Genomic DNA, 1,153,433 nt, shown 5'->3' with positions numbered 1-1,153,433 from the left:
CTTGCTTTTATTTCCCCTCTTTCTCTTAATTGTCCCCTTTTCACCTATATGTCCATTTGTCACCTCTTTCTCATTCCGGCATTCTCCATTTCTCTCTCCCTCAGCTGTATTTCTCACCTATATGTGTATTACCTAGATATCCCTCCGATGTTCTCACCTGTCTCTTTCTCAGCTTTGGCATGATTTCTTTTCTCTCTCAGCTGTGTTTTACCTGTCAGTCTCATTATCTTTCTTACATCGTCTCCTCGGTGATCTCTCTCTATTTCTTTATTACTTATTTGTCACTTGTTTGGCCTTTCTGCTGTTAGATGCCCTTTCAAACATGTTTTTGTTTTTACCACATCCTCTGACTCGCTATAACTTTTTTCTTTCCATGTGTATGTCTGCCTCACTCTCTGCATCATCAGGCTTCTTTTCGCAGGGGAGAAATCATGGAGCATGCCAGACCTGGAACAGGATAGAGTTCAAGACTTATACTCCCAGCAAAAGAAGAATTGACATTACATATTCTCCTTCTTGTATTTTCTAGAGTAAAGCCTGGCAATAGCGGGGCTGCATGTGTGATCTTCATCCTAGTTGCAATATTTGGTAGCATTCTTATGTTGTCTGACTTGCAAACAGTATTACTGGTCTTAATAGCATTATAGGACCCCGAGCAAAGCAGTGCACTGGGCTCTACCTACACAGACACTAAGAGGATACAAATGTTTAATGGAAAATTAGCATTAAATTCTGTCTGAATGGGGGTCCTATGATCATGGGGCGCCCTGGCAACTGGCCAGCGTGCCTGCCCCTATGTTGAGACGGAACTGCAGGTCTGTAAATTTGGGTCTGTCATCCGACACTACAGCGCTGGTCTGCTCGTCTGATATAATTAAGACTACCTCGTGGAGGCTAATTACATTGACTACATTGAAATGGTAGTAACCAGGGCTTGAAATGCACTTCTAAAGGCCAGGTCTGATATAAACAACTTAGTAAAAGTTTCAGCCAAATTTGTATGCAATGTGTCTCCTGTAATTGAGACTCATGCCTTTGTAGCCTAAATGTTGGTAATTTGAGGAACACAATCATCGAGCTTCATAGCTGAAAGCCAATCTTGCACTTGTTCTCATTTGTGGTCAGTAGTGATAAGCACAAATTCCATTTCTGTAGTATTGAGCTGAAGTTAGGTCTTTGAAGCTGGAAACATGACATGGCAGTGCTCCATGTGATCCGTATCAATCTTTGATCCCTAAAAGGCTGATCACGAAAGATACAGTACATACATATAAAAATGCCATAAATAGAGGTAAAACTGAGAATACAAAAAAGATCTTGAGATTGAATCCATGACATCAGCAATATCCAAATATGCTAATGGCCAAAATTACATGGCAGATTTTCAAATTAAAAACATGTTTTGTACAGTTATTTAAAAACAATCATAAAAAAACTATAGGGGCATCATATCACTAATAAAATAAGAACATAACATTTTAAAAGTGCTCAAACATCAAACAAACACTAAGTTTCGGTTTCATATGCTTATGACTGATTTCAGAAAGCATCCAACGTGAAAACATACACAAAGGGATTTATCAGCGAGCACAGGAAATACAAACAGTTCTATACTGTAGAAACCCACATAGCTTCAAAACAGGCTTTAGAAACCATTTAGCTTGGATTTCATAGTATTTAAAAAAAAAAAAAAAGTGATCCAAAGTTTGTCCTGAGGACTCGTCACACGGGTAGACCGGCCCAAGGGGAAACAGAGCAGAGATCTAATTGTTCCCAGCCAGAATTTGGCTAAAAGAGCTCTTTCCGAGGTGCTTAAATCTAAGTAAAAAATGGTTCAGAGTGAGGTGATGTTAGGACCATGACATAATCACGCAACATAGGTTTCCTCAATTTCTTTCTCTTTGGCTCTCACCTTATGTTTAACAAATACCACTTTAATTCTGGAAATGTTTGCATTAGCCAAAGAATGTGGAGAGGTACACAATTTGTTCCAGCCTATGGCTTTAGAGGTGGATTGCACATATTTTAGCCAGGGAAAAGAAGTGCCCTTCTCACAACTCATAGTCTGCAATGATCTCCTGAATAAGGGTCGTGTGTCTATTAGACCAGACGGAGATCCAAAGCATTAAAGGTACAGCCATGATCAAGTCAGATACATAGTCCAACTCTAGTTCCATGTAGAAAAATGTGCTGCGTCGAGTGGGGAGGGCCAAACAATCACCAGCAGAAAATATTCTCCTCCTCCTGAACCTTGGTGGCGTCCCGATAACCCTACATTCCAGAGCCATACGATAAAATGGGTTGGCATTTCTGCATATATATCGTTGAAAGCGGTTAAAAGGTTTGTTGTCTTCTTGATTGGCATAATCAGACAGAGCCACCACAGGATGATTGAAATGCAAGCAGCAATTCAATGTACAGGGTAGCCAGGAACTTTTGAAGTCAAACAAAATTCCAAGATAGAGAAAGTTGGTAACCCCTTTGATACGCTTACCCTTAGTTCAAAAGGAGCCAGCGTTAGTGGCTTTAGGAATACATTTCATGAATTTGGAGGTGTTTAAATACAACTCTAAGTGGTCTATAAAGGCAACAAAGCTAATAGTTTAAGTACGCAATATCGGGGCAGCATTGTCTGCGTAAAACAGAGCTGAAACAAAGGTGGAATTGAACTTAGGTAGGTCCTTCACAGAAATCTGCAGGGTGACATTTAATCCATTGACATAAAGGAGAAACAGGGTGTGCCATGACACAGCCCTGGCAGACACCACACTGTTTAATTAAAAGTGCCCATACATTCTTCTACTGGCCTGTACCTTACAGAAGCATTCACCCCAAAGTGGAAAGCCCACAAGAAGACTATCAGTTCCTCATCTAGCCCTAACTCTAAAAGGATTGCCCATAATATGCTCTGACTGAATCTATTAAAAGTGCTGTTTAGGTCCATACAGGAAAGAAGCAACAACTCCCCTTGTCTGTCATAATTTGGTCCATGATGAGGCAGAGGTTGAGGCACTGTTCCACCGTACCGAGCTCCTCTCTAAATCCGTACTGCATGGGCGAAAGTACTTGGTTACTGCCTGCCCAATTCTCAATCCTGTTGAGAATGATGCACCTGATGATTTTAGCCCTACAGCCTAGCAAAGAAACAGGTCAACATCAGGGTCTTGTCTGCATCCCTTTTTATACACAGGAATTATCACGAATGTGTGCCATGAACTGTGTGTGCCAATTTTGAAGCTTATGTTACCAATAATATATCTGTTGGGTCTAACCTATTGTTGAAAACTTGTTATTCTGACACACCTCTGTGACTAATTGCTAACATAACTTATGTGTACTGTGTGTTCTTCCAACCTTAACTGTTGGAACATTTTCAATATACTTGAATGCAATCCTCAGTCGTATCATTAGTTTTGTTATGGTCTTATATGTCTAGCAGCCTGGCGATATTTGGCACTTTCTATTCCACAGCGGTATCTGACGTAGTGGTTACGAAGAATATACTGCTATTATGACAGGCTACAATTAGCACTCTAGTGTGAAGTGATGACAATACAACGATGTAAGAAAGATCCTTTATTGCTGAGGAGCAACCCTGGGTACATCCATCTTCATCAAACCCAATACTGGTCTCCACGCAGTGGAACCAGAAACACACTCAACCCATAACATTCCAACCCATGAGATTGCACAGCAACACATAGCCACGCGGATGCGCGACCATTAGTTACCTAGCAACACAACATTTCCCCCTTCCTTATACAACACAATAATTAATTAATATGTTCAACACAAAATATTAAACATCGTGAATTCCTCACTCACTGTTAACCACATAATCCCTAAGCCAGATCGGAGCCTTCCTTGAACGTGAAGCTCTCTGATTATTAACAGGAGGATCAGCAGGCGGCATGTTCTCCCCAGAACTGGGACCAGGTTCCTCTGGTACTCCTGAGACCACCCCATCCCCCTCCTGGACAGCAATAGGCCGCTGTACATTAATACCATCATAGAACTCAGAGGAAAGAGGAGATGACGCATTAAATTCATCTTCCAACCAGTCAGATTTGTAAGGAATTTCTCCCAAGTTCTTACCAGATTTCCCTTGATGGTCCATAGCAACCCTCTTTAAATTCCAAACCTCACCATTTTTGAGTTTCACAGCATTGTGGAGCACCTCAACTACCTCCTCGGCATCAAAGAAAGCGCTCTCACCCTTGCAAACAAACCCTGGTTTTCTCACTCTGACGCAATCTCCCACTTCAATTTCAACAGGCTTGGTGGAATGCTTACTATTATAATAGTCACTATTCTTTTTCTGAATACGTTGCATTCTGTTCCACACTTCATCCTTTGACCAGTTTATCACTCCTGATGGAAATAACCAACTGGGATTACATTTTGAATGAGGCTTACGTCCCCGCATTATGACAAATGGAGGTAACCCCGTTTCTTCAGTAGCAGTCACCCGATAAGCCCAGACAGACTTCCCTACCTGTGAGATCCAATCATGTGCATTACTAGACGCAATTTGAATTATCCCTTTTAACACACGGTTGAATCGCTCAACCATACCATTCCCGCTGGGGTTATATAACAAAGTAGTCCTATGCTTTACACCCAGTTTTGCAAAATACTCCTTAGCCATATTGGAAACAAATTGGACACCATTGTCGCTAATTAAGGACGATGGAATACCCTCAGAAGAGAAAACCTCATCCAAGAATTCAAGGACCGCAACCGTATCTGCCTTATCCACGATTTTTACCACTGGCCAGCGAGAAAAAAGATCCATAAGCACCAGGATATACTTCTGAGACTCACCATCCTGATCTTTAACGGGTCCCAAAATATCAATAGCCACAGTATCCCATGGCTCCCTTGCCACAATAGTCTCAGACATGGGTGGTCTAAATGTCTTAAGGGACTTGTCCGCATTCCCACATGTTGTACAATTCCTAACCACTCTCTCCATTTCAATATCTAGACCAGGCCACCAAAATAACTTTTTAATCACAGACTTGGTTCTGGAAATGCCCGAATGACCCTCATGGCACAATTCTACAATAGCCGAACGTAAATTCTCAGGAGGAACTACTCTATCACCTCTTAGTAATAACCCATCACAAAAAGATAGTTCCGATCTAATCTCCCAAAAAGGCTTCAACATGTTTGGAATACTATCCTTACTTGGCCAACCATTCAAAGAAAAAGATACTACTTTGGATAAAGTCTCATCCTTAATGAACTCAGAATTCCATTACTCTCTATCAATAGCAGAGCGACCCTGGCTATGAATTAAAGCCACTTGGAAATCATTCCATACCTCATCCTCACATTTTTCCAAACTGACTGGCATCCTGGATAAAAAATCAGCTACCAAATTATCCCTGCCAGGGGTATAGACCATTTTATACGTAAAATTCTGCATCCGCATCGAAATCCTAGACAATCTAGACGATGCATTAGGTGACCCCTCAGATGACAAAATTTTAACTAAAGGTTTGTAGTCAGACCTAAGAGTGCACACCTTTCCCCAAATGAATGATTTAAAATGATCTAGGCCCCATGCACATGCCAATGCCTCCCTCTCAATTATTGGGTACTTTTCTTCACATGGGGAAAGGGACCTAGACGCAAATGCAATGATATTTTCCTTGCCAAAATTCGGAACATATTTTGCGCAAAATTCCGCCATGCCTAAAAAAGATCTAATATCGTCTTTACTGCAAGGGGTCGCTGCCTCTTCGATAGCCGACACTAGGGATGCCTTTGGCCTAACACCGTTACAATCAATATCGTGACCCAAATACGTTACACTCTCACAAGCGAATTTACACTTAATGAATTCGATAGTGAGGCCTTTACTTTCCAAAATTTTCAGCACCTTCATGAGCCTAGCATCATGTTCCTCTTTGGTTTCCCCATAAATCAAGATATCGTCCTGGAAAAAAGTTACACCAGATTCCTTTTTAAACAAATGGAACATTAACCTTTGGAAAACTGCACCAGCTGATGCCAGACCAAACGGCATGCGGGTAAACTGAAAACACCCAAAAGGGGTTATAAAGGATGTGAGGTGTTTTGAATCATGAGATAGGGAAATTTGGTGATAGGCAGAAGATAGGTCCACCGTTGAAAACCATTTTGCACCCTTAAGCCAACTCACCATTTCATTAATCTTAGGTAATGGGAACCTATCAATAACAATGTTATTGTTGAGATGGCGAAGGTCCACACAGAGCCGAATTTTCCCGTTAGCACGTTTAACAATCACAACAGGAGAAATCCACTCTGATGCCTCTATTGGTTCAATAACCCCTGCTGCCACCAGTTTCTCTAACTCCTTGGATACTTCATCTTTAACCAATAAGGGCACATTGCGACAACGGTGAACCTTAGGGACTGCGTCTTCTTTCAAGTGGATACAATGTTCAAAACCAAGTAATTTACCTAATTTCCCGCTGAAAACAGACGGAAACTGTTTGATAATTTTTTCACCTAATGCAGAACCCTCATCCAGAATTAACACTTGTTCCTTGCTGTTAGGGTCAAGAATAATATGCAAAAGCTTCTGATCCAACCATCCCAAAACCGGAGGACCGTTTTTGGGTACATACAATTTGGCATGACAAGATCTATTCTTAAATTCAAAAACAAACCACCTGAAACCAATCAGGTCAATTTTTTCCCCACCATAACCCTCAGGGTGGATATCTGGCTCGAATCATTGTTCCCCAACCATGTTAATGAATTTGCTCTTCCATAACTTTTCCTCAATTATAGTGTAGGGTGACCCCGAGTCCGCTATGATATCAATTTTCACTCCTCCTATTGTCATACTACAAACCGGTTTGTTGGTACAAGCGATGTCATTAATGTTTAACATCAAATTGCTCCTAAAAGCAGTTATTCAACTCAGCATTCACAATCATGTCACCCGTATCAGGGCTTGGTTCATCCGCACTATCTCCATCCGTAACACATCTTACTTTATAATTCCTTCTTTTACATACTTTTGCAAAATGACCCACCAACCCACAACTAGTGCATTTTTGCTTAATAGCAGGACAATTTTTACTATGGGCCAAGTGGTCCAAACTTCCACATCTATAGCACTTAGCACGTTCTTTAAAAGCAGGTCTATCTTTAAATTTATGTTGACTCTTGTTAAAATCATTAGTATTATGGACACTTGTCTTGCCCACTAACGCAACATTTTGGGTATCCTTTTTCAAAGCCACAGCACATCGACCAGAAATTTCCGCTTTCCTTACAACAGCCAATATGTCATCTAGTGGGGCATCGCCATTCACCCATAATCTATCCTGGATTGCAGAGTTGGCAGTATGCATAACGACCTGATCTCTAATCAGATCGTCGTGCAAAATTCCAAATTTGCAATCAAGAGCCAACCTTTTTAGATCAGACACGTAGTTATCAATGGTTTCCGAACTTGACTGTTTCCTCTGGAAAAATTGGTACCTGGTAACTCCTATACATACTTTGGGTTTAAAATAATTGTCTAACTGTAATAAGGCAATTTCAAAAACATTAAAATCCCCCGAAGTAATGCTACTAGTTAATTGGTGAAAAGTCTTGATACCCATAGCCCCCAGAGCATGCAAAAGTAGTCTTTTCTTCTGTTCTGCTGACATTTTCTTTGCCTCATCCACTGCCTCAATATAATTGACAAAATACACCTTCCATTCAGCCCACTTGAGGGAAGGCTCAGTTCCTGTGGCCCAAAATGGTTGAGGAGAAGAGATGCTAAAATTAGAATTATTTGGCTGCGAAGCACTTGCTCCCTCTGTAGACATGATGGAAACGATCTTTAACAAAATCCAATATTTGATAGATAACTCGAAGAAAAGTCACAGTCAGGAACCCAAAAACAATAAACTTTAAAAAAATACCTTCAAAAAGGTACACGTTGCACTGAAAACGATCCCTTTATTGAGAAAGGCGATGAAAAACGATGCAATCTGCCTCTGGCGTACGAATCTGTTGCTTTCACGGCTCCGGACCTTGGTAACCAAGCAACCACAAACACCAAGATGGCCGCAAGGGGAGGGCACACAGCGTGATGACGTTGCAGTGAGCACGATGACACCCGCACTTGACGAGCTATGCGTCCCTGTGATGACGCATTTCCGCTATCATCCAATCAAGATAGAAGAACGAAGAGTGCGTCAGCATCTGCCAGAGATCCGAGATCGCGCTTGCATCCAAGGTTACCAGCTTCCTCGAAAGATGCGATCTCTCAACGACCCCACAGGTAAGCGATACAAGATGTGAATTACACCAAAATTTCTTGTAGATCCGCTTCCGCTCGTAGCTCGCAGGATCCCAAAGACAATTGGTCTGTCACTCAAAAAAGTTACACGACAGCTTCCTTAAGCCTGAAATCGATCTCTCCCGATATTGCTCAAAACCAGAGAAATCTCCCAAAACGACCCAAAACCGCATTCACGCATGGGCTCGATGCTCCTCAGCACCTCAGTCGCCAATTGAAGTGATGACAATACAACGATGTAAGAAAGATCCTTTATTGCTGATGAGCAACCCTGGGTACATCCATCTTCATCAAACCCAATACTGGTCTCCACGCAGTGGAACCAGAAACACACTCAACCCATAACATTCCAACCCACGAGATTGCACAGCAACACATAGCGACGCGGATGCGCGACCATTAGTTACCTAGCAACATAACATAGTGTTCCAGCCATTTCAATACACAGGGTTCCCAGCTCTCCTACAGCATCAAACAGTCAGTAACGCTGAGCGAGAGAAGCTGGAAAAACCGCTGTACTCCGGGACATGTAAGTAAATGCTTTCATTTTCTAACTAAAATATGACAATCGTTAAAGGGACGTTGATGTCCCTCTTTTACTTGCTTTCCTTTAGGTTTGCCCAATGAAAGCCTGGTGATTTTTCAGAAAGTCAATGTAAATCATTTTTATTTAAAACTACCACAGATTATCTCGGTCATGTTGAATAAAAAGTCCTGGTCATTTATTGATCTGGTGCGCACGCTACTTAGCTTTATAGCTACGATTCTTACAAATGTGATATCATGGCATATAAATGCTAATTATTACAGCTACTGGATATTTATCAATCTTATTTTCCTTAAAACACAACATATTCCTGATACATTAGAGCATAATGTACAGCAATGACGCGCTCGCCATTTACCGCTATAGCTGTGGTTCTTATAAAACAGGTGACACCTCATTAGATAAATAGCCAACAACTAACGGGCATTGAATTTAATATTAATACTTAAAATGTACTCCCTGACACATATGGCCAAACAGCTATATGAGATAGTGATTGTCTCATTTAGTCTCAAAATAAATGAGTAAGTTAAAATATTGCTCAGATATGTTTTAACTGTTTGCACCACTGATTCTATTTTGTAATAATGTATTATATCCTTTCAGGATTTTATATAAATGCTGAAATATTACCAATATATGCCTTGTGCACCAAAAGATCGCTGAACATTGAGTTTTTTCAGGGACCACAATTCTTCTAGGAGTACCCATAAAGTTGATAGCCCAAGGGGATTGGATAGTTTAGGATATCCTATTGTAATTTTTGGTTTTATTTCTGCAGGGACTACTGACTTTTTTCAGTTTCCTCATCACATAACTTTACAGCTTTGTGCCTTATAAGTCCCAGACAACTACCAACGTGTTGGCGTCATAGTAAGCATTCCTGTGATGCATGGCACCCAATATGACACGCAATAGACTCTAGCTGGTGTAACATGATGGAGGTCTTTTGTCTCATTTTGTTGTTTGCTGCCCTATAGACAATACATCCCTTTCCTCTTATAAACTTTGTTCTGTTAAAACCTCTGCATGCTGGGCACAATTACCAATTATCATGTTAATATTATAGAGGTGAAACATTGTAGATGGTTTAGGAACATGATGATGGTTTTTATTCTTATGTTATTTTGAGCAATTTGTACTCTTTTCTCTGCAGGTGTCTATTTTAAAGGTAGAACTTGATGAGTTTTTTTGTATGATAGCAATGTTCCCTTTTAAATGTATTAGCGTTTCCAGGGGGTCCTTCATCTTCATACAAAGAGACAGTCCTGACAATGGTCTCACATATGTGCAAGAATTTGGACCGAAACATCAACACATAACCCATCTTTCTTTTGGAAACTGTTGACACCTGTTAGATCTGGGGGTCTCTAGTTGGCAGGGTAGGTACCACTGTCCAAGTAGGGACCCTTGCTTCTAGTCAGGGAAAGGGGGATACACTGTTAAGATAACCCCTGCTCACCCTCTAGGTAGCTTGGCCTGAGCAGTCTAGGCTATCAAAGGCAATGTGTAAAGTTTTTGTACCAACACTCACAGTAACACAGTGAAAACACCACAGATTTACTCCACACCAGTTTTAGAAAAATAATGTATCTTTACTAAAAACTTCACAAGACCAAATATTACAGACAAACCAACATATAATTCAAAAAGGTTACTTTAAAGATAGTTCAGAGTTTGCAGAAAGTACTCCAGGATGTCAAAGTCAGTGTCCTGCACAATGCGGCTCTCAATGCACAAAATGCGACACTCTCGTGCCCAACAGTACCTGTAGTTGCGATAAGGTTCCCAAAAGCTATAACAAGGAAGATGGCAAAGGCGATGCGATGCTCCTGAGATCCTGGGGAGGCTTTGCAGCAGCCCTGCTTCACGCAGCAGAGGTGGATGCGCCGGCTCCGATCTGTAGGGGGAGGATGCGATACCTTTGGCTTTCGTTGCGTAGGTTTCTTAGGGGGAAGCTTCACGCACAGGTTCGATGCGACACTCTTCGATGTGGTGCGATGCGTGGCGCAGCGTTGCCTTCCGGCGCCGCGACTCTCGATGCGCCACGGAACGGGGCTCTGCGTCGACGCACGCAGCGATTGGAGACTTTTCACGCACCGGCAGTGGTGCGGCCCGCAAACTGGTTCTGCGACAACCCTCGCAATGGCAGGAAGCTTCACGCTTCGGGACGATGCTCGACGCACTCGGCGATGCGGAGACCCTGCGTGTTGCGATGGTGCCGCGATGAAATTTTCCACGCACTCTCGTCTTGCGACACGCAATCGGATGATGCGCTGGGTACCAGTCACTCTTGTTCACGCTTCTGCTTCCCAGCTCCCTCAACACAGCAAAACGACCTCCTGAAGCCCCAAGACTGGGCAAGCACTCCAAGGCAGGTCAGAACTCTCTCAGCAGAGTTCCAGGGGAGCTGGTGGTGAAGTCCTTTTGTTCCTGGGACTTCTTAACAGGGAGCCAGCTCTTCTCAGGCCCTTGGAGATCAGAATCAAAAGAAGGGGACACAGCAAAGTCCTTCCCCTCTCCTTGGCAGCAAAGCAAAACAGCAAGCAGGCAGTCTTCTCCTCTTCAGTTTCTTCCAGCTTTCTCCTTGGCAGAGGTTTCTTCTTAGTTCCAAAGTGATCTAAAGTTTTAGGTGTCTGGGGTCCTCTTCTTATACCCCTCCAAGTCTTTGTCTCTTGTGTTTCAGTGGGGGGATTCCCCTGCTCAAACCGGTTCCTGGGTGTGCTCTGCTCTGGAGCACCTGGTTCCTTTCAGAGTGAGGGGCAGGGTCGTTAGACGCTCAGCAGGAGGTGGAGCCTTCTTTGTGCCAGCAGAGGCAGAGTCCTCAGCCTGGCCAGCAGGGGGTGGAGCCAGCTTTGTGTTTGTCAGGGGCAGCCCTATTCAGACCCAGGGACTACTCCTCCCACCCATCTAAAGCAGATCTCCCTATTCACCCTGCTGCTGACTCATCCAGGCTCCTGGAGCCACCTAGCACATCACCTGACACCAGTCAGCCAACCAGCACACAGGCACACAGGAAGGTTAAACAGGAGAATAGCTACTTTCTAAAAAGTGCTATTCTCACACAGTGAATTTAAAAACCATCTTGCTAAAAAGATGTATAATTAAATTCTGAACACAGAGATACCAAACTTGGATTTTCTATCTTGCCCTTATGGGAAGATAGGCATGTAAACAGCCTTCCCCATTCTATCCTATGGGCAAGATAGCCTCTCAGCAGTGAAAAACGAAAATGGCTATAATTCACTACCAGGGCATGTTACACACCTCAGTACATGCCCTACCTTTCAGATACACTGCACCCAGCCCAGGGGGGTACCTAGGGCCACCATAGGGATGCCTGACATGTACAGAAAGGGAAGGATAAGGCCTGGTCAGTGGGTGCACTGGCCAGGTCGATATGGCAGTCCTGGACTGCACATAGGCACTGCAAGCAGGCCTAAGACATCATTTTTGCGCTACTCCTGTGGGTGGCACAATCAGTGCTGCAGCCCACTAGTAGCATTTGAATCACCAGCCCTGGCACACGCAGTGCACTTTACTAGGGGCTAACAGGTGAAACAAATATACCAATCATGGATAACCAATCAATACAACAATTTACCAAGGGAGCACTTGCACTTTGACACTGATCAGCAGTGGCAAAGTGCCCAAAGCATCTAAACCAGCAAAATCGAAATCCAGCATATCATCAAAAATACAGGAGGTAGAGGCAAAAAGTCAGGGGTAACCACGCCAAAGATGCCAGGTCTAACACGTGTCCCCTCCAGCTGAAAGTGGGGAGAACTACCCACCCTCTTGGGAGTTCTCATCGCTAAGGCGGAAAAACCTGGACAGACCATCAGCGTTGGCGTGTTCTGTACCGGGGCGGTGTTCCACCGTAAAGTCCATCCCCTGTAGGGAAATGGACCACCTCAACAGCTTAGGATTCTCACCCCTCATCTGCATCAACCATCTGAGGGGCCTGTGGTCCGTCTGAACCCGGAAGTGAGTCCCAAACAAGTAGGGTCTCAGCTTCTTCAGCGCCCAGACCACAGCAAAAGCTTCCCTTTCAATCGCACTCCACCTCTGTTCCCTGGGAAGTAGCCTCCTACTAATGAAAGCTACCGGTTGGTCCAAGTCCTCATCATTTAGTTGTGAGAGCACCGCTCCCACTCCATGCTCAGAAGCGTCTGTCTGCACTATGAATTCCTTGGAGAAGTCAGGCGCCTTGAGTACAGGTGCTGTACACATGGCCTCCTTCAGGGCATCAAAAGCTTCTTGGCAGGCACTGGTCCAAATCACTTTCTTCGGTAACTTCTTGGAAGTTAGTTCTGTCAAGGGAGCCACAATGGTGCCATACCCCTTGACAAAACGGCGATAGTACCCGGTGAGTCCTAAGAAGGCTCTCACCGCTGTCTGGGTTTTGGGGGGTTCCCAAGCCCGGATGGTATCTATCTTGGCTTGTAGGGGCGCCACCTGGCCGCTTCCTACCTGGTGTCCCAAATACACCACCGAACCCTGCCCTATCTGGCACTTACTGGCCTTGATAGTGAGGCCTGCACTATGCAGAGCCTTCAACACTGCGCAGAGGTGTTGCAAGTGTTCTTCCCAAGTGGAGCTGAACACAGCGATGTCATCCAGATATGCGGCGCTGAATTGCTCCAGCCCAGACAGTACCTGGTTGACCAGTCTCTGGAATGTGGCAGGGGCGTTCTTCAACCCAAAGGGCATGACACGGAACTGGAAGTGCCCCTCTGGCGTTGAAAACGCAGACCTCTCCTTGGCCCCATCAGTTAAGGCAATCTGCCAGTACCCAGAAGTTAAATCAAACGTACTGAGGTAGTTGGCAGCTCCCAACCGATCCACGAGCTCATCAGCTCTGGGGATGGGGTGTGCGTCAGTCTTCGTGACAGCATTGAGCCCACGGTAGTCCACACAAAACCTAAGTTCTGGAGTGGCACCTGGCGCAGCAGCTTTCGGTACAAGTACCACGGGGCTAGCCCAGGGGCTGCTGGAGGGCTCAATCACCCCTAGCTCCAACATCTTAGAAACCTCCTTCTTGATGCTGGCCCTGACCTTGTCAGCCACCCGGTAAAACTTCTGTTTCACAGGCATGCTATCTCCCGTGTCCACGTCATGGACACACCAGTTGGTGATACCGGGGGTCAGGGAGAACAGAGATGCAAACTGACCCAACACATGGCGACAGTCCCTCTGCTGTTCTGGGGTCAGGGTGGGCGAGAGGACCACTCCATCCACTGACCCATCTTGCTCCTTAGCTGCCAGGAGGTCAGGAAGAGGATCGCTATCCTCCTCCATACCTGCATCTGTAGCAAGTAGCATTGTTATTTCAGACCTCTCAAAATGGGGTTTGTGGCGGTTCACATGTAGGACCCTCATGGGGTTCCTGGGAGATCGCAAGTTGACCAGGTAGGTCACCTCACTCTTGCGCTCCACCACCTCATATGGCCCAGTCCACTTGTCCTGGAGCGCGCAAGGCTCCACTGGCGCCATCACCCACACCATCTGCCCAGGTTGAAATTCCATCAGAGTGGTATGCTGGTCATACCACCTCTTCATCTCATCCTGGCTGGCTTCCAGGTTCGCCTGAGCGAGGGCCCGGAAGCGCTGTGTCTGGTTGCGGATGGCCAGCACATAGCTGAACACATCCTGAGGGGTTTTCCCCGGGGATTTCTCCCAACCCTCCTTCACCAGACTGAGAGGTCCTCTAACAGGGTGCCCGTACAAAAGCTCAAAGGGACTCAACCCTAGAGACTTTTGTGGTACCTCCCTGTAGGCAAATAATAGGCATGGCAAAAAGACGTCCCACTTCCGTCTCATGGGCTCTGTCAGCCCCATGATCATGCCTTTCAGGGTCCGGTTGAACCTTTCAACCAACCCATTTCCTTGAGGGTGGTAAGGAGTGGTGAACTTATAAGTTACCCCACACTCCTCCCACAGAGACTTCATATACCTGGAGATGAAGTTGGTACCCCGGTCAGATACCACCTCTTTGGGGAAACCCACACGGGAAAAGATCCCCATCAACGCACGGCCCACCACCGGGGCTGTGGTTGTCCTGAGAGGGATAGCCTCCGGGTACCGGGTGGCATGATCCACCAGGACCAGGATGAACCTGTTGCCTAAGGCGGTCCTGGGGTCCAGTGGCCCCACAATATCTATTCCCACCCGCTCGAAAGGGGTGCTCACTACCGGAAAAGGCTGGAGAGGGCCTTTGCATTTTCCTCCAGCCTTGCCACTTGCCTGGCAAGTCTGGCATGATTTACAAAAGGAAGCGACGTCCGTCTTCATCCCGGGCCAGTAAAAGTGGGTGGCAAGCCTTTGTCGGGTCTTGTCCTGCCCGAGATGTCCTGCAAGCGGCACGTCGTGAGCCAGACCCAGTAGGAAGTCTCTGAACCCTGCGGGTACCACCAGGGTACGTGATCCACTGGGCTCAGCAAACCTAGGCTCGCTGTACAACAAGTCATTCTCCCAGTAGAGAAAAAAGTTCTTCGGATCAGCACCTGCTGCCTGGTCTGCAGCCTGGTGCCGCAGACCTTCAAGAGTAGGGCATGTCTTCTGCGCACGGCAGAACTCCTCTCTGGAGGGACCACCCTCTTGCTGCCAATTGGTCAGCTCAGGTATGTCTCCCAGCTCAGCGACCTGTTCCCCTGTAGGCTCCAGGGCATCCCCCGTAGGTTCTGCTCCTTCCTGGACCGTGGGAACAGCGGGGGTGGACGCACCACGCCCCCTGCCCTTCCTCTTTCTGGCAGGGACCTGGGCCACTGTTTCAGGCTCCAGGTCTGCTTCACAACCCTGTCTGGCTGCCATGGACCGGGTGGTCACACAGACCCACTCAGGCAAACCCAACATCTCCAAGTGAGCCTGGCGTTCCACCTCCTTCCACGGGGAACTCTCCAGGTCATTACCTAGCAGACAGTCAACTGGCATGGATGGACTCACAACAACTTTGAGAGGACCTGAGACCCCCCCCCACTCAAAGGGAACATGTGCTACCTTGCAAAGGCGCACAGAGTTGTCAGCTGACACTACTGGGTGAAGTACGTCTGGAATGATCAGCTCCTCAGGGACCCACTGACACCTGACCGTAGTCACACTGGCTCCAGTGTCCCTGAGAGCCTCCACCCTCCTCCCATTGATGGTCACCCACTGCCTGTACTTCTTAGTGTTATCAGGGACAGGGGTTTCCTGGACCATCTCTGTGTCTCCTAAAGAGACAAGGGACATAACTGCTAAACCCTCCAAATCACTAGAAAGTAAATCCCCCCCAAAAGCTACACTAGCTATACCCGGTGTTGGAGCACCAGTGGGTGCCTGGGATTTCTTGGGACACACAGGAGACTTGTGACCCAATTCCTGACAGTGATAACACTTAATGGGACCCTTGTTATCCGACCTGCCCTTAGGGGGCCAGGTTGGTTTGGGTTTGGACTTGGGGGGCTGGGACTGGTTACCCTGGGAACTATTTTGGGGCCCTTGTGAGAACTCCTTTTGGTTACCCTTGTCCCCCCCACTCTTCTGCTGGGGACCCTGCCCACCTTTGGCAATGGTACCCACAATTCCTCTGTGGACCCTGGTACTGGTCCAGCGGTCCGCCTCCTTAGCAAGCTCAATGGGGTCCGTCAACTTGCTATCTAAAAGATGCTGGCGCAGCTCTGGAACACATAGACTACTCAAGTGCTCCCAACTAATTAAATGTAACAACCCCTTATAATCAGTTACCTTGCTGCCCTTCATCCAACCTTCCAGTGCCCGCGAGTACAGATTCACACACTCCATCCAAGTCTCAGACTCTTTCTTCTTGGAATTTCTAAACTGCAGTCTATACTGCTCTGGAGTAAGTCCATACCTGAGACATAGGGCCTCCTTCATATTGGGATAGGTCATGGCACCTGCTAATTCTAAGGGCTCTAGAGCACTCCTCCCAGAAGCCTCAAAATGTTTCCACAGGCCCGCCCCCCAATGCTGTTCAGGCACCCCATTCATCCTCAATGCAATTTCATATGATGTGAACCAGGCATAGATATCCTCACTCCTATTGTAATTCTGTACTAAATCTTTGGGGATATATACTTTACCCCCCTGCACTGGCTGTGCGCTGCCACCATTTGAACCGGACTCCACCTGCTTGGCCTTGATGTCCAGTTCTCTCATGCTCACTTCATGAGCCAGAAGCAATTTCTTCTCTTCCAAGGCACGGGCATTCTTGCTCTCCTCCGCCGCCTTGTCCTTCTCTACTTCCAATTGCTTCATTTTCATCTTCATCATTTCCATTTCATGGTTTCTCACCCTTTGATTCTCCTCCAGCTCCTCTGGAGTGAGCCCCCTACTGGAATGGGAGCTGCTAGCCCTTGAGACTGGTCTGCTCACAGGCAGATCTTGGGGAACAAAACCATCCTCTTCATTTGCATCACTTTCCTCTTGGGCCTCCCACCAGGCCTTCAGGACTCTTTGTAGCACATCTTTTCTAGCTCCGCTTTTAAAAGAGCAACCACGGTCTTTGCAGAATTGCTTGAGATCTTCAACTTTGTATGAATATAAATCCGCAATGGAAAACTCCAATTCTGCCTTCTCGCTTGTTGCCACCTGAGACATGATGCTCTTGAAGAGTTACTCAAAAATAGAATCAAAAAAATATAGTATGTGGTTGTCTATTGGTCTGCACTCCTAGTGATGTACACCAATTACTGTGGGTCAAGTACAAATACAAGTTCAATCCTCACCGCTGACCACCAATGTTAGATCTGGGGGTCTCTAGTTGGCAGGGTAGGTACCACTGTCCAAGTAGGGACCCTTGCTTCTAGTCAGGGAAAGGGGGATACACTGTTAAGATAACCCCTGCTCACCCTCTAGGTAGCTTGGCCTGAGCAGTCTAGGCTATCAAAGGCAATGTGTAAAGTATTTGTACCAACACTCACAGTAACACAGTGAAAACACCACAGATTTACTCCACACCAGTTTTAGAAAAATAATGTATCTTTACTAAAAACTTCACAAGACCAAATATTACAGACAAACCAACATATAATTCAAAAAGGTTACTTTAAAGATAGTTCAGAGTTTGCAGAAAGTACTCCAGGATGTCAAAGTCAGTGTCCTGCACAATGCGGCTCTCAATGCACAAAATGCGACACTCTCGTGCCCAACAGTACCTGTAGTTGCGATAAGGTTCCCAAAAGCTATAACAAGGAAGATGGCAAAGGCGATGCGATGCTCCTGAGATCCTGGGGAGGCTTTGCAGCAGCCCTGCTTCACGCAGCAGAGGTGGATGCGCCGGCTCCGATCTGTAGGGGGAGGATGCGATACCTTTGGCTTTCGTTGCGTAGGTTTCTTAGGGGGAAGCTTCACGCACAGGTTCGATGCGACACTCTTCGATGTGGTGCGATGCGTGGCGCAGCGTTGCCTTCCGGCGCCGCGACTCTCGATGCGCCACGGAACGGGACTCTGCGTCGACGCACGCAGCGATTGGAGACTTTTCACGCACCGGCAGTGGTGCGGCCCGCAAACTGGTTCTGCGACAACCCTCGCAATGGCAGGAAGCTTCACGCTTCGGGACGATGCTCGACGCACTCGGCGATGCGGAGACCCTGCGTGTTGCGATGGTGCCGCGATGAAATTTTCCACGCACTCTCGTCTTGCGACACGCAATCGGATGATGCGCTGGGTACCAGTCACTCTTGTTCACGCTTCTGCTTCCCAGCTCCCTCAACACAGCAAAACGACCTCCTGAAGCCCCAAGACTGGGCAAGCACTCCAAGGCAGGTCAGAACTCTCTCAGCAGAGTTCCAGGGGAGCTGGTGGTGAAGTCCTTTTGTTCCTGGGACTTCTTAACAGGGAGCCAGCTCTTCTCAGGCCCTTGGAGATCAGAATCAAAAGAAGGGGACACAGCAAAGTCCTTCCCCTCTCCTTGGCAGCAAAGCAAAACAGCAAGCAGGCAGTCTTCTCCTCTTCAGTTTCTTCCAGCTTTCTCCTTGGCAGAGGTTTCTTCTTAGTTCCAAAGTGATCTAAAGTTTTAGGTGTCTGGGGTCCTCTTCTTATACCCCTCCAAGTCTTTGTCTCTTGTGTTTCAGTGGGGGGATTCCCCTGCTCAAACCGGTTCCTGGGTGTGCTCTGCTCTGGAGCACCTGGTTCCTTTCAGAGTGAGGGGCAGGGTCGTTAGACGCTCAGCAGGAGGTGGAGCCTTCTTTGTGCCAGCAGAGGCAGAGTCCTCAGCCTGGCCAGCAGGGGGTGGAGCCAGCTTTGTGTTTGTCAGGGGCAGCCCTATTCAGACCCAGGGACTACTCCTCCCACCCATCTAAAGCAGATCTCCCTATTCACCCTGCTGCTGACTCATCCAGGCTCCTGGAGCCACCTAGCACATCACCTGACACCAGTCAGCCAACCAGCACACAGGCACACAGGAAGGTTAAACAGGAGAATAGCTACTTTCTAAAAAGTGCTATTCTCACACAGTGAATTTAAAAACCATCTTGCTAAAAAGATGTATAATTAAATTCTGAACACAGAGATACCAAACTTGGATTTTCTATCTTGCCCTTATGGGAAGATAGGCATGTAAACAGCCTTCCCCATTCTATCCTATGGGCAAGATAGCCTCTCAGCAGTGAAAAACGAAAATGGCTGTAATTCACTACCAGGGCATGTTACACACCTCAGTACATGCCCTACCTTTCAGATACACTGCACCCAGCCCAGGGGGGTACCTAGGGCCACCATAGGGATGCCTGACATGTACAGAAAGGGAAGGATAAGGCCTGGTCAGTGGGTGCACTGGCCAGGTCGATATGGCAGTCCTGGACTGCACATAGGCACTGCAAGCAGGCCTAAGACATCATTTTTGCGCTACTCCTGTGGGTGGCACAATCAGTGCTGCAGCCCACTAGTAGCATTTGAATCACCAGCCCTGGCACACGCAGTGCACTTTACTAGGGGCTAACAGGTGAAACAAATATACCAATCATGGATAACCAATCAATACAACAATTTACCAAGGGAGCACTTGCACTTTGACACTGATCAGCAGTGGCAAAGTGCCCAAAGCATCTAAACCAGCAAAATCGAAATCCAGCATAGCATCAAAAATACAGGAGGTAGAGGCAAAAAGTCAGGGGTAACCACGCCAAAGATGCCAGGTCTAACAACACCCATTAACAGTCTTGTGTTTTCTAAAATAGTCTCTAGCTGTATGCAAGAAAGTGGGCATAAAGTAAATCAACATATGCTTAGAAAATCTGGAAAAGATATTGTAACAAACATTGACGATGTATACAAGATTTATGTTCTGAACACTCAGATATATTTGATTAAAAAGCTGTTTCCTTCTACACAAATTTGAAAATTGACACACCTGCATTCTAAATTCATTCCTTTCTCTGTGAACTATTCTATACAAGTTAAATAGTATTCAATTGATTTGAGATGTCATTCACAGACATCGCTGATTAATATTAACTATACTTGAAATATTGTTTCCAAGTGAATCCCTTGTTGTTATCTTTACTTACACATTTGCAGTCACCCAAGCTCACAAGGAAATATTGGGCTGCCCTTTTGTGTAAAATATGAACTAGGGAGGCCACTGATAACAGTAGAATTGACCACATTAGTAATGACAGGTTCCCAGAATCCAGTATTCACTTTATAAAGATCAATTGGGACCCCGTCATACCCAGGTGCCTTCCTAGATCGGCTGTCACTAATTGATTGAACCATATCCAAAAGATTACATTTTATTTCAAAGGAAAAACAAAAGATGGCTCAGCATTATCACAAGATATAGTGTCTGAAAACAAGTAGTTCGTTTGAAAGGGCTCAACCCAGTGTGCAGTGCTAATATTGGTCCCAGTCCAGTCTTTCATAGTCTCTGATGCATTTTGCAGATTAACAATTTTCCAAAACCCATGGGTGTCCTTAGTGCTGATGGTTGAAACTAGACTGCCCCACATTTCCTCTTTAAATGCCCGCTTTCTGTCAAGGATGCCTTTTTATATTTAGCACGGCAAGCAGCCAAATAAATCCTGTCCCTAGGTGTAGCCTTGATGGGTGCATGCAGCTGTCTATTGGCCTCTCTGCAATCCTTATTAAGCCAATCAGGTTCACATGTTTACTCGCTGATGCAAGATGAGGAAAATTTTAATATTGGTGCTCAAAGAACCAAATGCTGAGACAACTGAGATACTAGGCTGATCTGGTGACAAGAGAAACTCCATAAAAAGAGAAAAAAATCAATCTAATCACAATATTGCAGAGTTTAGACAAATCTGCATGTTTCCATCTGATACTTATTCTCTGATTGTGTGAGGAAATACCAGTGGCTCCTTTTTTATAGTCAATGGGAGGGCAAAAAGTGCTCAAGGGGGTTATGATCGCTAAAGGTTACTGCCAGTGATTGGGCAAATATACCCAAAGAGGAAGAAGCAAATATATAATTAATGATGGTGCCCAGACCCCTACCTCTAAAGGTAGGCACAGTAATGTCAGCTGGTCTCAGCAGTTCCATTAAGTTTACCAGCCCCTGTTAAAGCATGTGCTTAATGAGCCTCTCTCCCCTAGAATCTACGACCCCAGAAGCACAATCATTCTGGAAAACTTGGAATGGTTGGATCACAGTATGATTAAACCCCAATTTTGCATTAAAATCTCCCCCAATTAAAATATCAAAGCTATTAAACAAACAGAGGCCTTTTTCGTAGGCATTGCCCAATGAAAAACAAATCATCAATGCTATGGATACTAAGAGAGGGACCAACAGCATTATAAACATTTACAACACAAAAGCTAAAATTATTGGGGTATACCAGCCAGAGGATCTGGATCACTGTATGTTTTATCAGCACATGTGGTGCTAACAAACATCATCAAACCCCCGCAGGCTCTACCCCTGTTCCCTTTAAATGGCAGGGACGCAAACACTCTGGTAGCCATCCCACATGAGTTGCTTAATGCACCAGGTTACTTGGAGCAAACATTTTAACATAATTAAGCCAGTCCTCGTACCCCAGCTTGGACAACAACCCTGACATATTCCAACAAAACAAGTTCAGTGATGGACCCATAGAGTCGCTTCCACCAAGGATGAAGGGTGCATTATCAGCAACTAGGCTGGAAGGGGAAGAGACCTCTTGGGGTGGCTTGCAGGTAGGGCTTGAAACAGCAATGGGAATAACCTTGGCACTCGAATGCACAGAGCTACACCTTTCTCTGGCCGAAATATGGTGCCCCTAATCATATGCCCAATTAAATTCCCTTGAAAGCAGAAGGCATCGATCCATCTCATTAAAGTCCGATAAAAGTGCAAAATGGTTGTTACATAAAACACGACAGCCATGCAATTGATTACGTCCTTGACTCAGAACTGAGATCTTTTCACGGTGGTACATCCGCAGAGACTACAAAAAAATGGCAACATGCAGTGGGGAGATTGATCTGCAGCAAAGAAGATGTTGGTTGTGAATCATAGGCATCAATAGGAAAGGGGAAGCTGGAATCAGGTACTCTAGACGCTCTTTCTGGGATGTCTAGGGCAGTAAAGCTCTGAGGAAAGCTACCAACCGAAGGGTGAACATTTAACCCAGGTTGAGTGGATATGAATGACTTAGATGAAGATGAAGGCCTGGTTACCAAAATAGCAGCAGGCATTGGTTCTGTAAAAGGAGATTTTCAAATGCTGTTAGCAAAGTTTCGAAAGTTTATTAACTTCGGCTTCCAGCTTATCCAATTTCTCCCTTAATGAAGCAAGGCACTCATTGACAGCAGCCATGAATTTAGGTGGAAGAGAGGTCCAAGCAGGATCATCAGAGGCATCCGGAAGATTTATGGCAAAGGTAACCAAAGAACCAGAGATGTTGTTTTGTGTATCACAACTCTAGGGGTTACATGCCTAGATTTATGCTTGGCGGACGGGGTGCAAGAGGGTGTCTGCTGGATCAGCCAATCCAGAGGGGAGTCAAAAGCAGAAGGGTTGGGCAGTGCCTCCTCTAAAGCCAGAGGCACTACAAGTCCCCCAAGTATTCATGGCTGCAAAAATGGTCGCTGAGCCAGCAAGGACCAGATACAAACATCTTTCTGTAAATCGTAATAGGAAATCTGATTCATACATTGCCGCACATCACCTGGATTCTTTGGCAGCCTTTCCTTGGGTCATTTATTTGGGAGCAAGGGGTATTTTAACTAGGCCTGGGTGATAAATTCCTTTCCGCTCGCGAAATTTGCAGAATTTGGGTATCTTTGCGTTCCACTGAGAAAGCGGAATTGCCAAAAATTCCGTGATCCGCGGCTTCGCTTTCAAAATGCATGTTCGCGAGATATTTCCCCCCGAGCACGCAAACAGCGTTCGCGAACAGGAAAAAAGCATTGCGAACAGGAGGAACAAGCAATTCCGCATGTTCACAGAACTCTGGGTGCTCGCGGAGATTTTTTACCATTTTGCGGAGCTTTGCATAGCGCGACTACTGAATTCCACCCACCCCTAATTTCAACATCCAATATTTAATTTTATGGTATGACACAGAGGCTATCATTATGCATATCTCCTTTACAGCCAGCTCACCACAGCAACAATTGAAGAATATAGAACTTCAAGGAAACATTCTCAGCCACTATAAAGTCCCCTCACGCGTAACCATCTTCCAACTTAGAAACTTTGGACACTTCGCCACTTTGCTAAACAGTGTCAAAGTGTAAGTGCTCCCTGTATAAAGTGTAATGGTAATTGGTAGTCCATGATTGGTATGTTTGCCTTACTAGTAAAGTCCCTAGTAAAGTGCACTATGTGTGCCAGGGCTGGTAATGCAAATGCTACTAGTGGGCCTGCAGCACTATTTGTGCCACCCACACAAGTAGCCTTAGAAAGGGAACTCAGGCCTGCCATTGCAGTGCCTGCACACAGTTTAGTAAACTGCCATGTTGTTCTGACAAGTGAACACACTTGCCAGACCTTACCCTTCCCTTTCTATGCACATCAGACACCCCTATGGTAGGGCCAGGGTACCCCTGGGCAGGGTTCAGTGCATGTGAAAGGTAGGACATGTACTAAGGTGTGTACCATATCCTGACAGAGAAATAATCTTGATTTCGTTTTTCACTGTTGAAAGGCCATCTTGCCCATAGGATAGAATGGGAAGACTGTGTAATATGTCTTCCAGCCTATCTTCCTAAAGGCTTAAGATGGAAAGGTGAACTTTAGAATGCCTGAACTCACAATGTAATAATACATCTTTCTATGAAGGTGGTTTTTGCATTGTGTGTTTATAAGCCACTCTTTTAGAAGTGGTTGGGTTTTTGTGCTCTAACATTTCTATGTGTCTCTGCCTGGTTGTGGATTGACTGTCTGAATTTGAAAGCAATAGGATCTGGGGAATGTCTTGATCCAGGGGAAGAGGTGAAACAGCAACAGACTGACCTACATCTGGAGGATAGGGGGAGGAGTAGCCCCTAGTGGTGAAGAGGCTGGATTACTGCTATAAAACAATTGTCCCACATCCTGCTGAGTGATTGAGAATCCAGAGTCCCACTATTCAAAGGAAGAAGGTGTTACTGGCAGAGAGGCACCCAGGACTTGTTTGAACAGGGGTCAGTGCCCCCTGAACACAAAGACTTCAAAGCCATTGAGGGGTATAACTATGAGAGCTGAAGCCCCTGAACTTTGGAGAATGACTTGATCAAGATTGAACAAGAATGGAACTACTTCGTGGTCAAGAGGAACCTTTGCCAAGAAAGAAACAACTGAATAGACTAAAGGAAAGGACTGACCCTTGCTGTGTATTCTGGGGCTGGCCTGCAGTTTGCTGTTTTAACCAAGGAAAGGCTGAAGCGACTTTGCTGTAACCAGTGTCCCCCTGCTTGAAAGGGCTTTGCTGTGTGCTGTATACTGAAGTAACTTATCCTCAAGGGCCCGAGGTGAGCTGGCTCCCTGTTGCGAAAACACAGGAACATAAAAGTTTCCAGGAGAGTCTCAGCGGTGCTGTGTGTGCGTGCTTGTTGAAGCCTGAGACCCTTGTAAGGTGTGCCCTGTGATCGTGGGCACCTGCAGTCCAAGCAAGGATCAGCAACACGGTGAGCGTGTGCTTTTTGCAACCTGAACCCCTTTGTGAGAATTGTGCAGTTATCGTGTGCACTGGAATCCAAGTGAGTCTCATCGACGCTGTGTGCGTTGTGCACCGTGAGACCTTCATGAGGATTTGCCTTGTTATCGTGTGCACTGGAATCTAAGTGAGTCTCATCGACGCTGTGTGCGTGTGCGTTGTGCACCGTGAGACCTTCGTGAGGATTCGCCTTGTTATCGTGTGCACCGGAATCCAAGTGAGTCTCATCGACACTGTGTGCGTTGTGCACCGTGAGACCTTCGTGAGGATTTGCCTTGTCATCGTGTGCCCCGGAGTAAAAGTGAGTCTCAGCGACGATGTGCGCATGATCTTCGTGCAACCTGAGATCTTGGTGTGGCGTGCCCAGTGATCGTGCACCCGAAGCTTGAGGAGGTGTCAGCGACACTGTGTGCGTGTGCCCTGTGATAGCCTGAGACCTTCGTAACTGTAGCGGCCAAGACTGGCAGCCCCAGAGGAGCTGAGCCGCTGGCCCGAGCCCACCGTTGCAAATTCACAAAGATTGCATTGGAGGCCCAGACACTGGACGTGGAGAGCAGAGTGAGTTTGCGCCCCCCAGGTACCGTGTGTCGACTCCTGGGGTGGGGTGCGGGCTCTGAGGGAGACGCTCTTGGCCTCTCTCTCGTTCCGGCATCGCGAGCCTCTGCTTCAGTTCGTATTGCGTCCCGTATTGCCAAGGGAGAGGTAGTACAGGGGCCGGAGTGCAGAGCTGCACTTTTTGATTTCACCGTACCCGTGTTGGGGGCATCTGTGGATATGCTGACTGCAAGTCAGAAGGAGAGGCGGAGAGACCGCCTAAGGCACAGTGATCGTGCCTGAGTGTATTACGCATTATTCCATTTCTGCATAACGGAGTACCTGACTGTCGTATTACACATTGCATCATTTCTGCATATCGGAGTACCTGATTAGAGTATTACGCATTGTATTATTCCTGTATAACAAACTACCTGATTAGTGTATGACGCATGGCATTATTTCTGCATAACGAACTACCTGATTGTCATATGACACATTGCATGGTTTCTGCATAATGAACTACCTGATTAGCGTATTGCACATTGCATTATTCCTGCATAAGGAATTACCTGATTAGTTTATTTCGCCTTGCCTTATTTCTGCATAACGACGTACCTGGTGGTTGTATTAGGCATTGCATTATTTTTACCTTGCAAAGTGCCTGATTGTTGTGTTACGCAATGCATTCTTTTTACATTGCATAGTGTCTGATTGCTGCGTTACGCCTTACAGTATTTTTACGCTGCAAAAGTGCCTGATTCTAGCATTACGAACTGTATAACATGATATTAGGATTACAGGAGAATGTTCAGAAGTGCTCATTAATACCACCAGAACTTACAAGGGCTGGCTGGCCTATCAACCGGCCAGGAGAAATAGTACACAAACTCATATGTTGGATTTATATTGTGTGGTCTTATCGTATATCTTTTTATATAAAGTTTATACTTGTTTTTATAAAACTCTTGTGGGTCCATTTGTGGTGTCATCATTGGGTTGTTGTGAGCGTGGTTGCAAATACTTTACACACTTGCCTTGAAGATAAGCCTGGCTGCTCGTGCCAAGCTACCGAGGGGTTGAGCGGGGCTATCTCAGAAGGTGACCTTCCTTTCCCTGAGGTGGAACTGTGGGTCCCTATTTGGCCTAAGTTACCTACCTCAGCCAACCAGGGACCCCGGGTCTAACAATTAGATATAATCACTTAGTAGCACCCCCTCACAACTTTGTATTACCATGTCAGTGACAACCCCAGAACTAAACCTAGAAGATATGTTTGACCCTCCCCTAATAAAATACCCCTTATCACCAGAGTTGACACCCTCACCACATGTTGCGGATTACCTTTTATTCTGGCTGAGAAAGGAAATTCCCAAGCAAGTCAGATCCAGGTTACGATCTGAATGCCCATGCCCCTCCCTCCCTGACAAGGTAGCCATGACCCATGCTTTGGACCCCAAAGTGGTAGCATTCATAGCCAAGGGCACAAAGGACCCTAGGAAGAGAAGTGATAATGGTCTCAAATCCTGCCAAGACCACCTTCTAGACATCTTAGGGCCAATAACTAAAATATTGGAAATGGCAGAAATTGCCTACCTTGATGAGACCCCAATTGATCCCAAGGAGCTACGCCAATGGGTCCAAAGGACCATCTGCCTCTTAGGAAACACAAACACCATGATCTCCACAGAGAGATGAAAGGGCGTCCTACTAAAAACAGACCCCAAACTTGTAGAACTGGCAAATAAGGACGGGGCCCTAACTCCCAAGGACTCCTCTTTGGAGAAGACTTCATAAAGGAAAGGGCAAAATACGTCTGAGCATTTAGCTCTATCTAGAAATCCCAAAGGGTCATTGAAAAAGTATTCTCAGATAGGGTTTTTGGCAGGGCCGGGAGAACATGGGTCGGTTCCCGGGCTGTTGCCAAACCACAACAAAACCCTTCCTGGGCTGTGACACCAGATTTTCACAATCAACTTTCCCTAGCCACCAACCCTTCCACCCGCAAAGTCAATGAAGATGGGGAAGATCTTTCAGGGGTGAATGAAGACATTCTCTACAGTTAAGAATCTCAAAAGACCCTTCAGGTACCACTATAAAGGTGGGAGGCAGGCTGGCCCAATTTCCGGGGGACTGGAACCTAGTGACATAGGATCCCCGGATCCTGAGTACAGTCAGGGGATACAAGATAGAATTCCTGAAACCTCCACTCAAGTGAAAAGACCATGGTAAATGTCTTTTTCACAGGAGGAAAAGAAGCTAGTGTCCCAGGAGGTAAAGGATGTAATAGCGAAAGGGGCAATAAGAGAGAGCTCAAAACTAGGTTTTGCAAGCAATATTATCCTCGTGGAGAAGAAGGACAATGAGTTGAGACCAGTAGTAAACTTAAAAGACCTAAAGCAATGGGTACCATACCACCACTTCAAAATGGAAGGGATCCACCCTCTAAGGGACGTTCATAGAAAAGGGGACTGTTTAACAAGACTAGACCTAAAGGATACCTAACTCACCTTCCCAATTTTGGGCCCGCACCACATTTTTCCAATTCACTAGGGAGAGAAAACGTAGGGAATTTTGCAGTCGCCCCTTCGGACTGTCATCGGCCCCTTGGTGCTTCACCATAATCCTATAACCTGTAGCGGCCAGGTAAAGAGGTGTAAGACTGATAATATACCTGGACAATATCCCACTAATTTTGCGAACCAAACTGGTAGTCTCCCGCCACACAGACATCACCATACGCTTATTAGAACACCTAGGTTTTATAATAAACACAAAAATATCATGTCTAGTACTGAACCAAAAGACACCATTCCTGAGCTTTGTGAAAACACAGTAAGAGCAGAATTAAAACTCCCAGGAGAGAAGGTAAGGAAGCTCCACAAAGAAATCAGGAAAATATTAGCAAAAAAGGAATTTCCTTTGAGGTTTCTAGCAAGGATCCTGGGTCTACTATTATCAACGATTTAAATCATTTTTCCAGGTCCCTTATACTACCGAGCTCTACAGAGACTCAAAGCAAGGACGTGGAGAGCAACACGCTCATACTCCCAAATGACATCTTTAGACCAAGACTCGAGAAAGGAACTGCTATGGTGGCTCAAAAATGCGGAAGCATGGAATTGCAGAGCCATTTTTGGGGAGGAACCAGAGTTAATAAAATTGAATCGGATTTGAGTTTAGAAGGAGGGGGTGTCAGATATGGGAACACATCAACAGAAGGACGCTGGACAGATCAAGAGAAGGAACTGCACATCATCTGTTTAGAATTACTAGCAGGTTAATTTGCAGTTTGTTGCTTCACCCAGAATTAAATGAAATGCTGGGTGATGCTACTCATGGACAATGTCTCAGCAGTGCGGTATATCAACAAGTTAGGAGGACCTCACTCCAAAGGACTTACAGACCTAGCATAAGGTATCTGGGGTAATTCTTGAGCAAAAGACTTTTGGTTGCTTTTAAAATCACTCACCTTACCTGTCACATCACTGCAGTGTGCAGGCACCCTTTCCTGCTGAAAAACGAGCACTGGTAAAGGCAAAATCGCCGTTTTCCCGCCAACTTCATTCCCCTCTCCCTGACTGGGACACGCCCACCTTGAGGCCACGTCTCTCGCATTGCTCCCTCCCTACAAATATGTGCATGTTCCGGAAGCACAGCGGACGAGCGCAGCGGGCGCGACTAATGCGCGCTGAAGGCGTGCATAAGGCAAGCTCGTCTGTGTTCGTCCGTGCCGAGACCGGGCCAGGGGCCAGAACCTCTGATCAATCCCCGCGACAGGCTCCCCACATCTACCCCAAATCTACATTGATGGCACTGCGCACGCCTAACACTGACTGCGCTCACTATAATCCACACCTATGGTCAGATACCACAAAATGTACATGTCCCCACTGTAATGTGGTTACGTGAAGCTACAGATAATGAATGAAAAAATCAAAACGCATGCTGTCACTGCATCTATGTCTTCCGACATCACCGCTGCACTAATCAATGCACGATCTCTTGTCAAGCACCGGCAAGAAATACACGATCTTATTATCAACAACAACCTTGATTGTCTCTTTCTCACGGAGACATGGACGGATGGAGCATCCGATCCTGACATGGCAGTTGCGACCCCTCCAGCCTATAACGCCTATCGCCTAGATAGAGTGGGGCAGCGCGGAGGAGGACTAGCCATCATCGCCCGTGACCACATAACAGTCAGAATATCTCACAATCACTCCACCTCCTGCGAAGCCCTTCTTTTCGATCTTAAACTCACCCCATCGTTTCATTTTAAAGGCATCCTACTATATCGACCACCAGGCTTTCGCACCAACTTTCTAGCAAATCTGGGTGCAATACTAGAAGCTCCAGCGCTGGAAGACTCATGTACATTATTGGGCGACTTGAACTTCCATCTTGAGAATGCATCTGACAAAGATACCCAGTCCTTGATATCAGACATGCACACCATGAGTCTTCGGCAACTGGTAACCACCCCCACCCATATAGCCAGTCACACGTTAGACGGCATTTTTACTAATATGCAAGGCGTTAATATAATAGATACCTTACCAATGCCATGGACCGACCACTTCGCCATTTTTATAAAAATATCAGTCACATTAAATTGACTCAGACCCCACTTTGTACCGAAACCACAAACCATCAAAGTTTGGAAGGACATCGATCACGCTGAGCTAACGAGCCTACTTGAAAAAACTCGTCCTGACTCAACATTTGATCCAAACTTGGCCACACGACAATTTCAGGAGTGGATAGGTACCGCCACCCACTCCTTAGCCCCAACTAAAAAACTCTCTAGAAACAGAGCAACGCCATCAGCCCCATGGTTTACAGAGGAGCTCCGTATTAAGAGGCAATTGTGTAGAAACAGGGAGAGACATTTGCGCAGATCCTACAGCGCTGAAAGCAAGACCAGCTATAAGGAAGCACTCGGACAATACAAAGCTCTTATTGTCGAGACAAAAAAATCCTATTTCACTGAACAAATCAATTCTGCTAAAAACTCAAGTAAAAAACTTTTTGAGATAACTAAGGTCTTAGCGGGAAACGCACCGGACCTGAATCCTCCACAATCCCAAGTCTTTTGTGATTCTCTGGCTGATTTCTTTTTCACAAAGGTAAATGATGTATATCAAGCATTCTCCACAAAAACAGTAATCAGCCCCCCCATATCTAACAACGGGACCAACAATATCGAACTTTCTCAGTTCTTAGACCTTGGAGAAACACAAATCAAGGAAACAACGGCCACAATCAAATCAGGCTCAGCATTAGATCCTTGTCCTCTAAAAGTCATTCATCCGATCATGGACTATCTCTCCCCTGACATTGTATCAATCTGCAACACAATGTTCAGAACTGGGATATACCCAGACTCCCTTAAAAATACCTTGGTCAAACCCCTACTTAAGAAAGTTAATTTGGACAAGGACCAACCAAAAAACTACCGCCCCATAGCCAGTCTCCCCTTTTTAGCAAAGGTAGTGGAAAAGGCTATGAACTCACAACTCTCAGAGTTCATAGAAAAACATAAGCTACAGGACAACACCCAATTTGGTTTCCGCAAGTTCCACGGAACCGAAACTGCCTTAATAAAAGCTACAGAGGACATAAGAGTGACCCGGGACCAGGGAGGTACAGCAATACTCGTACTGCTCGATCTGTCGGCAGCCTTCGACACGGTCGACCACAAGATCCTGGTCGACCGTGCCGAAAACCTGGGCATCCGCCACATGGCTAGAAATCTGCTCTCCTCCTTCTTGGCCGGTAGATCACAGGTGGTCACACTGGGGCCCTTCCAATCGCACAAGCTGTCACTACCGTGTGGGGTTCCCAAGCGTCATCCCTTAGTCCGACACTATTCAATATCTACGTGTCGGACCTTGCCTCCGTCATCAAGGCCTATGGGATGAGCCTTACTTCGTACGCGGATGACACCCAGCTTGTGTTGGCCATTAACGGGAATGGAGACAAGGTAGCTGAAAACTTTCAAGAGGGCATGCGGGCGATCGGTGAGTGGATGGCCTCTAACTGTCTGAAGTTAAATGCTGAAAAAACGGAGGTCATCATATTTGGACATCTCTCCCCAGGATGGTCAAACACCTGCTGGCCCCCCACGCACGGAACACCACCTACACCAGCCATCACCGTCAGAAATCTGGGGGTGATTTTTGATGATAAATTAAATTTTATGGCCCACTCAAATAAAATAGCAGCAACAGCCCATCACAAACTTAGGTTGATCAAGAAGATCATGCCGTTTTTACCAACCTCAGCAGGTAAGACGCTGGTAAGCGCCCTCGTGCTGTCATCTCTTGACTATTGTAACAGCTTATTCATCAACGCCCAAGCAAGAGTGACCAACAAAATGCAGACCATCCAGAATGCTGCAGCCCGCCTCCTGTCTGGAATCCCTCAGTTCTCACCAATCGCTGAGACTATAAGGGACTTGCATTGGCTCAAGATTCGAAACAGGATCAAGTTTAAAGCGCTGTGCATACTCTATAAAGCGTTGCACAACTGTGGTCCACATTTTCTGAAATCCCATCTCAGATACCAGTCCTCCATAAGATCGCTCCGATCTAACAACCTTAAAATCCTTCAAATACCACGAACAAAAACAGTTAACTGGGGCGATAGACGCTTTCTTGTGGCAGCTCCCAGGTTATGGAACTCCCTGCCAGCATCCATCAAAGACAGCCCATCCCTGATGCATTTCCGTAGAAAGATAAAGACCTGGCTGTTTGATCAAGAATAGTTACCGGCTTAACCTCGGGAATACCTTCAAAGTTTCTAGCACCGAGACGCCTACGGGCAATTGTACGCGCTGTATAAATCTCAAAAATAAATAAATAAATAAATAAATAAATACAGCAGAACACATCCCTGGGTTAAGCAGCGGTGTGCCAGACTGGTTCTCCAGGAATTTCAGGGACTAAAACTACTGGAGACTAGACAGGGAAATATTCCTGACTATCCAAGCCAAATGGGGCCCCTTTGGAACAGACATCTTGGCGGACAGAGTGAACACTCGGTTTAAGAATTTCTTCAGCTGGAGGCCGGACCCTCATGCTCGCGGGATAGACGCATTCCTTCAAGACTAGTAGGGTCAAACACCTTATGCTTTCCCTCCATTTGTAATGTTACCACTACTACTCCTGCATGCATGACGATTCAGAGAGAGCCTGGTAGTAATAACACCCCTTTAGAGATCACAGGCCTGGTTACCAATCCTTCTGGAAAGGAGCATGGACCTAAAATCACACCCTTTTAACTCCCACATGAAGGCGGATACTAAATGTCTGATGTATTTTGTCATAAAAAAAAACAGAATCTGATGAAAACAAATTCAATTGTGTTTCTGACAAAAAATCATAAGATATTCTATCGAATATTTCAAGCACAAACTTTCTGATCATACTTAAATGTATGCTTTTGGACAAGCCATTCTGGCCTCAGCCAAAGACTGGAATTAAAATTCAAGATATCAGGTGTCGAGGTCAAAATGAGTACACATAACTATGACCATTTAAAATCTGTTTATTGAATGGACAGGCAGAATGCCTACTTCCTGTTACCCGTTTCCAATTTCCAACCTTAGTAAAGCATTTCAGCCACCATTCCTAAGAGTGGGTTTTTAAGGGAAAAAGATAGCCCAATTAGGAATATACATGGCACTGAAAGTAAAGGCTGACTAGATAAAGAGGGCTAGTTGAGATATGAGCAGAATATGGAGGGCATTGTGCAGATTTCCCACTTCCTCCTTATAAAGAATCAATAATAGACAGAGATGCATTGTGCATTTTTGTGCTGCTCTACCTCAACCTGACCAAATTTAAAAAAAGAAGAAAAAAAATTAAAATTACGCTACCCACTTTGACCCCTTGTAATTTCTGCTTCCAGACCCGTCATATTGTAACAGACATATTTCGACATTGTGTATCTGGAAAACTCCAAGAAGATGATAAAAACATAATTAAGTGAAAAGCACACGGTTACAATGATTTTTTTTTGTATACCTTCTTCTTACAACCCTTCATCAACGATTTAATGCACGCTGATCTCTTGCTTTGCTGTCTTCTGCTTTACTATTCTAGTATGCAAGCAAGACTGGTCGACCAAAAGAAGCACTGCTGAACACATGGACAAGGGGAAAGTCAGTAGACAGCATGTGCACGGAATTGCGTCTCAAGGTTGGTACATAGAAACTGGACACAGTTAGGTCGGAACAAGGTTCAGGGCTAAAAATAACTACTAGAGCTTGAGTCCTGAGGGTTCCCATCCACTGTTGGCACTGTGGTTTGGAGAACACCGTAGTCTTCTCTTATCGTTCTTCAGATTGATGTGATTTAGAGTACTGCACGGCGCCTCGAAGGATGAAGAGAAACCCAAGAATTGGTGCATGCTTTCATTAGTATGTCATTGCCCTCTGTATGTATCTCTACAGATTCTGTGAGTACATTTCAGCTGCAGCTACTTTACAGTCCCTAGCATATGTCTTCCTACTCCATTGTCAGCACCACCTTAGAGGCACACAGGTCTCAATCTGAGCCAAATGTCAAAACATGACAATGGATCATGGTCTATTCCAGATGCAGAGAAACGTGAAACGAGGTTGGTTGGGGTTTCTCCCATTACCAAACAAATGTAGTCAACTTCCAGTTGGCAGCACCTAAGAAACCAGCAACACCAAAACAAAGGCAAACTTAAAGACTAGCAGAACCCAGCAATATGCCAAACACTTGCAGGATGTTATGCACTTGAGCAAAGCACACATTCTCAGATTACAAGCAGGAAGTAGGTGGAGTATCATAAATGGCTCCCAGCAGCGCAGCTGATACCAGAGACGAGTTCAAGCCATCCTATATGACTGTTACTTTCTACCAAGCAATTCCTATTTCATTCAGTCACCAATAATAATAGCAAGCAGGGGGAAGCCCCAAATAAAGACATCAAACTGCACTCCAAGTTAAGCTTGAAGGAATACTAAAGAAACTTAAAAAAAAACACCATTTGCCTCGCATCCAAAACCCTCAAACCACTGTAAAAAATGAATAGGTTAACCTGAAAGCTATCCTCATGGTTGGACTGGTGAATTCTATCTTGGTGGAGAAATATGGATGTAATATCTGAAGAGGAATTGCTCATTCCAAGCATTATGGAATCACGATTCATTGCAGCTTATCCATAATACTCAATTAACTGTTTCCTTCAAGGTACGAAATTGTCCTGGAAAATTGGGAATGCAAAATGAGCTGGAGTTGAATTGATTCACTCAATCAGGCACCACAATCAAGTCCACCAGGCACAGCATTTGACTAGCTGGCTACAAGGTGCTCAACAAATCCAGGCTCATTTTTCATCAGTGCAGCGGTGCAGGCCATCAAAATAGTTGAGATCAAGTGTCTCAAGACTATGAACTGTACGTGCATGGTCCCATCCACAATGCCAGCTACATTCTGAATTTGCACGCCACTCACAAAATGTAATTGAGAAGTCTAATAGCTAGCCAAATTGCCTTGCCCTATCACCTTCCAGTTTTCCCACAAAAGACCAAAAACAATAACTAGCATCACTCTCGCCAGTGCCATATGAAAAGCATATCCCACACAACATTACAAAATCCCTGTGATTTGACACATTCAATGCAATAAGAGTCAACATCTTGAGAATACCTTCAATCATGATAAGGCTCCTTGAACTAGAATGGGCCACAAGTAAACATCACTGCCAGAAGACCCATTCCGAAAACTGACAAGTATGTGTTATTTATGTGCAAACAGCAACTACATGGAATTCATAAGTGTTAAGAAACTCACCAATGAGATGTCACCCAAAACTATTCCAGAAATTCTCTGATCACAACTTACCAACTTTACAGATACCTCCCAGACACCTTTTAATCCAAATTCGAAACCAATATACTCAGCAGCGCATTGTTGTCACCTTAGACACCAATCACACTACTCCTCTGCAGACTACCTTTTCTTTCAAATGGCAGCTAAACATCAAACAAACCCGAAAGGTTGCATGTAAAGTGAAACTGGCAACTTTCTTGTCCTTCCTTGTACAACAAGTCTCAAGAAAATCATTTGAACTATTGCCCCTGACATAACCAAAGTACCTAATGCATCGCTCAGCTATAGCTCCAAAACTGAATTCTTCAAACATGCTTTAATAACTTTGCTCCTGAAAAGAACAAAAGCAATCCAAATGGGCAATTCTATTACATTACAACTACGGACCTATCATTTCCAAGCAAAATCTTGGAATGTGAAGTCACAAGAAAATCAAGAACAAAACATGAACTCAAGTAATCTGTCATTTAAATACCAATTAAGATATAGATTGGAAACTGGAACACAGATGACAATAATAGACATTGGAGAGTACCTCTGTCAAACACTTACCAAGGGATCAACAGGAGTCTAGATCCTCCTAAAACTCAGCAAAATACAAAGTAGTAACTCATGTAATCCAGTTTAGCAGTCTGAGTAAATATAACCTGTGGGGGTTGTCCAAGTCACTATCATCTCTGCTGCTTGTCAATGGCTACCTCCAAACCAAAGCCTAGGCTACGTAACATCTAGCAACCCCGATTCCTAAAGAACAAGGACAATACCTAGATCCTCTTCTGCCTGGGGGTAGGATCTCAATCTCACGAGAAAAATACATTACATCCAAATGTTTGGACACTTCTTCTGTTGGATCAAGGTCCACTGTTTCTTTCTTATTATTTTGTGGAGAAAAAATGCACTTCCTTTGAATTGCAAAAATGGAGAAAAAAATCTTCCATGTATGTGACCTTACAACCTAGCGGAGAGATCCATTCACAAGGTGAAAAAAGTGAAATCTTGGCATAATTTAATATTCTGTTGAATTTTTGGCCCACAAATCGATTAAATTGGTCACTTACCAAATGAATATGCTCTGCAAATTACTTTCACTGTTGCATGAAGGGCACTGGACAGACGTCACAGGATCTCTATTGCCATTAAAGGTTAGGTTACATCAACATTCTTTTCACTGGCCTCCTCAAGAAATTGCTTCTAAAACATGATGTAATCCAGAATCTGTTCTCAGGAAGTTTTGGGATTAGTGAGGTTTGAGCAGATCATGCCTGTGGGTTAGGCACAAAAAGGACTACCGTTGAATAAAGGATCAACTTGAAACTACTGTGAGCAAACCCTAAAGGTCCTGCACATCTCTCTAATTTAGAACCTCACATCACCTCTGAGCTGAGATACATACACTCCTTGTTGATCAGGCAGTCTAGATTCAAGTGGACCAAACACAGGGACAACACTATAAAAAAAAAATCAAACACCCCTAGCCTGGTACACATGCTCCATCAAGCAGCAATCATAAGCAGTGACAGTTCAAGAAGGAACTGAAAGTCACATGATTCATGTGAGCCTTTGGGTCCAACACCCACGACCATCAGGAAATGGTGCACCGTAATTGTCATTAAGTAACACACTTATTCACTATATGCATGACTGAAGTGAGAGATGATATTACAAGGTTACTTACATTCAATCTGGAGATCAAATTACATCATGAGTGGATAGTGTTTCAATATTTCACACATGGTCTTGTGATTCAATGACGCAGACAAAAATATCATCGGATTCTGGCAATATGTTTTGCTGCCACTGGAACTACTATGGCCATTAATAACTTGGCAAATTACTTACAAAAAGCATTGCTAGAAAATTAAAAAATGTAATGTCAAACCACTGGCATTTCCGAAAATGATCTACAGTAGAGCACTTTAACATGATAAAAACTTCCATTCCTCTTTAGGACACTTACAACATCATGGAGTTCTGGTTTTATCATGGGGTGACTGTACAAGAGATTGCAATGACTCCAAGCTCGTAATATTGCCCGTTTGCTACAGAAGTTGATTTCCTGCAGATTTTAAATGCCGTTATTGAGTTACTATGATGCATAAATGTTCACCAATTCTTAGGGAGCGGTGGCATATTGAAATGTTTTTCAAGCGCGAACGAAAGGTTTCATATATTCTGATTTAGAGGAACATTTCCAAATAATTCTAGGTAATAATGCCATCTGGTTACATACGTTTATGTCACAACCTATTTCTCCAAGTGCTACCTTTAGACGACTGCTATTTTTTCGTTTGCCGCTATTCATCGAAATTGTAGCGCTACAACCAGTGGTTTAGAGGGGGAGGGGGGGTGGGGGGGGGGGGGAATCGAAGGAGCATGACGTGCCTATACTATTTTAATTTTTAAAAAAACTATTCCCCTACTTTTTGTGAAATGAAAACCATTCCGGAACGGTTAATTCCGAGAGCACAAAAACTTTAGCCGAAGTGTAAGGTAGGGAGTCTCGTGCTGTGAAACCGATGGAGGGGCAGACAGCTAAACAAGCCTTTTGCCAGGGTACCTGCTTCCCCAAAAGAAATGTAAATGTGCCAACTGGTCAATCTGCAAATGTAAAGGGTGCTTGGAAGCAGGGCCGAACTGGGAACCAAAACCGCCCCTGACAAAGTGCTCGCCCAGCCCCCCAGTGGGTGGGGGGTGCGGCCGAGCTCTTTGCCAGGGCCGGTTTTCGGCCGATTTTGTTACAGGGCCGATTAAGCGGCCCTGTAACAAAAACGGCCCCCAGGGGCCCAAAACCGGCCCGTGCTGCGCACTGGGGGATTGCCCGGTGCCCGCTACAGCCAGTCTGGCCCTGCTTGGAAGTTGGTATTGGCTTTAATTGATGGAATTACTTGAAGCTGCCTGACGACACACATTTATTCTTTTTGAGAGCTATTGTAAGGGAGATACCGGCTAAGCTGTTATGTGTTTGCCTTTAAAATACAGGTACAAAAATAGCCTTGAATCCTGATGACACATATTTATTCTTTTTGAGGGGTATTTTAAGGGAGCTGCCAGCTAAGCTGTGAAGCGTGTGCTTTTACAAGACAGATCTAAAAAAAAATGCACTACGTACAGTCTGCAAAAAATCTACATTGTGAAAACACTTCTTTTATCTTAAATCTTTTTGTGCATTTTGAGGCAGCCTATCTTATACTGTGTGTAATACAAGTTTAAAATAATGACTTACATGTTCACAGTGCTTTCTGTCACAGACTGGGACCTTGTAGCAGTGCATTAAACAATAGAGGTTTCATAATTCGGGGAGAGGATGTGGTCCGTCGGCTTAAACTGCCGACTTTGGTGCAGGAAAGCAGGGTTCGAGTCTCGAGGTTGCGTCCACATTCTGTGATTCTGGGCAAATCACTTAATCTCCCCGTACCTTAATGTGTAATGTAAATACGGTGCTCATGTAAAAGCGCTCCAATACCTTTGGGTCGAGTTCGCGCTATATAAATATGCAATAAAAATATATATAATGGATGATAGTGCATTTCTCACTGATTAACATAACTTGTATTTAATTTTCTTTTAAGTTGTTCGTTTGTTTATGTGTAGTTATCTGAAGGTAAAAGAATGATAAAAGTTACAGAATACTTTTTTTTAATTTTTTTTTTATACTTTTTATTTTATTTTTTTATTTTATTAATGTTCCACAAACCATACCATTACAATAGATAAACTTGAGTACATTCATCTTAAACATATTTAACATTGTAGCAGAGCTAATCATAGTATTTACTCATCAAAATCAAGATAATCTTTTAACGGACGCCAAATAGTAAGGCCAAAAAGTCTCTTACGTGGTTTTTTTTAACATATACATACTGATTTCAAGATTATACAAATTACATAGCTTAGATCGCCACATATCGAAACTTGGAGTTTGTGGTTGCAACCATGCTGTAGATATTGACAAACGAATCGTAGCTGCAATAATAAAAAGAAAAAAGCGATAATCAAAAAGAGGATGCCCTTGGGTGGCTTCCTCTCCAATACCCAATAGGATTAAGTTGGATGACAATAGGACAGATTTACCAAGGACACAACCCAAAAAATTTGAGATTTGATTGAAAAAAGGTGTTAAAGACGGACAAGCATAAAACACATGTACTATGTCGGCTTTACAGGCTTTGCACCGAAAACATTCACCCGAATTAGAATATAGGGAAGAGCTACCCCATTTCATCATCACCGCCGGAGTGCGATATAAATTGAAAATGGTTTTGTATAATTGGGCTTTTAATGACGCTGAGTAAAGAACCATATGGGCCATTTTAATAGATTCTTGAATATTAATAGATGCATATGAGAGCCGACATGACAATTTCTCATTAATTTTGTCCATGTCATCTATACGGTATGCTATAAGCTGCTTATAAATAGTTCCGATAGGTGGTAACAGTCTGATAACATCAATAATACGAATTGGGGACAGCGACCTAGTACGCTTATAGAGAAAATCACGGATCTGTAAATATTTGAAAAATTGGTTATTAGATAAATCAAATTGCTGTCTAAGTGTGTCAAAAGAAAGAAAAACACCCTCAGGAGAAAAAAAATCGCCTAGACATGTAATACCTTTAGAATGCCAACATCGTACAACTGAATCATCAAATATTGAAGGTAATAGATAAGGAGCTCTAAGTGGAGTATATATCGTAAATTTGGGTATATTACACATTTTCCTAACAGATTTCCACACATTAAAAGCAGATATAATAGTTTTAAACCGAGTGCGTTTGTAATAGCTGCCATCAATGTTGGAGATCAAACATTCTTTTGCAAACGGGCCTAACGTAATTTGATAAATTGAAGGTATTTCTGCCACATTAGGCATTTCTTCGCCAGTCAAACCGTTGACTTAGCCCTTCACTCTGACTTACCTGCCACCCCCCCCCCCCCCTTTGCTTACAGCATCACGGTTCCCATACTTTTTTTTTTTGAGTACTTCCACCACTGGCGGTCTACAGGGCTTAATTTGAGCTGGTGGTTGCAAGTGGGCAAACACAGGCACCAATTTCTGGAGACTGGCACTTATTTTTCCTCATAAGACTTTAATTCAGAGCAAGAGCGATAAAAACACAAAAAGGGGAAAGATGGAGGAAGAAAATAATGGAAAAGGAGTGACAAAGAGAGAATACCCGGAAGAAAAAGAAACTTGCAAAAGTGAGGGCTTGGAGCGCATGGTCGTGGATGAAAGAGGGATGAAGTGGAATACAGTCTCTGCAGCCATGGTATTCATCAGTACTGACATTTGCAAGCATCGGCTGCAGGCTTTTGAGAAATCTTTGGGCACTGGCACTTACTTTAAAAATTAAGTACTGTTGTCTACAAATGTTTCCCTCTATTGCCTCCCAAATGTCTTAGGTCGACGTTGTGCATATTCTGTCTTTTCTATTGTAAATACTTCTAGCAGAAGATGGATGTTTCAAATAAAATCAGACTGTGCTGTGTGCACTGCTATGCTGCTCCCAATGATCTTCGACGTGCATGTCCTCTCAAATCATTCTCTCTCTTTCCAATCACTTGACAATGTCCAAACAGACAGGTGGGAGGTCCAGTCTTTTCTCTCAATTACTAATTACTAAGAAAATGTGAAACTTAAATGACCAGAATCTTAGATTGTCAAATCAACCGCCCAGGGTCTTTTTCCTTTTTTTTTTTATTGGAATTAGTACATCGAATATATATCTCAATAAATAACCTGCAGAGGATGCAATTAGATTCAGTAAGTATCACTATAAAAAGTAAGAAGCAACTTGACAGAAAAGTGTAGCAGTAAAGCCAGCCTTGTTCACAAGGCATAGAACTCTAGTTTATTTAACCAATGTATCTAGTGAAGTGACGCATTTTATTCTGAATAATCTGCACCATAAAAGGAAGTTTCACATTTTCTGTTTTGCATATTTAATATAGAGCATCATCCTAAGCATCTTCATATTTTATTTTACATGCAACAGAAAGTTATGCTCAGGTTTGTGCTAAAATATTGATATCTAATGAACTTTAACATGGTTAATCTCCCTCCCCTATCTCTAATAAAGGACTGCTTTCACTTAATTCAGATAGGCTTGCATGTTATTTTACAAATTCAAAAGGAGCAATATTAATAGTGATTAAGTATTTGCCATACTCTTGCTTGTTGTGGGAGTGCTATACTAATCCACATATCTATTACCATGCCAGAACACAGGCATGTGAATAGACAAAGTAGCATATCACTGGTGAAATGGTGCAGTTATCTTGGAATGCTTTCTGCCTAAAATGGAAATCTCCTAGAGTGCCTGGTATGTGAGACTGCATGCCTGTTTGCACTCATGTTCCAGAGCCAAAGAAAGATTGCTTTGTAACGTGCAGAGCACAATGCTGCGCCCCACTGCTCGAAAACAATGCAATTCTACGTGGGTTATTAGTTTTAAATAGGTGTATCAGTGCTCTTTAACTAATAATACAATATATGTTATTTCAATTTGTGACCTTAGATCAGGTGTTAAGAGACGCAGGAGCTCCTGCCTTTGCTTTTCCCAGTTTCTAGCTACAGTGCCATTGCTCCGTATCAGCATTCATATGTGGGACGCTAGGAGGGTCCTGTGTCATGATAGTTGTGCACGCAGCTTGGAAAAGTAATGGCGAATCCCCAGTGGCTCTTGCGTGAAGCTATCTTGTTCTAAAGAAAGGTAACCTGTGAGTCGAGTGGAAGGGCTGTTGTGCAAAGCCAAGCTGGTGGATTGTTGGACGTGAGCAATATCTACATATCCTCATTCACCCAATTGCCCCCTCATTCTTACCTTTCCGCTGCTTCTCTTCCCTTATTGCACGCGTCCTTCATTTCTGCGAGAGTTCAGGTGTGGTGAGGCGTATTAGGGGTCTTGAATGGTTAGTTTTCAGGGGTGTTGAGGGATTTCTTATGGTTCAGAGATGAATCAAGTTTACGGGCGGTGGGGGAGTTTAATGGATAAGGGATGGGTTGGTTCAGGCATGGAAAGGAGTGTCTATGGTTCGGGAATGGATGGATTTTAGTTGTAGTGATGGGCTTTTTAGTTAAGAGACAGGTAGAGTTTGAGAGTAGAAAATGCTTAAAGGGTTCAGGGATGGGTGGAGTTTAGGGTCATAAATGTTTGGGGAGGCGTGTGTTAGGTGGCAGAGATGGATGATGGTTAGGGTGTTTGGGATTCATTGAAGTAAAAGCATCCAAAGTAATTGCTTTACATTGAAAAATATATAAAACCAATATAATGGCCACTGATGTAAAGGACTGAAATAAATACCTTTGTCAAAAAGGTTTCTGAAAGGTAAGACCTGCAATCATTTCATTTACACTTTAAAAATAAGTATGCAAAGTTAATTTCGAAAGGAAAAAGACTTTCTATGAATTAGTTTCCATGACATGGTACATGCCATTCATCCTGAAAATTTCCACTAAACCGTTTAGATTAAAGGGATTCTCAGTAATAGTATCAATGCAAACAATCAGGACCCCCTGCTAGTAATCATGACTCAGAATGCAGGGAAAATATACAATGCGAAAAACAACAATTGACAATCTAAATTCTATATCACAATAAATGTTAAAGATATCTAAACATGACAGCTAAGCTACATATGTTATTGATAAGAAAAATCTCAGTTTAATGATAAGATAGAGTACAAAAATTAATAAATAAAATGAATGTAAAAATGTGATCCTATCCTATGTGTAATCTCAAAGGGAATATATACATATCTGTTTCATCATGTAAATATCAAAATGTAGCTAAATTCGAGGAATTATAAAGAGAAAGATAGGAGGGAGGAATAGCAGAAACAATATTGTCCAAACATGTATATAATATTTCATGCATTTTGTAATAAAATCTAAAAAAAAAGAGTGGCTTAAATCATAATGAATTTCAGTGAAATTGAGTCTTGACGTGCGTTTCGGCGATCCATGCGCCTTCATCAGGAAAAGCCACTGATGTATTGAATTGATACTTGTAAATATATAACAAAGAGCTTGGCCACATAATGTAATAAATATAATGATGTTTGAAGGAAGATAAAAACTTGTTGATTAGAAAATAGGTTGTGAAGTGGATAGTTAATCATCAAGGTCTATAGTGTAGAAATAGATCTTCAACCAACAGAATGCCTGCATGTGAAAGATAAACCAAAAGCTCAAGATAAAGCCTTCAACCAAGGGTGGTAGAAATCATGTGCTCTCTTCAGTTAGTAGCATGCCAAGAACTGGCAAATTCAAAAATAGAAACCTGCACCAGATACAATTTTTGTGAATAGTGTTCTCAGACGTAAGAAATCTATCTAGAATCTGCAGCTCGTGGTATAGAGAACGCTACTGAGTGGAGGTGCTTACCTTTAGAATAAGGTTAAAAACTTTATGTGTGCGATATCCGCAGTTGTTCGGTTTAGCTAGACAGAATGCAGCAATCTCTTCAATGAGTGAAGGTGATTAACAACAAAGTTTTGCTGTTAAAACTGGAAAATATAAATATGCATATGTATGAATTGATGAAAATATAACCTCTATATATAATGCTCTGTGACTACCAGTTACGAAATAAGATATGAAGCAAAAGGGATACTTTATGGAAACAGAAGAGGAGGTGCAGTTTAGAACCATGTACCTTTTGTGGATATGTCATCATTAATCATTTTTTATTTTTCATACAAACATATTGAATGTGGAAATAGCATTCAAGGGTCCAATTCAAGATATGGAGTGAAACGAGGTTGCCCAAGCTGTATTGCTCACCGAAGTAGATTCTCAATACAAATGAAATAGTCCAAATTACAGCAAACGGTGTAGCCATATAATTCAGCCAAAGAGTGGTATACTAAGGAGCAAATAGACAATTTTATGTATACATATATAGCCTTGTCCTCAGTGGGTATGTAATTGGTCATTGACAGCGAACATATTGAAAATTCCTAAGATCAATGCTATTTGCACACGTATTGCATGGAGTGTGTCATATAAATATTTTGCAATGAACACTCAAATTATTTTGTTTATCCAAACTCGAGTATCTGGTTACGGCTAAAGTTATGTCAACAAATCGCATTGACGACAAAAAACATAAGGACAATCAATAGTAACACGCGTTAAGAAATCTTTAACATCAAGGACCATCAGGAATAGATTGAATCGTGCAGATACTTTTTTTTAAAAGAATGCAATTGAAATATTTTGGTTATCTAAGGTGGAATCTCTAGTAGCAATAACATCCAGCATTCCAGGGTTACTATGGAATTGTTATATAATTTTTTTTAAATACACTTATTTTATATGAAAATTCCCAACTGAAGTCGGATTTAATGCAATCTCGTAACCATGGAAGAAGGTAAGTATAAATAAAGTTTAATTGAAGTTGCCACAATATTCATAAGAACGCATACTTTATGTCAGAAGGATGGAGCATATTCCGGGTGGGCGTACGATGGACATTGATGGAAACTCACCGGGTGAACAGATATTGAAAAGGTTGCCAGAATGCGTAATATGATGTGATGTTGTTTCGCATTGATGGATATGACATCAAGGCACTTGCTGTTATGAGGGGATCAACTAGACCGCTATCAACTGTCAGCAGGCAAATAAAGAGAGCCTATAACTAGAAATAGCATCAAAATTCAGCTATACTTATAGGTAAACTCAATCTAATCATAACTGAAACACGTGAAGAGTTGCATATATGCTTTAACAGATAAATTGCATACTAGTAGAAATGAGTATTATATCTGATCATATCATTCCAGGGGATCTCTAGATTCAAGCCCCTTTTTATAAGTGTCCAAGGTAAATATCCAAAAGACTTCACATCTTTTTCATATTTGATGGCTAAGAGACTCTTGCATGTTTTCAATTTTCTTCAAAATAAGCCATCTGATGTCATCCAATTTATGATGTTTCTCTCAATAATGTTCAACCAATGGCGCTGTACACTTTGCTGTATATATTTCTGTTCAATGTTTTGTAAGTCGAGTCGCGATGGTACGGACTGTCTCGCCTTCATGTCCTAGGTTGAAAGGACATAGAAGTAAATAAATGAAGTTCTTAGTTTTGCAGTTTGTCAATGTTTTTACTTTTACAGTGTAGCCATTTTGTTAAATTTGTCCACCTGCAATCACTGACTGACACGCTTTACATTGTGTGCATTCATACATTCCAACGATTGGAGTGCTACCATCAACCGATTTTTCTATGAAGGGCACTTTCATCTTGAATCTGGAATTTACTACAATGTCTTTGATGTTTTTGTTATGCCGACAGGCAAACATACATTTGGGCAATTTGGTTTCTGGTGTCACATTGCTGTTTAAGATATGCCAGTTAGAGTTTATTATTTGTCTTACTTTTTCATTTAGAGTAGAGTGTGTGGTTACACGAACTAGACTGGATGCAGACTATCTTTGGTGTTCAGTCAGTAAATGATCCATGTCAAAAAAGCAGGCTTTTTTGTAGGATTCTCTAACCAACCGTCTTGGTTAACCTCTTTGATAGAACTTCTCCTTCATTTAGATAGCTTTAGTATCGTGATCTGATAAATTGGAACAATCCCTTAAAGTGTAGTAAAGAATTTCTGGCTGTTGACTTGTCATAGAGATCCAACTCTGAACATTCTTTGTTATTGTGAATCAATATATCTAAAAACTCAATGTGATGTTGATTAGTATGTTCAGTAAACTTGAGATTGGTATCACATAGGTTCAGCCAGACAAGGAATTGTGTTAATTGTTCGACAGTATTGGTCCAGATGAAAACAATTTAATTGATGAATCTCGACCAGTGTGTGACTGATTTGTAGAACAGGGCTATTTTAGCAATGTGTCTATTTTAAAAAAGAGCCATAAAGATATTTTACACTGATAGAGCAACTGTTGCCCCCATACTTACACCTTTGACCTGTTTGAATAATTTGCCCCCAATTTCAAAAGTATTTTCTGATAGTACTATATTGAGACAAAGGTTTGCGGCCAATCAATGTCATACTCAACAATAAACCACTCTACAGCTTGTAGAGCTCTGTCGTGCAGTATATTGCTGTAGAGGGCCTCTATGTCCAAGATGACAAGTAGATCAGTGTTGGGGTTGAAAGGGAGACCCTCTACTAGCTTGATGGTATCTTTGATATAGGATTTGATTTTTGGAACATGAGATCGTTAAATACAATCAATGTATTTAGATAAAGGTTCAGTTACAGAACCTATTGCTACTCTGGGATGGTACAGAGGATTTTCTGTGTTTTCATGTATTTTGGGTACCCCGTAGATGCTGCCTATGTGAGGAGTGGTCATCTAGACTAATGCAAATCAATTGACTCTGATCCTCATTGGCATTTCTTTCCTTACTCTCTTCAATTGCCATTTAAAAATGTTCAATTCTCCTTTTTGCTTTTTACTAAAATCACGTCTCTCATTGGTGGTTCTGTATCTGCACCTGCAAGAATGGTGTTTGAGCTAGCCAGAATTGAAAGTTGCACTGCGGAGCAAGGATTTGTGCAAGGAGTTTGGGCTTCCTGTAAGGAGCACCACCAGGAAAGTGAAGCTGCAAAAAGCACTGAGAGCCCGGTCAGAAGCCCACGCTGCATTGAATGAGACCCAAGAGGAGGATGAGGAAGAGCTGGAAGAGAAGGATGATAATTTAGGCCAGGGGCTAAGAAGAGGTCTTGGGCTGTTGTCTGTGGAGGAGGAAGGCAACTTACTTACAGGAATTGGGGTTCCTTCTAGAGCAGGAAGCAGTGTGCCATCCAATGGCTTATCCCAAGAGGAGATGGAAGACAGGAGGGAGGAGAGAAAGTTCAAATTGGTGCTGGCTAAGCTCAAATTAGAGAGGGAGAATTTCTTGGAAAAAAAAGCCGGCCTTAGAAAAGAAAAGGCTAGCCATGGAGATGGAGGAGAGCCAAAAGAGATTGGCTATAGAGGAGAAAAGATCATGTCTCAGCAATTGAGCCTGAGAGAGCTAAACATCAAATTAGGCAGGTGGAGTCCAGCAGTGATGGTGGGAACATTTCTTCTGTGCCCTCGGGGGCGTCTATATTCCTGAAGGTCTGGTGTCTATTTTTGTGGTGGGAGTAGAGATAGACAGATGGTTTCAAACCTATAAAATTGTACTTCAAATTCAAAATGTCCCGAGACAGATTGAAGGGCGAGTGTTTGGAGACATATTCCTAGTGAGGGGAGGGACACTTTACTGGCTTTAGAAGGAAGTGAGAGGATGAGGTGTCCCCCGATGAAGGAGGCCCTAATCAGTATGACCCCAGAGAAATATAGACAGAAATCAAGGGATAGTCAGAAGATTTCTCAACAGACCTGGGTGGATTGTGGAAACGTTTTGCAAGGCACTGGATGGTGAAGGGCAGTGAGGTAAAAGATTACCAGGGGCTATATAATTTGTTTGCAAAAGAGCATATGTTCAGTCTTTGCTTTCCAAATCAGTTCTAACACCTTGTTGATAGTAAGTTCACTGACCCCAGAGAGCTTGCTATGGAGGAGACCCACTGGGTCAGCACCAGGATCCCACAGAACGTATCTAGGAGTGATTACCACCAGAGCGGGCAGAGTAATCAATAGTAGGAGGGGGGACTAAAAGAGCAAGGAGTGCTCTAAAGGGCCCCAAACTAGTTCTGTGGGTCAGGGTTCCCTTCCCTCTGTTGATAAAAAGAAGAAATGGTTTCCTGAGAATAAGTCTGCAGAGAAGGCTCCCGTGAAGTGCTATGAGTGCCAGCAGGAAGGTCACTACAAAGGGGATGCCAATTGCCCAAAGAGAGCATAGCCATCACTGGGGTTGGCTAGTGTAGAGCTTGGGGAGGAGATTGCACCAGATAGTTTTGGGGGAGCGTAGAATTAACCTTAATGTCCCTGGGTGATCGAGGGATGGTACAAAGAACACACATGCCTGACAATACTATGAAGTACAGTCAGAGGGTGTCCATCAATGCGCAGAGGGTGGAGGCTAAAAAAAAATACAGGAACCAGCATGACAATCATCAGAGCAGGTAGTCCTGAACACTTTCCACCAAGTTGTTACTGACAATCGTGAGTGCCACTATCCTGTGACTCCGGTTCCCTTTCCGTGAGGGGGGGCTCAGGTATGCAGAAGGTAGCTGTGAGTCAGTCCATGCCTGTGGATTGTCTGCTCGGTAACGACCTGGAGCACACCATCTGGAAGGAGGTGGAGCTCAACTCACACTTGATGAAGATGGAGATGCCTAAGTGGGTGTGTTTGACCACACGGTCTATGGCAGAACAGGAGGGTGGTCAGAAGGACCTGGAGCCTAGAAGAATGGCCAAGGTACCTGCCAAAAAAAATTGAAATAAAAGGGGCAGGGGAAATCCACTCCTGAAATGTCCACAGGCTGAGAGGAGGTGGAACGTGAGGGAGGATTTCTTGGTACCTATAGGGGAAGAAGTGGCTGAACTGGGGAACCTGCCTAAGCTGCCCAACTGGCAGCAGGAAGAGGATTTCTCCAAGGATGAGTTCTGCAAGGAGCAGAAAGAGTGTCTTACACTTGTGGGGTCTTTGGCGCCAGGCTAAAGCCCAGTGTGGCTCTTTAGCAATGATTCAATGATACTTAGCTTGGTTTTATATGATTTCTTTATTGTTTATAGGGCAGAGCTGTATTTCTTAATTTATTGTCCTTTTTTCTTTTCCTCTCTTCAGGATCTTATCTGTAATCCTCTTCTGGGATCTTCCTCGGCCACCATCATCCCTCGGACCACAGAAAGACTCCGGTAAGTTTTGTTATTTAATCCCATGTTTTACTTTCTCTTTATTTCACCTTACGGGGTGGGAGGTGGAAAGAACTTATTGTCACCCGAATAGTCCTCCACCAGTGATAATACATTTGAACCCTTTCGGTGCTCATGATGGAGCGGCTCCATCTTGAGCCAAAGTCGGCATGTGTTCATGACAGAACCGCTCTGTCATGGCACCCACCCATAGGCAGCCAATCTAGCCCCCACAGAGGGGGATGGCAGCAGAAGAGTTTCCGCTGCCACCCGACCCCCCCCGGGCAATCCCATGACGTTAGTACGCACAGTGCGCACCAACGTCATTAGGAAGCCCCGGACGAACTGGAAGCCATTTGCTTCCAGGCGTCCAGGCAGCAAGGGAGCGTGTTTGCTGCTCTGGTGGGGCGGGGGGATTTGTTGAACATTGAGGCATCGGGGATAGGAAAGAGTGTTTCCTCTCCCCTGATGTCTCAATGCAGGGCATTCCTGCTGCACGATCGCGCACAGCGTCGCAATCGTGCAGCAGAAATTCCCCCACTAGACACCAGGGATGTGTTTCTTATGTAAAGGAAGCAACCCATTGGGCAAGGGTTGCTTTCTTAGGGGGCCTAATAATTTGAAAACTTTTCTGCAACTCCTGGGGACAGATCGCCTGATTTTTGGGCATTTCTGGCCCCAGGGGGGGCAGAAAAGCCCACTAGAACCAGGGATATTTAAAATATAAAATGGAAGCGGCCCCTTGGGCAAGGGTCGCTTCCAGGGGCCATATATTTTTTTTTTATGTGTATTCTGGGGGCAGATCAGCAGGTTTATTTGGCCTATCTGCCCCCGGAGGGGCAGAATACCCCACTAGACACCGGGGAGTTCTTTATTTATTTAAAGGAAGCGACCCCTTGGGCAAGGGTCGATCCCTTAGGGGGCACATTATTTTTAAGACTTTTCTGTCCCCCGGGGACAGATCGCCTTAGTTTTTTGCCGGGGGGCAGAAAAGCCCACTAGAGCCAGGGATGTTTAAAAAAATAAAATGAAAGCGACTCCTTGAGGCATGGGTCGCTTCCAGGAATACCCCACTAGACACCAGGGAGTTCTTTAATTTAAATGGAAGCTACCCCTTGGACAAGGGTCGCTTCAGGAGGTGCTTTTAAAAAAATGTAATATGTGTATTCTGCCCCCCCCCCCCCCGGCGACAGATCAACACATTTTTTGGCCTTTCTGCTCTAGTCGGGAGGGGGTAGGCAGAAAATCCTACTAGGCACCAGGGATTTATTGATTATGCAAGGGGGCACATTTCTGTCTGCTGTTTTCTGTCCCACCTGGGGGGCAGATCGGCCTGGCAGACCACCTCACCCGATCCCTTGGGCAAGATCACCCCTCATTTTTCTCAGTCCTATTTGAAGGCCCATCTGGCAGATTGACTATTTTGGTAGTGACATAGCGTGTTATAATGTTAATTGTTTTTTTTCTTGTGAATTGCAATTGTAATGCTTTATTTCTCCATTTTTGTTCTAGTTCAAAGCTTTTGCACTTTAGACTGTTCCAGGTTGCGGATTCGTTACTGGTGGTTCTGCTGTTTGTGTAGTTGCATGTGTTTGGTAAGAGACTTTTTTTTGTACAATGTAAATGAGTTTCCTTTCTCTGCAAGAATGTGTTTTTTGCAAATGGTGTAGTAATTGCAGTATGTTTGGCTTCTGTTTTTTGAGTGTCAAAAACATTTTGCATTTGTGCTCGATGTGTATTTTGTTGTCTTGTGAGTAATTGGTTTTGTTTTTTTCTTTCTAGTGGGATAACGTTGGTTTTTGCTGTCTCTCTGCGGAGTAGGTGCTGGTGAGTGTAGCTGTCTCTTCCAAGTGAATCGTGGAGTTTTTGAGTATATAGATCTTTGTGATAAAGGTACACATTTTATTTACTTACTTATTTTGCACAGTGTTGGTTGTTGTTAACTTGTTTGTGCAGTCTCCTTTCTCAGTAAGGATAATGGCTAGCCGCAGGATTACTGCTCAGCAGGTTGTTGGTATCCTTTTTGAGTCTCCCTCTGACCATGGCTCGGAGACTGACTGTGCATCTGAGGCAGAGGAGGGAGGGGAAGATTCAGGCAGTGAGTTTTCTCTCCACATGGAATCATCGGATGATGAAGCTACTCTCAGTGCGGATGAAGCGACTGTCAGTGTGGATGAAGTGCCTGTTTTAGAGGAGGACATTGGTGAGCCGATATTGCAGCAAGAGGCATCTGGGCTGCAGCCTGGGGCTGCAAGGCTTCCAGTTGGAAGTGATGACCTCTGGGTTTCCCCAGGCATGGTAAAGCCAGCATTGCCAGACTTTACTGGTGTTCTAGGGTGTAGAGTGAATACAGAACATTTTTTGCCGATCATTTTTTTCAGTTGTTTATGGACAATGTATTTTTGTCAGAGATTGTTGAGCAGACTAATTTGTATGCTGAACAGTTTTTGAGGGACAACAGTGCCAGCCTTAGGACCAACTCTAGAGCTACCCGGTGGACTCCCACAAATCTGGAAGAGATGAAGAAGTTCTTGGGTTCAATGTCTTCATATTGGTCAACTAGTCCCTTGATGGCAACGGCTATATTTCCGGCAGTCATGAGTCATGATAGGTATTTGCTTCTGCTTCGGATGCTGCATTTTGTCGATAATGGTTTAGCGTTGCCACGAGATCACCCTGAGTGTGACCGTCTTTTTAAGATTCACTATTTAAATGTAGATAACTTCTACACTGGTGTGCGGTTGTTCAGGAAAATGGCCAAAGTGGACACTGTTTCTTGTGGCACAATCCACTCTAACTGTAAAGGTTTGCCAAAGGAACTAGTTTGTCAAAAGCTTGTGCGGGGACAGTGCAGTGCGCTGCGTTGCAAGGAACTTCTAGCTGTGAAGTTTTCAGACAGGAGAGATGTCTACATGCTGACTACCATCCATGATGAAAGCAATTTACCTGTGACTGTTTGGGGTCAGGTTGCTGAAGCACTCAAACCTGTGTGCATTTTAGACTATAATAGGCACATGGATGGTGTTGACAGAGTAGATCAGAGGTTGGAACCTTATGCTGCTCTTCGTAAGGCTTACATTTGGTATAAGAAGTTGGCGATCCATCTTTTCCACTTGGCAACCTTTAATGGTTTTGTTGTATTCAAAGATTCTTGTCCTGAGTCAAAGATGACTTTTGCTAAGTTTCAGTACTCTGTAATAGGCAGCCTTGTTGTAGTGGAACAGGCAAGTGTTCCTAGAGTTGGAGTGGTGGAGGATGTGGCTAGATTGACCGATCACCACTTTCCTGATCACATTCCTCCCACACCCTCAAAAGACTTTCCCAGTAGGAGATGTAGAGTCTGTTGGCGAAGAGGTATGGGGAAGGAGACTCGTATGTACTGCCCCGAGTGTCCTTCTAACCCTGGACTGTGTGTGCCTACTTGTTTTTGAATGTACCACACACAAAATAATTTTTGGGAGCATCCATGAGTTGTAAAGTGAACTGCCTGGTCTCTATTGTTTTATATTTTTGGTTCAGTTTCAAGGTTGGCATTTGTGCAATGTTTTTAGTTTCAGATTTTGTCTTAGTAGATTTGTATCGTTTTGCAATTTGTTTGTGTTTTCTTTTTTGTATAAAAAAATCCTAAATGTGATGGCGGTGTGTGTAGGCTGGCACTTGGCTGGTGGTGTGCATGGACTGGCGCTTGGCTGGTGGTGTGTTTGGGCTGGTGCTTGGCTGGTGGTGTGCGTGGACTGGCGCTTGGCTGGCGGTGTGCATGGACTGGTGCTTGGCTGGCAGTGTGTGTGGACTGGCGCGTGGCTGGTGGTATGCTTGGACTGGTGCTTGGCTGGTGGTGTGCGTGGACTGGCGCCCGGCTGGCGGTGTGCCTGGACTGGTGCTTGGCTGGCGGTGTGCGTGGACTGGCGCTTCGTTGGTGGTGTGCCTGGACTGGTGCTTACTGGCGGTGTGCCTGGACTGGCGCTTGGCTGGCGGCGTGCCTGGACTAGTGCCCGGCTGGCGGTGTACATGGACTGGCGCTTGGCTTGCGGTGTGAGAGTAGTGACTTGCTGCTCGTCACTGCACACACTCCACGCAATCCGTGAGCTGGTGTGGTTGCTGTGTCAGGAATGCGGGCGTGTGAAAGTGATGGGCCCTTGAATGGCCCTGTCTGCTGGTGTGAGTGTTGTAATGTGCTGGGCCCGCGGCTGGCGGTGTGAATGGTTTTGTATGTGTCACTCGTATGAAAGGTGTATGAATGGCCTGTAAAGAGGTTGGTGCCTTGTCGTGGCTTTACAGCTCACGAGCTGTGAGTCAATGGTTCAGTTTCTCGTCTTTCCAATTATTAACAGTGCATTTCATTTTTGTGAAATCTCTGGTTAATACAACTGTATATACTGAACCATCACTCACCCTTGTGCCAAATCCAACCAGTATAGGTGTTGTGCAGAAATATTTGTCTTTTCTGTCTTTCTCAAGCAGGGTGTACCTTGTCCCTTTTTGAGAATGTTGTACTGTGTTGGTTTTGTGTCTGTTGGTGTGAACGGTCTTGTGTGTATCACGTATGAAAGGTGTGTGAATGGCCTGTAAAGCGGTTGGGGCCTTGACGTGGCTTTACAGCTCACGAGCTGCGAGTCACTGGTTCATCTTGTTAATAAAATTTTATATACTGAACCATCACTCGCCCTCGTGCCAAATCCAACCAGTAAGTGTGTGTGCTTGACGAATAGATGGCTGTGCAGTAATATTTGTCTTTTTTGTCTCTCTGCCAAGGTGTACATTCCATCTAAGAATAATCTACCTACTGTAGATATTGTCGTAAAATAAACACCCATGGGAGTACATGGTGATGTCTCTCTTGTGGATCCCAACAAGTTATCTTACCCATAATGTCCTGCAAACCTCTAAATGTGTCTGTTAGATTTTCCTTGCATTTTTGTGCCAACTTTTTCACGCTGCAGAAAGAAACAACAAATTTCCTATCCCCCCGCCTTTCTCCAAGTATCCCAGTAGAAAAGGTACCTCACTCTCGTGGGTGGATCAAGGACCCGCGACAGGCAGGGTCCCAAAACCTAGTAGGGCGACATCAAAATTACCAATCACATACCAACCTGGTTTTCAACGGGGTCCCATGAGTTTTTGGCCCCGGGCTCGATGGCAATCTAGGGAAACCTACCAAACCCACACATTTCTGAAAACTAAACACCCAGGGGATTCCAGGGAGATATAGCTTGCGTGGATCCCCCAACGTTTTCTTACCCAGAATCCCATACAAACCTCAAATTTAGCTGAAAAAATCACTTTTTTCCACACATTTTTGTGTGGAAAAGTTGTGGCATCACCGGGCTGACGCACATTTCCTACCACCCAGCGTTCCCCCAGGCCTCCTGATAAAAATGGTGCCTCACCTGTGTGGGAGGCCCAAGTACCCGCGACAGGCAATGCCCAAAACATATTCAGGCGACATCAAAATTGCCTATCACAAGACCTGGTTTTGAAAGGGGGGGCCCCTGGGATTTTGGCCCCGTTCTCGGTGGTCAGCTAGTGAAACCTACCAAACCCACAAATTTCTGAAAAGTATACACCCGGGGGATTTCAGGGACGCTTGGCTTGCGTGGATCCCCCAAAGTTTTCTTACCCAGAATCCCCTGCAAACCTCAAATTTAGCTGAAAAAACCCACTTTTTCCACACATTTTTGTGTGGTAAAGTTGTGGCATCACCGGGCTGACACAAATTTCCTACCAGCCAGCATTCCCCCAGGTCTTCTAATAAAAATGGTCCCACACTCGTGTGGGAGGCCCAAGTACCCGCGACAGGCAAGGGCCCAAAACATTTTTTGATAGGCAATTTTCATGTTGCCTCAATACGTTTTGTGACCTATAATTCTCATGCTAGTATGGGTACTCCAAATTTTGGAAATGTGCAAATATCTACTGTTTCTAAACTCTACATTTTGTTCCCATTTCAGAAATACATAGGTGACTTTCATACCTTTTTTCCCATGTATACATTTTCCAAAAATAATTGCTATATACCATGTACATAATAAAAAAACATTGCAAGACACTGCTCAGTTATTAGCTCTGGGTTTGTCGGGTTTGGTGAATCGACTAGTCCTATATATCGCCACAACCAGAAAAGTCTAGAAAATGTAAAGGTATATTGCTTTTGAACAGCTGTCATAATTAGAAGAAGTTACAGGTGAAAACGTTGAAACAAATGGCTGTTTTTTTCAACTAATTTTCAATTTTTCCTATATTTAACTGTTAGTTTCTATGGAGAAACCTTGAAGGATCTACACAAATGACCCCTTGCTGAATTCAGAATGATGTCTACTTTTCTAAAAAGTATAGCTTTCCATGATCCATTATTGCTTTCATACCCATTTCTACCATTAACTGGAAGAAGGTTGAAAGCACAAAAAATAGCAAAAATAGGCTATGTCCCAGAAAACTGTGTAAAAATGTTTGGTTTTCTGACAAAAGTCTGCTTGTCCCTGAAAGCTGAGAAGATGGTGATTTCAGCACCACACCCCTTTTTGATACCATTTGCAGGGAAAAAACCAGACGCTTTCATATGGAGCCTTTTTCCCCCACTTTTCCACAAAAAAAACTAAATGCAGCTGTATTTTGGCTAATTTCTGGGTCCCCTCCATGGGAATCCACAAACCCTGGGTACCTTTAGAATCCCCATGATGTTGGAAAAAAAGGATGCAAATTTGGCGTGGATAACTTATGTGGACAAAATGTTACAAGGGCCTAAGTGCGAACTACCCCAAATAATCAAAAAAAAGGCTTAGCGGGGGGGGGGGGGGGGGGGGGGAGGGCAAGGCCTAGCAGTGAAGGGGTTAAAAAAGAGATGCCTTTGTAGGCTTTATTGTATTTTTCTTTTCCCCCTTTTTGTTTTATACTTTCGTTATTCCTTTTTACTCAAAATTCCCTTTAGGCGCCCCCGTACCAGGCAGAACTACGCTTCTCCGGGGACGTGGTGGGTGGTTTTGTGGTGAGTCTCTCTGCTTCGACCTCTTCTTCCTTCTGGTGTTCCCTCCGGAACGTGGCTCTCTATTCCGGTTGTTCCCTCCGCTACCAGAGTCTCAGTCACTGGAGTTCTCACTGGAGTGTGGAACACTGTCCTGTGCGGTTCCTCAGAAGTCAAACTCCCAATCGGTGGCGGTTCCTCTCTGGGTTTTTCTTTCTCCATCTCCCAGGTGCCACGAACAGCAGCCGCAGCTTCTTCTGGATGTTGTGGCTTTAAAGCCACAAGAGCTGCGTTTGGTGCTTTACTTACAACATCAGCATGAATGGGGCGTCGTGGTGCAAGAGCTTTAAAGTGACCATCCTCCACTAAGCTCTCTCTACCTTCCTGCTGGTTCAAATCTCCATACAGGTTAGGCATGGGCTGTAAATAGAGGAAGGGAGAGAGGTAAGTGGGGAGCGGGTCCTCCTTCTTGCCTTCTTATTCCCTCTCTTTTGTTCCTGTCACTTCCTGACACACCTCACCCCCAGTCTTTTCCCGATCAGGGAAATGAGGGATGCTGGAAAGGAAGTCTGCATTACCGTTCTCTGAGCCCTCACTATATTTCACCTAAAATGTATATGGTTGTAAATATAAGAACCAATGTAGAACGTGGGGATTGTTGCTTTTATTGTGACTTATCCATAATAAAGGGGCGTGATCTGTGTAGAGGGTAAAGAGGGATCCTTCCAAGTAATACTGCAGCTTGTCCACAGCCCATTTAATGGCAAAGCACTCTTTTTCAACCAATGAGTACTTCCTTTTCTCAGGAAATAGTTTATGACTGATAAATAGCAGAAGACGCTAGACACCCTCTTTTAATTGTTGGGAGAAGACGGCCCCTAACCCTGTCTCAGAAGCATCTGTTTGTAGAATGAACGGTTCCTTAAAGTTAGGGGATATGAGAATTGGATTAGTTGTTATAGCTTGTTTGAGATCTTGAGAAGCTTTCTGAGTAGATTGTCAGGGTTTTATCAGATCTTTCATCTTTATCTCTTTTCTCAATAAATCTGTTAATGGAGATGCGATCTCGAAGTAGTTGGATATAAATCGACGGTAATAACCCAGTAGACCTCACAACAACCTAATACCTCTCTTAGTGGTTGAAAAAGGGGTGTCTAGAATTGCTCTGACTTTTTATTTTTGGGGCTCGATAATCCCATTACCCAAAAGATAGCCTAAATATTTGACTTTATTGAAACCTATTTTGGATTTCTATGCATTGATATGGAGTCCAGCTGTTTTTAGAGCTTGAAGTACCTCTCGACAGTGTATAAGATGTTGCTCCCAACCAGGGCTGAATATTATTATACCGTCTAGGTAGGCTGACGAATAGGATTGATGATGGTGGAGCTGGGGCTCCATGTAAGCCATAAGGCAGTACTGTAAATTTGTAAAGACCAGTAGGGGTGCTAAAGGCGGTCTTTTCTTGGTCCTCTATTCTTAGGGGTACCTGCCAATAGCCCTTTGTAAGGTTGAGAGTGGAGTTATACTGGGCCTCTCCGGGCTTCTCAATTAATTCATTTATTCTTGGAAGAGGGTAGGAGTCAAACTTAGCAATGATATTGACTGCTCTAAAGCCTATACAAAAATGGATCGACCCATCTGGTTTTGGTACTACTACAATAGGAGAAGACCAATTACTGTGAGATCGTTTTATGACCCCCCCTATTGTAACATGTACTCTATCTCTGCTGAGACGGTATCTCGTCTGGTTCCTGGGATTCGGTAAGGATGTTGTTTTATCACTTTCCCTGGAGGAGTGCTAATGGAGTGTTCAACTAATGTCGTTCTACCAGGGAGATTGGAAAAAATTGAAGAAAAGGGGTTAGGGTTTCCAGAAGAGACTATTTTTTGCTCTTCTGTCAATGTCTCATTTATGTTCAGTTGGCTTAGAGAGGAAGATTGGGGAGAGGATCTTGAGAGAATCAAATGGGTGTTTTTGGGGAGGGGTCCCAGCCATTTATTAAGAAGGCTTATGTGGTAAATATGTTTTCTTTTGGGCAAAATCTGCAGTTGATATGTAGTAAGGCCTATCTTTTTGATGATCTCATAAGACCCTTTCCATTCTGCTTGTTTATCGGGTATAGAGGATAGCAGGAGAACTAGCACCCAACCGTGAACCTTTAAATGACGCCACTTCTTTCCTTTATCATGGACTTTTTGTTGTCTTCTTTGGGCTTTTTCTAGATTGGCATGGGTGAATTCTCGTAATTCTTAAACTCTACGTGTAGTCTAAAAGGTTCTGGGTGTCTTCTTGTTTCTCTTGTTCCCAGGCCTCCTTTGTCATTTCTAATAAAGTTCGTGGTTGCCTCCCATAGAAGAGCTAAAAGGGGAACAACCCAAACTGCTCTGAACTTGACTTCTGATGACAAAGAGGGCGAGAGGCAGAAGCAGATCCCATTCCCTCCTTTCTGTTGCTAACATTTTCTTAAAAGTAAGGTTCAGGGTGGTATTATACCTTTCACACAAGCCATCTCTCTGAGGGTGGTATGCAGAAGTTTTATATGAGAAATATGCAGGGTCTTACACACTTGCTACATAAGGCGAGAAACAAAGGGGGTACCCTTGTCTGTCAGAATCTCTCTAGGAAGTCCTACTCTAGAAAATAGTTCTAATAGCTTATCACTTTTGTTCATAGTATTTGGTGTTCGTAAATAAAACACCTCTGGATATCTGGTTGCATAGTCCACTACAACCAATATGTGTATATTTCCTTTCTTTGACTTTGGGAGTGGACCAACGAGGTCCATACCTATTGTTTCAAAGGGCTTACCAATTACCAGTAAAGGCTGTAGGGGAACGGAAGGGGTCTTGTAAGGGTTCTTTCTTTGGCAGATTTCACATTCCTAGCAATATTTAACGATTTTGGCAAAAATTCCAGGTCAATAAAAATATCTTTTTAAGTTGTCTTCAGTGTTCCTCTATGGCCTGCAAGCATATGTGAATGGGCAAAAAAAGAATTTGTTACCGAAACCTTTGAGGTACTACTAACTGAGGAGGATCATCTTGCTTCCCTACTCTGTATAAGAGGTCCTTTTTAATCAAGAAGTGGGGATAGGAGAGCGGGGACAGAGGATGGGGTTCCTTAGCTTTTTGCCATGTGAACTAAAGAGTAGGATCCAGAGTTTGAGCATAACAAAATGATCTATTGGAGAGCCATGGAGCCTGAGTAAGTAAGTTTGATGTTGGAGAGGGTTTTTCTTTTATTCTATTCATAAGAAGGGTAAAGAATTCAGAGTTGTCTGTTCCTAATATAATTTTTTCTGGGAGGTTATCTAGTACCCCAGCTTTGACTTTCACAGAGACCCCATTTGGTAATATGACAGGGATTATGGCTACCCGATATATCCATACATCTACATGGATGCTTCATATAGGTATTTGTTCCTCTGAACAGATCTGAGAATCCTTCACTAGTTTAGTGTGAATAATGGACTGACTGCATACTGCAACTTCTCTTCCACTAATTAAAAGATTTACATAGAAGCAGAAGCCTAATTCTTCTGTGTATAGAATGGATTTAGGTACGCAGCTAATATCCATTGGCTCCTCTGTACGTTTTTTTCTGGGGGGCAGAACTTGGCTAAATGGCCCCACTCTCCGCAATCATAACATTGTGGTCCCCTAAATGAAAAAGTATCTGCATTAGAGGCTCGATCCTTCAGCGATTCAGGAAGATTCTTGGAGCTTCTCTTCTTGTTCTTCCCATGTCTCAAGAATGAACATGAAGGCTTGTCTGGTTTCAACGAAAAGTATAGGGTTTGGTTGCAGGCAAACAATGTCGCCATATCCACAGCCTGTTCTATCGAGAGGTGGGTGTGTTGATGTAGCCACCGTTGTGTAGGGAATTGTACAGCTTCCAAGAACTGCTCTAAATAAATGAGATGAAAAAGTGATACTAGAGGTTCTCTAGAGTCATCCCTTTATGGTCACACATTTTGTTGTCTTTTCCACAGAAAGAAAGACTTCCACTCTGTTAATTCAATGGTTTGCAGGTAATTTATTTCATTAGCACTTTGGCTTAATTTCGAGCATAATTTGTTATCCTTTCACATTTTCTCAAACGTTTTTATCCCAGGCAATGTCATCATCATTTATCCTATCCATGCCCTTCATCAGGGAGTTGACACTGAAAAGGAACTCGAACGTGCTCGAGTCCGTTACTCGTCTTCCGTAGCGACGGCACGAGAATAAATAAATGAGAGCCATTATCTCCTTTTTACTATTCTCTTGTGGTCTCAACCATTTATCTGCAGCAGCTTCTAATTTGAAAAACAGGGACTTCGGGGTGTCTCCAAGGGAGCCTTGCTCCTTCCTAAACCTCACCTGGTATGCCTCTGGGTCCATACCCAGATGATCTAGTATGACTTCTTGTATCTCTTTATATCAAGTATTACCCATAGGATTTGCCACCTGATACGCGGCCTATGCTTCTCCAGTTTTTATTGTATTCTTCTTTTCCCCTTTTTTGTTTTACAATTTAGTTTTTTTACAATTCCGTTGTTTTCATTGTTTTACAATTCCTTTTTACTCAAAATTCCCCATAAGTGCCCCCGTACCTGGCTGAGCCATACCCCTCCGGGGGACGTGGCGGGTGGTTTTGCGGTTAATCTCTCTGCATCGGCCTCTTCTTCCTTCTGGTGTTTGCTCCAGAACTTGGATCTCTATTTCGGTCGTTCCCTCTGCTGTCGGATTCCCAGTCACGGAGTTCTCACTGTGGCATGGAACACTGTCCTGTGCGGTTCCTCAGCAGTCAAACTCCTGGTTGTCGGCGGTTCTTCTCTGGGCTTTTCTTTCTACATCTCCTAGACTCCATGAACAGCAGCCACAGCTTTTTCAGGATGTTCCGGTTTTAAGGCCACGAGAGCTGAGATTGGTGCTTGACTGCCAACGTCAGCACGTATGGGGCTTAGTGGTGCAAGGGCTTTAAAGCGACCATTCTCCACTAAGCCGTCTCCATCTTCCCACTGGTTCAAATCTCGATAAAGGTTAGGCGTGGGCTGTGAATAGAGGAAGGGAGGGAGGTAACTGAGGAGCAGGTCCTCCTTCTCATCTTCTTCTTCCCTCTCCGTTGTTCCTGTCACTTCGTGACACCCAGTCAGCTGGTGATGCTTCTGGGCAGCACCAGATCTACCGGGAGAATGATCTCCTGTATTGTAAGCCTAAGGGTCCTGATCTTGGTGCAACATGTGTTTTGGTCGTACCCCAGTGCATTAGGACCTTCCTACTGGGTCTGGTTCATATTGTGCCACGTGCAGGTTATTTGGGGCAAGATAAGACCTTTGACAAGCTTATCACCCACTTTTATTGGTCTCAAATGAGGAAGGCCTCAGGTGCGTTCTATATGTCCTGTCCTCCCTGCAGGTGAGTGGCAAGTCATCAGGGAGGTGCAGAGCAACCCTGCAATCTTTCCCTGTTGTTAGCACCCCTTTTGAGAAGGCTGGCATCTACACTGTGGGGCCTCTGGATCCCAAGGCAGCCATGGGCAACAGTTTAATTCGGGTCTTGGTGGACCATGCCATCCAGTACCCAGTATCTATCGCTTGGAGGGCAGTGATTGAATTCACTTTGGCTAGGGCACTGATGGGGATCTTATCCATGTGGGTCTCCCCAAAGAGGTGGTATCTGACCGGGGTGCCAAATTCATGTCCAACTACATGAAGGCCATGTGGAAGGAGTGTGGTTTGACCTATAAGTTCACCACTCCTTACCATCCCCAAACAAGTGGATTGGTTGAAGTTTTCAACCATATCCTCAAAGGCATGATTATGGGTCTCGTAATACAAAGAGAGTGGGGGACCGGGAGCGTAGTTAGAAAGAAAGGAGGAGGTCCAGTACCCGTGCTCCCTCAGAATACAGTATATATACTAGGATGGTGACTGTTCCTCAGAGAATAAAAAATGTACCAATGAGATGGTACGTGAGCTTATCACGCGGTTGGGTCAAAGTGAGTGTAGGGGAATTTCTCCTTTAGAATATAGTGCCCTCACACACCCTTTCGAGTGTCATGCTTCATCATCGGGCGTTGCTCCTCGTGGGGGTGGCGCTGCAGTCCCTCACGGGCCCCGCAAGAGGGATCTTTATTGGGGATCTTTTATGGAGACGCCGCAGTTGTGCATGGGGGTGTGTGGGCCACTAAAAAAGGTAAGTGAATTGGTGAGTTAAAATTGCTATGTGGAGCCCAGAACCAAAGTTTTTATTCACGGGTTCCGTATTGCAAAGTTTAAAAATAATCCTGGAGCTCCTCTTCGAAAAAAAGGTCGAGGGCAGATGTATGACTTACTGCTGCTCTCAGGATCGGTGTAGTGTAGGTGAGTGAAAGTCCTACAGAAATGGGGTCAACATGTTTCACGCTTTGCTGCTGGTCCATAGGGGATCCATTAGCGCTTCGTCAGGACCGGAAATAAGGTGGGAAGAAATGTTCATGAAACCAGGTTCCAGGGAAGCAAAGAACTGTGAACCTGTAGTACCTTAATATTAAAGGGATTAAGCGTCCAAGCGCTGATAGGAACTCTTTCTTTAGGAACCTATACCCAACCTGGTGAAATAAAAAACAAGTATGGAGAGAAAAGAGACAAAACAAAACACATAATGTAATTCACTTTTAAAATGATGGTCAAATAATGCTCGCATGTTGTGTTCATATCACAAGTAAACACAGTTGTGTGCTCAATCAAACAGGCATGCACACAACATTAACATGCAGGTAAATCGACCTGGTGCCGGGGCGTGATTATCCCTGTGCAACTGACCGCTGTGCTGGGGTACATGTTCTATAGGCATTTATCAGTGATCGTGTGCCTTATAAAAACACCCCCGCATATGGCCAGCAGCATGTGTAAGGTCATCTAAAACAGAACGACGTGGGCGGTTCGGTTTCAATGGTGGAGACTGGTAGTCAGAGTTAACAAAACAGCTGTCAATAGGTACGTATATCGTATAAAGTCTAACATTGCAAAAGTTGGCGGTGTGTCAGTTACAATGTAACTAATGCGTGCTGCTAACGGCTATGTAGGGAAACATTCCTGCAATAATGGTCATGCTTAATCTTTAAGCAACGCGCCTACCCTTCTAGTTCAGGGGATGGGCTCCGTCGGCGCCTCGGTGGTAGCAAGTCGAGAAATGATTATGGGTCTACCTGAACTCCTGAGGCATAAATGGGTTGTCCTTCTGCCATGCCATTTGGTCGCTTACAGGGAGGTTCCACAGAAGGGGTTGGCTAAAGCCCTTTTGAACTTCTATATGGAGACCCTGTGAGAGGACTTCTCAGTTTGGTTAAGAAAGGCTGGGAGCAAGATCCCAAGAAGCCACTCCAGGATGTAATTAGCTACATGGTGGCGTTCCACAACCAGACAGATTGCTTCCAGAAGCTCGCATAGAAGACCATAGAAGCTAGCCAGGAGGTCATGAAAGGATGGTACAACCAGAATACCACTTTGGTTGAATTTCAGTCTGGTCAAAAAGTGTGGATAATGGAGTCAGTCAAGCCCCGGGGCCCTGCAAGACTGTTGGTCAGGGCCTTATGAGGTGAAGGAGCACAGGAGTGATGTCATCTATTTGGTGGACCTCAAGACTCCTTGGAACCCTACATCTGAACTGCCTCAAGCCACACTTTGAGAGGTCTGAGATTACCATGCTCCTGGTTACAGATGATGGGAAAGAAGAGGAGAGGGAACCTCTCACCGGCCTCGTATCTTTCAAGTAGCAAGATGGTTTTTTTAATTTTATTTATTTAAAGATTTGTAGAGCGCCTGGTGACCCGGAGGCATCCCCGCGCTGTAAACCTGTAAGGTTGGCTAAGAGGGGAGAGGGGGAAGAAAACCTTTTTATTAGGGGAAAAGCAGAGTTTTGAGCTGCTTGCGAAAGCGCAGGTAGCAGGGTTCCAAACGCAAACAACGGGGGAGCAAGTTCCAGCGGGTGGCTGCCTTTACTGAGAAGCGACGACCTCCGGTACGTGCCCTCCTAAACTTGGGGATATTCGCCAGTCGCTAATTGTCCGAGCGCAGAGATCTCGAGGCCTTGTACGGGGTAACCATGTCTCCCAGGATCGAGGGGCCTTGTCCATTGAGGAGCTTGTGCGCAATGCACATAGCCTTGAACTCGATCCTCTCTCGCACTGGCAGCCAGTGGAGTGCCTTAAGTGCCGGTCTGGCGGAGGATCTGGAGGGAAGGCCCATCAGCATCCGAGCAGCTGCATTTTAGGTTCGTTGCAGCTTGTCCAGAGTAGCTTCAGGGGCTCCTAAATAGACAGCATTGCTGTAATCCAGTCGTGCAAGAACCAGTCCTTGAACCAGGAGTTTCCTGGAAAGAGGGGGGAGCAGAGGAAGGATCTTGCGGACTGACCTCATAAGTCCGAAACAGGTTCCGGCTGTTTTGGTAGCCTGGGTTTTCATGGATAGGTCTGGTTCAAGCCAGACCCCCAGACTCCTAATTTCTTTTCTGGGGGCAGGCACCTCACCCATGGTGTCGGGCCAAACGGATGGCGGAATTGTTGACCATTTCTTGCCCATCAGCATAACTTCTGTTTTGGACCCGTTGAGTTTGAGTGAGGAATCGCACATCCAGAGGTGGATTTTCTGGAGGCAGTGCAGAAGATTATCTGGGCATTGGTCTAGATGTGAGAGCGAGACGACCAATTGCGTGTCGTCCGCGTAGCTCACAATCTTAATGCCGAAGGGGGCAACTATATCCTCCAAAGGGGCCATATAGGCATTAAAAAGGGTTGGACTCAGTGAGGAACCCTGGGGAACCCCACTTGTCAGAGAAAGGGAGTCAGAACGGGAGCTGCCATCCCAGACCTGAAACGAGCGGCCCGACAGGAATGACTCTAACCAGGCCAGCGCTGTGCCCCCGAGTCCTGCCCTGGGTTATGTGGAGGGTGTTAGTCTCTCTATTCCACTGACCCTAGATCAACTTAGAGACTGCTGCGAGTTGATGGGACAGTTTGCCTCTTTTTTCTCCCTTACCCCAGGACTCACTACATAGTGTACCCATGATATTGATACTGGGGGCAGTACACTCATAAAGAACAGCATTTACAGGCTGTCTGAAAAGGTGAGGGCTAGCATCAAGTAGGAGGTCTCAAAGATGCTGCCGTTAGGGGTTATTGAGTCCTCAAACAGCTAAAGGTCCAGCCCAGTGGTGTTGGTTTCCAAGGCTGCCATTCCAGGTGTCGCACCTGAGCATAGGTTCTGCGTCGACTACTGTGGGCTCAATGCAGTCACCCAGACAAAAGCACACCCCATCCCTAGAGCTGATGAGCTCATAGATTGGCTTGGAGTTGCCAAGTTCCTCAGCACGTTTGACTTATCATCTGGGTACTGGCAGATTGCCTTAACTGAGGGGGCCAAAGAGAGGTCAGCATTGTCAACCCCAGAAGGGTACTTCCAGGTCTGGGTTTATGCCTTTTGGGATAAAGAATGCCCCTGCCACCTACCAGAGTAGGGGTCTCAAACCTTTTCTGTAGTGAGAGCTACTTCTGATCAGTGAAAATCGTTCAGAGCTACTAAAGGCCAAGCAATTCACACAGTTTTAAGAGAGGCCCCCCTCAGACCCAGCTTAATTGACTGTAAGCCTAATTTCTTTGGCCCCCATATTGTGGGTTTGAACAAAATACTTAGAGCTCCCTAGAAACACTGATAGGAATTACTTAGGATTTGTGTTGTCTTCATGCTGCAAGACTTTTCAATTAATAGCGGTCACTGAAATAATCATTATAATGCTGTTCAATTAACAAACATATAATACAATCAATCTTACCTTCAATGTGGAACTGTGTGATGTCCTCTAATGCTGTGTAATCTGGAAACCTTGAAGGGCAAATCTGAAGCAGTCATTATAGTAGTGATGTAGTCACAGTGCATGGCTGTCAGCTGGTGCAAAGCTTTGCTGAATCTCAAATACAGATGGATTCAAAGAGGTATCACTCTTTGATTGCAACTGTGACAAGATGGCTCTGCTTTTCAATGTCCAGATCAGCTGAGCTTCAGCTTTTTTTATGCAGCTATTTGGACTGGAACATGAAAGAAAGTACAAAAGTACTGAATTTGTCCTCTACTCTGCATTCTTCGAAAAGTTAAGTTTGGACTTTAAGGTTTTTATGGCACCAGTCATGTTGGCACCTATATTCTCATTGCTCACTTTATTATGTTGTTGGTGCTAGTAAACTAGGCCTGCATTATACATTACTTTGTTCTTATTCAACTAATAAATGAACATTGAAAGATGCTGAAGATTCTTCTTTGTAGCTATATTTTTTGCTTGATGTCAGTAAACCAGGCATGCAGTCAAGCAAACCCTGCTTTGTTCTTATTCTGAACAGCTAATAAAACATTGTAAAGACGCTGAATATTCTTTTCTCAAATTTCTTGTTTCTTGGTGTCTAAAACCAAGGCCTCCAATACACATTGCTTTGTTCTTGTTCAACTAATAAAAAACTTTGAAAGATGCTGATTATTCTTCTCTTTAACTTTAACTATGTTTTTTGAGATCTCAATAAACCAGGCCTGCAGTAAACGCTGCTGTGTTCTTATCTCATGCAGCTAATAAAGGTGCTAATAAAGGTGCTGAAAATTCTCCTCTCCAGCTACTTTTTCTTGGTATTAGTAAAAGCAGGCCTACAGTACACATTCCTTTGTTTTTGTTCAACTAGCAGAAAACATTCTAATATGCTGAAGATTCTTCTCTACAGTGACTTTTTTCTTGGTGTCAGTAACAAAACAGATACCTGAATTTTGGATTTAACCAGTAACTGTCACTGATTGTGTATTAATTGCAACTGCATACAAACCATTTCAGTGAGAGAATTGACACTGCCTGGTGTCCACCAATCCCTTGTAATCTGGGGTATATAACCTCAGAGGGCAACTCTAATGGAGTCATTCAAATGTTCGTCAGTCAGATGTGTTTGTGCCAAACACAGAAAAAGGTTTTGTTGCAGCTGCGTAGTTGTTTTATACATTTCAGTATCCATAAGGCTCCAGAACTTAATGTCAGATTGCCTAATTTTCAATGTAATGTAATTTTGAAGTGCTACTATGTCAATTTCCATGGTGACAGAGTCAAGGTTAAGAAGTACACTAATTCTCTCAGAAATGTCACTAACATCCATTGCCATGAAGGGGTTTGAAGTAAACATCACAGAGGTTCCAGTTGATCAAACTCTCTAAATCTGTTACTGAACTCTTGATTTAGTCTACTCAGGATGCTACCGTATTTTTTTATGTACAGAAGCTCAGCCTCAGCTTTGTGTTCTAACAGGATTTGGAGCACAGAGGGAAAGTGCTGCATATTCCTTTTGTGAACATGCTGTAAGCAAAGGTTACGTTTTGATTTGAATGTTTTCACAGAACTAATCATGTTTGTGATTGTCCTTGTAATGCCAAGTTCAGACATTTAATTAGTGTGTCACATCTGTCAAAAACGCTAAATTGAGCAACCTCTCAGTGTTTGATCACTGTGTGGTATTTTCATTTCTAGACTTGACATGAAATCTTTGACTTGTGGCAATAGCAAAAGGAGTCTATGCAGTATTTTTCCCCTGCTAAGCCATTGGATGCGAGTATGCAGTAAAAGGTCACCATACTTGGCTGATATTTGTTCAAGGAATAATTTGAAGGTTCGGTGCTGCTTGGCCTTAGCACAAATTGAATGAATAATTTTAACAACAGGAGTCACCACATGATCAAACCCCATTACGTTGGCACATATTGCCGGTTGATGTATAATGCAATGGTAGTTCAATAATGGAGAAATCTGGATCTGCTTTACCATTGGCAATGCATTGAGATGACGACCTATCACTGCTGGTGTGCCATCAGTTGTTATTGCCACTAACTTTTTCAATGGGACATTTTGTTTCACAACTAATTCTTCACCTCATTGTGGATGTCAGCTCCCCTGGTTGTGGTGTTCAGAGGCAATGAAGTTTAAAATTCCTCTTTTTCAGTGAATTCTTCAAAAACCATTCTAACAAACATACCCAACTGGGCAATATCGCTTGCATCAACGAATTCATCACACTGAATTGAGAAATATTTGCATGTCTAAGTCCTGATCTGGCTGCTCTATCATGTTGGCCGATAATAAAGATACCCTTCTTGCCATAGTGTTCAACCCTGACTGCACATCTGAAACGGCAGACATAATTTCAGGGCTACATTTTGAAATCTTCAAATAAGGACTCTGCCATTAGCAGCATTGCTTCTTTCACAATGGCTCCATCTGAAAATGTTGTTTTTTGCTTGATCAAGTGATGAGTAACTTTGAAAGATGCTTATGTTGCAGCAGTGGCATTATTAGCTGGCTTTGTAAAAAACGATTGCTGTATCTACAATGCAGATTTCAGTTTTTTTACTTTTTGTGACCTCAGGATGCTTTCTTTAGGGATGTTCCTCTCAAAAAACACCTCTCAACATTGCCCTTTTTTCCCCACTGCATCTTTTTCTCAATGGAGTAAACATACACAGGTGTATTCAATTTGTATAAATAATAAATCATTCTCCCACTCTTGATGGATGTAGAATGTCTTACTCGTTTGGCTTTTTGAGGGGCCTGGCTCTTCAACCCTGATTTTAGCAGTTAAGGCTGGAAGCAAAAGTAAAAAATGTTGAAGTCAACATCTAATCCATAACAGGCAAGAGTACCATGAAGACACCTTTAATGATGATGTATTTCAAGCCATTTGTGATTAGCAGCCATGCTGGTAAATTAAACAGCACCATTGGGAAGTGAGATATTTAACTCACATTAGCAACGTTTAATTATGAACACTGGATGAATGCTTTTCACAAAGGACCCTACATTTGATGGGGCATGGCCTAAGAAGAGCCAAAAACTAGGAGTTGTGTCGAGGTTAGCAAACTTCTTCAAATAGAAGAGGACTACAATTTGCACCACACAAAGCACCCAATTCACAAATGTGAAACTTTTGCAATACATTTCTATTGGGTACCCCTACATTTGTAACAAACATTAGACTATTTTTTTTTAATTAGGACAAACTTTCAAACTACTCCAGATAATGATATGCCATGACCACTGAAGATTTGGTGACATAACCCTGTGACCTCTGACTTAAGGCAACTGGGATCATCCACATTTCAAACCAATATCACCCTCCTAAAGAATATTCATTCTTCATTCCCTTGGGATCACCCTCTTAAATGCCTGCCTTCACCTGCATTTTGAGTAACCCTGGGCGTTGTTCGCGAAGTAGCGCTACGTGTAGCTACGCAAAGTGCACTTCGCACTACGCGAGCTCCGCGTAGCACTTCGCGAACTGCGTAGTACCCGGTTTGCACTGTGCAAGATGCCGTTTTCAATGATTGCACAGTGCGGACAACCATCCGGCACTGTGCAATCATTGAAAACGGCATCTTGCACAGTGCGAGCTGTAGTTTTCTGCCGCTCGAGTAGATTTTTACTCGAGCTGCAGCTTTCTCAACGCGGACTGGTAGTTTCTCATTGCGAGCGGTCGCGAGCATACGCGACCACTCGCAATGAGAAATCTGACCTCCCCGCATTGAGAATCTCGCAGGGAGGTTTATATTCCATGCTCGCGATTGGCAACTTGATGTTGCTGTTCGCAAACAAGGAAAAAGTCTCGCCGGGATGTCATTTTGCTTGCTCGCGGTCGCCAACTTGACTTTGAGGACCGCAAGCAAGCAAAAATGACCGCTGCACTACGCTACGCGTGTTTGCACACGTGCAATTCGCGTAGTGCGAAGTAGCACAAACTTCGCAAACTACGCGAGCTTAGCGTAGTGCTTTGCCCAGGCTTAATTTTGAGTCAAGTTCACATGCACGCAAGGCAGGTCAAAATTCAGAAAAATCATTAAATTAGTACACTTCATTTTTTTTGCTATATAACATGAAAGCAACAATTACAAGAAGATGTCCTGAACTGAAAACCTAACTGAATTTAAACCAAACAATTCTTCAGTGGGTGAGGTGGGACATATGTATACTCTTAATTGCACACAGCTGACTGAGGCAAGGAATAATGTGATGTGGTTTTCCCTTTATACTTAGGACTGAAAATATCTCAGTATCAGGATGACCAGTTATTCTCGGACTGGCCCTGCTGGGGAGAGCGAGGTCATTGAGCACTGCTGCTCTGAACTGCCTCAGTGCTTTGCTAGAGTCTTATCTTCTTCATCAGTAGGCCACAACTCACTCTATGAAGCACCAAAGGTGCCCAAGCCATCTCTATTGCAATGGAGATACCCAGTGGGTAAACTGTACAACATGAAACCAGAAAACCTGGTATCAATCCCTGTCCTCCTCTTCAAAATCTGTGTGATCCTGACCTCATTAATTCCCAGCTAAGGTTGCTAGCAGACTACCAAAAACACCATAAATACCAGCGGGCCATATAGAGCTGTTCAAAGCTGTCAGCAGACTGAAAATCCACTACCATATTGCATCACATAACATGATAATATCACCTTAATTGCTCATCAGGCAAGACACCGAAACACTTCCCAAAAAGGATCACAAACCAAAGAAAACACTTAGAACCACACATCCTAAATGGCATAGCTTGCTGACCCTGTAGGTAAGTGTTTCAGTGGCACACATAGCGTAAGTAGGAGCTTTAAGTGCTGCAACACAATGCCTCCACTTTCTTCATTATCACACGACAGAACCTCGAAATGCACCAGGTCAGATTGTGTACTGTACAAAATCTCTCCTGTGCAACTATAAAGCTCTGTGTAGTAAGAAAAACCCAGGCCACAAATATGATGCACATTATAAGTGACTTTCCTTTCTTGTTATCAAAGATTGAGGGAGTCCATGATGTACCACTTACTAGCTCTTCTAAAAATGCCTCTCAAAGCAGTGATATAATCTGATGTTCTGAGATTAAATCTTCTGCATAATACAGAAATGCATTCTGCATTTTAATTAAAAACTCATACTTTAGTATTTATTTGGCATTGGTTTCACTTAGCGTTGCCACCTGACCAGTTTTCTACCACCGGTATTTTAATGTCCAAGCTAGTAAAAAAATTAAGTAAAATAACCTAGTGAGCCCTTTGAACATGTGTCAAACAACAAATATAAATAGAAAGCACTTTTAAATGTTTTCTGGTTCTGCATTAAGATCCCCGACTAAAATCTAATTAAGGTAAACAAAGGGAGAAAAGTTATGTTACAAATGTCTGGGCCTTTGCAGACTATTAAAACTACAACAAATGGCCAGTATTTGGAAAGATGGCAACACTATGTGCATTAATTTATTCTTATTGACAAAGAATGCCCATTTAGGCAACTTTTACATGAGGTCACATGAAACGCATTAAGAAAAGAGTCTGAAACACTGTTTTAATTCAATAATTCCATCTTCGAATATTTGAAAAACATCACAAAAATTACCTTCACTCTCAGCGGTACATGCTGTGATGATATGGTCTCTGAAGGACACTCTGTGGGGCACTCTGCATGTGACCTCAGACAAAGCAGAGGGTGTTGGAGGGGAAAGGAACACCCCTGGATGCTTCCATAAATGGTACAAGAGCTCCTCCCTGTTTAGACTGGGCAGCTGGACATGGGGTTCTGATCCCTGGCAATGGATGATGGAGGAAACTTGTGGTTGCAGCGAGGGTCATGGTACCACAGAGGTGGTGATCCCTTGTCAATCAATCAATCAGCATTTGTAGAGCACAGCACCATCACCCTAGGGGGGTATCTGGGCACTGGTGTGTGTGGTCTCCAGTGCACCAGCTCACCCTGTGACAGGTATTGAGGGAATACTGGAAAGATGGAAGAAAAGAGCAGGAAAAAGGAAAACAGATGGCCAAAAAATGAGCAAGCAGAAAAGGCAAAACAGAACAGAAGACGGCAAAAGAGAGGGCAGAAAAATTAGATGAAAAGGCCAAGCAGAGGGCAGAAAAACAATGCTGGTATGAGATCCTGCTTGTGGAGCTGCTGAGGTCCATACTTGGGCTGCTACATTAGCTGTCGGAATCATGGTCTCACCCCCAGGTGTGGTGACTAGTGTTGGAACCCCTACTGCATCTTGACTGTCTGGTAAATCAGCCCCTGAGAGAGGTCCCTGCTGTCTGTGCGTTTCCCATCTGTGGCAGCAGGGTAGCCTCTGATGGAGGTTTACTATAGCTGACACACGGAGATGACGGACGGAGTGCTCAAACGTTTGAAACACTCACCCCCAGTCACAGATCTGGGTTGAATCCATCATCATTCTTTAGCTCACTTCGCCACCACAGTTCAGACACAGCTATATGCAAATCAGTCTTGACCCTGTGCATCATGGGAACTGATGATGGATTCAACCCAGATCTTTGACTGGGGGGTGAGTGTCTGAAAAGTTTCAGCGCTCCGTCCATCATCTCCTTGTGTTTGCTTTGTTTACTATAGCTACCCCCTCTGCTGCTGGGGAGGATTAAGTAATTGGTAGGGGCTGGAATTGAACTTTGACGTCCCCATTTATCGTGCCACCAAAGGGTTCTACACTCACCCTCAACCTCTGTGGCGGCTGCAATGGAGAAGTCCTATCTTCTGTGTCACTAAGCCTGGGAAAAGCATTTCTGAACTGTGGCAGGACTCATTTGCCTCTGCCTTTTTGTAGGAATCTCCTCTTCTGGATCCTGATGTGGTCACCATTCTAGATGACCAGTTAATTTTGTGTTTCTGGGCCACTTACAATAGCTTTATAAAGGTCTGCTCTTGCAATAAAAAAGAAACCATGGAATATGGCCTGCAGATCAGATGAGCATGAGCTCCACGACTGAGCCTTTCTCAATGAGCCTGTAGCAATGGCAGTCCTTCCAATGAGCTGTTGCGCATTGGATCCTTGTGTTGTGAGAGGCCGTGCACAAGTATAAGTGGAACAGCATGGATGAAGTGCTACCCAAGCGTGGACCACCATATTGTGCTTGTGGGACATATGACAGGACAAAAATAAGGCCAGCACATCTGTGAGTGTTCAGCCAGTGGAGGGTGCCCTGTGAGAGAGAATGGCCTGAGGCACCATGGAAGCTTTCCTCTTTTAGAGGACAAGGCAGCTAGATTAGGGAGAACAGCCCTTTGACCTCTGCAAAGAGGGAGAACCACAGGCCTAAGGAGGATTGGTGATGTCCTCAGCGAATGGTGGATACCCCTTAGAAGGCACCATTAAAGAGCCTGGTCCCCCCTGGTAAAAGCCCAAGTGGCAATCGCGTTGATCAATGGTCCCAGTTAGCTGCTTGACCTGGCTAAACCTCTATATACTACCTCAGAGTGCATCATATGATCAAAAGGGTCAAACAATGACAGCTTCACATTGGGGTAAAGAGACCTCAACACCAACAAACAAGCCCGTGCAAACCTCAGCCTACACGCCTGCACTGTACATGTTTCAGGTGTGCCGTTTTCCCAACCCTGATGTTGTCCCCCCCAAGTGCCCCTTATCTGCCACAGATGAAAGTGCCTACCTGGCACAGCATGTGGCTGTGCAGGTGAGCTGAGCGAGAAGAACTGCTCCATTGCTAGTCACGTGCTGGACCTGGATGCCGTGACTGACAAATCATTGCTAGGGCCTCATAGTTAGTTAAAGGAGCATGGCATGTGATATTTATTTATTTTACCACATACCACTAGGGTAGCATTGGATCATGTGCCTCCCACTGTTCTTCTCTGCTGTGATTCGCCGATAAGTAATCTGCAGGATGTACCCTGCTAATCTGCACTGGCACACGTCAGGATGAAATTTGGTGCCATGCTGTGAAGGCAGGTGGTGCAGAGAGGACTCCTCTTCACTCAGTCATACTCCGCCCCTACTAAGCTCAGTAAAGCCTATCCGAGCAGCTGGTATGGATGAGGGCGGACTCCAGGTATTAAAATAAAGGCCAAAAAAATACAATAATGGACAACCAAATCAAAATGCTGCCACAAGATACTCAAGGGGCCTAGATGATTTAACAGTAAATAGCGATCGGCTGGTTGGAGACCCCTGTTCCAGCGGCTGCTCAATCAAAAAATAAATAAATAAAATAAATTTCTGGCTGGGTTGGAGAACTTCAGTGCTGCCTACCTAGAAGACATTGCAGTCTTCAGCTCTAGTTGGGAGGACCACTTGAACCACCTCCAGGAAGTGCTTTGGGCTCTGCAGAGCGCCATCTTACCAAGGCCAATAAGTGCCAGATAGGGCAGGGTTCTGTGTTCTACTTGGGAAACCAAGTAGGAGGAGGCAAGGCGCAGCCCAAAATTAACACCATTCGAGCTTGGGAACCCCCAAGACACAGGAAGAAGTGAGAACCTTTTTAGGCTTCACTGGATATTACAAGAGATTCATAAAGGGATATGGCACCATTGTTGCCCCCTTGACAGACCTGACTTCCAAAAAGCAGCCATGTCAGGTGATCTGGACAGAGGCATGTCAGAAAGTTTTTGACGCTCTGAAGGAAGCCATGTGCATGGCACTCGTGCTCAAGGCCCCCCCGATTCCTTTTAAGGGTTTGTTGTGCAGATGGACAGGACATGGCATAGGGACCTTGCTCTCACAGCTAAATGAAGAGGGCTTGGATCAGCCTGTAGTCTTCATCAGTAGGAGGCTACTTCCCAGGGAACAGAGGTGGAGCACGATTGAAAAGGAAGCCTTTGCTGTGGTCTGGGCGCTAAGGAAGCTAAGATCATACCTGTTTGGCACTCACTTCCGGGTGCAGACACACTACAGGCCCTTCAGATGGTAAACACGGATGGGGTGAGAATCCTAAACTTTTGAGATGGTCTATCTCCCTACAGGGAATGGCATTTATTGGTGGAACACTGTCCTGGCAAATTCCACACCAATGCTGATGGTCTCTGCATGTTCTTCCCCCCAGTGAAGAGAACTCCCAGGGGGTTGGGAAGCTCTCCCCACCTTCAGCTGGGGAAGGGGAGAAAGACACATGTTAGACCTTGCATCCTTGGCATGGTTTTCTTTGACATTTTACCTTCTGACCTCTGTTGTGCTGGCTTCATTTTTGCTGTCTTTTAGGATTCTGGGCACTCTACCACTGCAAACCAGTGCTAACGTGCATATGCTGTGTACTCAAAACATGATAACATTAGCTTATCCATAATTGGTATATTTAATTAACTTATAGGTTCCTTGTAGAGTGAACCATATGTGCCCAGGGCCGGTAAATTGAAAGCTACTAGTGGGCCTGCAGCACGGCCAGCACCACCCACTCAGAAGCCTTTAAACATGGCTCAGGACTGCCAATGCAGAGCATGTGAGTGTAGTTTGAAACTGCCATTTCGACCTCACAAGTTAACCTACTTGCCAGGTCCAAATCTTCCCTTTTATTATATATAAGTCACCCTTAAGATGGGCCTTAGGCAGCCCTCTAGGCAGGGTGCTGTGTATTTAAAAGTTGGACACTTACCGTTCAGTTTAGTGAAAAACTGCTACTTTCATTTTTCACTACTGCAAGTCCTATCTCTCCCATAGGCTAACATTGGGATTGCCTTAAAACATATTTTAAGTGTAATTTCTAATTTTGAAAAGATGGAGATTTGTAGTTTGGTGTCTCTGAACTCCCAATTTAAAATCACAGCTCATGGTGAAGTTGGATTTTAAATTGTGAGTCTGAAAATGACACTTTTAGAAAGTTAGCATTTCCTTACTTTAACCATTCTGGGCCTCTGCCCGTCTCTGAATGCCCGTCTGGGTTGGGTGACAGCTGTACTTTGTGCATTCCCTCTAGAAAGTCACACAAAGGGGGGAGTGTGACATTTGCAACCTGATGTCCCATGACTAGGCAGATTGGGAGGGTTGAGCTAACACTTGCACCTGAAAAGATATGTGTCTGTCCCCACAGAAAGAGCTGCATACTCCTGTAGTGAGTCTGAAGCCAGGGCAGATAAGGCAGGGACCTTGTGATCTTCAAAGGCCTCTTTAATGTCTCCCCGACTTCAGAGGCACATTTGGGTAGAAGTACTGGACTTCTGACGCCACCATATCAAAACTTTGCTGGAACCACTGACATTCTGCCTGGAAGAAGAGCGGCTGTGCTATAGGAGGGACTACCACTTTGCTTTTCTGCTCTGTGGCAAGCTGCCAGAGGGTAGACACAGGTTAATTTCGGTTGTGTATCTGACTTACCCTGACTAGGATTGTGGCTCCTGCTTGGACAGGGTGTATACTCTTGTGGAAACTAGCTGCAACAGCTTTCAGCATCTGCTGAAGCTATTTTGTTTGTGGCAGCCATTTTAGTTAGCCATGTGCTCGCCATGTGCTTTCTCCCTCTTCACTGTTGACTGCCCTTGTATTCTGCTTGTGTCATGTGATATAGTTAACTCCTTCAGCACTGAGCCAGACCCTTGCACATGCTCAGAAAGACCTGTAGCTGCCAATACACCTGCTCCTAGTGTATAACTGTCAGACTGTTCTTACTGATGTAAGGAGAAATGTCTCCCCTCCCACTTTGTTGAGCAAGCAATTTTTGTATACCCATATTAGTCAATAACTATTCTTGTATGTGCCAGTACCTCCCCTTGGTCTCATGCTGACTATGCAACAAATGCATATATAATGTCCCTGTTCTCTATACTCACTAGACTGCCTCCTACAGTGGCCTGAGGGTACCGTATTGACGCAGTCTCCCTCATGTGAGGTTAATAAATACTTATGTTTGATATTACAGCTTCCGTGACAATCTCTTCTTTGTTGTGTTAAAGGACCAGGTGTATCAGTGAACCCCTAAAAAGGTTTTTATTTCTTCAAATGGTGCCTGAACGAGGACCTCATCGGAAAAGCGGGTATCCAAGGGAGTAGTCTTGACAGGAGACAGGAATCTACTGAGGAGGACAGAACAGGAATCAACTGAGGAGGTACCCTGCGCACGGAGATTCTTTATCTTTGCTGACCCATGTGGTTCTGGTTTCCCTGATCTGGTCCTCCAGGTGTTAGCCACTCCGACTGAGACCTTCTTTGGCGTGAGTATTCTAAAACGACCGTTAGGTCACTCAGAGCTTGGCAGTGGGAGGCTGGAGATTTGTGCTTGGTAAGGTCGTCGACATTTGTTTGCTTGTTTGGCCAAAAATTTGATTTACGTGATTTGTCTGGATATATGCAAATTGAGCAATTTGTGTAGGCAGGTAATAAGGAGATTTTTCTCTAAATTGTGAGAACTTGAACGGCACACTTTGAGCTAAGTGCCACTTCATATATAATATTGTATATGCTACAATATTCTTGGTATGCCTGTTTCAAGCGCACTTCGTAGAATGTGCTGCTTTCTTGGAGGTACCAATGTGAATCTTGAAAGTACTCAGCTGCCTCCCCTCAGAGGGGATACCTAAATAGGTTTAGGTATAGTAAAAAAGGTATTTCGTCCATGCTGACTAGTACACCATGGTACTAAAGTATGTATATATACAAAGGATCCAGGTCTGTGCACTTAGTAACATTCATAAGTGGTAATATGCAGAGCGCTTTTGAGTGTTCTGCCAACCAAACTAGTAATTTGGTGTATTTTTGGAAAAAGGTCTGACGCTTGCGCCTGGGTTTTTTTATGGCAGTCTTTTGGCTGTCTATGTCTCTTGGTGTAATCTCTGTACTTTTCTTGAGAGCTCTTTTTGTAAATATGACTTACTATTGGTATTTACAAATGGTCTCGTTCGAGTACAGTCTGTGGGCTGTCTCTTGCTTCGTCCTAAGTGTTGATTTGTGGGTTAATTGTATTTTTTGTTGTATGTAGTTGTGGACTGATATGCTTAAAATTACTTGTTTCAGTAAGCAGACTATGTTTTTTGTGTGAGAATGGCTTGCTTTAAACAAGCTGTGTTGTGTGTTATAAATGTGTGGGCCCCCTTGTTGAAAATGTCTGGAATGATCTCAATTTGGTTTGTTGTTGTCATTCTGTTATGCAAATGTCATTGAAAGAATTAAATTTTAAAATTCAAGAAATGAATTATGTACCATATGCTAAATAGCACATTAGAAGTAAAATAGTAAAGTCTGGATGTGAAAATTGCCACAATGGTAAAGATAAATTAGAATTCACAATCAATAGGAATAAAATAGGCCTCATAAAAAGGAAGAAAAAACGAAATTGTGTGCTTTGCATTACTAGGACTCCATACAAAATATTACAGCATTTATCCTTATATATATTAATATTAAAAGGCATTTAAATCATCTGAGTGAATTGGTTGTTGCAGAAATAAACACGACATTACAAAATGATAGATTTTGACTGGCTTGCAATGCCTGAGTTTTAAATAGACTGTGACCGTGCTTACATTTTAGCACCAGAAAAAGAACTTTCAAACAGCTGTGTTTAAGCTGTCTCACTGAGAAGAAGCTGTCTGACACAAAAAAAGGAGATTAAACCTTTTCAGGATATTTCAATACAGCAAAGGGTTTTTCTCCTGAGAAAGGCATAGAAATTGACGCCTGCTGGTCAGAGCACAGCTGAGTAAATAACACATGGCTATTTCTGGCCACTAAGTTACAGATTAAGGCATGGGAAGCATTGTATGAGGGCACGTGCGTTAACAACTACTGATTTTAAAAGTTAAGAAAAGACAGTTTCATTATTTTGTATAACAGTGAATGGATTAAAAGTAGGGATTTTCTTTCTTGTTGTTTTTTACATAAGTACATCTGTGGATCTGATGGTAAAAGAATTACTGCCCTTTAAAATGTGGCGCAGGCTATTTCATATTTCAGTAAAGCTTCTGTGCTTCGTGTTATAAATAAATGCATTTAAAGACAAAAGGAAAGAAATAAGGCATGCTTTTCATATGTGGAAACATCAAAAGGGTTGGTGATAATTTAGTTTTTTTTAAATGTGACTATATGAAAAAATAAATTATTAAAAATAATTGCACTAAATTCGTTTTTTGGAAATCTCTAATAATCATACTGTGAAAAATATATCGCTCCTAGCTTCAAAGTTTAAATTTGAGAAGTGCTTTACCACAATGGGGTGAGTAAAATGTGAAATTTCACTTTACCCAGGCGTATAAAAACTCATTTCATAAGGGTGTACCTTATACATTTCTGAACCCCCAGCCCTGGGATATCTAGGAGAGACCCTGGGGGTCCCTAATATGCTGAAGCATTGTAGGGTATCCATTTTTAAGTGCCCCTACCACTAAAGTCGAATTTTGGTACAATTTACTTTTTTAAAAGCAGTTCTGTCACTCAGGGCAGTTTTCAAACTGATCTCAGGCATCAGTAATGCACACATGCAAGTACAGAACAAGCAGCTGACCTCTAAACTGCTAGAAAGTACACCACACACTGCACACAAATGAAAATAAGTATAAAGAAACCAGCAGAAGTTATTATCCTAACTTTAAATTATTGCCAAACAGGTACGAAACAGGACTGCCTCTCAGCTGTGATTCTCCAGAGTTTCTTTGAATTGGAAAGGCCGCATGGTATCGCCTTTTCTCAGACATGGGACAACAGGTTTAAGGGTCAGAGGCCAAGGTCTGTTTTAAGAACTGACCAGCCCTACTGAACGTGACATTTCCACAAAGGGAGCTACTGTGACAGTCCTGATTCTCACATTGTAGGGTAAAGCACTACAGATCTGTTTTTGGTAACATTAGCTACAGGAAATATTGCATATTCTGTTAGGAGCACATGGGGATATCACTGTTTTCTTGAGACATAATACAAGTGTATGAGATATGCAGGTGGGGTTTATCCTATTAAATAACATTATCAAGGGATAGCAGCGTCTGTAGGCCATATGCAGAGAATAGCTCTGCCATGTATATAGCACTAATGCTTTTAGTTTAAAGATTACTGTGCAAGGGCTACCATAAGGAGGCAATGAAATTCAGTTTGCATCCATGCGCCCTCATGTTACACTAGTACAATTGCTAAAGGAATTGAAAGTTTGTTATTAATGTTTTCTAGCTAGCTCAATGTGCTATTTACCTTCTACAATTTATATGTGGCCAGTTGCCAAACATAGGGGTATATAGTGTCGAAAGAAGTTCACCTGTTTCAGGTTTCCTACTGTCGAAATGGGGAAAAGGAGGTTAGCTCCTGGGCAAATTAAGGGTAAGCAAATTTATGTTTTCTCTCTCTTTTTCTCACTCTCTTTTGAGCCTGTCTAAGCTGTCTTGGAACAGCCATGAAACAAATGGTTGGGCTGGCCTTAGTCATTCATTCCACAAGATGTTGTTAAAATGTTTCTGAATCAAAAGAGACAAAGCATCCTATAAGTGCACATCTAATTGGCTATTAAGTAATATTGTTTTCAAATTGTTAAGATTAATAAAATGAATAAATAAATATGTCATGTTACTGCCCATCCTGTCTGATGAAATTATGAAAGGATGAGTAGTCTAGATTGCTGTTCCCTTATTTGACCTTTAAGGGGAAACTATATGTTATTATCATGCTACATACAGTTTAGCAAGGGCATTGCTAGTCTTTTATTAGTTAGTCTGTGTAAATAAGCTGGATCGAGAAAAGTAGAATGCAGGAAAGACGCCCATGTGATCCTCAGAAAACATGTTTGAAGGAAAATATTGTTTTATAGGAGTTTGTTTGTTACAACATGTTCTGCTGGAGAAATGTATGTACCCACTATGTTGAGTTTTTTAGTTCTTTAAGTATAAAGAATCCCTGTTAAATTAGCAGTTTTAGATTTTACCGCTGTGCCTATAACATGAAAGCATGGTCCTAAGCGTACAATGTTAGATAGATGAAGTGGTTCTTGGGTGCCTAGCTAATGTATGGGGCGCCCCAAGACTGAGAAAGTATTCTGAGACTATCCTCTCTGTTGATAGATTACTTATGTGCCTTGTCTAAAGACCTTTTGTTCTGTCCACCAATAGATATTTGCTGCCCTACGACCATTGCCAGAGGGGCCCAGACTTCAGATCAGCTTGGGGAGTCAGCACCAGTCCAGCTTGAAGCCGAGGAAAAGGGAACCAGCACCGGCATTGGTGGCAACCAGGACCTCAGTGAAGGTAGAAGGCCGGAAGCACTGGGACGTGAAGTGTGTACCCCTGCCACTGTCTTGGGCGAAAGACAGGGTCACAAATCAGAATGGAGAAGGGATCCTTCGTGTATCCAGTTTTTGGTGCCCAGCTGAGAGAGTCACAGACCGACCAGGACGGCATGGAGGCTTTTGCTTAAGCTGACCCCCTTTGAAATAAGGGTTGCTTCAGGTACTTCAGCATCACGCCCCTGAATCCTGGCCGTAAAGTAAATGAAAGTTTGCACCTTTGTTTGTTGATCAAGAGATGCCTGAGCATACTGGATACAATCTATGGCCCCAACGAAAGAGCAGTGTGCCAGAGGAGCAATACAGGAGTTAGGGAAGGACCTGAGTTTAGGGTACAGGTGCTGTGCCTTTGGTGCCTGTTAGATTAAAGTGAAGAAAACTGGTGCACTGTCTGAGACACTGGACAGGATCACTGAGGGTATTTGTCCCAGTATGTGATTGCCCAATCCTGAAAGAAAGACTTTTTCTTCTCAATCTCGGCCGTGATTGTTTTCTTGAGTTGCGAGTTGTACAGCTCCACCGTTGGAACAAAAAAAGCCTGCCTGTGAGGCTCAAACAGACACAGGGAGAAGACTCCCCTCTGGCTGGTTGTACAGCGGCTTCAATTTCCCAAGGACGACTTTTTGTTATCAATGTACCCCTTTGGTCGTTCCATTTTTGAGGAGGAGCAGCCCTTTGTGGCTCCTCGTCCTAATTCCCATGGCCCCGTTTGGTCCTCCTGGTCCCCTGCAGCCAGGATAATTTTTTAATGATCCTTGTATTTTCTTTCATATTTGCATTAGTAATGTTTATTCTTCAAGAGAAACATTTTGCTAAACAATCGATAAATTCTTCTTTGCCCTCTTCCTAAGTATATTACGTGATACTCTAGCCCTCATAAAAAGAACATTGGAAAAGTCGATTGAAAATGTTTTCTATTAGATATGTGTTCTCCTGATACCTGTGTGTTAATCATGACCCAATGCTCTGTTCCCTTGGTACTCCTGCTTATACCTTATATATACCCGCTTAATGAAATACTTGGAATGTAAATGCCCACCTAGCAATGGATCAGAATATTAATGAATTTATGAGAATAAATGTGCAAAATATTTCCTATATTCCTTCTAGATCATAACGATGTCTTCAGCTGATGCTAAAACGGCCATCTGTGGAAACTAGCTGCAATAGCTGTTAGCATCTGCTGAAGCAGTTTTGTTTGTGGCAGTCATTTTAGTTAGCCATGTGCTCGCCATGTGCTTTCTCCCTCTTCACTGTTGACTGCCCTTGTATTCTGCTTGTGTCATGTGATATAGTTAACTCCTTCAGCATTGAGCCAGAGCCTTGCACATGCTCAGAAAGACCTGTAGCTGCTAATACACCTGTTCCTAGTGTATAACTGTCAGGCTGTACTTACTGATGTAAGGAGAAATGTCTCCCCTCCCACTTTGTTGAGCAAGCAATTTTTGTATACCCATATGAGTCAATAACTATAATTGTATGTGCCAGTACCTCCCCTTGGTCTCATGCTGACTATACAACAAATGCATATATAATGTCCCTGTTCTCTGTACTCCTTAGACTGCCTCCTACAGTGGCCTGAGGGTACCGTATTGACGCAGTCTCCCTCATGTGAGGTTAATAAATACTTATTTTTTATATTACAGCTTCCGTGCCAATCTCTTCTTTGTTGGGTTAAAGGACCAGGTGTATCAGTGAACCCCTAAAAAGGTTTTTATTTCTTTACTCTGTCAACCAGAAACTGCAATTTCCAACAGTGTGCGCATGTTGAACTTGCCAAATGTGAACACAAATATCACTCGCAGAAAAGTTGACATTCGAAAGAGCCAAAGTCATTCAAATATTGTCCAATAATTACACTGAATGTAAATGGTTGTTCAGTTCCTTTCATCGATAGTGGTGCGTTGATAATTATTAAGCATGAAGAGAAGTATAATGAATTGCATCCCTTACCACAACTTATAGCGAAGAAAACCAAAGTGTATACATGGGCTGCATCGACACCCTTAAAAAGTCGAGAATCATTTGTAGCCATAATGAAACACAAGAAAGAGAAGGTGCAAGAACCTATTCATGTGCTTCAAGGAATAACGTCAAATGCCTGTCTACTCAGCTTCAGCACAGCTGATGATTTGGGATTGTTTTTTTTTCATTTCATTTCTTTATTCGATCAAGTTAAAAATTATCATACAAGTACAAATACATACATCATCATAAAATTGTACAAGTTTTTGTTTGTAAAAATTACAGATATTTAAACAATGATTCTAGAATAAAAGACATAAATGTTTTAAAATCTTTAAAAAAAAGAGAAACCATTTCATATACACTCGATCCTCTTCCTCTTCCTCATACAGGCCCCTAAGAATGACGCTACTGAGTAGCAAACCAGAGGGTCAGGTACTGATTTTAAAAAGTAGAGTGCCACCCGACACTGCTTAAAATTCCCTTTCTTTAAAATTGGTTTTAAGTACTCATTTCTTTCATTCTTATATAGCCTGCAAAATAAAACTAAATGCAATTCGGTTTGGGATGACAGATTATCACAAGGGCACGCGCTAAGCTCAGAATGATTATAAGTTTTTCCTGGATAACCTAGCATATGGAGGATCAAGTTAGTGCGAAACCTGAGTAATTTGAATCTGTGTTGGGTCCTATTTACATTCACTAAATAACCCCCCCTTCTGTTAATGACGGATTGAGGCTGTATATACGAACGGCGTGTTTCTCTTTTTGCTGTTCTCTAAGCCTGTACTCAGACATTAGCAGGAACATGTTGGCAACCTTCTGCTTAGAGACTTTCTTACAGGTCAATGGATCTTTAAATAATTATTGAAGGCCAATCTCCCTTAACACTGTCTCCACGTAACTAAGCCACCTAGACCTTTCCCACTTATCCATGGTTAAGCAGCTCCTTATTATTGATTGAGTAAGTGGCACTGTATCTCTTCTCCAAATTGAGTGCCAAAGGAGGAGTGGGGCTAGTTGTTTATATTCTGAAATATAGGGCAAACCTAGTTCTTTATGTAGGATGCTATTTGCAATAGATGAAGGGAGGCCCACTATAGATATAAAACATTTATTTTCAATCGTTTGTAGTTGTGTTGGTACCGCCACACCCCAATCGCCGGCTCCATAAGTCGCTGCTGACTTTACTCTTGCCTTCCTTCAGTATAGCCCATGTCAGGTCTTTATCAAAAAGAATCCCCGAATAGGGGAAAGAGTCCACTACCTCTTTTTTTTCCCGCTTCTGCATGGAATTGCGGGATTTTTCTCTTTTTCATGTCCTGGCTGCTATTATAAAAGACTTTGTTTGGTTCACTTTCAAATAAAGTGAATCCATGAATGTGACATTACGCGGTTATCAGCCTTTGTAACCCAAGGCCTGTTCTAGCAATTAACACCGCGTCATCCGCATAAGTCAATATTGGTAGCATTTGATTTTCAAAAAGAGGTGCATCCTACGTGGCCATGGTGAGTGCTTCCTCAACTCCATGAGTATATATGGAGAAGGGAAATGGGGCCAATACGTATCCCTGCCTTACTCCCTTGGAGATTTTAAAAGAACGTGTACAATCTCCATTTTTGGTGTAGCGCACTTATACAGTTGCATTTACAGATGACTGCCTGATAACGTTTAATATAGCTGAATCTTCCCCCATCATCTCCATTATGTTACATAGCTTATCATGGACCACGCAATAAAACGCAGCGCTCAGGTCCATGAATGCCATGTCGATTTTCCCATCCTTCTTTCTAGTATACTTTTCTATGGTCAATGCTAAATTCAAGCTTTGATCCACAGTGCCCCTTCCCTACTGGAATCCATATAGTCTAGATAGGAGAAGGCGGCCCATAAGCTTTGATGTTGTATCCAGCAATGAAACTGGTCTGTAGTTCTTTGGGTTGGTCCTATCTCCTTTTTTGTGAATGGGTAACATGACCCCTGATGACCATGAAGGGGGGGGGGCCTACCAGGGCTATACTGTTCAGGACGTTCGTCAGAAGTGGTATCCATAAATCTGGATTTTTGTGAAAAAAGTCAATTGTGATGCTGTCCGGTCCCGGGGCCTTTCTCAGACTACATGAATGCAGCACTGCTTTAACGTCTAAAAAAAAGAGAACAATAAAGACTCTGGGCGTATTTCCTGCAATGCCACCTGATGGGATGAAATATCAAAATTAGAGGAAAAAATATTCTCAAAATGGGAGACCCAAGCCTCCTCATCGACATTTATAACTGTTTTTGGATCACTAGTCGTTTTAAAAAATGGTGCATTTACTATTTTCCAAAAATCACGGCTGTTTCCTGAATTAGCTGTCTTATATAGGTCGGCCCATAAGTTCTCCCTAATTTTCTTTTCTCAACTTTTACGTGCTAGTTTATATGAGGCCCGCAGTGTTCTTATCTGATCCTGGTTTCTAGGTCTGACCTTTAGGGCGCATAACAAAGCCTTTCGTGCTTTTGTACAGGGTGAGTCAAACCAGCCTCTACCTTTTTCTTTATTTTGCGCTTTTGTTCTTGTAATTGCCGATTTTATGTTTCCTAGGATATCACAGAAAGCTCTGACAATCTCCACTGATTCCGCTTCTGGATCAAAGACCAAGTTGTATGTTATCTTGTGTATTCAATATGATTTTTGGAATCATCTTGATTTTGTCTATGTGTGCCCATTTTAACTGAACTCTGTTTTTCCTTGCCGCGATTGGTGTTTCAACGTTGGTACGCCTTTGTATCTCCCATGTTGATATTTTCCACTCTATTGAAACTATAACATGATTGCTAAAAGTCGTGAAGGAGTTACCTATCTTAGTAACCCTTACACTAAGAGGGAGGGTTAAAAGTAAAGATTTGGGACTGATTTCTGTGAACTACAACATGAATGTTCACCATGAAATAGCAAGTCAATTACCTTTGTTGTTTCATGATTAGGGAAAGCTTAGACTATGAAAGTAAAGTTGCATATTAATGAGAACATCTGTACTGTTGTTCAGAAACATAGGCAAATTGCTTTTCATTTACAAGATGCTGTTAAAAAAGAACTTAAATAGTGATATAAGCATGATATCATTAAGCTTTCTGCTGGTCTAACACTAGTTTTTCTCCAGTGTGGTAGTGTCCTAAAGGGCAAGTGAAGGAGCAGTACGCATATGCGTTGACATGTGTCAGGTAAACAAGGCAATTGAGGAAGAACAACATACAGGTCCACACTTTGCTGACATGATAACGCAACTAAATAGTGTAAAGGTCATCTCTCGCCTTGATTTAAATAAAGGTTATCATCAGTTGGAACTTGAAGAAGACTGCAGGTACATTACGTTTCCTACACATGTTTGTCTGTTTTGGTACAAAAAATTAAGTTTTAGTGCATCATCCACTGCAGAACTGTTTCAAGACATCATTTGACGTATCATACAGCCTGTCATAAATGTGTCCAATTACAATGATGCCAGGTGACATATTGATTTTCGGAGCTACAAAAAAGCAACACGATAAAGCTCTTACACAAATATGTTGTTTACTTGCAGGTGCAGATTTGACTTTGAATATAGACAAATGTGAGTTCTGTAAGAACGCTAAGATTCTTTGGCCATATCTTTTCTGATGGGGGCACGACACCAGATCCTGCTAAAGTACAAGCACTTTCAAATACTGATCCCCCACAAGATATTTCCATGGTTCACTCATTTCTTGGCATGGCTAGTTACTGTTCTAGATGCATACAAGACTTTGCCACTGTAAGCGCTCCATTGAGAGCATTGACGGAAAGTAATGTTTCATGAATGTGAGAAAAGTTTTAAGAAAATCAAACAAGCCAGTGAGAATGCTACTGAAATGGCTTATTTCAATCCAAAACGTCATACAGAGGTTGTTGGCACTAGCCCAGTTGGGTTAGGCGCTACCCTAGCACAGCACAGTGGACTCCTGAATGTTCCCAGGCATAATGTGGCGTATGCAGGTAGGAACTTATCCCAACCAGAACATGCTTGCTCACAACCTGAAAAAGACAGTTTAACCATGATATTAGCAGGTGAACAATTCAATGAAATATTCTGGAAAGCCTTTTACGCTGATAACTGATCATCAAGCTTTACTGACAATATTTGGCAATCGAAAGGCTATTGTGCGGCCTTTCATTTAACATTGGGAATATCACTACAAGAGTACAATTATAACATTGTTCATCATCCAGGAAAGGATCAGAACCCTATTGACTAGTTTTCCAGAGTGCTCATACAAGGTCATGCCACTCCATCCAAATCAGCTGAAGCTTATATCAACTCTATCGTAAAATCAGTACACCAGCTACTATTTTGTTATCCCAGATCATCACAGCGACGAGCCACGATAGTGACATGCTAAACTTGAGAGGAATAATTACACATCAGTAGTGGAACAAGCACAATCGACCTCTCACTTGTGAGGGTGAATACCAAAAGTACAGGGAGGTCAAAGATGTACTGTCCACAACTCAAGACGAGTCATATGGCGAGGGTCGAGAATCTTGATTCTAGAGAGTTCGCAGCAGAAAATGATTGAACTAGGTAAGAGGGGAATCGTTGCTACAAAACGAGCTCTCCGAGACCGAGTCTTGTTTCTATATCTCGATGAGCGAGTTGAAAAGAAATTAAAGGCCTGTCCTCTATGAAACTGCCTATCTACAAAAGTTACTCAACACACCCTTAGCCTGTCAGAACTTCCAAAGCTTGCATGGGAAAGAATAGCCATTGACTTTTTCGGTCCATCCAACAATGGACATCACCTGATGGTGATTGTGGTCATATACTCATGATTTTTTTAACTGAGGATCTCTCATCCACCACTCAAGAAGAGGTCATTGAGAAACTGGAGGTCTTTGCGACATGCTGTGTTCCAGCCATATTAAAATCTGACAACGGCTCGCCTTTTCATAGTCGGGAGTTCAAAAACGTATTAGAGCATCTGGGTATAAAGCATCAAAAGAGCACACCTCTGTGGCCGCATGCCAATGGACTTGTTGAGAGATTTATGAGTATTCTAAAAAGAACTATGCAGCATCCTACACTTGAGAAGGTCAATTTACAAACTGAGTTAAACTCTACATTGAGAGCTTACCGTTCAACTCCTCACTCGATCACCAGTGAAAGTCCTGCAACATCGATGTTCAGGAGAACAATGACAACCAAGATACCCAGTGGACCAATCAGAGAGAAAGAGGTGAGAATTAAACTCGCACAAGGGACTTGGTTCAGAAACAAAAGATGAAAACATATGATGACCAAAGGCGACATGCGAAAAACATCATCTTCCAGAGAGGACAGAATGCTCACACGGCAGATGTGAAAAAGGAAATCTGATGCTCCCTTTGATGCAGAACTGTTCCAAGTGGTGTTGACCGAAGGACACATGGGGACTGCCCAGCGTCCTAGGACGTCCATTACCAGAGACTCTTCTCACTTTCGGCTTTTGATTTATAGTTCACCAGATCTCCATGGTGAAGGAGAGAGATTCTGAAATATCAATTGCAGCTGCTGCTTTTTCACGATCCTGGGAGATCTTAAATCATGATGATGGCTGGTGGCCATGTTGCACAACACGGTCAGGTCTAACAATTACAGCATCAAAAAGATTAATTGAAGAGATTTAAGTGTATCTAAGTGTATATCTTTTGTGAAATTGGACCGTATTCATTTAACAGAGGCAGAGATGTAGTGTCTTGAAAGTCAACTGTGACAGAACCCTTATGGCTCCTGATGAACTCCGTAGAGCTATGACATAATGTATATAGTGTATTGCAGTGAAGGCTGCTTTAGAATGTTTGCAGTAACACGCAGATGACTAAAGAGGTGCGACACCAAGCTCCATGTGTGGTGTAGTCATTGGCAAGTAGTCTGGCTGGGACGACGCCTTATTGAGCATATTCGTAGCCACAATAAGACTTATAGCCATAGATAGTCACCAACTGGTGGAGGTCTGGGTGCATGGTAAATCTGCATTTGGAACTTTAAGCTGAACTAGAAACACATAAATGCGACAATACACAATATTAAAGAAATTAAATGTAAGTTATAAGTTAGCAAATAAAAAATGAAATGAACAACATGAACAAGTTGTTTTCTAAATAGTGGAAAAGACTGAGTATATACTATGCGGATGTTTAGTATAAAGTTTTGTAAGACTGTGTTGTATGTGTGTGTGCTTGTGAATGACACATATACATTCATATACACATTCATATATAAACATGCAGCCAGAGGGAAGGTAAGGAATAAATGGAGAAGAAACAATCCTCTCTTTTAAGCTCATAAACAGGTCTAATATACATTGGTGAAGAGAACATCACTGTAGGACAGGGAACAGTCGGAACCCCGTGGTCTAAACCAAGTCCGCTAGCCCTACCACCCATGCCTTAACCACGCATATGCCTTAACCATGCATGTGCGGTAGAGGAAGCAGGGAGAGTTCCACAATAAGGTAAGTGGGCCTGGGGGGGGTGGGTCAGGGTAATTTTGTGGGTTGAGGGGGTCAGGGGTTATTTTGTGGGCTGGGGGTTGGGTTGAGGTTGTTTTAAGTGGGGCTGGGGGTGAGTCGGGGTACTTTTGTGGGCTGGGGCATTGAGAATGTTTTGTGGGCTGGGTAGTGGCTCGGGAATGTTTTGTGGGCTGCGGGGTGGGTCAGGGCTAGTTTTGTGGGCTTAGGAGTTCAGGGGAAGCAGGAAGGGAGAGGCGAGTGGGGCTGGATCGGGGTACTTTTGTGTGCTGGAGGTGGGTATGGGTACTTTTGTGGGATGGGGGGTCGGGATACTTTTGTGGGCTGGGGGTTAGTCTGGGTAGTTTTGTGGGCTGGGGGTTTGGGGTAGTATTCGGGGCTGGGGGTTAGCTGGGGGTAGTATTCTGGGCTGGCGGTTAGCCAGGGGCAGTGACGGCCCGTGTAGGGCGTTTTATCGGGGCGGTGACGTGGCGCAGAGGAGGGGCAGGGTGGGGGGTTGCAAATTGCGGCAAACGGCCGATTTCAGGTAAGTTATGAAAAAAATTAATAAAACGAATTTCGTTGAGCGCGCTGCATAGCATTTGGCGATGCAGCGCGCGCAGCGAAATTCGTTTTATTAATTTTTTTCGGAACTTACCTGAAATCGTCCGTTTGCCGCATTTTGCAACCCCCCACCCTGCCCCTCCTCTGCACCACGTCACCGCCCCGGTAAAACGCCCTACACGGGCCGTCACTGGCCAGGAGTAGTTTTCTGAGCTGGGGTGGGTTAGGGTTAGTTTTCTGGACTGGGGGTGGGTCGGGGTAGATTTCTTGGGGTAGGCTGGAGAATTTTCTGGGCTGGGGGTTGGAGGTAGTTTTCAGGGCTGGGGGATTAGGGCTAGTTTTATGGGCTGGGGAGGTCAGAGATAGTTTTCAGGTCTGGGGGGGTCAGAGTAGTTTTTAGGGCTGGGGAGTGTTGGGGTAGTTTTTTTAATTAGGGGTTAGGGTATTGGGCCTCAGGGTAGTCAGGGTAGTTTTTAGGGCTTAGGGGTGGGTGGGGCAGTTTTTAGGGGTGGGTCAGGGCTAGTCAGGTTAAGGGGCATGGTTAAGGGACAGGGTTTTAGGCATTGGGGCAGGGGGGAAACACATTGTGGTGGTTGGGTAGGGGTATTTGCACTTCAGGGCAGGAGGGGGACGGGGAGTTTGTACGTTAGGGCAGTGGGGTGGGGAGTGGCAACCTTAGCCATGCAATGCGTGATTAAGACGTGGTTGTTATTCAGACCGCGTTGTTTAGGTATGCAGGGTTGAGGAACTCTTTGTTCCATCATACAACCCTGTAAGACTGCTATGTTTTTATGGTACAGCAGAGAGTCAGTATGGTAACCATATTTCTAATGCAGCGTATTAGCACTTTCATTAGGTCTGTACTAGGCCAGAACAAAACTTCTCAGCAGGACTACAAAACTTAATTGGTCAGAATCCAGCACTTAGATGCTGGTCTGCTACACTAATAATCGGATATTACCTGCACATTTAATGGTGCAATGCCAGTAACTCCCAGCAGGACTCTCAAGCTTTTATTTTTAATTGAATAATAGCATCAGTTCTTGGAAAGATTGCAGTACTTTTAAAGTCACTTTAGCAGCACTTGTTAGCAATTTCGGCAGACTATTTAGGACTTTCATGAGCACAGTCTGAACTCACCCTGTACACTTAAGAAGTAATTAATACTCAGACTATTGGCAGTGTGAGGAGGTTTCATTGCAGTGCAGAAATATACTGGCACATGCATCAACAAAGCCATTTGCGATTCCTTATTAGCGAAAAATAAGGATTCGCTAATAAGGAATAGCAAAAGCCTATGCATGTAGAAATCGGTTAAAAAATAGCGATTTCTAAACATTCCTTAATTGCGACTCGCAAATTGCGAGTCGCAATTAAGGAATACCTCCCCATTCATTCCTATGGGCCTAGAGGCCCATAGGAATGAATGGGAAGACATTCTCAATTTGCGATTTTCAATTAGAGAATCGCAAACTGAGAATGCAATTTCAAGGGTGCCAGGGTGTCAAAAGGATACCCTGTTGCACCCCTGAAATCTGCATATGAGTACATCTTGCACACACACATGCCCCAAGGGCATGTGTGTGAGTAAAAAGGAACTTTGAAAAATGCACTTTAGTGCATTTTTCAAAGTTTTTGCAACTTTGCAAGTTTTTGCAAAGTTGCAAAGTTTAGCAAATTGCTCCCCCTATTAGCGAAATCGCAATTTTTTTAACTTTAATGCATTGCATTTAAGGAATCTCAATTTGTGATTCCTTAAATGCAATCGCAATTTAAGTAATCGCAATTTAGAAATTACTTAAATTGCGATTTTTGCATTTGGGATGATGCATCCCAAATGCAAAAATACCGGTCGCAAAGAGGCAGATTCTGAGAATCTGCCCGTTTGCGACCGGTTTTTGCTTTGATGCATGTGGGCCATAGTGCTTTCAATAAGGAACCTTTCATGACTTCTCCCTATTCCATACCTCAAAAGTGACAGATGCTCTGCCTTACAGAGAACCTGGACTGCCAAGAAATCAACATACAGAATAGTGCTTTGATAATGATTGATGCTGTGGCATCCATGTGACTGATACAGAGACAACAGCCTTTTGGAAATAGAGCTCAATGGGTTAGTGGGTCTCTGGGAACGCAGTGTTCTTAGTTGGCTGGCTCTAGGTTAAGTTCCTGATAGCGCTGTTTCATGGGCTAATTTGTAGAAGAATTTTATGGATGTATATTTTGTAGATCATTAACAAAGTGCAATATGTAGTTTCACAGAAGAATTTATATCTATAGACTTAATATAATTGCTTTGAAACTGGATTTCCTATGATGTATATTTAGTAATGTGTTTTAGATAGGCCACATTTCTATGTAAAACGCCATCTTGAAAAAGATGGAGGTCATCTCTGTTACTTACTTGTGCTTCCCCCGCGCATATTCTTTCCGCAGAGGCTCAGCAGTACGCGCTCAAACTGAAATCATTATAGTTTATTTTCATTGTTATTGTTCTGCTCACAGTGAATCTTCCACAATTTGTGGGTCAAATTGTTACATGTAACTAATTACATCTTCTGTTTCTTCACTAGATCTGTTAATTTAAAGAATGTTTTATAGTTAAATGTTTCTTATTTGTCCAGACATCTCTGGATGTCATTAGCATAGAAGGTGTTGAATAAATATGTAAGAGAATAGGATAGTGCGTAGGTGCTAAGGCAATGACTTATCTTTCTTTGCTCACATCACAATGATTGTGCAACAGTTTGGTGTTTCTATGCAGGAATTGTGCATACAAAAGCTTAATTGTGGGGGTGAGCCAGATGACTTTCCTGTCCTACTAGGGATGCTGCCCAATTAAATGTTTGTAATAAAACCCTTTAATTTTTAATTTGCCCAGAACTCAGTTATTGATTGGGCTCTTTTAATTCAATCATTTTGAATGAATTGCATTTTGATTGATTTTGATGCCTTAGGAAGTGCTTTAACGTGGGACACATTGCCTAATGAAATTGAGGTTTAACACCATCTCAGATACATTAAATGTTAGGGTTGATTAAGGAAAATGTTGTGATCTTTAAAATTTGGGATATATTTTGCTACCACAAATACACCTCCTCATAGATGTGCTTGTAGCCTTCAGGTCCCATAGGGAACCACTTTTGGTTTCCACTTCTTGAGTATGCTGCAATACTTTGCCGGTACAGTATGGGAATCTCTCAGCATGCATAGCATATGTTCAGCAGGAGAGTACATATTTCAGCATCACTGCTATACTTTATTTAGGCTAGCACAGAGGATTTTTCAGAAGACGACACATACTTTTAATGGGCGAACACCAATATTTTTCAAAAACATTTCTAAACGTTGATTGAGAAAATGCCAAAGAACATTTATGTGAATCTTATGCTTTGCCAAATATTTTGTACCCAGCTAGACAGTGGCTCAGGAGCTGACCCATTTAAAGTACAGCAGCAAAGGTGTTGTAAAAGCCCTTCCCACTCAGCAGTGCAGCTGAGCTCCATAGCTGGGTGTGCCCATCCATCGATTTTTAAGCATTTTAAAGTTCTGTTATCCATGTTGACTGGCATGGTTTGCAGCATGCTTATAAACTAAGACTAAATAGTGGTAAAACGAAATACAAATAATAACTCAATACTTCAATCCGCAGTCACTATTCCTAAATACTTCATATAAGAGAGATATGTGCACTGATCTAAAGAAGCACTCAACCCTGGATAAATATGCAACACATAGTTACATTTGTCCTTGTCAGTATCTACTGTTACACATCCCTGTGTCCAAGGAAGAAAGTCAAGCTTCTTGACTCTTCAAAGTTTATAGTGTCATTCTGCTTTGAAGAGGGGAGCAATTCAGTTTCCCGTCGATTACATAATTAGTCCCGGCAGGCGCGCAACACCCATTGGGCTCACCGGGCTTCAGCACCCCGCCCCCCCCCCCCGTCATGTGTGTCAGCCCGGCTGAGACAGCCTCGCGGGCTGGCGTCCGTCTAATTGCAGCCGGACCCGAGTACTTCACAGGTCTTTAAAAGACCATTTACTCGTTAATGAGGCTTTTGTCGCGTTTTCGCCCCTTCTTACAGCCACTCTGCCTATGGCTGGAAGACTTAGCCCCCCCCGAAATCTTTTTCAGCCCCCCCCCGAAATTTGGCTCTAGTTGCCCGCCTGAGTCCCCGGGTGGTTTCCTTTGTATTGAAAATGTTTGTACCTTTAAAATAAGGACAAATTGATCTCTGTTGTAGTTCTCTATAGATTTAACTTACATAAATGCACACTGTATGCGAGATTTATTCATTGGAAAATCGTACCTGTCAATGGCAACTGGTGTGTCATTTACTTTACTAAATACACAATTCAATTGTCTAATAAAACAAATGGATTTTGCATTATAATTCAAACCATTATAATTTCTTAACATAACAATGGAAACACTCAGAGCATCCCAACCTCTCTTGCACCTGTGAAAGCTCTATTGCACTCCGAGTTTGCTATACAATTAAAGCCCTGAGACATTAATAACATGAGTATCTCCACTCTACACATATTAAAAGGTACCAAAAAGCTCAGAAGCAAAAATGATCTGTGACTGAAATCAAAAAAATTCAAGTCACTCTCAGCTATGACAAAAACTTTCTGGGGGTGCTCCCTCATTGTGGAGCTCACTCTCAAAGGATCTGAGATGGAAGAAAAACATCAGCCCATTCCTAAAAACCTTTGAAACGCTATTTTCCAACAATATCTGATTACTTAATTTCCCTTTTCCAGTCCTCATTAACTGAGGCTCTCCACCCCCTATCCCCACCCATCTTACCCCGATCTCTTACACCATGTTGCATATTTGTTTACATTTCGCTCCCCCTCTATTGTTTTTGATTTTTTAATGTATTTCACACACTATGGTCTGTTGTTCCATTTTAAATGTAAAGCACACTGACAACTATGGTAAGATCAACACTATATAGAAATCATATTTAAATGATATGTTAATGAAAATTCATGGTGGTGACAGTAGGCTTGCAACACTAATGACTGATTAGGTTTCCATTCTTTAAGTATTACACCTTTAACTGTATCACCAAAGTTAGACTGAGACCAGTTTAATACTGGCTTTGGATTTGGAGCATCTCAGACTTATTCCACTACAAGAATGGCCTGAGAGATATCTTGGAGAAGCAAACACTGTGAGTAACTCTCCCATGGCTTAAATATGTACAAGAGACTATCGAAATCTTGGACCCATTAAAGACAGAATCCTGGAAGGGAAACCAGTACCAGGATTAGAGCCCTACATGGACTCTATTTGGTCACCCTTTACTAAGGTTCTTTACATCCGTTTTCAAACTGGGTGTTCTTCCGCTCTCCAGCTTTACTGCCAAGTGGAAGAGCACCACTGTCGGGAATAATATTTGCAAAGCTTGTCATAGTGTAGAAGAAACCAATGAGCACCTTCTATCTTCCGTCCAGTATATCTTCGCCAGTGCAAGCGCAAGAGGATGGACGGAATGTTGCACATTGGCAAAACATTCACCCCCAGTCACAGATCTGGGTTTAATCCATTGTTATTTTGCTTACCACGCCACCCCAGTTCAGACATGGACATATGCAAATCAGTCTTGACCCTTTGCCTCATGGGAACAGTCGAGCCTAAACTGCCAAGCCATGTCTTCCCTGGACCGGAATCAAACATCCTAGGACCGGTTTTGGGGTTTCACCCCTCTTCAGCCAGGATAGCTTGACTCCAGTGGCGTAGTGAGCACGGGACCCAGTCAGTGGAAAGTTGCATTGAGAATTTGTAGAACTGATACCACATCTTACAAAATATTCTCTATTACAAAACTCCTTGAAAGTGTCAGATCCAAGTATTTCCACGTTGAGGCACCTAGTCAGAGCTATTTCTCTTTGGGCTTTGTCTTCGTTGGATGAATTCTTACAGGCTGTTATTGATTATTTTTAAGTTCTTAGTCTGCTTTTTGCATGTTTTATCTATTTGGGTATTTTATCCCTTTTATTGTGCAATTATTACCAGGGACGACTTGTTTTTAATCCTGTCAAATATATGCACTTAAAGCACTTTAGAGCGAGCCACATTTATGAACTCATTTCTTTTGTCTAATTTTACTGATTACATTTCTTGAAACAATCTTCTCTTAAAAATTTACTTCAAAGCAAACGATCATACACTTTTAAAGGTCTGCAACCGAAATAAAGTGATTGATGACTGACCTTTTATTATATTCTACACAATTAGAGGCCAGATTTAGAAAGCCGTTCAGCGGTTGCAAAGCCTGAAAATCACTATTTCACAGGGTTTGTGACTGCTAAATGAATTGTACAGATCTATGATACCCTGTTGGCGATTTGGTAACTGATAACCTAATTGAAAAATGGGTATAGAAATGCAGTATGAATCGCAGTTTGGAAGGGGCATATTTAGGGAGTATGTTACAAATTCCAATTTGCAATCTTATGCATCAATAGTTTGCAAACACAATTTCTGTATCAAACCATTGACAGTTTACCAACTCCTTAAAGGAGGCTGCCCTTTGTGAATGAATAAAAAAGTTTGTTTGCAAGAGTCCAGGGGGGCACAACCAACTTATAGCTAAACCTTTTAAGAACTGACTTTTTTTTTCTTAAATGAAGACCAGTTTCCTTTAAAGAAAATTGGGCTAAATTTTAAAACAAAAATACTTTATTTAAATGCAATCACAGACATGGTGGTTTGCTGACCCCAGCAGGACACCATACCTGGAATGGCATCCAATCAGAGTGAGTTGTCCTTTGCGACCTACCTCATGAAAATTGATCATGCAAGTAGAATTGTGACTCAGTCTGAATGGTGATTTTGTGAACCAACCTATTCGTAAACAATCTGATTCGTAAAATCAGATTTCATTCAAAAAAAGTCTGAGCGCAATTTATGACTGCTTTTTACAAATTCAATCTTAGTACATCTGGCCATTATTCTGGACCCACATTCAGATCTAAATGTGAGCATGTGTCAATGCAATAAAAAAAATTACTTCTCTCAGAGATATCCTGTTTAAAAAAGATTACATGTCAAACCCAAATTAAATTGCCCGCTAGACGAATGGATCAGATCAAATGAATGCAAGCCCATGAGATATTTTTTGAGATGCCTTTTCTTTTGGGTGTTGGGTCTGTGAATGCTTCCTGTTGAGAATACAATGTGGGTACTTCTACTTACCATTGGTGTACAGCTAATATTATTGCACTTCAGTTTAATATTCAAGTTACTTTTGGTGAATTGAGGATTAAAATAATAAGGCTTGCATTTGGAGGAGGTAGTGCATGGAAACACATATACCTGATAATACACAATTAAAACACAATACACTCAATGTCCAGCTAGTGATATATATATAATGCGCCCAGCGCTTTGCTACGTGACACTACTACACAAGGAAATGATATCCAAACTGATGTTAAATCGTTACTGAGAAAAATGGAAAAATGTATAAAAAATGAAATCACTAAGTGGTGGGAGTACAAATCATTGCAGAAATATGAGGTAGCGGGACGGGTGCCTCGAGGACTACGCATTTTATTGGTGCCATCATTTGAAAATCCCAACCCAGAAATGCTCAAGGAATGGGCTTCAAACAATTTGGCAGCATCCATGAACTTGGTCAGAATTCTTATCAAGTATGCACAAATAGATCGTGATCAGTTACTAAAAGAAATTGATGACATCAATGAACAACTTAATAAGATGGAACAAACGGATTTCATTACCAAATTTAAAAAAGACATTGATGTAAGAATGAAAAAGCATGAGGAAAAAATTAAAACACGCAAGGCTTTTAAATATGCACGTGACAAGGCAGACTATGAGATGGGTCAGGTCTTTACTTTCTCTCGGAAATATGATCAAGCAAGAGAAATCGTTCAGGCAATGTGACACACAATGCAAAAATCCAAGAGAGAGAAAAAGAAACTATGGCTAGTGGACTTATGACTGAAGCATCAGGCTCTGATACAGGTTCATTAACCAGTGACAACGAATCAGAAGACGGGATTTTAAGAACCAGTAACCCGGATCTGACCAATGTACTCAGTCCCTCAGAAGAGCTTACTTTTTTAGTGACAGATCGTCTGCAGACCCTAAGACCACGGACCGGGAATGCAGCGAAAATACCCGGCAAAGACGAAACCGGCGCCGTAGAGAAAGGCGCAAGCTCAGGAAGAGGGAGAGCAAAAAGACAACAATGGCGCAGGCGATAGAAAACGACTCAAAAACCATCGTCAATCTATCTAACATAGTCCTCAATGAGGCAGAAACTCAACTGTTAGCTCTAGGATTATCTTATTGTCCGGAAAGTAACTTCAACTACGGCAAAACCCGAGTAGATATTTATAAATATATCAGAAAGTTGAAGCTGAAGAAATTTTTCAGGATAAAAAACAGTACCAAAACAACGGACAAAAAAACTGTTGAAACGACCAGCATTTCAAATCTTTCTGCATCCGATGCCACTACCTTGCTTGCCCTACACGAATTGAACGATGAAAACTGTTCATTTGAAGCGGGTTTAAATGATCCTACATCCACTCAAGATAAACGGACAGCTTTAAATCGTATTCAACCCAGTGCAGGTATCAGCCCTTTCAAAACAAAATCATCATTTTTTCCCATTATGCCTAAGGATGCAATCGACATATTCCACGAGAGAACCACAGATGAAATAAAAAAACTCTATTACAAAATCAATCATAGCAAAACAAGATTTAAATATAGAGATATTGAATATGAGAACCTCATCAAAAAACTGAGTAACAACAAGGATATCATCATCAATAAATCCGATAAGGGTGGAAACGTTGTCATCTGGCCGCGCAAAGAGTATATTGAGGAGGCTCACAAACAACTGTCGGACTCGGAGTGTTATGGTATCAGTAACATTGTGGAAAATAATAAGGCAAAGGAGAGTTTGAAAAAAGACCTAATGAATTGGAAAAGAAAAGGACTGATATCTAACCAGGAATTCAAATTCATGATGAACGAATTTCCAAAAATTCCCACATTATACCTTATCCCAAAAATTCATAAGGGAACTTGTCCAGTACCTGGTAGACCCATTATCTCTGCAATAGGTGGTATGAGCGAACAGATTTCACAATATGTGGACTATTTTTTACAAATGCATGTGCAAACTCTCCCATCGTATGTCAAGGATACTAGTGACTTTCTTGAAAAAATCACACATATAATATGGGAAGAGAATTTTTCGCTCATTACCATGGACATTGAATCGCTGTATACTAGTATAAATCATGAAAGTGGTCTGAATGCTGTCAAACACTATCTAGACACTCGATCTCTCATTTTTCACAATCATAATGAGATGCTTATTCAAATGATCAAATGGTGCCTTTATAACAACTTCTTTATGTTTGATAACAAACTATTCTGCCAAAAACAAGGCGTGGCTATGGGAGCCTGCTTCTCTCCCAGCTATGCGTGTTTACACGTAGGCTGGTGGGAGGAGCAGGTTCTCCGGGGTTCGCTGGGTTCCAAATATGACAGCAATGTGGTATATTGGCTAAGATTCATTGATGATGTGTTCCTGGTATGGAGGGGGGACACAAACAGTGCTTTATTATTCATCAATGAGCTTAACACCAACAATCTTAATCTTAAATTTACATCTCACATTAGCCAAACACAGGTTTCCTTTCTAGATACCACTATTTATGTATCAGGCAACAAGTTGGAATCTACGTTATACAGGAAATCCACCGCAGGAAATTCCACTTTACATGCGACTAGTTCCCACCCTGGCCACCTCATCAGAAGTATCCCCTATGGGGAACTTTTAAGACTTAAAAGAATTTGTAGTACGGAAATGGAGTTAACAAAATGTACCCAAGAGGCGCTAGCTAGATTCAAAGCAAGAGGCTATAGTGATTCCATTCTTACACAAGCGAGCGACAAGGCTGCATTAAAAACTAGAGAATCACTTTTGTGCAAAGTCAACAGGTCCTGTGATACAAGACACAAAGGAGATGAGGAGAATGCTCCGCGTCTTATAATGACTTTCAATAGACAACATAGACAATTGAGGGCTATCATTAACAAAAATTGGCCCATTTTGAAAACAGATGGTGTGCTGGCGCCCTTCTTATCAGATAAACCGTCTATCACGTATAGACGTGCTGTTTCCATGAGAAGCCAGCTAGTTAAAAGTAGCCCGGAAACTGTATCAAGCAATACCTGGCTACAGCCAAAGAAAGGCTTTTACAAATGCACATCCTGCAGAGCGTGCAAATTTGGGACCAACCGCACTGCTTACAATACCCCTTTCAGCTCCAAGGAAACACCAATTGAAGGGCACTTCACATGCCGTACAGAATATGCTGTTTATGTCCTCACTTGTACCTGTGACCTATCATACATAGGTAGCACCAAACTTCAAGTACATACCTGTATCCTTCAGCATTTGAGAGCTATTGTAAATAATAACACCACCTATCCTGTGGCTCGTCACTTTAAAGACAAACACAACAATGACTTGAAATGTCTCAGTTACTATGTAATTGACGCCGTCCCTAAATTGCGTCGGGGAGGCAATAGGGACAGGCTACTTAGGCAATTAGAAACCCGCCTAATATTAGAACTGGATACTAAGGCCCCTTATGGCTTAAATACCACTGAGGATATGTACAGTTACCTATAAAGTTATTTGAAAGTCTGTTTGAAAAACTTGTTGATAGGTTTTTGAATAGAAGTTTTCTGAAAAAGGTTTTTGAATACACCTTCTATTCGTTTTTAGCCTCTGGAATGTTTCGCTCCTCTTTTTCTGTTACAATGTTGGTATTTGCCCACTTTGTGTATTAGTGTATTTATATGTGTATGAGTAGGATCCATTTGAGTCATGCTGATCCACTTATGGATATTACACACATCATGTTTTTGACCTTCCCCCTGTTCATTGCAGTCTCCATTGATCTAATTTATTCATGGTCACTGCATATCTCTCTTTCTTTAATTTTCTTACATTTATACTATAATTTTTTCGACGCATATAGGCAACTTTTGCACATTCTTCCAGCATTTTATAATACGCACTAACATGTATTTTTTAATACGGGTGGCGTATTAGAATTATTGATTCTATATGATAACCACAATAGGGTCTTTGCAATTTTGCACATTTGAGGGGTTAATTACTTTATACACTGTTTCTTGTTTTATGGGTTATTTTAACCATGGAGTAGAGCTTCTTTCTGCGACACTTCCCCTTTTTTTTATATATATTCAGACGGGTTCTGTTGGACATCTTGGTCTGGGTTGTAACCACATACAAAAGATTCAACTACACCAAAGGCACTTATCGCATTCATGCTGATATTTTAAGAAAATTTTAATATACATTGGATTGTATTGTATTTATACTGTGATATATTTATGTATTTATTTATTTATACGTAATAATGTATTCAAATGTATATTTATTTATTTATTTTATGAAGATGCATTGAAACAATTTCTTCTTCATTTAAGGTGTTATTAATAACATGAGTTTACATACCCAACAGTCAGTTTTGAATCCATGTTGAGAACTACTACCCTGTCTGTTTTCTAGAATCATTACTTAGAGTGCCGCAGTCTGTCCTCCATGTCTATTGATCACGTGATACTGGGTTTGAGAGAAAAAAACATTTAAATTGAATTTCTCCCGCTATGGCGACTTTATGTGAACAAGGCCGACGGTTCAGCCGAAACGCGTCATGACTAACAGCAGAGAGAACTAAAAATAAACTTCACTTTGCCGCCAAGAGGAGTTCGTGTCATTCCTGATGGAGGGATTGTTTGCAACATATATATATATATATATATATATATATATATATATATACAAAATAGGACAGGATGTTAAAATGAATGAAGAAAGGGAGGTTAAAGTTATGGTATAGTAAGATAATCATTTTTGGACTCAGATGTGACTTCAAACACTAGCTTTTATGTGCTAGATGTCATTATCTGATAGCATTGAGCACCAACGCCAGTGTTGCCATTTGGAGCAGTGTTTTGATTTCTTAGGTTCAATCTAATATTTTTAGATAGGTGATTGTGATATTCCTTGTACTAGCCTCTTCTTCCTGGGTTAAAATATGAGGTCAAAGGAGCAATACTAGGTCTGGACTATGTTGTTTTATTTGCTTATATCCAGTCTCTGTAGTAGGTAAGGTTCGTAGAATTTATCACTCTCTCCCTTTTCCTTATAGGTCCAGATTCAGGAATCTCCCCACAAGTAAAGCAAAGGCAGGTGAGTGATTCAATCTTTATTGACTGCAAACACCACATTCACTGAGCTAAACAGGATAGTGCTCAGTCTGTGATCCAAACAATAGCAAAAGAAGAAGAAGGGGAGGATTTGCCAAAGAGCCCTGAATGGTACAAGCAGGGTGTTTGTTGAACTACCCTTGACAGCGTAGTCACCAACAGTTGATAACAAAGCTGAGAAAAAGAACAGTTTGTGACTAGGACTGCATTTGATAGTGGTTCGTGGACTACCCTTCCCTTATGCTACGCACCCGTCTTCCCCATGCCCTAAGCCAGACACGCAACTGCAGCTGCCATGCTCCTCCTGTAGTGTGGCTAGGACAGCTAGCACGCAAGTGGAGTTCTTTGTCAGCAAATGACACACGGCCTCTCCGTACACCGCAATCGGTTCCATCACTGCTGGCTGGCTGCTCCGTCTCTTCTCTACTTGGTCTTGAAGCAGCAGCTGCCATCCCAGTTCCTCGCTGCTCAGGAACCGCTTCTGGGGTCTCGGCTCCTTATCTGTTGCCATCCGCTGGGAGTTCCTTCAGCACTCCTCTTCCAGTGAAGTGCCCCTGAGGTATACCTGCGTCGTTTTTTATTGGTCCTGGCTCCGGGACCAAAATTAAAGTTTTGCCTCCTCATCCTAGGCTGATTCTTCCTTAAACGTGTAGGGGTCAGCCTATGGAAAAAAAGGTTGCTTTTATTTGTACTTCGGGTAAATCAGACACCTGGTCACATTAATGGATCAAGGATGCGAGACAAAACAAAACACTAAAGCTAGGTTTGCAATTATATGTCAGACCCTCTGGTTATAATAATTCTGGCTGGAAACTGAACAACTCGCGAATGAGGCCACAGCTACTGAGTTGCCATTTGAAAATTGGCATAAATCAGGTAGCCCAAATACACCACCCAAATGACAGGAGACACATCAAGTAAAAACTAAAATGATGAATTTATGGTACTAAGAGTTTCTGTGTCCATTTCAAAGCCTAATCAGGGATGCTCAACAAATATCAGTTACGGATCAAATTGGCCTCCGGGTTTTTAAGGTTGTTTGCAAGGGGGGAGTAGAAGAAATGGGTCCACACCTACTGTGGAAACTCACAGTGATATTGACGTTTAGGAGCGTCCATCTCAAACATGTATGTTCACAATCAAGTGTTCTGAATGTTAATGTCAACCACAAGGCTGTGGTCACCCACTAAAGCACCAGGCTGCTACATTACCAATTAGAAACGGGCAGGGTCCAATCCAGAACTTTACAAGGTATAAGGATGTTCCAGGAATACTTCTGGTAACCAATGGAACACAACCACATAGCAGTGATTTAATGACTGAAAACCTTTGTGTCATTCTGGGCATGTGAAAGGCAGAAGAGTGTGAGGTGCTAACGGTCCTTACAACGGTGCTGCAAGAAATGTTACTGTAGTTCGATGACCCTGGGAAATTATCTTAGGTCGTTGCTCTGGTGATTCTAATCAGAAGAATTGTAAGAGTCTTGTTGCTTTTGTATAACTTACTCACTCCAAGAGCTGCAGATCTTCAGCCAGCTGGACTTTGGGATGACCTTCGGGGCAATGAGAGGCCTGCTCCTCTCTTCACTGACCAACCGAACTTCGACTTCTCCTGGACAGTCAAGGGTTCTTCCTGCATTCATGGTTTAGCTTCAGCTGGTAAAGAGCATAATGTTTCTTTCAATACTGGTACAAAGATTATTCTTAAAAGCCAGTATTTTTCTCAGTTTGGAGCCACAAGCAGGACACCAAGGACAACCAAAGTCAAAGACTGATTAAAAGTTAAATTCTTCCTCAAGAATATGACTATTTAGTCTTTATCTTGTCTTTGCAGTCTCTTTTGCTAGTAGAGCTCCGAGGTCTTGTGAACCACAGATGGCTAATATCGGACCATACATTGGCCTCTAAGTCTCCTGTAAAGTAGCAACAGCTTTCACAAGAGACTGGGCATTAGGAGAGAACTAAAAAGGAAATGCACAACTCCAATGCAGTTCCTTTCTTGCCACACTCTATGGTCCACTGTAACGAAGGCTGCTGATAGATCCAAAAAAAAAAGAAAAAAAGATTAGGACATTCATATAGTTGTAATCGGCAGCCCTTTGAAGTTGTATGAAACAGCCACTAATACACTGCCTTGGAAATCATCTAGTTTTAAGTGATCCTTCACACAGAAACACAATTGATTTACCGGTAAGGTTTATAGAATTTTGGTTACAGTGAGCTTTTTCACACATGGTTTCACAATGCCGTGAACTCAGATGGGACAGTTAATGAGTGTAGGGAGAGACAGAGCTGCTACAGAAGTCACATTGCTAGAGCACAGCCAGCAACATATAAAAAGGGAGAAATAATGGAGTTTCACTAATTCACCAACCACAAGGGAAACCTTTACATAACAATGGAAGGGTTGTGGAATTCACCCTCAACATACGGCATAACTCTAGTTGTGGGAAGACGCGCAGAATAGGAGAGCAAGCTGGTTGTCTCGTACACCATTTACTACAGAGAGCGGTGGAACCATCTTTTGGAGCTATGGACAGAGTGCCCTAAGCAGCACCGAAGATCAATGACGTACTCAGACGTGCATGAAAAGCATGCATTAAATGCACAAGAATAGGATAATGACCTTCAATAATGGGGATTGGATTGACTTTACAGTGGAGTTCCAGCAGGAAGTCTTCCCAGAGGGGTGCAGGTCAAAAAGGCCTGTAGCCATGCACTATGTAATGAGGAACATTTATGAAGTGCACTTATGATCAAAGGTCTCTTGATGATAGCAGAAATAATGAGATGGTCACAGAAAACTAATTTTTTCTCCAAAATTCTGTAATTCCACTTCCAGTCATCGCTTAGCCTAGGGTGAGAGGGCAAAAGGTATCATCTTTCAGTGTACTTCCTTTCAACAACACTATGCTCTATTGAAGTTACTATTGTAAAAAACAGGGGAGCAGTTTTAGTAGGCGGATAGATTTTCAAGCCAATTATGGCAAAAACAAGGGCAGGTCAGAGAAAAAGGAAATGGCTGTCATGGCACATCCTTACCAAGCTAGGCAGAGAAAGTTTTTCCCTACAAATATCTGCTTCAATAATCAGCTAGAAATCAAGCAGGGTCCTCCTACTGCATGGCGATAAAGCTACATACTTATTTTGGAACATACGTCATTATCTTAATAGCCTAAAGAGGAGGGATAGAGGTATCTGTATCGCGGGGGGAGGGGGTACAGAGGTACGTCTTCCGGGGGACAAAAGGCTTTGGCATGGAGGACTCCGGGTTTAAATGGATCTCTGACACTAATATCATTTTGCCAATTTACTAGGCAAAACTGGTTTAAAATGCAAAATTTAACATAATTGACAGGCTAGAAAAAGTAAATCATATTTTAAGAAAATAAAAACATAATCACCATCAGTGTTTTTCAATATTCCTCAGATGAGATTCCCTCTTCCCACAAAGCACCTTGTATGCTTTGGGCCACTCATTCACACAGCAACACAGAACACAAATGGTATAGATTTCTGGTAAGATGTCAACCCAATCTACCCTTTGGACATCTGGCTTGGTTGTAATATCCTACATTGCAATTATTTGTTGAGATAATTTAGAAGATGTACGTAAATGTCAGTTTTGTCTGTATTTCATAGAGGAAATGTCCTTAAGCTTTTCTAAAATATTTTAACTTGCTTGCAATAGTTAACAAACTGTGAGTAAGTATTAGATGTCATGTGCGGGCAAAACTAAATGAATGTATTTAAGGATGGCTGGGAGACAAAAACATTGAACACCAGTAATGCTTATTGTTGTAATTATAGGATTTTCCTCCAGAACATTTTCTTTCCAAACTGCTACAGGGATTATTGACTTCATTTAGCTGTTGTGTTCAGTGTTTATTTGCTCATTACTTAAGTTACCAAGAATTATTGTCAGGATAAGGATTTTCTTTCTGCACACAGGACTTTTGACCTTAGCATTTGGCAGTTGGCACTTCGCTCTTATTTATGGTAATTTAACTTTGGCGAATGACACTGGGAATTTGGTACAGGGCACTCATATGAGCAGGCACTACTTTTTTATCGGGATCCAGTAAACATTCCTCCTTTGTGTAAATAGGAGATTTAGGAGTAGACTTCTGTAGTGGCGGCTCGCACAGGTAAGAGCTGTGGGGCGGGGTGGGGTAGGGCGGGGTGATGGAAGTCGACAGACGATGGGATGAGTAATATTAAATAAATAAAACGATTTACTTTGCACTTGCCTCTTTGCTGGATAACACCTCCCCCCTCCCCGTCCCGCCCTACTGCTCTTACCTGTGCAAGTCACTACTGGACTTCTGTCATCGGAGCGATTATCTATTTTACCGGTATACCAGTAGGATCATCATGAACTTAATGTTTGTATTTATGGTCAACTCCAAAATCTGAAATAGTACAAATTTCTGAGGCTAGGTGTTGCTAGTATTTAAGTATCAAGTATAGCGAAAAATATTACAGTTTATTCTTCTTAAAACAAATTAGAAATATTTTAATTAAAATAATAAATATCACATTTTCTAACATATTTATTAGAAACCTAGAGATATTACAACAAATGAAGTCATTAAATTAAGGTGCCGAATACGATCCGGTAAAAACCGGGTGCGAACCGTCGGACGGAGCATATTCTCTTTCCGAAGCGTACCCGGTCGTCCAAATATACAAACATGGAATTACGATTCGCACGGAAACACCATTTCCGTACGAATCGTACAAAACCCCGACCGACGAAAATATACATACAAATGCGATCCGGGAAAGCGCCGACGTGACGTCGGGACGCACGCAGCCTGTCATTCACGAACCAGGAATCACGATTCGCACCGACGTCATCCTGCACGGTGAATATTTTCCGGCTGCCAAAAACTGCCGGGAAATCAGGACGACGCGAACAAGGAGTACCTGTACGCGATGGACAGACATGGACCCGAACCTACGTGTCATCCCGGCCCTCATAGCAGTCGACCTCCTCTACAGGTTCGGACGCAGACGCCGCAGAAGGTCAGAACAACAAAGGGAGGGGGGAAAGGGGGGGGGCAGGACCAGGGGCAGGCCACAAAACCCCCACCAAAGTCACACAGCACACATGCCCTGGACATACCTGACCCCCAGGCCCTGGTCACTACGAGGGGGTGGGGGCGTGTCCAGCAAAGCCAGCGTCCGCCACAACGGAAGTGCTTGACGACGCGAACCGGTAACACAGCAACACAGATACGTCCCGTACCCACGCCTTAAGAGCATGGGTACGAGTCGTACCACGCCCACACCTACGTCACCCCAACAATGGCGGGACGGCTGTACCCACGTGGCAAAGGCCTGGGTACGGCCCGCACAAGCATCACATAGCATGTGGACGCATATGTACGGACCGTACCCCCACCCCCGTATGCATGGAGCGTACCCCCAACAGTGTAAGTACGACCCGTACCCTCACCCGCGGACGTATGGAGCGTACCCCCACCCCAACAGTGTAAGTACGACCCGTACCCTCACCCGCGGACGTATGGAGCGTACCCCCACCCCAACAGTGTAAGTACGACACGTACCCTCACCCGCGGACGTATGGAGCGTACCCCCACCCCAACAGTGTATGTACCACACGTACCCCCACCTCGTATGCATGGAGTAAACCCACACACGTGTATGTTCTAAGCGTACATATCGTGAAATAGGAGGGGTGGGTGCAGAGTCCTCCCAGCAGTGCCCAGAGACAGGAGGGGTGGGTGCAGAGTCCTCCCAGCAGTGCCCAGAGACAGGAGGGGTGGGTGCCTATCACTCCCAGCAGTGCCCAGACACAGGAGGGGTGTGTGCAGAGTCCTCCCAGCAGTGCCCAGACACAGTTGGGGTGTGTGCCTATCACTCCCAGCAGTGCCCAGAGACAGGAGGGGTGGGTGCAGAGTCCTCCCAGCAGTGCCCAGACACAGGAGGGGTGTGTGCAGAGTCCTCCCAGCAGTGCCCAGACACAGGAGGGGTGGGTGCAGAGTCCTCCCAGCAGTGCCCAGTCACAAGAGTGGTGTGTGCAGAGTCCTCCCAGCAGTGCCCAGACACAGGAGGGGTGTGTGCCTATCACTCCCAGCAGTGCCCAGAGACAGGAGGGGTGGGTGCAGAGTCCTCCTAGCAGTGCCCAGACACAGGAGGGGTGTGTGCAGAGTCCTCCCAGCAGTGCCCAGACACAGGAGGGGTGGGTGCAGAGTCCTCCCAGCAGTGCCTAGTCACAAGAGTGGTGTGTGCAGAGTCCTCCCAGCAGTGCCCAGACACAGGAGGGGTGGGTGCAGAGTCCTCCCAGCAGTGCCCAGACGCAGGAGGGGTGGGTGCAGAGTCCTCCCAGCAGTGCCCAGACACAGGAGGGGTGGGTGCAGAGTCCTCCCAGCAGTGCCCAGACGCAGGAGGGGTGGGTGCAGAGTCCTCCCAGCAGTGCCCAGACACAGGAGGGGTGGGTGCAGAGTCCTCCCAGCAGTGCCCAGACGCAGGGGGGGTGGGTGCAGAGTCCTCCCAGCAGTGCCCCGACACAGGAGGGGTGGGTGCCTAACACTCCCAGCAGTGCCCAGACACAGGAGGGGTGGGTGCAGAGTCCTCCCAGCAGTGCCCAGTCACAAGAGTGGTGTGTGCAGAGTCCTCCCAGCAGTGCCCAGACACAGGAGGGGTGGGTGCAGAGTCCTCCCAGCAGTGCCCAGACGCAGGAGGGGTGGGTGCAGAGTCCTCCCAGCAGTGCCCAGACACAGGAGGGGTGGGTGCAGAGTCCTCCCAGCAGTGCCCAGTCACAAGAGTGGTGTGTGCAGAGTCCTCCCAGCAGTGCCCAGACACAGGAGGGGTGGGTGCAGAGTCCTCCCAGCAGTGCCCAGACGCAGGAGGGGTGGGTGCAGAGTCCTCCCAGCAGTGCCCAGACACAGGAGGGGGGTGTGCAGAGTCCTCCCAGCAGTGCCCAGACACAGGAGGGGTGTGTGCCTATCACTTCCAGCAGTGCCCAGAGACAGGAGGGGTGGGTGCAGAGTCCTCCCAGCAGTGCCCAGACACAGGAGGGGTGGGTGCAGAGTCCTCCCAGCAGTGCCCAGTCACAAGAGTGGTGTGTGCAGAGTCCTCCCAGCAGTGCCCAGACACAGGAGGGGTGGGTGCAGAGTCCTCCCAGCAGTGCCCAGACGCAGGAGGGGTGGGTGCAGAGTCCTCCCAGCAGTGCCCAGACACAGTAGGGGTGTGTGCAGAGTCCTCCCAGCAGTGCCCAGACACAGGAGGGGTGGGTGCAGAGTCCTCCCAGCAGTGCCCAGACGCAGGAGGGGTGGGTGCAGAGTCCTCCCAGCAGTGCCCAGACACAGGAGGGGTGGGTGCAGAGTCCTCCCAGCAGTGCCCAGTCACAAGAGTGGTGTGTGCAGAGTCCTCCCAGCAGTGCCCAGACACGGGAGGGGTGGGTGCAGAGTCCTCCCAGCAGTGCCCAGACACAGGAGGGGTGGGTGCAGAGTCCTCCCAGCAGTGCCCAGACGCAGGAGGGGTGGGTGCAGAGTCCTCCCAGCAGTGCCCAGACACAGGAGGGGTGTGTGCAGAGTCTTCCCAGCAGTGCCCAGACACAGGAGGGGTGGGTGCAGAGTCCTCCCAGCAGTGCCCAGACACAGGAGGGGTGTGTGCCTATCACTCCCAGCAGTGCCCAGAGACAGGAGGGGTGGGTGCAGAGTCCTCCCAGCAGTGCCCAGGCACAGGAGGGGTGTGTGCAGAGTCCTCCCAGCAGTGCCCAGACACAGGAGGGGTGGGTGCAGAGTCCTCCCAGCAGTGCCCAGTCACAAGAGTTGTGTGTGCAGAGTCCTCCCAGCAGTGCCCAGACACAGGAGGGGTGGGTGCAGAGTCCTCCCAGCAGTGCCCAGACGCAGGAGGGGTGGGTGCAGAGTCCTCCCAGCAGTGCCCAGACACAGGAGGGGTGGGTGCAGAGTCCTCCCAGCAGTGCCCAGACGCAGGAGGGTTGGGTGCAGAGTCCTCCCAGCAGTGCCCAGACACAGGAGGGGTGGGTGCAGAGTCCTCCCAGCAGTGCCCAGATGCAGGGGGGGTGGGTGCAGAGTCCTCCCAGCAGTGCCCCGACACAGGAGGGGTGGGTGCCTAACACTCCCAGCAGTGCCCAGACACAGGAGGGGTGGGTGCAGAGTCCTCCCAGCAGTGCCCAGTCACAAGAGTGGTGTGTGCAGAGTCCTCCCAGCAGTGCCCAGACACAGGAGGGGTGGGTGCAGAGTCCTCCCAGCAGTGCCCAGGCGCAGGAGGGGTGGGTGCAGAGTCCTCCCAGCAGTGCCCAGACACAGGAGGGGTGGGTGCAGAGTCCTCCCAGCAGTGCCCAGTCACAAGAGTGGTGTGTGCAGAGTCCTCCCTGCAGTGCCCAGACACAGGAGGGGTGGGTGCAGAGTCCTCCCAGCAGTGCCCAGACGCAGGAGGGGTGGGTGCAGAGTCCTCCCAGCAGTGCCCAGACACAGGAGGGGTGTGTGCAGAGTCCTCCCAGCAGTGCCCAGTCACAAGAGTGGTGTGTGCAGAGTCCTCCCAGCAGTGCCCAGACACAGGAGGGGTGGGTGCAGAGTCCTCCCAGCAGTGCCCAGACACAGGAGGGGTGGGTGCAGAGTCCTCCCAGCAGTGCCCAGACGCAGGAGGGGTGGGTGCAGAGTCCTCCCAGCAGTGCCCAGACACAGGAGGGGTGGGTGCCTAACACTCCCAGCAGTGCCCAGACACAGGAGGGGTGGGTGCAGAGTCCTCCCAGCAGTGCCCAGTCACAAGAGTGGTGTGTGCAGAGTCCTCCCAGCAGTGCCCAGACACAGGAGGGGTGGGTGCAGAGTCCTCCCAGCAGTGCCCAGACGCAGGAGGGGTGGGTGCAGAGTCCTCCCAGCAGTGCCCAGACACAGGAGGGGTGGGTGCTGAGTCCTCCCAGCAGTGCCCAGTCACAAGAGTGGTGTGTGCAGAGTCCTCCCAGCAGTGCCCAGACACAGGAGGGGTGGGTGCAGAGTCCTCCCAGCAGTGCCCAGATGCAGGAGGTGTGGGTGCAGAGTCCTCCCAGCAGTGCCCAGACACAGGAGGGGTGTGTGCAGAGTCCTCCCAGCAGTGCCAAGTCACAAGAGTGGTGTGTGCAGAGTCCTCCCAGCAGTGCCCAGACACAGGAGGGGTGGGTGCAGAGACCTCCCAGCAGTGCCCAGACGCAGGAGGGGTGGGTGCAGAGTCCTCCCAGCAGTGCCCAGACACAGGAGGGGTGGGTGCAGAGTCCTCCCAGCAGTGCCCAGTCACAAGAGTGGTGTGTGCAGAGTCCTCCCAGCAGTGCCCAGACACAGGAGGGGTGGGTGCAGAGTCCTCCCAGCAGTGCCCAGACGCAGGAGGGGTGGGTGCAGAGTCCTCCCAGCAGTGCCCAGACACAGGAGGGGTGTGTGCAGAGTCCTCCCAGCAGTGCCCAGACACAGGAGGGGTGTGTGCCTATCACTCCCAGCAGTGCCCAGAGACAGGAGGGGTGGGTGCAGAGTCCTCCCAGCAGTGCCCAGACACAGGAGGGGTGGGTGCAGAGTCCTCCCAGCAGTGCCCAGTCACAAGAGTGGTGTGTGCAGAGTCCTCCCAGCAGTGCCCAGACACAGGAGGGGTGGGTGCAGAGTCCTCCCAGCAGTGCCCAGACGCAGGAGGGGTGGGTGCAGAGTCCTCCCAGCAGTGCCCAGACACAGGAGGGGTGTGTGCAGAGTCCTCCCAGCAGTGCCCAGACACAGGAGGGGTGGGTGCAGAGTCCTCCCAGCAGTGCCCAGACGCAGGAGAGGTGGGTGCAGAGTCCTCCCAAGAGTGCCCAGACACAGGAGGGGTGGGTGCAGAGTCCTCCCAGCAGTGCCCAGTCACAAGAGTGGTGTGTGCAGAGTCCTCCCAGCAGTGCCCAGACACAGGAGGGGTGGGTGCAGAGTCCTCCCAGCAGTGCCCAGACACAGGTGGGGTGGGTGCAGACTCCTCCCAGCAGTGCCCAGACGCAGGAGGGGTGGGTGCAGAGTCCTCCCAGCAGTGCCCAGACACAGGAGGGGTGGGTGCAGAGTCCTCCCAGCAGTGCCCAGACACAGGAGGGGTGGGTGCAGAGTCCTCCCAGCAGTACCCAGTCACAAGAGTGGTGTGTGCAGAGTCCTCCCAGCAGTGCCCAGACACAGGAGGGGTGGGTGCAGAGTCCTCCCAGCAGTGCCAAGACACAGGAGGGGTGGGTGCAGAGTCCTCCCAGCAGTGCCCAGACGCAGGAGGGGTGGGTGCAGAGTCCTCCCAGCAGTGCCCAGACACAGGAGGGGTGTGTGCAGAGTCCTCCCAGCAGTGCCCAGACACAGGAGGGGTGGGTGCAGAGTCCTCCCAGCAGTGCCCAGACATGGGAGGGTTGGGTGCCTAACACTCACAGCAGTGCCCCTGCAAAGAAAAGGGTGGAGTACCCACAGATCCAATGCCCACAAATGTCAGTCAGGTGCACAAAGATCCTGCAGTACATGTACCACATGTGTGCGAGGCTGGGAGTATACACATGCATAGCGCCAAAAAGAAAACATGTACACATGAAGTCATGGCAACAGTCTACATACACAAGTACAGTGACCACCAAGGACGCCACGAATGATGCAGGTGGAGACATCGCTCAGCATGCATGGCCCAAGTCTAACGAGTCCGTCACACACCCAGCCAATGTAGACACAGCTCAGCACCACATATTGGAAACACCCTGCAGGGAAGAAGTCAGGTTACACAGAGGAAGGAACACACCTTGAGATGATGTCACCATGCAGTAACTGCTTACATGAACAAAGTTATGTAGCCAACAGCTTGTGATGGCACACAGATACCAGGGTCCCCCCTATGACCAGCACACTACTACATTTCCCACACACCCAACACATGATCACCACCCAAAATCACGTAGCAGCCCCACCAACAGCAACACCACAAAAGCAGTAGTGTTCTAAGGAAAAAAAAAAGGCTTTATTCAGCATTTCCAAATAATGTGTGTGTGGATCAAGTTCAATATTTACAAAGCCCATAGGGCAGTCCATGAGTCACAGCTGGATGGGGGACACAGTGGGACGCGTGTCCCCTAGCTTGCCTGCACAGTCAGACTCCTTCGTCTTCCACAGCGGGGAGGGCATCATGTGAGGGGGAAGGACCAGGCACCGCAGGGACATGAGGGCGAAGGGTAGGCGTCGTGGGTGCAGGGATGGAGGACTCCACCACAGGGGGTGGGTCAGGGCCAAAGGCGGAGGCCAGGATGGCGCTGCACACCTTAGCAAGGTCCTCCAGCTTCTCCCCTGCACCCGAAGGAATCACAGGCCCCAAGGAGGGGGGGGGCGGAGGGATGGGTCGCAGCGCCACTGGGGGAGGGTGCGGACAGGGGGGGGACTCAACCACCCTGACCGGGGACTCCCTTGACCGCTTGCAGGGTGGTGTCACAGTGGGGCTCAGGGACAGAGCGGCCATGAAGGAGTCCTTGCCGGATATGTGGCCAGGAGAGCTGAGGGGAGGGGATTTGGAGGGAGTGGATTGGGTGGAATGCGGACTCCCACTCTGGCTGCATGACTTACGTTTGCCCCCCGACCCAGTGGGTGTGCCTACTCCACCCTGTGCGTGTGTGCCAGGAGGTGTGCGTATGACCTTCCCTGCTGGTGTGGTGCCTGTGTCTGTTGTGGTGGGTGCATGCTGACATCTGTGTGTACGTGGGACAGGCATGGGAGTGGGAAGTGTGGATGGGGCAGGGGTAGGGGGTGGGACGTAGCGCTGCAGGAGACCCACTGCTGCAGTCAGTGTCGAGTCGATGGACCTCAGCAACTGGCGTTGGTCAGCCTGCGATGAAAAAATGCCCTCCAAGTATGCCTCCATGTTGTGCAGCACTTGGCTGTGGCCATGGAGGACATTAAGGATCGCAGCCTGACCAACCTGCAACTGGCGCTGGATGTCCACAGACTCGGCATTGGCGGCAGCAGTGGAGACAGGGGCAGGGGGTGCGGTGCCTGGCAGGAAGGAGACATGTGGTGACCGGGCACGCTGGGAAGGGACACGAGCAAGTGGGAGGCGGCTGATGGCAATGGAGGGGGCGGGGTGCGATGTTGTGCCGCTGTCAGCTGCTGGTGCAGCCTCCGCCCACTCGGAGAGATCATCCTCGGACCCGTCAGCTTAATATTCTGTCGTGCCAGTGGACAGGTCCTCGGCCTCACTCTCCTCCGCCTCAGTACCACTCAATGTGCCAGCCACGATGTCAACGCTGGCACTGGTGCTCGGTCCCTCCGCTCCGTCTGTGCTCATGTCTCCCTCCGTGTCCCCCGACGATGCTGTGGGCAAGGTGAAGAGACAGCAATTAATCACATACCTGTATACATATGTCACATGAGTCCAATCTACATAGGTTACAGTGCATAGCCTGCAAAGAAAGATCAGTAACATCTACAAAACAAGGCACAGATGTAGGACATGCAACACACAGTTGGTTGATCCACCATGCCAAAGAAAATCCATGGAGAGCATGACACAATAGCAAATCACATGAAATGGAGTTTGACATAGGAGCCAGGCCCTGGGGACAATCCAGCACTGCATCTGCACCACACAGCGTTGCCGAAAATAGGGATGAGGAGGGACCATATCCATGAACTTGAGGCACATGCTGCATAGGTAATACTGAAAACATGCCCACCATGACTGGCTCACTGCACCTTGAGTGTATGTCCAGACAAACATCACACACTGGCCAGACCTAGCAAGGAGAGTTCTGGTTTTGACATGTAGGCTTGGCCCGCACCAACCACCCCCTACATGAGACAATTAGTTGAGACACAGGTGGCACTTACATCTCTTAGTCTGGGTGAAATACACAGGGGCTGCATAAAAGCAAGATTGGACGCCAAATACCCAAGGTGCGCCTGTCCAAATAATCATGTACAAATGGCCATCATCAGATGATTGTAACAAGACACACAGGCACTGGCCACTGTGACTATGAACAAGGAAAATCAGGTCAGGCTGTACAGTGGACACTTGTACTACATTTCACGTCAATATACATGGTGCCAGGGGACAATGGCACAGAGCACAACCTATGCTGTAGACACTGAGAGTGTCCACGTTTTGTGATGACACACATGACACCTATGAAAATATGCCCCAGGGGACTGTAGTGGCCACACAACTCCATGGTCCTGAATGGGAATGACTGCAACACACGCCACCATCACTGCACTATGCGTATCGCACACTCATGCACATCATGTCACAGGCCACAACATAGGACATGCGCACTGTAAGGCATGACACTTGAGAGACTAACTCCCATGTCTGGACTCAGCATCAGTGCCAACTGACATGGAACCCACATGTACTGAACTGGACAGGGCACAGGCAAGGTCCCCAAACCTGTTACACACCACCCCCACACATGATGCTACAGGCATAGTTCACGTGGAGAAAGCGCCAGCCTACATTACCTTGTGAAGGAGTGACTACACACAGACCAGGGAACACATTGCAAGGAGGGGAAGGGAGGCAGGAGAGCACAGCTATACTGTGGGTAACAGGATCTGCACAGCACCTTTAAACCCTGGCAGTGTATCCATGCAACTGTGCACTTAAAAATGCTGGTGACACACAACACACACCCATGTACCTACCCCCTTCCTGCTGCTGCTTCTCCTGTAAGCTCCTCTCCAAGTCTGGAAATACCACCGCCAGCACACGCTTGTGGATGTGGGTCAGACGGCGGCGCCCCCGGTTCTTATGGGTCTCAGGTGAGTCCCCCAGCAGGACCCGTGCGATCCTCCGCATCCAGCACCGGATATCCTGCCAGCGTTTCCTCACCTGGGCCAGGCGCCGCTTGCGACCATCCGCACTCCACACGGCACTGACGGCGGTCAGCCATATCTGCTTCTTGGCAGAGGCGCCTACCTGTGAGGATGAACAAGTGACACTACATCAATACACCAGGCACATGTCACAGAGAGACATATTGGAACAAATGTGCTGTTTACAAAAAGGCATAGTATGAATCCAACGCATTGCACCTTTGTCATAGGGACATGATCCTCTGGGGAAGGGCAAAAGCAGTACGTGCCATTGAAAGTACACAGGTGGAATGAGGGCAACGACACAATCAATGATCCAGGCTCACACTGTGCATCACAAGCTACACCAGGATAATGTGCAGCACCTCTAAGCAGTCACATGCAACAGGCCACTGACGCTACCGCAGCAGAGTACACAGACACACACAGGCACAGGACATTCACCTGCCATAGCCAAATGCTGTGACAAAACTCACTCTGCACATGTGCCACTAGACGGGGGGGCTCACAGGTGTGGGGCTGGCTCTGCACGTCAGACACACAGCACTGCTCCCTGCTCACATCACATGAGCAGGGTATATCCATCCCTCATGCAGCCCGGGTTCTACACTCCACATATGCACCCACCCACATGACAGGGGACTTACACACACACCGATGTCCAGGGTACGAACACACCATGTGGACACTCTCAGCACAGGTACACAGAACTAACACACATCTGTGGGTACAGTCACCTGTCACACTGGGCTGACCACATAATCACATGAGGACTGTAGAGGCTACATTCCCAGGAGGACAAGACAGGCAGAATGTGGCATGCACCATGCAGTGATTGTCACAGTAAACACAATGCAAGTGAGGACTGCAGACATGCACCACAGCATGCACTGGCTGGGAGACATCAGGCATTCCCCCCCGGAACCCCCCCTACAGTACATAGCATGTGTGCCACACCTGGACACAATGCCAGAAGTCACACTCACAAGAAAGGGACACAGTCTGTGCTGGTGGACTCTGCACTCACCTGATACCCTGGTCGCCCATACAGCATGGGGTACTGTGGGAGGATCACATCCAGCAAAGCCAGGTTCTCTTCCAGGGTGAAAGGCTGTGACCTCTCCACAGACCTTGACATGGTTCCAGGCAATCAGTAGCAGCAGCTGGGTCGTGGAATACAAAGATGTGCAGGCAAGTGCTCCCTCATGGGACCTGGCTGCCTTATATCTGCCTTGCTGGCCTGTTTCATGCACAGGAGTACAGAGTGATTGGTCACTCACATTTGCATCCTATGTTTCCTCCAATCCCTTCAAACCTAGCACAGTCAGTGGGTTCTTATTGTGGTTTTTTTCTTGAGCATGATGTCAACTCCAGAAGCACATTGCAACAAAGTAGATTCATTCAAACTGACTACTGCTGTGCACCTGCTTCAAAAAATTCAAACTTTAAACTTGGTCTCCATGACAACCAGCATGCATGTAGGCCTTTATACTTGTCCCTCATGTGTCCCCTATGTAATTTGGAGCTTCACACACAGGTACGGTGCGTTCCAGGGCCCTAGGGCACCCCAAATGCATAGCAACGGCCCGTACAGGCGTGTGTACGGTCCGTCTCACTATGGGTGTTCTCGCGTATGCGTACTCATAGTGGTACGGACCGTACACACGCCTGTACGCTCACTATCACTATGGGTGTCCTCGCGTATGCGTACTCATTGTGATAGTGAGCGTACAGGCGTGTGTACGGTCCGTACCACTATGGGTGTACTCGCGTATGCGTACTCATAGTGGTACGGACCGTACACACGCCTGTACGCTCACTATCACTATGGGTGTTCTCGCGTATGCGTACTCATAGTGATAGTGAGCGTACAGGCATGTGTACGGTCCGTACCACTATGGGTGTTCTCGCGTATGCGTACTCATAGTGATAGTGAGCATACAGGCGTGTGTACGGTCCGTACCACTATGGGTGTTCTCGCGTATGCGTACTCATAGTGCTACGGACCGTACACACGCCTGTACGCTCACTATCACTATGAGTACGCATACGCGAGAACACCCATAGTGGTACGGACAGAACACACGCCTGTACGCTCACTATCACTATGAGTACGCATACGCAAGAACACCCATAGTGGTACGGACCGTACACACGCATGTACGCTCACTATCACTATGAGTACGCATACGCGAGAACACCCATAGTGATAGTGAGCGTACAGGCGTATGTACGGTCCGTACCACTATGAGTACACATACGCGAGAACACCCATAGTGAGACGGACCGTACACGCGTGCGTACGCTCACTATCACTATGGGTACACATACGGCAGCACTCCCATAGTGATAGGGAACGTACACAGGCCCTCTTAGCGAAAGTACGGTGCCTTTCACACATCACAGTGGTGACAGGCAGCACACAGGAAGGAATAGGGCAGACATATTTGTCCATGGATGGACATCGAGGCATTGTCTGGCCAGTACTACATGTGTGGGGCACAGGTGTGAAAGGCTGTGATGTGGCACATTACTCATGAGTGGAGAAGGCACCAGATGTATGATGAGATGTGTACAGATGTTATGTGTGACGGTGCAAAGTGTGCCAGGCATGCCCTTGACTCCTTTGACATGTGTGCATGTCGTACTGCACACTTGGGATGAGCGTCACTGGCATGGCACGGTCAACAACACACGCAAGTGTCCCCTGATGCCCGCTACAGGGGTTACCACACCAGACAGGTCACTACCCACGGTGCATGATGTGACTATGTCATGTATGTGTGGGGGGTTCCCATTAGGTTGATGTTGGAGCTCCCTCAAAAGCATCAACTGTTGCAGCAACCAACATGTGTCTGTGTGTAGATTGACATGGCACACTGTTCCGCACACCAGGCCACATGTGGTATCGGATGTGAGGTGCGTATGTATGCATGGGACACAGAGTAGCGTAACAAGGACATGTCTGCATCCTCTCTATGAATGTGTGGTGAGTCATCACATGTACACCTTCATGGCAAGGTGTGTGGGCTGTCCTAGTGTAATGTCATGTGACCTGTGGCTCTAGTGTTCCACTACCAGTCTCTGCAATCGACATCCTACTTCTGCTGATGTGTGGATGTATGTCACTCCTGTGTTGCGTCTGGCTGTTCACTTACACTGGGACACAGCTAATCCCATGCCATGGCATGTGGAGGTTCACAATCTCCGTGTGTAGCTGGGTCTTGGTAGGAGTGTCACCTGGCTGCCATACGTGTCCAGGGCATGTGGCACATACCTGACTCTGTATGTCGCATATGTGTATTGACAGATTAACATGTGCTCAGTACATATTAATAGTTGTTGTAGTGCACTCACTCTTCCTTGTCACTTCCAAATTACTGCAGAGCGCCGCCTCTTCCCCGACCAATTCCGGACTTGGCTGCCATGCGGGAGAATGACTGTATCCGGTGCTACCGCTTCCCCCAACGGTTGATTCTGGAGTTGACGGCGAGACTGGCACCACACCTGCAACCGCTGCACAGGTATCCTACAGCACTGACACTCAAGCTGAAGGTAATGGCATCCCTACATTTTCTTGCCACGGGTACCTTTCAAAATACCATAGCTCATGTTGGTGGCATGTCCCAGAGCATGTTCTGCCGTGTGCTGCATGATTTCTTAGAGGCCATGTTGCTTCACCTGGATGAGTTCATCCATTTCCCAACCCCTGAAATGTTGACTGGGGTCAAGCGTGGATTCTATGCCCTGGGAGGGATGCCCCATGTCATTGGGTCCATAGATGGGACACATGTGGCTTTGGTACCACCACAGGCACAGGAGGTAGCGTACAGGAATCGCAAGCACTACCACTCCATCAATGCCCTTGTGGTGTGTCTGTCCAACATGGTGATTTCACATGTCTGTACTCGTTTTCCAGGATCAGCACACGATGCCTACATCATGAGGCGTAGCAGGGTGCCTGAAATGATGACGCAGCTGCGCAACGAACGAGCATGTGTTGTTGGTGGGTACACTCTGTCTGTCCTGTATTTTGCGTAGACTTCCAGCACGACCGCTTCTCCTGTCCTACTTATGTCCATGTGCTTTCCATGTAGGGGACGCTGGCTATCCCAACATGCCATGGCTGATCACACCTCTCCGCAACCCCATCACGCCGGCCCAGCTCCGCTACAACACCGCCCATGGCCGGACAAGGCGAGTGATAGAGAGGACATTTGGCCTCCTGAAGAGCCGATTCCGATGCCTCCACAAGACCGGCGGCGCCCTCCCATACGCCCCGGCGAAGGTCTGCAAAATCTTCATAGTCTGCTGCATGCTGCACAACATGGCAGTTGAGAAAGCTGTGCCACTCATCCTGGATCAAGATGATCAGGACCATCCACCCGTGGAGGACGAAGGTCTTGGCAATGGGGCTAGTGATGTGGAGGATGTGGTTCCGCAAGAGGACATCCGGACTCGGCTCATACGCGACTTCTTTGCTTAGTGGTGAGTACCAGTGTCTGTGTGTGCACGCATTGGTCCCCGTGTGGCATGTGTTGCGGTGTGTGTGTCCATCTGCATGTATGCCACGTGAGTCAGAGGTGTGTGTGGATGTGTCACTCGAGTGATGGTGCCAGTGATGTGTATTTCCCCAGTCATAATTGTGACCTGGCATGTTGTCATCCTTACATGTGTCGAGTACATGCACATGCAAGTGGCTGTGCTTTTTGTGGCTGACTTCTTGTGTGTCTCTCATCCCCAGGTACTTGCGCATGCCGTCTGCTGGTTGCATTGTTGTGGCACTGCTATTCCTCATGGACACGTCATCGTGTGCTGACTCAGCGTTACACGCACGGACAAGTTTGGAAGTCTCCTTGGGGTAAGGGATGCATCAGGGGTGTATTGGGTGTGGCAGTTGTTTACGATGCATGCACACTGCCCCTGTCGATGTTTGGTTCCTCTGCAGACATGTTGCATCACCATGGTACACATTACACACAGCTGGGTACACCTGAATAGATGGTCAGACTTGTTGACAGTCATCAGTGATGGGATTGTGGAATGTGATGATGGCATCAATGTGTGTTACACTGCCCTCGGACACATACGGTTTGCATTGGCTTGACATGGTGTGGGCCTTCCACATCAGCGGATCAATGGAGTATGGCAGTCTCTCCGTGAGCAGCAGGGGGTGTTTAGCTGTTAGCCGACACTTGTGTGCCAGTTCCATGGCTATCATGCATTTGTGCTGCAGAAGGGGGGTGCCAGTGTTGGACCCACATGTTACTCCACATGACCCATTCATGTGTACTCCGACTTGCCTCTGCAATCCCAAATACATGACTAATAAAGGTGTCCCTATGCCTCCAAGGTGCCTATTCTCAGTCAATGCTGGTGTGTTGCCACGGTGCATCCGGCATGTCTGGCATGGTTTTCCGTGATAGTGGCTATGTGTCTATGTGTAGAGTAGCAGGATGCAAGCTGTTTGTGTGGGATTAGACTGTGTATTGTGCATGATGTCCATGACTGTGTGGGTTGTGACATGTGCCATCCCCATGCATCCAACGTTGGCCAGGCCACCATTCTCTGCATCCACCTGACTCAAGCTTGCAGGACATGGTTCTGCCACCTGTCCACACATACCTGGGTGCCCCCCAGGACACTCCACATGATCCCTGACCTCTGCGCATGGCTGTCGCTGTACTCAATATGTCTGTCGGCACGGTTGTGCGGCCACCCCCTCAGCTGGTTGGGCCCATCACGGGTGTGTATGGTGCTCCATGTCTGTCTTGCCTAATACAATGTGACCCATGTGTGTCCTGTGCCAGACTCAGGCCCCAGGGTGTGGATGGTTGAAGTCAAATGAGAACTCAGGCATAGTTAGACTTTACAAGACACATGTAAGGTAATAATGCAATCAGTAGGCATCTTCTCTTTATGGTGTGACTTTTTATTTTGGTTGGGGTGGGGGGGGGGGTTTGACATGAGGGGCTTTCCGGGTGTGTGGAATCCAAAGTTCACTAGGGGAGTTGGTGTCCTTGCCATTTGAAATCCTCAGAGTCCATGCCACAGTCTTTGTCAACATTGGTCAGACAGTGACCAGCAAGTCCATGTGGCAGAGAATGTCTTTTGCTGCTGTGCTGCTGTTGCTCCAGTGGGCCAGGTGCCAGGCCAGGTGTCCTGGGAGATGGTGCTGTTGCACCGACCCTCACGGTCTTTTCCGTGGACGACCCGCCCTCCTGCGGGGACCCTCAGAAGCAGGCCGTGACGATGTTTGGGATGCTCCGTCAGATGTCTCGTCCTCCTCCTCCTGATCCCTCCCTGTGGGTGGTGATGTTCTACGCCTGATGGCACAGGGAGGGTTGCCCATGTTGTCGGCCATCCGACGGAGTGTACTGTGAATTCCCGTGAACACCGTCACGAGCTCAGCCGGTCTGTCCTCCATCTGCCGTTGGTGTTGCAGTAGACAGGCATGTTGCTCCGCATGTTGCTGGGCCTGCTGGGTCTTGATCCCATCGAGGGTCCCCTTCATCTCGTTGAGGGTGGACACAACCTGGGCCATGCCCGTGGTTTCCTGCCGGTATGTGTCCAGGATGTTTCGGACATGGGAATATACCGGTTCCCCAGCCAACCGGTCAGGCTCGCGCCTCCGCCGTCCTCCACTCCCACCACCCCTGCCCACTTGCACCTGGCCTGCCCTTGTGGGCATATCGGGTCTCCGGGACCCCTGAGGGGTGGTATTGGCGTTGTCGCCTGCCTCCTCCTGGGTGCCCGGGACACCGTGTCCCTCCTGGCCAGCCTGGCTGCATTGTGGTGGTGGGGCAGGGATCCTGGGTGTCTCCTGGGATGTGGCAGGAGTGGGGGTGGTGGTTGGCCCAGTTGTACCTGACGCAGGTGCTGCAGGTCGTTGGACACCAGAGGGGCCAGGTTGGTCGGGGTCGGGTTCGTCCACAGAGTGGTGAGAGTCGTCGCTGCCGGTGGCTCCGTCATCCCGCCGAGCCGGGTCCTGTGAGTCTTCCCCCCCAGTGTTGGGGGGTGAGCCACGATGTTGACCTGTGTGTGAGAGAGACAATGTTAATTTTGTTCCATGCAACATCCATGTTTCATTGGTTTCAAAGTTGGCACATTTCCTCTGGGAATTAGGATATGTCTTGCATTCCACTCACAGTGCACTTGTGCATGGGTATGTCCCTTGGCCACAGCTTTTGCGACTTTACCTATGTGTGGCACAGTCTTACTTGCTGCGTCAATTGTGACTGCAGTCAGCAGTGGAGTGGGCAGGTGTGGCGAGCCATGCATTGGCGCCTTCCGTGTAGCACTGTACGTGTGCACATGGAGTGGTTCCACACTTAGATAATGCAGGTAGCTGTCGTTGTGCTCGTGCACAGGTTGTGACATGGCCCTGTGTTTTGCCATGGAGAAGAGGGGGGGTTCTGGCACTGGCCACCCTTGTCTACATGCACGCAGTCCACCTGCTGACGAGCAGACATTCCCACACACCACAAGGCTGATTTCCTCTCCCTGTGTGTCCCTTTCTCGCTCCCTCTCTGTCCCCCTCTCCCTCCCTCTGTGTGTCAGCCTCCTCCCTCTGTCCGTCTCCCTGTGTCTCCCTCCCTCTCTGTCCCCCTCTCCCTCCCTCTGTGTGTCAGCCTCCTCCCTCTGTCCGTCTCCCTGTGTCTCCCTCCCTCTCTGTCCCCCTCTCCCTCCCTCTGTGTGTCAGCCTCCTCCCTCTGTCCGTCTCCCTGTGTCTCCCTCCCTCTCTGTCCTCCTCTCCCTCCCTCTGTGTGTCAGCCTCCTCCCTCTGTCCGTCTCCCTGTGTCTCCCTCCCTCTCTGTCCCCCTCTCCCTCCCTCTGTGTGTCAGCCTCCTCCCTCTGTCCGTCTCCCTGTGTCTCGCTCCCTCTCTGTCCCCCTCTCCCTCCCTCTGTGTGTCACCCTCTGTCACCTCAGCCCAGCTTCCTGGGCACACACTGTTAGCAGATCTTTGAATGGCCCTTGGATTGTTGATGTGAGTTTGTTTCTGATCTCCAGGCACCCATTGGGTGTAGTGTCTGTGTCTGCACTGCTGCTGTGGTGGTGTGTGCTGCCACTCTTTCACAGTGTTGGCTGTTCATTAGCTGCTGTCATGTGCAAGAACGTGCCGTCACCCCCATGTGTTGATGCAAGGCGTCCGCCATTTGCTGGCGAGTCTTTCCTGTGTGGGGACACACTGTTTGTCTGGCTGTGACCTAGGCAATATGGGCAGGGGGCATTGTTGTCTGCTTCTGATTTGCACTATGTGATTTTTGGGGCCCACACTCCTGCCATCTGGCTTACCGTGTCATGTGTTGGTGTTTTCTGTGGCCTGTGACTTTACATCGTCCAGCTGGGTGCATGGGGCATGGTGGCGCCAGTGGCATGTGCGTGTTCATGGAGTGTGGTTGAGTCATGCGATAGCTTGGGGTGGTTGCGTGCCTGTTTGTGAGTTTGGTTGTGGATGACATTCCCCCCATGTGAGTTGAGTTGTTTGTGTACTCACCCGGGTATCGGAGTCCGTCTAATCCGTCCACTGCCACCACCGGCAGTATGGCCATCACCCTCTCCTCCCAGGGATGGTATTCTACGCGTCTGCGGGGCGGCCCTCCTCCAGTGTAGTTGGCCTGGTTGTGTTTGTCCGTCATTTTGGCTCGGACCCTCCTCCGCAGTTCGTACCACCTGGCTTGGCATTCATGCCTGGTCCTTCTGGTGTCCGCAACAGCATTCACAGCATCGACGACCGTCTGCCACATGGATGTTTTTTCTGAAATGGTGGTCTGTCTGACCAATGTTCCAAAGAGGTGTGGCTCTACTCTGAGGATTTCATCGACAAGGACCTCCAACTCTCGGCTAGTGAACTTTGGATTCTTGTTAGTGGGCATGGTGAGGGGTGTGGGTGTGGATGGGGGGGATGTGTGGATGGTTGTGGGTGTGTGAGTGTGGTTGTGCAGGTGTGTGTGTGAATGTGATGAGGGGGTGTTTGTGAAGGTGTGTGTGTGAAGGTGTGCAAGTGTAAGGTGTGGTAAAGGTTCTAGTATGGTGCTGTAGGTTGTCTGTGGGGTCTGGCAGCAGTGAGTCTGTTGCAAAGGCTCATGGTTTGTGTGTGTGGGCCCTTTTTATTGGTCCATTGGTGGGTGTGGCTGTGTTTGAAGTTTGGGTGGGTGTGTTATAAGGAGTGGTTGTGTTTTGGGCCTCTGTTTTGGATTTTGGCAGTTGCAGGTCAGTGAATGTGTTGTTTTTGTGGTTGTTGGACATGTTTTGTGGCTTTGTGCCATTCGAATGGTGTATTCTTGTGTTGTTTTGCTTTGTCCTGGTTGTGTACGTGCATTTTTGGCGTGTGTACGGAGTGTACATGGGCCTTTTTGTTGTACAGTGCTGTCCTTGTGTCTGGCTTGGTACGACTCGTACATGCGCGATGTTGTGTGAAGGTGGTGATGTTGGGGCCTGGGGTATGCTCCATACGTACACGGGTGAGGGTACGGGTCGTACATACACGGGTGGGGGTACGACTCGAACGTACACGGGTGTACATACACGGGTGGGGGTACGACTCGAACGTACACGGGTGTACATACACGGGGGTACGACTCGAACGTACACGGGTGTACATACACGGGGGGTACGACACGTACACGGGTGTACATACACGGGTGGGGGTACGACTCGAACGTACACGGGTGTACATACACGGGGGTACGACACGTACACGGGTGCACATGCACGGGGGTACGACTCGTACACGGGTGTACATACACGGGTGGGGGTACGACTCGAACGTACACGGGTGTACATGCACGGGGGGTACGACTCGAATGTACGGGGGCTGGGGGGGTGTTGGGCGCGTATGCGGGCACATGTCTCCATGGTTGCTACGGGTGTACATGCACGGGTGGGGGTACGACTCGAACGTACACAGGTGTACATACACGGGTGGGGGTACGACTCGAACGTACACGGGTGTACATACACGGGGGTATGACTCGAACGTACACGGGTGCACATACACGGGGGTACGACACGTACACGGGTGTACATACACGGGTGGGGGTACGACTCGAACGTACACGGGTGTACATACACGGGGGTACGACACGTACACGGCTGTACATGCACGGGTGGGGGTATGACTGGAACGTACACGGGTGTACATACACGGGTGGGGGTACGACTCAAACGTACACGGGTGTACATACACAGGGGGTACGACACATACACAGGGGGTACGACTCGTACACGGGTGTACATGCACGGGTGGGGGTACGACTCGAACGTACACGGGTGTACATACACGGGGGTACGACACGTACACGGGTGTCCATGCATGGGGGGTACGACTCGTACACGGGTGTACATACACGGGTGGAGGTACGACTCGAACGTACACGGGTGTACATGCACGGGGGGGTATGACTCGAACGTACGGGGGCTGGGGGGGTGTTGGGCACGTATGCGGGCACATGTCTCCATGGTTGCTATGGGTGTTCGGTGCGGACGGTGTTTTTTGCATACGGTTGTAACATCGGACGCACGGGATGGATCGTGATTCCGCGGTCGGACTTCACTTTTCACATTTGTACGGTAAATCGTCCGGGGACGTGTCGGACACAATTTCCGACCCGAGGACGTGTGGGGAATTATTCCGAATGCGATTCGTATGGTCTTTTTCCCATGCGAATCGTAATTGGCAGTTTGTACGGCACTTGTACGATTCGTACGGTAAAAAGACCGGATACGAGTCGTACGGGGAATTTTTTTACCGGATCGTGATCGGCACCTAAATGTGCATTAAATAGCTAAAATATGATTAATTTATCAATAATTTTTTAAAGAGTCATTTTAATAGAATCCTGTCCACAGTAACAATTTTATTTCATGTGCCAAATTAATCAAAATATTTTGTACTTTCTGTACATACACGGGGGGTACGACACGTACACGGCTGTACATGCACGGGTGGGGGTATGACTGGAACGTACACGGGTGTACATACACGGGTGGGGGTACGACTCAAACATACACGGGTGTACATACACAGGGGGTACGACTCGTACACGGGTGTACATGCACGGGTGGGGGTACGACTCGAACGTACACGGGTGTACATACACGGGGGTACGACACGTACACGGGTGTCCATGCACGGGGGGTACGACTCGTACACGGGTGTACATACACGGGTGGGGGTACGACTCGAACGTACGCGGGTGTACATGCACGGGGGGGTACGACTCGAACGTACGGGGGCTGGGGGGTGTTGGGCGCGTATGCGGGCACATGTCTCCATGGTTGCTATGGGTGTTCGGTGCGGACGGTGTTTTTTGCATACGGTTGTAACATCGGACGCACGGGATGGATCGTGATTCCGCGGTCGGACTTCACTTTTCACATTTGTACGGTAAATCGTCCGGGGACGTGTCGGACACAATTTCCGACCCGAGGACGTGTGGGGAATTATTCCGAATGCAATTCGTATGGTCTTTTTCCCATGCGAATCGTAATTGGCAGTTTGTACGGCACTTGTACGATTCGTACGGTAAAAAGACCGGATACGAGTCGTACGGGGAATTTTTTTACCGGATCGTGATCGGCACCTAAATGTGCATTAAATAGCTAAAATATGATTAATTTATCAATAATTTTTTAAAGAGTCATTTTAATAAAATCCTGTCCACAGTAACAATTTTATTTCATGTGCCAAATTAATCAAAATATTTTGTACTTTCTTTTTATAGTAGTTTAAATGTTTAATGTCATTTTATTTTTAAATAGGTTTATTATTCAATTTTAAAATAAGAAAATCATTTCATAAATATGTACGCCCCGATTATGATGTCGGTCAGAGTTGCCTCTGACCAACAACCTTTCGGTGAGGGAACCGCCTGACCATAGGACGCGGTTCTGAACACCTTATCACGATGCGACTGCATATCCCTAAGGGATTATGAGGAGCTTCCGACCGACCGATGGGCTCCATGAACCCATCGGAAGGCATCAATCGGTCCCTCCTACTGTTGCCTCTGATCGCACGAATCCTAATGAGTCAGTCGGACCGCAGCAGTAAATGCGATATGGGCCACAACCGACAAGCTGTCAGTTGCGGTCCGAACCACATCATAATGAGGCCCATAGACTTTATAATTAAATAAAATATAGATATATATTAAAAGTAGAACTAATTTTATTTAATAGTATTTCATATGGGGTATTACTTTAAGTCACTGCCTCTATTATTTTCTATGGGGGTGTGTTGTAGTATCTGTGAGTGACCATGTGTGGTGTTTGGCGTACTCCAAGGATGGGCTGGAGAACATGTACTAATATTTTGACACCTTTAGGGCTGTAGTGACTTTAGAAGTGTAGTTTGTCTTTTGTGTGTGGGCATTTGCAGTAGTCTGTCCCTCTCTTGAATTTCCCCAAACCCCTCCCATTTTATAGTAAGAATTACCAATTTTCCAACCAAGTCCCCTTGTCACTCCCACATTTACTACTTAAAAGTAGGCTTACAAGTGTGGAGCATCATATCTGGGATCTTGCACAGAAAAAGTAGGAGCTGCAGAGGTCTCCGACCAGAGGTTAGTGAATAGCATTTTGTAGTACGTGAGTAACACTACTGCATTTGTACTTCTGGTACTACATAATGCAGTGAATCAATAAGCCCCTCGATATGGACGATTGCCCTACTTAAACTTCAGCGCCTGAGAAAATGTAAAGGAAAGGTTAGAGCACACCCTATTTTTTTTCCAATGGGCTCAAGAGAATGTGCACGTTTTGTGTGACGAAGACTAAAAGCATCAAAAGGAAGGTCCCCAGCCCAATTTTTGCAAGAAATTCTGCCAGATCGCTGCAAGAGGCACTTTATCATCTTCGAAACTACTAAATCTGTCAACATATGCCATCAACTTTAATCGTTTACATGTGTTAGCCATGTTTAAAATTGGAAAAAATACTTCATGGTGGAGGTGCATTTGTTTTAATCACAAATAAGTAAAACGTCTTCCAAATGCACAGGAAATGGGTTTTCGGCACAGCAATTATGGAACGGTCACTTTGCACAAGTTCATAATGGGATTCGCACAGCACTACTACTAGGGGTGTTCATGTAGCACTTTATATGTTTGGACATCAGGTGGTCAAAGCCTGTTTGAAATTCTTTAATGGTAAAACAGTTAGTTTCAGCTTAGCATAAAATATAATTAAAAGGTTGGTGTTTTACAAAGTAATGAAATGGGAAAATCATATAATATACATTATTTTAGGATTAATCCTTGGGTATGTAAATGTGAAACCGTGTTAGGAATTGAGGTGAGGTTTGACTCAAAGTTGCAACAAAAAAAAACACACAGTAGGTTACTATTCGACTTCTGCGTAAAGATCTTTGGGAGAATTCAAACATAGCAGACGTCCTCCAAAGAATACATTGTTCTGCCAGCACAGAGTACCCAAATACTTTTCATGTCCTGGACAGAGCAGAGCTCGCAAGATATCTAAATATAGCAGGTCGAAGAGAAAAAAACTGTTGATTGATACACAAGGGGAGAGAAATGAAGATAAGTCTCAAAGGTAAATCCTTGCAGAAGAAACATCCTCTTCCATACATTCGAGCACAAGTGTGCGCTCTATAAATATACTAATTAACAAGCTTGAAATCATTAGCATATGATCAAGTGCGCCACTTCGAAGAAAACGCAGAAGTGTAAGTGCAGTGTACTTCAGGCGTCAAGAATTAGCTTCCTTGTCCACCATTGTGCGGTTATGTTCATCCGATGCTTAAAGTCCTTGGGCTAATACTGGTCAGGGCAGCGGTGTGCTCTGAAGTGGAGATAATATTTATTGCAGCAACTAACGCTGATGAGAGTAATGTGAACTTGGGCCACATAAATCAAGCACCTTGGAAAGGAACGGCTGGGCCTCGTTATGTATATATGTACATGTTCTACTGCAACCCGAGATATAGAAATTCATGAGATCAGTTGTATATTTCCGTGCTCTCTCGTGGCAATTGCAGAACCTGGCTACTCCCGACACCCAGCAGCCATACATGGAGATGCACTGTAGTCTGTTGGCAAAAGTGACATTTCCTGGTCCTTGCACCTTTGTAAAAGGGATAGGACGCAGAGAAGGTTGGTGCTTTCTGAACTACTGTTCCTTCCACTGCATGCCAGGGGTATGGACGAGCACTTGAAAGAGATGTATGCCTGCACCGCCAACTTTATTAGATTGTAAGGTTTTAATTTAACAAATGTTGCTAAAAGTTGACTGCCCTGGATGTGTGTGTGTGGTGAAATATGAGTAAGGGGAATATGGGGGCCAGAGCATGATCTGTGGGTATTCATAAGCACGGTTAAAGAGAGTGGGATGGAGAAGGAGGGGAAACAGGAAAAGAGAGAGAAGAAAGAGACCTTCGTGCATTTGCAAATCAGGGTCTGATGTCATCAGTGGAAGGATGCACTATCTAATCAAAACCGGATGATACCTCAAACGCTCCTAGGCAGGACAAACATAAACCAAAGATGACTGCCAGCAGGAATGTAAGCTCGGAACAAAGCCATTCAATTAAGAGCAAGAGACTAACTCAAAGAACACCCACTCCAAGTATATGTATTGTATTGGAATGAATAAGTCTCTGCTGTTTGTACAAGAGCTCTAAAACTGAAAACTAGAGGCTGGTGGGCCTGCTCTCTCAAACGGAAATGGAGAATAAGAGGGTGGTCCATGGGCAGGGTCTAGTCATGACGAGGGTCAGACTGAGACCAAAAATAGGTCGGAGGAGCAAAATAACAGTGGTTTTCACTGATCACTTAGATAGCTAAAGAAGTGTTCCATGTTTACTAAATTGGGCAACTTGGAACTTGTAAAGACACAATATATATGTATTTTGCAAGGTGTGGAAGACTGCATGGATTTGAGCGTGCTACAGGCAATGTTTATTTTAATATTAGTGAAATCAAAACCAAAAGTAAAAACTGGACCAGCAAGCTATACGTAAAACGATCACACAAACTGACAAATAACCGGTCCACGCACTGACCCGTCAGACTAGTCCGTCAGGCATAGCCATATTGCCTAAATAGGCCAATCCAAACCTGGTCATAACAATTCAAATTGGATAGAAGTGACACATATTTAGAAACAAGATATTTTAGTTTGTAACATAGTGAATCACCAAAATATTAAATTCGATAATAGCAAGAGATTTCCACTTATTTTTTCAGACTTGGACAATTCGATTTATCTTTGCAGTGGTGTCTTGCCCTTCAAAAGATACAGAGAAGGAGACACAAGATTTGTTAAACGGTTTGAAATCTAAATGTCACAAGACACTGATTTAAGTACATTTCTACGGAGATCGTGAATTGCTTTCAAAGCTAATCTTTGCTTCCAAAACTTCTCGGTAGGATAAGTAACTCTCTATGAGCAGTTTGAAGGCAATTCTCAGGGCAAATGCAATAAACGGTGGCAGTATGTATATGTGGGCACTAAATATCCTCAACTTTTAGGCTATGTAATCATTCTTCTTCTCACAGAATAACTAATTATACATTTTAGGAGAAAGATTTCAAAATATTTAGGTCAGCTTTATTTCTCTCAAGAGTTTATGTGATGTAGGAGGAGAGAGAGTGTGGCAAAGGTAAAGCCCTTGGGCTTCTCAGACAGAGGTCGTTGTAAGTACTGCTCATATGAGGATAAGCCCACAGTGATCGGCCATTGGTTCATTGTAGATGTCGTTTATAGCATGTGGTGCTTTGTAGACACACCAGCACATTGTCGTCTAGTTCCTACAATTCTATATAGGATCTGCACGTTTAGACAACATAAACTAAGGTATTGGTGTCCAGACTGATTTGAGACACCCCCCAAAGGATATGTTACTCTGTAGACTAGCTAGGTCACAGTGCCACTATAAATTCCCAACTTTATCAAGAATAAATTGTTTCTGGCAACTATCGAACATGACAACCCTGACCCCTTAGGGATCGTGAAAACAGTACAGTACTTTTGGATCAGTCACTTGTGCTCACTTTGTCTCAGAGAGACACACAAAATAAACGATGGGTGTGTGTTCAATGAGTATTTATTGAACCAGCGTCATTTTAGTATAAAATACGTGTGCTGCAACAACCATTAAACAGAAACGGATATAGACGATTACCAGCACCAATAGTGTAAATAAGAGGTAGAATTCTACCATAGTGCTAAAACAGTGAGCATATAAATTCATGACATTAATAATGCATACTCCTATGATGCACATCCTAACTAGATGTACCCAAGTGTACCTAGCATGCATGTAGATGCATAGCCAAGAATCCCCATAGGAAAGAGCTAACCCCATTACCTGATGTGAGAGAGTGAAGGACCCCGTCTTGGTCTCGAATTGGACACCCCGTGAGGGATGTGAAGCCACTGCGTGCTGGAGTGTCTGTGTGCAGGGACTTTAGAGTCTTGTGTCAGCATGGAAACCTTTTCTCCTCTGGTTTACCCATTTTAGGTGCTGTACTTATATACCCAAAAAGGTACCCTCAGGGGTTCTACCGAGATGTACCATGGTACTGCGGACATGTCAGCCAAGGATGGTGATAGTAGTGACCCATATACAATAATCCTGCTGTGATACTAAGAATCCTTATGCATTATAAATTAGGCTTGTTTTCAGAGAAAACCACACAACATTTATTCGGCACCTCACTAGGTAAAAGGTTGGCACCAGAACCGTTATGTAGAGCAAGGTGGACAAATGCAGGTAAAAGGTTGTGCAACTACCTAGGCCTAGATTGGGGTACATTGGGGTTCATAGAAACATGTCCAGTTCCTTGGTGGGGAAAGCAGATGATGTTGTTTAGAGAGAGAATGACCATTTATTTTTCCTTTGCATTGTTTTGCTAGAAGACCAACTATCTAGGTAACGTTTTGCCTGCTGTAGTGTTAGGGAACGTGTTTCACATAAAAAATAAAAGGTGTGAGTGCACACACTTGCTGCCCTTCATGAGTCATAGCAGGTGCAGAAACCCCCAGCACCAAGGGCGGACCATTCCTGTGCAAGCTGCTTGCATGTCTGCCCACACCTATTTCAGGTTTATCATAAGGGCTGCAAAGTCAGGGACGTAGTGCTAGACCTTGATTATGGCATACTACTTAGGATGACTGTGATCCCATTGGCAACAAAAAGCTGATCACCGCTCCCACTGCCGATGGGGACTGGTTCTGCTGGTACCCTGTAACCATCAGTTGTTAACAAAAGAGAGGTAGGGTGTGTAGCGTCCTTCCCAGCCTGGTTACCCGCCAATGACCATGCCACACACAGAGCTTAGTATTGCACATCTTTATTCATCTGTGTGTACCTGCAAACTCAGCATTCTAAACCAGTCTTCATTGCATTCCACTCCAACACTTACGTCACAGTTCTATGGAGTCTATCAGGAGCCAAAAGCGTTCCAGCATTTCTAATTTGCAAGACATTTCATCTCCCCCTATGTTAAATATATCAATTTTTTTTTACAAAACAGATACATATAAACAAGTACAATTAAATCTCTTCAATCAATCTTTTTGGCACTTTAATGGTTCGGCCTGATCTTGTTCTTGGAATCTGGGAACCCTCATCACCACTGTCCAGGATCTGAATCAAATCTGTAGAGGTAACAGCAGTCACTGATGTTTAAGACCAAGTCCCTCCTTCAACAGTTAGATCTGATGAATAATTAGTTAAGTGCCTGAGAAGAGTCTCTAGCAATAGACTTCCCAGGGAGCTGGGCAGTGAGCAGGTGTCCTTTAGTAGGCACCACTTGAAGTCTCTGCATCAAATGGAGCATCAGATTTTCTTCTACGCATTTGTCGTGCAAGTGCAGGATCTTCTTTCTTAAAGACAATGTTTTTCATGTTGTCTACTGTCAGCATACACTTTCATCTTTTATTTACCCAAGTCCTTCTCATGAATCGCTGTCTCATCTTTCTTTCTCGGATTGGTCCATTGAGTTAACTTGGAGTTCATTACTCTCATGAATATCGGTATTGTGTAACTTTCCCCTGTGGTCGAGTGGGGTGTAGGATGATAAGCTCTCAAGGTAGAATTCAACATAGTTTTCAAACTGAGTTTCTCACGAATAGCATGCTCCAATGCTTTCTTTAGCATATTCATAAAACGCTCAACAAGTACGTTGGCTTGTAGCCACAAAAGTGTGCTCTTATGATGCTTTACATTCAAATGCTCCAAGAAATATTTCAACTCTCGGCTGCTGAAAGGTGGGCCATTGTCAGACTTCACTGTGGCTGGAACATCCCATGTCACAAAGAAGCCATCTAGTTTTTCAATGACCCGCTCTTGAGTAATAGATAAAAGGTCTTCAATTAATGGAAATTAGTGAGGGTCCATCCATATTCACCAGCTAGTGATGTCCATTGTCGAGTGGATGGAAAAAGTCAATGTCTATTCTCTCCCATGCATGCTTTGGGAGTTCTGACTTGTTCAAGGTGTGGTGAACAGTTTTTGTAGAAAGGCGGTTGCTTAGATGACAGGCCTTTAATACCCTTTCAACACTGTCATCAACATAAGGAAACCAGATTCTGTCTCAGAGAGTTCCTTTTGTGGCCATGATTCCACGATATCCTGCATGTGCCACTTCAATTATTTTCTGTCGCAGACTCTCAAGAATCAGTACTCTCGACCCTTGTAATATACCTCCTACCTGAGTTATGGACAGTTCATCTGTGACAATTTTGTATTCTTGATATTCACCAACACTGGTGAGCGGTCAAGTGTGTTGGTTCCTTGACTGATGCATAATGATATCCTTCAACTTTAAAATGTCACTATCATGGCTCATGGCAGTGATAATGTGGAATAAGGAAATAGCAGCTTAACAGCTGGTGTGTTTCATTTCACAATGAAGTTAACATTGGCCTCAGCTGTCTTGGATGGAGCACCGTGACCTTGTATAGGCACTCTGGAAAAGTAGTCATTAGGATATAGGATCATTCCCTGTACGATGCACAAAGATATAATTATACTTATTGTATAAATATTGTTCAATGTAAGGAGGGGCCTTTAGATTGCCAAATATAGTCAGTAAAGCTTGATTATCAGTGTGGGAGGGATGGGTGGAAAAAGAACCACATAGGTTGAACGTGTTTCTTAATGATGGAGCCTTTTATCTATATTCTAACTTAAACTGATGACATTAGATTTCTTCTAGTGATTGTGCTCGAGTTGCCTTCTCTAACTTCTTTTTCTTCTGTTTCTCTCCTAGGGCATCCACGTCGCGCAGGAGAATGTCACTCGGAGGCTCAAAGAAAGAAACAAATGAGAGGTGGTAACAAAAAGTACTTCCCTCAGTAAAAGAATGGGAACCACACCCAGTGGATGAGGGTTTTGAAATCTAAATATCTTACTCTTCATGAGAAAAAGAAAGTAGATAGAAAGACTAAATTTGCACCTCTGTTGTTCGCTGAAATTCTCCAAATCTCAGGAAAAGACTGATTTGTGTGATATTTTTTGTTAAAGGGAAAACTTATTAGTAATTCACAAGAGTTCCCTCATGCTAGGTCACTTTTGTGGAAGACTTTCTTTATGGGTAAACTACCAACTTATAGACAGGCAATTTAAAAAAGCCTTGCCGGAATTACTGAAATCGGGTTTTTTGTTTAGATACTTGTAATGGAATAGGGAGGAAAAACGCTCAAATGCTCTGACTGAAAAGCCAAGTGGAAAAGAAAAAAGAAAAGATAACCATAAAATTCACACCCCCTCCAAGTTGTGCTTACCCTCCCATACCAGTTAAAGACCCGACCGCCATTAGCACCCTCTCCCTCCCCCTTCGGTGTCACATGCCTGCTTCCTCCATGGGGGACAACCACTCTTTGCTCTTTGCTCCATAGATCTGGAAGCTTGCCAGTGTCGGCGTCCTCCTCCACTGTGCTGGCACAGCTCCTGCTCTGGGCTTCCTTCTGCACCCACCTAGTGCGGTCCTCTCTCTCAGAGTACTCAGGTTGTTCGTGTGTGGATTCACATTCCTCTACTTCCGGTGATGAGCTCCTTTTCTCTCTCTCTGTTCCCCTTCCGGGTTAGTCCTCCCTAATCTTGCCTCCTCCCCCCTGTGGAGTACAATGATAGTCCTTTCTCATTATCCTCTCTAACCCTAGTCTTTCTTTCCTTTTCACAGTTCAGGCGTGGAAGGCAGGACGATGGTGAGGGAGACAGCGATGGACTATAAGGTAAGCAGGGGGTGTTTCATAGGGACCTAATGTCGTTTTCTTACCATCAGTTACCAGCTCATAAGGTTTTCCATATAGGAATACATGGAAATGTTCACATGCCCATACCACAGCTAAACTTTCTTTTTCTGGTTGTGAGTAAGCATACTTGGGACAAACTTCTACTCGCATCTGCCACAATATGCCTTTCGAGCATTCGGGTGTCCACAGTGCTGTGCAAGGATAGTGCCTAACCTGACTGGGCTAGTGTCAACAACCACCTCTGTATGAAGCTTCATATTGAAGCATGCCATTTCAGTAGCATTCTCCAAGGCTTGTTTCATCTTCTTAAAACTTTTCTCACATTCAGGAGATCAATTAAATGAAACATTCCTTTTTGTCAAGTCTTTGAACAGAACACTTACAGTGGTAAAATCGTCTATGTATCTGGAACAGTAACTGGCCATACCAAGAAATAACAAGCACTGGCATAGCCAATAGGTCTCACCTTTGGAAACGTATAAGTGTTTAGCCATACAACAGTTGATGTTGGGATATTGTGCTGCATAACTAAATACTTATAAGGTCCCAAAAGCGAGACCTATTAAGTGGGATGAAAAACCTGGGGGGAGTCTCTCAAAGGGGCGTGGCCAATGTAATTAAGTGCCATGGCTTAAAAACACGTAAGCGAAAAATCTGTGCTTGGCATAGTGTGCCACCGGACTTGTATTTTGCGGTTTCTGTCATTGCATCCTGATATATGATACAAGTAACATCATACCTACAACAAATTAGGGCTGTTCGCTTTGTCAATGGTTGTTACTAGTTGCATAAGATAAATAAGCAGCAACTACGGTTTGTATATAATATTAAAAAAGCTTCCACTAAAAGATATTGCTGTATCCTACACACAACACTGACATTTCATGTCTTCTGTTTACTTGGGAAATGTGACTTGTCCAGACATACGATGTCATGCACACTCCAGATATTAGTAAATGTGACATTGAAGAAACATTTTGTGTCTAATGCACACCAGAGAGCAGACATTCCTTGTCTTACATCAGATTCAGATCAACTACATTTTGTGTCTTTTGCACACTAGATAATTTGTGGCACACACGATAAAACATTTCATGCCTCATGCACACACGAGACATTGAACTAACTATAACGGGGGAATTTCATTGTTTTTTTACGAGTGAAATGTCCACCTAACTATAACATGTGTGAAACCTATGGTTTTTTAAGTGAATTTGCATACATATATATATTCACTGAAAAAACCATAGGTTTCACACATGTTATAGTTAGCTGGACATTTTACTGATAAAAAACCAATGAAATTCCCCCGTTATAGTTACTGTAGGCAACTATAACTCACGCGACCGCAATCCTCTGCTGATGCTAATACTGTATTTAGACACTTATTTGCCCATGTCTTCTTCCATTAAATTTTAGCTATACATATATTACAAATATTTTTTTTTCATAAAGACACATATGTCATCAGCAGAGGATTACGGTCGCGTGAGTTATAGTTGCCTACAGTAACTATAACGGGGGAATTTCATTGGTTTTTTATCAGTAAAATGTCCAGCTAACTATAACATGTGTGAAACCTATGGTTTTTTCAGTGAATTTGCAAGGTTTTTTAAATGCTAATTCCTAACTATAACGTGTGTGAAACCTATGGTTTTTTCAGTGAATTTGCATACATATATATATTCACTGAAAAAAAGTTACTTTACGCCATTCGTGGCGTGCGCGCCCACTTAACGCAGTTCGTTCCGTGCGCGCACGGTGCGCGAAGCCCACTGTGCGCGCACAGTTTGCACGCGGTGCGCTTTGCGCACCGCGCACCCACTTTACGCAGTTAGTGCCGTGGATGGGCCATGTACGCACGATGCGCTTCGCGCACCGTGCGCACATGGAGGACATATTATGCGCTTCGCTGTGAAAGGTAAGTTTTTACATTTACTACATACGTATGTACGGTTTTTTAAATGCTAAGTTACTTTGCGCCATTCGTGGCGTGCGCGCCCACTTAACGCAGTTCGTTCCGTGCGCGCACGGTGCGCTTCGCGCACCGTGCGCGCACAGTGAGCACGCGGTGCGCTTCGCACAAAGGGTGCCCTTCAGCCACCATTTGCACACGGGGTGTGGAGAGTTTGGATATTTTTTTTTTTTTTTTTACCGTAAGCGTAATCGGCGATTTTTCGTAAAAAAAATAATAGGAATTTTTGACCTTGGGGTAATTGTGGGGACCCATTAGTCATGGCTAGATGGTAAAGAGCTGTCTAAACAGTCCCTTTACATGTTTTTTGCCTTTGTGTTTCCTCTCCGCTTAAGAGTGCGAGAGATAAAATGGCGGCCGCCGCTTCCTGGTTTCGGACGATTCGAATGTTTACTAAGAACTAACAGCCAATCAGAATCGCGCTCGCGCACGTCACCGTACGCGTACGGTAAGCGCACCGTAAGCGCACCGTAAGCTGGCTCAGATATATATATTGATTTAAAGGCTATTTTCTCAGAATCTACTGAACAGATTTACACCAAACCTACAAAAGGCACTTCCTTGACCTGAGGACTACCTCTCTGCCAAATTTCAAGTAACTCTGTTCAGCTGTTCGGGCTGTAGCTGTGTCTAAAGGTCCTATGGAAAAATGCATGGGAAAAACGTGTTTTGGGACCCCCCTTTTATCTCAGCCCCCGCTTGACGAATCCCCCCGAGACTTTCAGGGTAGGAGCGGAGCGCAGCGCCCCACCTATTTTGAAAATTTGGCGAGGATTCGTTGACCAGCGCCAAAGTTATTCAAAATAGAATGTTGCGGATTTCCTATGGAAACAGGGTCCTAACTATAACTACCTACTGGCGACCGCCAGTAGGTAATATATATATATATATATATATATATATATTCACTGAAAAACACATAGGTTTCAGGCCTGATATAGTTAGGAATTAGCATTTAAAAAACCTTGGAAATTCACTGAAAAAACAATAGGTTTTAGGGATGTTCTAGTTAGCTGGACATTTCACTCAAACAAAACCATTGAAATTCCTCCGATATAGTTAGTTGTACTAACTACATCTCGCGCACCCGCAATCCACTGCTGATGATGTCACATATTACATCATTCATGACATGGTCAGTGACATCACTGATGACATTTCAAATGACATCACTGATGACATCACTGATGACCTCATCCAGTGAATGTGGTTTGGTTTGTTATTTAAATATGTATTATATATATAGCAATTTGCATTGAAGAATGAGTGGATATATAAATTTAAAACTGGATGGAGGATTTAGTAGCAGTGTGATTGACTGTTTACTTGACTAATTTATAGTGTCTCACTAAATATATTGGATAATGACTAAACTGTGTGAATATCTGTATCACTTTGTCAGTTGTTGTGTAAACTGCTTCTCCAGTTGGTCACTAGCTATGTGAAAGTCTATATTAGTTATTGATTAGTTAACTGAGTATTTGTATGGGAGAGTGAATGTGTGTGTGGTTCGGTGGGCGGTGTGTGACTGCCCAAAGTTGTGTGAATAGTTGATTCTGTGGGTATCTGAAGTTAAAACTACATGTTATCACAGTTGTTTGGGTGAGTGAATATCTTTATGGGTGTGGTGATGAGCAAATATATGCCTTAATGGTACATTTCCAACAAACTAGAAAAATAAAAGCCAGTATATGTGTCAGTTGTTGTATATAAATAAGTATACATAAGACTCAGTGATTGTATGAGCGACTGTATGGATAACTGTATACTTGTAATAGTGATTTTATAACACACTATGTATGAGCTACTATCTATATGAATCGATGAAGTTGTTGAAAACTAAAACAGCGATATGATTAAGCATTCACTAAAGACATTAACTCTCCTTCCTTAGAAAATGTTTTTTGTCTTATGTTGACTAATGTCTGGACTCCATTTTGTATTGTCATGTCTCCACGTGCTGTGCACGAGAAGAGTCCTTCCTTCTCGCTAGTTGCTCTTGTAATCTGCCTAGTAACAGTCTATAAATAGCTCTTTTGTCCGTCTGGCGCATGCCCAGACTTGACCACATCTGTTATCAGTTAGTCCTTGCTTGACCATGTTTTCGCGGGCTCAGGACATTGCTTACTCCGCCCACATATTGGTTCTGTATCGAAAATGTCCATAAAAGGTAATATTCTTTGCTTCATGTTGTATCCACCCACTTATGAGCCCCTCTGTTGTGTATAAAAGGGGACCGTGTACGCAAGTTCTTTGTGCTACTCTGTGCAATACTGAAGAGTGTTGTATAGGTTGTAGGACCACCCTTAAGGGTTAATAAACTTTGTCTTTGTATTTGCAGCTTCCGTGCCAACTTCCTTCTAACTTTTGTTACAGGAGAGCGAACCCTTGTATTCTGCGGGCCTAGCTGGGGCCTGTATTCTTCAATTGGCGCCCGTCACGTGGGGCTCATCGGCGACTCGGATGCTCGAAGGATTGGTCGTGACGAAGGTGAGGAATTTGGCCGGGGATGTGATCACTGCCAGCGGCGGTTTTAGTCCTGGCATCCCGAGGTTTCTTCCTTCCCTTCCGAACTGACCTTCTGGGTGGCGCCGGTCCTCGACTGAGACCTCTTCTGTCGGTTTGCTGCGATAGCCGTTTGGGCAAATTTTGGAACTTGGCAGTTGGAATCTGGACACTCTTGATTGGTAAGAACCGTTGTACGGTACTTGCTCCGAGTTTTGAAGCCTGAGTTGGCTATTTGAGTTTGATTTGTGATGACCGGTCATATTTTGTATTGATTACTGTGAGAATATATGCGTTGCAACACATATAGGCAGGTAATGTGGAGATATTTCTCCGGAACTGTGACAATTTGAACGGCACAAAGTTTAAGTGCCATTTTTTTGATAATACTGCATATTCTGCATTATTTTTGAGCATGCCTGCTTTCAGCGCACTCCGTAAGTGGTGCTGCTGTTTTGGAAACCGGTTAAATCTCGAGGAATCTGCTCCAGCCCCCCCAGAGGGGACTCCTAATAGGGATATGTATGTGAAGCATGGTCTTTCCTCTATAATGTACAGCACAGTGTGGAGGAAATACACCAAAAAGGATCTTGAGTTGCGATGGCCTTTGTATGGATCGTTTGGTATGCGTAAGATTGAGTATGTGGAACAGTGTATGTGTAAACGGCGTGCTCGGCAAGACATGTTTGAATGTGTACGGTTATGGGTGAAGGAAGTGCGTGAACGAGAGAAACGTGAGAAAGCGCTGTTTGATAAAGAACAACGGAAAAATGATCATGTGAGAGCACAGGAAGCGAAGCGTCGGGAGGAAAGGGAACTGGCGGAGAGACAAGAGAAAGAGCGTAGGTTGCAAGTCTCGGGTCAGTATGCTGTCCGCCAGCCACTTTATCCTGTCCTTACTAATCTTGAAGATGATTTTTATTTATTAGATCGCTCTCCGCCCCCTTATGTTGGCGCGTCCGCCCCGAGATCGCAGGATTCTGGATCGGTTTCGGATAAGGTAGACACGCGGTCCATGTTATCAACTGACCGTATGGGTGAGCTTCGGAAAATTTCTTTTCGTGCGCTTAAGGGCAAGCTATCTCTTTCTGAATTATTGAAATCTTTGGAACATTGGCGGGATAAAGAGCAGCTGTATTTCCTTGAAACCTTTTCTCATGACGTGATTACTGCCTTTCGGAAGTATTCTGATGTTTTTGAGCCTGATGCTGTAGTTTTAGATGCTAAAGCATTACGTAACGGTACTTTTTCTCCCTCTAAGGTACCCGATGCGGTCCGACGGCTGTTTACATTGCGGGATGCGGCGTCTGAACTTAAAGAGAAAGCGCGCCTAAAGGCAAGGGAGACGGAGCAATCGGATTCCCGTACCGGCGGCGACCAATCATCTACTTCCCATTCAGATAAGAGTGAACTAGTGCATGCTAAACCAATGCGAGAGGCGGCACCTTTGTATGTTCCTCCTAAAGGAGCAGGAACTAGTTCAGATACATCTTCCCCCGATGCTAGGGGATATTTTGTGTATAATTGGGTTTATACTCCCTGGCATAGGGCTGATGTTATGGCATTAAAGAATGCATTACCTGACCCCGGCAAGAATCCAGCGGCCTTTTACGAAGAGGTCGAAGGGGCCTTGAATTCTTGTACGATGACTTTAGCAGATATAGATTTGTTTTTTGGGCTCATTTTACCACCGGATATGTGGCGATCTGTGCGGAAGGTGGATGATGTTACCGCTTTTAAGGCTAGGTGGTCTGAGATTGAGGATGAGGATAGGGAGAGAAAACCCGCGCAAAAACCACCCCAGCTTATTTTAGATCTTCCTGCTGCTATCTTGACTAAATTGAAAACAATTATCCTCCCTAAAAAGATTGATTGGAATATGTTAGCATCATGTAAACAGAAGGTTGACGAATCAGTTTCAGACTTTTTTACACGTTTTGAGGAGACGTTTCATGATTTCAGCGGTCAGTCACTTACGGATGATATGGGTCGACATCTTTTTGTCGATAAATATGTGGCGAATTTATTACCGGGGATAGCAGCTCGCTTAAAAGCGAGTGAAAGTTCCTGGTTCACGTCGTCTCCGGCATCCCTCCTGACTATGGCTCAGTATTATGAGCGTCAGGAACAAGAAGCGAAGGGGCATGAGGAGAAGAAATCAAAAGATTTGAAAACTAAGGTGATGTTAGCACAAGTATATGGCCCGCCTCGTCGGGGTGTCGACAGAGGTAGAGGAGGATCTTATGGTCCCCCTTCCGGTCGATCAGATGTTAATAGAAATCAATGTGCGTATTGTAAACAGTCGGGTCATTGGGCTAGAGAATGTCCGGTATTATATGCATCTCGTCAGGGACGTGGTCAGGGACCACCGCGAGGTAGAGGGGGCTTTTCGAACTTCAGAGGGCATTCCAGTGATCGTGCTCGCTTTGAGCCTAACGTGCAGCAACGAGATAGACCTAACGTATTTGATCGGCAAAATCAGTATCAAATGACTGGGAATGACCGCCCTGGATACTATGATTCGCAGCATGCATAGGATTGCATTGGATGGGGGTTGGAATCAGTTGAAGTACCGGTTGATCAGCAGGGTCCTTATGTTTCAGCAAGTGTTTTGGGGTCTACTGATCAGTTCCTAGTTGATACCGGAGCTACTCGCAGTGCACTGTCCAAACAATTGGTTCCGAGGGCTCCCCCATCTGGCTTAATGGTTACATCGGTAGGGTTTGATGGTACACTCTCTCGCAGCCCTCTTTCTCGACCCCTTCCCTTCCATGTTGATCACTTTTCTGCACCCTGTCCGTTTTTGCTCGCTCCGAACACGCCCGACAACATTATGGGTCTTGATATGCTTAAGCACTTCAGAGCTACGATCCGCTGCTCCCCTACTGGAGTACGTGTGATATTAAACGATAATCACCCCCTGACAGACCGGATGTGTGTGGTTGCGGAGGATACTGCATTAGCCTCCCTTCCTCATTCTTTGTGGGCCATTTCGGATACTGATGTAGGACAGATGGTGATCCCGCCTGTCCACGTTAGTGTCCAGCAGGGTGCGGTGTTACCGTGCCTTCCACGGTATCGTATTTCCCAAGAGGGGGAGGAGGCACTCATACAGATTGTGCAGGATTTGATTAAGGTGGGAGTGGTGGAGGAAGTTCCCTATAATGTTTGCAACAGTCCTATTTTACCCATTTTGAAGAAAGATACTGACACCAGGGTTTATCGTTTTATCATTGACTTAAGAGAGGTGAACAAGATAGTGATACCTCAGTATCCAGTGGTTTCTGATATCACGACGTTACTCACTTTGGTCCCGCCAACGGCGACTATGTTTTCAGTCATTGATTTGAAAAATGCCTTCTTTTCGATCCCTATTCACCCTGATAGCCGATATCTTTTCGGTTTCACTTTGAATAATAGGTCTTATAGGTTTTGCAGAGTCCCTCAGGGCTATACAGAGAGTCCCAGTATTTACAGTCAAGCATTGAAAAGGCAATTTGATTCTTTTGTTCTGCCTGACGGTGTCGCCCTCATACAATATGTCGATGACATCTTGTTGGCGGCTGACACTCCTGAGCTGTGTGAGCAGACTACGTTATCCTTGCTTTCCTTTTTGGCATCTCACAATCACAAAGTGTCGGGGAAGAAATTGCAGTTCTGTAGACCAAAGGTGACTTATTTGGGTCACCTTTTGTCTAAGGAGGGGCGTGCACTTACACCACATCGTATTCAAGCAATTTTGGACACACCAGTACCTTCCACACAGAAGGATGTGCGTGCATTCTTGGGTTTGGCCTCTTTCTGTAGGCAATGGAGATTGGGGTTCTCACACATAGCTAAGCCATTGTTAGCACTTTTGACAAAAGATACACCGATTCCTCTTCCCTGGTCCAATGAGTGTGAAATTGCCTTTCAGCAATTACGACAAGCCCTTTGTTCAGCACCAGTGTTAGGTACCCCTGATTATACGAAGCCCTTTTCACTGTATGTGCATGAGAAAGATGGATGTGCATTATCAGTTCTAGTGCAGATGCACGGCGACAAGCAGCGCCCGTGTGCATATTTTTCGGCTGTACTTGATCCTGTTGCCCGAGCATTACCAGGGTGTTTTCGCTCGGTTGCGGCGACAGCTGTGTCAATACGCCAAAGTGAGGGAATTGTGTTATCTCACAAGCTGCTGGTATTAGTTCCCCATGCTGTGGATGCCCTGCTTAATCAGACAAAGACGCAGCATCTGACCAGTGCCCGTTTAACGGGATATGAGTTGGCGCTTTTGGCTCCTCATATTACGTTAAAGAGGTGTGTAACGTTAAATCCAGCCACATTGTTGCCATTTCCGGAAAATCAGCCTGAAGCACGAAAAACACTTGACTGTATTCTCGTGACGGAGGAACAGACAAAGGGTCGTATTGATCTCCAGGATACGCCCTTTACAGATGTAGATGGAGAACTGTGGGTGGACGGATCATGCCTGAAGCTACCAGATGGTACGACTTCAGCAGCGTATGCAATTACCACATTACAAACAATAGTGGAGACAGCACGCATACCGCAGAAATCAGCTCAAGCAGCGGAACTGATAGCATTAACACGAGCGTGTGAGCTCAGTGCAGGATTGCGTGTGAATGTTTATACAGATAGCCGCTATGCCTTCGGAGTAGCGCACGATTTCGGCCTACTCTGGAAGGAGAGAGGGTTTCTAACGTCACATGGAACCCAGATAATGTATGGGGAGTTAGTTCACAACCTCTTGACTGCACTAACATATCCAAAGAAGATTGCTATAGTTAAATGCAGTGCCAATAAGAAGGTGGCTGATAAAGTTGGAGAAGGGAATGCTTTAGCAGACCGGGTGGCACGAGAGACTGCGATGCAGCCTGGTGCTACTGCAATGTATGTTGTGAAGTCGCAGACAGAAAGATGGCACGATGCCAGGAGAGAAGTGCTGGAGATACAGAGGACCGCTTCCGATAAGGAACGGGATCAATGGTCCAATGATGGAGAATTAGATGATGAAGGGTGTTGGAGAAGTAAGCAGATGGATAAATGGAAGTTACCCACAGCTTTCGTACAACCTATGGTCCAGATGGCACATGGACTAGCGCATGTCGGAGCTTCCGCAATTGTCAAATTACTCACACGAGTTTGGGAGCATCCGGAGATCGCTAGTACGGCAAAAAGGGTAGTGCAGACCTGTATGATTTGCCTGAGGTATAACCCAGGGAAGGGTACATGAACTCCAGCAGGAGGGTTCGCGACACCCACTGCACCCTTTGAGGTTCTGCAGATGGATTACATTCAGCTTGAGCGCTGTAACAATCTGAAGTATGTTCTAGTAGTGGTTTGTGCCTTCAGTAAATGGGTGGAGGCCTACCCTACGAAAGACAATACTGCAATGACTACAGCAAAGATGCTATTGAAGGAGTTTTTCCCTCGATATGGGGTTTGCAGATTGCTGTGGAGTGATAACGGACCTCATTTTGTAGCAGATGTTATTAAGTATGTCCTGAAAGGCCTAGGCATAACGCAGAAGTTTCATGCGGTGTTTCTCCCGCAGTCTGCGGGACTGGTTGAGAAATATAACGGTACTCTGAAGCTAAAAATTGCTAAGATTCAAGCTTCAACTTCTTTGACTTGGCCAGATGCTTTACCGCTGGCATTATTGTCAATTAGATCGATACCGCATTCTCGGACCGGTCTCACACCCTATGAGACTGTGTTTGGGCGCCCAATGAATATTTGGGGCCCACCAAAACCACAGTCAATGTATGATGTATCTTGTGTAATGATGAGTGATTATCTGGCACAGTTAACGGATAATTTGGTTTCTATTCATCAACAGGTTCGAGAAGCGCTCCCTGATCGGTCCACAGGTGAAGGCCATAACCTCCGACCTGGTGATTTGGTGATGGTAAAGGCTTTCCAAAGGACGAACAGTCTGGAACCGAGATGGGTTGGCCCTGAGCAAGTTCTGCTCGCAACAAGGACAGCTGTGCGAGTTTCCAATCGGAAGAACTGGATCCACTCCTTGCACTGTCGTAAAGTGCCGCCTGGATTGGTGGATCCTGCTGTGTTGACCGACCATCGAGAAATCCTGACTGCGGAGAAAGGCCGTGCCGTGGAACCAAACGACACTGCGGAGCTCTTCCCGGACCAAGTGATCCCCGGAGGAGGGAGATATCATCTTCGACCGAGGAAGTGATTTTTCTTTTCTGTACCCAGATACGTTGTCAGAACGGCCCTTAGGTTAGTGAAATGGAGAGCCAATGAGGCAAGGGGGGGGGGATCAGCCCTGCATTAGTGTAGCGACACCCGTCTTGGCCCGCTGGTGAAGAAATCAACGGCTGCCTAAGGGGAAGAGTTCTGACATCCTTTTAGTTTCAGGAAGATATTGACTTTTTACTGCAAGATGGAAAAGAAGAAGATTCTTTGTGCGACAGGCTTTATTATTACTGTAGCTATTGTTGGTATAGCTACATGGTTTGTTGAGGATGTGACTCCTGCCCGGGAGTTGCTTGTTTTGACTACTCCAGTGCCTGAGGAGCACTACTTTTATACACTTCAATATCAAGAATTGAAGCATCGTCAGTCTTATTTGAATAACACTTTCATCCAGATGTTGCATCATACCCACGTTGCTACGAATGCTACGAACTGTTGGATATGTGGTATGATGCCAGCTCATCAGAAGAAAAGAGGAACGCCATTCATACCTCTTCCTTTTTCTCATAATGGCTCTTGTAGAGCATGGTACACTTTGCTTTTTGCCACACGGAAACCTACAGTGGGACGATTACTTTTCAGACTTAATAGGGAATGTCATCAAGATAGAGCTGGCTATCCACAAGCGAATGGAACAATATGGGAATGGGAAGAATATCGACCAGACAATGAATCGATTCCCTACATCTTCACGAACACCAGAGACACTACAGGACAAGAGCGCTTTGTGATTCAAGTGGCACAAGCTCAAGCGGACCTGTGTGTCCAGAGTGTGGGTCATATTCCTGTCGGTGTTAGTGATTGTATTATTGTTTTGAATATAGATGGGCTAAATATTAGTACTTTCTTAGCCTCCCATAATACATACTTTGTATGTGGGAATAAGGGTTATTACCGCTTAACGGCCGGCTGGTCCGGAGTATGTTATGTAGCGTTTTTATTACCTCCTGTATTCTTAGCACCTGCATCCTATCATAAAGATTTGAAGCTGCTGAACAATGTAACTGTAAATAGGTATAAACGCACTCTATCTATTGATGATGTTGATTAAACTGATACGAGTTTGCAACAGTATATTGATTTTAACTTAGGATTGTTTTTCTTTGTTGGAGCTGCCCTAAATAGTAGGCAGGTTCGAAGATTGACAAGAGTCGCAGAGGCTGTGACGAATCAAACCGCTGCTGCTCTTGGGAATCTTACGGAAGAATTACAAATTACTAGAATTGTTGCATTACAGAATCGTATGGTATTAGATGTTATGTTAGCCGATAGAGGTGGAGCATGTAAAATTATCGGAAGTAGTTGTTGTGTGTTCATTCCTGATCATACGCCATCAGTTTATAACGCTATCAATAAATTGCATAAAATTGCGGCTGAGATCCATACAGAAAATGGCACTTGGTCCTTTTCTGGATGGTTTTGGGCATTGATCACTACATGGGGATGGAAGGTTTTAACTGGTCTCTGTATTATTGTAGCAGTTCTGTTTTCCTGTTGCATCTGTGTCCAATGCGGTCCTTTACTCTGTTCTTTATGTGTGTCATTTTGTATTCCTGATAAGAAAGCTATCGCCAATGTCACCCATCAGAAACATTTAGCCAAAGAAGTGGAAGAGATGATGAAAATTGACATATTTGATGATTATCCTAATAGGCCGAATGTCTTCAGTAAATGCTGAAAGGGTCGTCTGTTGAAAACTAAAACAGCGATATGATTAAGCATTCACTAAAGACATTAACTCTCCTTCCTTAGAAAATGTTTTTTGTCTTATGTTGACTAATGTCTGGACTCCATTTTCTATTGTCATGTCTCCACGTGCTGTGCACGAGAAGAGTCCTTCCTTCTCGCTAGTTGCTCTTGTAATCTGCCTAGTAACAGTCTATAAATAGCTCTTTTGTCCGTCTGGCGCATGCCCAGACTTGACCACATCTGTTATCAGTTAGTCCTTGCTTGACCATGTTTTCGTGGGCTCAGGACATTGCTTACTCCGCCCACATATTGGTTCTGTATCGAAAATGTCCATAAAAGGTAATATTCTTTGCTTCATGTTGTATCCACCCACTTATGAGCCCCTCTGTTGTGTATAAAAGGGGACCGTGTACGCAAGTTCTTTGTGCTACTCTGTGCAATACTGAAGAGTGTTGTATAGGTTGTAGGACCACCCTTAAGGGTTAATAAACTTTGTCTTTGTATTTGCAGCTTCCGTGCCAACTTCCTTCTAACTTTTGTTACAGGAGAGCGAAACCTTGTATTCTGCGGGCCTAGCTGGGGCCTGTATTCTTCAAAGTGGTGTTTGTATAAGTGTGTAGCTAAGTAAATGTAAGTATGATCCATTGTTTGCATAAGTGAGTAGGATGACTTCATAAGTGATTAGGATGTGTGCTGGTGTGTAATGTCGATATAGGTGTATAAGTATATTTGATAGTGTTCTATTGATCTTTGACAGCATGTATGAGTGAATCTATAGGTAAGTGATTAAATGTGTGTATAGATCTAGGAATCACTGAGTGGGTGTTTAGAAACTTGTATTGGTGTGTCAATGGTTTTAAATCTGGCACTCTGTATTTTACAGTGAGTGGTGAAAGGTTATACTAGTGTATGATGAGGTGTATCTGATTGTCACGTGGATGATGTCATCAGTGATGTCACTGACCAAGTCATGAATGATGTAATATGTGGCATCATCAGCAGTGGATTGTGGGCGCGCGAGATGTAGTTAGTACAACTAACTATATCGGAGGAATTTCAATGGTTTTGTTCGAGTGAAATGTCCAGCTAACTATAACACCCCTAAAACCGATTGTTTTTTCAGTGAATTTCTAAGGTTTTTTAAATGCTAATTCCTAACTATATCAGGCCTGAAACCTATGGTTTTTTCAGTGAATTTCAAAGGTTTTTTAAATGCTAATTCCTAACTATATCAGGCCTGAAACCTATGGTTTTCATTGAATTTCAAAGGTTTTTTAAATGCTAATTCCTAACTATATCAGGCCTGAAACCTATGGGTTTTTCAGTGAATTTCATAGGTTTTGTAAATGACAATTTTTAATGTATTAATTGTTATACTGATGTTTTTGATACTGATTTACTACATTTTTTAAACTATTTATTTTTAGGTTGTAATTACATTTTACATTACAATACAAAATATAATTTCTCAGAATGAATTACTTTAGTTTAAATACTTTGCAAATAGGCAATATACTTTTAAGTACAGTAGTTACAGTTGTTGCAATGGGCAACGCAATTTCAAACACAATGCAACATTGAGCTCAATGTGAATTTCTAGTCACATGCAATTAGTTACTTTATGGATTACTTTTCTAACCACAGGACTGGATCCTTGATTCAGTCCTTGGACATCTCCTGTAAACAGTTGAGTAAAAGCGTTTTGGTTACAGTAGTGATTTTTAAGGAATATTATTGTATTTTAAAAGTTGACACAGAAATGTTTTCACATAGAATCCCCAATGTAATCCTATGGCAGAAAATTCACTTAGCAGGTAAGTAGTGTTATCGTTACTTTTTCTTACTCAGTGGTGGATCCTGGATCCAGCACTGGTGAATCTCCTGTAAACAGTTGAAAGAATGTGTTTAAGTCATACAGACGATTTTTTACGAATATTTTTAGTTTGTGAAAATAGACACTTAGAAACTTTTGTGCTGAAAACCACACAATGGATTCCTATGGAAGGAAATACAAGTTACTGGTAAGTACGCTTAGAATTACTTTTCAGGGTCAGTGCTGGGCTAAAAGATGCAGGACTGGGTTCTCCCCTGATATCAGGTGAGTAAATGGGAATTCGTAGTTCGGCTTATTTTAGAGGAATATTTGTACGTTACAAAAATGGACACTTAGAAACTTTTCTGCTGAAAATCACACAATGGGTTCCTATGGAAGGAAATACAAGTTACTGGTAAGTACGCTTAGAATTACTTTTCAGGGTCAGTGCTGGGCTAAGAGATGCAGCACTGGGTTCTCTCCTGATAACAGGTGAGTAAATCGGAATTCGTAGTTCGGCTGATTTTAGAGGAATATTTGCAGAATGGTGAAGGAAGGGGGCGGGGCCTGAGGTGATATGTGTGCAAACATGCCCTGTGGTGCGTTTTAAGTTGGGGAATTTATTCCTCCTCAATCCTGAGGTCCCCTGGGGCCAACTAGTCCACCAGGTACCTCCAGTATGCGCCAGGGAGCTGGGTTGCAGAGAGGTGTTCAGAGGCCACGCCCCTTTTTACAACACTCTGCAACGCAGCTCCGTGGTGCTTACTGGAGGTACCTGGTGGGCTAGTTGGCCCCCAGGGGACGTCCGGATTGAAGAGGAATTAATTCTCCAACTTAAAACGCGCCACAGGGCGTGTTTGCACACATCACCTCAGGCCCCGCCCCCTTCCTTCACCATTGTACAAACGCGCCCCGTGGCACATTTTAAGTTGGGGGATTAAGTCCCTTTGAATCCAGAGGGTCCCTGGGGTCCAACTAGCCCACCAGGTACCTCCAGTAAGGGCCACAAGGCTTCGTTGCAGAGGTTTAAAAAGGGGTGTGGCCTGGAGCACCTCTCTGCAACGCAGCCCTGTGGTGCTTACTGGAGGTACCTGGTGGGCTAGTTGGCCCCCAGGGACCCCCAGTATTGAAGCGGAATTAATTCACCATTTTAAAACACGCCACAGGGCGTGTTTGCAGAGTGTGCTTGTGAGGGAGCGGGGCCTAGGGACGATCGTGTCTTTTTAATTTTTTTTTTAAATGTTTTGAAAGGGGGGCTGTGTGGCCCCCCTTCCTTTTACTTTTTTGTGGCCCTGGGGACCCCATCCCCCAGGGCCTCACCCCCAAATTAAATTAAAAAAAAAAAAAATTACAGGAAGGGGGCCGCGTGGCCCCCCTCCCCGGCCAATTCTGGGTCCCGGGGACCCCATCCCCTGGGGCATGGCCAATTTTTTAAATCTTTGTATGGAGGGGGCTGCGTAGCCCCCCTCCTCTGGCCACTTATGGCCCTGGGGACCCATCCCCCGGGGCCTGGCACTCGTTGGGGACCATGGGGGGGTCCCCAATCCCCCCACAGTGCCAGCTGGCTCCCCACCTCCTGCGGGAGCCGGCATTGCTTTTCCACATGGGGAGCAGCTAACATGCTGCTCCCCATGTGGAAAAGCAATCTGCTTTGCTTCATTGAAGCGAGAGCAGGTTTCCCTGCTCTCGCTTCAATGACGCAAAGCTGTTTGCAATGGCAGGGTGGGAGCCGTGAGGCTTCCGCCCTGCCATTGCAAACAGCAGAGTCCCGGGGTGGGCACCCCGGGACCCTGCAGGAGCCAGCCCTGGCGGTCCCCAGGGCCTGTCCAAGGCTCCTGGAGGGGGGCCGCGCGGCCCCCTTCCACTTTTTAAATTTGCCCCGGGGGCTGGTAGTCCCCAGGGCTGGGGTGGGCCTGAGAGCCCCCCACCCATTTTAAACTTGCCCTGGGGGGTGGCGGTCCCCAGGGCTGGGGGGGCCTGAGAGCCCCCCCACCCATTTTTAAGAAGTCCGGGGGGTGGCGGTCCCCGGGCCTGCAGGGGGGCCGTGAGCCCCCCTGCCTATTTTATGTTAGTGCCCCAGGGGGTGGCAGTCCCCGGGGCAGTGTGGGGGGATTGGGACCCCCACACTTAATTTTTAAATATGCCCCCGGGATTTGGCCCGTTATGGCAAATTACCATATGTAGCGCGGGAGCCCACGCTGATTTTTTTTTTCTATCGGCAGGATGCACGCATCCTCCCATTTAAAAAAATATATATATGTTTTTGGGTCTTGGGGGTCCTTGTGGGCCCGGGGGCAGGCCTAGGGGGGTCAGGGTGTTTCTACCCTGCCCCTTTTTCGCGTTTTGCGACTTTTTTTTTGGTTTTCTTGTGCCTCGGTTCTACCGAGGCACAAGATGGCTGCCAACACTTCCTGATTCAGAGTGTTGGCAGCCAATTAAAGTTTAGCTTGTGATCAGGAGGGTGAGCGGATCCTCCGAGGCCATAGATATATATGTACTTTTAACTCTAATTTTCTCAGGAACTACTGAACGGATTTACACCATTTAAGCAAAAGGCATGAGTCTGAACTGAGGACTACCTCTTTGCCAAATTTGGTGTAATTCCGTTCAGCAGTTCGGGCTGTAGCTGCGGCTAAATGTCCTACGGGAAAATGCATGGGGAAAACGCGTTTTGGGACCCCCTTTTATCTCGGCCCCCGCTTGACGAATCACCGTGAAACTTTCAGGATAGGAGCAGACCGGTGCTGGCCAAAAGTTTGGAATATTTCACGAAGATTCGTCAATCGGTGCCAAAGTTATTCCAAATAAAATGTCGCGGATTTCCTATGGAAAATAGGTCCTAACTATATCTACCCACTCGCGACCGTCATATAGATATATATATATATATATATATATATATATATATATATATATATATATATATATAAAAATAACCAAGAAGGTGTTATGTACAACTGAACGACCCTATTGAAAAAAATGAACACACAAAATGTCTCCTTGTTTTTTTGTCCTTGCAATAGTCACAGCTTCTTCCTGCCTGTTCTAAAGCTTGTTTGATATAGCTTTTTTTGTTAGAGGGGGACATAAACAACGGGACAGTGGAGGTTGGTAAATAATACCTGAATTACAACACGAGCAGTGGACGAAGGGCAGACTGAGATGGTGGTGAGTGATGATCAGGTGGTGTGTGGTGGTGGTGTGTTGGTGCAGAGGTGATGCTGCATGATGTTCAGGTGGTGCTCAGTGATGCTTAGGTGTGGCGTGCTGTGTGGAGGTGATGCTCAGGTGATGCTGAGTGATACTGAGGTGGTGCTCAGTGATACTGCGGTGATGCTGAACAATACTGAGTGGGTGCTGAGTGATACTGAGGTGGTGCTGAGTCATGCGGAGATGGTAGTGCTGAGCTGGTGCTCAGTTGGTGCTGATCATGCTGAGTTGGTGCTGTGCTGAGGTGATGCTGAGCTGATGTTGAAGTGGTGATGAGGTGATCTTCAGGTGATACTGAGTTGGTGCTCAGTGATGCTGAGGTGGTGCAAAGTGATGCTGAGGTGGTGCCGAGTCATGCTGAGGTGGTAGGTCTGAGCTGGGGCTGAGGTGGTGCTGAGTGACACTGAGTTGGCGCTGTGCAGAAGCGATGCTGCACTGAAATCGGAGGTGGTGCTGCGCTGATGCTGAAGTGGTGCTGTGTTGGTGCTGAATTGCTGCTGAGGAGAGGTTGCACTGGTGCTGAAGTGGGGCTGCACTGGTGTTGGCGCACTGATGTAGAGGTGGGGCTGTGATGCTGAGATGGTGCTATGCTGGTATGGTGCTGTACTGATGTTGAGGTGGTGCTGCACTGGTGCTGAGGTAGTGCTGCACTGATGCTCAGTTGGTGCTTCACTGATGAGGAGGTGGTGCTGTGCTGATGCTGAGACGGTGATGTGCTTATGCTGAAGTGGTGCTGCTCAGGTGGTGGTTTGTTCACACTGAAGTGGTGCTGCACTAATGCTGAGGTAGTGCTGTGCTGATGATTTGCTGGTGCTGAGGTGGTGGTGTGCTTTTGTGTATTTTGGGCTCAAGTGGTGCTGAGTGATACTGAGGTGGTGCAACGCTTGTGCAGAGGTGATGGTGCACTAGTGCTCAGGTGGTGCTGTGCTGGTGCTGAATTGGTGCTTCACTGGTGGTGGTGCACTGATGCAGAGTGGAGCTGTGGTGGTGCTGAGTGATGCTGAGGAGATGCTGCTCTGGTGCTGATTGATGCTGTTATGGTGCAGAGTGATGCTGTGCTGGTGCTGAGGGATTCTGTGTCATGCTGAGGTGGTGGTGCTGCCCTGGTGCTCAGGTGGTGCGCTGATGCTGAAGTGATACTGCATTGATGCAGAGTTCGCTGCTGAGGTGGGGCTGTGCTAGTGTGGATGTGGAGCTGCGCTGGTGGTGGTGCACTGATGCAGAGGTGGTGCTGCGCTGGTGCAGAGGTGCTCCAGCACTGGTGGTGGTGCACTGATGTGGTGGTGGTGCCCTGATGCGGAGCTGTTGATATGCTATGCTGGTGCTGCACTGGTGCTGAGGTGGTGCTGAATAGGGCTGGGCTAAATTTCCGTTCCGCTCGCGGAAGTTGCGATAATTTGACATTTTCGCGTTCCGCGGAGAGCGCGAAAATGTAAAAATTTCCGCATTCCGCAGCTTAGCGATAATTTGTTTCTTGCTCGCGCTGTATAATAATACATTCTCGCGCGCGATCGCCTTACCTGAATCTCCGTGTTCGCCGACAAGTTTTCCCGATCCGGTCGCGTTCTCCACAAGATGTTGGATTGTTGGTAGCCATTTGCGCTGTCTCGCGACAGTTCGCGCCCGCGGTAATGTCATTGGTCGCGCGATCACGTCTTTCTTCTCGCGATCATGCACCGTGAGAAGAGTGAAAACAAGATGCCTGCGCCTGCGAGCAACCGCATGGGTAAGTTGGCGAGCCGCGACCTCGCAGAAAATACCGCGAACGGGCGGGAAAAAAACTTCCGCATCTTCGCGACATTTCCGCATGTTTGCGGAGATTTTTAAAATTTTCGCGATAATTTGCGAAAGTCACTTTCGCAAATTCCGCCCACCCTTAGTGCTGAACTCATTCACATGTTCAGGAAGGAAGGGAGGGAGTAATCAAGTAAAGGACAGGAAAACAAAATGAAACCTAGCAAGTGAACAATAGATAGATGCGCAATGGTTATCAGCAGCCCTTCAAGAGACAAATGAAAACTACTGGGATCATTAAATGCACAGAACACTGTACTGCAGGTCAAGGGGCTTTGAAATGCAGGAAGTTGGCAGAGTATAGACACGCTGAAGAAGAGTCCAGTTACCACTGCAGACAAATGGCGCTCAATTGTGCACTGCCTGAGAGAAGCAACTATACACACCCCTGCCTCTCAAAGAGGAGGGGCAGGGTGGGGGGTTGCAAAATGCGGCAAACGGCCGATTTCAGGTAAGTTACGAAAAAAATTTATAAAACGAATTTCGTTGCGCGCGCTGCATCGCATTTGGCGATGCAGCACGTGCAACGATATTCGTTTTATTAATTTTTTTCGTACCTTACCTGAACTGGGTCGTATGCCGCATTTTGCAACCCCCCACCCTGCCCTTCCTCTGCGCCACGTCACCGCCCCGGTAAAACGCCCTACACGGGCCGTCACTGTATCTCACAACTGAGCTGCTCTGTCGAGTGAGCTGACTGTGCACGCCCAATAAAAGGATGTACCCTCTAAATGCTTATACAGCCATGACATCTGCCGGTAGACCCGGACTCCCCCCTCCCCCTCCTTCCTAGGTTCTCAGGCCACCTGCTCATAGAAAATCGAAATATTAGCCTGCTTGTGCCGTAGAGCAGAGGGCCAATAGCAACATGTAAATGCAGACCCAACTAATTCGAAAACAATTGCATTTTAATCCCTATATGTCCGTAGTCTCCAAGAGTGAGGATTTATATGTGTTCTTTTAATGTCACACTGTGCTCCTTCCCTGACACTTGGGTGAATGTAACCACTGCATGTTCTTAGACAAAATTTGAGCGCAGTTCTAGTACAACACATCTTTATTATGTGCATACCAGAAAATGAAAACAAACACACGATTACAGGAGCATTTTTGGAAATGGTTGGTCCTAAATGACTGTCCAGAATCAATATTTATACATACCTAAGAAAACCAGACGCTGGCAGCATAAAAGTCATCCTTTTCTGGGCATGGGGCCGCGGGCAGTCGAGGGAAGAGGGTTGGAGTGCTGTTATGACATAAAGCAGGGGTAGACGATGTAAAGATACACTGCCACCTGTGTCTGGAAGCGAAGGCAAAGTCAAGGGACAGCCCTAGAGCTGTAGGTGCCTTGGTGGGCTCCCTTGTCAGCCAGATTATCCAGGATGTGAAGTACAGGTGTGGATGCCGGACCAGCAGCACACAAGGGATACAGTAATGTGGAGCATGGGGCGCACAGAAGCACAGAGTGCTTGAGAGTGACACAGAGCAGGGGTATCAAGCATACAAAGGAGAAAATTATAAAACATGCATTTGTGAAAAACAAATCCCCAGCCTTCCAAATATTTTGTGGTTATTAAAATGTCTGCACCCCAACACGGCGTGCTTGCATGTTTCCTCAACAGAGAGGGTAGGAAGAGGCAAGGAGAGGTGCTCTCCTGCCATCTTGGAAGCATGCTTTGCTGGAAACAGAAGGAGGCGCCGGGCTCCTCTGCTAGTTTCAGTGAGCTACAAGATACGATTAACAGCCCTGGTTTGACCAAAGTGAAAACACAGAGCACTGGCTTCCAAAAACAGCATGGGCTCAGCAGACCTGAAAGAAAAGAGAACAAGCTGAGCTTGGGAGCTGTCTTTTGTTAGGGTTTAATGGAGGAGCAGATGTTCGAGGAGCCACAGGGTGAGAACAACAACACCTAGATGAATGCTGAAGAATGAAATGGACATGGGAGGAGGTGGGAGGGACGAATGCTGCAATAAAATGCATGCAGCTACCAGCCTGAAGCTGAATAAACACCCACAGTGTAAAATGAGCAGGAAAGAAAGAAGAAAATAGTCCCCTACAGAACTAAACAAGCATTTGCAATGCAATAGGTCTCGCATTTACATGAGTTTAAGCTAATGGCATTGTAAATGACAATGCCTTTTATTTGTTTTAGAAACGAAAACGAAAACAGAAATAAAAGGCATTGTTATTTGCAAGGTCAATAGCGCATACTCGCGTAATGCGAGACCTATTGCATTGCAAATGCTTGTTTTAAAGGATGACAAAGGTTTTAAATGGTTGGTGATTCTGCCGAAGTATGTGGGAGGCACTCGACTTGTTCGTCGGATGAAGAGGAGTTTAAGGAAGGACACACCCTTCATTTGCCAACCCTGTCTCTTGAGCGTGTCTCTGTTGCTCAAAGATAGCGCTCCTTTAGAAAGGATACATTTTGATTTTAGGGGGAAAAGTGGGATTTCACAGAAAAACTGCTGCTTTTCACTGCTTATGCTTCCCTCAAAATGAAATACCTGAATAGCTTTAGGGTGGCAGAAGGTACTGAGGTGTGGGCAAGAAAGCAGACCACCACTTCACATACACCCAAGAATATATGGGTAGTGCTAAAGGGGACCAGACACTGAAGGGAACTTCGGAGACTGCACTTGCACGGACCTACAGAACTGCCCAATCAGGTGGTGAGCTAATAAACACATCGTGGCCGATTACCCCGATTGAGAGTAGAAATGCCATCAGGATATTACAAGATCTGTAATAATAGCAAACACCAGTTGCCCTGCGAACTTCCCTTCAGCCCTCTCTTGGACAGAATATCATGTCTCCAGTCCTCTGTTTTCATTTCACAACCTAATGCATTCTGGTCTTTGTAGTCCCCTGCTGCACCATTGAATCCTTTTGGCCAAAGCACCAAGGAATTATGGACGAAAAGCATTAGGATTGTGCCGGAGCTCATGTGATACTGCATAATATTACACTGTGCCCTCAGCCCTTTTTAGTGGTAAGTAAATCGGCACAATACTTTGGTTTGCTTACAGTGCTCATAAAAAATAATAGTGAAAAACCCCTGTGCTGTTGCATACATGACAGAAGAAAAGAAAGAGCACGGCTCATTGGCGATGTCTGCGGCATAGGGCTAATAGCGTGCACAAGGGAGGAAGGGTGCTGTGTTTGAGAGGATGTGAAAACAAGCAGGAAGTGGGATAAGGGAGGGGGTGGCAAATGGTGTGCACTTTCGCGGCCACTTTGATGTTCTCAGTGGCCGCGCGGCTCACTGAGAACATCAAAGCGGCCGCGAAATGATCACGCAGGCTGCCAAATGGTGCGCGTGCCCGGCGCACATGCACTGTAGTTGGTGGCCTGAAAGCACTGGTTTGCACTTCCAAATCCCCCTTTTACAAAAGCTCTCACGAGAGCATCGCTAAAGCGCTGGCTCAGGCGAGACCTAAAAAGGAACCAAAGCGTAAACATACCATAATCAGTCCCTGCACTGTGGGAGGAATGAAAGAGCAAACGGAGGGACAAAGAGGCAGGACTGACCACTAGCAAGCATTGATTTTTAAAGGACACTGAAACAAACAAATGAAAAGCAGGGGGAATGGCTTTAAGCCCAAGAGAAGTATATACAAGAGGTCTTGGATGCTCAACCTAAAAAGGAATCTGACCTCCTACTGCTCCCCAAAAACGTTCTGGCTCTCCCGCAGGAAAAAGAAAAAGGCCTTGCGGTCGCCCAGTTGCCCCTGCCTGCTATGGGGCTCTCTAACTGGGTCTGCAACACACTCTGCCACATTACATGATGATTACTCGACATTGTTACATATTGATACAACACGAATCTCAATACTATAGAAAATGCACAGGATTCTTGGAAAGAAATAATGCAACAGATACACCTTTAAACTCTGTCCTTCTATCTCCTAGAACAATTTTATGTGTAAAATGTACACTGTTGCCTTCAACAAAAAAATGCTTAGATATATGTAGAAAATGTATTGTATATTAGAAAATAATGTGTAACATAGGGTTGTTTTATTTGACGTAACTAGGCTGCACTATGCCACAACATGAAAAGTGCATGTTTAAATGTTGTGCAGAAGTATTCTTTTTCATTGCTTTTCAGAAAATCATCAAAATACAGTAGCAGCCGCTGTCTCTCTCTGCATGTGAAAGTAACATTTTCCCTAGCCTCCTTAGATAAAGAGATGTGTTTCGAAATATTAAAAGCTCATGTGCTGAATCTCTGTTGTGATGTTTAATAGTATGATTGGTTTTCTCTGGAAGCAACATGTTAGTGCCATTTCTTTACGTTATGTCATGCTATAAAATTGTGTATTTTTATTGTCTGAAAAATTATTACGATTTGCTATTTGGAAGCAGAAAAGTTATTTATTTTCTATTCAGTTCATTCTGGGGCATGACTCAAAATGATGCCCCTGGCAGAATGTGATGAGGGGTCCACAGAGTCCTGCAGATCTCACAAAAAATCATTGGACTTGTGCTGAATGGGGACCATCTGAAGCATTGCATCCCCCTACCCCACACACCCAAAGCAGGGGCCTGTGTTACGCCCCTAAACTCATTCACTCAGCGGGCTAGCTGTGCACAATCCTTGTGTGTTAGGGATTGTTAATTCAAATATTGCCATATGTGTTGAGTTATTTAATTTCTTAAAGTCATATTGCATTTTTAGGTCTCGCCTGAGCCAGCGCTTTAGCGCTGCACTCGCAAGAGCTTTTGTAAACGGGGGATTTGAAAGTGCAAACTAGTGCTTTCAGGCCGCCAACTACAGTGCATGTGCGCCGGGCGCGCGCACCATTTGGCAGCCTGCGTGATCATTTCGCAGCCGCTTTGATGTTCTCAGTGAGCCGCGGGGCCACTGAGAACATCAAAGCGGCCGCGAAAGTGCTCACCATTTGCCAGCCTGCGTGCCTCTCTCCCCTGCCCCCTCCCTTATCCCACTTCCTGCTTGTTACCATGTGCAACACAAATCGTGCTTCACGTCTAAAGCTAGCTGCAAGTGTTTGAAAAAACCCCGTTACTTTGAAAACTTAAAAATGAAGTTTTTGGCAAACACATCAAATTGAAGTGACTTTTAAAAAAAAAACACCTCTCCAGGAAAAATTATGTGAGAAATAGTTCACCTAACTTTATGTCGGTTTCCTTGTGTTCACATTTCCACTTACAGTAATAACCTGCCAAGCGCTTCGTGACCCACCAACCTTATGAAGCCCTTTGTAAACACTACAATACACTACAATAAATGTTTCCGGTAGTGTGGACCATTACTCTGCCGTGCTTGATCGCGTCCGCAATCACTTTCGCGGGCCGCGCGGCCGTGTCATTTTCACAGCTGCGCGGCCAATGCTTGTTAGCTCTCGCCAGTAATTTTTAACATCCGCATTCATAGCCACAGTTGTTAAAGCAGGCACGGGGGACAGAGGATTGTATGAGATTGATAATTTAATTTCCTCTAACTCTTTCTAAAGTGACCGGAAAATCAATTGGAATTGCTTTATAAACATACAAACAGCAGTTATGGTGTCCGCAGTAGTTATGGCACTGCATTTGTAATGGATGCAACCTTGATGAGAACACTGACAAGTTTGGAGAAGACCTGCTTTCAACAGCAGTAAGTGGCCCACCTTTGAGTTATCGAGCTTTTAAATTGAATTAGGTCTCTTGCACAATTCACTAGTATTTTTCTAAATATGGTCTGTTTACAGTTCCCACTCTTCATGGAGAAAATCATTAGATTTTAGAGTGTAAATATGCCAGACTGATGTGGCTTAACGGCTACAGTGGCCGTCTTTAAAGCTGAAAAACACGGTTTGAGTCTGTCGGATTGCTCAAGCATCCTGTGATTCTGGGCAAATCACCACTCCCCGTGAAAATGAATGTGTCCGTTTGTAATTCAACTGGTGCTTCTGTAAAGCACTCTGATACCTTCGGGCCTTTCTTTAAAAGGCTTTATCGATTTCTGAGAAGCCGCAGCCCCTATTGCTGGATATTTCACGGTGTCTCCAGGCAATGATTGCAGAGCTGGTCCACAGGTGGCAGCCGGAGCGCCGGCCTGTTTCTCTGCTGTGACCACGTGCCCTCGTTCCAAGTGGATTCCTCTGAGCAGCTCAGGGCGCACGCCAGCTTGCAGCAGGCATGTTCGTTGGCATATTCATTGAGGATTTATTATGTCTCTCAGTCATGCTGCTTGATGTTTGCATATTCTGCCAATTCCGAGCCTCAGCCTTCCCATTACAAGAGAATCAACTTGTCAGTGATTTCGTCATTTTCGGTTCATCAGCATATATTTCCAAATCAGTTTAGAAACAAAAATAGAAATAGTTTAGCTCTTTGGCGTGAAGGCAGCGCCGCTACCTAGCTTGTGAGTCTTTCAACATCCGTGGCTCGAACCTGCCACAGAGGCACGGTTTGCTTACTGGGCATTTATTAACTACTCTAAACCATAGCTGGAGTGACGGCTGACCGAGTTACATGCTCCCTGCTGACTTCTCCAGTGAACTAAACATCACAATGTTGACTCAGCATGGCTAGATCCGCAAACGGAGCACCATATTAATTGAGGCCCACAATACCTGTCAGCTGCTTGTGTGGTAATGTAGGTACTATTTCCCAACTTCCATCATCCCATTGTTTATGTCCCCCCCAACCCACCCCATAACAAAAAAAATCAATAACAAACAAGCATTACAACAGGCAGGAAGGAGTTGCCAGCATGACCAAGGAAAAAAACAAGCATTGGCATAGCCAATAGGTCTCGCTTTTGGAACCTTATAAGTGTTTAGCCTTGCAACAGTTGTATAACTAAATACTTATAAGGTCCCAAAAGCGAGACCTATTGGCTATGCCAATGCTTGTTTATTCAGCTACTGATTCCAGCTAACTTTTTACTTTCTTTAATGATTAATTTGATATCAGATAGGACATGTAGTAAAACTTATGATAATGGAATCAGGGCAAGGAATATAGATTACATTCTGGTCCACCTGAAGATGTGGTATACCCTAGTGGATATACCACAATCCACTAGTTGCCACTTTTGATTTGGGTTTAGGAGACAGAATGGATCGAGCATCCGAAATGACTAGTCAGGTTGTTGTTTTATCAAATGACGAACGCCACCTTAAGTGGCATAATGTTGTAGAGCACCCTGACCTCTTAGATAGCATTAGGACCAATGTTGAAGAGGCGTTGACATCAATAGCGGCAGGAGGATTCAAAAGCCAACCTCCAGCCGTAATTGAGGAAATACATAAAAGATTATTTATTAATCTTAAGTTTTGCTTTTGTAGAACTTCCTCAGGGAAAAAAGTCACTAGAAATAAACAGGAGGAATGGTTTAACGCCTCCTGTAAACTAGCTCGTAGAGATCTGGGGCTTGCTCTGAAACTAAGAGATTCAAGTAAGATCAAAAAAGCCCGCAATACCTATAGGAAGGTCCAATGGGAAGCAAAAAAAGACTGGGAAGAGAGTGAGTGGCAAGAGCTAAAGATAGCATGTTTGGACAAAAACCAGAAAAAGTTCTGGGACATATTTAAATGGAAGAGGGGTGAAATCGCTGATAGCCCACATAATCGTGTTCCCCAGAACTCCTGGGTCGAATTTTTTAAGCCACAATATGCTAAAGATACTGAGGAGATCAGTATGCTTCATCAGGAGAGGGTGTTTTATAATAACCCTGTTTTTAATGTTGAGGAGGTTGATTTGGCGCTTGACACGGTAACTCAGGGACGTGCACCTGGCATGGATTGTATCCCGGCCGATGTATTTTTGAACGATAGGCAAAGATGGCGCCATTATATCACTTGTTTAGCCAATGCTATAGTTCAGGGAATGGCCATCCCCCAATCCTGGAAAGGTGCGGAAATTGTCCCGATATACAAAAAAGGGGACAAATCGCTGGCCAGCAATTATAGGCCAATCAGTTTGATTGATGCCATGCAAAAAATCTTTGGCCGGCTGGTGTTGGGCAGAATCCAGACCTGGATGGAGGATAACAACATTTTAAGTCCTCTCCAGGCTGGATTCCGTCCAAAAACCAGCACCATAGACCAGGTTTTTAGGTTTATTATTCTTTATTGGAGGACTGTGGTTTTAGGAAAAGGGGTTCTGTACGCAGTGTTTGTTGACCTGCGGGCGGCATTTGACCTGGTCCCGCGCAACAGACTATGGCAAGTACTGGAGGGGCTGGGGATGGCACCAGAGTTGTTGGCATTGGTCGTTCGTTTGCATGAGGACAATTTTGCCCAGGTACGGTGGGGACGGCAGGGAGAGGTTACGGAGCCTTTCCCCGTTGATCGAGGAGTACGGCAGGGTTGTGTCTTGGCACCGACCCTGTTCTCACTCTTCGTGAACGGGGTGGCAGAGTTCCTCTCCCAGGTCCCCTCGGATGCCCCGGCTATGGCAGGTAATCGCATCCCAGTCCTCATGTTCGCGGACGACACCTTGCTGATTTCCAAAACTCCGAGTGGCCTACAGCTTACCCTCCGGCGCTTCGAGGAGTTTTGTTTGCTGCGTGGACTGGAAATAAATGTCGCCAAGACCAAGTTTATGGTCCTTAATGGTCCTAATCCGTGTAGGTCTTACAAACCTTTTAAAGGCGTAATCCTTATGAACGATATACCCTTGGAGCAGGTTGATGCATTCACTTACCTGGGAGTCACTCTTCAGAAGAATATGCGTTGGAATAGTCAATTAGACTTGTCCATACTAAAGTTCCAACAACAGACAGGTGCCCTTTTGAAAAGATTTAAAACCTCGCGGACACAACCAATTGGCCCCCTACTAGAGATTTACACAATGAAGATTCGTAGTTCGTCTCTATATGGTTCTGAGTTATGGGGGTATGGCAATAATCCACAACGACTGAATGGTATGGAGAGTGAGTTCATTCGGAAAGTTGTTGGTGTGCCGCAAAGTACCCCCTTGTTACCTTTATTTTGGGACCTTGGTCTGAAAACCTTACAAGATACTGCCAATTTGCGCCCTCTGCTGTATTGGCGTAGGGTATGGTCAACTGAGGAGCTTAAGCATTATGCTATGGGCCTAAAGGAAATTATGGAAAAAGACCTTTTTCATAAGATAGAGTGGCTGAGGTCCATAAAATCATTACTTTACAAACTGGGATGGAATAATTTATGGGATGACCCCCAAAATGCGGTGTTCCCTTCAAAAGAAACACTCAAGGCTAAGTACTGGGAAATAATTGGCTTGGAATCATTAGCTAGGGGGAGCACTTCTCATCTAACAGCCAGATACCTAGAAATCAAGGCTTATCCTAGGCAGGAACCATTCTGGGGTTTGATTGAAGCTCCCACTGACCGTAAGCTTTACTTTCAGTTTAGAATAGGTACCCTTCCGATTCGTATCTTTTCATCTAAATGGGCTAAAGAGTCTCAGGATAAATGTCCCAAGTGTTTGGATACGATAGAATCTTTGAGTCATTTTGTGTTTTTTTGCCCTCTTTACGTGCTTCCACGTAAAAAATGGGTATTACCTGTCTGTCGACTATTAGGCTTCCAAAGGTATGAGGAGGCCTTAAGAATTCTGCGTACAGATCCGAGCCCGGTAATTGCAATAGCATTGGCAAAGTATATAAAGTGGGCTTGGATAATACGCTGCAGACAAATTAACACCAAAGTGCCCCTCGAATAGGCGCCTGCACTTATCTATTCATTTATTTGCTGATATATAGATCGGCTTAACTGTACAAAATGCTAGCACGGGATATCTAGCTGTTTTTATTGTATATTTTAGACGCGGACAAAATGTTGTTCTGTAAATATGAAATGTTTTTATTTATTTGGATGTATAGGCATCAACATTGTGTATGAAACATGATAAATAGTGTAATTCACGACCATTGCTTATAAGAATTATGTTGACAACTAAGTTTTGGTATAACCTGTATTGACGCAAATGGTGGATGTTCGATACTTTTATGACTTAATTGTCGAATAAAGTTTTTTTGAAATGGATTAATTTGATATTTGAATAAAATCAACAAAAATGGAAGATGTCTAGCTGTGCACTTTTTCTTTAACTGTCCTGGCTGATTATTTGAGCATAGGATTTGCCTTTTCATGTGAGCTGACCTGCCTCAATGTCCATCGAGTTGTGGCATTAACGTATACACACTGTCTTCAATAAGAGGTGTGTCTCTCTCACTCTGTAAATCCTAGTTAAATTATTTTATTGCCTTTCAGGTTCTGGTTCAGTCTGTATTGACGCAATAGCCTTCGGAAGCATCTCTTTTCATTAAAAAAGGCTATTCAGAAAGTATCCTACTTCACATATTTAGTACATAAGGGTGTCCTTAGCGCCAGGGATGTGCAAATTCCAAAGGCTTGCAACTCTTCATTTTTTTTAAACTACAGGAACTTCAAAAATTTCAAAACCACCTTAAATTGGGGAAAAAGAAATGATGACCACCATCGAAGACTCTTTGCGACAGCAGACAACTGTTGCTGCAGGTCAACACAGGGCAACAGGAGTGGAACAGTGCCAGTTGTCGGTCACTCTCATCTCCCTGCTCTCAGCCCCACCACTTCCTCCAAAGTTCCGGCAAGTGCGCTCCTGAAACAACCCTTCCTTGTTACCAAGACCCCTTGCATGCACCTTGCACACAGTAGGACTCATCTTATGTGTCCCCACTCACTATATTGTTCCCGGCTGCTACCCTCTCCAGCACTTACTAGAGTTGATGGGAGGGTGCAATATGCTGAGCCACCATTTCCTACTTTAGAGTATCCTGGAGTGGAAAATCCTGGATTAAGACGTTTTTATGTGGGGGATTTGGAAATGACACTCCTTAGGTTTGGTTTGACAGTGCAGCTGCCAACAAAACCTATTGTTATCACATACACAAATACCGCTTGCATCCTTTTGCTGCTCGTCGGGCAGTTGGGTTAAATCAGAAAACTTGAGCCTACGTCTCGAATGGCATACGTTTTTGATTTTGCCCAACTATGCAAGGATAGTTAGAAATGTGCCCTCACTTACACAAGACTAACAAATTCCAGAACTTAAAAAGAACTGTTAAATGCATTGACACTTTCTAAACTCTCCGTGCCCTCTGGAAATGAATGATACCTTGAGAGCATTGCCTGTGGAGGAAATATGAACCCTTCATGAATAGTAAGAATAATTTCTGGATGAAGGAAATGCTACAAATAAAAAATGTTTCCTCGTTCTATCGCTTAGTGTATTAACACATGCTCGCCGTTTTAAGCCTGCACAGTGCTAACAATATCCTTCATAGGACCAATTGACTTTTCTACACTTAGAGCTGCAGATTGTGCTTTTTGTGCAGCTCTTCGTAACTTTTGCCCCATTACAATGAATAGCCAATTGTTATTTGAAATTTGCAAATCCAATAGTGGATCATGTGGGAACTGTGCCAGAATGCAAGTAATTTGCACAATTCCAGTTACTCTGTTTAGGAACTATTTTTGCTACAGTTAAATTTGATTCTACGAACTGGAAACATTTTCATTCATGACATTACCTAAGTATGCTCCCAACAACTATGAATAATACGAAAATTCAGGAAAACATCCCCGATATTAATCCACACTGTTCAAATGAAACCCGCAGTCTGGTTGGATTTAGAGACAATCGTAAGGTGTGGCCCAATCATAGCCTTGAAGTTATCTATCCATACATGGAAAGACGGAGGGGAAAGGTGCTTTTCCCTTACAATGTCTCCACTAAATGAGCATATCTACTCACGTTTTAGGTTTATGAGTTTTATTTAACTCTCATGTAGAAACGTAGACATTTTTGCTAAAAAAAAAAATCCTTGTTCACTTAGAGCAGAGTCCAGTGGAAAAGTCATTGTCGCACAGGAGACTTCTGGTTTGCTTTGACTGGAGGACAAACAAGGCTTCTCAGCGGATGGTTTAGTGTGCAAAGCCTCCTCGTGTTTACTCGTTAAATCCATGTGTTCAGGTAAGAGTTAAGTTGAGAAAATCTGCTACACATCGGTGGTTGCTGAAAAGGCATGATGTCCTGAGGTGGATTAAGAGTGAATATGCACCTCACAAACTGTACACAATGAAACGCTGCTCATGAAAGAAAATATTTGCTTGCCCCACCTCTGTTTGCACCGCTCCATCAATCAAGGCCCATATCTGTGAAACAACTGCATGCATTTGCAAAACCAGCAGTGAGGCCCTTGGAAACTAAGCTCCATTTCCTCCACCTTCCATGGAGTGACAGAAGTTCAAACCAGCGAATTGTATATTTAAGGAGAGGGCCTTTGAAAATGCGCCCATTATTCTAACCCGTTGACCTGTAATGAATGGCGCGTTGCTGGCATGAAGGCGCTGCCTTAAGCACCGACAGTTGGCAGTTCTAGCAACACTTCCCCAGAGCGGTTGTAAAGTACGGGCACCTCCCAAGGGGCCCTCTAGTAAAGTGGATAATCAGGCTACGGTCTCTTCTGTTCTTTTCTATCTCAACCCTTCTCATACTCTCCCACTCTCTGCCTTCCTCCAGATCTGGCTCTCCGACTATCCCAATCTCACCAATTCTCTACCTTTGAAATCTACATTTTTCTCTACCTCGCCTATTTTTCGCTCTGTCATCTCCCTTCCTTGCTCACCCCGCTCTAACACTATTCCTCTATTGTTCACTTACACCTCGCCTCTTTCTCAATCGCACCCCTCTTTCTACCCCACTTTTCTAATCAATTTTATCCCACCTCTCTTCACTAGTCACTGAATTCCGCCCTTCTTCCTAAGTCACTTCAATTTACCCTTCTCAGACCACCTCAGCCACATCTCTCAACAGCCCTCTATCAACCTTTTTGTCTCAGCCATCACTCTATCACAAGTATCACTCATTAGGTCACATCACCTCTTCAACCACACTCTGTTCTTTTTACCTCTCCCTCTGTACATATCTCTACAGCTCTATATACCTATCCACTATTGCTCTCTCTGCCTCACATTGGTCTACCTCATCTTTCTTTCAATAGACTGATCACACCCTGTTTGAGGGCCACAGGGTAGACAAAGCCTGTTCGGTCTATGTTTTGACCCCCCTTTTCTTGGCCGCTGCTTGATGGATCACCCCAAATCCTAGGGAGATCACTAGAGAGTCTGCTGCTTAATTCACGCAGGCCTAACCAGTGTAGAGGATTTTATTAGGGTAGCCCTGTTTGATTTCCAGTTTAAACAAGCATTGGCATAGCCAATAGGTCTCGCTTTTGGGACCTTATAAGTATTTAGTTATGCAACTGTTGCATGGCGAAACACTTATAAGGTCCCAAAGGCGAGACCTATTGGCAATGCCAATGCTTGTTGTCATTTTAGTGTCATTTTGTTAATTAAATCATTCTTTATTGTTAGAATTTGAGGTGGGATTTTTATTGTGTTGTGTTTTTGACCTTTAAGCTGGTTTGCTGCTTATAAATGCTTTAAATATTCTCTATAAGTTGAGCCTATCTGCTCTGTGACATAGCTACTAGGGGTTGAACACATTTATGTTACTGAAACCTTTAACTGGATTTAACAAGATAGTGCCTTTAATACTTCTGGTGGACCTCTAACCCCACCAGCTAGTAAGCCAATTTCTGACAGCGGGTTAAAAATAAAAAAATAAAACCCAGGTGGAAAGGGGCAGAAGAATTTACGATATTGCTCAAGGTAGAGCAGGGCTACACAGACAGCGAGGGCAGTGACGGCCGGCACTGATCGGAGGTAGGGGGGCAGAGGCAGGAGGGTGGGAGGAAGCGGGAGATAAGGGGCAGAAGGGTTGAACGCGGGGGAAGCGGAATAGGAAAATAAATTACCTTCTCGCCGCTTCTTCACCTCCATAGTCCTCCCTCACTCGACTTTACTGGAAGCACACCCAGGTGACCAGTCAGCCAATCACAACGCTGCTTTAGCAGCGTTATGATTGGTCTGAGTGCCGTATTTCGCTGCTCAGGCACTGACTGGGGGGCCTGGGCATGTTCTCCATGTAGGCTGCAATGCAACCAGCATGGAGAACAAGCGAAGTGCGCAAGACTGTATCGGGCAGCTCGAGAGGGCTGGCCAAGCAGTGACTGCGCACTTTAGGAGGATGCTACCATTCCTCCCTTTGTATCACTGCAAAAATGCAGTGAGGTGACGCTCCTCCACCCTAGCAGAGGAGCCGCCACTAAGCGAGGGGAGGATTTGAAGAGGAAAGATGAAGACAATAGAGAAAGCAAGAAAACACATGCACCAGCGGAGTATCGCCCCCCCCCCCCCATGCAGGCACAGAAAGTGTGCAAAATTAAATGGTAATAAAATGATTTAATTACCATTTTATTTTGAGACCATGGACTGGAAAGTATCAAGGACGTGATACAGGCTGCTAATGGGTAATTAAACACTTAGTTTTTCTTTTTTTTTTTAAATGATGTGTATATTGTATTGTAATTAGTGCTCATGTTAAGCCCTCCAATACCTTTGGGTCGACTGTGCGCGGCGCACGTGCGAAATAAGAAAAAACTGCTTCCATATTGCCCAGATTGTAAGCAGTGGAAGAATACAAGTCACTCAATGAAAAGGATGGTAAAGAAGGACAAACAAAAGAAGAGAAGAAAAATTATTGAATAAGAAGCAAGCACATAGGTCTGACAAGAAAGCTCACTATATGTATATTTGTTAAAGCATTGGAGAAAATAGATCTGTCTGTAGCTTTCTGTAGGCGAAACCCAAAAAAGGAACAAAAGGGACTGCAGCAGAATAAACAGTCTCATCACGGGAAAAACAACCAACTGTACAAATAATAAATGAATGTACAAAATGGATTTTGTTAAATGGGTTCCAACAAGAGAGCAAGACGTACACAAGCACCAGCCCTGCTCATCTGCTGAAAGATGCAACCCAATCAACTCGCTTTATTCCCATATGTGAATATTGGTATCTGCAGCATATCCACCCTCTGGTATTTCCATCAGTGTACATGTGGCTACCCTCTTGAGTCTCTCTTCAAAGATTGTGTGGTTTAAAGAGTGCACTCTTGAATGCCTGTCCGGGAACTATTTTCAACCTTTTTCTTTCCTCCAGAAGTGGACACAATATGCCTGAGGGTTGTCCAGACCTTCCACTGTATTTGAGATGTAGCCTTCAGGACTCGAAACAATGCACCACATGTAGCATCCGACAATACATAGTATCTCAGATATGGCCTTCAGAACTAGGCATAATATGCTATATGTGATATCTAAACATTACACAACACTCCAGGTGTGACCTTCAGAACTGGGCACAATAATCTGCAGTGTATTCCAGAACTGGGCACAACGCTCACCTGAAACCCTCTTATTTGGTCACGATACTCAAACGTGACCAAAAGAGCTGGATATATTTTGGTAGCTTCTGCTTTTGAATTTGGACAGATAAAATCTATCACTTTTGATGAACCAAGACAGAAAATTTGGGCACTACTAATCAAAACACGTCTCTTTACTTGTGTTCCTCCCAAAGGGCCTTTTGTACATTGAAATACAATTATTTTCTCATTAATAGACCATCAAAACCTTTGGTACTTATCTTTCTATTACATGGACAGAATGATTGAGTAATACATACAGTAACATAATGCACAGACATTAGATATGATATGGGTCATTTCATTCTCAGTATGTGTTACTTTTATTTCGTGAAATATATGCAAATTTATGAGTTTTTTTGCTTTTGCAAACTTTTACTATTTTTAGGACCTAAATAGAGGGAGTGTGAGAAAGTAGGCAAGGCAGGAAGCTAGAGTAGAAGAACACAGAGCGAGAGCCAAAGAATACATGAGAGAGTGAGTGGCGAATGGACAGAGAGAGGGTAGGAGAACGAACAATAGAAAGGAGAGGGACATTCAGATATTGGGAGAGAGGCAAAGATACTTAGGCAGTGAAAGTTAAGGGAGAATTGGACATGGGTATATCTCCTGTGATCGAAAAAAAGAGAGAGGCAGTGACAGAACTTGAAAAGGGGATAGAAAGAGCAAAGGGGGAAGAAACAGAGTGGGTGATCTAGAAAAGGAGAGATAATATACATAAATAAGGGAGCGAGCTAGTAATGGTGGAAGAGAGCACGAGGGTAGCGAAGGAAGTCGGGCTATGGTAAATAGAAATGAATAGCTGTTTGTGGTCCTCGCGCACCGTGTGACTGTCCCGGGATGCCTATGATCAGCACAGGCCACCAGCACGAGCTAAGAATGGGCGGCTGAGCCTGGGCCATGGCAAAGGCTGAAAACATCCCTGACCCAAGGCCGGGTGCTCTGTGAGGGCGAGAGGGTGTGGTGTGTGGAGAACAGGGTGCTTGGGAGTAGAACAGGGTCACATGGGTGAAGAAGGAGAGCTGTATGAACCAAAAACAGGGTGCTGTGTGCGAAAAAAAAGAATTCTGTGCAATAAAACTGCTTGTTGTATGGGTAGAACAGGATGCTGTATGCGAAGGGCAGGGGGCTGTGTGCAACAAAGTAATGTGTGTGAAGGTGTGGCTCAACAAGAAAGTGCAGCGTTTGAAGAACGGGGTGCTGTGTGAATTTTAGACACGCACACGCAGGCACAGTACACAGACATGAAAATGGAGATGGACAGAAGCATAGACAAAGCGTGAGAGATGGCAGAAATATTAGTAAAGCAAGAAAAAAGAAGCAGAGTGATAGATAAGGCAAAGGGATGCGTTATAGAAAGGATCCAAGCGAGCACATGCAAGGGTACCAAGAGGGACGAGAGGAGATGTAAACAAGGTGAGAGAGAGAGAAGGGTTCCACAAAGTATCATTCTGCCGAGGCGCGCCCAGGAAGAGCCTCTGATTGCCGTGTTACCTCTAGCCTCCCGCTACCTGCAATCTGAGGCTGCAAACGGTAGGAAGAAGCAGCATTATTTGAATGTGAACAAGCATTGGCCGCGTGGCCATGAAAGTGATCGCGATCAAGCGCGGCGAGCGATGTGCTTAGTGAGCATGATGAGTAAAGCCATATGGCGCCTCTGCTCGTAAGCGCACACCCGCGCACATGCACGCAAGCTGTAGGCCATCCATGGTAGCATTTTTTGAAGCCCTTACTAAAAGTCTTGCCAGACCAGCGCATGCGCTAAGTCAGGCTAGACCTAAAAAGGGAACAGTGATCCTTGGTTTGCCCATGTGCAATCCTGATCAGAGAGACAATAATTTACAGTTAGGGTATGAAAGAAATTCACATTGTAATTGCTGGTAAGAATCAATCATCCAGGAACCTTACTCTGAGCTGAACAATTTGATCCAAAGGCTGTGTGTGCTTTTGTTCCAAACTGGGTTTAATGTGGAAGTTGAGGATTAAAAGTCTGATTGATCTGAGGTGTGGCTTGGAAGGCCAAGATGGCAGGTGGATTCTTCTGTGCCCTCCATACCACCACTCTTTATTTCACCTTCTGAGGTGCTGGTATGCCCGGGAGAGGCCGTGATGCGGATCTGATCATCTTGTCGCCCCGTAGAAGCTGCTGGAGCCCTTCTGGGAGGAGCGCTGGGTATCCCTAGGGCCACGGTGATGACGGAAGTCGGTGACGGCTTCAGCCAGTAATGGAGGGCCGAGGTTGAGCTCTCTCCCCTCGGCCTGCATTGCAGAGGGCATGCACGACATGAAAGACCCTGATTGTGCTCTCCCACTGGGAAGCCATTGGACCCTGGGCCCTAACAGTGCTTCCTCATTTGTCAGTGGCATAGGCCTGAACACACTCACTCCCAGATCAGCAGGCGGTGGCCTGGACTCCCGAAGCACTCATGAGGAGTAGAAGGTAGGCTGCAAGGGCGTCGGGCCATCTGGTGGCTGGTACAGGACCACAGGTCCCACAGAAAAAACAACTGGTGCTCTAGCCCGAGGTGAGGAGGCACATAAAGGTGGCACTTGCCTGTGTGTGTTTCTTTATTTCTTTATTTTTTTTACTGTTTCCAGCACCAGACAAGACTGGGTCCTGGGGCCTAATGTTTCCAACCATGAGACTTTTTGTGCTTGCACCTGTACACAGCAGGGCCCCAGGGACTGGTGTTTCTTATTGAATGATTTTGTGACCAGTGTGTGGTGCCCTCTGCTGGACCTTGACATCAGGACCCCAACGATTGTTGGCCCCTATACTCTCGGCTTGTTTTGCTGGGGGACCAGTGCACTGACATTGCAGAGGTGTCTCCTCAGTCCCTGTGACTTTGCTGCTGGACTGAGGGTCGGAGGCCATATCATCTGTGCGGCATGAAGGGGGATAGACCTTGGATGTCTGACTGCAAAAACCCACATTGGCTGCTCCCACCGACCCTCCAGCTACCTACCTCATCGATGGGAACTCATAGTGCTATGACCTCTACAATGTGATGTGTGTGTGCTGCAATGCGCCTATCCCTGGTGAGATCACAGTGACTGAAGTTCTGGCTCTTAGGGTACAGAAAGGGCCCGACTGCTTGTGCTGCCCAGGGGACCCCTCCACCTCCTCTGGACCTGTCTGGTGCAAGCGGGTAAGATCGCCCCCACTGACGAATGTTCTATACACACAGCAACGGCTAGCTGATCCATTTAAGATATAGCACACTGTGCTTCTGTTTTTCAACATGCCCCAGACATACTCCTGCCCCCAGGGGCGATGCCAGAGGCCATGACATAGGCCAAACTGGCCTGGCCAAAATGGATAAACACATAGACCCCCTAGGGGCCACAAAGGGAACTGTGGAAGGTGCCTCTGGGGCGGACTCCCCAGCAAACAGAGACACCACATCTCTTATCCTGTAAGCAATCCATCAATCTAAGGTGTTGTGGGAATCGAAAATATGGAACGTGAGTGCGGACATGTCCCTACTTTGCCAAAGACCTCAGACAGATGGTCGAGAGGGTCTCAGAGGCTGAGGAAAGGATATCTGCCCTGGAGGGCACACTCAAACACCTCTCAACAGAAGTAACCCACCTAATCTGGTACATGAAAAGCCTGCAAGATTGCGTTGCGGATGCCAAAAACACGGCGAGTAGCAATAATCTTCATTTTAGTGGATCTCCAGAGAGCTCCGAGGGCCAATTCCTTGAACAATTCTTGGACCAATGGCTTCAGTCATGTATGGACTCCTCTAACCTCTTCAATTGTTTCGTCATTCAGCAGGCGCATCGCTCTCTTGCCCAAAACCCCCTCCCCGGTTCGCCACGGAGACCCCTCATAGTGCGCTTTCAGTACTTGAAGGATTGAGATGCCATCCTGAAAGGTGCATGCCTCACTAAAGACCTCCCTTTCCAATTAGGGTGCATCATAGTTTTCCCAGACTATACCAGCATGGTCCAATTGCAGCTCAAGTCCTTCAATTAGGTTGAAGCCAAACTGCACTCCATGCAGGTCCCCTACATGCTCCTGTACCCTGCCAAACTGTGGGTCGTTCACCAGTTCAAAACACCCTTCTTTGACTCTCCAAAAGAGGTGTGGACCTGACTCACTGAGCAGTAACTGATTGCTCCAAATCCGCCCGTTCCATGTGGTAACTAAAGCCAACCCCACACATCCAGTCAAGAATCTGAAAAACCAAAGGGTAAACACCAACGTAAAAGATCATGATGGTGATGAACGGGACAGTGCGAGGTGGATCTTACCTCAAAGTTTGATGGGGTAAAGGGACATCGATCTCATGACGACGCCCCGGCATCTCAACATGGGTCTAGCTTGCCTACAAACTGACCGAGAATAATCTTGCATGCTTCTGACCCGACGCTTCCTGTATCCTGGCACTCTACTATACTTAATGCATTATTTCATAGCAGTTATGGGGCTGGCGTGGGGGGGGGGGGGATACCTGCCCGCAGTGATACATTTTCCTGACTGTTGTATAGTTTGTTCTGTTTTGTTGGTAATTGGATTCTTTGGGGGGGGAGAATAGGGAGAGGGAGCTGGGGTAAGGGGGTTCCTTGCTTGTGTTTTTTGTTCAGTTTGTAATTATTTCCTTTGCTTTGCCTTCCTCCAGGAAGGGTAGAATGTTAGAGGTTCGTTATGCAGGTATCCCCACGGATGATTGCGGTTTTTATTTTGAGGGAAGTGTTGGGAGGGGGTAGTGGTGAGAAAGAAGGTTTGTTCTTGGGGCCTACGTTCAATTAACTCTTCATTGATTTGTACAATGTCCACCCAAGAGGAATACACCATCTCAATCCCTCCCTTATTGGGTTATCCACTAGCATCTCCCATGGCAAGTACTTTTGCCAGAGACACCCCCAAAAATAACCCTGGGACAACCCGCAATGGCCACTGTTCACTCTACATCATATACAGAATGTCTTGCTCCTTAACAGTTTTAACCTGGAATGTTAACAGTGTGTAAGACCATGTCAAGGGGAAGGAGGTGTTTACAACACCATAACCCAAGAATAGTACTGCTGCAGGAAAACACAACTGCCCTTTCCTATCCCACAAAGGCTATGATAGGGTGCTTCATGCATGTCATACTAGAGGTTCCAGGGGGGTGGCTATCATGCTTCACAAAGCCTTACTGATGGCTTTAATCAAACTCACATACGATACACTGGGTAGATATACTTTATTGGAGGGCACAATGGACAGGCCCCCTACAACATATTAAGTGTCTACATACCCCCTACGTTGCACCAGGCTATACACACCACACTAAAGAATTTGTTAGCCGTGCTCCCACAGGGAATGACAATTCTGGAGGGGGAGACTTTAATGATGTTATGGGTTGAAACGAATGGCACGGGCCCCCGGGCAGCACTCCAAGGTGTAGTCTCAGCCTGGCAGATTGGATGAACTGCCTCGGCCTCAGTGATGCATGGCAGGTATGGCATCCCAATTAGCCTTAGTTCTAACTTCTCCACCGCCCATGGATCACTGTCCCACATTAACTATTTATTCATTACTAGTAGGCAACCTAATTCAAAGCTCTGGCTCTCGACTCCTACCCCAATGGCTTTCAGACCATGTACCATTCCTGCTCTCATTCGATATGTCACCCAGAGGCACCGGCACTATGTAGCGGCTTCACGCCTGTTTTTTTGCTGGAGGATAAATTGGTAGAAAGCCTACTTCAGGAGTTTCAGTCCTATGTAAGGTTGGATGAGAGCTTGGTGGCTTCAGTAGGAACCTTCTGGGAAGCAGGCAAGGCCTTCATGAGGGGTGTGGCCCGCTCCCATATTTGAGGGGCTGACCACATTGAATTGCTGAACTGAAAATCTCAATAATACTTAAAGAACGTGGAGACCCAGACACACTAAGCGAGCCTGAAAAATGCCAACTAGACCTCGACAGAACCTCCTTGGACCAACTAATTCTAGATGAGGTCCAGATATGCTGAATGGCCACTACACGCCGGGTATATGAATGGAAGGATAAATCCAGCTAGTTACTGCACTGGCTGGCTACCCACCACTACAAAGATAGAGTAATACCTCCATTCTGGGATATGCGGGGGAATGGGTTGATGGATACTGAGTGATGGCTGCTGTGTTTGCCCAATATTATGAAAAGTTATATGCTCCATGGGAATGGCCAGCCTCTGAAAGGACCATCTCCCAGGTCAAGGAACTCCCTCTATCTTGCCTGTCCTCCACAGAGAAACAAATCAGGAAATTACGGCAGAGAAAATAGGGGATGCCCTGGCACATTTAAATCTGGGTAAAACCCCAGGATCCAATGGTTACCCTGTAGAATTTTATCGCAGACTTCACCCAGACATTACCCCACCCCTGCTAAAGTTATACCTTGATGCCGCAGACAAGGGCCTCTTCCCTGCCAACATCAACCAGACCATTTCCTTGGGATGCATATAACCTGGAAACCTAACCTGGAGCTTTAATCTCTACACCGTGGCATGACATAAATATGAGGTGCTTACACGCTGGATCTCCCTCCCACTGAATACCATGGGTAGGGTTGCACTATTCAAAATTATGGTTCTCCCAAGGCTGCTCTATTACCCCCAAAATTAACCTTTGCACTGTCCAAAATCCTGGTTTGATTCATTCCTGCCCATGGGATGTAAATTTATGTGGGCGGGTGGCACATGTAGAGTGGCCTTCAGGAAATGTACCCGAACAATGTACGACGGTGGGCTTGCCATGGCCGATATATATGCCTATACTACTGGGGTACCCAACTTCTTCCCATTAAAGACTGGCTGCACGGGGATGGAACAACCCCACCTTCAGGGGTGAATTGGCCAATTTAGGACTAGATAATATCATGCACAGCCTCTCTGGGGGCCCCATCCTATCTGAGCTTCCAGAGGTGACCCAGGTGGCATTCAACACATAGAGGACAGCCCTTTGATGGACAAAATGGAATCAAAAACTGACACGGGAAACCCCAATTTGGGAGGGAACCTGGTTGTCTCGAGTGTCCTCATTGGAGGGATTCCGGGGTTGGGATTCCATTGGCATCTCAAGAATAGGCGACATCTGGGGTAGGGGCCATAATAAATCCTTTCAAGACCATCAAGCAGAATTCCAAAGGCAGCTTGACATTTTTATTGTTATCTACAACTTCGACATGCCCAACAACCTAATCAGGAAATTCTGGAGGCCATCCCAGAATACAGTCCCCTAGAAAATAAGATCGTCATACGCCCCTTATGTAAAGGTGGGGCTACAAGTCCCTGGTTATACACTCGCCCACGTCCGTGGATGCCCGGAAGCCAATTGGGAGTCCTGGGTGGGGGAAATGGATGAAGCAGACTGGAGAGATGCCTGTATGGTTCAACGAATGCCAGCAATTTCTGGCAGACTCTGCTTTGTACAATTTAAGTACCTTTCCGAATGTGGAGGGCAGCATCACTGAATCATCTACATGTCACAGGTGTAAAGACCTTGGGGGGAGGGGGGTTGTCCATGTTGTTGGAAATGCTGAGTGATACCACTGGACTGCTGTTATTAATCCTCTCTCTTCTATAAAAATATCATGCAACAATGTCTCAATGGGAGTCAATAAGTAAGATACAAATTATAACAGTAAATTAATTACACAAAGAACACCAAACTGCATTTTTTTTGTAAGTTCGAGAATTTGTATTTATCAAAAGAAATTATTGACTGTATATTTCACAAAGAAATCTGATTGCAGCATCAATAACGTTTTTAGGTTCTGTTTAAAGTACAAGATGAATACATTGTGCTCGTGAATGGGGTGTTTAAACAGTGCAAGTGAAACACAAAGAAAACAGCAGATCGATTGGCGGTTATTTGATGCAGAAATTATACATGAACATTGATTTGATAATACAATTAGCAAAAGAATCATAGCATTATGAACAATTCCAATCTGGCTTGAAGGGATCGAGTTAATATATATGGTTAGCACAGTGTATCTAATATCAGCCACGTTAGTTAAGCGCGTAAAAAGAGGCCTATTCCCCTATGTTTCCCTGTTACGATAGAAAGGGCCGAAAACAGGACCGCGGCCATCTTGGATCATGGCTTGCCTTGTTAAACTGATCATGTGATTCTCTCTGCCCACCATCTGCCTAATTTAGCATGCACTGGTTAGGAGACAGGCTGAATTGTATTTACGACCGAGAACCAAGGTCACATCTGCTAAAAGGGAGTATCAAGCGAATTCCTCTAGACCTGGGATGAGGAGGGAGTCACCCCGCCGACCTTCTCTGTAAAGATAGTAACCCCTTTGTATGTGTAACCGAAACTAGATATAGGATGAGCTCATTAGGAGCGCCTGGGCTAGCTGGTACTTTTCCGCTTGTAAGGCTTTGTATGCTGAACTGATAATGTATAAAAGTGTGTTTCTGTCAAGGAGCCAGCAGTCTTCCTCGGCGCACCTCATGGGTGAGGATCGATGAGGCTCCTCTATGTAGAGTTCTGTTGTGGCCAATAAACGCTTGAACCTTCTACGTTGCCAACTGCTCATTATTTAACTTGTATTGCGGACCACTGGTAAGTGTGGCCCTTGGGATACGTTTTAGATTACTTCAGTTGGCAACCACGAAGGGACCCCGTGATAGGGTCTGCCCCCCCTGTATTCGGGTGGTGGGATTGAGGGTGTCTTGGCCGGTTGAGTGGAGGGGAGCTCGAGGGTTTCGCTCTGCGCACCCGATTGGGACGCCCTCTGCTGCTAGTCACCCTTCACCGGGGTCCTACGGGCTTAACCCAGGAACGGACCGTGTTGGTCGAGAGAAGTTGGCAGCAGAGAACGAACATTCGTATCTGGGTGCACCCGGTGAGTAGAAATTGAAAATTCTGATTTGAAGCACTCGTTGTAAACGGTGCGTTTTGTCTGATTTGAAGCACTCGTTGTAAACGGTGCATTTTGCTTGAAGCACGCGCTGGAGAGCGGTGCATTGACTTCGAGGCACGCGCCGGAGAGCGGTGCCATTTCTGCTTTGAAGGCCGCATTGTATGGCGGTGTCTGATTTGAAGTACATGTACATTTTGAACGGTTATTTGAGTCTTGAGGAATTGAGTTGATGGGCCCTTTTCTGATTTGATAACCGCGTGCGGGATATGGCCGGATTGTACTTGGGAAACCCACGACCAAGGCTGAATAGCCACGAGGCATATCTACGAAGGGGCTAGGCCTCATCGGGACAGTCTCGGTGGTGAACCAGGAAGGTAATGGGGTAATCCCTGGTGCAGTCTGAGATAACTACGAACCAGAGTCGACGGGCTTGGTTCATTTGGAGAGATATAGATTGGGTGTTATTCATGTTTTGTGTCATCTGTGTTTGTCTAAACTAACCAATATGCCTTGTTTCAGTAAATTGAATTGTTTTGGTTGCTGTTGTCGGACAAGTGACTCTCGGTTGGCGGAGAGTCAGCCCGCCCCACCGGAGGGCAGCCCTAGCCATTTCATGTATGTGAAGCACGGGATTGCTCCTTTACTATTCTGCACTTTGTGGCATAAGTACACCAAAGGTAATGAAGAGCTACAATGGCCGAGGACTGGCTCATTTGATGAAAAGAAAATTGCTTTCTTACAAGAACAACTGTTTTCTAGACGCAGTCGACAGGCTATGTTTGATGCCCTGAATGCGTGGCAGAAGGAATCCAAACAGCGACGAATGAGGGAAGATAAGTTGGCTAAGGCAGGACAGAATATAACTCAGAAGGCTGTAGCTTACGATAGGGCTCGAGTAGAAAAAGGAATAGACTGTATGAACCGTGAATTTCGATTGAAGGTAGATAAGAGTTATGAGGCACGACCTAATGCTGAGGATGAAATAGAGGATCTGTTGGACATGAGGCCACCGCCTCCTTATGTGCCCCAGCGGTTGTATCCGGAGGTGACAGGGGCCTCGGCACCGGTTCCGATCATGTCCTCGGGAACCCCAGGGGCCTCAGCCCCTCCAGTTCCCTCCCTTTCCCCTCCTCTGATAGATCTCTCCCGGCTGTCCACATCTGTGTCGGAAGTTATGGCCATGTTGCCTAATTTATTGTCGACAGCGGCAGCTGAAACGCCTCAGCTGCCATCCGGGTCAATGTCTTCTCCTCCTGTTCTGCCCTCCTCCTCGGCGAGTACAACGCCTGTTGCAGCTGTTACCACTCCGATATGTCCGGTTGGTTTTCCTGAGAGTAAACGGCTGTTCACTCGTTCGGCATTAGGAATGGAAGAGAAAGAGACTATTGCCATACATGCATCCCAATGGATGCGGCAACCTATTTATGCATTGTCTGATATTTGGAACACCATGAGAGATTTCGAGCCAGTGATGCAGCAACATGCTTTGGAACACATGGCTAAACGCCTTATATCATTATGGGAGCAGGTACACAGTGAGGGGAGGGCTCCGGCTATATTGTACGATATTCACGATCAAGCCCATAAATCCCAACTTACCCCAGAAGCAGTATATGGGAATGTGCAGACTTTGGTCGCTTACAGAGCTCGTCTGCAGCCTGCCATCCCCCCAGGATTATCCCAGTACCCTATGCGGGAGGTACACCCTATCTACCATCCAGAAGTAACAGAGGTGGTAAATGCCCAAGGGGTGGTTACCCATCCCAGAGTGGATGCTCGTTTCCAGGAACAATGGGTCTATACTCCCTGGAAACGTAGTGAGGTGTTGTCACTTAAAAGCCAGTTGCCGGACCCAAGGAAAAACCCCACCGCATATTATAAGGAACTTACTGAAGCTGCCTCTTCAGCGGTAATGACGTTGGCTGATATTGAGCTATTTTTCGCTCTCTTGGTACCAGTGGACATTTGGCGTCAGGGCCATGACCAGGACCATGTAATGGAATTTGGGGGAACATGGGATCAACTGAGGGACTGGGATAGAGATCGGAAACCAGGGAACAAGCCCCGAGCGGAAATATTAGCCCTGCCTGATAAGATAATAACTTATATGCACTCGTTGATCCCTCCCCGAAAAGTGGATTGGGATAAGTTGTCAGCATGTAAACAGAAGAAAGATGAAAGTGTTTCAGATTTTTTTACAAGGTTTGAGGGAGTTTTCATTGACTTCAGTGGACAGGATCTCTCCACTGAAGGAGGTATACGTCTGTTTGTTAATAGATTCGTGACTAATCTATTACCTGAGGTGTCGGCTCAATTGCAGGCCGCTGAAAGCACCTGGACGACCACTACCCCTTCGACTATATTGAGTATGGCTCAATATTATGAACATTGTGAAAATGAAAGCAAGGACAAGACAGAAAAGAAATCAAAGGATTTAAAGACACGGGTATTGTTGCAGCAAGTCGAGAGGGGCCGAGGAAGAGGATTGCAGAACTTTGCTCAGGAGGGGCATTGGCGAGCCCAGTGTCTGTTACTATATGAGCAGACCAGTGTCCCGAGGGGTCGTGGAAGGGGACGGTCTGGTGGACATCGAGGTGGATACACGAGGCAGGAGCATTCAGTGCAAGGTGAGAATAGTCAGAATTATTTTGATCAAAACCAGAGGAAACAGTATTATAATGAGGGATGTATGGCCGACGATGGTCCAGGCTATTCTCAGGCATAGGACAGCCAACGACAGAGTGAGGGGCATGTGTCAATTCCGATAGATCAAGCTGGACCGTATGTCCAGGCACGATTAATGGATACATCAGGTAAGTTCCTAGTTGACACAGGGGCCATGAACAGTTCTGTTTCACGTGCCCTGGTTCTGGGGGCTGCTCTGTCTGGCCAGAACAATGTGTCCGTAGGGTTTTCTGGAACTCCAGTGGTAAGCCCCATCTCTCAGCCGCTTCCTCTTACTCTGGGGCCGGTTTCAATAGATTTGCCCTTCCTTTTGACCTCACAGTGTGGCGAAAACCTCCTAGGCATGGACATATTGAAGAAATTGCATGCACGTATCTATTGTTCCCCTGATGGTGTTTATTTGACCATTAGAGATCCTTCATCCCTCTCCACGCAATGTTTCTCTAAAACGGACCCTTTACCACCTGAACTTGTACAAATTCCCCAAAGTCTCTGGGCTACTGGAGACACTGATGTCGGTTTCTTACGAATTCCCCCAGTCTCGATCACTTTGAAATGGGATGCCCAATTGCCAAGGGTTCCACAGTATAAAATTGCCCCTGCTGGGGAACGTGCTTTATTGGCCATTATTCATGATTTGATTAAAACTGGTGTAGTGGAAGAAACGGCCTCCAACACGTGTAATAGTCCTATTCTTCCGATTCTTAAACGAGCCCCCGTACACCAGACCCCTGATTATGCTGATACCTATCGATTTGTGATTGACTTACGAGAAATTAACACAATTGTGGTGCCCCAATATCCTGTGGTACCTGATATTAATGCCATTTTGACAAGGATTCCTCCTACGGCGAGATTTTTCTCGGTGATAGATTTGAAAAATGCCTTCTTCAGTATTCCTATTCATCCTGATAGCCGCTATCTTTTCGGCTTCTCATTAGGAGGCCACAGCTTCAGATTCTGTCGCGCCCCACAGGGGTATACAGAAAGCCCTAGTATTTATAGTCAGGCACTAAAGAAGGTATTGGATACTCTAAATTTGCCACCAGGTAATGTATTGCTACAGTATGTTGATGACCTCCTCGTGGCTTCTGATACTGAACATGGATGCCGAGACGCCACAGTGGCTTTGCTGCAGCATCTGGCAAAACATGGTAACAAAGTTTCACTGTCGAAATTCCAATATTGTCGACCGGAGGTGACCTATCTCGGTCATCTCCTGTCGAAGGAGGGAAGACGGTTGACTTCTGAGCGTATCACGACTATAACTAACATGTCTGTTCCTCGCACGCAACGTGATGTCCGTGCTTTGCTTGGCATAACCTCTTACTGTCGCCAATGGATCCCTAACTACTCCCTCTTGACTAAACCTTTCCTGTATCTAACAACGAAATATGTGCATGAACCCTTACCCTGGACTGTTGAATGTCAGAAGGCTTTGGTTTCTTTGAAGGCTGCTCTTTGTTCTGCTCCTGTGCTTGGCACCCCTGACTACCGGAAGCCTTTTGTGCTCTACGTGCATGAGGTGGACGTTTGTTCGCTTTCAGTTTTAACACAGGACTTTGGTGGTAAGCAAAGACCTTGTGCATATTTCTCGGCGGTTTTGGATAACGTCGCCAGAGCGCTTCCCAGCTGCCTGAGAGCCACGGCCGCAGTAGCAGTGGCGATCAGACAATCGGAAGGGCTCGTCCTGAATATGGACCTGACAGTAATGGTGCCTCATGCTGTGGACGTATTATTGAACAGGACGCAGATGCAGCACTTAACTAGTGCGCGTCTCACAGGGTACGAATTGACCCTGTTTGCACCTCATATAACGATCAAGAGATGCGTCAATTTGAACCCTGCCACGTTACTACCTCTCCCTCTGGGAGACCGTGGCCAAGACATACACGATTGCATATTCCGAACTGAAGAAGAAACAAAGAGCCGGATAGATCTGACAGACATCCCTTTATCTGATCCCCAAGGGGAACTGTATGTGGACGGTTCATGTTTTAGATTGCCTAATGGTGCCACAGCCGCGGCTTATGCGATCACCACCCTACAAACGGTAGTTGAGGCAGCCAAGGTACCATATCATTCAGCCCAGGCCGCTGAGCTAATTGCATTACTAAGAACTTGTGAATTGGGTGAAGGGTTGAGGTTAAATGTCTACATCGATAGCCAGTATACTTTCGGTGTAGCGCATAGTTTTGGGAGGTTGTGGGCAGAAAGAGGGTTTCTTACATCCCATGGTGAGAAAATAAAGAATGGACCATTGGTCGAACGATTGTTGGCCGCATTGACCTTGCCTAAAGCCCTGGCAATTGTGAAATGTAGCGCACATAAAGCTGTAACCGATGATGTAGGAAAGGGAAATTCCTTTGCGGATAGAATTGCCAAAGAGACTGCCCAGTCGACACCACGTCCATGTTTGTGGTTAACCAGTGTAAAAGGATGGTAGAGGCAGGTATTTTTAGTAACACTATAGATAGTTTGAAAGAATTGCAGCGGGAGGCGACCCCGGAGGAGCTAAAGCATTGGCAGGAACAGGTGGGGAGGTTAGATGAGAATGGGTGCTGGACCGATCTATCAGAAAAATGCAGATGGTTGCTGCCGAATGCATTCGTGAATGCAGTAGTATCTATGGCACATGGCCCCACACATGTAGGGATTCAAGGCATTTGTGCAATATTGGATCCTGTATGGTATAACACCAATATTCACAAGACGGCCAAGAATCTGGTTCAACATTGTATGGTCTGTCTACAGCACAATCCAGGGGGTAGTATCCCCGTTCTGACAGGCAGTTTTGCCCCACCTACCTTACCTTTTGAAGTACTCGAAATGGACTACATACAGCTTGAACGGGTTAATAATCTCAAGTATGTCTTGGTGGTGATTTGCACTTTCAGTAAATGGGTGGAAGCGTACCCCACTAAAGAAAATACGGCCTTAGCAACTGCAAAAGCCTTGGTAAAAGAGTTCTTTCCTCGATTTGGGTTGCCACGGGTGATCTGGAGTGACAATGGGACACACTTCAATGCTAACCTAGTCAAACATGTATGTAAGGGCTTTTCCATCCAGCAGAAATTCCACGCAGCACGGCACCCTCAGTCGGCAGGCCTAGTTGAAAAATATAATGGGATCCTGAAGTTAAAATTAGCTAAATTGCAGGACACGACAGGATTGAAATGGCCCGATCTTCTACCTCTAGCCCTGCTGTCTGTGGGAACTACTCCTCATTCTCGGAGTGGGATCTCACCCTACGAGGTAGTTTTTGGTAGGCCTGCCAATGTATGGGGAGTGCCCCGGCCCAAATCCTTCAGGGACATTGAGTATCCTATGTTAGCTGACTATCTTTACGCCTTAACTAAAGATCTTCGTTCCATTCATCAACAGATATCCGCAGTACTGCAGCCCCTGCCGGAGGGTCCTGGACACAGCATAGAGCCTGGACAGTGGGTCCTAGTTTGGAACTATCAACGGAAATCGAGTCTGGATCCACGCTGGACCCGACCGCACCAAGTGCTTCAGGCTACAAGGACAGCTGTAAAGGTTGAAGGGAAGCAGCACTGGATTCATATCTCGCACCTCAAGCGAGTTCCCCTCCCTCTGCCAGAGGATCATCAAGGCCAGGAGGAGAGCTTACAGCACAGAGGTGAGCACGGTACCGAAGAGTCATTTTCCCTTGAAGCCCACAGAGAAGTTGATGGGCGAGGGGAGAGTGCCACGAGTTCGGAACCATCTGTTTTGGGCGACTTTGACTCCCGGAAGCAGAGTATTCGATCAGGAGAGTCACACGCCCTGCCCTTTGTCCGATCCCACTGTGCCAGTTCTGTTTGTCAATCCTGAGACCCCTGGTCAGGTCCGATACCACCTGCGGCCCCGGAAAAGATCAGAGATCCCAGGTCCAGCCTAAGTGAATGGAAGCAGAGGCTTGAGTTAAAGGACCTGGGGATCATAAGAACACTGGACTGAACTCGTTGAGGGCACGGAACTTTGAGCAAAGCCCTGTTCAGAAAGAAGGTAGAGACATTGATAAGTTGGTGGGGCCCAGGTAAATTTCCCTTCCAGCAAGAGTTGTGTCAAGTGCAACTCCAACGCGAGAAGTTTTTGTGTTTTTATTTTTGTTGTTTGATCAAGACAATAGGAGTCTGCCTGTGAGGCTCTAATACGGACACAGGAAAGAAGCACCCTCCGGCAGGTTGGACTGCTTGTAGACCCTTTTTCCCAAGATTATATTTGGACTTTTAGTGAGGATGTACCCCATTGCTCGTTTTGACCCTGAAGAAGAGCGTCCCATAGTACCTCGTCCTATCCACCCATACTTACCAATGTTTTCTACATGGAGCTTGCATGTTAAGATTGTTTTCATCACTATACTGGCTGTATCATTTGTATTATGTTTAGGACGGTTCATTTATTTAGAATTCCGCTATCCAGTGCATACCTTAATAATGTCTACCCCTGCACCTAAGGAGCATCATTTTCAGACCTTTGCCCCTCATAAAGAGAGACATCGTCAGACATATGTAAATAATGCCTTTATTGAAATGTTGCACCAGACTCATAGTTCTACGAATGTTACAGATTGCTGGGTATGTGGGCTTCTCCCTTCAGTAATGCATAAGCATGATTTGTTTATATCAATGCCTTTATCGTATTTGGGTAGTTGTGAAGCCTGGTTCAGATTGCTATCTATGATATATGAACATTACACTGTCGATGGGCACCGGTTCTCGGAGAAAGATTATGCGCTAATTCTGGCTTACATAGAAAAACATCAGGGTTTCACTCCAAATGCAGAAGGTACCGATGGTACTTTAGATCTGACAGCTTGCATGAATGTGTATATGGAGCATGAAAATGACACCTGGCTGAGGGACGAAGTATTGGACTTCGTGTCCTTCAATTTTACTGAGTATTTCAAATATTTTCAGGAACGAAATGTTTCAGACGACAAAGTTATTCCAGTCCCGGTGTTAAACACGTCGTCCTCCTTCTGTGTACAGGGTGCCGGTCATTTATTTGTAGGGTTTAGTAAATGTAATTACACTTATAGACTGCAGACGTTCAGTAGCCCACCGATACTTACCCCTCCAAATGTATATTTTGTGTGCGGGGAAAACGCGTATACTTGGCTTCCCAGGGGCTGGTCGGGCAGATGTTACTTATCCTTTCTCTATCCCCCGGTCTACATAGCTCCTTCCGATTATCATAGGTCTCATTCGGTGAGCCGACGAAGCCTGGGATCTAGAGCCACCGATAATGATGCCACTGATCAGACCGATACCCCTGCTCAACACTTTGTGGATATTATGAAAGGGGTCTTGCCTATCTGGGGGCCCATCTTTACTAGTAAGGAAATTAGGAGATTGTCCCGGGTAGTAGAAGGGGTGGTCAATCCTACTGCTGGAATATTAACTAATATCACTGTCGAGCTCCAAGCGACCAGACTCGTAACCCTTCAGAATCGTCTGGTTCTAGATGTTATCTTAGCTGATCGCGGAGGAGCCTGTAGAGTGATTGGCAGCTCCTGCTGCGTATATATACCTGACTCCGCCCCTTCGGTCCATTTAGCCATTCAGAAACTGCACCAATTAGCATCTGAGATTCACACAGAAACAGGTACTTGGTCCTTGTCGGGGTGGTTTTGGGATCTTCTGACTACCTGTGGATGGAAGTTATTTATGATCCTCCTAGGAATAGTGGGTTTCCTTTTTACCTGTTGTGTTTGCATCCAGTGCGGTCCTGCCTGTTGCGCCTACTGCGCATCTCGGATTCGTCTTGCTGTACCAGAGTCTGGACCCAACCAGACCCGAGTAGACTCCCAACTGACACAAAAAGAAATACATGACATAATGCAGATAGATGAGGGCATCTTCGAGGAGTAACCCAGTTATTAGCTACACTATGCTAAAAGGGCCGTTCTGAAGGGATCGAGTTAATATATATGGTTAGCACAGTGTATCTAATATCAGCCACGTTAGTTATGCGCGTAAAAAGAGGCCTATTCCCCTATGTTTCCCTGTTACGATAGAAAGGGCCGAAAACAGGACCGCGGCCATCTTGGATCATGGCTTGCCTTGTTAAACTGATCATGTGATTCTCTCTGCTCACCATCTGCCTAATTTAGCATGCACTGGTTAGGAGACAGGCTGAATTGTATTTACGACCGAGAACCAAGGTCACATCTGCTAAAAGGGAGTATCAAGCGAATTCCTCTAGACCTGGGACGAGAATGGAGTCACCCCGCCGACCTTCTCTGTAAAGATAGTAACCCCTTTGTATGTGTAACCGAAACTAGATATGGGATGAGCTCATTAGGAGCGCCTAGGCTAGCTGGTACTTTTCCGCTTGTAAGGCTTTGTATGCTGAACTGATAATGTATAAAAGTGTGTTTCTGTCAAGGAGCCAGCAGTCTTCCTCGGCGCACCTCATGGGTGAGGATCGATGAGGCTCCTCTATGTAGAGTTCTGTTGTGGCCAATAAACGCTTGAACCTTCTACGTTGCCAACTGCTCATTATTTAACTTGTATTGCGGACCACTGGTAAGTGTGGCCCTTGGGATACGTTTTAGATTACTTCAGGCTGATAAAAGTCGACCGCATTTTGACCTCCATAACTCAGGGTCTTCTTCAGGGCGAGAGAACACAAATGAGAAAATTGCTGCCTGAAAGGAATCTAAAGCACGATGGTGGAGTTATATGAAGCGGAAATGTCCAAGGCTGGGCCACTTGTCACTAGTGAAGAGGGATTAAGTCCACAATGAATCTTTAAAGTATATCACATCAGATCTGGGCAACTCCTCGACCTGGGGGCCATGAGAGTGAATTGCTGATTTAAACACTCAGTTATGCTAGGTTATTATTAGTAATCTATAGAAAATACAGTTTCCATCCGTCAAGTAGACATAAATCAGGATCTCAACTGAAGCTGTATTGTTATTTGTGTCTCCTTACCAAACCTGGAACCCTCTGCTATGACAGGCACACAACTTGAGATGTACTCAAGGGCTGCATTACTTTGGTATTCTTGATAATGTAAGTGGGTCCCGTGGAGACAGGAAACTGATAGGCCTGGGTATGCTGATTGCCAAGTGCAGTATCACACATAACTGGAAAGTCTCACAGCCCCCTCAATTGAGGTCTGGACCCGAGGCATGGACTGATATGTAAAAATGACCTGGCCTGACAGTTCGGGGTGGACTGTTCCCAAGGGGATCAGCGTCAAGACTGCTTTGCATATGGCTGGGCCTAAACTGAAATGGCATGGTGTGCAAAAAAAGATGAATTTAGGCCCAGATCTATGCACTGGGGCTGAATCTTTGACATTGTTTCAGCATTCGGTTAATCAATTGTTCTTTTTCCAGTGATCGAATAGCCATTATGAGACATTAAATATTTTACCGAATTAGGCTTCTGCAATTATATGGGGGGGGGGGTGAGGGGAGGAGTTTAGACAATGGAAGTGTTGCCTCACTAGGGGTCTATGTAAATATCAGTAATCATAATGGGTTCCTGAAAAGGGAAGCATACCTGTTCACCACTTGTTTGTCCCTGGGAGAAAAAAATATAAATATATATATATCTCCAATACTAGTTTAACCTGATCTCAAGATTACCATTAGTGGCTACTCCTTGTTTAAAATCAGCTATGATTGTCTATAAAAAGTGTAGGGCACTCAGAATTTATTTTACAAATTGGAGAAGAGTTACAGGAATATTTTCCTCTGTGTTTGCCATTATTGTGCATTACTGCTGCCTAATTTCTTGTTGATTTCATTCAGATAGCAGATATTGGAGTGAAAGAACACCAATTGGGTGTCTAATATGCGAGACTGCTTGGAAAGAGCTGAAATTATCACAAGTAGTGCAACTATAAACACCATCTCCTGAATCAAGAACTACATTCCAACTGAAAGATGGCAGGTCCACTGAGATGAGGTTTTTACTCAAGTAGTACTGATGGAAAACTTGCTGAAGAGTTTTAAACCATAAAAAGAAATTATGTAGTGCTCATTAATTGGAGCAGTTCTACTCAAGTTAATGAAGTAGCCTGCGGAATTCAAAGATCTCCTTGAGGGAAAGTGCTGGGCTCAGATGGTAAGCCAGTGGATATATTTTTGGACAAATATTACCCTTTGGGCTGCAATTATCATCAATGTTCAGCACGTAGTAATTCAAGGCACCTCAATAGCATCATGGAGGGAAGCAGTCATAGTTCCCATTTTTCAAAAAGGGGGTAGAAATAGCCCCAATTGTTATTGACTTATTTCCCTCTCGATTCAACCTCTAAGATTTTGAGATGAGCTCTGCTTGCAAGACTGGAAGATTGGGCCACTGGAAACTCTGTTCAATCAGAGGTTCAATATGGTTTTGGCTGGTTATTGGTACAGCTGAACAGTCCCTTAATCTCTCTTTAATAATAGGAAAGTATATCAAGGCCAGGAGAGGTTTACTACATAAAAGCATATATGGACCTCTTCTGTGCCTTTGACAATGCAAACCGCTCTAAACTATGAGACATGTTGGAAACCATGGGAGTGGTAAAGGCCCTTATTATACTATCTAAGAAATACTGTAATCACAATTAGATACTGCTCAAATTGAGAATGTACACCTCCACTCAGCTCCGAGTGTGGCGTACACCAAGGCTGTATCTTAGCCTTTTTCTTGCTTTTACTTTATATTAACGGTTTGGAAACTTTTCTTGTTCAACATGGTGCTGACATTCCCTGGGCTAGGAAATGCCAGATACCACCTTTGCTATTCGCTGATGATGCTGTACGTTTAGCCAGAACTGTAAATGGCCTTCACATTTTATTAGATGCATTTATGATTGTTATGAGCAACCTTGATTTAAAGGTAAAATGTAGTAAACCTTTTGGGCCTCAGAAACTTGAAATCTAAGTCACATTTAAATGGTGGGGTTGAGGTTAGTAAGGTCACTATCTTTATTTATTTGGTAACTATGTTTGACACCTCATTGTAGTGGGGGCTTCTGATTAACATCAGAGCCAACAATTTACAAGGGTGACAGCAGGGATTTTTTATTTTGCCACCAAGCTCGGCAACAGACCCCTGAAGCTGATGCTACAGTTGTATAGTACTAAATGTATTCCAGTAGCCTTTTATGGGGCATATATATCGGGTCACAATAACTCTGGAGCTCTTCAAAGAGTGGAAAATATTTTTTTACAGAAACTCATTCGGTACCCATGAGCACTCCCACCCACATTTGCCACACTGAATTAGGGAGAAATTATTTATCAGACGCTATACAATTAGCCCTTCTATTACTATGGATTCAAATCTGTGTCACACCAGAGGTGGTATTTTCAAGATTAGTATTAACATACTGCCCAAGGCTGAAAAATCCTCTAAAAATTATTTGCCTCATGCACATCAAGCAGTCAATGTAAGAGCTTGGTGTCTCAGAATATTTCTTTGATCCTGAGATAATTGATAACAATAGAAATTCTAAGGATTAAAACCTTGTTTTTTATCCAATGTATAAAGGAGAGAGAAGAACAATCCGAAAGAAACGGGAACTGTAGCCACATATAGCTGCTTATAACTTCCCTTAGTATAGAACACTACTTGGTTACCGCACGTAATTCACAATAAGTTGATTCGAGTCGTTTTCTCCATAGCACTTTCCACTTCCTTTAAGCCTTCCCTTACCAGGGAGCAAAGGAGCAGCCAGAAAACTGATATGACCCCTCCTTAGAACTTGACCTCTAATGACAGAGAAATAAGTCCAATCCATTCTAGAATTGTTCCATTCACATCTACATCCATACATTCATCCTCCCATCCTATCATCCACCCCCCATTCTTGCATGCTCTTTCACCTTTCAATCCCTTCACATTTTCTTTCTTTTTTTTTTATTAGCCATAGCATAATTCTGTACATTACAAACAAATACGCAAGTAATTACAATGAACACAATCCAACATAAATATAAAGGAGCACCAAGGGCAAAAGCTTGCAATACACAATCAGTCAAAAATAAACATAAAATTAAATTTGTTAAAATAAGCACAAACATTAATCCCATTGAATACAAGACCACACTTGTTTGAATTTTAGCCGAGATCGTAGGCCTCTAGCTTTGGCGAGCGCCATCTCCATTTCATATATCTCTCTCAGCAAGACCCAAAAATCCTTGATACTAGGACTTATTGTTTCAATCCAAACTCAAGCAATACACAAACGAGCACATACAATTATAATTGAGACAGATAACCCAGTAAGACAACCCCGTTCTTCAATTGTCCCCAGTATTATTTCCCTTTCAGTCATCTGAATATCATAACCTACTAAAAACGAAAAAACATGGTTAATACCAGACCAGACCAAAAAGTACTCAGCCTTGGGCAACTAATAAACATATGTCTTGAGTCAGCCGCAAACTCCTGACATTTCGGACAATATGATTTAAGTGATAGTGACTGGTTCACCGCCCATTTAGAGATAACTTCCGGAGTGTGGTATACCATAAATATAATGCGATGCTGCTGCAGTTTCAAATTCACTGATGCAACTGCTAAATCTATCATCTCCAGTGATTCCCGTATATCTTCTTTGGTTATAAAACTGTATTGAACATCCGACTTAGCTTTAATACAATCTGCATCCCATCATCACTTACATTTACAAGCAGTGCCTGGTATATTTTACCTATTTGCCCTCGTCCTTTAATCTGAAGAAATGCAGACAAACCTCAGATGAAAAGGGCATCTGTAATAAACCAAGTCCCCGAATTAAGTAGTCTCTAATTTGCAAATACTTAAAAAATGTATTGACCGGAATTCCAAACTCTTCATTTAAAGCAACAAATGTCCGGAACCCTTGCCCATCATACAACTGCCCCAGCTGTGTTAAACCCTTACTTTGCCACCTTTTTCCAACATAATCATGGAATATTTCTGGTAATATGAGGTTCCACCAAAGCCTAATAGGCACATGTAGCTTAGGAAAAGAATATGCCATAGCAACATCCTGCCATATCCTAACAATGTCCCTGACCACCTTAAAGTGAACCCTCTTATAGTAGTTGGGGTCAGCTGTTTTGTATAACAAAAACCCAGTGTTGGGGCCACAAGCTGCCTGATAAGAAAACCAAGTTGTCCCAAAGTCGGGTCCTCGAAGTAGACTTTGAATTCGACCAGCAAATGCAGCCCAAAAATATAATTTAAAGTCTGGTAATTTGAAACCGCCCTGCTTATATGACAGCTTAATATACCGTAGTGCTCTCCTTCCACGCTGATAACTCCAAATAAAACTACCTACTGCACTATCTAATCGTTTAAAATATGCCAATGGAACCCTCAGCGGGATTGCACGAAATAAATACAAACATTTTGGGAGAATATTTATTTTTATGACATTACACCTACCAATTATACTAAGAGGGAGGCGATGCCAACTGCGCAAATTAGCAACCACCCTTTTAAGTAACGATTCATAATTTAGTTTAATCACTTTCTCTGCTCGGCTGCTAATACATAGTACGTTGCTGTTTGTGCAATGCCTAATGCAACTGCCATATCAGTTTGATCATTCAAAATTCTCTGAGTTTTATTTAAGTTTAGTTTATAACCTGAGAAGAGCCCAAACCGTTGGGCTTCGAGTATAATCTTGTTGATAGCGTCTTCAGGCTTAGAAGTGTAAACTGCTATGTCGTCTGCATATGCAGTTAATTTCAAATACAGCCCATTAAATGAAACTGGAGAAATCCTAACGTTTTGCAGCAAATGTTGTATAAAAGGCTCTATGTATAGGGCAAACAATAGCGGGGATAAAGGTCAGCCTTAACACTTGCCCCTTTAAACAAAAAAATATGATGACGCAAGACCTTAACTTCCACAATTGCGTTGCATAGTTCCTAAAAAAAAAAAAAAAAAAAAAAAAACAATCGGTACTAGAATGTCTTTAAAGATTTTATGAAATTCCAAAGGAATTGTTTCTCCTACAGCTCTACCAGTAGGCAATGCAATGATTGCTTCCTCAATTTCTCCAATTTCAAACTCTCTTTGCAGTGGCTCAGAGAGTAATGGATTCAGACTAGGCATTGCACTTTCCTGAATATACTCCAGTGCCAATTGCTGATTTCAACATGTGGAGTCGCCATATAAACCAGCATAGTAATGTTTAAATTGCTCTACTATATCTTCGGATCTAATATAGTCTGATCTGTCTGTCCCCTTGATTAGCTTAATATTAGATCTAGCCCTTACATCGGCTATCTGATTAGCCAGCAATCCCCAACCGTTTCCCCATACCCTTACTGCTTAGACTTAAACTTATGGTAAGCGTTTGCGACTTTGTCCCTCATATTTCTCTTACGTTTAGCTCTTGCTTCAATAACCAACTGATATACCTGCTGTTCGCCGGGATCTTTTGTAGCAATAGCGGTAGCATGTTTTTGCTCCAAATCTAAATAAAGCCTATGCTCCTGTTCCAGTTGACGGAACCCCAGCCGGTTCTGCTTTATAATATATTGCAATGTGACACCCCTAATAAAAGCTTTCATGCAGTCCCAGACTATTGCTATATGTGCCGTGCCTAAATTCTTCTCAATATATTCCCCCAATATTCCTTGCATGCGTCTCACATATTATGGATTGCCAAGAAGGTGCCTGGGAAATGAGAATCCTCGCTCTACCCCATTGTTCCCTAATCGAGCCTGTATTGTCAGCATCACAGGATTGTTATAAGATGTTATTTTTGGGCATAGCTCAATATGTGCCTTTGAAAGAGCCCTATTGTTTATAAAAATCATATCTATTCTAGTGTATGTTTTATGTGGGTGGGATTAAAATGTATAGCCCGGCACCGTGGGATATAATTTTCTCCAAGCATCTTCCAATTGATTTATATGAAGAAGATCCATGATGGCAGCCCTAGTCCTACCCATTCTACCACGGGACATAGTAGTGTCTAGCTTTTTATCTAAAATGCAATTTAAATCCCCTATGACAATCAGCTCACCAGCCTAATCCAATATTTCAGAGCACAAATATACAAAAATATCAGGACAATCAATATTCGGGCCATATACTGCACATACTGTAAACTTATGTCCATAAACCAAAAACTGTGATAGTGCCCACCTCCCTTTCGAGTCGGCCTTTGTTTGAAGCACCGTAATATGGCATTTTCTGGATTTCAAAATAGCCACCCCTCGAATAGAAGTTGATTGCAGGGTACACAGAATTGTGTCATATCCCAGCTGCTTTACTCCGGTCTTGTGACACTGAGAATTCCAGCTGAGGCTTTGCAACGGTTGAGCTACTGAACACAGTAATACTGGAGGGTAATGGAGGCGAGGCAACATTAGACTCATTAGACTCACAAGAAAACCAGGCAAGGATTACCAAGCAGGCGAGGCAGACGCCTGAAAAATTGTGCAACGAAAAAGAGAATAACACCTGCAATGTTAGGAATTTAGTAATAGACTTGTCTGAGCATTCAACCTGTAGCCCTCCGGGTGCTTACTATAATTCAGTAACAAATGGTGGCTCGTTTACTGGCAAAGAGCCATCGAATGTGGTTCAAGATTTGGGGCAAGGTCAAACTAGTCCTTCGATGGAACCCGCCAAACAGTCGAACTCCCTAAACTATATTTTGAGAAGTCGTATTAATGATACAGGTGATCTTAGTAGCCCTAAGGCTAGCCCGTTAATGGAAGTGAAAGGAGTGAAATCAAGGAGCCCTAAGGTTATAAGGACTGGCAAAGGAGGAAAAGGCCAGGGCAGCAGAGTAAAGACCCAAATAGCTAATACGGTAGGACGGTTGAAGGAGGCAGCTGTTAGTACTGCAAAGGTGGGCCCTGGAGTCAGTCCCCTACGTAAATGGGTAGCTGCAAAATGCAATGTTAAGACTATTGTCTCATGGCTGTCTAATTCTGGCAATACTGGCGGTAGGACGGTGACTGCAGTTGCGGATGGAGAAGGAATTGTGCCCAACATGGATGAACCGCCACTGGCAGCAATTTCGGGGGGGGGGGGGGGGGGTAGCAATCTTGCATGATGACTAATGATCAGGATGAGTCGCTTAGCGGTCTGAATAATAGTCTATCAGGCTTACCAGCACCATTGGCACAATCAGCACCTCAAACAGTTCAATTAGCATAAGAAGTGGAAAGTTTACTTTCCTGTTCTTTGATATCAACATCAATGGCTATGAAACAATGGATAAAAGATGGCGGTTACGCCAATTTATGGACCCATTTAAGGAAGTGTGCTCACAAATGTTTCTACAATAGCCAGCGCATTTAAAAATTCTAAAGGATGGCCGACTACATTTCTTCTCGGATGAGAATGAAGCCCTGCAAGCCCTATCAGAATGGCAACTTGCTGTTAGGAGAGGACAGAACGGGCAGAAAGACTGAAGACACTTAAGAATTATATAACAAAAATGTGTTTCTTTTCATTTACTTTTCTTGGGCTAATAGAGAGGAATTATCTTTGCCTGGTTAGGCACATGGAAGCCTACTTTATAACAGTATAATACTCGCATAGTTTGGTACATTAGTGCTGTTATTTGTTGTTATTCAGTGTTGGGAAAACCTCTTTTTGGGAAGCACGGGCGGGGTTGGGGACAGTGGGCGGGCTGTGTAGGGAGGGAGTGTTCTCCCTATGCTGCCAACTTGGGACAGCAGAGAAGGGGGTGATTCCATTCCATAGGCACAGGGGGTGGGCTGAGGGGGAGGGTCGGACGAGATTAACTGGCTGTTACTGGTCAACCGTTTTTTCTGATCGTGGGAAGGAGGCCAGGGTGGGTGGGGTATAAATTGCCATAGTATAATTAAGGTAGCACTGGTTGAGCACAAGGGAAAGGGAGATGTAAAGAGGGAGATGTGGTTTGTTAGGTTTAATAATATGGCTAAATGTCTGATTTAAAATGTATGTGTTGGAATGTGTCTGGGCTCAACAATGCAGGCAAGCGCCGTTTGGTAGCGAAGGCGCTCCGGGTATTTAAGCCTCATATATTGGGGCTATCTGAAATACATCTTGCTTTTAAGGACAGAAATACCTTCACATTATCATTCATCCTCCCACCATGTCATCCATTTGCTGACCATTCCATTATTCCATCCATCCTTTTACCCATAATACCACCATTTGATCCATCCAATGTTCATTGTTTCCATCCATTGTTTCATAAGTTGTTTCATCATTCCTTCCAGCCATTCTTCCATACATACATGTAGCCCTTCTTATCTCCTCCTGTCCTTCTTTTACCTTTCCTGACTTCCTTACAGCTATCCTTTCACCCTTCCTTCTTTCTAGGTTTCATTCCTTCTGCATTTTCTTACCTAAACTATTTTTCTCTACCTTTTCCGCTGCATCATTTTTGGTTGTCGACTTTCAATCTTCTTTTATTAAATCATCTATTTTTTCCTCTCTTACCTTGCTGTTCCCTTCCACTCTATTTGCAGCTGTCCCCATTAGCCATCATTTCTTTCTCAGTCTCCATAAATAAACTTGGCTCACTTAGTTGCTGTGGAGCCTCTCCTGACAGTCCTGACCCTGTATTAATGCTTATTATGAGCTTTTTGTGCAGAATCCAAAAATTAAGCTAATTAACTTTTAGAGGGAACTTTCACCAGGCCATGGGGTCCACTGACAACCCGCGGTTTAGCTGCTAAAGCGGGGGTTGATGACGCCACTGTCAGTGAGGCTGGTTTTCAAGCCTCCCAGACTGGCCCGGTGACAACACGTCGCATATGACCCATTTTACATTATTTTACACGTTATAAAGCACTTTAAGTAAACTATTTTTAGAGCCAATCCTGAGGACATCCACTGTTTGATGTCATAAGCAAGGAATGATATACTTATAATGATTTGAGAGACTCAAGTTATAAGAGAGACAGTATTACATTTTATACGTACGGTTTTAGTAGTGAGGAAAAGGTATGAATTCGTGCCATGACTAGTATTTGCAGGATTCATTTATATACCTGGATTTCAATCGACTTGCTATGTGTAATGAGCTAATTTAAAATATTTTGTATGTGCTTTAGATGTTGAATGGACTGATTTGTATATATAAGCTGATTGCGTTTCGATTTTGAACCAAATCACTGATTTGTTGGTTTGCTCATTTTTTGTTATTGTGTTCCGGTACAAAGCATAAAAGGACGCTGAAGATGATAGAATATTAAAGAGCTTGGGTCGCCTAACCTACGAATTAAATAAAGTTTTGCTAGCACCGTTCCAAATTATTGTAGGTAAGACACACTAGTATGATTTTGGTCCCAAGGCTGGACTGGGTGCTCCGTTCGTAGCCTTTATTACACACACAAATATTTACTACAACAGCCAGGAATCAAGTTCCCAATGTTATCAGGTACGATAGTGTGGCTGGAGGAATCAGGAGGAGCTACAATAACGAAAGCTAGGCGCTAGAAAAGTTTTACATACATAGGGCTTAACTTATGTGTAGCTAGAAAAGATGCTCTTTTTGTTTCCCACTTCTGTAAAAGAGCTTTGGGAGTGCAGTAACAAACTGCGGCAATCCGGACAATCGAATTTAAACAATATTGCACCATGAATAATAAATTCGGCAGGGCATTTACCGTGTCTGCGTCATAACATACATTTCAATTTACATACAAGAAAGACCTGTCAGACAAGTGAACACTTAAAAGCAGTGTCTCACAGCGTGCAGTTGTAATTTTTAAGGGGTTGAATGCACTAAATTATCCCTCGAGTCACTAGATTAGAACCGGCGAGTTGAAAGTGTGGGTGTGGATAGCTGCGCCAGTACACTGGTATTTACGACTTGGAAGGCTCCAAACTTTTAAGTGTAAAACAGAGGGGCGCATGAAAGTGTGATACTGTCCCCACTCCCATTGTCTGTCCCGAGTCCCTTTCCTCCTACACACCGTGAATTAGGCACCTGCCCTCCTACGAACCTAAACAGCCTGCAGGCGCATTCCTGACCTGGCAGTGGAGAAGGTGCTGCGGGCAGGGAGGAGGAGGGCTGCGGGCGCCGGCGGCGGGAAGGTGGCGCGAATCCCCACGGGAGCAGAGGAGGAAACCCGGCCTCAGAGCCGAGCGCGGGAGGCGGGTGATAACGTGGTTCCTCACGGGGGAGGAGGTGTACGTGGACCGGGGGTTGCTGTCGGGGCCACGCTTGCAACCGGTGATCCCCGGGAGCCGACCTGTAGCGCCTTGTTAAGAGGGCACCACTCGCTACCGCGGGAGGGCAGGGTACACACCTGCGAGTGCGGCGACTCTAGGACGCGGAGGCCAGCTCCGGCGGGGATGCCACAGGAGTTTGGGAGACGGGTTTGAAGAGACAAGGGCCCAGCATGGCGGAGGAGCTCTTCGGTAAACTGGTCTCCATTGTGATCAAGTGCAAGGACTGTGAGGACAGGTGAGTGCGGCCGCGCTCTGCACAGCTGCGGCCTAATTGCTGGTGAGGTGATGCTGCCCTGCAGGCCCGGGGCTGCGCGGGGATAAGGGGTGGCTCGAAACCTAGCTTTGGGGGGTGCGTACTCCTGCCACGTGCGCTTCCAGCCAAGTGTCAATAAACAGCACGGCTTGAGCAGCAGGGCTCCAATATGCGCAGTTTGATAATACTTGCTGTAGAAAGGCGCATAAAGGCACAGCAATTAGAACACGCGCGGCTTCTGGCAGGTGCGAGCAGCAGAGTTTCTGTACAGCTCTAACGCGCCTAGACAGTGTACAGCCCCCCTCCATTTACAGCCTTTGTTGCCTACCTATGGAATACCGAAAGCTTCATTATCAAAGTGAGTTCCGCACCACGTGGGAAAACAGTATCACCTCGTTTCAAGTTAATAAGAACAGACCACCGTTTGCATTTTAGTTACACTGTTGCTTTTGGTTTCCGCTGTATACAACGTGGTTTTAATATATCTTTGCAGAACGTGGTTACAATATATCTTCGCAGGGAATCCGCCTCTCTCTGCTACTGTTCAGTACTTCCGTAGACCAAAATCTCCAACATTGTCGCAATAAACTTCCGTACTGTTCCATTTCATGTAACACTAAGAGTAACAGTAGCTGTACGCTTGCATCTTAAGTTACCATTGCCCCTAGAACCCTGAAGAAGGTGTTTAAATGGATAATCTTCTTTTAAGCAATATACCTACCCTACAGATCCCTCGTATTACGGTCAGTTTGTTTTATATTTTATGATCCATGCTGCTTTCTAAGATTTTAATTAATTGAATACAAATAAATATTTATTTAATTGTACATAACACTAGCCCAGTGGTATCTGCCCAACCCTTTGCACCGAATACGTGCCTAGTTCAGAAGTACTAGTAATATCCCCAAAAATATATTTCAGTATGCAAAGTACTTATTCTGCCCAGTAAAAAGTCTCAGCCCTTCTGAATCCCGTTTCACTCAATGCGTCGCAGCCCCGCTGAGAAAGTACAGTTACTGTCCTACTACTAGACAATGACCGGGCCTTGCCCTCTGTCACATTTAATATACAGCTGCCACTCTGACGAGAACAAGATGCTCCGCCCCTTTTCAATTTGCACTAGTCATAAAGTGTGCTTTGATACCACTGCTGTTCATGTTCACTCAACGTCTGGCTGACCTGAGGACAGAGGTCTCACACCTCCCGCTTTTCGCTGTTACTCAGAAATCTTTGACCAGCTTCAGTGCAGCTACACTGTAAGCAACAATGAAAGGTGACATTGTTAACTGAGGAATCATTTTGTGTATTTTTTTTAGATTACAATAGGTAGGTAAAAGATCTTTGTCACTAGGATTATGGCATTCTGTTATGAAAAATAAATTACAGTAAAAAGGATGTCCCAAGAACTGGGACTCCGCTTAAACAAACAATGCCCTCTAATTTGTTATAACCACTACTGGATCTTTGAGGAATTAAACAGACTCCAGAACTACATTTGAGCTAATTAACTAACAAAAAATGTAAAAAAAGCTATTAGTTTGGACAAAGTGTTTGTACAATTTGGATGTTCTAATGGAAATTATTATCAGGGGCTAATCGTTGTTATTGCTTGCACTATCAGACAGCAGCTGTGATGTTATGTGAATTTGTAGAACCCGGCTAATCACCCCTGAGGGTGGCCAGGCACTGAGGAGGACAGGCCTGAGGGGGAAGAGTACCTAATTCCTGTTTCTTCTGGAAGAGCCATGCCTTGAAGTTCCTTAGGAAGTCCATTATGGAGAGGGAGTTTCTGAGGTGTTTCACGAGGTCATTCCAGGTCTTGACTGTGAGGTATGAGAAGGTGCATCCTTTGCTTCTGGTCTTCTTGATGGGAGGGAGATGTACCTTTGCCTGGGATGCAAATAGGTGTCTGGTGAGTTGGTAGAATTTGAAACAGTGGTTGAGGTAAGTTGGACTTGTGTTGTGGTGGACTTTGTAGGCGTGTGTCAGTAGCTTAAACTTACATCTTACCAGGACTGGTAGCCAGTGGAAATTGTTGAGGTGTGGAGAGATGTGGTTATTTGCAGGATGTTCATGATGACTCTGAAGGTTTCGTTCTGGGTTGTTTGGAGCAGGTGTAGGACATGGGCTGGGATTCCGATTTAGAGAGCATTTCTGTAATCAAGTTTACTTCTGATCAGAGCCTCCATGACCGTGCGGCTGGTGCTCAATGGAATCCACTTTAAAATGTTGCATAGCATTTGCAGAAATGGAAGCATGATAAGGACACAGCATTGATATGTCTGCTCTTGTAGAGATTAGTGTCCAGGATGATCGTGAGGTTTTTGGCATGGTCTGCATGGGTAGGTGGGGCCAAGTTCAGAGGACAACTAAGAGTCGTCCCAGGGGGAGTGGTTGTTGTGGAGGGTTAAAACTTCGGTTTTGTCTGTGTTGAGCTGAAGGCAGTTGTTTTCATCCAAGCAGCGATGTTGCTCATATAGTTGGCGAAGTTTGCTTTGGCAGTAATAGTTGAGTCAGTAAAGGATAGGATGAGGTGAGTGTCATTGGTGTAGGATAATATGTTGATGAAGTGGGCTCTGACAATGTCCGTGAGGAGACTCATGTAGATTTTGTAAAGTGTTGGGCTAAGTGAAATCCTTGAGGGACTCCGCAGATGAGTTTATTGGGTTTTGAGGTGTAGGGGGCAGTCTAATTCATTGAGATCTGTCCATGAGGAAGATCAATATCCACTTGAGGGTCGGCCCGCAAAAGCTTTCTGATGAGTGACTTTTGGGAAGCCATATGGAAAGTTGTGGAGAGTTCGAGAAGGATGAGTGCCGCCATTTCTCCTCAATCAAGGATGCTTCTGATTTTATCGGAGGCCACAATGAGGACTGTCGCTGTGTTGTAGCTGGTGCAAAAGCAGCCTGATTTAGAAGAGGCTTACAAACGTATAATACATAAATGTTGGGAGATTCGCTTCAAAGCCCATGGTTATTGCTTATGAAGCTAAAATTATAACACAAAAACGTTATGAGGCTTTTTTTGTTTTGCCTAATGGCTAGTAAAGAAATGGAGTTAGGTCAAAAAGCAATAAAAAAAATGGCAGGAGCAGGAAAATCATGTACTATCAACGAATACTTGGAAGACTATTAATCAGCTTAATTTTAGTACACTTAGAGGAGCTAATTGGCGCAGAATGTTATTCTTTGGGAAATGGTTAATATATCGTACTCCCGCGGCTATCTCCAAAATGTATCCAATTTATTAATCAAACTGTTTTAGATGTTTACAGCATATTCCTGCCAACTGGTCGCATGTAATAGTTCATTGCAAGAAAATTAGGATATTCTGGGAAGAGATTTTTCCTTTTTTCAGCTTTATTATAAAATTATGGTTTCTTTTAATGAAAAACTGATGCTCTATGGTTTTGACCCGAATCTAATGATGATAGTGGCGAGGCTGGCCGGCGGCCACGGACCAGCGGCCCTTAGTTTGATGTTGCGTTGCGCGGGTAGGCCCGGGCTGCCTAGATTCAGTTTTACTTTTGGTTCAACAAATGTGCAGGGGTTGGGGCTGTGCGTGGCAAGCAGCGTGTGCAGAATTTTTCACATTGTAATGCGCGCTCATTTGCTGCTTTGTCACACTCCAGCATACCCGCATTGCCTCAGGCTCACCACCACTGTCTGAGTCATCGTGGTCATTCACGTTTTCAGGTGTGAAGCAACGGCCATTCAGCAGCGTCGGTTGGGTTCACTATAAAAGGTCTAATAGAATAGTTAAAGTAAGTTAGTCAGTCTAAGTGAAATTCAGCCAGCACCAGTAGCAAGCGCGAACGGCCGCCAGGCCTGACTACGTTGTTGCGGTGCGACGTACTCCTGCATTGGTAACTTGTTGGTGTTGAGGAGCAGCCCGGGCCCGGCGTAGCTGCTGCCAGCAGTGAGTACTACATACTACAGTACTCACTGAATCTGATTCTGGCCAGTGAGTGCCGCCAGTAACAGCTCGTCACCAGGAAGCATGGCCTGGCAGCAGGCCCAAGGTACAGTAAAAACAACAGATGTTACTCTTGCACAATTCTATCATAGTTGTTTAACAAAAAATGGAAGGAAAAGTTGTCTGCAACAAGGAGTTTAGAAATTATATGCTCCACGGTCACACCCATGTTTTTTGCCTGAAGTACCATAACCGACTGAACCAGCTAATGTATAGTTATGGAGAGTACCATAAGGTAGGGGGCGTCAGCTAAGAGAAGGTGCTTTGATCTGTTAGGGTGCTTGCTTACGTTCTTCTCTTTAAATTACACCCTGCAGCATTCCTTTCATGATGACCAGTGCACATATTTAACTAAACATAGCAAAGTAACACTCTTGAGGTCAATATAAAGCCTTTTTCTTCTGCTGTACATGAGCGCCTTGCACTAGTACAGAGAGGTACTGAGTTCAGCCCACCCACCCCAGACAGTAGCTGCTCCAAGTGTCTTTTATCTTCATCATCCTGTGGTGGGTTGCAAGATTCAGTTAAAATAAAGCTGCGCAGCAGCCTAAGTAAGGCTGCAGGCTGTGCACTGGCACTGACGGAGTCAGTCAGTGTGTGTGCCCCGGCCCGGGCCGCCCGGCCCGAACCGACCGGTAACTTAAGTTTTAATTGACACACTGTGACTGCACTGTTACAACAGTAAGGTAGCGGCACACCAATATTCTCAGTCATATACCAAGTATGAATCTGTACAATCTAGCACCTGCACCTCGCTCTGTGTCTGACCCTTTGCAGTGATTGCCGGATTACTTGTTCTGTCCATGAATGAGACATTGATGCCTTGGAAATATGTTCACGTTGCTCAATGATGTATTTATAAATAACTAAAAACAATGCTTATTCACTGTAGGAGAGTAGGGTCTGCTATCCTATGGTCACCCCAAATGTTTGCTTTTTGCTTCACTGGTTTTTGACATATTGAGGCTGTGGGCCTGCTAATCAGACCCCCAGCCTGCTGTTCTCTCTACTAAATTGACACTATGCACTATAGGTGCATAACCAATTGGAATTGGATCACCCTGTGAGCCCCTGTACCAGTGTACACTAGCTACCCAGGGCATTGGTGTATCTAAGGCCTACCAGGGGCTGAAGCATGTATTATGCCACCCCTGGTCTGGCCTAGTAATTTGACACAACTGGCTGATCACTCAGCTGGGGTAAGTTGGTGTAACCACCTCTTACTTAGGTATAGTATACCTATACCTAACCTTAAATGGGACACATGTTAACCTATAAGTCACTCCTATGGCAGGCCTTAACAATCCTGAAGGCAGAGTGCTTGGTTCCATGTGAGATGGTGCTCTGGCATGAGCTGAGCCTGTCTGCAGTGGTCGGAACAACTTCCTTCTACCGTTTCCAGATATCGTCATACCATATACACTTAAGTGCATTATGAACCTCGCAGTTAAATGCTATTTTTGCAGACATCCTGCAATCAACTTACTACAAAGAAGAAGACGGGAACTTCGACGCTCTGCTGCACAGAGGACAGAAGGAAATCTCCCCTATGGTCAGGGAGTGACCATCTTGCTAACGCAAGCACCAACCAGCTACTCGACATCTGCTTTGCCGCCGCCTCCTGCCGGAGCCCGAGCCCAGAGCCTGACAAGACCTGGACCTCCAGACCTCTCACAGCCCGATCCACAGTCCCTGCAAAGAAGGAACCCGTGGAGGCACCGAGACACGTGGAGCCAGCCATCTTGAAAGACCGATGACCAGCTGCAAGCGCAACAACAAAGGCTCCTTCCAAGTTGTGCTTTGGGTCCTGAGTAGCCCAACACCCGAGCAGCATCTGCACCAAAGGTGAGCCCTCCAGCATCTCCACGATCTGCGTGGGGCCCCTCTGCACTTTGCATCTCGACGCGTCTGCCCGGTCCCTGGCCCGTTGGCTAGTGGCCATTTTGGCGACGAACCTTGAAAACTACGATGCTGGTCTGGTTGCTCCAGACTGGCCCCTGCTGCTCTCCAAAGGAGCAGCCCCTCTGGCCTTGCTGGTCAGAACCATCAGCTTTCTTCATTCTTCATGACTCCTGCTTTTGCCAAGGCTTGTTTGCTTCCTTTGAGTCGCCGACACCGCCGACAGCGAGAGCCTGCGTGAGACAGCTCGTGAACCGACTCCTGGACGTCGTCGACCTTCAGGGACCACGTGGCTGCGGAGACAAGCTACATCTCATCACCTGTTTGCACCCGACATCGCCTGGTACCTACCTGGTGCCACGCCGGTCACTAGCTAGTGACTGTGAACACTGTCCCCTCTGCTTTCAGGTCTTCTACAACTCTGATCCACCCTTGGATCCACCGCATCTCTTCTGGACCGACCGCCTGCAGCATCTTTGTCATCAGGCTCCATTGAACAGATAGACGAAACCCGACGCACTTCGAGACCTATGCACCCGCTTCCTGTGGGTGAGGTAAAGCTGGCACTCCGGTGCCCATGCGTAGAGAAACATCTCTAGTATCTGTGTTTTTAGTCTTAAGTTCGTAGTCCATCCAGAAGACCCTTCTAGCAGTAACTTTTGAACTTTTACGCACCCATTGAAAACCTATGGGAGCCCGCTTGTAACTTTCCTCACTGCACACGCGACCCGTGGACCTCCTGGTCACTAACTGAAGTTAGCTCCTTGTAGGCCCAGCGATTCTAGAGGCCCTAGGCCTTTTCCCTTTCCTAGTCGTGGTACTTATACCACTATTTTAGTATATGGTTTGATCGGCCACCAGGGCCTATCCATATAAAGTGCAACTTCTGTATATTGTAATACTTTCTTGTTTAACGATTTGTGCTCCTGTGCTCATAAAGAGTCTAGGGGATACTTTGAGTAATAAATACATATATATTTTGAATATATATCTGTGTGGTGTCCTTTCATTGGTATAAAGGGGGGTTACATTTGGTAAAACAGCTTGCTTAACACGCTTTAACGAGTTTAGCCTCAACGACTGCATAGCCTACGCTACCACTAGGGCAGCTAGTCCGAAAAGGTTGACTTACAACCACACCATAAGGGTTGCTTGGCATGGTACAAGGTGGTCACTTTAACTAGTGAACAGCATATACCAGGCCAACTTCTCACATTCACTCTCAGAATAATTTGCATTTCCAAGAAGCTGTGCATTCTGTAAATCAAACAATTTAGTCTGATGTGGATTCCCTAATCTTAGGCGTGAGGGGTGATGGCCCAATTCACGGAATAATGTGGTGAAATACACCTTGAAACTGTGAGCTGCCAGTTCCTAAGATCACTGACTGTATCATGATGAGTTACGCCAGCAAAACGCTGAATCCGGTAACTAGTTTCTTGTGTTTGAAATGTCTAAGTTCACTTCATACACATGTAACTCGAGGCGATATTTGCTCACTTGTTTACAGCTTGAGCAGAGTTAGCAGAGTGTGGCAGTAATGTGGTGACCAGATACTTGATGTCTGTGGTGTTGTGGGACTAGGGGGAGGAGGGGGCACAAGAGTTGTCAATGTGCACTTTGTGCAGCAAGGCATGCAATATCAATACCCTAAAAGGACATAAAGCCTGTAACTAGTTTGGTAACATGGTAAATGGATATCTTACCATTTTTATTAAGGCTCAAGCCCCCACCTCCAGATATTTATTTTTCACATGTTTTAATAATTATTTTATCCACGTGAAGGTGGGTCTCTTTGGAAATCACCCAGTGGCACAATCTGGGAAGTTGTAGGCATAGTTAGGCAGGGAACTGGATGTGATGCCAGGAAGGTGGGGCAATGGCTGAGCCTTCTGGGACCATGCTTTCATAAAAGATTACAGTGACTGTGACCAGGGCATGGACCAGCGGCTGCAGATCCAAAGTAATGAAGGAGGAGGGAGAAGGATAGGGGTTGCAGATTTTCCAATTAATTTGGCTGAGAATCCATGCAGCGCTATCAGAACAGATCAATAGTTTTACCTCTAAATTACTGTACAGTTATCAGACGGCGTAGGCTATTACATCTGACTTTTAGCAGTGCCAGTTGAAGATGTGGGTGGAGTCAATAAAGTGGGTGGAGCTAGTGGAGGAAGTGAGTGGAGTCGGGGGAAAGTAGGTGTGGCCCCCAACAAACATTTGAGCACCTGGACTTCATATTTTACAAATTAAGCACTGCCCTTACCCATCCTCCTTCTGTAGAGCCGTTACTGTTTGATGGTTTGCCACTTGTATTAAACTTGCAATGACAAAATCACGAGCGATGCTGATGTACCATATAAATATGCACTTGAAAGCAAAACTTAATACTACCACGCTCTCTCCTTTCTTTGTGAAAGTCAATAAAAATAGTTTTGAAAACAAAATATGGCAGAAAAACATTGAAAACTACTACCTCTTGATATTAGGCACATTCAAAATCGTGTGGATATAATCAAAAAACCTATATTTTTACACTTTAACTGCTACTATGTTGAGTAATTACAGCTGATTTTGTGTTGGGTATTGGCTGTAACCTAGCACTCTAAAAGCATAAAAGTGAAAGAATCTTCATTGGAGTGGATGTCTTCTCTGTATCCCTTTCAAAGCCTTAGTAAAAGTGCAAACCAGCACTCACTTTTGAGGTATACCATGTTGTAAGGATGTAGCATACATTTTACTTAACTGAGTGGAACGGAGCACCTTATTTGTTAGCAAATTTTTATTGTTGAGTAATTTCTCATAGTTCTACTTGGACATGAGTTAGAGGTTCTTCTTTCAGAATTATGAGTGGACAAAAAGTTGAGTTCGTCTGATTGGGCGCAGAATCTTTTTTTCCCCTAGTAACATGTATGGCAGAAGCATTCTACATGACTTGAAGGTCGAAGACATGGTACCATGGCATGCTGAGATAGATGGAGCTGCAATAGTGATAATATATTTTTGCTACTGCTAATCTTTCATTTTGAGGAGCTAAGTATTTCAGGTGTTTGCTCGATGGTAGAAGTGGCGGCAAGTACTCACTGAGAGTTATGGATGATTTGACACCACCCTTAGGCTTCTGCCTTTCAGAGTTAGTTTGAGGAGTATCCTGGGATGCACGCTGAGTCAGAATTCTACTGCAGGCTGTCGAATTGATTTGCTAGATGGTTCTGCTCAGATCGAGATCAGTGGCATAGAAAGGGCATGAAACATCATAAAAGTCTCTAAACTGAGGTTTGTGCAATGCTCGCTATTGTATACAACATTCGGGTCCTTTGAAAGTGATCAATAAGGAATCTGAGAGTAAAGATTCCAAGATCCATCACTGTTGTGATCTCTCGTGTGGGACCAGCAGCGTTGTAAATGAGTAGAGTCTGACACACTAACTTTTAAGTAAACATAGGATAGGGTAGACCTTTGAGGAATTTCAGTAGTAGTTGGCCTTTGTTAGAAAGGAAAGATCATATTTTGATTTGTTCCGAGATTTTGGCTAACATGTAGGTGACGCAAGAGACTGAGAGCAAGGAGTCGGAAACTCTGCCTTCTATACAGAGGCGGTGAACATGGTCTTGCATTCCATATTGTTGAATGTTGGACTTCTACACAACAGTCAATAATGTATGTGTCCTCATTGTTAACTGGCTCAAGTGCATAGAGTCAGATTTGAGCAAGGGCCTTTTTAAGACATGCATGGGATTATAACCATATTGTACTGGGTCGATAATATTGCAGGTGTTGCAGCGTACTTGTAGTTAGGCAGCAGTAATTTCCTGAAGGATTTATAAACTGGTAAAGAGGTTAGCTTTGCTTATAGTTGGTGGAATAGGTTGCTCTAAAACCAATATTTGAAAAATGCACTCTTGAGATGAATGCATACATTTAGGGAAGGCCATTACACAATAGCTGATATTACTAATTTCATTAATTGTACAATGCTAATTTAAAAACAATTTTTGTTCCTAAATGCACAACACATGTTTTTTTTCACCAAATCAGTATTTGAAACTTTACCTTCCAGTTAGGGAAAAAGCGTAGCATGTGATTTGAGATAAAAGATAAAGACCTCTGTCTGACATAAAAAGCAATAAGGATTAATAGAGTGATCTGATATAAACTGTGAGCATTAGCGAAGACCATGGATATATTTATGCTATGCATTTGTAAATTATTGAAACACACAAAAGGTGATGGCAGAAACACTGGCAATTGCTGAGGGTAGCATTGCAACCCATCATTCTTTTGCCCACCATGCCACCGCTGATTGTACTCAGCCATATGCAAATCAAGTCTAAGTCCTACTCCAATAGGAATAGTCCGTCTTGAACTTCCAAGCCAGAACCTTTCTGGACCAGAAAAAAGGCAACTTAAGACTGGTTTAAACAAAAAAGCACAGGTGCACCACAAATGTACTTAGACACGAGAGAAACAGATCTTCAGATTCGTGTCCACGTGTATTCTTCAAATATCTTCTTTATTTTGATAATGTTTAAAAGCACGATCAGGGTGAACACAACACAGCCGACGCGTTTCGTCCTTTACAAAAGGACTTCTTCAGGGCGCAATACATCCGTCTATTTGTTAGAGTAACTTCAAGACCGGCTTAGTATATTATACTTCAAAATGATTGAGATATTTGGCTTGCATATTCTGAATCCATCGACGGGACACGTGTACACCGACGGATCCGGGCCGGTGTTGGTATTCTGCGTGAATTAATTCCTTCCTCATCTCTACTCAACCCGGGACTAAAGATTGATTCACCCGGGAGAGATTATGTTATCATCATAAAAACACGTTAGTTGGTATACAAGGTGATGCTTATATACAAACCAAATATCTGAATCATTTTGAAGTATAATATACTAGGCCGGTTTTGAAGTTACTCTAACAACTAGACAGATTTATTGCACCCTGTAGAAGTCCTTTTGTACAGGACGAAAGGCGTCGGCTGTGTTGTGTTCACCCAGATCGCGCTTTTAAACATTATCAAAATAAAGAAGATTTGGAAGGTTTGTAGATTTTCAGTATCTGGGTCTCCAACTTCCCTCCCAGGAATGCAGGCAATACATATGTACTGTCTGGGGAAGCTGAACTAGCTATCTATATTGTACCATGTCAAAACAGAGGTGCCCCAAATGGATTCCCACCTCACTTTCCAATTAATACTGAAAGCCATCATTGAGAAGACATCCACTCCAGCATATTCAGAATCTCTTTTCATGGTTTGCCCCAGACATTATTTTAAGGTTCTAACTACTGAGTTGCTCAGTTGTCCTTGCTGAAGTTGTGGTCTAGTGGTAGTCTAGTATTTTACAGACTGTTTACCAATTTTCTAATGTCTAGCAAAAGTTCTAAATATAGCACTATTTTACATGCAAATAATGTTGATTCTGTACAGAGTTTTGCATCCTCAAATTGCCTGCTGTCTCAAAAACGCATCCTCTGTATTATTCAAATATGGCATGAAAAGGTGGGTTTTAAAAAAAACTTTTTCTTGTAATTTTGAATTGTCACATCTTCGTGTTCCTTCAATTGACCCTCTTCATTCTTTCCCATCCTCTCTATGTCTTTTCTGTATGGGAACAACCTTCTTCAAGTCACTTGCATCTTGCCTTAATCACTATTCATTTATTTCTGCAATTTCCCTACAACTCATGTCAAAGATCACAATCTCTCTCATTTTAAACGTCATACCCCTAACAACACCTAACCTCCTCTATTAACTCCAACAATCACCTGCACCCCTCCACCCCAAATGATAATACATAACTACTATTAATTTAATTTTCCAGAGAAAAACTGGAGTGAATGCATGGAGTGGTTTGCTCGAGCACAAAATACTAATCTGAAAAACCATCAGTAACAAATAACACTGGACTAACCACTAACCTTGAGTTATGGAGCAGCATTAAAGCCAGAGTAAATCGATTTAGCATCTCGCCCGGGGTAGTGAGCACCATGTAAGTGTAGTTGCAATTACAATGTAGCTGAGCATTAAAAACTCCAGAAATTGCACACTTGGCAGCAGTAATTGCCATCGCCATAGAGATTTGCAGCAGTTAGGCAATGTCTTTTTTTCTTATGTAGTACAACACTGTCATCCACCCTTCCCATTTTCTCTCAAATTTAGCCCTTCGTGTGATCCTTTTTGATAGGGATGAATACATTGTTTGTTAAATAGTGCATCCACATGTCATTTTTATTTTTATTTATTTATAATATATCTTAAGAACACAATTGTCTGTGAAGGTGCCCTGGCACTGAAACCTGAGATCACAATGCAAGTGCCTCAAATCCAATTTGAGTGAGAATACTCCGGTCTAAAACTTTTTTTCTCCTGAAAAGCTTATAGTTCTTGACTGTCAGAAGGCAAAAAAATTCAAAAGTTAGCTACAGGATAAGTGAAGCCCCAACCACTTCCACTGCCGTTGCCTTTTGATTCTTGGGACCACAAGAAAGTGAGCTGCAGAGGAGCGCTGGCAACTAGAAAGAGTATATCATGTCCAGAGCTAATGTGTGAAGGAGGCATCCTTGCTGTGAAGAGTTTTGAAACATATACGGAGGCTCTTCAAAATATGATGTTTATTGAACAGGTGACCAATGAAACCTACTCAAATGTCCAGAGGTAGAGAATATCTTATACCGTTTAAGCAAGAGACATACTGTGGCATTTTAAACCAGTTCCTGATAGTGTGATGTACTATTAGGATGCCCTATATACAGGGCATTGGAAAAATCCAAACGAATGCCAACATCCGCTTGCAGGATATTAAAATATAAGCTCTTTTCAATTGCATTATATAAGATTAATATTTTGTAGAGAATATTCAGAGCAGGAAATTGTTGATTTGTCCACTTAAATATTTGATAGAGTTGCAGCAAAACTACCCCTTTTCATACCAAACTTGAAGAGTGCTTAAAAATCACAATTTTCAAAATTACCGATGTTGGATGAGAATAACCCTAAATACATTCTTGTATTTCACTTTTTGTGATACAGTTCACAGTGTGATTTCTTTACCAATGCCTTAGGTTCAGAAATTTTGGAAGCCCTTGTTTAGTGAGGCAGTTTTGAATGTCTGCTCTTTTATGCCTGGCTGTTTGAAGCCAGGTTTGTGAGGATGAATACGCGTTTTGCATCCCCAAATTACTTTAGACATATTTATAATGGAAGGACATTTTGGGCCACACGTACGATTGCAACATTTTGCAAGTTCCTAATTGTGACTTTTTGTGACTCGCAATTAGGAAGCCACAAAATGCGATGTACAACAGTGTGTTTGACACTGTCTGCGCTTCCCATTGGGTAGCAAATGAACCTGCTTCATCAATATTCATGAGGCAGGTCGAAATTTGTGACCCACTGGGAATCACAAAAAATACAGGGATGGTGGCCTGCTGGGGACAGCAGACCACCATGTCTGTGCTTGCTTTTAAATAAAGCAACATTTGTTTTAATGAGCTGCATTTAAAGCAGAAAAATGAAACATTTCATTTTCATTTTTAAAGAGTAGGCAGTGGTCCCTGTGACCACTGCCAGCTCTTAAAAACGTTTTTGCAACCATTCAAAAACAGGAAGGGGTCCCTTGAAGACCCCTTCCCGTTTGTAACAGGCTTACCACCTACTTGAAGTAGGTGGTAAAATGCGAATGCTTTGCGACTGCATTTCAGTCACAAAGAATTCATACATCCCCCCTGCGACTCGCTATTAGGAAGGGATGCCTTTAATACGCCCATACCTAATACCGACTCGCAAACCCTATTTTCACAAACGACCTGATTCTCCAGTTGCGACCACTAAAATGTTTAGTACATGTAGTCCTAAATAAGCAAAGAGAGATGGTGGTAGTGTTTTTCACTGGTGATAAAAGCTATTGTATTGTGTTCATTTTAATAATACCGAAACAGGATTGATGGAGTTTCTAGAGAGAAATGTGAACAATCTATTAAGAGAACAAAACCTGGAAAACTTAGAAAGAGTGTCCAATGGATACTTTACGGTAATGATTGAACTACTGCTGCACAGTATTTGGCTTTGTCCAGGCTGCCGATGAATGTTGAAAAAGCAGTTGGCCATACCTTCACTATCTAGGGGAAGAGGAAACATACTATCATACCCTATGGAAAGACAGAAATGTTCACTGAATATGTAACGAATAGCTGTTTGGCACCAATTATGTACATAAGGATGTACAGTGCTTGCACAGTGTGCATTTAGATGGTGGTACTAGGTATTTATTTCACTGTGTTGTCATTTTTATGTAGGAAAATGTAAAACTTAACTAAGTCAATGTCCCTATCCATATCCAATTGAGTTTTCAAAAAATAATCATTGGTTGATGCTGTTGATGCCGCTGACAGATCAAGTATTATTTTTGTCCACTCGGTTTCTCAGATTTTCTAGGGCCACTATAAAAGACAGATCCTTCTTCACATTGCATGTTTCATAGGCATGTTTGAGGTTGCTCTGTGATTGTTTGTTTTAGTTAATGTGATATAAATTACAGATCTGACCGGTCTAGATCTGTTTTGTTTTTCTCATTTTTGAAAAGTGGCAGTACACTGTCCATTTTCAGGATTGCAAATACCTATTCATTTATCTGAAAGTGGTTAATAAAGTTATTCATTGAAGGTCCTATGCCAAATGGTCTATGATTTTAAATAGAGTGGACACAATTAGGTCAAGAGGTGATCCTCAGAGTTTTATTGATATTATAAAGTTAGGTGTGCTTTCAAATGATAAAGTCTGCAATCAAATGCAAATCTATGATGTCATGGACTGGATTGTTTTAAATTGTATGTTCAAACTATGTAAAAAGTTATTCAGAGTGTCGGGAATTGATTATGGATTTTTGATCATTTCATTTCTGATCGCTTGAAGCAAATGAACGTTGCTTCTGCATAGTGCCTTCACTTAAAAGTCATCTTACTGATTTGTTTGTTGTAATGACTGTTCGTCAATAATACTTTCTTAGTTTGACAGTTATTCTTTTTCAACTAATGTTTTTAAATTTGTGTTGCTGCTGTCTATAGGTTTGATAATGTGTCTACTTTTTAATAAACAAACTCTTTGCACTGTAACATGAACTATTTAACCTGCGTGGGTTGGATCTTCGTTCCATACAGGAATAAACATGAATTATCTTAACAGTTGTCACCCTGCCTCTTTTAGGAGAGAGAAGTAAATGTCCCAAGAATTTCTATCTTACTCTCTCCTCCCTTTCATAACCCCATGCCTAATTCTAAGTTGATAAAAAGGGCTATGTGCATGAAATGATTACATTTGTTGGACATTTGGATTCCAATTCCATACACAAGTATAGATGAGTAACTATGAATAACTCCACAAAGACATTCCAGGAGAAATCAGATAGACAATCTAAGCTGTATGATGTCTTGAATACCCAAAGTTTTAACAAATGCATGAACAACCGAAACAACAGCCCCACCTGCTCACATAGTTAAAAATATACCTGGCAACATGCCACCCTCCCACACAACTGTTGGTAAACTCCTTCCCTTCTCTGTCTAAATATATCTTTTTAAATATACAGTATCTAGTATCCCAACATATTCCCCCACCTCCATCTGAGAAATCCATCCCCATCTCCACTCATTTTTTGTTTTCTCTGATCAAATGAGCAAGGGAGAACAGACTCGTAGTAAATATGGATGATGTAGATATCGCTGAGTTGTGTAGCACTGATTAGGCTTCTCGTGTAGCCATGCAGACTCGCATATTACAGGAGAAATTAAAGTTAGCGGTGCAAGAGCACCACCCTAATTTCCCTGCCTCCCTTTGATCTCTTGACAGCTGAAAGAGGCAGAGAAGAGAGCAGATCGTTGCCAGCCATTATACTGCTTTGTTTGGGTCTACAGAGACCCTGGTTAGGCGGGGGAGGACTAGGGAAGTAGCACAAACTCTGGAGATGTCACAACAGTGAAAAACAACTTTTCTTCTTTACACTGCTATGATGTAATAGCAGTGTATGATGGTGTTAAAATCTGTTTTTCACACTCTTAGTTTCCCATGGAATCTCGGCACAACAAGGAGGTTTTTACACCTAAATTAATGCCTGGTATTGTGCTGGCACCAAGATGTGATTAATAAACTACTAAGCACAAGGGAGCCTAGAGGAGTAATACATTTGGCACTCATATCATAAAAAGGCCCCAATTATGCGTTCACATGGCTATACAACTTTAAAGATGCTCAAGGTACACTGCGCATGTCTACTCTGGTTGTTAGTGGAATATGCCCAGTATACTTGGCAACTTTATTAGATGCTTTCCAACATACACTGGTTGATAATGAAACAACACAATAATCAGTGGTGCAGATACACATTTTAAAAGTGCCATGACACTGTAAAACATATCTTCCATTCATGAGGTCTTATCCAGTTGGCTCAGAAGTTCCAGATGTCACTGCACCTGTAAACCTAATCCTGGGCTGATGAACCGTCTGCTAGTATATAAATGCTAATGAGTATTTATTTTTTTCCTGGTTAGAACCCAATGCAAAGAGCCAATACTACTTTGTTTGTTGCCCACTGGTACAAATGAATTGTGGGTGCAGGTGAATTAACAACCTTGTTTCTATGTTTGAATGTTTTGCCATAATGAAGGTGGGGATTAACATTTTACATGTAGTGAGGAGGACCTTCATTTCTGTTTTCAGGTTTCAAGAATGATGACTATGGAGTCACCTGTCTAATAATGGTCCTCTGACTCCGAGGAATCTGCTAAAAGTTCAAGGCAGTGAAACATGCCAGCCTTTCATTATCTTAGGCCCAGGCATACCTTGTTTTTAGGTCTGGCATTAGCCAAGACCTTTTGATTTTACTAAAATTATACATCTGATATACTTACTTTAGGGGGCATTCAGCCACCTTGTTCATCCATTGGTCTGTTGTTGTGTCATTCACATTGTGCTTCTGCCTAATATAGTATACAGTATGTGGCAATGGGTCAGCCCACTTAAGATGGTGTCTAACTAATGAATCTTCTGCTTACCTGGTTGATTTTCAAATGCATGTCTCTGCCTCTGAGCCAAGTTGTCTCGCCCCCTATTGTTTTCTCAACAGGTAATGAGGGCAAGAAGTGATTCAGTTTGCACTCTGAACGAGATGCAAATCTATCTCCTTTTGAGTTGCATTGATTGCAACTACGAGGACAGAGAGAAGTAACTATAGTGGCATGCCAATACACACCATATACATTTCTATTCAGCTCTGGGAGGAGGAGGAGGGAGGGTGTTTCAACTTTGTAGCATGAAAGATACTTCCTTTTAATTTAACATGTGAAGATAGAGATGACCTTATAGATGACCTGCTTCTGATCACTTATGTTGTCACAAAATGTGATCATGAACAAATGTCTAACATGCCTCTACAGTCTTTTAGGGATGCATTTCTTGCAGTAAACCCTATTCTTTGCAAGTTAGATTAAACATTCAGAGTGTCAGTTAGTGATGTTGTGCCAAGCAGGAAGAACATGCCTTTACTTTAGGGCTGCATTTGTCTGCTGAGAATTCATTCTTATTAGCCATATTAGCCATACTAGACCCAAATCTGTTAAACAGTGGATGGAAGCATCTAGTTGCTAAGCTATTAGGCGTGTAAATTTCATGACCAATGGTTTCATGTCTCAGATATGAGTCCTTACCGCAGATCCTCACCATCCCTGGCATTCCGGTTCGGCGTCCTGATTCCCTGTCATCCAAGACAAAATGCCTGCTTGTTTTCATTCACCTGTCCACTTCTTCCAATATGGCATCTGGCTTGTCCCTCTGGCTCACTCAAGCCCTTCTGCTTTCGCCCCCCCCTTTATTTTGCCCCTACGTGCCCGCCCCCAGTACTTACATCCCTTGTTTCTGTCCAGCTTGTACCCACCAGATTTTGTTTCTGATGCATTATGGCAACCGCTGTGATTTCCAGGTATTCCCCTACCTGGATTTCTATTATCTTCTGACGCCTAATGCCATGGCTATCCAAGTGGTCTTCTTCACCACAAGATAGTCCCCCAAGCCTTTTCATGACTTGTCTCATCCATACTGCTCACCATCCTGATGATCATTTTTATACAATTAGCACATGCAATTTTGTATATCTATAATACATTGAGTTGCTAACCTAAAGCATTTTATCAGCGCCGTAATTATTTGGCTTCTAGACATGTTATATCGTAGCCTTTTTCTGCTTATTTTCTTGCGCACCGTAAGATTTTTCACCTTTATTTCTTTATGTGAGCACCCATTAAAGGACTTTTAATCTGAAATGCACTACTGAATTGTATAAAACGTCTCAATGGGCAAATAGCAGGTTGCACACACTATTACTGCATTAAATAAAAGTATGGATTACAACCTCATAAAAAGAAGTCTGGAAACTTTATGATGAAACAAACAATGATTGAGCAAATATTTGTCATCATCACAAGCCCTTCCCACACACAGATAAGGTAATATATAGCATATTATTTCCTGGGCATCTGCATACATGCATCAGCAAAGCATATAGATGTAGAGATGAATAGGAAATCTACACTTACCTAGGTGTCCTTACCATAAAGATGTTGCGTTAATCAATATCCTGCACTTAGTATTTTAGGAGGTCGAAATTCTGCACTACCTACTGCAGTAAAACACCATTGAGTGCTGTCAACATCAATTTAAACGTTTTTCAAATATTAGTATTGTTTCTAAATGCTCAGCTCCCAGGGTCGTCACCTTTGTGATAGACTCTCTTAAGAAGTCCAACAACTCTTGTTGCTGAGTGTCCAGCTACTAAAGATATGTATGTACAACTCTTGTAAAAGGTGCCAGAAGGAGGGTCTCCAAATGTGTAAACAGCCAGCAATGTTCCCTCTTTCAATTTGGCTCAGGCTGACAGACCCGCATGCTCCTGTTGTGGCTTCCGTACAGAGAACACTCTGCCATTATAGTTCCTGCAGGGATAGGCATGTTACATCACTTAAGGTTTTTTTTTTTTGGTCTAAATATTGCATGTGCTCGTTCTCTCAACCTGGACAAGACCCCACCTAGTTCAAGTGAATGCATTGATATTCCCCATGGCCACCCATGTGTCCACAGCCCCGACCCAATAGCCCCCTCCCGCTGGTCGGAGATCGTGTGCCGTTGAACTTATCTTTGCAGCCTGGTTTCTATCTACCTCATTGAAAAGATCATTAAGATATTTGAAAACACAGACTAGCAACTGGATGCCTAAAATGAGCATTGAACTTAAACTGCTTACAAGAAGACATTTTGACTCCCAACAGAAGGTTATCATAGCAGCAAATAATTCATTCCAAAGATAAAAACTTTTGTGGTTAGAAATTGACCAAAAGAAGTTGTCAAAATGAGATATTTGATTGTCTTAAACTCAATATTTAACAGCTCCATTTGACCCTTTGAGTTATGTAAAAATCTTGCAAACAAATTGCTTTGTCTTCTGTTAGGGACCCTAGTGCTTCTTGAGGGTATAGGCCTGTTATAAAACAGTTAAATATACACACCAAAAAGAGAGCCAGCATCTTATTTACTTAAATCATGCTACCTCCTATTTATTTCAAGTTTGGCTGCAGTACTTTTCACTCATTCTAAGAGATACACGTCATTTCCTTCTCCCACCTGCCTATTATTTTGGAATTATGGCACTGTTAAAAATATGTCACTCTACAGTGTCCATAGTTAATCCGAGGCCAGCCTTGATCCACCTTGCATTGGAAGGCCCTCCTATTCCCATGGTCGTTTTCATGTTTTCTGCTCTCTTTCATCCACACAGACTGTACTGAAAAAGGACTGTCTTGATCCCACAATGTTTACATATAGTAGAGATATCACAAATGGATCCCTGTACTGAAATTGTTGTAAACAATAATTTTCAATTCCAAATCTCTCTTGGTCTCCCCAGTCAAGTTCAGGCTTATAGGAAATTAAAGATACGACATTCATTAAGATTTAAAATTATGTTTCAGAATGAACATTCAGAGAGAGGGTCAATTTCTAGCCCAGTTCGTTAAAGTAAAATTTTAACCTTACTGAGACTCACATTAGTTAGATGATTAACGAACTCTAAGTTTCAATGTTAAAAGAGAAAAGTCTGAAATTCATGATCGACACTGAAGAGCCTAGCTAAATCCTGCTACATTTTCTGAAATGTTTAGATAAATCACCTCTTAGCCATATGCTTTAGTTAGCTCAAAGACTCATCTTTGGTAACTAGATCTCTGTTTTCTCAAGACCTGCATCTGATCGAGACAGGGATGGCAATGCTTGCCTTTATGGAAGGCTACTGAGAATTGCAGCATCTAGTTTTGTCAAGTACAGTTGTATAGATCTATAGCTTGCTTAGTTCGTTGTTGGTAAGATCATGTACGGCTTGCTGCAGGGTTCCTTAGGACTGCTCGATGTAGACTCGCTCCGTCCTTGACTCTGTCTGAGTTGGGCACAGTTGCATGTATCTTACTTTGTAGGTTTAATGTAAAAGGCTGCTCATGACTGGCAAGAGGGGCTGGAGAATTTGACTGAGACACAATAGCCCAAATGTCAACGTTGTACCAACTCATAGATAAAGGGTGAAAATCAATATCACCGTGATGGGAGCATATAGGTCTTTTGTTGGGGTACCTATCGATGTTAGTAGAGTCTCAGGTGCAGCAGTGCTCCTCTCATTCTCCTTACTAGCGCTGCCGGGAACAGCAGAATCTCATGCTTGTTTGTTAGTACTGACCAGGGCACAGGAGCAGTGGTATTGATGGAGGAACAAAGACTTGCTTGATTCTTGTCAAGATCGCTCAGAGAATAAGAGATGTAACCGTGCTAGAGTAGGGAGATGGGCCTTCATGCTTCTTGTAAGTACAAGTTGGTGAACATGAATGCAACCATGATACTGAAAGCAGACAATCCTGCTTCTCCTGAATACTGCTTGCCTCTTCAATATTCAGTCAGGCTGGACAGCATCTTAGAAATCGTGTCATAAAGGTTACGGTCCCTCTGAGCTTCTCATTTCGGGCAGATTAATTCTGGACTTAGGCTTTGTCCCTCTGAATTATACAGGTTTTGTACAGGCCAGTTGATATATCTCAGTCAAAGAGCAGGACTCATCATTTGTGTTCTCCATCATGGGCTATAAATGCTATCCTTTCTCAGGCGACCTTCAAGGCATGTTATTGTTGGCAAGTTATAATTTTAGGAAAACCAATTTAGTTAAAGTCAATGGATGCACATCTATTCGTTTCCCCTCTAGACCCTGGGGACAAGATGAACGGCTGCCATGCCAGTACTACAATTTTGGTGGAAGACACTGGCATTTTGTTACTTAGAAATATATATTAGTCATTGTGCAGAGTATATAGGGAATAGTAAGCAGAAGATTTGTGACGCAAAAGGATTAACTAGCTTAGGCCATGTAGATGATTGAAAATGCATGCAGAAAACCCATGTACCATGCTGAGATATTATGATGCTTATTTTTGTCATTCTTAATAGACCAAACTGTATGTGCTGCCAAGGTGCTGTGTTTACTGTACAGGGCCAAGGCATGTGACTCTGGGAAACATACAGCTAAGATTATGCTGACCAAAACATGCCTGGGAGTAGCTTAAAGGCCCTGGGAGGATAATTGATTGGTACCAGTGAGAGAAAGGTACGAGATGCAGATGGCAGGACTCGGGAGGAGAGGAGGATCCTGGGTTAATGAAACCACAGATAACCCATCAAAAACAACTGGTAGAGGGAAGGAATATGATTTGTATGCCAGTTTTAAGTGCATAAAAGTAGGGATGCAGATTCCTATGGAAAATTCATCCGAGGCCATGCAGATTTGCTGCCACCCAGAGCCGCTGTTCCTGTTGCACTATAGGAGAGAGGGAGTGAGAGGGGGAGAGTCGAAGAGGGGGAGAGATAGATATATAGGATCAGGCTTTCCAGTGTTGGCTGCTAAAGTTGTTATCCAGGGATGAAGGGTTATTTTCTCCTGGTTTACCTTGATTGACAGAATCCTATTTATTGTGCTTTTGATTTACTGTATAGCTGGTAATTTAAGACTGTTTTGCTATCGTTGTGCTAGCATTGCTATATATATATTTAATGAAAAACCCAAAGGTAAAAGCAATGTTTTAGTGACATTAACGTTTTGAATTAAAAAAAAACCACTGAAATTCACCAGTTATAGCTAACTATAACTTGCACCTACGCCATGCACTGCTTATGATCTCACGTATTACATCACTCATGACATGTTCTATGAAATCATTTATGACATGTCAAATGACATCATTGATGACATCACTGATGACATCATCCAGTCAGTGTTCTAGTGACTGACTGAAAAAACTTTATTCGGTAAGGCAATTACATACCATAAAAGCGTTTACATATCAAATACATTAATGATTATACACATGTCGTTTATACAGGGTAAATTAGTTTGGCGTGAGTGGATGGAAGTAAGTGCAAAAAGGAGAAAAGCAGTTAAAAGAAATGTTTTGACATTGATTAAAAATAGTAAAATAGAATAAAAGTGTTTAGACAATACAGTACAGGAAAGAAACAAACCCCCCGCTAGCAATTTTAGGATGCATAGGAGGGCTAATCCCTGTTCATCGTAGGGTATGTTTGGATGACTCATGAAGACCATCTGTCAATGAGATATTTAAAAACAAGGAGGGGGGGCAAATCTCCATTTAAAAGTTAGTTCTATGTCGCACACAGAATTTTAAGAACGTTGCCATATTTTTTGCCAATATTTCTGTTTCTAACATTTGGAGGGCCATAATAGCTGGCCGACAATGGGTTAGGCCGAAATGTTTCAGAAAAGGGATCAGGTATAACTTTCTTGGCTCTACATAGAATTTGCAAAACATTATTACATGCAAAGTTGTTTGGGGAGAAAGGTCGTCACAAGGGCACGGCATCAGTTGGGTGCTCCAGTCGTTTATCACAGGGAAAGTAATTAAACGATGGAATATGTTCAGTCGCATTCTGGTGAGTAGGAATTTCTCATAATTACTTAGAATGGAATTCAAGTATGGCTCTATTTGGTCTGTTGTTTGTATGGAAAAAGACAATTGTGCAGAGTTTTTGTTTAATTCAAGAGCCAGGCGCAGATCAGTTAGGTGGGTTAAGCACATGTCTCGCAGTCTTTTTCTAGGGATTAAGATGGTATTTTGAGGGTTTGAAAAAAGATGCTCAAAGTCCTAAATCCGTTAAAAACTTTTTAACGAAAGCAAGCCAAGTGATTAGTGATCCGTGCTCCAATTTCATGCAATCGTTAATGAGTTCCTGAGTGAATTTTAATTCTGGTGTAGACCAGATGCGGTGCCATAAGAGGATAGGCTGCATGCGTATCACGTCCGTGATATATGGAAGGCCCAGTTCACTGTGAATATTGAAAGTTGAAGTGGACGATGGGACTCCCAACAGGAATTTCAAAAAGGAGTTCTCTGTCTTTTGAAGTAAAGTGACTCGTGCATTTCCCCAAATCCCGGCCCAGTAGGTTGCTGTACTAAGGCATTTTGAGTTGTAGATGTCTAGCATTTCCTCAGATGCTCTTTTGCCCAACCTCCGGGCAAACACTCTCAGGGCCGTTGTTGCTTTTAGAAACTGTGAATTTCTATTCTCTATTGCACTTTTCCAAGTGGTTTTGTTATCTATCACGACTCCTAGGTAAGGATAAGTGATGGTATACTCTATTTTAGTGTCGTATAGATAGATATTTTTCTTTTTGCGTGAATGTTTCCCTGATGCCATCACAAAGGTCTTTTTGGCGTTAATGTTTAGGTCCAGTTGTTTCATAAAATTTGTGTATCTGACCAGGGCCCGTTGTAACTCAAGGGGGGTGCGGGCGAGTATAACTGCGTCGTCCGCATATAGGAGGGCGGGGATTGGACGTTGTTTGATGTGTGGTTGGTCCTGGCTACCTTTTAACAGGGCTACTTCTAGTCCGTTGGTGTAAATGTTGAAAAGAAAGGGAGCCAGGACACAGCCTTGCCTTACCCCCCACTCAATTCCAAAAGATGATGTTAACTGCCCCCCAATGCCATATCTTACTCTAGTAGTGGTATTCGAGTAGATTTCTCTGATGTAGTTGACCAGGTTGGTATCAATGCCCAATTGGGTCCTTACGTTCCAGAGCTTAGCGTGATCTATGCAGTCGAAAGCTGCGGACAGGTCGACGTATGCCATGTAAAGACTGCCACCCTTTGCATGGACATACTTCCCTCTCAGAAGGGTAAGGTTAAGGACCTGTTCTATGGTGCCTCTACCTTCCCTGAACCCGAACTGAAGGTCAGATAGGATGGTTTTTGACTCAGCCAAGTTTTGTAGGCGTGCTAAAAGGATTCTACCTACTACTTTTCCAAAAGAATCCAATAAAGAAATGGGTCTGTAGCACGCAGGACTGTTCCTATTTCCCTTTTTGAATATGGGGACTAGGATCGAATCTGACCAAGAAGTCGGTAGTCCTACATGTCCCAGCGCCTCTAAAACGTTTAATAACAGAGGGGCCCAGAGGTCGGTGTTTGATTTGTATAGGTCCATAGGGACCGCGTCAGGTCACGGGGCCTTTCCTGACCTGCTAACATTCAGGGCCCGCTCTACCTCTGCGAGCTCAAAGTTCATGTTTAATGAGTTAGTTCGGGCGTTGGTGAGTAGTGAGTGTGTGTTAGTGGCCCGGCCGGGTTTGAAATTTTTTTTGAGAAATGGGTGACCCACTCTTGTTCTGAAATGGTACTTTCGAGTGTACCGCTAACTTTCGGTCCCGTCAGAAAGGAAGAGTTTACGATCTCCCAAAAAGTTACCGAATCTTTATTTTGGCAGCTGTTATGTAATGCAGTCCAGTGTTCTTCTTTAAGTTCTCTTTTCCTGGATGCTACTGCCTTATTATAGTTATGCCTGGCTGTTGAGATTTCGAGGATATTTCTTGGGGATTTTTTGAGGGCAATCTTGAGGATTTTGTGGGCTCTGGAACATACTGAGTTGAACCACCTGAACTTGGGTTTATCCTGTGGTGTTTTTTGCACCCGAGGGTGCACTGTCAGGACGTTCTTAACCTCTAGTGTTATTGTTTCATAGTTAGCCACAATCTCTGCAGGAGTAGACGTCTCCGTTAAGCAGACTTCGAAGGCTGGGCGGGCCGCATTAATTATGGTTTCTAGAATAGCAGTGGGGTTAATTTTAGACCATTTCAGTGCGTAGCCATTTGGACGGGGCATGGAGATAAGATCTGCGTGAAGTAGTGTTTCAGCATTTTTTTGTGGGGCAGTAGTTTGAATTGTGACGGTCAATGGAAAGTGATCACTAAATGCACAATCATGAGTGATGACATCGGTGATCAGGTTAGGGAAAGTATTCCCTACTAGAATGAAATCGATACAGGAGGATAAGCCTCTACCGTTAAAAGTTGGGGCAAAGGGAGTTGTGGGAATGGTAAGTTCATTTGCGAAGGCCAGTTGTAAAAGAATCATGGTCTCGTTCAGAACAGACCCCTTATGAGAGTGTGGAAAATGGGGGATATTATTTTGTAAATGATCCAGGTGACCGCAATTACCATTTAAGGTACTCTTACATAGTGCTGAGTTAAACCCCCCCCCCCCGATTATTATTGGTTCCTTGCCTTTAGTGGAGATTAGTTGTTTTTGTAAGGAAACGCGAATTTCTTTTATAACCTCTGCAAATCTATTTTCCGAGAGGTTATTGTAGAAGTTAACTATTAGGATAGGTGGCATTCTACTTATGGTGACTCGTATAATCTGGTATTGTGGCTCAGCTTTAAGAGTGTGGGCCTCCAAGATTGGTATTAAATTTGAGACATATATGGTTAATCCACCCTTTGCTCTGCCGGATGTTGAAGGGAGTGCTGGGCTGAAAAAGGTCTTAAAGCAGTTTATATGTAAGGGGGTTGTTGACCATGTCTCCTGGAGAGCAATGATTTCGTTTTCTTTAATAAATTTAATCCATTCTTCGTTTTGGCTCTTTAGACGGAGACCTGATATGTTCCAGAAAGTTATTTTTAAAGGTGAGTTTATTTTCTTACGTGTAGGGTTAATCCTACGGATGTTTTGGTTGTGTGCAGTAGGGTCCATGCTGGTACTGGTGTCACCCTCCCTATACGGTCTAGCTGTCGGAGGGGAAATATTTTCAGGAGTACTGAGCTGTTCAGGGTTGAGTGCGATCCCTTGTTGATTTGTGGGTATTAGGTGAGTTGAGGAAGGGAAGGTCTTATTTTTCCCCAGATGTAACTCAAAGTGGGCAGTTGATAGGAGTGGAGGAAGGATGGTGATCGGAGGTACAGAGTTGACCGATGATGTTAACTGTCAGTCCACCTCCTCTAGTGTGGTAAGCTGTTCAAATCTGTTTTGGGTAAGGATACACCCGTTCCCTCTATGAGCACTTATTTGCTCGCTGTGGTAGAAATAGTCAAGTGACACCATATTAATGTGATTGATTTCATGTGTTATTGTCCTATTGTTTCTGAGTAAAGAGCGGAATAGGCCTGGTGACCTAAAGTTTACAACTATACAGTCTCCAGGACTTTTTTTGTGAGAGTCACCAATCCAGCCCACTCTCCGCACCATCAAGATCTGGTTTATGTGTCTTGGGTGGAAGTAGGTGTTTTTAGTAAGCCAGTAGGTGACCTTGTTCCTTAGCGAGACCCATGTTTCAGTAGAGTCTTTTTGTAAGAAAGGGACATTTGTTAGGACCAAAACGTATGGCCGGGCAGCTGGTGGTAAGTGTAAGTGATCTTTATTAGGGATAGTAGAAACTGTACAGTCTGCCCTGTTATGATTTAGAATTACTTTAGAGCTCAGAGATGGGTCTAATTCAGTATTTGGTCTTAAGGGTCCCTTTGTTACTTGGATCTTCGTCGGTCTAGTTGTGGGAAGAAGGGTAGGGGTATTTACACTAGGGTTATTGGAATGATTGATTAAAGGTGGTGAGTTCCAGTTTTGTTGTGCATTTGGTTGACTGGTTACCAACGATGTATTTGTCGAATTTAGTCTGGTTATGCCATCGAGTACGGTTTTAGTGAGTTGGACAAATTTATCTTCAATAACCGAAGAAAGTAAAGAGATCGTTTCACCAAGTTTGTCTTCGATGTCGTGACTGACAGCTAATTGTAGTGTCTTTACAATATTTTCTACCGATAGCTTAATCGTCTCGCCAAGAGTAAATAATTGGTCATGGGGAGATAGATTTATTTCCTCTGTTTGTATGCCTATATCACAGGTAGCTGGAATTGGTAAAGTCTTCCCCCCTTTGGGAGGCTGACCTTTTTTATGTGTCCCCCTCCCAATACTCATTTTAGTTTTGCCTTTCCCTCGTGTTAGAGAGCCCTTTGATTGTGGTACACCGACGTTCGACCGAAGTCCAAGTCGTTCAGATGAGGTTGAGAGGTGATTGGGAAAAGGTTCAGTGGTGATCGTCAGGGTAGGTGATTTAGGCAGTGAGGATGAATTTGAAACATCAGAAGTTCTGTTGGATCTTATCAAGGTTTCTAAAGAGAGCCTCTTTTCGGTTGATTGTATTTCCTGTATTATTAAGGATTCTGCCCTCAACAAATAAGCGTCTAATGTGCCCACTGTGCTTTTACGTGTTTCCATTTTAGAAAGGCGGGACAGTTACAATCAAATGGAAATTGATGAGTAACACAATACGGTTCGCGCTATGGTAAAGGTAAGATAAGACTTTACCGTCTGCTATGGTTAACAGTACCTTGAGGAGCAATGGGGGGGCGGTAGTCTTTGAACCGATGATATGGCTTTGCAAAGATGTCCCAATGGCACGGCGAAGGGGGATTGCCTGGCCCGGCCTCCCGCGGCCCCGGACGGCCCGCCCTCTGCCCGGGCTCAGCACGGCGCCGCCCGCGCGCGTCCGCGAGGCGGAGGGGGCTGCTTTCTTTTAAACGCCTCCAGGCGCGGGAACCAGGCAGTGGGCGGTGTCGCTGGGCAGGCTGGGAAGTGTGGTCCGTCCCACTCCGCGGCCGCGCGATGTCAGCAGCACGGCGGCGGGGGCGACCACAGCTACAGGGCTCCTGGGCTGCTCCAAGTCGGTGTTAGCAGGATGGCAGGTGGGTAATGGCAGCGTAACCTCCTCCAGTGTTGTCTCCAGCTAGAAAATGCTCCCCGCTCCCCAGTGGGAGCTGCCTTCTTTTAAACGCCTCCAGGCGCGGGAACCAGGCAGTGGGCGGTGTCGCTGGGCAGGCTGGGAAGTGTGGTCCGCCCCACTCCGCGGCCGCGCGATGTCAGCAGCACGGCGGCGGGGGCGACCACAGCTACAGGGCTCCTGGGCTGCTCCAAGTCGGTGTTAGCAGGATGGCAGGTGGGTAATGGCAGCGTAACCTCCTCCAGTGTTGTCTCCAGCTAGAAAATGTGCTAGTGTGTTTTATAGTTTACATAGTGGTGGGTAACTTCCATATTACTTCTCTACCTAATTTCTAAAGTCTTTGTCAAGTGAAAGGGTGTAAGTGTTTACAAAACACATGTGCTCCTAATGCATCATACACATGTAGCGGTATTGAACATATAAATCTTGGTACTGAAAAGCAACTCTGTATGCAGATGACAGTTAACGACTTGAGTCCAGTCTGTTCAACACAAGTTTTTTGGTTCTGCTGAAAAAGTTTCCAACAGGGCAAAGATTCTAAGCAGTAAATACTAAGTATTGTAAGGAGCCTAAAATTATTAGACAAAATAATTGTAGCATGATAATTTCTACACAACATAGAAGACTGTGTGCACCAGGTCCTAATCAAGGTACAAGTGATTGTTTAACTTCAACAGGTGGGTTATCTGCAAGTTTTTCACCACAGTATGAAGGCTGCAGCCCCCCTCCCCGGGCTTTGTCATTCCCTGGGGACCCCATACCCAAAGGCTGTTATTTTAAATGAAAGGGGAGGGGACAGCCGTGTGGTTTCCCATCCCGGATCCTTCTTTGGCTCGGGGGACTTTGATCCCCCAGGACCGATTATTTTAATTGAAGGGGGGCCGGCATGGCTCCCCTTTCTGAGCCTTGTTAGGCCCTGGGAACCCATCCTCCAGGACCACTACTAAAATGAAAGGATAGTGGGCTGTGCCACGCCCCTCCCCAAGGCTTTTTTGGCCCTGGGGACGCCATCCCCGAATGCCTGCATCATTGAAGATGGGTTCCCTGGTTGCCATGCAGGGCACCAACCAAACATTTGTGGGGTGCCAAAAGGGGAGCCCTGGGGCCCCCGCGTCCAAGCCGGTTCACCACATCCAGCGGGAGCCAGCATTGCTCCTTCTCGCAAGAAGCATCTACTAATGCTGCTCCCTACAGGTAGGAACAATGTTTTTTGATCTGCATTAGTGCTGGAAGGGAAATAGATCAAAAGTCTGCTCCCAGCTGGCCGAAGTATTTTCAAAGCTCCCACCCCCGGGAGCAGACTTTGTATTTGCTTCTGCTTGGTGAGAAATTAAAAATTGCTCCCGCCGAGTGGGTGCACACATAGGTTTCCCTTCCAGTGCGGGCAGGGAAACTGCTAGTCCCCGAGTCCTGTGATGGTTGCCAGCAACAATTTTCTCATGTTGCTGGCAGCCAATCAGAGCGCGTGCTCCCACTGGAGTCAGACTCCCGCACAAGCAAATTGGCCCAAGGGAAAAAAAGCTCCCTGACTCAATCAAAATTCTCTTTTTTTAAATTGTCACTCCTGCAAGAGAGTCTCTCGAGTCTCCTGCAGACCCAACCGTCCAGATGTCCAATTAATTTCTAAAAAGACTACTGAATGGATTTGTACCAAACTACAAAAAGCACCATCTGCGTACCAAAATCTAGTTTCCCGCCAAATTTGGTGTAATTCCATTCAAAAGTTTTTGATGTAGCCTTATCCAAAGAAGTCTTTGGAAAATCCATGGGGATTTTGCATTTTGGGACCCCCTTCTTATTTCTTTGTCGCCCCCCTTGCCAGATAACTGAGAAACTTTTCATGCACAAACTAGGTGTTAGACCTGGCACCATTGGCGTGGATCTCCCTTCCATTTTTTGCTGTTGCCTCCTGTGTTTTTGCTATGTGTTTGCTGGTCTAGATGCTTTGGGCACTTTGCCACTGCTGTTCAGTACAAAAGTGCAAGTGCTCCCTATTGCAAATTGTTGTAATGGATTAGTGACTCCATGATTGGCTTACTTGATTTACTTGTCAGACCCTAGTACAGTTCCTCATGTGTGCCCAGGGCCTGAAAATCAAATGCTGCTTGTGAGCTTGCAGCACTGATTGTGCCATCCCCAAAGCAAGGAACTAACGCATCCCCTTCCCTGTGACCCTTTTGTTTATATTGCGTTACGCATCCAAGGTACTTTTAGAGTAAAGTGTCGCATTTACCATCTACATTGAGCTAAGCTATTTCTACCATCTGAAATTCACATTTTTTAATAATGTATTGTGGATTTTTGTCGTTTGGTCTTGTGTTAAGTCTAGATAAAGATAACTTATTTTTCAAAAATGGTGTGGTGTCCATTTATAGTGTTTTCACTGTATTACTGTATGTGTTCACAAATGCTTTACACACTGCCTCTGGCAAAAGCCTGCCTGCTCGTGCCAAGCTAGCAAAGGGGTGAGCAGGGGCTATTTTAGGAGTATAGGCCCCGTACCCTGACTAGAAGCAAGGTCCCCTACTTGGTCAAAGGTACCCACCTCTGCCAAATAGAGACCTCCATTTATAACACTAGGCAACAAGCAGCACCTTTTTAGAAAGCTTTTGGGAGATTCGTCATATGGGGCCTAAGTTATTAGCAAGAAAATCAACACATTTTCTATGAAAACATGGGGCTATTTATCACTACTCTAACTACAGCTACCTCCTGGTGACCACCAGTAGTGTTTGTCGCAAGTAGGATAGTCATAGTTAGTTTCCATAGGTGGAGCTTTTTTAATTTACCAATACCTTTGGTGTTGTTTGAAGATTCCTTGTGAAATTTTCAAAACTAGTTTGGCGCTCACTTGAGCTGCTTTCTTGAAAGTTTCGGGGCGCTCTGCCAAGCAGGGGCTGTAAAAAAAAAAAAAAAAAAAAAGGGGGTGGGTTTCTAAAAGACACATTTTCCCCATGTTAATATCCATAGTAATATTTATACATGGCTACAACCCGAACTGCTGAGCGGAATTACACTAGATTTGGCAGTAGGGTAGCTGTCGGTCCTGAAAGTTCACTTTTTGTTAAATGGTGTAAATCCATTCAGTAGTTGCAGAGGTTTTTGAAGCTTTTTCAGATATACAACTGGGGACGCAGAGGATGTGCAACCCCACCCAAGATCTCGTGCTGAGATCTGATTGGCTGCCAACACTTTAAAGTAGGAAGTGTTGGCAGCCTTCTTGTGACTCGGTTGAACTGAGTTACAGGAAAAGTGTTTTAAAAAAATGAAAAGGGGGCAGGGTAGAAACACCCTGACCCTCTAGGCCGGGGGAGAGGTCCCACAGGGCTAAAAAAGCCTTTTCTTTTTAAACGGTGGGATGCATGCTGGATCCACAAAGAAAGAAAATGAAGCACAGACTCCAATGCTTCGTTTCTAATAGGCCCTTGGGTGGGGGCATTATGAAATAGGAGGGGGGTGCATGGCCCCACTCCTGGGGCACATTGATGCCCCGGGGACCACCACCTCCCAGGGGTTTGTTTTGCTAAAGAATTCACTGAAAACACCAAAGGTGACATTGACTTTACAGTGAGGCTCAGATTTCACTCATACAAAACCAGTGATGTCACTGACCATGTCATGAGAGATGTAATATGTGAGGTCACAAGTAGTGCATTGTGGGGGTGTAAGTTATAGTGAGCTCAGCTAATTATAACTGTAGAATTTCACTGGTTTTATATGAGTTAAATCTGAGCCTAACTATGGGTGTGGGGGTGAATGTGTGAGTGTTTCAATGGGTGTGTGAGTGGGTGTGAGAGTGTCTGGTGGGTTTGGGGGTACCTCCATGAGTTTGTGAGCCAGTGAGTGAGTGCATGAATGTCTGAGTGGGTTTGTGAGAGGGTGTGTGGGTCTCTGAATGGGTCTGTGAGTGACTGTGTGCGTGGCTATATGGAATTGTGAGTGGGTGTATCATTGCGTCTGTGAGCAGGTGCATGAGTGTCTGAATGGGTCTGTAAGTGGTTGTGTGAGTGTCTATCAGTCTGTGAGTGGGTGCATGAGTGTCTGTGCACATCTGTGAGTGGGTGTATCAGTGTCTGAGTGGGTCTGTCAGTAGCTGTGTGAGTGACTCAGTCACAAAGGAACCACACCTGCCCTTTTATCGAGCAAGAGTCTACAGTTTCGCACAAAATATCTATCCAAGTGGAGTACTTTCTACTGATTAAGAACTACCTCCTTGGGGAAAATGTCCAGTGCATATTTAACACTGCAGCTGGGTAATGGAGCATGAGAAAATGTCACCAGTGTCCTTGCGTGTCTTCAGCAATGTGATTGTTCCTGGGTCACCTTTATCCAGAAATATGTGATAACATGAATCCTCCTATAGAGAAGACAACAACACTGCAAAGAGGTAAATCTCCACTTAACAAGGGTCTTTACTCTTAACTATATGTAATAAGGGCTTCTTTATTTAGTGGAGATCTCCTCATATTCCTATGCATCAAGAACTCATTAAAATCGGTGGGTAGCATGTTAGGGGCCACTTGTTAAGCTGTGCATCATCCTGGCAAAAGGCAGGAAGACATTTGCATACTACTAAGGTGGGCGGGGCCAACCGGGTGAAGGTTCCAAGTGTTTTGCACATTTGCATACTCAGTTATTCAAAGGGAGAACCATGGACTCTACCTTCACCAAGACAACAAAGAGCCCACTTGTCACAAGTGCAAACAGATTGTGCTCCAATAGATCAACGATGCAGTCACTGCCACAAAGGATTCCAGATCGTTTTTCAATATGAGAAAATACACTTGCTTTGTCTTCACCAAACTCAAGAGTTAGGATCATTTGCTCTTTACAGAACTGGAGCTTTAATGGGGGCACCTGCTATGTTTATATTTATAAGTGCCTCTTATTGAGGTTTAATTTCTGTGAAATGAGGTTTAGGGGCAAATTAGACCTGCAAAATCTTAATGGAGAGGGAGGTGGTGCAGACTTCTCCCATCCCCTGGGGCCCAACCATGTGTTTCTTGGTGCCCTGGGCCCACCCAGGGCACCCAGTGTGCTATAGGAACGCGGGGGGAGCCTCAAGACCTCTGGGGTTCCAGCTGGCTCCACGCCTCCTGTGGGAGCCAGCACTGCTGTTGCACATAGAGAGATGCTAGAAATGTAGCTTCCTGCATGCAAGATCAATATTTTCATCTCTTTCCCTGCGGTCAGGGAGAGAAATGAAAATTCTGCTTCCAGCAAGCAGGAGTACTTTGACAGCTCCCGCTTGCTGGAAGAAGAGTGCTTGTGCTTGGTGTGAGCTGTAAAAGCTTCACCCAAGCAAAATCAAACAGCTATGTCTCAGGTGTGGGCACCCCGGGACATAGCAGGAGCTGGCCATGGGGGGTGGCAGACCCCAAGCCCATATATTGCTCCAGGAGGGGGTCTGCACACCCCAGTCCTTTGATCTGCATGGGCTGGCCATTATGGGGCCCGGGAGGCAGACCTCTCAGCCCCTCTCTATTTTTTGTGAAGCAATGGCCCAGGAGAGGTGGGGGTCCCTGAGCTGGGGCTCCACGGGGACCCCTTCCAGTTTGATTTATTTAGCCCTGGGGAGGTGGAGGTCCCCAGGGCTTTTAAAAGCCCTAGGAGGGGAGGGTGTCTGTGCCCACCTCCTTTTTTTTAAATACAGGGGATGTGGTGGTCCTCAGTGACCGGTGGGGGGTCCAAACACTCCCCCTATATGTTTATTTAGCCCCAAGGAGGTGGTGGTACCCGAGGCAAAAAAACTCCCCTTCCTTTTTTTAACATGAGCATGTCCCCAGGACCTGGCACACCCAGGGGCTCGACTAAAATGAAGCATGGGGACCTTGCTTGTTTTTTCTCAGATTTTGTGGCAATTTTTTGTGAATTCATGGCATTTTTTTAAATTCTTTTTTTTATACTGGGGCAGGGGGGGGGGTGGTAGGGTATTCCCACCCGGACCGCTTTTCTTTTTTTTTCTGTGGTTTTTTTTTTCTGACTCTGCTGTTGAGGAGTCCCAAGATGGCTACCAACACTTCCTGGTTCAAGTGTTGGCAGCCAATCGGAGGTCTGCAGATCTCTGCACGAGCTCATCATTATTTGTGAAGGCTACATGATGACAGATCTACAAGTTTGGATTTTCTTACATTTCTCAAACTACTGAACGAATTTACACCAAATAATTGAAAGTGTGATTTGTGAACTAAAAGCTACTTTTCTGGCAAATTCGATGTAATTCTGGCCAGAGGTTCGGGCTGTAATAGTGTTCAAAGCCCCCATGGGAACTAACATGGGAAAAACACTATTTTGACCCCGTAATTTTCTTGGCCCCCACTTGACGGATACCGATGAAACTTTTCATGCACAGCTAGAATTACTGGCACACTCTATTGTGGAAAATGTTGCGAAGATTTGCTAAACAGCCCCAAAGTTGCTACAGTTTAGCCAGCATTGCCAATATACATGATTATGCTGTTGTTTTCATTAGTCATACTGCAACAGCTACATGTGTGTAGTTCCTTACTGAGTGTCCTTATTGATTGGTACCTGATTAATATTGCTTGGGTTGGTTGCTAGCAACCAGTCCAACACAGTCATTCATAGAAAATAGATAGGACCTTAATGTAGGAAGAGTGCCAGTGGGTTTACATCAATCTGTACCATTCTGATAACTGCTGCCTTTTATCTGCTTGAGTGCCATGGGTAAAAATTATGGCCTGTCCTCATTGTCTCTACAACCTCCAAGGCTCCATTATTAGAGATAGGAATGCATTATGTACTCAAGAGCTTGAGCTTTGTCTTGAATCTTCTAGTAGAGGGTTGAGAGTGGACGTGTTAAACTGAACATGAGGAAACTGACCTATAGGGAAGATGGCCTCCAGTGGCCTGGTGTCGGATACTACTATCTGGTTCTACAATCATTTGGTTCCTGGACAAACCAGATATTGAAAGGAAGCTACTGAGAGTGATTCTAAGTCAATGGACTTGATGATTTGATGCTTTTGCCATACATAGCAACATGATGTCCTCTTTCCTTATCAGACTACCATCTTAGCAGTGGATGCCGATTCTGAAATTGATGTGCACTGGAACAGCTAATGCCTCATTAGCTCCTTTTTAGGGATTACTTTACTTTTGTAAGACTAAGTTCGTTGTGGATCTCACATTGGTTATGTATTTCTTAATGACAAACTGATTATCACAAACTGATTACATTCCCTGATGCCAAATCTTCATTTGTTGTTTAAAAAGTACAGTTTCTACAATGTAATAGAATTTTTAAGACTGCAAACGATATCTGGCCCTCCTTTCTACAGGCCTCCTTGGCATGTAAATTACTATCTGCCATATTCAATTAGAGGGCTGATTGCGAAGATAGTACTACCCCATTGTTAAACAGTCGGAACCATGCATATGCCTTAACCACGCATATGCGTGATTAAGGCAGTGTGTGGTCTAGGTGCTGGCTGGCGGAAGTGGGGGTATTTTTCAGGGCTGGGGGGTTGGGGTAGTTTTCAGGGCTGGGGGTTCAGGTATTTTTCAGGGCTGGGGGAAGGGGTTATTTTTTAGGAGAGAGGGGGAAATTTTAGGTGTTAGAGCGGGGATTAGGGGGGCTATTTCAGGGCTCAGAGCGGGGGCAGGGATTGTAATATTTTTTTAGCAATGGCAGGGAAGTTTTTAGGACTGAGAGGGTTGGGGAAGTTTTCAGGGTTTAGGGAAGGGCAGGGTGGTTTTAAGGGCTCCAGGGGTTGTAGTAGTTTTTAGGACTTGGGGTAGCGAAGTATTTAGGGCTCGGGGAAGGGGTTGGTTATCAGGAGGGAGGGGGTAGTTTTAGGACTCAGGGCAGGGGCAGGTGTTGGAGGGTTTAAGACTTACCTGTCAAGTCTTAACCATGGATATGTCTGTACCATACATGCCTTAACAACGCATAATTTATTGTAAAGGCATGCAAGGTAAAGGCTTATTCCTGATTAAGGCTTGCGTTGTTGAGGCTACATGGAACCAGCATGCGTGGTAAACGCCCCATGCAGAGCACTTTAGAGCAGCATGCTGACAAAAAATTCTCTCAATCTAGAGCTAGTGGGTGGCATACTGTGGGGATTACAGGTCTCCCATGGAGTGAGAGGCAGTTTCCACTCACTCAAAAACCTCCACCAGTAATACCAAGTTTTTAGGTCTCGCCTAGCGATGCAGCGCATGCGCTGCACGCCTTGGCGAGATCTATTGTCGTCGGTTTGTTGACCGAAAGGGGACAGGAGATGTGCACGCGCCCGGAGGACAGGCGATGTGCATGTGTACGGTGTGCTTTCACTTTCCTAGTTTAATGGTGTTCTGCCCGGACAGGCGGTGTGCACGTGTACGGCTCGCACAACGTGCGCATGACACACGTGCATGGCGCGCTTTCTCTTTCTTAGTACAGGAGATGTGCACGCGTACCGTGAGAGCTTGCTGCAAAGGGGTCTGTGCCTTTTGTAAATTTTCACACACTCCCTCCGCCTGCCTGCACTCAGTGTGAGCCTTCCACGGCTCACCTCAGACAAGCTCCGCCATACTATGGTGGAATTCAGCAAGACACTTGGCATGCAGGCGATGCCGCTTTCAATCCGCCAGGGTACGCAAGTCGGGTTTGCTTTGTTCCTATCCACCGGGAGCTTCACGAACATTATAAAAAGGTAAGGATTTGTATTGTGCCCCCCGCCCGCACTCCGTTGTCCCTGGTTTTTTGCACCCCTCCTCCCCCGCCCGCAATCTGCTGTCCATAAATTTTCACCACTTAGACAAAAGCACTTCTCATTTAGCACTCACAGGAACAGCCGTCTCGTCCGACAGAAGCTTGGACCACTTCCAGGCTCGGCCAGAGCACAGGCAGCTGATGCCTCTGTGGGGACTACCCCCGGCGCCCTCAAGTTATGGAGTAACACTGGACAGGACGCGCTTTGAAGACCGATCCCCTAAGCAAGGTGCTGCCTTAACCTGCACATGGAATAGCAGAAGCCTCCCCCTGGAAGATATTCCACATTCAATTCCATTGCAGAGCACTGCTGAGGCCACTGCACACCAGGATATTCACTGCACTTAACTCCTATGCACATGCATGCTGTCTCACTCTCTGTAACATGCAGTGAACTGGGAACCACGCTTATAGCTCAGGCGTGCGCTGCACCACTTGGTGTATATTGCACGCAACCCCAGTTAGAGATTGTACCCCAGAAAGTACACCATAGCCACGGTGATTCCCTAAGGGTTTCTCCACAGTAAGCTCATCTTAGTGTAGCAGAGACTTTATCTCTGAGCACCAACACACAATGTATGGACCTGGGAACCTTGTTAGCCTACTCTGTGAGCTCTAAGTGCACTAAGAAGGCCCAGTGGACATGCACACACGGCATTTGCACCTTGTTAGTTCTGAAATGTACAGCACTCGAACGCATGGCATGTGGTACAGAGAGTAGAGTCTGGTTCTAAAAGCACAGCTACGTTTGGCTTCACATGGCACAACTGAGCCTTCCCCTGTGGGACTCCGTGCACTGTCGACGCAGCTTCCTGGCAGACAAACCGCACTGAAGTGAAGCACACCTAGTATAGTGTATGTGCGCCCTGAGAGATACGCTGTGCTCAGCTGGCGCGCGCACTGCGCATGAGATGCGGCTCCCTCACCAACTCCTCAGTAGCATCCCTACCATAGTGGACTCTGATCTCCATAGGACAGTGAATGCCACTTACTGACAAACACGCTGCACTCCACTCCATTACTGCTAGCTCAGCGGTCGCCAGCAGTCCCACTGCATTCGGCTCCGGCACACTATAGGCAGGAGACGCTGCTCTCCGGCAGAGCCATTTTGCCTTACAGCAGCACCCCTACCCTTGCGGGCGCTGCTTGTGACAGATGCAGTGCACTCAGTTTCTGTACCCCTAGAGCAGTGGTCAGTGCTTCCTGACAGACACAGTGCGCTCGCTTCCTCCTACACTTCCGGCGCAGTGGGCACTGGCTCCCGGCAGACACACCATACTCGACTCCTGCACACACTGTATAGGCCAGGCTGCTCCATGACGGGTTCACTGCACTCTTCTCCTGTGCAGTGGCACTGGCTCCCAGCAGACACACCATACTCTGCTTGTGCACACACTGCACGTCGTGCCTGCAGTAGGCAGCCGGGACAATGGTGGCAGGCATTCCAGTGCTGTAGGTCTTGCATTTCTTTTACAAAGCCCTTCCTACAATGCTTTTGTGGTCTCTCGACTATATAAATAACAGGCCGTACTACTGTTGCACGTTATGGTATTCAATTTACCGACCTAGGGAAGATGGAAGGCTGAGCTGTCTTTACAAGGATTCCACTTTGGTTTGCATGTCAGTGGCAGTGTACAACACGTAGAGCCAACTCTGCTTCTCTCCTGCAGTATGTTCATATTGTACCGAGCAATGTTGCCTCTGGAAAACACCGATAAAATACACCATTCATGAAATACTCGAAATCTAGAACCGGTAAAACAATGACAACTAAAAAAGCGGCACAATAAAGCACTGGTAGCTTTCTCATGACGTCACAACAAGTGTGCTTTTGATTTACATCATACATATTATGAATTAAATAAAAATTTCTGATCACATATTCACTTGTCAGCTAGCTTCAAAAGCTGACTACAAGCTGTACTATAACCACGGTTATTATTTATAAGCTGTGTGCCACCAAAAAAGTATTTTTGCACAGAAGTAACAGATTTTTTATTTTTAATAGTCATTTTAATTTCATCGATTTATGATGGATGAAAGGCCTGTCAGCCACAGATGGAAATGTGCTCTTCGTTATCGAGTGGGGCATAGAATATTTTGTTTGAAAGCTGCAAGCACTTGTCCTGTTTTCTCAAGAACTCCAGCCGCATCTTCATAGAATCTACAAATTGTGATAGGGCTTTTTTTGTTTTAAGGAAACACATTTAATTTTCACCAGACCCCTTAACTTTATTAACACAGCAGTTTATTTTAGTTACTTGAAATTCTTTGCACTTTAAGGAAGTGAGCGTGTGCCCTTATCTGTCTGTCATGCAACTTGTGGCAAACGGAATCTTTCGAAATATCTGAGGTGTCTAAATTTAAATCGGTATTTTATCGTCACGTCGCCAATGAATGCAATAGGTAACAAGCATTTGCAATGCAGTAGGTCTCGCATTTACGCGAGTTTAAGCTATTGGCATTGGAAATTATAAAAGGCATTGTCATTTACAATGCCAATAGCTCAAACTCGCGTAAATGCGAGACCTATTGCATTGCAAATGCTTGTTGCATTATAGAAGTCAGTGTACTATACCATGCATGCATGACTCTTTTCCCAATTTTGACCGACGTAAGACTCATGTACTCAAATGGCAAGCTCTTGAAGCAGTGTTCATACACATAACGTGAGAATGCCCCTTGTGGGGGAGGAGGACTTGGTAGCTTGTCAGTTGAAAGTATCTGCGTGATTTTTGTGTCTCTTTGAACTGTTCTTGGGAAGACTAATTGTGATATGTTGAGTCTGGTTCACCTATGTGTCTGCCCAAAGTAACTCATTTGAAGATGAATAAATGAGATGTATATATTGTCCTCTGGGTGGTGGATTACTGGATACCTACAGCGCACCACCAACCCTTCACCATATTAATTTTTTCCTAATGTTTCTGTCTCCCTTGGAATTAGCTGTTTGATACCACTGCTACTCTTTCTTTGACACCCATTTGCACCTAATGATGGACTGCTTCATTTTGCACATTCTTTATGGCTGTGGTAAATGTGTATACCTTGGTTGCGCAACCTTCTGGTGTTTAATTCTGTTTTGACGTTCTTTAGCATATACAAAATAAAACCTATATTTTAAAAAACTGCTAATAACGGTAAAGTTCCTAGAATTTTTTTGTGAAATCGAAAACTGCTTCTCGGCTTACATCCCCTATCTTTTTTCTGCGATAAAGGGCCAGATGTAGGTGGCTAAATACCTGTCAGTAACGGCAAAATTCGTTAAATATCTGCGTTACCGACCGGTATTTAGCCATGTGCGATGTAGGGAATACCGAACGCAATCGCAAATCAGGAATCGGTAAAAATAAGGGAAACCAGTTACTGATTCCCTATTTAGCAATTAGCAGACACGGAAACCCCTAAATACCGAATCGGTAAATAAGAAATCCTTAAATAATCGCATATGCGATGTAGCAAAAATCGGTAATACCAAATTTTTGAATTTTCGGAATTTAAGAGTCGCTAATTACCACTGACTCAAAGCAGGTGGTAATCAGGTGCACTGCATATAAACAGCCCCAAAATGCAACAGTGTGAACACAATAGCGGCCCTCTACGTGATAGCAAGGCGACTACGTTTGCGAGCAGCAGGACTGAGGATCTGGAGAAGGGAGGAGCGCGTGTACAGACTGCGTGTTACACTGTTCCAAATGACTGAGGCTGAAATACATGAGAGGTACAGGCTACACCCCCAAACCATCTTAGACCTGATACGGGACCTGCACCCACTCCTGGAGCATCAGACACCAAGGGCACACGCCATACCAACACATGTTCAGGTGCTCTGTAGCCTGCACCTACTTGCATCAGGAAGTTACCGGGGGTGATAGCTGTGACAGGTGGTGTGTCACAGAGTTGCCTGTCCCGTTTCTTCAACTCCTTCTTGGATGCTATGATGCAGAGAATGCATCACTACATACGTTTCCCCAGCACATAGGCAGAACTGCAGAAGACAAAGCTTGATTTCTACCAAAAGGCACAGTTCCCACATGTAATAGGGTGCATTGATGGGACCCACATACCAATCTGCCCACCTGCAGCTACAGAATACATATACCGGAACCGCAAATCTATGCATTCCATCAACGTGCAGGTGATATGCGATGCGGACAACATCATCACTGACATCGTGGCCAAATTTCCAGGGAGTAACCATGACTCCTACATATTCAGGAACAGTTGGATCTACACACGTCTGGCTGGGTTGAATTTGGAGAAGGATTCCTGCTAGGTAAATCAATGTGACACACCCTGATGTATTCCTTGGATGAATGTGTTGGTGACTCTTATTAATGGCACTCCTTTCCCATTTAGGTGACAGCGCATATGCCGTGCGGGCATTTATCCTAACTCCATACCTCAACCCTTCCACCCCAAGTGAGAGAAGATACAATGTGGCATATAAAAGCACGCGCAACGTTGTGGAGCGCACCTTTGGACTTCTAAAAAGCAGGTTCTGTTGCCTCCACAAAAGTGGAGGTGCACGTCAGTACTGCCCCATCATCTGCTGCAAAATAATAGCAACATGTGCCATGCTGCATAACCTTGCCACAAAGATAGGAACAGCAGTGGAACTAACTGACTCTGAGGACGAGGGTGAGGACTGTTCACAGCCAGAGCACAGTGCAGCAGGTGTGGCAGCAGCACCAGATGGGAGACACAGACGGGCAGAGATAACACGCAACTATTTCTGAGTATGTAAGTAGAGACAGCCAGTTACTGTAAGTGAATGATGGTGTTTAATTATCATAGCACACCACCACAACATGAAGGGCGTCACATGCCAGGCCTAATATAAATGCAGCTACCAAAGCTGGTTACACCACCAATTTCGGTAAACCATGTGATGGTTGGCATTACTGCCTGCGCCCACGTGCTGCACTGCTGCGTTCCTTGGGCACACTGTCCTCACTGCCAGTCTGTCCAGTGGCAGCACTGTGCCATTTGCTGTGCCTCCTGGACTCTGTGATAGGTGGTGTGATGCTACTGCGGCTAGTAGCCTCTTCACTATCCCCCTCATCACCTGTAGTGGCTACCTGGTTGGTCTGTAGCATTTCTAGTGCACTGGTCACTGTGACCAGCCCCCTTGCCACATCACGGCTGCAGTGGGCCATCTCCTCCTGCATGGCCACCGAGCGCCTGCAGAGCAGAGAGGTGGCAGTGGAGAGGCGGTTCACTGCCTTGGTGTAGTTCTTAAGTTTCTGCCTCTCCGTGCGCCTTCCCAAACGGTCCTCATCCAATTTGCTGCACAGCAGCCTCACTGCCTCGGACATGTCCCACATGCCCTCAGCCACAGTATTGTTCATGGAACAGATGCCCTTCTCTATTTGCAGCATGTGCCCATTCATCTGTACCATCTGCCGCTGGACTGACCTTATGGCTTTGCCTTGCAGGCGCTGCACCTTTAGCATGTTCCCCTCAAGACCGGCGAACACACTCTCATCATCGCCCTGTGAAGCTGGACTGGCTGCCCTTGCCGTGCGGCATCTGGCACGTGTGTGGGCACGCTCTGTAGGGGTCTGTGAGCCTGCACCGTTGGCATCCTCAGCCACCGTGGACTGTTGTCCTCCTATGCTGTCCTCCTCGGACACCTCCATCTGCTGGAGGCTGGCCACTGCATGCCTCCTGGCTCTCGGTGCTGGTGGTGTTGATGGTGGTGGTGGTGGTGATGGTGGCGGTGGTGGTGATGGTGATGGTGGGGAGGGTGATGGTGGTGGTGGGGTGGTGTGCCCTGCGGGTTACAGGACCTCCTCCTCTTGTGTCCTCTCTGTCCTGGGTGCCTCTCCTTTGCTCCCCTCTGCAGCCCTGCGCGATGGCTCGCCTGTGAAGACAGAATGTACATTTGCTCACTTATCTGGCAGCATTTGTGTAATAATAAATTTCATGCCTGCCAATCAAACTGACTGTCCTCTGCTTGCTAATTGCTGATGTGTGTCACATGCCTTTGGGTTCAGTGGACTGACTGTTCTGACATGTTACTTCTGACGACATCTTCCATAATGCATTGCTGGTTTTTAGTAAAACATGTACTGGAGTGGAATTCACAATGCCTCAATGGGGTTTGGGGTTAGGGAGTGGGTGGCACAGCAAGCAGTGCATGCATCTTACCTTGTTTGTTGCCAGCTCTGGCTGAGCTGTCTGCATCCCCAATCCCACTCGCCGGCTGGAGGGTGAACTCGACCAGGAGATCCAGGGCAGTTAGTGCAGGTGCTGTGTTTCTCCCTCCACCTGTACGGTTGGCTTGCTTTTTCCTCTCTGCCAGCCTCTCCTTAGCAGGCTTCCTCAGGTCATACCAGCGTGTTTTTTAATTCCTCAATGGAGCGCTGGGTTACTCCAATGGCATTGATTTTTTCCTTGTATGACCAGCCAAATCTGCCTTTTCTGGGATTCAGGCACGTGAGAGATTGTTTCCCAAAAAGTTTGTTGTGGTCCTTAGTGACATCCTCAATAAGGACCTCTAGCTCTCTCTCGCTGAATTTGTGCTTCCTCTGTCTATCAGCTGCATCCTTCTCCCTCTCCTGGTTGGCCATAGTTGCTCAGTGTTGTCAGCAAATAGTTTGTAGAGTTGGTCCTGGCTTGTTTGCTGTGCTCCCTGCCTCACAAACAGCTTCAGGATCAGTGCAGCTGCATGGGTGTGGCCACTTCCTGTTTGGGAGATAATGAGGATGCACAGGATTGGCTGATTCGACAATTACAGTTTTTCAAACTTTTTTTTTAATTACCGAATCGCTAATTACCGGATCGGTATTACGGAATCGGTGATAACGATTCCGTAATGGGGAATCGGTATTTAATTTTACCGATTCTTTCTGAATCGCTAATTTTTACTGCTTATTACCGATTCGGTAATTTTTACCGACTTTTTAAGTACATCTGTAATACCGAGTTCTCAATAGCGATTCAGTAAAAATCGCTATTAAGGACTCGGTATTTCAGGATTACCTACATGGCCCAAAATGTGTTGGGTATAATGTGTGTCTGCTATTGATAATAGACAGGGATCTCACCATGTAATGGTAGGAACTTCATCACTTTTTGCTTTTTTGCCTTGTTTCAAACACGGGTCAGTGCCTTGTTTCAAAAAATAAATTGGCCGTTTCTGTCACTACTATGACTCCTACCTTCTTAGTTCCTTTGATTACCAGTAATTGTCTGTTCCTTGCTGGTAGCAGCTTTCACTTTAAAACATAGACAGCTGCATGGCAAGTAGTTGTACATCAGGTTTAATCCTCGCCCATATGGTTTCTGGCCCTGCCACAGAACTAAGATCTTCTTCCTCTTAGTGTGAAGTGATATCTTATCAGAAGCTGATGACTGCACTTTCAACCATTGTGTCTGCTCAATATGTCTGCAGTCTTTTATTTTCTAGACCCTGACCACCTTTTTCAGCTTTTCTCCACTGTGTTGAGTGTTCCCCAAACTATGGTTGCTTGTTGTCAGGTTCTTTCAAATGTATATACCCATTTTTGACAACTTTGTCTCTCGTAAATCTCACCTCCTTGTCAGAATGCTTAATGTTCTGCACCCTACGCCCTCCAGTGTGCCTTTCACACAGACAGCCTTTTCTTAGTTATTTCCCATTTCAGAGTCTAACATCTCTCATGCTTATTATGGCCACTTGTGTGTCTGTCCCTTTGTCAAGCGCATTTAGCTGGTTACTGGCCTGGAGCGCTGCCCCAGCTTATAAAATATCAACTGGATATGCTCGTGCTGGGTACAGCTGAATCAAAGTAAGAATACATTGCTGATCAGTTCTACCTCCCCATTTTCTATGGTCATCCACATTCTGGCACTTGCCCAGTAGAGTACATCGAATATATTTTTAGCCCACCCTTAATCTTGGAGGTTCAATTAACTAGTGATAAAAACAGTATATCCCTGGCATAATTTTTGAACACCCAGTTTTACATTTCTTCCTGCTGAGCAATTACTCTTTAAAGCTCGGTGCATTGTTCAGCATGTGCCTGGAAAACTTCGTGTATGCCAGATTGCCTGGGCTGTTTTGTTTCTCATATAAAACATACCAAATGTGCTCTCCTGTAGGAAAGATGGCGATGTCCTGCTTCCTGCTGGACTCGCCATCGGCTCCCAGTAGCAACAAGGGTCAATCTGAAGGTTATATGCTTTCTGCGTAAATTAATCAATCGAAAAATCAATATCTGCCTTCTTCCATGCTAGTATGCCCTATTCACCTCCTGGCACCCTGCTTGTTATTGAGGGAGCCAGTCACAGGCCACACGGAGACAGATTGTTCTATACCTTCCGGCAAGATATCGGGGGCACTGGAGAAATGAGGCGCGCCATGTTTAATAATTACAAGTCTTGAACTTTCCACTTACATTGGTGTAATTAGTTATTTGCATTCCGCAGGGTTATCGTGTGTAGAGTTAATTTATAGAAATACGATGGTACTAGGTCGTTGTTCAGTTGACTGGCTGAATTTTAACATATACCTCTAGTGCGCTACATGACGTGGGATTTAAGTTTAATGACTGACTGATTGACGGCCTTCCGTGGAAGAGTCGAGCTGAGGTAAGAATGGCGCTCACTGCGGTACATTCCTCGCCCCGGGCGTTGTTACAAGACCTACTGGCTTTCATTTTCAGTCTCAAGTTTCAGAAGTGTTACAGCGCCTTTTAAAGCGCGTAAGTAAAATGCTTACAGTTTTAAGGGGAAAAGATTTATTTGAAACGTACAAGGTTTTGGCCCATCTACAGGTCAGAAATACATAAAGACTACATTTGTAAAGACATTTTCTCTCTGTTCAAAGTCCGTGCATGTAAGCAAGAATATATATAAAAAATTCGTTATCTTTATATTTCTGTTTTCTATTCGAAGCCGGATGTGGATTTGTGAAATTATTGTAAATTCTCAGCCCTTTTAAGAAGTCTGGCCTGAGCCAAGGAGCCTTCTCGTTTACTTGAGTGACCCTTCTAACAAGAGTGCTGTGTAGAGCAATTAGGAAGTAGATAACATCGACCACTGTGAGGTTCACAACAATAAGAAGATGCAGGGACGATGGGGAGGGTTAAAGGGGACAGACACTAACGGCGTCCGTGCCGGGTAAAAACCTGCACTCTGGCTATGATATCTACAGGTTTCTGTACTCTGGCAACCTTCCAAGTTTCAGAAAGCGATATTTGCGAATGTTTTTCTTTCAGTCCGAGCTTAATAAAAAATAGTGCATACTGTTTGCCCTCACAGTTTGTGCAGGCTTGGCCTGGTCAGTTGTGTGGGCAAAACTCGTGGTTATCCACTGTTGGTCCTGAATAGTAATCCCGATTTCAGCACTGATCATATTTTCCAACCAGCTCATAATAAAGGACCCAAGAGACATCTCCTGTAGAGAATGTTTATATGGTAGTACAGTGTAGGTATTTCCAGGGTGTGTGACTGCGAGTGTGACGGATGAGACTGCTCAGAGGTCCACACCAGCTTGATTCGAATATTCTCAAGGAAAACAGGCCGATCCCCAGACTGTGCTTCAACTCTGGTAGGTCGGCTCTTGCATTAAGATGGTTTGGAAGGTCATTCCAGTCCAGTTCAGGGGACCTAAACATCGATGAAGCACAGGGTATTTTCATGTTTTGGTTGGCAGAGCATAGTAACCTGGTTGTTGCATATGGTATATTTTGCCCAGAGAAGTAAATTAGGTATGTGACGTGAGTAGCCCTAAATAAAAAGAGGAGTGATTTATAATCCTCATAAAAACTTTATTTCGGCTCAAAATGGCCATAAAAGCACAGTTAAAAAACAATAGTATAAAAAAGTTTGAATTCAATTACATGGAAAATATAAAGGGAGTCACATCCACAGAATTTAGCAGCATTTCCGGGCATCAACCAACTTTAAAAACAGGACATAAAGTGCTTATGGGAAGTGCAGTAGATGACTAAATCTCATGTGTGCAATTACTCTGCCAGCATATTTATCACCAATTGTCAGGGTGATTGCGATAAAATAGAGTAAGAGCGATATACATTAAAGATTCAGTTCTATGTACATTCTAGTTCAAGTAATAAAAAGCTTTCAAATCAAAATTGTTATCACAAATTCATCGTTTGTTAAAAAAAGATAATCAAGTACACTTATGTATCCTATTTACTGGTTCTTTAGAATGGCTCTGCGTGTATGCCACATGGAGAATAAATAACGTGAGATTGAAAAAACAATGGGGATGCGTGTATCAAATTTTAAAATCCTATACATTTCACGACAGTGAATGGACCCCATGTTTCTACAAAGCTGGATTAGCCATCGTGATCTTGCCTTCTTATACCCCTGACAGAAAAATATCACATGGAGGTCGGTCTCTTCTACGTTGGGGCATACTGGGCAGTCTGCGTTTGCGTGTCCCTCCCACTTTTTTGTAAATGAGCGTAATGGTAGGACTCCATGCCTGAATTGCAGATAGAGCTTTTTTGCCTGAAGTGGCTGTATATCATCTAGCACGGGTTCTAAAACATATATAGTTTTTATGTCTAGAAACTCGTCTGTCAGTCTCCCTAGCGAGGGTCTCCTCTCCAGCTGGGAGAGTTTATGTTCTCTGAAACTCTCTGCCAGAACTTTTCTTGAGGTTATTTGGGAGGTTTCTTCAGCGTTATGCCAGAGGCTACCCCAGCCCAAATCCACACATGTTTTCTTAATGTACGATTGCCAGGGCAACTTCCCTGAACCTCGTAGCCCCATTACATCAGTCAGTTCTTCGCTATAGGAGACCAATTCAGCGGTAGACCACAAGCGCCGCCAGTATAATATGGGCATAAGTGCAGCTCTTCCTCAATGGGTCTAATCCCTAGGTCCATACGTAATGGTGTTAGAGGTGTGCTAGGTGGTAACCCCATGAGTTGCATGGCAAATGAATTCTCAGTGCGTGCTATCTGGCCAGATGGACAGTGCCCCCAAAGTTCTGCTCTATAGAGTGCAGCCATCCTGGCCTGGGCCTTATACATTTCCACAGCCGGACTCACCAGTTTATCATAGCAGGACCTATATAGTTTTAAGATGCCACCCATAATTTATAATGATTCTTGTCTTTGGCTGAGAGCAATAGCCTATCTTCCTCATAACTTGGGTTTGTAGGAGGGTTTTGATGGTGTTCTGGCAGGCTATTCATAAGTTGAGCTGGACGAACCTGGCCCTTGATTCTGTAGTAGTAGACCACTCTAGGATCATGTTGCTTTGCATTGTTTTGCCTGGTTTCGAGGCAGAAGGAGAGGGTGTTCGGTAGGAAGAAAATGGGGTGGCTAAGGAGATGGGAACAGTGTCATCAAGATCTCAAATCATGACTGAAACATCAAGAACAGGAATGCAGTGTATGCACTGTCTGGTTGCTAGAAATCCCAACCTTGTGCTACCAAACTTCTTGCATCTGGATTTATTGGATGGTACAGTGACCGTCACAGTCACATACTTTTATTCGATAATTTAAAATCATAAAAAGACACAGATACAATATTTATCACATTTGTGCAAATCCAACATTAAAAATACATTAAAATTACCTAAAAAATCCATTCTGCACATAAAAATAGCGAACAATTCCATATACAGCAAACTAAAAATAAATCACTACAGCAATCATAAACAAACTGCAGCTCCCAAAGGGCCTACTCTATTCTTTGTTTTATTGATCCGCACGGCTGCCACTAGGAAATTTGCAACATGAAAAATAATCTGGGTACTACTCAACAGTTGCAGATAAATAAGTGCTGGTCTAACCTGGACAAACCCTGCATCCCTTAACACTGGTAACAGATACTTTTTCCTAATGTCTGAGTAATACTCGCAGAACATGACAAAATGCAAAGTATTTTGAAATTAAAAATTGTCACACTTGCAGGGCTCAGCATTATCCGGTAATCCCCATTTAGGAAAATCTCCCAAAGAGAGATGAATTAAGTTAAATCTGAATCTGGTTAGCAGAAACCTATGAAAAAGGCGTGTAACTGTCTTAAGATAATGCTCCAAACCTGGTGAGCTCACTAGCCCAAAATGCAATCTTGCCATAGGTTTTTTCAGCTCTAATTCCTCCCTTTTAGTTGATAGGAGGTTTGCCATGGCAGTTTTTATAAAATTTACATCTGTTTTCTTAATAGTTTCCGGGGCCGTAAAAAGCCCCGAACATCCAAGTTTTTTAAAAGTAGATTCGATGTATGCTAACCAGGGAATTTTACCAGCCTTGTCAAGAGTTAAACAGTCTTTTAGAATCAAATGATTCAATGTGATCTCCTGGTTAAGCCAGGTCTTAAGCCAGCAAATTAGCGGGGCTGTTTTCAATATATCAGAGACATAACCCAGCCCCATCTCTGCATGAATTGAAAAGGTAGGGGTAGACTGTGGTACGGATAACAAGATTCTTAGAAATATATTCTCTACCACTTGGATTTGAAGATCTTGTGAGCTATACCCCCAAATCTAAAGAATTGGTATAATTGTCTCTCCTACACGCGGGACGTCTAATGTTGCTCCCTTCAAGGCAGGTTCCAATGCATTTATATAAAGTGTAAAAAGAAGGGGAGCCAATATGCACCCCTGCCTGACCCCTCTTTCTGAGTTAAAATACCGTGTGCATCTCCCTTCCTGGGTTACTCGGATAGTGGCTAGTAAGCCACAATGAAGGTCAGCCAGGAATTTAACTAGAGCATGGTCTATGCCAATATTCAACAGAATTTGCCACAGCTTCGATCTGTTTACTAGATCGAATGCCGTTGAGAGGTCCATGAACCCCATATAAAGTGAACCCTTTTTAGCTATGGTGTATTTACTGATAAGGAGCTGTAAATTTAAGCATTGATTTAATGTGCTCATTTTGGATCTAAAACCATACTGAGCATTGGACAAGATTCCACTCCCCTCAATACAGTCTGTCAACCTCTGGCACAGTGATTATCCCACACAGGTTTTTACTGTTAGATGTAGGTGGACACTAGGATTGCCATATTACACTCCCAACACACACAGCTCTCAGAGCCCATGTTTAGTGAGGCTTATGGCACTTGTAAAATGGCAGGTGTGATATCCATTATGTTTGTAATGGAGTATCCCATCTGCTAAGATCTAAATTCATCTAAACAATTAGTCGACAAAAAGGAAACTAGAAGGGAATGGATCAAACCAAGGTGAATGGAGGCCCCTCATAATGGCTTCCATTGACCTTGGTTTGATCCGGTCCCGTAGCGGGCTGTAGTCCCAGCCACACAAGTGGTGCAGCATTTTTATTTGTGCAAGTGGGGTAATGCTGGGTGGTAGGAATTGTGGGGATTCCTGTGGATTTCAGAAATTTCCATTACAGAAATGTAAGGAAAATGCATAATTTCAGGCAAAGGTTTGCTGGGCATTGTGGGTGAGAAAACCTCATGGGATCCACACAAGGTACATCGTCCTGGAATCCCCTAATTGTTTTGATTTAAAAAATGACTGGTTCATAGGTTTGCATGGGTGGCACCACAACACAGTCCCAAATACCACAGCTATTCCTAATGCTTATCTCTCAATGTAGCACTTTAGAATCTTTTTGTGTTGCGGTCTTGTGGTACACACACCTACCTAGGAGAGGTAATTTTCTTATTGAGAAACAAGTGGAAAATCAGGGTGGTAGGAAATACTTGGATCCCTGTAGATTCCAGAACTTTCCATCACAGACATGTGAGTAAAAGGTGTTCTTTTTAGTCAAAGTTTGAGATTTACAAGTGATTCTAGATACAAAAATAAACCATTGAGAGCCACATAAGTCACCCCACCCTGGATTTTACCAAATGTCTAGTTTTTTAAAAATGTGCAATTTTTCTAGGTCTCCTTAAGTACCGGCTGAGCTTTTGGCCCACTTTGGAAACAAAAGCGGTCAGTTTTGAGTTAATGTTATTTATCCATGTTGCATTTGAGGGCATTTTCTGTTGTGATACTAGGCCTTCCCATGCAATTGAGGCACAATATTTATTTGAAGACTTAGGGGAATGCCAGCAGATTCCAGAACTTTGGGCTTGGCCATAGAAGTACCCATTGGCGGTTGGCATCTATGGGGAGTGGTGAGGCAGGCAAATGGATGGTGGATAAAAATAAATAATATTTTTTTTTACCTGTGACACGTCTGACTCCAACCCCTTTCTTGCTGCACTTGAGAAGTGCCTTAACCAATCCTGGCACTGTTTTCATGCTGTGAGGGCAGCACCCTGATTGGAGTGAGAGGCCTCATTCGCCGCTCCCAAGCACACTGGAGCCCTGCACTTATTCTAACCCAGCTGTCTTAAGACAGTTGTGTTAGAGGTTCCAAAGTGTGCATTTCTGGCTGGCCATAGCAAGGCGGCGGCCAAAAAGACATGCACAATTTGAAAAGTACTGTAGCAGCCCACCCTCCTCTCTACTGCTGTCACTGACACGAGCATCAGGACGGGGTTATATTGAAAAATAAAATGCTAATAAACCAACATTGCTACCATTTTATTTTTCAATTCTGTGAGAATGGAGGGACATTTTAACCAGTGGGACGATGGTCCTGCGCTCAAACAGAGGAGCCGCCCCTGGTAGTACCTTCTATTTAAAAGCTGAAAGCATTCATTAAGCCATGACCTATACACAGGAGCCAGTAGAAATGACTAAGTGTCAGGATCCCTAATGTGAGTCCCAAAACTAAGCGCAAGGAACTTAGTTCAATAGGCGTTTCGTTTTCGAATGGGCTTCAATGGTCGAGTTTGTGGCATGCCCGCAATTCCAAGATGGCCGCTCAGGCGCTGGGGTCTGCGGTCTAGTTGTTTACAAATCCAGAGAGACGATGTGACGCGCGCACGCCTGAAGTAATGCGCACTTCACCAAGACATTTCCTCAGAGAAGACGTGTTCGAGTGTGTTCCCAGTTCTGAGTGAATTTTTTGAGTAAGAAGCTTTCCAGAGTAACGCTTGAGAGTAGTTCCGAGTCAAGAAACCGATACTTACCGAAGAGGTCAGAAAAGCCGCTAAAGTCCGTAGTGGGATATTTACCGGGAGTCGAGTACGGAGTCACCTCGTCTCTACAGGGAAAAAACAAGTGAAGACTTCAGCCGCACCTGAAAAGAAAACCGAAGAAAGCTAAGTGAATTACTGATAGATTATTCATTCACATTAAAATGTAAGCAGTGTTTGGTGACGCAATAAGTATAACACGTACCAAGGCCAGCAAAGATCAGCATACAGAGTCCTGTAACAGAAAATGAAGAACATTATAGGATTTACTGAGAAACGGTTCCTAAGGAAAAATAAATAGACAATACCAACAGTTAACTAGGAAAGTAAGGAGAAAGACATACATGAGTTATAGCAGCTCCGCAGTAACCTAAGGAGAGGAAGCAAACAGTAAAAGTTAAAAGCACCAAAGGCTTAATTTAGAAGACGACAGTTTTTAGAATAGCAAGAGGCAAGAAAAAAAAGAAGAGAAATCACGAGAAGAAAGAGAAGGCCACACACAGAAACATTAATGGTAGCTTTAAAAGAGAAAAAGTTAGAAGATGTTTAAAAACAAAGAATAAATAGGTATAATAAAAAGATATATGTTTTACAGATAATTAGTGACATCAATAACAAGAAAGAAGAAAAGGCAGAGTTGAACAGGAAGAGAGGCACAGAGTTCAGGATTCTGGGTAGGTAGAAAAATCATAAGAGAAGAGAAGAAAAGAGACAGAACAGAGTAGAGAAGGAATAATAATTTGTTGTGTGCTTAGTTACCCTTGGGAGTCTTCAGAAGGCAGAGTGATAGCTGAAGAAGAATTCCAGATAGGAAAACCAGAAGGTCCAGAACCAGTCTCTTCTATCGTTTATTATTTTATCCAATTTCCCCCTTCCCCCTTGCTGATCAGTTAGAGCCAAAGACATTTCTTGGGGCAGAGTCGTCAGTAGTGGGAGTCGGGAAGCTAGCGACTTCTGTTCCTGTGCAAGACAACGGTAACCAGCGAGAAGCTGAAGGTGAGCTCTGAGAGAGTGAAGTGCCCACGTATTAATCTTGCACCCGAACAGAAAAGAAATGGTTGAGGGAATAAATTTACAGACCTTAGGGTCAGTCCTAGAGGCGATACAAAAGGAATTGGTAGGAGTTAAGGAAGAGAATCAAAGTCTAAGGCAGGAGGTCATGAATTCTAGGAAAGAGACGGCAGAATTAACACAGAGGATAAGACAACCATATTCAACTGGAAGGGAGGGTCCCACCACATCAATGGGAGACGCAAATAAGCTAACAACACAAGTAATCCATTCCTTATCGCCAGTGATACCGTTGGCAGCGCCAGAGAGATTTAGTGGGGACCCACAAAAGGCGCAGGTGTTTATTACACAATGTTCACTTCATTTCTTGTGTCGCCCTTCTATCTTTCCTGATGCGCAGTCTAAGGTAGCCTTCATTTTGTCATATTTAAGTGGAGATGCCGCGGCATTGTCGATGCCGATAGTCTCACGAGATGATCCATTATTGCAGAATTTTGATGAGTTCAAGAAAGAATTTCTGAGAATCTTTGACCGAAGACGGATCTCTCAAGCAGTAGATAACGAACTCTTGGAATTGAAGCAGGGAAATAGAGACTTAGTGGCTTATCTAGCTCAATTCAACAAGCTTGTAATGGAGACTGATTGGCCAGAGAACAAGAGGACAGCAATATTTTATCGAGGCCTGCAAGATGAATTAAAAGATGGTTTGGCTCAAATACCGAATCGTCCAACTGAAATTTCCGCCCTGATAGACCTAGTGCTAGAATTGGATTTCCGGCAGGGAGAGCGAAGGGGAGAGAGAAGACGAGAGTACAGAAGTACGGTTCCGCGATTCGACCGAGCTAAGGCTGAAACAGGAAGGAGTACAGAAGGAACCACAGGATCTGAACCTATGCAAATAGGAACGATTCGGGGACCGCTCACAAAGGAGGAGAAGGAAAAAAGACGAGCCTACAACTTATGTATGTATTGTGGATCTAATGGACATTTTGTGCGAAATTGTCCAAGAAAGCCAAAGGGTCCATTGAAGCCGAAGGAAAACTCGCAGCACCACCTGTAGAAGGAGTTGTGCAGGTGGATGCGAATCAGAAATCAACTCCTCAGGAACATCGGCTGACGAATACATTACAGTCGTCTTCGCCCCATTTGATTTTATCTTTGACAATCCGATTTCGTGAAAAAATAATGAAAGGAGTGACTGTGATGGTGGACTCAGGAGCCACAGGTAATTTCTGCGATCTGAAATTCGTGGCTAAGATTGGGCTGCAAGCAATTGCCAAGGCTAGAAGTGAACCAGTTCGAGCAATCGATGGTACCAATCTATCCTCAGGGCCAATCACGAGTCACACAGAGTTAGTAGAGCTGATTCGAGAAGATGGGCATAGAGAAGCTATACACTTTAATTTAATCGATGCCCCCCAATTTCAACTCATATTGGGACTTCCTTGGCTTACAGAGCGCAATCCTTCAATCAATTGGAACAACAGAACAATTGAAATGAACTCAACATATTGTAGAGAGAACTGTTTTGGGGCTTACGAGGCAATGAGTAAACAGAACCCGGCTCACGCCTTATGTTCAGCTGGAGTCTCCGTGTGCGTAATAAATACGCAAACAATTCCACAAGAATATCAAGATTTTGAGGACGTTTTCAACGAACAGGAAGCTGAGCAACTGCCGCCTCATCGAGTTTACGATTGCAAAATAGACTTGGAGCCAGGGGCGAATTTGCCTTGCAGTCGAGTGTACGCCTTGACGGAACAAGAGAATCATCACCTGAGGGAGTATATTGACAAGTACCTGGCCAATGGATTTATACGTCCTTCCCAATCGCCAGTGTCCTCGCCACTATTTTTTGTGCCTAAGAAGGAGCAGGGCGAGTTGAGAACGTGTATTGATTATAGAGCCATAAATCGAATAACAAAGAAGAACAGGTATCCTCTTCCCCTTATCTCCGTCTTGTTGGACCATATCAAAGGAGCACAGATGTTCACGAAGTTGGATTTAAGGGGAGCTTATCACCTTATTCGAGTGAGAGAGGGAGACGAGTGGAAGATGGCCTTCAGGACACGCTTGGGCCTATTTGAATACCAGGTGATGCCCTATGGGTTGTGTAATGTGCCTGCAGCGTTTCAACACTTCATAAATGATGTGCTTAGTGAATTCATTGATCAATGTGCAATTGTGTATATTGATGATATGCTAATCTACTCAAAGGATACTGCGAGAGAACAAACTATTTGTCAAGTTGGAGAAATGTGCTTTTGGAGTTTCACAGGTAGAGTTCTTGGGCTTTGTAATCTCGCCAGCAGGAATTCATATGGACAAACGGAATATTCAAGCCGTACAAGAATGGAAGTCACCCACTTGTGTGAAAGAAGTCCAAGCGTTTATTGGGTTCGCAAATTTCTATCGGAGATTTATTGGAGAATTTTCCCGACGAATACTACCCTTGACACGACTACTGAAGAAGGGGACACGATTCGAATGGTCGGAGGAAGCAGAGCAAGCCTTTAAAGATTTGAAGATAGAGTTCACCACTGCGCCTATCCTCCTTCATGCCGATCCGATGGAGCCCTTTTATGTCGAGACAGATGCCTCGGACCTTGCGATTGGTGGAGTTCTTTCTCAAAGGAATAAGGTAACAGGCCAGTTACACCCGGTGGCTTATCGATCCAGGAAATTGACACCAGCGGAAATCAATTATACGATTACAGAAAAAGAGTTGCTGGCAATAAAAGACGCCTTCAAGGAGTGGAGACATTATCTAATGGGGGCCCACCACGTGGTAACAGTCTACACGGACCATCAAAACTTAAAATTCCTGAAGTCAGCCAGAACCTTGACACCTCGCCAACTCCGTTGGTCACTGTACTTTGCCGATTACGATTTCGTGATAACTTATCGGCCGGATACACAGAATGGAAAGGCGGATGCTTTGTCTAGGTTGGGAATCGGAGAAGAAAGAAGTCCACCAAGTGATCATACCGGATACCAAGATTATAGGCGCCACAGATATATTGAACTTTAAGGAAAAAGTAATCCAAGCTCTAACCGCAGAAGAAATGCCGAAATGGGAGCAACTAGAACCTGGAAGAGAAATTCATGATGAATTACCATTTAAAGAAGGTGCATTGTATCTGCCAACTACAGCATTGCAGAAGCAAGCCTTGCAGGAATTCCATGATCACCTGTTGGCTGGCCACAAGGGAGAGTTCAAGACAGCAGATCTAATTAAAAGAAAATATTGGTGGCCACAGATGAGTAAAGACATAGAACAATATGTAAAGACTTGTGAGATATGCGCTCAGGGAAAATCAGAACGGCACGCTCCTCAAGGGCTGTTGCAACCCCTGCCCATTCCTCCTCATCCTTGGCATACAATCACCCTAGACTTAATTACAGACTTACCATCCTGTCAAGGGACAAATACAATACTAGTAATAGTAGATGCATACACGAAAATGACACACTTCTTGGCCTTAAAGGGAATCCCTACAGCAAAACAGTTAGCAAGGCACTTTAGTACCCAGATTGTCAGATTACATGGAATACCCAAGATCGTAATATCAGACCGGGGAACCCAATTTGTTTAGCATTTCTGGAAGGCTTTTATGAAAGGGTTAGGAGTAGAAACTCGTTTTTCCACCAGTTTCCATCCGGAGACGGATGGACAAACGGAAAGGGTGAACCAGGAATTGGAGCAATATTTACGGCTGTTCTTGGTGAAACAGGAGGGAGAATGGCCGGACTACTTGTGGACAGCAGAATTCGCTCATAATAACGCGAAGAATGTGTCCACTGGATATTCCCCGTTCTACTTAAACTATGGTAGACATCCAAATTCAGCAGTACAAGATGTAGAGCTCACAGTCCCAGCAGTCAAGGATTTGGTAGCTCATTTAAATTCAGTACATGAAATAGCATCAAAGAATCTAGTACAGGCTAAGGAAAAGTATAAGAAGTACGCAGATAAGAAAAGAAAGAAACCTCCTCCACTAGGAATAGGAGATAAAGTCTGGTTGAATACAAAAAATTTAAGGCTAACAGGGAACCGAAAATTTCAGCCACGATTTATCGGCCCTTACCCAATTGCAGAGCAGATCGGTCCAGTGACCTATAAATTGACTTTACCCTCCCCATTCAAAATTCACCCAGTGTTTCATGTTTCCCTTTTGAAGAAGGCAGTTCCTAATTTGAGAAAAGAATCGATTCCAAACCCAATTCAGCTAGATACAGGAGTGGAGTTTGAGGTGAAAGAAATTCTGGACTCAAAATTAGTCAGAGGTAAACTGTATTATTTGGTAGATTGGAAAGGCTACGGTCCTGAGGAGTGGTCTTGGGAATTAGATTCAGATGTTCATGCTCCTAGGCTAATAAAACTTTTTTATCAGCGCAATCCAACCAAGCCCAGAGTGGAAGGACTACCCTTGGTGGGGGGTACTGTCAGGATCCCTAATGTGAGTCCCAAAGCGAAGCGCAAGGAACTTAGTTCAATAGGCATTTCGTTTTCGAATGGGCTTCAATGGTCGAGTTTGTGGCATGCCCGCAATTCCAAGATGGCCGCTCAGGCGCTGGGGTCTGCGGTCTAGTTGTTTACAAATCCAGAGAGACGATGTGACGCGCGCACGCCTGAAGTAATGCTCACTTCACCAAGACATTTCCTCAGAGAAGACGTGTTCGAGTGTGTTCCCAGTTCTGAGTGAATTTTTTGAGTAAGAAGCTTTCCAGAGTAACGCTTGAGAGTAGTTTCGAGTCAAGAAACCGATACTTACCGAAGAGGTCAGAAAAGCCGCTAAAGTCCGTAGTGGGCTATTTACCGGGAGTCGAGTACGGAGTCACCTCGTCTCTACAGGGAAAAAACGAGTGAAGACTTCAGCCGCACCTGAAAAGAAAACCGAAGAAAGCTAAGTGAATTACTGATAGATTATTCGTTCACATTAAAATGTAAGCGGTGTTTGGTGACGCAATAAGTATAACACTTACCAAGGTCAGCAGAGATCAGCATACAGAGTCCTGTAACAGAAAATGAAGAACATTATAGGATTTACTGAGAAACGGTTCCTAAGGAAAAATAAATAGACAATACCAACAGTTAACTAGGAAGGTAAAGAGAAAGACTTACATGAGTTATAGCAGCTCCGCAGTAACCTAAGGAGAGGAAGCAAACAGGAAAAGTTAAAAGCACCAAAGGCTTAATTTAGAAGACGACAGTTTTTAGAATAGCAAGAGGCAAGAAAAAAAGAAGAGAAATCACAAGAAGAAAGAGAAGGCCACACACAGAAACATTAATGGTAGGTTTAAAAGAGAAAAAGTTAGAAGATGTTTAAAAACAAAGAATAAATGGGTATAATAAAAAGATATGTTTTACAGATAATTAGTGACATCAATAACAAGAAAGAAGAAAAGGCAGAGTTGAACAGGAAGAGAGGCACAGAGTTCAGGATTCTGGGTAGGTAGAAAAATCATAAGAGAAGAAAAGAGACAGAACAGAGTAGAGAAGGAATTTGTGTGCTTAGTTACCCTTAGGAGTCTTCAGAAGGCAGAGTGATAGCTGAAGAAGAATTCCAGATAGGAAAACCAGAAGGTCCAGAACCAGTCTCTTCTATCGTTTATTATTTTATCCAATTTCCCCCTTCCCCCTTGCTGATCAGTTAGAGCCAAAGACATTTCTTGAGGCTGAGTGATTAGTAGTGGGAGTCAGGAAGCTAGCGACGTCTGTTCCTGTGCAAGACAACGGTAACCAGCGAGAAGCTGAAGGTGAGCTCTGACACTAAGAAAATTGTTTGTGTATGAACACTTTGGTCGGCTCTGATGATAAAGCTGAAATTCTGTAGCCGTAACGTGGTGACGATCTAAGAAGCTTGAATTTAGAGAAAACTAGGTTAGTTTGTCTTGTTATCTACAGTGGAACAGTCTATTGGTACTCGTGGACTTTTTGCATCTTTTGGAATAACCTGAAGAAACTGGAGAACAATGCTCGGACCCTTTCAGTGTAAAGTTCAGTGGGAATATTCAGGGGATTGTACAGTTTCACATAGTGCTCTATTTTTTATGAACTTTAAATCATTCTTCTAATCTCTTTAAATTGTTTAATTCCTCAATCAGATACACATAGCTAATACAATCATTTGCATGTTAAGAATGTATTTCTGTTAGACCTGACAGCAGTAGGTGGTCTTCCCTTAACTTTTTTGCCAGCCTCCCTCCATTTTTATATACTACTTTTTGCTGGCGTTTGGACTCTGCACACTTTACCACTGCTAGCCAGTGCTAAAGTGTATGTGCTTTCTCCCTAAAACACGGTAACTTTGAATCATACCCAATTTAATATTTAATTTACCTATAAATCACTAGTAAAGTGTACTACATGAGCCCAGGGCCTGTAAATTAAATGTTGCTAGTGGGTCTGCATCACTGCTTGTGTCACCCACCTTAGTAGCCCCCTAACCATGTCTCAGACCTACTACTGTAGGGCCTGTACGTGCAGTTTACTGCCACTTTGACTTGACATTTATAACTCCTAGCCAAGCCTTAAACCTCTCTCTTATTACACCTAAGTGACAACTAATGTAGGCTCTAGGAAGCTCACAAAAAGCGAAATTCATTTTTCACTGCTTTGAGGGCTATTCCTCTCATAGGCTAACATTGGGAATTCCTTAAAATACCTTTAAGCTGTAATTCCTGATAAGGATTAGCTTCATCATGTTTCATATCTTTTGAATAGTAATGACAAATCCTCATTATTGGTGAAGTCGGATTTAACATTACTATTTTAGAAATGGCACTTTTTGAAAATAGACATTTCTCTGCTCATACTGCTCTGTCCGCCTTGCAGTCTATCTCCAATACACGTCTGGGCTGGGTGACAGTTACACTTTGTGCATTCCCTCCAGACAGCCAAAAACACAGGAAGTCAGGTGTAGCTGAGCACCCATCTACATGCACCTGCTTTCTGATGACCATTCCGGAGCCGGAAGGGACTCACACTTACACTTCAAAGGGTAGTGGCTTGACCCCCACACAAATGATACAAATGCACTTGAAAACTACTCTGTGCAGTCTCGCCCCACTTCAAAGGCACATCTGGGTATAAGTACTGAATCTCTGACCCACCAAAACATACCCTTCTGGACCTACACCTAAACCTCTGTCAGAAGGACTGCTGTGCTGCTCAAAGGACTCAACTGGATATCTGAGCTGGAAGGCCTGCTTTTCTGTTTGTTGCCCTGCTGCTGGCTGCTCTCTTACTCTGCTGAACGAGACCTGGACTCTCCCTTCTTTCAAGTATTCTTGAAGGGCATTTTGGCTTCCCTTCTGTTGCTTGAAACTCGGGCTAATCGAAGTATCTAGCCCATCTTCTGTTCTTGGCTCATGGGAAGTGGCCCAGATACTTGCAAGAAGGATTTTGACTCATCCCCCCTGTCAGTGTGTAGCAGAGCCAATGCATCAACCCAGTTTTGGGAGTAAAATCGGCGTATCTCTTTGGAACTATCGCTTTGCCTTCAGAGATCGAAGAATTGGGCAATGTATAGCTGCTGTTGCAGATTGGTGTGTTTGATGCACCCTCACAACTACGTGACAGAAACAAGTGCATCACTCAAAGCCTGTCTTCAGAACTGACGCATCACCCTCACATCTTGCTGCTTTTGAACAGGAAAGGTACTTTCTTCACCAGGGCCCGTGTGGGTACTGCAGCCGGCTAGCGCTCCATCGTGGTTGACTGAAACTTTGACTCTGCCCTGGTCCAACGTGACCTAAAGAAACCTTTTTAGTGCTACCTGCTTCCAAGCGCTTTACTTTATGTATTTCTTTAAAATTCAAAACCTCCACTTCTACATATTAGATTTTTGTCATTTTGGTCTTGTTTTATTTATAAAGTCGTACTTTATTTTTCTAAACAAATGTGGAATCTTTTTGGGATGTTTCCACTGTGTATGTTGGCACAAATACTTTACACATTGCTTTTTAAGTTAAGTCTGTCTACTCTGTGCCAAACTATGAGAGGGTGAGCACAGGATAATTTAGGTTGTGTTGTGGCTTGCTAGGGTTGTGGTCCCTAGTTGGACAAAATGCATATCTCTGCCAACCAGAGACCCAATTTCTAACAATGTCAAACATAAATCCCTGCTTAGACAACATGTCCTTTAAGATCCACTCTAAACTTGAATGAAATGTGTTGAATTAAATGGCAGCACATCCACCAGGCTCGTCAGTACGTCAAGCTCAGGTGACTATAACTGCCGAATTTGACTGGTTTTACATGAGTGAATTCGGAGCCTAACTAGAACATCCCTGTAACCTTTGGTTTTTTTAAAGTGAATTTCTAAGATTTTTCAAATTATATTTCCGAACTATAAAGTCCCTTTAACTTTTGTTTTTTTAAGTGAATTTCTATTGTTTTTTAACTAGTAGTCATATTTGCAGAGTGGTGAAGAAAGGGAGCTGGGCCTCTGACCAGCTCTCAGGAATTCTGCTGTGTCAGACTTACTGGAGGTAAAAAGAGGGCTTCTGGGCCCCCCATGAACACTCAGCATCCAAGAGGACTTCCTCCCCCAACCTGCAAGGCATCAGGAGGCGCATTTGCAGAGTGGTGGAGAAAGGGGGCCTGGCACCCGAAGTCCTCTCAGCAGTCACGCTGTGTGGGACTTACTGGAAGTAACAGTAGGGCATGTTGGCGCCCAAGGACACCCAGCATCCAAGGGGACCTCATCCCCCAACCAGCAGTGCACCAGAAGGCACGTTCACAGAGTGTTGGAGAAAGGAGGCGTGGCCTTCAAAGTCCTCTCAGAAATCCTGCTGTTTTGGACTTACTAGAGGTAACAGCAGGGCTTGTTGGCCCCAAAAACCTTCTGCAGCCGAGGTGACTTTATGCCCCAAACAGTTGTGTGCCAGGAGGCTCATTTGCAGAGTGGTGGTGAAAGGTTGCAGGGCCTCCAGTGACTTGCAAGTTGTTTCTTTTTTTATTAGGGGAGGGGGTCGTGTGACCCCCTCCCTGGGCTGATTTCGGCCCAGATGACCCCAATTATTTAACGGGGGTAAGTGGATCCCCTCCTGTAGTGCTAGAGGCACTCTTGTGGTCTGACAGAACTGTGATGACCTTTAACTACCATTATTTTAATTGACTGTGGTGTCATTTTACCCTAGCCTGAAAATATGACTTCCTTCATATGCCTGGTTTCTTTCTTGTAATCTTGCTGTCTTTCAGTCTGAGCTGTCCGGAGTAGGACAGCCTTGTCAAGAACAGAATGTGTGGAATGTGCATTTGAAAGCATAAGAGAGAGAGAGGTGTGGAATGTACTTTTTGGTCTCGAAGTGCAGTGTTATGAGAAGTGGTGCATAAATGTGCACTGTGTTGTACATTGATAAGTATAATGAAGTTCTTACTATTGGCTTTGACATGGCTTCATTTCATCCTGAATTCTGACTCTGCCTGGCTTGAGCTCTATCTGCGCGCACAGCAACGCTTGCAAGTTGTTTGGGTTAATCACGTTCAAGTATTGTTTTTGAGAGAGATTGTTTAATGTACCCTCGAAGGCTTTTGTGAGCTCCATCAAGATAAAGGCTGGAACATGCGAGATGGGAGAGGGGACATGGGAACTCCTTCCTGCCATGGAATGTTTGCTTTGAAGCTGTCCAGTTCTGGTAAGATTCCTTTGGCTCGGGGGGGGGGGGGGGGGCGGGGGGGGATGGAGTGTTCTCGATTTTGGAATCCTAATGGGGACGGATGCGTCTACTTCGGTACAGCAGAAAGCTAGTTGCTGAGGCTCTTATCCATAGCTGTTTGATCCCCTGGTCAGGAGTGGGCTAAGATGCAGTGTTTGCACCAGGTGAAGTGTTGAGTTTTGATTACTGCCATTGTGATGTTTGGCCGGTGGCTTTTATCATTAGAGGTGCTTGAGTTTTGACTATTGCCATTGTGATGTGTGGCCAGTGGCTTTGATCATTTGAGGTGTTTTCTTTGTGATGTGTGACTGAGTGAGGTGCACATACAAAGTAATCATTTGATGTATCTAGTGTATATATATCTTTCTGATCTCTTGCAGAACTTCCAGCATATTATATTTGCTTGAATCTTATATCATATTATTTACTGCTTGTTTATTCATTGTATTATTCATGCATTAAACTGTTGCATTTACCAAGTGTGTTAATATTGCTTGCATATAAACATATATATCTTTATGTGTATTTGGCATCTGGGAAAGCCTTTTCCGTTAGAGAGCATTATGTAAAATAAAACCTCAAACCTTATTCTAAAAAGAGAGTCTTTGCATTTTGTAAAATAAAATCCTTTTCTAAAGGTGTTGTTTGTTTTGTGTTAATGTCTCCTGCCTCACCGAGTGTTGAGCCACCGTGTGGAGATTCTGTATTATCTAAAAGGTAAAGCAAGACACCTCCCAAGCCTATTTCAGCCCCATCTCCCAGGGTCCGGCCTGATATAAACTTTCCACAGTCAGGTCTGATCACCTGGTCTACTCTACTGTACAGGAAGATACATAATTGTTTTTTACTTTATAATTTTCCTTGCTCTCAAATAAACGTCATTGATAGAGTAGGATTTTAACATCCAGGGATCTCCTAAAAGGTAATCTCTAAATCTATTTCTTTTTTACATTCGAATAAATTACAAGGATTGGTGCAACTTAGTATTCACACAATAATGTACTATTGCAAAAGTTTTAAAATAGTGGTAGAAAGTAAACTGCATACATGCATCAACAAGCAGTGTCAATGCCAATAGGTCTGGCTTTAACGGATTGTTGAATGGTAATGTGAAGTAACGCAAATAGATAACATGGGAAATGATATGTATTTTTGTGGAAGCAAAGAACTGTAGAAGAATATTGCTTTAAGTTAAAAGGTCAGGTTACAGTTGAACTGTTAAGTCAGACCTAAAAATCCATGTAAATTAATGACTGCCCTCCTCCCATCTGTGCTGCTGCCAGAGAAAAACACCATAAGTTATCTAGTTATCTAAGACATTTTAATAGCATTACAATTTAATGTGTGCACCCCTAAAAAGTTCAAGCTCATGCATGTGGATGAATAAACAAAATGATCACAGCTGTTTGAAGGACAAGCACGTTTTTGTAGAAGCATACAACTTCTGCCCAGTCAAAACACGTGCTCCTGACTCCAAATATGTGGAGGGAGCCAAAGTCCATCTCCTGATGATTTTCACATAATTGTCTGGCGACAGCCTTGCTGTCAAGCCAGGCCATAAAAAATGCAATTAGCTATGCTTATGGTGCAGATACTGGTAGGAGACTGCTGGGAAAGGAGTACCCCAGTCAAGTCCTTGCAAGTGAGGATTATATTCAGAGACTGGGATAAGATCATTTTACCATACTGTTCCCATGTAAGAGATAAAGTAAGGAAAACTAAACTGTGAAAGTTGCAAGCCTGCAGCAGGTTTGTAGCATGATAGATGTAATCATGTGATATTTTCGCATGGTCAGTGTAAATTCATAAAAGGGTATATTATTTTTGACAACCTATATATATATTTTCACTGAAAAAAAGAAGTTTGTGACAACCATTTTAAACTTAAAGAAGCTTTGGCAAAGCCAAATGCCTTGCATATGTGAGAGCTTTTGTCTTTGCTAATGTCTTTTAGTCATGTTGTAGATTAGCATAGCTGCTGTGCAGCATGGCAAAAAGTAAAAAACTATAAAATACTGTGACGTGGGAATGGGAAGCTAAATAAACAGCGCTGGGATATGGCCACGTTGTACTGCTTTTATTTTCTGACGGTAGGTGGGTGGGGTTTTGGGGGAAGTGGCAACATGGACAATGGGAGGGTGATAGGGTGGGAGACAAGAGGCAACATGGACAATAGGAGGGTGGTGATAAGGAAGCAACATGGACGGCAGGAGTGTCGGGTGGGAGAAAATAAGCAACATGGACAGTAGAGAGGTGGGATGGAAGGGAAGACGCAGCATAAATAAAGGTGACTGGGCTGGAGATGGAAGAAGCAACACCAATGGGTGTGAAGTAAGGGATAGGATAACTGCTATAGCTAGAAAGAAAAATAGTACCTCAATCACCAGCAGCCACAGCAGTGAAAGGGACCCTAAGCAATATGAAGCAATCACATTTGATCCATGCTCCTGATGAAAGTAGAGGAAGTGAAGCTGGCACGCATAGCCCAAATAGAAAGTGGCAAATAAGTTTGACAATGAAGTACAGCTATGGTAAGCAAGGGGTGTGCTCCAGGCACCATGTAGTAAACATTATCTCCCGCGAGCAAGAGTGCATGTGTGGTCACAGGCAAGATTTATAAAACAATGACATTTGCCAGTCCTCTTCAACTAAAGTAACTATAACTCTAACACAGGCCATGTACACTGATGTCACTAATGATGTCATATTAAATGTCATCAGTGATGTTATCAATGATATCATACAACATGTCATGAGTAATGTAAAATGTGAGATCATAAGCAGTATATCACAAGTGTGCAAGTTAAGTTACTTTAGTTAACTACAACTGGTGATATTCAATGTTTTTTCAAGTTTAAAATGGTAGTTTTAACTTACATTTTCATCTACATATAATGTCACTTTAGCATTTATTTTTTCGGGGAGTTTCTAAGCTTTTTTAAAAGTAAAGTATCACCATGTGTAACTATAACATAACTTTAGCTTTTTGTTTTTTTCACTGAATTTCTAGGATTTTAAATGTGAAATACTATTTTATTACTATACTTAACTATCATATCCCCAGCAGCGCGCGTCCTTCGCCTGTGCATGGCAAGGGTCTGGGTGATGCGCCTGGTGTGTGGCCAGAACCTATGTTCAATCCATTCTAGGTCCCTTTGACTTTGCTTAGGTGTTCAACACCCCTTGGCTAACCAACCTCCAACATGCATGGGTTTTAGCTGTGCACATCCTATGACCAGGTCCTGCACCCAACCTCCTGTACGTGGCCTAGCCCCCTTTGCTGGTCAACCCCCCACAGTTGTGCGTTACGTGTTTATTTTAGGGTAGTTAGCTTGAAAGCATAGTTTACTTCGAAGTGCAGCGAACAATAGGAACTGAGTGGAACTAGAATGCTTAGGCTTCATTTACTCTATGAATCTTATACTTTCTGCAGGGTCACTGCAGGATTTTGCCTTTTTCTGGACTCTATATTTTTGCTGGATGTTGACCTCTCTGCACTTTTCCCCTTGCCAACCAGTAATAAAGTGTCTGTGCTCCACTTTTTAACATGGTGACATTGACATACCCCTAAACAACATGATTGACTTGCCTAGTAGTCCCTAATATGCGATGCAAAGGGTACCTAGGGCCTGTAAGCTAAATTTTACTAGTGGACTGTAGTACCAATTGGCAAACCGCTACTGTGATAGTAAAAACATGACTGCAGGCCTCCCATTTGTAGCCTGGATTTTGTTGTTTGAAATTGCAAATTCAGCCTGTCACAATAGCCCCTTTTGACAGGTCAGGTTGCTTTTAAATATTTATTAGTCACCTCTACATAGGCCTTATTGCCCATAAGGTAGGGTGTATGGTATATAAAAGTGGGACATGTGAGAATTTAACGTTAACCATGTCCTTACAGTGAAAAAACCCCAAAAACTATTTTAACTGTAAACATGCTGGCTATCACTGGGTTACACTTATTATAATATATTATAATAATAATGCTGATTTCAGTAAGGAAACTGCTTGAAACAACTATTTATAATATTCTATGTACGTCACCCTTGTACATAGGAGGCAGAGTCAAAATCAGTGGGTGTTGCGGTGGAACGCCCACCGCAACACCCGCTGCCTACCCCTTTCACGCTAATCATAGTGTGAAAAGGGGCCTTATTTACAAGGCAGTGTTAAGCCACGTTAAGTGGCTTAAAACTGCCTTTTAAATAAGGCGCAGCCCCTACCGCCACCACAAGGTAGATATGTGACGTTGCGGTGGCAATAGGGGCTTGTACATATGCCTCTGGGATTACTATAGTACATTCTGCACACACACATGCACACTCTGCGTTTGGAGCCCAAGTTTAGTGTGGCCGAAGGCTTCAGCCATCTTGGAAATACCACAGTGAGAAGGGTTGGCTCAGGAACTTTTACCCCGTTGGTTAAGGCGTGTCCAGGAGTCATTTACACCTACTAACTCGTGTCAGGCATGCATGTGGCATCTCTTGGCACCCATTTCAGAACACTCCTTACTCCACGGAAAATTAGAAGAGGACTGAATCTTCTGTGTGCAACATGAGAAGTGTCCTGAAAGGACTAGCCCTGCTGTCTCTTGTAAATAGCACAATGAAGTTGATTCCTAGCATTAGAAGGCTGCCTGCCTTTTAAAACTATAGTAACACAACAAGCTACAAGAGGCCTTTTCCTGCAACTGCCCAACTGACCAGTCACAACTGAACCTGGACTTTACCCTGCTGCATGGCCTCTGCCTAACACCCTGTGGGTCTCTAATGGCCTCCTCTGAGGTTCTGGGGGCTTTACATGTTTGCTTCTGTGGTATATTGGAACTGAAAGGATTAAAGTCAGAAGGTAATTTTTTTTTTTACCCAGAGTGAACCTGGTTGGAGTATTTCGACCCACACTCCATTGCGGTCAGCGTCAAATAGTACCTATATCTTTGTGTACCGCAGCCATTGACTATCACTGTCACTTTGTGCTTCTTAGAGCTATTGCTACAAAAACATTTCACAATTATTATTTCCTGTTCTCCATATAGGATTTTTTTCATTTTTGGTGTAATGTAGTAAATTGCATTTTACTCTATTTCTACTTTATGTTTTGCATTTTGATTTTATTACTGTTCTGGTACCGCTGGAATACTTGACATATTGCCTCTAGCTACCCCTGTCTATTCTGTGCCATAGCTACCAGGAGGTTGATCTCGAGTTAATTAATTACCTTGGGGGTTCATCCTGACAAGGGTTGGGATTATTTCGTAAGGTGAGTGGTCACCAATCCACCCAACACATAATAGTCTAATTTCTTACATTCACCCTAAATGTGTTTTTTTTTTTTTACAAAAAACATGTACAATGGTGCTGGCTAGTCAATTTATGCAAGTCTGTGGCTGCAGAACTTTATACATACTTATGGATCTCTCACATTTACCATATATATTGCCACATACTTTAGTTCATTAGTAGAATTCACCAAACAGGTCTCAAAAACACATTAATGAAAATAGTACTGCCTGAGATTGTACCTCATAATTTGACATTTTGCTTCATAATCTAGAAAATCTTACTACAAAATGTGGTCTTCTGTGCAGCATAATCCTAGTAGCCCTGACAATTGTGAAGTTCTACAGAGTGGTTTGGGGGCTCTCATTGTGATCTTGAAATCTGTGTGTCTTAGGGAACTGTGACATATTTTCCTTATTTCAATTTTCTCTGTGAATGATTTGTTTCTACTACACTGCATTCTGCATATATTCATCTCAGTTAAATTTAAATTAGTATCAAGAATGCAAGCATCTACTTTGCAAATGCTTTTGTCTGACCTTGCCTGAATGAGTTTAAAAGTAATGATGATGCCTAATAGTGGTTATTTGTATAAAGTGTGCATTCAAGGGTTCACTTATTATAATCAGTCCCAGACTTAAAATGAGCTGAAGAAAGTTGTGAAAGAGAACTTTGTCCAATAAATGGATGACCCAGTCAACCAAGTCACCAAGGGAAGAAGGTTTTTACCAACAGGGCACAGGAAGAGTTGTAATGTCAAAAAAGATGCTATGGTATATTTCAAGATATTCACGTTTTAGTTTTCTTTGGTGAGCAATAACATGAAGATTTCATATCCTTATGATCTGAGGCATTATTGTAGAAAGTAGAACAAAGTTTTATTTGGCAGATGACAATTCGAAACCAGCAATTCGAAGATGAATTTTAAACCAAATATCCCATCGTAAAACACATTGGGTATTTACCTGGGATTGTGTTGTTATTTCTCTCACTTTGTGTTGAGGTGTAGGTAGTATGTGATGTTCTATTTGTAAATATGATTATGTAAATTATGAGTTTGCTGCAGGTTAGACTATTATTCAGGAGTAAAATATGGGTTAAGTAGACTCCATTGCCATCAAATAAACCATACATTTCTCATATACAGAGCAGACTCATTGGCCACTGGGTCATGAGGCACGGATCTTGGGAGGTCAGTCTATGAAGGTGACATTCGTCGTAGTTCCCTTTGGTGTGCTCCTATTTATATACCCGTGCTCTCTTCCCACTTGTCTTTTGTGGCCACTTTGCATTCTCTTCTTACTTCACTCTCTCGTCTACTGATGCTTTCTGTTAAACTCCCTGTTTTGTAATTGTAAATGTACATTTTTTCTCTCCAAATACATTCACAGTTTTGCTCCAATCGCTTGGTGAGTCTGACAGTAATCAATTTTGTATCTTTTTGTAGTTTTTAAATAGCGCAAACTCGACCAAAAGGTTTACGAGTGCTTTACATGGACACCAGTTACATTATATAAGGACGGATTCATATTTTTGTTGGTAGCTCCAACCATTCCACCACATCCTCTCCAAATGAGTTTTTTGTACCACTACTGCAATAACGTGATGCACACCTGCACTTTGCTATCAACCACAGGTAGAAGTTGGGCAGTGTTAGATTGGGCCCTATTAGTGAACTAAATTCCTAAAACAGTACGCTTTGTCTTAAAACAAACCGGGCAGTTTGAACATGTAAAGATACTCTGTATATATGTTTCGAAAGAAGTATGAAACTGCATGCAATTGTGCCCCATTGGAGACGCAGCCTTCCGAAGGAGTGATCTCGACGGAGGATCGAAATATTACTGAGGATGCGCACTGAATGAGGAGACCCTTGTCTTTGCAGGCTGACGTGACTTTTCCGGTTTTCCCGATTTGACCCTCCGGGTGGTGGCCGGTCTCGACTGGGGCTTTCTTTGGCGTATTCTGCAGTGACCATTAGGTCAGCCAGAGATCAGCAGGTGGGAGTTGGAGACTTCTGTTTGGTAAGGTCGCTGAAGTGGATCTCTTTATTTGCTTGGTTTGGTTTTGGTATTCATTCTTTGCAAAGACTGAAGCCAGGTACTGTGGAGATTTTTCTTCTTTTGGAATATTTGTTTGGAGTAGTAATATTTTACATATACTTGTGAAAACATGCCTGTTCCCAGCACACTCCGTAAGTGGTGTTGCTGCTCTTGTGTTACCAAGAATGCTTTAGAACAAAGCCAGCCGGCTCCTCCAGAAGGGACGCCAAATAGAGATGTATATTAAATATGGTATTTGTCCGATAATATATGGTTCATTGTGGAACAAATACACAAAGAAAGAGTCCGATTTACAATGGCCAGTGAATGGGTCATTCAATTTTAAGAAAGTTCAGTACGTAGAACAGTGTTTATTTAAAAGAAAGAGTAGACAGGATATGTTTGATTGTGTACGTATGTGGGATAAAGAAGTGCGAGAAAGAGCAAAGAGAGCGGAATCTATAGCAGAGAAAGAGCAGCAAATGATGATATATCAGAAAGGGGTGGATCTAAAAGACAAAGAAATGAAGGAAAGAATAGAAAAGGAAGACAGAGAACGTCGATTAGCGATTAATGGCCAGTATCTGATTAGGCGCCCTATCTATCCACTACTTAATATGCCTCAGGATGATTGCATCCTATTAGAACGATACCCACCCCCCGTATAAATTTCCCGTTCCAAGTGCCCCTGAGGATGAGGCTTCTGATGAGGAGCTCTCTTCCTCGGAGGATAAAACAAGCAAGTTGGGCAACAGACTCGCTCTACTTTGACTAAAGCAGAAAAAGATACATTATAAAGCACTGCTAAAGAGGAACCTCCTCGGACTACTACAGAGATGATCCTTATAAATATGGTTCAAACTTGGAAAGATATAGACCAGTTATATTTCGCAGAAAGATTCTGTTGTGAGGTAATATATGGTTGGCGGCATATTTTTGACAAAACAGAACCAGCTGATCTGAACGTTGATTATAAGCGGTTAGTAGATGGGACTTACCTTTTTTCAGATATACCTGATATAATTAGACAAATATTTAAAGTAAGAAATTAAACATTACATTTACGTAAGGAGCAAGAATTAGCTAGAAAGAGTAAAGTCATAGAAGCAGTTCAATCCCAGGCTCAGAAAACAGATGTTCCGGTGAAAGAAGGCTATTCTGGCAGTAATAAAGTTACTATGAAACCAGTGCGTAAAGCCGCACCCCTGTATGTTTCCCCGAAGGGTGCAGGAACAAACGGTGATAAAACTTTGGCTGATGCAAAGGGATATTTTATATATAATTGGGTTTATACTCCTTGGAGCAGAGCAGATGTTATGGCTCTTAAGGCTGCTTTTGCCCGATCCTCGGAAAAATCCCACGGCTTTCTATGAGGAGGTGGAAGGCGCCATCAGCTCCTGCAATATGACCTTGCCAGATATTGATATGCTCTTCCGGCTTATTTTGCCCCCTGATATGTGGAGAACAATACATAAAATAGATGTCAATGTGGCATTTGGTGATACCTGGGAACATTTTGAATAAAGAGATGCGGACAGGGAGCCTGCGCAGAAACCTCAGAAGGAGATATTAGATCTTCCTGAAGCAATTGTGACTAAGTTAAAGACTCTCATACCCCCTAAGAAAATAGATTGGACTTTGTTAGCGTCTTGTAAACAGAAAAAGGATGAGTCCGTGTCTGATTTCTTTTCAAGGTTTGTGGAGACATTCCATGATTTTAGTGGCCATTCATTAACAGATGATATGGGTAAGCATTTGTTTGTCGACATATTTGTCGCTAATATGTTACCGGAAATAGCTAGCCGCTTAAAGGCTAGTGAGAGTTCTTGGACCACATCTTTCCCAGTTTCTCTTTTGACCATGGCCCAATATTATGAGCGACAGGGACAGGAAGCGAAAGGCAGGGAGGATAAGAAGAGTTAAAGACAAAAGATATGATGGCCCAAGTATATGGTCCGTGTAAGTACAAAAGGGTTCCCCTAATTAGTTTTAGGCCCAAGAGGAGGGGAGAGGGTACAAACAAAGAAAGAGAGCCTCTTATCTGACCTATCTAATTTTTCAATAGTAGTTACTTGTATATAGACATTCCCCAGAGCAGAATTACATTACACAGCAACTTACTCTTTCATCGTTTTATTGTTTCTATTTTTTATATCACAAAATATTCATTTAGTTTTTTTATATATGATTTGTATATCATTTAAATATTTCCATAAAAATGTTTCCACATTAGATTGGATTATAACAATCTGTACAATTGAGACCCTGAAAAAAGGTTTTATACTCAACTTCTAAATTTTGAAAAGAAAGACACAATTTAAAGAAACATTGGAGAAACCCCCATAAAGACAACCATCACACTATCATTCTCACCTATCACTCTTACTCTCACATACAATCAGACACACCACAAAAATGTTTTTCTGCTAGAGACCACATCTGATGTAGGATCCTGCTTAAATTCTAGTTCATAAATTTTTGAAAGCCTTAAGAGGTCATAATCCGTCTTAGTCAACACATTGACATGTAGTTCTTCTGTGGATCTATCAGATTTGTAGTCACTGGTCTACGCACGTTTCGGAGACTCAATACAAATTTCGTGTCTCCTTCCTCAGGACCAAAAAGTTTTTAGAAATTTCTTTATCGTATGTGCGGCAATAAACAGGGGTTCTATGCGTGATGTAACGTAGAATACTATCCAATTCAGGAAGGGCTGGTCCGTATTACGACTCGCATCAGGTAGGCAGATACTTTTTCGCTAAAATTCCTCAAAATTTGTTAGGCTAAGAGGGAACAGTATATATTGGCCAAATAACCATCTGGTTGTTCTTATTTTCTTTTTTCTTCTTTGGGAGAAAATGGCCACACTTTCTAAGGGCCTTTCATAATTCCATCTACATGGTATGTGGACATATTTCCACAAGGAAGATGAATGAAGACTTCTTATTTTCTCCTATAGGGAATCCTATTAGGAGGCTTCCAATATATAAAACTTCGTTCTGACATGACGATTCCGTTAGCGATACAATTAGGTCTCCTTTGGGGCTCCGAAGTTGCGGCTCCTGCAATTGGCAGGTTTTCCTCAGCTGTCCGTGATTGGTTGCTGTCCGGCAGTGGCTTGTCCTTCAGTGGCGTATGAGGGGGTTGTGAATCTTGTTTATCCAATGCCGGGAGGTTCCTGAGACACTTCAAGCTGCTCTCCCTGCAGCCAAGAGCGAGTGAACGGAGTCCAAGTATATGGTCCACCATTTAGGGGAGGTGGAAGAGGTGGATGTGCAATATATACACCCGGAGCGCTCCCTCTTCCTCGAGCAAATTTGTCTCCTGATCAGTGTGCCTATTGTAAAGAGGCCGGGCATTGGCGTTCTGAGTGCCCTCTTTTGCAAGGTCAGCATTACCAGCGGGGAGAGGAAGTATGAGAGGACACCCACAGAATTCAGGAAACAGAGGAGGTGCAGGAGCTCGTTCCAAGTTTGAGGCAGTTGAACAAGGGCCAAATTACTCTAATTCTTTTGATCGACGAAATCAATACCAAGTGTCTGATTATTCTGCTGATGCACTTATAGATTCCGATTACGCATAGAGATGCCTAAGATGGGGTAAGGGACCGGTTGAGGTGCCAGTAGATAAAATGGGTCCTTATGTTGATGTAAATGTCTTGGAATCTACTGATCGGTTTCTGGTTGACACAGGGGCTACCCATAGTGCTCTGTCTAAAAGATTGGTTCCTAGGGCTCCCCTGTCCAGCACAATGATGACATCGATAGGGTTCGATGGAACACCTACACCTAGCCCACTATTGCAGCCACTTGAATTCGGACTAGATAAATTAACTACAGCATGCCCATTTTTGCTTTCCCCTAACACGCCGGACAGCATTGTGGTCATTGATATGCTTAAATATTTTTGTGCTACAATACATTGTTTTGAATGACAATTATCCAATGTTTGAGAGGTCCTGTCTTATCAATGAGGATGCCGCTCTGGCGTCCCTACCTTGTACTCTGTGGGCCAGATCAGATACTGAAATGCGTCAAATGGTAATTCCACCTGTGCATATTCAAGTAAGGGAAGGTGTCACACTGCCTCGTTTGCCGCAATACAAAATATCCTGAGAAGGTGAAGAAGCATTAGCACACATTGTTCAGGATTTGAGCAAAGTGGGGGTAGTGGAAGAAGACCCTTATAATACTTGCAATAGCGATATCCTTCCTTTTTTGAAAAAAAGACACTGACACTAAAATTTACAGATTCATTATTGATTTGCGGGAGGTTAATACAATTCTAGTGCCCCAATATCCGGTAGTTTGATACCACAACCCTTCTCACTATGGTCCCTGCCACTACAGTTTCGGTGATCGATTTAAAAAAAAAAAAGAGAAAAAAAATGCATTTTTCTCAATACCCATTATTCCCTGAAAGCCGTTATCTGTTTGGATTCACATTGGAAAATAGATCCTTCCACATCCTTGGAGAGGGATGCCGGCGAGTAGGAGTACCACGCCTCCACGCCGCTAGCGCATCAATGGCCCCGCCCCCTTCTCGCTCGTAGCAGGACGAAGCAGACGCGGCGGATGGCGGCGACCAGGGACTGAATACCACTCGAGTTGCCAGAAGCCGAGCTGCCAGAAGCCGGCAAAGGGAATAAAGACTAAAAAGTGGAAAGAAAGAGAGAAAAACGGGCTCCAACGCTGATGCAATGGGAAACAGCGTGAGGCTCTACAGCTTTATTCTTGATTAGGTTCAGGCTCTAACAGGCTTCATTGCTATCGATAGCTGAAGCTTGCAACGCCAGTACGGCATCTGGGATGCAGAGCGGCACCTGAATCCTGCACAGTCCTGCTGTAACACGTAAGGAAGAAATGGTGGTGGGGGAGCTGAGGTGACAAGTTGTTTTGAGAGATTATTAAACGGGGGAGAAAAAAGCAACCTGAGCAACATTTGGAGTCTAAAGAAAAAAAAAAAAAAGGAGAAGGGGAGGGAAGTGAGAAAGGAAAAAAATATATATAAATAAGCATGGTGAGACCCCAGAAAGAGGGAGCGACAAATGCAAAAACCACTAGAACTGAAGCTCAAAAAGTTAAGAAAGCGCGCCGTGCTCTTACAAAAATGGCGCGTCAAGCGGTTCGCAAAAGTGAAAGGAGAGTGGCTTTATCCTCACCAGAGAGTCGTAGTATGCTGGAAAGCTCAGAAGACGATACCTCCTCGGTCATGATAGCGGATATTGGCGAAGATAGTACGTCTTTGGCTGATCCGTCTGTGCCTCGAGAGAAAAGTAGCCTGGGTGGGGTTGCGCCTGCCTTCTCCTGTATTAATCGTGACTCTAATACAACAAGCAATGCTCCAAAGGGGATTAAAAAATTCCCATTATTCACCAAAATACAATCTTTACAATCTCCCCAGCCTCCTCAGCAACCTTCACCACCTCAGCTAGTAGGCTCTACAGCATCCTTGTTAATCTCGCCTGTGACCCTGACTGGCTGCGAGAATCTCACCTTGCAGGACGAACCTTATCTCTTGGAACCTACAAAGTCAACAGGGAAGGAAAAGACCCTTGATTTATCCCCTGGGGTGGATATAGTAAAACACGTTGATGACTCTGTGGTGCATGGGGATTTAGGGGCACCAGGAATAAATGTTGAGCCCCTCCAGGCTTCGGTGCCGTCTTTGCAGCCTTCTATACAAGAACCGCCAGCAGAATCAGGGCCCCTATCCTCCACGATGCCGCTAACTTATTCTAAAAATATATCCCTAGCCAATTTTAGTATTGAAAATCCGGGAACTTTTCAAGTAGATATTAGGGATATGCTAAATTTGATTTTGGACGAAATAAGGGATATGAAGAAAATACAGCAAACAGAGATTAGCACTCTAAATCAGCGGCTAGACAAAATTGAAGACGCGATTTATGGTCTCCCTTCTAGAGTCGCTGAGGCTGAGACTAGAATATCTACAATCGAGGATCAAATGAGCTCTGTGTTGTCCGAGTCAAAGGAGGCCGTAAAAAGGAGAAGATATCTTGAGAATAAGGTCGAGGAATTAGAGACCCACTCTAGGAGATCCAATCTCCGGATAGTAGGGGTACCTGAAGGGATCGAGGGCTCACAAACTCTCCACTGGGTCAACTCATTTATAAAGCTGCAAGTTTTGCCGGAACATGAGGGGGATCTCTCCATTACTAGGGCACATCGTGTTCCAGCTCAGCCTTTCCCCAATTCCCCATTCCCGCGGACGATTCTCCTGAACTTCGCCGACTATAGAATAAAAGAGAAAATTCTGTCAAAGGCTATTTACCAACGCCAGTTTTCGATTAATGAGACTCAGAAGTGTCGAATTTTTTCAGACATGACTGAGGTAGCAGCGCGTAGAAGAAAGGAGTTTGTCAAGATACTGCATTTATTTAAGGCACATGGTGCCCAGGCCTCGATTGCGCAGCAGTCCAAGCTACGGGTCCTGGTGAAGGGGAAGTTTTTTATGTTTTCGGACCGAGAGGAGGCCCAGATCTTTTCGAAAGAGCTCTCTAGACCCTCAGCACAATCTTAGTGGTGAAACGCACAGGACAGTCTTGTAAAGGTTCTGTAAATGGGTCATTTCTTGTTTGTATTTTTTCTCTTTTTTTTCTTTCTCCCCTGTTTTTCTTAGACCTTGTTTCTTTTCCTTCTTCTTTTCCTCCTGCTTTCTTTTATTTTGTTGTTTTCTGTTTTTTTTTTAGGGGAGGGGGTGGCCATTGTTGGCCGCTACAAAGGGTGCAGCAACATGCCACCCAGGATAGATGGTGGGGGGGGGAAATGTGGATAGCGTGGTTGCAGGAGAGGGGGTTTCACATTTCTAGGGGGGGTTTGTGTCGAGGGTTTTGGGGGCTAGGGTAAGGCGTACAGCTTTTTTTGTCTCTGCAAGGGTAGCAATGAGAGGGGTCGCAATTTATTTTTCTAACAAAATAGATTGGGAATTTTTGCAGGTTCATAGAGACACTTTCGGGAGATGGATTTGGGTAATAACTGTAGTTAAGGGTATAAGGTTAAATTTTATAAATTATTATGGTCCAATTATTGATAATGTAGTACCCCTGAATCAGATTTATGAAATGTTGATTGGCTCCCCCGGACAAATTATTTTAGGGGGGGACTTCAACTACATCTTAGATATTAGGAAGGATACTACTAACAAAAATAAAAAACAACTAAAACCAAATACTAAAAAAATAATGAGAGCAATTCAAGAGGAATTTTCATTGGTAGACCCTTGGTGGCAACTCCACCAAGATATAGAATTCTTTACTTTCTATTCCCAACAGTTCCACTCAGCCTCCCGGATAGATTATTTCCTAATATCTAGGTCGTTACAAGTCTCAAATGCATGGATCAGTGCTAATCCTTTTTCAGATCATGCGTTTGTAGGAATATCCCTAGTCTTAGGGCGGAGGGCTAGGGAATGACCTAGATGGCAGATGGATCGTCTTCTCCTACAAAACGCAGAATGGATTTCAGGGTTTAGAGAATGGATCTTGCGATATTTTTTGGTCAATGATAATACTGCTGCCCCTTTTGCTATTTGGGGGGGGGGGGGGTTCAAGGCCGCAGCTCGGGGCCAAATAATAGCAGTGAGGGCCAGTCAGTCTAAAACTCGGAGACTGAAAATAGAGGACCTACAGAATAAGGTTAATCAAGAATATGCCTTAATGATCCAGCATCGGGCTAACCACTATAATGAAGCTAGCTCGGAACTAAGGGCATTTTTTATCTTGGAGGAAATTTGCAATTCTAAAATCTTTCAACAAAAAATCTATGAGGAGAGCCAGCTGATTGGAAAGTTATTAGCAAACTCCACGAGAAAAAATACAGAATCCTCCTTGATTGTCTCACTTAGGGATCCGGCTTCTGATCATGTTATAGTAGACGGGGATAATATTGCACGGATCTTTCTTCAACATTATGGGCAGCTTTATTCAACAGAATATCCTACTAGTAATGAACAAATCCAGGTGTATCTTTCAGACATAGATATTCCCAGGCTTTCCGAGAATAAAATTAGAGAGTTGGACGAGGATATAGGGGAGGAGGAAATAATAAAAGCAATTAAATCAATGGCTGGGGGCAAGGCGTGTGGTCAGGACGGGTTCCCACTGGAATTTTATAAGGTTTTTATGAAAGAATTGGCATCTCCATTAAAGAGACTTTTTAATAATATTAGAAAGGGTGGAATGGTACCAAGTGAGTTTAAAGAATCTATTATAATATCATTTGTAAAAAACGATAAAAACCCGAAAGATGTCAACTCGTTTAGACCAATAAGCCTACTCAACTCTGATTACAAGATCCTGATGAAGTTGTGGGCCCTGCGTTTTCTTCCTGTGGCTCAAGAGGTAATTCACAGGGATCAAACAGGATTTATCGCAGGTCGATCAATGGCTATGAACACGCAATTTCTAATACATGCCTTAGATTTTTTTAGCACTAACAAAATCCCTGCGGCAGTTATAATGGTCGACGCAGAAAAAGACTTTGATTTGGTGAATTGGCAAACATTATTTCTTACTTTAGATAATTTTGGCGTCCCACAACAAGTAATTAATATGCTTCGAAATATCTATCAGAGTGCGAGTGCTAAGGTGGTCATTAATCAAGAACAGATAGGGTAAGTGGCAATAAAACGGGGAACTTTTTTTATCGAACCTTTGGTTTTAAAAATTCGAAATAATGCTGCTATTACTCCTCCAATACCTGCGATGTCTAAAGTCAAGCTATTTGGTGACGATATTATTTTATACCTAACTTTGGAGAAAGAGAATTTAGATCGAGATTTTTCTGAATTCTCTCGGTTCCAACAGATTGGTGGTTATAAAATAAATGAAAATAAAACTGAGCTACTCGCTCTCAATTCGAACCCCAACTTGTTTCCTATTAATCTCAGGGCTCAAGCCAGGAAATTAGATCCAATAAGATATTTGGGCATTTATGTCACGAATCAGTACCATAAATTATTTGAATTGAACTATCTGAGGACTAAGCAGAAGATAAAAAGCTTATTAGAACAATGGTCTGTGCTCCCTCTTACTATTATAGGGAGAGTCTCTATGATTAAGATGTCTATCCTTCCTCTTTTAACATTTTTATTCTTAAATGTCCCCATTCGTATTAACCAATTATATTTTAATGAATTAGACACTTTGTTTAGGGAATTTATATGGGGAAAAAAAGCCCCCAGAGTAAAATTAGCTATAGTGCAATTACCCATAATTCAAGGGGGTCTAGCGCTCCCGCAGGTACGGACATACTATGAGGCTGCTTTGTTAAATTTTGTGGTCGATATTTTATACTACAAGCGCAACTTTGATAGTTTTTTTCTAGATAAAATGATCTTAGAAGCAGGAGTTCAATCTTCCTTTTTTCTAAAAACATCTAAATTACCGAAAAAGACCTGCTACAAGTCTCTTCGAGAATTATTGTTTAGGCTTCAGGTAGTCTTTAAGAAAACAAGCTCTTCTGATTTTCAATATGTTACATTAAGGGAGTGTAATACCATCTGCCTATACCTTCAATCTAGACATATTGCTATATGGGAAGAATGTGTTTTTTTTCAATTCAAGCACTTTATTGTTCAAAATAGAGTGCTGTCCTGGCAAGAAATTAGCACAAGGGCAGAAGGTCATAGAAAACCCACGTTTCTCGAATATTTACGGATAGTCCACTTTATATCTAATACGGCGGGCATGTTAAATACTCCACACAAAATTATGATAGATTTATATGCCTCTAATTTTTGTGGGTTGGGTACGTGGTACTCTATACTGAGGAATCAAGCCCAGGATAAAATTATATTAAATCATCTGGAGTAAAAAGTTCGGGAAACTGGTTGTAGGTTTAGTCTCCAGGAGTGGGAGAAAATCTGTCTCTTAGGCTATAGGTCCTTACGTGCTGCTAACTTTAAAAGAATGTCCTTTCTATCAAGGTGGTTTGCCTATTGGACACCGTCCATATTACAGAAAAAAATCCCCGATTGTGTGAATAGGTGTTTTTGGTGTCATCAGGAGGATGAAGGTGGTTGGCATCATATTTTTTTCTCTTGTCCACTATTGGACTAGTTTTGGGGAGAAATATTTAGCGATATGGGCACTGCCTTGGGTTTGTGTCTCTCTCCTCAAGCTGAAACTGCATTGTTTGGGGGTGTGAGGGACGAAGCTATTCTATTCAGCGCTGATAAAGCTTTTGTAGCAATCTCCTGTATGGTGGCTTGCTCCCTGATACTTCAAAATTGGAAATCGAAGGAGATACCAAACCATCTAACTTGGTTTAATAAAATGAAAAGGATTTGTAGATTTGAAGAGGCCTATGCTAGGAGAGTCAGGGGAATAATGAAATTTAACAAAAATTGGAAGGGGTTTAGGGAATTGCTCGTATTTAAGGACAGTTGCTGATCTATTGGTTCTCGATGATTCTTAGAATTTTAACGGGGTCTAACGATTTAGGATTATTTGGAATTGTCTAGATCTGTATGTTTTGATGTATTGATTGGGGTAGTGTGCCTGTATTTGTTTAACTATGACTTAGAAAGTTTCGGCGGGTGCTGTGGGGGGAGAAAGGTTTGATTCCCTGAAGGTGAATTTACAATGGTATTTATTGGTTGCTATTTGCATATGCACTTTGGTTGCTCCATTCCATGCTCCGTATTTTAGGACTTAAGTACTGTAGTCTCTTGACATAATTATTTGCTGATATTGTATTTGCACTTTATGTGGAATTAATCTTCGTGTGTGATGCTCATTGTACAATATTCTATCAAGGCAATGATTTGCTGTTACTGCATTTGCACTTTATTTGGGGTTTTAAAAAAAATTAAAATAAATAATTCAATTTGAAGACATGAGTAGCATTTTTTTCTTGTCCAAGATCGAATATTTATCCAGATATATACATGCCATGGAGTTGTTATATCCTGCACTGCACTTTAGTACCGATTCATTATATGATATAATAGAGTGAAATGTCCATAGCATCGATGTTAGGAATTATCTCGATTTTCCATTTCAAGTCTTCTTGTTTACATATTTTCAGTTGTCATTCAGATGTAATGCTTGAAACCATGTACATTGCACCCTCTTTTCTCTGCTCAATTAAAAAAAAAAAAGAAAAATAGATCCTTCCGGTTCTGCAGAGTTCCACAGGGCTATACAGAGAGTCCTAGCATTTACAGTCAGGCATTAAAAAGACAGCTTGATTCCTTTCCTGTACCAAAAGGGGTGGCCCTTATCCAATACGTCGATGACATTTTGTTAGCTGCAGATACCCCTGAGCAGTGTCAAGAAGGAACACTGTTATTGTTATCATTTATTGCCTCCCATAATCACAAAGTCTGGCAAAAGAAATTGCAATATTGTAGACAGCACGTTACCTATTTAGGTCACCTCCTGTCTAAGGAGGGACGTGCACTCACACCAGATCGCATTTAGACCATTCTATACACTCCTGTACTCCTTGCTCAAAAAGATGTCCATGCACTGATTGGCTTTACTTCCTTTTGTAGGCAGTGGATCCCATGTTTTTCGCATATTGTCATACTTTTGTTAGCCCTTTTGACCAAAGACACTTCGATGCCCCTCCCATGAACTACTGAATGTCAGAGTGCCTTCCAACAGTTACGTCAAGCCCTTTGTTCGGCACCAGTATTAGGTACCCCAGACATGTTGATGAGTGACTATTTGTCCCAGTTAACTGACAGCTTGTCATCTATTTATCAGCAGGTGCGGGAAGCTCTTCCAGACAGGTCACTAGGTGATAGTCATGATCTGCTGGGTCCACGCCAGCCACTGCCGAAAGATTCCGGATACCTCCGTGAGCCCTGCTGTGCTGACAGATCATCGCGACATTTTGGTCACCGAGAGAGGACGAGCTGAGTCCCCTGAAGGGCCTGAGGAAGTCTTCCTGGACCACAGGATCCCTGATCCATCTAGATATCTACTTCGATCCAGGAAGAAAGATATTTCATCGCAGAAAGATACTGTTTGAGCCACTGTCCTGGGTGGTTAAAGACTGACTACAAAGGTAGGTAGCCTTTTAGTGACTACTCGTCTCAACATTAGTGAAGAAACCAACGCCTGCCCAGGACCTTAGGGCCTCATCTATTTTGTTGTTTGTCGATGAGATGAACCTGCCTGAGGAGAAGAAATAAAGAGCTGCAAAGATCTGTAGTGGCTGCACAATGTTTATTACTGGATTGACTTTGACTGCTGTCATCATTAGTACGATAATGTGGGTTGTAGAGGAAGTAACTCTGGCTCGAAACTTACTGCCTGTTACTACTCCTATCCCCACGGAACATTATTACTTCACACTTCTCTATCATGAGAAGAAGCATCGAATGTCATATCCCAATAACACTTTCATACAAATGTTGCATCATACTCGTAATGCTACGAATACTACCAACCACTGGGTATGTGGAATGATGCCAGCCCATCAGAAGAAGGGAGGAACGCCTCTCATCCCCCTGCTATTTTCATACAATGGCTCTTGTAGAGCCTGGTTCGCACTTCTGTGGGCCTCTGATGTTATTAATATTGCTCCAGCTGATGTAGGAGGACTTAATACACAGTTAAGTAAAGTTTGTTATCCTGATGATGAAGGCCTCCCACAAGCCAAAGGAACTATATGGGAAATGGAGGAGTATCGCGAAGGAAATTCCTCCGCAAGCTACGTTTTCCCCAGTACTCGAATGGACAAGGGTAACAGGCCTCCTGTTATCGCTGTTACTAGAGCCCAAGCAAATCTTTGTATGAGCAGTTTTGGCAGTATCCCAGTGGGAAAAATTGACTGTACTACAGTATTGAATATCACTGGAACGAACAATAGCAGTTTTCTATCCTCACATAACACTTATTTCATTTGTGGAAGTAAAGGTTACTACCATCTACCAATTGGATGGTCTGGAATATGCTATGTGTCCTTTTTGTTTCCCCCTCTGTTCTTAGCACCTGCATCTTATCATAAAGATGACATTTCCTTGAACCGATTCAAAAGAACTATAAATAATGATGAAGTGGATCAAACTGACACTGCATTACAGCAATATGTTGACTTTAATTTGGGACTCTTTTTCTTTGTTGGTGCAGCTTTGAATAGTAGAAAAATAAGACGCTTGACCCGAGAGGTAGAGGCTGTGACTAATCAAACAGTAATGGCTCTTGGAAATATTACAGAAGAACTCCAAATTACGAGAATTGTGACTTTGCAAAATAGAATGGTTTTAGATGTAATATTAGCTGATCGTGGTGGAGCATGTTGCATTATCAGAAGTAGCTGTTGAGTATTTATCCCTGACCACACCCCTTCTGTTTATGATGCCATTTCCAAACTGCATAAAACAGCCACTGAGATACATCAAGACTCAGGAACATGGACTTGGACTGGATGGTTCTGGAACTTATTTTCTGTGTGGGGTCTGAAAATATTTTCGGCTTTATTCATAATTATTGTAATTATCTTCTTTTGTTGTTTATGCATACAATGTGGACCAATGCTCTGTTCCCTCTGTATTTCCACTTGTACTACTTGTGTACCATCTAAAACGAATGTCCGAAATGCAAATGCCCGTTTAGCAATGGAACGAGCAAATTGTGAAATGATGTTAATTGATATTTATGATGTATATCGTACCCCCTTAGAAGGGACAAGAAAATGTCTTAGCTTATGCTAAAAGGGTCGTCTGTGGAAACGTGTAATATTTTACATTAGCATAAGCAACAGCCACTTTTGCTGTGGTGTCCATTTTGTTTCCTTCATAATTCTTTCGTCCTCTGCTGTTTGCCTTTTCACCCTGCTTGTGTCCTCAACTTTAGTTGACGTCTTTCGACATGGCTAAGCAATGTACGTGCAGGGGGGTTTGTAGCTGCTGGTGCACCTGGTCTTAGAGGTTATCTATTGATAATTTACTGATGCTATAAGTATTCCTGCTCCCCCTCTCTACTTGCTGACCAAGTGGTCATCCATCTGTCCTTGTTTGCCGATAGCTATTTCTGTGTTTAAACTTGCTCTTTCCATTTCTGTCCACATGCTTACATTGCAACAAAACTGCATATAAGGACGATGGTCTGTGAGTTCAGTGTACCTCCTCCTACAATACTTAAGAGTGTTGTGTGGACGTGGTCCCACTCATGGGTGATTATTAAACTTGTTGTTTTACTTCAGCTCCAGTGCCGATCTCTCTTTTGTTAGGCTTTGGACCCGTGGACGAGAGGGTGACCCTGCACCAGTGTGCTCACTTTTGGGTACATTTCCACAACTGATGCCTTTACAAAGAATTTCGTTGTAATACCACAAATGGTAAAGGCATAGTCATAGTAAAAAATAAGGCAAGTATTAAAGGTTACAGGGAGGATATACTTAGACTCAGATTTCTCTCTTACAAAACCAGTAAAATTCAGCAGTTATAGTTACCTGAGCTAACTAGAACTTACGCGCCGGCAATGCACTGCTTATGACCTTGCATATTACATCAGTCATAACATCGTCAGTGATATCACTGATAACATCATCTAGTGAGTGAAAGTATTTTTTAAGAGTTTATAATGGCTAAACATGTATATTAACCTACTAAAAAAGTTGAACTAGTATACTAGGTGCACCACTAATGAGTCCTACTTCTTCTAACAAATATTATGTGAGTGGTTGTGTGACTGTATGTATCCATGTGTGAGTGGGTGTCTGAGTGGCTGTATGGGCGTATGAGTGGCTGTACTGGTGTATAAGTGGGTGTGTGAGTAGCTGTGTGGATGAGTGAGTTGTTCTGTGAGTGGCTGTATTGGTGAGTGAGTGGGCGTGTCAGTGGCCAAAAGAGTGAGTGAGTAGCTGTGCGAGTGGCTCTATGGGTGGGTTTGTGAGTGACTTCATTGGTGAGTGACTGGGTATGTAAGTGGCTGAATGGGTGAGTGAGTTAGTGTGTGAGTGGCTGTATTGGAGAGTGAGTGTCTGTGAATGGCTGTATGGGTGTGTGAGCAGATTTGTGAGTGCTTATATGGGTGAGTAAGTGGTTGTGTGGGTGGGTGAGTGAGTGTGTGAGTGCTTGTATGGGTGACTGTGGATGTGCTGAGATGATGTATGGCTGAGTGAGTGGGTGTGTGAATGGCTGTATAGGTAAATAAATGGGTGTGTGAGTAGCTGTATGGGTGAGTGTGTAGCTATATGGGTGAATGAATGGCTGTATGAGTATCTGCATGGGTGAGTGAGTGGTTGTATGAGTGAGCAAGTGGGTGTGCGAGTGAATTTATGGATGTTTGAGTTGAGTACTTGTGCCTGCCCACACACCTGTGCCACACGCCAGATGATCTAGAGGAGCCAAGGGAGCCAGAAAGCCTTTCTGCAGCTGCTGCTGCTATGAGTATGTCCACGAAGTCCATCTTTTCCACTCTGCTCTGCTGCTTGCCGTTTCTTTTCCCTGATACACTCAAGCCAAGGAGAGAGGAGAAGTAAGCCTAAATGAAAAAGGAAACTCCTGAGCGGGACCGCCCAGACATCTGATGCTTTACCGCCTGTGCAGCTGCTGTACAGACTGTAACAGGCGGGTGATAGGAGTGCTTTGATTCCATTTCTGTTTCCATTTCTCCTGCTTAAAGCCCTAAGTAAAGCGTGCACCACCCGTAGCACCACAACCATCACTAATGTCTGGCCTCCTTGCGAGATGAGTGTATGGCAGGTCTAGTAGGTGATCACCGTCAGGTGCCTGCTAAGTGCCTGCTCAGCTGGTGACCTGCTAGGATGTTGCTCAGACACCTAGGATTGCTTCAGACAGTTGCCTGTTGGAGATAGAGTCAGTGGAATGTGGTCTCCCAAAACTCAAGGCCCTGTCAAAATTCTTCTGGTCATTCCAGAGCGCCCTAGCACGGAGCACAGAGTGCAAAGAAAAGAGCATAGAGACTCTCAGCAGGTGGTCCATTTCCAGCCTTCCAGTCATTTAACTCAAGCTGGTGGTGTGTGTGGTGGAGGCAGTAGCAGGACCAGGGGTGGAGGTAGGCTGCCAATAGATAACTTCATCTTCCCAAAAGGTCTATTGGATTTATTTGATTTTGACTTCTTGTGTTTCTTCTGGCCCGTCACTGGCAAACTGACTTTTGTCCTCCAATCTCTTTTTAACCCATAAACCACTCTAGTTCCCATTACTACAGAATGGGCAAATGCAAGCTGCCAAACAAAAAGGATGTCACGATAATTAGCCCCAAACCTGGCCCTAAATCTGGAACCACCTTGAACTAATTTCTAGTATGTGCTGTGAGTATGTCGAGTTGGCAGAGAGATGGTTTTCTCTGGCAATGGTAGAAGGCCAAATCCTTCATATTCTACAGCCGATCCCATCGAAGAATATCGACTCCCACAGCAGTTGTATCTAGGCTAGGTGGAGAGATGGAAGAAGAATCAGTATCCAGCCTGCCCAGCCCCATGGGAGCTAAACCAGTCCCGAGGTCTGGCCACAGCCCCAGTCATAGCCCTTGTTACAGCCCATGTGAGCCGGCAGTAAAAAGAAAAGGAAAATGAAACCAGGTCCATCTTCAACCAGCGCCGTAAAACCAGGTCTTAAACCTAGATCAGCTAGGCATGCCGCGCAAGAACGGCAAAACCCCAAAACTCCAAACCCCGGATTACCTGCTCCAACCTTCTCTCCCTGCAGCTGTGAAACGAAATCCTGGCCATGTCGAGCCAACTCAGACACTCATTTCAGAGATCCCTGGTCTTTTAGTTTCAACATGCTGTGTGAGAAACGTTGTACTGTTCTAGAGGATAAACTCAAACCAATCAGAGAGCAGCTAAGCTGTATTGAAAGTAGATTGACAGTCAATTCTACTAAGATGATTGCCTATGAGCATGCTCTGACAACACCACCAGTCACAACCAATGATGCTAATCCTGCCAGCCGTATCAGGGTGGATACCATAAATTGAAATGCAACAAGTACTAGAGTTGTGGACTATGATGGCACATTGTAGGCATTGAAGGAAATTGGCAAACTGGCCCCCAGGTGACAGAGGGTGGTACCTTGTGTTTAGGGCATATGGCCATACAGAACCCAGAACCTATGGAGTCTGCCACAGCCAAGCCGATGTATTCTGGACTCCACTCTACTCCGTGTAAAGACAGACTGGGCCTGCCCCTGGTCTCCTGTCCCTATGTTATAGTCCTGGCCGGAATTCTCCCCTAAAAGAATCACAGCAAGAATCGTAGGTCGAGCTATGAAAGAAAAACATGGACTGGATTATCAAGCACAAACATTTCAACCCCACAAATATAAATGAGATAATAATGGTGTGAAGGGTGAGCTGGGTGGGCCGGTCAAAGAAAGACATAGGGGCATATGTATCAAGCCCCTTTCCCGTTCGCATACGGGCCGATTCTCAGAATCGTCCCGTTTGCGAACGGGAAAAAGCCTTTTGAGATGTAATATCAATCAATCAATCAATCATAGCATTTGTACAGCGCGCTACTCACCCGGAAGGGTCTCAAGGCGCTGGGGGAGAGGGGTCCGTCACTGCTCGAAGAGCCATGTCTTGAGTTGCCTTCTGAAGGAGAGATGGCCCTGGGTCAGCCGAAGGTAGATAGGGAGGGAGTTCCAAGTCTTGGCTGCCAGGTAGGAGAAGGATCTTCCTCCAGCGGTGGCTCTGCGGATGCGTGGTACGGCGGCGAGGGCCAGGCTGGACGATCGTAGCTGGCGAGTGGGCGTGTAGAAGGTCAGGCGGTTGTTGAGGTACTTGGGGCCCAGGTCGTGAAGAGCCTTGTGTGCGTGGGTGAGGAGCCTGAACGTGATCCTCTTGCTAACGGGGAGCCAGTGCAGGTCTCTCAGGTGGATGGAGATGTGGCTGTGTCGGGGGAGGTCCAGGACGAGTCGTGCGGAGGTGTTCTGGATGCGTTGGAGTCTTTTCAGAAGTTTGGCTGAGGTTCCGGCGTAGAGGGTGTTCCCGTAGTCCAGTCGGCTGGTGATGAGTGCCTGGGTGACCGTCTCCCTGGTTTCGGTGGGGATCCATCGGAAAATCTTACGGAGCATGCGCAGGGTGTTCAAGCATGGTGATGAGACGCCGTTGACTTGTCTGGTCATCGAGAGGGAGGAGTCCAGGATGAAGCCCAGGTTGCGTGCGTGGTCCGTTGGCTTGGGAGTGGTGCCCAGGGCAGGGGGCCACCAGGAGTTGTCCCAAGCGGAGGGCGATGATCCCAGGATGAGGACTTCCGTTTTGTCTGAGTTCAGTTTCAGGCGGCTGTTCTTCATCCATTCGGCTACGTCTTTCATCCCTTCCTGGAGGCTGGCTCTGGCGGTGGCGGGGTCGTTGGTGAGGGAGAGGATCAGCTGGGTGTCGTCGGCGTAGGAGATGATGTTGAGGTTGTGTTGGCGTGCGATGGCTGCGAGGGGGCTCATGTAGACATTGAAGAGGGTTGGGCTGAGTGATGATCCTTGTGGTACGCCGCAGATGACTTCGGTGGCCTTGGATCTGAACGGGGGAGGCGGACTCTCTGAGTTCTTCCGGCGAGGAACGAGATGATCCACTTTAGTGCCTTCTCTTGGATCCCGATGTTGCCGAGGCGCTGTACTAGGGTGCGGTGGCAGACAGTGTTGAACGCTGCAGAGAGGTCCAGGAGGAGTGAGGGCCGCTGTTTCCCCGTTGTCGAGCAATGATCTGATGTCATCGGTGGCTGCGATCAGTGCGGTCTCGGTACTGTGGTTGGCTCGAAAGCCGGACTGCGAGGGGTCGAGGGATCCATTTGTCTCGAGGAAGGCGGCGAGCTGTCTGTTGACGGTCTTCTCGATGACTTTGGCAGGAAAAGGGAGGAGCGAGATGGGGCGGAAGTTCTTGAGGTCGGTGGGGTCCGCTGTTGGTTTCTTCAGGAGGGCGCTGAGCTCGGCATGCTTCCAGCTCTCCGGGAAGGTGGCAGTGTGGAAGGAGGTGTTGATGATGTCCCGGAGTTGGGATGCGATGATGGAGTCGGCCTTGTTGAAGACGTGGTGGGGGCAGGGGTCAGTTGGTGATCCGGAGTGGATGGTGTTCATCGTGCGGATGGTGTCTTCGGTGCTGACTGGGGTCCAGGCGCCGAGGGTGGTGGTGGGGGGCATTGGTTCGGCGGTTGGGTGCGTGGTTGGTGCGCTGAAGCTGTTGTGTATGTCGGTGATCTTGCGGTGGAAGAACGAGGCGAGTGAGTCGCAGAGGTCTTGTGAAGGAGTGATGTCGTTGTTTCCGGCGCTGGGGTTGGAGAGCTCTTTGACGATGTTGAAGAGTTCCTTTCTGTTGTGGGCGTTGTTGTCCAGTTTTTCTTTGAATGCTGTCTTCTTGGTGGTGCGGATCAGCTGGTGGTGCTTGCGGGTGGCGTGCTTGAGGGCGGTCATGTTGTCTGTGGTCTGGTCGTGGCGCCAGGCTTTCTCGGGGGTGCGGCAGTTCTTCTTGGAGTCCTTGAGTTCATCGGTGAACCAGGGGGCTTTCTTGTTGCTGGGTCTGCTGGGAGGGTTCTTCAGTGGTGCGAGGTCGTTGGTGCAGGTGGACAGCCACTGTGTGAGGTTGCTGGCTGCCTCGTTGGGGTCTGTTGTGCTGGCGGGGGGGTTCTGGCTGAGAGAGGTGGTGAGTTGCTCGGTGGTGATCTTGCTCCAGCTCCGGCGAGGAACCTGTTGCGGGTGGTGGTGGGTCGTGGTTCTTCTGAAGCTGAAGTGGACGCAGCTGTGGTAAGTCCAATGAAGAATGGTGGAGTGGCTGAAGGAGATGTGCTTGCTGGATGAGAAGACGGGGTCAAGCGTGTGGCCGGCGTAGTGGGTGGGGGTGTTCACCAGTTGCTTGAGTCTGAGGTTGGCGAGGCTGTCCAGCAGGGTGGTGGTGTTGCAGTCCTTGTTGTTCTCCAGGTGGAAGTTGAGATCCCCTAGGAGGATGTAGTCTGCGGAGGGACGGGCGTGCGGGCTGATGAAGTCTGCGATGTCTTCGCTGAATTGTGTGCGTGGTCCCGGGGGTCTGTAGATGAGGGTGCCTCTGAGGGTCGTCTTGGGGTCGGTGTGTATCTGGAAGTGGAGGTGTTCAGCGGCGGTGAAGGTGTCGTCGGAGTTGGTCGTGATGCGGATGGTGTTCTTGTGTATGATGGCGATGCCTCCTCCAGTCTGGTTGACTGGTTAAAATCCCAAAAGGCCCTCGCAAAATAGGGAATCTCAATATTTGCTATTCCCTATTTTGCGAATGCATTTAAGGAATCGCAAATTGTGATTCCTAAATGCAATGTAGGAAGTACCCAAGTTGTGCGATTTTGGCTTGAGAAATCGCAAATTACCACCAACTTCAGGTTGGTGGTAATTAGCGATTTCTTTGAAAAATTCACTTTTTAGCATTTTTTCAAAGTGCCATGTGGCGCAAATACATGCCACTAGGGCATGTATGTGCACACATACATATTTCAGGGATGCTACAGGTTGTCCTTTTGACACCCTTGCACCCTTGAAATTGCATTCGCAATTTGCGAGTACCTAATGGGTACTCGCAAATTGCGAATGTCTTCCCATTCATTCCTAAGGGCCTCTAGGCCCATAGGAATGAATGGGAAGGTATTCCTTAATTGTGAATTGCAATTTGCGAATCACAATTAAGGAAGATGTAGGAATTGCAAATATTATTGCAATTCCTACATACATAGCATTTTGCGAGTCCATAATAGCGATTCGCAAAAAATGAAGGACTTGCAAAACGGCTATTTCATACATATGCCCCATAGTGTGGGATTGTATTTTACTGAATTTTTGCTTCCCCAACCTATAAAACGTGTTGAGATTGCAAGAGATTTCTGGGCAAATCAACACCAACATATGTCCGGCCCCTACTAGAGGTCTTTTACAAACTCAATGTAACAGATAACCATCTGAGTTCTCACAATCAACGTAATTTGTTGTCACAGTTTATATAGAGTAAAAGGTTTTCTGCCTTAACTAATCTAGAAGAGTTAGACTGACTGGGGCCCAAAGCAGTCCCTTCACTTGACCAACAAAATGAACTGTCCGAGTGTGTTACCCTTTCTTTCTCCACCTAGGTAATGGTGTGACACCCTCAGGTGCTCCTTATGCTGGGCTATCGTCAAAATCAACATCAGCCAGCGAGGGGGTTCAATCACCTAACCCACAGGGGGCCCACAACCTGAAGATTGTGTCTTGGAATGGTGCTGGACTAAAAGGCAAACTGTTCCAAATGGATTGTGGGTCTTTATTGACGAGGCTGACTTTATTATGTTTCAAGAGACTTGGTAGTTAACGGCATGGTTTTAAAAGTTTATTTGCCCCCCACGCAGAAATCTTGTTCAGACAAAGCACCTGAGGGCCTCACAACATAGGTCAGTATTAGCTTGGAATGCCAGGTGAAACAACTGAGCATCAACTCAAAGGATATCTTGGGGCTACAACTAGGGCAGTGAACGGCAAAAATCTATTTTTGTATAATGTGTACAACAGGAAAACCCCTGCAGCCGCAGACTCGGAGGTTATAACTAACAGGAGAGAAGAGAATACCTATCTGTACCTAGTAGAGATACCGCTATTATAATTGGGGGTGAATTTAATGTATCTTTCAAACCCTCAGTTCTAATTAGAGGTGTATCTAGCGATGAAGATGGCCACCATGGTATTTCAATAATAACAGATTTAGACAAACTGCACACCTCCTTTTAAATCCTGATTAATCAAAGAGTACTAGCAGTAATCATAAGTTAATCAAAGGTGCTGCCTTTTTGTAGCCAGTGCAACCCCTACACTGGCCCTAGAAAAATAGCAAAAGATGTTCAAACAAAAAGTTTGAAAAAAGGCGCACTATCCACCTGCCCTATAAGGTGCACTAGTAGATCTGTACAAGTGAACAAGTATATTGGTACATCGCTGTACTAAACAAAGGTAAACGAAGAGCACCTAATGTGCCTTTTTTGATTCAAGTGTCATAGGTAAAGAATAAGGTGAACTAAACCCCAGGTATGAGTTGAAACAATTTGACAATTGGAATTGCATCAATAACAGTAGTAAAGATAACTTAGAAACAAAACAGTAGCAGAACAGTAGTTTGTGAATCTTCATAAATTTCTGAGATTCATCTTTATTTTCTTAACGTGTTCAGAAAGAAGAACGTCTGGTGTCCCAATGCATTTCGGTGTGACACACACCTTCTTCAGGGGAATACTGTAACAATATATACATGTAGGTATATGAGTCACTTCAAAATGAACAAAATGCAAGTATCACAACAAAATTATATATGTCTAACTATAACATTGTTTGGTATTTTATGAACCTTAATATCCAGTATCTAACCAGCCATTGTCAGCATGCAACTGACGTAAGAACCGTTTTTTAAAAAACTAAGGAAAGGATATAAAAAGGAAGAGGAAGAAGATAAAGTTTACTGAAGATTGACAACCGATAAAAAGACAAAAGGGGAATAGAAGATACCAAAGTGACACCAGTGGGTGTTGAATCGAGATGTCTATTACGAAGCGACTAACTGTCTCGCAAGGTGCCTATCCAAGTGAAAAGTGAATTCTAATGCATCAAGTGCTCCAGTGAACCAAAAGAAACACCGTGGTCTGACCATAATAACCTGTGGAGGACTCACCTCCCAACGTTCAAGTGTAAAAAACGAAACACAAGAAACCGATCGGGTCATCGCTCACACAACCTGAGTTTCAGAGATTAAAAAAAAGAAAAACGTTCTAGTGTTACCAAAAATAAAACAGTAAAAAGAAAACAGTAAAAAGAAAACAGTGTGCTCGACTCAAAGTACAATTTACTTCACCTCGTTCATAATGAGTACGCATCCACCTTCAAAACGACATAAGCGCTGTAATTAACCATGTCCAAAGACGTCTAGAAATGAAAAAATAGTGCAAACATGGTGTCGTTAGCTTGCTACATATAACGACCAGGCTTTAAAACAATTAAGGTTATCCATTGAAGACCAGTAAATCGTCCCCACTACACATACCTTTAGGTGTGCTGTGCGACCTGGAAAGAATCCTATCTTGGAACGGCAAAGATTCGGTGTTGCTAGACGCGTACGGGTGAATATGTAAAAGCCGCAGTGCTCACGTGACAAAGAGGAAGCTAGTGAACATCGAAAGAGGACTATTTCAGGCGCCATGTCTAAACGGTCATAACCACAGTCCCAGTGAAAAGTGAAAGTGGACAATAAAGTGTGAAAGGAACAAAAAAAAACGTTTCAAAGGTATCTAAAAAGCCAGAGAGCTAAGTACAGAGTTTACTAAAGTAAGCAAACCAAACACATGGTTGAGATAACAATAACATACATGGAGCAAATGTAAAACAAATATGAAACAGCTATAGAGCAGCTATAAAGCAAAATGCAATCTTCAATATTTGACAGTAAAATGACTATAAGCTGTTTTAATCATGCAACCATACTGTATCACAGAAAATGTATCAATTCTATTTTGTCATTCAAACCCCCGGGGCTCATGGTCTGTAAAAAACGTATCCAGAATGTTTCTCTTTGAGCCAAGTGCCTATTGGGGTCAGCATGTGAAAAATCGGATATGTGCTCAAGAACAGTAAAACGAAGTTGGGGTATGGTATGCTTATGTGTATTCCAATGTAATGCTAAACACGATTTCTGATTGAAAGTGCGAATGGCACTTTTGTGTTCAGTTACCCGTATTTTTACTTTCCGGGTTGTTCTCCCCACATAAACTTGGCCACAGGGACATTTGATAGCATATACTACCATAGCTGTGTTGCAATCTGAAGAGTGTTTTAACTTAATAGATTTACCCGTATGTGGATGTGTAAAGGTGTCGCCCACCATGACATTCCCACAGTGACCGCAGTTGTAGCATTTACGCATCCCTGAGTGTTTAAGCATGTGTGATTCGGGAGTTCTTTTGGCCAAAATTTCTCTGATGTTCTTAGATCTAGAAAAAGCAAAAATAGGTTTGGCATGAAAGACGCTCGTGAAATCATTTTCTTGCTCTATAATCTCCCATCTCCTCATAATGCTGCGTTTGATCGCCATAGCTGAAGTGGAAAATTTTAAAACACAAACTTCACGTTTAGACTCAGGTTTTTCAGTTCTTTTCAATAATTGCATTCTGTCCATACTGTAAGCCTTAAGTTTCGCCGAGTCCAGAACGGGTGCTGGATAACCTCTGTCTAAGTATTGTTGATACATGATATCAGTGTCAATTTTCCCTTGGTCATCATCAGAACTGATTCTACGCACCCGGATAAACTGAGATAAAGGTAAGTGATTTTTCAGGGATTGTGAATGAAAACTCCGGAAATGTAATGCATTATTTCTGTCGGTTGGTTTCTTGAAGATCCTAGTTGTTAATGTAGAGTTACGTTTTTCAATCTGGATATCCAAATAATTGATGGTGGTGTCACTGATGGAGTGTGTAAATTTGATGTGAGGATGACAGTCGTTCAAGCTTAGAATTGCATTCTCCAAAGATTCTTTCGTACCCCGCCATAAAACCAAGATATCATCAATGTATCTGAGATACAATAGTAGATGTTCTGTCCATGAACTGTTGTGCAAGACGTGCTCATCCTCGAATTTGGCCATGAAAATGTTGGCATACGTGGGTGCCCCAGTAAAACCCATTGACGTGCCAGTCTTTTGCAGATAGAATTGTTGCTTCCAGGAAAAATAGCTGTGGTATAGGCTGAATTGAAGTAACTCCAGCAAAAAAATGTTCAGGGTTTCTGCGTAGTCATGACGAAGCAACATCCATTCAACCGCCTCAATTCCTTCCCCGTGGGGGATTGAGGTGTAGAGGGCTGTAACATCTATGGTAGCCAGGAGCACATCTTCTGTGTTGGGTAGTATGACTTTTTGAAGTTTATTGAGACAATCCGTGGTGTCTTGTACATATGTCACCCATTTCTGAACCAACGGTTGTAAGAAATGGTCGATGAATTTACCTAATGGTTCATGTAACGACCCGCAGCCTGCCACAATGGGGCGAAAAGGGGGGTCTACCGGGTTCTTATGCATCTTGGGAAGCATATATATGTGTGGCCTTTTGGGGTAGTTGTTACTTAAGAATCTGAAAGTATTGTCATTGATCCAATTTAAATCTTTGGCTTTTGTCAGTATCAACGACAAAGTTTTTTGAAAGGTGTCAGTGGGATCTGTGTCCAAAACCAAGTACGTGTCAATATCCGAAACATGCTGATCCACTTTGGCCTCATAAAAAGTAGTGTCCATAATTACTAGGGCACCACCCTTATCTGCCGGTTGAAAAGTTAGACTTCTGTTGGAGGCTAAGTTTCTGAGTGTTGTCCATTCTTTTTGACTTAGGTTGCTCTTCATCGTTGTAGCTTGATGAGAATGTAGAAGGTCTTTTTTCAAAAGAGTTTCAAATAAATCAATAGCCTTGTGACTGGTCGGTGCCATGAAAGTGCTTTTGGGCCTGAATTTTTTTGATGCGATATCCTCTGCTAAGGTACTGGATGAATCCTGTGCGATGTTATGAAAGAACCACCGTAATCTTAGTTTTCGGGTGAATTTGAAAAGTGCAATTTCTGTTTCCAGTGCATGAGTGCGATAGGTTGGCACGAAGGACATACCCTTATTAAGTAAGGTTTTCTCGATGGGTTTCAGATGGACACTAGAAATGTTCATGATTAATTCCTCCGAGGATTCCGTCGACCTCCGTTTGTTGTTGTCTTTTTTAGTGCCTTTTCCCCTCCTGATTCGCCTGTAACGCCTCCCGTTGTTGAGGTACTCTCCGGGGGATGGTTGGATGTCCGACCCAGGTCTAAAAAAGGTGTTTGTTTGCTCGTACCGCTGGTGGAAGGAGTGCTCTCAGTAGTGGTAGTGACTAAAGGAGTGCGAGTGGGAAGTGTGTCTTGTTCAGTCGCAATGCTCTCTTCAGAGGTAGAGGCCTCAGGTTTACGGAAAGTTCTTCTTTGGGCGTACACCTCTGCCCAGGTGTACACCTCATCGAGCTTATAGTCAATAGTGTCCCTGCGAAATTTCCGCAATTTGCGGTCATGCACTTCTTTTGCGTGTTCATCCAGTTTATCGTTCATATCTTTTAAGGTTTGTTGTAATTCCTCAGACGTTAGTCTTTGTGAGAGGTCATCTTTTAGGTCCTTAATCTCTACTTCTAATTCTTTTAGAATGACTGATAGTTCCTCAACTATCAATAAAATCCCATTTAACCACTAACCAAGCAGAGACGAAAGGCTATTCTGCTGAAGAAGCAGCAAACATATATTCCCTCATAGATGAGACACGGGCCTTTCAAGCCCCATCCGGATCGACCAGCCAATTACTCAAACAACTACACTACACACTAAGGCGGGAAATTAACCAAAGGCTACATGCAACCACACTTATCCAGTATCACAAGGCCAAGCGGATCCCAAGAGGATTACGCATAGCACTGAGACCTATGTTATTCAAATTCAATAAACCGTTCATGAATAAATGGTTCGCAATTTTGAATAAATGCTCCTTAGATCTGATTTTATTGATAGTTGAGGAACTATCAGTCATTCTAAAAGAATTAGAAGTAGAGATTAAGGACCTAAAAGATGACCTCTCACAAAGACTAACGTCTGAGGAATTACAACAAACCTTAAAAGATATGAACGATAAACTGGATGAACACGCAAAAGAAGTGCATGACCGCAAATTGCGGAAATTTCGCAGGGACACTATTGACTATAAGCTCGATGAGGTGTACACCTGGGCAGAGGTGTACGCCCAAAGAAGAACTTTCCGTAAACCTGAGGCCTCTACCTCTGAAGAGAGCATTGCGACTGAACAAGACACACTTCCCACTCGCACTCCTTTAGTCACTACCACTACTGAGAGCACTCCTTCCACCAGCGGTACGAGCAAACAAACACCTTTTTTAGACCTGGGTCGGACATCCAACCATCCCCCGGAGAGTACCTCAACAACGGGAGGCGTTACAGGCGAATCAGGAGGGGAAAAGGCACTAAAAAAGACAACAACAAACGGAGGTCGACGGAATCCTCGGAGGAATTAATCATGAACATTTCTAGTGTCCATCTGAAACCCATCGAGAAAACCTTACTTAATAAGGGTATGTCCTTCGTGCCAACCTATCGCACTCATGCACTGGAAACAGAAATTGCACTTTTCAAATTCACCCGAAAACTAAGATTACGGTGGTTCTTTCATAACATCGCACAGGATTCATCCAGTACCTTAGCAGAGGATATCGCATCAAAAAAATTCAGGCCCAAAAGCACTTTCATGGCACCGACCAGTCACAAGGCTATTGATTTATTTGAAACTCTTTTGAAAAAAGACCTTCTACATTCTCATCAAGCTACAACGATGAAGAGCAACCTAAGTCAAAAAGAATGGACAACACTCAGAAACTTAGCCTCCAACAGAAGTCTAACTTTTCAACCGGCAGATAAGGGTGGTGCCCTAGTAATTATGGACACTACTTTTTATGAGGCCAAAGTGGATCAGCATGTTTCGGATATTGACACGTACTTGGTTTTGGACACAGATCCCACTGACACCTTTCAAAAAACTTTGTCGTTGATACTGACAAAAGCCAAAGATTTAAATTGGATCAATGACAATACTTTCAGATTCTTAAGTAACAACTACCCCAAAAGGCCACACATATATATGCTTCCCAAGATGCATAAGAACCCGGTAGACCCCCCTTTTCGCCCCATTGTGGCAGGCTGCGGGTCGTTACATGAACCATTAGGTAAATTCATCGACCATTTCTTACAACCGTTGGTTCAGAAATGGGTGACATATGTACAAGACACCACGGATTGTCTCAATAAACTTCAAAAAGTCATACTACCCAACACAGAAGATGTGCTCCTGGCTACCATAGATGTTACAGCCCTCTACACCTCAATCCCCCACGGGGAAGGAATTGAGGCGGTTGAATGGATGTTGCTTCGTCATGACTACGCAGAAACCCTGAACATTTTTTTGCTGGAGTTACTTCAATTCAGCCTATACCACAGCTATTTTTCCTGGAAGCAACAATTCTATCTGCAAAAGACTGGCACGTCAATGGGTTTTACTGGGGCACCCACGTATGCCAACATTTTCATGGCCAAATTCGAGGATGAGCACGTCTTGCACAACAGTTCATGGACAGAACATCTACTATTGTATCTCAGATACATTGATGATATCTTGGTTTTATGGCGGGGTACGAAAGAATCTTTGGAGAATGCAATTCTAAGCTTGAACGACTGTCATCCTCACATCAAATTTACACACTCCATCAGTGACACCACCATCAATTATTTGGATATCCAGATTGAAAAACGTAACTCTACATTAACAACTAGGATCTTCAAGAAACCAACCGACAGAAATAATGCATTACATTTCCGGAGTTTTCATTCACAATCCCTGAAAAATCACTTACCTTTATCTCAGTTTATCCGGGTGCGTAGAATCAGTTCTGATGATGACCAAGGGAAAATTGACACTGATATCATGTATCAACAATACTTAGACAGAGGTTATCCAGCACCCGTTCTGGACTCGGCGAAACTTAAGGCTTACAGTATGGACAGAATGCAATTATTGAAAAGAACTGAAAAACCTGAGTCTAAACGTGAAGTTTGTGTTTTAAAATTTTCCACTTCAGCTATGGCGATCAAACGCAGCATTATGAGGAGATGGGAGATTATAGAGCAAGAAAATGATTTCACGAGCGTCTTTCATGCCAAACCTATTTTTGCTTTTTCTAGATCTAAGAACATCAGAGAAATTTTGGCCAAAAGAACTCCCGAATCACACATGCTTAAACACTCAGGGATGCGTAAATGCTACAACTGCGGTCACTGTGGGAATGTCATGGTGGGCGACACCTTTACACATCCACATACGGGTAAATCTATTAAGTTAAAACACTCTTCAGATTGCAACACAGCTATGGTAGTATATGCTATCAAATGTCCCTGTGGCCAAGTTTATGTGGGGAGAACAACCCGGAAAGTAAAAATACGGGTAACTGAACACAAAAGTGCCATTCGCACTTTCAATCAGAAATCGTGTTTAGCATTACATTGGAATACACATAAGCATACCATACCCCAACTTCGTTTTACTGTTCTTGAGCACATATCCGATTTTTCACATGCTGACCCCAATAGGCACTTGGCTCAAAGAGAAACATTCTGGATACGTTTTTTACAGACCATGAGCCCCGGGGGTTTGAATGACAAAATAGAATTGATACATTTTCTGTGATACAGTATGGTTGCATGATTAAAACAGCTTATAGTCATTTTACTGTCAAATATTGAAGATTGCATTTTGCTTTATAGCTGCTCTATAGCTGTTTCATATTTGTTTTACATTTGCTCCATGTATGTTATTGTTATCTCAACCATGTGTTTGGTTTGCTTACTTTAGTAAACTCTGTACTTAGCTCTCTGGCTTTTTAGATACCTTTGAAACGTTTTTTTTTGTTCCTTTCACACTTTATTGTCCACTTTCACTTTTCACTGGGACTGTGGTTATGACCGTTTAGACATGGCGCCCGAAATAGTCCTCTTTCGATGTTCACTAGCTTCCTCTTTGTCACGTGAGCACTGCGGCTTTTACATATTCACCCGTACGCGTCTAGCAACACCGAATCTTTGCCGTTCCAAGATAGGATTCTTTCCAGGTCGCACAGCACACCTAAAGGTATGTGTAGTGGGGACGATTTACTGGTCTTCAATGGATAACCTTAATTGTTTTAAAGCCTGGTCGTTATATGTAGCAAGCTAACGACACCATGTTTGCACTATTTTTTCATTTCTAGACGTCTTTGGACATGGTTAATTACAGCGCTTATGTCGTTTTGAAGGTGGATGCGTACTCATTATGAACGAGGTGAAGTAAATTGTACTTTGAGTCGAGCACACTGTTTTCTTTTTACTGTTTTCTTTTTACTGTTTTATTTTTGGTAACACTAGAACGTTTTTCTTTTTTTTAATCTCTGAAACTCGGGTTGTGTGAGCGATGACCCGATCGGTTTCTTGTGTTTCGTTTTTTACACTTGAACGTTGGGAGGTGAGTCCTCCACAGGTTATTATGGTCAGACCACGGTGTTTCTTTTGGTTCACTGGAGCACTTGATGCATTAGAATTCACTTTTCACTTGGATAGGCACCTTGCGAGACAGTTAGTCGCTTCGTAATAGACATCTCGATTCAACACCCACTGGTGTCACTTTGGTATCTTCTATTCCCCTTTTGTCTTTTTATCGGTTGTCAATCTTCAGTAAACTTTATCTTCTTCCTCTTCCTTTTTATATCCTTTCCTTAGTTTTTTAAAAAACGGTTCTTACGTCAGTTGCATGCTGACAATGGCTGGTTAGATACTGGATATTAAGGTTCATAAAATACCAAACAATGTTATAGTTAGACATATATAATTTTGTTGTGATACTTGCATTTTGTTCATTTTGAAGTGACTCATATACCTACATGTATATATTGTTACAGTATTCCCCTGAAGAAGGTGTGTGTCACACCGAAATGCATTGGGACACCAGACGTTCTTCTTTCTGAACACGTTAAGAAAATAAAGATGAATCTCAGAAATTTATGAAGATTCACAAACTACTGTTCTGCTACTGTTTTGTTTCTAAGTTATCTTTACTACTGTTATTGATGCAATTCCAATTGTCAAATTGTTTCAACTCATACCTGGGGTTTAGTTCACCTTATTCTTTACCTATGACACTTGAATCAAAAAAGGCACATTAGGTGCTCTTCGTTTACCTTTGTTTAGTACAGCGATGTACCAATATACTTGTTCACTTGTACAGATCTACTAGTGCACCTTATAGGGCAGGTGGATAGTGCGCCTTTTTTCAAACTTTTTGTTTGAACATCTTTCACCATGGTATTTCCCCAGCAGCAGGTAGCTTGTATCCCAACCTCCTCTAAGGATGCACTACAACTGATAGATCTCTCTCTCATGCCAACTGAGAACTTGTAATGGCCGTACCCCTTCGCATTTAAAAATACAGCCCACATTTAAAGTGGGGACCTTATAGAAGTAACCTCGACTATTTTTTAGACCTCTATTAGTGGCCTGCGCTGATTGACTTGAGGGTCAGGAATAGATATCAAAGTGACCACTCTCCGTTGCTCTTAACTCATGAGGGCAGCCTCGTTTCAGCAGATTTGGCACAAGTTTCACCCAAAAGGGCCCTGGCTGCCACCAACACAGGAGAAACGTTAGATGGGACACTATTGCTTCAAATCCTGATGCTCTAAGCCAAATATATACTTACTTGGAGCCCTTTTTGGAATCAATGAGCGACCACAATCTTAACCCCCTGGATGTAATAAAGCTTGATGGCGATTGTTTCATCAGTCTCTGGAGCATTTGCTTTAATACAACTATAGCAAATACCAACAACACGCATATTAATAATCACTCTCCTGGTATAATAAAGAGTGTAGAGAGGCCAAAATCTCCCTGGTTAAATCTATCAAAAAGGGACAACAATCCTTAATCCAGGAAGCAAGAACCACGTATAAAGCAATCATTAAAGACAACAAGAGAATCTGAAACTCTCAAATATGGAGGGACATTTTAGAAGCCATTCAAACTAAATACCAAGCCAAACAAAACCACCTTTTGGCATATATTTAGCCATAGAAGCAAGTCTGAAACAATGAGACCCCAAACTAACATTTTACCCATGGACTCAGTTGTCCATTTTCAATTCCTTTATGACAAGGGTGCACTAACCAATATAGAGGGGAATATGCCTGCCCATCATCTGCCATATGTGGCCCATCTTGGCCTAGGCCATGACCTCCTCAGGCCCCAGCAAGAGTCCCCAAACAACAAATTGGTATTCACCTTGGCTGAGACACAGCAGGCTATCTCTGAACTGAAAGTTAGAAAAGCCCCTGGGCCAAACAAGATTCCTGAGGATTTGTTGAACTCTCCGCCAGAGATCTGGTCACCATATTTAAATTGTATCTGTAATGCCATTGCAGCAGGTGCACCTATACCAGATTCCTGGAAGGGAGCAAAATAGTGCCCATATACAAGAAAGGCGTGAGCTTGGTTCCAGCAAACAATCACCAAATAAGCTTGATAGATATAGCCCAGAAGATCTTTGGTGAACAAGTCCTGGGCTATCTATATACTTGGTTGGAAGATAATAATATGTTGTCCCTTTTCCAAGCAGGAATTTGTCCAAAAATAAGTACTTTGAAGTTGACCAGGTTTTTAGGTTTTTGATGTTGAGTTGGAAAACCATTGATCTCAAAGGAGGGGACTTCTGTGTAGCATTTGTGGACCTCAAAGATGCCTTCGATATGTGCCTCAGAGATCAACTTTGGGCAGTTCTGAGGGACATGGGCATCCCCGTGCCACTCAAAATCATTGTACGATTGCACACTGGAAACTATGCCCAAGTAAGATAGGGCCCTGAGGGTGAATTAACAGATTGCATCGCAGTAGACAAGGGTGTAAGGCAAGGACGTGTTCTTGCCCCAACACTATTTCTACTTTTTATTAACAGGCACCTTGACTTTCTAATGAGTGCGTGACTGGTCTTGGGTGGTGTTAACATCCTAGCATTGTTATTCATTGATGACATCATCCTGGTGTCCAACACCACCAAAGGCTTGGAACTACTTTTAGAAAGGTTCAGCCTGTTCTGCACCACTAATGGGCTAGCCATCAATGCTGACAAAACGACATTTATGGCTATTCATTCCCACAAACTATTCGTGGAACAATCAGACTAGGGGGAGTTAATTTGGAGCAAGTCTCAGATTTCGACTACCTGAGTATATTTTTGTCCAGTACTAGCTCATGGAACAGCCAGATTGTCAAGAGTGGGCTACTTCTTAATCACAGCGCTGCTGCTTCATTGAAATTTGCCAAAAACTAATCTTTCCACTCAATGTCCGCACTATTGGAAATCTGCAGAGTCCAAGCCATGGCTGCAGCTACTTATGGCTCTGAACTCTGGTGCCGTAGCAATGTGAAATTGCTAGGGATTGCTTAAAACAAGATCTTTCGGTCAGGGCTTAGACTCCCCCAAGGCATGCCCAGGGTTCTCTTTAGAGTGGTCCAAAATGTTTGCCCAATTGATGCCACAGTGAGACTTAAACCAATCTTCTATTGGCTGATATTATGGCTGGTCCCTGAGCTGGAATGCTTTAGGAATGGATTAAAGGATATTCTCCTAACCCCCAGGAGTGTTAACACTTGCAGTGGCTAAGCTATATTAAGCAATGGGGGCTTCTGATCTTTGGCAATGCTCAGAGTGCATCTTTGTTTCTTCAGTAAAAGGGGTCAAAGACGCCTTCTGGACTAATGAGTAAAGGAAGCAACTGACCTCCACTAGTAGTGGCAGTCTATCTGATTTGCTGTTGAACCACAACAGTGAGCCAAGGTTCGACACCTACCTAGACCAGATCGAACCTCCATTCACCAGATCCTTGTATATAAAATTTAGGCTGGGTACTCTGCCACTCGCATCTTTCACCTGTAAATGGAGGACCCATATAGTGAGTAGCACAGCCCATGGAGCAGCCCAGGAGAGAGATGTTCACCTACTTATTTTTTTGTCCAGTATACACGAGACAAAGAAGATGCTGGATTGTACCTTTATGCAAACATCTGGGAATACGGTTCCACAAACAAGCCTTGCGGATCTGCCAGTCAGACAATGGGTCTTGTTTGGTGTTTTCTATAGCTACATTTTTAGAAGCAGTCCGGTCTGTTCGCACAAGGATAATTACGCAAACACTAGAATTCCAACATCGAGTACAATCATGACAGTTGCCATCGTACGTCCCTGCTGATTATTAAATATAATCTGCCAAGAAATGTTTAATTTTATTACAAAATTCTGTATTCATGCAGTTCTATTTTTTAAAATCGTGTTTTAAATATTTAAATTCCCCTGCACAGAGATTTTCTTATCTTGTGGTCCTTTTATCTGGAAAATGCTTATCTGGTATTTATTTGACTAACATAACAATGTGCCTCCTATTTTATGTTGTTTTTATGGTCGCTGACTGAAATAAAGTTTTTTTTTTAAACGAGTACTTGTATGGGTCTGTGAATGTGTATGTGAGTGGTTTTGTGTGTGTGTGTGTGTGAGAGATGTCATCAGTGTTGTCACTAACCATGTCATGAGTGATGTAATATGTGAGGTCATAACCAGTGCATTGTTACTTGTGTAAGTTATAATTAGCCTAGGTAACTATAACTGTGGAATTTCATTTGTTGTGTATGAGTGAAAGCTGAGCTTTACTAGAATGTCCCTGTAACCTTTGGCTTTTCAAGTGAATGTGTAAGATTTTTTTAAATTCTGTTTCCTAACTAAAACATCTCTGTAACCTTTGGGTTTTGTCAGTGAATTTCTAAGTTTATTTTATTGTTGTTTCCTAACTAAAACGTCCCTGTAACCTTTGGGTTTTTTAAAGTGAATTTCTAAGGTATTTTAAATGTTATTTCCTAAGTGTAGGCAGTAACCTTTGACAGTGAGCGTGTGAGTGCATGAGTGTTTCAGTAGGTCTGTGAGGGCATGTAAGAGGTCTGTCAGTGGATGTGTGAGTTTCTGAGTGGACCTGGGAGTTGTTGCATAAGAGTCTCACTGGGTATGTGAGTGGGTGTGTGAGTGTCTGGGCCTGTGAGTGGGTGTCAGAGTGGGTTTGCGAGTGCCTCGATAAGTGTGTTGGTCAGTCTATGAGTAAGTGCATGAGTGTCTGAGTGGGTCTGAAAGTGGGTGTGTGTCTGTAAATGGGTCTGTGAGTACATGAGTTTCTGAGTGGATCTGTGAGAGAGTGCATGAGTCTGATTTGGTCTGTGAGTGCATGAGTGTCTCAGTGGGTTTGTGAATGAGTGCATGAGTCCCTGAGTGGGTCTGTGAGTGTGTGTGTGAATCTGCCAGTGGGTCTGTGAGTGGGTGCATGGGTCTGTGACTGGATTTGTGAGTGGGTGCTTGAGTGTCTGAGTGGCTCTGTGGGTGAGTGACTAACTCTAAGTTTGTCTGTGAGTAGATGCATGAGTCTGAATGGGTGTGTGAGTGGGTCCATGAGTCTCTGAGCTGGTCTGTGAGTGGGTGCATGAGTGTCTCAGTGGATCTGTGAGTGGGTGCATGATTCTCTGAGTGGGTCTGTGAGTGGTTGTGTGAGTGTCTGGTGCTCTCTGTTTTGCCTTTCCTGCTTGTGTTTCTACCCTCTGTTTTGCCATTTCTTTTTTTCTGACCCACCTTTTGTCCTCTTTTTTTCTTCCCACCCCTGGTCCATTCTTTCCCCGGGGACCCAATCCCCCGGGGCCCAGCCTTAATTGAATGGGGAAAGGGGTCACTTGGCACCCAATGCCTCAGGGACTCCATACTCATGGGCCCAGCATTCATTGAATGGGGAGGTGGGCATGCTGCCCCACTCCTCAAGCTCATTTCTGCCCCTGGGACCCCATCCCTCGGGACCCAGCCTTCACTGAGTAGGGAACGGGGACCAAGCGGCACCCATTCCCAGGCCGATTTCAGTCCCCAGGACCCCACCCCTGGGGCTTGACCTTAATATACTTTTAATCTAAAGGAATGGGGTCTGCACATCCTCCCCTCCTGGGCTGCTTACAGACTCAAGTACCCCATCACCCAGGGCCCAGCCATAAACAAATGGGTGGCCGCGTGCCCCCCTCCCCGGGTCCGATTCAGCCCCGGGTACCCCATCCTCAGGGGTCTGGCCATGTCTCCTGGGTGCCCTTGAGATTACCCAGGGCATCCAGTGTGCACTATGGACACCGTGGGGGGGAGCCTAAAGGTCCTGGGGTCCTAGCCAGCTCCCTGTCTTCTACAGAAGCTAGCATTGCTATTGCACACAGGATGCTAGTATAAATGCAGCTCCCTTTGTGCAAAAGCAAACGTTTTATCTCTTTCCCAGCCCGCATGTCTTCTGGCAGGTAAAGAGAGTAAACCTCCACTCCCAACGAGCAGGAGCACTTTGACAGCTTTTAATCTAAAAGAGAGGGGGGCTGCACAGATTTCAGCCCCAGGTACCCTATCACCCTGGGCCAAGCGACAAACAAATGGGTGGACATATGCCCCCCTCCTTGGCCCAAATTCAGCACCAGGTACTGCATACCCCGGTGCCCAACCATGTCTCCTCGGTGCCCTCGAGTTCACCTAGGCCACCTAGTGTGCCACATGGTGACCTTGGGGTGAGCCTCCAGGCCCCCGTGGTCCCAGCCAGCACCCTGTCCTCTGCTGAAGCCACCATTGCAATTGCACACACAGAGCTGCTGTAATGCAGCTCCCTGTGTGCAAGAGCAAAAGTTTCATCTCTTTCCCAGACCGCATATCTGCCGGCAGGGAAAGAGATGAAACCTCTGCTTTCAGCTAGTGGGACCACTTTGACAGCTTCTGACAGAGTGTTTGTTTTTGCTTGGCAGGACCTGTCACAGCTTCCTCCAAGTAAAATCAGACAGGTATGTCCCGGGGGCATTGCAAGAGCGGGTCCTGGGGGGTAGTGTTCCCAAGGGCCATGTATGGGTCCAGGATGTGTCCACATGACCCCCCTCCTTTCTTGTTCACAGGCCACCCCGGGCTGGAGGAGGTCCTCGAGGCCCAATGTGGCCTGGAGGGGGGCTGCATGGACCTTCTCCCATTCTTAAAAAAATATTGGGCCTTGGGAGGTGGTGGTCCCTGGGCCCTGGGGGTCTGCGGGCCCCATTACATGTTATTTAGTCCCAGAGAGGTGATGCTCTCTGGAGATCGGGGGTCCACTTGCTCCCATCAATGTATCTTTAGCCCCTGGGAAGTGGTGACCCTTGAGGCTTATAAGACCTCACGAGGTTGGCCCTGTGCGCCCCCTCCGTTTGTAGAAATAAAGCTGTGGGGAGATGGTGATCCCCGGACTCAAAGAGCCTCAGGAGGGGGCCCGTGGGCCCTCTCCTTTTTTTTAAAATAAAATGCCCATGTGACCTTTCCCACCCGGGGGCCCTTTTCAAAACAAGTGCTGGCATTTTAATATCTTAGCTGCACATTTACCAAATTCGTGGCAAAATAGTCTTTAAAAAATACTTTTTGCCTTGCTGGAGTGCCTCTTGGATCCTTAGCCTTGTAAGGGGTCTCGGTATGCTTGTCAAGCCCCCTTTTCTTTTTTTCCGCCTTTCTTTGGGGGGACTCAGCTGAATCAGAGTCTCAAGATGTCAGACCATACTTCCTGTTTGAAATAGTGGCAGCCAGTCAGAGTTCCACAGATCTCTGCATGAGCTCGTTATTATTTGCGAACTAGCTGCGATCATAGATATACAAACTTGGATTTCCTTTAATTTCTCACAAACTACTTTACAAATTTACACCAAATAACTGAAAGCTTTATCTATATAACCAAATCTACCTTTCTGTCAAATTCGGTGTAATTCCGTCCAGCTGTTTGGGCTGTAGTTGTGTTCAAAGCTCCTATGGGAATTAAAACAGGAAAACCACTTTTTTGTACCCACCCTTTTCCCCGGCGCCCCAAACCTTTCCATGCACAACTAGAATCATGGGGGCACTTTGTTTTCTAAAATTTCGTGGAGATTTGTCAAAGTGCGCAAAAGATATAGGCAAGTCAAAAAACGTCCAAAGGTTACAGGGACATTCGAGTTAGCCTTATTTTTCACTTCTACAAAACTATAGAAATTCAGCAGTTATAGTCACCTGAGCAACTATAACTTACACCCCAGCAATACACTGCATCTCACATATTACATCACTCATGACATGGTCAGTAACGTCACTGATAATGACATCCAGTGAGTGTAAGTGTTTTCTAAGAATGTATGAGTGTTAAACATATATACACTAAGCTACTACAAAAGTTTAATTACTATACTTGGTGTACTACTAAAGATTGATACTGCTTTTAACATATAATACGGGAGTGGCTGTTTGCATCCGTGTGTGAGTTGGTTTCTAAGTGCCATATGGGTGTGTGAGTGGCTTTATGGGTGTATAAATGGGTGTGTGAGTAGCTGTGTGGGTGTTTAACCACAAAACCTCAGAAAGGACCGGAGGAAGGGAACTAGAGGCACGGGGTGCTAGGAGAGGCAGCCTCCAAACTATAATGATTACCACAAAAGAGACGCACCTAGTATGATGACCTAGGTGCTATAGTGTAATAGTGTTAATTTGTGAGTGCAGGCATCTCACAAACAGTGAAAGACTGGTCTCACACACCACCTGGTGTCATGCTTCATCATTGACCAGTCCTCGCCCTCTAAAAACTTGGTTTGATAGAGGGCGGGCTTACACCTGAAGACAGGGATGCACTTCTAAAGCTAAGTGGGGGCCCTTACAAAAATGTGAAGTTAAAATGCCATTACAGATGTCATACTTATTTTAATGTAACTGGCATCTGTATGGTGTTTAAAAACAATGATCGGTGTGATGGGGATTCTATTGTCTCCCCACCGTACTACAAGTGGTCAACATGTTTCTGCCTGCTGGCCCCAAGGTGTCCGTGGCATTCATCAGGACCTATACTACATAAACGGGCTCTGCCTTTACCGTGCTTTGTAGGTAAGGGTTCCACTTGGTGGGGTGAGCAATTTCACTCGCCACCATATATGCGACTAAATTTAACGCCTGAAGGAAAAGAAAAGAAAAGTGAAGTCCAGACACGAGTAATACAATAACAAGTCTGGCAAAGATCATCTGGTATGTCACATACTCATGCAAGTAATAAGTGCGTAGCTATAAGTGCATCCAGTAGTGTAATTCATCTGTGCACTTAGAAAAAAACGGGAACATGGTTCCCAACGCTTATCCTAACAAATGGGACCTACTAGCCTCATAGGAGAGTGAGGAGGGGAGACCCCTTTGGTCAAGCGCTAAATGAGGAGGAGAAACAAAAGAGAAATCCCAAGGGGGAGTTTAAAAGCATAACCCAGGAGTGTTCTGGGTACTGTTATTAAAAATTGATGCCAACAGTTAGTCATACGTCTAAAGCAAGTTATCAAGGATAGCCAACACATTCACCCATCCCATCCATACTCTTACTGTAAATGGAGAGAACTCCCGCCTCTACACCTGCATCCAATCTCCTCGCTTCCTCGCTGGTGAATGAGGGAAACACACTGCGCCCTATAGCGTCTTAGTGCGAACGCTAATTGGGCGGAAATGACGAGGATCCGGTGTCGGGGATCGTGCTTACAAAGTTTTGCCTGACCTGCCTGTTGCTAGTTGAGTATCGGTGCGGCCCTTATAAGGAAATCCGCCATCCCACAAGTGGCATGCCTGGATAATACGGCATGATTAAGGGCTGTTATTGCCGCTTGTATGTCTATCTCTAGCACAGGCGCACCCACTTGTATGGGAGGGAGGGTGTTCTTCTCGCTCTAACGCTAATGATCTGCAGATGCGATAGCTAATGTCTCGCAGACGCGCATGCGCGTAAGCGTTCAATTCTCTAGCCGAAGATCTAAGCTGCTATGCCTGATGCAGCACATGTTTAAAAAGAGATGAATGCAATAATTCAGCAGAATTTCTAGTGAACGGAGCATCACGTTAAACGCTTCTAAGTTGGGCCACTAATTCTGCACACAAGGCGGCGGTCCCTCCACTCATTATAATTTACTACGCCTAGTGCAGCGCATGATTGAAGGATACAAAAGAAGTGCAGTGGGCTAAAGGTAGCGACTTATCCATACACGCTAAGTTTAAGTGGGGACTACTAAGATGACATTGCTGCCAGAGTAGCTCCAAACGGTGTTCCTGGGTTTCTAAAATATGAAAAAGCCATTCATGATCGGTGTGTTTTCCCAGACAGACTAGGATGGAAGGGTCTATGTTTTGCGTTTCTGGTCAATTTCAGTTAAGGACAGAGTCAGCCACTGCGCGGTCATATAGACTGTTAGGCCATTTGAAGCCAAGGGATCTCATCATGGAGTCCCTTTTCCCATGTACGAAGCCTGTGAGCCCACCTCTGTTCTCTGATGTGTAGTGGTTTGGTAAGATCAGTTTTGTGTTTTTTCATGACTTCCAGGATTACCCATCTCAGGTCGCTATCTTTGTGATTAGATTCCAAAAAATGTCTGGTGAGTTTTGTGTTTGTTTTTTTGCACTGTATCATACTGCGATGTTCATTGATGCGGATCTTTATCTTCCTGGTGGTCATGCTCACATACATGAGACCGCAGGGGCACATCAAGAGATAGACCACATTTTCAGTGTTAAGGTTACTGAAGGTGTTGAGTTTCCACGGGTTCCCTGTGCCTATGTCCACTTCTTTGGTAGTTATGGTGAGTGGGCACGCCATGCAGTTACCACATGTGAAATGGCCCGTTGGCCTCTGTGTGTTCCATAGGGTGATCTGGTTGCAGGGGTTCTTTGGCATGTACCAGGACATCTCGGATGTTTTTACTTCTTTTGAAGGCGAAGCACGGGGGTGCCCATTGTTTGTCGGCTCCATCCAAAATGTGCCAACTCTTCTTGATGATCTTCTGTACAGTGTTTGAGATGGGGGTGTATGTAGTTACACATACCACGCGATCTGGTTTCTCCTTGGTACTATCCTCTAACAAGGCCTCGCGGTGGTTATTCCTGGCCCTATTTTTGGCTCTTTTAACCATTTTCCTTGGGTAGTGACGGTCCAGTAATTTATTTTCAAGTTCCTCTGCTTGTATAGTGAAGTTCTCTGTCTCTGAGCAGTTCCTGCGAACTCGTAGGAACTGACCTACTGGTAGGTTGTCATGCAGCGCTTTAGGGTGATAGTTCTCGTATAATATGAGGCTGTTCTTGTCCGTTGGTTTATTATGTACTTTCGTACTGATGCCCCCTTCCGTCATGCTGATGTCCAGATCTAGAAAAATGGCGTGCTGTTTGCTGATGGAATGGGTAAATCTCAGGTGACTGTCTTTTGTATTCGCCTAGTCTACAAAACTTTTTGCTGTGTCCTCCTCCCTCTCCATACGATGAACACGTCATCTATATAACGCATCCATGTTTTCATTTGTTCAGCAAAGGGGTTGTTGGAGTTGAAAGTGTAGTCCTCCTCAAATTGGTGCATGTACAGACACTCCAGGCTGGGGGCGAATGTGCTGCCCATCGATGTACTAGTGATCTGATGGTAAATCACTTCTTCGCATTCAAAAACATTCTCCGTGAGGGCAATCTCTGTGCACTCCATGATGAAATGTGGAGGAGTGAGGAAATCCCATTTCAGTTTTAGTAAGATATCTTCAACTACTGCCAGGGTCCGTCTCTGCGGGATGCTCGTGTACAGGGCCTCGATGTCCATAGTAATAATGTCTTCTGTGGTATTAATGTGTAGGTCTCGAAGTAGGCACAAAACAACTTTGGTATCTTTAAGATAGGATGGAGATTTCTGGACTATTGGTTTTAAATACCAATCGCAAAATTGCGAGAGTGGTTTCAAAAACGATCCAATGCCTGAGACTGAGAGACTGAGATGAGGAAATCAGCTTCCTGTCTTGTGATCCAGTCCTGGCAGAGTGCTTCATCCACCATGTTTTTGATTTTGTTGATGAGACGTAGTGTTGGGTCTTCCGTATGGATTTCATAACTGTTGCCATCTGAGAGTAGTCTGTTGCACTCATCCCCGTACATGGTTTTATTCATAAGAATAATCGCGCCCCCTTTGTCAGCTGGTTTGATCATGAGATCTGAGTTATTCTTCAGGTCTTCTAGTGCTTTTCTTTCTGCTCTAGTCAGGTTTTGGAAACCTTTTTCCTGTCCAAAATTGATCTGTTCCACTTCCTTCAGAACTCGTTGTTCAAAGGCCAAAATGTGGCATGGGATAGTCTGAATAGGTGGTACAAATGTGGATTTCTTCCTAAGGCCTGTATTTTTCACCTGTGATTGTTCTCCTTTGTCCCCAAAGTCGTTGCGGAGTTTAATCTTCCTAAAAAACTGTGCTAGTTCAATATTGAGTGTGAAGGGATCGTTCAATGGTGTGGGAACGAAGCCTAGGCCTTTGGAGAGGACTGACTCCTCGTTTTTAGACCGGACGTGGTTACTCAGGTTCACAATATTCGTTACTCTCGGCTCGTCGATGGGCCGTTCCCTCTCCCTCTGCTCCTCGTGCCCATGGCGACTGGAGGTTGGTCTTCCCATTGTACTCTTTGGTTCTGTTTTTTCTTTCCTCTTCCCCTTCCACAGCCTCTGTATAAAAAAGGCTGTGGGCCCTGTGGGAATCCAAAGCCTGTAGGAAAATACAGTTGTTGCCAGAACCCGAACTGTGGCATGGGTGGCTGCATCATCGGATTGTGATAGTTCTGCTGTCGTCTTGCTTGACGGTCATCGGTGCTCTCATCGCTGCTGCTTCTGCTAGTGCTCCTCTCTTCTCCTGAACTGAAAGTCCAGTTCTGTGTAGTGGTTCTAAATTGTTGTTGCCTCCGGTTTTGTTGTTAGGGAGTTTTGTCATAGTACTCGTCCATAGTATAGGGATATATGGTCTCCCGGCTGAGTTTCTGGACATCTTTTTTGAGCTTTGTCAATTTTGACTGGGTGAGATACTCCTTGTAATCAGTGTGGTCCTTATTTATTTCATCCAGCTTTTTCTTAAACACTGTTATATGCACCATGGTCTTTAATCTGCTCTCACTTTGTTGAATTTCTACCAGGAGAGCATCCGCCAAATCTCTGGCGGTGTTTATGATTAGGACTAGCCAGTCCTTAGTACATTTCCAAGCAATTCTAGAGCAATTGGTCCGGAATTCCTTATTGTTGATAAAAAGTCTTGGCTTGTTGGTATCCACTAGACCTCTAGAGGCACTGTTCTTTCTCAGGTACTCTGTCATGAATGCTCCATGCTAGGCCGTTCTAATCTGCTCCTTCTTCTTTGCCGTGAGTGCTTCCCACTCATCCGAATTCTGGACTACCTGTGACACCACCGTTTCTGCTAGTAAAGACGGTGTTCTTAGGATTTCTGCATAGTTCTACTCATTAAACGCTAATTCGGTATCCATGTTGCTAACAACGAAATCCGTTCTGGTTATGTTAAATTCCAGATTTAGGGTTGAGCCCACAATTGGGTCTGTGATTTACCCCTATTAATGTTTACACAGCTGTCTGCTGTGCAAAAGTGTTTAACCACAAAACCTCAGGAAGGACCTGAGGAAGGGAACTAGAGGCACGGGGTGCTAGGAGAGGCAGCCTCCAAACTATAATGTTTACCACAAAAGAGCCGCTCCTAGTATGATGACCTAGGTGCTACAGTGTATTAGTGTTAATTTGTGAGTGCAGGCATCTCACAAAAAGTGAAAGACTGGTCTCACATACCACCTGGTGTCATGCTTCATCATTGACCAGTCCTCGCCCTCTAAAAACTTGGTTTGATAGAGGGCGGGCATACACCTGAAGACTGGGATGCACTTCTAAAGCTAAGTGGGGGCCCTAACAAAAATCTGAAGTTAAAATGCCATTACAGATGTCATACTTTTTTTAATGTAACTGGCATCTGTATGTGTTTAAAAACACTGGTCGGTGTGATGGGGATTCTATTGTCCCCCCACTGTACTACAAGTGGGCAACATGTTTCTACCTGCTGGCCCCAAGGGGTACGTGGCATTCAGCAGGACCTATACTGCATAAACGGGCTCTGCCCTTACTGTGCTTTGTATGTGTGGGTGACTGAGTGGCTGTATTGGTGAGTGAGTTGGTGTGTCAGTGGCTATATGAGTTAGTGCCTGAATGCTGTATGAGTGAGTGAATGTGTGTGTGTAAGTGTGCTATATGGGTGAGTGAACAGCACTTTGAGTGGGTTAGGTGAGTTGGTTTGTGAATGGCTGTATTGGAAACTGTGTCTATGTGAATGGCTGTATGGGTGAGTGAGCAGATTTGTAAGTACTTGTATGTATGTGTGAGTGGGTATGTAAGTGGTTGTGTGGTTGTGTGAGTGAGTATGTGATTGGTTGCATGGATGATTGTGGGACCGTGGTGAGATGCTGTAAGGCTGAGTGAGTGGTTTTGTGAGAGGCTGTATAGGTGAATAAGTGGGAGTGAAGTAGCTGTATGGGCTTGTGTATGGTTGTGTGAGTGAGGGGGTCTGTGAGTGGCTCTATGGATGAGTAAGTGGAAGTATGAGTACTTGTGTGGGTCTGTGAATTGGTATATGACTGGTTGTCTGAGTGGATGTATGAGAGGTTGTATGGGTGTGTGTGTGGTTCTGAGGATGATGTCATAAGAGATGTCATCAGTGATGTCACTGACCATTTCATGAGTGATGTAATATGTGAGGTCATAAGCAGTACATTGCGGCCCCATCACTGGTTTTGTATGAGTGAAATCTGAGCCTAACTATAACATACCTGTAACGTTTGTTTTTTTAAGTGAATTTCTAAGCTTTTTAAAAAGTTAATTCTAAACTATAACATCCCTGTAACCTTTTTTTTAAAGAGAATTTCTATGGTTAACTAGTAGTCTCATTTGCTGAGTAGTGGAGAAAGGGGGCAGGTCCTCCGACCGGCTCTAAGCGGTGTGGGACTTACTGGAGGTAATAGGAGGGGTAATTGGCCCCCAAGGACCCTCAGCAGCCAAGGGGACTTCTTCCCCCAACCAGTTGTGCGCCAGGAAGCAAGTTTGCAGAGTGATGGAGAAATGGGACAGGGCCTCTGGCAACTTCTAATGGGGACCCCATTCCCCGGGGAGGCCTCTTTTTAAAACAAAATATTTAGGGGAGGGGGGCCTTGTGGTCTGAACTGGAGTTATTCAATTATTACAAATGCATTCAAAGATGGCCTCATCCTTGGTGGCTACCTTTGAACTGGCATTATTAAAATATTACAAATGCATTTAAAGATGGCTGCCATGGATGCACATTGTTTCTTTTGCATATGTCGCCCTAAGTGGGAAGGGTATGCCCAGACGTGGGTCCCGTCCTCACTACACCACTGGATTGAAGCTAGCCTGGCTGATGAAGGGTGATGCCCTGAAACCGGTCTCAGGATACTTGTTCCCGGTCCAGGGAGAACCTGGCTTGGCAGTTCGGGCTGGACTGTTCCCACAAGGAACAGGGTCAAGACTGATTTTCAAATGGCTGGGTCAAAACTGGGGTGGTCTGGAGAGTAAAAGAATGATGGATTAAACCGAGATCCTTGTGACTGTGGGTGAATGTTTGCATTGTCCAGCATTCTGTCCATCAATTGTTTCTTTTGCATATGCACATGCATTCACAGCAGCAATCTTTATAAATCAAATTCTAAGATGGCCACTATCAATTATAACTCATTCACTGTGGTGACCTAACTCAAAGCAATTTCAAAGCCAATGGTTCTAACTGCTCAGGCCTGTTGACTTTTCCAAAGCTTGTTTTCAGTAACTATATAAATCTACTATGCACTGTCTGTATATATACTTGTTTCTCAAACAAAGCATGAAATGTGTTTCGTTGCATCACAAAGGAGTGATGTTTTCCCTTTTTTAATACCTACTTTTCCACTGACAATTACAATTCAGAGCTCCGCTTGCTCTATGCTGCTTCCACACCCTTTACTAAGGTTTGCAAAAGTAAAACATGGTTGTGAAAAAGTTATTAGCTTTGCTGTTAAATATTTCTCACCCATTATGTGGTAGTTTTACCTGGTTATCTTTATTTTATTTGCTAAATACAACTATTGTACCAAACCCAGCTGTCATGCACAATGAACAGTAAATCAATAAATCAATCAATCAATCAATCAAACAGTCCTTGTAGAGCACAGCTTATCACCCATGAGGGTATCTAGGCACTGGTTTGCTAGGCATAGTCAAAGAGCCAGGTCTTTAGTTTCTTCCTGAAATCTGTCAACAAGGGTAATGTGAGGAGGTGGCAGTGAGGGCATTCCGAGACATGGTGAGATGAGACAAGGAGTGTCCTCTGCTGTGGCAGATATGCAGTGTTTGTGCAAGGTTGAGGGAGGTGGTGCAAAGGTTTCTGGAGGGTTGGTGGAAGGTCAGGCGGTGGTTCATGTATGCTGATCCTTGGTCATAGAGGGCTTTGTAGGGGTGCGTCAGTTACGTGAATTAGCATCATTTCTGGACAGGAGCTAGTGGAGGTTCCTAAGGTGCTGGGTGATGTGGGTCCATTTGGGCAGGTTGAGATTAAGTCTGGCCACTGAGTTCTGTATCATCTTGAACCTTCTGATGAGTTTGATGGTGGTTACTGATTACGACGCGTTGCTGTAGTCCAGGCGGCTGGTGATTGGAGCTTGCAAGACTGTTTTTCTGGTGTCTGTGGGGAACCATTTGAAGATTTTTCAGAGTATGCAGAGAGTGTGGAAGCAGGCAGAGAAGACTGTTGTTTCGTCTCATGGTGCTTTTGCTATGCAGGCTGATGTTGAGGTTGCGGGTATGGTCTTTTGGTTTGGGGGTGGATCTGAGTTCCGTGGCCACCATGTATCATTCCAGAGGGAGGTATGGTTGCCAAAGATCAGCACTTCAGTCTTGTCCATGTTGAGATTCAGACAGCTGTGCCTCATCCATGTTGTGACATTCTTCATGCAGTTGGGGAAGTTTGTCTTCACTGTGGTGGGGTCTGCTGAGAGCAAGAAGATGAGCTGGGTATCGTCGGCATAGGATATGATGTTGAGAGTTCTGATGATGTCGTCTAGCGGCTTCATGTAGACGCTGAAGAGGGTGGGATTGAGGGATGAACCTTGGGGGATGCTGCAGACGGTGCTCTTGGGTTGAGAGGTGAAGGGGTAGATGGATTATTTGGGTGCATCCCAGCAGGAATGATGCAATCTATCTGAGTGCATCTTCTTTGATTCTGATCTGGTGCAGTCTCTGGATGATTGTGTTGTGGGAAACAGTGTTGAAGGCTGCGGAAAGGTCAATAAGGTTCAGGGTGGCCAATTCTTCTCAACGAGTACGGTGCGGTGGGTGTCTGTAGCAGCGATCAGGGCTGTCTCGTCGTGTGGTTGGCTCGGAAGCCTAATTGGGAAGGGTCTAGCAGGTTGTTTCATTCCAGGTATTCGGTGAGCTGATGGTTGACGGCCTTCTCCAAGACTTTGGTGGGAAACAGGAGCAGTGAAATGGGGTGGTAGTTTTGGAGATCGCTGGGGTAGGTGGAGGGTTTCTTGAGGAAGGGTCTGAGCTCTGCATGTTTCCATGTGTTTCCATGTGTCTGGAAAGGTGTCTGTGGCGATGCATGTTTAGAGGATGGTGGAGAGTTGGTGGCAGATCTGGTCGCTTTCTAGGTTGAGGTGGCAATGGAGGCATGGGTCGGAGGGTGTCCCTGAGTGGATGGAGTTCATTATAGCTCTGGTGTCCGCTTTGGTTAGCTGTTCCCCTGTGGTGAGATGTTGGTCGGTGGAGGTTTCCATCGGAGTGGGGAGGCTGAGAAAGTCAGTTGGTTGGGGCTCAAAGTTCCTGTAGATGGTGGATATCTTTTTGTGGAAGTAGTTTGCTAAAGCGTCGCAGAGTTCCACTTCATGTGAGGAAGGGATCGTATTCATGGTGTTTGTTGGGCAGGCAAACTCTCAGGTGATGGTGAAAAGTTCCTTGTTGTGGTTGGTGCTAGCCTTGATGCTGTCTGCTAGGGCTACCTTTTTTGCGTCTTTGAGTTGTTGGTGGTATTTGTTGAGGGCTGACTTGAAGGTGGTTATGTCTGTATCGTCTCAGCTGGTGCACCATATTCTTTCAAGTTCTTTACAGTAAACTTCAAGAAAATATGTTTCTTTCCCAGGAGATACAAGAAATTGAAAGAGGCATAACTGAGAAGTGTTATTTACAATAGCTGGGCAGTCTTTACTTTTAAGCCAATAATATGATGCCTAAATAGGAATTGTACTTTCACATTTATCATTTTAAGCATGAATTGAAAATCAGGGCAACCAGAGTGCTGTTGGCTAAAAAACCACTGCAAGACTGAAGGTCTCACATGTAACAAATTAAATGGAGAGTCAACTGGGTGTATAGAGAGTGATTTAAAATATAGCCATCAATTGACTCTGTGATGCATGGCACATTCATCAACTCCTGTGTTTTTCTTTTCTTTTCGCCAACAGCACTCTAAAACGTTGTTTTTTTAGGTCATACTCACAATGTTCAAGGTGAAACGAAGTGTCAGAATGCAATGTTAATTTGGCCGAAAATTACTTGATTTGCTAAATGTGGCAAATGTGACATGGCGATATTTGGCACCAATACTCAATGTGATGGGAGTGGCTGCTGACAGCCATGTCAAGATAGCAGTTAGTGGACAGGTGGTCGGAAAAAAGAATACACAGATATTGGCGCCATCTGGGTGATTAGGTATGCCAAGTGACCCTTTGTTATGTGTAACACCTTCAACCAATCATGAAGTTTTGGCATACAACTTATTGCTTTCTGGGTATTATAGTTATGGTATAAAAAATCCCAGCATGTCAACTGAAGATTTTTAAGGGCTTGCAAATTTGAATGCCATTGCTTCTACAAAAATGGAGAGGCAAAATGGCTTTGGCAGTGTTTTTCTTGTGCTCGCGTACACTTTGTTTTTCATTGTTTTACTTTTAATTTACTGTTCTAAAAAGGTAATCGGCCATAATAGAACAGTAAATAACAATTGGCAAGCACAAGTCTCAATACATGTGTGAACATGCATCAAGATGTGCAAATGCATCAAAATGCATGTGCATGCATTTGCGGCCATCTTTGAATGGGTTTTCAATAATAGAAAATGCATAGTAAAATTTCTGGCTATGTGCCCGAATACATATTCATAAGTCATTTCGCATTCATTTTTTTATGAATGGATATGATTGGAAGTAAAAAGCATTGGCAAAGCCAGTAGATGAGCTGGGGCCTATTTGGTTGGCCAGGACTGCATAGAGTTGCAATGAGGTACACTGTAGTATTCTGGACTTTTTAATTTAGTCTAGTGGCTTGCTACAGAGAGAGAACATTTACGAACCCTGTAATCAGCTAAGTATAAGATATACAATCTTCTTAACGGGTATACTCAGGCTGTTTGAATTAGGACCTCTGCTGATGTCTGAGTCTTACTGAAAATGCCTCAGTCTGTTACATGAAGGTCTCTAAGGCGTGAAGGCTACAAGTCAAATTAAAGAAAAGACGCCATATTGAGCTTATGCCATCCATCCCAGCACATTGATTTAAAAACTCTCCAACATAAAACTGTGAATAAGCTGCGAAACTGTGGCCTTTGAAAGCAAAGTTAAGAATGGAAATCCAGATGTTAGGAAATTTAAATCATTTAGTTGGCATAGAGGAGAATCGGCTAGCAAGATGTTTCTCTTTTGATACATTACACACAAAAGATCAACTTTTACACGTTCAATGTTTAGGCATATTTGAGCATTTTTATTGGGAAACCTACGTTTTTTTTTTATTTTTACGTAAAACCTGTTTTGGATCCTTATATTCTTAATATGTTAACCTTATTGTTGGATTTGTTGTGAATCCCACTATACCGTTTACATCTCTGAAGAGTGCTGTTTGTTGTTGGTCACTGCCTGTAGTTGTGTGGTGCTGAAAAGATCTAGATGGGAATGTATATGCTGAGTTGTCAGATTTACAACGACACTGACTTGGCAACAGTGATGAGTTTCTATGAGGTGATCAGCTTCTGGGTAGATCTGCAGTGTTAGGTAGTCAAAGTGTGAGGTTGAAACACTTTTTTTAAGCTTGCTTCCCACTTTCCTCTCCACTCCTTCAGTGCCATCTAGGGAAATGGTCTTGTGGGATGAGTCGTCCTGTGAATTAGTGATTCAAACATAAATATGCATGTTTTCTGCATATTCGTAGAATTACCCGAGCAAGCGCATGAAGTTGAGCGCATATTCATATTAAACTTGATTTGAGCTGAGATGAGACTTGTGAGAAAACTCTAGTGCCTGATAGGAAGTTCAAGTGTAGATGGTGATTTGTGAGGTAGTTGTGTAGAGTGGGACAAGCCCAGCATCAATCTCTGGAGATTCTATTGCACTGGAGCTGCTACTGCTACATTAAAGGCGAGGCGGACGGTGTCAAAATCAGTACAGAGGTTAATGGGGCAGAGCGTGACTAGGGAGTTAAAGTTATTTGTGGGCAAGATTTCATCCCATTCTTCGACCGAGTTTGGGATGGTATCATGTTTGCTATGGAGACCAGTTTGAAATTGGTCCAGGGTGTGGTATATTTTAAAGAAGTGTTGAAGCTTGGCATTCATATCATTCTTTTCCCTGGTACACAGTTTACTTCATGGCATGAGCGCAGGCGGTATGAAAGTTTCTGATTTCATTATGCACTGCAATAGAGTAGTGCATCTGTCAACGCATAGAATAAGCCTCGGTTTGGAGGCCAGTCGGAGCAAACATAGCGACCACTTTGCGACCAGAGGCATAGTACTAAGTTGCTATGAGAAGTGAAATCATCTTAAATCTTGCTTTATTATAGATGTACGGCATTGTTCCTAAACATTCAGTGATTGAAACAAACAATGCCTTGTTTCACAGACAACCCTAATTGTTCTTTTTTTACAGGAGGGCTGCTATCCGGTTAACAGTTGAAACTCATGCTACCTCACATCCTGTTCATAAAAAAGTAAGTGTAATCCTCCACTTTTACACCTATTCCCTCTAAACATATATTGTGTTCCAGTTTACAAATGTAAATATTTCTTGATCCGAGTACACTCCGGGTGCTTTTCAAAAGCCTTGCCTATTTAGCATTTCAGAAGAATATCTTTCGAAATATTTCTTGTTGATTCTAGAGCAGGATGACCGGTTTGTTCCCGTAGCTGTTATTAGCTGTTACATTTTTTCTAAAACCTGATTATCTCTGTTTCTTCTTTTGTGTTCCAAGCTGAATGGATGTTTGATCACTTGCAGATTGCCAAAACCACAGATTAAATTGCTAATTCGGACTGCTGAGTCCGTTTCCTTTTTTTTCTTAATTAGTTCCTGTTCTGCATTTTAAAAGTAACACAATATCACGCAGGACCTGGAGTAAATGTAGATTTTGGCTGATACATTTTAGAGCTCTGTTACGCCTCACTTGGGTTTGCCGTCAAAGTTTATAGAAATACCCGTAGGTGCACACAAGACTACCAATTTAGAAACATGTTCACTGTGTGAGCCAGGCCTGAAGACTGGGGCATGACTTTCAGGCTATCGCAGCCTGTGCTACCCTGGTGGAAAATTGAAGTCTGCTCCTATCCTAGCCAAAAACACAGTGGGCTACTTAAAGCACTTCGCTTGTGTTTCCAGGGAGGTTGCGAAATCCATAAAGGATTTAAAAGTGCAGAGCTTCAAAGCTTTCCTTGGAACCCACTCTGAGTAGGGGTTCCAGGTCATCCGGCTGCGCCCACCCCTATAAGATTGGTTCCTCAGCAGCTGAAGGTGTGTAGAGAGCTGATGCTATCTGACACACTGTGTTACTCTGTGAGTTGGCAGGTCTAATACCCGTTCTACATTATGGTTGCCATACTGCTGCAAGACACGAGTGCCCCTTGCAGACAATCTCCGAACACTCCTAGAAGTTTAGTCTTGTTTTTGTTCAAGAGAACTGTTTTCACAATGACGTTGTCATGGCATGGACTCAGGAGAGCGGTAGTATATGTATCATTTTTAGTTGAATATTGCAATGTTGTGAGGCTTGAGGAAGAAACAGGCATAAGAATCAGTTAATATGAAAAAGCGTTCACAAATGCAGTTGGTTTGACCTTGACCTGCAGTAGGTTTGACCTGTTATTTCAAAACCCAGGAATCGGCAAAGACTTTCTTGTCCTGGATTTAAAAGAGGAGCTAAGTTAAGAATGTGCATTGGTATGCATGTGTAACCTGTTAATTTGCACCAGCTTCTAACACTTTACTTCGAGTTTGTGATGCTTCGTTCTGAAGAGACTCGAAGCTGAAAGGGGTTGGTTAATGCTAAGCATGTGTATAATAGTGCTCACGCAGCCCTCTCTCTGAGTCATTATGGTCCATCCAAATTAAGGACTGCTGCTCTAACACCAGATCCATTACAAATCCACTCTCATTTGATGAAGCATCTGCCTTGGAATTTCCATGGAACTGACTGGCTTAAATCAAGATATTCCTACCCTGCACTTACTTCGACCCACACCTGCACTCACCCTGAGCTGCGCCTGTCCTGCTTTCACACTGCACTGGCCTTCACAGGGACGTAGCAACAGGGAGGGTGTTTGGGGTGTTACACGCCCCTAATAAATGTACTTCCTGATAAATAGTTGGGCACAGGTACTTTCGGAAAGATATGGTGAGGTGTCTGTCAGATTCCACCAGGACGTTTTACATACACACTGACAAAAACGGACACGCTCTCTCCCGCTCACTGTTTTAAAAGTCTTCGAAAATGTTGGTTATTTTCCTAAACTGATTGTTCTCATTTAGTACTCCATCCAGTCTGCTTTTCTCTTTTCACTGCTCCTCTCATGTGCCCCACTTGTCATATAGTATATTTTAACATTCTATTGCTGTAAAATCTAAAGCTCACACTCACCCCAGTCTTAATAAACATACTACACCCGTCGGCCTGACTAAACCCTTCCTGTGGTGGCCCTTCAGCTGTTCTGTGGCTGCCTTTCAGTAACCCAGGGCTCGATGCTGGCGTCAAGCCAGTCCAGCCTGCAACTGCTCTGTACTTGACCTGCATTTTCCACTCTGCAACAAGCATGTATTGACACCTGCCATATATCCTCCTTGCATGTGCTTTACCCCCTCTTTTTGGCCACTGTGGTCAAATTTAAAGCTACCCTGATCTGCACATGGCATTTGGGGTTGGCGAGGTGTTGGAAATTGGGTTGCTGGTTGAGGAGGGTGAAACTCAACTCATGCAGCAACCAGAATCTCTGTCAGGGTGAAATGCAAGGAAACCTCAAATAAACCTGTGCTTAACACTTGGGTAGCTTGGCACAAAAGCAGGTAGGCTTGTCTTAGAGGCAATCTGTAAAGTATTGGGTTAACAGTAAAATCACATTATACAGTTTACTGTTAATGTGTGGTACTTTCACAGTAGTACCATGAAATAACGAGTACAACCCTTAGAATGAGGAATTAACATGTGGGGCCAGTTATTCCGCTTCTAAAACCACATGGAAATTACAAACATGGTGGTTTAGGGACAGGAGTGGGGGGGGGGGGTATTGGAAGGAATGGGAAGCTCACTTCTAGCTTGGGGAGCAGTTGCTCCCCTATTTTAGAAAAAAATGACAAAGGCTTGGCTGCAGCCAAAGCCTAATGCAATTTGTGTGGCCCGAATTACAAACAAGAAAATTCGTGCATGTTTCTCCCACACCAGATGAAACCGGCTGTGGAAACCCCTTCCAACTCGGAGTCAGGCGAAGTCAAATGCCAAGCGGTAGTTTCAATCTGGCTGCCTTCTAATAAGATTCTTAAAGTCTGGATCACAGCAAGTGATTTAGTTCCAACTTGTCAAGCTAGTTCTTCTTGCATAGATGTCCTGGGGCTGTACAGTGGTGGTCCCGGCACCTTTTTTTTGTGTACGAGGTGTCCAAAGTTCAAACAGGTAAAATGGAATTTCTCTGAGTCAATGCATGAGCTTTAGACAAAGCAAGTTCAGAACGGGCAACCTCTGCTCACTCTTTTTGACTTTTTCTGTTTTAAATTCATGCATTGACCGTGAGAAATTCCGAGTTATATGTATGAACTTTAGACACCTCACACAAAATGCAAGGAGGTGCTCGGCCCATCGTAATATGACCCTGGTCTCATTTCCATGTCGTGGCTTCACAGGAGCCCACCTTTCCTTCAGTCAGAGATTGAAGCAGATGCAGGAATACTCCTCTGCCCTTACCCTTGCAGACAATAATTCTTCGACCTCACTCTCCTTTTTTTCGTCATCTTGTGAGTGACAGAGACCGTGTTTTCAAGGGGTGATCAATTGGAGTTTGGCTGAATTCCCTGGATAAAAAAGTTCACCAAAACGCCTGCACTGTCTTCACCTCCCCTTCTCAACACTTTAACCCAGTCCCTGCCTGTAACTTAAAGCAGGAATCTATCACACGAGATACTATTTCCTAAATGTTCATAATAGTGATGGGGACCCTGGTCCAAGATTCTTCCCCACTGCTTCCTTCCTCTACTCAAAGGCCACCCCTACTAGCCCCTTAATAATGAAAATGACACACATCTTTTAGACACCCCTGTACCATTCTTTTACATGGAGTAAGATACCAAAATGTTTGCGTGACAGCCCAACTTCAAGCGATTCACTTGATGTTTTTACTTTTTACTTCCATGTTTCATAGCAAAAGGTCGTGTGAGAGCTTATGTTTTTGGGGAAATATCAAACTTCCCTGGTCAGGAGACATGTCAGAATGGAAGACAATGACAGCTATTAGTTTTCCTTAGCATGCCTTTCAACAGTGACTATCTGCCTTTAACAGATGACTGGCATTTAAGCTAGGGGTGGGCGGAATATGCGAAAGTGACTTTCGCAAATTATCGCGAAAATGTTACAAATCTCCGCAAACACGCGGAAATATCGCGAAGATGCAGAAGTTTTTTTCTCGCCCGTTCTCGGTATTTTCTGCATGGTCGCGGCTCGCCAACTTACCCATGCGGTTGCTCGCTGGCGCGGCCATCTTGTTTTCACTCTTCTCGCGGTGCATGATCGCGAGAATAAAGACGTGATCGCGCGACCAATGACATTACGGCGGGCGCGAACTGTCGCGAGACAGCGCAAATGGCTACCAACAATCCAACATCTTGTGGAGAACGCGACCGGATCGGGAAAACTTGTCGGCGAACGCGGGGATTCAGGTAAGGCGATCGCGCGCACGCGAGAATGTATTATTTTACAGCGCGAGCAAGAAACAAATTATCACTAAGCTGCGGAATGCGGAAATTTTGACATTTTCGCGCTCTCCGCGGAACGCGAAAATGTCAAATTATCGCAATTTCCGCGAGCGGAACGGAAATTTAGCCCAGGCCTAATTTAAGCAAAGGCCTGCTGCTCTGGAAGTCCATTGCCCTTTGAGGGCTTCTGATCCATGACCCAGTCGCACCTTTTCTCACATTTGTTAAACTAGAGAGAATTTTGAGAGGCACTATTTAAAGGTGCTCTGCTAGGATCCAAATGCAAGCCACTATGTTAAAACACACCTTATGAAAAGTGATTCATGTAATGTTTAAAATGAAAAATCTGCATTAGCGCAACAGTGAAAGGATCTCTTAAATTTGAACAAATGAGCTCTAGTCCCACACAAAGGGCTGTGCTATTTGACTTTGTGCTACACTTCTGTAGAAGACAATAGCCTCGCATTGAAAACACTGTTATTACATGGTAGCAGTATTACAGAGGGCAGTTTTTGAGCCCTATTTTAGGTGTCCCGTTGGGAAATATAGAATATCATGTGGAATGGATCCTGTCGAGTAATTTTAGCAAAATGTATCCAAGTTTATGTAGTGTTTAGGCTATGCAAAATCTTTTCACTGGCAATAACCGTGGCTGGAAGTGAAATGTGCGCCTGATTCTAAATCTGAAGTTGGCAGCAAACCCAGTTTGTTCCTAATTTCAGATTTAGCACACCACTTTATGCTGTGTATCTTTTAAAGAGTGCTGGGTCTGCTGTAGATCATACATACTTGTATTTTTATGTCTCTTACAAACACTCTCACTTTTCCTACAGTGTGGCAAGATTGCCCAGACTTCAGGATCTATATTAGGTCAAGACTAAACATTCTATTGAATCCAGGAATCAGTCTTCAAAGCCAAGTAGGCTCCTTAATGGGCAAGCTACTTCTGTCTTTTTGTGGCATCAAGATTAACCTCCTGCTTCTTTCATTGTTGGATACTTTACCAGTATGCAGAACTGCAGTGTCTTTGGTAGTTACGTACTTTTTTCAGCTCCTCTACAATATAACTCTTCATTGCTTTTGGAAATGTCCTTTCTGCAGGGTCACCCCTAAACAGTTTGCCTTCCTCCTCTCATTTTGCTGAATTGGCGTTTGTTGGCTTGGGGACTCTTTGCATTTGTCCACTGCTAACCAGTGCTAAAGTACATGTGCTCACTTCCTAAAATGTGGTAACATTGGGTTATCCACAATTGGCATATTTAATTTACCTATAAGTCCCTAGTAGAGTGCACTCCATGTGCCCAGGGCTTGTAAATTAAATGCTACTAGTGGGCATGCAGCACTGATAGTGCAATCCACTTAAGTAGCACTTTAAACATGGCTCAGGCCTGCCACTGTAGAGCCTGTGTGTGCAGTTTGAACTGCTATTTTGACCTGGCAAGTTAACCTACTTGCCAGGCCCAAAGGTTTATTTCTAATACATATACGTCACCCCTAAGATAGGCCGTGGGCAGCCCTAAGGGCAGGGTACAGTGTATTTAAAAAGTTAGACATGAACTTTTAAGTTTTACATGTCCTGGTAGTGAACTACTCTTAAATTCATTTTTCACTACTGCAAGACCTATCCCTCCCATAGGTTAACATGGGAACTACCTAATAACATTTTATAAGTGTATTTTCCCATTGGGACAAGATGGGGAAGTCAAATTTGTGTCTCTGGACTCATAATTACAAAACACAACTTATGGTGAAGTTGGTTTTAAAATTGCAGTTCTGAAAATGCCACTTTTAGAAAGTTGGCATTTTCTTACTTAAATCATTTGGTGTCTTCTGCCTGTCCCCGGGAACACAAGTCTGGGGTGGGTGACAGCTGGCTTCCTGCATTACCTCTAGACAGCCAAACACAAAGGTAGAGTAGGTGTGACTGAGCAGCCATCTGCATGTTGATGGGTCATTCTGAGGCAGGATGAGAGGGAGGAGCTGACACTTGCACCTGAATAGGGCTGTGCCTGGCCCCACTCAAAGAGTTGCATACCCCCTTGTAGTGAGTCTGGGGCCAGAGCAGGAAAGGCTTCAGGTGCACTTCAAAGCATCTCTTTGAAGTCTACTTACTTCCAAGGCTCAAATGAGTATAAGTACAGGGCCTCTGACACCATGATGTCAGAGCACTTCTGGAACTACGGACATTCTGCCTGGAAGACAAGCTGCTGTGCTGTAGGAGGGACTGCCTCTTTGCTACCCACTTTGCTTTGTTGGCCTGCTGCTTCTTGCCTGGGAGTGAGAAAGACACGGCCTGCTCTCTACATCCTTGAACCCAAGTTTCTCCAAGGGCTTGCTGGCTTGCCTCCTGGTTTGAAGTCACAGGGACATCAAACACTTCCTTCAACTCTGCTTCGGTTGCTGGATTCTGCCAAGTGTGAGTCCTGCCCTGCTAAGAGGTGCCAATCCAGTCCTGGGACTTAAAAGTGGGTCCTGCAGCTGTTTTTCTACAACAAATGACGCAATAACGACTGTGCGCCGATCAGAACCAACAGTGTCCTCCGATGCCGACGCAGTGCCAATTCAAGGACATCCCTGCACAGCTCAGCAGTGACTCAGGACCCAACTGTGAGGCTCAATGATGACACAGCGCCTGCATAGTAAGCAGTTAGATGCCAATGCGGGACGCAACAGCTAGGCTCAGCACTGACACATCTACCCAACTGCGTGGATCGGAACTGAAGCATCGAGTCTTTGACGCAGATGCTTGCTCCATCCAAGATACTTTTTCAGCAGGCCCTGTGTGGATCCTGTAGTCGACCTGCCTTCCATCGTGGTCAGCCTGTACTTTGGATTTACCACAGTCCACTGCAACCTCAAGTAACCCCTAGGAGCTATTGGCTTTTAAGCACTATATTGCAGGGTTTTTTTTTTTGTAAATCATTTTTATTAGCATTTCATTGTATAATACAGTACATACAAATCAGTAATCTCATAAAGAAACAACATTCTACTTGTACACCATGGCGTGCATTATATCCTGGTCATATCATATAACCCATCCATCCTTTCATAAGGTATCCTCGCTGATGTGAGAAGGTACATGGGTATAGAGCATGTGTCCAAGAGAGGTTGTCTGTGGCCTGTACTGAAGCCCGGGCGTAGGCTCTTAATGCTAGCCCAGTAGGTGACTTGATGTGATGTTTGAAAATAACGATCTGAACTTTTCTAAACTGGGAGGCAGAACAGGGGTACACTGTGTCTATATTGGCGTCGCATACTATGTGTCAGCGGGTTAAGACATCTAAAGTGAGGATCTTGTGGGGCGCTGAGAAGGGGCAGGCAAGGGCATCAAACCAGTAGCATTTTATTAGTCGTATGCCCCTGGCTGCCACCCGTAGACCAGTAGGTGCCTAATCTATGGGGAGACTGCAGTGGGTATCCACGGTACGCGTATTTGCTGCTGGGGCACGCGCGCTCTAGGACAGCGGCTTCTCCGTCTCTTCCTGCTTAAAGGAGTGTAGTAGGATAGCCCATGACATGGATATGGGATACTTGTGGATACCCTTAAGCTCTTCAGAACGAGGCACCTCCTCTTCTGCTGCACCCCATTTGCTGATCGCTCCCCGCCAGGCCGCTATCCGGGGTCCCCCCGGTGCCCTCCAGTGCATTCCTATGCACCGTTTGGTTAGAAGCAGCACCAGGGAAACGAAACGCATTTCTAATTTCAGCGACTTACGGCGCTTGTGAATGCCCAATGCACAGGTCTCCCATGTGTGAATGTCAGTGAGCTCCGTGACCATGTGGCGGGCTGGTGTGGACTCTGGCCCAGTAAGCACGCAGCTGTGGGCATTCCCAGAACATGTGGAGAAAGGATGCAGCAGGCATTGGATATCTGGGGCATGTAAAGGGCGTGTCTGGGTAATACTGTTGAAGCTTCTTGGATGTCAGATAGGCGTGATGTAGTATGTGAAGTTGTATGCTTTTAAGATGATAGTTGTGGGATACGTTTTTAGGGAATTCTAATGCACGGCCCCACTCCCTGTCATGCAGTGGCCTCTGGAATTCAGCTTTCCATTTCTCCTGAAAGGGTGTGAGCGTGATTTGGCTTTAGAGCCCGCACCGCTTTGTAAATCCAGGTGACCTGGTGTTGTCCCGGGCCCATCTGTAGTAAAGTGTGTATCACCGAGTGTGTGGGGGGCTCGGTGTCTATCGTATGCCACATTCTACGGCCGTCTTCTAGCAGTTGTCAATATAAAAGAAATTGCCCACTGGGAATCCCCATATATGCTGCCAACTCCGCAAACAACTGCAATTGTCCGTTCGAGTATAGAGTGCCTACCTCCGTGAACTCATGTGCAGTCCAGTCGTGGAGCATCCGCTCAATGTAATGTGCCCAGCCTCTGGGAACCCTACTAGCGGCAAGACGGTAGAGTACATGGGCGCTTCGCGGTTCAGTTGGTGCATCTGTGTCAGACAGACCGCGTCATCTGGAGGGGCCGGTCACATAGGGGCTCCACTCCCAGTAGCAACATGCGAAGTATGGTGGTGGTTGGAGTGCGCCCGGTAGCTGTGACTGTTTCCCCCAGCGCGCGGCCCGCTGTCCATCTTGAGACCCACTGAAGCTGGGCGGCTAGGAAATAGGCCTCGAAGGAAGGAGTGCCCAGTCCCCCCTGAGTCATGGGTAGTTGAAGCTTAGCAAGGGCAATTATCTTACGACCTGAGCCCCTTATAAGAGTATAAAGAAGGGTGTCCAGCTCAGGAAAAAGGGAACGTGGAGGGATCACCGGAAGGTTAGCAAAATAGTAGAGCAATCGTAGAACCAATATCATTTTGGCCACTGCGATTTTGCCAATGACCGCAAGGGGGAGATCTTTCCAAAAGTGCACTGAAGACCTGATACCAGCCAAAACCTTACAATAGTTCCCTTCATAAAGGTCCTGCAGTGTGTGGTGTAAGCGAGCACCCAAGTAGCACACTGCTTGAGGGTTCCATGAGACATCAATGCCGCCCAGTTGTACCAGAGGGAGGAAGATCGTCAACAAGCAGCTACACCGTTGATTTAGACCAATTTACTTTGAGACCCGCCACTGCCTCAAATTCTTGGAGCACGCAAATTATGGGGGTGAGATCAGATGCAACACCATAGATATAAATGAGCACATCATCTGCGTATAACGATACTGCATGGATGGTGTCCGCGATGGGAATACCCCAGCGCCCACTCTCTTTACGAAGATGGACTGCCAACAGCTCCATCGCCATGGCGGAGAGCAATGGAGAGCAAGAAGGCGGGGTCCCACTCCCATCCGATGTAGAACTTGGAAGAGGTAAGGCCATAAAAGAGTATCAAAGGCCTTTTCCAAGTCCAGGACCAGGCACGCCACATGGGGAAAGCGGTTTCAGATCTGGTCCTGAACGTGAAACAGGCGCCAGATGTTAAAGGAGGTATTCCGACCTGGGACGAACCCACACTGATCCGGGTAGATCAGTTTCGAGAGGACTGTGGCATATCTGTTTTTTTTGTCCTCATTCGCCACCTATCCCACTTCAAATCACACCCTAGATGTCTGTACTCACCCCCAGACAGCTGAGAGGCGTAGGTTGTTAGAGAGGGAGACCCGCCTACTAGTACCAGAACATCTTGGGGATCAATGAAGTAACCACTGAGATACCTCTTCTGCCAAGCTCTAAGAGCTAGATGACTTCCGTCAGAGAATTTGCCATAGAATGTGGCACTCCCCAACTTAGCCCAAAGAGTGTTAATAGCTTAATCATTGGACTCAGGGGAAAAAAAAAAAAGAAACCAGTCACTACAGCGACTCTGAACCCCATCTTGATTGCAAAAGGTTCCAAAATGCTCTCTTCTTATTACTGCCTGATCTGGCAAGATCCATTTTGGAAACCGCCAAGACTGAAGACTGCCCGTCTAAAAAGGTGGGAGGAGATGATTCTGCCAATTTTATACAAATTTGCTTCCTAGCTAGTAAAATAGCATAGAGGGGGCCAGTGACTTTTTCTGCAAAGCCGAATATGATTAGGGGTAAGTCTATGCTGATAGGGCAACCCAAAGTGTTTGTTAAAAATTCACCCACGCTTCCCCAGAAGACAGCCAGAGATGGGCACTCCTTAAACATGTGGATCTCGGTAGCAGCAACCTGACCGCATTTCTTGCAACTCACTGGTGGCCCTTTGGTGATTTTTGACAGTTTATGAGGAGTAAAGTAGGCCCTGTGAATGGTAAACAGGTGGTTTCTTTTTAACCAAGCTGGTTTCACAACTTTGTGTAAGGTCTTGCAAGAATTCATCCATAATTGAACACAGTCCTGTGCAGGTAAAGAACCGCCCCACAGTTCCTCAGCCAGGTTGAATTCACCATCTACTTCCTCTAACAAAGCTTGGTACCAAAAAGAAACTTACTTCCTCCCTAGGGGTTTTGTTACAAGCTGGCGTTCTAAAAAAAACTACCACAACCCACTGCGTTCTTATAATTTGGTTGTGGGTGGGATTGACCCAGCTTGCCAGTTGAAAATATTTAAATCGGGAAAGGCCTGCTCCCACTCTGTGTACAAGATGTTCCCAAGAAACAAAAGTGCCTCCAGGGAGGAGGTCTCCCCAGACGTCAACCCAGCCTCTCTCAAAGGTTTTGCCAACACGTCCTTTAAACACTCTGGGGCTCCTGGAGAATCCCAAAGGGGAGCTAAACTGGAGAAAAAAAACAGCGACACCGAACCTCTCAGTTTGGCCCAAGTTTTAGCCACCCCCTGGAGAACCTTCAGCTTGACTTAAAATTTCAGATCCCCAAATTTGAACAAAAAACCCTCTTCTGATAATTTGGCACCCCTAAGCATAGCCAGAAACATTCCTCCAGCACCTGTATTCACGGGCATTTTTAATAACATGCGTGAATGTGAAAGTTGGAAAGCCCAGGCATACAACTGAAGATCTGTTAAAGCTAGGCCACCCTTTTCTCTTCTCCGCCTCAGCTTTTTCCAGGTGATCCTAGGTGACTTGGATGCCCAAACAAATGAATTAATTTCACTCTGCAACTTATCAATCATAGATTTTTCAAAATACAGAGGGATACAATTAAAGAGAAAAGTAATCTTCGGGAGTATCGATATCTTAATCAGATTAATTCTACCCAAGATAGATAAAGGCAGTAGGGCCCAAGATCTCATTAGCCTCTGGCAGTCTCTTGCCACTATAGTCATGTTGATATCAGCAATCTTAGTGATGTCTTGGACCACATGAACTCCCAAATATCTCATTTTGGAACTAAGCTGGCCCCGACGCTGGGTCTCTGCAAGATTCCAGGTCATGATCTCCGTCTTCGAAGCATTGATTTCATATCCGGAGACAGAACCAAATTCCTGGGCTAAACTGATGACCGCTGGGAAGGCTGACTGTAAATTAGCAGATAAAACCAGAATATCATCAGCGTACAGGGCTACCGTCCTCTCCCAATCTCCATACTTAAAAGGCTGAATATTAGGGTCATCCCTAAGCTGTTGAGCAAATGGCTCGATGTAAAGATCAAAAAGAAGAGGGCAGAGTGGGCAGCCCAGCCTGGTCCCTCTTGTAATCTTAACAGGGTCCGTGATATTCCTGTTAACCAAAAGTCTGGCCGATGGATTCTGGTAGATCAACTGGACCATTCGGCAAAATTTCTCCCCTAAGTTGACCTTCCTCAAGACCTCCGACAGATAAATCCAGTTCACTCTGTCGAAGGCCTTGGTGGCGTGCAAAGTCATGGCTGCCAAAGGGAGGGAATATGTGCAAGCGAGATCAATAGCACCAGTAAAATCGTAGGTGAGATCCGAAAGCTGCCGGTTCCTGACAAAACCCTTCTGATCTAAGTGGAGGACATCCCCCACCATGAGGCCTAATCTTGCTGCTAAAATTGAAGTAAAAATGTTATAATCTACATGCAATAATGATATAGGTCTATATGACCCGCAGCTTGATGGAGATTTCCCCGGTTTCAAAATCAGGATTATTAAAGCATCATTCCATGAAGCTGAGAGCCCAAGACCGGCCTCCAGCACATGGTTAAAAAGCAACGTAAGAGTGGGAATTAACTTATCACCCAACATCTTATAGATCTCCCCTGGGAGGCCGTCCGGACCCGCTGCTTTCCCATTCTTGCAACGTTGAATGGCTTCTCTGACCTCAGTTTGTGTAAAGACCTGGTCCAATTGTTGTTGTTCAGGCCCCAAGGAGGGAAGGGTGATGTCCCCGAACCAGCTTTGAACACTAAGGGCATCCAGACTTTTGTCTTCACAATAGATGTCCTGAAAGTAGGTCTGAAAGGCCTGACTAATTTCCCCATCTGAGGAGAGAGTATCGTTACCACTAATGATCTGTTTAATATGATTTCTTACCCAGTCAACTTTGGATTTCCATGCAAGGAGCTTGCTTGTACCTTCACCATACTCGAAATGGGCAATTTTGCTGGCCTCCCATCTACGCATTCGCCTAGAGTGTAGAATGTTCTCTAGCTGCCCCTTTAAGCTGTCCCACTCAGCTTTCCGATCTTGCTGGATTTCAGGAGGGGCTTGGAGATTTAAATCAGCCTCTACATCCTTCAGCTTCCCTTCTATAGATGATACCTCCTCCTTGTATCTTTTATTTCTAAAACATACCCTGCTGGTAATTTGGCCCCGCAAAAAAGCTTTAAGACAATCCCATACATTAATCATTGAAGTTGACCCCAGATTCGTTTCCAGAAACCATTCTGTTTCTTGTAATAAAAAGGAATTCTCTTCCTCCTCCAGAAGAAAGGAGCGGTCAAATGACCATGTCCGGACGGGCCCTACTGGTGGACCCACCAGAAATAGATGGACCCCTGAATGATCTGAAAGATGGTGGGCCAGATATGAAATTTCCTTCACTCTGCCTCTTAGCGAGTTACTTATCAGCACAAAATCTATCCTAGATTGGTGCCGATATTTGTGATTTCGAAATGATACACCCGGCTGCAGACCCAATCTCTCTCTCCATATATCCAAAAAAGCAAATTGTTCCATTGCCTCCAATAAAAACTTGCGAGATTTGGAAGGGGCCATAGCTCTACTGTTTGGGGTTTTGTCCAACGCAGGTTTCAAGACTATATTAAAATCCCCGGCTAGAATTATCGGTTCAGGAAAATGTAATAAATGCGAGAAAATGGTCTTAAGACTGGAGGGGTCATCTTGGTTAGGTCCATAATAACCAACCAGGCTGAACAGAGTCTCCCTCATCATAACTTTACTGATAACCCATATGCCACCTGGGGCAACCAGTTGCTGTAAAATGTATGCTTTGGCTGATTTCTTAAATATGATAAGGACTCCTCTAATGTTTGCTGTCTGGTTCGTGCATACATATGAGCCCACCCATCTTTTATTTTTAGGGAGAGAGGCTATCTACTCTTTAAGAAGATGTGTCTCCTGAAGAATCAAGACCTGGTCCGGTGAATCTTGAAGATACTGTATAATCTTGTCCCTTCTTGGTCTAGTTCGCAACCCATTGACATTCCAAGACAAAAACTGTATAAGACTCATGTTAAGTCAACCGAAATGCCCCACAGGAAATTGGAAATATAAATTGGAGCAACCCACACCAGCCTTTCAACCAGCTCAGTTCCAAAACCCTAACCTTAAGAGTGACGTGAGTACAAATACAAACAAAAAAGAAGAAAGAAGGAGAATGAGGATATTTTTTGTTTTTCGTTTGCTACACCTAACCCAAACCCCTACCCAGTGCCCTCCCCAAACCCACCCCCCACCTCTAGGAACCCTTACCCCAATTATCTGGACAGATGAAGTCCAGGCAATACATCCCGGAGGTACCCGCCCAGCCACTACCTAGAGAAAAAAGAGAAAATACCTAAGGAGACAGAGAGACCAGATACGAGAAGAGGCTCGATCTATATTTCATGTAAAGCAGACTCAAATGGAATCTAATCAAATAAAAAGAATGTGAAATTTAAATAAGTGTACTCTATCTCTTCTGATATTGGTGTCACTAACCTTTAATCTCTACAGTCTCTGTAGACTCTGTAGGCTCTAATTATGCTTATTCTTCCGTGCAAGAGGAGAAAAAGGTAAGACCCTACTGGACCCAGTATTACCCCTGACTAGCTCCTTAAACTAAGCTTAGCCATTATATACCTCCCTTACTGATGCTGTTAAGCAGCTCGTCCGCTTCCTGCACTGATCTTATATTGTGCATTTTGTTGTTATGCATCACCTTTAAAAAGGCCGGGAATTTCAACTGGGCTACTGCGCCTAGTTTTTTTTAAATCTTCCAGCCTCCTGCCCAGCTCCCACTCCCTCTCTAGAGTACTCCTCGAGAGATCAGACCGGATCTCAAACGAGAATTCCTTTGCTCTCACTGTTTTCAATTTCAATGCAGAATTGAGAATTGTATCCTTTCAGGTGAAGGTAAGGAAATTAACAAGGATTTTCTGGGATTAGGTCTATCAGGAATCCTACGAAAAGGATCTCTGTGCACCCTCTGTATGTCCCGGCTAAGTTCTTCCTCCGAGTCTTCAAGCTGTAAAGAAGTCTTGAGTAGGGAGACGATATAAGAGCGGATGTCAGATCCTTCGCTGCCTTCCGGAATTTTCAATAAGCGCAGTTTATTCCTACGTGCATTGTTCTCAAGCCTCTCCATTCTATCGCTAAGGTCGACATGACCTGTCTTTAGCAATTGAATATCAGATTTTGCCCGCCCCAGATCTTCTTTCAATTCTCCAACAGTATTCTCTAGAGCTACCGTCCTAGAGTTTATTAGGTCTATTTTTTTTCCAGGGATTCGCAGAAATTCCTAATTTCCTATTGATTCACTGTGGATACTGCAAAGCCATTTTTAATGTCCTCAAAGTGTAGCGAAAAGACCCTCCCAACCTGAGGGAAAGGATATTGACGACGGTACAGATAGGGACCATCCCTTCATGCTCTCCATCAGGACTACTGTTACAAACTGTCAGTGACTGTGGCTGTGGATGTAACTGTAACTGTGGTTGACTCATCGAACTGTTCAAAGGGCCCGCGCTCGGACCATTCTTGCCCCAAAGAGGTTCCCCTGAATCACTTTGTTGTTGAGAGGCCATGTCTGACGCTGAATCCATACTGCTCCCAGAGACCGTATCTGATGTAAATGCTGGTGCTATAGGGGTGTTTAAGCTTACCAAGCTCTGTCCTGGAGGCTCAGTTCTTGCACCAATAATCAGCACCTCTGGTTGAACCCTGAAATAAGAGCGCAGCGACGGAGTCACTCTACCCAAGCTGTTAACTGACCTACACTTTTGCTTCTTAGGTTTTATAGACCTCCCTTTAACGTGGGATACCTGAAAGGCAGAGTCACTGCTTGAAAATACTGATTCAGTAATGGGGTAGGTGTTAGACCCGGCCCTCGTAACATAGTCAGACCTGACCCCTGCACCTCACACCAGCCCCGAGCCCACGGCCTAGCTGATCCTTCCCACCAGAACACACACACCCGACCCGGACTTCCCCCATCCGTGGCCTTCCTCCTTCGGCCACCCCGGGCCCGCGTGCCCACTTCATGCACCAAGATGGCCGCCCGGCCCCAGCGCGACCCTGGCCTAGAGGCGCCACTCCAGCTCGAGGACATCGCGCTCCCCTTGGGATAAGAAAGGGAGGAGCAGTTTCCATCACACCTCTGCGCTTCCCTAGGAAGGTGGGTTTCGATCAACCCGCCGGCCTCCCCGAGGGCTGGCTCCACGCCTGCTGGGTGTCTGGGGCTCCTCCCGACCCGGCCCTGAAAGGATCAAAGGACAATGGCAGGAAACCCCCAACAAGCGACCCCCAGGTGACAAGACCCCTGCCTGCACAGACTCCGGACATCAAAGAGGAGTCGCCCTATAACAAGGGGTGCGCTGGGACCGTCCGGCAGATTCGCCTTGGAACACCTGAGCCCTGCTGAGTGACTCGCGGCTCCCTGAAGATCGTAAGACCTCCGAACTTGTGCTTGAGCCCTGCTGAGTGACTCGCGGCTCCCTGAAGATCGTAAGACCTCCGAACTTGTGCTTGAGCCCTGCTGAGTGACTCGCGGCTCCCTGAAGATCGTAAGACTTCCGAACTTGTGCTTGAGCCCTGCTGAGTGACTCGCGGCTCCCTGAAGATCGTAAGACCTCCGAACTTGTGCTTGAGCCCTGCTGAGCGACTCGCGGCTCCCCGAAGATTGTAAGACCTCCGAACTTATACTCGAGCCTGCTGAGTGACTCACAGCTCCCACAGACTCTCTTGGTCCCGCCGGACCCCACGACGACAAGCGTATCCCCCAGCTCGAGGATTGTGAGCTGTGCGCCGGGTACGCCCCTGCATTTGATTCTTATCCCCAAAGACTGTCCCGCTACCTCCTAACCCCCCTCCAAGACTTTGTGAGCCCGCGCTCTACTTGTATATATTTTGCCTTGCTGATCATAAAGATCCTACAACTCCGATCTGATAAAGATTTGCCCTTAAGAACCTCTCGTATACTGTCTCTCTGTCGTGTGGTGCCGAGTGTACGAGCCTAGATACGAGGTTCCTCCCCTGAGGAGTCTCCCGCCAGTGCCCGGCTACGATACCTCGAGGGTGGGTCTCAGGGCAGTCAGGGCCCCTTCCGGGCCCCTCTGAGGTCGCCTTCTAACAGTAGGGGTCTAGAATAAACCCGGCAGTGGTCGGATCCTGGGATTGCTCTACGATGTTCCTTGGAGTATCTATTCTGCCAGAGATATTTTTATTTTTTACTTTGGCCCTCCTTCCACTCGCTGTGACTTTTTTTGATTTTTTTGCCCTTTCATGGTAATGGCTATGACATCTGTTTGCGGTGTATTAACCTCCTGTGTGCTACTAGGGATCCGAGAGGTTTGGCTGCCAAGAGCCACAATCCCATGCAAGTGCTGCCCCTGCGGAGAAACTAACCCCCCTCTGTCTCCTCCCTGGTGCCTTGGTCCTGTATACCAGTAGCAGCAGCTGCTGCCTCGCCGATCTTACTGCCACCTTCCTGTGCGGCTTCTCCACTTCGGGCCAGCGCCTGGCTGAAGAAGCCACTAATGCCGATTCGGGCGTCGTTCCCCCTAAGGTGGCCTCGCGCGGCCGCCCTACATCCTCTTCGGAGTTCCAGGGTGGCTTCCAGCCAGCGAGTTGGTGCGGGTAGGCATTTCCCCGCCTCCTCTCTGCACGTTCCCGGCCGTGCGGCTGACTCTTAACACGCCGCAACTGAGGAAAGATCCGACATCACCGGTAAGGAGCTGCGGGGGTGCTTAAAGTTAAAAAGACGATCTCCTCCTTCTCCATCTCTGCCTCAATCTCCGTCCCGACTCATGGATTCGCATAGGCTTCTATCCATCCCGAATTCAGCTCATTGAATGGCTGCTGTGGGAGTTCTGGGTGCTAGCAGCCAACGTGCGGCTGCCATATTCCTTCCCATAGATCTTGTAATCAGCCGGCAAGAGGGCGATGGGCCGATATGAGCCCATTTGTTGCGGATCTTTATCAGGCTTTAGAAGGGAGATTATAACCGATTTGCACATGGATTGTTGCAGCCGGCCTTCATCGAGTGCCGCCTGAAACTGCGTAACTAATTGGGGGACCAGCTGCATTGTAAACGTGCGGTAAAATTCCAGCGGAAAGCCATGTAGCCCAGGGGCCTTACAGGTAGCCAACGCTTGGAGCGCTTGTTTAACATAAGTTGCGGCTATGGGCTCATCCAGGTCAGTTCTATCACTACGCACCATGTGGGTCAGAGGGTATTTGGTCAGGAATCGGGTGATGCGCTCCTTATCCCCTGAGGCTGGGGCTACATATAGTTGTGCGTAATGCCGCCGGAATGCGATGGAGGTCTGAGAGTGAATCAGGACGTTCCCCTTGGAGCAAATCGCTGTGATTGGTGGAAGGGTCATATCCTACCTCAAAAAACCAAGCCAGCAGAGCGCCAGCTCTGTTGCCTTCTCTGTGCATTCGTGCCACGCATGCCCTAAAATTATAGCGGCGGAGTTCAGCTACTGCTTCCGCATATGCCGTTTTGGCTTTTGCCACTTGGGCGGGTGTGGCTGTATTTGTGTCATCCAGGCTTGGGAGTGTGGCCAACACTTGTTCTGTATCGCAGATGTGGCGCTCTAGGACATGGCACACCCCTGTGATGTGTTGGATGCAGGTGCCCCTAATGACCACTTGGAATGCACTCTATTATGCGGCTCAAGTGGTGGCTGTGCATGTGTTTTCCCAGAAGTAATGCTGTATGTGTTCTGCCTGTGTCTGACGGAAGATCGGGTCCTCCAGGCAGTCCGTGGGCAGATGCCAAGTGGGTACCGGGGCGGGCACCAATCAAGAGTAATAGTGTGGGTGTCATGATTGGAAAGGACCCTCCTCAGACAGTCAGTCTCTAGGATGGTGGGAAGAATGGGGGGGGGGGGAGCACAGGAAGCTATCGAGCCAGACTTTAAGGTTGTATGGTATGGAGTGAAACGAGAAGAGCTGAGCGGTCGGGTACTTAGAGTGCCAGGCATCTGTCAGTGACCAGTGAGCTGCCCATGCCGTAAAGCGTTTGGCTTGGACTACTATGGGGGATGTTGGGTGAGGGGGGTAAGACCTGTCCAATTATGTGTTTTGTACGCAGTTATGATCCCCCTCCCAGGACCCAAGGCGCTTGGGTAAATGAGCATAGCGGCAGTGAAAGTGCGTCCCAAAATGTACTCTGATCCACGTTAGGTGCATATATACTCCCCAATACCACCGGCTGGCCATCTAGGAGCTCCTGCAAGATGGCATAGCTCCCGTCGGATCAAGCGCTCTAGTCTGCTTCTGGAAAGGGATCCCCGGACAAATCCAAATAGAGTCCCTCGCACAAAAGCTGAGTATGTGGTAGCGCAGAGGACATCGTGCCAATGCTTGTGTTGTTTCGCCACTTCCCCTGGGGTCAGGTGGGTCTCTTCTAATAGAGATCTGTGACTTCTGGCGCCTTATTTATGCATATATGGAGTATCGCTTGCGTGCAGTGTGCATTCCGTGCACAATAAGCGTGAGGATAGTAATGGTGCTTTGATGCACCATTGGGAATTAGAAGGGTTTGGGGGATGGAGAGGGACCGTGGCATCCAATACCGAATCATGGCCCATAAACGCCGATGCTGGTTGCATGTTACCGCTCCCTTTTGAGGATGTAGAGTTGGTGACACAGTGTAAAATGTTGTGAGAACATGGGGAGGAATAACTGGGGTAGGGGAACAGCCCCAATACTGAGGACCTACTGCTGGAAGTGATACGTCCAAACTGACTCTCATATAAGAAGAGAGCTTAAAAAGTAATTTGAGGGTGGTGTTGCATGTCTGCGAGGTGGTTCTCCGCAAACACATTAGTATGATCACTGCGCGTCAACTGGCCTTTGGAGAAACCATGTAAATGCTGTGTGTGCAGTGCATGTAAACTCCTACCGTGTGATGCACCATGGTTCTGCTGGCAAGGCAACCTCGCTCCTATAAATTACTAGTTTCCAGGTCAAATCATGATGTCTGTGGTCTTACGGGTGACCAGGGGCAGAGTGATCGAGTACACCCTGGATTGCGTCGCTTCGCTGTCATCATCTACATCCAAAGAGAAGAGGTGCGGAGCTCGGTCTTTGTCCTCTACGGGGGAGGAGGTCTGCAGCTCTGCCATGGCCTCTAGGGCTTTCCGTCGTTCTTACACGATTTGTTCCAGATCGGGAGACTCCAGGGTGTGGGACAATGCTACAGTATCCTTTCTGCTGTGTTGTTGTCTCAAGCGGTGCCTCTTGGAGCACGGCGCCTTCAATCTCTGAGCGTGTGTGGCCTCTCCGCTAGAGTGCTGCGCACATTTCAGATCCGCCCAATCGTGAGCCTCCTCAGCGTCCGTGAAGAAGACGATGGAACCATCATGGAAAATTTTGAGCCGTGCCGGGAATAGCAGGGAATATTGTATGTTGTCTGACCGCAGCGGCGCTTCACCTCCAGGAAAGATGACCTTTGCCTCTGTACGGCCCGCGAGTAATATGTAAATATCATTATCTGCTTGTTTTCGACACGGATGGGGCCAGACTGTCTAGCTGCCCTAAGTAGTGCATCGCGGTTCCGAAAGTGCAGGAATTTTGCCAGCATTGGCCAAGGTGGGGGCACCGGGTAGGGGCCTGCATGCTGGGACCCAATGGGCCCATTCAAATGGAGAAAAATGCAGCGCGGTCCATACTCGGAGTGAAGGATTTCACCCACGTTTCCATGTACTCCACTGGGTTAGTACCTTCAATTCCTTCTGGGAGCCCCTGCACGTGGATGTTACAGCTCCTCAAGCGTCCTTCCAGGTCATCCACTCGCTCCTCCATGGTGGTCATGCGGCCCAGGAGGGTTTGTAGGGTTTCTTGATGTGCATTGACTGAGGGCTGCACTGCGGCCATGCCCTTCTCTCCGTCCGCGACTTTTTCCACCAGTTTACGATGATCATCCCGGAGTAGGCTGATATCGGTCATCAGGGTGCCTAGCCATTCCTCCATGGACACCCAAGAATGCTCGATAGCCACCAGTCCTTGGTCTAGTTTGTCCGATAGGGATTGGTCCAACGATTTTACTGCTGCTTTAGATGAGGAAGGGTTACTCGGGAGGTTTTCTGACGCGGTCTCTGGCACCGTCGTGCTCTGCGTGGCCTTCGGTTTCCCCATTATGCTGTGTGCGATGGCACTCCATATACCAGGCGTCGTGGGCATCTGGGTCGAGCGCAGCAAAAGCACCAGCCTGCGAGGCACGCCGATGTTGATTCAAGCAGCCCCTTGAGCCCTGTCTGGAAGTGCGCTGGATGGAAGATCAAAGAGGTGTTGCACAAGGAGAGAGCAGGGGGCTCACACCAACCATCCCAACGTCAACTCGCCCACTCACAACTCGGTCTCCTCACTGGGGCGAAGCGGTGATAGAGGCGATGACAAACGGGCAGAGAGGGGGAAAAGCGCGTGCAGCCAGGAGCTGAGCACACAGATCATCCGCAAGCCGCACCCAATCTAATTGGGTCGCCTCTGCAGGGTCACCGGGCAGACTCTCGGCAGTCACCGCTAAGGGCAACTGTGTTCCTCGTGCTCGCACCCACTGCCCTCCGACCTGTGTAGCAGGTGTTGTTCAGGACTGCTGTAGGTTCCCGCACATGGCTGCTTATGCTGCTCGTGCTGGGCCACACTAAGTGGGCACAGTCTGCAACAGCGACCAAGGAGGTGGTTGTACTGACGAGTTATGGTGGATATTGTCCAGGAGGCCCCAGGAATGCTCCGGTTGCATCGGGGGGGGGAGGAGATTTCAAGGGCCCCAATACAGCATGGACAACCAGACCACCCCGGCCATCATCTTAAAGCCAGGCATTGCCCACAGCCAATTCAACCACCCGGCCCGGATTAAGGCACGAGGGCCCTCTCAATGCAGCGGTCGTTTCAAGGGGTGGTAGCCTACCTCCCCTCAGCTGGTGAAGTGCTCCAGTGGTGTGCCACTACCTTCCTCCCCTCCAGCGTCTGCTGCAAAGTCCCACGGGCGTCATTTTGGAACCAGGCAACCCCGAAGGACTAGCGACAACAGGATTTACGGTGGGACTGGAGCAGTGGGGGGGGGCTCTGTCCGTCGACCACAGGGAAGGGGTGATAGATCGTTCCTTGCTGATATGGGTTGCGGGAACGGCGGGTCTGGACTCTCAACGACATTATGGACGTGCCAGCAGGAAATGGAGACAGTTCCCGGACACCGGTCCAGTCGTGGGCTACCCTGCGGGCTCCACGTCGTTCTCCGCCAGTGCACGCTAAAGGGCTGTTGCCACCTCACCCTTCCACAGTAAGCACTCTGCTCCGCAGGTCATGCTACAGATGCCTGCGGCCAGTTGCGGGCTCAGCCAAGGCGGACGGGTCCGATTCAAAGAATGTCACTTTTCCTCGGAATTCCGCACAGGAACAGGACTCAAATTTCTGCACCAGGTACTTCTCACATTCCTACACCGGAGTGCCGGTTTTCGGCCAGTTTCAATGTGGTGTAACGGGAAAGTTGCATGCCCACGTTTGGAGCCTCAGAAGATCATGTCTGCCATTGCAGGCGGGTTGGCCACGACCCCTCAACTTTATTGCAGTTTATGCTTTCAAAATTCATATATCAAGTTCTACTTATTGAATTTTTGTCATTTGGTCTTGTTTTACTCATAAACATATTATATTCTTTATTTTTCTAAATTGGTGTGGGGTCTTTTTGTGGTATTTTCAGTGTGTTACTGTAATTTAAGTGTTGCACAAATACTTTAAACATTGCCGTCTAAGTTAAGCCTGACTGCTCTGTGCCAAGCTACCAGAAGGTGAGCACAGGTTAATTTAGGTTGTGTAGCTGACTTATCCTGGTCTAGGATTGTGGTCCTTACTTGGACAGGGTGCAAACCTCTGCCAACTAGAGTCCCAATTTCTAACAATTGCCATGAATTTTAAGTGCATCCCAGTCCTCCTACAGAGGTATATTTTCCTAAAACAATTTGTCCTGACAACTTTCAAGTCCCAAAGCGAAGTTTCTTACAAGGAGGATTTCAATGTTGTAAAAACAATCATGAACAATTATGAAGATATTCAACATAAACCAGTTCATAATATGATCTGATCCCAGCTCTAGTTATAATTTGAAGAGTGTTGGTGGGAGGTAAACTTCTAAAAGTGTTAACATGGTGCTGATTTTCCTCTATCAGCAAAGGCATGCTCATCTAATTTTTGAGTCCCATCAGATGTTCAACAATTTAGCTTGACATCCTTTCCCATTTTACACTTTTTAAATCAGACTCGTACCGCTCCTATTTCATCCTACAATTTTGAGTTTTTCTGAGTATTGCACGCTAAATTCGGTCAAGATATCCCTTTTTTTCCAACAAGGAAGTAAGCCAATAATCACATAATCCCATAGTTCTGTGTTAACCCCAGGCAGGTCCATTTCTTCTTCTTCTTTTTTTCCATAGAGGTCTCATACAAAAGACTTCTTAAATCGGTGCAGGGATACAATTATTGATTTTATTTTTGTTTCACATGTTTTTAAATGCAGGATCATAGATTTTAGTATAGAGATTAGTATTTTTAGCGATCATAACCCTTTGGTATTGTCCTTGAGGGATACAGATTTATCTACCCAGCCAAGGAATTTGATGACGAGGGGAACATTGGAAGCAGTAGATCAGGGCAGGCGCATAAGATGGACTAACATAGATGGGGAAGCATTCTACAAAAAGCTTATTACTTCCCCGGAAAGTGGGATATGGAAGTGCTTAGATCAGGAAGTCGAGAGTAGAGAATTGATAAGTGCTTTTGAAAGCACGGCAAGGGACATTGATAGGTTATTGAGGGCCAAATCAGTGCCCACGTCTAAACTCGTACCAAAATGGTTCGACAAAGCCTGTTCTAGAGCTCAAAAAGAACTGAAGTTGGCACTCAAAATGGTTCCTAAGTGTAGGAGTAGGATAGTGGAGTGTAGGGCTCAATATAAATCGGCCATAAAAAAGAGAAAACATACCATCCAATGTGAGGCCTGGGAGAACGTGAGGGAGGCAGCCGATAAGAGAGACATGACGAGATTTTGGAAGGTGATCAATGACCCCAGTTTCCAGGCACCGAATAATGAGAAGGTGGCTTGTCATGTCTTGCCTGAAGCATTGGTATCTCATTTTAAGAATTAGTACAATCATGGCAGACCTACTGCTCGACAAATTACAGATGTTGGCATTTTACCGAGTTCATGGTCACAGTTTGTGGTGGGCGAGATTAAAGAAGGAATATACGCCCTGACACGCAACAAGGCTCCAGGCCCGGATGGGATTCCCTCCGATTTATTTTTGTCCCAGGTCGATCTATGGGCGCCTATTCTCACGCGAGTTTTTAATACGGCAGTGGAAATGGGAATGCCCAGGTCATGGTCAACGGCTAGCATTGTACCCCTATTTAAAAAGGGCAATAAGTGTGACCCCCAATGTTATCGTCCGATCTCACTAATAGATGTGACCGCAAAGGTACTAGAGAAGGTTATTCTAAACCGTCTGAGGGACTGGGCAGAGGAAAATGAAATCATTACTGACGCTCAGTACGGTTTTAGAATTGGCCGTTCTACTACGGACCAGTGCCTTAACCTGTATAACTTGGTGGCAAAGTACACCGTGGCAGGTGAGGGGACGGTCTTTCTGGCCTTTATGGATCTGACAGCAGCTTTTGACCAGGTGAATCGCGAGAAGTTGTGGGAGATTCTAGAGCTGCTTGGGGTCGATTCAGGTCTGATATATATCCTAAAAACATTACACCTGAATACAACAGCTCAGGTCAGATACAGCAATGAGGGGAACCTTACCGAACATTTCTCATGTATTTTTTTGTCCGTTATATGAGTACCCACGGGCAGTTTAAAAAAAAACTATTTTAAGAAAGAATAAATTTACCCAGGTATGGGTGGCACTCTTATACCTGAAACTTTCTTCGGACCCCCTTACGTTGTTCTGTACCGTGAACTTTTTAAGACTAGCCGCAAAATTAAGGAAGACCAGATATGAGGTGTAAACAACTTTGTTTTTAGGGTAGAGAGGGTTGGGTATTATGATTAAAGTTGTTTTCCTAAAGTGTTTATGTATATTTTGGTCCCTATCGTAGACTTAGCTAAAGTCCTAACCTAATTATGAAATGAGCGGTTTATTGTATTTGGGAAGCGTTATGATGTTTTGAAATGATATAGTTTATATTATAACTTACTATCTTAATTTGGTTATGATCATGCATTTTTAAAATCTCATGTCGTTGGTATTCCCTGCACTGAATCTGTTAAAATTCTGCACTTTATAATACTCTGTTTCTGCTGCTTTCTCAGAGGTATTTTGCTATTAAGGCCCTGGATAAAACCTGATGAATTGACATATTTTAAATATTTTAAGGATATTTTGTTATATTAATGTATTGTTGAAATTTGTAAATGTTATGTTCTTTCTTGGATGTTTTAATATCCGAATAAAGATTAATAATTGAATTGACTTATTAAATCAGTGTAATCCTACATTTCAGATCCAAAATGAGTAAAATGCAGGTAATTCTCTGCTAGTACTAGTCTGTCCTGCTCTTCAGGCAGTTTTGTTGTCATGGGGTGTGCTCTGAAACCTTCTCAAAGAATGCCTTTGACTCAGAGCAGAAAACCTCAGATTATGGTTACACATGCAAGTTTACAAAAGCTGCTAATTTACGCATCCTAGTTGAATGTGCTCATCTTTCTGGACCTGAAAACCTTTTTCTTAATTGACTATATGATGATGAATCTCAATCAAATATTTACTAAAAAATCTTTTGTCTGAATAAACCGTATTCCATTTATATGTTCTTGCTTTACCAAGTGGAAGTATTAGAATGAAAAAGAACAAGAAAGTCTCCAGCATATCACAACAAATAGAAAGTTTCAGCTTTAACCATAACCTTTATGACCGAACAGGCAAACTATCAAGATTAACAGGCTTCTTCGCTTGTATAATTGTTCACCACACCAGTGTGCGCTTATTCAGGAGTGAACCCTATGCAGGGGGGGTGGGGGGAGTGGATTTGTGAATGCTCACACACCTGGGAGTTTGTGCACATAAAGAAACCAAAAATAACTCTCTGAGCCTTCCCACCACGATAAGTGTCGAAGATACCACTCTAATAGGTTGGAGTAAACCCCGTTCCAGGGTAGAAAGGACCACCACCAAAATTCATGAGGGTATCGAAGAAGAGGTTTCACCAACATGAAGAGTGTTCTTCCCATAAAGAAAGAAATGTGCAATTACAAGTATACTCTAACTTTCTACCAGTTATGGAAAAAACATTGAAAATGCCCCATCATTCCCAGTAGTACACTTAGCCAGCTGCGAGTGATGCAGCTTTCCACACATACTACTGTGAAAGTTTGTGAATTACAAAATGTAATGCTGAAGAATTTAGTTTTGATAATTTTAATCTGCCAGCCTTGGGCACACTCGAAACTACAGTATACCATGAAATAGCTATGATTTTATTGTTCTTTAGAGAGGAAAAATAATCATATGTTTGCCTCGTTGGTAATGGTGTTAAACTTGTTAAGTGTCATATAGACAGAATTTGTATGAACAGTATTCTAGTATCAGTTCATATGTTTTCCTCCTGACTGATTATTTAGCAGTTTCTGGATAATTTTATAACATACTTGAACAGTATTTAAGCTCCGGGCCTCCTGTGCTCTTAAATACTTTATGTGAAAATAGCAAATTAAATCCAATTTAAATCCTTTTCTGTGCCTTATTTTCTTCCGGGATAAGGTGGTTTCTATTTGTTTTCCGAACAATTAAAGATGTTTTTGTCAACCAAGAAATAATCTTTCTAGCTTTTTTTCTATTGCTATTATCCAGTTTAGAAAAGAAAAGCCTTGCAGCTTCAGTTTGCATAAAGATCTCAAGGTTTGTGCATTGACTAGTCAGAGGTATGCTGGAAGAGTCCCCATATATATAATCTGTGTGGGATCCAATTGATGCCAGCGTTAGGGTACTTATAATGATGCACTCACTGCAACAAATCCCTCACACTCCCCGATCCACTTCATAGATTTCTAGGTTATCGATGTCCAGAGTACTGGAAGCTGAAGCAAGCAATGAGGAATGGGGAGAGAAGGACAGCATGCCTAACATATGTTATGACTTTTGGTATACTCTGTGGATCACATTACCTTTATTGGTCTTCTTCTCATCTGAAGTGAGAAGCCATTGTCAATATCACTGTTGTTTCTTAATCTTCCTCTGTTTAGGTCTCACTAAAGCCATAGATGCTTTGATGTCTAGAAGACTGCATGCTACCAATACTTTAAAAAAGTAAACCTAGTACAGATGGAGTGGACATTGGGCCAGCCTAATGTAGCCACAGACTTTTATGTGTTTTATTGTTTCTGTTGGAAATTGGGATTTCTGATGGGCAGAGGCATGCATCCTGCCCAAGAAGGAACCACAATCCTTGTCAGAGTAAGTCAGATACACAGCCTAAATTAACCTGTGCTCACCCACTAGAAGCTTGGCACAGAGCAGTCAGGCTTAACTGATGAGGCATTGTGTAAAGTATTTGTGCAACACTTCAAACAGTAAAACAGCACAGCATAGCAGGACTCTAGCAGAGTAGCAGTCCAGCAGAGTGGCAGTCTTTTCAGCAGCACAGCAGTCCTTCTTTCCAGCAGAGTATCCACCGGTCCAGAAGAGTACTGAGTTGGTGGTGTCAGAGGTCCATTACTTATACCCAGTTATGCCTATGAAGTGGGAAGACTTCAAAGAGATGCCATTGAAGTGCACAGAATCCCTACTGTTCCTCTTCCCCGACACACTATAGGGGGTATGCAGTCCGTTGTTTGGGGACAGGGCACAGCCTATTCAGGTGTTTTAGGTCACTCCTCCCATCCTGCACAGAACAGCCCATCAGGATGTGGATTGCCTTTCAAGTCAAAGCTCCCTTTGTGTGTGGCTGTCTAGAGGGAGCGCACAAAGCCCAGCTGTCGTCCAGCTCAGACGTGTATTTAGAAATGGGCAGAAGGCAACAAGTCGCTAAAGTAAGAAAATGCTAACTTTCTAAAAGTGGCATTTTCAGAATTGCAATTTAAAATCCAACTACACCATGAGTTGTGATTTTAAATTGTGATTCCAGAGACACCAAACTTGGGGGCCTAATCCCTTGCCAATTGGAAATTACACTTGTAAAATGTAATAAGGTAATCCAATGTAATACTATGGGAGAGGTTGGCCTTGCATTTGTGAAAAATTAATTTAAGAGTTTTCACTACTAGGACATGTAAAACTTAAAAGTATACGTCCTACTTTTTAAATTCACTGCACCCTGCCCTTAGGCTGCCAAGGGTCTACCTTGGGGTGACTTCTATGTACTAAAATGGAAGGTTTCAGTCTTGGCACGAGGGTTAACTCCAGGTCAATGACCTAGCAGTTTAAAACTGTGCACACAGGCTCTACTGTGGCAGGCCTGAGACATGTTTAAAGGGTTACACAAGTGTATCGCAAAGTCAGCACTGCAGACCCACTCGTAGCATTTAATTTACATGCCCTGGACACATGTATTTCACATTACTGGGGACTTATAGATCAATTAAATATTCCAATTGTGGATAAACCAATCTTACCATAGAGAGGGCAGGCCCCTTCGCAATGGTTAGCAGTGATAAAGTACCCAGATGGGCGTAGTCCGCGGAGTTTTGCTATGCGAAACTCCGCGGAGTTACGAATAAAACTCCACGAAGTTCAGCGAGAGGCGGAGTGCAGTGTGAACTGCAGTTTGTGCTGGTATTTCTGCCGCTCGGGTAGAAATTCTACCCGAGCGGCAGCTCGCGCTCGCAAACTTACTGATCGCGATCCGCGGAGTGCAGAAAACCCTGCAAACGGAGCGAAGTTCACCGCCCAGGCCTAGTCTTAAATCGAATTCAGAACAAAGGGGAGGAGTAAAGCAAATAGTTTGGGGGTAACCCTGCAGAAAGGGCCATATCCAACAGTTTCTGGCTTTGACCTTTTGTGGATTGTTATATTCTCCCATTTGTGTACCCACTATGTTTTTTGATGTGGCTCACGTAGTGTTTTGTTAGATTGCAGAAGTAATATAATATGTTGCTTCTAATTCCGAGACAGAGTGTGTGTTTTTGGATGCATCCACTTTCTGGCCTGTTGATAATATAATAGCTAATTTAGGCTTCTTTGTTTAGGAAATGTATCCTACGTCTCTTTTTGACAGATTGCAGTTATTCATTATTCACCCTTGTACATTCATTTATATTATTTTATTTCATAACATATTAGTGGAATTGCAGCTTTTTGTTCACAAAGCAAAGATGCGGTCTTCCCTACAAATGCTCCAAAAATACCACAACATTTCAGAAATAACAACTATGCATTATTTTGCTGTTGATGTCTTTAAGTCTACCAGTTACAACCCAATATTCAACTTTAGCTCCTTTTATAACCCTCTTCTTTGAGGGTGCAGTTTAACTCTAATGCAGACTGTTTAACAAAGAGGCCCTATTCCCAATTTTCATACTGTGGTACCCCAAGAGATTGTTTCAAGGTGGTATTTTCTTAATAGGACAACTGAGTGAAAGTCTATTACCAAACACTTTCCTTAACAAAAAGCCAGAACTTTTGACTTTGCTATTGAATGTTCAAAAAATAGAACAAGATGTATTGACAATGCCTGTGCTTATTTTTTGTTAGAAAAAATGCGGGGAGTGAAGTGAGACCAGTTCCACAGGCTCTGCGGCTGGGATACTGACCAGCTCATTAACCAGTTTAGAAGACATTCTAGCAAAATACTGGCAATTACTCCAGTCAAGTCATTATCTGTTTGTCTTTTGTCTTCAGGTGAATGCAAAGGAGCAAATCCTGTCAATAAGAATAGATTTGGTTTCAGTATGCAAATAATTAAAGACCGATGTTTCTAAGTCCTTTCTGATTTTCAAAATGAGGAAGTAAAGCTGGCCCAAATTAGTATTTATTACTTGGTCAGTATTCCTGCTGGTCAACCCTGTCTGCTAAGTAATTTCAGTTGGTATGGCACGTGGCATTTCTTGTGTAATAGTGCTGTATTGAAGAAGGCCCTGTAGTTGTCACAAAATATTGTATTACTTACAGATACCACATTTGAAACCCTTACTTCTCTATTCTCCTGCATTTAAAATGTAAGAGAATGTCACTCATTCTGCCAAGCATTCTAAAAAAGTACAATTTATAATCATGACCAGAATGAATACATCTCCAGTTTTACCTGTACTCTCCTGGGTAGGGAAGGGACATTGGAGAACAAATGGGTGAACAATGTGCTAATTCTAAGTTTCCTTTGTAGTGAGACACTCTGAGTTGTAGCAGGAAAGTCCCTCAACCACAACTAAAGTTATGTAGCATTATCATTGCAAGTTCACACACAGGCCTGCAAACTGATCTCCCTAACAAGGACTTCTGTTTTCTCTGCTGAAAACACTGACAGTCTAACAAGGTGTTGTATCCACCATTGAGGCACCTTCCAGCACCAGCTTTTCCAGAGTGGTAGAAGTGGAGTGTAATTGAATGAAGTTTCCTGCAGTTTTGTTAAGGTTCCTGAAAAATCTTTGTACGTTCATGAAAAAGTGTAATATTTCAAATGTTGACTCCCAATGAGCTGCCCTCTGCCTTTCATAGCTGATCACAGTAGCAGTATGCCCCCATATCATGTCTGGTATTGGAGAACATATATATATTTTTTGTAATGGTTATTTTTAATGATACATCACAGTTCAGCAATATCTTGTATTGAATCATGATCAGTCCTTATATAGCAATGGAATTTAACCACCATAGAATCACACAGTCACATCATGCAGTTTTCATAATACATCCTACAACATGGGCTGTGTGATCTGTCAAGCCTATGTTGCCTGGTTAACAACACAAGAGAACACAACAAAACATCGGGGAATTACTACATTAGATGTAACCCCGCTACAATTTCCATGGACCTCATAGCTTCAAATTTATGGGGACAACCTTGGCTCTCACAACCATATTTCTCAGTAATCCACCCGTGCATATCCCTACTCCATTATTCTGCTGTCGGTGAATGGATAACCTATTTTGAGCTTGAGAGGAAGCTTCTTTGTATTGAGTTGCATTCAGTGGTCCTCTCCAGAGTACTAATCATTGTATTGCTGTTCTTCTTCCTCGGGGTGAAATCTTCACAAGCCTTGATGACCAAGTTAATTCCACTCATAGTTCCATTCGTTGTCACAAAGAGCAAGTGTAAAGAAGACACCTCGTAAGGACCACACCCACAGTCTAGCTTTAATTTGAAACTAATATTTCTGTGAAGGTGGCGCCTCTTGTTCTGCCTTTATCTTTTCTTTCCTAGCCAACAAATAAAAAGCATGTTCCCAAGCACAAAATGAGTTTTTCAATGTTTAACAATAAGGCAGCGGAAATCCATTGACTTGTCCCCCTGGTACCACAGTGAGTGGTGAGGTGCATCTGTTGCCTGTGACAGAGTTCGGCTAGTTATCTCTAAAATACAGGAGTTGAGTGTGTCTTTGCTTCTGTTTTTAGGTCTCGCCTGAGCCAGCGCATGCGCTGCTCTGCGAGACCTTTAGTAAGCAGTTTTTGAAAGTGCCACCACCCGCTTTTGGTGGCCTCAAGCCGCCATCTGTCTTTCCTCCGTCACACAACTCCCACTTCTCCCCCCCCCCCCCCCCCCCACCACAGATCGCTTCTCTCGGCCGCTCGCGCGCACCGCCAATGCTTGCAGCGCTTGATGCGCTTGATCGCGATCACTTTCGCGGCTGTGTCACTTTCACGGCCGCGCGGCCAATGCTTGTTCCCCATCCTACTGGGGATTTTCCCTGTGCCTCCACACTTTGCTGGTGCTACACAACCCTTCATCCCTCGGAGCACCTTTTTCTCTCCTGGTCAACGTTCCACGAGTCATACAAACATTTACAGTATTCTACTGGCGAGAACTCTGAATAGATCTAGAAATGTCAACGTTTGGAAGTTGCAGTGCCTGCCACCCACTGGCTTCCACTTTTCACAAAAATAGATGTTAATGGTGATCTAAAGTCACTTCCGAAGCTAATGGCTGCCTATTGTTCCCAGCAGCCGCTCAAAGGCTGGAAAATAGCTAGCCCAGTGGCCAGGGCAATAAATGTCACAACATTTATCGGTAACTATGAGAACAGCTGCGCATGAATACCAGGCAGTTCACAGAAGCAGGTTTGACTGCGAGCCAGACCATAAACTCTGGTTTCAGTTTAAAATAAGGATCCGCTTTGCTTTTATTTTCTGCTGGTGGGTGGCTGTCTTCCCGTCCAGAGTCCATCCCATGCCGTCTGGGCACCTTTATTATGGTCTGTGTGGTCCAGACTGTTATAAAGCTTTGCAGCATAATCCAGCCCTTGCGTCTCAATGCACCTACCCTATCCATTACTGAAACACAGGGTCGGACTGGCCGTAGCGGGCACCGGGCAATCCTCCGGTGCGCCGTAAGGGTGGCGACTGGTTTTGGGCCCCTGGGGGGCCGCTTTTGTTACAGGGCTGTTACTGCAGCATAGCTGCAAAATCGGCCCTGTAACAAAATCACCGAATACCGGTACAGGCAAATAGCTCAGCCGCACCCCAAACCCCCGGGGGGAGGGGCGGTCGAGCACTTTGCCAGGGCCTGTTTTGGTTCCAAGTCCGGCCCTGCTGAAACAGGCTGTATATATTCGGCACGTTTCGAATGAACACAAACCATAGTCCATGCACTGTTAAAGATAGAGCTGACGGCTTTGTAGATTTATGCAAATTTTATGTTAAATACAGACACATACATTCAGTGTGCTTCCTTGCAGTTCAGATCTTTGTGAAGAGATTATTGTTCTGCGCGTGTTCGCGTGCGCATCATATTATTTTCCTTCTCTAATTGATTCTAGGACACTAACATGGCACTCCACTTCCATCACACTGTGAAAACAAAGTGACTACACCGAAAAATTGAGGCATAGGGTTGATTTTAATGTCCTCTAATGCATTGCCGAGAAGCGCCCTTTTGTTTGTAAAAGCCTCTTCGCGTTTATCTGCTCCTTCTATTTCACTCTATACAACACTTTCACAAAGGAGCTCTGAAGACATTTCTGTCAGCGCTGCACTTGCAGCCACCAGCAACTGGCACAACAGAAATAAGAATGTATGATACAATAAAGGAATTTCCACAGAAATAGACAATTTTAAGATTGTGGATGTGGGTAAAGCACGTATACATTCACCTCAAAGGGATTAGTGGCAGAAAAGACTGCGCACTTGATGAACGGAAGATAGTTTTCATAACACGGTTATACCTGATGAAAATCTAGGCCATAAAATGGTACTCTGGGTGAACACCAAAGCATGGCACATTATCTGTGAAATGAGAATTGGAAAGAAGGTACCCTATTTGTTTTAGGGTATGTCTCACTACGAAGTTCTACATGTGTACACATAGGGCACAAGTCCAAACAAGCATTGGCATAGCCAATAGGTCTCGCTTTTGGGACCTTATAAGTATTTAGTTGTGCAGCACAATATCATTGGTACAACAGCATCAACTGTTGCATGGCTAAACACTTATAAGGTCCCAAAGGCGAGACCTATTGGTTATGCCAATGCTTGTTCCCTTGCAAAGGAGCTGTAGTGTATTCAAGGGTGCTATTATTGGCAAGAAGTAAAATGACAGGTAAGTAACCATTAAGTCTTGTGTGATTAATTTTCCTTTTTTAACTTGGAATTTTTATTGCAGATTTATTGCACTATGCCTGTTTTGCAGTAATCGATTTATTTTTCACTTTTATTCTCCGAAGCGCATTTCCATTTGTCCATATGCCACGTGAGCTGATTGTGAGGCTTCGGAAGCACATTTGTGTTTATATGAAATCAATTAAGAGTTGTGCATAGTGATTCGCTTATGTTTTTCCCGGGGGCTGTAAATATTTCGAACGTAGCTGTTAACCAGGAGCAGTGCAAAGCAGCTCAGAGAGTATCTGATCACTGCCAAATTTACAAAAGATGCATGCAAGAACAAAGTTGATATAAACAATGTAATTCGAAGTCATTATAAAATGGCGATTAAGGTGATCGTCCATCTTTGATCCGCTCCTGATTTTACTACATTGTTGGACACCCGCTCTAAACCATGTACCACAAATGAAGAAAGCAGTTGGTGTTTTTAGAGGTATCTGGAGCCTGAAGTGTTCAGAGCTGGAATAAAGCTACCATTCATTTGTATTCCTGCGGAGGCCGCGAGGCGGCCATGCTCGAGTTATTCATGTAAAACTGTTAAACCGAGTCTGGCGCCGGGTGCTGCTAAACCCTTAAGCTTGATTGATTTATTTGGTGTGTGTAAGTGTCGGTAATGGCTTGCGAACCCCAGATATGATGTGAGCTCATGTTTTCTTAGTAACGCAACGCTCAGCTCGAGAGTTAGGGCTCGCTGCGCACGCGCCGCAGCAGGGCACGACCTGACTATTATTGTAATCTGATTTCTGCAGGACCTCGTGGTGCGGCTGTCTGATGACGCAGACCCCTTCTTCCTCTATAATCTCGCACTCGGTGAAGAAGATTTCCAGAGGTAATATTCCTTTAGCTTTTACTTACACAAAACATCCATTGCAGTCCACGTAATCCTTTTATTATGTGCTTGTTAAAATGTGAAATGTAAATTTCCCTCAAATCCTTTTACTGAATGCTATATTCGTCACTTTATGAAATCCTTGCCAGACAAATGTCCAGGTATTACAAATGTTAGCCTTGCTGACCGCGAAGGAAAGCTGCACATCTGGCAGACCTTTTTTTCCCACACTTTTAGCCCACATGCTGTCTAAGTGCTGATGCACCAATTTCACAAATCCCTGAAAAGCTTTCTAAAACTGCTGCTATTATGTACATTCGTATGTTTAAGGGAAGGATTTGTGTACCAGCCTATCTATAATGCAGTATTCACATGATAGTGATAATGCTAACTTAATTAATCTATAGAGCTGCATAATACACAGTTTCAGCTTTTAAGTGCTGTAAAGACACGGGTGATCCTGTGAGTGAGTTAACCCCCTTAGCGCCTATCAGCATTAACCTTGTCCAACAGAAGATAGAATTGAGCCTTCCGACCAGTGCTGTGGTCGGCAAGCGTGACAAGGATAAACTGTAGCACACAGCCGTATCTTCCATAGGTCAGTGCAAAGAAGTTGTTTACTGCACTTTAGTCTTTTGGTGGATCATCGGATTATCTTGCTGTCAAACGAGAGCAAGTATGTTGAAGGTGGCGGAGCTCTCTAACTCCAACCCCCTTGGTCTCACAGTGGCTGTCCCCGGACTAAAGAATCTTGGATGTGGCCTTCACATCGAAGTGCCAACTGACTGGTCTTTTGTGAGGAAATAGCAGGTATTGCTCATTCCCTCTGACTGCCTCTCCAGGCACTGAAAGGTCCTGCAATGACCCTAAATTGCACCCCTATAAATGTAGGGAGCGGTAGAGAGGCACAGCAGAGGCCTTCCCATCTTCTGTGTTCGAGATAATTATTATGCTCCTCAAAAGTATCAACTGTATTCTCCCTGCTAGAAAATCTGTGTGTAGCTAAGAACAGTGGTTTTTCAAGACTGCCACAGGTGTCATCAGGTAGATGATTACAATGCTTATGATGTAGAGCTTGACTTTTTTTGTTGCTCTCCCTGTTTTGGATGCATTGTGATCTGTAAATATTAGATGGATTACTTCCGTAAGAAGTATGTCAGATGAGTCTTTGATTACGATTAATGTTCCTGGACTGGTATATATCCAGGCGAAACCAGCCATTCGAAAATTCCATGGGGTCTTTCTAAAAGGAATCCCACATCATTCTAGCGAAAGCTAAGAAAGCATCTTTCAATGCAATGATTGGTGTTGGAGGGGTAGACCGTTTCACTGGGATGTTTCAGATGCCATTCATAGTCATTTCCCCAATTGACCCTAAGGCGAGAGCAGGATTTCATTTTGATCAGATTCCGAAATTGTAAGTTTGTTTTTGACGTGTGCTGACACAACTTTGTAGTGCTTCTTGTTTATTTCACATGAGTTTGGATTGTAAAAGTATTTATTTTATGAATTCCTATATTCTGTAGGTTCTTCTCTCACATTAGTCATGCCCAACATACCACTTCATAGCAACTTCAGAATCTTTCCCCAGAGCTAGGCCCTATCATGACTAGTGAGCTATAGTTTTTAGATTAAAAAGGTGTGCAGTGGTCTCCTATATTCTGTAGGTTCTTCTCTCACATTAGTCATGCCCAACATACCACTTCATAGCAACTTCAGAATCTTTCCCCAGAGCTAGGCCCTATCATGACTAGTGAGCTATACTTTTTAGATTAAAAAGGTGTGCAGTGGTCAATACAGGCAAACGGGGGTGGGTGATTCAAAGTCAATATGCATTCACCTTTAGTCTGATCATAATATTTTCAAGCTGTCTAAAGTGTTTATGCTTCTGTCTTGAGGCTTAGAATTACGAAATATTGTTATGTTACGTTACAGATACTTGTAAAGTGCGAATATACTGATTAGTTTCATAGCGCTGGTGTGGAAATGGTAAGGTGAAAATGCTGGTAGCAAGAATTTATTTGTATGCTTAACCCAATAGCCATGTCTTTAGCAGTTTCCTGAATTTTGTATAGCATGAGGTGAGGCCAACCTAATCTCTGGTAGGGGAGGGGAACAGTTCCAGATATTGGGTGCGATGACTGCGAATTTGGTGCCGCCCTTTCTCTTCTTCTTGAAATTAGGTACCGCAAAATAGTTCATATGAGTGTAATGTGCATTTAGGGGAGTACTTCTAAATTCGGAAAGTAGTAAATGCAGGACTTTTATAATTGATTGTTTTGAAGATGATGCAACCGGTTTTGAATATTGTTCTATGTTCCACAGACAGCCAATGGAAATTTGTCTTCAGAGGGGGATGTGGCACTGTTTAGGTTATCAATATATTAATCATTCTTCCTGGTTCTGGGTAATTTGGAGCCTATTGATAAGGCACGTAGGTAGGCCCACATATAGGCAATTGGTGTAATCTATCCTAGAGACAGCAAATGTAATGACAGCTTGGATAAGGGCCTCCACGGTAAGTAATTTTGCGATTTTCCTCATTCTACAGAGCATTCAGAAGGATTAGGAGACTACTTCTCTTATTTGTGCATTCATGGATAGTTCAGAATTAATAATCACCCTGAAATTCTTTACTGATTTTTTGGCGGTTGGGGGGCTCCCATTACCGGGGAGGCACAATGATGTTGTCCAGTATTCAAGCTTGCTTTTATTTATGACACTTTTGTTTTTCTCGGAGTTCAGTTTAAGGTGTTTGCTGTTGATTCAATTGACGATGAACAGCCTTGTGGTTTGAAAGTTCTCCTTAGATTCTTGGGAGTTGTCAATCCTAAAAAGTAATTGCATATCATCAGCATAATTATAGATTGTGCAGATTCTATTTTTGAGAGAGTGGGGTAGTGGGTGGATGTAAAGGTTAAAGAGATGTGGGGAAAGGTACAAGCCCTGTGGGACTCCACAGTCGAGATGAACCTTAGATGAATTGTATAGAGTCAGACGGACTAATTGATCACAGTCTTTTAGAAAGGACATGATCCAGTCAAGCACTGGGCCCTGTAGCCCCACGACCTTGACACATTCTACTAGGATATTGTGGTCCACATGTCGTAGGCTGCTGACAGATCAAGGAGGACCAGTGCTTGTTTGACCCTTTTATCGCATTCTTTGCACATGTCTTCTATCACATGAGAGGATAACCGCTTCTGTGGGGTGGGGTGGGGTAGGGTGAAACCTGCCTGACATGAATCCAGGAATTTGGTCTCTTCTAAAAAGGTACAGATGTTTTGTGCCACATGTGCTTTTAGTACTTTAGCCAACAAGGGTAAAAGAGAAATGAGTCTATAGTTTTTCAGTGTCAGTGGGACTTCTACTTTTTTTCTGAAGGGGTACCATGATAGCTTACTTGAATATACTAGGCACCATCCCTAGGTTGATGGAGAGGTTAAGGAGTAAGAGGGCTGAATATGCAATATTGGAGAATACTAGTTTTAGAATTTTAGTGGGGCAGGTATTGTTTGGAGAGCATGATTTTACTTTAAGCAGCAGGTCCTTGAGGCAATCCTTGCTGATATCCGGAAATGCAGATAGAGTAACGGGGTTCGTGTCCTCCTGACTTGAATTCAAGAGGGCTAGTGGGGATGCTGTATTAGATGATCTTTATTTTGTCAATGAAAACAGAATTGAGTGTGTTACAGAGAGTCTGAGATGTAGGGGTAGGTTGGGGTGGGGTAGAAATGTTCAAATGATCAGGATGAGAGGGACGACATTTGCTTTTTAAAATTTTTTATGAAACGATTTATGGAATTGCAAAACAATGAGCGGGGGGTTGAAATATGTATAGATAATTGTTAGACCCGGCCCTCGTAACATAGTCAGACCTGACCCCTGCACCTCACACCAGCCCCGAGCCCACAGCCTAGCCGATCCTTTCCACCAGAACACACACACCCGACCCGGACTTCCCCCATCCGTGGCCTTCCTTCTTCGGCCACCCCGGGCCCGCGTGCCCACTTCATGCACCAAGATGGCCGCCCGGCCCCAGCGCGACCCTAGCCTATAGGCGCCACTCCGGCTGGAGGACATCGCGCTCCCCTTGGGATGAGAAAGGGAGGAGCAGTTTCCATCACACCTCTGCGCTTCCCTGGGAAGGTGGGTTTCGATCGACCCGCCGGCCTCCCCGAGGGCTGGCTCCACGCCTGCTGGGTGTCTGGGGCTCCTCCCGACCCGGCCCTGAAAGGATCAAAGGACAATGGCAGGAAACCCCCAACAAGCGACCCCCAGGTGACAAGACCCCTGCCTGCACAGACTCCGGACATCAAAGAGGAGTCGTCCTATAACAAGGGGTGCTCTGGGACTGTCCGGCAGATTCGCCTTGGAAACACCTGAGCCCTGCTGAGTGACTCGCGGCTCCCTGAAGATCGTCAAACCTCCGAACTTGTGCCTGAGCCCTGCTGAGTGACTCGCGGCTCCCTGAAGATCGTAAGACCCCCGAACTTGTGCTTGAGCCCTGCTGAGTGACTCGCGGCTCCCTGAAGATCGTAAGACCTCCGAACTCGCGCTCGAGCCCTGCTGAGTAACTCGCGGCTCCCACAGACTCTCTTGGTCCCGCCGGACCCCACGACGACAAGCGCATCCCCCAGCTCGAGGATTGTGAGCTGTGCGCCGGGTACGGTCCTGCATTTGATCCATACCCCCAAAGACTGTCCCGCTACCTCCTATCCCCCCTTCAAGACTTGGTGAGCCCGCGCTCTACTTGTATATATTTTGCCTTGCTGATCATAAAGATCCTACCACTCCGATCTGATAAAGATTTGCTCTTAAGAACTCCTCGTGTGGTGTCTCTCTGTCGTGTGGTGCCGAGTGTGCGATCCTAGATACGAGGTTCCTCCCCTGAGGAGTCTCCCGCCAGTGCCCGGCTACGATACCTCGAGGGTGGGTCTCAGGGTAGTCAGGGCCCCCTCCGGGCCCCTCTGAGGTCGGGTTCTAACATTGGTGGCAAGCGACGGGATTCGGGCCCATAATCTAGAGATCGTACCGTGAACGGCTGACGCACTACCGACAAAGATGGCAGAAGGAAACGCCGTGGTTCTCATAGAAAACGACGCCAGTACCGTGTTCCAGGTGGAACAGCTGGAAGAGTACACTCACAAAGAACTAAAGCAATTCTGTAAGGAACTCAGAATCGCTACCACTGGTCTCAACACCAAAGAAGATATGCAAAAGGCTCTGAAAGCTTGGGTGGATTCTGGAGCCTCCTGCCCAGAAGGAGCAGGGGAGCCCCACCACGAAGCTGGACCCTCCCAAGGAGAACGCAGCAGCAACCAGGTGCGAGGCTTCGTACCAGACGGGGGCCTATCCCCGGAGGAACTAGCAGACAGAGAAAAAAGTCGCCATCACAAGCTCGAATTAGCCAAACTCAAAATTGAGGGCGAGTTGAAATTAGCCGAGAAAAAGCTAGCAGTAGAACAGTTGCGAGTACAAGGAGAACTAGAAGAGAAGAAACTCCAACGAGAACACGAGGGAAGGAGACTTCAACTAGAACATGAACGCAGCCTGAAGGAAATAGAACTGAAAGCAAGAAGCGAAGAAGCGCGGCCCCCGGGGAACCGGGAGGCGGCCGCCCCGACGGAGCAGAAGGTCCACATCCCCAAGGATGTGGTCAAAGAATATTACAAAAATGATGACATTCAGCAGTGGTTCCGGGCCTACGTGGTCGCCATGACCTCCCATCGGGTCCCGCAGAAGGATTGGGGGGCTGGGTTATGGGGACGATTCCTGAGCGAAGGGAGAGACATCCTGCTTGACCTACCCACCTCCATGCAGACCTCCTATGAACACATGAAAGCGGCCCTCCTCACAAGGTACGGCCTCACCCCGGAGATGTACCGCCAGTGGTTCCGGGACTGCAGGAAGATCCCGGGTACCACCTGGGTGGAATATGTGAATTTCTTCAGCCGCGCCTTCGATGGGTGGATCAAGGGCAGCAAGGTAACCACCCTGGAAGAACTAACCGACCTTATGTTGTGGGAACACCTGGCTGCCAACTGCTTTGTGGAACTACGCCAGCATCTGCTCGACAGCAAGCTCACGGACCCAAGAAAGCTGGCTGTCGAGGCGGATCGCTGGACCAACACCCGGGTCTCCCGGGGCCCTGTAGGAGAGTACCCCCGAGCCAGTCAGGGACCACCCCGCCAGAGAGGGGGGAAACCAGGGAGGGCAGAGAGAGTTCCAGGCTAGTCCCCTGAAGTCCCAACCTCCACCTTTCCCGGCACCCCCACCAGCTGTATCCGGCCCCCCCCCTTAGACGGGGGCACCGGGTAACCATCACTTGTTTCCGTTGCCAGAAGCCCGGGCATTACGCCAACGACCCTGAATGCTCCATGGCCCCACGCACCACCCAGGCAGCACCCCCTGCTAGACAGATAGCCAATGTAGCCCTGGGGGAGGAGGTTGAGGAGGCCGAGGAGTGGGAACCCGCCGCTATGGCCCTAGTATCCTTAGGAGATAGAGAGATGGTCCCTGGGAGCCTCCTGCCCTCTAACACAAAGAAATATGGGCAGCTCGTAACGATCAATGGCCACCAAGTAGAAGCCCTCCGTGACACCGGGGCCAGCATCACCGGTATCCTCAGCCATTTAGTACACGAAGACCAGGTCCTCCCCAAAGTATTTTGCCCTGTCATTTCAGCCGACAACACAGAAAGCCTATGTAAGGTAGCCCTGGTACCCTTTGAGTGGGGAGGGGTGGTCGGTAAACTGAAGGTCGCAGTGAGAACCTCCCAGCCCATCGACTGTCTCCTGGGGAACAACCTGGAAAGTTCCCCCTGGGGACAAGTTGAGCGCAAGACCCACTTAGGGATGATGGGCCTCCCTGAGTGGGTGTGCGCCACCACTCGATCCATGGCGGCTCGACTGACCCCCCCTGAGGGAAGTCGACGACGACCCGACCCCTGAAGATAGGATGGTCCCGGACGAGGGTCCCCCCATCCCCCCACCAGAAGAGTCGATCGCCAGTGATGAACCCCCGCCTTCCGACTCCACCCCAGTCACCGAGTTAGGCGATCTGCCCGAATTAGCCCAGTGGCGCCACGAGGGGGGCCCCTACCGAGAGGAGTTCTGCCGAGAGCAGGCTACCTGTCCCTCCCTGGTCGGGTCCCGGCAACAGGCAGAGGCCCAGGCCGCAGGCGACCAGACGGGGACGCACCGGGTGTATTGAGAGAATGACCTTTTGTACAGCGAACAGAAGTCGGTGGAGCTAGGGTCCGGCCGGGTGCTGGTGGTACCCCTACGCTTCCGAAACCTCCTCCTGGGCTTGGCCCACGACGTTCCCCTCGCAGGCCACTTGGGTCAGGACAAAACATAAAGTCGCCTCGTGACTCACTTCTACTGGCCCAGAATGAAAGCGGATGTGGAAGCCAACTGCAAGTCCTGTCCCACGTGCCAGGCCAGTGGGAAGAGTGGAGGGAAGCGCAAGGCTCCCCTCCAACCCTTCTCTGTCATCAGTACCCCTTTGGAGCGGGTCGGTATCGACATTGTAGGACCTCTGGACCCCCCAACTTCCCAGGGGCACCGGTTCATCCTCGTCCTGGTGGACCATGCCACCCGTTACCCTGAGGCCATCCCCCTGCGCACCGTCATGGCCCCAGTGGTGGGCCGGGCGTTGATGGGGATCTTCTCCCGCATGGGTTTTCCCCGCGAGGTCGTGAGCGATCGCGGTACCAACTTTATCTCCCGATACATGAGGTCCTTATGGCAACAGTGCGGGGTGTCCTATAAGTTCACCACCCCGTACCACCCCCAAGGAAACGGCCTGGTAGAGCGGTTTAACCGGACTCTGAAGGGGATGATCGTGGGCCTGGAAGAGCCCCTCCGGCGTAAGTGGGACATCCTGCTCCCCTGCCTCCTATTCGCATACCGAGAAGTTCCCCAGAAATCCTTGGGTTTCAGCCCCTTTGAGTTACTCTACGGGCACCCCGTCAGGGGGCCCCTCAGCCTGTTCAAGGAAGAGTGGGAGGCGGCGCCCCGAGGCCCCCCCCCCCCCCGAGATGTGTTCCGTTACATCCTGACCCTCCGAAATCAGACTAGGAGATTCCGGGAGATGGCAGAGGCCAACCTGGAGGCGAGTCAGGAGGAGATGAAGCGCTGGTATGACCAGAACGCCGCATTGGTCAAGTTTCAGCCGGGCCAGCTGGTGTGGGTCATGGCCCCCGTGAAACCCTGCGCTCTCCAGGATAAATGGACCGGGCCCTTCAAAGTAGTTGAGCGGAAGAGCCCGGTCACGTACTTGGTAGACGTCCAGTCACCCCGGGACCCCCTCCGGGTCCTCCACGTGAACCGCCTCAAGCCCCACTTTGTGCGGACGGAGCTGAGCCTCCTACTGGCCACTGATGACGGGTCCGAAGAAGAGTCAGATCCTCTCCCTGATCTTCTGTGCACCAAGGAGAAGGACGGCTCCGTAGAGGGAGTGAACCTCTCTCCGTCTCTCACTCCCCAGCAACGTGAGGATTGCCGCCAGCTCCTAGGGCAGTTTCCGGACCTTTTCTCCCTGGTCCCCAAGGTCACCGACTGGTGTGTCCATGATGTGGATACCGGGGCAGCCCACCAGTGAGACACCGAGCCTACCGAGTCCCTGATCGGGTCCGGTCCTGTATCCAAGCCGAAGTCTCGAAAATGTTGTCCCTAGGCGTGATCGAACCCTCAGACAGCCCCTGGGCCAGCCCCGTGGTCCTGGTCCCAAAAGCAGCTGCCCCCGGGGTCGCCCCGGAACTCCGCTTCTGCGTGGACTACCGGGGACTCAATGAAGTCACCCGAGCCGATGCCCACCCCATTCCCCGAGCCGACGAGCTCATTGACCGGCTCGGGGCTGCTCGGTTCCTCAGCACCTTCGATCTCACCTGCGGCTACTGGCAAATTGCGCTCACAGAGGGAGCCAAGGAGCGGTCCGCCTTCTCCACCCCGGATGGGCACTATCGCTTTCGCGTGATGCCCTTCGGGCTGAAAAATGCCCTGGCCACCTTCCAGCGACTGGTAAATAGAGTCCTGGCCGGGCTGGAAAAATTCAGCGCTGCATATCTCGACGATATTGCAGTTTTTAGTTCCGAATGGAGTGAGCACCTCCAGCACCTCGGGAGGGTGCTAACCGCCCTACGCCAGGCGGGCCTCACCGTGAAAGCCAGCAAATGCCAGATTGGGCAAGGTTCGGTAACCTACCTGGGGCACCAGGTCGGGAGCGGGCAGGTCGCCCCTCTACAGCCCAAAATCGACACCATCCTAGCCTGGGAACCCCCCACTACCCAAACAGAGGTCCGAGCCTTTGCGCTTCCCTGGGAAGGTGGGTTTCGATCGACCCGCCGGCCTCCCCGAGGGCTGGCTCCACGCCTGCTGGGTGTCTGGGGCTCCTCCCGACCCGGCCCTGAAAGGATCAAAGGACAATGGCAGGAAACCCCCAACAAGCGACCCCCAGGTGACAAGACCCCTGCCTGCACAGACTCCGGACATCAAAGAGGAGTCGTGCTATAACAAGGGGTGCTCTGGGACTGTCCGGCAGATTCTGACCGTTGAGGGGGCAGGCACGGCCATCCTATCACCTGGAAAATCTGCTAAATTTATCCCAATAGCCCAGAGAAATAGATACCAGTTACGCTCACAGATAGAAAGTGAGCTGCAGTTTGCCCTCTCTGGTGAGGCCAGCACAGTAATTCCGATTACACCTAGGCAGAGGAAAAAGAAGGAGAAGGGCGGCAAGACGGGAGAAAAAAAAACGACAGGTTGTAGGAGGCCGAGCTCCCTTATTTAAGTCGACTCCCTCCTTAAAAACCTTCTTTAATATTATGGAGCAAGCCGCTAACTCTAAGAACAAAGTAACTCCTTCCGCCGCACCTCCCTACACATTGGACCCCTCTAGCTCATTTAGCATCCCAAGCAAAGAGGCTGATAATCAGATAAACCTGGATCCAGTGCTCCCCCAAGTACGGACCGAAAATAGATTCTCTCCCTTGATGATTGAATGTAATGTGACGGCCCAGACGGCCCAGACGGCGCAGACAACCCTTCCTGCTGAAATTACTGAAACTACTTCTGAACCTCGAACCCTGATAAAATCAGCCCACTTGCCAATACCAAGCCCACAAAATGAAGTTAATGCGACGGATATGGTAGACAATGAGAGGTGCTATCCAGGGGGCTCAGTAGATGGAGGTAGCCAGCTCTCACAACTTCTACAATCTCTCCGTGGGGAAATACTGTCTAAGTTTGAAATTTCCGAATCCAACCAAAAAGAGATAAATGAGAAGTGTACAAGTCTGGAGCAGAAGCTGGACGATATCAGTAATCGAACAAAGGTATTGGAGACTGAGGTTGCCACTTTGTCTCAAATCACTCAAGACCATTCTAAGGACATAGTGGATTTAAAGGCTCAGAATAAACTACTACAGACAGATATCGAAAGACTAGAGTTACATGCTAGAAGAAATAACCTTAAATTTTTGAAAGTACCAGAGGGTGCAGAGAATGGTGATGTCAAAACTCTAATTTGTAAGCTCCTAAGAGAGGGGGTATTAAGAGATAAACCCGAAATCGACCTTGAAAAAGAAATTCAGAGAGCACACAGAGATCCCTATAGGCAGCACCCTAATAGGAAAGCCCCCAGAAAAATCTTGGTAAACTTTCAAACATATGCAGTTAAGGAGTTAATTCTGAGCCGCGCACTAACTGACAAATCCCTACAGATAGAATCCACTAAGTACCTCATTCGCTCAGATGTGGGCCGGGCTACGGCACAGAGGCAGTGGGAGCTAGGTTCTAGGATGCTTGACCTGAGAAGTATGGGAGCTCAGGTACAAATGAAGTTCCCAGCAGCCTTACGGGTTGTCTGGTGCAATAAAACACACATCTTCACATCCCTGCAGGAAGTGGACACATTTCTGTCCGATACTAGAAAATCACCCCACGTTTAAAAAAAAAAAAAAAAAAAAAAGTAAATAATAATAATATAAAAATATACATATAAATATATAAAAGGGTGATTTTCCTTTTCCCCTCTGATAAAGTTGGGATGAAAAAAAAAAAGAAAAAAAAAAAAAAAGAAGGGTGTAGTTAAAAAAAAAAAAAAAAAATTTGAACAGGAATGAGTGAGGGGGGGAAGGGGAGTAAGAGACGAGAAAATGGGTAAGGGATGAGAAAATGGGGGAAATCCAAAAAAAAAAAAAAAAAAAAAAAAAGGCAAAGAGCAAAGGAAAATGGCGTATAATTTTATTACAATCTTAATATCCATGGATGTCCTATCCCGGGTGGGTCCTAGTGGCTCCCGACAGGCGACAAGATCGCCAAAGATCCTAAGGGGGGGGTTCCTCAAGGGTGGAGGGGGGTGGTAGGAGGGGAGGGTAAGGGGAGCAAAAAAGAAAAATTTCCTCATATAAGATTGGACACGAATGTATGGTATGAAATAGGGGCAAGTATAGACTCAGAAGGTAGAACGATCCGCCGTAAGAGAAGCTCAGGTGAAAAAAAAAAAAAAAACCCCAGATGAGCAGTACATCCAATAGAGTTAAAATTATTAGCTGGAATGTTAATGGACTGAGAGGCAATAGGAAAATGGCTAGAGTCTGTGAATTTTTAAATAAGACAGAGGCGGACATTTGCTTACTGGAAGAGACCCATCTGGAAGCACATGAGTGTGAGGCAGCGTTTGGAAAATATAAATGGATTCAAGAACTACGCTGCTCAAAACAGATAGGAAACACTAGGGGGGTTGCAATTTTAGTTAGATCTAATAAGGGGATTAGAGTTGAAAAATCGGAGACGGACCACTCAGGGAGATGGTTAGTTATATCTCTCCTAGTTGAAGGTTCTCCATTAGCCTGTGCAGTCTATTATGGGCCCAATCAGGATGCATCTGGAGCTCTGATACATTTAAAAACTAGTCTCTCTGCCTTGACATCCCCAGTGGTACTGGGAGGTGACTTTAACCTGGTGTTGGATGAGCATTTAGACCGCACTTCTAGGGCTAAATATATTCCTCCCCGAAAATCACTAGTAGAGTTGAAAAATATAATTAAAGATTTCAACTTAATAGATATTTGGAGGGTAAAAAACTGCAACAGGAAGGACTTTTCCTTTTATAGCCGAAAATACAGGCACCACTCGAGGATCGATAATTTTCTTTTGGATCAAGTACTGTTCCCTGATGTGGAATCTGTAATATATATCCCAGCCATACTCTCCGACCACTCTATGGTCGAACTGACCATAAATCTGAAAAAGGAAAATCAACAGAGAAGGTGGACATTGGATAGGTCCATACTACTACAAGAGGAGGTCATAAACAACTTAAAATTGGGTATAGAGGAATATTTTAGGTTCAATTCCGGAACAGTAACTGATCAGATCACTTGGGAAGCATTTAAAGCTTACATAAGAGGTACCATAAGTGCATGGATGATCAGGAGGAACAAGGTTAGAAGACAGACCGAAAGAGAGAGCATTGCTAGGATTAAACAAAAGGAAGAGCAGCTACAGCAGGCCTCTATAGATCTTCAAAACAATATACTTCTTATTCAGAGTGAGCTCAACGATCTACGGGCAGAATATCAGGCAAGTTTAGATAAAATCTTAAAAGATAGGTGGGACTCTAGTAAGCTCCAGAATTTCTCCTATGGGGAGAAATGCGGCCGCCTCCTTGCCTGGAAAGTTAGAACGGATAGAGTTCGAAACCAGATTGGGTCTATTATGCTTCAGGAGACAGGAGTCATCACGCATGATCGGCCCTTATTAGAGAGGAGGCTAGATCATTCATGCAAACCTTATATAAAGAAGATGTATGTCCCTCCACCTGGAAAATAGAAGACTGGCTAAATCAAGTAGAGATCCCACGGTTAACAGAAACAGACTGTATCTTCTTAACCTCAAGTATCAGGGAAGAGGAAGTCTCCGCCCAGATAAAAAAAATGGCTAGGGGTAAGGCAGCAGGTCCGGACGGGCTCCCAATTGAATTGTATCAGATAGAGTCGGAGGAAGTCGTCTCCGCCTTGACGACTCTGTTTAATAAAATTTATCTATCGGGTGACACTATCCCGGATACCTGGTCTGAAGCGACAGTCACTCTGATCCTGAAGCCTAATAAAGATCCTTTGAAAATTGAATCTTATAGACCAATCTCGCTGCTGAATACTGACTATAAAATCTTTGCAGGGGTCTTGGCAGCAAGGTTGGCCAAAGTCATCAAAACAATTGTGCATCAGGATCAGAGAGGTTTTATTCCCGATAGGCAGTTGAATGAGCTAACCTACCAAGCTATCGCAGCAGTAGATGTTGCAGTGGCTAAGAAGCTCCCGTTGACCCTTACGGCAATTGATGCCGCTAAGGCTTTCGATCAAGTAAATTGGTCATATTTATGGTTGGCTCTAACTAGGTTCGGACTCCCATCAAACTTCGTTTCAGCTGTCCAGTCCCTATATAAGAGCCCCAGAGCAAAAGTTCTGGTAAACGGAGTGCTTTCAGACTGGTTCATAATCTCTAGAGGAACGAGACAGGGGTGTCCCTTATCACCTCTGCTATTTAACCTCTATATTGAACCTTTTGTATGTCAGCTCAGGGCTGACCCCGGGATTCATCCTTTTAGAATTGCAGACCTAGATTTAAAATTTGCCCTATACGCCGATGATCTTCTTATGTTTACTTCAAATCCAGACGAGGCTATTCCAAGACTGTTTGAGCAAGCGGAATTGTTCGGAGAAATCTCGGGGTATAGGGTAAACAAAGATAAAACTGAGACCATGCATTGGAACCAGACACGAGGGGTGGCCGGAGCTAAGACACATATGAGGTACCTGGGTATAATTTTGGCCCAAAATACCTCAGAAATAGCGAAAATGAATTTGATGAGGGTTTATAAGGATGTTTGTGGTTTACTGCAGCGTTGGTCTGGTCTCTCTTTGAGTATTTTTGGCAGAGTAAATCTAATCAAAATGGTCATTCTGCCGAAGATCACTTTTTTATTTGCGTCTATTCCACTGACATTTCCAGCACCGGATATAGCTAAAATACAGGGGAAAATAGACTCTTTCATATGAAATACTAAGACACCGAGGATCTCCTGGAAAAAGTTGAGGAGAGGCCTCGCTATGGGAGGGCTGACCTTACCGGATTTACTTACCTATTGTCACTCCTTTCATTTTAAAAACTTTAGAATGTTAGCCGGAAAGACGGATGCCTCCTCTTTGGGTTTATTGTTTCAAGCCCTATTACACGGTATACCTCAGGGGCAAGAATATTTCCTATTTAAATATGGCGATCCACGGTTTTTTAAAAGAGTCAGGCTAAAAATCCTTGACACTGCTCTTAGGAACTGGTTGTATGTCAGAAAGATACTAAAAATTCCATACTATGCTCCTTAGGCCCCGATATGGGATTCCCCGGGTACACCAGAATGCCTGAATGATCAATTATCCCGTCCTCTTAAATTGGCAGGCCTGTTTTTCTGGCAAGATCTAGAGAAAGACTCGCGGCTCCTGAATTGGGAATCTTTATCCTGCCTGACAGGTGGGACGCTATCAAGGTACAAATACTATCAGTTGTCAGGATGGTGGGCAACAAAATCTTGGGGAGTGGAATCACTGAATCCTAAATTTGATTGTGTATCTAGGAGTGGTAGATGGAAGCAGGAGGTTTCCTTTTGGTATTGGGCCATCCTTGAGTCGGAATCAATAACAGAACTCGAACTGCATAAGCTTTGGGGGAATGCTATAAATTCAGACTCTAACCTCATGGAATTATGGGGGGATTCTTTTACCATGTTACATGCAGTGGTCAAATTAGCTGCACTTAAAAGGAATCATCTATATACTGCATATAGAGCCTATATTTCCCCAAAGAAGCTAACAAAGATAACAGGCCTTTGCCACCTTTGTCCAAGATGTAAAATGCCTGCAGCTGATGATTGCCATATGTTTATAGATTGCCCTGAGATAGTAAGCTACTGGGCCACGGTGCGAGATTTTTTAGCTGAGGTATTACATAAACATATTGAAGTCACGCCAGAAATGATTATATTTGGATTGCACACAAATTACCACCTCAATGACTCGATATCCAAATTTATTTTTTATGTGGTTATTCTGGCAAGACGAGAGATATGTAGAGCCTGGAAAAGCATAAAGGCTCCAACGTTTACAGAATGCCTGAAACATATAATATATACTAGTGAATCGGACATGGCTTGCGACGGAAACAGCTATGAAAAAATTTGGGCACCACTTGTTACATGGAGGAATAGATAAAAAAAAAAAAAAAAAAAAAAAAAAAAAACATTCCAATGATTTAACCTGGGCACTGTTGGCTTGATCCCTCCAAAATAGCGTGGGGTTATCTGATTTGCGCGAAAAGGAGTGGACGTTCAAAAACAGTGGTTGCTTGTGAGTTTGAGCCTCTCTCTCTCCACACCGGTCTCCAACATCAGGGCCTGGTCATTTTGATTGGTGGAGAGGGATGGTGGCCACTCATCAAGAATGCCCTTCTTGGTATATGAGGAAAAAAAAAAAAAAAAAAGAGGCGTTCAATGCCCTGAAAACGGCCATGTGTACGGCCCCCGTCCTCCAGGCCCCCGACTACTCCAAAGAGTTTGTGGTACAAACTGATGCCTCCGAGCATGGCATCGGGGCAGTCCTCTCCCAGGTAAATGACCAGGGTCTAGACCAGCCCGTGGCCTTCCTCAGCCGAAGGCTGTTGCCCCGGGAACAGAGATGGAGTACCATCGAGCGCGAGGCGTTCGCCGTAGTCTGGGCCCTCAAGAAACTACGCCCTTACCTGTTCGGCACCCATTTCAGGGTCCAAACCGACCATCGCCCCTTGCGATGGCTCATGCAGATGCGAGGAGAAAACCCCAAGCTTCTGCGGTGGTCAATCTCCCTCCAGGGGATGGATTTCACCGTGGAACATCGCCCTGGTACGGACCACGCCAACGCCGATGGCCTCTCCCGATTCTTCCACCTCAGCGAAGAGAACCCCCAAGAAGATGGGTAGTTCTCTCCAGCTTTCAGCTGGGGGGGACGCGTGTTAGACCCGGCCCTCGTAACATAGTCAGACCTGACCCCTGCACCTCACACCAGCCCCGAGCCCACGGCCTAGCCGATCCTTACCACCAGAACACACACACCCGACCCGGACTTCCCCCGTCCGTGGCCTTCCTCCTTCGGCCACCCCGGGCCCGCGTGCCCACTTCATGCACCAAGATGGCCGCCCGGCCCCAGCGCGACCCTAGCCTATAGGCGCCACTCCGGCTGGAGGACATCGCGCTCCCCTTGGGATGAGAAAGGGAGGAGCAGTTTCCATCACACCTCTGCGCTTCCCTGGGAAGGTGGGTTTCGATCGACCCGCCGGCCTCCCCGAGGGCTGGCTCCACGCCTGCTGGGTGTCTGGGGCTCCTCCCGACCCGGCCCTGAAAGGATCAAAGGACAATGGCAGGAAACCCCCAACAAGCGACCCCCAGGTGACAAGACCCCTGCCTGCACAGACTCCGGACATCAAAGAGGAGTCGTCCTATAACAAGGGGTGCTCTGGGACTGTCCGGCAGATTCGCCTTGGAAACACCTGAGCCCTGCTGAGTGACTCGCGGCTCCCTGAAGATCGTCAAACCTCCGAACTTGTGCCTGAGCCCTGCTGAGTGACTCGCGGCTCCCTGAAGATCGTAAGACCCCCGAACTTGTGCTTGAGCCCTGCTGAGTGACTCGCGGCTCCCTGAAGATCGTAAGACCTCCGAACTCGTGCTTGAGCCCTGCTGAGTGACTCGCGGCTCCCTGAAGATCGTAAGACCTCCGAACTCGCGCTCGAGCCCTGCTGAGTAACTCGCGGCTCCCACAGACTCTCTTGGTCCCGCCGGACCCCACGACGACAAGCGTATCCCCCAGCTCGAGGATTGTGAGCTGTGCGCCGGGTACGGTCCTGCATTTGATCCATACCCCCAAAGACTGTCCCGCTACCTCCTATCCCCCCTCCAAGACTTGGTGAGCCTGCGCTCTACTTGTATATATTTTGCCTTGCTGATCATAAAGATCCTACCACTCCGATCTGATAAAGATTTGCTCTTAAGAACTCCTCGTGTGGTGTCTCTCTGTCGTGTGGTGCCGAGTGTGCGATCCTAGATACAAGGTTCCTCCCATGAGGAGTCTCCCGCCAGTGCAAGGCTACGATACCTCGAGGGTGGGTCTCAGGGTAGTCAGGGCCCCCTCCGGGCCCCTCTGAGGTCGCCTTCTAACAATAATGCATAGGATCAGATGTATGGCATGGAATGTTGCAGGTCTTAATAATAGGAGTAAAAGACGACTTGTTACTGAAGAGCTAAATATGTACAAACCTCAGTTAGCTTTACTCTCTGAGACGCATATTACTTATAAAGATCGTAATCTTCTACGGCAACTAGGATATGATGTTATGGTCGGCTCAGAATGTAGTATCCCAACTAGAGGTGTTATTTTAAGACAGAAGAGATTAAATTTAGCAATAACTAAAACTAAGGTTGATAAAGCTGGGCGATGGGCCATTGCTCAAATATTATGGTATGGTAATACCTATACTTTTTGTGTATTCTACGGCTCAAATACTGATGACCCTTCTATTATAGATAGGCTAAATATAGAACTACTCGATAGTTGCGGAGAACTTATCTTAATGTGGGATTTTAACCTTATCATGGACTATAATATTGGCACTACTCGACATCAAGCATTTCGGAGGATGCGTAGATCTCGAGCTGCTATTATCGAACTAGGACGCATCCATAATATAAAAGATGCGTGGCGAACATTATATCCGTCTATTGCTGGTTTTACATACTATTCAGCACCTCATCAATTATGCTCAAGAATTGACATGGCCTGGGTATCAGATAATATTTTAGTGAATAGTTTTATGGAGATTTGCCCGAGAGTGGCCTCGGATCATAATCCAATTATACTATTGTTTACTATTCAACAGAATTGTCAAAAACCAAGTCCATTTACATTTCCACGGCATCTGTTGTCGAATAAGGATTATATCTCACAAATTAAAAGAACATTTAGCGGAGTTTATTATAATTAATTTAAACTCCGTCTCAATCAGTATAGTTTAGGATACGGTTAAAGCAAGTATACGGGGGTTCACACAACAGTATGTTTTAAATCAAAACTTACTTTATAAACTTGGATTGGATGCATTGGTTAATGCTGTAAATATATTAGAAAAACAATTGTCACAGGCATTGATACAGGGCATACCAAATGTAGCGGATATATGTCAAAAATTAGCCAGCTCAAAGCTTGATATTAAAATCAGGCTTATGGAGAAAAACGCGCACAGCTTACATAAATATCATCTCTCTCAATATGAGAGCGGAGACAGGATAGGTAAAATTCTCGCATACAAAGTTGCTGATGATAAGTCTAGAACTCTTATAAAAGAAATTAAGGGTCAAAATAATACGGTATATACTCAACCACAGCAGATCATTGAGCAATATGTTGTATTCTATAGGGCATTATACACTCCAGAAGAATATCCGGCCATGAATCAGATCCAAGAATATTTAGATACTAATTTAATTAAGGACAAGCAGATTGAAGGATTTGAGCTACTTTCTGCAAATATTACTGAGTCAGAGATCAGATTGGCTATTACTACGCTCCCCACTGGTAAAGCTGTTGGGGAGGATACTATCCCATTCGAAATTTACAAATTATGCTCAGAGGAACTTATACCTCCATTATCTACTGTGATGGGTAATATTGGAATTACTGGGAAGGCACCTGAATCTTGGAATACAACTAGGATCGTTTTTTTTCTAAAAAAAGGTAAACCAGGAGATCAATGTGGGTCATATAGACCCATTTCGCTTATTAATGCAGACGCTAACATTTTTGCTAAGGTACTGGCCACACGATTAGCTCCATATATACCTCACTTGGTGACCCCTCAACAACATGGCTTCGTCATGGGGAGAGATACTACTGCCCATATTAATATGGCCATTACTGCATTTGATGTGGCCAGGATTGGCCCCACCCTACTCGGTATGATACTTTTGGACGCCGAAAAGGCGTTTGACCGAATGGGGTGGGAATACCTCTGGTCAACATTGACTACTAGGGGCTTCAACTGTCAATACCTTAAATGGCTTCAGGCTTTGTATGATCACCCTAAGGCTAAGCTTAGCTATGCTGGGTTAACTTCAACCAGTTTTCCAATCTCCCGAGGAACACGGCAAGGGTGCCCTTTATCGCCCTTGCTATTTGCGTTATCTTTGGAACCTTTCCTTGCTGCTCTTCAAGCTCATCCCAACATCAGTCCTTTTGAACACGGCCAGAACTCGCTAAAAATTACGGCTTACGCCGATGATATAGCGATTTACACTACCAAAGTACCGGAAGCTATCATGGGTATCACTGAGGAGGCCAATAAATTTGGGTCTGTCTCTGGCTACAAACTTAACATACATAAAACACAAGTTATTATGAATTACAAGCCGTCGGTCCCGGTCACAAATATTTGCCGAACAGCTACTTATCTTGGTATTAAAATTTCTTCTAATATTAATGAAATAATTACTCTTAATTATGAGGCCCTTTTCAAAGAAACAGCTTTAACCTTAAAAAAGTGGCATAAGATCCCTCTCAGTATCATAGGTCGAATTAACTTAATCAAAATGAGTATACTACCTACATTTTTATATTTATTTAGGTCTATACCACTTTATGTCAATAACACGTACTTTAAACAACTAGATGGGATCTTTAGTAGCTATATATGGGGCTACAAGAAGGCTCGTAGATCAATTACTCTGCTTAAACTTTCGTATAACCAAGGCGGTCTTAATTTTCCTGATTTCAGATTATACTTTTTTTCAGCTTTTCTTAGCCGTCTTCGTAGTTTGTTCATTCGGAACAAGCATTCATATTTTTTCTATCAATTTTCGTTGGGAGAGGATTCTAATATGTTCTTAGCAAGAGTGAACGATCCAAACTACTTTAAGCGAGTTAAATTTAAGACTGTCAATAACAGTTCTAAAATCTGGCAACTAATCTTGACTAAATGTAATACGACCTTTTTTCATCCTCAACTATCTCTATGGGCGAACCGTGGTCTGCCAGGAATAATGATGGGTCATTCAGAGCGTGGAAAAATGCTGGAATAGAAACATTAGGGGATCTATATGGTAATGATGGTTTTCTGGCTTTTGAGACACTTAGACTACTCTATAAACTACCCGAAACTTCACGTTTTAAATATATTCAGATCCAAAGTTATCTCATACGTAAAATGAAGCTTTTAAATATTTCTGACTCTGATATCTGGAAATGTTTCTATTCCAGCAAGGTCCGATCACTCATCCGTATCGGATACGGTGTCTTAAACTCTTATAAATTAGATGATTGTGGGAAAATTGCTGAGAAATGGAGCTCTCGATTAGGCCTAAACATTACTGCTAACCAGATCTCTTCTGCTTTGTGCAATTGTTGGAAGGCGATCTCAGAGGAGCCCGGAGGGGGCCCTGACTATCCTGAGACCAACCCTCGAGGTATCGTAGCCGGGCACTGGCGGGAGACTCCTCAGGGGAGGAATCTCGTATCTAGGATCGTACACTCGGCACCACACGACAAGGAGAACAAATCTTTATCAAATCGGAGTCGTAGGATCTTCATGATCAGCAAGGCAAATATATACAAGTAGAGCACGGGCTCACAGAGTCTCAGGGAGGGTAGGAGGTAGCGGGACAGTATTTGGGGATATGGATCAAATGCAAGGGCGTACCCGGCGCACAGCTCACAATCCTCGAGCTGGGGGATACGCTTGTTGTCGTCGGGGTCCGGCGAACCCAGGAGAGTCTGTGGGAGCCGCGAGTCGCTCAGCAGGGCTCAAGCACAAGTTCGGAGGTCTTACGATCTTCAGGGAGCCGCAAGTCACTCAGCAGGGCTCAAGCACAAGTTCGGAGGTCTTACGATCTTCAGGGAGCCGCGAGTCACTCAGCAGGGCTCAAGCACAAGTTCGGAGGTCTTACGATCTTCTGGGAGCCGCGAGTCACTCAGCAGGGCTCAGGTGTTTCCAAAGGCGAATCTGCCGGATAGTCCCAGAGCACCCCTTGTTATAGGTCGACTCCTCTTTGATGTCCGGAGTCTGTGCAGGCAGGGGTCTTGTCACCTGGGGGTCGCTTGTCGGGGTTTCCTGCCAGTGTCTTTTGATCCTTTCAGGGCCGGGTTGGGAGGAGTCCCAGACACCCAGCAGGCATGGAGCCAGCTGTCGGGGAGGCCGGAGGGCCGATCGAAACCCACCTTCCCAGGGGAGCTCAGAGGTGCGATGGAAACTGCTCCTCCCTCTCTCATCCCAATGGGAGTGCGATATCCTCCAGCCGGAGTGGCGCCTCTAGGCCAGGGTCGCGCTGGGGACCGGGCGGCCATCTTGGTGCATGAAGTGGGCACGCTGGCCCGGTGTGGCCGAAAGGAGGAAGGCCACGGACGGGGAAGTCCGGGTCGGGTGTGTGTGTGTTCTGGTGGGAAGGATCGGCTAGGCCGTGTGCTCGGGGGCTGCCTGAGGTGCATGGGTCAGGATATGGTGCGCATGGACAGGGATGGCCATGCCATGAGGCCGGGTCTAACACGTGTCCCCCCCCCCCCAGCTGAAAGCCGGAGAGAACTACCCATCGTCTTGGGGGTTCTCTTCGCTGAGGCGGAAGAACCGGGAGAGGCCATCGACGTTGGCGTGGTCAGTACCAGGGCGATGTTCCACTGTGAAATCCATCCCCTGGCGGGAGATTGGCCACCGCAGTAGTTTGGGGTTTTCTCCTCGCATCTGCATGAGCCATCGCAAGGGGCGATGGTCAGTTTGGACTTTGAAATGGGTGCCGAACAGATAAGGACGTAACTTCTTGAGGGCCCAGACTACGGCGAACGCCTCGCGCTCGATGGTGCTCCATCTCTGTTCTCTGGGCAACAGCCTTCGGCTGAGGAAGGCTACGGGCTGGTCTAGGCCTTGGTCATTCACCTGGGACAGGACGGCCCCAATCCCATGCTCGGAGGCGTCTGTTTGCACCACAAACTCCTTGGAGTAGTCGGGGGCCTGGAGGACGGGGGCAGTGCACATGGCCGCTTTCAGGGCATCGAACGCCTCTTGGCAGGCAGAGGTCCACTGCACTTTCTTGGGTTGTTTCTTGGACGTGAGTTCCGTGAGGGGACCGACCAGGCTGCCGTACCCCCGGATGAATCTCCGGTAGTAGCCCGTGAGGCCCAGAAAGGCTCGGACCACTGTTTGGGTAGTGGGTGGTTCCCAGGCTATGATGGCATCGATCTTGGGCTGTAGAGGGGCGATCTGGCCGCTTCCGACCTGGTGCCCCAGGTAGACTACCGAACCTTGCCCATTCTGGCACTTGCTGGCTTTCACGGTGAGGCCTGCCTGGCGCAGGGCGGTTAGCACCCTCCGGAGGTGCTGGAGGTGCTCACTCCATTCAGAACTGAAAACTGCGATATCGTCTAGATAGGCAGCGCTGAACTGTTCCAGCCCGGCCAGGACTCTAGTTACCAGTCGCTGAAAGGTGGCCGGGGCATTTTTCATCCCGAAGGGCATCACGCGAAAGCGATAGTGCCCATCCGGGGTGGAGAAGGCGGACCGCTCCTTGGCTCCTTCTGTGAGCGCAATTTGCCAATAGCCGCAGGTGAGATCAAATGTGCTGAGGAACCGAGCAGCCCCGAGTCGGTCAATGAGCTCGTCGGCTCGGGGAATGGGGTGGGCATCGGCTCGGGTGACTTCATTGAGTCCCCGGTAGTCCATGCAGAAGCGGAGTTCTGGGGCGACACCGGGGGCAGCTGCTTTCGGGACCAGGACCACAGGGCTGGCCAAGGGACTGTCTGAGGGTTCGATCACCCCCAAGGTCAACATCTTCGAGACCTCGGCCTGAATGCAGGACCGGACTCGATCAGGGACTCGGTAGGCTCGGTGTTTCACCGGTGGGCTGTCTCCGGTGTCCACGTCATGGACACACCAGTCGGTGACTTGGGGGACCAGAGAGAATAGGTCGGAAAACTGCCCTAGGAGCTGGCGGCAATCCTCACGTTGCTGGGAAGTGAGGGATGGGGAGAGGTTCACTCCGTCTACAGAGCCATCCTTCTCTTTGGTACACAGGAGATCAGGGAGGGGATCCGACTCCTCTTCGGCCCCGTCATCGGTGGCCAGCAGGAGGCTCAGTTCCGTCCGCACAAAGTGAGGCTTGAGGAGGTTCACGTGAAGGACCCGGAGGGAGTCCCGGGGGGACTGGACGTCCACCAAGTACGTGACCTGGCTCTTCCGCTCAATCACTTTGAAGGGCCCGGTCCATTTATCCTGGAGGGCGCAAGGTTTCACGGGGGCCATGACCCATACCTGCTGGCCCGGCTGGAACTCGACCAGAGTGGCATTCTGGTCGTACCAGCGCTTCATCTCTTCCTGGCTCGCCTCCAGGTTGGCCTCGGCCAGCTCTCGGAACTTCCTAGTCTGGTTTAGGAGGGTCAGCACGTATCGGAACACATCTCGGGGGGGCCTCGGGGCGCCGCCTCCCACCCTTCCTTGACCAGGCTGAGGGGCCCCCGGACGGGGTGCCCGTAGAGTAACTCGAAGGGGCTGAACCCCAAGGATTTCTGGGGGACTTCTCGGTAGGCAAACAGGAGGCAGGGGAGCAGGACGTCCCACTTACGCCGGAGGGGCTCTTCTAGTCCCGCGATCATCCCCTTCAGAGTCCGGTTAAACCGCTCTACCAGGCCATTTCCTTGGGGGTGGTACGGGGTGGTGAACTTATAGGACACTCCACATTGTTGCCACAGGGACGTCATGTATTTGGAGATGAAGTTCGTCCTGCGATCGCTCACGACCTCGCGGGGAAAACCCATACGGGAAAAGATTCCCATCAACGCCCGGCCCATCACGGGGGCTGTGACGGTGCGCAGGGGTATGGCCTCAGGGTATCGGGTGGCATGGTCCACCAGGACGAGGATAAAGCGGTGACCTTGGGAGGTTGGGGGGTCCAGGGGCCCCACGATGTCGATCCCTACTCGTTCAAAAGGGGTACTGACGACAGGGAAGGGTTGGAGGGGAGCCTTGCGCTTTCCTCCGCTCTTCCCACTAGCCTGGCATGTGGGACAGGACTTGCAGTGGGCTTCTACATCCGCTTTCATTCTGGGCCAGTAGAAGTGAGTCACGAGGCGACTGTAGGTTTTGTCCTGGCCCAAGTGGCCTGCAAGGGGGACGTCGTGGGCCAAGCCCAGGAGGAGGTCTCGGAAGCGTAGGGGTACCACCAGCACCCGGGCGGATCCTAGCTCCACCGACTTCTGCTCGCTGTACAAAAGGTCATTTTCCCAATACACCCGGTGCGTTCCAGTTTGGTCGCCCGCGGCCTGGGCCGCTGCTTGTTGCCGGGGCCCGACCAGGGAAGGACAGGTAGCTTGCTCCCGGCAGAACTCCTCTTGGGAGGGGCCCCCCTCGTGTCGCCACTGGGCCAACTCGGGCAGATCGCCTAACTCGGGGACCTGTGCGGAGTCGGAAGGTGGGGGTTCGTCGCTGGCGACTGACCCTCCTTGTGGGGGGATGTGGGGGCCCTCGGCAGGGACCATCCTGCCTTCGGTGGTCGGGCGCCTTCGACTTCCCCAAGGGGGGTCAGTCGGGCTGCCATAGATCGGGTGGTGGCGCACACCCACTCAGGGAGACCCATCATCCCTAGGTGGGTCTTGCGCTCGACTTGTTTCCAGGGGGAACTTTCCAGGTCGTTCACTAGGAGACAGTCGACTGGCTGGGAGGTTCTCACTGCGACTTTCAGTTTACCGACCACCCCTCCCCATTCAAAAGGCACCAGGGCTACCTTACACAGACTTTCCGTATTGTCAGCGGAAATTACCGGGCAAAAGACGTTGGGGAGGACCTGATCTTCGTTGACTAAATGAATGAGGACACCGGTGATGCTGGCCCCGGTGTCACGAAGGGCCTCTACTTGGTGGCCATTGATCGTTACGAGCTGCCCATATTTCTTCGTGTTGGAGGGCAGGAGGCTTCCAAGGACCATTTCCCTATCTCCTAATGATGCTAGGGCCATGGCGGCGGGTTCCCACTCTACGGTCTCCTCAACCTCCTCCCCCAGTGCTACATTGGCTATCTGTCTAGCGGGGGGTGCTGTCGGGGTGATGTGTGGGGCCATGGGGCATTCAGGGTCGTTGGCGTAATGCCCGGGCTTCTGACAACGGAAACAAGTGATGGTCACCCGGTGCCCCCGTCTCCCGGGTGGGCCGGATACAGCTGGTGGGGGCGCCGGGAAAGGCGGAGGTTGGGTTTTCGGGGGACTGAACTGGGACTCTCTCTGCCCTCCCTGGTTCCCCCCCCCTCTCTGGCGGGGTGGTCCCTGACTGGCTCGGGGGTACTCTCCTACGGGGCCCCGGGAGACCCGGGTGTTGGTCCAGCGATCCGCCTCGACAGCCAGCTTCCTCGGATCCGTGAGCTTGCTGTCGAGCAGATGCTGGCGTAGTTCCACAAAGCAGTTCGCAGCCAGGTGTTCCCACAACATGAGGTCGGTTAGTTCATCTAGGGTGGTTACCTTGCTGCCCTTGATCCACCCATCGAATGCACGGCTGAAGAAGTTTACATACTCCACCCAGGTGGTGCCCGGGAACTTCCTGCAGTCCCGGAACCGGTGGCGGTACATCTCTGGGGTGAGGCCGTACCTTGTGAGGAGGGCCTCTTTCATGTGGTTGTAGGAGGTCTGCATGGAGGTTGGCAGGTCGAGTAGGGTGTCTCTCCCTTCGCTCAGAAATCGTCCCCACAACCCGGCCCCCCAATCCTTCTGCGGGACCCGATGGGAGGTCATGGCGACCTCGTATGCCCTGAACCACTGTTGGATGTCATCGTTTTTGTAGTATTCTTTGACCACATCCTTGGGAATGTGGACCTTCTGCTCCGCCGGGGAGGCCGCCTCTCGGTCTCCTGGGGGCCGCGCTTCTTCGCTTTTTGCTTTTAGCTCGATTTCCTTCAAGCTGCGTTCGTGCTCCAGTTGGAGTCTCCTTCCTTCGTGTTCCCGTTGGAGTTTCTTCTCTTCTAGTTCTCCTTGTACTCGCATCTGTTCCACTGCTAGTTTTTTCTCGGCTAATTTCAACTCGCCCTCGATTTTAAGTTTGGCAAATTCGAGTTCGTGATGGCGACTTCTCTCTCTGTCTGCGAGTTCCTCCGGGGATAGGCCCCCGTCTGGTATGAAGCTTCGCACCTGGTTGCTGCTGCGTTCTCCTTGGGAGGGTCTAGCTTCGTCGTGGAGCTCCACCGCTCCTTCTGGGCGGGGGGGCTCCAGAATCCACCCAAGCTTTTAGTGCCTTCTGCATATCTTCTTTGGTGTTGAGACCAGTGGTAGCGATTTTTAGTTCTTTGCAGAATTGCTTCAGTTCTCTGTGCGTGTACTCTTCCAGTTGTTCCGCCTGGAACACGGTACTGGTGTCGTTTTCTGTGAGAACCATGGCGTTTCCTTCTGCCATCTTTGTCGGTGGTGCGTCAGCCGTTCACGGTACGATCTCTAGATTATGGGCCCGAATCCCGTCGCTTGCCACCAATGTTGGAAGGCTATCTCAGAGGAGCCCGGAGGGGGCCCTGACTATCCTGAGACCAACCCTCGAGGTATCGTAGCCGGGCACTGGCGGGAGACTCCTCAGGGGAGGAATCTCGTATCTAGGATCGTACACTCGGCACCACACGACAGAGACGCCACACCGTGAGTTCTTAAGAACAAATCTTTATCAAATCGGAGTCGTAAGATCTTTATGATCAGCAAGGCAAATATATACAAGTAGAGCACGGGCTCACAGAGTCTCGGAGAGGGTAGGAGGTAGCGGGACAGTCTTTGGAGATATGGATCAAATGCAAGGGCGTACCCGGCGCACAGCTCACAATCCTCGAGCTGGGGGATACGCTTGTCGTCGTCGGGGTCTGGCGGGCCCAGGAGAGTCTGTGGGAGCCGCGAGTCACTCAGCAGGGCTCAAGCACAAGTTCGGAGGTCTTACGATCTTCAGGGAGCCGCGAGTCACTCAGCAGGGCTCAAGCACAAGTTCGGAGGTCTTACGATCTTCAGGGAGCCGCGAGTCACTCAGCAGGGCTCAAGCACAAGTTCGGAGGTCTTACGATCTTCTGGGAACCGCGAGTCACTCAGCAGGGCTCAGGTGTTTCCAAAGGCGAATCTGCCGGATAGTCCCAGAGCACCCCTTGTTATAGGTCGACTCCTCTTTGATGTCCGGAGTCTGTGCAGGCAGGGGTCTTGTCACCTGGGGGTCGCTTGTCGGGGTTTCCTGCCAGTGTCTTTTGATCCTTTCAGGGCCGGGTTGGGAGGAGTCCCAGACACCCAGCAGGTGTGGAGCCAGCCCTCGGGGAGGCCGGAGGGCCGATCGAAACCCACCTTCCCAGGGGAGCTCAGAGGTGCGATGGAAACTGCTCCTCCCTCTCTCATCCCAATGGGAGTGCGATATCCTCCAGCCGGAGTGGCGCCTCTAGGCCAGGGTCGCGCTGGGGACCGGGCGGCCATCTTGGTGCATGAAGTGGGCACGCGGGCCCGGTGTGGCCGAAAGGAGGAAGGCCACGGACGGGGAAGTCTGGGTCGGGTGTTTGTGTGTTCTGGTGGGAAGGATCGGCTAGGCTGTGTGCTCGGGGGCTGCCTGAGGTGCATGGGTCAGGATATGTGGTGCGGGGACAGGGATGGTCATGCCACGAGGCCGGGTCTAACAGCAATATAAATCGCTCTATTCACTCTTCTAGTTTAAGATTACAGCAATATAAAACTATTTGTCAGCTATATTATACTCCAGAAAGGCTTTCAAAATGGTCTAGCAACAGTACTAGCAATCAGCGGACTAGCTGCCCTAAATGCGATCTTATAGCTGCAAGTTTAGAACATATGCTGTTCACGTGTCCTGGACTTGCGGAATTTTGGCTTAATATAAAGCAGGGAATGGCTCTGATTATGCGTCGACCAATAACATTTGACATAACCACCGTACTGCTTGGTATCCAGACCTCCAATAACTTACAGGCAGACCCACAATCTGACCTTATAAATATTTTAATAGGATGTGCCAGATTGACTATTGCCCGAACTTGGATCTCAAGAAGTGCACCACATGTGATGGAATGGTGGACTCTTGTTAAAGAAATTTACATTATGGAATCCTCTCTTGCTAAGAACAGAGGAGTTACATCTTTACAGAAGATAGATAGAATCTGGGGGATCTTATCTACTTGAAGGAGTTGGAAGACAGCCCCCCCCTTTTTTTTTTTCTCTCTTCTTCTCCTTGTGTAGTCTGTACCTGCTGATGATCAATTACAAGTATTATATCTCTGATTTCTAATTTTGACATTTATACCCCGGCTTTGTAAGATTTATGTGATCCGTTATTGCATAATTTGCTTTGTAATTTCAAATGTTTTGCTGATCTGATTTCTTGTCATGATCTCAATAAAAAGATTTAAAAAAAAAAAAAAAAAAAAACAGAGTCTGAGATGGAGTGATGGGTAATGTGACTGTCAGGATTTGAGAGTAAGGAGACTATTCTGAAGATCTCCTTAGATTTATTTAAGGATGAAAGCATTTGTTTTGTAAAAAGAGGAGGATTTGGCTTGCAAGATTTACATTTTGTATTCTTTGTGGTGCTTTACATAGATTTCTTTTGCCTCTGAGGAATAGTTTTTCCACCATTTTCATTCACAATGGCGTAATTTGAGCTTGGCTAGTTTTAGGTTTTCTCTAAACCATTTAGAAGAATAGTGCATTCTAGCCTGTATTGACTTACATAAGGGGCATGGATATTACTGGCTGTCTTTAGCCAATCAGAGATCACTTTTCCATACAGGTCGATGTTATTTGAATCCTGCATGGTTTTTGCCAAAGACTTACAAAAGAGATTCAGATCAACCCCTGACGAACTACTAAATAAGATTCTCAGACAAGCTTGTGGTTTTTGCAGGGACAGATTGGTTAATGCAAATTTAATTAGATTGTGGTTGGTATACACACATGGGTAGACTATGAGTTTGGACAAAGACAGATCGGAGAGCTCATGCTGTTCGAGGTTTAAGCTGCTGAGGTGGTCAAAGAAGTCAGTGGATAATTGTCCTTCTTGGTCATCATTAGTCCAGTAGTTCAAGCGGCTGACCAATGGAATGCTTTTTGCATGGTTAGTGCAAAAGGAGGAGAACAGATGTGGTAAGTGCTGCATATAATCTGGTGGTCTATATGTGAGTAAGCATAAAAAAGAAGTTCTAGATTCTATCTTGATTACAAGGCTATCTTTTGACAGGAACTTTAACAAAGTTGGCCACCTTGTTCCATCACAAGATCGCAGACATCCACGACAGCTTTGACGCCATCACCACCCCAGCAACAGCCGACACCCCCGCTCCCATGACCACCACCCGCACCCACCGCCTGCTCGCCTGGACCAACATCAACGACAACGACACCCTCAAGTTCATGAACACCGTCCACTCCGGATCCCCGGAAGACCCCTGCCCACAGCACATCTTCAACAAAGCCAGCTGCACCATCGCACCCCACCTCCGGAAATCCATCAACATCTCCTTCGAGACAGCAACCTTCCTGGAGAGCTGGAAACACGCAGAGATCAACGCCTTAATAAAGAAACCCAAGGCGGACCCCAAGGACCTCAAGAACTTCCGACCCATCTCCATGCTCCCGTTCCCGGCGAAGGTCATCGAAAAGGCCGTCAACAAACAACTGACCAGCTTCCTCGAAGAGAACAACATCTTGGACCCGTCCCAGTCCGGGTTCCACAGCAACCAGAGCATCGAAACTGCCCTCATCGCCGCCACCGACGACATCAGGATCATGCTCGAGAACGGAGAAACCTCAGCTCTCATCCTCCTTGACCTGTCAGCAGCTTTCGACACAGTCTGCCACCGCACACTAAGAGCACGCCTCCAAGACGCTGGAATCCAAGAGAAGGACCTGGACTTGACCACCTCCTTCCTCTCCGGTAGAACCCAGAGCGTCCGACTCCCCCCTTCCGCTCTGAAGCCACCGAGATCATCTGCAGCGTACCCCAAGGCTCATCTCTCGGCCCAACGTTGTTCAACGTCTACATGGCACCGCTCGCCCACGTCGCCCGACAGCACGACCTAAACATCATCTCCTACGCCGATGACACCCAGCTGATCCTCTTGCTCACCAAGGACCCCCACACCACCAAAACCAACCTCCTCGAAGGAATGAAGGCAGTCACCGACTGGATGAGGAGCATCTGACTGAAGCTGAACTCGGACAAGACGGAGGTCCTCATCCTCGGCCTGGGGCGACTCCTGGTGGCCGACAGCACTAGGAGCACTCCCTACACCCACCAACCATGCACAAAACCTAGGGATCATCCTCAACTCCACACTCTCCATGACAAAGCAGGTCAACGCCGTCTCCTCCTCCTGCTGCAACACCCTCTGCATGCTTCGCAGGATCTTCAAGTGGATCCCCACCGAAACTAGAAGGACGGTCACCCAGGCCCTGGTCAGCAGTAGACTGGACTACGGCAACGCACTCTATGCAGGAGCCCCGGCCAAACTCCTGAAACTACTCCAACGCATCCAGAACGCCTCCGCACGCCTGATCCTCGACATCCCCTGCCACAGCCATATCACACCCCACCTGAAAGACCTGCGCTGTATCCCCATCAACAAGAGGATAACCTTCAAGCTCCTCACCCACGCACACAAGGCACTCCACGACACCGGACCAGCGTACCTCAACAGACGACTCGGCCTCTACACCCCCGCCCGCCAGCTCCGCTCCGCAGACCACGCCCTCACCACCGTCCCCCGAATCCGAAGAGTGACCGCCGGCAGCAGATCATTCTCCCACCTCGCCGCCAAGATGTGGAACACCCTCCCCATCTGCCTACGGCAGACCGAAGACCACCTAACCTTCAGGAGACTCCTCAAGACCTGGCTCTTCCCCCGAGCATGAGGACCGTGTGTCCCTCTACGCTGATGATATCCTTCTATATCTCGCCTCCCCGCGTAAATCACTGATCGTCCTAGTTGATGTTTTGCGCTCATTCGGTCGCAACTCAGGCCTCGTCATCAACTGGGCGAAATCCTGTGTATATGTGCTTGCCGGGGAGGCTCCGGTCCTACCACGGGACTGTCCGATCCAGATTGCCCCCCAGGGGTTTCGGTACCTGGGTATATATATTACTCTGGACCCGGAGGCCCGCTACGAGCGGAATTTGCTGCCCCCCCTCCAGCGCTTGAAGGAGGACGTGGTGCGTTGGCGGCGTCTGCCGCTTTCGCCGCTCGGCCGAGCGGCCTTGTTTAAGATGATGTCGTTGCCGCGCTTTCTGTACGCTCTCCAGAACACTATGGATCTGGTTCCGGCGCGCTACTTCCGAGAGGTGGAGAGTTTGCAGCGTCGCCTGTTCTGGGACGGGAGGCCACGTATTGCCTTGGCTAAATTGACGCTCCCGTGGTACGATGGGGGGGGTTGCCCTCCCGGATATTAAGCGGTATTACTGGGCCTCCCAACTAGCTGCGATTAATCATGGCCTTTACGGGCCCGCCCTGAACCCGGCATTTGAAATGGACAAGATGCTCCTGCCCGGTGGCGACTACAATCGAGCGCTCTACTCTGGCGCGCCGGACCCTCGCCTGACGGGACCGACGCGTGTCATGGTGCGTGTATGGCACGCGGCTAACGCAGCTATGGGGTGGAAGGACCGTTTGACCCGGGCGTCACCGCTATATGCGTCGGCGAGGTTGGGCTCCCTGTGGACCTCGAAGGGCTTCGAGAAATGGGACACGATCGGCATCAGCACAGTGGGAGATCTCTGGACGAGGGGGGGATTCAAAACTTTCGAGACGCTGCAGACGGAGTTTCAGTTGCAAGGCAGTGAGCACTTCCGGTACTTACAAGTCCGCCACGCGCTGGGCTCCGTCTTCCCGGATGTCGCGTCCATCCCGGAGTCTTCCCCCCTGGAGGACAGAGTGCTGGATGGCCATGTCCCAGACAGCACGATCTCCCTTATATATAAAAAACTGATCAACGACCGATCGGGCCTGCTGACTGGCCTCCGCGAGGCCTGGGTTGCCGATGGGCTGGAGTTGGACGACGAGGACTGGATGTCCGCGGTGGCCTCTCCGAAGGAGGTGGCCATCCCGGCTCGCCTTCGCTTCGTCCAGCTTAAGATCCTCCACCGGGTTTACGTGACGGGGCCAAGGCTTCTACGTATGGGCTCTGCTGAGGATGGACTGTGTAAGCGTGGCTGTGGTGCTTTGGCAACTTTCTTGCATATTCTGTGGGAATGCCTAAAGGTGGAGCGATTCTGGCGTGGTGTGCACGAGGTCCTGCGAGTGGTTACGCGTGTCGTGCTGTTGCCTGAAGCGAGGAGATGCTTGCTGAATGTGTGGGAGCCAACTGACTACTCGGTTCCGCAGACGCGGTGGGTGACTCTGGGATACATGATAGCTAAGCGTGACATTGCTCAATTGTGGGGATCCCAGAGGCCTCCGGCGGTGTCGGCCTGGAAAGAACACATGGATTGGTGTATGTTTCGTGAAAAGGTGGTGTATGTTGCGAGGGGTAAGCCTGGGGCGTGGGTGAAAATCTGGGGCCCCTGGAACGCCTATCGCGGGGGTATTTGCGAGCCGCCGCTGCTGCCGGCTGCCTCACCAGCTCCGTCCCCCTAGCCGACCCCCTCCCCCAGCCATGGGCACGTGGTTCCCTAGTCCCTGATCTGTTCTCATTCCCCTCTTCAGAGTTTGGCGATTGGTTGGGGTCCCCCACTTAAGGAGCGCGTGCTGTCACTTGGGATTGCGGGTTGCCTTGCGGGTGTGGTTGTTTTTGTGTTGTTGTGTTTCGACAAAAGGAAACCGTATTGTGGGTCTGGAGTTATGTGGCCTGCACTACTGATATCTCCTGATTTACCCTTTTTACACCGCCAAGAGATTTTCTGTATGTATGTCATATGCTTCTGCCACTCTAGCGGCCGGCCAGGCGGTTGTAGGCCCATACTTGTAACTATTTGAGATTGCAATAAACGGTTTCAAAAAAAAAAAAAAAAAAAAAAAAAAGACCTGGCTCTTCGAACAGTAGCAGCATTCCCCTCCCCGGCGCCTTGAGACCCTCACGGGTATGTAGTGCGCTTTGCAAATGCTATGATTGATTGATTGATTGATTGATTGATTGATTGATTGATTCAAAGTTAGTTTAGTGAATCTGAGATGGGTCTTTTTCCCTGCAACTGCCCCGCCTTCTGTTTTACCAGCTGGTCAGTTTGTTTGAAGAATATTGTAGTTGTCTGGTAGGGCGGCAAGGATATATTGGGTGACTCTTCGGTGAGCCTTGTTTCAGTCAATAGTAGAAGGTCTGGTCATTCAGAGTCTAGTATGTTGAAGATCTCGGTTTGGTGTTTCACCATGGAGCCAGTGGTTAAATAGATGATTGTTAACTGATTGGTCTTGGGGCCGTGTTGCTGGTTTTAGTAGTTGTGTTACGGGTAATGATCCTTTAGTTTCAGTGAAATGGAGCATTATGGTGTTGTTTTTTGAGAGTCCTAATTTGTATAATTTTTGAAGGAGTAACATGTCTAGTTTGTAGCTTGTCGAGTGGAGATTTTAATTTCGTTAGGTGACTAAGTGATAGACTGGGCATAGTGGCTGGCCCCTCGCGGACACTTAAGGGCTCAGACGAGCTTGTCTGCTAAGGTTTAAAATATTATGGACACAAATGCAGTCCAAGTAATGACATCATTTTAGTGAGTTGTTTTTACATCTGGTTTGAGTGTGCAGCTGTGTGCAAGTTTTACTGTTCTCAATTCTTTTTAAATATACATAGACTGAGCTTGGCTTCACCAAGAGAAATATCACGCTTTTACCTTATGCTGTTATATATTTAATTTCTTTGCAAGATATAATTAGTGCATTTGTATGGATCACAGAAGGTAAGTTTTAATACATTTTAAAACAATTAGTTCCAGCATAGAGATGTCTTTTTTGCAGAATGATAAGATTGTTCTAAATTTGGTGAATAAACAGTGGTTATAGTTTGACCATTTACCCTAGTCAATCGACTCCATTCACTTAAAATAAGGTGTGCCCCTGTTGGGAATATGTCAGGGAAATATTAGCCCATTGGCATCCCAGATCAACATTAGGTCGCCCTACCTTCCCCTCCTCCAGACCGCCGACCATATTATGAGTTGAAAATGTGCAACTTGTAATACGGTGGGCGGTTCTTTGGCTGTTCCCATGGTAGTGCCTTGAAACCAGGCACTGCAATGGGATTGGCCAAAAAGATCCAACATGGCATGGGCGGTGACGCCCATGCCATGCTGGAACTGGGGGGAATGCAAACAGGGGGGCACATGTTATGCCCCCCTGAAACACTCCCCATGGCGTGGGTATCATGGGGGCCTGTAGTGTCCCCTTTGTTCTTGCACCACCAGCTTTTTCAGCAGGATTCCGCCATGAAAAGGCTGTCAGTGCAATAACTCAAAATATGCTGAGCGGGACTGCGCCAGTCACTGCTCAGCATAATGTGTGGTGGCGCTCCTGCGCCACCGCCAGGGAACAACTGTTTCCTGGCACAGCAGGCAGTCTACAGCAGATACAACTTTGTAAGTCATAATCTGCACAACAGTGGCTACCACTCCTGCACCAATCAGGCCCTTAGTGTATTCATAGAGTGTCATCAATTATAATAGACATAGCCCCTACTCATACCACCTTGCCCTTATCTCCTAGGAGTTACCCATGCCTCTTCCCAATTGTTTAATCATACAGCCTTGAATCATTAGTTCGGCTATCACATAGCGATAGGGCCATTGTCATTTGGTTGTCTGTTTCTTGCATCATTTCACTTCCAGGAAGTGCTTTCATTAGAATGTGGGAGGGACTATTTTACATATGAAAAGTGCACTCAGTCGTCATGCTGTTTGTCACATTCAGGTCCTTATTTCATATAAATTCTATAGAGAAAGCAATTCTTTGTTGCTACTTATTCATCCCATCATAGGCAAAGCCAGTAGTGAATACTTTGATGTCATAAACAGCATTTGTTCAATGCAATACATTTAAGAAGCATTTTCAGTGCCTCTGTTTATATGCATCTGTGCCTTACCGCCAGACCTCTTGACTTTGTCAATGAGTGTTCTATTTCTATTCTATGTTCTTATTCCTTCATATTTGATGTTGCATCTTTTAATTTCAGTTTAAAGAACCAGCAAGGACTACTCGTAGATTTTTCAGCATTTCCTCAGAGGTTCATAGATCTTTTAGAACAATGCATTTCTGAACAAGAAAAACAAGTACCTCGGTAAGTAAAACTAAGCACAATTGTAATCAAATACATCTCCAGTTTACCAGTTACTGAATTTGGAACTAAGACATATTTTTTTAAAACCTTAGAGAACACAATATCACCTGTTCATCTGCTCTTTTTTAGGGCTTATCAGAAAGTGCATGCACTGTCTCATTGTTTCCTTTGTTTTCTAATAGTGTGCTTAGATGCTTTTGATTGGTTGGCTTCATTTTAACTCCCATTTGCTTGCTTCTATACTGTACAGGTGCCTACGGCTTTCTTCTTATTTGTGTGTTTGTCTCTTCCTTGGAGCATGGAAGCATTACTTGTGTCCTTTTACTTCTCAATTTTTATGTTCTACTTTTTTCTTTGTATTTAAGCACTTTCACAAAGTGTTTTGCTGACTGCCTCATGTACTTGTAGCCTGCTCTGTGTTCCTCCCTAATTTCCCTGTCTTGCCTGCCACCCCAACCACCCTCCCTCATGTCCATGTTGCTTATGCCCACCATCTCCCAACCTTACTTTGTCAGTGTTGCTTGTCCCCATCATCTGCCCTCCCTCCGTCTGTGCTGCTTGCCCCCACCTGCCCTCCCTCCTTCTGTGCTGCTTGCCCCCACCTGCCCTCCCTCCTTCTGTGCTGCTTGCCCCCACCCGCCCTCCCTCCTTCTGTGCTGCTTGCCCCCACCCGCCCTCCCTCCTTCTGTGCTGCTTGCCCCCACCCGCCCTCCCTCCTTCTGTGCTGCTTGCCCCCACCCGCCCTCCCTCCTTCTGTGTTGCTTGCCCCCACCCGCCCTCCCTCCTTCTGTGTTGCTTGCCCCCACCCGCCCTCCCTCCTTCTGTGTTGCTTGCCCCCACCCGCCCTCCCTCCTTCTGTGTTGCTTGCCCCCACCCGCCCTCCCTCCTTCTGTGTTGCTTGCCCCCACCCGCCCTCCCTCCTTCTGTGTTGCTTGCCCCCACCCGCCCTCCCTCCTTCTGTGTTGCTTGCCCCCACCCGCCCTCCCTCCTTCTGTGTTGCTTGCCCCCACCCGCCCTCCCTCCTTCTGTGTTGCTTGCCCCCACCCGCCCTCCCTCCTTCTGTGTTGCTTGCCCCCACCCGCCCTCCCTCCTTCTGTGTTGCTTGCCCCCACCCGCCCTCCCTCCTTCTGTGTTGCTTGCCCCCACCCGCCCTCCCTCCTTCTGTGTTGCTTTCCCCCCACCCGCCCTCCCTCCTTCTGTGTTGCTTTCCCCCCACCCGCCCTCCCTCCTTCTGTGTTGCTTTCCCCCACCCGCCCTCCCTCCTTCTGTGTTGCTTTCCCCCACCCGCCCTCCCTCCTTCTGTGTTGCTTTCCCCCACCCGCCCTCCCTCCTTCTGTGTTGCTTTCCCCCACCCGCCCTCCCTCCTTCTGTGTTGCTTTCCCCCACCCGCCCTCCCTCCTTCTGTGTTGCTTTCCCCCACCCGCCCTCCCTCCTTCTGTGTTGCTTTCCCCCACCCGCCCTCCCTCCTTCTGTGTTGCTTTCCCCCACCCGCCCTCCCTCCTTCTGTGTTGCTTTCCCCCACCCGCCCTCCCTCCTTCTGTGTTGCTTTCCCCCACCCGCCCTCCCTCCTTCTGTGTTGCTTTCCCCCACCCGCCCTCCCTCCTTCTGTGTTGCTTTCCCCCACCCGCCCTCCCTCCTTCTGTGTTGCTTTCCCCCACCCGCCCTCCCTCCTTCTGTGTTGCTTTCCCCCACCCGCCCTCCCTCCTTCTGTGTTGCTTTCCCCACCCGCCCTCCCTCCTTCTGTGTTGCTTTCCCCACCCGCCCTCCCTCCTTCTGTGTTGCTTTCCCCTACCCGCCCTCCCTCCTTCTGTGTTGCTTTCCCCTACCCGCCCTCCCTCCTTCCGTGTTGCCCTCCCTCCTTCTGTTTTGCTTTCCCCCACCAGCCCTCCCTCCTTCCATTTTGCTTTCCCCCACCCGCCCTTCCTCCTTCCGTTTTGCTTTCCCCCACCCGCCCGCCCTCCCTCCTTCTGTTTTGCTTTCCCCAACCCGCCATCCCTCCTTCTGTTTTGCTTTCCCCCACCCGCCCTCCCTCCTTCTGTTTTGCTTTCCCCCACCCTCCCTCCCTCCTTCTGTTTTGCTTTCCCCCACCTGCCCTCCCTCCTTCTGTTTTGCTTTCCCCCACCCGCCCTCCCTCCTTCTGTTTTGCTTTCCCCCACCCGCCCTCCCTCCTTCTGTTTTGCTTTCCCCCACCCGCCCTCCCTCCTTCTGTTTTGCTTTCCCCCACCCGCCCTCCCTCCTTCTGTTTTGCTTTCCCCCACCCGCCCTCCCTCCTTCTGTTTTGCTTTCCCCCACCCGCCCTCCCTCCTTCTGTTTTGCTTTCCCCCACCCGCCCTCCCTCCTTCTGTTTTGCTTTCCCCCACCGCCCTCCCTCCTTCTGTTTTGCTTTCCCTCACCAGCCCACCCTCCTTCTGCTTAGCTTGCCCCCACCCGCCCACCCTCCTTCTGCATAGCTTGCCCCCACCCGCCCACCCTCCTTCTGCATAGCTTGCCCCCACCCGCCCACCCTCCTTCTGCATAGCTTGCCCCCACCCGCCCACCCTCCTTCTGCATAGCTTGCCCCCACCCGCCTTCTGCGTAGCTTGCCCCCCCACCCGCCCACCCTCCTTCTGTGTAGCTTGCCCTCCACCCGCCCACCCAGTTTCTGCGTAGCTTGCCCCCCCCACCCGCCCACCCTCCTTCTGCGTAGCTTGCCCCCCCCCACCCGCCCACCCTCCTTCTGCATAGCTTGCCCCCACCCTCATTCTGCGTAGCTTGCCCCAACCCACCCACCCTCCTTCTGCATAGCTTGCACCCACCCGCCCACCCTCCTTCTGCATAGCTTGCCCCCACCCGACCACCCACCTTCTGCATAGCTTGCCCCCACCCGCCCACCCTCCTTCTGTGTAGCTTGTCCCCACCCGCCCACCCTCCTTCTGTGTAGCTTGTCCCCACCCGCCCACCCTCCTTCTGTGTAGCTTGTCCCCACCCGCCCACCCTCCTTCTGTGTAGCTTGTCCCCACCCGCCCACCCTCCTTCTGTGTAGCTTGTCCCCACCCGCCCACCCTCCTTCTGTGTAGCTTGTCCCCACCCGCCCACCCTCCTTCTGGGTTGCTTGCGCCCACCCTCCTTCTGCGTTGCTTGCGCCCACCCTCCTTCTGCGTAGCTTGCCCCCACCCTCCTTCTGCGTAGCTTGCCCCCACCCGCCCACCCTCCTTCTGCATAGCTTGCCCCCACCCGCCCACCCTCCTTCTGCATAGCTTGCCCCCACCCGCCCACCCTCCTTCTGCATAGCTTGCCCCCACCCGCCCACCCTCCTTCTGCATAGCTTGCCCCCACCCGCCCACCCTCCTTCTGCATAGCTTGCCCCCACCCTTCTTCTGTGTAGCTTGCCCCCACCTGCCCTCCTTCTGCGTAGCTTGCCCCCACCCGCCCACCCTCCTTCTGCGTAGCTTGCCCCCACCCGCCCACCCTCCTTCTGCGTAGCTTGCCCCCACCCGCCCACCCTCCTTCTGCGTAGCTTGCCCCCACCCGCCCACCCTCCTTCTGCGTAGCTTGCCCCCACCCGCCCACCCTCCTTCTGCGTAGCTTGCCCCCACCCGCCCACCCTCCTTCTGCGTAGCTTGCCCCCACCCGCCCACCCTCCTTCTGCGTAGCTTGCCCCCACCCGCCCACCCTCCTTCTGCGTAGCTTGCCCCCACCCGCCCACCCTCCTTCTGCGTAGCTTGCCCCCACCCACCCACCCTCCTTCTGCTTAGCTTGCCCCCACCCACCCACCCTCCTTCTGCTTAGCTTGCCCCCACCCACCCACCCTCCTTCTGCTTAGCTTGCCCCCACCCACCCACCCTCCTTCTGCTTAGCTTGCCCCCACCCACCCACCCTCCTTCTGCTTAGCTTGCCCCCACCCACCCACCCTCCTTCTGCTTAGCTTGCCCCCACCCACCCACCCTCCTTCTGCTTAGCTTGCCCCCACCCACCCACCCTCCTTCTGCTTAGCTTGCCCCCACCCACCCACCCACCCTCCTTCTGCTTAGCTTGCCCCCACCCACCCACCCACCCTCCTTCTGCTTAGCTTGCCCCCACCCACCCACCCTCCTTCTGCTTAGCTTGCCCCCACCCACCCACCCACCCTCCTTCTGCTTAGCTTGCCCCCACCCGCCCACCCTCCTTCTGCTTAGCTTGCCCCCACCCGCCCACCCTCCTTCTGCTTAGCTTGCCCCCACCCGCCCACCCTCCTTCTGCTTAGCTTGCCCCCACCCGCCCACCCTCCTTCTGCTTAGCTTGCCCCCACCCGCCCACCCTCCTTCTGCTTAGCTTGCCCCCACCCGCCCACCCTCCTTCTGCTTAGCTTGCCCCCACCCGCCCACCCTCCTTCTGCGTAGCTTGCCCCCACCCGCCCACCCTCCTTCTGCGTAGCTTGCCCCCACCCGCCCACCCTCCTTCTGCGTAGCTTGCCCCCACCCACCCGCCCACCCTCCTTCTGCGTAGCTTGCCCCCACCCGCCCACCCTCCTTCTGCATAGCTTGCCCCCACCCGCCCACCCTCCTTCTGCATAGCTTGCCCCCACCCGCCCACCCTCCTTCTGCATAGCTTGCCCCCACCTGCCCACCTTCTGCGTAGCTTGCCCCCACCCGCCCTCCCTCCTTCTTCGCTGCTTGCCCCCACCCGCCCTCCCTCCTTCCTCGCTGCTTGCCCCCACCCGCCCTCCCTCCTTCCTCATTGCTTGCCCCCACCTGCCCTCCCTCCTTCTTTGTTGTTTTCCCCCACCCGTCCTCCCGCCTTCTGTGTTGGAAGTCCTTTCTAAATTGGGGCAGTGATGGTAATTGCCTGAGGTGGCGAGGAAGGGTGTTCCAGGTCTTTGCTGTGAGGAAGTAGAAGAATCTTCCTCTGTCTGTGGTTTGCAGGTATGTAGGTAGCCAGGGCCAGTTGGACATAGCAGAGGTCTCTGGTGTGTGCGTGAAATAAGAGGTGGTGGGTGAGATATGCAGGTCCCGTGTCGTGTAGGGCTTTTTTAGGTGTGTGTGAGGAGCTTGAAGGTAATTCTTTTGTTGACAGGGAGCCAGTGGAGGTCTCTTATGTGGCTGCAGTGGGGGATGTTTAGGATAAGTCTGGTAGAGGCGTTCTGGATGTTTTTCAGTTTCTTGTATAGTTTCTGGCTGATACTCACATAGAATGCATTGCCGTAGTCGATTATTGCTGCTTACGAGTGCATGGGTGACTGTTGAATTTGCCTAGGTGGGGATCCACTTGAAGTTCTTTTGAAAGAGGTGTAGCATGTGGAAGCAGGATGATGAGACCGCGTTGATATGGCGGCTCATGGTGAGCAAGAATTCCAGGATGATGCCATGGTTCCATGCATGGTCTGTGGGTGTGTGCTGCAGGCCATGAGGAGTTGTCCCAGGCGGAGGGGGTGAAGCCCATGAGGACTTGAGTCTTCTCTGAGTTGAACTTGAGGCAGCTGTCCTCCATTCAAACGGCGGCAGCTTCATCCAATCATGAAAGTTGTTCCTGGCGACTGAGGTTTCTTTCGTTAGGGAGAGAATGAGCTGGATGTTGTCAGCGTAGGAGACTATGTTGAGTCTGTAGTTCCTGACGATGGCTACAACAGGGGCCATGTCGATGTTTAAAAGTGTGGAGCTCAGGGAGGAGCCCTGAGGCACTCTGCAGCTGATCTCTGTGGGATCTGAGAGGAACAGAGGTAGTCTGACTCCCGGTTTTCGAATGGTGAGGAAAGAGCAGATCCAGTCCGGGGCTTTGTTGCGGATGCCGGCGTTGTGGAGTCTTTTTGCATAGGGTGTGGTGAGAAGCTGTATAGAAGTAAGCCCGGTGAGTAATTCTGCTCCGTCAGCGGAGTTTTCCCTACTTCGCGCTCTGTTGAGAACATGGAGTTCAGGCAAAACTCCAAATCCATGGCAGAGCGGAATTAGCTGGCCCCTTCAACCTCCCTAATATAATTATAATTTAAAAAAAGGCACTTCCCTGCTGTGGCTGCCACCTCCTCACCATGGTCTCTCTCTTCTTCCTTGTCCTCACCGTCCTCGTCCATGGAAACCCCTACGTTGTACATCTTGCACAGAGTATGAGCACAGCCACACTGAGTAATAGCACAGACCTGTGGGGTCTGTGCTAGGAGCCTGTGCTATCACTCAGCGTGGATGTGCTCATACTCTGCATGGGGTGCAAAGCAGGGAATGTAGTGTGGAAGCTTAGTAAAAGGGAAATTGTTGATTATGGGGTCGGGGCATGCAGTTTCACCGGCCACCACAGATGTGATTCTGAATCGTTTCAGAGCACTTATTTTGTCAACCTCTGGGGGATGACTTGCTATATATGTCCTCCTTGGATTCCAAATTGGTATCTACTGCAAATGGTGTATTACCCTACTATGAGCCTGAGTTATAGTTAGAAGCAGTAGTAGCTCTGTGGGTTCCAGATTTTCCAGGTGCTTAAACACTGGGCTCAAATATACATTCCAGAATAATCAGCTGTTAAAAACATGAAGATCTTGCTGCAAAAGCAGCCTGAGCTTTGCTCACAACCAGCAGCTGAATCCTTCAACAGGCGGGGAGGAGCAGTCAAGCTCTCCCTCCCCCCACCAGCCTACCCTGCCCTTATACTGTCCCCACCTCATCCGCTGCCAAGCACAGACTCCTTATTTTCATTTATCAACTACTCAGACCAGGTAGTAAGAAGGAGTGTTACCTCATAGAACAAGGAATTCCATGTGGAATCTGATCCAGAAAAGTCAGGGCGACATGGCTATTGTCTAGTCTAGTCCATGGGGATTGACTTGTATCTGCACAGCACTGGTGGGGTGTTATTGCACATTATAAGTGTTCAGGCTTGTGGAGTTTCGACCCCACCAGTGTAGTACAATTTATTATCGGGCCCTTAGCCTACAAACATTCTCCAAAATATCAATCAAATCTGTTTTAATAGCACTAACTTGCTTTTATTTTGCACTTCATACTGTATCTCTTTAGTTCCTAAGTGCCGTAAATAAAAAATGTTACTATTACAAAATTCAATTGTACTCAATTTATTGAAGTCAGAAGGGTAATTCAGAACTGCCAGAATTCAAAATCATGACCTGAAGTTTGGGTAGATCACAGAAGCGAGCATTTGACTCAAGCATTTCACCCTAACTGCTACTCTTTTTAGGTCGAGCCTGGCACTGCTTGCGCTGCCCCACGAAGCATGCTGTAATCAAGGTAGGGACTTGATGGTCCGCCCACATTTTTCATTGGCTTGTGTCATTGTCCACTGTAAACTGTGGCTGTTCTTTGGTCAATAGGCTTAGTAGTCCCTCCTCAGTACCACCTTGTCTCATTTTGTAACCTCCCATGGTGCACCACCTGTTACGAGTGTTGTTACTCGGTAGGCTTTAATTACAGCCTCCGAGCACTATTTTCGCAAATAGTAATAGGTAATTGTTATTGTAAATGACAATGCCTTTTATTTATCTGTTTTAAAAACAACACATAAATAAAAGGCATTGTCATTTACTATGCCAATAGCTCAAAACTCTCGTGAATGTGAGACGTATTGCATTGAAAATGCTCGTTTTTAAATGATGGGCTGGCCGAAGTCAGTGACTTGTTTGGCCATCATGACACCTGGCCATTTCATTGAAAGATTGTGGAATTCATGTAAAAAATCATGAGCCAGTGAGCCTGATCATGCCGTTCATAGAACTCTCTTATAAAACAGAGCAGTCTGAAGATTTTCAAGACATTCTAAGACCGTGGTCAATGGAAATTACAGTTTTTAGGTCTCACCTAGAGCGTAGTACTCCACGCTGCTCTAGGAGTGACCTTTAGGAATCGGTCAGCTCTTTTCAAGCACTCGTGCTGGCATTCACCTTGCGGGAGCGAGCAGCGTCGCGCGTGCTAATTGAAAACAGACGGCCCGCGCGCTGCTGCTCGCTCCCGCAAGATGGCGCACAAGCACAAGTGCTGGAAAATCTTGAATTAGCGTGGTTGCTTTCACCACGCTGATTTGAAACAGATGGCACCCTGCGCGTGATTGTTAATTAGCGCGGCGCTCGGGGTGCCGGGAGCAGCGTTTGACCAGCGCTTGTGTAAACTGAGCCTGTGGCTGCTTGAAACAGTTCAAGTGGGTGATTATTTTATAAACACGTTTTTCGGTTTTTTTTGTGTGCAGAATGGAACGGAAAGAATGCATTATTTGCCATGGAGACACAAACACGGCACCTCCGAAATCTCTTCGCTTACCACACTGTTAGGTGGATTACATCATGGGCAACAATGCACAACCAGTTTCCTCTGTTGATCTTGACGGGGTGCTCCCCGGCCCTTTGTAAATACAGCAGAGATTGAAAAGGCAGAGCAGGTCTCAGCTGTCAGCCTAAACTAAACTAACAATTGCCTCTGCATACTTTGCTTGTAAACAGACCAACATACAAGTTTATACATATGATCCAGGCCAGTCACTTGCCCCAACAATGGACGTGCAGGGCACGGTCTTCAGAGGTTTGACCTATTTTCTGGGCATCGGCAGAGTCTGTTCAGAAGGGACCAGCCATGTGCGCGCACTCAGCGCTTTCACTCCATCTTTAAAAGTGCCTCGCTTTTTGGTGTAGCTCCTCTCCCCACAAACAAGCACAGGTTTCTGTTTTTCCTTCTAGAGCAATTCACACGTGTGGTGGCAAAAGTGAAAGCGAGGAATGCAGTTACCAGCAACACGAGCACGCGTGCACCACTTGCGGGACGCTGCAGCACTTTCACTCCATCTTTAAAAGTGCCTCACTTTTTGGTGTAGCTCTTCGCCCCACAAACAAGCACAGGTTTCTGTTTTTCCTTCCACTCCGGCTAAAGCCGGGTTATGATGAAAAGTTTGCAGTGAAGTTTCTGCAAAGCAGGCTCTCTCCCTCTCAGAAAGAAATAAGTGCTCTTCGGATACGTTGCTGTCAGAGGAGTTAGATCTGGCTCTGTCTCGGGTACTTCACAGAGAGGGACAGAGCGAGGGGACGACTTGGCCTGAAGTAGGGGTGGGCGGAATTTGCGTAATCGCGTTACGCAAATCTCCGCGAAACGGTAAAAAATCTCCGCGAACACGCAGAAATTCCGCGAACACGCGGAATTGCTTGTTCGCGATACTTTTTTCCTGTTCGAGATCGCTGTTTGCGTGCTCGGGGTGAAATATCTCCCGAACACGCATATTGAGAACGCGAACAAGCAAAAAATTTCGCGAAGTCGCGGAATGCAGGTTTTTGGGCAATTTCGTGTTCTCCGCGGAACGCGAAATTACCCAAATTCCGAAAATTCCGCGAACGGAACGGAATTTACCGCCCAGGCCTAGCCTGAAGTGAGTGAGTGAATTGGAGAGGGAAGGAGTTTTGTCTATGAGTAAACCTATGATTAGGGAGGGGGAGGTCCAGCCCATATTCTGGCTGGCTGCTTTCCGTATGCACACTTTTCCTAAAACACACCTCTCGTATCATATCATTATTTTTTTACTGTCATCACACACAGACTCATGCTCTCTCACCCCACCCATCCCTGCGTCCCTCCTTTCCCTGCTAAACCCTCGCTCCTTCCCTCCTAATCATTTACTGAGCACTTTGTTTCTAGTTCATACTCACTGGCGCCTTGTCTGTCTGCTCGCCCTGTGCGTGTGCTCACTAATTCCACTTCAGCAACTGAGTAAAACAATTATTCACGTTACATATCTGTACAAGGAACGCTTCTGCACTTGGAGTCGCATGCTGCTATCAGTTTATTTGTATTCTTAGTGAAATTATAATGAAACCTCTCCACTTTTACTTATACACGTTGTATCTGTTTTTTTTCTTTCTCTTTTGCGTCACTTTACATGTCTTTCTCCCCATTCCCTTTCTCTTTGGTTTCTCATTCCTCCACCATCTCTCTCACCCTTTTTACGCCTTTCATTTTTTTTTGCTGACACATTCTCCCTCACTCTTTCTCCATCTCTCTCTGTTTCACTCCATCTCACTGACTCTTTCTTTACCCCCTCTTCTCTCTCTACCCCATCCTATCCACTCCAATTAGTTTCTGTGCCCTTCCCTCTTAGTCTTCCACTCTCCTTTAGTCTCTCCCTGTGTAACCTTTTCTCTTCCTCTTCTTGTATTACTCTCTCTATTTTCTCTAGACCTTTCACTTACTCCTTTGCTCAAAATTCCCTCTCTCTAGTTCCATTGGCCTCTCCACGATGCTCTCCCCTTCTCCATTTCCCTCTGCCATCTGTCTGCACATCTCTATAAGCGTTCCTCTCGCTCACTCAGCCCACACCTCCCTCTGTATTTTACACTTTCCTTTTCCTTCTTTTGGTCTCTTTCTTTTGAACCTAACTCCACCTGAGAAAAATCTTTCTTTCATTCTTTCGCCTCCACTATCTCGTTCCCGTCTCTATATTATTCATTATCTTGCACTCTCTCATCTCTCAGTCCTTCTCCATGTATTTCTTCCTCCCTAAGTCTCCACTTCCGCTTCTACTCCTTCCTCCTCCACTCTTTACCTGTTTCTCCTTCCCTTCTCTTTCTTTCACTCTCTATTTCTATATCCCTCCCCTGTGATCTCTCCTTCTCCTACTACTTTCATATCTCCTTATTCCTCTCTAGCTGACACCTCTCTCTAAGCTCTACATTCCTATCACATACTTTACTCTCTTACTTCCCTCGTTTGATCTCTCCCCTTCTACCTCTCCCACCTCACTATCCCTTCCTCTCTATCCAACTCCCCATTTTATCTCTGTCTTCTCCACTATCGTTTTGGTTTGCATTCTCTTGATCTCTTTCTCTCTCACAACATTATCTCTTCAATATTTTCCCACCTCTGTCTCTTACATTGTTTCATCTCGCTGTTCCTCACCTCCATCTTTCTCTCTTTACCCCACCGTTTTCGTTTCTCACCCTCCTCCCCACATATTCTCTCCTAATTCCCAAATTCCATCTTTATATTTTTGTTTCAGTTTCTTTGTTATTCATTCTCTATCACTCCATCTGTCTTTCTCTCCCGTTCATTAATTCTCTTACTCCCAATTCCTGTCTTTCTGTTTCTCTCATTTCAATATTTATTGGGATACTTTCCACACAAAATCTCTTGGACCGGAATCAGTCGTGCAATTTGGTGCTCATACTCTATGCTGTCTAACTTGAACTGTCCCGGTTGCCCCCATATGATCCAGACTCTCCTTGGGTTACAGAAGTTTAGGCTCCGTTTCAGCATAGAATGAATAGCCATATGTGTGATGAGTGTACAGTGGGGGTTTAGCTTCCCTTGGCATAACCAATAGGTCTCGCCTTTGGGACCTTATAAGTGTTTAGTTATCCAGCACATTATCCTTGGTGTAACAACATCCACTGTTACATGGCTAAACACTTATTAGGTCCCAAATGCCAATGCAGGAGTGTGCCAATGCTTGTTAGCTTTCTGTTTAGTACTGTAAAATGATACCTTTGAAGTTGAGGCGATTCTCCAGCAAGCATAAGGCCATATCTCTACTTCTCATCTCTTGAGTTCATGGAAAATCGAATCTTCTTAACATGAAGGGCCATAGCTGCAGCAGCTTGGAAATTAAATTGTAGCTGTTAGTTAAGAAAATCTTAAAATAGACTCTCTGTAAACCAGAGCAGTAAAAGGAATTTGCTAAATTCAGTGACATGTGTGGTATCGCTTCGTTACCCCTTGCTGTATACTGAACAGGAGAGGGGATCAGAGACGGTGGAGGCTGTACCGTCTCTCAGAATCGTCTATCTAGAGGAAGCTTATTGCAAGACAAAGTGGAAATCCACTGGGAGCTTCTGAATGTATCCCAGGGTGGTTCAAATCAACATATTTTACTGGAGCCGGTCAGGCCTGTAGCGGGCATCAGGCATTTCCCCAGGAGGCTGGAAGGGTGGGGGCCAGTTTCTTAGTAGTGGGGTCAACTTTTGTTACTGGGGGGGCGGTTTTGCAGCGGTGCTCAAGTATTGGCCCCCAGTAACAAAAGCAGCAGTGCACACTTGCGCACTCCCCTCTCCAGCCACCCAGGGGGCTGGTCCAACAAAATTAGCAGGGCTGCTTTGGGTTCCCAGTCTGGCCCTGGGTCCAGCCGAATCTGGCTCAGTAATAGCTGCTGCATCCCCTCATTTCCTTTGCTCGCAATAGTAACGCCCATGCAACTGGCAGAGCGTGGGCTGCCACAAACTTGTACTTTTGCCAGCAAAATCAGAAACGTTCTCATCCTGGAAATGTTTGGTTCTGTCCTCCAGCTACAGGCTGGAGTATCTTCCTCAAGGAGGAGAAGGGGAGCGGATCACCCCAGATTTGGGGGGAGGGGGGTTGGGGAAGGGCTTTCTCCCTCGGGTAAATATTCCATTCCTCTGTCATTAATGATTTAGTAAGGTTAACTGTCGCTCTGAAACCACCACTTAACCTGCATCTACTATACCTCTATTCATTCAGACTTGTATTTGCCCTGATTGTTCCGATGGACTGGCTCACTGGTTGTCATGTTGTGCTTGTAGTGCCATATCACAGTCGATCAGTTTAAGTGATGTTTGAGATATTCCATTTTTGACCTAATTAAACATGAATGTATTTTTTTCCATTCTAGAAATGATTACTCATTACAATAGTTTGCCCTCTTTTTGGCGCCCTGTCCTCTAAGATATGTTTTGCCATATTTTCTAACTTAAGTCGTAATTCTTTTTTTTATTTCATTCGTGTATGTATTGGTTGGTTTCTATAGCTTCTGCCTGTAGTGTGTGGTCAAATGTCTACTACTTCAGTTGCTGAATTGACGCAAGCGGTTATATTCGACTCTATGATTGGGACGGTTTACTCTGTGTTTCATACCTCGTTTATTAACATAAGTAAGCTCTGATCTGAACTCTAAATGCTTATTAGTGTATCAGTGTGATTAAAGTATAGTTTTTATCGGTCGCAGGTTTTTGCTACAGCTTGTAACATCTCGTGATTGCACGTCTGCAAGCTTGAATGTAATTGAAACCAATCCATTCAAACACCTTACCCATCTCTCCCTGAAGCTTCTGGCCGGCAGTGACAGCGATGTCAAGAAATATTTGGCGACCTGCATTAAATATTTAAAGGTATGAGCGCATGTTAATTTCGCAGACTGGTTTGGGCTATATTCAGCGAAAAAAAGAAAATGTTCAAAAATTGCACACACATAACCATGTACAGTACCACCTTACAACCAACAAAATCATCCCACTTAACCTTTTACGTTATTTTGTAGCTTTGCAGTACATGACTTTTTTCTGCCCTAAGGTTACCTGAATGCCTGAACAGGACACTAGAAAAATACAGGAGGGGCCATGGAAGAGGAAAGAAGAGAGCAAGATGGAGGCAATGAGGATGGTGTCTTGTGAATGAATTATTTCACCTAAAATGTTTCCATCTCACTAAAAAGAATTTCAAATGTACATTGAGTAGTCTACTTTAGGTGTTTAGTTATAAAGGGAAAAATAGAGCAGGGAATTGAAGGTTAGGCAAATGTTTAGAAGTGGGGTTTTCAGCAATTGCACGCTGATTGATTGAGAGTTATGAATCATGGAAGACAGTTGCAGAACTACTGAACCGCTCTGAGATAACCCTGGGACTTACTACCCTACCCACTACTGGTTACACTCTCTCTCATTTTTATGGGTACTTGGGCTTCTGTGACAACCAAGATATAAAGGTTCAGGGTTGAACTATTCTCCAGCCTATTAGAGATGCCGGAACATCCAAGGCCACCCCTTTGCTTGCGTAAATGGCCTTAATTGTGATAATGCCAGTGTGCTGACGAGGGACTTTATGCAAGTTTAGGTCTTGCATGTTTACAATGCGCTGAGGAATGTGTGGTGGTATGGGAATCTCCTCCTCTTCCGAGGCAACATCAAGGAGTCAATTTGCTTAGGTTAGGGCTTGACTAGAAGGCTGCCACAGTAGGGCAAAGACTGGTCATAGAATGTTGTTCAAGCCCAGAGTTTTTCCCTCTCCAAACGTATATACACATATAGGGGTGCATAACTAAATTCTCAACCCAACTTCTTCTTCCAGGTACCCTCTCTAAGCTGATGCCAGAGCATTTCCCAGCACGTCCTGGATCACTGCAGGCTTTTCTTACAGTTGCTTGATTCTTGAACTTCTGGGCAACTGAAACATAGAAGGAGGGGAGCATGCCCGTTTATCACTCAATAATTCAATATTCTGAAGAATTTCCTTACTTTATCCCATGTACTTATTATGCCACTGGGGGCCATCAAGATGGTCATATTTTTTTAAATCCATGAAGTCTCTCTGTTGGACACCTTCAAAATCCAGGGAGGAACTCGACGGGACTGCCCGGTCTCCCCTTCCTGTTCCTACTAGCCATGGAACCTCTGGCTTCTGTCATTCGCCATTCATCGCATGTCACAGGCATTTCTATTGCTGATGTCCTCTCTAAAAAATACCTGTACGCTGATGATATCCTACTCACTCTTAGGGACTTGCCATGCTTCCTACCGGCGCTACTGGAAATCATAGACCGCTTTGTGGCCCTGTCAGGCTATAAAGTAAACTGGGAAAACAGCAAGGCTCTCCCGCTCTCCTTGGGCACCATGAGAGCTGTAATCCATGGTTACCCCTTTAGGTGGAAACCTTCCCGGTTCAAATACCTAGGAGTACTGGTCAACAGAGGCCTGGAAGGAATAGTGATGAACAACTTGGCATCCCTTATAGAGCAGATGAAAGAAGATTTTGATAAATGTCCCTGCTGGGGTTCTCCATGTGAGGCAGAGTCCAAGTAGTAAGGATGGTCACGCTACCATGTGTCACCTATGTCCTGGGAATGCTGGCCATAGTGGTACCCTTAACTACTTTAAGCCTCATTGATGCTCGTAAACGGGCCATTGTCTGGGGCGCCACATGCCCCTGCCTGTCGGCATCCAAACATATTGCCTGTCACTCCTGCAGCGGTTTGGGCTTACCCTCAGTGGAACATTATACCTTAGCCTTACACCTCTCACAGCTTGCCTACCAACTCCTGGAGTGACCGGACCCCCCCTCCCCATAGGTGACAACAGAAAGATCACTTCTCAAAAGTGTTGACAGACTGGATCCCCTGTACTGGTGCCCTTGCTCGACTGGACCAGCACTGCACCCTGTTGTGCAGGCCACATTAAAGGCATGGCACCGTGTGCATCGACTTCAGGGCATCCAACATAGTCTACACACCAAGACGCCGTTATGGGGCAATGGCAGCATCAGGATAAGCAGGTGGACAATCCACTGGCCCATATGGGAAGCCTCAAACATACGCTCTCTAGATCAGGTACTACTAAAGGTCACTTAAAACCATTCGCACAGCTGCGAGAGGAGTACGGACTGCCCCTCAACAGGCCTGGAATTACCTACATTTAAAACACTGTTTGCGATGCTGCCTTGGCCCCCGATCTTGGGCCCTGCCACCTCTCCGATAGCGGAGTATCTGACACCATGGGGCAAACACAAAGGAGTGATGTCGGGTCTTTACAGTACGCTAATAAACCTCTTGTTCTCGCAACCTCTCCAAAGTGGCCTTTGGGCCAAATGGCAAGCATGGCTACAATTCACAGTCGAGAAGGAAGACTGGGCGGAAATGGTGGAGGCCCTGGACAGGGGAACAACAACGTGGCCTTTGGGCCAAATGGCAAGCATGGCTACAATTCACAGTAAAGGTGGGCGGTAAATTCCATTATGCTCGCGGAATTTTGGCGATTTCGCGTCCCACGCGGAATTGCCGAAAATTCCGCGATCCGCGGCATAGCAGAATTCGTGAGCATGCTGAGTAGAGGTATTGCAAAAAATGGTGGCATCTTCTTGGATATTTATTTTCCTGGCTCTGTTCCCATTTCCAATTTCGTACTTCCGTTCTGAACTTTCCATTCATTCGGTTATTAATATGGACTGCGTTTGTGCCGTACACTTTTAATGTATTCCTTCTGCTCTTCCTGCCTGTGCTCCCTCACCGGTCTTCATTTTCTTGTACCCCCCCCCCCCTCTTCCTTTCCAGGTGCATCACCCTGTAGTGTTCCATCTGTCATCCCCTTCCTCTCTTCATTCCCTAATATCGCTCCCCTATCCCCGCTTCTATTCTCATGGCGGAGTAAAAAGCCCCTCCCCATCGAAGGGTAACAATAGTTTATGACACTCCCTTTGTGGGGGGCTGGGAGTAAGTTGTATTTGGGGAGACTGCAGCCTTGCCTTTTTCTGTTGGGCCAGTGAATTTGGAGGAGATATGGATACCAAGCATTTTTGTTACTCCCTGGTTTGCTTCACAGTTTTACTATGAGGCTAAACATGGCATTACAGTCCGGATGGAAAGAGTATGCAGGACGGTGCACGTGAGGCAGAAGTGATGTGCGTCAAAAAGCACAGGATAAAATCCAGCAAAATCTGATTCTAGAATGCCCAGAAATAAATTTTCTTATGAGTAGCAATAAAATCTACCCAACTGTGCTAGTTTGTCTTGAAATCACATCGACACCATAGCAAACAGCTGTCCACTGCAAGTTCGAAATGTAACCCGACCCTGTATATAAAGGGCCGGTGGGTCCAGGGTGAATCCTTGTTGGTGCTCATCGCTAGGCCCCGGTCGTATGCACGTCACTAAATGTCATATACATTCCTCTAATCCACGGCGTTCCCTTCTTGAAGGGTATGGTTGGGGCACCAAGGACAGCAGAAGGACACTGGGGAAGGTCGCACTGTGTTTAGTGATGAAATCAAACTGTGCCACTCCTACAACAGCACCGAAAGGAAAGTTTCCAGACAGTAAATATTGCCCCAGGGGTTGCCTCCATGAAGTTTGTTGTCTGTGACCTGTGAATTAAGGTAACGTCTGACCAGGGAGGAAAAACGTCCACTGAATACCATCATTTGGAGCTAGACTAGCACGTAAAATGGGTGTAAAATACTTCGGACTATGCAGAGGAGTACAGGCAAGTTCTAAAGGCCTAATTAATGAATTAAACCACTCCTAAATTGCTTTTTTTAACATCCAAACAAGTAGTAATCCAGTTAGTCGCCTTTGTGCTGCTGTACTGGCATGAAGAACAGAAAAATAACTGAGATGGATGTAAGAATGTATGCATTGGTATTTGTATAGCACAAACTAAACTGTCTAGCACATTACATTAGTGGATGGGAGACGATCTAGCAGATCGTGTAAATCAAGTGGGGATTCCACAATTACATTTTATATACATTACATTTTGCAATTTTTAGACACAAGGAGATTAAGTGACTGGGAATCACACAATGTTGAGTCTAGCACCAGGGCCAGGATTTGAACCTCGGCGCCCAGGGTCCAAAGGAGACGGCTGGAACCGCAAGACCACTTGATAGAAAAGTGCCTCCTCGCCACTCAAGCAAGTCGCTTACTGGGAACATGGACCTTGCTGCTCCGCTGCTTCTCACTTCAGTAAAATCATCAATTCACCCCTCTTCATTGGTGGCACCATGAAGGACCACCTGGAGAAAACAATTCTTCTGGCGGCACAAGCAATTCCGCGAGCTCGCGGAATTCTGTGTGCTCGCGGAGAATTTTTGCCGTTTCACCGAACTTTGCGTAGCACAACTACGCAAATTCTGCCCACACCTAATTCACAGTTGAGAAGGAAGACTGGGCAGAAATGGTGGAGGCCCTTGACAGGTGAACACGAGAGGCCCGACTAAAATTCTGCCTCTTCAAAACCCTCCATGATCGGCACTGGACCCCCACGAAATTGCACAAAGCAGGGCTCCTACCACACTCTGGGTGCTGGAGATGGGTGGATGCATGCTGCAACCTCCCTCATATACTTTGCGAATGCCCCTTTATACAACCCTTCTGGTCTTTCAATGGGAACACTTTGAGTGAGGTAATTCCTCTCCGTCCACCCTTTCAACCTCCGGTTATCCTCCTGCATGACACCGGTGGCACCCCGGACTTCATGCAACCACAACGCCAGCTCCTTTACACAGCGATCTCCACTGCTAAACTCTGCATCCTCCAGAAATGGAGGTCAGCTACGCCCCCTTCACAGGAGGACTGGATGGTGGCAATAATCCAAACAGCATCCCATGAATGCATTATCTATGGATTACAGGATCAGACGGAGGTGTTCCCGCAGATGTGGGTCCCATTACTAAGAGACTAGAATCCTAACAAAGGTTCAAGTACTAAATACCACAAAACATACATTAAACTAATATTGAAAATTATCTCAACATAAAAAATTATCAAAACAACATCACAGAAAAAATTATACTCCTAAACAACAACCCAATATATACAAAATGTAATCTGTTGATTTTGCAATGTGAACAAGTATTTGCAATGCAAAAGGTCTCGCATTCACACGAGTTTGAGCTATTGGCCTTTGTAAGTGACAATGCCTTTTATTTATGTTTTGGGTTTTAAAACATAAATAAAAGCCATTGTCATTTGCAATACTAATAGCTTAAACTCTTACAAATGCAAGACCTATTGCATTGCAATAAAAAACCTTCTCGCCCGCTGGTTAGATTGTAAATATCAGAGGAAGAGACCGGTCTACAACATCTTCTAAGTAGTGATAAATAGTGCAGTGAAGAAGATGTTTAAGTCTTGTAAATTACACAGACACAAGTGTGAAGTGAGAGATTCATATGTTCCGAGCTATAAACACTAACAAAGCGCTCCAATAACTTTCGCTCTGTGATTACACTGTCCCGGCTCAGGAGGAAGAGCAGGAGTGAGGTGGGGGGGGTATTTCTTGCCCTCTCCGTGATTTAAGTGTGCAGTGTGGCATTGGTAATATCATTGCTATCTTTGGCCTAATAAAAAGCACTCCAGCTGTATTAGGGCCCTAGCTTCACCTCCTGGTGCAGGGTAGGCTGTGCTTTATGGCAGGCATGGTAGATGAGGAAGGGATGGTCTCAGCTGAGCTTCGGCCTCGTACAGTGCCCCTGCTATTACTAGTGAGCGAGAGGTGCTGAGGTGGTGGTATTGCTATTGGTGGTATTGCTATTGGTGGTATTGCTATTGGTGGTATTGCTATTGGTGGTATTGGTATTGGTGGTGGTATTGGTTGTGGTGGTATTGGTGGTGGTGGTATTGGTGGTGGTGGTATTCAAGGTGGTGATATTGGTGGTGGTGGTATTCAAGGTGGTGATATTGGTGGTGGTGATATTGGTTGTGGTGGTATTGGTGGTGGTGGTATTGGTGGTGGTGATATTGGTGCTGGTGATATTGGTGCTGGTGGTTGTATTGGGGTGGTAGTGGTGGTATTAGTGGTGGTATTGGTGGTGATGTTGGTATTGGTGATGGGGGTATTGGTGGTGGTGGGGGTGGTATTGGTGGGGGTGTTATTGGTGGTACTGGTGGTGGTAGTGGTGGTGGTATTCGTGGTGGCGGAATTGGATTGGCAGTGGGATTGGTGGTGGTGGTTTTGGATTGGTAGTGGTGGTATTGCTGGTGGTGATATTGGTGGTGGTGGTATTGGTGGTGGTGGTATTGGTGGTCTTGTTAATAAAAGAGGCTTTTGAAAACAACCTGTCGGGTGGCATAGTGCAAATGATATGTAACACAGATCTGCTGTTGTCAGCTTCAGCCCATTAGCACACGATTATGTGCTACCTGGAATTCACATGACTTAATTAGCTAATCATTTCTAAATCCATTTTACTTAGGGGGGTTGAAACAGACACAAGGTAATGGCGAGTTAAAGTGATTGAAAGAGGGCGCCCGTGTAACGTGAGCGGAATTGCTGCTCAAAAAATACACAAGCATTTTCGGCTGAAGCAGCGCATGTCTGGCCTGCAGTAAGAGAAACCCAAATAAGTAAATAGTGCTTATAGACTAAATAACAGGTTGCTTGTAACAACCGAAGTAAAGGGGCCAGTAGCTGTGGTAGGTTGCAAATAATGACACGGCCGTACTAAGGAGGGACTAACAAGCCTATTAACGAATCCGACAGCAGCATTTATGAAAGACAATGACACAAGCCAATGAAAAATATGGGCGGAGAGTAGACGCAGCTTCTCTCTCATACTCTACTACAGCAATCTCACAGAGAGAGCTGTGCATGCGCGCTGCCGCTAGGCTCGACCTAAAAGGCAAAGTTGTCTGCAGTTATGTATTTAATTATTGCAATGTATTGCATAAAGCAGCATGATGCCCACCTACAAACTATGAATAATGAGTGTCTGAAATTTTCATACCTCTCCGATAGATATTCCTTGTCCTTGGGCTAAACGAGGGCCCGCTGAAGGGTTAGGGTTCCCATTACGCATTGCCCCCCTCACCTCCCTGTACCGCAAAGGCCTATGTTCCACCTCTGCAATATCATTGTGGTGATTGTCAATTCTTACTTGCCTGGGCAGCTTCAGGTGTGACCTATGTGTTCCGTTGTGTAATTATTTTGATTGACTCAGGTGTGCAAGTAGATTAATTAACAAATGTTATTTTTAGATTTAACAGCGTGTTTCGTAATCACCAGCCAAGTAGACTGATTATCAACTCACGATAATAAAGTGAAGCTCTATCAGGTGTGTTTCTGGAGTTAAGCTGCATTTTATTATGTTTTGCACAATTGTTTAAAAAAAAGTGATTTTGTAAAATGAATTCTTGAACTGAATCAACAGAAAGACCGATTTTATTTTTCCAGACTGAAAACTCTGTATTGAAGGAGAAGCTTCAAAGGTCGGAAGAGGAGCTTTCAAAAAGATTAACTCTAACGCAACAGGTAGGTTTGATAAATATATGGCAACATTTTGCACATTAATTTTTGAAATATATCAAGACCCTCTAGGAGCCAACCATGCTTGTATTTACCTATATTTTGCGCATTCTTTGTCTTCTTGCAAAACTTTAACTGCCTTGTAATATATGTTTTAGGTTGGCAATCATGATATTACTTTCAAGAAGCAAATTTGTTAGTCATCACATTTTTTTTTTTTACCTATTTAAATGAACTCTGCGAGTATATTTCTCCTAAAATGTCTTACTTTTTTCTGGAACAAGACCATACAGTATCACCCACATTTGTGTTCAAATCTGCTTTATGTTGAACCCCTTGGAATGCAAAGGTATGTTGCTTAGATTCATAAATCCAACATGGCGATAAAAAACAGTCAGTTATTACTAGATAAATGAAAATGTTGCATAAGCACAGGTATTTTGGTCTTAAAATAATGTCTCAGGAGAAGGAGAATATAGACTGTTATAAAATCACAAATACAAGCAAAAATAGCAAACAGCACTCAACTTATCAAAGGTAAACAAGAAATGTAAAGCAACTAGAAAAGGCACAATGAAAAGCAAAGACATCTACAACCGGGACATTAATTCCACAGCTGAGGTAGACAAGGAAAGTTTGAAAACTGTTGACACAGTGGAGTTCTTTAGCTTTTTCATCTTGTCTCTCTTTGAGACTGAGGGTAGTGGGGGGAGTCCCTCCCCTATACCACTTCCTTCCACAGAGCTTGTTTATGTTCATGACCATCTGATGCCTGCAAGACCACAAAAATAGTTGATCCAGATGAATTTTCAAACTGGGTTTTATCTGCTGTATTTTAAAAAAAATAATTTTTCTATTTCAGATGAATAACAGTGTAGTTCACATCAGTGGATAAAATTCCCAGTGCCGATTAGCCTCCCTGTTTTGCTTGGGAACGGGTAGCATAGCATTAGTGAAATATATAATTAACAGCTTATGAGCCAAAAGGCATGTCCAGATGCTTGTTTTCTCTACAAAAAATTGAATGCACCTAATTAACACACCTAACTCACTTATATGTGCCTAGTATATAACACTACATGTATCTAGGACCTGTAAATTAAGTGCTACCAGTTGGAGGCAGCACTCATTGTGCCACCATTACAGTAGCACTGTAAAACATGTCTTCAGGCCTGCTCCTGCAGCCTGTGAAAGCAGTTTATATGTCATTCCAACCTTGCAAAATATGACTTTTGGCAGGCCTAAACCTTCCCTTTTAATACCAATAAGTCACCCTTGAGGTAGTCCTTAAATGCCCATTAGGCAGGGTGAATGACATTTAAAAAGCAGGACATGTATATGTATTGTTTAGTGTGTCCTGGCAGTAAAACGCCTCCAGAGTAACCCCGGGCGTAGCGCTGCCTGCTTCGCACTTTCCGAAGTAGGCGAAGCAGGGCAGCGCTACGCACACGCCGAGGGCGAAGCGTAGCTGCTTGCCACCCGCCACCCACCTCCCGCCTGCCCTCCTTTTAATAATATAAGCAATGAAAAATAAATTAAAGTAAGTCGACTTACCGTAAGCGCGGCGTCTCCGGGGCTCCCTCTTTCTGTTTCTAATTTCTTCTGGCAAATGCGCATGCGCGGACACCCGCGCATGCGCATTTCTCGCGAGAAATGCGCATGCGCGGGCGTCCGCGCATGCGCATTTGTCAGAAGAAATTAGAAACGAAGAAGAGGGAGCCCCGGAGACGCCGCGCTTACGGTAAGTCGCTTTACTTTAATTTATTTTATATTGCTGATATTATTTAAAAGAAGGGCGGGCGGGAGGTGGGTGGCACGTAGTGGGGCTACGCGAAGCGCGTAGTGTGCGTAGATTTGGGCACACTACGTGCTGCTTCACGTAGCCCCACTACGCCCACTACGCCCACCCTTACTCCAGAGATGATTTTCACTGTGTAAAGGCTAGCACTCTCATGGAAAAACACTGGGTTACATTATAAAAAAATACAATGCCTACTTTGAGTTTGGGAGCAATTAGAACCATGATTCAAGGACTCCTTGGAATGGTAATTCAAAATACAGGTGTCAGAAACTGGGTTTTTGGTTGCGGGGGTGATAGACCTTCTCAAGCAACCACCACAACACTTGTAAGGGTAAATCACAAAAGCTACTAAATTAACCTGTGCTTAACCCTATGGTAACTTGGCAGAGAAGCAATCAGGTTTAACTCAGAGGCACTGTATTAAGAATTTATGCAACAAATAAACAGGAATGAAGTGAAAACACAATACAAGAAAGATGTAACAAACATTTTTTATTAAAGTTTATAGTGGAAAATAGAGCCTAAAAGATCGAAGCACAAACCACGAACATCTAATCGTGCAAGACCGGGGTAAAGTTGAAAGTTATGGCTGACTGCTATGGAGTGCGGTTCTGATACGCGAGGTGGATTGGGCCTGGTCTCGGCTTACCTTTGGACTTAACAGGAATTTTGAGGACAAATGTCTGTGAAGGTAAATTGCAGCGGAGCAATGCAGCCTGAGGAGTAGGCATCATCATTGGTGAGCTGCTGGACGCAGTCGCTGTTAAGATTTCTATATTCAGACTTTGTCACTTTTTTTGAAGTTGGAAATATCCAAAAGGAAAAGGCTACAGGCTGTCTCTGATGAGGGCTCAACAAGCCCAGATAACCTTAAGAAGAGGAGCCACTGAACATGATTTGCTACTTCAGAGAAGACTGTAGCTGGAGCTACTACAGATTTAGGCCACTCAGCGATACACCTTGGGCAGATAGGTGAGCAAGTAGGTCCCAGTCTTCTGTCGGTTCTCAGGGTACTTTTTGGCTGAAAATATTTCAAGTCCCAAGCTTTGATTTTTGACTGGTTCAGCACCTTTAGCACCTCTTCCAAGAGCCTAGGACTGGGTGGGCACCACTTGGAGGGTAAAACTCACTGCCGGCACGGTCCAGGAATAGGGTTGGATCTGCTGGAGCCTTTTCTGTTCCTGTAGTTCAGAAAAGGAGGCCAGCCAACTAGCCCTTAGAGTCACTCTGGAAGTCCTGGTTTCAAGCAACAAGTGAGGTCCTCTAGCAGCAGGGGCAATACTCTGATGGTTCAAGGGAGGCTTCAAGCTACAGGGCAATCATCTGAAGTACCAGACGGGCCTCTTTAGTGTCCTCCGCAGGTCTAGGAGTGAACTTAAGAGTGGGTCTTTGGGTCCTATTTTTAAACCTAGTGCAGCTTAAAAGTGGACATAACTTCTGGAGTTTCCACCCCCCACAGATGGTTCTAGAATTTGCATCCTCCCTGCCTAGGCTCCAAGAGGTCTAGGTGACCAATGACTGGTGTTAAGTTTTCTGTGAGTGTGCTGAGGCTGCTCCTTTGAAACATTAGTGGGGCAGGGAGCAGCTCCACCCCATCCATTCTGGCAGAATTGCCTATCCTTCCAACTCTAAGTGACCCGTTGTATCACTATCTAGGAGGAATACACAAATGCCAACTGTTCACTGTCAACTGACTCAAGACACAGGTTGCAGGTAACAAATGGTTAGGACAAGAAAATTCCAACTTTCTAAAAGTGGCATTTTTGAAGTTGTGACTTAAGATCCTACTTTACAATTAAAGAGAATTTTAAATTAAAATTCCTTAGACACCAAACATGCCTTTTCCACTTGCTCCCAAACAAAAGTTATAACTAATAAAATGTAATAAAGTAACCCAATATTATCCTATGGGAGAGGTAGGCTCACATTAGTGAAAAACTAATTTAGGAGTTTTTCACTACCAGGACGTGTAAAACGTAAAAAAAAAAAGCCCTATTTTTTCAATTCACTGCACCCTGCCCGATGAGCTGCTCAGGGCCTCCCTTAGGGGTGACTTATATTAATTAAAAAGGATGATTTAGGCCTGGCAAAAGGTTTATTTTGGCAAGGCGAAATGGCACTTTAAAACTGCACACAGCCTGCAAAGGCAGCCCTGAAATATTTTAGAGTTTTAAAGGGCTACTTAAGTGAGTGGCACATCAAGAGCTGCAGGCCTACTGGTAGCATATACTTTACAGGCCCTGGGTAAATGTTGTACCTAATTACAAGAGACTTATAATTTAATTAAATGTGCCAATCAAAAGTAGGCCAACTTTACCATGTTTTAAGGAGTGAGCCCAAGCACTTTAGTACTGGTTAGCAGTGGTAAAGTGCACAGAGTCCCAAAGCCAACAAAAACAAATTTCAGCAAACAGGAGAGGAGTAGGTAAAACATTTGAGGAAAGACCACTCTAAGGCTGACAGGTCTAACAATGGACAAGTAGGATTTTATATCACTATTTAAGAAATTACACTTTTCTAAGTTGTAATTTCTCTGCATAAGCCAAATGTGACTTTGTCAGTTCCCAGCATCATCTGAATGTTAATGGGTTTCCTGTGATGCCTTGTAATTGGCTCCCAGACAGTGGACAAAATGCTTTGGTGTGGAGAGGCATTTTATTCATTGAGCTGGAATGGATGTATGACGTTACAACACATACTTTTACAATGCATGCACTTACAACGCAATTTTTACTTCGCAACATCCACTACAACGCATTCCATTACATCGCATGACACTACAACGCATTTTAAAAAACTACCTTTACAACGCATTCCATTACATCGCATACTACCTTTACAACGCATACCATTACAACGCATACTGTTACATTGCATTTAAGGTAAGTATTGGATAGTATAGGGGTAAAAATTACTATTCTAACTCCAGGGGGTGCAACAGTAGGGTAAGTGTTGGATAGTGTAGGGGTTAAAAATGACTATTCTAACTCCAATGGTATGCATTGTAATGGTATGCGTTGTAATGCCTGCGTTGTAGTGACATGCGTTGTAGTGACATGCGATGTAGTGGCATGCGTTGTAGTAACATGCGTTGTAATGGTATGCGTTGTAATGGTATGCGTTGTAGTGTCATGCGTTGTAAAGGATGTTCCGTTGTAATGCCTGTGTTGTAAGTGTAGTGCGATGTAATAGTTGCGTTGTAAAGGTTGTTTCCCGCTGGAATCCACCCTAGGGGTAATGAGCTAGCCCCTTCCTGTGCTTTAAACGTTTCCTACCCTGTCACTGGCAGATGTAGCTCACACCTATTACTGCTTCCCTGTGTCCTCCTAATCTGCTGGGCTCCAAACACAGTGCGAGGGAGGCTGCACCATAACTGATTTAGTTACTACAAGAGAGGGTTTGCCAATTAATATTATTGGCACTGGGTAGATACAGAGTGCAATGACCAGGGAAAAAATGTTTCTTCCTTGTTGGATTTAGGTAGAGAAGAGCACTGTGTGATAGTGTACAGTTAAACATGCAAAAAGTGCTGCAAAAGCAGATAGGGTCAAACCAAGGAACCTTTTCTCCGTTAGTTGAGGATGGGTCAGGAGTTTCCCCCACCAACAGGCTGGCACTGGAAATACATTTGGCATCCCAAGTACCCTCCTCAGATCACTTCTGGGCCTGTGGAATATCAGAAGAGGACAGGACCTGCTGTCTGTGCTCCGGAAAGAGAATTCAAGACTCAACCTGATCTCCCTCTTGTACCCAGGTCAAAGCCATGGACTCCAAACGTTATAAGGCTGCCCTCCAGTTTGAGCTAAAGGGACACAGTAGGCTTTAAATGCATTTTGTCCTGTGTTCCCAGCTGACCACTTCCAAGTGGACCCGCCCAGGACTGTGCCACTGTCCTCTGCTGAAGTTAGTCTTTAACCGCAAGTGCTGTCCCCCAAACACGACGCTTATAGCTTTCCCGCCAAAAGTCAGCGACTTCACTGAAACCTCGCTCAGCGGCTACCCAACAATGTTGAGTCCTCTTTGGCCACAACCTGCTGCCTTGCCCCACTGAGGATTGTTGGCTTCCATTCCAGAGACAAACTCCAAAGTCAAAACTTTTTACTGGGATGAACTTAGCAGTGGTGTAACAAGGGGGCGTTCTGACCCGGGCAGCACAAGTTATTTTTTTTTGGGGGGGGAGGGCATCAGCCTACCCCTGCTCTTAACAACTGTCTCTCGAGGCGGCGTTCGCCAGCCCCCCACTCTTCATTGCGGCTGTCATGGGGCAGCAGTGGCAATCAGAGGAATTGCTAGCACCTCACACCTACACCACTGTACCTGGTCCCTCTATCTGACCCACGCTCCATCACAGTAGGCCTTAACTAACAACTTTGTTCCAGTCAAGGGCTACTTAATGATCGCGGTTGGCACTTAATGCTTAATGGCACTATTTTGAACCTTACACTTTAAACTCATAACTCTACTTCTACTGATTGGATTTTTGGTGTTTTGATGTCATTTTAATTTACACTCTTTTTTAAATTGGTTTGGAATTTTTTTGTGTTGTTTTCAATATTTCTTTTGTGTGCTGCAAAAGTACTTTAGACATTGCCTCAAAGTTAAGCCTGACTGCTTGGTGCCTAGATACCAGAGTGTTATGCACAGGTGTATCTAGTGACTTTTGTGGTTCACTCTGAAAAGGAATGGGATTATTATTTGAGGTGGGTTTTAATACCCTCAGCTAATCCTCCATCTTTTTACACATGTAAAAACATGCAAACTTAATAGGATATGCTTTCTTTTTCAAACCATTATATGTGCTCTTTGGAAACAAATTGCTCAGTTGCTGCTCCTCTGCACTTTGCACGTTCTCCACAGAGGCTGCATTGCAGCCTGGGTGGAGAACATGCCCATGCTCCCAGTCCCTGGCTGAGCGCCGAACCATGGTTATTAGCCCAATAGCAACACTGCATTACAGTGTTGTGATTGACTCTGGGGAACCTGGGAGCCGGGTGATTCCTGCTTCCCTGTTCCGACCTGAAGAGATGACAGAGGTAAGAGGAGGAGGGGTGAAGCAATCGGGTACGTTTTTTTTCAACCCCCCTCACCCCTGCCCACAATCCACGCCTGCCGCCACTGATATTGCTTTCATGCATTCTCACATCAAATGGTAATTAGGTAAGAACCTTTTACCTAAATAAACAGTTCAGATCCAGTATCCTTCTTCCAAACAATATTAAATGTTGGTCGGGGATAGTACAAACATTTTAAGCTATATTTCTTTCTCAATTTATGTGTGTAGAATTTCGCTTGATTGTGCAATATTGGGTATGTAGTAGTAGGAGACCTGTCCCTTACTTTCAAATATTTTTTTCTTATTACATGTAGCTTAATCCTCCTAAATATTTGTCTTCTACCTTTCTAGCCCATGCACATATGCTAGTCATTAAAATGTTGCCTTTAGTTATATATGTGATAATGTAGTGATCTTAAACGTTTATTTTAAGCATTTGCAAACACAGAAAAAAAGTTTAGATGGGATGGGGCAGAGTAATGTAGGGATCACCACCTATGGGGAAACAAATCTGTAACTTCTAATGTACTGCTCCGGCCATTGTGTGTGATAAGTTGCTGATTAAAGGCAACTTGGTACATTGTGCATGCATGTCCATCTTCTATGGGAATTAGTCAGCAGCACAAAGTCGCTGGGTTTTCGGGATTAAGCATGACGTTTCTTCAGTTGTCTTACATGTGAAATGTGTGGAGTGCCTGGCACAAGAAATCCTGCTTTTAGCAACCTCTGAATCTACTTTCCCCTTACTCAAAGTAACAGGAAGAAATTCTTATGGGTTTGTGATACACCTGGTGGCCAAAGCTTGGAATGACCTTCGCCTGCACCATGGGACCATCTCATCGTTCTGGCAATTTAGGAAAGGACTCAAGAACTGAAGTTTCCATTTAACTTTAACTGATCGCCACAAAGCAATTAGCCACTCCAGCGCCTTGAGACCCTCACGGGTGATATGCCGCACTTTATAAATCCTTAAAGAATTGATGCAGGAATGAAGAAAGTATCCTTCAGGTTTAGTTATGTCAAGCAATTCCCCAGCCTTAGGCAGTCCCTCGGCATAGTCTTGATGTTATAATATTAATACATGGTTAGTTGTTCTGCCTAAAACCAGTCTGAGATGTTTCCATGCTGTTGTGTTTGGAGGAAGGTTAAAAGACATGCAGTGCACACAGGTTTTCTAGATAGTTGTCAGTCATCTTAGGAAGGAAGAGCTCCTTGATGTGATAGAGCAGGGTCTAAAAGGGCCTATTTCATTTATTGAAATAGGGTTATGGAATGGGAGCATAATAGATCTAGCTTGGCTTTAGTTACGATAGCATGACAGTTTAAAAAAATAATAATCTTTTAATTAATACTTGCTCAGTGATCAGTACAGTCTAGGAACAATTATATCAGATTACCTTTCCATCTTGTTCATGTAAAAACAAAGGTGAATAGTAATTTACAATAGCAACTATGGAATGTAGTAACAAAATGAGGTCTGCAGTTACACCCACTATAAATCCCGATAAGACTGCCTAACCCCCAATATCGTCTCCCATTTCCTTGGGTACCCTATACTCTTATATAACGTTCGTTCTGCCTGCCAGCACCAATCCAAATCAGTTTCCACTCCCAGCATTAATTCCTTTGACAAAGCTTTGCTTTGGTAATGGACAATGGTCCTGCAAGCACTGAAGGAATGAATTGTGTTTCCAAAAGAATGTGCTTTTCATACCAGGGGAGGACATAGTACCGTTCAAGAGGGGTTAGTAATTCAGACAGAGGTGATGCCAAAATAAAATGTGCAAACCTGTTATTACAAAAACTTTGTATATGTGTGTGTCTTGAGTGGGGTGCAGTTAATGGCAGGAAGTCAGCAGGTTACATATAGTGTAAAGCATCCATTACACTGCAAGGGAGGAAGGAGTAGACTGAAGCACCAATTTATATATTATGGCACTAAAATGTAGTACACAAACTTTCCATATGCATGGTGATTTTGACTTGAAGAATTCAGCAGTGTTTTTAGATGGATTAGAGTTTCATGTGTTGACGGAGTAGCCAGAAAAAAAAATGCAAAAAATGTATTGAAAATCACTGTACATGCAGTTTAACTCCACTAAGAAGATGTACTTATTATATGACAAGGCATGGAGGTATAATCTACACAAAAGGAGCTATGAAGAGAGGCAAAAGAAACTTAAAATTTTATATAAAGCCACAGTTATTTGAGAATAGAGTGAAAGTATATTATACATAGCTTAAGTGAACATCGATTGCCAGTAAGTATTCTTTGAATGAATGCTATAGTTTGAGAATTTTTCACAACACACAGCTGAAGCAGAAAGTGAAAAAACTAGAGCCCCGAATAGGAACCTGTATAAAATGGATGCGCAGGTAGTGCAACCTCTAATTACAAGTGACTGCTTTGTTCTTAGAGATTGTTGATTGTTTTTTTCTCTTGGCAGCAGTAAATGTGGTCCAAATGAAGCTAATTCTCTAATTCATCCAAAATTAAAATGCTGCTGCAGTGTAGCTGGATTGATAAACTGAGATGGGGATGCGGCTCCAAGAGGCATCCAAAATGGCCACTCCTAGGTAGAGCTTTGACACTGCCTGCACCTCGGACGGCACCTATCTCGTTTAACTACGACAAATGCATGAACCACTCCAAGGAATCATGTACCAGGAGATTCCACATGGATTGAGGGGTTGATTGTCTTCCAAGGATCCTGGAACCTGTGATAACAAGTGTCTGACCTCTCTCCCTCTTCCAGAGTGACCTCTACCACATCCCCTGACCATGCGGCTCCTTTAACAGCCCAGCAGTTAAGAACCCCAGTGATCCAGAATCACACTGGAACAAAGAAGCAGACTTCACAGCCACAGCTAAGGCTTCACAGATGCCAACAACAAGATAAAAACAAGAGATCTTACCGGTAAAGACACTTCCCTGAATGCAGCCTTGCCCAAACTGGTGCCTAGTGAGGTCCTGACGGCCCTGTGCTGTTGCGCACGCTGGCAAGGAATATCCACAAACTCCAGCAGACCAATCATCGCTACTGCACTCTGGAGAGTCACACCGACGCCACAAGGATCCATACGGAGACCTGAGGTGAGAGTGCACACACCCTCACCCAAATCTGAGCTTGATGGCCTCTGCTCAGACCACACAAGGCCCCAGAGGTCCCAGTAATCACAAAAGCTCGGAGCTGCCACAGTTACAATTCTACCATGTCAGAGGACATTCACGGCATGTCAAACCCTACCAGCAACTTCATTATAGCCTTCATATTGGGCCTCTTCCCGTATGCTATCAGGCATTGGTGCAATCACTAGAACATTTCACTTGGAATTCCACGGCACACCTGAGACTTCATTGAAGGTCGTTAGGAGGGTTCCCGACTTAACTGCGCTCACTGCAACTGGCTAAAACCTGCACAAACGTTATTGTATACTGCCGTATGGCCTGGAACACGACCAGAAACCTTCCTCCTTAGAGGTCGGTTGCCCAGGGATATTTTATAATTCAATTCTATGGACACTTGTGGGTGCTGTGGTGGCAATGACAATCACAGGTGTCTTGGATTATCCTTGTGCCTTATCTCTCTCTAACAAATTAGCCATTTCAAACATACCTATAAAAACAACCTGGTTAAGTAACTGTATATCAATCACAGAGTAATATATCATTTGACAGCCTGTATGACTAAGAACATCTTCACACTCCTGCAATAGTACCTTTGACACATCAGTGCTTTGGCAGTTGCGACCAAATAGAAGTCCTGTACTTAGGATCAATTATTGTTTTAATAAGACAACATCACCGGAAATACCAACTAACCACTGGATGCTCTCTCCTCAAATGTGGAGCACCTGATACTACATGGACCTAAAGAATCTGCCAAAGTGGATATAATGTCTTACAACACAGCCTATCAGCATGCCCTGACAACACTGAGATAATACCTATTAACTGATATCCACTGACTAACCATGTTGGAGCCTACTCTGAATAAACATCTAGGTTACCCCCAAGAACTGCCCAACTTTGGAGAAACTGGGCCCCACCAACTTTCCTGCCACGGCATAGGGCACGTACAATTCAACCAGCCAGATACCCTGTCTCATGACGACCCACAAAACTACAGTTTAACAACTGCTCTTTACAGAAGCAGTAGTCAAATCCATGAGAAAACTGACACACACTCCAATCTCATCCACCACTACCTCTCCTTCGTCTGCAGAAATGGAAGCTTTGAAGAAATAAATATCTTCTATTGGTCCTACTCTTTCAACCATGGATATGAAAATCACAGCTCAGTCACTGAAGTAAAATCCATGAGAACGAACTTCACCACCTTCCAAACTCCCCTAGACACAGTAGAACAATGACTACATCAAGTAGATCACTGATTTGACTCACTTCCTGACAGGTTTGGAAATATTGAACTCCTAAAACATAAGATTACTGAGGTGTAAGACAGGTCACACAGAGAGAATGTTCATATTTATGGCATACCGGAATAAATGGGAAAAAAACATGATTACTTTTCTATTAACCTTTCTCCTGAGACTGCTCAATCTTAGCCTTTTGGAGGCACTGGAACTGCAAAGAGACCACCCCATAACACCTTGTTTCTCCTTCTCCAGCAAGTCTCCTCTGTAATTCATAGCATGGGACCTTTGCCACCAGCCAACCAGAGCTATCCTGCAAAAGGCAAAACGTGCCTCATCCCCCTTGATCTTTGAAGACACCAGGTCTCCTCAGCAGACTACTCTTCAATCACCAATGTGAAAAGGAAGACATTTTTTGCCCTCGTCCCAAGACTCCAAGAATGCAATCTCAAATATGGTCTAATGGATTCTGCAAGAATGATAGTGACAGTAGATGGGAATAGCAAGAACGTCCATGAACAAGAAGATTTAGAAGCCTTTTTCAACACTCTGGATGATGCTTTCACCAACCCAAGTTTCTTTTTTTTTAATTTCAAAATAATTTATTGAAATATTTTTTGGAATGAAATACATATATAAAATAATACTGTCAGGGTTAGCAAACAATATAATATAAGTGTGAGGCAAAGTTATCACGTGCACAGTCGCATAGTGGTGTTAATATGCCTATATGGATAACAAGAATCTAACCCAAGTAAACGCTAGTAGAAAAGGGAAAGGAAAAAAGAGAAAGGCAAGCAAAATGAGGGGAAAGGAGAGAAAGAGAAGAGAAAGAAGGGAGAGAGGGCTACGGTATTTCAAGCAGTAACATTTATTTCCACAGTTTTTCATATGCTGGTGCGGAGGAAGACCCTTCTGGTAGGTCTAGCCTATATCCGCCGTCATCGTACCTAACAGGGAGACGGACGCTTCTCTGTTCGAGCAGCACGCGGGGAGTTGATTCATTGCATTCAGCATCAGATAAGCGCACGTCGGACTAAGTGATAAACCAGAGCCACTACCAGGCGAACCGTTTACTATATTTTAGAGTGCTCCAGCTCCCCCGTACACAGAGCGTTATTACACGCACAATGGGTCTTCGCATTTGACCTCTGAGATTTGTAATCACTGCTGAGGTCTCACGCTGGCTCCCCCATCTTGTTTACCTGGCTTACACTACCCTCACACAGGCACCCGGCCAGGTTCCCTGTGAGTTTTCTTTCACTACATTCCTGGTGCCACTGTCTTTTTCACATTAGGCAGCGCAGCCCTCCCTTCAGGTGTCCCGACATTTTAAGGTACTGAAGAGACCCTACATCCTATATTGGGTCGAAACACCGTCGACAGTTAACAAAGGCGAATCATTACTCAGCACTTATGATTGTATAAAGTGTTGTGAACTACATTGTTTTATTTCCTATGGTCGCCGAAATGTTTAAAAATTGAAACCTTGTACATATGTCACATAATATGTCACCATTAGTTTAGGTTCAATTATTTTCTCACTGGGACACCACTCACGATTGATTTCTTTACTGTACTAAAATGCAGTTTCAACTCTAATATTTTTGTATACAGGGTCTATTTTGCTTATTTAATGTATAAACAATTTTACAACTTATTGAATTCCAGATGTGTACAGCCAGCTTTCTTTCTGACATTACTCCAACCCTATATATGCCATCATGCATATTTTTATTGGAAAATTCTTTATCACTCCACAGGAGCCATTGTTCCCCCACTAGGGTGCGGAGGAAGACCCTTCTGGTAGGTCTAGCCTATACCCACCTGGTACAAGTAATAACAAATGCATACTGATAAACAAGTGATACAGAGCAAGGCACAGGTTATGATATAAGGGCATATGTTGGGGTTCATGGAGGTTTATAAGAGTCAAGGTAAGTGTCCAAAGTGCTCCACATCATGCTGGTTGAGGGCTTCCACGGCGAGTTTTGTAATGCAATGTTATCTGCCCCTCTGAGGTGGGTGATCCAGTTTATCCAGCCTTTAAAGCAAGATTTGCTAGTGTCCTTCCAATTGGCAAGAACCACTTTCACCGCAGATGTTAGTAACAGGTCAAGTAGGGCTTTATCATAGTCGTTTCTTAGGTTTGCGTTCAAGAATGTCATAGGTAGGGTGGATAATACTTTGACCAATGTACATTTAAACAATCCATTTAAAAAGGCAAAAATGTATTTCCAGAACGGTTTTACTATTGAACAATGAAATATAAGATGGGCTAGATCCCCTGTTTCTTGGTTGCAGTTCCAACATGTTGCATCTTCTCAGAGGCCTAATGAGAAAAGTCGGGCAGGTGTCAAGAATGCTTTGTGTAGTAGCCAGAATTGGGTTTGAGAGGGGACCAGGGAGATTTTATTATGTGAGACAGAGCTCCACACTGTGGGCCATATCTGTTCCTTTGGTGGGACCAAATATTGCTGCCCCCAAAGGGCTATAGTCTTGTTATTAAGATTAGATGTCTTTGGGCGGAGGAGCTTATAGATCTGGGAGACCTGGTGGCCTAGTTTGTTAATGTTTGACACAAACAATGGGATTGATGGTTGGACGGAGGAAAATTTGGTTTTTGAGAGATCCGTTCTGAAGTTGTAAAATTCAATGTCGGCTAGGTTATAACTTGCTTGGAGCTCAGAGAATGTTACTGGGTATGCCCCCTTTTCTAGTTGACACGGGAAAAGGATACCTTTATTGCTCCATGTGTCGAGGGATAAACTCTTGCCTTTTTACCTTATTTTGCTATTGGACCAGAGTGATTCCATTTTAGGGTCTTTAATACTATTCTCCAGCTTTTTATCAACCCTGAGGAGTGCAATTTTAGTATTTTTAAAGATGGGCTTGGAGGTATGTGGGTAGAGCTTATTTGTTGTGAGGAGTACTAAGGGGCTTAGATTATTGAGGATAGCCCATCTCCACTTCTAGCCACACCGGGGTGTAGTCGGTAGGTGGCGAGTGCCTTGTTTAGCCAGGAAGGCTAACTGGTATATCCTAAAGTCTGGCAGATTTACCACGCCTAGGGTTTTGTCCAGTCTTAATTTTTTTATACTAATTCTTGCTTTCTTCCCGCGCCAGAGAAATTTGGTGATAAGGCTATCTATTTTGTGGTGGAAGTCATCCGTAAGAAGGAGCGGAAGCATACTGATGAGATAGTTCACCATTGGGGTGATCATCATTTTAATAGTTTCGACTCTGCCTCACCACGTGATGAATTTTGGAGACCAAGAGTCCAGCAGCTTTTAATTTTAATTTTCTCTAGTATTGTTTTCTCATTTTGGTGTTGTGTGTCTAATAGGTTGCTGCCACACCCAATACCCAGGTATTTGATATAACCTGTTTCCCAGGTTAAACCCGAATTTCCCGTGATGTCTCTCGTACCATGGACTTTTAGTGGTTTGATTTCTGATTTCTCTCTGTTAAGTTTATAACCTGAGTGGACTGAATATTCTGTGATTGTATCAATTAAGGCTGTTATTGATGTTTTTGGTTGTTCCGTTACTATTAGTATGTCATCTGCGTAAGCGGCAAGTTTCACTTGGGCGCCATTGATATCCACCCCTTTTATGTTTGGATTTAGCTTGATGTCCTGGATCAAGGGCTCCGGTGCCAGTAGGAATAAGGAAGGGGAGAATGGGCATCCCTGTCTAGTGCCCTGCTGCAGACGGAAGGGTTGAGAGAGTGAGCCATTAACAGCAGTACGGGCTGATGGTATTTTGTATAGGGCCATAACCATGCAGATGAAGTTCTCACCTAAGTTAAAAGAGTGCATACATCGTTCCAAGAAGGCCCAGGAGACTCTATCAAAGGCCTCTCGGCGTCTAGTGTGATTGCCACTGCAGGCTCGGATTTGGTGGCAGTATCCTCTAAGATGTGGCATAAAAGACGGGTATTATCGTTGGACATTTGTGAGCGTTAGAAACCAACTTGGGAGTTGCTTATTAGTTTAGGGATGAGGCTACTGACTCTGACTGCTAAAATCTTAGCGTATATTTTACAGTCTACGTTAATAAGTGATATGGGTCTATAGTTTTTCGGTAATAGATGGTCCTTGTCCGCTTTCGGAATGACTATTATGTCATACTCTGACATTGTGTTTGATGTGATCCCTTTAGATGCTGTGTGGTTAAAGACTTGTTTCAGGGTTGGTTTTAGCTGGTTAAGGAAGGTTTAGTAGAAAGAGGCCGTAAACCCATCCGGCCCAGGGGCTTTATTGTCTTTTAATGATTTAACTGCCTTTTCAATTTCTGTGCTGTTGATTTCCTGTCCTAGTTTAATTGTGTCCTTCTTACTTAGTTGTGGCAAATTGAGGCTATTGAGATAGTTGGTACATATATATCTACATTGAGGGTCTGATCATTTTTGTAGAGTTCCTGGTAGAAGTCTCTAAAGGTTTTAAGAATGTCCTTGTGTTTGGTGTGGTTTTGCTTGTTAGCGTCTTTAATGGCTGGGAAGACCAATTGGTTCTGTTTGTGTTTGAGGTAGGAGGCAAGAAGTTTCCCTGCTTTATTAGCTTCGCATAGATTGAGGGCTTTGTACTTATTGACCCACAGTCATGCTCTTTCGCTTAAAATTTTGTTATACTCGTATTTCTTTTGTGTTAGGAGTGTGAGGATCTTGCTATCATGTGAAGACGAGGCGTGGGACAGTTATACGTTTTTAATCTCTTGCTCAAGCTGAGTTAGTCTCAGATTTGTAGTTTTGTTAATTTTAGTCTTGATTTCAATTATTGTGCCCCTAATAGTAGCCTTTAGCGTGTCCCAGAGAGTGTCTGTACTGGTCTCAGTATTGTCATTGTGTTTAAGGTAGTCTATTATTGCATCCGCGATCTTCTTTTTATCTACAGGGTCTGAAAGTACGTCGTTATTAAAGCGCCATCACTTAGGGACGGACTCATTGTGGCAACCGGCTAGTTTTAGGCTGTGAGAAGTTGGCCTGGTATATGATGTTCACTAGTTAAGGTGACCACCTTGTACCATGCCAAGCAACCCTTATGGTGTGGTTGTAAGTCAACCTTTTCAGACTAGCTGCCCTAGTGGTAGCGTAGGCTAAGCAGTCTTTGAGGCTAAACTCGTGAAACGTGTTAAGCAGGCTGTTTTACCAAATGTAACCCCCTTTTATACCAATGAAAGGACACCACACAGATATATATTCAAAATATATGTATTTATTTCTCAAAGTATCCCCTAGACTCTTTATGAGCACAGGAGCACAAATCGTTAAACAAGAATACGTTAGAATACACAGAAGTTGCACTTTATATAGATAGGCCCTGGTGGCCACTCGAACCATATACTAAAATAGTGGTATAAGTACCACGAACAGGAAAGGGAAAAGGCCTAGGGCCTCTAGAATCGCTGGGCCTACAAGGAGCTAACTTTAGTTAGTGACCAGGAGGTCCACGGGTGGCGTGTGCAGAGCAAATAGTCACACGCGTGCTCCCATAGGTTTTCAATGGGTGCGTAAAAGTTACAAAGTTACTGCAAAAAGGATCTTCCGGATGGACTATGAACTCAAGATTGGAAACACAGACACTAGAGATGATTCTCTACACTTGGGCACCGGAGTGCCAGCTTTACCTCACCCACAGGAAGCGGGTGCCTAGGTCTCGAAGTGCGTCGGGTTTCTTCTATCTGTTCAATGGAGCCTGAAGACAAGGATGCTGCAGGCGGTCGGTCCAGAAGAGATGCGGTGGATCCAAGGGTGGATCAGAGTTGTAGAAGACCTGTAAGCAGAGGGGACAGTTTTCACAGTCACTAGCCAGTGACCAGCGTGGCACCAGGTGGGTACCAGGCGATGTCGGGTGCAAACAGGAGGAAAGGTGCAGCTTGTCTCTGCACCCACGTGGTCCCTGAAGGTCGACGACGTCCAGGAGTCGGTTCACGAGCTGTGCCACGCAGGCTCTCGCTGTCGGCGGTGTCGGCGACTTGATCGAAGCAAACAAGCCTTGGCAAAAGCAATTGTTGTGGAAAACGAAATAAGCTGATAGTTCTGACCAGCAAGATCAGAGGGACTGCTCCTTTGGAGGGGAGCAAGGGCCAGTCTGGAGCAACCAGACCAGTGGTGTAGTTCTTGAAGTTCGTCGCCAAGATGGCCACTAGCCAACGGGCCAGCAACCGGTTAGGCGCGTCGAGTGGCAAAATGCAGAGGGGCCCCACGCAGATCGTGGAGATGCTGGAGGGCTCACCTTTGGTGCAGATGCTGCTCGGGTGTTGGGCTTCTCAGATCCCAAAGCACAACTTGGAGGGAGCCTCGGTTGTTGCGCTCGCAGCTTATCGTGGTCTTTTCAAGATGGCTGGCTCCACGTGTCTCGGTGCCTCCTCGGGTTCCTTCTTTGCAGGGACTGTGGGTCGGGCGGTGAGAGGTCTGGAGGTCCAGATCTTGTCAGTCTCTGGGCTCGGGCTCCGGCGGGAGGCGGCGGCAAAGCAGATGTTGATTCGCTGGATGGTGCTTGCGTTAGCAAGGTGGTCACTCCCTGTCCACAGGGGAGATTGGCTTCAGTCCTCTGTGCGGCAGAGCGTCGAAGTTCCCGTCTTCTTCTTGTAGTTAAGTTGATTTCAGGATGTCTAAAGTCTTAGGACACAGCTCCTACCTTTATTCGGATTCTAGGGCCGGACTACCTGCTAGGTCCCTCCCTAAGGGTGGGACCAGGAAGGGGGGTGGTTACACCCCAATCCTTTGTCCAGCTCGCCCCAGGTCCGGGGCTGGTGTGCCCCAGGACCGGTTTGAACTGGCATATGCACCGAGGCTCCTTGTGAGCCTCAGGCATGTCTGGTTCCTTTCAAGCCCTACCTGACCAATACACAAAATCCTGTCTGGGGTGGTGCATGCACCTCCCCTGGCAGGAAACCCTTTGTCCACACCTCCCAAGCTGGAAGGACTCCCAGCAGCAGGAGGGCAGACTTGTGTCTGTGGTGGCAGCATTCATTTTGTGGAGCTGAGGCTATGTCTGATTTTACCCGGGTTTCAGGTACTGTACATGTCGTGTCCCTCTAGAAGGGTGGAATGCTAACCCCGTCGCCAGAATTGGCGAGGGGTTAGTATTCCAATTCATATGACACCTTACTCGACATGTTTTGATAAAGCCAAACCAAAGATAGCATTTAACCGCGAGGTTCATAATGCACTTAAGAGTATATGGTATGGCGATATCTGGAAACAGCAAAAGGAAGTGGTTCCGATCACTGCAGACAGGCTCAGCTCATGTCAGAGCACCATCTCACATGAAACCAAGCACTCTGCCTTCAGGATTGTTAAGGCCTGCCATAGGAGTGACTTATAGGTTAATATGTGTCCCATTTAAGGTTAGGTATAGGTATACTACACCTAAGTAAGAGGTGGTTACACCAACTTACCCCAGCTGAGAGATCAGCCAGTTGTGTCAAATTTGTTAGGCCAAGCCTGGGGTGGCATAATACATGCTTCAGCCCTTGGCAGGCCTTAGATACACCAATGCCCTGGGTACCTAGTGTACACTGGTACAGGGGCTCACAGGGTGATCCAACCAATTGGGTATGTACCTAGGGTACATGGAGTCCATTTTAAAGAGAGAACAGATGGACTGAGATCCAGAATGGCAGGATCTCAGGCCAACGAAGTCGAAAAACCAGCTAGACACTAGGCAAAAAATTGGGGGTAACCATAGTCAGATATCCACCTTCCTACACAACCCCCCCCCCCCCCCCCCCAAACGAAGGGAGATAAGGCTGTCCTTGAACAGGTAAGCCTATATTGCCCAAGTGGCCATATAAGGAGGAACCAGCACTGGCATGGTTACCCCCTGTCTCATGGTCCACTAAGCAACCCCTCACCCTAAGGGTATCAGAGGGTCTCCACCATAGGGAATCTCTACCTTTGGTGTGTCTTGGCAAAGTAAAAGGCTGGTGTTGAGATGGAGTACTGAAGTGAGTGTCCTCAAAGTGAGGCCTCAGCTTCCTCCAATCATCCTCCACCATGGATGCCTTTCTTTCCTTAACTGAGTTGCACTGTGCTCTCAGGGTCAGCCTCTGGCTACCCAACGCTGGAGGCTGGGTCCCTTTTGTGGGCTTACTGGAGGGACAGGTCAGGTTTGGGGCCCTAAGGTCCCATGTTTGCCTGTGCCCAACAGAATCCCTCTGGGGGAGGTCCCTAACTACCTGTAAAGGAGATCCCTCAGGAATGTTTTTACCCATCACCTGACTAGGGCTACTAGCCAGGCAATCCTCATTCTTTTGATGGGGGGTTCTTGTGGACAGGGGCCCTCTTGGGGTCCACTGGCCTCCCTGACCTCTGCAGCCCTGGGCTGACTGAGGCAGGGTAGAGAGAGGCAGGCTACCTGCACCAGACTGAGTCCCACCTTGGAAGGGGCCACTGACATCAGAGGCTCTGCTAGGCCAGGCCTGGCTACCTCTGGGGCAGTTCCTTCACAAGGGGTGAGGTCAGATCCCTGAGGAGGCTGACCTTTTCCTAATGTCTGGGGAGAGGGAGACTTTTCTTCCTCCCCACTACTCTCTGTTTGTGTGGAGTGATCCATAGTTTCAGGCTTCACTACACCTATGTCAGTCTGAGTATAGGCTGAGACCATTACAGCCTTGCCAACCTTTTCAGGGGGGCACTCAGTTTGTGTTTGAGCTGTGACTGTCACAGCTCTGCCAGTCTCTACAGGGAAGTCTGTCTGTGCCTGGGCTGTGGCTGCCACTGCCCTTCCAACCTTTCCAGGGAGGAAATCTATTTGGACAGGGGTTGTGAATGGCACAACCCCACTACCCTTTTTTTGAAAGGCCTACCATTTTAGAATGGGTGTCTTGTTCAACTCCAGCCCAAGCTGAGAGTTCTAAGTCATTCCCCAGTAAGCAATCTACAGGCAAGGTTGGGGACACTGCCACCCTTTTAGGGCCAGTGACACCTCCCCAGCTGAGACATACTTCTGCCATGGGATGACTGTTCTGTTTGCCATCAATGTTTGTTACCTGGTAGGAGAAACCAAGAAAAAGCTGCTCAGAGGGAACTAGCCAATGGGCCACCATAGTGATGCTAGCACCAGTGTCTCTGTAGGCCTCAGCTTTTGTACCATTGATGTAGGGCTCCTGTCTGTACCTACCCAAAGTGTTGGGACAGGCAGTGAAGTTGGCAAACCCCATGCCACCATCACAGACAAGAGTATCTGCTGCAGGGGAATTGGCTAAGCCAGGGTCCCCCTGTGTTCCCCAAGTGAACCCACCCAGATTTCTGGGGGCACTCCCACCACCTGGGGGATTACTGCTGACAGTAATAGGTGGTGTGACAGGAGTAGTTGGAGGAACAGTTTTGTTTTTAGCCTTTGGGCAACTGCTGTCAGTTTTCCAATGCCCAGGAATTTTACATTCATGGCAGTAAGGGTTTTTAGCTGTGGTAGAGGAGGGAGCTTGGGACCCACCACCCTGTGTGGAGTTTTGGGGCCCTGAGGAAGATTTCTCTTTTGCTTTATCCCCACCCTTCTCTTGAGGCTTGGTGGTATCTTTCTTTTGGTCACCACCCTGGTTTTTAGGCCTGATCCTGGTCCTGACCCATTTATCTGCCCTCTTTCCCAATTCTTGGGGAGAGGTCAAATCTGAGTCTACCAGGTGTTGATGGAGAAGCTGGTTTTGACAATTACTTAAAATCTGCTCTCTCATCATCAAATTGTACAATCCTGTATAATCAGATACCTTACTTCCCAACAACCAACCCTCCAAAGCCTTAGTGGCACATTCCACATATTCAGACCAGTCCTGAGTCTGTGTCTTCTGGGTGTCTCTGAACATCAACATGTACTGTTCAGTGGTTAAGCCTAACCCATCAACTAGGACACTCTTCAGGACTCTGTAGTTTCTGACATCCTCCTCCCTAACAGTGAGGAGTCTATCTCTGCCTCTACCTTCAAAGGAGAGCCATAAGATTGCTGCCCACTGGTCTTCAGGAACCTGCTGCACTTTGCAGGCTCTCTCAAGAGCAGTCATCCATTTGTGGATATCATCCCCACTTTTGTAGGGGGGCACAACCTTGGACAGGTTCCTATTGTCAAAGACCCTATCTTTGTCCCTAGGGACATTGCTGCCACCAGTGGGTATAGACCCACTCTCTCTAGGTTGCCTAGCCTTACTCCGTTTCTCTTCCATCATAGCTACTTCTAGCTCCTGTTTCCTGATTCTCAGCTGAGCTTCCTGCATTCTGGCCTCATGTTCCCTCCTCTGAGGGGTGGTCATCCTTCTCCTGGAGTGACCTTGAGAGCCTCTAGAGGCATGAGAAGCATTAGAGTCACCTGAGTGATTCCTTTGCCTCCCAAGCCCCTGGTTAAGTCCACTGGGGAGATCCAATGGGGTGATCCCATTGTCAGTCCCCAATAGCCTTAGTTTAGCTGGGCCAAGTATAACACTTGGCACTGGGCTATTTCTCCCTTCATCCTCACTACCATCTGTATCCTTATCACTTTCATCCTCTGTAGTGTGAATCTCACCTAAGGGGTGACTGTTGGAAAGGGGTACCTCAGTAGCATCTTCAGAAGGGGGGCCTCCTGTTCCAGTCCCTAAGGGGCCTAACTGGGAGGCTTTCCTGAGAGCTTTCTGATCTTCATCAGCCTGTAAAAGCTCTCTGAGTTCAGCAGAAGTAGGATTCTTGGGCTGTTTAAGGCCCCTGATATTTGCCAACTGCCTGAGCTCATTTTGGTTTAGGGTAGCAAAGATGGATGGTGCCCTCTGGGGGTCACTCTCAACAGAGATGGGTACATTGGACCCCTCTGCCCCAGCCATTGCTCTTAAGTGTGGGGTGGATGTGTTGCAATCTACCTACACTTGGGTTTTCCCACTAAACCTAACTAGTAGTTGTAGTCAGGGTGTGCTACTCCCTTTGCTCTACAACAACTAAGTTCAGTAGAACTTAAGTATATCTATTCTTGTTTTATATGTACCTAAAGGTACCTATGTGATCTTTCAATTGGTAACCAAGCGATTACAATGGTAAAACACAGCAAGCTCAAATCCAACCGCTGCTCACCAATGTGAGAAGTCGGCCTGGTATATGATGTTCACTACTTAAAGTGACCGCCTTGTACCATGCCAAGCAACCCTTATGGTGTGGTTGTAAGTCAACCTTTTCAGACTAGCTGCCCTAGTGGTAGCGTAGGCTAAGCAGTCTTTGAGGCTAAACTCGTGAAACGTGTTAAGCAGGCTGTTTTACCAAATGTAACCCCCTTTTATACCAATGAAAGGACACCACACAGATATATATTCAAAATATATATGTATTTATTTCTCAAAGTATCCCCTAGACTCTTTATGAGCACAGGAGCACAAATCGTTAAACAAGAATACGTTAGAATACACAGAAGTTGCACTTTATATGGATAGGCCCTGGTGGCCACTCGAACCATATACTAAAATAGTGGTATAAGTACCACGAACAGGAAAGGGAAAAGGCCTAGGGCCTCTAGAATCGCTGGGCCTACAAGGAGCTAACTTTAGTTAGTGACCAGGAGGTCCACGGGTGGCGTGTGCAAAGCAAATAGTCACTCGCGTGCTCCCATAGGTTTTCAATGGGTGCGTAAAAGTTACAAAGTTACTGCAAAAAGGATCTTCCGGATGGACTATGAACTCAAGATTGGAAACACAGACACTAGAGATGATTCTCTACACTTGGGCACCGGAGTGCCAGCTTTACCTCGCCCACAGGAAGCGGGTGCCTAGGTCTCGAAGTGCGTCGGGTTTCTTCTATCTGTTCAATGGAGCCTGAAGACAAGGATGCTGCAGGCGGTCGGTCCAGAAGAGATGCGGTGGATCCAAGGATGGATCGGAGTTGTAGAAGACCTGTAAGCAGAAGGGACAGTGTTCACAGTCACTAGCCAGTGACCAGCGTGGCACCAGGTGGGTACCAGGCGATGTCGGGTGCAAACAGGAGGAAAGGTGCAGCTTGTCTCTGCAGCCACGTGGTCCCTGAAGATCGACGACGTCCAAGATTCGCTTCACGAGCTGTCCCACGCAGGCTCTCGCTGTCGGCAGTGTCGGCGACTTGATCGAAGCAAACAAGCCTTGGCAAAAGCAATTGTTGTGGAAAACAAAATAAGCTGATAGTTCTGACCAGCAAGATCAGAGGGGCTGCTCCTTTGGAGGGGAGCAAGGGCCAGTCTGGAGCAACCAGACCAGCAGTGTAGTTCTTGAAGTTCGTCGCCAAGATGGCCACTAGCCAACGGGCCAGCAACCGGTTAGGCGCGTCGCGTGGCAAAATGCAGAGGGGCCCCACGCAGATCGTGGAGATGCTGGAGGGCTCACCTTTGGTGCAGATGCTGCTCGGGTGTTGGGCTTCTCAGATCCCAAAGCACAACTTGGAGGGAGCCTCGGTTGTCACGCTTGCAGCTTGTCGTGGTCTTTTCAAGATGTATGGCTCCACGTGTCTCGGTGCCTCCCCGGTTTCCCTCTTTGCAGGGACTGTGGGTCGGGCGGTGAGAGGTCTGGATGTCCAGGTCTTGTCAGTCTCTGGGCTCCGGCGGGAGGCGGGAGGCGGCGGCAAAGCAGACGTTGATTCGCTGGATGGTGCTTGCGTTAGCAAGGTGGTCACTCCCTGACCACAGGGGAGATTGGCTTCAGTCCTCTGTGCGGCAGTGCGTCGAAGTTCCCGTCTTCTTCTTGTAGTTAAGTTGATTTCAGGATGTCTAAAGTCTTAGGACACAGCTCCTACCTTTATTCGGATTCTAGGGGCCGGACTACCTGCTAGGTCCCTCCCTAAGGGTGGGACCAGGAAGGGGGGTGGTTACACCCCCAATCCTTTGTCCAGCTCGCCCTAGGTCCAGGGCTGGTGTGCCCCAGGACCGGTTTGAACTGGCATATGCACCGAGGCTCCTTGTGAGCCTCAGGCATGTCTGGTTCCTTTCAAGCCCTACCTGACCAATACACAAAATCCTGTCTGGGGTGGTGCATGCACCTCCCCTGGCAGGAAACCCTTTGTCCACACCTCCCAAGCTGGAAGGACTCCCAGCAGCAGGAGGGCAGACTTGTGTCTGTGGTGGCAGCATCCATTTTGTGGAGCTGAGGCTATGTCTGATTTTACCCGGGTTTCAGGTACTGTACATGTCGTGTCCCTCTAGAAGGGTGGAATGCTAACCCCGTCGCCAGAATTGGCGAGGGGTTAGTATTCCAATTCGTATGACACCTTACTCGACATGTTTTGATAAAGCCAAACCAAAGATAGCATTTAACCGCGAGGTTCATAATGCACTTAAGAGTATATGGTATGGCGATATCTGGAAACAGCAAAAGGAAGTGGTTCCGATCACTGCAGACAGGCTCAGCTCATGCCAGAGCACCATCTCACATGAAACCAAGCACTCTGCCTTCAGGATTGTTAAGGCCTGCCATAGGAGTGACTTATAGGTTAATATGTGTCCCATTTAAGGTTAGGTATAGGTATACTACACCTAAGTAAGAGGTGGTTACACCAACTTACCCCAGCTGAGAGATCAGCCAGTTGTGTCAAATTTGTTAGGCCAAGCCTAGGGTGGCATAATACATGCTTCAGCCCTTGGCAGGCCTTAGATACACCAATGCCCTGGGTACCTAGTGTACACTGGTACAGGGGCTCACAGGGTGATCCAACCAATTGGGTATGTACCTAGGGTACATGGAGTCCATTTTAAAGAGAGAACAGATGGACTGAGATCCTGAATGGCAGGATCTCAGGCCAACTAAGTCGAAAAACCAGCTAGACACTAGGCAAAAAATTGGGGGTAACCATAGTCAGATATCCACCTTCCTACATAGGCTAATACACGAGTGGTCAGACACTAGCCTAGGAGCTATGCTTGAGTGTTCAATTAATCTTGTGTGTGTGCCAGAGATGAGAATATAGTCTATCCTTGGTGTATGATTTGTGAGGGTTAGAGTAGAAAGTGTAGGACCTAGTGTCTGGATGTTGAAGATGCCATGCGTCCTTAAGGTTAAATTTAGAGCAGATATTTTGTAGTACTGCATGCGAGTTTGTGGTTTGGTAGCGGCAGGTGGATTGTCTGTCTATTATAGGATCTAGTGGAATGTTGAAATCTCCTGCTACCACCGTGAGGCCCCTTAGGGGGACAACCTCCAGCTTATTGGAAACCTCAATCCAAAAGGCTGGTCGTCAGCGTTGGGGCAGTATATATTTGCTACATGAATTAGGTCTTCTTCCTTTCTCAGGTGTGTGATTAGACGTCTGCCCTCGTCATCGTGCGACTGGGCTACTATCGAAATATTGGAATTCTTTAATACCAATGTTATTACTCCACGTTTCTTTTTATCTGCGGGAGAGTAGGCCATTTGTGAGATCCATTTACCTCTAATAAGTTTGGCGTCTTCCAGTGACAGCTTAGTCTCTTGTAATAGGATGATATCCCCCTTGGTTTTGGCCAGATAATCCAGGATTTTACGGCGTTTAATTGGGTGATTCAGACCCTTGACATTTAGAGATACTATATTGAGATCAGTTGCTATGGCGAACGTATTATTGCTGGCCATCAGATAGGGGGATATGAATTAGATACTTTGAGTATAGAGGATAAAAACCTAAGGGCGCTACCTGTCCCGGGAGAGAAATTAATGACAATGGCCGCTACCATGCCCCCCCAACGGGGATAGTTCCTATGCATTTTCCAGGTACGTTTTAAACGGTACAGCCCACATTTCGGATACTCCTGTGCGCCCAGTCTACCTAGCTGTCCATGCATTATACAATTCCGAGCCCTGCCTTGAGAAGGAGAGAAGGTGAAAAAGAAAAAGAAAATGGAAGATAGAAAAAAGAAAAGGCAAAGACTGAGAAACCCCAAGACCTTTATATAATCATTGAAGAGATATTCCTGCAGTTTCTGGGGTTCCTCCCCCCCACTTCCCACTACCCCCCCTGTAGAGCTTCAAATGTAGGAGGTGCGACGGCAGGATAGTCTTTCCATCTCACAGAGATTATCTATTTATGAAAGTTTAAGTCGGGAATATCCGTATATCTACACGTGAGCCAATATGTATATAGTATATAGCGAGGCACTGAAGGAGATGTATTCTCCATATTAGTAAAAACAGTGAGTCTACAGGACTTATCTCAGGATGTAGTGTTCAAAAACATAATAGGTATATTGCATCTCTGATATGCATACAAGACCATAAGAACTATGGCAACTTCAGTAGTCATGATGCCAGAATCACAGAGAGTGGCAAAACATGAGGTAGATAATGGTTAGAAGCACTTAGCCTGTCCGGCGTAGAAGCTGTGTCTTAGTTCATCCCTTGTCTGGGTCTGGAGAAGATCTCCTTTTGTTAGTGGTGTGCTGAGATGCCTCCATGTCCTGAGGTGTTGGGCCTTCCAGGAATGACGCCAGATCCTTAGGATCGCTGAAGTAGTGGTGTCTTCCACCATCGGTTATCCTGAATTTGACAGGGCCAACTAAGGAGAACAGGATGTTTTTGTTCCTTAATTTGTCACGTTGGGCAAGAAATCCCTTCTTGGTGTCAACGGTGGGCTTTGAGTAATCTTGTGTGAAAATGATTTTATGTCCGTTCCAGGCAATTTGGTGATTTTTACATGCATGATTGAGGATAGTATCTGTGTGCTGAGATCTTAATGGTTTGCAGATAATCGGCCGGGGTCCTCGTCTTGACCCGGAATTAAAAGAGGGTATTCTGTGCGCACGATCTAGTTCGAACTGTCGGTCGAAATTTAGGTTGGTAAGCTTCGGGATCCAGTCTTCAAGGAATGCCAGGCACGAGCCTGCAGGGTCTTCCGAGACCTCCGGGACCCCAAGTATTCGAATGTTCCCCTGACGATTACGGTCTTCCTGCTCCGCTGCTTGTTTTTGTAGTGTTGAGGTCAGCTTTGTTAAGGCCCACAGCTCCTGACTTGAGTTGTCGGCGGTATCTTCTACATCACTAATTCTTTGCTCGGCCACTGCTAGCCTATTATTCACTGTGTTTAGATCGGCTCTAATGGCCGCTTTTAAGTTGAATAGTGTCAGTGGTTTGTTTTGTTGATTTCGCTAGGTCATGAACGTCTGCCAGTTTCTTTAGGATCATGTCTAGGGTGCTGTTCATGTCCAGTTTAATCTTGAGTGGAGAGTCTGAGGGTATTGGATCAGCTTTGCTTCTTTCCTGTTGGTGTAGATTGTATTCCTTTTCGGCCATGATTTTGTGGGCCACCTTGTGAGACTCCTGGGTTAATGTTGTGCATCCAGTTGTCCTTCTGTTAGTCTCCCTCCAGCTGGCATCTCGTGGACAGCGTGGCTCCCGTATTTTGACTTGCGTTTTCTGGGGTGGACCCTCTCTTGTCTAATAGCGAGTATGCTGGCCCTGCTGGTACACCTGTAATTGCAACATAAAGTGCTGGAGTTGGTGTAAAGCCAGGGGTAAAGCTGTTGGTTCGTAGCAGGAGCGTTAGAGTGGTTGTTGGCAGCGGGTGATGGGTTGTGGATGTGGGTTGCTGAACCTTTGGTCTTGATTCCCTACAATCCTTGGTAGCCTGCCTCTGCAAGCATCTTATTGTGAGCGGAGTATGTCTTTAGAATGTCTGTAATCCCCTTTGTTCTTGAGTATGAAGCGCTAGCTAGCAGATGGTGCTGTTCTCAGTCCAGCTTTAGGACCAGCAAATTCGCGCTGATGAGAAACCTAATGGGCGACTATATCACCTAGCGTGACCGTGCTCATGTAGTGCAACCAGAGTCTGTACGCTTGACAGGAGGGTAGCGCTTGGTGGTCGCAGACCCAGGTAACCACATGCTTCAGAGCCAAATCTGCATTGGTCTCCTTAGCCGCTCCTGCCTTGACTCGCGGGAAGCAAAGCGGTAGCGTGCTGCATGCGTGTTATGTAGCGATTTTAATGTTTTCCAGCTGAATGAGATGTTTCTGCCTCGCGCACCGGCTACGCATTGGCGGGTGGTGTTATTCTTTATAATGAGCCCCTGCACACAATGTCCTGATGGCTGCCATGTTGGGATCAGACAGGTTCGCGCCAGTATAATCAGGAGGTGCGCCGCTAGCAGTACTGTCCTAGCAATGTTAAGTCTGCTTATAGGTCTTAAGGGGCTCGTGTTTAAAGCAAGCATGCGGCACATACGCTATTAGCTGAGCTTATGCGTCGGGAGACTCGTACCTTCTTATGGACCTCGTTGGGTAGGCGCAATTTTGTCGGAATTCAGCTCTTGACTCGCGGCAGTGCTGTTCTCATTAAGTCTGAACACTTAATAAAAACACAATTGCTTGATTTGTGTTGTGATCGCTCGGCTCCGCTTACATTACTGGCAACCATATGCATAACACCCGCATCTCGCTTCGGAGCAAAGCTTTTCTTCTCATACTCTTCTGGCACCCGCCATTTTATCTGATGCTTTCATGACTGCAGATGAAAGTAGCTATTGGTAAAAACCACAGTTCTCTTACACGCACTAGAATTCCACAGTTGTAGCGCTCGCTGAAGTGGCAAAATGGTTCCTTGGCCCTGGCCAGTTTGGTGAAAGGGAGGTTTACTAGTCCGCCGCCATTTAAAAACCAGCCATCATTGCTGATGCGGGCATGTGTGTATCAGTCGCACAGCCCCTGCCGAAATAATCTGAACGGATTTAGTGTACCTTAACCATCTTGGTAGGTGCTCACCCACCCTTTTGGTGGGTACAGGTGCTTTTGTTGGCGTTTCAGTTGGGTGCTCTTGATTTTCAGTTCAGTTTCAGTTTGTCTGAGGTTGTGATTGCTACATCGCCGCCATTTTAAGCCCCCGTGACTCTCTCCTATTAGTGAGACACAACCTCGAATTTCTCCCCCGTTAGGGCAACCCAAGTTTCTAAACCAATTCCCTGATTGATGGGAGACATATTGAGTACCCATTCACATTCATCACATAGACAGTCCTTGATAGCAGCAGGAAGAAGGAAAGCCTTTGATCGTGAAGGGCTCAACCAGGTAGATGAAACTCACAGAAATAGAAGAGACGAGTCAGGATCACACTTATAATCAACAGTAGGCTCTGAGCTACATGAGAGGGAAGAAGACTGCCGCCACCGGCTATCAGGCTCAGTATACTGCACATACTACACATGGCTCCTGAATATTGTATTCAGTATTTTGTATCATCAGCTTTATATTATGAATAACCACTGCTGGATTCACACCGTTTGATTTTAGAGAATTGCAGGTTATTGTCCCAAAACTTAACAGGCGCATCTAGACTCAACACATTAAAGATCTCTTCCCACATTACGCCCATGTCCCAACATATAACTCCACCAATCACATCAGCAGTCTATGATACCTACCTCGGGGACCCCTGAGGATGCAGACAGACGGAATGCCAGAGTCACACAGCTCGAGATACAAAACAGCACACAACACCACATGCCTAGGTGACATATCCCCCCCCCCCCTTCTTCCCGTTCCATAACCAACCTTTCCTATGTGGTCACTCTTCACCTTTAGCGAATCTTCCTCGAACCAACTCTTCCTCCTTATTTTCCTGCCGCACAGTCGATCAACCCGAGTTTATAATGCTCCAGCCGCTGTTAGAAGGGGACCTCAGAGGGGCCCGGAGGGGGCCCTGACTGCCCTGAGACCCACCCTCAAAGTATCGTAGCCGGGCACTGGCGGGAGACTCCGCAGGGGAGGAATCTCGTATCTAGGATCGTACACTCGGCACCACACGACAAAGAGACACCACACCGAGGATTCTTAGGATTCAAGCTTTATCAAATCGAAGTGGTAGGATCTTTATGATCAGCAAGGCAGATATTTACAAGTAGAGCGTTGGCTCACAGAGTCTTGGCGGGGGTAGGAGGTAGCGGGACAGTCTTTGGGGGGATATTGATCAAATGCAGGAGCGTACCCGGCGCACAGCTCACTATCCTCGAGCCGGGGGGATACGCTTGTCGACGTGGGGTCCGGCGGGACCAAAGAGAGTCTGGGGGAGCCGCGAGTCACTCAGCAGGCTCAAGCACGAGTTCGGAGGTCTTACGATCTTCAGGGAGCCGCGAGTCACTCAGCAGGGCTCAGGCACAAGTTCGGAGGTCTTACGATCTTCAGGGAGCCGCGAGTCACTCAGCAGGGCTCAAGCACAAGTTCGGAGGTCTTACGATCTTCAGGGAGCCGCGAGTCACTCAGCAGGGCTCAGATGTTCCAAAGCGAATCTGCCGGACAGTTCCAGCGCACCCCTTGTTATAGGTCGACCCCTCTTTGATGTCCGGAGTCTGTGCAGGCAGGGGTCTTGTCACCTGGGGGTCGCTTGTCGAGGTTTCCTGCCATTGTCTTTTGATCCTTTCAGGGCCGGGTCGGGAGGAGTCCCAGACACCCAGCAGGCGTGGAGCCAGCCCTCAGGGAGGCCGGAGGGCCGATCGAAACCCATCATCCCAGGGGAGTTCAGAGGTGCGATAGAAACTGCTCCTCCCTCTCTCATCCCCTGGAAGCGTGATGTCCTCCAGCCGGAGTGGCGCCTCTAGGCCCGGGTTGTGCTGAGGCCGGGCGGCCATCTTGGTGCATGAAGTGGGCACGCGTGCCCGGGATGGCCGAAAGGAGAGAGGCCATGGACGGGGATGCCCGGGTCTCGTGTGTGTGTTCTGGTGGGACGGATCGGCTGGGCCGTGTGCTTGGGGTCCCAGGTACCAGGTTAGGTAGTGCGAGGACAGGAAGAGCCATGCTACGAGGCCGGGTCTAACACGCGTCCCCCCCCAGCTGAAAGCCGGAGAGAACTACCCATCATCTTGGGGGGTTCTCTTCGCTGAGGCGGAAGAACCGGGAGAGGCCGTCAGCGTTGGCGTGGTCCGTACCAGGGCGATGTTCCACGGTGAAATCCATCCCCTGGAGGGAGATTGACCACCGCAGTAGCTTGGGGTTTTCTCCTCGCATCTGCATGAGCCATCGCAAGGGCCGATGGTCGGTTTGGACTTTGAAATGGGTGCCAAACAGGTAAGGGCGCAGCTTCTTGAGGGCCCAGACTACGGCAAATGCTTCGCGCTCAATGGTGCTCCACCTCTGTTCTCTGGGCAACAGCCGCCGGCTGAGGAAGGCGATGGGCTGGTCTAGGCCTTGGTTATTCACCTGGGACAGGACGGCTCCAATGCCATGCTCGGAGGCGTCGGTCTGGACTACAAACTCCTTGGAGTAGTCGGGAGCCTGGAGGACGGGGACCGTGCACATGGCCTTCTTTAGGGCATCGAACGCTTCCTGGCAGGCAGTCGTCCACTGCACCCTCTTGGGCTGTTTTTTGGATATGAGTTCGGTGAGGGGGCCAACCAGGCTGCCATACCCCCGGATGAATCTTCGGTAGTAGCCAGTGAGGCCCAGGAAGGCTCGGACCTCCGTTTGGGTGGTGGGTGGTTCCCAGGCTAGGATGGCGTCGATCTTCGGCTGTAGAGGGGCGACCTGACCGCTCCCGACCTGGTGCCCCAGGTAGACTACTGATCCTTGCCCAATCTGGCACTTGCTGGCTTTTACTGTGAGGCCTGCCTGGCGCAGGGCGGTTAGCACTCGCCGGAGGTGCTGGAGGTGCTCACTCCATCCGGAACTGAAAACGGCGATGTCGTCTAGATAGGCCGCACTGAACTGTTCCATCCCGGCCAGGACCCTATTCACCAGTCGCTGGAAGGTGGCCGGGGCATTTTTCATTCCGAAGGGCATTACGCGGAAGCGATAATGGCCATCTGGGGTGGAGAAGGCGGACCGCTCCTTGGCTCCCTCTGTGAGCGCAATCTGCCAGTATCCGCAGGTGAGGTCGAATGTGCTGAGGAACCGGGCCGCCCCGAGTCGGTCAATGAGCTCGTCGGCTCGGGAAATGGGGTGGGCATCGGCCCGGGTGACGTCATTGAGCCCCCGGTAGTTTACGCAGAATCGGAGCTCGGGGGCGACACCGGGGGCCGCTGCCTTCGGAACTAGGACCACGGGGCTGGCCCAGGGACTATCGGATGGCTCGATCACCCCCAGGGTCAACATCTTCGAGACTTCAGCTTGAATGCAGGACCGGACCCGGTCAGGGACTCGGTAGGCTCGGTGTCTTACTGGCGGGCTGTCCCCGGTGTCCACGTCATGGACACACCAGTCGGTGACTCGGGGAATCAGGGAGAAGAGGTCGGAGAATTGTCCTAGGAGCTGGCGACAGTCCGCTTGTTGCTGGTCAGTGAGGGATGGGGAGAGGTTCACTCCTTCCACGGAGCCATCCTTCTCCTTGACACACAGGAGGTCCGGGAGGTGATCGGACTCATCTTCGGCCCCGTCATCGGTGGCCAGCAGGAGGCTCAGTTCTGTCCGCACAAAGTGAGGCTTGAGGCGGTTCACGTGTAGGACCCGCAGGGGATCCCGGGGCGACTGGACGTCCACCAAGTACGTGACTGGTCTCTTCCGCTCAATCACTTTGAAGGTACCGGTCCACTTGTCCTGGAGGGCGCCAGGCTTTACGGGGGCCATGACCCATACCTGCTGGCCCGGCTGGAACTCGACCAGAGTGGCATTCTGGTCGTACCAGCGCTTCATCTCTTCTTGGCTTGCCTCCAGGTTGGCCTCGGCCAGCTCTCGGAACTTCCTGGTCTGGTTCCGGAGGGCCAGAACGTATTGGAACACATCTCGTGGGGTGGTCTGGGGTGCTGCCTCCCACCCTTCCTTAACTAAGCTGAGGGGACCTTGGACGGGGTGTCCATATAGTAATTCAAACGGGCTGAACCCCAAGGACTTCTGTGGGACTTCCCGGTAAGCGAACAGGAGGCAGGGGAGCAGGACGTCCCACTTACGCCGGAGGGGTTCTTCTAGGCCGTTGATCATCCCTTTCAGAGTCCGGTTAAACCTTTCTACTAGGCCGTTCCCTTGGGGATGGTACGGGGTGGTGAACTTATAGGACACTCCACATTGTTGCCACAGGGACGTCATGTATTTGGAGATAAAATTAGTGCCGCGATCGCTCACGACCTCGCGGGGAAAACCCACCCGGGAAAAGATCCCCATCAGGGCTCGGCCCACCACGGGAGCCGTGACGGTGCGTAGGGGGATCGCCTCAGGGTATCGGGTGGCGTGATCCACTAGGACCAGGATGAAACGGTGACCTTGGGAGGTGGGGGGATCTAGGGGCCCCACGATGTCGATCCCGACTCGTTCGAATGGGGTACTGACGACCGGGAAGGGTTGGAGGGGAGCCTTGCGTTTCACCCCACTCTTCCCACTAGCCTGGCACGTGGGACAGGACTTGCAGTGGGCTTCTACAGCTGCTTTCATCCTAGGCCAGTAAAAGTGAGTCACGAGACGGCTGTAGGTTTTGTCTTGACCCAGGTGGCCGGCGAGGGGGACGTCGTGGGCCAAGCCCAGGAGGAAGTCTCGGAAGCGTAGGGGTACCACCAGCACCCGGCCGGATCCTAGCTCCACCGACTTCTGCTCACTGTACAAGAGGTTATTCTCCCAATAAACTCGGTGCGTTCCGGTTTGGTCGCCTGCGGCTTGGCCCTCGGCCTGGTGCCGCAGTCCGACCAGTGAAGGACAGGTGGCTTGCTCCCGGCAGAACTCCTCCCGGGTGGGCCCGCCCTCGTGGCGCCACGGGGCCAATTCGGCCAGATCGCCTAACTCGGGGACCGGGGTGGTGTCGGACGGTGAGGGTTCGTCGCTGGTGACTGACCCTCCTGATGGGGGGACGGGAGGACCCTCGGCGGGGACTGCTCTGATTCCCTCGGTCGGGGTGTCCTCGACTTCCCCCAGGGGGGTGAGTCGGGCGGACATAGATCGGGTGGTGGCGCACACCCACTCGGGGAGTCCCATCATTCCTAGGTGGGCCTTGCGCTCGACGTACTTCCAGGGAGAACTCTCCAGGTCGTTCCCTAAGAGGCAGTCGACCGGCTGTGAGGTTCTTTCGGCAACCCTCAGTTTACCTGCCACCCCTCCCCACTCAAACGGCACCAGGGCTACCTGACACATACTCTCTCTATTATCTGCGGAAATTACGGGGCAAAAGACGTTGGGTAGGATCTGCTCCTCTGGGACTAAGTGCCTGAGGACACCGGTGATGCTGGCCCCGGTGTCGCGCAGGGCTTCTATTTGGTGGCCATTGATCTTGACGAGCTGCCCGTACTTCTTCGTGTTGGAGGGCAGGAGGCTACCAGGGACCATCTCTCTATCCCCCAGGGATACTAGGGCCATAGCTGCGGGTTCCCACTCCCCGGTGTCCTCAACCTCCTCCCCCAGGGCTACGTTGGCTATCTGTCTAGCAGGGTTTGCAGCAGGGGGGACCTGGGGGGCCATGGGGCACTCCGGATCATTGGCGTAGTGCCCGGGCCTCTGACAACGGAAACAAGTGATGGTTACCCGGTGCCTCCCGGGGGGTCCGGAGACTGGTGGGGGGGCGCCGGGAAAGGTGGAGGTTGGGCCTTCGGGGGACTCGACTGGGACTCTCTCTGCCCTCCCTGGTTCCCTCCCCCTCTCTGGCGGGGTGGTCCCTGACTGGCTCTGGGGTATTCTCCTACAATGCTCCGGGGGACCCGGGTGTTGGTCCAGCGGTCTGCTTCCACAGCCAGCTTCCGGGGATCGGTGAGTTTGCTGTCGAGCAGATGCTGGCGTAGTTCCACAAAGCAGTTCGCAGCCAGGTGTTCCCACAACATGAGGTCGGTGAGTTCCTCGAGGGTGGTGACGTTGCTGCCCTTGATCCACCCATCGAAGGCCCGACTGAAAAAGTTTACATACTCCACCCAGGTGGTGCCCGGGATCTTCCTGCAGTCCCGGAATCGCTGACGGTACATCTCTGGGGTGAGGCCGTACCTGGTGAGGAGAGCCTCTTTCATGTGGCTGTAGGAGGTCTGCAGGGAGAGGGGTAGGTCGAGCAGGGTGTCCCTTCCTTTGCTCAGAAACCGTCCCCACAGCCCTGCCCCCCAGTCCTTCTGCGGGACCCGATGAGAGGTCATGGCGACCTCGTAGGCCCTGAACCATTGTTGAATGTCATCATTTTTATAATATTCTTTGACCACGTCCTTGGGGAGGTGGACCTTCTGTTCCGCCGGGGAGGCCGCCTCTCGGTTCCCCGGGGGCCTCCCTTCCTCGTTTCTGGCTTTGAGCTCGATCTCCTTCAAGCTGCGTTCGTGCTCTAGTTGGAGCTTCCTTCCTTCGTGCTCCCGTTGGAGCTTCTTCTCTTCCAATTCGCCTTTTACGCGCATTTGTTCTACTGCTAGCTTTTTTTCCGCTAATTTCAATTCGCCTTCGATTTTGAGTTTGGCTAACTCGAGTTCGTGATTGTGACTTCTCTCTCTGTCTGGGAGTTCTTCCGGGGAAAGGCCCCCGTCTGGCACGAAGCCTCGCACCTGATTGCTGCTGCTTTCGCCTTGGGGGGGTTCTGCTTCGTCGTGTCGCTCCCCCATGCCTTCTGGGCGGGAGGCCCCGGCATCCACCCAAGCTTTCAGTGCTTTCTGCAAATCTTCTTTGGTGTTGAGACCGGTGGTAGCGATTTTAAGTTCTTTGCAGAATTGCTTCAGTTCTTTGTGCGTGTATTCTTCTAGTTGTTCCACCTGGAACACCCTGTTGGTGTTGGTTTCTGCGGGGCTCATGGCGCTTCCTTCTGCCATCTTTGTCGGTAGTGCGTCAGTCGTTCACGGTACGATCTCTAGGTTATGGGCCCGAATCCCGTCGCTTGCCACCAATGTTAGAAGGGGACCTCAGAGGGGCCCGGAGGGGGCCCTGACTGCCCTGAGACCCACCCTCAAAGTATCGTAGCCGGGCACTGGCGGGAGACTCCGCAGGGGAGGAATCTCGTATCTAGGATCGTACACTCGGCACCACACGACAAAGAGACACCACACCGAGGATTCTTAGGATTCAAGCTTTATCAAATCGAAGTGGTAGGATCTTTATGATCAGCAAGGCAGATATTTACAAGTAGAGCGTGGGCTCACAGAGTCTTGGCGGGGGTAGGAGGTAGCGGGACAGTCTTTGGGGGGATATGGATCAAATGCAGGAGCGTACCCGGCGCACAGCTCACAATCCTCGAGCCGGGGGGATACGCTTGTCGACGTGGGGTCCGGCGGGACCAAAGAGAGTCTGGGGGAGCCGCGAGTCACTCAGCAGGCTCAAGCACGAGTTCCGAAGGTCTTACGATCTTCAGGGTGCCGCGAGTCACTCAGCAGGGCTCAAGCACAAGTTCGGAGGTCTTACGATCTTCAGGGAGCCGTGAGTCACTCAGCAGGGCTCAGGCACAAGTTCGGGGGTCTTACCATCTTCAGGGAGCCGCGAGTCACTCAGCAGGGCTCAGGCACAAGTTCGGAGGTCTTACGATCTTCAGGGAGCCGCGAGTCACTCAGCAGGGCTCAGATGTTCCAAAGCGAATCTGCCGGACAGTTCCAGCGCACCCCTTGTTATAGGTCGACCCCTCTTTGATGTCCGGAGTCTGTGCAGGTAGGGGTCTTGTCACCTGGGGGTCGCTTGTCGAGGTTTCCTGCCATTGTCTTTTGATCCTTTCAGGGCCGGGTCGGGAAGAGTCCCAGACACCCAGCAGGCGTGGAGCCAGCCCTCAGGGAGGCCGGAGGGCCGATCGAAACCCATCGTCCCAGGGGAGTTCAGAGGTGCGATAGAAACTGCTCCTCCCTCTCTCATCCCCTGGAAGCGTGATGTCCTCCAGCCGGAGTGGCGCCTCTAGGCCCGGGTTGTGCTGAGGCCGGGCGGCCATCTTGGTGCATGAAGTGGGCACGCGTGCCCGGGGTGGCCGAAAGGAGAGAGGCCATGGACGGGGATGCCCGGGTCGCGTGTGTGTGTTCTGGTGGGACGGATCGGCTGGGCCGTGTGCTTGGGGTCCCAGGTACCAGGTTAGGTAGTGCGAGGACAGGAAGAGCCATGCTACGAGGCCGGGTCTAACAGCCGCATTATAACATATTCCCAATTGAGGATTTCCATTATCTCCCTTAACTTTAATGGGCTTTACCATTATATTAAGCATACCAACATCTTAAGTTACATGCGCTCCAAACATGCAGACACCTCCTTAATCCAGGAGACCCACCTCTCAACTGAATAGTCCGCAGAATTTAAGACAGCCTGAGTGGACATGGTCATAAGTAGCAGCAGACAGGAGGATCCCCTGACAACAGACCCTCCTCCAGAGAACATCTCCAAAAAATGCAGGGTTGACATACTCATTAAAAAATCTCTGCCATGTACAGTGACCAAAACATGGATAGAAAATGGCAGTAGATGGGCCATTGCCAAATTTCAATTCCCCTCCAGAAAGCCTGATAGCGGGCTTTGATACGCTCCTAATACAGACAAAACATTTTTTTTGCCAAACTATGAAGAATAGCTACTGAATCTGACCATGCCCCATTTCTCATAAGTGGAGTTTGGAACCTCGCACCAAACTCTATCTTAGACAAATCTGGCACACCAGATATGCATGCTTATCATGATAGAGCTCTCCTGTGTGATCTACTATCGGACCTTGCAGGTATATGGAGACTCTTACATCCCACGTGATAAAGAAAACACTTTTCTTTCATGCCCACATAGTGCCCAATCCCGTACTGACTTCTTCCTTACCAACAACTCCCTGCTAAAGTTTACTTTCCAATGTGAGATCTTAAGCCCGTGCATTTCAGATCATAGCCCCTTCCTTTTAGAATTGGATATTAGCCTCCCTTCACCCCTTCCTGTGAGATAGCGTTTGAGGGCCTTCACCTACTCCCTCCCCGAACAGAAAAAACAGTCACTTCAGAGGTCACATTCAACTAGTCCTTACCCAGAATGAAGGATCGGTTACATTGTGCAGAACCTTCATGGTGGCAGGTAAAGACAGTCTTAGAGGAGTCTTGATGAGAGAGTCAACAAGAGCTAAACGCAAACTCCAACAGGACATCAAAATAGCCGAGGACTCAGTTAAAAACTTCCAGCATCTTTATTCCACCTCACCCACTCAGACTCACCTAACAGCCTTGAAGAAGCCAAAACACACTTTACTGTACTCCATTCCACTTCCGCTAAGAAAGCCCTCCCGAAACTCAAGAGGTGCAGGTATGACCACAGTGAGAAAAACACTACAGAAATAGTAAAACGGATTCTTAGCCTTTTATTCTTCCGTCTACACAGCCAAATATTCCATCACTAATGATAGTGTAACAGAATTCCGCTGACCTCTTTCAGTTGCAAGACTTACAGAAGAGGGTAGGAACTTTTAAGTGGGGAAATAACCAATGACGAAGCGGAAGAGGCCATTAAACGTGTCTCTACAAGGAAACCCGCCAGGGAAGATGGCTGCCCTGTAGAATTGTACAAGACAGGTCAAACATTGCTAGTCCCATTACTTACCAAGGCTACCCAAGAAGCGGAAGGAGAAAAATCAATGGAAGACCAATATCATTAATCAATGTAGACCTGGAGATATAAGCCATAATATTTTATACCTCCGATAAGGCAAAGTCATGCCTCAACTCATCGACCATTCACAGGTTGTGGTTTGTCCCAGGCTGAAACTCACATAACCATCTGCGTACCTTTTCCCATATTCTGTTGAACACATGGAATGACCCATAGCAAAAATGTGCCCTTTCACTTGATGCCGAGAAGGCATTCGACATGGCTGAGTGGTCGTATCTCTTCCAAATGATGCAAGCAATGGGGACTGGGTGAGGATTTCATCCATAAATTGTAACTCCTAAATGACCTCCACACAGCAGATGTTAATAGTGGTGGATTATTATTCCTCCTAACCCATGAACCTCTGAAGTCAGCCATCCATTCCTCCAAGGAAGTCCATGGCATCCACATTGGCGGGGAAGAAGAAAAAGCACTCCTCTATGCCAATGAGATTCTTTTACTGCTATCACAACCCAATAGCTCCTTCATAGCAGTAATTAACATTATAAAAGAATTCTGCCAGATATTGGCGCACAAAATAAACTGGTCAAAATGGGAGGCTCTCCATATGTCACAAGTGCTTGAATACATGGCCATGGCATGAAGTGAATGCCAAAAGGTCTCCTCTACCTCAGTATAAACATTAACCAAAGTCTATTTAATATGGTAGTAGATAATCTTGGTCCCCTGATAGGTCAAGCAAAACAGGACTTCATCAAGTGGAAATACCTTAATCTTTCCCTATGGGTACGTGTCCAGACAATCAAAATACTAGTCACACCGCGTTACAAAAGCATCCTTAGTATATTACTGCTACACTTTCCACGATCCCTACTTAGGAGTATTGACTCCAATATCCATTCTTATGTTTGGGATGGCAGTAAAACCAGGTTTAAAGCTTCTAAATTGTGGTTGGATATCCCATCCAGTGGGCTACGTCTTTCCCATAGTGCTTCATAGAGTTAAGCCTTTCAGTTATCTTACTTAGCCCAATCCTCTGCAGCTGCCCTCACCTGGTTTCACATAGATAGAGCCCTAACAAAATTACCTTACCTTGTTTCCTATCATCTCCCCACTTACGCAAAGACAACAACCCGGTGTTGCTAGCTACGACAAAGGCATGGCTCAAAAGTCATGACTGCACAGAATATCCCCTCTTATACATTTGCATGCCCCGATTTAGTTCAACTCGGCTATCTGCGTAGTGCATGAACCTTTGTACTGGGCTACTTGTCATCGTCTGGGCATTTCCCTTGTAAATCACATCATGGACTAGGGCACACCTAAAGATTTTGATGCCATACAAAAGGAGTATGACATCCCAATTACAAATCAATCGAAATACCATCAACTGGTCCACTGTCGTAAATCCAGTCTGGGCATCTCCCTATCTCCATTTTACCTATCACCTATTGGACAATACTTGAAGGTCTGGGGCCTATATAATGGCCTAGTGTCAGGCGTATACGGAGCAATCCTCAAAAACCCTTACACTCAATACCTGCTCTCACATATGCCAGACTCTGATGGTAGGAGATCCATAACATGGAATACTGCCTTGAAGATTGGTCAGATTTAATGCCTACCCATGACAAAGTATTATGAGAAATCCCATATGAAATTTGTATATTTCAAGCTCCTACACAGAAAGTACTGGACACCCCTACAGCTATATAAGGCGAACCCATTGCCCCATAGCCAATGTCAGAAATGCTCCAACCAAGAATGCATCATATTTAATTTACTCTGGACACACATCCAACAATACTGGTCCACCATATGGACACATTTGAAGAGGGTATCAGCAGGAAAGAGTATTCCTTTTCCTTGCCTTGTAACCCTCCACAATACCTCTGATCTACCAGATCTACTATATCTAGACCCCCCACACATCTTGATGGCTAGCCACCTCCCAGGCATTGACCAAGCTATGCATCCTCAGCCACTGGCAATAATCCTCAACATGCGGAATGTTACCTTGAAGTTTATCCCATCCACCGAAATATAAATCACTTTATATCCTAGGGCATTTATATTTCGGCTAGTGGGATATAAGTCACCATTGTGATGGAGTAATCTGTCCGCCTAGGTCTAAATCAGGCCTTTAGTCTCTCACCCCTAGTCATTGTGATGGTAACATTGACTGGTTTTTGCTTACTGTTTAATGCCATAACAGGTAGTTAATCCTGTCTCTTCACCTCCATCCCTTTTCAATCCCCCCTCCTACCTGTCTTACCACTTCAGTTTACCCCACTTTCCACCCACCCCTGTTCGCTACAGCGTCTTTAACACCCAGGAATACTAAATCTTTAATTTGATAGATCTACTGTATGTACAATCTGTGTAACATGCATCTTATATCTGCTTAGGTTTACCAATAAAGAAACATGGCAAATAAAATAAAAACTGACATTGCATGTAAAGAGATAAGCTCTCTAAATTTGAGATTGAGCTCTGGAATAGCAGCATAGAGTAGGAGAAAAGAACAATAATGTACAGTGCTAGTCACCTACTTCAGAGAAGAAAGTGCTGATCTTTAAAAATGCTAAATCTGAGGAATTATCCACATTACTTCTTTTTGTTGCCATTTTTCTGATGGACACTGCTAACTGCAGATGCCTCACCTATAGGATATCTTCAGGGACCAGGCTGGATCTGGAAGATTTTTCAGCATAGCCCCTGTGTGCCAGTAGGTGGTGTTGTATGACCCGGTGTCGACTCTGCTCTGTCCCGCCCTGGAAATGATGACTGGAGTGCATATAGGCTCACTGGTGTCAGTTCCTTTCTTTTTGTGCCTTCTTATATGGATCCAAAGATAGCTCCTACTTTTTTCTCTTCCTTTGATGAACCCTTTTTTCAAAATGTCTTTCAAGTGTACAAGGGAAAACGACTTCTCCAAAAACTACAGTAATTAAACCTTGTAAGGACTATCAGAACAAATGTCTGTGACAGATCCCCATGAGTTGTGTTTTTGTGTTTGGGCCACAACTCCAAGTCGTGTGACCTAATGCACCCCAAAGCAATTGGGGAACTAGAAGCCACATTTTTCATCACTGAGCACCATTGGAAGTCACATAAAGGCCAACCTCGTTCAAAGTATGACACAGACCTAGTCTTGGTCTTGAGGCTTGTCCTGTGACAGGTCCAAGTCTTCAAGTATGTCAAAATCAAAGAAAAAACACAATAAATCCAAGCAGACCTCACCCCAACCTCACCACTCTCCACCGGAGAAGTTGTGAGGATGTCAATGTGCACCAAAGTGTTGCACCCGGTCCCCAACCAAGGAATTGATTCTGCAACTGCTCTAGATGCAGCAAATTTTCCAGTCCTGTGGCGATGCCAAAACAATATGAAGCATTTAAGAGGCCACATTATGCATCTTCAGCACCCTACCAGTTCAATTTGGTGTGCCTTCAGGCCCCATTGGTCGGTCAGTCTCGACATTGGCCGAAGTCGCTCTACAGGTCAGTACCTTCACTGCAAGCTCCATACACTCTGATAAAATGGTTGCCTTACCCATGAGTTCCCCCCCCCCCACCCAGTACTCCAACACTTATTTGGATTGGACTCTGACCGGAGCCAACAAAGTTTTGGGGATGATGACGATAATGGTGGGGGCACATTTGTGACACAATAGAACGACAAAGTTTATATGGACTTAAAGAGACCAGTGGTTGGACGCGTCTCCTGACATGAGGCTGGTGTTCCAACCTGGTCCTTCCGTGGAAGCGTCTGCCTCATTTGATATGGTAGTTAAGTAATTATTTTAAGGTAAAGGCAAACTTAGTCACAAAAGTGTCACAATCTGGACAGTCCTCATCTTATCCACTACCCCCATTCACTGAGGCCTCTTTGACATACTTGGGCTGTACCTTTGTAACATTCTGCTTAGTCTTTTCTTATTTTCTCTTCCTCCTTGTATTCTAGAATACTACTTAGTATTCTAGAATAACTTCTCTCTTTGTAATTCCGACTTGCCTCTCTTCCGAGCAACAGCTGTTTCCCTGCGCGTCCGTTAACCTTGATACTTCAATAAAGAAGCATTTCACCACTTCAGATTCAAGAGTGAAATTCCTTCGATACTACATATTTGGTACCAGGAGTAAAAGGAAGGAAGAAGAGTGAAATTCCTTCGATACTACAACCTTGCTCTTGCCTGCCCATAAACAGGCGGGTCACATGTCATCACATGCCAGCTATTGGTGATTCTGTTTTTCTAACACAGAGTCCTACTGCTGAGACCCTGGTAGCACAGGTCTTCGCCAGCAGGATAAACCCGTATTCTTTTCTCACTACTCCCCCCCCCCCCCCCCGACACAGAGTTAAAAATAAATTAGGCATTTAGAAAGTGCACGTTTTGTTTTCACCGGCCTTTTCTTCCGATCAGTCAATGTCAGCTGCTTTCTGGGTAGATTCTCCCATGCTTTATGGGACATAGTTGTAGAAGAAATGTTGTCACCAGTCCCAGAAGACCTCCTTGTCAGTTCAGTGCAGACCATTCAATATGGCCAGGAAGTTGCCAGATATGTCATATGTGCAGCTTGGACATGACCAACAGCTTAGACCGAGCAGTCAGAACTAGCGAGGTGCTCTGGTGCCATGGTTGAATGAGATTAAAGGGCTTCACGGGTGATATTCAAGTGTCTCTCATGGAATTAGCATTTGATGGGTCTCACATTTTTGGCAAGAAGGCTGACTCCACCCTAGAGTGTTTTAAACAGAGTAGAGCCACTGCACACTCCATTAGTCTTTCCATACCTGTGAAGAAGAACTCCAACAATTGTTCACCTTTTGTGGCATCACTAAGGACTACGCCTACAGGCAACATTGAGACTCACCACCATTAGTGGTGCATGACCACCATGTGTGTGGCATGATCAGACATTTCCTCCACTTGATGGTAGGCAATACCATCAACAAGATGGGACCTGCAAATTGTCCAATGGGGCTACAACGTGCCATCTCTTCCCATCCCACGACCTCTTCCACCCTTATCACAGTAACGTTTGGATGACCATTTGTCCGTTTTGCTGCAGAAAGGCTCTTTTGGGCAAAGGAACCATAGAGAGGATCCCAGGCTTGTAAATTGAAACCGAGTGCTATGCCCAATATTTCCTTGTGTCAAAGAAGGGCGGAGTTCTGGCCTGTTCTACATCTCAACACCTCAATTACTTCCTGTGGAATGACACATTCAAAATACTTAGGCAGGCCCATCTTCTTTCTGCCCTGGATCAAGGGGACTGGATGGCGGTGATGCAGCAGAATGCGGGGGTATATTTTCTCTATACCAGTGACCAATCTCAAACACACCTGACTTCCCTACTAAACCTAAATTTGGCCCATGCCTTTAATACCTTGGTCCTCCGATGGACCTTTTTAAGAGTTGTTAGGGACTGACTATTGTTAAGACGGATATTACCCCTCTTATGAGTACCTACAACAAAGGGAATATTTCTTCAAATAAACTAAAATATAAATCACATTTATAATATTTACCAAAAATGACAGACTCTAATTACTTATCAATTTGCTTTTATCTAATTCTTTAGTATATGAATGATCAATCAAACGATACAGCATCAAATTACAATTCATCACTCAAGAGAACATAAGCAATTCACAATATCATCTCGCTTAGCAAGCATGAGTGAGTGGATAGTAGAAGAGACAAAAGAGCATTCTAAATAGACCAATGCAAACCAGAATTTTATACGAACCTAGAGTAATACTATAGCACAGCATATTAATAGGGAAAGCTGGGCAACCTCACAAAGGTATGAGGAGCAAAGATAAAGAGTCCAGATCAGCTAGACAGCTACAGCCAGCAAAATAGCAAAGGAAACAGCAACACGGCTCCTCAATTCAAATCGTCTTGCTTATTTCTAGAATAACACTAGTAATTATACTTACATTATTTATGTCCATCCCTATTCTTCTAGCAAAGTCCAAGCATTTCACAGTTCTCATTGGTCCAGGAGCATAGGATGTTCGGTCACACCACTTCCATCGCACTTAACTTCCAAAAGTTCTTTGTTAGAGCCCGTCTGTCATCATCGTCCTTCAGCAGAGTAAACTTTGATATCCTCCTTCCGAAGCCCGCGCACATTTTTACCCATCTTTGTAACATTTTGTTAGCACCGCTATCCACAAACTAAACATTTCCTTGGACAGAGAGGAAGTTCCGCTGTTTATCTTCCACGTAGTAGTCGACAGAAAAAATAACACAACAAATCATTACAAAGGACAAATACATTTCTTTTTGCAGCCTACATTAAGAAAAGAAAAAGAAAATTAACCCAAACAGTGGTTTGAGGCCTTCTTTGTTAAGTGTTTCATTTCTCTGGGAAAACAGAACAGGTTTTAATTATTGGTTCACATAAATGCTTCATTACTGTTATTCTAACATAAATGCAAATATTCCTAAACATATCTTCTATATATTTAACATTAAACTCTTTAAAAAAAAATAAGCTCTTTTATTCGCTTTAACTCTTCACATTTCTGGTGCAATTTCTAACATGCACAAAGGAAAATAAATCTCTTCCCTCCTATAAATAAAAATCTCAAACCCTTAGCATTATTTCTCATGTATCCTCATGTGCAAAGAAATCATTTGCGGCCTACAAAATTATTTGTCGTTTTCTCCTGTACAGTTTACTATCTTTCTCCAAAAGCCCCATGTTAATATTTTTCTCGGTTAATTTCACAACTTTTTGTTAATAACTTTACACGTAGGGGGTTTAATCCGAGCAGGTTTATTTTGCGAAAATCCTGCTCCATCAGCGGTGTTGGACCTGCAGAACCTATTTCCATATCCCCGTCCGGTAGGCCCACAGGTGCTACTTGCAGTTGAAGGAGGGCCACAAGCCATTTTCAGTTTGCTGTGGGTCCTTTGTACCTCATCAGTGCCCCTTTGGTGTACACAAAATTGATAGCTGTAGTTGCTGTCCATCCTTCGAGGTCAGGGGTACCATTTTCCCTTACTTGAAGATTGACTTTTAAGAGCAGGCTCACCACAGTCAGTTGTGGACCACTTAAAGACAATGGTGAACCTTCTTAAATCACTGGGGTTTATGATCAACCTGCCAGTGTCACACCTGACTCTTTCATATAGGCTCCCTTTCATCAGAGCCAGAGTCCGGGGCATTCAACCTAAAATTCAAATGTTTCAGCCTTGCTCCTGGGTTTCATTGGGGATAGCTCTGAGGCTCCGTGGCAGATTGGCCTTCTGCTCATTGACTATGCCAGATGGCACATGCAGGCTCTGCAATGGGATCTAAAGCCTCCGTGGGCCCACCATCAGAGGAATTTGTTAGTTCCCCCCAAACTGAGATGGCATGGTGAGCAAAAGAACAATGGGTTGGAGTGCTACCCTGAGCAATTGCAAGTGGTTAGACTTATTGCAAACAGCCCCATATCACCTTTTGTGTGTTGCTTGTCAGATTCCTTCCAGGTTTCAGAGGAGACTGCAAAAAATCTGCAGTGGTGGCTGCTCAACTGAAATTGGAACAGCATATCCCTCTCCTTACCCCACGAGTGTTGATGGGTGTACTATATAGGGCTGGAAAAGGTGGAGGTCAGAAGACTCTGGTCTCAGGTGGAAATCAGGCTCCAAATCAACTTGCTGGACTTTGCTGTCAATGAAAACCTTCCTTCTGTTCATCAAGGGGCTGTTGGTTCAGGTCCTCACGGACACCACCACCACCTTATGGTCTTGCAATGAGCAGGGTGAGGTGAGATTCTGGGCTCTGTGTCAGGAAGCTCTATGTATTGTGAACTGGCTCGATTGTCTGGGCATCTCCATGATTGTATACCACCTGATGGTATCTTTAAATTCCAAGATTGACTAACTCAGTCGGTGATGCCTAGCAGATTACAAATATCAGCTACACTTGGAGTTGGCTCGGTACTCTGGCAAGAAGGTTATCCTGGCTCTATCTTTTTGCAACTGCTGAGACTGTGCAGTGTCAACACTTTTGCACGTTGGAGTTCCTACAAAGGCTTGCTCTCTGAGATGCATTCTACCTAGAGTGGAAAATGGGACTTCTGTATACCTTCCCATCACTGCCTCTCCTGCCCCGATATTCTGAAGAAGATCGTAAACATCTGGGCTGAAGTCATCCTAGAGGGTCTGGATTGGGCCAGGAGAATGCGGTGCCCCGAACATCTGGGCATAAGCATCTGTCTTCTGTTCAGGCTGCCGCATCAGGAGGATCTTCTTTTGCAGCAGCAGGGCAGAGTCTTGGATCCGGGCCTGCTCAATCTACACCTCCATGCATGGAGATTGAGCAGTGGCAGTTGACTACATTTGATCTGCCTCTTGAAGTAGTCAATGTCATTGTAGCACCAGATGTCCTTCTACTAAACCTTGTTACGCACTGCCCTGAGACCAGGTTTTGGCTTGTTGTGGCACCTGTAACACAGACAAATTAAAAGCTGATCTTTAAGACGTGTTACTGTTTGTTCGGTCTTTGGTCAAGCAATGATTTGCAGTGGGCACTGTTAAAGATTATATGTCAGCCCTTTCAGTCTTTTTCTGGACCAACCATCCTTGTTTAAGTCACCTGTTGTAATGCTTTTTCTCTAATGTGTGATCTGTATGCCCCCCAAACCCTTTGTAATGCCATAGTGGGACCTCAAGTTGGTCCTCACTTTCCTTGTATGCACTTCTTTTGAGCCATTGCACAGCTGTCCGCTATTCCTCCTGACCCTGAAGACTGTATTTCTCATCATGATAACCTCATCTTGTGGCATGAGTGAGCTTCAGGCTTTGTCTGTACAGCTGCCCTACACCACCACCTTTGCAGACAAATTTGTGATGAGAATCTTAGCAGTCTTTCTACCAAAAGGAGTGACTTATTTTCATTTCTGGCAGTCCATCACTCTTTATTTGTAATCTGCCTCAATTTACCATTTGACAGAGGAGAGACTTATCGCTTGATCCCCAAAACAGCCCTCAGTTTTTATCTCAAATGTACCATAGACCACTGGGTGGAAGATCTGGTCTCACAGAACACATTCATGAAACACTACTGTATTGACAACCAGGTCCGATGAGCCGGGCTACAGGGCTTTTTTTGGCATGAGTCATTCACTGGACCTATCACCAAAGAAGGTACTGCTTTAGTATCTATTCTAAAGGTGAGGAATCTGCGGTTAGAAGTATCCATCAGAAGAGCAAGTTACTTACCTTTGGTAACAGTCTCTCTGGTGGATACTCTGTCTAAATGCAGATTCCTCACTGCCTTCCACCTCGTTCTGTGGAAAGGACTCTTTTCTATTCAAAAAGATCCCACATTAGAGATCTGCACACTGCCACCACTGATTGATTTTTGGGCTCAACATCCAAGGGCATGGACAAGGACCAGATCTAACTAGTGTCACCATGCTGGGCTGGTGCCTATAAGCAGCTGCAGTCGTCACTTCCAGGGTGACGCGGAGTCAACACAGAGGTGCATTACACCACCACCCTGGCTCACAGAAGTTATACTGAAATGTCTTCCGGATCCCATATGGTGCCTGGGGATATTCGAAAAGTGAGGAATCTGTAATTAGAGTTTCCACCAGAAAAAGCATTACCAAAATTAGGAAACTTTGGTATCTCGTTTAATGGTCTCCACATGTGAGTTCCTTCCATCTATTATAGACTGAGAAGTGCATTCCCTGTTTTCATCTTTAAAGTTTGGGTCCCTCAGTGATATGCAGCCTGTTTTAGTGTTAAAAGTACACAATTCAACCTCTGACAATTTTATTTGACCTGATGATTTTTTGTACTTTGAAACTGAAAAAGGAGAACTGTACTGTTACGTTATGTTAGGTTATGTTTTAAGTCCCGGTGTAAAAAACATTATCTGAATGCGAGTGTAGAGTCTAATTATCTACTGATCTCATTCTCAGCTATTTCCAAGATCAGTACAAAAGGTGTGCCACATTGGCTTTCCAACCATCTGGTAGCCACAAACCTCTTGTACACTTCATTGCTGGGTTTTTGTCTGCAGATGGGAACTAGGCTAAATTGTGCAGTTCTAGGCAATAGCATATTAAGCAAGATTGCTGATCAGCCTGTTGCTCTCCTCCTTTTAGATTGCCTGGCTGCCTTTGATATTGGAAACCACACTATCTACAACTACTGGCCAGTGATGATGAGCATAGAAGGGGTGTCTTTGCTTGGTTTTCCTCCGTTGTGTATGCTCAGAGGCAGATGTTGGCTCTCCCACTATTTAGTTCTGGGAAATCAGCAGTCTCTTGCAGCATTATACAGTGCGCCTTCTTTTGCCCCATCTTAAGTGATATCTGCATGCAATTGCTGAAAGCCATATGTCACATTTTACAATTCTTTGTACTGATTGTACTCAGCTTGTTGTGTGCTTGCATTGATCTATTTCTAGTCTTCAGCATCCTCTCTGATTATCTGCTACTCTAACCCAGATGAGTAATAACTTGCTAAATCTCAAAGCCAACAAGATGGACATGTTGATTTTTAACAAGGACAATCTGTGATCCAAACGGTTTTATTTAGTGCAGTGACACGTTCTTTCCAAAGTCTTTATGGTCAAGAACCTTAGGTTTGTTTTGATAAGCTGGTATCCCTTCGAGGGCACAAGCAAGGTCTGTGACACATTTCCATTTGATATAAGACTGCTAAAAACAAAATCTTCATTTTATTCCTCGTCATGTATTAGCTCTAGTGGTAGGGGCTACCATTGTGTGCAGAACACACACATTCTGATATTGCTTGCTTTTTCAGGCTCCCACCCATTACAATTCATAGGGTTACAGTTGCTCTAGAATATGTAGCTTCATTTTGTATTAAACCTCCAAAATTTCGTTTCGGTCTCTGATGTTCTCTAGCCATTATGCTGGCATCCTGTTGCCCATTTGCCAGTGTATTAACTGCAAGCTGTTCGTCCGACTCACTTGAACTTTTATGAGTAGGGCCCTAAATTTGTTTCAACAAGACATTTTTGCTGTATACATCCTTTTTCTTTGGCCAGGCTCCCTTCTTTTGTTGATACTTTCATGATTCAAGTGTTCCAGGCTTGGTGGTAGGGCCTTTTTTCCTCTTGACCCACAGTCTCCTTGTGGGTATTCCACAAATTGCTAAGCATGTAAGGTCTGTAAGGTACTCAGATTCCTTCTTCTCTGTTAGTAGCCTTTTTTAATAGGTCTTTCCTCTCTGGCTAAAACGTCGTACTGCCAAGGTGCTTTGAATTGAATGACATTGTTGTAAGTACCCCATTCTCAATCATCCAGTGTGCTGCTCCACTGCTCTGCCGAATTAGCACTTCTTCACCTCCCAAGACCTGTGCTGCCTCCCACCCTCAGACCAAGACCTGCTCCACCACACCAGATCCAGTGTTGCCCTCTTTCCCGTAACATATGCTGCTTTCCCTCTTGTGCTGCATTCTCCACTGCTCATCCTCCCCCATCAGACCTAGCACTCCTACACCCTCATCTCTCCCCCAGATGTTTCACCTTTGATTCTGTACTCCTTCCATTAGTCATCTTAATGCGTCACTCCTCCTTTCAGATCTGCTCTGCTTCTTCTCCTCTTGCGACTTGCACTACTTTCCCCTTCCATCCTTGTGGTGTGTTTGAATCCCTGAACCCTGCATTGTTTTCACCACCACTTTTGTACTCTGCTCTACTTCTTCTAAAGGATTGGACTCTGAACTTCTTCACCCACCTGTTATGATCCTGCTCTTTCTACCATACACATTTGGACCCTGCACTGCATCCCTGTACCCTGCTGTATCTCTATCCTCCCACCCTGCAGACGATGCACAGCAACCTTGACCCTGTACTGCTCACACCCCTTTGTGCCGCACTTTTCTCACACCCCTCCTCCATAGTGCCAATCCGTTTGACATTTTATACTGAGAAGGTATTCACCAAGCCTCAGTAACACACAACACAGTTGTGAGCTAGTGCAGCACTGCAGACTGCAGTGACATCACAAGCCAACTGTAATTAAATATTACAGGCAACTAGTAACATTTCTTTACAAACGTATTTGTGATATTAGAACTCCCTTGTAATCTATGGAATAAAGTGCTGCTTACTATGCCTTATAATGATGTTACAGGTCACTAAGGAGTTCTGGGAGTAAACGTAGGAACAAGACAGCAGTGACTGCAGTGGTGCAGGTCTCACTCTTTGTTGGAAATAAGAATATGCACCTGCCGCCCATGGGCTTCTCTTCCCTGCATCACTCAAGCTTGCAAGCGAAAAGTTACCAATGCTTGTTTTCTACTTGGAGAACATATCTGTGATCATTGTAGCTTATCTGTTTATTGATTAGCAGTTTGCATTATGAGGATCCAAAGGCTGTTTTACAGCACAACAAACGAATGCTATTTCTTCAGCGTACCAGTGTTGTGCTGTCATGTCTAAACAAAGTCCAAAACATAAAAACGTTGTCGATACTTGAGCGAACAGAGCCCAAAGCTCTGGAATGCATGCCCGGCTCGTGACCCCCATTCTTCAGAGCTCAGCCGAATTGCTTATTCTGATAAAAAACACAACAGCAAGCTAAACTGTTAGTATGATCATGTGACTTAATTTGAGACCCCAGATACAGCAACGAGGATCACTGGTGGCAGGCTCTCTGAGGACGACTAGAGTTAACAATTCCAGCCTCTCTCTTTTAGTATTTTCCTGCACCTATTCTGACTGGCTACCTGTTATTCCTTTTAATACATGGCCCTCAAGCACTTTATGTGCACAACGAAAATGAAAATGCAGTATGAAAACTCACTCAAATTTGTACAAATCATTAAGCAGAACATTTGAAAAAAGATAAGCATCAGCCATATGTAACACAATAACATTGAGGAAAGGTAAACTCCTCTTTCAGAGGGAAGAGAAGAAGGTTGTTATCTTGTGAGATTGTAGCAATGTGTTTAAATTCTTACATTCTGGCGCAAAGAGACAATTTGCAAGTCAATAAACATGCTGCCCTTCAATACTTTGTTCAATCCTCCAGGTTAACTGCTGTTCAATAGGCTGGGGAACTTGGGCTTGAAATTCAGAGATGTCTAATTAAAATACATGATAATTGGAAACAAACAGGGTGAGGGCTCTGTGCTTTTTCAACGGACCTGCCTGTAATAAGACAGTGCCGTTTCAGGGCAGTCTATCAGTGTGAACCCATTTTCTTCTCTTTGGGCATTTGCTTAACGTTTCTTTTAAAAGTAGTTCTTACATCAGAACTCGCTTGTCATTTATGGAATGACATACTGGTTACCATGCTTTCTAATGATCTGACAAGTCACAAAGAGGTCTGCTGTGAGCAAATGTAGGAGCACATGTACTTGATAAGGTAACAGAACTCCAGGCTGACCTGCAATTTTTTTTTATTTAAGGTAGGATTTATTTTTTTACCTCATAATACATGGTGGCACCACAAATCGCAATTCCAATCCCTCAGTTAATCCGTTGTCTCTTGCTTTTTTAATCAGAGATATTTTGATTGTAGTAATATATGTGGAACCTGTATCGATAAAATAAATACATCTTAAAAGCAGCTTAGAATTTCTTGCAAACACATATTTTAAAGCCTTTTAAGGTAAGTCCGTATCAGGAAAGCGAGGCTTAAGTTCAAGGTCCTCTGCATAGTGAGGAAAGGACCAGACTATTTATGCACACCTGCACCCCTACATCCAATCGGAAATCTCTATTGCGCAACCACATAATTTATAATCCAAAGCACTTTCAGATAGGCAAAGCATATTTTAATTTAGCATAATACCCAGCTTTCTACCACTTTCCAAAAACCCAGCAAGGATTGGTTCTATAATATAGGGCCTCAGCCTGAAAACCTCCCACGACCACAAGACTTTCAATTCATTCAAGGCACGATGAGTAGAACAAAGGAACCTTCTTAGACAGTTAGTTGGGGAAATAAACTGGTCCTGTCGCAAAAAGACATTCAAATACCACGGTTAGGATTTAGAAATGAACCTTGACCTGCATAGAAAGACAATGAAGAGGTTTCCACAGGTAAGATATGATGACATTTCTTAAGCCAACATTCTAACCAGTCAGTTGCATTCTGGAGTTTCTGTAGTCTGTGCTTGGGGGTGGGGAAGGCCTGATTAGGGAATAGCATATTAGTCAAGCCTTGACTTTGCCTAGGGTCCCTACACTACCCTTGAGACTCCTCCAATGAAAATTGAAGGACCCTGTGAAATTGTCAAAACTTGAATCCCCTATTGTGGATCATTTTATATTATGAGGGATTAAGCTCAAGTGTGCATTCCACAAATATCTGGGATTCTGACAGTTAGTGGTGACCTGTAGAACAGTAAGTGATTAGATGAACAGTGAAAGGGTAGACAGGGTAGATTTGGACCCAGAAGAATCATCTATGTTTTTTTTGTATAGAAAAATAAAACTTGCAAAAATGTTGACACTTGGACATTGTGTTCTACCAAGGGGCAAGGATAGATATTAAGTAACAGAAGGCATAGTATTGAATGCTGCAATACTAGGCTGGGAATTTGTAAATATGAAGAGATGAAAAAAACAAGTTTAACCTGGTAAGTTCTGCCATCTGTGACTGAAGTAAACCAATGGATGGCATGGTATGACATGCTCACCACTGAGCATAGGCATGAAATAAGCTGATCACGATTCACCATGTTGGAGGCGGCTGAAAGGTCCTAATTCGCCATGTTGGAGGCAGCTGGAACGTGCTATATTTCCCACGTTATCAGCTCTCTCACACCTATAAGACATTGCCCCAAACATTCACCAACACAGCTTCAGTCTCATGTTTTGGACGACCTCCCAAGATATGATGATGTTCCATGTGATCTTACTTTTTGTAGAATCTTCCCAATCCAAGTTAGCCAGCAATTAGACAATACTTGATCAATAATGATTTGTGTAATGTATTTGTTTTCAAGATAGGGGTCAGAATAGACAACGGAGTACTTTAGCACTAGTGGCACTAGCACTAATCTAAGAAGTATATTTACAAGCTTAAAAATTAGAGGTGCTTGGAATTCTGCATGGGTTTTCACCTTACGGATTCATGGTGCTAAAATGTGAAATGGATAGAACCTGCACCCGAGATCCCAATCGAACTATATACTCTTCAGAGGACTACTGAAAGCCAAGTTCATTTGGCTTGTTAAAAACTCAACTGCATAAACAAAAGAAATGTGAAGAACAGCAAACTAGGTCCCACCTTTCTAGTAAAATACCTGTCACCTGATGGACCTAGACTTGTACCTAAGACTCCGAGTGCTCTGAAGCAACCAGAAAAAGAGGCGGAGTTACACAATCCCTCCATAGTAACAATATATTTCTGCCTTTGGGCTTTTGATCTAAAGCAGTGAAATAAACATTTAATAATGTTTGATGATGACTGTGACTTTTCAGGTTAGGACATTTTAAAAAATCGTGTCTCAAAAAGGTCTCAAAAGCTAGATTGCCCTTTTAATTGTTGATGTGACATTGAAGTGCTGTTTGTGGGCTCTGGCAGAGAGACTGTGACATCACAACCCAACTGTAGTAAGTTATTACAGTAGAGTAGCAATGGCATATTATTATTATAACTCACTCATGGTATCACAACTGAACAGTAACAAAGTTATAAACAGGTTTTTGTACAGGAATTGCAAAATCCTATCTAATACAATAATGTAAAAATACCTTTATGGGTAAATCACTGTATCCATAGTATTAAAAATCTATAACCACACTTGGCACATGGAGCGGAATGAATCGAAATAATGGGGGTCAAGTTAGGGGTCTAATGCAGAGAGGAAAAATATTGAAGTGAACTCTCCTCACAGTAGAAGGAAAGTAAGGAAGGCTCTGGAACAAGTTTAATGAAAAGTCTAAGCATTCAACTCTCAGGCAAGAAAGCAGGAACATTTTTAGTCAACAGGAACAATCTTAGCTGGTCATCTTTCATTCTGGGTAAGTTACTGAGGTACTATCCTTCTGCAGCTGTGCCTTTTTACTGGCTGTTCCTGATTGGTATTTGGTTTCAATTCTTCTGGCTGGGAGTGTGTGTTAGCAGTAAGAGGGCACTACCAGTGTGAGCTATGCTCTATAAAAACAGGGCTGGTCTGCCAGTGGCTTCAAGTCTAGCTCCCTGCTTGCTATTGGTCTTGCCCCATCTCCCCCAATTCCAGTGGCCACAGTGTCCATTGTGCTTCTCCCTGCTGCAGTAGTCTCCAGATGCCTCCTCTTCCTGTGCAATAAGGCTTTGTGGGTGAATGATTGCGTTTCTTCCAGTGATAGGAAGGGGGGGTTGCTATGGTAGGAGCCGAGTCCTAACGTTGATCCAAGAACACTCCATCTTTCTTCTATCAAAATGTAGTGTTTCTATTAGCAAACGTCATGATGACTTGTAATTTTCTTTGTAGGGTCACTCATTTTACCTGGGAACACGTCCCAGAACTGAAATTGCTCCCTGACCTCTTTTATTTACAGATGGACAAATGTGGATTTGTAAAGATTTGAAGTCTGACCAGGTGGTACTGTGTTATCTGCATACATATATTAGCATATTACTATCTCAGTGAGTTGGTGGCTCATAAGTGACTTTCCAGCATGATAACTCTGTGCATTAAGTTCATTCCATCAACATCTTTTGTGTTGTACAGTTTAAACCGGACAAGACTCACACATGCATCCATCCTTGAAGAGCATTATATTGTGAGATTATAGCAGGTGTTATTTGTGGCATTTATAAATGGCAAAACTGTGGGATCATTAATAATATAAAACGGCGTGGCACGTTTTTCATGAAAATGGTTGTCAGATATCAAAGTAACCTGGCAAATGACTGACAAATATATTGAAAAGCAGAATAAACTGCACCAAGTTGCAGTTGATGAACATGAATGCCTTTTGATGAATAATACCACCAGCCACAGTAAGCACTCTTTTGTCAAGCAGTTGCGACCTTAACAGGAACATTTCTTAGTGATTGGTCGTAGAATACTTACTTTACCATTCTAATTCATCCCATCATTTCTTAACATTGTTTGCAGAGTAAAGATGTTAACATTCTAAGTGGTTGATTGTATGCAGATCAATCAGAGCATTTTTCTTGTAGTTATTCCCGAACTTGCAATGCAACGTCTAAAATATCTCATTTAAGATTCGTGCTAGGGGACTTGATTTTTCTCTGTTCATCTTGTCCGAGGTAGCAACAGAGAATAACTGCAGGGCAGACTCGAGTTTTTCCATGATATTTGTAAGGTTACCCTCATTCTCAGGTGCTGAGCAAATATAAGGTTTTACCTATACAAAGCTTTTTAAACTGGTATCACCCTTTTAGGTATCAGCTACTGTTCTGTTTGTTTGCAAGACCTATTATTTCCAGGACATGTCCTATACTTAGAGTGGGCTTTGGGTCAGCCCCTTGCTTAGGATTAGCTAGCTTTGCTGTCTGACTCACATACCTGCTCCTTATTAGATATCTTTTCTCCCTATCCTGTGTCCTACCCAGGAGCATTTCGATCTCGCAATGTTTTCACTGGATGATGTATCCTTCCACTGCCGATTTCGGACCTTGTTTGTTTCATTGCATGGGGGAGGGACTATTTCCTCTTCTCCTCTCTCCACCTGTCTCCTCTACTCTCCATCCGTCACTTCTCTACCCCCATTTTAAACCTCCCATCTAGGGTCATCTAGCGCCCTCATCCTTTTATTTATTTTTCAAAACATTTAGAATTTTTTTTTTCATACTTGTTTCCTCTGTCATGCTATTGCCGGATAGCCATCTTAAAATAATTATCTGATCACTCCAAGATGGCTAAACTCACATGCGCAGCAGGCTTCTTTTGATGGATTTTGTTTTTCTTCAGAAATCCCATTCAATGACGGCTACTGCAGATGAGCGCAAATGAACATCAGACATCTTTGAATGCCATTTGTTAAAACAAAACAAAATGCATAACTGCCGTGGATGCATATCAATAGCAGCCACTTTTAAATGTTTTTTGTTTGTTTTACAAACCCATTTTAAGAGGACTGCCATGGTTGCACATATCTTTGCAGGAGTTAATACCACAAAGAAAGCGTTGACCAAGGCAATAGGATTTTGCCACCAAGACCGGTTGACTCTGCCAATGTTTGCTTCTTCTCATTTGTTAGTGCTTGTGGTATAGCGATATGCCCAATAACTAAGCATTATCACCTTCTATAGCATAATAATCTGCCTTTGTATTCTTTAGCTTTCCATTCTTTCTCATTTGTTTTTATTTTCTAGGCTCTATCAGAGAAGAGTAAAGAACTAGAAAAACTACGAAATGAATGGACATCCCAGTCATCAATATTGGCAAACAGACATGCACAAGAACTTGCTGCTGAGAGGGCCAAAGCTGTACAGGTGAGTAAGGGGAGCAGACGTTGATGTACCTTTTCGGCAAGGGTAATGTTTGGAATCATTACATAAGGCTTTATTTAAGAAACTTTTTTTTTAGTGTCATTTGGAAACCATTTCTAATTAATTTAATCCTAACACTTACATTTGTTTTAGTGTTGGAGTACTTTGGAGTGCTTGTGAACAGTGTCACATAAAATACCTAATGCAACTGAGGTCCCTCTTGGATTATGAGATTAGACGGCTGCGAAGTAATAGTCCCAGGTCTCTCCTACTAGAAAGCCTAAAACATTTTTTCAAGAATTGCTTTTAAGTCAAAAAGGTTTTTCACATAGTTTTATGGTTTTATTTTTGATGTTACTAAGTATTGCATTTTGGCTGGTTTTATTGCACAAAAAGCAGTTGTTTCAAAATCCATATTTCATGGGGATAATGCCCTCAATGTAACTTGCTGAAGACATAATTTCCATGAACACACATTTAAGGCTGCCTTTCTGCTAGGTTAAATCATAGAAGTTAAAGTAGGGCTTCTTTTGGTTCTACCTAGGCCTGGACAGTGAACTTCGCTCCGTTCGTGGAGTTTGTGGAGTTTTCTGCACTCCGCACTTCGCGGAGCTCGCGGAGTGCAGAAAACTCTTCTTCGTGATGTGCAGCGGAGTTTTTTACCCGCTTGCGATCGCGAACGGTAAGTTCGTGAGCGTGAACGTTAAGTTCGCGAGCGCAAGTTGCGGTTGGGGTAGAATTTCTACCCGAGCAGGAGGAATACCAGCACAAACTGCAGTTCGCACTGCACTCCGCCACTCCCCAAACTTCGCAGAGTTTTTTTGTAACTTCGCAGAGTTCCACGTAGCAAAACTCTGTGAACTACGCCCAGGCCTAGTTCTACCACAAATGCATCGAGGCTTCCCTGCTGTAAGGCTGAATAAAAATAGAACTTACTTGGTTCTACAAAGACAATAAAATACTGATGACAGCAGCCATACCTGTTTTCAGTTTAGATCTGGCAAACAACTAGGCAGCTCACCCCATGTGGGTTTCCTAAGTCAAAGAATTACCAATGAAACCGGAACACTGCAGTCACCATTTTGAAGTTACCTTCTCATTAACAAACATTTAAAAAGACTAACAGAGAACACTTGATCTTAATGTCACTTTTGATCAGTAGAATTACAAACCATAATTGAGGACTAAAAGGAAGTTTTGAATAAACTATATGGGATCTCAGCTTTACCATCCTCAAGGGCCCTTGAATAAACTCTCCCTTATCTAGCCGATGTGATATTCACATCTGGGTAAATTAATCTAACTCGGCTGATGGAAAAGACTAATATGAATACCAATTAATGCAACCCTTTTTCGTGAAACCGTGCTTTGCTGCAGACATTCCTCTGCCTCACTTGCTATTTGTTGTTTACCATGACTTAACAAGCTACCCACCTCCTGAGACTGCACTCGGTCCATCAACCCTTACAACAAGGCCAATGATAATCAGAAAGACAACAACTTTGGGTGGTCATTAAAATATTTTCTTGACCTTTAACTGCAGATCTCATGCTCCAAAGTTTACCCTGTGAAGGTGCCAAAGTGTGCACCTCACCTTTACCTCTCCAATGCATTAGAATCTTCTTTCATTCTTCTTCCCAATTCTGAACATTGATCTATATCAAAGTCACTATATTTCGGGTAAAAAAGTCGCCAAAGAAGCACATAAAAAATTCACAAATATACACTCAGCAATCCATTACATTAAAATTGATTAAAAATCCTTATTAAAAAATAAAAACAACAAACCATGCCAAAGTGCCGTAGTCATAACTAACAGGGCTAATTTGGCCCTCAGTAGGACCTTCCTTCTTCTATGTTAGGTAAAAGCACATAAAGTGCATATTTCCCTTCCTCTTGCATATGAGGTATTTGCAAATAAAGTACAGCTATCAAATGACATAGGATCACATGAGGCACAAGGTACAGTGCCACTATTCTTAAAAAATTGAGAAACAAAAAGATAAAACCCACATAGTCAACCCATCCATCTTTTCATAAATGATCAACAATCACAGCAGGTCCCTCAAAGAGTGATATATAACCACCCACCAAAGAAGTTCCATCCAATTAAAACATCAATGATTTCCTTCTGCTAATAGCACATTTTGAAAAGGAGCAAATATTAATACAGTAAGAGGGTTAATAAAGCTGCTGCAATTAGACCAGGGCTAATCGAGAGTTTCTGATTTACCGCTCCCTAGCAATAGGAATTAGGAACCTTTTGGTGAAATCAAGATAAAAATTAAAAGAAAATGCAGCAAGCTCTATGGGGAGGATTCATTCCATGGACACATCAATACTTTAGATGACTTGAAGTGACCGAGGGGGAAGACAAGGTACCATCTCACGAAACCTAACTTAAACTTCATAATCTGACCCAGCAACTGTCAATCCATTCCAAATATTGTTCCATTGTTAGTGAGCTTTGTAGCTCCACATACTCCCTAGCAGTCAGTTAATTAAGTTCAAGTTGTTCCTTGAGGGCTCTCATCCTTGATTTAAATGTTGTTTTCACCCACGACAAGTCAGTTTTAGATTTAGCTGCTGGGTTGGAGAAAAAAGTCGGACTTTCCAAAGTTATCAGTTCTGTCTTGATATAGTTGGCCTGGGGATTTTGAGGCCTCTCTCACATGAGAGATAGTTGTTTATAATCTCCCTATTTAGGGAATGTTGGAAACAGCCCCACTCCCACTCCGCAGGGTGGTGGAGGGCCTTCCCGACACAATGGGGTAGCTTGGCTCGAGTGGTCAGGAAACAGGCGCAGTGCTAAGCATACAATATACCCATACAATAACCATGCGTGCATCCGTTCCAAAAACGACTCTACACCGTAAAAATTATGAAAATATTCTTCTTTATCTTTTTCTCTTAGTTGCTGATTGGGAAAATAAATAACAATCACAGTATACAAATTCTTAAATAGAGCAGGTCAAATAAATATTTGCTGTTTGCTGAAATAAATAGGGGTGATCATAAATAACAGGGCATAAATACAAGTGCAATATATACAGACAATTAAATACTTTGAGGTAATAAATACTGTACCAATAAATACTGTACCAATAAATACTGTACACCAACAAGTCCTGTGGACCTATAAATACAGTGCAGCATTAAATAGATAAGAATTTAATAAATACAGTTTCCCCAATAAATAATTAGAAGTATACAATAACACTCATGAATCAGATGACACTTCAATACTTAAGGGCTGATTTGGCCCAGGCACAACTTGTAGGGTGTGGAAGGCTTGGGGGGTCCTACTCCCTGGCTGAGGCAAAGGCTGAGGCCTAAACTGAGGTAGATCAAAGGGGGGAATTCCAATGCCCTGGCTTTCCTCTCCACACAACCTTTCTAGGTTAGTCCCAGTTCACCCCAGGCACAGTCAGGTGGGTTTCAGCACCTCCCTAGCCCCTTAGAGTAGTCTCTCAGGTCTCCACAGGGCCTTAGGCGCCCTCTACTCCACTTACTGCCCTTTTCTGATGTTCCGACGCCGCTGGAGTCGTGTCGACGCCGTGAGGCGGTTCCGGTTCGGTCTCGGCGGCCTCGGCACAGTGTCAGTTCTTTGTCGACGCCGGTAGGCGGTTCCGGTCCGATGTCGGCGGCCTCGGTTCGATCTCTACCTCCGATTCGACGACGTCGGGCAGTCTCTTCACGATGTCGACTTCGGGCGGCTCCGGTCCGATGGCGCTCTCGACTCCGATGACGTCGGCCGGCCTGGCCTCGATGTCGACTTCCGGCGACTCCGGGGTGCGATCCTCACCCCCGACCTCCGGTGCTCCTCCTCTCAGGTTCCGGGCGACTCCGGAGTGCGATCCTCACTCCCGACCTCCGGTTCACCTCTACCTCGGTCTCCGACGACTCCGGAGGGCGGACTTCACTCCTCCGATGACGCCGCTCGCTCGACCTCGGTTCACTTCCTCCTCGACCTCTGGTATTCCTCTCGACCCCCCGCCGGCGCCCTCTTCGACCTCAGGCGGCTCCGGGTACGACGTCTGCTACCTCAGTCAGCGCCGCTTCTCCACCTCGGGCTCCAGGTCTTCGGCTACTCGACGCCAGGCTCCAGGGAAACCAGTTCTCAGGTCAGAATCTTGCTGCTTTCTTGGTTCTAAGGCCTGTTCCTGCTGTCCAGGTCCTTAGGATGGTTTTCTTCTGACTTCTTCCCACACAGGGCTATAGGCTGGGATCCATCAGTAGGGACAAGTATCAAGGGTGGGTTTATTGACCCCACTCCAGGCACAAGTTTCCACCCCTGCTGCTTCACTCCTTCCTCCTTCACTGCTGTGCTCCTCTCTCTTCACCAGTCAGGTGCCAACTGCCAGCTCCAACTGCCAACTGCCTCTCTTATCCTCCCAACATTCTAAACCGCCTCCAACGGTCACAGGGTTCTGGAAGCTCCTGGAATGTTCTGGAAGGTGCTGGTAGGTTCCAGTGGATGCTGGTGATGTCATGGGAGGCCACCATTTTGTGCTTCAGGCCCTCAGACAGAAGTTTCAGGGGTAGCTAAAATGGTTCCCTGAATCTGTGGCAACACGAAAAAGTCTGGTGGTTCCCAAAAAGGAAAAATTCAAACAGGGGTTGAGGCAAAAGTGGGACAAAATAAATAATGATGAGGAGGGACCACCCAAAGGGCTGACAGGTCTAACACACGTCCCCCCCAGCTGAAAGTGGGGAGAGCTACCCAACCCCTTGGGAGTTCTCATCACTAAGGCGGAAATACCTTGAGAGACCGTCTGCATTGGCGTGGTCCACTCCAGGCCGATGTTCCACCTGAAAGTCCATCCCCTGTAGGGAAATAGACCACCTCAACAACTTGGGATTCTCCCCCTTCATTTGCATCAGCCAACGAAGGGGTCTGTGGTCGGTCTGAACAAGGAAGTGCGAGCCAAACAGGTATGGCCGCAGCTTCTTCAGAGCCCATACCACTGCAAAGGCTTCACGCTCTATTGCACTCCACTTCTGTTCCCTGGGAAGTAGTCTCCGGGATAGGAAGACCACGGGTTGATCCAGACCCTCTTCGTTGAGTTGCGATAACACTGCCCCAATGCCATGTTCTGATGCATCTGTCTGGACAATGAACTTCTTGGAAAAGTCTGGGGCCCTTAAGACCGGGGCCTCGCACATGGCTTTCTTCAATTTCTCAAAGGCTTGCTGACAAGCCTCCGTCCAGACTACCCGTCGAGGTTGTTTCTTGGACGTGAGCTCCGTGAGAGGGGCTACGATGGTACCGTACCCCTTCACGAAGCGGCGATAGTATCCCGTGAGGCCCAAAAATGCTCGGACCTCAGTCTGTGTCTTGGGGGGTTCCCAGGCCATGATGGCCTCGATCTTCGCCTGGAGGGGTTGCACCGTTCCCCTACCCACCAAGTGTCCAAGGTACACTACCGACCCCTGCCCGATCTGGCACTTGCTGGCCTTGATCGTCAATCCAGCTTGTCTCAGGGCCTGGAGAACAGCTTGCAGGTGACGCAAGTGATCCTCCCAGCTGTTACTGAAGACGGCTATGTCATCCAGGTAAGCAGCAGAGAAACTCTCCATTCCGGTGAGGATCTGGTTTACCAGACGCTGAAACGTGGCAGGTGCGTTCTTGAGCCCAAAGGGCATCACACAGAACTGGTAGTGGCCATTGGGCGTGGAGAAGGCTGACCTTTCCCTTGCTCCATCAGTCAAAGAGATCTGCCAGTACCCTGAAGTAAGGTCAAAGGTACTTAGATATTGGGCAGCTCCCAGCCGGTCAATCAATTCATCCGCCCTAGGGATCGGATGAGCATCAGTCTTTGTCACTGAATTCAGTCCCCGGTAGTCCACACAGAACCTCAGTTCTGGTTGGGCACCCGGTGGTGCAGCTTTTGGTACTAACACCACCGGACTGGACCAGGGGCTGCTAGAAGGTTCAATCACTCCTAGCTCCAGCATCTTAGTGACCTCACTATGAATGCTGGCCTTCACCTTGTCTGACATCCGGTAGATCTTGGACTTCACAGGTGGGCTGTCTCCTGTGTCCACGTCATGGACGCACATGTGAGTCCTACCCGGGACAAGGGAGAACAACGAGGAGTACTGCCCCAGGACCTGGCGACAGTCCTCCTGCTGTTCAGGAGTTAGAGATGGGGAGAGAATCACTCCCTCCACCGACCCATCCTTTTCTTGAGACGCAAACAGATCAGGGAGAGGCTCGCTTTCCACGTCCTCTCCTCCGTCAGTCACCATCATCAAGATGACTTCGGGCCTCTCGTGGTGGGGTTTGAGGCGGTTGGCATGCAGCACCCGCAGGGGCTGACGAGGGGTCTTCAGGTCCACCAAGTAGGTAGCCTTACCCTTCTTCTCCAACACCTCAAAGGGTCCTGACCAGCGATCCTGGAGGGCACTAAGCTCTCCCGGTTCGATCACCCACACCTTCTGGCCAGGCTCCAACTCCACCGGGTGAGCGTTGTGGTCATACCACGCCTTCATCACTGCTTGGCTGGCTTCCAGGTTGTCAGAAGCTTGCTTCCACAACTTAGCCATTTGGCTCCGGAAGGCCAGCATGTAGCTCACCACATCCTGGGGGAGCTTTCTGGGAGTTCTTTCCCATCCGTCTCTCACCAGGTTAAGAGGTCCACGTACAGGGTGCCCATACAGAAGCTCGAAGGGGCTGAAGCCCACTCCCTTCTGTGGCACTTCCCTGTAAGAAAAAAGTAAACAGGGTAGGAGGACGTCCCATTTCCTCCGCAGGCTTTCAGGCAGACTTCTGATCATGCCTTTCAAGGTTTTATTAAACCTCTCCACCAGACCATTGGTCTGGGGGTGGTAAGGAGTCGTGAACCGGTAGGTCACTCCACACTCCTTCCACATTGCCCGCATATATGCTGACATGAAGTTGGTCCCCCTGTCGGACACAACTTCCTTGGGAAAACCCACTCGGGTAAAGATTCCCATCAGGGCCCTAGCCACAACAGGTGCTGTTATGGTCCTCAGAGGTATTGCCTCTGGGTACCGTGTGGCATGATCCACCAGAACCAGGATAAACCTGTGACCAGCTGATGTTGGCGGATCTAACGGACCCACAATGTCGATGCCCACCCTTTCAAAGGGGGTGCTAACGACAGGAAGTGGTTCCAGGGGAGCTTTCAGCTTCACCCCTGTTTTCCCACTGGCTTGGCAAGACACACATGTCCGGCAGTAGGTATCGGACGACACTTTCATCTGAGGCCAATAAAAGTGTGGGACAAGACGGGCGAAGGTCTTGTCTTGCCCCAGGTGTCCTGCCAATGGTATCTCGTGAGCCAACTCTAAAAGGAAGGCTCGATAACGTTGAGGGACTACCAAGGCTCGTGACGATCCATGTAGGGGTGCCTTGGGTTCACTGTAGAGGAGGCCATCCTCCCAGTAAACACTGTAGTTCCCTTCAACGTTCCCTGCTGCCTGGGCTTCGGCCTGTCGCCTCAGCCCCTCAAGGGTAGGGCACTCCCTCTGGCCCTGGCAGAATTCCTCCCTGGACGGGCCTCCCTCCACGTGCCACTCGGCCGGGATGGGTAGGTCCTCCAGGTTGGTAACGTCCCCCTCCGCAGACTCCTGGTCCACCACCTCCGGTGGCCTATCCGTCCTACGGGGTGGAGACGCCAAGGCAGGCTCCTCCTGTCCTCGGTTCTTCCCTTGACTGGCAGCTGGCTGGGCCTTTGTTCCAGGCTCCAGCCGGAATGAACTCCCTCTTCGGGTAGTCACGGACCTTGTGCTAACACAGGCCCAGTCAGGTGTACCCAGCATCTCGGTATGAGTCCGGTATTCCACCTCCCTCCAAGCGTTGTGCTCCATGTCATTGCCCAGCAGACAATCGACTGGCACGGCAGGGCTTACGGCAACTCGAAGTGAACCTGCAACCCCCCCCCCATTCAAAGGGAACCTCAGCCACGGGATAGTGGCCGGTTCTGCCGTCAGCCATCGCGGCTGGGTGGAGTACATCGGGAATGACTTGCTCTGGAGACACCAGTTGGCTACGTACCATAGTCATACTGGCTCCTGTGTCTCTCAGAGCCTCCCCTCTTTGGCCATTGATGGTGATCCACTGCCCATACTTTGCAGTATTTGCGGGCACCTGGATCTTAGGAACCATCTCCCGTTCTCCCAGGGACACTAAAGTGACACCCGCCCACTCCCTTCCCTTAGTTAAGGGCATCTCCTCCCCGAGCACTACACTAGCTACTCCGGGGGGCTTTCCTCCAGTGGGAGGGGGTGAGCGTTTCTGACACTTCGGATCTCCTTTATAGTGTCCAACGCCACCACACTCGTAGCAATGGACAACCCTTGGCTGCTGACTCTGGCCAGGATTAGGGTTTCTGGGAGGGTTAGCCTTAGAGGTGAATCCTGTTCCCTTCCCTTGGAAGTTATTTTGGGGGCCTTTGGAGAACTCCTTTTTCTTTTCCCCTCCTTCTTTCTTCTGGGGGGCGCCCTGTCCGGTCTTTTGAGTATCCCCTCCAGTCCCCCTGGTGGACACCCGGGTACTAGCCCAAATGTCCGCCTCCTCAGCAAGCTTCCGGGGACTGGTCAGCTTGCTATCCACCAGGTGTTGCCGCAGTTCAGGGAAACATTTCTCGAGTAGGTGTTCCTTCAACACTAGGTCAAACAGCTCCTCGTAGTTCCTTACTTCACTGCCCTGAATCCAACCTTCCAGTGCCTTCTTTGCATAGTCCAGGAAGTCCACCCAATTCTGTGTGCCCAGTTTGTGACTACCCCTGAACTTCTGTCTGTACTTTTCCGGAGTAAGTCCAAACTTCCTGATGAGCGCCAGTTTCATGGTGGGATAGTGGGTTTGCTCATCCTCTTCGAGGGCCAATAAAGCATCCCTACCAGCTGGAGGCATGTATTTATACAGTCCCCCTCCCCAATACTTCGCTGGAACCCCATGGGCCCTCAATGAGACCTCATAGGCTGCTAGCCACTTGGCGATGTCGTCACCTGCCCCATAGCTCGCTACAATGTCCTTTGGCAGGTAAGGTTTGGATTCCCTGGTGGACTCTTGGTTTTGGCTGCCACCATTGGGAACAGGTTGTGCCCCGATTCGCAAAATCTGAAGATCTATTTCTTTCAGGCGCAATTCATGGGCCATCCTCTGCTCCTCCTTTTCCTTCTCCAGCTTTGCTAAGTCCCATGTGAGCTGTCTTTTCTCCCTCCGGTCTGCTAACTCCACTTCAGACAAGCCCCCGCTAGAGGCACGGCTGCCCCCCCTAGAAAGTGTCCTGGGCCCTGCGGACAGGTTCCCCACCTCAGGTTGGTACATCTCAGCCCCCTCGGGGTCAGGCTCTCCATCCCTGTCTTCTTCCTCAGCCTTGCTTTCCCTGCGTGCCTCCCCCCAAGCCCTTAAGCTGGTTTGAAGTGCACCCTTCTTTGCTCCTGGGGGACAGTACACCCCCTCTCGCTGGCAAAACTCCCTGAGTTGGGCCACAGTGTACGTGTCTAGATTTTCAAGAACAAACTCCATCTTGCCCACTCAGGTTAGAGGACAGGTTTTATGCAGTAACAATGCAGGGGGGTACCTTTAATAATACCTCCTCCCACCACCAGAGTAAATTTGGAAAAAACAAAAACCCACAATTAGGAAGGCCGCTGTGAGAAAACTCCCGGTGTAGGCCTATGGACTACCCACAGTTATTGTTGAGTATATGTAGGCACAGCTCTATCCCACCACTGAACACCAATTTATGTTGGAAACAGCCCCACTCCCACTCCGCAGGGTGGTGGAGGGCCTTCCCGACACAATGGGGTAGCTTGGCTCGAGTGGTCAGGAAACAGGCGCAGTGCTAAGCATACAATATACCCATACAATAACCATGCGTGCATCCGTTCCAAAAACGACTCTACACCGTAAAAATTATGAAAATATTCTTCTTTATCTTTTTCTCTTAGTTGCTGATTGGGAAAATAAATAACAATCACAGTATACAAATTCTTAAATAGAGCAGGTCAAATAAATATTTGCTGTTTGCTGAAATAAATAGGGGTGATCATAAATAACAGGGCATAAATACAAGTGCAATATATACAGACAATTAAATACTTTGAGGTAATAAATACTGTACCAATAAATACTGTACCAATAAATACTGTACACCAACAAGTCCTGTGGACCTATAAATACAGTGCAGCATTAAATAGATAAGAATTTAATAAATACAGTTTCCCCAATAAATAATTAGAAGTATACAATAACACTCATGAATCAGATGACACTTCAATACTTAAGGGCTGATTTGGCCCAGGCACAACTTGTAGGGTGTGGAAGGCTTGGGGGGTCCTACTCCCTGGCTGAGGCAAAGGCTGAGGCCTAAACTGAGGTAGATCAAAGGGGGGAATTCCAATGCCCTGGCTTTCCTCTCCACACAACCTCTCTAGGTTAGTCCCAGTTCACCCCAGGCACAGTCAGGTGGGTTTCAGCACCTCCCTAGCCCCTTAGAGTAGTCTCTCAGGTCTCCACAGGGCCTTAGGCGCCCTCTACTCCACTTACTGCCCTTTTCTGATGTTCCGACGCCGCTGGAGTCGTGTCGACGCCGTGAGGCGGTTCCGGTTCGGTCTCGGCGGCCTCGGCACAGTGTCAGTTCTTTGTCGACGCCGGTAGGCGGTTCCGGTCCGATGTCGGCGGCCTCGGTTCGATCTCTACCTCCGATTCGACGACGTCGGGCAGTCTCTTCACGATGTCGACTTCGGGCGGCTCCGGTCCGATGGCGCTCTCGACTCCGATGACGTCGGCCGGCCTGGCCTCGATGTCGACTTCCGGCGACTCCGGGGTGCGATCCTCACCCCCGACCTCCGGTGCTCCTCCTCTCAGGTTCCGGGCGACTCCGGAGTGCGATCCTCACTCCCGACCTCCGGTTCACCTCTACCTCGGTCTCCGACGACTCCGGAGGGCGGACTTCACTCCTCCGATGACGCCGCTCGCTCGACCTCGGTTCACTTCCTCCTCGACCTCTGGTATTCCTCTCGACCCCCCGCCGGCGCCCTCTTCGACCTCAGGCGGCTCCGGGTACGACGTCTGCTACCTCAGTCAGCGCCGCTTCTCCACCTCGGGCTCCAGGTCTTCGGCTACTCGACGCCAGGCTCCAGGGAAACCAGTTCTCAGGTCAGAATCTTGCTGCTTTCTTGGTTCTAAGGCCTGTTCCTGCTGTCCAGGTCCTTAGGATGGTTTTCTTCTGACTTCTTCCCACACAGGGCTATAGGCTGGGATCCATCAGTAGGGACAAGTATCAAGGGTGGGTTTATTGACCCCACTCCAGGCACAAGTTTCCACCCCTGCTGCTTCACTCCTTCCTCCTTCACTGCTGTGCTCCTCTCTCTTCACCAGTCAGGTGCCAACTGCCAGCTCCAACTGCCAACTGCCTCTCTTATCCTCCCAACATTCTAAACCGCCTCCAACGGTCACAGGGTTCTGGAAGCTCCTGGAATGTTCTGGAAGGTGCTGGTAGGTTCCAGTGGATGCTGGTGATGTCATGGGAGGCCACCATTTTGTGCTTCAGGCCCTCAGACAGAAGTTTCAGGGGTAGCTAAAATGGTTCCCTGAATCTGTGGCAACACGAAAAAGTCTGGTGGTTCCCAAAAAGGAAAAATTCAAACAGGGGTTGAGGCAAAAGTGGGACAAAATAAATAATGATGAGGAGGGACCACCCAAAGGGCTGACAGGTCTAACAGGGAAATATGTGAGTTTGCCCAAATCAAACACCACAAGAGCGTGGGGGGGGGGGGGGGAATTTGATGATATGCATACCGTAAGTAGAATAGGCAGGTGGGACACCCAGAAGTCGCATAACACCCTGTTTTGCTTACCTTGGAGGGGACTCATATTGGACTTACCAATGCAGTTGGCCAAATTGAAAATATACCCCATGAGCTTGCAAAGTTCTGACACACTTTAGCAATATTGGGTCCCCAATTTCCCCTTGCATCCATAACTATGCCCAAATAAGAAAAGTCTTGATTCTGGGCAACGGGCTGGCCTTGTAAAAAAAAATCCCACATCTTGTGTTGCCTAGGCTTGCAAACTATGATAAAGATTTTTGTTTGATTGGTAACCAAACCTAATGTCCCTATAAAATACCCAAATTCTTGTAATACAATATAAAGGCCATTAGAGGTTCTGGAGAGTAAAACATCTTCTACATATAATAAAACAGAGATCTTTTTCCTACCAATTGAGAGGGCTTGCAAAACTATATAGGACAGAGCTGTGCCTAAGCCATTAATATATAAAAGAAACAATAAAGGAGCCAGGACACAGACCTAGTGCACCCCTATCCCTAGCTTGAAGCTCTCTGTCTGTTCTCCTGATGGGCTGAACCTAACTGAAGCTGACAGGTCATGGTGTAATGCTCTCAAGATCTGTACCAAGTCATCCGCCACACCTAGATCGGATAAGATCTACCATCGTTTGAATCTGACCGTGCTGTCAGGAAAGCACAGGAGAGGTCCTTGAATGCCAGGCAGACGGAGCTCTGCTTTTCAACAGAGTTCTTGCAAACCTGCAGATACAACTTTAAGCAATGCTTCATCGTGCCAAGTTCCTCACGGAACCTATACTGCACATCCAACAGCATGCCCTTCTCGCCAACCCAGTTTAGGAGACGCTGTAGTACAGTTCTCCCCTCTAGCTTCACAGCAGAATTCAGCAAAGATAACAGCAGATAGCACCCTGGTGAATAGGGGTTACCCTTCTTAAAATCAGCACAATGACAGCAGTGTGCCATGCCTGTGGAGATCTTGCCTTGCAAATAGTAGTAAAACAATTACACAGCAGTGGGGACCACAATTCCAGAGATGATTTGTACACGTCCATAGGCACACCATCCAGTCCTGGTGCCTTGTTAGAGGGACTCTTATCAATTGCCTCTATAACCTTATCAAGAGTAAATTCTAGGACTAATGGAAAGGCCTCCTCCTGCTCAGCACAGCCATTAGAAACACTGGGCTTATGTTGGTCAACCCAGGTATCTAAACTGAACAAACAGAAAAAGACCGAACAAAGGTTACAAGGAAGCAGCAACAGGCAGAATATAGTTCCGAGAGGAGAAGGAAGAGGCAGAATAGAGGTAAGAAATGAGCAGCAAGAGGCAGAATAGAGGTTAGAAACAAGTTGAAAGAGGCAGAGTAAAGGTCAGAAAGAGGCACAAATATGTGAGAAATGAGCAGAAAGAGGCAGAATAGAGGTCAGAAATGAGCAGCAAGAGGCAGAATAAAGGTGGGAAACGAGCAGAAAGAGGCAGAATAAAGGTCAGGAATGAGCAGCAAGAGGCAGAATAGAGTTCATAAATGAGCAGAAAGAGGGAGAATTGAGGTCTGAAACGAGCAGCAAGAGGAAGAGTAGAGGTCAGAAATGAGCATCCAGAGGCAGAATAAAGGCCAGCAATGAACAGAAAGATGCAAAATAGAGATCATAAATGAGCAGAAAGAGGCAAAATAAAGGTCAGAAACAGGCTGCAAGACAAAAAATAAAAATCAGAAAAGTGCAGAAAGGACAATAAAGGACAGAAACAAGCAGAAAGAGGCAAGGTCAGACACTAGCAGAAAAAGGCATAATAAAGGTTAAAAAGGAGCAGAAAGACGCAAAATAGAGGTCAGAAACGAGCAGCAAGAGGCAGAATAAAGGTCAGAAATTAGCAGAAAGAGGCAAAATAAAGGTTAGAAATGTGCAGAAAGAGGCAGAATAAGTCAGAAACGAGCAGGAAGAGGCAAAATAAAGGTCATAAATAGAGGTTTCTGAGAATTGCTGAGATGTCATCGGCATCCCCACCCCCTTCCTGAACACTCTGCACAGGGGCCTTCTGGAGTACTACTGGTCGGGGGAGGAACCCTCCTCCTTCCCGGCTGCTGAGGGTGGTTGGGGGCCAAGAACCCCTATTGGTGCAAATCCAGATGTACACAACAGCCGGTTTGCTGAGACATGTTTGGAAGCCATGCCCCTCTCTCAACCACTCAGCAGAGGGGCCTCCTGGGGTACTATTGGTTGGGGGATGAACTCCCCTTGGCTACTGAGGGTGGTTGGGGGCCAAGAACACCTATTGTTATGATAACTAAGTCCCCCCCAGCCAGATTGCTTAGACTTCAGGGGCATCATCCCGTTTCTCAACCACTCTGCACAGGGGCCTCCTTGTGTTCTACTGGTTGGGGGATGAACTCCCCTTGGTTGCTGAGGGTTGTTGAGGGGCCAAAAACCCCTATTATTGTGACAAGTAAGTCCCACACAGCTGGCTTGCTGAGACATCATCAGAGGCCCCCCTACCTCATCCACTCTGCAAAGGGGCCTCCTGGTGCACTACTAGTTGGGAGATGAAGTCCCAATGGATGCTGATGGCCTTTGGGGGCCAAGAATCCCTCCTGTTACCTCCAGTAAGTCCGACACAGCAGAATTCCTTAGAGCTGGTCAGAGGTCCCACCTGCTTTGTCCACTACTCTGCAAACACGTCTACTAGTTAAAAAACCATAGAAATTCACTTAAAAAACCCAAAGGTTACAGGGACATAATAGATAGGAAATAGAATTTTAAAAAACCTTAAAAATTCACGGAAAACAACAGAAGTTACAAGGACGTTATAGTTAGGCTGGCATTTCACTCTTATAAAACAAGAGAAATTCAGCAGTTCTATTTAGCTGAGCTAACTATAACTTATAGCCCTGCCATGTACTGCTTTTGAACTCACATATTACATCACTCATAACCTGGTCAGTGACATCACTGATGACATTTCAAATGAGATCACTGGGGACATCTCAAATAATGTCACTGATGACATCATCTAGTAATTGTAAATGTTTTCTAAAAGAAAATGGATGTGGAACATATATACTAAGGTAAGTGGCCGTGGGAGTGTCTGTATGGGTGACTAAGTGGGTATGTAATTGATGTATAGAAGAATTAGTGGGTATGTCACAGACTGCATACATGAGCGACTGGGTGTGTAAGCTTTTGTATGGGTGACTGAGCAGATGAGTCTTTGGGTGTATTAGTACTGAGAGGCAATGTGACTATAACTATGGATGAGTGAGTGGATTTGTAAGGGTGAATGAGTGACTGTATGGGTGAGTGTGCAGTGTGCCAGTAGATGTAAATGGTGAATGAGATGGTGCATGAGTGGCTGCATGGGTGACTGAACACGTATATAAGTATGACTGAGAGGGTAAATGAAGGAGTGTATAGGTGCATGAATGGGTGTGCAAGTGGGTTTATGGGTAAGTGAATAGATGTGTGAGTGGCTGGGTGAGTGAGTGAGTGTGAGAGAGGTTGTATGGGAAAGTATGTGCTTGTGCCAGTCACTGAATAGGTGAGTGAGTACATGGGTTAGTATATTTATGAGTGAGTGAATAGGTGTGTGAGTAACTGTATGGGTGAGTGAGTTGTGTGTGAGTGACCATATGGGTAAGTGTTTAGGTGTCCGAGTAACTATATAGGTGAGTGATTCAGTGTGTGAGTGGCTGTTTGGATAATTGTGTGGTTGTGTAAGTGTTTGTATCTCTATATGACTGGATGCGTGAGTGGCTGTATTGGTCAGTGAGTAAATACAGGAGTGGCTGAATATGTGAGTTATTGATTGCTTTAGTGGCTGTATGGGTGAGTTGATGTGTAAGTGGGTCTATCGATCAGTGAGTAGGTGTGTGAGCATTAGCATGGATCTGTGAAAAAGTATGTGATTGGTTGTGTGGGAGTTGGTGACGGAGATGTATTGGGGTGTAAGTGGGTGTGTGAATGGTTCTGTGGATGAGATCAGTGATGTCATATGAGATGTCATCAGTGATCTCATTAGTGATGTCACTGTCTATGTCATGAGTGATGTAATATGAGAGGTCATTAGCAGTGCATTGCAAGGGCATAAGTTCTAGTTAGCTCAGCTAACTAGAACTACTGAATTTCTCAGGTTTTGTACAAGTGAAATGTCAGCCTAACTATAACATCCCTTCAAACTTTAGATTTGCACAACAACTGCTGTATCTGTGTGTGAGTGTGTGTATGGTTGTAAGTGTGCATGTGAGAGTGTCTTTTTGTAGGTTTAAGAGTGAGTGTAAAAGTATGCATATATATATATGTTTTGTTGTATTGCGCAATACTCGCGGATGCTTTGCTGCATTGTACAGTGCTGCGCTGAGCCCCGCGAGGGATCCACAGATCTCGTGAGTGACCCCAATTTTTTTTTTTTGCATTTCTGAACCCAATACATATGCTTGGACCTCTTTCTTAACACACCTAAGGGGTCAGGAAAGCTCGCACTGGACCTCTTCATTTAGTATACAAACAGCTTTTCATCCCTGGGGACCGCACCCCGGCACATAAAATGGCAGCTGCAACTTTTCTCTCAGGTTGTTGCCAACCAATTAGGGCCCTGCTGTGTCGCATGGACCCACGGGTCCACCACGGATGGATCTGTAGAGGTTCCGCATCCCTAGATATACAAGTCTGGTTTTCAGTTAATATCTCTAAAACTACTTAACTGATTTACACAAAATATCAAAAAGCATGCTTTCTTGACCAAGAGCTTGCTTTCTGCAAAATCTGGTGTAATGTCATCCAGCAGTTCGGGCTGTAGTCCTGTTGAAAATCCCTATTGGAATTACCATCGGAAAAATGCAATTTGGGACCCCCCTTTTTCTTGGCCCTTGCTTGATGGATTACCCCGAAACTTTTAAAACTAGAACTGAACTGAGCATTGTATTAGTTTTGAAAAATCTGTGAAGTTTTGTTAAACAGCACCAACGATATTAGCAAAAAAAGCACTCTTCCTATGAAAACTAGGTCCTAACTATAGCTACCTACTGGTGACTGCCAGTAGAGCAGGATTTATATATATATATTTATATGTATATTTACCAAATATAATTATTTGGAGTTTGCTGAGTTTCGATATTAGGCCTCCGAGAGTGCAGCCAATGCTTGAGAACAGGTTTTAGTCCAAATCGTGTGCACAGTGTAGTGCTTGAATGTGCTTTTTATATAAGATTGGTGAGTTTGTTCAAGCACTTTCTCAAAATCACTAAAAAGGATGTGGAACAGACATTGAACTAACAATGCATCTCTGTGGGTCTACTGAGTAACCCTAGGTAGTTTGCGTAGGTGCGCTATGCTACGCGAAGTACACTTTGCACTATGTCACGCTATGCGAACTGCGTAGTGTGGTAGGGAAATGCTGTTGCACAGTGTCGGGTGCGTGCCCGCACTGTGCAATCATTGCGAACGACATCATGCACAGTGCAAGCGGTTGTTTTCTGCCGCTTGAGTAGATTTGTACTCGAGCGGCAGCTTTCTCAACGCAGACTGGTAGTTTCTCATCACGAGCATATGCGACCACTCGCAATGAGAAACCTGATCTCCCCGCATTTAGAATCTCGCCTGGAGGTTTATTTTCCATGCTCGCAATCGGCAACTTGATGGAAAAAGTCTCGCCAGGATATCGATTTTGCCCGCTCACGCTCGCCAACTTGACGTTGAGGTCCGTGAGCGAGCAAAAAATGCCCGCTACGCTATGCGTTTTTGCACTGTGCTACTTGCAATTCACGTAGTTGCGCTCGCTACGCACACTCTGAGAGCGTAGCATAGTTTTCTGCCCAGGATTACTACTGAGTAGGCTCTTCTGTAATATGTCGAAGAAGAGGGGCAAGTTCATGTAGAAGTACATTAGAAAGCAATCACAAATTCTTAAAATGCATTTATATTACGCTCGACAACAATATTCAATAGCAATTATGAATAAAATTAAATAAACATTCCAGGTGTTTTTCACCCTAGTGTATTTAGCCTTAATAGATAGTCAATGGAGCCTCATCACTTACAGCGAATTTCTTTTTATTTATTTTTTCTGGTTAGTTAATATTATTTATTTTCTCCCACTGTTATATATTGTCATTGAAGCTATTTTTGCTGATGTTATATGTATGGGTGGACTTGGGTTTTAATTATTTCAACACAAACCGTGTTGATTGCAGTTTATTGACCATCTAATAGTAACACTTTTGTATGTGTCTGCCTTGTCATAAACACAGTAATTTGAGTAATGTGCATTATCCTTGTGATTTAGATTCAAACGCAATGCCAACTTCAGTATGAAAAACAGAAGAACGACAGGGAGACGGCTAGCAGCAGAACTGCACAACATTTAGAAGCCAGGATCTCTGAGTTGGAGACTGCCAATAAAGATCTCACAGAGAGGAAATACAAGTCGGAATCCTGCTTACGTGAACTGAAAGCCAAACTTTCAGGTCTTGAGGAGGTATTGTCAGACAAGGATGATCGGTACCATTTTCAATCCTTCTCTATTCAAAATGAATCTTCTATTTCATTGTTTTAGCATTGCCAAATGGATGTTCCCTGTTCTAGTCATTGTTCGGTTTTTGAAACCCTTCATATTTTGAAACCTTTTGACTTTGCTTTCAATTCGCCACTGCACCGATTGACTTCTCAATTACGTGTGTGTTGCCCCTACCAGCATTAAATGGCCCAGTCCACCTATGGCAGCAGCAGGATATATCTGAGGAGAGCATTTAAATGTAGGAGAGGGCATGTGTTTGGAGGGGCCAGGAGATTGCAGCTGCACCTGAGACAGGGAAGCATTACTCTAAGTCTGCACGTTGGACAATCAAACATATGTTTCATTATGAACAAATCCTATGACACTGTCCCACGCTCCTGCAAGCACAGTCATTGCCACTGATAGGCACAATGCTAGACTGGTAAGCATTCTGAAGATCATTCATCAATGTGACAACAAGTTTGGTCTTAGAAATAACTCTCCCGATTGTTGCTGAAAGCAGTCCGGAGAGCAATTGTTCAAATGTTAGTGTGAGTAGTAGAAGGGAGGTGAGAGTGTTGTATAGTCTGGTGTTGTGCAGAAACCTTGTACAACATTCCAGACTGTACAATTTAAAGGCCAAGAAATAGAAACTCCCTAGGGATATCATTTTTTATGATCTCAAGCATGCTGAGTAACGTGATGTGGTTATTGTTTGAGAACTGGGAAATTTTTGGGTGGTAGGAAAAGCAGGCAAAGAATTTCTGATTCCATGGTATGCAGTGTTCGCAAAGCTCCCTTGGCGTACTCTGTTTGGTATTGAGGGCCAGATCTTCAAACTGACAACAGCAATTAATGAACCCAGTAAACAGCCAGACCAGTATTTCAAACCACCAAGGATATGAAACATGTTTAATATGGCAGAAAGGTATTGGTCAAGAGAGAGGGCCTGATATGGTAAACCATTTCCCAGTCTCAGACCCTGCGATTCACAAAATTACAGGGTTAGGGAATGATGGAAGAATTTTCCTTATGTACAAAACCGATTTTATGAGTTGGAATTTTTTTCTGATTCGTAAATTGGCTTTGTGATCCTTTCCGATCATAAATAGGATGGTGCAGGAAAGGAGCACTAAACCTTTATTTTTGATATGTAAAGAGATGTATCAGTGGTTCATGACTGCAACCACTGCTGAGTTACCAATGGCCAAGTTTAAGGAGTAATGATTTTCAAAGAAGGAAAGGTACACCCTTGAGACAGCTTTTCCATTGTGAAGCATGTCAGTGGCCTCTGACAACCACTGCCCTCCCTCCCTTATGATATATATTTTTAAATATTTTTATAAACAGGCACACTTAGCTCTTTCATGGGCATGGGCTGCAGTTAAAACAAAAAAAAATTTCTCCTTTGGAAAACAAATGCAGAGACACAGGTCTGCTGCTGCTTGCAGGCCTCCATTCCTGCATTGGCATACATTGACAGGGGATTGCAAATTGTTACCTGCCTAATAAATATCTACTAGGCAGGTTGATTTGCAACCCCTTTCAAACATCCAATTGACAATGCAACATATTTGTACCTAGGTCGCACCACAAATTTCATTTGCAGACCAGTCCTGTGCAAATTGCATATCCTTGGTTTCCAAATAGGAATGATACATTGGGCCCATAGTTTCTTATTTTACAAGGAAAAAACTCTATCATAGCCGTGATCAGTATTTTGTCTCATAGGGTGCAGTTTGTCATTACACAATCATGCAGCATGTATGGCAGAAGCTATCAATGCCCTGCATATTTCTGCCGTGTAGTGTTGGGCTTGGACTGTTGCATCTTGTTTTTCTTTGAAGAAGTCTTTTGAGTCGCAAGGTCTTAATGACTCCTCCTCTGGTCATGAACGTGCATGGGCACCAACTCCACTGTTAGATTTGTTTCTGCACAGTGGGTGAGAGTAGGTATGGCATAGTGATTAGAGTGAGATACTGGCCATGTTTGAAGTAAAAGCATTTCTGAAGGATGACGATATCTGTAACTGACCTCTGGGGAGGAGAGGGCACATGTGAATCTACAGCACTACATGAGAACTAATATATGCTTACAGGGTAAGTAATGTAATCTGTTCATAGCATGTGTGGCTGTAAATGCACATGTTTTGAATCTGCTGTAAAACAGAACTCCCCTAAGAGGCAGTGGCACATGCAGAGGTTTGAAGCAGAGGTCTGAGGACAGTTTGAGCGACTCTAGCTTTTTGCCATGCAAGAAAATCCACACAGTAATGCTTTGTGAAGGTGTGTAGAGTGGACCAAGTGGCAGCATTGCAGATGTGTGCTGCAGGTATGTTCCCAAGAAAAGCCATAGACGTGCCCATCTTGCGGGTGGATTGTGGCCTGGGGAGGGTTTGCTACTTTAGGTGAGCTTTGCCGTTTATTAGGCTGTGCAAAGGCGACAAACAGCTTGGTCTTCTTGTCCATACAATATATGAGAGCAAGTGTAACATTAAGTGTGTTAAGTGCTCTCTCACCTACCGAGTCAGGACATGGAAAAAGAAAGAGAGACAATCTGCAGCACTACATGCAACAAACACATGCTTACATGGTAAGTAACAGTTGTTTCAAAGACATGGCAGTGATTATGTGAATCTATTTGAACATTTAAATATATTAAGCCAGAAAATACGTGGATGTACATCAAGGTTAAAACTGGACAAAGGAAACCTCGACATCGCCGTAGATTTAATTGAAGGGGGTGCAAAAGTAAGCTACAAAATAAGCAAATCAGATTATCCTGGTAGGCATAAGCAGTCGTCTTATACTGGAAAAGTAGACTGTCAGAAAATAAAAGAGAACTCTTTTGTCTGCTTAAGTGAACATGGCACTCATTGAACGGTACAGGTATTACAGAATTAGAATCGTCTCAGTTTACTCTCATTGTCATTTTTCATTAGGCATATCTTATTCTGTTGGTGCTCAAAATGATTCTTTGAAATATACGAACATCTAATGTTTACCTCTATTTCTGCATTACAGGAGTACCAAAGAACAAAACAAGAAGTGAATTCTCTTAGAAGAGAAAACTCAACCCTAGACAGCGAGTGTCATGAGAAAGAGAAACTTGTTAATCAGTTAACGACACGGACTGCTGTACTGGAACAAGAACTTAAAGATAAAGAGCAAGCTGTAATAAGAACAACAAATATATGCGAAAATGCACAAGAACACAAGGTTTGCATAATGTTCTGGCAAGATGTTAGTGTAAGCAAAATACAAACAGATGCAAAAAGATGAAAAATGAACATTAAGATTGATGTGTATATGTTTGTCAGATACCTATATTGAGGTTTCTCACTAACCGGCTAGACAGACCAGACTGACGAGTGCTTCATTGTGTAAAACCTACTCACTCTGCCAAATTTCTGTTTGTAAAGGCCTCTCTAAAATGATAAGTGAATTGTTTTTTCATGCAGGGTTTCAGACCTTTTTATAACAGCATTCTTACAGAAACTCGTGAATTTCTCCCTTATATTTCTAACTGGGTGGAACTTCATCAACAAGAAAGAAGAGACAGTAGCTCGCTCAAAATTTGCTAACATGAAGAGTGGACAGACAGTATCACTCTTTCTGATACTTCTATCCAAAATTTGCTACACTTTGCCACATGTTCCTGCTGACAGAGTTCCGATCTAGTTCTTGTCGACAGAACAAAATGTATTCATTTATTAATTCAATAAATTCTACAGTGCAACAAAGATAGATGGATGTAGTGGTGCTTTACATGAGAACCAATGATGATAATCCACTGAAGGTTACATCCTAGGATGGGCTAATGAAAGATAAGCATTGAAAGACTGCGCAGTAATGTTCCGACAAATTTGGATGAGAGGACTCTGAGTCCAAGCATCTCATGATTTAGGGGACAAAGGAATAGGTTGTAGCAGGGGTCAAAATCTCAGAATTTTCTTGAGTGGCTTAGTTTCGAGTTGTTTTCCGAATAGCAAGAGAGGAGTCTGGTTCCTTATAGACACTGACACTGAGTTCCATGTTGACACAGAAGCTTCAGAGATAGATTGCTTGCTGAATATCACAGTCTTACATTTTGGTACTTCCAAGAGAATGGAGTCTTTGCTTCCCAACTCTCTAAAGTCTCCAGAACTGGTGAATAGTTTGTCAAAGGATGGAATGTGTTGTGCACTATTTTGTAGATTATGACCCATTACGTGCATCGTTTCTGGATGAAATAGGTAGCTGTTGTGTGAAATAAGTATGATGTTGTTATAATATCTTTGCTGATTGAATCAGCCCAGCAGCAGAATGTAAAACTGCTCTCCCTTGGGTACACGACAGAAGGTCGTACCTGCCTAACTTACATTACCCAATATCAAAACTGCATGTGACAAGGACATGGATTGCTATTCTCTTTAGTGGTGATATGGTATCAGATTTTTTTATATCAGTTGAGGTGGAGATGTGATGGCTTTATGTTATTAATGGGATGCAAAAAATGAGCATGAACCAGTAGTGAAACTTAGACTTTTAGTAAATTTGACTGCACAAGGGGGGAATCTACTTAGATATAGGTAATTATAGGTGCTGGGTCAATTTTTCTAGCTGGGTTGGATAGTAGCAGACATTCTGTATTCTAAAGGATCAGGAAGAGGTCTTTATTTTTAGTTAGTTTTGTTGCAGATGAGAGAGAAAATTTCTAAGGATAAGGATGTCATTTATGCTTGATGGTTTAAGAAACAGTTATCAGCATATTGATGTAATTGACTCCAGAATATCTCATGATCAGTGCAATATGTAGAATTATTTTGGGTCTAGATTTGAGCCTTTTTGCATCAACTTTTGTTTTCTTATTTCAGGTATGTGGTTATAAAAAAATGTTCATATGCAACCACTCTGGTTAATTCAATTAGCCTCTTTTTTAACATCTGGACCGTGCTTTTTCTCCAGTCTTGTAAAATGGAAGTTTTAGCAACTGCCAACAATGTCACAAACCACCTTTATCTATGATTAGATATTTCTACTATAACCGACAAGTTAAAGAATATGGCCACTCCTGCTGACAGTGTAATTGCTTGTCACTCTATAGATGTTAAAGTGTCCTACATGACTTTCAAATGTGGCTCAACTTCCTTACAATGCCAAAGAATGTAAATAATGCCACACCATGGCTGATCGCATCTCCATCATTCTTAGGGGGACAGGAGCATATCTAACGCACTAAAAAGAATATGAGTGGGGAGGTGGGCACCCTTATTCTGCCTCATGCCTTATTGTATCAGCAAAGAGCATGACAGAAAGTCACTGCAATTTACTTGAGAAGCCATTTGATTATAGATCTGAAGTCTTGACCTAGGCTGATTCTATTTAGTGTGTGGAACATAAATCTTCATTCAACAAGGTTGAATTACTTTTTGGCTTCAGGAGGACGTCTAATACACCCGCTTTCATATCCTTGTGCTTCATAGTGGGTTCATTAGTGTTCTCATAATATTTCTAGAGATACCTTCATTGCACAAATCCCTCGTGGGAGTAATGTATCAAAGAGGAGATACTTTTGGGGCAAGATGAGGATAAACCTCATGTATTCCAGTGCTTCATTTTCTTCTTTGGGGAGAAGGATTATAACAGCCCAGCTGAATATGGGCTTTAGTGACATAGTCATCTCTGCTTCTTTTAAAATGATTTGTAAAATTCCCCTGAGAATCCATTGTACATACAAGATCTGCAGGTCAGGGTATCAGGAATGGTCTTTTGCCCATATCCATTGTAATCTCACCATCAATGAATATTTTACCCCAGTCTTTTAAGATGGGTAGGTTTAGGAAGTTGAAGAAAGTTTTCCTTTTCTATTGTTAACTTATCCTTATCAGAATTGCGGAGTTTTTCATGAAAGGTATTAAAAGCTCGGTGATTTCTGCTGGGTGTGCTAACAAGTGTCCGGTTTAGTCTTGGCTCGTGGGAATGGCTAATTGTGCCTCCCATAGACGTAGTCGAAATGCTAGCAACATGTGTGTCTTTTCTCCTCACTCATAATTTGTCCACTTGACCCTCACTTGAGCTTTCTGGGCAGCGGTTGTGAATAATTTATTACGGGCAATGTTTCTGCCTCCAAGTAAGTATGCTGATGGCTATAGGAGGGATTGTTGTCTCCCATTGAGCGGATTTAAGTAGAGCACTCTAGGCTAGTCTAGCTTGGTCAGAAAAGGATTTCATTTTGGCAATTGGGAGAGTCACACATTAATAGTCCCCTCCGGGTCATCTTTCTTGCTGCCATTAATACCTTAATATCATATGTACAAAACTAAGTTGTGATTCAGTAACTTATTACTGAATTGAAGTTTAAGTTTGCAACCATATACCAATAGGGCAATTGGAAGTGGCATGTTTAGGGGTTGTTTGCCGAATCCTGAACTGGATTAGTATGTATTAATGTTTTGAGACTAATTTCCAGTCACAAAAAACTAATATTTTACCACCTCTCAAAGAAGGTGGTAAGCCATGCGCAATGATCAATGGACCACAAGCAGGTTTTCTAAAATTGCTTTATTTAAAAGCAATCACAGACATGGCGGTCTGCTGACCTCAGTTTAAATATACACAGGGTGGGCCCTCAGAATCTGGAGATATATATATATATATATCTCCCCTACTGGCAGTCGCCAGTAGGTAGTTATAGTTAGGACCTAGTTACTATAGGAAAATGGCAACATTCTATTCCCAATAACTTTGGCGCCGATTGACGATTCTTCGCGAAATTTTCAAAACTAATTATTTGTTGAGATCAGCTCCTATGTTGAAAGTTTGGGGTGATTCGTGGAGGGGGGGCCGAGAAAAAAGGGGGTCCCAAAATGTGTTTTTTCAATGTTAATTTCCATAGGAAACTTTAGACAAGGCTACAGGTCGAACGGGTGAACAGAATTACCCCAAATTTGGAAGGGAGAAGGGTCTTGGTCTAGAAAACACGCTTTTGTTTACTTGGTGTAAATCCGTTCAGTTGTTTTTGAGAAATATCGAAATTTACAGATATCTATATTTGGGAATTCTGCCATCTTATTGGCTGAGGCGTTACGAGCACAAGCTTGCTGGTGATTGGCTGCGAGCGGTGCAAGCAGTTGCAACTAGGAAGTGTTGGCCGCCATTTTGTGATTCCGTTGAAGCGAGTAAGGGGAAAAAAGGGAGAAAAAAGTGGGAAAGAGGAGGGTAGGAGCGCTGTGAGGTTTGTAGGGTGGGTAGGGTGTGCTATAGAGGGAGTGCGAATCAAATTATTTATCCCTACTGGTGTGAAAGTGCTGTTTTGCCCACTGTGAGATGGTGCTGAGGTGACGTGCCAGCACAGTCTGGGATGAAACCGTGCGTCTAAACTGTGAGCTGAGTGATGTAAAGTGATGTGCTCTGGGCAGTGTAGCATAGTGGGCGCTGTAGCATATCTGTGGAGGTGGTGTTAGTATGCGTTTAGAGTAAAACGGGAGTGGGAAGCAAAGTACTTGGTGGTATCGGTATGAAGACTCGGGAATGAAACTGTGAGTATAAGTCGTGAGTTTATTGCTGTGAAGTGATGTGCAGTTGGCGCTGTAGGATACTGGCTGCTGTAGCATACCTGTGTAAGTAGTGTTAGTGTGCGTATATTCTATACAGGGAGTGTGTAACAAACTACTCATCCCTATTGGTCTGAAGAGTGGAATGTAGTGTTTTAGGAAGCAGGAATAAAGGAATAATCGTGAAGAATATAATGCAGAATGTTGCAATGCCAGAGAAGGAAAATGGTAAAATGAGTTGTGTCTAAGAAAGTAGTTGTGTGTAATATAGGGATGGAGTTTGAAAATTATATAGAAAGTGTCTTTATTTCAGTGCCGTAATTGGACCCACTGGTGCAAGAGCTAGGGTATCCAGCTGATGCAAAGTTGAACCACTTCTGCTGTATTCAAACGTATGTTCCGGCATCTGTGAATTGTATATTACATGTTACAGTTGCATGTGAAATAAACAATAGCTATTACACTTGAATGACTCTACATTCTATAAAGAAAATAAAGGTAGGATACTATTACCACATGTATCGTTTAAGAAAAGAAAGGAATAAAAAAGAAATTGCAAAATGTAGTCATCAAACTTTTTATGTACCTTGGCAGTGCTTTTTTGTAACAGAAAATTAACAACAGTAGAATAGTTTGCAATCTGTTGTGCAGTAGATTCAATGTGGTGCGTCAGCATTGGTACTAGTTCTACCCACATTGGAACCTTGAGGATGAATACAAACATTTCGCTTCTGAGAAACACATTTGGTACCTTTGTAGTCAAACCATACATTATTGTTTTCAGCTGTTTTAAAAAACATTCTTGTGTAGAGAGACACTTCTGTTGTGAACAAAAGCGCTTTCAGTTTGGTTTGTTTAATGAAATATGTTTTCAAAGTAGGGATTGAAGGCCAAGTTGAAGTTTGGGAGTTAGTTTGTGTGGGTGGGAATAGACATTGCCACAGGAAGTTACTCGGTTTGAAACAGTAAGGACATACGGTATGCCAGCTCATATTCCGTAGGAGTGCATGTTATTGAGAAGCAGATAACTGCCGTTAGAACGCTATGTGCTACTGATCCATAGAGTTACTCACACATCTATTCAGTCATGCCAAAAATCAATCATACACCCATGTACTCACCTATGCATATATATACACAACACCTGCCTTATTTATACACACATCACTTTCCTTATTTATATAGATACTATCACATACTTACTATCTTATCCAATCACTAATACATGTACACATTCGTGTATGTAGACACTCTTCCAGTCATGGTCTTTCACGTAGTCAATTATACACCCCAACACTCACATATAGTGTGTAAAAACATATATAGTTGCTCACATATATACAACTGAGACATCAATTCACTAATCAACACACCTGTTCACACAGTCCGCTATCTATACAGCGCTTCTGAGATGCACTTTTGAAACTATAGAACCAGTGAATCAGCCATTCAGACATGTATGCACAGAGTCAGACAACACCCACACACCCACTTAGACAGTCAGACCCCCTTACAGATACTCCTACAATCAATGAAAAACACATATACACACTAATGTAGCTACTCACCATGCACCTGCTTACACACCAAGTGAGAGACTAAGAGAGACATCCACACAGTCTAGTCACTAATCCATGCATTCAATAACCTACATTAAATCAGTGACTTATAGAGTCAATCATGCATCTACTAAATAATGTATTCAGGCACTTTTACATCGACTTATTCTTAAATAGACCTTGGCATAGATATATATGAAAAATATTTAAACTTTACAGAAACACACATTCACTGGAGGATTACATAAGAAAAATAGATGGATATGCTATATTGATCTGCACATCATCAAACGTAGATATATCGTAGAAGTTCAATTGTAATAATATAAGCAATGGTATTGGGTGCTAATACAGTGCTAAATACTTATCCATCAAAAGTATTAAAGTATTCTTTGTCACTACACTGTAGTCCCAAAAAATGTTTTGAATCAATCTAATAAGCACAGTAGCACAACAGAAAAAAGTCCTACAATACGTATTTTTTTTACTCATATAGCGATATTCCACTTAATAGAATTGTGTCCATTTAGCTGTGTTAAATAACACAGAAAATTACAAATGATGATCCAGTTCCATGTCACGATGTCAATGATTGAGTTTTTTTTACCAAAGTCACATACACAGCCGACGCATGTTTCGCCCGCAGGGCTTTTTCAAGGCTGCAAAAGTTACATAAAACAGTCAATAATATTTCCCTGATTATTGTTTCAATAACAATCTCACCTATAACTTTATTTAAATGGAGATAGTAACACTTTAGAACACCCGTGTCACCAGCCATCACCATAGAAAAATAAAACTAGAAAAGATGGGTATGTATAAAAAAAGGGGTGTAGAGAAAAAACACGCAAAAATGATTTAAACTTTAGAATACATCCTCCGAATTAAATTAAAAACTACACCGAAAATTGTGACATATGATGATCATCCAATCATCAAAAGATTATATATTATTAATTAGTGTCTATTACATATAGTGCTCTAACCCTAAAGAAAGAACCATTATACATAATGTGCTTCCAACAGTAATTTTATAGGGTGAGACAATCAGATCTCACCTCCAAAATCAATTTTTCTTTCAAGTATATAGCATCCCTCACGTAGAAAAAACACTCTTCATTGTAATCCTGTCTCACCAATTCTGCAACAAAATCCACATATATGTATCAACATAAAGAAGTATCAATCGAAGTCTCCCAACGGAGACCAACAAGAGAACGCAAGTCTAGAATTTATGATTAAGTGTGTAATATACATTATATAAAAAACAAATCTTACCCAATATGAGCTATCACATGCGTAGTAATAAATCCAAACACCATCAGTTTTGGCTTAAGAGTTCCAAATTGTTTAACATGTCAGGGACCATAATACGTCCTCACTCCCTGGAATAAAACCAAAGCACTAGTCTATAATTATGTTGAGTGTAACACATGGTTACCAATCAAACATTTCTCTAAAAGAAAGGGAAACCAGGCCACCCTCATCATGCCAGTTAAAACACCATAAGGTGTCCGTAAATTCCGTAAAACAATAGTAATTTCTATAAAATCATATAGTGGCCCCCTACCGAACCAAACGGCATTGTATCCAACAGTGAAAGAAATATTGCCACAATTTATTAGATGACATAATGCAATGAGAGACATCGTCCTGTGTTAACGCGTCTAGTAAGAGATCGTATCGCTTGTACTTAACTATTCATAATTAGCAACAATAGTACTCCTAAAACCGATCAGTTACAAAGAACCAATACTAACACATTCAAAGTATCCGGTAACACTCACCAACTGTCCTGTGTTCCGACAGCATGACTCTCTATTTGCTTCGGCGTTCGCGACTTCTCGTCTCGCCATAGCGTTTATGAAGATGCTTGTGGGGCGATGGACATTGAGGTTGGACTTATGTTAGCTAATGATTAAACTACTAAAAGTTTGGCACCCATTATTGTATGTCCAACAAAAACATTTGTGTACTGTTTCTCCATATTCATTATTCAATTATTACATCCCGATTACCACTAAAGTGAAATTTCCCACTATAACGTATTCTTCTGCAATTCACAGTTTATAGCCCGGTCCCAACCATGTAGGGGCCATGCTTATTTGAATATGATATATTTTCCCATTAATTAAGGACCATACCATTTGCGAATAATTATTCCAGAATGGATGGGATTCATTCTCTTCGAATAGTAATCCCAATTATTTCTAAACGTCCACCTTAGTGTAAATATCGATGCTAATGATATGATAGTAACAAAGAAAGGACTCATTTTAAATAATCATTTAGACTAACGGAATCCAACAGCCATTTCTATGGAATCAAAGGAAGAGCTGACCATTAATTGCAACAGTTTGACAAGAAAGTTGTAAGTCTATTTCTGTCATTGAAGAGGTATTTCTCTAACACAAAGTTTTTTCGTCCCCTTGTCACCTACTCAAATTCAGAAAAGCACCAATATTAAATGAGTCATAATCACAGAAATATCCCAGCAAAATCGCACTTATGATAATCTCATTCCATTAATGAATGCAAAATATATAATTTGTATTTTAAAATGTCCAGAGTAGTTAAAATACTAAAATCGTCCAATATACATACATTAAATGACGATTACAAAAGAAATAATAACCAATGTAATTCAGCTTATCCACTAATGGGTATACAGAATCGTCCATGTAGAATCATCCATTGGGAAATATGTCAGTAAGGCAGCCGCCTTAAATCTCTAATACAGAGCGATAATAGGTGCACAGAAGGAGTATATCAGAGTATACAAGACAGAGTGCATTGTTAACCGTCACGAAAAACCATGAAAATAGAATCTATCAGAGCAAAGAAAGATATATTACAAAAATTCAAACATCTCTTTATCAATATTGATTCCATGTTCTACCGCCCTCAAAGAAATGATTCACTTGCTTTCCCTCTGGCGTAATTTGGTGATTCTGTTGCCCCCTCTTAGATTCGGGAGCACTACTTCCAATCCATGAAAAACAATATTAATCATTTCTGTCATCCTATGCATAGTATTAAAATTAGAGGCCAGGGGATATTGGGCATTGTTATTCCGTATCGCCCTTATATGTTCCTGTATCCTCTCCTTTAATGGTCTTATGGTACTTCCTATGTAAATGTTCCCACAGATGCATTTCATACAGTAAATCACAAATTTGGTATTACAATTTATGATTTCATTCACTGTGTGAATTCTTTCTGTGTTGTATTTAAAAGTCAAGGTTCAATTAATTGCAAAATGGCAGATATTGCAATGACCACATTTAAAAAAACACTTAGGTTTGTCTGATAGCCAAGTCTCATTAGGAATTGCTGGAATAAAACTAAGGCATAGGGATTGTCTTTGGGTATTACCTCTTTCGAATGTGATATTGGGTTTAGATCCCACTACTCCCAAAATATTTTAATCATCTGTTAGCAACTGCCAATGTTTGTTCAAAATTTTGAACAACTCAGTGCTAATGGTGAAATACAGTGTAATGAACCTGATTTTCCTATTTGTGCATGTCTTGTTTTTCTTTCTAGTTCCTGCTAATAGATGTGTTCTATCTATCTTATCAATCTTGTTATGTGCTCTCCCAATAACTGCATTATTGTAGCCTCTAGCCTTGAATCTCTTCTCTACAACATTCAGTTCTTCATTTAATATGCTGACATCACTACAATTTCTTTTAGTTCTTATCATTTCCCCCAGAGGGATTGATCTTAATTGTTAGAGGGGATGTGCACGCGTAGCGTGCGATGTCGCATTACATGCGATCGCTTTTCTGAATGGTACCGATTGAAGTTTTTCTTTATCAACTACAATGGTAATATCCAGAAAATTAATACGAGAGGTACTCTGTTCCTTTGTAAATGTCAAATTGAAAGGATTGTCATTAATATAGAGAAAACACTCTTCCAAGGCCTCCTTTGTCCCAGCCCAAAACATTAAGATGTCATCAATGTATCGTCCTAAATATAGAATATTATCCATGAGGGCACTAGGACCTTTTCTCCAAAGGTGAATCAATTCAAAATGGCCCATATAGAGGTTGGCAAATGAGGGCGAAAATTTCGCCCCTGTTGCCACGCCCCTAATTTGTCGATACCATTCCCCATTGTGTAAAGAAATGTTGTTGTTTAGGACTAATTCAATGAGTTCCAAAAACATTACAGTATGTTCGTAAAACTGTATTGGTCTGGTGTCTAGGAAATATTGTACTGCATTCAGTCCCAGATTTCCTGGAATGCTCGTATATAGAGAACATACATCTAGGGTTGCTAGATAATGACCTTCTACCCACTCCACATCAGAGATTTTATTCAAAACTCCGATGTGTCCTTAATGAATGATGGTAAGTTAACCACTAGAGGCTGCAGGAAAGTGTCAATGCATTCAGAGATCCTCTCTGTGGGAGAGCCAATGCCAGAGATAATGGGTCTCCCCGGAGGAAAGACCCCCCCCTTGTGTATTTTTGGTAAACAATATATACAGGGAATAGTTGGAGTGTCACTGTATAAATATCTGAATTCAGTATCTGAAAAAAGACATTTGTCCTTTCAATAAACCAATTTATTGTATATTAATTCCTTAGTTGTATGTAAAGGATTGTTGTCTAGATGGATATATGTTGTTGTATCAGACAATTGTCGGTCTATCTCAGCCATGTAGTCTGATTTATTCATTAGGACTACATTACCTCCCTTGTCAGCCTCTCGGATGACAAGGGAGTGATCATTTTTAAGATTTGATAGTGCCTTCCTTTCCCCTATGGAGATGTTTTGTCCATGGTATGACTTTTTAGCACAAACCTTGTCTTCTAGTTTGTATAAATCACAAAAAACGTTCTGTTGGAATTTATCAATTAAGCTATGTCCTGATAATTGAGGGGTAAATCTAGATTTATGTTTTAGGCCACTGTCAATATTTGAAAACGTATCTAGATCAAGATCTGCTGCCACAGTTTGTAATGTGGGTGTATCTCCCTGTTCCTCTATTGACAGTAACAAATGTATAACCTTGATGTCTTTAATTGAGGGCATGTATTCAATATTCTCATCTAAATAAGGACTTGTTTCCGCCTTTTGTTAATCGTGAAAAAATTTGAACAATTTCACCTTCCTGATGAATTTAAAGCAACGTATATGTAAAACTGCAATATCTGACAAAGCACTTGGACAAAAATTCAGTCCCTTGCTTAATACATTTATTTCAAGATCATTCAAAACATGACTCAATAGATTGACAATATTGATACTGTCTGAATGTACAACATCCTTAATACAATTTATCTCTTTCGATTGCGTGTCACTGATCTTGTTGTGACACCTGTTTTCTCTTTTTCGCCCGGATCTGCATTTGCCCCTCTGTCTTTTTAGGTCCATATCTCTTTTGAATGCCTGTTTGTTCCCTTTTCTGAATCGTTGTAGCTCTAAAAAAACTGGATATGAGACTGCACCTGTTGTCTGTCCCTGCATATTTAGTGATTCACCACTTGTTACACTACTAATGCTAGTAGTGTCTGAGACGCTGGTTGTGTCAATTGGCTGAGACGTGCGTTCTAATGTTTCTGTATTGTAACCAGTCTTGATGTTATCAAACTTTTTGGCAAAAGTATAAACTCTTCCATTTTGGTAGTCTCTTTCATCTCTCCTAATCTTCTGTGATTTCTTCTCTTTTAGATATAACTGATGTTTACGTAACTCTTCCTTTATGATAACTAGATTCCGTTCCATTACTTCCGTTAAATTAAGATCTTGTATTTCTTTTTCCAGACTTGCTATTTTTACTAAAATTTTACTGCGTTTCGATTCCGCATCCCCATTAGGATATCCATCATTCCCACTGAAGAGTTGAGCAATAGCTTCTCCCACTCTTTCAGATGACCTTTATCTAAGTCCTCAAAGGACGGAAAGATTAAAATCCGCAGTCCCCTAGGGACTTGTCCTTTTTCAATGTATTTGCATTGGACTATAGCATCCCACCAGTTGTCATTTTAGTCTTTCCAATCTAATACATTTTAACCTCATACCTTCTTTGTTTGATGGTTTCGTGTTGGTTGGTGCTTGTGTTGTGTCACTGAATAGATCTTCTAATAGGACAGCTCTGTTGTCATCAAAACTCTCCATAGTTAACAATAATTTGCTAATATCAAAATTGTATATCATAACACAAAATCCACAATCTTCTAACAGGTCAAAGTAGTTATTGTTAGATGAGTGCACAATCAGCAAGATAATATGATTACATAAGAAAAATAGATGGATTTCACTGGATGATGTCATCAGTGATGTCATCAGTGATGTGACTGACCATGTCAAGAGTGATGTAATATGTGATGTCAGCAGTGCATTGCAGGCGCGCAAGTTATAGTTAGCTCAACTATAACAGGCGAATTTCTCTGGTTTTATACAAGTTAAATGTCCAACTAACTATAACGTCCCTGAAACCTATGTTTTTTTCCAGAGAATATATATATATATATATATATATATATATATATATATATATATATATAATCACAATCTCCGCAGTCAAGCAGCAGCACAGCACATACATTTTTTTTTCAAAAATAATTTGCTGAAAAAAGAAACAAAGAGGATATTTAGCAGCACATTATGTAGTAAGGGGTCCAAGATTCCACCCTAGCAGACTGTGGAATGACTTACAACAACCCACACACTATGCTTAAGAATTGTAAGACAACAACCTTCTATATGAGTGTTCCACATGGTGAAATCAGTGCAGTGCTCCTAAAAGTGAGATAACAACAAAACAATGTACAACATATATCACAACAAAAAGAGGCTGTAAACTTTTATATTCAAAGTTATTTTAAAAAGTGGCCAACTTATCAACTCATTATTTTGCTCTGTAAGAGTCAATCTTTGTCGGTGTTTAGACCCATATGCTTTGAAGCAGGGTCTTCCACTGGATGACAAGGAAGGGATACACCATCAAAAGCCACTTAATGGTGAGCAAAGGTCCTAGTTTAGGTCTTTTGTCCTGGTAGGTATGAGGAAGAGGAACAATCCTCTGCAGTGGTTTGTGGGTCAATAGACTTGGAAGATGCACAGTGCTCAATCTTCTGATTAATGGAGAAGTTGTTGTAAGTCACTACACACTCTGTTAATTGTGATTCTTGATCCACCTAACTAAATTGTTGTTAAAAATCCTTTTTGTTACTTTCACGGCTTAATCGTTCTGGAATTACATATGGTCTGCTGGACTCAGCAGGCCACAATTCCTAGTGCTTAAGGTTGGAGAGAGGTCTGTGCCTTGATTGGTCTGTAGGGATATCCAGGATAATAATTCCAAAATCCACTGAGCTTTTTAAAGCATGGTGTGCTGTATTTATTGGTATTTTGCTTACTGCATCTGACGAGTGTTTCGCCCAAAGGCCAGCAGGCCAATGCTTTTTCAAGTCCAAAATCTTAATTGTGGTCATGTAATAAATAAGCTCTGTTACTTAGAATAATCTCTGCAGTCCCAACCGGTCTGTGAACCAACTTTTACATAGGACTGCTCACAAATTACCACACAGGCTGCAAAAATACTGGTTGCTACCAGTATTTGGCGATCAATTGATAGTACATCTCACCCATGATGCTGTCTGGAAAGTTTTCAAAATAGGCTGGTTCTGAAAACTCTGTGGTCTTGCTGTCAGCCATAACTGTCATGATAGCGGGGTTTAAAATACCATATTAGATATTCCAATGACACGATCTAGTGCACAGAACCAGGAATTTCTTCCATGTAATATTTTTTTTTTTTTTGTCCTCATTTCACCAAAGACGTTGGTAGATTTAACAAGCTATTAATGGGAACCAGATGTTGTCGGGCCTAGTCCCCCCACTATCTTGATCAAGCAAGGCCATCCTCAGCGCAGCTTTTAACCAGCTATCTCTGACCGGAGGGGACGGATCTTTCCACTTAATACAAATCTCCCTCCTGGCCAGGATTATAAGGTATAGCAATAAGCCCTTGTGAGACTGTATAACAGACCCATTTACTTGCTCGTTTTTTCCAAAAAACACAAGGTAGAGGTCGACCTCGATATCAATTTCAAAGATAGCTGATAGTGAGTCCCCCACATTTTCCCAAAAAGAGCTGACCTCTGGGCAATCAAAAAAAATATGAATATCATCACCTTTATCTTGTTTACATCTTGGACAGGTTGGGATGGGTACCGGGGCAAATTTGGCAATTTTGGCCGGGGTATAATATAGCCTGTTTAACACGAAGAAGTAGTTCTTCTTAAGGTGGGCAGGCTTGATGTATCTGTAAAGTAACTTGAGGGAAGCTTCATACATTTCTTCAATGCCTTGGACCAGTGGAGTTGAGTTCCATATTGAAGTTAGAGAAGTTACCTCGCTATCCTCCACTTCAAGGAGCCTTGTATACCACAAAGAGATTTCCTTCTTTTTAGGCTGCAGATCTTGTAGTAGCTGTTAAAGTTCCCATCTCCCTTTTATGTCTCCCGCCTCAACCTCTCACCATGATTTTAACTGAAGAAATTTGAACCTTGAAAAGGTGGGGCCGATCTTAGTTAGTAGATCCTCCCAGGGGAGGACCCCGTCTGAATCCACCAGGTCCGACCACTTCAGAAAACCAGCTCTTTTTATTGGAGCCACCAGGCTGTCGTGCATGCAGGGGGTAGCCCCAGGGAATCTCAAATAGGGGCAAAATCAGACAAATAACCTATACCACAGATACGTCTTAGTTTGTACCAGGTCGACAGAGCAGCCTTCAAGACCTTAAGACGTACATGCTTAAAGAATCTGGGTGCCCCGAATTTATATAGGAACCCAGCCCCTCCACTGCCTCCCTCTGTTAGAGCCATTTCTCCATGTAACCTACCCCATGCAGTTTCCTCTGGGCTAGTCAACAGCATCCTGATACCCTTAGATTGGAAAGCCATTAAGTACCAGGTAATATCTGGGAGAGCCAACCCCCCTTTTAAAAGTCTTCTTCTTAATTTTTTCAACGACATCCTTGAGCTTTTTTGTCCCCATATAAAGCTTCCTATTTTGCCCTGGATTTTACTTATATTTTTCTGAGGGATAGTTAGGGGGGGCAGCATTAAAAAGGTATGTCAGCTTAGGGAGGACTGACATCTTTACCAGATTGACTCTCCCGTAGATCGTCAGGGGGAGGTTTTTCCATCTGGCAAAGAGATAGTCGATTTCCTTTTCGATTTTTGCCAGATTTATCAGGGGGATTTTGTTTAGATCTTTAACTATTTTAACCCCTAGATACTTAAATTATTTGCTGGAAGGGCTGCCTCCTTAAGTCATGTTCCAGCACATAACTTCGGTTTTAGCCGAGTTGGCAAGATATCCTGAGATCAGACCAAACTCGTTCAATGTGTTTTCAAGCAGCGGAATGGTAGAAACGGGGTCACTAGTATACACAATAACATCGTCGGCATAAAGTGCTATTTTGCACTGATAATTCTGCGATCTAAATGGGATAATGGTGCTATCCAGTCTTATTGCCTTGGCTAGGGGTTCCATATATATATTAAATAAAAGAGGAGATAGGGGGCATCTCTGTCTTGTCCCTCTCTGAATATCGATGCTGGAGGTCAGAGAGCCATTCAATAAGATCTTCGCCATAGCCCCATTATAACAATTCTAAAATCTGCACGAAAATGGGGCCAATACCCATGGCCTCCAGGACCCCCCCAAAGATAACTCCAACACACACGATCGAAAGCCTTGGCGGCGTACAAGGCCACTACCACCAGGCAATCCGACCTTGTCTCAGCGAGGTCAATATTTCCTATCAAAAGCTGGGTTTGTTCCTGGATTGTTCTCCCTACCAGAAAGCCTTTCTGGTCCATATTGATCAGGCTTGGTGCCAATTTAGCCAATCTCCCTGCCAGGATGCCCATAAAGATCTTATAGTCGGCATTCAGCAGGGGGATTGGACGGTAGGAGTCGGCCATCGATGGATCTTTCCCTGGCTTCAATATTAAAACAATCGTGGACTCCTTCCAGGAACTGGGGATTACCCCTGTTGATCTATAAACTGAATTAAATAAAGTGTGGAGTATAGGTAACAGTTCATTAGACAGTAATTTGTACACTACATTGGGGAGGGCATCAAGACCAGCAGCTTTTTTGTTTTTTGATCTCTTAATTTGATCCTTAATCTCCTCATTGGATATGGGAGCGTCTAGGGCATCTTTGGAGGAATCTGTGAGGACAGACTAAGACTTATCACTTAACCACGATGATATCAGGTCATGAGAGGGGGCTATATTCGAGACAGAAGACATTTCTGCATCTCTTCTGGCTTTTTGGATTTTGTCCCCCCATTATCTATGATAAGTTCATTTATGTAGTTATTGACCCGGTCTATCCTCGCTTTCCAGGCTAGGAGGGTTCCGGCTCTTTCACCGTATTCCAAATTTTCCATATTTCGAACTTGCCACTGGGCCTTACATTTCAAATCCAGGAAGATCCTAAGATCCTGCCCAGCTTCCTCCAAACTCTTCCCTATCAAGGTCAATTTCTCGATATCCTCCAGATCTATATGCCTCCTCTCCACTTCTAGTTTAGATATTCTATTCTCCAGGGCTTGGAGTTCCATAGCCTTAGTTCTATTCTTGAAACTTATTAGGCTATGTAATGACCCTCTTAGACTGGCTTTGTAGGCATCCCACACGAGTTCTATAGATGTGGAACCTACATTGATGTTGAAAAATTCAAGAGAGAAATCTCTAATTGACTGCACTATTCCTGGATCTAACAATATTGTTCTATTCAATGTCCATCTTGATTGAGGGCTGTTTTTATTTATAGAGGTATAAAAACTGAAGGGGAGCTTGGTCAGATAGATGAGAGGGCAATATCGATATAGTTGGAATGTTAGCCAAGTTCTCTCTAATGATCAAAACGTAATCTATTCTGGAGGAATGACGATCTCTTTTATAGTAAATGGTGAAGCCTTGAGCACTCCCCATCTTAGCTCTCCAGAGATCTGCCGAGTTTAGATTAAACAATACATTTTTCATGACCCTACGAGAACGCTGGTTATCTTTAACGTGACTCAAATTAGACCTGTCCCCTACGGGATCAAGCCTTATATTAAAATCTCCACCTATTACTAAGGGGGGATTCGTCCTAATCAGTTTATCTTATAATCTAGCCAGAGAAGTTGGGCTGTCAATGTTGGGGCCGTAGAAAGATGAACAAGTCAGTTCTACTCCCTCAAATATCAACTGTGTAATGACCCATCTGCCTGTTTGATCTGTCTGAACAGATTTAATCATGCACAAGACCCCTTTTTTTCCAGGATTGCGACCCCATGATTATTTATTAATTGTTGGGAGTATCAAAAACATTGTAACCAAGGTAATTTAGAAAAAAATATTTGTGCCTCTGTTTGATTTAAATGGGTTTCTTGCAACAGACAAACCTGTACTGGTGACATCTCTAGATATTTCAAAATTAATCTCGGTCTCCTGGGGCATCTCAAACCATTCAAATTCCAAGAAATAAACTGAATATTACGACTCCCTTTCATTTCACCATTCCGCGGCCCGAACATCTTCTACTAGAGTTGAATGGATATCTCTACTTACTAGGCGAGATGAGGAATATTATAAAAAAAATTCCCCCTTTGAACCTTCACCCGGTGCACACCCCCATCCCCTCTCCAAACGGGAGCCCCCGTGACCCCCAAATCTTCCTATTCCCTGAGGAACCCTCCCTTCCTATAGGCAATGCCGTCAGGTGCTGCTCCCCCCGGGCTCTAATACAATTGCTTTGCATCTACTGAGTATCAATTGAACGGGAAACCAGACTCTCGGGGGACCTATTTGGTCCTCCTTCCTTTACTCCCCACCCCTGCTTTCTAAGATGTATCTTTAAGATGAGAGAATCTGATTCTTCCGTAGAACGGATCATGTGCATGTGGTTGTCCAACATCACTCGTAGGGTAGGGGGGAACCTCAATTGGGCTTTTGCCCCTAGACTGTTTAGCTCTGCCACCCTCTTCCCCAATTCTCACTGTCTTTCTGCGGTTATATGCGAGATGTCCGATCTAATAGAGAAGGAGAAGAGAGATCGATCAGACACTGGGGATGAAATAATCCCTTCCTTTAGAGCAGCGGACAGTATCTGCTCTTTGACTGAATATGATAAAAAATTAACCAATATTTTCCGGGGTTTTTGCCTTCCCAGGTTTATTTTAAAGGGGTCTCTGTGGGCCCTCTGGATTTCACGATAACGATCGATATTAGGGTGGCTCTTAAGGACTGTACCTTTCAATAAGGTGATCAGGAACCCCTTTATATCCTCTCCCTCCAAGGCTTCTGGGATATTTAAAAATGTAATATTGTTTTTCCTCGAGTGGTTCTCCAATCTTTCAAGATCATCTTTCAAATCCTTATTTTGTGTGGTTAGTTTCACCAGCTGTGAAGAGGTAGACTCGATCACGTTTTTCAGCTTAGGAATCTCCTCTTCGATTGCCTCAGTCCTTGCAGTGACCTCATCTAACCTCTGAGCTAGGGCCTCACATGAGGACCGAATAGCCGCCTGATTCTCCTCTGAGACTAGAAACCTATTCGCCAGGTCTGCATGATTCGCCTCCGAGATTTTTAATCTACTTATCATCTCTTCTTTCATGGCCAAGAGGAGGTCTATGAGGGAGTGTGGATTTAAAACTGGAATGCTCCGGGTTTCAGAGGGGGGAAAGAGAGAGGCACTATTGCTCCAATCATTGGGGCTATTAAAAATCACCAGTTGCTCTGTACCCTGCTCCTTGTCCTTCTCCATAGCGACCTTCTGTACTGATTCACTCTCTGCCTCGACCCAACCTCGACCAAACCACTCTCCTCTCCTCGAACCAGGTTTTGGACCGGGTCCTGAGCTTGTTCCGTCTGTTCCAACACTACGAATCTGTTTGTGAGACTGATTTCCGGGTATACCACAGCTTCCTGATTTATTATTTTGCCCATTTCAAGAGATTTGGAGGTTTCAGGAGGCTTAGAAATATCACCAGCATTGGGGAGCGTATATTTTCCTTGAACTCTGTTATGATCACTTAATGAATGCTCCACTGTCTTTGCTTTTAGGGCTTTGGAAGGGGGAGAAGGATCGGGAGGCAGAGCTAGAACCTGAGTGGACGCTGGAGTGGGATTGGGCTTATGCATGTTATTAGCTCCTAGATGGTTTAAGGGGGAGGGATTTGGGTTTGTTGAAGAGAGAGACGTGACCTGGTAGTAGGTTTTAAGAGACGGAGTGATTTTTGTCTTGGAGGAGGTTGCTTTCTTAGCACGTGGTTTCGTTTTACCCTTTTGATCTTTAAGTTCACCTAAAGGTGCTGATTTACTTAGGATCCTCCCCTGTTTACCCGAGGCTCTAACTTTCGCCACCGGTGGAGGGGCTTCCAGAGGTAAGACTGAGTGAGTAATCACTGTGTTTGAGGCCAAATGGGCTGCCCTTGCTCGCAGTGAGTATCTGCTCAATTTTGGGGGGGACGTTCCCTCCTGGAATGTAGTGCCCCTCTCCATACACTCAGTTTATCCTCCGCTGCTTCAATTAGTGCTCCTTTTATCCTTTTATCTCTTTTGTATCCCCAAAGGTATTTAAGAACTGAGTCCCACCATTGGCTGCCTTCGTCCCCCCTACTCCCCACGCTGTCCTTCTTTCAAGATACCGGTTTAAATTGAGCAGGGTGGGCTCTTGAGCCTCCGTCTGGGAAGCCTGCCACAGCGGTACACCTCCTACCTGTACCAGGGTCCAACCGGGGACCTCTGAGCCACACGTCCTTTCCTTTGCGCATAACAGCAGCAGAGGGAAAAGCTTGCCGTGTCTCCAGACCCTCGCGGCAATCCGCCACCTCCAGCACGGATTTCCTGCAGGAGCACCACCCTCGGTCCTTTTGCCTGGAGTTCTGAATGCAGGCGTGTCGGCCGTCACCACGTCCCGCGCCTGCTGCGGCTCACTTCCACACATCGAGTCTCCTAGAAAGCCGCGGAGAACAAACAAAATGGACCCCCTGCCGATACAGACGTTCACGCATCCGCACCAGAAAGGTAAAAAAAACTTTTTGGGGTTTGAGGTTTAACAAAGTTTTCCTGAGCCCTGATATCCTAAAACGATTTCGATGCCCGGGGAGATCGACCCGCAGCCGTTACGCTGCGGCCGCCATGTTTCTCCGCCTTCCATGTAATATTATTGTTTTAGGATTAATAAGCACAAATATAAATGGTCTGCCTATGAAGTAACGATGGAACTACATGTTACTTAGGTGCCTGAAGGATTGTCCATGGATGTTGCTGACACAACAGATAAGCAATCAGAGTGCATAGTCTCTCTTGGTTTAGTTGCCTGAATGTCTAAATTCTAGTCACCCTTTGGAATTCAAGTTGTTCCGCAGAATGTACATTCAGAAGGGAATAATGTTCTCTAAAAGGATAAAATACAATCTTGGACTGTTCAGGGAAGCCATAAATGTCCAGAGTGTCCCTTTGTGAGCAATCTTTTTTGACTATGACTTTCTGTTTAAGATGCCATATTTAATTGTGCCAATTTGGCACAGCAATGGGCCACTCATCAGCATCATCTAGCCTCTTGTTAGTGGTAGAAAAAGAAAGCTCTGATTACATCAATGTAATTTCATTTAAATGATTTAAATCATTGTTATATCACATGTGCCCATCTTTGTGACAATTGTGGAGATTTGTTTCATTTCTTGATCAAGCATTACTTTAAGCATTTTGGTTTGTTGCAGGTGAGAGTTCAGTTTATTTCACAACAGGGATTCAAAGAAGAGGTATTGCCTGGCATTTGTATTACCTCGATTAAGTATGTGGGTTTAAATAAGTAGCAAGAGTGTTGGGTAAGCAGACTGCACTATGATATGGCCTCTATCTTGAGTCATGACTGTGTGAAGTGGTGGAGGAGTCGATTAGTAGTAAGAGGGATATGGCATGTACATGGGCAGCTGTTTCAAATGAAAATATGCTCCTCAACTGAAGTGAGAAATGAAGGTAGTAGTGTGATTTGTGTGTGTGTGATTTTCACAAGCAAGTAATGTATGTAGGATTTAGTAACCAATGTTCACCGGGCACTTTAAGAAATGTCTGGGAAAGTAACCTTGTGACCTGACAAAGAGAGTACCTATTGTTGTCTCCAGGTTGCCTTACTGCAGTCTTCTCTAAGTTCTACACTTCATAGCCCAGGTTTTGTATAGCAGGCCTGGAGTCCCAAGCAAAACCGTGATGGAACCGAGATGCATCCCCTTCAGGTGAACATACAAGGGGGTACGGCACATTTTAATATTGCCACTGTCTCTATCCATCCTGGAGTTCCAAGAAAATTCTCCCTACTTTCAGAGAACGCTGTTCACTCATGGCTGTGTCTCGAAACTCTGTTCCATTCTCCAGTCTTGTTTTGTCTCTCAATCTGATCATAAGGCACACTGGTGGTGTGGTCCTCTAAGTGAAGAATTCCCTGCATACTCGCCAAGCATGTGGCATTCTGCATATGCATGGCTGTTCTTTTTATATGCGGTGGTGGTTCATATGTGGCTCCCCAGTACAGCCACATGGTGCCATCCTGTGTCACTGTTTGTCCTTTCTCCTTTGGTGTTGCTTTTGGGTGAGATGCACTTCTCCTCATTTCTGCTAGGTCCTTCAGAAGCCCCCACATTGACAGAGAAATCAGTAGAGCATCCATTTTAGGTAGTGACTGACTCCACCCTCCTAAAATTGCCTTGGAGGACCAACACTCAGTGTATGTGTCTGTGATGTGTTTGTAAAGTTCTCTTCTCCAAAAAGACTGCTGCACCTGAGGATTCAATTAATACTTCAATATTTTTTGAGCACATAAAATTCAGATACTTCTCGGAGGAGAAGCCCAGGCTAACTGCCTTTCCTGGAATCCTGGTCATGTCAAGTTCCCCATTCTAAAACCACATCTCAACAGAATGCCACAGTGTGCTCACTACCTATTAATGGGTGCTGACAGTTCTTAAGGTAATAAATGAACAATTTCCTGCACATTTCCTCTGAAACCCAATCAGAACAGTCACTGATCAAGAAATTAAGTGAGTCTTCCCATGGTCCATGGAAGAAGAATTAACACGAGTCCCCAAAGTTCCAGTCATGCTGCTTTTGTTAAACTATTTAGTTTGCAGAAGTCTTGGCTAGGTTCATTCAATGGAAACAATCCCAATCACAGATTCCAGAAAACATTAGATTGATAATTGAAATCCCAGGACTAGAAACATATTATTCTGGAAACATGGCATCACGTGGCTTCCCTACCTACACATCCACTATTCCACCCTTTTTTCAATCAATTTGCAAGGTCTTGGGCCTGATTTCTTAATACATCCTAACTAGTGAGTCTGAAAGCCGAACTTCAAAATGGGTATTTTAAATACAAACTTGCTTTTCACCTATTTTGAAAGTTTGGAGGGGCATACACGGCTACACATCAGCCTCAAACAACAAATGGTATGCAGCAAACAGTTTTAGTAGATTAGCCTGTTTTACTTACCATGGAAAAAATCTGGTACCCATCTGTATTTCTTTTTAACAGTTGCACTGAGGTGCTGCCTAAAACAAGGATACAAAGCAGTGATGGTGCACACTTTCTTTTAGAAATACCGATTTTATTTTAGACCCATTCTGTATAATTGTGGGAAAAAGTGCCATGAACTCGAAGTCTGTCAGATCCCAGTGGCTCTCTGATTGTTCAGGTCCTGACTAAATCCCTTCTAAAACATGACGAGACTGTTTTCTAGTCAGGTCTCTTCACCGTGATCAACTCTTAAGAATCAGTTTAGCAGTAGCCAGAGTTCAACTCATTGCAGTGACCTTTCCTTTTCAATCATTCCTGTTGATTGTGGAGTTATTTAGACCATAGTTAAATCCAGTGTTGGGTATTTCTGTCAAAGCAAAACCAATGATCATATTAATTCAAGAAAAATATTTGGGAGACACCAAACGCATAACATAAAACAGTCAAAATGATATGCTCTTAATGTATTTCTTTATTCAAACAAACGCCAAGATTGTTTGTGCAAAATAGCTAAAACAGGTTTTGCAGTAACACCAACCACCTTTTCAAGGCTTCAATGTTCATAATCTAATTGTTTTATGAAAGTTAGTCATCTTCCTTTGTGAAGACGATAACGTTCCTGTTATTTTGAAACAACTTCCAGCTTTCAAGAATTTTTCTTCCTCTTTAAAAATTGATTTTTTTCTGTGAAGTCTTACTTTGCATAAATGTCTAGTTTATCATCTTAATTTTATTCAGTGCCAAGTATTTTCCACGTATTTAATAACAGTATTTAGACCTCTTTAGTGGAGTTTTGTTACCAAGCTATAATACATAACCTTTGTGAATATCCCATTTTAGAAAACTGCATTAAAGTTGACTGCCTCTGTTTCTTCATGTGTTTTTGTTTTTTGCTTCTCCCTCTTGTAATCAAAATAAACACAGGTGCCTGAATTACCTACTCATGTGAGAACATTGTGTGTGTTTCAGATACGGCTGGAGGACTCCCTGGAACAAAACCAGTTGCATATTGGAAAGCTTGAAACAACCGTGAAGTCCCTTTCTGAAGAACTTCTCAAAGTAAGTTGATTGGTTAACTGATAGTTTGGATTTTATTGATTTCCATTTGCACAACGTCACAATATGTCACTCCCTATACAGGCTAACGAGATAATAAAAAAGCTCCAGGGTGATATGAAGAAGTTAATGGAAAAGATAAAGCTGAAAAATGCAGTAACGATGCAACAAGAGAAACTATTAGGAGAAAAAGAACAGGCATTACAAAAGGAGATGTCCGAACTAAGTAATGTGAAACAGACCCTTAGCCGAAAGGCAGAGGAGGTAAGACTACTTTACCAACAAATATTCTGTGTGAACTAGAATTGCTCCAATTTGGTTGGATTGGAATTTAGCCAAAGATAGATAACATGTAGAATTTAACATCTGCTTCCTGGACTAGTCGGGTGGTGTCCTTTAGCTTAATGAAACAGACATTTAAAAGCCTAATCTTTGCCCTTTATATGATTGAGAATGAACATTTGTGTATATTTTACATATTTGTATGTATTCTTGCCAAGAGCACAGAACAGGAGGAAGATCCTAAATTGATATGCGTTCTGACCATTGATGACTAGATTTACTCAATCCATCCAGTGAGCTATTACAAATGAAAATATAGTGACATGTAGGCACACACCGACCAATTGAGTTGACTCATACGAGTGTTAGATTTTCAATACTATGTACAATTTCACACTTTGTGGGTCAACAATCATTTTCTGGTTTAAAATCTTTGACCAGCCATGGGTATTATTTAATATACCTTAGAACATTTAATAAACTTTATTTATTACCTAATGATGATTCAAATGTTAAGGAAACTGATTTTATATCTTATCTCTTGATCTAACGAACAATGTGATGAGCAAGATCTTCTCTGTTTTAAGACGGGCTGATCTGTTTATGGGAAAAACATGGCTATTGCCATTTTGGGACAAAACATTATATTACGATATTTAAAAAAACTGCCTGAATGTACAGGTTCACAGCAGTCCTAGTAAATACATTTATGCCTTATTCTTTAACTTATGATAGCTTATTTTACAATTACTCAAATATCACCTGAGTTTACTAAATGCCTATTCTGCGATCTCAAACTCATCTTAATGGTGGGTATTCTTCCTCCCTTTGTGTATTAGCTGTTACATAGATAAAATATATTTTTTAAGTGCGGCAGTATAAATCTAAACTCATTAAACCTCTTCCAGCTGCTACCAAATACATAATTGCTTTTCTTTGTGTCCCAACTATGGGTCTGATTTAGAATTTGGGTACTGGTTAACCCTGTCACAAACATGACTGATATCCTGTCTGCTGTACTGTGAGTTCATTACATCTAGGGCTCCCGGTTTATGGTATTTATTTTTTGACATTTTCTTCTGTATTTAACAATATTTATTTTTTACCATTCCATTGGTATTTATCCATATTTATTTTGTGTTTTGAGAATAAGTGGGGTCGTAAAATGGTATATTTCTGCATTTATTGAATTGTTAAACATGCACTCATAGTTCAATACCAGTCTGGTTTTAGCAGACAAAGGAGTCAAATAAAACAAACCCCTACAACCACAGGTAAATATTAACATTATACATCAAAAACAAAGGTACAAAGATAACCCCCTATGCAAATGCTAGCGGTCTGAGATAAGGGGGAAGAAAACAAATAATATAGAACATGTTCCCACTTGACCTGTTTTTCCTTATCAGAAGCCTTAATAGTGCTGTTGGTTCTGATCCCCAAATAAAATTGTTCTACATATGCAAAATCATTTTACAGACCATGTTTATTTATTTTTCCCATATTTTGTCTTACTCATTGATTTCAGTATACACATATCATAAAACATTTTAACTATTCCTTCTATATACTGTGACACAAACCTGTGACACATCCCTTTTTTCCATCGGGCGGGTGCTGCAGCCAACAGCACCCGCCGCAATGGAAAACATGTATAATGCGACCGCCACCATGGTGGTCGCATTGCAATATGGCCTGTTTGACCCCCGACACTAGGTCGGACAGTCCCCTTCTCCGTTAGGGTGTGTCCGTCCACCATCCTAATCAGGACCTTAGTCTTTTTACATAAAATCAGAAAAAAAGCTGAAAAAAACCCTTAACAACAATCAACCTACTCCTACACACATCAAAATCATTACCTATCATACACTACATTCATGCTCTGACCCACCATTCTACACATACATTGGCCAACCAACAACAGAAAAACACTTTTGATTTGTATCCATTGAGACATTGTGGGCTGGAATCCCTTTTTTATTTAAAAAAACGTGAAAGACAGGTTTGTGTCACAGTGCATGGAAGGAATAGTTAAAATGTACTTGTAGAACTGTTCTATGAGATGTATATAATAAGATCCATGAATAAGACAAAATATAAGAAAAATGAATAAACATGGTCTGTAAAAAGATTTTGCATATGTTGCACAATATTATTTGGGGATCAGAACCAACAGCAATAGTAAGGCATCTGAGAGGAAATACAGGTCAAGTGGGATCGTATTCTATATTCTAAATATTAACATGATATACATATATATGTTAACATAGGCCTGTATTTAAGAAAATCTCATCCTATTTTTTTTTTACTCCCCATTTCAGTCTATCTGCTCATCTATTGCCATGGAACTCATGAAGAACACCATGGAGAGTCATTTTCTATATTTTTCCACTTTTAAAAATAAATACAGACATTAAACAGATTATTTTCTGTCTGTATTTATCTGAAAAAATCAATAAAAACTGAAACTTTATATCCTATGGCACTTGTAATACAGCAGACGGGATATCTGTCACGTTTGTTATAGAGTAACCCTTCCGCAAAACTCTAAATCATGACCTATGTATTTGCAATTGCAGCAGGATCGTCCAGAAGCCTTTGGTTTAAGATTTATAAATCACAGTGACCCTTCATGTGGCCTAACAAGCATTTCCTGGTCCAGTTTGTTTTTAAGAATGTTTCCTTTCTTCTGTAGCATCATTTGTTGTGTCTCATGAGACAAAATATTGAATAGTATGTGTCTGAGCTTGCCATATAACATGGCAAATATTCAACATGTCTCAATTCCACTTCCTTTAAAGTGATTTTTTTTATTGCACTATTTTCTTCTCTATTTTACATACTTTTTAAGACCTTCCATTCCTGTGCAAAATCTGACATCATACTCTTGAGTCTCCAGTTTATCTATGGGGGAGCATAAACAAATTTATAAATAATCAAAACTAACTCCATTGGTAATATGATCATATTGATAGTTTTACTTGAAGTGCCTTAACCTTTGAGGTTTGAAACCCTTCTATAAATAAACTCAACATTGTATGGCCTTTTTATAGACAAACATGGTTGTATTTATATCTCCCTTAGTTTTTCTAAATGTTGTTTCTGTTCTGAGAATTCGAACACAGTCCTGATAGAAAAGTAAGGTGAAGCAAACTACCATTGTGTTAAACATGCCTCCACAGCCTCTCTTTTAGCGCGGTTCATTAGGCACTTATATTCGAATTTACTTGTGGAGAATCTTCTCATTCATATGCTGTCAAGACCACACAGAGCATGCACCAAATGTGAATAGTTATGTGGCAAATCTGAGCAGTGGTGAAATATATGGGTCAAAATATTACAAAATGTAGGTTTTCACTCCTCCTAAGCTGTAGGGAACAAGCTTTCCATTACTACGAGTCAAAGGAGTCCAGAAATGTTAATGCATGCAATCTTGAGAGATTGTTTTGCTTTTCCTTTGTTTCTGCCCCCAGCTATTTCTAAACGACAATGGACACTGCAGAGCCATGTGCAACTGCAAACAAGCTCGGACCCTTTATTGCGATGATCATCATCCACACCATCTTTAGAACTTCTTTACCACTAACTCTGTTCCTACAACGCTAAGGAAAATCATATCCTTGTACAGAATCATTGTTCAGGACCCCATCATTCACTCTAATCTTCTGGCCTTTCACTGATCCTCTCTTTTTATTGAATTAACTCTTACACACCCCACCCCAAAAATTCAGAAAGATGATGAAAGCCACATTGAAAACGCGAGCAGGTTAATGTTAAATTTAAGTGGGTATCTCAGTCAGCAATGATCTTAAGATTTTGCAAGTCCACTCGGAAGAGATGGTAAAGAAATCAAACGATATTTAAATATGTTCCCAAATACTGTGTTACCTAGATAATTTCAAAACTTCTGAGCATGCCTTGATGCAATTTATTGCTGCCTGCAGCGCCGACCTTGTCTGCATACTCCAAGAAGCACATCAGGCACAAGAGAATGATTAGTTTTGCTTGCCTTTCCTTTTCAAAGACCACTGCAAACTTTTCCACCACATGCAAGAAAGACTATTCCTCAATGGTTAAAATACAATGCTAGTATAGATCACAAAATCAGTGTGGATGTCATTCAACACCAAAGACCAGAGTGATTAGACACAGTAATAAATGGATGAGTGTGTGAATATTAAAGGAAGACATGGCAAGGGAGAGCAGTTATCCATCTACAACTTGGCCACCCCAGTATATTGACCTCTGCCATTCTCAGACTACCTCATCATCTCTCTCGTTCATCAATCTATGCACTTTTTAATTAATTGATCTTTCAACCATCAATGCACTTGCCCAGCCATTCATCCATCCAGCTTGTCCATCCTTGCCTTCACTTGCCTACTTATCAACCCATGCTGTTATTCACCAAACAATTCACTCAATGATGAATTCATTCACATATCATCCATGAACCCAATCTTATACTCATCATCCATCCACTATTTCATTCATTCTTGCATTCACCTTCTTGACAATCTTCACAACCACACATACAACTGATGAACATTGATTTAAAAATATCCAGACTTGTTCTTCTGTCAATGGTTGCTTTTTCTTCCGACTTCCTAACATTCATGTTCTTCTCTTGCTTTGCAGCGGTGTCTTTTATGAGAAATGTGTGATACCGTTTCTGACAAATCCAAATAACCACTGAAATTGTTCATTTAAGGTCAGCTTCATAATCAATTGCTCATCCTGCAATATACTGCCTATGTCATCACAAATGATGTTGATGATGTAACTGGTAAAATCACATCTCACCTTAAGATTAACATCTTTGAAGTCATTATTTGCCTGTGTTGTTATAAGTTCTTCCTTGTATTGTTGTATGATATCATCCAGTACTTAATTTGTAAGAAAGTAAGTGCCAGGGTCCTTGTCAGAAGGCCACTAAAGCTTGCACCACCCTTTGCCCCTGCCAGCATTGCCAATGACAGGACAAACACAGCTATTATCCATTACACTCCCACAAGTGTAACAATTCAACTATTCCATGTCCCCAAAGCTATAAGAGTGGCTTGGTTGGCAGGTATCAGTCATTTTCATGTATTTTAAATTAATAAGCAACTGTAGTTGTGCTTATCTCTAAATTAGACAAGCAGTGCCACCATGTGGCATACAGTCATAAGTGCTGGTGTTGACAATTAAGAGCCGGTGCCAAGCATTGGAAACCACTGGCTCAAATTAAGCACTGCATTTCACCATCAACCAAGTACTGCATCTTTCCCCAGTGAAGATGTAATCCACTACACACAGCTTTTGGTGGAATGCTCCCCCTACCTTCTTATTGTACCTAATGTTTTTCCATGATCTGGGGACTCGGTCTCACATTGCATAATGGCTAGTACAACAGATTTTTTTCTTTCACAGCTATCAAATCATAGTGTGGGGATCTGAATACACTTCCTGGGGTCTCAAAGAACTCGTTTGATGATGGAAGAAAATGCCTCCTTTTCCAATGGGATGTGTTTATTAATTGAAATTAGAGTTTGCAGAAACTCTGCAGATCGAAATTCACAAACTCTGCATGGCTTAATGGTCAGGATATACAATTGATTAACTCTTCAAAGCCTGCCCCCACCTTTTTGTAGCTAAAATATTCCAAAACCCTCTGGACAGATTGGACAGAAAACAACAAACAGGCAATAAATGATTAAAGTACTAGCTTCATACCAAGTTTGGTGTCATTCCATACAACAGTTTTTGCTGCAGCAGAAAACACAATTTCCTAAGGGAACTTGAGTAGGAAATATTTGCCATTAGAATCCACTCTTCTTATTTCCCCTGGATGGCTCTGAACAAAAAAATAACTGGCATGCAAAAATAGAGCTTTTTTGCCAATTACCAAATTTTGTGAACATTTGTCAAATTACACCTAAGCTAGCAGCAGAAGAAAATAAGCTATTTCAAGCAGGAACGTGGACTTAACCTTATCCCTGACTGTAATATAAATAATAACTTATACTTTTATCATTGGGGGCATTTAATAGTATTCATGTATCTAATTATAAGGCTTTCCATAAAGAAATACACCTTTATATGTGCTCTTCCCAGATTTTCTTTATATAGGGCATATTTTGATACAATAAACCTCTTTTACTGTTATCAGCCAGGGCACAAAAGAGTGAACTTCACTTGTAGGAAGAAACCCCTACTAGTGAACATTCCTCATGTGTACCTCTGTGAAGAGAAAATCTCTCAGCGGGGTGGTGGAATAAGCTGTAATGTCTCTTTGTTCAGATGTGTACCTGAGGGTTAGCTCTTGTTTCCAAAGAGTGTCCATCGGGGGAAGAATGTCCACCCTATGCCCTATTGTAGTGGGTGGGGCTGGTTTCCCAGAAGAGGGAAGAGGCTGTTTCACCATGCTTATCAGTAGACTTCATCCCAGGCAGTTAGTTGCCACTGGAGGGATGGGAACCTAAGGGTGAGAGCACCAAGATAGTGAATAATGCATTAGATTTCAGACTCAGGAGAAGAGTAAAAGGTAAGAGGTGTGTGTGAGACTTACAGTGGTGAAACTAGTAGCTCTGGGGTGACGAGACCTGAATTAGCCAGACCAAGGTATGGATCACTTCGAGTGAGAAATCCATTAGATGGACTGTTTACCTCAGAGGTCTGTAGCTCCCCATGTGTCCAGGCAGACCCTGGGACCAGTGAGTGACTCCTTTCGAGCCCACCGATTAGAAGTGAGAGATGATCCAGGCACTGTACTTTTACTTTTGCCTGAAGGTGAATGGTCTAACAATTTCAACACGTTGACATCTGAGATGACAGGAAATTGTCAACTGTTAAAATTAACGGCCAATAAGATTGGGTTTTTACATTTTGATTGCCTTGTTGTAAGAGCTAGCCTTTGAATGGTGGATGAGCTGTGACATAGGAGGCAAAGTCCACCACCTAACCTGACTGGTTATGATGGTGCCCATCACTTTCTGAGCTGCACCTAGGAGACAGACTAGGAGTTACCTACTCAAAGGAAGGGCCCATCAATAAGGGATGCACTCCCCAAAGATAGGGGGCGGGAACAGAACCTGAAAGACAGGTGCTGGCATGTCCAGGAGGGTGTGGAACAGACAAGAGCCAGTGTGTTGTGACTGAATTATTCATGTTCTGTCATGCTTTTAGAAAAACCTACCAATGTCTTGATTAGTCTTTGCCTTCACAGATGCTGATAAAGGTATTTAACAGGAAATCATCTTTAGTTTTGTCTCTCTAGATGTTTGCTTTTATAGGACTGAAAGTGACTTTAAAATCAAGACTCTATTCCTACCAATTTAGACCTAAACTGCTGTGAGCAAAGCTGCATCATAAATGTTTCTAAAGAATCTGTTTTTGAAAAGTCACCTATTGGTAGCACATGTAAGGCTGTAAACGTAAGACATTTCTAAAATGTGTTGGATATATTCCTGCAGTGACAGGAGACAATTTTGTATCTCACTCCAAAGGTTGTGCAAATCTTTGTTTTATGGTGAAAGCTTACTTGTAAATACAAGTCATACTTTTCATAAGTCTATTTAGGAAATAATTTGTTAAATCATCCTCACACCACTGTCATATTTATCAAAAATTGAAATGTTGTGGTATACATATATTTTTTAGGAATATGCTGCAAAATAATTGTATTACATGTTCTTCTCAGTCTGCATGCCTGGATAGTTCAGTTCTTACCCTGCTCTTTCTCTTCTGTTGGCATTGATAAACTCTTTGATCAAGTCTGAAATTCCTTTCTTGGGAGAGAACACTAGACCTTGCATGCTGGCAGGGAGAAGTAACTATGCCATTCACTGCTAGTTGTCTGGGAATGTGGGAAAGGTGAGTGGACAAGAAGAGAAGATACCATCTCAGATATCCAGCTGGAGATGGGACATTTGACCTAATTATTGTAAATAGGGTCTATTTATGAGGGAGGCTGATTTCCCAGCCATGCTCTCTCCGCTACCCACTGGAGGAGACCTGGCCTTTGGACCAGCAAACATTGTGTGAAATAAAATACAACTTAGTCAGAAATCCTGTTAAATTCTAAACACAATTTATTAGCAAAACTAGCACAGCCGCAATATCTTGGATAGATCAGATCTCTGCCAGTAAAGCAGTCGTTGAAACATATATGCTATCAAATTTAACTTTCATATTGCTTTTTATACTTTTTCACTACATTAGACTAAATGGAAGTAAAACATGTGATAAACAAACAATACAGTTAGGCATATTTCTGATAAGGAGAAGCTTTCTCTCATGAGGACCCAGCTATATGTCCTTGTGATATTTCAAAACATGGGGTGGTAAGCGCTGGCTCTGGCATCAGTTAGATAATGAGATATTACATAAGCCAGCCAAGTTTGAAAACAAGGTCATGCTTCTGAACTAGGAAGGCTGGCATGCAGAACAAAACCATGGAAGATGAACCAAAGTGCACAATTTAGAGGCTTATAAAGGTGCAAGTGAGAATTCATTTTCAGAGCACATTAGTGGAAGTAGAAAAAAAACTTTTAACAATCTCCTCCCATTGTTGACCACCTGGCAAATAACCTAAATTATATTTATAATACAATGTTAAAACATCTTGACCACATTCTGAATCACGTGGTCTCTAACTATCCCTTTCATTATTTTTAAAACAAGTAACGGGGCAGAGCTTTTTTTATTTTTTGTTGCGTTGGCGGTGAGGAACACGGGTGAACAAGAACGTAAAGTAAAAACAGAATCACAATAATAGCAAGTATAATTTCAAACAGCGTTTTTCTCCAACCCCCAATGATGTCTGCCAGCCTGGACCAGGTTCTTTCTACACTCAAATTGACATTCTTTTGTATGTTCAGACAAAAAAATAACAGTGGAGCCTTCTCACTGCCAGCACCTAACCCACTATTACTCCTAAAATTGTAATCACTTTCTTTCTTTTCCAAGGGTGTATGTGCACACCGAGCAGCCCCCGCCGTCACAATGCTTGTTCCTGCAGGAACTCAAACATTTCAAACAAAAGCACAGGTGCACCATACTATATCGGTCAGGTCAATTGAAACAACTATATAGTCCAAGTCTGGTCAATAAAAGGGAGAGAGTTCCTTGATATCATCTCTTTATTCCATTTTCTTGTTAGAAACACAACACAGCCGATGCGTTTCGTCCTGATACAGGACTTCTTCAGGGCGCTAAATGCAGAGTCAAAAAGCCTCCATAGGTAGTGAAGGGTATACAGAAGAGGATGTTCTTAAGGTCATAAACCCATCCAGAGATATCTTTAGTCCAAGCCCAAAGTCAGAATCAATGGTAATTATATCCTTCAAAGTAGGGCAAAACAACCACGATCGTAATGCAATAGTCACGATCGGTAAGGGGAAACAGCAGCAAGACTTCCTCCGGTCTTTTGTATGTTGTTTAGTTTTATTGCACTATTTCTTTTATTGTCTATCTGCGCGCATATGCTGAGGTAACTGTTCTGAAGATGGGTGCAGCATTCAGCACCTACAAGAACACAGCCCCCCTTTTGTCGCTAACGTGTGATCTAATGCCATCCTTTTCTGGATCAGCATTATGGCATGCGTGTCTAATTGATCTACCACCTACCTCATCATTAATGTGTTGATCTCCTCTGATTTCTGCCTTTCATCATGCTTTGTATAAGGCTACACTGATATCATTCATTGGAATTGAAGTGAAAGGAGTCTTGTTTTTGAAGTAGCCGCCTACCCCACCTTCACTTCAAAGGACTGTCACCACAGTGACTTATTGCAGGAATGATATAGCCAGAATAACAGGTCTCAGTCCAGTCTGAGGGCAGCCATTGATCGGCTCTTGATCCGTAAATGAAAACTGTAAAACCCCCTAGGGTGATGTGAATGACCCTAATGAAGCAACAATCCAGTGAGGAGGTGTAAATCATAAGGGGAGGCTAGGAAAGAAATGTTCTCTACAACAAAGTCACAATCACTCTTTCCAATCAAAACACTTGAGACATTTGCTTTACAGTGCTCACAGTTAAATCCTGGCTCAGTCACTGCAAGTCACCTTTGACTTATTCGCCACCCCTCTCTTAAAAATTGTCATGTGAGACCATGGCCATTAGTTCAATCAATCAATCAAATCATCTTTATTCAAATTTTTTCAAATTCATAAAAGCAATCACATGTATACAAATCCAAATGTAAAAACAAATATATGTTTGTACAATACACAGTGTGTGGTCACAAATTATTCGACATTAAAATTATTTCAAGGGTTTTCCATTGTTTTGCGAACATACGTTACAAATCTCAAAAAGGTGCTAACACGAAAGATCAATTCATCAGTTTCCAGAGTGAACAACAACGCATAAGACTGTTCTACGGAAAGTGGCCTTTGTTTTTTAAAATATGGAAATAAAAACCATTTAATGTATTTTTTATAAAATTTACAAAAGAAGAAAAAATGTAAATCATTTTGTGGGCTCACTCCGTCACAAGGGCATAACATGTTTTCTGATTTTGAAGAAAAATAACCTAATGGAAAACACAATAAAAATCTGACAGTACCAGCCCTTAGACGAAGCAGTAATGATCTTTCCCAGTTTGTCATTGGTAACGTAAGATATAGAGGGATTGATTGTCTATGTAAGTCTTTGTTTACATAGACCTGGACAGTTGATTTGTTTAATTCTACTTCCAGTCTCATATTACTATAAAGTGCGTAAAGTGCCAATTTAATTTCATTTTTATCTGTAACCTCAATTTTGGTGGGGTCAGTGAATAGATGGCTTTTGCCCACACTACATAGTATCTTAAAGACACCAGCAAGCCACGGGATTCTCAACCCTTTCTCACAGTTTAAACAATCTCTTATAATTTCGTGGGTTAGAGACGCCGCTGTGTTCCTCCAAATTGCCAGCCAGAACAAGGCAGGTCTTGTTGCTATAAAATCTGTTATATAGTGCAGATTCAATTCGCAATGACAGATATACTCCGAGGTGGCAATGGGGGCTCCGAGGAGTTTCCGACAAAAACGATTTTCCTTGCTTTGAATACTGGGAGTCTTAACCAAACCCCAAATCTCGGCACGATAAGTTGCTACCGGGGCACATTGTGATTTAAAATTTTTTAAAATAGCTTTAATGGCTCCTATTTTCTTAGGCCGTGGGAGACTAAGAATAGAATTGATGGCTTTTGAGAACTTGCTCGTGGCGTGGGCCAAATGCCCACTCCACGAGCCGTTCGCAGCAAAAACCATCCCTAAATAGGAAAAATTATTTGTGGAGTATAACTTAGCAGTTCCCACCGAAATCGCACTGAGCTGTCTTTTCCCTGGTCCACAGGACATGATAAAAGATTTTTTTAAATTTACTTTCAGATCCAATTTATCCATGTGCTGTACAAAGCTTTTGACCAAGATACGCAGGGCATTCGGGGTGAGACCCAAGAGGACCGCATCATCTGCGTAAAGCAATGTTGGTAAAGGACTCCCCCTTATTTTTGGGACATCCATAGTGGTTAGTTTTAAGGAGTTACTTAATCCATTGATATAAATAATAAACAGCAGGGGAGCTAAAACGCACCCCTGCCTAACTCCTCTTTCCACTTTAATGGCCCCAGAGGTTTCCCCCGCCATCCCAATCCTTACTTTGGCTTTTGTGTCAGTGTGCAAATAGGCCAAAAAATGTACAAGGGGGGCATCTAAACCATAATTTAAAAGAATAGACCACAATTTTGACCTATTTACAAAATCAAAAGCGGACGATAAGTCCATGAAGGCTAGGTAAATTGGTGACGACCTGGCAATATTATATTTGCCAATTACTAAATTTAAATTTAAACATTGCTCTATCGTCCCAACCCTACTTCCGAAACCCATTTGACACGGGTCCAAAACACCTAATTCCTCTGCCCATGTATTTACTCTATTATATAGGACTCGTCCTAGTATTTTCAATGTGTTATCCAAAAGTGAAATAGGTCTATAATTTACTGGGTCTGTTCTCTCCCCTTTCTTGTATATTGGTACAATTATACTTGTGGACCAGGTGTCAGGCATAGCTGCCAAAGGTATACTATTAAAAACATTTGTTAAAATCGGTGCCCAAAGATCCGGTTTCCATTTAATTATGTCTATTGGGAAACCATCTGGCCCAGGGGCCTTGTTACCAAGACTTTGTCTAATAGCCACAATCACCTCGCCTAGGCTAAACTGTATAGAGCATAATTGGCCGGGTATATACTCATCATTAGCTGTTGCATTCATGGCATATACTTTAGAGAAATGATCTTCCCAACGATCACTCGGAATGATACAATTAATTGTGGATAGTTGGCTTCTCATATTACGCATTTTTTTTTACTACCGGCCAGAAGGTGGATGCACTCCTTCCTATTGCAGCATCAGAAAGCTCCTCCCATTGCTCTCTCAAAATTACTGCCTTACGTTCTTCTATTGCAGACTTATATTCATTTCTTGCCGCCCTAACCTCCGATTGGGATCTTGGTTTTGCATTCAATGCTTTACGCAAGGCCCTATTGGCAACAGAACAATTTCTGTCAAACCACCTAGGGTCTTTACCTATACTATGGGTAGGCACGGTTAGGAAGGTTTTTATAACTGTACATAACCTGGTAAAATCATCAATTATCCTTTGGTTATTCCCGTCTAGGGATATGCATGAGTCAATTAAAACTTGGTACTTATTTATGACGTGCTCAACCACTTTTCCACTATCAACCCCCCTCCATTTCAACCTCAAATTGTTTGTGGCGGGGCTAATGTCTCTAGCGCCTGGAAAACTAGTAAACACTGGCGAAGATCCCAATTTAATTTTAGCCACTAGTGCATTATGATCGCCAAAAGCAGTTTCCAAGACCTCGGCTGTTACGAGGCAATCAATTAGCTCACATGACATAAAAATGTAGTCAATAGTTGAGCTATAATCTCTGCCTCTAAATGTCGGGACGTTAACAGTTGTGGAGATATAGTTTATGTCCATCACGTTAGTTAGAGCATATTCATGAATAAAACAATCCAATTCTGTGCCGCGTTTAAATGCGCGGTCGTTATGCATATCACCCTCTATTATTTTGGATTTGATAATTTTAGCATTAAAATCCCCTGCTAAAATAATCCTATTACCTCTACTATTATCTGATGGTTCGATAATGTCCGATAGAAATTTAAAAAGTTGTATAAAATTTTTGTTTGGGATTGAGTAAAAATCATTGTTATAAAAATTAATCACGTAGATGGGTACCTTCCTTTTGTATTCGATAACCTGAATACTGGGGTTATTGGTGGGTATTAACTTTATACTACCACCTGCTGTTATCCTAACACCAATCAACAGCCCACCCTTAGGGCGGCCATAATCATTCTTAGTTGCAAACACACTGTTGCAATGGAAGCCTTCTATCTGGAGGTCGATAGTAGCCCAAGTCTCCTGGAACATTATTATATCTTTATCCTGTAATATCCCTAGCCAATTGGAATCCAACAGTCTAGGTTCTAGCCCTGCGACATTCCAGCTAAGGATATTCAAGTTCGTATTGGGTGACTTATCTGAGGGGAGTTTTACACTTTCTCCAAATTCCATCCCCATACTTAAAGATCTATATCTGGGCTTAACAGTCCCTTCGCTACCTCTAGTGTTTCCCATTACGGCAGTCCCTATATTATTTATTTCTACAATTAACATACATTGTGTAGTAGATGCTACAGCTGCATCTATAACTATATTCCTATTTTCCAGAGTTGGTTTTGAGTGGCTATAAACCATCTGTTTAGCTCTACCATTATTCAATATCTGACCCTCCCGCTCTCTGGTTGAGGAATCAATAGGGACTATGGGTCAATCTACAGACTCCAGACAACTAAACCTATTAAAAGTCGGGATCCCTCTGTAGTCTCCCAAAAAGTTTCTATCACTTTGGTTCCACAATCCCCACTCTCTCTGTTTCCCCCTCCAGTTCCAATAACCTATTCTAATCCAATTTCCATCATCCTAGGCTGACCCGGGACAACTCATGGAGGGATAAAAGAAAGCAAATCTTTTTGTTTCAATACGCTCATTACACCCTGAATTCCTCCATGAGCATATATAATCTACAGTATTTGGGTCCTCAAAATTAATGATTACGCAGTCACCATGGGTCTTTTTCTCCTCTTGCCCTATCCATGGTACTCTACGTACCATTAGAATCCTGCTTGATCGTCGGAGGGGTAATGGGCGATTAATGTTGAGCCAATGCTGGACTTTATTCTTTAATGACCAGCTCGATTCCTCAGTATGACCTGCCATTTCTGGGACCCCTGTCATAATCACCACATAGGGGCTTGCTTCAGGTGGCAAATTAAATGTATATCTATCCCCTTTCGCGCCCATATCCTGGGCCTTTTTAGGAAATGTAGTGTCATTAGATAAGGTGTTTTCCTGTCTATTGGGGTCAGTTAAAATAGGCGATTTATCAACCGTTTGCTTATCTGGGGCCTGTAAGGAACTTAATTGTGCATTCGGGGGTTTATCCAACAGAATAGGATCAGTAGGTTTAATTTGTGTTCCCCCAATCTTTGGGACCCCATGCTTAAGGGAATCTTTTGAGGTAGGACTTAGTGTAGCCAAATGTTTTTCAATTTGTGTCAGTCTGGACTCTATAGGGGACAGATAAATTTTAAAAAGATCCCCAATTCTTGTCAACAGCTGGTTATTTATTTCGCAATTAATACATTTATTACATTTATCGCAAGTTCCACCCAAGATATTAGAAGACTTTTTACTTTAGGCATCCGAAACTGCATCTATCACATCTGATTGATTATCCCCCTTGCCATTGTTTCCATGATGATTTGGTTCTTTCCCTTGCTTTCTCTTGGGCATAGAGGATTTTTTAGTTTTTGGCATAGTTATCGGTTTTATTTGTTTCCGTATGGCACCCTCTCTCCTGCCTCTTAAGGACCTCGAACTTATCTCAACTGGCGTAGTACTAATAATTAATTCTGGAGACTTTTCCAATGCCAAACTTAATTGTGAGTCTGTCAATAGGTGTGATGCTGACAAATCGACCTTGTTTGGTATACTATGTACTTCTACTACTGTGGAAGCACTATTTTTATTTTTACCCTGTAGTAGAGTGTTGGCTAACGCAAGTGATCCCAGGGATGATCTTCTTGCCATAGCTAAGTCTTGGGAGACTCTGCGCTCCAAAAGGCTGAAGCCTTGATCTAAGGCTTCATTAGCCCTTATGATAAAATTATCTATTGGGCCTATCCCCAGTACTCCACCACCAGTTGGTTTATTCCTGCTGCCCTTTGTAGACATAATACTAACGATTATTTGATTAAATCAACTACAGAGGGATAATTAAGTTGTTATGAGAAAAATCTATGGGAGGAGATACCTCGCAATCCCAATTTATTATAAGGCAAAATCTATGGGAGGAGATACCTCGCAATCCCAATTTATTATAAGGCAAAATCTATGGGAAGAGATACCTCGCAATCCCGATTTATTATAAGGCAAAATCTATGGGAGGAGATACCTCGCAATCCCAATTTATTATAAGGCAAAATCTATGGGAAGAGATACCTCGCAATCCCGATTTGTTATAAATGGAAAAATATAAAATACAAAGTGTTACACGATTACAGACTAAAATGCCAGGCAAATAAAACCATCAGACACAATATCACATAGGTAGAGAATACATCACAATGTTTAAAATACAAATGCAGAATAGGAGTAGAGTCAGAATAAGGTGGCTTATGCTGATAAATAAATACAATATTTAAAAAACAGCTCGCCTCCAAAGTATAAAGTGCAAATGCAGGGGAGGATAAGGCCAGGAAAGGCTAAAATAGAAGGGTCGTGCAAAACGTGCAAATGCAGCGCTTAGGAGAACAATAAGCCTCCAAAATTTAAAGTGCGAGTGCTCAAAAAGATGACTCGTATTAGCAGAGTCGCATATAGTACTTATAGACTACAGGCCTATATAAGCAGAAAATAGTGTGCCGCAGTAAGATCATATATAAATAAATACTCACAAATACAAGGAAACAGAGTAGGATCAAGTGTTAGCACCCTACAAGCTAAGATAACCACAATAAAACAAAATAAAATATTGCAGACAGAATATCCAAGAGCAAATATGGCCAGGCAATACGGCTAGATCCAAGATGACAGACTAGACAGCCTCATCTGTGGGACGGTTACCATATATATCATAATATGTACATTACTTGGTCCGTAGCCCACCTTTGCCTATATTAGCATAAAGCGATACTCTGAGTATGTACGTCACGGAGCATATGTTAGGGATATGGCCCAGCCCAGCCTCTACCGGCCCCGGGCGGCCACAGACGGTCCCGCCCTTGTCCCGGGCGGCCACAGACGGTCCCGCCCTTGTCCCGGGCTTCTCCCGCGCGCGATCCCGCGACGCGGGGAATGTCCTCTCAATTTATGCGCCTCCTGGCGCGAACTGGGTGTTTGCGGTGGCGGCTTCCTGCTGCAGGGGCTCGTGGGGCTTGTAGTACCTCCCTCACTGCGGCCGCGCTGATGGAATGAAACGCGGCGGCGGGGAGAGACCCTCGGCAACACCAAAAGTACGAGGTAGCAGCGAAAAGATCACTGGCCAGGTAGGAACCCAAGTTTTATGTCAGGAGAGCACCCGCTCAGCCGCGAATGTCCTCTCAATTTATGCGCCTCCTGGCGCGAACTGGGTGTTTTGCGGTGGCGGCTTCCTGCCGCAGGGGCTCGTGGGGCTTGTAGTACCTCCCTCACTGCGGCCGCGCTGATGGAATGAAACGCGGCGGCGGGGAGAGACCCTCGGCAACACCAAAAGTACGAGGTAGCAGCGAAAAGATCACTGGCCAGGTAGGAACCCAAGTTTTATGTCAGCAGAGCGCCATTAGTTAATACGATAGTTTGGAGAGGGTAATCTTACCCTCCTGAACCTAGACCTCCCCTTTTTTCTGCCCACCATTGGTATCCACTAGCTGGATGACAGCAACATTTTTGTAGTGTTCAAGTACCGTTTTCTCAGCCTGGGTACACCACGACTGAAACCAGGAAATGATTCCACTCACGGCCAGCATTGTAGTTAGTGAGTGGTCTAGTTGTTCTAGAAGGATGCGGTGCGGTGCGGTGAGGGCTCACAGTCTACGCTTATCATGCACAATGTATTTTAACTGCACGTGAGGATACAAACACTAACATTCAAACCCCGATGATTGTTCCTTGGGCGATTGTACCAAGGGGACACTTTGGAGTAGTGAGTATGGTTTAGCTGTTATGGTGCCAATTACTAATTATTTATTCTCTCGAAATGAGTCACAATAACGCTTATGATGTGATGGGCATGATTTTTTTTTTTACCCGAACAGAGTGACTACAAGCTTGCCTTCATCACTGGAGAACTCATGTTGCAAACGTTTTGCCACATATGTGTATGCAGTGTTTTGTGCCACGTTAAATTCTATGTGTATCGTGCTTTTTGTTGTGTGTCAAAACAGTCACTGCTTTACTAGATGTGCTCACCTCTGCAAGTTCCATTGTGAAGTTTGCATTATTTATCATTTTAGGGTGACGTTTTGAAAGTATGCAACGAATCTATACGGTACGCTGGAGTTAATTTATCTGTACAGGCATGTTGGTGCCAGGACACCTACTTGGTAATCGCGCGCTATATAAATCACTATAACATAACATAACATAACATTGGTGTTTTTCCTTGTGTTATGCTATTATAGTGGCAGTCTCCCAGATTCTCCCATTATATGTTACAGCTTACCATGTTACCAAGTAGGTTCTATTAATCAGTTGTATCATTTGCATGCAGAGAGGGTGCAGTCACTTTGCGCTAGTTGTACTTTAGGAATGAAAGCAGGGAGTTTGATCATTGGTACTGAAGAAAAACCATGGGGATTGGCTAGAAACACGTAGATCACTGGAAGGGCAGGCGCATTATTACCTACACTTTCTGCTCTCTCCCTGTTTTTAACAATACCGGCCAGAGGACAGATTAAAATATCATTTACCCACCAGGCAGGTATTTCTAACCTCCCATGTAAGACTCCGCCCACTCCTATTCCGTTTATCATTTGGAGACTACCACTCGGTGCTCCTGTGTATTTTGCAGGTCACAGCAAGCCCCATTCCGCAGCGGAACGGGAAGAACACTATGATGAAGCATGCCTCCAAGGGGCAGCCCTGATGGGTGAGGATTATGAAATAAAAACAAAGGTTTTCCATTTATCCTGTGGCAGGTTGGTAGACTAATCATGGACCGGCTCTTTTATTTTTGAAAGTATACAATAAATGGCAGCCAACAAGTCACAGCAGACACAGATTGTAGTGGTGATGTAGAATAAAGGGTGCATCCTGTCTTGGGTGCAATGGCAAAGGTGGAGCTGGGGGAGGAACGGACTGTATCCCCTGCTCATCCGTGGATGCATACCAGCCTGGTCTGACTGGTCCAGAAGTAGGTAGCAGGTGCAGGTCCAGGAGTCAAAGAATTATCGAACTGATCATGTGGACCTTCATCTGGAGCAGTGTATTACACTTGCACTGTAAGGAGCGGAACCATGATATCAGACCATGACATTTCACTGCTCTATTGGTGATGAACAAGATCTGGTATGCATACTTACAGTGAGGCAGCAGGGAGATTTCACTCTGGAATATACCCACAATCATAAGACTGGAATAAATGGCAGACCTCCGATGGGCAATGAGGTGAGACAGCTTCAACGTGAGCACTCAAACTATGGAGATATTTAAACAACTATCTCTAGTACTGTAAAAAAACATTTGCAAGTTCAGTTTGAAAGCAGTCACTGGTGGGTCTGAATGCAGTAACATAGGTTGGCCCAGGAAAATTTCACATGCTCTTAATCGAGCTGTTTGGGATGGTACAGCTCTCATTGACTATAAAGCTAGAGCCCGAGTAGAAGGCCTCTTCAACTGGAGTTCTGAGCAAATCTTGGCTCCCTTAGTTTGGCATTGTGCATCTCTACCCTTCCAGGAAATTCTGGGTGGTAAGCACAGTGAAAGTATTTGGTGATCCCTAGAGCTTTGCATATGCCCTGTACTAATGCTGAAAAGAAGCTTGGTCCTTGATCATTGGACATGTGAAGGGGGAGTTCACATCTAGGGATACAAATCCAAAAGAGCCACTTGGCCACTGTGATTGCACCTGCTCTGGTACTGGGATAGGCTTCATCCCAACCTGAAGACATGCATGCAGTTTTACTGCAGATTTGGGCAGCTGGATAAAGTCCATCTGGAGGGAAACACATGCATCCCAGGGGATGGGCTGCAATGTGGTCTTTATACCCTTACCTACATTGTGGAATTGACAGGTGGTCCAGGAATGGCACTAATTCTGGGCTCTAGAGGGAAAGAAGGGTGTATACCAGTGGGTTGCAGTGGCGGGCAGAGTGCCATACCTACCCACATGAGTAACTCTGTGATACAAGCTGGAGATGTTTGGAAGCAAAAAATTCGATGTGACCACACTCCTCCTGCCCTCTGTCCACATTACCTCTGAGTCCTTTCTACATCCCTTTGTAATTCAGATCTGCTTTTCTGATTCAGAGGTTTTCTTCCTCAGAAGAGACAAATCATTAGGAGTAGGTACAAGAAATACATCCATGTGCATCATGTTCATTGTAGTTTCACCGTTAGGAGACAAAGCAGCTTCCTTTATGGATTGAGCAGCTCGGAAATTCCATAAATGATGTCATTGACATCTGTCTGGTACACTGCACACTTGACCACTGCAATCTCAATCGGTATCATCAAGGCATCGAACAAATGAGGCACATGTTGCCTATTTTTAACAGAGTTCCTGCTGATGTATGAAAACCCCTGTGGTATCTACAAAAGCCTGACACAATGTATGACTCCAAAGGCCTACTTTGAGTCAGTATAAATGGTCACAATGACTTTGTCTGCCACAATTTAGGCTTGAGAAAGAGCAACTAGCTCAGCTACCTGACCAGCGTGCACTTGGGGCAGTTTACAGCTCTCACTGACCTGCGTTATAATGCATACAGAATAACAAGTTCACCCTCACCGTTCTGGAGACACGATTTATCAACAAGAGCACAATATCACAACTTGGAATTGGAGTGTAAGCCAAATCTGTCCAGGGCGTTGTGGTCTGGTCAGTTATCACAAGGGAGTTGTAAGGTTACCCTTCCTGGATGGTGGTTATGAGGAGGCAGGATTTAGATGGGGACACTGGACAAGGGTAATGAGTGCTGCAGGCAGCAAAAATGTTTTCATAGTGAGACAGACATGCAGCTGATAAGTTCTGTGTCTCTGTGGTGAGGAGAAGCAATACAAAGGAGTGGGGTACAGCTACTAAACAGTGATGAACCCAACACGTTGTTTTCAGAGGACTCAACCAACTGCTCTGCAACCGCAGCTGCAAACACACAAGGTAGGTGCCCTACCACAACTGGGTCTAAGGTGCCCGAATAATAAACAAATGACTTGTGCTGATCCCTTGGTCTTGCACTAGTATATTCAAGGCAAACTCATTTCAATCATGATAGTACAGTGTAAGGGGCGTGGCTTGGGCGCCGATGGCGATGGTCACCTGACAGGTCGGCTCCGGGACTGAGCCCGTGATTATCCTGTAAATCGGAGGCTGCGGGGCACCCCAGCCCCCGCATTCTGCTGACCGGCCCGACGGAGACCTGCCGGGGCCCTTGGCGCGATCTGCACGAGCGGTGACCCGGCGAAAAATCGAAGTTTGTGGAACTGCGGAGTGCGACCCAACATGGCGCCCGGACTTCATTGTCCCCTTGGCCGGATCCATTAGACTGGAGGAACATCACCAGCAGCGGTGCATCCCCTGCTCTGCCGTCTCCCAGTGGTGGGTGGATCTGGACATCGGTCAGAGCGGACTCTTTCAACGGGGATTGCACTCGGATGGGCGGATGCCCACGCTATAGCGGATCCCGCACGCGGACGTCTGGAGGTCCCGACGGTGGCCCCACTCCCTACACCGCACTTGGCTACTTTTTCCTGGCCGACCCACTTCCATGGGAGGCGCAACCCTTTGGCGCCGCAAATCGTCCGGTGGAGTTGGTGACCCTCACTCCGGGACTCTATCGGCCGTGCGGGCCTGCCCGACCTGGCGACGATTGTCTCCACCTCCTCCTCGGTGCCCTCAGACGACGTGTTGGGGGCGCGAGCCGAAGCTGAGGCGGTCCAACAGGCCCTGGAGACGAGGATCTCCGGCACTCGACCTGAGGCCCAGCAACCGAGAGAGTCATAGCCGGCACCTGCACTCGGAGACGCCTGCTCCTGGACCCGCACGGAGTGCTCCCGGCGACATGGGGAAACCTAGAGGAGCCAAAGGGGCTACCCCAGCCGCCTCAGACTCGGAGACCCAGGACAAAGAGGAACGTGGGGACCCGGAGAGTTCTGGCGGTGCATCAATGCAACAGCAATTTGACCGCGTCTTAGAGGCGATAGCGACCACGCGCTCGGCCCTCCAGCAAGACATTGCCCAGGTAGCGACGAGCCTAGGTCTCCTTAGAGCGGACCACGGCAAACTTTCGGACCGGGTCAAGGAAGTGGAGAGCTCGGTGAAAACCTTGGAGCCGGCACAGCGAACCTTGGCTGCGGCTATGAAGGATGCTCTATCCCGGATTACGGCCCTGGAGCAGAGAGCGGAGGATGCGGAAGGCCGTAACAGGGGGAACAACATTCGTGTGGTGGGCCTGCCGGAAAAGATTGAGGATGGCGACATGGTGGCATACTTGGAGGCCTGGCTTCGAGACACGCTGGCCCCGGAGGGTCTATCCTCCTTCTACACCCTGGAGCGTGCCCATAGAGTCCCAGCGAGGCCACCGCAGCAGGGACGTGCCCCGCGACCGGTGGTGGCACGGTTATTGCACTTTAGGGACAGAGACCTCATCCTCAATGCCGCCAGACATAATGGACCATTCAAAGTGGCGAACAGCCAGGTGAACATCTTCCCGGATTACACCTATGAAACTCAACGCAGACGGTTTTCCTTCCTGGCGGTCAAGCGCGAGCTCAGGAGCGAGGGCATCCAGTACTCGCTCCTATATCCTGCGAGGCTCCGCATAATTGTCGATGACAAAACTCAGTTCTTCGATACCCCAGAGGACGTCTGTAACTGGCTTGAACTCTATAGAGCGGGGAAAAATGGCTTCGGCTCCTCATCTCAGCAGGCGGCGGAGCCGGAGCATAGACGGCGATCCAAGAGGATTCGGAGTCGCCGTGGCCGCTCAGGAGGTCCCTCAACTGCAGAGACATCGACGGAGCGGAAGGGAGTACTAGAGGTGTTATCAGCGCTGTCTGGCTCACGGGACGATGCCATTGAGGAGGAAGCGGACCCTGGTGGCGAGGGGGTTCCAACGGACTCCGAGGAATCAGTGACTGACAGCGTCCATACGCCGGTGATCACACCGAAATCGGTGGAGGACCTTCTGGATGGACAGGGGTAACGGGGTGAGCTACTTCATTTTGGGAGGGGGCCCGGCGGGGGGGTGGCGGGTGCCGACAATAGATGCTGACTCCCGGGGAAGGGAGGGTGGGGTGCCCTGTTTTTGCCCCGAGGGTTTTTTTGACACTGTTTTGGGCTTGCTTTAGTCCTGGTGGCCTGAGCGTCGAGGGCCCACTGCTCCGCCCGGCCCGCACCTGGCCCTTAAGGCCTTCCTACGGTGGCGACCGCAGGATTAGTAGGGGAAAGAGGGTTGTTGGAGGGTATGGTTTGGATGGGAACTAGATGGTACTATTTGGGTCCTGTTCTGGGGAGGGTGGATGGGGAGTTGGTTCACACTTGGGTTGTTAAGTTTTGGTTGGGGAAAATGGCCGCCATCAGTGCTGAGGTGATCGATGTCCTTTCTTTGTTGGGACCCAGATGGGGAGACTTTGCGAGAACGATATGGGACAATGGCTGATGTTGCTAATCTGAAATGTGTCACTTGGAACGTGCAGGGGCTTCATACTATGTCCAGGCGTCACAAAGTCCACGCTTATTTAGTGCGTAGGGGGATACAAATGGCGCTGCTGCAGGAGACTCATCTGAACAAGGCGGAAGGGGCGGCGCTACAGCGTAGGTGGAGGGGGCAGGTCTTTTGCACTTCGTACTCCGCGTATGCCAGAGGGGCGCTGATCTGGGTTAGAGCTGGGGTTCCCTTCCAGGTCACGAAAACAGTGATAGATCCAGAGGGGCGTTATGTGGCCATTTCGGGGACTTTGGGAGGGAGAGACCTAAACGTTTGCTGTGTGTACGCTCCTAATGTAGACCAGACTGCCTTCCTTTCCAGGTTATCGGGCTCGTTGGCCCACTTCTTCTCCGGGCCCCTCCTGCTCGGTGGAGATTTCAACTCAGTAGTGGATGTAGACACTGACCGCTCGCATCCACCCCTCCCCGATTCTCCGGTTCGTCGCATGGCTAAGGGTCGTAGGGACTGGCAGACTCACTGGGGTCTAACGGATATCTGGAGGGCGCAACACCCCACAACTAGGGACTACTCCTACTTCTCGAGCCTCCATGAGTTGCACGTTAGACTGGACGGATTTCTTGGCTCGCCCGAACTGGTTTCAGCAGCGGTCCGGTCTGAATATTTGACCAGGACCATATCAGACCATAACCCCCTCCTGCTGGACCTTCGTTGGTTTCCCGGGGTGCCTGCGGTGCCCACCTGGAAATTACGGCCCGAGATCCTTGAGGACAGTGTTTTCAGGGCGGACCTAGGTGATAAGATCTCAGAGTACTTTGCGTCCAACGGTGGCACCGCGAGCTCGAGAGCGTTAGAGTGGGATGCTTTTAAGGTGGTGGTGAGGGGGTACTGTATTTCTAAAAAGGTCGGCATGAGGCGAATTATCCTCGCCGACCTAGAGGCAGCGGATCGAAAACTCCGCGAGCTGGAACTACTCCGCCCCGGGCGCCCTGAATTACAGGCACGCACGGCGGAGGCGAAGGAGGCGGTGGCGGCAGAGGTCGAACGGCTTCGCTGTTTTGACTACAAGGCCTATACGGTTCGGTCCATCGCAGAGGGGGATAGGTCGAGCGCGCTGCTGGCATGGCTGGCCAACCCTACGCGTCAGTCCTCACTGACGACGTCCATGCGCAAGGCAGACGGAACCGAGGTGTACACTCAGCCTGCGATTCTGAGCTGCTACCGGCAATATTACGAACGCTTGTACCGCAGTCGCTCTGCCCAACACCCTGACCTGCTCGATAATTATCTACGGCATCTAGAGATCCGAACAGTGGAGCAGGACGTGGCGAAAGCCCTGGGGTCCGACATAGAACTGGGAGAGATCCGTAGCGCCATTAAAAAGATGGCGAGGAATAAGACCCCGGGCCTGGACGGCCTTCCTGTGGAGATCTATGCAGCTTATGCTGATCTCCTAGCCCCTAGGTTGTTGATAGTATACAGAGAGGCGAAGAGGCTTGGGCGACTCCCGGGCTCGATGTGCGAGGCATTGGTGGTCCTGCTCCTCAAGTCCGGAAGGGACTCATCCGATCCGGGGTCTTACCGTCCCTTATCAATGCTGACGGTTGACTATAAAATACTGAGCAGCCTCTTGGCCTCGAGGCTACTAGGACACATGAGCTCCTTGGTACATGAGGGCCAGGCTGGCTTTATCCCCAGGCGTAACACGACCATGAACATTCGCAGGTTGTTCCGCTTGCTAGGGGAACCGCTTGTGGACGCCCCGTGCCCGGTTGTCTTATCGGTAGACTTAGAGAAGGCTTTTGATAGCCTGGAATGGGACTACCTTTGCACTGTGCTACGGAGGTTCGGCCTCGGTGAGGGCTTCATCAGATGGACCAGGGTTCTGTACGCCTCGGCATCGGCCAGGGTTCGGGCGGGACCGCTGATTTCCTCACAATATCCGGTGGAGCGAGGCACGAGGCAGGGATGTTTGTTATCCCCACTTCTCTTTGCGCTGGCGGTGGAGCCACTTGCGCTGCATCTCCGGTCGGGAGCCCATTACACGGGCCTGTGGACTCCTTCGGGCCCGCACTACATTTCGCTGTATGCAGACGACCTGCTGCTCTTCCTAGAGGACCCGCTCGCTGCCTTACATGGAGCTGCGACGGCGCTCACAGAGTTTGGGGAGGTCTCGGGCCTCCGAGTGAATTGGACTAAGACCTGTCTTTTCCCGGTTCGCAGGGGCACCCCTACCCCTGCTCTAAGTAGGGAGATTAGATGGGAACCTGACTGCCTTAAGTACCTGGGGGTGTACGTCTATCATGAACCTACTGACCTCCTGGATGGGAACATTGCCCGCGGCACTCGAGCACTTCGAGGCAGTATGGACTTCTGGGCCACGCTACCGCTCTCGGTGGCAGGGCGGATTGCTTTGCTTAAAATGGTGGCGCTTCCCCGGTTGTTATATTATTTCCGGACACTACCGATCTGGGTCCCACCGGCCACGTTTCGAATATTACGATCAATGATAGTCGGATTCCTCTGGGGCTCGGGCCGCCGGCGGGTGGCCCTCAAGACCCTGATGCGGCCGAAGGCTGAGGGTGGGCTTGCGGTGCCGGACTTCGAAAAGTATTATTTAGCGGCGCAGCTCCAGACCTTCACCCAGGAGATCGCCCGGGAATTCCGGGGCCCAGAAGACAGGAGGGGAACGGGTATGGCCAGGCATGTTCTCTCCTTCATAGCGATGCGACAACGGTTGGCCTTGCAGGACTTGTCGATGGAGGAGCGGACCGTTCGCCTGTGCTGGAACCGAGCTCACGCCCGGGGCCACCTGAGAACACCGTATGCGCCCGAAATACCTCTGGGGATGCTAACGGCTTTGCCCCATGGTGGCGATTGGTCACGGTTGGCGAACTGGGAGGACGCCGGCCTACAGCTAATAGGTGACCTATACGAGGACAGGGCGCTCTTGCCCTTTCAGGAGCTCATTGATCGCTTCGGGATTCCCCGCGGCGACTTTCTGCTGCACTCGGCCCTTGTCCGAGCGATCCAGGCGCACTGGAAATGCGGGCAGGAGGAACCTCCTTTATCCCCGGTATGCCAATACGTGATGATGTCTGCGGGCACGGTGAAGGCGGTCACTTGCCTTTACGGCAGACTGATCAATGAGGGGCTGGCTCCCCTCACTACTCTGAGAAACCGTTGGGAGGAGGACATTGGCAAGGAGATCCCGGAGACGACCTGGTCCCAGCTGGTGCGGCGAGCCTGGAAGGGCACACGCCACGCCCGCTTTCAATTGGTCCACTACTACGTGCTCCATAGAGCATATCTGACCCCGGTGAAAATCAGGCGATATTTTGCTACGAATTCGGCGGAATGCCCCAGGTGCCCGGCCCAGGAGGCGGACCTTCTCCACATGCTGTGGGCCTGCCCGGGATTGTCATCCTATTGGGTAGAAGTGGGGAAGACCCTGGAGGAGACGACGGGGAGATCCTTATCGTTTGACGCGGCGGTGGGACTCCTGCACTGGTTCCCTCATACCCCCAAGAACAAAATATCTAGCAAGTTCATTGATTTAGGGCTGCTCCTTGCTAAACGAGAGGTGACCAGGAACTGGAAGGCACGAGCTGGTCCGACAGGAATCCGGTGGCACAGCGAACTTTTGAAGTGGGCGGCGGGGGAGAGCACGCTAAGATACCAGCTAGCTTGGAGGCAGCGTAATGAGAAGGCACAGGAGGCAGCGCTGGAGTGGGAGACATTAGTGCAGGCCCTTAGGGATTATTGCGCCCCCAGCGACTCTGAAAGTGAGGAAGCAGCTCGCCCCAAGTCCCGATAGACGATTGCACTTTTCAGCTCTGTTGCTTTCCCCATGGGTCCTTTAGCAGATCCTGTTGAGGTTGTTGCCGTGCGCTGATGGCGGGGTTGGGTGGGTTCTCTTTGGTTCGTAGCGTTTTTGAGGGTGGGGTTTTTCTTTCTGGGTTTATAGGCTTGTTTGGAAAAGCAGATGACGGACAGTGGATCATCCGGACCAGCCTCGACACCCTTCTGAGCCCCCATTGAATTTCGCCGCCCGACCCTAGGGTTGTGGGCTGAATGGCTGTGTAAGAAACTTACGGCGGGGGGATGGAGGGGTGTGTCTCATTGATCTTGCTTGTTATATAATGCTGGTCGATTATGTAACGATTTACTGATTCCTGCAATAAAAATATATTTAAAAAAAAAAAAAAAAAAAAATGATAGTACAGTGTAAATTGCTTCTTGCAATCAGGCATGCCTAATGCAGGTATGTTAAATAGGCTGATTGCTTTTTACAAATACTGCTTCCTCAGACCGCCACAAGGGCTCTGTGGTGTTTTGTGCACACAATACTGTAAGGGCTGTACTATGGCTGCATACCCAAATATCCATTGTCTACAGTATTCCATTCTACCTAAAAAGGTGCATACCTGAGAGAGTATTATTGGTCAAGGTACCTTACAGCTAGCCTCAATATGCGCTGTGGAGAAATGATGCTCACCTGCAGAAATTTCATAGCCAAGGGACAGCATTCAGGGTAGGCACAACTGGTGTTATTTGCATTTGCAAGACTTTACGGCCCTTCTCTCCTAACATAGTAAGTATACAAAGCAATCTTGTGGGCATCTAAGGTGGCAGAAATAAGATAGAGTTCATCAACATATTGAACCAGAGTGGAGCCTCCGAGGAAGACCAAAGTATCTAAGTCTCTTTTAAGGGTTTAGCTGACAATTTAGGGGGACACAAAGCCTAGTGGGAGCCGACTCTTCAAAAGTTTGCCCCTTAAGAAGGAGACCCTCCCCCCCAAAAAGGCTTATGTCAGCGATCAGGACTGGGAAGAAATATGAGCCTAAGTCAACCACTGTAAATCACTGGCCAGAAATGGGAATGCAAGTTAAGATGTCAGCTGGGGTGGGTGCCACCAGAAGAATGGGGATGATAACTATTTACTCCACGCAGGTCCTGCATTAAAGAATATTCAATGGATTGGCCGGGTTTAAAGACCAGCAAGATTAGTGAGTTACACTGACTCAGAATGGGCCCTATAATCCCTTGTTTAAGGAGATCTGTTATGAAAGAGTTTGTGCACGCTTCTTTTTTCAAAGGCTACTGTGTGATATTGAGTCATTTCTTAGTCACGTCAACCATAATTTGCACCTGTTTCATAGAACGTATAAACGCTACCTCATTTGGACCTGTGAATAAAACTTTCTCAGGAACCTGGGAGAGCAAGGTAGTAAGTTAATTGAAATATCATAATTCATTTGGGCATCTTGTACTTCCACCTCACACAATAAAGCCAGAAACTTGTTTTAATTTGGTCTGTTGGACATTAAGGTAGACCCCATCCAGGGTAAAGAACACAGTGCAGCAAAGCGTATTCAGGAGATCCCTGCCGAACAGGTTAATGGGAGAGGTAGGGCTGAGGAGAAATGTGTGGCGATCAGTGATAGGACCTAATGTGACAGGAACAGGATCATTGATATTATGGGGGACTTTTTGGTGAGAGCTGCCAACTGCATCAATGGGGGTGTCTGAAAGAAGAATAGAGGGAAGCGCAGAGGTTTGTAAAGTGGAACTTCTATCCCCAGTATCATTTAAACAAGTGGTGGGGTTACTATTTATCACACAATCAGTGTAGGGCCTCTTCTGGTCTACATGGACTAGAGCATTTATTTCCCAGTCAGCTCCTCTTGGCTGTCCTAGTTGCAGGGATATGGGTCCTGTCTTCTAATGCCAGTCATGCATGCACACTTCCTTGTGGCCCGGCTGCCTGCGAGTCCACTGGGACTGCTCAGTTTCCAGGCATCCCCACCGGCGCGCCCATAGCATCACCTGCCGGCATGGGGAAGGGTATTTATCCAACAAATCCTCCTCCTGTGTTTCTTCAGTTGCTTGTTCTTTTGGTGATTCTACAATCTGGGGAAATAAATAAGGATGAGGCGGAGCAATAGGAATACAAGCTCTGTCCTTCTCCCTCAAGTGACTGATCTGATACTCTAATCTCTGCTGAATTTTTTGCATGTTGTGAGTTTGAGACTCCGGTTTTCTCGTACTTGCTTCTTTAAACCAATGTAAAATGGCTGATTACTGCTCAGCCTTAATTTTGCATTTAGGTTCCTTCAATTTCTTCCTAAATTAGTTAACCATTCTAAATCAAAAGTACAATTTTCCAGAAAACACTTCTTACCACTTCCACTAGTAAGTTCAACCCACTGTTTTAAGAACCTGGACTTGGTTTTACTATACTGTTTATCAATAGCGTGGGAAGGAGTCCCTTTTGTAGGGATTCAGTGAAATGTGGCCTTCTCTGCCCCATCCTATCTCTGCATCACTCATACACAGGATCACAGGGTAAAATGGTCTGACAACCTTATGTTGCAGCTCATGCCTGTGAGGGGGAGGGAGGAAAGGAAGCAGAACACAGGGAAAGATTTAGCAGTTATTGTTCTAACTGGTAACCATGGATGGAGAGTGGAAGATATCTTACACTCATGTTCTAAGACCCCCTTACTTTTGGCCACCTGGTGATCAGTGCAGCTGAGTCAAAGAGCCTCTTTCTCACACACACACACACACACACTCATCCTTCAAGGGTCTATACTCGAGGTCCTGGAGCTCCTGCCGAACTTCCTCTTCTTGCACTATTTCTATAATCTTAACTGCGCTAAACCATGGAGAAAATATACACAACCTGGCACTCCTTCCCCCCAGCCTACCTACCCAACCAGTACTGAACCTACTGTTTGCTACCCAGATGACAACCTTGGTGCATTACTTCAGGAAATCACATATACTTTTGGTAATAGCATAACAACACTGAGCGTGCACGTTTTGTAGTGACTAGTGACAGATTGTCAGCAAAGCATTGATAACACAACTTATAAAGCTCTCCGACTTCACATTTTAATTGCATATGCAAAGGTGTGCAGAAGGTTCTCCTGAAGAGCCACTCCCCACCTTACCGTCCCAGAGAAGACCTTGCTTTTGAATTTGATGTACAATGGATCCTGGTCTCCCGTCCTATCATTACCCTCCAGGGTGATGTTATGTCTGAGGATCAATGCACCAACCTTGAAATGAAATTGAAATGAGTCCAGAAGCCGGTAAAAGTCTGAACATAGATTAATAGTAAAAGAGTCACATCAGCAAAATTATGTTCAATCAAATATCTACCTCAGATGGACCAGAGATCTGCTGGTAAAGCAATTGTTCAAGCATATATTCCAACACGTATATCTTTGACACTGCTTTTTGTAGGTTTTCACTACTTTGGAGCAATACATGTGATTAAAACCATTATAGTTAGGCCTATGCAGTGTACTGAGCAGTCCTTTCTCGTGACCACACATTGGTGTGTACTTGAGATTTTTCAAGATATGGGGTGGTAAGCTCTGGTTTTAGCTAGATAAGGCGGGTGCTTCTTAAACCAGCCATGTTGGAAAACAAGGCCATGCTTCAAATCATTAAAGTCTAGCACGCCAAGCAAAAACGAAGCAAACCAAAGTGCTCAATTTAAATGAGTGTAAGGTGCAAGTTATTAGGACCCTATGAGAGCCCTGAAAGTTGCTGGATAGTGGACACTACTTCCTGTGGAGGTAGGGGAGATGACAGGAAGTTATGCGAAGTAGGGAACTTTCTGACACATTGCAGCAGAGAAGTGCTGGTGGGCACATGTCTGAAGGTTGAAAGCTCCCAAAAACTGTACCAGCAGTAGAAAAAAATAAAGACTACCGTGCCTTCTTTCCTGTCTCTGTTGTACATCCAGCCGGAGCAGCACACACATATGTTACATTTGCATTAGCAAAGATTATCCGCTTCAGATCTAATTTTCAGTAGAAAATAAATGTTATGACATTTACAGAGAGAAAATCACTTGGGATTTGAATTTTGCAACAAATGCTTCATATGTAACTTTTAATTGGGTCAGCTTTTCAGTAGTGATGATAATAAAGTTGGGGTGTGTGGACCTTGTGGACTTTCATTCTGTGGAATTCCGCAGAGCTACATAAAATCACTAGGCCTGGGCTAAATTTCCGTTCCGCTTGCGGAAATTGCCATAATTTGAAATTTTCGCGTTCCGCGGGAGAGCGCGAAAATGTCAAAATTTCTGCATTCCGCAGCTTAGCGATAATTTGTTTCTTGCTTGCGCTTTAAAATAATACATTCTCGCGCGCGCGATCGCCTTACTTGAATCCCCGTGTTCGCCGACAAGTTTTCCCGATCCGGTCGCGTTCTCCACGAGATGTTGGATTGTTGGTAGCCATTTGCGCTGTCTCGCGACAGTTCGCACCCGCAGTAATGTCATTGGTCGCGCGATCACGTCTTTCTTCTCGCGATCATGCACCGCGAGAAGAGTGAAAACACGATGGCCGCGCCCGCGAGCAACCGCATGGGTAAGTTGGCGAGCCGCGACCACGCAGAAAATACCGCGAACGGGCGGGAAAAAAAATTCCGCATCTTCGCGATATTTCCGCGTGTTTGCGGAGATTTTTTACATTTTCACGATAATTTGCGAAAGTCACTTTCGTAAATTCCGCCCATTCCTAAAAATCACAACGAGATTCCGAAGAATTCTGCCAACGGGCAGAAATATGCAAGTTGTGGTGCTCGTGCAGAAAGTTGTGGTGCTCGTGCTTGAATTTAGTGCCAGTAACGTGAGCAGTGCTGAAAAATCTACTCAAGGGGCAGCAAATCTACTGGAGAAGCAGGGCTCTGACCCAGACGCTTGCAACCACCCATGTTAGAAAATGGCTCTAGGGGCAGTGGCGTAACGAAAATTGAGGGCCCCCCTGCAACTTACGTGTAGGACTTTATCAGGAGCTCTCCTGCCGAGGTGCTGTGCTGAGGGGGGCCCTTGGAGCTTGGCCCCCCCCACGCACAGGGGGTGAGAGAGGGGGGCTGCGGGCTCCTGTGTTAAGCCCCTGTATAGGGAATGACACATCTCGCTCACGCTCGCATTTCTGGAGCCGCCTAGGAAACAAATCCGCCCTGTGTCAATTAGCAAATTTGGCAGGTACTCCATGTTACAAGAGTAACGCAGAGTCGAGTAACGCGGAGTCACCAAATCCCGACAATTGTAGGCGGAATGTACCAATACAATAAAGTATCCATATGATCTAGAATGTTCTTCTCTCTATTACTCGAAAAAGTGCGTTTTTCCAATTCTTGATTCTGCTTTGCAAAGAGTCCCTTGTTACACGGGAAAGAAAGAAAGAAAAGCTCAGACTTGTTTCTCCTAAAAATAGTTTCCTTTATGACAACAGGACCGACCTGCTTTTAAAAAATGAAGTTCACTGCACAACGAATTCAATGTGCCAAGCATGGTTTCATGAAATATATTCTTTTTCCAGGCCTTAAAATTACAAGAACAGCTGGACAAGACTGTTGAGAAATTGGAGGAAAGCAAGCAACTGCTGAAAACTAATGAGAATGGTAAGCAGTGGCGCGAGACGTTCTTTATATCCCGGGGCGTAATGGTGCAATGAGGCAGTGGTAGTGGCCCAAGACATTTATATTGTTGGGAAACATTCATTTTCCAGTGTCCCCTCGTGTGTTGGGATTGTGAAGCATTTTTCTTCAAGGACGGATTGTGTATATGTAGCTGGGAGGGCCGTAAGAACGACGGGCAAGACCTCGCGTTTTAGCTGGGTCTTTTGGTAACGCGTTTCGAGCACTTTCCAGTGCTCATTAAGAGTATATTGGCGCTATGTGCAATTAATTAATGTAAGTGCATCGACAAATGTCTGGGCCCTTTATTTCTTTTTCTTAAATGTATTTTTAGTATTTTTACTACGATTGGTTGTAATTAAATGTATGTTAGCATTTAGAAAATGCCGATCCATTAGGCCTCCCAAGCGTAAAAACCTCGTTTTGTTCGGGGTTACGTTTCAGCGAGCTTTCACAGTAGAACATGAGATTACTCTTTCATTTATGTGACTTTGTCAGCGTACTGACCGAGTAGGCCTTCAGTAAAATGTGAAGGCACACTGACATCTAACCACGCCCAATGAAGAAAGGAATGACTGAACGCAAATCTTGCGCTTTTTCAAGCCATTGTATTTTGTCTTCAGGGAAATAGTCCTTTAAAGATATTTGATATGTGGTGTAATGTTCCCAATAAAAAGGCTTCTTGTAACTAGTGTAAAAGAAAAATGTGTTATGTAAACCACCAGGAAGAGATTGAGAATATCTTGATACTTAAATGGCGTTTTATGTTTTCCCAGTGTTTAACATTTGAAAACTTACTGAGTACGATGAAGTGGTAATAAAGGCGAGTGAATGCGTTTAGCATCCAAGTGCAAAGAGTCCACCTGACAAGGAAAGATATTGGACTCTAGAGAACTGAACTACGAAAAATGAGCTCCGGCAGTAGGCGCACAGTTCACTTCCATTCATCTGGCGAAGCACAAACAGACTGCATCGGTGTAGTAGGTTTTTTGTGCCAGTGCCAGGCAATTTTTCACTAACGTACGCCGCATAGAGCAGCAAACTCTTGTTTGTGGTCAGTTTCGTTTTGCAAAATTGCATTAATGCACAACCGCCTGGTGGTTTCCGTCTTTTGTGTTTCTCATCGAGATTATTATTAACTGGCGTGTTAGTACAGGAATCAGACAAAGGCTACAACCCTCAGAAATCATTTGCTGTTAAAAAAAAATGCATATAATCTGCAAGCATGGTATCCTGCTGACAGGGAGTGAATAACCATCTTTAAAGGCAGGGCACTAGGAAATGGGAAACAACGTTTACATTGCAGATTTTACTCCGCGATGCAAACACAACGCGGTCATTCCAAAGACCACGTTGTGAAAACGCACTACCTTTACAACGCAAGTCGTTACAACGACTTGCGCTAGATGGCGTTTTAGGATAAGGAATAGTATGATTTACTATTCCAACACTTTCCCTAGCGTTGCACACACTGGGGTTGGAATAGTAAATCATACTATTCCCAAGTCTAGCATGCCATCTAGCACATGTCGTTGTAACGACTTGCATTGTAAAGGTAGTGCGTTGTGTTTGCATTGCGAAGTAAAACCCGCGATGTAAAGAGATATATTCCTAGGAAATACTGCACACGAGACTCCTTTTAAACAAACGTATCATGATAAAGCATTATTCATGTTCAGGTAGTAACGCAACTGATTCCAACCATATAGGTAGCATCAAGTCAGTGTATCTATGAAGGAGAGGGAGAAAACACCTTATCGTCATCTAAGGGGAGAGGATGTGGTCTCATGGCTAGAGATGCTGAATTTGGAGCTGGGGAACCAGGTTTGAGCCTCGGCGTCGGCTCACCTTCCGGTGATTCCGGGCAAATCACTATGGGCCACATGCATCAACGAGAAAACTGGTCGCAAACGGGCAGATTAGCAGAATCTGCCCCTTTGCGACCTGTATTTTTGCATTTGGGATGCATCATCCCAAATGCAAAAATCGCAATTTAAGGAATCTCTAAATAGCGATTCCTTAAATTGCGATTGCATTTAAGGAATCCCAAATTGAGATTCCTTAAATGCAATGCATTAAAGTTAAAAAATCAGCGATTTCGCTAATAGGGGGAGCAAATTACCATGAAGTTGAACTTCATGGTAATTTGCAAAAACTTTGAAAAGTGCACTAAAGTGCATTTTTCAAAGTTCCATTTTACACACACACATGACCTTGGGGCATGTGTGTGTGCAATATGTACTCATATGCAGATTTCAGGGGTGCAACAGGGTGTCCTTTTGACACCCTGGCACCCTCGAAATTGCATGAGCAATTTGCGATTCTCTAATTGAGAATCGCAAATTGAGAAAGTCTTCCCATTCATTCCTATGGGCCTCTAGGCCCATAGGAATAAATGGGGAGGTATTCCTTAATTGCGACTCGCAATTTGCGAGTAGCAATTAAGGAATGTTTAGAAATCACTATTTTGTAAGCGATTTCTACATGCATAGCCTTTTGCTATTCCTTATTAGCGAATCCTTAATTTTCGCTATTAAGGAATAGCAAATGGCATTGTTGATGCATGTGCCAGTTTATCTCCCTGTGCCTACCAAAAAAAAGTGTGTCCTTGTGTAACATAACTGGTGCTCATTAAAAGCGCTCTAATATCTTTGGGTCCAGTTCTTGCTATATAAATCTGAAAAAATAAATAAAGGGTAAAGATTACCCAAAGACTTTTAGACCTACAGTGGCTAAACTCTCACAACTACGTGATCAAGAAGACATAGAGGACAATCAAGGTTTCAAAAATTGATATCCTCTGGGTCACATTTTCTTGGCTTTGCAGAGCTAAATTACTCACAAAAAGGTTCACGGAAATAGTAATTCAAAACAGTAAAATATTTTGAAGATCTGGAACATATTGGTCCAGCCAAGATTTCATATGAAGAAATTAAAACTGTATTAACTAATACCACAAACAGTATGGATGAGGAAAGAAGCACAGAAAAGGTTACAGTCACCAGCAAAGCCAAAAGGTTTGGCTATTTGGTAAGTGAAATTACTTCTTCAATGATTGACACATTTTGGTGGTTAATTGGTCAAAGTGAGAGTGTGTAAACACTTAGGTAGATGAGTGGGTGCAAAGATGAATGAATGACTCCATGCAAGGATTATTAATTAGTGAGTAGATGGATGTTTGAATGGCTGGGTTAATGAGTGAGTTCATAGATGGGAGCAGGCTGGTTACACCAATCTAATAAGCCAAACCCTTAGAAGAAGCAGTTTTTATTAAAACTCTAAGAATTACCACCAATATGTCAGTGTAAGCATTTCACATGAGTGCCCACCGTTTTGATATTGGTGTCAATATTAGGTTGACAAATGGTTCCATTTTGAAATCACCAGCATTCTGCTTGTGCTAGGCACAAACATATGGCTGACCACATTATGTCAACCGTTATCATCCTCATACCAGGAATAGCTATTGTGATGCAAGGGTCGCCATTATGCCTGAAATGGGGATCATCATGTTATGGGTGGCCACCGTATGCAAATAACTTGCACCATTATGCCAGGGCCTGCATTATACTATTGGTGGCCACATAATCATGTTACACATGTTCACAATATGCCTATAATGATACCCATCTAATCTGTCAAATTCAGCAACCTATGCATCTAAGAATTATGTGTAGTGCATCAAAAACGCATAACAAATGCAAACCACCATCACATTAACTTTCTGTAGCAACCACATACCTGTGCGTAGTAAATGCTTCACCTTCCTAAACACAAACGGTTAAAAGCTCCTGACTAGTCATTCCAACACATGGGTAATGATTTATTATGCCTTTTAAAAATGCCCAAGAACTCCCAGTTGAAGCTGTAACAGTAACACATCAACACATCACCATCAACGCCATACAACAGAGCAGTCTTACAACACATTACAATATCAACACACCACTACACAACACAAATACAACTGCTGGTTAATAACAATATAAAACAGCACAAAATACAACACAACAACAGACACATACAAACTAGTTGCCTTCTTGTGTTTTGCTATTTTGTGTTGTCTGCTGTCGTGTTATTGGTATTATGTAATAGTTTTGTTCTTGTGATATTTTGCTTTTGTGTTGATTTTGTAGAGAAGTATCATTGTGTCAAGCTATTTTGTTACTATGTTCTGTTTCAGTTACTCTGTTATGTGTAGCTAGGGTTTTTTTGTATTTTTGTGCTGTTTTGTTGTGTTATTATTCAAGTGGGTGTGTGTTCTGAGCTATTATTGTGTTGCTAGTGTAATGTAGAATTCTGCAGCTATTGTTGTCTTTTGCTGACCTTGTCTTCTATCGCGTATGTATTGTTGTTTGGCTGTGCTATTAAATTTGTTTGATTCTTGTTGCCTTGAGTTGCTTTGTTATTGGTGTGTTGTGGTATTTTGTGTAGTTGTCAGTGTGTTGATGGAGCTGCTGTGCTCTTGTGTTTCGCTTTTTCTGATGTTATATTGTGATTGTGTTGCCTTAGGTGTTGTATTGTTATTGTGCATGTTTCATTATTGTGTGTACTTATGTTGTTTGGTGCTGTATCCTATTGTTATTGTGTTGTCTGTGCATAGTGCTGTTGTGTTCCGCTATTTGCTGTGTATATTGTGTTCTTGGGTTGTTTAATGTTATGGTGGTTCAGTTGTGTTATGTTATGATACTGTTATTTTTTGTGGTGACTATTTCGTGTGCAGTATTGTGTTGTAGTGCTATCTGGTTTGTGGCTATATTTTGTAAATGTTGTGTTGTTGACATTTTGCATTGTTGGCTGGATGTGTGGTTGTATTTTAGTTGCTAGAGTGCAGTAATGTAATGGTGGCTGGTGCTTGCAAGGTACTGTCAGGTGGTATTTGTCGTGTTTCGTAATGGTAGCAGAGTAGTAGTGTGCAGCAGAGTCATCCGATGGCTAATAGTGTGCTGCATTCATTTTTGAAGTTTTGTAAGAAGGTACAGCAGTGGAGTGTTTGTGTGGGAGTAGTGGGAAGAGAGAAGGCAATGGAGTAGTAAGCTGTGGTGTTAAGCTAGTAGTATGGTGGTAATGTGCTGTGCAGTAGTATGTGGTGGCGGTATGGTGACTGAGTGGTAGTGCAGTACCAGGCCTGTTATGCCATGTCATGGTTGGTAATCCTCTGGTGTGCTGTAACGGTGTAGTTAACCGAATTTTTCAAACATCGTGTTCAGATATAAAATAGTCCCTCGTGATATGCAACGAAAAGTCCTCCTAAATGGCGCAATTGGGCACCAAATAGGTAATAGCATGAGGAGAGAGCTGTTTACTCTGAAACACTCTGTATGCCTAATTTATTTCAGGAGAGTAGAGACAAATGTTCTAGCACACAGCTGTGATGTGGAGCAGACCTAAAAATAAGTTCCCCGATTCCAGAAAAAAAGTCATTTTGGACAGTAATTAATATGGAAGTCAGTAGGAACGTTTTTATCCTGTGAGTACATGAAAAAAATAAGTAACTCCCCTCATAAGATTTTCGGTGGGATCTAGGATGCAGGTTGGATAAAGCAAAATCTGAATGTGGTGGTATATTGCTCTGTGTTAAAGTAAGGAAATGAGTCTGCACTCAAGCTTCTCTAAGGAGCAAAGATCAGTACAGAGAGTCAAGACTGTAGACTGTATGAGACCAGGTTTCCATGGTTTCAAATATGCTAAGGTGGAAACCCTGATGAAGAGAGAAATCTTGAAAACAATAAAATCTCCAGAATGAATTGTGTGCAGTTTGGTTGCTGAGGTCTGAAGTGAGATCTCCAGATCTCCTTGTCTTTTCTTCTAACAATTCCTCTCTTTCAGATATTTGTAAGTTCTTGCAGGATCTGTGGGCAGTTATTCAGTGAGAAACTAAGAAAGGCGTAATGAGCATAAGACTGGGTCACAGTTACAGGAGGTGCCACTGGTGAGATTTTGTAGGACTGGAAGTGGGTAACCTCAAGCAGCATCATTCTCCTGTATGTGCTGTTAGGTGGCCTTTGGCCTTTGGTAATTATAAAGCCTTTTCTGCCAAATTATTAAAACGTCATGGCAATTCAGTGTTAAACGCATTACTATATAAATTAATTTATTGAAATATTCAGAGCTCGTTTTACAAACTCAGTGCCTTATTTAGAGTTTGACAGACTGGATACACTGTCAAAACGTGGGGGATATCCTGTCCGCCATATTGCGAGTGGATTATAGCCCATCAAACTTGTAATTCAGCAGCTGAGATATCCACAATGTTTTGACAGCTTATAAGGAGGCTTTTACTCGATTTGGACACAACTTATTGCAAATTTCTCAGAATGTGACCACATGTAGGAGTTCTTCCCATCCTCCTTTCAGTCATTTTTATAAACTTAAAACCTACTCATCTCCAGAACTCTTCTACCTGGCAGGCAGATCTTGTCTGTCATATTATCATCAAATGCAGCTGTCCAAGGAATCCACAGGATTTAGGATTCAAGTCAGTAGGCTAGCTTCTCTTGCTCTGGTTACCCAGTCTTGGCCAAGGCCAGATTGGCTGTACCGGGCATCAGGCATTACCCTGGGAGGAAGGAGGGGTGGGAGGCTGGTTTTGTTACTGGGGGGTGATTGTGCAGTAGTGTGTGGATACTGAAAACAAATGCTGCAGTACTGTCCAGCATAATGACTCACTTCTCACTTTCACTGTAGAGCTCCTTGTAAACCCAGCAGTTTTCAGGCAACAGTAACAGTGGCAAGATTGATATCTCTGGTGGTTTATCTTCCTGCTGGAGAGATTGGAGTTTGGTCTATTGGTAGTTTTGACTGATCTAATGTAGCGCAGAGGGTTAATATTCCTGCTGCAAAGAATGTGTTGTAGTGAAGACTGCTATCTATATACGTACAATGCTAAGTTAGCACAACCGCGTTAGATGTTAGTAAGCCATCTTGCTGCTTTTGCACAAGACACTGTAGTTACATGTTATTAATTGAGAAATGCTTGCTCGACTTTGCTTCACATGAGAACTGTCTGTTGTTCACATCGCTAACAGTGAGCAGCGACCTTGGTCTGAACATTGTGTAAAGAAATAGTCTGGGTCGCTAGACGGTGCATGTTGTTGGGTTCAGGTTGATCGGCCCACTATTTAGCCATAACACGCACGCAGCTGCAAATACCTGAAAGTCGAGTGCTTTTAATATTGCAGTGCTGCATGTTTTGCACACATTCGGAAGAAGAGCTTTCCCAGGAGCAGAGTCTAGCTGATCCTGTGATGTGATTCCACTAAGCTGATATTTACGGTATGGGGTTCCCCATTCAAGCCTAGAGACCTTTTATTAGTCTAATAATAATAATATTAGTTTACTAGCGAAAGGAAGGTGGCTGACATCCACTTTCATCTTATTATGATTACTCCTTTCATTTTCTATGGTATTGTAACTATGCTGATGGTTTTGATCTTAATCATTTGTCTGCTTATGTTAGCCAAAGTACTGCATCTTAGGACACGAGGTTTATAAAATAAACTCTTTAAACTTTACCGTGTCTCTGTTTATTCTGTTGTGGACCGATATGAGAATAATTACGAACAGGTATTTCTGATTCCCACCATTCCTGAGAATACCCTAAGTCGCTTGTTCTGGGTTGTCTATACATTGGGACCGCCGAGATAAAACTCGGATAACGAATGGGACACTGATGCTGGTCGGATAAGGGGTTCTGCGTTCTGAGGTGAGTTTTTGGTACACCACAATTCACTGAGGTCCTAGTCTCCTGTGCATAGTTCTGTGCATAAGCAGAATCCCTGCAACAGTGTACCTTACAGATCACAGAACTGTATTTAATGTACATAGCTCAGTGGGTACTGCTTCTGTCACAGAGATCCTTTAGTGAATTGCAATTTATAACTTACAATCGTAATAAATCTAGCACAGTGAGCTATGAACTGCCATCAAAGAGGTGCATGCAAACTTAATGGTACAGGTTTAAAGGCTATGTTTTCCCCATTCTTTCATTATCCTAATGTTGTTAAAATGGATTTGTTTGCGTAATCCAGTAAACTTAATAGTAAATCCAGCCACTGCATTACATTTTGAATCCTGACTTTGTGCTTCTCCAGACCAAGCACTCTTAAATAAATGCCTACCACTATGGATGACATGCAAATCCTACACCTTGTTTTCCCTTTTGTCTTATGTAACATTTTCTAAGCACTGATTTGCACACGTAGGATTCATTGTCTCTGTATGTGTCCGAGATGTAAAGTGCTCAGACTCCTTACACTGGTATGAGAGGTACCATTAAACAAATTCCATACATGTGAGAGTGGCTATGGAGAGATGAGGGACACTGTTGGAGAGTGATAGTGAAGGAATCATTGACGGATCACAACAAGATTCTGTATCCTGGTTCACTGTAAGGTCATCATTTACTGTGCTCTAAAAGCTAATAGAATTGAATATATAATGAAAATGTGTTGTAGAAAGCACTGTTTTTGTAATTTTTTTCAAAAACTTTCTTGAGGAGAGAACCCCTCCCCAAACCCTCTTTGTAGTGGTCAGGCTCTTTTGCTGCGCTCACTCGCTATGCACCGTACGGTGGCTGATTTGACAAAATTTGCCAGGGCTTCCTTAGGTTCCAAATTTCTGCCCTGATATTGGCCCAACATGTTGAAGGACAGATCTCCCTTTTCTTTGACAGGAGAGTAAGAATCTTCCTCCTGTCCAGTGTATATTCAAAAGGGAGTCGGTCAAAGAGTGAAATATACAAGATGAAGCAACAATGCTATTAAAATTATTTCTAAATCATTTTGTTTAGCCATGTTTAATCTGAATGGACATCCACCTACACGAAATTGTTTCCCCACTGTTGCACTACTTTCCATGAGTGGTAGTGGAGAAACAGGATAGCTGCTGGGTGACGGTCTCTAGCCTCTCTCCTTTCCTGATGCTAAAAGCCCCACTCTGGAACTTCCGTCATGGAGGATCAGGTTGCGCGTGGTGCCACTTGTGGCTCTACTGTCATGCTGGTTCTTGTTTTTTGCCTATTTCATTTTAGACGTTCCTTTGCTTATACTTTTCAAAGCTGTCAAGCTTAAAATAAAAAAAATTAAAAACACAAATTTGTGAATGGTTATCTTTAAGATTACCTCAAATTCTAACCGTTGTATGTACATCACGCCATTGTGAATTAAAAGCTGATTTTGTCTTGTGACGTGTTTTTAAATTCCTTAGTGGACATAATATAATTGCCTGAAATGTGTGTATTGTGCTTTACGAGCACTGCTATGACAACGGAGTACAAAATACATTGTGATGCTTGGTATAAAACATAACTACAAATCTAGCTCAGAGACTTACTTGGTGTCAGTCACATATTCAGCCATATTAGTAACCTTAATCTATTTTTTGCAGTTATTTCGTGGTTAAATAAGCAGTTGAACGAGAATAAAATTGCAACTTTGCAAGGTGTACCCAGTCATTGTGAGGCACCGTCTTCCATTAAATCAAGCACGTCTCCCTCTAACCTCGCAGGGATGCAGAATGGTCTGGTAAGAAGTGCATTTTGTAAAATGGTGGCTAACGAATATACAGGCAATTACTGCTAACCTTACAGAGCAAACTGTGTGATGTTAAAGCAATGGAATTTAAAGTGCCTGAAATATGTTTCTTCCATCATTGAAATGTATCTCCCATCGGAAGTGCATTGGGCGCAAAGGAGAATGCACAGTGAGTTTAACCAGAATATGACCAGATTGCAGAATGACCTGCAAACAATATCGGAATCAGTCCGGCTGGTAAAACAGACCCTGCTAAGTGTGCAAGAGCGGTAACATATTTCAGACTGCCCTAGGCTAAATACTCCAGTTATTGTCGAATAAGCGTCCTTAAGTACTGCTTATAAATAATGTTCTGTTTTCACGGGTAGTTATTGATTGACAGAAACATTTTGTTCTGTTCAAATGCCATATATAGAAACTGCGGTACAAAAGGGGGTGGTGATGGACGGAGCATCAGAACCAATCAAACACTCACATCCAGTCAACAGATCTGGGTTTGATCCATCACCGTTCTTTAGCCCACTCTGCCACCCCAGTTCAGACATGGCCATATGCAAATCAGTCTGACCCTGTGCCTCATGGGTACAGTCCAGCCCGAACTGCCAAGCCATGCCTTCCCTGGACCGGAAACAAGCTTCCTAGGACCGGTTTCTGACATTTCAGCCGTCTTCAGCCAGGCTTGCTTGAATCCAGTGGCAAAGTGAGCAAGGGACTCACGTCTGAGCATACCCTGCCAACTTATGGCGAACAAAGCGGTACAAAAGGGGGTGGTGATGGACGGAGCATCAGAACCAATCAAACACTCACACCCAGTCAACAGATCTCGGTTTGATCCATCACCGTTCTTTAGCCCACTCTGCCACCCCAGTTCAGACATGGCCATATGCAAATCAGTCTGACCCTGTGCCTCATGGGAACAGTCCAGCCGGAACTGCCAAGCCATGCCTTCCCTGGACCGGAAACAAGCTTCCTGGGACCAGATCAACTATGTGAGATCACGTACCGCTGTCTTGGAAACTGAACTGGCATACTACCTTATTTACATGTGTTCAAGTGATACATTTGCTAGGCACATAAAGGTTTTAGCAATTAGGATTTTGATTACAATATTTACCCATTACTATGCACTTCTGTTTGTGGTAGATGAGGGAACGAAAGCATAATTACTTTATTTAAGTTCAGCTATGTTTGTCTAAGTGAGGAAGCTGGTGTTGGTGTTCAGACACTGGTCTGTTTTTCCCCTTTCACCACTTTAGCTGCTAATCCACATTATTTCCTTCCATTATAAACACGTTGAGGTGGAGGATTTCTACCTTTCTTCTCCAAAGTCACTGTCTAGCATTGTGACATACAAGCTTACTTTAATATCAACTTTATTTCTTTAATTTTTTCCTTGCTTATGTTAGTTGTGTGGTTTTATTTTTATTTTCTAGGCAGGAGATGAGTATCCAACTTTGTATGACTGCATGGCCATGAGCAAGAATTTTGCATTCCTTCCTTCGTGCTCTTGCTCAGTGCTTACAATTGTAATCCTTGTATGTTACAGAGAAAGCTGCTTTCATACTTACTGTTTATGTATTTGTGGACTTGTATAGCGTAAACCAAACTGCAATGCAATTGTGTGTTGTTGGGTGTATGTCAGGGGATACAAGCAGAGTGGTTGGTGGGAATCGTGTATTGGGGTTCTAATACTGTCACATTATTAATGCAGATGTGGAATTCTGAAGATCCTTGCAGACCTCCATCTCTTCAAGTGCAGAGTCCAACAATGGGTTATTAATTTGGAACAGGTGATCTCTACCAGCTTATTAAACACAATCTGATTAGGCCAACACCCATTCTGAGAGAATCTCTACTCGACTACTCGTAGCAAAGGGTTAAAGCAGAAGGCAATCCATAGAGAAGTGCATGTTAAGTTCAAGCTGTATCATTTTTAAACTAAAGGACTTAATAAAATAAAATTCCCAAACAAATGCAGAAACATTTTGAAAATATAATGAGCACAAATGACACCAAGATTCGACAATATGAATTTTGTAAAGCTTTATGGACAAGAGAAGCCACAGGTATGAATGTTAATGTTTTAAGGGAAAAATGCTTGGAAAAAGAGAAGCATGATTGAAAGATAACAGTTTAAGCTAATCAGTACCTAGGCATTATTTCAGGCTGACTGCAATGGAGGAAATGTTGGATACATCAAGTGGGTCATCACGGTCACATTTTTACTTTCTGACTTCGTCTCTGAAATGGAAGTCAGAAACATTCAGTATGGCAAAGTTGAAGCCTATAGCCAGGGAATGTAATTTGATGTCTGATACGTCACTTTCAAGCTCCAGCTCAAGCTGTTGGTTTTGAGCCTAAAGCTTCAAACTGGATAGCCTGACCCCAGGGGGCCACATGGCAGACAGAGGCTATTGGGCCCCAGCCATGGTGGACGGATACAACACTCAACAATCATTAGATGCAATAACTTAATTGTCCAGTCCTTTGCTTGTCTTTTGGAAAAATAACACACTTTTTAATTGCACTGCAGTATTCACTACTACACAATTAAATTCAACATACAGGGTAGTACCCTTGATCACAATTGATCACAATTGTATTGTGAGTTCTACATTCCTTACCTTCTCTCCCTCCTAAAACCAAGTGGGATGGTTTTGATCCCTATTTTGTAAATTTTTTCTAGACTAGCAATGTGAATCCACTGGAATGGTTCTCTTTCAAGTGTCCTTCTCAGGCTGCTGGCCCAGCAACAGCCTGTGTGTAAAGTGATGCTTTTCCCAGCAGGTTATACTGGAGCTTCTTCAAACTGGAGCTTCCACAACATGGGCACAATGAAGTGAGGTTTCTGCACCTAGCCTTCATCAGCATGTCTGAAGTAATAAACAGAAATAGAAAAAAGGGCAGGCCTGACCTAGAAATTTCCTCCCCTTGAAAAACAAGTTGCAGTCCCACCCATTTTGTACCATTGACCAAATTGGAGCACTGAAGAAGAACTAATCAGCAGCACCTTGCTAACAAGGAACATATAATTTCTAAAGGTAGATCTACCTCCATCCTATTTACTTACATGCCTGAATTGTTGCCTTCCACGGGAATGCAGACAATACACTTCATCTGTGTGGTAAAGCTGTCCTTATAATGCATATGCACACAAACTAAACATACGTCATAGAATGTTCGAGCAAGGTTCTGGGTTTTCACATAATAGCAGTACTTTACAGAAGAGAAGCCAGTAGTCAACATTCTCCCTGGCACAAATAAAAAGAGGACGAGGTATATGAGATCGTAAAACATGGAAAGCTACTGCCACCACCGCTTTATGTGCTAACCACAAGATAGGGAAAGTAGTTCTCTGACCACTCTGAGGGTGAACTCCTCCAGGTCCTAGACTATGTATGGTCAGAGGCACACTAGATTAGAGTAATGCCAAGTCCAAAGAGAAAAGTCAAGCTACCATAAATACTTGAAGAAGAGCAGCCAGGGCATGGCTACATACTTGCATACCATCAAGGGGAACATTCTTGTCCCACCATTTGGATTTCCTAGCTCCAGAGGCCGTTTCCAATACCAGTATTTTGCAATACCATCACAAATAGAGTCCAGAAAAAGCCAAAAAAAAGCCAGTGTGTTCAGGTAGAAAAGGTAAGTTTGCTACATTCAGCCTTTTCAAGCATTTCCAGAAGGCCTTACAAATAATAATGAGGTAGAATTCCACCTAGTGTTTGCAGGTATCCAATTTACAAAAGAATACATACAGACAGTACATAGTTTCACTCCAACTCGTCACATATGCTGCACATACACAGTGCTGCAACACAACTTGACCAATAATACACCTGACTTCCAGGTCTCCTGTTTCTTGCTTAATAATATAGGCAAGCCATGGCTTAAAGGCCAACAAACAAATCCAAGTCAAGCTAAAGGAAAGGGTGGATAGTTTGTGCTTTCTGAGACTTTAAGGATGTGAGTGCCTCAATACTCAAATTGTAACCTCAAAGTGTGTATAAGAATTATTCAATTTCTTTCCTAATGATTTGGTATTATCCTTCAATCCAACCATTATGTTTGTTGTGTCACATTCTTTTCTGTACTTAATTCAACTAACTGAAATGAGTTCAGGGTTATTGATTAGACAGAAATTATGAAATCCATTAAACCATCCTCCTGCATGTTTCATAAATGTTCTAAACAAATCGAATGCTGCCTCTATACATTTTCGGTCTATATATCGGGCAATATAGCTCCAAGGCCCATATTCCAGCAGAAGTATTTAATTCAGGTAAAACACTTTCATTTCTTTCTTGAGAAAAAAATTCTAGACCCATCACTACCAGATATAAGGGTACCCCAGGGAAATCATCATACTCTACCAACATGCTGCATGCTGAAAGATCATTCACACCAGTTTTTTCTCCAGAAACAAAAGATTTGGAGGGAGATCTCCCTATGCACAAACTTAATCCCTCTGAAAGTTACTAGCGTTTCATCTCCTATTTCGAGACTTCTTCTATCTGGTTGTATGTTTTCTAGAAAAACCGTAGTATTGCATTTCTTCTCATTCACATGTATTCATATGTGTTGGCTGCACCCTGAAACGCACATTATCCATAAGATATGACAGTTTTGTATGAATCAGAAACTCTGAGACTAACCTTCAGTGGTGATGCTCTCTGTAAAAGAGAACGTAAAGATGTTAGGATACATCTGCCTGCCTCCAGCATCTGAACACCTCCCGCTTCACTCCCTTCCAAAAAATCATCGAAACATGCCTGTTAGACTTAGGGGTCTCTAGTTGGCACAGGTATGCACTGTGATAAATAGGGACCCTCGCCTCTAGTCAGGGTAAGGGGGTACACTCCTAAAATAACCCCTGCTCACCCCCTTGGTAGCTTGGCACGAGCAGACAGGCTTATCTCAGAGGCAGTGTGTAAAGCATTTGTGAACACCTACAGTAATCAAGTGACAACACTACCAATGGACACCACACAGGTTTTATATCCAAAATAAGTATTCTTTATATAGATTTACCACAAGACCATTAAACGACAAAAATACGCAATACTGTTACTTTAGATGGTAGAATTTTGCTTAGTCCTCTTTACTTCTTAAATGCGACACTTTAAGTCAATGTACCTTTTAGATTCGACATGCAGGGCAACGAAAGTGTTGCAACGATTTTGATGCGATTACGTTTTTGGTGCAAAGAAATGAGACGTGAAGATCTTCCAGATGCGGTACGCTTCTCCGATGTTGCGAGAAGACTCGACTCGATGCTTCAGCTGCAGCGGCGACACCCTTTATGTGATGCGACGACAGCGGCCTTGGCAGCGACACTCTTCTCCGACGTTGTCCGAGATGCTTCCGCTCGATGCGATGTTGCAGTGGCGACATCCCTTTACGCGATGCGACGACAGCAGCTCCGACGGCGGCACGCTTCTCTGTGGATGCGAGGCGCTTTTCTTGATGCGGTGCAATGCGACAACTACGATGGCTGCGATGGCAACACGCTTCTTCCTCGATGCGAGACTCTTCTCTTGATGCGGTGCAATGCGTCAGCTACGATGACTGTAATGGTGACACGCTTCTTCGGCATTGCGAGACACTTCCTGGATGATGCGAGATGCTTCCGCTCGATGCGATGCTGCAGCGGTGGCACATTTTACGAGATGCGACGACAACCGCTCCAGCGGTGGCACGCTTCTCCTTCTTGAGTCGCGCTTCCAGCTCCTTGCGACACGCAGTCCCTCAGAAGGCCCAACAACAGCAGCAGGCACTTCCAAAGAACTCTGAGGAGCTGGGGGGTGAAGTCTGTTGTTCCTGAGACTTCAGCAGGAGGCAAGCACTTTTCCAAGCCCTTGGAGATCCTTCACAAGTTGAGCAAAAGTACACACAATGTTCCTTTCTCCTCTCTTTGGCAGTAAGGCAACCACTGCAGGCCAATCCCCCAGGTTCAGGGATAGTTTCCTCCTCAGCTTCTTCTGGTTCCTCCCTCAGCAGAGGTTCTTCTTGTTTTCCCAAAGTGATCTAAATTCTTGGGATTAGAGTCCCAATACTTATACCCCAAAATCCTTTGTCCTCTGAGGGCAGAGGGGCCTTTGCCCAGTCCAAACCAATTCCTGAGCAATCTGTTTACCAGACTTCTCCTTTCCTTTCACAGTGTAGGGCTGAAACGTCAGACGCCCCACAGGAGGTGGAGCCAGCATTGTGGAAGGCAAGTACAGCCCTGCAGCACTTTGTTGACAGGATTCCTTCTCTTCATTCACTGTGCAGGGCAGAGACATCAGCCGCTCCCCAGGAGGTGGAGCCAGCATTGTGGAGGGAAGGCACAGCCCTATTCAGGTCCCAGGTGCAACTCCCCCCCCACCCATCTAGATGCAGATCTCTCTATTCACCACTGGGCTGACTCATCCTATCTCTTGGAATTCCCCAGCCCTGTCACTCACAGAAACCAGACAAAGGAATACACAGCCTAGCAGAGGCAGGTTTGAATGGTTAGACAAGAAAATTCCTACTTTCTAAAAGTGGCATTTTCAAACACAGAATGTTAAAACCAACTTCACTAAACGATGTATTTTATCATCCTGAGTTCAGGCATACTAAATTCGAATTTCTACCATGTTCTCTGAGTCAGTTAAGATTAGAAGATGTAATAACCAAACTGCCCATTCTGGCCTATGGAGAACAGGTAGCCTTGCAATGGTGAAAAACGAAAATGGCTGTAATTCACCATTAGAACATGCCACACACACCAGGGCATGTCCTACCTTATACTTACAATGCACCCTGCCCTTGGGCCTACAATAGGGGTGTTTGATATGAAGAAAAGGGAAGGTTTAGGGACTAGCAAGTGGGTACACTTGCCCAGTCAGCATGACAGTACCAGACTGCATGCAGGCTCTGCAATGGCAGGCCTTAGACACACTTTTACAGGCTGCTTCTGTGGGTGGCACAACCAGTGCTGCAAGCCCACCAGCAGCATTTGGATTACAAGCCCTGGGCACTCCTGGTGCACTGTACTAGGGTCTGACAGGTAAACCAAACCAACCAATCATGGAATCACAAATCTTACATTAATTTACAATAGGGAGCACTTGCACTGTGGCACTGGACAGCAGTGGCACAGTGCCTTGAGCAACTAACACCAGCAAAAATACATGAGGCAGCAGCGAAAAATGGAAGGGAGACCCACGCCAAGGTGCTAGGTCTAACAATGCCTGTTTAAGAGAAAGGAGAAAGGGGTGTTATCAGGATAGATCTCTTCTCCTCCATAACTTACTAGGAACCATCTGCACTTTCCGGTTGTATAGAAAGTAAAGTAAGAAGGTTGTGAGCACATCTCCATCTCCCTCCATGACCAAACCTGGACCGACTGGATAATTGTCTTTTTTAAAACAAACACATTCCTGCCTTATACAATTCCTCTGTTCTTGATGCAGTGGCAGTCCTTTCCATTAGGAATTATACCAATCCTTACTAGGCAACTCATTATTGGCAGGTGAGACTCCCACTCCTTAAAACACCTGAGTAAATAACTATTTTCCCTTTTAATCTGCATTTTCCAATCTCTACACTTCCATTAGTAGCTCCTCCATAGACAATGTATTTGGGTTACTGCAAGAGAGACTTGGGAGACACAAAACTCTGAGACTTAACTGTATGACTGTGTTGAGAGTAACACAACCCTAGAGTCTGTAGGCAATCCACACCAATAATAATAGGCACTATGCGAGATGTTCACTTTATACAATTTTGTTTGGAATAATGCACACATTTGCATGCTGATAAAAAGAAAGTTTGCTAAAATGTAGGTTATACTGTTTCTGGAGTGTGGTCAGGGTGGTGGTGTAGGCAGGGCTTGTGCACTATCCCTAGAACTGTGGGCTGCACATACCATGGCTCTTGTGCTCTCTTTTCTGGCATCCTATTTATTGGCCTCTTCTAGGTCTAGAGAGGGTTGAGATCTCACCAGCTTACACCCACCACATTTTTTATAAAATTTACACCACAAGGCCATGTAAAGTAAGACATTGTATATCTTAACTCTTCTTCCTTCTGCTCTCCCCTAAAAGTGCCTTGAGGGGTTCACAACTTCTCTTCAGAAATGCCAAGTAAATAAACTAATTTAAATGCTATGAACATTAAAAACATAAAATCATTTTTTTTTTTTTTTTTTTTTTTTTTTAAAGTTCCAAAACCTTTATTAGCATTTGACACAGGTATACATTACGCGCCTACAACCGCACGGGCCGGCTCCAGATGACATTTCTCATTACGTTTCATCACCCTGTACACAGCCTTGAGGCCGACAACCCGGAGGTCCGGCGGCAAATCACTGTTGTTCCAATACATCAGTAGTGTTATACACTGTACCATGGACCCCGGGTAAGCTACGGAGCAACTCAACCTTCTAGCGAAAAACATAAAATCATTTTCCATTGAACTAAGCACATATCAAGACATGTTAGAAGTGTGTCTGATCTATCAAGATCTTTAGCAGTTTTCAGTTCATCAGTTTTATCCATCTCTAACATTGTCTGTTCCTTGCCATAAACTGAAAGGGAAGCATGGTACTTGCGCTACTCAATATATTTTCAACCTTTGAATTTCTGTGTCCCGAGTGGAAATTTTATAATTGGATAACACTCTTATAAAAATGGTTTATTTATTCATATGCCTAGGTATTTATGGAATGCCTTGCTAGAAAGCATTTTTAAGAACTTAATAGCATAATTTATAATGGAACCATAGTTAGTGTCAACACAATGTGTACAATCAAAGTAGTTACATTGAGTTGGGAGGCATTTGAAAGAGATTTGAACCATGTATTTAAAAAGCACACAGTGGTAAAGATATCTCATTATGTTGTATGAAGGACCTCATGTGTTGTTGCGTCATGGAAAGATGATAATTGCTGAACATGATAGGTGTACAGTTTAATAATAACTTCACTGATACTGTGTAGATAGATTTTACTGTGCACTATGAATTCTTGGCCATTTTCGTGTATATATTTCCATATATATGCGGTATGTGAATAGGGCAAACCTACCCATAAGTCATCAGAGTGCTGTTCAGGGCCAAAGATACAGCCAATCAGTGCTTCGACAGAAAGCTAGGACTGTAGATAGAGCATTACTTCATTGTGATGTATTGTAATTTGAAGAGATGCATCTTCAAGTCATTTCTAAATTGGAGCAGGAATGGAGCAGTCCTGATGGATACAGCAATGCTGTTCCAGATCATGAGCACCACAATGGCTGTATAAATGGAGGAGGCATTTTGCATTGTTTTTATTTTTCTCATATCTTTGTTTCCTGTTTGATGGTGTCCTGGCTGTTTGTGTGCGTGTGTGCAGAGTTCCTTGGGAGATGGTGAGCCTGATAGGCGGGAAAGTCAGTTCTGATGACTTTGTAGACTGTGCACCTAGTTTTAAAAATGCCCCGGTCTGACAGGGGGAGCCAGTACAGTTTATCAGGGTGGGGGTGATATGGTCTTAATTTATCGACCACTTAACAAGGTATATTGCACTTAAGGGTGTCCATTGTTGAGTCTGGGAGGCCTGGAAGAAAGTATTCCTACTTTCAAGGTGCAAGACTACCAGACCTTTAACAGACTCTCAGAAGTCTCTTTTTCCGAAAAATGGTTTAACTTTCTTCATTAGAGATAGCTGGTACCAGGCCATCCTAATCTTCTCTGTGATGTGTCCCTTGCATTCAGTGTCTAGATTGAATCTATGTGCCTTGACACATTGGTGAAATTTGGGGTTCAAATCCATCCGTGTTCATGTTGTTGAACCAGGTTTGCCCTATTTGTTGCTCTTTGTTCTTGGTGAATAGTAGAAATTCTGTCTGGTGGAGTTGAGCTCAGTTAGGTACTGGACATCCAGGTCCAGATACGATGCAGTCAGTATTTTGAGGCATTGGATGTTTAGGGCAGAGGAGGTTTCGAAATAGAGGTATGTGCTCTTGGTGTATTGGTGAATGCGACTGTCTTCTGGTACTAAAGAGGGCTCCATACAGAAGTTGAAGATGAACGGGCAGTATCTATCCCTGGGAAACTCCGCAGGTGATCAAGGTCATCTGGAGCCTCGTGGTGCCCATGCAAATGAACTGGTGTTTGTTGGTAAGAGAGGAGAAGAAGCAGTGAAGGACATTGCCAATGGATCTTATCGAGACCTCAGGGTGTAGATGAGCATCATATGATTGAGCTTGTGATTAACGAGGTACCCTAGAGAAAATAAATTGCAGAGGGCATTAATTTGTTTTGAGGTTAAGATAAAAGTGCTATCTTATCTCATGGGGTTAATGCAAGATGAACTATTGGCAAAGTGCCGGTCACTATGAGACAGGTCTGTAAATTAGATTTGTTGGTAAACCCCACCAATTGTCATAACTATTCCTAACTCAAAGCAAGATGGAAAACCTAATCTGAGCTCCTTTACAGTAAAAGATGATACACTATGAATGTATTCATCATAATAAATACACACACACACATAAGGAAACTTACTAAAATGTAGAGATGCTCCTTTAAGTAGTGAATTCATGAACATAGCTCCCATATAGTGTTAAGTTGTGGCATGTTTGTGACATTTAAGGGAAAGGAGAGGCTGTATTGTTTAAAGACTAAAGTACAAGGGAATTGTTAACAGTGTTTCATTCAATAATGAAACTCCAGCTCATTCTTCAGGGCTGCTTTAGCTAAAGTGAGTTATCCATTATTTTGGGTTAATGGTAGACATGCCTTGTCTATCGTGTGGATGTGTGTACCATGTGGTAGAATATTTGGAGAAAATTACTACTGAGGAAAGAAATGAAGCCTGCAGGGGTGGATGCATATAATGATTGAGCCAAAGAAAGATCCAAAACTGGTATTAAGCCCACATGATGAAGGTCAAGAGAAGGAAGAACCAGTAGACTGTGTAGGAAAATATCAATGTAATCACTAGGGTTCTATGGGTTAGGACTTGTACTGTCAATTATGTATTCTTGATAAGGATAGCACATTTGAGTAGGCTGTATTCATGAACCAAATTAATTTGGAGGCAAGTGAATTTATATCCTCTCAAGTGCTGAGGGCCAATAGGACATTGCACAGTTTTTGTCAGAGATACGTTTACATTTTTAATATCTATTGCTGATGCCAGAAATGGTTTGTTTTAAAAGTATCCTCAAAGTTGTATCTAACAAATTAGGAGTTACATACCATGCTATTTATTTGGTGTGAACAGTGCACTTTACTTGGGAGAGGTTCCGTATATTATCTCCACAATTGATGTATTGAGCCTCTCATATCAGGCTAACTGAATTTGCACTATTGATATGTCAAACTGTGTCCCCTTATCACAAACACATATACAATAATGGAAATAAACTCTCTATTTCTGGAAAAAGTATACAATTTAGTCAATACAAAACCACAGATATTATCCCTGAGCAGTTATGAAAACAAAAATTAAAACTCTGTTACAAAACTCATGCTAAGTATGTATTTTATATCTGTATCTTGATCCAGGTGATAACTATTAACTTCATTGTAACAATACATCTCATATGCCAATAAAAGTCCCAACTGAATATAGAAACAATGCTTCATTTAACCCCTTCAGCGCTCATGACGGAGCCACTCCGTCATGAGCCACGGGTGCCGTGTGCTCATGACGGAATGGTTCCGTCATGCTGCGGCCGTTGGCCGCCGCTCCTCCCACGCTGCGCTGATTCCCCGCCTGTGCGGGCGATTAGCGCAGTGGGCGGAGTCATGACGGAACCACTCCGTCATGAGCACAGCTCAACCGTGGCTCATGACGGAGTGGCTCAGTCATGAGCACAGCGCCACCGCGCTGCCCCCAACCCCCCCCCAGCGCTGCGGCGGAATTCCCGCCGCAGCGAAGGGGTTAAGAGTCTGCTACAGATATTTTAAATGCTGTGCAAAGAAATGATGGACGGAATGCTGAACAAATCAAACATTCACCTCTAGTCAAGAGATCTAGGTTAGATCAATCGATCTTTGGCTTACCATGCCACACCAGTTTGGACCCATCCATCTGTAAATCAGTCTTGATTCTGCTCCTCATGGGAACATTCCATCCTGAACTGCCAGCCAGGTCCTCCCTTGAACAGAAACAAGCATCCTGGGACCAGTTTCGTGGTATCACCCCTCATCAGCCAAGCTAGCTTGAATCCAATGGCACAGCGAGCAAGGGACCCATGTCTGAGCAAAGCCATCTCACTTAGGGTGAACAGACAAATGATGGATGGAATGCTGAACAGAACAAACATTCACCCTAGTCAAGAGACGTGGGTTAAATCCATTGTTCTGTTGTTCACCATGCCACCCCAGTTTGGACCCAGCCTTATGCAAATCAGTCTTGACCGTGCTCTTCATGGGAACAGTCCAGCCTGAACTACCAAGCCAGATCCTTCCTGGACTGGAAACAAGTATCCTGGGACCAGTTTCTGGGTATCACCCCTCATCAGCCAGGCACAGCGAGCAAGGGACCCGCAAGGGACATCTCACAGCATACACCTGGTTGGACAATGTCTCTAGATTGTCAGGTCATTGGTGCTTTTTGCTCAGTAATTCTTTTTTAACATTAATTACAATGAGGACATAGAGGAAGGGTTTATTAATGTGTACATTACATATAAAAGGACAACGTTGAAACAAAACCTGCGTTTGATAGTGTTCAACAAACCACTATCTATTACAGTGCTTCTCTCCTCCAAAATGTTATCTACCTTACTAGTGATTGGTCCAAATTATTTTGCTCTATTATTTTTTCTAACCTGACGCTATCATTGTTTACTCTCACTCAAAAGTCTTTTAGAATAATCATAAACTCTGGTTTAGTGAGCCATTAAATACACTAGAAAACAGGGTCTGATATTCACTTGGGATAGACATCTTGAGGGTAGTGTGCACTACTAGGAAAAGTCAGCCTGCTCTACTGTTTTAACTATAATGACACTCCATTATACACATAGGAACTGCTTTAGAATATAGTTGCACTTCCCCTTGGCCTACAGAGACCATTGACTTCTTGAATTTGAGTGCAATCTTTGCGATAAAACCAAATTTGCAACTTCCAAAATGATAACTGTACATGTTATGGGTCGTCCAGAGTTTCCATATTTCCCTGGCTCAGTTCAGGATCAGAGACCACGCCTTTTGTTACCAGTCTGTCTCCAGTTAATTACATTTCTCTCCAGCATCAGGAACAAAGACCACCCCACACAAAAGTAACAATTGGCAATACTTCTCCCAGCTCCTTACGTGGTAAGGGGTGGAGCAGAATGATCTCCATCAATCACCCAGCTGTCACACTGTATCAGGGAGAGTGCCCAGACAACTGGAGCCAACCCAGAGGGGGTCCCTCTTTGAAATTTTAGAGTGCCAATCCCTGGCAGTGTTGTCAGTGTGGGGTGGAGCTGAGAACTCAGGAACGGATGTGACTAGTGGCTCTTGCGCGATGCCATTTTGAATTGTCCCAACATGCTATGCAGGAGGGTTGGGACAGGGGTGGGGAGTTGATGTGGCACCCCAGGATTAGCTAGAGGTGCATGTATTCTGGAAGCTTCCTCTCTCCTTCAGAAACTCCTGCACAAGGGATAAACTCTCTCTTGCATGTGGATTTTCTAACTACTGCACTTCTGGATCGAGGGACTGCCATGGAGAACTTGGAGGAGGAACCCCCCGACACCCAGTCAGCACCCAAGCCTCTGTACAGTTGACCCCCAGGACACAGGGTCTCCCCAAGGACCAGTGATGCTGGCCCCCGTATTTCCCCTGAGGACCAGTTGGGGAAAGCCCTGGAATTTTCTGCGCCCACCAACCAAGCTACAAAAGAGGACCAGCTTTTTGAGGACTGCACCGCTTTGAAGGTAAGGAGCACTGTTGCAACTGTCCCAGGTATATAGAGCTCACCACCAGGAGTAAAATGAGCACAGGATCGTCCAAAATCAGCCCAAAGTTATGGCATTTTAAAGTGTGGCAACCATTGACCTATTTTCTTCCCTTGGAACATGTGGGGCTCTGCAGCCGTGTTGATCCAATTCCCCTGGGGTGGACGAAAGCATGAGGGAATGGCGCAAGGAAGCTGTGCCAAAAATATGGGGGAGATGGCTTGTGTTGGGCCCCCTTCCCGTTTTCCTATTTTGCCTGGGGAACTATCCCCGGGCGAATCTGTGCTGCAGGGACCAGGAACCCACCCGTGACACCAGCGTATTCTCAACTACGGAGAAGTACCAGTAGTCTTCTCTGAAATTCTAAGGATGGGAGGAGTGTCGTCGCATTACCCCGGCAGAATGTGCTCAGGACTCCATCCCTAGTCCCCATTGTATTCATTGAGGACACCACACCCCACCATGTGGCCTAAACTTCCTGTGCCCGTGTTTTGGGTGAGTGGGAGGAAGCCACCACTTCATGCGTCTGCCTGCTGGAGCTGGCAGACACATAGAAGGACTCCTGGCTCCCGGGGTAGCACGCCGATGTGCTGCCAGCACGGAGAGCCAATGAGGGCAGCCGGTGGTGGGCTCCTTGAGCTGCCCTCCCTCAGTGGCAATCATGTGTGTGGCTGTGTGGGGATAGAGACCCCTGTCAAAAATGATAAAAATGTGGTGTGAGGTTTGCATCATAATGCTTTGTGAGGCATTTTACCTCAACAGCATTTTTGCCCATATCTTCGCCTGTGGTGGTCTTAGGACCACCACTAAATTGTCTAGCACTATCTTCTTCTGGGTCTCAATCTATGTTGGGGGACCCCAAAAACATCACCTTTCTTATTGTTTAATGCACTTCTAAGCTCCCCCATAGCTGGAGCTTTTGCTCTATAGCTGGGAGTAACTCTGTGTGTATGGTAATACTTTAAAACCTCTGATATTCCCCAGTTTTGGTTAACTCCTCAACCTATAGCTCACATACCAAATGCACTGCTCACACTTGATGTAGTAGGTGATTTCACAGATGGCATGAATGATTTCACTTATGACATGAAATATTAGTTCACTACTAAGTCCAATTGCCCAGCAGTTTTCCAGGGACTTTGTTTGGGCCAGGTGCCCGTGAGATCTGGTGCTGGGACACGCTGGCAGGAGGACTACACCTCCCAGCACCACTAGCGGTCCCGCCAAGCACCGCCAGGCTGCCACTGACACGAGCGCCGGGAGGCACCTTTAAAAGTCACCAGGGGATCCCGCAGCGCGGGAAGCCCGATTGCCGAGCAGTTTTCCACGGTCTTTGTTTGGGGTCAGGTGCCCGTGGGATCTGGAGCCGGGACGCACTGGGAGGAGGACTACACCTCCCAACACCACTTGCGGTCCCGCCAAGCACCGCCAATGCCGTCACTGCCGCGAGCACCGGGAGGCGCCTTTAAAAGTCACCAGGGTTTCCCGCAGTGCGGGATGCGCCGTGAGCGCCCGGGCCGTGCCTGGGCAAAGCCTGGGCCAAGGGCATGCCCGTCCACGCCCATCGGAGCACGGAGGAGACTGGGCTGGGCCCCCCTCTAACATCTAATTAGCAATACAGCAGGTACTGTGTGTTAATGGTTCTAAGCCCCTATTGATTGCTCTGTGTTACCCATCAAGCTTATTAATGATTGCAACCTAAAAGTACTAAGTTGGAATGCTGCAGGCTTAGAGTCCAAAGTGTTTCTACCTGAGTGGTTAAATTTTGTAGAGGAGCAGGGCATCCTTATGCTTCAGGAGACATGGGCCACAAGATCTATAGATTGACGGGTTTGAATGTCATAATACACTTGCCCTCACCCCAAATCTTGGGCGCCCATCTGGAGGCCTTTCAATCTGGGTGAGCATTGCAGCTGGGGGTACTTTAAAGGTGTTAGATACTAAGGATGATAAATTCCAAGCGATAATATATAAAAGTGGTAAATCCATATGTTTAATACATTTTTATAACAACGACTTTTATTCCTTACCAAATATGAAGTTTATCAATTTGTTTAATTTTATTGCATCCCTGCAGCTCGGTAACACTATGGGTATTTGTCTGGGGGGTGATTTTAATGCTAAAATGCTCAATGATCTCATGTCACCTATAGGGACTAGCAACAAAGCACATCAATGCAATAGGGGTATTGAACTACATGATCATTTGTATAAACATAACTTGTTAAACGTGATGGAAATTGCTGAGGTAAATCACAATGGGGATACCCCGGAACCAACATTTAGAGGTAGAGGTAGTGCCACCACCATTGATTATATTGTCATTTCTCCCACCCTCGAGGATTGTTTAATTAAAGCTATGGTTATCCCTGCTTTTCACGGCGACCACAATCCAATTACGAACTACAAATCGCCACCAAACCATATTATAACAATGAGTGTGGTGCACGGAATCGGACAACCTGCACCGATAACCTTGGATTGGTTTGGCGTGGAGTTAACTATCTCGATCTTTTCACCAAGATGGTTAGGGACTACTCGAGTCTTATTGATTCATGTTTGACATTACAGGATCCCAACCTGGAGGTAGTTGGAGATTTTGGGAAACTATGTGAGGGGATTCAGTTTATACTGTCGAAACCAATGTCGAGAGTGGAATCTAGGTCAAGATGGTTCAATGGTGAATGCTCACTAATTAATAGACAGCTGCGTGTGGCATTATCAAAAACCTCAAGCGACCTTTTACTGGTTAAATCCTTAAGGAAAAAGTATAAGGTAGCCGTCCTACAGAGGAAAGGGCAGATTTTGAATGAGCACTGGGATGATCTAGCAGAGGCCGCCCTCTTAAATAATGGGAACGCTTTCTGGGCTGCAGTCAAAAGTATGCGATCCCTTACTCAACCACTATCTTCCCTAAGCTGTAATGTGACAAGCGAGGCGTGGATAGGTCACTTTTCGATGATTTATTCATTGCCTTCACAGAACGAAGTGTTGTTAGAGCTTGAGGACCCCCCGCAATTGAAAAAACTTTGCAGGAAGTTGAAGATGCTGTTTATCAAAGTCTGAGTAATAAAGCTCCAGGCCCTGATGGGCTGCCTATTGATCTGATTAAATTTAAACCTGAGTTCTGGGCGCCCCTTTTATTAAACGTTTTTAATAATCTAATCAATGCCCCACTCCCAGTACCTGGTCAACAAGCATTATTGTGCCAGTTTTTAAAAAGGGTGATCAATCGCAACCCAACTGTTACAGGACAATCTCCCTAATAGACAATACAATGAAAATTTTAGGGAGGATTCTGTACAACAGAATAAGGACTTGGGCCGAGGATGATTGTATTTTACAATCGTGCCAACTGGGATTTCGAAGCAAAGTAGGGACTATTGAACAATGTTTGAACCTCAAATTAATCATTGGGAAATATACTGCAGCCAAGCAAACTCCTGTATATTTGGCTTTTATGGACTTTACCTCGGCCTTTGATTTTGTTAATAAGTCCTGTTTGTTTCATCCTTTTGGAGTATGGCTTAGATGAGGTTTTAGTCCATTTTTCAGCATACTTGCATAGAGACCTACATGCTCGTGTAAGGATCAACACTATTGGGGAAGTTTCAGGGGACATCAGAATTGATAGAGGTGTAAGGCAGGGGTGTGTTTTGGCCTCCCTGATTTTTATTATATATATTAACAACTTGCATAAATCCCTGATTTTACTTACTGATGATGTCCCCAAAATTAACGGCAATTTAGTACCCACCGTATTGTATGCTGATGATGCTGTTTTAATGGGATGAACGCTGAATGCTTTACGAATTTTAGTTTGGGGTTTGTGAATTTTATGGGTAGTCTAGATTTGTGTACCAATTTTTAAAAATCATTTATGTCTTGTGGCCCAAAAAAGCATCTTTTAAATTCTATTATTGTAGATAACAAAAAACTTTATTGCACTAGCACTTTCCCTTACCTTGGGCTTGTTTTTTCTGCCAATGGTTCGTGGATTGACCCTGTGGCACATAGCAGGAACAAGTTCTCAAAAGTTATTAACTCAATTATTACCTATAATGTCTACCGCAGCCTTAAAAGACAAGGATAATACTAGCACTTTTGAAAATTTACAAAACGCAGTGCATTCCAACTGCGACATATGGCGCAGAGATATGGGGATACACAAAGTGCACTAATATTCAACTTGAAGAAAATAGATTTTGTAGGAAAATACTGGGAGCCCCGATTTCTACCTCACAGTTTATTTGCCACGCAGAACTAAAATTACACTATGTTGAAGACTTTGTAAATGCGCAACCTGTTCTCTTTTGGCTTGCGATCTGATAGAATCCTGCAGCGTCTCCGACTAGAGAGATCATTAGAGACTGCCTCAAGTGTGATAAGGGGAAAGATATACCATGGCTCGCTGCAGTAAGGAATGGTCTGAGTAGTATTAACCATGTACAGATTTTTACGAACCCGGATGAATCTGTTGACCTGAATAAAAAAGTGATTCGGGGGGTTTTATATGATCACTACAGGACTTCAAGATTCAAAAGGTGGAGAAGTGTGGCTCAATGGTTAGAACGGCAGACCCTGATGCAGAGATCTGGACCGGGACCAGGGTTCAATTCCCGCCTCAGCGGGTCTTGGGCTCAATTTCCTCGGACCTGATAATTCTCGCCTCGGTGCCTACTCTAATCATGGGTCCCACTCTGCAACTCTGGGCAATAGCTTGCTTAATCTCCACAACGGCCCCAACAGCGCTGGGGATGCCTGGCTTCACCTTGGGGGTGCCCAGGAGGGGACATTTCACAGGGAAAGCCAGGAAGGGTTCCACAGCGGTATGAGAACAAGCGCCAGGACGCCCCGTCGCTATACAAGTACAAAATTTCATTTCATTTCAATTTCAAAAGAGAGATCCAGAAAAAGTCATCAGTGGTGTCATTTGAGATGTCATCAGTGATGTCACTGACCATGTCATGAATGATGTAATATGTGACATCATCAGCAGTGGATTGCGGGCGCGCGAGATGTAGTTAGTACAACTAACTATATCGGGGTAATTTCAATGGTTTTGTTCGAGTGAAATGTCCAGCTAACTATAACACCCCTTAAACTTATTGTTTTTTCAGTGAATTTCTAAGTTTTTTTAAATGCTAATTCCTAACTATATCAGGCCTGAAACCTATGGTTTTTTCAGTGAATTTCAAAGGTTTTTTAAATGCTAATTCCTAACTATATCAGGCCTAAAACGTATGGTTTTTTCAGTGAATTTCAAAGGTTTTGTAAATGACAATTTTTAATGTATTAATTGTTATACTGATTTTTTTGATACTGATATACTACATTTTTAAAACTAGTTTTAGATATTTTTTTTAATTACATTATAATTACATTATAATACAAAATATACTTTTTCAGAATAAATTACTTTAGTTTAAATAATTTGCAAATAGGCAATAGATTTTTAAGTACAGTAGTTACAATGGGCAACACAATTTCAAACACAATGCAATATTGAGCTCAATGTGAATTTCTAGTCAAATGCAATTAGTCACTTTATGGATTACTTTTCCAACCACAGGACTGGATCCTAGATTCAGTCCTTGGACATCTCCTGTAAACAGTTGATTAAAAGCGTTTTGGTTACAGTAGTGATTTTTAAGGAATATTATTGTATTTTAAAAGTTGACACTTCAAACTTTTTTCACATAGAATCCCCAATGTTATCCTATGGCAGAAAATTCACTTAGCAGGTAAGTAGTGTTATTGTTACTCTTTCTTACTCAGTGGTGGATCCTGGATCCAGCACTGGTGAATCTCCAGTAAACAGTTGAAAGAATGTGTTTAAGTCATACAGACGATTTTTTAGGAATATTTTTAGTTTGTGAAAATAGACACTTAGAAACTTTTCTGGTGAAAACCACACAATGGATTCCTATGGAAGGAAATACAAGTTACTGGTAAGTACGCTTAGAATTACTTTTCAGGCTCAGTGCTGGGCTGAAAGATGCAGCACTGGGTTCTCTCCTGACAATAGGTGAGTAAATCGGAATTCGTAGCTCGGCTGATTTTAGAGGAATATTTGTACGTTTCAAAATTGGACACTTAGAAACTTTTCTGGTGAAAACTCCACAATGGATTCCTATGAAAGAAAATACAAATTACTGGTAAGTATGCTTCGAATAACTTTTCAGGGTCAGTGCTGGGCTAAAAGATGCAGCACTGGGTTCTCTCCTGACAATAGGTGAGTAAATCGTAATTCGTATTTTGGCTGATTTTAGAGGAATATTTGTACAATGGTGAAGGAAGGGGGCGGGGCCTGAGGTGACGTGTGCAAACATGCCCTGTGGCGCATTTTAAGTTGGGGAATTAATTCCTCTTCAATCCTGCGGTCCCCTGGGGCCAACTAGCCCACCAGGTACCTCCAGTACGCGCCAGGGAGATGCATTGCAGAGAGGTGTTCAGAGGCCACGCCCCTTTTTACAACAATCTGCAACGCAGCTCCGTGGCACTTACTGGAGGTACCTGGTGGGCTAGTTGGCCCCTAGGGGACCTCTGAAATGAAGAGGAATTAATTCCCCAACTTAAAACGTGCCACAGGGCGTGTTTGCACACAAATCACCTCAGGCCCCGCCCCCTACCTTCACCACTGTGCAAATGCACCCCGTGGCGTGATTTAAGTTGGGGGATTAAGTCCCCTTGAATCCTGAGGTCCCCTGGCGGCCAACAAGGCCACCAGGTACCTCCAATAAGCGCCACAGAGCTGCATTGCAGAGAGGTGTAAAAAGGGACGTGGCCTCATTACACCTCTCTGCAACGCAGCCCCCTGGCGCATACTGGAGGTTCCTGGTGGGCTAGTTGGACCCCCTGTATTCAAGGGGAATTAGCTCCCCCTCTGCAAACGCGCCAGGGGGCGCGTTTGCAAAGTGGTGTAAGGAGGAGGCGTGGCCTCCGGCCCCATCCTGTCTTTTTTTTTTTCTAGAAGGGGAGCGGTGTAGCCCCCCTTCTTTTTCTAATTTATTGGCCCTGGGAACCCCATCCCCCAGGGCCTGCCCCCAATTTTATTTTATTTTTTTTTAAATCGGGAAGGGGGCCGCATGGCCCCCCTCCCGGGGCCATAATTTGCCCCGGGGACCCCATCCCCCGGGGCATGGCCAACTTTTTAAAATCTTTTTATGGAGGGGGCTGCGTAGCCCCCCTCCTCGGGCCACTTAAGGCCCCGGGGACCCCATCCGCCGGGGCCAGCCATTGATTTTTTTTCTTTTACTTTTTTTCATTAATGGGGAGGGGGGCCGTGTGGCCCCCCTCCCGGGCCACTTATGGCCCTGGGGACCCCATCCCCCTGTGCCTGGCCCCCTTGTTGGGGACTGTGGGGGGGTCCCAATCCCCCACGGTCTCAGCCGGCTCCCCGCCTCCTGCGGGAGCCGGCATTGCTTTTCCACATGGGGAGCAGCTAACATGCAGCTCCCCATGTGGAAAAGCAATCAGCTTTGCTTCATTGAAGCGAGAGCAGGTTTCCCTGCTCTCGCTTCAATGAAGCAAAGCAGTTTGCAATGACAGGGTGGGAGCCGCGAGGCTCCTGCCCTGTCATTGCAAACTACAATGTCCTGGGGGCGGGCACCTCGGGAGACTGCTGGAGCCGGCCCTGGTGGGGGGTGGTCCCCAGGGCCTATGCAAGGCTTCAGGAGGGGGGCTGCGCGGCCCCCCCTCCCACATTTACAAGTTGCCCAGGCGGGTGGCGGTCCCTGGGGCTGGGGGGGCCTGAGAGCTCCCCCACATCACATTGTTTAAAGCCCCGGGGGTGGCGGTCCCCGGGGGGGCCGTGAGCCCCTCGCATATCCTATGTTCGAGCCCCGGGGGGTGGCGATCCCCAGGGCAGTGTGGGGGGGATTGTGACCCCCACACTTCTTTTTTTATTATGCCCCCGGGATTTGGTCCCCCCCCCCCCCCGGGGGCAAATTAGCTTATTCAGCGCGGGAGCCCGCGCTGAATTCTTTTTTATTTTCGGCCGAAATTCACGCTGGGTGTGCGAATCTCGCCGATTTTTTTATTTAAAAAAAAAAAATGCTTTTTTGGACTTTGGGGGTCCCCTGAGCAGGCGTTTGTTTTTTAGGTTTCTTGTGCCTCGGTTCTACCGTGGCACAAGATGGCTGCCAACACTTCTTGATTTGGAGTGTTGACAGCCAATTAGAATACAGCTCGTGCACGGCAGGGTGCGCACTGGGTGCGCCTAGGGTGCGCGGATCTTCCTAGGCCATAGATATATATGTACTTTTAAATATCATTTTCTCAGGAACTACTGAACGAATTTGCACCATTTAAGCAAAAGGCACGCGTCTGAACTAAGGACTACCTCTTTGCCAAATTTGGTGTAATTCCGTTCAGCAGTTCGGGCTGTACCTGCGGCTAAATGTCTTACGGGAAATTGCATGCGGAAAATGCGTTTTGGGACCCCGTTTTTGTTCTCGGCCCCCGCTTGATGAATCACCGTGAAACTTTCAGGATAGGAGCAGACCGGAGCTGGCCAAAAGTTTGGAAACTTTCGCGAAGATTCGTCAATCGACGCCATAGTTATTCCTAATAGAATGTTGCGGATTTCCTATGGAAAATAGGCCCTAACTATATCTACCTACTGGCGACTGCCAGTAGGTAATACACACACATATATACTGCAACAGGGTTACCAATCGTGTTCTCAGGTTGTCGCAATAATCCAGACTGAAACTAAAGTTAAATTTGGGAGTTTATTCCTTCATAAACTCTCCGTGACGCGTTTGTAGAAGTCAGAACATAGAAAGTGGACTATTGGCTGTATACATACAGTGGTAATGAATTGCCATGTCCGCCATCTTAGGATTGTTAAAAATCACTTTTGTTGCACCTATCATTGCAAAATGTGATATTAAGCCATTTGATGCACATATTCGTTAACTGTTTTACGCAAGAGCGTAATCTCCACTGCGGGGTCAGTGGTGTTGTGGTGCATGGAGTTTAGTGCTACCGTGTTTTACTGTGAATGTTACGGGAAAATACCTGCCTCGATTGCGTAATGCTGCCATAGGGTATGCTGGTATGTGTAGTCAGTGTGAGCTGCGCCCTCAGATCTCAAGCGATACTATGCAATGTATTCCGTGGCTATGCTGACGCCTCACGCAGTGCTCTACTAGTGTGAATGCCACAAACCGAAATGAAAGTGTGACTAATGCTTAGATTAGCTCGGGTTGTGTATGAGGCAGAGAAATCATGACCCTTGTTAGTGGGTGGATCCCCAGTTAATCGGTCAGATTAAACACAATGATCCCTTGTTAGTGGGAGAATCTGTCGACTATGTATGTAGTCCTGCCATTGTGTTGAAGCACCTCTGTAACCTTCTAGTTGGAGTGTTAAAAGTGTACTTGAGAACAGCTGTTGCTTATTGCAGTGCATGCCCCGTCTACCTCCTAGTTCATGCACATGTAATACAAACTATATAGACAAACAAATGATGAACAACGAACAGTGCAAAAAAACAGGTCTTATCTGTGGACGTGGTTGCAGCAGAATGGCATCACGAAGAAAAGGTTAGGGATCCCCTTGTCACAGGCACGAGACATGGTCCCTTCCTTTCCTCCTGCAAAATATGTGAGAAAAGAGAGAGTGAGAGCAGAGAAAAGAATAGAGTTAACTTCCGCTGGTTCAAAACTCTTCTGGAAAAGTGCACAAAACTAAAACTGCAAATTATTAAAATGTTAGATCATGTGCGGTTGTTATCTGTCATGGGAGTTGTCAGTACTATACTTCTTGCATTTGTATAGCCATTTCCTCATCCGTGTTGTGTCCGTTAGGGTAGCGTGTGGACATCCCTATAATGTGTCTGGATTCACGTTGTCTAAGTTTGAGTGTGCGATTGCCACCTCTTTCGTTGTTCAATACCTGTTCAATGGCATAATATGACAGTTTTGCACTGTCAGAGAAGTGATGCGTTTCGAAATGTCGTGCAATAGGATATTGTTTTTCTCTATTGTTGATGGCCCTCATATGTTCAAGGATTCTTTTTCTTGCTACGATGGTGGTGCTTCCCACGTACCTTCTGCCACAGGGACATTCCAAAACATATACCACGAAAGTGGTACTGCACGTCATGAATTGTTTGATGCTGATCATTTTGTCAGTACTGGTATTCCAGAACTCTTTTCTAAAGCGGCTGTGTTTGCACGCTTTGCAATGGCCGCATGGAAAAAAGCCCTGTATATCTATGCCTCTAGTGGTGGATGTGTCTTTCAGGTCGCTGTGTACTAAGAGATCCCTGAGATTGTGGCTCCTCCTGTATGTAATCAAGTGACGTGCATGTATTGTTCTACCGATCACAGGGTCACCTTTGAGGATATCTCATTTCTTTCTTTCTTTATTTATTTATTCATGCATTTTTATAAATCGCAGACTTTAACCAAAGGTGTCAGAGCGCTGTACGATAGAACCAGTTACATGAGAGAAATGTTACAAAATAGAACGTACAAAAATAGCAGGACACAGAATCAAACACAGCAGGCAAGAGGAACACAATATCAAACACAGCAAGCAAGGAATGCACAAAACAAAATATATATTACAAATTTACAATGACTAACGAATTTCCTGGCGTGGTCTGAGAATGAAGGAATTAGTTCTGAAAGTGTCCTTGGAATAGAAGAGATTTGAGGTATGTGATAGGTGTTCCGCTATGTGTGAGGATAATGCGTGTGTCAGTATCCCCAATGTTCTCTTTACTGGTTCTGGTGGTGTCGTTAAGTAGAGTGTCTCTCTCAACTTTCTCTGTTCTTTCTACCACCTTTTTGAGGACCCATGCTGGATAGCCCCTCTCCTGGAACCTTGTTATCATGTTAGTTTGTTCTCTCAGATACCCTTCCTTAGAGCTACAGTTCCTTTTGGCCCTTAGCAATTCCCCATATGGGATGCTCCATTTGAGGTTATCTGGATGACTACTCAAAGCATGCAATAAGGTGTTTCCTGCTGTGCATTTCCTGAATAGTGTGGTCTAGATAGTGTTAGTTTTCACCTGTACTTTCGTGTCTAGTTACTCTACCTCCTTCCCACTAATGGTACTTGTGAGCCTGAGGTTTTTGGTGTTCCGATTGAGTTTATCTACAAAGATCTGGGCTTCCTGTTCGCTACCTTGCCACATCACGAACAGGGCATCAATGTATCTTAGCCAGAGGACCACTCTGGAGAAATCTAAAATAAGTTCACTGTCTTTCCTGATATCTTCCTCCAAGGCCCCCATGAAGAGATTTGTGAAACTAGATGCAAAGCAAGTCCCCATCGCAGTACCGTGGGTCTGTTTGAAGATATGATTATTAAACATGAAAAAGTTGTTCGATAAACAAAAACTAATCATGTCAAGAATCATCTGTGTATATCCCCAGTACTTGATGTGTCTGCGTTTGAGGTATACCACCAGTACTGGATGTGTCTGCGTTTGAGGAATCTAGCACATGATTCTTCACCTTGCTTGTGGTCAATCACTGTGTATAGTGAGTTGACGTCCAAGGTTAAAAGTAAGTAGTCTTACTGCCATTCTACATTACTGATCTTTTTGAGAAAGTCCTTAGTGTCCTTAACGTATGAGGGCAGTGTACTAACGAAATCCCTAAGGAAATGGTCTACATAGCGAGAAACTCTCTCTCACGCTGCCCCATGATGATAAAATGGGCCTCCCTGGGGGGTTCTCTCTGTCCTTGTGAATTTTGGGAAGAAGGTACAGTACTGGAAGGACAGGGTAGTCCTTTTTGAGAAAACAAAATTCCTCCCATTCAATGAGTCCCTTGTCCCTCCAGTCTGCCAGTTTCTCCCATACAAGTGTGAAGCTGGAATTGTACTCAGTTCTGGTGGTACTGGTGTAGGTTTCTCTGTCATGTAACTGACGCATGGCTTCCTTAATATACATGTCTCTGGAGAGAATCACAATATTCCCTCCTTTGTCTGCGGGCCTTATGATAATGCTACTGTCCTCCGCCAGTTCTTGCATCTACTTTTTTACCGACCATGAACCATGATATCAATGACACCTTCCAAGAACAAGTTGGAAGAGAATTACTCAACTACAGACAAAAGAATTGGTCCAAAAGAATGAAGAAATTTAAACATAATCTCACACTAGGACAGAGAAAGGCGATGCAATAACTGGCGGAGGACAGTAACATTAGCATTATCATAAGGCCCGCAGACAAAGGAGGGAATACTGTGATTCTCTTCAGAGACATTTGAGGGACTCCTTGAATTGGAGGAATTTTGTTTTCTCAAAAAGAACTACCCTGTCCCTCCAGTACTGTACCTTCTGCCCAAAAGGACTGAGAGACCCCCCCCAGGGAGGCCCATTGTATTATCATGGGGCAGAGTGACAGAGAATGGTTCTCGCTATGTAGACCATGTCCTTAGGGATTTTGTTAGTACACTGCCCTCATTCGTTGAGGACACTAAGGACTTTCTCAAAAAGATCAGTAATGTAGAATGGCAGGAAGACTACTTACTTTTAACCTTGGCCGTCAACTCACTATACACAGTGATTGACCACAAGCAAGGTGTAGAATCATGTGCTAGATTCCTCAAACGCAGACACATCCAGTACTGGTTGAATACCTCAAACGCAGACACATCAAGTACTGGGGATATACACAGATGATTCTTGACATGATTAGTTTGTTTATCGAACAACTTTTTCATGTTTAATAATCAGATCTTCAAACAGACCCACGGTACTGCGTTGGGGACTTGTTTCACGTCTAGTTTTGCGAATATCTTCATGGGGGCCTGGGAGGAAGATATCAGGAGAGACAGTGAACTTATTTTAGATTTCTCCAGAGTGGACCTCTGGCTAAGATACATTGACGCCCTGTTCGTGATATGGCAAGACAGTGAATAGGAAGCCCAGATGTTTGTATATAAACTCAATCGGAACACCAGAAACCTCAGGCTCACAAGTACCCTCAGTGGGAAGGAGGTAGAGTACCTAGACACGAAAGTACAGGTGAAAACCAACACTATCAAGACCACACTATTCAGGAAATGCACAGCAGGAAACACCTTATTGCATGCTTTGAGTAGTCATCCAGATAACCTCAAATGGAGCATCCCATATGCGGAATTGCTAAGGGCCAAAAGGAACTGTAGCTCTAAGGAAGGGTATCTGAGAGAACAAACTAACATGATAAAAAGGTTCCAGGAGAGGGGCTATCCAGCGTGGGTCCTCAAAAAGGTGGTAGAAAGAACAGAGAAAGTTGAGAGAGACACTCTACTGAACGACACCACCAGAACCAGTGAAGAGAACATTGGGGATACTGACACACGCATTATCCTCACACATAGCGGGGATACCGATCACATTCGCAAGTCCATCATAAAGAAATGGGATATCCTCAAAGGTGACCCTGTGTTCGGTAGCACAATACCCACACGTCCCTTGATTACATACAGGACGAGCCGCAATCTCAGGGATCTCTTAGTACACAGCGACCTGAAAGACACATCCACCATCAGAGGCATAGATATACAGGTTTTTTTTTCCAGTCGGCGGTGTCCGGCCGGAGGAATTCCGTCAGATGTCAGCTGGAAGCGGAATTGCCTTGCAACGTAGATGCTACTGTGGTGCTTTAGAAGAACAAAGTAATGGTGATGGCAGCGCGAGGAGCCCGCAGCAAGATGCGCTCAGCAATTCTGGTGAATACTTCCGTGGTACAGCAGGACATCGATCCAAAAGTGGACTATGGAGTAAAGAAGCCCGGTCAAGGCACGGGTAAGAACAGCAAGAATAATAAAAGTAATAATGGGAAGAGCTGTAATTCTCGCACAGAAGGCATCACATCAGCCGGAGGATCAGTGAAGAATCAGCCTGCAATTACTAATTTGTTCTCCAAGAAGGCCATGAGTAGAGAGGGGGGGCAAAGGAGTAAGCAACCCAAGGATGGCACCAATATTGCGAATATCGATGTTAATTCTGATAAAGTCGGGGAAACCCAGGCTCAGGAAGACTTGCTGGATAATAGGCGAGCCTCATGTGGGTTTAATAATGAGACTATGGTGCTGACTATGGCTGATTCTCCTGTAACTATCCAGCAGGAGAACGCGGCTTTTAAAGAAATAAAACAGGTTTTTTCACAGCCTTCCCTTCTTGCTAATGAAAACAGGGAGAAAGATGTTAGTATCAGACAGGACGTTAAGGTGACAGATGTGGAGCAGGAAAACCTCGCAGAAGCTATCTATCTCCCGATCCCATGGAAAACTTTTTCTCATTGAATGAGGAGTCTGCAGACTCTAATCTTATTGACTCGCAAAGTGCGCGGATACTTCCACGAATAACTATAGTCAACAGGGGGGCAGAAAGGGTCCCAGGAAATCCAAGAGACTTTCAGAAGGGAAAAAGGAAACCCGCACGCAGGACGGAATGGAGGTAGAGGGTGAACTCAGGTGGGATTATTCAGATACACAAACACAATCCCTGGTAGACTTACATGGAATAACAAACATGGTTAAGAGAACTCTAGAGGGTATGGAGGTTCCTAGAGACCCTGAACTGTCCCTCGAACCTACATTAGCCATGATCCTGCAATCATTAAATGCGTTTCAAAACGAGGTCAAAACAGAAAATTGTCATGCTCGGGAGGCTGCAAAAAAACTACAGGGGTCGGTACGTAAAATTGGGAAGACCTGTACTGAAATAGCGGAAAGAATGAGTATGGTTGAAAATCGGACGGAAGTACTGGAAACTACCGTCGATACATTAAAAACACAGGTGACGTCTCAAGAGAATGCGGTAAAGGACATCATGTGGAAGCTTGAGGAGGCAGAAATCGCCAACATCGGAATAACCTAAGGATCTTAGGGATCCTGGAGAACAGTGAAGGAAGGGACATTCGTGCATTTTCTATCAATTTCTTTAAAAACGCGTTTCCAGAACTAGAGCATTGGGACTGGGACAAGGAGATTCAAAGGGTGCATAGATTCCCAATGTCAATGTCTAAACGTCCGCAAAATAACCAATCATATCCCAGAGTTATTTTGATCTATTTTGGAAACTTTTTGCTCTGTCAAGCAGTATATGACCTGGCCAGACCCAATAAAAAGCGGAACTGGGATAGTTTCTCATTTTTCGCTAAACCAGATTTTGCACACGCTTCAGTGGAGAGACGCTGGCGGCTCCGACAGTTGATTACACCATTTCAAAAAGCTGGTGCCGCCACTTTTCTTAAAAATCTTGCAAAACTGAAAGTAATTTCGCAAGGACGGACTTGGTTTTTTACCTCAGAAATCGAAGCGGAGCAAATACTGAAAGAAATAGCTACTGGGAAATCTGGACCTTCTTAGAACATTAACAGTATTTCTTCTCCTATATTATATTTGTGTTACCTAGTTGGATTACGGGGGTGTTTGCTGTCTGACATAATGGTGCTTTGTTTTTTTTTAAAAAGATTCGTTGTTTTTTTTCCCCTTTTTCTTTTTTTTTTTTGGTAGGGGACAGAATCCAAAGGGGGAAGGGAAGGGAAAAGGGGAAAAGAAGAGAAAAAAAGACTGTATAGATGGTTAGCGATGGGGGTGTGTGGAGAGTGGGTGAGGTCGGTTCAGACGCTATCACACAGGCTCAGGATTGAGCCTGGTTGCCTAAATAATGGTGGGGGGTTGGGGGCGAGGGTGAGGGTGGGGGGCAGGGGAATCTTTAGACACAAAGTGTATGCGACAAGTGGAAGGAGGGGGGGCCAATATGAGAACAGTAATACTAGTACTGGGCAAATGTGGTGTATAATGAGGGAGATTACTTCTGACAAGCACGGACCATTTGAACAAATAACATTATGGCCAAATTGAAAATTGTCACTATTAATATCTGTGGTTTTAACAACAGTAAGAAAAGACAGAGAGTTGCGGCAGGACTACAGTTGATTGGAGCCAATATCATATGTCTACAAGAGACGCATGTCGAGGGACCACAACAATATTTGCTGAAAACATTAGGATATCAACTGATCACAGCCTCAACACAGGGTGTGCGAGCGAGGGGTGTAGCAATCCTGGCCAAAGGGGAAGATCTCCAATTTACACAGACATCAGCTGATAAATTTGGTCGTTGGGCTATCGTAGAGTGTCACTATGACTCCGGGAAAAGTAAAATGACTCTTTGTACTATCTATGGAAATGTTAGCGATGATCCAGATGTGCTGTCAAACGTCGCTAACGAACTATCCCACTGGCCTCTTCCATTAATTGTGTGTGGGGATCTTAATATACATCTACCGGGGGAGTGGCTCTCAGATCCAGGTTTTAAGTATTTAGGGCGGAAACCAAATGTTTTCCAGGCATTAAAAAATATGTGTGTGTTGCATGGCCTAATTGATAGTTGGCAATTGGGGCATCCTGGGGATCTGGGATTCACGTACTATTAATACCCACACTCCCGGCTTGTGCGGCTGGATTATATACTCATGTCTAGCACTTTGAGGTCCACTAGCATAATAGAAAGAACGCCAAGAATCTTATCGGACCATAACCCCATAGTATTAAGTCTTGAATGTGGGCTAAATAAACCCAAGATTAGGACATGGACATTCGAAAGAGCATTTTTGGGGAATGAGAAATTCTGTCAACATATGACTAAATGGATTCCGGGCTTTTTGGAGGATAATCTTGGTAGTGCTACAATAGATGTGGTCTGGGATGCCTTAATGGCCGGTATTAGAGGGGAGATGATGCAGTTCTCTCTCAGCTCTAATAAAGAGGCTAAAATAAAGATGGCAACACTCCAGTGTAATCTGGGTAGGTCCGAGGGAGAGCTGATTAAGGTCATTCAGGAGGGGGCACACCTAGGAATGAACTAAATCTGGTTGTGGTGGCTAAAAATCAGATAATTTATATTTTAACGGAGAAGGCAGTTGCGAAAGCAACAGCCCATAAAGAAAAAATTTATGAATGGAGTGAACAGGTTGGCCACCAGCTGGCGATGCGTACTAGAGAAGAATATTCGGCCAATCTAGTTAAAGAGATTATGGATCCAGAGACTGGCCTCAAAACTGAACCCTCTGAGATTAGAATGGTATTTCAAAGACTCTATCAGAATCTTTATGAAACAACAGAGAATCAACCGGGAAGATCAGAGACATACCTAAATTTAAATGCCTCAATAAGATTCGAGAAAGTGGATCAGGAAAGCTTATATTCCATTCTTGGTGGAAATGTTATTATCCATGAACAGCCTTGCTACAGGGAAAGCCGCTGGTATGGACGGTATTCCAACAGAATTCTATGTTAAATTTTCAGCACAACTAAAAGAAATAATGCAGGAACTGTTTATCCATATTTTCGAGGGAGGTAGGCCACCATCTTCATGGTCATCTGCCAAAATTGTATTTTTTCTAAAAAATAAATAAAGATCCTCTAGAACCTGGGTCCTATCGCCCCATTACATTGATAAATGGAGATTCCATAATTTACTCTTAATTATTAGCAAGCCGATTAGCACCGATTACCCACAAGATTGTATCGGAACACCAGCATGGGTTCATTCCCGGAAGATCTACAATCGATCACGTCCAAAGGGTAATCTCTCTCTTTGACAGGAGACCCTATGGCACTTATATTACTTGACACCGAAAAAGCCTTTGATAGGGTCTCCTGGGAATACCTTTGGGCCACAATGCTACATAGTGGGATCAACAAGAGATTTATCAAGGCAATACAAATGCTATATGTGGAACCTATCGCTAGGTTATTAATAAACGGGGTATTATCTGAAAAAATAACCATCACTAGGGGGACAAGGCAGGGGTGCCCGTGCTCTCCTCTTCTTTTCGCGATTTACATCGACCCGTTCATAAGTAGGTTGGATCAAAACACACTAATTCCATCAATTTGGGCACAAGAATACGAGACTAAAACACTAGCCTATACAGATGATATTGCTTTAGTTACTAGTAATCCTAATAAAGCAATTGCCGCGATAGAAGATGAAGCTCTGATTTTCAGGGCAGTCTCTGGCTGTAAACTAAATCAGAGTAAAACACAGATCATTCTCAATGACAAGATCACGATGAGAGATGTCAGAGTTCTAGATAAAGCCACGTATCTCGGGGTGAGCATATTGGCAGAGATGGATAATATAGTTAGCAATAATGTGGAACCTTTGATTCAACGAACAAAAAAAGAATTGGTACGTCTTAACAACTTACATTTAACGATTGGTGGGAGATGTAATGTGATCAAAATGTTATATCTTCCCAGATTTCTATATTTTTTTAGGACTACTTGTTTAGAATTTCCCCCTCAACTGTTTAGATCTATAGAATCTATGTTCTCCAGATTCATCTGGGGATATAAGAAGCCACGCCGGGCTTCAAGGTATATCACACTCCCAAAGGATAGAGTGGGAATGGCAATGCCTAACTTCATATTGTATTACTGGGCTACAGTATTAAGATATTGTTCAGCACTTATATCTTCAGGGCCCAATGGCAATAATACACCTACCCCACAAACACTTATATTGGGAAAGGGCTCTGAAGGTTGTCTCTGGCGACACATCAATGACAGCTATTTCAAGAAGGTGAAATTCAAGAGTATCTATGGCATATATAAGGTTTGGGGTTGCGCTCGTAAATTATTGGGTTTTGGACGATACTCACATTATACCCCGTTATTAAAAAATAATGATCTCCCAGAGATATTTGATGACAGCTGTATGGATCGTTGGATACAGGGAGGGATATCACAGCTCGGCTGTTTCTTCACTATTTTTTTTAAAATATCTACAGGTCAGAGATTTTCTGACAAAGAAAGGGGGGGTAGGGAAAAATTCCATGCAATACAAGTTATAGACAGCATATGTAAAAAATCTAGTTTAACTATCGGGGAGATATACAAATTTTTTAACACTCTAGGTCCCGATGATATGGAGAAACAGATAGGTATGTGGCAGACCAAGTTGGATGTAGTACCACAAATCCCTCTCTGATCCTTTGAAATGTCACAGACCTGTTTTATGTCAGTTAAATTACAAGCCCAGTACTATAAAACGTTTTTTTCACTATATTATACCCCGAAGAAAATAGCGAAATGGGGGACTGGAAAAGGTACAACATGCCCACGATGCTCATTATTTGAGGCTGATCGTGTGCATATTTTTGCTTCCTGTAAAGTGTTGTCAAATATAATAGTGGAAATCTCTGATTTTCTATCAGAAATGTTTGGAACAGGTGTTCATATTTCAACAGAGGAACTATTGTTTGGTACGGCAGACTGCACCTGCCCAAAATATATGCATGGCCTGTTTTTTGTGCCTATAGCCATTTTTAGGCTATGCATAGCCTCAGCCTGGCTAGACCCGAATCCACCGATATTCCAGCAATGGAGGGCCCGGCTGTTAGCAACATGTAGCCTGGAGGTGGCCATATATAAAAGAAAAGGGCGCAATAAATGCTATAGAGGCATGATGATATGGGACCCACTGTTGCAATGGATGTACAATTATACATAGATTAGAGAGAGAGCAATAAGGTGAGAGTTTAACCTAACAAGAACGGTGACATTCTTGATTTCTCGGCACTATATCAAGTATGATCTTAAATGCTCCTCACCCTTGTATCTGTTTGAAGTGTTTTGAGAAACTATGCAAATTGTGTGTTTGTTTGAATATGGGGGGGAATGTGTTGGGGTGGGGTGGGATTGGGGCTGGGGGTGAGGTGTATGTAAAGAGAATATCAATAAAGATATAAAAAAAAAATCATGACATGGTCAGTGACATCACTGATGATATCACTGTTGACATCTCAAATGACATCACTGATGACATCATCCAGTGATTGTGGTTTGGTTCGATATTTAAATAAGTATATATATATATAGGAATCTACATTGAAGACTGAGTGGATGCAGAAGTGTCTGGATGGAGGATTTAGTACTAATGTGATTGACTGTGTAAGTGACTAATTTAAAGTGTCTCACTAAATATATGGGATAGTGATTAAACTGTATGAATATTTGTTTCACTCTGTCTTGTTGTGAAAACTACTGCATTAGTTGGTTACTAGCTATGTGAAACTCTATATTAGTTTTTTATTAGTTAAGTGAGTATATATAAGAGAGAGTGAATGTGTGTGTAGTTGGATGGAAGGTGTGTAACTGTCTAAAGATGTATAAATACATTGATTAAGTAGATATATGAGGTTAAGACTGTATGTGAAAACAGTTGTTTGGGTGAGTGAATGTCTTTATGGGTGTGTTGATGAGTAAATATATTTCTCAATGATAGATGTCCAACAAATTAGAAATATAAAAGGCAATGTATGTGACAGTTGTTGTATATAAATAAGTATACGTGATACAGATTGATAGTTTGAGTGACTGTATGGAAAACTACATACTTATAATAGTGATTTTATAACACACTAAGTATGAGTTATTATCTATATGAATAAATAAAGTGTTGTTTGTATAACTGTGTAGCTGAGTAGATGTAAGTATGATCAGTTGTTTCCATAAGTGAGTAGGACGTTTGCCTAAGTGAATAGGATGTGTGCTGGTGTCTAATGTCGATATAGGTGTATAAGTATATTTAATAGTTTGCTATTGATCCATCTCAGCATGTATGAGTAAATGTATAGGTAAGTGTTTAGATGTGTGTGTAGATCTACAAATGACTAAGTGGGTTTTTACAAACTTGTATTGGTGTGTCAATGGTTTAAACATGGTACTCTATATTTTATACTGAATGATTAAAGGTTATACTACTGTGTGATGAAGTGTTTCAGGTTGTCACGTGGATGATGTCATCAGTGATGTCATCAGTGATGTCATTTGAGATGTCATCAGTGATGTCATCAGTGAGGTCACTGACCATGTCATGAATGAAGTAATATGTGACATCATCAGCAGTGGATTGCAGGCGTGCGAGTTATAGTTAGCTGAACTAACTATAACGGAGGAATTTCAATGGTTTTGCACGAGTGAAATGTCCAGCTAACTATAACACCCCTAAAATCTATGTTTTTTTCAGTGAATTTCTAAGGTTTTTTAAATGCTAATTTCTAAATATAACATGTCTGAAACCTATGTTTTTTTCAGTGAATTTCAAAAGTTTTTAAAATGCTAATTCCTAACTATAACATGTCTGAAACCTATGGTTTTTCAGTGATTTTCAAAGGTTTTTAAAATGCTAATTCCTAACTATAACATGTCTGAAACCTATGGTTTGTTAGGTAAATTTCAAAGGTTTTTTAAATGATATTTTTAAAATTGATTTTGTGTTCTAATTTTTTTAATGTTATTTAACTACATTTTTTTAATCTACTAATTTTTATATGTATATGTTTTAAATTACACTACACCTGTTTTTAAAAAAATATTTAAAAACAATAAATATATATTTTTTTATTATTTTATATTCTTTTAAATATACTTGTATTATTTTTTTATTGTTTTTTTTTCTTTTTTTGGAGTCGCGCACCCAACGTGTTAGAATCGTGCATCCAACGCGTAGAAGTCGTGCACCAAACGTGCTGGAGTCGTGCACCCTACAGGTTAGTAGTTGTGCATCCAACACGTGCACACCAGGGGGCCGCGCTGAGAGCCGCACTGGATGCGCAGCTCCTCATTTTACCGTAAAAAAAAAGCCCCTATCACTAATTTTTATTATCCCCAGGGACCCCATCCCCCAGGGCTTATAAAAATCGTTGGGGACCGTGGGGGGAGCCCCAACGCCCCCACGGTCCCAGCCGGCTCTCCGCGTCCTTCGGGAGCCAGCATTGCTTTTCCACATGGGGAGCTGCTGACATGCAGCTTCCCATGTGGAAGACCAACATGGTTTGGATTTTGAAAGAGAGAGAAGGTTTCCCTGCTCTCTCTTTCAAAATCCAAACCAAGTTTGCTATGGGAGGGCGGGAGACTTTCGCCCTCTCATAGCAAACAGTGTCCTGGGGGTGGGCACCCCAGGACACTGCAGGAGCCGGACGTGGGGGGTGGTGGTCCCCAGGGCCCTCGAGGGCTCCAGGAGGGGGGCCATGCAGCCCCCCTCCCTTAATACATAAAGCCCTGGGTGGTGGTGGTCCCCAGGGCTTGGGGGGTCATTGAGCCGCCCCCAAAATTATGCTGGGAGGGTTTTCGTGCCCCTCCCAATTTATTTTGTAGACCCGGGGGTGGCGGGCCCCGGGCCCCTCTGGGCCCCCTTTAAATTTAATAATTTTGCCACCGGGATTTGGCCCCCCCTGGGGCTAATTATAAAAAAAAGCTCAGGTTTTTTTTTTATGGCAGGATCCGCGCACCCTGCATGCACTTTGCGGTTTAAAAAAAAATAATAATTGGGGGGCCTAGGGAGTCCTTCAGGGACCCCCTAAGCAGGTCTAGAGGGTCAGGGTATTTCTACCCTGCCCCCTTTATACGTTTTGCACACTTATTCCACAGACTTCTTCAGCCTCGCTTCTACCGAGGCACAAAATGACTGCCAACAGTTCCTGGTTTCGAATGTTGACAACCACTTGACAGCCAATTCGCATTCAGCGCGTGATCGGGAGGGTGCGCTCCGGGTGCGCAGATCCAGCGCGGCCATAGATATATATGTACTTTTAACTGTAATTTTCTCAGGAACTACTGAACAGATTGACACCATTTAAGCAAAAAGGCACAAGTCTGAACTGAGGACTACCTCTTTGCTAAATTTGGTGTAATTCCGTTCAGCAGTTCAGGCTGTAGCTGCGGCTAAAGGTCCTATGGGAAATCGCATGGGGAAAACATGTTTTGGGACCCCCCCTTTTTTCTCGTCCCCTGCTACACGAATCATCCCGAGACTTTCAGGATAGGAGCGGACCGGAGCTGGCCAAAAGTTTTGAAAATTTCACGAAGATTCGTCAATCGGTGCCAAAGTTATTAGGAATAGAATGTGGCGTATTTCCTATGGAAAATAGGTCCTAACTATAACTACCTACTGGCGACCGCCAGTAGGATATGGATATATATATATATATTTATATATATATATATATCCTTTCTTTAGCCAAGGTATCGTGCAAACTGGACAAGCATTTAAATAAAACTATCTGGCTCGTCTGTAAACGATCTGTTTTATTTCTCCGTTTATCTCAATGATGTTTGTGACTTTTCATGTATGGTCAGTAGATTCCTGCCTACTTTGACCACAGACCATAACCTTTCCGAAGACTGCATAGGAATAACATTACATATAATAAAGCTTTGTGAAGAACCTGATTTGGGTATTTCTCCAGGATACTAATGGATTACTCTGTTCAGGTAATTATAGGTTTTTATGATCAATGAAAATATTACAGTTGGACAGATTGGACATGTGCATTTCACTCACATTTCTGTGCCACATCCTCTTTGTAGCTTTAAAACACGTCCAATATAGCAGTAGCCTAATAGTTCTGTTGCTATCCATTCATCTGTTCCTCACTTTTAGGGCAAACGCCTGCAAAGTGTCCTGGGCTTCTTCACAACAAAATATTTCATCAGAGCAAAAGTTTTATTTATTAATTACTTTCTTATTTGTTAGTTTCTTTGACAATCACCAATATTATGATCTGTTTAGGATGGAGAACTGTTGGTAGCAAACACGAAAAAGAGGTGCAGTTTTATTTTTGAACGCCATTATAATTGTTGCAGTGCCACATAGGAATTTTGCAAACCTGATGTAAAATATCCACGGGGAAACATAAATGGCGTGGCGATGTTATATCAATTAATGAATTATGCAAACATGGAAGGCCGTGTGCTGAACCAAACGGTTGTCAAATGAATAGGAGACATATTTTACAGACATACTGAAGTGTGTAACAGATGGTTTAAAAGTAAATATGATGATATTCTTCTGTTTAAAAGAGTTTTAGAATTATCGTGACAGGTGGTGCAGAGGTAAAAATATCTCTCGCGGGTCTCATGCATAATAGATCAGTTTAGGCACGTGCAGGTGCGCTAAGCAAGGTGCGCCAGGAGGGCATTTTAAAGGAAGGCAGAACATTGATGGCATTTGATGTGTTTCCTGACCATCTGGAGTTTGGATTTGTCTGTAAACAGACAAAAATACCTGCCGAAGAGCAAGTTGAAATATCTCTATTAAATAGCTGGCTATTTGAACATAAAGTAATACCTTATTGAGAGGCACTTTTGACCATTTAACTATTGGGGAACATAATTCCTATAATACGATTGCATTGTTACGTAAGAATCTTTATGTGTCTGAGTTAGAGTAAATATTCAGGACTAAAGTAATGTCTATTTATTTAATGTAAAATGTGATCATATTTTTGGATACTTAGCCGAATCTGTGGTATCTGCCAAAAAGACCTTTTAATAATAGACTCCTTTATTGTTCCTGAACCTAAACATCAGCTGTAATGCCCTATGACATACGTGTATTTGTAAAGCACAAGTTCACCCAGAAGGGTATCTTGACTCTGAATAACAGATGTTTATTGTTACCCAACTCAATGTTACTCATTTTATCAACCTCAGAAAGATGAAAGGCTGAGTAGACCCCCAGGGATTTGAACCTGTGACAATGAGGTCAAACACAGGCCCCTACAGTGGATGCATTAGTCCATTTAAGCCACTAGGCCCGGCTATGGTGTAGCTCCTGCATATCTCACTTGGAGTCGGATAACATTTTGAATGTGGACGCAATGTTTTAGAAAGGCTGAGGGGACCACAAACCTCTTTCAGGTTGCGTGCACACTCTATGCAATCACTGGTCTGTGCCACACCCATCAGATATGATGGCAAGGCCATTCATGGAATCCACCAAGCTGTCCTAGTGGTAGAGAGGCCAGTGGTCCTAATGTCTTATGTAGACTTTAGTAGAGTGGGGAAGTCCAATAAACTGGGAGATTTCTTGTCCATGTGTTGAAAGTGTTATTGACACTAGTGTAGTGTTCATATGGTGGATAAAAGATGTGCCATAAGAAATTCTGGTGTTCGCAGCACAGCTGGTAATAAATACTAAGATCAGCGAACGCATGCTTGCATGTAATCAGATAGCAAGAGACTACAAGTAAATAAATGTATCTTTAGATGAAACAGACATCAAGTTGTATTTATAACCGACATCCTCGGGTCCAAATAAATCTAAAAGAGCCAAAAGATCCGATTGGGAGAAGGTGTATTTTTTTATAACTGTGGTGTGATGTGAGGTCGTGGGGTTCTCCTGTTGACTTTCCTCAGTTGGCAGATTTCCTGAAATCCTAACAGGTCAAGGGGGCCATTGCCAGTGTGATATATTTACAGTGTGCTCAATGGGACCAGTGTTGTGCTTGCTGAAGCTTGCACTGATCAACTGCATATCCTTTGATTGGTTCATTGTTCCTCAGTTTTCCTTAAATACCAGGAGAAAGTCCTCCAAACAGGCAAAGATGCTCCAGCAGCAACATTATACACTGACAATGATCCTAAATAGTTAGATAACTGCATAAATTATATTTCCTAAATCCTCAGAACACTTGACCACAATTTGGGTCCTTCACAAGCAGGATAACTGGCAACAAAAAGCCTTCTCAACATCAAGTTGAGGCCACCGAATTCTCTTGCATATGCTTCAAACACATCAATTTCCAGAACCATTCAGACATGAGAGACAAGTTCTAAGTAATATGTTTAGAACCACAGTGAACCAGAGATTTCTAATTGGCATCTGAGTCAATCAGGAGGTGAGCTTCCCTGGCTTACTTGGAGTCTCTAGTAGTGGGTGAGACTGAAGTCTAAAAACTCTTCAAGTCTTTCATCAGTAGGGGACTAAGACACCTTCTGATTTTCACAGATCATGAATAAGGTTAAGTGGGTCCAGAATGACATTTCTAATGATCGAGCTTAGATATGTTTAGCGGTACCTTAAAAAAACTACTGCTGCTGTTCCTGATGTTTCCCACATCCTTCAATATTGTTATGTAAAGTAAGCCAACAAAAATAGGTGATATCAGTCTTGTATTATATAACTTCCCCATACAGCAATATCACCTTCCATCTCAGACTATGAAGACATTCACCATCCCCACCAAGTGACCAGGACCCTCCACTTCTAGCGAAAACACAGGTCCAGTAGGGATTCCAGCTGACAAAGGGACGGGTGTCACATAGTTATTTACATTGTATGAGGTCCTGGAGGAGGCCAGAAGACCTCAATTCCTAATCGCCTTTAGAAACTAGAATGCTATTGAGTACAGGAAGGTACATGATTCCGTGAGGACACCCACATTCCTAATTAAGTTTCCCTTCCAGACACTTAGTGACTTTAACCTATTTTGATAATCCAGGGATCCAAATGGTTGGTGAATTATTAGAAGATGTATTGTACGGAAAAAATAATACATGCAATATGATTTAAAAATATACATGATGATATTCGTTTTATTTACTTTATGATTTAATGTAGCATGCCCAAAGCGATGTCTCTATGCTTTAAAAGTTATAAGTAATCAAAGAGTTGTGAAAGATCTCTGTTATACCCTACAAGTAGCCAAACAGTGAACAAGGCGCCTAGAAGAAGCTAGTGTAGATATATCAATCATGCCATGAATGAGATGCTAAAAAGCATGTGTGGGGAACTCTTGGAGGAGCAAGGGCATTGGGAGAGGTGAGTTTTGAATGAAGAGTGAGAACACGCTGGGGTCTCTAGGAAGAAGAAAAATTCTGAAGAATATCAATGTTCCATGAGTCATGGAGAAATGTTAAAGAAGGATGAAAGAAGAATTCTTATAGAGAGTGTTGGAGAGAGAAGAATCGACAAAGGAGAATGAAAGAGAGAAATGAATGGCACATGGGACCATTATTATATTGAGCTGACGATGGGAAAATAATTAATGGACTGTTGACAAGGAAGAGCATGTGAAATTATTGTAAAGATTATCAACATTAGTTCCTTGACCAGAATATTAGTTTCTACTTTGAACAAAGCAGAAGAGGAAGATTTGGGTAAAAAAATGAAGGATAAAGAAACATCAGCTGAAAGATTAGTGTATTAGGCTGAAAATAATTTATGAGTTAGGAAAGTGTTTAAAAAGGTGAGCTCAGGGTTCAAATGGAGCTGGAATTAAAGAAGATACATCTCTTGTTTTTTCTGGAATAATGTAAGGTCTTAGTGCATCTGATGTCTTCTGGCAGGGAATTTCAGTGGTTTGGAAAAAAAAACAGATAATGACTGGTTAGCCTACCAGTAATGTAGAAAGGCTAGTTTTTAGTTAGAAAGTGTATTTGATTCTCAGCCCTCTCCAACCATCATTAACTTTTAATGAGCTGTGCAGGTATTCTGGTTGTTTTTCATAGTGTGCTTTGTAAATAATGCAGACTGCATCAAACACAATTCTAACTGCTAATGGGATCTAGTGCAGTTCTCTTAATACAGGAGTGCTGTGGTCTTATGTTTTTGTACCAGAAACTGCAGAGTAAAGTACAGCTTTTAAGCGCTCAAGGGTGGATTTCAACACTTCAATCATAGCCCAGTTTCAGTAATCAGTATGACAAATCACAAAAGCATGAATTGCAAGTCTGAGATTCAGAGGTTGGAGAAAAGTCTTTAGCTTTTGAATGTGTACACCATGAGAAAAGACATGGTGAGCTTGAAACTTTTAAGAGTTCCTATGTCCCAAAACGATGATATATTCAGATACAATTGTAGATCATCTGCATAAATTCGCATTGTAATGCTATCTCCTTTAAGTAGTACTGTAAGCAGGTACATATCACTGAAAAAAAGATTAAAGTGATATTATAGTGAGGTAAGGTAATACGATTTTGGCTGACATAAAAAAAAACTAGAAAATCACTGAAAACCAAAAGTTAAAGTCATGTTATAGTTAGGTGTTGAAATAATACAAAAACGAACATTAAAATACTAAACAACCACTGAAATACACCAGTTGTAATTTACTGAGTTATCTATAATTTGTGCTCCAGCTAATGCCTGCTTATGACTTCACATATTACATCACTCATATCATATTAAATGAGAGCATTGATGACATTAATGATTACATCTCAAATGACACATTTCTGATGTCTGCAGCCAGCCCACTGTAGGTGCCCAACCAAACCCGCTGGCCTCTGGTCTGGCCCTCAGCCTGCAGGCTCCAATCACCTTACCGGCCACATATCACAAGTATATTTTCAATTTTTTTGTAATTTATTTCTCTGTACTGTGATACTCCTGCAATACTACACCCAAGCGTGTAATTCATGGTACCGCAGGAGGTGCAGGCTTCACCCAGTGAAGCTTGCAAGGTCCTGCAGGAGTACCATAGTACATCAAGAGAGGGTTTCAGCAGTAATGTGGTATCTGCGGTATGAAAACTTATTTATTTCTAAAACAGTTGAACCTGAGGGAGCCTTCTGTGTCCACCCCATGAGTGCCAGTTTGCCCCTACATTGCCACCTCATATCTTTAAAAAAGATATGAGCCACATGCCCCATTCCCTGTATTGGCAGTTGCAACTTTTTTCTTCAAGTTCTAGCCAGACAATTGGATAATTCGGGAACGAAAAGGCTAAAGGGAGAAAAAGCTTGATCGGCTATTCAGACACCATTCTTTTTTTTAAATTTATGGTACTGCAGGAGTCCTGTGTGATTAACTATCCAGATATACTCTTTAAACCCCTTCATAACCACAGAACACTTTTTTTAAATGCAAATTTCTTGAAAACGACTGAACAGATTTACACCTAATAATGCAAAACAGTCTTTTTGACTAAAAATCTAACATCTAAAGATCAAATTACCTGCCAAATTTGGTGTAACTCTGTTCAGCCGTGACCTGAACAGAGGACATGACGAAATAACAGAGCCAAGGACTCAATTAAAAAGTATGAGTGAGAAATCGTATAAAAGTTTTTGTAAGTAGCATCACCTTAAAACTAAGTCGATGAAACTTTGCCACCATATTAGAATGAAACATCACATAAAATAGACATAATTATTTGCATTTGATGCCAATAAAGAGCGGTTTGGTGAAGTATTAAACATTTATTTTCTCTGTAAGAGATTAGTTGATATTTGTGTTCATTCTTTCAGATTGGTCAAAAAAGATCCAATCACAGAAATGATCAAAAATAAGTACAAGCATAGAAAATAACAGCAAGTTATATTTGGAATTTTAGTCCCTTTTCTGAACTAAAGGACCTATCATAACGAGAACCCACAAAGTGTTCCCTTTGGAAAAGAGCAAGTAAATTCTGTGGTGAATTCAGATAACTAAAAAGGTAGAACTTCCCATAAAGGGTAGTTCCAGAAACTCAGCCAAATTCTCCAAACAGCTGCAGTAGCAACCGTTAATACAGGTAAAAAGAAAGAAAACCACAGCAGTAGCTATGATTCACATAGGGATAGAAAGTCTCCTCACTTAGCAGTGATATTTCTTCTATTATCCTTGCTCTAACAATAGCTTAGGGTAACTCGAGCTAGCACCATAAAGTACTAAGGGGCATGGCAGTGTAGGAGTTCATAGAATGCCTTGACTCTCTAGCTGGAAATACTTATTATATAGAAAAGCCACTAAACCTGTGGCAAAAACAGGTGAATATGTCATCAACGTCCAATGGAGGAAGATCTTAGGATGGTCTGTCGTCTTTGTCCTCGATTCCCACGGTAAACGTTTATGTCATCATGAAGTCACTCAGATGTGGCTACAGCTTAATACAAAATGATACATCTGCAAAGATTCCCATGAGCACCTTTTTGCAAGCCTACTCGATTAACTGCTTAGTATCCCATCGTGTAACAAGGAGTTGTTCTATGAAATGATCATTTCAATCTGGTATGTCCTGGATGGATCATAAAATGTAAGCTACAGCAAGCTTTTTCTTTCATTAATACACTTGTTCAATATGAATATGTGGCAAGGGAAGCAATCTAAATACAGTGAAATCCTATGGTATGAAGAAAAAAAAATCAGGAAACAGCACATTTCACAAAGAAGTCAGGTTCTATAGTTCATTTATAACGTTAGATCATCTTTTGCAAAAAGCATTTACTGTTAGAGATAGAAGGGAATGAAAGAATAGTGAGGCCTAGCAGTACAAGAACAATAGAAATGAGAGCTTTCTGCAGAAATAAAAAGCATTTTCATTTTTGAACGTTTAATAAAGGCACATTTTCCTAACTTCTATTTTATTATGCATTTTTATTTTAACGTTGAGGTGCATTTCTATATTAATGGCCGGTACATATTTCGTAAAATTTATCAGCTTCTTCAAAAGCAATTAGAAAAGGTGGAAATATTTACCTCAGTGCCCTTTCAAGAAGCCAGGGTACAGTATTTGGATTGCAAAAGTGCAACAGTGGAGGATGAAATGATAAAATAGGAGTTCCGAGACATGATCTTAAAGGCCTTGGAAATTCTGGATACTAAAATAGAGGTGCTGGAAAATGCTCAATGAGCTCCTAAGATACGTGTACTGGCTACCCATCTGCTAACCCTGAGACAGCAAGTTTGAAAGAGATGCAGGTGTTTTTTCACCGAGGAGTGATGGTGGTGAGCTAGGTAAGAGTGCATATAGGCTCTCATCCAAATCGTAAGGGGTGACAGTGAACGATTGCACCATTGTTGTTATCTAACGGAGACCTTTGGGGGAGCTCATTCTTTGTCAAGCAGCCTCTACCTTGACCTTGGTCATTTCACGCAAGAAAAATGACAAGAATTCCATACACTGTGCACAGAGGTCCAAGACCTCTGGATTACTGGAGTGATGGGGCACTCTACCATGCACAAATATGGCATGCCAATGACTTGCATCTTCTCCAAGGCTCTAGCGATGTGATCTTTTGCAGATTGTCTTACGCTAAAAACTAGAGATTGATAAAAAAGCTTGTACTCTCTGTCCACTTGAAGGATCTCTTTGATTCACCTGATTGTCCTAATAATCAAGAGTTGAATGAAGTGACATGGCTTAAGGGAAAATGCCGTATTGGAGCACTGTTGGGGGTTTATTCCTGTTTTTCCCATGTTCTTTCGATTTCCTCCTTGTCCTCTGCTTGACCCTTCATATGGTATGGGATAAATTCGGAACATTGCTCCTAGAGTGATTCGCTAATTTTAAAATGAAGTAATGCTACCTTTAAGCTGCTGACTGAGATTATGCCTTCTTTGACAGTGGTGGAAGATTCAAATTCCACATTATTTGTTTTGTTGGGAAATATTTAACACTAAAATACCCTCTTGTATGATATTCAGAAGAAATGTTTAAACCTGTAAAACCCTTCATGATCACTTCAAAAACGGCATCAAAAGAAGTATATTTCTAACTTCTGGCCATTCACCAACTTCCCTTTGCTTGATAAAGTATTTGAGATATCAACGGAATGCCTTTCTATATAATCATAACCTACTTGACTCAGAATTTCATAAAGCATCATAGCAAGGAAACTGCCATGTAAATTTATTTGAGGACATTTACTGTAGCATTGATAATGGGGATGTTTTTCTGCTTAATCTCCTTGATTTAACAGCAAATTTTGATATGATAGACCACCAAAAATGAATTAGTACATTTGATCAATGCATGAACATCAAATGCACAGTACAACATTCTCATTTGATCTCAAATTGAAAACATCTGGTAAAACTGGGGCAATTTCAACTCTGACATTCCTATGCTTTGTGGTGTTCCTCAAAGACCCATCTTAGCCCCTCTGCTTAAAAAAACCACACACACACATGCAGCCACCCACCCACCCCCTCAATACACAGTTACATGTGCCAGCATTCCTGCAGGTTTGTGCTACAGAGGAATATAGCAGGCTAATAATTATAATCCATTCACCCAAAAACGCATTTTCATGGTGAAGTCCAAAAAGCGCCAGCGCGCGAAGATGAGATTCAAAAAGTCTTTATTTTATTGCATCCACCATAAAAGTGAATCATGTTGTTAGGTTGCGAGTTTATGTGAAAACAACCATTGTCAAACCCAAAGTACTCTGCGTAGAGAGGAATAAAAATGGAAAACATTCCTGTGACCTCAGACATGAACTTGAAAGACATACTTTGGACCTGCTTTGTGAACAGATTATTTGAAGCACTTTATATATAAAAGAATCAGTAATGACATATTGTGTAAAATAGCAATCAACATATCTACAAAGTTTCCATTTTTTTGCCTAATGTGATAGAAAGTCAGAATTTGAAACTCATGGTTTCTGTAAACATGCTTTACCAATATTTGTATGCGTAATCATAGTGCACTCTGGGAACAACAGTCTCATTGTTTTTCTAACAAATATGGCACCTTAATGATGAGCACATTCACTGAATTTGATCCTAGAAATAATAATTGGTGGAATCATGGTCTTGCAGTTTATGTCCGCAAAGCATTTTTATTTAACATTTTGCCACAGATGCTGTGAGTTAAAAAACACTATTCTAAATAGCGATTCAATAGATTATGAAAAAGGCCCTAAGCTTGTTGACCCAATATTACGTTAGAATATTAATGAGGATTAAGAGTTGTCTCCAATGATTTAGATGTCTGTTCAGTGTGTAAGGAAGCATTCAGAAATGTTTTGGTGACCAAATTATAAATATGTCCCCGAGGCACAGAGTATCATACTAGTCTCATATATGTTATTATAAAATCTAATTAGTTCATTAGGGGATTTTATTCTTGATAATATATGGGTGTGTTGGAGGAACAATTACGGTAGCATAATCCAATGGATACCAAAATATAACATTGTGATAATTCAAACTATCAGTTACCTTTTGTTTAATGTTTGTTGATTTTAAAACAAATATCTGAGTCCAATAATGTATGTAATAGATTAACTTTGTTTTTTCATAGGATACCAATATTTGTAATCTTAGACACTCCATTATATTCATGACAGACCTCGGTAGTTTAAATACACATTTAGTTCTTTATCAATGTTTAACCTTCCTGTTTGTTTAGTCTCTAAAGACTATGTATAGTTTGATTCTAGATTTCTTAGTTCAGTGTTCTGTTTCTTCCTCTTACATTGTTGAGTATAGAGTCTCTACTGAAGTAGCTCAATAGATCTGCATTACCATGGTGTTCTTGATTAAAGTGTTATGTAACTAGGTGTGTCACGTCATTATTGGTTGTTGCACATTTCTGTTGTAATATCCCATCCTCTATAGGATCAGTCATGCTTTAAATATACCCTGTTCTCCATGGACGCTTAATTGCTGATATTATATACTCTGTTTTGCATATAATGAAAGAGTTGATCCACCTTGGTTTTTTAGGTCTCGCCTAGCATCCTGCACACTCTGCGAGATCTATTGTTGTTGAGTTGATTTCGGAAGTGGGGTTTAAGCCCCGCCCCTCTTTTCTATTGGCTGGCGTCATCATTTAGGCTAAACTCTGGCTCATGATTGGAAATCGGGCTTTTTGTTACCGCCCAGTCGCCTTTCCGGACGGCCCATCTGGACTGGTTGATTCCATCTTTGTTTGTCATGATGTAGGAGGGTCTGCTACTAGCTTGCTTACTGGCTTTTTTTTTAACTCAACACGTTGCATTCTGGTCATTGTAGTTTCATGTTCAACATCGTAAGTACCATCCCAAAAATCAAAGTATGGAATGTGCTGTTGGCTAAAAAGCCAGGGCTGTGCAGTGGCGTCACTCACGATCTGAAACCATTTGCTAGCTAAGTGTGCAGCTGTGCGCGGTGCAGCCCACCCTCGCCTCTCTGAAAAGATGCGCTGAGGTCAGGCATCCATGCAGGGTGCACAGCGCAGTGCACCCTTGCCACCCAGAGGTCAGAGGGCACATCTCCGGACCCACTCACCAGACATACAGCAGCGCAGCCAGGTGGATGGCCCACTTCAGGGTGCCATACTTGTCGCTCCGAATACAGACAACTTTATCAGTCTCATATTCGCACATGTCGCTCAAGCTGCAGCACCCGGGAGCCATTCTTGCAGCCGCTGCTTCCTCACACTGTGCCAGCTCCCAAAGCTGTGCTTCTCCACACCCGCCCTCACAGAAAGCGAAAGCCACACAACTTAGACACAGCGGCTGTACACAAACCGACCGTGCCCACCTTTCTTCACCGGTCACACCCATCCTGATCCCTTCACGCTGCTGTGGTGAATTGTGAAACTTCGTCACACAACGCAACGTTCTGTTTTCTGAACACCCGGGATGCATGGGTGGCAGACGTGACATGAGGCTATGATATCATGCTACACTGAGAGTAAAATAGGTAAGTCAGTCCCTGGCAGGTGCATCCATTACCGTTTTCGGGTCTGGTCTAGAGACAGCTAGGAAATATATATATTCACTGAAAACAAGCACTTGCAATGCAATAGGTCTCGCATTTGCGCGAGTTTCAGCTATTGACATTGCTAATAACAATGCCTTTTATTTTTGTTTTTAAAACACAAATAAAAGGCATTGTAATTTACAATGCCAATAGCTTAAACTCGCATAAATGCGAGACCTATTTCATTGCAAATGCTTGTTCTGGTACGGAACAGAGGATTTTCTCTTCTCAGTACTGTTTTTGCAACACTTGCAAAATTTGCAAGGAAAAAAACCTTATAAGTTTAGTCACCCATACACTTTGATTTCTGATATTCAAAGGTCTATGCACCAACCTATCTTTAAGAGAACAAAATGTTCTATATGTAATGTTTATTTTTGTGTTATGCCGATAATTTATTACAATATCACTCTGTACTATATGCCTGTTTTTCTGTTAATATCATTCTAATCTGTTGAGATTCCAAATTGTATTGCATATTAACCCTGATAGGTTCAAGGTCTTGGATTCAATCTTCTTGTCCAGGCTTTGTGACTGAAAGGTCTTTTCGGTCATGTGTGCTTGATACATGATTTGAATTTCTGCTTCACAGGAACCTGAACAGCATTAGTTTCTCGTTCAAAATCTTGTACTCCACTGAAATTCTTTTTCATTTAAATTAACTCTCCATATGGAAAAATTAATTCCAAAGTTTTTAGATGTGAACTGAGAACGGAGAACATAGTTTCCAGCTGTGGATGTGTAAAATTCTTCTGTGTAACCGACCCTCTAAGACCTCAGTCTGTAAATTCAAACAGTCCATTTCATGTCCTCAATAGTGCCAATTAGTTTGAGATTCAGTTGTTTTTCATTGAGAGCTGAAATGAATCATTTAACTGTGTTTTTGTTCTCTGTCCAGATGATAAAAAGATAATCTGTTTATCAGTGCTACATTATTATATGCCGCATAGAGAGCTCATATGTCTCTTTCTAGATGATTTGTTCTTTCCCCAATCCTATCACGAGAATTGCATAACTGGGTGCCATGTTTGTGTCCATTGCAGTGCTGTGTGTTTGTCTATATAGCTCTCTTGCAAAAAAAGTTGGGTATGATCCAAGCAAAATTTTAACATCATCTTTATCGTCTAATTATGTGGTAAATACTGTATAGATCTTTTATAAAGAGAGTATTCACATGCTGCGAGGCCATCCTGATGTCTGATACTGGTGTTAAATGATGTTACATCTACAACTATTGGTAAATAGTCTGGCTAGGATGTAATGAATTTCCAACATAAAGTCGGTATTGTCTCTGTTGTATGATGGTAAAGATAGGAAATGTGGCTGTAAGAAACAAATTCACACGTAGTTTTCGAAGTAGTTATCTATTGAGCACACAATGGGATATCCTGGTGGGTCAGTTGTACTTTAATGAACATTTCATAGACAGTCAATTTTCAAAAATTGGAATTCTTTGATACTGATGAGGCGATGTTCCATCAAATCATACAACGTATCATGGTAGAAACTATTGCCCTTCCTATATTGGAAGCGATTGTGATTCTCACAGCAGTTCATATCTTCTAATTTGGAGAATGCCTTATCTGTATACAATTTTCTTGAGAGTAAAACCAACCTGCCACCATTTTCCACATATTTTATAATTGGGTTCTGATCTTCCTGTAGTGGTTTTATATCCTGGTATCTCAGTTTCTAAACTATAGAGGAAAATGTGTTTTTTCTTCTACCCTTTTTTAGGACCTTGGTCATACCTTCTTGGAATATATCCATTGCATCTATTACACCTTTTTGACATATACTTGGACTTTATCTAATAAGTTCAATGCTCAGTAGCAATAAACTCATTGATGTCAATTGCCTGATCAGAAGTTGTCTGCGTATTGCCTAAATTAATAAGAGTTTGTAAATTGTCAAAGTCTTCCACCATTATGATGTTTATCTGATTCATGGGAGAGATAATTTGTGCTGGATAGACCCTTATTTTGTGTGTACATTTAAACAAGTCTGTTGTGGTATGGGTGTAATAAAATGTTGTCCAGGGCAAAATGTTTGTCCTAATTTGAGAACTTCTTTTTGTAAAATGTTATCAGATAGATTGAATAATATTAGTTCATTATGATCTGTACTGGAGTTGATACTCGTTTCTTCTTTTATGGATTTGTGTTAATACTTCTTTATCCATTTTTACCTTTTCCTGGTCTTTCCCATGCTGAATCTAGAGTTTCCTTGTTCCTGTCTATCGACCATTTATGTGACCTGGTTTTTCTTACTCCTACCTTTGCTAAGGTTCCTGTCACTTTTTTAATAGTGTGAATTTGTCTAAAATAGTACAAACACATGTAGATATCTTTTGATGACTTGTCATTTCCTTCTGAGAGCTCTGCAACAGTACTTATGCCAGAAGTATATCCAGATGAGATGAATTCCCGTCTTTTATTATTGTAATCCCTTGACACTTCCCTCAGAAGAAACTCAAATTGCCTGTTGAAAGTCTATACTCAAAAACACCATGGTAATTCAGAACTGTTGAACTACTTGTGAAAAGAGATTATGCTCCACAATGCAAAAGATGGAAACAAGACTCTCTAACTAAGAAATCTTGAATAAGAGTGTTATATTTCTTTAGAGACTAAACACCCAGGTGGATTAAACTCTGACAAAGAACTAATGGTCATTCAAATAATTGAGACCTGTTGTGAACAAAATAGGGTGATATAGAGTGGAGATAAGAATATTTGCATCTTACAAAGAACCAAACTTAATCTATTACGTTCCTTATTGGACTCAGATCGTTGTTTAAAAACTACCAAACATGAACCAAAAGATATTTGATAATATACATTGTCACTATGTTATGATTTGGTACCTATTAGATTACATTGTCATAGTTGCCTGTTACTCAGTCTCACCCATTTAAAATGAATTATGAAAACCTCTGAGATATCTAGATTTTAGAAAGACATTTATGATGCTAATATGGTACTCTGTATCTCAATCACATATTTCTGATTTGATCACCAATAACCTTTGTACTTTTTTTATTATACACTCTTCAGACATCTAGAACACTGGAGACCATTCTCAATCCTCATTAATGTTTTAATGTTATACATGGTCACAGTAGGTTCCTTTTCACAAACATTAGCATCTTGCACATCAGCCAATTCTGAACAACCCTGCCATTACACTTTTAATGAGTTTCACCACCACAATATTAATAATAAATAAATAAAAATTGCCCCTCTCCTTCTTCCTGACATGCCCACTTGGGTAAATATAACTTGTATATTGACAATCACTTATAAATCTCCTAAAAAATGGTCACTGGGGCTTATGATGACTAACACTCCATTACATCATTCTAGTTATTCCTATATTAAATCACTGTTTTCTGAAAAGTCTTTTGGGCTCACAGCAATAAGTGGCAAAGTGAGAAAAATATATTGTGACAAGAACAGCGAGACCTCGATTTCGCCATGTACCATTGCTAGTATCAGAGTCAGTGACCATGCACATAAGAAAGGTACCATGTTTGGTATACAAATGATAGTACTATGTCTTCCCCAGTTCACCATGATTAGGCATACAAATATCGACTGAATACATTTATGGAATTATGACTTTTGGCTACAATAGGTAGAAGTAAAATGGAAACTTTGCATAAATGTCAAAAGGTCAAAAGTATGTCCTTTATTTTTATGGCTAATGCCATTAAAATGTTGTCTATATCTGTTGCACACTAAACAGAGCACTTTGGGTTTGATGAAGGTAATCTTTACTGAAACGTGTTACCTAACTGCATGGTGAACATTTTTGCTTGATGCAATAAAATAACAACTTTTTGTGTCTCAACCTCTTGTGCTTGTGCTTTTTGAACTTCGGTATGAAAAGTTGTTTTTGGGTCAATTGATTATAGTCACTGGCCCACAACATGCACCTTTAGCACCAACCCACAGGAAATGCCCATGTTAATTGAGGAGTGTGTGTATATCTTCCCCTAAGACATTTCACTTTGGAATATATATTTATGTGTGTGCGTGTATGTATATATATATGTGTATATATATATATATATATATATATATATATATATCTGTGTGTGGTATATATGTGTATATATGTGTGTGTGTGTATATATATGTGTATGTATATAAATTTATATATGTGTGTGTGTGTATATATATATATCTATATTGATATATATATATATATATATATATATATATTCACTGAAAAAACCATAGGTTTCACACATGTTATAGTTAGCTGGACATTTCACTCGTAAAAAACCAATGAAATTCCCCCGTTATAGTTAGTTCAGCTAACTATAACTTGCGCGCCCGCAATCCACTGCTGATGACGTCACATATTATATCACTCATGACATGGTCAGTGACATCACTCATGACATCTCAAATGACATCACTGATGACATCACTGATGACATCATCCATTGAGTATGTGTTTCTGAACAATTTTAATATGTTTAATATATATAGGGAAAGGCCTGTTGAATAATGAGTGGGTGTACAAGTGTGTAAATGGATGATTTTCTGTGGTGCGTAACTGACTCTATAAGTGAGTCATTAAATGTATCTTACTGCAGACTAGTGACTAAACTGTGTAGATGTTTGTATGTGTCTGTATGTTGGTGTATAAGTGGCGGCATGGTTTTGTGAATACCTATATAAGTGTCTGTATGAGTTATTGTTTGCTTGTCTCAGTATCTGTATGGGTTCCTCAGTGTTTGTGTGGGTAGGGTGTGTGTGACTCTATGCATAGATGTGTGAGTGGGAGATTCTATGGGTGCGTGGTTTTAAGAGTGCATTTGTGATGGACTGTATGGTTGAGTGAGTGTATGTATGGGTGTCATAGGGATTGAATGTATAGCTCAGTGGTACATTTGTGACTAACTACATATGTGAAAGGCAGTATATATGCGTGTAAGAGTATATAAGTGGGTAGATGTGAGAGTGTGTGCTTGTGACAGTGACTGTATGGATGAGTGTGTGCTTGTATCAATGATTCTATAACAGTGTAAGAATGTGATACTATTTTTATGAGTAAGTGAACTTGAGTGTGTATAACCGCATAGGTGAGTAAATGGGAGTGTGATTATTTGCATGACTGAGTAGGTGTGAGAGTACCTCTATGGATGATTGGTAGTGTGTGAGTGTCTATATAGGTGTATAAATGCATATGTTAGTTTTGTATGGAGTGACTGTAAGTATGAGTGAATGTACAGGTGAATGAGTGGAGGTGTATGTAGACCTAAGAGTTATTAAGTGGGTATGTAGTTATTGGTATTGCAGTATATATGGTTTTGAGAATTGAACTCTTAAATTATGAGTCAGTGTATCAAAGGTTATATTAGGGTGTGAGAAGATGTGGTAATTTATCACATGGATGACGTCATCAGTGATGTCATCAGTGATGTCATTTGAGATGTCATCAGTGATGTCATGAGTGATGTCACTGACCATGTCATGAGTGATGTAATATGTGATGTCATCAGCAGTGGATTGCGGGCGCGCGAGTTATAGTTAGCTGAACTAACTATAACGGGGGAATTTCATTGGTTTTTTACGAGTGAAATGTCCAGCTAACTATAACATGTGTGAAACCTATGGTTTTTTCAGTGAATTTGCAAGGTTTTTTAAATGCTAATTCCTAACTATAACGTGTGTGAAACCTATGGTTTTTTCAGTGAATTTGCAAGGTTTTTTAAATGCTAATTCCTAACTATAACGTGTGTGAAACCTATGGTTTTTTCAGTGAATTTGCAAGGTTTTTTAAATGCTAATTTATGAATGATTTATTATATTTTTTATTTATTTATTTTACAATATGCTACCTATGTATATAATTATAGATTTACTGTATCCTGCAATATGGAATGGCTCAGCTTTTTTTTTTTTAATTTTAGATATAGTTGAACAGCATAGTTAATATCTTCTATAAACCTCTAAACATTGTTTTTTTTTTTTAAAGGGTTTTTGACCGTGCGCGTACGATGCGCGCACCTGGCTTGCATGCGTACGTGCTCCACGTGCGAATGCGTACTTCGTGCGTGATGCGTACGCCCGTGCTCTGTACGCGCATGCACGCCTGCTCCTTTCACGCATGCACGCGTGCTCTGTACGCGCATGCACGCGTGCTTCGTATGCGCGTGCTCCATAAACACATGCGCGCGTGCTACGTACGCGCATGCGTGCTTGTACCGTGCGTGCACCGTACGCGTACCGTACGCGCACGGCAAGTCATGTGATCAAGAAACAACACTTTTTATTGGTTTATAGTAGTTTCAGGTCATGTGATTAAGAAACAACACTTTTCATTGGTTTATAGTAGTTTCATTTCCAGAAACTTCCAACACCACACCCACTCCCCTCATTATTACTTCTGATTCCCTAGGAGAAGGAGCTGAGCAGCTTTTCTAGTACTTCAGTACTTCAGAATGGCAGAGCAGCAGTCATCTTCTGGGAGTGAGCAGGAGACCCTTGTGAGACAGAGACAGAGGAAACAGAAAGACTCTTTTGTATGGCAATTTTTTACATTTCGACAGGGGCAGAAGAAAGTGAATGCTCCCAAAGTCACCTGCACTCTTTGTGATCGTGTCTTATCAAGAGGAGATCCTAAAAAGAAATACTCTTTTAGTATCTTCACTATGATCAGGCACGTTAGAGATGTACATCCTGTGGCTTATGCTCGAGCTGCTAGAGAAAACCCTCCTGCAGCTCAGCCGAGCACATCCGCAGCAGCTCAGCCGAGCGCATCATTGGCAGCTCAGCTGAGCACTTCATCTGCGGCGGCAGCTTCACCTTCTTAGGTTCCACTGGATATACACCCTCTGTTTGAGAGGGTGCATATGCGGTGCAACTTGTGTAATGCTCTTATCTCTTATGCGGATACCAGCATTCCACTAATAGAGAGGAAGATACAGCAGCACACATGTGACACCCTATAATTTTTGCCATGTCTTTTTTTTCCTCTGTCCCTCAATTAACACAATTGCTCTTTTTAGAGCCACCTAACATCTGAACATTTAATTAAAAAAAAAAAATATATATATGTTTTTTTCTCCGACGTGCGCGCACCGTGCGCGCACGGTACGTGCACCCCGCGATTTTTTTATAAAAAATAAAATGTTTTTTCACCCTTCATGGTCCTTCAGGGACCTCCTGACAAAAGCTAGGGGGTCAGGAACTCTGTACCCTACCCCCTTTTCACGTTCTCCACCTTTCTTTTAAATGGAAAAACACATTTCTTAATTTTGCATATTTCAACCCTTTCCAAATGATTTCTACCCCCAACATGACTTCTGCCTGCTAGCATAGCATTAGATCATGGAACACTGGTGTGTGCAGAGACTTCAGAAGTTCAGCACATAATGTTTCTAATCCCAAGAGCAAGATTGCTTAACTTTTCAAACCTAACAGCAAATTCAAAGTATTGTTCTGTGGGAACACATTTTTCTGGACCAATACAAAACATGCTTTTACAAATTTAAACATACAGCCTAGTTTTTACTGTAAAATGGTCTGAAACAGCCAATGAGTTATTTTTATTTAAAAAAAGTATATAAGCCTCCATTTTACAACTACCTTTCTTTTCATTTTGTCATTCTACTGAAAGACACCTTCAGAGTGCATCCAGGTCTCCTCCTCACTCCCTGAAATACACTGCTGTTCTACCATTTTAAAGTAAAATTGATTGCTGCTCAGCTCCTTGTCCCAGGTAATAAGAAGAAATAGTGAGGGGAGTGGCTATGGTGTATGAAGATTCTGGAAGAGAAACTACTATGAACCAATGCTTCTGACTGCATCCAGATGTCCTCCTCACTCCCTGAAGTAGATTGCTCTTCTGCCATTTACAACTAAAATTGATACCTGTTCTGCTCCTTGTCCCACGAAATAAGAAGGCATTTATAGACTAGACGGTGTACATTTCACAGATGAAGAGAACAGAGTCTTCCTCTTGATCTTTAGACTCTGCATCGATACTTACTTATAGGTACCAAAAAACACTCAATTAACACAATGGTTCTTTTTAGAGCCAACCAACATCCAAACAATTAAACGTTATTTTTAATTCTATTTTTTATACGATTTTTTTGTCGCATCTCTATGCTTCCCCGACGCAGGCGTACAAACTGCAGCCATGCACCGGCGCAGGCTCCCTTGCACCATGGTTCAAGGAAGCCTGCGTGGTGGGGAGATTGTTCTTGTGCAGGAAGGGACACCTTCCTGCACAAAAACTATCAAAAGAGGCTTTTTCCTCTTTCAATGCGTGCTGTAGAATGGAGGACGCACTAAAAGAGGAAAAAACGAGGAGAAATAAAAACATTTCTCATCGTTGTGCCTCGCTACGCCACCTCTAGGGTAGCGTAGCATTCACACGCATCTCCAGAGTTACGATTTCTCGTAAACCTGGAGATGTGTCTAGTTCTTTGAGTGTTGCGTGGGATCACCCACATGAACACCCATGGAACGCCCCTTCAACGCACAGTGCTGCGTGTGAAGTGGCTGTATTTATGTGGAGAGGAAAAGTCACGCAGGGTGGCTTTTCCTCTCTTTGTAAATATGGAGGAGCTCCCTGCGCCACCAGTACGTTATGAAAAGTGACGTAGTGGTGGCGCAGGGGCCTTGTTAATCTTCCCCAGAGATGTTAAGCAAATTAAGGGTAAGACAGACAAAGGGAGAGAGACAGAAACAGAGACAGAGAGCAAGGAACTGAGAACGACTAAGTCAGTTAGAATGACTGAGACACATGCAGACAGGGAGAGATACATGGTTGAAAAAGTAGTGATGGAGGCAGTAAACCTAGGGGAGTAGTATAGAAGGAGTGAGGGAGTTACGAAAGAGCAGTAAAGGAAGAAGAGAGAGAGAAGGGGAATGAGAAAAGCAGAGTGAGGAGAAGTGAAGAAAAGGGAGCATGAAAGTGAAGGGGTGACAAATACAGATATTTCAAACTTACCTGACCAACAAAATAACTTAATTATAAATAAATGTTTTTTTTTAATTGCTAGAAAAAAGGATTACATTTCCTAAATTTTCTTTCTCGATCTGAAAAAAAGTAGTAATATTTAACATTACATTTTAGAATACGGTACACATATTTTCATATTTAACAAAGTAATTTTTGCCCTTTTTTTGCTGTTTTCAGAATATATTGAATTTCACTGCAAATTGTGAAATCAATTGCATTCATCACTTAACAGCGGGCAAAAAAATTAACAATCTGAAAGATTGTTTAAAAAAAGCCCTGAATCTCTACTCAGTAAAACATACCTTGATAGAAATGTAACATATATATTAAAAATATCATCTAAGAACAATAACTATTTGCAATGAATAACGTCTGTAAATTTTGTTGCTTAAGCTCATACACCAAAATAATATCTGTCAAAGAAGTCTACAATAGAAACAGTTACCTTTCCATGAGGCCAAATGGTAATTTTTAAAATCTTTTTGGGTGAAATATCCAATGGTAATCCTATAAAATCGAAATAATGGTTTCTTCAGATGCTGCAATTTGTATCTAAAATTTTGGTTTTAGAAAAATTAAGTAGGAATTTGGTAATTCTACAGGCAAACGTTGCTTGAAAATCAATTGTGAATCATTACACAGTGTCCAGCCTTTTTCACATTTTAGATAAACTGTGTAATGACCAGAAGTTACAGAAGGTCCATCATGGAAAATTATTGCAACTGCAACAAAAGTTTTTCCTGATATTGATAATTGATTTCCTGTAAACTTCTTTATTAAAGTGTCCAATTTTGTTCCATCAGCTCTACAACGTTGCATCATTAAAATTACATACTGTCCATATTTCTTTAAAAATAACGTGGATAACAATTCTGATTTACATTGAGAACATTCTATGTTGTGATTTGCATCTTTAACTAATTTACTAAAAGTCACTGATTTACTCTCTGGTAATGTTAAATATATGAACCTTTCAGAATCAACATTAGAGCTGCATGTGTTCAAACAGTTTTCACAACTATGTTCCCATTTATAAGAGAGACCAAACATATTTTCTATTTCTACCCCTTCATCTTCCAGTACCATAAACATATACATTAAGAATTCCTGTGCATCTTGCTGGACATTTTGAGTAAACTGTGTACATCCTGAACATACATCTAAAAGATTTCTAACATCAGAAGCACTTTCTATTTTAGTTTTATCATTACGCAGCTTCTCATAAAGGAAACTCAGCAGAGAACAGAATTTTTTTTCATGATTTAGTATTATCTGCTCTTTAAAACTTTCAAGATAAAATACAACATTCAGCACTACATTAGCGTAGCAGTTGACACCAGAGCTATTTTCAAAATGACAACCAACAACCCCTTCAGCATTGTCCTTTTTCTTTTTGCTTGCAATCACATCAGTCTCTATTTGTTTACTCTTCTGTACATCCTCATTACAGATATTCTCAATTCTCCTTTTCCGACAAACAACACGTTTTTCAAACACAGGATACTGACCTAAATGAGGAGCATAGCTTTTTCTTAATCTATTATATTCCTTTACACAGTTTGCATCAGCACTAACTTTTGACTCATCAAAGTCTATCATGAATAAACCAGATATTTTTTTCACGCGTGACAAAGCAACATATGCCATACCTTCTTTAAATACAGTAGATCCAATGTTTACAAAAGCACTATCTACAGTTAATCCTTGAGATTTGTGAATAGTTACAGCATATTCTAGAGAAAACGGAAACTGCTTCCTACGTACATATAAGTCTTTCACAAGCAAGAAACTAACTGAACAACGACTAATGTCTTTAACCCCTTCAATCTGATCAAATTTTATTTTTAAAAATTCAATTCCATCTTTTTTCTGGTAATTAACAAAACCCACAACTTTACCCATAGCTCCATTCACTAAACCTTTTTCTACATCCAAATTACGTCTTTAAATTACTCGACAGTTCATACATAAAGATTCTTTTCTAAACCAGCTGTTTTCGATATGTTTTTCTCTAGAGAAGCCAATTTAGTTGTCAATTTGCTTGTCAATATAATAGTTATTCCTTCATGCTGTATTTTATCCACAGCTTCCAGTTTTATAATCTCTTCATTTTCCAATTTCAAAAGTTCTTGATTGAATATAGAGCATTCATGTAGTGTTGGCATTAAGCAGATTACAGTATTTTTTCCAGCAATTTTCTTGTATATTTTCTCTGGAACTATTTGTTCTGTTGAAAACAAATTACATAGCAATCGACTCTGTAAAGCTTTTCTGCCATGTTCTGTGAGTAGTCCAATTCTGATATCTTTGAGAATACCTGCATAATCATCATCATTTGCTTGCCTCATATTGGTAATTAGTTCTTTGTACTCAAAGTATGTCCAAATATTCACATTACCTATACTTCCTAAGGACTTTTTCGTGTCTTCATGTGTAAGAGTATGAAATACTGGTTGTCCTTTAACTGGAGTGAGCTGCAGTAGATCCCCAAAAACTATAACATGTTTTCCTCCAAATAGCACGTCATAGTTTGTCTTTAGAATTTGCTGCATTCTTAAATGCACAAAGGCAAGCATTAAGTTTGATACCATGCTTACCTCATCAATAATGGGAACTTTCATTTTTTCAATACTCTTGAAACTTCAAAACATGCTTCTCCTGTTAGCTTGTGGTATTGTATTTTGTTCTCATGCTCTACTGGTAACATTAGCAAACGATGGAGGGTAATTCCTTTTATGTTATATGCTGCTAACCCAGTTGGAGCAGTAACAACACAAGACAAAGTTGAATCCGTTTTTTTCTGTAGGTAGCTTCTAATTACTTTAATTAAGAAACTTTTTCCGGTTCCAGCTTATCCACTCACATACATTCTGATTGGTTCAAATGATGTGCATGAGCACTCTTTATTTTCATGTAGTAATCCATGATCAATTTGTTTTGTGACTTCCCCATAAATTTGTTGTTGTTCATCATTCAGTTGCTGTTCCAAATTTGGTAAGTCTATTAAATCTTCCTGAGCTTGATTCATAGCTGTTTCCACTTCAGTCATGGCTATTGCAGCTTCATTTTCTACGATTGGTTGTACTAGGGGATCTTGACTGAGCGTCCCAGAACTTTGACTGTCTTGAGAACTGTCTCTAGCTACTTCAGCTGCAATTGTTGCTTCTTGTTCAATTTCTTCATTTAACATTTGTACATAAGTTGTGAAAGTACTGCATTCTATGGTATGTTTGCATGCATTAAAGGAATCTTCATAGCTCTGAAAATGTCCAAGTAATTCATCCTCTGAACGCCATGGTTTAAACAACTGTAAAAGTGCTAAGTGGTAAAATTTCTTCTTGTCAGTAGTGTCGCAACTAAGCTTTCTGTGATTAATCAAACTTCCTTTTGTTTGTTTTACCAAACATCCTTCCTCACCAATGACTTTATATTTACCATTGTTGATGTCTTCTGTGGTATTCCGTTTAAAAATGTAGTTCTGCAGCACTTCATAGAGACACATGTTCTCAAGATGATGACTTCTCTTTGGGTAATATGTGTCCAACATGTTTGTTCTTAAAATGTCTGTACTTTCTGGTTCGTACTCTGCTAAATATTCAATTTCTCGAATAGATTTCAATACCCGATTTCGCATTCCTGCAAGGCCTAAACTTACCCAAATTATTCTTCTGGATTTGGAGTACAGACTTGCAGATGATAACCTATCTGAGCATTTGTATGGCCCAATTTCTCGATGCGATAACATCGTTAAACTGAAACTGTATAGCTTTTTACTGTCAGTCTTCTCGTGAGAAATCTCTTCCCACATTTCTTTCAATTCCGTTTTCTCAGATTTAATGATGTAAGATGTGACACACCGAGCAACAGCAATAGAATTGTCAGCTACATACTGAATATCCATGTTAGCATTCCACATGGATAAAATGACTGGGTTGTAGTCATTTATATATTTTGACTCTTCTTTTCTTCTTAGGTTGTAGGTATTTTTAGGCGTTTTTCTTGTAATAGTATGTCGCACAGCTGACATAAAACTGTTTACTCTTATTTTGAAAGAACAGGTCGTTGAAATCCAAATCGACATTTTGTGTAGAATTTATCTTTACTCTTGTACTTTTGTCGACAGTATTTTCCACACCGATGACTTTGGAAACGTAAAACTTGCTCTTTTAAGTTTTTTTCTTCTGTGCTTTTAGGTATAGCACATGTTGCATATCCTTCAATGAAAGATAAAACTGCACCATCATAATCTTTTCCAAATTTTGGGGCATCCTTGATCCACAACAGCATATGAATATGAGGAGCACCTCTTGCTTGGTACTCTTTTCTCCAAAAGAAATCCATAACTTCTCCAGGAGGTGGATTTTTTTTATTGCAGATGAAGGACATCCTAGCCTCAAATATATGATTGAAATATCTGCAAACATTAACCGGATCCAATGAGCACAATTCTCCTGCTGTCTTGTATTGGGTGTTTTCAATATTTGAATTTGCCTCTCAAAGAAAATCCAGTAAATCATCCCAAGCGTACTCAGCACAGCTTAGGGTAAGGAACCATGTAGGAGTTCCTAAATTCCGTAACATACATTTCAATTCTCCATGGCGTCGGTACCAATATTCATTAGTCCCATGCTGACAAGCCATCTGATTAATCAATTGTGATTCCAAATGATCATCTCGCTGTTGCACTTTGTTCAGAAAATCCTTTGCAGACACATTATGTAGATGTACTCCAGTTTTTAAAATGTGATTTACTGCATAAGATAGTGCAGATAAGTCACTTTCAAATAAAAGATGGAACAAATAAGGAATACTTTGATGAAATCTTGGATCTTCTGCATATAATCTTGTAGTCCGATACTCAGAAGCAGGAATCTGTACTGGACGTTCATCATATCGTCCACCTTTTCCTGTAGGAAACAGCTGGGGAAAACAACGAGCTTCCAAGCTCTCCTCCCATACACTCACGGGAGTTCCTTTTGCGTTTTTAATCTGAAACAGATCAATAGTGTTTCCCATAACTTCTTTAGAATGAAGAGGATGTATGCTGAAATGTTCATAAATTTCTTCTTCTTTTGACTTATCCACTTTTTCAATTTGCCCAGTTGGTATTCCTGTGTCTGCTAGTAAAACTTCTTCATCTTCATCCATATAAATTGATTCATACCATTTATTATTTCTTTTCAAATATAAATTTGCTCTTTGTACTTTTCGTACATCTACCAGCTCCTGCCAAATTTTCTTATTCTTTGTAGGTACACCATTAACCAGAATAACTAATGGTTCAGTTTCCAAACTATCTGCATCAATTGTTTCAATATTTTTTTCCAAATCTAATGGCAAATGGACAACTCTTCCTTTTAAACCTCTTTGTAAATCTGAAGGAGGTAATTTGCCTGTTTTGGGCTCCATACGAACTATAGTCTGAAACGGATGGACACATTGAATGAGTATAGACTCGTACGTATTTAAATCACTAAGTTCTGCAGGAATATCAACCAATTCTAAATTATTTTGTACAGCTCTAGCTGGATTTTATTTTCTTCTAACTTGTTATAACAGTATTTACAAATACGCTGCTCTTCACCCAATTCAAAACAATTTTCCAGAAACAAATATGTAGCAAAATCCTTCCACTTAGAATTATTTTCTTTTTCACTTTTTTTATAGAGATCAACATTCCTTGTTTGAGTTTTATAATGGCTTCTCCGACAACAAATACAAGTAATATTTGGTCTTTCATTAGAGATGATAGTAAATTTTGTCATTTGATCTTCAAATGTTTTACTAACAGTGGGTTCTACATTCTCTTCCACATTTTCTTCAATAACTGTGTCATTTCCTGCACTTTCTTGCTCTGGACCAAAGTAACAAAACTCAATATCCTCACAAACTTTCTTCACTTCTGATACCAATCCACGGAACAGAGCACTATTCAACTCATGTAACTTTAGTGCTGGACTTTTAGCAAAATACAATCTTCTCACAAACTTTCTCATTTCAGTATGATGAACTGCCAGCATCCTAAAATGGTGAAAAACACTTTGACAAACTTTCCTAGAAAGACAAGCCAGAGAATGTCCTTGCAAACCAGTATTCTCTCTCACTCTGCATGGATCTAGTCTTTGAAGCACCTTAATCTTCTGTTTAACACTTTTTTTAGTATATTCTCTTAGAAAGTCACGAAAGTTATCAATAGATTCCTGTCGTACAGTACGAATACTACTACAATTCCAAGTGTACACTGGGGCATTAGGACGTCTCCCCATAACCTCATCAGCTAACACTTCTTCCTCATTTCTTGGAACCATTTTCTCCTTTTCCATTACACAACCACCCTTAACTTCATATGCTCGACCACTGGTGTCAACTGCATGCAGCAAACTATTAACTTTGAAGATAACTCTCTTCATGAAAAAATGGTTCAGTACTTGAACTATGCTTCCATTCACCTAAGAACACTTTACAAAAGTTTTTTTTTTCACTTCTCTTTTTCTTTTTCTTTTTGACTTCATTACATTCACTAGTTTAGCTAATGTACGGGTCCTGTTCAAAATTAAAATGAATAGTTTTCTTTTTAATTCCAAAGCCTTTGCAACAATTGATTCAATATGTTTCTTTTTCTTATAAAATTTGGCTTTCTTCCTATATTTTTTCACATCCTTTAGCAAATTGAACATCACTCTTCTCTGAAACATTTTTCTACGAATGTTTTTAAAATCTATTTTTCTTTTTAAGTCATTCTTTCTTACTTCTGATTCTACATTAGCATTTAGTATATTCTGTCGATTGCCTTGTTGTTTTCTACTTGAAACACTATTTCCAGTGGATATAGTTTTTACATTTTTTCTTTGCTTGAGGATATTTTTTTATAAAATCCTTAGTCTGCTTACCAGAAGGCTTTTTCTTTTTTCCAACATGAGGTTCTTCAACTAATTTTTGTTGTCCAGTTGTCTTCAAATATAGATGTTGTTGCTGTTCTTTTCTCTTTCTTGATTTTATAGGCATATTTAATTTATTTCAGTGTTGTTCAGCAATACCTGAAAGAAACTGAAAAAAAAAATACCTTTATGTAATTTAAATATATTACTATATTTTTTATGAGCTTTTCAAAACCAATCATATGAGCTGTCCCTTTCCTACGACTGCAAGTCTTACACAATAAAAGCTACACAAATTAAATCTCTGACAACAATTCCTGTGTGCACACAGACTCATGGTGTGATTCTAGGCAGAAAACGATATTTGATTGGCAATTTCAAAGCATATTTACTACTGTGGTTTTGCAAGTGATAATTACTGTAACAGCCTCACACATTTTCCTTATAGTTTAGAGAGGCAGAAAAGAGCACATGTCCTAACAGCTTGAGTGCATGAGCATGTGGAACCTGGGTGAGTGATTAGACTAGAGCAAAGGAAATGAGCCTTGGTGATGTTGAATGTGGTAGCGTTACACACTACTATCTAAAATACCACACAGTGCTGAATAGTAAGCATGGGAGTGCAGGAGAAGCACCTGCCTGTGTGCTAAGAGTGTGCTTCTGGAGACTGTGTTTTGTCAGGTGCAAGAGAGATCTGCATGGACGCTTGCACAACTGCATGAAGACTGCAGAGATGTATGTAAGAGTACATGTGGGGTAAGGGTTAATTGGAGTTTTGAACATGTAGGATCTACCTCACCCATTGCAGGAGAGTAAGAAAAATCTACCCTGTTGTTTTCAAATGTGTTAGCATTTGCCTCTCATTTGTGAGATATTGATTTTTGCTGAATGCTAGCCATCACACTTCAAGAAAACAAGCTGCCCCTTTCCTACGAATGCAAGTCTTACAGAACCAGACCACCACAAATTAAATCTCTGACAACAATTCATTTGTGCACACAGACTCATGCTGTGATTCTAGGCAGAAAACTATATGTGATTGGCAATTTCAAAGCACATTTACTACTGTGGTTTTGCAAGTGATAATTACTGTAACAGCCTGACACATTTTCCTTATCGTTTAGAGAGGCAGAAAAGAGCACATGTCCTATCAGCTACTTGAGAGCATGAGCATGTGTAACCTGGGTGAGTGATTAGACTACAGCAAAGGAAATGAGCCTTAGTGATATTGATTGTCTTAGCGTTACTCACTGCTATCTGAAATACCACACAGTGCTGAATACTTAGCATGGGAGTGCAGGAGAAGCACCTGCCTGTGTGCCTAGAGCGTGCTTCTGGAGACTGTGTATTGTCAGGTGCAAGAGAGATCTGCATGGACGCTTGCACAACTGCATGAAGACTGCACAGATGTATGTAAGGGTACATGTGTGGTAAGTTTTAATTGGAGTTTGTAACATGTAGGAACTACCTCACCCATTGCAGGAGTGGAAGGAAAATCTACCCTGTTGTTTTCAAATGTGTTAGCATTTGCCTCTCATTTGTGAAATATTGATTTGTGCTGAATGCTAGCCATCAGACTTCAAGAAAACAAGCTGCCCCTTTCCTACGAATGCAAGTCTTACAGAAGCATCCCACCACAAATTAAAGCTCTGACAATTCCTTTGTGCACACAGACTCTTGGTGTGATTCTAGGCAGAAAACAGTATTCCTGGGTGATACCAGTACACCTTAACTTATTGTGAAGACATACTCCATAATTTCTTACAAGTTCAAGGCAGTTAAATATCTTCCAAAACATAAAATGTAAAACACAACTTTAAAACAAGAATCACATATATATTTTTCATATCAAAATGCACCACATACATCCCCTCTCAAATTCATAACTCACCTTTAAAAGTAGTTAGTTGAGAAAGAAATGTGGCACTCACACAGCAGATTATGAGAGACAGAATCTCTGAACTGTACACCTCTCAGCAGAACCAGTAAATGGCATTCTTTCCCTCTCTTTTTTCACACATATACGTGTTAACTTCAAATCACAGTGCTTCCCACATTTTTTCAAATGGAAACACACATTTCTATTGGTTGCAAATTTCAACCCTTTTCCAAATGATCCCTACCCCCAACATGACTTCTGCCTGCTACCATAGCAACAGGTCATGGAACACTGGTGTGACCAGAGAGGTCAGAATTTCAGCACACAATGTTTCTAATCCAAAGTGCAAGAGTGCTTGACTTTTCAAACCTAACAGCAAATCCAAAGTAATGTTCTGTGTGAAGACATTTTTCAGAACCAATACAAAACATGCTTTTTTTTAATTTAAACATACAGCCTAGTTTTTAGTGTTGAATGGTCTGAAACAGCCAATGAGTTTTTTTTATTTTAAAAAAAGTATGTAAGCCTCCATTTTACAACTACCTTTCTTTTCATATTGTCTTTCTACTGAAAGACACCTTCTGAGTGAATCCAGATCTCCTTGAAAGATGTTCACAGTGTGGATTGTAGGTCATAGCTATGTCTTCTGGAGTGAAATTATGCAGAAAAAAGAGGTATTTTGAAAGACCTTGCTTTGCCAAATGTAGACATTAAATGGATTGGTCAGAGAGGGTTAAAGTGGCACCAATTAATGCCTTTGGTGAAATCCTTTCTACATCTCCCACAGCCTGACCTTATAATTGTGCACTGTGGTGGAAATGACCTAGGCACTTTAACTGGGGTAGGTCTGGAAATGCTTGTTAAGGACACCTTTGTGCAATTGATGTCACTTTTTCCACAAACTACCTTTGTAAATTCTAATATATGCCAAAGGCAAAAGTGGAACTGGTCCAACCAATATTGTCCGCAGATTGACAAAGCAAGAAAGCACGTCAATAAGTCTGTTTCTGCTTTCCTCCGAGACTATGGTATGGGTTCTATATACCACAACAACTTGCGTTACAATATGCAAGGCATTTATAGAGGAGACGGTGTTCATTTCACAGATGAAGGCAACAGAGTCTTCCTCTTGAACTTCAGACTCTGCACCGGTACCTACTTGTAGGTACAAAAAAACACTCAATGAACACAACGGCTCTTTTTAGAGCCAACCAACATCTAAACACTTAAACTTGATTTTTAATTCTATTTTTCTATGTTTTTTTTGCCGCTGTGCGCGCACCGTACGTGCACCGTGCGCGCACCCCGCGATATTTTTTTTTTTTTTTTTTTTGTGACCTAAGGGGTCTTTCATTGTCCCCCTGAGAAGGCCTAGGGGGTCAGGGACTCTCTACCCTGCCCCCTTTTCACGTTCTTCACTTGTGTTTTTAGCTCTTTTCTGCCTCTAAAACTCAAAATGGTGGCTGGGGGGTTCGCAAAGGCTAGGGGGTCAGGAACTCTCTACCCTGCCCCCTTTTCACGTTCTCCACCTTTCTTTTTCCCTGTCACACACACAACACACAAAATGGCGGGCGACACTTCCTGATTTCGACCGATTCGAATGTTGACTGTCATGAATCCACCAATCGGAATTACGCTCGCGCACGGCCGTGCGCGTACGGTGCGTGCACAGTGCGCGGATATAGATATTTATGTACTTTAACTGCAATTTTATCATGAACTACCAAACAGATTGACTCCATATATGCAAAAGGCACATCCCTGACCTGAGGACTACCTCTTTGCCAAATTTCAAGTAATTCTGTTCAGCCGTTCGGGCTGTACCTTCGACTAAAGGTCCTATGGGAAAATGCATGGGGAAAACGCGTTTTGGGACCCCCCTTTTTTCACGGCCCCCGCTTGACGAATCACCCCGAGACTTTCAGGGTAGGAGCTGAGTGGAGCGCCCCATTAGTTTTGAAAATTTCGCGAGGATTCGTCAACCGGCGCCAAAGTTATTCAAAATAGAATTTTGAGATTTCCTATGGAAACTTGGTCCTAACCATAACTATCTACTGGCGACCGCCAGTAGATAATATATATATATGTCTCAACAGATTGCTGTGAGCAGCTGCTCCCCCTCCTTCCGACGCCGGTGCCAGCAGCGGTCACAGCACCGCTAATTATATCTCCCACACGGAAAACTTCTTTCAGGATAACGAAAAATCTTTCCAGCGGCACACCATAGGACGAGTCCAATAAAGATTTATTGTCTCACAAATCAAACAGTACGAAGCGTTTCGGCGAAGCCTTTGTCTAGTAAATGACCTGTGCCCAACTTCCCATTGAAATAAAGGTCATAGTTCATAGACAGTGAAGAAACACTTAAGGCACATATGAGAAACAGATGCAAAATCATGTGTAAATAAATGCCGTTACAAAACAAATATGCTTAAAATGAAAATGGCAAAATTTGATTCAAAATGCACATCCAATTAAAAACCATTTGTTAGTCATTCTTGTAGTATTCGCATATTCGCGGCCATATATCTCGCCACAAATCTGTGCGCATTCATACCTCTTATGCGAAATACCAGCATGGTTTCACAGCATCATTTCATAATTGCAAGTGCGCTTCCATGTTTTCAAGGCATAACATTCACTGGTGCATCATGTAATTATCAACATTACAACAGATCTAGAATTCATCTACTCTTCATTACATCGCACACCTATATATATTCCTAACCTTCACAGGGACGAGTCGGGCACTCCAGTGACTTATTCAACTTTGCTTTATTTTTATCTCATGGCTTAAAAATCAGCACATTTTGGCAGTGGCACACAGTCTTATTCACGATACAAAGATGCCATTTTTCCATCCTGAATATGCACCTTTCTCCCCACCATACCCTCAATCAATCAATCAATTATTGATTGGCATAGGAAATAATGTTGGGTCTGTGGCTCCTGATGATGGCTGTGAGCGGGACCATACAGATGTTGATGAGTGTGGGGCTCAGGGAGGAGCACCGAGGCACTCGGCAGCTGATATCTGTGGGTTCCCAGAGGAACCGGGGAAGTCTGACTCACTGTGTTCTACCGGTGAGGAAGGAACGGATCCATTCCAGGGCTTTGTTGTGGATGAGTGTGTTGCGGGGTCTCGTGATTAGGGCGTGGTGAATGAAGGTGCTGAAGGCAGCAGAGCAGTCAAGAAGGATGACCGCTGCTATTTCTCCCCAGTCGTGGAGGGAGCAGATGTCGCCGGTGGCGGAGAGGATGGCGGCTCGGTGCTGTAGTTGCTTTGGAATCCGTATTGGGAGGAGTCCAGGATGTGGTTGGCTTTGATGAACTCAGAGAATAGGGCATTGATGGCCTTTTCAATGACCTTGGCTGGAGAGATGGGGGAGCAGGGAGATGGGTCTCAAGTTCTTGAGGTCTGTCGGGTCGGTTAACAGTTTTTTTTAGCAGGGAGTTGATCTCGGCATGATTCCAGTCATCGGGGAGGGTGACGGTCTCAATGGTGCAGCATAGTTTGGGACATTGGTGTTGGACGCTCTGTGGAAGATGTGGTGTAGGCAGGGGTCAGAGGGGGCTCTGGAGTGAATGCTTTTCATGGTCTTCAGAGTATCATCTGTGGTGAGCAGGATTCAGTGTAGCAGAGTCTGTTGAGGGGTGGCGTGGTCTTGAGAGGTGGTGGTGGGAGTGATGGGTGGGTCTTGATGTCAAAGCTGTTGTAGATCTGCTTGATCTTGTGGTCAAACTAGGTGCACAGTTTGTTGCAAAGGTCTTGTGAGAGTGGGACTTTTGAGGTCTTGCTGTTGGGGTTTGGCGAACTCCTTGATGATGCCAGAGTTCTTTGCAGTTGCAGACACAGTGGTTGTCGGTCTAAAGGAATTCGGAGGTGTGGATGTAGGTAATGGTTTTGCTGACAGAGAAGAAGGGGTCAAGCATGTATTTTGCCGCGTGGTATTCAGATGAACCTATCTCACCCCCCCTCCAGGGAGCGGTCCCGATTAAGCAGGCAGAGGCCCTTTGCAGGTGGGTGACGGGCTGGTCATTAGGAGATGTCTGGTGCTTCAAGAATCCCAACAGCCAGGAATACTCCTTTTACTCCCTGCCCCACCCACTTCACACAAGACTCAATAGAATATTCTGCTCCCTTTCTATATTAGCCCAAGTGACTCACACCACATATCTGGGGAAGAATTTCTCTGATCATAACCCATTGGAAGTAGTGTTAACATGGGGTAGGATTCCTTCACCAGTCCCTACATGGAGGCTATGGGCAGAAATGCTAGAGGACGCTGTTTTCCAAGCCACCATGGCCTTGACAATCACTAATTACTTTATCGAGAACGGCAACTTGGTGTCCTCGCACCTCATAGAGTGGGATGCATTCAAAACTGTAGTTAGGGGCACTGACATTGGCGCCACAGTAGGGTCCAAACAGGAGATACATAATCACCTTGAGTCCATAGCGAACACTTTGAATAAAGCTGAACAGGAAGCGGTCTGCGACCCCTCTAAAAATGAGGCGTTACAAGAGGCATGCATTCAGCATGCTGAGCTGCTTGAACACCTTTGGGTAATGGATCTTACACCCAGCTAAAGCATACCCAGGCAGATAAATCAGGAGTGCTGCTTGCACGGGTACTGCGCGATACACCCCCCTATTTTCATACACGAAATAACCTGGCTTCGATGGCACCACAGTGACCACAAAACAAGAAATAAACTAACCCTTGTCGTAGTACTACACTACGCTCGTGGAGCGTGCGTAGCTTGTGCTACTACGCACTACGCAAATTGCACCTAGCACAGTGCAAAAACGCGCAGCGGGCATATTTTGCTTGCTCGCAGTCCTCAATGTCAAGTTGGTGACCGCGAGCGAGAAAAATCAACATTCCGGCGAGACTTTTTCCTCGTTCGGGATCAGCAACATCAAGTTGCTGATTGCGAGCATGGAAAATAAACCTCCCGGCGAGATTCTCAACGCGGGGAGGTCAGGTTTCTCATTCCGAGTGGTCGTGTATGCTCGCGACCGCTTGCGATGAGAAACTACTAGTCCGTGTTGAGAAAGCTGCCGCTCGAGTACAAATCTACTCGAGCGGCAGAAAACGACTGCTTGCACTGTGCAAGATGCCGGTTTCAATGATTGCACAGTGCATACAAGCATCTGGCACTGTGCAATCAGTGCGAACAGCCTTTCCCTACCGCACTACGCAGTTAGCGTACCTACGAGTAGCGTGCGTAGTGCGAAGTGCACTTCGCGTTTCGCTACTACGCAAGCTACACCCAGGGTTAAAATAAACTCTGCCTTCTGTGAATATTATGAGGCACTATACAAGGCCTCTGAAAATACATCAAGGGAGCCCATAGACGTTTTTCTACAAGATTTAAACTACCCCCAACTTTTAAAGGTAGAACCGGACAACGGTTAATATCCTATCTTAGAAATAACAATATTTTGCATGTAACCCGATGACACAATTATACTCATGTTAATCTATCTCCTATCGATCTGCCTATGTACTAATTGTATTAATGCTATTACATGATGAGACATCGTATAAAATCAATAAAATATGTTTAAAAAACAACATAAATGTGTCCTACTGCATGGGTCAGTGAGGTGACTAGCTGCATGAGTCTGATGTTGGCGATGTTCTCCAGAAGGGATGCCATGTTCTGGTCAATGGGGTTGTCCACGTGGAAGTTGATGTCGCTGAGTAGGATGTAATTGGTAGATGCAATAGCCTGGGGGTGTGATGAAGTTGATGATGGCATTAGTGAAGGGTGAGCGGGGGCCAGGAGGTCTGTAGATTAAGGGGTGCATAGGGTAGTGTTGGGATTGGTCTTGTACTGGAAGTGGAGATGTTCCATGGTTGCCGTGGGGTTGTCTGAGTGTGTGGTCAGGCGGAGAGAGTTCTTGTGGACAATGGCAATGCCTCTTCTGAGTCAGTCGGTGCGGTCCTTGCGGGTGATCTTGTATCCATTGGAAAAAGCAATGGCGAAGTCTGGGCCATAGCTGGGGTTCGTCCAGGTTTCCGTGAGGAAGGCGATGTCAGGGGCGACGGAGTCTAGAAGGTCCCAGATTTCTTTGGCGTGTCTGTGGAGGGAGTGTGTGTTGAGGAGGATGCAGCTAAGCTGATCAGGTGTGCTGTAGATCAGCCGGGCGGTGGGCAGTGCTGGAGTGCAGAGGTGGATGAGAGTTCAGCAGCAGTTTCGGCAGGAGAAAGGTCCTGGTGTGTCATTCAGATATACAAGGTGGCAGGTGGCATGCTGTCCAGTGTTGAGGGCAACAAGGGTGTTGGCGTTATATCGGTGGCTGGTCTAATAACCAGGGTCCATGGTTCTGGGCGCAGTCCAGGCATGAATGGGTGCAGGCGGGCTTGCCTCTGGTGCCCCAGTGGCATGGTTTCACAACTGCCGCCGTTAAGTAGTAAGAGGGGAGGGCTGGACATCTAGGAGTTGGGAGTTGTAAACGTTGCGCTAGGAAGGGGGTGGGGATGTGGGGGTCAAGCAGCAGGAGGGGCACAGCACAAGGAGAGAGGAGTAAAGTGAAGAGTTAAAAAGTGAAAAACCGCAAAAAGAGGATGAAAAGAGAATAAAAGCAAAAAAAGAGTACAAAGAGGCAGAAGCGAAATACAGAAGGCAGACCAGCAGCAGAGGAAAGATGCTCCCCACTAGACCACCAAGTATGAGGCACAGGTGAGAGCCTGCGGGTGAAGGAGGGCCTTTGAATCACCAAGCATCAAAAGTCAGAGAGCCTGTAAGGGGCAGCAGCTGCCAGGCGGAGCCACGCAGGAAGGGAAACAGATCACTAACAAGGTCAGTGAAGTTGCTCCTTTCTTGGCACAGCGGCTACCATTAAGTTGTGAGAGGGGGAGGCATGGCAACTGGGAGGCAGGAGCGGGAAGCACGGTGCTAGGAAGGGGGGTCAAGCAGTGGCAGGGGGTAGTTCTAGTTAGGACCAAGTTTCCAAACGAAAAGCATTTTTTGTTTGGTCTAATATTTTGGCGCCAGTTTACAAATACTCTTAAAGTTTTTCAAACTAGTTTTGCTCCTGTATTGAAAGTTTTGGGGTGATCCATCAAGGGAGGGCAGACAAAAAAAGGAAGCAGATCACTGACAAGGTCAGAGAAGTTGCTCTTTACCTGGCGCAAAAGGTGCCATTGTTAAATGGTAGCAGCAGTTTCAGTCGATAACCTTTCAAGTATTTGCCCGGCGGTAATCGCCTCTTATACCACTCGATAATTTACCAATGAAAGAGGCAGGCGCCGGAGACTGGAAGGCAGGAAACAAAGTTTTATTCCGTCGGAGCAGAACACATCAGATCAGACAGCAAGGTATCGTCACGAGGTGCTCTAACTGCATCTCTGAGACCTGGTCTCTTATACACTGGTTTATTGCTTTATTACACATAGTACATTCTTGAGATTCCCTTGATGCATGGGGGAATATCCCCTGAAGCCCCGGTTCAGATCCGATCCCATACATAGCTACAGTAGAAGTTCCCACCCTACCCGCAGTGGGAGATGGCTATCGCGCAGCAGGGAATTCCGCTAATTCCCGGGGGTGTGTGCAACCGGCCGGGTCTCAGGGGGTAGGGGCTTTGATCTACTGTAATCCCTTTGATGCGGGGTGTTTCCCTTACAGTAGGGGCAATAAACTGAATCCGCAGGGCTAGGTGATGGCCTGGGACCAGTTCGGACAATGGGGCGCAGAGGAAGGGGGTTATCAAAGGAGAGGCATGACCATGTATGGGATGTCGGTCGGATGTGGTTCCGTAGCAGGGTCGCGCAGAAGGAGAGGGTTTATGGCCTGTATGAGAGAGCGGGGGTGGCCGGCGCGCGGGGGGATGCTCGCAGCGCTAGGGGAAAGCGCTGGTGATCGAAAATGAGCGGGGAGAGAGTGGGGTGCCTAAAATGGCGGCCGTGCATTCGCGGTGCGTGGTGCTGGGGAGAGGCAAGATGGCGCAGATAATGTTCAGTTTGCACGCTAAATTTCCACAGTCCTCCCTTTTAACATGTCTCGCCAGCTTGCCTGGCCGTCATTTATTCTTCGTTAACCTTCAGCTATAATATCGTTAATGTCTTTCGTACATTCCTTAAAGATACAGAGTTTTTAGGGCATGCAGGAGTAATCTGACATATTTGCTTATAGTTATTTACAGGTGATAAAGTAGGCGGGGAGGTAATACATACAGAGTTACAGTGTAGTCGTGTACATGGCTGGTGTTGTATGGATGTTACTATACAAAGTTACATTTCCTTAACTTCTCAGTGTACAGTCGGAAGTGATTGATGCAACACCATAAAAACTTGATAAGAAGATAGTTAGTATAAAAAGGTGGTTGGGAGAGGATTTTCGACTTTGACATGGGTTCTTCTTTCCAGTGTCCTTTTTATGAAGAGGTATCACTGGTAAGCTCTCATTGTTGTTCTTCTTTCGTTGGCACTGTTGAGCACCGGCGGTGGAGCTAAGGTCCAGCTCAAATCCAATTTCTCACGTTGCAGGGTGTGATCATTCATTGTTCTCCGATCACAGCCCTGTTCATTAACACAGTTCACCATAGGTACTTTGAGACAGGGTACCTGCCTTTTGTTCTTCTGTGGGTAGGTCAGATTCATAATCCATATAAAAGATGGTGAGAGAGAGAAGGGTGTGACGTGCTTCGGGACGCCGAGGGAAGAGGGGGTGGAGTGGGATCAGATCAAAAATGTGGACCAAGGGGAGCAGAATCTTCCAGCACTGGGCCCACCAATCGGGCCCGACGGGTTGAGACTTCAGGCACGCTGGTCGGTGAACAGGGGGTCTCGATGTAGCCCCTCGCGCTTATCATCCTGAAAATGGTGTCTCGTCCCACGCCCTTTTTGCTTCGTAGCCTCCCCCTTGGTCGATGTCATAGATGTTCCAAGGTCTGCAGCCAGGCTCTGCGTCACGTCCGACCCCTCCCTTCCGATGGCAGCACGTTATCTTTAAATGGGTACAAGAAACAAAAGTCTTAGAGAGTTGGCAGGGAAGACATTTACATACTTCATCCTCTCTCCCAACCACCGAGTAGTTGCGGACATGTTTTTATCGGTTGCTGCATGATTGGTGTCTTTTAACTCTGATGTTAGTGTGTGCGTTACTAATCTATTAATCATTGCTGTGGTGCAAGTTTCTGTGGGTGTCTCTGTCCATCGTCTGGCCCCCTAGGTGCCGATTCCTGCGCCCGATACTGGTTGCAGGAAGCCTGACATCTGTCAACCTTCTAGTCTATTAAAAATTCGAACCGGCTTCTCCGGCAGAGGCTTGTTCGTCTCAACACAAGTTTTGTTAATATATATATCCTTCCGAGGACTGCTAAGTTTATGAAAAGAAAGTGCGAGGTGCTACTGTCACGGGTTCACGAGTATCCATTTCGGGGAGGGACATAGGCTAAGCATTATTTTTGCTGGCGACAATAGGTAACCCTTTAACAGTTTAGGCGATGTATTATTAGTGAGGCGGCTAATATAGGGCTGGGGTTATCTTGGGAGGGCGGGGTGTTTTAGACGTTCTATTTCGGGGTAATTGGGCGGGGGTAATTCTGGGCGGTGGAGATGGTGTCCCTTAAAAAAAACAAAAACCACTGACATATAGTCCCCGTGTTGAGGGTCAGATTGGGGGACATCAGTCGTCTTACCTGTCCTTTCTTTCTCAGCCGATTAGGCTCAACATTTGCAAAAAGGAGAGGTAGTAACGTGGTAAAGTATGGTCGTTTTGTTTCTGTCAATTTGTTCGAACACCACCATGTTCAGGCCAATTATACACTTACCGAAAAGGTATGTGTCGTTAATTTATTCAAACAGAAAAGAGGGTAAGAAGGCTTTTTAGTGAGGGAGGGAGTGGGAGAGAGAGAGAGAGAGAGAGATAGAGAGAGAGAGAGAGAGAGAGAGAGAGAGAGAGAGAGAGAGATGTGCATCAAGTAGGCTATTTGGCATACATACGACACAAAACGAGAGAGACATGGGTAAGAAAATAGGCCACTTGGTGCACACACAACATGGAGTAGCATGGGTCTGTTCCATGTAAGAAAACACAAGCGGGGAAAAGACATAAGTTCGGCGATCACGTACACACAAATGCCGGATAGGGTGTGACAGTACATGCATCAAGTGCAGAAACTTAAGATGGAGACTCAGGGCTACGTTGAGCATCGGGACCTCTCCTTTCCTGTCCTCTTTTTCTATGCTGCGTACTTTCAGTATTTTGTAGTTTATCCTAGGGGGTGTCGGACCCTTTATTCTCCTCCCTTTGATCGGTGGACGAGTGCTTCAATCATACAGTGACGCTCTCTTCAAGTGACCCAAATATAAAACGCATACACATTCATGCCGTATAATCGTAGAACACACGCACAATCATATCATACACTTTTTCATGTTCCTAATGGTGGTCTGTAATTTTACGCACTATCTCACAACGTTTGTCTATGTTTTTCCCTGATATTGAACTCTGTGCGGTCCATGTCCATTCCACTCTTCGGAACTTTGTCGTGACCTATAGAGGGGAAAAAAAGAGGGGAGGGGATGTGCAGTATTCAAAGTACTCCAGCGCGCGCAGACATGAAAAAGTTCTACTTACCACGTACCAGGCTAGTCGCAGGAATGGGTGATACCCAACAGACCTATTATTCTCTTTGTCCGAGACAAAGATGCTCTAATTTATTTCATTTCCTAAATTCGGGTTCCCTTGTCATATATGCATTTCTCAATCGGTCGTGTATTAGGATGCAAGATACCATACCTTGCGTTCGGCATATACCCTGAGCTATGGTTGACCATGGTTTAACAACTCTTGGAAAAGATAGGTGTGATGGGTACAAATTCCGTTAATCAAAAAGATTCAGGCAAATGGGGACTGCATTATCTGTTTTCTATTGCTTGGGGGTAACAATTATTTATTCAAATGAAGAGATCTCTATCAACCTATGTGATTAGTCATGGCACTGATTCCGTAATTCTTTCAAGAGACCCTTTATTTAAAACAATGTCAGCATACAAGATACGGGCCTACAACCGTTCAGGCCGGTCACGTGGTGGGGAGGCGTCGAGTGTCATGAGCAACGCTACTACGGCATAAAATCGGTTCCCTTGCCGCCCCTCCCCGACCATCATGTGTGGAAGCATCGTATATATATATATATATATATCTGTTTAACACAAATGTCACGTGACTGGGACGCCACAAGGGTGTGTAGGCCTCTCCTACATCGGCGCCATCTTGGGGCGAAGTCGGGCCAGAGTACAGTCTAAGTCTTTCCATGAATTTGCTGTTGGACCAGAATCCCTTTCAGTAGTTCGAGAACTTTCGTTAGCGTCAATTTTGCGTCAGCATGGCGTCACTGCGACCCCGTAGAAATGCCATGGTTCGTTCTTGGGGCGGGGCAGGAGGCGGGTTCTTCCGCCAACGCTTCGAACCAGTCTTTCTCACTGCACTAAGCGGAGGCAAGGTGGCTGCCGTCCGGGGCAAAGAGCAATGGCGGCGGTTTGTCCTTACCGGAAGTCCGCGGGAGTCGAGTGTCAAATGACTCCAGCCGATTCTGCAAGGCTGAGGGGAGCATCTTGTCAAGGGTGGGGCCCATGCCCAAGCAGACAAGCTTTCGAGTCCAGAATTGTCTCACGGTGGGCTTTAGGCCTGGATCCGGAGGAGTCGACCGCCGGAGTTCAAGGGCAGCAGTAGCAGCAGCTCTTCGGTACAGTCACCGGAGAGGAGCCAGCAGCAGTAACAGCGGCAGTTCGGATGGTACTGCTACCGGGGTGATTCCAGTAGCAGCGACGACAGCAGTTTGGATGGTATCACCACCGGGGTGGGTCCCCGATTACCTTGTTGCGGGGGCCCACTCCTCACGTCGGGTACTAGCGGCAGTCCTGGTGAACCCGGTGCTTGGGTGGTTGCCTGGCGGCCGCGTGCAGGGGCGCCGGCTCAGCCGAACGGCGAATGAAGTGGCAGGGCGCAACTCAGCTGGCTGACGTGTGAAAGATGCGGTTGGGGTGCCCTCGTCTGCTGGCGAGCCTCCACCTGGGGAGGCGGGGGAAGCCCGTCCGCGTCGCTTCCCCCAGCCAGGGCACCCCTCCGTTATTGAAGGAAGAAGAAAAGAATGGGAGGATCCACTCGACGTGGCAGGGTGCGATCCAGCAGACCGATGAAAAAGATGGTTGGGTGCAGCTTAGCTGGCCGGCGAGTCAAAGACGGTTGGGTGCAGCTTAGCTGGCCGGTGAGTCAAAGACGGTTGGGGTGCCCTCATCTGCTGGCGAGCCTCCACCTGGGGAGGTGGGGGAGGTCCGTCCGCGTCGCTTCCCCCCGCCAGGGCACCCCTCCGTTATTGGAGGAAGAAGAGAATGGGAAGATCCGCACAGCGTGCCAGGGTGAAATTCAGCAGGCCGATGAAAAAGATGGTTGGGGTGCCTGGCGAGCCTCCACCTGGGGAGGTGGGGGAGGCCCGTCTGCGTCGCCTCCCCCCGCCAGGGCATCAGCCCTCATTAAAGAAAGAAGAGAAAGCGGAAAGGCCCGCACAGCGTGGCGGGCTCCGCCTTGGGGTTGCCAGAACTTCGGCGCTTCGTATAGCCTCCGGCCTATTCGCACAGTCGTCCGCCACTGAGGTCAATGGATTTTTGCATGGCTTTTATAGCCCAAAGCCGACTAAAAGAACCGCCCAAAACAGGCCAATGTTGCAATCTCGAGGAAGGAGAGGCGAGGACGGTGTCACGTGGACGTTAAGGCTTTGGGATGGAGGTTGCAGCAGACTGTCATGTAAATAGTTGTTTTAAAACGTGTTTTAACCTGTTTACCCTGTTGGTGTGTTTGTTATATCCTATAAGTTATTAAAATGTTATAACTATACTACTTCGTTGGAGTGTTTGTACATATTTGCAATCTGATGACGAGCACAAGGAGGTTACTGTGCAATCGGAAAAATAACATAGCCCAATTGTGCGCGATCTAGCCCTGGTTTGGTGACGTCGATGGTGGGTGTCAGCAGGCTTCCGTTTGTGCGGGATTTTGTCATGCTTATTGGGCAGGGTGGGCAGTAGGGCAGACATGTTTAGGTAGCGAGAGTAATGGAGTCAGGCTACCTCGTGGTCGTCTCGACCGTGAGCTTGACTCCTTCCCTTGGTTTCATATGTCCCACAAAGGGCTAACTCCTAGCGTTATTTTAGTTTTTGTAAGGTCAAAAAGGATCCTACCAGTGCCTTTACGATCTTGTCGATTCCTGCTCGTTCATCCTTTGTTAATCGATTCATTCTGGTGGATTCTTTCTTTCCCATCTCATGGTCATCTAGCGTTGTAACCGACATTGGGTTCAGTACAAGAGGCTCAGCCGGCGCGGAGGCCGTGAGGACCGAGGCCCCTGTACTGCTTTCGCTCGTGTTCGGGGGTTGTAGGTGTTGCACTACTGACTGGGAGGATGCATATGGAGGGGGCATGTAAATGATCGGGGGACCTAACAGTAATTCATCATTCGTTCGCTGCTTGGAGGACAACTCAGGGTAGAGCAAAGAAGGGGTCCTAACAGCATACTGGCCTGAGGTTTCGGGCTCCTGTCTTAGTTTAGTTTCCCTTCTCTCCTTTATGTCTTCTTCTAACCTTCTAGCGGCAAGCTGAGCTGCCTTTCGTAATTCCTTTTCTGCTTTTACTTCTTCCCTCTTTTTCCGTTGCGTTGCTTCTTTGCGCCACATGCCGATACTGTCAAGCATAGTAGGCGTCGTCTTATTGCTACGCAGAGCTATTTCTAGCGTTTCTATCTTATGGTCGTCGAAGGATCCCATCAGTGGCCACTGACTCTCGGGGTCCTTCTTGGTATATTTATGCCACAGTTTGCTATAAGTTACGGCGACTAGTCCATATTTAGTGAACATGTCCTTATTAGGGGTGCCTTCCAGTGGAGCCGGATGGTTCACCTCTAATAAGCAGTCCGGGCAGAACCAACTACCAATCAGTGGGGAGAAGATAGGCATGACGGGTTTCAACGGGGACAAAAGTCAGCACTACCTATCTTTTCACTGCTTGCAAAGACTAGACAGAATATCTCTATTCTTCGTTATTTGTAAGCAGAGAATACCTCCAAAGAACCAATATCGAACAACTAGTGTTCGGACAATCAATCAATCAATCAATGGGGAGATAAAGATAGGCATGACGGGTTTCAACGGGGACAAAAGTCAGCATTACCTACCCTTCACTATTTGCAAAGACTAGACAGAATATTCCTATTCTACGTTATTTGCAAACAGAGAATATCTCAAAAAGCACTATTCTCCAAAACAATCAATGTTCGGACAATCAATCAATGGGGAGATAAAGATAGGCACGACGGGTTTCAACGGGGACAAAAGTCTGCGTTACCTACCCTTCACTATCTGCAAAGGGAGAGAGAGAGTATTTCTACTCCTCCCCGTTTGTAGACAGCGAATATCTCAAAAAGCACAATCAATGAGCACAATCAATGAGCAATACTAGTATTTCCAAAGCTTTAAACAATCAATCAATTATTTCGCATTTTGTCGTGTATCACGACCTTACCCGGACCGCGTGGACAGTTTCTCGTCTTCCGCCTCCAGCGCCCGATCGTCCTCTACTCTCCGTATTTGCCGCGGCACTCCTGATGGTTCCCAGTCAGGACCGTAGATCACTCGAGAGAGGTCTGCTCGGAACCAGTGAAGTTCGGATGATCGGCTGCCAGACGAGGGTCTATTGGGCAGGAGCTCTCCCGATCGTTGCAGCCGTTCACTCTGTCGTCGGGACCTCTCCCACTGGATCCACGTGTCGCTGATGGGCCCCATGTTGGGCGCCAATTGTTAAATGGTAGCGGCAGTTTCAGTCGATAACCTTTCAAGTATTTGCCCGGCGGTAATCGCCTCTCATACCACTCGATAATTTACCAATGAAAGAGGCAGGCGCCGGAGACTGGAAGGCAGGAAACAAAGTTTTATTCCGTCGGAGCAGAACACATCAGATCAGACAGCAAGGTATCGTCACGAGGTGCTCTAACTGCATCTCTGAGACCTGGTCTCTTATACACTGGTTTATTGCTTTATTACACATAGTACATTCTTGAGATTCCCTTGATGCATGGGGGAATATCCCCTGAAGCCCCGGTTCAGATCCGATCCCATACATAGATACAGTAGAAGTTCCCACCCTACCCGCAGTGGGAGATGGCTATCGCGCAGCAGGGAATTCCGCTAATTCCCGGGGGTGTGTGCAACCGGCCGGGTCTCAGGGGGTAGGGGCTTTGATCTACTGTAATCCCTTTGATGCGGGGTGTTTCCCTTACAGTAGGGGCAATAAACTGCATCCGCAGGGCTAGGTGATGGCCTGGGACCAGTTCGGACAATGGGGCGCAGAGGAAGGGGGTTATCAAAGGAGAGGCACGACCATGTATGGGATGTCGGTCGGATGTGGTTCCGTAGCAGGGTCGCGCAGAAGGAGAGGGTTTATGGCCTGTATGAGAGAGCGGGGGTGGCCGGTGCGCGGGGGGATGCTCGCAGCGCTAGGGGAAAGCGCTGGTGATCGAAAATGAGCGGGGAGAGAGTGGGGTGCCTAAAATGGCGGCCGTGCATTCGCGGTGCGTGGTGCTGGGGAGAGGCAAGATGGCGCAGATAATGTTCAGTTTGCACGCTAAATTTCCACACCATTAAGTAATGAGAGGGGAAGGGCTGGACAACTGGGAGGCAAGAGAGGGAAGTGGGAAACACAGCACTTGGATGAGGGCGGGGCAGCAAGGGTCAAGCAGTGACAGGGGCACAGCACAAGGAGGGAGGAGAAAAGTGAAAAAACCCAAAAAAGAGCGCAAAGAGGCAGAAACAGAGGACAGAAGGCAGACCAGGAGCGGAGCAAAGATGCTCTCCACTAGATCACCAGGGATGAGCTGCAGGCTGGAGCCTCCGGGTGGAGAAGGGCTTCGCACCTCCAACCAGCAAGGGTCAGAGAGCCTGCGAGAGGCAGCAGCTACCAGGCATAGCTGCGCAGGAAGGGAAGCAGATCACTGACAATACTCTCATGTGCAATAAACAGCAACAAAGGACTGGTGTCTCACTAACACGGCTGCCATCTTCACATCATAGAAATTGAATGTAATTTTTATGTTACGTTATTTTAAAGGAACTTCTAAGGCACATGTACACCAGACGGTTTCATGGTGCTGCAGTCTAAGGGACACTTCCGCTTAAGTGATTTAGTCATATGCCTGGCAGAAGAGCCAGGTCTTTAGAAGTTTCCTGAACTGAACGTAGGAGGTCAGTGATCTGATGTCCAAAGGAAGAAAATTCCAGAAGTGAGGTGCTAAGACCGCAAACCTTAGTCCCCCAAATTTCTTGTGTTTAGAGGATGGGATGACTAGGAGATTCAGATGGGAAGACCTAAGATCGAGAGAAGGGACGTAGCGCTGTACTAGAGAGGATACAAACACCAGGCAGTTGCCATGAAGAGCTTTAAAGGTGATGCAGCCCAGCTTAAATGTGCTGTGTTCGGCTACCTGGAGTCAGTGTAATCCTTTCATTAACGGGGTGACAAGGTGCCATTTAGGCTGGTGGTAGATTAGTGTGACCACCTGGTTTTGAACCAGTTGTAGTTGTTTTGATTGATATGCTGGAATGCAAAAGTAGAGTGAGTTGGCATAGTTAATGTGAGAGATCACTAAGGTCAATACTACTTGGGTCAGGGCTTCAGTGGTAAGCAATCTCCTGATCTTCCTGATCCTTGGCAACAGAAAGAAACAGGAAGAAACCACTTTCCCAATCTGGGCTTTCATAGATGGGTCACTGTCAATAGTGATGCCCAGGCTTTTGGTTGAACTCGAGGTGAGGGGGGGATTCCCAGTTTGATTGGCCAGAAGTTAGAATTCCAGGCTTTAGATTACTTTTTAAGGGCTTCATTGAGATTCAGGAACACAAGGGGTAGCGGAAGCACATAGATTTTTCGCTTGCCACTCTTTCATATTGTTTTATAAATGGTTGCCAAGCTTCAAGATGAATTAGATTGGTGAAGGATAGGTCATATGTGATGTGTATATTTTTAGATTTTAGATTGATGAACTGTTTTCTAAGCTTGTACTTGTAACCTTTCTTTGGATAAATTGTTACTTTTATGGTATTTTTACATACCGAATAAAGATTGTTATATATAATTAACTAAAAACGATGACCCGCTGACTAGGATCGGTTCAGTTTTATCCAGGTTCAATTTCATCGCATGGTGGATTGGAAGTTGGAAACAAAGGATGCTGACTGATTAATATCAAAGATCAATTGGAGGTCATCGGCATAGTTGAAGGTGTAAACCATCCTTTCGCTGAGGGAGCGAATAAGGGGACGTAAGTACAGGCTAAAAAGGAGCGGTGAAAGGGATGAACCCTGCGGCACCCCACAAGTCAGTTTAACCTTGGTGAGGAGAGATGAACGAGGCGTACAGCTTGGGAGCAATCTTCTAAAAAAAATAAGAGACACTTAAGAGCCAGGCCCTGAATCCCGGCGTTACTGACACTGATGGCCAGGAGTTCATGGTCGACCGTGTCGAACGCTGCAGAGAGATCAAGAAGTACCAGGGCTTGAGTAGTGCCCTTACGGCCCCTTTTCTAAGTTGTCTAGGGACCGTCAAAATGACAGCCTCTGTGGAATGAGTAGGATGGAAGCTCACCTGGAGGGGGTCGAGATAGTGTAAATGTTCAATAAAGGTGCTGAGGCAATTTGCCACATGGGCTTCCAGAACCTTGACTAAAAAGGGGAGCTGAGAAGTGAGGCGGTAGTTCGTAAGAGCTAAAGGGTCTGCCCCTGTTTTCTTCAGGATGGGGACACTTTCTGCTTCTTTAAATACCTTGGGAACAATGCCCTGATTAATGTAGATATTCAGGAGCGCAAGAGGGGGATCTGGACATGTGAGGAAGGCTTCCCTTAGTAGGTGCGGAGGGCAGCAGTCTGTAGGAGAGCCAGATCCCACTTTCCTTAGAAGGTTGGAGAAGGCTTCCCTGGTGATGGGAGGGACTTGGTCCAGTGAGAGAGGGTTCCTGAGTGTAGGTGGTTGAGCTTTTGGAGGGGCATTAGCAGGTATGCTAGACTTGGTAGTGATTTTTTCAATAAAGTAGGTATTGAGTGAGTCACATAGAGCTTGAGTGGGGACGGGTTTCCCTGTGACTCTATCTGGCTTAGATAGTTCAGCAACAATTGCAAAAATGTCCTTGCAGAAATAGGCGGTCTTGGTTTGTAAGACAGCATTTTTATATCGTTTAAGATGAGTTAGAAATATATATTTTTTGTTTGAGGAGTAGTTTAATCTCCAGTTGCATTCTGCTTGGCATGGGGCAAGTTTTCTTGAGTTTTAGGTCTTCGGAGAACCAGCGTTGAGCATCCTGGGGTCTAACTAGGTTGACTTTCAGTCCGTAATACAAATTCATTTAGGTACATATTTCATATATACATATATATATGTGTATATATATATATATATATATATATATATATATATATATATATATATATATATATATATATATATATATATATAATGCAACTTAAAATGTACAAAATGAGATCTAAAAATAAAAATCAAGGTTAACACCCTCTATGAGGCCCCAGTGGTCTAAGTGTCCATTGTGTTCCTATATATCATGTGTGATTTCGTTGCTCTTCCATAAGTTTGCAGTGTTGTGAAAAAAACCTTGCATCAATCCCCAGTCGGCCAAATAACCATCCAAATCTCAGTATTGCTTTGTTGCTATAAGAAAAGAAACCGCACGTAACAATAAAATAGGTGACAAAATAACCCATTCATGGGGACTTGAATGGGTTTGACCGCTAAACAAATGGCATCAGATGCCCTATGTTAGTAAAATATAAGTTCCCTTTGGAACAAATCTTAATAACATATACCATAATATGAACACAAAGTGAAGATGAACAACACTTTCAAGAACCCAAACTAAAGGGTTAAGTTAAATTCTAATACAGAAACTAAAAATATGGTAAAAATATTTCTTTAATTAAAATTGCATAAAAATCAATAAATTCACACAAAAGCAATTGTCTCTTAATACATACACTTTGTTCGAAACAAACTTATCATATGTAAGACAAAGGTTTTCTACTAAAACATCAATACATTAAAACAAAAGAGAAAACACGATTATAGACTCCTATCGTTAGTCTTTGTTTGTACATATCATCTACAGCAGTGAATTAATGGTTTTAAACTTTTATTTGTACAATGACACGACCATATTCCAATAGAGATTATGTAATTAAAGTTGCGTCAACGCGTTTCAATTGATTTTTCCAACTGTTTCCATCTTTTTCAAGACAAATGATAAAATAAAGTTTTCTCAATATATTGTTTCCTGATTCTGTACGGTCCTTGTATAGAGATTTCGGTTTTGATTGTATTTTATTTTCAAGTCGTATGGTATCTTCAATTTTATTCAGAGAAAATTAATAAAAACGGAGCTGACACCTATTTAAAACCTTATTATTTGTGTTATGTAAATAATATTCAGTATACGGGTCCGTATTTGTATTGGTAGTTTTCACTTTACAAAGTGTCCAAGTGTTACCCCCTTGAGATATTTGGTGGTAACCCAACTATCGGAGCTCTGTTTTGCAAACAACTCGAGGGACAAATGGATAGTTCGCCTCCGTGAGAATTATACTAAGTTAAATTAGGTAAAAATTTGCAATTCTTCATCAAGATTTAATCCAACAGGCTCTTCAGTGTCTTAGTCTAACATCTTTATGAGAAAAGAGAAATCAAGAATGTTCATCTTGAGGGACACAAAGGAACCTTGAGGCAATAACAAGGATGCAGAACTATTTATACACTTGCAGGAAGAATATACATATATTGCTTGCTGGCAGCCGGCAATACGTAGTTATAGTTAGGACCTAGATTCCAAGGAAAAAGCATTTTTTGTTTTGCCAATAACTTTGGTGTCATTTGATGAATCCTCACAAAACTTGCAAAACTAGTTTGCCACTCACCTCAGCTGATGTCTTGAAAGATTTGGGGTGATCCGTCAAGCCAGGGCTGAGAAAAAGGGGGGTCCCAAAATACGTTTTCCACATGTAATTTTCTATTGTGATTTTAGACACAGCTACAGCCCAACCGCTGAAAGGAATTACACCAAATGTGGCAGAAAGGTAGGTATGGTTCCAGAGAAGTGCCTTTTTGCTGCTTTGGTGTAAATGTGTTCAGTAAACTTAGAGATATTATCCAAAATCCATATTTGTATGTATAGGGCTCGCAGGTCCTGTGACGATCTAACAGTCCCCATACTGAAATGTGATTGGCTGCCAACACTGCAACCAGGAAGTGTTGGCAGCCATCTTGGGACTCTGCTTCAGCTGAGTTCCACATGCAATCGTAAAAAAAAAAAAGGCAGGGTAGGAATACCCTGACCCCCTAGGCCTCTTGGCAGGGACCCCCACCTAGGGCAAAAAGGCATTTTCTTTTTGAATTTTCAGTGATAGTCATGCTGGGTACATGGTTCCCTCTGAAAAAGTTGGGAAAATGAAGCATGGGGTTCTGTAATATTTATTCCCCCAGGAGGGCCTGGCCCTAGGGGGATGAGGAGTTAGAAAAAGAAGGGGGTCCCCTCCTCAGGCACTGCTTTTGTTGTATGTGGGGGTGCCCATATTTTGCCCCTGCACCCTGAGGACCACCTCCTACCCAGGTCAAATCTCAAGTAAATGTGGGGGGCCACATGGCCACCCGCACCCTGGGGAATGCCACCTTCCCAGGGATATACTTAAAATGAACACAGCCCTCCTCAGTCCCTCCCCTGGGCTGAAATAAGTTAATGTAGGGGGTCGATCACAAAACCCCAGCCCCAGGGACCACCACCTCCCCGGGGCTAAATACTGCAATGGAGTGGGGCCATGGATGACCCTGGGGACCGCCATCCACAGGGCTGTGTGCTGATACCTCCTGAGTTATCTACCCTCAGGAGGTAGCTGTTTGCATTTGCTTGGTGGGAGCATACAGCTCCCACCAAGCAAATGCAAACATAGCTCCACTTTCTGCAAGCAGAAGTTGTCAAACAGCTCCTGCTTGTAGAAAGCGGAGTTTCATGTGCTTCTCTGCACACAAATATGCGTACAGGGCAACAGATGAAAACATTGCTCTGACAGGCAGGGAGCTGCATTTCAGCAGCCCCCTGTCTTTTAGAGCAATGCTGGCTACCACAGGATGCAGGCAGCCAGCTGGGACCATGGGGGCCTTGAGGCTTCTGCCGCAGTTCCATTGCACACTGGGTGGCCTGGGGCACCAAGGTGACATGGCTGGGCACTGGGGATGGGGTCCCTGGGGTGAAATCTGCCCAGGGATGGGAGCTGCCTGGGGCCCCTCCCCCATTTAATTAATGTTGGGGCCCATGGGATGTGTCCCTGGGGCCAATATCAGCCCAGAAAGGGGGGCTATGTGGCACTCCTTTGCTATTGAAGTATGGCCAGGCACCAGGAGGGTGGGGTCCTGGGACTGAAATTTGCTCAGGAGAGGGGCCGTATAGCAACTCCTCCCAGTTTCTATTAAAGATTTGGCCCCGGGGAGGAGGTGGTCCCTGGGCCCAGTGGTTGCTGTGCCCCCCCCCCCCTTTAAATTGTGTAAAATTACGCAGCTAGCTCTGGGCAGGTGATGGTCTAAGGTGCTTCAAAAAGCAAAAGAAGCCCTGGTGTAGTAGTAATCCCTGGGGCTCAAATGGGCGCTTGGAGGGTGGTCCACTCTGCCCCCCTCAAATATTTACCTAAAGCCCCAGGGTGGTGGTGGTCCCCGGGGCTAAAAACTGGGGGAAAGAAAGAAAAAACAGTACAAAGTGGGGCGAAAGCAGAAGAAAGCACACAAAAAAGGGGGGAAAGGAAGGACAAATCAGTAAAAAACAAGGCAAAAGCTGGAGAAGGCACTCAGAAAAACTGGAAAGGAAGGAGACCGCAGTAAAAGATTAGGCAAAACCAACAGAAAGCACTCAGAAAAACATTGGAAAGGAAGGAGAAAGCGGGTAAAAAAGAGTCAGAAGGACAAAGCACTTTGGCCGGTGGCCAACCCCCCACTGCACACAACCAAAGGCTAGGCATTACTTGAAATAACTCAAACTATAGCAGCTGAATTTCTATGGTTTTGTTCGATGTAAATTCACTACTCTAACCTCCCTTTAACATTTTTTTAGTGAATTTCTAAATTTTTTAAATGCTAGTTCCTAACTAGAATGTCCCTGTAACCTTTGTTTTTTCAGTGAATATGTTTATTCACTGAAGAAACCAAAGGTTACAGGGACGATCTAGTTAGGCTCAGATTCCACTCATACAAAACCATTGAAATTCAGCAGTTCTAGTTAGTTATCTCAAGTGACTATAACTCGTGCCATAAGGTAACTATAACTCACACCCTCGCCATGCACAGTTTTCTCATCAATAATTTGATAACTTGCTTTATGGGTGTGTGAGTGGTTATATGGTTGTGTAAGAGGTGTGTGAAAGTTGTGTGGGTATGTTTCATTTTGATGGTCTGTGAGTGGCTGCATGGGTGAGTGAGTAGCTGTATGGGTGTGTAAGTGGTTGTGTAAGTTTCTGAGTGGGTGTGCGAGTGGCTGTATGGGCATGTAAGTAGGTGTGATGGTGGTTGTATGGGTGTGTAAGTGGGTGTGTGGATCGGTGAGTGTGTATGTTTGTTTTTTATCGGGGTCTGAATCCCTGGATCCTCCTCAGATCACCTAAATCCATGAGGATCCCGGGAGGATCAAGAGATAATCCACAACTCCTGGTGTGGTAAATAAAAAAAGGTTTCTGATCAATTTCTTACCCATGAGAAGCTCCTCACAGACCCCTCCATTGCTCACATGAGGTCAGGGTACCTCCACCCTGACCCCTTCTATCACTTCTTAACTTTATTTTCCCCACAGGGAACCAAGTCCCAATGAACAAAATGGTGTATGCAACTTTCCTCTTGGGTTGCCGCAAGCCAATCACGGCAATGCTGTTTGCATGTAGATTAGCAACTCCGAGAAAAATCCGCATCCCTATATATATATATACAAATTTCGGTTTCCCTTAATATTTTAAAAACTACCGAATGGATTTACACCAAATCTGAAAAAGGCAGAAAGTTGTGGGGTGATTCGTCAACCAGGGACCGAGAGAAAGCAGGGGTCCCAAAATGTGTTTTCCCCATGCAATTTCCCATAGGGATTTTAGGCACAACTACAGCCTGAACCGCTGAACGGAATTACACCACGAGATGGACCTGACCCATACCCATACAGTCACTGATATATCCACTCAAAAAAACAGAGAACCACTTACACACCCACTCACAGACCCACACAGGCAATCGTCCCAATCTGAATCTGCATTGGATCCAGATCCCAAATAAAAAAATATACCCACTCACTGACCCACTCACACATTTTCTCAAAGCCCCACACAACCACTCACACACCCACTTTCACATCCATACACCCATACAGTTCTCCAAACACCCTCTCACATATCCATACAGTCACTGATACATCAACTCTGGGAACCAGAGTAGCAGGCACACACCCACTCACACACACACACATAGAGACATTCACACACTGCCCCAGTGTAAATCCACTAGGGATCCAGATACCAATTAAAAAACACACACACACACTCTCACACCCCCACACAGCCACACACTCACACTCATACATCCATAAACCCACTCACATACCCACACAGCCAGTCACATAACCACTCACACAACCACTCACGCACCTACTCACACATCCACTCACCCATCCATACAGCCACTCAGCCACTCACACACCTACTCAGAGACCCAGAGAACTACTTGCCCGCCAACTCACAGACCCACTGAGGCATTCACACACCCATGTACATACCCAGTCACTCACCGACCCACTCAGCCACTCATGCACTCACTCACAGACCCAGGGTACTACTCAAATGCCTACTCACAGACCCACAGAGGCAGTCACACACCCACTCATAGACCCATGTATATACCCATACAGCCCCTCACAGACCCATACAGCCCCTCACACACCCATACAGCCCCTCACACACCCACTCAAAGACCCACACAGTCAGTCACACATACACTGATATACCCACCACACACTCACATACCCCAGGTTACAGGGACATTATAGTTTGGAAATAGCATTAAAAAACCTTAGAAATTTACACAAAAAAAAACAGAGTTACATGGATGTTATACTTAGGTTCAGATTTTAACACACACAAAACCGTGGAAAATCAGCTGTTACAGTAATATTTACCTAAAGTAACTATAACTTGTGCTCTTGGGTAACTATAACTTGCGTCCTCACCTACAGCCCCCCGCAAGCACACTGAATGACCTGGCTGTGGCCAGGGCACCCAGAGAGATGTGGCTGGCCCCAGGAGATGAACATCTCCACCAAACAAAGAAGCACTTTATTTAGTGAAGGGGTAGTGCCCCTACTTGGTGGAGAGTCTCCTCTTTATAGTCTCATTGTCTTCTCTTGCCAAGAATTCACGTTATTACAGATTTGTGGATGAAGATGTTCAAGGGACAATCACATCGCTGAAATCACATGCACACCTCATCGTCATTTATGCAGCTGTAGTACAGAATATGCACAGTCATTTACCCAATGAGGTAGCACTTAATAATTAACCAATTGATATTACATCAGTGGGAAGATGTTTTCAGCAAAACTGGGGACTCTTCTCGGAAAAATTAGGTTTGATTCTGGCCCTGGAATGGATTTCACAGAAATTACACCTCAACGTGAAGCACTTACAAATATAAACATAGCAGGTGCCCCAGTTGAAGCTCCACTTCAGTAAAGCACAAATGATATTAACTTCCTGGGCTTGGCAAAGGCGAAGCAAGTCTGTTTCCTCTTGTATTCATGTTGAAAAACGATATTAAATAGTTAATGTAGGTGAATTAATTGTTAGTCTATTGGAGCACAATCTGATATACTGTGACTGTGATGAGTGGTTTCTTTCTTGTCATCTTCTGGTGAGTGCAGAGTCCACAGTTCTCCCTTTTAAATACCCTAAATATGCAAATGCCCAAAATGCATAGTACCACTCACACAACCACTCACAGACCTACTCACTCACCGACCCACACAGGCACTCACAGACCCACACAGGCACTCACACATCCACTCTCAAAGGGGACAGGTTAAAGTTAGGATAAAAACGTTTAAACAAAGAGGAATTTACTTAAAAAACCAAAGGTTACAGGGGTGCTATAGTTAGGCTCAAATTTTACCCATATAAAACCAATAAAATTCAGCATTTAAAGTTACCTGAGCTAACTACAACTTAGACCACTGCAATGCACTGCTTGTGACCTCACATATTGCATCACTCATGACATGGTCAGTGACATCAATGATGACATCTCAAATGGCATCACTGATTACATCATCCACTGAACCACTCACATGCCTATATGACCTCTCATACACCCACTCACACACCCACAGCCACTCACATACCCATTCACAGACCCATATAAGTACTCACACAACCACTCACTCATCCATAGAGTGACTCACCCACCTACTCACTCTCACATACAGCCACTCACACACCCACTTACTCACCCATACAGCTACTCATACAACCACTCACTCATCCATACAGCCCTTCACACAGCCACACACTCAGCCATACAGCTATTTCACACACCCACTTATTCACCTATGTAGTCACTCATACATCCACACACCCACTCACACATACAACCTCTCAACACAGCTACTCATTCACCCATACAAGCAGCCCCACATCCACTCACTCAGCCTTACACCCATTCAAACACTCACTCGCCAATACAACTACTCACACACCAATTCACTCACCCATATAACCACATACACACCCAGTCACTTACTCATACAGCTATTCAGACACCCACTCACACACCCACTCACTCAGCCATACAACCACTGACTCATCTATTGACTCCCCAATACTGCCACTCACATCCCCTTTCATGCTCCCATACGTCCATTCCCACTCACACAGCCATTCAGAAACCCACCCACACACAGTCACATAATATATGTTAGAAGTAGTATTACACCTATCATACTAATGTAACTTTTGTTGTAGCTTAGTATATGTTTAACAATCATAAACTCTAAGAAAATACTAACACTCACTGGATGATGTCTTCAGTGATGTCATTTGAGATGTCATCCGTGATGAAATCAGTGATCTCACTGACCATGTAATAAGTGATGTTTCATGTGAGATCATAAGCAGTGCATTGAAGGGGGAGTGAGTTGTAGTTAGCTCAGGTAACTATAACTGCTGAGTTTCTCTGGTTTTGTAAGCGTGAAATCTGAGCCTAGCTTTAACGTCCCTGTTACCGTTGTTTTCTTTAATGAATATATATGTATCACATAGCAGAAGATCCACATAGCTGACAGATCTAATGATAAGATCTGACTGGCTGCCACCACATCAACAAAGATGTGGAAACAGCCATTTAGGAACCTGATTCTCAGACCCTTGTCCTGTAAAAATATGTTTTTAAACATTGAGGAGGAGGATAGTGACAATCTGTCCCCTTGGGCCTGGAGTCCGAAATAACATTTTGTTTTATAGCATCCATAGATCCATGGTGTTATTAAAGAAAAAGGCAGGCTCCTGCCCTTTTCCTTTTTAAGTTAGGGCCCGAGGGGCCATTGGCTTGTTTATTATGTTTTTGGGGAACAAGTGGTTTGTGGACTGATTTCCCCGGCCGCCTTAAATCCCTGGGGACCATGTGGTGTGGCCAATGGTAATGTAATTGAGGATGGAGGCAGACTGCCCCCCCTCCCTGAGCCCCATGAAGACCCCGGGGACCCAATCCTTTGGGATGATTTTTTTTTTTGGGGGGAAGTGAGAGTGCCCCCCCCCCTTCCAAGCCACAGTACAGCCCCAGGGACACCATCTTCCAGGACTGAATTTGTTTTCTTTGAGGAGAGAGGCAAAGGCCCCCACTCTCTAACCCATAATTTGGCCCGGGGACCCTGTCCCCAGGGGCAGATTTATTTCCTTTGGAGGTAGGGGGTACGGGGCCCTCCTCCTAGAGTAATAATGCTCCCACCTAGTGGGAGCAGAGATGATTTCCATTTCTCACCTGCATGAGAGCACCAGCAAAAAAAGGATGTTTGCTACTGCTGTGGGAGCAGAGATACCATCTGCTCCTGCTTGGTGGGAGGCTCTTGACAGCATTCAGGATGGGTGCTAGCTGGGTAGCCAGTAGTGGTTGCATGAGGCTTGGGGCTTCCCCACCAGCCCCCAATGTAGTTTAGAGGTGTTGGTGACCCAGTGGGCACCCACCAAATAAAAAGGTGGCCGGCACCCACAATGGATGGGGAGCCGGCAGAGACTGTTGGCCTTGGGGCTCCCCCAGCAGCCGACATCATATTTTAAAGATGTATGTGCCCCTAGTGGGACAGGGGCACCAACCAAAAACAAAAGGTAGGCAGTTCCTGCCAGTAACGACAAAGGGTGTTGGCCTGGGAACCTGTAGTGGCTGTGAGGGCCTGGTGCCCCCCAACAGACCCAAAAATAGGAAACCCCCAAAAATTAATCTTAAAAGTAGGGAAATCTTAATAAATGAGCAGCCAGAGCTGGTCATCTATTATTTACTGCTCCAGGTAGGAGAACTCCATAAGGCCCTTTGTGGTCTGTTTTGAATATACTGTGGTACATGGTGGTGCCCCAATCTGGGAAGGGGCACCAACAGTACATTTTAAGTGTTGTAAGGACTGCATAGAATACAGGAGCCCCCCACCCCTCCAGAAAAGCTTAAAGGAATGTAACCCTATGTTTCCTCAGGGCTATAGAGTGTGACCTCAGAACAATTTATTGATATTATTAGGCATTCCGAGAGCTGGAGCTTTTGCTCTTCAGCTTGGAAATACAGGGATGTATGCTGTTTTAACTAGAAATGCTTCACTTAAATGTTTGACAGACTTTGCAATGATCCTTTGAAAAAACCAACATGCCTGTCTTTTGTATTGACTGTGATTTACATTAGAAAACCTAGAAAGTCACTGATAAACCAGAAGTTAAATTGAGGTTATAGTTAGGTGACCATGTCAGTCACAACATTTTAAAATAAAAAAGCACACTGAAATTCACCAGTTCTAGTTAACTGAAGTAGCTACAACTCAAGCCCTCAAGCAACTATAATGCCCACCCTCCCATCCACTGCTTGTATCCTCACATACTACATTACTCATAACATGTTCAAGGACTGCATTATAACATCAGTAATGACATCTGAAATTACATATTTATGACAACACTGTTTGGCTGGGCACACGTCATAATTTCATCAGTTAACTGTAACTGGTGAATATCTGTGTTTTTCTTTTTTCTTTTAAAATGTTATGTTGTAACTGACATTGTCACCTAAATATAGCCTCACTTTAACTTTTGTTATATTAGTAAAAACATACACACACAAACACGTGTGTTTACATATATATGTATATATATGTGTGTTTAGGCATGTATGTATATATTCACTCAAAAAATCAATAAAGAATGGACCACTTGTCCTGTGTGGCCAGGGTCTTTTTGGTCTTGGTTCCATCATAAAAGAACCCTCATAACTGTACACAGGTGGAAATGGCGGTATGTACTGAGTCACCGCTTGAGTGTACTAGTACAGCATCATCATAGGGTCTTTTATTTGTATGTGTGCTGACCTCCGCCAGGAGGAAGACCAACTGGTTTTACAGTAGCGTCCAGGCATAAAAATTGAAGAGGGTGTGATAGTGCTCAGGTGTAGTGGGGTTAAAATTCTCAAAATCGTTTTTTCTGATGAATCTTTATTTGAAGAATATTGATAAGAGAAATTAAAAGTTGGAGTGCGGATGAAGACCGGGTTACTGGTCTACCGTACATTCAAATGTCGAGGGTCAACATGTTTCAGCCTTCTGTGGAAGTCTAAAGGCTTTCGTCAGGACCGATTTAATAAAGGAGGCGCGTTGTGGCTCCTTATACAGTGGAAGTTGTCCACTAGTTGAGTTTAGAAGTCAGATCCGTGGTATCTGTACCTAATGGAAAAGGGAAAACAATTGAGTTTGGATAATCTTAATTACATGAATCTACTGTATAGATCATATGTTATGTCTCAAGTGACTTACTTGCGGGGCTACTGTTGTGGTCAACATGTAGTGAGGTTAATAGCTACGTGAACTATTGGGTTACTCATTCCGGGCAAATTGGCGCGAGGAAAGAGAGTGGCTAAGTGAAGAATGAGGGACTGGATGTTCAGCAACCAAAGTATGTCTCATTTAAAATAGCGCCCTGATGTCGTTTATTCTCAAAATATAGGGCGTTTCTGTAACCGCCTTAAGGTGCAGTTAGTAAAGAGTGTTATGAGATGGCCGCATCTGGATCATACATGCATGCACTCCCAAGGTGTGCGTCCAGTACACTTAATAACAAATGCCGGTTGTGGCCCTATGCTGATGTGGTCTGCAATATGTTGGAATACAATGGGTGGTTCGTTAGAAGGCGTATCAATGTGGTGTTTGCCATGTGGTCCTGCTGACAGAAACTAGTTCGCTGTCGATGTCGTGTTTAAAAGAATAACATGATAGGAAGAGAATACATCATTACCTTATAGATGCGTGTTGTGAACTTCCTGGAGGTACCCAACGGCACATACGGAACTTATTTCTAAAGTAACAAGATAAAACAGGATGCATAAAAGATTAGAGGCGCCTTACTTTGTTTGGAGAGTCGTACCTCTGACGGCGGCCATTGGAGCTTACCGGTTCCGTCAAGTCATTTGCTTGTTCTGGCTCTGTTCGCGGTACCCTCGGTGACGCGGGACCGCTTGGAGCTCCGATTTACATAGGGAATCGGTGTTGAGATGGAAAAAAGACTTATTGAATACCTGCGGTTGGCAGCGGTGGTTGGCATAAATTTCGGGCCATGGGAGGGGACGAAGTGTATTAAAATTTAATTTCAAAAAGTGGTGTCTCCTCTAGTGTACCAGTTATTGAGGTGGGTAAAAGAGGGCATGTCTTGGTCAACAAACGGCAATTTGTGGTTAGTGCATTTGGTCAGGAAGCAATCAAGGGAGTTCTCTCCTGCAATTAGATGTAATGTCGTAACGTCCCTTAGATGTATTGGCACAGTGTTTGGGGACTGTTTCTGAATGTCATGGAACTAGATCATGGTTTCAAAATTACCTTATGCCAGTGTGTACCATGGGATATTATCGTTCAACGATAATATCCCATGGTACACACTGGCATAAGGTAATTTTGATCACAGGTTCTTCTTCCCCCCCATTGATTATATTGTATATATTCACTAAAAAAAACAAAGGCTAATGTGACGTTGTAGTTAAGAATTCTAATATTATCTTACTGTACATTAAAATAAAACTCCAGAAATTCACTGAATGAAACAAATTTTAAAGGAATGTTATAGTTAGATGAAAAGGTCAGTTTAAACATAACGTTTTAAACAAGAAGAAACACTGAAAATCACCTGTTCTAGTTATCCCAATTAACTATGGCTTGCTCCCCAAAGTAACTGTAACTTGTGCCGACGCCATGCATAGTGTTGCCATCAATTATGACATTTCAGATTTGCAGTCATGTTATCCATGATGTCGTAGACAATGTTATGAGTGATGTAATATGGGAGGGTTTAAGCAGTGCATGGTGAGGGCATGAGTTATATTTAATCTAGGACACAAGTTATAGTTACAACCTAACAACCTGCATGCTAACAGAATAGTAACTAAACCATTTAATTGCTTACTCATTTAGGCTTCCCAAATTCCTCCCTGAGCAAAAAGTCACAGTGGTGATTTTGAAGTGGGTTAAATGGTCATCACAAATAAAGCTATCTTTAGTGGCACATGAGCCCAATAGTTTTCCAGTTCTTAGCCCTCATGAATTTCATTCTGAGCATAAGAATCAGACAACGCCTTGATGTCAATTGGACGAGAACATTTGATTCCTGTAATACCATGCTAATGATGCAGAGAGAAAGTCCTACAGGAGCAACATGCTGTGCCTTACAAAATACACAGAATATGGAATTGTTCCCAGAAAACTGATTCAGCATTGCCACGGCACAAGGAGACATATCAAACTGTTTCCTAAGGGCTGGCTTCACAGAGTTCAGAGCAAAGAAATTAGAACTGAAAATGCCACACAGATCTGTTATGTCTAGACTCTTAAAAAATAGACACTGGGATCGACCATTACAGAAGGCACAAAACACAGCAGCCTTGTGATTGACAGTGTCAAAGTTTTTCAGTTCCCGGACTATGTTTGCAGTGCAACAAAAGCACAGTTTCTTCCAGATGTTGGAACATAATTTATCCAAAAGGGCCTCTATTATGTGCTGCTATTTCCAGTAAGTTGAAAGTGTGGAATGAGATAAGGTTTTTTCACAAACCCATAGAAGCCCATCAATGGGCAGTTGCCAGTTTTACACAAGGAGAACAAGTCTTTGCACTGCAATGTGAGGGGAGACATGAGAGGCGAAGATCCACAAAGAGTGATAAACCATTAAAAGCGTGCATCAATGTTGAAAATCTCAAAGCGTTTGCCCCTGTGACCAACATTATCAAAAACACTTCTGAAATAGGTTTGTATGCCATATCATTGTCCCAGACTTTGCACTGCAGCTAAAGGGTACAAACTACACTCAGTTTAGAAGAAGAGGTGTTCTGTTTTGATCTGTTGCTGGAAACAGATCTGTGTTGATTGGGAGAAAAATACTTTGGGCATGCAACTGTATTATTCATCGTATTTGCCATACACAAGAGGAGTAATAATGTGGAACGGGAAAGACATTCTCTTCTCAATTATAAAGGATGATTATGTAATAGGCATGTCTTTAGATAGGTCATGGACACCTGCATGATGATGGTTTGAAAGACCGAGATGCTAGGCTGAGGATTGGAATGCAATGTAAGCAAGTCCCCTGACCTCGGCCAGGATACTGATCTCTTAGGCGTGTAGCACCACTTTAGTGCCTCTACCTCCTGCTCCGAGCCGACCTTGGTTCGAGGCGAACCCCATTCTGCTTTACACATCTGCCGCTCCTGCTCGTAATTTTTTGTTCTGCATTTCTTCTAGGCCTCATTGAGCATTCCTCTACATCTTTAGGCCTCATTGGAAGTCTTGCTAAACTCCTCTTTGTCTCTTTCTCTCTGCCCTCTTCTCCTGCCTTTCCCTGCCGCTGCTGCCCTCATGACCCTCCACCCGCTGGTTCCTGCCTCCCAGCTGATTTTCCCTCCCATCTCCCCTATTTAAAGGAAGGCAAGCCTGTCCGTGACCCGACTGTGCCCAGCGCCAGGACCCCTGGCCCTCTGACCCGCCAGCACTACAGTTCCTCGGCTCTCCATGAACTCAACGCCGGTAAGAACTTCAACTGCAAGCTCTCCTCACCTCTCGGCACCAGCGGAACCTTCAACTGCCGTCACTGCCACCACTCCTTCAACTCCTCTGACACCCATAACCAACCACCTCCCTCCAGCAACAACTCCATCACACCCCAAACCCTGAGATGCATCCTCATCAATGTCCGCTCCCTCCACAAACATGCCACCGAAATCTGGGAGCTCCTCGACAGCTCCACCCCGGACATCACCTTCCTCACCGAAACCTGGACGAACACTGCCTCCGGCCCAAACATCGCGATCGCTGTCCTTGAAGGATACAAGTTCACCCGGAAGGATTGCCCCAACCGCCCTGGGGGAGGCATCCCCATCGCTCACAAGACCAATCTCCGACTGAGCACATATTCAGACGGGCACACAGACCTAATGGAACACCTCCATTTCAAGATCCAGAGCAACCATCCTTCACCCTCCGAGGCACCCACATCTACAGACCCTTCGGCATCATCAAAGAGTTTGCCTAACCCAACAGCGAGACCAGCGACATCCCAACCTCACAGGTCCTCTGTGACAGACTCAGCTTCTTTTTCATCACAAAATCAAGACCATCTATGACAACTTCGACTCAAAAACCACCACGAGGAACCCCCACCCACCTTGCCCAGCAGCATGCAACCATGGCTCAACAGCTGGGTTGCCCTCAGCATCGAAGACACGCTAAGGATAATGAAGAGCACCCACTCCGGGGGCCCCGCTGACTCTTGCCCCCACCACATCTACCGCAAAGTAGCTGACATCATCGCCCTTGAAATCCAATGCATCATCAACCGATCCTTCGAGACCGCCTCCTTCCCCGATGACTGGAAACACGCTGAGATCAACCCTCTCCTGAAAAAACCTTCAGCGGACCCCAACGACCTCAAGAATTTCAGACCCATCTCCCTGCTCCTGTATCCAGCCAAGGTCATGGAAAAAGCAGTCAACAGCCAACTCGCCCCCTTCATCGAAGAGAACAACATCCTCGACCCCTCCGGGTCAGACTTCAGGAAGAACCACAGCACCAAGACCACACTCCTTGCGGCAACAGACGACATCCATGCCCTCCTTGACAGAGGAGAGACCAAAGCCCTCATCCTCCTCGACCTCTCTGCGGCTTTCGACACTGTCTCGCACTGCACCCTAGCCCTCAGACTCCATGACATGGAAATCCAGAACAAGGCCCTCGACTGGATCCTCTTTCCTCTCCGGCAGAACGCAACGAGTCAGACTCCCTCCAATCCTCTCAGAACCGACTCCAACAACCTGCCAGGATCATCCATCAGCCCGACCCTGTTCAACAGCTACATGGCCCCGCTCGCAGCCATCATCAGAGCATACGGACTCAACATCATATCATACGCGGACAACACCCAACTCATCCTCTCCAACGAACCAAACACCACCAAAATCAACTTTCAAGACGGAATGGCAGCTGTTGCCGGATGGATGAAGAGCAGCTGCCTTCAACTCAACATGGACAAAACAGAGATACTCATCATGGGCCCACACCCCAACGCCTGGAACGACACCTGGTGGCCCCCCAATCTCAGAGACCCCCCAACCCCCACTGTCTATGCACACAACCTCGGGATCATCCTGGACTCCAAACTCAAAATGGACCACCAGGTCAATGCCATCACCTCCTCCTGCTACCACACCCTCCGCCTACTCTGCAAGACCTCAAGTGGATCCCGACTGAACACCAGAAAATGGTCACGCATGCCCTCATCAGCAGCAGACTGGACTACAGCAACGCACTCTACGCCTGGATGAACAAGAACCTCACCCGTGAACTCCAGAACGCCGCAGCCGCCAGACTAGTCCTCCACCTACCACGTCACTGCTAGGCCTGGGCGGTAAATTCCGTTCCGCTCGCGGACTTTGTGGAATTTCGGTAATTTCGCGTTCCGCGGAGAATGCGAAATTGCCCAAAATTCTGCTTTCCGCGACTTCGCGAAATTTTTTCTTGTTCGCGTTCCCAAAATGCGTGTTTGCAAGATATTTCTCCCTGAGCACGCAAACAGCAACTGTGAACAGGAAAAAAGCATCGCGAACAAGCAATTTCTGCCTGTTAGCGGAGATTTTTTACCGTTTCGCGGAGATTTGCGTAACGCGATTACGCAAATTCCGCCCACCCCTAGTCACTGCCACATCAGCCAACACCTGCGGACTCTACACTGGCTCCCCGTAGAGAAGATAATCACCTTTAAACTTCTTAACCACACACACAAGGCCCTACACAACGCCAGACCCGCCAACCTGAACAACCGCCTCATGTTCCACGCACCCAAGCTCTCCCTCCGCTCGGCCTAACTCTCCCTTGCAACTGTACCTCGGATCAAGAAAAGCAGAACAGGGGGGTGCTCCTTCTCCCTCCTCGCGGCCAAGGCATGGAACTCCCTCCCTCTCCCCCCCCGACGGACTACATCGCTCCCCAAGTTCCTAAAGGACCTCAAGACCTGGCTCTTTGATGGTACGCAGTGAACCTGGCTGGCCGGCTGAACCTGACCCCCCCCCCCCCCCCCCCCCCTCTACCTCAGCACCTTGGGACCCGTTCTGGGTGCATAGCCTGCGCTTTACAAAAAACAAATGATTGATTGATGTATGTGCTGAGGGGGATTTATCAGTTCCACAGAGAGTGTTTTGTTTCTCCTGTAGATGACCTGTGTATGCAGTTAGCTATATTTAAGCTGTCCTATTTTCAGTGTTTAATTCTCTGTGGAATCATTGGTACTTTACAGTGTTTTCCAAACCCTGTGAACTCAGTGCTTATTTATTTTTTTTAAGCTATTTATCCTAAAATAGATGAAAAACATGTTTTCCTGTGTTTGCAAAGTATCCTTTTTTTCAGTGATTGTTATAAAGCACATATTTAATTTAAAATGGAAATAATGCAGGGTATGTAGTGTCTTCCAAATAGTAGTGTGTCCAGTAGGCTTATTTTAGATTGTTTTCAGCATAGGAAGTTACCATTAACCTCACATCTCATTGCCTCTCACACTCATTCTGTCAGGTCTCTGTCTGGTTTACTGGCTTATTATTGCATTAAACAAGTAAGAGTGCTATATTAAAATGTTTTATTAAACAAGTTCCCTTCCATAGTTGGTGGGCGTCAGTCTGCTCCTTAATAAATAATGCCAACAACATAGTACATTGTGAAACCATTAAAACTTTTAATGACAAACAGATTAGTTTGTAGCCCTGCACTGTACGACACCTGAAGATTTGTGTTTTAAGCATGCTCACGGCTGCTTTTCTATACTCTTTGCCTGACTACTTTAATGTGGGGCTGCTGTTGTGTGGACATTCATAGCTGCCAAGTGTCCGAATGGCAAGTTTCTCACTTTTAGTCAGTCCTGACCTTTTAACAGACATTATATTGTATTCTGGGATTTAAATGTCTGTGTTAACCTTGGATCTATCTGCTTCAAAACCACAGCAGTAGAGTACAGTTGGGTAAAAAGGCAGGATTAGCTGAAGGTATCACACACAACAATGGGATTATGATTTTCTTTTTTTAGTACGTAGAAGGCCTTGTCATGTTTTCACAACTCTCCCATGTGCATAGTGACAGCACTACTTTCATAGGTGCCAGTCACTACTCCTTGCATTAAATGTTTAAAGCCTGTTTGGAAGGAAACCTGCTGTCAATACTAACTTGTTAGAAAAGGGAGTTGATGTATCAAAGGATTTTACCCATCCTGTGGGAAAATGCGATAGTACATATTAGACAAGACAATTATGCTCAAACCATTTTACCAATCAGTGCAAGAATTACCACTGCCAAAAGATCCAATTTTATTTTAATTTTCCCAGATTCTCTACAGTGTACAAAATAATTAGATCAGTGATAAATATGATTCTAAACCCTGCACCTAAATCTAAGCACACAAAACTGGTGAAAACAAAAGTAGGAAAAAAAGTGTTTTAGTGACATCCTCAATCAACAAAACTCAAACAGAATAATCTTAGACCAGCCTTGCTTGCTCCTACCTTGGAAAACACATTTCATTGTGTGGGCCCCTTCCGAAAGAAGTACACATTACTCATTCTCTCTCACGTTCCTTTCTTTGAACAGCATTTTGGTTGTTTTTATATGTTTACACTAAGGCGTGTTTCCCTTTCGATGGGGTTTTATCAGTTATTATAGTTTTAAACCTACCACAGGATAGCCTAGATATGTTTTTTGTTCTCCACATATATGAGAGTTCATACCACACAAAATATCTGGCTTGTACAATACCATTGTAACTTACACCTACAGGGGCAATCCCCAAGGAAGAAGTGCCATGCACAAGGTTGAAACGTATGACCAGAACCACATGGTATTGCAACCTGTAGATCTTTTTGCAGTGGATATGAAATGAAGGAACGGCAGAAAAGGAAAATGGGGCATTAAAGTTAAGCAAGTGCTGAATTAAGAACTTTTAACTGCTGTTCTTCAATTGGTTGCCACCGTATTGAACTGTGGATGAACACTCTGAGGCTGGACTTCATGAATGTCCCTCTGAGTTTACAAATAAGTTATCCCATATTCATGTACCTTCAACATGATAGGCTGCCAGTTTAAGTGTAACTGTCTCCCCTTCCATGGGTGGTATTCTCTATGTAAATTGACCTCTCGGGGATTACCCTTGCTTTGTCATAGGAAAAGGCTTTTGCCTGTGTAGTGGAAAGAGCTGTTGCAGCCCATCAATAAAAAGACATGCTAGCCCAAATATTATCTATGTATTGCATATTATGCACCCAGACCTTGAAAACTTGAAGGCACCACTTATAGCTGACTTAACTATTGTTAAAAATTGTTTTTAAACATATTAGAAAGTGTTCTTTTGATGGAGGCAGTTACAATTTTACTCACAGCAGTTTAAGGCTGCAATGGCAAGGCTAAAGGATTTAAAGGATTTTAAAATCAGTCATGAGCTGTAGTGCAAATGTACATTGAAGCCAACCTAAGATATTTACCTTTTATAGCACTCACGCACTTTTGGTGCTTTTTTACTGTGGTCTTACTTTAAGGTTGAATATGCCAACTGAGTTTAGATAGACTGTCACCATGTTTAGAGTTCAGATCACAAGTACTAGGTACAGATTAGTAGAGTCCCTGTACACAGAGTTCACATGTGCCAGAACATCCAGTCTAATAAATACAAAACAAATCTGAGACCACTCAAAAAGATACTCTTGAGCACAGCAGCTTCCAATTAGCATAGTGTAAGAAATTGGGTTACTGGTTGAGGGGGGTAAAGCCCTACTTAAGCACAATGGCGGGCAGTACCTTTTGGAGGGAAGGGCGGGTGGGGCACACACACATACACATAACGCTCACAGCCAGGCATTCACACACGCACACGTGCACACACGCACAAACACATCCATTCACAACACTCTTTATCAAACATTCATACATACACTCACACTCGCACCAAACGTTAATTTAGAAGAAAACAAAACACACTTACCTGCAGCAAGCTCTGCCTCAGAGGTTCCAGGAGGCTTGGGACTGCTGCCTTTCCTCATTGGCTGACCTAGCCAGTGAGGGAAGGCAGAAGTCCCATCGTCATCACAAAGTGGGATGGGGTCAGTGAAACTGCTGACCCCGGCCCACTCTGTGATGAAGTGTCACTGATTGACACTTAACCCTGGGCGCTTTAGGGCTTAAAACTGAAGGGCAAGGTGTGAGGCAATCAGTGACGCTACCTCTCAACAATGAGGCGAGGGCCTCAGGGACCTTTGCTAAGCTGGGGACGTCACGCCCACAGGAGCTGTGACTTCCTCAGCCCAGCCAAGTTCAGCTCAGGCAGCCAGGAGCCTGCGCATTTTGTGTGTGCGTGGCTCCTGGCTGCTTGAACTGAAAGTGAACAGTGTCTGTCAGGCAGACCTTTGTGCAGCCTGATAGACACTGTTTGTGAGGGTCAGCCCCAATGGACCAGCCACGCCTGCTGAAGCGGTAACTGTAATCATTGTCAGGATGAAGCCCCATTCAACCCCTAATTAGCCTGTGCTTAAACCTCTGGTAGCTTGGCACAAAAGCATTCAGGTTTAACGTTAAGGAAATGTGTAAAGATTTTATGCAGCACTTCAAACAGTAATAAAGTAAAACACAACACAAGAAAAATCCCACACCAATTTAGAAAAATAGAGTAAAATTTAATAAAGGATTTAAAACAAATATGACAACAAATTAATCAGTGGAACCAGAGATATGCAATTTTAAAGATTTAAGATAATATAGTGGCAAAAATCACTAAGCGCCATCTGGCCACACTGGACCAGGAAAAGGTCAGACCACGATGGAGTGTGGGCTGGCTCGAGGGCTCTAGTTAGGTCAACTGAACAAGAGTACCTTAAATCCTGGTTGTGGAGCAGTTTGAGGTTCCACATCAAGGATGCGTCAGGCAGCTGAGGCGATATGAGGTCCTGTGTAGGGATGCATTGTGCTGTGTCGCTTTTATTGGCCTTAAATGCTGCTATGCGAGGTCTTTTGTCATTGAAGGGCTTGCGATGCAAAGGCCTGTGTCAAAGATGCATTGAGCACTGGCTGTTTCCGAAAAAACTGTGGGGTTTGCGATGCGGACTCCTTTTGTCATTAAGGATGCCGTTGAGGAGGGGTTTGAGATGTGAGGGCCTGAATCGAGGCTGTGTCATGCAGCAGCATTTCTCATGAGACTGTGGGCAGCAATGCGAAATTCTGAGTTGGGTATGCAGCGCACAGTGGTTCTGACACAGAGTTTTGAGAGATGATGCGTCGGGCAACAACACTGATGCAGGGTTTCTGGAGGTGATGCGTCACTCTGAATCAATTCTACTGGGACCACAGTTCGACTGGCAAAGCACCTTTAAGGCCCACTTCCCAAGGTTCCAAGACTAGGGTGGCACCACTTGCTGCTGGCAGAATCCTGGTGCTGAGTTCAAGATGGAGGAAGCCTGTTCTGTCCCTGAGGTTTCTGATGAGGAGGCCAGCCAACTAGCCCTTGGAGTCACTCTTATGGTCCTGGGTTCAAGAGGCAGGTCCAGTCCTTCACTCGTGCAGTAGGCAGCAGAGTGGCACAGCAGTCTTTCTTTGGAGTCTTCCACAGGTCCAGATGTGTACTGAAGAATTGGGTTCAGAGGTACAAAATGTATACCTTGTATCCACTTTGAAGTAGGAGAATTGTTTATTGGATTCTGTCCCCTAGAGGGGTTTGGAATGTCCTGCCTCCCTACCCTGGCCCCATATTGTCAGGGTCACAATAGAAAAGTGACTAACCCCTTTGTGAGAGTGCTCAGGCAGCGCATTTGTGATGAGCAAGTGTGGTAGGGGACAACTCCTCCCCCTCGTTAACTCAGAGTGCCACATCCTGCCAACACCTAGCATATCTTTGTGTCTCTGTCCTGGACTAATGCAAACGTTCAACTGATAACTACACCTAGTCATGAGACCCATGATACAGGCAGCAGACACCAAATGGTTGGGACAAGAAAATGTAAACTTTCTGAAAGTGGCATTTTCAGAATTGTGACTAAAAATCCAACTTTACTATTCTTGATGGATTTTAATTACAATTCTTTAGACACCAAACTCGATATATCTACCTGCTCCCAATTAAAAGTTATCACTTATTAAATTTAATATGGTAACCCAATCTTTTCTTATGGGAGAGGTAGGCCTTGCAGTAGCGAAAAATGAATTTAGGAGATTTTTTGCTAAATGTCCATGTAAAAAGGACATCTCCAATTTTTTAAGTAACTGCAGTCTACCCTCTAGGCTGTTCAGGGCCTAACCAAGGGGTGACCATGTGTTAAAAAAAGATGATGTGGGCCTAACAAAAGGTTTATTTTGACAGGTCGAAATGGCAGTTTAAAACTGCACACATAGACTACAATCGCTAGCCTGAACATGTTTGCAGGGCTACTCATGTGGGTGGCAATATAAGTGCTGCAGTCCCACTAGTGACATTAAATTTACAGGCCTGGGTACATGTAGTATCACTTTACTAAGGACTTTCAAGTAAATTAAATACGTCAATTGGATGTAAGCCAATTCTGCCAGCACCTGGATACCTTAATGGGTAACAAGAGGGGCTCTACACATTTACTGATTGATTGATTACCATGTTTTAAAGGAGATGGCACAAACACTTTAGAACTGGTTAGCAGTGGTAAAGTGCTCCAGAGTCCTAAAAGTAAATGAAAATGGGTCGGAAAACAGTGGGGTGAAAGCAAAATGTTTGAGGTGACCCTGCAGAAAGGGCCAAGTCCAACACTTAGCGCACAGTACATTCCAATAAGCAAGACCTGCTGGCAAAAATACATGAATAATTCCAGGTTGGAAGCCAGAAAGAGTGAGTTCAGACCCCTAAACGTTCTCAAATCAAAACATAGTCCTAATAACTGCATCTACCTGATTTAATATTGATGAAAAAGACAGGAACAGAGAGCAGGTGCAAACTATTAATTAAAAGAATTGGTTTTATGAGTTCAGAACCCTTAATCACCAGTCGATATGTTGGGCTTTAGCCAGTTTGTCTTCACACTGGCAGCTGCTTCAGCTAGCTTTTTTGACTCAGATAATATATATGGTTTTCAATGAAAAGAGAATGTGATCTGTGTTTCAATAGCATACTGATGGCAGTGCAATATATACTTACTAGTCATTTTCACCAGCAGCACAAAGTATAATTAGGACAAAAGAAGTAATAACAAAGTACCATAATAGGCTTAGAAAGCAGCTGAGACTAGAGACAAAAGGTGTTCTCATAACTACCTACTGGATCCTTTCCCAGAGGATTGAGCAGAGTAATTTTAAACTAGTGGCATAAAAGCCTGATCTGTACCATGTCCTTCAGACGCTCTAGTGGTGTGTCAAGAATAGTGTGCCGTATAAAGCGAGATTGACGCATCCCATCTCTACCGCTATAAGTAATTTTATGCCAAATATAGGGTATGGCTGTGACCCTCTGGAAGTGTGGTGTATAAATGTGCAAGATATAGGATACCTTTAGGTGACAACATGTACGCATATGAAAATGATATGTGGATGTTTCAGGTTCGTATTTTCAAGTTATCTAGTTCCTAAAACTTTATTTCATAGATTAACACACAGGAAAGCACTATAAATCCTTAGAATTACAAAGATACCTTTCAAACATCCTGGGACCCCATTTTAAACAAACGCAGATGTTTCTGCTGTCTCCTCCACGTTCAGCTCCCAATTCTTAGCTTTTTTGCTGAGCTAAAGTACAGTGCGTGGTTGTCTCCCTTGGCATGCAAAGTAAATCATTCATCAGAGTGAATCAGAGAAAAGAAGAGGGATTGCACTTCTCCCAAACTCTCATCACAATAAACACTGAAGGGGGCCCAGCTTTGATATTCTCATTCTGTTGATCCTTTTAAATACATCTGCTTGCCACAGCGTAACATTAACCCCCCATGACCTAGTATGATGAAAGGGATGAAATGCATGGCCAGCACTGAGGCACCAAAATGATAGTTCAGGAGTTAAAAAACATAACCATAACTGACTTCAAAACGGAAATGATTCGATTAAGCGCTATTTTCTCAAGTCTCATTCCAACAGAAACACTGTTTTAAAGAAAATTGTTTAGGTCTCTGTACAAAACTGAAATGTTAATGGACTTAGTGTAGGCTTTTTCACAAATCGCGCTAAAGCACAAAAAGGAATATTTAAGGCACACTGTCCTACTGAAAGCAGATAACTTAACTATGATGTATAAATACATCAAACTCCAATTTGTGGTAAATGTGTGTATAGGTTTTGCACACACTCCAAGAGATGCTCGAAGCAATAAAGACATATTGAAAATGTGAGCCTGACTTATTCAAGTACCGGTTCCAAGCATGTTTGTCACCCACGGGGATCACATTCCTTCTATATTTGTAACTATATGTAAGTGAACTGCCATACAGACCACAAAACACGGTGTCCTGTCAAAAACTGGACAGTATATCTATCCCGTTAAGGTAGCTGTATAGCTTAAAAAGACCAGCTTCACCCAATTCCTTTGCAAAATTAAACAGACTGGGTTCTACAGTAGTCAAAAAGAGCATTGAACGCCTCGTGGCCCATTCTGGTTTCACAACTGGTTCCAGGGGGGCGGGCATTCTCCTGCGATCCTCACTTCCGTTGGATATCACTAGGGTAGTCTCGGATGACAGAGGGCGATATGTGTGTCTGTCTGGGAGGTGGGAGGGGCAGCCCCTTTCCCTGGTCTCAGTTTACGTCCCCCCGGGCCTCCAGAACTCCACCTTCGCGGACTTGGGTCGAATGCTGCTTGAACTTCCGGAGGGCCTTTTGCTTATGGGCGGGGATTTTAATTCGGTGGTTTCGGGTGACCTGGATCGCCACCCACCCAGGGCCCTCCCCACTGCCCAGGCATGGCTTGGTGGCCTGCTGGAGACCTTCGGCCTGGTAGATAGCTGGAGATTAATGCATCCGACCCAATGTCAGTACACCTTTCACTCTGGGGCGCATGGGAGTCTTTCTAGGTTAGACTATTTCCTTATGCCCGCGGCACAGACTGGTCGGATTCGGGAGGTTAGGCACCTGGCGCGGGGTATTTCCGATCACTCCCCGCTTTGGCTGCTCTTTGACACCGAGACGCGGTCTGCAGGGCGGATTGCTCCCATTAACCCGTGGTACCTGCGAGACCCCATGACTCGCGACAGCCTGGTTAAGGCTATGGACCAATACTTCCTTGACAACGAGGGGTCGGTGTCGTCCGCAATGTCCCTGTGGGAAGCCTTTAAAACCGTAATCCGCGGACACGCCCTCTCCCAGATAGTGGTGGCTAAGAAACTCAAGAGTGAGGCAGTGGTGAAGCTGGAGACTGACATTTCGGGGCTGGAGTCGGCCTTGGAGGCGGGTGTCACTCCGGACGGGCTCCATGCCCTCAGCCTGAAACAGTTTGAATACAGGTCTCTTGTCACTGACGCCGCCAAAACGTTGTATAGGGAACAGCAGGGTCGATTGTATGATGCCGGGGACAAGGCGGGAAAGTTGATTGCGTGGCTAGATAGGAAGGAGAGAGTGAACCGTGTGGTCCCGGAGCTGTGTGTTTCGGATGGAGTGTGTGTGACTGAGCCTGGTGAGATTGTGGAATGTTTCGCTGACCACCTCCGGGCCGTGTACTCCCCGGTGACTGATAGGGATGAAGAAGACTCTCGCCTTCTGCTGAGGGATATTGCTTTGCCCGGCCTGTCTGTCGAAGACCGTGAGCAGCTGGACGCCCCCTTGTCTGTAGATGAAATTGCAACGGCGATTCGGTCCCTTCGTTCGGGCAAGGCGATGGGCCCCAACGGGCTGCCTATTGAATTATATAAGTTACGCCCGGATAAACTAGCGCCCTTCCTCCGTCGTATGTTTCAGGAGTCCCTTGAGGCAGGCTCCCTTCCTGATGACCAACGTCTGGCAACGATAGTCGTGATCCCCAAGGACGGTAAGCCACGAGACCGCTGTGCCTCCTACAGGCCTATTTCGCTGCTAAATGCAGAGCCTAAAATCCTGGCGAAAGTCCTTGCCAACCGTTTATTGAGCGTCATCTGCGATTTGATTCATCCTGATCAATGCGGCTTCATCCCTCACCGTAACACCGCTCTTAACTTGCGGCGTCTTCACGGCGCCCTCGCCAGGGCGGAGTATCTCTCCGAACCGGCCGTGCTGGTTTCTTTAGACGCCACGATGGCCTTTGACACCATCGAGTGGCCATTTCTCTGGGCTGTCTTGACCAAATTCGGCTTTGGGGAGGGATTTCTTGGCTGGGTGAAGCTTCTTTACACGGGACCCATGGCTCAGGTGGTGGTTAATGGGCGGGTCTCTCGGCCCTTCGCTCTCGGTAGGGGTACTAGGCAGGGGTGCCCGTTGTCCCCTCTGCTCTTTGCTCTTGCCTTGGAGCCGCTCGCTGCTTGGCTCCGCTGGGAGCCCTCGATCAGAGGGATCCGTTGGGCCCCGGGCTTCGAGGATCGGGTCTCGTTGTATGCGGACGATATTCTCCTGTATCTCACCTCGCCGCGGCAGTCGCTTAATGTTCTCTTCGATGTTCTGACTTCCTTTGGGAGAAATTCGGGTCTAACGATCAACTGGTCTAAATCCTGTGTCTATCCTATCTCCGGTGACCCTCCTCTCTTGCCGCCTCGGCTTCCGATCCAGTTATCTCTGTCCGGCTTTAAATACCTGGGAATATACGTCTCGATGGACCCGGTGGCTCGCTATGAGCAGAATCTCCTGCTTCCACTTCGGCGTTTGAGGGAGGACACGGCTCGGTGGTGTAAGCTGCCCTTGTCCCCGCTGGGTCGGGCAGCACTGTTTAAAATGATGTCTCTTCCCAGATTTCTCTATGCACTTCAGAACTCCTTCGATGTTATTCCTGTGTCCTACTTTCGGGAGGTGGAGAGCCTGCAGAGGAGATTGGTGTGGGACGGACGGGCGCGTATCGCTCTGGCAAAGCTTACTCTCCCCTGGTACGACGGGGGCATCGCGCTTCCCGACATTCGCAGGTATTATTGGGCCTCACAGCTGTCGGCCATTAACCATGCCACGTATGCGCCTGGCTTGAATCCGGCGTATGAGATGGATAAATTCCTGCTTCCCGGCGGCAACTATAACAGGGCACTCTACTCCAGCTCGGCTGGACGGACCCTTACGGGCCCTACTAAGATTGCGGTACGGATCTGGAAGGCGGCCAATGTAGCCTTGGGCTGGAGTGAGCGTTTAACATGTGCTACTCCTCTGTTTGCCTCCGACCGCCTGGGAAGCCTTTGGACAACGAAGGGGTTTGAACGTTGGGACACGATTGGTATTAGTAGAGTGGGAGACTTATGGATTAAGGGTGCTGTTAAAACATTCGCGGCGCTCCAGAGCGAATACGAACTTACGGAAAGGGAGTTCTTCCGCTACGCCCAGATTCGGCATGCCCTGCTCTCTGTTTTTGGGGAGGGGACCAATATCCCGGCTTCTTCGCCCCTCGAGGACCGCATACTCGACGGTCATGTCCCCGACAGTACTATTTCATTAATTTATAAAAAACTTATTAATAATCGGGCTGACCTCTTGGTGCGCCTCCGGGAGGCGTGGACGGGGGATGGGGTGGAGCTGGACGACGAGGACTGGCAGTCCGCACTGTCGTCCCCCAAGGAAGTGGCCATTCCAGCCCGTCTCCGCCTGGTCCAACTTAAGATTCTCCACCGGGTGTATGTGACGGGTCCCCGTCTGGTCTCGATGGGATTTTCTGAAGACGGGCTCTGTAAGCGGGGATGTGGACTCAGAGCCACCTTTCTCCATATCCTTTGGGAGTGTCGCGAGGTGGCGGAATACTGGCGTCGGGTTCATGTGATCATGGGACAAGTCACCGGGGTAGTGCTGCTGCCGGAGGTGCGTCGCTGTGTCCTGAATGTGTGGGAGCCCAATGATTATAACGCGGCTCAGACTCGGTGGGCGGCCCTGGGGAACATGATTGCCAAGAGAGATATAGCGCAGCTTTGGGGTTCCCAGCGGCCTCCCACCGTGTCCGTATGGAAGGAGAACATGGACTGGTGCATGTTCAGGGAGAAGACCGTGTATGTGGCTCGTGGCAAACCGGGGGCATGGGGTAGAATCTGGGGGCAATGGAACGCGTATCGTGGGGGTATCTGTGTTCCCCCCCTAGTGGCCACCGATATTGCCTTGTCCCCCTGACCCTTGATGGTTCCCTGCGACTTTTGGGATAATCGAATATGGACGTTCCTCTCCCGTGACCCCCCCCCCCGACCTATCATTACTCCTTCCTTTTAGTAGTTATTTGAAGGTCAGAAGTAGAGTCCCCCGGATATAGCCAGACCCACATTTTTTGCGCTTACGCCTCGCCTTTTGTTTTTATTTGTTATTTATGTTAAACCTATGTATCCTGCTTCCCGAGGACTATCCGGAGTCATGTACGGGGCTGGACCCCGGGAGTCGACTACTGCCTTAACCTCTGTATGATCCTTCCCGAATCTAGCGGCCGGCCCTGGTGGTTGTAGGCCCATGCTTGTAATTGATTTATTGTTCAATAAAAATTTTCAAAAAAAAAAAAAAAGAGCATTGAAATAAAAGTATGTTTATTTATTTATTTGAAAAGTTTTATATAGCGCTGGCTAGACTCGTGAGTATCAGAGCGTTTTACAAGAGCTGAAACAGTCCAAGAAAGAATGTTGTTCATTGGTTTACACAGCTGTGTCCTTCATAATGACAACAGGACCTTGGTCCGAGGTGTTGAATATAACAGTCTGCCAGAGTTCATGTAATCACCAAAAAAGAAAAAAAAGAAAATTCAAAGCAGTACAGAAAATAATGGATTTAATACCATCACTTTGATGGTTTTCTTCTTAACTGGCATTTGATTGGGCAGGAGTTGTCTCGCCTATGAAGTAGTTCCATGCCCATCACTGATGGAGACATAGTTAAGGCAGACTCCATGTCATATACTGTAAGAAGGTGCTCTGCATGGTGTAGCTCTCTGACAAAAACAATAGGAAGGAGCTTTACATTGTGAACTCTTACCATTACCATAGAAAGGAGATTTACACCTTGAACTCTTACAAAAGCAATAGGAAGGGTTTTTGTTATTATGAACTCTTCTGTACAAGCACAAACGAGGTGTTGTTTTGTGAACGCATTGAAAACACCTTAGGAAGGGCATTATATTTAACACTGAGATGCTTTCTTTCCTAGATATCTAGATTAGAATGGGCTAGAAATGTCACCTTCTCATTATGAAGATTTAAAATGTTTATTATTTAGATTTGTGTAAACAGGTTACATATTATTTTTAAAAATGAAAGTAAAACCATTGACTGGACACCAATTTTATAAGTGGTGTTGTATGTTTTGTGGAGGTCTGATTTCCTAAACCAGACCCCTCCCTGTTTAAGCCCTGGGTTGTATTGGCGCGTTAACCCTCTGGGTGAAGAGGCAAAGTGATGTGCTTCTACTCATTTTGAGTCCATTAGTATTGTGCTTCCACAACTTTGGTTCGATACCCTTGTTGATTATCTTCTTCATTAGTATTTGTTTGGGCAGCATTTGCTAGCCAGCTTCTGAACTTGGTCCACTGTGCATAAATAATTGAGATATTGTTAATGCAGATAGATCCAGTGTCAGACAGAGTAGCAACAGACTTTGCAATGTGACAAATACCACAGGAAAGGAGTTTGATATTGTTAACTGTCTGATGAATGCAGCAGAAAGGGGTTTTACTTTGGGAACTCTATGACAAACACAGTAGAAAGGGACTTTACATCCAGATGGGGCGAGCTTTTTGCAGAAATCTCTAGTTTAGGAGGGGCTAATGAAATCTGGTTTTCACTGTGTGCATTTGTAATGTTATGTTTAGTAATTAATTGTTTGTGAATTAGAGTACCTTTTCTTTTAAAAAGTAAACATACTGACTGAACATTCATTTATTAGTTTTTATTGTGTTCTTTGTTGAATTCAGAGTTTCTAACCCACACCACTGCCTTGAGAAACTCCCTGGACTGTTTTCCTGTGCTCCCAGAGGGTCATGTGCTACAGGGGTGTACTTGGTGTTGATTTTGGGTAAATTATTAAGGTGGCCCTAGGACATCAGAAATGAGTCTCCAATTATCATAATTGGAGCCCTGTAATCAGTATACTGACCCGACCTCCGAAACCAGTTCCACAATGACCTACAATGGAAATGCATTGTTATCCACACCCCCAGATTAAAACTGCCCTGCTAGTGTCCAGCTCCCCAAACTCCAACAACTATGGGGCTAATCACCCCTAAAAAACAGCCCTAGCTTATTATGGCAGATTTGTCAGCTGCAGCAAGGCCGATTCAACACTCGATGATGTGCTGTAGATTCACTAATCCTAAAATGGCTGCCATACCCAAACATGACACAGCAACAAATTGAGTGTGCTTATAGGTGGTGTGTATTGCAGTAAACATCAGAGCCGCTGTAGTAGGCTCCCTAGCTCTCACCCTTCAGTGATCATGCTGTATAATATTTTGACAGCATCGGTATAGTACGCTTCGGTGAATGTTGGAGTCAGTGATCTTCGAGGGCGGTGGCAGTGGTGGATTGGTGATTGTAGCCTGCCAGCTATCAATGGGCTGAGGTTCTTGGAACTAAGCAAATGGATGGTCTGTGTCCGTTAATGCCTCGATCCTTCCCAAAATTCTTTAACAACCTCATTAAGGAAGCAAATGATCAGAAAAAACAGAGTACACAGCATGTCTTCAGACAGCCTCAATGAAAACACACAGGGGAGCTCTTAAAGCCCTGATAGTAGAAAAGCGACGCACGCTAAGTACAGGTGGCCTTCTCACATGCGTCACAGAGGATCAATCAAACACTACTTGAAGCACCTTACACCCATAACATACTAGCAGTGTCTGTCTACCGATAGACCTACCCTATCAAGCAAAGTAACAATCGCACTCTAGTAGACGCACACTCACTCTCCTATCAGTAGCAGTGTGACACTACTGACATCTTTCTCGCTTGCCTCACAGAGTTTCAGTTTCACACCACCGATGGCACTCACACCTCTCACACCCTAGCCAAGGGCCGGACAGACCTTTTATTGGACCAGGCTGGGCTGCAGGTCTTGGAAGCCGGGTTTGAAGCCCAGGAACAGCAGGCGTCTATCGCTGTTGACGAAACAGCGATTTCACTGTATATGTGATTCCTCTTCGTCTCCAGATGTTTCGCTCATGTTGTTATAATTACCTAAATAACTTAGAAATCTGTTTACGCAGCTTAGCAGCTCCGGGCGCCGCTCTGATGAGGCTCCTTTAGAAATCTCCCGGTGTGATGTGTGCTCTACATGTTAAATGTCATTCATTCAGGAAAGACAACTAAAGGAAGGAACGGCTCTTCGAAAACGTGAATGTGTTTTATAAACTGCATAATGTAGTGAATAAAGTGTCATTCCAGCGTGAAGTGGGAAGGAAATGCAGTGCTACTTCCGTGCCGTTTTCTCTGGTGAACCAATTTTATAGCACTTGCATGCCGTAATTTTGTCCTCTGTTAGGCAGAAATGCCCCTATTTTGTCCTTAGCACAATGCATGGTGAGCAGAAATGTAGTCATAAAGATTATTTTATTCCGTAAGGCTCACATTCTCTGCTTTTCCCATGTTTTGATGCTTTAGATCTGTTTTAGCTTAGCAGAAATAATGCATGTGTACAAACTGAAACCAAATCTGCAAACACTTGATGATCTCTAAATCCGTGCCTGCCCTCATCGAATCAAATTTGTTTGAAGCCTAATTATAATTATGGAGTGTCTCTGGTGTCCCAAGGTGTACAAATTGGAAATCCCACAACATTCCAAACCGAGCACTGAAATCAGAGTAAATGTTGTGCTTATTGGCATCATTGACCTGGAGGACACCAGATCCATCTTTGTCAGTTTCAACCAGAATGCAGATCCATTGCATGAGCTCACCCGGCCCATGTAGAGGTACTTAAGAATGAGAGCTTTACGTTGTGTTCTGTCTGCTCTTTCGCTCTGTATAAAGAGATGCTATCCTTGTTTTTCAGCCTTCCTTTCTGCCCTATCAAGAGGCTTGCTTTACCCCAGCAAACTCCCAGCCCGCTGGCTCTGCTCTTGCATCAGATTACTCAAAGCACTTTGCTCCTTCACTAAGAATGAATGCGCTGTCGTTGGGCAACAGGTCTGCCAGATTCCGCCAACAGGCATGCACTTTTTGTTTCATATTTTCTCACACTAAGTCATGTTTTGTTCCTGTGAATCACATTATTTGCAAAATGCTAAAGATGTACCATGTGCTTTGTCATTTTTATTTTACTTCAAAGAAGAGGAACTACATAACCCCCATCACCCTCAATTATTGCAGTGCGAGTAGTTACTCCTGTAAGGGGCAACCAATGCGGCCTCACACAGCAGGACATTGGTGGCCACTAGATAATGCTTGCATTCCCGTCTGAAATAGTTCATATTACAGGTGTCTCACATTTTAAATGGACATTTCCACAACATATTGCCAGAAGAATGATGAGTTTAATCCTCAGTTGCACATTCTTGCTTTTTGTAGTCTCAGTGCTGTTTGCTGATCTTTTTTCAGATACGCAAGTACTTGGACACAGTTACATCTGCCTAATCTAAGAATTGCCGATTAAAATAACACTTAGCTCTGGAAGAGAGAATGATTCTGCACATCTGTCATTTAGGACCTTATTATGAATCTGGTGGTGTGGCAGCGGCGTGCCATGCCAGTTCCCCTCTGCCACACCGCCAAACCATTACAGAGACTGTCTGCTGGATTCCGACTGGAATCCAGGTCGGGCAGTCCTGCGGCAGCTGGCTCACAGTGGTGTTGTGCTAAGGCTATTATGTGAGCCTTATCATGGCACTTCAGTGGGAACGCCATTGCACGTTCCGTAGTCCATGCCATGCAGGAGGTGGGGAGGCGTGCATACGGGGGCACATCATGTGCCCCCTGTATGCATCCGCTGGTGCAGAGCCAACAGGTGGCCCTGTAGGGCCCCCTTGGTTTCCTCACCACCACACTTTTCATGGCAGGCTCACAGCCATGAAAACTGTGGTAGTGAGGCAGCTCGTAATATGCTTGGCGGTGCCGCAGCAGCACCACCAGCATATTATGGCCTTAGACTGCTGTGCCACCACCAAGGAATCTCAGATCCTCGCCGGTAGTTGTGTTCCAGTGGCAGTCTGACCGCCATAGTCGTAATATGGCCGGTAGACCACCAGTATGGTTGTCCACGGACTGCCACCACGACTACGGTGGTCCGTTGTAATAATGTCATTAATTTTGTCTTTATTCTTGGCTTGAAGAAACATTTGTCGGCTGCACTGCCCAATCGTAGTAATTTAAATGGAAATCATTACTCGTTAATAATAGCATAGCTGGATGCGAAATACCTGGCCGTTGAAATATTTTCAGTTGGCAAGTATGTTTTTTTAAGATGCCTTTTTTTAATTTCACAACTTTTAAACTGATTTTTAGTGCGTGTTATAAGCTTGCCAACTCATTTAATATCTGGGTTTAGACTAAAATACCATTATGTAATCACCACAGTCAGGTACAGAGTAATTTATTTGGTTAAACCGGTGTGGTATGTCATATTTGGAAACACTGGTAGCTTGCGGCAGGAGTGTTGAGATCGTGCTGACAGTAGAATAGCATGCAACTTGTCAAGTGCGGTAATATTTGTTTCTTGCCAAAAGGAAAATGAAACGCTTTATAAAACTTAAAATAAATTAATAGCATCCTTTTCTTAATCTGTCTTTCTCCATCCTCAGTGGTCCCATTTTTATATGGCTGGATGTGCATACGCATTGGCGTTAGCGAAGTAGCTGGCTGTTTTTTTAAGGTGCTGTTTGTGTACCACACACATTGTGACACACTAGCTTACTAGTGCACCAGCATTTCCAATCAGCACTAAAAGCAGTGGACAGCAATTCACTGTTAGGACGTTGACAACAGACTGCCATTTGATGTGGAATGATGGTGGGCAGTAGATGATGGGCTCTTAAACATAGGACCAACCTTGTTTCAAGTTAAATCAATTACTTAACTAACAGGGGATTTAAATGAAACAAGACCTAAAGGATCCAGATAGAAATGCTTCCTCGGAAAACGAAAGACAGTAACCAAGGGAGCAGCAACGCTGTGATAAAAGTGATTACAAGTAAATTCAGTAGTGTCAAAACTGCAGAAACGTGAAGCAGAAAAACAAAGAACACAGACCCCAGGCGAGCAAAGTGAGACAGTTGGGATACTATCGAGTCCAGAGTGGTCCTCCTTAGAGAAGTGGAGGTACAAAGCACAAATAAGTGATATAGAACCTTCCATTACACTTTCTTCAGATGTCAGGACCCAGTGACTTGCAGTGCGGGGTGTGTAATCCTTTAACCCCTTCTGCTCCAAGTAAAAATTGTATTCATTCGATTGGTCATATAATCTGCATACCTACAAGACATGTGTGACTACCAGGGCGAATCCTACACTTTGAGGTTCAAAAAGGGAGTAGGGTGGACACACAAAGGGGTGCAAATAGAGAAACTACTATCTACTTGTTGCACTGTAATAAACTGAGGAACAATTAAGAATAAGCTGAAAAGGAACAACACAGAACTGGTGGAACTTCAGTGACTGAACCTGGTAATATAAAGGGCAGCATGTCTGATATTCACTTTACAATATTTCAGGTGTGTTGATGGTCTGTCTGTATTTCATTGTTGATGTATATGCATTTTCAAGCAGAAATGTAGGTGAGATTACACAGCACATTCTTCAAATGGTTTTATTCTTCTAAATTTGTGTAACTTGTTTCATTGTATTTTTACACTTTTTTTAATAGGTCCGGTTCAACTTGTCGTCGAATACCAACAGCAGTCCATCCACTGAAGCAAGGTTTATTCCAACAACATCTACGCCTGTAGCCCCACCTACCTCAGATCACGTGTATGTTTTATTTTCGTGCTTGCTTGTATTTTGAAACAGTAAAATTCAGCAGTACATCACAGGACGCTCCTATAGAAATTCTATGTGCCCTAACAAAGCATGTTTTGCTAAACAAAATAGGGGTTGCTAGTATAAAACCCTATTAACAATGTACAGAAAGGAAATTGCAATATACAAATGGATTTGTGACTCCTAATTTTACAAATTGCAACTCATTCCGAATTGCTTAAGAGTAAGGAGTCAAAAATGGACGTCTGCCTTCCTAGCGATGTGTACAAGTGGATTGCTATCGCGGTTATGCATATACTGCCATTGTTTATAATGACAAGCTTGTTCTTTTAAAGGATAAGGGTAGTAATATCGACGTTAGTGGAGCTGGGATGCTATAAACCATACCGAATTTCATATTTGCATTGACATGGTTTAGTACAGCTGCTGCAGTTGAAAAATATTTTTGATTTGCTTTCCACATGCTGCAAAAAAGTAGCATCTGCCATACAAACTGGGAAAGGGGCATCACGTCCCTGGTTGAGCTTGGTGCTGTTCATAACAAATCTAGAACATATTGTGCAGCTTAAACAGGATTATCCATTCAAGCAGCATTGCATTTCATTGCTGTTTCTGTCCTCTCGTTGGATTAGGCACCACTCAGGCTTCAAGCAAAATTAAATGTTTAATGTGGGGAAACAGCCTTTAGAATGCAGCCATTACCACGTAATACCATTACCATGCATCAATTACAACGCATATGCGTTTACCATGCATGCCTTTAGCACACAGAATTTTACAACACATATGCCTTTACCGCGAATGCCTTCACAACTAAAATGCAAGTATTTTGCAGGTAAGTATAAAGCCTTTATATATGTGTGTATAAATATCTCTCTCTCTCTCTCTCTCTCTCTCTCTCTCTGTATATATATATATATATATATATATATATCACTCAAATTTTGCCCATGCAAACAAAGGCGCACTCCTCCAGCTGGTAAGTATACAACTTTATTTTTCACAGGAGCAGGGTTCCAGCGCCGTTCTTCTGTCCATTAGCCTAACGCATTTCAGAGCGTTCTCGCTCTTTCATCAGAGGCATTTAAAAAGCACTTACATGTTTCAGGCACCCACAGTTCCCTGCGTGTTATTTTCGGTATTTATGGCCTCCGGTGTGCCATGTTGAGTAACTTCTATTCCGATGCATGCCGGAACTTGTAGTTTCATTTCACGCCTCAATCCAAACCTCCAGTGGTTAAGTGCATTTAAACCAGTTCCATGGACCATTTACAGCCCTCAGTGGGCCCCAGAACTGAAAACTTGTTCCATTAGTTTAAAGACCAGCTGCGCCGTGTTCAGAGTCCCGAGCAGTTCAGCTCTGACGATCCCTTTTTAAATTTAAGGGCAGCGCGACCTTTCACGGCTGGACCTGCCGAGTAACACATCACTCAAATTTTGCCCATGCAAACAAAGGCGCACTCCTCCAGCTGGTAAGTATACAACTTTATTTTTCACAGGAGCAGGGTTCCAGCGCCGTTCTTCTGTCCATTAGCCTAACACATTTCAGAGCGTTCTCACTCTTTCATCAGAGGCATTTAAAAAGCACTTACATGTTTCAATTCAGGCACCCACAGTTCCCTGCGTGTTATTTTCGGCATTTATGGCCTCCGGTGTGCCATGTTGAGTAACTTCTATTCCGATGCATGCCGGAACTTGTAGTTTCATTTCACGCCTCAATTCAAACCTCCAGTGGTTAAGTGCATTTAAATCAGTTCCATGGACCTGTAAATGGTTCAGAAACCTATAAATGAAAGGCTCTGATTAGAGAGTAAAATGCATAGGCATGAAGCCTTAGCAGTCAAGCATTTAAATATTTAATCTCCCTTTCCCAGCAACCAATCAGTTTTCAGCAAACCCTGGGGGCAGGTAGACTCCCTAGTTTCTCACGTCTTCACAATACTCGATGAAAGTATGTATTTGAGTAGATACATTTGATCAAATCTTCTGGTTCAGACAGCTCTTCTCATGAGTTGCGTTCCCCGCCATTTCCTCTCCTCTTGATGAGAACCTCAATATCAGTTGTCTGATACATAACAAATGCCAATTCACTAGCTAACAGAAGGCTTGATGAGTTACATTTGCAGAGGACGAGACTAAACATCTCATGTAAGACAAACGTTTAATGCAAAAATAGGCTCTTAACCCTAATTTGTGAAGTTGACACTTAATGTGGCATCAGTAGTCGGACTAACATAAGTCAAGTCAATATATTAATTTATTCATCTGCTTTTAATGCCTATGTGTGATTACATACTACATTTTTTATATTTAACATGTGTGTCTTATTCAACATTAAATTAGCTCTTTTCAGTTAAATACGTTTAGTTTCCAAAATGAGGAAATTCGCTCTATCATCTTCTTTGGATTCCTTTCATTCACTAAAAAAAGTTTGCCTTCACTAAATGCAAATCAATTTTGTATCTTGAATGAAAAGTGCTAATATGTTTTCTGTGGATTATGATGGAGGAGATGTGACTTGGTGGCTAGAACTGCGGACTTGACATCCTGTGGTTGTGGGCAAATCAGTTAGTCCCCCTGTTCCTAAAAAAATGGGTAACACCTGCTTCTGTTGTAAGCCACTCTCTTGCCCATGGGCCAAGGTAAAATGTTTAAGAAAATGAAAGCAAGGTCTTTAAAGCACAATAATTTCAATTAAAGATTTTTTGGTGAGGGTCTTATACGGTAAAAATAATGTAGGATGGTTTTGTAACAACCCTTGTGATTTCATATATTAGTATGTACATTTGCGAGAAAAATAATTCCTATCTCTTGACTATAATTCTACAGACATGTATATAATATTTACACACAGGAGTCCTCTTCGGCTCACTGATTCAGTTTGTGACATTAAAATTGAAAAGGTGATATTAGCAACTATCAACACGTGGGATTTTTTTCACAAGGGGTTTGGATTGACATCACAACAAAATGAAAAACATTGAGCTGTCACTGATACCACTTAGAATCCTAAATGTGGAAGGCATCCCTGTTGTTGATAGCTACCTGTGTATCATTTTATGTTACCCATGGCTCCCTGGTACCAACTATCAACACGTGGGACTTTTTTCGCAAGGGGTTTGGATTGACATCACAACAAAATGAAAAACATTGAGCTGTCACTGATACCACTTAGAATCCTAAATGTGGAAGGCATCCCTGTTGTTGATAGCTACCTGTGTATCATTTTATGTTACCCATGGCTCCCTGGTACCAACTATCAACACGTGGGACTTTTTTCGCAAGGGGTTTGGATTGACATCACAACAAAATGAAAAACATTGAGCTGTCACTGATACCACTTAGAATCCTAAATATGGAAGGCATCCCTGTTGTTGATAGCTACCTGTGTATCATTTTATGTTACCCATGGCTCCCTGGTACCTATATTTGTGGAGGCCTCTGTTTTAGGATTTGTGAGGCCTGACATATTTCTTGGGGGAGTGGCTATTGCCTTTTACCTCTGATATGAAGTGGCTACAGGCCTGGCCTATTTTCTTAATGTATAATTGTTTTAGAGATGTGCAATTTTCTTTTGCTGTCTCCTTTGAGGGTTTTGGAAGGAGAGAAGGTGGCTGCCATGGTTGTTGTGGGAAGAAGTTTGTGCAATAGCACTAGGCAGAATATTCTACTGGGAGAAGGAAGGGGATGTAGCAAAGTGAGGCTGCTAGCGTTACCACCGGCTGTCTTTGTTGCAACAGTGCTCTAGCCTTTAGTGGGCCCCAACACTAAACAGACAGGAAATACAAGGATGGAATTACCTCTCTCTTGGTCCTCCAATGGACCTTGCTGGGTGCCGAGAGGGGTTGGATATAAATGGGCCCACCAGTTATCCAGTGAGGACCAGGAATTGGACAACTGAAGTACAGCATTGATATTAAGCTCATGTATATTACTCTCAAGACAATACTATATAAAGGTGAAGAACTATCACTGTAAACCCAAATTCTCCTGAAGAAATGTAAGCAAGCCAAAATCATACATCCCAAAAGTTCAGCTAAAGCTATACAGAATAAGAACATCAGAATGTAATGCTCTGAGATGTCTCCAATAAGATATCCCCTAGTCCTTAGTAAACCCCAATTAGAAATGCCCCTTCACTTCTATAAGGATAAAACACGACAGCTGAGTCAAAGTAAAACATTTAGTTACGTTTATCAAATATTAGAAAGATAAGTGCATCAAAAGACTGAACAGGGTAATAAGACAAAAGAAAGGTCCAGAGAAGTACCTAAAGCTCAAGAGTTCAGAAAAGGGCTAATTTTGCCAGTTCAAGTGGTCCCCAAAGTAAGAGACCACAATCGCATATAGCATATGCGTCAGTTTGGGAAAGAAGCCAGATGAGTCGACATCTGGCAAGGTAATTTGCTAGGTAAGTTCTGCAAAAATCTCCCTCTGTAGTTTGTTGTCAGACGCCAATGCAGAACAACAAAACATCCGTCACCACCACCATTGAGAGAGAGAGAGAGTCAGCCAGAGAGCTATATCTATCCGTTAGGTCAGACAATATCATATTATTAGTGTTTCCAGGGGCGACACCTTCTAAAGTCACCTCATATGGTCAGACCAGTTCATATGGAGTGTGTGTCAGGTGAGAAGACACAAAATGCAGAGAAATAGGTGGGACAATTACGCATTCCTTAAGCCATCTAGTACGTGAAACGTTAGAACAGTGCTCCTTTAGATAGAGCATAGGAGAAAGCTCTAGAGGACAGTTTCCCAAAAAGATCTCCTGGAATGGTAACATAATTGTAGCAAAATCTTTTGTTCAATACATGTGAACTCAGTAAGAAAAAACACTGTTGCACATAATTTATTATACTAGTGAAATTTCTCGCAGACCGTGAGCTTAGCAAGGCAGAAAACTTAGTGAATGTATTCAGGCCCATAATTCATTTAGGCTAATATAACTCAGTACACAGAATTATAAGCATATATTCATTAAAGAACATGAAGATGTCATATCTTTAGTATAACTTCTGATGCACTTGAGAACATTTGGTAGATTTGCAAATAATACGTGTCAATATAGGGTACTTTTGCATGTACCAACATGTAAATACATTTCAAATCACACAAATTTAATATAAAAATAACAAAGCACCCCAAAACCAACCCTACACTCTAAAAATACCATACTCTAAAAATACCCTATGCACCCCATAACCCAAACCGTCCCTCAACCATTAAAATACCCCATAACCCCAAAACCTACACCCCTAAACCCCCATATTAAAACCATATACTTACCTTAAACATAAATATTAAAAACATTTGCTTTTACCATTCATGCTTTTACAACGAATTTTGTTGTAAAAGCATGCGTGGTAAAAGCATATAAGATGTAATGGCATGCGGTATTATAGTATTACGGAGTAATGGTACTACCGTGATAATGGTATGCGGAGTGAAGGTATGCGGAATGAAAGTTTTGTTGTGAATGTGGTTTACCCCAAGACACACGTCAAATAGGAAATGGAAGAAAGAGGGAAAACGGTCAAAAGGAGTAAGAGATGCAGATCCTGTCAAGGAATACCGGCAAAGGGGAAAGTACTTCAGAGGGACACAACAGACAAAGTGAAAGACAGAAACAAACCGGCTGGGGTCAACAATCCAAAACATCCTGTGTGTCGGTGAAAGTATAGGGTGGGAGGGGTGTGGGCAACCTAAGAAGGGGGGAGGAGGCGGGGGACATACGCCTACTATCTGTAGTAGACGTATGTACGGACTACTGTTCTTTTGCGGTTTTAGAGTTGATCTGTCTGTATCTTTTATGTAACTCATGTACTCCGAAGTCTTTATGTAATGTAACTGGTCCTTTTGTAAAGCGCTCTAACCACTAGTATATGTAGTATACCTTTGTACTTACTACTTTTCCTATGTGATTTTAGAGTTTATCTGTTTGTATCTCTTCCTTGAGTGACTTTACAACTTGTACATGTGCAATATTTCCCTCCTTTCGCTCCACTTGTACATTTGCAATTTTTTCCCTGTTTTATATCTCTTATGTAACTCATATAATCCAAAGTCCTTATGTAACACAACTGGTTCTTTTGTAAAGCGCTCTGACACCTTCAGGTGATGTTTGCGCTATATAAAATCACATTAAATAAAATGAAAATATAGGAAACACAAAGGAGTGACGAGGAAAAAACTATGTCCAATGTCCAGCTGGGTAGGTGCCGGCTGAGGGGGTTAACTCCTTTATAGCTGCATAAAGAGCTCAACCGGGCATCGGACATGTTGCTCGGGCTCCGCGGTCACTAAAACATTCAAATAGTTTCCGCCCGGGGGGCATCGTCATAGATTACATCGGCTGCACCAGTCCCAGAGTTACTGGGAGGCGCCGCTCGCCTCATCCTCCAGCTTGACCCCAGGAGAGCCGAGTGCGCCACCGTAGTTCCTTGGTCTAGGCAAGGGAAGCTCACTGCCACTATCAGAACTTTTAAAAGCCAATCGGTAATGCAGAGTCAATCATCAGTCAGGTGTGACTCGGAAAAGCTAGTCTGCCTCCCGCTGAATCTCTCACATGACCCAAATACCTAGACTCTTAGGTTAAGTGTGCCCTAGAAAGATTTTGGCCTAAGTAAGAGTAGATGTAAGAAGAGGTGCTTATTTGATGCTTTTAGGTGAGACTATTTAAGGCCAGTTGATCTAGTCCAACTGCTGCACTTCTGGAACTCGTACATTTTCCGTGGTCGTCCACCATCTTAGGTATAGGCAGCATGGTCGGGCAAGTCGGGAAATTGCAACAAGGTGGATCGAAGAATAGCCAAAGAGGACTGGACATATTAATTTAAGCTACTTGCTCCTGCAGGGTAAGTCAGGTCTACCACCTGGTTCCACCTGGATCTATGTACTTCTCTGTCTATTTATGTTGCAGGCGCTTAAATTGCAAAGAGAGCCACCATCTTGAGGTCAGGCATTTGTATCAGGCAGTTAGGAGAGTTGTTGGCACGGTGGTAAAGGATTGTGAGAGCAGATGCAAGAGTAGGTGCTTACTTGGCCCTCCTGGCTGATCAGTTTAACGCCAGTTGATCAAGTCCATCTGCCAGACTACTGGATCGCGCTCATTTTGCGGTGACAGCCGCCATTTTAGGAACAGTCATCAAGATCAGGCAAGTCGAAGAAATGCAGCGAGGTGGATCTGTCACCCCACCGCTTTCAAACACCAGCCACCACTGACTTTACCACCACAAACAATGCAAGTTGCAAAATGCTTCCACTGCCACTACCACATGAACACAACACTCAATAAAAAACACACTACCTCCAGCCACACAATCACATTTCCACCAACCAAAGTGCCAGTCAACCAGAGTCATTCACACTCTTCAGCCATGTTTTTTCTAGAGCATTAGCATGATAGTTTTCTCAGGCATGCACATTATGACCACACATTCGAAGTAAACTGATGTGCAAAAATAACTTGCACACCTATGCCACTCCCAATAAATCAAATACTTACCTTTGAAGGAATATTGAGAAAGTAGCTCCATAAACAAAGTCTAGAAAAACAAACACAGCCACAAAACTTTATTTCTCAAGGAGTCTCCCAAAATATAAGAATTCCGGAGTCAACCAGAGCCTCCTCCAGAATAAAAGATTCTGAAATTCAGATTTCCTTGCTATCAGCTTCCTACCCATGTCAAGGAAGAAAGGGACAAGCAGAATTCTTATAGGAAGGTGAACTAAGCTCCTCAGGAACTTATTCTCCGATCTCGTAAGGGCAGTTGAATCAGAAAATCCCCAGAGTTCAGAGCCGTATAGAGCTGAACCCACCTCCTTAGCCTCATATATCTGGAGAGCTGGCAAGATCAGTTTGCAATAGGAGTTACAGGGCTCTTTCTTTGTCTTTCTAATCTGTCTTTGTTCAAATGTAATAGTTTCAACATGTAGCTTCAAAGACGTGGTATAGGAAAGGGTAATACTCAAATAGTTAAATGAGTTCACCCTTTCCAATGGGCAATCTTCATGAATATTTCCCCTTAAAAGATATCTGTTGGCTGAAGGTCTTTGTCTTCACTACATTAATTTCCAAGCCACTCCCATTAAATAAATCTCCAAAGCGTAGCAGCAATTGCTGCAAAACACTGGGCAGTTTGGATATCAGCAAAGTACTGTCTGCGATTAGTAAAATTGGTGTTTTCTTCTCAGCCAAAGGGGAAGCATCTGCTTGCAATTGGCAAAGAAAGGAAACTATATAATTGAGAAATAGGGAGAACAGAGTGGAGGTCAGGAAGTAGCCCAGGCGAACTCCTTTATTATAGCCTTACAGCCCGCCGTAGGGGGCTATACCGGCTATTAAAGGGCCGCTCCCGCGTTAAAGGCCCGAGCCGAAGGCAAAGGACTTTAAAAAGGGACCGGGACTTTAATAGCCGGTATAGCCCTGCTACGAAGGGCTATAAGGCTATTAGAACATTCTGCCACTAGAGGGCAGAATGTTCTTACAATTAAAACAAAGACTTCTCGAAGCTCGAAGGGATTTAAATCCCCTCAAGCCTTAGTAAAACATTGGAATGTTGCTCTGTGGAGAGGTGTGGCTCACTGGTTAGAGGAAGCAGACCCAGAAGCAGAGGACGGCCCGGGACCAGGGTTCAATCCCCGACATGGCAGGGTCGTGGACCAGGGCCAGCGGACTCGATAATTCTCGCTTCGGTGCCTACTCTAACCAGGGATCACACTCGGCGACTCTGGGCATCAGCTTGCCTCATCTCCACAACGGCCCCCCACATTCGCCGGGGATGCCTGGTTTCACCTTGGAGATACCCAGGAGGGACCATCTCACAGGGATAGCCAGGACGGGTTCCCTAGCGGTCTACAGCGCCAGGACGCCTCAGGGCAGCAGTGCGCTTCACAAGACACATACATTTACCCATTTACACATTTACCGGCCAGTAGAAGCATGGAGCACTCCATTGTCTACAATGGAGCTCCCAACATTCCAATGTTCTAATATTAATTATTCAAACAGTACTGGATGCCCCATCTGACTTGCACAAAGTTACCTTTGTGCAAACTGATGACTAGGAGCTCCATGGGCATACCCATGACCTGAATGATTTGCCATATCTTAAAACCTGGGACTAGATCAAAAGCAGTTTTGAGGTCGACAAAAGCAACATATAGACTGCTTTTTCCAATAACTGCCATCTTCCAATATAAAAGCAAAACTTATAAAACCTGGCCAATTGTGCTGGGTTTCTTATCAAACCAATCTGATGGAGAAAAGCAATTAGATGAAGGGGAGGCAGACTTGTCTCTTCCCTTTGCAACCAGGAAAATATTATTCTAATTGGTAGAAAGAAAAGGTACAACGAGCCTTGAGTTTCTGTAACCTGAAGATATCGTGCGCACACACACACACACACACACACACACTCTCTCTCTCTCTCTCTCTCTCTCTCTCTCTCTCTCTCACTCTCTCTCTCTCTCTCACTCTCTCTCTCTCTCTCTCTCTCTCTCACTCTCTCACTCTCTCACTCTCTCACTCTCTCACTCTCTCACTCTCTCACTCTCTCTCACTCTCTCTCACTCTCTCTCACTCTCTCTCACTCTCACTCTCTCTCACTCTCTCTCACTCTCTCTCACTCTCTCTCACTCTCTCTCACTCTCTCTCACTCTCTCTCACTCTCTCTCACTCTCTCTCACTCTCTCTCACTCTCTCTCCCCCCCCCCCCCCCTAAGAGTCCCAGTCTATTTTTGCTTTGGCCTGGATCGCTTTATAGCACTTCCTGGCAGAGATAATTTGAAATGTATTATTTCTATTTATAGCCTCAGCTAATTCCCTTCTTGCTTGTTTGCACTTTTTATTGAACCAAGTTTTGTAATGTGGGAGCACGTTGACAACTACCAGGGGCTGAGGTGGTTTAGTGGGGCAGAAATTTGCTTAGATAATTTATAATGGGTGTGGGGAAACCCTGAGACCATGTCTGCGATAGAACCTTTGTTAAATTCTGATAAACAGGACAATACGTCCTGTGTAATAGCAGACAGGCAGACACGGAGATGGGATGCTCCATTACCTGCTTATACCTTAGATTCTTCCTGTCTCTAGTGGGCTGAATAATTCTAGTGAAGAACGAAGTTTGAGGATTATTCACCGGTTTGGCACACATAGCAGTCATGGTGCGACAGAAAGAGTTATGGTCACTCCCAAATCTTTCAGTTATAACCATGTTATTGACAAGTGACCATAGTCTTAGATCGACTGAAATATAGTCGGTACGGCTTGAGTGAGATAAATTGTTAAAGGTATAAGCCTCTTTTCTGTCAGATATATTCCGACCATTTGTTGCCCTCCGCCCCAATTTCAAAGTGAGGGCCTTGAGCTGTAGAGCTGCTTCTGTCCAAAGTTTAATGGAGCAAGTCAAGACGGGGAATTGCCCATTTTTGGTTCACTTCTGTGATTATATTAATATCGTCACAGTCTAGGGGCTCATAGGTGGTATTAAAGGTGATATTAAAGTCCCCCGCTAGTAAAAGATAGGATGTAATTGTTTCCAGATTGTGGGGTGGTTGTGCGGGCAGCCTCTGGCCTTAAATATCGGGATCTCCAAACCCATGCTTAAGTCCACCCATTCTTCAATGTCAAAACAGAGGGTGGGGTCGTCGCCTTCGACAGCCTTGCTATATCTTTCTTGGCTAGTGTCAATCCCAGTAGCAGTAAGTGCCTCTTGTAAATATTGCCGCCTATGTCCTCCATAATGTGTAAAATCATCAGTTTTGGTGAGTAAGGGAGTTCCCACCCCAGTACCTCCGCCAAGCAAGCCAACACCCCTCTCCCAACATTTTGCAAGTGCTGTACTGTGCCAAATGGTGTGCATACTGTCACTGAGGTTTTAGTAACTTTTTATTCTTTTGAGATCAAAACAATTTTTAGGGGGGAACATCATGTAGGCAGATGCGTAAAATCCATACTTAAGCGGAAAGTGCCTCAGCTGCAGAATCACATTATTGCAGTGCGCTACTTAAACCTATTTGCACATGGAGGTTGAAAGCTATGGTGTTACTTGTCAACCTCACCCATGCTTTTAAAATAGTCGAAAACCCAATTGGGCTTTTGGAATTCTGCTATCTGACCATACATGGACACTGCCGATGTTGCTGTATCATGTATTATGGTCACAAGATTCACTTTTCTATGGCTAGCAGTTCTTCACAATGTAAAGCACTGGACTGCCTTCTTGTTTGTTTATTAATGACCAGCTTATTGGGAATCCTTTTCTGCTGCTCCTGACCGTACCACAAGCAGTCATGGCCTTAGAAAACAACCCTCAGAAATGAGTAATTCCATTATAGAATCCAGGTGGCAAAATGCAGTAATCATTTCCAGTGCATCATTTAGGGCCTGATCATGAGTTTGGCAGTGTGGGAGCGGGCTAACATACCAGCACCCCGCTCCCACACCGCCAAACTCAACTGTCAACCGCCTACCAGAACATTAGTTTTCTCCTGGTCTAGAGGGCAGTCCTTTGGCAGTCTCATAAGTGAGCCTTAGAAAGGCAGCACCAAGTGAGTGCCAAAGCCCATTCCTGCACGGCATAGACTGTGAAGTCCATGCCGTCCAGGAACAGGGGTAGCATGCACACAGGGGGTCACACCATGTGCCCCCTGCATATATCCCCAGGCTTTGAGGCAACAGGGGGCCTTGTAGTGCCCCTTTATTTCCTCACTGCCACACTTTTCATGGTGGTCTCACCTTCATGAAAACTGTGGCAGTGAGGAAACTCATAATATGCTTGGTGGTGCATCAGCTGCACCACCAGCCTATTATGGCCTCTGACCGCCATGCCACCGCCGAGAGATCACAGATTCCCGGCGGATGCAGGGGTTCAATGGTGGTCCGACCGCCAAAATCAAAATACGTCAATGGGATTGCGGGGTGCACGGCCGCTGCTGCACCACCCCGGGTTTGGCAGTCCATGGACCGCCAAACTTGGAATCAGCCCCTAAGTCTATAGAAGGGGAGACTTTTAGTATGTGGGTGTTAAACAGTCGAGGTTTCACAAAATAGCTACAGCTCGACACCATGCCGAGTTCTCCTGCTTTTGGTCTACAACTTCATGAGTAGTCATCCCTTGTATACCACCAAGGACTCATTCACAGCTATGTTCTTTCCAGGAGCATATATTTTTAGAAAATGTTCTGCAAAGTGGTCCAGCAGTGGACCCTCTCCGTCCTGATGATCACAGTCTTGATGAACTCTGGAAATGGCCTATGCATTGTTACCGAAATGCAGCATGTGCTACGGCAGCCCAAAATATTTATACTCATGACAGCAGAAAACAATGCTGTGCGCTGTAATGGGCACAAAATCATAAATGGGATAGAAATGGCTTGTACACAAGTGCCATCAACAGTGCAAGACCCCCAAACGACTTCAGCTACTCAACAATGGTTGGAATACCATTAAACCCATCATCTACAAATACATTGGAAAATTAAATTAGTGTGTAACGGTCTGTGTTCACAGAACAACCAGCAATGACACTATAAGGTAGAAACACAGGCTGGACTCGATCTGGAGAAACTCACCTCAGCTGCTTCCTTTGCTGTAAGAGGCACATGTCTAGCAGAATATGAATAAGCTCAAGATTTCCGTAGCCTTGCACTTTCTTCTCAACCAAAAAGGGACTTGGCTAGAAAACGACAAATATTTCGCCATCGTGGCAAGAATTCAAATCATTTCAGGATTTCTATCTGACAGAGAATCATTGCTGGAGCCCTCTTCACCGTCAACCTTAGATGTGGTGTCAGTTTCTGAATCCTGTTCTAGCTCCAGTCTGAATTGGCTTCCAGGATCAGCTCCAGTGCTGCTGCAACAGCAGACATCCTACATGTAGCCATATCTGTCAATGGAAAAACTGGAAAACCTGAAAAGGAAATCCAAATGAAAAAGACCAGAGTTAAAAGCACTGAATGACATTTACTGATAATCAGATATCTCTTAAGTAGAAAGAGAGTTGAAATGATGTGATTAACACCGTACACACAAAACACTCAGAAAAAGTGAAAAAAGGAAATCTATGCAAAGTAAACAATGAAACAAAGCAAAGATTCCTACAAATCAAGTTACAATTGTAGATCTTTTTGCCAAGACCATACCCTAATCTACCAACTGCATAAACTACAACGAAAGCAACAACAAATACTAATGTAGTAAAGAAATAGATATCTAGTTTCAAATTCACACAACACATGTTACCACAGAGGTCAAACTTGCTGCCAAAATCCTCTGTGTGGCAAGTTGAATGTCAATACCATGAATGACTTTCTGCACAGTCAGGTTTTTTCAATTACATTTTTTTATTTACTACCGAAGTGCCAAAAATAAAATCACATGGGGTATAGTACAAAAGTCTTAGTGCACAGTTGATTGCAGTACGTAGCGGCAAAACAGGAGCAAGACTGGGTGTGTGGGCGGTGTTAGCCCTCTCATGGCTACAAGGTGACTGGCTCAGGATCAGGAGTGCAGAGCAAAAACATCCTGAAAGGGCCCCACATAGCCAAGGAATTGGTGGAAGGTAGAGCCATCTCAACGTATTGGTCAGTCATATCCTGGCAGTGGGCCGCATCTTGTAACCATTGAAAGCATAGCAGAACAGTCCTCTGCATCCAGACCTCAGCAGCACATTGCTTCACCAAAACAAATACATTAGAGGCAAGGCACCTGCATGGTTGGGGGCAATGCTGATGTGTCACCCAACAAGGCAGTATGAGGGGACGGGGAAAGTGTGGTGTTAAAAAACTCCAAAATATATTGGAATGTATCATGCAAAAAAACAGAAAGACCAGGGCAAGGCCATGCCAAATGAGTAAAGTCAGCGTTAATTATACAACATCTGTGACACTTACTGGTAGAGTTGTTGCTATATTGCAAGATTCTTGCAGGTGTGTAGTAATAAAGATGTAGAATTTTAAAATGCATCAGCTTACATTTATAATTGAAAGGGGTATTCTTAACTTGTGAGCAGCAGTATACCCAAGTCCTATAGAGGATTTGGTAGCCCAGTGAGGACTCCCACCGGCAACGCGCCTCAGGAGTGAAATCCAACTCGGCAGTAAGAAAGTTAGTTTAAATGAACGAGAAAGAGTTTCCCACCTCAGTCCTTTCTGTGGAAGCCGTAAGGAGAGTGCTCTCAGGGGAAGTGGCAGGAAAGATGGAAAGAGCCGCCTGTTCCTCAGATCACAGTGTAAGGTCGCAAAAGGGGTGCAAGGGGAGCCGCACCTAGCTGGGTGCAGAAGGCATGCTGAGAAATGAATATACTGTCCACAAAAATATTTTCCATTGTGAGTAAACCTATCTTACAAAGAAGAAATGTCCTGGCTCCCTCACTTGCAGAAGAGAACATAGGGTTATCCGCTAAAGGTAGTTAGGGTGAGAATGGAAGTTTTTGTTGCAGACCACGTGCTATATCCCACCTGGCCCGACAGGTGGTGGCAAGGACATCCACATCCCGACGAGTGACAGGTGGAGGTACACAGATGCAGCTCATCAATTAATGCGTCCTGACGTGTGGGTGTCGTCAAGGACACAACCTAGTTTTTTAAGTAATATACTTGCGCTGCAAAGTAATAGGTACATATGTCTGAAAGCGCAAGGCCACCCAAGTGCAGCAGGCATATAAGAAAATCCCAACAGATTCTGGGCTGACCACCCCTCCCCCATATCAGGTGGTACAGGACCTGCTTTAGTCTAACAGAAAAGTGCAGCAAAAAAGAGTAGAAATATGAGAAAATAAGCCCAAACATTTAAGGAGCACCACCATCTTGACTCACGAGTTCCTCCCCAATAATGACGATGGCAGCCAAATACACTAATCCATGCATACAGAAAGCTTATCTCTGGCAGATCAGGTCAGCATGATCACGGGAAACCAAGATCCCAAGATATCAGACACCAGCAGGACTCCAACAAAGCGGGTACTCAAGCAGGGGAGCTGTTCAATCATCAGTGAGCGGAAATATCTCTGATTTGGACCACTTAATTTGTAGCCCAGAATACCCAACAAAACAGAAAAAGCATTGAATACTTAACACCGCATGCCCTAAGGGCCTTTTTCACTTGGGAGAAACGACAAGCCTCCTGTACATCAGGGGGAAAGTTCCGGTAGAAGGAGATCTTGGATCCCTCATTTTTAAGGTCAGGATTGTCTCTGTTAAGCCGTGGAACCTGTTTCTGATTGGTGCAGTTTAAGAAGCTCCAGTTCAGCGATGCGCCAGTTCAACAATCAAGACCTCTGAAAAATGGCCCTGACCAAAGTGTCCAGGAGGGTTTCCACAAAGTTCTCCATGTTAGCACAGTTGGCAGATTCTGGCACTCCCCAAGATTCTCACATTGTTATGGCACAATCTACCTTCAAGGTCTTTGTTTATAGTGATGGTAAGCTTGAGTTCTCACACAGACTCCATTAGACCATTTCTAAATCAGTGATCCAAGACTTGGCCTGTGTGAGCCTGGAGTCCTGATAATCAGTGTGCTCCTGAATCCTATCCAGTTCCAGTAAGCGGATCCATTTTGCCATCTATGGACATCAAGCCCTCCCTGAGTTCCCTAGCACATTGCAGTCACATTGGCATCAGCTGGAGTGTGAGAGTCTGCCAGTGTAGGATCAGTCTGCAACTCGGACTGGCACTTGACAAACTGAAGTTTGGGCCATTTTTGTTCTGCTTTGCCCATCGTGAGGGCCATCAGACCTGAATGACCAGAAACAATGCAGCAACCAGATCTGGCACAATAGGTAAGTGTCAGAGCTGAAATTAGGAATACCTGGTGGTGTGAGAGGGTCATGATGAAGCTCAAATACAATATGGCACCACCGGTGACACTGACCACCAGTAGAGGCTAAGTTCAAACAACAAATCAATTGTACATATGAGATGATCATCACAATGATCCACTTGGAAAACTGCATGGCCGGTAAAGCTAGAGACTGAAGTGGTGAGGGTTTGCTAGTCATCTATAGTAGGAGAAGACCCAAATCTCTCTGCTGAGGCAAAGCCCTACATCACTTATGGGGAGTTCATAAGATGGAGCTCCACCACTGCATGAAGGGTGTAGCTGTGTGACAGGGACCAACCAAGTGGCAAGGAGCCGGTGCTGCTATGGGGCACTGGGCAAATATCTCTCACAGGTGACTGGGGCACAGCTTGAGGAGCAAAAGAGGAGCTGAATATTTCTACACTGTTACCCAAAGGTCCGCAGCAGAAGAAGAGATGCCGACTGCGGTTCCAGGCCCTGACAGACCCGGCTGAGAAAACAAACTGAGCAAGCTGGCCTCCCTGACCTCAGCAGGCCTGGAGAAAGATGGTGGGGCCACTTCAGTGTGTGCAAGCTGGCTGCTTAAGAAGCCGATCTGAGCAGGAAGCGGCAAACACTGCAATTCCACAGCTGAGACATCTGGCAAACACCAGCCGTCCACCCTTGCCACAAGACTACCGGCCACACAACTGCGGTAATCAGCTTGAGAGGCCATGGTCTGTGCCCCAATAGGGGTGAGCAGAGTGGAGGGTGAGCAACGTCCCAGGGAGGCAATTGCTAATGGCTTTGTGATGCAGCAGGCGAGGGAGCCTGCGGAGAGCTGGGAGAATTTAGTCCAGTCTGGCCCAATTCCTAGCTGCATCAGGCCACAACACGTGGTGGCCCGAGGTTAAATAAGCCAAGAAGGGGACTCCACATTACACTTAGTGGATTCCAGCACACCTGGTTGGAAGAGCAAGCATCTGCAGCAGACTGGGTCCCCCAGAATGAGAGGAAGGTAGAAATGCCTGGGCTGCCAGAGCTCTATTACCAGGCGGACATCTTCTTCGCCAGCTCTCTGCCCCCCTGTACATTCACATTAAGCAAGCCAGCACATACATTGGGGACTGACTCAGTCTGTCCAGACAGTGCAGCATTAGGCTGCTGCCGGGAAAAAATACAACTTGAGGCCGCATTAGACAGTCAAGGGGAGCTGCTCTCTTTCCACTGGAAGCCTGCGCAACTGTTTCTCCAGCCCCAACTGATCGGCAAATGAGCTGTCCCTCCTGCTGCTGATTAATGGAAATATTGAGCAGTGAAAACCACAAACATAGAGCACTACACACTCTGGTAAGAGCTATATAGGCATGATGTCTTGAAGTAGGAAAGAAACAAATGGAACCTATTTAATTCCACCTAGTCTCGGCTGCACATATCTGATATATGCCAACTTGCAGGTGCTGTGGAGTCCAGCAGCCAACTTGCATTTTTATTTTTGTAATATTCTTCTAAAAGAAGTTGGCAACAACGACAAATGACATAGTAAATGTGTTCTGGCTCTCTTCATTTGTCACACACAGACTGAATTTTAAAATATCTAATGGGTTAAGGCATCTGCTGCAGAGATGTTGTGTCTACCCAGAAATTAACAGGGTATTATGACAGATAATACTGGTGGTTAATGCACTTTCTGAAGAAATGTGTGTATTATCTAGTCTCATATATGACTAATCATTAATTAACATGAGTATTAATTGCCAACTGCAAAGCAGAAAGTGTGGCATGATGCTTCAGATCTGAATTTTGCATAGCCAACTCTGTTACTGCTTTTGCTGCAGAGATCCTTATGTTGCCTGCAGGTCATACCTCATAATCCATGTAATGTAGCACATTGAGTTATGAAAGGGAATCAAGACACTACATGCAAACTGAAAGTCATAAGTGTAGAACATTTCTGTTTTATTCTCAATCTTTCTTTGTTATAAGGTTGCTAAAAAGGGTTAATCTGAATAGCAATAAAGTTACTTTTAAGTGTTATGTAAATGTTTATTAGTGTAACTACCCATTGAAACAAATATATCCGACCTTTTACAACACATTCATATCTCATACATATGAAGCTTAGAAAACTCAAAAACCTGGTTCCAGTTCAGCAAAAAGAAGTGCACTTGCTTTTTGTAAACCATCAACCATTACAGAATGGTTAATACATACAGTGAGTTGTCGTGGGATGTGCTGCACAATGTGAAGCAAGAAGAGAGACAGAGCTAAACAAGAAAAAACACCTCCTCCCAAAGGTGCCTACTATCCGAAGAAAATATAAATGTGTACGAATGGTTAATCAGCAGATGTAGATGCCTGCGAGCCAGTATTGGCTTTAGGTGAAAGAGTCACTGAAGCTTCGTGGTGTTGAAGAATTCTTCTTTCTGAGAGGTACTATGAAGGTGTAACCAGTTCTGAAATGCGTCAATTTAATGTAAGCTTTTAGGAACATTTGCCCTAGGTCCTGTATGATTGTTTATTAGTTAAAATTACACTGTAAAAAGTTAAACAAATTATCTAGGAGCATCTTGTTATATACCATGCGCAGACCATCTTATACTATGTGTAATACATTTTTATAAACTATTGTCTTGTTGTTGAACCATGAACTTTTTGCAGAGTCTCTCAGAGATTTTTGCCTTCTGTTGCTGAATCAGGTTTCTGTTATTGTTGGGACTCTGCACTTTTTCCCTGCTAACCAGTGCTAAACTGCTTGCACTCTCCCCTTCAAGTATAGTTAAAATGGCTTACATCTAATTGGCACATGTAATTTACTTGTAAGTCCTTAGTAAATGGTACTACATGTACCCAAGGCCAGTAAATTAAATGCAACTAGTGGACCTGCAGCACTCATTGTAACACCCACCAGGGTAGCATTTTAAAACATGCCTACCGTCCGACACTGTAGCCCATAGTGCAGTTTTAAACTGCCATTTTGACCTGACAAAATAAACCTTTTGCCAGGCCTAAACCTTTCCTTTTAATACATATAAGTCACCCTTAAGGGGGCCCTAATGGCCTATTGAGCAAGGTGCATTGCTTTTCAAATATAGGACAAGTTGGGTTATGTTTTACATGACTTAGCAGTGAAAAATCCCTAAAGTCATATTTTACTGTTGCAAGCCTCTCTTGCATTGACTAATACTGAATTACCTTATTACATTTAAAAAGTGATAACTTTTGATTGAGAGCAATTAGAAATAGAGTGTTTACACTCAAATGAATTCTAATTTAAAATCATCTTTAATGGTAAAGTTAGATTTTAAGTCAAAATTTTAAAAATGTCACTATAAGAATTTTGGCATTTTCTTGTCCTTACCATTTGTGTCTTCTGCCAGTATCCTGGATCACATGACTGTAAATGGCTGTTCTGTTGGGTGTAAGCAGCATTGACAATAATGCCAGGATGGATGGGGCAGAGCAGTATCTTGCCCCACTTACACCTCAAGGGGCTCGCCTCCAGTACAGACACAGGACCCTGACACTAGTGTTTTGTTACCCCAAAATTCTTGGAGCCTTTTTAGTGGAAGGAAGAACTTTCCAGAACCGGATGTGGGGGTAGTATAGAGAATCAGCACACTTCAAAGGCTGGCACCAGGCATCAGTACACCCCTGGACCTATGGGCATTACAGAAGAAGGACTGCCTTGCCTCCCAGAAGACTGCCTTGCTGTCTTTGAAGGGAGCCTGAAGCTGCTGCCTCAATCTCTTGCTAATCTGAGAGACTCCAAGGTTCAGTGGCTGACCTCCTGTCTGAACTACAATAACGCAGAAAGCTCCAGAGGCCTCCCTGCAACTGCCCAGCTGACCTGCTGCACTGGACCTGCAACTTGGCCTGCCTGAGACCTGCTGCCCTCTGCTAGACCTCGTCCCCAAGAGGTGCCTTCACAGGTCCTGGACCATTGTCTATGACATCAGTTGAGTTCCTCCTATGAAGAAAGGTGACCTCCTAATTTTTGGGGCTCTTTGTGACCACAAACAGGCCAGTTTGTGCTGAGAATCTGCTGCCTGCGACGACCGCCAAAGCAAAGCTCCTGGGAATCTGACTCTTCACGCTTCAGCGACTGCCAGACAAATGAGATTTGCATTTCGCACTACATCAACAACAGTCTGCAGTGCCCACTAACACAAAGCTCTAGCAATGACCACCTGCGATGCCCCACCAGTTCTTTGCACTACAGCAAAAACCATCTCTGATGCAAGGCCTGCTCTTTGCGCTACAGTGACAACCACCCATGACACTCTCCCAGCCCCTGACAGCCTCCACCACTGCTAATGGAATTCTTAGCACCAGACTTTGGGAAGTTAACTTTTTCAGCGGGGCTAACCTGGTCCCTGTTTCCAGCCTGCACTCCATCATGTTTGGCCTGAACTTGTGACTGTCCCTGATCTAACAAGACCGGATGACTGAGAGTGGCCCTTTCTTCTTGTTCTTTTAGTTATCTAAAACGTTGACGTTGAATATCTCTGGTTCTAATGATTGGATTTTTATTTATTAAAATTAACTCTAGTTTTCTAAATGTGTTAGATATTTTTCTTGTGTGATATTTTTACTTCATTACTGTTTGTATTGTGCATAAATACTTTCCACTTTGCCTCAAAGTTAAGATGGATGGCTTTGTGCCAAGCTACCACAGGGTTAAGCACAGGTTGATTTAGTGACTTATGTAAGAACCCTGACAAGGACTGTGATTGTTGAGTGAGTGGGGCTTCTACCTCCCTCAACCAATGACCTAAGTTCCTACACTTCTATATTCACAGTGCTTTTTGATACAGGTTGGGACTTCCAAGAACTATATATACGCGTCACTGTTTCTATGTGCGCAACCTGTATTCTAATTTGTGACTCTCTGGCAACACACACTGACTACTAAAGTGATTATATGAACCAACTGAGTTTCCTATCATATCAGCACATTTCCCACAGACTAAATAAACTGCCGTTTATATTTTCTTTTTCTTTTAATGTGTGTGCATTGGGCATGGGTGTCAGGCGGTCTGTCTAAGATTTAAATAGGTGATTATGTGAATCAAATTCTTCAGGGAGTGAGGCACTGGAAGAGGAAATGGGAAAGAGTCAGAGGTGTATTTCATCAAGGACGAAGCCAGGGAAAGTACTTTCTTTGTGGCAGAGTTCCCCTGGCCCTGCACAGAGTGATACCAAGATGACCACTGCCGCTGCAGAGTGAAAAATAGGATGTTGATCGGGTCTGCCTGGGAACCATGGTCTTGAGACTTGTGGGCTGATGTTAGCACAGAGAAGGTAAGCTGGAGAAGGGTGCAGAGTTTGGGTGCTTGGGGGAGGAAAGCACACCTGGGTTCAGCTCGAAATGACTGTTTCACATGCCGGAGTTAAGAGTAGAGTGGTCTAAAGGAGCTAAAGGAGGGACCAGTGGGCTGCTTCCCCCCTGCTGGTATCCATAGTGTGGAGGCATCTAATCATGATTAAGCAGAGCAGAGAAAGGATTTTTACTCATGAGCACCCCTGGATGACAAGTAAGGAACAGGCAAGTGGACAAGAGAGACCACAGTGACCATCTGTGTTAACTTGGAGGTTCTCATGGAATTTATCATAGGCTATTAAGAGAGTGCCTAACAAATCAAAACTGTACTTGAGGCTTCCCAGACAGATTGGCACAAAGGTAATCCCTAACGGGTTTTCATGGAGTTCTCATCTCAATGAATTCCATGCAAATCCATTTGAGGATATGTGAGCTATTCACAGACCATTTAGGCACTTCTGAGTGCAGTGTATGAGTTTTTCCTTTCTTGGCTTGCAGATTGGTCATCTTTGGCTATTCCCTATCATTGACCTCAAGTCAAAAAAGATGGCACCAACAAGCTTAAGTGTGTAGGCAATTAGCATACATGCTGAGATGCAGCACTTGCCAGAAAAAGTAGTATTCATCTCCTGATCGACAAGTTAAGAAAGGAACTGGGCTCCTGCAGGCACATTTTAGCTAAATCAACCTCTGATGTGAACCACACACATCAAAAAGTGGAAATCAGAGTGGAGCAATTGTAAGTGGTGGTTTCTCATGGAGCACATTTGAGAGATGAGCTAGAAGCAAGAGTGGATAAACTGGAACAATGGTGTCCATGTTTACCTGACCAGATGTATGATCGTGAAAAGAGGTAATGGCGGAATAATGTGAGAATCGGGTGCATTCTTGAATTGGTCACAGATCTAGATTAGAATAATTGGTGCAAGACCATGTTTTTCCGGAGAGCCCGAAAGTCTCTGTGATTGAAATTAATAGAAGAAATTGAGTTTATAGTACTTAACTATAAACTGACTCCTGATATGCTGACATAATGTAAGGAAAAAAGAAGAGCTCATGAAAGTGACCAGACAAACTGAACCAATATTGTTGAGAGGATCCATGATTTCCCGCTTTCAAGATGTCTCACTTTAACACTGCAAAAAGGAAATCCCTGAAAATTATGACCGATCACTTGCGAGCCCTGGAGATGCCTTCTAGATAGGGATATTTGTTTAAACTCCACTTCAGGATCAACAATAAAGAAGTCTCAATCTCTTCCAAGCAGGAAATTGTGTAGCTCCTAAACTTAAAGGGAGAGCAAGAATTTGGCAGTAATAATGCGTATGACTGAGGACCATCTTGCAAGCAGCAGTACTATAGAAGAGCAAGACAGAGTGATGTGGATAAAAGACAACATGGTTAGCAAATGAAACTGAAATAGAAGCTCCCTAATCGCTTTTGGACTGAATACATCTCGACTCTCTGTGAGTTTTCATATATAGTCTTGCTGAACTTAGATTAAATACACCCCTAGAGGGTACATACAATCAAATGGAGTTGAAGCCATAATTATAATAAACTGATTTGTTGAGTGGAGATGACTGGGCTGGAATCTGAGAGTAATTTGCCACCTCCTTATTCTCTCCCTTTCTATTTTATTTTATATTGACTCATTATAGGATAACTGATCACTCAAGAAGGGTCATGACCCTTGTCCCTGGCTGCCAAGGGCTTCCTTTACTTAGAGGGGAGAGATAGCCCTAAAATAATCAATGTTTTTCATGGGAGGGAAATGTCCTGTTTCCCATGGGGGGAAGATGGAGCAATCCATGCTAGAAGATGTAGACATGGTAAGAGGGAGGAAAATGAGACACTTCTAAATGAAGGTACAAAGATAATAAAAATTATGATGCTGAATGGGACAAAATGATGATGCTGAATGAGACAAAATGATGATCAAACTAGGACTATCCTCTCCGTCAATGTTTAAAGTTTAAACTCCTTGATAAAATGAAAGCACTCCTTAGTTGGCTATGTAAAAAGACGGTTGATTTGGTATTCCTCCAGCACCTGTTATCGTGAGGCTTAGAACTCTCTATTTTCCAAAACTATTTTGCCTTAGACACATCAACCAAGCCTAAGTGGATTGCAGTATTACAGAGGGCATATACTTCCTTTCATATGAAAGCTTCTTATAAAGATAAGGAGAGGAGAAAGCTTGGGATATGAGGAGTTCTCTTTGGGGGGATCTACTCACTTGTTTCAGTCTATGGGCCTAATGATAATAGGGAAACCTTTTTCTCTTGTCTGTTTCATATACATCCCAATGTATGATAGGTGTATTGATAATTATGGCGGTCTTAATGTAGAGCTCAACCTCAACCACGATTGATTGAGCCCTACCTGCCATGAGGCAAAGATCACCCCATCGTTGACTAACGGCATCAAAGATTTTATTCTTACAGGCATTTGGCATGTGCTACACCTGAGAGAAAGGGCCTATATTTTTTATTCCAATGTCTTTATATCCCACTGTAGAATAGACTACTTGCTGATTTCATCAGCACTGTCGCCCTCAGTGAGGTCTGCTACAATAGGCGCTCAAGTGTTATCTGACCATGCCCTGGTGTCTATGGTGTTGGAAATTCTGCCTCTTATGGCATACCGGCTCCAGGTGTGGAGGACAAATTAGGTGGTATTCCATCACCCTGCTCTTACGTCTAGTATCAGTGAGACAGTTGAGAACTATTTCAAAGAAAATGAAAGGGATTATCCTGGTCAATTATATGGGATGCAGCAGAAAATGCAGTAGAAAAGGGAAAATGTATAAATCATGAGGTGGACGGCCTTTATTTGTGTGGCCCAAGTAAAAAAGGTGGATTAAGAGACTGAAATTGTGTGACCGGAACTAGAGCATAAAGCAAAAGAGAAGCAACTCTAGGGAGTTGCACAGAGTAAGAGGGGAACTGGAGACCTTGCTGATTTAAGAGGCTGTCCACAAAGTATTAGATACTAAAAAACCTATTATGATAAAAGCAGCAGGGCAGATAGATTCCTAGCAGATAAAATCCATCAACATAGGACCGGAAACTTCATACATCCAGTAAAAGATGGAGATGGAGCACTTCATACTACAGTTTTAGGCATTATAGATACCTTTGTATAATTTTATAACAAACTATATGTGGATGGACTGAGGTATCCCTAACTACAAGAGGATTATTTAGAGGGGCTACAGCTTCCATACATTATTCCTAATTTGAGGGAGAAATTGGAACAGCCAATATTGACGGAGGAGGTCAGACAGGCCATCAAGTCTTGCACCTCTTATAGACCAATTGCTCTTTTTAACAGTGGCACCAACATCTTTACTAAGATCCTGGTGTTGAGGGTTGAAGATTTATGGCTGACTCTTATTTCACCATACCAAGTAATTTTTTTAAGAAAGACAGACTATGAAGAGATAGTATTACATTGACTTTTAATGCTATTGACAAAGCAAATGAGGAAAACTTTCAACTACTCCTTCTCTTGTTAGATGGAGAGAAGGCATTTGATAGAGTTTATTTGGTACATTTGAATAAGAGCTAGGATAAAACTGGAGTGGGCCCACAATTTGAGTGCTGGTTCCTGACCAATTTCAATAGTTTTTCTACAAGGTTAAAAGTAAGGTCATGTCTCTCCAATCCCATTAAGACATGTTTGTAGCTGGTCTTGGACTGCTTGTGTGTGATTGCAACCACCATTTTAGGACTATGATCACCATTTGTGTTTGTCATACCACCATCCTTCATGTTCCATCTTTCTGTGCATTTTACTAATCTGTTAAGAACAGGAAGTTGTTCCTAGCCTATCCAATTTCAGGTTTTAGAATAGCCAGACCATAGGCACTGGGTTTCCAAGTTCCCTATATACCTTGTTCCAGAGTATATTTCAACTTGAAGCTCTTTAGTGAGCTCCTTCTTTTGTTCATATTTTTATTTAACAAATCTTTCTATTTTTACATTTCTATATTACAATATCAAAGAAAATAGCAGTTACAAGAATCATATGCACTCTGGGGCTGCTCAATCTGCTCTTCTAATGTCCTATGTACATAATTCTATATGGACTATAGCAACCATAATTTATATATCGAGTAAACTGCTATCCAAAATACACAGACTCGAGAGAACAAATTAGCCGCACATAGCATAGTTAGGATTGGATGTAACATTAGAGATGGACAGAGATCAGTTGAGTGTTCAGGGGAAAGGGATCTGTATGTGAAGTTATTTGTGCCAAGCATCAAACACTGGTCTCTCATGCAACGTTACGCCACCCGCCTCCCCTATTATAACAAGTAATTAAACATTACTAAAAAATAAATTTAAAACCACTTACCTGTACTGCGGCGTCCCCGGGATGCCCTACTCCTCTTCTTCGCCATCTCGCTAATCCTCGCGTGCCCGCGCATGCGCATTTCTTGCAGCCCGGGGATGCCGCAGTACAGGTGAGTGGTTTTAAATTTGTTTTTTTGTGATGTTTAATTACTTGTTATAATTGGGGGGTGGAGGCAGAGCTGGCCAACTCTGCTCCGCTGCAGAGTGTGCAGACATTTGTCTTCTCCGCGGAAGCTCCAAAGCATGAGAATCGTTGATGTAGTAGAGGATAGTGGAGCAAAGACTTTATTACCTGGTTGTGATTCTTCTTTCCAAACTAGTCGAGCTTTATGTGAGAAATGTTCCTTCTTTACTTGATACACTATTCAAAGACCTTCACCAATGTTAGGCAGAATTTCATGCCAAGATTGATCTACCTCTGCAGAACTTTGCCTATAACGTTGCCTACGGACACATTTGAATACATACAGAAGAAGATTTGGAGATTTATTTGGGACAACAAGTCACCACGAATCTCTTGAGTCCTTTCCATACAGAACTCCATCAGGTAGGGGTTTGGGTGTGCCATATATTTAGGAATACAGCCCATGAACACATTTAGCTCCAGCAATAACCTGGTAATCACCAGAAAAAGGAAAACCTTGGTGCAGGTTAGAACATGAGGTATGTAGAGTCATATTACAGCATTTGTTATTGCTGCCCCTAAGAAGTCACAGATTCCAAGGTCCATTGCAGATTTAAACTAAAATACCCTTAAATATTGGAAAAGGGCATTCTGGTCTAGAAATATCACGTTTATCTCCCCTATGACTCCAGTGATTGCGAATCCAGATTCGGAGCCAGGAATGTCATGTAAGGGCTACCTAAACTGGACAGCATTAGGGTGGATTGAGGCTAGGCCAGCTGCTTGGGGGACGCCATTTCAAAAGTAGAGAGCAATCCGTGAGAGAGTTTCAAATAAGACCAAACCATGTTTACTGCCTGGCATAACCTTTACTTTGAGAAATACTACTGTTCAGTGAGGGAAGGAGGGGGCAGGGAGACCACAATGACAGAGATAATGTGTTTGAAGGGGAATATGACATAAGTGTTTTCCAGCTATATAGGACATTCGATAAAAACATCCCACTATAAAGATCTAGCATGTACAAAGATAAATGGTCAGAGGACTTCTATTGAGTAATCTCTGAAAGTGAATGGATACTTATTTGGGAGGGAGTCTTCCCTTTTTACCCAATATAAGACATACACCTGTAAAGTCATGCTAAGATAGTGCCTGTATGACCAAGAGTGATAGAATATTTAAACAATATTTGTCAGAGGGGTTATGTATTTAGGGGCTCTTGTGTGCATATGTGGTGGGAATGTGAAGTTCTCTTTTGCATTAAGTACATCAACAACAGTTAGTTAACAATAAACCCTCTTACTGGGACATGTTGACAATGAGGGCCTCTGCCCGTTGTCAGCGCTCAATAGAAAACCTGATGACACAATTGCCAGTCGCTTGACTGACTGTAGCGCAGAAAAGGAAGGTGCAGGATCCTTCTACAATGGCATTATTGTAGGGTACAATGTGGAATTTATATTCTACGGAGAGACTCCCAGCGATCCTTGGAGATCAGATGGACACATTTGAAAAGATATAGACACCCTTCTTGACATTTGTTAAGAGGAATGGCTTGGCAAGAAGGTTACCCTAACACCCTCCACCTCCCCTGCCCCTCCCCTGATTTGGTAAATCTGGCCAGGGTCAACCCGACCTTATTAGGATTGTCGGAGTGTAGTTATATGATTATAAATCTACTCGGACATGAGCAACAATTGCAGAATCTCATATGGTTTCTGTAATCTATCTTAATTTAACGGTTGCAAAATGCTTTTCTGGTTGAAATGTGTCTATGTAAAAAGCAAACGCGATTTTTCACAGAAAAATAATTTATGTCATGAATGTATGACATACTCTGTCGGTAACTGGCTAACCTTATATAAAGTTGTTTAAAAAAGATATGTGCACAAAATGTTTACAGAATATTGTGTTACTTTTAGCCAATACATTGACCTCACCTCCATTGTACTCCGGATCGCAGTTATCATATTTTAATTTGTCACTTTGATCGTTGCAGGCATTTAAAAAAATAAAAGATAAAAATAATGGCCCCAAGAATGCCCCAGATTGTAGTAAGGGCTTAACTTTCTTCACAATGACAAAAAATACTTTGATCAACAGATTGTGACACATCAGTGATCCAGAAGAAAGGTGACCCACATGGCATACATCTCTATTAGTTGAGGCCACGGTTATGCCTTTAGTGTTTTTACCTCGGACAATGCCACCATTATGTTCTCTGGTGTCAGTTGGAAGTGCCAGGCATTCGTGTACCTTTGCAATCAAATAGCACTGTCTGCAAGATTACGAGTAACACTGTAAAGCTAAGGCTCGCAGCTTTCTAATGACACCTCTCCCGAGGCTCTGTTCTCCGTGAGCGTAGAGAATAGGGGCCAGATATACTACCATTCCGTTTAGTGAGTCGCAAATTGGGTAGAATTGCGACTATTAATTTGCAACTCAACTGAATGTACAACAGTGTCTCAGACACTGTTTGCGATTCCCAATGGGGTCGCAAATCTCATGCCTCATCAATATTCATGAGGCAAGCGCAGTTTGCGAACCCCTTGGGAATGGCTAGCACTCACAGGGATGGTGGCCTGCTGGGGTCAGAAGACCACCATGTCTGTGACTGCTTTTTCAATAAAACAGTTTTTTTCTAAATGAAGCCCGTTTTCCTTTAAGGAAAACGGACTGCATTTAAAAAAGACCACTGACTGTTCTTAAAAAATATTTTCGCACTATTCACAAAGGGGAAGGGGTCCCGTGGGACCCCTTCCCCTTTTGTTGGTGGTAAACTGCGAGTGTTTTTTGGGACTGCAAATGCGGTTGCAAAACAATTGTACATTGGTGTTAGAGTCGCTATTAGGAAGGGACGCCCTTGGCATGCAAGTGTTATTTTGCGAATCAGTGACTCACAAAATAGCATTTGTTCAGACCACCACCGTTTTTTGCGGTCCTAAACGGGTTGATTTCCGTTTTGTGACCACAAAAAACTGTCGTACATCTGGGCCTAGGTCATTTTTCTGCCTTTTTCTACCAGCAGCGAAACCAGGAAGTGTTTATCTGGCAACAGTTCCTGCAACTGACATCATCATTAACACGATAAGGGAGGAACTCTTCCGCTCAAGCCTAGGAACGTGTGGGATGTAGTGTAGGATGGGGAGCACTGGAGCTGTACATGGCAGCAGCTGTCTCGGTGCTGGGTGCTTGGACTTGATCGTCCCATCCATGGTGCCCTATGGGATATTTTTTGGTCATGGAGATCACATCCCTAATGCCCAAAGGGTTAAGCTGCTGAGGTGGAATGTGAGGCTATTTTCGTGAACATCTACTTTGTGTTTTTTAGTATTGTGATTTCATCTTAGTGTATTGAAGATGCTATTGTTGATAGTACACGCATATGTGAGCTATGCACAAAATAAGCCTTTTGCGATCACAAACTGCGATTTGTAAAATCATTCTGTTTGCAGCCACAACATCCTGAAAGATAAAAGAAAGAAGTGAAGGCATATTATGTTACTATACCTTGTAGGCAGAAGTGGTGAACACCATCAGGTACTTGATCTTATGTTGATTGAAGGCAAAGCCAAAACTCTGAGATATCTCGCCCATAGTTTCAATATATATTCTTGTATTTCGTCATGAATGAAGATATACATTGACATTATTCCATCTCGCCCACATGTGAGGGAAGAGGCATTCTCTTATCATGAAGCAGGAATACCAAATCATCGGCATATATGGCCAGCCTGGCATGGTGACGACCAATGGTAGGCTTGTGATCAAGGGAATGATCACTCTCATCTAGCAATTAGTCAGTCATAATAACTTTAATTCGCAAATAGAATAACAGCATAAAAAGTATACTACAATAAAACATTACAGATAAAAAAGACATCTCTTAACGCTCAAAGTCATTAGACAATTTAAAAGGAATAAAAAATCATATTCAATGCCATTTCATATTCAATGCCATTAGTTCAATCATTAGAGCAGAGATAGTGCATCCCAGCGTCATTCTAACCACGATTGTCACTTTCGGGGTAAGTCTTTTGTTGACTCTAATATTCATAGACATTTTTCAGGGTAAACTTAGTAAGGAGACGAAATGTTAGTGTATAATTCACTATGCAGCTTTGGCATCGTTCATTCCACTGATAACAAGACATAACAAATGTAAACAGACTGGCTTATAGTCTGTGCTATAAAAACGAAAATCATATTTTTTTAATGTTTTTTGTCAGCTATGTCTTATGAGCTCATAATATTTACTGCACTTTAGTGGGCATTTGCTCTTCCTGCTGATCCAATGGGCGGGACTCTGGATTTTGTGCTTGACACACGCTTTCCCCTACACAAGAACTTATTTCCACACATTGCCTTCCTTCAGCTACTAGAGCGACATTTTCTTCGTTCTGAACTTCAGCTATTTACTAAGGCAGGCACACTTTTCTACCAGTTACTAAGCACAGAGAATGTGAATGTCCAGACTCCGATTTTCACTTGACCTTTTTTGTGGTGCCATGTATAAGGAAAATCCGAACAGAGGGAGGAGTCTTTAAGGAAGGGGCATCCAACCTATGGAACGGTCTGGCTCAAGCTAGCAAGGCATAATTTGCATCCTGAAAGTTTCTGAAAATTACATTTCTCAATAGTACCGGCATCGCTTTTGATTCGTGCAGGCATTTATAGCTAGCGACAATGCACAGTTTTGGTCATGGACATGCACAAACGCCTCTCTCAGTACTTGTGCAGTTCATTGTGATGATTGGGATTTAATTTTAAACTCATGGCTTGTTCTATAACCTTTATTGCATACACTATCAATTTAATTTTCTCTTATGCTGTTTTTTGTTTCAATGTCCTCAGCTGAGTTTGCTTTCCCATAGGTCTGAAATCTTCAACATTGTGTGGATCATTACCCATGACATTCACTCTGTCTTTATTTTATTTTTTAGAGTGATCGGTGTAGATATTGTATTTTATTTTCACGCACTAAGATAGAAGAGGCTGTGGTAAATTTATTTACTGTGTCATGGGAAATTGGCAGGATTGAGAGGATGTCCTCTTCATAGCTTCTCAGCTGTAAGATATATCTTTAATCTCATTTCTCAGTAGGTTTTGTCCTGGCTTTTGCAACAAAGGAAGTGAATCATTTTACTACAGTGAAATCTCAGACCATAAACACCGAGATCATATTTTACGTGGACCACTCGCTGTGAATGTCCCACGTGGTCTTTACTACTGTACGACTGATTGCCTTTGCAATTCAGACATCTATTGAATACTCTGTTAGTTGTGATACTTATTTTAAATTTATACTTAAAAAAAAATGAAGTCAATATTTTGAACTGCAATTTTAATTGTTAATTACAATTTTATGTTATTGTGATAATGTATGAAATGTAATCCTTTTGTTAGGCAAACCCCCCTTTACTAACTTGACTGTATTTGTGTTACTAACTACCTGAGTTTGCTCTATGTCGAGTTTATTAAACATTTGTTGTGTTTCTATTGAATCAGGAAATAAAGGATCATTCACCAAAACACTGTGTAAAAGGGACTTGCCAATATAGGTCACAATGATAATATTCTCTTTGCATTGTGGTGAACAATGAGACGTATGTGCCTATTGATGTAAATAGAAAATCACTTCACAGGATATTTTGCACATGCGGGGTCATCAGAAAATCACAGTGTCCCTGTGTCACTATGCACTGATCTGCCAATATGTCACCACATTGAAAAGGAATTAATGGAAGAAATAAAAATGAAGGGCATACTCCCAGGATGAGTGCCTAGACTGGTCATCATTAACACATTCAGCGATGTTTATTTGTTGGTTGATTGGCTTGTATTTGAACAACTGAAGGTGCTCCTGAAGCTGCTTTGTGCAAGACCCCTCCTGTACTGTATCTCTTCCTTCCTATGAAATGGAATGAAAGAAAAATACATGTAAACAACGCGACTTTAAAAAATATTTGCAGCATTATTCTGAAAAAGGACACCAGGGATCGGATATGGTGCCCTGAGAGGAAGAATAGTAAACACATGTACTGATTGAGGAGCACAGTAGATGATGAATGACCATGAAGGCCAGTCAAGTGCAAAAGGTGGAAGCTAGTGTTGGAAGCATACGGTAGGAGAGATGAAGCATATGCATGTCGTATTGATGCCAGTGCTTAATTTAAGCTGATTGGTGCCTGTGGGGCCCACCAGCACTTATTTTTGGGGACCAGAACTTATTTTTTTTCATCAGTCATTTACCAAGAGCAATAAATGGAATAACACACTAAACGGAAAGCAAGAGGATGTGAAAGACAGAAAAACTGTTGCAAAGTGAGAAAGCAGCAACCAAAATTAGTGAGATAAAGGTGTAGGGAGTGTCTGGTAATGGAGTTTAGAGACATGAGGTGGATTTAAGACTTCCTAGCCTTGGTATTCTTCGCATAGACGTTTAAATGCACCAGTCATGACCGGCCCTGATTTTGTTTTTCTTCGAATTAATTTTTATCAGATACCCCATTTTCAAACGTAACACTTGGGCTTTGCGATCTCCACCTGTCATAGTCCTATAAGCCTATTCCAAGCAAAAATGTATGCACTGACTCTCTCCACACCCCTTGAACAGCTGGTTTCCTCTTCCAAAGACCTTAAATCTGCCCCCCCCCCCAAGTCCCAACCCAATGAGTGCTGTGCCAACACAAGCTACAGAGATTAGACATATTTGACATGGCTTGCCCCTTAATAAAATTGGAGTTCATTCAAAGAATCATAGGACAGCAGGTAAAGACATACAACAGTGAAGAAGAGGATAAACCATTAAAATGAGAGAAAGGAGATATGCAGTTGTATGTGTACATCAGACAGAGCTAGGACAAGAGTTCATTGAGGGACACAGGAGGGTTGACATAGACAAAGTTGTGATTGTAAAGATTTTGAGGCTGGAAATAGGAAAATAAGCACAGAATGAAATGTCTGAAATTTAAACTGATGAAATATCATACGTGAGGAAAGTGGAAGCTAGATGCATGCCACAATAGCTACAAAGACAGTAAGGAGACACAGCTGATTGAGTGACGCCGCAGAATTGGAGCTTATGAAGGTCAAGTGGAATTCAGGACCTAAAGATTGCCTTCTCGAAAATAGTGTGTGTTATTTGTCACATAAGGTTTAGTTTAAGACATGACAAGGGCTAAATAAATGTAACATGCCTGAATATGTGAAACTATAGAAGTAATGGCTACTAAACATGTCCCCTCTATAGTGTATGGTTCTGAGGCTTTTAGAGGTAGGGCTGACAAAATAATTAACAACGCAATAACTGGCACCTCTCTGTGAGTGTTCAACCTCCCACACCAAGCTTCACCAGCCCAAATACGCCTGGAGTTCAGCCTTTGAAGAAAGAATGTAAACAGCTTTGGTGCATATTTATAATCCTGCTATAATTTATAAAAAACTACAAGGGAGCCACACTAAGCAGCATCATGTGGAAGGCTATTTATGGCCCAGGAAACTGCCAGGCACATGACTAACTAAATCTGTCTCTAACGGTGCTTCAGGCAAAGGCTCTTTTGGCCCTAACTCTCATCCATCCATCCCATAGCAGAGCTTTAAACTCAGTAGGGAAAATCTTCCTTTACCCTGTTATAAAAAAGATCACACGCCTGACTGATAATAGGCAAATATGGTCCATTAAAGCCTCAACCATACCTCGGGGAACTGTTTGGGTTAAAGACAAAACGTAAGCTGCTGAACATTCCGCTAGTTCACTTCTCCACATGATTCAATTCTCCTGTCTGGAGGGGAAATTCTATAAGATCATATGTTGGCTGTGCCACTAGTCAAGAGAAGACTGTAGAAGGCTATCTTTCCCATGGGAATGTTTTGGGAGTCCATTTATAACATCTTATAAATGTAACTTATCATTGGGACAAGATAGGAACTGATAACATCCTATAAATGTAACTTACCATTGGGACAAGATCGGAAGGTAAAGTTTAGTATGCCTGAACTCAGAATATAAAGATGCATCTTTTAGTGATGATTATTTTTACATTCTGTGTTTGAAAATGCCACTTTTAGAAAGGAGATATTTCTTGCTTAGCCATACTGTGTGCCTCTGCTAGGGTTGTGTAGTGACTGCCTGGCTTTGGAGTGACAGGGGCTGGGGATGTGCATTCTGTTCAGACAGCCACTTGGGGGGGTGAGGTGTGTCCTGCCTTTCTAGGGTGAGTCAGGGCTGGGCTGGATAGGCCTGGGCTGCATCATTCAGAGTAGGTGAAGGAGATTTATTTCACATCTGAATTGGCCTGTCTGCCTTGGGCAATGCTGTCTCCACCTCCTGCCAAGAAGCTGCACCAGAGAGGACATAACTGGTTTTGACTGGGTAAAGAGCTTCTCTGCAACCAGGGAACAAAGGAATTTGTTCTACGAAAAGTGGGTCCCAGACCACATGCTTTTAGATGACTTCTGGAATTCATGAGGAACGTTTGCCAAGGAGAAGAGCGGAGCTGGAGAAACTGAAGGAGAAGTACTGCCCCTTTGCTGTGTGCTGTCTGGGGTTGGCCTGCAGTGGCTGTTTCTGGCAAGAAAAGGACAAGGACTTTGCTGTGTGCTGTGTCACCTGCTTGAGGAAGATCTCCAAGGGCTTGAAGTAGAGCTTGCTTCCTGTTTTGAAGTCTCAGGGCTATAAAGACTTCACCCCCAGCTCCCCTGAACGTCCTTGCTGGGAGTTCTGACCTGCCAAGAGGTGCCTGTTGCTGTTCTGGGCCTCTGGGGGTTGTTCCTGCTGTTGGGAGCAGGAATAGTAACGCAACAATGAGAAGCGCGACGCAGCCGCGCCTGTTTCCGGTGTATCGCCGAAGAAACCGATGCATCGCCTGCCCGCGGCTGGAGAAATAGCCGCATGCCACATCGAGTGCACCAATCTATGGAGTCCTTGATCACCACACTGATTCTGACGCAGGCCCTGCTGTGCGACTGCAAGAACCAACGCATCGTGAGACCGTGGCTGAAGAAACCAACGTAGCGTTGTTGCTGCCGCTGCATCGTGAAACGATGCATCCCCGATCCTCACACATCGAATCGGGGCGCCAAGTCTACAAGGACTCCGGGCTACAGTAAGAAACCAACACAGCACCTCCATACGGAGTAAGAAACCGACGCATTACCTCCTCTTCAGTAAGGAACCAACGCATCACCTCCCATGCGTGGCAGCAAGGAACCAACGCACCACCTCCCCTGGAGTAAGGAACCAGCACATCACCTTCCCTGAGCACAAGGAACTGACTCATCACCTTTCCTGCAGCTGGTTCTGCTTTTGACACATCCAAGGTACTTTTTGTCGAAAGTGTTGCACCTATAATCTGCTATGGACTGAACTATATCTATCTTTTAAAAGTCATATTTTGATTACTGTGTTGTGGATGTTTGTTGTTTTGGTCTTGTTTGGTTTAGATAGTGATTACTTATTTTTCTAAACTAGTGTAGTGTCCATTGGTAATGTTTTCACTGTATTACGGTATGTGTGCACAAATGCTTTACACACTGCTTCTGAGAAAAGCCTGTCTGCTCGTGCCAAACTACCAAGGGGGTGGCAGGAGTTATTTTAGAAGTGTATCCCCCCTACCCTTACTAGGAAGAAGAGAAGTGTCCCTACTTGGTCAACAGTGCAAACCATTGCCAACTAGAGACCCCCATTTCTAACAAAGACCTGAATCTGTGCTGGAAATTCCTGAAATGTACGAGTCTGTTGGAATCAAAACTGACAAAACTGGCTCCAAGGCAAGTGGTTTCTTCTTTTACACCCACACTTGGCTGTACTTCATTCATCTGACCGCCCTAGAAGAAGTACCTTCTTCGGTGTCCCTGAATTATGATCCGATAATCCCTCATGGCCCAGTTTATTCCAAAGCGTCACACTCACTTCCTTACGAAAGCATTTTCTTCCGCGTTTTTTCACTAACAAAGCGATAATGTTTTATGATCCTTGCTGTTTTTCTCTTGTATTTTTAAAAGGGGGGCTTCAGGTTCACCAAACTCTTTTTAATTAGTGAATGATCAAGACACAGGGAGATATATTTACAGCTGAACTTTTTATTTGTGTTTTTAATTATAAGTTTTAATTAACTGAACAATAACGTTTATTCATTCATTTATATAGAATTTTCAGAGAGCTTGGGTGTTTAGATGAATTTTGATTATTTTCTCAAGTCTGTATAACTTATTAGCATATATTGAAATTGCAGAGATCGGCCAGGTCTGGATATGAAATATTTGAATTGTGGCGTACCCATCAGAGGACCAAATCCTTCAAATGCAACTGGGACAGGTACGCATATTTCACAATTCACATCAAATCGCCATTTAAATGACGTTTTTGAAAGCTTGTGACAAGTCTTCTTCCCAGAAAACACTGGTTGGCAATGAATTGTAGGCTAATGAATCCAGTTGCCTGTTTCTCCTTACTGTCAAGTTTGCTGTTGTGTTACGCCATTCTAATATATATAGAAATGTTTTCATGGAATATCCGATTTTTTTACCTCCTCTATTCATATAAATAACTGGCATGTGATATTGGAATAAAAATGTCCATATCCCCACAAAACATTTGTGTTGTTCAGGGTTTGTTTCCATTATTCACATATTTTTTTAATTTCTACTTTTCCAATGAGTAATATGACATTTCTTGAAACAAATTTATTTGCAAATAATAAAAACAGGTCTTCACCAAGCACATACTGTGTCAGAATTGCACTATATAATGATAGCGCCCTAAAACTTTTCTTGTAAAACTGTAAGACCTCCGAGGTCAGAGCCATTTTTCCAGGGCCTCGGTTAACACTGAAATGGTGTTCATCCTTAACAACGAGCACGTCTAAATCCGAAGAAGGGCTGGTGGTGCACATGTTGTAGCGGTACAGCCTTTCAAGTTTTGAGGTCAAGAGAATTTGTTAGTTGTACTCATTAAGATCAGAATTGCATTTCTACTTTGTCCCCTCATCACACTCGGCGCTAGAGATTGGAAACTCTATTGCAAACTGTATTTAACAAAATCATGAAACTGAATGAAGTTCCTAGATCCTACACTCCCACACTGTCCTCGAACCAATGCTTTCTCCTGTGTCGTCAGTCTCTGGATTGGGGTGGCAGGGGTGCCACTGAGGCCTATTATGTAGGATATCAAAATTGTGATTTTATTTACAGGAACAGTTCTGAAACCTCCCTAGCTCGTATAGTTCGACCAGATATTGCAGTATACATGTGTGCATGTCAGGCATAAGAGGAGATGGATTGGTTTATATCTCCTAGTAAGACAGAAGCACCATGAAATAATTCTCTCTCGGCATCTCAACAGTAAGCATGGAAAGTGCATCTTTCCATTTTCTGCCGACATGAGGGGACATGTGTAAGAGTTGTGTGGAAGAGAGATGAGCGTCCATACAACGTGATTTCATCACGCGAGAGCCATGTCATTCAGCTAAAGGCAGAGCTGCTCCCTGAAAAGATTAATAATAAGGGCAGGCATGCTCAACATTCTTGTAGAAATGGAACAGAGAGAGAGCAGTGAATGTTCCTGTTCATACAGAAGGTATGATTCTCTGTTTCCTCAATAGAGGATAAGAAACTATGCACACTAGGTGGTATCTTCCCGCAGAAGATTCTCCCTCTAGATGCCATCCTGGGTGATCACCTTGTACACTGAATCATGGCAAGGGCCATTTGGGTTCAGGATAGACAACTGCTGAACCTGCTGGCACAGTGGTATCACTGATGAGTTCTAGGCCGAAGCAGTGGCTGGTGGAAAAGTCACAGAGTCCATGTGCTCTATAAAAGAGGTAAGTTAGAGGAATTCTGATTAATCTGGAAAGCATTGATACAGCAGGTATATAAAATGAGTATCTAGCTGAGGATCTCATGATCCATATGGAGCAGAATGTATGTCTTCTTGGGATAGTGTAACCCCCTTCCTCTGATGAGGAAATGAATAAGGGTTATGTTCCTTCAGCTGCTCTATAACGTCCATTAACTGAGATGATCATGCTTTATAAATGAAAGGATCAAACATACCCCATCTTCTAGATATTAAGGATTTTAGGCAATATATTCCTGAAACAGTAAATAAAACACTCTTCCACCTAGTTTTTCAGGCTGGATATAATTGGAATTCAATGATTTGACTCCATCAGATTCTGTGGCCAAAAGGGTGGATGAAGCATTTAAGAGAGTCCCTATGGCACTAACATTTACTATCAGAGCTAGTGCTTAAGTAGCCTATGCAGCACAATAGTTTAACTGGTGTTTTAAGTCTGTAATATCAACAATAGTAATATTGTCATATCTTCCTTGAATCTGTTGAGAAACAAGTGGCATTGATTACGTCTATCTCTTGCAACAGTCTTAAGCCTTCCGGATTGCATCATCAGAGAAGAAAACCTAAGCAAGGCAAAACCTTTGTCTTGTTTATTGATGAAAAATAGAGATAGGTTCAGAAAATGTGATGTTTCACCGATTACATTTAGTTTATTCCAAAATATGTGATTTCAGTTGAATATTTTGAACAAATGAAGCAATAATGCTATGATTTCTTCTCAAGCAAGATTCATTAGGCTACTGATTAGGTACTTAAACAAGCATTGGCAAAGCCAATATGTCTGAGGTTGGCCAGTCTTTTGGCTATGTTAATGTTTATTTTGTTTTATCATGCTTGTTGCAAATCTTAGTTTGAGGAGCAGAGGGCACTCGTCACCCTTGATTAAAAATAAATGGCTGAAAGGAAAAATATTTTTTGGTCTCTAAAATAAAGTTTCCATTGAAAGCTCTGACACTGATGTCAATTATGTTGTGTGGGGTTGTGCTCTTTTTGAACGAGCAGAATGACTGACCATGAAGTTAGCCAAAGGCTGAAGTAGCTGGCTCCTTGCACTTAGAATCATGATACATATGACTAAACTATTCATGATAGGGCTTTTAAAGTGGCATGCTAACTTGAGGCATGTGTAAATTTGGTGACACTGCATACAGGCAAATAATGATTTTTACTAATCTGGCAAGTCCACCAGCTTTCACTTGCTATCAACCCAATGCATAGTCTTGTACCACAAAACCAGAAAACGTAATTATGAGGACTACTTGGCTAAAGAGATTTTGTCATATTTGATATTGACAATTCTCACAAAGTCGATACCATTGATGTATTTCCTGCAGCATATACTATGGCCTTACTGTAACATTAAGTACATTAATTGAGGATTAGCCACTTTTACCATTTTTTAGGAGTCAGAGCACATACATGTAAAAACCAACAATACCAGTCCACAAGCAAATATGGATGGCACTTTTGCACCACTGAATGTCAATGCTTATTTTGTTTTATCATGTTTTTTGCAAAATGTTGTTGGCTGAGAGGAGGGCCCTCATCAAACAAATAGAAGCAATAGTTTTACTTGAACTATCAGGGTCATTGACTCCTCAAGCTAGAAAGCTAGATTGCATACCTTTTTTGGAGGTGGAGTAGTGGGAGGGAATGTACACCAGGTTGTGGACCAGATGGACTAATAGGTCCTCCTAATACGCTACATACTGTTTTGTTAGTGTTTAACTTAAGTGTGTGTGACTGTATCCAAGCATAAAAAGTGGCCAGGTAACTGTGAAGAAATTAGTGCTGTTTGTCCGATTACAACACTATGAGGGAACAATTTGATTGTTGATGGGATATGAATAAAATACGAGTGAATCAGAGAGACTTGAGAAACCACATAACCGATAAGGAAGAACATGACCTGAAGACAAGTCCTGAGGATCTTCATAGTTGAGCAGTTAAGTAAGAGTGGAAAAGGGAAAGGTCTTAGCTGTTTTCACTTAGCCTTCAATGGAAGATTGAATCTACACAAATGTTTGTAATCATGGTCTCATACTATGGATTGGAATATAAAACTCTGAAAAATAGTGTTAAAGTTATGCTACAAATCCAAATTGATGAGAGTATTGACTCTACCAAAATACATTACACCACAGAGTACATCCAGCACAAACTTTTCCCTACCATGAGTGGGCCAAAGCCCTCTAACCAGGGTCAAACAGTTGTTCCCCTTTCCAAAATCGAAAAGAACTTTGCGTTGGCCGCCTCCTCCAAATCATACGTTTACAGTTAGTTCTGCTTTTGGGTTTAAATAAAGGGTAGGTTGTGCCCATAACAGCTTAGTTTTTAAACTAAGGCTAATAAAAATGTAATTGTTGTTTTTGTATATCTTTTGCGCAATTGATTTGACACTTGCATTTCATACTTTTATTTTTCTTCCACTAGTACCGCCGAGACCATCGTTAGCAAGACAAGGAAGTTTACCAGTCATTTCAGCATATTTTCCCGGACAGCAACCAAGACTTCCCGCATCCTAGCAAGAAGACTACTCGGGAATGGTGCTAAAAAGTACAATGCATCTGACAGAGAAAAGGGAACAAATCTGACTGAAATCCAGAGGTGCTTCTATAAACTGCCAAAGTGAAACATTGTTGTGCCTTAGGGAATTAAATAACACATGTTTATTTCTGTTGATAGTTCCTACTCGGCAAGGGCTGTATGTATCGGTTTGTTTGGTGGTGCTCTCGCCAGTTGTGTGATTGCGTGAGGTCCTTGGTACCAAAGATTTGTTCGATAATTTCTTTTACCTGAAATCATCCATCGTAAGTCAAATATTAAAAATGCTGTTTAAAGGCGAACTGTATTTATTCTGTAAAATATAAAGATAATCGTGGTGAGAGGTATCTGTAAACTGTGTATTTGTAAATCATGGATTACCCAATGTCTTTATGTAATTTTCTGCTTTATTTCCAAATTATTTTCTGTTTTAATTCAAACCTTTTGCTTAACAGGCTTGTTCTTGCCACAGTCTAGGAAATTGCATATAAGTAGATTGTGAACCAACACAGGCTAAGTTCCCATTTACTATTCAAATCATGTGCAGAGCTATAATGACTTAAACACTAGCTTAATCCCATTTTTTAAAATTTACAGTGTCTGGAGTACAAATTTATCATAAACTATAAAATATGTGTTTTAATGCAGGAAAACCGCAGACTGGCAATTTAATGGAAAAACATGTCAATCACTTTATCTCTTATTGAATGCAATGTTGACCAGTGTAGTACCCCCATTTCTTAAATATAGTCAGACATTCTGATTGACATTGAAAATATTTTAGTAATAATAGATTTATTAAAACGTGTAAAAAGTTCAGAAATCGGAACATACTTTTTCAGCTGAGCATGACCTTGCCTGGGACAGTATCCATGCAGCTGCTTATATCTGTGAGCTGATCATGCAAATACTTACACATGCTTTTACACCCGTGTGTTGCCAAAGAACCAGGGTATCACAAAAAATAATGATGGTGCGTGCTGTTATTCTGCTTCCGTTTCTGTGTTTTCTCGCATTATGTAAGCAAACCGATTGTATTATGCCATTTTGAAAACGTAGAATACGTTTGAGTGGGTTTTTTTTTGCAGTACGTTTCCTCTTGATGTATCATTTCTTTAATCCTTGCAAACTCTAAAATATCTCGATCAATTAAATCAGTGTACACATCAGTCACCAACTTTTATTTGACTGCTTTCACTTTGTGATGAAGTACTGGGATTTCTAGCACTCCTCACAACAAACACAATCAAAATTTAATTGCATGGAATATATACGTTTCTGTGGTGAAGGGTTTGTCTGCATACATGTGTTTATTTATGGTTCAAGGATATGGAATCATGTTACCTTGGCTTTTTCATAACACTTGTGTAAACTGAGAAAATTACTGTGACCAGCTGAAAAAATCTGAATGTTATTTCCTTACTGACGCTCGTAGTAGAACAAAAGGGATGCACCTTAAACGTGATTCCTTTTCAGAATGCAGGAGAAAGTTCACATTTTTTAATCTGAAAATATTTGCCACTGGGGATTTGTATGATGGGGTGTTCTTGCTTGCTGGCAGTTTAAAAAAACTGCAGTCAGTTGTGTAAATTTGTAATCTTGACGTGGTCGTGTCCATCTTGACTTTCCTTACAGAATGTAAGAATTTGATCTTTAAGAGTTAGGTTGCGGAAATCGTATAAAATTTTAAAGTATATGTTGCACTTATTTGGCTATGAATTAAATATTATTCCAATGAACAAATTTATGGTGGTGCTGCACCTTTAACTGGTAGCCGATAATCTTTGTAATATTGTTGAAACCCCATTGCAGATGAAAGGGGGTTTGGTTTTGCTATGCTTGTTGCACAGAAGACCACTGTAGAATAAAAAAAAAAAAAGACAGCCCAACATTGATTTCTTTTCCATCCGAAATTGCACTTAATCTGTAATCCTTTTCAAATAGATGTTTCTGGTTTTCATCTTCTAGTGATATCCTATCTTTCTTTTCATTAAGGAGACTTTGCACACCCATACTGTTACACACCAGTCTTTGTATTACAACCCATGCTTCTCTTTTCATTGTTGAATAGTTGTCCCATGTTTTGAGGTCTGTAACTATCATCCTCATCACTTCGGAAACCTATACCACAGGGCTCCATTTTGCCTAAATTTACTCTGTGTTGTAAATGGGAACACCTAGTTTCAGCCATCATGTGTTTTTCATTTTTTTAACCAGTGTTACCGCTTTTAACATTTCAAGTACTCTTCTCACAGACACCTGTTAATCAGTTCAAACTAGAAACTTGAACAGATGCCTTATACATGAGAGCACCAGTCAATTGGGAATAGATGCAGTACATTATTCTGGCAGCTGGCTTTTTGAAGAGTATGAGATTACTGCACACTTGCCAGTGTTTTTTGATGCCCACACAGCATCAACCTCTCGAGTTCTCTCTCAATGTTTACATGTTCTCCTTGTTGTATTCATACCCACATTGTATAAAAGTTATGTACAATTTGAGTTATATGGTGAAGCACAACAAGTGTATTTAATAAATGTCTATCAATAAAGTATTTGTAATATTTTGATTAATATATATTTGTTGGTGTATTTTTTTTTAATTAAAATGAATTCTGGATTTTGCATCTCCTTGAGAAAGATAGTTTTAGAGCGGTAGTCTCTGCATTAATGTTATCCCGTTTAGACTACTGCAATAGTCTTTATTTGACGATTAATAATAAACCTCATAATAGACTCCAGATGGTTCAAAACACGGCAGCAAGACTGCTCACTGGCACTCCTAGGTCGGTATCAATCAGGAAAGGCATTACTGACCTTCATTGGCTCCCAATCAGAAAACGAGCCCAATTTAAGGCTCTTTGCACGGTTTTCAAAGCCCTACAGGGAACAAGACCTACGGATCTAAGAGAACGTAACAATGGTACGTCCCGGGGAGAGCATTGCGCTCAACGGAAGCCAAAAGGGCAGCAGTTCCTAGGGTAAATAAGGCCAGCTGGGGTGGCAAGAGCATTGTTCTCAGAGCCACAACCGCCTGGAACGAGCTGCCTTTTTATTTAAGGTCTGCTACGGAACTCCTAACTTTCAGAAAAAACTTGAAGACATGGCTGTTCACAGTCTAATATCCGGTTAACTCCTGAGGGTGTACTCTCTTTCAGGTAAACAGTGTGCAGCGCCAGGACACCCTTGGGTAACAGTGCGCTTTATAAGTTTGTATAACATAACATATACTACTCCAGTATATGTTATTCCACTCTACGCCATTTCACTGTATGCCACTTCATTCTATGCTATTCCACTGTATGCTATTGTAAATTATGCCACCCCACTGTAGCTATTACACTGTACCCCACACCACTGCATGCTACTCCAGTCTACACCACTCCATCATACGCCACTCCACTGTACGCTACTCCACTATACACTATAACACTCTATGCCACTCCACTATAAAACACTCTGATCTACACCACTACACCTTGTATACAATTCCACTCCACGCTAGTCCACTCTACGCTATTACACTGTATGCAATTCCACTCTATGCCTCATCAGTTTATGCCACTCCACTGTATGCCACCCCGCTATATGCTACTTCAGGATATGCTCTTCCACTCTACGTCACTCCACTCTACCCCACTCCATTCTACGCTATTCCCTTGGACGGAACTCCATTGTACGCTAAACCACAGTATGCTATTACACTCTACCTCATTCCAGTAAATGGCACTCCAGTGTACACCACTTCACTGTGCTCCACTGCACTGTACGCTATTCCAGTCTACACCACTCTACTGTACACCACTCCATTCTACACTATTTCACTATATGCCGCTCCTCTATACACTACTTCACTCCAGTGTACACCACTCTACGGCACACTGTAGTACGCTAGTCCATGGGATGCCACTCCACTCAGCTAAATGCTATTCCACTCTACCCCACGACACTGTACACAACTCCAGTCTACACCACTCTACTCTGCGCTATTCTTCTGAATGCTATTCTACTCTACGCCATTCCACTCCACTGCTTGCTTCTCCACTCTATGCTATTTAACTCTACATCACTCCACTCTACCCCACTCCACTCCACTCCACCCCACTCCATTCTATGCTATTTCACTGGATGCCACTCCATTGTACGCTATTCCACAGTATGCTACTACACTCTACCACATTCCAGTGCATGGCACTCCAGTGTACACCACTTCACTGTGCTCCACTGCACTGTACGCTGCTCTACTATATGCTATTCCAGTCTACATCACTCTACTCTACACCACTCCATTCTACGCTATTTTACTGTATACAGCTCCATCATACACTACTCGAGTGTACACCAGTCCAAGCCACTCCAGTCTACGCTAGTCCATGGGATATCACTCTACTCAACTATATGCTAATCCACTCTACCCCACTACACTGTACGCCACTCCACTCTTCGCTATTTTTCTCTATGCTATTCTTCCCTACACCTCTCCACTGTACTTTACTCTACGCTATTCCACTGTATGCCACTCCATTGTACGCTATAACTCTGTAAGCAACTTCAGTCTTTGCCACTCTAATGTATGCTTTTCCACTCTAACCTACTCCACTGTGCGCCATTCCACCATATACTATTACACTGTACCTCACCCCACAATAAACGACTCCAGTCTAAACCACTTCACTTTACACCACTCCACTGTACGCCTCTACACTATACGCTATTACACTCTATGCCACTCCACTGTAAGACACTTCAGTCTACACTACTCCACCCTCACAATTACACTTTATGCCACCCTACAGTACACTATTCCACTGTACACCACTCCATTCTATAGAACTCCACTCTACAAAACTCTACTACACTCTACTAGACTCTACTGCATCCCGGTACACTCCAATGTCCACATTTGCAATTGGCTCTATGCTTGTACTCTCTATTGTACAAAATTCTACTCCACTCTACAAGAGTTTCTAACACTGAAAGACACAGATCTCCATTCTACTTTGAGGTGCCTCTCCAATTTATAACTGTTTCCTCGTCTCAAGGCTAATTCAATGTATGCCACCCAACTGTACTTTAATCCACTGCACTCTACTCCACTCTATACCACTTCACTGTACTTCACTTCACTGTACACCACTTCACTCTATGCTATTCCACTCTATGCCACTCTCCTCTTCTACACTCCACTGTCCATTACTCCACTGTATGCTATTCCACTTTATAGTAATCCACTCGATACTACTACAATGTAAGCCTCTCCACTCTTCGCTGACTCATTGTATGACAGTCTCCTCCACTCTATATAACCCCAATCTGTAAAAGCCACTCTATCCCTGTGCACTCCACTGTTCAACTCTATACTCCACTCTAAGCCTGTACACTCCCAATGTACAACACTGCATTTCATAATAGAACACTTCTCTATAAGAGAGAGCACTCCTCTCTACTCTGAGACCCTACCCCAATATATAACAGTTTAAAACCTATGCTACGCCAGTAGACTCCACTCAATCCTACCTTATGGCACACCAATACACTCTATTGTACTTTGCACCACATTATGTTACACATCTCCACTCAACTTCGCTATCCGATTCTTTACCTTACTCTATGCTACTTTACACCAATCCACTCTACGCAGCTCCACTGTTTCAAACACTACTGTACTCTATTCAACTCCACTCCACAGCACTCTGCTACACTGTATGCCACTCGCGGACACTTTCCTTCTGTCTATAATGCTTCACTCTACTGTGTCCCACTGTACTATACTGTATACCACTGTACAACACATTACTCTGATACTCTAAACCGCTATACAACACTGTACACAGCTCTTTGTATGCCACTGCACCCCACTTTACTCCACTCTAATGTAGCACAGCACACCACTCTACTACACTGTACGCCACTCACTGCCATTGTTGTCTATAACACTGTATGTCAATCCACTGTGCCATACTCTACAACATTGTGCTGTACTGTACACTACTCAACTCTACAAAGATCAACTAGACTGTATGCTACTCTACTCTACAGTTGTCTACACATCTGTCCAATACTGTACGACACCCCACTACACTCTACTGTACAACACTCAACTGTATGCTACATCACCCCACTCTACTCCCCTCCACACCACTATAGTCTGACATACCACTCCACTCTGACACGTTACTCCTTTCTACACTAGCCAACATCCGTATACTCCACTTCACTATAGTCGTCTCCACTTTATCCCACTGTTCACCACTGTGCTATACTCCATTCTATGTCGCACCAATGTCTGACACTCTTCTCTAAGCAACTCCACTCTACTTCTCCATGCTGCACCTTATGCCACTTTGACAATCTACTCACTCTATGCCCCATCCACTCTACATCCCTTATTACACTATATGACACTCAACAACACACCACTAAACTTCTCTCTATGATATGCCACTCCACTATATGCCACAGCACTCCATTCTACAACACTTTTCTCCACTGTATTTCATGACACACAACTTAATGATACTCCACTCTGACACTCTACTCCACCCTCCTCAACTCTAAAACAGTCTGCTCCACTCTGACAGTGTACAACACCCTACTCTACTGCTCAACATGCCATTCCAGAATACAATTGGCTGTTCCAGTCTATGATGCTTGTCTCCTATTTTTAAGAGACCCCATGCCACTGCACTATATAATACATGACTACACTGTATGGTACGCTACTGCACTCTACTCGATTCCAATCTACAATATTCCAGTCTATGATATTAGACTTTAAAACACTCTCCTATACTGTACTGAACGACATTCTACATAACAACTCTCCACTTGCGACTCTGGACTCGTTTTGAAACACATTTCTTTTATTTAAAAAACTTGAAACTCAATGAAAAACAAAGGTTAAAGCGTATTTATAATTGGAAAACACATGTTCCCTATACAAAGTAAGCTTAAACTACACAAACCTTGAAAATTCAAAAGTTATAGTTATAACTTCAATTTACAATTTATCCACTACCTTCAAATTATTATGAGTAGCAGAACTTGTTACACACTCTCTTCAGCTCGCTAACCAGACAACACTAACTATAACTCATCACTGAATGTGTGAAGATATGTGGACCTCAAGTGTGTCTTCCATGAAGGAAAACCTATTCCAAGATGGTTATCTTGTGCATGCATACGAAACGTCTACATGTACATGCATCATATAGGAAATAGTATTATATTGGCTGATCTAACATGGTATTTTATCATTTTATAATGGCACATACACATTAAAAAATCTAAAATACGTTACCATAAGATTAAAAAATTGAGGGACCAACCCAGCAGCTCTTTCCGGATTTCAGGCTCTGGTAACAAAAACAAAATCATAAATTGCAATACCTCAGCACCCCTGTTTAGAACAAACACAAGAATAGGGAAGAAAGTATTTTAATCAGGACTGTTAATGTGAGATAGATAGCAACACTATCCAGTCCTGGGACTGACCCATAGCTAGCTTTAAGTATATGTAGTGATTAGTCATTAGATCTTGGAAACCGGTCAGGGAAGTAGCTTGGTCAGTAAGAGAGGGAGGGGTGGGAGGGTGAGCTTTACATTTCCCAACAATCACTCTGGTATACAATGTTAAAATACATTATACAACAAGTAGGGTGCATGAGAGGGTCTGAAGGGGCAGTGAAAAGGGAAAAGAATGCAGATTGTAAAAGTTTTGAGGACTTTCAAAATAGAGATGAGAGAGTGTGTGTTTGATTTTTGTCAGTGTGTGCATGTAAAAATCCATGATGAAATTCGATAGACACCTCACCATACTCGACTGAAAGCACCTGTACCCAATAAAATACATTTATTGGGAGTGTAACACCCCAGACTCCCCCTTGAATCTAGCCCCCCGGAACCGGTAGCTATAGTTGTCTGTAGCTGATACCTATACAGTGCCTGGGTGACCAGATATATGTTATCGTAAGCAAGCTAAGAAGCAGTCTGCTGTTTTGTCTGGAGCCAGATCATGATCAGGGGGCAGCAAGTGTAGGCAAATTTAAATATGTTCAGAGAAACGTGTAATGTACTGTCAGTGACATAGGTTTTTGTTGTGTTCTGCGGAAATTAACAATCATTTCATTGTTCAAGGAAATCAACAGTCAATCACAGAAGGCAAGTACATCAATGTAGAAGTTAATTGATCAGAGAAATTCAATGTGAGATTTACCAAAGTTCTATTTGTGCACATTAGCTTAATGACAAGTGACGAAAGATAAGTGAGTGCATGGAGGAGTGTTTCATCCGTCTAACATACTGAGGCCACATGTTTCAGTTAGCATTATAGAAAAAACATTAATTAGAATATTATACAAGGGCATTCATTGCATCATGGCTTGGCATGAATATGTTCAATAAACAAACAGTTACCACTATTATGCTAGTGCCAGCATTCCACCATTAAGCCCAGAGTGCCTACAACATATATAACACCAACATGCCACTGCAAGTATTACAGCAGGTATCTCTTTTGTGCCAAGAAGTACCATAAGTTGTCAAGAATTCTCAAGAATTACTAACATAATCATGTTAAAATTTGCCCCATCTTTAGGTAATCTTTGTTCAAGTTCAGAATTGTTCCATCACTCAATCCAAAATGTAGTTTCTGCCATTCACCAACACTAAAACAGAATTGTATGGCTTGCTCCAATTTGCACCACCACTCAGAAATCCTTTTTGTATGCCCAGGTTTACATCATCATTTACTGATGCTCTTTACATTATCAGATGTTCACAGTTAGTCTGTAACTCTTAGTCCATGTTCTGATTTACATCATAATTTAGGAATTGCAAATGCATGTTTGGAATTGACTCATCACTGTGTTGTCCTTAGTGTCTGCTCTGCGTTGTCCCATCACTTATTAATCCTTTGCATATGCTTGGATTTGCATCTTGACTTAATAAACTTGATATGCGTATTCAGATTTGCATCATTACCTAGAAATCAGGAATGTATCCCACAATTTGCACCATCTCTACACAACACCATCAATGAAGCCACCAACAAAAGCAGAGCACTGTTCTAGACAATCACACACTGCATCAACTCCATGCCAGCCCAACCTATTCCTCATCCCACAAAAAAGTACAATGCCATCAACCTCTTCTTCAGTGAAAAAATACAAAATCCAACAGCACATTGACAACAACAAGCCTGCTTCTTCTCTTACATCCACACCTTCCAGTACAATCCAGTAAAGATCAGTCTTCATAGCCCTATCTCATCCAAATTTTGTTGACACAATCAACTTGCATAAATCCACTAATGAAGATTGTGCTTTACCAATGTCCTTCATCAAAGGTCCCTCTGGGGATGCTCACTTATTCCTATTCATCATTTCCAATTCCTCCATCTCTCAAGACATCTTTTCAGAAGCTCTGAAGGCAGGCCCGTTCCACCCACTTCTAAAGATGCATGCACTAAACACTGATGACCTTCCCAACTACTGGCCCATTACTCACCTACCGCTCATTAGCCAGATCACTGTAAAATCAGCCTTTATGCAACTCGAAGATCACATCAGTGTTATTCATCTCCTGCACAACTGCTAGTCTGGCTTCAGATGACATTGCAGCATTTTGGTCGCTATCTTATAAATCTTTGATGCACTCTTGATAACAGATGAAGATGATCTCTGCCTCTTGAAATTGCTAGACCTGTCAGCTGCCTTCAACAGACGACCATCCTACCCTCAAACACACCAAGGAATCTTGTATGGAGTTCACAGCAATGTCCTTCACTGGTTTTCCTCCTACCTTTCCAACCAAAACCAGTTTGTTCACATGGGCCCCCAGGTCCCAAAAGATCTCTATCACCATTGGAGTCCTACAGGGTGCTTTACTATCTCTTGTCATCTTCAGCCTTTACGTGGAGCTGCTTGGTGCTCTACCCACAGATCACAGAATCAGGATTCACTAATATTCATAAACATATCTACTTGAAAGTCTTCTCTACTTAAGACATCCAATGCCTCAAATGCTGCTTGCACATCATACTGACCTGGATGTCTTGTACCTCCCTAACGATCAACCCAACCTAGACAAAATTCCTGTTATTTGTCAAGAACAAAAAACAAGAAATAATGCAACTCTAGCTCATTGACGTAAATCTTGATAGATTCGAAACCCAACTTTCACAGAATGTCGAGACTTTTGGATTCACCCTAGACATCAATCTTACCCAAACAAATTGCCCAAAAATACAAAAACAGCCTGGTACCAGATCTCTCTTCTGAAGAAAGGTAAACCGTTTCTTTCAGAATGCGACTTTGGAACTGCTGTTAAAGCATTCATTCTGTGGTGCTGCCCTAATCCATAGCCTCCTAGACTCCACAATGGCAGCTGTTAGGGGTATCCTAACAGCTGCATGTCTTATCAAATGCCAGAAGAAATATGATCACACCACACCTATCCTGATGGTACTTCATGGGTTCCTCTTGCTAGCCCACACCATCTTCAAAACCAGCTACATCATTTCCAAAACTATCACGTCCAGCCGTCTGCTTATTTGTCAAGCTCACCATTGCTTGTTGTGGTCAGAACACCCACAACCAGGACACCATCAGGCTGCAGATTAATAAGAACAAAAAAGAAAACAAAGCAAGACAGCAGGCCTTAACATCCCATATTTCTCAGGACTGCCACAATGCTGTTCAAATTTTGAAAAGAGTAGGCCTGGGCGGTGAACTCCGAACTGTTCGTGGAGATTGTGAAGCTTGCTGCGCTCCGCGGAGTTCGCGGAGTGTAGAAAACTCCGCTTCCCTTAGTGCAGTGGAGTTTTTTCCCCACTCGCGATTGCAAATGTTAAGTTTGTGATTGCGAATGGAAAGTTTGCGCGTGTGAGCTGCCGTTCGGGTAGATTTTCTACCCGAGCAGCAGGTAATACCAGCACAAACTGCAGTTCGCACTGCACTCCGCCACCCATGGAACTTTGCTGAGTTTTTTTGCAACTTTGCGGAGTTTCGCAAAGCAACACTCCGCGATCTACGCCCAGGCCTGGAAAAGAGTTGAAGACTCAACCTCTTTAAAGAACACTACATCACAATCTATTAACCATCCACAACTCAATTTCCTCTCCTATCAATCATTGACCTTTATTTGTCTTTGACAATGTACAGCACCCCGCTGCCTTTTGGCTAGGTTTGCGCTACAGAGATACCATATACATACCTAACTGCATACACTCAGAAATCCTGGCTATATGCCCAGATTTACACAGTCACTAATCAATCCATAGTGCTGGGGGAATAATGCTGGTCCCTGCAATCCCCTGTGATGCAGTGGTGCCACCAATTCTTCAAGGAGCCCTCATTCAGCCTGCAATTCAAACTATGTCTGCAGGCATTGCTGATCTGTAGTATTTGGAAAAAAGGGGACCCCTACTTAATTAATAAACTTGCTATGTGTAGGGAGAAGAGCTATTTAGGTAAGTAATTATAGCAAGTGAGTATACATGGCTGGGTGTATAGTAAAGGACTGGCCATAAACTGTAGATAAGTTATACGAAAATAAAAATATTTTCTTCCACACACAGGTATTGATTAGAAAAATATATTTAATATTGATCTTTTCACTTTTTATCCATCATTCATTTTTTTACTTTTTTTAAAATATACAATACAAATTTCGAACAATTATATAAACAGTATAGATATAGAGTTGATCGAAGCAATGTGGTAGATGGAGAACAAGCAATGCGGTAGATGGAGAACTACGCGCGTTTCGGCTATACAACCTTCGGCAGGAAACCGCCTATTGCTTAAAGCTGTGTGAGATATATAAACAACATATATTATGATGGTTACTTATTTATCATTATAATACATATACACCTAGATTCTAAATATTTATACTCTTTTTACATTTTTATAGACAACTATATACAACTATTTACATATATACATATAGTTCATAAAATACATTTATTGCGGTTAGTGCCAAAATACTGCTTTTTAGCACGAAGGAGAAAGACATGAGAGAAATCATCATATTATCTAATTTTTTTAAAACATACATTAATACATAATTATCAAATTATCAAAAAGACTAAAAGACAATAACAAAATTGCTACATCAAGGAACAACAAACAACAAAACAACGATATATACATTAATGATGTTTTGTAAAGATCAAATTGAAAGTCTCAAAAATCCCTATCTCAAAGCACATGGCAACCAATAATGCAGTGTCATTTTACTCACTTGTTTAATTTGAGTATAAGGCTTCTAGATAGAACTTGGAATATAGATGACTCCGATAAAATAGTGGAATAGACCAGGTTCAACGAGGACTTACTGTTTAAACGGTTGGTGAAAACAAATATAAAGATATAGATAATTAGATTGGGTAAACATACCCAATAATGTGTCTATAAATGTAGATAAATGGGGGGGTATATAGGCAAAGAAATATACTTACTAATTAGTGGTTGTTCGTTTCTAACGGTGTTCTTATATATATACTGGTCTCGATGACGTGAAGTCACCCGACAGCTTTCCGGTGTGGAATATCAGCAAGGATGAAAGTTAGTACTGAAATTACCGAAAGAGATGAAAAGGATGAAGCCAAATCCTCTAAATAGTTAATATAGTGAGAATATTTAGCTCGATGTGAAACGCCACAATTATATCTATCGGTTCACTTACATAGAAGAAAACTCCCGATGCATCCCAGTAGCTTAGAGACTTTGTAGCGACAGACAACCAAATACGAATGCGGTGATTGGTTTAGAAAGAGGAGGGTACATCAGATGATAACCCCCGAGCCTAGAAAAACCCCCAACACAAAATAATGAATGTTTAGATAGGTACATAAACTAAGTCACCTCTAAACTGAGGTTTAAATCAGACTATGTGCTAGGCAGGCGTACCTTAGAAATGTTTATAAGCCGATGTATGGACGGCACTGGTACGGTTCGGGGCTCTGTAGCGGCAGCCGGCTGAGTGCGGTTCTTTTTATTAACGAAAAGCAGGATAATGCAACTAATGCCGCCTGAATACAGAAAACAAAAAAAAAAATATATATATATATAATATATGTTACAGATATAAATAAGTGGGTATGGGAATGGGTTTGTCTGTAGCCTGGAGGTATAACCAAACTCTATACCAAGCTAACGTACCTCAAAAATGATTACGAGTCGATATACGGGCAGCTCCGCTCGATATGGGAGAAATTCTTCACTGAAAAGGTATGTATGTGTTGTCGTACTATATAGGCATCTAAGTTTAAATCTCGCGCCTAAACGGCAAAGATACCATAGAGTCCGTAGGGGCAAACCGTATCTACTCGACTCGATAACAGAAACAAAAAATGGACACAAAGTGTCACGTAGAGATACTAAAGACGTTGGATAGTGAATCAACCAGGAATAGATCTATAGAATACGGGCCACAAAATGATCAGGGAGGATCAATAGAGAACTGAATAGGTATTGGTATAAAAATAGGGATGTCTACATAAAGTCACTATTTTAGTCTCCAACAGAAAATGAGCAATTAGCTCGTTACAACCAACCCCAAACAGGCTAGTGTTTGGCAAAAAGTGGCGCCATTTTTAAATGGAGACAAGGCCATGTCCAATGTAGGAGAATAGTTTTGATAATGTAGAACCACAAGTAGCCAATATAGGCAATATGTCTACTACCGGATCTTAATTAATATTGATAACATCTAGAAACAAAGAGATGTATATCAGAGCTTTCAGTGGGAAATCAAAGACCCATTTTCTCAGGAAACCTTTGAGAAGGCTATGTAAGTAAAAGCCTGCTATAGTCGAATGTATAGGCTAACATGGATAGTCTAATCAGGAAAATAAAAATAAAAATAAATATAAATAAAAATAAATATAAATAAAAGTAAATATAAATAAAAGGTTAGGGCCTGTGCTTAGATGATAGCCTAATCCCAGGGTATCTCCAGATTCAGGCCCTTTATGACTGTATCAAGATAGAATATCCAAAAAACTTCACTTTTTTCTGATTTTTTCCGAGCAAAGTGAAGTACTCCAATTTTTGAGACCCCAGAGGTGCTAGGGGTAGCACCCTATGACTTCGAGTACTTCCTGATGTGGTATTATAAAATTCTGCATATCTTGATAATATAACAAAGAACTTGGCAACAGAAGCTGAAATATGAAAAGACATCTTTATTAAACTCAAATGAGTGAGACTACGTCGCACAGAAGCCTTAGCAACTGAATGAGGCAGTCCGCAGAACAGAAACCAGTCTCCTCTTTTATGGAGAATGTTACGCTCTGGGCAACACCGCCCTTCTCTTGCAGTTGGTCATTCACATGTATACATTGCAAACGAAAAGGCAGAGTCATGATGAGCATCCCACATTCCAGTTAAGCCAGCCCATAATTATTTACCCAGCAAGGCTCAGATCCCACATCAGATATCGATTGGCCCCAATAAACATGAGCATCTCCTGTTTTGGGAAACAAGCCATAAAGCAGGAACAGTCAGGTGTGAAAGAGATTAGCCGGAGGCTTGTGTAGGATGAAAAGACTTTATGGTGTGTCAAGCCCTGATGCTAATCACAGGTGGCCAGAGGACGGGGAACTCGTGAGACCAGTTTGACCTGGGGTGGCAGAGCCAAGCTGCCCAGGTCACAGAAAAGTCAAAGAAAGGCACATGTGCTCTAAAAGGCCCGTTTTCGCTTCATGCTATATAGCCTATGTGAGGGCAACCATAAGATGGCCACCGCTACAAAATGGAACCCACGGAGTCAATGTATAATAACGTATACATAGTGCATTCATAGCTAAAACGTTACACAAAGCACTTGTACATACCGCATTGACCATTCGCGGTTCGCTAATACCGGGATAGACAGGGGTAGGGCCCTGCCTCCTACGCGGTCCCAAATTTTAAAGTACGACAGACCCTCCTTTTGCCCTTACATAGGCAATAACTATACTCTCATCAATCCGAGTCCAGGTCTACAGACATGAAGTCATGGAGATGTTGCTGTAGCATCATCCTATTACTTAGCGACTCTCACGGGACACGTCTCCTTACACATGTAGTAGCACAAAGGCCACATATAGCAGGACAAAATAAGGAATACCTCTATCGAGGTGGCATAAGATCACACCCCCAACAATTAGTGATGTTTACTACTAACTAGTGTCGATGCAGAAGCTGTACAAAAGAATTGCTTACGAATTCTGATCTTTTAACCTGCTCATGTTCAGGAAAAGAGTGAAAAAAGTGCAAAGAAACAGTGGTAGGGAAAGACATAGGTTGGGAAGAGGGTGCAGAAGTCAATTGAGTAGAGAAAATCAATCCCACCCATAAATGACAACGTCATGTTTAAAAAAACACTAGAAAACACGTTATTAAGAATATATAGACAACGGGAGAAAGTAGCGACCACTATTACAAATGAAATAATAATTGTCTACAACCCTGAGCAAAAAGCAAATCCTAAAATTATTTAGTAACATTTTAGGGCTCCTATACATTGTGTATGTTCAGGTGAAACAGTGGTGACCCTCATCAATGCTCTGAGGTGAAAAGGGGGTACTCTTCCACAGAAAATGGATTTTATTCTGCTTATACTAGACAATGCCAGCAAAACAAACAGTCTTCTAACACCTAGTCTATACAATAATCACACGGAAACCTCTTGTGAAACCACCTATGCCCAGAGTCCGTTCAAAAAGCCTCTCTGGCGGGCTTCTATTGTCCATCAAATCTTCTTCTGTTGTTTTCTTTTGCCTGGGCCTCTTCATTCAAGCCTTTCATGAGAAAAGTACTGCTTAGTTGGAGTGCCCTCCTGGCAAACACCCACAGCTCACTCGAAAAAGTCTCAATGTCTCAAGGCAGTGCGCCAGTATTTTTCCTTGGCGGCAGGCACTACAGGTAGTGTGCTCTCCATTGATCAAGGGCACAGGTCATCTCGTGCAGATTCGGGACCATTCTCAGACTCCAACACTCGTCATTCAGTGTCAGAGGACGCTCAGGCTGCTCTTCCATGGGCACTGGAATGTAGTGCCTTCTGTCAATCTTGAATCCGCCGGTGCACTGCACTTCCATTGAAGCAAAGGAAAAGAGGGGGGGTGTGTGGCCAAAAACTCAGGCCAAGGGGCTCAAGGGACTGCACACTGTCAGAGGTTACCAGCACATGACAGGCGCTCTTTTGCACTGGAATTCTGGTTCTGTGGCAAAACCAGCACCTCCTTCTTTTCTGATGTTGAACGCCTTCTGATGAAGCAAGTTTGATGCTTTAAACAGTTCGTTGTATAACAAGGGGACTGTAAACAGGTGGCCTGTGATTTTCAAAGGAGTGGCCACACGCCATGGGACAATTTTCGTCTAGAATACACTGTCTTTCTCAGGAAGCAATACAAATAAAAAAGGCAGTAGGCAAAACAGTGCCTCTAAGCTTTTCAATTGGGTTTCCGTGTGAGAGCCTCCATCATTTAAGGGTAGATAACTCCATGAGAATTCTATCTAAATGAATGTCTTCACATATGGTGGCATTGTCTAATAGGGCAAACACATTTTTTTTTTCAATGATTATATATAAGTGTTTCTAAATTCCTTATCTAGGACATCTCAATAGAGAAATCACATGGTACAGATTATCATAGGCATGTAGAAACCTTTCACATCAGGTGCACTAGGCAATAAACAGGCTAATAGTCAGATATGAAAACAAAAGACAAGAACTAGAGGGTCCTGATATTTGCATGATTAGAAACTTCTGATCCCACCGAAAATTAAAGCAGCAGGAACAAAAATGGTAAAAACCACATTAAAAAATAGACATTGAAAATTCGTCATGTTCAAAAAAGGTAAACGTAAGTTATCTCCTATCGGGATGGAAAACTTGTCTTACTATAGTATAATATACTTGACAGTCAGGCTGAAAAACATTGAAGCAGGCCTAGGGACAATTCTTGAAAACCAGTCTGGTCATACAAGAGGGCATTATACATAATATGGAGGTTCCTGGTGCATCACTGCAGTCTGGAAGTGTGTACCTGAACAATACACCTACAATAATAAATGGGCTGACTGGTGAAAGGAATACAGAAAAGGGAATTGGAACTAGGACACAACTAAAATCCCCAATAACTAAGCATGATGCGACATCGGTCAGGGGAGAAGCAACAAAAGCAATTAAAAATAAAAATCTATAGGAAGGACAAGAATTTACTTGGGTGATAGTCACTACACCAAGAGTACGGGTGGTACACAAAAGGCCAAAGTTACATACATTTTAACTCTACCGCTGGTGACTACACCATATACGGTAATCTTAGGTAATGTTCCAGTTCCTTCTTCAGGGAAAAATGAAAACCTAGTTTTCTTTTAAGGAACAAAAGCCATAGGCTACTTAGGAAGCAAAACATCATTAACTAATGTAATATAGAAATAAGGCCACCTTGAGTTACAGATCTATAATTTCATCCTTAGGTCCAATCAAGGATACATAAATGTAAGGCTGCCTGTTCCATTAAGGGAAAGGGCAGTAAGTGACTAACTGCAGGTGACACACTTTGATCCTGTAGATCTCTTTTAGTTTTCTGTAATACCATTATAGCCAATTTAGACATGCACTGACTGGTGAAGTGTTGTCTCTCATGTTCACAGCATGAAATATCATTAGCTGTGGAATTTAGTAACCAGAACAAGTTCAACCAACTGTTGCGTAGCGATGGGCATCGTCATGACCATCCCCTCACAACACAGGTAAACTTGTAATAGTATCAAAAAGCAGCAACAAAAACAACGAAAACATGCAAAAAATAATAAAAACGCACAAAACGTCAAGCCATCAGATATACTTGCTGTATATCAAGCACAAAAAGCATAGACAAAACAATAGCATATGTAAATAAGCGGTGACACACAACACCATGTCATGTACTCTTATGCACTGTAAACCTGCAGCCCAAAACCCAATATACGAGCCTGTTTAATTTGTCAGGTTTAAAATCCTTACCCTCCTTTTTGACAGTAGATCACCAGGCAATGGAAATCTGCTGTCAAATATAACGTTACTGTCTCTCTTCTAACATACAGGACCAGCAAGAACAATTCATGATAGGACCAAATACACAAAAATAAATTGCCATTACTTAACTGTACCCCCTTGTCAGTCCTTGCAACATCCAGCCACTTAAGTTTTACCTTTCTAAAAAAATCGTTACACTGACACTCCATATTAATTTGGCACCTACAATTTCCACTGTGAAAAATAAGTCTTAATTGTCAATTCGTTCACATTTAGGCATGTAGCCTTAAAACATTTTTAGAATCTTTTTGGCTGTCTAAGACTTAATGCAACACTCCGTTTTCTGTTAAATAAGAGCTAATAGCAGGCATCATTCTTTTTTTTTATTTTTTTTTTTAGAGCGAGACGCAAATGTATCAGTTCTGCAAAGCATTTAACATGATGTTTGGGCTTCCAAAGAAACCCCTTTGCTATATTTTCCCTTTGGAATTAAGTTCTTTAGTTTTATTGATGTTCTTATGGAGAAACCAGAAACCCCACCTTCAGAGGCCCGTGTAGCAAGGTCATTCTGCATTCCACAGAGGCAAGGCCCTAATTAAAAGGTCATAAATGTCAACGTGGCAGCCTACTCCATTGAACTAAAGATAGCATCTCAACAGCGTAACTTGAGCCAGCCTCTGCAGCTCTCCAACCCCCAGCTCCTGCCACTCTGAATTTGTCAAAGCCAGAAGGCCTTCCTAATTCCTCCTAACTTGCAATAATTCACTCTATTTTGAAAAATAATTTCTCCTTTCTAGGCGCTAAAAAAATTATCTCTATTCCCAGATTATTAAACTACATTTACTGTGAATAATTCACGAAACTTAATAACACACATACCACTTTTTAGAATAAATCCTTGTTACAATCCTATGTAATGGTACACATTTCAACAACCTTAAATGAATGAACGTCTCAGTAGGCCCAGCTAAAGTTAGACTGAACTCCAGCAATTGGGACCGCTTTCTGCCCCAGTCCACTGGCACTGCGAATTGCATTCGCAATGAGTTTTGATATTTTCTTCATCATTTAGTCACTTGCCTTTATTCAAGCTCTGTTCATCGCTTTCATATTAGCATATGAAACTCAGTGCCTCCCGTTAGGTAATTACAATATTTTCACCCCTACTGCTAGAACTTGCAATCTCATCTTTCCCCTCCCACTTACTCAAACCAATACCACATTCCTTTTTATTCCCTTCGTCAATACAACCTTCCTCACGCTACTCTTCATGTCTTTATTACTCCCCTTCATCATCTCTCTTCCCTCCACGGCATTCTATTTTCCCAATTGTTCTTCTCCTTCCTACGTATTACCCAGTTCCTATAACCGTAATTCTACATTCCTCCACCCCTCTATCATTATTGACTTCATCACGTACCTGCTCACAAACATCCTCTTTTTCCTTCATCAAAAAAGAATTCTCCATTTCTCTTTCTCTATGTGGGTGCTAACTCCATTAAGGCCGTTTTTTATTAACATCAAATAGTTGCGGGTTGCGACACCATATTTTATTTAATTTCTCCAAGTTTTAAAAAGGTCCTGTTTTTCATAGCGTGTTCAGTAGTATCGTGACAGACACAGCTAAAGTTAGAACCTTCAACCCTGATATTAAAACAAGCCTTTGTACTGGCACATTGAATCATAAGAAGGCACAACCTGTAAATATATATCAAACCTAAACGTATGCATTTACTGAAGTCTGAGACACTTTAAAAAGTACTCTGAATGGAAGAAAATGCAGTTCAAACAGTGTTTTCTACCCAAATTCGACTTTCATTTTTTTGGCATTAAAAAATGAATATCCTACAATTTTTTTTGCATAATATGCATTACCAGAATGTTTATTACATAACCCATGAGTCAGGCATTGGAAATAATAACTTATACTTTATAGAAATGGGCTTGTTTGCGCCTGCGCCAAGGGAAAATTGAACACGCGAATGCTTGTCATTTTAGTGATGCAACACAACTTAAATCAAATTTTAATGCTAGGAGGTCATAGTATGAGTATTAAGCTTTATAAATATCAAAAAACGATTTTGAAAAGAACTTATTTTTAAAAAAAAATTTTTCCATGATTAATAATTTTCTTTTTAAAAAAATCCCAATTATTCGTTTTTGTGATAAATCCATGTATAAAAAACAAGCTGCATCTCTTGCCTATCATTTTGGATACATTAACTCACACGCCTAAGCGCATAAGTCCAACTTGAAACGCGTCACATTTTTGCGCCACTTTCATTTAAAAGGACGGTTCTGCAAAATTCCACCCGTGTTCAACTGGGAGGGGCTGGCTGAATGAACATTTCTCTCAAATATACTGCAGCTGAAAAGTTTGCCTGTGAAAATCTAATACAATGCATCTAAGGAAAAATGCTGTAAATTTATTTACTTTTGCAAAAATAGATAATTTCGTTTTTGGGGCCTGATTTATATCTATTGAATGTGTTTCTAATTTTATCCTTTAAGCATTTAACGGCAGTTTTGTATATGTGCACAATTGCTCATTCTATAAATTAAAGAGCACCATATAGCTATTTTAGCACGTCACATGGTTCGTTTCTGGATTTCTTTTTTAAGTTTCTACTTGATATTAATTAACCAACAATTTGCTTAACAGACTGAAAACATCAGAAGACCCACAAACACATATTGAGCTCATTTCAGACATAAACAGAAAGGGGGGTCAAACAGACAATACAGCGTGCTTTAGCCATTTTTCATAAATAGCGCCGTCGCAATTTGCTTACGGAAGTTGCACTAATGATAAAAAAACCACAGACATTTAAACACACAGTTGACTTACAAATCAATACGCATGACAGAAAGAAAGAACAGCTCACGGACTATACTTGAAACAAACCATTTGCAAATACAAGTTGTAGGTCATATTTACAAGCAACGCTTCTCAATAGTGTTCCAAAAGGCTGCATAAACAGCCCCACAGACAGATGCATGTCCAAGAAGTAGTGAATGCGCTCAATTCACTAGCTTTGCCTAGCAGAACACCACACAAAATCGTTCTGCATATCTTTATTCATGAAACTGCGCAGAACGAAGGATCCTTGTTTTGTATTATGTCATATTTTAATTCCCTGGGGATACAAAATCACCAAGGAAGAAATATGTTTTTAAATGTAACCTATTTAGATATTTCCCACACTATGGTACCTTTCAAAACAAAAAGCAACACATTTTTCCATGTGAGCTTACAAACAGGCATGCCAAAAATACTGCGGAAAACGCACGTATTATAATCAAAACCAAATGGAGAAATATCTCCTCATTACCTGCCTACACAAATTGCAATTCGCATATCCAAACCTATACAAACCAAAAGCTACATTTCCAAATTTTCTAAGATCAGGCATCTTATAGCTCACTAATCTAGCTTCAAACTTCAAGGGGTTATCTCTACCAATACACTCGCAAATATGCAAGACCCTCGGTTTTGGTAATTGCAATGACCAAATCAGAAACCAAGAAACCAACCCCTCGGCTTTGGTAATTGCGATAACCAAATTAAAGACCTAAAGAACCAAAGGACTGGGAGCGACCCACTTATACTTAATTCTTATTCTTAATAATCAAAAGGTTATCCAAATCTAATTGTCAAGTTCTACATGACCAAATGTCTTCTATAATACTCAAGCCAAAAGGGTTCTTTTTCTCACCTTTTGAGTGACATCATGTGGAGGATCAAAATCAGGAAGAGCAGAAATATACCGGGCTACATAATCAAAGAATCTCCAGAATCCCTGTGCACAGAGTACCTTCTTGGTAGAATCCCGTTCTGTCCTCCTCAGTAGATTTCAGTCTCCTGACAAGATCACTCCCACAGAAAGTCACTTCTCTGATGAGGCCGCGCTGGTGGGCGCCAACTGAAGTACTCCAATTTTTGAGACCCCAGAGGTGCTAGGGGTAGCACCCTATGACTTCGAGTACTTCCTGATGTGGTATTATAAAATTCTGCATATCTTGATAATATAACAAAGAACTTGGCAACAGAAGCTAAAATATGAAAAGACATCTTTATTAAACTCAAATGAGTGAGACTACGTCGCACAGAAGCCTTAGCAACTGAATGAGGCAGTCCGCAGAACAGAAACCAGTCTCCTCTTTTATGGAGAATGTTACGCTCTGGGCAACACCGCCCTTCTCTTGCAGTTGGTCATTCACATGTATACATTGCAATCGAAAAGGCAGAGTCATGATGACCATCCCACATTCCAGTTAAGCCAGCCCGTAATTATTTACCCAGCAAGGCTCAGATCCCACATCAGATATCGATAGGCCCCAATAAACATGAGCATCTCCTGTTTTGGGAAACAAGCCATAAAGCAGGAACAGTCAGGTGTGAAAGAGATTAGCCGGAGGCATGTGTAGGATGAAAAGACTTTATGGTGTGTCAAGCCCTGATGCTAATCACAGGTGGCCAGAGGACGGGGAACTCGTGAGACCAGTTTGACCTGGGGTGGCGGAGCCAAGCTGCCCAGGTCACAGAAAAGTCAAAGAAAGGCACATGTGCTCTAAAAGGCCCGTTTTCGCTTCATGCTATATAGCCTATGTGAGGGCAACCATAAGATGGCCACCGCTACAAAATGGAACCCACGGAGTCAATGTATAATAACGTATACATAGTGCATTCATAGCTAAAACGTTACACAAAGCACTTGTACATACCGCATTGACCATTCGCGGTTCGCTAATACCGGGATAGACAGGGGTAGGGCCCTGCCTCCTACGCGGTCCCAAATTTTAAAGTACGACAGACCCTCCTTTTGCCCTTACATAGGCAATAACTATACTCTCATCAATCCGAGTCCAGGTCTACAGACATGAAGTCATGGAGATGTTGCTGTAGCATCATCCTATTACTTAGCGACTCTCACGGGACACGTCTCCTTACACATGTAGTAGCACAAAGGCCACATATAGCAGGACAAAATAAGGAATACCTCTATCGAGGTGGCATAAGATCACACCCCCAACAATTAGTGATGTTTACTACTAACTAGTGTCGATGCAGAAGCTGTACAAAAGAATTGCTTACGAATTCTGATCTTTTAACCTGCTCATGTTCAGGAAAAGAGTGAAAAAAGTGCAAAGAAACAGTGGTAGGGAAAGACATAGGTTGGGAAGAGGGTGCAGAAGTCAATTGAGTAGAGAAAATCAATCCCACCCATAAATGACAACGTCATGTTTAAAAAAACACTAGAAAACACGTTATTAAGAATATATAGACAACGGGAGAAAGTAGCGACCACTATTACAAATGAAATAATAATTGTCTACAACCCTGAGCAAAAAGCAAATCCTAAAATTATTTAGTAACATTTTAGGGCTCCTATACATTGTGTATGTTCAGGTGAAACAGTGGTGACCCTCATCAATGCTCTGAGGTGAAAAGGGGGTACTCTTCCACAGAAAATGGATAATATTCGGCTTATACTAGACAATGCCAGCAAAACAAACAGTCTTCTAACACCTAGTCTATACAATCACACGGAAACCTCTTGTGAAACCACCTATGCCCAGAGTCCGTTCAAAAAGCCTCTCTGGCAGGCTTCTATTGTCCATCAAATCTTCTTCTGTTGTTTTCTTTTGCCTGGGCCTCTTCATTCAAGCCTTTCATGAGAAAAGTACTGCTTAGTTGGAGTGCCCTCCTGGCAAACACCCACAGCTCACTCGAAAAAGTCTCAATGTCTCAAGGCAGTGCGCCAGTATTTTTCCTTGGCGGCAGGCACTACAGGTAGTGTGCTCTCCATTGATCAAGGGCACAGGTCATCTCGTGCAGATTCGGGACCATTCTCAGACTCCAACACTCGTCATTCAGTGTCAGAGGACGCTCAGGCTGCTCTTCCATGGGCACTGGAATGTAGTGCCTTCTGTCAATCTTGAATCCGCCGGTGCACTGCACTTCCATTGAAGCAAAGGAAAAGAGGGGGGGTGTGTGGCCAAAAACTCAGGCCAAGGGGCTCAAGGGACTGCACACTGTCAGAGGTTACCAGCACATGACAGGCGCTCTTTTGCACTGGAATTCTGGTTCTGTGGCAAAACCAGCTCCTCCTTCTTTTCTGATGTTGAACGCCTTCTGATGAAGCAAGTTTGATGCTTTAAACAGTTCGTTGTATAACAAGGGGACTGTAAACAGGTGGCCTGTGATTTTCAAAGGAGTGGCCACACGCCATGGGACAATTTTCGTCTAGAATACACTGTCTTTCTCAGGAAGCAATACAAATAAAAAAGGCAGTAGGCAAAACAGTGCCTCTAAGCTTTTCAATTGGGTTTCCGTGTGAGAGCCTCCATCATTTAAGGGTAGATAACTCCATGAGAATTCTATCTAAATGGATGTCTTCACATATGGTGGCATTGTCTAATAGGGCAAACACATTTTTTTTTTCAATGATTATATATAAGTGTTTCTAAATTCCTTATCTAGGACATCTCAATAGAGAAATCACATGGTACAGATTATCATAGGCATGTAGAAACCTTTCACATCAGGTGCACTAGGCAATAAACAGGCTAATAGTCAGATATGAAAACAAAAGACAAGAACTAGAGGGTCCTGATATTTGCATGATTAGAAACTTCTGATCCCACCGAAAATTAAAGCAGCAGGAACAAAAATGGTAAAAACCACATTAAAAAATAGACATTGAAAATTCGTCATGTTCAAAAAAGGTAAACGTAAGTTATCTCCTATCAGGATGGAAAACTTGTCTTACTATAGTATAATATACTTGACAGTCAGGCTGGAAAACATTGAAGCAGGCCTAGGGACAATTCTTGAAAACCAGTCTGGTCATACAAGAGGGCATTATACATAATATGGAGGTTCCTGGTGCATCACTGCAGTCTGGAAGTGTGTACCTGAACAATACACCTACAATAATAAATGGGCTGACTGGTGAAAGGAATACAGAAAAGGGAATTGGAACTAGGACACAACTAAAATCCCCAATAACTAAGCATGATGCGACATCGGTCAGGGGAGAAGCAACAAAAGCAATTAAAAATAAAAATCTATAGGAAGGACAAGAATTTACTTGGGTGATAGTCACTACACCAAGAGTACGGGTGGTACACAAAAGGCCAAAGTTACATACATTTTAACTCTACCGCTGGCGACTACACCATATACGGTAATCTTAGGTAATGTTCCAGTTCCTTCTTCAGGGAAAAATGAAAACCTAGTTTTCTTTTAAGGAACAAAAGCCATAGGCTACTTAGGAAGCAAAACATCATTAACTAATGTAATATAGAAATAAGGCCACCTTGAGTCACAGATCTATAATTTCATCCTTAGGTCCAATCAAGGATACATAAATGTAAGGCTGCCTGTTCCATTAAGGGAAAGGGCAGTAAGTGACTAACTGCAGGTGACACACTTTGATCCTGTAGATCTCTTTTAGTTTTCTGTAATACCATTATAGCCAATTTAGACATGCACTGACTGGTGAAGTGTTGTCTCTCATGTTCACAGCATGAAATATCATTAACTGTGGAATTTAGTAACCAGAACAAGTTCAACCAACTGTTGCGTAGCGATGGGCATCGTCATGACCATCCCCTCACAACACAGGTAAACTTGTAATAGTATCAAAAAGCAGCAACAAAAACAACGAAAACATGCAAAAAATAATAAAAACGCACAAAACGTCAAGCCATCAGATATACTTGCTGTATATCAAGCACAAAAAGCATAGACAAAACAATAGCATATGTAAATAAGCGGTGACACACAACACCATGTCATGTACTCTTATGCACTGTAAACCTGCAGCCCAAAACCCAATATACGAGCCTGTTTAATTTGTCAGGTTTAAAATCCTTACCCTCCTTTTTGACAGTAGATCACCAGGCAATGGAAATCTGCTGTCAAATATAACGTTACTGTCTCTCTTCTAACATACAGGACCAGCAAGAACAATTCATGATAGGACCAAATACACAAAAATAAATTGCCATTACTTAACTGTACCCCCTTGTCAGTCCTTGCAACATCCAGCCACTTAAGTTTTACCTTTCTAAAAAAATCGTTACACTGACACTCCATATTAATTTGGCACCTACAATTTCCACTGTGAAAAATAAGTCTTAATTGTCAATTCGTTCACATTTAGGCATGTAGCCTTAAAACATTTTTAGAATCTTTTTGGCTGTCTAAGACTTAATGCAACACTCCGTTTTCTGTTAAATAAGAGCTCATAGCAGGCATCATTCTTTTTTTTTTTTTTTTTTTTTTTAGAGCGAGACGCAAATGTATCAGTTCTGCAAATCATTTAACATGATGTTTGGGCTTCCAAAGAAACCCCTTTGCTATATTTTCCCTTTGGAATTAAGTTCTTTAGTTTTATTGATGTTCTTATGGAGAAACCAGAAACCCCACCTTCAGAGGCCCGTGTAGCAAGGTCATTCTGCATTCCACAGAGGCAAGGCCCTAATTAAAAGGTCATAAATGTCAACGTGGCAGCCTACTCCATTGAACTAAAGATAGCATCTCAACAGCGTAACTTGAGCCAGCCTCTGCAGCTCTCCAACCCCCAGCTCCTGCCACTCTGAATTTGTCAAAGCCAGAAGGCCTTCCTAATTCCTCCTAACTTGCAATAATTCACTCTATTTTGAAAAATAATTTCTCCTTTCTAGGCGCTAAAACAATTATCTCTATTCCCAGATTATTAAACTACATTTACTGTGAATAATTCACGAAACTTAATAACACACATACCACTTTTTAGAATAAATCCTTGTTACAATCCTATGTAATGGTACACATTTCAACAACCTTAAATGAATGAACGTCTCAGTAGGCCCAGCTAAAGTTAGACTGAACTCCAGCAATTGGGACCGCTTTCTGCCCCAGTCCACTGGCACTGCGAATTGCATTCGCAATGAGTTTTGATATTTTCTTCATCATTTAGTCACTTGCCTTTATTCAAGCTCTGTTCGTCGCTTTCATATTAGCATATGAAACTCAGTGCCTCCCGTTAGGTAATTACAATATTTTCACCCCTACTGCTAGAACTTGCAATCTCATCTTTCCCCTCCCACTTACTCAAACCAATACCACATTCCTTTTTATTCCCTTCGTCAATACAACCTTCCTCACGCTACTCTTCATGTCTTTATTACTCCCCTTCATCATCTCTCTTCCCTCCACGGCATTCTATTTTCCCAATTGTTCTTCTCCTTCCTACGTATTACCCAGTTCCTATAACCGTAATTCTACATTCCTCCACCCCTCTATCATTATTGACTTCATCACGTACCTGCTCACAAACATCCTCTTTTTCCTTCATCAAAAAAGAATTCTCCATTTCTCTTTCTCTATGTGGGTGCTAACTCCATTAAGGCCGTTTTTTATTAACATCAAATAGTTGCGGGTTGCGACACCATATTTTATTTAATTTCTCCAAGTTTTAAAAAGGTCCTGTTTTTCATAGTGTGTTCAGTAGTATCGTGACAGACACAGCTAAAGTTAGAACCTTCAACCCTGATATTAAAACAAGCCTTTGTACTGGCACATTAAATCATAAGAAGGCACAACCTGTAAATATATATCAAACCTAAACGTATGCATTTACTGAAGTCTGAGACACTTTAAAAAGTACTCTGAATGGAAGAAAATGCAGTTCAAACAGTGTTTTCTACCCAAATTCGACTTTCATTTTTTTGGCATTAAAAAATGAATATCCTACAATTTGTTTTGCATAATATGCATTACCAGAATGTTTATTACATAACCCATGAGTCAGGCATTGGAAATAATAACTTATACTTTATAGAAATGGGCTTGTTTGCGCCTGCGCCAAGGGAAAATTGAACACGCGAATGCTTGTCATTTTAGTGATGCAACACAACTTAAATCAAATTTTAATGCTAGGAGGTCATAGTATGAGTATTAAGCTTTATAAATATCAAAAAACGATTTTGAAAAGCACTTATTTTTTTTAAATTTTTTTTCCATGATTAATAATTTTCTTTTTAAAAAAAATCCCAATTATTCGTTTTTGTGATAAATCCATGTATAAAAAACAAGCTGCATCTCTTGCCTATCATTTTGGACACATTAACTCACACGCCTAAGCGCATAAGCCCAACTTGAAACGCGTCACATTTTTGCGCCACTTTCATTTAAAAGGACGGTTCTGCAAAATTCCACCCGTGTTCAACTGGGAGGGGCTGGCTGAATGAACATTTCTCTCAAATATACTGCAGCTGAAAAGTTTGCCTGTGAAAATCTAATACAATGCATCTAAGGAAAAATGCTGTAAATTTATTTACTTTTGCAAAAATAGATAATTTCGTTTTTGGGGCCTGATTTATATCTATTGAATGTGTTTCTAATTTTATCCTTTAAGCATTTAACGGCAGTTTTGTATATGTGCACAATTGCTCATTCTATAAATTAAAGAGCACCATATAGCTATTTTAGCACGTCACATGGTTAGTTTCTGGATTTCTTTTTTAAGTTTCTACTTGATATTAATTAACCAACAATTTGCTTAACAGACTGAAAACATCAGAAGACCCACAAACACATATTGAGCTCATTTCAGACATAAACAGAAAGGGGGGTCAAACAGACAATACAGCGTGCTTTAGCCATTTTTCATAAATAGCGCCGTCGCAATTTACTTACGGAAGTTGCACTAATGATAAAAAAACCACAGACATTTAAACACACAGTTGACTTACAAATCAATACGCATGACAGAAAGAAAGAACAGCTCACGGACTATACTTGAAACAAACCATTTGCAAATACAAGTTGTAGGTCATATTTACAAGCAACGCTTCTCAATAGTGTTCCAAAAGGCTGCATAAACAGCCCCACAGACAGATGCATGTCCAAGAAGTAGTGAATGCGCTCAATTCACTAGCTTTGCCTAGCAGAACACCACACAAAATCGTTCTGCATATCTTTATTCATGAAACTGCGCAGAACGAAGGATCCTTGTTTTGTATTATGTCATATTTTAATTCCCTGGGGATACAAAATCACCAAGGAAGAAATATGTTTTTAAATGTAACCTATTTAGATATTTCCCACACTATGGTACCTTTCAAAACAAAAAGCAACACATTTTTCCATGTGAGCTTACAAACAGGCATGCCAAAAATACTGCGGAAAACGCACGTATTATAATCAAAACCAAATGGAGAAATATCTCCTCATTACCTGCCTACACAAATTGCAATTCGCATATCCAAACCTATACAAACCAAAAGCTACATTTCCAAATTTTCTAAGATCAGGCATCTTATAGCTCACTAATCTAGCTTCAAACTTCAAGGGGTTATCTCTACCAATACACTCGCAAATATGCAAGACCCTCGGTTTTGGTAATTGCAATGACCAAATCAGAAACCAAGAAACCAACCCCTCGGCTTTGGTAATTGCGATAACCAAATTAAAGACCCAAAGAACCAAAGGACTGGGAGCGACCCACTTATACTTAATTCTTATTCTTAATAATCAAAAGGTTATCCAAATCTAATTGTCAAGTTCTACATGACCAAATGTCTTCTATAATACTCAAGCCAAAAGCGTTCTTTTTCTCACCTTTTGAGTGACATCATGTGGAGGATCAAAATCAGGAAGAGCAGAAATATACCGGGCTACATAATCAAAGAATCTCCAGAATCCCTGTGCACAGAGTACCTTCTTGGTAGAATCCCGTTCTGTCCTCCTCAGTAGATTTCAGTCTCCTGACAAGATCACTCCCACAGAAAGTCACTTCTCTGATGAGGCCGCGCTGGTGGGCGCCAACTGAAGTACTCCAATTTTTGAGACCCCAGAGGTGCTAGGGGTAGCACCCTATGACTTCGAGTACTTCCTGATGTGGTATTATAAAATTCTGCATATCTTGATAATATAACAAAGAACTTGGCAACAGAAGCTAAAATATGAAAAGACATCTTTATTAAACTCAAATGAGTGAGACTACGTCGCACAGAAGCCTTAGCAACTGAATGAGGCAGTCCGCAGAACAGAAACCAGTCTCCTCTTTTATGGAGAATGTTACGCTCTGGGCAACACCGCCCTTCTCTTGCAGTTGGTCATTCACATGTATACATTGCAATCGAAAAGGCAGAGTCATGATGACCATCCCACATTCCAGTTAAGCCAGCCCGTAATTATTTACCCAGCAAGGCTCAGATCCCACATCAGATATCGATAGGCCCCAATAAACATGAGCATCTCCTGTTTTGGGAAACAAGCCATAAAGCAGGAACAGTCAGGTGTGAAAGAGATTAGCCGGAGGCTTGTGTAGGATGAAAAGACTTTATGGTGTGTCAAGCCCTGATGCTAATCACAGGTGGCCAGAGGACGTGGAACTCGTGAGACCAGTTTGACCTGGGGTGGCGGAGCCAAGCTGCCCAGGTCACAGAAAAGTCAAAGAAAGGCACATGTGCTCTAAAAGGCCCGTTTTCGCTTCATGCTATATAGCCTATGTGAGGGCAACCATAAGATGGCCACCGCTACAAAATGGAACCCACGGAGTCAATGTATAATAACGTATACATAGTGCATTCATAGCTAAAACGTTACACAAAGCACTTGTACATACCGCATTGACCATTCGCGGTTCGCTAATACCGGGATAGACAGGGGTAGGGCCCTGCCTCCTACGCGGTCCCAAATTTTAAAGTACGACAGACCCTCCTTTTGCCCTTACATAGGCAATAACTATACTCTCATCAATCCGAGTCCAGGTCTACAGACATGAAGTCATGGAGATGTTGCTGTAGCATCATCCTATTACTTAGCGACTCTCACGGGACACGTCTCCTTACACATGTAGTAGCACAAAGGCCACATATAGCAGGACAAAATAAGGAATACCTCTATCGAGGTGGCATAAGATCACACCCCCAACAATTAGTGATGTTTACTACTAACTAGTGTCGATGCAGAAGCTGTACAAAAGAATTGCTTACGAATTCTGATCTTTTAACCTGCTCATGTTCAGGAAAAGGGTGAAAAAAGTGCAAAGAAACAGTGGTAGGGAAAGACATAGGTTGGGAAGAGGGTGCAGAAGTCAATTGAGTAGAGAAAATCAATCCCACCCATAAATGACAACGTCATGTTTAAAAAAACACTAGAAAACACGTTATTAAGAATATATAGACAACGGGAGAAAGTAGCGACCACTATTACAAATGAAATAATAATTGTCTACAACCCTGAGCAAAAAGCAAATCCTAAAATTATTTAGTAACATTTTAGGGCTCCTATACATTGTGTATGTTCAGGTGAAACAGTGGTGACCCTCATCAATGCTCTGAGGTGAAAAGGGGGTACTCTTCCACAGAAAATGGATTTTATTCTGCTTATACTAGACAATGCCAGCAAAACAAACAGTCTTCTAACACCTAGTCTATACAATCACACGGAAACCTCTTGTGAAACCACCTATGCCCAGAGTCCGTTCAAAAAGCCTCTCTGGCAGGCTTCTATTGTCCATCAAATCTTCTTCTGTTGTTTTCTTTTGCCTGGGCCTCTTCATTCAAGCCTTTCATGAGAAAAGTACTGCTTAGTTGGAGTGCCCTCCTGGCAAACACCCACAGCTCACTCGAAAAAGTCTCAATGTCTCAAGGCAGTGCGCCAGTATTTTTCCTTGGCGGCAGGCACTACAGGTAGTGTGCTCTCCATTGATCAAGGGCACAGGTCATCTCGTGCAGATTCGGGACCATTCTCAGACTCCAACACTCGTCATTCAGTGTCAGCGGACGCTCAGGCTGCTCTTCCATGGGCACTGGAATGTAGTGCCTTCTGTCAATCTTGAATCCGCCGGTGCACTGCACTTCCATTGAAGCAAAGGAAAAGAGGGGGGGTGTGTGGCCAAAAACTCAGGCCAAGGGGCTCAAGGGACTGCACACTGTCAGAGGTTACCAGCACATGACAGGCGCTCTTTTGCACTGGAATTCTGGTTCTGTGGCAAAACCAGCTCCTCCTTCTTTTCTGATGTTGAACGCCTTCTGATGAAGCAAGTTTGATGCTTTAAACAGTTCGTTGTATAACAAGGGGACTGTAAACAGGTGGCCTGTGATTTTCAAAGGAGTGGCCACACGCCATGGGACAATTTTCGTCTAGAATACACTGTCTTTCTCAGGAAGCAATACAAATAAAAAAGGCAGTAGGCAAAACAGTGCCTCTAAGCTTTTCAATTGGGTTTCCGTGTGAGAGCCTCCATCATTTAAGGGTAGATAACTCCATGAGAATTCTATCTAAATGGATGTCTTCACATATGGTGGCATTGTCTAATAGGGCAAACACATTTTTTTTTTCAATGATTATATATAAGTGTTTCTAAATTCCTTATCTAGGACATCTCAATAGAGAAATCACATGGTACAGATTATCATAGGCATGTAGAAACCTTTCACATCAGGTGCACTAGGCAATAAACAGGCTAATAGTCAGATATGAAAACAAAAGACAAGAACTAGAGGGTCCTGATATTTGCATGATTAGAAACTTCTGATCCCACCGAAAATTAAAGCAGCAGGAACAAAAATGGTAAAAACCACATTAAAAAATAGACATTGAAAATTCGTCATGTTCAAAAAAGGTAAACGTAAGTTATCTCCTATCGGGATGGAAAACTTGTCTTACTATAGTATAATATACTTGACAGTCAGGCTGGAAAACATTGAAGCAGGCCTAGGGACAATTCTTGAAAACCAGTCTGGTCATACAAGAGGGCATTATACATAATATGGAGGTTCCTGGTGCATCACTGCAGTCTGGAAGTGTGTACCTGAACAATACACCTACAATAATAAATGGGCTGACTGGTGAAAGGAATACAGAAAAGGGAATTGGAACTAGGACACAACTAAAATCCCCAATAACTAAGCATGATGCGACATCGGTCAGGGGAGAAGCAACAAAAGCAATTAAAAATAAAAATCTATAGGAAGGACAAGAATTTACTTGGGTGATAGTCACTACACCAAGAGTACGGGTGGTACACAAAAGGCCAAAGTTACATACATTTTAACTCTACCGCTGGCGACTACACCATATACGGTAATCTTAGGTAATGTTCCAGTTCCTTCTTCAGGGAAAAATGAAAACCTAGTTTTCTTTTAAGGAACAAAAGCCATAGGCTACTTAGGAAGCAAAACATCATTAACTAATGTAATATAGAAATAAGGCCACCTTGAGTCACAGATCTATAATTTCATCCTTAGGTCCAATCAAGGATACATAAATGTAAGGCTGCCTGTTCCATTAAGGGAAAGGGCAGTAAGTGACTAACTGCAGGTGACACACTTTGATCCTGTAGATCTCTTTTAGTTTTCTGTAATACCATTATAGCCAATTTAGACATGCACTGACTGGTGAAGTGTTGTCTCTCATGTTCACAGCATGAAATATCATTAGCTGTGGAATTTAGTAACCAGAACAAGTTCAACCAACTGTTGCGTAGCGATGGGCATCGTCATGACCATCCCCTCACAACACAGGTAAACTTGTAATAGTATCAAAAAGCAGCAACAAAAACAACGAAAACATGCAAAAAATAATAAAAACGCACAAAACGTCAAGCCATCAGATATACTTGCTGTATATCAAGCACAAAAAGCATAGACAAAACAATAGCATATGTAAATAAGCGGTGACACACAACACCATGTCATGTACTCTTATGCACTGTAAACCTGCAGCCCAAAACCCAATATACGAGCCTGTTTAATTTGTCAGGTTTAAAATCCTTACCCTCCTTTTTGACAGTAGATCACCAGGCAATGGAAATCTGCTGTCAAATATAACGTTACTGTCTCTCTTCTAACATACAGGACCAGCAAGAACAATTCATGATAGGACCAAATACACAAAAATAAATTGCCATTACTTAACTGTACCCCCTTGTCAGTCCTTGCAACATCCAGCCACTTAAGTTTTACCTTTCTAAAAAAATCGTTACACTGACACTCCATATTAATTTGGCACCTACAATTTCCACTGTGAAAAATAAGTCTTAATTGTCAATTCGTTCACATTTAGGCATGTAGCCTTAAAACATTTTTAGAATCTTTTTGGCTGTCTAAGACTTAATGCAACACTCCGTTTTCTGTTAAATAAGAGCTAATAGCAGGCATCATTCTTTTTTTTTTAGAGCGAGACGCAAATGTATCAGTTCTGCAAATCATTTAACATGATGTTTGGGCTTCCAAAGAAACCCCTTTGCTATATTTTCCCTTTGGAATTAAGTTCTTTAGTTTTATTGATGTTCTTATGGAGAAACCAGAAACCCCACCTTCAGAGGCCCATGTAGCAAGGTCATTCTGCATTCCACAGAGGCAAGGCCCTAATTAAAAGGTCATAAATGTCAACGTGGCAGCCTACTCCATTGAACTAAAGATAGCATCTCAACAGCGTAACTTGAGCCAGCCTCTGCAGCTCTCCAACCCCCAGCTCCTGCCACTCTGAATTTGTCAAAGCCAGAAGGCCTTCCTAATTCCTCCTAACTTGCAATAATTCACTCTATTTTGAAAAATAATTTCTCCTTTCTAGGCGCTAAAACAATTATCTCTATTCCCAGATTATTAAACTACATTTACTGTGAATAATTCACGAAACTTAATAACACACATACCACTTTTTAGAATAAATCCTTGTTACAATCCTATGTAATGGTACACATTTCAACAACCTTAAATGAATGAACGTCTCAGTAGGCCCAGCTAAAGTTAGACTGAACTCCAGCAATTGGGACCGCTTTCTGCCCCAGTCCACTGGCACTGCGAATTGCATTCGCAATGAGTTTTGATATTTTCTTCATCATTTAGTCACTTGCCTTTATTCAAGCTCTGTTCGTCGCTTTCATATTAGCATATGAAACTCAGTGCCTCCCGTTAGGTAATTACAATATTTTCACCCCTACTGCTAGAACTTGCAATCTCATCTTTCCCCTCCCACTTACTCAAACCAATACCACATTCCTTTTTATTCCCTTCGTCAATACAACCTTCCTCACGCTACTCTTCATGTCTTTATTACTCCCCTTCATCATCTCTCTTCCCTCCACGGCATTCTATTTTCCCAATTGTTCTTCTCCTTCCTACGTATTACCCAGTTCCTATAACCGTAATTCTACATTCCTCCACCCCTCTATCATTATTGACTTCATCACGTACCTGCTCACAAACATCCTCTTTTTCCTTCATCAAAAAAGAATTCTCCATTTCTCTTTCTCTATGTGGGTGCTAACTCCATTAAGGCCGTTTTTTATTAACATCAAATAGTTGCGGGTTGCGACACCATATTTTATTTAATTTCTCCAAGTTTTAAAAAGGTCCTGTTTTTCATAGCGTGTTCAGTAGTATCGTGACAGACACAGCTAAAGTTAGAACCTTCAACCCTGATGTTAAAACAAGCCTTTGTACTGGCACATTGAATCATAAGAAGGCACAACCTGTAAATATATATCAAACCTAAACGTATGCATTTACTGAAGTCTGAGACACTTTAAAAAGTACTCTGAATGGAAGAAAATGCAGTTCAAACAGTGTTTTCTACCCAAATTCGACTTTCATTTTTTTGGCATTAAAAAATGAATATCCTACAATTTTTTTTGCATAATATGCATTACCAGAATGTTTATTACATAACCCATGAGTCAGGCATTGGAAATAATAACTTATACTTTATAGAAATGGGCTTGTTTGCGCCTGCGCCAAGGGAAAATTGAACACGCGAATGCTTGTCATTTTAGTGATGCAACACAACTTAAATCAAATTTTAATGCTAGGAGGTCATAGTATGAGTATTAAGCTTTATAAATATCAAAAAACGATTTTGAAAAGCACTTATTTTTTTAAAAAAATGTTTCCATGATTAATAATTTTCTTTTTAAAAAAATCCCAATTATTCGTTTTTGTGATAAATCCATGTATAAAAAACAAGCTGCATCTCTTGCCTATCATTTTGGACACATTAACTCACACGCCTAAGCGCATAAGCCCAACTTGAAACGCGTCACATTTTTGCGCCACTTTCATTTAAAAGGACGGTTCTGCAAAATTCCACCCGTGTTCAACTGGGAGGGGCTGGCTGAATGAACATTTCTCTCAAATATACTGCAGCTGAAAAGTTTGCCTGTGAAAATCTAATACAATGCATCTAAGGAAAAATGCTGTAAATTTATTTACTTTTGCAAAAATAGATAATTTCGTTTTTGGGGCCTGATTTATATCTATTGAATGTGTTTCTAATTTTATCCTTTAAGCATTTAACGGCAGTTTTGTATATGTGCACAATTGCTCATTCTATAAATTAAAGAGCACCATATAGCTATTTTAGCACGTCACATGGTTCGTTTCTGGATTTCTTTTTTAAGTTTCTACTTGATATTAATTAACCAACAATTTGCTTAACAGACTGAAAACATCAGAAGACCCACAAACACATATTGAGCTCATTTCAGACATAAACAGAAAGGGGGGTCAAACAGACAATACAGCGTGCTTTAGCCATTTTTCATAAATAGCGCCGTCGCAATTTACTTACGGAAGTTGCACTAATGATAAAAAAACCACAGACATTTAAACACACAGTTGACTTACAAATCAATACGCATGACAGAAAGAAAGAACAGCTCACGGACTATACTTGAAACAAACCATTTGCAAATACAAGTTGTAGGTCATATTTACAAGCAACGCTTCTCAATAGTGTTCCAAAAGGCTGCATAAACAGCCCCACAGACAGATGCATGTCCAAGAAGTAGTGAATGCGCTCAATTCACTAGCTTTGCCTAGCAGAACACCACACAAAATCGTTCTGCATATCTTTATTCATGAAACTGCGCAGAACGAAGGATCCTTGTTTTGTATTATGTCATATTTTAATTCCCTGGGGATACAAAATCACCAAGGAAGAAATATGTTTTTAAATGTAACCTATTTAGATATTTCCCACACTATGGTACCTTTCAAAACAAAAAGCAACACATTTTTCCATGTGAGCTTACAAACAGGCATGCCAAAAATACTGCGGAAAACGCACGTATTATAATCAAAACCAAATGGAGAAATATCTCCTCATTACCTGCCTACACAAATTGCAATTCGCATATCCAAACCTATACAAACCAAAAGCTACATTTCCAAATTTTCTAAGATCAGGCATCTTATAGCTCACTAATCTAGCTTCAAACTTCAAGGGGTTATCTCTACCAATACACTCGCAAATATGCAAGACCCTCGGTTTTGGTAATTGCAATGACCAAATCAGAAACCAAGAAACCAACCCCTCGGCTTTGGTAATTGCGATAACCAAATTAAAGACCCAAAGAACCAAAGGACTGGGAGCGACCCACTTATACTTAATTCTTATTCTTAATAATCAAAAGGTTATCCAAATCTAATTGTCAAGTTCTACATGACCAAATGTCTTCCATAATACTCAAGCCAAAAGGGTTCTTTTTCTCACCTTTTGAGTGACATCATGTGGAGGATCAAAATCAGGAAGAGCAGAAATATACCGGGCTACATAATCAAAGAATCTCCAGAATCCCTGTGCACAGAGTACCTTCTTGGTAGAATCTCGTTCTGTCCTCCTTAGTAGATTTCAGTCTCCTGACAAGATCACTCCCACAGAAATTCACTTCTCTGATGAGGCCGCGCTGGTGGGCGCCAACTGAAGTACTCCAATTTTTGAGACCCCAGAGGTGCTAGGGGTAGCACCCTATGACTTCGAGTACTTCCTGATGTGGTATTATAAAATTCTGCATATCTTGATAATATAACAAAGAACTTGGCAACAGAAGCTAAAATATGAAAAGACATCTTTATTAAACTCAAATGAGTGAGACTACGTCGCACAGAAGCCTTAGCAACTGAATGAGGCAGTCCGCAGAACAGAAACCAGTCTCCTCTTTTATGAAGAATGTTACGCTCTGGGCAACACCGCCCTTCTCTTGCAGTTGGTCATTCACATGTATACATTGCAATCGAAAAGGCAGAGTCATGATGACCATCCCACATTCCAGTTAAGCCAGCCCGTAATTATTTACCCAGCAAGGCTCAGATCCCACATCAGATATCGATAGGCCCCAATAAACATGAGCATCTCCTGTTTTGGGAAACAAGCCATAAAGCAGGAACAGTCAGGTGTGAAAGAGATTAGCCGGAGGCTTGTGTAGGATGAAAAGACTTTATGGTGTGTCAAGCCCTGATGCTAATCACAGGTGGCCAGAGGACGGGGAACTCGTGAGACCAGTTTGACCTGGGGTGGCGGAGCCAAGCTGCCCAGGTCACAGAAAAGTCAAAGAAAGGCACATGTGCTCTAAAAGGCCCGTTTTCGCTTCATGCTATATAGCCTATGTGAGGGCAACCATAAGATGGCCACCGCTACAAAATGGAACCCACGGAGTCAATGTATAATAACGTATACATAGTGCATTCATAGCTAAAACGTTACACAAAGCACTTGTACATACCGCATTGACCATTCGCGGTTCGCTAATACCGGGATAGACAGGGGTAGGGCCCTGCCTCCTACGCGGTCCCAAATTTTAAAGTACGACAAAAGTCCTTCTTTGTTTATGATTTTTTCCAAGATGAACCAACGAATATCGTCCGCATTATGGTTATTCTCTAGAAAATGCGAAACCATAGGAGAGGATATTTTTTTGTTTCTGATTGCGGATCTATGTTCAGTCAGTCTGGTGTTGAGAGATCTAGACGTCTCACCCACATAGCCTTTGTTGCGAGGGCATATTAATAAGTAGATGATGTTTTTAGTTTTACAATTGTTCATTCCCTTAACTTTGATATTCCGTTCATTGAAAAGGAGTTCTTTAGATTCAATGGCAAGAGGCCACACTATACAAGTGCCACATTTATAGTTACCCTGTATAGGTAGCATGTCTTCAATACTTCTCTGTATTGGCTTTTTCTGGATGGGCATGCGAGATCTTACAATAAGATCTTTGAGATTTTTATTTTTTCGGTAGGCAAAAAGAGGTTTTTCGACTGAATCAGCTTTAGTTTTGTTAATGTTGAGAAGATACCAATTGGAGCAAATAATTTGGCGGATCTGCTCGTTCAGTAATGAATGTCTTGTAACAAATACCAGGTTAGCTTCTTTTTTTCGACTATTGTCTTGTAGCAAGTGCTGGCGATCATAAAACCTAGCACGTTTGTAGGATTCTCGTATGGTTCTGTGAGGATAACCTCTATCAAGAAACTTCTTTTTCATTTCGGTTGCTTTTAGGTCATAATCCTCAACTTTAGTACAATTGCGCCTAAGGCGCAAAAACTGACCAAAGGGGATGCTACTTTTCTGTTTTGTTGGATGAAAGCTTTGGTAATGCAACAACGTATTGCGAGCAGTGGGTTTTACAAACAAATCCACATATAGCTGGCCATATTCGTGCTTGATTAAGATGTCCAAAAACTCTACATGGGTGTTGCTGATATGGGATGAGAATTTAAGATTTGGGTCACAGAGGTTCAACCATGCAATGAATTCAGCCAGGCTATCTTCATTGTCATCCCATATAAACACAATATCATCTATGTGCCGAGACCAGTGTAATATAGATTCGAAAAAAGGGGCTACTTCATTAAAAATGAATTGTTGTTCAAATTTAGACATATAGATGTTAGCTATAGTGGGGGCGCAAGATGCGCCCATACTTACTCCTTTTATTTGTCTATATAGCTCCCCTTGAAATTCAAAAGTATTTTCATGGAGAATGATTTTAAGGCAGTTGATAATGAACTCTGTATTGCATTCGATGTCATAGAGATCAATAAACCATTCAACTGCTTCAATAGCTCCATCACATGGTATGTTTGTATACAAACTTTCCACATCTAATGTGACAAGCCATTGTCTATTAGAGTTGAACGGAGTACCTTCCATGAGATTAATTATCTGGCGGGTATCTAGAACATATCCAGGAATTTTGTGTATGGATGGTCGTAATATCACATCTAAGTATTTAGAAATAGGCCCAGTAATAGATCCAATGGTGGTGACAATTGGTCGAAATGGGGGATCCACCTCATTCTTGTGTACCTTGGGGGTACCATAAAGACTAGCCATTCTGGGGTTGTTTATATTCAGATAATTAAACTCCTTTTCACAGATGTGACCATGTTGTAAGGCTTTTGCAGTTAATTTATAGATTTTATTCTTTACCGTTTGAGTAGGATTTCTCGTTATTTTGGTGTAAAACCTATTGTTCATCAGCATATCCTCAATTTTGTCAGTATACTTAGCTGTGTCTAATATAGCTATTCCTCCTCCCTTATCACAGCTTTTAATCGTTATTTTGGGGGAGTTTTTTAAAAAATTGAGGGCTGATCTGTAGGCCTGGGCAGAATTTTGATTATGCTGAAGTAATTGGAGTAATATGGGAGAGAATCTCCTGCTGCAAGAGCACATTTAGCGAGCACAAGCAGACACTCATGCTCACTATTTGAGTTCTGTTGCATTTAGCTCTGTTTCTTAGTGCAAAATGCATCCTTGCATCCATTTGGGATGCGAGGGGACATTTTTGTGCTAAGAAATATCTCTAAACTCTGAATTTCTGTTCTCATGTAATTCAAGAGGAATCTGGCTGAATTCTTAGATAATTCCCCGTGATTACGATATACAGAATTGCGCAAGTTACACCCACCCCTACTCCTCTAACCCTCCATCTGCTTTCCCCTACATGATACTAAAATTTATGTAGACTATATATTAATAAAGCGGTGTTGTGCGCATCATTTTACTATGATTGAGGGGTTTTCCTTCTTGGCTTTGGAAATTTGCATATCAAGGTAATTGACCTATTGGGTGCTATGGACATGATCTGCACATCCATAGCACTCTCACCTGGTTATATGGATGCGGAATCTAAGTGCCAGGAGCCATATCTAAGTGCCAGGAGACAGGATTTCTGGTGCTGTCTTTGTTTTCTGTTTAGGCTGTTAGGGAAGAGTTTCCCCAGCTCTCTGATGCTTTGTTTTCTTTGGGGTAATGATGATCAGTACACATGGTGTACTGATGTCATTACTGCAAAATATGACTGTAAAATAAGCTCATCGGTTTGTTTTACTTTTACTGCATTTCTCCTTGGGGCACATCTCATCCCTCGAACACCAATCTAGTTGTGGGAGGTATCTTTGGAAAGGGGGCAATTCCCCCTTTCCAATGGTATCTGTCCCTAATGGATCACTCCTTTGGGTTCACCACATGAGAGTGATCCCTACCTTCCCCTGGGCACAACAGTCTTTCTACCTGCACCCCTCCTGGGTATATAGGAGGTGTTTACCTCCAATCGGCTCCCATAGTAGGGGTAAAGAAACCCCACTAGACCCCAGGGAGTTTATTTATCACAAAATGAAAAAGGGTGGGAGAGGCTGCTCTGCCATACCAAAGTGGGAAATCCAGTCTTCTGCCCCCCTCCCCCCCCCGAGGCAGTTTCAGGGACTCGCTCCCAATCTGCACCTGCATTTTGGGGAGGAAAGCCCACTAGACTCCAGGGATTTTTTTAAAAAGGGTGGGACAGACTGCCTTTGCATAGGGAAATGTCCTCAGCCCTAACTGGACAATACAGCTCCCCCCGCTCCCTCGTGAAGGCAGATTATGGGATTGTCCCCATATCTGACCCCATTATTGGAAAATAGAGGTCTAGTAGAGACTTCTAGCCATAGATTCATCACCTTATGATTATTCCCTAAGCGTCAGACTGGATTTTGAAATGTTTCAGTAGTACCTCTGTGCGCCGTAAGTTGACCCTTTGCGGCTTCGCGCTAACACAGTGTCTACTCTGACAGGGATTGTTCACTATATAGGCACCACTGCCATGCACTGATGTCCGTTTCTTTCTTTTCTCAAGAAGTGGATCTTAAGCTTCTTTTGTTTTTCAGAAACCCCAATAGCTTGCAAGGGATGTTCTCCCTGAGACAACATGGTTTAAGCCTTGTAAGGACTATAGCAAAAAGACATCTATGGCATCTATGACAGATCCCCACCCGGATGTCATGTGGTGCCTGTGGTCGAGCCATGACTCCAAGAACTGCAGAGACTGCACAACGATTAACCTAAAAGCCATCAGGGAGTGCAAGGCATAACTCTATGTTGCCAGGTGCAAGAAGACGCAGAGCCAGAACCACTCAAAGTCCCACTGCAAGTCCAAAGCTCATTCCTGGTCCCACTTCCATTCTTGGAGCCCATGAAGCCACTATCGAGGCCTATCTTTGTTGCACTTCAAATCCTCAAGTAAGTACAATAAACATAAGAATTTGAAGCCGAGATCCCCTCCTTCATGCCATTTCCACTCCCTTAATGAAGTACATGAGCAGTGCCAATGTTCCCATTCCCGCTCCTGATGTTGGCTGACTTTGAGGCCAATTCTTCAGCTGGTTCAGGCACAAACCAAGTTTCCTGGGCCTTCAGCCATGCCACACCAGATCAAAGAGTTTTACTCAGCTATACTCTGGCTCTTTGGTTATCTGCTGAGATCCTCTGGCACACTACAGGCCCCCCAGAGCCAGTAAGCCGACCGCCTAGATTACTGCTGGCAGGTTCACCCTCTGCTCCAGCTGGACCCTGTGAGCTGCTTCTGCCCTCAGCTCCAGTTCCAGTGCTTCCTCTGGCACCCATTGTCACTCCAAACCTGGGTACGTTGATGCAGATGCCAACTTCACCGCCCAAAGAGGTAACCCCGATGGTCCTTTCTGAAGCAGGTTCAAATTCAACCAATGTTACATCCAAATACAACTGCGGTTCAGCACTCATCTCACCACAAGGCAGGCAACACTCTTTACATTCGCTTCTTGAAACGGACTCAGATAATGATTATCACCATGGTGATGAGTTTGTTCAGCACTATGATTACAGTTGGTATGAGGACTTGCAAGACTCTAGTGACCTGGACACTTCCCCTGTGTCAGCCCTTTTTTTTCTCTCCTCACCTGGCCACAGAAGAATCTGAATTCTATGCAATGGATATGCGTAGGGCGGCTGGAATCCTTGACCTCCACTTCCTCACCACGGATGTGAAAACAAATGTCCTGATACAAGTCCTGCAGCCTAGTCAGACTGCTTCGGATTCTCACCTACCAAATAATGAGTCTTGACAAACACTCTTCTAGAGGCTTGGTCAAAGCCTTGTATCGTCCTTCCTGTTAACCAGTAAATTACCAAATGCCATTGCCCTGCTCCAGGTGATCTGTCCTTTTTGCCACAGCACCCTTCTCCTGAGAGCCTTTTGGGGCAGGCTTCCACCAGCCAAACCAACCCCAACAATTTTCCTATCACTCCCCCTGACAGGGAATTTAAGTGAATGGAGACATTCGGAAAACGCCTCTTCTCATAGGTCAGTTTGGCCCTGTGGGCACTTAACGTCTCCGGTTTGCTGGGCCTCTATACTCATGCCCTGTGGCACTCAGAGGAATAAGTCTTCCCAGGTATTACTGAAGACCATCGTCCAGTTCTGTCACAAGCCATTCAAGATGGTTGTGATGTCGCCAAATTCACAATTCATTGTAGCTTGGACAACACTGACTCTGTTGATGGACTTTTGCCTCCAGTGTTGCTATTCATTCTCCATGGGTGGCTATGATCAACTGGGTTCTTGGCTGATGTCTAGTCCTCACTGATGGATTTGTCATTCGATGGGACTCACCCTTTCAAGGACCAAGCTAGTTCTGCCCTTGAACGTTTCGAAGAGGGTAAGGCTTCCGCTCGCTCTCTGGACCTTTCTATCCAGCCTTGCAAGCATGAATTTCAATGCTCCTTTCGTGGCTTCGGATGAAGCATTCCTTACTGCCAGCATGTCCTTCCTGAGCTGGAAGCCAAGCAGTTTTGCAGAAGAGGCTTGGTAGCCATTGCTCTTCGGTCAAGCTCAGCTTCCTGCTTAGTCCACCACCGCCCCACACCCCCACCTACCAAACCTCTTTAGTGTAACCTTGCAGGGTCACAGCCATCTGGTGGGAAGCAAAATCCACCAATTCTATCCAGGTTGGCAAGCAAGCAAACACATTGGACAGGTGGGTTCTCCAAATTGTTTGCAAATGCTGCGCATTATCCTTCCTTTCATCCACACCACACCTTTCACCATCTACCCAATGACTACGGAGACCATCTCTCCATTTTGTGGCAGGATGTGCACGCCTGTTTGGCCCAAGGGGCTATTGAGAGTGTGCCCGTACCAGATGTAGTTGTTATTCCTGCTGCTTTCTGGCATTCAAGAAGAATGGAGGTATTTGGCCAATTTTATATCTGCGCCCTTTTGATTTCTTCCTTGAAGGATAAATTCAGAACGTTCACCCTGGCCCAGATGTTGTCAGCCCTCAACCCTGGGGATTGGATGGTGCCACTGGACCTGCAGGATGCCAATTTCCATATTCCTGTCCTGCCAGCCCATCAGTGATACCTGCGGATCATGCTTAGAGAGGAGTATTTTCAGTTTGCTATGGTCCTAGTTTGGTCTCATCCGCACCGCTAGGGTGTTCACAAAAGTGATGGCAGTGGTGGCAGCACAACTTTGTAGGTCTGGGGTGCCAATCTTCCCCTACTTTGATTACTGGCTCTTGAAGGCAAGCTCATTCCACGCAGTTGTCAACCACCTCTAGGGTGTGGTGAACCTCCTGTCATGTCTTGGGTTCACTATAAACATGCCAAAGCCACACCTGAATCCTTTTCAGATGCTCCTCTGTAGATGAGACATTCTGGATAAGGTCCAGTTTTGTGTCTTTCCCCTGCAAAGAGTGTCCAGCACATTCAGGCTATGATCCCAATCTTTAAGCCTTGATCCAGGATTTTACTGAGGTCAACTCTGAGGATGCTGGGACTAATAGTGCCATGTGGCAAATGCGGGCTCTGCAGTGGGATCTGAAGTTCTAGCAGGCCTACCATCAAGGTGACCTCTCCAATCATGTCCAGATTTCAGAGAAGATGCCACCGCTGAGAACATGCAATGTCAGCACTTCTATGTATTGAGTTTCTAATGCGTCTCTTGCTTGGAGATGCATTCTGCCTCGAGTTGAACTCACCAGAATGCGTTCCTGCCAATACCACTCCTGCCTGGAGTTCTCAAGAAAATTAGGACAGTCTGGGCCCAAGTCATCTTAGTGAACCTGAATGGGGAGCTGAGAATTTAGTATCCAGAACTGCTGGGCTTGAGCATATGCCCTCCGATCAGGCTGCCCCTCTGTAAGGATCTGCTGTAGCAACAACAGGGTAGAGTTCCGCATTTGATCTTTTGCAACCTCCCCCTTCATGCATGGAGATTAAGCGGAGACAGCTATACACCTTTGACCTTACTCCGGAGGTGGTTGATGTTATCTTGGCAGCCAGGCATCTCTTGAAGAACATTGTATATGCCTGTTGTTGGGACAAATTTATGGATCGGTGCAGCACTAGTCAGGTCAACCCCTTCAGGCCAACCTGTCTGATGTTTAGTATTGGTTTAATATCTCACCCAGCAAGGCCTTGCTCTGGGTGCATTTAAAGGTTCTCCAATCTAGAGCCTTCTTTCTACCAAAAGTTGTGATGCTGTTCCAAGTTGGTCAAACCATAACCATGCTGGCATTCTATAGTCCACCTCCCCCCCCTCCAAAAGGAGGGGAAGAGACTCCATCGCCAGAACCCCAAAAGTGTACTCAGTTTCTACATCGATCAAACCAAAGACCGAGTGGCTGATCAGATGTTTGTGGGGTTCCCCAGAGTAAAAAAAGGCAAACCTGTCAACATGTACCATCTTGCCCTGGATCATGCTCTACATTAAGATCTGCTATGCATTGGCAAAGAAGTAGCTTCTGGAAGGCTTTGGGAGCCCATTCTACCAGGGTCAGAGCTGCTTCTACTGCATGAGCAAGGGGACTTCTAGATATCTGCCAGGCAGCTACGTGAGCATCCCGCCATATGTTCATGAAGCACTATTGTCTAGCCATACAAGTCCAACGAGAAGGGCCCACTCTGTTCTGCAGGACTTTCTGGATTGAGTCCATTCACATACCACCACCCATAGGCACTGCTTTGGTATCTATTCAAAAGGTGAGGAATCTGGGGATAGAAGTCTCTATCAGGAGAACAAGTTACTTACCTTAGGTAATGCTCTTTCTAGTGGAAACTTTGTCTAACCACAGATTCCTCACCGACCCTCCCAGCCTTCCTATTCTGTGATTGGACTCTACCCATGATTAAGATCCCACGTCAATGAATCTGCACAGTTGTTTATCAATTTGCTTTTGGGGCTCTGGGTCTAGGGGCATGGACAGTTTCAAATGCAGTTGATGTCAGTGCACAGGAGTGGCACCTATATAGGCCTGCACTTCACATCAGGAGCAGAGAAGGGTCACTGCAGAGCTGCAAGGTGCCCCTTTCAGGTACACACCGGTACTACTGAAAAGTTTCTTGATCCAGTCTGATGCTTGGAGAATATTTAAAAGGTGAGTAATCTGCTGCAAGATAGTCTCTACCAGAATGAGCATTACCAAAGGCATGTAACTTGTTCATTAGGGGAAGTACAGGGTGGTATCCCACATGTGGATCCCATGATGTTTCTTACCCAGAATCACCGGAAAACCTTAAACCTTCCTAAAGTCACACATTGTTCTTGCATATATGTGACATAACCTTACAAAATACACAGTAATCGAGAACATTCTTGCCACCCATCATTTCCTCGGTTGTTCCGATAAAATGCCACCCCACTTGTATATCTCAGACTAGCACATGCAACATAGAAGTCTCCAAAATACAATGTGGAGATATTAGCAATAAGGGTAGGTAGGTACGTTTGAGATTTGCCCGGCATTGTATTTAAAAAAAAGTGTCATGGGATACATATGAGTCACACCAACCTGGACTACCCCAGTTGGTTAGATTTGGGTTTGTTAGCTTTTCCTAGGTGGTGGCTGAGCCTAGGCACAATTATTGCAGTTATGACTATTGCTGATGTCCCCACATTGCGGTTTGGAGCCTTTTGTGTTGCTGGCACCTGGCCCATCCACACGAGTCGGGCACCGTTTTTATCGGGGACTTGTAGGAATGCTAGGTGATACAAAAGGTGTGGATCTCTGAACATTCTGGAACTTGCTGTCACAGAAATGTGAGGAAAGTGTATGTTTTTAGCCAAGTTTGAGATTTGCAAGGTCTTCTGGGTAGGAAGGCCTTGCAGGATCCAGGCAAGAACCACCACTTGGGACTTCCCCAAGTGTCCAGCTTTCAAATATGTATGCAGTTGGTCGGTTTCCCTCAGTGCTGGTTGAACAGGGGCCAAGATCCTATGGTTGCCCACATTACAATAAAGGTTTTTTAGTAAAAGAATTCTGTGTGTTCATATTGCATTTTGAGTAATTCCCTATCCCGCCCGTTAAGCCCACCTACATAAGTGGGGTACCATTTTTATTTGGAGCTGTTTAGGAACTCTGGGTAGAAGGACATTTGTGGTTCCCCATGTATAACAAAACATTATTTCACAGAAATATGAGGGACATTTTTGTTTTTAGCCAAAGTTTGAGGTTTGCAAGAGCTTCAGGGTTAGAAAATGTATAAGATTCATGCCAGTCAGACCACCCTAGACTCCACCAGGTGCTAAGTTTTCAGAAATGTCTGGGTTTTGTAGGTTTCCATGTTCACTGGCTGAGCTACTGCCCAAAGTACGCAGCCAACCACATTGCCAAAAAGGGTAGGTTTTGAGTGATAAAATCTGACCAGTCAATGTTGCAATTTGGGCTCTTTCCTGTGGTGGGAGCTAAGTCCACCCAAACAAGGGAAGTACCATTTTATAGTGTAAGACATGTGGAAATGCTGGGTGGTAGGAAATTCAAGGATCCCCATAGATTATGAGATTCTTACTCACAGAAATGTGAGGGAAAAGGGTGTTTTTAGCCAAGGATTGAGGTTAGCAAGGGCTGTTTTTTAACAAACTGCATGAGAAACTCACAAGTTGCACCACTTGTTAATACTCTGGGTGTCTAGTATTTAGAGATGTAGGGGTATCGGTTCTTTGGGGGGCAGCATTGCTAGGGCCCAAAATCTGCAGCCACCTGCAATGAAAAAAGCATTGATTTTGCTAGGTTAAATTTTGATAACTTCAGGTTGATTTTTGGGGTGTTTGGGGTTGCAGGCGCTAGGTCAAGACACAAAATGAGGTACCATTTTTATCTTAAGACATGTGCGAACACAGAATGGTAGAAAATGTGGTATTGTTAATTGGATTTAATTTCATTTCAAATGTCAGCCAGTGTGCAAGAAAGAACATATTTTGCAAAATGCCCCTGACACACATGATAGTATTGGTAACCACAATTCTAGAGGTGTACAAATTAAAACTGTTCCTAAATTCAGTATCTTGTGTACAGTTCTGAAATAGATAGTTTTCCTTCATACCCATATTTTTTTTTCCTAATCTTTTACATGAATTGCTGTATAGTCGATACACAACTAAAAATCATTGTAAGGTGCAACTTAGTTGTTGGCTTTGGGTATCACATATTTTGAAGAACCTACAAACCTGATACATCACTGCAGCCAGAAGGGTCAGTCAAACGTAACTGTATATTGCTTTTTTACATCTGCCATTGCGACAAGAAATTACAAATGAAAATGTTGTCCTACTTATTTTCTTTCTTTTCTTTTCAACACTTGGGGGCCTATTACGATACAGCTCGTAAAGGCTCCGACCTTTGGTTGGAGCCTTTAGAGCTGTATCGTAATGGGCCGGTCGGTTTCCTTTCCGACCACCTCTTTATGATGGAGGTGGTCAGAAGGGAAACTGGCAGGTCATTCCGAATGGCTTCTGATGAGCTCGGGAGCCTGTCTGCCAGTCGGAAGCTGGCCTGTAATCTCAAGGGTGGCTCTTTTTGCCCTTTAGATTAGAATCACTGTTTCCAACATGGTTTCCATGCCAGTCTGTCTGACATGGAAACCATGTCGGAAAGCCTGTTTGGGGACACCCAGCAGGGCCCCCGTTTGGTGCACGGCCTCGAGTTGGGGGCCAAGGGGGCATCTATGGTGCCCCCCTGAGGATTCCTGCACCTTGTGGCAGGCACCTTGAGGTGCCTGCCATGGGGCGCACGGATGAACTGCACTTCCATTTCACTACGGGAGCATGCATTACAGCCAGTTTATGGTTGTAATGTATACTCCCATAGTGAAATATAGGAATGCGACCAAACGGGGTTCGGGTGCATCCTAATGGGGTGGTCGGGACTGCCAACCAGGTGTCGGTCGGTCCCATGGCCGAGTCTGTGTCTAGCGGAAGTAATTCCACCCAACATCATAAGGACCCTCTTAGTTTCTTTGGAAAAACATGGAATGATCTGCACAAATGACCCCTTGCTGATTTCAGAACTTTGTCTACTTTTCAGAAATGTATAGCTTTCAAGGATAATCCATGGTATACACACCTGTATCCACAGGCATCAAACCACTAAAATTTAAAAAAAATTGACTACCCTCTTAGAAAAAATGCAAGAAATTCGGTTACAAATGAAACAGTTTTTTTGATCCAACTCTGCTTGTTCCTGAAAGCTGGGAAGGTGGTGATCTAAGTATAGCAAACTTTTGTTGATGCTATTTTTACAAGAAATATAACGTAAGCTCTCTTGCACAGCACTTTTGACCCTTTTATCCCACAAAAAAAAAAGTTAGCTACATTTTAGCTAATTTCTCTGTCTCCTCCAGGGGAATTTACAAACCTTGCGTACCTTTAGAATATCCAAGATGTTGGGGAAAAAAGGACGCAAATTTGCCGTAGATATCTTGTGTGGAAGAAATAAAAAGTATGGCGGTTTAAATGCAATGTAGCCCTATCATCCAACAAAAGACTTAGCACCAGGGAAAACCCTAGAACTCAATAATTTATTGAAGTAATGCAGTTTCAGCTGAAGTGGGCGACTAGAGAGGGAACATTATAAAAGTAATAATTTTTTCACCCTGCAAGTTTAGCTTAGGTATGATTTCAACTGTTATGCAGCAGGGATCCAATTACTCACCATTGACCTGTTTACCAGTAATCATGCCAGGCTGCTTTGGTGCTTGAACACTCTGTCTGCAGAGTCCACTTTCCTAATAGAGCTCTAGAAAGGTTATCATATGGATGTTTTTTGGTATGGGTACGCTTTACATTCACTGACCAGTGATTGGATTAAAAAAAACTCCCTACACAATCATATACAGCACTCTAAATGTTCACATGTAAAGTGCTTGTATTTTTAGCTTCAGTCTAACAGACCACACATGTTGTCTTGTTGTAAAAGAACTATTGTGGGTGTACCAAGATGCTACTGGGACTTACAGCCCATTCATTGCTTACCATTGTTATAGCTCTCATTTTCTTGCTTCTTATTTGATGGCTTTTCTTGTCCCAGCTTGTCCTTCTTGTGATTGTCCCTCGACTGGAGAATAGCCTCTTTACTATCTCTCTGATTGGCTGGCTTCTATTCTTCCACTGCTCTATTTTAGAGACTGTTTTTTCTTTCTGGTTAAGCATTTCATGAGAGTGCACGTGTTTCCCAATTTTCTCATCTTCTCCCCTATGCGCTCCTCCGAAAGCCCACACCCTGCGCTCCGTGGTTCTCTCTTGAGCACTTCTTCCCCGTCTCTCATGAAATGCTTTTCAAATCAGTCCTCATTGACTCCTCTGTTACACCCCACGCGGTAAATTTTGTTTTCAATTTTATGGGTTTCACATTAAAATATCTTAATATTTTTATTTAAATAAAAAATTAAAGCAAATGGCGCTTACAACATTCTGCTGGTGCATACATGCATCAGAACACAAGCACAAACCAGTGGAATGATGCGACCGCCAGCAGTGGTCATGCAATTGTGCTTTTTTTCTTTTTTATGCTGCACAGAATCGGGAAAAAGCCTGACACTGTAGACCATCATTGAAAGGTAAGGCATTGGCAAAGCCAATAGGTCCCACTGTGAGACCTACTGGCTTTGCCAGTGCTTGTTTTGAAGGTTGTCCACCATCCCAAATCTTATTAAAAGCTTCACTGCTATCCCTACTGGCCTGCTGGCTCAAGGATCAGAAAGACACGCTTGTCCTTCAGCCTGGTATCTCTCTTCTCACCATCATCAGTTGGTCTCATGTAATATAAATTTACATGACTATTCCAGAGTCAGCAACAGCATGATCATGCCCCTGCTGGAGCGTGGTTCAAACTTGATGGTGAAATCCCACAGCCCTTGATAAACTACAAATTATCACAGAAACGTGGGAGATTACACACTTACTCTTTCACACTTAGTTTAAGGATCAACTCTGTTTTTACTTTTAATTGATCAATTGAAAAAGGATAAATATAACCATGCCTAAATCCTGGAGGCAGGCAAGTGGTAAACTTTCATCCCAACCCGCCTCTCTCCCCTCCTTCCAACACACACACAGAGGGTATGAATCAATTATTCTGTGTGGTGAAACTAGCAGGGCCAAGACCTAAATCAAAGCAACGCCCTTCAAGACCAAAGCAAAGGACGCTACATGAAAGAAGGCCCACTCAGTCCACAACTCTCAGGACTTGCAAATATTATGGGCAGGAAAGTTCCTGGACTTCAGAGGAGAAAAGGTTATAAAAGTAACCCATAATTTCTGAAAGAGTTCTTTCTTGTTTTTCGATATCATCATTCATTAGGTCTCGCCTGACCCAGCGCATGCGCTGGTCTGGCAAGACTTTTTGTGAGGGCTCAAAAAATTCTACCATGGCCAGCCTAGAGCTACAGTGCATGTGCGCGGGCGCGCACTTAGGGGCAGAGGCTGGCAAATCTCGTCATGCTCATTAAGCGCCCGCGATCACTTTCACTTTTGCCCACGATCACTTTCGTGGCGCCCCTTTGATGTTCTCGTTCAAAGAACATCAAACATCAAAGAACATGCTGTTGTGTTAATGCTTTGCTGCGCCCATTTGACTTACAATGTGCTTTCTCTTTCCACAAACTCGATGTTTGTGTTCCTTTATTTTGAGATGCTTTTAGTATTACTGTTTTGCGACTTAAAGAACATTAAGGAAAGTTACTGTGAAACTGGACAACGTTCACAGTGTTTATGTCCGTTGCACCATTCAGGGAGTCCTTTCGTTGGCGCTTTCATGAGGACATGATGAGGAAGCTGGAAACGTTTGGCACATTCTCTTTAAAAGCACAGCATGTTGGAGACTGGTTAATCGATTACACCTATGTAGCGCTTTAGATCTCAAAGCGCTAACAGCTTTGCACTCAGGCTATTTAGGCGGCGAGGAGGCCTGGCCGATTGCGGTAAGGGGAGGACAGTGGCAGTGTTCCCCCGACCCCGCTTGGTGTCAGGTAATTTCTCAGAGCGGAGCGTATTTGAGCAATTGACATAAGAACTGTGTCACTGTGAATCAGGAATTGAGTTTTTAACATCACTTGCGGCGAATTTTAAAATATTGTACTTTGAAGCATTTTACTTCACATCGTGCGGTGTATTGTTTTCACAATTAATTGCCTACCTGTTATCTAATCTGTTTGCACTCTTACGATCTTACCGCTACTGTAGGGGTTCTAGGGGCCAGGTTTCTGTCTTTGCTCAGTGATCCAGCCCACCCGCCCTGGTCCGACTCGGTAGCCAATACCGTTGAGCGGAGGGCGGGTGGACAAGAGCAAGACACGCCCACTAACCCCGGAACAGGTGAGCGGTTAGCGCTCTAACAGCTTTGCACTCAGGCTATTTAGCCCCTCGTCGGCCAAAGCGCGCAGCGGTTGCGCGCAGAGGGGCGCCATTGACGGCGCCGAAGACAAGCCAAAGACCTGCCCGTCTGCGCCCGTCCGCGACAGGACGGGGCCAGGGGCCACCATGGGGACTGCCAGGACCCACACACAAAGGCGTCCATCGGTGAGGCTCACTTATAGCTCACATATACTAAAGGGACATAACATACAATCAACAAATGGTGGTAGGGTAAATGAACACCCTGAGGTAGATGGGCTTCTGCCAATCAAACAACGGCGCACTGAGAGCACCATTTCCTCACAAGATCCGCTTGATATGGATTGTTCTATTTTTGTCGACCCAGATATCAGTGGGGTTTCAGGAAGCAACCATACTCTTTCTGGGAAGAAAAACATCCTGTGTAACATTAGGTCGCTCTCGAAACATAGTGCTGAAGTTTGGGACCTAATCTCTTCCAAACAACCAGATTTATGCTACCTCACAGAAACGTGGTTGAAACCACATTCCACTCCTGCCATAACCTTGGGAGTCCCTAGTGACTATAAAATAGTTAGGCTGGATCGCCCCACTAAAATTGGTGGGGGGATCGCAATTGTACATAAACAGGAAATTGGTATATCTGTTTTAGATGAAATAAGTACCCCAGAAATTGAATTAATAATTTTTAAAATAATACTGCCATCTAATGATACTCAAAAGGGTGCATTAGTATATCGACCCCCTGGATCGTACAATAATTTCTCTAGCTTATTGATTGAACTACTTGCCCCATATGTCAATAGTGACAGCGAGTTTATTTTAGTCGGAGACTTTAATGTACACTCTGATAAGTCGGACTGTTGCGAGGCCCAATCCCTACTTCTTGACTTGTCCTCATTGGGCCTTATGAAACGCAACTCTGGGCCCACACATCAGGCGGGCCATACCCTTGACCTGGTATTTTCCAATTTTATGCTGGTCTCTTGTCCACCAGCAAGGCAGGTCAATTGGACAGACCACTATGTTGTGGAATTCCTTACTCCCTACCCGAAACGTATCTCCTCTCGAACTAAACAGTTACCGAGGACACGTAGACAGTGGCATAAAATTACCGACACCATTTTTAAAAATAATTTTTATTGCCCACCTTTTGTTTCTAACGAAAATATTGATACGGCCGTTAAAAATTGTGAAAAAGCTATTGTGGAAACCATTGACAAGATTGCCCCTTTTAAACAATTTAAACCCAGACCTACAAAGAAACAAGAAATTTGGTTCACTGATCAACTTAGGACGTTAAAATTGCATGCTAGGAAACTTGAAAAGAGATGGAGAACCTCTCATTTGATCGAGGACAAAAATATATATTGGGACTCACTATCTATATACCACAAAGCCATTCGTGTTGCCCGCAAAACTCACATAGCATCGCAAATTACAGCTGCAGGAAACTCCTCAAGGATTTTGTACCAAGTTCTACAATCCTTTGTTAAACCGGCAGCATGTGAATCTTCGGATCTTGCATCCCAACAGCTGTGTGACGACATCTCTTGCTTTTTTACGAACAAGATAGATACTATCTATGACAAAATAGTTTGCACTAATAACAAACTGACCACAGATATGGCACCTTTGGAAATAGATGCTGACCCCAACCTGAATAAATTTATGTTACGCTTTTTTCCACCCATTTCTTTACAAGAGACATCTGCACTAGTATCACGGATTAAAAGTGGTGGCCCTGACGATATTATCCCAGCCAGGATTATGCCTGTCCTGACTGACGAGCTGTGCCCCATGATCCAAAGGTTGGTGAATCTTTCTCTGGGCTCAGGCACTGTCCCAAGAGAGTGGAACCGTGCTCTTATCAGGCCTATTAGGAAGAATACTGCTATCCCATGGTCCGATCTAACAAATCTCAGGCCCATATCCCTTTTACCATTCTTAGGGAAACTGATCGAAAAATATGTTAACGGTCATCTGTCCAATCATATCGAACTTGTTGGCGGCCTGGACTATTCACAATCAGGGTTCAGGCCGAAACACAGCACAGAGTCTACCTTGCTGTCTGTTATGGACGACTTACATATGTATCAGGACAAGGGTTTCTCAGTAATCCTAGTCCTTTTAGATCTTTCAGCAGCGTTCGACACCGTGTCCCATACCATTCTTATTGACCGGTTGTCGAACGCTGGTATTGAGGATAAAGCCATTGATTGGCTAAAGAGCTTCCTATCAGGGCGTTCCCAGAGAGTGATCATGGACACGTATCGATCAGCGGAGGTGGAGATATCTAAAGGGGTGCCACAGGGCTCTTGTTTAAGCCCTACCTTATTTAACATCTATGTGGCACCCCTGGCAAGAGTGATGCGCAGCTATGGATTCATCCCAGTATCCTATGCTGATGACACGCAGCTCCTCTTCCCTTTTAAGACCATGTCCGCAGAAATTAAAAACTCCTTTTCTGCGGGCATGAAGGCGGTGGCTAATTGGATGTCTTCCAACTTCCTGCAATGCAATGTCAGTAAGACGGAACTAATGTTGTTTGGAGAAGCCAAACTATTGTGGACTCCTGATTGGTGGCCTCCCGATTTGGGAGTAGCTCCAGAATCTAAACAGGTTGTGAAGAGTTTAGGGATTCGGATGGATCAAGACCTGTCATTTGGACAGCATGTTAACCATACTGCTGGAATTTGCTTCCATACGATTGGCCTGCTACGCAGAGTCTTTCCCTTACTACCGGACTCTTTTAGAAGAACTCTGGTCCAGACATTGGTTCTGAGTCGTATTGACTACTGCAATGGCCTGTTGCTTTCTGCCAACGAAAATGTGCTGGCCAAGCTTCAGGTCATTCAAAACACCGCGGCTCGTCTTGTCCTTAATGTTCCTCCAAGAACTGCGTCCAAACCTCTTCTGGAGAAACTTCACTGGCTTTCCATTCGCCAGAGATCTAAGTTCAAGATATGCTGCTTGATCCATAAATGTTTAAATGGACAAGGGCCTATTTATCTTCAGAACAAATTTGTTCCTTATGTTCCAAGTCGTTCACTTAGGTCCAGTAACTGTCTTCTTCTGGTGACTCCCCGTGCAAAGAAATCTAGACACGGTGGTAAAGCGCTATCTATCGTAGGCCCTACCCTATGGAATAGACTTCCTCTTCATCTGAGACAGTGCAAAGAACATCTCACTTTCAGGAAACTCCTGAAGACTGTGTTGTTCAGAAACAAGATCTAGCTCCTATTATTCCTCTGTTTCTACCGGCTCCAGAAAGCGCAGAGATACTCCAGCTGGAGTCGATTCTAGCGCTATACAAACCCACAAATAAATAAATAAATGGTGGTTGCAGCAGTTACAACTCATGAAATATGGGGTGCAACTCACAAGGAGGGGGCAGGCTTTGAGTGCACATTGGCTGCAATCGAACTCTTAAGATGATGGGCTGTGTGTATCCATTATCAGCACTCAGTCTTCGCTAAGTGATCTTGTCTGTTTTGTTGTTGTGCTAATGCTTTGCTGCGCCCATTTGACTTACAACGTGCTTTCTCTTTCCACAAACTCGATGTTTGTGTTTCTTTATTTTGAGATGCTTTTAGTATTACTGTCACACAAACAACCACAACCACACACACAACCACACGCACAACCACAACCACACACACACCACAACCATACACACAACCACACATCCAACCACACACACACAACCACACACACAACCACACACATACACACAACCACACACGCACAACAACAACACACAACCACACTCACAACCACACACACAACCACACACACACAACCACACACAACCCCACACACAACCCCACACACAACCACACACACACAATCACACCCAACCATACCCAACCACAGAACCCTACACACAACCCCACACACATAACCACACACAACCACACAACCACATACACAACCACACACACAACCACACACACAACCACACACAAACACGCAAACAACCACACACACAACCATACCCACAACCACACCCACAACCACACACACACAACCACACACAACCACACCCACAACCACACACACACACACAACCACGCAACCACAATCATACACACAACCACAACTACACACACAACCACACACACACAACCACACACAACCACAACCACACACACAGCCATACACACACAACCAGACATACACACAACCACACACACACACAACCACACACACAACCACAACCACACACACACAACCACACACCCAGCCACACACAACCACACCCACAACCACACAAACACACACACACAACCACACACAACCATACAACCACACCCACAACCACACACACACAACCACACACCCAACCACACACAACCACACACACAAGCACACACAAGCACACACACAAGCACACACAACCACAACCATACACACAACCACACATACATACACACAACACACACAACCACAACCACACACACACACACGCAACCACATACACATACACACACAACCACACCCAACTGCACACACACAACCACACACACAACCACACACAACACACACAATCACAACCACACACACACACACACAACCACATACACATACACACACAACCACACCCAACTGCACACACACAAACACACACACAACCAAACACAACCACAACCACACACACAACCACACACACACACAACCACACATACAACCACAACCATACACACAACCACACACACACACAACCACACACACGCAACCACACACACACACAACCACACACACAACCATACACACAACCACACACACAACCACACACACACAGCCACACACACAGCCACACACACACAACCACACACACACAACCACACACACACAACCACACACACACACACAACCACACACACACACAACCACAACCACACACACAACCACACACACACACAACCACACACAACTGCACACACACATACACAACCACACACACAACCACACACACAACCATACACACAACCACACATACAACCACACACAAACACTCCCAACCACACACAACCACACATCCACACACACACCCACAACCACAACTGCACCCACATGCAACCACAGCCACACACACAACCACACACACAACCACACACACACAGACACAACCACACACAACCACAACCATACACACACACAACCACACCCAACCGCACACACCCAACCACATACACAACCACACCCACACACAACCACACACAAAGCCATACACACACAACCACACACACACACAACCACACACACACAACCACAACCACACACCCAACCACCCACACAACCACACCCACAACCACACAAACACACACACAACCACACAACCGCACCCACAACCACACAACCACACACCGAACCACACACAACCACACACACAAGCACACACACAAGCACACACAAGCACACACAACCACAACCATACACACAACCACACACACATACACAGACAACCACACCCAACTGCACACACACAAATACACACACAACCACACACACAACCAACCACACACACACAACCACAACCACTCACACAACCATACACACACACAACCACACATACACAACCACACACACACAACCACACACAACCACACACAACCACACACACAACCACATACACACACACAATCACACACACACAGCCACACACACACAACCACACACACACAACCACACACACACACAACCACACACAACCACACACACACAACCACACACAACCACAACCACACACACAACCACACACACACACAACCACACACACAACCATACAGACAACCACACATAGAACCACACACACACAACCACATACACAACTACACACACAATCACACACACAACCACACACAACCACTCCCAACCACACCCAACCACACATCCACACACACACCCACAACCACAACCGCACCCACACACAACCACAGCCACACACAACCACAGCCACACACACAACCACAACCACACACACAACCACACACACAACCACACACAGACACAACCACACACAACCACAACCATACACACACACAACCACACCCGACCACACACACAACCACAACCATACACAACCACAACCACACACAACCACACACACACAACCACACATCCACACACATGCCCACAACCACACCTGCACCCACAACCGCACCCACAACTGCACCTGCACCCACAACTGCACCCACACCCACAAGCACACACAAACACACAACCACACAACCACACACACACAACCACACACAACCACAACCACACACACAACCACACACACACACAACCACACACACAACCATACAGACAACCACACATAGAACCACACACACACAACCACACACACAACTACACACACAATCACACACACAACCACACACAAACACTCCCAACCACACCCAACCACACATCCACACACACACCCATAACCACAACCGCACCCACACACAACCACAGCCACACACAACCACAGCCACACACACAACCACAACCACACACACAACCACACACACAACCACACACACAACCACACACAGACACAACCACACACAACCACAACCATACACACACACAACCACACCCAACCACACACACAACCACAACCACACACAACCACAACCACACACAACCACACACACACAACCACACATCCACACACATGCCCACAACCACACCTGCACCCACAACCGCACCCACAACTGCACCTGCACCCACAACTGCACCCACACCCACAAGCACACACAAACACACAACCACACAACCACACACACACACAACCACACACACACACACAACCACACACACATACACACAACCACACACACAACCACACCAAACATTGGCATAGCCAATAGGTCTCGCCTTTGGGACCTTATAAGTGTTTAGCCATGCAACAGTTGATGTGGTTCCACCAAGGATATTGTGCTGCATAACTAAATACTTAGAAGGTCTCAAAAGCGAGACCTATTGGCTATGCCAATGCTTGTTTTTCTATTCCCAAGAGGTCCCAGATACCTAGTAGCCACTCCCAATACTATGTGATTTAATATGTGCCCAGAACATGAGAATAGATTGTTTTTCTGCCGAGAAAACTAGTGCCATCTGTCGTCCCCTTATGATTGTAATAAAAGGAATTAGTACATTTGGAAGACCTAACAGATTGTAGGCTGGGAAGTGCAGGATTTGTGTGAACTATGTTGTGTCAATTCTTGAGATCAATGGCGAGATAGCTTGAGACAGTTCCAAAGTAGATGCAGCAGTATCCCCAAGTTACCACATCCAGGCCAACAATCCCAGGACCTCCCATGAGCTCACGTTTGAGTCCTAGCTGAGGATAGGTACCAATACGAAGTAATCTTCTCTATAATCTCCCTAACATCTATTAAATTCACTGTGTTTTTGGACCTGTCGGTACGGAAATCTATATCTAATTCTATCTAATGAGGCACACCAACTTCTAGGACCGGGAGCGGTGTAGTCCCAATACCGACACTGGTGCCACCTTATTGGAACTGCCTCTTTTCTAGTTAGACCTCATACAATCATGCTGAAACACTCTCACAAGAATGACAGACAAAGTTTTTTTCACTCCTATATATAAGAATTAATTGACAAAATACAAAAAGGTGCCATAAGCAAGTTTAGCAGCAAAGCATATAGGTCATAAGTACAAATACCCCAGTACAGTTTTAAATTAAATCTGGCTTAGATTCTCCTAAAATGGGGAATATGGGGTCTCTCTTGTCAGCAAAATCCACATTCTTATATATGACTTTAGACAAATATGTTCATACATTCTGTTGGAATACATGATTCTCAAGGTTTGGACCAATAGGAAACAACCCAGAAGAAACATTTTACTACAGAATCAATTTGAGGATTCTCTATTCAACTATTCTCCCAGTCTAGCTGCACAGTTAAGCTGATACATTGTTAAACATAAACCTGGTACACTAAGAACTGCCCTTGATTCAGTACGATGACATTTCTATGCCTATTCAAGTGGACACTAGACAACTTGTATTTAGGATCAGAATCAACAACAGTTACCATGTTATATATTGTAACACTGAGGCAAGATGGAGGCCAGTGTAAACACATGCTAATGTTAGCACAAACTCAAATCATAATGGGCTTTTTATTGGCAGAAAATTGACACTCACAAACACCCCCTGATGATCTTACTCATCACCCAAATTCTTTATCACAACACATCATTCATCAACTTTGGATTCTTCTGGCTAGCCTCTTCCAGATCCTTCTGGGTGCCATAAATCTAAATGTGCATCTCTTCATCCTTAACATTGAGTCTTTTCCACTTGCTTCCTCTTATTGCTGACAACTTCTTATTCCCTCAATGTATTCTCTTCTGTGATGCAATTCCAATTAGTAGAATGAAAAGACAGGTTAACATCAACTTCATAGTTCCTCCTCCTATACTACCCAGCCACTCTCCTATCTTGACAAATTCCTTGCCAATGGATCTAAAGAATGATCCTAATCCTTCTCAGGAACCAGATTCTTCCAGTTTGGTTAATTCATGCCTTTTATTTGTGATGTTAGTAATATAACTGCCAAGCTGCCTATCTATGTGAGGAAATGTATGAACAGCACTCTTGAGAATTAATGACTGTAGGAAAGTAGGATCTGCGTTTATGATTACCCCCACTTTTTGCCTGGTGCTAAGCTGTTACTGACTAGTCGGACTGGGATCCTGCTAATCAGGACCTCAGTCTATCTGCTTTGTCCCTTAAATTGTAAAGAAAAGTACTTGGGTACATCCCAGATTGGATACTGGGGTACCCTGATAAGTCCCTAGTACATTGTGCTAAGGTACTTGGGGCATAGGTACCCCATCGGGTCCCCCATGGGCTGAAGCATGCATTATGCCACCCATGGGGGATCATTCAAAATGGAGCTACAGGACTGCCATTGCAGCCTGTGTAAGCTGGTGCTAGCACCACTTACTAAAGATATAGGTTTCCTATATCTAGGGTCACTGCACTTAAAACCTATACGTCACACCTATAGCAGGCCTTTGGAATCCTTAAGGCAGGGTTCTTGGTCCTAAGTAAGAGGGTGCCCCTGCATGAGCAGGACACCCCTACAGCCTACAAAGTCAATTCTCCCAGGTTGTCAGTGAAGCAGCCATATACCATTTAGAGGGGCACCATGTAATTACGCTATGACCATCTCGAAAACAGCTGCAATGAATCCTATCATGTTTGGTATCAATCATCTTGGAATCATACCTCCACACCGTAAACAGTGTGGGAGGTATGATTCCAAGCACTGGAAGAGTCCTTCGTTAGGCTCTCACTGTTCCCGGTGCCCACCTTCGAGACCCGGACAGCACAAAATGGTTGCTGCCGACCAGAGACACATTTCTACCCTCCTGCTGCTGAGCCAAGCTCAAGCAGGGGAAGGCAGAACAATAGGCATCCTGTCACAAGGAGGTGTGACCACTTCCCAGACACAAGTTAGTGTATTGACACTGGGTGGGTGCACTTGCCAGCACCACTAAGTCTGCATGAGGGGCACATTTTGTGTCCCTGTGCATAGTTCAGTTCAAACCTGTCCTGGGAGCCGTTGGCTCCTGCTCTGGTGCAAACCTAGACAAAGGACATGGGAGTAACCTCCCCCCTTTCCAGACCCTCCGCTGGGAGGGTCCCCTGAATCGTCCCAACCCTTTCCTAAGGGTACTTAAGGGCTTACCTGTGGGTGGGTCCCTAGATTCATGATGCGACAAGATTCAGATCAGACACCACTTCTACTTCTACCGTCTGGGCACTCTGGACTTCGCCGGACTTTGTTTGGGCTCGACTTGGTCTCCCTTCCAGTCTGCTGCATTGTCCATGCCTGTGCACAATACAAGAACCTTCCAAGGCCTGTGAGCATCAAAGATACATGAAGGAATCTCCCTTGGCGTGAAGGAGTCACTCCCATGCATTTGCAGGTACCTCAACTAAGGCGACCAGTCTGCTGATCCTGAGCTCCTCCAGACTCCATAAGGTTCTGCAACACAGGTGGTGGTATTTCACACCTCCCGAGGTCTAACTTTGAGGCCAGTATCCCTTGTGAGGGTTCCAATATCTGAACCCCTGTGCACCGTGTCAACTTGCAGTCGCAAAGGCTTGTCGGGATCCAAATAGCCCCAACCTTGAGCATCTCCAGTGACCAGAATCTTCAGCCACACCTCATTGTGTGCATCGTGACCTGCATCTTTTGGTGAGTTGCTTGAGGTCCTCTCACGACTCCAGTGCCTCCAGGATATGGGTCCATTTGAGGGTCACCTTTGGTTCTGGTGGGCTCCCCTGATTACCCGGGGCCTGCCCACACTCCCCTGCTTGTGGTGATTCCCCTGAACCTTGTTGGTCCAGACGTTGCTCCTTCTTCAATTCCTGCATTGGTTGTATTTGCCAAGGCTTGTTGGTGGTCCCACTGGACATCGACATCTCAGCACTCGACATCCTGCGCGGGACAGCTCGTGCATGGCTCCTGGGCTTCTTCGGCATTGCCTGTTCCTCACAGTCAAGGTCATTGTCATCCATCCGGCAACACCAGACATAGGAGGGCATTCCTCTTTCAAGTCTCCTGGTCACTCCTGAGTGACATAGACTCTGTCCCCTCTGCTTGCAGGTACCTCTCATCTAGAAGCCATCCTCGGATTCCACTGACACTTTCTCCTTCTTCTGCAGCATCACTTTCCTGAAGTCCTCCATTCGGGTTCGACAGCGGTTTCCAACACCACTTCACATCTATGCATCCGTCTTCCCTGGTGTAGGTAACATGAGTAGTAGGGTATACAATGGTGGGGTGGCACTCCAAACTTCTGTCTTCCATGAGGTGTCTCCAGGGTCCACTTAGAAGGGTCCTTAATCTTTAAAATTCCTACAGTGACTTACACGTAAAGTTGTACGGAGCACATGGTCGTGTTCCCACATGGCACACACTCTCCATGGGGTCCCTATCTACTCACCTTGGGTGGTTTCTTGGAACCCCAGCACTTCTACATCCTCTTAACCTTGTCTTAACCTGAGTCATGGTTCTTATACCACTTTCTAAGTATATGGTTTGGTTCCCCCCGGGGTCCACTGTGTGTTTTGTGCTAATTACTGTTTATCTTGCAAACTATTGTGTGCATTGTGATTATCTCTGAGATATCTAAACATGTTAGAGAGTATTATATAATAAATACATTTTTATATATACCTTGTGTTGTTCTTTTTCACTTTATCTATACTATAAGATTGCATTCTGGTAAAACAAGCTGCTTTACACTCCTTCTAGACTAAACCTGAAGGCTGCTCTCCACAGCTACCACTTAGAGAGTTTTCTAAGGTTGTCTAAGACCTCTTCAATCAACATAAGGGTTGTCTGGACTGGTGCAAGGTGCCCACATACATTAGTGGACATCATATACCAGGCCAGCTTCTCTCAATGACTTTGCATGTTCTGCCTTCCTTCACGAGGAGTTCATCCAACGCAAGGTAAATTGCATAATCTTAGCTCTCATTGCAAGTGATTCTTAATTAATCTCTGACAAAGTGCCAGCAGTATTAGTTGCAAGTTGATCATACTAAAGCAGGCAGTTATCTAATCTTCATATCATTTCATGCTACTCCTATTGAGGGTATAAGTGCTCCAAAGATATCACTAAGAATCTGTTTAAAGCTTTGCTTACTTCACCTAATATATTCCTACAGAGAAAATCAAACTCATTAATATGATAGATCCAGAGAAAAACGAATGTGGCATAGCAGCTGTCTACCCAATTGTGCAGTAGTGGAAAGAAGACAATTTACCCCACACTTAGTAAATGCCCTTAAAGCTGACCTCTAGATTAAAAAAAGTTTCCCTTTTCGTTAAATAATTATGTTCACCTGTACTCCATCCCAACCTCTCAACTGTCTTTTTTCCCTCTGTCTGTCGTTTCATGCACAATGGTCCCTTCTTGGTGACATCAATGCTTAATCAACTGGACGGTTCCCTTAAAATCTCCTTATCTTTTCCAATAATGTGGTCTGCACTTGTCTATTCTTCTCCTCTTTCTTCATTTATTCTTATCCTTTCATTCAATTAATCTACAAACATTCTCTAATCTTGATTAACTTTACAGGTTTATCATGCAAGCTATGATTAGTAATGCTCACTTATGTCACAGGGTAAAGAATTTCAACATTTAGTCACGCTGATCTCTTAATTTTGACCCTTTGTTTGGGTGAGAAATGGGTTTTGTAGCCCATAAATGCAGATTTTGTCCACTGACAATAGGTACATTCTCTTACAAATCATCAAAATAAGAATAAAAGAGTTTAATTGAGTTCTGTTGATAAAATAGATTTAAGAACGAATAAGACAAACGTAGGTGAAACTAAGCTGCTCCTTCAGCTGCTGAAGCAGGAAGATAAGAATAGACAAAGCAGTCCTCATCTTCAACGACCTTTACATACTCAGACAAAATCTGATAATACACGTAATTGTATACACTCTCAAGCTGTGGGAGATGTGAAACCTTACTCTCGGGTAAGGGAGAGTTGGCAACAGGGGTATGGGTGAAATAATTTGGAACATGGAAATTATCCCCTCCAAATAAATAAACATCCAACAGCCGCCAAAATATAGAAACTGAAATAACAACTGCCAAACTCATAATTACAATTTTTCAGTGTGACTGCACCACGTTCAACTTACATCAAATCAAGGAAACCTTTGATAAAGAGTTAGTCCTCTAAATACTATCCTCTTGCCTCTACCCTATCTCAAAAACCTACCAGGATTTTGTTCTGCATCAGCTGGAGGCTTAAGGAGCTATTTTTCTCTCACCATTAACCTTGTTCTCTATTTGTCTTTTTGACGTTTTGTCGGTTTTTGGCATAAAAGAGCTTCATCACCATATGTTTTTAGTCTCAAGGCGGCTCTTCTGAGTCCATCAGGCAGTCATCTTAGTCAAACTTGAATTTAGCGAGGTACGTCGAGTCTCAACCTGAGTACTTTTGATTCACCTTTCTTTCCCTCTTAGGTCACTTAGATTTGGTCAACTCCAAGTCAACGTTGAGAACATCCATCTGATCCAAATGATCGTGATCTTTTAGCTCACTATCGTCCCGAAGGGTCTCTTGTCTCGTTTTAGGTGTCAACAATCACTTTCTAGGAATAATTATTCTTGGTCAACCTTCCTTCAAAGTGCTTGAGCTTTCTTGCTCTGATGGGGCTGATTTGCTCCTCGAGGTAGAATCTCATAGTTCAGCTTCAGCTTGCTCTCCTCGGGAAAGTTGCTGCGGTAGATTGGTCTCGGTCTTCCATGAATTCTCACTGTCCCTGTGTACGTGTATCTCCAATCTAGTCATTGGTATCACAGTGGTTGCTGGAATGACAGCATCCCCATCTGTATCCTGCTCTGCAGGCTGTTCAGCTGATGGAGATGGCGGATCTCCAGTCTAGTCCTCCTCGCCCTTCTCCGTAGCCCTGGTATCTTCACAATTAGAGAGATTGAGGTGTTAGCAGATGTTGGCTCCACTTCTTTCCCTTCGTACCTTGCCCTCTTGGTGTGCTAGTTCTGTATCCAATTCAGCAGACAAGCACACTTGATGACTGTGTTTGTATCCAGGATTATCGGGGAGGGGGGTCAGGATCCACGCGAACGCGAGGCAGGAATAGTGGACTTGTTTCATCATGTGGACCCAGTCACCAGTGTTCAAGTCATGCCCTGGGGATTCTTGAACTGCTGGAGGAGGAATGCCAACCTGATGGGCACTAGAGCGCACCATGTCAGACAATGCCTTGCAGTACTCGAGGACCATGCTGTTTGTGATATTCACAGGTGTAGCTGCCGAGACAAAGGTTATGTGCATATCCCTCCCCATCAACACTTTGTGTGATGATAATACAGTTCTTTTACATGTGGTACTTCATATACTCATGACGCTAATGGAAGAGCATCAGGTCATTTAAGCGATGTAGAGGCACAGGCTTTAGTCAATTTAACTTTGGTAGGCCCGTTTAGTCGTTCTACAATTCCTGATGCTTCTGGTCAGTAGCTACAGTGAAACCTTTGATCAATCCCAGGAGCTGCACATATCACCTGCATGACCTCACTTTTGAAGGCGTTCCTTGATCCGATTCAACATGAGCTGGCATCCCCCTTTGCAATATTAATTCCCACAACAATAGTTTGGCAGCTGTTAAAATGTCACATCTCCAGGTAGGATAAGCCTCGATCCATAGTGAAACAAGCACACGTTGATGGGGATGTACCTTAGCTCATTACATCGTGGCACTTCCATGAAGTCAATCTGAAGGCGAATCAATGGACCATCAGATTTTCCAATGTGACCCATAGTCACTGCAACTCTCTTGCCCACATTTGCTTTTAATAGATCATACACCTTCAGCACACGTCTTCCACCTTCATTTAGAAGTGATGATTAAACCACTGGAGAACAGAAAGTAGATACCATTCTGTCTCTTCCCACATTATTTGGCTCATGCATGTGACTCAGCCTTGCTGGTAAGAAGGACTCTTGTAGAACTAGCTTTCCTTCATTTGACACCCAAATGTCACTGGCATCCTTTGCACAACCCATCCTTTTCCATTTAGCCTTTTTTCTATCTCAGGGGCAGCATGTTGTAATTTCCTCAATTCATTGAATATGAGCACAGTATTCAGTAAGATGTTGGTCACCATCTATCCCTCTGTGATACATGGTTCGTTTAAGTGAAAGGTACTGGAATCAAGAGCTCAATATCAGGCAACTTCATCCACATAACAGCTACCTCTGGTGACAAAACCATTGCCACTCTTATGTGCAGCACACTTCACCACTGCTATTTCTCTAGACAATCTCCTTCTGGTGTGGTTAGAGGGAAGCTGTGTTTGTGTGTTACATCTCTGGATGGAAACATTCTCAGTTGCAAAAATTATTATCTCATAGCTGGATAGGTGACTATTTGTCAAATGTTACGTTCTGGTATGAGTCATGAGAATTGTAATGGATCCGGGCACCATCACAATCAAAGGATAGCCCATCACAATCCCCTCAGTTTACTGAATGCAAAAGCTTACCACTGCAACCACTTTGAGACATCCAGGCAATGCTGTGGCCAATGGATCAAGAGTAGCAGAGAAATAGCTGATGGAATGTTTGGTGTCTCCATGGGCTTGTGTTTGAACAGACAGTGCACACCCAACTCTTTCCTCACAAAAGAGCACAAAACCTTTTGTATGATCTGGCATTCCAAGAGTGGATGTGCTGGAAAGTACATTTTTAAGCTCCTGGAGGGCTTCAATGCTTTTATCATCCTTTGGTAATGGATCATTGATATAAACATGCGTCAGCCTTATTAAAGGCTTTACCACCAAGGAAAAGTTTGGGATACATTGTCAGTAGTAGCCAACCATACTTAAAGATATCCTCACTTCTCTCTGTGTGGTTTCTATGCTTTCATGAGATCATAAATATATTGGATTAGTGTCGAGCGGCAACGCAACTGCAAGGACTCAAGGTTCTTTTTGAGAATCTGGTTTAAGTAGAGTGGACTCTCTTTGTACACTTGTGGGGCGTGACACCACAGGAGGGCGTACTCTTGGAACTGGACTGTGAAAAGAAACTGACTCTCTTTGTGCAACAGGACAGAGAAGAATACCTGACAAAGATCAATGGCCATGAACTACTTTGCTTATGGAGGGATTTGGAATAGGATCACAGCAGGGTTTCTTATCACAGGATAGCAAGGAATGACAATTTGGCTAATCTTTTTGAGGTCTTGAAAGATCCTCCACTTTTTGTTTGACTTCTGAAAAGAAGTAATTGGGAAATTACATGGGCTTCCTATAACCTCCTTTAAGATCCCTTTCTCTATCATGTTCTTAATGACAGGGGTGATACCTTCAATGGCCTTGGGGGCCTCTTGTATAGGTGTGTCAGAGGAAAAACCTTTTGTTGAATGGTAATACTAAGGGGATTGGCATTCTTGATCAATATATTTTCCTTTCCAGCAAAATCCGAAACCTCTTCCTTAACTGTCTCTCTTAAGTCTATTGTCAATTTCATAGTAGTGAGGACCGGGTATAGCCTGACAACAGGCTCCGATGACTATCACTTAAACTTGGTGTCAGATGCTTGAGTCTCAATTGCTACTCCATCCTGTGTGCAATATATAAAGCAGGTGAGCTTGCAGAGAAGGTCTCTGCCCAAAAGCTTTACAGGACAGGGATCACAGATTACAAATTGGTGCTGTTCTCTAATGTCTCCTATTTGTACTGGTACTGGGGCAGTAACTTGGTTAGTATGCTGCTGATTTGTGATGCCTACAACTTGGACTTCTTTTCTCAAGAGGTAGTAGGTTACAGACCTCAACAGTTCTTACCTTTGAATGAGTGGCTCCTGTGTCTATCAGGAAACTTACGGGATATCCAATAACCTTTCCATCTGCATACAGTCAACTTCTAGGACTGTGCCAAGTACCCACTCCTCCTATCCCCTCAGGCGCCATCATTGATCCTGACCTAGGGAAGTTTCAACCATAATGCAGACTGGATTTCTTTGCTGCAACATCAGATTCTGGGGGACCCCATGGGCTGGCTGCGAAGGTGGAAAAACTCCCAACATCGGTATTGGATTAAAGTTGTTGGACAATATTCCAGATTTTGGAACCTTCTGAACAGCTATAGCGGGTTTAGGTACTGGAGGAAAAACTCCTCCCTGTTCTGTTGAAGTTGCTCATTTGGGGTTTGGCGCAATTCATCTGGATTGTTACTACACTCCCTCTTCCAATGCCATACCCTGTTACAAATGTGGCACTGCGTAACCTTCTTTAGGGCACTTATGTTAGTCCCTGACACGTTTCCTTGACCTCACCGCATTCCAGGTATATTCCCACTGTATTACTGGGAAACTCCTTGCATTTACATTCTGAAACTACGATCTAATTCAGGCCCTTGGGATGAGAGCTTAAGTCCCTTCAATGCTGCCTTCTGTGCCAACTGGGTTTGGGAAATTGTGAACTTCTCCTTCAGTCACTTTCCTTTAGCCTCTAAAGTCTCCTTGTAATATTCAGCATACCGAAGGATCTCGTCAACTGATTTGCTCTGCCAGCAGAGGACACCATGAATAATTTGGTTGCTGATTTTTGGCCTTAATCCATATACAAAGGAGGCAAGAAATACTCTCATGTTTTTGCCTAAAGGGTCATTCATCCCACTGTGCTCCCAATACACCTGCATTAGTCTCTCAAAATAAAAATAAAAGTTTCACTGATTCCTCAGTCTCTTGATAGGTTCGATACATTTCTGGCCAATTAATCTCTCTTTGGGGAACCTTCATCTTTAGGTGTCTTATGATTTCCTTATACTTGGCCCTAGTGATAGGTGAAGGGGCTTTCATCCCTGGATCTAGGGGCTGGTACTTGAGGTATTCTGCCTGAAAGGATCTCTGTGAATCCTTTGTATCCCATTTTCTAAGTTGAAACCCCCTATCTCCTCCTTGAAATCCTCCAATAAGCTCTGTCTTGCATTCCACCCACAGGTCTTTCAGGACACTACATCAAATAACACATCCAGGTCTTCTCACAATACCTTAGAGATGGCCACAATGTGCTCTGTATGAGTGTACCATTTATCAAGATTCTTTTTAAGGTTTGGAAGAGAATTGGTGAAATGGAAAAGATCTTCTCGAGACCATGGGACATGTACATATATCCCTCCTTGTACTTCTCATAAGGCTAATTCTTTTACCTCTCCCCCAACTGCTACTCCCTCACTCTCTTGTTTCCGCTGCTTAACTTTGACCCTCTATTTCTTGGACCCCAATTTTCTGAGCTTCTTAGTGTCACTCCATTCTCGAATGCTTTCAATTCGTTCCTTTAAATGTATTTGTAAAATATCTGCAAATGTCACTACTCCCTGTACACCAATGAACGAATTACCACTGAGCTCTGTTAATACACTTGCACAAGAAAGCTATGTTTCTAATTTGCTGTATCTGATAGCGCCTTACAGTACCTCTCCTAACAGACAAGTTTACCGATTCGGTTTTCAACTTGAACTTGAAAAACTATCAGAGCCACAATAGTTAGCACCCCAACAAATGCAACAATCAGAGATTTGAGATATTTGTCCCTCAATTATTGTCCCCTGCATCCTTTTTTCTCTATGCTTACTACAACTCTCAACATACACTGCACCACATACTTCATTCCTTAATTTCACATGCAGTCCATATTGAAGCTCATTTTTTTGTTCTTCCCGTTAGCCACTTCCTCTTTCTGGAACCAGGATCTAAATTGCGGTTGGTCAATTAAATCTCGGGTCAAACCATCTGGACCATGAAGGTACCATACCCAATTCTGCAGTCAATAAATTCCAACTTATGAGTCCCCTCTAATTGGAGCCATCACCTGGATCTGTTGGTGTGGAAATCTATATCAAATTCTAGCTCATGGGGTGCACCAACATCTAGGAACTGGAGCGGTGTAGTTCTGATACAGCCTTTGTTGCTCCCAGGATGGAACTGTCTCTTTTCTAGTTAGGAGAACACATAAAATGATGTTGAAACATTTTCATAGGAATAGTAGACAAATATTCTCATTTCACTGCTTTATCTAAAAGTTCATTGGCAAAGATTTTATAATCACTGTTCAACAAAAATATCGGCCTATCTGAATCAGCTCGTTGGGAACCTTTCCTGGTTTTATTATCTTCACAACTTTCACCTCAGTCCAGGAAGCTGGTGGCTGATGACCACTTAAATAGATGTGGTTGCTCAGCGCTGCCATTTGAGGGGCAACATCCATAGCAAATATTTTATAATATTCTGCTGGTATCGCATCTGGACCCGCAGTTTTTCTGTTCCTTAGGAGCGTAATTTGAGCAATAATCTCTCCTTCCATGATTGCCATTGTAATCTCTTAGATTTGGGATTCCGTGAGACTAGGTAGTTTTTTATCTACAAGCCAGCTTTTAATGTATGGGAGATCAGGCTGTAGATTTTCATGGTATACAAACTTAGGCTGTTATGCAGTTCCTCCTTGATCTCTACTGTTGTGGAGAGAGAAGCTGCTGTTCCCACCTGCTCCACTGAGTGAATACAATTCCTAGCATTATCAGATTTTGTTTTCCAAGCAAGAAGTTTCCTACAGTTTTCTCCATAATCAAAATGTTATAGCTTTCTTTGCTTTCCATTTAGCCAGCAACTTCCTATATGGTAGGGATTGTACTCATTTTGTACTTGCTCAAGTTCGCCCCTTAATAGCTCAGAGTTGCTGGCAGGGAGGGTAACACTTTTTTGTATTCCCTAGTTTTTAAACCCAAAGCCTGCCTTATCTCCTCGTCCTTTGCACACCCCTTCCAATGGTTAAATGCTGCAGTTTTTATAAGACATCCCCTCATGCATGGTCAGATTGCCTCCTTTCTTGGAAAATGTCTTCAATCAAATTATTAGTACCAGGACCTTTCCTGTTTCTTGGAAGGAGGCAGTAGTCTCAATGGAGACCCGGAAGACCTGAGCAATTAGCACCCTTTTTTCTTGCTGCCTCTTCCTCTGAAGATCCTTGAAAAATACATTATTCAGGTACTCATGGAGGTCCTGATTACTCAAGATCTTTTGGATCCTTCACAGAGTGGTTTTCAGAGAGGCCATAGCACGAAGTCCACCCTGCAGGTGGCTACAGATGTTATGCGCCACCAAGTGGACCAAAAGGGCTCTGCTATACTGGTGCTATTGGATTCCTCATCAGAATTTGATACGGTGTCCCCCTCCCGCCTGATACATAGATTGCACCTGGCGGGTATGAGGGACTCCACTGTGGCCATGCTGAAGTCCTTTCTCATGAATCGGACTCATACAGTGAGCTGTGGGCAATTTATGTCAGAAGCTTACTGGGCAGCCTTATGGGGTTACGCAGGGCTCTCCGCTCGGCCCAACGCTGCCCCTTTAGCGAAATTGAGAAGATCTTTTGGATTCCAGGTATAGTCATATGTGGATGACACCCACATTATTGTGCCAATTACAGATGACTTAATTGAGGTAGTGGACAGGTTTAAATGCTGCATGATAAAAATTAACAGCTGGATGAAAGAAAACGGGTTAAAACTAAATGCCGAAAAGGCTGAGATACTGGTCTTCAGTGAGCAAAGTTCAATAAATGTCTGGAATTGTGGTGCCCTGAAACTTGTGGTCCATTACCAAGTCTGGTCACCGAAGTTTAGAATCTAGGAGTTACCTTTGACAATACCCTCTCTTACGATTCTCAAGTTAAGAAGGCACATGTTTTTTCATCATCAGAATCTTGAAAAAGGTATTTTCTTTTAGTGCTGTCGAGCTCTGGGTTGCAGTTGTTATTGGCTTGTTTACCTCTCAGTTGGATTACTGCAACTCACTGTATTTAAATATAAATAAATCTACCCTTAACAGACTTCATATTGCTCAAAATGTGGCTACATGCTTGATTCTGGGCGTCCCTAAATGTTCTTTGGTTAGGTAGGGCATTCGGTCTCTTCATTGGCCGCCGATCAGGAAGTGGGTGATGTTTAAAGCTTTGTGTCTGGTTCACACTCCCCTACTCAGAGGGCCTGCTTGCCTTAAGATCATCTTTCTAATGCTATATTCGAAACAGCTTGATTCTGGGCGTCCCTAAATGTTCTTTGGTTAGGTAGGGCATTCGGTCTCTTCATTGGCCGCCGATCAGGAAGTGGGTGATGTTTAAAGCTTTGTGTCTGGTTCACACTCCCCTACTCAGAGGGCCTGCTTGCCTTAAGATCATCTTTCTAATGCTATATTCGAAACAGACTGTTGAGATTGTCCACTCTTAGGAAGGTGATTACTCCAAGATTCTACAAAGCCAGATGGGGAGGATCTACTTTTTCAATAGCTGCAGCCAAGTTGTGAAATGTGCTACCTCCTGACACCTTTAGCATCACCTCCCACACACAATTCCGTAAGAAACTAAAAACCTGGCATTTCTCCCTTCCATGATGACTGATGGATGCGTCCTTTATGTTTTGGCTTATTTCATTATGGCTAGCACTTTGACACCCTCAGGTATAATGTGCTCTACAAATTCAAAATACAAAAACATTGTAGGCATCCTTTACAACCTCTGGGCCAGTAGAAAGCAAACTATCTTTAAAAAACCGTTGGGTATGGACAGTTAAGCCACAGGTTACTTCTTAATCCTTCTATCCACAGTCCATCTAGGTCTTGGCCTATGCATCAGGAAGGCGATTGAGATGGTAACTGCTACATGATCTGATACATAGACCAGGTAATGGACCAGACCTTGTACCTGATCTAAAAGCGTATTGTCAAAGAGGAAGAGCTCAATCCAGGAGTGGGAGCTATACTTTTTACTATGGAAAGTGAAGTCTTTATGTGTACTCAATAGCTTCCAACCAATATCTGTAAGACCAAGCTTCTTCATTATATTTGTAATCTTTGATCTAATTTACTTCATCACAGATTACTTATGCTTGGACCTTCTGTCCAAGGCCTCATTGAGAAAAACATTGAAGTCACCCCCATTACCAAGGGAAGATTGACATCCAAGATTCTTTGATCTATAGTATTCAGATACAGGGAATCGTCAATATTAGGGCCATAGAATCCACAGCAGAGAAATTTAAGCCTACATACCACCAATTTTGCAAGTATCCATTTCCTCGATGGGTCTGTCCAATAATCCAATGATTTCAGATCCAGAAATATTTTAATAATACTTGCTACCCCCTTTGTAACTCCAAGCTGTTCAGAGGTAATAACCTGGACCCACAAAAGTTTAGAAAGGCATTTGCTACATTTTGCTCTCTCTAGGTGAGTCTCCTGTAAAATAATTATCTGGGCATTTATATCCTTAATAATCTGTATAGCGGTCATGCGCTTCCTTTTATCATGCAGGCTATTGGTATTCCATGATAGGATTTTCAGTGTATTATCCATGGAATCTATACATCCTACTACCGAAGCGTGTCACAGGTGCTCCTAACTTATGTGTAGGTAATATTGAGTTCAGTTTGCTGACCTGAGGATTATACATTTTTTCCCCATGCTCCCCATTATGGTGCAGCCTCCCTGAAGAACCTGTCTCTTAAGCTTTAGTGCTATCCTCTCACCATTAGGGTAGGAAAAGGGAGGAAGAGATATAATAAACAAAACATGTGAATATAATAAAAATCAAGAATAAACAAAGAAATCAGGGATAACCCACAGAGAAACAGAACCTACCTGCAGAGCTATATAGAAGAAAAGTGGATTAAGCCTTGCTCCTTGCTTGGAGGGGGCAGAGGGCAGTCTAACATGTTATTTAATAATGAAAAGACACTAGTGAGAAAGCACTAGGCCCCTAGAATTGCACTTGCTGAAATATAAAGAGTATAAAAGATAAAGCAGTCCTTAAGAGCTCAACTTGACCTTCCCAATCAAATCGTCTGCCTCCTCTACCCTTCCTTTGGTATGCATTTCATTATGCCACATTGCTTTTAGTACTGCCAGAAACTTGAATTGGACTGAAACGCCCAACCCCTTAATTTGGCCATTTTTTGCCCTAGCTCCCACTGTCTCTTGACCCCAAGGCACCCAACGTCCGACCTAATCTGATAACAAAAGGAGCCATGCTGGATAACCTTCTTCCTTAAGGCTGCACTGAGTATTCTTTCCTTTAGCGTGTAAGTATGGAGATTAATTAAGATCTTCCAGGGGCTGGTACATGAGGTATTCCAACTGAAAGGATCTCTGTGGGTCTTTGGTATCTCATCTTCTAAGCTGATACCCGTTACCTCCTCCTTGAAATCCTCCAATAAGATGTTTATGATGAACCCTTTTAAATCTGTGCCTTCAAAGTCCACTGGAATATTGAGCACTTTAAGGTTACACCTTCTCGAGTGAATCTCCAGCCTCTCCATATCCTGCTGCAGTTGATGATTTGTTGCCTTTAGTGCCACAATGTCCATTGCGTTTAGCTGTAGATCACTGTTTACTGTAATCTGTTCTCCCTCCATTGCTGTGGCATGTCCTGCTAGAACATTAAGTTAACCCTCAAGTGTTTCAGCGGCCTGCTGAATCACCTTCTGGTTATGTTCCAAGGTACTTCATTCTGCAGTTCTCCTTGAAGATGGAGAAACGTAGGGTCCCATCCCCCGCACAGAGGTATGATAGCTTCAATCCACAGAAGCTGTACTCTACCAAAAACTTTACCTCATTCTACTCCTATCCTAGCTCCAGTTGGAGCCCGAGGCCTCTACCCAACCACCTCTCTCGGCCCCACAGACCCCTACCTCAGTTATCTGATGAAGACATTCTCGACCTACTTGGAACCTACACTGAATCAAAGATGGTCTCCCAACCCAACTTTACTCTTAACATCCCCTCAATCATTGCTAACCCTGATAGGGAACCAAGCCTTAACCTCAGAAAGTTGAACACAGAGAACCTACTTGACATAAACACCTCGACTCAAGAAGTGGGCACTTCCAACCGGCACATCAACGCGATGCTACTCAATTGTAGATCAGCTGTGAAGCACGCAGCTGATATTTCTGATCTCATCATTGCGCATAATTTGGACCTTCTGATCATCACTGAAACCTGGCTCAGTAATACTTCCTCCCCAATTCTTGATATCTTAATCCCTCCTGACTACTCCATTCTCAGAAGTGACCGCCTGGATAAAACAGGTAGGGGCATTGCCTGCATTCATCGCTCCAACCGCACAATAAAATAATCCTCTTGTACTGTCTTATCCACGTGTGAACAGCTAATCTCTGAAATCTGGAACAAAGGCAAGAAGATTTGTGTGCTGCACTCGATATATCACCCTCCTGGTGACAATCTAGTCTTCACTGAGCAAATCATGGAGGTCATCAGCTTGAGCTCGGACCAACTCTGCCACATATTCCTCAGAGACTTCAGCCTTCATTGGAATGACACAAATGATCCAATTGTCCATTCCTTTAAGACCTTCCTCTCTGACCTCAACTTCTCACAGCTCTATAAAGGCCCTACTCACAATAAAGGTGCCACTCTAGACCTCATCATTGCCAAAGACAACTTCATACAATTAGGAGAAATCCTACCCTGTGACTGGTCCGATCACTTTCAAATTCCCTTCCTCATCTTAGACAAGGGACTGGATCGACAGGTGCAACCCCTTAGAGCGAAACAAATGATTCGCAATATGAGGGACCTCAACATTAACTTGTTAACCTCAATCACCAAAAATAAACTACAGCCCCCCTCTAATTTGACTAACCTTGACGATGTTTCTGAGCACTACTTTAGCACTTTTCTAACATTCTTGACTCTGTTGCTCTGAAACAGCTCAAAAGGAACCCAGTTAAACTCTCTAAACCATGGTTTAATGGTGCCCTAAATGATGATGGGCGCAATCTAAGACTCTCTGAGAGACTCTGGAGAAACTCGCCTTCCACAACAGCGCTCTCTCAAAAGAGAACGTTGAAAAGCGTTTACAACAAACACATACACTTGGCAAAAATCGACCACTTCAGATCGCAACTGGATGGAGCTAAAAATAGACCAAAAAAACTCTTCATTAAGGAACAATCTATCCAATCCTCTAACCAGAGCTCTGCTCCGCTACCCCTGCTCCCTAGTGGTGATGATTTTACAGCTCACTTCTCTGAAAAAACAACGAAAATCGAGCTGGAGCTATTAACCACCTCCCCAACTTTATTATCCAAAATACCACCCGCAGAATCAGGGGAGGGGGCTGAATCCTTGACAATTTACCACCGGCCTTTGGGCAGCTCACTCAAAAACAACGCTGCTTGGAGCAGTTTTCTCCTACCAAACTACACTGAGATACTTTGCAACATGTCATCCATCAAACCCTCCTACCACTTTGGAGATCCACTTCCCGCCAAGCTCTATAAAGATTTAATCTCAGCCATTGCCGTTCTCCCTCTTTGGTCCAAGATCATTCATGAATCCCTCATACAGGGAAAGATCCCGGGCTGCCTAAAAGTTGGCCAAGTTACTCCCATTCCTAAGAAGCCCAATGCGGACCTATCAGATCCTAACAACTTCCGACCTATCACCAGTAGCATGACTCTAGCGAAAGTGCTGGAAAAATGCGTTCATTCACAGCTCTGCAAACATATTGAGAAATATATTCTCCTGGTTCCTATCCAGTCAGGATTCAGAGGAGGACACAGCACTGAAACGGCACTAACGCACATCGCTGATGATGCCGTGAGATCCCTTGACCAAAATGTCCCTAATCTCCTGATCCTTCTAGACCTGTCCTCAGCCTTCAATACCATCAAACATGAAAACTTGATTGATCACCTACAAAATAGGATGGGATTGTCGGGCCCGGTACTAAATTGGTTTGCCTTCTTCCTTCACAACCGCACGCAAAGGATCAAAGTTAATCATGCCCTAGCTTCCAGTTCCCCGGTCTTAATTAGAGTCCCCCAAGGCTCGACGCTCTCGCCCACTCTCTTAAATCTCTTTATGGAGCCTCTTGCAGTCATTCTGAACAGAGCCAACATTCAATACCACATGTATGCCATTGCCATTGTTAATCTTTATTTCGGCTCAAAGGCCATAAAAGCAGCATAAGTTATCACAATTCACAAGTAAAATAGGCGAATTAAATCACAGTTATAAAATATTGCGTAACATTCAAAGAGATCAGAACTCAATATTGAACTATAAAAAATTCCTGCGTTTTAGCCACATAGCATTTAAAAACCGGGAAACTGCAAATACTATTGGGGGTTGGGTATCATATTTCAGGACTCTCATTGCATGCTCACACTCTCTGAAACCTAGATTTAAACAAATGGGCTTAACCCAACGTTTTCTTTGAATATGATAGATAGGACAAAAAAAGAAAACGTGTTTTTCGTCCTCCAGACTGGAGCCACAAGCTCCAACCTCCCGGACTCAGCACGTTCATGTAAACACATGAGATGATGGTTTCTGTCCTGTTCGGCCAATTTTGCTTTTGGTAGGGCCGGGCACGAAGTCTCTGGGGAAGTCCATAGTTCAGGTAGACCAATCTTAATGCAGGCATCCTTAACAAAAGTCAACCAGGGAATGTTCTTTTGCTTTAATAGGGGCCAAACCCCCATACATTTCTCCCGATAAGAACCCAGCTCTGCATTAGACCAAAGTCTCTTCCAATATACTAGTGGGCGCAGCATTACCACTTGGTCCATAGGTAACAGGCCGAGATCCAGCCTGATAGGGATCAACGGGGAGCTAGACGGTAAGCCCAGCAAACTCCTCACGAAAGAATTTTCAGTCCTACTTAGACTGTTTGTTCTTGAATGACCCCACAATTCTGCTCCATAGATGGACGCAGCTCTCACTTGGGTCCTATAGATTTCAATCGCTGGTCCCACTGGTTTGGAGACCGAGCCTCTGAATACTTGTGAGATTCCACCAGTGGTTTGGGCAAGTTTCAGCACAGAGTTGGCAATTTGTCCCCCCCCATCCAAAGTTTTCTTGCAGGATAATCCCCAGATAACTGAACGTTGTCACCCGCTCAAGGTATACGCCGTTCAGAACTGGGTTTGGCCGTGTATGCTTGGGGGGGTTGAGGATCATAAATTTAGTTTTAGCTAAATTGATCTCTAAAGCCCTTTCAGCGCAGAAATCCACAAAGCCATCCAAGATGCGCTGGATGCCAGTTGACGTTCGGGACAGCAACAAAGTATCGTCAGCGAACATCAACGCTGGCACCAGGCCCGTGGCGAGTCTTGGCGCATCTGTATCCCTGATACCCTCCAGGTGTTTAATGAGCCCGTTAATATATAGACAGAATAGCGTGGGTGCCAACACGCATCCTTGTCGGACTCCACGGTTTACGGGGAAGCGGGAGGACAGGTCGCCATGTTTTCCACATCTGACCTGGGCGAAATTTTTCCTGTGGAGTCTGCTCACAATATCCAGAAGATACAAAGGGACATTTAGAGCCTGAAGCATCTTCGACAGTTTTTCTCGCGGTACCAGGTCGAATGCCGACCTCAGATCAACAAAAATGAGGTAGAGGCTGCCACCCTCTAGATACATGGTCTTCCAGTGAATGATCTGAAGTCGAAAGATCTGGTCAACAGTGGAAATACCCTCTCTGAAACCCGCTTGCAAAAGGCTTAGGATGTTGTTTTCCGACTCCCAGGACTGTAATCTGTCCAGAATTATACGGCCGAACAGCTTTTGTGTGATGTCAATTAAGCTGATAGGCCTATAATTTGAAGGTTGTAAAGGACAGCCTTTCTTGAATATCGGAACGATTTCTGCACCAAGCCAAGACTCTGGAAGTTCCGCACCCATAAAAATAGAGTTGAATAGAGCACAAAGGTACGGGACCCAAATCTTTGGTTCCGAGCGATAGAGGTCGCCAGGGATTTTGTCCAATCCCGGCGCTTTGTTGGGTATCAGCAGGCGTATGGCCGATTCCACCTCCTTTGGTGTTATTGCCAAAATGGCTTCTGCTTGAGAAGCAAGTCTAGTAGGGGAAGTGGATATAGGTAATGTATTGTCTTTTGGGTCGGAATAGAGACCCCCATAATGAGCTTCCCATACCGCTGCGGATATATTTGGGAATGAGATGGTACCAGGTTCTTTCCTACCCGTACTAACAATGGTCCAAAAACCCTTAAAGTCTTTGGCCTGCAAGGTTTACCTCAGCTCCTCCCATGTCTCGGCCTCCCATGCCTTTCTAGCCCTTTCTAAAGTTTGTTTATGCCTTGCCCTCAAAGATTTTATTCTGCCTTTGTCCAAGGCTTTGATTGCAAAGAGCAAATCGCTCTTTGATTTCCTGCACTCGGCAGAATACCACAGATGCCTTTTGGGCAGATGGGGCCTCGCATTTCCCGGCGAACAAAACACCTTCGAGAGTTTTTCCACTAGCTGTAGGTGAATACCTGTAGGTCCAATCACCTGTTCTGTGTTAATTCGATTTGAACCAACCTCAGACATTTCAAGAAGATGGGGTAGGGCGAGGCAATAGATCTCTGCCATTTTGTTTGTACTTGCAACAATACGGGGCCATCTAACCCTTCGTCCATTGTTGCGCAAGATTAAAGGTTGCGCAAATGTAGGTGATATGGTGTTTTGACTAGTGCTACTGATGCCCCAGCTACCTGGTTTGAATGTGGCAACCAAAGCATTGTGATCGCTGTCAACGCGTTCAATCACATTAAAATCGAGCACCATGTCCCACGATCTTGTTTGAATGAGAATGTAATCGAGTATAGAGGTTTGTCCGATTCTATTAAAGGTGGCTCGACCAGGTCTATCAGAGTCAAATCTCCCATTACATGCCCTCAAAGATAATGAGAGAGTAAGTGCCAAGATCTGAAGAACCAAAGGGGTCCAGGCTTTGACCATGGGGAGCATCGGATCGGGGATGTTCCGGTGTTCATTTTCGGCAGATGGATCATCTAGGACCGACACACTGAGTGGTTCATATTGGCAGTTAAAATCGCCGCCCACAATTACAGAGTATCCGGGATCCAAAGACAGGATACATTTGTTTAGCTGCTCGATAACCGTGGATTCCCGACCACCCCGGGAAGGTCTAGAGTAAACATTAAGGAGAGCCAAATAGTTGTTCTTGGGCAGCTCAAGCAACACACATAGAATGTCATCAAGGTTGGTGTTGAGTTGTCTTGCCGTAGCGCCCAGGTGGAGACCCACCCAAGTAGTGAGGCCTCCAGAAGGTCTGCCCTTACCACCAGTTACTGCTAGTGTGCTAAAAGATGCAAAGCCTGCTCTTTGAAAATTTTCTAAGGCCCATGTCTCTTGCATTAGGCAGATATCAAAATTGTCTATAAAAGAGCCCCAATCTTCGCACATCAATTTGTTCTTGAGACCTGCCACATTCCAAGAGAGCAAGCAAAAACTCAACTTTAATTTGGTTGTTTTGGGAGGCTGGTCAGCAACGGGACTTGTGTTTAGTGGTAAGTTAGTTAACCTACTCGGGGTTTCCTGCCCAATCCCATTTGTCAAATCTACCAATTCTATCCGCCCCCCCGAGACTGAATTGGGCTTCAAAGCACTACAGTTTGGACGTCAATCCACCTGATCGAGGGTACTAAATCTATTAGTGTGCTGGAAAGCTTCTAGCGGCGGTGGGCCGAGTCGGTCAAAGATCTGAATTCCGTTAGTGAAGCAAGGGGGGTAGTCCAACCCTACCAATTCTCCTTCTGTCTACCCTTCCCCTGTAAGAGGCATCAATACCACAGTTCTGGGGTCCCGGGTAAAAATAGGTAAGTGGAAGGACTCTGATTGCTGTGTGGGAGCTAAAATAGGGACCCGACTGAAATGTGCAGATATACCTAGCAGTGTTTGGATTCCTGAAGTTTATTACTACGCAATCGCCCGGGATATCCTTAGGTCTGCTGCCTACCCAATTTATCCTCCTTGCGAATAATAGCTCGCTTGTACACTGGTTCGGGAGGGGTTTGTTACAATTTGGCCAGTGCATACATTTGTTCTTTAAATCAAAGAAAGACTCCCTTGATCCAAGGCTCAGGGAGCGGACACCGGCAAGGACCACCGCGTACGGGGCAGATTCGGGAGGAAGGTTCAAGCAGGGTAAATTCGAGTCGGGGAAGGGCCCTGTCTGAATGCATGGGGTATGATCAGTGCTACTTGGCTCATTTAGCGGGATGCTAGTAGCAAGAGGCAACCCGCTCCTTAAATTCCCTGCGACAGATGGTGGGGGAAGAACACACGGGGCTATATGGAACTCATTAGCCAGAGCTGGAACTTGGCTCAACGGAATGGGATGTTCTATTGTATCTGCCACTGCATTAGATGAATTAAGAGCAGAATAAGCAGTCTCGGCAGCATTTTCTTTAGTTCCCCCTCCATCCTCTGACCCCGTGGCCCTAGACAATAGAGACAACATTGATTCCAGATTTAGGAGTCTGTTTTCCAGAGAATCAAGTCTATTGCAGATGGGGCGACAGGTCGCAGTTAATAACTGTTCCATTCTTAGCCAGTAGTCGTTGTTCAGTGCAGGACCTTTCAAGACCTCAGGACCTCCAGCCGGCGAGTCAGCGTTAAGCACAGGCTCGAGAGTACCCGTGTTTTGCCGTTTCTGGGTTTTTGGTCTTTTGTTAGGCAGCACTGTGTCACCCCGCTTGCGTTTCGCCACCTTTCCTGACGGCTTGACAGAAGTAGCATCAGAACGTAGAGGTTGGCCAGATCTAGTTGTTCCTTCATTGGTCGTAGATATACAAGCGTCAGATCCATAGGAGGCGCTTTGTTCGGACACAGACCAAACATTACTGATTGCCGTTACAGCTACATTTTCATGTTCACTCAGCAGTGGTACGCTAATAACGGGAACTGGAGCAGACGAGTTTATAGCTAGTGGTGACTTTACAAAAGCGATACTACCCAATGAGGAACGTTTGTTATGCTCAAGATCAAGAGAGAGTCTTTTCTCAGTGAGTTCAATTTCTTTCTGTAGGACAGACGCAGCTCTCGTGATGAAACTGTCCAGAGTCCCGACTACTCCTGCCCCACTAAGGGACTTACGACCCTTCTTCACACCAGCGGAGGCCATTGAAAGGTATATGGGTAGATCAAATGCACACCTCCGTACCGGTAATATATCGCGTTAGCGTCAAGACACAGCGACTCAAGAGTTAAAGCAACTCACCGGCAACTTTTACTCTTACCCCATAACACGCAGCTCACATAGGGGAACCAAGGGGGGTGCCCCGTCTCCGGCCTCAGTCGGTATCTGGCGGGCACAGACGGGCCCACCCTTGTCCCGGGCTTCGCCCGCGCTGCGTTCCGCGCTGCGGGAATGCGTGGGCGGAAGTTTGAGGATGCGCAGGGGGCAGGGTTTCGAGGAAGAGGCAGGCAGCGGGAAGGTGGAGGGCTGCTGGGCCTCGCAGTCCTCAGTCCAGGTATCCTTGTACACCAACACCAACTCCGGGCTTACGAGCGGCACCCGCGGAGCGGGGGCCACGAAGATTGAAGTAGTCACCAGGGGCGGGGTTACGAGGAAGAGGCAGGCAGCGGGAAGGTGGAGGGCTGCTGGGCCTCGCAGTCCTCAGTCCAGGTATCCTTGTACACCAACACCAACTCCGGGCTTACGAGCGGCACCAAGGTATCGCTAGGGGCTAGGAGCTCAAATCAAAGTGCTTTTTTCACCAATTTTCTCTAGAAAGTCCTCCAGGAAAGTTTTAGGCTTTATCATTCCTTGAAGCTCCTTATGCGACACGGCATTAATATCCCTGGAGCGCCCCAATCCGCCTCAAAAATGCGGTCAGAACTCCCTAATAACTGTCCAGGACACCAGCTCCCAGAAGGCACCACTATCCCACCAGAAATATATATATATTTTTTTTTTTGACACTCCTACAAAGGACTAAATAATCTTACTATACTTCTCCAAAGACAGCATCCAAAAGTCCTGCAGCAGGCTGGAATCCTTCTCTCCCTTTTTAACATTCGGAGCAGCAGCAGCCTCTTCACCTCTGCTCTGCTCCCAGCACGTCCTCTTTATGAACCTGTGCCAGCTCTCCCTGGCTTCCTGGGACCGGGACCTCCGTTTTCCTCGGTTTTCCCCTGTTTCGTCGTGGCCTCCGTCACAGTGAGGTAATTCCCTTTTTAAAAAGAATGCAGAAAAACGGGACTAATGAGGGAGGAAAGGGGCGAAAATAAGAAGCATAACATAACCGCTCTGCTCTGCTCCGCGCAACTCCGTCGCTCTCTCGATGTGAGCCTCCATGGCGGGGGGTGTGGCCCAAGTCAGGTCACATGTATGCGGATGACACGCAATTGTACCTGAAGATCTCATCACAGGAGGACATAAAAACTTTAAATGCTGCACTTGCACAAACTCAACAATGGCTAGCCCAAAACCATCTCTTACTAAATACTCTCAAAACGGAATTTCTTTTGATCACCCCACCTAATCACTCAGCTCCTACCCTTGACTGGAGTAAACAACTAACTGCTCTGAACTGCACACCTCATGTTGTAGACTGCCAAATGTTTAGGTGTCACATTGGATAAACATCTAAATATGCAAGCACATATCAGCGCTACTACTAGGGGAGTCAATTTCCATGTCAACACGCTGAAGAAAATCAAACCATTCCTTCCCCCCCAAATACCTTAGGCCGGCGGTACAATCCCTGATTATCCCTAGATTGGAATATGGATTGGTGACCCTAGCAGGACTTCCCAAAGCCAGCTTAGCCCCACTCAGAGCTACCTTGAATGCTTCAGCCAGGCTTTTAACGGGATCTAGGACATTTGATCACATTTCACCTGACCTGCTGCAGCTAAACTGGTTATCTATTGAAGCCAGAATCCGATTCAAGATTGCTTGTCTGACTCATAAAGCCATACACCAAAATACCCCATACTACCTAACAAATAAACTTGAGATATCGGGCTCTAGCAGGACCCTCAGAAGTACATCCACCCTTCTCTTGAAACCGCCAAGATTCAAAAAGAAAAGATCGTACAACCGTGCATTCACAGGTCTTGCTCCTAGAATCTGGAACTCCTTACCATCCGAGATCAGATCAAATCCTTCTACTACTTCCTTTAAAAAACTGGTCAAATGACTACTAATAAACAAATTTTAATCGCACTGATCATGTTCGGGTGTTTTTGTTACTAACCAAATTCTTGTCGTATTCTCACTGATGTTCTATATGTTTTTTACCTTCTTTTTGCATTCGTTTTGTCCATGTCCTCGATAGCTCCCTTAACTGCATCATTTGTCGATTTTTGCTTGATCCCCTTTTGTTAATATTCATTGATGCTCATCGCACATCTAGGTTCCTTCTATTGTATGATGTTTTACTCATATAGATGGCGCCTCTGATACACACTACTCATTACTCTTGAATGTTTTCCCACAGTTTGTACTCTCACTTACCTCCTTTATTATGTTTTGTATATTGGCTGAAGACTACTCTGTACAGCGCTCTGATACCCATTTGGGTCTTGTTCGCGCTCTATAAAACTTTTCAAATAAATAAATAAATAAGTACTGAATCTATCCAACATCTGACACTTTAATTGCAGTAAAATCTCTTGAATGGAAGGGCTATTGCTGCCATTGCTTTTTTCCGGATGAGAGTGAGCCTCAAGTTCGAGGGTAGTACGATTTTACACCATCTCTTCTCTGCCAATTTCCTGATCCCCCTCTGTGGACACGGGTTCATACTTGTTTACTACCTTAAGTGAGGTATTATTAACCGGGTGTCCCTGTCATTAGAAAGAGGAAGAAGGTCTATAGGGCTAGTGGGCTTTTCAGCCATGGGAATAGTTTCAGAGATCACAGAACCACCCAGTACGCCCTGTACAGAGGTGCTTAGATGCTGTGGGAGTGGTAAAAAGGGTAACAGAGGTCTGTCCACCCTTAGCTCTACCTTGTTCTTCAAAACCTAAGAGTACGAATTGGGACAAGGTGGAATCCGCTTATATGTCTCCGATTGTATTACTAGAGTGTCAATCCCAGGCCTGGAACCACTTCTGCCCCCCACCTTCTATTTTGTAGAGTTCCAGAGATTAATGTGGACAGGAGACTTCCTGCCAGCGCAATTCCCCCTGTAGGCTCAAAATCATACCATCTCTGTTTGGATGGAGATATAGACATTAAGGCAGATCTAGCTGGAGGAAGAGGGGGAAGGGTGCAAGAAGCAGCCTTATGGGGCTCCAATGCAGTCTGAAGTTGCAATGACCCCAGTTTCTCTCTAAGCCCCTTATTCTCGCCTCTGAATTATTTGGCATCAGACTGTACATATGTTGGGGGCAGAGAGTCTACTCTCCTCTCTTATTGCTGAAACATACATGGCTGTCAATGCACAGGACCACCACGAGTATATTGCAAGAGCTCGTTGACTCTGTGGAAGAACGGCTGCTTTTGCTAGCTCCTCCTGTGAGCCCCCGGAAGCAAAAACTTGCCGATGTACATCTACTGTACCGCAGGGTTGCAGCCCTGCCTGACCAGGCAAGGACGGATGGAGATTTCAAGGTTTGGTGCAGTGAAAAGGAATAGCCTCAGGTCTTTAAGTGGGATGAAAAAACTAGGAGGTCTCTCAAAGGGGCGTGGCCAATGTAATTAAGGGTGTGGCTTAAAACACATTAGCAAAAATAATCCATGCTTAGCATAGTGTGCCACCTGACTGCTATTTTGCTGCTTCTGTCATCGTATCTAGATATATAATACAACAAGTAACAGTATACCTACAGCAAGCCAAAACTATTGGCTTTCTCAATGGTTGATAGTTGCATAAGCAACAACTATGACTTCATTTAATATAATATGACAATCCTTCAGTTCTCAAATGATGAGACTGTGAAAGAACTTTAACGAAGTTAACCCAAAGGCAGTGAAGGGGGTACTGCTGCAGAGTTAAGATTTTTTTTCACCTGGAGTGTGATTGTAAAAATGGAGAGCCTGATAGCGACCCGTCTTGACACCTGCTTTGTAGAACTGCCGGTGCTCAGCAACGGTGGGACCTAGCCCACTTAAAGCCTTTAAAAGCCCGACTGGAATATGAATTCGACACAAGGTGAAAATCTCTTATAATCAGGGGGCAGGATCTCTGTTCTAATTTAAAAAGCTCTCCTGCTAAATAACTACTGGCAATGTAAATTTCAACAAAGTCTTGTTTCCAAGACTTTGCCCACTGGAGCAGTTGAATCAGCAGTGACAGCTAAACCTAAAGAAAAGTGCTACGTGGCTCAATGGTGGGAAAAGGTTTGCGACTCTGTGGCAGGAGTATCCTCGCTTTTCCTGACTCCTTTTGGCCACTAGTAAGTTACTTACATGTCTCCACTCCTCACACCTCGGGACTGCTATCAGTCTGCTGCTGTGTTCTTCAAACTTCTTACTTCAAGCATAGCTATTTTGTTACTCTGCATAGGCTGTATTGGTCACCTAAAAAATGGGCAAAATCCCGAAACAACCACAACTTTGTTTAAAGTACAATTTACTTTAGGCAGATGATGAACACCTTTTTATTGCATGTTCAAAGCTCTGTTGGTTCTGACAGTATGTCAGTTAAACTTTTCTGCATCTTCAATCAGAAGGTGAGGTTAACGGGTACCCTAATTCTATTCAGTATTGATTCCAAGCTTTCTGGGAAACTGGGTGGCAGCAGGCAAGTTGCTACTTTACATGATCCTGTTAGCACTTAGGGAAATCTGTAAAAAATGGGTTTCTGCAGATCCTTTTTTTTTTTGCAGATCCTCCCAGTGAACTCCACTGGTCTAGAGCAGTCAATCGGATATCCCAATGGATATGGAAGCAAGTCAGAGAAGAGCGGAAACTCTCTGGACAAGCCTCTGGATTCAGAATATGGGCCAATATCCAATGATTTATCCACTGTTGCACTGAGGGTGGTAACTAATCCCAGGCTGAGTTCACGTAGCCGAGCTATGCGGAACTCCACAAAGCGGTAAAAAACTCTGCAACGTTACGCAGAGTTCTGCAAGCATGCAGAGTTGCTCGTTCTGCATTCTGGCAAGACGTTTCTGACATTCGGGAACACGGATTCCATGTTCGGGGGGAAATGTCACGCAAACTTCACCACGTGATCGCACATGGGTGAGGCCATCTTGTTTTTTTTGCTGGCTATGGTTCTGGGGCCTGTTTTTCAATCCTCCCTAAATCTTTCCAATCCTTTGTCCCTAAAACTTTTTTTCTGATCTTTTCTAGTTAATATCTATCCCTCTCTGTTCCCAAGTGTATATTTAGCGGTTTTTCCTACTTTTTGTGTTTTACTGTGTTTTTGAACTGTTTTTCTATTACTTGCTTTTTTATTTTTTTTACTTTCCTTCTTTTTCTCCTCACTTAATTTTTTACTCCTATATTTTCTTTTCCAACCCCCCCAGAACCATGGACAAAACTTGGGGTGATTACGTAAGAGAGGTTAGAGAAGTCAGGTAACGCAGACTAGAGAGACTCTTTTCCTTTGCCCTGTCACTAAGATAGTGGTAGGTAGTTAGTTAGTTACTGAGTATTAGTTAGTAATTTTTTGTGGTCCTGGTGACGCTTCATCCTCTCACGTGCTGCTGACTCCTTAGTAGAACCTTCTGTAGTTTGTTAGTGAGTGAATAATATAGCAACTCAGCAACCAACCAACAATTTAGTGTATGAATAGGCATGCGTCCATCTATGCATTTTTGAGGACTAAAATAAATGCAGACTTAGTGAATTGGCCCGTCAAAGGGGATTGATGATTGGGAATGAGATCGGAACTTAGAAGAAGCAAATATAATTTTTTGGCAATTCATTTCAAAGTCTTTGGAATAGGCGGGCTAGGTGGTACTTAGGTTTAGGATTCTGGAATCGGAATGGAACAGTGGAATAATAAAGAGGTAGGAGGGTCCGCGACCGCGATACTAGTCTACTACTAGTCGATCTGATTAGATAAGTGAATTTTATTGCAATTGCCGTTTCCTGTCCAAAAAATCTTTTTGGAGCGATTTTTTATTCTTTATTTCACAACAAATCAATTTTTGTCTCTTTAATTATATCTTACATAATCAGCATCCAGGGCACCATTATATTTTCCAGCCAAGAGAGAGGACTCAAGAGACCTCATGTCCGATTGTCTGCCCAGTTGGCCACTCTTTTTCTTTTTAAAAACTCAGCTTCACCAATAGTTCTAGCCACTGAGTCCAGCCCTTTGGGTTGTCCTCTTTTTGAGAGGCTTTTCAAAAATTGTCACCAACAAAAAGCCCAACCAGATATTTTATTATTTTTGATAGGATAGGACATACTGTCTACTCTACTCTAGTACCCGATTTGTACAAGTAATGTGTGTGGTATATGTATGTATTGTATTTTCTATCTTGCTAGTGGAAAAAAAAAGAGAGGCGTAGATGGCATCTAAAAAATCTGCGATGTTTTTTCTAGGTGACCGACTACCAGTGCTGGGGTCAGCGGCGAAGGTGACACCAGTAAGGAGGGAGCAGCATATGTGGCAGCTGCAGGGGGTGTGCCAGTAGCAGTGGTGGCAGTGGTAAGTTACATTCCTTATTTATTGACAATACACTTGCTGCAAGGGTGTACACTGTACTTTTGAAAGAGACTAAGTTGTTTTACTTAGCATTAGCAATAGCTTTAGCGGCAGGAGTTGAGTAACTAATGGCCTCTTGTATCTGACTTCAACTCAGCTGGGAACGTTTTACGAAGAAGAATAAGAAGAGTCAGACAACCTTGATGGATGGGTTGAACGAAAAGAGAAAGAACTAGAAGGATGGAAGGAGGAAGGATGGGTGATATGCAATATATGACTGGCGGAGAAGGATGTGCGGGTGAAGGAAGGGGGCCAGGGATGCATTTAGGTCGATGATAGGATGCATGGGTGGTTGAAGGATGGGTGAAAGGTGAAAGAAAGCATGCCTGCCTGGGTGGGTGGGTGAAACTGTATGGGTAAAAGGAATCCTCCGGGGGGTTTTATGGGTCAAACTCAAAGGCAAGCAAGGACACATGGGTGGTGGTTAAAGAAAATGACAAATGTATGCTGTTCGTTAAAGTTTTGTTGAGATTAATAAGAATGATAGCCATGTTTTCTTTGAATGGATGGATGCCTGGATGGTATTCAATCATAGCGTAGGTGGAGACTGTAAAAGAAAAATAAACCATGCCAGAGTAGCAAAGCCAAAAAAATAATGCTAGAAGAGCAATGCAATGATAAATGGAAAATGCACTGGGAAGAAACAAGGTTTTTGATTCAAAGTTGTATTACAGAATACTCCCTTGACTCACAGTAGTTTGCAAACACAACATATATATTGTGTATGTATGTACCCATACCCAACCATTCTCAAAGGCTTCTCTCCGACTGCGATGCCCTCTCCTGACCTATGTCATTTCAACAGCTTTGTAACCTTTAGTGCTGGAAATAAGATGATTGATGACTCGATGCTGGCAATTATATTATGATGGAATATGTATCTCTGGAAAAAATGTGAATATTGAATAATGTGCATGGGTGGGCAATCTAATCTCTATATATTGCCAGTGTGGGCTATAGTATATATACTTAGAGCAAAAGAAGATCCTCACCCTGCCTTGAGTTAGTGTTTCTTTCACCACATCTACCCCAGCAAGTGTGTGATCAATAATTAGTGTAAATTTAATTTAGTCACACCTCAATATAAATCACACAGCCCAGGGGAAGAGGGTTACGGTTTGATGAATGGTTGGGAAGGGGGATTTGAGGAAAAGGTTTGACAAAGACAAACACTACACATGGACAACACAGCCGACCATCAAAAATCTGTTAAGGGAGAAAAAGGAAATGCATGTATGATGATGACTTGATGAGTAGTACTAGACTAGTACAGGGCAGTATCTTAATAATTATGCAATTGCTTTGCCTGTCTGCTCCCAGAGAGACCCAAGTTACATACATTTTATGTTTAGCTGTACCGGGCATCCTTTGAAAGATAGCAAATAAAATAAAAAAATATCTGTAGGAGTCAAATATAAGCAAATATACACAACACACACAGTCGTAATGATTGAAGAGATAAAATGAATCAAATGAAATTATACTATGATTTTTGACAAATTGGGAGTTGCATCTCTGCATTCCTCTTGGTCCTTCCTTGAACTGTCCGTCCGTCAATCTTGGGTGCCTGGCGGATGCGGTTTGGTAAGGCAATTGTGAGGGTTTTTTCCCAGTATAGCACAAGGTAAAGGCCGGCCTGTAGATGGAAAAACAAAAAGGATATTGAAAAATCAAGGAGAAAATTGAAACTGCATAATTAAGGAGGAGTGCAACAAGAAGACTTTCAGAGGTGGCATGGCTAAATCATGTCTGTTTTCAGCAGTTACCACCAACAACAGGAGCAGCCCCCCCCCACCCAACCTCCACTTAGCTTTGAATTTGAGCCAGACAGTGCTGAGCACACATACACACACAGCAACATAGCATTTTCCAAATTAAGTAACAAAATCAATGCACCGCTGTCAGTTACACCACCACACTCGCCTCCACCACTACACAGACATGTAGGTCTGGTGGTGTTGTTTACCTTTTAGGCCACTTCACGCCCCAAGTTATTCCCTCAATAATCTCCAATCCTACTGACCTTGACTGCGAGTATAGTATGGTCATAGTGTCCAACTCTGTACCAAAAGTGACCTGAGTGAGTCCAGACTCGTCCAGACTTAAAATGCAATGGATCTGCCTGCAGTAGTAACATTTTGGTATTGAACAACAAGAAGGGAAAGACTGACTGGAGTCACATTTTTTTCTGTGTGTAGAATACTCACAGACATCATGCACAACAAACACCAATCACTCAGAGTGTAATGCATGCCATCATTTACCTGTTCTTCCGGGTCAGACCCTCTAGGCTCTGAAAGGATAGATATATAGTCAGGTTTGGACTTTGGACTCGAGGCAGGCACACATTTCACGTTTGTAGTATGTATTCTCCATACATTGTCTAGCATGAGGGAAATGGATTTAGGGCGAGTCAGGACTCAGGAGGAGTAGACTTACTTCTTCACTGACTGCACACAGTTGCAACTCCAACCTGGCAATAAAAGAGTAAGACGATGGTGATGGATTTGTTGTGAGTCGAACCAGAAAGACAGTGACACACACAAATAATAAAGTAAATAATATTCCTTAGCTATATCTTTTTGGGGGGCATTTTTTGGGGCGTCAAAGGAAGAAAGAAAGTAACTCGAAAGCCTAGTTGCCAGAGCAGTAGAGCTCATCCTCAAACTCTGGTGGTTCACCCAGAAGTAGGTCACCTAACACACTACTTCCATGACCTGTGTCGCCGTCATCATCTTCCTTTAGATATTGTGTAATCTGGTGGTATAAAGTGCTGATTCATTTTGATCATGGTTAACCTCTCCACGTTTAGGGGCAAGAGACTGGTCCTTCTCACTGTCAAAACGGCACCAGCAGCACTGAAAACATGCTCAGCAGAGACACTTGCGACAGGGCAAGCCATGTGGTTTATCACCAGCCTGCTGAGCACTGGCCATTTGCCCCTTTTCTCATACCAATACAGCAATGGGTTTTGATCCAAGTAGACCTCTGTTGGGTCATCCAGATAGGCCTGGACCATCTGCTCAATTGTCATGGGTGCTTCGCTTTGCTCTGCCTCTTTTGCCTTTGCCTCAGCACTGGACTTAAGCCCTGCCTGTAGAAACCATTCCTTAGCTGATTTTGGGGTTAATGCTCCTGTTCTTGTTGTTGTTGATGTTGTTTCTGGTGTTGTTGATGGTTTTGGATGCTGTGGGCCAACCGGACTGCCCTCAGGCTCTGAAGTTGAACTTGAGGCCGGCTGCCCTGCAGTACTTGTTGTGCCCTGGAGGAGCAGGCCTCTAATTCCCGGCCATTCTTTTTCTAGTTAACTGGTTTGCACGGCTATCTACGTTTTGTAGCTGGCAAAAGAATGAAAGTGTACAGTAATGGTTTGTACTGTGGATCAAGAATTGTGGCACAAATGTAATGGTTGGATGACACAACACCTCTTTGCACCCTTGTATTTTCAGATAAGAGAAAGTTAAGCTCTCCACCAACTCATATGGTTCTTTTTTTCCTCCACACCTGCATACATTGCAGTCACCCCCTTCAGCTGTTCCTGTAGCATGTGCAACAATGGGATAACTTGGCTTAAAGTACAGTCCTTCTTGCTGACTTCACATGTGAAGACCTCGAAAGGAAGTAGCATCTCTCTCAGGCATTGAAATAGGCCCAATTGGTCAATCTCAATCATCATGCCTTTCACAGTAACATCCCCTCTTTGCATGACATATTCATTGATTGGTGTATAATGCTAAAACATATGTTCAAGCATGTAATAAGTTGAGTTTCAACGTATTGGCACCTCCTGGATGAGTGCTTTAACTGTAATTCTATTCTCACGTTGAATGATCCTCAGCTACTTCCGGGCTTTAAAAGAATAGCTGAAATGTGTGCAGATTCTTCTGCAGGTGGTCAGCAAGTTGCTGACTCGGTCTTCTTTTTTCAGAAAGTCTTGAACAATGATGTTAATGCAGTGTGCCAAACACAGGACCCTGAAATAGCCACCATCGGCCATGGCCTTAATTACATTACTGCCATTGTCCGTGGCAACAAAATCAATGTTAAGCTCTCTTGGTCGCAGCCATTCATAACATAACATGTGTATTTGTAAAGCTCACGTTCACCTGAACAGGGTATCTTGGCTCTGAGTAACAGATCTTTAATGTTACCCAACTCAATGGTACTCATTTTATTGACCTCGGGTGGATGAAAGGCTGAGAGGACCTGCTGGGATTGGCACATGTCACCATGAGGTTCAACACAGGCCCCTGCAGTGGATGCATTAGTCCATTGAGCCACCAGACCTGGCTATATTCAGAGACCTTGTTGTCAAAGTCTTCCAAAATGTTTGCAGCAGTATGGGATTTCTCCATGGCGAACATGGCTACAGTTGCATGTTTCCGAGCGGCATTAAAAATCTCAGGATTGTCAACACCTGCAGATATCTTTTCTCTAACCCCCACATAAGAGATCCAGTGTGCAGTGATGCACATGTAATCAGTGGCTTGGCAACTGCTCCGCATGTCTGTTGTCAGGTGGATAGTGTGGAAAGCACTCTGCTGTAAGCTTGTCCAAGCAATTCCAGCACGTCGTGATGTAGTGCTGGAACAGTAACTCTGGCGAAATAGGACCGGCTGGGAACCTTCCATTTCAGGCAGATGGCTGAAACAAATTTAAGAAAACCCAGCCCTTCCACAGAAGAACAAGGGAGGAGGTCCAGCACTAACATTTTAGCCAGCTTCGCATTGTACAAACGTGCCGTTGGGTGGTTGTCTTTGTACTGCCTCTCCGACCTAAACATGCTGAAAATGGTAGTCTGAATTGTTTTCTTTTCTGGTGCCACTGATGCAGGTGACTTTTTGAGACCAGTTATTAGGCTCAATGCACTTTTTTTCTTCACGGTACTCTCTTGCCTTGGTGTACTTTCAGCCTGACTCTTGTGCCACTGCGATGTTGTTGATGATGATGTGGCCAGTACCACTGCACTGATGGAGACAGGGCTGCTTTGTGTAACAGAGAAAATGTCTCCCTCTTGTTCACCTTCCACAGTGATCGGATCTTCTTCTTCACCCCCTCCACCAACAACACTTGCAGTTTTTTGCCCGCTAAGCTGCACCTCCCACTGTATCAAGTGGTGTTTTCTCAGATGGGTTGTTTGGCCTCAGGTACCATAGTTTTACCAAGCTTACCCTGACTAACACCTACTCCACAAATGGAGCATATAGCAATGTTAATCTCCTTCTTGCTAACCGAAAAGAAGTCCCAAACTGGGGAGGTCAGCTTTCTGACGCTGCTGGTGCCCCTTGTAATGTTGGATGAAATGGTAGGTGGGTGTGACATTTGACTTCCTGCAGTACCTACTTCTACTTCTCCTGAGGTGGTTGTGGTGGTGGATGTAGCTCACTGCCAGGACTTGAATATATGCCAGCTGTAGGTGGTGTTGGTGGCATCTGTGTAGGTGGTATCCGTACCACATCCCTCACCATTAATTTGGAATAGGGTAATGTCGGTCTCCAATGGGGCGGGGCTAATGTCCATTATGACCGGCTCATCATCATCATCCTACTCTTCTACATCTACCGCCATAACTCTAAGGCTTTCTGGAACCTTCCTTTTCCCTAACTTGCCTGGTGTGTCTCACTTCCAGACTGAGATGGCTTCCAAGTGGCGTCTTGATCCTCAGAAGGGGGACTTGCAGAAAAAGTTGATGGACTGACCCTTCTTTTCCTTGCTGGGGATCTGGAAGACAATGGATCTTTTGAAAGATTGGCTTGCTCTTCTTATCCTCTGCAGGAAGCTTGATCTCCTGAACTGCACCTAATTCTGGAGGAACACCTACTATTGGGGGTGGTAGAGGCTGTTGTTGCCCACTTATCTAAGTTTCATGCATTGATTAGGTACTACTTTGCGATAACGATAAGTCAATTTCAACATCACTGCTCGTCGGTGTTGGACTCGTGATTAGACTGGCTGCCTCTGCAACAGACATGGGCTTGGGCCTAAGTTGGTGGGTTGGGACCACTGATGCGGGGGTGCTGCTCCCAGCTTGCTTCCTGGACACTGCTGCTGCAGGCACAGATTTTGGTTTCCCAAAAAGGTCTTGGGCGACATATTGGTATTGGTAAATGGCAGTGCCATCTTCTCAGATGGCTACTTTCTTGGTAGTGGACCTGGTACCTTTCTTTGGGGCCATCTTTAAAGATTTCAGCACGCAGTGGCACAATTTGGAGGGATGTCTGTGGTCACACGTCACATTATGTCCTGCGCAGACCTTTTGCCTGGCAGTACAATGGGTGATGTTGTCTCCTCCTCTTAAGTGCACCTAAAAGAAAAGAAGCAAGAAGAACATCAGTGAAACGTGGCATTCAATGTTGTGGTTCAATTACTACTAGTACAAACAAATATAATATAAATTAGTGTGTGGTCACACTTGTTAGTGTTATTAATATTATTACATTGCTTACCTCAGTTATTAAACCAATTAAGACTACAGTGTAGTTATTTGTGAGACTTTGACAACAACAAGGGATTTCATGGTGTACTGTACAGTACACTCAGGAAGGATAGGAAAGAAGAAGAACAACAAAAATACAAATGGAACGGTTTGGCATTGTGCATCACGTGGGATGCAGCATTCAGGGAGCTGCAGCTCACAAATGACAATGGATGGAAGCAATAAGCCAAGAGGAACAAAGGAAAGACATGCAGGCCTATGGCAAATGCACACTAACTGCCACCACAAAATGGCCACCAGCCACATGGCCAGGCCGCACCAACAAGAAAAGGAAGACAGGCAATTCAGGCCAATGGCAAAAGCACACTGGCTGCCTCCACAAAATGGCTGCCAGCCACATGGCCAGGCCACAACAACAAGAAAGGGAAGACAGACAATGCATCCCTATGGCAAAAGCACAGTGGCTGCCTTCAAAAAATGGCCGCCAGCCACATAGCCAGGCTACCACAACAAGAAGCAAAAAGCCAAGAGGAACAAAGGAAAGACATGCAGGCATTTGGCAAATACACACTAACTGCCTCCACAAAATAGCCACCAGCCACATGGTCACAAGTCACAACAACAAGCAGGAGGCCTGGGAAAACAATGCACTCAAGCAGGCCTACATGGTCACAGACTTTACAAAATGGCTTCTGGCCACATGGGTAGGCTTAGCCATAGCAAATGATGGCCCACTATTACAAACAAACACACTCACACACTGGCCAAAGGAGTCATGCTAACAACACATCTTTAATGCAACAATGCCAAAAATGAAAATCCACAGGGCTAACAAGTTTGCAAGTTATTACAACCACACACATCCAACAAAGGGACATGGAAAAAAGTGAAACTACGCCGCCCAAAAACACATTTTGTATTTTAATCCAATGCCATCCATGCCCTAAATGATGTTTAAATTCAACAGACACCACAGAAACAGTTGTGTCATGCACCCATGAGTAGCTCTGGGCCTACTTGCTGAAAGGTCTATTGGCAGACTACTGGGCCTCATAGTGAATTAAATGAATATTGCAAATTGATTTCAAACGTTTAAGAAAATGTAGTGAACTGTGCAACATGTTTCCTTTATAGAGGAAGAAAAAATACTTACAAAGAAACAATTAGGCCCCTACTGAAACTACAGGCCACCGACCACAATAAACTTAAAACAAACGATGAAAAGCACAAAAATCTAGGTGCATGGCCCCAATCAAACAAACAACACCAATTTTCCAACTTACTTGTGAAATCTCACATTCAAAAGTCCTCAAATCCAATGAGACATGATGCAGCAGACACAAAGAGTGATCCTTACATCTTCAAATCCAAATGAAAAGTGGACAGGAAATGGACAAAGCACTTGGAGGAACCTGCTGGACAGGAACAGGAAGTTGGAGACTCTGGGGCACTTTCTTCCACTTCAAAAAAAGTTTTTAAAAAAAGGACTCCTTGCACTAAAAAGGACAGCCAAATGTCAATTTGAGGAGTTCTTTTAATCCAAATTTTCATTTCGAGACGGTTTTGATGCTGCTCGGAAGAGAACCCTCTCCAGATTGCAGATTCTCTATGTTCGGGATTGCGTTCTTCACAAAACTTCCGCCGGAAGTCAGATGGCGCATCCGAATGACGTGTTTGTGATTGCAAACTCTCGCGGGAGCATGTGGCCACCTAGCAAATCTTGTGGCGTTCGCGAAGGGCTTGGGAAATCTTGTCAGCGATTACAGCCACCCGGTAAGTCTCTCCCGTGTGCGCAAAAACACATTTCGGGCACACAAACAAAAAAATCCTACACTCTGTTGCAGACTGCTGAGTTTTTCGGCAACTCCGTGTTCAACGTGGAACGTGGAACTCTGTGAGTGGAGCGGAGTTTTACGCCCAGGGTTAGTGGAACATCAGTTCAATAACAATTGTACCAGTCTGGTGGGGCTCATTGAAATAGACGACATAACTGTGGTGGTTGTGTGACTGACGGTGAGATGAGGATAAAAAAAAAGAACTGGCAAAATAGCAAAAAGGATGAAAGGTGCCATGAGCAAGTTTAGCAGCAAGCATATGTCATAAGTTCAAAGAACTCTGTATGTTCTAAATGAAAGCCAGCATAGATTCACCTTCTAAGGTGGGGAATAGGGGGTCTGTCTTGATAGCACAATCAACACTCTTATATAGCGCTTTAGACAAGTATGTTCATACATTCTGTGTGGAAGACATGATTCTCAGTGTTCGGACTAATAGGAATTAACCTAGAAGAAACATTTTACTACCTTTGAAGAATATATCTGAGGATTCTCTTAGCATAGCGGTACATTGAGATTCAACCATTCTCACAGTCTGAGCTGTACAGTTAAGCTGATAAATGTTTTAACATACACCTGGGACAGTAGGAACTGTCCTTAATTTAGCACAAAGAGAACATTTCTCTGAGAACGCTTTCTGCACATTCAAGTGAAAATTATACAAGCTTTATTTAGAACAGGAATCAACAACAGTTATCTTGTGATATATTTTGACATTGAGGTAAGATGGAGAACAGTGCAAATACCTGCTAATGTTAGCAGAAGCTCAAATCATAATGTTCTTTTCATTGGCAGAAAATCGACGCTCACAGCTCTAGAGAATATATCTTCCAAATATTTGTCTAGATATTTTGCCCTTGCTCCTTTTTCCATCTCCTCTAACCTGACATTTTTATGTTTCATAGGGTACCCCAATATAGGCCCGAGTATTCTCTCAACCTTTTATCTACATTTACCGTACCATTACACTACATAACGGGTGTTGTTATTGACCTTTTACCTAGTAAAGCGCTGCGTAAAATGTTGTGTGGTTTTCCCCAAAAACTAGCCTCATTAATTATGCATGAAGATTCTCAGAATCACAGCAGGATACCATCTTCTGCATAATAACTATGTATAAGAGTCATCCCTTCCATCATCCTCGGCTGACATGACACAGCACGGTAGAATCCCCTGAGGGTACCATTTTGGTATATATACACCATACCTTTGCCAGTGCCGGTGAGAGGAGAAAAAGACTTCCACGCTGACACACTGAGGCAAGACGCTGAGGTTCCTGCATGCAAACACTCCAGCTCGCAGTGGTCTGACATCCCTCACGGGGTCTCCATCTCGAGACCAAGACGGGGTCCCACAGTCTCTCACTTCAGGTAATGGGATTGGCTTCAGCCTAGGGCAATTCCTGGCTCTACACCTACATACATGCTAGGTACACTTAGATACATCTAGTTAGGGTTGCATCATAGGAGTATGCATTATTATTGTCATGTATTGATATGCTTGCAAATATCCATTATTTTAGCACTATGGTAGAAATCTACCATCCATTTACTCTGTTGGTGCTTAATATCGTTTATATCTGTCTCTGTCTTATGATTGTTTTCAGGACACCTATTTTACACTAGAATGACGCTGGTTCAATACATGTTTATTGAAAATGTCCCCACCGTGTATTCTGTGGATCTCTCTGAGACAAAGTGAGTACGAGTGACTGAGTGTAAAGTACTGTACTGTTTCCACGATCCCTGATGGGACAGGATTGTCATGTTTGATAGTTGCCAAGAACTATTCTCTCCTTGGAAAGAAGAGTTTACAGTGGCACTGTGAGCTAGCAGGTATACAGGCGAACATACCCGGTGTGGGTGTCTGGAATCAGTCTGGACACCAATCCCACAGTCTATGTTGTCTAAATGCGCAGATCCAATATAGGTTTATAGCGACTAGAGCCAAGAATCCCCCTCGGCTGAAGCCAACCCCATTACCTGAAGTGAGAGACTGTCGATCTCCATCTTGGTCTCGAGATGGACACCCTGCTAGGGATGTCAGACCACTGCGAGCTGAAATGTCTGCGTGCAGGAACCTCAGCGTCTCGCATCAGTGTGTCAGCATGGAAGTCTTTTTCTCCTCAATTTTCAATTCTCTCCTGGAAATGGCTTGCACCAAACTATTATATAGGTCAGCCAGAAGCAGATCATTGTTGTTTTGGAAAGTATCCATTTTTCAAATTTAATCACCAGAGGTTTCATGGTTTTACCTAAAAGCCAATGCCAGATCTGATTAAAGTGCATCCTTTCACCTTCTGGGTGGCCATAATCCAACTTCAGTGATACAAACGGAAGAAATTCTGATGTGTTAAATAACTACTCTGCCATTTCACATCCAGCCTCCTGCCACTTCCTAAAGTCATTGGTATGAAGAGCAGACATGAAGTCAGGGTTGTAAATTGATTGGAGTTAGGAGAGATTGGAAGGATGTAAGTCGTTTTCTAATTGCCACGGCATTCGGAAACCCACGGTACTCCTGGTTATAGATAATGAGTACACTCTCAAAGGACTATTTACTTGGGACAGTCATGGGACTGTTTACACGTGGATTCCAGCCACTTGCTGATAGAGAAATCCCCACTGTTTTTCAATCTTGTCGCTGCTCTATTCTACCATATAACTGAGCTGTGCTGCTTGGTAGTATATTTTAACAAGTGTGATCTTCAAACCACCCTCTCTTGGATGATGATGAGCTATGTTCACACCTACTTTAGAGTGGTTAACATAACTCACACCCTGCAACCCTTTATGACCTCCTGCTCAAACGAGGAAATCACCAAGACCAGTATGTGCTTCTCTGCAGCTGCCCCATCAATGTACCATAGTTTCAAAACTCTAAGGTTAATGAAAGCGTCCAAATAATTAGCCCTTGGGCACATGGATATAAAAAGAGAACTCAATCACTCTCTTAGAAAGTTTGCAACCTGACATTTAATAAGCTACAGCCTGAAAATTAAGTGATGAGTCCAGATCTCCCACCTTTTCCTGAGCCTCCAGTGTCTCCCTGGGCCTCACACTGCTCATCTCCCTTGGAAGCGAACCCTTGAAATGTATGCCAACCACAGTTGCTATCCTCTACATTGAAAGTAAAGAGCAGAGGATAGCATATACAATGAGGTGCACCGCTGCGCTGCTAACCAGTGGCTGCAGAGAGCAGTAAGTGCAAGACTTGACAGAGTGGCACTGTGGAAAGTATGTGTAGTCACACCCCAATACAACTGCCTGGACAGAGAGGGATGGTGCATCTAATGCTGTCACCATGGTGTTAAGACCACACAATGCCTACTGTACTCCATGGGCACACTCCGCCATGGCCACTTAAAAACTGCAAACCGCAACCAGATATACCACCTCAGAAGCAGTGCCATTAGCAGTCCCTTGGGGGCTAGGGTCCTTTTATTACTGCAGGTGTCTGAAGCAGCCGTACTAAAGTGGAGGCAGAAGTAACGCAGTGAAATGCTTCCACTCACTTGCCTGACACCTGGTAACACCAAGTGGCTGTCATGTGGTGTGAGCCAAAATGTGAATGACACTAAGAGAAAGCCAGAAGGCCAATGACTGAAGTGGGCTTATCCATTGCCCATTGTATGTATACTGCCCTGCGGGCTGCACCAACCTAAGAATGACAATCCATTTGAGCAGAACCAGAAGGGGTTTGAGCCAAGGCACCTCTATATAGATGTATTATTAATGATATTTTTAGTGAGTACATGAGTTTGACAAACAGCTAAAGCTGTTGCTCAGACAGACTTAAAAATAGACGCCCAGGACTAACTGAATACATTTGTATATCAACAACTACCCCTTGAATTCTCTTCGCACTGGTGTTCTAAATGGTCTTGTCTACTATAAAAAAAAAGCTTCCAGTTCACATCTAGACATCAGCATGGAGTAGGCTAGACAAAAAGATGTTGGAAGGGCATTTGGTTATCGGTGTGGAATATAACAGGTAACATGTAAACCTTCCTGGGTGTGCAATCCCAAAGCTATTCTTCGTGCTACTTAGTTGTTTGTTTGGGGTGGGGTTGCATGAGTCTGCTGACTATATTTTCAAGGACAGGCTCCATGAAGCTTTTTAAGGTTAAAAGGCCACATAAACGTTTGCCACTGCAAATCATTTTAAGGATCGTACTGATCCTCCTTCAGATACAGGGCACCTTGTTTTCAGTATATCAAGGACAATTGTAATGATTTAATGCGAGAGGTGAACAGATTACAGACTGTTGACATAATCTTGGCAAGTGAAAATAGCATCTCCAGCTTGTTAGGTCAATATGTTAGCATAAGAAGTCAGATTTTTTTATATGTTTTTTGATAGAAATGGGGTTTCCGGTTGGCTAGGGTATGCACCTAAGCTAGGCAGAACCCACCACTCTAGTCATAGCAAGTAAGTTACACATCAAAGGTAACCCGTGCTCACCCTCTGGTAGCTTGGCAGAGAGCAGGCAGGCTTATCATCAGAGGCAATGTGCCAAGCATTTGCGCAACACACTCACATAGAAACACAATGAATAAGCTACAAAAGAGACTCCACACAGGATTACATATAAATATGTATATGTTATACTGTCCATAAAACCAGACCAAAACGACATAAATCATAACTATACTGCAAGTAATGCAATTCCTCAGATAGTATTCGTTATTCTGGAAAATGCCAGGCAAAAGCAACATACCCCAGTAAATAATGAGGGCATATAATGCAACACAAAAGCACTTCAGTACCAGTAAATGAACATAGGCACAGGACCCCTGCACTCCTCCTAGCAGGGTTATGGTAATCACTATGATCTAACTGAAATAAGTGCATTAGCCAAAAGATAAGGGCACAGGAGCATCTGTGCTCCTATTAAACTTTATATGGTAAATGATCCCCAAGCAGTAGGGCACAGATGCATCTGCACCTCTGCAACAGTTGATGTGGTATGTCCAAGGAGCTGGAATCCTTTAGTCGTTCTATCTCCCGGGATGGCTTCACGCTACTCTCATGGTCCTACCTGGGAGACTCACCCTCCACTAAGAGAAGCGTACATAGTGCTGAAGAATTCTCGGGTGGCTCATAAAACATTTGTGCTCCTTCAGAGGAATCTGGAACTCTTCACACAGTGTCCAAAATCATGGGGACAGAGCCCCAGTACTTAATCTCAAAATCATCTTTGCTCAAAGGTGACTTCAAAGAAACCCTTTCAAGTGCACAATAATTCCTTTCAACCCAGGCGTGGCTCCAGACATCAGTAGGGGGTAAATCAATCCTTTGTGTGAAGGCAGGGCACAACCTAGACAAATGTAAAGTGTGAATGACCTCTCACTCTCCAATGCCCAAGAAGACCATCAGTATGCAGATGTAACCCCTATCACACCCAGCCCTTCCTGTGTTGTGGCTGTCTGGAAAGTATGCACCAAGTGTAGCTGTCACCCATCCCTAGACGTGTGGTGGAGTCAGGCTGTAAAACACAAATAGTCATAAACACAGAGGAATGCCCACTTTGTAAAAGTTGCATTTCTAAAATAGTAATGTAAAATCCAACTACACCAGTAAGCAGGATTTATCGCCGCTATTCTAAACATATCAACTATGGCAACACCACTCCTTTCAGATCAGGATTTACCACTTAAATGTATACGAAGGAATTCCCAATGCTAGCCTATGAGAGGAGTAGGCCTCACAGCAGTGAGAAGCAAAATAGGCTCACTGTCACTACCAGAACATGCCACACATAAAGGCACATGTCCTCTCTTTGACTTACACAGCCCCTGCCGATAGGGCTACCTAGTGCCTACCTTAGGAGTGAACGATGTATAATAAAAACAAAGTTTAAAGCATGGCAAGTAGTTTTAAATGCCAAGATAACGTGGTAGTACACTGTTCATGTAGGCCCTGCAGTGGCAGGCCAGAGACAGGTTTAAAAGACTATGTCTGTGAGTGGCACAAGCAGCACTGCAGGACCACTAGTAACATCTAATTTTGAGGCCCTGGGTATAGGGGATAGCACTTTACAAGGGACAAATACATCAAATATGCCAAACAGGTGCAAACCAATCATACCATGTTTAGAGGAGAGAGTTCATGCACTTTAGCACTGATTAGCAGTGGTAAAGTGCCCAGAGTCCTGAAGCCAACAAAAAAGATTAGAAAAATAGGAGGAGGAAGGCAAAAGGTTTAGGGATAACCCTGCAAAAAGGGCCAGGTCCAAGATATTTTAGAAAAAACAATTTCTGACTTTGTCCAGTGATTGAGACTGTAAACCAAGGTTTTAAGTTTCTTAGGTATGCTAAGTTATTAAATAAAGAGTGCTACAAATTGAATATATTGGGGTGCATTCTCATCTTAAAGCAGAATAAAGTTACCTGTTGTATTCCATTCAAATGAGGTCATTTGCTGTGCGTCTAATTCTAAGATTCATTTAAGTGTTGTCACAGCGCACACTTATGTAACACTCGCCTTCATAAATGGTAAACAAGGGATCTAAATTGATGTTAAATATGGCATTTTAGGGGGGCGTGGCTACCGCGCCAGACAAGATAACAGCTCTAAGCTGATCTCCACTGCCTCACGGAGCGTGTGAGGAGGATTTCAATCGCTGCAAGACCCTGTCCTGCATCCACCAGGAGGAATACGCCTTACGTTATATGGCGGCTCGCGGCTGTTGTGGTGGGTGAATCTTCATCTTTTGTGTCGGCTGCGTTTGCCGTGACTTCATTCTCCTGGCGCAGGCGGCCGCATCTCCTGAGGGAAAATTGCCACATTTCATCTGAGGCAGGACACTGTTCCAAACATGGGCATTTGGTAATAATGCCATATTTGCCATATTACTTAATGCTACTTCACATTACTTGAAGATGGGAGATAAGATATAATAAGAAAGGCATTTTTAAAGCAAGTCTAGCCCTTGCATTCTTCATGCTTTTACTTAAATCCTGCCATATATACTGCTCACTTATGGGGCTGTTCACTGGCACCTCATTACTTCGAAGTCAGTTGCCTTCAGTGCTAATTGAACCTGCTTTTCTTTATTGTGCCTGTGTGACCCAACAGTCAACTTTGAGTGTGAGGATTCTCTTGCAAGAGTCAGTGTTCCAATAGTCAAAATGTGAAGAAACAAAGAGTGTCATCAACCCAGCCTGCCTTGGCTTAACATGTATCTAATGCTGCAATAATTCCTCAAGGTTGGTGTTGTCATTCTTATCCGCATGTTGCCTTCACTTCTACTTCTCTGTTTTTTTCTGAGGCTGACTGACCTTGAATTTCCTCACAAGTGGTCTGTATCTGGGAGGTTGTGGATGGTTATTCACTGTCAGTAAGCTCGCTATATTCTACAATCTCCGTCTTCTGGTTTTGGCTGTAACCTACATCAATACTGTATGTGAAACATCTACATACCCTCTTTGTGTCCTACAATATTGAGCAACTTATTTATGGGAAGGATATCTACTTTTAAAAATCATCCTCGTCGTCAAGTTTATTTCGTCAAGATGGGCAGTGACTCCATCTCAGCAAGACATCTTCATTTGGCGGCAAACCGAAAAAGAACCATAAATGATCCCCCATTTCCAGTCCAGTCATCTTCTAATCCGGTCTTGGATTCAATCGTGGATAAACTACATGCTTTAAAACCATTCATGAACACCACCAATGAAATATTACAACTGGTTGAGGACTGATGGATCAATATGGAAGGTAAAATGTCCAAAATGGAACAACGTATAAGTAATCTTCAAGATGTGGTGACTAAAGTACCTTTGCTGGAACAAGAAATACAAAAACTTAAACTCCACACTGAGGACTTAGAAAATCGTAACAGAAGGAACAATCTTCGGCTGTATGGATTACCTGAAATTGGCTGACCTTCTCAATCTTCAATCTTCGACAGCCCTCAATATCCAACGAGCTCATCATCTTAGTCGACCCCAATCCAACAAACCACGTGGCATTATTATGCTTTTTCTTGCATTTACTGACCTGATGCATGTTCTAAAAGTTGCCATAGAAAAACGCTGCCTTGTTTGGTTGGGCCATAACATCTTCATCTCACAGGATCTTTCTAATGCTACCAATGCTAGACGTAAATAATTCCTAGCCCTCCAACCACAAATGAGATCTATGAAAATCCGTTATGGCATCCTACATCCTTGTCTTTGCAAAATTACCCATGAAGGTGTATCCCATTCATTTGTAGATCCTCTTAAACTAAAACAGTTTTTGCATTCTATCACTAGAATACCTATGGACACAAATGTTCCGCCACAAATCCTTCTATTTTAAACATTGGATAAGAAGAATATTCTATATGTACACCACCTTGTATCCAAAAATTCTGTTATACCTTTCAGTACATTACAAAAATATTATGATCTACCCTCATCTTGTTTTTTCTCAATATGTTCATTTATCACAGGCACTTCAATCATTTATCGCAAACAAAACCTTTCCAACCAATAGTTCCACATTTACTCTCTTAACTCAACATCTCTTCTGACTCTAACCCTAAAGCCTCCTTTATATACAAACTTTTATCCACTCATATCTCTGAAAGACCAAAATCCCCAATTGAACTTGCCTGGGAACTAGACCTCTCCATCACTCTCTCATCTACAAAATGGGATCTTCATTATAAAAAAAATAAATCCACCTCTAGAGCTGCTAACATTACCCAATCTTTATTTTTTCTATACAACAGAGCTGTTAGGACACCGGTGTTTATACATAAAATCAACCCTTCTTCCTCTCCTCTTTGTTGGTCTTGCCTTTCCTCCGATGGTACTTTACCTCATTTGAAATACCACTGTCCCAATGTCCAAAATGTTTGGAAATTTATCTGGGCTAAGTGTTCCAAGATTTTTCACTTTTGAATCCCCTTCTCAATTCAAAATGTGTTTTTTGGCTCCTTATCAGTTGATTTTCATGACACAGTGTTGACATTGAAACTGCTTGACCTTTTTATTGTTCTTGCATTTAAAGTGAATCTTACATGCTGGAAGGATAATTCCAAAATCTGTATGCTACAATGGTGGAATCTTATTCATGACGAACATAGAATATCTATTGCTTCATCTTCATCTATACCTCAAAAAATTAAATCCGATTTACTTTGGTTACTTTTTACTAATTTTCTATCTTCATACCCCTCTTTACACTAATACTTATTTGTCAACCCCTCTTTCTTTCTTTCCTTTCCTTTCTCTTTCTCTATTTCCTTTCTTCTCTCTTTTTAGTTTTAAATTGTTCAGTTAATTATAATATAGATGGTACCCTAATCTTTTCATGGCTGTAATTTATAGTTTCTCTAATGCATATTTCGTATTTTTGCTTCCTTTTAATGTTTAATCCAACATGTTACACTTTTTCTTATGTCTAATTATTTACCTGATACCTGTTGACTTATTCAATAAAAATTATTTAAAAGTAAATACGACATTTTAGGAGTTTGCATAGGGATTACAATTCTGGGCTTATCACACCCCAGTGTTTTTCCATGCCAGAAGGACTGCCCCAACCCTGCTCGAATTTAGAAAAGAACCATTTTAAAGGACACTACATTGTGACGCAGGAACAATCAACTTTCACTCTTTGATAATCAGATAATAGGGCAGAAAGCAGCCTTCTGGATGTTGTAACATCAAGTACCACCCTGAGCCCCACTCAGAAACCCACCTAGTAGCCTTCTTCAGAAATAAATCCATGATGGCCACCTGCAGAGTAATCTCTTAGCGGAAGCCTGCATGCCAGGTTTCCAGACATAATCCAATTCTGAGGAAATTCAAGAACATAGCCTACCAGGACCTCTCCCAAAACCCAACCGTCTGTAATAAAAAAGCCTCTGCACTGCATCAATCTTCCAGGGGGGGGGGGGGAAGCATAACACAAGGAATTCCGTGCTTTAAATACCGATTCTGCATAGTAAGCCACATTTCCAACTGTCAACTTTCGAGTAGTAAAACTTTTCTGCATCAAGTTAAAAACTCCATCTTGGGATAATGGGAGGGAGTGATGTATTTGGCTAAGTGAGGTGCTTAGGATTCACGTCTTTTCTTCAGCTAAGATTTTCAGATAGCAATTCAAATGGTGTGATGGAGGTGAGGCGTTATTTGGATGGCTTGGAGCGCAAGAGATTGAACTTTAAGAGAGAGACATTATGCTCATACTATGGACGTGGCATTGCCGTGGGTTTATATAACACAGCTTTTTTTTGTCTCCTTGTCATCAGATAGTACGAGGGCTGGGAAGGCGAAGCTAGACCACTGAGGGGCCTGTGGCAAACCCCTACCGGGGGCGGGCCACTGAGCAGACACTGCCAAGCCTGGGAAATTGCCAGGCACGGATTGGGCCACATGGTTCAAATGGCCCAATAGGCAGGGGGCCCCCTGGGGGCGCACCAGGACTTAAGGGCGCAGGCCCCCCCCCCCCCCCAGAACATGTGCCTTTGCTCAAATCTGTGTGCTTAGGATGCCTTATGGCAGGGGCACAGGGAGCAGGTGACAGGTCAGCATGGGGCAGCAGAGGGCGGACACGGCACTTGCAGCCTGGGACAGGCATGAGGGTCGCTCTCAACACTTGGCAGCAAGATGTAAGCCTAGAGGCCGCAAAAGAGGCTAGACGCACTGACAGAGGGGGCATTCGCTCAAGGCACTGTCAAAAAAGGGTTGTGCTGTCAAGATTTAAGTGAGGATACAAGAATTACGTGATTGGTTGAAGTGATTATGACATGTTTGGATATGACAATATGTAAATCAAAGCTGCGGCCTTTTGCACCATCAACGAATGGAGTGATTAGTGGAATAAAGGAAGTTTGGGGTGCATAGGATGCATGCAGGGGCTGGCAGCTCAAGGGGCTTGCCCCTCCTGGAAGGGGTCATGTGTCTATTGTATTTAGAATTGTTTGTGCGTGTCTTTTTCGGGGTGACAGCGAACCAGAGTCAATTTAGTTTATGAAAGTGTATAAAATACTGGAGTGGGGGTAAGGACCTCTATGGGGCTTCTCCCTTCTAAAATGCCACCAAGGGGCAGAAGGGTGGAATGGTAGATTATTGCTGGAGTCAGTAAAGAGGGAAGTGCTTCAGATGGGATGGCAGTTCGGGTGGAATCTTATAAGACCTGTTGTTATCAAAAGTGAGGCGAGACAGCTCTTGTGTGTTCAATGTGTTTAAGTGCTGTGCAGCAAGAGCAAGGGTGTGATATCAGAGATGCTAATCTGGGTTTGGAGATATGGCGATTGGCACATAGCATATCACATGCCCGAGGCCGTAAATTAATTAATGTAATCCCAATCCTCTGTCACAATCAAAAGCTGGTTCCCAAGTGCTTTTGAAGGGCTATCTAACCACTGGATTGAGAGGCTATATAATGGTTAAGGAGTTGTATTGAGCTGTTAAAGGGGCGCAAAATGAGTATATCACATCACGGTTTAACTTTGGGCACCATGAAATAATTAACCAGGTACAGTTAGTTGTAGGAGAAAGAGTGATCAGTAGCGGCACAAATTCACATACCGTTTTGCCTTACCCATAAACTGTTCTAAATGAGTTTCATTTTTCCATTTCACTGCTGTATTTTCCTTTCAATAACCTTCTGGATTTTTGTAGGTTTCTTTAATTATTGCCGCCTTGTGGAGGCCTTTTAATCTCTAACCTTAACAGGAGAGGGTACAAAAATCACCCTGTGCCGCACTGAATTATTATAGCAATATTGTTAAATCATAAATAAATCAAAAATAGCAAACAGGAAATGGGACTACAACTGCAAACAAGCAAGTTTCATGATGGATTGATTTGTTCCCAAGCAGCAATCATGACTTCTGGTTGTGTAATAATGTAACCACTTCATTGTGCTTTATTGCTCAAAGTCGTCACATTAATGACTTCACTACGAGTGGTTCACAAGTTCCAGAAAGTGCGAAACGCTTTTATAATTTAGGAAAACAACGGACTCGCACAATTTTCCCCAGGTAAATTTTGGCAGGATAATAGTGACGAAATTTACTGTGGGTAAATTGGCCAGTAAATATCAGGGTATGCTGATATTGGTACAGTACGCATTACAACCACGTTATGTCCCATTTTACAGCAGAGGGAAAGTAATAGTAGGTGATGATTTTGCAGATCTTAAATTCCGATCCTTGAGTATCACATTTTAACAGATGCAATAAATATTGCATCTGCGGCCGGAACACATGTAATAAGGCCCTAAATCTTTTATTTATCAAACTGGCTAGGCTGGTGAGCTGTTTGGTGGAATAGTGAACACGAAGCTTGTCGGCTTGGATGCGTTTGGGACTATTAGCATGTCCATTGTATTTTCTTGTTACTATTTGTTTCTGCCTTTTACCTTCACAACCATAGTAAAAACACAGGAGTACCCATATCATTCAGTGAAAAGGCAGGAGGTACCCACATAGCCAACGCAGAATGGCATCAGCCACAGTGCTGTATCATTTACTTTATTTCTAAAAGCACAGTTCCTTGCTAAGAGTGTAATAAAAGACACTCATTGTGGCTCCACCCTTAATCTAGAAAATAGAAGGTGGGTAGAACCACAACTGACAGACCATGTGTATACCTGTAAGTTGGTAAGTCACCTATGGTGGATTCATGACCTACCTCGGATCATTTCTTATCAATATAATGGCAGACGCTCTAGACCCTAGTCAAAAAAGAAAATGTATAGGTGTAGATTTACTCATCTGTAAACTTACTCCTTCACCTAGTACTAATTTTACACTTTTTTGCTGTTCACCATTTCTGAGTGTAAATGTACTAGGAGGTGCAGACTTACATGTCTACACCCTTTCAAACCAGGGAGTAGAGCCTGCTACAACAGAATGTATGAGTAGAAACTCATTGGATCTCTTTATTTTAAAGAATAAGGAAAACGAATACAATCTAAGCATTATAAAAAAAAAATATTACTATTTTAATGCAAAATAAAAATGTAAATTATTGATAACTTCGATCAAAAAAAGAATGTGTATTTCAACACAATAATTCATTACATTAAGGGGCCGATTCCGATCCGGGTTGGAAGGGCACCGAACGTGATCCGGCCGGAAAAAGTACGAGCCATACGCGTGTTTTCTGGCCGACTCGTACAGCTGTATGAGCGAGCAAGTACGATGCAAGCTACGTGAAATTCACAGACCGAGTCGTTTCCGGGTCCGAAAGCTCCGTACATCTCGGTCGGAAGCTAACCGTGGCGTGCAATGGATGCGATTTACAACCGAGCCAGTACGATGCATGTGTCGGACAGCCTGTGTGAGCCGGAGTGTGCGGCTCGCAAAACTTCCGGGTGGTTGCCTTTGGGGGTCCACGTCGGACCCCCTGACACCCGCAGCCCTACGACTCGGACACAGGGGGATCCATGGGTCTCCTCAACACAGGCATGTACGGTGTGGATGGCACCGACGCGTACCCACTTGTGGGGGCGCACTTGTCCGCGACGTACCCATTCAGTCAATGGGAGCCCATGTATGCGTCGTACGACCGGCTCCTATTGACCTCTATGGGAGTCCGACCGAACCGAGTCCGGCAGCATATGCCCGCATCGTACTCGCTCGGTTGGACTGCAGGAATCCGGCTCAGTCGGAAAACACTCCGGATCCGGCTCGGTCGGAGTGCTTTCCGACCCGGATCGGAATCAGCACCTAAATGTTCAATGAATACAAAAATAAAATATATTAATCACATATAGAATTATTGTTTAATATAATATAATAATTTAAAACATGTTCAAGTCCTGGCTTCACTATCAGTTCTATTTTTAATTATTTAGTAATTATTATTAAAAAATATTTCTTTAATTTTATTTAATTTTAATTCTTTATTAGTAGTTTCAGTTTTATTTATTTATTTTGAGACTATTTATTTAATTTAATACAAAATTAGCTGAAAATAACTTTTAACACTTAAAAAAATATACCATTTTTGATATATTTTATTTATCATTATTTTCTATGAGTGACACCATTGATTTCTGTTGGAGTGTGTTGCAGTACCTGTGAGTGCCCATGTGTGGTGCTGGGCTGTGGGTCCAAGTCTGGGCTGGAGTACATTTACGACTGTTGTGGGTCCTTTTGGCTGTAATAAGTTTAGAAACACAGTTTGTAAATAGCAATGGGTTTACTATTTTGTGGGTGGATATTTATCTTTGAATGTTCTTTCTTATGTCCCTCTTTACTCCTCCATAATCCCTCCTATTTAGTAATGAGTATTCCCAATTTTCAGCCGCTCCCACAGGTTTCTTCTGCATCTACTACTCAAATGTATATCTACATGTATGGAGACCCCTGAATAGAAAAGATAGGTGATGCAGAGGTCCTCACATGTAGGTTTGACAATAGCATTTTGTAGTACATGAGTAATACTATTGTAGTAGTACTGCACTGCAATGTGCAGTTTGTGACTATGCTCATCAGTCTATATTAGAAGATTGCTTCGTACATTTCAAACATTTTTCACCTGACTTGGCAGCGCCACTGTCTATATGGCCCTATGTCATTAGTTTATGAAAATATCCAAAGACTTGGCTTTGGCACAGCCCAAATGACTATTCTCTCTCACCTCATTTCGCCTTTTATGGAGTGTTTGTAGAACAATGCATAAATAACTTTTTTTAACTATGAAACATGCAAAGACTCATCACACATTACATTGGTTATTTCATAAATATAGAAAATTGTGTTGTTGGTTGTCTGGGGTATGAGCTCAGGCCAAGCAGCAACTTAAATCTTTGCTAGGGTGAAGTTGCAAGCAAACCCAAATTGACCTGTGCTCAACCCTCTGGTAGCTTGGCACAGAGCAGTTTGGCCTAACCTGGAGGCAATGTGTAAAATCTTTATGCAACACTTCAAACAGTAACACAATTAAAACACACCAGAAAAGGTCCCTACACCAGTTTAAAAACATAGAGCCAAATGTAATAAATATAACAAGACCAAAATGACAAAAATGCAATCAGTAGAACTGGAGTCATGATTTTTTAATTTATTTTATTGAAAACTGATATAAAAAGCACAAAGCGCAAACTTCGGATAACTGGTTGCGCTGGACTAAGTCAAAGTGACACTTTCAGGCCGACCGCGATGGAGTGCAGGTCGGATACAGTCACCAGGTTAGGCCTCCTGAAGTTTACCTTCTCAAAACCATGCCAAGAGTCCCGTTTGTGGTGGAGAGGGCCACGAGGATCAGGGAGAGCATCTCAGGAAGCTGCCATCGTAGCACGATGATCCTGAAGTCATCGCTGGATCTTTGCGTTGGCAGTTAAGGCTGTAGTGCAAAGAGGCAGCTGGCAGAGCGTCCACCTGAATTGCAGTGCAAGAGGCAAAGTTTTGGTGCAAACGGGCCTGTTCACAGTAATGAAGAGCCCAAACACTTGAATATATACCTCTATGAGCCGCACCAAGGGTCCAGGACCTGATGGGCACCACTTGGGGGTCAGGAATTCCCTTCAGTTGGGTCCAAGGACTGGTGCAGGATGTTAGGGAGCCTTTTATGTCCCTGAAACTCAGATCAGGAGTCCAGCAAACTAGCCCTTAGAGTTTAGGGTCCAACATTTATACCCAGTGACCTTTCTCTGGAAGGGTGAGAAGCTTCTAGAAATTCCCTTCGAAGTCCTCAGGGATCCTGCCTTCCCTCTCCTGGTTCCAGACTAACTATAGGGGGTATGCAGCCCTTTGTGTGGAGACAGGACAGAGCCTATTCAAGTCTGAATAGGGCTGTGCCTGGCTCCTCTCTTTCATCCTGCCAGTGGTGGCCCATAGAGGCACACCTAAGCTCTCTATTTTGTGTGGCTGTTTAGTAGGAATACACAGAGCCCAACTGTCAGCTAAAGACAGTCATGCTAAATTTTCTTGAACCATACAAATGGAACAGTTAAAGAAAACTAGAGATGTGTACGTTTCATAGAACATATAGTGCACCTGTGTACAGAATGTGTATTGTTAAAATGGCTTCTACGTAAAGATATGAGCAAAAGTAGTAATTGAGATTTTCATAAGAAACTGCAACTGGGACTAACTCACTTAGGGAATTTATTAGGCTAAAAGAAGATACCCCACACGCAGTACATGTACACGTTAGAATAAGGTAACATTGGAGTAGGATATATGATCAATGAGGTAGCATTCATTTATTTTCATATTGTATGATTGGCTAAAAATGTTTGATGAGGTGTCTATAAAATCAATTTCATGAGATGAACTAAGTATGCCTAAGACAGGGAAACATGCAACCTACCTGACAATTTTCCCAAGATCTTGTGATTTTATTGATATCTGTACTGATTTAATTGAGGAGAAACCCTTATTTCAAAAGTGTTTACATGTACAAATGAACTCAGAAAATGTTGCTGCTGATTGGGTCCTGGTAGTTAAATTGAAGGTAGGCATGTATGCTATTTAGGTATAGCACTCAACCTCAACATGATTTGGCAGAGTTTGAGACCTTCCATCAGACTGCAGTACACTGCAATCCCTGCAGTTGTGGGAAGTTGGTGTAAAGATGCAGACAAAGAGAGGAGTAGACTATGTATGTTTTGTGGCCTCGATTCTGAGACCTTTGAGCATATTCTCTGCAACATTCCAAATTGACTAAACTTTGGGACAAACTGTTCAAGAAATATTAAATGAAATATAATATTCCATATTTGTAAGGCACAAACAATCACCCGTAAGGGTCTCTAGGCGCTGGGGACCGTCGGGAAGATTAAGCAAGCTATTGCCCAGATTCCGGAGTCAGTCACCCTGGCCGCGGCGCCACACCTGTAATGTCTTCACTGTGTAGAAGATAGTTTAATTATGCATTGAACTTTCTGCTTGTGAATTAAGAGATCTGTAGTGAAATGTTTGGACAGGTATTACAATGTTTCTGTAGGTTTCATGGCAACATATCAGATTATGTTAATTAAATCTTTATATCTCTTTTTCATTTATATCTGACATTAACCTTTGACATTTGACATGTTACCCGCTTTTTAAACTGAAGTACTTTTTAACTTAAATAATTATATTAAATAATTTAATCTTACAATGTCATTTTAGAATCTGTATTTTAATCCTGTACTTTATAATGACTTTTTTGTAGCTGTTATGCATAATGTTTTTATGATAAGATGCAATAAAGGTTGACTTGACTTGATTCAAGATTGAAATCAGAGCATTTTCATGATAGATAACCTCCCATAGAAAAAGAAGGGTTTTGTAAGAAGAAGTTAAGAGTGTGTATAGGTAGTTGCCTAAAGTGTTAACGAAAGGTATTCTCACAGACTTTGAGACTAAGAATAAACAATATAGTAAGGGAGCACAGTCTGCATGCATGTGGTTCTGAAATGAAAACGTACAATGAAAATATTTTTTACTTACATTAGTTCTACTAAAATGAACAAAATGTTCTGGAGTGAAATCTAGATTACTGGAGCTGAGTGTCTCTGTTGGTGTTATCTTGAATATTAAGTCTGTCCAATGCTCGTAAATTACGCATACGCCAATGTGATGATAGAAATGGTACAGTCTACCATTAGATAGAAACAACAGAGTGATGGCCCATTAAATATTGTATGCTGTGATCATTCATTCAGCATTAAGGCAAACCCTAACAGGCAAAGAGCATATGGATAAAAAATCCAGAAAGCACATTATAGATATCAATGATTCAGGCCAACTTCTCCTCAGCGACCAAGAGAATAAGATTGCCTTCTCCTGTTTACTATAGCTGGGTGAGTGCCCCTCAAGGTGCGACAAAGGGGTGAAGTAAAATTATCCTCTGTGGCATTTGAGTTATTACCTCCACAACTGAAGGGGGGGAGAACAAGTTTGGTAGTGCTACAAAGCCAGTGCAATCCCCACTTGGCAAAATCACTGCTTTCGAGGCTGCTACACTGCACTTGTTCCCTGAGGGTGAAAAGTAATTTCTGAATCTCCTAACATTCGCTAAAAAAACAACTTACAGAAATAACTATTACTTCTGAGGTGTCTGTTTTAAAACTTTTAAAAGAATTATACTTCAGGATTAAACAGACAGGGTGTTTCCTTTTCCTGTGGGGCCATGGTATTCTGGGCAGAAAAACAAAGTGTGTTTTTCTGTCTCAGGTACTACCCCACAGGCAGGGCATTTATCCAAATTTCGCTCTCTTGCCCACTTACTTGTTAAGATTTTTAGTGGTAAACTTCCCAACTGAAATCTCACAAACAAACTTTTGGCAAGAGGATGAGAAATTATATCAAGAATAACTTAAAACTTTAAGCTAAACTTAAATTCAAGGAACTGATTGGTCAGACGATCCAAAAAAGCTGTTGTTAATTTTTGGTCATGCAGGAATGCCCAATACCTGGTTTAAGTACACCAGCTTTGACTTTCCGATGTTCTCAGGACCATCCTATAGTCTGCTCAGCCCCAAACTCCTACACCATGTTGAGATATACTGTAACCAAGGGGTTCTGAGAGCACCATTGGTATGTATTAAATCATTCAAAGCGCCCCTATAATGTATTACTTCTGGGGTAGACCAGATGCGTACCCAAAACATGAAAGGTCTCAAATGTGCCATATCTGCATTATGTTTATTACCCAAGTCCAGAAAAAGTGTAGTTAAGGGAGGACTCAGGGGAACAAAAATAAGAGATCTGATATATTTGTTCTCCTCCACTGGTAACGTCTGGGTATCCACATACCCCCAGACTTGAGCACCAAAAAGGGCAGCACTCAGTGCTTTGGCTCAATATTTCTCTAAAACTGGGGATATGGCTCTGGGCTGGGTCTGTTTATGCAATCTGAGTATAGCCTTGGATTTTTGTGTCAAAAGCTGTGTACTTTTTCTAAATCGGGGTTCCCAACAAAGCTTATTGGTGAACTTGACACCTAAATAAGTGAAGCAATAAACTTGTTCGAGAGGTTCATCAACAACTCTCAAAGTACTATTTCTAACTGGACCTTTCCCAAAAATCATGTATTTGTCGCATTTATTTCCAGTCCCCTAAACACAAAAGTTCAAAATTGTATTAATTTGATTTTGAAGGCTGGTGCAGGTTTTTGTTTGATATGAGTAAGGAATCATCAGCACAAAGTAATTTAGGAATCTTCCTACAATTCAATACAGGAGAATCGTTATTACAATCCTGAAGTTCCTTGACAACATCATTTATATATAACGTAAACAGAGTTGGAGCCAAAACACACCCTTGGCATGCCCCACATAGAATTGTAATCTGCTCTGTTAACTCCCCTTGGTTTCCCCATCGCACCTGGGCGTAAATATTTCCATGCAATCTTGCAATTAAATTAATCAGGTTGGCAGGCCCCCATCTAAATTAACACCTTCCACAGGAGCATTCGAGGAACTAAATCAAAGACCACACATCGATCTATGAACGCCACATAGGGTTTTTAGTTACAAATCAGAGCATACTTCTAATACAATAATGTGAACCTAAAAACTTGGTCTGATGTGCTAGTTTTGGTGCAGAATCCCGCTTGAAAGGGTAAGAAGATTTGACTAGTGTCCATCCATTCTTGCAACTTGTCAAGCAGTTTCCTAGCAAATTCTTTTTTCAGATTATCAGTAAGGTTGATTGGCCTATAGTTTGACGGACTAGAAGAGACCCCTTTTTTTCAAAATGATCTCTGCTCCCCTCCATGTGTCTGGGATCGTTCGCCTAACTGCAGTTGCATTAGATGGGAGAATAACATAAAAATCCCAAATTCAGGGTTCAGATTTGTATAAATCGCCTGTTATGTGGTTGGGGCCTGGGACCTTAGCTGCTTTTAGGCAACTAATTGCAGAGGATGTATCAGCCATACTAAATACTAAATCAGCATCATTAGTGATATGTGTTGTCACTAAGACCACATTTCTGATTTTGAAAGTGTAGTAAAGATCAAGTTGCTTCTTCTGAGTATAATTTTGTAAGATGATGTACCCATTTCTCTGGTTCAATAGAATAAGGATTTTTCTTGACAGTATCTGAGATCCCATGAGAACGTATAAGCCAAAACAACCTGTTGTCATTAGTTCCAACAGCCTGCAGCAAGGCTTCCCAATCCATGCCTGCCCATTCCCTCCTAGCCTTATCTTGTGCCAATTTCCTTGTGTGGCGCACCGCTCTAATAACACTATTACATTCATTAACTGCTGCTTTTAACTGCATTTTTGCAGTTCTACGCTCTGCATTATACCACTGGTCATCCTTCCTACAGGGAGACTTTCGTTGTTTAAAATCTTTATGAAAAACATGAGATAATTCTCTATAGAAATGTTTATGAATGTGGAAAATTGGAACAGAAGTTACAACGTTTCCTTCCAAAGGAGAGAAAATATGTGCATGCCATTTTTAGATTTCTGCGTGCTATTTATCATTGGCCATCACTCGAGGCAAAGAAACCCTTCTTGAGTTATTGGCTGGAATTGGTTCCGGCATTACAGTAAGACACCCAACCAGCTCTCCATTGAGAGCGTCTCTGAATAAAGTTAAAAATAATAGATTATGGTCGCTATCAAATTGAGGTACGATTACCATATCACTTAATAGTTGGCAAAACCTTACATCAAGTAATATATAATCTATAACATTTAATTAAAAGTCTCTTTTAAATGTAGGTGATATATCAGGATCAGATCGGGACTAAAAGTTGCAAGCTCTGAGGCTGCACCCAACAACCATTGACGCTACCTGCAATGCAGCACTAGAAAAAGAGTGCAGGGGTCTACAGGTCAAGCCCAGAATATTCCATATCTCATCCTCCTCTTCAAACAATGCATTAAGCGAGTTTAAAGGCTCAAAAGAGACATTAAAATCCCCCACTTTCACAACTTTTGCTTGCTGTTGATAGAACTCAGTCTTATTATCCATCAGATATAAAATAGTGGAATCTTCTCTAGCAGAAACTGACCTGGCATACATATTGAACAGTGCCATGGTTAGCTCAGAGGGGCACTTGAACTAAATTCCCATTAAATCTAGGGAGCCCATCTTTAGCTGTGTGTGGGCACAGGCAGTAATTTATTTCACCAAAATCATAAATCCTCCCATTGCTCACCCAGTTGTATTTGGAGGTGTCACTTCCACACTATAAGTAGTGTAACAATGTATAAATATTCTGTCTATGTCCCAAGTTTCTTGAAAAATACAGACATTGTTTCCCCCCACCAAAGAGCAGCCAATCATTCATGAATTTAGATCTAATCCCTTCCAGGTTCCATGAGATCAATGGCAACTCTTTTTGTGCACCAGTATTTGCTGGAATACTAGGACCCCCTGGTCCTATAACAATCGGGGGCAAGGATGTACTAGCAGAGGTGGCATCTGACATACCTGGATTAGTCGCATGGTCAGGGCCACCAAGATATACAACAGAAGCTTGAATCATTTCTATCAGGCTTGCCAATGATCCTCCTTTAGGAGGTTTAGGTATCAAAATATTATGGCAAGAATTGTAGTCTGGGACCAATCAAATTCCCCCTGCTTAGGGCCTATCTGTGCAGGATCGCAGAATGAAGTCTTTGCTAGTTCCTTAGCATGCTCCATTAAAGTTATCTGACTACAAGTAAACCTCCGTGCTAATTAACCACTGGATGTCTACTGTCGGTGCATGCCCCAAGACCTTGTCATTTGCCATGGAGAGGGAAATTCTTAACTTCTCTGCAACATGCTCTATGCACTTTGATCCGAAACTCAAGCTTCCCAAATTCTCTTAATCACAAGCCTCAAGTCTAGCCATAGGTCTGAATACCGGTTTGGTCTATATAGTGAGGTTCCGTGTGAGACGGAACGACACTTTTTGAGTGGTGACGAATATGGATGAGTTTGGTGTCTACGAACCGCAATGACGAGTATAGTGGGTGTACGCAGTTTCGCTACGCAACCACGTATGGTTCGTCTCATTTTTGGGTTTGTTCATCCGAACCCTCGGGTTCCATTTTAGATACGGCATCCATTTTGTTTCTTGCCCTCAAGTAGCCAGCGAACGGACGTTGCCCGCTTCGTGACCCTGGGACTCCCAAGCTTACACGAGGGACACGTGTTTCTTTGAGGGTGACTTTTACGATAAGGGAAATGACACGGCGAAGGCAGATGGCCCCGCTCGAGACTCATCTTGCCGTGCTAGTCTATTGTTTCAGTCATGCATGCATTGGACACGAGGTCTTTGATCCAGTCATCAAGTTTCCTTTATTACTCCCGACACTCTTCTTTAACCTGTTGTGCATCCTTGTCCTTTCTTTGCATCTGTTCTTGTCCTCTGTCTTAATGTGTTTACAGTCAGAATGGAATGTGCTTAATGTGGGGATAATGTGCTTTTACAGTTGGGAACCGGCAATGTTGCTGTAATTATGTTCCGGGCTTCTGAAACATGAATGCGACCCTTTTGAAGTTTATTGTGGGAACTGAGTTGTAACTTTTGTTCGCCATACTGTGCAATGGCAAAAACGTGTATAAAAGGAGCGATCCACTTTAGCAATTTGAAGCAGTCTCCGAGAACCTTCACGTTGTGTACTTCTTGTGATTTCTGTATCCCTGCAGTAAATAAACGCTGATCTCTGACGTCGCCTGGAAGTGTCCCGTGTCTCTGTGTTTTGTACGCCAGAACAGGTAACCCACGAAGGTTTCAGGTGTTGTCCCCTGGCACCGCTGGGTCTTAGAAAAACCCAGTTCTTCAGTTGGCGCCCAACGTGGGGCGACATCAGCTGTACCGGTCCAAAGCCCGACGATCGTGAGGAACTTCGTGTGAAATCTCCGAGGGAAGGTGCACCCCGCTTCATCGATCCAGTTGTCGAAATAAGTGGCCCGACGTCTTTTCCCGCGAAGATCCCCGCTTCCTGACGGCTGCGACGGACTGATGCCCTGACTGTCGACCTGTTTTGGCGCCTGGCGTAGTCCTTTGTATGGCGAGACGATAGACGGGCCTTCCTGGTGACGCCATTGTTCTTTCAGTTAAGTATTTGTGGGTCGCTCCCAGTGGTCCTTTGTTGTTTGCATGGTTCCATAGCATTTGTGGTTCTTAGTTGTTGGGTTTTATTTGACGATTGCAATTGCCAAAACCGAGGGTCTTGCATTTTTTTGCGAGGACATCATAATTCGATAGCCCTTGAAGTTTGTAAACTCGGTTAGTGTGCGCGATGCCTGGCCGTAGTACTTTGTTTGGGTTTCTTAAATGTTGCAGAACGGATTCCCGGCTGGAGGATTCATGTCCGATACCTCCGGTTGGAACTCCAATTTATGAGCTCTATAGTCGCCATGGCGTGGGTCCTATCGTATATAACGAATATTGGGTTCGTTCCACTAAAAATGATGGTGTTCTTAGTTGGCCATCACATGGTAGTTTCGAAACTACCGTTTTAGATAATTTGGAAGCTAAACTGTTTAAAAAGAAGGCTAGGCCAGCCATGTTTGATTCCTTCCGGTTATGGCGTAAAGAGGCCAAGCAGAAAGAAATCAAACAGAGTAAGAAAAATAAGAGAGAAGGTGTCATTACGGTGATGCGAAATGCTGAACAGTATCAGCGAGACAAAGATGAGAAAGAGCAGGAAGTTAGTGCTCGACTTCATCATATGGCGGTGGATAAGTGTTATCCGGTGTTACCGTCTAATGCTGATAAGACGGGAGAAGAAGTGATAGAAGATTCGCTCCTATCTTATTTGTTGAAATCACCACCCCCCTATGCTCCAGATACTGTGGGTCCTGTGATTCCTCCTATTCCTCAACCTGCTGTTTTGGCGGCTGCTGGTCAGCCCGTCGTTCCTCCCGCTCCCCCGAATCCTCTTGTGCCGCAAATTGTTCATCCTCCTTTACCGGCTTTTCTTCCTACTGCGCTTTTCCCAGCCCCTCCTCAGCCTGTCGTTCCCGCTACTCCTGGTGCCGCGTCCACTTCTACTGTTTCCACTCCTACTGTTGTTGCTCCTGTGCCTTCTTCTTCCTCTCCTTCTGTTCGTAGCCGTCTCCTGAATGCTGTTGCTACTCTTTATTCTCCGCTTTTTGGGCCAACACTTGGATCGACTCTTTCTGATGTTGCTCAGAGGCGCAGCCAGCTTCCTGATGGTAGGGAACGTGAATCGTTGGTAAAAATGGCACGTAAATGGATTCGTAATCCTGTTAAATACACTTCGCGTATAGTGTTTGAAACATTGTCCCAGTTTAATGCGCCCACGCAACGATTCGTGTTTGAGGAAATGTGTAAATCGTTGAAGGAAGAGTGGGACCATGATGTGGTCGATAGTGTACCGTCTGAGGTTTCTGAGCTCCAGCATCAATTTACAACTGGTGTGATTGTAGGTGATAAGGTCCGAGCTGCTCTAGAACGCCTGTTATCCTTTCGATGTACAGTGCAACCTCGAGCGCTGTTTAAAGATGAGACCGAAGAGTGGATGGCAAAACCTGGTCAATATCCTATGCGGGAAGTTCCCCCAGTGTGGATGCCAGGTGATCCCAATGCTAATCCTGCTGTCCCAGGACGTTTTCAGAGAGTGTGGATACACCTCCCTTGGAAGCGATCGGAAGTTTTGCAGGTGAAGCAAATTTTGCCCGATCCCCGTAAAAATCCTACAGGTTATTATAAGGAGTTGTCCCAACTAGTGGATGCTACTGTTATGAATCTTGCTGATATCGACATGTTGTTTGGCAATGTAGTGCCTCAGCCGATTTGGGCGAAAATTCGTCACGAGAATCACGCGGCTGAGTTAGGCGGTGACTGGGCTGCGCTTACGGCGGCAGACGCCCAGCAAGTTGGTGGGGCTAAACCTGAACAGCTTATTGTGGCGTTGCACAAGAGGATAAATATTATTAAGAAAACGCTTATGCCAGCAATGCGCGTCAATTGGGACAAATTGTCCGCGTGTAAGCAAAAGAGGGATGAGAGTGTCTCCGATTTCTTTACGAGATTTGAGGAAGCATTTGTTGATCATAGTGGTCAGGACATGAGTTCGGAGGGTGGTCAGCGGTTGTTCGTTGATAAATTTGTATCGAACTTGTTGCCCGAACTCAGCAACAAGTTGAAGAATTCTGAGAGTTTGTGGGCTGTTTCTACCACTGCTCAAATATTGGCTACGGCCCAATATTACGAAAACAGAGAAAAGGAAGAAAGCGAACGTGCAGATAAGAAAACGAAGGATCTTAAAACTAAGGTCTTATTGCAGCAAGCGTATCCTCCGCGCTCTAATTTCAATGACTCGCAACAGCCAAATCGCTCACAATCTCAGTTTTCCAGATCACAGGTGCGCAATGACTCTCCCGCACCTCGCTTTGTGTTGGGGTATAATCAATGTGCGTATTGCCGAGGGGAGGGCCATTTGAAGTTTAATTGCCCAGTTCTACGTGATAGGAACAATGGTGTGTCGGCTCGAGGAGGTCGTAGTGGTCCTCAACAAGCTTCACGTGGTAGAGGTCGCGGTGTTACTCAGAATCAGGCCGAGCGTCTTGCCACTTCCTCAGACTCGCAGAATTGTTTCGATCGACGCGATCTCTCGTCTGGTAGATCTGCACAGTATCATGTGGACGACTATTATGTTGAGCGTGATGTTGATACGGATGGTATCTACTAGGACAGCCATAGACAAAGGAAGGGAGAAGTATCAGTTCCGGTAGATCAGAGAGGGCCTTATGTCGCAGTTGCCACATTGGGTGTCGTTGAGCCTTTTCTGTTGGACACTGGTGCAGCAAAAAGTTCCATCATGCATTCGAAACTCCCTGGCGCACCTTTGTCTGGCTTAACGAATGTTTCCGTTGGATTCTCTGGCGCCCCCGTTAGCAATCCAGTTTCTAGCCCCTTGCCCCTTACGATTGGGTCTCATGAGTTAGAAGCTCCTTTGATTTTGACTACTGGTTGTGGTGAGAATCTTTTGGGCTTGGATTTGTTGAAAAGGTTACATGCGAATTTGTATTGCTCTCCTACGGGAGTGGAGCTTACATTGGGTCAGAGAGTGATTTCCCCTATGTATTTATCGATCGACAAGCTCCCACCGGAATTGAGTTCTCTTCCGGCTTCTTTGTGGGCGACAGGTCCCAATGATGTGGGCCTGCTGGAAATACCACCTTATGTTGTTCAATTAAAAGTTGATGCGCGATTACCGCGCATACCCCAGTATCGTATCTCCCTTGATGGTGAGCGGGCACTATTAGCGATCATCTATGATCTGATCGATAAAGATGTTATTGAGGAGACACGAGGTAACGTGTATAATAGTCCTGTGTTGCCTATTCTGAAGCGAACTGATCCCTCCAAGCCTCCCGTGTACCGTCTAGTTATTGACTTACGGGAGGTAAATAAAATTGTTGTCCCGCAGTTTCCTGTGGTGCCTGACATTACAGCTTTACTGACTCTGATTCCAGCCTCTGCATCATGGTTCTCGGTAATTGATCTGAAGAATGCGTTCTTTAGCATTCCGATTGCTGAAGAAAGTCGAGATTTGTTCGGTTTTTCATTAGGTGGTCGTAGCTTCCGGTTCAAACGTGCACCTCAAGGCTATTGTGAGAGCCCATCGATCTATAGCCAAGCTCTCAAGAGCCAACTTGATGCATTCGTGCTGCCCGCTGGTGTGGCCTTGATTCAGTACGTTGACGATCTGTTGGTAGCGGCAGACACTGAACAAGTTTGCAAAACTGCTACTGTGTCACTGTTGCAGCATCTATGCGACTTACACCACAAGGTGTCACCTTCTAAATTGCAATATTGTTGTCAAGAAGTTACCTACCTAGGTCACTTATTGTCAAAAGCGGGAAGAAGGTTGACCCCTGAAAGAATTGCAGCAATTGCTCGAATGACTGTGCCGACGACTCAGAGAGATGTGCGTGCCTTTTTAGGTATCACGTCATACTGCAGACAGTGGATTCCGAATTTTTCACTGTTAGCGAAACCATTGATAGCTCTCACGTGCAAGGATGTTTCGACTCCTTGGCCATGGACGGAGGAATGTCAGAAAAGTTTTTCTGAACTTCGTGATGCGTTGTGTTCGGCTCCTGTGTTAGGTACTCCTGATTACAGCAAGCCATTTACACTATACGTCCATGAGAGGGAAGGTTGTGCGTTGAGTGTTTTAACGCAACAATTTGGTGGCAAGCAGCCTCCGTGTGCATATTTTTCCTCGACCTTAGATCCGGTAGCTAGAGCGTTGCCGAGTTGCTTGAGGGCGACGGCGGCAGCTGCAGCATCTATTCGACAATCCGCAGGTCTTGTCATGGATAATATGCTCATAGTGATGGTTCCGCATGCAGTTGATACTCTCCTGAATCGTACAAAAACTCAACATCTGACGAGTGCAAGGTTATCTGGGTACGAGCTGACCCTTTTGGCAAGTCATGTACAGATCAAGCGTTGTAATGTACTGAATCCGGCGACATTGTTGCCGATTAATATGGAATCAGATGAAGTACCACCACATGATTGTTATTTACGAACTGAGGAAGAAACAAAGGATCGTGTGGACCTGAAAAACACTCCATTGACAGATCCCGATGGTACTTTGTATGTGGATGGTTCTTGCTTTAAATTGTTGAATGGCGATGTGACGACTGCGTATGCTGTAGTGACACTGAGCACGGTTGTGGAAACTGCGAGATTGAATCAGAATTCAGCACAAGCGGCAGAATTGATTGCATTGACAAGAGCGTGTGTTTTGTCTAAGGGAAAGCGAGTGAATGTGTTTACCGACAGTCAGTACGCATTCGGCGTTGCGCACAGTTTTGGAAGACTGTGGAGAGAAAGAGGATTTATGACATCGCATGGTACGAAGATCCAACACGGGCAGCTAGTGAATGATCTTTTGGATGCACTTACGTTGCCTAAACAAGTGGCGATTGTTAAATGTAGTGCACATCGGAAAGTGACGGATGATGTTGGTCGTGGTAATGCATTTGCGGATGAGATTGCTAAGGAAACGGCTAAGAATCTTACAACCCGAATGTATGTGACAAGTTCAGTAAGATGGCCGACGGAGACTGGTATGTGTGAAGACACTATTGAGAGTGTGAAAGCAATTCAGAACGAAGCAACTGAAGCTGAAAAGACCAAGTGGAAAGAAAGTATGGGAAGGTTGGATATGCATGGATGTTGGGTTGATTTAACGGAACGTCAGAGGTGGATGTTACCAGATGCGTACGTGTTAGCTGTTGTGACGATGGCTCATGGGTTGTCACATATTAGTGCAAAAGGAATATGTAAGTTCTTGTCCCCTGTATGGAAGAATGAGGGTATTACTAAGTGTGCTGAGAGAGTGGTTAAGAATTGCATGGTGTGTTTGATGCACAATCCTGGCAAGGGCACCCCCACTCCACCTGGTCATTTTGCTCCACCTGTTTGTCCTTTTGAGGTTATCCAACTGGACTTTATCCATATGGAGAGATGCAATAACCTGAAGTATGTTTTGGTTGTGGTTTGTGCGTTCTCTAGATGGATTGAGGCCTATCCTCTTAAGGATAATACTGCCCTGTCCACAGCGAAAATCCTGCTGAAGGAATACTTTCCTAGGTATGGAATGCCACGAATCGTGTGGTCGGATAATGGAAGTGAGTTTGTGGGAAGTGTGATGCAGAGTGTGTGTAAGGGCCTTGGACTTCGTCAAAAATTCCATAGCGTTAATCATCCTCAGGCAGCGGGTTTGGTTGAAGGGTACAATGGTACCCTGAAACTGAAACTTGCAAAAATACAAGCTACGACTGGTCTATCATGGCCTGATGCCTTGCCTCTGGCTCTCCTATCAACCAGAGCGACTGTACACTCTCGAGTAGGGCTTAGCCCATATGAGATTGTGTTCGGCCGCCCTGCAAACATTTGGGGAGTCCCGAGACCTAAGGCCTTTGATAGTCTTGAGTATCCAATGCTAATTGATTACCTTCATGATTTGACCACTAAACTACGGTTAATCCATCAACAGGTCTTTGAAGCTCTACCGGTGCAGACAGAGGGTCCTGGACATCAGCTCCGGCCAGGCGATTGGGTCGTTACCCGAAACTTCGGTCGGAAGCGTAACTTGGAGCCAAGATTCGTAGGACCTTTTCAAGTCTTGTTGACAACAAGGACTGCGGTTCGATTGGAGGGCCGGAAAAACTGGGTTCATGCCGGCCACACGAAAAAGGTACCGATCCCCTTACCAACAGACGGTTGGGTGAGAACTGGGATTTCGGCAACGGAAACTGAGACTCCTTTGAACTTTGTGCCGTTTAGTGACGCTCAACCTGTAGGAGATGATTTGTCACTGCCAAACCCACGTGTGGAGTCATCAGTAGCAGAGAACCCAAGGTCCGACTCGCTGTCCACTTTATCGAACACTGTTGCGCCAGCTGAACAACTGTTTGTAGAGCAAACTCGACCTGGAAGAAGTCGATACTTTCTTCGTTCAAGGACTAATAAAAAGTAGCCGTATATTCGTTTTCTCCTTTTCCTGGTGTTCTGAACATTATGGACAATTATATCCTTTCTTTTTGAGTTCTTATGTGCTTTTCACTGCTAAGAGATTTGTATTAAAACTGAACGTTTTGAGAAAACCCTACCATCCGGGTTACCGTAGGGCCGTGCGGGTACTCCTTTCTGTTTAGCAGGTTTCTGACGCTAGGTCGGTTACTTTTATCGATTCCTGGGAACTCCTGGGGATTGATAATCGCTACTCAGAACGAAGTGCGTCAAGTACGTCACGGACGGTTTGTAGAGGATGGCATTCTCCCTTGCCTCAACACGAACAGGTTAGACGTGCGGAATTTATGAATAACTCCTTCGTTCAACTCCTACATCAGCATCAGTTGGTGATGAATACTACCAACTGTTGGGTGTGTGGGTTAATGCCACATACCATGGATAGGGGTATTCCGTATTTGGTCCTTCCTTACAGCTCCCAGGGTTCAGCTCGAGCATTCCAAACTATGTTCCGTAGTGCACTAGATTCCTACCCCAGTCGAGAGCCACGCTCCGTCAATTTTGGTCCTGGGCCGTACCACAAGCCTTTGGCGATAGCGATAGCGGATTTAGATAGAGATGTTTTTGATGCATCGCTTATCCCAGATGAAGAGGTGCAGGCCTATAAGGATTTGAGTGAGGCTGAGTATAGTACGTCAGTGGGTGATAGACAGCTTAAGAGCTCGTCCCCAATATGGATCGTACCACACCTCGGTAATTTCTGCTTGAAAGGTTTGGGTCGAAATCCGAGAGCACAACTTGGGAACAGTGCTTGCACTGACACGTATGTCTTACCGATGCTCTCTTCCCCTGTTTTTCTGACTGCTAAGGGCACTTATTTCGTATGTTATGAACGCGCATATACATGGCTACCCCGTGATTTTTCGGGTACCTGTTATATTGCGAATCTTTTACCACCGACTTTCACAGTTGCCTCAGACTATCACAAGACTAGAGTTGTGAGAGGCGTTATTAGCAAAGAGGATACTGCCGGTCAAGAAGCAGGAGATTTCTTTAAGGGTTTCTTGCCGTTTTGGGGACCTATGGTTAATAGTAGGAACCTACGACAGTTGACCCGTGTAGTTGAGTCGACTGCTAATATTACTGCGAGTGCCCTTGGTAATTTGACAGCTGAACTTCAGGCGGATAGACTCATGACGTTACAGAACCGGATGGTTCTAGACGTTGTTCTTGCAGAGAGCGGTGGTGTGTGTAAAGTCATCCATTCGAGCTGTTGCATTTTCATTCCTGACAATGCTCCAACTGTCTACCAAGCCATCTCAAAGTTGCACAAGATTTCCGAGTCCATACACGTGGACGAAGGTAATTGGACGCTTCTAGGATGGTTTTGGGGTCTGATGTCAACTTGGGATTGGAAGATTCTGATGATCGTAGGGGTTGTTGTAACGTTTCTATTCACATGTTGTCTTTGTGTACAGTGTGGTCCTGCCTTATGTGGCCTTTGTGCTACAACGTGTATAAGACGGCCATCTGTTACCAAGGAGACATTGATAAATAGAATGATGTTCCAGCAGCAGGTGAACGATCTGATGAATATTGAAATCGATTCCGATCTTGACTAGTGCTTGCCTACATGAGGGCAAAAGGAGCGTCTGAGGTTCCGTGTGAGACGGAACGACACTTTTTGAGTGGTGACGAATATGGATGAGTTTGGTGTCTACGAACCGCAAATGACGAGTATAGTGGGTGTACGCAGTTTCGCTACGCAACCACGTATGGTTCGTCTCATTTTTGGGTTTGTTCATCCGAACCCTCGGGTTCCATTTTAGATACGGCATCCATTTTGTTTCTTGCCCTCAAGTAGCCAGCGAACGGACGTTGCCCGCTTCGTGACCCTGGGACTCCCAAGCTTACACGAGGGACACGTGTTTCTTTGAGGGTGACTTTTACGATAAGGGAAATGACACGGCGAAGGCAGATGGCCCCGCTCGAGACTCATCTTGCCGTGCTAGTCTATTGTTTCAGTCATGCATGCATTGGACACGAGGTCTTTGATCCAGTCATCAAGTTTCCTTTATTACTCCCGACACTCTTCTTTAACCTGTTGTGCATCCTTGTCCTTTCTTTGCATCTGTTCTTGTCCTCTCTCTTAATGTGTTTACAGTCAGAATGGAATGTGCTTAATGTGGGGATAATGTGCTTTTACAGTTGGGAACCGGCAATGTTGCTGTAATTATGTTCCGGGCTTCTGAAACATGAATGCGACCCTTTTGAAGTTTATTGTGGGAACTGAGTTGTAACTTTTGTTCGCCATACTGTGCAATGGCAAAAACGTGTATAAAAAGAGCGATCCACTTTAGCAATTTGAAGCAGTCTCCGAGAACCTACACGTTGTGTACTTCTTGTGATTTCTGTATCCCTGCAGTAAATAAACGCTGATCCCTGACGTCGCCTGGAAGTGTCCCGTGTCTCTGTGTTTTGTACGCCAGAACAGGTAACCCACGAAGGTTTCAGGTGTTGTCCCCTGGCACCGCTGGGTCTTAGAAAAACCCAGTCCTTCAATAGGAGTTGCATTCAGTCATTCAATGTCAACCAAGTCACTATGGCCTGGGTGACTGGCTTATTCTCTTCTAGGGACATGCTGCCTGCCATGGACCTCCCTGCACCAGATCTGGATTTGGGTGACAACATTACAAATCCTCCAGGCATTAATAGATAGTAACCTTTCAGCCTTCCAATCTTTAGTCCCTGAAATCTACCCTTATAGCATCATTAATCTTTCCAGGTGTTTCAGTGTGCTCTACTCTAAGGATGTCGCTCCTGATAATTGAGCGCCATCCCTTCTCAAGTCTGAGACAATGGGTAACTTTATTGGCCAGGAAGTACTCACTCTCCCAGCTCCTTGGGGCTACCTTTAGGACATGTCTAAAAAGGACTGTGCCTAATGGAAAATAGGTCGCTTTGGTCTTGCAACCTCGGGCCTTCTCTATAAGAGTGATGGGGGTAGCATGGGTGGGGCAGGAAACATACCTGGTTGAATCATGGTAGCTGAAAATACCTATATTCTCCCCTGTTCCCGCTCTCTCCCATCCCTGGTCCGGTCCCCATCCTATCTAGAAACCCGGGCACTTCCATGTTCCTCTTCTTGCTCAATCCTCTCCCTATCATAGCCAGCCCCTTGGGGTTCCTAGTTTGCACAAGCAAATTAACAGCTTGGCCAGATGCCTGTTGTACCACACAGCCATGAGAAGTAAAGGCTTGCTGAGCTATGGGATCTGCCTGAGTCAGGTCTGTGGACCTAAAATGAGAGTCGGTGAGAGCAACCCTCTTATATGTGGACCAGAGCTAACTAAAGGGTCCAAACCTCTCTGAGATTGGGCAAAAAAATTGTTTGGGCCCTCTCTTGCGAGTTAGCAATTCTATCTTCTAGGGATTTTATTGTCTGTTTCAAAGACAACATATTGCCCTTAAGCCCTCCAACCATCTCTATCAGTGTAGGTAAATCATGAGAACTGCCAGCCTATTCAACAACAGTAGCTTCACCCTCACTGTTATTTGAATTGTTTGTATTGCTGTCATCGGGGCTTAAGACTTTATACCTATTTTCACATATGATGTCTGGGTTTACAACAGTCACTGCATTCTCCTCGAGTGGTGAATCGGAAACACTAAAACAATGGTAAGAGTCCAATTTAGAGTCATTATGCAATGGGGACAGCCTTTTTCATCTTGAACATCTCTGGGACACTTTTTTACGTACCTTGGCATGACTGGTAATTGAGTGAGGCATCGGAATTCTGCTCGGATTTCTCCTCAACTGGAGAGATCACTATCCCATTCACCTCTCCTTGGATGCCGTCTATCCAGTCCATTATTATGAACATATATTTACCTCTGAACCCATAAATTGCAAGAAATATTTGATCATCAGTCCTTTTTATTTGGCTGAGAGAACCAATATCATTTTGCTTATTTTCACAATTTTCTATATACAGGGTAAACTCTACAACAATAGGCTCCTATATTTTTTTCGCTATTCACACAAGTATCCTGTACATAATATTTACATTTATTTACACAGACATATACAAAAAACAAATAATAAGACGTTATGTAGCTAAGTTGTACACCATTAGTTTTTCATAAGAGAAAAGTCCAATATTCTATAACCTTGGGACCTTAAGCTGATTATTCCTCAAGATATTTTGATTTTGTTGGTCCTGAGCAGAGTCAGTAACAAAGTTTGCGATGTTCAGGCAAGGGGTAACCTTATCTTAATTAGGTTCCTTTTATTTAGGGGAGGGAAAACAAAAAGGGAGTTGTTTCCACTGTTCCTGTTTTTCAGGATCTCTGCTAGGCTGGTTTTTATATATAGCCTACGCGTTTCGACCTTTAAATGGACCTACAAAGTCGTGGAAAGGTCTTCTTCAGGGCTTGCTTTGTTGTGATATGGACATGTGATCTTGCCGGTCTCCTGCAAAAATAACAGTGAACCTTATTTTAGGGTGTGCAATCGTGTAATTTATGCTAGATCTGGTGGATCATGGTCAAAGTTACGTACCTATAATCTTATTTAGCTCATGTGGCTCAAACCGGTGTTGTTTTCTTGGCCTGTAATAGCATAAATGTGTCTGTATTAGTGCTTCATTTGGCAAAAAGCTAGTATGGTTTATGCTCTATTTGCCTCGATGTTAGTGGGCACCTACCAGGCTGTTTTCCAAATCGATGGAGGATGCCTGTGCGTTTCTTAGTTGTTATTTCTTATGTTGTTGTAAGGATTCCAAAAAGCCGTTTGAAGTTTTCTGAAAAAAGAACGTCATGTTTAGGATGTTTTTCTTACAGTCCTCTGTTCCTTTATTTGCATGCTTTAGCACCCGTGTTCAAGGGGAGAGGGTTTTTTTTGAGGTTGTGTAGTGGCTGAACAGCGTGCTTCCTAGCTCCTGGTTCTAACTTTTTATATTACATCATGCGTTAGTATTACTTGGTGTAGGCTCTGGGTCAGTACTCATTTACACCATGTTGGACACCGCCGTGAAGTTAAAGTGAACGGTCCATAACACAGTTTGCACCTGGTGACCGCCTTTTTTAGCAGTCGGTGAACCCAGTGCTACCTCCAGGACCTTTCATTTCCCCATAATTGCTCAAACAGGGATGCTGGAGGTAACCCACCACTCAGCGCTCCTCACTAGGGCACATCAGACACAGGTGTGAAACAAGCAGAAGGTTCCTCCCCCCAAAATGTGGATCACAGCAACTCAAACACAGTCACTTACCTTCTCCCCTGGTCATGGAAACCTGTTGCCACCTCCACTTACACACACCACAAGTATTAAGCATCTAATGTACAGGTGTCCAGGTGCCCAGATATCCAGGTGTCAGCTTTAACAGTCTTAAAAGTCCCAGGAGTAGGCTTTAATAGTTTCCAACATTCTCCACAACCAACGCCAGTCAGGCTGAGACTAAAACAAGACTGCCAGACCTCTCCAGTTAGGCTAGTTCCTCTGTTTATCTCTGCCTCTCTCTCTGGTGATTAGGGCAGCAAGGTCATTCTACTGCCAAACATCAAGCACAGCATCGCTTGAGGGAACCGCAACCCTGCCGTACACTGAAATCCACGAATGGACCAAGCACAGTGGCGGCCAGCATTTTCCACTAAACGCAGTGCAACATGGCAAGCCTAATAGGACCAGACCAGTAACCAGTAGCTCCTGACTGCTAGAAATGGGGGTCTCTATTTGGAAGAGGTAGGCACCTTTGTCCAAGTAGGGACCCTTGCTTCTAGTCACGGTAAGGGAATTACACACTTCAGATATTCCCTGCTCACCTCCTTGGTAGATTGGCATGAGCAGACAGGTTTATCCCAAAAAGTGTGTAAAGTATTTGCATCCAAACACACAGTAACATAGTGAAAACACCACAAATGTACACCACACTGGTGTTGAAAAATAAACTATCTTTATCTAAACCAAACAAGACAAAAATGACTAAAATGTATCAAACATGTATCACAATATCACTGTATCACTGTTGAAATGGTTACTTCAAAAATACTGTAGAAACAAAATAGCTATACCTGGGGCTATAATGATGTTGTGACAGGCACAAATCCAAAGTACAGCACCAAACGCGAGGTGCGCATTCCGGGTACGGAGTCACACAGACCCACCCAAACAACAATACCTTGGAAAATGAAGTCAACAGGTGATGCACAGCGTCCTGGAGGTGAGACGTTTGTGCCGAGGCAAAGCCAGTTCCCTTCTGCCAAGGGGAGGTGTGGTGTTGAGTCCAGGACAGGGAAGTTAGACAGTGTCAGCGGTGAGGCGTCTGTTCCGGTGAGGTAATGCGATGTCGAAGCGTTTGTGAATGCTCCCTCCTTGATTATCGGCTACGAGATAACGTGATGCTGGCTCTGGCTATGATGTTGTCGGTATGAGTGCTGGTGTTGGGAAGGCTGATGACTGCAGGCGTTGGCAGGCATCGGAACTGCGGTGCAGGCGGTGCCGTGTGTTGTGTACTTCATGAGGGGTGCCCCCACCTTGGTGCAGGTTGCGGCATCACTGGCAGCAGCAAAGTTGTTCTTCTGCCTTTGCAGCACAAACCACACAATTCTCAGGACCCAGGAACTGGAATTGGTGCCCTTTTGAACACAGAAGTCCACGGAGGAGTCCAGGTGCTGGTCAATGTGTGCAGGTGAAGCCATTGTGGCCCAGAGACTTCAGAACAGGAGGCAAGCACACACAAGCCCATGGACCTTCTTCTTCAAGCAGGTTCACAGCAAAGTTCCAGTTTTTGTCCTCTCCTTGACAGAAACAGCAACTACAGGCCTGCCCAGCAAAGCACACATCAAAGGGACAGTACTCTTCCTTACCGCTCTCCAGCTCTTTTCCTTGAGCCAGAGGTTCCTCTTGAACCCAGAAGTGATATACTTCTCTGTTTTAAGGTTGTAATCTGTGGTGGAATTTTTATGTGGAGCAAATAGGACCTTAAATATGTTTTTTTTCTTCTTTATTTGCAGTTCTTTACAACGTCATATTTTATTCATTTGTAGTTCTTAAAAAAAATAAAGTACAAAATTAAAGGAGTACAGTTTGTAATGTTTTTACTCAATCGTCTTCTTCTCTTTCAGAGCTGAAGGACTTCTATCCACTGACAGCCTCAGTAGAAATAAATACAAATAGAAAAAGGTAAGTAACTGCTTCACTTCGGGTTCACCCAAGTTACTGGTGGGTTATTAAAGTGCTCTTTTCTTTTGTTGTAGACTTGGTGTGGTTATTCTGTAATTTATCAAAATGAAGGTGATGACCCTTGGGTTATCGTGCTCCAGACAGCATTCATAGTGGTTAATAGGAATTAGAGAAAGCCTTTCCCCATCTACCGTCACTCTCTTTCTTCAGTTCCCACTCCCCGTCCCTCCCACGGAAACTCTCTCTCTACCCCGTGTGTGTGCCCTACTCAACAGCCTCTCAAGCACCTGGGAAAGCCACGCCTTCCCTTAGACATGACTGGGAACAGGAGCGTGCCAGTAAACAGGACTTCTCCTCTCCTCTCCAGGCGTCCTTGCGTCTCCTCTCGCATCTGACTTCTCCACTAGGCATTCTCCCATCTCCAGCCTTGCACACTCCTTGCTCGGGGCACTCACTGGACACTCCTCACTCTCTGTCTGCTCCTCCTTGGTTGGGCTTGTAGTCTTCATCCATCTCGCGCAACTTTCTCTTCCGACCTGTCTCTTACACGGCCGCCTCATCTCCTCCTTTTGATGTGTGTGTGATGCATGGAGGATCACATCCCTTCCCATTTGCCTGACTTCTGGTTCTGTATATTGACTGCAGCTGGAAAAGAAGAAGGGAACATTCAGCTCCATCAGTTTTATCACCAGCTCTCGATAAAGGTCCAATACATATACCCCATTTTCTCTTTGTTCTCTTTTTGGCAAGGGACTCTGAGCTCAGTCCAAACCAGTTCTACCCTCTCTGGCCCAGCTCTACTACAAAAGGTGGAGACAGCATTGTGCACAGGAGACACAACCTTTTCAGGTTTTAGTGAAATTCCTCTGACTACTCTAATTGCAGTCCAGGTCTATTTAGCCCAACTATGAGTCACCCAGGAAAGGCAGGACACTCCTCAACCCCCCTTTGGAACTGTCTAGAGTAAATGCACATCCCAAGGCCCCTGTCACTCCAAAACCGGACGGTGAATGCACAAACAAGAAGAGGCACACAGAATGATTAGACAAGAAAATGCTGTTGTCTTATATGTGGGGTGGGTGACATTGTGAAAAATGAGAAGATGCTTACATTATATGTTGTGTGTATTTCAATGTATACTGTGGATTTGGTAACAGTGTTTAAAAAGAAGAAATTGTGAGAAAGGATCACTGTTATTAAATAAAGTGACTACGTACAAAAGTGGATGATCGTAGTCACACAGTCAATATTGGCGTCTTGGGGGTCGATTCCGATCCTGTATTTTTTTTTTCCGTACGACTCGTATCCGTAATTATTTCCGTACGAATTGTACAAGCCCCGTCCGACCCGTGAAGTGCGATTCGTATGGGAAAAATACATACGGATTGGCCCGATCCATACGAATCAGATCGGGAAAAGTTGTACGAGACGGACCCAGACACTTTTCCGTACGAATCATAAAAATACAGTCCGACCGTACAAGTACGATCCGGACCGGCTTTCCGATTTACGAATCGTATGGAAAACGTCCCGTACACGGGGAATGACTTTACCCACTACGAAGCGAACTTTGTACGACTCATATCCCGGGAAAAGTTGTTCCCGGGGTGCGAGTCGTACAGGGGTATGAGTCGTACAGGCCCCCCCATGCATATGTACGCACCTTACAACAACATCACGTATGTCTGTACCGTACATACGCAATGTTGGGGTACGCACCGTACATACACAACGCATGGGGGTGTATGCCTGTACGACTCGTACCCCTGTACGAGTCGCACCCCTGGGAATGTGTCGGAGTACGACTCGTACCGCGGAGAACTTCGCGTATGACCGAGTCAGACACACAAAAAAACAGAAGCAAATACAACGAAAGGAGTCGTACTGAACCACGGACACTGTAAAACAGCACAAGGAGGGTCTATTCGACTGGCACAACACCACAAAACATGTCTACAGTGCACAAAACATGGAAATGACTGTCCTGGCCACATCCAAACAGGCAAACAGAGGGGCAAACTCACAACCACCCCTTATAACACACCCACCAAAAATTCAAACTGAGGCCCACCCACAAATGGACCAATAAAAAGGGCCCACACACACAAACCATGAGCCTTTGCAACAGACTCACTGCAGCTAGCGAGCACACACCAACAACTGCACCCATCCACCTTAACATATACACCTTCAAACAACCTCCTTCACACATACCCCCTCTTCACATTCCGACCCACACCTTCACATTCAGACCCATACACCCACAACCATCCACACCCTCACCTCACACCATGCCCACAGACAAGAATCCAAAGTTCACAAGGGAGGAGCTGGAGATCCTTGTCAATGAAGTCATCAGAGTCGAGCAACAGCTGTTTGGAACATTGGTCAGACAGACCAGCATAGGCGAAAAATCACGCCTGTGGCAGAGGATCGTCGATAGGGTGAATGCTGTTGCACCCATCAGAAGGACCAGGACTGAATGCCAAGCCAGGTGGTACGATCTGCGGAGGTCAGTCAAGCGAAAAATGAATGACGACTACGCCCAGAGCAACATCACTGGAGGTGGTGGGCCCCACAGACCAGTACATTTCCATCCCTGGGAGTAGAAGGTGATGGCCCTTCTTCCGCCAGTGGGAGTACATGGACTTCAAGGACTTCCAGAGCCTGGTGAGTACACAAACAACTTATGTAACATGGGGGTAATGGCATCCACACCCCAACTACACAAAATGCACGCAACTACCCCCAAGCCCTCACTGGCCAGAACCACAGTCAAAAACAACGCTAATGCCACTAACATGTGTATTCCCCATTGAGAAAGCAAGGCCATGCTATGTCCCATGCTACACGAAGCACTAACCCAAGAATGTATGTCTGGTATGCTGGGAGGGTGGGTGTCACAAAATGCATTGTTGAACTCCAAATCAGACACAATTGCCCTCATCTCATATGGCCCAGGTACATACCCATGCACAATGCACAGGGACTGGGAAAGTACTGACAAGATAGCTCACACTTGGCCCTGGTGTAGGCAGCACAAGGCCCTCCTGTGACCAGTGCAAACACAAACACCAAGACAACAAGGTCAGATATCTAGGACAGGAACTCACACTCACTATCATGGCAGCATGCTCCATGGGGGGACAGCTACATCAACTGGGAGCCCCAGTGCCAAATCACACTTCACCCACCAGCAGGCCCTGTCACACACACCCCTTACACAAGCAGGCACCCCCGGGACATGCAATGGATTTACCCACTGTCACAATGGACATGTAACAGAACAAGGCCAATACATAGCCGAAGAAGCATCCAAGCCAAAAATCTACATGTCAAAGACTCAGGAGAACATATCAATCTGTCCCCCGCAACATACCCATCCACAAGTGAACATTGAGAAGAATGCTAGGCACATACAACTACCTGGAGGAACAGTGCAAACTTGAATGTGTATGAAACATGGATGTTGCATGAAACAGCATTAACATTGTCTGTCTCTCACACACAGGGCAACGTGATGAATCTCCCCCCAACAATGGGGGTGAAGAATCACAGTCCCTGGCTCGGGAGGAACCTGATCCCACCAGCAGCGACGCCTCTCAACACTCCGCGGATTACCCTGACTGACCTGGACCCTCTGGTGTCCAAGCCCCTGCAGCACCTGGTTCAGGAACATCTGTGCCAACCACCACCCCCAATCCTGCCTCATCCCAGGAGACACAGAGGAGCCGTGCCCGCAGTGAACAATTGAGCCAGTCTGACCAGGAGGGACAAGGTGCGCCGGGCACCCAGGAGGAGGCAGACAACACCGCCACTGCCATCCCTCAGGGGGTCCCATAGACCCGATGTGCCCACAACGGCAGCCCAGGCTCATGTGGGCAGGGGTGGTGGGAGTGTAGGCAGGCGGAGGCAAGAACCTGACCAGCCAGCTGAAGGGACTGGTATGTCACACATACACAACATCATGGACGCATACCGGCGTGACACCAGGGAGTTCAGCCAGGTAGTGGGGACCCTCACAGAGATAAAGGGGACCATCACAGAGATGAAGAACCAGCAGACCGAGCAACACGCCAGTCAACAAGAACACCAAGAACGGATGGAGGCAAGACTAGTTGAGCTCCTGGTGGTGCAATGGGACGTAAGCCATTCACTCCGTCGGATCGCCAACAACATGGGCAACCCTCCCTGTGCCACCAGGCGAAGACCACCACCAGCCACAGGGAGCGAGGAGGAGGAGGATTCGTCCGACGGAGCATCCCAAGCATCCTCAAGGCCTGCATCTGAGGGTCCCCCGAGGAAGGTGGGTCGTCCACGGAAAAGACCGTGAGAGGCAGCGGCCCATCCACATCTCCCAGGTCACCTGTCCTGGCACCTGGCCTTCATGTGCGACAGCATCACCTCATTGACTGACATTATCTGCCACATGGACTTGCTGGTTACAGTCTGACCAATGATGCCAAACACTGTGGTCTGGACTCTGCTGACTTCAAATGCCAAGGATCCCATCTCCCCCTGTGAACTTTGGATTCTATGGTCCCTGTATTGCACCTTTTTCTTTGCACAAATCACGCCCCAGACCTATATTATAAAAAAGAATAATTGAAATTTTATGTTGCAGTCATTTAGCACATACGTGTGGGGATATGTCAAAGTATATATATATATATATATATATATATATATATATATATATATATATATATATATATTACCTACTGGCTAGTTATAGTTAGGACCACGTTTCCATAGGAAATCCGCAACATTCTATTTTGAATAACTTTGTCGACGAATCCTCGCGAATTTTTCAAAATAGGTGGGGCGCTACGCTCCGCTCCTACCCTGAAAGTCTCGGGTGGATTCGTCAAGCGGGGGCTGAGATAAAAGGGGGGTCCCAAAATGCGTTTTTCCCATGCATTTTTCCATAGGACCTTTAGACAGGGCTACAGCCCGAACGGCTGAACAGAATTACTTGAAATTTGGCAGAGAGGTAGTCCCTAGGTCAAGGAAGTGCCTTTTGTAAATCAGTGTAAATCTGTTCAGTAGAATCTGAGAAAATAGCCTTTTAATCAATATATATATCTGTGGCAGCTTACCGTGCGCTTACGGTGCGCTTACCGTACGCGTACGGTGGCGTGCGCGAGCACGATTCTGATTGGCTGTTAGATCTTAGTAAACATTCGAATCGGTCAAAACCAGGAAGCGGCGGCCGCCATTTCGTGTGTTTCACTCAGAAAAAAAAGAGTGATATCTTGAAAAGGGGGCAAGGTGGAGAGTTACAGACCCCCTAACATTTGTAAGGGGGTCAAAGAAGGACAGAAAAGTTCAAAGAAAACATTTATTATTTTTTAAAAAAAATCGCAGGGTACGCGTACGGTAAGCTTACGGTAAGCTTACCGTACGCGTACGGTAGAAAAAAAAAATAAAAAGAGAAAAAAAATTCAGATTTAAGTGTTTAGATATTAGGGGGCTCTAAAAAGAGCCGTTGTGTTTATGAAGTGATTTTTTAGTGGTACCTACAAGTAAGTACCGATGCAGAGTCTAAGGTTCAAGAGGAAGACTCTGTTCCCTTCATCATTGAAGTGCACACCATCTCCTCTATAAATGTCTTGCATGTCGTAACGCAAGTTGTTGTGGTAAATGGAACCCATACCATAGTCACGGAGGAAAGCAGAAACAGATTTGTTGACGTGCTTTCTTGCTTTGTCAATCTCCGGACAGAAATGATTGGACCAGTTCCATTTTTGCCTTTGGCATATGTTAGAAAACACAAAGGCAGTTTTAGGGAAAAGTGAAAACAGTTGTGCAAAGGTGTCCTTCATAAGCATTTCCAGACCTACCCCAGTCAAAGTGCCTAGGTCATTGCCACCACAGTGCACTATTATGAGGTCAGGGTGTTGGATTTGCATGAAGGATTTCACCAATGGCATCAATTGGTGCCACTTTAACCCTCTCTGACCAATCCATTTAATGTCTACATTTGGCAAAGCAAGGTCTCTCACCATACCTGTTTTCTCTGCAAACTTTTCACTCCAGAAAACATAGCTGTGCCCTACAATCCACACTGTGAACATCTTCCAAGGAGATCTGGATGCACTCATGAGGTGTAATTCAGTAGAATGGGAAAATGAAATGAAAGACAGTTTGGAAATGGAGGAATACATATTTTTTTCATAAAAAAAAGAACTGATTGGCTGTTTCATACCATTCTAGAATAAAAACTAGGCTGCATGTGTAAATTAATAGAAGCATGTTTTGTATCGGTACAGAAAAATGTGTTACCAAAGAACAGTACTTTGGATTTGCTGTTAGGTTTGAAAAGTCAAGCACTCTTGCTCTGTGGAATTGAAACATTGTTTGGCGAACTTCTGACCTAACTCCACACAGCAGTGTTCCATGAGCTGTTGCTATGGTAGCAGGCAGAAGTCAAGTTGGGGGAAGGGTACTAGGCAGAAGTCAAGTTGGGGGAAGGGTACTTTTGGAAAAGGGTTGGTTTTCAACCAATAGAAATGTGTGATTACATTTGAAAAAAAGGGGGAAGCACTGAGATTTGAAATTAACATGTATATGTGTGGAAAAAGAGAGGGAAAGTTTGCCATTATCTGGTTCTGCTGAGAGGAGAGAGGTGTAAAGAAAAGAGATCCTGGCTCTGATAATCTGCTGTTTGAGTGCCACATTTCTTTCACAGCTAACTAATTTTAAAGGTGAGTTTAGAGTTTGAGAGGGGATGTATATGGTAAATTAAGAAATGAATAATAGAAATGGAATTCCTTTTGTTGAAGTTGTGTTTATCATTTTCTGTTTTGGGAAAAATTTAAATGTGAGGAACATGTAAAGTAATATGGACTATGTTTTCACGATAAATTAAGGTGTACTGGTATAAAAAAAGAATAGTTTAAGGGTTTGAGGTTGGACTCAGTAATGCAAATACATTCAGCATCACTAAGGCTGGTTGCCCTTGCTGGAATGTAGGCAGTCACCCAGGTTACACATGGTGGTGGTCTGAAAAAGCAGTTTGGACATGTGCTTTTAAAAAAATCAGAAAAGTGGATTCATAATGTGTCAGTCTGTAAAAGTGATTATCGCTTGTCAAAAAAAAGAGCAGTAAGTGTGCTTTCAAATTGGCAAAGAAATTTCGTTTTGTGACTAATGTGAAAACATGACTCTGTGTGCAAAGAGGAATTATAGGCAGAGATTTATTGCGTATTGCTCTGGTGATTTCACAGTTGCATTAGATGGAAAGGGGGAGCCATTTTTTGGTGCAGAAGCAGACTCTTAGCACACACCCAGCTGCTTACCATGTTGAATCATGCACAGTATTTACAAGCGAGTGGGGTTTGAGGTTTCAGTCAGTAATGCAAATACATTCAGCATCACTAAGGCTGGTTGCCCTTGCTGGAATGTAGGCAGTCACCCAGGTTACACATGGTGGTGGTCTGAAAAAGCAGTTTGGACATGTGCTTTTAAAAAAATCTGAAAAGTGGATTCATAATGTGTCAGTCTGTAAAAGTGATTATCACTTGTCAAAAAAAAGAGCAGTAAGTGTGCTTTCAAATTGGCAAAGAAATTTCGTTTTGTGACTAATTTGAAAACATGACTCTGTGTGCAAAGAGGAATTATAGGCAGAGATTTATTGCGTGTTGCTCTGGTGATTTCACAGTTGCATTAGATGGAAAGGGGGAGCCATTTTTTGGTGCAGAACCAGACTCTTAGCACACACCCAGCTGCTTACCATGTGGAATCATGCACAGTATTTACAAGCGAGTGGGGTTTGAGGTTTCAGTCAGTAATGCAAATACATTCAGCATCACTAAGGCTGTTTGCCCTTGCTGGAATGTAGGCAGTCACCCAGGTTACACATGGTGGTGGTCTGAAAAAGCAGTTTGGACATGTGCTTTTAAAAAAATCTGAAAAGTGGATTCATAATTTGTCAGTCTGTAAAAGTGATTATCACTTGTCAAAAAAAGAGCAGTAAGAGTGCTTTCAAATTGGCAAAGAAATTTCGTTTTGTGACTAATGTGAAAACATGACTCTGTGTGCAAAGAGGAATTATAGGCAGAGATTTATTGCGTATTGCTCTGGTGATTTCACAGTTGCATTAGATGGAAAGGGGGAGCCATTTTTTGGTGCAGAAGCAGACTCTTAGCACACACCCAGCTGCTTACCATGTGGAATCATGCACAGTATTTACAAGCGAGTGGGGTTTGAGGTTTCAGTCAGTAATGCAAATACATTCAGCATCACTAAGGCTGGTTGCCCTTGCTGGAATGTAGGCAGTCACCCAGGTTACACATGATGGTGGTCTGAAAAAGCAGTTTGGACATGTGCTTTTAAAAAAATCTGAAAAGTGGATTCATAATGTGTCAGTCTGTAAAAGTGATTATCACTTGTCAAAAAAAAGAGCAGTAAGTGTGCTTTCAAATTGGCAAAGAAATTTCGTTTTGTGACTAATGTGAAAACATGACTCTGTGTGCAAAGAGGAATTATAGGCAGAGATTTATTGCGTATTGCTCTGGTGATTTCACAGTTGCATTAGATGGAAAGGGGGAGCCATTTTTTGGTGCAGAAGCAGACTCTTAGCACACACCCAGCTGCTTACCATGTGGAATCATGCACAGTATTTACAAGCGAGTGGGGTTTGAGGTTTCAGTCAGTAATGCAAATACATTCAGCATCACTAAGGCTGGTTGTCCTTGCTGGAATGTAGGCAGTCACCCAGGTTACACATGGTGGTGGTCTGAAAAAGCAGTTTGGACATGTGCTTTTAAAAAAATCTGAAAAGTGGATTCATAATGTGTCAGTCTGTAAAAGTGATACAATTACATTTTAATTATAAATTAAATTGTTGGGTGGGACAGGTAAGTGAGAAATTAGAAGGTCTCTTTCTTCCACTTTATCTCAAAAAGATTTTTAAAAATTAGTTATTAATTTCTCAAGGATCTTGAGATGTGGTAATTGATTTTTAGTGTTTTTTTAAAAAAAAAAAAATATGCTTACCGTGCGCGTACGGTAAAAAAAAAAAAAAAAAAAGTTTCAAAGAAAAAATAAAAATAAATTGAGAGGTAAGGTTGGCTCTTATAAGAGCCGTTGGGTTCATAAAGGGATGGTGGAAAGAAAGAATGGGAGTATTATGAGCGTCTACAAACATGCTTGTCTATCTTATTGTTAATAAGGGGAAGACTGATCTCCCCAAAACCAATAAGACCACCACATCTTGTACACCTCATTTCAACCCTCCCAAATCGAGGGTTGGTGTCCACAGGAAAAGAAGAAGGTGATGCTCCAACATCAGAGGAAGGGCTCAGCTGAGCTGCCGATGATGTACTCGGCTGAGCATCTGAGGCTGGGCTCTGGTGACTTACTGAAGAGTTTTCTCCAGTATGTCGAGCAAAGGTCCTTGGGTGTCTGTCCTGGAGGTGTCTCTTCATAGAGTGATTTCCAAAGGAATATTTCTTCCTTGGATTTCCTCTTGATAAAACACGACCACAAAGTATGCAAGTGACCAATTGAGCATTCACCTTTTTCTCCCCCTCTGGAAAAGTGAAATACTCCCATACAAAAGAAGTCTTTTGTTTCCTCCTTCTCTGGATCATGGTGGTGCTGCTAGCCTCACTCTCAGAAGAGGTCTGCTGTTCTGCCATTGTATCCCAATGTCAATCCAGCTCCTGCTCCTAGAGAATCACAAGCAGAAGTGAGGGGAATGGGTGTGGTGTGGGAAGAATCTGGAACTGAAAGTAGTTTCAACCAATGAAAAGTCTTCTTTCAAGCAGTAATGAGGGGAATGGGTGTGGTGTGGGAAGTTTCTGGAAGTGAAAGTAATTTCAACCAATAAAAAGTGTTCTTTGTAAGTCACATGACCTGCCGTGCGCGCACGTGACGCTTACGGTGCGCTTACGAAGCGCGTACGTCACACTCGCGCATGCGCATTACACGCCCCTGCGTAACCGCGACGTTGCTTCCGGGTGTACGCGTACGTCACGCACGTATTGCGTATCGCGCATTACACGCCCCTGCGTACCCGCGACGTTGCTTCCGGGTGTACGCATACGTCACGCACGTATCACGTACGCGCACCGTACTTATGACGTACGAAGCGCGTACCGTCAGCTTACCGTACGCGCACGGAAAAAAATGCATAAAAAAAAAAAAAACTTTCCATAATGCAGGATATAGTACATATATTATTTTATACAAAGGTTTACAAAAAATGACAAAAAAAAATTTGCATTTAAAAATCCGTACAAATTCACTGAAAAATCCATGGGTTTCACACACGTTATAGTTAGAAATTAGCATTTTAAAAACCTTGCAAATTCACTGAAAAAACAATAGGTTTCAAACATGTTATAGTTAGGGATTAGCATTTAAAAAACCTTTCAAATTCACTGAAAAAACCATAGGTTTCACACACGTTATAGTTAGGAATTAGCATTTAAAAAACCTTAGAAATTCAATAAAAAAACCAAAGGTTTCACACATGTTATAGTTAGCTGGACATTTCACTCGTAAAAAACCAATGAAATTTCCCCGTTATAGTTAGTTCAGCTAACTATAACTCGCGCGCCCGCAATGCACTACTGATGACGTCACATATTACATCACTCATGACATGGTCACTGACATCACTCATGACATCACTGATGACATCTCAAATGACATCACTGATGACATCACTGATGACATCATCCTTGTGAAAGAGTAGCAGACCTCTTCTTCCCCTAATATAACCTTTAATACACACATTCAAAAATAGAAACTAAAATGTACAAAATAATGAACATATCAATATCAGTTACAACAACCTATTCAGTAATTCGAAGAACCACATACACATCCACTCATTCACCAACAGTCCTCTACAGTCACTCATACATGTACTCACTCATCATATGTATTCATACACCTATACATCCTGTTACACAACGCCACTCATCCATAGAGTTACTCACACACATAGTTACTCATGCTAATAAAGAATCAAACATCCATTTACTTGCATATACAGTTATACACACACCACCACACCTACTTCTACAGAAACTTACACATACTTAGTCTTTTAAACAATCACTTATAGAAACACATACTTATTCATACAGGAACTCTTTCAATCTCTCACTCTCACATATACTCACTTATATACACCAATAGTCACATATACTAGTTAAAAACATATGTAGTTACTCATGGAGACACTATTGAGACAGTCATTCACTCACTAACACACCCATGCACACACTCATCCACCCATACAGTCCTGCACACATGCTGTCTTCAACACATACAAACAGTGAGTCACTCATTCATGCACCTATGCACTACGTAATACCCCCACCGAACCATACAGACACTCAGACACTCATACTGACAAAAAACCAACTAATAACCTATATAGACACTCATGTAGCTACTCACCAACCCATGCAGCCACTTATACACAAAGTAAGAAACTGATACAGATATTTTCATATTTAAAGATTACTCAGTAAGCCATTTATTCACTATGATACACTTAATCAGTCAGTTACACTAAAAATACCAATTTATTCTTCCATTGACCTTGAGATATACATAAATATAAAACATATTTAATTTTCAGAAAAACACACAATCACAAGGATGATGTCATCAGTGATGTCATCAGTGATGTCATTTGAGATGTCATCAGTGATGTCATGAGTGATGTCAGTGACCATGTCATGAGTGATGTAATATGTGACGTCATCAGTAGTGCATTGCGGGCGCGCGAGTTATAGTTAGCTGAACTAACTATAACGGGGAAATTTCATTGGTTTTTTACGAGTGAAATGTCCAGCTAACTATAACATGTGTGAAACCTTTGGTTTTTTCATTGAATTTCTAAGGTTTTTTAAATGCTAATTCCTAACTATAACGTGTGTGAAACCTATGGTTTTTTCAGTGAATATATATATATATATATATATATATATATATATATATATATATATATATATATATATATATTCACTGAAAAAACCATGGGTTTCACACACGTTATAGTTAGGAATTAGCATTTAAAAAACCTTAGAAATTCAGTGAAAAAACCATAGGTTTCACACACGTTATAGTTAGGAAATAGCATTTAAAAAACCTTAGAAATTCAGTGAAAAAACCATAGGTTTCACACATGTTATATTTAGCTGGACATTTTACTCGTAAAAAACCAATGAAATTGCCCCGTTATAGTTAGTTCAGCTAACTATAACTCGCGCGCCCGCAATGCACTGCTGATGACGTCACATATTACATCACTCATGACATGGTCAGTGACATCACTCATGACATCACTGATGACATCTCAAATGACATCACTGATGACATCACTGATGACATCATCCAGTGAATGTGGGTTTTTCTGAAAATTAAATATGTTTTATATATGTATATCTCAAGGTCGATGGAAGAATAAATGGGTATATAAGTGTCTAACTGGATGATTTGTTTTTGAAAAATTGATTGTTTAACTGACTGATTAAGTGTATCATAGTGAATACATGTTTTAGTGAGTAATGTTTAAATATGTATATATCTGTATCAGTCTCTCACTTTGTGTATACGTGGCTGCATGGGTTGGTGAGTAGCTACATGGGTGTCTATATAGGTAATTAGTTGGTTTTTTGAGTATCAGTCTGAGTGTCTGCATGGTTCGGTGGGGGGTATTACGTAGTGCATAGGTGCATGAATGAGTGACTCACTGTTTGTATGTGTTGAACAGACCATGTGTGCAGGACTGCATGGGTGGATGAGTGTGTGTATGGGTGTGTTAGTGAGTGAATGACTGTCTCAATAGTGTCTTTATGAGTAACTACATATGTTTAAAACTAGTATATGTGACTATTGGTGTATATATGTGAGTATATGCAAGGGTGAGAGATTGGAAGAGTTCCTGTATGAATAAGTATGTGTTTCTATAAGTGATTGTTTAAAATACTAAGTATGTGTAAGTTTCCGTAGAAGTAAGTATGGTGGTGTGTGTATAACTGTATATGCAAGTAAATGTATGTTTGATTCTTTATTAGTACGAGTGACTATGTGTGTGAGTAACTCTATGGATGAGTGGCATTGTGTAACAGGATGTATAGGTGTATGAGTACATATGATGAGTGAGTACATGTATGAGTGACTGTATTGGACTGTTGGTGAATGAGTGGATGTGTATGTGGATCTTAGAATTACTGAAGAGGTTGTTGTAACTGGTATTGGTATGTCCATTGTTTTGAAAATTTTTGTCTCTATTTTTGAATGTGTGTGTCAAAGGATATATTAGGGTGAGAGGAGGTCTGCCACTCTATCACAAGGATGATGTCATCAGTGATGTCATCAGTGATGTCATTTGAGATGTCATCAGTGATGTCATGAGTGATGTCACTGACCATGTCATGAGTGATGTAATATGTGACGTCATCAGCAGTGCATTGCGGGCGCGCGAGTTATAGTTAGCTGAACTAACTATAACGGGGCAATTTCATTGGTTTTTTACGAGTAAAATGTCCAGCTAACTATAACATGTGTGAAACCTATGGTTTTTTCACTGAATTTCTAAGGTTTTTTAAATGCTATTTCCTAACTATAACGTGTGTGAAACCTATGGTTTTTTCACTGAATTTCTAAGGTTTTTTAAATGCTAATTCCTAACTATAACGTGTGTGAAACCCATGGTTTTTTCAGTGAATTTGCAAGGTTTTTTAAATGCTATTTTTTTTTTTTTTTTTTTTTCTAACATATTTTTAATTTAATTATCTTACCTTTTATAAAGACTATGATTAAATTTTTAAAATTCTTTAATATGTTTTTTTAAATATATTTTTTAAAATAAACATGTAAAATTTATTTGCAGTACTTTTTTTTAAAAAAAATTTTTTTTTTAATACGCGTACCGTAAGCTCACGGTAAGCGTACGGTTTACGCAACGTCCGTAATCTATCTACGCTGCTTGCGTATAGTTACGCACTTTGCGTAGCCGCGCGTACTGCGCGTGGGACGCGTGCGCGCTTACGCTACACGCGCACGTTACGCGGAAGTGTCGGGTAGTGACTGTTATGCGCATGCGCGCAAGCGCGTGTCTTTTTTACGCGCATGCGTACTTTTTGCCGTAAGCGTACCGTAAGCGTACCGTAAGCGTACGGTAGGTCATGTGATCATGAAACACAACTTTTGATTGGTTGAAACTACTTTCAGTTCTAGAACTCTCCTACACCACACCCATTCCCCTCATTTCTGCTTGTGATCCCTTGGGAGAAGGAGCTGGTTTGTCTTTGGGATACGATGGCAGAACAGCAGAGCTCTTCTGAGAGTGAGGCTAGCACTAGCAGCACTGTCTTGAGGCAGAGATCGAGGAAACAAAAGCCCTCTTATGTATGGGATTATTTTACTTTTCCAGAAGGCCAGCAAAAGGTAAATGCACCCTTAGTGACTTGTAAGCTGTGTAAGCGTGTACTTTCTAGAGGTAATCCTAACAGGAAGTATTCCTTTGGGAATCACACCATGAAGAGACACCTCCAGGATGTACACAGAAGGACACATAGTCATCTTTTTGGAGGTAACTCTTCAGAAAGACGAGCCAGTACATCCACAGTAGCTCAGCCTGGACCATCATCTGCAGGGCTGACTCCTTCTTCTGCAGGTCAGGTGAGCCCTTCATCTGTGGGGGGAGAATCTCCTTTTGCTGGCCCTCTGGAAATGAACCCTCGATTTCGGAAGGTTGATATTCATTGCACATTTTGTAAAGATCTAATTTGCCATAGGGAGACCAGTGTTTCCCTAGTGAACAACAAAATAGATCAGCACATTTGTCGCTTTGAATAATTTTCCCATGCTTCCTTTCCTCTGTCCCTGCATGAACACAACGGTTCTTTTAAGAGCCAACCTTATCTTTCATCTTTTTTTTACATATGTTTTTAAAAACTTTTTTTTATTTTTTTTTTACCGTACGCGTACGGTGCGCGTACTTTTTTTTTTTTATTTTAAAAAAACACTAAAAATCATTTATCACATTACATTGTCCTTGAGAGACTACAATTATTATTATTGACTTACCATACTCACTGAAAAAATATTTATTCATTTGTTTTTTAAAAAAATATTTTTAAAAATGTTTGTAGTTTTCGAAAATTTTCTATATCTATCTGGAAAAAAAGAAAAAAGTATTAATATTTTTAAAACATTTTATAATACAGTACACATATTTACATTTTTTCCAAAAAATATTTTTGCCTTATTTTTGCTGTTTTCAGAATATATTGCATTTCACTATAAATTGTGAAAGCAATTGCATTCATCATTTTACAGCGGGCAAAAAAAAATACCAATCACAAAGATTGTATTAAAAATGCCCTGATTCTTTTTTTACTTAAACTTAACATTATAGAAATGCATAATATTGTAAAAAAATATCATCTAATACCAATAGTTATTTCTTTAAAATACCGTCTGATATGTTTGTTTCAGAAGTATAATCACAATATTATATCTCAAATAACTCCAAAATACATCTGATTTCATTTCCTTTAGACCAAATAGTAATTATAAATTTTTTTTGGGAATAAATTTCCAACGGTAATCCAATAAAATTCTAAAGTTTAATTTGTCCAGATCTCACCGATTCTCTGTAACATTTTGGTTCACGAAAATTTTTTGAATAATTTATTAAGTCCACAAAAGAATTGGTTACTTTTCCACATGGCCAAATAGTAATTTTTTAAAACATTTTTGAAAAAATTTCCAATGGCAGTCCAATAACATTCCAAAATTTAAAATGTGCAGAAGTTACCGATAATCTCTAAATTATTGGTTTTTCAAAGTATCATTAAAAATTAAAAAAGTCCACATTACAATTGGTTATCTTTCCATTAGGCCAAATGATAATTTAAAAAATCTTTTTTTTACAAAATTGCAATGGTAATCCAGTAAAATGGTAAAATTGTTTTGTCCAGATCTTGCCAAGTCTCTCTAAAATTTAGGTTTCAGGAAGATTAGATAGGAATTTGCTAAATCAAAAGGCAAACGTTGTTTGAAAATCAATTGGGAATCATTACACAGTGTCCAGCCTTTTTCACATTTAAGATAAACTGTGTAATGTCCAGAAGTAACAGTAGGTCCATCATGGAAAATTATTGCAACAGTTACAAAAGTTTTTCCTGAAATTGATAATTGCTGTCCTGTAAACTTCTTTATTAAAGTATCCAATTTTGAACCATCAGCTCTACATCGTTGCATCATTAAAATTACATACTGTCCGTATTCCTTTAAAATTAATGTAGAAAACATGTCAGAATTACACTCACAAAAACCAAGGGGTGCAGTTCCTCTGGGGGGTGGAAAGGAGGGGGGAAGAGCGGTTAGTCTCTATATAATGCCCTCACACACCTAGCAAGGTGTCATGCTTCATCATAGGGCTGTGCTCCTCGTCGGGCCGGCGCTGCAATGCCCGACGGGCTCCCGCGGAGGGGCTCTTTATCGGAGTTCTTTTTAAGAGACAGCCGTATGGGTGCGTGGGGGTCAGTGCAACAAGTGTAGTGAGTGGTGGTGTAGTGAGTTAAAATAGGTGTGGTATTACCAGGCAATGTGTCAATTTATTTTGATGGTATACCAGCCTAAGTAAAAATATAAGTGATCCCAAAGGGATTATGATGGTCCCTAGGGAACTCAAACGGTCAACATGTTTCTTGCTCTATGCCCAAAGGGTCGGTGGCAATTCATCAGGACCATTGTGAGAAAGTGCTCAAAGAAAATTGTGAGAACTCTACTACATAATTCGTGATGTAGAAATTATCCATACATCACCATGCAATCCAATGGGGTCCCTAAGGAAGTGGACCCGTTGTTGCAGTACCTGGAAGAAAAAGGGGGGGGGGAGGGGGGGGAAAAGGAAGGTGGGGGGGGGGGGGGAAAGGAAGGGGGGAGAGAGAAGGACAACACAGATGCATGAAACATTATTCACAAAAATTCGGGGCTCCTGGAGGGAACCGTGTGTATGTTGTGGCCGCCGATGGAGGTGCTCACACAGTGACCCAACCAGAGTCATCTCTATATACAAGTGTTTAAATGAACAATTGAGGACCACGTTATAAAGTGCTGGCACAAAGAGTTGCCAATTGCAATACTCGCAACTGCATTTATCTAATCCAGTGCCCTTGTGGGCTAATGTACATTGGTATGACAACACGTCCAATAAAGATCAGGATCTCTGAACATCGAAGTAACATCAGATGCAAAAGGATCAGCACGAAAATGTGCACACATTTCTTGGAAGCTAATCATACTGCCAATGACCTTTCATGGACAGTCCTTCAAGCCTTTCCAACGATCAGCAAGGAAGCCCTCTTCCGCAAAGAACAACAGTGGATTTTTAGAATCTCGAGCCATACCAGGGGCCTAAACGATGATATACCGTGGGCCACTCTTAACAACACATGACCCTCTGGTGTCAAGAGTCCTACATTGGACATATCCACTCAATGCTAATTATTACGACAAACAACAGCGATTTTTGGGTTTTCTGAAACCACGTATGGTGGGCCAGGCGGCCTGGAATTCGGGTCCAAAAAAACCCCCCCCTTTTTTTGACCTGTCAGCTTCATATACAACGCATACACATATATCGCCTTTAATAATTACCTTTTTTGCCACCACTGTAGCGACAGAATCGATCTTTATGTCTACCTAGGGGACACTTAACCACTTGTATACAATAATCTCTTTTTTCCCCCCCTCCTTTTTTTTCCCCCATATACCTTGTCCCTATCACGCCTGAATGCCTTACTGGACAAGCTGTCCATTCCCCCACTATGAACAACAAAGTTACGTTTCCACTCCCAACATGGCGGCCGTACTGGGCCAGCTGCCCCCTTTTTCCTTTTGCCTCCCACTATGAACAATAAAGTTACTTTCTTCACTCCCAACATGGCGGCCGTCAATCGCGTACCAGTTGTGCACTGCAGCCACGCCTGCTCTCTTCCGTTATTAATCACACACGCACGGCTGTGCGTCACGGAAGCCTGAGCCGCAGTAGGTATCCGGCAGCGAATGCGCCGACTCTCTGTAAGTAAGCCCCCATTTTGGGTCCTTCTACAGCTTTCTTCGAATCTCCAGGTACGACTCACCTTCCTTGTCTATAATTTTTTTAAAGGCAGGCGCTCCCTGGCCGCCAGGCGAACCCGTACGGAAAGTTTACTCCCAAATAGGGGTGAGTCTGTATCTCCCGTAAAGTGTGATACATGCACGAGCAAGTGGCAATCTTTCTTTTTCTGACGTTATTGTCCCCCACATCAGCGCCCCTAGACACATATTTCCACGCTTGACCCTCTCGCGGTGGAGCATGTGTAGCCCCCAGCATCTATTTCGCGTCGCACTTTCTGCACAGCCTATAGTCACCTCGTAAATTTCACAACATGAGTACGAGTGTTCAATTTTGTAAGGCGGTCCATCTGATAACAATACTCCGCCTTACTCCTCCACTTAGGAGCATGTGTACTGCACCAGTTGCTCTTGGCACTTATTTGTTTTTCGTGTGCACGAAGGCACACGTTTGCAGTTGCGCTAAGCATGCCCACAACGTGTTCCACCTCTCATTTTTCGCCGGGCATGCTCACCACCTGGCAACTCTTTGTGCCAGCACTTTATAACGTGGTCCTCAATTGTTCATTTAAACACTTGTATATAGAGATGACTCTGGTTGGGTCACTGTGTGAGCACCTCCATCGGCGGCCACAACATACACACGGTTCCCTCCAGGAGCCCCGAATTTTTGTGAATAATGTTTCATGCATCTGTGTTGTCCTTCTCTCTCCCCCCTTCCTTTCCCCCCCCCCCCCCCACCTTCCTTTTCCCCCCCCTCCCCCCCCCCTTTTTCTTCCAGGTACTGCAACAACGGGTCCACTTCCTTAGGGACCCCATTGGATTGCATGGTGATGTATGGATAATTTCTACATCACGAATTATGTAGTAGAGTTCTCACAATTTTCTTTGAGCACTTTCTCACAATGGTCCTGATGAATTGCCACCGACCCTTTGGGCATAGAGCAAGAAACATGTTGACCGTTTGAGTTCCCTAGGGACCATCATAATCCCTTTGGGATCACTTATATTTTTACTTAGGCTGGTATACCATCAAAATAAATTGACACATTGCCTGGTAATACCACACCTATTTTAACTCACTACACCACCACTCACTACACTTGTTGCACTGACCCCCACGCACCCATACGGCTGTCTCTTAAAAAGAACTCCGATAAAGAGCCCCTCCGCGGGAGCCCGTCGGGCATTGCAGCGCCGGCCCGACGAGGAGCACAGCCCTATGATGAAGCATGACACCTTGCTAGGTGTGTGAGGGCATTATATAGAGACTAACCGCTCTTCCCCCCTCCTTTCCACCCCCCAGAGGAACTGCACCCCTTGGTTTTTGTCTATACTCCTCGGAGCATGGTGCAGGACCTCATTAAAAAAGCTCTTGGTTCCTCCTCCTTCTAGAAGTATTACGTACGGCGGCTCAGCCGTGGAACCTTAGCCCGTGTGGCTAGCGGATAATTACCGCTCTATCCTCTTTTCTCTTTACCCTTCCCTTGGACAACCCCGACCATGGAACAACACCAAGGTTTATCCTTTGATGACGATCTGGTGTCAGAAATTCTGAGAACACCATCTCTACTGGACGCAGACGGAGCCATGGCTACTACGAGCATGGGCAGTGATTGGAACAGCATTACCAACATGAAACGTCAACTAATGAAAATCATAATGCACGGGGCAATTATGACCGAATACCTGCGGGCAAATATAGCCCCCAATGGACTTATTGTGTCAAATATGCCACGAATCTTCCTTGAGGACAAACAATTTAAGGAAGAATGGTCCCTAGTTGCATGGAAGTGCACTAGGGACTGGCTGATACTGATTATTAAGACCGCCAAACACCTTGCTGATGACCTAATCATCCAGATCACAATTGCTGAAGGAGCACTAAAAGCGACCATTACTATTGCGGCCTTCAAAGCCAAGCTGTCAGAAATTAATAGTGAAATCGCAGAAAATAAGGATTATTTAATGAGACAAAAAATCAACAAACTCCAAAAAGATATCAATCGCTTCAATAAAGAAAAAATTTACCCTTACCTAAAAGACGATTTCCAAAATGCACAGAGTGATTATTCGTCAGACGAAAGTTCCAACTCCCGTCGCAGAACGAATTCCAACAGCAGTAATTCTAGCTCTGAGAGTTGGAGAGGCCAACAACCTTACCAGCAACACGGACCACTGAACCCACAATATACCTACCCCATGCCACCTTTTCCAGGCCCGCACATGTGGCAACCGCCCGGTTTCCAACAGGGACCTGTTCCATTCAACCCCTACCTACCACAACCTTTTTTAGGCAGAGGCTGGGGCAGGGGCAGAGGAAGAAGAAGAGGCGGCTACAATCAACAAAAACAGGTCCACTGGAAAGACCAAACAGACCAAGGCCCGATGGAACTCAGGAGCCACAGAGGGAAGAAAAACTGATTGTAAATCTATCAGAACGACAGCTAAATCAACAGGAGACCAAGATCCTCGCCAAGGGGCTGGGCTTTGTGCCTACACCACGATACAATGAATTTAGAATGCATTGTGAGGTACATGACCTCTTTCGCAAAATCCGCCTGAGGAATTTCTTCACAGGCCAAATCTCTTCTCCCTCATCTGATTCAGGCCTACGAAAACCATCCTCTTTTACACCTTCATCCGCAATGGTTCCTCCGGAAGTCTTGGCTTTTGAAAAAGCAGTCCTCAATGACATCAACAACATGACTGAGAAAAAATCCTTCCACAACATCTCACGCCTTGAAAATGTGGCGATAACTGATTTGAGCCAAGATACCACCATAACCATAAAAGAGGCCGACAAGGGGGGAGCCATAGTAATTATGTCCACTCCTGATTACAGAACAGAATGCCTAAGACAACTAAGTGACACAAGGTACTACCAACAAATCAAAGAAGATCCAACTAGCAAACTGGTCATCACTATCAGAACATTAGTGACCAATGCCCTAGCACAGGGCTGGATTTCAAAAAATGAATCAGAATTTCTGACAAATAAGGATCCTAGGATACCTTATTTTTACACATTACCCAAAATCCACAAAGGTGTCCTACCCCCACCCGGGAGGCCTATTGTGTCAGGCATCAACTCGGTACTGGAACCCCTCTCGCGGTTCTGCGACCACTTTTTACGCCCTCTGGTACAGAAAACACCAACCTTTCTTCTAGATACCAGGGACGTCCTTAATATCATCAAACAAACTAACGACACGGGCAGTAGAGTGGATGTTTTGGTCACTTTAGATGTAGAGGCCCTCTACACCAACATCCCGCAGAGGGCCACCTTGGATGTGGTGGAAGAGGTATTACGAGCACAAGCATGGAACTCACCCACCCCAGTCTCCTTTATTATGGAGTGTGCAGAGATTGCCCTAACCAATAACTATTTTCAATTCGAAGATCGGATGTACCATCAAGTCCAGGGTACTTCGATGGGGAGCACCTTTGCTCCCAGCCTGGCATGCCTCTACATGGCTCATTTTGAGGCCAACCACATCCTTTGTGAGAATAACATCTACCAGGGTAACATCACCCTTTGGCGGAGGTATATTGACGATATACTGATTTTTTGGAAAGGGGATCCAAACTCCATCCCTTCCTTTGTAACATGGGTCAATTCCCTTAACCCTTACTTGCGCTTTACAGCTAGCTCCTCCATACTTGAACTGCCGTTTTTGGATTTGCTTATTCAAAAAAGCACTACGGGGTTGACCACCAAAACTTATAAAAAGCCAACTGACAGCCATAGTCCACTTCTCTTTAGCAGTTTTCACCCCAAGGCTTTACGACAGAACCTGCCCTACGGGCAATACCTCAGATTACGTCGTAATTGTAGTGCACTGGAGGATTTCAAACTGCAGGCACATGAACTCACTGACCACCTAGCCCGCAGAGAATATCCGGCGAATTTAACGCAAATGGCCTACAAAAGGGCACGCAATACCAACAGGGAGGCCTTGTTGGTATCCACAGAAAGAACGAAAGATGACTTAATCACTTGTGTTAGCACCTTCACTCCAGAATCTAACACCTTCCAAAAAATAATCAAAAAGCATTGGAAACTTTTATCGGTAGGAGGCTGGCAAGCCCCAAAACCACGTTTTGCTTTCAAAAAAACTAACAATTTGAAAACAATGCTCATCAGCACCAGACCGAAACCAGCACCCCGAGCTGAGCAAAGACTGTGGGGACTTCCGCCGGTGACAGGACACTACCCATGCGGACAATGCACCGCATGTAATCTAACAAAAACAAGTAAATCTGTAACCCTCTCGGAAACTCTGAATTGGCAACAAAGAACCCACACCAATTGCAATACTCGCAACTGCATTTATCTAATCCAGTGCCCTTGTGGGCTAATGTACATTGGTATGACAACACGTCCAATAAAGATCAGGATCTCTGAACATCGAAGTAACATCAGATGCAAAAGGATCAGCACGAAAATGTGCACACATTTCTTGGAAGCTAATCATACTGCCAATGACCTTTCATGGACAGTCCTTCAAGCCTTTCCAACGATCAGCAAGGAAGCCCTCTTCCGCAAAGAACAACAGTGGATTTTTAGAATCTCGAGCCATACCAGGGGCCTAAACGATGATATACCGTGGGCCACTCTTAACAACACATGACCCTCTGGTGTCAAGAGTCCTACATTGGACATATCCACTCAATGCTAATTATTACGACAAACAACAGCGATTTTTGGGTTTTCTGAAACCACGTATGGTGGGCCAGGCGGCCTGGAATTCGGGTCCAAAAAAACCCCCCCCTTTTTTTGACCTGTCAGCTTCATATACAACGCATACACATATATCGCCTTTAATAATTACCTTTTTTGCCACCACTGTAGCGACAGAATCGATCTTTATGTCTACCTAGGGGACACTTAACCACTTGTATACAATAATCTCTTTTTTCCCCCCCTCCATTTTTTTTTTTCCCCCATATACCTTGTCCCTATCACGCCTGAATGCCTTACTGGACAAGCTGTCCATTCCCCCACTATGAACAACAAAGTTACGTTTCCACTCCCAACATGGCGGCCGTACTGGGCCAGCTGCCCCCTTTTTCCTTTTGCCTCCCACTATGAACAATAAAGTTACTTTCTTCACTCCCAACATGGCGGCCGTCAATCGCGTACCAGTTGTGCACTGCAGCCACGCCTGCTCTCTTCCGTTATTAATCACACACGCACGGCTGTGCGTCACGGAAGCCTGAGCCGCAGTAGGTATCCGGCAGCGAATGCGCCGACTCTCTGTAAGTAAGCCCCCATTTTGGGTCCTTCTACAGCTTTCTTCGAATCTCCAGGTACGACTCACCTTCCTTGTCTATAATTTTTTTAAAGGCAGGCGCTCCCTGGCCGCCAGGCGAACCCGTACGGAAAGTTTACTCCCAAATAGGGGTGAGTCTGTATCTCCCGTAAAGTGTGATACATGCACGAGCAAGTGGCAATCTTTCTTTTTCTGACGTTATTGTCCCCCACATCAGCGCCCCTAGACACATATTTCCACGCTTGACCCTCTCGCGGTGGAGCATGTGTAGCCCCCAGCATCTATTTCGCGTCGCACTTTCTGCACAGCCTATAGTCACCTCGTAAATTTCACAACATGAGTACGAGTGTTCAATTTTGTAAGGCGGTCCATCTGATAACAATACTCCGCCTTACTCCTCCACTTAGGAGCATGTGTACTGCACCAGTTGCTCTTGGCACTTATTTGTTTTTCGTGTGCACGAAGGCACACGTTTGCAGTTGCGCTAAGCATGCCCACAACGTGTTCCACCTCTCATTTTTCACCGGGCATGCTCACCACCTGGCAACTCTTTGTGCCAGCACTTTATAACGTGGTCCTCAATTGTTCATTTAAACACTTGTATATAGAGATGACTCTGGTTGGGTCACTGTGTGAGCACCTCCATCGGCGGCCACAACATACACACGGTTCCCTCCAGGAGCCCCGAATTTTTGTGAATAATGTTTCATGCATCTGTGTTGTCCTTCTCTCTCCCCCCTTCCTTTCCCCCCCCCCCCCCCCACCTTCCTTTTCCCCCCCCTCCCCCCCCCTTTTTCTTCCAGGTACTGCAACAACGGGTCCACTTCCTTAGGGACCCCATTGGATTGCATGGTGATGTATGGATAATTTCTACATCACGAATTATGTAGTAGAGTTCTCACAATTTTCTTTGAGCACTTTCTCACAATGGTCCTGATGAATTGCCACCGACCCTTTGGGCATAGAGCAAGAAACATGTTGACCGTTTGAGTTCCCTAGGGACCATCATAATCCCTTTGGGATCACTTATATTTTTACTTAGGCTGGTATACCATCAAAATAAATTGACACATTGCCTGGTAATACCACACCTATTTTAACTCACTACACCACCACTCACTACACTTGTTGCACTGACCCCCACGCACCCATACGGCTGTCTCTTAAAAAGAACTCCGATAAAGAGCCCCTCCGCGGGAGCCCGTCGGGCATTGCAGCGCCGGCCCGACGAGGAGCACAGCCCTATGATGAAGCATGACACCTTGCTAGGTGTGTGAGGGCATTATATAGAGACTAACCGCTCTTCCCCCCTCCTTTCCACCCCCCAGAGGAACTGCACCCCTTGGTTTTTGTCTATACTCCTCGGAGCATGGTGCAGGACCTCATTAAAAAAGCTCTTGGTTCCTCCTCCTTCTAGAAGAATTACACTCACCACATTTCATGCTATGATTAGCATCTTTAACTAATTTTGCAAAAGTGACTGTTTTACTCTCTGGCAATGTCAAATAAATAAACCTTTCATTATCAACAATAGAGCCACATATATTATAACAATTATCACAACTATGTTCCCATTTATAAGAGAGACCAAAAAAAATGTCAATGGGAACTCCTTCTTCTTCCACTACCTGAAGAAAATACATCAAAAATTCATGTGCATCTTGCTGTTCATTTTGAGAAAACTGTGTTCGTCCTGAACATACATCTAAAAGTTTTCTAATGTCAGTAGCACTTTCTATTTGAGTTTTATCTTTACTCAGCTTTTGAAAAAGGAGACTCAGCTCTGAACAGAATCTTTTTCCCTGATTTACTATTATCTGCTCTTGCAAACTTTCCAGATAAAATGCAACATTCAGCACTACATTTGCGTAGCAGTTGACACCAGAGCTATTTTCAAAATGACATCCTACAACCTGTTCTTCATTTTCCTTTTTCTTTTTGCTTGCAATTACATCACTCCTCTTTTTTTTCCTCTTCTCTACATCTTCACTACAGATATTCTCATTTTTTCTTTTACGAGAAACTACACGTTTCTCCAACACAGGATACTGACCTAAATGAGGAGCATAGCTTCTTCTTAATCTATTATACTCCTTTACACAGTTTGTATCAGCACTAACTTTTGACTCATCAAAGTCTATCATGAATAAACCTGATAATGTTTTGACTCGTGACAAAGCAACATATGCCATACCTTCTTTGAACACAGTTGAACCAATGTTCACAAATGCACAATCTACAGTCAATCCTTGAGACTTGTGAATAGTTACAGCATATGCTAGAGAAAACGGAAACTGCTTCCTACGTACATATAAGTCTTTCACAAGCATAAAACGAACTGTACAACGACAAATATCTTTAACTTCATCTATCTGATCAAATTTTATTTTTAAACATTCAACTCCTTCTTTTTTCTGGTAATTAATAAAACCCACAACTCTTCCCATCGCTCCATTAACTAAACCTTTCTCAACATCCAAATTTCTCCTTAAAAACACTCTACAGTTCATGCAAACATATAGATTTTTTTCTAATCCAGCTGTTTTGGAGATGTTCTTCTCTAGTGAGTCCAATTTATTTTTCAGTTTGCCTGTTACTGTGACAGTAATTCTTCCATCCTCAATTTTGTCCACTGCTTCCAATTTCCTGATCTCTTCCTTTTCCAATTTCAAAAGCTCCTCATTGAATATTGAGCATTCACGTAGAGTTGGCATTAAGCAGATGACACTTTTGTTTTCTGCAATGTTCTTGTATATCTTCTCTGCAACTATTTCTTCCTTTGGAAATAAATTATGTAGCAGCCGACTCTGTAATGCTTTTTTGCCAACTTCTGTCAGTAGTCCAATCCTGATATCTTTCAGAATACTTCCATATTCTTCATCGTTTGCTTGCCTCATATTAGTAGTAAGTTCCTTGTACTCAAAGAAGGACCAAATATTTGTATTTCCGATGCTTCCCAATGACTTCTTCGTGTCTTCATGTGTCACAGTATTAAACACTGGTTGTCCTTTAACTGGAGTAAGTTGCAAAAGATCTCCAAAAACTATGACGTGTTTTCCACCAAATAACATGTCATAGTCTGTCTTCAAAATTTGCTGCATTCTTAAATGCACAAAGGCAAGCATTAGGTTTGATACCATGCTCACCTCATCAATAATGAGAACTTGCATCTTCTTCAATACTCTTGAAACTTCCAAGGATGCTTCTCCAGTTAGCTTGTTGAATTGTATTTTGTTCTCATGCTCCACTGGTAACATTAGCAAACGATGTAAGGTGATTCCTTTTATGTTATATGCTGCTAACCCAGTTGGAGCAGTAACCACACAAGACAAAGTAGAATCCGTTTTTTGCTGTAGGTAGCTTCTGATGACTTTTATTAGGAAACTTTTTCCAGTTCCAGCTTGTCCGCTTACATACATCCTGATTGGATGAAATGATGTGCATGAGCACTCTTTTTTTACATGTAGAAATCCGTGATCAATTTTGTTTTTGATCTCTTCATAAATTTGTTGCTGCTCTTGATTCAGTTGTCTTTCCAAATTTTCTAAGTCTATAAATTCTTCTTGAGCTTGATTCATAGCCGTTTCCACTTCATTCATGGCTATTGATGCTTCATTTTCAATGATTGGTTGTCCTAGGGGATCTTGACTGTGTGTTCCTGAACTTTGGCTGTCCTGAGAACTGTCTCTAGCTATTTCTGCTGCAATTGTAGTTTCCTGTTCAATTTCTTCATTTAACATTTGCAGATAAGTTGTGAATGTATTGCATTGTATGCTGTCTTTGCAAGCATTAAATGAATCTTCATAGCTTTGAAATTCTCCCAGTAGTTCATCCTCTGTACACCATGGTTTAAACAACTGTAAAAGAGCCAAGTAGTAAAATTCTTTCTTGTCAGTAGTGTCGCAACTCAGCTTCCGGTGATTTATCAAACTTCCTTTTGTTTGCTTCACCAAACATCCTTCTTCACCAACGACTTTATATTTTCCATTATTGATGTCTTCTGTGGCTTTCCTTGAATAAATGTAGTTCTGCAGCACTTCATAGAGACACATGTTCTCCAGATGTTGACTTCTCTTGGGATAATATGTGTCCAACATGTTTGTTTTCAATATATCTGTACTTTCTGGGTCATTCTCGACCAAATATTCAATTTCTCCTACAGATTTCAGTACCCGATTTCTCATTGCTGCCTAAACTTGCCCAAATTATTCTTCTTGACTTCGAGTAGAGACTTGCAGAAGATAACCTATCTGAACATTCGTAGGATCCAATTTCTCGATGCGATAACATCTTCAAACTGAAACTGTACAGCTTCTTACTGACAGTCTTCTCGTGAGAAATCTCTTCCCACATTTCCTTCAATTCTGTTTTTTCTGATTTCGTAATGTAAGACGTTACATATCGTGCAACAGCAATGGAATTGTCAGCTACATACTGTATATCCATGTTAGCGTTCCACATGGATAAAATGACTGGGTTGTAGTCATTTATATTTTTTGATTCTTCTTTTCTTTTAAGGTTGTAGGTATTCTTAGGTGATTTTCTTGTGATAGTATGTCTCACAGCTGACATAAAACTGTTTACTCTTCCATTTGAAAGAACAGGTCTAGGAAATCCAAATCGACATTTAGTGTAGTATTTTTCTTTGCTCTTGTATTTCCGTCGACAGTATTTTCCACACCGATGACTTTGGAAACGTAAAACTTGCTCCTTTAACTTGTTCTCTTCTGTGCTTTTTGGTATAGCACATGTTGCATATTCTTGAATGTAAGATAACACTGCTTCATCAGCATCTGTTCCAAACTTTGGGGCATCCTTGATCCACAACAGCATATGAATATGAGGAGCACCTCTTGCCTGGTACTCTTTTCTCCAAAAGAAATCCACTACTTCTCCAAGGGGTGGATTTTTTTTATTGCAGATGAAGGACATCATAGCCTCAAATCTATGATTGAAATATCTGCAAACATTAACCGGATCCAATGAGCACAGTTCTCCTGCTGTCTTGTATTCGATGTTTTTAATGTTTGAATTGGCCTCTCGTAGAAAATCCAGTAAATCATCCCAAGCGTACTCGGCACAGCTTAGGGTAAGGAACCATGTTGGTGTTCCTAAATTCCGTAACATGCATTTTAGTTCACCATGGCGTCGGTACCAATATTCATTTGTCCCACGCTGACAAGCCATCAGATTGATCAGTTGTGTTTCCAAATGATCATCTCGGTGCTGCACTTTCTCCATAAAATCCTTAGCAGACACATTTTGTAAATGTACTCCACTTTTTAAAATGTGATTTACTGCATAAGACAGTGCAGACAAGTCGCTTTCAAATAAAAGATGGAACAAATAAGGAATACTTTGTCGAAATCTGGGATCTTCAGCATATAGTCTTGTAGTCCGATACTCTGAAGCTGGAATCTGTTCTGGACGTTCATCGTATCGTCCTCCTTTTCCTTTAGGAAACAGCTGAGGAAAACATCGAGCTTCCAAGCTCTCCTCCCATACACTCACGGGAGTTCCTTTTGCTTTCTTCATCTGAAAGAGATCAATATTGTCTCCCATAACTTCTTTCGAATGAAGAGGATGTATGCTAAAATGTTCATAAATTTCTTCTTCCTTTGACTTGTCCACTTTTTCAATTTGTCCAGTTGGTGTTTCTGTGTCTTCTTGAAAATCTTCTTCTTCTTCTTCTTCTTCTATATAAATTGATTCATACCATTTGTTATTTTTTTTCAAATACAAATTTGCTCTTTGTACTTTCCGCACATCTACCAGCTCCTGCCAAATCTTCTTATTCTTTGTAGGTACACCATTAACCAGAATAATTAATGGTTCAGTTTCCAAAGTATCCGCATCAATAGTTTCCATATTTTTTTTCAAATCCAAGGGCAAATACACCACTCTACCTTTTAAACCTCTCAGTAAATCTGAAGGAGGTAATTTACCAGTTTTGGGCTCCATACGTACTATGGTCTGGAACGGATGAACACATTGAATGAGTATAGACTCATATGTATTTAATTCAGAAAGTTCAGCAGGAATAGCATCCAATTCTAAATTATTATGTACAGCTCTGGTCGGCATTCTATTTTCCTCTAACTTGTTGTAACAGTATTTACAAATACGCTGATCTTCACCCAATTCAAAACAATTTTCTAGAAATATATATGTGGCAAAATCCTTCCACTTATAATTATCTTCATTTTCACTCTTTCTGTAGAGATCAACATTCCTAGTTTGTTTTCTATAATGAGTTCTGCGGCAACAAATACAAGTAACATTTGGTCTTTCATTAGAGACTATTGCAAATTTTGTTATGTGATCATTAAATGTCTTACTTACAGAAGGTTCTACATTCTCTTCCACTTCTTCCTCATTTACTGTGTCCTTCTCTGCACTGTTTTGTTCAGGACCAAAGTAACAAAACTGAATTTCATCAACAACCTTCTCTACATCTGATACCGTTCCTCGGAACAGAGCCCTATTCAATTCATTTAACTTTATTGCTGGACTTTTGGCAAAATACAACCGTCTCACAAACTTTCTCATTTCAGTATGATGAACAGCCAGCATCCTAAAATGATGGAAAACACTATTGCACACTTTTCTAGATAGACAAGCCAGAGAATGACCCTGCAAACCAGTATTCTCTCTCACTCTGCATGGATCCAGACTTTGAAGCGCCTTAATCTTCTGTTTTACACTTTTTTTACTATATTCTCTAAGAAACTCTCGAAATTTGTCAATAGAATCCTGACGCACAGTGCAAATACTACTACAATTCCAAGTGTACACTGGGGCTTTAGGACGTCTCCCCATTGCCTCATCTGCCATCACTTGTACCTCATCTCTTGGAACCATTATCTCCTTCTCCATTATGCAACCATTTTTCACTTCGTAAGCACGACCTCTGGTGTCAACTGCATGCAGCAAACTATTACTTTGAAAATAGCTCTCTTCATTAAAAAAAGGTTCACTACTTGAACTATGCATCCACTTTCCTAAAAACACTTTACAAAAGTTTGTTCTGTTCACTACTCTTTTGCTTTTGCTTTGTGATTTCAGTACATTAACCATTTTATCTAATGTACGCATCCTATTCAAAATTAATATGAATAGTTTCCTTTTTAATTCTAATGCCTTTGCTGCAATGGCTTCAATTTCTTTTTTTCTCTTGTAATATTTTGCCTTTTGCTTATATTTCTTCACATCCTTTATCAAATTGGACATAACTCTTCTCTGAAACATTTTTCTACGTATCTCTTTAAACGCTGTTTTTCTGTTTATGTAAATCTTTTCAGTTGCAGAAGGTATATTTGCATTAACTAAATTCTCAATTTTTTCCTGTTCTCTTCCTTTTGTAACATTCTTTCCAGTACAGACATTTTGTACATTTTTCTTTGTTTTGAATATATTTTTAAGAAATTGTTTTTTCTGCTTACCAGAAGATTTTTTCTTTTTCCCAACATGAGCATCTTCTACTAACTTTGGTCCTCCAGTTGTCTTCAAATATAGTTTTTTTTTTAGCGTTTTTTGAACTCTGGATTTTGTAGGCATCTTAAATTTTGTTCACTGCTCTTCAGCAATACCTGAAAAAAACTAAAAAAAAAATCCTTTATTGTATTTAAATATATTACTACATTTCTTTTCACAATAGTCACAAAACTAAATTTCTTTGCCAATTTGAATGCACACAAACTGCTCTTTTTTTTGGGCAAGTGAAAATCACTTTTAGAAACTGTCACATTATGAAACCACTTTTCAGATTTTTTAAAAAGCCCATGTCCAGAGTGCTACACTCCAGCAAGGGCAACCAGCCTTAGTGATGCTGAATGTATTTGCATTACAGACTGAAACCTGAAAACCCCACTCGCTTGTAAATACTGTGCATGACTATACATGGCAAGCACATGGGTGTGTGCTAAGACTCTGCTTCTTCCCCCAAAAATTCGCTCCCCCTTTCCATCTAATGCAACTGTGAAATCACCAGAGCAAGACGCAATAAATCTCTGCCTATAATTCCTCTCTGCACACAGAGTCATGTTTTCACATTAGTCCCAAAACGAAATTTCTTTGCCAATTTGAAAGCACACTTACTGCTCTTTTTTTTTTCGGGGCAAGTGAAAATCACTTTTTACAAGTGAAAATCACTTTTACAGACTGACACATTATGAAACCACTTTTTTTGATTTATTTAAATGCACATGTCCAAACTGTTTTTTCAGACCACCACCATGTGTATTCTCGGTGACTGCCTACACTCCAGCAAGGGCAACCAGCCTTAGTGATGCTGAATGTATTTGCATTACAGACTGAAACCTGAAAACCCCACTCGCTTGTAAATACTGTGCATGACTATACATGGCAAGCACATGGGTGTGTGCTAAGACTCTGCTTCTTCCCCCAAAAATTCGCTCCCCCTTTCCATCTAATGCAACTGTGAAATCACCAGAGCAAGACGCAATAAATCTCTGCCTATAATTCCTCTCTGCACACAGAGTCATGTTTTCACATTAGTCACAAAACAAAATTTCTTTGCCAATTTGAATGCACACAAACTGCTCTTTTTTTTGGGCAAGTGAAAATCACTTTTACAAACTGTCACATTATGAAACCACTTTTCAGATTTTTTTAAATGCACATGTCCAAACTGTTTTTTCAGACCACCACCATGTGTATTCTCGGTGACTGCCTACACTCCAGCAAGGGCAACCAGCCTTAGTGATGCTGAATGTATTTGCATTACAGACTGAAACCTGAAAACCCCACTCGCTTGTAAATACTGTGCATGACTATACATGGCAAGCACATGGGTGTGTGCTAAGACTCTGCTTCTTCCCCCAAAAATTCGCTCCCCCTTTCCATCTAATGCAACTGTGAAATCACCAGAGCAAGACGCAATAAATCTCTGCCTATAATTCCTCTCTGCACACAGAGTCATGTTTTCACATTAGTCCCAAAACGAAATTTCTTTGCCAATTTGAATGCACACAAACTGCTCTTTTTTTTGGGCAAGTGAAAATCACTTTTACAAACTGTCACATTATGAAACCACTTTTCAGATTTTTTTAAATGCACATGTCCAAACTGTTTTTTCAGACCACCACCATGTGTATTCTCGGTGACTGCCTACACTCCAGCAAGGGCAACCAGCCTTAGTGATGCTGAATGTATTTGCATTACAGACTGAAACCTGAAAACCCCACTCGCTTGTAAATACTGTGCATGACTATACATGGCAAGCACATGGGTGTGTGCTAAGACTCTGCTTCTTCCCCCAAAAATTCGCTCCCCCTTTCCATCTAATGCAACTGTGAAATCACCAGAGCAAGACGCAATAAATCTCTGCCTATAATTCCTCTCTGCACACAGAGTCATGTTTTCACATTAGTCACAAAACGAAATTTCTTTGCCAATTTGAATGCACACAAACTGCTCTTTTTTTTGGGCAAGTGAAAATCACTTTTACAGACTGACACATTATGAAACCACTTTTTTTGATTTATTTAAATGCACATGTCCAAACTGTTTTTTCAGACCACCACCATGTGTATTCTCGGTGACTGCCTACACTCCAGCAAGGGCAACCAGCCTTAGTGATGCTGAATGTATTTGCATTACAGACTGAAACCTGAAAACCCCACTCGCTTGTAAATACTGTGCATGACTATACATGGCAAGCACATGGGTGTGTGCTAAGACTCTGCTTCTTCCTCCAAAAATTCGCTCCCCCTTTCCATCTAATGCAACTGTGAAATCACCAGAGCAATACGCAATAAATCTCTGCCTATAATTCCTCTCTGCACACAGAGTCATGTTTTCACATTAGTCCCAAAACGAAATTTCTTTGCCAATTTGAAAGCACACTTACTGCTCTTTTTTTTTTCGGGGCAAGTGAAAATCACTTTTACAGACTGACACATTATGAAACCACCATGTGTAATTACAACAAAAACAATTTCCATTTCTATTATTCATTTCTTAAGTTACCACATACATCCCCTCTCAAACTGTAAACTCACCTTTAAAATTAGTTAGTTGTGAAAGAAATGTGACACTCAAACAGCAGATTATCAGAGCCAGGATCTCTGTTGTGTTCACCTCTCTCCTCTCAGCAGAACCAGATAATGGCAAACTTTCCCTCTATTTTTCCACACATATACTTGTAAGTTTCAAATCTCAGTGCTTCCCCCTTTTTTTCAAATGTAATCACACATTTCTATTGGTTGAAAACCAACCCTTTTCCAAAAGTACCCTTCCCCCAACTTGACTTCTGCCTAGTACCCTTCCCCCAACTTGACTTCTGCCTGCTACCATAGCAACAGCTCATGGAACACTGCTGTGTTGAGTTAGGTCAGAAGTTCGCCAAACAATGTTTCAATTCCACAGAGCAAGAGTGCTTGACTTTTCAAACCTAACAGCAAATCCATAGTACTGTTCTTTGGTTACACATTTTTTTTTACCAATACAAAACATGCTTCTATTAATTTACACATACAGCCTAGTTTTTATTCTAGAATGGTATGAAACAGCCAATCAGTTCTTTTTGTTTTGAAAAAAATATGTATGCCTCCATTTCCAAACTGTCTTTCTTTTCATATTGCCATTCTACTGAAAGACACCTCCTGAGTGCATCCAGTTCTCCTTTGAAGATGTTCACAGTGTGGATTGTAGGGCACAGCTATGTCTTCTGGAGTGAAAAGTTTGCAGAGAAAACAGGTATGGTGAGAGACCTTGCTTTGCCAAATGTAGACATTAAATGGATTGGTCAGAGAGGGTTAAAGTGGCACCAATTGATGCCATTGGTGAAATCCTTCATTCAAATCCAACACCCTGACCTCATAATAGTGCACTGTGGTGGCAATGACCTAGGCACTTTGACTGGGGTAGGTCTGGAAATGCTTATGAAGGACACCTTTGCACAACTGTTTACACTTTTCCCTAAAACTGCCTTTGTGTTTTCCAACATATGCCAAAGGCAAAAATGGAACTGGTCCAATCATTTCTGTCCACAGATTGACAAAGCAAGAAAGCACGTCAACAAATCTGTTTCTGCTTTCCTCCGTGACTATGGTATGGGTGCCATTTACCACAACAACTTGCGTTATGACATGCAAGACATTTATAGAGGAGATGGTGTGCACTTCAATGATGAAGGGAACAGAGTCTTCCTCTTGAACCTTAGACTCTGCATCGGTACTTACTTGTAGGTACCACTAAAAAAATGACTTCATAAACACAACAGCTCTTTTTAGAGCTCCCTAATATCTAAACTCTTAAATCTGCTTTTCATTTATTTATTTTTATTTTTTTTACCGTACGCTTACCGTAAGCTTACCGTACGCGTACCCCGTGATTTTTTTTAAAATCAATAAATGTTTTTTTTGTACTTTTCTGTCCTTCTTTGACCCCCTTACAAATGTTAGGGGGTCTGTAACTCTCCTCATTGCCCCCTTTCCTTGTTTTCACTCTTTTTTTTCAGAGTGAAATACACAAAATGGCGGCCGCCGCTTCCTGGTTTCGACCGATTCGAATGTTTACTAAGATCTAAGAGCCAATCAGAATCGCGCTCGCGCACGCCACCGTACGCTTACCGTAAGCGTACGGTAAGCGTACCGTAAGCGGGCTCAGATATATATATTGATTTAAAGGCTATTTTCTCAGAATCTACTGAACAGATTTACACCAAACCTACAAAAGGCACTTCCTTGACCTAGGGACTACCTCTCTGCCAAATTTTGAGTAATTCTGTTCAGCCGTTCGGGCTGTAGCTCGTTCTAAAGGTCCTATGGAAAAATGCATGGGAAAAACGCGTTTTGGGACCCCCCTTTTATCTCAGCCCCAGCTTGACGGATCCCCCCGAGACTTTCAGGGTAGGAGCGGAGCGTAGCGCCCCACCTATTTTGAGAAATTCGCGAGGATTCGTCGACCGGCGCCAAAGTTATTCAAAATAGAATGTTGAGGTTTTCCTATGGAAACGTGGTCCTAACTATAACTACCTACTGGCGACCGCCAGTAGGTAATATATATATATATATATATATATATATATATATATATTCACAATAAGGACTAATGAAAAACTTTTTTCAATGCCTGAAGGGTAGAGAGGATTCAGAGTTAGAGTAACTCCTCCTTATTATAATCAGTTAGCCACTTTAAATTACTCTAACAGACCAACAGTGGTCAATATAGATGCACTATAGTGGGAAAAATGTGAAGAACTTATGTGGGGTAATCTTTCTTTCTTCACCAAAAGGTGAGCAAGGCAAAGCTTCCTTTTTGTTTAGTTACCCTCACACACCCTAGTGGTGTCATGCTTCATCATCGGGTCACCCCGACGCCTATAAGTCGGGGTGGGCTCAACCACAGTATTGGGAGCTCTTAGAAGAAGTGTATGACCTGGGGGGCTAAAAAATTAAAACACCTCAGACAGATCCCCGGTATCCCTTTGTTTTTGGGTCTGTCTGGGTTAATAAAAAAGAATATTGGGTCTTATTGGAAGTCTTATGGCCCTAAGACCCTAGTGCCAACATGTTTCAGTCCATTGATGGCCGTAAAGGTCCAGGACTTTCTTCAGGGCAAAGTAGGCCTCCCTAGGGGACAGGAAAATGGGGGTTCCCTATCCTGTGCGTAGTGCAAGGGCAGAGTAGCTGCTCCTTGTGTTAGTGATTGATCATTTATCAATCATGTGTCATCCTCCATCAAAGTCTTGAAGGGTTTTTGTGTCTCGTGGAACCGTAATGCATCTAGGGGTAGCTCTTTAGTCAAACATTTGTCAAGAGTCCTTCCCCACCTGCACACCTACTCGGCTTCGCTTCCTGGACCTTTACGGCCATCAATGGACTGAAACATGTTGGCACTAGGGTCTTAGGACCATAAGACTTCCAATAAGACCCAATATTCTTTTTTATTAACCCAGACAGACCCAAAAATAAAGGGATACCGGGGATCTGTCTGAGGTGTTTTAATTTTTTAGCCCCCCAGGTCATACACTTCTTCTAAGAGCTCCCAATACTGTGGTTGAGCCCACCCCGACTTATAGGCGTCGGGGTGACCCGATGATGAAGCATGACACCACTAGGGTGTGTGAGGGTAACTAAACAAAAAGGAAGCTTTTCCTTGCTCACCTTTTGGTGAAGAAAGAAAGATTATCCCACATAAGTTCTTCACATTTTTCCCACTATAGTGCATCCATATTGACCACTGTTGGTCTGTTAGAGTAATTTAAAGTGGCTAACTGATATGTCAAAGTATGCCTGAGTGTGGAACTAACTCCAGCCATCCCTACACTGGGATCTGAGTCCGGTCGAGGACACACATGGGTCACAATTTATCATCAAATACAGACATGGAGCCCAATACTCACCCGTGATGGCCTCAAGCTGCTGAGGGGGGACTTGCAATACTGCTCGGACAGACAAATTTGAAAGAGTATCATGAAGGCGTAGAGGTCATTGGTCATGTGGAGGTGCCCGGGGAGGGAGTCCCAGGTCTGTTTGGCGAGGTGGGAGAACTATCTCCTGCATGCAGTTGTTCTGTGGATGTGATGAATGGTGGCCAGGGCAAGGTTGGCTGCACGGAGTTGGGCCAACGGGGTGTTGGATGACAGACGTCCAAGGTCGGTTTTGGGTCTGGGGTTGTGGACTGCCTCCTGAGTGTGGTTGAGGAGTCTGAAGGTGATCCTGCAGCAGACAGTGAGCCATTGTAGCTTTCTCAGGTGGACGGTGATGTGGCTGGGGTGGGGGATGTTGAAGATGAGGTGTGCGGATGCACCCTAGATGTGGACAAGTTCTCCTGCAGTTTTGCTGTTGTTCCTCCGTAGAGAGCGGTGCTGTAGTTGACCCGGCTGGTGTCGTGGACCTGGGGGACGGTCTGTGTTGCCTTGGAGTGGATCTATCTGTGGATCATTTGCAGCATGCGCAGGGTGTTGCAGCATGAGGTACAGATGGTGTTGAGATGCATGGTAATTGTGAGCGATGAGTCCATGATGAACACCAGCTTGCGTGCGTGGCCACTGGGTGCTGGTGCGGTACCCAGGCCGGTGGGACACAAGGAGTTGACCCAGCCGTAAGGGGAAAATCCTGAGATGATGACCTCAGTTCTGTCCAAGTCCAGCCTCAGGTGGCTGATGTTCAGCCATTCGTCAACGGATCTCATGCCTTCTTGAAGGTTGGATCTGGCAATGGCTGTGTCTTTGGTGAGGGTGAGGAGCAGCTGGGTGTCAATGGCATACGAGATGAGGAGACATTGAAGATCGTCACGCTGAGAGATGAGCCCTGGGGCATGGGCCACATGACCCCAGTGTACTACATGCTGAAGGGTGGAGGCCGACTCCCTGGGCCTTGCTGGTGAGCTACTTGTTGATTTAATCCTGGGCCCTCCTCTGGATACCAGTGTTGGAGATGTGTGAGCTGACAGTGTGGTAGCACATGGTGTAGAATGCCGTTGAGAGGTCAAGGGGGGTGGTCTCACCATTGTTGAGCAGGGCAAAGTTGTCGTTGGTGGTGGCAATGATGACGGTTGCAGTGGTGTGATTACTGTGGAAGATGGTCTGGTGCCGGTTGCCTGGAGCTGTTTGCGTGGAGGAAGTTTGTCAGTTGCTCGTTGAGTGTCTTCCTGATGACATTTGCTGGGTAGGGAAGCAGGGTGATGTTCCAAGAGATCCTGCGGCACTGACGTCCGTTGTTTAAGAAGGGCCTGGGTCTCTGCCTGCCTCCAGCTCCCATGGAATGTGGCAAACCCAAAGGAGACATTCATGACGCGTTGGACGTGGGCTTCAAGGATGGGGAATGATGTGGTTGAGATGTTGTGTGGGAAGGGGCCTGATGGAGAGCCAGAGTGGATGGTGCACATGAGCCAGGTGGTGTATTTGCTGCTGACGGGAGTCCAGAACCTGAGGGGGGTTTGTCCCGCGGATAATAGTGCTGTCTGCCTCTGTGTGCCAAGGCTGCTTTGTATGTCCATGAGCTTGCAGTGGTAGAAAGTTGCAAGGGATTTGATCTGCCTTGCAAGGGTGGGGTGTCTTTTGGATGGAGAGCTGCTGTCAGTTCACTCACAATGCTAATGAGCTCCTTGATTTAGTGTGTTTTGATGCCTCTGCCCTATCTGAAGGATCTCCACGTGTCCTTGCTGATGACATGGTGATGGTTCTGTGTGGCGTTTTCCAGGGCTGTAAGGTAACCGATGGTTCTTTGTGTTGCAAGGTTTGCACAAGAGTCTGGCTAGATCTGTATGAGTCCAGTAGGTCTGCCTTGTCCCAGGTAGCTTAACTGTTGTTGTGCTTCACAGGAAAGTCCGTCAATGTGGCAAGATTGTTGGATCAGTTGCTGATCCAGTGTGTGAGGTTGCAGGGTGTGGCGGTGGTGTTGGTTCGAGTGTCCCACACAGCTTGTCTGTGGTGACTTACATCAAGCATCTTTGGGGGATCGGTAGCGGGGTGTGGGGCAGTGTGTTGCTTGTCGGAGACGTGGATGCAAATGTTGATGGACCAATGATGGATGGTGGTGTGGTTCTCCTCCAGCAAGAAGTTACTGGCCCCCAACCACATGTAGCCTGTGGAGGTGAGGGCGTGAGTGCAGATGTACGTGTTGATGGCTTAGCGGAATTGTGGATGTAGGCCTGGAGATCTGTAGATGAGTGTTACTCTGAGGGTTGCCAGGGGGTTGGTGCGAAACCGGATTTGTGACTCTGAGGGTGTACTTGTGAATAAATTGCAATTCATCCTCTGGGATTGTTGGTGCCGTCCCTGCGGGTGATCTTGTTTCCGTCTGAGATGGCAATGAAGAAGTTGTGTGCTGAGTATGCTTTTTTCCAGGTTACTGTCATGAAGGTGATTTGTGGGGCTGTTGTGTTGAGGAGGTAACAGAGTCCAATGGCGTGCTGGTGGATGGAGCGGGTGTGGAGTAGGAGGCACATGACCTGGTTGTTCTGACAGGCTCTGGTAGGCGGGGCAGCGCTGTGTAGGCAGTTGGAGTTGCACACTCAGCATGCGAAGGTGTCGTGTGTGCACTTAGGGGTTGCCTGATAGCAGGCGGTTGATTGTCTGGAGGACATTGCTTGGAGGGTGGCTGCAGCATGAGCCTGTTGTGTGACGTGGGTCATGCAAGGACCAGAGGGTCGTGCACTGTGCACGTTGCAGGCGCAGACGGTCCTGCCTTTGGCACGGCGTTGTCGCAACAGTGGCACAGACAAGCTGCTGGCTGCATTAAGAATGGGTGGAGGGGGGAAAGGAGGAGCATTTTGGAGGCATGTGGGTTGCAGAATCAGGGCACTCAGTGGGGCGGTGCCATAGGTGAGGCAGCAGCAGGCGGAAGGGGTGAGAAACTAGCCAAAAAGTAGCACACAAAGACAAGGAAGTCAGAAAGGCACAGTGCAACAGGTGTATGTAAAGGAAGGAGTATCAGGTTACTCATGGGTCACTCCGAGAAAATGTATGAACAATCACCAAAAATGACGGCCACAGGATCAGGCAACAAAATGCAGAGCTGCGCACAGGAGACACACCGTCAGCTGTCGTTGACGTCCTGTTGTGGGGAGCAACCTGCACAAATACATACACAACCAGGTAATTCATGCACAATAGAGATTATTAGCCATGAAGAACTGCTTGCATGTTTCCGAAGTACACATACACTCATATGCTCAATCTTTGACAATTATGCCATAGATGACGCATGCAAACTGGCAAGAGATCTGCAGTGACAGAGATGAGGCACTTTGGATTGTGGTGAACACCTTTATTACACAAACTCACACAAAGGGAAATGCATCCATATGAACAGACTCACAGGTCAGTTGACATAACATGTGGGACATACGCTGAACCCCCCCTTCACAACACGGATGTTGTAAATCCCAATGAACTGGCACACAAGTTAAGGGGATGAGCCAAACACATCCTGCTGCACACAGAGAGGCTACAATTCCCCATAGAGCCTGTTGTTGTGATGTCCCACACTATGTCCACCCGTAGCATCCGCAAAGTTTCAGAGGCAAGGTTTACACACATTGATGCCTTCATCAGACTCCACACTCCACTACAGATGACTGTCAAGAAGGGTGACTATCATGTCATGGGAGTGATGCTACATGTTATATGCTCCACGGTGAGAAGACATGTATGCATGGTACCACAACATGCACAGAAGCAGTCCCCACACATTCCCAACCCGTACCACCACCAAAAAGCCTTGCTGCAATCCTTACCCAAACTGACATTTCCACATGTCCGTGCATGGAATGCCGATTCAGCACACGTTGCAATCCTCATGAGGAATAGCAGGAGGACAAAGATGACACGAGCAGACAACAGGCGCAAAAACCTGGGAATGACAGACACACAAGAAGTCACCTAAAACAATTCTCGCCGCACACATGGTCAGTTACGAAACATGAACAATGTTGGACACATGCAAATTTCAAAGAAAGTCTCTCCGCAAAACTGTGTGGCATGACATCATCACTCGAGTGACACATCAGAACACACATCAAAGTCACTTTGCATTCAGTCAGCTGGACACACACATTGCAACACATGCCACTCAATGCTACAAGCTTGCACACTCATACCCATTATGAGAAGAAGTTGCGTATGAGCTGACTCCGAATATCATCCTCCTCCTCCCCATCACTTGCCTCGTGACCAAGCCCTTGATCCTCCACGGTTGGATGTTCCTGCTCATCTGGATCAAGGATGAGTGGCACTGTGTTCTCAACTGCCATGTTGTGCAGCATGCAGCACACGATGAAGATTTTGCAGACCTTCTCCGGTGCATATGGGAGGGACCCGCCTGTCTTGTCAAGGCACCGGAATCGGCTCTTCAGGAGGCCAAACGTCCTCTCAATCACTCGCCTGGTCTGCCCGTGTGCATTGGTGTACTGGTGATCTGCAGCTATTCTTGGGTTGCGGAGAGGTGTCAGTAGCCATGGCATGTTGGGATATCCAGAGTCCCCTACATGGAAACATCATGTAAATAAGTGGGTCAGGAGATGCCGTAAGAGCCAAAGATACCGCAACACACAGGACAGAGTATACCCACCAACAAGACATGCTCGTTCGTTGTGCAGCCGCAGCATCATTTGTGGCACCCTGCTACGCCTCATGATATAGGCATTGTGTGCTGATCCTGGAAAACGTGCACAGACATGGGAAATCAGCATGTTAGCAAGACACACCACAAGGGCATTTATTGAGTGGTAATGTTTTCGGTTGCGATAGGCTTGCTCCTGTGCCTGTGGTGGTACCAAAGCCACATGTGTCCCATCAATGGACCCAATTACATGGGGCATCCTTCCCAGGGCATAGAAATCACCCTTGACATATGTCAACTCCTCAGGAGTAGGAAATTTGATGAATTCATCAAGGTGCTCCAACATGGCTGCCAAAACATCACGCAGGACACGGCTGAACATTGTCTGTGACATCCCACCAACATCAGCTATGGTCAATTGAAACGTACCTGTGGCAAAAAAATGTAGGGCTGCCATCACCTTCATCTTGGGGCTCAGCGCAGTAGGATACCTGTGTCGCAGTTGGAGGTGTGGTGCCAGCTTGTTAGTCAAGTCCTCAATCAACTGTCGAGTGAATCTGTAACGTCGGATGCAGGCACGTTCCCTCATTGCAGCCAAGTCTGGCATTGGTCTTGGGACAGGCGGTGCCCTGTAAGACATAGTTTGGAATAATGAAGATTGAGAGTCTGCCAACATCAATGTCAATGAACATAGCACATGCTAAACTGCTACTAAACATCAGGTAACTATGGAGTCTGGTGTGTGCAATACATCCAGGACACATATGCCAGCTTGCTGGCACTCCTAGGAAAAGCCAGATACACCTGTTGATTGTCATGTCTACATGACATGCCCTGAAATGAGCTGGGGGCCAGTCTGAGTGAACAGCCAGAGATATCACCGGAGTGACACACATCCACATAGCTGCATTGGATAGATGTCATCTCATCCAGACAGCTGACTGCAAGGCACACGCACAGGTCACATGGAATGTCAAATGTACATATCAAACACATTGCGATGAAGGGGTACATGTGACAACCAAAAAACACAGCCATTGAGACAACGCAGACATGTATGCCTGGGAAAATATGATGTCCGATGCACACGGACCCTACAGCCGTGGGAATCCACATGTGGCATGGTGTGCGTTGATGTGTGCCATGCCCATCTCCACACAGACCCATGTTGGATGCACCAACAGCAGATGCAGTTGACGGAACACTAACAGCAAGCTCATGGGAACACATGACACACACCTGACATAGTCACATAGGGGCACGCTGATCGTGACATGTCAGTTGATAAATTGTCCCTGTCGCTGGCATCAGGAGACAGGTGCAGGTGTTGATGACTGTGCCATCCCACTGCTGCTGTGCATGACACAGTTGGACTACAGACACACATGTGGCAAGTGTCAGGGTGATGTGTGCCACATAGTGCCCCATCACACATGACATGTGTCCACAGGTCATCACACATCAATTGTGCAACTAGATGAGATGACCTGTGCAATATCACTGGCTGCAACACCTAGGGCCTGCACATAAAAGTATGCAATGACAAGTACTTGATGGACATCCTTGTGCGACTCGTAGCCCTCCATTCCTGGCGTGTGTATGCCTCGTATCACCATTGTAAGCATGTGAAACGCACCGTACCCCCGCATTCATAGCGCGTGTACGCCTCGTATCACTATTGTACTGGTGCTATACGAGTACGTGTGAAACGCACCGTACCCCCGCATTCATTGCGTGTGTACGCCTCGTATCACTATTATACTGGTGCCGTACCTGTACGTGTGAAACGCACCGTACCCCCGCATTCATTGCATGTGTACGCCTTGTATCACTATTGTACTGGTGCCGTACCTGTACGTGTGAAACGCACCGTACCCCCGCATTCATTGTGTGTGTGCGCCTCGTATCACTATTGTACTGGTGCCGTACGGGTGAAACGCACCGTACCCCCCATTCATTGTGTGTGTATGCCTCGTATCACTATTGTACTGGTGTCGTACGGGTACGGGTGAAACGCACCGTACCCCCACATTCATTCCGTGTGTACCCCTCGTATCACTATTGTACTGGTGCCGTACGGGTACGTGTGCAACGCACCGTACACGTCCACTTCCATTGTTGCAGTACGCAGGGGTTGCTGGACACGCCCCCCAAGTGACCAGACCCTGGTGGTAATGTATGGGCTCCATATTATAGGTTTGGCTTTGGGTATGGGGTATGTTTCCTGCCCCTCACCCCCACCCTGGCCCCTGGGTGTTGTTCTCACCTTCTGCGGCGTGTGCGTCGGTTTCGGTGCACCAGGTCGTAGGCTAAGAGGACTGGGATGACACGTACGATGGGGTTCATGGCATGTACGTCGCGTACCAGGGCTCCGTTTGTAGGACTCTGCTTTTACGGCTGTTTTTGGCTCCCGTAAGAAAAGAGCCGTACGGAGTGCCGTGGGATGAATCGTACTTGCTGGGCCGGAAACCGCTGTTTAAATATGTCCGGACGTTGCGTACAGGCTGTTTCGGATCTGAATCGTTGTTTTTTTTTTACCCGTACGGTCTTTTGTACGATTCGTACGGAAAGAGGCTTTCTGTACGAATCGTCCTTCCTAGGTTGTAAGGAAAGTTTACCGGGTACCAGTCGTACGGAGAAAACGCTCCGTACAACGATTCGTACAGCCTTTTTCCAGGATTGGAATTGGCCCCTTGGTGTTTTGGTAGAATTTGTAGTAGCCCAGCCTTACTGACTAATCAAGGGCCCCTTCCCCTGTAAAGGTATTGAGCTTGGTGCGGGTTGTTGCTCGTGAGGGGTGTTGTTCAGGCAATCAAGTGCAGAAGTGGTTTTATTTTTTAGTAGTTTGTTGTTTGACGTGAATCGAGGTGGACTCACTAATTGTCGGTTAGTTGTTAATGGATGTCAGAATTTAATACATTGTCATACACGGAAGATCACACCCTGAAGCTGATTTCAGCCCCATCATTGTTTACCTCTGTTACTTTAAGTTCATTGGCGCAAAATTTCAATGAGAGTAACAAATTGATACGACTCAAAAAGAAACAAATCAAGACTGATTTACATGGACATTTTCTTTTGGCACGACTGAAAGCAGGGACTATCCCTTGGGCTCTGCAAGCACGCAGTATCCCTGAAGTTTTCACTGAAGATTTGGAATGCAAGAAAGGGTATAGTTGTATCGGGATAAAATACAGTAGGGATCAAATGGTTTTGACAATTGAAACTGCCCAACGATTATCGTAAATATAACTTGAAGAAATTGAAGAAACAGAGCAGCAAATTAAGGACAATCAGGCAATTTCAGATGCAAAAGCTATTTTAGCCAAAATTGACAAAGAAATCATTGAATTTAAGGATTTTACGATAAATCAAAAAATACCAAATTTGAAAGGGATAAAAAATCCGTCAAGTTAGAGACTGTTTACCCCTATGTACAAACTGACTTCTATACATGCCCTGACTGAAGGAGGTTCCTTCCAGAGTATCAGGTTAGATTTAGGAAGCAATTTATTTCTTTTTCAGACACTTTATTTCAACAAGGGAGAGATCCTCTAATCAAGTACCACAAAACGGGAATCCACAGAATTTTTTAGGGCGAGGCCAACAAAGAGGAAGAGGCAGAGTCAGATTCACCAGTCATCCATTGGAAATGACTAACTGGTGCCAAATCTACAAAAAACAATATATTCCCCTATGTTCAACCTATCAGCTGGACCACTGTCGAAAACAAAGGAAAGTGTGTTGGAAAAGTGTTTATCTTTTGTTCCAGTCAGACATACTAATTTTGTCAGAATAAAATCAGAAGCCTTGAAATTCTGCAGGAAGAGAAGTCTGAAATCATTTTTTCTTAACAAGAACACTCCACAGAATAATGAAGTATACGGATTAAGGAACAAATCCTCTTTTCGTCCTTCACCCAATATGATTCTAAAAGAATTATTCATTATAACGAGGAGTTCTCTCAGCTATTGACAATTTTGCCAAAAAAAGGGAAAATTTGAAATATATCACAAAAGATCAGAGAGATGCCTTATTGCAATTACAATGTGGGTTAAAGAACGGTGGTGGATTAAACCCAGCTCTGTTGACTCGGGGTGAGTGCTTGCAATGTTCAACACTCCGCCCATCATTTCCTTTGGTTTTGCTTTCTTCGCCATAAGTTGGCAGGGTATGCTCAGACGTGAGTCCCTTGCTCATTTTGCCACTGGATTCAAGCAAGCCTGGCTGAAGACGGCTGAAATGCCAGAAACCGGTCCTAGGAAGCTTGTTTCCGGTCCAGGGAAGGCATGGCTTGGCAGTTTGGGCTGGACTGTTCCCATGAGGCACAGGGTCAGACTGATTTGCATATGGCCATGTCTGAACTGGGGTGGCAGAGTGGGCTAAAGAACGGTGATGGATCAAACCCAGATCTGTTGACTGGGTGTGAGTGTTTGATTGGTTCTGATGCTCCGTCCATCACCACCCCCTTTTGTACCGCTTTGTTCGCCATAAGTTGGCAGGGTATGCTCAGACGTGGGTCCCTTGCTCACTTTGCCACTGGATTCAAGCAAGCCTGGCTGAAGACGGCTGAAATGCCAGAAACCGGTCCTAGGAAGCTTGTTTCCGGTCCAGGTAAGGCATGGCTTGGCAGTTCGGGCTGGACTGTTCCCATGAGGCACAGGGTCAGACTGATTTGCATATATTGCCATGTCTGAACTGGGGTGGCAGAGTGGGCTAAAGAACGGTGATGGATCAAACCCAGATCTGTTGACTGGGTGTGAGTGTTTGATTGGTTCTGATGCTCCGTCCATCACCACCCCCTTTTGTACCGCTTTGTTAGCCATAAGTTGGCAGGGTATGCTCAGACGTGAGTCCCTTGCTCACTTTGCCACTGGATTCAAGCAAACCTGGCTGAAGACGGCTGAAATGCCATAAACAGGTCCTAGGAAGCTTGTTTCCGGTCCAGGGAAGGCATGGCTTGGCAGTTCGGGCTGGACTGTTCCCATGAGGCACAGGGTCAGACTGATTTGCATATGGCCATGTCTGAACTGGGGTGGCAGAGTGGACTAAAGAACAGTGATGGATCAAACCCGGATCTGTTGATTGGGTGTGAGTGTTTGATTGGTTCTGATGCTCCGTCCACCACCACCCCCTTTTGTACCGCTCAGCAGTAAGACACCCTAAGGAGTTCACTGAAGTTAAGATAAAGCAGAAGGAATGTAACTACTTGCACAGGTTGATGGTGGGAAATGAAGTGCTCTTGACTTGCTTCTTCTTTTAAAGATAGTTTTGGCTGGAAATCAGTAATGTCCTTTCCTGGGAAGATGGAGGTTGGGAAATGCAGTGTCATTTCTGGTGCAAACTGGGAATGATAAATATATTTCTCTTACTTGGTTTCATCTTTTAAACATTATTTTAGTGGGAAATTTGTGTTATAACTTCCTGTGCAGATGGGTGATCAGGGAAAATGATGATGTGTACTTTTGAATCCATCAATATGAAGAAGACAGCTTTGAGTCGGGTTAGAACTAACTTATTTTCACCTGAGTATATTATTGCCACTATTTAGCGTCTTGTAAAAAGCGATATGACTAAGATAATATTATACCCCAGAACAACACAAATTTGACGTTCTGCAAGTTCTGTTGTACTGGAATGTGTGAAGGTTGATGTTTTGAAGAAGACTCCTTTGGTTAATCTTTTGCATCACCAACCAAAAAGGAGTGATTTTTACCAGTGGGCCTTTTTGGGATAAAAAATAATTGAGATCCTCATAGCGATGCACTTCTCTACGAATGTAGCCTGTTTCATATCAATCAATCCATTCCCACACCCCTTGGCATTGTTTTTATCATCCAAATTTCCTATCTGAAAAAGTCATCACAGAATAAGCATCTCTCAATTCTGGAACGAACTAATTTGATTTTGTGGCGTGTCAATGTTTGTGTTGGGCGTACTATCTACAAAGCAATGGACAGTTGGCATGCACCAAGCTCTCAGAAGGGCAGTATGTTTTATTATCATTACAACAAGAAAACTGAATAAAGTTCATTCCTGATGCCCATGTTTACGTGCGTGCGTGAGCGTGCGTGTGGGCGTGCGTATGTGCGTGCGCGCGCGCGTGCGTGTGTGTGTGGGTGGCACTGAGGGACTGTCCCTATAATATGTTTTTATGTCTATGCCTCTTGTATTTAAAAATCTTTTATCAAGCTCATATCATGCAATATGGGGACAGGTTTTAGAGACCATGCTCGCTTTCAGAATATGTTCTATTGTATTTTGAATTGTTTAAAAACAATGAGAAAATCATTTTACTTTTCCTCTTTGCTGTGTTTATCCTTTGTTTTATTTCGTGAAAGAGCAAGATTCGGTTTTATTTGGGATGTTGAGAAAGGCCCTGCAGACTGAAAACTAAGTGATCAAGTCTTCCTAATGAATGCAGTCATTCGTTTCCAACAGGGCGCTGGGGCTGTGTGTTATACACCCTAAATTGTTTACTTGCTTTTAGCGTTTTCAAAAATCTAGGACAGCTAGAGAAATAATTGTGTCCAGTCCAAAGGCTAAATGGCCGATTGTGTCTGCAGCCGAGCGGTAGTAGTTACAGAGTACAAAGGCTTTCTTTCAAACACTTGCAATGCTGTTACATAAATGTGTCTCTGACAACCCACTGTGCAGAGCTTTTATGCGCGCCTTGAATGATTTGAACCTGGGTTACCAAGGACTTGTTCTTTAAAAACATTCGTTTGACAAGTTACATAAAGTTATCCAGCAGCAGCGCATAGGTCAACCCGAAAGACGGCTCATCCTGGCGGTGGCTCTGTTATTACATATTAATAATGCTTTTATACTTCATAGAACGCAGGGAGTGAGAGAAAAGAAAGAAACAGCTGCTATTAAACGCTGCATACAAGTGGGACTGAAATTGTCTCATTATCTGGACCCTGCCACGGCTCCTAAAGAGCTGTTATCTGAAAGAGACAATGCACGCATTAACTATGGTGAAATTTAACATTTTTTTGTCCACCTTGTCAGATCAAAAGTTGAACGAGAGGCCTATGTTGGAGATTTAACTACCTCGGGTGAGGAGATCTCTTTAAATGAGTTCATCTATGAATACCGCAAACTAGATAGAAGGTGCCTGCGAATATGAACTCCTTTGTAGCGATTGTGATTCACAGGAGTAGCTTATCTACATGAATTAATTATTGTGTATCTGAACTATTGAATTGAACTATTGAATTGAAAATTGGTTTTACTGCCACTAGCACATTTGATGCACCAAAGTCCATCATCTACCCCAAGCACCACCAAAACCTCTCATTCTCTATTTGATTATAGCTAAATTAAGCATTTGAGGGCCAGATGTATCAACATTGCATTTTGCGAGTCCATAATAGCGAATTTTACCAATTCGCTATTATGGACTCGCAAAATGCAATGTATGTAGGTTTCGCAAAATAATTTGCGATTCCTACCCCTTCCTTATTTGCGACTCGCAAATTGTGAGTCGCAAATAAGGAATGGCTTCCCATTCATTCCTCTGGGCCTGGAGGCCCATAGGAATGAATTGGAAATGCATGCGCAATTTGCGAGTACCCAGTAGGCACTCGCAAATTGCGCATGCAATTTCAAGGGTGCAAGGGTGCCAAATGGACATCCTGTTGCACCCCTGAAATATGCATGTGTGCACATGTGGCACACATACATGCCCTAAGGGTATGTGTGCCCAGACGTGTGTCCAGGACTCACTGTGCCTCTGGAATCAAGCTATCCTGCCTGAAGAGGGGTGAAACTCCGAAACCGGTCCTAGGATGCTTGTTTCCGGTCCAGGGAGAACCTGGCTTGGCAGTTTGGGCTGGACTGTTCCCATGAGGCACAGGGTCAAGACTGATTTGCATATGGCCAGGTCTAAACTGGGGTGGCATGGTGAGAAAAAGAATGATGGATGTAACCCAGATCTCTTAACTGGAGGTGAATGTTTTGATTTGTTCTACATTCCGTCCATCAATTGTGTGTCTTTTGATTTCTCACCCTAATTGCGCCGGGTATGCCCAGACATGGGTCCCGGACTCACTGTGCCCCTGGAATCAAGCTATCCTGGCTGAAGAGGGGTGAAACCCCGAAACCGGTCCTAGGATGCTTGTTTCCGGTCCAGGGAGGACCTGGCTTGGCAGTTCGGGCAGGAATCCATGTGGCACAGGGTCAAGACTGATTTGCATATGGCCAGGTCTAAACTGGGGTGGCATGGTGAGCAAAAGAATGATGGATTTAACCCAGATCTCTTGACTGAGGGTGAATGTTTTGATTTGTTCTGCATTCCGTCCACCAATTGTGTGTCTTTTGCTGTCTGTACAGTATGAATACAGATCAGAAGCTAAACTAAGACAGAACTAGATTCAGTCATTGTTTTAGGGACTACATTTATAATTACAGCAGCTGCTAAACTAGGACAGAACTGGATTCAGTCATTGTTTTAGGGCCTACGTTTATAATTACAGCAGCTTCTGAAAGCTATTTACCATTCTGAACAAACTTAAGAATGATGAAAAAAAGATGATGCAGCTTTCATAATCACACGACCGGCTGGAACCTCCATGAGAGTTGTTGTAACTGGCTCTTTTTGCAGTTTGTTCCCAAACCTTTTGCATTCCTCCTGTATTGTATTTTTTCTGACCTGTTTTGATTGGTTTTATGACTCTGGGCACTTTACCACTACTGTTCAGTGCTAAAGTGCATGTGCTCTCTCTAGTAAACGTGGTAAGATTGGTGTACACCTGTTTGGCATATTTAATGGACCTGTAAGTCCCTTGTACATTGGTAGTTCATATACCCAGGGCCTGTAAATTAAATGCTACTAGTGGGCCTGCAGTGCTGCTTGCGCCACCCACAGATGTAGCCTTTCAAACCTGTCTCAGGCCTATGCCACTGCAGTGATATAGGTCACCCCTAAGTTAGGCCCTATGTAGTCCTTTGGGCAGGGTGCTGTGTAGGTAAAAGTTAGGACATGTGCCTTTACTGTGTGGCATGTCCTGATAGTGACAAACAGCCTAATTGGTTTCTCACTGCTGTGAGGCTGCTCCTCTAATAGGTTTGCAATGGGAATTTCCTGATATATTTTTCTGTAGTAATTTCTGATATGAAAATGGTAGCGTGACAATGGTTGGTATGTTTGGAATAGTAGTAACAAGTCCTGCTTATTCGTGAGAGCGGATGTGTTATTACTATTTTAGAAATGCCACTATTAGAAGTGAGCATTTCTGTGTGCTTATGATTCTTTGTGCCCTGCTTGGTAGTGTATTTAACGTCTGGTTTAGACTGCCAGAAGAAGGGGATGTGCATTCATTCTAGACAGTCCCAAGGGGGGTTGAGGTGTGTCCTGCCTTTCCTGGGTGACTCAGCGCTGACTGAATGGACCTTGGCTGAATCTAGAGTGGTGGGGGGAGTTTCCCTTGCACTTGAATAGGCCTGGTATGCATTTACAGTGGTGTGGGGAGCTTCAACTGCACCTGAATAGGGCTGTGCCTGACTTTCACGATGCTATCTCCGCCCCCTTGTAGAGTGTCTGGAACCAGGCTTGGGATTGAATGGGGATGTTGTGCCCTTCTAAAAAGTGTTTGAAGTGCCCCAGAACAAAGACTTTTGCAGCATAAGTACAGGGACTGTGACCCCATGTTTGGAGACACTACCTGCACTTATTACCAGTTGCTGCTGGTTCTACACCAGATAACTGCTGTGTGCCAGAAGAAACTGCCGTTTTTGGAATGCTGGCTTAGTGGGTCTAACCTGCCACCTGTTGGGTGGCTGATGGGACTGCCACCTTGCCAAGTGACCCTGTGTGCTGGCCTGCCTGTGCTCTGTCCTATTCCCCAGTGTTCTCCAGGGGCTAAGTGGTGTGCGCCCCTCCCTGTTTTTCTGGATGCTCTTCCTGCATACAGTGGACACTTCTGATGAGGGAGTGTAGGTGGGGAGTGCTGTTTCACCTTCTAGGAAGGTGGAGTGCTTCTATTTTACCTCCAGGGCATGGTGAGCGCTTTGTTGAGGCCAAGCTGAGGTGCGGGTGCTGTCTGGAGCGCTGCCGTACCCAGCGCTGTCTGAGAGTAGAGGCCAGCATCCCCATTTCTGGGGCAGCTACTCTGATGTGAGATAGCCGTGACAGATCCACTGTGCCACCCTGTGAAGCTGCCCTCATCAGGCTCTGTGCTTTGCGCCAACGCAGAGCCCCGTATGTACATTGGCATGGGGAGAAAAAAGCTGTGTGGGGAGCCATACCGGAGGACCTCTGGTTCTGGAGCCCATCTTTCCCTGTGGGTGGGGCCCCGTCACTGGTGGAGCTTACTTGAGAGATTTCGAGAGGCGGATACTTTGCTTTGTGCCTTGCTGGCCCAGCGGGGCCTGACCGGAGTCCTGCAGTGGGCCACCAGCATTTCCGTCCCCTTCAGAGGAAGGCAGATGAGTCAGTGGAGACAGCAGCCGTCTGTCAGCAAGGTTGGCAATGGCATGGAAGTACCGGACACCTTTACTGAGTGGACCGGGAAGTCCCAAAGGGTTCCAGACTTGCAGCAACGGTGGCCTAAGTATTCCTGTCAACCTGCCTTGTTCAGGAGCTTCTCCGCGGGATCACAGGCAGCTCCCTTTGCTGTGGTATATGTGTGGGGAGAGGGCAGCAAGGTCTCTCTGTAGCACTGTGCCGTAGGTGTGCCCCCTCTCTGTTGTGTGCACCTACCTGGGGGCCATTTTCTTATTGGATGCCTATCCCAAGGGAATCCTTGACGGAGGCCCCTGCTTCGTGGAATAGGGAATATTTCTGTGGATTGCCGTATTTCCCAGATTAGATGTGCAGCGGCTTCTGCACTCCATGGGAAGAGCTGCAAATTACTGCATAGTGCCTGATAGGAGCACTGAAGCACTGTGCTCTAGGAATTTAGGGTTATGCTGGAAACTACATCATAAGAGTTTGTGGTTGATGTGCAGTAATGTGTCTTGCTGATTGTGTGTTTTACCTATCACCCGCATCATGTGTTTGTGATTTATGATCATACTGGGTGATGAGGTGCTTTATTACAACAGGCTGCAAAGGTGTGATGTTGCCTGATGATTTATGTATGTTAAAACCCACAGTTATGCCCTGATGATATGCTACATGTCATGTATGCCTTGCAATTGTCAGGATAACATGCATTACTTCAGGAGATGCATTTTTGTGCTCAGGGATAGAGGTACTTATATGCACTACCTACACTGTTATGATCATTGCCTTATGGAAAAGTGATTTAGGATCTAAGTGGTGTCATGACAATCGCCTGTTTGGCGAAGTGATTTATGTAATTATGGTCTAAAGCACTGGTACTCATAGTACGGCCGCGGGCCGCCTGCGGCCCGGCAAGCCTTCCTTTGTGGACCGCGGACCTTGCAGACATCGTACCTGTGCAAGCACCGCCGGTTGCAGCAGCGCCAAGCTATGGAGGCCGGGCGATTCTTTTAAAAACCATTCACTTGTTAATAAGGCTTTGTTCAATTTCACCTCTTCTTAGCGCCCCTGCATCTCCACTCTGATTGAGTGGAGATGCAGAGGCACTAAGAAGAGGTGAAATTCAACAAAACCTTATTAACAAGTGAATGGTCTTTAAAAGACCTGTGAAGTACTTAGGTGCGGCGGCTGTGTGTGTTCCAGGGAAGTGCGGGGTGAGGTGACAGGGACAGCAGGGTGAGGTGAGGGGTGGGGGGTGGCAGCAGCTAGTGAGAGCAGTGGGTGAGTTTACAGCGGAAGGAAGACAGAGTGCGACAGAGGGAGGGAGAGAGAGAGGGAGATGGGGAAGACAGAGAGCGGGAGACAGAGAGGGAGAGACAGAGAGAGAGGGAGACAGACAAGGAGACAGAGGGAGAGGAAGGGAGAGGTAGGGAGACAGAGGGAGAGGGAGGGAGGGAGACAGAGGGAGAACAGAGGGAGAGGGAGGGAGGGAGACACAGAGAGAGGGAGAAAAACAGAGTGAGTGAGACAGAGGGAGACATAGAGGGAGATAGGGAGAGAGAGGGAGGGAGACAGAGAGGGACGGAGACAGAGAGAAAGGGAGACAAACTGATAGAGAGAGAGAGAGAGAGATAGAGAGAGGGAGGGAGACAGAGAGAGGGAGAGGGAGGGAGAGGGAGGGAGGGAGGGAGGGAGACAGGGAGGGAGAGAGAGAGAGAGGGAGGGAGGGAGACAGAGAGGGGGAGGAAGGGAGACAGAGGGAGGGAGACAGAGAGGGAGGGAGACAAACACAGTGAGTGAGACAGGGAGAGAGAGAGATAGAGGGAGGAGAGAGAGAGGGAGAGGGATGGAGACAGGGAGAGAGAGGGAGAGGGAGACAAACAGAGTGAGTGAGACAGAGGGAGGGAGGGAGACAGAGAGAGAGGGAGGGAGACAAGAGGGAGGGAGACAAGAGGGAGGAAGACAGAGGGAGGGAGACCAGAGGGAGGGAGACAAGAGGGAGGAAGACAGAGGGAGGGAGACCAGAGGGAGGGAGAGGGAGGGAGAAAGACAGAGAGAGAGGGAGACAAACAGAGTGAGTGACACAGAGGGAGGGAGACAGAGAGAGAGGGAGGGAGACAAGAGGGAGGGAGACAGAGGGAGGGAGACGGAGGGAGGGAGACGGAGGGAGGGAGACGGAGGGAGGGAGACGGAGGGAGACAATGAGAGAGGAAGACAGAGAGAGAGGGAGACAGAGAGAGGGAGACAGAGAGAGGGAGGGAGACAGAGAGAGAGAGAGACAGAGACAGACAAGAGGGAGACAGAGACAGACAAGAGGGAAGGAGACAAGAGGGAGGGAGACAAGAGGGAGGGAGACAAGAGGGAGGGAGACCAGAGGGAGGGAGAGAGACGGAGACAGAGGGAGGGAGATGGAGAGAGAGGGAGGGAGAGGGTGAGGGAGACACAGAGTGAGGGAGACAGAGTGAGAGAGACAGAGTGAGGGAGACACAGAGAGGGAGGGAGACACAGAGGGAGGGAGACACCGATGGAGGGAGACACAGAGGGAGGGAGACACAGACAGAGAGAGACACAGACAGAGGGGGGGAGACACAGAGTGAGGGAGACACAGACAGGGGAGGGAGACACAGAGTGAGGGAGACACAGACAGAGGGAGGGAGACACAGAAAGAGGGAGGGAGACACAGACAGAGGGAGGGAGACAAAGAGTGAGGGAGACACAGACAGAGGGAGGGAGACAGGGAGGGAGACAGAGAGAAAGAGGGAGGGAGACCGAGAGAAAGGGAGACAGAGCGAGAGAGATAGATAGATAGATAGATAGAGAGAGATGTGTGAATGGCGGGTCTGATGGCTCAGTGGACGAAGGCGTCCGCTGCAGGGGCCTGTGTTCAACCTCATGGTCACAGTTTTTTTTTGTTGCTCTAGCCCCGCCCCTTCCCCGACTGACCCCACCCCCACCGGTGCGGCCCTCGGCCACAAACTACACTGTAAATTTGGCCCCCGAGAGAAAGTTTGTGAGTACCCATGGTCTAAAGTGTTTTATGTACAATAAAAAGGATATTTGTATATAACCTTGTGTGGAGTCTCTTTTTATGGTGTGCCTAGTGTATCACTGGTGTGTGTGTGTTGCGCAAAAGCATTACACATTGCCTATGGGATAAGCCTGACTGCTCTGCCAAGCTACCAATGGGTTGAGCAGGGGTTATCTTAGGTGTGTAGCTCCCTTACCCTGCCTACAGTGGTAGGTTTTGTATGGCTTAGGTGCATATCCTAGCCAACCAGAAACCCAATTTCTAACAAGAATGCATATACTTTTTATGTGACTTCAAGAAATTGCAGTTAGACCAGACATTTAATGTATGCTATGTAAATGATTGAATCTATATATCTATATTTAGCATTGTACACAATAGTGTTTTAAAGAAGTAGAATTACATTTAAGCAAATTTGTATTTGATATATAACATGAAATAATTACTTCTCTTTCATAATTCAAGTTACCATTTATCTGGTCTGTAGGGGCTGAAAGCAGCTGTTAATTACTACCTAACTCAGAGGTATTCATCAAAATCAGAAGGATGAAATACTGAGTACACCTTCCAGAATACTAAGCTGTGATCTCCAGGTTGCCTACAGTTTGGCACGATGGATGCCAGTAGCTAGCAAGGATGCCAAGGACCCTGGTGCACGTAAGGAAAATGCCCTCCTTGGACTGCTGTTGGAGTAGTAAAATACAGCAATAATCAGGGTTCAATGGATCCCTGTTCAACAGCACCTGATGGATGCACTAGTCCACTGAGTAGCCCACTTGTGGTTCTAAAATACAACAACATATTTTGTAATTAGATATTGGATTGTTGAACTTTTATGGAGGCATTGTTTAATATAGTTCAATGAGTAAAATTAGTTTACATCATTATGTTTACAGCATTTCATGGACTGTGTATGTTGGAATAAGTCCTAGAAAGAATTGGTTAGCGTGGAATGGCTCGATTGCAGATCATAATATCTCAGTTATTGATTGTTCTTATATGTTATATTTTAGAGATAATTCGCACAAGCACTGGTTATCAGGTTAGCAAGCTTGACTAATACTTGGGAAAACGAAAGGAAGAAGCCCCTGCTTTTATTATTTCCACTCATAGCGCTATGTTATTGCTTATTTAATAAAAAGGGAGCTCGATAAGAATTCGTGCAGTTGTCCTGGCTAGAATTAGGGGAATTTAACTAATTCCGGAGTTTAGATCTTCTCCTGATCTTGTAAATATACACACTAGTTGAAGATCCAGCTTTACTGGTACAGGTAATCATCGAATTGTAGATGGAAGACTGCAGTGCCACTTTCTTGATACAAATGCCTCCAATCAGATGCCTGTAGAAATAAGATTACATATCCAGTGCTTGGAAATATAGATGGAAAATACCAGTTTTTTGCAGCTCCAGTGATGTTGTCAATGATACAAATAGGGATATAACATGGAGGGTTAGCAGTGATGTCATGGACTGTCACTCAGATGCCATCTTTACAGATCCTAAAGGAGGCCGCACTTACACTCAAAAATGATACACATCCTGCATGAAATTAGTTTCAGATGGAAGACTGCAACACCTCTTTAGCATAAGGAATCCCAGAGATGTGTATAGGAACACTGCAGCATTTCCTCTGTTCGCAAATTTGTTGAAATTAGCAACTGTTTGCAGTGCTGCCAGTGGAGACATGATAGATTTTTTCCAGCCTGATCTCATCACCATAATTTAATACGCCAGCTGAGACACTGCATTTTCGAACAGATATGCAACTCCTAACAAAACTTCCTGAGGTCGATGGAGCAATTAATCTGAGTGTATAACTTTCACATCTTGCAAAGTCCAGATTAGGCCTGGGTTAAAAATCCGTTCCGCTCGCGGATTTTGCGATAATTTGACATTTTCGCGTTCCGCGGAGAGCGCGAAAATGTCAAAATTTCCGCAATACGCATTTTACCGTAAATTTTTTGCTTGCTCGCGCTGTAAAATAATACATTCTTGCATGCTCACGATCACCTTACCTGAATCCCCGCGTTCGCCGACAAGTTTTCCCGATCTGGTCGCGATCTCCACGAGATGTTGGATTGTTGGTAGCCATTTGCGCTGTCTCGCGACAGTTCGCGCCCGCAGTAAAATCATTCATCGCGCGATCATGTCTTTCTTCTCGCGATCATGCACCGCGAGACAAGTGAAAACAAGATGGCCGCGCCCGCGAGCAACCGCATGGGTAAGTTGGCGAGCCGCGACCACGCAGAACATACCGCGAACGGGCGGGAAAAAAACTTCCGCATCTTCGTGATATTTCCGCGTGTTTGTGGAGATTTTTTAACATTTTCACGATAATTTGCAAAAGTGAATTTCGCAAATTCCGCCCACCCCTAGTCCAGATCCTGTAGTTCTGGAAGAAGTAATCCTGGCAGGTTGCTTGTAAGCCCCCACCCAGAGCGTGAGCCGTGAAGTAACAGCTGGAAAGGTAAGAAAAGCAACAGCATGAAAACTAGGGGGGGGGGGGGGAAACAAATTTTTCCAGCACTCTTAATTGCGAGTTAGACAGCTGACTTAAATTAATACAGCGTAAAAATGCATAAATGCATTTAATCAACCTTTTACAATAACAATGAAAAAAGCAGAATCACAAGCCATTTACATGCAAATTTTGAAAGAAGCATTGTTCACAAATGGTACAAAACACTTAAAAAACCTTCTGCTAAGATCAGACTTTATTAAGGTCAGTATGTCTCCCATTGAACTAGTTGGGCAACCGATTGCTTAGCTCTCCTGACATATTATTTGAGATTGGCATCTCTTGACCTCAAGGAACAATTATAACTCTTGTCGGGGTGAAGCCTCAAAATTACCAAATTAATCTGAGCTCCACCCCCGTGGTAGCTATTGCACAGAACTTGAAATAGAGTAATTTGTAAAGTAAATATTCAGTACCAGAATAGTAAAAAAGTCAAAACTCCAAGCAATTAAAATCCTAAACCAAATTAGAAAAATTGAGAGAAAAAATGTATCTAAATTACACCAAAATGACAAAAATCCACTAAGGTGATCTAGAGCAATTATTTTTTTAAGATCTAAGTGAAAATAGTTCCAAAACGATTATTGTGAAAATAGTTCCAAAAAGTGCAAAACTCCATGGTACTCAATGGTTGCATTAGGCTGGGATGCAGGCACAATTTGAGACCAACTGTGATAGAGTCCTGGTCAAATACACCAAGTGGATTGCCCAGGTGGAAGAATGGAAGTCAAAAAGTAATCCAAAAAGGTCTCCTGCGGGACAAATCTCAAATTGCATCAGCCACCGTGAAACTGTCGGCTAACTACCTGCAGGTTGGTCCTGCTAAGAACATGAAACTTTTGAGGCTTTCTAAGTCCCAAAATAAAAGGGACTTAGTTGGTTTTTCAGTGATACTGGAGCCATTCAGGGGGATTAATCTGAAACTCAATCCAACGCTACTTCCATTCAGGTAGTTTTTGTGGCATGTCCCCCTTGGCTCTGGGGCACAAGTTCTCAAAAGTTTCCAAACTTTTTCCTGGTGTGCAACAATCACAGAAGCACATGCCTTAGCCCCCCAGAACCTCAGAGGGGCACCTAAAGACTCTCAAGATATCAGGCAGAGGCCACTAGAAAAGTCCAGTCTAAGTTCCAACTGCTACTGGTCAGCTGGGAATTATAGATGTTTTTGTTTTCCTCTAGCCAGCTGACCCTTGGAAATTACTTCTTTGTTCTCAGTACAAGAGGGAGCAAGTCCAGTCCTTCAGAGCTCCTCAGAGGTCACAGACAGTAAGTCCAGTCCTTTTCTATTCTATCAGTGGTGGAGAAAGTGTTCTGTCCAGGTGCCTTGGGTGCCATATTTATGCCTGGCACCAGCTAGTGGGTGAGGGGAATGCTGGGCTCTCTCTAACCAAAGAGGTAAAAGTACCTAGGGGCAACCCTACCCACTTTTAAGTATTTCCTGTTGGCCTTACTGCAAACAGGCCCAAAATCTCATGTGTCAAGGCATTTCAAGATGATGTGTAGGCGGGTGCACTATGGTAATCACTAGTGCCCTCTCACATCTAACACTGAAAACCAATTTTAAGCGTCACTGTACCCACAACAAACCCAGAAACATAAATCTAGTAGTACAAAAACATGGTCCTTCAGCAACTAGACAGAGCATACACAAGAATTGCCCTATCACTTTTAAGTGCACCAAATTGCTACATGTGCCTCTACAGACCTGTCAGGCAAGATTAGGCAGTATTATGTCAATAGAATGCCCAAAGTTCACAGTCTGTATATTCTATTGAACTCAGAGGAGTCTTCTCTGCCCATTCAGATCAGCCTATTGTGTGCTCCTGGAAGGAATTTCAGGCCTCTCATACTTCTTCCCGACTGAACAAAGGCTGTGAGTTACTGGAGAGTTTACGCAAATTAGCATCCAGGAACCTTAGTCAGGAAAAAGGTAACTTTAAAAAAGTTAATGTTAGTTAATATTTATAAAAAATCTTACTTAACCATTGAATTGGACTTTTAATAACTATTAAAAAAATAACAATTAAAAATAGTATTTTAGCTGGTCTCTTTCCCGAGTTATCAGTATTAGTATTTTAATGTGCATTCTGTTTTCCTACATAGGAAAGCTAGGTCTGCCACAATGAAAATAGCTTTGTTTGGCTTGTCACTCTAGGGACATGGTAATATTATTTTTTTAAATGATCCACTTTTAACCCTGCCTTCTGGTCTACAAGAACTACATAGGGGTGATATTTAAAAGGGAGGTCTTTTCCTGCTAAAAATTGCTATTTTGACATGTTGCACCACAGGTTTTACACAGCAGCAGTCAGGCTACACAGGATGTGGCATGAAGCACTGTTTGCATTGTCACTGTATTAGAAGGCCCAATAGGTGCTTCCATCCACATGCAGCATTTAACTTCCAGTCCCTGAATACACTTCCTACACTATATACTAGGGGCTTAGAGGCAAGTTAAATGTGCCAATCAGTAATAGGCTAATGTAATAATGTTTGCAGAGGCAGCACAGGCACTTTGGTTAGCAGGGGTAAAGTGCACAAGTTTCTAAAGCCAGCAACAATGGTGCCCATAAAAAGGCACACAATTATTGATGACCATGCAGTAAAGGCAGATTATCTGCAATCTTCCTTTATTATTAATTTTTATTGTTTAAGATTCATGACTCAGGGCGGCGCTAGAGAGCCCACAGCCAGCTGGCCGCAGCTTAATGCAGCTCTGCCAAATGGGAGACCATTCCGACAAATATCCTGCAAACGGCCTACGAGCAGCCTTAAAAATGTGGGTGGGGCCCACTGGGCCAGAAGATGCAAGGGTCCTGGGAGCCCTGAAAATAGCAGTAGTTGAGGTGATGGGGCTGTAATCCGCTCCTGAAACAACACCTTGTGAGAGCCTGATGAGGAGAAAATGGCGGCAATGAGATTGCATACGGGGCTGAACTAAATGGCTCAGGGCCAAGAAGTACTGATGCAAGGTGTGCTGTGGATGCACCAAATAACTGATACAGCCCAAGTGAGGAGTTAGAGCCAGCAGGGGCTTGTGCGATGGGCGGTGCCGTGATCAGGACAGCCACTGAAGACTGTGAGTCCACCATGGCTGAGACGGGCAGGGAAAGATGGCGCAGGCCTAACCAATTGGCTCGCAGCCTTGAGCGTACATCTTTAAGCAGCGGATGCGGGGGCAGTGCAGTGAGCCCCTGAGGCACCGACCTGCATGTCTGTGGGCGGTGGCGGATGCCGAATAGGGAGCTCCTGAGAGACTCTGGATTATGCTCCAGGCTGGAACCTGTTGGGCAGCAACGAGGCATTCTGCGATCCTGGGGCCCGAATGCCCACCACTGAGGGACATGATTCAGTGGTGCGGGTAGCACTGCAACCCACTGGACCCATGGCAGATGAAACTTCCCTGTGATACTGTACTTTTGCTCACCTGGGAAAGCGGACAGGAACCAAATCTTCCTCAAATTTGAATCTAAACATCACACTAAACTCCAGCAAGATGTCCTCTCAGACCCTCAACAGGACTCGCAACATCAAGGTGCATTGGCGCTAGAAACCACACTTCTAGCAATGCAACAGAGCCTACAATCTATAGATGGCAAGATCGATACGCTGAACCTGCACAAGGATAACATGGTGACTAAATTGGATAAACAGACGGCACATTGTAAGAGCATAACATAGGATATCAACTGCTGAAAATGACCTACAGTCAGTGAATGTGATGTGTTTGAACATTTAAAAGAACAATGAAAAGGTGCTGGTGGTGATACAAGCAAAGAATAAGGACATAGAGACACAGTCTTGCTGGAACAACTTGCAAATTGCCACCATCCCAGAGTACCAACCCTGCCAAGATGGAGCATTTTTTTGAAGCTATGCGTAAACCCACAACCCGCTCCTAAAAAATATAACACTATTTACATAATTATCAATGAATTAATTTATAAAAAATAATCACCAATTAATAATTAATTCATATTTTTTTCCTATAAATACTAACAAATAAAAATGATTCATTACTTTATTATAATTAAATTACTTCCCACCTATTCTGCTCTAAACCCATAACCCGCTATAAAACTAAAATAAGCAAAATTTAATTAACATAAAATTAATCACTTCTAAAAATTTCACACATACATTAAAAAAAGCTATGCTTATACAAAAAACATTAGATCACATACTTTTAACATACATACTAAAATACAGAACACTAATATAAATATCGCTATTATTAACAACGATATTTTGACGAATTACTAACTTCAATATTACAGACATCAATATTTTTTACCTTCAAGTCGATATTCTGGTCACCGATATTCTTGAAGTCGATAATCTGCCACTTTGATATTTCCAACTCGAAAATCTGGCACTTCGATATTCCAGACTCGATATTCTGTCTGTGCACCTTACTGATCCTGACTCCTCGCTCCTTAAGAATTCCTCTATCATATTCCAGATTCCTGGTTTTCTTTAAACTTTTGAAGTCTTCATTCAGTAAGAAGGTTGTTTACGCCTTTGGCTTTTTCCTCCTGAGAAGTTGACAGCTTCTTGAGGACACTTGCTTACCACATTTTCCAGTGTGTGGTGACATTGTGGCTTCCGGAAACAGTTGACCGTACATCGGAGGGCCTGGACCAGATTACAGGTAAGTGTCCACACCTGAATATGCTGAAAGTGTTCTCTCTGTACACTTGTAGATGTACTGGACAATCGTCTTACAGTCCTCTGGTCCTGTTGCCTAATATTCACAGAGCTAGGCTGTAGGGCTGGTCTTTCTCCTTTGTCGCAGTCAAACCCTGGAATTCCCTAACAACTAGCCTTCATGAGCAGAAGAGTCATTTCACTTTTTGCATGGTTTTAAAACTTGGCTTTTCAGATTTCAGACAATAGCTCTCTTATATATACAACTTTCTGGTTTTTGGAATTCCTCAAGGGTCCACCTTGACACCCTTCAATATCGTTATTGAATTTTAAATTACAGTTGTCACATATCAGAGTCAAAGCTTTAGAACCGTTCCCCATGCTGATGGCGTTCAGACTCATCTGTGTGTCAGTGGACAGCAGAAAGCTATTCCATCATGCCTCATTGCCTACAAAAGGAATCTGACTTAAAAGATTAAATGGAACTAAAAAGGTATCAGAACCCCTTTCAAAAGGCCATGTGGTATGCAGGGGCTACTGGCCCAACTGTGGGGGTTGAGGCCTTTCACTCCTGATGTCCCAGAACCTGGCCTATGATGGATTATGAGCAACTGGGCCAAGTACCCCTTCTGCACTTGACTCTCAGGATATGGGTGGTCCAAGCAGTCCAAGTCTATCTCACAGGGAGGTGTGGATACAGATTAGAGAACACAGGCTCACAACCCAAAACACGTGCAACAGCAGCAATAGATCATTCTCCAGCCAAATACTCACTTTTATAATGAAAAGATAAGCATTTTATATCTACTGACTACCACACAGAGGAAGAATGTGACATACACATACAATTACACAATTACCCCCTGAGGTTGAGTCTCTAGTGCCTCTTTGGCATTTCCCTGGCCCACTCACCCCTTCCGTTAGGGATTGTGATTAATCTCAATTCAATAATGGTAACATCCAGGGTATGCCCCACTAGTAGCCTGAGTTTCAAGAGTCCACTACAACTCGGATTTAAAGTCAATAGTGTTCCAGCACACAAGCAGTTGATTTAGCAGCAAGTTTTTTGCAGGGCCATCAATCCCGATCAAGTATTACTCGCTGCAGCAGAAGTGAAGTGTTCAGAGTCCTAGAGTCACCCCATCTGCAGGCATTCACATTAGTCCCAGTCCCAGTCAGGTGAGTCGCTCGCTCACGGGCTCAGTGGCTGCACTAGGTGGGTGCAGGCTCTCTCCATCGTAGTCACCCTCCTGCAGCGATCAGAGGTTTCCTGCGGCTTTCTCCTCCTGGATAAGTGTTCAGACACTCCTGATAGTGGTAAGCTATGAAGTTCTTGATTTTGGTCCTACTTAGGTGAGGGTGCTCCAAATGAGTCTTCACTCATCGAACAGGGGTGGGAAGAGTTCCAGTCTTTGTTGCTCCCGGTTATCCACTGGTCACCACTGATCGCTGTCCACAGGCTCCAACCCAATCAAAATGGGAAAGTTATCCATGATAGCCTCTCCTGGCATACAGGGTTACTGCATCTTTGCCACACAAGGCTACAGCTCTTACCACACACTGCAATCTTTCACCTGGGTGGCCCCTCCTGGAATATGGGGTCACTGTCCCCTACTGTATGAGGCCATTCCCATACAACAGGCTTTAACATGATGGCCCCTCCTGGAATACAGGGTAGCTGCACCGCTACCACACAAGGCTAAGCCCCTTACCACTCCACAGTCTTTACCATGAGTATCTTCATGGCAGCCCCGTCCTGGCATAAAGAAGTTGGTAACTAAATCCTGCACATGGACAACAACCCAATCGTTGTCACAGTCACCTCCTCACACCTCTCACAGGGATTCCACTTGACAGGGCTCCCCACTAAACTTTGCTCCCTCCAATGCTCTCTTTGTTCTCACAGGGAACACTGGCCTTGGCAATCAGGTAAGTGCAGGTGCTCCAGGCTACAGGGCAGGTAGTCTCGGATTCTCTGGGGGAGGTCCCCTCACCCAGTAGCGAGTGCCAGTTACAGGCAGATGCTTTGCAGAGCTTCCAATGCTCACAAAGCATGTCTGGCTGTTCGGCAGATGACAATTTTTAAGGGCTCAAACTCTTGAGGGTCTGCTTCTTTTGAAGTGTCCACTCCTCTACTCTCTCTTCCTCTTGAAAAGCAGTCTGTCACAGCAGGGGTGACTCCTAAGCTGTTAGTCCCACAACTCAGACCTTGGGAGTGACTAGAGTTCACACCTGGATGTCCGCCACAGTGATTTGTGCATCCAATGTTTAGCTCAGGGCACCCAACCCTACTCTTTACGATTCTCTTATCAGACCCATCTCCTTCCTGAGATGTGCCAAGGCCCCTCCCTTGAAACCTCTCACTGAATCAAAGAGCACCCTTTGAAGTGTGCAGGGAGGTAGAGTCCTCCTCTCCCCAGTCTGTGTCCAAGTCAATTCACAGGAATGCAGCCATCCACAAATCAATCCAGAGGGAACTCTCTACTTCCACTCCATGTTTCACCATGGAGGTCTGGGTATCCCAAAATGGAATTCAGGGTCCCCCGTGTATTGTGCTATCCACAGGCATGCATTCACACAATTAATATATACAGCGCTCACACACTACACAGTGCTGTATCCTTCCATGCACTGTACCATTCAGAGGCACTCATACATCCAGCACTTGCAATTAACATGCACACACTGCCCGGCGCTGTATCTTTTATGCATTGTACCACTCACAGGTACACTTACACTCAGCATATGCACTCATCCTGCATGTACTACGCACCACATGTATTGTACCACTCACAGGTACAAATGCGCACAGCACTACATCCTTTAGGTAATGTGTCACTCTCAGGCACATGTACCTCCAGCACATACATACACCTTGCACACTACTCAGTACTGCCTTGTCCCTGTATGGCATCCTCAGTACTTCCCACCAATCTGCTGTAGCCAAGGGTGAGTTAAGCACACAGCAGTGGAATTTAAAAAAGGTAAGTGAGCCTGTAAGCCTCACTCCAGTGACACAGGTTAAAAAGACCTGTTCACTCCTACTGATCAGTATACAGTATGCTTCCACTGCCTCTCTCGTGCTGCTTAACTCCAGGTTACGACAGTAGTCTTCCACCACTATGAGGGTAGCACTTTGCTTGCTTCTCCCGTTCCAACTAGACCGCAATCCGTGGGACAGGCCTATGTCATGACACACATGAATGATGAACAAAAATCAGCATTAGGGATCGAAACATCAGTACAGTTGGGCACTCAAGCCAGCGGTGCACGTCCATAACCATGCAGACGGCTTTTCCATCCCAAAAACAGGGGATCATTTAAGAGTTTGTGGAGCTTGAGCATCACTGTAAATTAGCAGGCCACCTGCCCTGCCAAATTACTGGTTCTCCCACCCCAGTTAGAGGTCAATCGTTTATGATACTAGGCGATTTTAATTTTCACCTGGAAGCCAATAATAATCCTGACGCATCCGCCTTATTAGACAAACTGGCTAGTTTTGGATTGAACCAGATCGTCTGCTAGCCAACACATCATGCAGGACACACACTAGATGGCATTTTAACTAATAATTCACTAATAGAATTCAAGAATGTCTGTCCTTTACCCTGGTCTGACCACTCGGCGGTACATTTTACCATTACATCAGCAACCTCAAACAGTGGTCACAGGAACAGACCCTCGACCGTCAAATATCGCGCTTGGAAGTCAGTTAGTAAAAAGGATCTAACGTCAGCACTATGTGAAAGGCCCACAATTCCTGCTGATTCCAACCAAGCTGCGACAGTTTTTCGTAAATGGCTTAATAGAGCAGCTAATTTTGTGGCACCAGAAGTTATTAGGCACTCTCGAAGGAAATTAGCTTTGTGCCCTTGGTACTCTGCAGAACTTAAACAAGCTAAAATTAAATGCAGGCAAAAGGAACGCTTCTGGAGATTGGAATATAACAGCGCTCAAAGGAAAGCTTATTGTGTAGCCTTAGATGAATATAAAATGGCGATCACACTAGCTAAAACAGCTTATTTTAATACCAAAATCGAGGAGGCCACAAATTCCCCAAAATAATTATTTCAAACGGTCTCGGCGCTGATAAAGTGCCCCCGGGACGCAATTTTTTTACCAGACCAAAACTTTATAGACAAGCTGGCAGGTTTCTTTCAAAGCAAGGTTCAGCCTGTATATAACAACCTTCTAAAATCACCCAAGGATGTAGGGCGCAATAATCCAGGACAGCCTGAGAACAAGGTCTCTCATTGTAACCTAATGCAATTTCCTCTATTGGGGGGAGGAAGTGGCTGACCTGCTGCTGAAGATCAAATCAGGCTCCCCTTTAGATCCCTGTCCACCGCATATATTGCATTTGGTTTCAGATTAGATAAGCACACCCTGTCTTCCTTACTACACCAAATTATAGCTTCTGGGGTCTTTCCTAAAATCTGGAAAAAAGCTTGTATTCGCTCTCTGCTAAAAAGAAGACAAGCTCGATCCTGCGGATGAGAAAAACTACCGTCCCTTCTCCTGCTTGCCATTACCTGCCAAGGTTCTTGAGAAGGCTATGAACTCAGAGTTAACAGCTTATTTAGAGACCAATGATATTCTGGACTCTACTCAACATGGTTTTAGATCATTACACTCTACAGTCAGTCTTAATTATGACAGCAGAGGAAATACGTAAAGTGATGGATGATGGAGGAAGGGCTGCACTGGTCCTGCTTGATTTAACAGCAGCCTTCAACACCGTAAATCATACGGTATTAGTTCGAAGGCTACATGAAATAGGTATCAGTGGTACAGCTTTTGCCCTCATCCAGGGAACAGACGATTCTTTGGGATGGCTATCAATCTGAGGAATTCACACTCCCTGTTGGAGTGTCAAAGGGTTCGGCCTTGTCCCCTCCACTCTTCAATATATATGTAGCCCCCTTTGCCAGATTAATAAAAAGTTATGGCTTTACGCTGGTGTCATACGCTGATGACACGCAGCTTATAGTGCCTGTAACACAGTCAGTGAATGATACAGCAGCTCAATTTTGCCGTTGCATCTCTGCCTTGATGGCCTGGATGAGTTCCAACTTTTTGAAACTCAACGCAGAGAAAACTGAGGTGATAGAGTTTGGACAGAAAACTTCGGTGTGGAACCAACTATGGTGGCCTACTGCGGCTGGCATCTGTCCGACCCCGGTCATCAAGGCTAGGGACCTCTGTCTTATGTTTGACAAGGATCTTACTTGGGCTCCTCAGATTAACCAAGTCTCATCAGCCTGCTTTTTCATGTAAAAGGGCTTGTGTAAGATTCTTCCATATATCCCTTTTTCCATGAGAAAAACAGTGGTAGGAGCCACGGTCCTAGCAAGAATTGACTACTGCAATGCCCTTTATTTTGGAGCAGGTGCAGCTCAACTCTCCAAACTTTAGTCAATTCAAAACGCGACAGTAAGAGTCCTTCTTAATCTACCTAAACATCATCCTACCTCCACCAGTATAAAACAACTTCACTGGCTCCCAGTGAGACGATGCATCGATTTTAAAACACTCTGGGGCAGATTTTCAAGCCCCTTGCGCCACTTTTGCGCCACTTTTCCCATGTTAAAAGTGATGCAAAAGTGGAGCAAGGGGCTTGTAAATCTGCCTCTCTGTCTTGTGCATAAAGCCCTGTTTGGTGGTGGAGCGAAGGATGTGCAACCCATATTTGCTAGATATGTACCATCACGATCTCTTAAGATCATCTTCCCTTGGTTTGGTACAACTTCCAAGGATAAAGAAAGCAAGGTGTGCAGGGAAACGTTTTTCCTTCCTAACTTCCAAACTATGGAACTCACTGCCCACACATTTGAGACTCCAACCTAGCAGATATGTGTTCAGAAAGGAAATCAAAACATGGCTCTTCTCCCAACCCTGAACATGCTGATCTTGTTTCTGCACTTTCACTCAGCGCCAAGATGAATGAATGGATAAGTGAATGGGAGGGTGGATGGATGAATAAAAGTGGGGATGAGTGGATAAGTGAAAGAAGGGTTGGATCAATGGATAAATAATGGGAAGTTGGATGGATCAAAGAGTGAATGGATAGATGAGTAAAAGGAAAGATGGATGATGAGAAAGGATAGATGGATTTGTGAAAGAGTGGATGGGTGTGTAGATTGGAATTGTGGATAAATGGAGGGAATGAAAGGGTGGCTACATGGATGAGCAAAAAGATGGATGTATAGATGAATGGATGGATGGATGGGTGGATGGATGGATGGATGGATGGATGGATGGATGGATGGATGGATGGATGGATGGATGGATGGATGGATGGACGGGACGTTGTGAACCCCCAATTTTAGAAGCTACAGTGGGTGGAGTTCTTGATGGGGCTCTTCTGTCTGAAACTCAGCAGACAAAGAGGAATGAGTGAAAGGATGGATGGATTGATGTGTGAGTTAAATGGTGAATGGATAGGTGAGTGAAAGGATTGACGGGTAGATGGATGGATGAATAAATTAAAGGATGGATACGTAAAAGAATGAATGTATGAATAAAATGGTGGATGGATGAAAGGATGGGTGGATGTATGAGTGAAAGAAAGGATAGATGAGTGAAAGAGAGGACGAATGGATTGTGGATGGATTGGGTGAGTGAAAGAGAGGATGAACAGATGGATAGAATGGAAAGGTGGATGAGTGGATGTATTGAAAGGGTGAATGAATGGAGTGGAACTGTACATGGATAGATGAACAAAAGGATGGATAGATGAGTGGATGGATGGATGAGAGAAAGGATGGATGAATGAAAGAATGGATGGATGATTGAGAGGGAGGGTCAATTGATGGATGAGTGAAAGACTGGATGAGTGAAAAGAAGGGTGGATGGATAAAGGTGTGGATGGATGAGTGAAAGGGAGGGTGGATTGATGGACTGATGAGTGAAAGCATGGATGGATGAGTGAGTAGATTGATGGATGGACGGAGGAGTGTTTGGGTGGCAGAGTGAGTGAAAGGATGGATGAGTGAAACTTTGGATGGATGAGTGAAATGGAGGATGGACGGATGGGGTGCAAGGATGAACGGATGGAGTGAAAGGGTGGATGGATGAGTGAATGACTGAAGGGATGGATAGATGAGGGAACGAGTGGATAGATAGATGGATAGATAGATAGATAGATAGATAGATAGATAGATAGATAGATAGATAGATAGATAGATAGATAGATAGATAGATAGATAGATAGATAGATAGATAGATAGATAGATAGATAGATAGATAGATAGATAGATAGATAGATAGATAGATAGATAAATGCATAGGTTTGAATATGGATGGGCGGATGGACAGAGTAGTGAAAGACTTATTGATAGATGAAAGAATGAATGGATGACAGAATGTAAAGATGGAAACCAGCAGGTAGATGGAAGGATGAGTCTTTGATAGAAGAAACAAGAAAGTTATTCTGGGGAGGGTCACAGTGACTTGGTTCATTTGCTTGGTGCCAATGGAGCTTTGGTTCAAAGTAGGGGGTATTTTAATTTCCTGGCTACCAATACTTATTTTACCTCTTCAAATATTTACAGAGAGCGTGAAAGGGGAAAAACACAAAACTGTTAAAAAAAATGAAGAAAAAGATGGAAACAACTTCACAAAGGAAGAAAGCAGGAACCCACAAGAGTGAGACAAAGGGGCAGAGATTGTCTGCCAGTGGATTGAAGAGGCATGTGATGGATTCCAAAACACGTAGGCATGGTATTACGTGTTCCAGTGTTTATTAGCGCCAGCCACTGGCTTCTGAGCATAGCTTTGGGCACAGACACTCTTTCTTTTACAAATTAAGAACTGATGGTGGCCCACCTGGCATTGATTTCTGACCTTTTATCTGCCACGTATGGGAAACATTTTTGTCGGAAATGGACCGTCATTGCAACTAATGCTCAGGACAGGTGGTCTGCTGCAGGGTGGTCAGTGGTGAGCTCTCCAAGGTGAAGTGACTCCTGGGGTCCAGATGACCCCCTAGCCTTACGAATATTGATTAATCACTATGTAGATACCATGAGGGCTCGCCACTCAACCAGGATTATGGAAAATAAACATGCAAAAGGAAAGTTAAGAAAAGCATACAGTTCCAGCAAGCGCTGAAACTAATGTAAACATTCCATCGCTTCTTGTGGTGACTGAATGAGTGTCCCTAAGTCCCTGGCCTCACTGGGCCATACACTTAAACTACACCATGATGACAAAGGTTTGCTTTCTGCACCACTCAAGTAATCATATAAAGTACATGTTGTTTTTGGACTTTGGTGTGTATGTGCCTAATTTTTTCAGATTCCTGACTTGCCAGACTATTTATAATGAAATTGTAACTTGTGAATAATGAAAGGTTTGCAGGAGTAAAGTCAATGAACACGGAAGATTCTCGAGCACTGAGTGCACCCTTGCTGTAAAGTGCGTTCATGGCATAGCAAGGCCCATATTCAGTTGTCTGATTACAGAGTCTCGTTCTGCCAACTGATCTGGCTCGGCCTGGCCCTAAGTGTGAATTAGAAGTTCCACCTGCAAATAGTGGCGACCACCAGGAGGACATCTATGGATATGCTGCAGGTGTGTATTTATGTGCTGGCAAGCTTATGGGGTAGCACCTGCCCACTGGTATTGAGTCAGAAACCTGGGAAGACATTGAGCGGCATTTCCAGGCACCCCCAAACTCACTCTCTCCTGAAGAAGGAGAACAGTCCCGAAGCACATGTCTAGATGCACAGCACTGGCTGCTCCAACAACGGCGAACACTGCAAAGATGCGTGAGTTCAGTGCTTTAAATGGGAGGAAGAAATTGTAGGTACTCATTTAAATGTGGCGAGTGGGCGGGGATTGGGGCGGGGCTTAGGGGAAAGACATGCTTCTTGACTTATATACTACTTGCAGCACATACCAAAACAAATGAGAAATGTCTTTCAATGAACAAAGAACGTCTGTTTACTCATTACACAACGAAAGCCAAACATGGTGATATTTTCACATTTCCTTGTTTTGTAATATTTGCAACATCACTCCTGTTAATTGCTGTTGCTTGGCACAATACCATATATTCTTGAGCGACACGGAAAGAAACAAGCAGACGTGCATACACAAGCAATCCACACATTTCCTCCTTCCAAGAGTGTCTATTCTCTCCCCCTTTCTCTCATATTTCTCTCACACAAAAATAATCACAGGCAAGCAGCCAAACAATAGCAGACACTTAACAAATGAATCAGGTGGGATTAAGGCCATTTGAACCTGGTTACCTCCCTCGCTTTCTGAATAGCTTTGTCACCGGGCTGCCTCGATTTCTGTGTTTGTAACACAGCATGATGGTGAACACCCGGACGGTATGCAAATGAGCCCACGCTGAATAGTTCAGCAGGGGCTCGGCTCAGGCCTACAGAAGTGCATTGGCTGTCAGAGACAGGCCGCCAGTACCAGCGCTTATCAGAGTGATAAACCCAGTGGTCGAAGTGGGGGAAAAAAAGTAGGGGAACTGTGAGCGGAGAATCAGAGGATGGGAATAACCCAAGGATTGACTCAGTGGGCGGAGCCAGAGATGTGGCCAGAATGCGCAAATATCCCAATTTTTAGTATTTGTTTGGCATTTCACTGCCCAGATTAATCAACCAATGGATACACATGATTATATAAGGTTATAATGAGTTATTGACATTAAAACACATTCACAAAGTAGGATATGCTTCTAATCACAGAATGTCCCAAATACGCTAAAATGTGGAAGCCCAAGCCATTTGTCTCCGAGCCATGGAGTTTCTGTCCTCAGCACTTCTCCCTTTTTCCACAACAGCAGTTCAAACATGAATAGCAAAATATCCTAGTTTGTAAATGTTTTCTATATAATTATGGCTCTGCCATATTTGCCTCAGAGTCATAATGCAAGATCTGCTGCATGATCTGACCATTTAAACTAATAAATTGTTTATAGCTCAAACGTATCACAAGTTAATAAAAAATGTGACTTGTTTTGCTGCGGAGTGGATGGCTTATTGCAAAGGTTGACTGATCACCTTTCTCACTGCTGCATTTGTATGTTACACTGGTACTAATCAGGCAAAATCTTTCCAGAGACTGTTAGCAGGTGTACACATGTCAAAATAATAAAATATCAGAAAATATACTGCATTACGCTGCAGCCTTTTTTTAAATGCATAATTTAGTCAACACTGTGGCATAATTTTGTCCTCCTTTGCTGCATATTTTATTCCAGTGACCCCACAGCAAGCAGCACATGTTAAAAGTGCTTGTGAATGAATCAGAGAGACTATGAAGTGTGTGAACTTAGTTTGGTGCGGGTGAGTACCGACCCATTTAAAGCACTAAGTTCAACCAAAGTGAATGTTATCATCCACTGCCTTTACCACCGTGCATCTGTGAGAGATGTGTGCTCGTATGCAAGGAGGCAGTGCATCTGTGAGACAAGTGTGTTGGAATGCCAGGCAGCGTGCTCCCGCCCCCTTTCACGATGGACAGCGCCCTGCATCCGCCACTGGGGCATTTGTCTGCTGCCCCCTCCCTGCGGTGCCTGCATAGTTAGTTTATTCCTCGCTCATCCTTCACCCTACCTGTTTGACGTGTTGTGAAAGGAAATAACTGAGTACATAAACAAGAGCAGGGTTACTGTTGTAGACATTGCAATTTCCAGGCCGCTTCCTGGGCAGCGTTGTTTTATGTCCCTTGTCTCTTCTGGTGAAAAGCTTTCATTGTAATGCCTGAGCCTGCTGTTTCAGGCAGTCCTCTGAGGTCGAGGATGTCCATACGTCTCTTTTTATGTTTTTCTCCGTGCAGAACTTTGGGAAGGGCGTTCTGAATGTACAGACCGCAGCTAGTATATCAGGGGACCGCTCCCCACCCAAAAAACGTATTTCGAATTGCGCTGCGTTTTTATACAATACTGGCTGAGCACCGCCACACTTTCTACGCTCAAACAGGCGTTTCACAGCGACAGAACCAATCTACCTCTCATTAGAATGCCTCTTTCAGCACAAGAGACACGCAAAGGGATACTTTAAGAAATCTGTTAACACTCGTTGTCTTCTGCCCGCACGTCTGTGAAATCATATTGTAATACAGACCTCTATTTAATTTCAATTACTGAGCGCCATTCCCCAACCCTGGAAAGCAATTAAACAGTTGACTAAATTCTAATTTAATTGTGTTACATTAAAACAAAGTATCATCTTAGTAATAATGCACCTGGGTGGCCTGTTGCATGAGAGCAAGTGAAGGCGCTCAAATAGTTTTAGGTATGTACATACACAATGCCATCACAGTTCACTGTAAATATAAATCATTGCGATGATTTCATAACACATGTAAAAGTATAATTTAGATTGTTGTTTTTGGTGCAATGCATAGATCCTTGAGTTTTTAATTTGAGGCGCGGTAGTGCGAAGGGGATCATTCACTTTCTGAACAGGACATTTGTGCGCTAGATGGCGCTAGAGTTTTTCGAATCGACATCCAATCCGAGAACCCTATCAGAGCAATCTGAGGCACGCTTTATATTTCCACAGCCTCAGCATTAACGTCGTTATTACAATTTCAAATATATTTTAAACTATGGGAGATTGATGCACTTCCTAGCAACCTAATCAGGAAACCGCATGCTGAAGCGAAGGATTGTTGTAATATGCATACACTTTTTGTACCAGGAGAACATTCCGAATCTACATGGAGGGACGCGTTTCACAATGCAGTGATCTCAGAAGTCTGCGGATATTGGCTGAAGGCTGTCGATGCTTAAAAAATAAAGATAAGTGTCGAATAGCCGCAATGTCAATCCTACCAATGAAAATTGAATAAATACACGTTTATTGTTCATTATCATTCTGTTTACACACACATCATCAGTCAATAAGTTTGTTCCTGAAACAAATGGTTTGCTTTGCTAAACCAATAGATGGGTAATATGTTTTATTAGTAATTGAAATGCTTCCATGCAAATTGCACCGGCGTTTTAGAAATCCTCTGACCTCCAGCTATAGCAACAGTGTCCTGCTAAGCCATTTTGTTTTACTTCCCTGCAATAACAGAGGTTGTAAAACCCAGTACAGGTTTACGACCAGAGGAAATAGAAGTCTTGGAGCTCACATTTTATTTTCAGCAGAAAGCACAAATTGACATTATGTCTTAGTATTTGCCAGAAAGTGCTGGTTGAGGTCTCTGTCACGGGAATGTCAAATAAGTCAGCTGAAGAAATAAGAAGTGGGAGAAAATAAAATACTTCAGTGTGTTTTACCTCCTAAAGTTAGTCCGAACTGTCTTGCCTCATAAATACTTAGATGCAGTGATTTGTTGGCGCCTAAAGGGAGAGGAACATGCCAGAATTGTTAGCAAACACAAGGGCCGTTGCCACGGAATGTTTTAGAGTTTAAAGTCAGTCCACCAAATGTAGGTGTGCAGAGACAGTTAAAAAAGAATGACACCACCACACCATGGTAGACAACTCCCATTATTTGGGGGGCGTTCGTTTTACTTTTTTCAAAAACAAACTCCTGCTTTGGGAGTTTGTTTTTGGAAAAGGTGAAACGTTATAAAAGGTTGATGGGGTGGCTGTCATGTTTGACTGAGCCGTCCGTCAAACTTTTGTAACATTGACCAGAACCACTGGGACAGTGATTTCTGCTAATGTTCAGTTTTGTCTGCAGGGCTAGTGGACAACTCTAATTTTGGAGGGCAGAGTGCCTGTAATGTCCTGCTGGACACCTATTAGTGTTTTGTTACATAGCTACTTGCAGCTACTCCTTGGGGGCTGGCTTTACACCCAGCCCATACCCATCCAACACAGGCGTCACTGGTCAGTTGACTCTGTCAATAAAAGAAGCCATTTTCCAAGCAGTGTCCGTTTCATTAATTCATTAGCATGAGGGCCTAGGGCCGAGTACACAACATTGGCAATGAGGATTCTGATCCCTATGCTATGCCACCTCCCTGCCGTGCCTGGGGAGGTCTCCGTCGGCTCTCCCGCTTTTGCCTGCCCTGGGGTAGCAGGCAGAGACGTTTTAAGGCATGGGCAAAGTGGGTTCTGGCCCAGGGGCCCAGCTTTTATGGGGACCCCCTCATAGAGCCAGCTGTGTTCTGCAGAGAGTTGTGCCCTGATAATTTTGGATAATTTTTAAATAGATTATTGTAAATAGCGTTTTTCTATCATTTATTTTTATTGTGTGAAAGTCTATTACAGACATTTTGCAGACAAAGTGTGTTTGTTTCATGCAACATCCATATAAAATGTTTCTTTTAGATCAATACAGGACCTCACATATGAGAAATGGGAGGGTGTGACAGATTATTTGCAGTAATGTTAGTGGGCTGCTGCTGTGTTACAACATTGAAAACACACACCACTATCCCTGAATATCAGATGTACACACATTTAGAATTTGAAGAAAGAAGGCATGAAAGAGCTGAATTTGGATCAGAAAATTAAAGCTGTTCCAAACAGTGGTCCCCAAAATAAATTTGGCGCAGGGCCCCCCAAATCCATAAAACATCCCTGGAAGTAGGCAAGTAGCCACACGAAGAGGGTGAACAATTTCTTTGCGATGAAGGAGAGAACAGAGACTTTTCATGTCCAACACCTCTCCGCAACTGCTGCGGTCCGCCAGCTGAGAGACTGTGTGAGGCGGGCATTGTGGAGAAGTGAAAGCAGCGAGAAGCAGCACTATCAGCATGAATTCAATGAAGAGGGTGACTTGACACCTCCAGGTAGTACAGGGCCCACAGCATGTAATACCTCAACCTGGTGAGATGCCTGTAACATGCACAAGCCAGCCACCATCTGTTCCGGCAAGAGGTGAGAGGAGCAGCAAACTTCTAACAAAGTAGGTGCCACTGATGCCAAAAACCCAGCGAGGTCCTATACAAGCCCCCTTAGGGACGTCTTAAGGATTTTGGGGGCCCTGGGCCAAATTAATTTGGGGGCCCCTCTTCCGAACAGCTTTGAATTTATGATTACATTTCAGCCCAGTCTTGCCCTCTTTGGCCAGGTCACTGACAGACACACAGGTCCAAGTTTATATCTAATATTCAGGGATAGTGTCGTGTTTTCAATATTGTAACACAACAGTAGTTCACTAATATTACTGCAAATAATGTATGTGCTATCCCCCCCATTTCTCATATGTGAAGTTCTTTTTTAATCTAAAATAAACCTTTTTATGGATGTTGAATAAAACATAAAAACACAATTTCTTTTTGCAAAATGCCTTTAACATACTTTCACGCACCACCCACATTAATTTTTTTTAAAGGAAAACAGTATTTAAAAGAAGCTGTTTAATAAATATATAAGGCTATCAGGACAAGACTCTTTGCAGACCAGAGCTGGCTGTATCAGGGGGCCCTCTGAAAGGCTGGGGCCCAGGGCCAGAGGCCACTTTGCCCATGCCTTAAAACGTCTCTGAACCACCTACAGACCTCAGTGCTCCTGTACCCTGTGCCTCACCTGCCTGCTGTGCACGCACAGTACATGGAAGAGATACGGCAGCCTGGCAAGTGGCACTCCCCCATCCATGCAATCTGCTGGCTGTCATTTGCAGCTCCCCGCCAGCAGGGCAGAGGACCGAGGCTGCATTTCCACAGAGGGACCCGTGCGCCTGTTTTTCCAGCTCTCGTGTTGTCCACAGCATCAGTGAGGCTGCCGCAATAGAAGAGTGGGTGCTGTGCCACCTAGCGCTTGTTTGCCCCGATGGGACTAAAATTTTGATAAAGACAGGCCACCCTGCGTGAGATATAGCAGTGCCCCCGGCTACCTCGCCTTAACAGTAAAGCACAAACAATGTGAGTGAGGCCCACTGTGCAGATATGTACTGCCTGCAGTGGCAGAATCAGCAAAGACGATTGGCTAGGTGAGAGGCTCAAGGCTCATGCCTCCACCCCGAGTGGCTGGCACTGGAAGAGGGTCATTGCAAACATTATCAACACAAACCTGTTGTGCAGCCACATTGCCCCACCCAAACAGAGCTACTCTCCGTCTCCAATGCTGGAGAAGGGACTGATGCCGAGACTGGCAGGGAGAGTGGTGCACGCCTCCTGGTGGTGAATGGCCGCCACCGCATGCTGCCTCCGCAAGGGATGAGAAACTATCTCTCTCTGAAGAGAGGGAAGGTAGCATTATGCGTCCCCTGGTGGCAAGCTACCACCACATGAGTGAAGAAGCAGGCATACAGGGAGCCAACAGAGAGCACCCTTGAAGAGTTTATGCATGTTTCAAGGAAAGAGTCATGTTTCCAGCCAGGTGCCCACAAAAGAAATGCCGCAGTTGATGCCATGAGGACTCACACTACTCCCCACATGACATAATTTTAGCACCATCAGTGCTCCCCAGAGACAAGAGGGGAGGAAAGGCCCTGTGTGGCCCATATGCAAAAAGGAGATTGTTTACACCCCAACTGCAGGAGCACCCCCCCGCAGTGGGCAAGAGACTGTTAAAGGAGTGCCCATCACATGGCCTAAGGACTGAGTCTTTCATTGGCCCATTACAAGCATGAGGAGAGTCGCACACACTCTTGTGGCAATACAATGTTGCAACCAGGATACTTTGACCAGGAGGAGCAAAGCAGGTAAGAGGCAGCCGACTGAATGAAATCAAGCAAAGCTACCTCCACCGTTGTCCAAAAATGACTGACACACCTGTGAGAAGTGACGCAAGGCGTGAGTAGCCATTTGACCCCAAAGACACCACAACCAGAAGAAGGAAAAGCACACACATGATGCGTGGCTAGACCCCACATTCGCAAGAGAGAACCTGATCAGTAACTACTCAGATCATCACAAAGCCAGAGCTTAATACCCGAGGCCGGTGGCCAGACTACAGAGACAGTCAACCACCATGAGGCCCTGTTGGCTGTCTCTGGAGAAGGTGTATGCTGTTGCACCTGAGAGAAAAGACTCACAGGATGAGAATTCTCACCTGCATGATCCTGAGACCATTGACCCCTGAGAGGCCTTGATGGCCTGCCCAGAAGATGTCCTACAGACATGACCGGACCTGTGAAAGGTCCATGATGGGAGAAGACACACAGTCCTGTGAACAGGACAGTACTGGCGAGAGGTCCATGAGAAGAGAACCTGCTGGCACCACATTGCAACCAAAGAAAAAGGGAATGCATGCAATGTGTGGCCGGACGCCACATCACAATGAGAGAACTTAAAAAGGAGAGGAGAGAAACGTATGTGAAGACCAGACCCATCATACTGATGAGCCTGTCACCACCCAGCATCCGAACAAGAAGAGAGCGTATCACAACAACACAGTGAAAAGGAGAACTGAAAAAGGAGACAAGAGAAAGGTGTGACCAGGCCTGTCACACTGAAGAACCTGACGACCACAGATGCACAGGAGAAATGATTGTGCCACTACCGGAGAGAGTGTACCCATCGACACAGCAAGCCAACGAGGGGCAGCAGCTTCCCTGATGACTGCCCAGCGGGAGGACTGAAAGTAAGCAGCATGCAGGTGTGAACCGCGTCTCTACCCTACGCTTCCCAGCACAACTGTCTAGCCACCATCACCGGCTGCTTGATGAAGATGGCATCCATCCATACTAGCAACTTGCTGAATGAGAAGAACAGCACCAGAAAACACACCAAGCTACATGGATGTGAGGTCCCTCCAGTCACCCTCATTCCCTGCAAGTCCTAGCCACCTACCCTTGTGTTTGCACAAACGACTTCCGAAATCTTTCTGGTTTGACTGTCTATTAGACTGCTGTTCTAGAGAGTCAAAGCTCACGTTAATTCTTCTCATTTTGAGATAGTGAAAGTGATATATTTGTTTCCATCAGTGTTACAGCTGTGCACTCAGTATACTGGTGTCAGTTCACCAGCAGTTTTTTTGCACAAACGACTTGCCCATGGCTCAGTTGGCGAGCCTGCAGTAGCCCTGTGCGGTCCACATGCTGTCCAACACAGTCCACACAGTCATGTGGCGACCCATAGGAAAGATTCTCAAGGGAGTCCCCGCACAAGAGATGGTCTGGAAGCCACTCCCCAAACAAGGTACCAAGAGGAAATAGGTCCTCAGAGGAAGATGTCAAAACATGGTTGGTGCTGTCCCAGTCCTAACAAGTTTGTTCTTCTCGGAGTCAAGACACCCCAAAAGAAAGTTGTTTAGCAGGCCTCCACCAATGCTCCTGATGCACCCCAGTTCGAACTTCTGACACCAACCGCGCTACTGCAACAACAAGCGGGACCGACCAACATTGCATGGGAGGACTTTAATCCAACCAACATGCTGTCAAAGGATCCAGACTCCATCTATACCCGTGTTCGTGTCCAGAGTCATCTGGTTCAACCATGAATGCGTGCAGTGATGGCCGGGTGCTTCCTGTCTACTTTGTCCAGTGCTTTCCTGTGGACTGCCTCCCAAGGCTGAGAGACTCAGTGGTGTCTAATTTGTTTTTTTTCCCCCAGTTTGGACTCGTTTTTGTTTTTCAATGCAGTTTGGGAGTAATGTAGTGTCCTGCTGGACACCTATGTTAGAAAGTGCCCTTTTTTGTCATGGTGATCCCCAGCCTTTTGCTCTAGATGCATTCTTTATAGAGCTGTAAGTGCACTGGGACCTACAACCCAGGTCTCTGCACCAGTAGCTATTCCCTCAACCTGTAACTGTAAATTGGTACACCGTATTGGCAAGCACTTATCCCTCCTTGTAAGTCCCTAGTAAATGGTACCAGTAGTACCCTGTGTGACCCAAGTAAAAGTATGTCTGCTGTTCTGCCATTGCAGCCCTGCACTAGCAGTCTGCCTGCTCAGGAGTAACTCTGCACACACCATGTGCTACAGAGCCACACAACTGCCTTAATTTAAGTAAGTCACTGTAAAGGTTGTCCTCCTAAGCCCAGGAGGTAGAGTGCATTATATTAAAGATGTGGATATATAGGTGCATACATATATATCCCTGCAGTAACCCTGTAAAGTAAGGTCTTACCATAAGCGACCGGCGGTCCATAGAGTAACATGGGCTGGCTACCGAGAAAACTCGAGAATAGACAGCTCCATTATGGAACAAGTAAATTGTGTTGTGTTTGGTATCAAAGCCCGTCTTTTTCACCCTCAACACGATTCTCATGTTGAGGGTGAGCTGGCATGCACAGGGATGCCACCCTGCGTGGGTACCCCCAGGATACAAAGCTCCAGTGCCTTGGCAGGCTTCCCCGAGCCGTTTGCCACCTAGTCTGCCCTCATGGTGGATGTGCTAGCACTTCCCCAGGATGGAGACAAAGGCCTGGGCAGGAAGTAGGTCACATCTCCTCCCTCCTAGGGTGGCTAGTGTTTACAGTCATCAAGGCGGTGAGCCTCTAAGGCTTTCACCGCCCTTGATGTGTAATTACCTTATCCCCCACTCGCGGACAAATCCCTTCCTGCCCTGCAGCTCAGGCAGGTGGGAAAATCAGCTATTCAAGAGGTGTACACTTCCCAAAGCCTGGCCAAACCTTTAGGGTGGGTTAGGAGGTCTGTACAGCCAAGGAAGGGTTCTCTCATTTTGGCAGACCCTAAAATAGAGTATTTTGGGTAGCAGAGTGATGTACACCTGAAGGATGTTGTCATTAAAGGGGTGGGTTAGCCGCAGGGACTAGTATCTCATTGGCCACTGTATCCCACACCCTCAATGCCCCCTAAACTAGGATTTCAGGGGGGTCCCTGGCACCAGAATTTGATTTCTAATTTAGAATCCAAGAAGAGGCACAGCGAAGACGCTGTCACTAACAACAGGACTTTTGGATTCTGATGCAGAGCAAAGATAGGACACTTAAGTGCCCTGAAGAGACCATATACAGGAACCGTGTGTCGACATGTATCCGTGGCAAAAGCTCATTGCTCCCAGGAAGAATCACTTCAGTGGACACCAGAAGCCAAAGCAGACTTCCCTGACTGGTGGAACAAGTCACCTTCAACCTGTAGAAGAATTGGCATACTACATCACAAGAATTACGACCCCCTGGGCCTGTAGAGAGTGAGCCCAAAGAGAAGTGGTTGCCTGCAAGCCCGGAGTAGTAGCTAAGCTCACACCAAGGTTCAAGCTGCTAGTCTACTCTTGCTGACCTCTAGCCACCGAAGTACCTGAGGACTACATTTGCCGAAGCCAAGGCTTGGTGATCACCAGTCATGTGATCGACTCCTTGAACAACATTTCCATCCCGAAAGCACCTCACAGTGACCAATATCAGCAACGATCCCGCTTCTCTGTTCCTGCATTCTGTTGGTGGTGTTGTTGAGTGTGTGGCAAAGCATCTTTGGCATGACCTGCCCCGGTGATTGACAGCTGCCAGCTACCTCTGCACCCAAAACTGCCAAGCAAGGTCGAAGAATTCCCGCTGTTGCACCCTCTAGTTTCTGAGGTTAGAGTGTAACTCTATTGCCAAGTGTGGTTTTGCCAAGTGCTGCATTTTTGACAGCTCCCGCAGATCCCGTCATCACCAAGGACAGCCAAGTAACCTCTACAGCCAGTCTCCCTGGGCAAGGTAGCGAAGTAACAACTGTTGTGTCTTGGTCTTGAGATCCACAGAACCTTAATCACAAGGGGGCTCGTTTGAACTCACCTTGCAAGTAGCCCAATGCTAATTGCGTTTTCTCCCATTAATTTTAATGGTAATTATTTGACAGCTTCAACTGCATTTATTGCTTAATATTTTGAATTTCTAGAACTCCGGTTGTATGCAAAGTGTCAAGTTCATTATGGGGCCTATATTTATATAAAAATACAATCTATTTTTATAAATTTATGTCAAGGTCTCTGTGTCAATTATTGTCAGTGCTGGCTCTGTGACATGCTTAACATATGTTCCTCTTAGTAGGCCTGATTGCTCTGCACCACACTACCAGGTCCGAGCTAAGGACACTAAGGGTGAATCCGAGGTCCATCTCTGTGTATTGTGTTAGTATTACACAATAAGGCCTCCCAGCTATACCACAGAATACTTCCATCTTGCAACAACCTACTAGTGTTTTGTTATGTGGCAACTTCCAGCCACCCCCAGAAGGCCGGCTTTTCACCCACCCCACACCCATCCAACACAGGCATCACCGGTCCAGTGATCCTTTCAATAAAAGAGCTCAAGCACTTGGGGCTCGGGCTTGTGGCCAATTTACTACAGTTCCAAGCAGTGTCCCTTTCATTCATTCATTAGCATGACGGCCTAAGGCCCAGGACACAACAGGGCCCTAGGTATGGAAGGAGAAAAATACTCCAGCATACCTACAGACTTCTTCCTGCCAAACTCAAAATCAGCCCATCTGCCTAAGGCTCCCTGGTGAAGGAGTCTATTGAGTTTGAAAGAGGAGTCTTTAGTGTTAGATGGCAAACAGTGATATATATGTACTGGGGAGGTCTCTCTGTCAGAGAGTGTCTTCACTTTGAGATAATTCTAGATTAATATCAATGCTGGTCCGTACCACTTCTGGGATGAGAATTTATGTCTAAAAAGTCAAGTATACTGGTTCATTCAATGACTTTTAATAGTTAAAGATATCCATACTCCACTAGGAGGATCATTAGCAAGAGTGCATTGGAAAATGTATGTAATTATTGGGACCTGTATAGACAGTAGGGTTTAAAAAAAATGTTTTGTGTAAGATATTTTGGGCCTGATTACAAGTTGGCTGGAGTGGCACCCAGGATTACTAGTTCCAGAAAGAGGTGACATTTTACTAGGCGGAAATGCCAGCCAATAAGATTGAGCACACATCAAGCTGGGGCTGTGTTAACAAGGGCAGTGTGGCCCCCACCTGGACCCCATGTATAGGTAAGTGGGATAATGAAACACTCCCTCTGTAGGCCCACAGCCTCCCTCCCCCTGACACTTTGTCCACCTCTGCAACTCCCATTTCCCATTTACTATCCACTAAGAGCTGGATGTAAACAGAAGAAGAACTGTCATCAGAATCAGAGCTATCCAAGAAGATTTAGACCCAATATTCCTGCGTCCACATAAATATTCCCCATACTTAGAATAAAAACTCTAACAGAGGAGTCCCTATGGTGAGATTCCATCCTAAATTGCGTAATTCTGGCGGCAGTATCTCTGCATCTAAAATCCAGGGCTCTTGTACTCGGGCCAATTATTTTTTCCAGAAGTGAACAGGATTTAAACTATGCTGTGGACAAAAGTATTCAGATCAATAGATTCAGAGGGCAAGGGTGTGCTTGGAAGCCATTCTTTTTTTGAGACCACCATTTCCTTGTATTGTGAATGGAGACATGTGAGAAGAGAATCCGGAGAGGGGAAATGCTTAGATTATTTACTGGTATTCCCGGCTGGCTGGATTTTTCCTCCTCATCTTAGGCCTTTCTTGTAAGGAGTCCATGCCTCTCTGACATCCACTTCCATAGTACTTAATTCATTATTTTACTCTTCCCTTTAGTCACTGCACACACAAAGGACACCATTGCCAATACACTTTATGTAAAATACCCAAGCATCAGTCAAAGCTGCTTGGAAGTGAAGTGTGGGTGAGAATAAAAGTCCTGGGAAGAGGAAGAAATTAGAGTGATTGGAATGCCAGTTTGTATTCTAAGCATTACCTCCTTATTTTTCCTTCTCATCCATGTCCTTACTCCTGAGGTCTACCAAAGCCCTTACAGCATCTCTGGAATAGGCAAACATAAGTAGCAATATACCAAAACAACATTTAACACCCAGTACACTTTAATAAGCAAACTCTCAAATCAATCCAATTTTAATAGAGATGATCACCCTAGTGCCAAATGACAGTTGGTCCGTTCAACCCATATTCAAACATTAATGATTCACAAATGTCAAAGCAGCAACCCAAATTTATTTACACAAATGTCACTTAAAGAGACAACATGCACTTCTACCTGACGCAGCCATGACTACAGTGGATCATCCTTGAATTGATCCTGGTACCTCCTTCCCAGAGATCTCATATTTCAAAGGTATGGTAAACTTGCCACAAACAAATTGTCACCACGAGATAAAAAAAACGGTGTTATCTAAAAGAATAAAAACATCTCCAGAAGCATCTAATGTTGGTAAGACCCTTTCTATTGTGACTCAGGGTTTGGTGAAGCCACTGGAAGAGCCTTTGATTCTGTATGAAATTAATGAGCCACCTTCAGAAGAAACCCAAGACTTGTCCTTAACGTGATATGGTTAGAAAAGATTCTCAGATAAGAAGCTGGAATAAACGAGACACCTAATTTCCCCAGGAATCTAGCTGATGTGATCGCTACAGAGAAAAGCATCTTGAATGATGTAAATTTCAAAGAAACTCCCTGCAAAGAGAGCTGCCTGTAATACCAACAGGTACAAGAAGTAAATCCCAAGGAGTATCATACTTCCATGCTGGAGGAAGATATGAAAGAAATTGTTAAGCTTTTAAGATGAGCACCCAGGGATTCAAGATGTCTGCTAACCCCCGTAAGGCTCACTAATGATCTGATGGCAACTTACTGGGCCCTGGGGGTAGCTGAAGCCTTTGCCAATTCCAAGCAATCTCACAAAAATTGCAAATGCATAATGGATCACACTTCCATATATTTGTTCCAACACCATTAATGGATGTGACTCAATGATGGTTGGAAGACTTTCTAGTGTACAATCTACATTAGGCTTTATCAGCACATATAATTTCCTCTGAAGTCTCAAGAATTCTCAATCAATCCCCTACTCCCAACCACAATCCCAGGTAGTGCATTCCCTGCAATGCAATCAACAAGAGGAGAGGAGAGCCACAATAAGGCAACGATTCTGGATAAATCCTTTCTGATTCAGTTAATCTGAAGAGTGCAGGAGAAAAAGCCACGACTTCTTAGAGGGAGCTAAAAGGAACATTTTTCATCTCTGTCTCAGAAGATGTACCAAAAGGTTGAGCATGACTGGAAACAGGAAAAAGATGAACAGGAGACTCCTTAGCGAATTACATGTCAGACCATTTGTTTCTCAAGATTTCTCCAATTGGTACCTGGACTAGACTTTTAGAAGCAGAGTGCTGTGAGCATCTGAAAACATTTCTATTGCATGCTACCAGATCTGGCCCCAAATTTATTGAAACACCACTCAAGGCAAGCAAATATTCAGAGAGGAGGGGAATATTCAACTCAGAGAGTCAATAAGCACATTGTCTATCCCCCTACTGTGAATCGCTTTTGGGATAGGAAATCTCTATCTTCCCCGAGATCCATCTGAAAGCCCACAACTATGGGGCCGATTACGATGTAGGTTGGAAAGCATTCCCACCGAATCGATCTCAGAATGGTTTCTGACCGAATTGGATTCGGAAAGTGCGACCGACTGATTAGGATGGTTTTGGATACTATGAGCCTGTGTTCTAACCAAATATCCAGGCTCCCACTGAGGAAAGTGGTGGGTGGGGAAAATTGAGCACCCTGTGGCAGGCAGCCCTTGGTGCCTGCCCCCCTGTGCATGGTCTGAATGGGGGTTCCCTTGCATACCCCCACGGGCCCCATTCAGAGTGCTCTGAGTAAAGTAGGGCCTGCTACAGGTCAGATTCCGAAAGCTGATCCATGTCAGTCAAACCGATTTGGAAAGGCTGTCCGAAACCAACATCATAATCGCTCGGTAAGAAACATGGTCCGTAGACCTGTATGAGTCAGCTCCAAATGACACAGTTCCTCCGAATGCCATCCGGAGCCGACTCGGAAAGTCTGAACGCTTTCCGAACATTGTAATAGGTCATTCAGAAAGCTTTAAGAACTGGTCGGAAAGACGGGTTCCGAATCGAATTCTGCAGACCCGAATCTTCTGAACCTTTCCGAACAACATCGTAATCGACCCCTATAATTTACCTTCATTTGGTAGCCCCTCAGAAATTCAAGCAAGCTTTGGTTGAGGTGTTGACCATCCTCAGGAGTACTGACTTGCCCTAAACAGCATTTCTGATGAAAGGTAGGGTGCAGAGAACAGCACTAAGCTTCTTCCAGTTGGATGACTGATTACAATTATTTTCTTCCCAATATCCTTTGACTGAACAAGACCCCAGTTTTGCACCACAACCATAACTTGAGGCGCATGGAGTCGACACCACTGGAGTTGCAGACTGAAGATGAAACCCCCTTGCAAGTACAATGGGTTGGCCACAAGTGCATCTCTTGTGGAATGTCCATCAGAGCTGGAATCTTAGTGTTGTTATGATAATAATCTTGGAAAGAGACGACATCGCGTTCCTCTTTTCTCTACACGTATCATGGTGTGGAACTATTAATTCTCCTGCTCTGGCCCACTGTATTTGAGTGTGACCGGATGTTTCGGTGCATGTGGACATTTTTGGGAAATCCGATACATACCTCCATGATCTCGTATTGTGTACTCGTTAAAAACTCTACATGGGGCGATCCACTTGTCCAATCCACAACAATACTCTTAGACTGACCTTTCTTCTTACGTAGGACATCATGGCATTATATAACAAGGAGCGCCTCACCAATGCCCTGAAGAAGTCCAATTTCTTCAGACGAAACACGTTGGCTGATCTACTTGAAAACGTTTTTTCTATGTCTAATTAAATTACTACTAAATAAAAAAGGACAATGTTAAGAACAACTCTGTGCCCAGATTCTATATTTGTGTGATATTGTTTGTAAAGTGGTGCACCACTTGCTCTGTTTTTTGTCTGACATTGTAAAGTCCATTTGTTTGGACTGCACTGCGGCAGTTGGTCCTTACAGTGCGTGCACACAACCCTGGGATATTCCCCATCACTTATATAACTTTGGTGATAGTAGGTTAGGTGCTAGTCCTCATAGGGTTTCACTGTCAACGATTGTATATTTATGATGATATGATGGTTACCACTAGTGGAGAATGTGTTCAGGTACTGGACCAAGATTAAATAGTGCCCAAGGTAAAACAAACACTATAGAGGCCTAAAACTGTAATGCATAGAGACTAGTACCTGAAAGCAGAAGTTTCCCCCAAGGAATCCTGTTCTTGGCATATCTTATAGTATCTGCATCCTTATCCAAGTAGGAGCTTTCTTCTTGGATATAAGAGATGACACATGAGCATGGATGTGACTGGCACGATCTGCAGGCAAAGACATGCACCCCACATCTCTCTATAATTATGCTTCCATGGATTGTAGGCCTTCTTCAGTGGTTAACCTGGACTTTGCTGAGTTGATTAGAAACCCTAAAGAGTCCTACATTTGGGACACTGTGAGTAAATGCTGTAAGGTCTCTGTTTTGATCTTTACATATTTCAGCCAATCAACCAAGTTTGAATGGAGATTGATGCGTATGTTGTGCAACATGACCACTACTGGAGCTAAAAACACAAAGAAGACCCTTGCAGCAGATTTTAGACCTAATAGAAGGACTTTAATCTGCTACTGGGCTGATATGCCCACAAAACATTAAACTTTCCAATGTCCTGGCCCCAGAGGTGTGTGAAGATGAACATCCATTTTATCTAGGACTGCAAGAAACTCTTCTGAAAGAATCAAGAGAATAATATTATGCAGTATGTTGATCTTGAAATGGATTAACTGCTTCTTTGGATGAACTGATTCACTTCTTTTAAGGTTGATAATTAGTCTAAATGCTACTGATATCTTTGAAATAAGAAAAAATGGGAACAGACCCTTAAGTTCTACTCCTTCAGAACTTGGAGTTAAGATTAAAAAAAAATGACACAATTAAATCCCCTTCTAGAGAACAATTTGGCTGTTTAAGGCAGGGGGTCAAGGAGTTCTTAGCACACCTGAATACGTCAGAAGAGAGGAGAACTCAATTTTGTGCCGTCTTGAAGGATCCCTAGAATGTAGGATTCTGAAATAAAATGTTGCCATTGAAGAAAGCCATTTGCATTCTGCTTCCCTCAAGATTAGAACTTGGAATAACAGTACATTCAGGAAGGATGCATTATCTTAGCAGGCTTATCAACGGCAGCTTTGGAAGCTGATACACTTCATCCCTCAGAACCTGTTGGAACCTCCATGGGAAGGTAAATTTAGAGAATGTTGGTGAGGTCTATTCTAAGCCCTTCTTGATGATCTTCAAACTTCAAAACTCTTATAATCCATACTACATGGTAACAATTCTTAAAAATATTATGTAGTCTGTCATCAAATTAGGAACTAAAATGATTATGATTCCAGAAAGACAGATGAAGCACAGATAATTTCTACCAGACTATCCTCTTTCCAGTCTCAAGTATAGATATGATAATTACCACTGACCACCATCCCAGAAGAAACAGATGTGGCTCAAAGAGTATTAATTGATGAATCCAGCTGAAAATGGGGTTTCAGTTCTATTTTAGCAAGAAGATCAGAACAATTCTTCCCTACCAAAAGGGTTTTAGACAGTGATTGAAAATCCCTAAGTAGAATGTGCACACTGCATATGCTGAAGTTCTCATGGCCATATTTAGACCAGAATAAACCTTGTGTAGGGAACTAGCTTAATTTCTATCCACTAGATTTGCAGGTGAAGCATCATCAGAAACCACTGTACGACAATTGGCTAAATTTGAAAGCAGTGGGTTTGTTGACACAGACTGTGGCAGATCCAAAAACATCCACAAGATATGATCTGACAAGATAACCAGGGAAAACTGTTTTTTCATACCCTTCTACTCATACTCAACACTGGCATGTTTTCTTTTTAAATAAGAATAACAGGAACAGTCTGCCTAGGAAGTTTATGAAATTGACAAATGAGTGTGGAATCATAACAGAGCTCTTCCACCTCTTCAACTTGCATTCCCTGATTGTACTCGATATGACCAAACAGTAAAGACAGTCCCTCCTTAACCTCCATCTTTCATTTCTCCAAGATTAGGAATGAGAGATGCATCAGATTAATCCTCGCTGATAGTTGAGGCATATGAAGAAGGAAAATAAACAGCATAATCCAAAAGATCACACCTGCCTCCATTCTCTTTAACATCAACAAATCATGGAGCTTTTCAGTCATCATTGCCTTTAAGATGTATCCTATACAAAGAAGTCTGCAAAGACAGGCAGCAACTAAAGACAAGAGGGATTGTGGGAAAGAAGCCCTATTATGGGCTGTGATTAAATGGAAGAGTTTAAATACATTATATTACATGCAGAGACAGTATTAATTACTGTCTTAGCGAAGAGGCTACCCCCGAAATGTTATATATGGAATTTTCTAATATAAATAATGTAATTAGGAGCATTTTAACTAGAAATACTAAAGGTTTGAAACAAGATGGAAAGAAGTGGTTTGATTCTGAATGTACTGAGGTATTATTTCAATTAAAATCAGCATTAAGGCCTAAGCCCCGTAACCAAATACTTGTCCGTAAGTTGCGAACAAGCTGTTTTGGCGCACAAAAAGGTGATGAGATCAGATGCCTGGGACAAATTAAGTATGGCAAGTGAAACCAATAACACAAAACTTTTTGGGGAAATTGTAAATAGCCCTTTTTTAAAGGATGATCATATTCCTGAACTGACGTCTTATGTTAATTGTACGGAATGGATTGAACACTTTTCTATCATTTTTAACCCGGATAAGGTGTTTTTAAATTCTTTTTCATCTAATGATTTTACATGGCCTATATTAGCACTATTAATTAGTGTTGAGGAGGTGCGGGTAGGGATAGAAAACAGTAAAGGGAGCAAAGCACCAGGACCGGATGGTGTTCCGATTGATTTATACAAGGACGTAATGGACCTTTGGGCACCAATCCTGACAAGAATTTTTAATATTGCTGCTACGGGGAATTTCCCAACATCATGGGCCCAATCATTAATTGTTCCACTTCATAAAAAGGGTTTGCGCTCTGAAGCATGTAACTATCGCCCAATATCACTACTGGACTTTTCAATAAAAGTGATGAGTAGGGTGCTTTTAAAAAGACTGGAAACATGGGCCACAGATTCAAAAATATTGACTCCAGTTCAGTATGGTTTTAGGAAGGGCCTAGGGACCATCGAACAATGTTTAAATCTGGACCTACTTATTAATAAATACACAGTGGTGAAAGGGGGAAATTTGTTTTTATGCTTCGCAGATCTGAGCAGTGCGTTTGATTTAGTGGACCACTCGCTCCTTTGGACAGTATTGCTCGAATTGGGGGCACCAAAAGAGATTGTGTTCTTTTTAGCAAGGGTATATGAGAAACTTTCCTGCAGCGTACGATATGGGTCTACTGGTGAGCGAACCCCGTTCTTTGATGTGCGAAGAGGTATTAGACAAGGGTGTGTACTGGCACCTTTTTTATTCTCCCTTTTAATTAATCAATTAGCCATGGTTTTAAATAACATCCCGGCTGACGCCCCCAAAATAGATAATACTGTCGTGTCTGTATTGTTATATGCGGACAATGCTGTTTTAATTTCACGTACCTCTTTAGGTCTTCAATGCCTTATTGATGCATTTACTGATTTTATCAATGGTAGGAAATTGTTAATTAATAAACTAAAGACATATACCATGATATGTGGTAAGAAATTAAAGTCACCGCGGTATTTCTTTTTAGAAAGCTCGAAGATTCAAGCTGTTAAGACCTTTTGCTATTTAGGCATTAGCTTTGATGGTAATGGTAAATGGATTAATGAGCAAGAAAATATTAGACATAAAGTGACTAGAAATACCAATGGCATTTTTCGATTTGCCGCGAAAATAGGGGACCATAGAATAAAAGATATGGTAACTATATACAAGGCAAGATGTGTTTCTTCAGCCTTGTATGGAGCCGGATTATGGGGTTATTCCTCTACGGCCCAATGAAATGAAATGAAATGAAATGAAATGAAATGAAAGGGGATTTATAAAGTCCCCTTCCCAACTCCAAACAAATGAAAATAATTTCCTTAAACGGATGCTGTGTGTCCCGGCCTCAGCATCAATTGACCTAATACATCAAGAAACTGGTCTTAAATATATATCAGATCTGGCTGCCTTACGTCCTTTATTATTATGGCGTTCAATTTGGCATAAAAAGGAAACTGAGTTTACACAGTCCATAATTAAAGACTGCCTCAAGTTAGACTACTGCTCCCGCATCCCGTGGTTGAACTATATTATCCATTGGTATAACATACTATTTGATTTTACTGTTTCTAAGGAGTCAGATTATGTAATACCGTTCTCCAAAAAAGAAATAAAAGATTCGTTTTTGTTTTACAAGGGGGAAGAAATAAATACATTGCTTAGGATCCAAAAGACCTCTGTATTTTATAGGCAATTAAACCTTAAGAGTGGACTCCAGACATATTTGGTGGACGTGTCCAGACAATCGCATCGATTTGTACTAGTACGTTTAAGGTTGGGCATTGCACACCATCTTGTATCCTTCCCCGTAATCGGGGCAGGTTCTATCTTAAAGTGCCCTTGTGACAATGTTTCCAAACAGAGTTGCTGTAATTTTTTGTTATTTTGTAAATTTTATGTATTTTTAAGGAAATTTTATTTGAAACCTATCCTTTTAAAATATAATATTCGTTTAACAGTAGATGCCATGAAATTATTATGTTCTCTTCAGAGCTCAGATGTTTGCTTCCATGTTGCACTTTTTATTTTGGAATGTAGAGCTGCTAGGAAATCTATAATAATATGAACAAATGTGAAATTGTGTTTTGTTATGGCCAAATTTGCACTTATGCACAAGTCACTTTATGACGGCGAGGTAGAGCTCTCTACTATGATGAAAATCAACGTCTATTGAGCGCTTTAATATATGTAGTACTGACATATGTTTGATTTTATTTTATTTCCAAATTGATGTAATACTACCATGTTATGGCTTAATTTGCACTTATGCACAAGTCACTTTATTGCAGTGAGGTGGAGCCCTCTACTCTGTTGAAAATCAACGTTTATTGAGTACTTTAATATATGTAGTATTGACATATGTTTGATTTTATCCTCAATTGATGTAATAATTGTTTATTTATTGATGTATTCTTGACTAGTGTACTACCATTCCCTACGAGATATTAGGGCCGGTTCAGGAATAACCTTTTTTTTTAAACTGTTTAAGATTATGTGGAATAATATTTCATTGTATTTTATTGTTTAGCTTATATGGTTTTATTCATACAAACCGAATAAAAGCTTTTGAACTGAACCGAAATACATTATAATGTTTTATGGAAGTGGCCACCAGCAAGGCAGGCTTCCTTATAGGTAAGGCCAGCTGTCAGGAGGAAGGATGAGGATGTAATGGACAAGCAGGGTAGATAAGATCTGGTAGTATGCTGGAGTATGCGAAGGGTAAGATGTTTTGTTGAAATGTTTTCCAAGGTAGGGGATCTGTTAAGTTGGTGATCAGAATGGGGGAATCACAAACAGAAATGGTGGCACAGGGTGGGATGACAGCAAGAATGAGAATGTAATTGATGTAAATGTAGAGATTTAAAAGAGGAAATGTGAGTAGAGAGTAGACAGAAATGGAATGGAAGAATGATGCACTTTGCAGAGGGAAAAGGATAATGTGCAGTGCGGTGATTGTGGAATTTGGGAGGGCATAAGAGAAGCATGAAAGAGGCAGTATCAAATAAAATGGAAGAGAATATGGTGTAAATGGAAAGGGTTTAAAGAACCTGGAGGTGGAGAGGATGATGAAGACAGCAGCAATGATGCAGTGGTTGTAGTAGTAGAAGAGGTTTTTTCCCTGAAAAGTCTATTCACTGAGAATTCAATGAAATAGATAGTGTAACACTCGTTGAGGTGGGAAGAGCGAGAGGGCAATATTTGGGGTTGAGTGCTTGCCCACTGGCAAAATGTTGGAACTGGAAAGTTGGGAACACATTCTCGCTGCCATGCTGTGGATGGGGATGATCCATTTCTGTTGATATGTCTCTTCCTGATGTGAATGGGCAAGGGGAGAGTGTGTGGGTTATGTGTTTGCCATGAAAGTAGGCATTAGTCTGGAGCCAGTGATATATGGAGAGAGAGGAGGGACTGTAAGTGTATGTAGTCAGGTGAAGGATGATTTGATGAGTAGGCAATAGGTGCTGATATGAGAAAAATGTGACAAGAATTGTAAGAGGGTTCAGAGGTACAGACCAAGAAGATATGTGAGCTGGGAGTTGGGAACAGTGTGTTAGGCAAGTAATTGAGGACATGGAAGCGGAGTAGATAGATTTCACTGATGTGATGGGAAGGGAAAAGGAAGTGGTGATTATTGGGTAAATTGTGGTGGGGATATGAGAAAGGAAGGAAGTAGTGGCGTGAAAAAAGGGGACATATCGCGCAGGAATAATAGAATTGAGGAAAGTAGATGAAATGTAGGATCAGTGTGGTGCGAATTCAGGAGTTTGCGTGATCACTCGTAAGTGTATTGAGGTGTCCATCGTTAGCATACTGCTCACAGTTTAAATGAGATGTTGGGAAGAACCAATTCTTAGGGCTAGGCGTTCTGGCCCTGAATGGTAGAAATGCAGAGTGCATTGACAGTTGTGTTGACACCACTGCAATAGCAATATTCTGAAAAATTAGACGGTAAGAACTTGGCAAATGAGTTTAGGGTTTATTGTTCCATTGTTTGCGAATGATGATACTAGTTTCACGAAATTGGAGTAACTCTAAGATACTGAAGTGTGATTTAAGGTCACAGGGCTGCTTGGACTCATGTAGAAAACTGGAAAGTTAATATATCCTCATGTGCATTTGAACAGACTGTTAAAGAAAATAGGAAATGAAGCATACCTTGTGGATGTTGCATTTACTCCTATAGAAACAGAAAATCGAGTACAGCCAAAAGTAGAATTACACCAGCTCTACTTAAATGCAATAACACTTTTGAGAAAAGTTAGAAATGAGATTCAGCATTGCACCTACGGAGTCAGAAAGAGCTGCTAGGGTTTTCTATTTTTCTTAAAGGTGGAAATAGTAGGATCTGGAAGTTTATCAACCTTTTCAACGCAGTTACGAGTTGGTTTTATTGCTCAAAATTGCAGTACTGACTACTGTGGTAAGGGTTTAAGGGGTTTAGGAGTGCTTGAAGTAACACCAACAGTGTCTCCAATACAATACACAGGTGTCCTGGGTGCTATTGGCCAATAATACGTCTGGGATGTGAGGGAGTAATGGAAGGCAAAATAGTCTAGGAGCGCAATATTTAACTATAGTTTAGGAATTATGAGGTTTACTGCTGAGAGAAAATGAACCAGAAGGAGCAGCAGAAAGGATCATTGGCAGGAACAGATTGTATGGGGGGGGGGGGGGGGCTTGAGTTGACCTGGCATTCAGAACTGGCAAAAACAAGGGGCATTCTTGTCAATGATGTACCTTTTTGCAGTAAATGCCTGGACTGATCTTGCTGTTATCTTCTAATAAATATAATTACAAAAAGATCATGTTATGATGCTAAACAATAAGGAGCATGATGGAGTGGGTGAAAGAAAAATTTAAATGAGATAACCAGAGACTTAAGGATGAAGGCTCACTGAAAAGTCCTATAAGTAAATACGTTACACACATTATTTTAGTAAAATCAAAGTAGGAGATAGGATCTGATAAAGCTGGAATGTGCTCTGTGCTCACATCACAAATGTCCTCCTATCACACCAGGCTGTGCCCTTAAAGATAGCACTAACGTAATTGTAAAGTAAAACCAAATACACTGGCTCTGAGTGGAAATTGTGTGCAGATGTGCTCTTTGTGAAAAAGTAAAATACAGTCACTCAAAGCAAAGTTAACCAGTGGTTTGAGTAGGCTGACACATTGCTTGAAGCTATATGATGTAGTAGGCAAAATCAAAACATTATTGTCACAACAACAGGTCAATTGAAGAAGAGAGGTGACTGAAAGGCCCTTTAAATAAGTATATTGCACATATAAGTTTAGTAAAATCAAAAGGTTTTGGCTAACTCTAGACCTAAAAATACTCTAGTTTAAAGAACCTAATTTTAGAATTAAAAACAGGGCAGAGAAGACACTCACCACACTAAACCAGAAAACATAGTGGGCTGGGTTTATTTAAGATACATTTTATATTTTGATTGAACTAGTGATGAGCAGGTAGAATTATTATTTGTTGTCTTAAATCAGTTTTATTGAGTTTGTATTACAACCAATACAGTTTACATTTGTACTCAGTTCAAAATCTTTTATTTTCTGAGCAGTAAAGCTTAACGGGTGTTACTGTTATCTGAATTCACATGTCGAAAAGGTTCTCAGTGTTGGGAAGGATAGGTCGTAAAAACAAAGAGTTATTTCTATAAAAAAACGTGAACAAACCAAAACTGAACCTTTCGAGCTAATTCAATTCTTCCAGTATACATGTAGTTCAATGAAACTACTCAGACCTTAATAAAGTAAACAGCTTGATTCATAATAATATATATAGATTGTCAAAAACAACATGCATCGTATCATATTCAATAAAATAATGAAAACAATCTTCCAATTCTAATCCAATTTCATACACAGCGATAACATTATATTAATATAATTATTATATACAACACTATTTCCTAATTTACAAATATGTTTTAAATTTGTGTAGTGTAAAATAATACTAAAACACACATATGACGGTAAAATTCCAGTTACAACTTCATACAATAAATAAGGTTTGCAATTGCCATTTAATCGATTGAGTTGAATGCTTTCATAATGTCCGGGCTAATAACAGGAACCTAGATAAGCCGCTGTGTATGACTTAAAGATCCATAATGCATCCCTATACTATCTAATTCCAATGGACCGACATATTGAGATTATCCATTTCTACCGCAAGTTATTATACACTAGACGCAAAATAACATGTGTTTTTCTGTTTTTTGTAGTGAGTTAACAACATGGTCAGTGGTCAGAATACATACCACCTTTTCCCCACTTGATCCAAATATATTAATTGGTAAATTCTCACTTCTAAATTGTGGGGCAGATTTATCCATCTTTCACGCAATGCAACACAGCAAGCCACCTTGTTGTGCTGAACTGCTTCCAAGGGAAAGGGCAGGAATACCCCATATTTACCATTATACAGCACATTCCTGTCCTTTTCTATCACTGGGACACTTTTGCCTGCCTAATGCCAATGCAGGTAGCCTTGAGTCAAGTTGTAAGGGTGCCTGCATTATAGGCAGGATTCTTTTTGTGCAGGAAGGAATACCTTCCTGCATTAAAACAATCATGAGAGGCATTTTCCTATGTCTATGTGTGCTGCAGAAAGCAGCCCACATACAAAGAGGAAAAACGAGGAGAAATAAAGATAGTTCTCCTTTTTATGTCTCAACTGGGAAAGTGTAGCATTTGGCCGCATTCCAAGGTCTTTCGCTAAAGGTAAAGGTGGGAACAACCACACTCCACCCATGAATCGCCTCCCTAGGGAGAGTAACACAAGGCAGCGATTTGCGCTGCCTTGCGTTACTCTAGATTTATTAAACTATGCATGGTCACACAAGGTGGTCTTGCCTGACTTGATAAATCTCACTTAGGTTTTGCATCTCCCTTGCAGTGTGTAGTAAGATGTTATCTATATACTGTTCAAACTGTGGAGCACAATTGTATTCTAGAAATGTTGTTGTGTGGCCACCACTTTTAACTTGCAGTATTGTCTTGGACCAAACATATTGCCAATACTTATCTTTTAAAGTACTCTTTATATCATTTTTTATAATGATACTCACGAGGTACCACAATCCCCAGAATTTCTGAGGTTGCATGCCTGAAATCATGCCCCTTCAGCATGGGCGGTAACGCTCAGTCGCGTTTGCGTAATCCAAGTGCTTTAGCTGGCTCGCAACTTAAAAATGCTTGCCTCCGCCTGGCTACAATTGTACCAGCAGTTGGATGCTGGACCTGCTCTAGGTGTAGAGGCACAATGGACCTCTTGACGAAGTAAGTGAGGCTATAGGTGCAGTCCACAGAGTCTCAGGGCTTCTTTACAGCACCCAATGGGTGTTTTTTCGCTCTCACTGCCACCAGTGAGGCAAAATTCCTTAAAAGGAATAAGGGTAGGGATCATAGTGACTTCCAGTGCTAGCAGTGATGGCTGATGCTCGGGGGAGGAATATTCCTAGCACGAGTCCTACACAGCCTTCTTCTTAGAAGGAATGAGGTAGGGGGCCCTATGCTATTAACATTTGGGGGCATATTATCAAGGACGACGTTAAAAAGTATCGCCGGTTTAGCGGCAGAAAACAGCCGCTAAAGCGGCAATAATGGGCTAGATAATATGCCCTTGTGAATTCCAATAGAAGTCCATGTTCTGATGTGAACATGCGCTTCTATTGGAATTCTCAAGGGCATATTATCAAGCTCATTATCGCCGCTTTAGCGGCAGTTTTCTGCCGCTAAATTGGCGATAATTTTAACGCCGTCCTTGATAATATGCCCCTTGCTAATGCTCATAGTGTACAGTACACTCAGCATTAGCCCGCAGCATGGCTTCCCTTTTTAATGGACATTGTCTCATTTAGTTTAATGTTCAATTGTTGTAGCTCTCCTGTGACAATGTCCCTAAACATGTACTAACGAGGGCTGTGAACCTGAGGACCAGCGTTTTGTCTATCACTAGACCTAAGACATACCTGTTTGGGTGCACTGGTTCAGTACTCAGCATAGATGGGCCCCGGGGGATATTTATGACTACCTGTCATAAATATTTGAAATTGAAATTGACTACCTCTTGTCAAAATGCAATAGAGGGCACAAGGAGTAGGACCACTCTACATAGGTTCTATTTTAAAATATGACAATGAGTTCGTTCCATTCTGACTAGTGTGTGACTACAGATGACATTGTCTCCACCCAGACCGGGTTGTTTAGTATCCCCTAAGTTAGGGTGAGAAGGTTTGATTTTTTTACCTGCATGTGTACTTTCTCATTCGGCCTGGGTGTAAAATTATGCTCTGCTCATGGAGTTTTCTGAATTTGTCAAATATGCTTTCAGCGGAAAATGCAGAGTTACCAATAAACTCCACACTCCGCAAAGGAGCAGAATTATTTTTCTGTTGGCTTACTCTTTACATCATTTGGCACTTCAGGAGAATGACAAGTCTTGCTGGGCGCTCCCGAGCACCCACAAGATTTGCTAGCAGCTCGCAAGCTCCTGTGAGATTTTGCAACCACTAATGCGGCTTCAGGCTGCACCTTTTACTTGCAGCACTTCTTTTGTGATTCAGGCGAGCATGATCGAGCGGGAGCGACCACAGCTGCAACCTGGAGAAGATTCTCTCATGGAGAAGCAGCTAAATCTCCTCAAAAGACAATTTGGAGTTAATAAACTTCACAAATGGACCGTTTGTGTTCGTTTTTTTGTGAGAGGAGCCCTTTTATTATTTAACTTTTTTTTAACAAGGAAGAAGTGCCCCAGAGACTCCAACATCCTGTTCTTGTCCAGCATGTTGCTCCCAGTGCTTTATCCACTCCAGGTCACTTCTCATCTGGATTTGGAGCTAAAAGGATCACTCTATTTGTCCAATGCATAGATACCATTGGATTTGAGGTCTTTGTTTTTAAGTTCAAAATCTGTTGTATAAGGTTGTTGTTAGTTTTACAGAGGGCATGCACCAGGATATATTTGTACTTTTATTCAATTTTTTTAATTTATTGTGGTGGGTGGTTTTGCAGTTTCAGAAGAGTATTAATTATTTTTTTGCATGAAAGTGTTTAAAAAAAGAAGGAAAAATGTTGCACGGTTACAGTATATTTTCTCCATGTTTTTAATAAATATTCATTTAATTCACTACGTGGCCTAGTCTGCCAATGGGCTTTCCAGCCAGTAGGCCCAGTACTAGTCATGGGTGCATGAAACAACTGTTTCTGTTGTGTCTGTTGTGTCTGATGAATTTAAAAATGTTATAGCCCAGTTAAATTTCGTTTTTGACATTGGTAAATTAATGTTGTTTTCTCCTGTGTTACCATGCCTCCTTTTTCTGTCCAGTTTGTGAGTGTGCCAGCATTTGTCTTTGTTAACAATGCCATGTGGCCAGGGGCCATTTTGTATAGTCAGTGTCCATAGGCATGAATGTGTTCTTTGTTTTCAATGCCCCCTTGCTTGTTTTTTGATCATGTGGCTGGCGGACATTTTGTGTAGCCTGTCAGTGTGCTTTTGCCATAACCCTGCATGTGTTCTCTGTTGTGATCATGCCTCCTTGTTGGTTGTTGTTGTTTGACCATGTGGCTGGTGGCCATTTTGTGTAGCCAGCCAGTGTGCTATTGCCAGAGGCCTGCATGTGTTCTTTGTTGTGGCCATGCCTCCTTTCTGGTTATGTTGTTTGACCATGTGGCTGGTGGCCTTTTTGTGTTGCCAGCCAGTGTTCTGTTGCCATAGGCCTGCATGAGTTCTTGTTGTGGCCATGCCTCCTTGTTGGGTTTCTGTTGTTTGACCATGTGGCTGGCGGCTACCAAAATAGCTACATACAAAAATATCAAGTCAAAAATATTGATGTAAAAAATATCAACTTCCTGTTCTTATAATTAAGTTACAAAAATATTGAAAACAAATATTGTTGTCACTAATTTAGTAGTCTAAAATATCAATTTGTAAATATATCTAAATTAAAATAGTAAACATTAATTAAATAAAAAAATAATACTAATATAATAAAACAAAATTATATTTAACAATTGTTTTGAAAAATGTAACAATTATTATTAATAAAAAAATGAAGACACGCATATATAATACTATTAATTTATATATATATATATATATATATATATATATATATATATATATAAATATATATATTTCCATATACCTAATTATTAAATTACATTTTTTAATGTATATTGTAATTTTTTTTTAATAACTAAAAATAAATAAAATATAAAACATATTAATAATTATAAATATTATAATTTTAAATAACCAAAAACATATAAATATATGGTTAAACAATATCAAGTAAACTACAACACTTTAACATAAATACATATACTATTCCCACTACAATTTATACAAGAGTAGACAATGTGGCTGATTAGAATGTTGGTTGAAAAGCCTACAACTGCAGCTCAGAGACTTTCTGACGGACATACATGATTTAAAGTCTGATTGCCTAATTAAAAAGTAGGTGGTCGGAGTTTAAACCAGCCGGTCGGAACGACTGGCTTCCGGCTGGCTCATAGAGCCTGTCGGCAAGTTAGAGGACGCATATAATCCCCTATGGATGGCGTTTCCGGTGTCTGGATTATGATGTCGGTTTCTGATAGGTTTTTAATGTGGGGCTTTTCAACATGAAAAGGCTATTGGAAAGCGACTTTAGGGGCCCCTAGAAAGGCCCCCATGCCTCTGCAGCCTCTGGTTGGGAGTATGTGGGGCACCAATTGTGCCCCCCTGTAAATCCCTGCACCATGTGCCTGGCACCATGAGGTGCATGCCATGCGGTGCATATATTTACAGAAACTCCCATTTCTCTATGGGAGCTTGTGCTGCGGCTGGTTTTTGACCACCGAACAACCTCCCAAAGGGAAATGGGAGTTTGCCACCGCACCATGGCACCTATGGTCGGTCGGTTCCCACACCGAGATGGTGTCAGTGGGAGACAACTCTGACTGACATCATAATTAGGGTCTAAGGGGCCAATTACGATGGCGGGCGGATCGCCCCTGCCGGGCCGGCGGTGCTCACCGCCGGCTCGGCGGGGGTGATGCGCCTGCCATCCTGACAGCAAAGACCCCCCGCCATATTATGATGGCTGGGGGGCCCGTGGCGGACGGAAACACCGTCTGCCGCTTTCGAGTCGACCGGCAGAAAACGTGTTTAATATAGTGGCGGTGTCTGGAAGACACCACCATCCATATTACGATACAGGCTGTGATCAGCCTTTCCATGCTGCATTGCCGCCATGGAAAGGCTGGCGGTTCCTGCTGTTGGGGGCCCATTGTGGGCCCCCAGGGTGTTGGAGGGGTGGGGGTGCACATGGGGGGACCTGTGGTACCCCCCGGCATTTGCATGTTCAATGTGGCAGGCACCGCGCGGTGCCTGTCACGTTGTGCATGTAAAAGCACAACATGTATATTTTACAGTGAGGCGGGTGTTGCTTGTAGCACCGCCCACCGCAATGTAAAATATACGGGATGCGCCCGCCAGTGTGGCGGGCGCATCACAATTCGTATTGCGGGACCGCTACACCTATGGCGGGCGGTCCCTTTTGCAGCTGCGATGGCGGGCAGACTTTGTCCACCCGCCATCGTAATCAGCCCCTTAGTGTCATACTCAGGAGGTGTGAAATCTACAACTCTCCCTACACTTAATACAACAGTAAGGAAAGTTTTAGATTGTGGCAAGGTAAAATGAATTATTCCCACTCCACTCAGTTCAACAGTAGGTAACGTGTTGGATAGCGGAGGGGTAAAATTTACTATTCTCACTCCAGTCAGTGCAACTGTAGGGAAAGTGTTGGATTGCAGAAGGGTAAAATGAACTATTATCACTTCAATAAGTGCAAAAGTAGGGAAAGTGTTGCATTGTGGAGGGGTAAACTGTTCCCACTGCAGTCAATATAACGTAATAAATACTCTTCAACACAATAACGTACTTTCAAAAACATAGTAAACAAATAAAAAGATGTTAAAAAATACTAATGTATTTTATATGAAAATCTTAATAAAATAAATACATATTATAATGTTAAATACAAATCATAAATAACTACTAATATAATGATAACTAAAATACAAAAATATTTCTCGTGTAAATAAAGATTTTTATTTTTAAATGATTTATTAACAAAAGAAGATCTTTAATAATTTTAATTTAGCTCAGAACTCGCACCTTAAAACATAACTTTAAAAACTAAATTATTAACACTATAAACATAAATTTTGATCAACAAACTATCATTAATAAAAAATGTATTATTATTTAAATATAAATAATTTACTTCCCACAATATACCGTCAAAAAACACAAACACACTCCTACAAATGTACAACAAATGAATTACACAACAAAGAAAATTATTCATCAAGTTAATATTTAATATCAATTAAAACATTCATTATTACCTAATTACAATTAATTTTCTTCCAACCATATACCCTTACAAAATCCACAACCCACACCTAAAATTTAAATTAAAAAAATGTATAGTTATTATTAATTAAAAATCGAAACATTAACTACTTAGAATTAATTTACTTCCCACCCTGTAACACTATAAATCCCACAACCCAAATGTAAAATTTTAAAAATGAGTTAAACAGTTAACCTAATTATCAATGAAATAAGTCATATTAATTAATTATTCATTAATTCAAATGAATTTACTCCCCAGATCCTGTGCCCCTATAAACCCCACAAATCACACAAAAAAAATTACATAATTAATTATCAATGACATTATTATCATTAATTAACATCTAATTATTAATTAATTACAATTAAATTATTTCCCATCTTGTGCCCCTATAAATCCTACAACCAGCACATAACATTTGAATAAAAAAAACTAATTACACAGTTAACACAATTATTTATCAATTAAATACATAATATTAATTTTAAAATAAGCATTAATTTATTATAATTGAATTACTACCCACCCTGCACCTATATATCCACAACACGCTGCAGTGCTAAAATAAAAAACAATTATTAAATTTAATTTAATAACTACCAAAAATGTAACAACTATATTGAAAAACATAAACAATAATTATACAATAATGTACAACATATACATTAAAAATATCCACTAAAATACATATCAAAATTATAATCAAGTATATTTTTGTAAACTATATTAATGACGGTATTTAAAAAAACCTATATTACTTACCTTAAATTCCAAATTCTTGACAACGATGTTCTTACTGATGATAATAACATATCACAATATTTTTTACTTGATATTATGGCAAGTCAATATTTTTTACTCAGTATTTTGGCTGAACACCAGTTTTCAAAACCATTTTGTATTTAGAGGCTTAAGCATTTTTATTTGTGCTCATTTTTTAAAACCTTTGCCTGATATCAGTTTCATAATATGCTTGACACCTTGTTAATGCTCAGTGCTCATAGTAAATGTATCGTATGAACAGTGTTTTATAATATTATAATATTATATACTTTCTTTGCATTTTTCAGCTGCAACACTCCTTGTCTCCCAAATCCCAATGGACTTCTCATGGTGGTCCACTAGGAGATCAGCAATTATATATTTTACTGTTTAAAAACTAAAACCTTTTTTCAAAATTTTTCAAAGTTCTTTTTTAAATCTCTTTTTATATTTTTGAAAAAAGAATTACTTTTTGTTTGTACAATTTTCAGTTTCACATTTTACCAACATCCATTGATCCTTATCTGCCATAGCCAAACATCTGCACAACAACATTCATTTTCTAAGGATTATTCCATCGTCACCTCACATTCCTGAGTACCACATCCCATTTCAAACTTAATGCACATAAACAAACAGTTACATCTGTATCTTTCTTATCCATCATGATTGTAAATGACACATTGGGGCCTATTACGATGTCGGGATGCCTTGCTTCCGCCCGACACGTCTCAGTGTGAGAACCGACTAGCCGTAGGTTGGCGGTTCCACACCCCCTATTACGATGCAACCGCACATGGTGCGTTCGCAAAATCCCATTTCTCTATGGGAGCTTGTGCTGTGGTGAGAAACCGGCCACAGCACAGGCTCTCATAGAGAAATGGGAGTTTCTGTGAATCCCTGCACCTTGTGGGAGGCACCGTGAGGTGCCTGCCACATGGTGCAGGGATTTACAGGGGGGCACCAAAAGTGCCCCCCAGGCCTCCAACTCGAGGCCGCTATAGGATGGGGGCCTGCTAGGGGCCCCCTAAGTCGCTTTGCGACAGACTTTACATTTCGGAAAGCCCGACATGGAAAGCGTGTCCGAAACCGAAATCATAATCCTGACGGTGTAAATGCAACCCTAAAGGGATTATGAGCAGCCACCGACTGGCCTACCGGCTCCTCGAGCCTGTCAGAAGCCAGCCAGAATGACCGGCCGGATTAAACTCCAACCGCCTTCTTTGTAACAAGGCGATTGGAGTTTATACCAAGGATGTCGATCAGAAACCTTCCGACCTGCAGTTGGAGGCTTTCTGACCGACATCCTAATCAGCCCCTTTATGTTGGTGTGCTTTTCCTTTTAAATGAATACACTGTACTCTTGATAATTATTTATAACTTAAGCAACCACACTAAATGATATTACTTGTACCACTAATTCAAACTGCACCAATGCCATGTTTCACTAATGTTTTTCTTGCTTGTTTGCTTTTAGGTGCACCAGAGAAGAGACCGCACTCACAGAACTGCCAGACAGAAGGCCTATGCATGTGATGTGTGACCACACAACATGTGACATAAGTACTCACATCTCTTAAGCTTGTGAAGCTAATTGCCACTACCAACTGACAGCTTCAAGATGGCCCCAGAGGAAGTTGCTACCAAGAAAATGGCCAGTGATAAGAAGGAGCTTACCACTAGTGGTATGTCATTCCAGACCTTTTTCAGGCAACATTGTGGGCCTGCTGCACCGGAAGAAGAAGCCCCTCTTTCAAAAGATCCATTGTCTTCCAGATCTCCAGCAAGAAATAGGCAGGGTACTCTACCATCTTTATCTTCAAGCCCCCCTTCTGATGAGCAAGGCTCCACTTGGATCCTGCCTCAATCTGATACATGCCAGGAGAGGAAAGGGAAAAGGAAGGTTCCTGCAAGCCTTAGAGTTATGGATGAAGAAGTGGAGGATACTAATGACCCACTAATCATGGATGTTAGCCCAGCCCCAGGGAGACTGACGTTACCCCATCTCAACCTGCTCTGAGGGATGTGGCACTGATACCATCACCGCCAGCTTCCATATTTGCAAGGCCCCTGGGACCTGCATCCACAACCACCTTAGTAGAAGTAGGCACTGCAGAGAGGCAAACGTCGAAATCCCCACTTGCCGCCACTTCTTCGTACATTGGCAGTGGCACCAGTGTCAGAAAATGGACCTCCCCAGTTTGGGACTTCTTAACGGTTAGCAAGCAGGAGGCGAACATTGTCATATGCTCTCTTTGCAATGCAAGTGTTAGTCGAGGCAAGGTTGGTGCAGACTATAGTACCCGAGGCCAAACAACCTATTTGAGAAAACACCACATAATCAGCTAAGAGGCACACCTTAGCCAAAAAGCTACAAGTGGTGTTGGTGAAGGTGGTGAGAGTAGGCAATCTATGAAGGTGAAGTAGAGGGTTACATTTTTACTGCGCAAATCAGCCCTGTCTTCAGCAGTGCAGTAGTATCATCCACATCAGCAACATCACAATGGCACAAGACTCAGTCAGGTTGAGACACCAAGGCAAGAGCATACAGTGACTGCCCCGCTGAGATGCATATTGAGTCTACCACTTTCTTCTCTCAAGAAGTTGCCTGCGTCGGTGGTACCAGAAAAGAAAAAAAAACAGGCTGCTATTTCTGGCATGTTTAGGTAGGATGGGAAGTACGAACATAACCACCCAACAGCACGTTTGTACAGCATGAGCTGCCTAAAATGTTCGCACTGAGCCTCCTCCCTTTTTCTTTTGTGGAAGGAGTTGGTTTTCTAGAATTTGTGGCAGCCATCTGCCCAAAATGGAAAGTTCCCAGCACGGCCTATTTTGCCAGAGTTACTGTTCCAGCGCTACATCAGGATATGCTGGAATTGGTAGGACAAGCTTTGCAGCAAAGTGCTGATCACACTATCCACCTGACGACAGACATGTGGACCAGTTGCCAAGCCAGTGATTACATGTGCATCACTGCACACTGGATCTCTTTTGTGGGGGCTTGAGAAATTATATCTGCATGTGTTGACACTGCTGCAAATTTTAATGGCACTCGGAAGTATTCAACAGTAGCCATGTTCATCATGGAGAAACCCATACAGCTGCAAACATCTTGGCTGACTGTAACAAGAAGATCTTTGAAGGGCTATGACCTAGAGGGCTTTACATTGGATTTGTTGCCACGGACAATGGCAGTAGTATAGTTAAGGCCATAACAGATGGTGGCTATTTAAGGGTCCTGTGTTTGGCACACTTCATCAACATCATTGTACAGGACTTTCTCAAAAAAGAACACGGGAGTTAGCAACTTACTGTCCACATGCAGAAGAATCAACACTCATCTCAGCCATTCTTTTAAAGCCCAGAAGCAGTTGAGGCTCATTCACTGTGATAATAGAATGCCAGTTAAATCCCTTATACAGGAGGTGCATACACATTGGAACTTGATGTATTTCATGTTGCAACGTCTGTTTGAACATTACAGACCAATCAATGAATATATCATGCAAAGAGGGGAGATACCTGTGGAAGGCATGATCATTGAGATGGACCATTGGGGCCTAGTCAAATGCCTGACAGAGATTCTGCTTCCTTTTGAGGTTTTCACATGTAAAGTCAGCAAGGTGGACAAGACAATGGGCCAAGCTTTTCTGTTATTGCATATGCTACAGGAACAGCTAAAGGATGTTTCTGAAATGTACGCAGGTGTGGACGAAAAAAAGATGAACGTGAGTTGGTGGAGAGCTTAATCCTTCGCTTGGCTGTTAATACAAGGCAGCAAGGAGGCATTGTGTCATCCAAAAATTATATCTGTGCCACAATTCTTGATCCATGGTACAAACAATTACTGGCCACTTTAATTCCTTATTCAGACAGGGATGTTTCAAACAACAAGACATGGATTGCTGAGCAAACCAGCGACCTATAAATGAACAGTTAGAATTTAGAGGCCTTCTCCCAGGCAGAAGTTCTGGGGTGCAGCCTTCAACTTCCATACAGCCTAAGGGCAGTGCTGTTGGCTAAGAGCATCCAAAACCAACAACAAGAACACCAACAACAGGAACAGGAACATCAGCCCCAAAATCTGCATTTAATTATTTACTAAAGGCAGGGCTTAAGTCCATTGCAGAGGCAAAGGCAAAGGCAAAAGAGGTTGAGTAAGTTGGAGCACCAATGACTATTGTGAGGATGGTCCAAGCCTATCTGGATGATCCAACAGAGGTCTAGCTGGATCAAAACCCATTGGTGTATTGGTCTGGGAAGAGGCGCCAGTGGCTGTTGCTCAGCAGGCAGGCAGGCAGCCAATAAATTATCTAGCTTGTCACGGAAGCCAGTGTGTCTGCTAAGCGTATGTTCAGTACAGGTGGTGCAGTTGTCCCAGTGAGAAGGACAAGTCTCTCGCCTCAAAACATAAAGTGATTAACCATGATCAAAATGAATCAGCCCTTTATACCACCGAATTACGCCATACTTGAAGTATGACAGAAGGAGGATGAGAGTGATTGGCCTTACTCAAGTCATGGTAGAGTGTTAGCTAACCAACTACCTGAATTTTGAGGATTAACTCTACTTACCTGACTGCTGAGTAGGCCTGATCCACCAAAGACCTTTCTGTCACCAAACTGCTTTGACAAAAAAAGGGTATAGCTAGGGGAACATTATATTCTTTTGTTTGTTTGCGTCTGACTGACTAATGCAGCTGTACCATTTTAGACAGATGTATGGCAGGATGGGAGTTAGACCAGCCTGCAGTGAAGAAGCCTCCCTCCCATTCCCTTCAAGCACATTGAAGAGACTTTGCACGCTTTCATCCTGTGCGTTTCCTTTTTTTATCCGCCCGCAGGACTGCCCCAGAATATTTGATTTACCAGACTGGCCAATGTGTTTTGCGAGAATCAAAGAGGATTGGCAGTGTACCACTGTGCTTGAATTGGAACAGTTAAGTTATGCACCAATGAGTGATATATGAGTTATTGTTAGGCCTGGGCGGTAAATTCCTTTCCGCTCGTGCACTTTGCGAAATTTGGGTAATTTCGCGTTCCGCGGAGAATGCGTAATTGCCCAAAATTCTGCGTTCCGCAGTTTTGCGGAATTTTTTTGCTGGTTTGCGTTCTCAAAATGCGTGTTCGTGAGATATTTCCCCCGAGCACGCAAACAGCGTTCGCAGACAGGAAAAAAGCATCGCGAACAAGCAATTTGCGGAATTTCTGTGTGCTCGCAGAGATTTTTACCATTTCGCGGAGCACTGCATAGTGCGCCTACGCAAATTCCGCCCACCCCTAGTGATTGTCAGTGTGGAGATTATTCATGCAGTGGCAGACAGTGAGTGTGGGTGACAGTGTTCAAATATAATTTGGAAGCTTCATTGTGTTTGTGATGATTTAGATTGGTGGTGGCCTAATGGGTAATCATTTTTTCCTGAAGGTGATTTTTTTCTTCCCTTTTGACAGTTAGCAAGATTTGTTTGCTGTTTCCACACTGCTTTGTTTTCTGGTTCACACTCCTCAAATACGTACCAGTCTGTTTAGCAAACAAGCACAAATCTACATAAAAAAATTACTCAAAGTTTCTCTTGTTCATCAACAGCATTGCATTACAGGTTGATCTCTCTCATTTGGGTCGGGAGTCGGAACGAAGTTGCACATATTTGTTATTTGGAGTCAGGAGGATGATGGAAGGACTCAGGGCAGGACTACCTCAACAACTGCCAAAAGAAGGAAGTTATCAACTACTTTAAGGAAACCAACATGGTGATGATGACTCTAAGAGGCCTACCCAACTCTCTGAAATAGTGAGAGGCGTTTTGATTTGGAAAATGCGATGGTGCTGAGTATGTGTGCTGGCTGACTCAAATTTGAAACTTTGAGGTTGGGTGGGGGGCCTGTTGTTGAGGGTAACTGAAGACAGACATGTGATGGTATTGCATCATCACATCATGCACATGCTAGGCTAAATGAGAGCTGCAAGTTTGATCAGCCCATTGCATAGAGCCACTTGTGTGCGATTGTTGGGTGTTGTAATTGCTCTCACTTAATAAATCACACATGAATCATAAAATGAAGGAGTGTAGTGGACTATGCTCTTGCTCATCCTCTGAGTTTTCTCCCCTAACCCTCTTCCCCCTGGCTGTATGATTTATTGAGGTGTGACTTAAATTACACCATAAATTGATCACACCCTTGTTGGGGCAGATGTGGTGAAAGCACCACTAAGGTGCCAATTCCGATCCGGTAAAAAAATTCCCCGTCCGACTCGTATCCGGATTTTTTTCCGTCCGAATCGTCAAAGTAGCGTACAAACTGCCAAGTACGATTCGAACGGAAAAAAGTCCATACGAATCGCATTGGGAAGATTTCCCCACACGTCCTCGGGTCGGGAAAAGTCACCGACACGTCCCCGGTCGAAAAACCCACCGTGCGGAAAAATAAAGTCCGACAGCGCAAGTACGATCCCTCCCGTCCTCCCCATTTCACAACCGTACGCAAAAAACACCGTCCGAACCGAACTCCCATAGCAACCATGGAGACATGTGCCCGCATACGCGCCGAACACCCCACCACCCCCCCGCCCGCGTATGTACGCACCGAACCCCCCCCAGCCGTGTATGTACGCACCGAACCCCCACCCGTGTATGTACGCACCGAACCCCCACCCCAGCAGTGTATGTACGCCCCGAACCCCCACCCGTGTATGTACGCACCGAATCCCCACCCGTGTATGTACACACCAAACCCCCACCCGTGTATGTACGCATCGAACCCCCACCCCAGCAGTGTATGTACGCCCCGAACCCCCACCCGTGTATGTATGCACCAAACCCCCACCCGTGTATGTACGCATTGAACCCCCACCCCAGCAGTGTATGTACACCCCGAACCCCCACCCGTGTATGTACGCCCCCGAACCCCCACCCGTGTATGTACGCACCGAACCCCCACCCGTGTATGAACGGACCGAACCCCCCCCAGCCGTGTATGTACGCCCCCGAACCCCCACCCGTGTATGTACGCCCCCGAACCCCCACCCGTGTATGTATGCACCGAACCCCCACCCGTGTATGAACGGACCGAACCCCCCCCAGCCTTGTATGTACGCACCGAACCCCCACCCGTGTATGAACGGACCGAACCCCCCCCAGCCGTGTATGTACGCCCCCGAACCCCCACCCGTGTATGTACGCCCCCGAACCCCCACCCGTGTATGTACGCACCGAACCCCCACCCGTGTATGAACGGACCGAACCCCCCCCAGCCGTGTATGTACGCACCGAACCCCCCCCAGCCATGTATGTACGCACCGAACCCCCACCCGTGTATGTACGCCCCCGAACCCCCACCCGTGTATGTACGCACCGAACCCCCACCCGTGTATGAACAGACCGAACCCCCCCCAGCCGTGTATGTACGCACCGAACCCCCCCCCAGCCGTGTATGTACGCACCGAACCCCCAGCCGTGTATGTACGCACCGAACCCCCACCCGTGTATGTAGGCCCCGAACCCCCACCCGTGTATGTATGCACCTAACCCCCACCCGTGTATGTACGCCCCGAACCCCCACCCGTGTATGTACGCACCGAATCCCCACCCGTGTATGTACGCACCGAACCCCCACCCCAGCAGTGTATGTACGCCCCGAACCCCCACCCGTGTATGTACGCACCAAACCCCCACCCGTGTATGTACGCACCGAACCCCCACCCCAGCAGTGTATGTACGCCCCGAACCCCCACCCGTGTATGTACGCACCAAATCCCCACCCCAGCAGTGCATGTACGCCCCGAACCCCCACCCGTGTATGAACGGACCGAACCCCCCCCGCCGTGTATGTACGCACCGAACCCCCCCAGCCATGTATGTACGCACCGAACCCCCAGCCGTGTATGTACGCACCGAACCCCCACCCGTGTATGTAGGCCCCGAACCCCCACCCGTGTATGTACGCACCAAACCCCCACCCGTGTATGTACGCCCCGAACCCCCACCCGTGTATGTACGCACCGAATCCCCACCCGTGTATGTACGCACCGAACCCCCACCCCAGCAGTGTATGTACGCCCCGAACCCCCACCCGTGTATGTACGCACCAAACCCCCACCCCAGCACTGTATGTACGCACCAAACCACCACCCATGTATGTACGCACCGAACCCCCAGCCGTGTATGTACGCATCGAACCCCCACCCCAGCAGTGTATGTACGCCCCGAACCCCCCCCCCAGCCGTGTATGTACGCACCAAACCCCCACCCGTGTATGTACGCATCGAACCCCCACCCCAGCAGTGTATGTACGCCCCGAACCCCCACCCGTGTATGTACGCACCAAACCCCCACCCCAGCACTGTATGTACGCACCAAACCACCACCCGTGTATGTACGCACCAAACCCCCACCCCAGCAGTGTATGTACGCACCGAACACCCCCCCCCAGCCGTGTATGTACGCACCAAACCACCACCCGTGTATGTACGGCCGTACCCACACCCCACCAGGGAATGTACGGACCGTACCCCCACCAGTGCATGTACGGACCGTACTGACGCCAAAAACACACGTACTGAACCAGGACAAACCATATTTACACAAGGAGAGTCAATTAGAGTTTCCCCACACCACCAAACATGCCCAACAACCCCACAAACATCACATACACTGACCTGCAACTGCCAAACTGCCAAACAGAGGCCCAAAACTCAATCACTCCTCATAACACACCCACACAAATTTCAAACACAGCCACACCCACAAATGGACCAATAAAAATGGACCACACACACAAACCATGAGCCTTTGCAACAGACCCACTGCTGCCAGAGCCCACAGACGACCCACACCACCATACTTGAACCTCACACTTGCATACCTTCACACAACCACCTACACAAACACCCCCTCATCACATTCACACACACACCTCCACTACCACACCCACACACCCACAGCCATCCACACCCACACCCCCACAACCATCCACACCCACACCCCACGCCATGTCCACCACCAAGAATCCAAAGTTCACAAAGGAGGAGCTGGAGATCCTTGTCGACGAAATCCTCAGAGTCGAGCCACAGCTCTTTGGGACATTGGTCAGACAGACCAGCATATCCGAAAAAACGGCCATGTGGCAGAGGATTGTCGATTCTGTGAATGCTGTTGGGACCACCAGAAGGACCAGGCACGAGTGCCAATCCAGGTGGTACGATCTGCGGAGGAGGGTCAAGAGGAAGATGACTGACAATCACAACCAGGGGAACATCACTGGAGGAGGGCCGCCCCCCAGACCGGTACAATACCATCCCTGGGAGGAGAAGGTGATGTCCACGCTGGCGGTGGAGGGACTACATGGACTGCCAGGACTCCCAGACCCTGGTGAGTACACAAACAACTCACCTCACATGGGGGGGATGCCATACACAATCAATCATGCATGCCACCCCCCCCAAGCCACCACCGGACACAACAACACTCCACAAACACACACATGCCACTAGCGCCTCCATGCCCCATGCATCAATCAGGGCCATGCCAAGTCACAGGCCACACAAAACACCAACACAACACAGGATGTGGTCGATGCTGGGAGTGGGGGCATCAAAACTAACATTGAGCAACTCACAAGCACACAAAAATGCCCTCAGCCCATATGGCCCAGGGCACAGCCATACAAACTGTGTGTACCCACACAGTACTGTCTTGCCTGCAAATGGTGGCTGCCATGCAGGATGACATGGGTCTGAAGGCACAATTTGCACATAACAGCAGACAATGAAGATGCATCGCTCTGATAGAGTCTCAGCACACACCGCCACAGCAGCAGCCTACACTCAGACACACTGCCCAATGGGTGCCCGGAGAACAGGAACTAACTCACATGAACAAGCCAATGGCCATTCAAAGACCGGCTAACTGTGTGTGCCCAGGAAGCTGGCCTGAGGTGACAGAGGGTGACAAATAGAGGGAGGGAGAGGGGGAATGAGAGGGAAGGAGACAGAGGGGGACACAGGGAGACAGACAGAGGGAGGGAGTAGGGTGACAGAGGGAGACCGACAGAGGGAGGAGGGTGACAGAGGGAGGGAGGAAGGGAGACACAGGGAGACTAAATCACCCTTGGGTGGTGTGGCCATGTCCACTCGTCAGCCGGTGGACTGTGTGCATGCAGACAAGGTCTGGCAGTGCCTCAAACCCCCCCTACCGTAGATGAAGACCGGTCCATGTGTCAATCTGTGCACGAGTCCATCCGTGCTGCAGGCACAGACCTAACCACACACCCAGTATACCCACCCACTGTGTCGGTAAGAACCCTGTCACAAATGCTTCAGTCACCTACCTGCAACATCAAATTGCCTTGGCAAAACACCATTTGGCCACGTACAGTGCAACACGTAAGGCGCCTCTGCATGGCTCGCTATGCCCGCACACCACACTGCTGACTGTGTACCCAAATAGATGCATCAACTAAGATTGTGTCACACATGCATAAAGCCCTGACAGCTGTGGCCAAGGGACATACCCATGCACAAGTGCACTGTGAGAGGAATGCAAGACAGATCCAACTACCCAGAGGAAGAGTGCCAAATCAGAAATGCATGAAACATGGATGCCACATGTAACACTGTTAACATTGTCTCTCTCACACACAGGTCAACGTCGACGAACACCCCCCAACACTGGGGGGGGAAGTCTCACAGGACCAGGCTCCGCGGGATGAGGACCCCACCGCCAGCGATGACTCTCACCACTCCGTGGATGACCCAGACCAACCTGGCCCCTCTGGTGTCCAACCACCTGCAGCACCTGCGTCAGGTACAACTGTGCCAACCACCACCCCCATTCCTGCCACATCCCAGGAGACGTCCAGGAGCCCTGCCCACACACGACCACCCAGCCAGTCTGCCCAGGAGGGACACGGTCCTCCGGGCACCCAGGAGGAGGCAGGCGGCAACGCAGATGCCATCCCTCAGGGGTCCCGGAGACCCGATGCGCCCACAACGGCAGGCCAGGTGCACGTGGGCAGGGGTGGCGGGAGTGGAGGACGGCGGAGGCGCGAACCTGACCAGGCAGCTCAGGACCCGGTAGTGTCCCAGGTCAGCAACATCCTGGATACATACCGGCGTGACACCAGGGGCATGGACCAGATTGCGTCCACCCTCAATGACATCAAGGGGACCCTCCAGGAGATGAAGACCCTGCAGGCCCAGCAACATGCCTGTCAACTGCAACACCAAGGAAGGATGGAGGATAGACAGGCTGAGCTCGTGGCGGTGCAAACCCAAATGACCGGTGTACTCCGTCGGATTGCCGAGAACATGGGCAACCCTCCCTGTGGCACCAGGCGAAGGCCATTACCAGACACAGGGAGGGATCAGGAGGAGGAGGATTCATCCGACGGAGCGTCACAGACATCGTCACGGCCTGCTTCCGAGGGTCCCCGCAGGAAGGTGGGTCGTCCACGAAAAAGACTGTGAGAGTCAGCAGAACATCACCATCTCCCAGGTCACCTGGCCTGGCACCTGGCCCTCTGCCCAATAGCAGCACATGACATTCTCTGCCACATGGACTTGCTGGTCACTGTCTGACCTATGTTGACGAAGACTGTGGCATGGACTCTGACATTTTGCTACGGCAAGGATACCAACTCCCCCAGTGAACTTTGGATTCTACACTCCCGCTGTGCACCTCTTGTCATCCCCACAAACCCGTACCCCACCACAAATAAATTAATCACACTTACAAGATGATGCCGTGATTCTGCATTATTACAATACATGTGTGTGTCGTAAAGTCAAAGCATGCCTGATCTCAGAATTAACTCCAACCATCCAAACCGTGGGGTCGCAGTCTTGCCCAGGACACACATGGGTCCCAATGTATCATCTGATACAGACATGGAGTACCATACTCACCTGTGCTGGGCCCAACCAGCTGAGTGGTTCCCGCACAACTGTGGCTACAGACACATTCAGGGGAGCAACAGTCATGCGCAGAGGTCAGGGATCATGTGGAGTGACCTGGCTTGCCGCTCCCAGGTATGTCTAGACATGTGTCCCTACCATGTCCTGCATGCTTGCGTCAGGCGGATGTTGAGAATGGTGGCTAGGCCAAGGTTGGATGCATGGAGATGCCAGAATGGAGTTTTGGATCACAGTGCCACATGGTTGTGTTGGGGTTGTGGGCTGCATCATGAGTGTGGGCGTGGATCGAGAAGGTCATCCTGCAGCTGGCTGTGAATCATTCCCCCCATCCCGTTTGGACGTTGATGTGGACTGGTTGCCCGATGCAGTAGCAGAGCTGTGCAGATGCACTCCGGATATGGACAAGTATCATGGGAGTCGTAAGGCACATGTCCGTAGACTGCAGGGTAGGATTCGACACGGATGTTGTAGTTGCCCTGGGGGATGGTCTCTCTTGCCTTGAGGTGGATGGAACTGTGCATCTTGTGCATAATACAGTTCCCACTCCCTGACAAACCGCTAGCATCTTGTCACTCTACACATCGACACATATGCACCACCTCTGAAAACTATGCCAGACATGCCGCACGCACAGTGGCAACAGGCCACCATTGACAGGGAAGAGGCACCTTGGAGACAGAGGGACAAATTTATTAGTCATGTGTGTTGGAATGACAATGATACTCTGTCAACACATACACAGGTCATGTGGATGAACATGTGGGAGCAACACTGGCACCCCCCATTGCAACACAGATGCTGGTATTCCATTGAACTGGCACACAAGTGACGGATAACAGCTAAACACCCCCTGCTGCCACGGAGAGGCTGCTATACACCATTGAGGCCCTGATGGGGCAATCACACACCATGTCAACCCGGTGCAACCTGTATGTTTCCGAGGTCAGTGTTACACACATTGATGGCCTCATCACAATCCCCAATCCCCTGACACATGACAGTCACCAAGTCTGACCATGGCTCCAGGTGAAGCCTGCCCCATGTCATGTTCCCCATGTAGGATCCACATGTATGCAAATTGACCACACATGAACCGGAGAAGTGCACACAGACTACAAACAATTCACACACCCAAAACGCCGTGAGGCATCCCTTACCCTAAGGAGATTTCCAAACTTGCCCGTGCATGTGACACAGAATCAGCACATGTTGCTGTGTTCATGAGGAGTAGCAGGAGCACAACAATGCCACCAGCAGACAGCATGCCCATGGACCTGTGGAAGAGAGACACACAAGGAGTCAGCCCAAAGGAGCACATCCGCAAGCATGTACTCAACACGTATCATGTTGTCAACATGACAGGTGACAATGATGACCCTCGGACAACATCCTTCCATTGCGCCATCACTCGAGTGACACTTCAATACACACCACTGACTCACTTGGCAGACATGCAGATGGACACACACATTGCAACACATGCCACACACGGCCCAATGCGTGCACACTCAGACACTGGAACTCACCACTAAGCAAAGAAGTTGCGTATGAGCCGACTCTGCATGTCCTCCACAGCCTCCTCCTCCTCCACATCACTTGCCCCGTCACCAAGGCCTTCATCCTCCACGGGTGGATGGTCCTGGTCATCTTGATCCAGTATGAGTGGAACAGCTTCCTCCACTGCCATGTTGTGCAGCATGCAGCAGACGATGATGATCTTGCACACCTTCACCGGGGCATATGGGAGTGCTCCGCCGGTCTTGTGGAGGCACCGGAATCGGCTCTTCAGAAGTCCAAACGTCCTCTCAATGACTCTCCTGGTCCGCCCATGGGCGTTGTTGTAGCGGTGCTCGGCAGCCGTGCTGGGGTTGCGGACAGGCGTCATCAGCCATGGCATGTTGGGATAGCCAGCGTCCTCTACAAGGAAACATCATGGACAGAAGTGTGTCAGCACAGGCAGTGAGATTGGAAGATGACGCCAAACACTGAACTGCCAGAGTCTACCCACCAACAATACATGCTCGCTCGTTCCGCAGCTGCAGCATCATTTCAGGCAGCCTGCTACGCCTCATGATGAAGGCATCGTGTGCTGATCCTGGAAAGCGAACACAGACATGTGAAATCACCATGTTGGACAGACACACCACAAGGGCATTAATGGAGTGATAATGTTTGCGATTCCTATACACCACCTCCTGTGCCTGTGGTGGTACCAACGCAACATGTGTCCCATCTATGGACCCAATGACATGGGGCATCCCTCCCAGGGCATAGAACTCACGCTTGACATCTGTCAACTGCTCACGAATTGGGAATTTAATGTACTCATCCAGGTGAACCAACATGGCCTCTATGAAATCATGCAGAACACGGCTGAACATCGTCTGGGACATGCCCCCGACATCAGCAATGGTATGTTGGAACGTACCCGTGGCAAGGAAATGTAGGGCTGCCATCACCTTCAACTTGGGTGTCAGTGCACTGGGATACCTGTGGCGCGGGAGGAGTTGTGCTTCCAGCCGGCCAGTCAACTCATCAATCAACCGTTGGCTGAATCTGTAGCGGCGTATACAGTCCCGTTCATGCAGGGCAGCCATGTCTGGCATACGTCGAGGGAGAGGCGGAGCCCTGCAGTGAAATGGAAGGAACACCGAAGAGTGAGCACTGTACAACGACATTGTCAATGCACTGAGCACATGTTACACAGCCAATACACATATGCCACATTCTGAGTCAGGTCTGTGCCACATTTCCTGGACACGTACGCCAGTCAGGTGACACTCCTACCAAGGGACAGCCACTAACGGAGTGGGGCAAGCTCACGATGACATGGCATGAGACTAGCTGTGGGCCAGTGTAAGTGAACATGCACACGCATCACAGGATTCACAGACATCCACACATGTGCAGAAGTAGTATGCGTATGGTACAGACAGGTTGGTGGATGCGATATGCACTGGTCACATGTCATAGGAATAGGACAGGCCACACACATTGCCTTGGAGGAGTACATGTCGAGACAGAACATACATAGAGAGCATGTGGATATGTACTTGTGTTGATACTCCGTGTAGTTGCATACATACACACCTCATGGCAGATCACATATGTGGGCTGGTGTGCGGAACAGTGTGCCATGGCCATCTACACACAGACACATGTTGGCAGCAGCAACTGCTGATGCATTGGACCACACACCTACAGCAAAATCATTGAAACACATGCCACACACATGACATGGTTGCAGCGTGCAACGCAGCCATACACATGTCATGTGTAATATTCCGTGTACCTGGCATCAGGGGACAGGTGTGGGTGTCCGTGACTGGGACATGCAAGTGACTCATGGCTCCACTAGTGTGTACGACATGCACACATGTCAAAGGAGTGCAGGGGATGTGTGGTACAATGCGCACCATCACACACGACATGTGTACACAGCTCATCGTACATGTGCTTTGCCCACACCTCAGGGGTAAAGTGCCACATCACATCCTGACACACCTGTGTCACACACATGTGGTATTGCACAGACAATGCATTGGTGTCCACCCTTGGCAAAATCTGACCGCTCCATTCCTGTCTGTGTGCCGCCTGTCACCACTGACAGGTGTGAAACGCACCGTACATACGCTCTGAGTGCGTGTATAGGGTCCCTGGGCCAATATGGCCGCTGGCGTATGCGTACGCCACAGTAGTACGAACTGTACACGCGCTTGTACGGTCCGGATCACAATATGGGCGCTGGCGTATGCGTACGCCACAGTAGTACGGACCGTACAAGCGCTTGTACAGTCCGTACTACTGTGGCGTACGCATACGCCCGCACCCATATTGTGATCCGGACCGTACAAGCGCTTGTACAGTCCGTACTACTGTGGCGTACGCATACGCCCGCACCCATATTGTGATCCGGACCGTACAAGCGCGTGTACAGTCCGTACTACTGTGGCGTACGCATACGCCAGCGCCCATATTGTGATCCGGACCGTACAAGCGCGTGTACAGTCCGTACTACTATGGCGTACGCATACGCCAGCGCCCATATTGTGATCCGGACCGTACAAGCGCGTGTACGGTCCGTATCACTGCTTGTGGGGTGCCCTAGGGCGTGGAACGCACCGTACCTGTGTGTAAATGTATAAAAACACATAGGGGACACATGAGGGACAAGTATAAGGGCCTAAATGCATGATGGTTGCCATGGAGACTGAGTTAGATTTTTGAATTTGAGCACCAGGTGCCCAGCAGAAGTCAGTTTGAAAGAATCTACATTGTTGCAATGTGGATGTTGACTTGACATCATCATCAAAACTGAAACCATGCAAAGCCACACACTGGGGTAGGTTTGAAGGGATTGGATGAAACGTAGGATGCAAATGTGACTGACCAATCAATCTGTACTCCTATACATGAACAGGCCAGCCAGGCATATATAAGGCAGCCAGGTCCCATGAGAGAGCACTTGCCTGCACATCCATTCATCCATGACCACTGCTGCTGATAGTGATTTCTCTGGCACCATGTCCAGGACTGTGGAGAGGTCACAGCCATTCACCCAGGAGGAGAACCTTGCCCTGATAGATGTGATCCTCCCACAGTTCCAGAGCCTGTATGGTCGACCAGGGGTTCAGGTGAGTGCAGACTCCACTAGCTTAGACTGTGCCCCTTTTGTGTGCCAGTGACTTCTGGCATTGTGTCCATGTGTGACAGACATGCACTGTTGTTTGGAGTGGGTCCCAGGGTGTGGAAGGCCTCATGTCACCCATGCAGAGCATGCTGTGTTTCCTGTGTGCACTCCTCACTTGCATAGTGCCTACTGTGACAATGAATGCAAGGTGCATGCCACATTCTGCCTGCATACTCCTCCTGGGGATGTTGTTTCCACAGTCCTGATGTGATCCTGTGTTCCCCCCAGTGTGACAGGTGTCAGTACCCATGGATGTGTGTTTGTTCAGTGTACCTGTGCTGTGAGTGTCCAAAGGCCGTGTTCGTCCCCTGCACATTGGTGTGTGTGTAAGTCCCCAGTCATGTGGGTGAGTGCATATGGGGAGTGTTGCACACAAGCAGCATGAGGGATGGATATAGCCTGGCCATCCGATGTGAGCAGGGAGCAGTGCTGTGTGCATGCCGTGCTGAGCCAGCCCCACACCTGTGACACCCCCGTCTACTGGCACATGGGCAGAGTGAGGTGTGTACCCGCAGTTGGCAATGCCATGTGATTGTCCTGTACCTGTGTGTGTCTGTGTACTCTGCTGAGGTAGCATCAGTGTGCTGGGGCAGGTGACTGCTGTGAGGTGCTGTACATAATCCTGGTGTAGCCTGTGAGGCACAGTGTGATCCCTGGTCAGTGAGTGTGTGGTACCCCTCATGCCACCCGTGTACTTTCAATGGCACGTAGTGCATTTGGCCTTCCACAGTGGATAATGTCCCTATGACAAAGGTGCAATTAGTTGCATGCATACCATGGCCTGTTCATAAAGAGGATTGTTCTATATGTGTGTCTCTGTGTCTTTGCTCATGTGGATTAATGTATTCTCACTTTTGCATCCTCACAGGTAGGCGCCATTGCCAAGGGGGAGATCTGGAGGGAAGCCGTCAGTGCCGTGAGGGGTACAGAGGGTCGGAGGCGGAGCCTGTCTCAGGTGAGGAAACGCTGGCAGGACATCCGGTGCTGGACGAGGAGGATTGCACGGCTCCTGCTGGGGGACTCACCTGAGAGCCGTAAGAACCGTGGGCGCCGTCGTCTGACCCACATCCAGAAGCGTGTGCTGGCGGTGGTCTTCCCCGATATGGACAGGCGCCTACAGGAGAAGCAGCAGCAGGAAGGGGGTAGGTACATGTGTGTCAGTTGTGTGTCCCCAGCCAATGTAAGTGTGCAGTTGCATGGATACACTGCCAGGGTTTGATTGTGCAGTGCGTCAACTTCTCCCCAAAGTAGCACAGTGCTGTTCTCACTCCCTCCCTTCCCCTCCTTGCCATGTGTTCCCTGGTCTGTCTGTAGCCACTCTTGCACAAGGTTATTTAGGCAGGCAGTTCATGCAGGTGCCCAATGCTAGCAGCATCATGTGTGGGGGTGATGTGCCACAGGCATGGGGTCCTTGCGTGTGCGTTGGCCAATTTCAGTCATTGTGGTGTCCATGTCACTTGGCACTGATTGTGAATCACGACATAGGGGTGTGTCTCCAAAATGTACAGCCTTCCAGCATGCATGTCCAATTGTGTGCCCTCTGACATGATGTGCCTGAGTGGGAGGCCTGCTAAGTGCAGGGTCGGTTGCTTAATTTGCAGTCATGTCCATCCTGGACCATGGAGGAGTGTGGGCACTACTGTGCCCTGGGGCACCTCTTCCTAGGTATCATGTGCGTCATCCAACAATATGGCCATTCACTGTGTCTTCGCCATGGGTTGGGTAGGGTGGCATTGTACCCTGGGCTCAACTGTTAGGACCTACAGGTTGCTACATGTGTCCACTGTACAGGGGGACCCATTTTGCTTGTGCATACTCACAGTGGGCATTACCTGTGTGTGTTGTTGAGACAATCTGATGATGTTTGCCTGTCAATGATGTGTGGACATGCGCACCAGGGGCTGTGTGTGTACAGTCATGAATTAGTGGAGGCCATGTGTTTTCATCCCAGAGTAAGAGGTGTACATACTTTCTCCGTCTCAATGAGATTGTCTCAGGTGTGGGTGGTTTGTGCGTACAAGGCCTACATGTCAGAAGCTTCATCCTCCTTGCTGGGTTTAGCCTGTGTGTGATGTTTGACTGGACATACGCTCAAGGTGCAGTGACCCAGTCATGTTTGGCCTGGTTTCATGTATTGCCTTTGCAGCATGTGGCAAGAGTAAATGGATATGATTCATGCTCATCCCTTTTTGACGACGCAGTGTGGTGCAGGTGCTGTGCACATTTGTCCCCAGAGGCTGGCTCCTCTGTAAAATTTTAGGTGCAGTGATTTGCTGTTGTGTCATGCTCTCCATTGTGTCTCAGTGGCATGGTGGGTCGACAAACTGTGTGTTCCATGGCCTACATGTGTACATTGTTTTGTAGGTGTTACTCCTGTTGCTTTTCAGGCTATGCAATGTGACCTATGTCTATTTGACTCATGTGACATATGTGTACAGGTGTCTGATTATCTCCTGTCTCTTCACCTTGCCCACAGCATCGCCGGGGGACACGGAAGGAGACACTAGCACGGACCGGGAGGAGGGATTGAGCACCAGTGCCAGCAGTGCTGTCCTGTCTGGCACATGGAGTCGCACGGAGGCCGAAGGGAGTGAGGCAGAGGACCTGTCGACTGCCAACACAGACTATGACGCAGACGGGTCCGAGGCTGAGCTCCAAGAGGTGGCGGAGTCTGCCCCCCCAACTGATGGCAGCCCTCCACATCCCCCCGCCACCTCAGTTTCCATCACCGGCCTCCCACCTGCTCGTGGCCCTTCCCTCCGTGCTCGGTCCCCACATGTCTCCTTCCTGCCAGGCACCGCACCCCCTGCCCCTGTCACCACTGCTGCGGTGAGTGCGGAGTCTGTGGACATCCTGAGGCAGTTGCAGGTTGGTCAGACTGCGATGCTAAATGTCCTCCATGCCCACACCCAGGTGCTGACCCAGATGGAGGCATACATGGAGGGCATGTCGGCTGCGCAGTCTGAGCAACGGCAGTTGCTGAGGTCCATAGACTCCACACTGACTGCAGCACTGGATCTCCTGCAGCGCTGCCTACCCCCCCCTACCCCTGCACCATCCACAATTCCCACTCCCGTGCCTGTCCCACGCACATCCAGACGTCAGCGTGCACGCACCCCAACAGACACAGGCACCACACCACCAAGGAAGTCGAAGCGCACACCTCCTGTCACGCACACACAGGGTGAGGAAGGCACAACCACTGGGTCGGGGGGGGAAACGTAGAACACGCAGCCACAGTGGGAGTCCGCAGTCCACACAACCCACTCCCTCCGAATCCACTCCCCTTAGCTCTCCTGGCCAACAGTCGGTGACAGCATCATCCACTGCAAGTGTGCCCCCCAGCCCCAGGATGACACCACCCCGCAAGCGGTGGAGGCGGGACCCGGCCAGGGGAGTTGAGTCCCCCACCCTGTCCACACCCTCCCCCAGTGGCGCTGCGACCCATCCCTCTGCCCCCCCCCCTCCTTGGGGCCTGTGGTTCGATTGGGTGCGGGGGAGTCGCTGGGGGAACTTGCCGACGTGTGCAGCGCCATTCTGTCCTCCACCTTTGGCGCTGGCACCCCCCCTGTGGCAGAATCATCCCTCCCTGCACCCACAACACCTACCCTTGCCCCTCCTGTCCCTGCGGTGCCTGTTTCCACCCTCCCCCCTGATGCCCCCTCTTCTGTGGATGAAATGGACATGTGAACTGTGCAGGCAAGCTAGGGGACACACGTCCCGATGTGTACCCCCCCCCGGACTTTGCTGCTGGCCTGGCCCATGGCCCTTGTACATAGTGGACATTTTCTCAGAGATATTTTCCTGCTGAATAAAGCATTTTCTTTTGGTTTTGCACACTGATGCTTTCCTGGACTTGCTGTTAGTGCTGGTGCTCCCTGAGTTGGGGTGGTGATAATGTGTTAGGGGTCTGTGAAATGTTGGAGTGTGCTGCTCATGGGGTGTACCCTGCCATCTGCGTGCCATCACAAAGGTCTCTGCCAATGGTATTTGGTCATGTTTGCTCTCACAGGGCCTCATGTAGGTAGCCAAATACCGGTCGGTAACGGCCGATTTTCGGTAAATATGCCGTTACCGACCGGTATTCAGACAAGTGAGATGTAGGAGTCCAAAAACCACTTTTCGGTAAATATGAGGCGGTAAATACCGATTCATATTTACCGAATTCTAAAATACCGAATCAGATTTACCGAATACATACTTAACGAATCGGTAAATATGAAGTGGTAAATATGAAGTGGTAAAAATTAAAATGACATGTAGGAGCACTCGGTAATTAAGAAATCCAGGAAAATCGGTAAATAAGAGTCGGTAATTAACACGGATTGAAAGCAGGTGGTAACCATCAACAGTGCACATAAGCAATCCCAAAATGCAACAGCGTGGACAACATGGCCGCTATGTACGTCATTGCAAGGCGCCTACGTCTACAGGCAGCAGGACTGAGGGTGTGGCGACGGGAGGAACAAATCCACAGACAGCGCATCACACTATTCCAGCTGACTGATGCAGAGATACATGAGAGGTACAGGCTACACCCCGAAACCATCATGGACTTAATCAGGGACCTACACCCACTCCTGGACCATCCAATAAGAAGGGCGCACGCCATACCCCCACATGTGCAGGTGCTCTGCAGCCTACATCTGTTGGCATCCGGCAGTTATCAGGTGGTGATAGCTGCGGTGGGTGGGGTATCCCAGAGTTGCCTGTCACGTTTCTTCAGGAAGTTCCTGGATGCCATGATGCAGAGAATGCACCACTACATAAGCTTCCCAAACACACAGGCTGCACTGCAGAAAACAAAAACAGACTTTTATCACATGGCACAGTTCCCCCATGTCATCGGCTGTATTGATGGTACACACATCCCAATCTGTCCACCAGCTGACACAGAGCACATCTACAGGAACAGGAAGTCCACCCACTCCATCAATGTGCAGGTGATCTGTGATGCAGGGAACATCATCACAGATATTGTTGCAAAGTTTCCTGGGAGCACCCACGACTCTTACATCTTCCAGAATAGTGGGATCTACACACGACTGAGTGCCGGAGAATTCGGAGAGGGATACCTGCTAGGTAAGTAACAGTGACGCCCCTTGAAACCTGCAAATCATAGTGTGTAGAGGCATGTTACTGATGGTTCCCTTTTACTCATCCAGGCGACAGTGCATATGCATGCCGTTCATTCATCCTCACTCCCTACCTACACCCAGCAACCCAGAGTGAGAGACGATACAACGTGGCACACAAAACAACACGCAATGTGGTGGAGCGCACGTTTGGACTACTGAAGAGCAGGTTCCGCTGCCTGCACAAGAGCGGAGGCGCACGCCAGTACAAACCCATCACCTGCTGCAAGATTATTGCCACTTGTGCAATGCTGCACAACCTTGCCACGAAAAAAGGGACAGATGTGGAACTGACATATTTTGAGGACAACGAGGATGAGTCAGGCCAGCCAGAGGGCAACGCAGCTAGAGTGCCAACTGCAATCGATGGGAGAGAGAGACGGGCAGAGATCACATGCAACTATTTCTGAGTAAGTGAGGGGACACAGCGAGTTGTGAGAAGTCATGACGTAGTTTTAATGTGGCACCACGCCATGAACACATGAACAGGCCAATCTGGCAATATACCATCTATACAAGGAGTATGTCCAGGGTTACGTCACCCAATGGGAAGTGGCTAAGCAGGGCTACATCAATGTTTGCGCATACGCGCTGCAGTGGTGGATTGCACGGCCTGTGCATCCTCACTAGAGCCAACCCCAAGCCGCCTGCTGCTCCTGCGTGCTTCTGGGACTGGGGGTGTGATGCTGCTGCTGGTGTCGATGCTCTCCGCAGCATCCCCTGCAGCAGTTGTCGACGCCTGACTAGTCAATAGCACCCCTAGTGCACTTGTCACCTGCACCATCCCCCGAGACAGGTCGCTGCAGCACTGTGTTAGGCCCTCCTGCATCGTCACAGAGCGCCGGCACAGTAGAGAAGTCGCAGTTGCCAGACGGTTGAGTGCCCTGCTGGTAGTGTCCCTTCTCTGGCGTTCCCGGCGCCGTGCTTCGATGTCATCATCTAATTTGCTGCACAACTGCTGGATTGACTGGGACATGTCCCGAATGCCCGCAGCCATGCCGCTAATGTTATTGTCCATGTTGACTAATGTTGTCTTCATCACCCGCATGTGCCTCTGGACTGACATAACTGCCTTTGATTGCAGGCGCTGTTGCTTCAACATTTGGCCCTCGAGCCCCAAGAAGACACCATGGCCGTCAGTGGGTGCTGGTGGACTCTGGACACGCGACCTGCGGCGCCCTCTTGCTCCCGTCTGTGCTGCCTGTGAGGTGTGGGGCACAGTGGCATGGCTCCCTTCCTGGGGCCCGGTGCGGTCTTCTGGGCCCATGCTGTCATCTGACGAGGTGTCTAAGGCTCGTAGCCTGGCTGCTGGACGCCTCCTCATTCTCACACCTGCAAGCGGAGATGTGGCCGGTGATTCGAACATGAGTGGCGATGCTGGCTCTGGTTGTGGTGCAGCTGGCTCTCGGTGAGGTGATGCTGGCTCTGGGTGCGGCGAGGCTGGCTGTGTTGGTGGTGCGGCTGCCAGTGGGCCTGCTCCCTGGTCTGAACTTGTGCTGGCTAGAGGTGATATTTGTGGCCGGTGTGCCGTCTCTCCTGCAGCATGCCCTGTCATGCATGATGTCACATCTGTGGACAGAAATACAACATTGGCTCAGTGTCCCAGAAGGGCTGCATTGCAAGCGTCACAATAAACATTTCACATTCCAATATGTCCTCTGTCTCCTTGTGCCTCGAGTGCGTGACATGCCTTGTTGCCCTGTGACATTTACGTCATGGTTAGTGTTGCCCTGACTACATCTCCCGGAATGCATTGCCTGTCTGCACTGACACGTGTGGACTGCAGTGTGATTCTCGTTTCACAATGGGGGATGTGGGATAGGGGTAGGGGGGGCTACATTGCTGTGCTTTCGTCTTACCTTGGTGTGTTGCGGCTCTGGCAGAGCTGTCGGCGTCCCCAAGACCCACGACGCTCTCCTGCTCGATTGTGGCCGCCACCAGCTCCTCCAGTTCGGTGAGGGCAGGTGCCCTGTTGGTTCCACCTCCGGTCTGGCTGGCCTCCTTCTGGATGTCGCCCATCTTCCTCTTGGTTACAATCCTCAGGTCATACCAGCGCTTTTTGAGGACCTCAATGTCCCTGTGGGTCACTCCCACAGCATTGACCTGCGCCTGGATGGCCAGCCATATGTTGCGCTTTTCAGCCTCAGGCACTTGCAGGGATTGCCTTCCAAACAGCTTCTGGTGCTGCTTCACCACCTCCTCCACCAGCACCTGGAGTTCCTTGGGGCTAAATTTCAGCTTCCTCCTCCTTTCCCCTCCGTCTCTCTGTGTTCTCTGGCTGGACATGCTGTTCGTTTACCCGCTCGCACATGCAACGGCTCCCTGCCTCTCCTCTGCACTCCAAGCCTCTCCAGGGTCGGCTAATTATGTACACCTGCCTGGGTGTGGCCACTTCGGCTAATTATGTACACCTGCCTGGGTGTGGGCACTTCCTGGTTGGGTGGGCTGTCGTTGCACAGGATTAGCTGTTTCGTCGAGTCATGTGATTTTATTTACCGAATCCGTACATACCGATTCGGTATTTTCCGATTCGGTAAATACCACCTCGGTATTTTCCGATTCGGTAAATACCACCTCGGTATTTTCCGATTCGGTAAATACCACCTCGGTATTTACCGATTCGGTGAATTCCGATTCGTGATTACCAAATGTTACCGAATCGGTAACTGTTACCGAATTTTTACCTACATATAACTTTCCGACTCTAATTTACCGATTCGGTACGGCTCGGTATTTAAGAAACGGTAAAATTTATTTACCTACATGAGGCCCACTGTATGGTGACATTGTCCCAAGGTGTGTTCCATCCTCTGTGGAGCAGGCCATTTTCCCTGCAGGGTGTCTCCCAAATGCTGTGCTGTGCTGTGTCTACATTTCCTGGATGTGTGAGTGTTGCCTTTCAATATAGCCATGCTGGCTCAGCGATGGCTCCACCTGCATCTGGGGTATCACCCTTGTTGGTCACTGAACTTGTTGATGGGGTATATTGTCCTATGTCTGGGCACTGCTGGGAGGACTCTGCACCCACCCCTCCTGTGTCTGGGCACTGCTGGGAGGACTCTGCACACACCCCTCCTGCGTCTGGCCACTGCTGGGAGGACTCTACACACACCCCTCCTGTCTCTGGGCACTGCTGGGAGGACTCTGCACCCACCCCTCCTATGTCTGGGCACTGCTGGGGGTGTTTGGCACACACCATTCTTATTGCAGGTTAGGTGCGTACATACACGGGTGGGGGTTCGGTGCGTACATACACGGGTGGTGGTTCGGTGCGTACATACACGGGTGGGGGTTCGGGGCGTACATACACTGCTGGGGTGGGGGTTCGGTGCGTACATACACGGGTGGGGGTTCGGGGCGTACATACACGGGTGGGGGTTCGGGGGCGTACATACACGGGTGGGGGTTCGGGGCGTACATACACTGCTGGGGTGGGGGTTCGATGCGTACATACACGGGTGATGGTTCGGTGCGTACATACACGGGTGGGGGTTCGGGGCGTACATACACTGCTGGGGTGGGGGTTCGGGGCGTACATACACGGGTGGGGGTTCGGGGCGTACATACACGGGTGGGGGTTCGGGGTGTACATACACTGCTGGGGTGGGGGTTCGGGGCGTACATACACGGGTGGGGGTTCGGTGCGTACATACACGGGTGGGGGTTCGGGGCGTACATACACTGCTGGGGTGGGGGTTCGGGGCATACATACACGGGTGGGGGTTCGGGGCGTACATACACTGCTGGGGTGGGGGTTCGGGGCGTACATACACGGGTGGGGGTTCGGGGCGTACATACACTGCTGGGGTGGGGGTTCGGGGCGTACATACACGGGTGGGGGTTCGGGGCGTACATACACTGCTGGGGTGGGGGTTCGATGCGTACATACACGGGTGGTGGTTCGGTGCGTACATACACGGGTGGGGGTTCGGGGCGTACATACACTGCTGGGGTGGGGGTTCGGGGCGTACATACACGGGTGGGGGTTCGGTGCGTACATACACGGGTGGGGGTTCGGGGCGTACATACACTGCTGGGGTGGGGGTTCGGTGCGTACATACACGGGTTGGGGGTCGGGGCGTACATACACTGCTGGGGTGGGGGTTCGGTGCGTACATACACGGGTGGGGGTTCGGGGCGTACATACACTGCTGGGGTGGGGGTTTGGGGCGTACATACACGGGTGGTGGTTCGGTGCGTACATACACGGGTGGGGGTTCGGTGCGTACATACACGGGTGGGGGTTCGGGGCATACATACACTGCTGGGGTGGGGGTTCGGGGCGTACATACACGGGTGGGGGTTCGGGGCGTACATACACTGCTGGGGTGGGGGTTCGGGGCGTACATACACGGGTGGGGGTTCGGTGCGTACATACACGGGTGGGGGTTCGGTGCGTACATACACGGGTGGGGGTTCGGGGCGTACATACACTGCTGGGGTGGGGGTTCGGGGCGTACATACACGGGTGGGGGTTCGGGGCGTACATACACGGGTGGGGGTTCGGGGCGTACATACACCGCTGGGGTGGGGGTTCGGGGCGTACATACACGGGTGGGGGTTCGGTGCGTACATACACGGGTGGGGGTTCGGTGCGTACATACACGGGTGGGGGTTCGGGGCGTACATACACTGCTGGGGTGGGGGTTCGGGGCGTACATACACGGGTGGGGGTTCGGGGCATACATACACTGCTGGGGTGGGGGTTCGGGGCGTACATACACGGGTGGGGGTTCGGGGCGTACATACACTGCTGGGGTGGGGGTTCGGGGCGTACATACACCGGTGGGGGTTCGGGGCGTACATACACTGCTGGCGTGGGGGTTCGATGCGTACATACACGGGTGGTGGTTCGGTGCGTACATACACGGGTGGGGGTTCGGACGTACATACACTGCTGGGGTGGGGGTTCGGGGCGTACATACACGGGTGGGGGTTCGGGGCGTACATACACGGGTGGGGGTTCGGTGCGTACATACACGGGTGGGGGTTCGGGGCATACATACACTGGTGGGGTGGGGGTTCGGTGCGTACATACACGGGTTGGGGGTCGGGGCGTACATACACTGCTGGGGTGGGGGTTCGGTGCGTACATACACGGGTGGGGGTTCGGGGCGTACATACACTGCTGGGGTGGGGGTTCGGGGCGTACATACACGGGTGGTGGTTCGGTGCGTACATACACGGGTGGGGGTTCGGTGCGTACATACACGGGTGGGGGTTCGGGGCATACATACACTGCTGGGGTGGGGGTTTGGGGCGTACATACACAGGTGGGGGTTCGGGGCGTACATACACTGCTGGGGTGGGGGTTCGGGGCGTACATACACAGGTGGGGGTTCGGTGCGTACATACACGGGTGGGGGTTCGGTGCGTACATACACGGGTGGGGGTTCGGGGCGTACATACACTGCTGGGGTGGGGGTTCGGGGCGTACATATACGGGTGGGGGTTCGGGGCGTACATACACTGCTGGGGTGGGGGTTCGGGGCGTACATACACGGGTGGGGGTTCGGGGCGTACATACACTGCTGGGGTGGGGGTTCGGGGCGTACATACACGGGTGGGGGTTCGGGGCGTACATACACTGCTGGGGTGGGGGTTCGGTGCGTACATACACGGGTGGGGGTTTGGGGCGTACATACACTGCTGGGGTGGGGGTTCGGTGCGTACATACACGGGTGGGGGTTCGGGGCGTACATACACTGGTGGGGTGGTGGTTCGGTGCGTACATACACGGGTGGGGGTTCGGGGCGTACATACACTGCTGGGGTGGGGGTTCGGTGCGTACATACACGGGTGGGGGTTCGGGGCGTACATACACTGCTGGGGTGGTGGTTCGGTGCGTACATACAAGGGTGGGGGTACGGGCCGTACTTCCACGGGTGGGGGTACGGTCCGTACATACCCCTACCCACGCTCTGCGTGCCTGGGTACGGGCCGTACCCATGCCTTTGGTGGGTGGGTACGGTGCGTCCCCCCATTGTTGCGGTGCTGTGGGGTCCGCACCGTACACAGGCCTTGGGGGCGTGGCTACGGGTCGTACCACGCGTACCCCTACATGACCCCAGCAATGCTGGTACGAGCCGTACCAAGGCCTTTCTGACGTGGGTACGGGCCGTACCGCCATTGTTGGAGTGACGTAGGGGGACGCGTGGTACGTTCCGTACGCACGCTCTTGCGGCCTGGGTAGGGTACGTACCGGTTCGCGTGACCATCCACTTCCGTTGTGGCGGACGCTTGCGTTGCTGGCCTCGCCCCCACCCCCTGGAAGTGACCAGGCCCTGATGCTCAGGTATGTCCAGGCCATGTGTGATTTGGTACCATGTGTTGGTGTTGTGTGTCCTGCCCCTGCCCCCCCCTTTGCCCCTGGTTGTTGTGCTGACCTTCTGCGGCGTCTGCGTCGGTTCCTGTACGCCAGGTGGACTGCTAGGAGGGCAGGGATGGCACGTAGGTTCGGGTCCATGTCTGTTCGTCGCGTCCAGCTGCTCCTTGCGTGTGTCGTCCTGATTTCCCGGCAGTTTTTGGCAGCCGGTAAATATTTTCCGTGCGGGATGACGTCGGTTCGATTCGTACTTCCTGGTTCGTGAAACGTAGGCTGGATGCGTACCGACGTCAGGTCGGCGCCTTTCAGGATCGGAATTGTGTTTAGTTTCTGTTCGGTCGGTGTTTTGTTCGATTCGTACGGAAATGGTGTTTCCGTGCGAATCGTACTTGCATTTTCGGATGGATTTAGCACCGGGTACGAGTCGGACGGAGATAGGGCTCCGTCCGACTGTTCGTACCCGGTTTTTACCGGATCGGAATTGGCACCTTATTGTAGGATCTTCTTTTACCTAAACATTATCCCACACTGGCCTCATTTACCACCCATACATAAAAAGTGATCCATATTTTAGGTATAGAAGAACATCATATGTCAGAATCATCATTCAGGTATTGCGTTGCGTAGACGATTAACCTTGTCCACTCCACACTTTCAGTCCACTTAATGACTCAAGGATTTCGTAACTTTAGTTTTAATTAGAATCATAGCTCAAGATTGCTCAGAAGTTACTACTGCTATTTTTTGTTATAGTATCACTATCAGATATTCTTTGTTGTGTAGTAGTCTGGTCTCAATTCTTTGTTAAGCTATGATAAAAGTACCCACTAACTCAGTGTTTTTATTTTAATTTAGTTGCCTGTAATGAATAATCTTTCTGATTAATCTTACAGTTGGACTTCCCCTAGGTGGAATTGGGACCTCACTTCTGATTCCTTTGCTGTAAGTGCGCTACCCTGCTACTACTACGACCACCATAAGATGGCACTTTGGTTAACCCTGCAGTAAGAAACTGAGAGAGGTAACAGTACTCGCTTCATCTATTCAGGTATGAGGACTAAGGAGTGTTATTGTTTGCAAGGTATGCAATGGAAATCCCCCTGCCTGTGGTCAATATAGTTGCAGACTGCATAGACTAGAAAGTAGTAGGACAAGGGTCCCGTGTTACTAATTATCATGCACTTTTCTAAGCAGATTTTAAAACAGGCTGCGCAAAAAGGCAGCATTGTAAATTACAACACACAAAAATAGATTTGAGGCATAAATAAAGTAAAATAAATATGTATTTCCCCTTTTTAATATATAGTAAAGCACACCCCTTCCACCCACAACTGGTCCGCTAACAAATCTCTCTGTCCCCAACCAATGTCCAAAATTTCCAACAAAAAAGTCCAAATAACATTCCTCATCCCAACTCCCATCATTCCCAAACTCTCCACCCACAACCAGTCACACCCATTAAAACAAATATTTAAAAAGGGGGTAAAGAAAAAGGACCAAGAAATGGGACAGAATCTTTTTCAGGTGTCCCTCCATCCGTGTTTGCTTCCTTCGATGCTGCCAGCCGCAGGAGGAACCAGCGCTGAGGAGTGTGGTCTGTAAGTAAGGGGGCAGTAGTGGTGGTGTGACTGGCAGCTACCATACTGTGACGCTATATAAAGAAAGACAAAAAGACAAATTGTAAACAATGCTCTGTGCAAAGGACTTGCTTAAAAGTAAATAGTGGCACAGTAGCAGCATATTGCTGATCTCCTAGAGCCATTCTATTTTGATCTGATTAGAGTCACAGCCATTACCCACACATGCCTCACATATAACTAAAGGCAAATGCACTAACTGTCTGAATGGTATTTAGGCAGACTAAATAGCACACCACTTTATAAAAAAAGTTATTATTTTCTTTTGAAGGATTTACTAGTAAAAGCTAATCAGACACTGTGGGGTCGATTCCAATCCTGGAAAAAGGCTGTACAAATCGTTGTATGGAGCATTTTTCCCATACAACTCGTACCCAGTAAACTTTTCTTACAACCTAGGAAGTACGATTCGTACAGAAAGCCTCTTTCCATACAAATCGTACAAAAGACCATACAGCTAAAATAAACCAATGATTCTGATCCGGAACAGCTTGCACACGACGTCTGTATGTATTTAAGCAGCGGTTTCCAGCCCAGCAAGTACGATTCGTACCTACGGCACTCCGTACGGCTCTTTTCTTACGGGAGCCAAAAACAGCTGTAAAAGCAGAGTCCCCAGGGGTACGAGTCGTACAGGCATACACCCCCGTGTGTTGTGTATGTACGGTGCGTACCCCAACATCGCGTACCCCAACATCGCATACCCCAACATCGTGTACCCCAACATCGTGTACCCCAACATCGCATACCCCAACATCGCATACCCCAACAACTGTCTGTCACGCCCTCAGCTCATTTGGAGCCCCCCTGATCTTTTACATTATTTTTCTAAGTGACATCAGTTTCCAGGGCCCATCACTCAGTTTGAGGTTCTGGTTCCCATGAAAGTAACATATTTATTAACGCCAATTGTTATTAAGATTCACATTGTTGGTGAACGACATTCAGCCATCTAACAGAGCAGGACCCTAATAAAGGCCATGTTTTTTGTCTGTCCATTACTGTGGAGACATAAACACGGAACAAAAGGAAACACGTGAAAGAGAGACAGCAAGGGAGTGGAGAGTGAAGAGAATAAGAGGAAGAGAGAAAATGAGAGAGAAGAAAACAGAAATAGAAACAAAGAGAGCAAGGGAGAGGACAAATGAGAAAGAGTGAGCTAGAGAGTGATTAAAAAGAGATCGTGTTAGAGGGGAAGGAGGAGAAGAAAGGAAGGGAGGGAGCAAGAAAATAGAACGAAGAAGAGAGAAAAGATCAGGGCAGAATTAGAGAAAAAAGAGTGCAGGAGGAGGGAGATGCAGAAAGAGAGGTAGTGGGAAATAGAGAGAGTTAACGGGAGAGATAGCAGGATAGAGAGAGAACACTAATGAGAGTGAGTGAGGACACAAGAAGAGAAAGAAACTATGATACAAGCCAAACAGAGAAAAAACAGACAGAGGGAGCTAGGTAGAGAAGTGGGGGAGAGGTAGAAAGATAGTGAGGGGAAGAGAGATATAAAGAAAAGAAGGGATGAGAGAGTGGGAGAGTGAAATATATAGAAGTTAGGAGTAAGAGAAAAAGTAAGAAAGTGAAGATGAAAAAGAAAGTGAGAGAGAAGATTAAACAAAAAAGATGTACTGTATGAAAAAGTGAGAACACTTTACTAAATTTGGTAACATGGAGAGGTGTGGCTCAGTGGCCATTGTGGTTGACTCAAGAGCATGGGGCTCACGGTTCAATCACCGGTGGCAGCTCAGCTCAGCATCATGTGACTGGGCAATAGCCCACTGGGCGATGGCCCCCAGCACCTTGAAACCTTAAGGGGTGATATGTTTTTATTACATCATTCAATCATCATTGTAATATTATAATCCAGGCCGGCTTTATCGCTGGTGGCAACAGTGTTTTTTAGGTGCCTGTCAGTGGCCTCTTCTCCACGGATTCCCTCACTTAGGACCCAGCTTTTATTTCAAAAGATGGTGTCAGCTGCGGTTCCAACCCAAACGAGAACGGGTGATAAAGCATGCCCTGTCTGCGCAGCTGACATGTACAGAGGCTGTTGAAAGCAGGCCTTTCATAATAACCAAAGTGCTCTGGCATTCCACTGGAAAGGTCATCCTGTACCTCATTTAGCATAAGCAAAATCCCAGAGTTCAGGGGCCAGTCAGTAGGCCTGGAAATATACAAGAGCATTATTTTTTCAGCGCTGTTATTAAACTGATAGTGCACATGCAGACCTTAAGCATGAATGGGAGAGTGTATTCATTCATCATGTTGCGTAGTTTTCTCACGGCCCGATTCACAAAAGTAATCTGAGACAAAATCCTAACATTACGACTTTCGGTATTCACAAAAGGCATTTAGGAGGGGTAAAGTTAGGATTCCTAACTTTACTACTCCTAAATGCCTTTTGTGAATACCGAAAGTCGTGAAGTTAGGATTTTGTATCAGTTTAGGAGTAGTAAAGTGTGGAAATCTAACTTTACTACTCCTAGATATCTTTTGTGATTACCGAAAGTCGTAAAGTTAGGATTTTGTCTCAGATTACTTTTGTGAATCGGTCCCTCAGTTCTTTGGCTGGTGTATCAAAGTGAAACACTTTTGAGCTGTGAACATCCACATTAAAGCAAATATTTTCATTATTTAGTGCAGAGCAACATGATTACTGAAACAAAATAAGTGGAGATGTCATAGCCTTTTATTATGTACATATGCTGTGCGCCGGTTAACTCCCCTACGTGGCGGTAACAGAGTTTTTGCCAAACTTCTCGCTCCAAAGCGGAGTGTGGCATGGGTAAACTCCATTAACTTAGCCAGCGGAGTGAAGTTTACAGCCAACACCTAGTTTGAGCATGAGCAAGAAAAAGAAAGCCTTCTCAACAAACATGCATAGAATACCTTACTTGGGCATGCAATCTTCACAGAAGAGCACCTGACCTAAAATGGGGTCTCTGAGTCTTACAGTATCAGTCCACAAGATATATAAAGGGAGAGGAAAACCTTACTGACAAAGCAGAAGAAAGGAAGCTACAGACAGACTAGTACAGAGAGTTTGAAATCAAGTACACAAATGTAAAATATAGAAAAAAAGTAAAGAGGATAATGCTGGGATAAGAAGAAATTAGCAACCATTTGATAGAGTGAAGAGGAGTTGGGAAAAATTAGGAGACAGACACTGTAAAAAACAATAAAACTGAAAACTAATGCTAAATCTGGAGCAGTAAAAGTTAGGGAAATAATGATATTAATGGGATGATTTATTGGGGCCAGCAAATCCATCGTCCGCAGCACTTCTCAAGGCACCCTAGGCTTTCTCACCCCCCTCTGTGGCCCTTTTCTTGCACCTGGATGCTGATGTAAGAAATAAAGAAGATAAAATAAAAAAGATTATTAGTACCGTTTATCTCCACAAAAATATTTTGACAGGGAAAGGCAAATGCAATAATATTATACTTTTCAAAAATCAGATCGCCATAGTAGGATGGAGTAAACCTATTCCTAATTTCCTAAACCTAACCCTATTCCAAATTCCTCTAAACTACATTTTGGAACTACTAATAAATTGCAACAAATGATCTTTGATTCTCATCTCATTCTCCATCTCCCACCCCCTTTGACGGGCCTACTCAGTCTGCATTGTTTTCAATATATATTTTCATGCATACACATCACTTGGGGATTGCTTGGGACTGTACAAGCTACAAAAAGAAAGGCACAAAGAAGTGAGAGAATGCTAACTCCTGAATAATATTCACTACCTACTTAGTGACAAAAGTACAGAGGAGTCTCTGCATCACTTCATAAATATTTCAAAACACTAGAGCAACCGGTATGTCCCTGTGAACTGGGTATTAGCTATATAACTTGCAACAGTTGTTCACAAGGAACTTATTCTAAGAAAATTCAACTTGAGCAAGTGTATACTTTTGCAAATATTTAATCATAAACTGAAGAGATAGGAATAGAATATTTAAACCAATTAGGTGCGCGTAGTTTCATTCAATATTCACAAAACCAGAAAAGTAGGTAGCCTGCAAGGTTTGACTGGTTTTACTCACTTCAGCCGGAATCAGTAACATATTTATTCATTACAAAAAAGAATTAAAAAAAACATGTTCGCACACCAAGTATATACACAGTACAAATTTTTACTTTTTTTTTTGTGACATATGTGACATCAGTGAAGTGACCATAACCGACTTGTTATTCAAACAAGGTGACTTTATTTACGAAAGGATGTCTTTAGATTCTGATTCAATTTCCCAGATCAAGGACTAGATTATTTTTCTAGTGCTTTAAAATTATCCATAATTATTGTTGACGATGTTTCGACCCAGCTCAGAGTGTTAGGGTCTCTCCAGGACAAGGTATTCCTGGGGACTCAGGACAATCAGTAAACGTGTCCAGCATTGAATCAGTGTTCAAGGTGTTGTTAATTAGCAAGGAAAATAACCTGTATATCGATTAATATCAGGTGAGGTGTCCAAGAAGGGTCAGTCCTCTTGCGGCAACCTGTAATCCTCAACACTCAATGGCAGGAGTCAGTGCTGCATAAAGAGACTAGTAACAAATTCAAAGGGACATATAAAATGTATTACAATAAAAATATACAAATCCAAAATTATCATCTTAAAATACAGTTTACAATCGTTTGTGTCACAAGAAAACCATTGATGGTAAGCTCTTTACACACCAGGTTCTGTTGTATCCTGATTACTTAGACATAAACCAAACCAAGTAATATTTTTTCATATTTCCCCATAGACTTGGTTTTTATGTCTAGCCCTTGAATAAATTTATACCAGTGGCACCAACGAACCAAATCAATATCTACTGTTTTTAAGAAGAAGGTATGTAATGCGATGTCAACATACCATTTGGTAGAAATATATATTAAAGGTATCACCAAGATTAATCCTTTCTCTACCTATTGTGTTTTCTAATTTAGGGTGTAATATAAAAAAGAATCCAAGTATAGAGAGGGACATCAATTACCTTATACTTTACTTATGGACATCAGCCATAATAACATCTAGTGAAATCAACTCCTAGCGACTTCCTACTTTAGGTAGGTTTGAGAACAAAAATTCTCTTTTTTTTTAAAGTTTGATCATAACAGATCGCAATTGGATTTACAAGGATCATGGGTAGTGACTAAAATACTCTGTGAAGCTAGATGTCATAGATCAATTGATTGTTTGATGCTAGATGTCATAGACCAATTGATTGTAGTAGCTTTGTAGGATCTTGTGTATTAACAATACATAGACTATATGACAATGAGAAGTTTCTGTGAAATAATGGGTAGATGTTTCTTGAGAGTCTAGTGTACACATAAAACTTGTGCAACTTCTTTAGGCTACGTAACAATGGGACAATGTGTAAATAAGAGATTAACAAAATATTTCTGTTACTTAGAAAACTGTCCTGAAGAAGGTGAAAGACCAACAAATTGACTTTGGTTTTCTTGTGACACAAATGATTGTAAACTGTATTTTAAGATGATAATTTTGTATTTGTTTATTTTTATTGTTATACATTTTATATGTCTCTTTTAATTTATTACTAGTCTCTTTATGAAACACTGACTCTTGCCATTGAGTGTTTGTTTGATTATATGTATTTGTAATAGCACTGTGTTTAATACCCATGATCTAAACCGAGTTATATGATTAGGGACTCTTGTGTCTTTTTGTGGTAACTCCCCCTGTCCCTTGTCTTGTTATAAGGGTATTTCCCTCCTTTTTCTTGTTCTTGCACTTCACTTGGGTCACATGTCACAAATATGGAAACATTTTGTGTACTGTATATATACCTGATGTGCAAACATTTTTTTTAAATTCTTTTTTGTAATGAATAAATATCTTACTCATTTCAGTGAAAGTGAGTAAAACCAGTTAAACCTCGCGGGCTACCTACTTTTCTGGTTTGTGAATATTGAATGAAACTACTCGCACCTAATTGATTTAGATATTCTATTCTTATCTCTTCAGTTTATGAGTGAATCTTTGCAAACGTTTACACTTGTTCAACTTTAATTTTCTTAGAATAAGTTCCTTGTGAACAACTGTTGCAAGCTATATCACTTCTAAAATAATCAGCCCAAGTGAGCGCCAACAAACAAGTACTATTAGGTAGCGCCGCCCACCACCTGGCTGGCTGATGATCACATAATATGTTTAACGTTAACTTAACTTAGCTCTGAGTGTTAGCAGCATACTATTTGGAACACAACAAATAAATAGTTACTTACCGAGCCCCACAACCTCCAAACCCAGCAGGTCCTGGTCCCTGTCCAGGATGTAGACCCATCAGGGCTGTTGTGGAGTGCACCATACCCCAGAGCTGTCGTGCACAGCCCATTGCACCGTCCACAACAACTGGTGATGCTCCTAGAGGCCATATCTACTGCCAGGCCTGACGCCTGCTGCCAGGGTGGAGGGGAGGTGGCGCTGCACATAAAAAACCTAGCACAACCACCTCCACCTCTGAAAAAATGGTGCAGGGCTACACTCCTTTGCTGTACTGCCGACCACAAGGTAGCGGCTGGTACTGTTGATGGTTTAGAGAGAGCCTGGCGCTGCTGCTCCCCTGCTCTGTCATGGGGCTGGGTGAAAGATAAAAAACAGGAAAAGGAAGGGAGGAAGGGAGGGAGGAAGGAAGGAAGGAAGGAAGGAAGGAAGGAAGGAAGGAAGGAAGGAAGGAAGGAAGGAAGGAAGGAAGGAAGGAAGGAAGGAAGGAAGGAAGGAAGGAAGGAAATAAGGAAGCTTAAAATGACAAAAGTACAAAAGTCACAAACACACAAAAAATTACAAAAAAAGTAAAATACACAAACACAAAGAAACACTAATATAATAAATAAAAACGAGGGGTAGATAAGTTTGATAGGGGAGGATTAGAAAGATTAAAGACAGATTAAAAAGTAGGTCCAGCACCACAAAGAGAGCAAAAAGCAAGACGGCTGCACCCATGCGAACTGCGTGGTGCCGTTTGCATGTGATTTCCAGTGCAAGAACGCTTGTTGTGCTGCGTATGACATAAAACGTCACAAAAACGGGGGAACTGAGCAGGTCTGCCCACCTGCGGAACTCCGCTGAATGGAGTTCTTTGGGCAATTTGCTGATCTCCTCGTAGAGCGACTCCGCGAACTCCGCCCAGGACTATTCCTCATTGTGACACATGTGTTTGCTGTGTAGTGTGCTGTGTAATTTCAAGAGTGCTACACATGAGGCACTATGTCACTGCATGTGTCAATTATTGGTAGACCAATTACTTTTGTAATGATATCAGTATTATCGCCCCACACGTTTTTAGGTACCATCTAAAAAAATAACATGGTAGGATTCTCCTTGTGATTATTATCCAGTGCTTGTAATGGTGATTAGGTTAGTCTGTTAGGAATCCTTGACCCTGATGAATGCCTATGACAGGTATAGGCACCAGTTAAGGGCAGAAACATGTTGGCATAATGTAATGGATTGAGCCATTAAGCTCAGGGTCCATCTAGATTTTAGTTTTTAGACATATCAGAGGATCCCGGCAAAAACGGTGATAGCCTGGGCACCTCTAGGATTTTTTAGTTTCATCTGGATCCCTTATTGTCCAGTAGTACCTTATCTAAGAACTCACTCTGCCCCAGGAGGTTGAGTCCGCCCTAGTAGTATGGGCATACTAGGTTAGACGGGGATTGCCTATGATGCAGCATGACACATAATAGGTGCAAGGATTCCTCTTCCAAAAAGATTGGTCTCTGGTGATTCTCACCCTTAAGGGAACTCAGGGGTCTATTAGAATGGCAGTCGGAAAACCATTCCGACCACCATTGTAGCGGAAATGAACTGTCTGCAGGTACCGCTGGAAAACCAGCGGTCAGATTAGGATCAACCGCCAGAAAAATCCGACCATGGCGGAACGATGCCACAAAAGACCGCCGGTAGGGGGTGGAGCAGGTGAAAATCCAGGCGTGGCAGTCAGATTCGCGGTGGAAATACCCAAATCTGCAGCAAGGCCAGCAGAGTGGCCGCACGCACAATTAGGAGACCATTGAGGTGACAGCGTAACGATCCGCTGTTTCCGACCGTCGCGATTGCTAACAGTGATGAATGGGAGAGCAGGTGGAAGGGCTGTTGCATACCCACCGCCGCAGCCGCATCAGAACTATTATGGCGGTTGACAAAAAAACACACAACAAGGCTACCAAGTGTACACATCAAACTAACCCAGTCCCCAAAAACACATAACACAACCCCAGGGCAACTAAAAAAATACAAATTCCAGGACATCCCACACAACACACCTGACAGCAATATACCATTTTGACACACCCACATAGGTGAGTATAAAACTTGCCCCTTTTCTAACCAGAATCCGTTGCACTACTCCAGCCCTGAAGGAACTAGACCCGACAGCACATTGGATAGGCAAAACACCACACATCTCACCAGCACAAAAACACACACACACACACACCACCTACACGACCCCCACCACCCTCACACCTGCACCTCAAACCATTTGCACACCACACACCATGGCACAAAAGAAAATGCCCAAATTCACTGACAATGAGTTGTCAGTCATGCAGATGAGATGAGATAATCAGAGTTGAACCACAATTGTTTGGTCACCTGGTCCAACAAACACCATTAGCCACCAGAGCACAAATGTGGGAATGGATAGTCAACAAGGTCAATGCAATAGGGACCACCCTGCACACCAAGAAGGAGATTACAAAGCGGTGGCATGACCTGAAGAGGCAGATGAAGGAGAAGAACAACAAGAACCGTATCAGATGACTGGGGTGGCCCTCCCAATCCACCAAGAACATTCACTGCATGGGAGGAGAAGGTGCTTGCCATACTGCATCCACAGAGTCTCACAGGAATAGCCGGGGGGAGTGGAGGCTGATAAGTACAAACAAATGTCTACCATCACACTGCTATGTACTGTCTTGCACAACTACAAAGCTACACCTCCTAGGCCCAAATGCACCCATGTGCACCACACACTCCCCAACACATCTCACAGATCCAATATTCACTCCCTCTCATTCAACCCAAAGCTAGCTAGCAACATTCCCTGGGTTGCATGTGTACAGGCAGCCAGCACTACAACTCCCACCAGGCCCCCTGTCACACAGCTCAGCGGGATGGAACACTCCCCCCACCCAAGAGCCATGTGTAACCATTCACTTCCTCTGCTCCACAGGGAGCCAGCCATCTTAACAGGGAGGGGTGTCTTTGGATAGGCAGCCAGCACTCCAACTCCCACCAGGCCCCAATGTCTCTCAGCAAGAGGTAGCACTTCCACCCAGCCAGAAGCATGTGGCACCCATTGTATCACACCAACCAAACTTACAGGTAGGTAGCCATCTTAACAGGGAGGGGTGTTTGTGGGTGGGAGGCCAGCACTACAACTCCCACCAGGCCCCCTGTCCCACAGCTCAGCAAGATGGAGCACTCCACCCCACCCAGAAGCATGTGGCATCCATTGTATCCCACCAACCAAACTTACAGGTAGGTAGCCATCTTAACAGGGAGGGGTGTTTGTGGGTGGGAGGCCAGCACTACAACTCCCACCAGGCCCCCTGTCCCACAGCTCAGCAAGCTGGAGCATTCCACCCCACCCAGAAGCATGTGGCAGCCATTGTATCCCACCAACCAAACTTACAGGTAGGTAGCCATCTTAACAGGAAGGGGTGTTTGTGGGTGGGAAGTCAGCACCACAACTCCCAACAGGCCCCTATGCCCCACAGTTCAGCAAGGCGGAGCACCCACCCCACCACACCCAGAAGCATGTGGCAGCCATTACATTCCACCAACCAAACTTACAGGTAGGTAGCCATCTTAACAGGGAGGGGTGTTTGTGGGTGGGAGGCCAGCACTACAACTCCCACCAGGCCCCCTGTCCCACAGCTCAGCAAGATGGAGCACTCCCCCACCCAGAAGCATGTGGAAGCCATTGCATTGCTCATCTTCACCTAACAGGTGAGTAGCCATCTTATGCTCTCTTGTCCCACCCCTAAGCAGCTTGGAACACTGCCCCCATCCAAGACCCATGTGTAACCATTCACATCCTCTGCTCCACAGGGAGCCCGCCATCTTAACAGGAAGGGGTGTCTTTGTATAGGCAGCTGGCACTCAAACTCCCACCAGGCCCCCTTGTCCCACAGCTCAGCAAGAAGTAGCACTTACACCCCAGCTAGAAGCATGTGGCAGCCATTGTATCTCACCAACCAAACTTACCAGTAGGTTGCCATATTAACAGGGAGGGGAGTTTGTGGGTGGGAGGCCAGCATTACAACTCCCTCCCGGCCCCCTGTCCCACAGCTCAGCAAGATGGAGCACTCCACCCTACCCAGAAGCATGTGGAAGCCATTGTATCCCACCAACCAAACGTACCGGTAGGTATCTTAACAGGGAGGGGAGTTTGTGGGTGGGAGGCCAGCATTACAACTCCCACCCAGCCCCCTGTCCCACAGCTCAGCAAGATGGAGCACTCCACCCTACCCAGAAGCATGTGGCAGCCATTGCATTGCTCACCTTCACCTAACAGGTAGGTAGCCATCTTATGCTCTCTTGTCCCACCCCTGAGCAGGATGGAACACTCCCCCCACCCAAGAGCCATGTGTAACCTATTCCCTCTCTCTGCCAACTACACAGGTAGATAGTCATTTTCACTGGGAGGGGTGTTTGTGGGTGGGAAGCCTGCACTAGAACTCCCACCAGGCCCCCTAGTCCCAAAGCTGAGCAAGATGGAGCACTCCACACACCCTCAACCATGTGGCAGCCATTGAATCTCACTCATCAAACTTACAGGTAGGTAGCCATCTTCACAGGGAGGGGTGTGTGTGTGTGGGAGGCCAGCACCTCAACTTCCACCAGGCACCGTTGTCACAAAGCACACCATGATGGAGCAGCCACATTACCACACCCAGAACCTTCTGTCAGCCATTACATTGCTCACTTCAAAGTAACAGGTAGGTAGCCATCTTAAGAGGGAGGGGTGTTCGTGGTGAGGAAGCCTGTACTACAACTTCCACCAGGCCCCCTTGCCCCAAGGCTGAGCAAGATGTAGTACTCCCCCCCCCACCCACAACAATGTGGCAGACATTGAATCTCACTCATCAAAGTTACAGGTAGGTAGCCATCTTCATAGGGAGGGGTGTTTGTGGGTGGGAAGCCAGCTGTCAGGGTTACTCAGCCCCCCAAAAGGAAAGGGTTCTCAGTTACCGTGATCAGCCTTAGAAACCCCACAGAGGCTGGGATACACCGTCACTGGAGAAGGTGTTGGGCAAAGTGGAAACTCAAGATGGCTGCCAAGAATCCGACTATCAAGCAGCATGCTAGTTGTTAACAGGCTCGAGGCAGTTTCGAATGTCCAGGTGAAGCACCCACATTAGCACGCACTTCACCTGAGGAATTTGAGCAGTAGGACATTTCCAGAGATTCGGCGCGAAGTTAGTCAGGGAAAATAACGTTGTGTAGTAACAATTCCGACGCTTACCTCGTCGCGTCCCGTGCCTGTAGGAGCAAGAAGAGTATTACGGACTGCAAGTCAGTAAGCTGGAGATATTTGTTTAAGGAGTTTTTGGGCATGCGTGTAGGGAGTAAGAAGTCCTGAAAAAAAAAAGAAGAATACTTACCTGAGACCAAGAAGGAGGCAGCTTCATCTGTAAGAAGTAAGTGAGGACATCTACTAGAAAGGAAGAAGAGCAAGTGTGAAGGTACAGTTTTGCCTAATATTAATGTGTGAATATTATACAGTTACAGGAAGCAAGATTATAACACCACATGAAGAGAGGCATAGGTCACAAGTCAACTGGATAAGGTAACTCATAGTGAAAAGGAATATTGCACAGTTTAAAGGTGACAGTAGTTAATGCATGTCATTTCTTGCAGTTCAATAATCATCTGTAAACCAAAAGGCACCAGAAAAGGAACACATAACAAGAGTGAATCACTAGAGGAAGAACCAAAAAAGAAGTAATTGTGACTGTCTCTTCTCTGTCCCATCCCCTTTACCCCCGGTGGTTTCCACAGTGATTCACGAGAAAGAATTACGTGTTCACTGGGAAACTCTTGCGGGGCATTGGGAACCGACGTCTTTCTGCTCCTGTGCATATTGTTGGTAGCTCTCTGACACTAGCATTCCAACTTCCAACAGGCCCCCTTGTCCCACAGCTCAGCAAGATAGAGTAATCCACCACACACCCAGAAAGATGTGTCATAAATTCCCCCAAAATGTGCCACAGAATACGTAAGTAGACAGTGCATGCACCCCACCATTTCTCTCAAAAAGCATGGAGCCATATGACCAAGACAGCCCTCACATTCCATCAAAATTGGCACAGATCCAATTGCCACTTACAGTGTGCAGACAGCTTAGCGTATGGAACTGTCACAGAAACCAGAGTGTGACTCACCAAATCACATGTTGAAGAAGTTCAGGGCACAATCATGCACAGCACTGAATGCTATCTGTAAGTGCCATGGGGCAGAGCATCAAGGCCCATATGAAAACAAACAAGCATGGTCTGTAGTACAAAGAAACCAAAGCACATGACATGGCAAAGGTATGCATGAGATTACAATGTCTAGTTCATGCTCAGATGTGACGCCTTCCATGCAGAGTAATCAACAAAGATGCTTCACATAAAGTCATTGTGCTGCTAGTCATTAGATGATAACATGTCCTTGTAATCACAAAATCTGCACGTGGCGCATGGTATATATTGACATGTCACACCATGGACAAGTAATGTATGTACCTTCACATCGTGTCATGATGCACAGTACTGTGCAGACAAACAATGTGATATCAATGTAAACTGTGTGATGTATAACTTGTAAATAAGAAACATCTAACACCAAGCTTGAGGGGTGCACTTCAATGACCATTTTCCCCCCGTTCCAAGAACTGACAACAGAAGATGATCACACCAACCTGCATAGCCAGTCTCCACCCCCGGAACATGGACTCTCTAATGTTGACTCCCTAGATTTTTTTAGATGCGGAGCCAGAAGCCGGCCCATCAGGCATGCCAGGTTGCAACAGGTCCCAGGACCCCACTGCCCCCCCCGCCACCACCTCAGCAACAACAACTACGCTGACCCCTGCTGTAACGACCTAGGCGGCCTCCACCCCCACCATCACCACCAGTGCTGCCTGCAACACTCTCCCTGCCTCAGAGGATGACCATCCCACCCCACAATCTGAGGAGGGCAGGGAGAGTACATGGGTGCGTAGAGTGGTGACACCACAGGTCTGGGACAGCAAGGCCGGTGGGACGGCAACTGGGTGTCAACCCAACCAGACACTGGGACCGAAGCGCTGGCCAACATCGCCAGAGTCCTTGGGGCCTATGAACGAGCCCAGGGACACATGGGCCAGGCTCTTGAAGATTCCCATGAGCTCCACCTGTTGCTGAGGTCCATAGACACCCGCATGGGCCAAATCGTGGACCTCTTGGGCCAGCTTGTGGAGGTTGTGAGAGACAGGCCTGCGGCCCAAACAACAGCTCCACCTCCTTCCAGTGGCCCACAGGATGGCAGTTCTTCCACCTCTCCTGTGGCCACAGAGAGGGGTGAGTCTTCAGACCCCCACTGAGCCCGCAGCAGAGGCCCCCCTGCCAAAAGGTCAAGGGGCCATCCAAAGAAATCGCAGGTAGGATCCCATGGTAAAGCACCGGCCAAACGCCAGTCAAGTAGCTAGCCATGATTTCACCCCTCTTCACCTTGCCATTGACTTTGTTGACTGTCCTTGCCCAAACTGCCAGGTTAACGGCATGGGTCTGTTGGACTGGGTCACCACATCAATGCGGTGACTACTTGATTATCTCATGAACCATCACTGATAACTCATTGATTCACTTTTCACTTTTTTGTAAATATTCACTCCTCTGTCACATATAACCATTGTAAATGAACACTCTTTACACACCTATGTTTTTGTGTCAGCTCCATGTTTATCACAGGATGCACAATGTTGACTCATTTTACAATGTACCAGGAGCACTGATTGTTTTGAGGCATTGAGAGGCCAAAGGGACCTAGGAAAACGCAAGAGAACACTATTCACTTGTCAGGTGATGGCACCACAGCCATTACACAACACTTGTCATCAAGGTACTCAAATCTGCACACATTACAATGAGCAACAGTACCAACATAGACATCCTGTAGTTGTGCATGACTACCCTGTCCCAGAAGCATTAGCAGCCAGCACAGAGCCAACAACAGGCAGCAGTCACAAAGCTCACCTAGGCATTTTCACCAACAACAAAATCAGCAGACAATGGCACCGTTGTATGTATTCATTCACCTTCAAGGGAAGTAGCGGTTGATGACACCTTCCTCCTCTCCATTATCCTTGTCTCTGGACATGTGTGGGTTTGCAGGCGGGGGCCTCGGCTGCTCATCATCGTCCAGGAGCAGGGGATCTCCTTGCGCAAGGACAGGTTGTGGAGCATGCAGCATGCAACTACGATCTGACACATCTTTTGGGGAGAGTGCATCAGCGCACCTCCGGTCTTGTCCACGTAGCGAAATCGTGACTTAAGTAGACCAAATGTTCGCTCCATCACACGACGTGTCCTCACATGAGCATCATGGCACCAACAACATTAGGGATTTGACCAAGAATATAAAAATCACCCTTCGCAGCTGCCAATTCATGCTTCCTGTAGAAATGGATGTATCGGTCATTGATGGTCATCATAGCAGACAGGACATCATGTATCACCATGCTGAACATAGGTTGTGACATCCCACCTGCGGAGGACACCGTGTACTGGAATGAACCAGTAGCAAAGAAATGCAGGGCCGCCATCACCTTATACGTTGGTGTCAAAACAGTCAGATGGGTTCTGTGAGGCCTCAGATGGGACTCCAACAGAGCACATAGGTCTTGAAGGGTAGGTCGATCCAGATGGAATTTCCATATGATGTCCTCATCCTCCATGTCCACTAGCACTGTGAATGGATGATGCACATTTGGTTGTTTACTAGGTGAGATGAAAGGGCACACATGTCAATTAAATCCCCCTATGTGATGTGTCCAACATCTTACGTGTTGACTGAGACAGTGCCAACAATGACTGGCAAAAAGACTTCAGCTTACAGCACAACTCACATATTGGGACACCTTGATCTAAACTAGTCGCACACTTGTCCAGTATTCACACAGTGAGTACCCCCAAAACAGAATCAGACTATGTGAATTCCAAAAGGTACATTTGAACATCTTGTGTCAACAGCCCTGAGAGTAGTTGACACAGCACATGTGTGAGACAGCAACACTGCTAGACTCTATGTAGCTGCTGTACCTGCCACATCGTTTTGCATAAGTCAGACAGGGCACCCATTAACAACACAATGTGCACAGTGTGTACACAAAGTGCAAGTATTATCATGAGTTCAGCAATGTACACAGTGAAATAAGCACATTATGTGGTCATACATTCATTACTGTGTGTCGCTTAGCCATCTCACACATTGAAATGTGTACACATGTGAGAGTTCATCACACCACAGATGTTTGTACATGCACAACAATTTCATAAGTGACATGTGAGTGAGTACATGCCCATGCATATAATCCTGTGCTCTGACATGGCATGTGTAGTCATCAGTGGGCTACATGTCACACCAGCATTGCTGAGCACTATCTGGTGGCATGATTCATGTGTCTACTGTACAATGTTTTGAACTGTCCATTGACACTGCCACTGCATGATGTGTCCATAGGTGCCATAAGTGTGCTCCGCCACCACAATCATGGCCATGGGCACCAACATCAAGTGTGCCACCGCAAATGCCCACCGCAATCGCGGTAGTGATATACACATTGTAAAATGGCAGTTGGTGTGTTCTGCCACCACAATCATGGGCATGGGCACCAATATCAGGTGGGCAAATCACGGTAGCGACCGCCAGGCCCCTGCGGTGTGCCACCGCCAATGCCCACCGCAATCACGGTAGTGATCTACACATTGTAAAATGGCAGTTGGTGTGCTCCGCCACCACAATCACGGCCATAGGCACTAATATCAGGCAGCCAAATCACGGTAGCGACCGCCAGGCCCCTGCGGTGTGCCACCACCAAAGCCCATGCCCTTACAGCCAATGGGAAGTGCAATCGTGGTGGCCAAATGCAATTTTGAAAATAGTGATAGGTGTGCTCTGCTACTGCGGGGCCGGTCATTGGATGCAATTGTATGATGCACAATCGCAGTAGCAACCACCTGGCCCCTGTGGTGTGTCACCGCCAATGCCCATTCGCTTACAGCCAATGGGATCCGCAATCACGGCAGCCAAATGCAATTTTGAAAATAGCGATAGGTGTGCTCCGTTACCCCGGGGCCGGTCATTGGATGCAATTGTAAGATGCACGATCGGGGTAGCAACCACCTGGCCCGTGCGGTGTGTCACCGCCAATGCCCATGTCTTTACAGCCAATGGGAAGCGTAATCACAATAGCCAAATGCAATTTTGAAAATCGCGGTAGGCCTGCTCTGCTACCGCGGGGCCCCGTCATTGGATGCATTTGAAAAAAGCTGACCTAGAACACCAATTGCAGCAGCTTAGTACCACTGAAACAACCCCAGGAGGCTATATATGTGGGGAAGAGAGCCACACATTTCCACTGCTTCCAGACACTGCTGACTGACACACTTCACCACCAACTGCTGCGGTTCCTGTCTCCTGGACCCAGTGATGGCGAGTACTGAGAGCAGCAGGGCCCATCCCATCACCACTGAGGAGCTGGAGGTCCTGGTGGACGAGGTGCTCACACAGTATGGGAAGCTATATGGTGCTCTTGATGTCATGGTAAGTGTTTCAGAGTGAAAGTAGGGGAGTGCAGGGAGTGCACAAATGAAATTGATCTGCTGCAGTATGTGCCTGAGAGGGAGGGTATGTCACTGCCTAGAATGCTGAATTCAGGGAAAAGGGAAAGGTGTTTGTACCCTATTTTAAACATTTTCCAGGTTGCATATCAGGATGGGAGGGACATGCAGTGTTTTTGGCAGCCATACAGTGACACTGCAAGTTTGGTAAGTGGGAGTCAGCACTGAAATTGCCTGTGCTAATGGATGTTTGGGTCCATGAGGTTCTTCACAGGCTCATCTGTGACACTGCAAAGAGTTTCCGTACAGAGCGTACTGATGGAAGTGTGTCTGACTTAATATTGTCACCATGGACATGTCAGCATTATGCACAAGGGTGAAATGCCAGAGGGTGACACTCTAGGTGGAACTTCACCTATGATACAGCAGATTGTTGTACTTTTGAAACGTCCCCCTTCCATTTTCATCATTAAGTATACTGACTCACATGTGTAGGCACTGTTTGCCCTCTCATATTGTACATGCATGTGACAGTTCTGATGGCCCACGTTAGACCGCAGTGTGAGCCCCCATGGCCTGCACTGTTACTGCCCAATTAGTCAGGGACCCATCACTGAATGGACAGAGTGAGACATATGTGTTGTCTGCTACCCTATTCCTCTATCAGCTATCTTACGCCTGTGGATTGCACAAGACAGACCTCGTGACAAGGGTGTGAGATTGTAAAATCATGTTCCTATGTGTGACCTCAATGACACAGGTAGCCATTCACAGGCCAAGGACATTGAGGGGTGTGCAGTGTTGGACACAGTGAGTCTGCCCCAAAACATCATTTGCAATGTCATGCATGTCTTGCTCCCTCACATACTGCATTGCAGATGTAGGCCATCTTCACCTTGCTTTCTGTGCTGGCCTCCTGCATGTGTATGAGATGGCCAGGTACTGTGTCCATCCTCATGCCTGCATGCATCTAGGTATGATTATCTCATGCTAATGTACCATGTGTCATGCTGTATTGTCTCTGCTAAACATATCTGAATAGCTGTGCTGATTGTGTGCATGCTCCTGTACTGAGACACAGTGGTATATAACCCAGTGTCACTGAAATTTTCTCTCCTTGTCTCCCAGGCCTGCAGCTCAAAGTCTACCAGTGGAAGGCCGTATGAAGGGCCATTGCACGCCAGGTGTGGGCTCTATGTGTCTCCAACAGACGGCACACACACTGTCACAAGAGGTGGGATGACATCTGCCAGCTGAGCAAAAACATGGCCGAGATGATGCTGGGGCTGCTCCCTCAGACTGGCAGGTTGGCACGCCGGAGCATGACACCACTAATGGCCTGCATCTTGGCTGTGACACAGCCAGAGTTGGATGAAGGTTAGAGGGCCCATCAGCAGCAAGCTGGGGGTGATTATTCTGGGAAGGGTGACTTTGGTTGTGAGTGACTGCATGTATTCCAACCCTGAGCCAGTGCTGAGCTCTGTGATGTTGCTAGTGTGTCTTGTAAGTATCCTCTGTGTTGGGTGCAGCTATCATGCATTTTCGCTACATGTACTTTCTCATGTCATGGATGTCATGGCCCTTGACGTTGCATTCTGAGTTGTGGCCTTATTGCATCGGCTGCATTAGGGGAGTCAGGGACATCCCATGGCAGTGAACGGCAGTGTGCCTCATCTGAGTGTGCTTTCGTCAATGTTTGCAGTGCCTGAGCTCGAGATTGTGAGAACTACACATCTGACACCAATGTGCAACTGTAGTTGTGCACCAAAGCATGACATGGTGAATGGCAGGAGCTCATGGCCATTGCTAAATGACATTTTGGAGTCTGTATCTGTGTTGTCCCCTTATGTTGACTCCATATGTGACTGTGACAACATGTTGGAATGTGCATCTTTTTAACCCACAGGGACCTAGGTATGCTCACAGGGATCTGTATGTCAGGTTACACGGAGGCACGGGCAAGCTATTTGGCTGTGTGGACATCACATGGATCAATAATGCCAAGTGTGTGCATGTTACCATGCATCTTTTGAGTTTTGAATTAAGGTTGCACAATGTGACTGCACAGGGTGGTGTGCAACTTTGGGGTATCATCATCTTGTTTTGTGCTTTGGTTGCATATGATGTTTGTGTGTATGGCACTAAACTGAACCTACGTCTCACTGTCTTGCAGCATCTACCGAGGGCACAGAAGGACATGGGACAGACACAAGTGGTGTGGCATATTACACGACTGTTACACATTATCTCACTGACACTGATGTGACCAGCACCTCCGAGGGGGACAGGAGTGTCTCTGAGGAATCACGCCCAGAAACACCAACCTCTACGTCATCTGACGCCAGCAGTGACTCCTCAATGTTGGTGGGCACAGGGAGTTGGAAATCTGCCTCCTCTTCCACCACACATCGTCCATTGCCTACCCTCCCAGCTACTTCCAGTAGTGCTGCACTTGCTCGCACCAGTAAGAAGGGAAGAGTTTCTTTCCCCCAAGGTACCGCTGCCCCTGTTGCCCCTGGTGCCCTCAGTGTTGAGGTGGTGGACCTTTTGTGCCAGCTGTGTGTGGGTCAGACAACTCTCCTGAATGCCTTCCAAGACCATCACAAGAAGTTGGCACAGGTAGTTGCCTTCATGGAGGGCATTTATTCAGATGTGGGTGGGCTACACAGGACTGTCCAGTCTTTGTCCTCCACAGTGATGGCAGCCATTCAGCTGTCACAGGCTCAGAGTCCAGCTCCGGTCCCTTTGGCAGCCCATCTGCCAGTGTCTACATCTGATGAGGGTGACCATACATCAGAGCCCACAGGCTCCTGGTACACCACACGCAGCACACAACAGCAGCAGCCCAAGCAGGCCAGAGCGCAGACACCATCCCCCAAACAAACTAAAGTGACACAGGAGCGCAAAGACAAAAGCCCTTCAGGTGACACTCAGGGGCATCAAGCCAAGAAGCAGGCCTCAGGCTCACATGCCTCAAAATCAGCCCCATCCAAGGACACTCCCGTCCCAAAAGCATCTCCCAAACACAGGCAGACAGTTGCCGTGCCTGCTGTGAAGCTGGTGCCTATTTAGAGTCCGCAGAAAAAGCCCTTTGAATCTTCACCCACAACCTCAACTCCCACCCACACCCCAGTGAAGCTGGGAAAGGGGGGCACTGTAGGGGGTTCATCTGGTTAACAGGGGATGGAGGGGAAAAGGCAAGGCCAGGCCAAGCATACCGCCCTATCCAGCAGATCCCCAGAGGGAGGGCTACCACCTGCACCTGATGTACCTGTGGTGGAGAGTGAGTCTGTTGTGCCCGCCACACTTCCTACTCCTACCAAGACATTCATCCCCTATCGAATCCCCAAGAAGTGGAAAGGCAGCCCTCCACATTCTCCCTACCACACTGTGTCTCATGGCAGCATGTCTCCGCCTCCACGTGCCACCACACCACCAGGTCCAAGCAGCCCCCTGGCTCCCAAAGCCACTGATGCCTCTACCTCAGCTGGTCCTCTCTCTCCCAGGTCTAGTCCTCCAACTGTCCCCAGCAATCAGCCACGTCCCAGTCTGACTGACAGCCAAGTCTGAGGCTAAGTCCCCCTCCCACACCTATCTCTCCCACAGCGGTGCCTGGACTGCCCATTGTTATCCCCCTAGCTGTGTTGCTTCCCATGGCAGTGTACTGTGTCACCCATTCCCTGTGCAGGTTCTCATGCACGCATGTGCCTACTTTGAGCTATGGACTGGCCACTCGCCTTGCTGTTTGTTAGTTTGTTGGCCCATTCCCTGTGCAGGTTCTCATGCACACATGTGCCTACTTTGAGCTATGGACTGGCCACTGGCCTTGCAGTTTGTACCTATAGATGCCCATTCCCTGTGCAGGCTCTTATGCACACATGTGCCTACTTTGAACTATGAACTGGCCACTTGCCTTGCAGTTTGTACCTATGGATGCCCATTCCCTGTGCAGGTACTCATGCACACATGTGCCTACTTTGAGCTATGGACTGGCCACCGGTCTTGCAGTTTGTACCTATGGATGCCCATTCCCTGTGCAGGCTCTCATGCACACATGTGCCTACTTTGAACTATGACGTACTGCAAAACAATGTTCACAAGGAACTCATTTGGAATTCATTTTCTATCACAAACAACATCAATAGTTGTCTTTGAGTTAATCTTTCACCAAGTTAACATAAAGTTAACAAATCATACAGTAAGCCTACACACAGCAATTATTTTACAAAGCCTCAGCCGAGGTCTTTTATTGGACTAGAAAATTGTCAAAACACATATAAAAACATATCATATGTACAATATTCCTCTCTTTTTCTATTATATTTACAGTGCAAAGTGACCCCAGTGAAACCATAACCATACAGACACCAATAAACAAAAAACTTTGTAAAAATACCAAAAGAAGGTTATTGGAGAAATTTAAACAAGGACAGTTTTGTAAATGTTATAATAATACAGTCAGAGCTGTCTCTTGTTGTGTTTGTCGACGACGTTTCGACCCACTTCTAGATACCGGGTCTCATCAGGACTATTAATATGGGGACTAGTGAAGGAAAAAAGAGAAGGACGTGTATGACTATATTTGAAACAGAATAAAAATAGTTTTCAATTAAGAACTATGAGTGTTTTATGTATAGTCGTTTGTAGGCTTACCTAGTTTATGGCATACACATGTCCATGTTGGATCCGGTATGCAAATTAAATAATAGTATCCGCACCTATAGATAATGAATATATATTTATTATAGGTCAGTGTTCAAAGGGCAGGTTTTATTTAAAAAATCGAATTCTGGTTTGGTTAGGAAGCCATCTTCCAAAGCCTTGGATGTTACAGACTGTATTAGCTTTTGTATATCTTTCAGGGGATCTCGGGGCAATTTTTTGTAATGTTCTTCGTTACTGATTTGCCTCATGATTTCAGCCTCATATTTCGATCTTTCCTGAATGACAATGCCGCCACCCTTGTCGGCGGGTTTCAAAATAATCTGGTCATTGTTCTTTAAGGAAATCAAGGCTTCCCGTTCATGTTTCGAGATGTTGTATGGGGTGAATTTTTTTTGTGTCTTCAAATTTGAGATATCCTCTAAAACACCTTTCTCAAATGCTATTACTTCAGGTGGCATCATAACGTTGGTTGGAAAGAAGGTGGATTTTGGACGCATTTGAGATCTAGGATGAGTGGGGACTTGTGCACGGTCACTGAAAAAGACTTTTAGACGTAATGACCTGAAAAATTTATGTAACTCAGTCTGCAATTGAAAGAAATTCGTGGATTCAGTCAACACAAAGGACAGACCCTTGCTAAGGAGTGATAGCTCGTGGGCATTCATGACATGGTTGGATAAATTGAAAATTGGTATACACTCTCTGCTCTGTATGGTGTCAACCTTCATGGTGGTATCTAAGTTGCTCAATTCTTCTCTGCTGTTATTGCCCAGTTGCTGGTATGGATCTCTGATATGGAGATTACTTTGTATTTCTAGTTGTTCGGGCCCCATTTGTAGTATTGGCGGCGCGTTTGCCTTTCGCCGGCAAACTGGTGCCATACTCTTCGTTGGTTCCGATTGGATCCCCTTCCCCTCTGGGCCTGTCCTAAAAAAGGCTGCTGTAGTTGTTGTCTTGGCAGTGCACTCGTGCCTTCCCCTGCGTCGTCTGAGGATTCTGACCCTGCAGATGATTCCGAGAACCCAACCAGACTGTTATTCTTGAACCGTCCCCACGTGACGTTCTTCTTGAATTGTTGTGGTTGTACGTAGAAGTCTTCCACCAAATAAGGAAAAGCTTTTTCCTTACTATAGGCGTGGATATCTTTTTGTACTTTGTCTGCTTTTTTCTTTAACTCAAAGGTGACACCATGGTGCTAATGTGAAAGATAATTTAAACTTAATTAATTATCCCTATTCCTCATACAATAGGAATTCTGTCCAATTCCGACCAATTCATCCATATCAGTGGAAGCTATAATTAGATGCTCTATTGGTTAAGTGAGTATATTTAACTATCGCACTTTGTGGTGTACTGATAAGAAATTGTCTAAATTTCTTTTTGAACACTGACCTATAATAAATATATATTCATTATCTATAGGTGCGGATACTATTATTTAATTTGCATACCGGATCCAACATGGACATGTGTATGCCATAAACTAGGTAAGCCTACAAACGACTATACATAAAACACTCATAGTTCTTAATTGAAAACTATTTTTATTCTGTTTCAAATATAGTCATACACGTCCTTCTCTTTTTTCCTTCACTAGTCCCCATATTAATAGTCCTGATGAGACCCGGTATCTAGAAGTGGGTCGAAACGTCGTCGACAAACACAACAAGAGACAGCTCTGACTGTATTATTATAACATTTACAAAACTGTCCTTGTTTAAATTTCTCCAATAACCTTCTTTTGGTATTTTTACAAAGTTTTTTGTTTATTGGTGTCTGTATGGTTATGGTTTCACTGGGGTCACTTTGCACTGTAAATATAATAGAAAAAGAGAGGAATATTGTACATATGATATGTTTTTATATGTGTTTTGACAATTTTCTAGTCCAATAAAAGACCTCGGCTGAGGCTTTGTAAAATAATTGCTGTGTGTAGGCTTACTGTATGATTTGTTAACTTTATGTTAACTTGGTGAAAGATTAACTCAAAGACAACTATTGATGTTGTTTGTGATAGAAAATGAATTCCAAATGAGTTCCTTGTGAACATTGTTTTGCAGTACGTTGTACTTACCCGGTTCGCAGGGACATAAGGGTTGCTCTTGTGATTTTGAATAATAATAATACTTTGAACTATGGACTGGCCACTAGCCTTGCTGTTTGTACCTATGGATGCACATTCTCTGTGCAGGTACTCATGCACACATGTGCCTACTTTGAGCTATGGACTGGCGACTGGCCTTGCTGTTTGTCACTTTGTTTGCCCATTCCCTGTGCAGCTTCTCATGCACACATGTGCCTACTTTGTGCTATGGAGTGGCCACTGGCCTTGCTGTTTGTACCTTTGGATGCCCATTCCCTGTGCAGGTTCTCCTGCACACATGTGCCTACTTTGAACTATGAACTGGCCACTGGCCTTGCTGTTTGTCACTTTGCCCATTCCCTGTGCAGCTTCTCATGCACACATGTGCCTACTTTGAGCTATGGAGAGGCCACTGGCCTTGCTGTTTGTACCTATGGATGCCCATTCCCTGTGCAGATTCTCACGCACACATGTGCCTACTTTGAACCATAGACTGGCCACTGGCCTTGCTGTTTGTACCTATGGATGCCCATTCCATGTGCAGTTTCTCATGCACATATGTGCCTACTTTTAGCTATAGATTGGCCACTGGCCTTGCTGTTTGTCACTTTGTTTGCCCATTTCCTGTGCAGATTCTCATGCACACATGTGCCTACTTTGAGCTACGGAGTGGCCACTGGCCTTGCTGTTTGTACCTATGGATGCCCTTTCCTGTGCAGGATCTCATGTACACATGTGCCCACTTTGAACTATGGACTGGCCACTGCCCTTGCTGTTTGTACCTATGGATGCCCATTCCCTGTGCAGGTTCTCATGCACAAATGTGCCTACTTTGGACTATGGACTGGCCACTGGCCTTTCTGTTTGTACCTATGGATGCCCATTCCATGTGCAGGTTCTCATGCACACATGTGCCTACTTTGAACAATGGACTGGCCACTGGCTTTGCTCTTGTCTACTTTTGATGCCTATCTGGGTAATATGTAATAAAGACAGTTGCTCCTGTTGTCTGCTTTGTCAGTATCCTTGCTTAATAAAACCTTTCTGTATGGGTACGGTTTCATGTGACACATGCTCTGTATGCCACTTTAACATTGCCAATTGCCAGTTTCACTTTTTTAGACTTTGCCAGAGGTGACAGGCACTTCAGTTCTTCTTGACTCTGAGGCTTGGGGGTGCAGTGATGGTTGTTTGTGAAGATCTGCTGTTATCCTAATCAGTCTATGGCTAGGTTTGCTAAATTGTACACATGCCATGTTAGGCTGCACTACCAGCACAGAGGGGAATTCTATCCACTGGATTACATTTAGGCTGGCCAGGGTCCATCATGTCTGTGTGATCTTTCTTGATGTGTGTACAGCAGTGTTGATGTATGGTCATCTTGTGAGGGCCTGTCTTCCTAGTCACATGGGTACATTTGAATGTGTGCACTTGAGTGGTCATGAAGTGTGAAGGGGGTGACTTTGTCAGTAGTGTTGATTTGTGTGTGCCCCCGCAATGCCAACTGCACACATGTATGACCCAGGTAATGAGTGCCTGTTTGTTTCATTTGTCTGCCATGTGCTTCAGACTGTGGGCAAATGTACGAGTGTTAGGTTGGATACTGTGCAGTGTGTTGGTGTGTCCTTGCACTCCTGCTGGACACCTTGTTGTTGCTGCCAGTTGTGAGTATGCAGAGTGTGTGTGATTGCACTCTCTTAGTCCAAGAGAGTGTCCGCCTCTTGCGCTCGATGTGAAAATTCGATAGTTATGGTGTAGTTGATACCATTGATTTTTATTTTCTTCATTGGTTGTCAAATCATCAATTATTTCGTTTGAACTTTCCATCAACTTTGAATTATAAATTCATTCAAAGTACCCAATGCATTTTGGGCAAGCAAGCCCTTCGTCAGGGGATAATGTACTGCAAATAAAAGAAAACAGGGTATCAGCGTACAACGCTAGGTGCTCATATGAAGATAATACAATGGTACATGGTAAGTGTACTACGAATCCCAAATTATCGACACTTAAATGCAAGGGCTGCCGACATATAAAAAAGCGTCCAGAGTTCAGTGAAATTTAAGGTGCAAACGTGATGAAAAGAGTTAAACAGTGCACTTAGGGTGCTTGTGCAACGAATACTCTTGTGCGCATTAAGGTGCAATAAAAAAATACGAAGTGATTCATGCCATGCTAATAGGTGATCAAACGGATGACCATTGGGTGCAAATGGGTGATGCGGTAAAAAACAGTGCCAAGCAGGTTGGTCGAAAATGGCTTGATGACAAGTGTGAAACTATGTGAGATGGTGAGTGAATACTCACGTATCATTTACGTGATTGCGAGGTCTCTGGTATCTGTTAAGGAGACAGTGATACCGTTATCGTATATAGATGATTACACGATGTGAATGTAATAATGGTTGGTGATTAGGAGTACTTACTTAGAAGTTAGAGACAGTGTGTTCAACGAGTTCCTCGGAAAGGTATCAGGAAATGTAGATGACCGGGTCGTGTTCCCGGAGAGAAATAAAAGCATCCCGGTAAACCGAAAGTGACATGTGTGACCTGGATGGAATTCAAGTGCGTTCAAGTGAGATGAACTACGCGAAGAAAGACTCATAGTTCTGTGACCTGTGTCGATTTATGCCAGGAAATAGGATAATGTGGAGTGCAAAGAATTGCAAAATGCAAATTGTGTAAAGGTGCTCTCTCGTGTGTGAGGCGAAATCGTACTACATAAAAACTGCAACGTGTCAAGTGAAAACTATAATAGATCGGAATTGGGGATACGTGACTTTAAGAACGAATGAACATTTTTGAAAATTGTCTGAAAAATGTAAATAAGCAAACATAAATATGCAAATTGGGTACACAGTGTGTGATGTAACAGTGTACCAGGTGACTTGTATGGTACAATCCGATAATCAGGTCTTTCAAAGCACTGGATGCCGAGGGCTGTGCCATCAATTCATCAGATAGGGAAAAGGTGAGAAAGTGACTCTACAAGAAACAGCTGAGGTCACAACGTTCATTGAGTCCCTTTGGACTAATGGAGTCCATTTTGTCTATCCAGTACACTTCTCTTTGTAGCATAAATTGAGTGTTGTTGCGTCCTTTTAAGATTGGTACTTGTTCAAGAATCAAAAAGCGCAGTTGGCTGATGTTGTGCTTTAAAAGTTGAAAGTTGTTGGCAATAGGGGATTTAGCATTGTGTGTTCGGATATTACTCTTGTGTTCGTTGAGTCTTATGTGCATTTTACGTTCTGTTTTGCCAATGTAAGCCAAACCACAAGGGCATATTAACATATAGATGATGTTTTGGCTGTTGCAGGTGGCTGTTACCTTTAATTTAATGTTGGTTCCTTTGTTGGGGTGTCGAATGGTGTTGCCCTTTATAATGGAGTTACAGTTACCACAGTTGAAACATGGTGTGGTTTCTTTGTAATGTGGTTTGTTGAGATTCTTGGCTGTGGTAAGGATTTGTTTGAGATTTCTTGACCATTGATACACAAATCTAGGAGGTGTATCAAAGATGTGTTTGAAATCAGTTTCAGTTCCAAGCATAGGCTAATATCTTAAGATGGTCTTTTTGATTGAATAACTTTGGGTGGAATATTTGGATATGAACACATTTCTAGATTCTGCGCTGTCTTTGAGTTTGTTACCTTACAAGGTTGGCTGTGAGATTTTATCTACTTTATTGATGGCACTTTCCAGGATGTGTTCTGGATATTTCTGTTTTCTGATTTTCTCTATACATGTGTCTCTGCTTTCTTTGTATAGCTGCTCACTGCTGGATATTCTTTTGAGTCTGAGTAGCTGGGAGTAAGGTAGATGCTCTTTAAGAGAAGGCTGATGAAAACTGTGAAAATGCAGTAGGTTGTTCCGATCTGTAGGTTTAGTGTGTACTTGTGTGGTAAGGATTCCGTTGTTGTTGGTTACTCTTGCATTCAAGTGTCAATAATTTGGTATTCATACAACACTTACCATGTACCATCGCATTATCTTCATATGATCACTTAGCGTTGTACGCTGATACCCTGTTTTCTTCTATTCGCAGTACATTCACCCCTGACGAAGGGCTTGCTTGCCCGAAATGCATTGGACACTTTGAATGGATTCATAATTCAAAGTTGATGGAAAGTTCAAACAAAATAATTGATGATTTGACAACCAATGAAGAAAATAAAAATCAATGATATCAACTACACCACGAATTAAGTGATTTTTTACTCAAGGATTAACTATTGAATCTTCACATCGAGTGCAAGAGGGGGACACTCTCTTGGACTAAGAGAGTGCAATCACGCCTATATCAACCTCATACTCAGGAGGACTTACCCGATTGCACCACCAACACTATTACCATATTTTACACCGCAACTCGACAGTCCAAAGGAGTGTGCTAATCTGTTCTTTTCACTATGCAGCGTGTGACAGCCAAGTCTGTGTTGTGTTTTGTTGATCAGCCATATGTCTTGTTTCTGTTTGTGCTCACTGTGCAAACCTGCTCAGCCACACTGGCATTGTTGGTGAGTTTTCTCATGCATTGCTGTCACTTGAGCCATTTTTGGCTCCAGTATGGTATGTGGGATGTGGAGTCATACCATCCCCTATCTGTGCTTCTGATGCCTGCCCATTGTAAGTAACTCCTCTATGTGTTTATGTACAGTAAACTCCTGACCTGTCCACTACTGACATACACACCACTTCACTCTCATGTCACCTACCCCTGGGTTGCCAGTGTGTGAGCCTCCCCACCACTTCATTTGTTACAATATGCTTTGTGGTGCTGATCTGTGCACAGGACCAATGTGCCACTCAGGACAGTTTCCCAATTAGTTATGTGTGATTTTCTTGTACTGGTTTGCAGTCATGGTTGCTCATGTGCAGTGCAACTGTTTGTGCTGCACAGTCCTCTGGTCATGTTGTTTGCACCTGGGTGTCCCTGAGTTGTGCATCTGTGAGTGTTGGTTTAGCTGTGTGTGTGTTTGCTGAGGTACTGCTACCCTTCCTGAGTGTGATGTGCTGATTTGTGTTGTGTGAGTACATGTTGTGGCACTGAGATGTGTGTGCTCCTGATTTGGTTGGTGTGCACACACTGCTTGGCCAGCATGCAGTGCTGTGAGTGTATGTTGCCTTGTACTTGCCAGGTGTGCATCCCCCTGATGATCTTCTTCAGAACCCTGGGCAGGAGTGATATGGGCGGAAAGGCGTACAGCAGGCCTGAGCACCACTTGTGATGAAAGGTGTCGCCGAGCGATAGCCGACTTGGAAACTCCAGCGCGCAGTACTGCTGACACTGTGCGTTCTTGCACCACCTCTGACTGGAGATGTCATTTTTGATCCGCTAGGCTTCGATTGCTGAGTTTGTCTGACCTGGCGTTCAGAGACCCTGTCAGGTGTTGAACCACCAGGGCTATGACCCTGCTCTTCCAGCCATGTCCAGAGACACAGAGCCTCTCGACAGAGGATCCATGACCCCACCCTGCCTTGCTTGTTGCAGTACCACATAGCAGTGGTGTTGTCCAGTGTCCCCTGATCTCCACCTCTGCCAGATGGCCGCCCCATCCCAGAAGTGACGCATCTGTCACGACTGTGAGATCTGGTTGGGGAAGGGAGAGGGCTCTGCCATTGACCTGATCATGGGTCATCAACCACCACTGCAGATCTCTTGCAGTTCCTTCCGCGATCTGGACCATGTTGGTGAGATTACCCCAATGCCATGCCCATTGGAACTTCAGGTTCCACTGCAGAGCCTGCATAGGCCACCTGGCATGCTTCACCAACAGGATGCAGGAGGCCATGCGGCTCAACAGCCTCCAAGTCAGTCTCACTGAAATCCAGGATAGAGGCTGAAACATCCGAATCATAGCCTGAATATCCTGTACTCTCTGCTTGGGAGGATAGGCACGAAACTGCACTGAGTTTGCAATTTGATGGATTGGCATGTGCATCTGTTCTGTTTTTGATGTGGATGTATGCATTGTTTGGTCTATTTTGGATCTTTCTGCTGACAAATGCTCCGTGTGTGTGATGTTCTATTTGAATTACATTGTGTGTGAGTAGTTTGTGCATTGTGATACATTCAGATGTGTGTTGCAGGTGTGGTGTGCATTACTTGTGTGTCTGTCACATGCAGCAAGGTGCATTCTTGTTACTGGGCTTGTTTGAGTGCACACTAGTGTTCTGTCCTCCTATATCTGACCTGTCACTTGTCAGGATTGTGCATGTGCATGCTTGTGGTACAATATGACACCATGTTGACTTGATGGGTGGTGTGGTGTCTCTGTCTGTGTTAGCTTATTGTCCCATTGATCCCAGTTTGTGTTCATGATTGTTTTGAGTAGGCCTGGGATAAAATTCCGTTCCACTCGCGGAAATTGCGATAATTTGACATTTTCGCGTTCCGCAGAGAGCGTGAAAATGTCAAAATTTCCGCAATCCGAATTTTCCCGGAAATTTTTTGCTTGCTCGTGCTGTAAAATAATACATTCTCGCGTGCGCTCGATCGCCTTACCTGAATCCCCGCGTTCGCCGACAAGTTTTCCCGGTATGGTCACGTTCTCTACGAGATGTTGGATTGTTGGTAGCCATTTGCGGTGTCTCGCGACAGATCGTGCCCGCAGTAACGTCATTCGTCGCGCGATCACGTCTTTCTTCTCGCGATCATGCACCGCGAGACAAGTAAAAACAAGATGGCCGCGCCCGCGAGCAACCGCATGGGTAAGTTGGCGAGCCGCGACCATGCAGAAAATACCGCGAACGGGCAGGAAAAAAACGTCCGCATCTTCGCGATATTTCCGCGTGTTTGCGGAGATTTTTAACATTTTCGCGATGATTTGCAAAAGTGAATTTCGCAAATTCCGCCCACCCCTAGTTTTGAGATGATGCAATTCTTGTTTGTTTTGGGGTATGGTGCATTGGTTCTGAGTGACAATGTTGTGTACTCCTGTTCTGTCTGGGGTCCCATTGCCTTTCCACTGTTTGGCTGGCCATATGTGGGCTTGCTGGACTTCTGTGTATGTTGTTTGTGAGGTTTAAGTTTGGCTATTGTTTTTGTGTCAGCATTGGTTCAGGCATCTCTGAGTGTTTGTGTGATGTTTGTGGATGCACCCCAGGGAGTGTGATTGGTTGTCAGTGTACTCACAGGACATCATTTGCACCATTCTATGTGTTTGACACTGGTGCTGGGTGCTGCAGGTGTGAGGTGGGTAGAGGGGGGGTAGGTGTGAAGGATCCAACTTGTGTTTGACAGTCAGGGAGTGTGACAATGAGCCATGTGTGTTGTGCTGATGACATCGACATGTCAAGTAAGTTGAGACAGATGTGTGGCTGATCACTGTTTGACTTCAGACTCATCCTATCATTCCTGTGCCTATGCATGGCTTGCCTTGACGTCTCTCTGAGTTGTTGCACAGAGGTCACTTTGGTTTCATTCCACTCACTGTGCCCCCATGTCTGATTTGATGGCATAAGGGTGGTGTGATGTTTCTTCTCGTGCATGTGATGTACACATGCTTTGTGGCTTGCTCCATGGCTTTCCATCACTGTTCACTTCACTTTTGGCTAGCCCATTTATTGTCCTCCATTGCCGCTGATATCTGGTATGTGTATGTGGCTGTGTGTCAGTGTGGGGTGTGTCTGAATGACTTGACAGGCAGTGTGGACAGTTCAGTTGTTGTACATATGCAGTGTGAGTCTTCATTTTGTGATTGGACTCAGTTTGCTTGACATGAGTGGAGGGTAGGGGTGAGGAGGAGGAATGCCCTGCAACTAAGCTTCTGTGCAGGGTGTTCCTCTTCACCCCCACCTTCTAAGACAGGCTCCCTGGTTATTTGGTGTGTGTGGTGCAGGGTCTGGGTGCGCCTGGCTGGTTAATTGTGCAGGGAGGGCTCAGGAGGAGCACACAGCATGTCCCCAAATGGGTGTGGGGGGTGTAGTGTGTGCATGGTGGAGGTGGGGTCCTGTACATCTTTGTAGACTGCCCTTGCCTGGCGCTGGCCCTGCCTATTACATTCTGCGCAGGGTTTGCCGCGTCTGCACTGCCGCGGTGATGTGACCGGGACATTGCAGTGATTTCGCGGTTGATGGGTGACCCGGATGCGGAGGGGTGATTGTGTGACAGGTAGGATATGTGTGGGTACACTTGGGGATGTGTTCCTGTCCCCACCAAAGAGTCTGATGTGGACAGGAACCATATATCATCCCAGGAGTTGTGTGTTGTGTTTGTGTGCAGAGTTGTGTGATTGCGTACCTGCGGCGTTGTCCCCCATGGTTCATTATTTGCTGGTAGTTGATCGGGTACAGCACCGGAAAGGCTTGTAGATCTGGATCCATTGCGGTCGGGACAGGGTGGAGGAGACCGGGAGTCTGGTTTCGTGCTCCACTGTCGTGCTTCTGCCGTCTCTGGTTGGGTGGTTTCTCTGCTGCGGCATGACGAGCTGTTTGGGGCATCGTGATTTGTACGGCAGATGGGACGTCATTCCGCACGGCGGAGGGTCCCTTTTGGCTCTCACCGCCGCAGTGGTGGGTGCAAATTTGTGGCGGTTCATGTAGCACCACAGCGGAAAATGACATTTTCCACCACCTCCAGCACCACGGAGGTGCCTCTGCCCGCCATCCTAATGAGCCCCATAGTCTCTGGTCACGGAAAGCCAGCCAAAATACTAAGGAATAATATCCTACAGTAGCCACTGCACCTGTTGTATTTTTCTTTTCTTTTTCTATCATTTTTTAAGGCTTACGGCTAATTCAAAGGTGTTCTAGGTCTAACTCATGGGGCAAAAATTTTACATACCTAAGGCATGAAGTAGTACATGCTTTATCCTCTTCAAACTGATCGTTCAATAAAGCCCGAAAATGCTCCAACTCTTTAACTAGCCTTATGCTTATCCAATATAATAAGGGTCTTAGTTTTGCTACCAAGCTACTTTATTTATTGCTAGATTAAGGCATATTGGGAGAAGTGGGGCACTATTCTGTAACCCAAGAAGTGATCGTAAAAATTCATTTTCAGTTTAAGTTAATGTCTGTGTATTCTCAAAACCCCAGATCTCGGTTCCATATAATGCCGAACACAACCCCTTGGACTGATAACCTCCCATGCTGTTGAACCCACCCTTGATTTTGTTGCTCTGTACATTTTTAAAACAATGCCATATTATGCTTTAATTCCATTTGAATTTTATTAATTTGTGGGCCGCATATTAATGTGACAGTGAGCTTTACTCTTATATAATCAAAACGTCTTACAATTTCCAATCTTATCCGTTCAACCCTAACAGATCCCCTAAATGTGTGGTCAAGTTTTTGGGTCATATATTTAGATTTTTGAACATTTTTCTCCAGGTCTCTCACTAAGCAAAAAATTGAAAATGTATCCAGTAGGGTTTGCAGGACCATGGGTGTCCTTGAGATGAAGAGAGTATTGTGGTGAACATCAAGGCGGGGAGTTTTTCCTCCTGTTAACTTTGGTGCATCGTACTAGCACTTCAGTAGATCCTCAACTATTCCATTAATATACAAACTAAAAAGAGTAGGTACCTGCATGCACTCTTTTTTGTAATTCATTAACTAACAGAATAAAAAGGCCAACAAAAGACACAATAAAATGCTTTCTACTAAAGTGTCACAAATGGACAGCGCCACTTTGCTCAACAGTAAATCTACAAAAGAAGACTCCAACACTTCCTCAAACTACTAAATACTACAAAAAAGGTAAACTTTACAATACATGAAAGCTAACAAAATTAATATATATATATATATAAAAGTAGGTTAATATAACAAATAATTAAAACAATGCCACATGTTTATGTCTCCAAATATCAGGTACATCCTCTACAAGAAGAAAACATTGTTAAAAGGAAAATACATTAAAGACATGGACATCAACTTACTCAAAATACAAAAAAGACTACATCAAAAGTAAATATTACAACAAAAGCACAAAACTAAATTCTATTCTTTTATCAGAGTTAGTCTCATTCCTCTTCTTCCTGTTAGGCTAACGGCTGGTATTGATTTCTACAAATTATTTCAGGGACCAGGTGGACTGATTGTTCATCTTCAGTTGTTTTTCCCAGGTCCTTTCTCCAGGGGTTTAAGTCGATTTTTGTCTTGCGATCATTTCTGCCCTTCTGGTCCTTTATCTTTGACCCAGCTTTACTTTTCATAAATAACTGTTTTATGGTCATAAGGCTTGATTATGACTTTGGCGGTGCATCGCCAGGTCCGCCCCATTGCTGAGGCAGTGATCAAGCCACCGGCCAGATTAGGTTTTTCGTCCTGTCTGGCAGGCTTTTTTCCCACAACAGCACCTCAGAAATCGGGCACCGCATTGGGAACACCAAAAACAGTTCCTGCATGAACTGGTCTACATACACACAGGGAGGCACTGTGCATCCACAGGTCATGAGCACCAGGGGGTCCTGTAGGGCCCCCTTTTTTTCCTCTCTGCCACAGTGTAAATAAAGTGAGAACCTCAATGACACAGCCGGCAGAGAGTAAACTCGTAATAGGCTTGGCAGGACTGCGGCGGTCCCGCCAAGCATATTGCGGTCTCCTGACCACCGCAACACTGCCTGGCAGCTGCGCCAGGTCAATGGCGTTCTGACCACCCTAATCATAATAGGGCGGTCAGGAGACTGCTGCTCCCCCATAACGGACTGACAGGCTCATGATCGGCCCCTTAGTGTTCCTTTGCAAGGTTAGGTTTTCTGCCCTTAGTGTGTATTAGGAATTCAACTTCCTCAATCAACCCATCTATCTCACACAAGGTGCAGTTCCCATCCGTATGAAGTGTCATCTTTTTTGTTTTACTTGTCACTGTCAGACTATCTACCACCTTCCATTTGTCCATTAGGGTTTCCTTCTGCCCAACCCCAATTGGGTAATCAATTTACCTAGACAAAAAAAAAGTTTGTTTACAACAATTTTTGCATATATTATTAGTTAATTGTATACCCCAATTAACAGTTTACCAAAATAAATCCTAAATACTGGTCTTTCTTAGTCTGCTTAGAAGCACAATACCTCCCAGCTCAATAAAATGTTCCAATGTAAAGCCAAAGGGGGTGCCTTTAATTTAATCCAAAAACAATCCTTTGGCAAATGTAAAAAGAATTAAAATGTAATAAACAAACCACTTATTCAATGTAACAATAAAAATGTAATTGACACAACTAACCAATTTATCCTCCGAACAGATTGCAACAGAAAAAAACTGTGCCAAACCACAAGATACAGACCTGCAAGCAAAAATCTACAACTAAAAAAAAGTAAAGATATCATCCACATCATAGGTAAAATGTGCTCCTGCAATGTAAAAGTGTTAAAATAAATATAACATCACATATTGTTTTTGTCTTTTTTATTAATGTAGATTTTCTATATTCTAAAATAAACAGAAAAAATGTTGGAAATAGCTAAATACATTAAATGTCAAAAAGGGAAGCTGTTATGAAATTACAGAAGATATATTAATATTATGAAGAGAACCACCAGGAAAAAAGAAATGTCTGGAAATGCACAAAATATTATAAAGGCTGTTGGAATGGGTGAATACAATGTCAATTAATATCATGAAATGTGCAGGCCCGACAATGGCAATATCGGTAAATGCAATGTGAACTTATGCCATAGCCTGTGCCCACATAACCACGTCAAAGCCCTTCAATGCAATGTCAATGTATATCATAACTTGTGCCCGCACAGGAGCGCCGACATCGGCAAAAATCATAACAATGTATGTCATAATCCAAGTTCGTACAAAAATATTATTGTTGCCAATAAAAACAGTGTAAATGTATGTTCAGACCAAAGCAAATGTAACTTTGTCAATAGCAGTAAGAATGATGTCATTGTACAAGATGACAACTGTATGCGCAATGTTGATAATGTCAATAATAATGACACCAGTGGCTGCCATATTATTCTTAGGAATTCCAATGAACTCACATCATTGCTGTCAGATTCACCCAAGGTGACCTACCCAACTCCGAGTCAGACATACGTGATCAGGCAGATCCTGTGGCCCATGCCTATCAAATAACAGGTCACAGGTGGGGTCCCCACTAAACTAAAGGCAAGCACGCACCCAGAGAAAAACCTAATCGATTTCACAAATACATAGTTGCACCACATACAAGTCTGAGGTAATTGGCCCCAATTAAACATATTTCGCCAAAGTCTTGCATTCCTCAGAAATGCCACAAAGGTAGTTAACATGTAAATAGGACACAACATGCACACCACATGTAGTGATCACGTGTTCCTCATGCTGGACATCTGGACACATACAGACTGGCCCACATTAGCTCTCCCCATATTTGAGATCCATCTATGTCCTTATCATATACTTGTATTACTGCTAAGAGGCTCTTTAGGAATATAGAGATCATCTTATGGTACCTCATGAACAGTATAAATTAATGACCAAAACTTTGTACATCAAGAGATTCTGAGGTGATACACTTTGTCTAGTCTCTCCCAGCAGGAGCGTTTAATTAAACCAAGTTTTCCTGTTTTTCCAAAGGCCTCTTGTCTTTTCATTTCTTTAAGGTAAAATTCATATCTGAGCAACATTTTGGCGAGCCAGCCAGGAGAGATTGACTCATCGAGTCCGACTGCTGTTGAAGGATGGACTACGGCCCGAGCTGATTCATCTGCCCAAAAATGAGTTTTTGGTACCACTCCAGTGTACACAATTCCCCAAAATAGAAGTAGAATTGGTAACTAGTTTAAGGAAAACCTCAAGATAACCAAAATTTTGCAAAACCCATAAAAGAAACAAGCTTTCGACTCCATCATAGAGAATCCACAGGAACACATGAAAGTGAGCCTCCCCAATCAGGTTTGGAAACTATAGAGACACTGCGGTGAGTGGCATACACACACATTCCCCTGGCTTGAGAGGGGAACATTTGATACGACATCATAGAACTCACCAAAACCTCCATTCAAGCCAGGCAAGAGAGAGACTTGCAAATTACTCTGTTAAGAATGTGGGCCGAATGAGGGGCAGCCCCAACATACATCATACACAACCACAGAGCTAGCAAAAGTGAATAGAAAGGGTTCAGGTCCTCTGAGTCCGACAACGAAGATGAGAGCCTAGAATGGGGACTACCAACTCAGGGGGCAGATAGAGAGCACTCACCATAGACTACCCGGGCATGCAAGAACATGGTCACGCCTATGGGAAGGAGCAGCCCCTGTGTTGAAGGCCACCGCTAAGATACAGGGGATCTCACGATCTGTGGCGAAGGTCGCTCTCACAGAACCCCTCGAACTGGAAATAGGAGTAAATAAGATCAGATAAAAGTTATTGTTCTATCCATCCTCCCTCATCAATATACTAGGACGGGACCTATTGTACAAACTGAGGATGTTCATCAGTTCACTGAGGATGGGAGCATAGCCTGGCAACTCTTTGAAGAAGAGGCAGCCCAGGGGAAGCAGCACCAGGCCAAAGGGCATATTTCCTGCACTGGGAGCCCCATCCTTGTTTTCCAATACAGGGCAGAGACAAATGACCACAGAACGGAAGGCTACATGTTCGACCATCAGGGCACTGCCTCAGGAATACTGTCCCTGCTGGTTGCATGGGAGAAATCCCTAAGCCCAGAATTGACAGGCTATCTCCTACATCCCTACCCCATGGTTCTGAGGAAATGACCAAGAAAATGGTGATAGCACCCCCAAGGGGTCCGGGAGACCACAAATGTACAGGCCTCTCCTGATTGGAAGAGAACTCAGCCACGGGATCCCTGGGGAACACAACTGAGTGCTCACACCAGAGAGCCAAAAGGCGGGCAGGCTCAAACTCTCATAGAGTGCCACTGTTGACTCTGAAGAAACAACAAGGCCGACACTTGTCGCCAAAAGTATACCACAAATGGAATAGACTGTTATCAGGGCTACCCCAACAGAATACCTAAACATAGAAAGAAAAAAAAAAGACAGTGAATTCAGAACCTTAACACAAGCATACCTCTCATACCCGCTGCAGGAAGAGCCCTACAAGTATGAAAAAGGAAACATCACAATAGTAGGGATAACTCATAACCTTTAATTTAACTACAACAGTAGGGATCACTCAAAAACTTTATTTAACAATAGTAGGTATCACTCAAAACCTTTACTTTAACGCCAAACAGCCATGATAATTCAAAACCTTTAAGTTCACACAGGAAAACTTCAGGGAGGTCATACTATGTCGACCAGGAATCCAATCTAGAGCTCTCCATCTTGATGTCCACAGGAGGAGCAGGGCCCCCTCGGCTGTTGATACCCCGAGGCGAGTTGCCTGAGCACGCCCTGCAGGGGAAGACAGTCTGACAAGGAAGCAGGATGGCCCCCGCTATCCGAGAAGGCAGGCACCCAGAGCCTTGTGCTTGTACACCAGGTCATGCCACAGATCAAAAGTACACCACTCTTCAATGTCATTCAGGCCTCCTTCAAATGGAGGCCCACCTATAGTTCTAAAGATGGGTTGATGCTCCGCTGGTGGAAGCCAGACCTTCCAGGTGTTTGGGGGAGGGGGTTGAAGAGACCCTAGAGCTTCACGGACTTCACATAAATCCAGCACCGAGTCAGTAGATAAATCTACCAGGGAGCAGCCATTTCAGTTCACTCACTCACCATGCAATGAGCACCCAACTGCACACCTGACTCCCGTCCTGGGCAGAGCATTTGGCTCCATTGTCCTCTCCTCAAAAACACTTCCAAAACCTTCTAAGGTTGACCAACTGGATCACACCTTACCCAAAGGGCTAAGGTGCTTCACTTCCCATGCAACACTGCCGAAGTAGCTGCTGCTCCTGACCCTTGCTAGTCAGAGTTCAAGACCCTCCTCCACCCGCAGGCACCTACCTGTGCATCATCCCTGGTGGTCCTGTGGGACCCTTCTCTGCTCTGATGCTGCTCTGCCCTTTGTCTCTCTGCCTTCTGATCTCTTTAATCATTTATCCTTGTCTTTTTCACTTTTCACTTTTTTTACTGTTTCTGCTCCATTTCTGCTTCTCCTCTTTAGCCTCTTTTTGTGCCTTTTTCCCTGTGCCCCTGCTCGCCCTCCACGGCCCCACCCCATCTAGCGCTGATTCCCACTTCCGGCTTTACTGCCCTCCCCCTCACACTACTTATGGCTACCACTGCGCATCCACTCTCATCAGGCGCGCTGCTGGAATGCTGCTTGTGCGCCAAAGGCAAAGCCCTCTGCGCCCGTCCGTGCCTGGACTGCACCCAGCACCACAGACCCTGGTTATCAGGCCATCCACTACTATGACACCAGCATCCTCCACTCTCCCTACACCGGACACCACACGACCTGCTGCCAAACACCTAAGGCAATTTTTCCTGCCCAAACAGTACCCGCACGTTTATCTGCCACCGCACACCAGCACCACCTACCTCACGACCGTCAAAAACCAGACCTGGCTGCCTCAACTACATCCTGCTCAACACATGCTCTTTCCACAAGCACACACCTGTTGAACTCTATCAACCCCGACATAGCATTCCTCACAGAAACCTGGATGAACCCCACCTCTGCCCCAGACATCGCCACCACCATCACAGACAGCTACAAGACCAACAACAAGGACCACGTCAACAAATTGGGGGAAGCATTGCCATCGTACACAAAAGCAGTCTTCGCCTCACCACCCACACAGATGACCTCTCAGCCAACATGGAGCACGTCCACTTCCAGGTCCAGACCGACCCGAACACCACCCTCCTCGGCACTCTCCTCCATGGACCCCCCCAGACCCTGCCCACTCTTCAGCGATTCCATCATCGACTTCATCACATCCTACGCTCTCGCCTTCACAGACTACATCCTCAGTTGCGAGCTCAACTTTCACCTGGACAACTCCAATGACAAAAACACCTCCTTCCCTGACGGAGAACCTCGCCATCATCGGACTCAATCAACTGGTAACCTCCCCAACCCACTCAGCAGGACACCCGCTCGACTCCATCTTCTCTGCCAGTGACAACATCACCTTCAGCCACACCACCGAGCTCTAGTGTACCAACCACTGCTGCGTCCACTTTGCCTTCCCCAAACCCCCAATACACCACCACAACCACTGCTACCCTCATAGAAGCTGAAACAAGGTCATCGAAGAACAGGTCACCACTGCCCTCAGCGAAACCCCTCCACCGACATCCACAGAAGGCAGCATGCAACCTCCACCAATGGATCTCTGACTGCACCAACACTTTGACTCCCCTTAAGAAAGCCCCAAGCAAGTGAAACTCCAAGAAAACTAGCTGCTTCTCTCTCACTCTTCATGAGTCCAGATGCACCTGTAGATGGCTAGAGAAGAGTTGGAGGAGCAGCAAGACCCTGGAAGATCACTCAAACTTCAAGACCGCTGTCACCTCACACCACCACCTCATCAGAACAATGGAGAAAGTGGGTCTATAACAAAGGCTAAAAGTAAATGCAATCAACAGCAAGGAACTTTTCACTGTGGTCAAAGAATTTGCCAGACCCAGCACAGAGACAGCAGACATCACCCCTCCCAAGACCTCTGCAACAACCTTGGCACCTACTTCCACACAAGATCAGGGAGATATATGACAGCTTTGACAGCCTCGATACCCAAGACCCTCTCACCCCACACACAACCACCACACCTTACAATGCCAAACCACAACAGTCCCTTCTCAGCTAGACCCCCTTCACATATGACAACACCCTCAAGATCATGAAGAACATCCACTCCAGGGCACCCTCATACCCCTGCCCACATCACATCTTCAACAGAGCAGGCACCACCATCGCCCCTGAACTCTGCCACACCATCAACTGCTCCATCAAGTCCACCACCTTCCCTGAAGACTGGAAACACACAGAGATCAACCCCTTACTGAAGAACCCTCTGCCGACCCGACGCTCCTCAAGAACATCAGACCGACCTCGCTTCTACCCTTCCCAGCCAAGGTCATCAAGAAGGCCACAAACGCCCAACTCTCCAAGTTCATCTAAGCGAACCACATCCTGGACCTTTCCCAATCTAACTTCTGAACCAACCACACCACAAATACCTCCCTCCTCGCCACCACAAATGACCTCTACGCCTTCCTCGACCGAGGCAAAACTGCAGAACTCATACTCCTGGGCCTCTCAACATCCTTCGATAACGTCTCTCACCCTATGCACAAGACTCCATGATGCCAGCATCCACGCCAAAGCCCTGAAATTGGATCCGCTCTATCTTCTCTGGCCGAACACAAAGAGTCAGACTTCCTCCGTTCCTCTCGGAACCCAGAAAGATCAGTTGGGGAGTGTCTCAGGGCTCCTCCCTGAGCCCCAAGCTTTTCAACATCTTCATGGCCCCACTCGCAGACATCGTCAGCAACCACAGACTCAACATTGTATCCTATGCCAACAACACCTAGCTGATTCTCTCCCTCACTAACAAACCAGCAGGCACCAAGAACAACTTTCACGACTGGATGACGTTTGTCCCTGCATGGATGAAGAACAGCTGGCTCAAGCTCAACTCACAGAAGACTAAAGCCCCCATCATGGACTCCACCCCCTCCACCTTGGATGACTCCTGGTGGCCTGCAACACTCGGAACCTCCCCCACACCCACAGACTACGCAGGAAACTTTGGCATCATCCTGGACTCCTCGCTCACCATGAGCTTCCAGATCAACGCTGTCTCATCATCCTGCTTCCGTATCCTACAACTGCACTGAAAGATCTTCAAATGGATCCCCACTGAGTCTAGAAAGGCAGTCACTCACGCACTCATCAGCAGCAGAATTGACTATGGCAACTCCTTCTATGCCGGCATCACCCAGGAACTCCTCAAGAAATTGCAGAACATCCAGAACACCTCTGCCAGACTCATCCTCAACATCCCCCACCACAACCACATCACCAGCCACCTAAGAGACCTCCACTGGCTCCGAGTCAACAAAAGAATCACCTTCAAGCTCCTCACAACTGCCTACAAAGCCCTACATGAGGTGGGACCTGTGCGAACCAACCACCGTCTCACATTCCACGTACTCACAAGAGACCTCTGCTGGCAACTGGTACTGGCTGCCGTCCCACAAATCCGCAAGACCACAGCCGGAGGAAGATCCTTCTCCTACCTCACAGCGAAGACCTGGAACACCCTGCCTCTCCACCTCAGGCAATCACCATCACTGCCTCCATTCAGGAAAGAACTCAGGACCTGGCTCTTTGACTGAACCACAGCGCCTTGACGGACCTGCAGCTCTCCCCTCCCCAGCACCTTGAGACCCTTAAGGGTGGGTAGTCGCGCTTTACAAACCTTTGGTTAATTGATTGATTGATTGAAAGCTATAGATCCGGAACATCCTGGGTCCAGGGGAGAGGGGAGCGGTGGGAGGTAGAAGGGCTCCACCGATAACCTTTTAGCCCACATCCAGGGTACGGGAGTGGCACGCCAACCAAGCCTAGCTGGTCAAAATGAAGTAAATGGCCTGATCCCAGCCATAACCGCGTTCAAGCCACATGGTCCACAGAACAGCGTCCCAGCGACAGATCCTCAAAGTCCCAAAAAAAGAACCCATCTCATGGGGCCCCAATCCATTGTAAAGTCCCACCAAGTTCATTTACGCTGCCTCCATCGGGCCGAACACCTAAAGACCCATGACTCTTGCCGAGAAAACACTGCAAGCAAACATAGTCCCAGCAATTTTTTCCCACTGCAGGTCCCAAACAAATGGTCCACACACGACCTTCCAATAACCTCCAGAATCCCTTATTAGAAGTGTTAGCGCCAAAGAACAGGGAACAGCTGACTGGGAGTCATACAAAAGAGCCCAAAGGTTCTCAACCCTTCCAGAAGAAGGGAGAGACCCGTAAATTCTGCCTAAATTAGAGAAGTCTTGTCTCACGACACGTGTAAAGACCAAAGGGGCACACACGTGTCAACAGAAATTTAAACCTAAGAATTAAACATCCACCTCTCCTCACAATTGCACACAGCCCAGATAGGCAAAAAGGACACCTCAGCACATATTAAAACATCATGATCTGAACATAATAGCCTGCAGAGAAAATACTGTCCCTGCTGTAGCAAGGGGATGAGGGAAACCCCATTATGTGAATCGCAGTAAGATCAGTTTAAAAAATCCACAGTCATCCCCAAAATTCTAATGCTCACTGAAATTTGCTTACAAATCTCAACAATGCCATTAAAAAGTCTCGCACCTCCATTCAATCCTGATAGGAAGATTCGCTCCTCAGTAAAACCATATAGCCCCCAGGTAAAACCACAGCAGGATCGTTTTACAGATGAAACAGGAACGTTCCAATACACTGCCTAGCAAATGTGTTTTTCCAAGTAAACCTATGACCCACAGCTCTTACCCTACAGGTCAGCAGTTGAACTATAAGTGCACCAACATTGCCACAGCCCGCTGTTTCTTTAATCAGGACTCTCAAAAGACTTTCAAAAGACCAGTTGCTCAAGTACTTCAGAGTTCAACTGACTTTGTAACTTTGTTTTTAAGGGACATTCTTTCTACACAGCACCAAGATGAAAACATGCCTGGGTGCCCAGACAAAAGCCACCAGACAAAGGCACCCTGACAACAGCCACCAGACACCAGAGAACAGACAACAGCCACCGTACACCGCATCACAGACAGCGAACAACAAAAGACAGGTCCAGATGACAACCATCTCTCCCGAAGACGATCCTACAGTCTACTAATAATTTCTAAGTTATGTACCCATATATTTTTGTACACACTCTCTGTAGCTGGGGAGCTTTCGAGCCCCTCCAGAATCCAAATATGTACATGATTTTGTAAGCTCTGCTTCTGCATTCTTCCAACTCATCTGCAGAGATCTCTCTTACCTCACATATACCTACACTGAACCAAACGTTAGTATTTCTTAAGCAGTACACAGCGCACTCCTACACAACACCTGGTATTAACATATGTCCGATGTAGGCATACAAACTACGAACAAATCATTAGGCATAGATAGACACAGGAGATAGGCCCTGAAAAAGCAAAATGCCTCGTCTATCTGTACCTATATAGGATCATGGCAAAAGTCCAACTCAATAGAACCCCTCAGGACACTAGTGAACATCACCTGGTATGAGACCAACCCCACTGCGCTATATCTCTTCACTGAGCCGAGCCACATTCAATCTAAGGTAGACTATATGTGCAGGAAGGGTACCATAGGGGAGGACACTGTTTACCCCCAAGACCTCATAGAAAAAAAGTTCTTGAACATAGCCTGACCACCACACCAGTGCAAAAATACATCTACTCCCGCCTCCGTCTGTGTTCGCAGGGCAGCCCTTAACAACTTTGGGGCCACTTTCTTTAACGATCAATGAATCCTGGACATGGAATTCCATTGCAGGGCTGCTCATCTCAATCACATGGGGGAAATTAGTCCCATGGGAGGGGGTCCCATACCAGCATAGACTTCCCTGCCAGGAAATCTGGGATAGAAAGATCAATAGATACATGAAGTTGGAGGGGAAGGGGCAACCCCTAATTGTACGGAAGCTTAATCTGTACTCTTTATGTTTCAGAGGCAAAGCAACTATACCTCAGCAATGAGAATTGCGGAATGATACTGCATGTACCATACCTGCAATGGGGCACCTACATGCTGACGGATTTCTACTGTCATTGCAGTGACCTTGTCTACACCCAACTCATCCCTGGATGGCGGGGCCTCTGTGCCCTCGTGACCATACACACCCTAACCCTGGTCATCCCTGGAGAAGATCTGTCCGAGTTGTCTCAACGTCCGCTACAGGAGAAAACAACTATGTAGCATAAGGCTCGAAGGAGAAGAACTGCTGAATGTTTTGGTTGGGCTCAGTACATGGACATTCCAGAAGAATTCAGACTTTTCACAGAAGCTCAAGTAAACGCCAGATGGTCAATACCCTACTTCACCATGAAAACAAAAGCAAAATGCCAGCTGGTTATAAATAACCGGATGGAAGGTGATGTGAATGATACTGAGCTTGGCATGAATGCTATCAAGGAAGAGGTGTGAGCTTTCTGCCTTATGGTGATGCAACATCGGTATGTGTTGGACTTGATGACTGCAATGTAGGGTGGGGTATGTGCCAAGATTGGGGCTTCCTGTTGTAGTTTTATTTTCGGAAATGACATGATCAAGGGGATAATAGCCCATGTAATGCAAGATCTGCATAATCAACAAGCCGATATGAAGAAGGAGGTGGGTGCCCTGGAGCAGGACTTGTTGGTGGTATGTTTCTATGGATCCCCTAATGGGTGTCTAAGTTACTGCCATCCGTGATGCCGATTCTCCTTGCTGTGTTTCTGTGGTTTCCTACAAGTGGGGGTTTCTTGTTGTAAAAAAGCAGTCCTCGAATTAAGTAGTATGCACTTAGCTAGGGAAAAGGAAACCAACACTACATACACACACACTTTCAAACAACATAACTGTCATGACATATGAGGAGGATAGAGTAGTTGATGACTCAACTAGAGGGGGGCTGTTGAAATGGGTGAATACTATGTCAATGAATGTCATGATATGCGTATGCCCGACAAAGTCAAAATTAGCAAATGCAATGTGAACGTATGCCATAGCCTCTGCCCACATAACCTCTTCAATGCCCGTGAATGCAATGTCAGTGTATGACGTAACTTGTGCCCTCACAGCAGCTCCGCAGCAGTAATGATAACAATGTATGTCATAATCCATGCTTGTACGATAATATTATTTTTGCCAATAATAACAATGTCAATGTACATTCAGACCAAAGAAAAAAAAACGTTGCCAATACCAGTAAGAACTATGTCAATGTACAAGATGACCGCTGCATGCGCACTGTTGAAAATATCGATAAAAATGATAGTTGCTGCCATATTATTCTTAGGAGCTGTCGGATTTGCCCAAGGTGACCTCCCCATCAACCTCGAGTCAGAGATACGTGGCCAGGGAGGTCCTGTGACCCACGTCTATCAAGTACCAGGTTATAGGTGGGGCCCCACATAAGCTAAAGGATAATACGCACCCATGGAAGACCCCGCTCGATTCTACAGATAGCTGGTTGCACCACAAACAAGTCTGAGGTAATTGGACCTAATAAAACACATTTGGCCAAAGGCTTGCATTCCTCAAAAATATTACAAAGATAGATAGGTACACTCAACTAATCAGGACACGATATGCTCTTCACATGTAGTGATCACGCGCTCCTAATGCTGGACATCTGGATACATAGAAACTGGCACACATTAGCTCTCCCCGAAGTTGAGAGTCACCTATGTTATTAGCAGATGCTCAAATGTAATTGATTTACGACTAAGAGGTACTTTAGAAATGTAGAGATCATTTTAATGTACCTCATGAACTGTATACATTGACGGCCAAAACTTTGTACATCAAGAGACTCCGAGAAGACGCACACTGTCCAGCCGCTTCTGGCTGCAGCATGTAATTAAACCAACTTGTTCCTGTTTTGCCAAATACCTCTTGTCTTTTCATTTATTTAAGGTAAATTCATATCCAAGCAACAAATGAATGCTATGGCAGAGCTACCACTGCAACTGAATAGCTGAAAGTGTTAATTAACATAATCAAAAATATTTAACAGGACCTGAAAGAGGCTTGTTCAAGCTTTAAAGAGCCAACAGGAGTCATGATCAAAACTATTATGCTAAATGTTCCTGAATAATTAACAGTGCAACTCCCTGTCATAAGAAAGATAATTACCAGAACATGCAGAAAAGCTAGGGAAACTCCAATTGCACCTGTAGCAAATATGAAGATATAGACATACCAATACTTACTAATCACACCAAAAATACATAGTTACTATATGACTACCTCAGCAACAATAACAGATTAATCATTTATACTACCATTAACATTTACTAACCTTAAAACTATGTCACACATGGATGATGGATGGCACTTCTATGTTATGTCCTCCACCATTCAGATAAATATACACAATGCATGGTCAAGATCAAAATATAAACTTCCTATTAGTGTATGCACTGTTACCTAAGAAATAAAGTGCAACTTACAATAAAATGCTACACTTATAAAACAATAAACGAACAAATATTACTCACAAAAAAAATCATTATAGATTTTAAACAGGCTATGATTTCAACCATACTTAAAATCTACCCACGCACTGCAATTTAGTGATGCTACTGTCACTTCCAACAGAGCATACGAAGGCACATAAAAAATCCACTCCTAGCATGGAATATACAACAAACCTAGAATTTGAACATGAAATATAATAGCTTTAGCATGCATCCATGTAACAGAAGTCACTAAACACTATGATATGCTACTAGAACACCCTATTGCCAACAGCATGAAACAAAAGTAGCTCCACTAATGGATTATTCTTTAGATACTTGGGTTGGTTGCCTGCACCAACCAGGCCACAGATGCCAACCCAAGTATCACATTCAGTGGTGGAACTTCTATGATAGCACAATGTCCCAAGAAGCAAAGACAAATTACACTGTGGAAGGGTGGCATCATTCTTTCCAAGAAAATCCTGCAAGAAGCCAAGCAATGGCCTAACAACTCCTAGAAATATTTAAAAAAAGAATAAAGCTGCCAGAAGCTAAGAATGGAACAATCCCTACACCAAACTCAAACCAAAAATCTCCAAACAAACTAAACAAATGCATGAATTTCTAGCATTTAAATTAAGAGTTTTTAATAAAAACCCAGGCCTACCATTTCTACACTCAATAGCAGGAACCTATTTTAAGAAAACACACTAAAACAACAAGACAGTTTAATCTTCCTAATACAGAAACACTCATACTTTATCAACATTTATTTCTAATATTATTAAAGCAAATTTAAAATGGCAATCTGAATAAAAAAATACTTCATAGGACAAAAATGTAGGTTGATAATTAAAATTTACTGTAATACATCTTTAAAATAAAAAAAAGGAAAAATAATCAACATTATTTAAAGACGTCATAAAAATAGACAATAAATAAGTAAACGTAAGAAAAAAAATAACATTGTCCATCAAATAACATAAATAAATAAAATAGGAGAACACATGATTTCTTAGCTGAAGTCTCGGTCACATTAACAACAATCAAAATACAATACTCAAACAATATTGATAAAAAGTGCCCAAAAATAAATGTAAAACTAAACCAGAGAAAACAAAACATCCATTATAAGTCCATTAATCCAATAAATCCATTCAAAACAAACAAAAAAATAGAAAACATAAATACACTCTCGAGTAAAATTTTAAAATCAAGGAAAAAGTAAAACATTTATTTGGTTAAATATAACCAACTCTTTTTTCCTTGAAAAATATAAATAAAACACACCCAGGTTAAAAATAAAATCTGAAATCTGAGAATAAAAACCTCTAAAGGAAAAACCATTTCAACCCAACCAAAAATAACATACAAACCAAGTATTAAAAACAAAGTACAGTAAAAAAAAAGCATTAACATCTAACTTAAATGCAAAGAAGATACATATAAAATACAGATAAGCGTTGTATTTCACAGCAAGGCCTACCTCTATATTGCAAGACGTTATTACGAGAACCAGTGGTGGCAGTCCGATCACCCTCAATATTACGACTGGTGCGGTTTGGATTGCAACAGGACCACTGCTACCACGGGGATCTAGGATCCCGCAGTGGTCATGCAGCGGTTAGAGGCGGCTGGAATATGCTGGCAGTGCCGCAGCTGCACCGACAAGCATATTTTGAGTTGCCTCTCTACTGTTCTTTTCAGGGTGGTAAGCCCACCAGGAAATTATGGCAGAGAGGCAGAAAAGGGGGCCCTAACAGGGCCTGCTGCCACCTCTGGGCTTGGGGATGCATGTAGGGGGTCACATGTAGTGTCCCATTGGATTTGCACCACCAGTTCCTCCATGGTGTGGTATGTATGCCACACCATGCGGGAAGGTGCTGTCAGGGCTCCGAGAGTGGAGGTCTGCATGATAGGCTCTTCTATGAGTTTGGAAAGCCGTGAACTATGGGATAAGACATCAATGTTACAGGGTTATCAAGGGTTTGGGCCAGTGCAGTGCTGCATCTCTTGTAACTTCTGCACTTCTCAAACCCTTTAGTGTTTGATCTGTTTAAAATAGCTACATAAATAAATCTAACATAGAAAATCTAAGGATTTGATTTGCAAATGATATACAATGGACTAATATGAAGCAGAAATCATTAAAGCTGTGGTCTAATCTCCCATTAAAGAAATAACCATTTCTTCGTAGTAGTATCTTAAAGACTGTGTTACTTTAGGCCTGATGAGAGTAAATTGGAGGAGTCCTACAGAAAAGGCACAAATGGCAATGCAAACATTTGGATTTAGCACATCCATAACAAATAGTGCACTTTGGAATAAGGACAAATTTATGAAAATATTGTTCTTCAAATACAGAGGAGATGGATCATGCAATAAAGGCATTAGTTGACTAGAGTGAGAACTGCAAATGTAATTGCTTACCAACCCCTGAGGGGTTGTCAAAGTGTAGGACACGCTCTTCCAGGTTTCAAGATTCAGGGTAAGAGGCCTTAAAAGGATCATCTATTTTTATAAGTATTGTGTAAGAATAGGTATGTCCAGTGTGTTGACCTAGTCATTGATGGTTATCCTTGTCCTAACAAGAAACCTAATTCCCTGCAGAGTAGCACATGTGTGTCCAAATTGCAAATTCCCTGGTTCATCTGGCACTGTATTTTGACTTTTCAAGGGACAAGTTCCTGATGATCGAGCCTTCTACAAATCCGTGATTTTTCAGAACACACACCAGTGAAGAGTAATTGGTGTAAGGGAAGGCATAGGGCACATCACTAGCTCATGCATTTTGTAAACCTCGCTATCTACCCATTGCTTGACAATGTTGTTGTCACAGACCCCCCAGGATATAGCGGCATGGATTAACAAATTTAGCGGCACAAATATGGAAATTTAGCGGCACAAATATGGAAATTTAGCGGCAATTTTGCGGCATTTTAGTTTGCAGTTTTTCCTACAACAAACATAGATATCTTAGTTTTTTGAAGTATTTTACAACATGAAGCTATGTATATTTGGTTTATTTATAATATAGAGACTTTGTTTGGCTTCAAGGCTACATATATGTGTTTAAAAAAATAATTATGCCCCCCAGGGCCCGCTGTGTGCCTCGTATGTGGCGGGCCCCAAAAACATTATGCCTCTGGGGCCCGCCGCACACTGGGCACGCGGCGAGCCCACAACCATTTAAAAAAATGCCAGGAGGGGCCCGCCGTGTGCCCAGTGTGCGGCGGGCCCCTACTGGCATTTTTTTTTTTAAATGGTTGTGGGCCCGCCGCGTGCCCAGTGTGCGGCGGGTCCCAGAGGCATAATGTTTTTGGAGCCCACAACCATTAAAAAAAAGAAAATGCCAGGAGGGTCCCGCCGCGTGCCCAGTGTGCGGCAGGCCCCAAAAACATAATGCCCCCGGGGCCAGCCGCTCACTGAACAGGCGGCAGGCCCCCCACAACACAGCTTCCTTACCTGGGCCGACGGTGAGGTGAGGTGAGCAGCAGCTGCAGTCCTTATGACGGGAACAGCACAGCAGGGCCAGCAGGGCAGGTGAGGAATGTAAATATACACCACCACGCCTGCCCTGCTGTGAGGACCCTCCTTCTATTGGTTGGACCTGTGGCGAGAGCCCCCCCGCCAATAGAAGGGGGTCTGGAGATTTCGCGGGGGTCAAGGCAATCTCGGGGGAGAGTGAGATATCGGCAATTGGATTGGGTGGGCACTTTTGTAAAAATTGCGCATTTTTTACAAAAGTGCCGATTTCGCGGGCACTTTAGTAAAAATCGCGTCATTTTAGCAAAAGTGCCGATTTCGCAGCAAACCGCAAAATCGCGAAATCGCGATATCCTGGAGGGTCTGCACAGTGCTACTGTCAACAAGCTCTGTTATTTCTTCCATTGTTAGTCATTGTAAGATTAGTTCAGATAGTTGACAAATTATGAAAACTGTTTGCTCATAGTGCATGGGAGAACATGTGCCTCTTATGGAATGATTTTGTAGCACATTTTGGTGGTCGACTTCATGTATCCTGAAGGAGAAATTGAGGCCTGTGATTGTAAATAACCCTGGGCGAAGTACTATGCTACGCTCGCGTAATTTGCGAAGTTTGCGCTACTTCACACTACGCAAATTGCACGTAGCACAGTGCAAACATGCGTAGTGGTCATCTTTTGCTTGCTCGCGGTCCTCAACGTCAAGTTGGCGACCGCGAGTGAGCAAAATGACATCCCGGCGAGACGTTTTCCTCGTTCGCGATCAGCAACATCAAGTTGCCGATCGCGAGCGTGGAAAATAAACCTCCCAGCGAGATTCTCAACGTGGGGAGGTCAGGTTTCTCATTGCGAGTGGTCGCATATGCTAGCGACCGCTCGCGATGAGAAACTACCAGTCCGCGTTGAGAAAGCTGCCGCTTGAGTAGAAAACTACTTGAGCGGCAGAAAATGACCACTTGCACTGTGCAATATGCGGTTTGCACTGATTGCACAGTGCGGACAAGCATCCGGCACTGTGCAATCAGTGCGAACAGCATTTTGCACACAGCACTACGCAGTTCGCATAGTTATGCGTAGCTCGCGTAGTGTGAAGTGCATTTTGCGTAGCTACACGTAGCGCCACTACACGAACTATGCCCAGGGTTAATTGTAATATTTGTTTCATCAAAGAATTAGACTTGAAGGTTAGTCAATCATTGCCCAGCCCATTGTCTGATGCTGCTGTCAACTTAATTTTTATACAACGCAATCAGGGTTACCTTGCCAATTGCTGTTAACCCACATGAAACATGGGTGTACATAAATTAGCAGAGTAACAAGGGTTCATTTGGCATCCTTCAGTAACAGATTTTATATTATTCAAATGGTTTTACTTTGAGAGCACACTTACTCATTTTGTTTGTTTACCGAAACAGACAAACAAAAAGTCAACTGATCATTGGTGGTGTAATTTCTATAACTGTCTTTATGTCTTGATAATGGCTCATGAACATATTCCTACACAGGCCAACCCATGTCTAACAATCCCGTTCCGGGGTAGGCTAACTCAGCCTCGGCATTCCTTCAAACACCTATGAGTAACAGAATTTATGTATCATGTCAAAACAAGCACAGAATCACAAATCTTCCAGCACATTGTTTTAACTACCTCTGCTGCCGCACCAGTCAGAAAAATCATCAATAATACTTTAACAAAGGGAGTCTTTCCAGAAGCCATAAAAAGGCATATATACACCCATTATTAAAGAAAACAAACTTGGACACACATGACCCAAACAAATGCTAACCAATCACAATGGTCAAACTAATAGAAAGAGCAGCATTCAACTAGATGTCACAATTCATTGACTCCATACTTTCTGACTTCCAAAGAATATTCCATCCAGGAAGTGACATAAACTGATCTCATTACCATCTGGAATGACCTTAAAAACACAGTAGACCAGAACGGAGGAGCTCCACTACTTCTCTTGGATATATGAGTTGCCTTCGACACAGTTCATCACTCTAAACCAAAGTCTCCAAAAAATGACATAGGGGGACTGCTCACGACTGGATCACATCCTACTTTCAAAACAGAACAAATGCCATCCATACTCTCCCTTTCTCATTCAAGCCGTACTTTACAAAAGCAGGAGTCCTTCAAGGCTCTTTCATCTCACCCTCGCTTTTCAACATCTGTATGAAGTGATTGCTAGCAATGAATTTCAGCTCACAAGCTATAACTGCACAGATGACACAAATACTTCTTCAACTGGAAAATCCCAAAGACATTGGAAACTCACAAGTCTTCAGTTGCCTCCAAGCTATTGATCAATGAATGACATGGAGCCATCACAAATTAAATGCATCCAAAACTGAAATATTCACGTGCAGTGATTGGAAAAATGATGACCCACTTTGCACATGGCCTGACGCTCTGGGACCACCTCCTCAAGTATCCAAGGAAGTAAAAAACCTTAGAATTACCATGGATTCCAAGATACCAATGAATCCCCAAGTGGATAAGTTAGCAAGATCAAGCTTCATTACTATGAAAACTCTGCGCTGCATCTTCGCCCACCTAGGATTTCCACACAAGGTCCAAGTTACTATCTTGCTTGCATTGTTTAAACTTGATTACACCAATGGCTTCAACCACAGATCATTTTTATCAACAATGAAAAGACTCCAACAAATTCAGAACTCTGCTGCCAGACTACTCTTATATGTAAAGCCTCAAGCCCACATCTCCCTTGCCTTGAGGGACCTACATTGGTTACCGGTTGCCAGAAGATCCACCTTCAAGCTGCTTTGTATCAACCACAAAGTAATACATGGATCAGGACCACTTTAATCAGGAATAAAATCACCAAATATATACTACAAAGGAATCTCATCTCAAGATTGGCACCCCACCTGAAATCCCAAGCATACAAGAAAAACTATGGGTGGTACATCATTCTCTGGTCAAGCAGCCAAACTATGAAATTCATTACTCCAAAACATAAGATCTACAGATAACTATCTTATCTTCAGAAGACTACTCAAGAGTTGGCTCATTCCTACAGGACCATCATACTCAAAACACAAAGGTACAGCATATTCTTGTGCATGTATAATTTGATTATATGTATGTTTTAGATATGTGCATTTCTTTGTACAAATGCATATACTACTTATGGATTAAAAATATATAGATATTTTTATAGGTCTGTTTAACAAATGTATATTACTATTTTTAGGATTGTGTTTCCAAAGATATGCCTTTTTAGTGTTGCCAATAACTTGGTTGTCATTTGATGAATCTCCACAAACTTTTACAAAAAAGTACTACTTTTTAACTAGTTTGCAGATGTAAGTTTCGGGGTGATCCATTAAGCTGTGGCTGAGAAAAAGGGAGGTGTCCCAAGAGACGTTTTCTCATAGGAAATGTAGACACATCTACAGCCCAAACCACTAAACGGATTACACCAAATTTGTCAGAAAGCTGTATCTGGGTCCAGAAAGAGTGTTTTTTGGGTTTTGGTGTAAATCCATTAAGTATTCGGGGAAAAATTAAGGTTCAAAGACATTTTATAATTTACGATGCAGAGGATCCGTGGAGCTGACAGATCTAATCCTGATAACTGATTGGCTGCCACCACCTCAACCGGGAAGTAGTGGAAGCCATTTTAGGACTCAGGACTCAAACCCAAATCCTAAAGAAAACCATAAAAGAGACATAGGGGGCTGGGTAGGAATACCCTGACTTCTTAGGCCTGTCACAATAAAAAAAAGCATGGGCTACCGTGCCTTTCAAAAAAAAAAAATCCCGAGTGGGGGAAAGCACAGACTATATTTAAAGGGGAGGGGACACATGGGTCCCCTTCACCAGGCCTCCAAGAGGCCTGGGGATCCCATCCCCCGAGGCCGACATTTTATTAAAAGGGAGGGGTGCTGCGTGACCTCCCTCCCCAAGCCTCCAAGGGGCCCGAGGATCCCATCCCTAGAGCCTTGTAACAAATGAAGGGAGGAGGTCATGCAGCCTTCCTTCCTAAGCCTTCAAGAGGCCCTGGGGACCCCATCGCCCGGGCTCGTAATTTAAATAAAGGTGAGGGGGCCATGTGGACCTTCTCTCCGAGCCATGAGAAGCCCTGGTTACCCCATACCCAGGGGCCATCTTTTAAATAAAGGGGAAGGGGACAGTGTGTTCCCCCGTCCCTGAAGCAATGGCCTTGGGGACCTCATATCTCCAGTGCCAGCTTAGTGACAGTTTCCCGTCATCCCCAACCCTCGGGACACTGTATATTTCTCTGCCTGTGGGCTTGGGCAGGGAAAGTGTAAATATTCTCCTATCGGGCAGATGCACAAAGCTTTTCCCAACCGGTGGAAGAACAAAAGATTTCCCTGCCTGCGTTCTGAAGCAAGGAACTGCTTTGAGTTGCTCCCACCTCACGGGAGCTGAAGAAAATTGCTCACACAGGGTTGTAGCAATGCTGGCTCTCACTGCACCCATGATGGGTGCAAGCAGGGCTGCGGGGGCCCTGGGCCTCTCCTTGCAGCATCTAATGAGGGACTAGCTGTGGGGTGCCCGGGTTGGCATCAGGGCATGCCACTTTATAATAAAATTTAAAATGAAAATGCCGGCAAGCCCTGGGCTCCCCCCACATCTCCCCAAAATATTAATGATGTGGGGTGCCCCGGGTGGGCACAGTGACACTCCATAGATTAAAAAAAATACAGCTCCTGCATTTCCCAATGAAATGGGGCCACTTGCAGGGAGCCAGTCGGGCTGTGGGGGCCCTTGGGCTTCCTCCCTGCCTTTTATAAAAACAAAGGGTGTTGTCCCGGGTGGGATCAGGACACCCAGAAAAAAAGCAACTAGTGAATTATAAATGAGGTGGTTACAGCCACTGACTCATTATTCACTGCTCTTTCAAGGAGCATCCCATAATGATCTGGGAGGGCTATTTACATATATTTTGTTTTTGGTGATGTCCTTTGAAAGGACAAGGACATCACCAAATGTTTTTGTTAATATTGTGGGGGGCTGTAGGAGGTTTTGCAGGCCCCTACCAACACTTAAAAAAACTGTAAGTCTTGTAAGTCTACTGGGTCATTGAAACCATTGAGGAAATATGAATTTTGTGATCAGCTATGTCCCCTATCGTAGACCCCAACGGCTCCATGTGCATGCTACAAGTACATGTATGTTCCCTCCAATTCCAGCTTTAAAGACGCAAATATATGTGCGTCCACCGTCAACATGTCCTCTTTCAGATCCGCCATGAATGGGTCAGATATTCCATTCCTAAGTATGAAAGGCCACCGACTTTATATGGTTCACTTTCCACATTTTACAGATTCAGGCGAGTAGGCCCTGAATTCTGTCATCAAGCCTTTTCCTGTCTTCTGCCTCTGAAAGCTCCAGTCTGAGCCTGCATCTGTATCTTTGAACTTTGTCCTACTCCCTGCGCGGCTAACGGTGCCTGATCCAGCATATTGCCTGCCAAAAACTGTATTTCACCTTCAAGATTATCTACTCCGCTCCTCATCCGATGCATTCCTGTCTAGCAGTTTAGGTAAACATTCCTCCAGCTACCGTGCAAAGGGCCAGGCCTCGCTGTCCTCATGCAAGTAATTCATAGGCCCCGTTACCATGGAATATTCCTACCCCCTCGCATCTCATGTAGACACTTAGACGCCTGTACACGCACTAACAGGCAGTATAGAATAGATTCTATCCTAGAGACCTTTCCTTTTGGATAACACAGTTCTTTAAACATAGGATATTAGATATGATTTGGGATTAGGTTGACATAACCCCCAGACTTCTGTCTCCACATGTAGAGCTAAATGTCAAGTCCCCTTCACCCTCTAGTTGCACGTCAATCACACATCATGCGGCTGTGCGCGCATCTCTGCCAAATATTTCTGCTGACATCGCAGGATTCTTTTATGGATCCACCCACTTGTGACATCATGTATAATGACGTTTATCAAATTACGCCCATATGACCGCCTTTATTAGTTACGTATGCACATTTTATCTGTATTATCAGCTGTTACGCCTCTTGCATCTGTTTCCCTGTAATGCATTTTCCTATAAAACCGATTATCTGTCAATAATGTATGCCCTTCCTTCCTGAACTTTCGTGGTGATGGAATAGAAGCCTGCCATTCGAATTGCATTCCTTTGTATAGGAATAAAGCCTTTTTAAACCTCTAATACCACGGATTCTGCCTCTTATATTTACTGAGTTATTCTTACTAGACTTTACCGCATAAAAAATAGTACCGGTAATGAAATATTTACCACATAAATTGGCGCCCGAACAGGGACACTTTCTCATCTCACGCGCCGGAGGTGCGTTGCAGGCCCGGTCTCCTGCCACAGCTGAACGGACAAAAACGCGTACCTGCAGGATTTCCTGTATCTCCCTCCGGCCAAGCGGGGGTGACTGAGGCTGCGATCAACACCCAGACGAGGCGGTGAGAAGTGCGAAGTATCCCGACCAGAGCCTAGCTGAGAGAGCAAGATCCGAGGTATACAGAGGCCCACCAGGTTCCGAAGTTCCGAGTCCAATCAAGTCGAGTCCAGTCCGGTCCAGTTTCAGTTCCGTTCCGAGGCCTTCCGTTCCGAGCTACCCGGTGAGTACCATTACCGGGGAGGCATTTAACGTGCACATAGTCTGTGCCGGTCAAGACGGGTTTGGGTACACAAATCCGGTCTGCACTGTTTCAGCAGTGTATCTGTACTGTTTAGCAGTATATATAGTATGTCTTGCATATAAATAAGTATTATCTAGTGTCAGTATTATGTCAGTAACTAGTTTTCTATTAGTTATCATTGTTCGTTAAAACTGTTAAATGTTAAATGTTTTAATACGTTCTATACATTGTGGTGTGAATGACTGTTCATTATTGTGTTTATTGTATAAAGTGTGTTCTAGTAATAAGGTCTAAAAAATGCCGCTCTTTTCGAAACTAAGACAGATCAAAACCAGAAAAGGGGTACTCGAAGAAGCTGTTCCCATTCCACCTAGGGACACTCCAGGATACTTTATGTATCATAAGCGTGGCCTAGATGCCGTATTATTTCTTGATTTATGGGTGGACTACACCAAAGAATTACCAGAGAGTCAGAGATGGCCCGCAGCAGGGACCTGGGATGCAGATTGCATCATGAGAGTAGAAGAAGAATTATGGAAAAAGAAAGCCAGACAGTCACAGAAAGATGCCATTGAATTATGGCGTAAAGAATCATATAGACGTACAGAAAAAGCACTCAGACAGGAAGAGAAAGGTAGAGAGAATTCAAATAAAACTCGAGAGAATCTATTACTTGAGGAAGGTACCCGAGTAAACTCAGAACAAGTAGATAGACAAAGAAACACTCTTATGAATGGTATGTATCCTCTTCTGGCCGAAGGGTTACCTAAGGCTATCCCGGAAATACCAAAAGACTTAACTTCTCCATTACTCCCGATAAAACCACATCCCAAAACACATCCCAAAACAGCAAAGGACGTTTTCCTTTCCTCCTATTTAGATGACGTAGCTCCCGAGTATGCTAATGCCATGCCACCCGCACCGCTTGCCGATGGTGTTCAACACCAAGAGCATCCGCCTGTATCCCCGCAACTACAAACTCGTACACAAGTTCCCACAGGTCCGTCCGTTTCTACAGTCTTTCCCGCATCCACAATCTCTATCCTACGTCCAACGAATCCTTTCGTGCCTAGCGCCTCAGATGGTGCTACAGGAGGTACGACAGACATGTTTGCCACCCCGCCGAGAAATAAACAGACCCTTAGAGATTTAGCACTCCAACGTACACCCCAATTAGCGACATCCGACATGTTTAAAGAACAGCTTGTGGATTGTAGATACGATCCAGTGCCAGGTAGACAGGACAAATTGCTCATATCATCACTACGTATACGACGAGCTACATTATATTTAATGACGATACCAGGAATGGTTGAACACCTAGACAATATATATCGCTTTGTCCAAACAGGGCGAGGTTCAGAAAGTATTAACGAAGCTATGGAATACCAGAAAGTGGACGTACAAAGACAACTACTACGTTTTTTCATAAATTGTGTAATTAGGAATCAAGACAGGCCCGGGGCAGATCATGATACCATGCAAAAACTTGTCAAATGGGGTCAGAACATATCAGAAGAGAAACATGATAGACAGGCGTGTATAATCGCCATGTGTCGAAAAATCCGCAAGGAACTAGAACGAATACATAAAGAAAGACGAGAAACAGACAGAGTAGAATCAGAAGAAGAGGAGGAGCAAGATTCAGAACAATTGGAGACGATAGCTTACGTAGGTAGAGGAAGACCCCATAATAATACTAGAGGCTTTAATGATCAGATACGTCCAATACGTCCAGAATATAATAGACATTTTCCAAATCCTATGTTAAATACAAAATCCCCCGAGCACCTATTCCAAGCCGCTGATAAATTACTCCGAGATCGAAGGGGGTACCATATGCTCGATTCCATGGACGAACAAGAATTAGCTAGGTCAGCAGTACAATGGGCTGACAGTCCCAGCGACTACAATGATGATGTACTTGCACACACGTTTCTGAATCTTGACCCATACGAACAGCGTTTAGCTAGTATATACATGATTCAACACCTCCTTATATTATATAAAAGCCAACACTCCGATCCAGGACCCTTACCTGACATATTGACAGAACTACTCACGAATATATGGAGAGGGTCAGGTACTGATTTGATTAAAGAGATTCTAGAATTCCGAAACCAATATTTAACTTTCGTATGCCCAGAACACGTTCCAGTTCCCATCATAGGAAGAAAAATGTATCACATAGATAGACAGAACCCGTTACGCGAAGTACACCCAATCAGAGGTGACGGTAATAACTTTACACGCGTGTTTGTGTACACGCCTATAACTAAACTGGAATTATTAGAAATGAAGAAAGTAGTGCCCAGCCATGACAAGGATCCAGCAGGTTTCCACCGTGAAATAAAGGACATGTTACTCATGGGAGAGTATACCTACCCCGACATTATGAAAATATTAAAAGTCCTATTACCCGCTGGTGTTTATGAGAAACTTAAAGAAAAGGAATGGGAGGTGGGAGACCAAAAGATAGATTGGACAGCATTAGAAAACGAAGAAAGGGCCCGAGCTGCAGGAGCAGGACTTGGGGAAAAGACTACAGCACTAGCAGGACTACTAGTGCAGGTACTGCCACGTTTATTAACTACGAAAAAGGAAGACTGGGGTGCAATATCAGCCTGTAAACAAAAGCCAGATGAAGACACTAGTGATTTCTATTCCCGATTTGAAAAATGTTTTGGTATAAATAGTGGCATAAAAGCCAGTAGTGAGTCATATCCACATCTGTTTGTGACAAAATTAGTTGAAAATTCTCTGCTGCAAGTCAAGAATAGAGTATTGAAATTCGAAAGTACCTGGCAAGGTAATACCCCATCACAGATGTTACAGATGTTACAATATCACCACAATAGAATTAGAGAAGAACAAGAACACGAACAAAGACGTATGAAAGATACAAAAATGAAAATGCTTGTTGCTCAGTCAGTCCCAGCTGATGGTCATCAAAAGGGTGATTCCGCAGGTCCTACGAAAGGGACATGCAACTATTGTAAACAACCAGGTCATTATATACACGATTGTCCAGTCCTGAAACATAATATTGCTACAGGTAGAACCCAGGAGAGACCACGTCCACCTAGACAGGATCAGAATCAACAACAAATCCCTCAGCATGCACAACCTAGGTTAGCTCCGCAACAACTAGCTCCGCAACAGGGAGCTCCACAACAGACCGTAGCACCACCACAAGCGCAGCCTATTGCTGCAACACAAGCAACAACACAACAGATGTATCAGTATGCACAAGCAGATTATCCCGATTATCAGCGATATACATGAAATAGCCTAGAGAGGGAAGTTGGCTTACCCCTTATTGAGGTTCCTGTAGACCAAGAGGGACCTTATGTACATAGTGAACTATTAGGGGAAGACAGAAAGTTTTTACTTGATACAGGGGCAAGCAGAACAACTATAAGACGCAGTGAAGTTCCAGGGGCACCCCTCTCAGGCTCACAGAATATTTCCCTTGGATTCTCAGGAAAACCCATAATTAATGACGTAACACAACCTCTTCCACTTACGATTGGTCCATTGACACGTACTACAGATTTATTGCTTACTAAATCATGTCCAGAAAACTTGTTAGGTATAAAAACATTGAAAGCTCTAGGAGCCATAATATGTTGTTCTCCGGAAGGAGTACGACTATTTCTACGTGACTTCAAAGGTCACTACGTGTCCAGAGACATGGATCACCGACTGCAGAATTTACCTACACATTTATGGGCACAAGGCCCCACTGATGTTGGTTGCATGAATATTACACCATATCGTGTCACACTAAAAACAGGAGTAATACTACCACGAATGCGACAATACAAGTTACCACCCGATGCTGTTGTGGCTTTGCTACAAATCATTGACGAGCTCATTGTACAAGGAGTGGTTGTCGAAACCGACTCCAATGTATGTAATTCCCCGATAATTCCGATTCTTAAAAGAACGGATCCAAAAGCATCACCAGTATATCGATTAGTTATTGATCTGCGCGAATTAAATAAATGTATTGTACCACAATACCCTGTGGTCCCAGATATCTCGTCATTACTAACAGCTATTGACTCAGAAGCAACGTTCTTCACTGTAATTGATCTCAAGAATGCTTTCTTTAGCGTCCCAATAGATCCGGAAAGTCAATATCTGTTCGGATTCAGTTTAAATGGACGAAGCTTTAAATTCACACGCGCACCTCAAGGATTTACAGAAAGCCCTAGCATCTATAGCCAAGCACTGAAACGAGAACTTGACAGTATCCACATGCCAGTTAACACTGCCTTGCTTCAATATGTCGATGATCTGCTGATCACCGCCCGAAGCGAACCTGAATGTGAAAAAGCGTCACTGACGGTTTTAAAATTTCTGTCCGACAAGGGGCACAAGGTGTCCCCTTCTAAGCTGCAATTCTGTGTCCAGCGAGTTGTTTACCTTGGGCACTCGCTGTCCAAGGAGGGAAGGCAGCTTACACCCGACCGTATCCAGTTAATCGCTAACATGCCACCACCCAAGACACAAAAAGAGGTGCGGGCTTTTATAGGCCTCACTTCATACTGTAGGCAGTGGATCCCTCAATATGCATTTCTAGCAAAACCACTCATCCAGTTAACAACACAGGAGGCAGCCACATCGACTGTCCTCCCTTGGACTCAAGAACATACACACGCCTTTGAAAGCTTAAAGAAAGCTTTATGCCAAGCACCTGTTTTAGCAACACCATGTTACAGTAAACGGTTTACACTCTTTGTTACAGAACGCGAAGGTACTGCCTTGTCAGTACTCACTCAGGAACAAGCAGGATCACACAAACCATGTGCTTATTTCTCTAGTACATTAGATCCAGTAGCTCAGGCTCTTCCTGCGTGCCTGAAATCGGTGGCAGCAACAGCTTTAGCTATCAGACAAAGCGATGCCATAGTGTTAGGACACCAATTGACAGTACAAGTACCACACGCAGTAGAGGTTCTCTTGAACCGCACACAAACACAACACTTGACTATAGCGAGACTCACTGGTTACGAACTGACATTGTTTCAGCCACATATAGAAATCAGACATTGTAATACGTTAAACCCTGCCACACTGTTACCAGTGGGCGGAACAGATCCATTGGCACATGATTGTGTCGAAGTCATTACTATCACGACGAAACCCAGACAAGACTTGACAGATATCCCTTTGTCAGATCCAGATTTGACATTGTATGTAGATGGGTCATGTATGAGAACAAGTACAGGAGAGTTAGTGGCCGCTTACGCAGTCACAACAGACACTGAAGTCATTGAAACAAATTGTATTAACACTTTGTCAGCTCAAGCAGCAGAGCTCATCGCTCTGACACAAGCCTGTATTCAAGCCAAGAATAAGAAAGTCAACATATACACAGATTCACGTTATGCATTCGGAGTCGTCCATGACTTCGGCGTACTATGGCGAGAGAGAGGTTATTTAACTTCTCACGGTGCCCACATCCAACACGGACCCCTCATTCAAGCCCTATTAGACGCGATTCATCTACCTACTGCAATATCGATTATGAAATGCAAAGCCCACACAAAAGTTACCGATATCATTTCTCAGGGTAATGACCTAGCTGACAGAACAGCTAAACAGACTGCTCAGAATCAGACTCTCACAACTGACATGACAAAGACAATAGTTCCGACACCAACACATTGCATGACAGTTAAGGATCCCGCCCTTGATGTAATTGACATACAGACACATGCTACACCAGAAGAAATAAAGAAATGGACTGAATTAGGAGGGATCCAAACGGATCAAGGATGGATGACGAAGGAAAAATCTATATGGTTTCTTCCCGACTCCATGGTTCAAGTCATCATTAATACAATACATAGTCCAGCGCACCTAGGAGAGAAAGCTATGCTAGACAGCATTCAACACATTTGGTTCAACAAACACTTGCGAGCAGCAGCTAAACAAAAAGTTCGTACCTGTATGATATGTTGTCAGTTTAATCCAGGTAAAAGCATCCCCGTAGAGCAGGGTGGATTTCAACCTCCCGATCATGCTTTTGAAGTCCTCCAGATGGATTATATCCAGATGGAACGATGTCGAGGATTCAAATATGTTCTCGTAGTTGTCTGTGCTCTTTCCCGTTGGACAGAAGCCTACCCGGTTTCAGATTACACCGCCCCGACTACTGCCAAACAGTTAGTTCGAGAATTCTTCCCACGGTACGGTTTACCACGTGTTGTCTACTCAGATAACGGCCAGCCGTTCTCATCCGAACTAATGAAACACGTTTCCCTTTTGTTAGGCTACCAATGGAAATTCCACTGTGTCCGACATCCCGAGGCAGCAGGTCTCGTGGAACGCCATAATCAAACTCTGAAAATTAGATTGTCCAAAATATGTAGGGAAAAAGGTGTCGATTGGATAGTAGCCTTACCAGTTGCGCTCTTTTACATGAGAATGGTAGCACATTCTCGAACAGGGCTATCCCCGTACGAGGTGATCTTCGGTAGACCACCAAATATGTGGGGGACGCCTGTACCTCGCAAAATCACTGATGTTGACTGTAATATGCTGACAGATTACCTAGCTTCCTTGATGTCTGCACTACAATCTTGTCGTTCACAGGTAGCCGCAGCTTTTTCCGATAATACTGAGGTGAAGCCCCATGACGTGGTTCCTGGTGACCTGGTTCTGGTCCGGAATTTCGACTGGAAGACCCAACTGGAGCCTAGGTGGAAGTCGCCGAAGCTAGTTCTACTAACTACAAGGACAGCCGTGAAGATCGAGGGACGCAAAGGGTGGTTGCACTCGAGTCATATCAAGAAATTTTATGGACTACCATCCAGTGTGAATACTCAACCTTGTATTCCCTCACAGACAGACTCAAAGCTCCCCTTGGTTGAGCAGTCAAAACCAGAACTTTACAAACTAAAATTGAGGTCTAGCAAGTCAGACAATTTGATTGTTTAAGTCCTCTCCAAGGTGAATCGGTTGAATTTGTCTCTGACATGTATCCTTTAGACCGGAATAGAGAAAGAAATCAACAGATGCAACATAAAAAACATGCGTACTGTAAATCACTTCGTAGTCACTGCACAGTCACCTTATTAATTTTGTTTTTCCTAAGTCTTCTGATCATTATTTTCAGCATACTATTGCATATGTATTACCCTATTCTTAAGCGTGCTTACAATGTAACTGCAGAACATTCTTTTAGCGAATTACCTCCGCATGAGTTGTCCTATAGATTTGCGCTGCGCAACAACACATTCATTAGTATGTTACATCATTCCCATCAGACCAGCAATGCCACAAATTGTTGGATATGTGGCCAACTCCCTCCCTATCAGAACTATAAGGGAGTTTTGCCCCTCTTTCCATATCCGTTCACACACAATGGCTCCTGTGGAGCATGGTTTAGTTTGATTAATTCCCTAGATTCAAATTCCGCAGTTTATCAAGACAACTGGGTATGGGGAAACCTGAACCTAGTTTTGCTTAAAGTCTGCTACCCTAACAAAGAGGGACTTCCCAAAAGAACAGGAACTGATCTAGAAAATGAAGTATATGGATTAGGTAATTTTACACTTAACCTCATGATCCTGAACGTTGAATCTGAAGCTACACCAATCTTGCCCGCCATGTCAGTATTCCCAGTAAAAGGGGAATTATGTGTAAGAAAGAATGGTTCCATACACATGGGCCATAGTAAATGCACCACTGTAATAAAATTCAGTGACCAAGGCAAGTCTACATTTAGAGCTTCCCATCATTCCTACTTCATATGTGGCCAGACCGCATATATATGTCTACCTTTAGATTGGGATGGTACCTGTTACATAGCATTCCTTCTGCCACCTGTCTTCCTAGCTCCTCCTGATTATCACAGAAATACCCATTTAGTACACAATAGACAACAGAGTGATCTACCAATTGTCGATTACACTGAAACAGCATGGAAAAAATACACAGATTTCAATAAAGGGTTCTTTCCCTATATAGGTACAGTCACTAATAGTAAGCTGATACGTAGATTAACCAGAACCCTTGAAGCAGTAGTGAACGAAACTATTTCCGCCTTAGGCAATTTAACAGAAGAGCAGTCTGCTATGCGGATTGTTGTGCTTCAAAATCGTCTTGTCCTTGACGTCATCCTGGCCGATAGGGGCGGAGCTTGTAGGGTCATCGGATCAAGTTGCTGCATTTTCATACCAGAAAATTCGCCGTCAGTATATAAAGCCATAACCCGCCTTCATAAGATTATAAGCCAGATACACCAGAGTCCAGGCACCTGGACTTGGTCCGGTTGGTTCTGGGGCGTGTTGTCAGCCTGGGGATGGAGAATCCTATCCTTCCTAGGTATTGGCTTTCTCATACTATTCAGTTGCTGCTTATGTCTACAATGTGGGCCAGCGATTTGTGGTCTGTGTGCCACATCGTGTATCCCACATCCACGTTTTCGTTCAAGATCCCGGAAGAAGAAAGAAGAACAAATGATGCTATATGAACAGATCGATGGATTGATGAAGATCGATATCTCCTGAGGGTCCGTAGGGGACAAGGAGGGAATGAGGAAATATGAATTTTGTGATCAGCTATGTCCCCTATCGTAGACCCCAACGGCTCCATGTGCATGCTACAAGTACATGTATGTTCCCTCCAATTCCAGCTTTAAAGACGCAAATATATGTGCGTCCACCGTCAACATGTCCTCTTTCAGATCCGCCATGAATGGGTCAGATATTCCATTCCTAAGTATGAAAGGCCACCGACTTTATATGGTTCACTTTCCACATTTTACAGATTCAGGCGAGTAGGCCCTGAATTCTGTCATCAAGCCTTTTCCTGTCTTCTGCCTCTGAAAGCTCCAGTCTGAGCCTGCATCTGTATCTATGAACTTTGTCCTACTCCCTGCGCGGCTAACGGTGCCTGATCCAGCATATTGCCTGCCAAAAACTGTATTTCACCTTCAAGATTATCTACTCCGCTCCTCATCCGATGCATTCCTGTCTAGCAGTTTAGGTAAACATTCCTCCAGCTACCGTGCAAAGGGCCAGGCCTCGCTGTCCTCATGCAAGTAATTCATAGGCCCCGTTACCATGGAATATTCCTACCCCCTCGCATCTCATGTAGACACTTAGACGCCTGTACACGCACTAACAGGCAGTATAGAATAGATTCTATCCTAGAGACCTTTCCTTTTGGATAACACAGTTCTTTAAACATAGGATATTAGATATGATTTGGGATTAGGTTGACATAACCCCCAGACTTCTGTCTCCACATGTAGAGCTAAATGTCAAGTCCCCTTCACCCTCTAGTTGCACGTCAATCACACGTCATGCGGCTGTGCGCGCATCTCTGCCAAATATTTCTGCTGACATCGCAGGATTCTTTTATGGATCCACCCACTTGTGACATCATGTATAATGACGTTTATCAAATTACGCCCATATGACCGCCTTTATTAGTTACGTATGCACATTTTATCTGTATTATCAGCTGTTACGCCTCTTGCATCTGTTTCCCTGTAATGCATTTTCCTATAAAACCGATTATCTGTCAATAATGTATGCCCTTCCTTCCTGAACTTTCGTGGTGATGGAATAGAAGCCTGCCATTCGAATTGCATTCCTTTGTATAGGAATAAAGCCTTTTTAAACCTCTAATACCACGGATTCTGCCTCTTATATTTACTGAGTTATTCTTACTAGACTTTACCGCATAAAAAATAGTACCGGTAATGAAATATTTACCACACCATGACCCCAAAAGAGTTTACAACATTTTCTAAAAGCATTTCCCAGACTGGATCTTTTTGCTCTACATTTCTGACTGCAGTGTCACCTAGGGGCTGGTTGAATTTTAAGTGATAAAGAAGTATCTCGTACAATACAAGCTCTTTAAGTAGCTATTTTTACCACTGCTTATTAGGGTTGTAAAATGTTTAAAGGTGGAGCAGATATATATTTGTTTTATTTATTTTTCTTAAAGAAAAAATAACATATCTCTGACTCCTTTTCACATTTTTCACCCCCAAAATGTAATAATAGTAACTAAGTAAAAATAAAGAGTCACAAACATGTTGTCCAATAAAACGTTATTAAATATCCTTAAGTCATTATTGAAATATATATTTGATTAAGATCATTTTTAAGTTTTGGAGAAAGATGAAGATCTGCTTTATATATCGGGTGAGTGTTGGGGGTGAGGGGTTGTCGTACTTTAATCTCTGTTCCCGCGTAGGGGAGAGGGCCCCACCCCTGTCTATCCTGGTATTTGAGGAAATATGAATTTTATGACCAGTTATGTCCCCTATCTTAGACCCCAACGGCTCCATGTACATGCTACAAGTACATGTATGTTCCCTCCAGTTCCAGCTATGAAGACGCAAATACATGTGCGTCCAACGTCAACATGCCCTCTTTTAGATCCGCCAGGAATGGGTCGAATATTCCATTCCTAAGTATGATTGGCCACCGACTTTATATGGTTCACTTTTCTAGTTTTACAGTTCAGGCGAGTAGGCCCTGAATTCTGTCATCAAGCCTTTTCCTGCTTCTGCCTCTGAAATGCTCCAGCCTGGACCTGCATCCGTGTCCATGAACTTTGTCTTACTCTCTGCGCGGCTAACGGTGCCTGACGCGGCCTGTTGCCTGCCAAAAACTGTATTCAGCCTTCAAGTTATCTGCTCCGCTCCTCACCCAATGCATTCCTGTCTAGTAGTTTAGGTAAACATCCTTCCAGCTACGGAGCAAAGGGCTCGGCCTCGCTGTCTTTATACAAGTAATTCATAGCCCCTGTTACCATGGAAGATTCCTGCCCCCTCGCATCTCGTGTAGACACATAGACGCTTGTACATGCACTAACAGTCAGTATAGAATAGATTCCGTCCGAGAGACCTTTCCTTTTGGATAAAACAGTTCCTTAAACAAAGATATTAGATACTATTTGGGATTAGGTTGACCTGACCCCCCAGACTTCTGTCTCCACATGTAGAGCTAAATGTCAATTCCCCTTCACCCTCTAGTTGCACGTCAATCACACGTCATACGGCTGCGCGCGCATCTCTGCCAAATATTTCTGCTGACACTGCAGGATTCTCTTATGGAGCCACCCACTTGTGACATCATTTTAAATGACGTTTCTAGTATACGCCTGTATTTACGCCTATTTTCATTACATATGTGTATTCTTATCTGTATTATGAGCTGTTACGCCTCCTGCATCTGTCTTAATGCAATGCTTTCCATATATATATTGTTACTTGTCAATAATGTATTGCCTATCCCTTCCTGAACCTTCGTGGTGATGGAATAAGATTGCCTAGTTCGAACTATAATTCCTTTGTAAGGAATAAAGCCCTTTTCAGAACCTCTAATACCACGGATTCTGCCTCTTATTTTGACTGAGTTATTCTTACTAGACTTTACCGCATAAAAAAATAGTACAGGTAATTTAAATATTTACCACATAAATTGGCGCCCGAACAGGGACACTTTCTCATCTCACGCGCCGGAGGTGCGTTGCAGGCCCGGTCTCCTGCCACAGCCGGACGGACAACAACGCGTACCCGCAGGATTTCCTGTATCTCCCTCCGACCAAGCGGGGGTGACTGAGGCTGCGATCAACACCCAGACGAGGCGGTGAGAAGTGCGAAGTATCCCGACCAGAGCCTAGCTGAGAGAGCAAGATCCGAGGTATACAGAGGCCCACCAGGTTCCGAAGTTCCGAGTCACGTCGAGTCCAGTCCGGTCCAGTTCAGTTCAGTTCCGAGGCCTTCCGTTCCGTGCTACCCGGTGAGTACCGTTGCTGGGGAGGCAGTTAGACGTGCACATTAATTTGTGCCGGTCCTGACGGGTTTGGGTACACAGATCCGGTCTGCACTGTTTTAGCAGTGTATCTGTACTGTTTAGCAGTATATCCAGTATGTTCATGTATATATTCAATATTATCTAGTATTAGTATTATGTCAGTAACTAGTTTTCTTCTAATTATCATTGTTCGTTAAAAAGTTAAATGTTCGTTAAAAGTTAAATGTTAAATGTTAAATGTTTTACTATGTTCAAAAATTGTGGTATGAATGAGTGTTCATTATTGTGTTTATTGTATTAATTGTGTTCAAGTCCAGTTCAAGTAAGAATCAAGTAGCAAGGTTTAAAAAAATGCCGTTCTTTTCAAAATTAAGACAGATCAAAACTAGAAAAGGAGTGCTCGAAGAAGCTGTTCCCATTCCACCTAGGGACACTCCAGGGTACTTTATGTATCATAAACATGGCCTAGATGCCGTATTATATCTTGACTTATGGGTGGACTACACCAAGGATCTAGCAGAAAGTCAGAGGTGGCCCACAGCTGGGACATGGGATGCAGATTGCATCATGAGAGTAGAAGAAGAATTATGGAAAAAGAAAGCCAGACAGTCACAGAAAGATGCCATTGAGTTATGGCGTAAAGAATCGCATAGGCGCACAGAGAAAGCGCTCAGACTGGAAGAGAAAAGTAGGGAGAACTCAAATAGAGCCCGAGAAAACGTATTAGTTGAGGAAGGTATCCGAGTAAAAACAGAACAAGTAGACAGACAACGAAATGCTCTTATGAATGGTATGTATCCTCTTTTAGCCGAAGGTTTACCTAAGGCCACCCCGGAAATACCGAAAGATTTGCCACCCCCATTACTCCCGATTAAAGCACATCCCAAGACCGCAAAAGATATTTTCCTTTCTTCCTATTTAGACGATGTAGCTCCCGAATATGCTAATGTTCCACCACACCCGCCACCTGTCGATGGTGCTCAACACCGAGATCATCAGCCCCCAGCTCCGCAACAACAAACTCCTCCGCACAATCCAGTAGGTCCATCTGTTTCCACCGCTTTTCCTGCATCCACAGTTTCTACCTTACATCCCACAAATCCTTTCGTGCCTAGCACCTCAGAAGGTGCGGCAGGAGGTGCGACGGCAATTTTTGCCACGCCACCATCACGAAGTAAATCATCTCTTAGAGATTTAGCAAACCAACGTACACCCCAAATAGCAACGTCCGACATGTTTAAAGAACATCTTGTAGATTGTAGATATGATCCAGTGCCCGGTAAAAATGACAGAATGCTGCTATCATCACTACGTATACGACGAGCGTCAATGTATTTAACGACACTACCAGGAATGATTAATCATCTAGACAATATATATCGCTTTGTCCAAACCGGGCAAGGCCCTGAAAGTATTGACGAAGCCATGGAATACCAGAAAGCGGATATACAGAGACAACTGTTACGTTTCTTCATAAACTGCTTGATCAGAAACAGAGATAGGTCCGAGGTAGATCAGGATGAAATGCAAGTACTTACCCGATGGGGTCAGAATATATCAGAGGGAAAACATGATAAACAGACATGTATAGTAGCTATGTGCCGAAAGATCCGCAAAGAAGTAGAACGAATACATAAAGCCAGATTGGAGGCAGACAAAACTGAATCAGAGGGAGAGGAGGAGGAAGAATCAGAAATGCCCACAGGACAATTAGAAACGATAGCCTATGTAGGTAGGGGAAGACCTTGTAACAATACCAGATACTTTAATGACCCGATACGTCCAATACGTCCAGAATGTAACAGACATTTCCAAACCCCTATGTTAAACACGAAGTCCCCTGAACACTTATTCCAGGCTGCTGATAAACTACTCCGAGACCGAAGGGGGTATCATATGCTCGATTCTATGGATGAACAAGAATTAGCCAGGTCAGCAGTACAATGGGCTGACAGTTCTGAAAAATACAGTGATGATGCGTTAGCACACACGTTTTTGAATCTCACCCCAGACGAACAGCGTTTAGCTGGTATATACATGATACAACACCTCGTTATATTATATAGAAGCCAACACTCCGATCCTGGTCCCCTACCTGATATACTGATAGAATTACTCACGAATAAATGGAGAGGTTCAGGTACTGATTTAATTAAGGAAATTCTAGAATATCGACACCAGTACATTGTCTGCGTATGCCCAGAACATGTTTCAGTTCCCCCCAAGTTGGAAAGAAAAATGTATCACATAGACAGACAGAATCCCTTACGCGAAGTACACCCTATAAGAGGTGAAGACAATAATTTTAAACGCGTGTTTGTGTACGCGCCCATAACTAAAATTGAATTATTAGAAATGAAGAAAGTAGTACCTAGCCATGACAAAGACCCAGCAGGTTTCCACCGTGAGATAAAAGACATGTTACTCATGGGAGAGTATACTTATCCCAACATTATGAAAATATTGAAAGTTTTATTGCCTGCCGGTATTTACGAGAAACTCAAGGAAAAGGAATGGGAGGTGGGAGACCAAAAGATAGATTGGACAGCATTAGAAAACGAAGAAAAGGCCCGAGCTGCAGGTTCAGGGCTTGGGGAAAGGACTACAGCATTACCAGGATTACTAGTGCAGGTACTACCACGTTTATTGACTACGAAAAAGGAAGACTGGGGTGCAATCTCAGCCTGTAAACAAAAACAAGATGAAGACACTAGTGATTTCTATTCCCGATTTGAAAAATGTTTTGGTATTAATAGTGGCATAAAAGCAAGTAGTGAGTCGTATCCACATCTGTTTGTGACAAAATTAGTTGAGAATTCCCTGCCCCAAGTTAAGAGTAGAGTATTAAAATTCGAGAGTACTTGGCAAGGTAACACACCGTCGCAGATGTTACAAATGTTACAATATCATCACAATAGAATTAGAGAAGAACAAGAACATGAACAAAGACGTATGAAAGACACGAAAATGAAAATGCTTGTTGCCCAGTCAGTTCCAGCTGACGGTCATAAAAAGGGTATGACACAGCCCAATGATTCAGCGGGTCCTGTTAGAGGGACATGCAACTATTGTAAACAGCCAGGTCATTATATACACGATTGCGCAGTTCTGAAACATAATATCTCTACGGGTATAACGAAAGAGAGACCACGTCCGCCTAGACAGGATCAGATCCAACAACAAGTACCTCAGAATATACAGCCTATGCCAGCTGTACAACAGACCGCACCACAACCACAACAACAATTACAACAACAGCCACAGCCTATTGCTGCAACACAAAACACGACACAACAGATGTACCAGTATGCACAAAATGACTATCCAGAGTATCAGCGCTACACATGAAATAGCCTAGAGAGGGAAGTTGGCTTACCCCTTATTGAGGTTCCAGTAGATCAAGAGGGTCCTTATGTACAGAGTCAGGTATTAGGGAAAGACAGAAAGTTTCTACTCGATACAGGGGCAAGCAGAACCACTATCCGTCACAGCGAAGTCCCAGGGGTACCCCTCTCAGGCTCACAAAATATCTCCCTTGGTTTTTCAGGAAAGCCTACTGTTAACGAAGTATCGCAACCACTTGCATTTACAGTCGGTCCATTAACACGGACTACAGACCTATTACTTACGAAATCATGTCCAGAAAACTTGTTAGGTATAAAAACATTGAAGGCTCTAGGAGCTGTAATATGTTGTTCTCCGGAAGGAGTACGACTATTTTTGCGTGACTTTAAAGGTCACTACGTGTCTAGAGACATGGATCACCGGTTACAGAATCTACCTGCACATTTATGGGCGCAAGGCCCCACTGATGTAGGTTGTATGCACATTACACCATATCGAGTCACAATCAAAACAGGAGTGGTACTACCACGAATACGACAATACAAGTTACCCCCAGATGCTGTTGTGGCTTTACTGCAAATCATTGACGAGCTCATTGCACAAGGAGTGGTTGTGGAAACAGACTCCAATGTATGTAATTCCCCGATAATTCCGATTCTTAAACGAACTGATCCAAAAGCACCACCAGTATATCGATTAGTTATTGATCTGCGAGAATTAAATAAATGCATTGTACCACAATACCCCGTGGTCCCAGATATCTCTTCATTGCTAACAGCCATAGATTCAGAAGCAACGTTCTTTACTGTAATTGATCTCAAGAACGCTTTCTTTAGCGTCCCAATCGATCCGGAAAGCCAATATTTGTTCGGATTCAGTTTAAATGGACGAAGTTTTAAATTCGCACGCGCACCTCAAGGATTCACAGAAAGCCCCAGCATCTATAGCCAAACACTGAAAAGAGAACTTGACAGTATCCACATGCCAGCTAACACTGCCCTGCTTCAATACGTCGATGATCTGCTGATCACCGCCCGAAGCGAACCCGAATGTGAAAAAGCATCACTGACGGTTTTACATTTCTTAGCAGACAAGGGGCACAAAGTGTCCCCTTCAAAGCTACAATTCTGTGTCCAGCAAGTTGTGTACCTTGGGCACTTGCTGTCCAAGGGGGGAAGACAGCTTACACCCGACCGTATCCAGTTAATTGTTAACATGCCGCCACCCAAGACACAAAAGGAGGTACGGGCATTCATAGGCCTCACTTCGTACTGTAGGCAGTGGATCCCTCAATATGCATTTCTAGCGAAACCACTCATTCAGTTGACAACACAGGAGGCAGCGACATCGACTGTCCTCCCTTGGACTCAGGAACATACACAAGCTTTTGAAAGCTTAAAGAAAGCTTTATGCCAAGCACCTGTTTTAGCAACGCCATGTTACAGCAAACGTTTTACGCTTTTTGTTACAGAACGTGAAGGTACTGCTTTGTCAGTACTCACGCAGGAACAGGCAGGATCACACAAGCCATGTGCTTATTTTTCTAGTACATTAGATCCCGTAGCTCAGGCTCTTCCTGCGTGCCTGAAATCAGTCGCAGCAACAGCTTTAGCAATCAGACAAAGCGATGCCATAGTGTTAGGACATCAATTGACAGTACAAGTACCACACGCAGTAGAGGTTCTCTTGAACCGGACCCAAACACAACACTTGACTATAGCAAGACTGACGGGTTATGAATTAACATTGTTCCAGCCACACATAGAAATCCGACGTTGTAGTACATTAAATCCTGCCACACTTTTGCCATTAAGTGGAACAGACCCATTGGCACATGATTGTATTGAAGTTATTACTATTACGACGAAACCCAGACAAGACTTTTTTTTTTTTTTTTTTTTTTTTTTTTTGAAACCGTTTATTACATGTTAAAAAGGTTACAGGTATGGGCCTACAACCATCCGGCCGGTCGCTAGAGTGGCAGAAGCATATGACATACCTACAGTAAGAGTCTCTTGGCGGTGCAGATCGGTAAATCAGGAGATATCAATAGCGCAGGCCACAGAACCCCAAGCCCACAATACGGTTTCCTTTTTTTCAAAACAGAACAACACAAAAAAAACCACACCCGCAAGGCAATCCGCAATCCAAAGTGACGGCACGTGCTCCTTAAGTGGGGGATCCCAACCAGCAGCCAAACTCTGAAGAGGGGGATGGGAATAGATCAGGGACAGGGGAACCACATGCCCGCGGCTGGGGGAGGGGGTCGGCTAGGGGGACGGAGCTGGTGAGGCGGCCGGTGGCAGTGGCGGCTCACAAATACCCCCGCGGTAGGCGTTCCAGGGGCCCCAGATTTTCACCCACGCCCCAGGCTTACCCCTCGCCACATACACTACCTTTTCACGAAACATACACCAATCCATATGTTCTTTCCAGGCCAACACCGCCGGGGGCCTCTGGGATCCCCACAATTGAGCAATGTCACGTTTAGCTATCATGTATCCCAGAGTCACCCACCGCTTCTGCGGGACCGAATAGTCATTTGGTTCCCACACATTCAGCAAGTATCTCCTCGCTTCAGGCAACAGCGCGACACGCGTAACCACACGCAGGACCTCATGCACACCACGCCAGAATCGCTCCACCTTTGGGCACTCCCACAGAATATGCATGAAAGTTGCCAAAGCACCACAGCCACGCTTACACAATCCGTCACCAGCAAAGCCCATACGTAGAAGCCTTGGCCCCGTCACGTAAACCCGGTGGAGGATCTTAAGCTGGACGAAGCGAAGGCGAGCCGGGATGGCCACCTCCTTCGGAGAGGCCACCGCGGAGATCCAGTCCTCGTCGTCCAGTTCCAACCCGTCGGCAACCCAGGCCTCGCGGAGACTAGTCAGCAGGCACGATCTGTCGTTTATCAGCTTTTTATATATAAGGGAGATCGTGCTGTCTGGGACATGGCCATCCAGCACTCGGTCCTCCAGGGGGGAAGACTCCGGAATGGACGCGACATCCGGGAAGACGGAGCCCAGCGCATGGCGGACTTGTAAGTACCGAAAGTACTCACTGCCTTGCAGCTGAAACTCCGTCTGCAGCGTCTCAAAAGTTTTGAATCCCCCCCTCGTCCAGAGATCTCCCACTGTGCTGATTCCGATCGTGTCCCACTTCTCGAAGCCCTTCGATGTCCACAGGGAGCCCAACCTCTCAGACGCATATAGCGGTGTCGCCCGGGTCAAACGGTCCTTCCACCCCATCGCTGCATTAGCCGCGTGCCAGACACGCACCATGACACGCGTCGGTCCCGTCAGACGGGAGTCGGGCGCGCCAGAGTAGAGCGCTCGATTGTAGTCGCCACCGGGCAGGAGCATCTTGTCCATTTCAAATGCCGGGTTCAAGGCGGGCCCGTAAAGGCCATGATTAATTGCAGCTAGCTGGGAGGCCCAGTAATACCGTTTAATATCCGGGAGGGCAACCCCCCCATCGTACCACGGGAGCGTCAATTTAGCCAGAGCAATACGCGGCCTCCCGTCCCAGAACAGGCGCCGCTGAAGGCTCTCCACCTCACGGAAGTAGCGCGCCGGAACCAAGTCCATAGTATTCTGAAGCGCATACAGAAAGCGCGGCAAGGACATCATCTTAAACAAGGCCGCTCGGCCAAGCGGCGAAAGCGGAAGACGCCGCCAGCGCGCAACGTCCTCCCGCAAGCGCTGGAGGGGGGGCAGCAAGTTCCGCTCGTAGCGGACCTCCGGGTCTAGAGTAATATATATACCCAGGTACCGGAACCCCTGGGAGGCAATCTGGATCGGGCAGTCCCGTGGTAGGGCCGGAGCCTCCCCGGAGAGCACATACACGCAGGATTTCGCCCAGTTGATGACAAGGCCTGAGTTACGACCGAAGGAGCGCAAAACATCAACCAGGACAATCAGCGAGTTACGCGGGGAGGCGAGATACAAAAGGATATCATCGGCGTAGAGGGACACGCGGTCCTCATGCTCGGGGGTCCAGCGGAGACCACGGATGGAGGGGTGCCACCGCAGCCACTCCGCCAAGGGCTCCAAGGCCAATGCAAACAGGAGCGGTGACAAGGGGCAACCCTGACGCGTGCCCCGCCCCAGCGCGAAGGGGGCCGAGACTCGCCCATTCACCACCACCTGCGCCAATGGGCCCGAATACAACAATTTGACCCAGCTAATGAATCCCGGTCCAAATCCAAATTTCGCCAGCATCGCCCAGATGTATGGCCATTCAAGCGTGTCAAACGCCATGGTGGCGTCTAAGGACGCCAAGATGGCCGGCTCCCGCACAAACGGGACACGCGCGAGCACCCCATGCAAGCGTCGCAGATTAAGAGCCGTGTTGCGATGGGGTATAAAGCCAGATTGGTCTTGGTGGACCAAATCGCCCACCACGCCAACCAGCCGGTTGGCCAGTACTTTGGCGAGGATTTTGGGCTCCGCGTTCAAGAGCGAGATAGGCCTATAGGATGTAACCCGCTCACGGGGTCTCCCCTCCTTGTGGATCACCACGATTGTGGCCAGACGCTGGTCCGGCGGGAGGGAACCCTGCGAGTGGGCCGCCAGGAACATGGCGCGCAGGTGGGGCGCCAGTACATCCGGTCGTAGCTTGTAGAGCTCAATGGGGATACCATTGGGGCCCACGGCCTTGCCGGATGCGACCGAGCGAATAGCCAGGGCAATTTCGTCCGAGGTGGGAGGAGCGTCCAGCAAATCCCTGTCCTCCACCGTAAGGGAGGGCAGCGCGATGTCCCGAAGCAGGGCATGGGAATCTGCCTCCGAGCAGGGAGAAACCGGGGAGTACACCTCGCGGAAGTAATCCGCGAAGCAGGAGACAATGGCTTCCGGCTCGGTAACAGGCACACCATCCATCCCCTCAAGCAAAGGAACCACACGACTCGCTCTCTCCCTCTTGTCCAACCACGCAATCAATTTACCAGCCTTATCACCCACATCATACAGTCGCCCCTGTTGCTCTCTACTGAGGCCCCTGGCCGCCTCCGTGACGAGGGCCCTATAGGCCGCCTGCTTGAGGTGCAGAACATGCAACTTGGCGTCGGTTACCCCGCTCCCCAGGTCACCCTCTAATTCCGCAATTTCGGCCTCCACCCGGGTTACCTCCTCCCGCTCGCGCCTCCGGGCCTGGGAGATAAAGGAGAGGGCCTCCCCTCTGAGAACTACCTTAAACGCCTCCCACAGGGAGATGGCCGAAGGGACAGACCCCACATTCTCATCAAAGTATCGCTGTAAGGATTTGATCAAGTCGGCACGAATAGTGGGGTCACGCAAGTACCAAGCATTGATTGGAGCCACCCTGCCCCCCCCCTAGGGAAGACATCGAAATGTAACAGTACTGGGGAGTGATCTGAAATGCCCCGCGCTAGATGGCACACCTCTCCCACCCTCCCAGCATAGGCCGCCGGGACAAGGATGTAATCGAGCCGCGAGAGGCTACCATGGGCACCCGAGGGGAAGGTGTATTGCCGCTGCGCGGGATGCTTTAGTCGCCAGCAATCCACCAGGCCCAGAGTATCTAAAAGGCCGGACAGCCAGGCCTGTGCCCGGGGGAGGTCCCTAGGGGGATGGCGATCCAGAGACCCAGAAACTACCGCATTAAAGTCCCCCCCAACCACCAGCAGGCCACCCGGGAGGTCCAGGAGGAGGCGCCCCAAATCCGCAAATGTAGTAGATTGTAACCCAGGCGGGACGTACACTGATATAAAAACAAACACTCTACCCTCCATTCTACCCACCAGAACAGTGTAGCGTCCCCTCTCATCATGGCGCACCTCATCAATCTCCAACGGGAGCGAGTTCTTAATCATGATACCCACCCCCCGCGAGCCCGAGGTGAAGCCCGAGTGGGCCACCAAACGATAGCCTCGCCGATTCATGGCATGAAAGGAGTTACCTATAAGGTGTGTCTCCTGCAGGAAGATAACATCTGGTGAGATACGTTTCAGGTACTGCAGGACCACACCACGCTTAATCCTGTCCCCCAGACCGTTAACATTCCATGACAACACAGTCAAATCCCTACCCCCCATCATACGTAGAAGCAATCAGTCGTCCCCCACAGAGCATCTCGAGAGCAACAATACAGTAAAGGGCTTGCCTTGCGGTGCAAACAAACGACACACCCCCCCCACCCCCCCATCCCAACAGAACTCCCCCCTCCCTGCACCCCTGCATGAGCCCAGACAGCCCCCCCAAAGTGCAGTGTGCCTGTCGCCCCATAGATGAAAAACTAACTAGTCCCCCAGAGGAGGAGGGAAGCCCCCAACAGACCCCACACGACCTCCATCGGAGGGGAACATAAACGATCAGTAAATGGTAAAGGAATGTTGTCCAGAGCAAGGCCTATTCTTCACCCCTCAGTTCTGATCCGGCGGGCCCTCCCCGCCAACCGCACCCCCCCCACCCCCTCGGCCCCGATCTCCAGGCAGAGTGTCCAACCAGTCCCCAGCCGCCTCGGGTCGGTCAAAAAAGTGCATGCGCCCATCCACCTCCACCCTTAGCTTAGCTGGAAAAAGCATTGAGTACTTAAGATTCAGGTCCCGTAGGCGACGTTTAACTCCGATAAAACTCAATCTCAGTTTTTGGACCGCCGGAGTAAAGTCTGGGTAGAAATGCACATCCATGTTATCAAGCTTGACCGGTCCCTGTTGCCTGGAGGTCTGCAGGATAGCGTCTCTGTCCCGAAAATTAAAAATCCGGGCAATGAGAGGCCGCGGCGGGGCACCGGCCTTAGGTCTGCCCCCAGGGACCCGGTGAGCACGTTCCACCGCAAAAAGCTTACTCAGCCCCCGGGGCTGAAGATGGGTAAGGATCAATTCTTCCACAAAAAGATCTGCCGCCTCCGCCTCTCGTCCCTCCGGCACTCCCACAATGCGAACGTTATTCCTCCGGGCCCGACCCTCGGAATCCTCCAGTCGCCGGTCCATCAGGGCGCTCACCTGGCCAAGCCGGCGCACCTCCTTTTGGAGGGCCACCACGTCCGTCGTGAGGCTCGTCGTGGTGTGGGCCAGGGAATCGACCCGGTCGTTGGTTTTGGACAAGTCAGCCCTCACGAGGCTAACATCCACCAGGACCGAGTCTATCTTTTGCGCTAAGGTGTCGAAGCGCTGGTCCACCGAGGCCTTCATCTCTGAGATGGCGCCCATGACGTCCCGGAGGGTCAGATCCACCGGTTGAGCAGATGCCTCCGTCGGGCCCGCCGGGGATGTGCGCGATGTCTCCGGAGATCCCTTCTGGAGGGTGTAGCGGTCCATACTGTTGGATTGAGGCGCCGGGCCGCGGCGGGTCGTCTTCACCTTCGCCCGGTCGCCATCTTGTTTGGTGGACATGCCTGCTCTCCCACCGTCGTGCCAATCTCCTCGAAAGGGCCGGTAAACCAGTTCACGGGTTCCGGGGGGGGGAGGGCGACCACTGGGCCGCAGGACGACTCACGGCCGGCGGGTCAGCCGGACACCTGGACAAGGCCACACCAGCGCACCCCGCTCCGCAACCCTACCTCGCTTGAGGGCAAGGAGAGCGCAAAAGCGAAAGTGAAAGCACGGGATACGCGAGTCGCCCAGCCCTGCCCGCCGCTGTTGTTCGCTTTGTCCCCGGATCGCCCCACTACTCCAATCCGGGGGGCCAGCGCGGAGAAGGCCGCAACCTTCAATCGGTGCTCCCACCGGTGTCCGGGGTCCGATTCGAAAAGGAAAAACGGATGGCGCCTCAGCTCGGGTTCACCGATGCAGTCCCCTCAACAAGGACAGGATATAGCCAGGATTAATTCAGGAGGTCGTGGTGGTCCTCGGGAGCCTCGCACCTACGCGGCCATCTTGGTTGCGCGCTAGGCTCCTCCTCCCAAGACTTGACAGATATTCCATTATCAGATCCAGACCTGACACTGTATGTAGATGGTTCATGCATGAGAACAAGTACAGGAGAGTTAGTGGCCGCTTATGCAGTCACAACAGACACTGAAATTATTGAAACAAATTGTATCGATACCTTGTCAGCTCAAGCAGCAGAGCTCATCGCTCTGACACAAGCCTGTATTCAAGCCAAAAATAAGAAAGTCAACATATACACAGATTCACGTTATGCATTCGGAGTCGTCCATGACTTCGGCGTGCTTTGGCGAGAGAGAGGTTATTTAACTTCTCACGGTGCCCACATCCAGCACGGTCCCCTTATTCAAGCTCTGTTAGATACAATACATCTGCCTACTGCAATATCGATTATGAAGTGCAAAGCCCATACAAAAGTGACTGACATTATTTCTCAGGGTAACGACCTAGCTGACAGAACAGCTAAACAGACTGCTCAGAATCAGACTCGTCCAACTGACACGACAAAGACAATAGTTCCGACACCAACACACTGCATGACAGTTAAGGATCCCGCCCTTGATGTAATTGACATACAGACACATGCTACACCAGAAGAAATAAAGAGATGGACTGAATTAGGAGGGATCCAAACAGATCAAGGATGGATGACGAAGGGAAAATCTATATGGTTTCTCCCCGACTCAATGGTTCAGGTCATCATTAACACAATACATAGTCCAGCGCACCTAGGAGAGAAAGCTATGCTAGACAGTATTCAACACATTTGGTTCAATAAACACTTGCGAGCAGCAGCTAAACAGAAAGTACGTACCTGCATGATTTGTTGTCAGTTCAATCCAGGAAAAGGCGTACCTGTAGAACAGGGTGGATTTCAACCCCCCGACCACCCTTTTGAAGTCCTCCAGATGGATTATATCCAGATGGAACGATGTCGAGGATTCAAATATGTCCTCGTAGTTGTATGCGCTCTTTCCCGGTGGACAGAGGCGTATCCCGTCTCAGATTACACTGCCCCGACTACTGCCAAACAGTTAGTTCGAGAATTCTTCCCACGATATGGTTTGCCCCGTGTCGTGTACTCAGATAATGGCCAGCCATTCTCATCCGAGCTAATGAAACATGTTTCACTCCTATTAGGCTACCAATGGAAATTCCACTGTGTCCGACATCCCGAGGCAGCAGGTCTCGTGGAGCGACAAAATCAAACTCTGAAAATTAGACTGTCCAAAGTATGTAGAGAAAAAGGTGTCGACTGGATAGTAGCTTTACCGGTTGCGCTCTTTTACATGAGAATGGTAGCACACTCTCGAACAGGGCTATCCCCGTATGAGGTGATCTTCGGTAGACCACCAAATATGTGGGGGACGCCTATACCTCGTAAAATAACTGATGTTGATTGTAATATGCTGACAGATTACCTGGCTTCCTTGATGTCTGCACTACAATCTTGTCGTTCACAGGTAGCTGCAGCTTTTCCCGATAACACTGAGGTGAAGCCCCATGACGTGGTTCCGGGAGATATCGTACTTGTAAGGAACTTCGACAGAAGGAACCCGCTGGAGCCTCGCTGGCAGTCGCCTAAACTCGTCTTATTGACCACAAGGACAGCTGTGAAGATTGAGGGACGTAAAGGGTGGTTGCACTCGAGCCATATCAAAAAGTTTCATGGACTATCATCCGACTTGAATTTTCAGCCCTGCATTCCCTCACAGACTGACTCAAAACTCCCCCTGGTTGACAAAACTGAAAAACAAAACTATAAACTGAAACTAAGGTCTAGCAAGTCAGACAATTTGATTGCTTAAGTCCTCTCCAAGGTGAATCGGTTGAATTTGTCTCTGACATGTATCCTCTAGACCGAAATAGAGAGAGAAATAGACAGGAACAGCTCAAGAAACAGGCGTACTGTAAATCACTTCGTAGTCACTGCATAGTGACATTGTTAATTATGTTTTTTCTAAGTCTTCTGATTATTATTTCCAGTATATTATTACACATGTATTACCCTATCTCCAAGCGTGCTTTCAATGCTACTGCCGAACATTCTTTTAGCGAATTACCCCCGCATGAGTTGTCCTATAGATTTGCGCTGCGCAACAACACATTCATTAGTATGTTACATCATTCTCATCAGACCAGCAATGCTACAAATTGTTGGATATGCGGCCGACTCCCTCCCTATCAGAAATACAAGGGAGTTCTGCCCCTCTTTCCGTACCCATTCACACACAATGGCTCCTGTGGAGCATGGTTTAGTTTGATTAATTCCCTAGATTCAAATTCAGTAGTTTATCAAGACAACTGGGTTTGGGGAAACCTGAACCTAGTTTTACTTAAGGTCTGCTACCTTAACAAGGAGGGATTTCCCAAAAGAACAGGAACTGATCTAGAAAATGAAGTATATGGATTAGGTAACTTTACACTTAATCTCATGATCCTGAATGTTGAATCCGAAGCCACACCAATCTTGCCCGCTATGTCAGTATTTCCAGTTAGAGGCGAATTATGTGTAAGAAAGAATGGTTCAATACACATGGGCCATAGTAAATGTACCACTGTAATAGAATTCAGTGATAAAGGCAAGTCTACATTTAGAGCTTCTCGTCACTCCTACTTCATTTGTGGTCACACCGCATACATACGCCTACCCCTAGATTGGGATGGTACCTGTTACATTGCATTCCTTCTGCCACCTGTTTTCCTAGCCCCGCCTGATTACCATAGGAATACCCATTTAGTACACAATAGACAGCAGAGAGATCTCCCGATTGTCGACTACACTGAAACAGCATGGGAGCAATATACAGATTTCAATAAAGGTTTCTTTCCCTACATAGGTACAGTCACTAATAGTAAGCTGATACGTAGATTAACTAGAACCCTTGAAGCAGTAGTGAATGAAACTACTTCCGCCTTAGGCAACTTAACAGAGGAGCAGTCTGCGATGCGGATTGTTGTTCTTCAAAATCGTCTTGTCCTTGACGTCATTCTGGCCGATAGGGGCGGAGCTTGTAGGGTCATCGGATCAAGTTGCTGTGTTTTCATACCAGAAAACGCGCCGTCAGTATATAAAGCCATAACTCGACTTCATAAAATCGTAAGCCAGATACACCAGAATCCAGGTACCTGGACTTGGTCCGGTTGGTTCTGGAGCGTGTTGTCAGCCTGGGGATGGAGGATCCTATCCTTCCTAGGTATTGGCTTTCTCATACTATTCAGTTGTTGCTTGTGTCTACAATGTGGGCCAGCGATTTGTGGTCTGTGTGCCACATCGTGTATCCCGCCTTCAAATTTTCATTCAAGATCCCGGAAGAAGAAAGAAGAACAAATGATGCTATATGAACAGATTGATGGATTGATGAAAATGGATATTTCATAAGGGTCCGTAGGGGACAAGGAGGGAATGAGGAAATATGAATTTTATGACCAGTTATGTCCCCTATCTTAGACCCCAACGGCTCCATGTACATGCTACAAGTACATGTATGTTCCCTCCAGTTCCAGCTATGAAGACGCAAATACATGTGCGTCCAACGTCAACATGCCCTCTTTTAGATCCGCCAGGAATGGGTCGAATATTCCATTCCTAAGTATGATTGGCCACCGACTTTATATGGTTCACTTTTCTAGTTTTACAGTTCAGGCGAGTAGGCCCTGAATTCTGTCATCAAGCCTTTTCCTGCTTCTGCCTCTGAAATGCTCCAGCCTGGACCTGCATCCGTGTCCATGAACTTTGTCTTACTCTCTGCGCGGCTAACGGTGCCTGACGCGGCCTGTTGCCTGCCAAAAACTGTATTCAGCCTTCAAGTTATCTGCTCCGCTCCTCACCCAATGCATTCCTGTCTAGTAGTTTAGGTAAACATCCTTCCAGCTACCGAGCAAAGGGCTCGGCCTCGCTGTCTTTATACAAGTAATTCATAGCCCCTGTTACCATGGAAGATTCCTGCCCCCTCGCATCTCGTGTAGACACATAGACGCTTGTACATGCACTAACAGTCAGTATAGAATAGATTCCGTCCGAGAGACCTTTCCTTTTGGATAAAACAGTTCCTTAAACAAAGATATTAGATACTATTTGGGATTAGGTTGACCTGACCCCCCAGACTTCTGTCTCCACATGTAGAGCTAAATGTCAATTCCCCTTCACCCTCTAGTTGCACGTCAATCACACGTCATACGGCTGCGCGCGCATCTCTGCCAAATATTTCTGCTGACACTGCAGGATTCTCTTATGGATCCACCCACTTGTGACATCATTTTAAATGACGTTTCTAGTATACGCCTGTATTTACGCCTATTTTCATTACGTATGTGTATTCTTATCTGTATTATGAGCTGTTACGCCTCCTGCATCTGTCTTAATGCAATGCTTTCCATATATATATTGTTACTTGTCAATAATGTATTGCCTATCCCTTCCTGAACCTTCGTGGTGATGGAATAAGATTGCCTAGTTCGAACTATAATTCCTTTGTAAGGAATAAAGCCCTTTTCAGAACCTCTAATACCACGGATTCTGCCTCTTATTTTGACTGAGTTATTCTTACTAGACTTTACCGCATAAAAAAATAGTACAGGTAATTTAAATATTTACCACATATTAGCGAACCGCAAATGGTTAATGCGGTATGTACGAGTGCTTTATATATCGTTCTAGCTATGAATGCACTGTGTACACGTTATTCTGCTTCACTACGCGGGTTCCATTTTGGAAGCAGTGGCCATCTTGTGATTGCCCTCACATAGGCTATAATGAAGCAACTACGGGCCTTGCAATGCATGTGCCTTTCCTTGACTCTTCTGTGACCTGGGCAGCTTGGCTCTGCTGCCCCAGGTCAAACCGGTTTTACGAGCTCCCCTTCCTCCGGCCACCTGTGATTAGCATCAGGGCTCAGCGCACCATAAAGTCCTTTCATCACACACAAGCCTCCGGCTAATCACTTTCGCACCTGCTTGTTCCTGCTTTATGGCTTGTTTCCCAAAACAGGAGATGCTCATGTTTATTGGGGCCTATCGATTATCTAATGTGGGATCTGAACCTTACTGTGTAAATAATGGTGGGCTGGCTTAACTGGAATGTGGGATGGTCATCATGACTCTGCTCTTTCGTTTGAACTGTACACTTGTTTATTGCCGTATCATAAACCTAGGAATGTATGCCTGAGGCAGGGAAAACTGTATTTAAGATGAAGTCCGTTTCTATGATTTTCAGCAGTCTCCTGAGAACATACACGCTGTTGTACTTCTAGGATACCTGTAATTGGTCTGCAGCCAATAAATGAATCTTTGACTTCACCTAGAAGACTCTGTGTTTCTGTAGGTCTGGAACAGGGTGAAACCAGAAGTCATAGGTGTGTGCCCCTGCACCGCTGGGTCTAAAATACCCAGCACTTCAGTTTGGCGCCCAACTCGGGACGATTTCAGCGGTACCGGTCCAAGCCAGAGGTTCGTGAGGAGCTTCGTGTGGAAATTCTGGAGGAAGGCCGCCACTTCATCGACCCCTGCATGTCGACGTGGTCCGAAAGTCTTTTCTGCGAGGTTCTCCGCGTCCCGACGGCTACGAAGGACTGCTGCCCTGATTAATCGACCTGTTTTGGACCCTTGACGAGTTTTGAGAGAGCGAAACAATCGAGAGAGTCTTCTGGTGACGCCATCGATCAGCAATATTCAGTTAAGTATAAGTGGAGCGTCTCCCATTTGTTTGGTATCCCTCGGGATCGTTTTGATTTGGAAATTTGGAGTTTGCAAACGCCAAAGCCAGAGGACTCGTGTATTCACGAGACTATCGTAATCGATAATCCTCTGACGTTTAGATCTAGACTAGTGAGCGAAGATGCCTGGTTCTAGAATATTTGGTAGAATATTTTGTTTGGGTTGTGGAAGAGATTTCCAGCTGGAGGAATCATGTCCGGTTCCTCCGGTTGGAACTCCAACTTATGAGCTCTATGTAAAACATGGCGTAGGCCCTATTGCATATAACGAAGTGTGGATCCACTACACCAGAAAAGACGGTGTTTTAAAATGGCCCCAAAATGGTAGTTTCGATACCGATATTTTAGATAATTTGGAAATTAAATTGTTTAAAAAGAAAGCCCGGCCGGCGATGTTTGATTCTTTCCGCTTGTGGCGAAAGGAAGCCAAACAAAAGGAAATTAAGCTAGCGAAAAAGAATAAAAGGGAGAGAGGTATGACAGTAATGCAAGCAGCTGTACAATTCAAAGACAATGAGGAGGAACAGATGAATGAGCAATTGCACAGGCAGCGTAAGTTAGGGATCGACAAATGTTACCCAGCTTTACCGCACTCTAAACAGAATGAGTTAGAAGAAAAGGAGAAAGATCCCCTGATGTCGCATTTGTTGCCACCCCCGTATGCTCAAAATGCCACGGCGCCTCCCCAGCTTGTGAATATGCCACCTCCAGTCAATATACTGCAAGCCTTGCCGCTACCGCCAGCTGCTTTGCAGCCGGCTCCTATCCCTATAGCGCAGCCTTCTCAAGGGCCGCCAGTTGTGTTTCCAACTGCCCCCGCGCTTCCTGCGACTTTGCCTAGCATATTGACTGCCTCCCCTGATACTCTTCCTTGCACCACTCCAGTACCTGTTTTTGCATCCTCCTTTCTCCCCTCTGTTTATCCCCCTGTTTTCGCCTCAGCTTCTCCTTCAGCGCGACAGCGCTTAGCTAATGTGGTTACTACATTAATGTCTCCTCTCTTTGAGTCATCTGGTGCGACTCCTGGTTTACAGTGTAAGCAATTGCGCAGTCAATTGCCTAACCCCGATGAGAAAAAGGTAATAGATCGCATGGCGCGTAGATGGATTGTTTTCCCTTCACTGTATGATGTGGAATCAGTTGTCAACGTTTTCCATCAATGGGATGCCCCAAAACAGAGATATGTGTTTGAGAAAATGTGCGAAATTCTCTGTGAAGAATTGGAGGATAGTGGTAAAGACCCGAGCCCGCAGGAGTTGTGTAGAGTGAGGTTTGATTTTGGAACTGGTACAATTGTGGATCGCGAGGTAGATAAAGCAGTCGCGGTTGTATTATCCTTCAGGAATGATGATTATCAACAGTCGTTGTTTGAACCTGATGTCCCTGTGGGAAAAAGGGTAAAAGCACGCCAATATCCGATGCGTGAGGTTCCCCCAGTTTGGAGACCTGCTGAACCAAATGCTAATCCACCTGTCTTAGCACATTTTCAGCGTATTTGGGTACATGTTCCATGGAAAAGATCTGAGGTGTTAGCACTTAAGCAGACATTGCCTGATCCCCGTAAAAACCCTACCAGTTATTATAAGGAGTTGTCACAAACTGCAGAATCCTGTGTAATGAATCTGGCTGATATAGATATGCTGTTTGGGAATGTGGTTCCACAGCCTTTGTGGGGATCCATTCGTAATATGGATCATGCTGCAGAACTAGGGGACACATGGGCTAACATCATCGCTGCTGACGCTAGACAGATTGGTGGCACGAAACCAGAGCCTTTAATAGCAGAACTTCCTGGTAGAATCATCACGTATATGAAGACAATAATGCCCGCGATGCGCGTAAATTGGGACAAGCTATCTGCATGCAAGCAGAAGAAAGATGAAACAGTGTCAGACTTCTTTACCAGGTTTGAAGAAACGTTTATTGATCACAGTGGGCAAGATATGAGTACTGAGGGTGGCCAACGGTTATTTGTGGATAAATTTGTGCAGAATTTACTTCCTGACCTGTGTAAAAAGTTAAAAGATTCAGAAAGTTCTTGGGCTGTTTCCTCTTCAGCGCAAATACTGGCTACTGCACAGTATTACGAGAACAGAGATAAAGATGAAAAAGATAGAACAGATAAGAAAACGAAGGAACTAAAGACAAAGGTCCTTTTGCAGCAGGCCTATCCGCCACGTGGAGGTCAGAATAATTATAGGCAACCCCAAGGTGTCTATAACCAACCCCAACAATTTCAGAACAATCAGCAAATGAATGGGTATTATCAACCACGTGTCCCTGTAGGTCCCAACCAATGTTCATACTGCAAAGAGGAAGGTCATTTTAAATATAGTTGCCCTAAATTAATGCAGCGGAATGGTAATGCTTATGGCGCAAGAGGTAGGGGTGGTCAGCAAGCTCCTAGAGGCAGAGGGCGTGGAAATGCTCCCCAGAATGCGCGTCCTCTGCCGCCTCAAAATACCATCAATAGTTTTGATCAGCAAGCCAACGCGACTAGTAATACAGCTCAGTACTACAATAATGATTATTATGCAGAGGACGGCGATGTAGAAAATAATGATTATTAGGACAGCCGTAGACAGAGAGAGGGAGTTGTTTCAGTGCCAGTGGATCAGAGCGGACCGTATGTTGAGGTAACTACAGCAAATGTAACGGAGCCCTTTCTGCTAGACACTGGTGCTGCAAAGAGTTCAATCATGCATTCAAAACTCCCTGGCGCACCTTTGTCTGGCGATATAAATGTTTCAGTAGGTTTTTCTGGCGCCCCAGTTAGAAACCCGATTTCTAGTCCCATGTCACTTTCTATTGGACCTTGCGAGCTGAAAGCACCCCTGATTCTAACAACAGGTTGTGGTGAGAATTTGCTAGGATTAGATTTGTTGAAAAGATTACATGCTACACTGTATTGTTCACCGTCAGGGGTACAACTTACATTAGGCAGGAAAGTGATTTCCTCGATGTACTTGTCTAAAAATACAATGCCACCTGAATTGTCATCCCTTCCGGATGTCCTTTGGGCTACTGGTCCCAATGATGTGGGCCTCTTGGAGATACCGCCATACGTGGTAACTTTAAAGGCTAATGTCAGACTGCCACGTATTCCCCAGTACAAGATCTCTAATGAAGGCCAGAAAGCATTGTTAGACATTGTCAGCGATTTGATTAATAAGGGTGTAATTGAAGAGACAAGAGGCAACGTTTGCAACAGCCCGATTTTACCTGTTTTAAAACGAACGGACCCTTCACAGCCACCTGTTTACAGATTTGTGATTGATCTTAGAGAGGTTAATAAGATTGTTGTGCCACAGTTTCCAGTTGTCCCTGATATAACTGCCTTGTTAACGATGATTCCAGCCTCTGCTGCATGGTTTTCAGTGATCGATTTAAAGAGTGCTTTCTTTAGCATCCCAATTGCAGAAGAGAGCAGAGACATTTTTGGCTTTAGTCTGGGAGGCCGAAGCTTCCGCTTCAAACGCGCTCCCCAGGGCTACTGTGAGAGTCCATCCATATACAGTCAAGCTTTGAAAGCGCAGCTTGATGCACTTGTTTTACCAAGTGGCGCTATCCTGATTCAGTACGTGGACAATTTATTAATCACCGCGGATACTGAAAAGATCTGCAAAGAAGCCACATTGTCATTGTTGCGCCATTTATCTGCTTTCCATCATAAAGTGTCTCTCTCCAAGCTGCAATATTGTCGACAAGAAGTTACCTACTTAGGTCATCTCTTATCGAAGGAGGGAAGGAAACTGACCCCAGAAAGAATTCAAGCCATTGGGCAGTTGAGTGTGCCAAGAACACAGAGAGAAGTGCGTGCTTTCTTGGGCATTACCTCATACTCTAGGCACTGGATCCCAAATTTTTCCTTGTTGGCAAAACCTTTGTTAGCCTTAACATGCAAAGACACACCGAATCCTATCCCATGGTCTGAAGAGTGCCAGAAAAGTTTTGTGGAATTGCGCAATGCATTGTGTTCAGCACCTGTGTTGGGTACTCCTGACTACAGCAAGCCTTTTACATTGTATGTTCACGAGAAAGATGGTTGCGCATTATCAGTGTTAACACAGCCTTTTGGTGACAGACCGCGCCCATGCGCATATTTTTCATCAACCTTGGACCCTGTAGCGAGGGCATTGCCAAGCTGTCTGAGAGCGACAGCTGCTGCAGCTATGTCTATCCGACAATCTGCTGGTTTGGTAATGGACAACACATTGATCGTTATGGTTCCACATGCTGTAGACACATTATTAAATAGGACCAAGACACAACACTTGACTAGTGCGCGATTATCAGGCCATGAGCTCACACTGTTAGCAAATCACATACACATAAAGAGATGCAACACGCTGAATCCAGCTACGTTATTGCCAAATCCAGCAGACCTAGATGAGAATGAGCAACATGACTGTCCGTTCAGAACAGAAGAAGAGACGAAAGGGAGAGTAGATCTAAAAGATACTCCCCTGACTGAGTGTGATGGTACTTTATGGGTGGATGGTTCATGTTTCAAGCTCCCTAATGGTGATACGACTGCTGCATATGCTATCACGACGTTACACACGGTCGTGGAAACTGCACGAGTGCCACATAATTCGGCCCAAGCAGCAGAATTAATCGCCCTCACGAGAGCGTGCGTGTTGTCTGAAGGAATGAGAGTGAATATATACACAGATAGCCAGTACGCCTTTGGCGTGGCTCACAATTTTGGACGACTGTGGAAAGAACGTGGGTTCCTGACGTCGCATGGAGCTAAAATTCAGAATGGCAAGTTGGTGAATGATCTCCTTGAATCACTGACCCTACCATTACAAGTTGCGATTATGAAATGCAGTGCGCACAGGAAAATCACAGATGATGTTGGACGTGGGAATGCGTTTGCTGATGAGATCGCGAAAGAAACAGCACAGAATGTAAAGACTAGAATGTATATTGCAGGCCCCGCAAGATGGGTTGATGATGTTGGGATGTGTGAAAACACAATAGAGAGTGTGAAGTCGCTTCAAGCTGAAGCTACAGAGAAAGAATTAAGCAAGTGGAGAGAAAGTGTGGGTAAGTTAGATGAGAATGGTTGTTGGATTGATCTGACAGAACATAGGCGATGGTTGTTGCCCGATGCATATGTGCTTCCAGTAGTTACAATGGCACATGGGATGGCACATATCAGTACGAAAGGAATTTGTAAGTTGTTGGCTCCAGTATGGCAGAATGCTGGGATTCCCAAGTGTGCAGAGAATGTGGTCAAGAATTGCATGGTATGCTTGAAATACAACCCTGGTAGGGGAACCCCAACTCCAGCTGGTCATTTTGCACCCCCATCATACCCATTTGAAGTTTTGCAGCTGGACTTTATTCACATGGAAAGGTGCAACAACCTGAAATATGTACTGGTGGTTGTTTGTGCTTTCTCGAAGTGGATAGAGGCTTATCCTCTGAAAGATAACACTGCCCTGTCCACAGCCAAAGCTCTTGTGAAAGAGTTTTTTCCCAGGTTTGGAATGCCAAGAATGGTGTGGTGTGATAATGGAAGTGAGTTTGTGGGTAAAGTGATGAAGAATGTGTGTGAAGGGCTAGGTATAAAGCAAAAGTTCCACGCCGCAAATCACCCCCAATCAGCGGGATTAGTAGAGCGCTACAACGGTGCTCTAAAACTTAAGCTGGCCAAAATCCAGGCGAGCACCGGTCTTAAATGGCCTGATGCTCTGCCTTTAGCACTCCTGTCCACCAGAATGACCATACACTCACGAGTGGGACTTAGTCCCTATGAGGTCGTCTTTGGCCGCCCGGCTAATGTATGGGGCGTGCCAAGACCGGCGAAATTCAGTGAGATCGAGCATCCAGTACTACTCGATTACTTGTATGATTTGACTGTTAAACTGCGTGTTTTACATCAACAGGTGCATGATACTCTTCCTCAAGCTTCTGAAACTCCTGGACACCCTATCGACCCTGGCACATGGGTGCTGATTAGAAACTTCCAGCGCAAGAGCAACGACGAGCCTCGCTGGATCGGCCCTCACCTTGTACTTTTATCAACAAGATCAGCGGTGCGAGTAAAGGGGAAGAAACACTGGATCCACGGCACCCACTGCAAGGTAGTTCCCTTGTCCCTGCCATATGACCGGTGGGTCCAGGAGGGTATCGCCGACTCTGAGACAGACACTGTACCTCGTTTTGTATCATTCAGTGATGCACGCATCAAAGGCACAGTTTCAGACCAAGAGAGTGACAATATTCTGCAAGAGGCTGTGCCACTGTCAAATCGACTGGACACCACAGAGCCTGAACTTTTGTTCCAAGACCAAACAGCACCTGGCCGTCTCCGCTATAATTTGAGACCAAGGCCTATGGACAAATAAAGATTTCCTTACTATTTCCTTTTTGACATTTTAGCTCTCCCATCTGAAGGACTTTCTTGATTTTTGTTTTTCGAACCACCATCCGGGTTCAGCCGCAGGGTCGCGGTGCCAAGACTTTGGGGTACAGGCCGAAGACGTTAGGTCAACGGTTCTGGTTGGTCTAGGGCGTTTCCCTGGACTGACAGGCGTACTCCTTAGCAGAAGAAACTCATCCGCCGCGAGCGGCCCGATTAGAGGATGGAGTTTTTTAAGATGGAGAGACCCGTTGAGGAAATGAACTTTAAAGCAAGGATGTGTAGAATTGTAAAAAGTAAATGTTTTGTATTTCTGTGCCTATTTATACTGTGTAGTATGATAATGTTTACTGTGGGATTTGTGTTTTTCTCCTCCCAGGAGCCCATTGCACCCACTGTACAGCCTATACCTCTTTCTACTGCCTCCTCACACTCTTTTCACCCTCTGCCTGAACATGAACAAACCAGACGATCAGAATTTGTAAATAACTCGTTTATTCAGCTCTTGCACCAACACCAACTAGTAATGAATACAACCAATTGCTGGGTCTGTGGGTTAATGCCACATACCATTAATAAGGGTATTCCTTATTTGGTGCTGCCCTTTAGTTACAATGGATCGTCATGGGCATTCCAGACCATGTTCCTCTACGCCCTAGATGCCTACTCCCCGCGACAACCGCGTTCCATCAGACCTAGTACAAATAATAAAGCCTTAGTGAGAGGAATTGCCGATATGAGTAGGGATATTGATGCATACTCATCCATTCCCAAAGAAGAGCTGAGAGCTTATGTAGGGTGGAACGCGACGGGGTATAGTATTAGTCTGGGTGAAAGACAGCGAAAAATCTCATCTCCAATCTGGGTCGTACCCCACATAGGTCGGTTCTGCTTACAGGGTAATGGTCAGAATCCTAGAGCCCAACTGGGAAGAAGTGACTGTACTGAAACGTACACTTTCCTGTCACAGTTTTCCCCTGCGTTTTTGGCTGCCAAGGGTACATATTTCATCTGCAATGACCGAGCATACACATGGTTGCCCCCTGATTTCTCGGGCACATGTTATATTGCGAACCTGCTTCCGCCAACATTTACTGCTGCCGCTGACTATCACAAGACCAGAGTTGTGAGGGGCGTGATTAGTGAGGAGGATACTGCCGGTCAGGAAGCAGGAGACTTCTTCTTGGGTTGCCTGCCGTTTTGGGGACCTATGGTAAATAGTAGAAACCTGAGACAACTGACTCGTGTGGTTGAATCCACTGTCAATATAACGGCTGGTGCCCTTGGTAATCTGACCGCTGAGCTCCAAGCGGATCGCCTTATGACTTTGCAGAACCGCATGGTTCTAGACGTTATTCTTGCAGACCGCGGTGGGGTATGTAAGGTTATCCAATCCAGTTGTTGCATTTTCATACCAGATAACGCTCCAACAGTCTATCAAGCCATCTCCAAACTCCATAAAATATCTGAAACCATACACGTGGATAAGGGAGACTGGTCACTGGTGGGGTGGTTCTGGGAACTGATATCTGCCTGGGGTTGGAAAGTTCTAATGGTCATTGGAATGATCTTAGCCATTCTTTTCCTGTTCTGTCTGTGCATACAGTGTGCTCCTGCGATATGTGGCCTCTGTGCTACCTTATGTGTAAGGAAACCTGTATCGAGGGACGAGCTAAGTAATAGGATGATGCTACAGCAACATCTCCATGACTTCGTGAACATTGACCTAGACTCTGATTGAGATGAGTATAGTGATTGCCTATGTTAGGGCAAAAGGAGGGTCTGTCGTACTTTAATCTCTGTTCCCGCGTAGGGGAGAGGGCCCCACCCCTGTCTATCCTGGTATTAGCGAACCGCAAATGGTTAATGCGGTATGTACGAGTGCTTTATATATCGTTCTAGCTATGAATGCACTGTGTACACGTTATTCTGCTTCACTACGCGGGTTCCATTTTGGAAGCAGTGGCCATCTTGTGATTGCCCTCACATAGGCTATAATGAAGCAACTACGGGCCTTGCAATGCATGTGCCTTTCCTTGACTCTTCTGTGACCTGGGCAGCTTGGCTCTGCTGCCCCAGGTCAAACCGGTTTTACGAGCTCCCCTTCCTCCGGCCACCTGTGATTAGCATCAGGGCTCAGCGCACCATAAAGTCCTTTCATCACACACAAGCCTCCGGCTAATCACTTTCGCACCTGCTTGTTCCTGCTTTATGGCTTGTTTCCCAAAACAGGAGATGCTCATGTTTATTGGGGCCTATCGATTATCTAATGTGGGATCTGAACCTTACTGTGTAAATAATGGTGGGCTGGCTTAACTGGAATGTGGGATGGTCATCATGACTCTGCTCTTTCGTTTGAACTGTACACTTGTTTATTGCCGTATCATAAACCTAGGAATGTATGCCTGAGGCAGGGAAAACTGTATTTAAGATGAAGTCCGTTTCTATGATTTTCAGCAGTCTCCTGAGAACATACACGCTGTTGTACTTCTAGGATACCTGTAATTGGTCTGCAGCCAGTAAATGAATCTTTGACTTCACCTAGAAGACTCTGTGTTTCTGTAGGTCTGGAACAGGGTGAACCCAGAAGTCATAGGGTGTGTGCCCCTGCACCGCTGGGTCTAAAATACCCAGCACTTCAGGGTTGTTTGGCTGCCTGCGACCAAACCTCTGCCACGCACGGCCAAAGGGTTAGCTGCCTGCAAGTGGTTAGCCACTCACCCTGGCCCTGTGGCCAACCACCTGCAGGCGGGAGGCTGGCTTTTCATAGGGTAATAAAATATTTATTTACGGTAAAAGATCCCTATAAATTCACTGAAAAAAACAAAGGTTAAATTAATGTTATAGTCATGTGAAATGTTCAGTAACAACATAGGGGCCAATTACGATGCGACCACCTCTTTGCAATGGAGGCGGTAGGAAAGAAATCTGACCGGTCAGTCCGGCTGGCTTCTGACAGGCTCAGAGAGCCTGTTGGCCAGTCGGAATGTGACCTGTAATCCCAAGGGTGTGCTTTCCACCTTTGGTATTACAATGTTGGGTTGAGGCAGCCTTATCGTGCTGGCCTTTCTGATATAGACTCGCATTTGGGGGCCCCCTTGGGTGCACAGCCTCCGGTTGGAAGCTTAGGGGGCGGCACCTATGGTACCCCCCTGTTGATCTCTGCACCCCGTGGCAGGCACCTTAAGGCAGGGATGAACTGCACCTCCCATTTTACGGACGGAATGCATACTCCCATTGTAAAATGTAGGAATGCGGCCGAACAGTGTTCGATCACATCGTAATGGGCCAGTTGAGACCGCCGACCAGGTGTCGGTAGGTCCCATGACCGAGATGATGTCGGGTGGAGGCAACTCTGCCAGACATCGAAATCAGCCGCATAATCTTTTAAACTATAAAACCACAGAAATTTGCCTGTTATAGTTATCTCAGGTGAATATAACTCTTGCCTTAAGGTAACTATAACTTGTGCTCTCGCCATGCACTGCTAATTTCCATACATATTACATCACTCATGACATCATCGATGATATCAATGATAATGATAATATAATATCACTGCAACATTTGGCAAAAAGAATTATTGATGAGAAAACCCTGCATGGCCTTTATCTTATTCGATCCAACTAACAGACTCACATGTCCTCCACTCCAATTCACAACTTATATTTCCCTATACTAATCCACCACTAATCAACTTTGGGTTCCGGAGTAGCTGACTAGTTGTCAAGACATGCTCAGAACTTTCTGAAAAGATGGGAGAAGCAGGCAACAGAATCTTAACACTGGAAAATGATTCAACAGTTCACAAGAAGCAGCTGCAATGCTGGAGCCTCAAATTGTTGACACCCTGTGGAAGCTGGAGATTTTTTAAACCGACTCACGCGGGACAACCTTACGGTCCAGGGTAACCCCAAAGGGGTGGAGGGGGGCATGCCCACAGATTTATTGTGGGACTCTTCAAGGCTGCTTTCCCTGAACCCTCCAGCTGGAACTGGGATGCATAAGTGTAGAGGGCTCACAGATTTCCCTTTAAACAAAACTCCTGGGTTGTGCACGAGGGCTCAAATCCCAAGGCAATAGGATGTAGCTCTGTCATTTGTTGCTGCGACAGGCTCTTTATGATCTGGCACGTCAAGGTTGAGAGGAGATGGCATTTCTGGTAATTGATCCCATCACCACAGAGTAATAGACCCCTGGATTTCCTTTTGAACCCAGCCAAGCTCAAAGTGGTTATTCAGGATAAATATGACTTCTTTATTTCTGAAGCCATGGCAAAGGAGTTTTTAGAAAGTTTGAATATTGGGTAAATAACTCAGCTGGTCAGACCTGCATGAATTTATTGATATAAAATATGGATAAGCATTTATAATTATGTGTGATTACGCATAATCATCTGTATCCCTGTATATGCCATGTAATGTTTTTTTTCTTCTCCAATTCACTTCTTTTTTGGGGAGGACTTTTTGTGAGGGGCGCACACTACCATCAATGGACCTGTTTGGTCCAACTACTTCTAGGGGGTTGTGGGCTGAGGTTACATGTTGGGATGGAGTGGGGGTTTCAGGAGGCTGGGGGTCTACATGGAAGAGGGGTATGCAGCAAGGGTGTGTGGGAGGTCAATGAGACATGCGGTTATGTGTCACAGCAGCTATGAGCAAGGCAGCAGGAAAACTAGGAATTTCTTAAAGACAATGGGCCATATTCACAAGGAAAGTCGTGAAGTGTGCCTTTAAGCCAAGAAGGCTAACGACACACTCCGTCACTTTAGAAACACAAGGCTGCACCATATTTACAAGAATATGGTGCAGCCATGCGTTTCCCCCTGCACTGGCACTAAAGTTAGCTGCCTAGCACCAACGCAGGCACCCTTGTACCATAGTGCAAGGGTGTCTGCATTGAGGGGAGTGATTGTTAGTGTCCCTTCCTGCACATAAAAATGGCAATTTGAAACTTCTGTGTGCGCTGCAATTTAAAACTTCTATGTGTGCTGCTTAATGCAGCACACATAGACGCTGCAAAACTTATTTTTTTTAATGATTGTTTATGTGCAGGAAGGGACAACTTCCTGCACATAATCAATTAAAGGCGTGTTGCTAATTTCCATGTCTGCTGCACAATGCAGCACACATGAAAACAGCAAAAAAGGGGAGAAATTAAACATTTATCCTCGTTTTGCCAGGGTAAGACCAGGTTTCCCTGGTCTTAATTTTTGTGCTGACCATATTGACGCCACCCTTGTAAATATGGGCAGTGTCAAAATCAATGGGTGTTGCGGTGGAACACCCACATCAACACCCATTGCCTTCTCCTTTCATGCTAAGGGTACTTTACTTACAAGGCAGTGTCAAGTGACTTAATACTGCGGTGGTGATAGGGGCTTGTAAATATGCCCCAACAACTTTAAAGGTTTCTGGGGATGACAACAGAGACGTTCTGCACTAGGCTACCTCACTTCTAGAGTTTTTTATCCCATATAAGCTGAGGTGGCTTGCGGCTTTATGCTGTTATAGAGCAGCGATGTACCGCAACAAGATCACTCAAGACAAGCTAGGATTTTATAGAATACACAATGGCGGGATATAAATTACAAATCTGCACAATTGTCTCAATGAGAGGAATAAAAGAACTAGGGCTGCTCTGGGCTTAAGAGTCGTCAAACTAGATATAGTTTGCATTCGTGAAACTTATACTCCTTGGAATAAGTGGGCACTCTTGAAGGGTTTAGGCCTAACACTGTTAGCCTGCACGCAACAGTGTTTAACATCTAGAGGGGACCAATAATAAAACTGCTGATACCACAACTTCGACCTTTGGTTGATTCTTTGAGTGCTCAGAGAACCTTCTAGAACATCTAGAGGGGTGGTGGTCCTGGCTAAAAGTTCTAGCTGTTCTGCTGGCCGCACATTGGTGGACAAACAAGTTGCTGTGACTTGATTATTTCTTTATTTCTTCCGCATTGGTTAGATTGACCAAGAAACAGATGTTTCCTAGAGTTTTATCAGATCATAGTCACTGGTCCTTGAAATTCCTATTGCTGGCTTCACTAAACCCCTGGGGTCTTAGACTTTTGATTGGAAGCTATTGTCAGACCGAGTCTATTTATATCATATGGGGCCGTGGATAGAGCAGTTTTTGGTTACCAACAGAGGGATGGCTCCGACTGGGGTGATGCGGGATGCTTTAAAGACAAGAATTAGGGGAGAAACCCCCAGCTGTAGTTTATGACTTCAGAAAGTAAAACATATGGAGACTTCGGGGCTTCTATAACAAACTATCCACTGCAGAGGGAAAATTGACTTGGAGGCTGACTAATGGTTTCGATCTCCAAGAAATTCAGCAGGAAATAGCTATTTTGAAGGCCAAAATCAACTAGCATTTTAGTAAAGAGGTGGCTGTTAAATTCCACACACATAGATAAGAATGCTATGAATATGGTGAGGCTACTGGTAGATTACTGGCCAAACATATCAGTCAGAAGGAGGTGGAAAAAGGGATAATGGCTATAAGGGATCAGGAAGGTAGAACATTTGAGGCCCCATCTGATATCATTAGGGTTTTCAGGGGATTTTATGGAGCGTTATATGCAGAGGATCTTGAACCCCAAATGGAGAGCCGCAGTGATTTTTTATGGGAATAGATAGGGTTAGATCAGACAAAGAGGACCATGGAACCCTCGACTCTCCAATTTCTTTGGATTAGATTTCCAAAGCAATGAACAGTTTAGCTACTGGGAAGGTCATGGGTCCAGATACCATTCTGTTGGATTTTTTCCAAGTGTTCTTTGAAGAGCTTCGACAGGACATATTCCAAACTTTTCAGGAGGCACAACAGGGGCTGATTCCTCCATCATGGGAAACAGCGAATATAGTGGACTTCAAGAAAAAAGATAAACCACCCTTGTTACCTGGGTTGTAACTTGCAATGGGTTATTACCTTGCAAAGGGAAAATCTATGCTAAGGTTTTCGCAACATAATTGGACAGGGTTATATCGCCATTAGTTTCTTGCAAAGAAAATGGGTTTATTCTGGGGTGAGGCCTTGCTGACCATGTCAGGAGAGTGATTACGGATGCGGCTGAAGATCTAAAGACACCCCTTTGGATGATTTTATTAGATGCTGAGAAGGCATTTGACCATGTGTCATAGGGTTTTTTATGAGCAGTCCTAAATTGAAAGGTTTTGGTAGCAAATTTATAAAGGTCATCAGAGTCCTATAGAAGAGCCCAACTGCCAAGGTATGAGCAATAGGAATAGAGTCGGATAGCATACAAATTTCAAGGGACACTAGGTAGGATGCCCATGTTCACATCTATTACTTGCTCTTTACATTGACCCTTTTTTAGCAAAACTTGAAGATACCCTACGTATTAAACTATTAAACCTGTTATTATGAATCAAGAAGAACACCAAGTTTTTGCATATGCAGACGATGTTGCAGTGGTTACTGCAGATCCCTCAACCTCATTACCTGAAATTGAGGACCTGGTCAGGAAGTTTTGGGCACTCCCAGGGTATAAGTTAAATTAGGGTAAACCCCAGGTATTGTGTATGGTGGGAATCAGCCTAAGAGACCAACAGGTAGTGACGGAGGCAGTATATCAAGGAGTTAGAGTTACAGCTGCATTGGATTAGCTGGTAGATCTGAACATAACCCAACTATTTATGCTAAACAGGACCTTGATAGAATTGATCACCTACAGCTTTGTTAGTTGATAGATGCAATGTTTTGAAATTGAATATTTACCAAAGGTAGTATATATTTTTAGGACAATCCCTTTGGAGATTAGTACATTTGGCTGGGCAAGCCAAGAAGGGCAGCTAAGTATATGATTCTACCAAGCTCACAAGGTGGATGGTCGGTCCATAACTTCACTTTTTATTACTGGGCTTGCATGTTACAACATATGGGAATCTTAGTAATGGGGCAGTCACATAGAATAGGTTCAACAGAAATCCCAACAATCTATTAAATGGTGCTGCGAACTGAAGCAAACGAATGCTTGATGAAAAAATAGAACCCAGTTATTATAAGAAAACCAGATTCAAGGTTTGAAAAGCAGCTTATTAGGTTTGGAGTCAGATTAAATATCAATTGGGTATTTTTAAAATCAAATTGTATATGCCTACATATGCCTAGCCAATTTTACCATCCATCTTCCAAGGTGTTATGATGGATAGGTGGGGGCAGAAGGTAATCACAGTATTAGGTGATTTGTATAGTGATGCCCAGCTATACTCCTTCTCTGAATTATAGAAATCTTTTGGATTATCTTAGGGGATTTTAAACATTTTTCGAGATACAAGATTTTCTTTTAAAAAGGAATAAGGACCTAACATCAATGAGCAAGATTCCTTTAGTTGAGGCGGTGAGACGAAGAGACAGAATTCGTTCAATATTTGATTTACTGATAGATCGTCAAAAAGATGATTTGATGTAACTTTTTACTTGCTTGTACTCAATAAACAGATATTAAACAAAAAAGATGATGTGGAAGTTCAGAATCCTAAATGGTGTACCAGACATGATACAGAGGCGCTATACATTCAGGAGTCACTAGATCTTAGCAACAAAGTTTTATTAATTGCGAGCTTGAGAAGTAAAAATTTTAGGACAGCATTTAACTTATACTATACCGCGGCCAAGGTGGCTATATTGGGGGGGAGCTCCGATGGTAGGTGCATTCGGTGTGGCTCTGAGCAGGCTGAAATAGTCCACATGTTCTTCTCATGCCCTTAGTTAGAGCCCTTGATACGGAATATTAGCAGCTTTTTGGGTCTTATCATCAGAGGGCAGTTTTGGATTACTCTGTTATTGATGATGTTGGGGGTGGTGGATGATTCAGAGGATAATGTTGTGTCAAGGAGGGAATCTTATTTGCTGTTTATTGCAATGGCTGTAGTTTGGCTCTATATTGCATCGGATTGGCTGAGCCCAGAACCCACAACTTTGTAATGTGGAGGCTGAGATTTTTGTCTGTGTATAATATGGAAATCAACCTCTCTAGACTCAAAGGGCAGATGAAGCAGCATTGGGGGGTTAGGATTTGGACCTCAATAACCAACTGGATGGAAGGGCCGATGATACATCAGCGCGCAGTGGTGTAAGGTGATTAAGATGGTAGTCTGTCTCCTAGTTAAAGGGTGAAGACCTATTGGCAGGAGACTGATTTCATTCTATATTTTCTCTGAGTATATATACACATTTTAGTCTCTTATTCATCTGATTCTACTTTTTATTGCTGCCAAAGTGATAGTTTTACTGTGGGTGTATTTGCTGGTTGAACTAGGTACGAGTCTGCACTGGCACTTTACAGATATGCTGCTAGGTATGTTTTTACTGATTTGTATGTCAAAGTATGAAGCATTTGCGCTCTATAGCTTTGTGACACTGAAAGAGTTAAGTTCGCTGCTGTCCTAACATTTGAGCTGTTATTGTCCTACTTTTATATTATATGGGATAAATAGACATTGCCCTTTACTGTAGAACGTTCTAAATGGGTCAGTATATATACATCACACAATTGCACTTTTTGTTCAGCACTTTATCGTAACAGAAGGAAATATGTATATATAGTATATAGGATTCTGTATTCTGGATTTTATGCCCTGGGACTAGGAGGAGGATATTTAAATCTGTCCCCAGGTGTATACATTACTCTGTGGGTATCTTCTAGAGGAGCTTCGAATTTACACCAGATTCAGTTGAATGTGCACTTCTTTTCTTGTCTGCTGCCTTGCCTAATTAATGCTGGGGATAATGCTGTGTCACGGGTGCTAAAATCAATAAAGAGTTAAAAAAAAATTAACAATCTCAAGGTAGACAATTACATAAATTACAAAAACACCTATAATTACACCAATAAATATATTAATAGAAATTACATTCAATCATTTACATTAACATTTAAAAATACAATTCATGATCAAGAAAGAAAAATGTCATAAAATTATATATTCAAATAAACATACTTATTACAAAATTTTAAAAATATAAGAATATGGAAACACATTTTTTAAATCAAAAAGTACATATAAAAATGTTAATTTTGCATAGCTAGAAAATAAAAAAAGGAAGCTAAAAAGAATGTAATAAAATGTAAATGTAAAACATTGGAAAGTAAATTAACACATTTTTAAGGATAGCAAATTAAAAATGTTCAATTACCACCCACCATATTACCCTATAAACCCAACTCCCTACTCCTAAATTATTAAACAAAAAATATAAACATATTTAAAAGAAATACAATATTGTTTTTAAAAACCACATAAAATATACTTACAAAATGATGTAAAAACATAGTTGTACTTGCAGTGTTCTGACCCACAATATGTTTGGCATTATGTTATTTAAGACTTAATTTTTGTGTCTTACAGTATTCTTCCCATGTTGCTTTGTCGAAACACCCAAATCCACAACGAAGAAGAGTAGTCAGGTCTATTAGTATCTCTGAGCAGCGATAGGTAAACACAATACATTTTCTCAGGAGCATTGATGTAGGTTCCTCTTATTAAAGTCATGTTAGTTTCTTTAATGCAATAACCAAGTACAGCACGCTCATAAAAAATAAAAATGAAGAAAAATGAAAATGGAGGGAAAAAAAGAGAATAGTTGGAGAATCAGAATGACAAAAGTAACACAACACTCGGAAGCAGATGATGTATAACACACACACTGTGGTTCCTGTGGTGAAAGGGGAATCCACCTGCTCAAGGGAGCCACCCGGGACCCACCCGTGCGGAGTAGCTCTTTGCATCCTCCGCTCCCTTGATAGCATTAGATTCTGACAGCATCAGAAAGCCACAATTACAACTGAGGGCTAATACAACTGAGGGCTCCTGTCTCTGACTGCAAGCCACAATTACACTGTTACTTTGCTACTCTGCTACTCTTTTACATGTGTATCTCAAGAGCCCCTCGACATATTTAGCACGAGGGACATTTCATATTGTGAAAAATGTTGACTAGCACTATTTTATCTTTAAGAGCACATGAGCTTGTATACGTAAAATATATTGCACATTCCATAGGGCCACCGATGACATTTTACATGCTCTCTCCACACATCAGCCAGAATTATATGTGAGATCGCAGTTCTGAACAACGAAGATGTATAAGATAACATGTTAATTTCTTATACATAGTCATAAAATCTCATTTGCAACGCAGGGAAAAATATTCTTAATATTTTTTTCTAGACACATAATAAGAGAACATATTTAGTGTGTAATGCCCTGGCTCCTAAATTAACAAGCAGTCCTGTTTTATATACTACATAAAGCTTTGATGTTAAAGTGTCATTTGCAGTACTACTAGCTGGATTCTGCACTGACAAAATGTTTAATTTAATGCTATTTCAGACACTTCTGCTCTCGTCTGCGTGAGTTATCATCAACCTAAGCTAGAGTTCGCGAAGCAAAAAATCGCCTTCACTCCTCAAAAACGTGACTGTCTGAGCCCTGAAATGTTGCTCTCAACAAATGCAATAAAACTTTTACTACACAGCCCATCACATTAAGCAACTTCTTCAGGGCACATTAATCTTTTTTATGCGACCATTTTGAAATAATCTCTCCTCGATCTTAATAAATGTATATTTATACAGACTGAGATGTTTGAACAAATGTCTGTAAAGGAGAATATAACTAACAGAGAATTGATGTTCTGTGCTTTAGCCCATATCAGAAACATCAGAGACACCGGCACAGAGGGCGGGAGTCCCTCGCATCCATTGCCCTTTTCTGCACAGCCCTATATATTTCTGCACAGTGGTATCAGTCAGTCAAACAACTTTCTTTAGTAAATCGACCTTAAAAGCACAACAATATCACAATTGCACAAGGTCCAAAGGCATCTTATCACAATGCACAATATGACACATCAATCACAGAATATTCTCCCACATTGCAAGATACAGAGACTAAAAGTCATGGCCTTTAAAACAAGGAGCATTTCTTAAAACTCGTCATAAAAAGGAATATCACCAGGAATATACTAACATCCCTCAAATTACACTGCATATTTTCTTCTCATGTTCAACGCTTGTGTGATAAAATTCATAACTGAATAACACATGACCGGAGTCTCAAGGTGCGGAAGGAAAAGTAAGCCCTTCTGAAGATTATTAAAAGATCATGGGTCGGAGAAACCGTGACCTAAAAACAGAATATAGAGAGCAAAACAGCATAAAATGCTTTGTAGACTGAGGGTATCTCTCATCACAGGGACAACATGGTAACCTTGGAAACCAGCTACAGGCACAGGAAAAGCCATTAAAAAGTGGATCTTGTTTACACAGAGGTGAGTGAGATAAAACCTGAGCTCTGATTCCTTTACCCATGTCAATTAAGACTCCATTCCTTCTGTAGTTAGTAATGAAACATATGATTGAACCATAACAGAGTCTGGCACATTTACAAACCTAGCATTCTCCTTGTGTGCAATACACCTTTCCTTTACTTGGTTCTTCAAAAGAGGGGATCTTTACAAGATCTATGAAGTAGTCCGTCAATCCTATCTCACACAGAGTATTTTTAAATGTACCAGGGCCATGTTATTCTGCACAAGGTAATCCTTAGCTATACTTTGAGTAACACCTAATTCTTCAGTAAACCAAATCTTTGTCCATAATTGGAGGGGGGGGGCAAGGCCTACCCTGTCCTCCAAGAACCCCACCCCAAGTTCATTATGAGTAATGAAACTAAGGGTAGCTTTTGAGGTCCCTAGTAGCCTGTTCAGAAATGTGTTCTCTACTCTCAGCTGGAAAAATATGGACTGACACTATCAGCAAACAATAACATATCTAAATCCGAGACCTGGCATCTGTGGCAAGCAGTGATTGTTTGAATATTAGTCCTGGCAATGTTGGCAAATGTGTAGCAATAATGGTACAACCAGCTCTTTCATGAAGTTCAATTAGAGACTCTGACAGGCTGAGGTTGTTATGTGAAGTCGGGCAGGTTAAGAATGAGGGTTTCCATAAGGCAGGATTCCCAGCTGGCCTAGTGTGTTAAGATGCTCACTCTGAAACAGTTACTGATGCTACTGTTGTTATAGATTCACCAGTGGATGGGTTCCCAAGAGCTTCCCCTGATGATTTTTTTCTTGCACCTTCTTCCCTTTTTTAACCTCTAGCACCACTGATCCTGTGACTAGCTGGTGAGTAGTCCCACAGCCATAGATGGTACTGCAAAAGTTCTTACAAGGCAAGACCTAGACATGGATTTTCAGAAGTCTAAGGAAGAGGGGGAGTTTCAGAGAGAGAAACGCAGGCTAGTGTAGAAGTGACCAGTAAACCGAAGAAAAACACAAAATGGAACAGAGAGAGAGAGAGGGGTATTTCAGGAAGTCAGAGCTAAAAAACTGTGAAGATAGCACTTGCACCAGCAGTGAGCCCTGTACCTAAGGAGTGTATCCTACTGCATCCTCAGTTCTCACAAGATTTATGAGCTCATATAGAGGCCTATTCTCATAAGTGTATGGCAGAATTTACCATTTGTATACCTGCTAGTAATTGACAAAAGGATCCCACTCAAGAGGTTAAAAGTGGGCCTTTCGAGAAGAGGTTTGCCTTGCGGTTTGGCTTGTAAGTATGGGAATGCCTACAAACATGTCCACTCTCGAGGGTTCCCAAATTCCTCTCTGTGCCCTTTGCACCCTGGAAATGTTCAGAGATTTACTTCAGCCAGGGGGTGGAGTAAACCACGAGGATGGGAAGAGTAATGGACAATCTCCAAATTTGCGGGGCCTACAGAGGTAGTGCCTCTTCCAGAGGTAATTATTTTGCCATTTTGAAAAAAGGGCACTTTGGCTTTATTTAGTCTTCTTCAATCTGGAGAATTTAGCTCAGTGGTAATAGGAGACGTTTTCCAATGTTACCTGTTATCCTATCCTCATTTGGAAACAAAACCTGGAACTTCTTTCCAAGCATGCTACCAGTGAATAGTAAATAACCATAAAAGTATGCTCAGGCAGAGGCAAAACTATCTATATTTCAAATTAGCTCCTGCACCACCGAACTCCTGTGTCACCCACCTCATTTTGACCTTCCATCCACCATTCGGAACATCAGTCAATTTACATTAGAAGACCCACCCTATTTAGGACACTGCTTAACATATCAATATTTCATGTTCAAGACTTCAGGTAAACTTGGGTGATGCTGAATAGGAAACTATGAAAATGATCTCCACACACTGCGAGAAAACTCCCTTCGGATCAGGGCTAACATTTTTTGTTTGTTTTTCAGAAACAAACACTTGATTTACGGGTTTATTTCTGAAAATCAAAACAAATTGAAGTGGGGGTCTAAAGCAATGCAAACTCATCTGCCTTCTGTGCATTTGCCACACTGGTAAACCAGGTAAATTATAGCAAGCATGGAAGTCAAGTGGCAAAAGGCCAGAGTGACAAGAGTTCCATGTAGCAAGCGATTTGTCATGAGTAGTCAGGATTTACAGATAATAACACAGGATGAGAAATCAAGTTATGGATTCCTCCAGAAGGAGTACAAGACAGGGAATAATAGCAATTGTCAAGAGTTAACATAGACCAAACATAGGGAGTCCTGTTAAAATTGTGGGACCCAGGGACACATGAAACTTAACTGTTCATACATTACTCCATTACCACAGGTAGTAAGCTTACTTGTCAATTTGGAGGAGCATTGCCAGAGCAGCCATCAGAAGTAGAATGAATATCTATTGATAGCTGAGAGGACATGAGAGGAATCAGTCTCAAGTCCCCTCCAACAGCATGACTACCCAGAGACTCTCTATGTGGATGTGGTCAAGTTGAATATCATGAGAGCGACTGGTGCAAGTCAATGTGGTAGAATCCTCCAAGATTATTCCTGGAGAAGTAGTCATTGGGTCACTGAACAGGTGAGGGGTTTAAGCACAATGCCATCATGATAGACTTCAAGATATGTTGAGAGACCAGATAGGTCCCATGTTGGCAGAGGGAAGGCCCCAGCATGAATTTCTTGTTGGGGATTTACCTTACAGCAAACAGGCTGTCAACTGAGCAGCCATAGAGAAAGAGGAGATTCTGTTGACAATTATGCCAGCCAGAATCACTAAGATGTCACTAAGATGTCACAGGCCAGTCTAGGTGATACAGATGCACTGTGGTCTGAGCTACCTATGTCTATAGAGATGAGTCAGAGTTACCAGTAGTGGTTCACACACTAGGCCTGAAAGTCCTCTAAAGCTGCAAGAGTTGCTTGTGGTCCAGGAAATACTAAGATCATGAAAGCTCATTCAGGGTGATATACTCTGGAATGGTTGTGGCTCAAGCCCAAGGAAAGGAAGTTGTTCATATTACATTTTTGCTTTACATCATGCCCCCCAATTTGGAACTGCAGTTAGGGGAAATAGGTAATGTCCCAGGTACACAAGAAATCCCCCAACTGTGGATGTTAGGTAACTTTTGCAATGGTGCCACAAGGTTCTTTTGCAAGGACACCTTAGGGTAGAAAATACTAAGGAGAATTGTTCTCTCATTTCTACTGAAGCATGTGTGTAGAAGGTCAATGGTTTTTGTTGCTTCTGTCCTAGTTGCCAGGTGCCTGCTAAGTCCAGAAGACAGACAAAGTCACTCCTAGTACTTTTGCCAGTCATATGAGTGTCATTCTAGTGTGAAGAGATTAATGTAGCTGAATTCTTGGATCTCCATTTTACTTCTGGGGATAAGTATATTTTAGTGGTAGTGGACCACACAACAGTGGCATGCTTTATTATTGGGTCTCATCCTGATCCCTAAAAAAACAAAAATGAGCTCAGCTTTTATTCCAGGGAGTACTTTGGATAGTTTCCTGCTGGTGTGTTCTAGGGTATATAAAAATGCATCAGAACACCCAGTGTTAGACCTGGCAACTTTTGACGTGTTTTCTCCTGAATTTTTGCCTTATTACTTCCCCCTTTTGACTGTATGCTAACCTTCATTTTTGCTGGCTTTGCACTGTGTCTAAAATGTAATGGCATTTGTTTCCTCCATGATTGGCATATTTAATTTACCTATAAGTCCCAAGTACAGTGCACTTACATGTGCCCAAGGCCTGTAAATCAAATGCTACCAGTGGGCCTGCAGCACTGATTGTGCCACCCACCTGAGTAGCCCTTCAATCACGTCTCAGGCCTGCCACTTCAGAGTCTATGTGGGCATTTTTAAACTGCCATTTTGACCTGGCAAGTTCACCAGGCCCAAACCTTCCCTTTAATTACATATAAGTCACCCCAAAAATAGTCCCCAGGTAGCCTCATGGACATGGTGCAGTGTATTTAACAGGTAGGACACGTGCTTTGGAGTTTTACATGTCCTGGTAGTGAAAAACTGCTAAATTTGTTTTTCACTACTGCAAGGCCTATCTCTCCCATAGGCTAGCAATGAAGCTGCCTTGTAACATTTTACAAGTGTAACTTCCAATTGGGAAAAGATGGCAAAAGTAGGTTTGGCGTCTCTGGACTCACAATTTAAAAACACATCTTTTAGTGATATTGGTTTTTAAATTGCAGGCCTGAAAATGCCACTTTTAAAAATTTGGCATTTTCTTACTTTAACCGTTCTGTGCCTCTGGCTGTCTCTGGAATACACGTCTGGGCTGGGTGACAGCTGGGCTTTGTGCATTACTTTTGGACAGTAACACACAAAGGGAGCTGAGGTATGCTCTGCATATCATGATGGCCCATCACCAGGGTGATGGGTCTACATGAGCTAGAGAGAGAGGGAGGAGCTGACTCTTGCACCTGATTAAGGCTGTGCCTGTCCCCACACATACAAGTGCATACACCTCGTAGGGTGTCTGGAGCCAGGGCAAGGAAGGGCAAGGTCTTGTGCACTACACAACCTTTCTTTGAAGTCTCCCTATTTTAAAGGCCAAAAAGAGTATTAGTACTGGACCTCGACCTTGTTTATGTGCAGGAAGGAGGATCTTCCTGCACATAAACAATCTTCCCCTCAACACAGGCACCCATGCACTACAGGGCAAGGGTGCCGGCGTTGGCGCTACACAGCTAAATTTAGTGCCAGCGCTGGGGAAAATGCAGGGCTGCACCATATTCTAGTAAATATGGTGCAGCCCTGCGTTTCTAAAGTGACGAAGCGTGTTGTTAGCCTTCTTGGCTTAACAACACGCTTCACAACTTTCTTGTAAATATGCCCCATAGTGTGCTTAAAATTGCACCTCATTGAACTTAAAGCTATAGCATTTTAAGGCAGCTTTTGATTGATAATATAGATGAGAGAAGAGACTTCGAACTGCCTTATGTGTTGTAGATCATCGGCTGAATTAATGCTGGTTTTGCCAGTGAAATGATTTTGGGCATTTTGAGAAGTGGTATCTTTGGAGCAAAGTATGATATTGGTTCATGACACTGCAGAAAATGAGAACATTATTTTCCTTAGCTTTTAGGATGGGGCTAATTTGATGAACAAGACTTGCGTTTTTTAAGTATGGAAGTAACTTGAGAAACCTTTGCCCTGTGATTGCTCGAAGAAAGCCATTTGGTCGATCACGCATGGGGGTATGGAAAGATTTAGTGACCACATAAACTGGTGCAAGCCTCATGCCATATGAGCTACACTTTTTCTTCACATCTTTAACCCCTTGACTGCTAAGGCTTTCCCCTCGGAATGCCAAGCCATTTTTTGCTATTTGTTGTACTGTGCGCTTAAGCCTTCGTAACTTTTTTCCATATAAGACATCCATGCCTAATTTGCGTTGTTTTTTTGCCAGCGTCCTAGGGATTCTATGGTACACAAGGTTTGTAAATTTTCCTGAAGGGGACTGAACATTTCGCTAAAATATAGCTACATTTTGTCTTTTTGTAAAAGATTTGAAGAAAGTGCTGCGCAAGAACACGTATGATTTTTTTTTCTAAAAACTGGCATCAAAGACAGGTTTGCTGTGCTTGGACCACTATCTTCCCATAATCTTTGCATTTTTCTATGAGGTTGTCCATTTTTCCTAATTTTTGTGGTTCTGACCTAGTCACAGTGTGTTGTAGAAATATGCAAAACCCAGAGGAAATCCCAGAAAACATTTTGAAAAGTAGACACAATTCTGAATTCAGCAATGGGTAGTTTGTGTAGATCCCTCAAGGTTTCCTCACAGCAGAGGAGATTTTTTTGGTTCATGCCACAGAGGGCACAGAGGACTTCAAGGCCCATAGTGCAGCAGGGGCTGGAGGAGGATCCCACAGCACTGTTAAGCTCGCTGATCTGTCCCACAGCGTGGGACCCTGAGGAGATTGGTTTGATACTTGCCACAGAGGACTTCAAGGTCCATAGTGCAGCGGGGCTGGAGAAGGAGTTTAGGGCAATATTGTTATGTTATGTTATGTTATTGGCATTTATATCGCGCACGGCTACTCAAGAGTGTCCGGGCGCGGCAGCCAAAAGGAGGGGAACTAGGAGTCAGCAAAGAAAGTTAGATAAAATGCAGAGTTTTTAACTATTCAGCTACTTAGCTATTCAGCTATTTGCCTATTTTGCCCATCGTGGAAAGGAAGGGGCTAGTCTGGGCCACCCAGCAAGTGTATTCTGTTGTTTCTGCTTTGAACAAAAGGTACCTGACACAGTGTTGCTTTCGCCATCACTTGTTTAAATTTTTGATAATTCCCTGTTGCTGTATGCTACCAGTCAACGTCAAGCTGCAGAGCGCAAGCGGAGAAAATCCACCTATCGGCGAGATTTTTCCTCCTTTGTGATCGTCAACATCAAGTTGGCGAGTGCGAGCATGGAAAATCAAGCTCCGAGCAAGATTTCTCAACACGGCCGGTCAGATTACTCATTGCATGTGGTTTCGTTTGCTTGTGACCGCTCGTGTTGAGAAAACGTCTGAGAAAGGAAGCAACGCCCGCTTGTGCTGTGCATGGTGCCACTCACAATGATTGCACAGTGCAGGCAAGGACCTGGCACTGAAAATCACTACAAACTGCATTTATCTAACGCACTCTGCCACTTGTGGAGCTCCGCTCTGCGCGGCAGTGATTTTTTTGCTCTTCGCGGAGTTCCGCATAGCGGAACTCCACGTAGTCTGCCCAGGCTTACTTTAATTAAGAAAAGACGATCCCGGGAAGAGAAACTTACTAAACTTCTTACTCATTCCAATCACCTGCATGCCATAATCTCACCCAAGGTGTCATATCTTGCTGCCTTGGCAGCATATCAGCAATCCACGGTTGAGCCAATTAAGGAACCCAAAAAAATCTTTGTGGCTTTGTTAAATGGTAGCGGCAGTTTCAGTCGGTATCCTTTCAAGTATTTGCCCGGCGGTAATCGCCTCTCATACCACTCGATAATTTACCAATAAAAGAGGCAGGCGCCGGAGACTGGAAGGCAGGAAACAAGGTTTTATTCCGTCGGAGCAGAACACATCAGATCAGACAGCAAGGTATCGTCACGAGGTGCTCTAACTGCATCTCTGAGACCTGGTCTCTTATACACTGGTTTATTGCTTTATTATACATAGTACATTCTTGAGATTCCCTTGATGTGCGGGGAAATATCCCCTGAAGCCCCGGCTCAGATCCGATCCCACACATGGTTACAGTAGAGGTTCCCACCCTACCCGCAGTGGGAGATGGCTATCGCGCAGCAGGGAATTCCGCTAATTCCCGGGGGTGTGTGCAACCGGCCGGGTCTCAGGGGGTAGGGGCTTTGATTCTACTGTAATCCCTTTGATGTGGGGTGTTTCCCTTACAGTAGGGGCAATAAACTGCATCCGCAGGGCTAGGTGATGGCCTGGGACCAGTTCAGACAATGGGGCGCAGAGGAAGGGGGTTATCAAAGGAGAGGCATGACCATGTATGGGTTGTCGGTCGGAAGTGGTTCCGTAGCAGGGTCGCGCAGAAGGAGAGGGTTTATGGCCTGTATGAGAGAGCGGGGGTGGCCGGCGCGCGGGGGATGCTCGCAGCGCCGGGGGAAAGCGCTGGCGATCGAGAGTGAGCGGGGAGAGAGAGTGGGGTGCCTAAAATGGCGGCCGTGCATTTGCTATGCGTGGCGCTGGGGAGAGGCAAGATGGCGCAGATAATGTTCAGTTTGCACGCTAAATTTCCACAGTCCTCCCTTTTAACATGTCTCGCCAGCTTGCCTAGTTTGGATCTATCCCCATAATACCCCGTACCTCCACCTCATTCAGAGCTTTCATCCGCTCAGTTTCAAAGTCCAAAGTCTTAGGGCAGATGCAGTTCATAAAAAGCGAACATAAAGGTGGCAGACACTGAATCCCCAAGCAACATCCACATAGTATCATGATTGGTATGAGGATAAATGAAAACAGCCTCCATCCCCAACCTTTAATAGCGTCCCAAAACCAACTCCCCAGTGACCATTCTTCTTGTTCTTGATGGACCTCTGTGGACAGTCTGTGGAGGTGTTCAATTGCTTTGTAGACTGAGGGTGAGTTATCCGGTACGTAGGTACAACAGCTGGACCCAATGATGCGGCATACTCCTCCGCGGTCAGCCAGAACCACATCTAGAACAAGGCGGTTCTGGAGAGCCACCAGGCGGACGGCCTGAAGCTCAGCGGTGTTGTTGGCGAGGGCGCCAGCTGTAATGTTCATTGCTGTTTCGACTGCCTGGGTTAAGTGGCGGATGGCACGGCTGTTTGCCATCGGACCCCAGAGCGGAACAAGACCCTTTACTGCGTCCATGAACTGTGCTCTGGTGGAGTCGGTTTGTACAATGTCTTTGGCACGTTTCTGTCGGTGATGGTTTGCTGGAGCCACATACGTCGGAGGAAGGACAAAGGCGATGTAGCAGGTGCCTCCCCAACCTTTCGGGAGCCAGGTGTAGGCCTTAGTACCACACACGAAGTACATATTCGGGGAGGCAACAAAGGAAGGTGGGTCAACTGAGTCCAATGTTCGGGTGATGAGGCAGGAGCTGTGGCCCACCAGCTGTGCCCCCAGGCCTTCGAGGCATACAGATCCAGTGATGTTGATGACGGACAGGGCCACTGTTAGGGTGGCGGCTGTCCGTTTTCGGAGGTAAGAGAAGGTGAGTCTGGCTGGATTGTTGAACACTTGCATTTCAATTCGTTCTTTGGCGGGGATGTCCATGTGAAAGGAAGTGTTCGATCTCAGAGGGCAGAAGAGGGCGGAGGTTCTACCAGTTTTGTTCAGCCAGAACCCATGGTAGAAGTGTGACATGGTTCTGCCGGAAGTGGCATTGTCCTTGTAGCTCTCCTGCAGGAGGATCAGCCAGGCGAGGCAGGAACCATGGACGGAAAAAGGTGAAGGGATGAAGGGGATTGAGTGCCCAGTGGCATGGGGCAGCAATCCACAGATCCAGCAGTTAGTGGTGTTGGTGGCAAGATTGTGTTGGTGGAGTAACTGCACAAAAGAGTTATTCCAGAACTCCTTACGCCTTTCTCGGAGTTGGGGTGAAAGTGAGATCAGATGGTGTTCTTTCGTGGTGGTAGGTTGAACGGTAGTCAGCAATGTCTTATGAGCGGGTGTGCTCTCCTCCATGATCCAGAAGGTGACCACGAGGAGAAGGCAAAAGAGAAGGGAAATGAAAAGTGCTATTTTCTTAAAGCTGTGCATTCGGTCAGTCTTTAGGTTTTTGAAGTGGATCTTCGGACGTCCGGTTGCTTCCATCATCTTCATGTCGGGCGCTTCCATCACCTTCAAGAGACTCGGTAGCGGGCAGAACCACAGACTTTGTTTTAGTTTCTCTCCTGGTGGCCTTTGAGGTGACTAGGCTACCGTTCTGAGATTTCCACTTAGCCTGTGGTCTGCTTAGCCGAAGTTCTCTCCTTTCGTCGCAAGTTATACCCTTCTTTGGATGGCACAGTGGGATCGGGATATTTAATCAACTCAAGTGTCTCTGTATCCGGGCAGCGGCTCAGGGATGGTCGGTCTTTGTCCAGAAGTTCCTCTTGGGCGGTGATGTTGTCCGTGGTTGTCAGGGTCGGTGATACCTTCTTGCAGTGGTGTGCATGCAGCCAATTGCGTTTCCCCTCCACTCGAAGAGCTGTTCGGGTGGTGATCAGGACTTGCAGGGGGCCCGTCCACCGGGGTTCCAGACTCTTGGTGCGCTGGAAGTTACGCACTAAGACGAAGTCACCGGGTTGGATGTCGTGTCCCGGGCCCCTGGAAACATCGGGAATGGCGTGCAGCACCTGCTGATGGATAACAGACAACGTCTTAGTTAGGTTATACAAATAGTCAGACATGAGGACGTCCGGGACGTCGTGGATGGATGATGGTTTTGGTGCAGTCCAAAGGTTCATGGGCCGCCCAAAGACGACCTCGTAGGGGGTTAAGTGGTGTTTGGTGGGGGTGGAACGCATTGATAGCAATGCTAGTGGGAGAGCGTCTGGCCATCTTAGTCCTGTGGTGGCGACTATTTTTGCTATCTTAAGCTTCAATGTGGCATTGTGTCGCTCAACCAGGCCTGCAGATTGGGGATGGAAGACCGCATGGAACTTCTGTTTTACACCCAACCCTTTTAAGATGAGTTGGATAACTTCGGCTACGAAGTGGGGGCCATTGTCGCTCCACAAAATTCGACAAAGGCCGTATCGGGGGAAGAATTCCTTCAGCAGTACTTTTGCAGTAGTCATAGCGGTGTTGTCATGGGTCGGGTAGGCTTCCACCCACTTGCTGAAGGCACACACAACGACAAGCACATACTTTAAACCTTGGCACCTTTCTAGCTGGACATAGTCCATTTGTAGGACTTCAAAGGGGTGATTGGGGACCCCAAACCCTCCCCGGGGTACAGCAGTTCCTTTCCCAGGGTTGTGTTGGAGGCATACTAGGCATTGTTGGACCAGACGTTTGGCTGAGTCTGGTATTCTGTCGCTGTGCCAGACTTTGGAGATGAGTTCGATCATGGGGGCAGACCCTATGTGTGCGGGGGAGTGTGCCATGGTCAGCATGGGGATCAAGTATGAGTCGGGTAGTAACCATTTGTTCGAGTCTTTAGTTCGCCAACAACCGTCATCGTCCTTCAATCCCACCCGGGCCCATTCAGTTAATTCGTGTGGTGTGCTGGCTAGTTGGATATCCCTAATCGTTTCCCTAGCATCCTTCCATTTCTCAGTTTGTGACCTGGTCACGTACATGCGGGTCGTGGACCTATTCTCGGCTGTGGTTCGGGCAGTAATGTCAGCTAGTGCATTTCCCTGACCTATAATGTCTGTCACCTTCTTGTGTGCCTGGCATTTGATCACAGCTATCCGTGTGGGGAGGAGGACTGCTTCGGTCAGGGCAGAGACTAGATCTCCATGCAGGATGGGTGTGCCATGAGAAGTCAAGAATCCCCTCTCTTTCCATAAGAGCCCGAAGTGGTGAACTACCCCAAAGGCATACTGACTGTCTGTGTAAATGTTTGCGGTTGTCCCTGCTGCCAGGATGCAGGCTCGTGTGAGGGCAATTAGTTCAGCCGCCTGTGCGGATCGCTGTGTGATGCGGGCTGTCTCAACAACTGTTCGAGCTGTGGTGACTGCATAGGCAGCTGAGGTGGTGCCATCAGGGAGCTTGATGCATGAGCCATCCACCCACAGTTCTCCGTCAGGGTCCGGGAAGGCAGTATCCCGGAGGTCAACCCTACTCTTGGTTTGTTCGTCGGTGAGGGTCACGCAATCATGTATAGGGGATGCATTGGGGTCAGCATCAGGGAGAGGTAGTAGAGTAGCTGGATTCAGAGTGGTGCATCGTTTCAATGTGATATGGGGTGCAAGCAGAGTCAGTTCATACCCAGTCAGTCGTGCGCTAGTCAGGTGTTGAGTCTTGGTTTGGTTCAGGAGGGTATCAACAGCATGGGGTACCAATACTGTGAGGGGGTTCGAGAGCACGATCCCCTCACTTTGCCGGATAGAGACAGCAGCGGCGGCTACTGCTCGAAGGCAGGCGGGCAAAGCTCTGGCTACGGGGTCAAGAGTGGCAGAGAAGTAGGCACAAGGGCGTTGCTTAGGGCCTATGGACTGGGTTAGGACAGACAACGCACATCCCTCCCTTTCGTGGGTGTAGAGGGAGAAAGGTTTAGTGTAGTCTGGGGTTCCTAGGACTGGGGCCGAGCAGAGGGCGTCTCGTAATTCTTTGAAGGAGGATTGGCATTCGGGTGTCCAGGGGAGGGGGAAGGGGACATCCTTAGCCAGCAGGGAAAGCAGAGGCTTTATGGTAAGACTGAAGTTTGGCAACCACTGTCGACAAAAGGAGGTGAGGCCCACTAGGGATCGTACTTGTTTCTGAGTTTTGGGAACAGGGGTTTCTAGGATGGTTTGAATTCGGTCAGGGGTAAGTTTCCTCCCGTCTTTGGATAGTAGGTGGCCTAGATAAGTTACCTGGGGCTGGCAGAATTGCAATTTCTTTCTGGAGACCTTGTGACCGTTCTCCGCAAGGAAGCGGAGGAGGTGAATGGTGGCTGTGACGGCGAGAGGAGTGGTGTCGGCCGCCAAAAGAATGTCATCAACGTACTGTATCAACACCACTCCATCGGGTAGTTGGACTGCATCCAGTTGCCTCTTGAGGGCTTGGCTGTAAATACTGGGACTCTCAGTGTAGCCTTGGGGTGCCCTGCAGAATCTGTACGAACGGGCTTTTAAAGTGAAGCCGAACAGGTAGCGGCTGTCTGGGTGGATGGGGATGGAAAAGAATGTGTTCTTGAGGTCAATAACAGTAAAGATGGTGGCAGTGGATGGAATCAGGGTGAGGATGGTGGTGATGTCTGAGACTACGGGGTACTGGGGTATGACTACTTTGTTAACCTCTCGCAAGTCAACAATGAAACGGTAGGCTTTCTCATCCCCCTCGCCTTGCTTCTTTACAATGGGTAGGATAGGGCTGTTGCAAACATTACTGACTACTTCTTCCACCACTCCTGCCTCGACTAGGGACTCGATGATTTCCACCAATGCCTTCTCGCCTTCGGGTGATATCCGATACTGTGGAAGCTTCGGGAGCACTGCGTCCGGTCGGACGGTTATGTGTACCGGGTCGATCACCATGCGCCCTACATCTGAGTCGGTTTTAGCCCATAGATGTGAAGGTAATGTGTCGAGTAGGGACATATCAGCATCGGTTATAGAGAGCATACGCCGTGTGTGACAGGGTCTGGACAGATCTGGGTTATCGTGTAGGATGACTCGAACTCCGTCTGGGGAGCATCTGATGGTGGCTCGAAAATGCTTTAGCAAATCAAGTCCCATAATAGCATCGGGGGTGTTGGAGGAGAGCAGAAAGGTCGTGTCAGTGGTGTTATCTTCTAAGTCAAAGGAGATTGGTGTTGATAAGGGGTTAGTGGAGGGCGTTCCGTCAAAGCCTATTGAGGTTACGTGTGAGCCAGACAAGGGTGCCCTAGGAATCAGTCGTTTAGATAACGCACTACGTGTCGCCCCAGTATCTACCAGGAATGGAGATTTTGTGCCCAAGACCTTAGCGGTAACGTAAGGACCTTGCTGGTCAACACGGAGTTCGACTGGATCCCTCCCTTGTCCCTGGCGGTCCTATGCGAAGTCATGGGTGCTTTCGTAGTCGGACTGCTGATACTGGTTTTGTCGGGGGCGATCAAAGGTGTTTGGTCTGCCTGGCCTGTCGTTGATGGTGTTGTTCGTGTGCCCTCGTCCCTGTCCTTTGTTTCTGGGGTCATATGTTGTATCTCTGGGGTCCCTATTCTTGTTCATTTCCAGAAGGACCGGGCACTGGGATTTCCAGTGTCCGAACCCTCTACAGAACGCGCATTGATTCCCATCCAAGTCTCTCCGTCCGTTGTAGGGTGCAGGTGTATGGTCTCTAGGGGGTAGCTTTCTAGGGGCGGTTGGTTGGTAATTCTCTTTCGGGGGTTCCCTTCCTATAGAAACCCCTTGCAACTGTGCTATCATTACTCTCTCCTTCAGTTCCTTTTTCTTCTTCTCTGATGCCCTATCGTTCTCGTTTTTCTGATTTTCGTAGTATTGGGCCATCTGGAGAATCGCTGCGGGTTTGGAGGCTGCCCAACTACTCTCGCTGGTCTGTAGCTTCTGGGAAACTTCCTGTGACAGACCCTTTACATAATTCTGGACAAAGAGGTGGTGTCCAGTTGCGGTGGTCATGTCTTGGCCACTGTAATCGGAAAACACAGTTTCGAATCGGGAGAAGTATTCAGACACATCTTCCTGGGGTTTCTGACGGCAAGCCGTCACTATCGACCAGTCTACCTTTCTTTCTGGGATTAGAGTCTTCAGCTTTTGTACAATCTTGTCTGGGAGCTCTAATATGGCTTTCGGGGGTTTCTGTCCTGGCTCTCGCTGTTTATCTATGGTATCGAGTTGTACCCAGGTATATCCGAACGGCTCAGCGTGGTCAACTTTCCGGATTTGTTTCCACACATCAGCCGGCAGACATAGCCCAAAGAACAAGTCGATATCTGCTAACGTCATTATCGTTGAGCCTAAGGCTGTACCCAATTCCGTGTAGAAGGCAGTCGGGTTCTTTCTTAAGTCGGGTAGAGTCTTTCTAAAAGTCAAAATATCTTGCCGGTCCCACGGCTGATAGACCCAGTTATATACAACCCTTCCCTTCGCATCTGGGTTGTTGATGTCGTCGTGTGTTCCCTGACCCCGTGGGGGGACCCAGTAGGGGGCAGCTTCTTTAATGGGCATCATGGCATCGGCCCTTCCTCCCTGGGGATTAATTGCTATGGGGGTTTCTGTTTTGGTGGTCTGTCCATGTTCTTTAAGGTGTCGGTAGACCTCGAGTGTACGAGTGAAGAGGTTCGTTACATCGCCCTCTCTTTCTTCCCCAATGTCTACCTTCCTATATAGGGCCTATCCTCATATGCATTCAGGGCGTGATAACAGAGCCGTACGACGAAGTGTCGTCTGCGGCTGTCGGCATACGAGTTATACACGTCTGTTATATACTCCTCACTTTCTTTTCGTTCCACCAGCGTCCCTACTATCTTGTCAATTCCTGCTCGTTCATCCTTAGTTAGTCGATTCATTCTGGTGGACTCTTTCTTTCCTATCTCATGGTCGACTGGCGTTGTGGTTGACGTTGGGTTCGGCACAAGAGGCTCAGCTGGCGCGGAGGCCGTGAGGGCCGAGGCCCTTGTACTGCTTTCGCTCGTGTTCGGGGGTTGTGGGTGTTGTACTATTGATTGGGAGGGTGCATACGGAGGGGGCATGTAAATGATCGGAGGACCTAACAGTAACTCGTCATTCGTTCGCTGCTTGGAGGACAACTCAGGGTAGAGCAAAGAAGGGGTCCTAACAGCGTACTGGCCTGAGGTTTCGGGTTCCTGTCTTAGTTTAGTTTCCCTTCTCTCCTTTATGTCCTCTTCTAACTTTCTAGCGGCAAGGTGAGCTGCCTTTCGTAATTCCTTTTCTGCTTTTACTTCTTCCCTCTTTTTCCGTTGCGTCGCTTCTTTGCGCCACATGCCGATACTGTCAAGCATAGTAGGCGTCGTCTTATTGCTACGCAGAGCTATTTCTAGCGCTTCTATCTTATGGTCGTCGAAGGATCCCATCAGTGGCCACTGACTCTCGGGGTCCTTCTTTGTATATTTATGCCATAGCTTGGTATAAGCTACGGCGACTAGTCCATATTTAGTGAACATGTCCTTATTAGGGGTGCCTTCCAGTGGAGCCGGATGGTTCACCTCTAATAAGCGGTCCGGGCAGAACCAACTACCAATCAGTGGGGAGAAGATAGGCATGACGGGTTTCAACGGGGACAAAAGTCAGCACTACCTATCTTTTCACTGCTTGCAAAGACTAGACAGAATATCTCTATTCTTCGTTATTTGTAAGCAGAGAATACCTCCAAAGAACCAATATCGAACAACTAGTGTTCGGACAATCAATCAATCAATCAATGGGGAGATAAAGATAGGCACGACGGGTTTCAACGGGGACAAAAGTCTGCGTTACCTACCCTTCACTATTTGCAAAGACTAGACAGAATATTCCTATTCTACGTTATTTGCAAACAGAGAATATCTCAAAAAGCACTATTCTTCAAAACAATCAATGTTCGGATAATCAATCAATGGGGAGATAAAGATAGGCACGACGGGTTTCAACGGGGACAAAAGTCTGCGTTACCTACCCTTCACTATCTGCAAAGGGAGAGAGAGAGAGAGTATTTCTACTCCTCCCCGTTTGTAGACAGCGAATATCTCAAAAAAGAACAATCAATGAGCAATACTAAAATTTCCAAAGCTTCAAACAATCAATCAATTATTTCTCAATTTGTCGTGTATCACGACCTTACCCGGACCGCGTGGACAGTTTCTTGTCTTCCGCCTCCAGCGCCCGATCGTCCTCTACTCTCCGTATTTGCCGCGGCACTCCTGATGGTTCCCAGCCAGGACCGTAGATCACTCGAGAGAGGTCTGCTCGGAACCAGTGAAGTTCGGATGATCGGCTGCCAGACGAGGGTCTATTGGGCAGGAGCTCTCCCGATCGTTGCAGTCGTTCACTCTGTCGTCGGGACCTCTCCCACTGGATCCACGTGTCGCTGATGGGCCCCACGTTTGGGACGCCAATTGTTAAATGGTAGCGGCAGTTTCAGTCGGTATCCTTTCAAGTATTTGCCCGGCGGTAATCGCCTCTCATACCACTCGATAATTTACCAATAAAAGAGGCAGGCGCCGGAGACTGGAAGGCAGGAAACAAGGTTTTATTCCGTCGGAGCAGAACACATCAGATCAGACAGCAAGGTATCGTCACGAGGTGCTCTAACTGCATCTCTGAGACCTGGTCTCTTATACACTGGTTTATTGCTTTATTATACATAGTACATTCTTGAGATTCCCTTGATGTGCGGGGAAATATCCCCTGAAGCCCCGGCTCAGATCCGATCCCACACATGGTTACAGTAGAGGTTCCCACCCTACCCGCAGTGGGAGATGGCTATCGCGCAGCAGGGAATTCCGCTAATTCCCGGGGGTGTGTGCAACCGGCCGGGTCTCAGGGGGTAGGGGCTTTGATTCTACTGTAATCCCTTTGATGTGGGGTGTTTCCCTTACAGTAGGGGCAATAAACTGCATCCGCAGGGCTAGGTGATGGCCTGGGACCAGTTCAGACAATGGGGCGCAGAGGAAGGGGGTTATCAAAGGAGAGGCATGACCATGTATGGGTTGTCGGTCGGAAGTGGTTCCGTAGCAGGGTCGCGCAGAAGGAGAGGGTTTATGGCCTGTATGAGAGAGCGGGGGTGGCCGGCGCGCGGGGGATGCTCGCAGCGCCGGGGGAAAGCGCTGGCGATCGAGAGTGAGCGGGGAGAGAGAGTGGGGTGCCTAAAATGGCGGCCGTGCATTTGCTATGCGTGGCGCTGGGGAGAGGCAAGATGGCGCAGATAATGTTCAGTTTGCACGCTAAATTTCCACAGCTTCCCTATGAGGCTCAAATCATCGGGAGAAAAATATGTATAACCACCTGCTAAAATGTGGTGTTTACAATTTGGTTAAATTAGTGGGTGATATCAACGATCAAGTCCAGACATTCATTGATAGGGGCCTGTGTACCATTATAGATTATATTTTTACCTCACAAAACATGAGTGTTTGTGTTCGGTCCCTGCCAAACTCCTACAGTGGCCATAACCAAGGTGAACTCATCCTTGGTCTTCCTGTTAGTGTTAAACTCCTCCACTGAGGATCTGAGCATAGTAGGTAGAGTGTTAAGGATTGGGTGGAAAAAGTTAGTTTTTTTTGTCGTTACTCGCTACCATTGTTAAATTCAGCCTGAAAGTGAATAATGATTATCTGCTATCGGTAACCAACCAAAAGCCTTTATTATTGAAGCCTTTGGCACACTTAACCTCCAAATAAAAACTTTAATACAATACCTGTTATAACTGATAACAACCCTCAACTTGGTAAGTTTAATAATCAATGGGGCATATGTACACAGAAATGTTGGAGCGCGGAGCTGCGTCAAATTTGGCAGCGCCACGCTCAGAAATTTCCAAAATGCAGAGGTGCACCATATTTACAACAATACGGAGCACCCCCGTGTTTTCCCCAGAACAGCGGTAAATTTGGCTGCCTAGGCCAACGCTGGCACCCTTGCAAATCATAGTGCCAGAGGGCCTGCATTGCAGGGAATTATTGTTTATGAGCAGGAAGGTGTCCCTTCCTGCACATAAACAATCAATAATGGTGATTTCTTACTTCATTGTGTGCTGCAGAATGCCGTACTCATAGAAGAAGCAAATCATCATTATTTAAATGATTGTTTATGTGCAGGAAGGGACACCATCCAGCACATAATCAGTCATTATTGGCGTTTTGCTCTTTCTGCAGCACACAAACAAAAAGCAAAAACAAGGAGAAATAAAAGTATTTCTCCTTGTATCGCCATTCTAACGCCTGCTCTTGCATGATGTTTTTGGTGCTGCGTCAGATTTCCACATCCTTGTAAATCTGGGGCAGCATCAAAAAGTAATGGGTGTTGCGGTGGAATGCCCACAGCAACTCCCATTATACACCCCTTTCACGCTGATATCTGCCTCAAAGGGTACCATATTTACAACGTTGCGTTAAGCCACAAAAATAGCTTAACTTGACTTTGTAAATATGGAGCAGGGCATTGCGCCACAGGAACCCCATTAAAAGTGACGTTCCTATAGCATAATGCGCTTGTAAATGAGCCATAAAGTTGGGTGGCTAATTAGCTGCTGCATGTGTCCCACAACCAACTTCCGCAGGACAAGGTACTAACAGCTTTACTTAGGTCTGAATACAAATTTGCCAGAGAGCTCAGAAAATCAACCTCAATGAAGAGCTGTGGGAAAATCTTGTTAACGCCACTGTAGCTTAAAACACCAGACGAATTTGGGAAATAAAAAATCAGCCTAAATTGTCCGACAGCCTGACAGATGTCTTAGGGACTAATACTAGTACAGATGCTTAGGTTAAACATTTTTAAACTATCTATTCTTTTACTAAAGAAGGGGAAGATAATTTGCCAGACCCCCATCCATCTTTCACCTTCCCCATCAAATTGAGCTGCATCAGGTGTCTGAGGCTATTTAATCTAGTTCTCTGCGTAAGGCCCCTGGCCCAGATGGGGTCCCTGTGGGTCTCTACAAGATATTGAGTTCTGGTTACCCATAATCGCTAGCGTATTAAATTGTGCTGTAATTACTTAGCTACCCAACTCCTGGCGTTTAGCTGTGATCGTCCCAGCTTATATAAAGGGCAGTAGGCAAGAGGCCTGGTTTTATAGGCCGATTTCATTGTTAGATTCAGCAGTAGAAATTGTTGGGCATATTGTCCTCAGTAGAATGGAGGCAGAACAGACCTAGGCGAATTCCAGAGTGCAACATGGTTTTAGGGTCTTGGTACCCGGGAACAATGCCTCAATTTATACCTGATTATTAGAAAATACACCGTTGAAAAAAGGGGTGCCACGTAGTTCTCCTTTATGGTCCCCAGGAGTGCTTTTGTTTAGGTCAACCAAATCAGATTATGAAATATTCTTATCCAAATAGGTTTAGCTGAAGATCCGGTAGATTTCCTAAGGGAAATGAATTGTGGGGTCACCACCTCAGTCAAGTTTGAGTTCGGGGAGAATCCTCAGAATCCTTTTCTCTGGTGCAAGGTGTGCGCCAAGGACGTGTCCTGGCACCAGTATTGTTTCCATTGTACATTATTGGCCTGAAGGTTTGTTTGATCTCCTCCAAGAAGGTTAGACCCAAGATTAATTCAGCTCCAGTCCCAGTCCTACTGTATGCCAATGACGGGATCTTGCTTTCACTGACTCCCAATGATCTGAGAGGCTTAATTGAAAAATGTGTGCTATTTATAGATAACTTGGACTTAGAGATTATTATCTCAAAAACCAAGTACATGGTGTTTGTTCCGAAGTTAATGAAAATTGGTCCCAACTGCATTAAAGGGAAGTGATTTGAGTTGGTAAATAATATCCCATACTTAAGAGTAATATTTGATTCCCTTAGAACATGGTTACCCTGACTTCCCAATAGATGATTTTGTTCAATCAATAAGGGCGATTTGTTACTTCTGTGTGAGCTTCAGAATGCAGCACACATACAAGTAGCAAATTATCATTGTTTAATGATTGTTTATGTGCAGGAAGGGACACCTTCCTGCACACAGACAATCATTCTTGGCGTTTTGCTCTTTCTAAGTGTGCTGCAGAGTGGCAGTTTGTGAGAGTTCTGTTTAGTCTGGCATCAGTTGCGGCCATGTTCCAAAGACACATGTTTAAGATATTCAAGGGGTTCAGGGATGTGGTGTTTTCTCAGGATGATATCCTAGTCATGGGTAGAACAAGGGCATAGCTTGACTCAAAATGTATAAACTGTCTTGACTTTTTGAAGGGTTAATGTTTGAATAGAGTAAATGAAAAATTACAAAGAAGAATGAAATAAGTGGTAAAGGTATTGAATCTAAGGCAACTTTGGGTGAGACCATAAAGAATGCCCCAGCACCCACTAATAAGGGCATTTCTGGGACTGAATTTTATTTAAAATATATACATAATTTTACTAGCAAAACATATCACATTAGACAACTTCTAAAGAAGAAGATTGAGTTTGAATGGTCTAAGAAGTGCGAGGATGCTTTTTTGTTGATTAAAAATGATATTTAATGTGTGCCCACTACACAGGGTTTTGATCATAGTTTGAAGAGCATAGTTACCAGATATGAGTAACAAAGGTATGGGTGTGGTTTTCATACAAGGGGATGGGCAAAGGAAAGGAGTGTGTAACCTCCTTTTCTCTGTCCCCATCAGAAGAAAAATATTCTGCAATAGAGCGGGAAGCTTTAGCATGTGTATGGGGAGTGGAACACTTTATACCATTCATATGAGGGTCCCGAGTAGAGTTGCAAAGTGATCATATGCCACTCACTAAGGTTTTAACTACGAGAGGCTTGTTCAATGCATTTGCATGTCCATTTGATTATTGAACTACAATTATAGTGTGAGTTACATGCATGGTGTTAAGAACAAGAATGCTGATTGTCTTAGCCAATTACCTATTTTTAAAAAATTATGTGATGAGGAATGTTTGGAATGCTGCATGGCACATATCATGGAGTAAGTTCATAGTGTACTGGGAAATGAATGGAAGGATGTTTCGGAGAATGATGAAGTGTTACAGAAGATGCGACAAGGGTTACGTGAAGGTTGGCCTAATAAAAGTGAGATGGAGGAGGTAACATAAGTCTTTGGGGATTTAAGGTGTGAATTGTCTGAAGAGGATGGTAAAGTAATACGCAATGGAAGAATAATTCCTCCAAGTATTTACCTGGAAAAATTATTGGACGTTTGTCACAAAGGGCATTTGGGGGTTACCAAAACAAAAAGCAGAGTGAAAGAACTCTATTGGTGGCCGGGGATTGATGTGGCGGTAGACAGGAAAGTAAGAGAATGTGAGCTGTGCAATGCCAAGAGAAAACATTTGTCACCTTTAAACCACCACTGGATCCTCTTAAAGGTCTTGATATGCCTTGGGAGAGAATAGGACTTGATATTTTGGGTCCTCTTATTTTTTTACTGAGTTTTGCATATGTAACATCCATACATTACAATGAGGTATCATTATGTGCGTTAAATCAGAGCGTATAGTACACAGCCCCGCAATTTGACATGACAGAGTTAGTTATGACAAATTGAATAGAGGACCCTTTTAGAGGTGACAAAGGAATGCCATGTATCTTTCCTGCGTGAAGACACAGGTAATTCCTCCACCTATACTCTAAACTGTGCTTTACAGTATATCATGTCTTCCACCCAGTGTTGCAATTTAGGAGCTTGCTTACTCCCCCATTTCATAGCTACTGTCCTTTTAGCAAGAAGTAGGGCTACAGCTATGAATCTTCAATTAGATGGTTGCAGTGGTTTCTCAAAACCTAGCAGGAATAGTTGGGGAGGATTGGGAATAGTTTTGGATACCATGATGCATAGAACATTTGTGACCTCAGTCCAGAACTGGTAAATCATTGGGCAAGCCCAAGCTATATGTAAGAAATCAGCCTCCGTATACCCACAGTGTACACATATGGCATCGTCCCTCAACCCAAACATATGCAATCTATCTGGTGTATAATACATTTTCTGTAAAGACTTAAAGTGGATAATACGTAGATTGCTGTTTGGGGTGAGCATGCCTGTCAGCGTGCTGCAGAAGCCCCATTCCTCCGTGGTTATGGGTGCATTTAGTACCACATTCCATCTCTTCAGGAATTTATTTGAATCCCTGTGGTCTCCGCTTGAGCGGCAGAGTATAACTTGATGATGAGGCATTCACATGTGGGGTTGGTAAGGAGTGTTTGCAGAGCCTGAAGAGCAGGAGGTTCTAAAGGGAAGATTGTGTAAATAGCTTTAATGATCATTCGCAGTCGCAAGTAATTGAACATGAGCAGCAGGGTTTGAGGCGTGTTGGAAGGGAAGTCTGCCAGATTTATGAAGGTGCCCCATGTTCTTCATTGTACACAGGCCTCCTTTCGCCAGCATAGTGCGGGCATTTGGTTCCTGCATTACTCATATGTCTGGATGTTGCAAAAATGGTAGTCAGGGGCATGGATTGGGGTCTTTTAGGCTTGCTGTCCCAGGGTCCGCCACGTGGTAGTTGTGCACTGAATAGTATCTCAGAATTGGGCACAGAAGGTTGTCTTTGTGATATGAGGGAGGACAGCGGGGTGAGATGCACGTCATCTGCTTCTAAAGCAACATGAGGGACAAATCCGCAAGAGTGGTACCAATAATTTGCAAAGTGTGCATGAGCGCATAGAGCGTATAGAGGCATATCAGGCGCTCCAAATCCCCCCTGGGTATATGGCAATGTATTGTGGGTCCTATTTATGAGGGTATTGTGCCCAAGAACATAATTGGGTGTTTTGATCATTATGCTAAATTGCCAGAGATTAAAATAATGTCAAAAATCGATTCCCTAGTGTTGGTAAGCTTTCTTGACAGATTATGTTTGAGAGAAGGTTTGCCCAAATGTATTTTAACGGACAATGGTCCCCAATTCCCTGTAGAGTTCTTTAAAGAGTATCTGGGAAGAAATTGTATCATGCATAAAACCACTATGGTTTATCCCCCTGCTGTTGAGCGCTTCGTCAGGGTGTAAAAACGCGATACAGTTGGCAAGAAATGCTGGATTGCTATGGAAGAACGAAGTGTGGCACCATGTGTTCCTACTGGAAATAATACATTTGAGCTCATGAGTTATAGGTTCCTATGAAGGAAAAATAATGAGGGAAGGATGGGTAAGGCTAGGATGAGTGAATGGACTCCAGAAGTGGTTAAAAAGAATCTGATTAAAGCACAGCAGTCTTGCAAGAAGTTCTATGACTGTAAACATATTTGCAAATAGGTCAGTATACATGATCATGATTTGGTGAGAATCAAGAAGCCAGGTGTGTTTAAGAAAAGTGACAGAAAGGTTTATCATCCTGTTAGGGTGGTGAAAGTTTTCTGCAATTCAGTCTTGTTGGAGGATGGTAAGGTTTGGCACCTGCATCGTGTTTCTTTACATAAGTGAAAAGATAAAAAGATTAGCTGGTCTGGTGTATGTTAGACTGGTGTAAGTGAGCAACCCACAAAGATTTGGTTTTTAGAAGGTGAACTTAGTAATAACCAAAATGTCAGTGATGTGAGTGAAGTGTATGAAGTTAATTTAAATGGTGTTCCACCGCAAACCAATAGTGAATCATGTTTACATATTATGGATGGAACTAAGGTTGATAGGTTTGGCAAGAGGAAAGTTAAAACCATAAAATTTAAAAATATTATCTGTGCTGCATAATATTGCATGAAATGTTTTTTTAAGCATCAATGGGTTAGGCATTTATTTATGTATCTGTTTATATACTTATTTGTGCTCATCTATTTATATGCTTATTCATTGATATATTTAATGTCTTAGTTATTGATATAAATGCATTTATCTACCTGTTTAGGTTTATATTTATGTATTTGTTGTTTTAGTTTCATTGTTTTAAAAGGGGGAAGATATGTTATGATGTGATGTTAAGCAATTTATTTATTCAGTGTTAGCTGTCCCTTGTGGACCTCCGTAGTGGTGAGTTGGACTGTGAGGAGGTAGGATGGAATGTGAGAGAAGCAGGGAGGCAGATGTGGGATATGGATCGAGTTGCTCTCCCTCCGATTTCCACAGTAAAGCTTTACTTCATCTACAACAAAGTGGAGTCATCATTACAATGAATGTGCTAAGTAGTAGGTGTGGCCAGCATTGATAGTTGTTTGAAGTTATGTTGCCTTGAGGTCCATGGACCTATTTTGAGTTCAGCTGGCAGGTCAAAGATATAGAACACATTATGGTTGGGGTATGCTATAGGCCAGGTTGTAAGGGAATCATTGTGACGTCCAACACAGTGTGTGTGGTTTATGGTAGCAGGTTGATCATCTGCATGTCACTTTGTGGCTTAACTCTTCTATGCTAGTAGTTGGTTTCACGTTAGTTCTTGTTCCTCCTGTATCATCTTCCTTTCTGTGCCCTGTAGGTGGGGACCAAAAGCTAAAGAAAGGCTGTGGACTTGTGCAGATACATACAAATGAACATTGCGCACAAAGACCAATGATAACCAAACAATGCCCTCAATGTACTTGTGCGTTGTTTGGGTACCATTGTTTCTGGTGCAGTGTTTATTTGTATGTACCAGCACATTGTATTTTTCTGTTTGCAGCTCTTTGTTTGCTTTAGTTTATATTGTCTTTCCATTTGAATGGATGTGGTGATATCGATTAACCAATGCTCATGTTTGTTGTGGCATGAATGAGTATGCTTTTTAGGAAAGTATTGGGGAAAAGGGAAGGAGCACTGACCACTGACACCTGGTTTGTGTGAAAATGGCTGCTTTATTGAAACAGGTGCACATCACAAATAAAAGGCCTTACAAACTACAATCTCCCTATACAAAGTTACAAATCAATTTCACTCCACCCCCACCCCTAAGGTATCCCTCCCCCTTCATAGCAACTTGATACATCAATATTCTATCTGATCAACGGCTGTTCGAATTTAACTGATACCTCTAAAATCCCTTCCCTCTTTCCTACATCTATTAACCTGTTAGCCCACTAAATTTCCTATCCAAGCTTAAGGTTCCTGTCTTGACTAAGTGTGTACTTGCCTACCCATTTCCCTTTCAGCCTGAACTGCCACTGACAACAGCGATAAACTTTGGTAAACCATGGCAACTTCTCTGCCAACCACCAGTGCACCTGCCTCAATCGACAACCTAGCTTAACAGCATAAACCCCCTTTTGTACACATGTAGCAATAAAATCTTCTAGAAATTGAAAAGCGAATCTTTTTAAGCCCAGAAAAAATACCCGGGAATAGGGACAGATGTGTGGGGGAAAAACCTACCACTGCCAGCCACCGTGTCACGTGACAAAATGGTGGTGGGCATATAAAATGCCAGGTTTTATTGCCTTGGGCTACAAAACAAAGCTCAAAGAAAGCTCAAACCCTCACTTCCCCCAAATACCCAGGGGGCAGACCTCCCTCTGGTCGGCTGCTCCCCAAATCCCCCTTGGGGAAGAGTGGAGCAGAACAGACCACTGACACCAGGTTTGTGTGAAAAATGCCACTTTATTGAAACAGGTGCACAGCACAAATAACCTAGGCTTTCACTGTACAAATCTACAACCTCACTGTATGAAGTTACAAACTGATTTTACTCTACCCCAACCCCGAAGGTATCCCTCTCCCCTTAATGACAACTTAATACATCAATATTATATCTGAACAATGGTGGTTCGAATGGAACTGATACCGCTCAAATCCCATCATCTGTTTCCTACTTCTATTAACCTGTTAGTCAACTAAATTTCCTATCTAACCTTAAACTTCCTGTCTCTACTAGGTGTGAACTTGCCTACCAATTCCCCTTTCAGCCTGAACTACTGCTGACAACAGTGATAAACTTTGGTAAACCATGGCAACTTCTCTGCGAACCACCAGCCAGAAAAAGGTGTGTTGCTGAGCCCCCACCGCTCCTTCCCTCTATTTTCTGCCTCCCAGAGTGTCTCAGTTGATGTGTACCCAGGACTGACTGACATTAAGTGCCTTTTCTAAAACCAGCTTTATGTGTAACAAGTAAAGCTCCATGCCCATTAAAGATAGATGGACTCCTCCCCGCGGAAAAACTCCTGATCGTCATGAATGCTCTAACCGACCTGTCCCGAAGTCCCTACACAAAAAACTCATCTCCTTATTCAGTTTCCTCCTCTTCGTTTCTCTATAGCCGCTGGATTGTTCATCTCCCTCACACTCTCTTAGGTATGAACTCTGCCTAGATCACATGGCAGCCGGCCCACGTGCATTTGATCAATGTCAAGCATTTCTGCACCACCAAGTCATTCTCACCTGGATAAATGAACAGGATGTCCGGGCAATGCCCAATACCACAAGTTTGTTCAGACAAGTAAGGAGCTCCCCCCATCTCATTCTCCCATTACCAAAGCACTTACTACCATGCAATATTTATTTATTTATTTATTATGGACACATCAAAACCCAAATTCATCCCCTGCCCTATAGCCCATGCGTGCTGTTTAGCTCATTTCATAAAGGAGTAGCCTGGGATCCAAATCTTCAAACCAGCTGCATCGGGGCCGGGACGGAACCTAGGATAGAAACAAAAGTTGAGAACTTGCATCAGAACTTAGCAAGACCCTTCCCACCCCCTGACATATTGTTTATAGCAATTTGATGACCACCTGCCTACCTCCATGATGCCTCCAGGCTCCCAACCCCACCAACCTGCTTCTGTAGCCATGCCTATATGGAAAGAATGTGTACCATAGCCAAGTGGATCTACTCCGATCAAGCTGAGTGCCTTTCACATTGCTGATAGAATATGGAAGAGGGTGACTGAGCTTCCGTCTATATTCTGAAAAACCCTTCTATTCCCCGGCACTGTCCCTTGTTGGATGGCTGTCCACCAAAGCACAGGGCATAAGCGTGCTACTGGATACTATCTAAGGAATACGCTCCTGCCCTTCCCCCTCTGGTCTGTCCTAGACTTGTATAGCCATATTTACAGACCCTTCTGATACCTACAGACTTCCTCACAAATGACCCATTGACATCTTTTACCCCCCAACAATTCAGACACTCTAAAGGACCCAAAGAACATCCATGACATGAGAGCTGAAAAAAGTGCTATCCGGTTCACATACTGCTGACATTGTACTGAAAATATCTAATGTCAATGGCCTCCTCTTGTGACTAGGCCTGGGCCAAAATTCCATTCCGTTTGCGGAAATTGCGATAATTTGGCATTTTCGCGTTCCGCGGAAAGCGCGAAAATGTAAAAATTTCTGCATTCCGCAGTTTAGCGATAATTTGTTTCTTGCTCGCACTGTAAAATAATACATTCTCGCGTGCGTGCGATCGCCTTACCTGAATCCCCGCGTTCGCCGACAAGTTTTCCCGATCCGGTCGCGTTCTCCACGAGATGTTGGATTGTTGGTAGCCATTTGCGCTCTCTCGCGACAGTTCGCGCCCGCAGTAACGTCATGCGTCGCGCGATCACACCTTTCTTCTCGCGATCATGCACCGCGAGACAAGTGAAAACAAGATGGCCACGCCCACGAGCAACTGCATGGGTAAGTTGGCGAGCCGCGACCACGCAGAAAATACCGCGAACGGGCGGGAAAAAAACTTCTGCATCTTCGCGATATTTCCGCGTGTTTGCGGAGATTTTTAACATTTTCGCGATAATTTGCGAAAGTGAATTTCGCAAATTCCGCCCACCCCTACTTGTGACCTGTACACCCTGCCTCCCTAGCCCAACATTCCAAAATCCACTTATTGAGCTTGCACGCTGACAGGGCGTAACCCTACAGGAGTTAACCCATGAATGCTATGCCCAATAATTTACCCACAATAGTCACCCTCAATTGTCTTTTCTCTATGAGGTACATCATGAATTGAACTACGTCCTCTGTTCTAACCCAGCTCTCCTGTCTCTGCCTAGCTCCCCCGGCTAAAAATTCTGACCAAGTCTGAATATAAGCTCAATGTGTTGATGGCGATATGTAACCTGCTGCTAGCTGAAGCATTCTCTCACTCCTACAGACCAAAGCCCCTGCAGAATCCAGGCTCGTAGTCTGTCAGCTTCCATAGCCAGCTTCCATAGCCAGCCCATGGAATCCCTCCCACTGCGAACAAGACAAAGCATCTGCTATGTCATTGGCCACACCTGGCATGTGTTGAGCCCTAAATATTATGTCATGATGTAGGCATTGTATAACAAATACCCTCAATATTTCAACAACTGGGCATCCTTCACTGACTTCCTATTGACAACCTACAGTACGGGTATATTGTCCACCCAGAAAAGTACCTTCTTGTGATACAGCAGATCCCCCCAAAGATCGAGTGCCACCATCAGAGGGAAGAATTGCAGGAACACAATGCTGTGGCGCCCTCGTTTCCACTGCGGTGGCCACTCTTCTGTGCACCAATGACCCTGTCACAAAAAAGACCTAAATTTGAACCTCCTGCGGCATCAGAAAAGATCTGGGCATCCCATTCTACATCTTCCAATGCTACTATAGGGATTCAATTACGGAGTGTGGGACGGTCCTCCACACCAATAATTCCTCTTTAACACTTGCTGAAAGTCTAATGTGCTGATGGGGTAGTGTTAAACCTGACAGTGACATACCCAACCATCAACAGAATGTCCTCCCTGTACGCATCACTCGGCAAGCAAAGTTCAAGTGTCCCAACAGTACCTGAACCTCTTTAACCGTGACATTAGCCTTGCCTAACATTTCATCCAGGAGGTTTTGCATTCTCTGCTTCTTCTCTTCCGGCAATGTGGCCACCAATGCCTGAGAATCAATCTCAAAACCCAGAAAAGACAAGACCGTACTGGGACCTATTGTCTTCTTGGGTGCTAAGCCCATGCCTATGTCAGCCCTGAGCTCCTTGAAACTGTTCTGAGTACAAGGGCAGTCTGCGGAAGTGGACCCCCCCATGAAGAAGACATCATCTAAGTAGTGGGCTACCAAATCATTGCAGATGTACCATGTAAGCATCCACTGAAGGAAGGAGCTGAAGCACTCAAAGGGAGCACAGGACACCGAACAGCCCATTGGCAATGCTTTATCTATGTACCAACTACCTTCAAACTGTATTCCCAGCAGATTAAAGTTGGCAGGGTGTATTGGCAGCAAATTAAAAGACAACTAAATGTCGCTCTTAGCCATAAGCGCCCCCTTTCCCACTCTGTCCATCAATGCTAAGGCCATTTCCACTGAGGAATAAGTGACTGAGACTTGTTTCACGGCTATATATTCATTGATTGACTGGCCCTCTAGCCAGGAGAGATATTGAATGAGATGGAACTGACCTTGTTCTTTTTTGGGCACCACTCAATTGGCGACATGATTAAGTGTTTCATTGGCCACTCGTCGAATGGCCTGCTTGAATCTCCTTTCTCAGTTTGTCTCTCACAATTAGTTTGTGCTCTGATGCCACCCAACTTTGCATTTTTGGGCCCTCTTATCTCCATAGAAAACCCCATTTAAAACACTTCCAACTGCTGCTCAGCATAACCTCGCTTATTATCGTGAGCAAGCCAAAGTTCCAAGTTAACAGGCGTATGAGGCTTTCCCTGCAGGTCCCTGTTCCCTTAGTCCTGCCTTGTGTGTGTTTTCCTGCCTATGATGCTGTCCCCCATGCTGTGGACCTCCCGTGGACCCCTGCTGGTGTCCATACCCCCTGCAACTGTTGCCCCTCTCCCCCAAAGCAATTGACCAGGGGATGCCTGCCTGCACATTTGGAACATTTGTAGCGGAATTTGAAGAATTCCTTTGTGCAGACTCCCTTATTATAGCCCCAGTAGGCTCTGAAATGGGTAGTTTGTCCCTTAGTTGATGCTCCTATCCCTTCCTGGGTTGGGTGGCCCTGAAAGGGCCAATATATGATTGGCAGACCACTGGCAGTAAAAAGTGTTTTGCCAAACTTGGCAGGGCACATCGTATACTGCCTCAAATCAGTGTCTAGCTCCACCCACTCGGCTTCCGGGTCAACCACCAAGGGCGCCCGGAACTCCTCATCATATTGTGCTCAGGCAGACCCTCTGTAATTTAACTGGGCCTTCCTTTTTACATCCATGTATTTAAAAAGTGCTACCGGCCTCTCTGGGTGCTGTTAGCAATAAACACTTGCGTATATGAGGAAAGCTGCCATCCAATATTCAATGGTTACTGGCACTCTCGGTCTTAAAGAAAGCTCTAGCTCCTCCTCTTTTGATCCCTCCTTATACCTAAGCTCCCTATAGGGGAGCTTCAACATTTAAACATATTCACCCTTCCAAATCCTCTCTTTTGTTAAGAGCAGGAGGTGGTTCCCCAGTGGTTTATATTTCCCCATGTAGTGCAACTTTTTGAATTTCCCTTCTTTACTCTTGAGTCTTTCTGTCTTTGTGGATTCCTTTTGCTTCACGCTCATTGACCTCTTCTGCGAGGTAATACCTATCTCCTCCTTGCTGACCACCTGAGGTTCCCCAGTATATGTTACCTCTTTTTTGTCTTCTTAGTCTACCAATGAACTTGTGCGTTCTGCTTAGAATCATCTGTGCCCACTCCAGTTTCTTTTACGTATAAACCCTTCTGAAGGCGGGCCTCCCTGCTCTCCTGAGGCTCTTTCGCCTCAACTCCCATGGATACCATGCAAGAGGGATACACACCGCTATACTACACCATACCTGGTACCAAGGTCGGTGCCCTCTCAGGGGCCAGGTTCCGCTTCGACATTCCCGATGTTGCAGCATTCTAGTCTTCTGCTAAACACCAGTGGCAGAACAATTGGAAAAACCCCCACCAACCCCTTTTTCCACCAGACAGACTCCTCTCCGTAAATGTCAGCTACGTCCCTCAACTCCGCTTTCTCTAAACTTTCAATGCCCTAGTCAAGAACTGTCTGCTGGCTCGCATATAACCCCACCATGTCCTGGCCCTCATCCTCCACCCGGCTCTGTAATCGTGACCCTTGTTGCTCAAGTACACCCAGAAACTACTTACCTGAGTGGGCCGTACCTTGCCCTCCCCCGCTCCAAAGATGCAGGATATAGAGTCCTGTAATCTCTCACACTGGAGGCTCATCTCAACCCTTCCAGGTGTTGACTCTCTCCCAGATTATTTATGTCGACCTGTAAGAGAGATGAAAACAGGCCTGGTGTGCTGGTGGATATACAAGCTTGCTGCACTCCCTGATATGACCCTTTGCCAATGCCACTAACCCTGACCCAATGGCCGGAATGCCAGGGGCCACTGGCCTGCTTGGGATTGTCTTACTACCGTGACCAACTATTGCTCGAGATTCCCAACTTACCATAGACTTTAGTGTGGGGCCTTACCACCCAGGCCTCAGGCAAGCTTCCTTCCCGGGACCTCAGCTGTGCTGCCTCTTCTGCCTCTGAGCCTTCACCCTCATCATCACTCCACTCTAAGAGGGCACCTGACAATGTTGCTGCAGCACTTATACTTTGCACTCCCCAGTGGCTCCATCCCTGCACCAGGGGGCCCTAATACACTTTTTTCCTCAAAATTCACAGTTGATGGGGCCCTACCCCACTTCCTCCCTCAGTCCAGCACACCTGTACACTATCCCGCCATGTGGAGCTCCCACTGTATGGCGTTCCACTTGTTATGATGCTTGTTCTCCTGCCCCAGGTCTGGCTCCATTTCCTCAATCTCCAATTTCTGCTCATTGAGGAGCTTATAATACGCCTCACCAGAGCCACTTGCCTCTGTGGCCCCGGGCATAATACCTCATCCCCCTCCCTCCCTGCTGCAAAGACCTCGGTACTCATTGCCGACCGCACCAGGTCCTCCTGCTTCCCCAGGCCACAGCTCACTCCCCCTCCCACTCCCCTTCTGCTAGGCAGCATATATGTTCGCTGTGGCCTCACCACTTTTCGTGACACATGAGGCCTCCTCTCCTTCACTGGAGGCCTCGCACGCGAAACCTTGCTTTTGGGCCCCACCCCAGGCTGGTGGCCCAGCCCACACAGCCTCCTGGCTGGCCCCTGCTTCCCGCAGGGAATGCAGCTTCGCACACACTGGCCTTTCCCTTTCCTAGTATGAGAATGGTCTCTCACTCTTACCTGTCCACGAGTTGATTCCACAGGGGTTTGGTGTGGTGAAGAGCAGGCCAACACTGCAACCACGACTCCTCCTGCTGCTTTCCTGCTAGGGTACCTTCTAGTATGTGGGGCCCCTTTTGCAGAAAGTCAAGGCATCCAGCGCCAAAAGGACCCACATTTCTTGGAACACCAGCTTGTCCTGGTATACTCCAGCCGATGACATCTCAGTAAGTCACCTGATTACCTATCCTACAAGAATCCACCCTAACACCGACGACTCCTAATACTATGGGCATGCACTGCCTTATGAAAGCTACCACAACTGGAAAAAGCTACCACTGGGAAAAATCTACCACTGAAAGCCACCTTGTCACCTGACAAAATGGTGGCAGGCATACAAAATGCCCAGTTTTATACCCTTGGGCTACAAAAGTAGCCCAAAGAAAGCCCAAAACCCCAAGCAGTCGTCCAACTGCTCCACTTCCGAGAAATACCCAGGGCACAGACTTCCCTCTGGTCTGCTGCCCCTCCCAAGCTCCCCTTGTGTGATGTATGTATGAGAGCGTCATTGATCCATAATCCCTGGAACTTGTGTTGTGTAATTTGTATGTGTACTTTGCACAGCCATTGACAGTCACCACTTTGCTCAAATACCATAAAACTACTTTTCGACTTGGACTTCTGCTTAACACTATCTTTACTATTGCTTTGAGGTTTTGGACACGTTTTTGACCTACAGTGTCCACAACACTCAACAAGCTGTGCATTTATGAAGATTGCTTTTAATTTCCGTGGATAGTATTTTTACTCGTCAAAACATCGAAATTATTTGGCAAAAGCGTTTTGCTGAAAAGACTATATAGGGCCATATGCATCAAAGGGTTTTGCCCATTCTGTGTCTATGGGAAAATGTGTTCATGCATATGGCCCTAAGATTGCATTTCATGTGCTGAATAAATTGATTTCATTTCAGATAATGCGAATGCTATTTATACAGTCTAGTCGGTGGATTTCCTGTCACTTTTAATCAGTGCTGTTGTAGATGACTGCTGGAAGGAGCAGCAATATGAATTAATGTGCAATGTTCCAGCCTTTGTAATTCTCAGATACGGTTTTGTTAATTTTACGCTAGCTTCATTAACATGATAACCTGGTTGACAACACTCACAGAAAACATTCTAACGTAGAAACATAAGCAGATCAGCTCAAGGATCATTGTGGCAATCGCACACCAACACATGAACTCTTGTGTCTGCTGCATTAGCACTGTGCTGCACAAAGTGGGACAGAATATTGGGTGAATGAATAATTGCACTGAAGGCATGTTACAGCTGTGAAACGTGTTCTCCTCATCATGCCACTTCATTGACTGCAGCTTGGTTATGTTTGAGTTAAGATCATATGTTAGATATTTTACAGATCATCGCCAAGTGCAACACTTAACTAAACCGCTCTGTGAACTGAAAAGAACTGATTAGAATGTGCAATTCTACATTAAAATGATACCACTCTTTGGTCTGAAATGAGTTTGGCCAGAATGGCGCAGCCTTTATTTATGGTGCTAGATCGAAGAGACCATATTTGGGCTCGGTAAAGAAGTGCTGTCACTCACTGCAATCATCCTTGGGCCCTATTACGAGTCATGGAGAGTGACAGGTAACTCGTGTTACATGCCTCATTGGAATTATGAGGTCTAATTTCCGTGACGGGACAGTTCAGAGTAGGGGTGGGCGCAACTTGTTTAATTCTTTGTACTGTAATCAAATGGAATCACCAAATAATTCTGCATGATTACGCATTTATAATGCCAATGGGAGACGCAATGACAAGGCAGGTTGTGTCTTTTACACATAGGGGCCTATGAGGTTAATGGAGGTTTCAGTGGTAGGCTCAAGGAGTGGTGTAGCTAATAATGCTTATTAGTGACTCCATCAGCAAAAATAAACAAGCACACGGCAATGGAATAAACGGCCTTTCGCAGGCTGTTAATGGAGCCCGGCCCAGTCGGCCAGTGCTGCGCACCTTCCACCTCTCTCTAGGGCAGAGGTCTTCAAAATTTTGATGCAGAGACCCTCTTGTCAACTTTTTTAGGCATAAGGACCCCCTTCTGGCAAACATTTAGAACCTGGTACTCCTTATCATCGACAACTATCGACAACCATAAATGCCCCCAATTCCCACAGCAAATAATTTTTACGGTGGGGAAATAGTATTAAACAGTGTTTAGCAAACCAAAGGTCAGTGAGCATGGGGGTGTAGTCAAAGGTGTAGCTGAAATCAAAGGGCCTCATTTATGAGGAATTGGCGTAGGGCAGCGCCTCAAGTCTTCTTGCTGTGCTGCCCAATGCCAATATGAAAGGGCAGGAATGCACCGTATTTATGAAATACATGCATTCCTGTCCTTTTCCCTTGCGTTGGCGCACTAATTGCTGCCTAGCACCAACATAGGCAGGATCATTTTTGTACAGGAAGGGGCGCCTCCCTTCACAAAAACAATCCCAAGAGGCCTTTTCCTCTCTCTATGTGCAGAATGCAGCACACATGGAACGAGGAAAAAACTAGGAGAAATTAAAACATTTCTCCTCATTACGCCTCCACTAGGCAGGCATCCATTTTTACGTGATTTTGTAAATATGGGGCAGCATCAAAATCCATGGGTATTGCATGGGAACCCCACGGAAAGCCCATGAAACACCTCCTTGACGCAGAGTTGGGCAACGCAGTGACTTGTGCTACTATGTCTTACTCCGTATTTATGAGGCCATGCAGGGTGATTTTGCACCGTCTCATAGGTATGGTTGAGACACCTGCGCCACTGGAGCGTCAAAAAAAGTGATGCTCTGGCGATGCGAACCTCTCATAATTAAGCATCAAAATATTCTGTATGTTTTTTAGGTCTTTCCCCATCAGGAATCTACATATAACATAATGGGAAGCTTAAATAAAAAATACATTTGAAAAGTTGTTAGTGGGAAATGCACTGTAGTACATTATGAAACCTCTACTATTTAATGTACTGCAGAGGTCTGTGTGTAACCAGAGAGCCACAGAATTAAATCTTGATTGGTGCGGGGGAGAATAGTGATGTGTATTTTTAGTGCTAGAAGGTCACAGCCTGTGACAGAAAGCACTGTGAATATGTACGTCATTATTTTATACTTACATTACACACAGTGTAAGATAGAATGCTGCAAAATATGCAAATAGTTTTATGATAAAATGGTGCTTCCTAAATGTAGATTTTAATAATGCCAGAGCGTATGTAATGCATTTTTCTTTTTACATACCTGTCCCTTCAACACCTCTTTAGGAGTACTTGTGGTTAAAATGAAAACAAGCACTTTCCAGCCCAGTTGTTAACTCTTTTCACTTCCACTCAAAAAATCAAATCATTGTCATCACAAACCTTGGATAGATTTGATCAATTAAAGCCAGAATCGCTCCCAAGCATCCTTTACACTTGCAGATTAACTGACAGGCACATTTGTATTTCATTCTGGCAAGCAGCTGATAACGATCCAGGAGGCATATTATTGTGCACGGCTTTAAAATTATCGCCTCTTTAGCGGCAGAAAACTGCAGCTAAAGCGGCAATAATGGGCTTGATAATATGCCGCAGAGAATTCCAATAGAAACCTATGTTGACACCAGAACATGGGCTTCTATGGGAATTCTCAAGGGCATATTATCAAGCCCATTATCACCGCTTTAGCGCAACCCCCTTCCCAGGACTCCACCCCCCCCCCCCTCTGCTCCAGGGGCTTGCAGAATACCCATTAGAGTTTGGCAAGCGGCGCAGAAGAAAAGAAAGGCGCGGCTCAGCAAACTCTTTTTAAAAAGAATAATGCTTTTACTAAACAGCGCAACACGCCGCTTACTAAAAGCATAAACTATTTTTTAAATATTGGCGAGCCGTGCCTTTCGCTGGAGTGGGTCGAGGTGTGTGCTTTGAAAATAAAGGCTCGTGGACGCCATTGGCTGCTTACGGAGACGAAAAGAAAGGTGTGTGGCCGCTATTGTTAAAGTGTGCCACGCTGCCCAAAAATACCCCACCCTTTATAAATGAAAATGTGCAAGTCCGGCGAGCCGTACATTTTGAAAATATCACCCACAGCGGCCATTGCTAATAAAAAAAATGAAGCACTGGGTAAAAAAAATACAATTTCTAATTCAGTACGTCTGGCATTTCTAAAAGCTAGAACTCTTGGTGTTGAATAAAAATGTTTTAGTTTTTTTTTAATTTGCATTGGAGTGATGATATTTGCATAGCGCTATTGCCACTCGTATCACCTTGCGGCTCTGGAGAACCAGAAAATGGGAAATAGGTTATGATGGAAGGGAGACAAGAGTAATTGCTTCCCAGCAACAAAAAAAAGTAACAATATTCTGGAAAAAGCAAACGCTAATAGGGAAGCAAGATTAAGTAAAGCATGTGAAATTTAAGCAGGAACAGCATGGTTACCTTAATGCACTCGAACCCGGTCATATTATATTGAATGATGACATTATAGGCCTTCTACCTTGCAAAGCCACAAACTGGATTACCGATAACATTTGTGGAATACCCAATTAATTCGTGTCAACTGTTCCGCCTAAGGAGAATGAAAGGCTAGATGACCCTCTACAGCTCAGGCAGCAAGGGCACGTGGCTTCGTATGATAAACTGCAGAGGCAGTCGCATTGATTTTATTTAAAAAATGCAAGGGTGGTGTCCATGAAATGGCGTTTTGCCATGGCGCTGTGCGTGGCATAATGTGCCTGCAATGTGGCGTAACAAACAGAGCAGTATCTCTGGGTGTGCATTAGGTTGTCCCAAGCACCTCAAACAAGCATGAATGTATTGTATTTCTGTGGAATGGTTTAGAAATGGAGCATATCAGCCTGATAAAAATACACTGGCAACATCAGTAATAACTAGAATACTATAGCAGTTAATGTAAGGCAACATTTCATCTAAGATATGGCTTCCATTGACTCTTCACCATCCACAATACAAAGTGGGGTTTCACAAAAAAATCTGAAAACGTCCAAACTATCTGGAGTAATTACACACATCTCAAATGGAGGGTGCAGGAAACTACAGTCGGCGTTAGTGGGGCGAAGTGATTTCAGCATTTGCTTTACATTACACTACCATCAACTCGTAAGCCAGTAGCACACTGCACACCAAGAGGCAGTGGAGTAGACAGCACCACCACTGATTCCTTCAGTCATCAGCACACAGCACTGGAGTTGAGTCCTGTGGCTAGTATCACACAACACTAACTTTGCGTTCTGTGGCACTTGCACCAAGATCTTGGGCCAGCTGTAGAATGAACCACCAGTGAGGACTGGCACCTCAGCACACGGTGCCACAATGGAGCCCTGTGGCTAGTATCACACAAAGCAATAGAATCAAATCAGAACCACACACTGGTACACCTGCGTACGAAGGTTGGCAGCACGCAGCAGTGGCATCAAGCGCTAAACCTTACAGCAACCAGAACGAAGCACTGCCACTGAGTCCTAGATAAACTCACAGCAACGTTAGTGGTCTGACAATTAATGCTAGTTACCGAAGCAAAGCGCACAGAAGACCCCACTTCTGCACTAAGAGGAGCTATTGTGTACCTGGGTGCAGCGTAACAAACAGAGCTGCTGACTGTGGCCCAGGGAAACCGGGGTCTTCTAGTCTTGGCGTGGAAAGTTAAGGTAAAAAAACAAAAATATTACTTAGGATAAATATTATAAAACTATGTTTGAATATATACTATTACACAAAGTTACCAAAACAAGAGGGAGGGGAGAGTGCACTGCACCCTCAGAAGGCATCTACTGAGATGCAAATGCTGTGATGAGTCAGGGTTGGGGGAAGTGCCAGCAGGCAGGCAAAAGTAATGTAAGAAAATGGTGCTGACAGACTGTAAATAAAGATACTATGTAACAACACATGTAAAAGGGCCAGTCCTCATGGGAGGTAACAACAGAAGAGAGGGCGGTAGTAAGGTGGGTGTGGAGTCCACTGCTCCAGCTAAAATTATGAAATCTTTTAGAAAATCACCCTCTGCCCTATGGTTCTCGGAGAAGCTGAGGAACATGAAAAGCAGATGGAAGCAGCTTGAGAGACAGTGGAGAGTGGATTATGAAAGCTCAGCAAAAGCCACATATAAAAAATCATTAAAAGAAATGCATAAATCAATTAAAAAAGCCAGGAGAGATGACATAGCCAAATGCATTGAGGAGGCTGATAAACCTGACAAAGCTATCTTTAAAGTTGTAAATGCCTTTCTTAAACCTTGCGAGTTGCTAATTGGTGTTCAACCCTCAATGGTGTTATGCGAGGAAATATCAGATTTCTTCGATACCAAAATCAGGAAGATTTACAACTCCTTTTCAACCTCAGTTGAAACAGTTAAATCTGACGTAGCGTTAAGAAAACACTCCAGGCCCCTACTCTCAAATTTCACTTTGATCTCACAGAAGGAGGCTCTGGTGGCTATCAAGGGCTGCAAGTCAGGATCACCAGAGGACCCTTGCCCTCCAAAACTATGGAAGAAGCTAGCTAACTCCTCCTCTCAGGTGCTGTCTGAAATATGGAACACCTCCCTGACCATAGGCATCTTTCCGGAATTATGGAAGCATGCAATGCTCCTCCCTCTTAAGAAAAAACCGAATGTGGATTCAGGCAAACTCAGTAACTACAGACCGATTTCTTTATTACCGGCACCAGCTAAGATGCTTGAAAAAATAGTACAGAAGCAATTGTCCAACTTTACTGAGAGCTACAATATCTTGCACAATACACAATCTGGGTTCCGTGCGGGGTTCAATACGGAAACCGTGCTAATAGAGGTGGTGGACTCTATCAGGCTGGAGCTAGATTCAGGGGCATCTGTCATGCTGGTGCTCCTGGATCTATCGGCAGCTTTTGATACGGTTGACCACTCCATCCTGATTCAGCAGCTTCATAACTTGGGGATTGAAGGCACAGTTTTGCAGTGGTTTAAATCTTTTCTTAATAAGCGCACGCAGAGATTGTGGAGTCCCACAGGGCTCGGCCCTGAGCACACTGCTCTTCAACATTTATTTGGCCCCATTATTTTCACTGATTGCCAACTGGGGTTGAAGGCGATTTCTTACGCCGATGATACCCAGTTGGTATTTCCTTTTAAAGATTTGTCGAGTGCCTCTATTGAGAATTTTAAGAGGTTCTTAAAAGATATAGCACAATGGATGAACAACAACAAACTTAAGTTGAATGCCGACAAAATGGAGGTGTTGTTCTTTGGGAACAGCCAACCCCCTGCCGCAGACCTCTGGTGGCCTGAGGAAAGGGGCTGCCCTCCCACCCCAGCAGACTGCCCAAAAAACCTGGGCGTAAAATGGCAGGCGGACCTATCTTTCTCGGCCCAAAGCAACAGGTGACAGGTGCATTCTTTAGCAGTTTGAGAAACTTGCGGAAAATACTACACCTTCTCCCAGAGAACTGTCGCTGGAAGGTGGTCCATGCCTCAGTAACCTCTCATTTGGATTACGTGAATGGCCTGTATTTAGGCCTCCCAGCACACCAGATCAAGAAATTACAGATGGTCCAGAATGCGGCTGTAAGACTGATTAACCACGTCCCATTTAAGCAGCATATCTCACCGCATCTCAGGGAACTGCATTGGCTGCCGGTCACCAACAGAATACAATTTAAGGTCCTAACCCTAGCCTTTTCGGGCACTCCATGGATCCTGCCCCTGCTATTTGAAGAAGAGGCTTGGTGCATATAAGCAGACTTGTTCTCTCCGATCAGGTTCCTTGAACCTGTTGTGCACCCCACGAGTTAGGAAAGCCCGGTTAGGGGGCAGATCCTTTTCACTCAGGGCTGCCATGTTTTGGAACGCCTTGCCAAACGCTTTGCGACAAATCACCTCGGAAACCATTTTTAGGAAAGCAGTCAAAACTTAGCTGTTCAATCAGGACTAATTCCTTGGACTCTCTGTTTAACGCAGGCTGCCCTGTACACCACCAGTTGCTACATCGCCAGGACACCTCTTAGGAGGTAGCTGTTCGCGCTCTACAAATGACAATATTATTATTATTATTATTATTATTATTAATAATAAGCCTATTAACAAATCAAAAGCCACCATTTACAAAGGACAGTGACAGCAGCCAATTAAAAAGATAGGCGGAGATGGGGCAGAGCTTCAAGTCCATAACTGAATACAGCATGTCTCGAAGAGACAGTGCAAGCCCTGCCTAGGTGGGACCTATAAAAGGAATCAGATCCTTCCTGGGACTGGTGGGTTACTACCACCAATTTATTCCCTGCTTTTCAGAAATGGCTGCCTCACTGACTGATTTGTTGTTAAAAAGAAAGCCTAATCAGAACACTGAATCGTCTCTAACAAAACAACATAGCTATGATTAGTTAAAGAACATATTATTTGGTGAGCCAGTGTTGATATGCCCAGATTTCGATCGTCAGTTTGTCCTGCAGACAGACTCCTCTGACAGAGGACTCGGAGCTGTTCTGTCATAACCAGACCAGTCCCATTGTCTTTAAACAGTAGCCTACATTAGTAGAAAACTATTACCCCAGGAAGCACATTATTCCACCAACGTTTTACCCATGATTCATATACCCAGTATAAACAGAACTGTTTACACTGGCTATAGGAAAAGTGAAAAGTTTGTAAAGATGTTTTTAAAGTGGAGAACAAGAGGGGTTGGTTTCTGGACTGTTTTCCTCATGGCGGCTGATACCCATTGCTTTAGCACTTGATACTGGAAGATGGTTTATCTAATGTCATCCTAAGGTGTGGGTGACAGGTTACAGATTATAGCTTGACCTGATTACTAAAGCCTTCCTTTGTTTTCCCCAGGGGTTACACCGGGCTACCATGGAGGGGACAAGGAGGGAAGGGGACCTGAGGCTGACCCTACCAAATTCAAGATAACTCATAGAAGAAGCTTTATGCACTAGCTGAGTATCTTTGTGTTGTATCCAATAAATACTTTTAAATATCACCACACCACTTCTGAGTCATATCTGATATCCTATTAGACTCCATTGCCAATGGACAGTATTTTATTGAAATTTATTTTCCTATATTTTCTACAATATGTACATTTTTCTTCAAAACCATCTCTCTTTCGTGTGTTTTCCATTTTATATGCTGGATTCAGCATACATGGTCAGTGTTGACCATGAAAGAAGACTTTAATACAGTTTCAACATTTTCTCCATCATCTTCTTGGCCAAGGTACGGTGTCTTGCACTCTCTTCCCTATAGATTAACCCCTTCGATGCTCATGACGGAATGGTTCCGTCATGAGCATCGTTGCCCCTGTGCTCATGACGGAACCATTCCGTCATGAGGCCAGGGGCACGAAATCCCTCTGCTGCAGACAGCAGAGGGATTTCTATTTCACCCCTGTGATCTTGGGAGCTGGGGAAGAGCTTCCTCAGCTCCCGAGGCCCCCTCCCTGGTTTTTGTGCCATGAAGATCAGCGCGCACGTCGCGCTGTCTTAATTGCACAGAAACCGAAACTGAAATGAGCCTTGAGGCTCATTTCAGTTTCACTTTCTATATGCTCAGGGGTCTATCTCAGCCCCCTGGGCCCGTATAATGATGGGAGTGGTATCATTGGAAAAGGGAATATCCCCTTTCCAATAGTACCCCTCCCCAGTGGATCCCTGCTTGGGGATCGCCCCAGGAGGGCGATCCCCAAGCAGGGATCCACTCACTAGACACCAGGTAGGGAGGAGCAGCCCCTTTGGGAAAGGGCCTTCACTCCCCAAAAAACAAATGGGCTAAATTCATTCTTTCTGCCCCCCCTGGGGGGCAGATGGGGCAGTGACCCCCAATATGCCTCCCCGGGGGGCAGAAAACCCACTAAACACCAGGGATTTTTTTGGTGCATTTTTTTAGGGTCGGGGCTGCCTGAAATGAGCATGCCAATGCGCCCACCCCCGCCACCATTACAGCCTTTCTGACCCCCATGGGGGGCAGATGAGGGCAGTAGCCCCCAATCTGGCCCCCCGGGGGGGCAGAAAGCCCGCTAAATGCCAGGGATTTTTCTTGCACCCTTTTTTTCTGTGTGGGGGCTGCCTGAAATGGGCAAGCCAATGCCCCCACCCCCTGTCACCATTACAGCCTTTCTGTCCCCCCTGGGGGGCAGATGAGGGCAGTAGCCCCCAATCTGCCTCCTGGGGGGGGGGGGGGACAGAAAGCCCACTTGATGCCAGGGATTTTTTTTTGTGCAATTTTTTTTAGGGTGGGGCTGCCCGAATGGGCACGCCAATGCCCCCACCCTGCCACCATTACAGCATTTCTGCCCCCCAGGGCAGAAATGATGCCAGTAGATGCCAGGGATATTTTGGGGCAAATCTGAATTAGGGTGAGGGCTGCCCAAAATGGGCATGCCAATGCCCCCACCCCTCCCCCACAAAAATGACAGCCTTCATGCCCCCCCTGGGGGGCAGATGGGGGAGTAGCCCCCAATCTGCCCACCGGGGGGGGCAAAAAGCCCACTAGACACCAGGGATATTTTTGGGCATATTTTTATTAGGGTGGGGGCATTGGAATGCCTGTTTTTGGCAACACCACCCGAATTAAAATTTGCTCAAAAGACTCCCTTGCATCTAGTAGGCTTTGTGCCCCCACTGGGGGGCAGATGGGGGCATTAGCCCCTAATCTTCACCCCCGGGGGGGCAAAAATCCCATTAGTTGCCAGGGTTTTTTTTTAGGCAAATTTGAATTAGGGTGGGGGCTGCCCAAAACAGGCATGCCCATGCCCCCACCCCCTCCCCTGCAAAATATACAGCCTTTCTGCCCCCCTGGAGGGCAGATGGGGGCATTAGCCCACAATCAGCTCCCCCCAGGGGGGCAAAAAGCCCAGTAGACACCAGGGATTTTTTGGGCAAATTTTAATTAGGGTGGAGGCATTGGCATGCCCATTTTCATCAGCCCCCACCCTAATTAAAATTTGCCCAAAAAATTCCCTGGCGTCTAGTGGACTTGAAGCCCCCCTGGGGGGCAAATGGGGGCATTAGCCCCAATCTGCCCCGCCGGGGGGCAAAAAGCCCACTAGACCCCAGGGTTTTTTGGGGGCATATTTGAATTAGAGTGGGGCTGCCCAAAATGGGCATGCCCATGCCCCCACACCCTCCCCCACAAAAATTACAGCCTTCCTGCCCCCATGCGGGGCAGATGGGGCAGTAGCCCTCAATCTGCACCCCCGGGGGGGCTAAAACCCACTAGACGCCAGGGATATTTTTGGGCAAATTTTAATTAGGGTGGGGGTTGGCCAAAACCAGCATGCCAATGTCCCCACCCCCCACCTGCAACAATTACAGCCTTTCTGCCCCCCTGGGGGAAGATGGGGGCAGTAGCACCCAATCTGCCCCCCACCGGGGAGCAAATAGCCCACTAGACGCCAACATTTACGCTGGCTTTTTTATGTGTGGGGGTGGGGGCTGCCCAGAATGGGCATACCAATGGCCCCACCACCCAAAAAAACAGCCACAGTGTTTCTGCCCCCCTTGGGGCATCTCGGGGCAACCCCACCCCCAATATCCCCCCGGGGCGGCAGAAAGTCGACTAGGCACAGATTTGTTTTTATCAATATGCCTACCTGTCGCATTTGGGCCCTAGCGCATCCGGCACATAGGGAAACCTAGCAAACCTGTATATTTTTACAGACTAGACACCCAGGGGAATCCAGGATGGGGTGACTTGACTGGCTCTCACCAGCTTCTGTTACCCAGAATCCCTTGCAAACCTAAAAATGAGTCCAAAAACACATTTTCCTCATATTTCTGTGGTGGAAAGTTCTGGAATCTGAGTGGATCCACAAAATTCCACCCACCCCACATTCCCCAAAGCCTTCCGAGAAAAATGGTACCTCACTTTTGTCCTGACTTACATAAGCCTGTTGTTGATAAACCCGCTTATTCCCACTGGCCAACATGACTATCTGCCAGCCACCTTCACATGGGATGCCCTCTGTGGGGAGGAGATTCATTCACAGTCATGGGAGGAGTGTGTAGGGGACGCAATACATTTGCCTTGCATGTGAGGGCTGTGTGAAAGTGATGGTTGTGTTGGGGTAGTTGAACACTTTGACTGTCTGACTGCTGGGAATAGTCAATCCCCAGAGGGGAAGTAGGATGTACAATGCTGGCCGGACCTGATGTAGGCTTCAGTCTTTTTGCCGGTGGGCCAACAATGCACTCCTTGTAATCCAGGTCCTTCTCTGCAACCAGCACCTGCTCATCATCTTCCTCCTCATCCTTGTCTTCTAGAGCAGGGCAAGAATCTGACATTGCTGCTTGGAGGAGGATTGGGTTCTCTCTTCAGATTGCCCACTGCCCTCCACATGTGGATGGTTCAGCTTCATCAAGTGACTCATTGTCATCAGCAGCTGAAAGACAGACTTTGCAACACGATAAGTATTTTTCATAGTACATCATGTGCTCCAACACAAGGGTTATAACAAATATTATTTCCATCTATCTGAGGTCCCATACGTGACCTGGTTTGTGTAAACCTACACGTAACAGCTCACACTGTAGCATTGAGGTGTTCAATGCAGATGTGCAATGCAAAATCAAACATCACCAGCTCAAGCTAAGCTATGTGTGGTATTGAGATCCTCCATGATGTCAGCTGCTGAACCTTGCTCCTTGACAGTGTGGCAGAAGACATGGTCCTCGATCCAGAAGCTTCAGAAAGGAAGTGACACCTTAATTAATGTTCAGTATAAATTACATGCAAAATTAACACAGACATCACTGATTATGTTGGAAACATATCATACACCAATATCAGATGCTTCAAAAAAGTGCCAATATCTGCTTATTTCCTTTCACAGTGATTTTGTTATTGTGAACTATTTGGGAATTAATAGTTTACAACACTATATGGCACACTTACCTGATGAATGGATGGTAGTGGGTCTGACTGCTGCAGCCAGAATGTCTCCCACATCCCTGAATGGGGTCTTTTGGATACCTGAGGAACTCCTGACAGCAGCTTTTAGGTAAATACATATCCATATTGCAATACAAAGGATGATGTGAATCATTGTACATGTATATGTCACAGGTATACACTGTCAACACAGTTGGGGCTACTCCTCTGTAGATGAGACAATATAAGCAATTTTGTACATAACATATTTCCATTTGAAGGTAGAGTCATCCTTTCATTAGCCAACATGTAATGAAGAAGTTTACTTTAATGAACCATATCTTAGCATATGGAAATGAGTGGCAACAGGGATATTAGACATACACCAAATACTGATAACATATAACTAAATATTAAAGAATATGAACCTTCAATAAAGTAATTTGTAAGTGTACTTACCAGGGTCCACCATCCTCTTAGTGTGTGTGTCGTAACACCCTTACATGGAGCAGAGATTGTTGTAGTAGGTGTTTTACTGGCCAATGACACAGTGCCTAAAATGAAATATGTGTAAATTAATTTACATTCTAGTTGACACATGTTATGAACTACAAATCCTCGTTCAGTTCACTTGTGTGAGACTGTTGATAGATTGTATTTAAAATATCTATGGGTTATCTGACCACGATGTAGTATATGGGAGCCAATTCTGGCCATATTTACGTTCGAGGGTGTGACAATGGTATTGGTTGATCTGCCCCATGATGTTGCCTTCCTTCAAGTGCAGCAACCTCTGCTCCAGTTGGTGGATTTCCTCAGGTTGTTTGTGGAAATTAAATGTGGAAGTTAACAGACAATACCAAGAAATTATGATTATGTACAACTTTTCACATATTTACTCATTTATTGTGATGATTAATATTTAAAGCACATTTTCATGTGCCATGTGCAAGAGTATATTGTAATCACCAGCTACTTCTTTCCAATGCTCTGACTGCATTATCCAACTGCTTCCATAGGGCTGCCGTCTGTGTTGCACTGCTGAGGAACAGGGGAAGACCATATAGTTTGTGTAGTTTCCTACAACAAATCTGACAATCATCTCAGTTGCGTTCTCTGTGTAGTTTTTCTTCCTCCTGACATTTAGCATGCTGACACTTGATAGGTGGCAAAGCAAGGCACAGAGCAGGCAGGTGACGTGCGAGTGTGGTGAAAACAGAGCCTTGAATGTGGGCTGCTTTTATGTGGTTTACAGTGCATGAGTTGCAGGTTGAATAAATTGTCTACAGATGTATGTCAGTCAGTCATAAGCTTTTATTCGATATGCAAGATATCTTGTAAGCACATAAAAAATACAATTATTACAATAGACACATAAAAAACACAGCAACAAGAAGCCAGTAGAAAATGCATAAGAAGATAAAAGGACATAAATTGCCCACAATAAATTATCTAAAAAGAGAATTAAACAGCTACTGACAGTCTCTTACAACGAATAAGCCAGGACCATTTTAAAAATTTTGCAATTCCACACACTAAAAGGGGGGAAGTGTCCGTAGTTAAGATACGCAGGGCTTCAAGGTAACTACGTGTGCCCATATTGCGACAAAGGGGTTTCAACCAGACACTCCTAGGCCTTGCATAGTCCGGGCAAACAAATAAGACGTGTACAATGGTCTCGGCCTTACTTGGGCAACACGCACAGTTGGAAGAAATACGGGGCACAGGTGACCAACACGATACCAGTGCACCCAGGGGGAGGCATCCGACTCTGAATCTAAAATAAAGGGCTCGATCAAAAGGGAGAGTTATCAAGTCCAGGTAGGGTTCAAAAACCACAGTGTCTTTAATTTGCAAAAAGGCGACAGTCGACTTGCAGTGATTAGAGTTTGTAATTGTCCGCTCCGTACACCAGTTCCAATAAAGCGCCTTGACAACTTCTTTTGGAGGGGCTGAACGTGATGACCAACAGCCTCCTAGACCGACACTCTCCAGAAGCTTTTTAGTATCTCTTAGCCACTTTATCTTAGCCCAACCCCCCAAACTCATTATTTCCCCCAGGGCATCAGCATAAGATTTTAATTCTTCACCCCTCCAGATTCTTGTCCATAACAAAAGCGGGCGAAGCTGGGCCTGGTCTTTAATATTTTTACAGCCCATATCCAACCGGACAGGTACGGATGGAGTGCTCAGGGGCACGGAGATAAGGGATTTCAATAACTTGCTCTCCGCTGTCTCTAGGTCTTTCAAACAACAATGACCCCACAATTCTGCCCCATACAAGGCTGATGACACTACTTTAGCCTTGTAAATATCAACTACTGGGGTGAGTGATCTCCTTGGAGAGGCCCTGAACTCCCTCATAAGGGCACCTCCCACTCTCCTGTGGCTGAGGACCATTTTGTCAATATGTCTTGCCCAAGACATCCTATCCGTGATCCGAATACCGAGGTAATCGAATTCGGCTACTTTCTCTAGGGGGATCGAGTTTAGAGTCGGTGGGCGACCCAGTTTCTTAGGAGGATTTAGGACTAGATATTTTGTTTTATCCACATTTATTGTTAATCCTCTTGCACCACAGAACTCCTGAAATCGTGTTAATAATTTCTGGAGACCTTGAGGGGTCTTCGAAATCAGGAGCGTGTCGTCCGCAAAAAGCAGGGTGGGGATACGGACTCCTCCGAGACAGGGGGCGTCGGCTGGTTCTTGTTGAAGATGTTTTACCACCCCGTTCACATAAAGTGAAAATAGGGTGGGTGCCAAGACACAGCCCTGTCTTACGCCCCTAGAGACTGGAATCTTCTCAGTGAGTTCACCGTTTTTGCCCCAACGGACCTGGGCAAAGGTATGGGCATGAAGGCTGATGAGAAGTGACAGGATGTAAGGGGGTAAGCCCAGCTCATGAAGTACCCTCCAAAGATCTTCCCGGGGGACTAGGTCAAAGGCAGTCTTCAGGTCTATAAAGGCCAGGTAAAGACTGCCCTTGCCCAGTTCCACCACCTTCCACCCCAATAATACCAACCTAAACACCTGCTCAATTGTCCCCATTCCAACCCGAAAACCTGCCTGAAAGTCTGAAAGAATTTTGTTCTCCTCCACCCAATGGAGAATCCTTCCAAGGATGGCTTTACCAGCTATCTTTTGGGTGGAGTCGATTAGACTTATGGGTCGGTAGTTCCCCGGTGTTTCCCTGCACCCTTTTTTGTAAATCGGGACCACCACCGCCCCTTTCCAAGATTCTGGTACTGCCCCTCCCATCATGATGTCATTAAGTAGTGCTGATATGACCCGTGCCCATTCCGCTGGATATGCCCTCATAAGGTCCCCCGGGAGGCCATCGGGACCCGCAGCCTTGCGTGGGGCTACCCACCCTATAACCCCCTCAAGCTCTAACGGAGTAAAAAGATCATAGGCATGAGGTTCAGTTATTCGAGTGAGATCCACCCCCACATTACAATCCCCATCTGGAGGGAGGTATAAGGACCCAAAATGCTTTACCCAGCTTTGTGGCGGGATGTTACAGGGTCTCACAAGTGCATCGGGATTTTTCCGTGTACTTATAAGATGCCAGAATGCCCTTGAGTCCCTGGATTTACTGGCCTGGAGCAGGTCATCCCAATATTTATCTTCCCACTCCCTCCTGGCTAATTTAAGGGAGTTATTGTAGGCCTTCCTTGCTTCCTGTATCGCAGGGCGGGACTTAGCTTTGATCGCCTCAACTAGCTTAGTCTTAAAAACCCTGCATGATTGGGTATACCAGCAATCAATAGGTTTTTTAGAATGTTTATTACCCAATTTGTTATAGTGTAGAGTAAAGACATTAGTTAAGGCTTCAATCAGGGAGACAAAGAGCGCACTCACTCTACCCACGCCCTCCGAAGATAATCCGAGGTTTAATACCGTATGGTTTAGGTGAAATTGTATTTCTCCAAGCTTCCCCTCTGATAAAACCAGTTTGGCCCATTTAATACGCCTACCACAAGGAGAGACTTCCGAGACCTCAGGTGGTGCTGTTACCTGGTTAATAGTATCCTTACTTGAGTCTCGCCACCATTGGGCCATACTCAAAGAAAGGAGGTTGTGATCGCTTTCAGACGAGGGGACCACCTGCATGTCGTTCACATAGGGCCACAGACATACATCTACTAAAAAATAATCTAACCTAGAGGTATGTCCAGGCCTATTGTAAGTGTGGGCGCCCACCCTATCCGAGGGTGTCCTCCCATTAGCAGCCCTTAGATTGAATTCGAGGCTCAGGGAGTATAACTGAAGCGCCACTTCTGACCACCTTTTAATCGGTGGGATTTCCAGAGCCGGAATCCCCCACCTGGAATCCTCCTCTTCCTGGTCGAGGGAAACGTCCGAGCCCAAGGGCTCGAACGTACAGTTCATATCACCTGCAACCAATATACGAGACTTATATGGGGTATTATTTAACAAAGTCTCGAGTAGAGATATTACAGGAGACTTTCTCCCACCCACGGTTCCCCGGGCATAAACATTATAAACGTTTAAAACAACTCTCCCCCTTGGATCTATTAGGGTGATGTTTTGTATGTCAGGAGAACCTGTGGGGAATTCCATAATTCTGCAATCAAGAGATGCCGCAACCCAAATAAGGAGGCCACCCGCTGGGCGCCCCCTCCCTGAAGACGAAACAAGCGCAGGGGCGAAATAAGAGGAAAAACCCACCCTGTGGACCGGCACACAACTCCACGTCTCTTGGAAAAGGCACAGAGAGTGCTCGTCAACCGGAGCAATAAAGTCAGGCAGGGCCAGCTTTCCTGCAAACCCTGCGACGTTCCAGCTGAAAACCTTAAAGGCAGGGTCCGTCACAGCTGATATGTCGCAGGGCCCCGGAATACCCCCACCTGTAGAGCTCCTCGGAGACACATGAGGAAAGCGAGGGTCATGCAAGTCGGGTACAAGATCACCTATCCCACTAGTAGGATTTATATTACTGAATGATAATGCTTCCACTAAATCTACTCTATGCCCAACTTCCAGTCAGATTGGTCCTGCTGGCCGCAGATGTTTCTCCCTGCAGTCCCCTGAAACCCCATCCCAATTCAGGCCAAGGACAGGGGGACTTAAACTTCCACCGGTAAAATCAACGATTTGCCTGGGGTAAAAGAAGGAAAGATCTACCACTTTAACCCCCGGAACCCCCATATTGGGAATAGGGGTGCAAATCGATGGTACCACTCTTGGATCTTGAAAATTTATAATTATACAGTCCCCCTCCTGCGTTTTTTTCCCCTGTCCAACCCAGTCCACTCTACGGACACTCAGTATAATGCCATCCACGCCTAGTGGGATTGGCTTATTTGCCTTTAGCCAGTGGATACACTTATTCTTAAGTGATTGATGATTTTCCAACTGGCCGTCCTTTAGAGGGGGCACATTAACCATGACTGCCGCAAAGGGTTGACAGTCTGGAGGAAGGTTTACTGGGGGGATTCGTTGTACATGCTTACTAGAGGCCAGTGAAAGGGTAGATGTAGTGGTAGCATGGGGGACGGGCCTAGGGGTTTTATCTAGGGCTGGCCTGTTAAAGTTAGTGCATACCCCTTGCTTTTTGCGAACTTCCAATATGCCCCTCGGTTCCTGGGGCTGCTTTTGATGGGGAGACTTAAGCTTATTTTTAACGGGCTCTATGTGGGTTATGGAACCCTTTTGCTGGGGTCCTGCTTTGGGAGTTGGGATAGATGTTGGGGCCAAAGTTGATGGACTATTAGAGACTCCCTCATCGCAGCATATTGGGTGCTTAGGGACTCGCTGAGATGAAGGCTCGTTTACATTTGCAACCAAATTCTTAGCTACGGTCACTCTACTTATTTGTTTAACTACTGCTTTAAGTGAGTGGAAGCCATCGAGGGTTGATTGCTCGAGTTAGTCTATCCTTTCCCCAAGGTTTTTAACTTGAGTTAGCAACGGATTCAAGAGGCTATAAACCTTCTCAAAAATGTTTTCTGCCGTTGCTAAATCAGGAAGCTTTAAAAGTTTCACACTATTTGCACTATTTGCACCAGAATATAACTCCTCGGAAGGGTTCAAAACATCCCCAGCTATGTCCGGCTTATTCACTATAGCTTTTCCCCTTGTAGTTCTCATACCTACTCCAAAAGGCTTTCTTAAACTTTGATAGAGAGCGGCCTGTCTAACTGGGCAGCCCTTTTTACGTTTACGATCCTTTTTACTCAAGGGCCTATTCTCCTGACTAATGATTGGTGTTTGGGAGTTTTTGGGGGACCTAACTGTCTCCCCTTCTGATAGTGCCAAGGGCGAAGTGGACGATGTTAAGGGCTCCAGATCACTGATGATTTCACTTGGGGTATTAATAGATGGTGATGCAATCAGTTTACCAAGACTGTCAGGCTCCACGGTAACTATAGGAAAAAGAGCAGCCAAACTTTCTAACCTACCTATATTTTGTTCAATGCCTACCAACTGGGGTGGGTCTGTGGAAGTACTAAACACACTAGGCGAAGTAGCAGCCTGAACCAGGGTACTGGGAGTTATAAATGATGATTGAGCGTCGACCCCCAGGGATGAACGTCTTGAGGGGAGGTAAACCTCAGATAGACGTCGCTCAGACATGGCAATCTCCTTTTCAATCACCGCCGCCACCCTGGTAATAAAACGGTCCATAGATCCAATAATGGGGCTTGCCGCATTTGGCCCACTAGCGCCTTCATTCCTTAACAACTTGCCAGAGCGCGTAGACATAGTTTGCTGGGTACAAAACCGGAATATGTACTCACAGTTATTGCGAAGGAAAGGGACGTGGCCCAGCCCAGCCTCCTTCAGCCCCTGACGGCCACAGACGGCCCGCCCTTTGCCCGGGCTTAGCCCGGCGCGCCCCGCGCGCGTCCTCGCGGGACGAGCTACCGTTCGATGTTTTAAGCGCCTCCAGGCGCGGGAAGCTGGTCGGCGGGAGCGTCACCGGGTGAGGGGATGCTGGGAAGTGTAGTCCGGAAGTGTAGTCCGGCCGGCCGAGCCAAGCCCGGCCGGTCGCAGGATGGAGGGGTGAAGGCGCAACAAGCGTGCTCAGCGGAGCACAAGCCCGGCCGCACACACAAACCCCCAGTAGCAGCACCATGTATGTAATTATACTTTCTCCAGGCAGGTGTGCTGAACCTCTGCCCCAAGTGCGGAACCTCTACAGTCGTAAAGATACTACTCGTAAGTCCCTTGGTGAATATCGAAAAGTAGTAAAGTTAGACTTTTGGTTTAAATTTAGACTTTTGGTCAAATTAACTTTTGTGAATCGGGACCATGATCTTCACAGTTATTATGTATACTTCTTCTTGATGAAAAATGAGTTTAATAAGAGAACATGTTCCACAGTATCATCCTCAGGCTTAATTCCACTGCCATGCTCTTTGCTCCCTCTTCTTGCACAAAAACAATCCTCAGTGGCATTATCCTCTTTCTATGTGGCTGCAGAATGCAGCACATGTAAAAAAAAACCGAAAAACTAATGAGAATTAAAGATATATCTCCTCATTATGCCCCAACTGGGGAGCGTAGCATTTCGACACATTCCCAGGTCTACCTCTCATGGTAAATCATGAAATGCACAAAAATCCATGGGTGGATTTGTGGGAACACCAAAGATCCAAGGATGGAAGGCCTCCCCTGGACAGAGCAACAGAAGGCAGCGATTTGTGCTGCCTTACATTACTCCATATCTATCAAGCCACGCGGGGCCATGCAAGGTGACCTTGTGTGGCTAGATAAATCTCACGTTTGGTTTTCGTCTCCCTTGCGTCCCATTGCATGGTGCAAAAGTGAAACAAAAACTTGATAAATCTGGCCCTCAATGAAGAAAATATTCTAGCAGATATTACGTATTTCCCTCGATTGATATGGGCCTGTGGTCTATGTAAAGCAGAACTAAACATACCTCATCATCTATCTGCGGCCTAACCAGCTTTTTCTCAAACAAATAGAACAATGGTAGAATCTCACTGCATTTCACAAATGACAAGTGTAGCTTGAGATGCCCTCTTCATATAGTGGTAGGGCTTTGAACACAACTTTTATCCACTGACACTCACTAGCATGAAAGAAGTCTGCTGATCCCTAATATGTGACTAGAATATATATATTAAATTGCAAGGCTGACATTGGTACTCTAGTATGTATAGATAGCAGTTTCAGTTGGTTTGAAGTTTCATCTTCAACTGATGATGAAATTGACATTATCTTTTACAAGAAAAGTACCAGCATGTAAGACAGTTTTGTGGGCACCAAACGATATATTAAATAGAGGATCACATTCACTGAGGAAACTGTAACTCTGAGGCATTTTACCCTGGGTCCAGAGACACAGAAGTTACTAGTTAGTATCTTTATATAATGGGAGTTGCCACATTTGAACGTTTCTTTGACCAATCTTGACCTCCTTACTTTGGTAACAGCTTTAAAAAGAAACAAGAAATCTGAACACACAGAGTGTAGTGGTTAGGTATGGAGGATATCAAAGAAGTGGGCATAACACTTGTATTAAGCAGAGGAGCTCCTGAAAAAGGAGTTTCACCAAAATGCTAGCTCTACAGTTCCAAGGTGAATCAGTAAATCCTGATCTGTAAGCTGATCATTGCTTGTGTCCAGTAGGATAAACAGACTGGACTCGGTTCTGCACTCAAGCAATTAATAATGACATGTATTTGGTTGACATTAAAGATGGAACACCACAGTATGTTATATATAAATCAACTGAAACCTTTCAACTGGTGGTTGGAATTAGGAGAAGCAATGCAACTGTTGGTCACAACAAGGAGAGCTGTCAGCCCCTCCACAAATTGCTACAAGGATCATAGAATGTTGGCTCAGTGGAGAGAGTCAGTCTTAAAACTGATCTGACACATGCCCAGCAGGAGAAATGTTGCAGAGCGCAGTAGCATTATGCCTATCTGTTCTCACTCCCCCAAACTTGATTACAGTCTGAGCCCACAAGATTGGCAACTGAGGCCATGCTCTTCGAAACAGAAAGACACAATGCTGTAATCCTGTTTGCAGTCTTCCTTTAGATGCTACACCCTTGAGTCCCCTCCCTTCACTGACCTAGTTCTGCAGCGTCTGTAATCCCTAGAGAATAATTCATGACAAGGCACTGATTAGGCACAGGAGGAGTGCCATCAATTCACCCCCAAGTCATACTTGCTCCTAACAGTTCAGTTCATTTCTACCTCTTTATGGTTATTCATTCAAAGTCACAAGTTTGTTCTGCAGACCTTGGCCTATGACAGTCTGTCATTGTCTCACAGATATCAAGCCATCTGATTATCTGCAGACTCTTGCTGCAGTTCAAGATGTAATAGCATGAATGAATTTAGCAGTCGTGATCCTATGGTGGTGGTTATGAGCTGCTGGGGCTGCAGCTCCTGTCTCACTTGGGACTTGACGATTTGCAGATTTCTATAGCAACTTCAGCAGTTTTGACCTCCTTAGGCCTGCTGCAGAAAGGAAGATGGTACGGTAGGGTTAACCTCTTAGCCACTCTTCATCTTGCAGAGGATTTCTGCAGTTGCAATCTCTGGGCTAATCAGTGCTTTCGCCTAAGCATTTGGGGTGGTTCCCATGCAATGTCATTTTCTGGCTAGTCCTCAAACACATCCTTTGTGCAGGGTGTTGTCTCTCACAGCAGGTAGCAATTATGCTGACTTTAAGCCAGAGAATCCAAAACCATGGCTCAATGAAGTGATGCACAAAAGACATTCCCTGCGAAGAAACATCCTTAACTTGTGAGCCGCCTGCATCCAGATGCCACCAGCAGCCTTGGGGGACTCAGAGCCCCACAACTCTTTGCACCTGGAATTGCTGACATTGCTTTTCCCATGCCCGGAGGCGCTTAAAGATCCCTCATGGCTCCTGCAGCCAGATGCTACCAGCAGCCTTGGGGGACTCAAAGCCCCACAACTCTTTGCGCCTGGAGGCGCCGACGCAGCTTTTCCCACACCCAGAGGTGCTTAAAGATCCCTTGCTGCTCCCGCAGCATGGGAGCCACCTGCAGCCAGACTCCACCAGCAGCCTCGGGAGACTCAAAGCCCCACAACTCTTTATGCCTGGAGGCGCCGCCGCAGCTTTTCCCGTGCCCAGAGGCGCTTAAAGATCCCTTGCAGCTTAGAAACGGTCTTTATGGGGAAGCGCACAGGGACACTGACACTGTGCCCTGCTACTATTAGTATAGAAAGCATGTTAGAAAAGGTTGTCAGCATTGTTTCTAGTGAAAGTGAACTCACTGAACGGCGCCTATCCCTGGGAAATGAGGCATTACCGAACGGTCCAACAGCAGGAGGGTTGCCAGTAGATTCAGCTACCCAATCCGCAGCCAGGACCTTGCCTATAATTGCATCCAGCTTCGTGACATCCCAGAGAACTAGTGCTAACAATATAACTCTCTCTAGTGGCAGCTCTAAGGGTGCTGACATCCCAGAATCACAGTCAAACATTGACACATTAGCGCCTGCCATAGTTTTAGAGGCCAAGTGTAAAAGGAAGCCTGGAAAGCCCACCAGTTTTAAAAGAAAACAACCGACCTGCTCAAGCTCATCACGTACTGTCTTGAAGTCGTGGATACAGCCTCCATCGATTGTCCATAATCCTGAGGTGGCACAAATTAGTTCTATTTGTACACAGACTGATGTTGCATCTTCTACATCAACACATAGTGTCTTTGGGGATGCACTTTTTGACTGTTGTTGATACTGTCTTTGCACGAATTAAAGAGTTGATAGAGAGGAACTTCACCTCAATTTGGGAACGATTAGACCATTTGGACACCATAATGAACAAAATGAGTGGACAACAAGAGACTATTCAGACTGTTGCTACCACAGGGGAGGGTTTGCCCTTATTAATTGATGCTGGGTTGAGACCTGATTCATTGATTCCAATCCCAACTCTGCTTAAAGGCCCTTCATCTGATAACTCATGTGTAACATGAAGTAAAGTGAAGGAATTCTTTTTACGGAAGCCTAATGATGAGCATGAAAATCGACCCTTTTTTAAAAATGCACGAAAGATATCTAGGATTGCTCAAAACCTGCCATCTACTAGCCAGTCTGAATCAGCGATTAGCCTATCCTACCTCAAGAGAAAGGGACAATACGAGTCTAACATGGAGGTTCTTGGACTGCCGCCAGAAGCATGCCCCTATGTTCTAGTGCTGGCAGAGGTTCCAAACCTTAAGAAAGAACAAGGGGAGACCTGGCATCAGCTACGCAACACATGTGTTGACTGGCTATCCAAACATAGGAGGTTTAAGGTGTCAGATATGAATAATATCATCATGGTAAGAAGAGTAGGGTGGGTGGGGGTGTGACTGAAGAACATCGAGGGGGACTGCATAGTGATTAACTTTCGCAAGCCATCCATGGTTAGATCATTATTGAGGGCAGAGGAAGATTTCACTACCAACCCTACACATATCTACTCATTACCGTTGGGCTATTTTTATAAGTCGGTCCCTGGGCCTTTGATAAATGACGCCCCACCCATTCACGCACAACAGGTTCCTACCATTGTCTGATCTGGATAGCCAGGATTGACTAATGCCACCTCTGGCAACCAATGAACCCAGTTTCACATAGAACATATATGTGTATCCCCTAGAGCCAACCAAACATGTCATGTTAAATAAAGTAACTAATGATTACAATTAAAAAATACTAAGTTGGAATGTCGCTGGGTTAGAGTCAAAAATATCTTTACCAGATTGGCTCGATATAGTACAAGAGCAGGATAGTCTTATGTTTCAGGAGACTTGGGCTACGCAAGACTTATATATCGAAGGGTTTGAATGTTTTCACACTCTTGCCCTTATTCTTAAGCTTGGTTGTCCATCTGGTGGCCTTTCAATTTGGGTCAATATTGCTGCTGGAGGTAGTGTAAAGGTTTTAGACTCTAAAAATGATACATTTCAAGCGTTAATATATAGAAGGGGTGTATCTATGTGTTTAATCAATTTTTATAATAATGATTTTTATTCTGCACCTAACTTAAATTTTGTTAATTTGTTTAACTTTGTTTTGTCCCTACAACAACACAACAGATTTGGTAATACTGTTAGTATTTGTTTGGGGGGGTGATTTTAAAGCCAAAATTCCTGGGGATATCACATCAACTACAGGACCTAGTACTAAGATACATCGATGTAATAGGGACATTGAATTACGTGATCATTTGCTTGATCATAATCTGCTCAATGTGATGAAAATTGCTGCGGTAATTAACAACAATGACCTTCCCGAACCGACATTTAGAGGAAAGGGTAGTGCCTCTACTATAGATTAAGTTTTTATTCCCCCTATCCTTGAGGATTGTTTAATGAAACCAAGGTTGTTTCAACTACTCACGGCGAACACAACCCTATTATAATAGAACTGAGAATTGCTCCAAAGCTGATATACAATAATGAGTGTGGTGCCAGGAACTTGACACCCTCTACAGATAACCTAAGATTTGTTTGGCGAGGAGTCAACTACACAAAACTCTTTGCTAAGATGGTTAGGGACTACCCGAGTCTTATTGATTCATGCTTGTCATTACATGATTTTAACTCGGAGTTAATTGGTGCCTTCTCAAAACTATGCAAGGGTATTAAATCTATACTATCTAAACCAATCCTGGGAATACAATATGGCCCAAGATGGTTTAATGGTGAATGTTCACTAAATATTAGACAGCTTCGTGGGGCATTCTCAATAACCCCCAGAAATCCCTCCCTTGTCAAATTATTAAGAAAAAAGTATGAAGTAGCCATCTCACAAAGGAAAGAAGAGCTTGTGAATGAGCGTTGGGACGCACTAGTACAGGCCGCCATACTAAATAATGGAAATGCTTTCTGGGCTGCGGTTAAAGACATGAGATCCTTTGGCCAACCATTGTCTTCGATAAGCTGCATTATAACTAGTGAGGCATGAGTAGCCCATTTTTCTATGATCTACTCAGTACCAACACAGAGTGAGGCGTCTATAGAGTATCAGGCCACCCCGGGAATTTCAATATCCTTACAGGAATTTGAAGACGCTATTAATCAAAGTATGGGAAATAAAGCCCCAGGACCTGATGGGTTGCCCATTGATTTGACTAATTCAAACCTGATTTTGGGCGCGCTTTTATTAAACATTTTTTATAATTTAACTAATGCCCCACTTTCAAGTACTTGGACAACAGTACCAATTTTCAAAAAGGGCGACCATTCCCAGCCTAACTGGTATAAACCAATCTCCGTGATAAACAATACTATGAAAATCTTAGGGAGGATTTTCTATAACAAGATAAAGACATGGGCCGAGGAGGATTGTATTTTACAACCGTGCTAATTGGGATTTAGAAGTAAAGTAGGTACTATCGAACAATGCCTGAATCTCAATTTACTTATTGGGAAGTATACTATAGCCCAGCAATCCCCTGTATATTTGGCTTTTGTGGATCTTACATCGGCCTTTGATTTTGTTAACCGGTCTCGTTTATGGTCTACCCTTTTAGAATATGGTTTAGATTAGGTTTTAGTCTATTTTTTAGCCTATCCGCATAAGGACCTGAGAGCTCGTGTGAGGATTAATAAGAGTGGGGAGGTTTCAGATGACATCAGAGTTGACAGAGGGGTAAGGTAGGGGAGTGCCCTAGCCCAACTGCTTTTTATTCTATATATTAATGATTTACATAAATCTTTGATCGTACTCACTAATGATGTCCCCCGAATTAATGGTAATCCAGTCCCCACCCTACTGTATGTCGACGATGCGGTCCTAATGGGCCAAACACCTAATGCTTTACATATTCTAGTGCAGGACTTTGTGGATTTTATGGGTAGTTTAGATATGTGTACCAATTAAAAAAATTGTTTATCATTTCTTGTGGGCCGAAAAAAAGCATCTTTTAAACACTATTACTGTAGACGATCTAAAATTACAATGCACAAGCACTTTTTCCTATTTTGGGCTAGTTTTCTCTGCCAATAGTTCTTGGGTTGACCATGTGGCATATAGCAGGAAAAAGTTCTCCAAAGCTATTAATTCAATTCTTGTTTTACCGCAGTCCAAAAGGACCGGGATAATGTTAGCACTCTTGAAAATGTATAAAACACAGTGCATTCCAACAGCTAAATATGGCACAGAGGTATGGGGCTACACAAAGAGTAACAATATCCAGCTCAAAGAAAATAGATTCTGTCGAAAAATCTTGGGAGCAGTGATCTCCACCTCACAATATATTTGCCATGCCGAATTACAATTGCACTATGTTGAAGATTACATAAAGGCTTGCCCTGCCCTTTTTTGGCTCGCTATCTGGAAAAAAACCGCTGCGTCCCTCACTAGAGAGAGTTAATAAGAGACTGTCTCAAGTGTGACCAGGGGGAAAAAAAACATGGCTTGCCGCAGTGAAGGAGAGCTTGAGTTGTATTAACCATGCATTGGTTTTTACAAATCCTACCGAAATTGATAGTATGAATTAAAAAATCCTCCGGGGGGCCCTTTATGATCATTACAGAACCATAAGACACAAAGGGAGGCCCAGAAAACGTCTGTAGCAATTTATATGCACATTGCGGATGTATTGAATATACCATCTAGTTATCTTTTAAAATCAATAGGTCATTGGAAGAGAGAACTCCTCTTCCGTTTAAGGGCTGGCACAGTGAAAATTTTTATTGTGTTTCCCTTTGGGGTGTTATATTCCATATAGGTACCCTATATAGGTGCAGGTAACACTGCAAACTTTCACCTATATCCTTCCCTACATTACATGCATAACGGGTCTTAGGCACTGACCTTTTACCTAGATACGACACTGCATTCAGAACGTGGGTTTTTACCTAGTTCTAAACTCATACTTTATGCATGAGGCTTCTTGGAAGCTCAGCAGGATTGACAGCAGGACGAACATATCCTGTATAATATCACTGTATAAAGTTCTGGGCCGTCGTCATCCTTTAGGCCGATACAGTAACACAGCAAGGTAGGACTCCTGGGGAGACCTGTGGGTATATATACATCTTGTCTTGCTTAGAAAGACAGAGGAGACCGTGACTTCCCAGCTGGCACACTGACCACAGACGCTGAGGTTCCTGCATGCAGAAACTCCAGCTCGCAGTGGTCTAACATCCCTCGCGGGGTGTCCAACTCAAGAGCGGGACAGGGTCCCAAATTCTCTCCTTTCTCTGGTAATGGAGTTGACTAGACCGTAAAGGGATTCTGCAGATAACACCTACACAGATGCTAGGTACATTTAGGTACATCTAGTTAGGGAGGCATTTTAGGAGTACGCACTTTTCTCATGTGTTTTATCTATGTGCATGTATTCATGATTATTGCAAAATGGTAGAACTATACCATCCCTTTTCTTTTGTAGTACTGCTAATCATATATCTCTGGTACTGTCTAATGGTTGTTACAGCGCATCTATTTTACACGAGAATAACAACTGTTCAATAAATCCTTCTTGAAACGCCCAGACTGTTTATTCTGTGTATCTCTGAGACAAACTAAGTGAGCACGATTGACTGAGCGATTGTTTCCACAATCCTGGGGGATCAGGGTTGTCATGTTCTGAGGTTGCCAGAAACTATTCTCTCCCCGATAAGAAGAGATTCTAGTGGCACTGTGAGCTAGCTTATGCAAACTGGCTAACATATCCGGTGGGGGTGCTCTGAAACAGTCTGCCACCAATCCCACAGTTTATGTTATCTAAATGCGCAGATCCTGTATAGGGTATGTAGGATCTACACGACAGGGGTACACTGCTAATTTAGATCAATTACCATGTGATGGTGGGACTGGGCAAACAACACTCCACTTCCTATTTTTTTGTAACTTCTACAAAGAATACACAAAACTGTTTCGAATTCAATTCTTTAAAAAAATACACCTATTCATTTAGATGCAGCCTATATGGAAATTCGCAAGTTGAAAGATGATAAATTAACTGTTTGTGTAGGCACTTTTCTAAAAATTGCAGTACCCGACCGAAACACAATGTGCACTTTATGAAGCTCGTTTTATTGAACTAATTTGATATATTGTGGTCATGTTTTACATGAATTTAATGGATATTGTCTATGGATTAGTTTTTAATCAGCTCACAATACCTCAAAATGATTTATAGGGCTTTTTATTGTTAAGTATTTTTACTTGTCTTAGCATGTTTTGTTATGTACGATTTTATCTTATTGTTTTTATGACTAATGGATTTGTGTACTCCCCTCTGTTATAATGTGGCTTGTGCTTATACGGATATACCAATATCCAAATAAAGATTTTATGATTTGATTTGATTTTTGATTTGAAGTGATGGACAAAAGACATTCCCTGTGCAGAAACGTCCTCAACTTGAACAACAGAAATTGCAGTCCTATCCCTTATGACTCCCATCTACCAAATGGCAGTCATCAGGAAGTACTAATCAGCAGCCCTTTGCTAACAAAGATATCATTGAATTTCTAAGGGCACCCCTGTATTCAGTCTCCTTCAATTGTGTCTGGGTTCCACCCTCTAGAAAGAGAAACGCAGTCAATACACCTTCATGTTTGGGGAAGCAGTATCCACCCTACATCTTGTGCCAAGCTGAACCAGAGGCGATCCAAAGTGGAATTCACTGGCCTCAGTACTCAGACTCCCAACATACACAGAGTACGACTATCATATGTATGCTAAATACTCACTACTCATACATGCACTCAACACACCCTCACACAATGTGGGTCCAAGGATCTTGGTTTCACATAACAGTGGAACTTTATACCAAAGGAGTCAGAGAGAAAGGTCTGATCACACTAATAATTTGTTAATATTTCTCTAAAATATGTGTCACCATCACTTTATACGATTTGCTCAGGACATGGAGAGCGTGAGGGAATGTTTTGAACAGCCATTCAGACCACTGAACAGACACAAGCCTCTGTGCACATGCTATATTAGTGGGAGTCCAGAGTCAAACAAAAAGTAACAATACCAGTTGCAGAAGCAGTTGGGTAGTCATGGTAGGCTGCACACCTCTCCACCAAGCAGGGTACATTCCCCTTCCAACACCATCTTATTCCTTGAGCTGACTAGGTCACAAATATGGTGACCACTGCAAAGGTTTTTCATTTGGTTCACTTGACAGACAGGTATGGATATTTCAAGTGCAAAGGAACAAACTGAATCCTCTATTGTAGAGAGCTTCTACCAGTTTAGTATAATGCACTTTGGGCTAAGGAATCCCCCTGCAACTTTTATTTTTCATTAGACGTAAATCAGTTGCAGACTCAATGACTTCTATGCCACCTACATGGACAAATTATGTGTCTATAGCTCAAGGCGCGAACGTTCAGAGGTCACTGTAGCAGTACAGAAAAACACGTTGGCCAGCTAAGCAACAAAGCCACAATTAGAATAGAGTTCTCTGCTGTACCTTGGTCATGAGATGGGAGCATGAATGTCACTCCTCTTGAGGTCAAGATCTAGGCCATGTATGAGAGGTTCCTATCATACTAACTAAGGTAAAAGATATGTTGAACTCACCAACTACTGGGTGAACATCCAATATACTCCGAATTGACTCTATGAGGTTTTTTTATGTTGTTTTTCTATAAGCGGCATTCATCAAAGTTTTATTGGTTAAAGAAGTACCCAGATTCTATGTGAACCCTGTGCAGATCCTCCCTGCACAGCATGGGACAGCTGGGAAGTTTGAATTTAAAAGTGGCACGCTTTCTTATTGTTTCCTTTCCCATAGTGCCTCCAGTTTCACATAGGTACTGGTCCTCAAGTATCAGCAGCTTATATAAGCTATATAGCATTTATTATTGCTACTTTCCTCAAGACTATGAACACATCTGGGTTCAGAAAACAGTGCTCCAGGTCCTTCTGACTTCTCCTTGAGGAGAAGGATATAGACTATTCATAGAGAAGCTGACTGTCAGGAACACTGACATGGTACACATCACTTGTGGTCAGAGTAGATGAGTATCAAAGGGTCCAATCAAGGTAGGTGGACATAGACATTAGGTACATTTATGAAATCTTATATTTAGTTATTCAGAAAATTATAACTTGACTATTGATTTCAATTAATTAATATCGAATGTAGGATTAAGTGACTTCCTATACCTTTAAAATGGAAGCTGAATTGATGAGTGTCTGGTGTATCATTTCTAAATCAAGTTGGTACCCACATAAGGAACATCTCATGTCAAACAAGAACAAGCATTTTGTCTGTCATCTCTGATCACATCTCGCTCGGTTTGAAGACTCAATTACTGCATGATTATCCTTGTCAATCCTCTTATTGTTGGATGACGGCCATCAGTGTTTGTATGGCCTTGAAAACTTTCTTCAAAGGTGGTATTGTTTCATGATTGACTCTACTGAATTAAAGTTATGTTCTTGTCTATGGAGTGACAATCTCTCATTCTTGTTTAAGACTTTGAACCAGGTATTTAGTTGGCTTCCTAAATGTATTGTGAACTGCATTCAGTATTATTCAATATAGTTGATATCATTACACTCAGAAGAGTTAGACAATAGACTAAATATTCACATTATATGTTGCGGGAGATCCATTTGTATTCGTGAGCACTGTAGCTACAGAGTTTTCCCCAACTCAGAAACATATATCATACGCAGTGCAGTTCAGGAGACTAAATATTAATGTTTGTTTACTTTCTTCAGGACTTGAACACATGAGACAAACCGTAGCAGGTCCAAGAGAGGACGCTACGCAGTGACTTGTGTATGTTCTCAATTCACCTTTCTCCAAATGGGTCCGGTTTGTTCAGTGGTTATCCCTGGTTCTCTGAGTGCCTCCTAACATAGCCATGACTGATCATGTCTCAAAACATGAGGCTAAAGTTTCACAGCACACTCTGGCACAGGGGATGTACCTGGAACCAGTTTAGCTCCAACTGGCCCCTCACACCTGTCACGTCCATGCTAGACGCTGACATGTTTGAACCCGTTATGTTCCCAAGTCCGCCCCAGGGCCTCAATATTACACAGATAAGCCGCACAACTACCTTAGAGACCACAGAATGTTGAGATCTTGTTCATGCTGTCTTGTAGATGACAATTCCTGCTGATTTTCAGGGGCTTGTTAGGCAGCTGATGTTTAGTACTGTGGGTCATGTGGTATTAGGAAGGAGGTACTGTAAATTTTGCAAGAAGACTCACTCTTTTGGGTCGGCATACACTGGGGGTACAGGTTACTGTTTAAGTTGCAGATGGCAGCTGCAGTTCCTCTATTGGGGTGCCAGGGCTTTGCCCTCTCGTATTTATTTTTCCACCCCTAGCTCCCTTATTGCTCCCTTAATAAAATGTCAATTGTGACACAGCCGGTATTTTTAGGTCTCGCCTAGGCAGCGCATGCGCTGTCTCATCGAGAGATGCTGTATACAGTATAGTGGGGGAAGCTCCGCCACTTTACGCCTATCGTTTTGATTGGCCGAATTCCTAAATGCTGCAATCTGATTCGTTTTCCTCAACTTAATCCCGCCTCCTGACGGCCATGTCGTCATTTTTCTCCTTCCATGGCTATCGGCCCTTTTACTTTTAAAACTGCTTTGTTACCCTGCCTCCCACCGCTCCCTCCCGCAGTCCGTCACTTCTCTGCCCACCACACCCCCCCCACCCACTCCTGTTCCTGCCTTCTTGGACGACTGCAGTTTTATTTACGATGCAACAGGACTCACTTAAATACGAGTCCTATTGCATTTGTATTTTTTGCCCCTCTGATTGGCTGGCTGCATTCGTACTCTATTTTGCCTGACCTAGACTCTTGCATGCGCACGATGCTACACATCGTACGCATGGATGCCAAAAGTCTGCCGATGCCTCTTGCTTATTTATTTGTGTTTTCGCAGCATCCACTTCAAGGACACCGCGCTTTTTTTCTTTTTACTTTAACACTGAGCGCAGCGCCCGCATAAAGGACACCGCGCTCGGTGTTAAAGTTAGAAAAAAGTGCGTGCTGGTTATTGTTATAACTTGGTGATATGTACGCACACTTGTTCTAATGAGGTGGGCGAACTGTGTGTGAGAGTGGAGCCTGTCTACCTGCCTGCCTGTGACCAGCTGGAGGTGCAGTGAATTTGTGCAGGACTGTGCTCACCGAAGCACATTGAGTGGTCCTGGGCAGAGGAGCTTTCCTCCATGCATGGCGAGGCGCTGGACCTCACATGGATCCGACCCCGGACAGCAGAGGTGGAAGTTGCAGTCAGAGATTTGGCTCCAATCATGCTGCATCAGTGTTTGCAGAGGTTCAGAGGGGAAGGAGGGTAAAACTCGGGGCTCAGGGCTTCATGTGAAATGGCAGCAGGTGGTAGGGGCAGTGGTGTTACGTGTATATTTCTTAGTAGGATGAGTAGGTGAATGAAGGACTGTGGAGGAGGGGTGGGATGGACGAAGGCAGTACATTGTGTAAGAAGCAGCTGGGGAAGTAGGAGGTGAGTGTGTTGAGTTTTTATTTAATGTGACTTGTTTAAGCCAAGTGTGTGATGTTGATCGAGTGCAAACTTCTGGTGATCGTGGACAGACACACATATTTTTTCAGCTGCACTGATGTTTATGAGTGCCGATTTCCCCCCCATAGGGTGGTTGTCGGCGCGTGATCCTCGTTCGCAGCAGCAGACACACAGCCAGCGCCCCTCTCTGAGGTCAGGTGACGCGGCAGGCAAGGCTGCTCGTGGGGAGCGCTTGAGGCAGGCTGGCACTGTGTTTTTTTTTTTAATGCAGATTTCTATAGCGTGAACTCTACCTGAAAGTATTGGAGCGCTTTACATGAGCTCCGGTTACGTTACACAAGGGCACATGCAAGCACGGGGAGATTATGTAATCGTCAGGCAGGGCTGCTTGGGAGGAGCGCTTGAGGCAGGCTGGACGGTGTGTTTTTTTTAATGCAGATTTCTATAGCACGAACTCTACCTGAAGGTATTGGAGCGCTTTACATGAGCTCCAGTTACATTACACAAGGGCACATTCAGGCACGGGGAGATTATGTGATCATCAGGCAGGACTGCTCAGAGAAGCGCTTGAGGCAGGCTGGCACAGTGTTTCTTTTAATGCAGAATTCTATAGCGCTAACTCTAGCTGAAGGTATTGGAGCGCTTTACATGAGCTCCGGTTACATTACACAAGGGCACATTCAGACACGGGAAGACTATGTGATCAGCAGGCAGGGCTGCTCGGGAGGAGCGCTTGAGGTAGGCTGCCATGGTGTTTTTTTAATGCAGATTTCTATAGTGCGAACTCTACCTGAAGGTATTAGACCGCTTTAGATGCGCTTCGGTTACATTACACAAGGGCACATTCAGGCACAGGGAGATTATGTGATCGGCAGGCAGGCCTGCTCAGGAGGAGCGCATGATGCAGGCTGGCACGGTTTTTTTTTCTGCAGATTTCTATAGCGCAACTCTAGCTGGAGGTATTGGAGCGCTTTACATGAGCTCCGGTTATGTTAAACAAGGGCACATTCAGGCACGGGGAGATTATGTGATCGGCAGACAGGGCTGCTCGGGAGGAGTGCTTGAGGCAGGCTGGCATGATGTTTTTGTTTTAATGCAGATTCCTATAGCGCAAACTCAACCTGAAAGTATTGGAGCGCTTTACATGAGCTCCGGTTACGTTACACAAGGGCACATTCAGGCACGGGGAGATTATGTGATCGGCAGGCAGGGCTGCTCGGGAGGAGCGCATGAGGCAGGCTGGTATGGCGTTGTATTTTATTTTTATGCAGATTTTTATAGCGCAAATTCTACCTGAAGGTATTGCAGCGCTTTACATGAACTCCGGTTAAGTTACACAAGGGCACATTCAGGCACGGGGAGATTATGTGATCGGCAGGAAGAGCTGATCGGGAGGAGCGCTTGAGGCAGGCTGGCACAGTGTTTTTTTTAATGCAGATTTCTATAGCGCAAACTCTACCTGAAGGTATTGGAGCGCTTTACGTGAGCTCCGGTTACGTTACACAAGGGCACATTCAGGCACGGGGAGATTATGTGATCGCAGGTAGGGCTGCTTGGGAGGAGCGATTGAGGCAGGCTGGCACAGTGTTTTTTTTTTTTGTTAATGCAGATTTCTATAGCGTGAACTCTAGCCAAAGGTATTGGAGCGCTTTACATGAGCTCCGGTTACGTTACACAAGGGCACATTCAGGCACAGGGAGATTATGTGATTTGCCCATCACAGGATGTGGACGCGACCCCGAGGCTCGAACCCTGGTTTCCAGCACCAAAAAGCCGGTCACGTTTTATTTATTTGGTTACATTACTCCGGTTGGCCGTGAGCTGGAGTTTAGTACCCCCCACCCTGCCCCTCCCCCACCCGCCCCACCGCCCCCGTTGCACTCCCTACACTGGCCGCTACTGCAGTTCAGGAAGGCTTCTATGTGTCTTTTGTGCACTTGCTGTGCTAAATCCAACTCCTTCCCATTTGTGGTTGTGAATTGTGGGGTGTCCGAGGATGCCTTGGGCATGAATTTCTCAAAAAAAGAAACTAATGCAACGATGCTGGAGAAGACCGTCTCAAGTTATCTAAAGAGCATGTCTTAAAATTCAAAGGATGCTAGTTTTTGGCGCTCTGGGTACTGAGTGTGAACATGGCGTATGTCCTGTCCACCGTTATGTGCAGAGCTGTGACTGTAATGCACTGTCTTCTGACGGAGGATGAACATGGCAAGCAGGTCACAAATATAGCTAGATTTGGCAATACGGACGCCCTCTAGGTGTTAGTTCGTAGATGCGTACACTAGAGGCTGATTGAGTGGAGTTTAAAAGGGCCTTCAAAGATAGTTTGGACTATACACACCAAAGGAAAGCCGGTGAAACAGCGTGGCGGAAGTACTCTTAAAAAGGTAAGGACATCTGAGGAGATGAATGAATGACTGGAGACCTTTTAAAGAATACTTATTTATTTATTTACTCCTTGTTTTCTATAGATCGAACATGATCCACAAGTGGGTGTCACTCACTGAACAGCTATACTCTTGTATATAATTTTCCACATATAGTTTAAAAACGTTATAAAGGAGTGGTTGGACAAGCTCCCATACAACCTTTGCATTACTCATTGTATGGAAGGGCAACCTACAGGATTTAGAGCAGATTCCTTCTCTTTATACACTCTCAGGCTGTATAAATAACCAGTAGAGCTCTCCCACAGCATGTACATTTTGATGCCATAACAGGCTCTTTTTCTCAGTATGTACTACAGCAGCTGTCTCTGCCAATCAAGAACTCAAAAACGGCTATATTCTTTACAGGAGTATAAATCTCTGGAAACCTGGTAGGAAAATGTTTCATGACGGGCTGAATTATGAACAACCTGACATGGTCTGGATGGTCACCATGCAATGCAGCAGAATTATCATTGATATGCAGCATACAGTACAGTAACAACAACGACCTCTGCTCATGACCGGTGCAAAGCTAGATGTTACCAAAACCATGCGATTATACCATTAGGATTGTACACTTGGTTTGTGAACTATCCCTTGCTTTGGAATTAGAGGTTAGATTGTGCACTCCTTTTTAAACAACTTAATCAGAGCTTAATCCTACATTTTGTGATCCGTGTGCTACTCCTTCCTTTGTATTTACCTCACACAGTGATACATAAGAATGGGGCTAGAAGCCAACTAGCTTCTAGAACAAAGTTGTGCACAACGTTGTTTTTGTTATACACATTTTTCAACAAATCAACAATGTTTTTACTTCTTTCGCATTAATTTGAATGCATTTCTTTAGTCCAATGAAAAAATAACAATTCTTGTAATGCCAAAACTAATACATTTCAAATAAACCTACATAAACAACACAAATTCATGTCAGCAACTTAAATAGTCCATGCCATCCGGTTTAATCAACTTAGGCCCCATGCATTTCGGGACCACCGTCCCTTCATCAGGGGCACATTTGGCACAGAAAACAATTATGTCTAATTCTCGATTGTCCTGACGATCAGCAATGTGGCAGCTGTAAATGCCTCCAAAATCAATTACTTTCCCGAAGTAGAACGTCAGTATTAAATGCGCCTTCCCGATAAAATCGTCTTGTAACTCCGGAAAGGACTCCCTTGTTTTAGCACAAGGCACAGAAATTTCTTCAGTTCCACAAGTGAAGTGGGAGTCCACTCGTGGGCCCTAGCTGTAGAGCTAAGAGTGCCTCTGTTCTCCGTCAGAAACTGTTTGTCATAATTGTTTGATGCACAATTTCAAGAAAGTCAACATAGAAAAAGAGATGGACATAGTCAATAGGCGAAAGAATTGTTGTATCAACTTTTCATCCAGCGTCTGCAGTGAACGGAGCAATTTTGGGCTGCATTAAATTTGGGGGCTTTCAAGATAGTACTACATCTGTGCTTGTTGCAACACATGTCTACTCTCTGGGCTGATTTACCCAACTACGGACTCTCTGCTGCACAGATTATGGATGCAAAGGGACATCATGACTGTTGTGACTATGTTCCTCTGACTCACTGGAAGGTTGGTCATCAGATGAAACTCTGTCATCTGAAAAATCACTTTCAGATTGTGCTCCAATTTCCTCTTCTTCTTATGCTGTCTCAGTATCTAATCCTGCCTCAGAACTGTCCTTCAGTACTCGAGTTAAAGCTTGGGCAGCAGTCATCTATCC

General features: G+C 44.6%; 1 protein-coding gene across 5 annotated transcripts; it reads left to right on the top strand.

The window, feature by feature from the left end:
• The first annotated feature begins 199,144 nt into the window (after positions 1–199,144).
• Positions 199,145–715,679, top strand: LOC146865911 (spindle assembly abnormal protein 6 homolog). 5 transcript variants are annotated; one of them, XM_085632837.1, is made up of 17 exons: positions 199,145–199,846; positions 319,966–320,026; positions 354,265–354,344; positions 389,556–389,660; positions 402,546–402,708; positions 410,257–410,334; positions 467,118–467,237; positions 485,300–485,491; positions 488,533–488,727; positions 512,117–512,206; positions 512,288–512,467; positions 544,774–544,855; positions 554,258–554,394; positions 670,190–670,345; positions 672,995–673,098; positions 708,935–709,017; positions 712,993–715,679. In XM_085632837.1, exons 1-17 carry the CDS (start codon positions 199,782–199,784, stop codon positions 713,082–713,084), a joined length of 1,983 nt encoding a protein of 660 aa, XP_085488963.1. In that variant the 5' UTR covers positions 199,145–199,781; the 3' UTR covers positions 713,085–715,679. The 5 variants fall into 5 exon arrangements, with proteins under 5 accessions (XP_085488963.1, XP_085488965.1, XP_085488966.1 ...); XM_085632838.1 differs by lacking the exon at positions 670,190–670,345 and having other exon boundaries at positions 199,148–199,846; XM_085632839.1 differs by lacking the exons at positions 670,190–670,345; positions 708,935–709,017; positions 712,993–715,679 and adding an exon at positions 556,115–556,193.
• The last annotated feature ends 437,754 nt before the right edge of the window (positions 715,680–1,153,433 follow it).

Source organism: Triturus cristatus, chromosome 2_1 (assembly GCF_964204655.1).
Source record: "Triturus cristatus chromosome 2_1, aTriCri1.1, whole genome shotgun sequence".
NCBI classification, from domain to species: domain Eukaryota; kingdom Metazoa; phylum Chordata; class Amphibia; order Caudata; family Salamandridae; genus Triturus; species Triturus cristatus.
This window is presented reverse-complemented; position numbering and strand designations above follow the sequence as displayed.

What these genes read in the sequence shown, in the direction of transcription:
- LOC146865911 (XM_085632837.1), top strand. Translation starts at nt 199,782, where the DNA reads ATGGCGGAGGAGCTCTTCGGTAAACTGGTCTCCATTGTGATCAAGTGC. An exon ending in TTTCTGAAGAACTTCTCAAA is followed by an intron (nt 512,207 to 512,287) that starts GTAAGTTGATTG and finishes CTCCCTATACAG; the next exon opens with GCTAACGAGATAATAAAAAA. An exon ending in CTGCCAGATTCCGCCAACAG is followed by an intron (nt 670,346 to 672,994) that starts GCATGCACTTTT and finishes TTTTTTTAATAG; the next exon opens with GTCCGGTTCAACTTGTCGTC.